Source organism: Thunnus albacares, chromosome 3, assembly GCF_914725855.1.
Source record: "Thunnus albacares chromosome 3, fThuAlb1.1, whole genome shotgun sequence".
Taxonomy (NCBI): Eukaryota; Metazoa; Chordata; class Actinopteri; order Scombriformes; family Scombridae; genus Thunnus; species Thunnus albacares.
In genome coordinates this window covers 13,025,057-14,163,892 of record NC_058108.1, presented here as the reverse complement: position 1 = coordinate 14,163,892, position 1,138,836 = coordinate 13,025,057, and the positions used below count along the sequence as shown (strand labels likewise).

The window sequence follows — 1,138,836 nt, the reverse complement described above, 5'->3', positions numbered from 1 at the left end:
TGGGGGGTAGTGCTTTGCATAATTAGCACCATGTAACCAACGCTGTGAATGCCACTTTGAAACATAGTTTTTCTGTCAATGACTGCCATCCTCGCCCCTGTGGAAAAGCTTGATCCAACGGTCTCTGTGTTCACAGCTTTGGTATCTGCTCTTTTGGAGCGATAATCAGCAGGCGGGGCACTTTGATAAGCACTGTGCAAGTCCTCAGAGCAAATCATAAGACATGAAAACCAAGTCTGCTGTGAAAAGGATCAGTGGTGAGCTGTGATACTCCACTCCAGAGTGGAGGATCACAACTCTGTTGCACAGAGAGACAGCTGAGGATGTAAAGTTGCAACAGAGATGAGAGTTAATACACTTAACCAAGGAGGAAAAAACTGATTATTACACCTAACCATCTGGTGACTGATATTCACCTCTGGGTTACAGAATGCAGCCAAAGGTGTGTGAAAAAAGAGTGACTTGTGTACACACACAATTATGTAGCATTTATCACACACTTGACCTGACCTCACTAGAGGAAACAACCTTTTACATAATAGATGCTATTTTCATCCATTAGACCATGTGTTGTTTGCTGTACTGTTTTCCTTCCCTGACTAAAAGACTGCTGCTCCTCCTTATTAGCATCCACGTCTCTCGTTAGCATTCCCTCCTGCAACAAGCTTATGCTTGTTTAAAGCAACCTGACAAGCCTGACTTGAGTCACTCAGCTGGGAAGGGATGCACAACGTGTGGTCTTGACTCAGGAATCAGCAATCAGGGCTAGATAAGAAGAAATTCTGTACAGATGGAAAAGAACCAGTGTTTTTGCACCCTCAGCCTCCTGAAGTACTCATGTCCTCGTGAAGCTCTGAGGACCGCAGACTTCATGGACCTTCCCGTTTCTGGCTGCCCTGTAAACTAGCCAGTCGCTCACCAGGGACCCTTGAATGGTTCATGGGGGAATTTGTGCCTCATGCCCAAGGAATCCTCCTACCAAGACTGTGAACATATTGTTAAGGCCAAGCAGATAGCAGCACCAGGGAGAGGGCAATGTTGAATAATGAAAAAATGGATTCTTGCCTTGCTGCTGCACCACAAAGCAAAACTGGTTTTATGTGTTGATGTGCATGTGTATATTTGGCTGGATATTTGTTGCAAGCACATACATGTGTGTGCCACTGCAGAAATGAGTATATCTCAGCATGTCAGAAAGAGTGTATGTGCTCCTGTGGGCTTTGTGCTGTCAGAGATGTGTGGCCTCTGCTGCTTGTGTGGTGACACACACACAGACACGAGTCATCGCATCCCCACGTGACAGTCTGAATTTTAAAATCACATTGAACAACCACGACACCAGTTGAAAAACAGAGAAAGTACTTTTGTCCCTTCAAATGCTTCTTAAGAAAATCTTAAAATATGTCTCAAAAACATCTTTTCAGCAAACCGTGAAAGCTCTTTTTTTTGAAAGAATATTTAATGCATTAAGCCCCAGATCTGAATGAGAACGGTGTGTGGATTTCAAAGAACATCACACAGATACCCTTACTGTTTATTTACATGTTCGCTCACAACTGCTCGTGGTCTTTGTACAGCAGACAGTGGGTATAATGGAAGGACAAAACTGCAGCACTTAAATAAAAAAAAGTTTAACAGGGTGTCTGTATTTCAAGTACACTCTCCCTCTCTGAATCTCTCCAGTTGACTTGTAATTATTGAATCAAAATGTCAGTCACAATACACTTGCATTAGCCTTGTTGCCTCAGCAACTAACAAACTGTGGTGAAAACTTATTATTAACATAAATAAATGTCCCCCTGTCCTCAAAGACCAAGTCAAAGTGTCAACACAATTTTGAGCATTGGTTCAGCTCATAGTGTGCTAATGATAGTGTTAATGACTTTTCTGAGAAAAAATGTTCTGCTTCTCTGTTTCAGAGTGAGGAGCAATAGTTTGTGATCATAACCTTAAGAGGTGTAACCTTCAATGTCAGTTGTACGAGGCAACATGCCAAGGCCAGTAAATTAATCTTATTTTCCTGTGAAGAGTAATGGATGAATGGGTTAATTCATGTAGAATGGAATAATCATTATAACATGCAGGAAGCTAATACTACACAGACAGCCATGTTTGGCATCAGTAGTGGGAGAAGTTTTCAGATTCTGTACTTAAGTAAAAGTACTAATCAGCAATGTAAAAATACTTCATTACAAGTAAAAGTCTTGTGCGAAAAATCCTACTTAGTAAAAGTAAAAGTACATAAGTATTATGAGCTTGATTTAGTTAAAGTATTGCAGTAAAAGCAGTGCTTTTGTCCCTCTGACTGATATATTATTGTATATGACATCATTAGATTATTAATACTGAAGCATCAGTGTTAGAGCAGCATGTTACTGTTTGAACTACTTTATATACAGTTAGCTAGTTTAGTCCAGTGGTTCCCAACCTAGGGGTCGGGCCCTTCCAAAGGGTCACTAGATAAATCTGAGGGGTCGTGAGATGATTAATGGGAGAGGACAGAAGAAAGAACAAAGTTCTGATACACAAATCTGTTTTCAGTTTTTGGACTTTTGCTCTAATCTTCAATTTTTGGTGAAATATTGAATCATTTGAACATTTATTGAAATGAAAGCATGTGAGAAGTTTAGAGGGAAAAATCACTATTTGGTGGAGCTGTTAACAACTCATAGACATGTGAAATGTGACCCCGACTACACACTGCTTTTTGTAACGTCAAAAGCCAAAAAGATTGGAAACCACTGGTTTCATCTTTAACAATATGTTGTATTTTAAAAGCGTGTTATATTATCCGTTGTGTAAAATCTTAGTCTGAAAAGTAAGATTATTTCCCTTTGAAATGTAGTGGAGTGTACAAAGTAGCATAAAATAGAAATACTCAAAGTACAAGTACCTCAAAACACAGAATAGTACTGTACTTGAGTAAATGTACTTAGTTATAAAAGTGAGTTATAAAAGAGTTTCAAGTCAGTTTTATTTGTTATTCACCCAAATCAAACTTTTCAACAAGCACTCACAAGGTAAAAACTGCAATGTAATGTGAGAAAAAAAGACACAATAAAACAAAAAAAGAACATGTTTGCATGAGATTGATAAGATTAATAAAGTTTTCCTTGTGTGCAGCATTTATATAATTTTGTTAATCAATCCTGCCTCATAATTGTTTTTATTCTATCCAATGTCTCTAGTGACATAAGTGTAAATGATCAAAGCAAATTAAAGGATTTAAAACTTGAATCCACATCCATAGCACATGGATCTTCTCAAATATAGCGACTCACACACTTTGTATTTTGGCTCAAACAGTTTCAAAGACGTCCACTTTGTACTCTCTGTTCTGAACAAAAGAGTTCTCTGTGCCTTTGATTGCAAAATGTCATGGTACTCCAGTATTGACAATCTCACACGCAGTTGAAAACAAGCTTTTTGTAGTCTGCAAACAAACGTCAGGATAGTCGACACCAAAATGGCAGCTGGAACTGATCATTATCTGGAAGTGATTAAGCATCTCCCCCTCTCAGTAGCATGTCAACAGCTGAGCAATTACTTTGTCAATGGGCAAGAGCTGTTTTATGAGACACAATGTCAACTGGTGGCAACACATCTACAATTGACATCAAGGCAAGGCCGAAAAACACTGAATCCTTTCACATAATTTAGCATGATTGAGAGGGAAAATGAAGCTATTGACTTAATGGTAAGTGGATAAATGCACAGGGAAATGTTTTCGAATAATTGTATGGATCATAAATGGGGACAAATAGAGATTTGAAATAAAGAAGGAGACAACAATAGAGAGTACTTGATGTGCAGGAACCGACTGTCATATGTCATCTTTGTTTTCCTGTTAGCAACAGAAAGGTCAGCATTGGTCTGTTCACCACAAAAATAGGTTACTATTAGTCTTGGTGGATTAAAGCTGCACTAATCAATATTTTTTACATAATAGACCAAATGAGGTTTTGCTCATGGTGACATACCCACAGAAAAATTATCACCCCAGCAATTCCCCTTTGCTCTTGTTTTAGCCTTTTTTTTCAGTGATTGTTTTGGTTTTATGGCCCTATACATATACTGTAAATAACCACTATTCCAGCCTTAAAGCTCTGATAAATCTCCAACTTGCAGCACAAAGCAGCAGACCATAGACTGTATATAAAGATGGACATAGTGAGGTGTGACATCACCCATTGGTTTGCAGTGGAGCCGGTTTGAAGCCCAGCAATGCAGATTATGTTCAGCACCATCTTTTCCATTTTGAGCCAGGACCTTCCAAATAAGGAGTGTGGGGTGTTTCCTTTCACACTCTGGAAACACACCCCACTACTTTGGACCCAAGCTAACACTAACTTACCAGGAACACCGAGCAGTGTTGGGTTAACGTCAGCTATTTTAGCTAAATTGTGCTAACAGGGCAAGTATTGTAGTCAAGTAACATTAAACTTACTAAATTATTTTGACAATAGTCTGACTCTATGCGAGTCCTGGAGCAGTTAAGATCAGTAAGCGACTGTCAATCACAGCTGTCAATCAACGCCCACACAGCAGACATCAAAAATAGCCTACTATAAGTCTTCAGATCTTATAATGGAACAATAATTTCCAAAATGATGACCAGCCCATTTATTAGAGGACCTGAATTTAGTGATTGAGACCATAATAACTCATTGATAAAAAATGATTAACTTAGTATTTCTTGAGGAATTTGGTGCTTTTTTAATGGAAGTCAGTTGGAGCATTTAATGGCCGTCAGTGGCATTGCACTTTAAGGTACTTCCGCGCTGGCTTTAGCTTCAAGCCGTGGTAGTTGCCACTTGCAGCACACAGACAAAGTTTGTGACTAGCAGGTAAAGAAAATCAAACATTTAGCGAGCTAAAGAGCCAGATATTTTTCATCAAAACATCATGCAGGCTAAAGTTAAAACTATTATTAGCTTATCCATGTTAGCTTCTTCTCAGGGGAATAAGTCAACTATGTATCCATGAAATGCTCACATAACACAGAGTACAGTTTGTGGGAAAATTAATTAAAACAATTTTGTGCCTTCAGAAAACATATTTTTCATATAAATGAACAGTAAAATTATTTTTCACATTGTATCAGTCTAAGAATGAACAAGTGGGAGATAATTCTACTACCAGTGGAAATATTAACATGGTGCAGCACATGATTTGTTAAACACCCTTACTGTTAGTAGTAGACACAGTAGAGTAGTCACATTGTAAAATATCAATTTTACATTGACAGTGTGGTTATATGGCATTAAAATGAAAAAAGCATGCACAATCATGACAAATATTCTTTTCTAATTTAAACTAGAAGGCCTGACATTATTCTTTGATTTGAAAAGAAATTTGTAAAATGAAAGGCTTTATGGGTCTATCCTCATGAACCCCTGCCTGCTTCCTCCTATATTACTACCCATTTGTTTTAATCATCTGTCCTTCAACAGCAAGCATCTCTCTTAATATTCAATTATTCTGGGTCCATGTGGAGTCTGTATAACCGACAGGCATGTTCCACAGTTTGTGCTTCACGGACAGCAGAGAGCCTTGGGCCCTCCGTGCATTTTAGCACACAAATACTATAATGTCAAGCCTCCATGTCAGGCTTGAATAATGTGAGGATTTTGAGCAGAAAAAAAGGATTTCACTTAGAGAACTGGATATAGGTGCAATGCGTTAGTGTCTGACTGTGACAGATACTTTTGCTTCTCTGCTATATGTTTCTATCACTTTTAAGGGTAAAGTGTCAGGCTTGAGCACCACATGTGCATGGACTCATTGCACATATGTAAACACAGGCTACAAAGAGAAATAATCTCCTTTAGCCTTGAAAGGATGTCATTGCCTCATAACTACCATTGCTCACAGCTAAGAAACACCAAACCCAAGGCTTTGGAAAAAGTTCACCACTATGAATGCTGCAATTATTGTGCTCAAATTAAATACATGTAACATTTCTGAGCTGAAGGCCATCACAAGATGAAAGGAGTTAAGATGGAGTGAGTTAAGATGTAAAATGAATTGTCTTTGTGTGTGTAAATGCAGTCCACCAGGGTATGCTGCAGCTTGTGGCATGTTAACATCCCAGCAAGACCACACCACAGAGAAGACTGTGCCCCTTCTGGACATAACTCATTCCGTTTGCTTGCAGCTCCCTCGCTCTATTCTCTTCTCTTTCTGTCACTCTGCTCCTTCACACACACTTCACACTCCCTCTCATGTCTCCATTTCTCTGTATCTGAATCACTCTTTCCCTTCTTTTACTCTCCTTCTTCCTCCTTTCTTTCTTCGTATGCTTCCCGGGAGCAAAGTCCTCTCTCATTTATTCCATCCTTCATGTGTCTGTCTTTCCCTCGTTACCTTTTTTCTCAGCAGCCATCTCTCACCCCACCATTACCTTACCATCTCTGAGTATTCTTCCCAACTAAAGCCCCTTTATCTCTGTTTATCTGGGTTCATCTTTTTCCTCTTCCACACGCATCACTCTCCCTTGGTTTTTCCTAGTCTTCTTGCCTACCTCTTATCTTAATTCTCTGTTATTTCTCATACCCCAACCTAATGTGCCCCAACCTCTTCTCCTCACCTTCACTTTCTCCTTTACTATATTTAACTTTCTTCCTCATGTCCCTTTCTGTCTACCATCTTTTTTTTACTTTACTTGTCTGCCTTGTTTTGTTTCCTAATCTGTCTTTCACTCTCTGTCTGTTTTGGCCTATTAAAGTAGACGGGGCAAATTGACAGAGCCCCTAATTAAAATGATTTTAAAGGTAGTGGTTGTTGAACTACAAATGAGGACAAAAAAGTTGGTGCTCTCCTTTCCTTTTATGGTTAGTTAGTCTCTACCGATTTTACACATCAACATCAGTTTACCCTTCTTGAGGTGCACTTTTCAGCTTGTGAACACAATTCTGAAGTGAAAGTTTTAAGTCTGAAAAAGTAACCCCTGATGATGATGATAATACTGGAAGTGCAGGAGCCAGAGTTTTAAAAACATGATCCATTTAGCAATTCAATGAGGATATCACGGCCTCTGTGGCACCAATTTTAACCTCTCTTTTTTCAAATCTGTCTCCCGCTAGTCCCGCCAACTTTATGAAAGTGCAATACTGAATCCAGGAAGTGTGTTGTTACCCCAGATTGACTGCTATTGGCCTTGTACTGTACAGTGCAGCCACAAATATTGATGATTTTTTTTTTCCAATTCCATTGTAAAAACCAATTAAATTACCAATTAAACAGCTATTTCTGTTTAATTGGTAATTTAGGAATAAAAGTCTGGTGTGTTGATGCACTCGTTGTTAGTTGTCCTGTGTGTGAGTTGACAGCTAAATCAAATCTTTAAAGCTGCAATGATATGTTTTATATTAACAAAAGATCTAATGACTATGTGATGTGAAAAGGGTCATTCCTAGAGACAAACTTGCACAAAAAAATCATCCAACTCTGCTGTTAACATCAGTTCTCCAGAGTCTGTTTTGGTTTTCTGGCTCACAAACTCTCCTCGCCAGCCATGTTTTTTTTTTGTTTTTTTGTTCTTTTTCCTCATAAATGGATGGATGTAAAGGATCTAACTTCTCCTGTAGCAAAACATTTTCTAGAACGCAGCCACAAAATTTCTAGTCTACACTTCCAATGCATTGCAGTAAGCGAGGTGGCAATCTAGATCTATTTCATTTGAAACGTGAAGCATTTTGCATATATAAATTAAACACACTCTCTCTCCACATTGACTGAATAAAGGGCTGGACTTGCGTTTCCTTGCAAGCCAAGTTTAACTGTTATTATTTAGTTTTGATACAATTTGTTGGAAATTATATTGGAATCAGATTTTTGGTTTGTTCTTTTGGCTGGATTGATGTGTTTTAATTTAACCATAAGATGTTGCTACAATATGTAAAGCAAACACAGGTGGCAATGCAGGTAATGCAGATGATGGCTTGATTGCCAAATAATGTGATGATCCTATAGGATGCCTTGTGATGTTTGGAAATGTATAAAAAGTGGTTTCCAACCCATTTCTCCTGTTTGGCCATTGATGAAGGTGTAAGTTGAAACTTTGGGCTTTGATTCAGCACAATGCTCTTTAAATAGAGAAGAAGTTGATAAAATGAACAAGTCTGTGTGCAGTCCTCCTCTTTCAACTAGTTAAGAGATCAAAGCTTACCAGCATCAGCATAAATCTGATGAGGTTGAGGTGTTTCTTCATTTGGATGTATTAATAGGCCATTATTTCGCTAACACTTTCGAGCTAACAAGTTTTTAAGTTGCTATGCCATTGTTGTTATTTTTTTCAGCTTGTTCTGCTGCCCTCAAGTGGTCAAAAATCAGTTAATGCAGCTTTAATTTCATTCTTGTTTTTTTTTCTTAATTTGCTATTTAAAGAAATTAGAGGTCTAATCATTACTACAGTTCTTAAATATCAATACTTTCTTCTTTCAACTAACTTAAGTTTAACTTTTCGACTGACAGATATCATTTGGTAGCAAAAGCTCTTCATTGGATTGTTTTATTATTGAGTGGTACAAGGTAAGTTTCTGCTTGAGCAGGTGACATGGCATTCAAAAAGAGATAGAAGATCAATCTGGCACTACAAGGTGAGGGAAAGGTCAATTGATAAACCAATCAAGTGTCTTGCATGGCAGGAGTGAGATTGTGAGGCTATCTGCTTTATCACCTCAGCTGGACTTCTACACTGTGGGAGGAATAACCTTTCCAGCACACTGAGATAAACCTGTCATATTACACTGTGCATCATCCCCAACCCCCCCCCCCCCCCCCCCCCCCCCCCCAAAAAAAAAAAAAAGTTTTAGGTGCTGCCATTTCACACAAGCACACTATATCCTGCCTCAGCTTTAAAGACTTGAGATAGAAACGTTGCCATAACAACCACAGCTGCAAATGCTCGCAAAGCTCCAACCATTCTGGATCCACAGTTTCTAAAAGTCTAGAGAAACCCACTGCTATCTTCTTTAGAGAGCTTAATAATTTGTCAAAAGTAAGGATATTCTGGCACAGGTGATATGAAAATGCTGAAATGTACCTGACGTAGAAAAGAAATTGGAAAGTGATTTATTTTACTTGCATTACTTTTTGATGCATTGCCGTGAGCTGGCTGTCCATATGCAAAGCATGATACTGAGCTGCTAGGCTGCATGGCAACATTTGCTGCCATTCTGGATGATAGCAGTATGCTGATGGATGATTCATCTGAAAAAAAGCTGCTACGGTCCTTCAGATTTGAATAAAAAGCTGTATTTTCAAGTAATTCTTGGCATTTCTTTTGCCCCACTTGGAGTACATCCAGGTTGTTGTTTGCTGCATGAAGAGAATTCCACAGAGTAAGGTAGACGTCAGCCTCATTCTAACACCTTATTAGGCTTAAACTAACAGTACAAATATTTGCAGATTCAAAAAAAAATCTACATCGTCCAAAAAAAAATCTGCTTTTCAAAATTTTTTGGTTTGCGGGAGAAAAACTTCAATGTTATTATAAATAGTCTCCATTTGCATGGTCTATTTTAGGCATACAGGACACCAGCCACTAAGATCTCCTATTTGCCCATTTTTCTGTCTCATGGTGCATCTGTCTCTCAGGCCAGCTCTTGAGGTAGTCAAGCGAAGCAAACACTATCTGGCGGCCGCGGAGCCTGCACTGGAGGTTAGGGCTTATCACAGTGCAAGCAAGAGTGCAATAAAAACAAAGCCTCTCAGACTTTACTCCATCACACTATATAACACAGAGAGACAGATAGAAAAATGGAAGTGGTGGCATTTCATTGACACACAGACTTGCCAAACATCACAGTAAAACTAATAGACTGCCCACAATCTCATAAGCTAACACTAATTGCAGAAAAAGAAAGAATGTGAAACTATTATAATATATATTTGACAATAAAGAAGAGAAGCAAAGCAGTCCAATTTTTCTTTGTTCGACTGCATCTGATTTTTCATATCTTATCATTAAACACATAGAGGGTTAATTCAGTTGGAGCCCACAGTGACAATCTGGGAGATGTTCAAAGAATTTTCATTTCTCTGAGGGAACTATTTTTGTAAGAATGTAGCCCTGCATGTTCACTAATTAGAAAACGGGCCAGTAGCTGCTGTATATATGGGAAGCAACTGATACCTCATGTTGAAAAATAGACTGCGGCACAGAGAGAGCCCAGAATGTCACTAATAAGATGCTACCATTGGACTTGACCAGCTAAATTAATATAGTCTGAGCATATGTACAGTATAGTTTATGAATGCTGCAATAATTGCATATTCCCCTACAGGAAAAGGTTTAATGATTGAAGAAGCTACAATTTGAAAAGCTAATCTAATTTGGCCAATTTTTTAGCTTATCTAAAAACAAATCACAAACCCCGTCCTTATCTAAGAGGAATTCGGTATGTACATTATACAGAATATCCCTGTTTGGGTATGATGACACCAGTGGAGAGCCTGTGGACCTATATTCATACAGTGTACTGTGTATGAAAACTTTTTATCTTTTTAGAACCTCATTTTGTCATGTTTCTGCATGCTGAGCAGTTTTATCTGTCTTGTGAGGTTTCAGCTCATATACTGTACATACTATATTGTACAGGTTTATAGTTATGCCTACAACAAAGGAAAATCAAAGTCTAGTCAAATGTGGGTCAAAACCAGGCCGAAAGGAGCTCAAGACTAAATCTAAAACAGGTGATTTGGATGGTGAACAGCAACAAAATAATGCCTTTAAAGTTTCTTAAAGGGATACTCCAGCAAATTTCCAATTTCCAAAAAGTTGGGAAACTTAAAATGACAGGCAGTAGACACTGAAATATCCTGACTTTTAGTCTTCAGTATGGATCAAGCTTCAAAAACGCAGAATATTACACTTCCCATCATGAAATCTATAGTACCACTTCATTAAAGGGAGACTGCAGGGGAACAACAGGGCGAGGATCATATGACATACAAGATAGTTGAAGACATTAATAGGCTACTTAATGGAGCCTTGCTAACTTGTCTATTCATACAGGTAATCAGTGAGGAAGTGCACAACATGCCTGTCAGTGACAAACACAGCAAAGGGACAAATGTAAACTTTTTTAATAAATCTGCCATATTTCGCCTCTAGTTTTGACAAAGCAGTATGTTTTAACTGTGATTTGATTCTAATAAATGCAATAATTAGACCCTACCTGCCTTATAAACATCTACATCTTTGAAACTCCATGCTCCAGGTTTGTAATGGAAGCTTTCTCTTAAAATTTTGTACTCTCCAAGCCTGAGCTGATATAACCCTGATGACAACTTCAGGGTTGTTAGCTCAGACTTTTAGAAAGCTCCTCCAGAGCCACAAAAGGGACCATCCAACTGTTTTCACAGGCCGAGTATAGTGCTCCCCATGATGAGTTAGCCTGTAAAATTGGTGGAGTGCCCCCTTGAACAATAATTAATCTGATCAGTAAATATCTTTTTAATGCTTTTCAGAATTCACCAGCACCAGCTTTTGTGCTGTACACAACAGTGATAAAATGGTGGTGTCGCAAAAGCATGTTTCTATAAAATGTTATCACGAAATGTATGACTGTCCTTGAAATTCTGACATGGGTGTTGAAAGTATTGGATGGAATTTTCTTCATGTGGAGAAAACTATGCTCTCTAATTTCTGGTAAAAATGCCAGAAAATAGGAAAAGTCTCTACCTGACAGAAGCAGTATGCACCTCTTGCCAAGAGGGAACCAGATGGGCTGATGGTCCATGGCTCACAAGTGACAGACACCCAACTGAAATGTGTGAGTAGGAAATATTCTGTATTACCCAGTATTTTTTTGGCAACAAAATGGTCAGGTTTTTACAAGTTAGTGTGAAAAACTAATTCACAAGTGGAAGAAGACTTGCTGGTGTCAGCGCAGGGTGGGCAGTGTCATCAGCCACAGCTATTGTGGCTATTGTAACATTTCTACCTTTCTCTTTGGGGATGTTTTCCTGAGACCCACTCTATACTGTTAACACAATGAAGACTGCTAGATTTGATTCTCAAAAAGCATGAACTACCCTGACAGCCAAAGGTCTAAACACATCCTCAAGCACAAGCTACTATTAATCTAATCACAGTCATCTTCCACTACAGCGAGTCAGATTTTTTTTCTCCCAGTGTTACCACAGGCACATCATTTCTGATTAGAGGGACATATTGCTCTTTATTCAGCAAACGAGCGACAGGAATTAGTTGGAGTCTGTCATTTTCATCTTCACATTATTTCTTTTTTTTCCACATCCCTCTCTGAGCTCTGATAATTTCTCCCACTCTGGTGTCAGCAGGAGCAGAGGAAAAGAGAGGAGAAGCCAGGCAGAAGCTTTAACTGCAGGCATGCTCATGTGTCATTGCGAATCTTCTCCAAGGTGACACAGTATGGAAGCAGCAGGACAGCTGATTAACACCAGGCTCCCTCTTAAACTCTTAATTACATTTTTCCCTCTGACGTCGTCTCCTGTCTGTAGATGGTACGGGAATTGCTCAGTCACTGATAACGTATCCTGAGCTCATGCAGGTGTACCACACCAGACACCGCAAAAACACCAAAGGCATCAGAAGTGCGTTGGGCATAATTAAAATTGCAATATGTTGTCTTTTTAGGGACATTATGTTATCCATCAAGCACTTGATCCATCGGCTTGGCTCACACACAAGCTAGCTAACTGATGGCTCAGGGGCAGCTTACATTGACATCTCTTGTGACAATGCTGGGTTAGCAGACACCGGAGTGTGCTGCTGATGCCACCCCTGCACACCATCCATTACTGTTATGCCTTCCACCTGACTGATCGACCGTGTTTGGGGAATCATTTAAGGCCAGACAGTTTTTTTTATAGTGAAGAAACTTTGTAATCATGGAGTAGATAAAACTAAACTGTTGCTTGTCTTTGATCTGTCACTAACGGCATTTTTTCCAGTATTACTCATAAATCACAGTCTCCTTATTTATTTACATTCAAGATCCCATTCCAAAGAATTCAGTGAGTTTAGATAAAGCTCTGAACAAATATTTGAATGAAAAATGTCAAAAAGTAGAGGGTATTTCTGTAACTAATGGAAAAATGACAAATGATAAGATCCTGTAATAGCTAAATTATTGAAGTAGGACTGAAAAAGTAAATTTAAGCTTACATCCATTTTAAAATCCTTAAGTCTTGTTTTGCAGAGATCAAAACACCATCTACTCGTAGACTTATATTTTTCTAAGAGAACCACTGAAGTGGAAAAAAATAATAAAAAATTTAGTCGAGGAAAAAATCTTAGTCCATTTCTACAAAATTGTGCCCATCAAACTCCACAGTTCCAGAGAAAGCACAAACTGTCACTGTGGTGAAGTTCCAGTAAGACAGCGCTGCTCTCCAGTCCTGGTGACATGCTTAGGACTGGAGCTTCAGAAAGCCTGCGTGTCTCAACCCATCATCCGGTGCCATTGCGGGTAATGGGCAGTGTGCATCACTTTGTGCCACCAACAGTAGCCCGGCAACAAAACAGTTTGTGCCATGTGTTGCATGGCATGATTCATTTTGACAAGCCTAGCGTCCAGCATCCTCACAGCTAAGGAATTTTAAGTGAGTCATTTCTGAGAGTCAGCTCAGACTCCAGAGTGAGGCTCTGGATGAGAGGAGGAGGTTCACAGGGCAGCAGGTCCCCAAAACAAATGTCTGCACAGACACTGAGAGAGATGTTAAAGGTTTGCTCTGACAACAGGATGTAATGTCCAGCCTGACAATATACAAGACAGTATAGGTCTAAAATTCAGCCGGCAAGAATGACCTATGTTATGTTTATGTCATCTAGCAGCTGTAATTATGCAATTATGACCTGGGCAACTGAAGAAGTTCAGATGACGTCTATATAATGTTACAAATTATCCTTATTAGGAGGAGATGGGATGGCTACATGTGGATTTAAAGTGGATTTGGCTGCAGGAGACCACTGTTCGCTTCCCGCCTCCAACTGCAAGTGTTATGTTTTGATTGTGGTAGGGTTTTCTGTCACCATGACGACAAAGTTTGCCTAACTTTAAGGAAGTAGTAGCCATGTCTCAAGTGATCATTTTAACCCAAACCATGATCTTTCCCTAACCCCAACCAAGTGGTTTTTGTGCCTAAACCTAACCAGACCTTAACCACAGTGTTTTCACACCATAAAACATCATTATTATTATATATAACTGTGATTTGTAACAGTTTTGAAAAGCAGCATATAATGCTCTTATTTTGGAAAGCAGCATATTACGCTCCAGTGGGTGCAGGTATAATCGACCTATGTGGCAGTTTCACTATGAGGATGTGTTGTTAATGTCTCACATAATGAGACCTCTGCATTATCAAATAGACACAGTTTGCATAGAATGTTCCCTAGCATAACTACCTGTAGTCATTTGTAACAACCTTTAACAGAAAATGTTCAGTCTGTGCAGAGGCTTGAAAAACCCAACATCACTGTGTCTACAGAACTTGTTAACAATAATCAGTAATTACATGAACAAAACAATTGTTCTGCACTTTGCAACTGCTGTCTGCTTTAACTTGCAGGAAAAGGGGGCATTGTAGGTTATTCTGGGAAAAGGCAGGAATCAACTTTCTGCTTGAACATCATGCTGCACTCTGTATTTCAGAGGCTAATCTATCATAGCTGCAACGTAATGATTATTTGTGTTGGGTCCATTAATACAGGTGTTATTAGTGTGTGATGCAAGTTTCTTGAAATAACTTGATGTATTACCTTTAATGTTGCCTTTACACGAAGACACCATCAATTAAAATGAGTCAGTGTTTTACAATGCACATAATATTTACCTGCAAGGTAGAATAAAAGTCCCAGATTTTTGAATGGGTGAATGAGAGGCAAATTGTAATGTGTTTTGTCTGCTAAGGTAGACATATACTATATAAGTGCAGTCAAATTTGAAAACAAAAGTTCACTTGTATCATACAGGCAGGTACTGCCTTTCAATACAGATGATCACACAATAGCTGTTCTCATTTACATGTCTTTCTTTTTCACTGGTTTGATGTCAGAATGATTATAAAACCAGATTTGATCTAAAATGCTACCAACCCAGTCAATAAGCCTTGGTTGGTTCATGTAACTAATTGTTTTTCCTCCTAACAATTACACATTTAGAAAATGTTACATTAGTCACCCAGCACAAAAAACAATGCAGTACAGAACAATTCATAACCAACAAATATGGTGGATCAGAGTGGCATGACATTACATAGTGACAAAAAACCTGAACTCAGACATTCCTGGAGGAACCCGGGGCAACTGGGCACCTCAAAGTGGTCATGCCTGCCCCATGTGTGAATTGTAAAGCACAAGATCATTATTTACCAGATCAATTATCCTGCTCTGCTGCCTGCAAAAAAGAAATCATTTGACCTCTTAACACAACTTATGAAATGAAAACTATTTAGGTCCAAATAAAACCACATTTGGAATTTCTTCACAAGACATCTGATTCTGATTGATTTTGCAAAGCTGAAAAATCAGTTAGCCTCAATGAACTTTAAAAGACTGTGCTTGTTTCACAGTTCATGAAAAAGCACTATTTTTTGATCATGCATAACATTGCTTGAATGAATGCTACAAGTTCAGTCCTCGAGTGGGGGAATAAAGAAAACATTTGAAACAGCCTTCACTTATCTAGCCTGGCTTCAGTGCAGCTCTGAGAGACTTTCTGTAAACCAATTAGAGGAAGAAAAGGTCATACAGTAGCCTTAGAGAAAAAGAGATAAAAGACTGATTGGATTGGTTCATGCTCTAATTTTGACCATCACACTTTTCACTTACTGTAATTATTCAATTGAGCATAGAAGTAGAGAGAAGATGAGACTATATGCCCATTTCATTCTGTCTCTGAAAGCTGCTGATAAAAAAAAAACTTATCAAAATGGCTTGCAAGCTCCCAGATCCCTGAAAGTGCCCAAAAGAAGAAAATTGATCACAATCTATAATGAAGTTTTGTAAGAATCACAACAACATGAGACATGAGTTGCTTATCAGTGAAAACAAGGGAAAAGAGGAGTCAGCTGTACATCGAAAATCCTACAGTATGCTGTAATACAACACTGGTGCAGCCGACACACAATGTTTTAAGAGAACATCAATTCAAATGAGTATGTGTTTCTGCTGAGCAGTGAATAATTTTGCTTGTTTCTTCTCTACCTTAATACATTTCATGTAGCTGCATACAGACATACATGTGTTTGAAATGAGTAACTATAGACTCCTAACGCAACATGAGTTTTACTTGCACACTAGATTTTTGACACTATCCACTTTCTTGCCGAGAGCTTGATGAGAAGATCAATACCACTCTCATGTCTGTGCAGTAAATGTCTGTGTTAAGCTTAATACTGACGCTTGGAGCATTAGCCTGACTGTCTCCAATTTTTTTAAAAATATACCAAACAGCACCTCTAATGCTCTGTAATTGATCTGTCATATCTTGTTTGTTCCATCTGTACACAAATCGCAATGTTAAACTGACAAGTTGTGGTGTTACGGGGAGCTTGTGCTGGAACTATTTCTTGGCAACCAGACCGGTCACAGTGTCTTCCTAAAGTGCAGGCTAACAGTTTCACTCTGCTTCCAGTCTTTGTGCTAAGCTAGGTTAATGAACTCCCAGCTCCATTGTTAATGCACATACACGCGAGTGGTATGTTTTCATATCTAATTCTTGGCAAGAAAGTGGATAAGCATATTTCCCAAAATGCTGAACTATTCATTTAGTAAATTAAATTATGTCAACAGTCAAAAAATGGGTAAACTACAGGTAGTTAACTAGAGGTAGTTCTGTAGTCAACCCTAACCCTTTCACCCAAGTAAGAACGTCTTGGTCAAACGTCATGGCAATTCTTAAAAAAAAGACCTTTTTAGTATAAATGCATATCAAGCAACCAAGGAGGCTGTGTTTGAAGTAATTATCAACACATATTTTCTAATATTGTACAAAAAAACACTAATGACATTTTAAACAAAATACCAATAAGATATGAGCTGCTTTCCACTGAACAATATCAATCCTAGCTCTTGGAAAAATAAAATGCCCCATAAAAAGATATTTAATTTTCTTTTCTTACACCTTTTAATGGCATATCCTTTTCATGCCTATCATTCAGTAAACTGCACAATCTTCCAATATGAGGAGTTGTCTTTGTTCTCAGTGTGAAAAGCTCAAAAATCACTCTCCCTCCTGTTGTTGTGGGAGCATAATCTACTTTGTTGCCTTGATTGCAGGAAGAAAATATAAAGGATTCTTTATTGATGCAGAGAATTAGGACCATTAGGTCTCATTAACAGACTTGATCAGAGCCTGTTTGTGTGCTTTTCGTGATATTCGGCTTGCGAGGGAGATAGCAAAGGCCTGAAGTGATCGTTACAAAGAGCAGCACATTTATACTTTCTGTCAGCTGCTGAGAAACAGTGGATGCTGCCAATGAATCTCTAATTTCTTAAGCCACAGAGATGGGGAACTTTCCAAATAAAGCACCTAGCAAATCATGCTTGTTGTTGTTGTAGCACCAGCAGGGGAAGACAGATTTAGAGAGGGAGATCAAGGAGAAAGAGATGGGAACAGAGTATCGATTTGATCTCTTTGTTTTCTTGGGGGTGTTTTCTTTTTCAAACTGATCAGCATCATGGAAAGTCTTTTGGATGCAAAATAATATATATGGCTTCTGCAATGTGGAGCCATTTTTATTCACGACAGTGAAAACACCAACATAGCTTTATATTGCCTTTTTTATCAGCAAAGAGCCTTTTCCATGCTCCTCTTTCATGCTTCCTCAGTGCTAAATCTAAATGTTAAAAGTGGGACTTCACTGTGTGGTATAGTATTAAACTTACTCTTCAGTTGCCTCTCTTGGCTGCTGTTCTCTTTGTATCTATACCAGTATTGCTAAGCTATAAATAGGGATCCTCAGAAAAGCGAGGTAATAAAAGTGTCAGGATTTTGGAAGGAAGAATGATGCCTTTGCTGTTAAGTTTCTCCATTGGGCTGATGTATCATTGAGGTTGAGCTCTCATTATCAACTCGGAGGATTATAGGACCTAACTCTCTCAGAGGAGGGAACTGTCTGCACTTCTCGGATGAGGTGTAATTCAGCAACATAGAGACTCACTGGCAGTAGAATAGGGACATATCTATCCTCTGTTCTGTTTCTCTTGACATCCTCTTCCTCCTCTTTCTGCCCCCCTTTCCCTGTACCCTTTAACCCCCCCATTTTTCCAGCCATCTTTCCCCTCTTGGCTATTTTCCTGTCCCCTATCTCTATTGCCTGCCTTCATTTCTTTCATGCTGTCTGAAAGTTCAAGGCTTTCATTGACTTTGCTGACTCTCATCAGACTCTGAGGACTACTAGAGTTGAGTCTACCAATCCTGAAGCTGACATCTATTCTCCATTAAATCTGGCACCCTAGCTGCAGACTGTGATGGCTTTGGTGGTCAATTAAAAGAAGGATTTGGTTCTCTGTAGCAGGGTACAGAGCTTAGTGTAGAAACAGAGGTGTTGGTTCACTTAGATTAAAGAGAATATGATATATAACCATGACACCCTTTGTCTTGTGACCCCCAGATATAACAGGGTCATGTGTGAGCCATTTTAGTGGTAAAACACAAGCTAGTATTCATATGGTACTGTGATGATGTAGTAGGTGCAAGGTGGCAAGTAGCATATAGGAACAACAGACTATCTGCAAAAGAAATGAACCAATAACCAGAGATAAGAATAACGTTGTTAAATAGGTGGGATTATCCTTGTTAAGTTCATGTGTACCGCCTGAAATTGGCTTTATTAAAGATTGATGCAATGTAGCAGTATCTAACTACACTCCACTGACATGTTTTGTGTTTTGTGATGTATGGGTTAGAGTTGAGTTGGGAAAGAGGAGGGTTTATGACAGTGGAAATGGGAGACTAATATCAAACAGCAGACAGGCAAGTAAGCAATGAATTGATGAACACAGAAGAGCATTTAGCAGCTAAATAGCCAGTTATTTTTCTCAGGAGTTGGTGGAGACCAAGGTGAGTGAATATTGGACTTATGTTTGTTTGGTGGCTCCAACATGACCAAATGAATACTGGATATGCTAATAAGTAATTGTTTTTTTTGTTTTTTTTTTAATGTTTACCATGTCAATTTTATGTGGTAATATGTCAGTGTTGTGTTTTCAGTAATACGTCTTAAAAATACTTTAAAACTTAATAAAGTTAACAGTTTTACATGTATATAAGAGTCAGACATGTATTGATAACATTGGTTGTTGCGTTCGTTCAAATGAAAGATACTCACCAATATGCCAAAAACGTTCTTATGGACCCCTGCTTCTTACTTCCATAAGAAAAGAACATTTGTGTGTCTCTTGTGTTGTTGATTACTGGTAGCTTTGTGAAAAATGGGGCAACATGTTGGTAATGAAATGTTTATCATTCATGCTTCTAGAATACATACAAAAATTGATAACACCATCTGGCAATGAGTGAGAGCAGTGAGTTATCATCAGGAGTTCCCAGTCCAATCCATTATGGAAAGCTAAGCTTAAATGTAGCATCAAGCCATCCCTTATGCCAGGTAATAGAAGTGGGGGTGGATGGGGTTAGGTGGGGTCCACAACAGCAACAAAAAAGCAGCATTCAAAACATAGAGGTTGGTTGCTGTATCAAAGAATCACAAACTGGTCTTTCAATCATTGTGGTTTGAACCTTGCAAGTTGTTTTGACCAGACTGTGACTTTGTGAAGTTGCAAATCATTCATTTTTAAAAGGTGACCTGTAGTCAGTGCACTTAGAGTCTGTTTTTACATCTAAAGTGTGGAAACAGCCCCATGCATGCAAACACACACACACACACACACATACAAACACAGCAAATAAACAGAGAGACTTACATATACATGTACACCACAACATGTTAAATGATTTGCCAGATGACAAACTCTGCCACGAAACACAAATATCATGTCTGAGAAAAAAGAAATATTGTCATACCTCCATTTTATGTTCAACTACTAAAAAACAATGCTAAAATACTGCCTGTCAGCCCAAAGGGGGTTTGTTGAATTATGGTAGCAAACAGGAGAGAGCTATGTGTTCAGCAGAAAACAAACAAAACATTTAATATAGCTAGTGGAAAAAAAAACAAACACAGAGGCATGGATCGTCATGTCTTTATATGACAGAGAGGTAGGAGGAACAGCTTGTTCTGCTTTAAATCCCTGGAAATAGGAATTTATGTTCATTGTGAAAATCAATTAAACAAAGCCGGTGGACCATGAAAGCTAAGAAGTGCACATTTTTAAACTTACATCATGTTTGGAAATGTGTTCTGTCTCACCATGAACTGAAACAGAGCTGCAATTCCCCCAAAAATCAATGCTTCATTTAGGCTTTCATTTCTGATACTTGCCACTATGCTTGAACTGCTCCACTCTGCAATGTTGCAGAGTGCATTTATAATCAAATCTAACCTGCTTTTATATACTGTTTTTTTTTCATCTATTCATTCACTTCATGATTTCTATATACAATAAAGGAATGAAATATTGCTGTAATTCAACCAATGTATCATATAATGCTATCGGGTTGCAGTGTTCTTCTATAGCACAGAAGCATCTCTGAGGGTATTGCCTTTTCAGTCCGATGGCAACAGTAAATTGAACAAAATGTTACACTGGCTCCTGATTATATTTCCCAGTTCCAAAGTGCACAAACAGTTAGAGATTACATCTAAAAAAATCTTTCAGTCTACAGGCATTACAGTGCACTGTCAAACAAATACAACCTTTTAAAGTCTGTGAACCAGAATACACACATTCCAGAATAACCTCCATTTGCTTTTGCCATGTTCACAGAGGAAATGCAATCATGCACTTCAGAATTTACATTGCATTACACAAAAAAGTAGGCAATGAGGGCAACTCCCCAAAGGACCCCAAAGTTCCCAAACTCATTGCATGTCAATTGGTTTTGTTAATTTGATTAATCTGTAAATTGTATTAGGAAAATTGCACTATAACATTAATATTAAATGTACCCTGTGCAGTTTTTGGCCTCTAGTAGTGCTATGGAGCAGTTTTTTATACATTCTTTTATTTTTATGAGTGGGTCCGCATTTGTCTGTCTCATATAAAAACATGAGGACATGCGCACATGGACACGGGTGACTGGTTTCAACTGATCTGCTGGTGGTGGTAATGTACCAAGAAATCAAGCAATGCCCCAACAAAGACAGGGAAGAAGAAGACTGTAAACTAGAATGTATGTAGTAGTTTGACTTTTTGAGGAACATCTGCTTGGCAAATGTTTCATGTGGAAGAAAAGGGAATTTGTTAGACCTCTGGATAAACAGTGTGTTTTGGTGAGTAACAGTGAATGTAAACATAACTTTTGTTTGTTTACATGAACACCACAGGGTACCTTTTTCTTGCTTGCTTTATGAGCTAATGTTGTATCCTGTCACACCTTGTTTTGAGACCGTTATTACTTTGGTTGATATTGTGCTGACAATCTCTGTCTGTATGTATGTATGTATGTATGTTTGTTGGTTTGTTTGTCCTTTGCATATCTCAAGAACTGGTCATCTGATCTACTTCATAGCTAGCAGATTGCTGGGGAATCAACGGAGTGCAGTGTCGATGTGTGAAGTTGTTTGGATGAGTGAGCGGCTCTCAAGAAATATATAAAAATATCTCATAAACAACGTTGATTTGCTTCTTCTTCTGCCTGTGGAGTCAACAAGCAGAAATACAGACAGCGCCACTCTGCCATTACAACCCACATTGTGGTCAGAGATGGGATTACATCTGTAGTGATGAGAACTACCATAGAGAATGAATTGAAAAAGTTTCGGCCTGTAAAGTTACAAATTACCACAAACTAACTGACACATGGAAAACCTAGGGCCAGGTATTATTCCAGTGAAAAAATGCAGGTTGGTACAGTCTGCTGTGTACACTGCACTCAATGGGAACAGGAAATATGGACAATGAATGGAGAACACAAGGGGGTGGGGGCTAGCATTTTAATCCAGCCTAGCTGTGGACACCCATGTCCACATACTTTTGTGCACTTTTCATCTGGGTCTGTTTTTTTCATGGTTTGGGTTACATCTAAGTTGGCTAAGTTGGAGCAAATGCTTAAGCCGGGTTCCAAAATATGGTGGAAAACAGACTACTGGAGGATGTTTTAGCAGCATATTAATATAATGCACATGATTTGAGATATGTTGAGCGATCACATACTAGTATAGTGTTTGGGGGTCCACATACTTGGCATATAGTGTAGGTAGGAGCAGCACATCATTAGGTAATTCCCTAAAAACATCAAGCACTACCATAGTTCCAGGTGGGCAGATATCCCACAATCCATAATACACTTGATGAATTAAAATGGCAAGGTGCCCATTAAAAAATCCTCCAGTGGAATTTTCCATAGCCCACAAACCATTAAGGTGGAATTATTAGAATTTTCTTAGACATTATTGATGATCACTCATCACATAGATATTGGACAGGCTGTAGGTATGAATTAACAGTATATACTTAAAATTTTACACAGCACTTGTAAAACATCCTTCTTCTATGGATTTGGATATCAGAAATGTGTAAAAATCAAAATTTATCACATACTTTGCACCCAGAATGCTTGCAATGAGTCATAATTCGACTACAAGAATGATGAAAAACAATATGTAGTACAGCTATATTTCTGCTTGCATTTCTCTTCACACTTAGATTTCAGCCACTTTCATATATATACTGCAATATGCATATGAATAATGCTGCTCAGTAAGAGCTGTGTTCGTTCATTAGGTTGTCCATTTGTTTCTTTGTGTGATTCAAGCCACAATATTTTCTTTATTTTCATTATGATAAATTTAGACTATGCAAACCAGCAGCTCTGTGCTGTGTGCTCCGAGTTAAGACCTGTTGAAGGTCATTATCTATCCAATTTACATAACAATCCTGCATGAAGTATTTATATTTGTTCGAGAAAATGAGTTATATTTAAGAGTATCTGTCAGGCCCTGCCTCATTTCAGCGTGGTTAGCTGGCTCTGTTAGTGATGTCTATCAGGGGTTGGAGCAGCCAGTGACCTTTCAGACAGCCAACACACACTGCAGCCTCCAGTCACCTCTTCAGCTTTAACTTGGCATGTGAAGACTCTGCTGAAGGCTCCCTAACACCCACAAGCTCTAACACATCGCTCTTTGAATGTGCATGACAGGCAACACACAAAATACACACTTGTTTGCTCACAAGTGTATGTGCTATCACACAATAAGACCACACAAAGCTGTTTCAACATCCTGCCAACCTTATGTACCCAGTCACATGTCCCTCAGACTCTAGCTCTCTCTCTCTCTTCCCTCTCTCTCTCTGCTCCTCTGTCTCTCCCTTCTTCCTTTACAGTCACATGCAAACACACTCAGTGGATCAATCTCCTTGGATTGGATTGATGGCCCGCAGGCCTTCTGCTGACTAAGGCGTTGCCAAATATGGTGAGTTATTGGGAAATTATGCTTAGCTGCCACTCTATCTGGGATGGTGATCCACTTTGTCAATCCTGATCTTTAGCTGCTGTCACTGTAGTACCACCCAGCATGCCTCTGTGACCTGATGCTTGTGGAGACAGAGCAGATGTCACTACAAGCGTGATAAATGCATTCCAATGAGTTCAGGCTTCCGTTATTTTGGTCAATATTAGGGACCTGCAAAGAGGAACATTAAATTTCCTTGGTGAATTTTAGTCTGAATTACGTGCAGGCAATTTGGGCACACAGATATCAGCTCATTGGAAATAAAACAGCTGGCACTGTCAAGTTTCTTGCAGAAACAGTGAAAGAAAAATAAAACAAGGGCCTGTGTGTGGTCAGGGGGTGGTGAAACAAAGGCAGACAGAACTTCTTTTTCCTTTCATGCCCAGTCATTTCCATATGTCCCCCTTGCTCTCCTACCCATCCATCACATTTCACTCTGGGCAAGACAGCTGTCTGGGGATGAAGCATATTCACAGTTCAACAGTCCATCAAATTGCACCAAATACAGTAATTCTTCAGTCAAGCTGCAGCAGGGTGTGGAGGTATGGGAGGCAAAAAGGAGGTGTCAAGGAGGCAGGGTTTTGCTGGTGAACCCTGCCAACCTTAACTCTTTGAACACCAAGTGGTTTTATGACATGCTCACTCCGCATTCAGTGTGTGAGTCCTGTTAAAAAGCCAAGTGTCACTTTTTTAGTACACCTGGCTGAGTGAATGCAGATTCGAGAGTGAATTATGTAGCAAAGAGGTTGCCCTAGATACATAATTGGTTGCTTTGAACAACATTGCAAATAAACAGTATGAGAAAAGGCTCGAACATAAGAGTAAAATAAAAGTCATATCTATCATTACTTTTATTAACTCCATACTATAAAATCTCCATTTACTATGAAATCAGTTTCCTTGACTCATATCTTTGCTGTGAAGTTGAGTAAAATGTTGTCTCAAACAATGGTGGTCAAAACTAAAAATAATAAAAATATAATTTTACTTTAAATTAGGTAGAAAAGTAATTACTGGAACACATTTCATAATTTTTATTTTAGCATTCTATTTCAGATGCTCAGAAAACATTTACATGACTTCTATTATTATATTATACCGCAATTATTTTGGAATTAAATTAATATACATACGGTTCCTTATTTTCTCTTAAATTTGTTCTTTAAATAGCAACATGAAAACAATTTTAAAAAAGCCCTGCATCTGAATCATGAAATATGCATAGAGCACTGAATTGTTCTTAATAACAATGATATTATAAAATAATAAATAAATGATGTTGGATCAACTGCACTGGGGTGGAAATTCAGAGGAAGATAATTTAAAAAAAAGAAATCTCTGCCTTTAGGTGTATATCTTTGCAACAGATGAGTGCACTGGATCCATAATTGAAGAGGTTGTTTTCAATGTGCAGTGTGAAGTGCCACTGGATGGTAAGGTACATTATGACAAGTGGATAACAACATTATACTAAGTCCACACACTCAGGCATCAAGGTCAGGTATGTTGTAGAGCTCCAACTGATGTCTTAGATTTGCTGTTAAGAGGCCTTCCTATAATCTATTGCTTGTTTTACAGCATGCACCATCTACTATATATTTTATATGATGCAACACCAAAACATTTAAAACACATAATAAAAATGTGTTAGTTTGTCTAAAATATTTAGGATAAGAAAAAATCAGTGCATGCGAAGAATTCATGAATAAACCCCATTCAGTTATGAGCAACGCAAATCATCAAATCAGCTGATCTGTGAAATGCTGTTCTTGTGTAAAGCTTCCCCTCCAACAAGAAAACATCACTGAGAAACAGGCATACACTATTATTATTAGTCGGCCTGTTAGCTTGTTTCAGTCAAACAATTAGAGATTATATTCACTTTGATGCTGATAGCTCAAAGAAGAATGTCACTGCAACAGTCCACAAGGCTGCAGAGGACATGAGATAACGACGAGGCTGGTGGGATCCAAAGGGAAATCAAATGTGAAAGTGCAGGGATGATTGAAAGAAAGCTTGATTTGTCTACATTGTTGTTGCAGGTAGGTCCAGTACTGAGATGACACACATGATGACTTTGTGATTGATATGCATTTAGTATGTTATCCTTAAGATGCATTTTGGAGGTGACATTGTACCAACATTGAATGCTAAAGAACAAAACGGGCAAAGGTACACCAGCAGGACATACTGCCTTGGATCTAAGATGCAGTCTTTTCCATAAAAGACCATCACTATTACCTAAAAAAAAATGGTTGTGCAGAAACATATACAAAATGTCACTTTAAAACATGAGGTACTACAATTTTATTTTCTGTAAACATAACTGTAACCATGTGAGAGGTTTATTGTGCTGAGCTCTTTTTCCCTTCCTTTTCCCTTTGAGAGGTTTATGACTTTTTGGAAGGGCTTGGATATGAATGAGCCTTTGTTCTCTCTGGGGCATGTTGATTCTTCACTTGAGAGTGCCTTGTTAACCCACTCAGCAAGCACACAAGTGCACTTTATTTAATGCATGGGGGTGGCACCTAGCCAGTTTCTGCACATTTTTATATTGTGGCAGGCTTCACTCAAATCCCCTTTATTAAAAGCAGTCAGCTTCGACTCCTGTGCTTACTCATTATGTTGTGATCAACCTTCTACACCATGGTTTGTCCCTTTTTTAAGCATCCTCATGAATACAAATGAAAAGCAAATTATATGACACATGAAAACAGCTTTATTAATGGGGAATTAGTCCCCCACTTGCATTGCTCACTACCTTATCATGGACTTGTTTGCATGCCCCGGTTACCCTGGGAGTTGTGTTGTCAGGGGTGATAGCTGCTGGTATGTTCTCTGAAGACAAATGGGGCCCAGGTGAGGGGCCAAACGATTCATAGACCCCTATAAATGAGTTTCAGCAGGAAACAGTGACCTTACCTGGAGTAGGTGCACCAGGACTCCTGTCTGGAGCCAGGTGAGTGCCTAGTGGTGGGGCCTTTACTCATCACCCTTGCCAGGCTATACTCAAAGAAACAACATGAGGCTATTTACATGTGGGCTCACCACTCGCAAGGATAGGTGCACATCAGGTGGCAGGCGGAGGAAGGAAGCCTTGGCGGATTGACTCCTGGCTTCAGAAAATGGCTGTTGTGATGTGGAATGAAATCAAAGACATTGTAGTTTTCAAAACTTTGGAAGTCCTTGGTTGTCCTTGCTAAGCTGGGAAAATTTTGGTCATCTCTCTGGCACATGTCAGCGAGGCAGTTTAAAAGCTACGGATTGGCCAGTGGTAGTGGTGGAGGAGATTAACCCTGAGAAGGCTCTAGTGTTGGGTCTTCTTAGCTGACAGGCCTTTATATTGTTGTGTATGTTGTGAACCTTAGATTTCAGATGAGCAATGTGGATCCTGACCTGGTTGTGGAACAATGGACCTGCTCTTTACTCTCACAAGAACTCTGGAGAGGCATGGGAGTTTGCAGTTTGTCTGAATGTACTTTGTGGCTTTGTGAATGAGCTTTCTTCAAGGCTCACACTTGGGGATGAGGTGAAGAACATAGAAATGGCATACAAGCTTGGAGTAGAACTGCTGCTCCTTCACTGTGGAAGGAATGAATTGAAATGGTTTGTACCTCAGAACACCTCTGTGGAAATATCTCAAACTGAATCCAACTGGAAGATGACCTCTGAGTAGACCAAGAATACACTGGAAGAATTACATGTCCTGTCTGACCCAGGAATGTCTTGGGATCCCCCAGGACGAGCTGGAGGGCGTTGCTGTCAAGTACATCTGAGCTACTTTGCTTTGCCTGCAGCTGCAACACAGACCCAGATAAGTGGTGGAAATAAATTGAATAGCTTTGTTTCCCTATTTCCCTCTCCTACATTTCAGAACATCTATTTGAGGAACTCTTCAAACCAATGATTTTTGGGTACAATTGCTGGGTGAACCGAAACTGAAAGTCAATTAATAGTTCTGAAACAAGAATTTCAGTCAATTTCATTCACTATAACTAGACTATAAGATAAATGAACAAAGTCATATCAAATGTGGACAAAAACAAAATTTCATAAAATAAATGTTCAATATTGTTTCAACACCAGCAATGCAAGGTGTTGAATTTCTCATTGTTAAATGAGATGCTACTTGTCATGCAAATAAACAAACAACAGACAGCAGTCTGGACAATGAATACAGATTACATCTGAAATATTAGCACAGTTAATTAACTCCAAATCATGGTTGGGTAAACAGTACTGCAGTTTTGGAATATCAGCTCCTGGCTTTGAATTAATGTGTCAAACTGACAGTAATTTCCTACCATTTCAAATTTAATGGAAACATTTGAAACTGGTACTGTCAATGACTAGAATTATAAATCATTTTATGGAAAGGAGATCATGCTGGGAAATAAAACGCTAGCACAAACACTGTGACAACACCTGAGACTCTTGATAAAATGTTAAAGTTTGCAAAGTTAACCTACTTTCTTCTCAGCAGTTTATGTGATTCACATACTTTCAGAATTGAAAATCTCAATGTAGAGAATTAAGCCATATATGAAAGAGCGCGAGGAAAACAGTCATTAAATTCTGAGAGCCGGCGATTCATTCGCTGTAATGTTTTATTAATGCTGCCTCTCTGCCTGAGGGGTAAATGTTTCTTTTCCAGTGCCACACATCCACTTTAAGAAATCAATCATTCTGCTCACTAATGGCAGATCATCTGCACTGGCAGGCTAGCAACATCCTTTCAAAGTCCCTATACCTGAGTGTTTGCACTCTGATCAGAAACTGCAGATTAAAAGAGAATAGCAATGATGGACCTGTAAACCTCTTTTAAGGTTTCATTAATTCTGCTAAGAAACTAGTACCACAGTGGAGGATATGTCAGCAATAATCACTAAATCTAGTCAAATGAATGCTGAATTATCACTGGAGTTTCAAGAGACTCAAAGAAGAGAATCAAAGAATTTAAGATATGCCAGTTCTAGGGATATCATCATACTGGTTTAGCCTTTAGCACAGACTCTTCTAACAGTCTAAAAAGCTTTGTTGGGTGACTACTAAAATCTAACCTGATTTTAGTAACAATAAGCAGTTGAGCTGACATGTAGGAGAAAATTACCTCCAATACCTCACCTGTTGGTCATTATCAGTGATAACTATACTCTAACAATTATTTACACCAAAAGTGATTCTGCCATATGAAATAAGTGAGTAACCATCATTTACAGCAGAGGTTCTTTCCTGCTCCCCTTTTATGAATCATCACTCTCCTCACTAGCATCTCTTCCTTAGTAACTGGCTCCTCCCACTTCAGAAATGCCTAGACACGATGTGAGGATAGAAGAATGCACACATATCTTTTCTGACAAATGGGATCCTTGTTTGTGCAAGTGTCATTTTAAAGTGACATCAATTCCTTTGACGCACAACTGTATCACCTGTAACTGAGCTGATTGTTCCTCAATCTTTTCTTGTCTTTAAACCCAGTTTTCTGATATAGACCTATAGGTGGGGAAGTGTTGTACTGGACGCACAATTACTATAAGATTTGTTTTTAAAACCACATCAATTATACAGCTTGATGTGCAAGGTGCCATAGACTCTCATTTGCATCACCACTATTCATTAAGGACTGTGTGAATAAACCTTAATCAAGTCATTATTTGTAATATAATGATGAATGACAATAATTGTATTCTACACGCTCAAATGGATGTAATGCATCACACCAGATTCCAGCCATTCATTAATTGACTTGTTCTTTAATTTAATCGCATTAGGTGCATTAAAAATGATTTGGTTTGAAAAAATTAGAGATGCAATCCGTATTCCACTATCTCATCATCCTTTTACAGTCTCATCAGATCATTGACAGCATCATTGGCCAAATGATGCTTTTACTTGATTAATCAAGCAAACACAATTTTTATTCATGTACAATTTTTCTGCAGTATATGCATTATTTCACACACACACACACACACACACACACACACACATATATATATATATATATATATATATCAGGAGGGAAGTGGTAAAAATTGTTGTAAGAGTGAGACTGTGAGACAGGTGACAGGTGGCCGATGAAGCAGTATAAGCCAGAAGCTACCACACATGAATGTTTACAACATTGTCACTGTGGAGATCAAGATGCAAAAAAAGGAAGAAAATCTGCATCCAGACACGTTTTAGGGGGTGTTTTTCCTTGTTTCTCCCCAATTTAGAATGCCCACTTCCCTCTGCACAACAACCCTTGACAGGGGTATTGACAGCCACATTGTACCTCTGTGACACCTGCATAATGCCTTCCCCCTGAGATCCCATGCCTCTCTGTGCAGGCAACTGCCAACCGGATCTGCTAGTAAAGAAACAAAGTCATGATCCCTCACTATCTTCCCATGAACAAATATGACCAGTTGCGTTTGTTTGAAAGTAAGATCAAGCCACAGTTACTGCCCCTGGGAATGGAAGCCCAGGTTGTTCTGTGTAAAGTGTGCTCCTGTACCACTCATCAGAGTTCAACCTAACATTTTTTCCCCACTGGTCTACTCGGCCAGTAGATCAGAGTTTTACTCAACCCTGGCATATTTTCACTGACCCCACAGCCAAAAAATGAAAATAACTATTTTTTTTTTCTATAATTTTCGTGATTTATTCTACATAATACGTACAACAGTGAAGTTCCCTTTAGATTTGGTTATTTTCCTTTAGTTATTGATATGTAAGGAGGCAAAGTGGGAGGCAAACACATATAGAAAAGATCCTAATATCTACTGTGCATTCAGTCTTTGCTGTCATTTCCTTTAGTTAAGGATATGTAATGTTGATATGTTATACAAATATGCAAAATATAAAATGAGGCATATAGTGGATCAGTAAATGAATGATGCATAATTGTATTTTATGTAAACCAAGAGAGTATGGAATACATAGGGAGAAGATACCAGAATTTATGATAATAACATTTCAGCGAGTATGGATGACCTTGACCTTGAACTCAATTAAACAAATTAACATAAACAACATCAACATTAACATTTAAATACATGCTGAGAGATCTGCAGAAAGGCACTAACAGCGAACAGTGAGAGAAAGAATATAATGGCATTTATTTGTGTTCTCTCTGGTTTAAACCTGTATTAACCACAGTTAAACAAATGGAGACAGAGCAGCAGCTATACTATCTGTACTTCAGGAGAAATTTCTCTGGTAGATGTTGACAAAGCTGGCAGGAGCCACAGAGATGAAGGCTACACCTCAATAATGCCATAAAAAACACTCCTGGTGATCAGAAGCAAGCATTTTGTTTTAACTAAACCATGTAGTTTATAAACCTGGGTGATTAACTTAAGCTGTGTGTCTCCTGCAGAGACTGCTGCTGTCAAAGTCCCACAGAAGACATATGTGCATGTCTTCTGTGAGACTTTAACAGCAGTGGTCTCTCACGCAGTGAGGACATAACACAGTTGCTGTTTTCCACCCAGGAGCATTGTTGCTTCCATGAAAGTAGAAAGCCCTCTTTATTTTCATAACCTCATAAGTTTCTTTTGCTGACATTTCTTTTGAGTACTGGTGTACTGTATTTGGTGACCCATCAGATTCACCAGTAAGAGGCTAGCGGGCTAAGAGTGCAGTCTTCCCCACTTGCATGTCAGCGAATCACGATGCATTTCATTGGTCATGTGTCCTGAAAACGATGACAACTCCTAAAACACCCTCACGTCACAGACTCTGCCAATCAACTTGCCTTGCATAAACTTTTACTGGCACAGGAGGACCTAAATTAGCTGCCAGTAGCCTTTTTCCTTGGTGTATGGACGGATTACAACAGAAATTGCCAAATACATTTGAAAGACTCTAATAACACAGGCTACTCTACCAATAGAAATAAAACATTACAGTAACGTTTTGATCTACAGGAGCACTGTATATTAGGCTTGAAGCACATTGGTCCTCACATTTCAATGGAGACTTCAGTAAACCATCAATCTACTTTCCAAAAGGATTCTACATTTCACTGTGTGGTGGAAAAAGTTCACCACACAGTGGTGTCTTGTCACAATTAATGTAAAATATGATATGAAAATTCTTATCAGTCCCAATTTATGAGTTGTTTCACTACATAAAATACAACTTTTTTCTGTGTTATTATCTGATTTATTGGCTATGAAATCCATCTATTTTTAGATTTTCAGTTCCTGTTGAAATCCTACAGCCCTCCTGCTGATTTCTTCAGATTTTTATTTTATTTATTTATTTTTTATTTATTTATTTAGTGATATCTATCTCTGATATTCTGGTACATAGAGATGTGCAGGCACCATGGCAACAGAAAAAGATCTTGGTCATTTGCTTGCATTATGAAAGCTTGCCCTGAAACCAGCACTGTACCAGAGTGTATTCAGGCAAAACCTGTCTGGCTTGGTTCACGCACCACACAGAAGTGCAGAAAATGCAGAATATCCACAGAGCTAACCTTGACCGTGGCTGCCACTGTGGGCGGCTGATGGAGGAGCGGGGGAGTGGAAGAGGAAGAGGTCATGAACTGCCCCTCTGGTACTAAATGGATAATTCAACTCTATTCCACTAAAACACCTACCGGAGCAGGAGGTAGTAGAGTTTGTACAATACCTCATGCCATCAACAACATAACAAGCTCCATCACCTCTTGGAATAAAGGAATGAACTGGTGAGCCACCTCTCCACATAAACACCTCCTACCCCCTCTTTCTTTTCTATTACTTATTTCTACCGTTCCCTGCCTGTAGCTCGATACAATCCATCATCTTCTGCTGTGGCTGTGCCTCCTCAGGTTCCATGTGTGCTCAGTGCACCATATGGTTTCCCTAACAAAACATTTCTCCTCTCTGAATCCAACTCTCTCTGCCCCTGTTCTTTTGACCTTGTGTTATTAATAGACAAGATACAGTGCAAACCACTTAGGGAAATGCTACCACATATAAAAGTATGACAGCAAAGACTGAAAACACAGTAGATAATAGGATCCTTTCTATATGTCTTTGCCTCCTACTGTGTTTTCATTTAGTTGTCGCAGTAACACTTTCAAATTACACAGTTGCTTCTTCATTATACAAATATAGTCTGTAGACGATGGACGAAGCAATGATGAAGTAATGTTCCAGAAAGCACAAAACAAGGAACTCGTTATTTAACCAAAGAAAAAAAAGAAGCTGTTCTTTGTGCATTATTGATAGGAATGTTCTCATGGAAGACACATTGTTTATTAACTTGTAACTGAGCAAATTTAGTGTGTGTGATGGGATGCAAGTCACGAACTGTACTTCAGCATATCAACACATGAGCATACACAGTGTAAGGTAAAACATTACTTTCTTAATTTACTTAGTAACAAACTTTTTTCAGTAATGAGTAGTATAAGGAATTACAATTTGAAATGTGGTAATTAGAAAAGCAGTTAATAAGTGCTAGTAGTGCTTCATAACTTTTAAATTTCGGGGGTTCGGTTTGTTTGCTGTCTTACCAGGTGTTGGATAAAAGGGTTGATATCAGTTTTGTCTCTGTGTGGTCAGTGAACAGGCTAGTCTGGGATGTTTTAGCTTAGCGCAGAGGTAGAAGCAGAAAGTAAACCTCCAAAAGAGGAGAAATACACCATCCAGTAACTACCTAGTTGTGTTATTTACATATTTTATCACATTATCTGATTGGCTATCCATTTGCAAACCTGCATTCAGGAATCTAAGTAGGGAGGCTTACTGTGAGGATGGGATGAGTGTTGTTTCACCAAGACTAAGCTAGCTGTTGATGGTCAGTAAATACATCAAAACAATGTGTTTCACATATTTCTCAACATATGAAATGCAGAATAAACAAAGTGTAGTGTCCAGCAGGTTTAGCTGCCTCATGCAACTGGAAACTACACTGAAGAGAGCAGCGAGACTGAACCAAAACGGTTAAGTTGTGGGCCTTAAAACCAAAACAATGAACTAAAAGATACTAGAAAGCTCTATAGTGCTGAGGGGAACTGCAGATTTTTTTGGAATAATTCCCTGTGGGTTTGTAACACCTTTCAGCCATTTTAGAAAGTGTTCATGTAAAAATATTGACTAGTGCAGCTTTAAACAAAATGGTCCCCTTTGGCTTTTGTTACACTATCAGATGTAATATGTACTCTGCTATATATATATAAAGTATGTGTACAGTACTATTCAAAAGTTTGGACACACTTTCTCATTCAAGGGAATGGAAAGGTGTAGCCAAACTTTTGACTGGTACTGTACTACTGTAATATGCAGTTGCTGAAGGTCATATACTACTGAATATTTATCATTGAAAAGGCTTCAGAGCACATCTGTAAAACATACTTGAAGATCATCCTGGAGTGTTTCTGTACAGTTGCATTGCCACTGCTCATCACATATTCGTACTGAAGGATGTACAGGGATTAGTCACACTGCCGTTTATCTATAATTGTCATGTGTTGTTTTATCCTATTTTAATGGAAGGATTATTTTGTACTTTGAGTTGGCTTTATTTTATTTCATCCCTGGTTTGATGAAAAACCTACTATGATATAATGATGGGCTGCACTTCTCTGCATAGCTTGTTTATTACAGTGTAACAAAACCTTGATAACCACTCAACATTCCTTATGTGCTGGTATTATCAAAAGTGACACTGACTGCAGCACCGACAATCAATATTCCAGGTTTCTTCAACATCTGCGCTCAATATCTCTCACACTACTTAAATGCCACTGATTCTCCAAACTGAAAACACAGCAACTAAAATGTGCAATAAAAGCAGACTGAAGCGCAAAGGCAGCCAGACGGAGGAACTGCCAAAACATTAATTTAGGAAAATCATTAAGCCACCTTCAAAGACCTTATCGAGGCAACTTGTCTCTCTGCTGCCTCAAAGGGGTAAACATATCCTGTCAACAGTGAAACAGTTTTGTTAAGACACTCACTTTTGTTGTAAAGTCAAATGAAGGATAAAGAAACAATCCGTCTCATGTAGCTCATTAGAGGAGAGATGAGCCGGGCGCTCTCAGCAGAGTAAGACCCATCAGCTGTCAAACACCTGCTTTCCATGTCTGGAAGACACGCAGAGAGGGAGCCTCAAAAAGCTGAGTGCAAACAGTCGGTGCGTCTGTAAAACATCCAAAACAACAACATCAAGAGGAATACGCCATATCATTACGATGAGAACCCATTCCACAAGAGTGCCATGCCATTGGTCTGACGGCCCATTATTCTGAAACCCCAATAGTTTGAAAAACTTCCCATTGGACTGAAAGCCCATTAGCTCGTTACCTTGAAAACAAAAGCCCACTGCTCCGAAGGCCCGTTGCTCCAAAAATACATACTCTCCCTGGAGTTTTTTGCCCTTAATATCTTAAAGTATTTCAGCATGTAAACGCAAAGATATCATTTACAAAATACTTTTTAGAGCTTTTTAGTGCATTTAGTGCAGCCTAACCCAAATGATGACATAGCGTAGAGATGAAGAAGTAGCTTAATTGGAATGCCTAACCATAAATAATGGTTAGGCATTGTAGGGGGATTCAGCAGCATGAACAGTCAGCAGACACAGAACTCCAACAACTCCAGAGTGTGTATGTTTGGAGCAATGGGTCGTCCCCTCCACAAGTACACAACAATATGATAGCAGCTCAGAGCCTTTGTGGAAATTCAAACCATCTCATCACAGACAAAAGCCTGATGAAGGCTCAATTTCCATATAGTAAAACTAAATGAGAAGCAGAGACTTCACATTTCAGCTCTTTTGCAGTTTTTTTCACGTTTTCATTAACCTCAGTAAATGTCAAGCTATGTCAGGTATTTATTACTTATTGTCTACTTGATCCATGCCGGAGGTGTGAAGATGAAGTGTTCATCAAGCTTATACCTGTCATACCATAAGAGCTTTGAGGGATATCCCACCACTTGTTTTTTTTGACCAATCACATTGATCGTTTTCATGTCAGACTAGTTGAGATAAAAGATGCCCAGGCTACAGGCTTATATATCAATTTGCACTAAGCATTCCGTCTTGCAATTAATTCACTGATATCTGGTGACCTTTGCATACATAATGTTATTGAGATAATTATACATTCGCATTTAATTCGAGCATCAGCGTAACCAGGGCGTGAATAATGACTACTTTCATCTGAAAGAAAAACAAAGCGGACCAATCAGTGGACCAGGCATCTGCCACCCCATTTTGGAGAAAAGCAGGTGTCCTCTTCATGCTGATCCTGCTTTCTGGAGATGTTCAGCTAAATTCTGGACCAGTGACACCTGGAGTGCTGCAGAACTTCGATGCTGATTTGTGCCCGAGTGTGTCTGGGACTCCTCTGATGCCAGTAACGAATGACACAGGGTATGTTTTCCTCTAAGACTATGGTACAACCTCCTAATGCTTATATATTTTCATAAAAGGTGAAAAAATTGACATATTTACTGATTTACCACCATGTGCCACCAGAACAGCTTCAATATGCCTTGGCATTGATTGTACATGTCTCTGAACTCTACTGGAGAGATGAATCAGTATAGAAATGTTTCATCATAGGATAAAGGTGATGACTCAGAACAACTTTGTACTGATTTGCAGTGACCCTTCCCTCTAAGCAAAACACCCCCACAGTAAAACACTGTAGGGATCAAACATTCAGGCCTGTACTGGTTTTTCCTTTAATTTGTCACCTGTCTGTATATATATTTCAACTCCTTTCAATGATTATATTTCAACTAACACTTCATATCCTTTCAGGTCTTTCAGTTTATTCACTTAAACTGGCACTAATTCCTTTACTTCCACTTCATCTGGCACTTCCAGCTCAACTTATCATCTAGACTTCAACTCCTTTAAGCACTTTCACTTCAACTGATTGTAAGACCTCCCCCAGTTCTTACACTTACAATGACACTTCAACTTTATTCAGTTTATTCACTTAAACTGAAACTTCAATTTCTCTATGTATTTGTATTGCAACTGCCACTATAGCTGACACACCGTGTTGCAGCATTTTACTTAGTCTCCTTTTCTATTTACATATTCATATTTAATTTCAGCAATGGTGTAACCGGTCTCTAAATAATGACTGTTTTCATCAGAAAGAAAAACAAAGCATTTTCGGTTACATTTTTAGACAGAAAAATAAGGCATTCAAACTGATAGGTATACAGGTTTTTCCAAGTCTGTGTAGCCTTAGATACAGCACAAATGAACAGAGCCTTTGTGATATACAGCCTATATTCACCCACCCTCTACTTCCTGGAAAATGACTGTGAATCTACACTTTCAATTTTTAATAATAATGCCAGGAAAAAAACTAAAATTCAACATTTTTCGACAGTGAGAAAATGTAGAAAGTACAATTACTCTGTATTACACCTTACTTCTGGCTATATTCAACCCTTAAATCACACACAGCTTCACTTAAGAGGAAAGCTCATTTTGTCAGAGAAGTAAATGATCTTCTTGCTTCCCTGCTTTTCCCTTGTTTCACCAAGCAAGAGACTCACTCTTAATCTCTTCATGAAATGAGACTATAAACAATGAGAAATTCACCAGACATCTCCTATTCCATTCCACAGGAAAAGGTTGAAGTTAGCCTTGGGCAAAGCTGTTAGTGCTTCATGCTCTAGCAATCTGGCAACTACTTCTGTTGGGGAACCTTCGCGCAAGGGTGAGAGAGGTTGTGTATCTTGCCAGACAGCATGATGTGTCTTTTTTCTCTCTTTCTTTTATTTTGAAAATCAATCCTTAGTTTTGTTGTGTACAGAGGAGAAAAAGGGGAATGAGATTGTTTAAGTTGTGGCATGGACACGTCTGAGACAACTCTCTCTTTGTGACTGATGTTGCATTCAAGCACTGCAAAATTGAATTTAGCTTGAATGTCGGAATGACAAGGAAATGTAATCCATGCGTGTTCACATCAGAATAGCTGGCTCATGAACAAGATGACAAGTATAAATTGTTGTGCCTTCCCATCATGTAGTTTAAGAAATCTATAAAGGTTTTATGGAGCATTATTCAATGTTTTTTTGGATGGAACTGAACTGATATTGCTTTTAAAATCAATCTCTTTAGAGATTAAATTTACTCATGTTAACCTTGTTCAGCTGAGTGTGATAAGGCTGTCACTGTAGCTGACGTTCTTTTGGAAAATCAATAGATAAAGGTGCAATTGGCTCGTGCTCTCAATGAATTTCCCTCTCATTCTGAACTTCTTAGGATGGTGATACATACCGTATGCAGCCATCTTCTTCCTCTCCTCTCTCACCAGGCCTCCTGCAGAGGATCTCTGCTCATTAACCTTTGTGCTCCAGCACACCCCAGGGCTCCATTTTTGGGGCGTATTTGCTTCTTTAATGTTACTCAAGGTCTCTGTGCTGGGCCATTTCACTGCTTGACCAGATGCCTCCTATCACTCCTTCTGAACTTCTTTAGAGCATTTCTGCCTGCCTTTCTTGCCTCTGTGCTTTGATAAAAGGCTTCTATCAAGCTGGTTGCAGAGTCCTCCTGTTCTCCTCTGCAAACCACCAGAGGGTATCCCCTAACTCTGCACTGTCCTTGCACATCAAATCAAATATATGTCCTCTTTGAGCAGGCTCTGCCTTATTCCCTTTTTGCCCCTTTTTAAAGGGGGAATCTCATACGAATTGGCTGAAGGTCACATGCCAAGATTTTCCACCAAAGAAAATCAACTAAGCATTTTGATTTGGGCTGCCAGCTCAAGTTTCAAAACTAATTCAAAGTTACTTTTCTAATTGCTAGCTTACTACCACTTAAATCTAATTACAAATCTGATTTCCGTTGAGCCTTTGAAACTAACACTGAAGAATAGGTGACGCCATATTACATTAAGCATGCCAAGAAATTCAATCCAAAAGCAAGTTTTAAAGTTAATGTTAATCTCTGTGTCATATGCTGTATGTGTCATGCATTTCATGCAGTGTTTAGCCCCTAATAATCTATTGGCTTCCAAAACAACAGCAAAAACAACAAAACGTGGGCCCTCTTTTGCATTCAGGTGATACTGGCTCACCCATAAAGACTGTTCTTTTGCAGACAACTAACAGTCTGCAAAATAGCTAACATAAATAACAGTCTGGAAGAAGCAACTCAGACAGCAAGAAACCTAAAAATAATTGCATTGCACAGATTATCCAAAATCAGGCTCCCTCTTCCCACCAATGTAATGCAGTGTACAATATGCATATTCGAAGATGCAGGTAAAAGCCCTACTCAATATTCCAGTGGGGTGTGCAATGGGTCCCTGTCTACAAAACCATTCCACTTTAACTGTTTGTTTTCTACTGCAATAAGGACTTCTAATCCCAGACATATAGCCCTCATGCAGTGTTCCCACCACTCGTGTTTTGTGATATGTAATATTGATGTCTGTTAAGGTCTTATTATGACTGCAAATACTATGAGCTGAGCTTACCTTCTAATTGATTTTGTTTTGCCATATGGTGGGAAAATCACTCCACAACAACCGGTAACAATCTCCAGCAAATCATCACTTTATGAAGTTGCAAACGCTAGCAACATTGGAATTCATTTGGAGTCATGTTTCTGTCAACTAACTTACACTCCAACTTCCAAAGAAAAAACAATTGTGTTTTTAACTTGCTGGATGCTTCACTTTGTTCACCAACTAGCCACTAACTTTATCTGCCTGCCATTTGGTGCTGGGCAGGTGTATTTATCTGAGCTTTTTTTGCTGAATATTGCCTGCTGCAGCTGTAAATGAAATTGATTTGTGATGGAACTGAAGCAAACAGTAAATGTGCTGTACAATCAAAACAACAAGCTAAACAAAGCTAAAAAGCTGCATAGTGTCGAGGGGAACTGCAGAATTGGGTGCTAATTCTGTGAGGCTTCATCACTAGCGATTGCCTTCACATGCCATTAACACATTTAATCTTTTGTCACTGTAATACCGAAAATGATTATTAGTGGATCTGAAGTGAAGTGAATGCACTACATTGTGTTTACTGAGGGTTGACAAAGTGTTCTGCTTTTGTGCACCGTAAGAAACATATTAATAAGAAATTCAATGATCTCAGCACCCAAAGAGGAACACTGAAGAAGAAAAGCTAAGGTAAAATAAGTGAGTAATTAATCTCACTCTCATATATTTTGACATGCTTTATTCACATATTTGTTACAAGAGTAATCTCACACGTTGCACTTAATTTTCTTGAGGGAATGCAGGATCTTTAGCACAGAGTAGCAAAGCAGCAGCAGAGTTTGGGTCTAATGAAGCAAAAACTACACAGCTATCCATTTGTGTTCCATTTTAATGAAATGACTAAACATTGCCTTGGGCTTGGATGTCAGTATAGAGCTGTAAAGAATGCATTACATTGACAAAAAAGGCTTTTGTGTCTCTATTCATCACACCCCATGTAGCCAAAGTATGTCAGTGAGTTAAAGTATTTTTTAAAAATCCAATGTGATGAAATTGTTCTCAATATCCTGCCCTGAGGTTGCACAATAAAAACATTTTGAAGCCCTTTGTTCTCCATTATTGTCTTGAGTCTTCAAAGACAAACATGATGAGCAGTCATGTATGCAGTTGAAATATCATGCAACACTTTCGCAAAAATGTTTTTACTTTGTAAAACAGTGAAAACATACAGCAAGTATCTACCACCACCTATTTTATATTCTGCAATGTCACAATACAATTATTATCTTATTGTTACACGGAGGTAAAATAGAAATATAAAATTCATCGTGAACTTTAAAGAACTTCCTCTCTTACAGTTCACTTTACTCCTCCGCTGTCTTTATCTCTCTATCTTTCTGTCTTTTTACTTCGCTCCCATTTCTGATTCAGCTGACACCACATCACAGGCAACCACTTTTATTATTTCTAATGTCGTCCTTATCCTCAACAGACATTCTTCCTTCCCCTTCTTGCCACCTTTATTTTACTTCCCCCTCTGTGTCACTCCCACTTCCTCGGCCCCAGATTGTGTCTGCCGCTTTGCATTCTAATGAAAATGGGGAAGCAGAGACACCCCAAACAAGGTCCTTCAGCACTGATTGCCTTAATTCTAACTCCCTCTTATCATCTGCCTTTTTCCCACAATACCTCGGTAAAGTTCCTCACAGTTTCCCCAAACTGTTACACAATTGGTACCCACTAATATAAGTCTGAGGTGCAATTCAATTTGTTCTCTCTCCCCTTCACTTACCTCGTCTCTCCACCCACCCACTCCCCCATGCTCTTGTTCATCTTTCTGACAATAATTCTGCCTCGTGTTTCACCAGGGCAATGACTATTATTCACATTCTTTCACTTAGAAAAAAAAGACCCTTCCCTGCAGTCCTTCAACTGACTTGACTGTAATGGGCTTAACCATTTGTTAACTAATGTGAAACAAGATAAAGAGTCTACAGCCATGCTAGTAGCTCTCTAACACTGTATTAAGGCACAGTGCTTTGAGCAAACTGCTATTGTCAGCATGCTAACATGATCACAATGTCACAAGGACGAATAAAAACTTTGACCTAATAGCAGTGCTTGATGAAAACTTAAAGGATCACCAAAGTGACGACAATTCATCCTAAGTGGGAGATGAATGTCTTTACAAAATTTCATGGTAATCCATTCAGTAATTGTGGAGACATTTCACTCAAAACCACAGATGTTAACCTCATGATGGTGCTAGGGGATCCAGGGTTCCCATATTGGTTTTCTTCTGGGAACCATGAATTTCATTTAATTGTAATCCATCCAATAGTAAGTACTGAGATATTTCGATCTGGAACAAAGTGGTCCAAAGTCCAGATATGAACCCACACTACCATTCTTAAAGCCATGCCGCTAACATGGCTAAAAATTGTATTTTTCATCATCTTTCTCTGCAGCATGCAGCTTTTGGACATCTCTAAGTGCACAGTTACCATATACAGTACTGTTCAAGAAACACAATTAGAATGTTTATCCAAACTGCCTGTTGACAGTTCTGTTGGCCTCAGCAGAGGCCTAGTCATGATGACATTAGGGCTGTGTGTTTGGTAACTCCCTGGATGTCTAGAATCTAATTATGTTCATCTCTGCACTCACATAACATTGCCGGGACATTTTTCCCCCTGTCACATTACCGTGCTTTTTGGGATTTCATCTCTTCCTGGAGAAAATCACAGATGGCACATTACAACTGATGTGTTCAGGACTAAATGGGCCATGAACATTTTGGCCTGACCTCTTGCAAGAGTGAACACCTCTAAAAGAGAAAAATGCACGTCATCTTTGTCAAAGCTTTTCAGAGCTTTCCTCTCCTTCCCTGTGTCTCTCTCTGTGAGACTGTCAAGGATTCAATTTAACAACTTTCCACAGCTCTCATCAATGAAACTTCATCTAAGTCAATAAGCCATGTGCCAGCATGACATGAAGTTCTAATAGTCAAAGTAATTTGCCGTTACATATTGAGACTCCACAGGGAGATTTGAAAATGGACATATGGACAGAGGCTGTGAGATTGTGAAAGTCATTGCAATTAGTTCCTTTCCTTATTGAGGCCATCAACAGCTTGTCAGCATTTCATTGCCACATTCTCAGCGGGGTAAAACTAACAGCAAAGTCGTGGAGTGGGCATTAATAGCACCTATTATTTCAATGGCTTTGACATGGCAGCTATATGCTAAATGCTATGGCTACAAGTTTGGACACGCATAAAGAGCTTGTTCTAAAAATCTGTAGTCCTTTTTTTTTTTTTTTTACAAGGGCAAAGGGGACATGTACACAAGCCTGGTGAAAAGTAGTTACTCCGGAAAAGTCTAGGAATTGCATTTATTAGGGGTGGGAGAAAAAAAATCCATTTACACAAGAATTGTGATTCCTTTCTTCTGTAATTCTGAATCATTCTGAATTAAGCCACAGATTCCAAAAAACAATTGAATTAATAATGGTGGAAGTCAACTGGGAGGGCACAATGCAGCACTCAGACGAAGTACAGCAAGAGTTAGATGTACTAAAGTTACTATCTACTTTGTAGTTTATCTTCAAGAGAAGACAAACTTTTGGGCACATTTTGGATTTAGTAACTTAATAATTAGCATTGCAAGACATTTTTTAATACTTCATATGCCATCATCCAGACACTAATGTTAGTGGAGTGGAGCACTGAATTCCAGCACTAACAAATAAACTTTACAAAACTTCAAGCCACCTCTGGTCGGACGAAGAAAATAACTTGGTCCACTCTGTTTCATTTCAAAAGCCCTGTGTCCCAAACATCGGTGGCGATAACTATGAGAGCGATCTCATCTGTTAGAGATGTTATCATGGGGCAAAAAAAAGAAAAAGAAGGTGAGTGATCTGCTGTGGTATTAATACTCCATAACAAATAGATCAACTTCTGTTGTATAAAGACAGCCAGTGGTGGTGGTCAGTAAATTACATGTTCATTTCATTCTTCCTATACAGGAAGACAACAACTACAACCTGCTTCCAAATGAATGCAGTTAACTTTGTAGATTAAAAAAGCTGCATATTTTCATACACTTTTCTCTGCTTTTTTCTGTCTCATCAGACAAAGCTGTCAGTTATATTTTATGTTAGGTAGAAGTGAATGCTTTGGCAATAATATTAAGAATAATAATAAAAACAACAAGAGCCTGAAAGTAGACCCCCCTTTTCTATTTATTTAATTGACAATTTTTAATCTGAATCAAATCATGACTCCAAGAATGGAATCATTAGAGCATGTATTTATTATTTTGCATTTATGTACCGTTAATGCAATAAATTCTGAGAGAAACATAAGTACCCCCACCCTCCCCCATTATAATTTTTTATCAACACAATAACAAAGCATTTTTTATGAACACTTCTGTTAAGTTACAGAATGTTCATGATGAACCTGCAAAAACATTCACTGACCATGTGTGTCTTATGTTTTCCCTACAGTATCCACTCGTAGTAACTAAAACATGATTAACATTTTGATGGTTATGTTTAGGTAAGTCAAGGCTCTTGGTTAAGGTTAGAGAAAGATGGTGGCTGAAGGCAACACTGACTATAAGAATGATACAGAACGTGTTTACTTTTTCAATATTTTACCCTAACCTTAAAAACTGTTTAAGGAGCTATGTATGGAGGTTAAGCCATCCTTGGGTTAGTAACCTAAACCTAACTGCATGTGGGACTCAGGACTCATATCTGGTGCCCTGTGCTTTTTATTCCCACTGTAAACTCCGAGCAGTAAAAGAATACTGACTGGACTGGAAAAGGTTTCAGGTAAACATAATCCAGGAAAAAAATATGTGTCATTCAAACAAAATTTATTTGGCAAATTAGTATATAAACATAATTTTAGAGCACAGGCATCTTTACAGAAAGGGCAGCGTTCACTAAAGCTGATATCATTTGAACTTTGTAGAGTGCGACATGAACTTTTTTTTAAAGTAATTTTTCTTTAGGTATTTTTGCCTTCATTTCATAGCAGACATTATAGAGGCAGATAGGGAACGAGGGGAGAGAGATGGGATATGACATGCAACAGACGCTGCAGTATGTGCCTTAGACAGATATCTATCAGACCCACCTCTGACCATTTTTTCAGCAATAACTAATTACAAAAAGAGACTCAGAGTTTTATGGTGCATTGGCAAATGAAAATGTGAAATAACAACAAACAAAAATAGCAAAATTTGCCAGTGTTTATTAATGAGCATAATGTATTGTGGGTAGCAGTAACTGTCATCATGTATGCACACAATGCCAACTGATAACTTCCAGTTGTATGAGCAGGCATGCTAACCTTTTCTCACCTTTCATGTGTGTGAATCAATGCAACGTGATAAAGAGTAAGAGGATCATTTCATGGTGATCTTAGCTATATGTGACTCCTCATCTGAATATTTAAAGTGTTGAGTAGTTGAATATTTTATACTTGAATACATCTACATAACAGAGTATATTGAGCTGATTCACTGGAACCGTATAGATATGCTACACAAATATCAGATTTGACTGTTTTACAAATGAATTGAGTATCTCCACACTTTGTCAGTGAGCACCTTCAGAGTGTTGTTTTATGTGACTGAAAGACAACAGTTGATTAAAGCTGTTTAATCACAAACACAAATATTTGTGTCATGTTGAGTTGTAAAGGTCATCTTTGGTTTCAATTTCAAGCTCTTTATTTTGGTGTCTGTAATTTTGGGGAAACAAGGATGAAGATGCAAATGGTACACATAAATCTCTTGGAGTTACTTATACAACAATCATATCCAACAAGAGCTTCACGTCTCTTGGAAGAAGAGTTTTTCTCAGTCAGCTGATGTTGTGCATACAAAGTGGTCTATTGTGCTTTTTTTTATTCTAGGTTGTCTAATGCCTGCTCTTTCCTCTAAATTTAAACCATTTGCAACCATAATAATTTGATAGACTTATCATGTCAAGCTCTTTTCTCTGCACCGTGTATCTTTTCCTTGTCCCATCCCCCACAAGTTCACATCCATAACTATCCAAAAGCCAAAACCTCACCCACACTCACGCAGCACATAGTACACTGCACTCCCCAAGGACCTGACCCATACTTTGACTTTTCATTACACAGCTGAAGAGATAGCATAACATATGGATACCATATGGATAACTTTGTCCAAAGTGCCTCACAACATAGTAAGTGCATTCATTTTTAGCAAGAGTGTTGCCAATAGGAGCTGAGATTGTTAATTACGTATCGTAGCTCCAGATTCTATGAGTATAGGCGTTGTCCTCTAAGTCACTGTTGGGTTTATCCCTGCGTGCATGTGCAATCGTAAAGATTTTCTTTCATGCCACTTTGCCCCACACAGTTGCCCCCCTCAGGTCCTCATCTCCTGCATATAATACCATATATATCACCAATCGCCAGTGACGCTGGTGGAGAAAGGGGGCCTGGATCTTAAGTTACAATACATAACTAACATTCTATTTCGTATAGGCTTTGCCTTGTAAGAGCTGTCCCTGCTGGGTTAAGGGTGAAGCTGATGTAGTCAATGCCCCAATGTGACACCAAAGTCCACAAGCAGATACACACACCTGTTCACAACTGCACAAGTGCAGAGCACAATAAAATAAAAAGCATAGACTGTGCCATGGTCATTCTCCATGCCAAGCCCTGTATGAAAACTCAAAGAGAAAAACTTTACACTCCTTTTACACAACAAACCTGCCTCTGCAGAAGAGTGGGACTAAAATCGCACACCGTAACAGTCCCAACGTGAGCAGGGCAGATGATGAAGGACAGCACAGCTCACTAATCCATGATGATGAGATTAGAGGAACACTTCCAGCGTAAAAAAACACCAGAGCTGACAACATGTCACCGGCCGTTAAGCATGTTCAACACTGAAAGAGTCAGGGAGGACTCAGACACATCGCACAGTTAAACCAAATAAAGGGGCACAGAGACGCTAATGATGTTGTGCAGATGTCCACCACTGCCATTCCTCTGAAAAGAGCTGTGGATGAGGACAAAGCCGTCATGGAGTGAGCACGGATGCCCTGTGGGGGATCCAAACCTGCCGCAACATAAGCTTTTGTGATAGCGTCACAGAGCCAGTGGGCCAAATGCTGTTTCGGCAGTGACATATCTTGTGAATATCCCCTGTAATGGACAAACAGTTACTGCATCTGTCTGATGTTTGCTGTGTGCATTACATAATGAATGCACACAGGGCAGAGTCGGTGAGACGTTTCCTCTGCTTCACTCTTGTGTGGCTGAGGGAAAAACCCCTCCAGAGAAATAACCCTTGACCTTAAAAAGATGGTTATGACCTTAGGTGTAAATGAGGAATTTGGTTGGTGGCAGAGTAGCTGCACCACAACTGCTGATCTATCACTGGGAGGTGTAGGATTGCTGCAAGTGTGTCTCTGCTCCACAGGAGCTGCCATGGCTGCCCCAGCAGCAGCTGCACCATAGTCCAGAACCATGAGGCGCTAGTGCGTTCCGGGGCCGTCAGAATGACCACTAATTTCTTCTCCTGAATGCGCTGAGAGGCAAGGAATCAGGGGAACTGGGGGAAAAATGTAAAGAGGAGCTCTGGGCCACAGCCAGTGAGAGAAGGTGTCCGCTCCCAGTTGATAGTCGTCTTGTGCATTCATGGAGAACTACAGCGCGCATTGTGCATTCTCTTGTGAGGCGAATAGATTCACCTCCGCTCTCCTTAATCAGTCCCACCACATTTGAACAAGTATGGGAGGGACCATCCATGTGACATCAGGTCCATGGCTTGGTTCTATACAGCTGAGCTGAGCGCACACCATCCTGGTGGTTTATGTATGCTGCTGCAGTCATGTTATCTGTTCTCACCACTATATGCTTGGGTGATGTGTCTCAACACTCTCAGCACCGTGGACAGCTCCAGGCAGTTTATGTGGAGAGATGGGAGGCTCTGGCCATCTCCCCCCTAGAACATGAGACTGTCACATTCCTCCCTAACTGAAGAGAGATGCGTCAGTGTACACTGAAATTTATGACGTACCTCTCCCTAGGGAACACCCCATCTACATAGGGGGGGGGGGGGGGGGTATCCAGTGCATCAGATCTGATTGCAGTGAGGGATTGCGCATCACCAACAGTGTCATCACCACTCTGTGAGGTCCGACACATGATAGAAGAGAAGCTGGAAGAGAGCGCTTCCAGCTTTGCTCCCATGGTGGAGGAGTCCATATGCATGCCCATATAAACTATCAGCTGGGAGGGAAGAGGGAAGCTCTTCTGCCAGTATATGGCAAAACCCAGTGCTGACAGATGCTGCACAAGCTGCACCATGTGGAGCACAGCTCTCTCCTTGGAAGGAGATCATCTAGGTAAAACAGCACTCTGATGCCTCTTCTGCGTAATGGCTCCAGAGCCATTTCCACACATTTGGAGAAGATGCATGGAGCCAGAGAATAACTGAAGGGAAACAGGTTGTATTGATACTGAACTTCTTGGAAGGAGAAACACAGGAATTTCCTGTGGCTATGTATGATTGGCACATGAAAGTATGCATCTTTTAGGTCAATGGATGTGAATAAATCACACATACTACAGCACATTTGATAGTCAACATGTGGAAGGATATCTTCATTATGCACTTGTTTAAGAGAGATAGGTCCAAGCCTGTTTTCTCCGGCACTAGGACATAGCAGGAGTAATGACCCTTGTTCTCCTTGCCTGGAGACACACATGAGCCTCATGGGGGGGGGGGGGGCAGGCTCTGTTTTAGTGGCAGGACAGTGGGAAAACCATGCTCCGTATCCCTGTGGGCTTTGGTGAACATAGCGAGACAATGGCGCCTTCAGTTTTCTGGAGTTGGAAAAAATTGCCTCCATGTAGGCAGAGTTCCATGAAGCAAGACCACACTGGGTGACACCTGCACAACAGCTCCTGGATGTAAACATCCCCACCTAGGAGGCCACGAGTAGGTGCAGGTGGGTCTGCTGGCATTGGGATGCCCCTCAGATCTGCCACCATTTTGATGATGCCCAGCAGGTCCTGGAAAAGTGCTTTTGTGGCAGGCAGTTGGAAGGTTGTGGTGAGGAAGGAGAGAGCTGCAGCTCCTTACCTGTCGTCATCAAGTTCCAAAGCTCCCATTGGGGAGGGTGGCTGAGGAGAGAGACAGTGATGGCGGTAGCTGAGTCATCAGACTCATGCCCACCACTGTGTTTCTCTTCCAGGATGTCCAGGAAGTCAGAGCTGCCTCAATGCCTCCGGTGAAAAACCTCTCGGTTGGTCCAGCTGCCGTCACTGTCACCCTCCACAAGAAGCGCCATGAGGGTGTCTGCACACGAGCACAGGCGAGCACAAAACTGGCAAGCGGCCCAGGAGGTGAGCGCCAGTCCAGCGTGCTCAGCACCAAGGCATGACTCACAGCGAGGGTGGAGATCAGATGGCAGGATGTAGCCAGTGTGGCAGGCAGGACACAGACAGCCTCCTTCAGGAGGCTTCTTCAGGAATCAGGAGATTCTTCATTTTTCTTCTTTTTACTTCACTTTTTCGACTGCTTCATAAGATGCTGAAGAAAAATTGGGAGCAGAGCTCAGGTTAAGATGGTATTATATAACAGGATGGTATTATATGAGGACATGAGTGGGGCGACTCTGTGGGGCACAGTTGTGCGAAAGATAATCTTCTGACTGCACGTGTGAAATAGAAACACAGTTCAACAAATACAAAGCTAATGCTTTGATAGTATATCTTCCTTTCTGCATTCTGTTTTATGAAGTTCTTACTCACTATTTTCACAGACAATTTGAGTGCATCACTAATTTCACTGATACATATTTAGAAATCAGTAAACTGTCAGTACTTTAGGAAGGTAGTTACATTCACTTTGTATTCATTTAGAGAATGAAAATGTAAGACAGATGCTGGATGACCTGCATCAGCTTTAGAAAAGTAAGAAGATTCAACAACAGTTCACAACAAGGGCTTGTGTCACTAAAATGAAGCATAGCAGGCAGCATCATACCGCATGCTAAATGACCCGTGTAATAGCTGACATGGCTAAAAGAGGGCCTCCAAAACTACTACAGGCCAAGGTGGAGTCTCTCTTTCTCCCTCTCCATTTCTCAGTTTCTGGTCAGTCTGCATTGACAGATTTCAGTTGCTGCTATACCATAGTCCTGTCTGTTTGGTAATATAGTTGGGTCTGAGGTGGGGGTTATTAATTGGTAGACACAATATATTCTTGGATTTGGTGTAATTAGGATATTTTCCAAAGGTTAGCAACACTTAAGAAAGCTTGCCGATAGTTACCCTCACCTGGAGAGGTTAAGTATTTCATATGGCTGATGAAAAATGATTTTGGCCTCTTAACAATCCTTGCATGGGGGTGCATGCAAGGATTGTTGAGTGCAAGAAGACTTGAGTGCTCACATTTCAATGAGGCAAGGCTTCATTTTATGCTGAGACTACGGACAAAATCAATTGAAGCACTGAGTAATATCTAAAGAAACCTGCACACTTTAAAATTAACAATATACAGTATGTATTGTATTCTCTGCTTACCACTCCTTCTCTTTTCCTCTCCTTCTCATTTAACCCACACAGAATGCCAAATATCATCTCACCTAAGCACATTATTGGGTATGAGGCCTACAGTCCCAAGCTAGCTGGTGCTCACAGATAAACCTGTGTCCAGAATCTGAGATCCTCTCTATCCTCTAAAAGCTTCCTAACAAGATCAGGGTTGAGTCATCCACGTTGTGAAAGAGGGATTCCTTATCTTAGAAACTAATTAATGGCAGAAGCTTGGATGGCGTTCAACATGGGAACTTGCACATGCAACACTTTTAACACAGCATGACAGTTTAAGCACATCACAAGCAGAAAAGATCAAAGCAGAGATGTTAAAGTGCGCAGCATGTTCTTTTGCACACTAAGGTGTTGGGATATTTTTAGTTGTCTTAGAAGATAGACTGAATGAATGGAAGATTTTACACAGGTAACAGAAATGCCTATGAGGCTTGATTACTAGAGATTTAGTGATTAAATGAAAGAGTAACACCAAAATTTCCAATAAGTGTTATTATTTTATTATTTTTTTTATTTGTTTATAGTGCAATACAAGTGACCAATATGAAAACAAGCAACATATGACAGAATACAAGACAATAGGGAAAACTAGGCTCAAACAAACGAAAAAGGCATAATGTCTGGCTTAGATTTTCTTACTGTGATACACGTGTTTAGGTAGGTGTGTGTATGTTTGTGTGGGTTTTCTGTGTGAAAGAAACAGAGGGGAGAGAGAGCATACGGAGCAGACAGTATTAACCAAAGGAAGAAAGAAAAAGAAAAAAATCAATCAATAAATAAATAATAACATAGCTACAATGCTCTTGGAGAGCATCTCTGGTTGGGCTCGAAGGACAAAGAGGCGCCAGTGTTTATCAGGGGTGGGCCAGGTCAGTAAAGCTGGGTCAATGGAGAATTTTATGTATTTATTTTTGCTTTCAATATTTAATTTTTGCTCGTTTTATCCTTTTTTAACATTTTCCCCTACTCCTCTTCCTTGCTTTATTTGCTCTCGCCTGGTCACCACTAGGTCCATAGGAGGTAGCTGGCCTGTTGGAGGTCAGAAGCCTTTTAGAACAGCCCCCACCCCTACAGGAGGGTCTGATCAACTGAGTCTGAGGAGCATCTTTCTATTTGGAGAGGGGCTAGCAGGGATCAGGTCATCTGACCCAAAGCTGTCTCAAACCACTCTAGTCTTTTTCTTTCTTCTGTCATCTATTTTTTTTTTTTTTATTAGAGGACAGAAGGTGCATTTCAAAACATACTCCCAAAACGCCTATGACATACAAGTCAAGGTGTTACGGGTAAAAATTTAGCAAATCTGTGTCTGATTTATTTATGCTTTTAGCAGAAGCAGAGCAACATGGGCATCCTGCTCACTACCTGTCAAGTCCAAAACTCCCCGATGCTTTAGCCCTGCATCTGGGTAGTGCTAGATGACTGACTCTTCTGTTCACTTATCTATTTATCAAAAGAGCAAGTCTTTTTGTACACATTTTATATTTTATATATCTTAGCATTTTGGTATTGTTATTGGTAGATATTCTTTGCCTTATTCCATTACAATTAATGTTTTTAATCATTATTTATATGACTTATCTACCAAAGTAAGCCATATTTTTGCATATTCACTTCATATTTCAGAGAAATATTCTCTATAGTATGAATCAGAGCTGGTAAATATTTTCCTGCATAGACTTAAGCTGCTTCATAAAATAAAAGTAATATTTACTCTAATAGTATGATAAACAGAATTAACCAAACTTGATTTTTCAGATTGGCTCATGTTTAGAGGATTACTGTCATAAATCTAAGATTTGAAAAGTTGTTAGAGTGAAGAAATCATCTCAGACATCCAAATCTTATTTTCAAAATTTTAAATCTTATGTTGTCAATTTTAAAACTATAGTTTACGCTTTCAAAATTTACTTTCACGCTTTCAAATTTTTATTTTAATGAAATGATTTCTGACAGTAATCTAATCTCATAGGTAAAAATGTTGGATCATTTGTGGCAGAAAACATCCCATTATAAATCTGTGTACATGTTACTGAAATTGAATAAGACTTTTTTCTCTTATAAGATTTATCAATCAGTCCCCAGCTGTATGCTGTCTGGTGGGACAAAAGATGAAATTCTGTGTATCAGCTCTTTGCCTCGTTAACATGTTTCAAGCACTGCGTGTCTTCTTGCCTGTTTTTCTGTTGGTCTCTTTCTGGATTTTCCTCTCTCAGTCAGATATATTTTGTACTCCATTCCCATTCTGCCTCTCTTTCTTTCCCTGGTGAAAGCCAAGGGTTTGTGGTCAGAGCCCTGTAGCACCGGGCAGTCGAAGACATCCATTCGTCCATAGTTGGACTTTGAATGAGTTGTTGTAATTCAAAAAGAAGAAGAGATACCAAAGAAAGAAAGAAAAAGAAAGAAAGAAAGAAAGAAAGGATAGATACATATACAGATAGATAGATAGATAGATAGATACTTCTGCTGATAATTTTTAATGGGAAGAAAAGAAGATGTAGCTAACCACCTTCAAAGCCTACACTCTAATTTTAGCTCCTGAACACAAATTATGTGAAATAAAAACTTATCCAGTTAAGGGATGAATATCCGCAAGTATACTTATGCAATCAGGGAATTTGTGTCATCTTACTGCCTGAGAACATGTATATGAAAGACTGAACATACCGAGCCACTCAGCTCATGCACTATTTAATATATAGTTAATGTGAAGTGGTGCATAAGTGTTTTGACAAGTCTTTTTCTGTACAATGTGTTTCAGTGGATGCTTGATAAACAAGCACCTGATGCTCTGAAAGAAAGCACTTCTGGCAACAGGGTACTTGGAGTGTTTTCACATATACTTCTTTCTAAAATAATCAGACTCAATTCTCTTTAAGTGAACCAGCTGCAAATGAAGCTTTCTTTGTGTTCATACCATATAGTGTTAGAGGAATTGGGGGAAAAAAACAGCTCTTTCTGGTCCACTTTAGGATTGATAACAGTATGTGTGATCACTTTTCAAATGATGTACCTAAAGTATTAAAAGCACAAGTATTCATTTAGTAATATGAATATTTATTTCATATATACAGATATTTTGTTCCTTTTGTGTAAAAAGTACCCAACCCTCTTGGAATTGTTCATGCTTTATCATCTTTAAAAGGGATTTAATGTGTTTTGTCGAAATGAAAAACAGATCTCTACAAAGTGATGTTGAATTACTAAAAATATAAAATACATCATCTGTTTTACTTGTAAAATATGTTTGCACTACTTAAATGTTAAATGTAGCACCATTGGTCCCAGAGAAACAAAATTCCATCCCTACCTCGTACTTGCATATGAATGGGTCGACAATAGTTGAGTCTTGAGCTGAAAAGTAGTTATTACAGCTGTGGAATAAATGTAGTAGAGTAAAAAGTCTAATATTTCCCACTGATATGTAGTGGAGTGCAAGTATAAAGTAGCCTAAACTTGAAATATTCACGTTAAGTACTTCAAAACTGTATTTAAGTAACCTTGGGTACTGGACCGAGTCTTAGTGGGAGGATAAAATGACTCAAGTGTGACATCATGCTGTGTTCTGGGACACATGTCTGTTTCTAAATCTGATAGTAAAAGATTATATATTATGGACAAATTAATAGGCATTTCAGAAGACGAATGAGATAGATCTAGCAAATGGGTAATGGCTCATTATATTGCAGGGTGATTAGTCAGTGGAATTCAATTTAAGTGAATTCAGCCTAGAGAGTTATTACGCTCATAGCTCATATCCAAACGCAATCAGGTGACCAAAGGGTCAACCAGGGTCAACACAGAGAGAAAAATGTTCTCTGCCGTGTGCTCAGCTTTACACAACAACGGCCTTGGCAGCATGTTCATCTGAAATTGAGCATTAGGCATTTGAGTAATATGAAAATTCAGTATAACCACCGCTTAATGTTTTTCATCTATTGCATTTGCCTTGCTAACTAGCTGGATAGCTAATAGTAAAAGAAACATCAATTCAACCTTGAGGCAGCCAGCATGCAGTATTTTGCATACACTAATGACCAGCTGGAATCAGACATGACCTTAAAGTAAAAGTAGTGATGATGAAGAAGCTTCAGTTGATTCAAAAACATATAATTTTATTATCTCTGTGTGGAGTTGGCATGCTTTTTAATTATGACCCCAAAGATATGTCTTCACCTGAAGTCTAAATTAAGGCAAAAATTAGAAACAAACACAAGGATTTATGAAGGACAAGTTGATTAAACTCAAATAAATATACATCAAGATAATTATAATTATGTATGTGCTGTCAAGTTGAGGGTTAATGTATTTATGAAAATTCCTTGTGTTCCTTTTTTATATTGGACTGCAAATCTTGTGGTATGCAACAATGATTCTTGAGTGTTTTTACTGTGGCTATATTATAAATGAACTATAGTCAAAAAAGGAATATCAAACTCTAAAACTGTCAGAGGGCTGAAAAAAATGAGGCTACAATACCTCAATTCAGCAGAAGTAAGTAATGGGTTTATGATACATGGATAATAGAGTGAGTGGTACCTGTGAAGCAATGAACCTTAAACTTGTTTCTCAGCTGTGAAAATGCACAGAGTGATCTGTATCCTTCATTCAGATGATTCTTTTCTGAGCTGGATCTTCCTTTATTGTCTTCCTTTTGAGTTTCTAGGCTTCTATTTTGGTAAAGGAGTGTGTCTATTTAAAAGAGCCCAATGACAAGCATTTCCAAATGTATACTAAAAGAAGCAAGGAAACAAGCTTTCCACAAAGCTACAGTCGATCTTCTGCCAAATATACACAAGCCTTTTTGTTTTAATCAGCATATCACATCATAAGCTATGATCCTGCCTATATAGCTTTGCACTTTCCTATTTTCCAGGGCAGTGGCTGCCATTGAGGACACAGAGGTGTCTCGTGCTCAATTCTGTCTTAGCAACCTGGGGGGAGTTAAAATTCCACCGTTTAAAAATACACAGTGGGTATTTAATAGGCCCTTTCCAGTTTCTAGACTCAGTATGTTTAAAACTGCACTAATCAATATTTTTATATTAACAATGGGTTAAATGACTATTTGTAATGTGAACGGTGTCACTCATAGTGACAGACCTACAGAGAATTATCAACGCTCTCAGCTCTATGAAGCTTTTTTCCATCTTTAAGCTTATTGTTTTGGTTTTATACTCTGCAGCTTTAATATTTTAGTTTAGTCTCAGCACTCTCATCAGCCTCCTTTATAGGTGCAACAGGCAGTTGTTTTCAGCACCAAATGAGTTAGCGACTAGGTGTTGAACATTGTGGAGCGGCTGTGGCTCAGGAGGTAGAGCGGGATGTAAATAGTAAATAGTAATAGTGTAAATAGGCAACTGCTTGCTAACATGTCAGCATTAACAACTTTACAAAGTCAGTGCCCCCAAGTAACCCGAAAAATCAATTAATACCACTTCAAATAAACTTTTAATAAAGGATTCACCATTTAACCACCTGAATTTTATTCCATGTACTGTAGAGAAAGTTTTGAAACAGCATTTAGACCTTCATGCTTCATACCTTTACAAAAAAAAAATGTAATTCCACAGATACATGAAAAAATCCAAACAATTACATACAATTAAAAAAAAGACTTTCCCATTGGAACCTGGTCAGGGTTTTCTGTGGGGGGGTGCTTTGGGGGACTCATAGCCTCAGTATTTATAAAATCCAGGCTATGACCCTGCCCTCAATCTACATGAGAAAGCATCACTAATTCACTGTGTAGCTGCACTGTCTCAAGGTGGAAACCAAGATCTACTGGAATGAAACTAATCCACGTCACTGTTAAATGCAATAATTTATTACCAGAGGATATGAAATGTATAACAGTGACATTTTCTAATTGTGTAGGGAATATACAGATTCTCTCCTAAGAGTGTTAAATACCCGAAAATCAAGTTGAGCTAAATGACAATTGGCAAAGCTCCTGGAGAGTAATACCCCCGGATCAGACTGAATTAAAAGGGGATTTTCCCACAACTCTCCAAGAAAGAATTCCTCACATCGCCACTTTCATCTGTGTGTCTGTGTACAGTCTGCTCTGCTGTCAAGCATAAAACTGAAGCTATATCCCCAGAATGGAGGAGCACTTTTGCAGACTGAGGGACAGACGTTGCCAGCTTTGTCTCGCCTTCAAGCCAAGAATGCTAATTGGTCTATTTAAAGGCTGTCCATTCCTGGCAAATTAAACCAAACCGTCCATATTTAAGCTGCTTCCTGGATCAGTATATCATGTGTCTGGGGGAAAACATACTGTACATTTATCACTTACAGTATGTGTACACAGCGTTGAATCTAGCAGTTTGCCATTGTGTATTCTTGGTGATAACGACTGGTCTGTGCAATTTTTCTTTGAGGTTTTATCCAATATTGCAATTATGTCATCTGATGATGAATTGATGGATGGTTTAGAACATATAAAATGTAATAAATCAAATTGATTTTATCTGAAAAACTGTTAGATTTATGACTTTGTGTGTACAGGCCGGCACACAGATCCACACCACTCCAAACTCCCATCAGGCCCCACGCAGTTGAAGACAGGGTGACATGATGTGAGAGGAAACACTCTCACTGCGGGATCTATGGTACAATTAATGAAGTGATGACATTATATATTTATTTACAAGTCATTAGGATTCAGGGCCCGAGGAGTCACATCCTGTCTCTGCCAAGGCTCTCTAAGGAGCATTCATTTTGTTTGGTCTACATAACAAAGAGAAAAATTAAAAGCTGGCATAGAAGCCCTCAAGCTTAAACTGCACAAAGCCTCAAGTTTGTGCTGTTGACAGAGAAGCTTTAAGCATGGAGAGTGAATTTTGCAACTGAATGTTTATAGATTTAATTAAATTACAAGACGAGACAAAAAGCCCAAAGGCACAGCGCTTTAGTGTTTAACACAGGCTGGCTATGGCTATTGTTTGGAATGAACAATCAGCTGGAATTTCTTTTTTAGGTTTAATTCTGCATAATATGCTGACTAGTAATGGTATCAGTGGGTTTATTAACTAATGGCTGCACTGAAGAAAAAGTCTCAGTAGTGTGATCTGGGCAAAGAAAAAGCAAGCACAAGAGAAACAGAGAGTGGATGTACAGTATGTGTGGGAACATTCAGATGTTGTGAAATGAATGCTTGCATGTGTGTACCATATCCATTTTTTCTCTCTGTGAGCTGGAAGTGTACAAACCCTCCATCTACAACCCCTCCACCCTGCACTTCTCACAACCCAGAGGTGATGAACTGGCATGGAAGACTGCCATCGTTACGTTATGTCATCAATTAGTCTCATCAATTAATCTGGTGACATAACATGCCCTCTGACTATACTGAGAGCTCGTTCTCAGCATGCCCTTGCCCACATGTATCCCCTGTGACAAAAACCAAAGTGTTGCCAAGCACTGATATTGCCGCGCGGAAGGTCGTGCTAAACAAAGGGGCTCGTCCAAGTACTGACGCTTTTCACATCTTAAAGCAGAATGGCCTTCCCACTACTAAATACAGGTCTGCATCAGAGATACTGTGACCTTTTTCACATGGTGTAAATGAATTCTCAGAAAGCATGAGAACTTCTTAGAAACCCAGCATGAAATGATCAGATTGGAACACAGCAGGAAGAGATCACTGGGAGATAAGGTCAGGATTCGAAGTATGGAAACTAGGAACAGAGTGATGGATCTTTTTTTTCTAACTGCTCTGACCTGGTTAATACGCTGCGAATTTGCAAGTGATGAATTTAAAAATCCAGGACCTCACTGAGCTAAATAATCAAATTGCCTGTCAAGATACCTAACCTGTGCTTGTGCCAACATGCTCCAGGATCCAAAATTCAGCATTAGCCAAACACTAAAATGCAACAACACAGGAAATGATGTGTATTATTTTGTTCTTGTAAGAGGAAAAACCCATCTCCAACAAATCCACTTGCTACATGACATGCAGTCAATGAATAAAACAGCATGAAGCCTGAGACAGATTGGAACAAAGACTGGAATCATAATTTGATGATGAAAAGCACTGAGGATGGAATACCCTATCTGTGCTATATCCCCTCTGCTCCATGCATGTTTACTGTAAGGAATTAGGAATATAAATTCAGAAAACAGGTGTTTTCAAACATATTCCTGTGGGACAAAATTTATCTTAGTGTACCTTTTTACCTTTTCTATCATTCAATAAAGTAGAATCCCAATTACCCTCAGACATGACTCAAGACTGTTGTATTTTCTAATATTAGTTTGAACCTTCATCTCTTGTCCAGCGACAAGAAGGCCACCGGCCAGGTGTTGCAGGGGTTTACTGGGTCAGCTCAGCGCTGGGGGCCTCGGCAGTGACTGGGAAACGAGGCAGAAATAGGTCAGAGAGGTGAGAGAGGGTGGCAAATTGAAGGTGACGCTGAACCCCCAATGGAGAAACATGGATGCACGGTATAATTTATGGAGCATCTCGAGGAGCCGTTCCAAAAAAAGTGATGTATCCATTCATGCTGCATGTAAACAAAAAGTTGTATTCTTATTTGCTTGGAAAGTGAGACATAACATTAGACATATTATCTAGAATATTTATGCAGGAGTTCAAGAGTTCATGGCTTCCAGCCACAGCAGGAGGTTAGCAAGGTAAGTAGGTAGCATCAAAGGCAACGTCCCACCTGACTATGTGTTAGCTTTAAACCTGAGGAGGTCTTTGAGCTGGAAGGTTTTGGGGAGAGAATAATCAGCTAATACTTACACCTGCATATATTTTGCAGGGACACAGGGAGCTAAAGCTATCCCAGCTCACAATTCTAGTGTAGCATAGTACTCAGTTTCCCTTTTATTCCTAATCTTTCTCTCTCACTCTTCTTACTATCTGCTTCTTAGCCATTTTCTCTGTCCTGTTCATTTCCCTCTCATTCTCCCTGTTACAAAGTTCAGACTAGTGCAGCTTCAAAGCAGGAACATTACTGGGACAAAGGGATAGTGAGTCCGCTTGGAAAAACTGAGCACACTCAGAAAATGATCGGAATTGTCAAATCAGCCAATGGATCAAGTCAGCCATAAGCAGTTAAGCTGATGCTCAGCAGGCAAAACAAAAACAACATAGGCACAATGTAGAATTAATGATTTGCATCACAGCAAAGGCTTTGTTTACAAAAACATTACATTGTGGTTATTGCTGCTGCTCAGAAAATAAGCCAATGTTCAAATTATATATGGTGGGAGGAAGTCATACTATATCACATTAAGCCTATTTTGAGTTATGTATTTGAAAATTAAATGTCACTTTTGTTACTGCAACACAATACAGTATAATAGTAAGTGTATAGTGAGACAGTTGAAAAACAAAATGATATCCATTTGCAGTATTCTTTGGGCATAGAAAGCAGTCATATAAGTATTTTAGATGAGAGTTTAAGCATCATAAATTGTTTATCTGTTCATGTCTAATCTCTGTTAGATCCTGTTCTCTCAGAGAGGGAACTTAAAATGTGAATATTTGTGCTCTTTTATGTGTAAGCCACTACATAACTGAATGATACTACTGGAAATGCATGTGCATCATATCATAGATTCAAGATTCAAGATGTTTATTGTCACTCCAGTTATACAAGTACAATCATGTGAAATACTTTGGCTGGGAGGCTCCATAACAGATTTTTTTTTCTTTTGTCAAACAGACCAGTTTTTGATTAAACTGTTGACTGTACGTGCAAAGTGAAGTGAAATATTTCTAAAAAGCTTGATAAGTTCAAACCCTGCCTATTTTTATACCTATTTTTATACCATGCCAATCACTGCTTATAGTGGGTGTGAATGTCAGATTGTCTGTTTCAAAAAGTTGGTGGAAAGACAGTGAAAACTTTATCCTATGCCTGACCTCTGAAGTTTAACTCTTAGTACATTTTATAGAAATGAGAAAATAATTAGGAGTTATCTCTACATGAAGCAGTGGTGTTGTGAGCAGTTGGGAGGTGAGGAAATGTACAGTATGTGTGTGAATGTAATTTAATACCATGTCAAACCACCCAGCTAAATTGACAGTAATTAATTAAAATGGTTGCATCGCATCCCTTACTTGGCCTCCAAGATGTGAAAGTGGAGAGATAAAGGTAGACCTTGAGCAAATTACTGAGCAACAGAGAGAAAGACATCATGAGGGAGACAGGGAGACAGAAGGGGAGGGTGCGAGTTTGATTAGACAAGCTCAGAGAGGGGCTTTATTTCGGCCAAGGGCTGTTAATTACCGCTATAGTTCAAAACAACCTCTCTCTCCCGCTGAGTTCCTCCCTTCCCATACAGCATCAGCCACATGCTCTGTCACATGGAAGCCCCCTTCATCAGGCTTGGGGGCCCGTGTTGCTCATCGGATCCTCATCACCCCAGATTGGTGCAGCTCACCCTATCACCCTGTAATTAGCTCTTTTAGGTCTGTAGCCATAATCAAGACACTGTCATCACTGTTGTAGGAAGTGCAAAGTTACTGATTGAGTTCCTTAACACACTAATGCACCTGTCAGTGGTGCTGTTTGTAGGATGCATTTAAAGAGGTGTATCAGACACTCCTGAATGACTTTACCTTTAAAATGCTCCTTGTAGAGTATATACTGTAACACTAAAACACATTTGTCATTATTATCAGTACCTTACATACTTGCTATCTATGTTCTATGGCATTTAATTTCTTTAATGGAAAGTGCCTCTGGTGTGATGAACAGTCAGTGTATGTGTTGTTCTGTGGACCTTATCAAACCATACATTCTAACCGGAGTGTTGTTGCATCGGATATAAAATGGCAAATTGAATCATTCAGTCTTTTTATTGGCGAATGTCATGTCCTCTGATATTAGGTCTAAAGACAATGTCAACTCCATCACAAATAATCTGTCATTCAATATCAAAAGTAAAGAGGACACACACAAACTTTCTGACTACCAGGTCTTCTATGATGACTAAGTTATGCCCTAATTTAACTTTTTTTTGGGATGTATTGGTTAGACTGAAAAAGCAGGCGCAACATGAGCATAAATATGGTTTTATTCTCAATTGTGAAGCAGCTGTCAAGTCACTGATCATAATATATATTTTTATCAATTTTTCTGGTGATGTAGAAATTAGGAGGCTATAGACTGTTGTCCAATTAGCAGAGAGGTTCACTGGCTACCACCTGTCCTCTACCTGGGTTCTGTACAACAAAAGAAGCAGGAGATTACAGCCTACCCCTCTCATCCCTGCCGTCACCCGTTCAATCATCTCCCATCAGGGGGAAAGCCCAGGTCAAATGTGACAAAGAACCACTTACTGCAGATCCAGTTTCTTTCCAACAGTGTCATCACCCTCAACAATGTATATCCAGACCAGAACCCCTCATCCCCCACACAGGACATGCTACAAGACTAGACTGTCCTCTGTTTTCACTATATATACTGTACAGTATGAGTGTTTAGGGGTTTTAATCAGTTGGAGTTCTTGAAGTAAAAGGCCATTTTTTTTCTGCATATACAATGAACCCTTGAGCCCAAGGCTTGTTCTTTGATAAAATGTCAAAAGTACAAGACTGTATACATAAAGATCTAGGGATATTAGTTAGCTATGACTCCTATGGAAAACTTCCATAAAAAAACATCCATCACCAAGCTTAATATTCTGTTGTGTGCACTGCTAACAGCAAGCAAAAGCTAAAGATTATGTTTTGTAGAAACCTGCTAATATATTCAGCATTTTACAGTAACTCGGATCACTTTCAGATTATGGGTCAGTGCAGGAAGAATTTAACAACTATTGTGTGTATTTTGTTCCCAATAGCAACTTGTCTCTGACTGGCTTTTTCTCCACAAGAACGGTGTCAGAACCTAATAGTTTTTAGAGTCATTTGCCATACCAGGCTATCAGAAGAAAACATGATTATTGGCATTAACATGAACTGACTGGAGACTCCTGTGTTTCTATGTTGAGTTACATTGAGGACATCATCAGGGTTAGGGGTTAGGGTTAGGGTTAGGGTTAGAAATTGGAATTTGAAATCTTTCTTGCAAACCCTGCCCTCTTAGTTACAAGTCTTGTATACACCTTCTAAACATATATACATTTGTGTACATTCGTATATCTTGTAAGACTAAATCCATGCATGTGATAACATTGATAGTGATTGTCAGCAGGCCATCACAATCTTCCTTATACGTATTTTGTGCTCAGTGTTCAGTAGTTTGAACTCATGTGTTATGTTTTTCAGATCATCAATCAATACTATGACAACTTCCTGGTAAATAAGAATCATTAAATGGAGTAATACTGAGGCTAATATTTTTAGTTCCAGGGGAAAAGATAAATGACAGCAGAACTCACACAGTGGTTTCATATCTGTGCCAGGGAAGCATGGCAGCCATCTTCTTTCAGCCAGACTGTTTTAATGCAGAGCTCTAATCGATCAGTATTCATCCCTCATCCACACTGGATTTACGGAGACACAGCCCACGGCTGCCATAGGGCTGCCAGACCTAAAGAGAAATGGCCCGGAGGAGCTCTGCCATCCACCATCCACACTGGGAGGTTCCAGACGCCGTCGCCACACAGGCTGTTTACTAATCAAGATTTACGCCATTCGTTTGTATATATCAATAAATCACTTCTGAGTGCATGTGGATGACCATGAATCTAAAACAGGAGTAGATTCCTAATTGCCTCCCACAGGGCTGAAGCAAATACATACCATGGTTTTACCTCACAGGGTTTTATATTAGACTATGGGGAACAAATGCTTTGTTTTTAATTGCTATATAACCATGGCTTATGGGCGAGATTTTCATTATTAGGCAGCCTTGATAGCAAGAAGTGATTGTCCCAAGTGCCAGAGGCAAGGCTGTGGATTCATCAACCACATATTCAAATCGGTATTTTGAGAAAGCTAATTTCTTTTAAGTCCCTGTTGAGAGAAAATGGGTGTTTTCTAAATCTGGGAGGACATGATCTGACAACTAAACTAAATGTGTCACTTAAGACAGATTTTCAAATTTAAAACGTCGTCCTCTGCTGAGAGTGAAATGTTATATTTCCTGAGGTGTAGCCAACTCATGGATGGAAGGGAATATTATATGTGTCTAATGGAGAAAGAGATATCCTCTCAAGGTCACAAAGTGAGACCATGATATCTGCAATAGACAGAAGGACCCTCAGAGGAGAGGAGGAGGTGGAGGAGCTGAAGAGATGGTTTAAGTTCCTGTCCTTGGGGAAATCTCCATCCATCTGGGGAGTCGCTGAGAGCGCGGCCAATTCACACGCTCTAACAGGCCCTTAATTTGGGGAAACATATGCCACCGCTTAGGCCTTTTGGAATCTGTTCACATGGCAGAAATTGGTTGTTATGGTGGACATTAGCTGGTAGACTAGAGGAGGAATAAATAATGTTATTTAGAAGTGATGTACACATCATCACTGTCTCCTAAACAAGCTATCTCTTCTTTTAATCTCACTTCATGTATTTGCTCTCTATTGTTTACTCGTGACACTCAGAAATATTAATTTCACACATTATAATATGGAAATCTTTAAGACCACAGTCTGAGCACATATAATCCATGACACTGAATGCTCCTTGTTTTTATGCATGGGGATACTGCAAATTAAATTCATTCTGTTTCTATGGATAAAACCTGGAGGCAAAAAAACACAGGATGAGTGTTGGAAGAAGTATTCAAACAACTTTGACATATTACCACCTTTCAAAGTATACATGCAAACAGTTGCCTATTGGTTATCCAACAGACAGAGAGCAACATTAGCATTAATTTAGAGTCGTGTTCCTGGTCTTCATAAATCCTGAAGGAAATATTTGTTACTAGCGTTTACTAGCTAAATGCTAAATTTGTCTAGTGGACAGGTTGTGCACAATGACTTTATCAGAGCTTTCTTGCTGAAAAAAGTGTCTGCTTTGGTTGGAAATGAGATTGATGCGAGTAGACTGAACAGTAAAGTTGTAGGATGTAAAACCAAAACTGAGAGCTGAAAAATGCTGAAACATTGCATGGAGCTGAGGACTGACAGTTCTCTGTGGGTTTGTCACTAGAGGCCTAATATAGTCATTTGATCCATTGTTACTATAAAAATACTGACTACTGAAACTTTCAGTGCCGAACTGTATGGAATATTAAACCTCAATATTGTTTTGATAAAAACTGAAATGTATCTGTTGCACTGGGTCTTGAGAACTGGTAACTACCAAAAGATGTCATTGTCTGGTCAGATTAGTAGTCTTGTTAGCTTATTCTTTGATTAAAATGTTTCTCATTTAAATGTAAGTTTTTCCAGTTTTTAGACTATTTTATTAAGGCAAAGTTCTTGCATGACTATTTATGTTTAGACTTTTAACATCTGAGATCATTGGCTTCTTTTGTTTAAGTGAGACTGTGTAACAGTTGCTGAACAGTGGCCACAAATGCTAATGGTAAATGCTAAAACTTATTGTAACAGTAGCACAAGAGAAACATAATTAGTCAATAAAGTCAATAAAATGATTCAATACTTTCAGTTATACAGTATCCATCTAAAGTTTGCTAACATTATTGGCCACCATGAGCTATTCATACTAGACCAAGTAAGGCTGTAGCAGAAAAAAACCCTGAGTGTAATGAAGTGAGTAAATTTGCATTTAATTGCTTATGAATTCGACTTTCCTTTTTATGAGAGAAAGAATGTGTTATTCACAAAGTCGCACTTTACAAAAAGTAGGAACACAATTTAATATTTCTTAAATCTATTAAAAAAAAGGATATCAACACTGAATCGACTATTGTTTATAACAATGCATAGCTGATCATATGTTTTGTATGTAAAATCGTAATCTGAAAAGTAACAGCTGCCAAGTAAATGTAATGGAGCACAAAGTACAATATTTTCCTCTGAAATGAGGAAGAGTATTAAGTACCATAAAATGGAAACACTCAAGTACTCAAGTAAATTACAGTAAAACCATATTGAAAGGAGAAAATAAAGAAATGTAGGTGCTTATGTGTTGTTGGTTGGGGGAGTTAGTGCATCTTTCAGGGATGGAACAATCTTTGCCAGTACGCCCGTACTCAAATACCTCCTCTTTGAATAAATACAATTTCCAGGGGTCCTGGCACGGTCACTAGTCGTCCAAGCTCTGTCTGCTGCTTACTGGGCTGAATAGCAGTGACATCTTAATGCTGATTATTAACACCCAGCCACTGCGGTGATAGCATCACAGTGTCAAGTTTGCAGTTCACTCTTTACAGTTGCTCCGAGCCTCGACTGTATGCTCCTGCAACACACCATGGCGCTGAGAGAAGTTTCCTACTACAGTGGCAGCCCCGGAGGGAGCACAGAAAAATGTGGAGTGGGCTCTTTCGGTAATTTCAGTCCCAGCCCCCACCATGCACATCAGAGCCTGAGGAGCAGATATGGTCCGAATTGTGAATCCACCCACACTGCATGTCACTCTTCATAACACAGAAACTGTGAGCATACTATCTATGCCGACCACACATACATGTCCACACACACATGCCCACATAAACTCTTGCAGATATACTGTGTTGCACACATGTATATTGAGAAATGGAAAACTGTGGACATAAAGAGATGGAGTCGATTATGGAATCAATATACTTTAGAATAACAACAGGTATTAAATATTCCAACATTCCCTTTGCACTTGTTTCAGAGTGCTTCCAGTCACGCTGCTGCTGTAAATATCTATAATCTCATCTTAATGTTACATCTAAGGTTTGATAATGAGTGGGAGCTTGGCATGTTGGCACGCTCTTTGTCTGCCTCCTGATACTTTCCACTCGGCTGAATTACCCACTCCACGATGACTCGATGCAGCAGAGCAAAAAATGATGCTTCCCATTCCCCTGTGTATTCAGATTCTTTCAAATGGATTCCTTAGGCCCCCCTCATGCTGCAGACCCAAGCGAAGCAAGGATTTTTGATACCCAGCTGATAAGAAAATATCAACTATGTCTAGATTTTTTGAAAGATTTGACATCGTGTAAACATATGCTTATTTGTGAAAACACTCATTTAATTTGTAGCAAAACTAAAAAGACCACAAAATGTTTGATAGACAACTAAGTATATGCTCATTTGACTAAAATGCTAAAATGTGTTGTTTTGGCATTGTTTGATCCTCATTTAGTCTCTGTTGTGAACATGTTTATGGATGCGCTGTAGTTCGGTTGATTGAAGGATATTACCATCAGTAGAAAGAATAAAATTACACGTTAACTGTACTGAGAAAAGAAAGTGCTCAATTACCAAGCAGAATAACAGGACAGATTTCAATTTAGATTATTTTAATTTCCATACCAACCTAGGTTTCTGTGCCTGTACAAATTTACGGAATTATTTATTAAGCTGTTTTACTTCCAATGTGTCATGACTCCCCCTCTAGGTGTCATTGATTGGTTTGACCCATCACCTGTCTCAGCTCCTATCAGCACTGCAATGCTCTTGGTGCTCATCATTCTATGTGCAGGCTGGGGGTGGGGACTGCACACACCCTGACCTTTGAACTTGTGTTGACAACTCAACCGCCTCAAGTTGCAGAGGAGGCTCATGCGTGTCTTGGTTAGCATGGCGATGACATGAGATGTAATATCCCAGGAATATATTGGCATGCAGCTCTCACTTCTGCATTGACATTCGGTCCACAGAAAGATAAGATATGGCTGGCAGTATGCAAAATATGTCAATATTGTTACGCTGGGATCCTTTTTACTTTTATGCTTATTTACAATATGGATGGATGGACTGAACAACACATCAAATAACTGCTGTTTACCCAAATTCCAGCAATATTGGTCAATGAAATGACATTACATAATCCTTATTATCGCTGATAGTGCACCCTTTCCACAGCAACAGATCTCTAATCTATATGATGAGTGCATTGATGCATTGAAGCAAAGTGAATCATTATTCTATGGGGTTCAAATGTTCAATGCGATCTTTGTCACGACATCCCTCCTCTCTCTTTCTGCCTTCCTGTCACTCCTCACCATGTGCTAAAAAGCAAAGCGCACAGATCTTAAAATAAACCTTTCAAAATAAAATAGCCCAGAGATAGTCAAGTGGTAAACTTCACATCTGGGGCCCCAACGGCCAAGGACAGAATCCCACCAAAACTTTTTTCTCCTGTCTGACTCCTGTCTGTCCAGTCATCCAATGCCTGAATAAAGACTAACAATATTATGAGTCTAAAGCTTTATTAATGGCCCTTAAAGCAAGGTTTGCAACTAACAGTTATTTTCATTATCAATTAATTTGACAATTACTTTCTCGCTTTATTGATTAGTCCATAAAATGACAGAAAATTGTGTAAATACCCATCACAACTTCCTAAAGCCCAAGGTGACATCTTGCTTGTTTTGACCAACCAAAAGTCCAGAAACATTCAATCTACAATTATGTAAAAGAGAAAAGCAGCAAATACTCACATTTGAGACTATGATCGATCGAAAAATAGCAGAAAAAATAGTATAAATACAAAAATTCTTCGAACTCAAAGTGTAACAAAAGCTTTGGATGGAACCAGAGCTGAAACGATTTGTTGATTAATCGATTAGTCGAGTGACAGAAAATGAAACATTGTAGTCATTTATCAATAACTCCTACTATTCTCTGGTGGTAGATTCTCCATTGTAAACATTTGCTTCTTTTCTCTGAAAATGAATGACTTTTGAAGATGTCACCTTGGCCTGTGGGAAACTGGGATGGACATCTTTTACTGTTCACTGACATTTTATGGACCTATCATTACTTGATAAATGGAGAGAATAATAATCAGTAATGAAAATATTCTTCAGGTGCAGCCCTAGATGGAACATGCAACATACCCTCACTATTGACATTCTAATCCCTTTCCTACAGAAGGAGAAACATTTAGTCCTGAGGCTTGTAGTGGAGGAAAGTTGTCAGCATCAAAAAGGACCAACTCTCTGGAAACATGACCATGTTCAGCAAATTTAATGACAATCTGTCTATTAGATTATATCTTGTGACTAAAGTACACACCTCAGGTACCAAAGAAAGGCACAATGAAAGATTCATTTCTTTGGGAAACGGAAAGGGGCTTAGTAAATTGGTCTGATGGTGGTGCTATGGGAACAATCAGAGATTCACAAAAATCACTACAAATATCAATCACCACATCAAATTTTACTGTCATCTGTGGAGATGTCATGCTCTGGACCGATGTGTTGGGTGGACAAATGGACTGATAGACTGACCAACATTGTCATCACCAGTGGGGTAAAAATGATAAATGTTAGCTGACATTCATCTCTCTTTAGGCAAAATAAATGAAATGGAAAAAGTGAAATCATATGCCACACTATGACCACTATATCCTGAAGCGCAGCACCAAGATTTGGCTTCACCTAAATTCCTTCTCCCAGTGATGGCTGAAACTAAAGCTCCTTAAACTGCAGCGATAGGCTGCAGAAGCGAAGAATCTTTACTAGCCGGATTATCTCTCTTGTAGCAGCCTGCTCTACAAATGCTTTTCTATCTGGTAAACCATGTAGCTCTAAATTCAATTAGGGCCACATAAACATTTTCATGTGTGGCAAGTGAGCTGTGAAAGGGCAGCAAACAGGCTCAGGCTGCAGCTGGGAGAGACAAGCAGGGCCTGATCTACTTCTGAGGAACAGAGGAGGGAACAGATTTGAGTTGCTGCAGGAGATGCACTGTAATATTTAGCATGCACCGAACTAGCTGCGTTGTGAGAGTCCAAGAGTGCGGCTGTGTCTTTTTATCACTCAGTGTGTGTCTGCTGCTGTCATGTTCCCATCCATCTATCTGACTCTGTATGCCTCCCCCCTGCCTTCTCTCATCACACACAAACAAATACAGACACACACAGAGTCTCTTACCCATGATTTTCAGTCAATTACAGAATCTTTTTATCTGCCACAAAGCAAGAAATTTATCTATGCAGGATTTTTCTAATGACATCCATCCAGCTACACTCTGCATTTACAACATCCAGCATATGCATCATCCATTATCTAAGAGTACTGAGGCTGTATATACTCAGCGAGGCTGCAGCTCTAAAGTAAGGGTAATGAATAATCAGTGGTCTCTCCCTCTCGCTCTACTTCTCTCTCTGTCCTCTTGTCCTGCAGCTCATATTACACTTCATTATTATTTAGGCTACCCACTCCCTCTAGTGATGGACAAAGGCACTGCCTAAGGAGCAGCCGGCAGGCAGGCAGGCAGCAAATGTGGGACCACAGGAATGACAGGAAGAGTCAGCCTCCTTCGCTACAGGCTGGATGGCGTGCCAGGCTGCTGGTGGGAAGCACAGCAGTGGACTAAGAGGAACACTTGTTTGACAAGAACACACAAAGCAGTCACTTCCGCATAAAAATGACCGGTTTAGTGGAAGTGTTACATTCTGGTTCTGAAAGTAGGGTGGGCTAAAGTGCTAAGAGGCACAACATAACAAAATGCTTAGAAAAACAGGCAGAGGGCAAAGACAAACGCACACAAAGGCACACAAACAGTCTTGATTAAACTGCTCTCTGCTGTACAAAAGCATGTTCATTTAAGTGGCGCAATGTGATAATTACCTGCGCTGGGTTTCTACAGAGCTGCATGCTACTCTGTGGGTTCCCAACAATGCCTACTTTCCCTTGGCCCCGCTCCCCTCATCCATCTCTCTGGTCTGGATGATGTAGCGATGCCTTCACTTGTAGCCCTACCTCGGCGAATGTTAATAATCATACACAGACTCCACTTTCCTATCTACATTCCCAGCACTTATCAGTGGGATATGGTCTTTGAATGATAAACGCTGTGAGCAAGACAACAACCAGGACTGTTGCCTTAATAACCCATCAGTTATTATACCAGATTATGTCCTTTGTTCAGAACAGAGCAGATTAGAACAGTAAGAATCATGCTGAATGTATAGATACATAATGAATATAATGACTTATTCTGGAGCTACATGGACAGAACAAAGGTGAGTGAGAATTCAAGGCACTTTACTGAATTGAATTAATTAAATAAAGTTGCTACAGAGAGCTCACCATGCAACAAATCATTGCTTCAATTTGAGTGGTTTCATTTAAATTCCATTATGTCTTTACACTGACCTGTTTAAAATCAGATAGTAACTGGAATGAGATCTATCCCCTTCAAGATAATTGATACCGCCAGAGTCTGGGCAGGCCACATGGTGGAAATGGGGCATTATTCATAATTCATTAAATTTTACATAACTGACTTACTTTTGAAGATTACAGAACATATTCATTGTTAAAGCTGGAACCACAGACTACAAAGGCATTATTGTATTGACGGCCCAAACGTAATGAATTTAAATAAATCACACCCCATGTTTTGTCTGAAACATACTGTGTAGTCTATTGCTAAACTACTAGATTACCCTAGTGTGTTTAGTGGTGAATCCAGGTGATTCCAGAGTACAGTTTATCGCATTGATGTTGGCCATTTACAGGTTTCGCCCATTTTCCTGTTGTGATTTTGCTCATCTCCCTGATGAAAAGGTCAAGCCTGAGCTAATGCTGTCATAATAATGTGTGGGATAATGTGTGCTAATTGAGATGGCTTTAGCATACGGCTACTATTGCTAGCATGCTGTGTGAGTCAATGGGGGCCATTTGTGCCTTGTGGGAAAAAAGAAAGATAAATGCGATTGTTGTCATGTATCAGGCAACAAAATGCATTATAATCATTGTTAGGTTATTTTCAATTTGAATGTGTCAAGTTAAAGCTCAGTTAATGAATTTTTGATCACTAGCAAGGAACAAAAAAGCTACATAATAGAGCCACCTCCATATAGCCTATCTGGCTAATAAAAATGGCTATCTGTTAGCAAACAGTTGCAGGGCTACCAACTGTTGTGAAAAGAGGACACTGACAGACAAGACAGAGCAGCATGGCGCAGCAGCGGGGGAAAATCAGATATATACACAAATCTAATATGTTGTAATGTATTCCCATGACTGAGTAATCTCAGTCAGCGGCTCTTCTGGCAGCAGCACGTTGTCTCTCCTTCTCCTCTCACGTCTTGTGCACGCAGGCAGGAGTGAGAGTAAGTTACTATGGTTACAGGATGCTCTGTGTCTCTGTTGCGCTGAAACTTTCTTGTGATCTCCAATATTAGGTTTGTAGGTTACCTACTACCATTTTAGGCTACATAATGTTTTTATAAATATAATTTCAAATATGAAATGGCCATTCTTCTGATAATCATTTCCTGTCCTGATACACCCAATTATTTACTGTTCATGATGCATTCTTGGTTTTCATAACACCCTCAATCTAACTAATCTAGACTAGTGCAGGTGGCTGTTTGTTGACTTAATCCAAGAAGTTAGGTGGCATAGAAATTAGGGGTGTGCCTGAATACAAATACGTCATTCGGCAAAGCACAAATAGTTTGGGGGGGGGGGGTTTACAAATATTTGTTTCATACAAATATTTTTAAAATTATTTGTTTTCAGGAAGAAAAAAAAAACACATCAAATACCAGCACGCAGGTCAGTTACATCGTTATTTCAATCTGTCTCCTCTACTCCGCTGTTACATCTATCAGAAGGTCTCAACGAGGATGTTACACGGTGTGCTGTCTCTGTGTTATGGGTGTATAAATAGGTAGAGGTCTGTCTGCATTGAGGTGATGAGTAAAGTTTTAGCTCAGTAGTCAGCACACTTGTCTATGATCTGGAAGACTCCAATTCAAGACCCGGTGTGGGGACCTCCTTAGTAAGATAGTTTATTCATAAATACTTATTGTAACACTTTCATTTTCTAAAATTTAAAGTGTAATAAAAACAAAAACAGTAGTCTTTATTTATTCAAATACAAATACAAATACAATAATTTGTAGCAGTAATAGTAGAAATGCAGGAAATTTGGTTAAAAAAAATTTTCTGGGGGAGGACCACCACCACCATATATATATATATATATATATATATATATATATATATATATATATGGTGACAAATCCAGGTGACAAATTAAAGGAAAAACCAACATAAAGTGTCTTAGTATGGTGTGAGGCCACCATGTGCTGCCAGAACAACTTCAGTGCGCCTTGGCATTGATTCTACAAGTCTCTGAACTCTACTGGAGGGATGAACACCATTCTTACAAAAGATCTTGCCTCATTTGGTGTTTGGATGATGGTGATGGAGAGCACTGCCTAACATATTAGTCCAAAGTCTCCCATAGGTGGGAGATCCATACTCATCAAACCATTCAGTGACCCTTGTGCTCTATGGATGGGGGCATTGTCATCCTGGAAGAGACCACTCCCATCAGGACAGAAATGTTTCATCATGGGATAAAGGTGATCACTCAGAACAGTGACCCTCTAAGGGGACAAGTGGACCCAAACCATGCCAGCAAAATGCCCCCCAAAGCATAACAGAGCCACCAGATCCCCTCACTGTAGGGGTCAAAGGGGTCAAGCATACACACACATGCACATATATAAATATATGCGTCTGTGGCTTGATAAATGTTCAAGTGTCTTCAAAAGCTAGTTGGTTAACTTTGGTTTTCTTTCTGAGCTTTTTTGCTAAAAAAAAAAAATGCTGCAGTGAACCATATAGCAAAAGTGGGCTGTAACCCAAAACAATGAGCTAATAGAAGCTGAAAAGAACTCTGTACTGAGTTGGGTGTAAGCTAATTTAGCAGTTCAGTGCTACAACTGACCCCTGTCACATTTTGTTCATTTAATTCATTATTAGTGTGAAAAATATTGATAAATGCAGGTTATAACTGTCCCTAAACCACAATAAGGTACAGCATCCAAATAAGTCTTACTGTGGCTGAACTGTTACTGCCTTATTTTCACTGTAGCCTGAAGGTATATGACACTCCAAGAATGATACTGAGCACCATTGATTGTAAAGGCCCACTATCAGTCTCTCTATGACAGGACTGGGGCAGCACTGTGGCTACCTTTCCTGAGAATTATTGGGATTTAGAAGGTTTAAGCCTCCACTTTTGGGCAAGAAATGTACTAGAAGGTGCCAGGTTTGGAATGACTAAATATACTTTCCATCAACAAATGACACAATGGTATAACTGAACATTCAAGAGGGTTTCTTCATTACAACTACTACAAAAAAAGTGATAAAGTTTACATTAAAAAAGAACAACCCCTCATTGATGCTGCCTTTTATGTGCTGCTCTCAGCACGACAAGCAACACTGCAGAAAATCACTGTGCTGTTGACGCAGGCAAAAAAGAGGCTTGCAAGCTGGAGCACGTAAAAAATGTCAGACTAAGGATATTTATTTAGTTACACGCCTGTTACCACTCGTTACTCAACATTGCTGCTTGTGTTCAGTACTACCTTCAACTGAAGACGCTGTGAATAAAGTAGGGGAACAAACAGAGGAAGGGGGAAAACAAGCCACAAGGGTCAAAGTGGGGCCACTTGGGGATGTCTTTATTACACCAGCATGAAAAAGAGATTATTTAGCTGTTTGGGTTAATGTAAAGTAGAGGAGACATCAGCGCTTTCTTTGTCATTATGGGTTTGCTATGTACGATTATCCACTTACAGCATATTTGGGCTACAGTGTTGTATTTTTACGTTTTTTAGTTGCTGCAAACAAATTACCCACTGGGGAAACGAATAAAGACTGAACTTTTTGTGCTTGAGCTCTGATGCTTTCTTTCTTCTTAAATCATCATGCTTCATTAGGTTTTTATGAGTTAGTAGTTGCTCACATCCATTAGCAACTCACATTGACACATACAGTATACATATAAAAGAGCAAGCACACATCCCATACACGAATGCACACCAACATGCAGATTCACACATCGAAGCCATTTATCACCACATGTGTGACAGCGTGAAGCAACTGCAGTCTAGTTTCCAGGATCTTGACAGCAAACAGGAGCTACGTACATGGACGAATGCAATCTCCTCTCATCTCTCTACTGAAAACAGACAGACGCTGACTGACAACAAAAAGCAACTGCCTCACTCCTCTGTGCATTAGCTAACACAAACTTGATTACAGGTGGCAACAGTTTGTTGTCAGTTGGATCCAGGTGTTCATTCTTGAAAGCAATTATCAGCTAAAACAACATAACAAATACCGTTTGGCAGATATCCTGCCTATGATTCTTTGAGTGTCCAGACAAATAGAAACTCAGGTGCACTGTAAAGCAAAGCAACTGTCCTGTAATGAATGCAATTTTTGTTCAACTAAATTCTTAATTTTGACTAAACAATCTCCACTTAAGGTCAATTTACTTAATTCTGTAGCTTTTGATCATATCACACAATTTTGGTGGTGTGTTTCATTATTTAGTTCAACTTTACATGTTTAGGAGGAAGAGTGTGTTATTACTTCTTTCAAAAGTTACACAGTGCTACTTTAAAAGTTGAGATTGACAGTTTATTCTTGATTTTGGAAACAGCAGTTCCTAGGTGACTCAAGGTCCACTTACATGCTAGTTCTGGAGCTTCTGGTCATATCACTCAGTGACATGAATTTTTACTTGTTGATGAGACTGTGTTAGAGACATGCTGTATTTGTAAAAAACACTGTCAACACTTAGGTATCAACAAAAACTGACATTTTCAATAAAGTAGTATTTGTTTGTATTTTCTGGTCACTAAGAGCATGAGTAAAAGCCTTTAAATGGGGCCTCAGTGGAAATTAAATGCCAGGTTTTCAGTCTTCATGTCACTTCTATTCATTGACTAAGCAAAGGGATTATTAGCAATGTCTTTACCTTGGCCTATCTTACTATTTATTCACAGTATTTTTCTAAACAGGGTTGTGAGAAGGCACTGTGCTTTCTGTTCCAGTGGAAGCTCCACCCTCACAGAAAACACCTATAAAAGAGCATGAGGATTAATAATTCATTGATATCCATGACTACTCACAGTCTCCTTTATAAGGCAGGATTATATTAGCACCGTACCCGTCAAGCAGTCTAAACAACTCTTACGGCGTCATTAAAATTTTAAAAGCAGCTCAGCATAGAGGCTGGGTAAATAAGAGACAATTACTGTGTTTGATAGAAATGTGATGTGGTTCCCATTCAAAGGAAGTAAGCGCAAACCTTGGTGGGAGGAAAATGACTTATAGCCAGTTGAGGGATGATTTATTTAAAGGGCACTTTTCAAGCTAAGTTCCACATCAGATAGTATGGACAGTCACAAGTTCAGTCACGTACAGCAGCTGCTGGAATATTTTGCTTGAGAGGGGTATTAATAGAAAATTGAAATCCAAAATCATTAGCATCTATCTCCTGCCACCATCGATGAAAGATGCTTACTCAATCTGTTTGGTAATGGGGGATGTTTAAGCAGGTTATTAGCATTAAAATCCAAATGGAAATAAAGAAGCAGACCTGATTGTAAAGTTAATGCAGCGTGCACTCATTTTACAGCCACTTTCAATCTCTCATAGATAAACCAGTAGATCACTTTAATTAGACAATGTGTTAATTGACTGCAGGTCCTGGGGTGTGATGTGTCAACATTAGTCTCCATCAATGACAACCTCCTCCAGGCACGACACCATTCACTCCGACCAAGAGTGAGACATGATACTGAGAATGATTGAGGGTGTGCGTGTATGTGCATGTGTGCATGTGTGTTTTTTGGGGGTTTTTTTTTACATGAACATGTGTGTACACGTGTACAAATTTGTGTCTGCCTGTTTGCATGCAGAGTTTGCATGTCCCTGGGTGCTTGTGATTTTGTGTATTTGTGACCTAATGAATACATATCAATGTGTGGGAGGGACAGAGTCTGCTGAAGGAGAACAACGTGGAAGATAGAGGGAAAAAGTGAATAAAGGCTGAGGCGGAGAGAGAGAAACACAGCATGTGGTCTATCGCTTCACTGTGGTCTGACATTATTACGTGCTCATTGCCTGGCCGTTCTCCCCGGAATGCCCATGTTTGGGAAATGGCAAGGGACATCAAAATTACAAGGTATTGCACTTGGCTCAGAAAAAAAGTGGATAAGGTCAAAATGCACTGTTCCTCTGGGACTTAGAAGTCTCAAAGCCAAAGCTCAATATTCCCAAGTCAATCCATAGGTGTTCAAACTGTGCACAGCAAGAGGAAGACAGTGAGAAGAAGCCACGCTACCCTAGTAGGTGGTACCCCGCATTCTCTGGATACCCCTGATGGGAAAAAGGCATTTAATAGAATAGAAATTAAACCAAATTAAATCTGACACTGGGGTGTACCAATATAATTAACACACATATACTTACACACGCACTACTCTCTACCTCGCTGTCTTTCCCTCACACGAATAATGTCAGCACCCTTGTACTGCTGAACGGGATCAGTGGCCAAGCGTATGATTATACTCAACCCTCTGAAGTCATAGCGAGGCGGCTTCCATCAGCGCCTCAGCCACAGTGGCAATCATACAGGAAACATAATGAGGCTATTAGGTTTGGCGAACGCAGCCTTAAAGCCTCTTGTCCAAGCGGCTGGGTTTCTACTACGCACGTGCTCATATCTTCAAAGCTTTTAGTGGCTTGATTTGATCCGAGATCTGCGGTGCACTGCATTGCATCCTGATTGGATGGCTTCCTGAATGGCTTCCTTAATGTTGTAGCAAGTGTATGCTGAGCGCAAAAGAAGATTTTAACATTATGAGACACTTTTAAGTGCATCAGGTGACCTTTAGCAGGAGTTATAAAATGTACTCTCAAATTGTGCTCACCTAGTTAACGTCCAGGAGAAGAAAAGTGGTGGGACTTTTTTTGTGAGAGCAGTCATAAGGGTTAGATGTTTTTGATAGTAGTATGTGTTAATCTGATATGTTACTGTATTTTTCTGGTTATATTTCAGATGATATACTTGAATGCACTGCCCTTCCCACACAAAACCTTTGTAAGCAAACAATGATTTTTATTCTGCATGGCTAACATCTGTGCTACACATTTAGATATCCTGAAATTAAATATGACCTGCGTGACTCATCCTACACATGGAAATTTAAAAGCTTAGGCACACAGTGTAAGCATTAAGTGACATAGCATGCTTTTAAAACCACACTGCATGGAATCAGGAGGTCAAGAGCGAGCCTCATTCCAGCCCCAACTGTTTAGGAACTGTGGCCAAGAGTTTAACGCTGGAGGCCAGTCAAGACAGATTTTCCATTCATGTTTTGTGGCACATGGCTTCTTGCCACACCATCATACTTTCACTGCAAAAAAAAAAAAAAAAAAAAAAAAAAAAAACTAGAGACGGGAAACAAATTTGTAGACACTAATTAGAGGAGGAGGAGAGGTTGTAGCGAGGAGAGATCGAGGGATGAGGGAGATAAGGCCTGCTGGAAGGCTACATTATTTATGACATTCTAGTTTTTTCCTTCTCTCTTCCTCCAGAGCAGAAGGCCACCAGGGTAGAGGGAGAGGGAAGAAAAGAAACAACTTTATAATGTATTATCATCAGTAATTTAGGCTGACAGGTCAGAGGGGTTGATGAAAAGTGAGCAGGAGCAAGATCCACCTCTTCATCCTAAATCACATCCCCTTGCTGCAGAGGCTGTGGTTGAAAATGCTACACACGGCTCTGTCCTTGTCTTCCTACACTATGTATGGTGCATATAATGACCATAACATGCAAATAGCAGTCAGGTCAGGTTGATAATGTATTCTACTACAACATTTTTGCTGGATGTCATATTCTAAAAGACTCCTGTTCTGAAAGATTATGACGTCCTGCAAAATGTATTGTATTTTCCTGATCCTTAAGTTTAAACGTTTAAAAACGAGCACGTGCATTACAACATGCATGAGTGTAATGCCCAGTGCGTGTGTGTTTTTGCTGCATGACATTTTTGCCTTCAAATGCCACTCACTAGCCTGCGTGTGTTCCTTCGGTTCTCAAGAGGGATCTGGGAATTTCAAACACACACAGTCAGTCCTGATGACGTGCCAGATATGACTGACCTGCCTCAGCATGAGTTCTCACGACTTTAAAGACCACTCGAGTCGAGCTCATACTCGCACCATCTTATGCTAATTTTCCTCACCCCCACCAACGGATGGAGGACAACAAAGGCAACGCCATGTGCTAAAGTACATGAAATAAACATCAAAGGGTGAAAATGTGGCATTGATTAACCAAAAATAAGCTGATATTTATGGTTACGGTTTTTTTAAAGGAACATATTCATTGTGATTATGCTGTTAGGATGAAATCTCAAGGTTCCCCTAGAAGAGATGAATCTTTCAAGATCACATTAAAAGAGACACTGCTAAAGCTATCCATTTTATATTCAAGCTGTCAGTCACAATGCCATTATGCTCAAGACTGTGGAGGGTGGGGGGTTACACAGCCTCAAAGATACTTGAGGAGAAAGAACTTGTCATTTTGCTGTAGAGATGCTTCATTGGAATTATGCCCATGAATATTATAAATGACAGTTAGTCTCAACATTGCTACCTCTACATTCCCAGTTAATATCAAAGGTTAAGGCTTCAACATAACCATGAGACACGTACAACGACAGACAGAGAGAAAGAGAGGTAAGGCAGTGGGGGCAGAGACAGTGAGTTGGACAGGTACAGAGAGACAGTGAGAGTGCATTAGCCTTGTGTACACGCCTCAGAGGACACCGCCCCCCCCCAGGGAACCCACAGCAGCGTCATGTCCTCCAGGAGGTAGTCACAGTACAAGACACGGCCGACCAATCTGGCTGAAATAGGACTGAGAGAAAGTCTCTGCACCAAGAGGTGGTGAATTTATGCTCAATGCCGAGGCCAGTCAACCAGACAGCATACCAGTGAGCCAGCTGAGATTCATTTACATTTATATTCTAGGCTTTTAGTCCAGTGGAATTTAAATGGATGAGCAGGTAGGGATTTGCTGTCCTGGCTAAAGGTCAGTGGAACAGGGCACATGACTGCCATCCATCCAATCAGTCCTTCAGGATCAGTTATGTTCCACCAAAAAAAGAAAAATTATAGTACCAATAAGTCCTCTAACATGAATAATTAAGCAGGTTGTTTGTCCATGCCTTCCAAAACTGACCCATATGAGACAATGATTGTTGCCATGTTTAAAAGAACTACTTGGTTCAGATTAGGGAGAGATTGTGGTAAGGGTTGAACAAAACCAATGTGGTCAAGCTTATGAATTATCAGTGTCATGCTAAACTGAAGAACTCTTTGGTCAGGGTTAGGGAAAGATTGTGTTCAAGATTTTTTTAAAAAACAACAAAAGTAGGAGACATGGTGCAAACAGTGGCCTCCATTGTTAGGGTCGGCCACTTTGTACACCTGACCTCCTTCCTAAGAGGTTTTGCTGTGCAATAAGGCCATCGTGCTATAATGACTGTTGCTTCTAAGAGACAACAGTCATTATCCACATGGCCACAAGAGTTACCATGTCAGGACAATATCACCATTGGTCAGTTGCACTTTCTGTTATTATAGTGTGATTATTTTCCTTGTTTTTTTGCCTTTATTTAATGGCAGACTGATAAAACAGAGAACATGGGGAGAAACCCGAGGGTATCACATGCAACAAAAGTCCCCTGCAGGGATCAAACTTTGGACATTGTGATTACATGGTAAACATCTTAGGCCACCAGGAAGGCCCTGGTGGTTTTAAGAATCTAACTAAACAACCAGTACTGTCCCTTTCCTCACAAGGACAGTCCCTGTAGTGAAATGATATGGGAAAAATTAAGCCTGCAAAGGGTACAATAGGCGGTGAGTACACAGTCAAGGTTAAGGTGACTGATGCGAGCGGGTCATCCATCCAACTAGCCAGTCATCCCGTTAGCCAGCCACTTACTCTTACTCTAACTTAACTACTGCTGAAGTTAAGTTCAGGACTTCAAGCTCAATCTCCTTGTCTTTCCACTCCATTCATCACCAGAACAAGCACCAACAGCCAATGAAGATTAAGTAGCAGATCTCCATCTCTTGAGGATGCTCTTGAGGTCAGGCCTGATTCTACTTCTTTTTCCAATGAAAGAGGGAAAGACTTTGAAATAGAGGCCTCAGTCTTCAAGATAATTATTAAAGATGTAAAGCTGAGGGGCAGGGGCACACAATAACCCCCTAACCCTCTCCATCCAGCGCATACTCACACACATGTACATGCCCACACAGACATGTTCCTCTCACAGTGCCTCAGTCTTCACTACGGGTTAAAAAACAAGTTCATGTACCGTTCCATAATCAGCACAGACAAGACTGAATATGTGGTTGTTGTTTTTTTTTTTTTTTTTTTTCAAACAGAATAAAGTGAGTGGAGCAGCCAAAACAACAACAAATTAAGCTTGTGAAACCCATTGGCTCTCCATGAGCTTACATGGTTGTGTAAATGACTTTGATTCATTTTTTCTCATTATTCTCTTTCTATGAGGGCCCTCTTGTGTAAGAGGGGCAGTATGTTCATCCATTTTGTGTGCAGAATGGGCTTGACTATGGTCTGTGTCATTTCAGAGAAGTAAGCGGTACTGTGAGAACTATTTGCTACTGCTGTAAAGATTTACACATGTTATGGCATGAGGTTGCCCCTGCCTTTGACCTATACAGTAATGTTGTGACACTCAAAGGACTGCATGCTGCCTTCCTACACTGCAAGGTAATCTATTAGGGTGCCGGTTCTGATATACATATTTTTACAGTCTTAAATTGAGCATCTAGCATTCTCTAAATGAAAACTGTATTTTTGAAGGTAGTTGTTTCAGACATTGGGAAAATAAATATCTATTTGTGTCTACTGTTAAAGTGTTAAATGAAGAGATTTTTTCTCAATTTCTATTTTGCATCGCTACTGTCACAACGGTACAAGAAAGTGTTGCATTTAATCCCTGAGTCTATGTCATTAGCCACCATTGTTTCAAGGAGGCACAGATCTCTTCCTTGGTGATAATGCAGATGGGGGTAAGACCCAACCTCCAAACACTGAACACCCCCCTTTGGAAAGTCTGTGGTAATGCATCCAGGCTGACACCTTTTTTTTATTTTCAGAGTAGAGACTGTATGACACAGAAATGCTGGTCACCATTTACATTTGAAAAGTATATTGGTCCTACATATTTAATAAACCTGGACGAATTCACTGTTTTAGGTGTTCAGTTCAGCAACCAGTAAAGCCTCAAATTCAAAGGAAGCATAAGCAATTAGAGAAGAAATTCATGATCTAACGAATTAAAGGATTTATGGTAGATTGAGCAATAATTTATAACTCCCTCCTTCCCCAATCGATTAATTTGGATGAAAAACCTCGCTTCATTAGGGAGGAATGAATCATGCATTAGCATATCTCAAATTCGGCGCAAATAAATCATAAATATTTTCCCATTAAGGCTATAAATCACGACAAACTAAATATTAAACTCACAATGTAGATGTTAGGATAATGTCACAAAACAGCAGTAGAGATGCAGTAACAGAGAGGGATTTTCGTGGGTAATGGGAAAGTCAAAGGTCGAGGCCGAATTCAATTCACAGTCGCTGCACAAGTCTGGCATTTAGGGAACAGTGTGCGTCGGTGCGCATCTGTAGCCTCCAGTGCACCTGTTAACAGTGAACCACAACTCAGCGGCACGACAGAGCAGAGTCTCTGCTCTGAGCGTCAGGGAGTTTATTCACCCAGCAGCTCAAAATACCCCACTCTTAGGAAGGAGTTAATTTGAACTGTGGAGTCGTGAAAAGCAACTAAATATACAGAAGAAAAATAATAAACAAGGGCTGTACTTACGCTGCTGTTTTGCTCTGACCAGTAGACCACCGCGTGGTTATGCGCGGAGTCCCCCGTCAGAGCGAAAGTGCTGCTGGTGAGCTTGGGCTCATCCTGCCGGTTATTCCCTCTCCCTTCATCCCTATTCCATCTGAACTCGGACCTGCCCTGCCTGTGTCCGTCTAACAGCGAGCCCCGATCCTCCGAAGTGCCTGCATCCACGTCAGACCGGCCAGTCCACCCGCTCTCGCTGAACTCGGCAAACTCAGGACCGCTTCTTCTCGCTCTCCGGAGCGCAGCATCCTCACCCAATTCGGGCTCCCCTTTCTTGTCATTGCCGCGGTGACTTTTTTCACTGGACCCTGATGCATCATCTTTTGTACTAACTCCATCCAAACTGACATCTTGAGGGAACTGGGGGATATCCTTGGCAGAAACGCCTGTCTCATGGTCGTCGTCCACTCCAGTATTTTGGTCTGCAACCCCGAGTTCCCTAAACTCTACTCGGTTGTTTTTTAGGGGGGTCGGCTCCTCTGTCGGGTCAGTGCGCATACCCAGCTGTAATTCCTCCAGATGAAGTTGAACTGGCGACGGGCAAGATGCGCAAGTTATCTCCGCCTTGCCATTTTGTAGGGTATGAGCGGCTATCATCACCCAGATACCCAGAGATAAGTGCAAGCCTGGGCAGAAGCCAGCCCAAGTCTCCATCGTTGACAGAGATTTGGGGGGGTGAAGGACCGTTGGAGACCTTATCCGACACCTCAACTCCCTTCACTCAGGTCGATATGGAATAACTGACGCCTCGATTGTCCGTCTGGTTATTTGGGGGTGGGGGGGTTGCTCTTCAGCGAAACTGTTCACGTCCAAGGATCTTTGGTCGGGAAAGCCACCACACAGGAGGGAGGAGCTGTATCGCAGCCAGCTGCCGAGTGTGCGTCCGGAAGAGACAGGAGGGAGTGAGAGAGAGAGTGAGGGAGAGGGGGGGGGGGGGGGAGAGAGAGAGAGACAGCGAGAGAGAGAGAGAGAGAGAGAGAGAGAGAGAGAGAGAGAGAGGAGCGCTGTCCATGGTGCTGAGCCTTCTCCTATTCTTTACACTTAAAAGTAGTTTAGATATGACCTATGCAGAATAGTCTATAGCGCAAGTCATATCATAATCTAAAATCAATCTTTTTGAATGCATTATATTTTTCTTATTTATTATATATTTTTGTTGTGTATTATATTATCTTACCTGACATTTTGTAATATTGAATTTTGATTTAATTGGACTTCGATTCGACTTCAATCATTATCACCAGTATTAGCCGTATCACCCCGGATTTACACATCTAATGACTCAATCTAAAGGACTCTGTTAATAAATAGAATAAAAGTAACAAAAACTCAACTCAACTCAAGTCAAATTATATGCAGTGTATTTTTTTATAGAACTACAACAGACCTGCTCATCTGTGCGGTGGCACAACAGCACATGTTTTTAGGGCGATGGATCCTCTTCCTGTGGTATTGAAACCATTGCAGACTTGTATTGAAACGCTAGACAACAAATCATTTCCTTTACACTACACGCTGGACTTATCAGAATGAAGTGCTCGATGTCCACAACTTATTAATTAGTTATCAAGTTAATATGCTTAAATTTGGTCTTGTTGAAGGGTTATTACCAACATCAGCAGTGTCACCCTGGATTTACCTTATTAATGACTGGATGTTCATTGAAAACATCCAAATGTCCAACATTTCATTACTGCTATTTTAACTATTCAATAAAATAGTATTGTATCATATGAACAGCATCGGAAAACATTGTATTATATGATAATATTTAATTTTTTTCACATGAAATATTGTAAAATTGTGGCGGATATTACGAAATTGTTTCTTTTTTTTTTTTCATTTCTTTTTCCCAAACTTGGGATGAATTTACATCATTCTGTTCAGTAAGACACCTGACACTGAAAAATATGTCTATTTAGAAAACCTTATCCAAACAGGACCAACCATATAGTTCCATTAAGCACTTTACTTACTTCAGCAGAGTGATAAAGATGACTCAGTCAGGTGGAGTTAAGAACAATTCATTTTTAACAAGATATCACAGCTAAAATATGGTCAGCCAAGGTGGTTTAGCACAGGACTCTCTAAAAACAGAGATACCATCATCTCAAAGTTAAGTAATTAAATAAATAATAAGAAGAATAATTGTGTCCTTTTTTAAGCCACAAATAGGCAAAATATCACATGTACACTGATATACAGCTGCCTGGCCAGCAACCAGCAGCCTCCACTGGTCAACTATTTGTCCCTTTTGTCAGTGTGGTATGTCCATTAACAGCATGCCAATCTCTCACTCTCATAACAAACTCAACATAATGTGAGGAAGAAGCAGAGACAGCTCCAACTCATTGAGGAGACCCGGTCAATGACGGTATGGGGGATATAAAAAAAAACTCAGCGCTGGTGTATGTGGCGCCTCGGGGGGGCAGAACACTCACTGATGGATTGGGGAGAATTGGCAGGGAGTTGCACCACTCCTTGGGGGGAAATAAGGCAGCGCCTAGAGGCATATGAGAGAGAGGAAGGAGAGGGAGTGCTGGGATACAGTGCCGCGATATGCACATCAAGGACTTAGAGCACGGATGGAATGGTGATATAAAAGCAGAAAACGTGTGTGTGTGTTTGTGAGTGTGTGAGAAAGAGAGAGAGTTTGTCTGTTTGAGTGGGTGTTTGTTTGAGTGTGTGCCTCAGTACAGCAGGGTTATTCATTAACGATCTGGCATGTTGTGTCCTTGTCTATCAACTTGACTGCCCACAAATTGCCCATCAGGGAACACTCAGGGGACTCTGTCTGAATTTCAACAAATTTCCAATCATATCAGTGTGAAAAAGATGGTTGTGTGGATTTCCAACTCCAGCTGCAGAGAAACATGATACACATTCATGTGTGAAAATATCAGTTGGAGGGAATCGATGCAGCATTACATGGAGAGTAATGTGAGTCCTCTGTACTCCACAGAGCCAGGCGTAAAACATTTCACCAAAGTATAACAGTCAAAAGGAAATTAACTGTCCCAGGGGCTCCTTATTCAAGGAGACTTAAGATGTGATGATCCAGTTTTGTGAATTTCTCTACCCACAAGGCCATGCTGCTTGTCCCCATAGGCCAGTGGTTGCCAACCTTGGGTAGGGACCCCTCCTCCAAAGGGGTTATAATATGGGTTACATGATAGAAAAGCAGACAAAAAAACATATGTGACACAAAACTGATTGCATTTTTCTTTGTGAATTCTTAAAACATTTTACCTGAGAACTGGTCTTAACCTGTGACAAGGGGTTGCAAATAGATTTAGATATTTTTTTTCAAGGATCACTAGCTAGAGGTAGGGAGCCACTGCCCTATGGGCTATGTCCTCTACCACCTCTGTCCTAAGAGGACTATGGCCATGCAGGTCAACACCCAGGAAAAACTAAGAGCCAGTCAGATAAACACAGACAGTAACTGTACGCTGAGACTGAATTATTTTGGAGAGAGACATGTAATGAGATTTTAATGAAAGCGAATGAAACTTCTCATCTCTTGTGATGCCACCATTCATCAATTACCGTGGTTTACTAATGGAGTGGAAATTATTAATCCCTTTTAACAATAAATCAGATGGAATTTTTCAAATCAATCAACATCCAAGTAAGATGTATTTGTAAGTTGAGGGAGTGCTGTACCAAAAAGATACATTTTATATCTAAGACATGCCTCACATGTATTTTACAGCTATATGGAGCACTCTTTATGAGCAGGGTTGCCTGGTGCTTAGAGACCACCCTTTAACAGGAGGAAGAGTCCTTGAAGAAGACACTTAATTTCAGGGCTCAAGTGGGGAAAAAAAGTGGCAGTAGTCCCCTTGTGTATCGCCCCGGGAAGGGTGGGGGGACATAAAGAGTCACTGCTAGGCCCTGATTACTATGAGGAGTCATAATAGCAAGGCCAAGATAGTGATAGACTAGCCTACATGACAAAATCTGGTGTCGGAGCACCATAACAGATGAAAACACGATCAGTGACAATGCACCTTGACAATTATGAAAATATTAGCCTATTGGTGATGGCACACAATGACACAGAAGAAAACATTATCAGTGATGGTGCACCCAAACATTGTCAACATTATTGATGTCTGTGCATAGGCCTCATAAACACTAAAGACAAGTGTGCAGGTTGATTATTAGTCAAATAAATAATAAAGAACTTCTACTTACATCAGTGGTATTGTTCGTTACCTTAGAATGAGTCCTTTATATCTACATACGGACCGGGTTCTCTTCCACAGAGGCCGCCATGTTGCACTGCCATGTTTCTACAGTAGCCCAGAATGGACAAACCAAACACTGGCTCTAGAGAGGGCCTTTCACGTTTTTTGGCAAGTTTCGCAGCCACCATAGGTTCTCCTACACACCTTAGAAGGGGAGGGGGAGGGGAGGATTATTCAGTTGTTGCAATCTGCAATCTCACGGCTAGATGCCACTAAATCCTACAGTGGTCCTTTAACTTACTTGCTGTGTGGATTTTGCTATGCAGTAATATGCATGTCCATGATTATCCAGAATTCCATGCGGGCACACTTTTCACATTTTTGAACATCAATCGCCCTTTAGTCCTTACTTAAACTTAATTTAGAAATGTAACAAAGAGGTATGAGTCAATAATCTACATGCTTGTATATATAAAACTGTTTTATGTTATTGTATTATTTATTTGGTGAATTAATGACATCAAATATCTGACACCATGGAGTAGATGACTTGGCTCATGGAGTGTTATAAATACTTACAGCTTACAATTAAAATTCAGTTGTTGTGGGTATAAAGAGATAAAGAGGGGTTGCCAGCCCCGATGCAGCTGCATTACCTGTATATATGGTAGTTTTGCTGCTGCTAGGACACGCACAACAGGGACAGACACGGATAGAAGTGAGAGAGTACTGGCAGCTTGTGAGAAGTGCTGATGCCCAAGAAGAAATCTCATTTTACTCTAAAGAGTAAAATGGGGAGATGTTGGTAAGGGGTGTGCCCGAATACAAATATGTTATTCAGCAAAGCACAAATAGTGGGTTTTTTTGTTTCATACAAATATTTTAAATATTATTTGTTTTCGGGAAGAAAAAAAAAAAAAAACATGTCAAATACCAGCGTGCAGGTCAGTTACATCACTATCTCAGTATCTGCCCTCTGCTCCACTGTTACGTCTATCAGCAGGTCTGAACGAGGGGAGTCACATCCACCTGCTACATGGCGCACATTCCCTAGTTTAGACATCACAGCTGAGCTATTGACACACTGTTGCCCCCCTTCTCCTTTCCACAAAGTTAGGTTGTAAAAAATAGGCAATAAATGAAAATCACCTTTGAAGTTCTTCTCTACACATTACACAGTGTGCTGTCTCTGTGTTATGGGTGTATAAATAGGTAGACGTATGTCTGCAAAGAGGCGATGAGTAAAGTTTTAGCTCTGTAGTCAGCACAGTCGTCTATGATCTGGGAGACTCAATTTGAGACCTCCTTCTTAAAGTAGTTTATTCATGAACACTTATTGTAACATTTTAATTTTCTAAAATTAAAATTGTAATAAAATAAAAACAGGATTTTTAAGCCTCTTTCCACTTTTATTCGAATACAAATACAAAAACAAATAATTTTACAGCCTCAGCAAATACAGATACAAATACAAATACCAGGTCCTCTGCACATCCCTAGTGTCAGTGCTGTGAACTGGGGAGTACCGGCCCACTTCGAGCACTGCTTAATTCCTCCCTGAACTAGACGTGCTGATCTGAACCTGACCTTGCCCTTTGTCTTCCCTGGAGTAAGGCAGCAATAGATTATTGTATTATTACACAAAAGCAAGTTTTCTGAAGTGTTTATGACACACTTCAGCTCTGTGAATGTCATATTGTCTCATAACCCTGATGTAGAAGTTAGTAGGTGTTAATGATTGTAAAACCAGGGATGAGTCATTGTTTTGACCTTCATAAAAGATGTAAATGAAAAATAGTAATTATGACTGCCTGTGATCCAGATGAAAAATAAAATATTTCAGTTGTATTTCACCACTTTCCAGTGGCAATAGGGCCATAACTAGGATTCTGGAACCACTGAGGTCGTGTCCCCCAAACACAAATCCCCAAAACCACAAAATATATATATATATATAAAATAAAAATGTACATTAAAAATATTAATTTTAAAAAATGATCTTTTTCATGTTTTATTAATTGCTAAATGTTATTTTTTTTTCTAAAATTTTTATTTCTTAACATGAAGGTCTAGGTGCTGTTCTAAGTCATCTTCAAACTGCAACTAACTTTCTGGTAAGGAAAATGCTGAATCTTTTATGTATTTATTTATTGGAGGCCTAAAAGTAGTCAAATTTCTGTCAGCACACTGGCCCAAAAGGCATTTTCCCCCATACACAATCATTAGAAAAGGAACGTTAGTAAATAGTTAGTGTCACAAACACCCCGAAATGACTCTTTTTGACTTGTCTCTTTTCAGAATTTGATCCAACAACAATTCGAATATTTAGAGAAGATTTTATTCATGTGGGGGGAATCAACAAGAAGTCAGCTGGCTCAGCCAGAGGAAGTTCCAAGTGATTTCTCCAAGACTTTGACAGACTTTGATGCATAAAATCCCCTTTAATACATCCATGATTTGGTCATACACCAAAGTATTGGACAAAGACGGATGTTGACCTGCTGGTGGTGCTACAGGAAAAGTCAGGAGATCATCATGGTCATAAGGATTCATCCTCTGGGGACCATGAATGTGTGTACAAAGTTTCATGGCACTTTATACAATTGTTTTGATATTTCAGTCAGGCCAAAGTAGTGGACCGACAGATCCTTAGAGCCATGCTGCTAGCACGGCTAAAAATCACAAAAATATTTATAAAACATAAAAAAGAGGAACATGGCAATAAAGTCCACTCTCTTCAGTGAGTGTTTCAGGAGCCCCAGAGTACAATGTTAACATTCATTATTTTCCCTTCTTCGGAAAACTATAAATATATAAAAATATTAATAATATTATAAAGCATTTCACTACCATAAATCATCCCAGCTCTAAGAATGTCACATATTGTCTCAAAAATTCATTATCTGCATGATATTGCAGATATTGATGAGGTTATTGCTGCCAGCTTGTGTTATTACTTAAATTAGTTTTCCTGTTAAAAATAAACTTTCAATAAAAACACATCAGCGTAGTCAGCATGTAAAAAATATCTCAGCACTGCTTCCAGCAAAGCTAACGTGGTGCTTTGAAAGCCATTGACTCAATTAGTTGAGGTTCAAAGGTGTTGATGTTTGCTTTATGTAGAGTAAATGATGCTTAGTTGCTTTAAAGCAGTGGTTCTCAACCTTTTTGAGTCGTGACCCCCCAGAATAATCAGGTTGGTGTTCTTGACCCGCCACCCCCCGCTCCCTGAACTTTTTTGCTTTAGTGTTTTTACATTTATTTAAATAACTGCAACTTCACAGTCAACATGTGTGCATTAGGCCTAAAAGAACAATAATGGAAAGAAATACATTCTCATATTACCGAGGTAACTGTTAACATGTAAAAATAAAACAGTATAGCTTTAAAGTCTTACAGGCCTTAGTTTAAGAACTGTTTTCATATCAGTTTACACCAGTTCTGTTTACATCAGTTAATTCAGTACATTTTCCTGAAATAATGGAAATTCTCTGTGTTATCTCAGGTTTTGACACACTTCCGTTTAAAGGCTTGTTGCCTATCAATCAGTTCATTCTCTTTTTTTATCGTTATGTAGCAAGGACATCATTCACTTAATCTCACACGTTTTAGTGGGATGGCTGGGCCTGCTTATTTGAACAAAGCAACTCTATTCTTAGTTTTATGTTGGAGACTGCCACACGAAGATCTTCTTCAACTCTGATGAGCTGTGATCTGTATTTGTTCTTGATGAAAGTCAGTGTGGAAAATGTCTTTTCACATAAATATGTATATCCAAAAGGAATGAGTATGTCCATTGCAGCTTTTGACAGTCCTGAGTATTCTGCAGCTACTGTGTGCATGATACGAAAGCAGTCTGTAATGTGTGAGGTCCAACAGTGCAAGAGAGGTCCAACAGTGCATCCTACAGTTCCGACGGCAGGTGTTGCACACTGGGGGTGGTGAAAGGCTGGCCTATCCAGTCGTTTCTCTCTGGCGTTTCATCTTTTGGGAAGTACCTGTTGAAACTGTCGAGCAGTCTTCAGAGGTGAGTGGCAATAACCCCTTTCATTATTTGGATGGTTATGTCATAACTGTCCACAAAGTCCTCAAGCTCAGGGAACATTTCAACACTGCCCTCCTCAACTCACGCCGCCCAGCGGGCGGTGTTTAGGCCTTGGAGGGACATATTTAGGCAGTTCAGTTTTTCAAAAATGCCTGCCAGACATGCAAGGCTAGCAACCCACTTCGGTTCAGTCAGATGGTCAGCAAGGGAAGAACCACAGTCAGATAGGAAGATGCGGACCTCTTCACGCAGTTCAAACAGTCTAGTCCATACTTTACCACGAGAAAGCCATCTGACCTCTGTGTGAAACAGTAGTGACTCATGGTCGGATCTCATTTCATGGCAGAGTGTGGCAAACAGTCTTGTTTGCACTGGCCGAGATTTTATAAAATTCACCATTTTAACCGCACTTTGGAGAACACAGCAGAGTTCTGGCTCGAGGTTTTTGCTAGCCAGGGCTTCTCTGTGGATAACACAATGTGAAAATTTCACATGCGGAGCAACTTCCAAAACACAGGCTTTTAGTCCCTTTCTTGTTCCCTGCATAGCGCCAGCTCCATCTGTACACACAGAAACACAGTTGTCCCAACTTAGTCCCTCCTCGCGCATTTTACCATCCAGCTTGTTTAACATGTCCCGACCTGTGCAAGTTCCCTCCAGTGGTGTGCAAAACAACATATGCATTTTTCCATCGTAGCTGTATCTTACAAATACAAGTAGCTGTGCATCACCTGACACATCTGTAGATTTGTCACTTTGCAGTGAAAATCTTCCACTTTCCTTTACTCTGTCCATGAGCTGGTTTTTGATGTCGTCTGCCATGTCATGAATACGCTGCCCCATTGTGTCATTTGACAGCGGAAATATCTCGAGTGTGCTAGCTATTTTTTCACCATGCATAGCCCTTGTCATTGCAATGGCTGTGGAGCGGATGAGGCTCTCGGAAATAGTATGGGGCTTTTTCAATTTAGCCACCAGATATGCCACTTCATATGCAGCTGCCAGGGCCTTAGCGGGGACTGTAGCATACTCGCTCACCGCTGTCATTTCCAAATGTCTCTTAAGTTTAACTGGTTTTAAGCTTTCATGTACAAGCACTTCTGAACAAATAACACACTGAGGATAATCGATGTTGTTTTTCACTATGCATGTAAATCCATTGTGCAGAAAGTCAAGCTAATATTTCCGAAGCTTGTTGGTAGCTTGGGGCTGTGTTGGAACCGCTGGCACCTTGTGTTTCTCAGTTGATGGTGCTGCTGTCTTTGAGGTGACTCACCTTGAGACATCTCCTTTTAGCTCGAGTCTTGAGCTGGAATACTTTTTCTGAGAAGCCATCTCTCCATAGTTGTGCCATATGATAGCTAGTATCTAGCAAAACCAGCTATGAGTGAGTATTAAGTATGCAAAGCGCTAAAATGATTTTGTGTACTGTGTGTGTGTGTCCAATCAAAACTCAAATGCAGGCACACTTTGACTCTCATACACTCCATAAAATCTATGCCAAGACAAATTATATCACTGGTACAGGTGGTAGAATGTAAAAAAGACAGTTTCCAGTCTAAAAAATTTTATTTTATTTTTTTTCACACAACCATCTGGTGACCCCCAGAAATTATCTTGCGACCCCCGTGGGGGTCACGACCCCCAGGTTGAGAAACCACTGCTTTAAAGAACACCAATTCATTACAGAGCATGATCTCATAAAGGCAACATATGTGCATTTAGGAGATACAGAAATCCAGGCTGTTACCCTCCCATAGGATGGCTGAAAAACAAGAACAATCTTTGCTGTACACAGTTGTATTTACAGCCTGACAGTAAGAACAAATCATTTGCTGCTCATCTTCTGTACACTACTACAGCCTCCAATATAAATAAAAAACTTTTTTTTTTCGTTTGACTATAAAATTTACCCCATGGTATTGTCATTTTGATGTTCTGAACACAGCACATGAATCATTCTAAATTCTACTTTTATGTAACACAAACTCTGTGAACTGTATTTCTATCCCTGGTTCAGGGGAGGAGATGTATTTTATTGATTTAAACTGAGACAGATGACCAAAAAACTTGGCTGAAACATGTTTGGAAAATAAAGGGGTCAGTATATTTCAAACAAAGTGTTTGTCATGTTGTCAAAGAGCAACTGAAAGCCATCCAGATGCAGGAATACAGAGGATGTGTAAGGTATGCAGGTAAGCTCTACTTTTTGAGTCCTTTGCTAAATTACTTCCCTCACTTTTGTTGCGTACAACAGAGTGCAATACCATAAATGATTTTCTGTCCCAAAGAGTGTGCCATTATCACCATTTGTATGATTTATCGCGTCTCACCCCTCTCTATTTTCACCCTGTCTTCAAATGTGGTTATACAGAACAGCTATAAATACTTCTGTCTTCAGATGTGTTCAGACAGCATTTCCTAGGACCTTGTTCCTTTGAAGCATCCTGTACCCTTAAGACAGATGTGGATCAGTGATGGCTAGTGATTATTTACCTGATGCGGCTAAAGGCACTGAGGGCTTTTGCCTTTAAACTGACAATGTTGGTGTCTATCTTGGTACACTAAGATTTGACTCCAACTACAGACAACTGTTACATTTACTCAACAACTGAATCACAAAAGCTAGACTAGTTATTTAATTTGTCTCTTTTCAAACCAAGAGAACATAACAAACCTTGGACTAGGGAATAAAAAGCTTATTTAAATTTAAACATTTAAATTCAATATGAATATTGAATGTACATCCATTCCTGTTTTCCATAAACATAATAGAAATATTGTTTTGACTTGGTTGTCACATTCGGCTTTTCTGCTTAATGTTTGAATGGTCTAGTGCTTCTGTGATAGTTACAGTAATGTAAATATGCAATAGTGCAATTACAAAGTGGCAGCAGCCTACAGTTTAGCCTATCATGCCATCTGACAGCTGCTTTTTGCAGGGCTGCTGCCTTCTGTTGGACAGTGAAGCTAGCAATTGCTAATATTGTGGTAATGGCTACATGTAGGTGTGTGTGGTAGATAGTAGAGGTCCTATTATGGCTGGATGTAAACAGGGAGAAGTTGAATAAAGCTAGAGTTCCAACTACCGCAATGTGTCCACCTCATATTGATAACACAAATATTAGACCTAATTTAATACTGTATTTCTTAACAGAGTGGCTAAAAGTCTCTGCTTTTCTAAAGATAAGCTACAATTATTGACAGTGTGAGAACTGCAGATGTTTTAATTCACTAAAGACTGGCAACTCAGCCGATCACTTATGTATTCCATTGTTCTACTGGTTTTCAGGTGCTGTCTCTAGCGCGCTTCTTATACAAATATACCTGCACTAGAAGAGGGTGGGATCAGGAAGACACTAGTGATTAATTAGTGTGTATTACATGGCCGGGAGAGTGCACATTAGGAAAGAAAATAAACAATAGATTCATTTTTGTGTTTAATTTTAAATAGTATAACTTGACTTTAAGTGATATCAAGATGCTTAAAAAGTAAAAACTCAAATTTATTCAGTCATTTCAAATGTTGAAATAAAAGTCTGTGATCATGGAAACATGGTTGTGACTACTACAATCACAAATCGCAAAAAATACAGTGTGCAGAGTTTTGTATTTCCAACCCCCGCCCACTAATTGTAGGATTTCATCAGTGGGAGGTCATATGCACTGAATCAATACAGGCAGGGAACACAGTAAATACACCAAAGCCTTGGGAATCTGGGGAATCAAGCACTGTCAGGAAACATGTGACATTTGGATGAGGCTCTTGTGGGTTTCCTGGCACATCAAGCTAAAAGGTCATGTTATGATAGAGTCCTTGGACACGCATACTGTAATTGACCTTTTCCTTTGATAGCAGGCCACGGATTGACATATGCTTCTATAGGGGCACGGCTTCATTCACTGCTGTACAAATATAATTAGTTAAGTTGCTCTGGGAGTCATTAGGTACAGTAAGTATTAAGCTTAGAAGATGGGGTTCAGCAGTGGTGACGGAGTGAAACACAATAGCTTTTTTCCTTCTTTGTATACAGATCTGTTGTGGATTTCTTGCCTACAAAAGAACTTTAATTCAAAAACAAGATATTCATCATTCCATGGGTGGAATGGGCTGTCTTTTGAGATTAGATACACCTTTCTGCATCTAATCATATGACTATTTCCACAGCCTCTTTTTCTTGTAAATATTGATCAAAACATATAATAAAACATAGGCTTCTGTTATGACTGATGCAATATGACTATTTTTCCAGTTACAAAAGTTTCTCACACCCACTGTAATACAATAACTTTAATATAACATTAATTGACTTCTAGCCTAACATTGTGATTAGCTGATAGGCCAATGTCCCATGATCAGGCTCTCCTACAGTATCACTCTGCCTTATTTACCTTTTTATGCTTGTAACCTAGCAACCTATCAACAGCCATCAGTTAACCAGCTTTACTGAATTTCTACTGTGTGAAAATAAATCCAAGCAACTCTGTCACGTCTATTAGCTTAATATCTGAATGAGCCTCCAATTAGCCATAGATGTTGATTAATGAAAAACATGGAGTTTACATCTCTCCCATTAATGCAGTGCCAATCGGAGTCAACCAGCTGTCAGTCACATTTGAATGGAAGCTATCCTGTGTGTACACCAGTCACAGCTTAGGGACAAATACTGTTTAGATCCTGTTTGGTGCTGTGTTGGAGGCAAAGAGATAATGAATGCAAGTGGACATAGATTGGAAATATCTCCCGTGTTTCTGCAGACTACAGACAAGGTGATGGAGCAATATTTTCTGGCGCTTAGGAATTTGTCTGTTAAATGCATTTTTCCCTCTTTAATGTAAATTCACTTTCTCGCCGAGCTTCACTGTGTCACAGTTCACTAAACAGCTATTCATGAATGTCAGTAATATCACTGTGTAATAATAATAATAATAGATGAGGATACCATGTGATACCATGTCACACTCCCTGATACTGGGTTAACCTATTAAGAGGCCCTGGGGCAAAAATTTGCTGTTGGGCCCTTATTGCTTCAACAAATGTTATACTTACAAGGAGTCTACACTTGAAGCATTTCAGCTGCTTTTCTGTGTTGTCTATCTGAAAGAACAAATGAATTTACGCTATCATCAGTAACAGATTCAGCTCCATTTAAAACCCAAGCAGACAAGGCACTGCACTATTTTAAAGCTGCACTAATAAATGTTTATTCATTAACAATGGGTCAAGTGACTGTATGCAATGTATACTTTGCTAACGTTAGCACTGATTCCTACTCAAAAATTACTTTTGTTCACGTTAATGACCAGACTGTCAAAACTCACAGCAACAGGTAGTCTTGGGACTTCAGCACTCATTATATCTCACACCACATGATCCAAAGCCTTATCCACTGCGTGGGAGAGAGTTCTGGACTCTCCCATAGAAAAGCTCAAGGAAGCAGACAGTTAACAAGATGTACATTTGCCAAACCAACCAGTTAGTCCTCACCCTTAAAGTCTTTCCCCTTGTGAAACTAAAAAATTCTGTTTGAAAACACTTCTGATGAAGTATAAAACTCAACTTTGTGTCGTTTGTCCAAGTAAGTTTATGAATGCAGCATCTTCTTCACCTTATTCTGATGTGCCAAGATGTAATTGCTGTAATTACGTATTTTTAGTAATAGAAATATTTCACATTTCTATTACTTCAGAAAACCTAATTCATTCAATAAACACTTAGGTGATTTATACCATATAAACATTCATTAACTCTTCACGTAAGGAAATTCAAAATCTTCTCACTGGAGGGCAGTGTCATATGTAGTAAAAAATGTAATAAAATCTAAAATTAAAATCTCCTCAACAGATAATCACACATCTATCAAAATTATACCAATCTTCACGTACTTACTTACAAATAACATTACATAACTTACATAATGATTAGACATTTAATTTACATGAAATTCAGATTTGGCTCAGGTATGCAGGGAAACTCCATGAATGTCCTCCAGGAATGTGAGTTAGAGTTTATGACCATAGAGTTATGGTCTGTGTAGATATGGAGAGGGGTTTTCTGTCCATGTTGTTATCGGTCCTTTCTGCTGGTTCACATGACCCCAAAGGTCATTTATGCTTTTAGTTCAGGCCATAATTTAGCTTAGGTCTGTTCAATCTCCATTTTGTTACTGCCAGGTTGAGGCATTTAACCATGTCTCTGTGGTATGCACTCACCTCATCAGTTTGAGATTAAAGAAAGGTTGTTTTATCCATGAAATTAGAGAAAAGCCGTAATGTGTCTTACACTTATTTGGTTGTGACTGTAGTGGTCACATTGTGCACTGAGCAACATCACTTTAAATCAAAACTGATCAGTGAATGTAAAAGTGAATGCATCTCTCTCATCTTTGAACACCCAGCCCAACGTGTTCATTGCTCCTGTGGTGATTCTTATCCAAGATCACTTAAATACTTCACATTGTGTCTTTCCCTTGTTCGCTTATCATTTGATCAGTCTTCCACTAATTGCTTGTTCTAGTCACTATCACATCTGTCAGCCTGATTTCTTGTATTGCTTGTGTGTGTTATTTTTCTTCAAGAAGAGCACAGGTGATGAATCTATCCCTGAACAGTGTTGTTTTCTGTGACTAATTGTAGAAGCTTTGAGGTCTCATAGCAGCATTTATTGATGAGTAAGGATGCAAGAACTTAATATCTGTAGAAGTTTTCAAGTATTTCAAAACCATAAATTCATCTCTGTGGATTTTTAGTCTTCCACTCAGTCGTAGACACTGTGAGGGGCAAGGTGAATGGTTGCTGTATCGATTACTGCTTTAATTCTAAATAGAGACTGACAGTTCAGGCAGCTACTGGATCCTCCAATGGCTGAGTCAGTACCTTGTCGCTGTCACAGCTGTGCTTGCCAGTGGCAGGTTTGTTCCCCTATCAGTGGATAAGGATATCCATCTTCACACCTCAGGGTCCTCAGTAGGCAGCCGCTCTCCCAAATGGCCAACTTTGCTGAATCTAAGCAGGGCATTTCAGGTAACCAGCCTCTCTCCCGATGCATTATTTAGCCGTACTTCAGGGACGTTTTTTGTGCTGGAGCAGGAAACTCAGGGGCAATGCTTTGAACTTTATCATACCTCTTTTTTCATGCTTGATAAATTTTATGAGATAGCAAGCATGTCTAGAATCATGTCCTGACAATATACAGTGTTTTCAATGTGTTAACGTTTGAAGAAGAAAGAAAAGGTATGTCATGAAAGGGGGCTTGAGCCCTCATCCCTACTTAATAATACATCCCACAATTTATAGTGTATTTTGTAACTTTGTGGTATGAATCAGGTTCCAATAAAATATTTAAAGTCCCCCTCCACTCAAAAATATGTTTTTCTTCTTGTTCCTACAGTTGGATGATTGAGCTTCACTGTGCAGAATGATGTATGTGCAGAGTTTGACACTAGAAGGCTGTTTTCACATTCAGCTACTGAAAGTGGAAAGTTTGTCTGTGCTCATTGAAAATCTAATTTTAAGAGATGGGCCTAAAAGCATGATTTGTGACATCACAACTAGGTTGGAGCCAGGTCTTGGTTCAGTATGACTTATAAAAGAGTGATGTGGAGACTTGAAGCCTTCAGTGCACATCCTGTACACTGAGAATGGACTTTTCAGTGAACAGGGAGACATCTTGTGTCCAGCAGTTAAATTTTTGAAATGAAATAATATTCATAGATTCTTGAATTTTTAATGATGGAGAAGGAGTTCATGTCATTTTGGGGATTTTAATATGGTAATTATACTTTTCTTTGTGGAGGAAACATATTGGGCACACATCATTGTTCCAAACAGAGTATTTTTATATGTCTTAATACATGTCTAGAGGGAATCTTTGACAGCTCTTAATGGTACTTTGAAGTACAAAAACTGCCACAGAGATATACCCTGACCTGCTTTTCTGGTTGGTCATAACATACCTGCAATAACCAATAACTTCTGCTGAAGCAGAACTCAGATAATTTCAGACAAGCAGAAGCATATGTTCTCTACAATGACTGATGGGAAATGTAATGTTAATTGACCTCAGTGAAAGTTAATAGAGAGGACAACTTCAATCATTCTCCCAGGCTCCTTCATTCATTATTTCTTCTATGCCGCACCTCTTGGCTTGTTTCCCTGTTCCCTCTATTATCTTGTCAGTTTAAAGTCTGCAGTGGCAACTCCTTCGTGTTTAACTTTGTCAAATCACATAATACCATGCCTCCTTCCACTTACCAAAATGGGAGCTGATCACTAATCACAAACCCGCTATATCAATCCAATTAAATGCACACGTACCACAGTGCCTCCAGCTCCTGACCAGGTTTTGACCCCAGATACAGCACTGACCCTCAGTGCAGGTAGAAGATGTAATACTTTGGGTTTTCTGATTAATAATAATAATCAATGGTCATGAAATTTCAGCATATTTTCAGTAGAAAATGATTCAAATTTCCTTACAGATTTTATTCTTCATAGCTGCATACTTTTCTTTTCTTTTGTTATTGTTTGTCAGGCTTTTTTTCCATTTTATATTTCCAAACCAGGCCTCTCTTGACAAGGTGAAGAAGAAGTGAGGACACAAGCTGAGAAAACATGGAGCTTCCATTAACAGCCAAAATCATTCAACACTTTAAATCACTTAACACTAAAAGGAAGGTTTAGTTTACAATCGGTTAATTCTCAGTGCTTGTGGTTGTCAACACATCTGTTACTCATAAAACCTGCCATTTATTTGTAAGAATAATTACTGGAACACTGCATATGGTACAAGACTGTATTCTATTGTATATCTATATAACTCCCCAGCTGCAGGTGCATGCTCTGTTTAATGTTCTCATCGTGGACTTCTTGCTAGCTCATGAAACATTGCATGTATTTGCATAAGGGGATTTCACACAGTATTGTGGCAATACATTTTTAGCATCTCAGTGCATCTATGAACATTGCACGCACCAAAAGAAACAATAAAAGTGCTGAATGTAAATTCTCAAAAATAAATGTAACACATTGTCTGCAGGTGGCAAAAATGTTAAAATGGCAACACTTGTTACTTTCTCTGCCTGTAGGAGAGGACACCAAACTGCTGCTGCTATTCTTTTCTTAGGTGGAGTAGGCTGGCTTGACTGGTGTGACTAAACAGCTGTGACTGAGGATATTAAAAATTGGTTTTGTGTATGCTGAAACTATCTGTCTATCTACCTGAAACTTTTTCTTCTTTTTACAGCACTTCAGCAATGTGTAGTTCAAGGTCTATTTGCAAGGTTTTCTTTTTTTTTTTTCTTAAGATTCCATTTCAAGTTATATTTTACCAAGTTTAGGAAACCACCAAACAGTAACAAGAGGCACCTCAACCTATTCTAAAGATAAAAGAAGACAGTCATTCCTGTATGTAGCTTCACAGTGACGGAACTGCAGGCATTTTATCTTATATGTAAAACAATATGGGATTCCAGTAACTCTTTAATTTCAAGCACAGAAAAATAGAACATTTAGACTCTCTGTGGTTGTCAACAGATTACTCAGTAATAGTATGTTGATGTGTTCGGTTATGGAAAGGTTATTTTTACTAGGTTTACTATGTTTTTACTAAGCTGTTTTTGGAAATTAACAGATATGAACAAAAGATAAAAAGAAAAGTTTTTTGTTGCTTTTTTTCAAGCTTTATTTTTTTAGGAAATCTCATTGAGATAAAGATCTCTTTTGCAAGAGACACCTGAGAACATGTTACATATGCACAGGATCACAATAAGAATAAAAATCACAAAACAATCATCAAAGACACTCACAAACACAAACTACTTAAAACAATCACAAACATTATTAAGAATATCAGCTAGTAAAACTTTAAAGTCTCTCAGAAGAACAAGTGTCTCTTCAAGCTGTGCTGCAGTTCATTGCAGTAGTAGGGTGCATAGTAGGAGTGTGCCCGAATACAAATACATTATTCGGCAAAGCACAAATAGTGGGGGTTTTTTTTACAAATATTTGTTTCTTACAAATATTTTTAAAAATATTTGTTACTTAGAGGTCTGTCTGCAAAGGGGTGAAGAGTAAAGTTTTAGCTCAGTGGTCAGCACAGTCATCTATGATCTGGGAGACTCCAGTTCGAGACCCAGTTTGGGGACCTCCTTCATAAGGTAGTTTATTCATAAACACTTATTGTAACACTTTAATTTTCTAAAATTAAAAGCGTAATAAAAGCAAAAACAGGATTTTTAAGCCTCTTTCCACTTTTATTCGAATGCAAATACAAATACAAATACAAATAATTTTGCTGCCTCAACAAATACAAATACAAATACAAATACAAATACAAATACAGTCTTCTCCAGTTCAGAATTTGTATGACTTTGAGGTGTTTTTATGCAACTTAATAACATCTATTTAAAGGAAATGCAAAAAGTGCATAGCTGCACTGTCGTAAGTCTTTGAATAGGTCTGCACATCCTCAATTGTTTGTAATCAGGAAAGCCATCTATATTATTGATCAAACTGAGTTAAGCCTATTGTGGTGGGATGAAGAAAGAGGAGAGAAGAAAAACATTTTATCTTGCTACTGGCTTGCACATTGAGCTAGTGATTTCCATTTCCACTAAAAAATATTAAGACATTTTATGAACAGATCCAATTAATATGAGTTCTGAAATATTCACCTTAAAATTGCACTGTGGAGTTTTCATGGAAATAATACTGCTTTTCTTGGTACATTACAACCATCTGTAGATCATTGGAATAATGTAAAAATATATTTAAACATGAAGCTAATATCTGAATCTGAAGCTAATATGAAGCTTCAGCCATCCATATAATCAAATCACGTAGATATCTCCCAACGTTAGTCTTTTTAGAGCCAAATTTTCTCTTTCTGTTAGAATCCTTCCACCACAGCTCAACAGGGAAACACCTACCAAGGAAACGCAAAGAGGGAATTTTAAATCCACTTGATTTGACTAATTCAGACAACTGAAGCCTCACATAAGCTTCAGATAAAATTTTTAATACATTTTTGCACAAAGGAGGCTTGTGGATTTTGGCCTCCATCACTTACCAAGCACATTTAAAGGGGATCTTTTAATAGCCAGTATGAATAGGAGGAATGATTACAGCGAGGAAAACCTCTTTCACTGTTCATATGGACAGCTGACTGCTGTTTTAAGACATACCTGAAAATAATAATAATAATAATAATAATAATAATAATAATAATAATAATAATAAATCTACTTTAAAGAGAAATCAACTTTTAGGTGGTGTACATGAGCTACCGACTGCAGTCTATAATCAGTGGATAAACTGATTGACTCCTGCTGCTGCCAACTCATTCATCAGCATTCCAGTAGTATTATTACAAATTTGGCTGTGGAACTTGTGGCACTTGTGATAGTGCTTTTAACACCAGCTGATGCATTGATAAGGAGGCAATGAATTATTAATTTAAGTGCAACATGAATAGGAATAATCCAATTCTGATCTCCTAAAAAGGCCAGGAGCTTATACTTACTGCTGCAACTTTTTTTTTTTCCTTTTGAATCTTTTAAAAGTGATGTTTTTAATTGCACAAGCATTGGAGTTGTCACCACTTCTGTGCCATTTCATTTGCAATTCTTTCTTTCTTCCTTAAGAAATAGAAGAGGCAAACTGCTTTATTTCAGTGCCTCTGAATAATTGATGCATAATGCTGTTGTGAAGTGGAAAGCACCTCATAGTGGCTGCTTCAGCGAGCAAGAGAGACATGGTGCACCTTTTCAAGCCTCCTCCTCCTCCTGCCTCGAGAACAGAGAGACAAAGGGGGAGAGGGGTAGAGGAATGGGCAGACAAAACAGAGAGGCAGCAAAATAAAAGGAAACAGAAAAACCCCCCATGGTCATTGACATGGCTGGCAGTATCCTTCTGCAGGTTAGACAGGAGCTGTGACTGAGAGAGCAGAAAAACAAAGACTACAACAACTGCTTTCTTTCCACCTGAGTTCCTCTGACGGTGTGTGTGTTCATGTCTCGTAGCTGCCCCCTTGCTAGATGTTCCTGGTGTGAGTAGATCTTGTTTAAATGCTAGGAGCTGTTGTGACTAGCAGGAGGCCTGAGATGGTGATTAAAGTAGCAATCATAGCTGGGCTGAGCAAGCAGCTGGAGCTGAGGAGCGGGAATTTCCATTTTTCAGTTTCTCATCATCCAATATTTTTCACAGGCCAATTCGTCTAAAAGCCTCCGCCCCCTTTGAGGAAGCATTTGGTTCATGGCACTTCTAAAGAGGAGCCTGTGTGTGTGTGGCTGTGTGTGTGTGTGCATTCACAGAAGTGGATATACTGTATGTATACATGAATGTGCAAAAAATGTGTAACTGTAACTGATCACTGAAAGAAGCAGCAAAATGCGACAGGCTTGGGAAAGTGAGTTTGGAAAAAGAAAAATGAGAGAAAAAACTGCATCTCTAAAATCTGTTCCTACTATTCATATGCAAGTATAAATATTAATGCAACTGTGCTGCCAACAAGCTTTTAAAGACCCGTACACTGAAATGTGGCAGGGACTCCACTGACACATTTTGTAGTCGACTCTTAATGCTTTTAAGTGATTTGGACAGATGCTGACAGAAACCATAACAATCATGAACTTTGAACAAGGCAAATCTGTTCAGTTGTCCGCAGTCAACTGTCATCAGTAACTAATATGTTAATAATGACTGACAGTATAGTGTGAGCAGATTAGAATGAGATTAGAGTACTCCCACTCAACACTCTCCCCTCTATTCTCTATCCAAGCTTCAATTCACCAGGTGTTCAGCTTATAATAATAGCATATGGTGATTTTAAGCCCTGTATATTATCAAACAGTGTTGTGTTTTAACATCAGCATTACTGCAGCATAGCATTACTGAGTAACATGTATTACCTTTAATTAACTAATTACCTTTTTTCAGAAATGGGCTGTGTAAAGTCCAACACACTCTCACCAGATGATGTAACATTATACCATTTGACATCAGTAGCACACATGAAACATATAAAAGAAACAGCCATGTGAACATCTCTGAATGACCTCCATGTTTGTTGCCTACTTGCTGCCAGCATCACCGTATCATTTGATGGGCTGAGCACAAACCAAACGTGTCATAGAGGAAGATGTGGGTGTCAAGGTACAGTAGCTGGGATGTGCAGAATACAATAAAAAGCAATGCTTTTCTGGAGCATCGAAGTGCATCGAAACCAGGAAACAGGACAGTTTTATCCTGAAATGTCAAGAGACTACCTGTGTGGACTTACATAAAGATAGTAAGTGCAAGTGTTTTGATGCACGTGATTTGCTGCCAATGTGTGTTATCCTAGGATTTACAGTTTTGTAGATATTAGGTCAAAACACTGCTGTTTCAAGTGTGTTTGTCCTGCATCCTCTGTTTTTTTGGATTTTAGAATCCTGAGTTTCAACTTCCCAACTTGAAACTCCCAAGGATGTGAGTTTGAACTTGTCATACCCAAGCAGCAACCTCCGGGGCTGAAAAATGAAGCCAATGCGGAAGTACCAAAAACTGCAGTTCCTTGAATGGCCACTTGAGGCTGGCTCCAAAAGCGAGTCATTCCCCATAGATCCCCATGTTAAAATGCCCAACTTTACAGCAGAAATAAACATGTTTACAGCCTAATACAAAAAACAGTTTTGGTCTCTATAGCTAATTTCCCCTTTCATGACAACTGTACAGGGGGTGAATTTTCTCACCTGTTTAAATTTTATGAGGCCGTAAAGTTATGCATAATAAAGGACATGGCTGCTTTGAGTGACAGGTCCGCCAGCCACTAAGTGGCTTTTTTCAGCCATTCGGCCCGCTTCTTTGCCCATTTTTGATTGGCTGGGAGTGAGGCAGAGTCACGCACTGCCAAAATGGCGACGGCCGGAGCGGCTCACTTTGAGCTTCAAAACCGCTCTTCAGAAACCAGTGGGTGACGTCACGGTAACTACGTCCATATTTTTATACAGTCTATGGTCATATCCTGTCCTTACTGAGAGGTCTAAACATTATTCATCATTCATTCAACCAACTTTTGCCTGCTTTTAACCTAAACGTTACCCATACCCCTGTTACTGTAACCCTAACCAGTACATCATGCTTACTGGGAGAAATGGAATTCTGGAATTCAAATCTTGGATGTTTCAGTCAGTTTAACAGAAACAACTTATGGTATATCTGAAATAAACAAGGCTGTAATGTCATCAGATGGCATTTTCTGGATCAGTTCAGTTGATAGAAAGATTTTTCAGATAAACCATACCGTGAAGGCAGTACCTGCAGCTCTTAAGTTGGAAATCAAACCACACCTCAGGAAAAACAACCTCTGCAATGTCACATATGCGAATTTGTTCGCCTTGCACAGACAGTTTGCAGTTGAAAAGAATTTAGACAAAGACAATTTCCTGTTTTATTCAATGGAAAATCAGCAGCCAAACCTGTTATCATGTACAAGGGTTCTTTTGGTTTGCTCTGGGAAAGATTAACACAATAGGTGTCTGTAGAAAAATGTCTAGACAATGATTACTAGTGACTGCTGACACAAACGTGGGAGTACAAGAACGATAATATTGTCACTACATCCTCCCTGATATTACCTCTCCATTTCATATTACAATTTAAACATCTTGCCACATCTGAAGTTCTGTATAATCATAGATGTTTGGGAGGAGAAAGATACAATGATGTCAATTGTTTGTTTTCAACCCTTTAACATGGTGTTCTGAGCTACTTCTGACCACTCTACAACTGATCTGTGACATGCCGCAAGTATTGATCACACAATCCAAAATCAGTGTTTGATTGTAGCATTCATAGATTCAGGATGTAAATTTATAATGAGAGAATGTTCATCTTTGGTGCTTTACATACAACCTGCACTGTAACAGGAATGCAGACTCTTTGAACAAATGTTCTGTTTCTGGCAGGAGGAGCTTTCTGTACTTCCTACTCCTTAGTTTTATACTGTATTGTCTCCAATCCACTCTCTGTGTCACTAAACAGCGCTTGCTAATTATCATGGTAAGACGGTAGGTGTCAAGCAGCAAAGAAGATTTGGCATGGCCCCTTCCGCCTCACCTTCCGCTGGCAGCATGTATAATTAACTGCTTTGGATTGTACCTCTCATCTGCTTTTAATTTGGTTTGCAGAAGGGCACTTTAGAGTGAGACTATTTTTCATATCTCCAACTAAGAAGAACTCCCTTTATCTATACATACTAGACAAACAGTCTGTCTTGATTTGGAGCTATTTATTCTGATTTGGAACATTATATTAACCAGTTTGCACAACTTTTTCCCCCAGCATTACTGATTTTAATATTATCTTTGATAACAAAGCACTGTGAGAGTGCACAGCAAGGATTTCATTGTAGTAGAAAAAAAAAGATTCATTTTCACAGGCAGTTGAAAGATCAGTCTTAATTATCTCAGTTTCTGGCCTTTCTGATCTGTCTGATTCCTGCCCACGTCTCTGGGTGCCTCAGGTGTCTTTACACATCATTTTGGATGTATTTGAAGTGTGGGAGTGTGTGCTGTTGGACTTGTGTCTTTGTGAGGATCAATGTCCTCACAGTGATAGAAAAATGAAGAAACCTTTAAAATTACTGACATTTTTGTTGGTACTCAGTGTGTCCAAGTGAACTTTGGGTTATTTCTGGACTACAGTTAATGTCCCACTCATATTTTACACTTGGGGCGAGGGTTAGGGTTCATATTAAAGTTAGGGAAAGGGGACTATTAGGAGTAATCTTTAAAAGAGCAGGATCCAGCCACAGAGCTGATCTGGTAAGCAGGGGAACTAGATATCAGCCCCTGGGCATCAATTGGATATTAATGATTCCCCTTTCAACAATGCAAGGGCCAATTGGTTGTGTTTGATTAGGATATTGTCTTTATGTAAAAAGCACACAATGGTAATTACCGTACATGCAAATGAAGTGGAAATACATGGGATTAATTGAGGCTCCTGGTCCCTGCCGAAACTTGGGATTTAACTGTACTGAAGTGTGGCTTGTTTTGTGCCACTGTGCCTGTCTGTTGAGCTGAACATGTAGCTACGATGTTAACACTAAGCGAACTGATTGGCTTTTGTTTCTACATACACAACACATGTCAAATACAACTAGGGCATTGTGAAAAGAAAGAAATGTTTTCCTGCCGTGAATCTAGCTCTGCAGCAGTATCTTAACACTTTTAACACTTCTCACTATGTTTGATTTTTTTACACTGCCATACTTTGCAGATAATGATAGCCCTCTGGTAGGACATTGCTGCTTTTGAAGTCAGAAATAGGCCCAACTAACCACAGCACCTTTGCCCTATCATGTAAAAAATCTCCACTGTAACTATGACCAAATCTAAGTTTGTGTTAGTTTTTAGTTGAAGCCAGGCCATCCTTGGCTCCCTCCAATCATGTTTAAACAATGTCTACGACTTTATAATGAAGCATGATGAAGCCTAAGTAATGAGGTGGCAGTGAAAGGCCCTTGTATAGCTTTTCCCAAGCCCTTTAACATAGAGCCTGACCTTTTTAACTAGCAGAATTAATTGGGCCGGGCTAACCTTTTAGAGGCTAGCTGTGAAATAAGACCAGCATTCCCGGGTCGCCTCATTATACCACACTAGCTTTGGAGTGAGAGTGTTCCTTTTCCCCTACAGTTTGGGGACGCACAGCAGCCAGTCAGCAGCTTATATGGAGAATAAATTTCAGGTCAGTCCAATTGAGCCTGATGCTCTAAACCTGGTCTTTTAGATTCCCCAGTCAAGGGGGTAAGCTACTGTTCACTCTCAGGGAAGGGGCACCAGGGCTACAGTGCATCTAAAGTGTTTTCATGGGACACAGCAGTACTACATCAGAGTTGTCCTTTCTAAAAATACATGTATTAAATAGCGTCCTATTGAACCCAATTATCATGGTTCTGGAGAGCTTCAAAAGTGGTGTACAGAGCCCCGAACATCCACAGTTAAGCAATTAACCCATTGTTAAAGAATTTTCTGAAAATAGCCTTTTTGACTTAATAGGTACCTTTCAGGGGTAGAGGGGGTAAGAGGGAATGAAGAAAAAAAAGTAAAGAAACATTTAATTTTAAGAATATTCAATAAATATGCAAGAATACAGAATCTGAGTTTTATGGGGTGAACAGTTTAATTTCCAACTTGCTTAAAATAACTGGTTAATGATCTGAGGCCTCATTCATAAAACAAGTGTGAAGGATCCATACCAAAAGTGTATGTGTGCACAAAAGCCAAAAATGGCATAGGCCAAAAAATAATCAGATTTATAAAACTGTGTGCTCACACAAATGCGTGCATTTTTCTCTTCATAAATCACAATCAACTTGAAAATGTGCACACATGGACAAACCTCAAATCCCACCCCCTACACATTCCCACAATTAACCATAAATGATCAATGTTAAAGCCTTCATGATGTACACATTCCAGTGGAGAACAGCAGCAGTAACAGAGGAAAGTTTGAGAGGCTGACGGCTGCAGGAGCTGTTAATGCAGTCGATGCAACAAACAAAACAATTCCTGAAGTTAAACAAAGTGGTCAGACATGGAGGTAGATGCCAAGAAGCAAATTGCTGCACACTCTCGGTGTTTGGACTAGTAGTAGCACTGGGACACCAGAGCTCACCACTTGGTGTTTGTTAAGCATCTACTGTATATAGACACATACATGACTGATGAGACCACACACTCAATATCTAAAATACAATAAGCACTGTATTCAATTATATTTACTCCAAAATCCAGCATACAGCTGTTTCTCTAATCAACACAGTCCATATATGAGTGCAGGTGGTGAAGATTAGCTCTTGAGGTGACTGGAGAAGGCAGAGTGTGTGTGTGTGGCAGCCACCGTGCTGTCTCCAGTGTGCTCTGTGTGCCTGACATTCGTGCTCAATGCAGCGATTTTACACACAAAAACTATATGGAAACTAAAATCATACCTGGCGATATATGCAGAGTATTAGAAGATATTATTAAAAATCTATTAGTGCTCTGTTCTGCAGTTCATTAGAGTTATTTGATGTCATCTTGGATTTCTACAACATTAATATTGGGGAAAGGCAAGCCAGACTTTCCAGAATCCTGCCACCTGCCACATCCTGACATCATCCTGACATCATCCTGGCATTTCAGCGGCTGGATTTCCTGTTAACTTGTTACCTTTGTTTGTAAACATCAGGTGTTTCTCATGGCGACAGCAGATGTTCCAATTACAGAGAGGAAACCTAGCTGACCTTGCTAATGCCTAATTATGACATTATTATTATTATATCACTCATAATTCCGTAGATTAGGCTCAATCAATCTGATTAATTCAGCTTATTGATGGTTTATGGATCTTAAAAAAATGTTTAACTTCAAACGTGCAACAAACTGGGCTTGTGTGGCTGCTATCATTGCAATAACAGTGGTCACAAGTTAATCTAGCAGAGGTATTTTAAAACCCAAAGATAATATACGGTTGTTTTTGATTCGAAATAGGCTGTGTGTTTGGGTGTATGGGTAGTTCTCAAAGCTGCATGGCTCAGTGGTGCAGCGCAAAGCAACAGAAGTTTTCCTTTAGATTTAACACCTGGTATCGAGACCTGGGTGGGGAGTTTTTATTTTGAAGAAAATACATCAAAATATGGTTAAGAATATTTCTGATCTCACAGTTTCATTGAACTCCATAAACCATCAATAACCTACATTAATCAGATGGATAGTCTAGTCTACAAAATTATGAGTGATATAGAATCATAATCAGGCATTTACAAGGTCAGCTACGTTTCCTCTCCATGATTGGAACATCTGCTGTCGCCATGAGAAACTCCCGGCATTTACAAACAAAGGTAACCAGTTAACAGGAAAACCAGTTGATTTGTAACACCGGCCCTCTTCTCTGCACTCTGGGGGTTGGGAATGTGATGGTGAGACAGCAATTTGCACTCAATATTTTATTAATTGTTCAATAATACATCACAGACGTAATTGGTTAAAATTTGAGTTGGCTTATATCTTTTAAAATTGAAAAGTACTTATGGAATAGTTACGGCTCACTACAAGCACAAGTAACACTTCTGGCTTGAATGCTTATAATAAAATGGATCTATAATTAATGTTTGATATGAAGTGAAATAAAATATGTGAGAGGAATCATTATATGGTACTATCTGGCTTCAATTCACCACCTCACCATCTGTGTTGTCAATCTTCCCCTCCAAAATGTTCCCACACATTAGGCAGAGTTTCTGTACAGGTGTGCACATTCTCCTGGAAAGTTTGTTTCTATGATTTCCAACTTTTTCGTGGGAAGTGATGTATCTTTGAAGCCTCGTTTTGTGTATAAACAACGGTTATAAATGAGGCCCATGGTTGGGTGGTGATATGAGCACAAATCAGCGGATGTTGAACCAAAGCTGTCCCTTATCACCAATTCTGTTTGTGATTCCTGAGGCCATGGTAACCCATCAGAACACAATGAATTGACCCTTCATGATGGAAAGAAGTTGCTGCCCCAAGTGAGGGAGCCAAATATATTAGGGTCTTGTTCATGAGTGAGGGGAAGATGAAGCGAAGGATCAACAGGTAGATTGCTGCATCCTCTGCAGAAATGGATTTGCTCCCTATTCTTAGTTAATAGGCAGAAGTGTAAAGGCTAAATTCTCAATTTACCAGTTGATCTAGGTTTCAATCCTTACCTGTGGACATGAGCTTTTCAATGTAGGTGTGGGAAGGCCTTGGGATCACCCAGGAAAATCTGGTGGAAGTAGCTACTGCTACCTCCGTGACTCAGACCCAGAGAAGTGTCAATGAACTCAGGTGGCCCCTTGCACACACTTTTGATTTATGTCAGTTAAAGGGATACTCCTCTACCAAATGAGCTTGCATAGGATTGGAAGATGGTAGTTTAAAGTGGATACTTTCCTACAGAGAATGGCAGCTGTGGTCAGCCTGGTTATAATACATAGCAACAATAACAAGAGAAATAACAGTAACTTCCTGGCTCAGCCGGCCTCATCAAAAAAAAGTTGTGACATTATAAGAACTGAACAGACAATGTTGCTTTGTCCTTTCAAGATGTGACACAGAGAGGTACAGTAAATATTCCTGCTGTCTGGTAGCAGAGAAAAGCCACCTGTGTCTGACCTGGAATTGTATCCCACTGCCTTGCACAGACTCAACTGTCATGAAAATATTTTAATACAAGCCTCCTACATTTTGTCTGTGATTTTGGCTTCTCTCTAAGAGGATCAGGGCTGTAAATTTGCCTAGTGGATCACTAGCCAAATAATTGCATCGATTTCAACATTTTTATTGGTAGAAAGAAAAGATTTTAATTTTATGAATCTAAAACATGCACTGTACATAATTTTGCAGTTATCCATGAATTGCAATTCAGTGTAAACTGGTAGAGTATTAATACATACAAGAGAGATAGTCTATGTTTTCCTATTTGTTTACAGGTCTGAGTAACTGAGCATGTAACTACTCACTCAACCTAAATTCAGGTTATTTGAGAAACCAGGTCAAATACAAAATTCTCTACTCACAAAGCAGTTAGGACAGCTTTTATGATACAACAAAAGAGACTGTTAACATCATGTAGTTTTCTTTGAATCACCCCACATCCATACAATAGAGCAGTACACAGTACAGAGCTTATACTGTTCGACTGATCATTTCCACTGAGTACATGTCAACCAAAACAAGGGACATCTGCTTTGTCCAGTGGCCAAGCACGTTGATGCTGCACTGGATCTTATCTTGAGGTCTGTACTGTCTGCTGAACATCTATTTTTATATTTTGCTTGACAGATACTATTAGTCTGCCTGTGAGTGGTTTGTTTTTGGTCCCAGAAAACGAAAAAACAAACAAAACAACAACAAAAAAAATACCTGGTGTAGCTGCAGTCAGGTGTGCTATGTCAACACATCTGAAAAATATGAGAACAATCTGTGGTACCCTCAATCTCTTTATTTATAATGTACCCATTCCATTTGCATTGCAATTACATGCGAAATGAAATACATGTTATAGATTTATTCCATTTTGAAGTTTTTGAAAAGAATCAATGTATATGCTTTAGTGGCTGCTGTGACTCATAGGTTGGTTTATTTCAAGATATAGAATAGTAGCTGTTGGTCCAAGTTAATTTCCAGCCCTGGTTACAGCATCTGACTCACTCAGAAAGGGGCTGAAGTCACAGTCAAGATGTTGAGAACTTGTGCTGAAAATATCTCTGACAGTAGAGGCAGAGAAAGACTCTCCTACCAGACAGCACTTTTAACTGACATCTTGAAAGGAGAAAGCAACATTGTTGTTTCAGTTCTTGGTATTTCATGACTTTTTTTTCTTAACAAGTTTTCTTCTGACCTTCTAACTGTGCTGTTACTGTTATACTCTTAGTAATTTGAATGGGTTTCTACATTTGACATTTTGTTAAGGGAGCTAGGTTCAAGAAAATGCTGGAAACTATGTCAGCAAGACAGGATCTATGTTTTACTTATTTTCAGCTGTCACTGGGCCCACTGTCTATCACCTGCAAAACAAATTATTACTTGTTTCTCAATATGTTAAATATAGTCAGGCCCAGATGAATGTGATGATGAATGTAAATAAGCAACAGTTCACTAACATGTTTGCCAACTTTAAAAGGTGATAAATTGTCCACGTTGTGTTTACAGCTTATTATGCTGCCCCCAATTGGCCAAAAACGAATTAATGCTGGTTTAAAGAGATCACTGAGTATAAGTTTACAATTGTTATTGTGGTCATGCTAGCGTAGTTTAGAGCAACATCATAACTTGCCTCTTATCTCTTTGCTTTCTTCATTACTTCTTTTACTGATTCTATACATAATGAGCACCTGCACCTTAAAATGTTACTTTCTCCTACTAAATAGTACACACTAGGGGTGTGCCCAAATACAAATACATTATTCAGCAAAGCACAAATAATGTTTTATTGTTTTTATTAATATTTTTTCATACAAATATTAAAAAATATATTTGGTAGTTAGAGGTCTGTCTGCAATGTGGTGATGAGTAAAGTTTTAGCTCAGTAGTCAGCACAGTCGTCTATGATCTGGGAGACTCCAGTTCAAGACCCAGTGTGGGGACCTCCTTCATAAGGTAGTTTATTTATGAACACTTTAATTTTCTAAAATTAAAAACATAATAAAAACAAAAACAGGATTTTTAAGCCTCTTTCCACTTTTATTCGAATACAAATACAAATAATTTTGCTGCCTCAACAAATACAAATACAGATACAAATACAAATACTGAGCTTTCTGCACATCCCTAGTATATACATCCAGTTTTTTTCTCTCAAATTTAAGTGTTGACATTTAGGTTATGCTCAGTAATTCAAGGCTAATCATCCATAATGCTAATCTGTACTATACTATATCAAACAGAGATAAAGTTACAAAAGAAGTCTCATTGAAAGATTGAATCCTAGATTCAAGAACTTAGTCTTTATAAATAGAACAAATTGGCTTACTTTTCAAAGTTCAAAAAATTCACCTGCCTGTCAAGAACGTGGTTTCAGATTTTCAGAGGCAGAGCTGTAATATGTAGAATCTTCACTGAATCCAAACTGCTTTCATCAGCTTTTGCATTATACTGTATATGTTTGGATATAACTTGCAATAAAGACAGATAACATCATGACCATAGATTTTGATATTTAAGTCATTCAAAAGTAAGTCTCTCTGGACAATTCCACATCCTGTGTGACATGGGTAATTGCTGATCATATTAGAAAGCTTTGGGAGTTTATTGGGTGAATTATATTATCTTGCTATGAAAAATGACAATGACCTCCTTAATATTATTTAACATTCGAGGATACAATTTGATTTTGTTTAATCCTTATTAAAAGTATTAATGTATTGTTTGAACTGCATCATTTTTCTAAGAAAGAAAAGAACTTAAGCAAATAGTACTAGACTGAATTTTAGCACAGATGAAAAGGTCCAACTACATGCACTTTCATTTTATTGACAGTTTCACTTGGGTGGCAATTTCCTCATCTCTGGCAGCCAGGAAAATGGCAGTCTGCATTAACCGTGTGATGTTTAGTTCACAGAGTATTAACCAGGCTTATCCCTGCAGTGTCTGATGAGCTCCTTATCCCTACTAACCCGCCCAGTGATTTGATTTTTTTTTCTCCGCGGGCAATTCTTGTTTCAAGAAGACCTGTGAAAAAGCTAAACCAGCAGTAACAATATCAAAATTGGAACTTTAAGCTTCCAGAAAGGTGGCTGATAGTTGGATGTTCACTGAGTTCCTTTCTAGTTCAACATGTGAGCGAATGTATCCTCTGTGTGTGCTTATTACTTTATTAGATGATTCATGCATGATTCATCCCGGAACAGTAGTATTTATGGTCTGAATTCAGCCCGACTGGGTAATTGCACAGTAGATATTGTCTTTCCAAACAGAGAAAATGCTTGCTTTTTGCGTCCTGTTTAAGGTCTAATGAGTAGTTGTCATTTGTAATTACATCCTCAAGTGGCACACTGACAGTCTTGCCTCCACCAAATTCCAAATGCCACCCAAACATTCGAATCAATCCACCCTCAAATTGTATGCCAGCTTTTGTCAGTATAATTCCGCTTGAAGAAAAATAAAAAAAAGTACAATTCTACTTTATATGCTAAAGATTTAGTCTAGGTAAGAATGCCTTATCTATATGCAAATTATAAGTTATCAACTTCAATAACTGTTGAACGAGGTGTCTCCAAACATGCTATTGCCTTCATTTGTCAGACTGCCAGGGTGGCCCAGTTTTTAATGCAAAGCATTCAATCTTGAGGGAGATGGCAGCAAACACAGACAAATAGTCCATGGAAAAGGAGAGGATAGTTAAGAGCACAGAACACCAGTGATGATAATGAGTCTTCTTTGTGTTGCCCACTTCATCTTTATAAGAAATGATAAACCAACTAGTCAAAAAGCAAATGAAAAACACCTCTGTAAAGCTAATTGAAACAATTTCCTCTGTGCAGCTAGGGGAATTATTCAGTTTTAGAAAAGAAGTGAAAGTATGTCCTTCAGAAGATTCTGAGTTGCAACATTGTCCAAAAACCATCTGCAATGGAAAAAAATGGCGAGCATAATTTCAAAATAATGGCTGACATTTTCTTTATATATCATTGGCCCACTTTATGTTGTACGGAAGTTATTTCGTATGGCCCCAGGGCAGCTCCTTTCATAAGACTTATTGCTGGCACAAAAAAAGGCAATGATATAACTGAGCTTGGAGATAAAATATGGAAATCATACTGATACTTAATTTCTGTTCAAATGGCATCATGAGAGCTGATACTGGAGCAGGATGGGGGGATGTTTGGTTGGTTGGTGAATCACTGGGTGTGGCATGGAGGATGGGTGTAACAACCAAAGGGTCATAGTTTTGAATAAGAAGTCTACTAATAAATAGTGTCCTGCCAACAATAAATATATGTGTCCTTGAGCTAGGCACTTACCAGTCACCTGCAACACTGTCCTCATTACAAAAAGAGCAAGAATGTGGAAGCTTTCTCTCTTAATGTGTGTGCTTTTACCTTTTTTTTTTACAAGTTTTACATGCACCATTGCTGGATTTGAGGATGTGGTTTCACTTCTGTATGTGTTTTTTTAGTTATTGCATTTTTATTTGGATACTTTTTTTGTTAATATGTTCACTGTTGTGTATGTTTTAGTATTTGTGGCATTTTTTGCATTTGGAGCGCATTTTCCCCAAATATTACTGTTTTCATTATTGCACATGTTGCATTTTGTTGAATTATAGTACACTAATGAGAAAATTAATGTTTTGTGTTTTTACCTTTGTCTGTGTTTTAGTATTTGTAGAATTTGTAGCTCATTTCTTTTAATGTTTGTGTGCCAGTTTTCTATGTGTTTTATCATTTGCAGCATTGTTTGATTAGGAGCACATTCCTAATGCTTTGTAATTTTTGCTTTTCTGTTTTATTTTCTATTCTTTTATTATTTGTAGTTTTTTTTTATTTGGGGCACATTTTTCTTAATGTTTGTGTTTTTACTATTTTGTGAATTGTAACAATTGCTGTGTCTCTGGATTTGGAGTGCATGTCCTTAGTATCTGTGATTTTCCCCTTGTATGTTTTGACCTTAGGGGCCACTGTAGTCTTTTGCTGAGAAAATTTTACTTAAATTACACACATTTGATTTAAAATAATTAAATAAAAGAGGTACACAAAAAATGTGCTAGTTGTTATTACGCTACTAATGCTCTAACACATTATTACAGTACTTGATATACAAAGCAATATTTTCTCCTTGAAATTGGCTCTCTTTTTAACATCCTATCATCTTGTCTGGGCCTTCCAGGTTCATTGTGAGGGTGTAGGGACTGAGTCGCCAACATAAACCTGCTGAGAGGAGCCTGGCTGCCTTTTCTCCCATCTGTCTGCCTGCAGAAATGAGATCCATGAAGGCAAATTGTCACCAAAATCCAAAAGGGAGAGGGTCTCTTTTTTTCAGCCTCTTTGAATGTCAGGCAGTTGCATATATCTAATACACTTGAAGGCAAAACTGTTGAGATCCAACGAGTCTGAGGCAGATGATTTGAGCCTTAGAAGCCCTAAGAGCTATAGTCCTTATCTGGTCCTCCTTCCCTCAGCAGACGGCAAATGTATGAACGTCTCCTCCAATCGTCTGTGCTGCAAATGCTCTTATCTCCGCTCCACTGCATACCTTCTCCGTGCACTCACAAAACTGAGCCACAATTCATTTAACTGCATGTTAACGGTTTCATCCTAAAATGTTATATGTGATATATCCATTTGGAAGAAAAGCTTCTTGATATTTTTCCTTTTAACACATATGATTGCATCCTCTAAAAATATTACGACTTTGTACGTAAAGGTCAAGGTATTGCTAATGACACAAGGGATATTCCAAAATAACTTCTCCTCTCTTCATTCAATTTTACATAAAAGATGCATTTCAGAATGTGACCGTCTCCTTTTAAACCCCTAAAAATATAATCACTGATACCAACAGAGTTTTGCCATTAAACAGCCCTTCAGAACTGTTGTAAGAGCTGAAATCCACAACAAAAATCAATAGTGCAAGGAAGATTAATGCTTCAAAGCATTGCAGCTTAAACAATAATTTTGTTACAGTTGAGTACTGACTTAAATTCCCTGCATGCCTCCTACAAGGGTTATTAACAAAGGTAGCGTTTATCATGTCCAACGAATAAAACAAAGGGAAAAATGTGTTTGTGCTTGTTGCGGTGTAACACACTGCATCACTGTAATTGAGTATATACTGTATATGGAGGCAGAGCAAGAAAAGATGTTGAGTAGCCACACTAGTGATTGTGTTTGACATGCGTACTCATTTTAAACAATCATACCGCACATGTGTACACAGCTCAAAGTAGAAATCAACTGAACTCAAACTTTGAGATGCATGAGGCTGCATACTTTCTCCTTCTGTCATTTTGTTGAAAAATATATTTCACCATCCCAAAGAATATTCTACTCACAGGCATTTGTTTAGCTCTGCAAGGTATAAAAATATAGCTAGAAGATATACAGTGTGTTGGCAATAGGCAATAAAATGAAATGCACTTCAGTGTGCTGTGTGTCAAAATGTCAGTGTTTTGAGTTTGCAGCTTGCTTACTGCACTAAAAACTGTAGAGTGTTACAGAGCCTTGTCAACAATGAAACATGTTGAGGTGAGTTTGGGCGAATGTAATGATTTGACAGTTGAAATCTGTTAAAATACACTAATAATGACGTATTTCTGAAGCCAAAGGCTTGAATTAATGAGGACCTCAATTAATCAATTAATCATATGTTTACTACTCCTGATTCAATCCACATGCTTTGGGCCTTCTTTAAAGGGGACATATCATGCACATATCCAGATCTATATTTCTACTCTGGGGCACTACTGGAATATCTTTGCATGATTTACAGTTCAAAAAACTTATTTATCTATTTATTTACTTACTTATTTAACTTATTTAACTCGTACTGACCCTTAATGCAGTCCCTCAGTTCAACCTCCATCTGATACAGGCTGTTTTAACTGTTGTGTCTTTATGGCCCCCTTCCCCATGAGCCCATTCTGTTCTGATTTGCCAGCTTCAGGAAGCTGCTCTTCAGGAGACTTCCACCGGCTCCAGAGGCTATATCAACAAAACATGAAACAAACTATAGTAGTAGGATTTCACTACTTTTCTCAATCGTTACTCGAAATGTCAACTTCTAAAATACATCCATACAAATCTGAGAGGAAATCCAATCCAAAATACAAGAGTGAACAATGGAATAGACGGCCATTTATCAGTACGCACGACAGGCCAACGTCTGTTCGTCGGCAGGGTAGAAAAAAACATTGCAAACGAACCACCTGGGCAGGTTGAAGCCCTGGCTTTTGACTTGCAGGGAGCATTTCTACATACATTAACCTCAAGTTTTGGAACTTTGACCATGTTTAACATACAGATGGGTGACAAATCAAAGGAAAAACTGATACAGGTCTGAATGCTTGACCCCTACAGTGAGGGGATCTAGTGGCTCTGTTATGCTTTGGGGGGCATTTTGCTGGCATGGTTTGGGTCAACTTGACCCCTTAGAGGGAAGGGTCACTGAAAATCAATACAAAGTTGTTGAGCGATTACCTTTATTCTATGATGAAACATTTCTATCCTGATGGGAGTGGTCTCTTCCAGGATGACAATGTCCTAATTTACAGAGCACGAATGGTTTGATGAGTATGAAAATTATGTGAATCATATGCTTTGGCCTTCGCAGTCACCAGATCTCAAAACAACTGAACACATATGGGAGATTTTGGACTGATGTGTTAGACAGCGCTCTCTACCACCATCATCAAAACATCAAATGAGTGAAGATCTTTTTGAAGAATGGTGTTCATTAGCCTTGGCATTGAGTCTACAAGTCTCTGGAATTCTTCTGGAGGGATGAACACCATTCTTCAAAAAGATATTCCCTCATATGGTGTTTTGATGATGGTGGTGGAGAGCGTTGTCTCACACATCAGTCCAAAGCCACCGGATCCCCTCACTGCAGGTGGTCGAGCATTCAGGCCTTTACTGGTTTTTTCTTTAATTTGTCACCCGTCTGTAGATATATCCGACATCATAGCAGTTGTAAATAACAGAAAATCACAAAAAAAGCATAATATGGCTCATTTAAGCTTAAGTCAAAGGCCTCATATGCTTTCACCGTACTCCATGTTTACTCTGCTTGTACTGTCAGCTATACACAGGGAAGATGTTTGAGGCGCAGATAAAGGAAAATGTGCAACTGTATATTTTCAAGTTTGAAAAGTAATGATATTCAATACCATTACCACTACAGCGGAGTGGGAATCAATACTGGAAAAAAATAACACCATTTGAAATTTTCCATATTGATATGTATTGATTAAAAATAAGCCTTCAGCACAGGTTCAAGCTGGAAGAAAATTATCATTCTTATTTGTCATCACTCTGGGATTCCACTTTCCATTTAGCAGTCATTTATACAATAATTTGTTCACATGCTTTCCTGTACTGCAACAATAATCTTGACTACTTAAACTGACTTATCCTCCATCTCTCTGCCCTTGCTGCAGTTATTCCCTTTTGCTGCTTCACACCTACACCGCCCCCCACTGCCAATAATGTTGAGGTCTATATCTATCACTCCCCAGGGGGGATCTCCAATTGGCTGCAATTTGTACAGCCCTATCCCTATAAATCTAAAATCTATCTTAAATGAAATGTGTCTTTCTTGATTGAACAATTTTTTTGACAACACAAGTAGAATTCTGCTATAATTAAACTACCAAAAACTACCAAAAACCTAAAAAATCTTATCTTAGCTACCAAGAGCACAGAGTCAAAACAAACAAGACACAGCAAGAGTGCTGGTAAAAGTCAAAGACAAAAAGAAAAAAGTAAACGAGTGAATGTTTTACTGGACCAATCAGTTTAAAGTCTACAAAGAGATGCACCTTCTCATTATAGTCTATACATGAATGACCTGAAAAGGTAATCAACATGCAGAGGTTGTTTTCTTTTGTGTGTGAACCAAACTCTCCCACAAACCAAACCAAACCAAACCCACAGCTCTGATCCATTTTCTATCAATTTTTAAACAGACATAATTGCCTCTCTTATGATAAAAAGGCAGTCTTTTCTTTGAAAAAATCCCTCTGGGTTATGAGAGTCCAACTTCCTTTTCTTAAATGGATAAACTATATATTATGCCCTGGATCTATTTTGAAGCTGATAGATTTCTGGATGTAGAAAAGCAAAGAGGCCAAACACTAACGCGTCAACACAACTGCAATGAAGGGAGACTGTTTCAAAACACAGAAGCCTTAAAACCAAAGTGATCACAACTGACCACGGCAATTACTCTGCATATATTTTTCTATAAAACAATAACAAGCAAGCATGAAAGATTTACTTATCACAGCAAGCAAATAAACCTAATGGATGTATTGATCTCTGGGGGGATCTCATGGTTTGAAAACTGACTTGTACATAAAGCCCACAGACCACAACTTCCTACTCAAAGCAGAGACAGTTTCTCTAATCAGCTACATTAACAAGTTCCCTAGAAACTGGGTGTGATGTATCATTAGGTTGATATTCTTATTCCTATATTACTAAATTCTGATTGGTGCTTTTTATCTATCTATCTTTACGATGTTTAAATAGATCTCCATCAGTCTTTCCAATTAAGATTTTAGCAGTTCTTTCAATAAATTCTGTCTGGATGTCTACATAATCATCACCAAATGACAACATTTTTTCTAGGACATTTCTTATGGGTTATTATTATAACAGAGGTTCAGGAACAAGACCATGCCCCTCTCTCTCACTAATTTAATCACCTTTGCACACCTATATAAGCGTGCCTAACCCCTTTCTCTCCCATTCGTCTCAGTTCTCATGCAACCTACAACACGCTTGTATCGCAAATGCTTACCTCCCATGCTCCATGATCCATGTTCCTTGGCAACATACCGCCAACGACCAAGATCCAGCAGTACCAACGTGATATCTCCTCCACCACCACATCCACATGGAACCCTTCTCCTCCAGACGCCGCGCTTCTGGTCAGCTGGGATCCAGACGCTCCACACACATCCATGCAATGGCCCACTCAGGCGCAGCTCTTTTCCAAGCGATTAACATCTTCAACCAGATGTTTGCTCACCTCTGGCAAGCTCTCAAGGAGACGGTCGTCCCACCCCTTCGATGATAAAGACAAACTTTACAACTCTATGCAGACTCTACTTTCATCAACTCTCTCGCCGGTAGCCGGGCCGATGCACACCGATGACGTCACAACGCCGCCTATTACAGAGTCCAGACTTCTTAAGCCCCGGCTGACGGCCAGGCTGAACTCCATATACAAATCCCGTTCCGTCAAACCAACAATATAGCCAGGTTCTTCCTGCTCCTCTCTGCTTCCACCTCCACCGCTCCAGATGGCCGCTCACTTCCAGGTTCCCTGCCCAGGGCCACCCTTACGCCTCACGTCGATGACGTCACGACGCAGCCAACTATTTCAGGCCTCTCGCAGGGCCAGGTCCTATCTTCCAAGTGGCAACCTCTGGGGCTGTAAAATGAAACCAATGCGGAAGTGCCAAAATCTGCAGTTCCTTGAATGGCCATTTGAGGCTGGCTCCAAGAGCGAGTCATTCCCCATAGACCTCCATGTTAAAATGCCCAACTTTACAGCAGAAATAAAAATGTTTACAGCCTGCTACAAGAAACGGTTTTGGTCTCTATAGCTAATTTCCCCTTTCATAACAACTGTACGGGGGGTGAATTTTTTTATAACTCAATAACTAACCCTAACCCTAACCCATTAAATTTTATTAAGCCGTAAAGTTATGCATAATGAAGGACATGGCTGCTTTGAGTGACAGGTCCACCAGCCGTTAGGTGGCTTGTTTCAGTCATTCGGCCCGCCTCTTTGCCCATTTTTGATTGGCTGAGAGTTAGGCAGCGTCATGCACTGCCAAGGTGGCAACAGCCGGAGCGGCTCACTTTGAGCTTCAAAAGCACTCCTCAGAAACCAACGGGTGATGACACCATGTCCATATTTTTATACAGTCTATGGTATCTTCCGCTGTGCCTACTCCCTCCCTGTCTGATCTGTCTCATGTTTTTCGTCTTTTCTCTCATCCCATGTCCGCAGGCTGCACAATCAACCCCCGCACATACATCCCCTCCTCCTTTCCTCTTCCCTTCCTTCAGCTGCAGCTACCTCTACGCTTTCGGTTCCACCCGCTCCAGCAGCTCCTTCTTTTATGTTTCTTCCCTCAGCCACCTCTGGTCCTGCCATTACCACAGCAACAGTTGCACCGAGCCACGGTGCTCCCTCTGATGGACCCACTCAATTTCCTACTGTTTTATCCCTGTTCCCCTCCGTTCCCCCTCCCTTCCCCAACACCCAAATATTTTTTCTGTGTCTTCAGCACCCCCCGTCGCCGATCCCCTCGCTCCAGCCATCGTTAACACTGTGCCCGCAAGCACTTTCACTCTTCATCCCTTCATCCCTCACCCCTCATTTTCAGTGACACACTTGTTTCACGCACACTTCGGCATGTTATCTGTAAGTCCGAACCACATCTTATGCCAAATGTTCGCCCCCCACTTCAGACTTCCTGGCCCACTACCAAACTCTCTGCACAGGCAACCTGTCTCCCCACATCGACAAAGTCAGTCCACATTCCTAACCATACCATGGCCAATTCTTCCGCACTGGAGCCGCTTCAACCTCTTCCAAATAAGAAATCCCAGACCACCTGTTTAAAATTAGATAAATAAAATTCTCGACCGCTAGTCTTCCCAAGATTCCTTACCTACCTCAGCGACATTCAAAGAGCCCGTTCTCACTTAGTCCAATGGGGTTAACTTTGGGGGGGGATGACGAAGCAGAAAGCTCATCGAGACATGTCCCCCACCCTGACTCTCGACTCCCAGGTTCCTAGACGCTCCAGCCTCTTTGTGATTCCATTCGGTCCCCGGTCATCCCCATGCCATCGACCCCCTTCATCCCTTTCCTCGACCCCCATCCAGCCCACCATACACTATTCTCATCCAATCCTGAACCCTCTCGACAATCCAAATAAAACTACTTTTTATACCGTTCAAACGGCGTGGTCTTTGTTAGTGAAAGGAGTATTATCTGTAGAATACGTAATTTCCAAATGAAGTATTAGTTGTAGTTGTAGTTGTATGCCCCAAAGTATCTTAAACATTTACAGTTTTTCTCAGTTGTTTGGGCCCAATTCTCAAATGATAATGAATATTTTCTTTTTTTTGTGATCATTTTTAAAAAATAATTATAGTTAATAATAAAATGAAATAAAAAAATTGATTATGAATATTTTCAAAACAACATGTGAAAACCTGTTTTAGCACATCTATGCAAATGATTAAGTACAACTGTCTACAATGTGCACAATTACCAAATGCAAATGTCTTGCTGAACAAAACTGATTATGTTGCTTCTAAGTTGAATAGTTTTGCTCTACAAAACATGTAGGAGTTCTTTCAATGTGTAAGTCATCGCATGCACAATAGTCCATTCCATTGTCAAAATCTCTCCATATATTCCATAACTAGCATTGATATGGAAGTTTTGTAAATCTGCTAAATTGCTAAATTGCCTGTCAGGTGAAACTTGAACATCACTAACGAAGGGGAGTTTCTCAACTCTTACATCAACCAGTCACACATCCTGTCAAGTTAGGTGACAGGTGCTATTCATCAGTATGGATATTGTCAAACATATTTATAGAGCTTGAGCAACAGAATCACTACAATTTCTAAACATGGAGGAACCTGGCCAGGTAAATAATGAATAAAGGCAACTGCCTGCTCATGGAGGAGGAAGAGGATGCATGGTGGTTTAGTGTGGACCATGTAATTAACCATGGCCTTACAATAGTCGCTGAGTGCAGCCTAATGTAAACCTGTCTACAGTGTCTTCAATTATACAAACAGTCTTCAGGGAAAACAGGTATGTACTCACTCAATACTGTAATTATTCATGTCACAGTATTCCAGTTAACCAAAAGTCAATGCATGTCTGAAAAGCATGCTGTAAGAAATACATGAGGCACGCAGTACAGCACAGTACATTACAGTACAGTACAAATACAGTAATATGATCTATTTCTGAATTCCAATGTGTCGGACTAGATGACTACCTTGTGCTGGCGGCAGAAGAGCAGTTTTTACACCTCAGCAAGAGCAAGAGATCTACAGCATGGTGACAGCAAATAATGCTGTTAGATTGAGAGAGATCTAGAATACAATTTTAGAGGACAGTTGTGTCTTTCAAAATATCAACTCTGTCAGCATCTCAATAGACAGAGTCTATCTACAATAGACAGAGTGTTGAAGAGTCATCAGATGACCATGAAACAACTCAACAAGGTACCATTTGAGAGAAACTGTGACAGAGTGAAGGAGCTGTGGTACCAGTATGTACAGGTAAAGCAGTGGTGTGTGCTATTGTACAGTGTTATGGGTTTTCCTTCATTATGGCATGTATATACTTATTGAAGTTGCAGAGAAGAACACAGAACATTTACTGTATACTTTGCTGTAACTGTATGATTCTACAGTAAAAATGATTTTATATTTTGTTTACTGGATTATTGAGAATTATGGAACTGAAAGGAAGTGAAATCCTTCACACCCTTGTGTTCGTGGAAGAGGCCGGTATCAATCTGGTGAAAGGCAGAAAATGTGGCTGAAACATTATAAGCCACTGAGCCACAGTGGATGTGCCAGGCTAGTGCAGGGGCAATATGACAATGTGTGCTACAATATCTGAGAATAGTGTAAGTACACATATTTCCACTATTGGTCCATACAACACCCAGCATCTCCTCACGTTTTTGGACACCCTCTACAGAGATTTTATCACTGAGAATGAGAGAGGTTTGATAAGACATGACAAATTTTGTAATTGCATGGGATAATGTGAGCTTCCACCATGCAAATGTCATCAGGGAATGGTTTGCTGTCCACCAACGGATTCATTCCACCATATTCTCCATTCCTGAATCCAATTGAGGAATTCTTTTCTGCATGGAGGTGGAAAGTATATGATCATCGGCCTCAGGATCAGTTGTCTCTGCTTGCTGCAATGGATTCTGCTTGTAATGACATCACAGCAGAAGATTGAAGGGGATGGTTGCACCATGCAAAAAGATTTTTTGCCACGTTGCATCGCAAGGGAAAATATCAGGTGTGATGTCAATGAAAATCTGTGGAGCAACAGGACGTCCAGTGAGGTGGATGGAGTCTTTGATGTAGCACTATAGCTTCACTGTGTTACTATACAAAATACTACATAGTATTTTTGGTTTCCACAGCACATCTGTTTTATAAGATGTTTACAGTTACTGTAAATAAAAATAAGCTACATGGAAATGTGAGTGCCCTTTTGCTGTACAAAGTGCAATGTAAAACCTTCAGTGTTGAAATCAGTGTTTGAGTAGTATTCAGTTTGATACATAGTAGCATTCAGTTTGCTAGAGAAAAATGACATTCTAGTACAGTAAGCATTCAGTGGCACTCACGTGAGACAAGACTGAAATTTGGATATACAGAAAGGAACACTTCCAGGATCCACTGCCATACACATCTAAACATCTTGACCACAACTGTTTACACAATGTGAAAAGAACTTTCATTTTGGTGACATTGGCTTATTTACTGACACAATAACTTCATTTTGAAGCATGAGTTAAATGTTTTAGGTGAGTTATGACATTTGGCAGGTGAACTATGGTGTTGTGACAAATCCACCTGGAGCTTTGAGAATGTTAAAACTGTTTCAAGAAATGAGCCAAACCAATTGAGAAAAACTGTAAACCAGGGGTCGATTCCAGCAACTTCATGGTTAACAAACATGCAATATCTAAATGTCATGTAATGGTCTGATAACGTCGCACATGTTTACGTTTCCGTCTTTGAATTATATGCCATGGTTTAAAGTTGAAGCAAGAAATAGCTGAGGTTATGTGTGTCATTGAGGAAAAGCCAGTATTCTCCATTAACAAAGAGATAAGAGCCCATTATTGTGTTTTCTCTTAATCTCTGTCTAAAGCCCAAACACACAAACACATACACACACACAATGATGCACCTATTCACTGACAACCAAGGGCATGAAATCAATCTCAATATTCATATGTAGCTTGAAGAGTTCACTACTCCGAGCAAAACGTGTGTCCTAGAAGATACCATTAAAGTGACGCTCACTTGACAATAACTGGCATGAGTAGAAAAGGGCTCATTTTACCTGAGACATGTCCTCTTCATTCTATGAAGCGAGGCCCTGTAGGACTCAAGGTTACCCTCTATCACCGGGAAAAATCATTACGGCGAGACTGTGAGACAAATCTACAGAGCATGGTCCCTATTCCCCAGCATCACAGCCAATCTGTTTATTGGTTTTCTAACGATCACAGCACATGGATGTTGTCACAGCGAGGCAAGCTTTTTCAGACCTCAGACCTCTTCTTTTCTCACAATTGGCTGTTCAGCACATTTATAATACATTAAAATATGCTTGGATCTCTCCTGGTGTTGCCCTTTCCCGCACCACATGCACTGATTCACGGCGTAATCATAACAGGGTGATGTCCATCAAAACGCTCACTATGCTCATGTCTCTCGGTGGCATTGCAATACTCACAATGAAAAAGTTTCACATTACCTTTTTTTCTGATGCTGAAATACTAAATCAACAAAAAATATGGACAACAGTAGCTCCTGTCCTGTGAAATACCTGACTCAGTCTGCACAGGTCCCATGTGAACCTGGATGCATATTGCACCTCCTCACTGAGGAGCACCATCTAGTAAAGAACTGAAAAAAGATTTCATTTTCAAAAGGTTTATTGCATTCTTTAACTTGATCTTTTCCCTGACATCAAAGCCTTTGCAATTAACAGGTCATTTGTATTTCTTTATTATCGTCTTGGCAGGTGCCTGAAGTCTGTTCATTTCCTCCTGAGAGCCGTGGCTGCACTCTCCCCGACGCCTTCATCGATTATAGAGGCTGATAGGACCGAGCCATCAGGGAGCCCATTCTATAAATGCAGCACACTGTTTGTTCCCCCATGTGCTGGCCAGGCTCTATGATGTGTGTGTGTGTGTGTGTGTGTGTGTGTGTGTGTGTGATGTTTGCGGACATATAGTTAGACAATAAGAGGTAGGAAAACCAAGTCAAAGAAAATCTGAGGTAGTAGAGTGTGGGAGAGTGAAATAAAGAGGTTGAGAAGGAGAGCATGCAGGTGCTGGCGCCAACTCCTCAGATAATTGTTTTCCTTTCTACTCTCCTCACTTTATCTTCCTTCTCTCTTTACTGTCCCTTTTTTTTAACCACCTCCCTTCTTCTGTCCCAATACACCCCTCCCTTCCCCCTTTTTATCCTATTTCTCCCCCCCATTAACTCCCTTGTCTTCCCTCCCATCCTCCCTCCTCTTCCATGCTATTATTACCAGCCACATTAATACCAGGCATGTAATTGTAATGATTCTCCTCTGTTTAGTAACATAGACAAGCTCAACCATTATTAAAGCACAGTTAACAGTGGCAGATTCAGGTTAGCTGCTGTGCTTATGGTGAATCTGGGATGGAAAGTATGGTGTTGGTTTGGTTTGATTCTGTCATAAAACAACATAAGCATTACATACTTGCTGAAAAGGGGGTTTCTGCACATCTTCCAGCAATGTGCAGCTGAATCAGGTGCTTCTCAGAACAAAGACTGAAAATTTCAGAGGAAAAAAGGACTGAGGCACACTGTCAGATTTATAGCCTTTAGTAGCGCAAACAGGCCAATATTTCAATACAACTGCGTCTTCATCAGAGTTAAAATGTACAAAGACTTACAGAAAATACATATATAGTCATCCTAGAATAGGTGTTATATTGTTATTGGATAATTGGATGAACAGGATTTCAGATCTATTGGATGATGGATACAAACATATAACATACTTGCTACAACATACTGAATACATAATACAAACAAAAAACAAACATATCTAAAACATATAACACAGATTCAATAGAGCAAGTGTATAAGACAAAAATGTAAATAATAAATAAAATCAGTTATTTGTACTTAAATACTTGAATTACTGAATGTATGTGCACTAGTTAATAATTCATGCTCTGAACATAATTTATACTGTGAACATATTAACAGACCTTAATATTAAACAATATTATCAACATTTTGAAATATGTTTATGTGATGTCAAAGATGACTCAGTGTTGTGTTTGACAGGCAAAATGTGAATGTGAAGTATAGGTGATTTAAGGCATATTTTGACATTTAAAGAAACACTTCAGTTTCTTACTGAGAGTTAGATGAGAAAATTGATACAACTCTCGTGTGTATGGTAAATATGATATCATGCCAGCAGCTGGCTCGCTTAGCTTAATTACTGGAAAGAAGAGGAAGAAGCTAGTTTGGCTCTGTCTGAAGGTAACAAAATCCACCTACCAGTCTCTTATACTTTCTTTGTTTCATCTGTACAAAACTGAAGTGTACAAATGACAATAGACCATTTTATGAGTGGGTTTTTACCAGACTATTTCTTGAGCAGGACAAGTTGCCAGGCAACCAGAAGAGAGACTCCAGTAAGTTACTGGTTCCAGCCAAGAAAGAGTTATTCGTGTAATAAGTAATAACATTAATAATCAAGCTTTAGAGGTACTGGAAGGCAGGTTTTGTTACCTTTGGACAAAGTCAGGCTAGCTGTTTCCCCCAGCTTCCAATCTTTTCTAAGCTACTGGCTGCTAGCTCCAGGTATATATTTACTGTACAAACATGAGAGTGGCATCAATCTTCTCATCTAATACTTGGAAGGAAAACAGATAAGTGTATTTCCCAAGATGTCAAACTGTTCCTTTAAAGCCAAGCAGCTCATTCAAATTTTCTGGCTACACATAGGTATATGTGCTTCTACCTCAGCCAAAGCTGCAGTCACAGCTGATCAATGTATTGCTTATATAATGTCCAATGTAGCTTCACAACTGAGGCCTTTATATGTAAATAAGAGTGGGAGGGAACACTATAGAACACTATAAGAATACTATAACCTAATAATATGAATAAATTCATTCAGGACACTCAGTAGCAACATGCGGCTACCAAAATAGCAATACTTCTACAAGTAGTACAATATTTCTCTGAAATGTAATTGAAGTATACAGTAACGTAAAATATAAAGTAATGTAGAATTCAATTGGGAATTCAAACAACTAAAAAATTAACTTACATAGAACACTTTAAATGTGCTTATTACTCTCTATCATTGCTAATTTGAGAGCATTATTTACTAATTCATACACTCCAGCTAAGAAAATAATTATGCTCCTGATATGTGCTGGCTCATTGAAACACAAACAAGACTGAAGCATGGCACAGCATAAAAAACAGTTCATATGTCTTATTTCTGTAGCACTCCTGGTAGCAATGCTGATCTGCCTCACTGTCATGGTGGTAAGGATTTTGTTTAGTTTACCATAACTTGAACTGTTTGTGAGCAATTAAGTTAGCAATAGGTTATTTATTATATTGTCGTTTACATGTGAAATTAGAATAAATGATATAATGACACATGCACACACCTACAGAATCATTTCCTATATTGTACGTAAATGCTAGTCAGCCTCAGCTTGGGCTTCAGCAGACAGAGGGAGGGTTCCTCCCTCCCTTGCCAAAAAGGATTCAGCAGCGCTTCAGTTGTTCATCTCCAGAGTTGGTCCACTGCACAGCTCCATTTGTAGCATCAACTGTCTGAATGCACAGCTTGTTAGTGGCTCCAGGCCAGTGAGCTCGCTGTGGTGCAATGGGGACGCAAGCAGGGAAGCAGCAGGCCCACCGGCACCGCTGGCCCAGCCTTAATGGTCATCATAGCAGACAGGTCTGATACTAGTTGGAAAGAGAGGTAGGGAGAGAGAGAGAGAGAGGAATGGGGAGATGGAAGTGAGAGATGAACAGAGAAAGCAGAGTCGGCCACAGATACAACTTTGATGATATTAAAAACAAAAAAGAAAAAGTAGTCGTCCTGGGATTTTCTGTCTATCATAATACTGACTTCTGCAGAACAGGCTGGGGGAACTGTCAAATTGATGTAGGCTATGGGCTAAAGGGTACTACAGAAATACTGTAAATGCTACAGGATCAGAAGAATGAGAAGTCTTTGTGATTAGTGAGGGTGAGGATTTTCTGCGCAGAGCTCAAGTTAATGTACCTGCCTATCTCAAAGACACATAAGACAACATAAGACACAGTATGACCCTGGGGCAGAGACCTGAGAGGGGCAGGTGCTCAAAGTTACAATAAAAAGGGGCACATGGAACAATATTTTAAAACACTATACACCAACATAATTTTCAGCATAACCGGTTTATAGCAACCCATATTCAAACAGAATGTAACATGGAATCTTACAATAAACCACATCATACTATATTATTGTCCCCTACCCAATGAAATCCCCCCCCCCCCCCCACCCCCCCTCTATACCTGGGGGGTGGGGAAGACATTGATTTGCTCTTGTGTGTGTGTGTGTGTGTGTGTGTTCTGTTGGCACCTATTAAACATCACACAGCCAAAAGCAACATTCTCTGCAGGCTGGACAAGGCACACTGAGAGCTGAGAACCAAAATGGCCACAGTATAGATCATAAACTGTGAGGATTGAGGTTTTGTTATTGTAAGTGTAAATAAATGGCAGGATTAACCCAAGGCTTCACGTATTTTTGTCTGAAGGACTCAGTTTATAAACTCCTGAGTGGTGAAAAGGCTGATCCTTTAAAGACATTTAGCATATACATATTGTTTCTAAACAAAGAATATGCTTTTGATATGGTGACAATCTCTGATCCAGAGCATAACATGTAGCTCTTCAAATCCCATAATTACAAAGAAATAAAAAAAAAAAAAAAAACTATTCGGCATACAACTGCTGGGATGGAAAGGGGAGAATCTTTAAAGACAAAAAAATACAGCTAAAAATAATGAAGAGGCAGAGTTCAAAAGTAGTGCAAGAGACAGTTAGACAAAACCATGCAGCTATAAAGTCTTATCTTAAAAGAAACCTGCACAAGTTAGGTGCAAGCAGCACATGGCTGCCATTTCATAATTTATTTGAATTTAGATCTTTGTTTCTGCAAAAGTAAGAAAACATTCAGAGATCTATATTTAACAGCTCCAAGCAACACAGTGGAAAAATATGTATAAATCCTTGGACACCATTTGCTGTATGTCAGAACATGTTTTGGCTGAAATATCTTATTGGATGTTGGACTTTTAGTTGTTCTAAAATGGAGATGTCATTGAAAAAAGATTCAACTTTGTAGGATTCTTTAATATGCATTTTCCCAACCAAAATGAGAACAAAATGAATTGTGATTATTTCCCACTGATTTTTTTTCTGATATATACAATACTTTTCTGCTACTTGTACCTCTAGTCAGCACATCTTCAAGGTTTAGAACAATAAGAAATGTCCACTGAGCTGGGATGTGTCATTTGCAGATGTTTCCAAACATGCTTTTTGTCAGAAATGGGGAAAAAAAAGTCTCCCAAGTATTTAAATATTTACACAGACATTTTGGGTTTGTTTTTTTTTGCTGGCGTCTCACCTATTTCATTAAGGTACTGAGATCAACCTTTTAACAGCTTAAGAAAACATCATGTGAACAGAGTTGTTATGTAGTGTTAGTACCTTTATTAAAAGATCTGTAAATCCTTATATAGCAGGTTTCAATCTTGTGCTTTGACATTTAGTAGTGAGGATGCCCTTCAGTTTACATTTGGATAACAGATTGTGCCTTTAAAATATTTACCAGAACAGTAATTCATCTAGATAGTGGAAGTTCCTTCCAGTTTTAATGCTTCAAATAAGTTCATCTCTCTCCATCATCTGGTACCTGGGCTGCTTTTATGTGTTTCTTTCCTCCTTAAACTTCTTTCTCTTAATCTTGAATCAGTTGTGTCTTCTTTACTTTCTCCTTGTTTTTCTTTCAGCACCATTACATCCTTCTTCCTCACTTCTATCTCCTCTCTGCTGATTCCTTCACTCCCTCTCTCAAAATGTAAAAAGCTTCCTTTTAATAGTCTGAGTGAGCATGAAGCAGAATTTTAACTTGCATGGCGTTAATTACAGCAATTGTGGACAAACAACACACAGTGAGAATGCATCAGCAGTCAAGCTGTGCAGATTATCAAGCTACATTAACATTACTGTAATGTAAAGCAGCAACAGCAGATAAACTGGATGGTTAAAACAACACTAATGTCAATTTAAAAAACTTGAGCTCCACTGGAGTTTTTGCTGACTACCTACTTTGTGGTCTTTTGCCAAAAAGATTATTATTTGATGTTAGTTAATGTCACAGTTCATCCTCTGAACTCTGATTTATTCATCTCTCATGGAAGCAGCTCCAGTCTGTCTGCTAGCTTCAGCACAGAGGGCTTGTTTGCTTTAAAACCAGCGTAGCAGGAGTAGGTGGTGATTTGTTGGTTGCTCCTTGTTAACAGTAACAGCTGTCTCTGTGTCTCATACAAGGATACAATCCTCAAATGGAAAACAAAATGGACGCTCCTAGAAGCTACAACAGAAACTGTGGTAGGAAGCCAGTCTGAGCTAACTGCTGTAAAGTGATGGATAGTCTGTGTAAAGCTAAACATAAATATGCCTAGACAAAAGGGCACTTTGGACATCAAGGGGCAAATGGTGCTCAGGCACCCTCAGCAACCCCCCCTCCCTGCACGTGCCTGACCTGGGATGCATTTATGGAATTTACGTTCTTAAGACAGGCATGTGGGATTATGGGTTTGACAAAGAACTATTTGAGCCCCTATGGACTAAAACTCAAAATATTGAAATATGAGTTTATGTCCCCTATACCCAAGTTCAGACAAGCTTGTAGTGTGTTTGTCAGATTTCTTAAAACTTGATTTCCTAATTACTCTCTATGGTGTACTTGCCTGAAATTCATGACTCAGTAGCCATAAAATACTGTAACATAATAGTATAAACTTTATTTGTGAAGTATTTTTTAAAAAAAACAATTACAAAGGGTTTCATTGTCCATAAATGAAGAGAAGAGCATGGCCAGACATAAAGGAATGAATGAAGTACAAGATCACGTACAGACAATAAGTTAACAAAATCATCATCTAAAAAGACAGTGGCTAATAGAGAGCAGAGTTCCCTCAACAAGGCATTCTAAAGCAAAAGCCTTGACAGCCAAGGCTCCTCAGGTTGTTAGTCTGGATCAAGGAACAGTCAGGTGACCCCTGCCAGAGGACCTCAGGTTGCAGTCCAGCTCATAATCAGTCAGAGAGTCACTAATATAGGGCGGGGCCCAATCTAGTTGTGCCTTGAATGTAATGTAATGTAATGTAAAATTTTAAAATTGATTCTAAAATTACCTGGGAGCCAGTAAATGGAGGCTAAGACGAGTGATCTGATGTGGGTACTGTATTCTGGACCAATTTTGGGATTAAAGGAGTCCAAACTGGATAAGATAAAAGCATGGATACTTTTATTCAGGCCAGAAGAGGATAAAACAACTTAATTTTGATATATTTTTTTAATAGAAAGACTTCTCTCTTAACTGGAGCTTCCAAAATGAGGTCTGAGTTCAATAACACTCCCAGGTTTTGAGCTGCAGATTGTACATTGACTGACAGACTACCAAGGTTATGGATCAAATAGATAGGATTGAGAGGGCCACATAATATCACTGTTGTTTAGTTGCAGGAAACTGTTGGACAAAGCAACTAAATAGCTGTTACTAAAGGTCTGTCATATTGAGGCCCAACGCATTTTGGACAATCATGAGGGAAATGTGGTGGAATCTTTTGTCATCAGTCCAAACTGCTGCTCCAAGATTACACTTACAGTCCTGTCCCCTGAGGGCTGACTCAGAGCTTTTGTGAATAAAGGCATCAACAATGCATCAAAATTCCAACAGGATTCTGTTAGAAATTTAGGACTAAAATCTCTCAATGTGACTGCTGTTACCTCTTCTACAAACCACCAATTGGAAAACTGCATCAAATTATATAGTTTTTTTCTGGCTGACACAGAATTTTAAGTGACCGCAAACTTTTAAAAAAGAAAAACTTTTGAACTTTTTGGACTTGAAGACAGAAAAGTATGGTGAGCAGAGAAATGTCAGTGCCTTGGACAAGGCTTGGTTGATGCTGCATTTTCAAAACATAAGAGTAGCACAGATGGATGACGCATAATTGATCACACAATCTGACATGCCTCAAAACTGACAGTGTATAGTCTGTAACAGATTGTATACTCTATACCCATCTCACATGTGTGTTTCCTATTTCCCCCTGAAATAGAGTTTGAATAATAGTGATAGTGATAGAATTTCTGAATTGCTGTAAGAACATAGCTGTCTTGTCACACAATGTCTCACTATGTACCTGATATATAAAACAATGGACAATGATGGCAGAATAATAAAGGTAAATTAAAAAGGCAAAAATGTCAAACAAGTAGCTAATAACAGCAACACAGTGTCAGTCTGTCCTCTACTACAGACATACACACAGATAGAGGCATGTGTAGGGTCCCACCTCACTGAACGCCATTCATTTCTCTCTAAGCGCAACCGAACACTATCATCACTGGGGCATGTTGCACCTAAAATAGGAGTGAAAATACAATCCTATAAGCCAGCGGGAAGACAAGGTATATTCACTGGAAAAAGCTCAGCACTCAGCCATACCTGAGTCCCTTGCCAGCTGCACACTTAAAGTGTGTAGCAATTGCACCATTTACCAGCACTTTTTCCCCCTAAGCTTTATAAGAAACATATGTCATACAGAACATGGTTGACATAACAATTATCATTATAGTATATGAAAATGAAATGTACACTGGTATAGAATCCAAAATGTACAATAGTTTAATTACATGTTGAGATCAATTAAAACTTATAATAATGATGCACATAGTAATAGTGTTAATAATAAAAATAAGCAGATAAATAAAACATAAATATGAAAAAAAACCACATTTCTTATAATTGATAAGTTTAACAGACTCAATGTAATTTCCAAATTCAATATTGAATAATTCAATAGATGAGAGAGATACAGAACATTTGGACTTATGGATATGGAGTTTACCCGACAAAATTAGTGCACTCACAGTCTGTTGTAATTTCAGGTTCTTGTTCTCATGATTTAAAATATTTCTGGCTGCCAACTTAATTGTATGGTTTGTTTAATTTCTAAATAAAGGTTTTATTGTGTCTTCTGCATCTTTACAACATTCACATTCGTTGATGTCATCTACACATCAGTGAATGTATAGATGGTGGGAGTTAGTGGGATATACAGAATATTCTGCACAATTTTTTATTTCTCTTAATTAATTAGGGATGTCAGTTATCAGGACACACATCTTCCTCTACACTGCATTGATGACTTTATCGTAATATTATATGTGAAAGTGAAAGCCGGGGGAGCGAGTGAGTGAGGGAGTGTTGCAGGCGAGGCTGAGGCTCAGCGGGAAAGAGAGAGGTGCGCACAGTATTGAAGTATTGAAAATATCTGTTTACTACTGTATGTAATTCTTAAATGTGACATGGGCCTTATGGGTGGTGGTGTTAGTGGGCCAGTCCAAGTTTTTCCTATGTCAGTTTCATCATTGTGTCAGTTAGAAGGTAAATAGCAACTCAAATTATGTGTTATTTTAAAGATAATTTCCTGTTTTTCTTCCTGCTCCAGTGTCAGTTGAACCTGCTGACCCTGTGCCTTCACCAGAGGGAATTATATATCTGTGCAATGAATAAAGTATGTCAAAATGAAAAAATAAAACACACTGGAGAGCCAGAGCCAGGATGTTTGAAAGACAGCAGAATAAAGGATGTGCATGTTGTCTGCAAACTGATGCTGATTCTGTTTACAGTCTTCAGGCTGGATCAGATCCACCTCCAGCAGGAATTGAACAAACACTAATGGGTAAATAGAAATGAAGTTTTGGAAAGGAATCTGTACTCTCAACAGCCTGCAGAGACGAAAAAAGCATGTTTGTAACATTGTAATTAACATGAAGTTACTCTAAACAGCACAGTATGAGAGAGGGCACAGCAGTTGCCAACGTTTGTTTTCCGAGGAAGAGCGAGACAAAGAATAAAACAAACAGCATCTGTTAACAAAGGAAAACTGTATGACCCATTTAGAGACAGGCTCTGAATGCAGTGGTCTTCTCTATGTTCTGCGCTCTCTACACTTCAAAGATGCTCTCTCGTTACTCCTATTTGAACCCGGACGACAAGACACTCCACTGACTCTCCACTTTAGCTCGGCTTGTTTTCTGCCGCCTGCTCACACTGCTCCGTGTCCAGATGGAACCGAACAGAGAACAAGCGTTTGCACTTTCTGCAGGGGTTCAGACATCTGTGCCATGCTTTTGGTTCACTCTGAGCACTCTTTCTGGCTTAAGAAAGCTTTGATACTGAAAACAGCAGGCACAGAGCCACAAGTACCAACAGCTATACTTAATGTGGAGCAAGAACAATGATACATTTGTAAAAATCAACCTATGGAAATGGAACCAGGACAATTGTAGCCCCCATTGAAAGTGGAAAATTGAAAAATGATACACCTGGTAATGCTAGCAGCATCCAGGTGGGCCTAACAACCACATAAAACTCAAACAAATTAAGTCCTATTTAAAGACCGGTGACATGGCTGAGGTGTTACTGGGTTTCTGTTTTGTTGTGGAGATAAGCGAGAAAGCAAGAGAGAGAGAGCAGGAGGGAGAGAGTGAGAGATGTAAAATGGAACAACTCCCAGGGGCATGAGCATTCATATTTGCGGGGAACATCAGAAACCTAAAAGGGATTGTTGAAGAAATATAACAGCCATTAGCTGTGCAGAAAGATGCTGCTGACAATGAGGAAACCATTTTCCTTCAGCTTGAGATTGTCCCTCAAAAGTGAATGGAATGAGCCCTGTGGAGGAAAACAGTCCAGGGAAGGAGGTGTGTGTGTGTGTGTGTGTGTGTGTGTGTGTGTGTGTGTGTCGGCGTGTGAGCAGGTGTGTGGGTGTCATGGAGAGGTTACAAACTGAATAGGAGGTCTTCAGCCTGGTTAGTTTATTTGGCTCACTAAAATAGCCTCCAGGTACACAGCAAAATGAGAAACAGTAACAGGCAGTGAGTTTACTTCCCCTGTAAATTATCAAGTGTGAGTTCCACTCCAAGGCTTGTCTGCTACGGCTGACCAACAATGACATGTTTGTGAACATGCTAAACATGGTTACCAGTACATTTTTTCCCGATCAAGGATACCTGAAAGGGTGCACATAAGAGTAATTGTGAAGATACGTTTAGAATATAGAAACTAAATATAGAAAACTTCCATTACTGAATTCATTAAACTGAATCTAAACTGCTTCTAGAACAACAGCAATAATTCTGAAAAGTACGGACATAATACATGCTGTGTCAAAGAGGAAAAAAACAGTTTGGAAAATGTGAAACTTGGATAATAAAAATGTGCAAAAATGAAAATTTTATAGGTGCAAAAAAGATCACCATCACTGAAGCACACGGCTTGCTGTGTCTCAAACATTGTGTGCTGTCTCTGCAGATCCTTGACCTGATTCACATTAAGGTTTTCTTCCCAAGTCGCCTGGAATTGATTAATCTTGGTGTCACAATTGGTACATGTACTCAAGGGACAAAGAAGGTAAACAACAGGTAAACTAGGCTCAAGGCCACATGTAAAGAGCAAATACAAATACAGGATGACAGGGTACGTAAACACTGTTTAGACATTCAAAGAATCCATTATGACTTAAAATAAGTTCATTCACAGTGTTTCATGGTTTGTTCAAATAATTGTTTTTCTTTGTACATAAGGGTTGACACGTAAGTGATTTAATTTGTCACAGTGCTCTTAATATGGTCAAAGGAGACAGAGTGAGATGTTCCCAAAGCTCAGAAAGAGCTCTGGTACCTTCATACCAGAGGCCTTGAAGGTCTGATGTAGGAATATGATGGATGCATGTTTTGGCCAGAGACCCTAGAGGGACACCTTGGAAAATGTACTAGGAGCATGCAAATTAAAACATGTCTCAACTTTATTTGTGATTTTATTTTCTACTTGTGCATTGTTGCAGTAATGACACCACTGAAGAGAGAGGAATTGAGGGTATGTTATGTGTCAAGCAAGGCAGTAAGTCTGTAAAAAAGCTTTGTGGTGTACAGCCCACCAAACTTTTCCATGTGTACAAACAGAGAAAATATTAGAGTTGCCTGTTTGATGATGACGCAAGTATCTCCCAAGTTACCCCCAAAATGTCCAATAGCAAGGTGCTTCAAAAGTAAATGAATAATACTATAGCCTAATTAAGTGGCCTACAAGGAACCATTAGGCAAGGTGGTTAATGCTGCACTAGTCTATATTTTTCTAGTAATAATGGATCAAATGATTATGTGTAATGCGCAAGGGGTCACTCATAGTGATAAACACCAAGAATTATCCCCAACTCTGAAGCTCCCCTCAACTTTATGGAGCATTTTAGTGTCTCTCAGCAAGTTGTTTTTGGTTTTATGGTGCAAAACTTTGCTCTCTGTTGCAGTCTAAGTGCACTCACCAACCTCCTTTCCAGACACAGCAGCCAACTGTTTTCAGCAAAAAAAAGCTTTGATAAACCCATTGTACACTATCTATCCAGCACCAAACAGCAAAGACACAAATTTAGCAACTAACTGGTAAACATACTGGAGCATTTAGCAGCTAAAGAGCCAGATATTTGTCTCAGCAGTGGGTGGAGACCAAAACAGAGCTAAAAGGATAGTGAATAATGGATAGATGGCAAGAAACATTACTCTAAATGAATGTTTATGTTGCTCTGCCTCTGTTGGATGTGTAAATAAGTAACTGTTGCTAATACGTTAGCTATAAAAACTTTATATGGTGTTAACAGGAAAATGTTGTGTTTGCAGCTTCCCTGCCCACATATGATCTAAGAAGTGACTACAGCTAGAGACCAGTGGTTGGCTGCATTTTACATAATAGGATGAAATTAATTTAAAAGTAAAAAAAGATGAAATGCAGGGAACTGATACTTTAATTTTGCCTTTTGTAAAAGAAAAACCCAACATAATCTCTGGTTGTGGGGCTGTGACTGTTGTCATTTATAGGTTCCCATTTTCGACTGTAGGCTCTCAGTCCAGGCTTGCCATCTCTGGGACAGGTGAGGACAATCTCTTCTCGTCACTTACTTGATCTCCGGATTGGGAGCAGGCAGGCAATTCCTTTGTGCTGACAGGCAACAGCAGTTACTCTGAAGAGGAAGAATCACACTTTGTAATAAGCTATCTTCACCAAATAGGCTCAGGAGGATGGGCAGAAGAGGTAGCAGCATGGGAGCTGGCACAGGGGTATGATGGGAATTAAAATACCTTGCGTACGAGAGGAACATCACAAGTATGATAATGCTTCTTTGCTTCAATGTAGAGTAGTAACTGTTACTACTACAGACTTTTTGCTTCATTTTGAGTCAGTAAGCACTCTGTGACACAGCCAGAATATACTTCATTTTACACTGCTGACAAATGTTTTCTTAGAATGTGTAAATAGTACAATGGTATTTAACTTGTTCCTTTTTTTTCTAAAATCTAATGCCAGGATTCACTGTGAGAGCGCATGTGTATACTGTACTTATTTTTCCCAGTTTGTACTGTACAACAAGCCTCTGAATATTAGATGTGGAAATGATAGTTGAGTTAATTCAGTGGTAAACAATAAGAAAGAAGCAGTGATTCAATATACAAAATTCCCCTGAGGCAATTTGATTATTTCAACCGTTAGAAAAAGTGTTTGTTTACAAAAAACATCAACCCACACGGGAGCGCTTAAAAATTCACTAATTAATTATTGGCAAATACTATGAAGTCCTCTGAAGTGGCACAGTAATTAGTTGTTCCATTATTAATTTTTTATGAATTTGTTTTCACATGGGTTGAGAATGATTGCTTTTTTTATTTCAGTTCAGTGGCGATCCGCGACTCTGGGGGGCCCCAGGCAAAGAATCCCATCATGTTGTTTTTTAACCCTTTTTTTTTAATGTTCCTAATAATTAACTATTTGTTTTTATTTTTGTTTATTGGAAGATCACATTAAAGATGTAAAAAGTATGACATTTACATTATTGTTAATTCTGTCTTTACCTTTCAAAAACCTGTAATTTCATAAGGGTGTGTAGACTTTCTTTATCCACTGTAGGTAATCCTCTTCCAGTTAAGTTAAATATACACGCACAAACACACACACAGCAAGAGAGAGAGAGAGAGATTATTATTATTATATGTATATATTATTGGCTATATCTTGCACATGCACAATAACCAATAATTTACTTATGTGATTTTTTTTTTTCACATTTTGGCGTTTAGGGATGGGGTTTGATTTTTGTTGCTTTTGTTTGTTCATGTTTTAAAAAAAAAAAAAAGTACCTTAGTTTCCTCATAAGGAAAAGATGTTAATTCTGTTGCTGGAGTTTCATACACTGTTCAAACTATATATACTCAAATGTATATGCATAGATTCGGTTACTGTCAACATTCATTATTCATACAGTGCTTTGGCAATACTATATTTTGTTATGGTCATGCCAGTAAAGCTATTTGAATTGAATTGATTTGAGAGAGAGAGAGAGAGAGAGAGAGAGAGAGAGAGAGAGAGAGGGAGAGAGAGAGAGAGAGAGAGAGAGGTATGACTGTGTTTGAATGCATGAACTTGTTTATCTGCTTCGTTAGACCGTGTGAGTGTATTTTTGCATAATTGTGGGGGGGGGGGGGGGGGGGGGGGGGGTTATATTGTATTGTAAACACTTTGGTAAATGGAAAATGTTGATGAATGTGACATCCCAATAAAGTTCCATTTGAATTTGAGTAGTACCATTTTTCCCCAACATGGCATGGTGGTGGTGTATCTATGCCAGTTTGGAGGAGAGTTAACAGTGTTCACTTGTCTCAGCTGGCCACTGGGCAAGGACATCTAATATTATGAACAGGTTTGAGTAGGCTTACCCTCTGCAGGAGTGATATGATGGGCAGGGTGTCATTCTCATCCTGTTCATCTTGTGCTGTATGCTCTTCCTCATCATGGATGGCATATTGTGTTTGTGTGGAAGTTGATGGCACTGCTGCAAGAAAAAGAATAAATTTAAATGCACACAGAGAGAGAGAGAGAGAGAGAGAGAGAGAGAGAGAGAGAGAGAGAGAGAGAGAGAGAGAGAGAGATCAGGAAACAAAAAAGGGGCTTGTAAACCGAGGATATATTGAACTTACAGTCAGTGTTGGTGTCAGAAGTGGTAGATGGAGTGCACCTAAGGCCAAAAATGGAAAACAAATGATATGGCAAGAAAGTGATTTTTGTGCATAGACTGACAAAATACTAGCACAGTTGAACTGCATTGGACTCCACAACAAGAAAATTAGATGTCAAAAAACTAAAATGAGACTTAACGTCTTTGCACACCAAGTCTGTTTTTTTCATTTTCATTTTTTTAATCTGTCATCCGACAAAAATCGCCAGCAGTGAGGATGATTTTGTGGTCCTCTCACTTCTTGAAAGAAAAAGAAAGAACCACACAGTAAAAAGAAGATCACCAATTTCCGCGATCCAATTGATCCTTAACAGCAGCTGGCAGCACGCGCACACACACACACACACACACACACACACACACACACACACCTGATCACAGGTGATAAGCCTTTTGACTGGATCCGCAGATATTCAGGGCACAGACTCAAAATGCTGCAACATACAGACAAGATCATGGTCAATAGTTGTCCTGTGATCAGTCTGCGTATAACTTTTCTGCTAGAGCTGATAGTATCAGTGCTTTGAGGCTGTGTCATTTGCGTGTACGGTGGCTCTGAGTAGTCAGACAACTCTGTAAAGGCTTTTGACGGATGCAAAAGAACGCAGAAAATCGAACCTGCTCCAAAAACTTTAATGACGGACAAAACTTTCAGAGTCGGTGTGTAAACGTGATTGACACAACATGACGTTGTATATATTTTTTAACATGCAACAATTTCGGACAAAAAAAACTGACTTGGTGTGCGAGTTAATTCACTAACTGGTTTGCAATGTGAAGCTAAGCTAACCTATCTACTACACATTAGCTAGCTAATTTAACCATGAGATATTAAAATTTGATTTTATTACATGATATAACATGTGACAATACTGCCCTCTACTGATAAGGTTAGAACTTCATATTGAATTTCAAATGTTATGACTAGAGTTCATGAATGTTTATATGGTCACTATGCAATTGTATTTTAAAATCACCTAAATGTTGACTTTGGCTCTACTGAGCTGAATTATATTTTGACCCATTAGACAAGAAGTTATATTGAATGTTTTTATATTACGCAGTAAGAGTTATGTTGAATTAATATTTGAAATTGTTTCTGAAGGATTATCTAGTCACTACAAATGTTATGCTTTCAGTCACTGAATGGTTGCTTTAAGTTTGTTTTATTCACTATAGGTTTAAACATTATTTCCTTGACAGCCAAATTAACCAGAAATGTCATGTGAAAGTATTGACTTATTATGAAATGAATGTATAATGCTAAACTGTTTTTCTAAATAGTTTTACAATACATTATTATCTACAATTTGACATGAAGTATTCAGACACAGTGACTCTAAAGTGTGGATTTCGCGTTTAAAACTCAACAGTTAATTCTCCAGTGTAGGAAAGTCATTTCCCATCTCAAATCAGAAGATAGGAATCACTATCAGCCATATCTTCAAGGTCCCAAACAAAGAAAATAAATATTCATCAGAGTTTCAGCGCAAAAGCTTCCAAACTCTGCCTGTCTCGTCCAAGCTGATAAAAACAAACCTAGAGGGATTTCCCTTTGAGCTGGTCTCCAGTAACTCATCAGTTAATTAAGACACTTCTTCTATTTTCTCTTAAGACATCTCTTTTCTTTTTTTTTTCAACCAAGTATGCACATATTTTAATATTTTATTGAATCAAGTCAGTTTGTTTCTGTTTCATTTGTAATTAGTATTTTACTTTTAAAGTTATGCAACCAAGTGAATTAGAAGTCAGCATAGCCAGACCAAGTTTTATTTGTCAGCAGAAGCCTCAACTCAAACTGGCACCTCACTCTGATGAAGACAGTGTCACTCGAACAAGATCCCGGCCTGCTCGCTTGCCAAACTGATTGTTAAACAGCCGACTATCATCTGCTTGGTTGCTGCTTTGCTCATGCTGCCTGGGAGCTAAGCCATCAGGAAAACTCTTTTCACAGCGCAGTCTGAAACAAGACTAAGCCGCTGCATTCGCAAAGACTGCTGCCTCAACTGTACAAGCCAACAGCAAAGACTTCCGTTCAGTCTGGAGCAAGACTGGCCTACACCTCGCCGGTGACACAACGCTGCAGCTAACTACAACCCAATGCAAGCTGAGACGACATCAACTACAGCCAAATTCTGGAGCAGTAACAATATGACATAACATGACTTTGTGATTAAGGGCTGATGTTGAATAATGTAAAATTACAGTTTTTTACTATTGCTAAAACCCAATTTCTGAAACTAGGGCCTTGTTCGACAAAACTTAACACACAAAAACCAAAAACATACACACAAAAAACAAAATATCTTACATCTCTTGAAAAAGCAAACACTTCATTCAAAACTACATAAATTCTTCTAAAAATGATATTTTTGCATCACAACTTTAAACACAAACACCAAATAAATAGCTCTTTCCACATGCCCACTGCACACTGATGTGCTAAGTATAAAACACTATTATCTAGAGTCTGTTCTCATTTTGAAATGTCAATGTTTAAATAGGCTGAACCCTCTTACCAGCCTCCTGTAGACTCAACCCATGGTTGATTATGCATCTGTGCGCCTCTGTTTCAGTTATTAGGATATTACTTGAAGAATGAGCCTTAATAAGCAAAATGGACACTATGGCATCCTGATGCAGACTGTAAAGCGTCCCACAATTTGATTAGAGGCTGGGCATGTTTAAATGCTTTAACTGGCTTAAAGACACATTTAAAAGAAATTAGGAGTTTGAAATAGAATATGAAAATATAACTTGGTAAAGTAAATTTTAAAATATAATTTGGACTAAATGCAGGTACAGTACAGCACCAGTCAAAAGTTTGGACACACTTTCTCTTTGAAGTGAATGGGAAGTTGTGTGCAAACCTTTGACTGGTACTGTATGTATACTCACTGGCCACTTTATTAGGTACACCTGTACAATCTAATGCAATCCCTTACATCAGCTCTCCTGTGTATTTTACTTTTACAAAGCATTTTCAGTTTATGTTGACATCAGAATGGTGACAATTCTACTCAATGTTTTTAGTGGGTGGTGGTGTTATATTTACCTCCACTCATGTGTAAATGGGTTGGACACAATACTAGAAACACCTTTAAATGTAATGCAGCCCAATACACCACCACCAGCCACTATGACTTAATAATCAGCAAGAAGTAGAATTATCACCTCTCTGACAATGTCAACAAAAAATGAGCTGCGTAAAAGTAGAATTTATGGCAGAGCTGTTGTATTAGATTGCATCAGATGCATGGGCGTACCTAATAATGTGGCCAATAAGTGTATAAGCAAATGATGCAGTTTGTCTTGTGCAACTTGCAATGCCAAATTCATCTCAATATTATTTTTCTTTATGAACAAAGTTGATCAGGTGATTAATCAAACAGAAACTCTCGTCAGAGTTTTTCTTCAGTTAATTGTTTAAAATATAAGATCCTTTAAAAATGTATATAATACATCATTAGTGAGTAAAATACAAGCTCACAGATTAAAGTACTTTGTAAAACAGACACATTACAGGTTAAAGACAAACTGCAGCCTTCAGTTTGATGATAGAAACCTCCTAATGGGAACATGTGAACACTCCAGTGATGGAGAGCACACTAAGAAAACACCTCTTACTATCTACAATTTTCAATCTGCAGAACTTTACTGTTAATTATTACAAACTGAGTTTCACATATTAATCTTTTCTCTCAAATCATGCTGCAATTACTGTCATTATGTGCACAATGAGTGCTGAGTTAAGTCCTGTGAATTATGCAGGGTTCCCCTTTAATCTTATCTCATAGTTGCTATTTTTGGCCCTATGAAAACAGAATATGTGAGATGGTGAGATAATTGGGTATAGGGTGGGGGCTGGGTGTCGCTTAAAGAACTTTTTATGAAATGCAATTATGAATTATTAGATGATACTTTTGTATTTCCTGGTATCTGAAACTTGTGGAAAATCTTAAGTTTCTTGTTCAGTTCATTGCAAAATAATGTTCATATACTACTAAACTGTAAGTTGACTTAAATTGGGATATCTCTTTAATTAACACGACAAACAAACAAAGTTAACTACTTCTATCAAGTGCTAATGCTAACCATTTCCGTGTCAACTGAAAATTACCTCAATGGATGGATAAACAAACGAATACTGATTGTTAGGGCAAAATACCACTGTACTAAAAGGAAAACCAAGCAAAAACATTGGCTGTTGTTCGAGCTAGCACTTAAAATGGCTAGCATGGGCATTATTTCAATGTCACCAGCTATAATTAGCTTCTTACTGGATATGGGCTAACGCTTCACAGAAAACAACAATCAGATTAAAGGTGCTGCTAACTTTTACTTTTATGTTGTTTGCTAATAGTTCAGTAAATAAAGTTATCAGATTGGATAAGGACAATATTCATTCAGCCTGTTAGCAGTTTATGCAAAGCAATAAAGTGTGATGATGTCTTTGTCTATATTACCTCTCACTGCTGTATATGGCAGCTTTAATCAGTTAGGCAGATATTAGGAAGATAGATAAGTCATACATTTCTGTAATGGTTAAAATGGCACTAAAACATTGTGTAACAACTAAAGAAAAAACTGAAGAAGGCAAGCTACCTTATGGAAGCTGAAAAGATGGAAACATTCCAACAGGCACATTCACTCAACTTTTTATAAGGATTATAACTTAAACTTAACTTCACATAATGCCTTCAACCTTTGACCTACCCTTATCATACCTTTCACCATGTGTTTATTTTACCACTACAGGATTATTTACTTTGACTTTTCAGATGTAATTGACCTAAGTAAGAGTACCAGAGTGACCTTGTGCATTGTGCAGTGGGTACAGTGGGTTTGAATGTGCAGGTGTGTCTTTCTCCTGACTTTGAACATTTTACCTTGAATGAATAATACAGTTCTGTGCCTGCAAAAGATGTTCAGCTTTTCTTTAAGAGTCAGCCCTTCAGTTATAATGGCTTTTTACGCAGACAATGCAACCTTAATCTAACCTTTAACCAATAGTGGTATTAGAAGCCATTTGTATTATCATATTCATGCATACACAGCACAAATTTCCATGTAAGCCCTCAAGAGTTTGGCTGCCAAAACTCATCTTGAATGAACTGGCAAAGAGCCATTTTTTTCATCTTGAATTTGGTTTAACACTCGACATGACTTATTTATTAAAAATCTGTTCATGCCAAATTATAGTTTTGTGAGCCTAGTTCAGTAAAACCAAGCAGGATCAATGTATGCCATGTACATAGGTTATATGACTGGACATGTGATATATAATAAACATTCTAATAGATTATGATAGAGTATGAAATTAGCCAGCTAAGTCTGAGCCAGAAAGATTTATAGCACAAAATGTTTTCATATCCTCAAGCAGGATGCAATCAAGGCCAGCTAATTAGCAACATATGAGACCATAAAGTATTACTATGATCTAAACCTTTGATTGGTTTTCATCGCATATGACTTAAAAATCATCAATCATTTACATATCAGCTAAAACCCCTTCTGTAGCAGCAGATATATTATCAAACGAAATGGAAGGTGTATCACAAAAGCTCAAAAACAATCATCTAACCCTGAATCTTAAAAAGACTGTGTCAATGTATTTTTCCATGAGAAGGAAAACAAAAGATTAGTTCACAAATAGATTAAGAGAAAATAAAGGTGACTCTGTGACTTTAAATTCTAAGGTGTCATTTTGGACTCTCATCTCAAATTTGATAAACACGTTAAGTGATGCAAGACAGTAAAGAAAAAAACTGTTTTAGAATGATAAGACATTACATACTCCTCAAGGCAGCTCTGCTGTTCATGCATGCCATGATACCTTCACATTTATCCTACTGTGTTACTGTATGGAGGCAGGCTTCACAGTCAACTGTCAAACCCGTTGCATCACTATACAAACAAGCACTGAAAATAATGGATCAAAAACAAATGCAATGGCACCACTGTATAATTATGAAAAAGCACAAGTTTGTCAATTATGACATCTTTACCAAGTTTTCTTTTATCAAACTGATTTTTAAATGTGTGAAAAATCAAGCCCTGGCAGTACTTTGTCCATATGTAATCAAAATAAACACCAATAGAATCACCACTAGAGGATCAGCAAACTGCAGGGTGGTGCAGCGCAAAATTACTTTCAGTCAGTCATCTTTTTCAGTAAAAGGGATACATATTACCCTACCAACAGAAATAAAAACACAAACTGATCTGAAAACATTTAATGAAAAGGTGAAACACTGGCTGAAATAAAATCAAACTTGTGATCATTGATCAATGATCATCCACTTGTGCACGCACACAAGCAAATGGCAGGTACACACAGATAGAAGAAAATATAAATATAGGTTCAAAAAAACTACATATATACTAATAAAGACTACGTGCATGCATGTACATGGGCACACACATACACACACACCTATAAACAGTATACACACATATTGCCATGCATTAGGGAACATGCACACATATGCAACACATGTAAATTGATGTAAATTGTTATTTGATGTAAATACTGTTGTTATTGAGAAGGTCACTATTTATTATGAGCTCTATTGAAGTAATGGATCTCTGGTAATGATATGTTATTACTATTTTTAAATAGAAAACCCTAACCAGAGACAGGGGTCGCAAATTAGCCTTGGCTAGAAATCATATATGGAATATATCTGTTTCATGTTATTTTAACCTGTTACAATGTTTTTGCATCATCTCTGACAAATAAACTAAATAAATAAATAAATGTGACTCACTAGAAATGGCACAAAATTGGAAAATATGTTCCAAATGCTCAAAAATATTGAAAAAAAATACAGTTTAAATAAAATTACAGTTAGCAAGGTGATTTGTTGATATGAAGTGTCATTTAGAAAACATTAACATTAGCTACCAGTTAGAGGTCGGTTTTCTCCCCTGTCTCTATACAAATACAGAAAACATTCATTGATCAATTCAGTGGCAAGCTATCATTACAGTTAATGAATGCAGTCACAAATGATCAAGAAACACAAAGGTATTCTATTTATAGTGATATAAAACAGAAAAGTAGCAGAGTCTCCCATTTTAGAAGGTAGAATGACTTTAAACTCACACTAACCTTTGTCTTTTAAGAGAGAGTGAGTTGGGGTTTAGGGACCAACACAGGGTCCAGTCTCTTTGCAGTAAGTAGATTCTCCATGAGTGTAAACATCCTTGAGATGAAAAACTCTATCAAAAAGATTATTCTGTCAGAAAATGTGCATGTGCAGCATAGATCTGAGTCCAACTGGGAATTCTCATAGCCACTAAAAGCCTATATTGAATGGGCCTGTTTGAATAAGATATTACAGACTATTGTCTTTCATGTCATTGGAAGTACTGCTCTGTCGTTACACAAGGAAAGGTGAACCTCAGGTGTTGCTTCACTAACATTAACTTCATGTGGCATGTTTCCTGCATCCTGCTTCACTCACAGCTCTTTCAGAAAGGCCAAGAGAGTCAGCTATTAACGCAGAGAGATCATTGGCATCAAAGCCCAAATGCTCAGTCGGTTTACAGGTTTTTGTTTTTGTTGTTTATCCACAACCACACAAAAAAAACTTCACTTATTAACTGAGTTGGCCACAAGTGGTTATGGAGTCTGTTTGGCTGCTTAAAAGGTCGGCGTAGGGGTCATTTAAACTCACAACAAAAACAGAAAATATCCCCAGCATTATAATAGATGTTCTTTCCACAGGATTGGAAAAAGAAAGAGGGAAGGGAAGTGCAGCCAGAGGTGTTAGATAATAATTATAGTATTCATCAGTAACCTGACCCACAGCAAGATCCTCATCCTGAAACCACTGCCAGTCAATAGTGGGGAGTTCAGTGCACAAGATATACACTATTTCTACTCTTTTTCACTACTATTTTTAAACCATTGGAAATTGTATTCTCAAAGGTTAATAAATTACAACTCATTGAAATGTCTGGTTTACTTTATTAGGCCTAGAGGTTGTATTATTAAGCCATTAATTAATGCCTATACTCTTAAGCAGATGGTACAATTAATTTCTTGTTAATGCTTTAAATAACCATGAACTGCTAAAATCATGTACACGGGACAACACTTTACTCCCATCCTTAAAGCTGCTATAATCAATATTTTTGTAACAGCAATGTATCAAATGACAATGTGTAATGTCTTTCATACTGATGAATCTACAGACAATTATCATTATATAGAGTATTATAGCAAGTTTCAGCTCATTGTTTACAAGTCCGGCTGCAACTTTACTGTTTTCAGCGAATAAACTCTAAAAACCCACTGTGCGCTACCTGCTCATCAAACAGAAACAGTTAGAGACTAGCTGGTGAACATAGTGGAGCATTTATGGGCTGAAGAACCAGATATTTTTCTCAGAAGCCTTATTTTAACAATCTAAGTGCACAGTCTGACATGCATGGTGCACATGCATGTATGGTGTGTCCAAATCTACTTTTGCTAGTTTAACAGTAGAAAAAATTGTTGCAGCACCAGGCACATGGTTCAAAAGATTTGCACTTAGTCGCTTAATTAATCATGGGTGTGTCCTGGGCGTAACATGCAATAAAGCAATCATAATGTCATCTCCTATTCCCTTTAAAAGCAAGATGCACCTGCACGTTGGCTGATTGCTATTATACTGGTGTATTTGTCAAGTAGTAAGAAGGAACAGAGGACATCTGTAGAGGAAACAGATCTGCTCGTGAAAGTGCACGTTGACCATCTATGACAACAGCAAGATTCCACCAAAGTTACCTAATGTGAAGCAGGTGTGGGAGGAGATAGTAGTGAGCATGTCCTTGTCTTCTGGCATCACCAGAACAGCTGCACAATTCCAAAAGCAGTATAATGATGTCCAGAGACAGGGAAAACAAAAGCTTGCTACTCACTGAAAATAGCTACTGGAAACGGGAGGAGGACCACCTATGACCACTGAGGACCTGACGTCAGCAGAGGACATCACTGCCTCTACCCTCAGTGCCAAAACCATTGAGGGTTTGGGGAGGCTGGAGCTGGGCATCCAAGGTAATGCAATGATAACAATGAATCAATGTGTACAAACCATGCAAGCTTCTTGCGAAAATCCTTTGTTTTACATTAACACCTGCAACAAAGCCATTCAATTAATGTCATTCCATTTCCATAAATGTCATGCAGCTCCGCTGACTGAAGATCCTGAGGCTGGACCTGGTAGGCAGGAGCAGGGGATAGTTGTGGAGGGAGAAGGGATGGTGGAACAACTATCATCAAAGTCGAGAGGAAAGACAAGCCAACCCAGATCACGATGCAGGAACATCGTCCGGCAAAATCAGGCGGAGTGTTTGGTGCATGAACACCCGTCTGAGCCACATTGAGATGTTGCTGCAGTCCCTTGGACGCATCGTTGACAATGTGGGAAGGCTCAATTAAGCAGTTGAGCACTTCATTCCTGCAACACCTTCTCCTCCACCCATCCAATCTCCGTCTACCCAGTCTGTTACGAGCACACTGCCCCTTGCTGCTCTTGGTCCCTCCCATGGCCAGCCCCGTTGTGGTGCTCCTCACCTGCAAACCTGGAGAAGAAAAAGACCATCAGTTTAAGATCCTGTTTGTTAATTTGCTGCAAATTTGTTTTTGTTTGTTTTTTGTAAAGGTTTATTTTTTTTAATTACAGCTTTGGTTCTCTTTAAAATCCATTTTGTTCAGTCATGGAGTAACAGGTAAAATCAGTGGGGTTTTAACTGCTGAAAGCGTGGAAACCTGATCACTGTAATCTCATAAATGTTAAAGAATATTTGTTGAATATCGTTCAAAAAATCATGTAAAAAATCATCATACACAGTTGTCAGGATTGCGTGCTGTGACACTCTCCAAGGTGCTGATCCTGTTGCTGGCAGCAGCGAGGAGCTGTCCAGATTTCTTTCATTTTCTCCTCCCACAGTAGTGGAAGGCTCCTGCCAGCAGGAGCTTCCAGCCAATACCTTCTTTAGTTTAATCATTGTTTTCACCTGTGTCCTAGAGTGTATATACACCCTCAGTTAGTGTGTTCTGGTTGCTGAAATTTGAAGTCTGCTTTCATGTGTGAGTAACTGCCTGTCACAGAAGTTAGCCTGTCTTAGTTCTGTTTATTTTCTGCAGTCACCAGTACTTAGTTAGATAGCTTTGTTGGCTGTAGTGTTTTTGTTGTTGTTATTGTTGTTGTTTTGCCCAGTGAATGAATCTCCTGAACTGGTTCTTCAGTGTTCTGCCTCTCATTTGTGTCAATTTGTGTCAGTGCAATTTTTGGACTTTTATTCAATCAAAACATTCAGTTTGCTTACCAGGCTACAGGTGAAGCAGCTCTTGTGCCAGCTTATCCCTCGTCACCTGTGCTGCTGCTGGCATATTTGGGTTCATTGGCATTGGCATATGCAGTTCAGCATCACAACTTCTAAAGTCCTATACTCTGTCCTCATTTCCAAGAGACATCCATGACACATGGCAATGTTATGCAACACACAACATGCCACAAAGACTGCTCTGACCTTCTGAGGGCTGTATTGTAATGTTCCACCTGACTTATCCAAACATCTGAAGCACATTTTCAACACTCCAAACATTCTTTCTATTACACCTTTGTGTTTTTGTGTGTTTTCAATTGAATATCAATTCACTCACCGTTGTAGGCATAATAAATGGTGTAATCAGCCATGTCTCTAATGGATAACCATTGTTTCCTAACAGCTACCCCTCCAAGGGGTAGACTGCAGGAATGACAGACTTGGCCAGTATAAAGCAGTCCTGGCTTGATCAAGGATAATTTGTGAATATAACCCAAATTTCATCCAGAACTCCTGTTTAACCTGTTCTTGACTGGCAGGTATCATGAGGAATTTAATAAATTCACTGGCATGTCGGACTAGCCCTGATGTAACTGCATGTATGGCTGAACTTAGGGCAGATTGGAATATGCCTCCATTTGAACTCAGGGGATGCTGGAATGACCCACTAGCCAAGTAATGTAGCGCAGAAGTGACTTTCACAGCAATGGGGAGTGCACAAGGACAGCGGGCTTTAGTCTTCAGCTCATCTGGCAGGAGATTACAGATGTCTGTTACGGCCAGGCAGGACAAGCGTAGTTTATGGCAGCATTCTTCTTCACTAAAGGACAGATAAGTGGTCCTTGGTCAGTGGACCCTCTGCCTCCACCATCTCCCAATCCTCTGTCCCATTAGGTACGCCATTCAGCTATGCGAATCAAGAATATATGAGCAAATGCATCAATATTTAACCAAGGAGTTCAATGAGTGATGCTTTGTTCCACAATTAATGTCACAGGAAAGTCGATCCATGTCTGATCCATTGTTGAAATCTGTTTGCTGGGTCTTGACAGACACCCCTCAACCTGACAGGTCTGTTTAAATAACTATATGTATTGCCACGATTGGTCAAAAAATTAGACAATCATTTGTCATTACTGTGATTAGCTAATTCTGATAAATATTAGGACTAACCATTATGACATGTATTTTTTAAAAATGTATTGATGTACACAATAATAATCTTTCACATTGTAATCCTTTTATTTGTAATCTCTTGCATTTTTTGCGCTGCTGTACATCCGTGTGTGTGTGTAACAAGAAGTGTACACATGTTGTGCACCCGCCTATGTAGGCACATATTACTGTCTTGATAATGCGCCCTTAAAATAACAGTGAAACACTGCACCATTGACTTCAGACCAGGTTTTTGTTGCTCGCGCAATCGCTTTCCACTGCCTCAAGATATGAATGCATCAACAATGCACCTGACCACACCTCATTTAAAGACCAACACGCCCATGGGAGCTCAGATGGGCACAAGTGCTTTTGCTATTTGAACAACATGGGCGCTGGACTGGAAAATGAAAACTGCATCAGTCTTAAACTAGCAAAGACATTTGTGTTTCACTTGGTGTAATATGGGCCCATTATCTTGATAGTTTCGGGCTGTTATTATCCATAAAAGTAGTAGTCCACCTCTCTGTGCTGCTGAGTTGTCATCCTCTCATTTTCTTCTTCTTCTTCTTGTCTTGCTGTGGTAGCACTGGATTTTGAAGTGTTTATGTTTTGCTGGCACTCTTTCCTATTTTATCAGTACCTGGACTCCAGGATTGCAGTTGACATTCATTTCAAAAATTGACCTTTGCCTTTTATTGCTTTCATCTGTCTTTGGAATGTCTCCTCTCCTGACATAAGTTAGAGTGGAAGTTTCCATTTTTTTCTGTGCTCTAGAGCTTGAATCAGCCTTATTTAAATAAGGCAGATATTTGATTCGGTTTATAATATCAATCATAACTATAGCCATAAATATAACTGTTAATACTAACTATTAATTATATGTGATTTGCTGCAATTAGCAGTTGGCCCACTGAATGGCTCTACTATGAGCATCATATCAGGTACATACAACTAGATATCAGCAACGCCACTTAGATAAACCAGCCTCTGGTGGCAACTGCTGGAGGCCTTGCAGCAGGCATCCAGTGACAAGTGTCCACTGCCACTCATCAGTCTGCCTATCTGAACATACAGTTACACTGTAAGGGATGCAGACACAACACACAACATAATGGTTCAGTTGATGGGAAAACGGTTCACAAAAAAGCTCATGGAATCACTCTATCTGGGGAGTATGCATATGCTTTGCAAATGTCATTGCCTCACCCTATCACATTATGCCTTATCCTGTGCACAAGTGGGGATTTTGGTGCAAGGAAATTCCACAGGATCATTAAAATCAGCAGGATTTTTCTACTGGGTTGCATGAATGTCCACAGCAGATTTCACTGTAATGTATTTCAGCCATTAGAGTGAAGTTAACAATTTGAGGGAGGCCAGCAGCTCAACATATGTCTCAAGGAAAATGGTCCATCTTGCATATGAACGTGTTCAATATTTTTCATGGCAGGCTTTTAATTATATGTTGATATTCATTGTGTAAAAGTGGAAATTTGGACCTGTGCCAGAGGAAAAGCTTGAGTCAGCAGTTCAGATTAAAGTATAGGTTCACAATTTTTCAAATCTGGATTAAAGCAACATCCAGGTGGCCATATGAACATTGAAACAGGTTTTGCCTGTGAGGCCGGTAAAAAGATCCCTTCCTAATGAGCTCCCAATGTAAATGATAGGAGACAAAGCCCACAGTCCTCCTCCAGTGAAAAAATACATTCCAAAGTTTATCTGGAGCCAACATGAGGCTTCAGGAGCCTGCATTAAACCAATCAAATGGGAATCTTGGGAAAGGTACAGGCTTTTTAGTGTGAATTTCCCTTGTTTTGTGTGTTCTCACTACTCAAAGGCATTCATGATGCTACACTCGGTTATACACACAAAAAGTGATGAATGCTGTTGTGTGAAGAATGAAAAACAGGAGCTTGAGAGAGATGTTCAAATCCTGCATGACAGAAAATATGTGCTATTCCTTTATAGTATATAGAATGGTTCATGTTGAGACCAGATTGGAAGGGGGCCATCATCTGAGGAGTGCGAATGTGCACAGCACATGTACAAGTGAAATTTTTTGTCTGATGGTGGTGCTCAAAATATCAGAGAGGAATCAAATGAAACCAAAAACATTCAGCATTCATTTAAGTGAATTTTCATTTTACATTGTCATAGATCAACATGCTGGTGAAAGGGAATTTGACTTGATGATATGAGTAAAAAGATAAAATAATTAGAAATTATCCACTGGTCCATATCCATTCCACTAACAAAGACCATGCCATTTGAACGGTATAAAAAGTAATTTTATTTGGATTGTCAAGAGAATTCAGGATTGGATGAGAATAGTGTATGGTGGGCTGGATGGGGGTCGAGGAGAGGGATGAAGGGAGTCGATGGCATGGGGATGACCGGGGACCAAATGGAATCACAAAGAGGCTGGAGCGTCTAGGAACTCGGGAGTCAAGGGTTGAAGGGATGAGGGTCAAAGGGTGAGGGATGAAGAGATGAGGGTCGAGGGGTGAGGGATGACGGGATGAGGGTCGAGGGGTGAATGATGAAGAGATGAGGGTCGAGGGGTGAGGGTCGGGGGGTGAGGGGTGAAGGGATGAAGGGTCGAGGGATGAGGGATGAAGGGTTGAGAGGTGAGGGATGAAGGGATGAGGGTCAAGGAGTGAGGTATGAAGGGATGAGGGTTGAGGGGCGAGGGATGAAGGGACGAAGGGATGCGTGTGAAGTGGTAAGATGTGTGGCTTATAGACGCAGGGATGAAACAAAAACACGAGGCAATTAAGACGTAGGGAGCAGGCACGTGGGGAAATACGACCTGCCCCTAGCTAGGGCTGAAGCAGTCTGTTGCCACACTGCAGTGGCGGCAGGATGGAATCATCGGTGTGCCAGTGCAGGGGGCGCTGGGTAGGGAACCCGCAAGCAAGTGGTCGTCTGGAGCGGTGGTGGGACTGGAGGCTGTGCAGAACTGGAAAGCCTGGCTTTGTAGGCCGTGGAGGGGCGGAGTGGTGGAGGCCAGAGTGAAAGTGCTTGCGGGCACAGTGTTAACAATGGCTGGAGCAAGGGGATCGGCGACGGGGGGTGCTGAAGACACAGAAAAAACATTTGGGTGTTGGGGAAGGGAGGGGGAAGGGAGGGGAACAGGGATAGAACAATAGGAAATTGAGTGGGTCCATCAGAGGGAGCACTGTGGCTCGGTGCAACTATTGGTGTGGTAATGGCAGGACCAGAGGTGGCTGAGGGAAGAAACATAAAAGAAGGAGTTGCTGGAGCAGGTGGAGCGGAAAGTGTAGAGGTAGAAAAGGATGAGGGGATGTATGTGCGGGGATTGATTGTGCAGCCTGCGGACACGGGGATGAGAGAAAAGACAAAAAACATGAGATAGATCAGACAGGGAGGGAGCAGGTACAGGAGAAGATACAACCTGGCCCTATGAGAGGGCTGAAGCAGTTGGCTGCATTGTGACATCATCGACATGCGGTGTACGGGTGGGGCTGGGCGGGGAACCCGGAAGTGAGCGGCCGTCCGGAGTGGTGGTGGAGGTGGAGGCAAAGAGGAGCAGGAAGAACCTGGCTTTGTTGTCGGTTCGGCGGAACAGAATTTGTATCTGGAGTTCAGCCTGGCCGTCAGCCGGGGCTTAAGAAGTCTGGGCTCTGTTGTAGTAGGCAGCGTTGTGACATCATCTGTGTGCGTTGGCCGGCGGCGGACAATGAATCTGGAAGAGCAGGAGGATTTGAGCTGCTGACGAGAGAGTTGATGGAAGTAGAGTCTGCACAGAGTTGGAAACTTTGTCTTCATCATCGTTTCGTGGGAGTGGGATGACCGTCTCCTTGAGAGCTCACCGGAGATGAGCAAACATCCGGTTGAAGATGTTAATCGCTTGGAAAAGAGCCGCGTCCGAGTGGGCCATTGCGTTGATGCGTGTGGAGCGTCTGGATCCCAGCTGATCAGAAGCGCGGCGTCTGGAGGAGAAGGGTTCCATGTGGATGTGGTGGTGAAGGAGATATCTCGTTGGTACTGGAGGTGCAGTGCATGCAGTGTTGCATTTACTGGGATAAAGTCTGTGCCAGCAGACAGCTCACTGGACTTGCTAACAATGTCAATGAGGTCAGTGTGGTTTCTGCATCAATGCCTTGTCTGCCGCATAGATAGGCTGGGATATATGTGCAGTATCTCACATGGATAAGTTATGAATCAAGGGTGGATAGGGAGTACAGAAAAGTTAAAAGTGAGGTATATTCTGGCCAACCCTGATGCAAGATCAATACCGGGCCTTAAGTCTATGAGAGTCACATACAGACTTGTGGGTGGCAACCTATTTCAAGGTTGGGAAAGAAATTGCAAACTACCCCTAGACCTGAGATTAGTCAGCAGCTTGTTAGGCAGGTAGGAAGCACAGTTAATTCACAATAATAGTAACAAAAAGCAACTACAGTCACTGACCTGCAATGAATCCAATCCATTTTAAAACACATTTGTTCAACTCTAACTCTGCCCAACCTGAAGCAAAGAGGTCCACTTGTTTCTCAGCCTAGACCTTATTTACAGCAGACCTGTTGACTTGTAGCAGGGAAAGCACAGACAGAGAGACATGTCACTGAGTTTGCATGAACCATATCAAGACCCTGGTACTGGAACACCATGGAATGCAGACATGATTAGTGTTATTACTTACAGCTGTGTTTGAAATGTCCACCCTGTCATTGACCCAAGTACTTCTCATAGCATGCATGAGTTTTATATAGGTGGGAATCAGAAATCACTTTTCTGATTTGAATCATTTTGTGCAGTACATTAAAAAAAATGTAGTCATTGACACTCATACATGTGTTTTCACTTATTTAACCCGATTAGATCACCTCAATGAGGGCTCAGATAGACTGCACACTATTTATAATACTGTGATGTTACAGCACTGCTTATTTCAGTCAAGACAGAAGTAGGACTGAAACATCACAGCATTATAAATGATACACCACTACGTACATAAGCTTTGTTCATCAAGTTTATAGCAGGCGGCACATATTCATAGCTTATTTTCATATCAGTAATTGAATCATGATTGTTTCTGTGGCTTTTGTGGTCTTTACATGAGGTACATTACAGCTGACTGGTATTTTCAGTCACCTTTGAGGAAAAATGCAAAAACTGATACTGATTCAATCATTGACAATAATGACTCAATGCACTTGTTCCATACTTACACTGATCTGATAGCTATCTGATATTAAAAAAGCAAAGCTGCATTAGAGCCATGTGGTACAAAAGGTGTAATGTGCTGTAATAGTATTCATCTGATCCAGAATCAGTGCAAACACTGTATGATTTGTATGGGGGCGGAGTGAGTGAGAGTCTATGAAAATGAGAATGAAATTTTGGTCTCACTTCTGGTCCATCTGTGCGAGACATGGAGGTGTTAGTGTTTATGGATAGTTGTTAAGTCATTCTTCTCATGGCATTTTGTATTGTTACAAAACCAAGATGGATTTAAATGTTATTTGTGATGTGGCTATCACATGTAAGCATATACATGGATAAATGTAAGCAAAAGTGTCTTCAATTTCACCTTGACTGAAGACTGATTCATTCATGTAATGAACACCTCTGGTGTTCTGGTATGAAAACAGATGAACAGGGGTAAACATTAAAACAATGACAACATGCAAATTGTTCACAGAAAGGATTATGGCTCAGATTCAAACACACAACATTGTTGCTGTGAAGACCCACTAACAGTTGAATCTAATGAAGCAACTTAATAACAATTGATCCGGTCATCGATTAGATGCAATAGATTCTGTGGCATTGAAAGCTGTGAGTGCGTGTACTTGGATTGCACTGTTACTGCTGCTTGAAGATTAATTTTAGAGGCATTTTGTTCTGAAAACATCATAGATGCTAAACTGGGAAACACAAGCATGGCAAATGAGATTAAGCTAATTGTTTATTCCTTGGGGTTTATATGAATAACATTACACACAAGGTTAATTATCTCAATAAAATACGCTAACATAAATGACAAAGATCATGTCTTTGATTAGCAAACAAGAGTTCCGTCACTTTATTCCAATTAAACACATGATTAATGGCGTGTGACAATCTGCTGGCTCTGCTCACTATGTTTACACAGGAACCCTCTGAACCTCTTTTAAAATCGCAGTTTAACAGTGACATATACTATAAGTCACGGGCTTTACAACTGACAATAAAGTCACGGCTCATAAATCATTATGTCACGCTGTAGCTGTTTTGCTGTGTGCTGTGATAATGACATATTCTGATAGCAGGCGGAAAAAAAAAATGTTGGCCATTTACCGACTATTCATTAACATCTCAAAATGTAGTCAACCTTCCAGAGCCACGCTCAAAAACAGTTAAAACGTTCTGTCAATCAGCGTTTGTCAGGGGGGAAACTGAGCTACATGACAGTGCAGTAGGATACCTAGATGTCACACACTTCCACCACTTCCCTGAGTCATTAGCATTGGTTTGTAATGACAGCACCTGACACCTGACAGGCAAAGGCCTTCTCCGTCGTTCATCCCAGAGGAACACATCTGACAACCAGCTGACTAAGTGACTGACTGACGGACGATCCTGCAGTTGAGGGCTGTGACACTACACAGATGATAAACAAAGAGGACAAACAAGCTGTAGACTGGAAGTGAGGAGTGAAATGGAAGAAATTGGCACATGGTAAACTGCTCTGTTTGTTTGGAAAGTAGCCTTACCCTACTACACACCAAAGCGGAAGCCATTTGTGACCCCAAGTGACACTCTCCCACACCACCCCTGCTCCACCACAATCCCCCCCACCAAACTTGGAAAGTCAGAAATAGCAGTATAAAGGGAGGAGAAACAAAGACACTAAAAGACTCAGAGAGACTAGTGGCGCTCTGTGCTAGCCTGCCAAGTGGTACCGGTGCCACTGCGCACAGAGTTAAGTGCCAAAGCTTGTCAAACACAGGGCGCACATCCAATCCAATCCAGTGGCAGAGGGGAAGGTTGGCTGCCACTCATTTCACCTATATAAGAGGTGTCACCGCTTGGCGCTGCCAGGTTGTAAAAGCACCTGCTTTTGTATAGGTTCCTTTGTGGTATAAAGGTTTAAATTGCAGGTGCATGTTCACATAGATGGGAGGAGGAAATTAGATTAGACCCTGATTATTAGAAGGGGCCATATGTTTAGAAAACACTCCAAAATATGAGTACTGAACTTTCGACTTTCTGCAAATTCCTTCCAGACAAAACCATATGTCAAAACTGCTGCATTTGTTCTGTGCTATAAATAAAGGGAGGCTTCTTGCTGAACCAGTAAATTTCATGGCGCACAAAGTTTAAATGACAAATGTGTCTCGTGATTGTAATTGGGGTTGGCTCGCTCACAAAGGCACTTTTGTTCTGGGTATTTACTGGGAAAAAGCACCTGAGGGATATAAAAAGAGAGTTGCCTTTACAGCCGGGCACAGAGTCAGGACAAGTGTGTGTGTGTGTGCGCGCAGACTGGGTCTACCTGTGCATGATGTGTGTCTTGATTGGATTTTGGTGTGTGTGTGTGTGTGTGTGTGCGTGCTAAATTGCATCTATTTGCATAATCATCTTCAACGACGTTTCTCATTGTCAAGGCAAGAGACTATTTACATTTCCCACACGTTTACACCCCCTCTGCATGTCCCCACCTCGACAGATAAATAAGTGAGATGTCCAAGAGAGATCATTATCGGAGAGGCTCTAAATCGATCCATCCTAATTAATTACCTGCTTGATAGATAGGAGTGACGCCCGTCACACTCCAACAACCCAACTGCAGACGATCGGCTGTTCAATTCAGACAATTTATACACACAGACAACTATAGACAAACTGCATAGACAAATGCATAACAGTGTTGTTGTTAAGAACAGAGTTAAACTATTGATTAAACAACATTTTCATGAACTGAAATAAAAATCACCAGAAATGGCTCAAAATGTACATTACAATGTGAAAAAACTGAATTATGAAATAAAAATGAAACATAATTATAGAGCTTTACAGCATTATGTTTAATGGAAAGCTAAAGGGTAACTTAATACCAGCTGAAAAGCAGTGTTTCACTGCCCTCTTGGTTGATTCAAGGTTTCAGGTCTGTTACACTTCTGACCACAACCAGCATCAATGAAAAAGAAGTGTGCTCTGCTGCATCTGTATTGCAAGCCACTTAATCAGAAATGTAGTTTTGCTTGGGTGTTTTTCTTTCTCAAATCAAACTACTACTACTATTATTATTATTGATACATTTGTATTGTATTTGTATTAGTAGTATGATAAAGAACATGCAAAACCATGAATGACAATATGGGCTTTAGCTGATTAGTAGTGAAATTATTTATCACTTAAGTGTATTCATAGCTTCATCACAACTCATAGCAGTGGACTGCTCACAGCAATAATTATATGACAGACAGGTTCCTCAGGTCCTGTAAGAGGCCACATGACCACATATTATTCAATCATGTTCAATAATGTCCACTTGTACATATAAACTACTGTATATTGTATCACATACCTGTGTGTGTATATACATTTATATACCTGTATATTACATACTCGTACATGTCTGGGTATATATAGATTCACTGTACACAAATCTAAGCAATTCCAATGATGCACCTTGCCATATCAATACAAGACAATTTACTAGGCATTACTAAACATGTACACAATATTGCTAGCACTATCATTGTATACATTTAGTCTGTTTTTTTATTGTTGAGGATTTAGGTATGTCTTTAATTATTTTTTATCTACCTCAGAGCTCCCTCATGTTGTTTCTTTTGGTATTCTTATGTGTGTTTTGGCATGTAGGCATGGGTCAGCTCTTATGTTTAAAGGACCAGTGTGTAAGATTTAGTGGCATAGTAGTGAGGTTGCAGATTGCAACCAAATGAATACCCCTCCCCCTCCCCTTCCAAGCATGTAGGTGAACCTATGGTGGCCACAAAACATGAAAGACCCTCTCTAGAGCCAGTGTTTGGTTTGTCCGTTCTGGGCTACTGTAGAAACATGGCGGTACAACATGGTGGCCTCCATGGAAGAGGACCCGCTCCCTATGTAGATATAAAGGACTCATTCTAAGTAAATGAAAACACAACAATTCTTATTTTCATGGGATAATATACTAATGAAAACATAGTTATGAATATTATATTCCATTTCTGCCAAGTCTGTTCCACTAGATGCCACTAAATCTTACATACTGGTCCTTTAAAGAGTGGCTAAACAGTGTCAGCATTATGATAACACAGCAAAATGTGGTGTATGTGTATTTTTAACATGACAGATTTCAATTTTTTAAGAGGAAATAGCTTGGTGTGTAAAGAAGTAAAAGCCTTTTACATGGTTGAGTGGGTTGTGGATACAGGTGACCCACTTGTCCAAATAGTGACATCACTGTGTATTGACTAGGGTTGGGTACCGAACTCGGGTAAGGCTACCAACTAAATTATGTCAGTACTACTAAGGACCTACTCAGGTTAGATCAGTCGGTGCCAAATTTCAGTAACTTGAGAGTGGGTTCTGTTGTGAATTTAAAAGAATAAAGATTCTCTATTAGCCTTTCGAGAAATCCCTCCTAGTTTACAGACACACGTGCGTCCAAAATTTCTCTCCTGTATTCCTGTTTGTACTTTCAGATATCAGCCTTATTTCACTGTTTCCTGATCATTTTCAGCCGTATTGGAGCCATGTTACTGCTGATGAAAACATTTCCTGCTGCCGTCTATGGTGCTGAACTGGACAATGGCTGAGACCCTAACAGCGCAGAGGCAACTGAAAAGTCTCATTTCTCTCTTATAAGAACTTTGACTTATACAAAAACAAAGACTCAAACAGATGTAAATATTTTCTCATTTTAAGTAAAATAAGGGGTGCATTTTAAAATAAAATACATAACAGAGCTTTTGAAAAATGTGCATCTTAAAATAAAGTGCTTCATTTTAGAAAAATGAAAGAAAAAGTGTAGTTTGATTTTCTCTTTTTCTTCTTTTTTGTTAACATTTCACATCTTAACCATCTCAACCAATTTTATAATAAACAGTCTCAACACATCTTAACAACTAAAAAGCCTTAACCTCCTTTTCTCTTTCTTTCTCTCTTATATCTCACTCCCCCTCTTTCTCTTGTTCAGTGACAGAAGTGAGTTCTAGCTTGTGCTGCCAGGATTTTAAATCTAAAATGTGTGAGGATTCTGGTGGATTGATCATTTTGGGCTCTTAGATCATTTATTTTCTGTGCCTTCAGTTTGGATTTGAGTGGGTATGTTTGCTTAAAAGAGCCACATGCTTTGTCTTGTAGCTGCACTTCACAATTGCCACAGTCTCAGAACATATGAGACATATTGATTTTGAATTGCCTGTGGGAGGAATGAACATGTACAGTAAGAGTCTGTCCATTCTTGATGAAAAGCTCTGTTTTTGCTACTACCTTTCTCTTTTTAGAGAATGTTATGACTGTAGTCTCTCATCTTGTCTCTCCCCTGTGTCTGTGTATTTCACTCAAGTCACAATGCTTATCAGAATGCAAAGATTTGATTGGCTGGATAGCATCACATGAGATGATTTACAACGCATGCGATTGGTCTGTGAGATTCCTGGGCTGCTAAACCAGTGCCGAGGCTGAAAAAGCAGCTGAAAATAAAGGTAGCCTAAAGGCTATGTTCAGAAATACTTATACACAGTTATATACATGTAACAGTAAAGCAGAGAGGGGGGCTCGTCCAGGGCAGGCACAGGTGACTTAGTGGGCGGGCCCAGACCCACAATGCCTGTCCATGCCGTCAGGTGTGGCTGCAGAAGACTCTCTCTGCATTTTCAGCAAACAGCATATCTCCATCAGGTAGCATAAAGAAATTATTTTACCTTGTTTATTATTGATTTATTATTGCTTATTGTTTAGTTTACCTTACACAATAAAATGCTCTAAATAAATAATAATGTTGAAATTGAGAAGTTTGGACTTATTTTTTACAAATGAAATGACATTTTTGTTATTACAGAGAGTAAAGTACCAAAAAAAGGTAGCGTTAGGTACCGGTACCGTTTCAAATGTGAACGAAACTCAACCCTAATATTGACATACCCTGAAGCAAACTTCCACATCAGTGCAGACAGCTGACAAATTAAACCAATGAATTGCATGCAGGCCTTTGAAGTGCCTAAATAAAGTGCTATGAGAAAATATGGATTTTAAACTTCTCTAAAGTCCCACGTTAGAAATAATCTACAACAATGCAAAAGGCATAATTAAAATTTACAAAGTAAAACTAGTTTTCCTGAAAATAAACAGAATTAAAACCCAGGATGCAAAAGGAAAAGGCAAAAAAATAGAAAAATGAAAAAATACACATGAAAACACACATTCATACAGTCAGGAGTGCCTTTGATTGGCTGTACAAAGTGCTGAACTCAGTGTAGCTAGATGGACAAATGGACCCGCTGCCTATGTGGAGGAGTGAAGGAACCTCCACACTCCCTCCAGAGTGCACATGCAGGGGGCAGAGAATCCAATAACTTTTCATTTTCCTGTTGAAAAGGACTCCCTTTCTCCTGCGTAATCCTGTCTGTGCAATGATCCCTGCCTTTTTTACCCCCTCACACTTTCTAATCCAGAGACATGCACCTAAGAAGAGTGTCAGCAGGCTCATCTGCAAGCTATCTGGACGACCAATGTCGCATTAAAACCCTGCTAAGCTCTAATTACATAGTATGTTAGAAAGTAGTAGATGAAATACAGCCGTACTGTAATCTGGTGCTGAACTGGGACACTACGTCAGTGGAAAGAGTGCAAATGCGAGACATAAACCAGCTCAAATTGGTTGAGTGAAGCGCAATATATCTGCTGGCCACATCCTCTCAGTATGCCCTCAGTACGTGTGTGTGTGTGAGTGTGTGCGTGTCTTCTCTGCCTCTGTCTCTGGGCTTTTCTTCTCTGTCGAGACTTTCTATCTCCTCACCCTTATATGCTCCATTTCCCCCACTTCACTCTTTCCCTTCTTGGACTAAAGCAATGGTGTCAACATTATTTTGCACAGAAAAGTTCTTTTCTGCACTTGGCAAAGTTTCTTTCGACTTGCTGTGCATCATCACAAAGATAATAAAGCCAAAATATTATAAACTATGATGATTCTGCAGCTGCTGTGAATATTTCTCCATTTTTCAGAGGATGAAACCATTTTTAAACATTTATAAAAGAAAACAGCATCTTAGCTTCAAGCCTCTGGGTGGGTGTTTCCCTTCACATCAGCTCACTCATATTTTAGAGTTACTAGGACATGCACTAAAAACTTCCGTAGTGTGCTATTGACTGGAGCATGTCCTAGCTCTGTAGCCTATGAATATTGATATTTCACATTTTTTAGCCTTTTCAACAAGCCCACATAGCATTGGTTATGTACTATTTAAGCCATCTGTTCTTTATAACATTCTACATTTGTGAGATCTCTTCAAGTTTATAGAGATAGAGAGCTGAAGTCATGACGTGACGTTCTGGTTAGGGATTTTTAATTAGGTTTTCCTACTTCTGGAATGGAATCCAGTAGTTCCAGTTGGACAGCTCTCTATAGTCCACTTGAAAGGTGGAAACTAATGAACTTAGCTAACATTGTCACTGATTCCACCGGACATTACTTTTGTTTCATGTTATTTCAACACCCGCTGAGTCATCAGCAGCTTCCACAAACTCAGTCTTGTCTTCATCTACCATTATACAAAGCAGGGTGCTCAATTTAGCGTTAGCTGTTTTTTTTTTTCATGAGTCCAGTTGTGATAGCAAATGATAGAATAATGTAGGGAGTGTTCATATCCAGCTGGGACGAAGCCATGGCTATTAAACGTCTGCAGCTGGTTAACTGACAAAGCATTTTTAGTGCCTGCTCGCACAGATATTGCACCAACCTATTGGCCAGTACCAACATCCTCAGTAGGAACCAACAATTCATGCCCCCTGGAGAACACTAACTACCTGCTGTCGCTGCAGAAAAATAAATAAAACATACATACACATATACATACAAGGATATACTTATTTCCTAATAAAGTAGATTTTGACTTCAAGAAAATAAAGGCCAAAGAGAAACAAGGTACACACAAACATATTGTATGTGCGTGTGCATGCAATGTGGCATGAATCACCCCCCATAGTGTATGTAAATCCCTTCACAGTATTGTGTGTGTGTGTGTGTGTGTGGGTGTGTGTGTGTGTGTCAGAAGGGACAGACAGGGTGAAACTGGAGGTTGTGGGGAGGTTAGACAGGCAGACAGAGCGACCACACAGCAGCACCACACTGTGTATGCCACGCTTGATCAACTCTCATTACAGCTGTGCTTGCACAGCAGGCTCATAAACATGACGGCAGAGGCAGGATCACACACACACATACACACAAACACACACACACACACACACACACATACGCACACACCTGAACACACACTGGCAGATGTAATAACCTGTGGCCTCATTTGCATACACTTTATTGCAGACTTGTCAGCCTTCTGCCCGACACCTCCTGCCTCGCATTCTTTACATGAGAATTGGCATCAAGCTGCGATCGCTCATCGCGCATTATCAGAATCACTGGAAGTACCACAACACACACATACACGCTTGTACACAGAGAAACAAAGGACCAATGAGGCAGGAATAAATCCACCACTGATTTTGAGGGGGAGAAGTAAAAACCAAAATTTTTATTTCCATGATAAACTGTGTTACAACAGCTCTTAATAAGTTTTAATAGTCAAAGTACACTGCAAATAATTGACTGTAGAATTTACAGTAAATACCTGGCAAAAAAGTTGCCAATAAAGAATGTAAATTGCTGTTAATCACTGTAAAAAGAATTACAGTATATTACAGGATACCTTTTTATAGGATTTTGTTACATATAAATTACAGCATATTGTTTTTTTCAATTGTAATCTAGTTTACAACATTATCTTGTATTCTATTCAAATTATGGAAGTTACCTAACTAACTAACTGAGGTAACTAGATCTGCCAGTAAATAGCTGTAAATACTTCACAATACAATATGTTCATGTAGAATGTTTTTATAAAACTGCAACAAATGCTGAAACAAAACAAAACTTTTATTAAAACTCGATACAAAGCTTTCAGAACCTGAGATGACTTTCCTCTTTCTGAACTCCTAAAATCAGAGCCTGAAATAGATACCTACTCAGAACAAACTCACATCAAAAGGAAAGACAATGTTAATTTGAATATTTAATATTTAATACTTAATTAATATTTAATATTTAATTAACAAAAATTTCACATTAAACCACGCTACAACAATGACTTCTTACCCTTTTTAAAGCTACAATTAAAATCAGATAAAACAATAACCAGCTGACTTTAAAGTGATAGTTCGGATTCTTACTCATGTAGTGGTATTTGTTGCTCCATGTGATTGCGATACATCCACCAAGTTTGGTCCATTCGGTCGGTTTTCACAACAGGGAGGGAGTTAATGGACCAGACTTGGTGGATATATTACACTCGCATGGACCATCAAATAACACTATAGGGGTAAGAATCCGAACTATCACTTTAATGCTGGATGTGTGTGTAATTTATAGCAAGTTGGGCTTGCCACAGATTCAACATTAAATTGCATTTACATTCTACATTTTTTGACAGTTCAGTTCGCTAAGTCCTCAACTAAATCAGCCCTTACCGATTCTAATGATTGTAGCTTTAACTGTATAAAAGATGTCCTTTTTTCAGTGTGTTCCTAAATCTTAAGATATAAGCAACAGGTGTAAATAAAAGAATAAGAACAATTTTCATTCACATAGTGGGGAACAGGCAAGTCCTCATCTTTTGCACATGAGTTATGCTCAAAGCCATTCAAAGTCCATTAATCGCCTGAAGAGAGAGGAGACGTGAGGACTGACTGAGTTGTTCTTCTCATGCACCCTCCCACTTCTTTGGCTGACCAGCTTTGCTGTCTTGGTGCAATTGGTTGGGTTGGTTCCAATGAAACATCTGAAATCACAAAATCACATTAAAAGAAACTTCATGAATGATGGCCAAAGGTAATGCAAACCTCATACAAATTGCTAGTTGGTAAAGTAAAAACAAACTGGAAGTCTGTTTTTTGAGTTAAAAAAAAAAGCAAGTTTGCAGTTAATTCACCCAAATGCTCAGTTTATCCTTCTGCAGAACTACTTCCAAAATGTCTGCCATTATTGTACAAGTTAGTTCAGCAGTGGGATAAACAAAGCATTTGGGTGAATAACTGCCAACTTACCTTTTTTTAACTAAAGAATCATGGTAAAGGGATTTGGATTGGAAATGGACAAAATTGGACTTAAACATGTTGAAGGTTTGCTTTATACTTGTGCCATACACTGCATTATAATGCAGCATATCCCTGGCTTGAGAATGGTCTTGATTGTCTATTTGTGCTGGCAAGTCAAACTAACATCTTATCCGTTACTCATGTTAGCAAACTTTACAAAATAATGATCCACCAGAATTCTACTTCAAACACATAGTTACCTTTGAGTGAATTTCAGTGTGGAGGATGCTTGCTCCTGGTACAACAGATTGAAGTTGTAATAGTTTGAAAACAATGCTTCCATTTAGAGTTTTACGCAGGACTGTTTCCTTAATCCCTCTCCCGTTGGATTTTTGACAATTACCGCCCGCTCCCGCAATGTGTGAATTACCCTCCCGCCCATACCCGCAAACATTTTGAATATTCATACCCACACAGTAGATTGGCATTGATTTTTGTGTCTTCTCCCATCTTTCAAGGAAAACACATTATTTTATTGTGTAGTATTAATAAAGAGACGCATACCTATATTTTGCTACAGTAATAACAGCAAAATTATGTTCTAGTGCATAATTACATTCATACTAGTGCAATAATTACAATTATTCTAGTGCAATAAGTTCATCTGTTCTAGGGCAAAATTACATTGTATTTATTTATTTTATCCTACTTATTATTTTAGAACAGGTGTTTGTTTTGCTGAGGTTGTTTTATTTTGTTTACTTTCCCTGTGTCTTTTAACACACTGATCAGGAATAGCACTCCTAATGATGATGGCATGCAACTCCTCTGTTACCTCCTAAAAGAGCGCAAAAGTAGTAAGAACCTGTGGTATCGCATAATGCAATATGCATGCCTTGTTTGGTGTTTCTGTTCCTTGCTCATTCAGGTGAAGCGGCAGGTTGCAGCAGCAGGTGGTGCGCACTCATAAGTGTGTGTGTATGTGTGTGAGGAGGAGCAGCAGCAGGTAGCAGTATCAAGGAGCACCAGGAGGAGCGCTGACTGAGCACTCAGCCCAGCTCTGTGAGAGTCGGTCTGCAACACTGGCTAAATCCCAGGACTTGCAGTGTATTTTTTGACCACCCGCTCCCACCCACACCAAAGTCAAAACCGTCCGCTCCCACGAGATTTGAGTTGGGTCCCACGGGATCCTGATCCCAATGCAGTCCTCTACTGTCATTCCAGCCACAAAGTTGTGATGTGGAGGCACAACCACTTGACCCTTGACACTTAGCATCCAAAGGGTTGCTGGGAACACTTCGCATAAACATAAATAAACATATAAATACATATAAATAATAATTCATATGTAAATGTTTTTTTTGCTGCTTTCCACATAGACATATTCACATTAAACTGTTAAACTAATGCATGTCCTTCATATAGTCTCAGTATTTGTAACAGTTTACAACAGATACAAACTGTATACACTACCTAAGACATTGAGTCTCAGAGAGTTAGGAAGCAGCAGTGTTTTTTCAACGTTAGCTGCAGCTAAAAGAAATACAATCAAAATTGACATAGTAATTGCCCTCAGCTCAACTGTTGAGGATAACAAGATAATATCAATATAATTTTCAAAAGCTTCAAACTATAGTAATTTCACAAGTAAAATATATAAAACAGCTAAATTTGGCGTCATGTTTCACTCAGTGGAACTCTGATATCAGCACTTATAAAAATGTGTAAACTGCATCATTATGGCAGACGAGCATCATCTAGGAAACATCACGTTTATTCACTTTACATGGAGCTTTCAGTCTTTGGACTGAAAACTGAAACTGAAACTGAGTCTGGATGAAATCATTTTTAAATACAAGGACGCATCGCTCCGTGCAATGATCTCTCCTTTCACCCAACTCATTATTATGATTATTCTTCGAGCCCCACGATACAGATCGTCGTAAAACAATGAAATTTGGTGTGCCTATATATCATGACGCACACCAAAAACTCTCTGGAGCCATACCCTAAATCCAACAGGAAGTCGGCCATTTTGGTTCAAAGTTGCGATTTTGACACCGATTTTGCCGTTTTTAGCCAACTTTAACAAACTCCTCCTAGGGATTTGACCTAAGCAACTTCAAATTTGGTCAGTATCATCTACAGACCTGGGAGATGAAAAGTTATCATAACAGTGAGTTTTCGACATTGCCAAGGGGGTGTGGCCGAGCGGCGAATTTCGGTCCTTCGCCATGAAAATTGAAATGACCATAACTCCGGCATGCACGATCCTAAGAGACCCAAACCTTTTGTACTTGGAAAGAGTCCCGCCCTGAACACATCCATGTGTCAATATTGGATCTAAGTCATAGCGCCACCTACTGGCAACAGGAAGTTACATGTTTTACACTTTGACGCTCTGTGGGTAGCACGGTGATGGGATCCACCTCAAATTTACTCAGAATAGCCTCAAGACCTTGGACATCGTATATTATGAAGTTGGTGACTTTTTGTCAGAAGGTGTTGCCTTGACGACGCGGCGAATTTCGATGTCTCGCCCTGAAATTTCAAAGCCTTATAACTTCACTCCACGTGGTCTGATCTTTTCCAAATTTCATATGCTTGTTAAGAGTCCCGGTCTGAATACATGTTCAGGCCCATATTTAGTGACAGTCATAGTGCCACCTACTGGCAACAGGAAGTATCATGCATCGTTCTTTGTTGTATTACTCCTAGGAAATTTGGCCGATGCACCTGAAATTGACTCAGCTAAGATGTAAGACCTTGGTGATGCTACATTCGGCAGGTCATGACCCATAACCAAACGCCATTGCCATGACGACACATCAATCACCATGAAATACGAAACTTGGCACACATGTGAAACACAAACACACTTGAAACACAAACTTGGCAAAACTTTTGATGTTTTGCCATGACAGACGAAATTGCTATAACTTTAGTGTACATGGTCAGGCCTGCTTGACACTTGACATTTGAAAACAGTCCAGGCCTGAACACATCTACATGATAATATTTAGTCAATGATGCAAACTGGCTCCATAGCACCCCCTATGACATTTCAATGAAGCAGCCCCAGCAGCAGGCAAAATAGCAAACAAAGGAAGTGATGTTAACCCCCCTCTTTCACTATCTGAAAACAGCCCGGGTCTGGAGACAACTGCGTCCGACACGATGTACACATGGGCGCGAGGGCCCGATCATAGCTGCTTGCAGCTTTAATTATGATTATTCTTCTGAGTCGTGCATTAAAATAGTCCTTGATTTGAAATAATGGTGGTTAAAATAATCTGCTTTTGCTGTTACGATTATTCATTCCTGTATAACATTACAACTACATCAGCTAGTGGCGCTATTGAGAATAGCTTCCACTAGAACCTGTGTGTAAAATAAACAGGTTTGACTAGAATTAGATAGTTGTTGTGAGGCCATTTCATTCATCCAGATTGTTTCTACTTTGTTGCAATTGTTAGACTTTGAAGATGCCTTGTGAGGATTGAGAATGGCAACCCTCAGGTTTAACATTGATTAACCAGGTTTAATTATCCAAATCATATTATGATGTATTGTAAGACTATTTCATTTCTATAAATTGTTTGTCCTTGTTTGACCTTGAAGATGGCCTAGTAGCCTGCAGCCCACTACCATTTTAGGTTACATGATGATTTTATAAATATAATTTCAAATATGAAATAACCATTCTTCTGCTAATCATTTCCTCAACCTCACCGCACCCTCAATCTTACTAATCTAGTCTAGTACAGGTGGCTGTTTCTGGACTTAATCCGAGAGCAGTAGGTAGTGTAGAAATGTAGGAAATTTGTTTTCAAATTACAATTTTTCTCTGGAGAGGATGACCAATGCCCCCCCCCCCCCCAATTACCAGGCGTCCATGCTCTCACGTCAGACTCCTCTTTCAAATTGCCTTGTGCGGTTCAATCTGATATCAACAGTATTTAAAGCATAGTTCAGATCAGTGATTCGCAGCAAGACACAATGGTTTTAGAATGTTGCAGAGAAAATTGCAGTGGTGTGAATTGGTTAGTTGTAGAGCGTCTGAAGCCATTGCCTTGAGTCTCAAAAGGCATACTTTCTCAAATCACCAAATGCAATTTTAGAACTTAAGGACACAGCTATTTCTCTTCAGCTGTTCATAAGGAAATAGCACAGGCCAGTACGAAAACATGGTGGATTTCTAGACAGAGGGGAGGGAGGACTAGCTCATCCAACTGTTTGAAGAACAGCATTCACTTTATGATTGTGGCTCAAAAATGTACTCCAACAAAATAAACAAAAACAATGCCCTTTGCTTGATTGCAAGCGGCCTGGGTGTGTCCGATAAGTTGCATTTTGTTCTTTTTCATTTTCGTTAAGCTAATGTTGTGAGTTAAGTCAGCTAACGTCAACAAACAAAACACCGGTCACCAGTCACCAGTCACATGGTGGTAACATTTAAGTTCATAGACAGTAATGTAGCTTGTAGGCTATCAAAAACAAATAGAAATCCAGCTAATCCACTTAATACAATGTATCAATGCAAAAGTAGTGGGTTATGCCAGTGTGTCGTTGCTATGGAAACAGTCATCTGTGTCTGTATGCATTGCTTTGATGTGAACAGTCCAGTTTTAGAACGTTTACGATGAGACGTCATGGGATTCTTTTGCAAGTTGCAACCAGTCTCGTTGTGAACCACTGATCTGAACTGGCCTATACTGTAATATGCATCGTCTACAGTCAGAATACACCATGCCTGTAATTTTACAATATGTTACTGTGGAAAAATGCTGTCAGCTACTGTAATTATTTTGGACCCATGATGCATTGCAGTATACCGTTAAACTTTGTAAAGTGACAGAACAAGAGGTTACTGTAAAACATTACTGTAGAAATTACAGCAATTTGTTAGAGTATAATTACTTTTCCTTCATGTTTTTTTTTTTTTTTCAATTGTTCAGGAATCAAGGAATACAAGTGTTTCTGTGCTGAGGATACATGCTCCATTGAGAGTAAGATGCAATCTTGCTTCATGATTTTCACAGCTGATGTAGTTTAAAATGTCAATTTGCACCCGTTATCAAGATAAACACAGAGAGCTTGCGGTATCGTTAAATGATTTAATTTCATGGTCTAATCAGCACAGATTTCATGGACAACACTAGATCTGTATCTGAACACATCTTGTTACAGGCTACCTGCTCATATCAGCCAATTGCTGTTTGAATATTCTTAATTGATTTCATTGACTTTCTGATTGTCATTAGCGGCTCGACACGTGTGAGCCAAGGAAATGGATGACCCTCATTTTGAAGAGAAGAGAATGAAGGATTAGAAAAAAAACAGAGGTGAGGCTGGCTGTCTCCACTTGCCAACAATCGATATATGTAGAAAGTGATGGAGGCTTATTACCAACTGAAGTTAAAGGTGGAAAGAAGAAGCCAAGATAATCCCAACTTGCATCTGTTAGAGATGAATTTGACAGATTCTCAAAAACTCAGATCCTGAAGTTCAAAATCTTCTTCCAAGTTTCTGGGTGAGACTTTCGATGTGAGCATTAACATTCAGCTGCTGAAGTTATAGAAATGTCAAAGGTCTCCATGTGAGCTGCATGACTAATTTAACAGAGGGGTGACCTCACTGAAAGAGGGCGATGAGTCATAATAGCTTCCAGTCAATTTGCTCAAAAGAGACTGTAGATCTACATTGATCTACACTGCTGGTGGCCACTGAGAACTTGATTCCTCAATCACTCTGACATTCAGCACTGATGAATCTTCTATGTGTATTATAATTGACCCCGGACTCTATAAAAAGACACCCAACCTCAGCCCTAATGGACACAACCTTCCCCGGGCCTCTGAGGGAAACAAGAGTTGAAAATCAAAGCTGCACTTTCCCTGTAGGCTCAGACTGCTCTGAACACTGAAGAGCTGCAGTTAGCTGTTGTGTTGCTTCTCTTTCCAGGATTGAGATTTTCACTTTTGGAAATAAGCCAGAAGAATTTCCCATGGCATTAAAAACAGGTGGAAACACACACATTTCTCTGTCAGCACCCACACACGCAAACCTCCCTTAATATTCGCTACTCTTTGCCACTGTCACCGCCACCATGTCAAAGCCCAAGCATGAGGGACAAGAGGTGAGACAAGAAGGGTAATGGAGGGATTGATAGGGAGGGAGAGCAGAGGGCAGGAAGTAAATGGAAAAGGAGGGTGAGTGGTGGAAGTCTGGAATTGTAGGAGGTAGAAAATGAGGGAAAAGAGAGGAGACTTACATAAGGAAATACTTTTTCTACTTTTCTTTTTTCTGCAAGGTGGGGGGTTAGTACTGTATAATATATACAGAATCAAAGGAGGACAATGAGGTGTATGTACATGGTCGGCACTTCACACATTCTAGAGTTCTGCAGTAAAATATGCATCAATCTAAGGTTCACAGCATGACTTTTGTGCTGAGTGATGTGCTCTAGTGCAATTGTTCCCAAAGTTGGGGTCGCAAGACACCGATGGGGGTTGCAAGATGATTTCCAGAATGCGTGATATAAAATTAAAAAACGATTAAAAATAGCCTATTTTTGCCATAATTGTTACAAAAGATTAAATACAGACATTCAAACTTGTCACCTTTCAGTGAAATTCACCATTTTGAATTTAAAATAGGTAACTTACATGATTCGTGTAGATCCGATGAGTTTTTGAAATATTGGTGTGGCGATGTTGAGAGAGAGAGAGACAGAGAACTTCCCACATTTGTGGACTTTGATGGTGTAAAACATCTAACCAGATGTTGTTCTTCATGGATTTTCACACTCACAAGCCAATGGGATTGTTGACAGCATGCGTGTGTGTGACACAGACCAGTGCGGGATATCTAAACACAAAACATCACTCAACTTCAGCTCATAGATCACAGATCAAACATCCGAATTCGATATGATGGAATAACAGCGGTACGATTCGTATTATTGCTGCTGAATGTTCAATCAGTGAAAACAAGTTAACATAAATGATGGATTGATAGGTAACGGTTTGCTACAGGTGGTAGCTGGCCAGCTAACTTTAGCCTTGCCCCTGGCAAGTTCATGTTTAGCCTACCAATTGAGAGTAAATAACATGTTATTATTAAAAGAAAATAACACACGGATGAACAATACTGTTGCTTCAACTTTATCAGTCCATTTACTGCCACTGCTTAAATGTGTTTACACTCAGAGGGAGTGTCATTTATATAGGTCATCACTTTTGTGTTGATTTTGTTGGGAGCATGTGAGTCCTGCTGCTGACAGTCAGCTCTCAGCCTGCATTAACAGAGCAGCTACTTATGTTCAAGATGCTAGTTTAGCGTTAACATGAGCCTCAGATAGCTAAACTGGCCAAACAACAACACTGAATTTTCACAACTTTACGCTTCAGTGTTCATCAACACGACACAGTGAGGCACGTTGCAACTTTTGTCTGCCTCGGAGGGCAGGGAGTTGCATTTGTTTAAAGTTTATGCGGCCTACAGGCAGTCGCCAAACACCTGTAACTCAATCTCATTAAAAGTAAGAGGCTCCATCTGGTGGCGCAACCGCAAACTACAGCAAATCTACAGCAAATCTACACAACATTTTCTGACCGTTATACCACAAGTCCCTCGTCTTCATTATCGGTTAATATATTTTTAATCAGTTGAATTATTAATGGCAATTAACCAATAATCAATTATCCATTCACATCCCTACTTCATATCATCTAGCCTATTTTCTCTGTACTAGTGGGCCCAATTTGCAACAAAGCCAAGCCTATGTGAAATTTCTTAATAACCTTAACATGGGTGTTAGTGGATGTGTTTTAAGGTCAGGCACCACAGTTAAATAGAAACAAAAATAAATCTTGTTCCTCTATCATAATGAAACTTATTAATATAAACCCACAGACAATATATTTCTGTATTATAACCTTTTTTATCATTAATTTGGCAAACTCATGAAATAAGTTAGAAAAAATAGCAATTTCAGGCATGTTGTTTTCCCTTAATCTTATGTGTCAATCTATGGCATTGGAATGACAAAAAAGAAAACTGTCAATAGAGAAGCTGTTCAAAAGCCTCTTCTTCCCTTAAAACACTGTTGGTCTACAGTATTTAAACTTCATGGCTGCATTAGAGAACATGTGTGGAGTAGTGCTGAAATCTCATAATTTTATACATTGTGTTATTTGTAGGGGTGTAACTGCACTTGTATTCGTCCTGAACCGTCACAGTACAGAGGTTACAGTTCGGTGCATGCAGTCATGCTAAGAATACGCTTCATGACCCAAGCGATTACTGTCAAAATAGTTTAATAATCCATTTACTCATCGTGTGGAACAATAATTCTAGAACACGAGTTCCACCCAGAACGTTTTGGCAACTCACCACTTGGCTGCTCATATCAAAGAGTATAGAAGCACAAGAGACATAACTCTGGTGTTTTTTTGACAACCACAGCTAGATGGCGCTGCAGTAGCACTGCTGCCATTTTGCACTGTGTACAGCATAACCATATTCATAACAAAAAAAACGGCCCAGTAAATTTAAAGGTCACCCTGCTTCACCACTTCCTGCCAACTAAAGCAAGCTCATAAAAGCTACAAGTAGTAGAAGCAGCTAGTCTTCCCCCGCAAAAAGTGATTTAGAAATGAATGATGTCTGTTTGTGACAGCAGTTCCCTCAACTTGGGATGCGCCATGTTTGTTGACAAGTCTGCCAGCTCTGCTTAGCTAATTAGCATATTGAGATCCAATTTTAGTGCAGACACAATTGAAAAAGCAAGAAATCATTCTAATACCAGGTGTAAATGCAAAGACCCATGGACTGCATGTCATTATCTACACAATGTATCCAGATACAGAGCACATGTTAATACCAAGTGTAAATGGGACCATTTTCACCCCATAAAATATATATTTCGTGAACATGTTAGCAAACAATTGCCCCAGACACAGAGGAACATAGCTTTTTATGTAAGACGCGTTGTTGGCCTTTTGACAACTGTAAGTCCAATACTTAATCTCACTTTTGCTCTTGTTTTGGTCTTTAACCAACTCCTGAGGGAAATCTTAGTTAGATCCTTTTCTGTGTTCACCAGCCAGTCCCTAACTTTGTCTATCAGCTATTTAGTGCTGAGCTCTTTTTTTTGTTTGTTTGTTTTTTGCAGTAAACAGCAGTCTGCTTCAGAGTGAAGTTTTAGGGCCAGAAAACCAAAAGAATGAGCTAAAAGACGCCAAAAAGCTCTGTATTTTTTTAGTTGAAGGGAGATGAAGGGAACTGTAGAGTGGTAAATAATTATGTGTAGGTTCGTCACTACATCTTAAAATCACGTCTTAAAATCATGTCTTCACATCTTTTGATCTATTGTTAATATGAAAAATATGGATTACAGTAGCTTTAAAGAAATTTGTATATGTTTGTCTATATTCATCACATACAGTGAATAAATGTGCCAGAGTTAACCAACATTGACACATTTTCTCCTGCAGTTTCTTGAAGCCTATTAGTTACAGTTAGATACATTACATTTACATTTATATTGGTCACCACTATTATTCTAAACAAAGTCCAACCTCATTAGACATTAAACTACATTTCCAAAGGCAAAGTCCCTATAGTCCTTTGCCTCGCATGCAGTTTAGAAGAAAAACCTTTGACCTTAGATCTGGGCAAGTTGCAGCAAGTCAGCAATATTCATCTTTATTTTATTCCCCTCCTCATCCTCATGGCTCCTGACATCTGACTGAGATGTCACTGACATATAGATCTTTGCCACACTGAGTAAATCATTCTGTGGTGGAAGCAACTCTGCTGCATGTTAAGGGGCATAGTTTGAGATGATGTTATGATGTTATGGTTACTGCGAGTCAGATCCCATGCCTCACAGCTCCTCCGCATCAATGCCGACGAACAAGAAGAGCAAGAACAAGGGAAAATGCTTTTCTTTCACTGATAGAACAGACGATACACTTCATGAGCACAGCTGATTGAGAGGGAATGAAGTAGGAGAAAACAATGAGTCATCACGAGGGGCATAAATGATATCTCTCTTATCTCTTTCTAACTTGAGACAAAGGCCTACCAGAAGCGTGAAAATAAATAAATGTTTATGTGTGATATTGGCACTAATTCTTGTGATCTGCTTGCTTTACACTGTTCTCATTTCTAATTGTCCCAGCTGTTCAAATAAACCTGTCTAGACACATCAACACCATGACTTTGATTAGTATCTGGTGCGCTGCGCACAGAACGTCAGGTTCAGACACACAGATTCAAGCAGATGTAAATATTTTCTCGGGGGTGTACTGGAGCCATGCTGAGGGAGTGCTCGGCGGAAGGGACACCACAGAGGCCAGCTGGGGTGAACAGCCTGAAATAAGCCCGGCTGGATCTGGTGCATCAAACCTCCCTGGCGCAGTAATGGAGACAGCGCCCTGGTCTGCGTGCAGCGTCCAGAGAGGAAGCACTCTGAAATGGAAGTGCTGGCTTTTGGATACCATTAATTTGCAGTGACAGTTTGGCTTTCCTCGGCCATAGTGCTGCATAAGAGAGGTCGACCTTAATATGGTGCTTTGCCTCTTTTTTATGTGCTTGAAAAAAGAGGGGAGGGAACGGTCTCTCTTTACATACATTTGGTTAAACAGCAGCTGGCAGTCAGCCGTAATTATACACCTAAGCCTGTGCATTATTTATGCCACCTTTTAAAATCCATTAGAAGTCATTTGGTCTCCTCTAAAACCTGTCATTATCGATTGACTTTACTGTAATTGCTGCTTTAAGCCCTCAAAGATTTTCTGCCGGGTGATTAAGGTTGTAGGCACGGCTGCAAGAGTGTGCAGCTAACATACGCTAATCAAGGCACTGTAAAACTCGCAAGCACAAGTAGTATTTCACCCTGTGGTCAGCAGCTGAGACGGGCCTGGATTCAGTCTCTGATTGGAGTGGATGGAGGTTTTACAACTCCAATCCCTCAGACATACTGCGGGGTTCCTCCTCAGCTGATGATTTGTACACTAATAAGGCCGTGGTTTACTTCCACAGTAGCAGCTACTAAATTTGAATCGCATTGATCATTTGCACTGCAAAAAAAAAAAAAGCATAATGCTGACTTCACACTGTGACTTGCTGAACTTAAATGAGGCAGTGTTTCAAAGCAGAAGTCATCTGGCGTTATCTGACCCGTAAGTCCACGCTGGCACTCAAAACCAATTTTTTAAATTATTTTAAAAAAACACAATTAACAGCTGAGATTGTTCTCTTTAATTCTCTGTATTAAAGACCTGCAGAAGTACTTGAGTGAGGGAAAATAATCAACACTGACATCATTAGCACGGCCTTGCCTGAGCGCCTGTCCCAAAGTTCTGTGTTTAACATTTCACATCATGAGCCTTTGGAAATGCTTCTGAGGGGCTTATTTATTCAAAAGCAAGTCCAGCAGCTCACTGATCTGAATCTAAAATGATTGAGCCTGATCTAAATGTGGTGATGTTGGAGACTGTAGGTATAGGGGATATTAGTGGTAACAGGCATTCATAATATTGCACATACAAAGTGAATGAAGCACTCTGATTGTAGTGCTGAAAGAGACGTTCAAATCCTGCCCACTTCGTCACCTGCACACACCTGAGAAGTCAGTGTGTAAAGTGGCCATGAATGTCAGATTATCCCTCCCAGTAAGTTACAGGAATTGTCAGACGCATGCAGCTCCCCCTACTTTCCTTCAACAAGCACATTGGATGAAGCATACTGACACATCTGAATATGTATACTGTGGAAAACATGAATGTCTATACCAAATTGCATGACGATCTATCCAATAACTGTTGAGATTCACAAAAACAAAAATGTGAGTGGATCACCACAGTCATTAGGACATGTCTGGGGACCAAACCAAATGATGTTGTCATTACTATTGAGGGCACCTTTCTATACCCAGATAGAATGTGGAAGTGGGCCACTTCAGGCAATGATGCAGCACTGCTGGCCTTCTTCTGGCCCAGACAAAATGGATGTAAAATAGCAAATATGGCCCAAATATCCCAAATCAAATGTGGGCCTTTTTTGGTAAAGATGTGGTGCTCTCAGGTATGTGTGCTCTGGGCCAGTTCTGGTTTATCTGGTTTGCTCTTGGTTGACATACGGCTTGCTTGCGGCCCAGATCTGGGAAACAGAAGCGGACCGCCCGAGTGCCATCATTCCATGCAGTATGTTGGCTGGATGAAAGTACCAAAAGGGTCGGGTGTGGGCTGGATCTGGGCCACAGCAGTTTTGTTATCTGGGTATTCAAGGAGATGTGAAGATTTTGCAATTTATGCCTGATTTTCACCGAACTTAAAAGTTACACATGGTAACAGCCATGTAAATAACCTTATATGCAGTAAATATGTGATGAAAGATATTATCACAGATTCCATATTTGAATCATAAAATGAAATTAACTGTTTATCAAATACTTAAATCATTAAGTTTTATTTAAGGGCTTTCCTTTTTCTCTTTCATTCATATCTTAAAGAATATATACCTTTTGTAACTTTTTAAGAAACGAGTTTGGATATGGTGAAATGGTTCAATTGAAAGCCTACTGGTCAAAAAATACTTCTTATCCATAACAAGCCACGAGAAGGATTAATGGCCTCAGTATTTGTAAAATCCTGATTGTACAATTTTTGTTATGAATTGTTGGACTTTTACTTTCTCAGACCTCTAATCACAAGGGGACGTCACTCTTTGCGTGAACTGCTTGCAACTCCTAAACATATGCAACCAGTGACAAGGGGTCATCTCTACTCAGAAATGTGTTATGCTTATTGTTCCTTCAGTTGGGTGATTGAGCTTCACTGTGCACGTTCATCTAGTGAAGAGGGAAAAAGAATAGGCGTAAGATGAATGACCTCAGAGTCTCTCCAATCTCACTGCGCTCATATTAGCAAACTTTCGATATCATCCTTCACCCTTGATTTCCCTTTTTGTTCCCAGTTTAGTCCAAATTGCTCCACTCTACAACTGTGAATCAAACTGTGTTTTGTTTCAGGCAGTAAACACATCAGACGGAGTGTAATTGGGCATCGGTTCAGAGATGACAGCATATGTAGCAGCCACCTGAACAGAGTCCAGGCCAGGCCTGGGCTGGGGCTGGTCCGATGGGGGGTCTACACACCAGACTCCCCTGGTACCAGCAGATGGCTGAGAGGTTGACCAAGTATGGCGTTTCAATCTGCTGCTATTATCCAAGGTGGGCCAACTTCCTCCCTCCAGTAGGTTGTCTCTTTCATCATGCACTTGCTCTCCAAAACAAATGTCTCCTGTTTGTATCAGCTGTGATGTTGTATACTCTAACTCGAGCTGAGGGTGGAGAAATATGAGAATATCTGTCATGCTCACAGTTTTGGGAATAGCACTTGATTGCAAATGAAAATGACGCAAGCAAGTAAATCTTGAAATGATGGAGAGCACTTGGGAGCCTAGCAACAAGGACTAGGTGGGCTTTCTAATTCCTCCTAAAGATTTCCATATCTTGGCTTTGGAGGACATGAATTATTTGACATGTTGACAGGAAATAGAAGTGTGATTAAATCATATGTGCAGTGGGGCTGCATCCATTTGTTTGTGGGTGCTAGTGCATCCTTATGACAGTGTTTGTGTATAGAAAGATGCAAGTGATTTAATTACTAGAATAACAGAAAAACCTTTCAATTACTTTCCACAGGCCAAAAATTGGGTATCCTGTCAGTGCTGGCAGAGAGATACAAGTCAATATTTGGGTAAACAAGTAACTACAAAGCCTCTCCTGTCAGGCAAAGGTCAGAAAACACAGGGCTGTGGAGGTAAGCCTTCAATTTCATTACTTAAAATCTGATTAGAGTGGATATTCTCAAGGAAGAAGCCACAGATGATTCACATACAAACATGGTTCAACTGGACATCTTCAGCGGCACGTTTGCCTCTGTAAGAGCCCGTAATGAGAGCCAGCCACATATCACTGTTTAATCTTCCATGGCGCAGTTTCTATTAGAAGCCAGACAAATGATGGTAGGTAAGGAAAAAAGAAAGGTCAGCCGTTACTCTGCCTCATTGATTGTCTGATTTTCTACCTAAGTTGCCTCTGTGTTCCCTCATCTGATTTTATGATCTGAAATATCGTTTGGAGCGCACACTGACAGCTGCTGATCACCCAGAGTGAAGGTCATCCACAGTTACAAACACAACAAGGAAGACACCCAAAGCAGACACATCTCAAAAAGCAAACAGTCATTGTACAACCGAAGTTCTATTCAGTGCTACATGTTCTCCCTCTCTGTGTCCCCTGCACAGTTCAAATTCAGTTCTCTCCTCGGGGGCTGACGCACTTACCTAGTTGAGCAATTTCACTTATTCTGCTGATTTTTCTTCTTCATGTTCTGCAGCTCATTGGTCAACCTTTCACTCTTTTTCTCGTACTGCTTAATCTTGTACTCCACCGTGTTCAGCTGCCGTGTTTCTGCCTCGGGAAGAAATACAAGTTGGTCAGTTGGTGTACAGAGGCAAACAGGTACAATGCGTCACCTGTTGTTTGCCTATATCTTTTGATAAGACATAATGATTTACATTTTTGAATATGCTGCACTGTCTTTATGCTGTAGTAGTTTGCATGATACAAGTTGAGGACAGTTTCTGAATGATCTTTACAAGCATTTCAGTTTTTTATTTTTCATGTTAATGTATAAAATGTGAATTTTGTTAATACAACCTTACATATTATTATGTCTGTATGTGGAATCCGTAGCTGTGACAGTCTCCCCTTCAATTACAATAATGTTGATGGTCTGCTGCTCTCTTTTTTACATAGCACATTGTTAAAGGGACATTTCGCCCCTAATGATGTGGATGTCCACTAAGGGCTGGCAGCCGGTGTAGTCGATTAAAATTATAAGCCCAGCGGTGCCATTTATATTGACTGAGAAATTGTCAATGTCTTGCAAAAAAAAGAGCCTGTCCTACAGAGCAGACATGTTCCTTTATGGATTGTAAGGATCTCTGTGGTTACTCAGACCTGTCCAGTCAGTTTAGCTTACAGCTAGCCTACAGTATACACTGTGCCACGGCAGCATCCTGACAGAAAGTATATACATACATGGCATTGCATGTTTTGTTGTTGCAGTGTGTATTTTTATGTAGTTGGGAACAAACAGGTAAAACACATACAGGCTCTAATGCTTTCTGTCAGCAGCACTAGCTATATTTAGTATAACAGCAGCATTCTACACTATATTGCTGGCTATATCAAAACACAGATTACAGAAACACCCAGTAATCAACAGTCCTCCTCTGTATAATTGCACTATTTGTTCAATTACACATAGGCTTTGCTGATTTTTAGGACTTTTATAAACTTTAGGTAGTCATGTTCATGTCCACCTGCACTGAAATGTATATCAACATTTGGATGAGCCTGCTCAACTGTATGAAAGGCTGCAGTTCCACCTCTCCATCCTGACCTGTGTTTATCACTGCATTTTGTGCACCAGCACCAACAATTACACCATCACCTTAAGTACTGCCTTGCTTTCCCTATAGAGAGATGATGGTATAGCACTAACATTATTTCCAGTACCGCTTCCATTTAGAGTTCAGCTAAAGTAACAGCCAGACAGAGGTTTTTATACTACCAGCTCTTGAATTCTTTCAATTCGTCCCTCACCTCCACTATTCAGCTACTCTCCTGCCACTTAAAAAAGCATGGACATAACATTGAGCAGCATGTCCTGCACAGCCACATCAACACATTTTCACTGTTGCAGCATCAACAGCTTTATGTAGTGTGTATAGGTGATGAGTGACTGTCCTGCTGCCTACGTAGCTGTAAAGATTCAATCTGCTGAAAGGGAAAACCATATAACCTACGGGCAGTTGTAACAAACACTTATTGATCTACAGCTACAGTGATCATTGCCACTCTTATAAAAACTACATTTTGTTCTGAAAGACAATCAAAAGAGGAGAGGAAAATACACAGAACCTGAGATATGGGCTGCTGACCTGGTCTGAGCACACTGCGGCAGATAATGCAATTCTGTGTCTTCCTAGACGCCCACATTGCATAGCGCCTTTCCTTCCAGTCTTATCATCAAACTAGGCACGGGAAAAAAACATCATTGTGTAAGAGAAATTGTCTTTTCGTTGGAGCAAAGCTGTACCGTGCACACAAAAACTGATATGACTAAAAGTGTCGTCATGTCAGTGTCATGAAAAGAGGTGTAGTTACAGTACTGGGATTTGCCATTTTAGCCTTGTATATTGAGAGGGCAAAGCGTGTTTGAAACAGAATGATAGTTACGCATAACAACTCAAGTGCCATTATCATAAGTGCAAGTAATTAAAGCCACCTTGCACTGCCAATGGTCACTGAATAGTTACTGAGCTGCAGCCCCTTTGATAGGGGTGTCCCCATGTGTTTGAGTAAGATCATGATGATATGCACTGGCGAGCTGCAGCACAGTGACGAGTGGCTCCACAGATGATCCTGTGATAATTAGACCTTGAAACTAATTTCTTTTCGTTTCAATTTTAGAAACACATTTCAATACACATTCTCTGGCTCTTTCCCTGCGCTGGCATCAGCACCTGAATCAGACAAAACAGAACAACAGTGAAACTCGCTGCAGTTTAGTGACGTGGTTTTAGTTGGCACTGATGGGCAGCAGGAGAACAAGTGCTGCCATTTGGCTCTACCTGTCAGCTCCCAGTAGTTCTTTGTTGATCACCATGACTGGCTGTACTGTTGTATTGCTGTTTCACTCCATTGCTGTTTAATGTGTGTGGATTCTGTTTCAGCCCTTGATCTTAAAGGCTAAAACTGAGACTTAATGTGGGTAGAAGATATCACGCAAAAATGCAGCATCAGTGTGTCATTAATTGCCTACACATTGGTTGATTATTGAATACTCATAGGTGCTCTCTGTCTGACCTTTTTTTAATTTTCTTATCTGGGACCAAAATATGCATTCCGTTTTTTTTTTTTTTTTTTTTTTTGCACAAATTACAATTTTGGGTGTCAATATCTGTCTCTATTTTTTTTAGCATCCTTACATGTGGTGTTAAAAGCTAAGAGCAGTCATGGATGACAAGAATAATAATCACATCAATTTGTGAATGATAAAAATGAACACTTTCAGACTTATTTCATTTTTTGAAATAACAAAACTGTCTCTGCAAAACATAGTTGTGTTGAGTTCATCAAATCAGTTGTAAAACCTGTTCATCCAACTTTATAGTATAACAAATTGGTTTTGCTTTTTGTCTTTGTTTGTTCTTCAATTATTGTAAAAATTAGTATCACAACTGTCGCTGGCGTCCCCTGCTACACAATGGAGCAATGAAGCTGAAAAGCAAAGGAAAAGGGCTTTCTTTAATCTCATTCTTTTTTTTGTCATGGCAGGCATTTATTTACAGCTATTTGTCATTTAATGTCAGAATCCAAACTGTCTCTGTTAGTTGATAAAGGCTTGAATCTGTGCCAATCACTGTAACTTTACCATTTTACTGTAGGCAAACATCAAGAGATCTGTTTTCCATTTGATATAATATGATTGCACCAAGAGCCAACAAAGCAAAAAATGGTTGTATTAATTAGCAGCATTACACATGAAGAAGCCAGCTGTTTTATTTTCAGAAAGACACATTTTTCAGTTTTGGCTTACTGCAGGCCTAAACGGTGCTTACTACATATTAGCATTGCAATTGCCTGAATGCAAGCTTGTTTAGCTAAACCCTTGCCAAAAACGCTGGAGGTCCACATTTAATTAAGCTTGGTAATAAATTATCAAAGAACTGAGCTCAGAATGTCTCCACCTCTGGGCATGTGTAGGCTTTATATTCGACGTGCCTGTACAGTTCTGTACTGCCAAGCACAGATACTTAACATATTTTGCACTCCTGCAGTATTTTGAAAATCTCTCCTCAAACATTGCACGTGTGTCACAAAGAGAGAAACGAATGCAACTTTTTCATTTTGGCCCAGAATTCATATGAATGTTTTCATGGTGTCTGAATGAGAAGTTTCAAAGGACTCTTCTGGGATTTCTAAAATCTCAAATGTTGGTTGCAAACTCAGACGCAGTAGTTCTTTATGGTTGAGCTCTTAATTAGGTGATGGTGGTGTAGGTGGTGGTGGTGGGGGCTAATTATTCATTTAAGTGAACTGACCTGAACTCAGAAGTAGTCTGTGAGGGAGAAATGATTTATGGGAGCCCTGAAAGCCCTCTGTGGGATGAGCGAGTGGAGAGGCAGAGCTGCTGGACATGGTGGCAGCGGTACTGTGAGGATAACAGAAGGCGAGGACAGACACAGAGAGGGGAAAAAAAAAAAAAAAACTCTGGCACTCTGGGGCTGATGGGAAATACTGCTGCCTTAACATGCACCGCAGGAATATATCCACTACGGCACCGCTGAGCCTCAAGTACCATTTCTGTGCCAGTGGTCAGAGATACCAGAATAACAAAAAAGACAAAGTGAAAGAGTAAAAGACAGAAAGTGAGACAGAGACATGGGAGTGGTGGGGAGAGGTGGGACACAGAGATGTAGAGAACAAGACAGAAAGGGACAGCAGTGGAAAAACATGCAGGGCTACAAGAGAAATGAAGATAAAGGTCAAAAAAGCCTAAAACACGAGAAGAAAACTTGAAAAAATGTGTGTTTGTGTGACAGAGTGTGAGAGATGCTTTGACTGGGAAAAAAGTTGTAGGGAGGAGGGAAAGATAAAACAGAAGAGAGACAGAGAGAGAGATGAAAATCAGACCTTGAGCTTTTTGTTCTTTCCTCTGATAGTATTCTGGTACTGAGCTGTTCGGCTGCCTCTGGATCTCGCAGCTGCGCCAAAATGTGCTTCAGCTCTACACACCCTGTCTCCTACTTTGAGTGGGAGAGAGAGAAATGAGTTAGTGAGTCAACAGTATTGAGCAGTCTCTTCAAATGTGCCACACATCCTGCTGGCTGTTTTATTACTAGCTACAGACTCACACAATCACACCTTCCCTTATAGATCTGAGTCAAGATGTTGCAGGTTACGAATAAGAGCAGCGTTATCATCATTGCGTGGTCACAACTGTAGGCTAAAGTAGTCAGAGCACTCCTTATAAAAGCAGGTTTCTCATTTCTAGCCAGCAACCATCGATTTTGCTGATATAACTGCTAGCAGGTTTGATCAGCTGTACCTAGTTAGCTAATTAAGCTAACATTGAGTCCATGAGTTGGTAAAAAAAAATGCTAGTTTTAAAAGTTGTAAAAGTGGTACTTGATAGACATTCAATGCTATAGCTAAATATTTTGGACAATAACTCAGCCTCACCTATTGTTAAAGTTCCTCACCATTCAAAAATATGTTTTTCTTCATGTTCCTACAGTTGAATGTTTGAACTTCAATGTGCAGATTGATGTATGTGCAGAGTTTGACAAAGACTTTGTTTACATGCACTAAATGTTCAGTTTTTTGCCCTCATTCCAAAAAATTATTATTATTATATTATTACTATTCCTACTAAGCTGTTTACATTGCTAATGTAAATTAAAATTCCACTAATATTCCCATTTACATGCAGAGGGTTTTCAGGGTTTCCCACTGCTCCAGTGGGAACGGGAATCACAAGATCTCTGCAGGCAGTGAAGTAAATTAGTGAGGTGAAAAACATTAGTGAGCTGCTGCCTGATATTTATAAGTGATATTGATATGACTGAGATTATAAATTTATAGTTACAGGCACATCCAGTACCTCAGTTGTCCCATGATGTTTACTACACTGCTGAGTAGAGTCATCACCGCCAGTCCATGGCCGCATGTCAGGATAATAACCAATCCCCTCTGAACCTGTCGTAGGGAAGGTGCACTCTGTTTTTCCAGCCCTTCCTGAACAGCTACCCACTCTCCTTTCATTCCTCTCCTCTACCTTCCTGCTCCAGCATATGTCATTTTGCCTGTGCAGAACCAACCAGCCCATCATGCATCTCTATCCCAGCCTTGCAAAGTGTTGTGAACTTAGTCTGTTTACAACGCATAGAGCTGACCGTCTTAATCAGAAATCTTAATCTTAATCAGGCCTAATTCGGAATATCCAAAAGGAATACGGTGTTTACATGACCCGTATCAAATTCTGAATATTGTCATTGTTGGAATAATGATGGAATATTAGTGTATGTGTAAACATAGTCACTGGAAGGCTGTTTTCACATTCATCTGTTGAAAGTGGAAAGTTTCTCTGTGCTCACTGAAAATCTGATTATAAGAGGCCTACGAGTTTGATTTGTGACATCACAACTAGTTTGGTCCAATATTCAACTGACACAAGTGTGATGTGGAAACTTGAGGCCTCCAGTGCACAAACACTGAGAGTGAGCTTTACAGTGAAGTAGGAGACATCCTGTGTCCAGCAGTTAAACTTATGAAATGAAATATATTTGCATATTTATAGATTCTGGAATTGTTCATGACGAAGAAGAACTTTTTTTTGGGGGGGGGGGCACCATATCAGACACATATTATTATTCAAAGTAGAGTATTTTATATACAGTACATCTTAGTTTTATATATTATATAGCTTTTTAGTCCTTGTATAAGTGTGATAAGTAAGATTAGTTATTTTGATTTTTAACATAGCCCTGTCTTAGTGATTAGCTTACATTCTTGTTCATATTTCCAAACAGTATATTTTCACTTTTACATTACATAACAAAAGGCTTTTGAGCTAACCAATGTGTTTGGCGAGCATATCGCTGTCTCGTTGCCTGGTTTTTCTAAACTTCCCCAAATCCAATAGTAACTTTATTTTAAATGTATTTCTATTTATTTTAATAAAGAGCAGCAAAAAGCTGCTACGTTAGCCTAAACTCTGATCCTGGCTTCCATACAGTAGGGAAATAATGCGCAGTGTGTGTGCTAGTTGTGAACAGGGCTTTTGGTTAATGATGTGCTCTTAGCCTTGGAAGTATCTTGGTTACTTTTTCTTTTTTTAACCCTATTTACAAAATGGAACTTACAACAAGTTTACTATTTCAACAACGGTGACATGGCAATGTATGCTCGAGGTAGTGCACAAATCATAATACTCCAATCAAGAAATACAAAAGAAAAAGCAAAAATAAATAAAATAAAAATAAATTACAAATCAAATTCATTACATTAGGCTCTAGTTTTCACAGCTTTAGAGTTGTGCAGTATTCTAGTGTGTCCAGTAGGATTTTAAGTCAGACATGAAGACAGTAAGGTTGGGTTTCTGTTTTGGAAATTTGCTAGTGTGTATATGGAATTTTGATAATAATTATAAAGAAATAAAATATTGTCTTGACAGGCATTTCATCAGCAAATAACCAAATAAAAAAAATCAATCAATTCAATTTTGAATGTGAGTTGAGTATCTAGTTTTCTGTTTAAAATAGATTAAGGTAGTAACTCAGTTAGAGGTAGTAAGCCAGTTAGTCAGACCTGCTAATGGTCCAACTTACTTTAGAACAGGCAAACACATTGTTTAATCCATTTCTTACACTTTTGCCAAAGTGTTTTTGGTTTTAAAAAGGCCATTAGAAAACACACCACTCTCCAGACTCTTTGAATCCAGATTTCTCTACATGGACTCTAGTTCAGGATGTAGAAAAATCCAAAGCGTGACAGGCCTGCCATGCCTAGGTTTCTAAGCTATGACTGGACAATCAGTATTTGGAAGAGGGGTTTAGTGAACAGTCAATTGGCCAGTGTAACCTGTCTGCTTACAAAGCCAGACACCATCCTTTAAAGTATCACTAACAATTAAAACATGTCTTTTCAGACCATACATGGCAAGGACAGCCAACTAAATCAAAGCCACAGTCTATTAAAAGTGTAATCAGGCACACTGTGGTGGGACTTCAGGCCTAGTTTGACCCCATCAGGTCTTAATGAGGTCCGCCGAGTCGTTAACCCGCACATTTAAATAACATGCATCAATATTAATAGGTTATTAATGACTCAAAGCAATTATGTATACAGTGGGCTGGACGGAGAGTGCCGTGTAGAGGCAGTAAGAGTGAGAGGACAGTGGTACTTTAAAGAGTGTGTGCATGCATGTGTGTGTACATGATATGTAAATTCTAAATTAAAAGCCGGTATTCAAATAATGACTGAGTCTTAAATTTGGTTGGTTGGCACAAACAAGTCCTGATGTTACCTGATGGCTTACATATTCAATTCAGCATAACGTACATTTCCACAATACTAATTCTATTATATCATTCATTTCATACTCACCACTATGCTGCTCTTTATCTGATTTAAGTAGTTAATTAACTTCTTTATTTTGCCTTATTGACAGTAGGTCCCCAGCTAGATTGAAACACGGGGCATTGCAATTATATGGTAAGCATCTTATCCCCCTTGGCCACCAGCATGCTCCTCAATTTTCTTTAATCAAAGACATTGTTCTCACTCATTTATTAAATCAGATCACTTATACTTTTCAGTTTTTCAGTGTTGCTGTCAATAAAATGCATCACTTCCTGCAGATTCTTCACATTAAAAGCCTAATAGGAAAGAGAGGTTACACCTAGTGGTTTTTACGGACCCTCTTGGTTCTTAGTAATCAAATTGAACTGAATATAACGTGGACCGGGGTGGAGTCCCTCTTTGATGTCGCAGGTCTCAGGTCTGTGGGTCAGGAGTTCTAACACTTGAAAGGATCGAAGTGGACTGACTCTTACAATGTGGTGCATCATAATCATCTCAGAAAAATAATGTCTGTTTTGAGTCGAGATGGAGAATGTGAACTATAGTGTTTCTGTTAGAAAGAGACACTCAGAGCTGCGGAGTGGGGAGTATAACACGACTCAGTTGTTGCACTGATGGAATTACTGCTGTGGGAAAAAAAGAAAAATAACCATAACCAAGTAACCATGGAGGAAGTGTTAAGTGTGAATTAAGAGCAATAGCACCAGAACCTGTCGTAGTAATCAATAAAATACTCACATTTTTTGTTAAATGTCTCTAATATAAGTCTGGTTCTCTCTGAACTTGAGATAAATGGGCTCGTATTTTGGGGGAATTTACTATATATGTTGACCGCTTTCGTGGCAGGGTACCACAAGATAGATGGGGACCGCAAGGTGAGGGCTCTTCACTTTATGTAAACTCATATACTCATGACTGGGGGGCAAACAGCAGTCAGCCTATTCATATGCAGTGCTTTTTACTGAAATGTGTATGCTTGCAGCAGTGAAAATAGCCTGTATTGGGTTGCGTATTTGTCAGTGTGTCTGCAGGATTGTGTCTTCACAACACAGAGGTGAGCGACAGAGTTGCTCGGTTCAGATCAGCCCAAGCCCAGGAGGTTCGCAGAGGGGTGAAGCACTCCACTGAGGGAGAAAGCAGCACAACAATCCCAAAAGCTGGTCCTAAGCTAAGGCTTAATCCTTTTATGTGAGACCTCTTTTCATGTTGTGAGTGACAGATGCATTTGTGAACACCTACTGTAAGCAAATGTTTATTCACAGGTTTCTGCAGCATCAAAGCATAAAGATGTGAAAGCAGCAGCACATTGCTAAGTCCAAGAGAATAAATTTAAGTCAGACTTTATTTTACAGCTCATTTTCCAAGCTAGGGTTACAGAGTGCTTCATAAACAAAAGGAGAAACAGCAATGTAATATAAGACAGACAATAAAAACAGTTACATGCATAAAAGCAGTACCAACAAGTCAGACAGTAAAGCCAGCAGAGGGCTGACATCCAAAGATGAGTTTTGAGACACTGTTTAATCAACTGTGTTTGCAGACTCGTCTCCTCTAGCATCCAACAGCAAACACACAGTCTTCCAGATTTAAGTTGAGGGAGCCAAAAACCATCAGTATAAGGTCCAAAGAGGTGCTGTAGCTTTCTGGGGGTCAACATTTCACCATTCAAAGTCTTGTATCCAAAGTTCCCATCCAGAGTTCCCAGAATTATATTTACTAGTACTCTCAAGAACTAACCGAAGGGGGAAAATCACTAAAGGTGTAGAATAAGACACATTTATCAAATGACTCATTTCCTCTTTCAGGTTGTAAGAGTAACATTTAAGAGCAGCTCGCAAGTGATTACCTGATGAATCACGTGTATGCTCAGAGCAGGAACAGCTGCTCACAGGAATATAACCTACTGTGCATTTTCTGCAGAGATCCAAATACCTATATGATTTTATTTTCATTTTTAAAGTTAAAAGAGTGTGTAAATGTGTTAAACCAACCTTATAAATAGGGAAATTGGCCAAAATGGAGATAAAGAAAACCACAGACAATCTGTGAAGGTAAATCAAGTACCACATTAACTGCAGAGGAAAAGAAGCATAAAAAGAAATTTAAGAACAAAATCAATGCCATCTTTACTCTTATTTTCACTGCTGATGAATGATAAACAACAACAAAATAATACAGTATAACATCCTATTAAAAGCAATAGAAAGCAGGCAGTGCATCCAGCAGACTAAAAGTAATCTACTCTATGTACTTTTTGCTTTAGATAATGTATTGTTCACCACGGCCAATGATACACTGCACAGTCATTTCAAAATATCTGTATGTTTACATCCACACAGTAAACCAGGTTATTCACAGAACTCAGGTTACACAGGTAATCTGAGAAGGTTACTCTATGTTAGTTTCAGTTTTAGTTGGACTTTGCATAGAATTATTTTAAATACCGGGATGCATTGCATGCTTGCATGTTAAAAGATTACTAGAAACTTGGTTACTTATACAGTACCAGTCAAAAGTTTGGCCACACTCTCTCATTGAAGAAAGGTGTGTACAAACTTTTGACTGCTATAGCCAAGAATTCAGCACTCTTCAGGATCTAGCTTGGGAAATCAGGTTCTCATATCCCCTACCCCGGTCTCATTTACATGACATTACATTACTACAAAATGCCGACTGTAACACAGTTTTTGAAATGCTTATAGATACACTGAATGTCTCAGAAGGTGCTCACCTTTGTCCTCTTAACATCAAGTATCATTATATGCAGATGAAACCCAGATTTACCTTACTCTGTCTTTGAGTGACCACATACCTCAGGCTATATTCAGACTGCAGGGGAAAGTATCCCAAATCCACAACAATGTGAACAGCAAAAATCACATGGAATCTTATTTTTTCAATTCTAATTTTGGCCACTTTCATATGTGGTCCTAAATAAGATACAGGTCTGATTTTTTGCAACACAATCTCAGTCTGAACAGTCATATCGGAATTCATGCAACTTTGCCTGAACTGAGTGTCTTGCTGCGAGAGTCTTGTGGAGAGGTGCTGACAGATAGAGTTAAAAGTAGCCCTTAACATCCTGAAATTTTGGATGAAATCTGTTTGTGTGAAGCCGTTCATATCAGGATCCCAACACTCTTGGCTCTGACTTCATATCCACACACACCTCCATACAGAAGTAGCAGCCATTGTTCCACAAAAAGCCATAATTAAAAATTTGGCTCTCTTTCTCCTTGTCCTCGTTATCAACTCAAAATATTCATTGGCTTCCACTGCACATCAATTTATAAGTGAAATCATAAATGCTGACTTCAGAGGCCTCCATGTTTACTTCTGTACAACAGCGTGCTGCATGTGATGTCTTTGTTATTGTTCTTTTATACATATGGGTCAGTTCAGGACCGTGACCAGTTCATACTTGAGTCTGATATTGGCCACATTTAAAAAATAATGTGAATTGTTAAACAAAAAATGTCAGATCTGAGCAATCAATCTGAATTGAGCACTAAGGCTTGCAGTGTGAACATATCCTTAGATTCTCTCTGCTAGGGCATTGAACAAATCAATGATTGGATTTGCCTGAACTTTCTTCAGCTAAATGCAGACGAAAGTGAGATTGGCTGAGAGTTGGTGTTGTCCTCGACTCTCTTTCTCTGAAGTCAGAAATGTTGGTGTACTCTCGCTCTCAGACTTTAACAACCTTAACAGCCATGTCAAATCAATTACAAAGTCTGCTTTCTAACATTTTAAAAATAGCAAGAATGAGATGATTCACTCAGTTTAAAGTACTGCCGCTTGTCTGTAAATCTCTCAGTGGCTTAGGCCCAAAATACACCTCTGAATGTCTTTTACCATGTGAACCCTCTGTGCCTCTTAGGTCATCAGGCTGCTAACTGCTCCCAGAGTGCAAACTAAACATGGAGGAGCAGCATTTAGTTACTGTGCACTACAGACCTGGAACAAACTCCCAGAGGTTATGAGACTCACTCCGACTTTGACCATCTTTAAATTCAGGTTAAAAACTTCAATGTTATTTTATGTTTGACTGCACTATACCCATCCTGTATTTGTGCTGTTATGTCTGTGTTCTTAATTCTTCCCTTAAAAGGTTTACAACATTTTTATTTGCATTTGAATGATTCTTATGCTGTTTTTTTATGCATTTGTCTTTGATGCATTATGTAAAGCAATTTGAATTGCCTTCATGTATGAAATGTACTATACAAATAAACTTCCCTCACCTTTACTAAAGCCATTTAGGACCCTAACAGGCTGCTCTTGTTGTATACCATGGGCATAGATTTGGGTATGGATGTCAAGGTGTTGCTGAATTGTCTAGCAATATTTTTACTGATCTGGAACAATCCTGCCAACTCCACATAATATTAACAGAGATCTATGCAGAATTGCCTGGTTTGTCTGTTTCTGCAAAACGTGGGTTATTATGATAAAGAGTGAAAGAGCGACAGCTCCTAGTAGGATATGTGGGATACTCAACCTGATGATCTGGCAAATCTCAGCTTCAAGCTGTAGTACACATTGTTGACTAGCAGCAGCCCAACAGCAGCAGTAGTAATGAAGTCTGTGATGAACAGTGGTGAGTCTGAAGCAGTTAGTATTTAAAGTTTTAAACATCTCAGAATTGAAAATGTCATCACTGTACTAAGCTAACATCATTTAATATATTTAATTTCAGGCATTAGCTGTTGTTAGCTGATTTGTGAAAAAAAAAAATTACATATATACATATTCAATAAAGTAAACATTTTGCAGAGTCAGGCTCTTTATGTATGTGACAGAGAAAGTGCACATACCCAAAGTTTTGGTCGTCCAACAAAAATTGCCCCTACCAAAGTTAACACCAAACCTACGGCCTTGCTGTAAAGCAATTTAAGAGGTTTCAGGACACCTGACAATTAGGTTTGATTTAGTTTGTTTGGCAGTAGGGATAAATGTAAAGGATTTTTGTTTTTACCTTTCACCATAAGAGGTTTTTAATTGCATGTAGATAAAGTTGAAGGGGGGAGAGAGTGAAAAGAAAATAATGGTCACAGTTGAAGCAGCAGAGGCCAAAATATCCCAACTTTTTGTCAATAGAATGAGTCAAACACTGGATCCTACACTTCCCATAATGCCACCCAGTAGCATCTTTCATTAAACCCTCCCTGCCTGGTTAACACCATGCTTCACATGTTTTTCAACCAACTGTTTTCTGGCTGAGTAGTACTCACAGAGACCATTTGTAGTAGGTAAAATCGGTGGTGTGCACTGTAGCTATTTGATAAACACTCAGGTAAGTAACCAAAATAAAGTTCATTTGGAATTTCACTGGAAGCCTGTCTGAGAGCAATGTGAACTCTTTCTGAGAAATCTCAGCTGCGTTTGGACTAGTTAAAATCGACATCTTGTGGCTTAAAATATGAGTAGAGGTAATTACATTTAACAAGATGGGACAAGATAGGGTACAAGCATGAATTCACAGTTAGTCATGAGGAGATAACAGAAGGCATAGTTAAGCAATATTTTTTAGTTCAGGAAATAGAGTAATGCATTTTTTCACTGGAATAAGCAAAAGATACCCAGCACATGTTGGATAGCAGCTTGGTGTTGAGGATAAGAGGACTGATGCAGGCTTTGAATATGCCATGAAAGCATAAATCTGTGCCTCCATGTGGTGTTTTTGCTCCACTGTGTCCAGATGTTAATTGTCACAGCGAGCCACAATTAAAACAATCAAAGCCCCCGTTTTGTAGCAGCTTTTTACTGGACACATGAAAACAGTCTGTGTGTTTTCTACCACAAAAGAAACAGTGTGGATACACAGCACATTAGAAAAGGACAACAGTATGGTCCTTGTAGATTTAATGTCACCTTTCAGAATATACATTTCCCTGCTGAAGGCAGGAACAGTTAGAGAAAGCAGAGACCAACTGGACTCTCTCCCATCGTTACTTCCTCCTGCTCTCCCTGTCTTGATGGGAGTCCACGTATTGCAAAGGAGCAAAAGACTCTCTCTCACCAGCTGCATCCAGAGCAACTGCAGAAAATGTATTCAAAATGCCCTCATTTATCTCAGCTCACATGCTCGCTCCTGGATATGGATTGAGAGCTTTTTTTCTTTTTAAGTAAGAATTGCAAAGAAACAAAGGAGTGGCACCTGAAATAGCTCTGACGTGTTTTTAAGGGACTGCTCACAGGAAATATACTGCACCTCCATTGTGACATAGCATCAATATGAACATATAAGACAAGCCATGCTGTGTGAGTGACTTGTCTATATGGGGCTGTTGAGGCAATTGCCTGCTAAGTGACAGTGATCAATATGTATGTTATCAAGTGAAGGCTCCACTGTATGAATGGCATTGTTATCTGCCCGGGAAGAACAATATTCTCACAGCAGTTTTTCCGGGCACAATGACTCTTTATTGGGGGCTCATGAAAATCTAAGCTGTCAAACTGTCAAAAGGAAGCCAGCTTTCACTAATATATTTCAAAACTGACTGACTGCAATACTGCTGCTGTGAGAGGAGGGAAAGAAAAAAAAAGAGCAAGTGAGCTCCCTGAGAAAATTAAACCACTGCCAGTATATCGACTGCCTCTTAGCAAGAGAAGAAACAGAGCAAATGTGGAAAAAAAGGAGACAAATTTTTATTGGTGCATTGTAAATTAGTGGGACACAAACAAATGCAATCTCAATATGAGAGACGTAAATACAATGTGCAAAGCCTGGGACCCTCAGGGACCAAAGGTCCAACCAAAGCAATCACAATTATGGCTGTTTATAATCAGCATAATGCATCTGAATGGCTCTACACACCCAGCAAGGGGCTAGCGACATCTACAGGTTGCCATTTTGATTGATTGTAACAAGGATGGGCTCCCAGTAACCGTGGCAACAATTGCATATCATGCATGATGCCTGGACCCGCCTTTGTCCTTTAATAGCAGGCTAATGAGCGGCCCCAGCATTGGAGTCAGAGATGACAGAGACAGAAGGAGCAAGCAAGTCGTGTGAAACAGAGAATCACAGGCAAACAGAACGAGGACCATTACTGCAGACCGAAATCATCTCAATTTCACAACAGCGTTCAGCCTCAGAGTATCCTGGTAACAGTAGCTGTCACCCGCGCTGCCTCCCATAGTTAAATTATCTTTCTCCTGCTCACACTATAAAAATTTCAGCTGCAGCTGTAACAGTCTAAACCACTGGAACACAGACTTGGCTGGGCACCAGCATGTGTGGGAGAGGGGCAGAGGAGCAAGGCTGCTAGAAATAACATTATTGGAGGGACAACTGTGCCTTTAAAGCAGAGAGCAACAGTCCAAATTAATTAGAGCAAGATGGGGAAAAAAATAATTTCAAAGATACCATAACAGACACAAAAGATTTTAATCTAAATTAAAGATGAACACACAGGCTAATATAGTCTCACGAGTCCTCCTCTGTGTAATTATCCTACATTAGTGCTGTAAGTAATACTACACAGTCGACCCAACATAGTACAGTTTGTAAAACAAAACACTAATGTTTCTCAGACATTAAAAAATACAGAGGACATGATGTTAGTTTTGTAATTACTGTACCGTGATCCAAGTAATTACAAAACCAACAAATTAACTTTTCCTTTTATTGTCTAATATTACAATGAGAGGAAATATAGACAAGCTGTTAGGGCTGATGTTGAAAAGCATGCAGACATACGGTATCAGAATATTAAGTTAGTTTAGGGTAAAAAGTCTGAAAGAAAACAAAAGAAAACTTGTAATCAATAAAACTGAAGCTGAACATAAGGATTGAAATCAATAAATGAGTAAGAAGATGTTGAAATTAGTTGTGATTATATTAGAAACTGTTTATTTTTTCGCTCTCACATTGTTCACAGGCCTTCATATATTTCTTGTGTATTCTTAGATGCTAAATTCCAATTTTTTAGTCAGATCTTTTTGTGTTGATGGTTCATGTTCATAAGTAAAATGTATCCAGTTCCTGTGTGAACACTGTTCAGGTCCTAAACTGCCACGCATGAGCAGATTTAACTGAAATGTGAGCAATAACAACAGAAACATCATTTGTATGACAGTCAAATAAATAAAATAGAAAATAAACAGAATGAATAAATAGAAGTTTCTCCATAAATGTCCAACAAATATGAAACTTCCTTATCTCTCCACTGATCCTGCTGTTCTCCTCCATGTTTATTTTTTCTGGGTTGTGAGGTGCCGACACTGATGATGACCAGCAATATGCACAGAGAAGTGAGGCGTTAAAAAACACATGAATTCTGATCTGACCGTTCTGACAGCCGTAGCATAGCCAGAGATTGGTTCACATCATTGGCCCTGATCTGATATGAAAAAATCAGATTTGGTTTGTTCATACTTCCATAACAAAATCAGATCTGAGTCACTTGGAGGCAAAAAAATTAAGATTTAGGCCACTTCAGCATGCAATGTGTATGTAGCCTTATGTAAAGCCAGTCAAAACCTACTTACCTTACTGTACCTCAGAGTCCCATGGTAACTAAAAGTTTGTAAGGTTTTGCTCTAAAAGTGTATTCACAAATCTCTTACAATCAACGTCTAGGTCTAGATTTGAAAATAAACTGTATTTAATCATATGAAAAAGCCAACATTTTGTGAACATACATGTAGCAACTGGACTGATTTCGAGGTTGTATGGCTTGAGGAGGCAGAGCCTGCAGGGACAGGCACTGTCCCCCATAAGGTGACATCCAGCTGTAACATGTTTCTCAAACAGTGTCCTCGCACATTGGAGGATAAAGGAAGCATGACAGACCCATCGCCATGAGGCTGCAATGTCAAGTACTGTAGCTTCAATCATAAAGCATGCAGTAATTTTGACATGTGTCACATCTGTAAGTGAACTGTTGCAACATGTGTTCTCAGTACAGCATGTCATTACCTTGACAGTGCTGCATACAGTATCTAGCTCGACTCTTATCAACATACTTTTGTATTTGGAGAGATATATCTGAAGAGGGTCATTCTCATTAAATCTTTCAAAAATATTAAATGAGGCAGAAAGCTAGAAGAAGACACTTATGGGACTAATAGTGATTCAGTCTCAAGAGTCCTCTCCACTACCATAACTTTTTAGTGCTACAACACTTTGTGAATTACTCTTATATGAAAAACTTTAGCAGTCTGACTTTTAGGACTAACAAATATGTTTTTAAGGATTTTTTCCTGAATCGGCTGCTGTAGCAGTTAGGAGCCACTCTTATTGATTGATATTATAAAGATATTTTATAAATCTTGCTCCTCAACATGGAACCAGACTTTGTAAACAACTGAGTAAACGTATTTTAAGGGGACATATCATGCACATTTCCACATCTATATTTATATTCTGGGGCTCTACTGGAATATCTTTGCATGATTTATAGTTCAGACAACTGGTTATTTATCTTATAGTGGTCCTTTTTGCAGTGCCTCAGTTCAGCCTCTGTCTGAAACAGGCCGTTTTAGCTCCTGTCTCTTTAAGGCCTCCCTGAGCCCACTCTGTTCTGATTGGCAGGCTTCCGGAAGCTCTGTCTTGGCCAACTTCTGGTGGTTTCCGGGGGCTACGTAAACAAACAGTAGTAGGAGGATTTTCTTTTTCTCGTTCTTTACTCAAAAAAGGAAAATTCTCAAATACAACCTACATGTTCGAGCCCAAATCCAATCCAAAATATGAGCGCGGACAACACCAATAACCCATGGAACAACCTTAGCAACAAAGGCTACAGAACAGACAGCAGTTTGTGGGTATGCACAAACAATCTGATGTCATCACGAAGAGGAAGTAGAGGTAACGTTGCAAACGAAGCATTCAGAGTAGGCTGAAGCATTTTACAATGTGTTCACCTCAAGTTTTGTAACTTTGACTGTTTAACATCAGGGGTAGCAGTATAAAAATAACAGAAAATCCCCAGAAGCATGCTTTTTATGCGTGTAAACAATGTTTTTTAAGTTAATGTTTTGATTTCATGTTAACATGTTTGTTGACACGGATAATAGAAACTGTATGTGTCAATCACTTGAGTGTCAAAAAGGAACAAAAGCAGACAGAAAACATTTGAACTAAGAGCAATATCATGTGAAATAGAACGTAAAGGCAAATCAGTGCTGTCCTGTGAAAACCATGTATCATCAAAACATTAACTTTTCATGAGCTAAGAAAATGAGCTCTGTTTTCAGCTGCAGGACAATGCATTTTTTAGATAGTTCAATATGGTTTTTAAAAGGTAACATAAGAAGTAGGAGAATTTTCTTTTTCAATATAGGAATATTTCATCCTTCAGTTTATGTGATAAATTTAAAATATCCAAAGTTTGGTATATATACTGTATATATACAAAGGTTTCGCTGGACAATGACAAAAGAAAGGATTTGAGAGCAACATAAATATTTTACATAAGTCAACCATTATAAATGTTTTATTGAAATCATCATTTGTTGTTAGTCATTTACTAAGGCAATGGTTAATAATTGATAATGCATGCAACTCTTTGTGTCTTCCTAAATTATAATATTACTTTTGTGCATGCACACAGCTATGTATCAGAAAGAGAGAGATATATTATTGGCAAGAAATAAGTCAGGGAGAGAAAAGTAAAAAGTAAAATAAAAATAATACACAATAAAGACCAGGGTGAGGGTTGGAGGTAATCCACACACAGTTTTCAATTTTCATCTCTCCTCTTCTCTCTTTTGCCCAGGACAAGTGAAGCAATGAATGCTAGATTTATGTCAAAGGGAGTGTAACCCTGGAGGCAGTACCCATCCTCATGTAGCACTGAAGGATGGGCTAATATCCACTGATTTATTTTCCCCACATAGATCTTCGGACTCTCCATCTAGTGAATTAATGAACCTAAAAGCATCAAATGCAAGTCATCAACAAGTGATCAAAAGAGGACGCAGAACACTTAAACCAAAAAAAACCCCTTATGAACTCAAAGAGTTTGTTTGTGAGTGTGTGTGTACGTGTGTATGTGTATGTGTGTGTGTGTGTGTGTGTGTGTGTGTGTGTGTATAATGGCCTGTGTTTGAGAGTAAAAGTCCATACTGAATGAGAAATGAAAATGTTTTTCTTTATTTAATTCAAGAGAAAAAAAATACTGCTTTGTATGATGTTGTGATTATCATCAGGTAAGGTGCAAAGATAAAAGACACCATTACATTTATTTTAATGTGGTTCCAAAAACACATTAAGTACTACACTGACATTTGTTTTCCAAGAAGCACCTATGCTTCTAAACTGAAGACGCACACAAAAAAAATACAGAAAGTATGCATAGCTGATGAAATTAATCACTAATCTAGACCTGCACATATGCTACTTTCCTCTCTTCAATTTTCTAGCATAAATTAGTTTATACAGATAGTACATATGGTAAAGTTTAATTGATATGGATATACATAACAAGAGTTCAACATTCCATAAAGGCTAATTCTGTCAGTACTTTATGGTTTTCTTCTTATTAACAAATCCCATAAAAAAAACAAAGCGACAATGAATTTATCCCTCTAGCACATATTGTCAGTTTGCTTTAATGCCATAGATCTCCACTTGATTCCAAAAAGTACCATACACACAAAAAAGAGCCATCTTGTTGCACAGGGTGACTTATAAATGCTACTACCTGCAGCAAACAATGACATGTAGGTATGTTATGTTTAACTAGTCATGGCATCGTACTGTACCATATACCATATATGTAGCTCCTGAGAAGACACTAATTCACATGCATGGCACTGCTGTCACAGAAAAACCTCACAATGTTTCTCACCCACAGGACCACTAAATGGTTTTCAGTCACTGATGCCAAGATGCAGCAGATAGTCTCCATATACAGTATAAAAGGCTCATTAAACATTATAGCACTTTGTCTTTTTTGTGATTTAACCCCATTTTTTCCTAGTTTGAATGTCCATTTCCATACATATTTTCTCTATGCAAGCACCCAGACCAACCAGTATGATTTGGGAAAATGATCTATCACTGCTTTCCCACCAACAATCACAGCTAAACACTGTGGTGGTTGGTGAGAACCTTACCTTGCTACATACATATGTTTTATACACAGCAAAGGGAAAGAACTTCACCAGGAGTTGAACCTCAGATGTTTACTGTGATAGGTGAGAACTTCACTTCCCATTTCTAGTACAATTTAATGCTGCAGTCAACAGCAACAAATGATATGTGGTGAGCAGGCTGGTAAATAGCTGAAGTTGTTTAACTTAATGGGATGTGGTGGCAATAGGTATGTCTGCTCAGCAGCTCTGACTCTCAGTGTCATCTCAGACAAGGTGGATGACAAGGTGGACTAAAAATAAGTGACTACTTACAAAAACAGGCAAAGTTTGTGCTGTGTGCTGTGTAATGCTTTGCTGTTTTACTGCACAGCAAACACTACACAGTCCAGCACTGGATCAGCTGGATAACCTAAACTACTGTTTATTGTGCTGATTTCCTTCTTCAGGCATTGTAAAATCGCTCCAAAGAACTCTCCCCTCTCTTACTAACCATTCTTACCCGAGTATAATCCACTGTGCTGAAAGAGGATCAAGTGAAATGGAGTTTGTGTCCTTTGCATCCTTTCTGTAATGCGGTCTCAATAACAGAAAACACGCTGACGGGCAGCACCAGTTTGTGTGTGTATGTATGTGTATGTGTGTGTGTGTGTGTGTGTGCAGAACCGAGCGCATGTGTGTGTGCTTATATGTGATAGAAGAGGAGGATGATAGGGCATCATGCTCCATTTCTGCTATCTTTCCCTTTTCATTATTTCTCTAGAGGTAGTCAAAATAAGGCTCCACTCCAATTCCCAATGCACATGGCAATCTCTCGACAGGTTCATGTTGCTACACAGAGATCTCATATAGGACTGTCCCACACACACACATGCTATCAGTCTGTCAGTCTATCTGCCTTTCTCTTTCACATGCCCTCTCTCTCTCTTTCTCTCTCGCTCTCTCTCTCTCTCTCTCTGTTTTCTGATCCTTATGGACTGTATCAGCTCAGCAATTCTCTCTACGCAACCAAAAGTATTATGGTAACAAATCTCATGGCCTAATCTCACCTGGGCTTATGTCAGAGATGTTGCTGCTTGTGTTTTCCAATCTCAGCACTGAACACTCATATGATTAAATTACTGAGGCAAATCGGCTATGGGTGAGGCAGTGAGGGAGGGTGGGCGAACATGTTGCCCGGCTCCCATTTCAACTACCTTGTAGATAGAGGCCTCTATGTGGAAAAGTCCACTGAACTCTGTAGGACAACATTACCAGACGAAATCTGTCAAGATCAATGTGTTTTGATGTTGTGCAGAGCGAAATAACAACTGACAAACAGAACAATGATTTTGGCAGAAGTGAATGTGGTGGCATTGATGCAATCTGCTGCAAGTCTGGCAACAGGGTGAGCAAAAGCCCATGAGCAAAGCTGGGCAAAGCTGCATGGGCTACATCAAGCTGTGCATGTGAAATGATAATGGAAAGGGGCTATGATCTGCACCAATCTCAAACATGACATTACGGGGTGAACTTACTCTTGCTGTGTACTCTCTAGTTGAAAAAAAATTCTTGTATGAAATGAGACACTTTTATTTTATTTTGCAAGGCACAGATAGGACAGGAAAAAAAGACAACATCTAGTTACTGAACTTCGCTTAGCAGTTGCAGCTTTTAGCTCAACTACTCCAACATTTCTGCAAAGTAAAGCAAAAAGTTAAGTTATACTTTATTACTCCCAGTGGGGAACTTCTTCATCTAAATTTGACCTATTCTTACCTTTTTAGGAGCAGTACGCTTCCACACCCAAGTAATGAATAGGCCAGTGCCATGGTCAAGGGCAAAGTTACAAACAGGCCTGCAATTAACCTGTACTTGCACTGTTAATTAAGCTGTCAATAAATTTAAAGCTGCACTAAGCAATATTTTTATGTTAACATTGGATCATATGACCATGTGTAATGTGAAGTAGATCTCATAGTGTGTGTCAATGCTCTGATCGGCTTCATTTCCAGCAGCAGTAGGCAACTTTTTTAGCAATAGGCTCTTATAAACCCACTGTCCTCTACTTGCCCAGCACCAAATAGCAAACAGGCAAAGATAGCAAATAGCTGGTGAACATAGTGAAGCATGTAGCAGCTAAAGAATGTGATATTTTTTCTCAGGAGTTGGTGCAGACCAAAACAGACTTAAAAGGAGAATGAATAATGGGCTTACTTATTCAGAGTCACCAGAGACAGGACAAATTAATATTAATTTAGCTCATCACATTGCTAACACATTCACTTAGTTCATTTAGTTGATAATTTTCAGAAAATGCCAAAAAAATCCATCAATTTGAAATTGCTTAACTTAAAAAACACTTGTAAAATAAAAAAATAATTTAATTTATCTGTAGAAAAGCAGGAAGTCCTTACATTTGAGGAGCTGGAATCATTGTGTTTGTCATTTTTGCTTGATGGATGTAACCCTTACCCTCAGTCTCAATGGTGATGAATTTCTATTGATCAACTCAATGATCAATCAACAAGATGTTTCAAAACTGAGGAGGAGGAAACGGGAGTGACTGAAGGAAACACACAGCACAGACTGCTCCAGTTGACCTCTACTCCAATAAAAGAAGTAGTAAATGGAATATTATGTTAATGTAAATAATCTACAGTACATAAAAAGCAGCACAAGAACAACAGCAGTGTGGAAAAGTGATGACACATCTCTGTTCTGAAGTCATGCTGTTTATTTTTTTGTAAGGCTTCACTAGGCCAAAAGAATGAGGTAGATCTTAAAGGCTGTATATATGTACAGTAACTATAGGCTATATTGTATATATATGCTTTACAGTGTGTGCATGTGTGTGTGTTTGAGCAAGTGTGAGTTTTCACCTTGAGTAAAGGCGCTTTGAAGACCAGTTCTTAGGTCTTGGAAATCATCATCAGCATCTCCAAAGTGAATCTTCAAAAATCAGCTAATGCTGGATCTGCGGGGGTTGTAAAAGGTGTTAAAAGCTGCTACTGACACACACGTAACCTTTTCCATTTCACAAAGCTCCTGTGTATTCTGCTGAGCCTGTGTGAGGGTTATCATTCTTTTTGGAGAGACAGCTTTGAACTAGAGTGACCAAATCCAAAGGCAACAATGCGGGGCTTCACATTGATTTTTTTTTGCAGAGGAATACAGAAATTATTAAACATACAGAGGAAAAGATGCAGGACTCAGATTTAGAGGTTATATAAACTCCATTCTATGTTGTAACTGTGATCTGTGGATATACCATATTTACAGATATACCATATTTACAGTTAAAACATGGAATTTAGTTTAATGTATATATCCATTTATTTTGCTCTGTTTTTAATCATTTTTGTACTCCTCTGCAATGTCCTGAAAAAAATCTATTGTGAAGCCCTGCATTTGTAGCATTTGGATTTACCTTTACAAAAGAAATGTAGGCGTGTCGGAAAGCCTCACAGCATGCTCTTGGGCAACAGACTTATGGACTTTATTTTTGTTTTATTAGTATTTCTGCATCATTATTAACATTATTGTGTTCTATATTGTGCTCCACCATGTTTTCACAGTTTCCACACTTCCGTTATTGGTACGATTAGTTATTATGAGTTAAAGACATTAGGTGTAGTGTTCTCCCCAACATAGCTGGGTCTGTTGCTGTGCTGATGGTATGTTTTTTGCTACCAACTACAAGCTACAAAGCAGCAAAGTAGTGGAGAAGATGCCTGCGGCCTCCCCGAAGACTATCGCTATCGTTCCCTGTTGAGGAGCAGGTGGCAGGTGATGGTTGATCGAGAAACAGCACCGTCACTTCCTACTGCATGTAAGCGTCTCCTCATTTCCATCAATGTCAGCATGGAAATAGTGCCTCCTCTTCTTCTAAGAGTTTTTGATTTTGCGATTTAGAGGGGCAGAACATCAACATCAACCAACATCACCAGCTGGTCTCTATGAAGCTCCCACTGGAGGAGCCTCTAGAAACCTACACATACATCATCCAAGTGCAGTTGGCCACTCAGTTTAGTGTTTTAACAGCAAATGATTCAGCAGTCCAAGTCACCCTCACTCTGAAAGATGCCTAGTCCACAGAGGTCCATGAGAGGACAGGAGATGTCAAGGAATCATACAAAGCTTGTATTGGTTCACTTTAGCTTAGGTGACAATTGGTATTAGTCACTTTTGAGTCCATTTTCAATTCAATTTCACTACCAAAAATATTTTACTGATTGTCAGTAGATAGGAGTGGGTCAGTCAGTTTTGATACTTGGTGCAGCAGCTACTATGTCAGTTAGCTACGAAACTGACCTCAGTCTTGTTTTTTGTCATGTTTGAAGAGAGGATTTGAGCAGAAAGAGCGTTTTTTGTCACAAAATGTGAGAACAATTTCCTGTATTAGCATAATATGCCAACAAGAATCTATCTGATTATCTTTACAGCACAAAATCATAATTTAGTGTGGAGTTCCTCTTTAAAGTCTTTACAAACTGTTCAGGTGGTTTAAATAAAGCACTGCTATAATATATATATATAAGACAATGTCATTGAAATTGTAAGTTCAGTGGAGTTAGAGCAGCATGTAAATGGGACTGTTTAAAATGAGAGAGGTGAGGGAGGGTAATGTGTTTAGGAGCTCACTACTCTGTAACTGCTCTTTTTCTTCATCATCGTGCCCCCAGCTGAAACAGAGGTAAATGTATGAAATTGCGATTCAGACAGCAGTGGTGACCCAATCAATTGCTTTTCAGATGCTTGTGTTACTGCCCAGGCATTTTAAACACTTGTCTGTGCCTCTGTGCTTTTTTCCAATGTGAGATGCTTCCACTGTGCCTCCCCTTACTTTCAAATTATGCATTGATGGTGTCAAGCCAGCCATATGCTAACCAGTTGAGTGGCAAACCAGAGACGTATAATCTTGCAGTTAAAGTCAAATGTACCAGAGGCTTTGCAGTTTTATTCTGAGGAAAACAAATAGTAATAATGGGCAGCTCATTAGGCAAATACAGACAGAGGATCAAGCTATTGTCTATGTTATATGTGGCCTTGCATAAGCATCCAACTTTGTTCTTGATCCACCAGATATCTTGTCAATATCACAGACTTTGTCATACACTATGAAGTCAGTGAAGAGAAGACAAACTAAACTAAAAATGTGCAAAAATGCACATAAAAGCCACTACAAGGAAGTCGGCATATGAGTCTACAAGATATATTTGAACTTTTCTTAGTCCAGTCCCTTGTGAAGGAGCTGAGGAAATTGATTTTGATGTGTGTGTGTTTACTTTGTATGTGTGTGATTGATTCATTGAGGTAAGCGGGGTTGCTGTAATGCTGATAGTCTCCCGCCTCAAAGTTTAATCAATACCTTAGACTGGAGGCCAGAACCGCAACTATTTTGTTCAGCCTCCAACATTTCTATGCATCTATATTAATTCTACTTGTGCAAGCTCACGTAAAACTCTGTGGTCGCAGCCTGCTGTGCATATGACAGCATGCACAAAGGTGTCTGCTGAGAAGATGTTTATCAGAACTGCCCCTGATTTGATCCTTTCATCATTCCGGGAGGAAACAAACAGGGGAAAAAAACGTTTTTGTCGCATTCTGTTTTGTTTAGAGAGAGAGTTCACAATTGTCTTTCTCAGCGATAGAAAGTTAAAATCTATCATCACCATTCAATTTCTTATTAACAACACAAAGACAGGGAGCTCTGAGCTGATAATGAAACAGAGCACAAGGCAGCAAAGATAAATGATCAAATGAAAACAAATAATGTTTTAAATAGATAACTGGACTTTATTACTGTATTTATTAAGTTTTGAGTGATGCTGATTTTTTGCAGTAAATGAATAGTTCAACATTTAAGGAAATACGCTTCTTTGCATTCCGAGAGTGAGATGATAAGATGGAAATTAATCTCATGTCTGTGTGTATGGAGCCGCAGTCAGTTAGTTTAGTTTATCTTAGTTTAAAGACTGGAATTAGGGTTACATAGTGTCTGGCTCTGTACAAAGTGCAATAAGAATAAGCGCACCAACATCTCCACCTATAACAAAACATGTATGTGATTGTATATGACACCCTGAGCTGTAGCTGGGGATGCTACACAGAGTTACTGGGCAGATGTGTTGGTGTATTTTTGAATTTGGAGAAAGCCAGGCTAATTGTTTCCTCTTGCTTCCAGTCTTTATGCTAAACACGGGTAACTATATACTGACTACAGTTCCATACTTAGAGCTGCACTAAAAGAATATTTAAATTTTAACAATACAATTGCAAAAGGTGTCACTTGAATCATCACTCAACTCTGCAGTTCCCCTCAGATCAGAGAATTTTCCATTTAAGCTCATTGTTTTGGTTTTACTGCCCGCAACTTTAAGATATTGTTTTAGTTGAGTCTCAACGCTCCCAATAAACTCTTTGTACACTACCTGCTCAGGACCAAATGCCAGACAGACAATGTTAACAACTAGCTGGAGAACAGTTAGAATGAATATTATATTATAATAATATTTGCCAGGTGGCCAGAAATACAACAATCGAAACAAATGCTACATACATCATTTCCGTTTGCAAAGACCAGCTGCGTTGTGTTTTTAACCGGTAAGAAAAAAAAATTAAAAGAAGAAGGAGTTTGCAAAGACCTTGGCACACAGGCAAAATCAAAAACTCTTCGGCCCAAATGTAAATCAGACAGCATGTTTCTTGTGCACTCCATCCATGAGAATACATTTTGCCTGTTGTGGCTTCTTTTTTGTTTCACACTTTCATACAACGCCGTTGGCATGCGAATGAGTACTTCCACTTACACAGAGGACATCAGCTGAGTTTGCGGACCTTAAATGTGGCCCAGGACACATTTGTGTACACATTGCTAAAAGAATGTGGCCATATGCGGCCCAGACCACCTCCAAATGTGGTCTGAGCGATTGGATCTCAGTGCGACCTCAATGGATGTTGGGTGCATTTACACCTATACTTCAAGCTGTCTAATTGTGATCGGCCCACTCAAGACATTCTTAATGCCAGTTGTGAACAGGGCCAGTGACATATTATCACCTTCTGAAGTTGTTAAGGTGAACTGTTAGTGTAGTAATGTTCTCTCATTCACTCACACAGATATCTATAGAGCTACCCCAACAGATTACTTCACCACCAAAGCCTGTTAAAAAATTAGACATGTGCATAACAGGCAAAATGGCACAAATCAATGGAGAACATAAAGATGCACAGCACTCTGGGGGTTGGGGTGATGTGAATCATAGAGAGTACAGACCAGAAGACCAGGCCATGCTTAATGCATGCTGTAGTGTACTGAGAGTGTCTGTGTATGTGCACATGTGAACTTGTGCAGTGTGTGTACAGAAGATTTTCATTTGAGTATGTGTAACTGTGTTTATGCATGTGCGTGTTCATTTGTTTGTTTGCACATGTGTAAGGGTATAGAATGCATCTGGCTGTCTATGATATTTCAAATTTCCATTCAGACAGAGAGTAAGTAGGCAGGCACCTAATGAGCCGATTACTGGGAGCAGCATATGGTGTGTTCTGTATGGTCCTCTTGGCTCCACCATTAGCACTGATGAGAGCTGGGAGAGATGTGGAGAGTGGGTGGGTCAGCTTGGGGAGAAAATGCACAGATATGTGTCTGCTTAGACACACAAAGCTGTTGCGTGCGTGATTACACAGCCTCACTGGGATGGAATGTACAAAAAACGGAGATGCAGAAAGGGCCGCTGGGTTTGGGAATTTCCTCCATTTCATCTCATGTCATTATGAAATTCCTACAAGTCCACTTCAGAAGCCAAATGTGCCACCATGTTTAAAGAAGCAGTTTTTAATTAATGAGGAAATGCCTCTGGCAGTTCAGATTGATGCCTATTTTCAGGACAGAATAAAAGATTGAAAACGTCATTGACTTTGGTTTGTTACTAAAACCATTACATGTGTTAAACCTTGCTCATTAAAAGTGACAAACATGAACTTCAACAGCCTTCTACAGAAGTAGGTGCCTCTGCAAGACACTGTAAGTGCAAATTGCTACACATTTACATAGTTACAAGTAAATAGCATGCAATATATGCTGCCAAGATATCGAAGAAAATTTCTCTTAAACAATGTTTGTATTAATGAGACTCCTCTAAACATAAGTACTAAATACAGAGCTGGATTAACCAGCTAGGGCAAAAATGAACTGTGGGCCCATATTCAGCCCCCCACCAACACATTCCCCCAACCCATTTTTCCCAAAAACCAACCTGTTTTTACTTTGGAATACTACTCAGTCCAAGGTTTGCTGTGCGTAAGGCAGTTTGTCAAAGTTTGATTAAACACAAATTTGTTTAAAGCTGCCATAGTCATTATTTTTATATTAACAGTTGGTCTAATGACTGTGTGTATGTGAAAGGGGCTGCTCATAGTGACAAACCCACAGAGAATTATCAGCTAACTCAGCTCGTTTTTTCTTTTTATTGTCTGTTTAGCTTTTGCAACACTCAACTTTACTATTTCACCTTTTTGGTTCAGTCTCACTACTCATGGGATGCAGCCAGCAGCATGTTTTCATCAAAAAGGTTGAAAAACCCACTGATGCTACCTGCCAAGCACCAAACAGCAGACAAAGGAAGCATCCAAGGAACCAAATATTTCATTTTAGCAGTTGCTGGAATCCAAACAAGACTTAAACGAAGAGTGAAGAGTGGACTTACATTCATCAGGTGGACACAAACATGAGTCCAAATGAATGCTAATGCTGCTCTGTATCTGCTGGATGTGTAAAAAGGCATCTGTTTCATAACCAGAGTAACCAGAGATGTCACCCGTTGGTTTGCGGACTCCCATTTGAAGTCTCATGTTTGGCATTTTGACCCTTGCCGCCTTGGTTTTTTGGAGTCAGAAGTGATATCATTCTTGTCCATATTTGGATTTATGTGTGGGGCTGGGGAACTCCCCAGGGTCCAACTTCAGCACCTCACACACTGCCATAGTAGTGACTTGTCAGTCAGAAGGTAGCCACGCCCTAAAGCATACCCTGATTTATCATCATTTCACTCTAAATGGAGCCATGATTTACAAAATGAACATTATGCTGTATTGATGAAGACTTGATACTAACAATTGAGACCATAAACTTAATAGGAAAGTGTTTACTGAGACAATAAATCAAGTGAGAATTGGGGTAATTTTCCCATAGACTTCTATACAAACCATAGACTGTAAAAAATATGGACATAGTCATCGTGACGTCACCCATTGGTTTGCAAACTGCTGTTTTGAAGCCTCGAGTGTAGCGATATGACCATCGCCATCTTGGATTTGGCCATCGCCATGTTTGATTTTTGGAGCCAGAAGTGACCAAATTTGGATGAGAGGGTGGTGCTGGCTATAGCACTAGCTGCTAGCTTGGTTAGCACAGTGCATTTACAATCTATGGTTAACAGTGATCATGCTAATGCAAATGCTAATTTTCGCTAGCGAAAAACAGGCCTAAAACGGTCAAAACAAAACGTACTCACCGGAAAAACTGATCATCCGGCTCATTGATGGGTCTTTTATTACAACCAAATGCTGAACAAGACTGTTTTAAGGTGACTACAATGTTACAATTAACTTCAGTGAACTGAAAACACACTGTGAAATGGCAGCAGCTACGCCCATATGCAGTGGTTACGTTACGTAAGCAATGTTGTCACCGTGGTAGCGACTTGTCAATCACAACTTAGCCACACCCTAAAGCATACCCTGCTTTATCGTCAAATTTAAATTAAATGGGACCATAATTTACAAAATGAACATCATGCTGTATTGAAGAAGACTTGAAACTAGCGATTAAGACCATAAACTCATTAGGGAACAGTTTACTGACGTAATAAATCAAGAGAGACGTAGGGTCATTTTCTCATCCCATACAATCGGACTTCTTTTTGCAGCCAGTAGAGTTGCCTCCCCGCTGGCCATTAGAGAGAATGCAGGTTTTTGGCACTTCCGCATTATCTTCATTTTTCAGCCCCAGAGGTTGCCGCTTTATACAAACAAACTTCTTTTTAGAGGCAGTGGAGTCACCCCCTGCTGGCTATTAGAGAGAATGCAGGTTTAAGGAACTTACGCATTGACTTTACTTTTCAGACTCAGAGCTACCTGCTTGTTCCTATCATGCTAGCCATATCAAGTTTATACAGCTTGTTGTGCTGCCCCCAAGTGGCCAAAAATCAGTATATTCAATAGGTTTATGGGTGTACACCACAGACTGTATATACACCATGACAGCTCTCCAAAAGTGAAGACAAAACATCTCGATCACCCCTGGTGGCTGGCTTCAGTATAGATCATAAATCCCACCCCCTCCATGTTAGCAGGTGGGACATCAGCCAAACTAAAAAATCAAAGTACACATCAAATAAATTTTTCCCAGATGGTTACTGTCACTTTAGGTAGTTCTTATCATGCTGATGTTTTTGCTCATTTTTCTGATACGTTTCTTTTTAATTAGTTCTTTCACAATATAAAAAGGGGGTGTGATGTCATGATTGATAGCTGTGACAGCTGCTCTCAAACCTCCGTCAAACAGCGTGATGGCTGAGGGGGCGTGGCCTGTGGGCCGTCATCCCGCCGCCCGACGCTACTGCGCAGACTCTGGCTCCAAATGATGGCACACAAGCAAGATGGCAGCTCCTGGAAAGGAGATATTTTGGCTTCACTTTTGCATAGCAGTAGGAGGTGGAGACATGTCATCCATATTTATATACAGTCAATGGATGGGACATGGACCAAACTACAAATCAAAGTGCATGTCAAATACATTTTTCTCAAAGATTGTTTCTGTCATTTTAGGTAGTTCGTATCACACTGATATATGTTTAAGTGTTCATTTTTCTTATAAGTTTTTTGTTAATTAGTTATTTGACAATATAGAAAGGGAGTGTGATGTCATGATTGACAGCTGTGATTGACAGCCTCTCTCAAACGTCCATCAGATGAGCCAAGTGACCATAGCAGCTTCTAATGGAAGACATTAATGTACGTTTTCATTTGTGATTCACTGCCAGCTGTAGCTGCTTGTTACCGACTGGTTTTGTCAGGTTTATGGCGGTGGAACAGCTGTCAGTCAAATTGAGAGGGTGTTTCCCATGGGCTGTCATCCCCTGACTCAACTGTGCAGACTGTGGTTGCAAATGATGTCACACAAGCAAGATGACAGTTACCAGAAATTAGATATTTTGGCTTCACTTTTGCGTAGTGGCAGGAAGTAGAGACAAGTCATCCATGTTTATATACAATATATGAATACATAATATCATGAAAACATAATACCAGTTGCACCAAATGGTGCAGTTTTCAACACCATGAAAACATAATATCAAATGAAATATTAAAGGTATTAAAACAAATTTGTAATAATTAAATTACCACAACCTGAGTCCTTTGGGTCCCTTGGGCGTCTGGGGCTAAATAGAACAGGTGCTTGAGAAGATTTTGTGCTATTTTAAAGTCCTCATTATCATTTAAATTAGAAAAAATTGAATTAAAACCATACACCAAACACCATAAACCAAATGCTTTATGCTGAATCTGCATGTACCAGTATTGCCATAACATCTCCCTTATAGACCCAGGAAAACTTTTAAATATCTATCCTTACTTACTTACTTACTTAATAATAAAATAATCCAAAATGAGAAGCCTTTTTATTAGTGCATAATTCAGGCTCATTGATTATTTATCGAGGCAGCTGGGGACCCACTGTAGTCTGAAAGGTTATATAGCAAAGCCTCCTGCTACAGAAATAACCCAGAAGTAGGAGGGACGAGAGAGTTTTGATTTAAATGAATCTACCATGGGTTTGAGCTGGATGTTTAAGGGGGTCTCTCTTCCTTTCTATCATGTCCTCTCAGTGACAACTCAATCTCTATCTTATCCCAACTCTCTTCTTCTTTCTGCTGTTATGAAGTCTTTAAACTCTTTAGCCTGTCTTTTTATGCCTCCACCTCAGTGTCTCTGTTTCCCCCTAAATAATTGTTACTGCACTCCTTTATTGCCGATTATCCCAGTTTGTCTTTGTCATTGCTATGAGGAGTGGAACTCACAGAAATGATGAATGTATATTGTATTGATACATTTGTGATTAATTTAACAATAAGTGCGGCCATACAATTTTCCTCGAAAAAAATATACCTTAACCCTTTATTTTACAGGCTATTTTCTAATTATTTTCTAAAAAAAAAATATTTACCAGTATTTTCTTGAAAAATTCCTGGACAGAAGTATGTAACAACGTTCTGAGTTATTTTAATTGTTTTAGTTAGTTGTTTTCAGAAGAATTACCTTGAAAGCAATGGAACGAAAGAACTGCACCTTTAAACCCAGTTCATCATAATTATGTATTGAAAGTTTAACTCTTCATATTGTATATCAATTGTATGCTTGCCTATCAACAGAAGGAGTATTTTTGAATGTTCAGCCAACCTGCTGTGCACTTTCTGAAAGATCTCTCTAGGCTACACTTGATTAGAATGTAATTGGAATTAATCATTTGCGAGTGTACCACCTTAACATTGTTTCTATTATACCTATAATAAGTGACAAATTACATGACTCTATCTAAACAATCTTATAATCTGCAAATCAAAGAATTTGATTTTTATAAAATGCTTGATTTCAAAAGATCAAAAGAGTATCAACTAAATTTCTTCATCATTTAAATGCTTACAATGTCTCATATCAAATGAATAATGAAAAAACAATGCCCTTATTATATCTTTATACCTGTATAGAGGAGTGTGATGAGACACTAAAAATGGCACACTGATTGTGGATGACAACAATTTTTAAACTATGCTATTTGGAAATGTTGAAATTTAGACATGTCAGTCAATAAATAAAATATATGATATCAGGAAACCTAAATGTCCTTACAGCATAACATGACATTGGTAATGTCATACCTAAATATAACTGTTCCAACAGAACAATAGATGCCATACAGGAATTCAAACCAAGGATCACTGGCTGTGCATTGACATATCATGCCGCAGGATCCAATAAAGAGACATTTTTCAAAACCTCAAAAAAGCCTTCAGTCACCTTTGTCCCCAAATACCAAAAACAGCCTTTGGCTACCTTCGTCCCCTCACAATTTTGATCATATTTGTCCCTACAGTGTCTCTCTTCAGTAAACACAGCACCAAAAATGTAATGTAAAAAAATGTAAATGTAAAAAAAAAAAGCAGAAATGGGGGAAGCAGAGACTGTACATCCAGATAACACATACAACAGCCTGACTTGTTTCATTACAAACAACAGGATACTTATTCTACATTGTAGAGAAATTTTGTTGAAATTAGTTTTTCAAACAAGAATGTACAATTACTTCTTAATAGGCATTGCACCAACTATAAACTTTTTGTATTGTCATCATTTGTTAGTGCAGTCTACATGTTGTTTTCAGTTAATTAATTCTCATTGTTCCCATGACAATGGTGGGGGGTCATTTTGTTTTAAAGCAGTTTGATATTGCTGCTATGGTAGCCAAAGTCAGAAAATTTCAAATCCTACATACAAGCTTCAAGTTATTTTTTTCTCGAAAGGTTCCCTAAGCCTATGACCTCTTGGCTGCCTCTTCCTCATAAAACATTTGCAAAGCCAATTTTTTAAATTGGCATTTTTTTGCATAACTGCTAGTCTTCAAAACTGAGACAAAACATTGCTCTACAGAGTGCCTTTATTATTGTGAAACCAAAAAAGGAATTTGCATTTTCTACTTTTTTCTTTTTCTCATGGTCCCCCTCATGGTTTGGGGGATGTAAACAGGAAGTATAATGTTGCCACAACACTAAGTAAAACATTAAAATGGTGAGTTAGCTCAGCCCCTTTTTTTCCCCCTTAATTTTGGTGACACTGCAACATGAAAAGCCATTAGCTTTTCCTGTTTTCACTGCAACTGTGGATGTATTGACAACAATCACCTGGATTACATTTAATACTGAAGAGAACATCTAAATCACAATTATTGGGCAAAGACGCATTTTTTCATCTCATCTGCAATGGACATTGAAAATACTGCTATAATTAGAAAGAGGATGATGTTTCTGGGTTCACATTTAATTCAACTGTCACTCAGAAAAAAAGGTTGTCAACCTTTTAAACCTGAATGACACAAATTGCATCAATCAGGTTCAAGGGATTAAAGAAATTCACTGGCACAAAAGGTTGGCATCTTTCTAGGACAACAATCTCCAATTGTGATGTCACTAAGGCTCCAAGTGTGGCTCTGCTGCTATTGTCAGTGTTTCAAGTCAGGAGTCATTACCCTGTTAAACAGTGATTCACCCCTTAGGAGGGAAAAAAATGAATAGCCTCATCAACACAATTATTTCTGACTCTGTATAAAAAGATTGCACCATGACAGTTGTGCTTGCTGATGGAGACATCTTTGTGCATTGCTAGCTTCAAAGAGAACACTCACACACAGTCAGCTCCACTATTTCAGAGACAAAACATGGGTTTTGGATGCTGCATGGACACATAGACACCATTCCTGAAGTAAGCCCTACCACAGTAACATATACACTGTATATATAATCAAAATCAGAACTTTTCTACCATTTAGCTAAGCCTATTGTGTCAGTTTGGTCAGGGTCCATTTGGTCACCTGTTGACACGAGCATCCTGCATAACAAATGTTCCTCCAAGTGTGTCACAACAGGGAAACTAAGCTGTATTCAGACAGCTGCATTTTACTTGGTATAGGGTTAGCAAGGTCACAGAGGCCTTTAGGCTTCAGTGGGAGAGGCTGGCTCTGTGTTTAATGAGCTTGGAGCGGACCCAGACTTTAGTCTCTTTCATCCCTGTAGCAGTCAGTGCAGCCAGTTAGATCACTGAAGCAAGGAAAGACCCCTTTAACAACCCCTTTCTTACCCCTTCTCTTTCTCTCTCACTCCTCACTTTCTCCACATCTCTTTCTCCTCAAGTCTTACTGTCTCCATGTCTCTCTCGGTCTGTTTCTTTACCTGGTCCAGTTGTTTCTTCTGTCAGATCGGCTCAGGGTCCGCTACCATCGTGCACAGTTTTGCTTCTCTGCCTTCTGGCTGTCAATGCACTGCCTTGTTTCCTCCTCCTGCTGCTTCATTAGCTGTGGTTCCCTCTGTATCGGGACACAGAGAGGGAGAAAGGGATAGACAAACATACACACACACAAACACAGGGTTTGCACTAGAGTTGTGTCTCTAAAACATTTCATATACAGAACAGAGGTGACCTTAAGGTTAGAAATGTGGGTTAGTGCCTTAGTTGTTTTAGGTTAGGACCACCAGACTGGATGATCAGTTTGGGGAAAGTAATTACTCTTTCTTCTCTTACTATTCACAAGCTCTTGATGTAGACACTTAATTTCCAGCAGAAATTCATTAGCTGCACAGATGCCAGCGGCTAAGGTAGCTGGACTGCACATCTCCCTGGAGTCAATGTGCGTAACTCTGACTGAAGAGAAATATAATATTTGCAGTTTTATCTGTTCCTGTTTCACATAGATGTATATGGCATATGTTACACTGCATGAACACCTGCAAGAAGTGAAGTAAGACTATGAGAAAAAATTATGAGACATAAGGTGAGGGATCAAAGAGGGGCAGGGAAAAGTGAGGTAATTTTCTTCTGTCTAATAAGCTCCAACCTCTGTCCTTTCATTCATCTTAAGGAGGCAGCGAGGGCAGTCTGGTAGTGAGAGACTGCCATGCTGATGTAGTTGAAAGGGCTAAAGATCTTTGTTTTGTGCCCAGATCAGGTGTCCCTTGTGCTGGCTGTGCTCCCAGACTGTGCTGTGGTCCTATGTGGTTGGGTGTTTGGTGATAGATTTTCAACAAAAGTCCTGGTTAGAACAGTCCCTTAGGCAAAAAGGGAGGACTGCCTTGCTTTCACTTGTCCCCCTTTGCCTTTTGAAGTTATTACAAGTCACTGTTGATAAATTAAATACATTTATGATGTGACAATGCTATGGCCAAGGTTGGTTATATTAAGGCACAAGTAACAACTTGGTTAGTATTTGGGAAAGATCATGTTTTGGGTTAAAAGAGGTACTTTTATCATTTGTTAGGGTGAGGGGGCTATTGTAGTCATGGTTACAGTAAGAACCATATGGTTAAGATGAGGGATTGTTATCATGGTTTAAAAAAAAACAATGTTGACTCATGGTTGGAAACAGGAAATGATCAGTGTTAAAAAGTGTGTTAAAATCGGATGTTTTCTTTACCCATCCAACTACCTCCCTAAGCAGACTTTGTTGCTCAATAATGACGTCCTGTCATAATTATTTCAGCCATGCTAGGGCTTTGTCAATTGAAGGTTAACATGTCATTTTGGGGCACTTGCTGACAGGACCGATTCTGTCATTTTTCTTGGGAGGACAGTCTCAATTATTAGAGTGGTTAATAGTCCACCAGACTTGCACTTTTAACACAACGAAGATCAATTCAGCCTGTTCGCCTGGTGAATATCAAACTGATATTCATACAGAGCTGTACCACTTCAGGACAAATTGTTCAGGAGAGCATGTACTTCCACTGAAAACAATGCACAGCGCACCCTTACCTTGCCTTGCATGTGTGTTTGCCGTTGGTGTGGATGCCTAGTGACTCAGAGCTGCTGATATTAATGCCATGAGAAACCTACAGTACAGGTTTCAGTTCAGCCTCAGATTTCAGCTAAGTGCCTTTGCTACAGCTCAAACCGATAACCCCATAACTTACCTGGCAGGGGAGATGCCATGATCAAGAAGGTGACTCGCCCAGGGCGAGGCTCAGTCATTGCAGTTGTGCTGACCCCTGCCAGAATTCCTGAAATGTAGGAATCTCGACTGCATAATTTCTGGTAGTGGTGGTCTGAGGTCACGCTCTCCCCTGATCTTTTGGGGCAGCACGGTGGCTCAGTGGTTAGCACTGTGCAAGAAGGTCCTTCCCTGGCCGACCCAGAGCCTTTCTGCATGGATTTTGCATGTTCTCCATGTGTTTGCGGGTTTCTGCCGGATGCTCCTGTTTCCTCCCACCATCAAAGACATGTATGTCATGCCCCTGACCACCAGCACTGACAAAAAGAGCTGGACATGATCCCCGTTTGCTGCACTGCAGCTGCCCACTGCTCCTAGTGTTTGTGTATAGGATAGGCCAAATGAAGAGGATCAGTTTCCCCACAGGGATCAATAAAGTACTTCTTTTTCTTCTTGATGCACAATTATAAATCCTCCCTGAAGTTGCTCACACACATACAGCTGATTGTGACTGATAGAGCCTTTTTCCTTCATGGGGGGTTGATGGGATACTTTTCAGCTGACAACAGTTGAAACAACAGGGACTGCAAATGGGCCGCATGTGGAGTTGTTGGCACACAGTATTAAAGGGAGAACTTAAATGGAGTCATTTCACATTTTGTCAGGTACACACAAGAAAAAATAAAACAACACAAACATATATATACATACACACACACACACACACACACACACATACATGTATATATATTTATACAGTATAAGTTGTGTGAAGTTTTATATGAACATTTGTCATTTAGTGTTATGAACATGGGAAGCATTTTTATGGGACTTTTGGACCCCACTGTAACATATATATAGTATTATATATGTATATATCAGGAGTATATGTAGGCTACCAAATATAGTCCTGGCATTTATTATAATGTTAATGAATTCTTTTTAGTGGTGATGAAAGGCAAAAGACACATAGCTAAGGATCTCTTTGGATGAAGAATAGGCTTCAAAAGGCTTAATTGGCACCAGCCTTTATGATAAGGTCCTCATATAACAACTGCAACATATACAACTACGAGACTTTAGTGAAAGGAAACCATGTTCTTCTGTAGGTAATTAAAGTAGAAAGCGAGAGAGAAAAGCTTTTTCTCTCCTATGTCCAACTCAAAGGTTTGGCAAAGAGCAGGCTCACACTTCAAAGAGCGAGGGTTGAATCCCTCATTGAGGTAGACTAACCGAAACATCGTTGGAGCTGAGCATCCATAGTGCATTCATTGTGCGCCGCTTCACAACACAGCATGCACATTAAAATGAATAGCAGGTGGCCACTGAGAGATAAAGATATCGAATTTAGCATAATTTAACACATGCCTTGAAATGTTGGTAAAGGGGAGAGAATACAACACATTAACATGAAAAGATGGTTATTCCACTGCATTAAATTAAACACATGGGTGTGACATTTTATTATGTTTGTGCACCAAATATTACACAAAACCGCATCAGAATTTAAAATCAGTAAGTATAACACACATTTCTGAAGGCATTAATGAGAGTTTCAGATGTATTGTCACATATCCTTGTGTGATGTGTTTTTATTCATTGCATAACCAGTTCAAAGTGAAGCAGAACCCTTTTTAGAATCCTTTTTTATTTTCAAACTCTTTCGTAGTGGTTACCTAGTGAACAGAGAAAATCAAAGTAACAAGCCTGTCTCTGACTACAAAAAGGAAGACAGATGAGAGAGGCCATAAAGTCAAACATGTAAGATCTATTTCAGCTGCATACATTAAAGTCTAACATGAATAAGACAGACTGAGAATCCCTGAAATGTTAAACAGAATGAAATGACACAAAATCTTTTGTACAACTACAGTACATCATGGCAAAATTTACAGTCAGGTTTAAGTGTCTGCTCTGTTTTGGTGCAGAGAAAAGCAGAGCAATCCAAGTGACGGGATGGCACATGGGTGCTGGGAGGGAGAGGCCACACACATGGGAAATATGTGTGGGGCAACTCTTGCTGTGGAATAAATCAGCGGGAACAGCGGTGAAGTGTTTAGAAACGACTAGAGCCTTCACACAATTCTGAGGAAAACCTGCTGATGATGACACTTTTTGACAGGAGAAAAAGTAGGAGCATGGTTGAAATTCAAAAGGCGATGGTTAAAAAGAAAAAGAGTAAAGGGGGAAGAGGACATGGACAGGACATTTTTTCCATTTTTGTAGGATGTGTAAGGCTGGGGCTGAATTTGTAAGCATCTCCAGAAAGACCTATTGACATTCTGTCATAGGACTGGTAGAAAGGTAATTGTTGAATGAAGAGTGAAATATGGGAGGGTGACAAGAGCAGGGGCTGACACCTGACAAATTGGTGGAGAGGATCTGAGAAGACAGAAGTCATCTTTCTTTAATGATGAGCCAGAATGTCAATATCCTTTAAAGGGTCATAGATTATGCTATTTAAATGGTAACACATCTGTACCTCCACAACATATTTGTTTGCAAAGTGCCACCTCACTCCCAGACAGATGTAAAGTCAATGACTGAAGACAATTCTGTGCTCAGCAAGTCAGTAGAGCACAAAACTCCTCCTTGCTGATCAGCTTTCGTGATAAGCCTTTTCTTTTATTCAGAATCCCCTCCCTTTCCTGATTCTTCCCCTCCCTCCACTTCAAAACCAGCTCAGCCATCCTCATCTACACCAATCTCAGCTGGAGAAACACAAAAGACAAGATGGATGGCTTTAAATTGACAAGAGAAACAAAGTGGGAAATTATTTGGGGTTGCCTACAAATCTCTCAGAGGGCAATGCCTTCCCATAGGAATCATGTTAGGAATGTGTTTTGTGAAATTCAAGTGAAATTGCAGCCCTCTTCACATACAGAAATTCAGAGTCAACATAGGATTTCTCCAACTACTTAATTAATTGACTTTAAAGCCCCACTAATCAAATTTTTTTTTTTTTAATTAACAATGAATCAAATGGATGGCTATGTGTAATGAAAGGGGTTGCTCAGTGACGAACCACAGAGAATTATTACTCACCTTTGCAGTTCCTGTAGCTCTGCTTAGTCTTTTAGCCTCTTTTAGTTAATTGCTTTGGTTTTACAACACATTTACAATAAGGTTCAAACTCACTGCTTTCAGTAACCCTGTTTCTAGAGGTAGTTTAGCTGTTATCAGCAAAAAAAAAAAAAAAGAACAACTCTGATATAAACACTGTATGCTACCTGTCCAGCACCACACCAAAGACAAATTAGCTACTAGCTAGGAAAGAAAGCCAAACATTTAACAGCTAAAATGTTCTCAGGAGTTGGTGGAGACCAAAACAGTACTAGAAGAAGAATGAATATTGGATTTGAATTCACCAGGTGGACACAAACATGACTCCAAATGATTGCAAATGTTGCTCCTGTGATTTCATCATGTTTAGCTAGTAAGCTAGCTGTAACAACTTTGCAGTAGTAATATATCAGGCTGTGCATTTGTCAGCTTGCTGTTAAATTGTTCTGCTACCAATTGGCCATTATTATTATTCTAATCTAGTGATACTTATTTCAGACCAAAACATTTTTAATATTTCTTTCATGCCTGGGGTGTGACTACCATTTTCCAGTAATGACTGAAAGCTCCTTGCCAACAGAAAGACTTTGATGGTCTTGGGAAGAAATCTGACTGACTGATTAGGCCTGTAATAGGGCAACCCTACGACAAATAATTTAAATAGTTCATTCATCAACACAGCACTCTGTAATGATCACTGCAGCCTTGCACACTTTTGTGAGATATAAACAGGCGTGTAGAAGAACATACAGAAGAAGCGACTGTTGTACACTTATTATTATTACAATAGGTCTTAAACCTTCAAGCAAAAGGTTCCATTTTATCTCAAATGTTAAAGTGCTGAAAAGCCACTGAGTGACCAATTCCAGTTCCATTACAGTTGTTCATGACAGTAGGCTTGTGCTGATAACAACCTACGTAGTTTCACAGGAACATATTCTGAGAAAAACCAAGCAAGTAAGAGAAAGAATATAAGTGAGTGAAAGAAAGAGTAAAAGCACAGTAAAAGCCGATGTCAGTTATGAGGCTCGTTATCTCAGCTTGAATGTTAAAAGTTTTAAGAAGTGTGTGTGAAATGTGAGAGAAAATTACATGAATGTGAAAAGAGAATGTATGTATGTGAGAGGGCCAGAATAAATTATGGCTAATACTGCCCCTCATACCTCTGGACAGTCAGAGACTAACTGTGTTGAAGTGAAAAGTACACTGGTAGTTTGAAAATTGTGATCAAATATGAAAATCTTCTTTAAATGATTAGTTTGGAAATGTCTCAGTCAGATTAACTGTGGTGTTTTCATTAATGTAATCCTCTGTCTCTGTTTACTGTCTTGTAAGCATATAAAAACACTCATTTTTGTTTTGTTCTCTGGTTCTTTTTAATAATGGCACCTAGTCCTATGATTAAAATATTCCCGTTACATATTTTTATTAATAAATCCGTTATATATAACACAAATTTGCACTCTCCAGTTTGACAAGTCCAGTAAAGTTTGAAACATAGCCAACACATGCAACAGGTGGTCGTTTGCTGTCAGTGCAGCATGGTAAGCAGACACAATGGTTCAACACAAACCTTTTACACACCAATATTACTCACTCTGTTGGTTAAACAGGATCAGACACATCAGTAAGTCAAAGCGTACATGTGGGTATTAAGAAGAAGGGCTCTTAAATGAATTCAATGTCTGTTGCAGAATGAATACGTGTGATGTGGGTAGCAATCTGTAACGATACCAGGGGGAAGTGGTTGCTTTAAATGTCCTGAAAAAGCCTTTTGCAAAGAAACAGGCAACCTCAAACAGATAAGCAGGTGTTCTTCAGAGCTAAAAGCACAAATTATATACATTTAAAGGTATAAAAGATGGTGCTACTGAGAGTCTTTCATTCTAAATACTTACAGATCATCCAGTTACAGTGTATGAAACCTAGTTACTTGTACAGAATACTGTACATAACACTTTCTCATCTTGTTGAAGACATTTTGACTGGTCAAACAAAGTTGTTACTAATAACACAACACTGGCTTCAGTCTTATGAGAGCTAGTATCCACAGTACCAACTCCCCTTTCATTAGTACACGTAATGTTATTATTTACACCTTGTTTGACCACCTGCTGTGATAAAAAATTCTGTTGTGTTGGTATTGTAACATTAACTTTCCTCTCCATTCTGGATTATTGTCATATAAATTACAGTAATTTATGGATGTACTATCTACCACTTAATTAGAGGTACAACAGGGTACAACTCAACTTTCTTTTTAAAATTTAACTTCATTGTTAGACATTGTTTTCTAAAATAACTTGATGTGCATCACTCCAAGGTCTCTTGAAACATTAATTGATGTAATCCACCTTCTGAACTCACTGTCGACTTGAACTGAACAAAGTAAGTGACTCACTTCTTTCCTGTCATGCCCATTGAACCTGTCATGTAAATGTCTGGTTGTGGTTAGAGAGATGAAGCTCATCTTCCTGCAGGGCCGACAGCAAGTCTCTTCCTACAGTACAGCTTGCTGCCTTCTGATTAATTCAGAAATCATGGTGCAGGGAGGGGTTGGGGGTGGTGAAGTAGGCCCTTAAGAGGCTGCTGGTTGGTGAGTAAGGGGCCTGAGGTCGCCCTCCCTGCTGTTTTTATGTCCTTCTCTTCCTGAGAGACTGGACAGATATCAGTACTGTGGGAAGCCGCCATGCTAATCAGTTGCTGAGGGCACAAGCAGCAGTCCCTGAGGGTGAACGATAGCTATTGGCTTCACATGGATCATGGTGCGGGAGATACAAGTGAGCAACTGGGGACCCTGAAGCATGCTGGGTTTAAGCTGAGGGGAAGATATGAGGGGAAAGTTGAGATCATACCGAAGAGAGTGAAGAGGTAGGGGCGAGATTGTGTAGCTGCTCCCAGGCACCAGGAGGTTTTCATTATTCCATCAAACTCAAAACATATTGCTTATTACTTGGAAAGACTGAGTACTGCTATCAGCACTGTATACGTCAATAATAATATGGTTTTATGTATTGGAGACAAATCTTAAGTCTGTTTTCAATGACAAAGGTAAAGGTGATTTTGGTACAAACTGGTGGAAATCATCCTCTCTACGTAGTTTGTAGCACAAGAGGTTTTTTATTGATCATTTTAGGTTTCGATTCCATGCCTGTTTATGCTTTGGTACAAGCTGTTTATTAAGACATTCATTCTATGTTTAAAGCTGTTTCTAAAGCTGAGCCCCAGGATGAGAGGTTCAAAGGGGGCCCAGGTGGTAGCACTGCTGTGCTTCCCCCTTTCCCATGCACACCCCCAACAGCACAAACTAGCTCAATGAAGTATGCTGTATGAAATTAAAATTCACCACTTAGAACCATTTTTTCATGCTTTTGAATCTGTGGTCTCTGTCTGTGAATCTGTGATCTGTTGTCTCCTCCATGGCCATGGGTGCAGCTATCACCTGCAACCCTGACATCTATACCAGTGGCTAGACATATACTCACTAGTGGCTGCTAGTTACAATGAGCTGATCTTTATGGACCTTCTGTCAACCAAGACCCACAAATAAAAGTGCAATCTTCAACAGTCAGAAGTCAGCTGCACATAGTTCACCGCATTTAATTACACTCAAGTAATTATAACTATTAATTCATCATGTTGTTCTGAATAGTGAATAATTGGCAATTAGGGTCCATTGTATCATACAATGGCCATTAAAATTCTACTATGCCCATTCCTTTGCATGATTTTACAATTGCATTCAGCAAATACACAGCAAATAGTATCATTATTTCAATCAGGAAGAACAAGTGAATGGAGTAAAGATGATGTTTATTATAATGGAGATAGAGTCATGACAAAAGTTTTTGGCACTTGGACTCCACAGGACATCATCCCTGAACAGCCGCGAGACAGATCTCCCCATGGAGTCCAGACATTAGTGGTGGTGGTGGCTGATGACTTCTGTTGAGACTGATAGGCTGATGAAGTGATGAGACTTATGAACCTGCGGAGAGATGGGGAGGTGGAGGGGCATGCACAACACCAGCATGCACGGGCTAAGCAGAGAGAGAGAGACATATTTAAAAAGACAGCAACCAGATGATAGGCTAACAATGAAGGTGTGTTGCTGTGCTGTTGGATAGATGTGACCAGCTGATGAACAGCTGATATCTAGATCTAAGCCAGAGGCAATGACAGCGAGGGAACAGAGTGAGCATGCGTGAGAGATGAGAATGACAGGATCATATGAGAAATAAAACTACAGGCCTAGAAATGCAAGAGAGTCTGAACTTTTGCTAGAGCTGCATTTGTTATACATGACAGTGTTAGGTAAACAATATGAGAAATATAAAACTCACTGAAAATATCCTTCATAAACAGATACTGTCACTTGATATTTGCTCATGTGATTTGTGCCTAGAAGTTACTCGATCTGTAAATAATACATGAATGTGATTAGATTCAAGATGTGGTACTGTAAATGGCTTTACTCTCAGATTTGAATTCTAACCATCAAGAAAGACTGTGTGTGTGTGTGTGTTTCTGTGTGTGTGTGTGTGTGTGTGTGTGTGTGTGTGTGTGCGTGTGTGTGTGTGTGCATGTGTGTGTTATTCATGTTGTCTAACCCTAATGCTCATAGCAGACAATGTCAATCAAGAAATAAATGAAGCATTCTCACTATTTTAAAGTGCAACATCAGCAACGTTAGAACACCTACATGAATTGAAAAGCTGATCTCATTTCAAAGATTTTAAACTGCTCACCAGTTGGATGTAGCCAGTCGTGTTAGTCAAGAAATGTAACAGAGAGGGTGGTAACAAGAGTTAATCAAGAATCTGAAAGAGCAGAATAAATTTCAGACCTGTAATGCCAGGTCCCCAGTACGGCCCCCAGTACTAAGCTCCACAGTAGGGGGGATCAAGCCTTCTGCTCTTCCGCTTGTGGAATAGCCTTCCTAACCATCTGAGGGCAGCACAGACCCTAGACTCTTTTAAAAAAAGGCCTAGAAGCCTTTCTATTCAGGAAGGCTTTTTCATCTTAACTCTCATTGTTATTATTGTCTTTATATTGTGTGTTCTATGTTATTAATTACAAATTAAATGTACTATTATTATCATTATTATTATTGTGTCAATTGGATAGTTATACTGGTCTGCATCCTTATATGTCAGCCACATTATACTGAGAACAAAACCTATAAGTTGTTGTAAAAGTTTGAGTCAGTTCATTCATAGCTTTGGTCCACAGTGAAATATGTTGACAGATATTGGACATTCATGGTCCTCAGAGAATTAATCCCACTGACTTTTTATCTAGTGCCATTAGCAGGTCAAAGTTTTAAACATCAAATGTATTATCTTTAGTTATCTCTACTAGATGAATTGGTGCAGAATTCAGTACAGACATTCATAGTTTCCAGATTAATCCTAATGACTCTGTTATCCCCTGACTTGTCACTTAGCGTCATCATCAGGTCAAAATTTCACTTTATTCAATACTTTGGTATTGACCAAATACCTGTAAACTGACATTCTCATCAGCCTCAGCTGTTCAGTGCTAATTAGCAGGTTAACACACTAAAATAAGATGTTGTTCATAATAAACATACCTGCTAAACGTCAGCATGATAAATTGTTATTGTTAGCATGTTGCCATGCTGACAATGGCATTTAGCTCAAAGTACAGCCTTAGTGTTTTCGAAAAGAACTGTTTCTGCTTAGCTTAGTTTGGATGGAAGAAACAAAGATGCACATGGGACATAGCCAAAGTTTAATGCTCTAAATACAAAAGATAACCAATCTAATTAATCACTATCCTCGCTCATCAAGTAGCTTTTGATTAGTTTTAAATTAGAAAAACTATCCCTTTGCAACCATGACAACAAGGGATAATAAGTTAAACTAACTGACACTGAACACACTCCACATGAGGAATCAAAGGCTTGGTTAGAGCACAGGCCCAGTTTAGGTCCCTGGTTCAATAACTATTTTTAAGTAGTGCCACTGCCTTCACTTCTGTGAACCATTTGATAGATATCAGGTTTATTCTTTTCACATTTTCCCTGTCAGCGGTGGCAGTCTTCTTGTGGTGTCCCACTGTTGCCGACTGAATGATGAATGTACAGTGAACAATGACTTTGTGAAGCACTCACATACCACCTCTTATTACTGTGGTTAGTGCTGTGTCACTCCCTCCATTTGGGCTGGAACTCCTTTGGTTGGATGGAGGCACTTTGGGTGATGTGCTCAGTCAGACAGATCATAATTGCTTTTTTATAATCATGGCCTGCTGTTCGACAGCTAAAACATGGCAAAGATGAAAAAACAGAAGAGAACATTTTACCCTTCACATATCAAACACACAAAGACACACATAATTTTATTTTTGTTCTGTCCCTGGGTCCTCTGGTCTTGTCTGTGGCAAACCCCCCAGTGGTTGAGTCGGCTAACATGAACATCAGGACTAATCTCTCCCTAAAAACCTTCTGGTGCGCCCCACCAAATCCATCTGTTCAGACCTCTGGTGCTAGGCAGCCACACAGCCGGGGAACTGTTGGACCCACATACCTTCCTGTTTGGCTGGCCAGCTGATTGCTGTCTCTCTCTCTCTCTCTCTCTCTCACACACACACACACACACACACACACACGCAAACATACACACACAACTCTTTTCTCTTTTGGTGGACCTTACTATGAATATGCATGGCAGTCACAATCATGTATGGGGCAACAGGGAGGAGGAACCAAACGCAGACTCCCAGATTCAGGTAAACAAACTTTACTGGAAGCGATGGATAATAAAAAGGCTTACAGGTCAACACAGAGGTAACAGAAGATTTACAAGATCGAAAGCAAGAACAAGGTAAAGGCAGATATAGGTTTAGTTTTGCTAAGATACATGGCAACATTGATGATCTAGCAGAGGCTGGAACAGCATGCACTGGAAAGCTTCACAGAGATGCAAGGTCTGGGGCAAATGAGAATGGCTAAAAGAAAGCTGAAAGAGGACAGGGAGACTAAATTTGTCATTGTGACATTTGGCACTGTGTTCTGCTCCATCCACTTCAATTGAACACTGAAGCATAATTATTTTCCAATCTACAGTACATAACATACTGTACTCATACAGTGACCTTTTCAAATTGAAAGCACATTTATTTATATATAAAATATACAAACATAGACTACAGATTCATACAAATATTTCTGAACTTTTCAACATCTCACTACCCTACACTCACATACACTATATCACACATACTGTGCATCAGTGGCGGCTGGTGACTCAAAAAATTGGGGAGGACAGGGGGAAAATTAACATGGAATCAATGGCATCAAACTATTTTTATGCCAATAAAACAATTTCCTTTCAAAAACAAAAACCCCTGAGTGGTGAAAAGGCTGCTTCTTTAAATACATTTATACATATTGTTTCAACACAAAAATGCTCATTTTAGCCTTGGAGTGGTTCAGAATGTGTCATTTTACCAGCAAGGTGAAATTCAAATTGATAGTATTGTTCTACTGTGACAACAGATTTATGTTTTCATCAAAAGCAGACAGCACGTTTCCTATGTCTTTTCTCAGTATACAGAAATATGTAAATTACCACAAAAAAAAACATTCACAGATCTAAAAGTGTAGGTTCACATCAGGAAGTATTAATGCATGTTATCAGATACATGACTTACACATTCTTATCTATGTGCACAACATACAAAATATAGTCTACAAAGTTGACATGTTAACACTTGTTATTCTAGTTACTTCAAGCTTATTACTCAATATAGACTCAGCTTAAAAACGAACTGAAGAAATTGTTACAAGCAAGCAGCGAGACCTCCTGCACTCGTTCACTAATCACACAACATCAACAGGTGGCTCAACAACCACTCAATTAAAAACTGGATCAATTCCAAATGAATGAATGAATCCAGACAGCTCACTGTAACTTCAACAAGCAAACTACCCACAACACATTATATATATATATATATATATATATCTGCTGCATTCTTGTTAAGGAGATAAATTCACACAACAGCCACACAGAGAGACATTTAACCATCAGAGATGAAATTAGCGACCAAAGAGACAGGGAGAGAGAAGCTGTATCTGACTCACTATATCTGACGTCTTCTTCTTTCTATCATGGAGATTAAGTATTCATGTCATAACGTCCATTTGTAGCTGTTGGTCATCTTGTTTGTTAGTTAACAGAACTTTGTGGCTGATGGTTAATCAGTTTGATATCATTAGCAACAATGAGAAACAAGCTAACTCTCCTGGTTGTTTCTTCTCTCTCCAGCCTCCCCGGCGGCGTCCTGCCGCTGCTGCGCTGCATAGTCCAGATCCATTCTCCTGTTAGCTTAACATCAGTCCTTAACAGTCCTTCAGGGCTGCTACAACAAGCCAACTGTTGCGTTGGCTAATGGAAGCAGCTATCTACTGCTCAATAAAAGAAGTGAAACGTAATTTATCTGTATCTTACCGTCTTCTCTTCTTACCAGTTCCTCACACTTACGTACATTACAGTGGTAGAGAAGTGAAAATGAAATCTGGAAACTGAGGTATTCTGGTTGTTGATTGATTAGGGAGGACGTCCTCCCTTGGAGCGTCATTTTACATGTCTTGGCCAATCATAGATTAGCTTGAAAAAAAGTGACGTAGATTAAATTGATATAAAAGATCCCGTCCTCCTCTGCCCCACACTCCCCCCACTCTCCTCCACTCCCCCCCACCACCACTTCAAACAGACTGCTCTTTTTCCTCCTGCCCTGCAGGTGTCACTGTTGAAGCATTTTAATCAGAATTTCAATAATGGATTTTTTCCAAAGAAGAGAGGAAAAATATTTTATAAATAATACTGAGATTTGGTAATGGTTTATTTCAACTAAATATTCTTTTTTAATATTTTGATCTCCCTCTTGCCTCTCAAAAAATAGAGGGTGAGCAACCTCCTCTGCCTCTATGGACCAGCCTCCACTCCTGTGCATATGTGTGGTGCTTTAATCTAAATACTAACATCAACACGCTTACAATAGCATGCTGATGCCAAAGTATAATGTTTACCATATTCACCATTTAGTTTAGCATGTTAGTTTGCTAAAATTGGGGATCTGGGGATCACCAAAATTAACATCCAATAGCTGTTGAGACATATAATTCAATACCACAAACATCAACCTCAAGGTGGCACTAGAGGAAAAGTCAGGGGACTTTTAAAGTCATTACAATTCATCACCAATGAACCATGAATATCTGTGCCAAATTTTTTGCCAAATCATCCACTAGATACTATATTATATTTCCCAAGATAATTTTGAGTTGAAAATAAGGCCCTGCTAGAATTGTAAACATTTTAAACTGCTGGTGACACTAGAGGAAGCATCAGGGGATCACCAAAGTCAGTAGGATTAGTCCTCTGGGCATCATGAATGTCTGTACAAATTTTCATGGCAATCCATCCAGTAGTTGTTGAAAAATTTCAGTCTGTCCCAAACTGGTGGATTAACCAAACAACTCTCAATGTCATCCCTAGAGCCGTGCCCCAATGGCTAATAAAAATGACAAAAGGTGAACACTACAATAATAAAGAAAAGTGTACAGTACATGTCTTGATAATAGGATTTACCATACAGCTACATTGTGTATCACTGTTAAAATTATTATACACAGTGAAACATGTTTTCTGCTCTTATAAAAGTTTATGAATAGGATCCTTGTTTTGAAAAACTGATCTTGATGTGTGTAGACTCTTCATATCAAATATAGAACTGAAAAATTGATGAAGCACCATTTTTGTGATAAACATATTCTAACAGACATTGATTTCAGTTGTAGAATTAGGGCCAGATCTCATTAATGAAAAGAGGTGCCTTAGCTGGAGGTATTTCCAAAAATATACACTTACTAAGTTAGGAAATCCAAAACTGCAGAATTTTTAATAGAATCAGATAAATAATCATCCTCTCCAGGGGCACACCATCATCTATGATCTTTAATAGCATTTTCGTTCCCCAGAGAATCTGCCTCACTTTAAGATGTACATACAAGGTAGTTCTGCAGAGACATCTTCCTAAAATGTATTATAGATTAGACTTAATTCTTGAAGAGTGAGACCTTATTAGTATCGCTTTTCTGTGTAATTAATCAATTAATTCTGGATATCAAGAATGGGTATTTTGTGCACAAAGTTGTTTAATAGTGTTTGCCATCAATTTATCAGCTCTTTCAACCAGCTCAGTGTTGTTTAAAGTAAATTCAACTTTCTTGTATAATGGTGTTCATTTCAAATCCTAGATTTTTATTGATATTATTCCACATTGTTGCATCTTATTGGGTTTGATATGAAGAATATTGGATTAGTGACAACATTGAGACCATAAACACATCTCAAGTAAGACCGATGTCATACACAGAGCCATCTTTATCTGGCCAGTATTCTTCTCTGGTTAAAAGAGTTATTGACTGGCCAAAGTATGTTCTCTCCTCATCACTTGAACTATACAGTGTGGACTTGTGCCTGATCAGAGAGAGCTATATGTCCAGAGGTTCCGATTTGCTTTAGAAGACGCATGGACATGAAAATATTACCTATTAGTTATGTCTAGCTATTCTGATAGAGTACCTATCTCAGAATAGATATCCATGTCAAAGATGTTCTTTGTCTATCTCCATATTTGTTTAACTGGATACGAGCTGATATTATTGAAATATTTGTCAAGAAATTCCTTGATTGCTATTAGTCCTTGTAATATAACGGACTTCAAAGAAGAAGTCAGTGGACATCACAACCTACCAGGTGAGTATAATGGGCTATTCATCCGCTGTCTTGGTCAGCGTGATGGTTAAGATCCTGTAAGTCCTCATTTTTCCTGATAAGTACAAATACCCTACTTTGAGCATTATATACATCTTCAGTTGTATGCCTATTCAGGTTTGCCTAGAATAGGCATGACTAATCCTTCCGCCTTTCAATCTTTCAGATTTATCCACACTTAAATGGGTCTCCTAGTTACATCAGACAGTTTTGTTTCCAACATGTAACACATGCCTTTCTTCTCCTTACAGGCCAATCATATCCTGAAATGTTGCATGTAACAATCACTTTGAACCCTATAAGTCATGATTTTGTCTTATTTCGTTTGTAAGATTGAAACTCTGTGATATTTTGGAACTTTCCCATCAGCATTACTTCTCCACACAGGGAGCTCCAATACAATTATCAGATAACGTCTAGTTAAATTTAAACTTCCATAAATGAGCTGCTGACTCACCTCAAAGCCGATGCTGTCAGTGGGCGACACAGCAGGAAGCTTAATATTTTGTTTTTAAAAAATAAAGCAAGCTCACGTGTATGCACATTAAGTATCATGAGTCTGTGATCTGTCACATGTACGGTGGCTTATCCAAAAATAAACTAATCAGTACCTATGCACTGTTTATAAAAAAAAAAGTCTTGCTCCTCCTCTGATGACTCAAACAGGTGCCTTTTCAAACAGGAACTTCAGATGAGATGAAGATCATATTTGTGGGAAAACACTCCTTTTCCCATGAAGGGCTCCTTTCACTGGATTAGACTGAATTCGTTTCTTGTAGGGTTGAGCCGAATATTCAGATGAAACAAGTATCCGGTGCAGATAATGTACTTTTTACAAACACGAGTTTCAGTAAAATGTGTCAATATCCATATTTGTGATGAAGGAAAATTGGGTAGCTGTGTCTACATCGTTCCGTAATAGGCCAGCCACACACAGAGCTCCTCCCCTACACAAAACACAATCTTGTCATCATCACAGTCACTCTGTCCACAGGGATTAACAGCTCGTGATTCTCACTGCTTCAACCCATATCCGTTTCAGGCTTAAAATACTGACTTCTGGTTAGGGCCCACATCCTCAGGGTAAACTCTGAGGACGTTTCCTTGGTATTTCATCTAGTGTTGCGTCGCTCCTCTCAGAACAACCTCCTGGTCACAATATGAAGCACAAAACAAATGGTCTTACAGGGGATCACAGGCAGTAGGCTTAGGGCCAAGAGTGCAGTGTGCTGTAAGCAGCTGAGTACTACAAATCTCTGAGCCTATAACTTTTCTCAGTACTTCAGAGACAAATATGGTGGGTGGTATCTTTGCAGCCCCTGGGTATTTTTAAATTATGTGAATTGTACCTGTGTGATCTATTTGCTGGGTCATACTGCAGAGTAGCCATTCAAAATGTTATGTTTGGCATATTGTTTCACCAGTAAGTTCAAAAAGACACTATTATCTGGAGGCTGGGCATTACCATGATTCAACAGCAGTTACTGCACACCCATACCTGTAAGGCCTCACCAGTGCAGCTCCTTGCCTTAAAACAGGGCTAATGCAGGGCTGTTTTCAGTCTGATTGTCCATTAACTTGCTAGTTTGCTAGCTACGTTTGCCTTTGCTGTTGATGTTGTGAGTTTTTACAGTTGCTCATAAAATCTACAACTCATTTGAGTTGAGTCAGTGTCAAAAGTGTCAAAAATTTATTTTGGAAAAAAACTTGATGAGGAGACCCTCTGTCTTGTGTCCTCATACTACACCCCACCTCAACTCCTTGAAAGCCTTTTTCAAGTTAAAAAAAAACAAAAACCTTTGACCTTTGTACTGAGTAATATTACTGGGCATGTATTAACTATAGAAGCAAACAAGTGTAGGAAAATGCAGTTCAAAGGCAATATTCCAAGAACTGATAAAGACTGACTTGGAAAGGTTATATAGCAGAAACTTCTTCTTCAAAGATAGACGTGATTCACTGAATTTGTTCAACTACGGACAAACATGGCTAAGCTATTTTGTAGAGCACAATGCAGTATGTTATCTTGGCTGTATGTTTAGGTTAAATTACAGAAGCACAAAGAAGCAATCTTCCGAAAAAGCGCAGCATTAAGGGAGCCAACCTAAATGTAGAACAGAGTTGCTGCAGGGCTGACCTCACAATTGGCAATATTGTGAAGAAGTAATTTCAGGTCAGAGTAAAGTCACAGCTGTTTGCTGCAAATGTTGTCATGGCACTTCACAGCTTTCATTGCAATCATTCTCCTAACCATTACAATAAATACAGATGTTTAAAATGATCATAAAGCTCTCTTTTTGCTCAAATGGAGTGGCCAACAAAATGATTTATATTCTTAAAGCCAAGGTGAACTCTCCCTGGTTGAAATCACTGCAGCCAGCAGGATGATAGATTGTTATACATAGTTGTAGTGTAGTGTACTGTATTCTGTGACTGTCAGAACGTGTGACCCCAGACACAACGTCTGAAGAGCACACTTTGGCTTTAGGTCCTTTGAGGCCTTTTTAAATGCCAAATACAAACCTTTACCCTCACACCAAGGCTTGCATCTATCATGTCCTGGCCAAAACAAAAATGGCATAAAATTATACCACAATATCTAAAACACACCAACAGACATGTAGTATACTACTCACACTTCCCCCTGAGAACCATATCTACCTCTTGTGCCCCTGCCCCCTATTTGATAATTTGCTTCTGACTCCAATCTATTTATTAGATTTTTTTGTTGCATGGCAGCGCTTGTCTTCAGCCTCGAAACTGGCAATGTTGGTCAGTAGAAAACTGACCAACATTTCATTGTCATGATTTTCAGCTTAATGTTATCTCTACAGATTAATTTTACAACTTAACCTTGACAAGAAAGAAAAGGGCATAATGCCCGTCAATCAGTCAGTCAGTTGGTCGATTGGTCACTCAGTCATTCAGGCAGACAAACAGAGAATGGACCAGAAAACCATGTAAAGATCCAAGCTGTGATACCACTGCACATGTAGCGGGAGAGAGAGGCGTGAGGTGGGGCGAGGCCAGAGTACACGGGGACTGTCATTAAATAATTACAGCCCGTGGTCAAAAAGCTGTGAAAAAAATGTGACAAGGTCGCTGTGCTTGTCAGTGGAGGACACTCAGAAAAAAGTGGGAGTTGAGCCTTAGCCCTCTTTTCAAACTACCAAAGATATTATATAAAAAGATGATGAAACCAAAAGGGGAGTCAAAAATACTTTGATATATACTGTATCAGAACTCTTCCTGCGATTGTGGCATTTTCAGAATGTCAAACAGTAATGTTACACATCCTACTTTAGTTTATTTAACTTAACTAAATATCAGCTAAAACAAAAAGTCTTTCTTTAGGAGTCATACAAAGTCGTACATTATGATTTATATGTTATTTGTTAAATTGAGCAAGTGTTAATGGAGTCTGGAAAGTAGTGAGGCCAGCAGTCACTGAACTCCAACTCTAGAATGTGTATTTTCGAAGTAACAGGCCTTCAGAGTAGTGGGCTTTCAGTCCAGTGGGAAGTTTTTCGAACTATTGGGGTTTCGGAATAATGGGCTTTTGGACCAATGGGTAGTCCCCTTTTCCCCGACTGTTGGTGCAGTACATTAATATTGGCAGCTCGAGAAGGTCCAACTGGACTGGAACAGCATTTTAATGGGGATCAAATGGAACAAGCCCAAACAAACAAACAAACATTAGGTTGTTAGTTAATGAGCTAGACTGCACAATATAAATGACCTGCATGAGACTGTCGCGTCCTTCGCTCTGTATAGCGTAGCTGCAGTGGCTCCCACAAGAAATTCAGCTTGTTCATAAGAAGCAGCATGCAAAATATAAAGTGTGAGTGAGAGCTTGGATAACTGTGCAGGTGAGTGAATTAATACAGTAAGTGACTGATTAATTGTCATTAAATGTATAGAAAAACTGAATGACTGGCTATCTGACCAAGCTTAGTCATGGTATCTGAAAAGATGACATGACCGACACCCAAAAAATAATATCAAGGAAGAGGAGTGTTCACAATAAATTAGTGATAGATTTTATTTTGTAGTTTTAATGTTAATAATGAAGCTGTATGCCTAATGTCTTCAGTCCAACAGAGTCCAAGCATAGTTGATTCATACAGTAAGCATGTAGCTTGGATAAAAGTTTAAAGTCTAGGGAGATCTTTCTGACATATTTTTTGGTCTTTTGATGTACAGGAAGAAAATCCAAGAAAACACATTTTTATAGACTTCTACAGCACAAGAAGAATCTCCATGACAACTTAAAGTGGGCTCATTCAGTGTTTTGTAGTTTATTGAACCGATTTTGTCTTTCTTCATAGGAAATGATCAGTGAATTACATATTTATTACAGTGCTCTTATGAAGAACATGCATTTAATCTGTCCCTGTAAGTAACTGAAAGTTTATTTAAAAAATGTAGTAGCTCCAACCAAGGAAGACTGCTTTTTTGTGGCATGTTTACCTTTATTGAATCAACTGACCAGTAACATGATTGAGAAAGAGGTGTATTACATGCAAACAAAGAATCAATATATGCCATGATATGGCCAATTCCCTACAAACAAGAATGTAACTGATGTTCAAAACAATTATTATGTAATTACAGTATTATACAATTGTTATGTAATGTAAAACAAAAACTTCAATAACCGATGTTAGTTTTTAATCACAGCTCACCTAGAATTGTTCATTTGAAAAACAGAAAATTGTGTAAGGATAAAATAATAAGATCATATCATCATATGATTCCACTGAAAATCAACAAAGCTTATAGCTCCTAGCTTCTAGGAGCACTTGTTTAGTTTTACGTTTGAACATTATATCCTCGCATGAGACACTGAGGTAGCTGTTACTATTAACACAGTGCAACCAACAAATCACTTCCCACCGATGCTACGCAGGTGTTAAAACAAACGAACCCTCCGTGTTGAAGCTAGCGGCAGACTGGAGCCCCTTTCATAGGATTGACTGATCAGAGTTTAAAGGATGAAATGCGACATTAACTGACATGTGCAACATCAAATAATAATGTCAGACAAAGAAAACCACAAAATAAACAGCAAAAAGTCTTAAGTGGAGCTTAAGTTTTTTTAAATTGACATTAGTCAATGTCATTGTTTAATTGTCCAGTTTATCTGGTGTTGCTGCTTTTACATTACAGTAATGTTAATGTAGCTGATAGTTTGGATACCTTGACTGCTTCATGCCCTGTCACACTTTTAAAACTTCCATAAACTACTTTTACATTTTCAGAGAGTGAGTGAAGGAATCAGGAGAGATGAGATAGAAGTGAGGAAGAATTGCAGGATGTAATGGTGCTGAAAGAAAAACAAGGAGAAAGTAAAGAAGACACAACTGATTCAAGAGAAAAAGTTTAAGGTGGAAAGAGAAACACATGAAAGCAGCCCAGGTATCAGGTGATGGAGAGAGATGAACTTATTTAAAGCATTAAAACTGGTACTTCCACCTGTATCTGGATGAATTACTGTTCTGATAAATATTTTAACAGCACAATCTGTTATCCAAATGTAAACTGAAGGGCATCTTCACTACTAAAAGTCAAAGCACAAGATTGAAACCTGCTATATAAGGATTTACAGATCTTTTAATAAACTTACTAACACTACATAACAACTCTATTTACATGATGTTTTCTTAAGCTGTTAAAATGTTGATCTCAGTACCTTAATGAAATAGGTGAGACAAGCAAAGCAAGCAAAAAAAACCCAAAATCTCTGTGTAAATGTTTAAATACTTGGGAGACTATGTTCCCATTCCTGACAAATAAGCATGTTTGGAACCATCCATGCATTTTGCAAGGGGTATAGGATGGACTTTAGTGTTGGTCATGATGGGGAAAATGATGTTAACCAGCATGCTAGGTCTGTTAAACATAAGCACACCCAAGAAGCCACGAAGAACACATCAACCGTCCATTCGATTACAGAGGGGGCAGGCAGTAAAGGCACCTGGTGAATAGACCTCTGGAGCTGAGAGAGGTAACCCTTTTCATAATGTAAAAATTATGGTCAAGTGGGGTCCTGGAAAATCTCCCTTATTTTCAAAACCCATTGTTGATAGGTATGATCATGATCTTTTTTAAGCTTTTTTTTCAGTAGGAATCAGTGGGCTCGGGGCTCAGCGCAATAGACAGCGTAAGGAAGTCAGAAAGTATTGAGAGACACACTAACACATTTTTGGTTTTTGATTTGTTGACAGTGAGGAAAATCTAGAATATTGCCGGGCTTATCCTTCGAAATGACATAATGACCGACTTGTCTTATTACTGACTGACCGGCTGGTGAGCTAACTGGCACAGTGGCAGGTAACTAACAGAACAAGTGACTGACTAGCAAGCTACACCTCAAATTTGGATGGCAGTGTACAGCATCCTTATCTGAAGTGGTGTTTAGCTGTAGAGGTTCTCTAGCTCTGGCTCAGTGACATTTTTATTTATGCTCAAATACCGTCCTCTTTTGTACAACAGCATCAGTCAGCCATATGTTGCTGCACGTGTGGATGTGTTGGAGAGAGAGGGTGTTAGATGAGGCTACATTAGAGTCAGGGAGGGGCTTATGACCAAGATTTTTAAATTCTCTTAAAAACTATTTTTCTTCTCTTGTCAAAAACCTGCTTATCTTTGCAAAGGTGGAGGCGAAATTGCAATGTAAAAATCAAACAGCAGAGACATCTGTTACACCAATGTAAACTTTTCAGTTCCAACTGCTGTTGCATGACAGGAGATGTGTGTTAAAGCCTTTGTTAACAGCCCCAGCCAATTTGTATGAGATCAATACAGCTTTCACATAGACTATCCTATCTCTTTTTTTTGCTTCTGTCCAGCTCAAAGCAAGATAAGAAACATCAAATTACATTCCTCGATCCTTTCCGAATCAAATTAGATTTCTGGGTTGTATTATACTGCTCCCTGTGCATGGGTCTCCTAATCCAATCACGGAGTGCCAAGGCTCACTTCACCAGAGTCCAAGATAACATGCACAGAATCAAATGATTCAATTCGAAAGGGATTTATGAATGAAGCAGTCATAGAACAGTTTCCCTATTCTTGAATGAGAAACAATCCTTAGTAACATTAACCCAGGAGAGGACTTTCTCCAAAATGCTCTGACTCATGACCGAAGTGTGCATTTGAATCCAAGGACGCACCTTTAAAAGTAGCTGCTGTTCTGGATAACAAGTGAGATGAAAAATCAATTTTTAATATTTTCTTGGGTTCATCTCAAGCACACAGATTTTCTACAAACTGAATAAGGTTAGTAGTGCATATTTTCTTCAAACTGAAAGGAGATCAGTCCTTATGAAATAATTGTTATTGTTTGGCTGCTTTGGCAAAAGAAAAAGGGTTGAATGGTCATTTCCTTTTCACCTCACAGGTGACTGCCTCAAGCTATGAAGAAATAGGAATTAATGCTGCTGAGAGATGATTGAGTAAAGGTGGAACACTGGTTTAAAATCAATAAATGCACTGCAATGCTCAAGTAGAATTTTATTGTTTTAACTATGTTGACTGTCTCAGCTACAGTTTCTGATTGATTTATCGAGCAGTGTTTTGTGCACTGGTGGCAGATTTTTAAGCAAAAAAGGAAATATTCATGAATGTTGGAGTGTTTCAGAGACTCGGGGAGCTAGTCAGAGGTAAAGACACGTTCAGAAAACCATTACTAGGAGGCTGCTTTCAAAATCCTGTGCAGTGCTTTATGACAGCATTCATTGTGGCAGCTTAGGGTTGTAGGAGATGTTATTCACCACCCTCAGCAAGACATTGCTTTAATGGCCGACATGGGAATTTTGTCAGTCAGTTTAAAAGTTCAAATTGAAATGTAGAATTATTTTTTTATTCAAGATAAAAGTGACAGCTTAAAACCAACCAGAAGTTTGCACTGTAATGCGCTGTGACATAGGCAGAAGGCTGAATATGAAGACGTGGCAAGAGACAGTGAGGGAAATCAAAGTGAAAGTTTGGCAGGAAGCTGAGTAGAACATCAACTTTTGATACCACATCTGGAGAGCTGGTGCAAAAAAAATAAAAGGAATGAAATGAAATTCCTTACAAAGGAAATGGAAATCATAAACCCCCAATTTTGAGTTATACTGGGTTAAAAATAGAGTGTACTTTGAGTTTTTTTTCTCTTGAAAGCTACAGAGATGAACACTGGCTCAGCTGTAGAGAGAGTAACTGGTGATGTTTTTCTTTTGCTACAGAACTACAGTGAAACAGGATGACACAGGTGAAATAAAACCAGATAATAAGGTGAAGTAACACTAGTCCTAATATAATAATTAATCAGTGTACTTCAACCACCGTACACTACCCATTAGGGACTGCAGAACAGCACAGCGTCATGAGAGATTAATGTACGTGACTTAGGGTAGTAAAGCTGCCTGCTACTACAGTGCACTGTAGTACAAAGCTTTTCCGCAGGCTGTTGCTTTGATGGGCACCTTTTTAGAACTGTTTTCCATTTTTTAGAGAGACTGAAACACGTAACCATGATGTCTTCCAATGAAGGAGGCAGAGAAAATGACTTTAAATGGATGCAGGATCTCTACTGTACTGTAATTACCATCTGGATAGCTGGTTGTCCTTCCTCTCCATTACATCAGTGTCTGTTTGCAGAAGCTGTGTATCCAGCTGACAGAAACATGTTGAAATTGAGAGACGAACATTGTGAGCTGAGGATAACAGTCTGTGTTGCAACCAATAATCTAGACAAAGTGCCAGTGCATTGCCAGGAGTCACTGATGATAAATTGTCGTATTTAAATCAAGTTGCTTCCTTGCTCATTTTTTCTGCCTCATCGACAACACATGTAAATGTTTTATGTTCAACGCCCTTCATGTTACAATTTATGGAGCACGTCATTAGACCATATGTCAGTGAGTGGCTTGAATTCTAACGTCATCTGTGTTCATACATACTTGTGTATGTGTGTGTGTGTGTGTGTTGAATAATAATAAACTAAATTTATAAATCCAAGAATCCATTCCAAGCTGCATTGGACATACGCCAAGTCTAATATAAATTCTAACTCCTAAAAATCCTCTCATAAAATGAGAGAGAATGTGCACAGCAAGCTGACACACACATTCTAACAAACATTTAAATTCACATTAGCTGAACCATAGGTACAAGTCTTCTGTACTCTGTGATTTCAGCATTTTAATGAAACTAAATGACATTTTTTTCTGTCTGCAAAACTGTTCTGTTCCAGTCATTCCAAAGCTTACAGGACTCATAGTCTGAACTTTGTTAATTCCTAGTTCCTGTCACAATTTATGACAATTATGACAATTTATGTCTTTTGTTACTTTGGTGCCATATGGAGGGTTTCAGCCGTATTGGTCAGTATTCAGAGTGCTAGAAACATTAAGGAATCACTGAGAAAAATATGAAAGAGAATCTGTTATGCTATTGTGATTGACACGGTGTTCTTGAAATGATCTTGAACCTAGTCTGGTTCTTAAAACAAAATCTATGAATTATTTACTTTCTGACATGGGTTTGCTGTGAACTATCTTTGGCTGTGAGAGTGCATGACCTGCCATGTACATGAGTCAGGGCCTTTGAAAAAGCAGTTGTGGGATTTTTCCAACCGTTGATCCTGACCATCATCTGGTTCAGAGAATGAGGATCTATTACTTTTCCTGCTGCTGCTTTACAACATACAGTATATGTTGGCCATCACATAGTTAGCCCACCAGAGAGCATGTTTGTTTTTAGGCAGGCTACCAGGGACTATAAGGCTTTAATGTCAGGCGGTCCACCATTTAAGTCCAGACTGAAATATCTAAAAAATGGTTGGATTGCCATGAAAATTTGTGCAGACATTCATGGTCCTTAGAGGATGAATCCTACTGACTTTAGTGATTCTCTGAAACTTTCTGAGTAGCAGCAACAGCAGGTCAAAGTTGTCAGTTATCCAGTGAAATAACACATCTTCTCAATGGATTGGCACAAAATTTTGTACAGCCATGCATGGTTTCCAGATGATTAACCCTATTGGCTTTGATGAGTTTTTCATCCAGCACCACCATATGGTTGACATAAATGAAATTTGGCACATGCATTCTTCTTCCCACAGGATGAATTTCAATAACAAAGCTGTACTTTGTTTTTAGTGATCATTCAAATCAATAATAATAATAATAACTTTATTTATATAGCACCTTTAAAAACAAAGTTTACAAAGTGCTTTGACAGACAAAGCAAATGCAGGATACTGAGAAGGCAATATAACAACAGAAAGCCAAACAGTAAGGCCAAATAAAAGCAAGACAAAATTAAGGTAAAGTTAAAACAAGAAGACAAAAGACGTGAAAACACAGTCGAGAGAAGACAGAAAGATGATGAAAGATCAATAAAAGCAATAAAAAAGATGGTCTTTAAAAATGGGTTTTAAGAAGTGATTTAAAGTTACTACAAGAAACTTTCATTTTATGTTGAATTCCCCTGTGGACAAAAGTGGTAGTGCTTTCCCAGAATGAAGACTGCATGTCCCATGAGCACCACCACCTCGTGTCGTAAAGATCTTGGCTAGCACATGCATTTGTTTTGGAAGCGAGTGAAAGAAAGACACTACTTATTTTTATCTAGCTGTTTGCAAGATGCATAGCGATGAGGTAATGTATCTATTTGTGGCTATGTGAGATTAATAATTGTAATGGGACGATGGTGAAGCAAAGCAAACTTTGTCTTAGTACTGTTCATACAGCTAGGTTACATGTAAGGCTGCATTCACCACCAAATCTGGTAATGCAGCACCTTACCGTAGGGTTGTGTGAAGGTGTGTTTATTTGTGCTTTAGAACGTAACCGCTGTGAAACAATCAGAAAATAATATTTTATTTATCAGATTCACTCCCTTGTTCTCACTACACCACTGCTCTCTCTCTCTCGTGCTCGTAGCTTGCTCGTGCTCTCTCTTTTATTCTCGTCTTATTTAAAATGAGTGGGGAAGCAGACAACAAGTCTAACTTTACCTTTAATAATATCAAACAAAGAGAAATGTCCTCCCCTTGTCCTAGTAACATCTTTGTACTCCCTCATGCTAAAATGCTACTTGTAATGTAAACAAAGGCTCTTCCAGTCTGTGTGCCATAGATCATTTCATCTGATTTTGCAGGGAATCCAACCTGGTGGCAGGTATCTTCTCATTGATGGTCTCGTTTGCTTATATAGGTCACACAGAGGCATCAGAGGCATCATGAGACTGTTTCATAACCAGTTAAAAGCTCCCTGTAGTAACTTTAAAAGAAGTCACTGATCCTGCAGCCTTATCTCCTCAGGCAGGTCATTCCAAAGCTGAGGGGCCCTGATGGCATAGTCACCTTTAGATTTAAGCCTTGACTTTAGAACGGCCAGAAGGGCCCCACCTGAGGATCTAAGGCTGTGAAATGGCTCATATGGGGTCAACATTTCTATTATGTAGCTTGGAGCCAGACCCAGACATGCTTTAAAAGTGATCAGTAAAATCTTAAAATCAATTCTACATCAAACAGGGAGCCAATGGAGAGAAGCCAACATTGGGGTGATGTGATGTTGACTGTTAAAACCAGTAAGAAGCCTAGCTGTTGCATTCTGAACTAGTTGGAGGCGAGAGAGGGACTTGACAGTAGTCAAGAAAATAAGTGTGTGAATGACTTATTTCCAGGTCTGAGTGTGAGAGCATTGGTTTAATTCTCAATTCATAATAATTTTAATTTATTATCAATAAAATACCAGGCCCAGCTGTGTCAATACCCTCTAATATCAAGGCTGATTTCATATGGCATATGACTTTAGATGAAATAGACAGTGACACAGGTTCAGAATTGCTAAAATAACTGAGTGTCCCTACTGGCATGTAAAACACACTCTGGTGGGGTAATTTGTTGCCTTATATCCTTGACTCTATTTATAAAAAATTTAGAAACTTCTCACACATCTCTTGTGAGGCATCAATAAAATGACAGGGGGAGGGGATGATGATGATGAGTCTATTACCTTGAATAAAATTCTGGGGTTAGAATGATTTGCTAAAATTAAGTTAGAGAAGAAGGATGCTCTTGCTTCTTTAACTGCCTTTTGATAATTCTTTATTGCGTCTTTCCAGATCTCATAAAATACATATAAACCCTTTTTTTTTCCATTTTCATTCCTTTCTCCTACAGTCTCTCTTTAATTCCTGGGTGGATTCGTTTAGCCAGGGCTGCATTGTTCTGTTCAACTTTTTGTGTTTGTAGGGGGGTAACAGAGTCCAGGACAGTCTGACAGGTGTGATTAAAAAGGGAGACCAGCTCCTCTGTGTTAGAATGTGTATTAAAGACAGTTAAAGAAGCAGCAGTAAAAGCTTAGAAAACTTGCTAGCAGACATTGAATAAAAAACATGGCAGCGGATGGGTATACTGTGATTAATAGGTAGTTGGGATAAAGCCACACTGAGTAAAACTGCTTTGTGATCAGACACACCGATATCCTTAATCTCAAAGTTGTCAGGGCTGAGACCGCTGTATATAACTAAGTTAAGGGTGTGGCCCTGTGACTGTGTGGGTTCTTGTATTGCCTGAGTGTAGGTTAAGATTCCAAAGTATCCATTAAATTGGTGAGAAAACTCTGAGAAGGGCAGCAGACATGTATGTTAAAATCACCTATAAAAATTTTGCCATACTTTAATATAAAATGGATAACTCAGAAAACTCTTGGAGAAAAACATTGTTGGGCAGTTTGTAGATTATTAAAATTACAATTTACCATAAAAACTAATATTTAGATGATGTAAAACCACTATGTAAAATGGGATTTAAAATCTTCTTCTTTAAATAACCCCTTGCCTGACAGCCAGGGTTGATGGAGGTGTGTAAAATCGGGGGGGATGGCTTCAGTAAGAGGACTGCTGTCTCCCTGAAATATCCATGTCTCTGTGATGATAAAAAAGTCTAAATTATTAAAAGTAATAAAATCATGACATAAAAAAGATTTATCATTTAGGGATCTGATATTTAAAAGACCAAAATTTACAGGATTACATTAAAGAGCAGAGGTTAACAGAGGTTGCCAAGGGACTTGAATTATATTGTTATGATTAGCAGCAGAGGGGCGTGATATTAAGCATGCTGCAGTGGGTCTGTGATAGGAAATGATGGTTATAAAAGAAGCATACCAGTCCTCTTTAGAAGAGCTAAGAGGGGTGCAGAAGTAGGGGATGATCGTGGTGACATAACGTTTCCTACCATGTTGCCATGTCATTCCCTCAGGCTAGAGTCCATGTTCTCATACAGCATCTGGGATCCCCTCAGGATGGGCCTCGCCCAGAACAGGTCAAAGTCGTTGATGTAGGGGATCCCAGTGGCAGCACAGTTGTCTTTCAGCCAGGTGGGTAGGGCAAACAGTCTGGACCACCTCTCAGTTTCTCTGTTGTGGGTGGGGATAGGGCCTGAGATGATGGTTTTGTAACCAGTGTCCAGCAGTGAACTGAGAAGATCAAGTCAGTTTTATGCATATTGCTCAAAATCACAGGAAGCAAATTTGCCTGAAATGTCTTTACAATTGATTCCTATCAAAAATAATTGTTTATTTAATATTTGAAACTAATATTGTTCAATACCGTGTCATCAGATTATTTAAAATCTCAAATATCAGTATTGGCATTTACCTTAAAATTCCACTGTTGGTCGCTCATTTTTACACTTTGTGAAAGACTGAATGTGTGATAATACAAGTCATGTATTTTTGCACAGGACAACACTCTTCTTCTTTCCTCCATGTCAATGTGCTCACACAATCATGTGTCTCTTAACGAGCCAGAGTGTGGCGCAATGCTGCCCGGGCCAATTAAATATGAATGGGCACTCATCTCCTTATACACAACAACGATACAATATTTAGCACATGATGATCTGTGTCAGGAGTACTCTCTTTTCGCTTGCATCTCACATTGAGAGTCTTGAAGAGCAATTAGGGCCCTTTTTTCATGAAGAGAAGGGACGGCTGGGACTTTAAAGCGCTGTGTTTTAGAGGCAGCAATACTCCAGATCAAAGCTTGGCTGTCAGAGCCTTTTATAAACCATTTTTAGACTCAAGCTTGTGTCTTGTCAATAAAATGTAGGCCATTGGGCCATAGTGCTATTGCAGATATAAGTTTCTATATATCTTCCTATGTTAAGGGAAATATATGGGAGTGGCACACTTTTCCATGGCATGCCTAAAGTACAAACAATAAAATGTCTTTTCTCTATGGCAAAAGTTATAAGAATTTTACAGCGTTGGATCAACAAAATTACAAAAAAATCTTACTTATCTGCAGTGGTATCTACCAGTACGAAGTTCAAGGTGTTTTGCTTATATTTAGCAAAGTTTTGAGGTATCTGTTTCTAAGATTTCTGACTCCATCCCAAAACAATGGCGGTAAATGGAATTTAATTTATGGTGCTCACTGCATTAATAAATGATGCTTAAAAAATTCAACTTTCTTCATAAGAAAGTAGTTCCATTGCAAACTGTCAAACTGAGGTCTGTGGATTATCCAGAAATACGGCAGTCAGATCTGAAATTTTCCTTTTCACTTCAGTGTTCAGTTGTTTTCATTTTTTAGCCAATTTCTGTTTGGGAGGGGTTGTTATTATTGTGTACAATCACTGGCGAGTGACATATTGTTCTGTCAACGTCATTTACAGTCGACACAGAAGCAGTTAGCAGTTGCCCAGGAACATCTATAATGTCAATCAAAGAAAAATGTTGATTTACAGTTGTTGGCACAACAAGTTCAGACCTTTGTACTGTTTATAGTCATCTCATCCATGCTTGTAACCATTAATGTGACTATTTGTATTGTGTCCCTATTTTTCTGACCCTGGTGGATGACATCCTCATTCCTATTCCTGCCCAGAAAGTTCTGATTGGCTTGGTCTTGGTTGCTTTTCCTACCGTGCAAACAACCACCGATGAGCAGCTGAACACCAGCTAAAACATTCTTGAAAAGAATGGCAGGAACACTGTTTCTAGATTTTGTTGAATTTCTTAAGTGTCATATTTCAGTGTTATGGCCACCACTAACAAAATTATATTTAAATTCATTATATCAGGCTGGAGGCAGAAATCTCAGAGACAGATATGCCAAAATCAGCACAAATAAAACCAAAACTGTCTGCATGGCTAGATACTGTAACTATAAGTAAAGAGGAACATTTGTTTGTGTGTGTGTGTTTTTGTTTGTTTTTCTGTACTTTGGGTGTACTGACCCTTTAATAAAGAATTGTCCACAGTGTTAATACAACATTGATACAGAAAAGAGGTGTTTACAAAGGCTTTACTGCATGTAAATTAAATCTATATGTGTTCCCAGGAAACATATTCAATGCCAAGCAGCTGGATGATATGAAATATGACACATGATGTTGTGCGTGAAATAATATGCCAGGTACGTTCTCTTGTAGTGCAACAGTTACATCATGGAGCTGCAGGAGGTGTGACCTTTACACTGAAACAAGAAGGGTCTTCATATGGGCTCAAACGGGAAGAGGTAAATTGAAGTGACATGCTCATATACCTCACACCGCTAACTTCTGTAGCCTGTGGTGAGGCTCATAGCTTATTCAACATGTCTCCTGGGCCTGCTTCTCTGTCAGCCTCGGCTGTACTTTTGGGGGTTCTCGAGATTACGCAGGGAGAGTGACAGCAAGTATGTATTGTAGTCAAAACAATTTGGCTTGTGACATTTTGATTTCTACTATTTTTCTTGCATGACGAGGAGTGGAGGTTTAATTTAGTAGCAGGATGTGGGCTATGAAATCTGAAAGAAATCTTACAGTAGTGAGAAAAAGCCTATTATTTTTATGTCTAACAGAAAATGATGAGAGTATACATAACACAAACAATACACAAAGAGCAAGAGAGGAAGGATGCAGTTGAAAGAAGGAGAGAGTAAAAAAAGTAATCCTGGATAAAAAAGCAAAGAGATCTAAAGTACGACATCAGATAGATCAAAATAAAGAGATAGAAGGCAGTAAGAAAGTGAGAAACAGAGGCAGAAAAAAAACCAAGCAAGTGATCATGTCTTTGAAAGCAAGAGAGAGACCAATGAACATGGCTAAGTGCATACAGTGTCAGAAAGCATGAGCATCTGGGTTGTCATAAGAAATGGGCATTTCGTGTTCTCCCTTTGGTCGCTGTGCAGTGGATCGTGGCTGTTGACCTCCCTGTCAGATCCTGGGCCCCCATCCATCACCTCCAGGAGACATATTAAGGTGGCAGCATGTTTTTAACTCATCCATCATAACATCAGATGGCCCACACAGTACTCAGGTAAGGACACAGTCTAGTCACTCAGACAATTGATTAAACAGACCTCATCTGACTCTCTTAAAATGAGACCATGTGCTATTTAGATGGTCTCTAAGCAGCCCAAGTAAGTGAAATTGAAATGTGTTTATTTGTTCTTCGTTAGTTGCTGCACCAAAAGGTTATTTTGAATAAGTGCCATAAAGCTTAAGTCTGAGTCTGATAGGACATAGGTACCAACAGGCGATGTACCGAGGCAATGCATAGAGTGCATAGATTGCATAGAAGCGGATTTTTTAAATTAATATGTTTTTTGATTTTTATCTTTTTGTTTTTTCTCTACCTTCAGTCCATTAAGCGCAGAGGTGTTCACAAAAGAGTTGGGTCTATTCTTAAAGATTGAGAGGGACTCTGCAGATCGAACAGAGTTTGGTAACTCATTCCACCACAGGGGAACTACAGAGGAAATGCACCGATCCGATACTGATATCGGATATTGGGTCCGATACTGACTTGAATTGCTGGGTCGAGTATTGATGACATGGGGCTAGAAAGGAAGACACACCGGCAGGGTCCGTGGTGCTATTAGACGCTTTGTTCTCCCACTAGAGCTGGGTTGCTGCTGTTGTTTCAGCATTGTGAAGCGAAAGGCTTACTGTACAAAATGTATGCTAATTTATAAAACTATGTGAACTTGTTTTGAACACTATCTTTACTAAATATCAGCTATACCAAGGACCTGCTGTAGCGTCAATAAGAGCGGCTATTGTAGCTTATCTTGCTAATAGAAAACCAGTCGCGTGTGGCCTAGAATGTAATGGCAAAACACCTCTGCTACTTAAATCCAGTGCAACACATAACTTAACAATATCCTCAACTATCTACTTTATAGCCATGGTGGTTATGTCAAAGCAAGTGGCAAGTTTTCGTTTGATCATTTAGCAATGGCTGGCACAGTTAGCATTAGCTCTGCTCCTCAGGCTCACTTCAGGTGCTTTCCCCTCCAGGATTACTTTCCCGTCTCAGTTGCGTCGTCATCACTGCAGCACCACTGAGCCTTAAAGTAAAAAACATAAGGTCTCGGCATTACTGTCATTTGCCTTAAAGTTGGATTTGGTCATGTTTCTGACAGAGAACCTGCTGCAGTTGGTCAACACCGCCTCTCAGTAGGTTCACGTGACTCAATCAGATACAGATTAGCAGTGACACATACACACACACACACACGCTCCATTTAGTGAGTGTGTCCTTATAGCTGCCCTCTTTTCAAAACAGTAATGTTATATGTGTGTGTGTGTGTGTGTGTGTGTGTGTGTGTGTGTGCGTGTGTGTACGTGTGCACGCACTGCATGTAGTAATGTTAAATGTTAACCTATCCATTTTATATCAATCTAGATAATGTCATGTATCTGGATTGCAGTCCAAGACCAATGTTGTTGAATCATTGCAGCTAAATGTTCGCAACCCAAATCAGCTGTATATTTGCTGTCTTGAACACACCCCATTCCTCCGGCGGACAAATTTGAACTTGAATCACTCACTCATCATGAGTATATTATATAGTCTTAAACAAATAAATATATTTATGTTACATTTAAAAAGTTAGGAAAGCAATGTTAGGAAAACAAAGTCAAGCCTGATGTTGCCTTACAAATACTGTAAAACAATGATCACAGTCTCTTACACACATTGAGGCATACAGCTTATTAATTAAACACTGGTATTGGTACTGATCAGTACTCAGGTATTGGTATCAGGCACTGAAAAAGTTGGATTGGTACATTCCTAACCAAGACATACTTACAGGGTGTATAAAGATGCTTTTTTGGTCTTTTTGCAGGTATTGAGTGTGAGTGTTTATCATCTCACTGATCTGGTGCATTTGTTCTGAAAGGCTGATCGGGACCTCGCTAGAATGAGCTTTTGTTTCCACTGATTGACCTACACCAGGTGGAATAAGGCATTGGCTGAGTCATGGTTAGTAAGCAAGAGCTCATATGGGCTCCCGGGCTTCTTGGAGGTAGTTGGCAGACAGTTGCTCAGCGGATCAGCCCTATGCTCCTTTTCTGCGTCTATGACCTGGACATCCTCAAAGGGCTGTTTGATGTGATTCACAGCCTCTTGAGGACAGTGGTCAGACCCATTCAGTAGGGGCCTGATTTGTGGAATCAAGTGTGGACACCCAAAACAAGGTTGGAGGTATGAAAGTTGTTTTCAGTTGCTTGTAAGAAACATAGTCCCTGTTCATCACGTGCCCAACACAGCTGAGGAACTCCTCTATCTTAAACATAGACACACAGTCTAGTCCACAGGGAAGATGGTGGGTATCTATGGCATCCAATACTCACAATACTGTTCAAGGTTTCACGAGGAGGACATGTCCCCGGTAATGTCAGTACTTCATTCTTTGTGTGATGGGGCTTTGTTCTTTTGGTAGACCTTTACATAGTCCTTGAAGTTCCACCAGACTCTACTTTGCACATATCCCAGGTTGCGGAAATAGCTGATCTTTAAATTTAAGAAACCCAGCATCAGCATCTCTGCCATGTCCTGCCTGGTGGAAGTCATAATCAGAAGTGCCCTGGTGAAAGTGTAGGACACTGAAAAGGCTGTCCACAGCAAAGTTCTCAGTACTTCCTGACCCCTTTACACCCCCACCAGGGTTGATGCTTGTGTCCTGGCCAGGAAAATTCATTTCTTTTGAAACAGGTACCCCAGGATGATTCAAATCACTACCACCACTACCATGGCAGGGCAACACCCAAGGAGAACAAAGGGACACTAGATCGTTGTGTCGTGGAGCAGATCCTGTGATGAAGGGGTGGAAGCATGATGCCAGCCCTGGTGATCAAGTAAGGCACCTGACCCATGAACCCCAGTTTGAAGGTAACACTGTTTTCATTGGTCGAGCTGGTACCTAGACTGAGGACTAGGAGGCAGGAGACAGCTGAGCTGAGGAAGTGGTCAAAGAAAAAGAAGTTCAGTGCCTGTTTAGCTTGTAGTTTATCTCCCTACCCCCAGGTGGCAGGCAAACAGTCCACATAGGCTGTCCTTCATGTGGCTAAAGACCTCAACAGTCTCTTTCCAAAGCCATGCTTTTTGTAGGGGAGGTTCACCAGATACAAACGCACATGTGCACACACACACACACATATATATATATATATATATATATATATATATATGTATATAGCTATAGAGCTTAGTCTAAGAAAATAACCTTGATGATGTCATAGTGATGTCATTACAGTTATCCGCTTGGATTTAGGGACTTTTTTTAACAAAAAGCCAGTGGTACAAACTGGGGTTGTAGGATAGAAAGACATGAGTGTTTTGCAGGCAGGGCAACAAAAACACACTATCAAGTTGCATTATAGGAAGTGTAGGATTAAGTGTTCTTGACACTTGACCAATAATAGGCTCTATTCTTCAACCATTTGTCTTTTTATTTGTTTTTCACAAGTCCCCCAGATTAATGGAAGTGCAATACTAAATTCCTGGAGTGCTCTTTTAATCATGACATCACTGGCTGAGCAACCTATTTGAATTTTTTTCTTTTTCCTATCAGATGTCAGAGAAGCTGTTAGTTGTCAAGACACTTGCGGTCATGACAGGGAGGTATGGACAAGGAACAGAGAGGATGTCAATGTTGTATTAGTCAAGTTTTATGTGTGGAGAAAAATGAGCAGATAATAGAAAATTTGGGTTATCACTCACTTTTTTGGTCTCTCTGGTTGTATTTCATGAGCAACCTCCATTTTCAAGAGGATTTTCTCAAGGAAGACGGGTATCACAGTGGTTTGGGAAAATGTAATCACCTTATTTTTTGATTTTTGTTTCACCATTCTCCCTTCCTACCCCTATCTCTACATTTTCTCTATTTGATCTCTATCTCTCTATCTTTCTCTTTCTCCTTTTCAGAAATTACTACCTCCACTTCACAGGAAATGACAACAATCCTGCGGCAGCATGAAGGGAGCTACTCATGTTAAATCAGAATGCGTGTCATGTGCCAGCACATCAAAAGCACGCTGTGTTGGCATTCTCCTCCGCCTCACAAGAAACATTTAGGATGCTGGGTTGTATAGCTTTCCAGTGGTTGAAGCATCAAAATAAAATTAAAACTTAAATAGCACATTTTTCATGCTGTAGATTACAAAGGATCTCCCATGTCCTGGTAGTGGAATACAAGTGTTCAGCAGATGTGGTTGTTTTCAAGTCCATTACATGATGAACTGTGTCCAAATAGTGCCCTCTTGTGGCTGCATGTGACAGAAACCTCTCCTCTTGTGACAAATTATTCATTGAAGTGTTTAGATATGTTTCCATTCAAAGGAGGAGAAAATCTGATTTTACCTTGTACACATCTAATCTGAGAATCCACTACCACCCTTATTATTTCTACTTAAAGTAAAGATGATGTGATTTAAATATCCTTGCTCCTGAATGTATGGAAAAGAGGACTTCAGAGCTCTCCCTCTAGTCATAATTCTAAAATGAGTGCCATAATTTGAAGACAGTATGTTGGACAAATTTAGCTTGGTGTAAATGTAAAATCAATGGAGGTGGGGGTGGTTGGGTGGGGGGCTGAGGACAGTTAAGCTCCAGCTCAGCATGAATCATACCCTAAAGACCGGTTATTTTAGAGCTATACATGATATGAGTGTACAGTGCAGCATGGGGATGCAGCAAAAGCTCAGAATGCCAAAACAAACCACCCTGTTACTGTGCAAGCAGCGTTGCCTCCGGCTCAAGGAGGCTTTTTTTGATGGAGGTGAGACGAGATTTTCCTTAAGAGGAATAACATTAGAAGCCTCTCCACCTTTCCGAAAAGGTCAAATATCATTCAGTTCTTGCCTAGCTGAGGGCTAAAGGAGAAGCAGCACCTAAAAAAGAAATACTGAACTCCCAGGACTGTTTACTTCCTTCTTCTGGCAGCACCCACTTCCACAGCAAGGAGCACTTTGAGATGAGAGCACTGTGTCTCTCTTTCATATGCACACCTACTGTCAGATCTGCCTCTCTTCCTCCTCTTTCTTTCTCAGGCTTTCACATTCATAAACATGGATGTAAAAGCATACATACACAGTGTGGACATACACATTGCACATGCAGACACACACACAGAGAACATCAGACACCTGGGGGAGCCAAGGTGCTCCTCTGCTGCTCAGGTGTGTAAGTGCGTTGGCGGCAGAGAGTTTACCTTCAGGTCATTTGCTAACTTTCCAGAGAGAGAGCTTCTCATTGGCCAATACACACCTCTTTCTCTGGCATTGTCTGTTGTATACTAGCTGCTCGCTTTTTGGGTAATTCAAGATCTGTCAGATCCAGACAAGGGCTGCAGTGCAGGAAAGAAACAACATGGGACAAGATGAGATGTCTAAATGGCAGGTTTGTACTACTTGTGTAGTACCCGAGTGCAGCAGCAAAGCAAAAAAGAACCATTTTCAGCAGTGAGCTCAGCAGTAGCCATTTGCAAAATGTCACTAAACACTTCAGGCTATGGCAAACCCAAATGTCAACAAGAAAATCAGCTATGGCAAGCTGACTCAGATTTAGAGCAGCCAAACAATAGAGGTAACAGCTGAGCGTTTATCACTCTCCAAGCCAGCAACACATCCGATTGGCACAGTGGGTAAACCTGGCTCTGCTGCACATTGCCACAGCCACAGGAACAGAATGGGAGGAGCGAGAGATGGCAAAAAAGAAGAGTGGGAAAGACTGGGAGACAGGAAAGGATAATAAAGTATGTGTTTGATCGCATGAGTCTGATCATGTTTTTATCTGCTCAAAGTAATTTCCTGTGGTAACAATGTTGATGTGGTAAGCAACACACACTTTGTACTTCCCAGTGCCTCATTTGGTATATTGACCTATTGCCAGTTGAGACGGCCTGAAGGGAAATTACAGTATTTGTCAAACTGTCTTATTCTCATATTTTGTCCAACATGACTATCAGTCATGATAACATTTTACTTTATAAAGAGCACAACTCTCCTACGGCTTTGCAAAAAAACATACATTTAACAGAAATCCTCTCAAACACTTCTCTCAGAGTCTGGCCAAAGGTAAGTATGTCACCATAGCAGACAGCACAGCATACTATATCTACTGGGTCAAGTTGCCAGCTGACTTACCTGCTGTTTTCTTGCACCCATGCTAGACCTCTGCTACCTGACCTTTGTTGTGTGAAGCTTTGGGTTTGGTTATTTTGTAAATAGTAAGACATTTCTATGTTTCTCTCCTTGACTGTGCCAGTTCTCTGTGTCATGTGTTGGGAGGGAAAGAGGCGTTTGGCCAGTTAATGGATGAAATAAAGTAAAAATAAGTCTCAGTTCAGGTTAAGGGCTCCATACTAGGTGTGTTCAGCCTCCTCTTAAGCCATCATTATTTGATGTATTTGGCCACTTTGAGGCAGGCCAAAAGCTGTAAACACTACCCTGATATGTTATCTCTCTCTACCCTGACATATTAGCGAGTTGTTACAGCAAGTGTGGTAGCAAACAGCTGCCTGTTTACACATCCAGCAGACATGGAGCAATAAATGTTGTGTTTATGGTCACTTGGTGAATGTCAGTCCAAAATTCTCTCTCCTTTTAACCCTGTTTTGATCTTCACCAACTCCTGAGGGAAATATCTGTCTCTTTAGCTTCTAAACTCTCCACTATGTTTACCAGCTAGTTTCTAACTTTCCAGCGTTTAGTGCTGGACACGTAACATAAAGTGGGTTTATTAAAGCTTTTTCTATGCTGTTGCTGGAAATAAAACTGGAGGAGCACAGAGAAAGAAACAAAGCTGCGACTGATGTGGGCCATAAAACCAGAACAATGAGCTGAAAGATGCTAAAAAGCTGTGTAGAGCTGAGGGGAACTGCAGAGTAGGATCTGCCACTATGAGTAACCCCTTTCACGCTATATATAGTCATTATAATCATGTTAATAAAAAATATCTATTAATGCAACCTGGTTAGGGTCCCAGTTTTAGGCCTGTGCCAAACCCTAATGCATGCCAGGTGGTTGTTTTTTAGCTTTTGCTTTAGCCTGCATATATACTACAGAAGTAGCAGCAAATGTGCGACGATGGTTTGAGTCTGCAAGTTTCTGAATTACAAAAAAAGGAAGATACATGCAGTTTCATCAATGGAAGTGGATCCACTATACTATGCAGTGCCACAACAGCCTCAGGGATTTCCAGGGGGACTACTTTTTGTATTTACTTTCAGTTGTCACAAGTGTTTGAGATGATTTACGTTAGATTGAGGTTGTTTGGAAAGCTGTTGGAAGCATTGGCTAGACATTCTTCTTTCTGGAGTCCATCTCTCTTAAATCTGAGATGGTGAGTAACATGTTATATTGACAGAATCCAGGGTCTAAGGATAGAGAGTGTTGTATGCTGTATATACTGTAAAATGCTTTGAGTTTGTGAATGTTGGGCTATACAAATAAAATGGGTTTGACTTGACTAATGGTCACAATTTCTTTTTAAAGAACACAGGCCCTGAGAGTTGACCCGTGACTTTCTTCAGCAATGCCTGAGTGCTGCCATGTTTAGAGAAATGACCATCCCTGGATCTGTGCATGTCAGTGTCTAAGTATCAGTGTGTTTGTGTGAGTGGGTGCTTGTAAGCTTCTGCCCTCTTGTCCCTCTCCTTTGTTCACCTTCAGCTCCATCACGGGCTGCTCCAGTATCTTGTGCTCCTTTTCGAACCCTCTTGGCCCTGTAGTGTCAGGGCTTTGATTGCTACCGTCGTTCATGGCCTCCATCCCGGCTCACCTCCCTCTCCAGCTTCTCCTACTCCTCAATTTCTCTGGGGATCTGACAGCACTGGAGGTCCTGCTAGAGCTGAATTTGGAAAAACTAAAGAGCGAAAGGGATGAAAAAGATGCCAAGAGCTGGTGTGCTTCAACTTTTGGAGTGCCTGTATATATGCCACTGACAGCCAGTAACATTATCCTGCTGGGACTTTCTACCTTTCTGACTGCATTCTCTCCAAAGCAAAGTATCCTTTATCAATATTCAGCAGTTACTCACATACATTTCCCTTATTGATTGTGAGCATTTCTTTAGCAGAAAGCCCATTGGCTCTTCAACATTCTTTAAAAAGACAGCAAAAGCAAAGTAAAAGCTACTGTAGGTGCAGAGGTATGAGCAGAAAATATGCATGTCTGATTTACCACATATAACATGCAGTTCAAAGGGTTGGCTATGCCAGTGATGTCATGATTAAAACCTACAGCTGAGGACAAAGCGTTCAGTCATATTGCAGTTTTAGAATGTTTTGCCTTTTGTGAAATGTTTGACCTTTAGATTCATCTCTCCACAGATGTCAACAGGTGTCTCTTCTATGCCAACATTTAAATATTTTCAGCATATCATCAAAATAAAATTATGATGTAAATAACAGAGCTTGCTGCATCTAAGCAATCATGTCCTAATGAAAAGATTCTAAGGACTCACCTCTGTATCTAAGCTTATACCGATCATTTCTCCTCAAATGCAGAGAAGACGGGTAATGTTGAGAATAACATGGAATTTGTCCTCCACCTGATCCAAAGTGTCTTTTCCAGGTTTCTGCCTCCTGTGAACTGAGAAATGGAGTCACAAAAAGTCACTGCCAGAATATGTAAAGGCTAATTGTGTAGGAACCGAGAGTTAAATCGCAGGCTTTTAGACTTGGTTCTCGTCCAGATGGAGAAAGAATTTCATGTGAATTCATGCACACCTAAAATTACTACACCAGGAATGTACAGGGGGAGTCACGATTGCAGTCGAATGAAATGTGATGTGCATCATGAAATATTATTCATCTTTCTCTTCAATGCCAGCAACTTAAAAGACAGTTATTTCGCAACCAAATTATATCTGCTGGAATATCTGCGGTAATGTTTATCTTTGAGCCAACTATATTTAGGACTGTGGTAAAACTGTGATTATAGCAAGACTGTGAATGAATAAGGCAACATCCAAAGGAGAAAGAGACTTTTGATTAGATTGTGGATAGAAGGTGGAGCTGGAAATCAAATCCAAACTGTCAGTGGCTTTCTTTGTTTTGTTGTTTATTGTTGATTTACACTAGATGGCAGCTCTGCACAGTTCATGTTCCATGATAAAGCGCTCATTATGCACTTGTGTTTTGCACATGTTTGTAATTTTTAACAGACTGCACCTTATCAGTTTAGTGGAAATGCAGGTAGTCCAAGCAGAGTTGAAGTCACATTTTTAGCTGTTGGATAGCTAGCCATACAGCCCTGCTTATTACTACTTTCTTTTGTGTTATGTCCAGCTTTTTAAATCCGTTACTGATATATATAATAACAAACTCAATTTTTATTAAAAACAGCTTCATATATAAACATGTTTATAGGCCTACTGAACCTTTTCTTTTTTGTTGGTGTTGTTTTGGCAATTTAATAAAGCAAAGCAAGAGAATTATCTCAGCTGTTGTCTGCACTTTGGAGCTGAAGAGGATTACTCAGTCGCCAAAAATTCTGCTGATGAAAAGCCAAAAGCTCCTTTCAGGATGCCACATCCTCATATTTTCGCTTCACTCTGACTCCTCACCTGTATGCCTGGAGCCTGTTGCCTCTTCCGCTTTTGTCGTCTTGTGATGATTGGAGGACGTCTCTAAACGCACAATACTCGTGTCTACGAAAAGGAGGAGGGGGGGGGAAGTGTTTATTTATCTACTTCAGAGGAAATTGTCTCAGCGCCGGCAGCAATCATCAGTCGTATAAACAGAAGTCATTCAAAGCCGCGGTGAATTCCTCTGTCAGCATCTTGTCATGGGCAATAATGTATCGGGGATATCGACGCTGCAAAGAGGACAACAGCAGGGGTTTCAAAGACTTCGAAACTCACAGAAAGGTCAGTTGCCACCATAAATACACGCAAAACACAATTACGCATATCCAGACGCAGAATTTGGCAAAGATTTATAAATGTATGTGGATAAAAATGAGTAGTTTGTAGGATATCCTCAGGTAGAATACTGAACTGAAATACTGTTTTAGAAGAGAGATTAATATGAAAGGTGCTGAAGCCACGTTTTATTCACTTTGTCCTGTTTCTGATGCTGGTGTATCAGTGTGTGGTGGTGCTGAAGAACAGCTCCTCTCAGCGTGGAGGAGGCGGGCCTGTTGCTTATGGAGATTTAAGGTGGTTGTAATGGTTGGTGCATGTAGGTAAGATGTGACCTGTTGCCACTGACTAATTCATCAAAAGGCAAATACACCCCAATAAAAGCATAAATTCTGTGCGGCTAGATAAGAACATTCGTATCATTCTTTTTTTTATTGAACTTTGGTCATCATACAAAAGAAAAAGAACAGGCCTAATCTTAACTTTTTTAATATGTTTTAATTTTCTTATTAAGTATTCTCTGTCTCCTGCCCACAACCCCATGGCCAGATTAACCTGTTAGAGGGCCCTGGGGCAGAAATAATAAAGGAATTAAAATGAGACAGGAATACAGCATTAGGTGATAATGCAGTATCCTTATAGTAGTGTTGTACTTTAATTCTAATCAATTATTCAACCAAAAATAGACAAAAAGCCATATGACACACAGTGAACCTTTTGGGGCCCCTAGGGACATTAGCCAACTTTACCTGGTTATTAATCTAGTAATGCTTAACCGTATCCAGCCCCTCCCCTATACCCACAACCCTGCTCAGAGGGAATGTCCAAAGTCTTCGAACACAAATCAGGAATGTCTGTGTTCCACTTATTGGAATAAAAAAATCTGTCCATAATTGACAACCAAAGTCTCCTTACTAGCTGTTCTAGAGCTTTTGATTTTATCATACAAATATCATCAGAAGATGGAGTTTATCAGTTTGTCCTGGAATTGTAGATTTTACAGAGCACTTTAAAGAGTTCTTGTCCGCATCAACTTAAAATCTGAGCTTCAAAGTTTTAGTCTTTTTTAATGGAAAGTTTAGCGCAAAAATACAGCAGGGTACATTCAGAAGTGCGTGCTGGCAAGTTGTGAGATTATGCTAAACATCTTCAGCTGTTTTCAAAGTTTTCTTCATGGGTTGTGTAGGTTTGTTGGTTTTCTGTGGGAAGAAATTGCTGAGAGTTGGATCCTTAAAGTAAAACATATGGATTTGTGCTGTTGTGAGGAGCACAAGACTGGAAACATATACCTTAAACACAATCCAGTTAATGATCATAGTCATTAGCCACAATGTGAGGATGATATTTTCAATGCATATGTTGTTTGGGATTACTTTGCTGCATGCTAAAAATACATTTATACACAGAGGAAGCAAAATAATGAAGTTGGGCAGGTGTTTATAAATACAAAGCCCAACACAAGTAACAAAATCAGTCCGAGCTCTCCAATCAAAAGTTAAACAATAAAATGTGCTTCGTACAGCCAAATGTAATATCCTCACATACCCACTCTAAAGCTCTTTCCAAGACCCTTTGATCCAAGTCTCATGTGTAATACAATCATGTAAAGTACAAAAAGTCCACCTCCACATCCCGCCGTCCTGATCCCACTGTTACATCTGGATTACAGAGGGGGAAATGAGCCTGGGGGAACAATTTAAAATGGAGCTGTCATCGGGATAATCACCATAAGTACACAGTTTGCCCTTTCACATCCTCTTTCCCTATCTCACCCTCAAACGCACTCTCTTAGCATGCACTGCTATTTTCACATCGCAGGAACACAGCACAGAACAAGTGAGTCAGACGGAGAGGCAAGGCGGTGCATGAGAGAAGAGGCACCATTATTCAGCCAGGTTTCCTTGACGACCACCCATAACATGTGCAACAGTTCCCATGGTGATGGTTTCTAGAGTGCGTTATCAGCGGGAGATGATGGCTGATTGCAATGAGGACGTCACTGGCTGCCGTTCAGTAATGAAAGAGCAGGGATGTGTTTGTGCTGCTCTGCATCCGAGTTTATTATGCTGGCGTTTGGACAGCGTGCAGTGATTGGTTGGATATGGAACAGAGATATCTGCAGACACCCACACACACACACACATCCCCCCAACTCACATCTCAGAGACACACTAATATCTTCAATACAGACATGCATTCATTTGTTTTCAGCAGGGATACATGGCCTTGTCTTAGCTCTGCTGAATCAGCTTTGTGGTGACAACTCCACATATATTGTCAGAGCAAACTTCATCTCATTTCCTAGTTAATACCTGTCATACCTGTCATATGCATGCTGTATGCCAGTGGCCCTTTATTGTAGGAGAACTCAGTTGCAATAATCAATTCTTAGAGTATAGTTCAGCTATAGCGTGGGCGATACTGATAAAATCTTTTCCCCATGATATATTCTTTGGAAATTAAGCTGCTAATAGATTTAAAAAACTGACGGCAAGTGAATATGTTCATTAAATACCTGAATAATTGAGGTATTCAATCATATTGACAATATTGCCATAAAGAAGTCCTACTCATTCATTTGCAACATTGCCCACGGTGGCCTAATACAATCATGGATATTGTGATTCTGAGCTATATAAATAAACCTGACTTTAAAGGACAGCTAGCTCTATGTTAATGTAATATTTAAAGTCCCTCTCCACTCAAAAATATGTTTTTCTTCTTGTTGGATGTTTGAGCTGTGTAGAATGATTCATGTGCAGACTTTGACACTAGAAGGCTGTTTTCACATTCATCTGCTGAAAGTAGGAAAGTAAGTAAAGTAAATCTCATTTAAGGGGACGGGCCTACAAGCATGATTTGTGACATCACAACTAGATTGGAGCCAATCTTGGTCCAATATTCAACTTACACAAGTGTGATGTGGAAACTTGAAGCCTCCAGTGCACAAACACTGAGAATGGACTTTATAGTGAAGTAGGAGATATCTTGTGTCCAGCTGTTAAACTTCTGAAATGAAATATATTTACATATTTATAGATTCTGGAATTTTTAATTAGGGAGAAGGAGGAGATAACATTATATTTAAAAGTGGAAAAAGCATATCAGCCACACATTATTGTTCCGAGCAGATTATTTTTATATGTCTTAATACATGTCTGGAGGGGATCTTTAACATAATTATTACTATAAACATAATCTATGATGGTTGACAAATCTATCATCTATCATCTGATAGTAAATATTAGTGGTGGAAGTTTGAATCTTATGTAAGTCCATGCCATGCCCAAGCCGATGACATATTAAATTATTAATTAATAATTATTAATTTCCGTGATAATTGTGTTGATTCTACTTGTGTATTATTTTTCCAGTAAATATAAAGCATGTAAGATTGAAGTATTTAAATCAATATGTAAATCATCAACACTAAAACGCACATGTCTCACTATCAACCAAACTACAGCAATTAGTCTTGCCAAACTCTGCAGGTAGCAGAATAGTTTCCACGGGCTAATGAGCACTGACACAGGTACATGAAGCTACTAGCTAGCTGGTAAACATTAAGCCCTTTTTCATTGGCACTTGTAGTCACGCAGAGTCAAACCATGCCACGTTGATTTGCATTTCCATTACCATTTTGAATGCACCAAGTTGTGCTGAGTCCTGCCCAAGATGGACCATCTCTGAAGTTGGGTCAAAGCCTGACCCGCCTCGAAGTGGGTTGCAGTGACATCGGAAGGGTTTTGTCATCATTCAGTGACAATTCAGTGACAATGGTAGCTTCCTCTTCTTGGTCCATTTCCTCATCCCACCTCCATTTTTCAAGCAGTAAGCAGTAGATGCCAAGCAAAATGCTAACAACAGCCTGAAAATCCATGATGACAGTTGGCTACCAACAACTGTTGCACAGTGCAGTAGAAAACCACGCTGAAGAATGTGCTGCTAAACATCATCGACTCAAGACAAGGGTGTCATCAGTTGACACACCTTCAAGTGGGCTTACATTCATCAGGTGACCAGAAATGCAACTTCAAATGCATGCTAATGTTGCTGCGTAACTGCTGGATGTGTAAATACGTAATACGTCAACATATCAACAGCTCGATTCAAAAAAATCACTTTGTCACAGCACTCAAGTGAAGTTTTTATCATTGTTTAAGGTTATAATCTGTTAGCTTGGTTCAGCGCAAGGCTGCAGAAGCAGTACTTACCAGCACAGACCTGGTACTTACCCAACTCGAACAAAACTTTTTTTTCAGTTTTTGTTTTCTCTACAGTAAAATATTATCGAATGAACCTGTATTAATCTGTGACGATTCAAGTGCCACTAAGCATAGCTGGTTGTGTAACAAATAGGTAGTGCGACAACGTTTAGACAAGAGTCATCCTCAGTGATCCTGCAACACCAAATGCATTTGAACATAGCGTTCAGTCGCAGCTGCTGACACAAACATAATGTTGGAAAGTACATGCTGCCTTATGCTCACACTAAGCAGACTGACAAGAAACACTGAGACACAAACAGATGAAGAGGACATGTAGTGTGATAATGTGTGTGTCTGTGTGTGTGTGTATTTGTGTGTATCTCCCTGGAAAAACTGAGTGAGTGCAAGACAAAAACAGAGGCAGACATGGGAAATGCAAACACACCATGAACAAGATGTAGTAATGTCTCATGGGTAAACAACAGTTTAGTCTAGCCCATTCCGCCATCTTTTTAGAGATGAACCCCCACCTCACTCATAAAGTCCTGCCTGATTAAGATAATAAATGTGTACAAAGACTGAGCAGGCACGTTCAATTATCCTTGTTAAGTAGGTTATATGAACAGACAATAGTGCTGTATTTATTTCATGAACATTTATCCAAACAAAAAAATTGAGTTACGGCTTGGAAGTTAATTTGATTTCTTGCCCTCAAGGACACTTCAACAGCTGTTGTGGAGAGCAAATCCACTTTTGATGCTTTTGAATGGCAGTGACGTCAAAGTTGTGCAGTTGTTTTTCATCCTGATCATTTCATACGATAGCACCTGTGACAGAACTGAAATCATATCTGTGGAAATTGTTTTGTTGGTCACTGTGGTTTGCTTCATCAAGCCATGCCACAGTCCATTTTCACAGAGACAAGAGTGAGGAGTTAAACAGCCACTCTGAGCTGTACAGCACTGCTTTTATATTACTGACTTGAGCTCAGCCTGTTCTCCTACATGATATTACTGCAAGGGCACCACAAGGGCATGCTGTTACCTCATACACTCTCTCTCTCTCTCTCTCTCTCTCTCTTTCTCTCTCTCTCACACACACACACACACACACACATATACCCACAGATGTAGTGTTTGATTCACATACAGCCATATACTGCATATATGTAGACTACTGGAAATCAATGTGGTCCTAAGCCAAAGATTAATGATTTAAGACTTGTCTGTCAGTAAACTGATGGGTGTGGGTGCAAACTCTAACGTGTGCTGTCTTCCACCTATTTTTCCTCATCACGACTCCCTGTTTCCACATATAACTCAGTTACTATAGTGACAGAGCTGATGTGGATTTGGCTCTTTCTTCTTTTCTGAAATGATAATTGTAACCTGTGATATTGGCTATGCATTCTGCTTAACACTACACTACACTAATCAATAATTTTATGTTAACAATGGATCAAATGATTATGTGTAATATGAAGGGGGTCACTTGTAGTAGATAATCTGTAGGTAATTATCAACCAACTCTGTAGACTCATTGAGCTCAAAGCCTTAGCCTCTTTTAGCACATTGTTTTTGGTTTTCCAGCACACATCTGGAGTGTTTGCACATTATTCCAAATTATCCCCCACTGCTAGCCTTATAGCAGTATCCTTTACTAAGAAGCAAAAAGGTAAAGGTTCCAATACAGCAATATAAAAATACTCCATTACATGTAAAAGTCCTGCATAAAAAAGCCTACTTAAGTAAAAGTATTATCAGCTTAATGTAGTTAAAGTATTGCAGTAAAAGTGGTCCCTCTGACTGATATATTATTATATATGACATCATTAGATTATTAGTACTGAAGCATCAGTGTGTAAGCAGCATGTCACTGTTGTAGCTGCTGGAGGTGGAGCTAGTTTGAACTACTTTATATGCAATTGGATAGTTTAATCCAGTGGTTCCCAACCTAGGGGTCAAGCCCCTCCAAAGGGTCACCAGATAAATCTGAGGGGTCTTGAGATGATTAATGGGAGAGGAAAGAAGAAAAACAAAGTTCTGATACACAAATCTGTTTTCAGTTTCAGTCAAATCAGTTTTTGGACTTTGGACAGCATTTTTGCTTTGTTTTGTGACATATTGGATATTTTTACCTCTTTCGGCATTGAACAGTTATTTGAATGAAACCATGGTTCCACCATTTGGCGGAACTGCTAACAACTCATAGACATCAGAAATGTAACAAGGCACCCCAACTAGACTCTGCTTTTTTGTGAGAGGCAGCAAGCCACAAACATTGGGAACCACTGGCTTAATTGTTAACAATGTGTTGTATTGTATGTTTAGCGTATTTATTTTCCTTTGTGTAAAATCTTAATTTGAAAAGTAACTAGTAACTAAGGCTGTCAAATTAATGTAATGCAGGAAAAAGTTTCCACAGGAATGTAGTGGAGCAGAAGTATAAAGTTACAAAAAATTTGAAAAGTAACTAGTAACTAAGGCTGTCAAATTAATGTAATGCAGGAAAAGGTTTCCACAGGAATGTAGTGGAGCAGAAGTATAAAGTTACAAAAAATGGAGTACCTCAAAATTGTACTTAAGTACAGTACTTAAATGTACTTACTTAGTTTCTGCCACTGCCTTGTAGTCACACAATTCAATATGCAAAATTAGCTACCAAGTGACACCAGATAAAAACAAACTGTATACAGGTTTTGATACTGCTGCTAGTTCCTTCCACCAAGTCATATTGTTGCTGTTACAAATATCTTAAACTCAAAATTACAGCTAGGAGGCAAACGTGAACTTTTTCTGACTTGGCTGCTGGTAATTACGCTCTGAGCAATATGACATAAATGTGACGTTAACCTACTGCATGCTACTTGTCCAGCACTAGCAGGACAAGTAGCATGCAGTTAGCAACTTGATTGTGAACAAATTTAATGTATTTGATGTTGAAATTTGATGTTGGTGCATGGCGAGGAAAACAGAGATAAAAAAGAGCATGACTATTGAACATAAATTTGTTAAGGCCAGAAACACAATTCCAAATTAATGCTAATGTTGCTCTGTGTCTGCTGGATGTGGAAATAAGCAATTAGCTAATATGTTAACTATAACAACCATATAAGGTGATAATATGTCAATGTTGTATTTACAGTTTGTTCAACATAAAAAAACGAATGAATGCAGCTTTGAGTGAATTGTGGTCAGCAACACCTATTTTATGCACAGATGAAGCCTGTATCGCTTTTTTTGCTAGAGTTTGTGCTAATTAGCAACTATTTAGCGGATGAATGTACCAGAGTTTTGCTTTAATTTAGCAATATGTGCTCAAAAGGGAGCTGCATAAGTAGAACTAACTCTTTGTTTGATCTTTGTTTGACAGTATTTCATGACGAAATTAAAGACACAAACTTTGGGTGAAATTAATCAGCTTTGGTGTTCACACATAACAGGAAACTGGCCCTGTCTGCTGTTAGTCTTGTGAATTTAAAATAGCCTAATCAGAACTTTGTGTACTTAATCTGACTTACTCTGGGGAGTGGTCATTAAATAAAATTATACTGCATTTGTTTCGTAATTAGGGGACCTTAGACCATATTTCAAGTACTGTACAGCTGAGTGGAGTCATAAAAGACACCAATAATATAACCCAGGAAATATTTGGAAAACATTTCAACCATTTTCTACACTTCTTGCTATAACAGTGACTTCTCTGTTTTCTTTGTGTGACAGTGTGACCTCGCTTATGTAACATGGCACCAACAGTGCAGTTGCCTGCTCAGAGTGTTTTCGAACATCTTTAACACCTGCCTAAATAAGAAACACATACAGAGAGGTGATACAGGCACACTGTCACTCCTGGGAGTATTCAAGCACCTCCGGCACTGTAATGCAGCGTTCACACTTTGTAAACATTAGTTCTAAAAAGAAAAGACTGCCTGTGTTTTCCATCCCAGACAGTTGCCTGTGCTAGATGAGCTCATCAGGTTAGACGATGTGTCATACTTATATAAGACAATGCAAAGGCAAGGAGCAATCACAAAATTGTTATTAATGTATTTTGAATAGCTAAAGAGTGCCTCAGTGAGAATGATTATTTTGCTCTTGGATATACAAACACCTGTTATATTATAGTATATTTATGTAAAGTACTGAAAGAATTATTTGTTGAAATTGATACAATTATGCATTCTTTTTCTTAGAAACAGTGGTAATGGTGGTAAATCAATGAAAAATGTACTCATGTAGAGGCTTTATTGTTGCTTTAGTAACACGCTTTGGTTTATTATTTGTCTTCCTGCCATTGCACTATGGTAACCATGACAGAATCATGGCACTTTGTTAATCACACACCTTGTAACTGTTATTCAAGCACACAAATGTATTGACTTCCCCCCTATAAAGACGGGAACATTGGCTGCTTGTACACACAGTGACAGATGTGTGTTTTAATGCTACTTTACATTGATGTGGGGACGAGCTGCTTTCCTTGTGTACTTGGCAGCTCCACAGAGTTTAAATAGGTGGATGTGGAATAATTCATCTTAGCTTGACTCACATATCATGTGCATTCTAAATATGTACAGTTAGTTCTGTATAAACTTGGTGAATCATGGAGATCTCAGAATAGATTGTTTTTCTGAAACAGGAAGCTTTATTTTAATTTTAGGTCAAGGATTCATACAGTACAGTCTTTTGAAAGCAGTGATGACTGCTTTTCATCTCATTGTTTTTCAAAAAGCAGGGTCAAGGTTAATTGTAAACTGCACAGGTCAGCAGCACTGTTTGAGATTGAGATCAGTTCTATAGTGTCTTGATTTTTTGCCCTTGGCACATGGTCCGCATTCAGGTGCAGTGGTGATGTTTTTTGGGAATTGAGCCATAAATGTCAACCTCTTAGTTATGTTTGAAGAACTCTGATGCTATAATGCAAACTCTTTTTGATCTATGAATGTTTATACTTTTTAGAAAGAATCTTTGTGGTGAAATATTTGACATGATAGAAAGAACAACTCTATCAGATAATATGTTAATGCTCAAAACCTCCAAACAGCACTCCATTCAGATGGAATTATCTTCCATGTTCATAAAATGTTAATTTTCCTCCTTTTTGCATCAAATGACTTAAATGATTTGTGTAGTGGAAATATTTTACACATAACATTTCCAATAAATTAATAGTTTTGTGTGGCACTGATAATAGCTTAATTCATGTGAGATCAAATCTTGTTACTCAACTAGGATCAAATGAAATAGAACATAGAGGAATGTTGTGGTGAGCCACTCTGCAGAGTGGAGCCATTGTGGTTGGAAAATGAACTGACTTGGAGAGGCCAAAACATTGTCCTATTGCGACCTAATGCTTAAAATTTCAATAAAGAGTGTTGTTTTTCTTTCCAAGCAGACCACCAGACAAACAGCTTTTTCAATATGGCACCAGATCAAAAGAAGCATATCAACCACACAACTGGGTTTGATTGCACAATTAAAAAAGAGAAGTTGGAATGGGAGTCTGAAATGGGGAAGTAAATGTTGGCAAAATGACAACTCAATCAGGATGTGAAGTGATGCTTTGTGTTTTTGTTGCATGCTAGCCTTGAGAACATTATGACAGGAAGGTGATTATTTTTAAATTATAGAGGGTGAACAACACTTAATTTAAAATATACTTTCTTTTTTGTTTTGTGCTGTAAAAACAATATAATATAGTGACTATAGAGTGATCATTTTAAAGAGGAAAATATGAGTGTACTAATGTAAAAACATCTACACAGCATTTGCAGCTGAACAATTTCCATTATGCGCAAATGCAATTAAGGTTGACATGAAATGAAGTGAGATGAGATGAAATGAAAAATGCCTTTTTAAATCTTTAAGATCACATCAGTGCAAGATCTGTGGCGCCACAGATGCTCGGAAAATGTTCTCTGCTTTTAACTCACCCCTCAATCCACCTCCTCCTCCGCCATCCACTCTGCTCACTGCAGACATGTTCACCTTGTTTTTTTACTGATATGGTCTCCCATCAGTAACCAGTTCTCTGAGCCTGGACTCTCATCCCACTACCTGTCCACTGGACCCAATACCATCCACCCTTCTACAGACCATTCCCCCCACACTTAACCCTACAGTCACACACATCATCAACTCCTCACTTACAACAGGTGTGTTTCCCAATGCATTTAAGAAAGCTCAGGTCACCCCACTACTCAAAAAACCTACACTCAACCCAGCCCAGGTTGAAAACTACAGACCGGTTTCACTCTTGCCCTTCCCATCAAAAATACTGGAGGGCACAGTCTTTAATTAAGTCTCTGAATTCCTTTCTGTGAACAACCTGTATGACCCAAATCACTCTGGCATTAAGTGGGGTCACTCTACCCAGATGGCACTCCTGTTGGTTATGGAATCCTTGCGTTCAGCTAGAGCTGCTGGTCAGTCCTCAGCTATATTGCTGCTAGATCTGTCAGCTGCCTTTGACACAGTTAACCACCAAATCCTCCTCTCCACACTCACTGAGCTTGGTATCTCAGGATCCGCCTTACGCTGGTTCATGTCCTACCTCTAAGGAAGATATTTTAGAGTATCTTGGAGGGGGGAAGTGTCCAAACTGCACAGCTTATCCACAGGGGTTCCTCAAGTGTCAGTGATCGGTCCTCTTCTCTTCTCAATATACACCACCTGACTTGGCATCATAATTTGCTCCCATGGTTTCTCATACAATTGCTAAGCTGATGATACCCAGCTCTTCCTGTCATTCCCACCAGGAGACCACACAGTCTCGGCTAGAATCTCGTCATGCCTTGCCGATATATTGGCATGGATGAAAGAACGCCACCTTCAACTCAACCTTTCTAAGACCGAGCTCCTTGTCATCCCAGCCAGTCCCTCTATACAACAAGAGATTAGCATCCAGCTCAAATCAACCCAACTCATGCTCACAAAGTTTGCCCGAAACTTGGGTGTCATGATCAATGACGAACTAACCTTTAAGTTTCACATAGCCTCAATTGCTTGGTCATGTTGATTTGCCCCGTACAACATCAGGAAGATTAGACCCTTCCTGTCTGAACATGCAGCACAACTCCTGGTACAGGCTCTCGTAATATCACACATTGACTGCTGCAACTCCTTACTGGCAGGCCTCCCTGCATGTACATTCAAACCTCTGCAGATGATCCAGAATATGGCGGCACGTATGGTCTTCAATCGCCCAAAACAGCACATCACCCCACTGTTCATATCCCTCCACTGGCTCCCAGTTCAAAACCCTGACACTTGCTCACAAAACAGCAACTGAAACAGCTCCCACCTACCTGAACTCCCTCATTCAGGTCTACACTCCCTCCTAGTCACTACGCTCTGCTAATGAAAGGCGCCTGGTACCACCACCACAACAGGCTCTAAGTTGCTAGCTAGACTCTTCTCTTCTGTGGTTCCCCAGTGGTGGAACGAGTTGCCAAGCTCTGTTCAATCAGCAGAGCCCCTCTCAGTCTTTAAGAAAAGACTAAAGACCCAGCTCTTCTGCAAACACCTCTGCGTTTGATGACTGAAAGAAAAGTACTTCTATACATTTTATGCACTCTATGCATTGCCTCTGTTGGCATCCACATCAGACAGACTCAAACTTAGCTTTATGACTTTACTCATTTCCCTGCTTGTGTTGTATCAGCTTTCAGATGTACGTTGCTTTGGATAAAAGCGTCTGCTAAATGAAATTGTAAATTGTAATTGCAAATTGTAAACATCCCCGGTCATATTATGCACCTATTTAACAATATTTTCCAAAAACAACAAACCAAAATATCAATTTCTTTGTATTCTTATATCAAAATCCAATCATGTTTTCTTCCACTAAAACAAAATATGACGTGTGCCTACATAGGCTTGAACCAACTGAATTTAGACTAATAATATCATAACATCCACCCATCAATTAATTTTCAACTTTTAGTGGTACAGTGCTAAGATCCATTTTGACACCCTCACATTTCAACATTCAAATCAGTGTCCTCCCAACATTATGTCCTGCCATTCTGCCCTGTTTTACTCAGAAATACATCATGATGCAAAAGTTAGATACTCTCGCAATGTTGTTTCATCTGGACTTAAGGTTACAATTCCTGTTAGCTATTTGTTCAGTCCATGAGGAGAGGAGAATAATTTTAGACCACTGCTCTCAACTGACATTGTTTTCTGCAGAGAAGCAGATAACATTGCTTGATGTAAGTAAATGTTTTTGTTTAACTCTTAACTGGCTAAACTCTTTAGTTTACTCCTAACTGGTTAAATTTACTGATTGTAAACATAGTAAGACTACAAAATCTGGCAAAAAGAGTCACTGTTGGGTAAGGTTTCATCAAATCACAGTTTAGTTTAATATTTTGACAAACTCTTCATTAATGCGATCAATACAATACCAGTTTTTAATGAGTATATAATAATACTGTTAACCTCAATACAATTAGGCTTGCTTGCAATTTAAGAATTTTGGTTGTTTCTTTTCTAAGTTATGACCATCATTTTTATCAAAAATAACATTGGCACCAGAAGCTAAAAAGCTACAAGCTAAAAAGAAGTCAGACAGTCTAAGAAAGGAGACAGAAAACCAGACATTTTAAACAAACTTCCAGGTTAGCCAAATGTATTTAGAAGAGACAAGTGAAGTGATGAGTAGAATTATTACAAATTATTACTAGCTGTCCGTTGTAAACATTCCTCACAGTTTACACTAGAGTAAAGAGTATGGTTCAGACCTGGTCTACATGTAAAGTACCCTGAGATAACTTCTGTTGTGATTTGGCGCTGATTAAATAAAAACTGATTTGAGTTGAATTGAACTTCTTGCTTCAAGTTTGACCTGTTGCAAGGGTATGTGGAAGCATGCAATGACCACATCAGATGACTGTATGTACCACAGCTATTTTTACATTTCAGACATAATGGAGAGCGCATAGGATCATATTTACATCGAATAGCTGGAGTTACATGTAGTCTGTGAATAATCTTATATTGGGTCTCATGGGATTTGTTAGAGCATATAATTTTCTTTGCATACATTAAAATGTTTCACCACATCTCATCATCAAAATGGAACCAAAATCTTTCCCCCAGTATGTTTTACTGTTGATAGTACGGATGTTAACAAACATTTGATCATAAATATAACTTATAACATTCTTCCTTAGAGAAGAAGCTTTCAACAGTATCTTTTCCAAATGATTCATGTACAGACTACTCTTATATATTGGTATGATTGGATGTAACTCCTATATTGCAGATAGTGGAAAAATTGTACTTGAGGAATTAATTCCTAATTTTTGATAAATGATATATAGGACCTGTGTGTAGGATTTAGTGGTATCTAGTGGTGAGGTTGCAGATTGCAACCAACTTAATACTTCCCCTCCCCTTCCAAGCATGTAGGAGAGCCTACGGTGGCCACAAAACTCGCCAAAAAAAGACAAAAGGCCCTCTCTAGAGCCAGTGTTTGGTTTGTCCATTCTGGGCTACTGTAGAAACATTGTGGTGCAACATGGCAGGCTCTGTGGAAGAGGACCCACTCCCTATGTAGATATAAATTCTACACCAATGAAAACACAGTGATTCTTATTTTCATGAGATTATACACTAATTAAAACATACTTATGAATAATATATTCCGTTCTGCTAGATACCACTAAATTCTACATACTGCACCTTTAAGAGTGCAAAAGATCTTGTATTTTAGAAATACAATAACAGGTTGTTATTCCACTTCTTCTCTCCTTATAAAATCTGTGGAGTTTAAGCTGTTTATCTCCGCATCACAGAATGGTACCATTAACACACATGTGTCACTGGGCATAAAATCAGTTAATGTTCTTATCTTTATGGAGCAGGAGTCAGTACATTTGTGTGCTTGGACAACAGCTGCAAGGATTGTGGTTATAAAAGTGCCATTCTATCCTGTTTGGCATGCAGGTAGGAAATCCCCAAAATAGCACCAAAAGTGAGGAACTAAAGTACGTATAAATCTTTTACATAAATACATGTTATTGGTGTGTGAGTCTGTCTTATGTGCTGATAGATGGGAACTCTTTATTCCACTTATAGTGACATTATAAAAAAAAGTTCTCATATGATTTTTGAATGCATTTCCATCAAATCTAAAATGTGACACAAGCTGATTTGCCTTGCACCACCTCTGTGACTGGAAAAGCACAAGCTGCCATTCGAACACACACAGGCACTGCTTTCCAATAATTTTATGAACACTCACAAAGAGGGATCTCCCCTCCAGCCTGCTCTGCTGAGCTGCAATAGTGTTTCTGATGGGATAATCTGTGCGTTGTGCTACAGCCCATGTGAGGAAGGGATTACATATTTATTTGGGGAGTTTTCATCCAGCCTTTACCATCTGTCACCAGTAGTGTAGCCACGGGACATTTACTAGAGCTTTAAAGTGGAGTGATAAGGCAAGAGTGGGTGTGACAGAGATTGTGTATGAGTAAGTGTGCACGAGTTATAGAAAAAGAGGAAGCAAGGATGGGAACTACTGTACTGACTATAGCCTACTTGAGAAACAAGCATATCCATCACAGGTCTGAGCTGTAAAGCCTTAGAGCATAAAACCACTTGCATGTTCACAAGTGCCCACAATCCCCCTTGACAGCTTCTCTGGAGTTATATTCAATAATGTGAAAAGTTCTGGACCTTCCAGTGAAGTCCAGCAGTAGCATCTGAGCCTTTTCCCTTGTTCTCTGTTATAAGAGGGAAGTCTCTCCATAGATCCTCTTTTTACTCCCATGGTGATTAAGAACCAAGTCAGTGCTGATGTCATAATCCCCATCTCAGTCGCTTACATTATAGCTGCAACTTGATGGGTGGTCTGGCTTGCTTGGCTGGGCCTGCTTACCTCGAGAAGGGGTGAGAGGTTCAAAACAACTGAAATAAGGATCACAAAAAAATGTTGTTATGTTAATTTTAAAAGTTGTCAGCCCTTGTAATATTAATTATGTCAAACTCCATTTTTTACCTTTTTATTTTCAGCATTTTTTGAGCAATAGCATTCAATGTATGAATTTAAATTTTATATACAGTATACATATCTAATTAAATTTTCACCCATACACACTGATTCACAGGCAATAATGCGTGCTCATACTATTTATTATTGCATATTGCTAAGAGCAGTAAGACTGAACCAAAACAGTAGTTTGGGGGCGTAAAAACAAAACAAAAAGTTGAAAGGTGCTAAAAGTCTCCATCGAGTTTAGGGAAACCTCAGAGTTGCTGATAATTCTACTTTTCTTGAAGCTGACCTGTTATGCCAGCAACAATGGCTTCCTCTACTCTTAGATTCTCTGGCTTATGATTTATCTTATTATTTTGATTGTGAATTTGTGGTTTCTGATATCTTTTGACTAAATCTGAGTTGCGTGGTCTTGAGGGTGCTTGCCTGATATTAACTTTGATCATCTGACCATGGGCCTGGAACCTGCTGCTGGTTGGCAGTTAGAACATAAAAACTCCTGTCAAAGTCGATCAAATGCATTGCCCGTGTCACAGTATTACCAAACTTGCCAGGCATGGCTCCTGCTTTTTAATCTACTCAGAGGAGGGTTTTTTATTTATGGCTTGTGCTAGGTTGCTACATGAGGCGCCGGACAGGACCCTGAATGATTCAAGAGCTTGACAGGGACCCTGAAACATGCCAGGAATTATAGACTTGAGGCGTCCCAGGATGTCTAGGATCGCCCCTTCCCTGCAGTATGTCTTTGTGATTTTGCAGCTCTTGCAGCATGACTTTTTTTCTTTTTAGCTACAGTTCTTTTCTGGTAGCACACAGCATTTTTTCGGTAAGATCGTCTCCGCACAAAATACTTAAGCAATCACATGTTGTTTGCAAATATTGTTCACACAGTTCACACAACCAGATACATCTCACCAGTGTTTTCTGTTTGCTTTCCCACACAGCCTACATCACAATTGCTAGTGTTATACACAAAGTCCAAGTGATAAGATACAATAGACCTCAAATACCAGAGAACTCTACACTAAGAAAACCCACTTCATTGGTGGCTATATTACTGCAAGTAGTTCTGCCTCTGGTGTCTCTCAATGCAGGATTATTCATCAATAAAATTTTTAGATTTTCAATAAATAACTTTCTCAATCTTTTGCACTATGTTTGCAAGTTTAAGCAAGTGTCTGAACTCTCTCAGCCAGACTTTAACTTCTTTAGCTTGTGTGTCACCCCCAGCTACAGTCAGGGATAAACTCACATATTTACTATATTTACACAGTTGCCAGTTGCTCCATGACTCAATTTTTAATCTGTAACTTTTTCAACAGTCTAACTGAGAGATGTCTGCTGTCGAGACTTTATTCAAGACTTCTCCGACACACGTTTACAGTAATATTTACTTTTCTCTGCTATTGTGGTAGTTTGATGTGAATATACTTTTGTCAAAAAGGTTTTTGCACTCCATTAACACTAAAAGTGTCAGTTGATTCTCATAGTTTTTCTCAGCACCTACACTACTGACATCCTCTCATAGTCAAAAATCTTTGACTCTGAAGTTCAGACAGACTGACCCAACGCTCACTCACTGCTCAGACATGCAACTTGGTTTCTTTTGGGAAGAGCTGCAGGAAAGCAGCAGGAAAATGGAAAGAAAATAATCTCATGTGTCTTATGACTGTCCTAGAAACCGTCTGATTAAATACCACCAGGCTAGAACAGCAAAAACAGAGCATCACACTAGTAGTGTATTTGTTTTATCTTGAAATAAGATAATGAAATAAGATGTTAAATGGCAAGTGCTCCACCTGACTCTCATGTATACTGCTCTTTCCATCTCTAAAATCGTTATTTTTATCCAGTGTCCTTCAAAAAGTTTCTTTGCTTTAACCACCTACCTTTTCTGAACCAGAAATGTATAGTCTCCATATTACATAATCTGCTTTTTTAGAGATAACAATCGATTAACTGTTGATGGATTGTGTCAATTATGCAATTTTCGCTGATCTTTTTCAACACTGAGGTGGATTTCAAGGAACAGCCCTGATGTTAAGAATATTGTGAAGGTATCATCCTGTTTGTGCTGCTCTACATCTTGCATAATGTTTATTATATATGCTCCCCCCAGGGCGTATCATTTAGAAACACAATGTCTCCTTTCATTGCTACACTGATGATGATATAACGTGATGACGTTATTTTTTCTGAAGCCTCTTCTTAAGTGCCTAAGTGATTTAAATGCTGGATGGAGTGACATTTTTAAGATGAATAAAAACTCATTATTTAAGTCTTTCAAAAAACCATGGGTTGTTACAGTCTTAAACTGCATGCCAAAATTACAGTGTGATATTTCAACTCCACCCTCAAATTTGATATAGATGTAAGTGTTGTTTTGAAAAGCGGTTTTGAGAACATTCTTTATGTTCACAGATCATGATGGCGTCTTCTCTTCCCTATTGCATTACCAGATCACTTCTGGCTTCCAAGCAAATCTTATTGTTAGTGTGAGTCACAGCTCTACTAAATTCAAAGTCAACTGTGCTTTATTGTTGGTTCCTCTAAAGATTGTGTTTTAAAGAATCAGTTCACCCATTTACAGTATGAAAAAGCTTTAATTCACTTGCTACTTAGCTATGCAGTTTTGATTTAATATGTCCAGGTTTTTGTGACTTCTGCCTCCTTCCTAATACAATGAAGGTGAATAAAATAGTTTCTAGGGCTCACAGCACTGAAAAATATAATTGAAAAAACATCTACAGCAGAAACGGTGTTCTTATCATGCTGGACATTCCACTGTCAACATTTTTCTTTGGCACTATGTTTCTGTAGAAAGTGCTTGTTTTTGAAAATTTGAAATCTGTTCACATTGAAGTCTGTTGATGATTATCCTGAGTTGTTTCTGGAAAGATGTTTCTTTTGAATTTTTTCAATACTTTTCACCTCTGCTGTATTGGATTGGGGATATCTCATATCTAGACAAGTAAAGCCAAAACTATCTGTATGGATAGATATCACTAAAGGTAAGTGAGAAAATATGTGTTTTGTTTTTTGTTCTTTGACCTTTTAAATCTCACATGTAATATCACAGCAGCTTTTTTTATCATGCAAGAGGTTTGTCTTTTTTAAACCAGACTCATTGGAAAACTCAAAATTAGTAATTCAACCTGTTTTATTTTTCAGGGACTTTTTGATCATTTGAAATCACCTAATTAACCATAGGAAAGCACAGTTACAAAGTGACAGTTCCAGGTTACAAACTAATTTATTTGTATTTGTGATTGCCCAATCAGGTTTTTTCTGGCCCCAGTCTCAATCTGACTCCTTTAATATTGGGTATCTGCCAATACTGAGTCCACGGCAATACTTATATTTACAAAGCAGCAGAAAGATATGCAATGTTGATTTAATATGTATCTGGTACACTGAAATAACACATATTGCCCTCTGACTTTGGCACATATATTTCTTGAGTCACTTAGTTTGTTAATCCAAATACTGAAGGTCCTGCTTCAAAACTATTCAATTGAAAAGCTTCAATTATTAATACAAATGAACATTTAACTGAAATTGAGTTGAAGTTGTTGGAACCACAGAAGCACTCAGGTGTTACAGAGTGGGGCTTTATCCCTCACAAATGATCTTTGGCTGAGTAAAGACACCAGCTAGCAGAGAGCACACAGACGGATGACGATCTGCTGTTGTCAACATTTGTCATTTTAACTGACATATGTGACGGTCAGTACTGTCTAAAAATGAGTAGCTGCTAGTTAAATGTTTTTTACACTGCTATGAGACATCTCTAGTTTTCATCATACACACACAGTATTTACATATCAGATCATGGAAAACAAAATATAATTATCAACCATGTGTTGTTATCAAAGTGTGTCTACAACTACATATTCTCTTTTTTACCTCTTGGAACATGCACCTGGGGTCCCAAAGCAATTAAATTTCATATACCATTACACCACAACTGGTAATGTAATCTGACTGGTGATTGTTACAATTTACGTCATCAGGTAACTTTAATCTTGTGTCATGGATGTCCTTCTAACCCTGTATACAGTACATACTGCAAAGCACACATTTAACAAGTCCTACAGCATATCTAGCACCCTGCTACTCATGACCTCCTGATTCCTCTGTACCCTTAAGCTACAACATCTCAGCTGAATCCTGTGACTCCTCTTTCCTCTTCAGTCTTCCATCCTTTTCTCATGCAGGCTTGGAGCAAAGCAGGAGACATCTCCATGTGTTTTTCTGTGTTGCTGAAGAGAGACTGATGCTCAGGTCTGAGCTGTGGGAACAAGTGGAAAAGATGCCCTAAAAACAGTACCTCAATCTGCTTATCTCTGTTATGGTCCCAAATGAGAAGAGGAACAGATTAGCCCCAGGTAATATCTTTGGTGGCCTCTCCTGTGTCTAATTAAAAAGGATATTGTTTTAGTGAGTACGTATAAAGAAGTGATTGAGGTGTTTTTTATTAGGAGCTCTATGGGACAATCACAACACTTTCAAGAACTCCATTTTCTTTTGATCTCGTTTAAGCTCAGCCCAGCTCCTCAAGGATCTAAACGCAGCATAAAAACCTAGAGAGAGAGGACTAACACAGGTTGTAAATGTGATAAATGAGAGGAAATATAATGTGAGGGCCACATAAATGGATAAAAGAAAGCTCTGGCAATGTGTCTCTGAGTCTGGAAGTATCCTTTTGCCAAACGTGACATGAGCCAGTGGGTGTCAAGAAGGATACAGTGCACTGATTCACAGAGGGCATGATTTGGAAATCCCGGCAGGGCCACTGATTGATGGCGCCTGAAATCCATGCAAACGCATTCATATGTTTCCCCATGCAGCAGCTGTCCCATATTAATCTAATGTAATGAACAATAAACACCCCATCATGATCGGAATTGCAATTTAAAAGTGATCTGTTCTGGGAGGAATTACAACCACATGTACTCCTGCCTGTAGGAGTGGGGAGAGCTACAGGAAACAATGAGTTTCATTGTAAAATCTTTTTTTTTTTTGACACATGTTTTTGTGTGGCGCGGCTCTAGGCATGGCAATGTTGGTCTGTCTGTTGATCCAGAGTAAAATATCTCTTGGATGGGTAGCCATGAAATTCTGTAATGAGATTCATGGTTCGAGAGGATGAATCCTTTACTGATTTTGATGATCCCTTTAATTTTCACCTTGTGCCACAATGAGGTTGACTTTTTTGTTTTCAGTGAAATGTTTTGACAACTATTGGATGGATTGTCATGAAAGTATTGTCAGTTTAGTGATCAGTTGATTTTTGAAGCCAATGTGGAAGTACCTTAAAGTGCAATGCCACTGATGGCTGGTAGATGCTGGCTCCAACTGACTCCCATTAAAAAAGCAACATCTCCTCTGTAGATCCTCTGACAAGTGTGCTGGTGTTCATTTTGGAAATTGTTGCTCAGTTAAAAAGATTTGAAGACTTATAGTAGCTTTGATGTCTGCCGTGTGGGTGTTGATTGACAGCTGTGATTGACAGTTGGCTCACCTGCTGTTCTCCCGCTGAGTTGGACTATTGTCACAATATTTCACTAAGTTTGATGTTACTTGATTATGATACCTGTCCTGTGAGCACAATTTATCTAAAATAGCTAACGTAGATGTTCCCACTAAGCTAATGTTCCCCTCTGTCTGAGGTAGCGGGGCATGTTTCCAGAGCGGGAAAGGCAACACCCTGCACTCCTTATTTGGAAGGTCCTGGTTCCAAACAGAAAAGACATTTATCTTTATTTACAGTCTATGTATACAGACCGTTAAAAAAAAATTTCTTACCCCATGCAATATTTCAACATCTATTTGATGGACTAGTGCAAAGTTTTGTACAGGCATTCATGGTTCTAGATGATATATCATTTCCCCTCCCAGACTTTGAGGTTGAGGTTGACATATACTATGCTGAACATAGTAAACATTATAAATATTAAACATAAAAAATTAGCGTTGTCATTGTGAGCATGTCAGCATGCTGACGTTAGCATTTAGCTCAGATTAACCTTGTGCTTAAGAACAGCCTCACAGAGCTGCTAGCATGGCTGTAGAGTCTTACAATCTGACAATACAGAGAAAATATAGTATACTGTATCAGCACCAGAAAACATATAGACCTTATTTAATTACAAGCTTCACTGATAATTAAAATACTTTCATATTCACAGTGATACCCTACTGAAGCCCATCACTCCGCACCAGCAAATTTTGCTGCAGCATATCAGACATGGAAACGGTATTTTCAGTTCCTAAGCGGCAGAGACAATAAGGCATTTCTTTGCAACAATCCAGCCCAGGGCTGAGTGGGTCTGAGAGATATTAAAGCAGAGTGACAGATCTAATTATCGCCTCCCCACTTCTTCTGCTCTAACTCTGATGAAAAGTACTACATTACAACAGACATCCTATGCCCTCAAACTAACTTTCACCTTTGCTAATAACTAAGAGCGTAGTTATCTGGAATACCTGCTGAGGGCATGTCTCAGAATAGGCAGAAGGGGATTTGCAATAAGGCTGGATTTATGAAAGGAGGAGATCATCATTATTCCAATGCTTGCTGCAGTGAATGTGCAAATGCCCCCTACCTGCTATCTCTCACCTTTCCCCCCTCTCTTTTTCCATGTTTCTCATTTTCTGTTCCTCACATTACATAATGATCCAATGTCACTTCTGCAAAAATCTCTCCCGGTGTCACAGTTTCTCTGTAGTTTCTCCACCTTTCCTCCCTGCCCTGTTTCTGTTTCTGTCTGAGGTTCCACTGTTATTCATATTGCAAATGGCCTTGTGATGGGGCTTTAAAGGCTATGCTGAATAGAAGGTTTTGTTTTCATACACGTGCCGAGCCGCACTCTCAGACAGTACCAACAGTAGGAGACCCACTCTGCTGACCTCCCAGCCGCTCAGCATCTGCTGGCAGATTCCCTTTCACTTCCATACAAATCACTTAGAAAGAGGCAGCAGGCCCCATTCAGCTGGCAGGATGTTATATCGCCCCTGTGGATTTGTACCTCACTCTGCTATTACACCACTTAACTGCTACCTGTTGTGTCTTTTTGTCTCACTGTATAGTTACTGCTCATGGACTTTGTGTTTCACTGGACTAATGGACTCTGTGTGTTTTGTGTGCATACATATGCATCCCTTTGAGATGTATGTAATTCCTTACGCACAGTGGTTGTCGTGGAAACCTCGGTCAGGTTTGGTTTCCAGCTGCTGTCCAAGACTGGAGCATGCTGGGACATGTGGTGATGAGGGGGGGTTAATCATCAGCCACCATCTCAGATCCACAGCCACATGATGGCTACAATTTGGAAATATTGAAATCGTGATGCAATGAACACAAAAATATGTAATCAAATTCACTTTTGCCCTGTCTTTACTGTGTACAAACTGAAGATGAATGCCGGTGGGTGTGGAAAACAACACATGCCAGCAACTGTTCAAATAGATGGTAATTTTGAGTAAGGCTAGTAATATTGATTAAATACAGTGAGCCATTAGCTGTAAAATAATGATGAACATAAGACATAAAATGATGATTCTAACCCCTTTGTTCCTTTTGATTTGTCTAATTTTTTTTTTTTTTTTGTCTCATCCCAATTTGCTTTTATTGTTATCATTTTACCTTTTCACATAAAAGAGTCAGGTATCAGAATCATCCTTACTGGCCAAGTAGTAGCTCTCAACACATTTACATACAGTGTGGAGAACAAATGGAAGATACACATAGATATACACCTGGAACAAAGCTAGACACAGATAAGCAAAAGCAAAGAGATAAGTATTATGTGCAAGAAAGTAGATATGGAAATAGATATATACATATATAAATATTTATAAAACAAGAAATAGACAACAACGTGTTTAAATGCAGGTCATTTTGTAACTGTGAGCTGTGTGTACATGGTAACAAGTAGTGCAGAAGTGTGTGGGAGTGCAAAGAAAGTTGAAATAAATATTGTATGGATAGTGTAATATTTTTTGTAGATAGAGTAGGCAGTTTATGCACAATATATAAGTACATACGTGCATATACACATATGCATACAGTATACACTCATCAATTACTTTATTAGGAACACCTGTGCAATCTTATGCAATCCAATATAATAGCTCTACCATAAATTCTGCTTTTATGAAGCAACATTTTCAGTTTTTGTTGTCAGAAAAGTGATAATTCTACTGTATGTTTATTATTGAGGTCATAGTGGGTGGTGGTGGTGTACTGGAGTGCAAAGCAAAAAGTGTTCCTAATATTTTGTCCGCTCCATTAACATACATGACAATGTCAACATAAACTGAAAATGTATAAGTTTCATAAAATTATTTATTGCAGTGCTGTTGTATTTGATTGCACTAGATTGCACAGGTTTTCATGATAAAGTGCTCGGTGAGTGTATACAGCCTGCTTAGGTTGACCTTTGACGGGAAATGAGTGAGAACTCTTTAGCATTAACAGGTAAGATTTAGTTACAATAAATTCTAATGTAACAGAGATGGATGAAACATCAATAAATTACATTAAACCAACAAGTCCTCAAAACGAAATGACAAAGATCGCTGTCTTGGTTAAAAGAGATTTAGGGTTAGGCTCAGTGTTGACTGTTAGTAGGAAACTGGATGTGAACAGTGGCTTCCAGTGTCTTCCAAACTCTCTAGATTTTGTCGCACAGTCATTATTTACATGAACACAAGAGGCTGCTTGACAGGAAAATGCAAACATACTGTAGTTTGATTTAAGTGCATTTTGTGAAACCTGTTCATGTATTAAAAGCATATGCACTGTCAGAAATCTACATTAATATACAGTATTCATCCAAATATCTGTAGCCTTTATTCTTGTGTAAACACCAGATAACTCTAAAGGGATTGTCTGAAATCTTATGCATCCATGGTTCAGCAAAAGCACACCAAGCCTTGACAGAACAGAGCGGAAAAACATCTGGTGATGATGTTTATGGCATTAGCCAGGGGTATCCCCATAAGCCAAGAAATATGGGTGGAATTAACCACTCACATAAAACATGTAAACTGTCAGAAAGGCAGTATATCAGCTGAAGTATGCACAGTCCCCTCTGATACCAGTTGAACTGCAGCGAACCATGAGCCATCCCACATTATCTGAGTAAGTTATGTAATGCAATTTTATTTACAGGCTGTCAGAGATGAATCTCAATCATGTTGCAGAGAGGACTGCAGGCCAAAGGAGGCTTTCTTCTTAAAAGGTTAAGGCCGACAAAGTGGTGGCTGCATTATTTAAACAGGAAGTAAAGGGTACTGTACAAAGGAAGGATGTTCTAGCAATGCATTTGTGTACTGCACCAACATCAAGCCAAGCGAGGAAGTCCACTTTACTTCAGGCCTTTCCTCTAGTGTGTATCTGCAAGGTTACATGACATGGCTACAGTAAATCCCAAACTGATGTTACTTCCTGAAAGCTGTCTGGCCACTGTCCAGTCAATGCTCTTCTTAGAGCTGTGTCCCTTGCGTGACAAAAAGCTGTTATACCTCAGTGGGATGATGTCATCCCTGGGGACGCTTTTAACTTGACTTGCTGGTGTTACTTTTATCACAACTTTTGTCAGAATGAAAAAACATTTCCTCTTGACTTTCTATGCTGCTACTTATCATCCAAAATGAAATAGTATCTTTTTTTATGAATATAATAGTTTTGTGTCTCACTGAACTGATTTTTTGATACTGGTGTATGCCATCAGGAGGTTAATTTAAGTTTCCGTTGTTTGTGATGCCTGAAAGTAGTCTTGCATTTTCTTAAGTCAACTGGGCTTCTTTAAATCCTGAATCCAGATTTTCTACAATTGTCTGCAGAGGTGATACATGAAACCAAATGTGGTTACGCTGTTTCAGGCTCTCACTGTGCCATGAGCACTTTCCACCAACTGTCTTCACCTCAAATGTGCGCACCATGTGTGTGTCTACAGTGTCTCATTTAGAAAAACCAAACCTTGAGGTTGTGGTCCTGATTTCATTTTGATCAACATCCCAGGCAGGCTGGAGTATTTGTTGTGGTTACTATGGTCGTAATCAATAAAAGTGATGGGGAAATGGGGAACATGTAAATATTATTAGACTATTAGCTGTTTTACACTCATTCAGCCTTCCTGTCCTGTTCACCAAAGAATTTACACCATTTTATACAATAATCATATTTTGAAATGGATGGAGAATCCTAAATACCAATATTGCAGTATACCAACCATAACCTTATCAAACGTTTTCAAATAAATAATAAATATGATAAAAATAATAATAAATAAAAAATATTATTTTAATTAACTAAACTACTGTAGGGCTGCAGCTAATGCTTATTTTCATTATCAATCCTCAAATTATTATTTTTTCTATAAAATATCAGGAATTGTGAAACATGATCATTATCATTTCCCAAAGCAACTTTATCAGATTGCTTATTTTGTCCAACTAATAGTCCAAAATCCAAAGATATTCAGTTTAGTATCATGTATGACAAAGAAAATCAGCAAATCTTCACATTTGAGGAGCTGGAACCAGAGAATGTTTGTTTCTTGAAAAATAAAAATAGTGGCTGGATTATTATTATCTATTATATTATTTCTATCAATCGACTAATCATTCAATTGACTAATCACTTCACCTCTGAACTTAACATGACACACAAGGTGTAGTAAATTCAGTATAATTAATAATTATGTATCCCAAGCTTTCAACCAGTAGACTTTAGTTCATATTCTATTCATTCATATCTAATTACCTCTCCCTGTCCTTTCACAGTGCCATTATCTGAGAGCCTGCAGCTTCAGGCCCAGAGTAAACACACTGGTGTCTGAGAGATTGAGAGCCTGGAGGTCACCATGGATATGTGATGACAGCTCAAGTCAGAGGCCTGACTCTTTAGGGGTCACCCAGTTTGTCTGCCAGGGGCCTGAGGCACATAAGGAAGTATGGGAAGGTGAAAGAGTGAGTGCTGAGAGTAAAGAATGTTACCACTTGCTCTCTGAGGTTCTTGATCCATATTTACCCTCAGACCTCTATCTATTTTATTATTCAACAGCAGTTAAATGTGGAAGAGTAGGATATGTTTCATCAGCTATTTAGCAGCTAAAAGTGTACCAACACATCTTTTTAGTATAATGTCACATTATTATAACCTTTCCTGGTCACTTCCCCACCACATGTTCCATAAATACTCCTTGCCGTGGCAGCTCAGTGCGGCAGTGACAGTGTTAAAGCGCTCAGCCAGAGTCTCCACCTTTTATGTAAATGTAAGTGTGAGTGAGTGGGACCCGAGGCGGAGACAGCGTTCAGTGAATGGGGGGGGGCGGGGGAGGGGGGGAGTTGCCTTCACGGATGTGTCCCTGCGCTCACAAGGAGGAGGTGTGGATCCCTCTCCAGTGTTGTGCATCTATTCGGGGAGAGAGAAGCGATAGGCTACCTTTGAATGCGAACGTGCAATCATGTCACGAGCCCTGTGCTGTGCAACGAGAGCATCTGAATAATCCATACAGGCGATAAGCGTTCTCTAAAGGAATAAAGCAATGGGTGGCCAGATAACACGAAATGCCTTTTACGGTAAGGAATTAATATATTTTGGAAGGAGTGTATATTAATATGTAGGCTGTATTGTTTAGGCCTATATGTCCAGCTTTGTTCATTTGGTGCTAAAGACTAATTTAGGTTTTCATTCACAGACGACTGTTAGCTAGGCAGTGCTGTCAGGTACCACACTGCCACTATAGCCTATTATTCGGTCATAGTTACGTCACTCCGGCAATTAGAATAGTGCTCTCGAGACGCGCCAGCTGTGTTCACATGTATGTCGATTAATGCCACGCAATAAACAGGATGTCACCACCTCCTCGCGCTCTAATGAAGATCTATATCCATATGATAGTGTTTGAAATTGTTTACATTATGTGGGCTCAGCAGCGCGAACATGTCGGTGAAGGATGGAAAGTTGTGGGGTTTCCCTCTGCTCTGTGCTGTGCTGTTGTTTTCCCTCATTAATAAAGAGACATAGTGTGCAGCTGTGCTCTAGGAAATCAATGCATTGATTTCTTATTGCGTTATTCTGTATGGTGACAGTGAGTCATCCATCTCATCTCACATGATGGTGTTTGTTGCTAAAAGCCAAACAGCTAACTGTATTGCAAAATATTATGTGGCTTGGTTTGACTTGGTCTTGAAGTAGGGTAGTGTTGATTTATAACAATTTATCTTATTGTGTGTGGAGTGGGTTTACTGAAGTGCTCCCAGGGACAATTTCATGGCTTTGCTGTCAGTTAATGAACAGTGGAAGTAAACAGTGTAGCTACTGTGTGGACAACTTGTAGGCCAGCTTCAGTCCTTATGTGCTCCCCCATGGTGACAAACAGCAATATTCATCATGATTTTTGTTTTGTTTATTTACAATAAAAGTAGTCCTCTCTTCCTGTTTATTACCGAAAAATAAGAATATAAAGGTAGCAACATAGGAAATAAATGATGCCAATAGTATGATTCTGAACTCACGTCATCTATCTAATAAGTATAACAATAGATTTTATCGTAATTTTAGTGAGCTTATATGGCAGTTAAGCCAAGTTCCTGCTCCTGCAGCCTCTACTGGTTTAGACCACCTGATCATTCTAATTAAAGCCCCAAGATTAATCCAATTAGTGAAAGAGGGACAGACTAAGACAGCAGGAAGAGGAGGCTATAGGTCCTCACTGGGATCAAGGTCAAACACCTCCATTAAATTACTTTATGCGCTGTGTGTATGTTCAGTACACATTATTAATTGATTTATGACCTGATAGCTCACTGTGTAAACATTACCATTAAACAGGTGAGTTTTTCAGTTTACTGTTCATTTGTAAGTGCACAGAAGTAATGCTGATTTCACACTGTATTGACAGACCCAAATCACAAAGCGAAGGCACAATTTTGATCATCATTTAATTGTAACCTGTGTCTGTTTTCACATTTAGGTCCATTTTGGACACGAAGCTGGACTTTTGGGCTAGCATTTTTGCTTTTTAGGTATTTTCCTGATTTGTAGATCAGTTATATGCTCCCATTATTTTCAAGCATGTTTCTTTGACAAGACAAGAATCTGAGCTGTGTCTTTGTTTTTTGACTTGTTTGATAAATGTGCCTGCTCTTTAGTGGGGCAGGTGGAAGTACAAAATACAAAATCAAGGAAGTCTTGCTAAATATTTGTCCTTAAATGGTGCAGACAATCATGGAAAAAAATACTAAGGCACAGATAAGTAGTGTATACTGTGCTTGTGTACATGCATCTTATCCATGTTTGTAAAGCATAAACATGGTAAAGTTATTTTTCCTGTTTACCAACATGGAATAAACTTACGGTAGACTCAAGCTGTTTCCTTGCAGCACTCATCTGATGAAATTGTTTTCCTCAAAATCACCTTGTAAATGAGATTTCACATTTTATAGTTCGCCATTGCAACCGACTGCCAGTCCTTCATGTGGACAAGTTTGGCTATGTTGTTGTTACATTTATTCATTAGTTTCTCTCTATTTTCTTCCACATGCCAGAGGTCCATGATGTAGATATATCCAATCTTTTTAATTTCCTCCTGCTTCACTTGCTGTGTTCTTCAATAGACAATAGTTTTGGTGTTATGCATGCTGGCTCACTGATATGGCTCCTGAGAATTAATGTCATGAGTTCCACCTGTGCTTTAAGCCAAAATTAATGCTTTGTACTGTACCTTGCCTCAGTGGCAGCTTGACCCACACCTGTGAACGCTCTCTTCATTTCCCAGAACTTCTTTTTGAAGAATTCTGTTCCAGGTGTCACATGACATGATGTCGCCATCACTATAATTGTCCAATAATCTAGTCCTACTTAATCTGTTTGAGGAAATAGCATTTTTTACGATGTGCTGGTTATTTTTGGAAAATGATAACCAGCTTTCTGTACATTATTTTGCTTATTACATGACTACTTAGGAAATTATAGATAGATGGATAGATAGATAGATAGATAGATAGATAGATAGATAGATAGATAGATAGATAGATAGATAGATAGATAGATAGATAGATGCTGAGTGATGTAACAGGCATTTCTATGCCCAGCTATGTCTAGCTAAAGGTCTGTTGACAAGTGAATGGAAAGAGAGTGTTAATCCCAATTGGAAGAAGAGAGGGTTAATCTGGATTTAATTTTAAAGTACAAGTGTTGCTATGGCAACGCATGGCCATTGATAGAAAGCATTTGATTGCTCTGACTGCTTGTTTCTGGAACTGAGAAGAGAGAGTAAACTTCAAGAAACCAGAGTGTCATGTTTGAAACTGTCCGGTGATGTTTTCTTCAATACGTTAAGGAAAAGCAGCTGTCAAAGAACTTCATCTTGCTAAACTGAAACTCATTATCCAGAAAAGCATTACTCTAATTATGCACTCACTGTTTACATGTTGGTATGAGAAAGGTATGATTTACTAAGGGACAGATTATCCTTCCTTAAGTTGCACCACTGTAGGCTGTTGTTCTCAGGTGTGAGGCACCAGAGCACATCCAAACAGCGTTTGCTGAGTTGGTTGCATAATTGAGTCTGCCGAGTGTGTGGGAGCTCCACTTCTGTGCTCCCGATTGACTGAAAGTAGGCCAGTGTCTGAGGCTGCACAGGCAGATTTGATAGAGCGTCTGGCTCCATTCAAAGTGAACTGAGTTCAGTATCCAAATGCAAAGTCAAGACTGAGCCGAAGAGATGCAACAGAACAAAGTAAAGTTTCTTCTTGTGTGTGTGTGTGAGTGTGTGTGTGTGTCTATAGACAGCTCTTTCATCCTCATCCTCATGACAGGTCACCTTCAAGGCCTCGCCCACATAATGACTTCCAGCCAGTACTGAATAGCATCTTGCCTGCTTTCAGTCAATACACGCTGCATATCATTACGCCTCTCCACCAGCCTGCTCTCTTTCACTGCCAAAGAAGCATCATTGGATTACATCGCCCTCCACTGTGTGCGGCCTAACGATATTATTACTTATTGATAACTGTTGTGTCATCCTGCTTGTGAGGAGATTACAGTAACAGTAGCAGGCCGTAGTGGATGACGTCAGCCAGACTTCATCATCTCACGCTGTCTCACCTTTGATGAGACAGCAATGTGAATTATTGATAGTGGAGTGTCCATGCAGTGGGGTAAGCAGATAGAGCACTGGAGTATATTCCTCTTGGTTTTAAAGACTCATTTTCTAATATGCACATACATGTATCCATATAGAGGTCAGAGTGGAACATTACAGTAATGTTGAAAGGATTAGATGGTTGATTTACAGAAAAGAGAACAATTTTGATAATCAATTAATTATTTAAGACATTTATTTTAAGGAAAATGGAACATTTGCTGGTTGCAGCCTCTCAGACATGAGGATTTGCTGCTTCTCTCAGTTTTATATGATTGTAAATTGAATATCTTTTGTGCTAGTGGTCAGTCAAAATTTGATGTCATCTTTGACACAGGGAAACTGTGATGGACATTGTTTTTTATATTTCATGGATTAAACAATGAATTAATCAATCAGAAAAAAACATTTAACAGATTATTTGGGATTAAAATGAATACTTATTTGAAGCCCTACATTACAGCAAACAATAGATAATTTAGCCCGGCTCCAGACCTCTGAGTCACCACCAACATCTCTGATTTATTCAGCAAAACAAAAAGGTCTGGTGTTTTTCTCACTGATGACTGTTTCTGCCAGTTACAGAAACAAATCAACCACAGAGCTTTTAAGGCAGGACTAAGCCATACTTACTCAGATGCCAGCTAGATATCTAACTAGCTATATCCATGAAAAATAGTGACAGAAAAATGGCCACAAAAATGGCAACTTCATGGTGATAAGACTCCAGGAAGTAAGAAATAGTCCAGCACATAACCCCTCATAAAACCACAAATGATAGTTTTTCCACTTCAGTTGTTGTACTGATAAAAATAAATGAGATATAACATGCTAAATAGTGAGGTTTATTGGTGGTGGTGAGATTTTGTTACCTTTGACAGAACAGTCAGCTAACAATCAGCTGCTGGTGATAGCTTCATATTTACCATACAGAAATGAGAGCAGTATTAATCTTTTCATGTAATTTTCAGCAAAAAAGTGAATAAGCACATTACCCTGAATGTTTTCCTTTAACTGCTCCTAGCCACCACTATTGCAACTTCTGCGATGGCGGCAAATAACATCGACTGGACAGAGTCATCACTCGCTGCTGACTAGTTAGGGCAAACACACAGTTTTGAATTACAGGATCACCTGATGCAGCTCTGACTGTTGTCATTATGTAAACCCCCCACCATGCTGCATTACCATGGGCACGAGCCATCTTATCATTGCATTAACACTGAACCAGCGGATTTGTCCTGATGTTGCCTAGCAGCACGTCAAGCCCTCTGGTTACTACAAACAAAATGAATGATCCGTAATGAGTTCCTGGTACCTGTGTGTCCAGGTAGGATAGCAGCTACAGTTACTGTCACTGCCACAGAAGTAGTCTCCCTGTCATTGAGCCGTGTGCAGCCTATTAGGTTTCACGCTCTCGGCCTGTGTCTGGCATGTAGAAACGCACATGCAAGGAACTTTGGAGATGAGTAAGATCAGGAAATATAATACCCTGTGAACTTCACTGTGAAAGGCGGTGTACATAAGATGTGGGCTTCTGCCAGTGCATATAGCACATAAAGCCATTTTGCCTCAGCTGTATTTTCAAGCATCTCAAATGATAATGTGTGTGATTAATCGCGGCTATTACTGAATGATTCATTTCACAGTTTGTGTTACATCAGGCTGAAATGCCATTTTGTCATGAGTCAGTGGGATTGAATACATCATCCAGACACTGCTATGTAAACATCATTAAGATGTTGTTTGTCATTGCCCTCTAGGCTTGTTGCCAGTGTTATAAATGACATTGTCAACGGATCTACTGAGAGCAAAATCAAATAAGGAACTTCTGGAAGAGTAACATTTTACACAAGTAACGTTTTGTTAAAGACTTACTGTATGCTTTTATCTGTCCCGTATCAGTGCTGACTGCAGTTATTCTAAAGCTACAATGATTAGCTGATTAATCGATTAGTTGCCAATTCATCGAGGAAAATAAGCATGTCAAGCATAACATTTGTGTCTTTTAGACCATACTTCTTGATTTGAAACAGTGCAAAACATGTTTTCTTAATAGTTAATTTTGGAGATGGATTAAAAGCACAGGGGTACATTAAGAATAATTAACTGTAATAGGTAAAATAATAAGCTTCACTGGAAATGTAAATATGTAAGAACTTGAAATATGTAGGAACTTCTCATGTTCCAAAATGACTTAAAGACTGAATATTAGAAGGTATCACAGATCCACACAGTTTGTGTTTGTGTATGTGCCTGCTCGAAAGTCTCCTAGGATAAGTGTTAAGCTGGGCTTTTCATAGCAACAAGTACAGGGAGTGGGTTGGTATGTGGGCTACCTGTGCTTGATAAGCACTGATAGGCTGTTGTGACTGAATGCTACAGACTCATCATGTTTCTATGGTGCTAAAATTAGATATAATGGTTATATATGGTAGGGATCTGGGTAAATGGTATCTGTAATTACTAGTTAAGGTTTGTTTCAGCCTACCTAGGAGACACATGGGTGGGGTATACCACTTAGAACAATATATAAAGTTTAAATCACCGCAGAAAAGGATTCTTTACATACTGTTATTTCAATATAATTTACCTGTATATGAATCAGTATATACCTCCAAACTGGGGATTTGGTATTCTTTTATACAGTAACTCACCAAAGTCTGGAAATGTTACTTGAATTGACAAGTTGCAGACCTTTTGGCACACAATGCAAAAGTACTAAGCATTAATTATTTTCAAATAATATTCAATCTAATTTCATATAGTATAATACGGCTTAACTGTTACCTTTTATTAGAATATTTAATTTTAGAATAGCTTTTACAGTTGCTCCCTGGGACCAGGGAGTAATTTCCCTACCAGATACTGAGCAAATATTTGAATAGTATTCACCCACCTATAAAATTCTATTTGCATGGTAAACCACTTAGCTGATGTTTGGTGAGTAACGACAATACAGTTCAACAGATAAAACACACACACACCCGAACACACTCACACAGCTCACCTCTCACTCACCGTCACCAGCCAAATGAAATGGTGAGAGATTAGCTTACTGCTCCACAGAGATGTTCACCAGTCTATGACAGGTATTAGCCGCGCACAAGCCCGTGTATTGTGATGAGGGATTGGAGCTGTCATGTGTGTGTTGTTATTAGTGGGATAAAGACCTCCACTTCGGGGCAAAGGAATACAAGCTTTTCACCCTGTTTGTTCATAATAAGACATCCTTGACCTTTGACAAAATGGCTCCTGTGAGGCTGTTAAAACTGCTTTTTTCCAGATAACACACGCATAAAGCTGTGTGCACAAACAGAGGTTTATAAGAGGGAGTTGTCAGATTGATGTTAGGAGCCATTTTCAAGCCGTTTACATCAAGGGGTCACATCTCAGGCTCTGTGTACATGAGCCTACACTTCAGGATTTGTGTTACTGAGGTAATTGGAGGACTGAGACCAGCCATTAGCCTTGAGGCTGCCTTTCTCTGTCTAATAACTTAAAACTACAACATGGGATTTCAGAGCACTCACTGAATCTTAAACAGTAGAACAACTATGTGGGAGAATAGCTTTCTGACACATGAAAAGACTATTTTGCTCAAATTTCTACAAAGTAAATAGAAAGCTTTACTTGTATTTTTGCAGTTATATACTCCTAGGCCATGATCAGACAGACGGAAGCCCTCAGGCAAAACACCATGTGATAGTGTTGGCGTGTTGCTACGGAGTACCTGTGAGAAGATAAAATACAAACCAGGAAGTCCAATTTGAAGGCTTGTCAGTTTATACTGCTCTCACGCAGGAGGTAACCACTCTAGAAAGTTATCATAAAGCAGTCAGTTTTTCTCCATCTTAATGCTTGTGCACAATGCTACAGACAAGTCTTCTACCTGGTGTGTTTGCTTGAAAGAATTAAATTGGCCAACATGGCCCTGCCCTTATATGAATTGCTCCCTCCAACAATTTCAGAGTAGAAAATAATGATCAAAACAGTCAACATTCTTCAGGCTTCAACAAAACAACTTTTCTCTCATTCTGGGTTGTCTTAAATTCAATGTCCAACAAAAAAATTGTAAGTTAAAGTAAGAGGAGTGGTGATGAGTCGGTGACAAGAAATCATAACTGAAATGCTAATGCTTCAGTAAGGTCTTACATGTGAGCATATCATGTGCACAGAACACTTAAAGGAAAAGTTTGACATTTTGGGAAGTAATGGCTTTCTTGACAAAAAATTAGATGAAAGTTTGATACCACTTTCATGTCTGTATGGAAAATATGAAGCTACAGCCAGAGGCCATTTAGCTTAGTTTAGCATTAAGATTGGAAACAGGGGGGAAAAGGTAGCTTGGTTCTGTCCAGCGGTAAGTTAGCTTCATATTTACCATACAGATATGAGTGGTATTGCTCTACTCATCTAACTCTCTGCAAGAAAATGCAATGTCAAACTATTTCTTTAACAATCTGAGTATAGTGTGTGCCCATTCACTTTTAGAGTGTTCATTAATAAACAAAAATCACACCTGCTCAATTGAAATTGGATTTGTTCACACAGACATGAGAAGATAGTTTTTTCAATTTTTTTTTTTTTTTTGGATATTTGTGTCAAATCTGCGTTGTTTCACTTTGGAAGGCGATGACCAATGAAAGCCAAGATTAGATGTTTAAAATTGTTTCTGGTGTGACTAAGGTTACTGAAAGTGTAATGGGACCACACACTTTCTCTTCCACACATTAACAGGAGGGGTCAAATTGTCAACAAAGACAGTTGAAGACACTTAAATACCTAACTAATGCAGTGTAGCTGCTCAGTGGTCAATTTAATTGTTACAGTGTATGAATCATGATATACTTCAATTGAGTGGAGAAACAAAAACCTGCAAAGTTGTTGAGTCACTAAGGATGTATTCTTTGTCTAGATATTTGGTTAAGTGAAAGATTAAACCATCTATCAGAATGATGCGGTTTTAATTAACATATTTTTTACCATATACACTGATCTTTGTTTTAATGGACTTCCAGAAAAAGGACACATGAGAGGAGTGGCAAAAATCTAGAACCTGCTATAAATATCATTTCTGTTGTATCCTAGTTGATAGCTGCAGAGTGAAAGAGTGCACCGATCAAGACCTTTAGATACAAGGGGTTGCTAAGGAACATGAATTCACACTTAGCCTGTTTCCCTCTACAGCAGCTGCGCCTCTTTAGAGCCCGGTAATGCATTCAGCTCAATCTGCCTTGGACCATGTGCGCCACATTCAGCAACTGCTCTCCTGTGGCTCTGTCTGAGACAAAAGGCCACAATGATGCTCTTAGGTTGGGGCCATATTGAACAGTAGACACGCTTGCAGGATGAAAAACGGGAAGGGTCATTACTAGATAAACACAGACGAAAGGGAAAAGAGGGAGACAAAGAAAGAGAGAGAACACAAAGCGTTCTACGACTAGCAGCATGGTCTTATCGGGGCTCCACAGGACATCTGCTGCTGGTACTGTATTCACTTTCATCTGCTTGTTACATGAATGAGTGTAGGATCCATTAAAATCACACAGTCCTCTGTGGTCCAAAGCACCATAAACCAAATATTAACTAAAGGTTTATCTTGACATTTTCAATTCTAGTCATTTATTTTTTAGATCAGATAGCAACCATAAAGTGGAATTAAATTTCAATATTCCAACAGAAAACTACTCTCTAAAACACTGTAATACTGTTAGAACAGCCAGCATATTGTACTTTTCATCCTGTTGATTGAAGGAGTCCTTTTTCTTATTACCGTAGATAGATGGTGTTGAATGTTTCCAGGATATCTGTGTGGAGTTTGATTGGAAAAAAATATCTACTAACTGAAGCATCAGTTTTTGCTGATTATTACCTTGATGTGGCTTTCAGATTTGAAGAAATGGGCTTTCTCTCTAGCCAGTAATGTAAGGCAGACATACCAATTTCTCCACTGACAGGAGCCTGAATAGTCTATAATACAACACAGCTGTGCTGCAAGACAGGTAGTGCTATGAGTCAGGAATGGGACTCCATATCTAGCATTATTGCTCCCTGGATGCAAAAAGTCTTTAAGCATTGGCATCTTACTCATGTATAAGTAAGAGAAGACGAATTCGGAGAAGGTGAGCACACCAAAAAAATAAACCACAAATACTGCAACCTCTGGAAATCATTTAGCATCCCAGAATAATATAACATATTGAAGGAATATCAGATGGCAGAATTTTTAGGATTCCTTGCTGAAGCCAAGGGTTCAGCCTCAGAATACTAATTAGCAATTTTAATCTGGCACTTACCAGCTCTGGAGAATCTATGAAGTTGCTCCAGTACAGTTTCTAGTAGCTGCTCAAGTACTGTGGTCATACCCCCTCAGACACTCTCTCCCTGCCTCATTCAAAAACATTTACTCTCCATGCATCTAATTATCAAGTCAGTCAAGCCTTCCTCTGCAAGTCTTCTTGACTCTTGGCGAGCAGCCATAGACCTTGTTGGGTTTTGGGATAAATCACATGACAGAGTCTCATATGTAATATTAATTCATTTTATGAACTGATGGAATTATTTGGCTCAAAATCACCCAAAGAAATGAATTATGCATGAATGTGAATTACTCCTTCTTTAGTATTAATCTCAGTTTTAAATTAGCAAAATAATGGATCACGTTATTAGTATGTATGGGTTATGAAGTATGTTGCAACCGCATAGTAGTATCAGCTTCTGCTAGACTTGTGGTGACAGATACCCAAACAAATGGCTCACAGCATACATGGACCATCTCAGCTCATTCACTGGCTTTCAAAAAGTCTGTTTTTCTGGGAACCATGCAGTTTGTGAGTAACCAAAGAGCATAATTTCTGCTTTGGACATGTGTTGCAAACTTGACCCGCATTGAGATTTGCTATTCACCCTGCAGGGCCCAGTGTGATTATCGCTGATTAGCTTATTACTCAAGTGCTCACAAATAATCAACAAAGACCCAAATACAAGAATTCAGAAATCTTAGATTGTGCAGTAATATCTGATTCTTTTTTTTTTCATCAAATTCAAAACAAAAACATCAGACACTAATTATAGTGACTAAACCTAACCTCCTGTTCCTAATTAGGAAATTTTTGTTTCGCAGTGAAGATCATCTCTCTTTTTGTCTCTTTTTGTTTCAGACTCCCTCGGTGGCCCATTCCCGTCCACGTCACACCGATGTCACCACAAACCCAAGAGGTGCCTGCCTATCCAGTATGGCAGTGTTGGTGGGGCCCTTCCCATCAGCCCACTTCTTTTCCATCCTAATGCGAAGGGTTCCCAAATTGTCATGGACCTCGCTCAGAAGACAGTCAAGAGGCAGGCCAGTTTCTGCAACGCTATCACCTTCAGCAACAGGCCCATAGCCCTGTATGAGCAAGTCCGCCTCAAGGTAATTTTTTTTCAGGGTGGAGCACTTGAGCTCCCCAAACTCTGGGAGCTTTATAACTGTAAAAACTAATGTTGAGTCCCAGGACATAGACTCAACTACACTGTCCACATTGGAATGAAAACCATTTACAATCAATTATGGTGTGAAAGTAGGGATTACAGGGGTTATTTACAGAGATCACAGATTGAAGCTTTACACAACCTCTTGTCAGATGGCAGCATTATAAATGCAATAAAACCACATTTGTTTCCCTTCTCCCCAGATTACTAAAAAACAGTGCTGCTGGAGTGGGGCTCTGCGTCTGGGCTTCACCTGCAAAGACCCCTGCAGGATAAACCCAGACAACCTGCCCAAGTATGCCTGCCCCGACCTGGTTTCCCAGAGCGGCTTCTGGGCTAAGGCCCTGCCTGAGGAGTTTGCTAACGAAGGCAACGTTATCGCCTTTTGGGTTGACAAGAAGGGCCGTGTTTTCTACCGCATAAATGAGTCCAGTCCCATGTTGTTCTTCAGTGGAGTCCGCACAGCTGAACCCCTCTGGGCCCTCATTGATGTTTACGGTCTGACCCGTGGAGTGCAGCTGCTAGGTAAGATGGTTATAGAAGCATAAGATGCAGAGCTGAATTACCAACTGGGCAAAGCAAGCAACTGCCTCGGGGACCCAAACCCTTAGGGGCCCCAAAGGCCCCATGTTCCCTGTGCGGCAATCAGTTTGTGGTAATTTGATTAGAGGACCTAAAAACACTCACAGCGTGCCAGCTTGACTCAAGTCATTGCTTGATGTGACTGCCCCCAAAACAATGGAAAAATGCCATAATGTTAGTGGAGTGGAGCAGTGAACTTGTGTGCTGTGTGTGGAGCAGATGAACATATAAAGAAATCTATCAGGAGCCGATGTCAGCTAGGCCTGAAAGTAGAAAAAACTGTTGGAAACCAAGCGTTCAGAGCAGTCTGAAGCTGGTGCTTTTTGCTCACAGGGATTACTGCAACATACATTTACCTCATTATTTCTCACGTCGGCCACTTTTAACATCTACATCCGGCATTGTAACATTATATATATGACTGAAAATAAGGAAAAGCATAATAGTTCCCCTTTAACTTATTAATATAATGAATGAAATTGAAAGGGATTTCAAGCAATAGTATATAATAGTGTATATAATAGAATAAAACAGGGTTATGTACTGGACTATTCCCTGGCAAGCAAGTCATTGCTCCTGGCCAAGAAATAGTCAGGATACATAACCTTCCATAAAACCACAACTTGTTCTTACACTGTAGTTATTGGACAGATCAAACAAACAACATATACAAGTTAATTAGTGAGCTTAAGAGGTGCTGGCAGGCAGATTTTGGACAGAGCTGGGATAGCTATTTCCTCCTGTTTCCATTCCTTATGCTAAACTAAGCTAACTGGCTGCTGGCTGTAGCTTCACATTTAACATAAAGACATGAGAGTGATAACAATCTTGTCATCTAACTCTCAGCAGAACAGCGAAATAATCAAATTTCCCAAAATGTGGAACTATTCCTTCAAGAAGACATTTGAAGCTAATCTTGAGGTCATATCTTGTAGAGGGGCACTGTGTCAAGATTTACTGTTAATATCTTTACTGTTTCATGTTATATTATGCTTACATGTTGAATTCTGTTAACTTAATTTGTATTTAGCAACTATATCAAACTAAGTTTGGGAAATATAAGGGGCTCAGCAGGGGCCCAACAGGCCCACTGGTGTGTTAATCCAGCTCTGCAAAGGTGTATTTGTAGAGCATAGCAACATGGTGTGCTTGCCTATATGAACCTCTGTTGAAGCACTCTGCCAAGAACCAACTAACCTTCAAAAGTCCATGAAAAAAAGTTGTTTTCAGTTTGATTAAGTTTGATGGCCATATTGGGTTCATGCATTCTGCACAATCTTCTATCAAAGCATTCACAATTGTTAGGCTACTCTCTATTGTTACTTCGTTATTCACTATTATTTCTTTAATGGGTTTTTTGAAAGTGATGAGATGACCTCAGATTTTGGTGCTTTCACTTTCCACATTTCTGTATATGACAAACCAGATTTTTGTGTCCTTGTGTTTACCGTAAACAGGTGTTTTCTAGAGGTTAACCTCCCTGTCCCTGTTTACAGCAAAGCCTTCCATGAAGCAATGGAATCACAATGAACAAAGGCTATCTTTATCTAACCAATATTTGGCCCCATGTTTACACAAATACAGAGCAGAGGGGAAAAACATGCTGTTGAGCATTATCAAGGTATGCTAGGTAGCTTAGCATACATACCACAAAGGCATAGCACAGGGTAGTATGGCCCAGGCTTTGATGTGAGAGAATGTATACACATATTTTTTTCCCCTGGAGATTCACTGCCGTCATCCTCTCAGCTGTTAAAAATAGACCAGGGGTCACATGTCCCGTAGATAGCACATTTGATTGTAATTGTGTGCTGTGTTGATTGACACTGCAGTCTCTAGGCGGGTGGGGGTGGGATGTTTAGTGTCTTGAGTATGAGATGGCCCATATTTTATGTTTCCCCTCTCTGTGTTTTCCCCTTTTCTTAATGACAAGAGGCACTTATTGGTCATATTTCAAAGTCTGGTTGCCATATTCAACATACTCTGTCTTAATAAATTACTGTTTGCAGAGAGGGAAAAAAACAATGGCCCTATCAGATAAAGGGAAATGCAGAAAATGGTTCAAATATCAAACTGCAGAGGCCCACTCCATTCTACCACCCCAAGGTTTGGTCTGATTGAAGTCTCTGTAATGCATCTTTTCAAGAGATGTCTAGCTCCTTTGAAACACTGCTCTAAGCACCATTTCAATCAAAAACTGGGCTTCTCCTTAGCCCTGCTTACGTCATTTCTACTGTCTTCTTACCATCAGGCCATACGCAGGGCTGCCTACAGAGCAGAGGCTCCTGTTCCTCAGGGGGCCAGCTGATTGACACCTAACCCCCACAAACAGAGGCCTGTTCAGAGGGGTGGAACACTACTGAAGGTTGAGATAGAAATATATCATCTAGACTTGACACGGCCCTTTGTGACGCTCAATGGCCAATTCTGTCAACTCTGTGCATCACATTTCTGTGCGCAACGCTCCATGAACCTTTCCCCATCCATGGATAAGCCCTTAGGCTTTCACATCTGAGGCCTTTCCCTTGCTTTCACTCCTTATTTTATCTGGCATTTGAGAAGCTGCTGTGTTGGTTTTTTCATTCTTGGATTCTCAATTTAGTGACAACAGATGTAGCAATAAAAGGGGTAATGATGCTGCCTTTTTCACTTTAATGTAGATCTTTTGTCACATTCTCACTGAAAATCTCCACTTCTCCCTAACCTGCACCTCTGTTTCTTTGCTGCTGCAATGACCAAATTTAGCCCTTAGGATCAATAACATTTTTTATTTTCACATTTCAGTATTAGTAAGTAGCGAGTGAGATTATTCATTGTGCCTCCTTGGAAATACTATAATCCTTGCTATAGAAAGATTGAATTAAAATTCTATAGTGGATTAAGTCTCTAGCGCAAAGACAGTTTGTACAGCTTGAGTATGTAGCCCTATCGTAATGTAAATTAGCAGGAGGCCTCTGGCATTGTCTGTAGTGTCTCCATTCAGCTGGGATACACACTAACACACACAAACATGCACACACCTTCAAAAGCAGCTTCCACTGCCAATTCAAATCAGCCATTCTACCTGTCTTCATATCCTTTTATATACTACTGCTTCCAGCTGCTGCATTATGTTTCTCATTTCATGTCACCCATTTTATTTCATGGGTCCTGTATATTTACTGTACTCACTGTCAGTGTATATTTGGATTAGGTTTTTTTATGAACACCTAGTCCTTTGGTTTATCATGACTAATGGTTAGAAAAGTGGAAGGCAGGTCTTGTCACAGGAGCTCACAGGTTGTTATTCTGCCACTCTCAGTGGCACACATTTGAACACAGTGTAAAAGCTTGAACACCTCAAAGCTGTATTAGTTGATTTTATGGCCACTTGGGGGCAGAGGAAACAAGCTGTAAACACAATATTTTATCACTGATTAAGTTGATATGGTGAGCTTGTTAGCATTCAGTTGCCAATTTACACATCCAACAGGCAATTAGCATTCAATTGAAGTCATGTTTGCGTCCACCTGATGAATGTAATCAATAATAACTCTCCTTTTAACTTTGGTTTTGGTCATCTCCAACTCCCAAGAGAAATATCTGACTTTTTAGCCTCTAAATGCTCCACTACGTTGACCAGCTAGTTGCTAACTGTGTCCGTTGTTTGGTGCGGAGCAGGTAGTGTTAAGTGGGTTTATCAGAACTGCCTGCTTTAGCTGGGGGCAAGGCTGATGAGAGCGAGTGAATCAAAACAGTAGAAGTGTGAGCGGGAAAACCAAAACAATTGACTGAAATACACTAAAATGTTCCTTGGAGTTAAGGAGAACTGCTTGTAATAATAGATAATTATCTATTCTTCATCACTATGAGCGACACCATTCACATTACACATTCATTCATTATTTATCTTCACCTCCAACATCAAATTTTGCACAAAATATAAGCTGAAATAACAAACAATAACAGAATACTAAACATAAAAATCACTCATTAAGTTCAAATGGTCAAATTATTTGGTCTCCATACATTTTCTTGAACAAACAGTTGCACAACATTTGAAATAATTTTCCAGATAATTCTGAAGTTTGAATCCACTCACAAAAATACACATATTCTTTAATGTAGTACGTCTATATGAAGCGGAAACCTCCGAGATTGAAAAATGAAGCCAACTCTGAAGTGCTAAAAACTGCAGTTCCTCAAATGGCCACTTGAGGTTAGCTCCAAAAGTGAGTCAGTCCCCATAGACCCTCATGTTAAAATGTTGAACCTTACAGCAGAAATAAACATGTTTATAGCCCAGTACAAAAAATGGTTTTGGTCTCTATTGCTAATTTTCCCTTTCGTGACAACTGTATGGGGGGTGATTTTTTTATAACTAACCTGTTTAAATTTTATGAAGCCTTAAAGTTATGCATAATTTAGGACGTGGCCACTTTGAATGACAAGTCGCTAGCTGCTAGGTGGCTTGTTTCAGCAACCAGGCTTCATTCACCCCACCTCAGCTCCACCTCTCTGCCCATTTTGGATCAGCCAGGATGCATTAGTCAGGAGGCCAGGCACTGCCAAGATGGCGATAGCCGGAGCCGCCCACTTTGAGCTTCAAAACCGCTCTTCAGAAACCAATGGGTGACGTCACTGTGGCTACGTTCATATTTTTTACAGTCTGTGGTGTACACTGTTCGTTAAAATTAAATTTCTGTCTGTAATCATCATCACCTGATCCTAACAGAAATAACCTCTGCAAATTTTCAAGCATCAGTCTGCTTTTAGCTCTCAGTTTTTTAGTTCATCTAAATCCTTCAGTTTTATTACCCTTGTCTACACAGTCACCAAAATATGGTAATACGTAAGAAAACATAAACCAATTGTTAATATAAAAATATTGGTTGGTGCAGCTTTAATCAGACTGACTGTATATTGAGCATTTAAAATCAGGTAATAACAGCTGAACATGAAAGACCCCTTTAACTCCCGTTTCAGTCATGTGATCTATCTTTAATTTAGAAATATTTATCACAGCCACTTTAATTTTTAACATTTCTTCGCACATTTTCAGAGTGCCATTTTGGGAGCATCTTGCATGTGCCTTTGTGTCTTGAGATGTATCATCTGTTCAGCATCCCCAGGCTGTTCTGAGGTCAGCACAGAAGTAAAGAGCAAAAGATGACCTTGGGCGACATTTTCAACTCCTTTGATGTAGAAAGATCGAAATAGGAGCTGTATCATGTGATAATCCGCCCTGCAGGAATCACCACAGGGATGCATCATACATGACAGGAACAAGGGGGGCAGGGCTGCTTTCGTGGTTTCAAACCTCTGCAAGCATGATGACAGCAATTCAAGATTTTCCCCTCCCACCTTCCACCAAACTAATTAAGCTGAGATGTAAAAAATGATGGGACGGCTACAGTAACTCTTGCTATACCACAAACATTTGCATATTTTTATGCAAATTGTGTAGGTGAGATGCACGAGTGCATAGAGACACACTGAATTCTTTCTGCTGCTGTCTGCTTTGCTGTGATAAAGCTTGCCTTCGTACCAAATATAACCATGAACATATCCGCATTTTTATGCTTCTGCTACAGAGAAAAGGTGTCAGATACGGTGACGTCTCCCCTTAGGCGCCTGAGGTAACAGGTGATTGACAGCACCTGGCCTTGAACTGGGCAAAAACAATATTGCAGAGGTTTAGCAGGGTAATTTTGGGGGCAGACTGGGGCAAGCTGTCCCCATAGGCTTGAAATCCAACAAGCCAGAAAGTATATACCCATGTCGTGCTTCCTAGCTGTCACTCTCATATGTACACACACATACACAGACATGCACACAGCAGGACTTTACTTGACATCAGGAAAGAGGTTGAGTAACTGAGTAATTCCAGCTGTTGTAAAGCCAGCAGGACTCAGATTGTATGAGTCAGTCACAGTGGAGCTTTAATCAAGAGGGGCCCTCTGTGGGACTTCCCTGAAGGACAAGAGAATAAAGTCTGATTGCAAAGCCTTGAGGCTGCTAACACCTTTCAACCAGGCTGACTCAAGGAAGGAGTTGGCCAATCTCGCTGTCACCCCGAAAAAGCAAAACAGTTAATTTAGTTCATACAAAACATAGTGTCCTGGTGAAAACACTAAGGAGCTTCTGATATCTATGGTGCTATGAGAGATTGTCCTCAGGTGATGGATTGAATTACACGGTAGCTCTTGACCAGAGAATGGGGTCCAATTGTGCCTTTGGGAAGCAACATCATTTGTTGTCACTCCAAATGATTGACAGAGCAGCAATAGTAATGAAAGAAAATCAGCCATTTTCAACAAATCAAGCAGAAAGTATAATACAGGTTTCTTACAAGCTTGATCTGATACTCAAAGCTGCACACTAAAAGCTCCTCTTTCCGTAATGTGTCCTTTGTATATATGATACCACAATCTCCTCGCCTCTTTTATGTAACCACACATTGTTTATTTTGCAGGACAAATGACAAGTGATTGCAAAAATGTGCTTTTGTGTAAAGATGACAGATGTGGGCTAGGTGAACGGAAAACCAATCCTGGAACCGAAGAGCTTCAGTGAGAGTAAAACAATGTGTGAAGGTTTGATGGATGAAGGCGCGACAGGTCTGACTCTTTGTTTACGTCTGTCACATGATGTGACAGAAAAGCTAGCTTATCTCCCTGACAGCGCATCAGCTTGCGTCGCGGGGTCATCCCATTTGAACCTTTCGCAGCATGTCAGTGTTTGCAAGGCTAAAATGAAGGATGCCATCTCTGATAGAAATGGTACCCCTCGTGTGTTCTCATGTAGCTTTCCAGCTGGTTTGGTTGAAGGCAGGTGGAGGACTGGCTTCTACACCTACACATGCTCTGACATTTTCTTTCAGAGCATTTTATGGGTGTAGGAAATGGTGATAAAGTGCATTTTTTTTGTTAAAATAAAAAGCAGGCCTTGTCTGGCAGCATTCAGAGCTTAATATGTTTAACCCTGGTGCTGATAAATGTAAGTTTCCTCCAGTTGAACAACTCAGTAATAAGGACAAGTAAAGGGGGGAATGTCAAACACTATTATACTGTATACTGTACATGGGCTTTTTGTAGCAAGCAATATTACAACACTCCCTTTACAAACCCTCACTCAGACTTGATTATTATGCGTGATTTGCAACTCAATCAGAACCGGCTGTAGAGCATTATCGTATTAACGTATTAATGACATATGACATTTGGATTAAACCAGTTGGTCTGGTGTTGGCTCACATGTAACTGTGGTGTTAGCCCTGGCCTGCAGGTGTAAAGTAAGATAAAAGTGGAGTGTGTGAATGACGAGAGACAAGAAAGGGAAATTAATTAATACAACCTTCATCAGTGGTATAATTTAGTTTGCTTTTCCCTTCCCACATCAGTTGAGAATGTTTTCTTTTGCCCACAGCCACACAGAGACTTATTACCATGAAAAACTTACTGAACATCTAATGACAATGAGTAGAATTTAGCAAGGGATGAGATGAGACAAATTTTAGACTGAACCCTAATTATGAAAGTCAAAAACTGTTCAGAGAAACAAACACATTTTAAATGTTACAGGATTGTAGAATTAAAAAATATAGCAGATTTTTCTTGGGGAATGATATAATTAAGATTTGAAAACTTAAATAACCCCGAAAGAACTTGAAATACTTCTGCAATACCTCTGTTTTTGCACTTTTGGTCACTGACTGTGCTTTGGCTCTCTCTGTACTATGCTCTGGCTCCACTCCGAGGACTCCAGTAACATGAAGTCATCTGGACTGACAGAAGTCTATTAGAAACGTTTGTTGTGTTATCCAACTCAGAGAGAGAGACAGACCAAGGTTACCCTACTTCTGGGAGAAACCGATGACTTTCAGTGAAATGATGATTTGATTATTGCGAGCACTTGACTGGCACTGGTGTTTGACTTGGCTGGACTGATCCTCCGAGTTAATAACAGCTCTTCACAAATCCTGATGCTTCAAACAGACCCTCCAACAAAAAATACACAAGGCAGAAAAGATGGTGTAAATCTGACTTTTTTTTTTTACTTGTTTAGGAAATGTAATGGCTTTAGTGTTGTAAAGACCTCTAAACATCAAGCAAGGAAAATTTAACGATGTTGTGTTTCTTGGCATAAGTGTACTACATATAATTGATGATGGTTGTTGGTCAGAGAGCTCAAAAGGCTAAGAAGAATAAACTGAATTTGTATGATTTGGCATTTAGACTCAGTTTTAAATTACTGTACCTTGGCTGGATATTCCAGTACGCTCATTTCCTCTTCAAAGACACAGATTAAAAGATAACTTAATCAGTAGTGAGAAATTCAACAGGGGGTAAACTAGAGGTAACTTGTCAAGATTGATGTGGAGTTTCCAGTGCGCTAAAGAAGTTATTTACCCATAGTTCAATGCATGATGTCCAGTGAAGATCCTGTGAATCTGCTCGCCCTCTGAAGCATCGCCAGGGGATTTAACACCATATTTATTGTACCCTGCTTATACACTTTTAGACTGAGACAGAATGACAACAGGAGTCACAGGGTTTATGAATGTTCTTTTATGACACAGTTCAAGCAAGTGGGTGACTGTCAGTGTGCCTGATCACGAATACGATTCTAAAATTAGGCAGCCATGTTTGTCATGTGCTGTGATTATAATCTTATTAAAAGGAAAATTCAATTTCATTATATTCTTTTTTTTAGCCATCAATAATAATATTGTAATCAACAGGTTAATTGATGAGATCTGGGAATGGCAGTAACATTAACAACAATTTCAATTGTGCAAGAAAAATGAGCAGCCAGAGGACCAGACAGCTTTTATAAACCCCAGGTTAGATGAGGGCGAAGGATAAAATTATTGCCTAAACTGTCCATTGTTTAGGGATGGAAACTGATAAGATTTAATTTCTACCAATGTCATTATCGATTCTGCTTATCGGTCCAATTCTTTATCAATTCCTTTATTGATTCCTGACAAATTTTCTGCGTGGAAAAAAGGCCCACACAGGTTTTCAGCTTCAACGCAAATTGATTTATTATCTCTGAATCTGAACACATTTTAGAAACAGAGTAGAAAAAAGGCATGTATGTGACTCAGGTGTGCAAAAGCTCCACTGTTTAACCACTGTTGAATTTGGAACCGGTTCGAACTTTGTGCAGCATTTTATTTTCATTTTCTTAGTCAAAGAAAAAATCTGCCTGCCTGCGTGGCGCTACTGTTGTTATAACATTGGATATTTACCTTCGGTAATGGACACGTTGCTCGGTTGGGAAACAGTAGTGCTTGTGTGCAGAGTGTCAAATACATGGAATTCCTGGAATTTAAGCCCATGTTGCTGGAAAGATGTTTCAGCTGGTGTTTCCACCCTTACTTGAAATTATCATTTTACAGACATTGCAACTAGCACTGTTGTCATCTATCTTCGTGAAATGAAGCCACGCTTTGGACCGTTTCTTCTTCTCCAACATGACTCCTTTTTGCAAGTTTCCAGCAGCGTAGACAAATGAGTTTGATGTCATTGTTTTTCAATGTGCAACTGTCAGAAAAACATGCCAGCATCAATAAACGGAATTGATAAGCTTGGAGGCATACGATTCCAATGTATCTGACATTTTGGAACCGGTTCTCAGCTGGAACCAGTTCTTGATTCCCATCCCTACCATTATGAATGTTCGGTTTACAGACCCACTTCCTGGTTCAGCTTTGATCCACTGAATATTACAGAAATTTCTGTTATGCATACATTTGGTTTTATCTCCAAATAAATTATTCCCAGAACTCAGCAATTACTTTGATGCTTGTGATGTCATTATAACTGATAGAAATGATGGCCAAAGGCAGGAAAATAAAACCAAGGTTGTAATAAACTGGAATTATGCTTTAAAACTGTATTAATTGAGGTTGGTTTTGCCACTGGTGGGCAGTGCAGCCAGCTGTAACTACAACATTGACATATCAAGTACTTGCAGTGAACAAGTTACCAAACAGTTGCCCATTTACACATCCATCATACAGTGGAGCAACTTAGTGTTCATTTGGAGTCATTCTTGTGTCCACCTGACAAATGTCCAATATTCCTTTTCATATAGCCATGATTTGGTTTTTAACAATTCCTTTCTGGCACTATCCAGTTCTTTAGTTGCTAAATGCACCATGTTCACCAGCTAGTTGCCAGTTTTGTGTGTTTGCTGTGGTGCTGGACAGGTAGCACACAGTGGGTATATCAGAGCTGAAAACAGCTTCCCGCTGCGGCTACAAAAAGCTAAATGAGAGTGGTGAGAGTGAACAGAAACAGCAAAGTTGCTGGCTGTGAAATCAAAACATTGAGCTGAAATACACCAAACTGCTTTGTAGAGCTGAGCAAACTGCAAAGTCAGGTGATAGTTCTCTGTGGGTTTCATCAGTATAAGCAGTGTTTCCCCTAGGTTGAGTGGTTTGGCCTGGTGGCCGGGCGGGGGGGGGGGGGGGATTAGCTGGCAGCTACACATTCCTCCATTTTCTATTTATCTGTTTAGCATCGTCAGGCTAGGCTAACCTTTTGTTGCTAACTTTGGAGCTATCCACTTCACTTTTCCAGCAGTTGGGGAAACAACAGTGACTTTTCTTGGTCTTGACAAGCTGCAGCATTTATTAAATGACACACTGTAGTCTGTACTGTAAGTTACAGTCACTGCCAGACTGACAACTTATTGCTAACCTTTTCCTCTGTTCCGCTCGCATTCACCATTATTTTTCTGATGCTCGCTCTCTCGCTTAACCACTCACTCGCTTAGGCTCTGCCCTATTCCTTAAAAGGAGTTACACTACCTGCAGTTTCCCAGACAATGACACAGACGTTGACTCGCGTTTCGAGACAGCACTGTTCAGAGGCTCCCAAACGCTATTGATTTGTGAATGAATGGATGTTTGGCGTTATTTTTGACATTTAAAAAAATATTTTTTGGCCTGGCAGGGGTTCTCGTTGGCCTGGGGGCCCTTTTATTGCACGCAGTTTCATGACCCATTGTTATTATATACACTGTATATTGTTTAGTGCAGCTTTAAGAGCTGAACCAGTTTTGTGTAAACATGCATGGTAGTGAAAGGGTGTATGTGCATGTGTCAGTCTTCTTCCAGTAATAAATAATAAGCCTTATATCAGCCTTTCTCCATGCTTGAGCACAGGAATAAAACAGGGGGGCTTTAATGTAAGTACCTTATGATGGAGGTTATTAACACTGAGGTCCTGGCATGCTGATTGGCAGAGAAGGGGTGGCACATGCTTAATTCTGCCGATGACCTAAGGGACAGAGCTTTTGTGACTTACCGGGCGTTTTGCCTGGCTCTTTGTTATGGCCATGTGTCGCCCTGGGAGCCTGCTGCTCTTTCCAAAAGCCCCGGGTTCAAAGCCGCCCAGCTCGATCAGGGACTGAGGATTGGGCCAACGCCAGGGACATCCCAAACACATCTAGCACAAAGACCCTTCTGACTCCATACTTCTCTTGCACCCCTCCCCCACTCCCCACCCCCCACCACCACCACCTCCCTCACTCTCTCAGTCGTTTTATATCTCTGTCTCTCACTTGCTTGGCCGGCCAGTCCACATTTCTTAATCCCCGGGTCGGTCACTGAACTTTACGCTGCCTCTTTCTCCCTCAAAGACCCTGTGTTTTCTCCCTCACTCAGTGCTATATCTGTTCATACCAAAATCTCCCTGGATATCCATCTCTACCGTCTTCCTTCTTAGCTGATCCCAGCTGAAGCGTTTCCTTTACATCTACTCTCCTCATGTCCTCTTGTATCCTCATTTCCTCTCCTCTCCCCTTCAAATCTCTCTGAGATCTCTGTTTTCATTTTCTCTTCCTAGTTCCAGCTCTCTCTTCACCTTTGCTGACATCAGATGAAACCCTCCGGAGACTATGGATAAAGATAAGCCCTGTGAGATAGATTGTGTGCGTGAGAGAGAGTAAATCTCCAGCCCCAGCCCCCACCCCTCTTCAACACTGGCTCAAACCCCTGGCACGTTCCGTCTGCTCAGGCTAGCAAAGCCACTAAGCCAGCCTCTCCCTCTATCCACCTCCCCATGCACAGCATTAGCTAACCTGCTTTGCGGCTATTCCCTAATCAAAAACATTTACAGCGTGAGCCAAAGCCTGTGGGCCAAAATAGACACGCTGCCATTCTCCCTCCATCACCCACCACCCTTGTCCATGTATTTGCGATGGATTAGCCCAACAGGTGCTTAATTATTCTAATCAAAAAACACTCTGAAAAAAAAGCCACGCCAAATGGGTTTCAATTTTGAAAATGTCCAATGAAAGAGCTGACCCATAACTCTCACGCTCCCCTGCATGAATTAATAAATGGTTCAGCCCAACAGGTGCTACATTTGGTTTTAAATTCAATCAAAAGTGAAGAATCAGGTGATGAATCGCCCCCTTCCTCAACCCCTCCAGGCTTACAGTGTCAGCAGCTGCATCTTCCATGGCCCCATTACAGTGCCTTCCTACAAGAGAGAGGAGCAAGTACACACACACGCACACACACCCTGTTTAATGCTGCTTTCAAAGTGCAAAATTCTGGCCTCAGCCAATGGAAGAGAGCATCTGTGAGTGGTGGATTTGAAAGGGACCAATAGGACAAAGGGATTGTATCAGCTAAAAACGCAGGTGCACCACGATTAGCGGGCAGCAGCTGGTGAGGTCACAAACGGACGCAGATATACACATGATGAGTACACAAACACACCACAGGCTTTTTCAAATGCACAGTAAATGTTCTGCTGTCCTTTCAGCCCTCTCTCCATCCCCCAAGCTAACAACAAGCATGAGGAGCGCATACAGTACAGCAGCGCGACTTTCCTGCCTCGGTCTCACTACCCTTTGATGAGTAAAGCAAAGAGAAGAATACATGGCACACAAGCCAATATGGTCTTGAAATGACTACTCTTTGAAAAGGGAGATAGGAAGAGGAAGAGGGAGAGGATATAAAAAGGAACATAAACCTTTGGAGAAGCTTTTGAAAATAGCTGATAAAAAACTATATTTTTTAGAGGAATCAATTTACCATGTGTATGAGTTTGTGTTCACACATTCTGTGTTTGAGTTAGAGTCGGGGTGACACACACAGAGCGAGATGATTTGCGGCTCTTTGGAAAGCCTCCTCCGAATCCCTTCAACATAAATCCAGCATTGTCACAGGCAGCCATCCCTCCCTTCCTGGCTTTACCTCTCTGCTCTGTTCTCTCTCCATCCACTGTTATCCCCCGAGACATTTCATCATCCTCTCCGCAGCTCCAGTCTTCCTGCATGTCCTAGAGGCCTTGCAACAATGTCTGTCCCAACGTAATCCAATTTAGGATGGCGTGATGGGCAGCAGAGAAATGGCCGCAGAAATGGCAGAAGAATATTGATGTCATCCAAATCCCCCAATAATTTGGGAGTGAGTGGGCTGCCATTACAATATGTTTCTGGTTGAGCAGTTAGCATATCTACTACTCACTCTGTGGCCAAAACAGAGACCTTCCCTTATCATCAAACTTTGAGGCTTGAGTCACATTAATGTTTCTCTACTTCATTAAAGGTCTCCCTTCAGCAAATGGTTTTCTGCGTGAGGAAATGACAGAAAATCTAGAAATGGCAGATTGAGCTGTGCAATTACAGTTTAACAGCCATACGTTTGTCAGACTCTGTTCATTTACAGCCTGTCTTCTTAAGTTCTTACCAGGGTTTCTTGGAGGCTGCGAGTCCATCAGGGGGAATTGATAGCAGAGGAAATAGATGAAATCCGAGCTGGCATGCTAGTCGTCTTCAGCTAGCCTCAGGGACTCACAGTTAACTGCTACACACTTCTGAGCAGAGAGGTGTTTAATGGTTGATTAGCAGTCTCTGGGAGCTGCCCTGTGGACCAAAGGCACTGTCCTCTTTATTTTATGCCTCTCTGAAAAATCAATTACCGCAATTACAGGGCCTTCGTTCCATTAAACATTAATCACAAAGCTGGGTGCTCTGGGTTAGGAGCTAACATTAATTGACAGCTGACATGACTTTGAGGGAGCTGCGATACCATCTCAGCTTTACAGTGCACAAGGGCTCATCAGACAGCATTTCAGTGATGATGCATAAAATCCGACGCATCACTCACAGCGGATCAAACACTGAAGAGATCTCTGTTGTCTCCAGTTAAGCTTAACACTTAAGTGGTGTCAGCCACTGTCTTTGTAGATGACTAAAGAATAGTTCTGTACTCTTTGGTGAATTTTATTTCATAGACATAGTTTTAGACCATGACTGTGGAGCTGAAATTGAATTCTGTTTGGGTACTAATCAAAATATGTCTTAGCACCAAGTATCGAAAACCCTCAAACAGTTGTGAAGTGGTAAAAGCTTCTAGTACAGGACATATTTTTCAACACTCTAAATTCCCATTTCTCATTTTATTTTAATAATATCCTCAATGTTCCTCACCATCCAAAAGTAACCAAGAATCTGAAAGTGAACTGATATAGGCTGCTGATTGTATTATGAGGTCTCTACAAAGCATAATCTTTAACTTCTTAACACTGTTAGCACCTCTCAGAACAGAATTTTAAGCTCTGTACCTGGAAGAGTTCTTACACAAATCCAGTTTAGGAGACTTCTCTCCTGACATTTTAATGCACAAAACCTTGTAATTTTGACCAGCTGTCATTGCAGAAAATCAATATGACTTTCTTTACACTCTGGTTTTGGTTTTTGTACCGACAGAATACACATTTCAAACTGTTCCTGTTTCAGCCAGCAATATGTCAGCTTCTTTAGGGCGGTTATAAATCTATCTTCCTTTGGCGTGTGCCTCCATTTGTGGGAGGGCATCATAAGAGGCTTGGCTGGTCTGTTTTCACTGCAGCAGTTTACAGTTAGTGGCGAGCAGCCTGTCCCACAGCCCTGGTAATTGAGGCTAAGAGGTTTATCTGGAGTCAGGCTCTCAGGTCCTGGTCAGATAGAGGCGCCCGAAGCTGACCAAGACTGGAGAGACTCTCCAGAGACAGTCAGTGGCTGGTCGCAGTCTTTCATCCTCCATCTGCCCCTCCAGCCTCTTTTTTCTCGCAATTTCTCTCCTCCACTCTTCACTTTGACTGAGGAGGGTCTCTCAGTATCTTCATAACCTCCTCTGGGGGAAGGAGGGAAGGGTCATCATCTCTATCTGTCTCTTGCTTCCTCTGTCTTGCAGTCCTTTAAATACACATCACACACAAACACAGACACACCATTCTCACCCAAAGTCTGTGTAACAGGGGTTTCAGGGCACCAGGCTAATTTTACCTCCACCGCCAGGCCAGGAGGGGGAGGTGGGAGAGAGAGAGGGAAGGGGCACACATTTAGAGGTGTCATTTTGAGCAACCATGTCAGGGCGTTGGATGAGACTGTAAGCAACCTTATCAGAGGTGGAGTAATGCATGTGTGTATTTGTGTGCATGTGACCACTACTCTTGCTATTAGAGACATATTGGCAGATATAAATGGCTCTCTGTAGAGTGATACTGTACTATGGATTGTAAGGAATGTAACCAACACACACATAGACATCCATGCTTGTAGTCAATTTAGTTTCTTTCAAAGTAATTTGTTCTTCGTTAATTGACAGTCTTTAAAAAAAAAAAGGATGATTAAGCTTTGCACAGATACTGGAGCAACCAACTACTTAATTTTTTTTTATCTTAAACCACTTTTTCTGACACTCTCATTTGCTACTGCGTCAAGTAATTAGAGCCTTACACTGCATACATGTTGTGCAACTGAAGTTAAATTGCTCTCTCTTTTTTATCATTATCTTGTTGTCAGACTAGCTGCAGATTCAGCCCTTCTTAGAACTGTTCGTTCACAATCGGGATTCAGCTGACTACAAACTTCATCGCCACAGTTCCTCGGGCAAATTGCTAATCAAAGCAAAACACAGTAAGACTGCTATTAACTGCTCTTCTCTCTCCGTCTCATTCCCACTTCCTTTTCTCTCCCTCCCTTTCCAGAGAGTGAGATTGTTCCTCCCGACTGCCTGCGTCCACGCTCTTTCACCACAGTGCGCTCCTCCTCCCTGCGGCGTGAAGCGGACGACTCCCGCCTGTCCGTCAGCCTGTGTGACCTCAACCTGCAGCAAGAGGACAGAGGCCCCAACCACAATCACTCCCATCGCCACACCCTCCACCTGGCCTCAGCCTCCTCCTCCTCCACTTGCCCCATCCCCCAGAACTCCCTCAACTCCCAGCAGTCCTCTCTCCTGCCGTCCGCCCTGGAGAGTGACCTCCACTTCCACCAGCTGCGCGGTGCCCACATTAAGACTCTAGACGAGCAGACGGTAGCGCGCTCAGAGCATGCACGTGAGGAGCGCACGCTGGTCTTTACCAACCGACCTCTACGCACTGGAGAGACTGTGTTCATCAAAGTTACAAAGTCCAGCCCTGCACGCTCGGGCTCCTTGTCCTACGGTGTGACGTCCTGTGACCCGGCGGTGCTGCGCCCCAGCGACCTGCCCTATAATCCTGAGGCTCTGGTGGACAGGAAGGAGTTTTGGGCCGTGTGTCGGGTGCCGACACCTCTCCAAAGCAGTGACATCCTGGGCTTCTTGGTCAACCAGGAAGGAGAGGTCATCCTCAGCCACAATGGCACCAATGTGGGCATGCAGGTGTGTGTGGACAACTCACGCCCACTCTGGATGTTCTTTGGTCTGCATGGGGCTGTGACTCAGCTGAGGATTCTGGGTAAGTAAGCACCATATGCCATCACATTAGATAATCAGAGGTAGACAAAATAATGTGAAAACCATATGAAAGAGGGGGTATTTGCACTTCCACACAGTTGGGGGTCTCACAAGAGACTAATTTTTAGAGAAATGAAGAAGAAATATCCTGACTTTAAGTTTGGAGTATGGGTGAAACTCCAAAAACACTGGATCCCACACTTCCCATAATGCAGCTGGAGAGTGTCTTTGGTAAATATCTGCACCCTTTAAAACTCAACCCTTGTTTGTTTCAGGCTTTCTTTTAAAATTGTCTCACACCCAAACCTGATGACATCATCAGCATTATTTTCTTAGACTTGTGGTCTTCCAGAGCCGCAGAAGATATTATACAACTGTTTTCACAGGCTGAGTAGCACTCCTCATGATGGGTAACCAACCTTAATGTTTAATATTTGCCTTTGCCTCCTTTAATCTGAAGTAACTCAGGCTGCATTCAGAGCACTGTGTCAGAAAAGCAACCTGCTCATTGATTTCACAGTGACTGGATGAAAAAAAAGGTGAATGTGGCTCAACTTTTGTAATCATCCAGCAAGGAAAACACCTTCATTCTACAGTTTACCTCGCATTCGTGAATAGAGGCGGAAGATGAAATTATCATCACCAAGAAAACTTTCCAGGGTTGTAAAATCCTATTTCCTATTTCAGTGTTGTGGTGTCTGATTAGCCCTCAAATTAATCAATAATTCAAACTGGATTTCCTGGATCGTATTTATCTTCTCACTGGTACTTTTAGCAGGACGCCCACATCAGCACAGCCCCTTGTGAACTCAGTGCTATTGTCGTTCTAAATGCAACCCTCCAATCATGCAACACAGGCAGGTCAGATCAGGTTGAACAACACTGCAATACAGCACTTAGATACTGTATGAAAGTTGTATATTTCAGAGCAGATTTAGAAAAACGAAGACCAAAAAAAAAGAGAGAAATCAATCACTAAGTCAGGTGAAACAGTCAAAAAAAATCATGGTAACCAATGCCAGACACAGATAACTAGGCAGACAAATAGGGATATGATGGACATAACAAGCAACTTAATGTGACCATATGTTCCAGTGCAGTCTTTGCAACGGTTGTTAAGTTGACTAAAACTCACACTTCATTAAGTGTGAACATTATCCTATCTACCACATGTAAGTGTTCTAAGTGGAGTAATGAGCAGTCTTTGTTCTTCGACCACATGCTTTATCTTGTGAAAAATCTCTCTTGAAAGAGTAATTTATGGTGGAAATAACCACCCTTTTAGCTCAGTGATGTGTCCAAGGTCAGGAACTTACAGATCAGGATATTGATCTTCATTTGGCTGGCACACCACTGGTGAGAACTCCGAGATCCATGCTTAATTCACTTACTCCCTGGGGGTGAAATCTATTTGCGCTAAGTGTTGAATGCTCTGACAGTACGCCAATTCAGCCACACCACGTCTCCCACTTTTGAAAATTACAGCCAAGGGTCATGACCAGCACCAAAAGGTCAAGAGTCAGGGGGGAGCACCTTGTTAAGTTGTTTATCACAATATGTACAACAGATGTCGTGAGGCAGGAAGCGTCCATATACAGTCATAGGGTTACCAAGAAAAGAAGAAGCTCTATCACAACCCGGGAAGATGAAAAACAGGAAGCAAGCGAGCAGAGGTGGAGAGAGGCTGCAGGAGGGAGGGCTGTGACCTGCACACAGCAGGGACGACATGATGTCTCAGCAGGGTGGACACTTTGCCTGCCAGTGGTGTGCAAGGACACCTGAAGTTTGTTTATCCTCTCTAAATGCTGATAATGACAAGGGAGTGTGAAAGGTGTGTGACAGTTTAGGCCCGGCACTTCATTTCATCCTGCCAAGCATATTGCCTTACCGCGAGGTGCAGGCAGCTGTGGGGGGTGGGAAGGGCGCACTCAAGAGTATGAAAAGTGGAAGACAGTTCTGTAACAGTTCATGAATGCCATTCTGGATGACATTTATTCCCACTTCTGCCAAAGAAAATCTGTGAAATCCTATTTAAACTACAGCACCAAACACATTTACACACATGCATATAAGACATTACTGTAATTATGATGTATCAGTTTTTATTGTATATATTCATCCAATTATAGCAGAGGGTTCACATTAAAAAAGTAGCACCTCTGTCAGGTGTATAATGCAGATTAGTGTATGCAGCAGTGGAGGTGGCTCACTGCTCTTAACGCAGCAGTTAAGAGGCCCAGCAGCCCAAACAATACCGGCCTTTCAAAGGTGTCGTAAGTCTTTGTCTGTGGAGGAAGAGGCATTTAAAAATATATCCTGCTTTTCTTCCAGTGACAGCAGCGGAAAAGGAAGGAGAGGTTAAAAGATGTTACAGGGGGGCAGCCTTCGCTTTAACAAGACATGCAAGAGAGAGAAATTGAATATAAGTCTTAAAGCTTTCTCTCATCAAAAACCTTAAAATATGTTATAATAATTCCCCTAAATAACCTCTGCATGTTTAACTACGGGCCCACTATGTTCACTGTGGGCTAATGTTGTCTTAATGTTAGCTTGACCCACTTAACATCATTTGACAGCAAAGTAACCATGACAGTCATGTCAATATAAATCACAGTGAGCTTCAATACAGCTCTGATGTGTTGAGAGGATCAATTCAGGAAATGCTGAAATAGCAGCAATTTAGTTGTCATGTACTTTGTTTCTCCCCTCCACCTTCAGTTCATTTTGGTAGATAATTGTGCTCATGTTTCCCATTGCACAAAAGCACAGTCTTGATGTTACAGTAAGCAGTGTTATCACCCAGAGACATCACCTACTTTACCATTAAATTCAATTTTGTCTTGACAACTGTGCAAAGCAGACCACCTGGTTTCTCTATGTGCATTTCTAACAATAATTTACTGAAAACCAGAGAGCCCTGGCAGCACAACAAAACAGGAACAGCAGAACAATGAAACAAGTCTGAGGCACCTCTCCTTATCAGCTCAAATCTTGGAATTTCCACTCAGGTGTGAATCATCTTTACATTCCAGCTGCTTTGAATTAGGAAGCATCTCTTATCGCACTGTTGCAACACTTGATCTATTGCTTTGTGTTGACTGGAGACCAATTTAGCTTTCAGTCAGGCTGAGTTTGATGCCTTCTGCTCGGAGTGAGAGATGTTAACTTGAAAGCTTGGCTCCCCCAGTGGACTCCGGCTCTTCAGGACGGCAAGATAAAGCATCAGTCATCACAGAGGACTCTCACTTCAAACAAAGCAGGAAGTAATGGACCTTTCTAATAGGACCAGGCATACTCAAACAGAAACATGGTAGCTCCAGTCAGCCAAGAGAGCTTGGACAGGGAAATGACACTGTAGATGAAATCAATACTGCATTAGTTGCAGTGGTAGTACTTACTCCCTGTTTTAAATCAAAGAAAGGTATTGCAAACAATCTACATTCATCTGTCTCAGTATCAGAACATACACCATATTTGGTCACAATTATTTAGAAACAGATTCTGAAGAAGACTAAAAGTTAATAGGGGATCTGTGAGGCCGTCATGCTTGTTGAAGGGAGTAAAAATGAAGAAGCTAATAGATTGTTACTAACATTTGTGCAAAAATGTATTTTCTTCTGAATGTGGAGCCAGTTTGAGGAATGGCCATGTTGTTATCTGAATCAAAAGGGGCCGTCCTGTGTACAGTGTTCATTTTGTGACATCTTAGCATGTCAGGCTCAGCTCTACTATGTCTAGTATGTACTATAAACACATCAACTTTAATAAGTCTATGAAGTAACTACTTTGTCAGCCTCAGCTATGCTTTGGCTTAGCTTTGCTTTGAGCTGAATGCTTATTTATTATTGCTATATAGCATAAGCATGTTATCATGCAAGTTAACCATTTTATGTCAACATTCTAACTTTTAGCATGTAACATTAATTATGTTATCATGTTAAAATTCATACTGTTAGCATGGCAACATGCTATTTTTAAAGGAGAAGGCAGGCAATTTTCTATATTTTTCTTATTGTCAGCAAATCTTAAGTCCATGATCCAACTTACAAGTTATATCGTATTCCTTTGTGCTGTAGGCCTCCGTTGTTGTCCAAAAGCTATTAAAAACACATCAATGAGCCACACCGTTGCACTGGATGATATGTTCCTTTGCAACAGAGGGTTTCGGTACGTAGTTTGTTTAGAAACGGTTCCAAAAACATATAAAAGCTATCCCATTTTTAGTCTCTGGAAAGTAGTTCTGTGTAAGAGCATGTGCAGGAATGCTGTTCTGTTTACAGACCTCTGTTGTGCTACATTTAACAACCTTTTGACTTTATACTACATTGTACTTTTTTAAGGAATTTGCCAATCATATCTTTTACGCATGTTTATGCAACTAATATTAGCAGTAACCAGTGTTGGGAAGATCACTTTTGAAAGGTTACAGATTACTAAAATAAATAAATATGTAATGTAACTATTTTAAGTGCTTAATCAAAGTAATGTAACTAATTACATTTGATTATTTTTTTTGATTACTTACATGATCAGCTGGTCGCAGGCATGGCAGACTCAGGATGCTTAAGGCAATGCGGATTGATTTGATTGACAGACAAGAGGCAGTGCAAATTCATACAAGAGAACCAATCAAAAACAATGCTCAATATTTGAGTACATACTATCAAATGAATGGAGCCTGTCTAGCAATAGAGACAGCTCCTTGTAAGCCATCCTACCCTTTATGGTGTTGCACTCAAATTTGTCCCAACAGCTTTGCTGACCCACGTTGTCTGGAAATTAGCATGGCAAAAAGATGCAAAGCAACAGAATGAATGTTATACTCTACATATAAGCTTTTTAACAACAAGAATATATTCAGATGTAACCCCTTTGTAATCACCAACATTTTGATTAGTAACTAATTTAATTGCATATTTTTTCTCAGTAATTGTAATGGATTACAATTACATTTATTTTGTAATATAATTACATAACACAGTTACATGTAACATGTAGTTACTCCCCAACACCAGCAGTAACAAGCACAGTAACTTACTGGAGTCTTGTTGTTGTAGTGAGGTTTCCAGTGAACCAGCAGGGATACCAGGAAGTTGCTGCATCCGGCAAAGAAAAAGTCCAACACATGTCAACAAGTCCCTGTCAACAAGTACTACAAATTAAACAACCACATAGGTCGTTTGTACCTGCACTCCAGAATGAGCCATTGGAGCATTTTCAGTGTAATATGCCGCATGACAAAACAACAACTTGTCATTTTATGTTTTTGTACAGATAAAACAAACAAGACATTAAGTGTTAATTAGTGAACTTTGGATGTGCTGGTATTAGGATTTTGTCACATTTGAACAGAGTCAGGATATCTGTTGTCAACTGTTACCAGCTAAGCTAACCAGCTGCTGGCTGCAGATACATATTTACCGTACAGACATGAAAGTAGTGTCAATCTTCTCATCTGAGTGTTTGACTGACAGATGGACTGACTGACCAGCTGCCCTCCCTTGAGACACACCAGTGGCAGGACTAAAACATATCCAGTATGTGGGTGGATTAGTCTGATATACATACAAACTGACAGAATCTATGTTTTTTTTAAGATCTTCATGCCAAAACCTATCACCTACAGTTTCAGCTGCCGGTATACACCAACTTACAGACTGCATGTCACCACAGTATTTTTCTGTATTGTCCAAATATCTCTTATTAATGTGATTATATCAAACAAAGCTCTAAACAGAACAGCTGAGAGTTGAACTTTGAGAGAGAGATATTGAGGAGACCTTGTGCCTTGTGGCGTGGAAATAGGACACCCATCCAGTGACCCACTTCGCATGTATTATAGATTCCATTAAAATGTCAGCGCGCTCATGCTCAAGTGAGGCGTCTTACCACCCACATCCTCATACACTGCAGCTGCCATGCTCCTCTCTCCTCCTCTTCTCATCTTCTGTCATGTCAGCCAGTCTCTTCTCTCCTTTTCAATTTTTGTTGTTGTCCTCATTATTTTGGTAATTTTTGCACTCCTTATCTTGTTCTCTGTATCCCTTCAATTATCACACATGTTCACGCTCACTGTGGTGTCTGACACACAAACATACAGTATATACTGACATTCACACACATACACACACCACAGTCATCTGTAATAAAGTATAAAGGGCAGCATACAATCACATGATCGTATCATTGTGTGCTATTCTAACAATTGCCTATTCTTTCTTATGTGCATGCTCCACTTAACTTTCTCTCAGTCTATGTGTCCACAGAATTGTAACTGATTATTTTGTTACATATTGATTAAAACAGTGGGCTTGTACCGATATTTAATTTCTTTTATAGTGCAGGAAAACAGTGGCTGTCCTTACAGAAGAGACTACTGAACTGTCAGTTGTTGAATTTGTCAATGATGTTCTTTCATTTGTTACTGCAGTAGTTTTTGAGCAGATGCTGCAAGCTGAGCACTTGTTTCTTTTATTAGAAAACCTAGAATATACTGGAAAGGACCTTTGGTCATAAGCTCCCACAATTTATCCACAATGGATGAACACTGCATACATGCATACTGCACACATATATATGTGTGTTTATACACATGTACAAACGCACACACTACACATGATAAAGAGACAAATCACTCAGGGATGTATGACTGTGTCCTCCCTCCAAACAGCTCTTTTTTTCTCTCTGATAATATCTCCACCACAGACAAAGAGACTATTAACATTTATGCAGCAGGGTAAGCCATGACCTTAAACTACTACCCTCTGAGCTGCTTTCCTTTCATCTGATCTAAACTCATACAAAAAACATAGCTTGAGTGCACATCTTGTCTTGATGGTGCCTCAGTTTGCCTCTGCAATTAAATTAACGGCCACCCATTTGGAAACAGTCTGTTTGAGGATAGCTTTTCACCGAGAAAATGTTAACATAAACTATTTGCAAGGGTCCTTTCCCTCTCTTCTTCTTTCTTCTTTTCTACTCCCTTCTATTGCTCTTTCTCCTGTAAACACGTCTGAAGAGTTTTTATTTGAACCCCCTCCCTCCTCTCAGGTTGGATTCTAAAATGTGACCAAAAGCTGTGACTCTCACAAGAAGGCTGTCAAGGGTGATCCTTACACACACAAACACATGCTGGCACACTCGCACTTAAGCCCCCAACTCTCGTCCTGCACCCTTCACCCCCAACCCCACCCACCTCCCTCATCACATACTCCGCATACCTCCCATGCTTTAAAGGAAGAGGCTCGCTCCATAGATGTACTCATATGTGCTAAAGACGGATTGATGGATGGTTGGATGATTAGATGGATGGAAGAGGATAGCAGTAGAGAGAGATGTGGACACAGAGCAGCAGCCTGCCTCTCACAGCTGTTCACACAGGTCGCTTTAATCTAGTAGTGAACAGGCGGGATCAGGGATGGGCACCACAGATCCTGCCTCAGCTGCCCTTGATGGGAGGTGCCCGCCTGCCAGGGGGATTAACAGGGGGAGATGGGCAGAGGGAGGGAGGGAGGGACACAGAGAGAAAGAGGATTCCGTCCCACAGGGGAACCACTCGTGCTACAAGGCCTGAGGGTGAGTAATCCGATAAAAGGTGAAACATGATGAGTGCAGCAGCACCTTGTAGGGTTGGCACAGTAGTTTACTGATCAACACTCACCTCACAGCATTATGGTTTTGTTGTCAGCCTATCTAACCCTCCAGGTCAGTCATATTTATTAGGATGAGAAAAAAGGAGTCAAACAGTCAAAGTGTCCATTGTAAACATCCACCACAGTTTACAGCCAGGCTTCCTGGTTTATCTCTGACCTGCCTTACTTGCCATAATTGCGCCCATTCATGGTTTTCCTAAGTAATAACAGATTATTTGCGACAATATAGGTGCACTCACTTCTGGTTTTACCTCCAAATAAAGTAGTAGGCAGGAGTTACTTTTGTGAATACAATGTTATCAAATCTGATATGAAAGTAAAACACAAGTTTTAACACTCAAGTTTTCCTTTAAGCTATAAACATGATACTAAGACAATGGGCCCTATTTTAACTGCGCAAGTGCAACGACAAGCTCAAGGTGGTAGGTGTTAGGCACACGGACAGTCTGGGCGTTTCTATGTGCTGCTGCTATTTTGGTTCATGTCTGTGCAGCAGTGCAACGTGCAAAAGGGCTGGGTGAAGGTGAATATAGATCAGCGGGTGTGGTGATTATTAAATACTCTCTCAGTCAGTCACATCACTGCTCTCATAGCTCTGGAACAGCTGTGCCAATCACAGTTACACGTGATAAGGACGGCTCAGCAAACAGAGAGCTTTTCTTCAGGAAATGTCTGGATGGTTCAGAGCGTCACAACATGAACACACATCACCACAAATCTGCACCCAAAGACAGATGGAGTAGTTTTTCCATAAGTTAGTTACTATAATAGAAGTTTAAAAAAATAAAGAAATTGATTTGGTGAAACAGTTTATATCATTATATCAGTCCGATGCTATTTCAGCAATAATTCTAATATATCTCACTTTGTACATGGTCACATAGTTTAGTAATTAAAGTTACACAACAGCATTTGCGCCGCAATATGTTTCAAGGATAAGACATGAGACGCTACTCTTGTTAAAAAAAAGAGTTGGAAAAAAGTGGCTGATGAGATACTAACATGACGTCTCCTTCATAAAAAAACAGAATATCAAGTTATAAGCAACCAGTCTGATGTGTTTAGAGGTGTGTATGGTTATACTGCAGCAGCCTGGTGTCATCAGGTGATTTAATGAAGGTAAACACAGTGAACAGCTGTGCGTAACGGCACTGCGCTCTGGCGCAGCTCTTCTCAGAGGCTGCAGATTTATCAACATATCAACATGCCTTCAGATCCTGCAGGGATTTAATGAACTGAGTTTCTTCATACAGCTTTCATACAGTTTAAAGCAGCTATGGACAGCAGATACAGTAAGAATCACCCACATTCATTTATAGATCAATGCAGACTGATTTACTGACTTTCCTGCTTTAACAACATTAAACGTTATTTTCTGTGCTGATTTTGGTTGGAGAGTGTTTAATTGAAATAAATTAATCATATTTAAAGCATTAATCCGTTGTTGCAACACGTCTACAGCAAGTATTTAGTATGATCTTGTTGATAAAATCACCAAAGCATCAGCGGATTGACATTGCACCACAAGACTAGACGTGGTTCTGAGATGTCTGAGATGTTTTTAGCGCTATGTCCAGGACCGAACTTCAACCAAAATACAACAACTGTCTTTGCACTGCTTCATTTGAATGAACCTCCCACCTGTCTGCACCTCTCCCCCCACCTGTGCACTGTATGGTCTGCGCTGGTCACCAAAATACCAAACAGACGCACAAAGTGAGTTTCAAGGTCAGGAAAAACACCAAACAGTTGGAGCATTGCTTGCTCTGGTCATTGCACATCCACGAAAATACGGCCCATTGTTTTGTCTCGCCAAGTTGCCAGGAGGGTTTAAAATTGTCCAAGACAGGCGAGTTGATGACAATACATTGTGTTTTTCTTTGATGAAGTAGCAATCTGTCAGTGGTGTTTCCCTGTCTTATGCCCAGTGTATGCTTGCACTTGTGGCTGTTGTCTCGTATCTATACATAGACAGCGTATATCTCAGTGGGTAGAGCATCTCACACTCACTGCCTGGATAAGGAGTGTCATTCTGTCTGGGGCCTCCCTTTCTAAAAATGTATTCACTCACAGTGCTCAAAATGACCCCTTACATCATTTTAAGCACTGTACATACAGTACAAATCACACACACATATACACATCGAGGTACCAAGGGGCTTGGCGGCACCAGGTCAACCCCCGGTATGCAAACAAAAGAGATTCTTTGACGACCCCCCGTGACCCTCACCCACCCCAACATGCCATTTCAAACAGATCCTGATATAGAGTCATGAGCAGCAGTGACATGATTACACACCAGCAGTGACAAACACACTAGTGCAGTTTATGACCTCCCAGTTATGGGACCGTTTCTCTAAATTCTAATGAGCCATTATTGTCTGGGCCCTACACTGAAACATGCCTCTGTCTGTTGCCTTGGGCATCAGTTGGATTGATCAGACTGCTGGTACAGATGGCAACTGATGCAGGCTGGCAGACTGCTGGGACATTCGTTAGTGTGGGGCTGTCATCATGATGTTACTGGTCAGTGTTGACAGTGACTCTGCCACACCAGATGACTCTGGTTTCACATTTTTTCCTGTCAGCTGTCCAGGAGAACAGACACACCATGAAATGTCCTCAGTTAGAGTCATCACAGTGGAGTGATGGTTTTAAAAAACACACCCTGAAATAGGATGGTTAAATATCTAATGTGCACACAGCAGCTGATTTCTGATGCAGTTGTTAGTGTGCTATTTCTTGACAGCAAGCTACAGGGAAGGTAATTAAAGTAATCTGCATTTGCGTTGAGAAGCAGCAAAGCATTTGATGGGAATTCTATGTGGATGATTACATGCTTGCTCTGCAAGACAGCTAATTTGCATCTTAATTTATTGAGTATTTTTATGTCTCTCCAATACCTATTATGGTAAACTATTAAAGTTATTTTAAATTACAGATACCATAAGATTAGTGTGACATCGCCTGTGGGAAACACTTGCTTATATTTTTTATATATTTATGAAACACCAAGTATTGCATATCCCTGCTGATACTGCCTTTTTGGGGTAATTTTGGGCAGTTTACGGCCACTTGGGGGGAATGGAACAAGCTGATAACATATTTGATGTTAGCTCCCTGTAAAGCTGCTATGACTAATATGTTAGTAAATTTCTTTCACATCCAACAGAAACTGAGCAACTTTAGCATTCATTTGTTTCTGGTCATCTGACAAATTTAGGTCCAATATTCACTTTTCTTTCAGCTCCGTTTTGGTTTCCACCAACTGCTCAACTTTTCTTCACAAGCTAGTCGCTGACTTTTTCTCTCTGCTGTTTTGGTGCACAGCAGGTAACATACAATAGGTTTACCAGAGCTTTTTTTTTTTTTACTGAAAACAGCTACCTGTTGCGTCTGGAAATTAATCTGATGAAAGCTGATTTTTTTTACAGCAAAAACAATGCACTTAAAGAGGCTAAAAGGCTCTGTAGAACTGCAGTTATTGCATTTTTTAGTTATTGCACTGTGAGTTTGTCACTAAAAGCAACCACATTTCACATAATCATTTGATCAAATGTTCAGGGCAGTTTCTCGACATCTCTCCATCATAAAACTTTGTTTATACTTTATTTTATAATATTTTTATCTTTTACTGTTTATTCCAACCTCATCTGTCAATCAATATGTTCACATGCACACTAGTTCTTGTTATGTCTTATCATGGTTTCATGTTCAAGATATGATATGGAACTTAACCTGACTATTATAGTAATAGATATGATATGATATAGATGATATACAGCTGAATACAGTGGGTCTGCATCAAGAAAATATAACTTGCTTGGCTTCCGTTAATTTTGTAGAATGTCCTATAGTATTGTATATAATATCCATTTTGACAGACACTAAGTTAATCTAAGCAGTAACCAGATATTGAAATTTTCAACAATCTGCAGCTCTGTAGCAGTTTGGTTCAACTGTAAAATGTCACTGGAACAGACACAAAACAGCTGCTCTGCTTGCATTGTCCACAACTGGAGCTGTCATAAAACTGAGAGTGATGTTTTCATATATTTTGTGACTCAGTGGGTCACTTGCTCTCAACACTGTCAGAGTTCTATCGGAGCATAGTTGGCTCATTTAAAGCCTATACCTATTAATCAAAATGCTTGGGTTTCAGCTCAGGGCGTCCTTATATTCCTTCTAATCTCAGGGTGTAATTCTTTATCATTTTTGTTAGACCTACTGACTAACTGGTTACTGACTGGAGTTGACCTGCACACATATTATTCATATCCTGGTTATGAGTCTTAGTAAAAAAGGATTGAGAAAATAAGTTTGCAGGGCCTTTAAGGTCTCATGTTCAACTTGTGTGATATTAATGACTTTGAGTCCAGTTTGTCGTGACAATCACACGGGAGCCTCTAAAAGCCTGACCCCTCTTTCTAGGCATTATTGGCATTCCAACATGTGTTCCCTAAACCTGTCCTTGGAATTCCTATTTGTTTCCCCGGCCATCATGTAAAGACAAGACGTGAAAAGAATGGAGGACACCTACTCTCTTTTCAAATACTCTTTTCTAAAAGAGTAGAGAGAGAAGAGCTCTCCTCTTCAGTGATGAATATGTGCACGCTTCCAAAATGACTGTACTATCACAAATTGGAGTGCTCTCTCTGCGCTCTCATGACTATAAATGTAACGCCTGGAAAGTGAAAAAGGAATTGAGGAAATCTACTCTAGTTCATTGTCTGCACTGCTGCAGGCCAAAGAAGAAACATAAGATAAAAGAAAAGGTGAAAAAAAGAACAGTCCTCCATGAGAAGACCTATTTGCTGTAATGTCTGGTGCTCTTTTATCTCTGATGCTGTGCTTTAACCATTAAAAGTCATTTTTAAGAGAATGGATTGGATTTTTAATTCATATTTGGTCCACAGTATTCTAGACCAAGGCAGCTTCCTCGTCTTTGCTATTTAATTTAAACTTCTTACTTTTTACACCAGAACATTTATTGTATCTGGCTACCGAAGTAATTCTAGTTCTGACATAAATATCTAATCCCCATCCTTTTTATCTGCTCTGACTAGGCTCCACTCATCTCGGGGATCCACGGGCCACGTCAAACCCCAGTTCGCCCTCCTCCTCGCCACACACCCCCAGTGCCCTGGGCAGCGGCAGCTCTGATCCGGTCCTGAACGGAGGCCTGTGCTCCGCCGCTTACTGCAGCTCAGCAGGGGGTAGGTACACCCAGATAGGGAGCTACCACTATGGAAGCAGAGAATCAATCACCCCACAGGGGATTGAGTGGAAGCCATTATGGGATAGTGAGCAGATGTCATCCTGCAGTAGTTAGAAACAATGGCCAGCACTTCATGGTCCCACCGCTGCTGCATGTGTAGCTGGATGTAGGAAAATGTTTGGCACATGTTATGTCACATAGGGCTGTTATGTAACTGGGCCTGTTGCAACAAGGTGTCTTTTGAGAATTTGCAAAACATAAATCTGATACAAACTTCCTGACTGAAATGCCTTTTCCTTTCAGCTCGATGTCATTTTCATATTAGCCAATTTCTTGCTGGGAGGAGGGTATTTTGTACCTTTTAAATGTACTGACATTGTCCGAGAAATGTAATGAAATTTACTGAAAATGATATTTGTGGAACCAGTTACTCGCAAATGACTATCCTTTGTGCCAACATTATTTTCAATTGATATATTAGCTGACCGCAATGTTAGCTAGCAGCAGTTAACTTTTTGAAAAGCACAGAAATATGTTGATTTAACTGTTGTTATTTGTGTAAGTTAATTTACAACAACCTGCATAGCTGCATCAATCACATCCATGCTTCTTGCCACTTAAGTTGGTATTTTTCTGTCGGATGTAGTTAGGTGGTCACCATGTAGAAAGCTTACAGAACTCAGACTGGTCAATTGTTTCCTCAGCCGAAGAAACAGCATCAACAAGCACAACATAGTATCTCTACTCCTGGTTAGAGAGTAATTTATTGGAAAATATATCTTACAGTAGCTGAGATAAAGACCATTTTTCTCTACCATTTCATTTCAAGTGCATCTACCTGTGATATCAAGTTTTTGCTACTTTACTTTTCCCATTTTTCCTTATTTAACATATATATATATATATATATTTTTTTTTTTTTTTTTTTTTTTTTTTTTTTTTAATTTTACAACAGGAACAACCCCAAATTCACCAGTCAGCCTCCCGAAGTCACCTACGTTCCCATCAGGCAGTGGGCCTTGGTCTGACGAGTGCTCCATCTGTTACGAGAACATGGTGGACACAGTCATCTACGCCTGTGGACACATGTGTCTCTGCTACACCTGTGGCCTCAAACTCAAGAAAATGTCCAACGCCTGCTGTCCCATCTGCAGAAGGCAGATCAAAGACATCATCAAGACCTACCGGAGCACGTAAGGGGACCACAGCAAACAGGCGGCCTCCCTATGAACAGCAAAATCCCAGAGTCAAATCCCAAAGTCAGGGAAAGAGATGTCTAAATTCAAGGAATATTCCTCTGGTACTTTGATTTGGTATTTTCGTAGAATTATTGTCGGTTGACCTTTTCCGAAGCTGGTACCGCTTCATTGGGATGGTCTCTTTCACTTTAGAGTTGCTGTCAGAGCCAACCTGCGGAGGCAGCACTTGAAGTGACAATGAGAACTTAATTCTTGCCAGAGGTGTTTGCTCTCTCCTGGGATCTTGGAAGACTTTGAAGGAGAGGGAAAAACTGAACCAATTCGAAAATGATTTCATTTGTTGAGCCATGTTGTACAGTCACCCATTTGCACCGAAGCAAATGAGTCACTTTGGGGCTGAATGTCTCAGTAATAACTTTTTTAGAGGATGACTGAAGCTCTGAAAAATGACGTGTATTTCTGACTTAACCAGTCAAAAAAGCACACCCACAACAGGTAAATATCTCAGTATGTCACAACTTGTGTCTGTGTGTTACTGAGCTGCACTGCGTTGGAAACGAGAAGTCAGCCTGGCGTCGCAAAGATGAAGTGATGGATCTCTGTTATCGTCGTGGTGATTATCAGTGAGTGATGTATTTAGAGATGCAAGTCGGTGAGTATATTAAGTAGGATTGTAACACCTCTTGTACTCGTATAATCTAATGTACCTTTATGGTAGTTCTATTGCAAATGTTGGTGGTAGCTATATTGTTGTGCTAGCTAGCTGCTTGCTCTGCAATGTGGTATGTTGCACTGAAATCTGCATCATCCTCTCAGAAATGCCCCATTACTGACAGAGAGGATGAAGACATTCATTGGTTAAAACAATCAAACCTGCATCCAGCAGACTCAGCAGCTCAGAATTCTTGAAAGGAAACAGGAAGTGTTTAAAAAAAAACAACAGTTATTTGGATTCTCCTCAGGGCCAGCCAGCAATGTTTTTTTTAAGAAGATGTGAACTATTTTCCCAAACTCTACCTATAACCATGCCTAATACACTGTGAGTGCTCATGACAAATTGACAGGTCCTCAAAAATAGCTCCCATAACAACATATAAAGTCAAAGGATTGTTGCCATGGTATCAGAAGCCACCACAGATACAACACAGCCTCCTGCCTTAACCCACAGAAGGTTCATTTGTTACATGCCAATGTATCATATTCTGTGCTTTCTGCCGCTCTCCAAAAAAAAAACAAAAAAAACCCTGGCAAATTACCAAATAATGCTGTTGTGTGACACAAATCGTCACAAAATGTTCACTCAGAGGAGAAAAAGCACACAAAATTCAAAATTATTTTTGTAAATCTATGACATTTCTGATATTTAACTATTAAAATGTTTCATAACCTTTGTGACGAGCTTTTCACCAGCAGCAAAGATCCTTTACAGAAATCAGTTCAGGGGCAGGGGTATAAAAAGCTCGTATTTTGAATATCTATATGATTCCTATTTCATTACAATATGCCCTGATATCCCCCCAAATTTCACCTACGATTACAATGACTCAACAATAGCTTATTACAAGAGATACATAAGTTGAGAGGCGGTTTTTTAAATGACATTGTTCTTCATTTTGTAGATAATCAACAAACTGGGCTCAAACCTATGCTGCTGCTATGGTATTTGCCAGCTGTCCTTTACCGGCAAATGCTGACAGTGATGTTTCACACATCCATCCTCCCACATTACAGTTTGATTACGCTACTGCTTGAAGTGTTAACTCACATTGAATGTTAATTTATGTATTTAGAGAGATTAATGATTTTTATCAGTGTGCTTGAATTGAAAAAGAAAACAAAGAAAAAAAGTTTTGTCTGTTTTTTTTGTTTGTTTTTTTAAGTTTGTTTGGATTGATGATTATGATTCTAATATTTGCTTTCTTGTTTATCCAAAACCATGATAATCTAAATTTATTCTTGTTTTCTAATAGACAACTTAAGTCAGAATATAGAGGTTTTCTTGTACCTTGCAGCAATAAGAGATATTGCAGTACACAATCAAAACCTGATTGCTTTGGGGTGCAAGATATAAACTCTTGGTTTTATTACAATCCCTGAATTTCAGGCGTTCTTTTTGTGTAATTTATCTTCTTGTGTGTAAGCCTATGTTAGGGAGCCCTACTACCCACTTCTGTATTTATAGCGCTTATCATTATAGTCTGAAAGCCATCACTGTATGTGTATGGTGATGATAAATGTCACTTTATAAAGCTACTGATTGTAATCTTGTAAATGTTTAGGCCAGCGTTGCTCTCTGAGATTCAACCATGGCATGTTTTATTTTGTGCAGACACTCCGACCAAATCTCAAAATCTTTTTTTTTCTTTTTTAAAATAGATTGTAAAAATGTAATTCCCTTGGTGCAAAACCTTGTATTCAGGTGTTTTTTGTTTTTTTTTAACATTTACATTCATCAATTTTTGGACCACACCAAACATACTAAATCACCGTTCATACTAAGCTAAATAATTGGCTGAAGATTTTCATCTGTTAATTTTATATGCTCCTTTGAACGGACACCATGCCATTTCAATTTTTTGTCTTTTTATTTTTGCATCCAGGATACTCCACAGGCTCCTTGAATGTTATTGATCCTGTAATGTGCTATTTATTTGTCCATCACTGATGTGTGGACTTATTCCTCTGATTCTGCTTTTCTTGTGTGTTTGCTTTCTTCTACATTGCCACTATACCGATATGACTCCTCTGTGTCTGGCCAATCACACAGCAGCACACGTAGAGATTCTTTCTGTAGATCTTACTACTTTTTGTCATGCATGAGTTATCTGTTCACCCCGCGTGAACATCGGGACCAACAGTAGATGAGCATCGGAGTGGAACGCTGTTAGTGTTCATGTAGACTGGAAACAGTGTGTAATGCTAGAAATACTATATAGCGCTCTGTTTGGCTGTTGTGACACAGCAGCTGAAGTACTTTGCAAACCTGTATTTTCTTTCTTTTTGATTTGAAATTATGTGAGCTGTTCAGTGTGAGTCGGATGACTGTGGTTAATAAACTTTCCAGATGTGTTTGAGCAAACATTTCTGTCTCATATTTGAAATAAGAGAAAGGAAAGAGAATATAATACTAAACCACATTTGTAGGTTGTGTACCTTAAAGCTGCATTAGTCTTTTTGGCCACTTGGAGGCAGCAAAACAAGCTGTAAACAAAACGGTCATAAAGTTGTTATAGCTGTTATACTTGTTATGTGCAAACCATTAATTTCTCTAATTACACCTCCAACAGACACAGAGCAACACTGACATTCATTCAAGTCATGTTTCTGGCCACTTGATGAATTTAAGTCCAATATTCACTCTCCGTTTAGCTCTGTTTGGTCTCCTCCAACTCCCTCTTTAGCTTAAATGCTTCAGAATGTTCACTTACTTTGCGAAGGTAGTGTACAGTTTATCAGATTTTTTTTTGCAGACAGGAAAACCCACAAAATGAGCTAAAAGAGGCTAAAAGCCCTGTAGCGCTAAGGGGAACTCCAGAGTTAGATGACAGTTACATCACATTACACATCATCATTTCATCCATTAATAACATAAAAATATTGATTAATGCAGCTTTAACTGAAGGTTGTCCATTTATTTTTAAGTCCTAACATCAACCAATAAGGTTTGTGCAATGATTCACTGCAAATTGCCTGTCACTGAAGTGGTCATTAAGTGCAATTGTAGCTAACAAGGTCCAGCTGGAACTAATCAAGTTATCTTTAAAACCATCAATTTAAAGATCAGGTCACTGCAAAAAAAGAATGAAAAAAAATACTGATGGGCTTCTGGTGTTGTTGCACACATGACACTGTGGCGACTGTTGCAAAACTGCTACCAATTTACATTCCTTTAGGTTCCATACTCTTTCGTCAGTGCTGGTGTAATACTGGACTTCTCAAATAAAGTGTTTGTGTGCATCTGACCTTTGACACTGAGACTTAAAGAAACTGAAATGTGAGTTAGCCTATGACACAGATGTAGCCAGCCATGCCCTTTGAGGTCCGGGTGAAACACAATGCTAAGTCATCTGGGGGCCCCGGCCCCCCGTTACATCATGTGCCACAGCCTCTGTCTCAGCCACAGCTGCTGGGGGGCTTCACGGTGACAGGTAGGGGAGAGGGGATCAAGATTACTGGAAATACTCAACAGTACTACTTTATCAACCTTCTTTAAAACTGCTGCTACTAAAATGACTGCATTAGAATGAAGCACCTCATCCAGACATCTCTTGAGAGCTCCTCCATAATCTCATGAAAACCATAATCCAGACGAGGATATCCAACACTGGTCATTGTTCAACTGAACATCACTTCAGAGTTAAAATCCAATATCATTAGTATGCTGTTTGAAAACCTAAAAGGACCAATCATAATAGAATTTAATCTCAAGACTCAATGTCAGCGTACATATTGAGTTTGTAATGTGCAGGTCTATTCATATGAAAATTTCTTCCTATTAGCACTGATGCAGTCAGGAGGAGAGCTGCAACCAAGGCTGGTTCAAGAGAGCCATCTAGTGGAGATAAGGTAGTATGGAAGCCTGTATGTTAAATATGTAAGAGGTTTTATTCAAAAATGTTAGTGTTGTCTAAAAACATTGCAACTACCTCTTTCAGAAAAAATCTAAACTAGTAAATTGGGTCCACTTTTTTAGAAGCTTTAGAACTGCATCTCATGGTCTTCCTCTGTAGATGGAGTTTATACAACTGTCATCACAAATACAAAAAGAACAAAGGCCATCTTTAAACAGAGGTCATGTTTGCCCCACATATGACTACCTGTTATTACATGACCAAATGCTATATTTAAGCCATTATCCCCATGATAACACCTGTTGGAGAACGCTGTGAGAAGTGTCTGAAAGTCCCAAAGAAAGCTAATAAGTGGACCTTTTAAAAAAATCAAACTACTGTTTTTAAGGACAAGAACAAACTTTCATGCTCAGCTATAATAACACAATGTCGCACATAGTGACAAACCCACAGAGAATTATTAACCAACTCATTTACCTTAAGGTCTACAGAAAATTTTAGCATCTCGCTTTTACAGCTCCAACTTTACTGTTTTAGTTCAGTCTCACCGCTCTTATCCTTTTTTCCAGCAGCAGGCAGCCATTTCAGTGAAAAAACTCACAATAGACAAAGTTAGCAACTAGCTGGAGAATATAGTGAAGTATTTACCAGCTAAAGAACCAGGTAGTTTTCTCAAGTGGTGGATATCAGGACAGAGCCAAGAGAGTGAATATTAAACTTTACTTAAAGGACCAGTGTGTAGGATTTAGTGGCATCTAGTGGTGAGATCGCAGATTGCAACCAACTGAATACCCCCCCCCCTCCTCCCAAGTGTGTAGAAGAACCAACGGTGGCTGTGAAACTTGTGAAAAATGCGAAAGGCCCACTCTAGAGCCAGTGTTTGGTTTGTCCATTCTGGGCTACTGTAGAAACATGGCAGTGGGTCCTCTATGGAAGAGGACCCACTCCCTATTTACATATAAAGGGCTCATTCCTTAACGATAACGAAAGGTAACAAAAACATGACTCTTATTTCCAGGTGATTATACACTAATGAAAAGATACGTGTGAATATTATATTCCATTTCTGCCAAGTCTGTTCTGCTAGACACTACTTAATTCTACACACTGCACCTTTAATACTAAACAGAAACATGACTCCAAATGAATACTAGTGTTGCTCCGTGTCTGCTGGATGTCTAAATAGGCAATTGTTAGCTAACACCTTCGCCTGAATATCTTTATATTATGATATGTTAGTGTTAGTATACAAGTAGAAATGTTCAATATTTATGAATTGCAACTGATAAAATCAGCTATAGTTATTTATATATTGAGGGAAATCTGGAAATGTTTATACAGTACACATGGTATTTCTTGTTTCCATATTTTGTATTTCTGTCTCAGAAAAGCATGAATGATAGCACGACCTGCGGAAACCTGAAAAGCTAAAAGGTGAAGATTTGTGGTCCTGCTTGGGGACTGAAGGGTATTCATATATTTTATGTTCCTTTCGACATAAGTGATACATCTCTCCACACAGGTTTGGATACAGGAGAGCAAAAATTCTTGTCTCTCCTCTTTAGTGGAGGAATGGGGCTCCGAGAGCTCGTTCGTCTTCATTCATCGCTCTCAACCTCCTCACACTTTTCTCTCATAACTCATGCCTCCCTATTTATAACCAGCTACATTGTTCTGCTCTTCCACATCTAAACTCACTTAATCTGGCCCGAACAATGAGGTGAATAAAGATAAATGTCTCAATCTGTAATATTACTGTCAAATACTATCTAGATATATCATAGACAGGAAGGGTTTGCAGCTCTTTATCTGCTTTAGAACATGTGACTGGAAGTGTGAGACAAATAAAAAGGAGCCGGTTTAAAACAACAAAGATAATACATTTAATATTGTTTCTCTTTTTTGGGCAATGCGAGATACAATGTAAACATGTACAAGATACAAAAAAAAGGAACAAGACTCGTCAAAATGAAACGGTAGATAAGAAAATGTCCTGTTTTCAAAAGGAATGCACATGTGCAGAATGTTTCCAATCAGAAAGGAATTTGGACAGTATTTTCTTCCTTTGTATTCATCCTTATGTACTAGTGTACAGTGTGAAGATGTTTTGAACAGATTGGTTTGTGTCACTATGTAAGATGTTGTCTGATCAGTCATCACTGGATGATTCACTGACATGTACCGTGGAATAAAGCCTCCTTAGCTTCCTCATGGCATATCTTTTGAAAACAAGGAGTTTGCAAGAGTTCAACACAATTTGCATAACAATGGTAGCCTATTAAAAAAGAAAATTATAAGAGAGAAAAAAAAGTAAGAATAGCACCTCCTTTGGTCCAACGCCAGGCCTGTAGTTGTTATTGTATTTTTTCATGTGGTTGACATGCTGGTAACGGATTCTTTTTGAAGATGGCGTTATCAGAATTTACACATCAAGAGTTTGATGGCATCGGGCTTCCAAGTTTTTTTGGCACACTGCTCTCCACAGCAGGGTGGTGACAAATTCTGTTCTATAAATGCAACACTGAGGCTAAACAGGCTCCACCTTACAATGAATCTACCTCAGCTGTCACTCAACATCAATCACTTTGACAGCTCGCCTCCACCACAAAAACTATGGCTGAGTGAGCTCCAACCAGCACCAGAGGCAGAAGGCAGTCACAATATCCTTGATTAGGAAGCTGTTAGTGCTGGAATATCATCAGACTGGCTAAGGTTAATTAAGACACACTGTTGTGCTAATTAGAAACGGGGATTCAAACAGAGACAAAGAAAAGAGCAACAGAGACACAGCAGCGTGCCTGGTTCCTCGACACAGCCTCTTTTCTGGAGCTCAGAGACAGCTCCCACTGATGCCTGCTGCGATTCTGTGAGGAAGTTTTCAGAATGACATAAATAATCAGTATTTCCTGATTCGAAGGCTGGGGATTTTGTTTTCTTTTTCTTTTTTTGTATCCAACTGCTTGAGAAAAAGCCCCGCAGCTTCACTTGTTCTTTTATTTCTTCTCTCACATTTAAACAACTAGATATTGATTAAAAACCTACAAAATCATCCCCCTAAATACCTCCAACCTGCTACCACACACTTACTGAAACTTTCTTATCAAACCTACCCCTCCTTCTATCAAACAACTCCCTTTATTAACTCAGCAATCCCTCCATTGCAGAGCTGGGTGCTGTTGACTTTTGATTCCATTTCAACACACTTTTTAAAATTTCTTTCCATTATAAATTAAAGCTTGTTTCATTAGACGGGAATAAACCCCTCAACTCATGTTACACTTTCAACAACATTCAATTATTTTCTCAACAAACACACAAAGGAATAAGAGATAACTGACAAGGACTACACCATTTGAAGCCCTTTTTGGTCTTATTCCAAAAAAGTTTTTTTGTAATTCAGCACCCAGCTCAACTCTCAACACCCTCAGGGCTACATCTGAAGACACTGACAGTAAAAGCTAAAATCAGATGTAAGATCAGTTGTAAAGTTATTCTATAGACAGAGAATGAGGCTGAGAGGAGCTACTGTAGTGTGAACTCGTTTGTCTCTCTCTGACTTACAGTTTCTTGCGAGCAGCTTCAGACACTTCAAGTGCTGCAATTAAAACATTGTTTGGAGTAATGAGATTTCACAGCTCAGGTTCGGGAGCCGAGTGCTCATTAGGACTGAAGGTGGGTAGAAGAGTTTGATAAAACGGGCTCCCTGTTGGAAGGAATCAGTTTTCATGGTGATGGTTTTTAAGAGCACAGAACAGTACCCACTAACCTTTCATCTCCTCTCAAAGCACGGCTCCTCTCATCTCGTCTCCTCCAATCCACTATCTGATCCATCTTGTGTCTCCCTGCATCCTACTCTCACAAATCTCCTCCTTGACCTCTAACTTCTCTTCTCCAGAGTGCACCTACAAACAATCCATCTCATCATGCAAAACACACACAAATACTCCCCCAAACCCTCCTAAATATCTCAATCATTCTGCAGCGGGAACAGACTACTCGGCCATGTCGAGGAAGAAGAGAGATGGATATATAGGCGCTTTTGGACCAAACAGTTCTGGGGACTCCCTGAGAGGAACTACCCTCTGGGGAGCTCCCCCAAGATCTACATACCTTCAAAGGTATTTTTTTTTTCTTGTTTGCATTTGCACCGCCAATAGGAATGCTGAAGTAACGGAAACCAGCCGGCGATTGGTAGCAACGTTACTTCTGCGTGAGATACAACAACAACAAAATCATGCTGTATTTCCTCCATCACGTTGTATTTCCTCCATCGCATATAGGCTCAATAAAGCCTGGACTTCATTGTCAGTCCATTTGTCCATGTTTTGTTCCATTTTTTGGGGCTAACATTAGGAGCTGTTATTTACGTGACTAATATTTTACACAGGTTTTTAAAAATGGTTGTTGCCAGTGCTGCATTGGCTCATGTGTTCGACCAATCAACATACACTTACATCACTAAAGGTTTCTCTTGTGCTGGGAGAGTACCTACCATGGTAGGAGCTAAAAAAGTCCCTTAAAACAGCGGCCTAAGAACTATGATCATTCCCGGATCTTCCAGTGCGGAAACAATAAAAAGGGGGTAGTTCCTCCAACAGTTCTTAGAACTATAAAAAAGTTCCTCTGGTCCGAAAGCGCCTCATGTGGCAAGGGGAGAAAAGAAGAGAACTGGGGAGTAGAAAGGTTGTGTAGCCAGGAGTTATATGCTATGGCAGCAGCAGCTAGTGTTTGGGATTACAGAGTTTAAGGTGCTTCACGCCTGAGAGGTTGCCTGGCCATTTGTTAAAATAAAAAGAGAGCGGGGAGGGACACAGGGTAGAAGTGTAGCGGAGCTGTCTCACCTGGCTGGCCTTCGGGAATATGTCGAGAAACTCATATATTTCCTCTGGCTTGAATGACTATTCCTCATCATAGAGTGTGTGCTGGTATGTGCACACAAACTCCATTGCGCAGGTGGAAAGCAAAAATACTGCCTCCACCAATTCCATTTCCATTCTGCCGTGTGGATGCACACAGGTTCAAGAGCAGTGTAGCTGAGACAGGCTGAACTGGTGGGCCATGATTGAAAAAGGAAACTGTAACTTAAAGGGCAATTCTGTTTTGTTTTGGGTTTATTTTTAACATGGTTCTTATTCTCATAATTGTGATCTGGGGTGGTGAGTGCTAACTTAGCACTTAGCTAACTACACAACCTGCTAACTTAGCACTCACCACCTCAGTTATAGAGATTTGGGAAACACAATTCCAGCAAAACAACATGTATCTGGACAAGCCGAGAGAGCCTACTAAAACTTTCCAAATAAACTTTAGTTTTACATAAATCATTTAAATACTTGTCTCTGAGTCTGACTGAAATTAGCTCCCTGGATTAGCTTTTGTACTTCAAGGGCAACATGCCGCCTAAAAAGCATACCCCGGTTTGTTTACATGTAAGTCACTCTTGATTAAGCATGAGTTCATGCTAGAGAAGTAGTAGCAAACAAGAGAAGATTTGTTGAAATTCACTTTGGTGGCTGACTATAATTATTCAAATCAAGTGAGGAGCTAAATCAAATGGAGACAAACAATGGAGGCAAATGCGGGATGTCAGCAAGAGTACCATGCCGTAAGACAGCATAACGTAGGAAAATGGAGCTTTAACCCCCTCTATAAAGATGTCAAAGCTTCTCAGGACTTATTTGTAGTATGTGTTTACCTCTGTTGAAATACAATAATGCTATAAATGAAACAATAAGAAAAGTTAGTTTGTTAGTTAGCTAACCAAACAGCTAGCTTGGTTAGCCAGCTGGTTGGAGCTTCAGCACATGCTTGCCCTTGCTATATGTTGTTTTGCTGCAGTCACGTGTCAAACCTTTACAAAGGAGGTGATGAGTACCACATTAGCATGACCAGTAGTCAGAAACTAGAAGTCACAATCATGAGAATGTGAACCAAGTTGAGAAATATCATAATTTTCCTTTAAGGTGGAGTTTAACTACAAACTATCCAAACAAAATGCACACAAGCCCTCCCTGACAAGACAGAGAACTCTGTGTGTTGTACATACAGGGAGTCTTTAGCACAATGACGTATTCACCTGCAGCTCACACCAATAAGGCCTGCCTGGGGCTCAGGAAAAAAAAAAGGTTTCTCTATTTTTGGCGTACATCCTGGAAGTTGAAGGATTGAACTGATATGGCCTGAAGGAGCGTTCATCTCCCCGGTCTCTTGTTTACTGCCGACACTCTCCTGTTGACGTTTCCTTGCCCGCCGTCACAAATGGTTCCAAATGTCACCTTTTGCTGTGGTGATTCGTGAGGAAAAAGTCTGACTTGGTTTGACAACAGTGGGATAAATGTCAAGAGAGGCATCCACGTAGGTGGAGAGAGGACACACTCCGGAGGGAAAACAAAAAGAAAACAACAACACAAAAACAAGAAACTATCAAAATTCCATTCAGGCACGAATGTGACAGCTCAGAGCAGGGCTGCTGAGGCCCCTGATGATGGGCCCAAGGCTCTCCATCTGTGAAGAAGACCCAGATGGCTGTAATGTCAGTACAGAATGGGTCAGTGGGTTTATGCCATGCCATTCATAAATCACTGTCCACTGTTGATCCGGGGCAGGAGGAGGAGAGATTCTCATGTTGGTTAGTATAAAAGTCCATCACGTTAGGAGATAATGAGGTGTCACATATGACTGCTTTGGTCCAATGACTGTGGTTCATAGTTTTCTGATGCTTTTAGGACCTTTCACATCTGCTCTTTTAGACGGACTGAAATATGACACGCTTGAAATGATGGTAGAAGCTCATGACTGGCAGTTTGATCAGGGATATCTACTCCCAACAGATGTAATGGCATTGTTTATGTTTTGCTAGACCTGCAATATTTTTCCTCTTGTTGAAGCATGTTGCATTTTTTTCTATTGCACATTTCCTCGTGGGTACAGAATTTGACAAAAAGGGCAAAATTAGGTAATAAGAAAAAAGGGAAAAGCATGAATAAAGATAGATGCAACACAGCTAAATAATAGGCTTGACACAAAATGATTCCCTTGCAATTTCAGCCAAGTAAATTTAGCTCAATCAAACAAAGCAACATACAATAATAATATGTGCTGAAGCGAAATGTTAAAGAGTGATTCAACACATTTACATAATGCCTTCGTCTGGATGGGAAGGGGGGGGGGGGGGGGGGGTGTGGCCTTACAGCAAGTATCAGCATCCTAATTGTTTAATTTTCATTAATGTTAACGTAACATATTAAAAATTGTATCTATTAAAATAAATGCGTATACCTCATATTCTCATCAACTAAATTTTTTTGTTGTTGTTTTTGACAGCTGAGTCTGCATTTTGCATATTAAGCTGACTGAAGTCCAATTTGTGTAACAATAATAATCTGTATAATGACATACAGTCATATTTTGAAGGGGGAATAAGCTGATTGTCAAACCATAATAAAATATATAACTAATCATAATAAATATACTTAAAATCAGGCATTATGTAAAGCACAATAAAGATGAAGGAAGTGCCCATGATTTGCTAAAGTTGCAGCACACAGCATAGAGAAAAAAAGAAACGTTTTAAATTTTCACAAATAAATTATTGCCCAATACAAAACATGCGCTACAAAAATATTTTTAGCTGCACTGAGATTTTAAAAAATGAAGAAAAAAAAAAACATCAAATTTCTGTACAGTTTTTGGGCAGACTCACTGACCAGCAGTGCATTTCTTATTGCACTGAGGTAGGATGGCTGGTAAGCCTTGTGGATGGAATAAATAATCACATAATCATGTCGTAGTACCTTTTAACATCCACAAGAGGTCTCTGTTCCTCCAATTCTACTCAAAGAGACTTTGGTATGTTTATTGTCACTAAGAGAACTCTTGTATTAAAGAGTTAAATTTCTCATTTGAGGTGAGCAAAGAAAGAATTGAGAAATTAAATAATACCAAAAAACAATACCATAAATAATATGCTGGGTATTTACTGCATCTTTACATTAATGCACAATAAAAACAGTTTTAAAGTGCACTAATTCACAAAACAGAACCACTTCATTCCTCATTATTGTCACTGTGCGATCACAGACAATTTAACAAACAAAAAAAAGTCAAATATGATTTTGCTAAAATAGATAACTGCGATCTAGCAGGTACTGTACTTTGTTTAATAATATGATACTGTCCAGCAGAAACATAATGAAAAGTTAAGTGTTCAGTCTCCTATGGAGAGCTCACACTGTTCATTAGAAAATGTATTTCAGCAGTCTTGAACATCAGCCATTTGAATCTTGAAAATTGAAAATGAGCTCTGAATATTTCACTTCTGCATTTTTGGAGTTATTTCTAACTTGTTTTCTACCTCAATTTTTAGATGATTGCTACATTTTATTTATATGATCTTTGTTTTATATTAAATCCCACCTAACTATAAAAAGATGTAAAGAAATATCTAAACAACTTTCAAATAAGATAACAACTCAGTTATCTTACCTTAAATTTAACGGTGTAACTAATACTGCACAGCAATATCTAATGTTAAAATTTGCTTCTTGCTTCAATGGATCTGTAGTTGTTATAAAATGTCTCAAGTGATTCCAGGTATTGATAGGAAAAGGTTTTTTTTCAGTTCAGAAACCTCGTTTTAGGCATTTTGTTGAATACACTGCATTACTTGTACCATAAATAAATAGTAAAATATCAAAAAACAGCCAATGAATGATATTCCTCTTTGGTTTGATCACATTTTGGGCTATGCAAGTATGTCCCTGGGATTCAATTATTTCACCGCATTTCCAGTACTTATTTAATACATCTCCGCAACAGCGGTATTATTATATGAATACAAAACAAAATATATACAAAATCAATTGTTCCTGGAAATAAAAACACTACAGTATACCTAAACATTTGTAAACTAATTGTTTCCAACTTTTGAGTTATTCAGCTACCCAAATAAGGTGGTTTTGTTCTGGAGAGCACTCAAGTTATAAGTTGTTTCTTTGATTTTCCAGAAAAATAAAATATCTGACTGGTATTTTCAAGCTTCACAGGTTATATCATGTATTTGTTATCCCAGATATCTGAGATCAAAAACATGAATATTAATGTTTTCTGTGGGGCTCTGAGAGGACGAATTACAAAAACACTATGCCAATTTATGAAACCTGAGCACCTACAGTATATTTTGCCAATGTCACTTCAGATGGTACAAGACATGAGCCAGGAGCTTTCACTTTTCCAATTCTTGGCTGTCGGTGGAAAATAGATGTCACAAGAAAGCAGAAATAATTCTCTAAGGAAGACTTGCATCAACACAAGACATTATAACATGAACAATGAAACTAAACAAAACCACTAATAAAGAGATTTAAATGTTGGTTTGTTTTCTTGATGACTGTGGCTTAAGATGAGTAAATTCTCTGGTGACTTGAGTCCCTTAAATCTCTATTTTTCTATCTTCTTTAACTGTGTATTGGATCAATTCCAAATCGAAACTTTCCATTTTGTTTGCACTCTATAGTAGAGCACTTAATTGGTTATGGAAATACTCTTGGTGGTGTTCATAGGCCTATGGCACATTTAAAAGATTTGGTTGATTTAATGTTTTGCCATCCACCATTTAGGATTTCCATTTAGGTGATCAAATACAAAAGGCACTTATTGGCCATCATAGTCAGTGATGGGCAGGAATAAGCAAAGCCATTACCCTGCTCAACTTCTGTATTACATGATGCAACACCTCTTTTAGAGGTTATCATACCATTTCATATCTCAAAGACATTGTCCTTCGTAAATGTGGTCAATCCCACATTTGTCTCTCATTCCCAGGCAAAATACTTAAAATCTTTACACTCCTCTTTGTATACATTTTAGTAAACCAGCACTAAAAGTGTCCTTCCTTATCAGATTAAAACATCTTTCTTTTCACACACAGTCTTTTCATAAATGTACATTTTCAAGGACATATTGCTTATGGGAGATTGTGGGTAACATTCTTAAGGAGTGATGCCACCCATGTCCTTGGAGACATCAAAAAGGGGAGCTATGGTGAAGGGTAGGGGAAAGATGTAGATTGGTTTTATTTTTTCCGCTCTAGGTAGTTGGATGGGACCCAGCCCTTGCGGGGAAGCAGGCTGTCCTGCACCTGGCAGTACCACCATCCATTGGGGTTTCTCTCCAAGACCTCTAGACAGGTGCCCTCAGTAAAACCCATAGTCTCCTCATCGCCACGATAGTCAGCAATGGACACGTACACATCCCTGCCAAGGTTGTTGTGGATCAGTTGGTTCTTCTCTATGGGCTTGGGCCGGACTGTGGACACAGGGATACCATTGCGTTGACTAACTCTAAGAGCGTCCTGGACATTGCTTGTGCTGAATCCACTTCCTGAGGACCCCAGGCTAGAGTGCTCAGCAGGCCTTGTCTGACTTTCAACAACCACATGTGGCCGCACGGTGCTGAAGGAGGCATTTCGACGGACACCAAGAGTGGCAGAACCAGAACCGTAGTGATCACTCCTGCCAAGTGAGTCATTTCGCCTAAGGGACCCTGTCATGTAATGTGTGTCCTTAGCTGGCTGTGTTGTGGTCACAAATACAGACTGAGGCCTCACTGCCACCTGGCGTACCCCATTCCTCATCCGTACACCTCCATTAACCATCCCAGATGGCTTTGAGAAGCCACCAGGAGGCTTGGAAGGAATCGGTGGAGTGTTCCTCCTCAAGCCTTGATGCTGTGTGGTCAGACTCTGAATATTGATGTTATTGAGGGCCAAAACATGCTGCTCGTTTTTCTCCAAGCTATTGGACTTACTTCCACTACTCCCATGTCCGTCTGATTCTAAACCACCAGCATCACCCACTTGTCTGACAGGTTCCAGGTAATATGAGGGAGCCCAGCCCTCCTCAGAACCCCAACGGATGTACCACCAACCGCTTTCCTGCTTCTCCAGAACCTCGACCTCAACCCCAGCTGGAAAGCTGACTTCGGAGTCCTGGGCCTTCTTGTAGGCATCAAGGGAGCGGTAGATACTGGGGCCTTCCAAATCGGAGTCACCACGGCTCCCTTTAGAGTAAACAGAGGAGAGATCGGAAGTACTGCGCGAACACATTGAGTCCTCTGACGAGATAACAGAGGCTGTTTCAGAGTCGTCCCCACGAGAAGGTTTGAGGCCATGTCGAAACTGACCTGTGGGCCTCAGCTGGCGTCTCAGAGAACTGATGTCCATCCTCTCAGGACTCTGGGGCTCTGATTTGGTCAGGAGTGGTTTAGGTCTCACAGAGGGCTTGGGCCTGGTAGAGGGGCTCTGACCTATTCTCTGCTCCACATCCCGGCTAAAGCCTGAGCCTTTCTTGGGGCCTCTGTTCAGTTCATCTGATGATGAGTGGGGACTGTTGTCTTGGGACCTGAGGCTGATATCTATGTGCCTGCCCAAAGTCTGGCTTCGCCGATTCATCTCTGGCGTCATGGTTTTCATGGGTCTACCGGCTAAAGGTGAAGATCCAGAGGGTTTGCGCGGGACTGTAGAGGAATGATAGCTCCTTGGGGAGTTGGGCTCACTGGAACCTTTGGCTTTGGTTCCTTCAATGCCACTGCTTGGCCTAAAACCATCGTTCTCATAGATACACTCCTCTTTAGCAACCTCTTCTACAGATCTAAAGGAGGTCCTTCGATGGCTAAAAACTGGAGATGCCTTGCAGACAGGAGGAGAGGCTTTGCTGGAAGGAGGGGAACTGCGGTACTTGTTGCTGACTACACTGCTGATCTTCACATCCAGGGAGCGCTCATCCTTCAGAGAATCTGTGTCCGATTCACCTTCACATCCAATTGCAGGAACATCATATTCGGGTTCTTCGTACACAGGTCTGCTGGGTGACTCTGAGACTTTGGAGGCAGAGTTAGGGGGAGGGGGAGCCTCCTCAGAGTCTTGTTTTTTGACAGGTGGAGCTGGGGGTGGGACTTTGGGTCGGGTCAGGGTACTGGTTCGACGGCTGAGGTTGGGCTTCTTGCGTTTGTCGATGTAGGAACAGGGGGCCCAGCCCTCCATCTCTCCAATCTGCACGTACCACCAGCCTCCGGGGTTCTTCTCTATCACCTGCACAACAAAAGGAAGATAAAAACTATTTAAGGGAATATTTTTCATTTATATTTGTCAAACACTAGAATGGGTTATGGTTAGGGGGTTAGATGATTGGACAATCAAAGACGTGCTGTTCTTACATGTGCTATACATCTACTTGCACAAACGTTAATGACAAAAGTAAACACACTATACAGAATTGTCAGCTCAACATAGCTTAGAAATAAAACCCTGAAGGAATTTATGTCATCTTCATCTTATGCTCTCCGTAGAGCAAATTCTGTCTACATCATCGTATTCCAACACAAATATCAAGGTCGTATCTCTATTGCCTCAGCTTTCCTGTCTATCTGGGGAGCACTCAGTTGACATACATATTCAATGAGCCCTGACTGTCTTCATCTCAGTGACAACAATGTGGCTCTGGCCTCTTACATCAGCCTTTTGTCCTCCACGGAAACTGATGCCATCAGAGATCGAGGACTGGAAATCTGCTATAGTGTAATACTCTGCTTCCACAGCAGGGGGCTCTGGTGGTTTGGGTAACTGGAATCCCTGTACAGCAAAGGGGGAGAGATGTGAGCAGCTGACATATCTAGCCATCATTATATTCTATCTGACAATGACTTTAGAACGAATAGGAATAAAAACTAAACAGTCAATCATTTCAAGATAAGATTTATGACTGCATATTATTATAATATATACATATCACAGTATGTGTAATATTTAAAGTGATCGATTCAGATTATCAAAAACATAGAGGAGCTAATTAATAGTCTTTTTCTTTTCTGTTGTTAGGAAGTAGTAGTTTGTGAAAATATCTTACCAAGTTGGTGTCTCTTCTTGGTGGAGGTTTTTGTCTCAGATTTGGAGACCCTGATAAACAAAGAAACATCTCATTAAATTGTCTTTGCAATGTACTCAACCTTCATCCAACAGGAACACAAGCTAGTAAACATAAACCGTTCTTAGTATGTGAGTAAAATGGAAATCCACACACCAAACATTTTAAAATCCCATGTTAAGTTAGTGTGACAGACATGTTTTTAGATTACACCAACAGAAATGGCATCCATCAGGCTTACCTATTGCATCAAAGCCTATACAAAAGGAAAATGACAATCTTAATTTCTCATACACACACTACAAATCCTCCTCCACTCAGGTTCAATGCATTTACTGATTTATTCACAGATACAGAAGGCTTGTCTCCTAAAAAACCACAAATACCCACCAATTTCCACTCTATGCGGTGCCACGCGTGCAACAGCTGGGGACCCCGGCTCACCTCTCCCTTTATTTTCATTTAGGGCAGCACTCGCTGCTATTCCCAGACATGGACTGTTGGTGTCACGGCCTGCACTCAGCCTCCTGCCCGTTTCAGCATTGATTTCAGAGTTATAGGGCATGGGCAAGCTGATTTCACTCTTGGAGATGTGGCGCTCCGGTGTGGTGCTACCCTCGCCGTCTGTCTGGATGTCCTTCTCGCTGACTGACTTCTTTTGCAACAGGTTGCTGATCTCCATGATGTTGCCAATGATCTCCACAGGGCCCGTCAAGGTCTTCTTGCGGGGGGAAAAGTCCTCTTTCACTTTTTTCAAGTAGGAGGCAGGGGCCCAGCCCTCTTTCCCTAAATGTCTGGGGGAAGAATACAGAATAAATAAATACAGTCCCCATAGTAGCCATTTAATTGTAGTGAGACCATTTTTTGAAACTTGACCTCAGTATAAAATGACGTATTGTGACCTCTGGGATAATCACAGTCTCATGAAAATTTACAACCACATCCTAGAGACCTAGGGCATTCAGAGGATGTATGGCTTTCCTAGGTACATTGACAATATGAGGGTTTCTGAGCAATTTCCAGAACAAAAAGTGCTCAAAAAATCGCTGAAAAATGCAATTCTTTCAGAAATCTTACAGAAATCTTTGTCAAAAGTTTTTGATGACAAATCATAGCATGGATTTTTCTATGGTGTTCCTCAAGGTCTTGGTGTCTTAATGAGATATTTTGGAGGGATTTTTGACCATTTTTATCAGTTCTCGAGTGGTCAAAATTGCACCAAATCTGTATAACAAATGGTATCAACCCAAAATTGCTGCAACAACTTGTGAGACATGAGCATGGGAATGGCCATCATATACTTCATAACGTTCCAAGTACTTATACATACAATGCTGAGCTGCATCACAAATTAATATTCACATTCCCAGCTTTCAGATGATGTATACCACTTCTATGACACATACTGTTGACCTGCTACCTCCCTAAAGATCCCCTGTCTCCCCCTAAAAAATGGGTCTGTGGTAAAGGGGGGGGGGGGGGGGGGGGGGTTGGAAGAGGTTAAAAAAAGACACAATTTTAATTCTAGTAATGTAGGGGTAGCCAAAGGCTTGTAAACAGCCTACATAATATATGCAAAAAGAGACTGCTTCTCCACATTTCAACATTCATTGTTATGCGAAAGGAGTCATTTTAGAGTGCTTTGTGAAACAATAGGTAATGTTCTTACTTTTAAGTAACTGCTTCCCTGTTGCATGATTCCAACTGCAACCACAAGGAGTCTCCATAACTAAAAAAGCAGCATGCAGCACTGAGAGCAGCATGACTAAGATGTACATCTGGAGGATTATTTCTTATTGGACAACATGCTCTAAGATGACTCGTTGTGCATTGCAATGAGGGCTGAGCAGTGAACAAGCTGTTTGAAGAAGCAGTTTGTGAATACATATTAGCCATATACCACACATATCACACCAGCACACTCGCTACACGCAAGCACTGTTTGTTACAGGGACTCTGTGTGTATGTTTGTGTTGTATATAAGCACGCACACTCTTAACATATATTTGTATGTGTATGTGAGATGCCACAAGGCAGCATGTGATAGTAATCAGCTGTGCAGTGGAGCTCCACTCCAATGCTCTCTGGGATACAAGGAAACAAACAACTGGCAGGAAATACACACTGGCTGAATAAACAACACACACACACCGTATGTGTACACACGCAGACATACACATACAGATTAGGTATCCTGGGCAGGACACCCAGTTGATCTGTGGAGAGCGCCATATGTTAATGGTTTCTCCTCAATACCATTACGCAAATGAGAGCTGCAGGAGACCATTGCCTTGATCACAGCACTAAGCAATGACGACTACCAGAAATCTCATTGCTCTCTGAGGACTCGTTCCTTTTGAGATTGGATGACAATAAACATTTTCGATTGATTGTCTTACAGTTGTTGAAGTTCTCTTAGCTGACGCACAATTTACTCATGATGGGAGGCGGTTCTCACCTGATGTACCACCAGCCCTCCAGGTTTTTTTGGATGACCTCCACGGTGACCCCTTTCTCAAAGCTGACCTCATCCTTTCCTTGACTGGTGTACGGCTGTATCGTCACATATTTCTCCTCTGGAGGTGAAGAGAGGTAAAGGAACGAAGGAAGAGAGAGGAAAAGGAACAAAGTGAGTGAAATGTTATCATTTAACAGTCTTACATTAAGGGGTTAAACCACTGTGTAGTTTAAGTCTTCTCAGAGGGCCTTATGAGGAGGAAAAAAATGGGGAGGGTGACCTACTTAAAATGCTCTGACTATTTCCATACCAACACAAACACAACCCTCTCCCCCCTTGTCCTACACAATAATAACATACGGCTCCCTCTACAGGCTGAACCTACTGTTTCCTATCCATGCTATCTGGACTCTGATACAGTATTTGTTCTCTCTCCATAGGGAGATTCCTGTTCTAGCAGTAGGCCTACATTAGGGCCTCCCTCAAGAGATAAGATATTTGGACCAACATCTCTCTACTCAGATCCCTATTTGACCGCCACTCCTCTCTCACGCTCTTCTAGGCTTCCAAGACCCTGTAGGGAAGGAAATCTTACAATGGGCTTAGTGGGGAGCAGTATAAGGTTAGGAGATTTATAGACAACAAGGCAAAAGAAGAGAAAAGAGCAGGGGCAAAAGTCTGGCAGATTGCTGGACATCACATTGTTTTTCAGTGGCTAATGAGTTATTATGATATGCAGAGGAAGAAAGGTCACCTAAATATGTAATATGATGACCTCAGTGACAGAAAAGGGTATAAGAAACTAAATATGTATTGAATAAATGAGAGTAATAAATGAATAAATGACAGACAGTAGAGAATACGACCTTAGATGGCTGAGGGGAATCTCAGACGTACCTATGTGTGTGCGTATTCATCTGAATGCATGCTTTTAATAGGTGGGGTATGTCCAGACAGTAGGGATTCATATTCCTCTCCTGCCTGTCATTTCAGAGCAGCTGAGGTCAATAATGTGGAGCAGAGTGGAATGTCTGGCACTGAACTCAGGCATGTTGTGTGTGTGAACGTGTAGAGGTTGGGGTGAGTACTTGCAGATGGACAGGGAATAACAACTGGGGTGGTTTACAGAGCAATCTGGAACATCTACCTGAATGTATGTGCTTGTTATGTGTGTGTTGATGTACTACAAACAAAATCTTTCACACTGCTTGTAACTTTGTGTGTGTGTGTGTGTGTATGTGTTGTGGATTATCATGTCATCACAGTTATAACTTTTAATTCCCCCAAGGATTGGAATGAAAGATGAAAGATTAAATTAATCACATCTATTAATTACATTTGTGTGTGTCTTTCATGAGCTGTACATGTGCCTCAGTGTCCATCTCTATTTGTGTGTGTTGGTGCTGGCGTCACACCGCAGGAACAGAACAGTGAGTTGAGTGGGCGGTCAGCAGAACTCTATAAATCAGATTAGGGACCTGCTGTAAGTGATAGCATTCTCTGAAAGCACAGATGACTGCCAGCAGGGTGAAGGGAGGACGGCTCGTATTGAATCTCGGAGTGCAAGACGCCTCCCCTGCCGAGTACCTGACGAGGTTCACCGTCAATAGCCAATCAACACCCCAAGAGAGGTCAAGACACGCTGACCTGGCTTTGTGTCAGAGCACAGGAGAGTCAACAAAGAGATGTTTGGTAATTTAATTAGAGTCCTGAGCATGCCCTTGTTTTACTGTCAAGATCTGTGGATCATGTCTTCATCTTCGTTATGATGCGTCACATAAAAGGCAAAGAAATCTGTCAGCAAACAGGCAAGAGAGTATACGACTGCTTGCCTCCATTAGCAAATTACACCCTCCAAACACATAAATCCTACATGATTGGTCTTTGTTTTTGTTCTTTGCCAGTGCTACTAAATCAAACTGTATATCAAGTGTCTGTGCAGAGCTGTAAAACCTCATTCACCCGTTTCTTATCGCTTACTCAGCAATGCATTATCAGGCAGGGACAGTGGTGCCTCCACTCACAAAGCAGAGATGGGGAACAGGGATGGTAAGAGAGTTGGGAGGATAAGGATGTCAGAAAGGTGGGACAAATACTAGCTGCAAATACTTCTTATTTTCTTAAATGCACAAGAACATTTGAGAGAACACGTTTATTTATGAATGTGTTCTACACTTTCTCGTACTTGTCTTAACTTTCTGCTTATCATATTATTCCTCATTGTAAACCCAAAGCCAGCAGTTCAACACAAAATCAAACCACTACCTACACATAGAGTAGTGGTATTTGATCCAGGTCTGGCTAAAGCAGAGTTGAACTGAGTTGAGGCAGAGACAGACAGTGTACACTAATTGGGCAGCATGTCGACAGACAGTGATGTAGTTACAAATTGAAGAGAGGTGGTGAATGAATAAGTTAAAATCTAGAAAAACTGAGTTTGACATGACTCCAGTCAGCAGGAGCTGTAGCTTTCATGATGAGGCTATTTTCTATGGTGGAAAAAGAGCTACTGGTCCAGGAGCCATTAGCTTGTTTGCAGTGAAGCCAATGACACTCACTGCCATGTGAAACTCCTCTGTCCTCAGTTTTCCTCAAGTCCTCTGTAACCTTACATGTGGCTTTATCAATATGATGCAATTCTTACAACCAATAAATCATAACAGTCACACAGCAATGCTTCAAATTCTCTATCTAAGTTAAACCAAGGCTGTCTTACTGAATATGTTAGGCAGCAATATACTACAAGAAGAGGTCTGACAAAACTAAGAACTCCAACGCCTGCAGGGTACGGCATTGTCAATCCAATCAACCTTCATATTTTTGGACCAACTGAGAGCCAGTGGTGAACAAATCTGGATAACCAGTGATGTATTTCATATACAGTACAGCTGCCTCTGATTTCAGATCACATGCCTTTCAACTGAAAACATAAAAGCATATGCATCAAACTGTGTATGTGCAGATTAGGCTAAAGGTTTCTGGATTTGATCCCCAGTATTTCACGTTTGGTTGCCTGTAATGAAATCAGTAATGCATTAGTTATAATGTCTTACTAATGGGCAAAGAGAGCAACTGGAAGCACGTCTGGTCTGCATGTTTGCCCTGACATGATGAGAGAGACATTTGCATGGCCAGATTAACTTGTCAGTGGACCCTGGGGTAAAAATGAGCTGTTGGTCCCCCATTACCCCCCTGCTCCTCCCACTCTCAGTCTAGTTTGTAAAGGTTCTCGAATGGTGGTCCCAGATCTGATATGTGGTAATATGCAACATATAAGCACAAAACTTTCTTATGATGAGCTTCAGATTTTGAAATCCCATTTCATGTCAGTTAATTCTGTGCTTCAGTGGTGCAATTTTCAGTTAAATCAGCAAAAACCAGTTGATACACAGTAAACCTAGAGTTTAGCTGCCCAGCCCTAAAATTCTGGGGCTGGGCAGCTGCCTACCTTTGAGGAAAGTGATATGTTTCTAAATGTAAGTGTGTGAGTGTACAGAAATGTGGCTTAAAAAACAAAGAGCCATCACACAAGATAGTGTACAAAACAAAATGAAATAGTACCGAGACAGTAAAAAGCTAGGTGTCTAAAAAAGTAAGTGGTCTATGGTGGAATTTAAGAACATGGCCTCCAAAAGTGTTTCATGCCCTCATTCTCTGGTGGCGACAGCTAGCCGGGTGACTCATCTATGCGCTATAGAGGTCTGTGTGATTAAAACCAGTCTGCAGATTGGGCTGCTGTCCCACTTTCACACTTCCTACTGGCTCATTCAGGCCAGGCTTCACTGTTCGGTGAGACATATCCAATCAGGTAACACTCCTGACCAGCTATATGATTCCTATGAGTCCATGATTGATGGTATACTGTAAACAGTAATCCTCTAATATTTCTACTTTAGTCATTTCGACTTGTGAGTAGAATGTTGTAGGTTTCAATCCCTAAATCAGCTGTGAAGTAAAGTAAATGAATCCCTGTCTCTTAACTGCTACCACTATATTCTGCCTAACAAAACCAGAGGATTAACAACATGAGTGCAGTATGTCAGCATGTGTGTAACTTACCCTGTATCAACTGCCTCAAGCTGTTATATAGAATAGAATATTCCCTGTATGTTAGCATGTGTGTTTTTAGGAGAAGCAGGGGCCCGAGCTGTTTTTACACCAAAATATTTCTGTCCTGTACAGTATAAGTCACTTAGCGCTGTCTGGACTAGAAGCACACACCATTTGACCTGAGTTTGCCATGCATTCAATCTCCTCTGAGAATTACTAATCTATGTCTTGTTGCCTGCTGGACTGGGGGAAGGTGGTAACACAAGCCAGTCCAGCCAGGCTATATTATGATAATGGGAAACAATGAGTGTTTTTAAAGGTTTTACGGAGGCTGCGCAGGTCCATGAACAGCTTCCATAAACAAAGTAAAACTACAAGGCGTCTGTTAGAAGCCCTGACTAATCCTGGAACCAGACAAGTGCATAGCTGACAGTCTGAGAAAAATTTGGATTAGAAAGTGACGACTCACACCAAAGAAAGGTGGCTGTGTTTTTTCAGACACGCTCATGTCTCTCTTTCAGCATTAAAAAAATAATGATTCAACAAAACCGCCGGTAACATGCGGAATACAAAAATTAAAAGTGTGTAAGAATATTTTCATGTTGTGTGTTTTGTTTTGTTTTTTCAGAATTAAGAAGAAGAAGAATTAAGAACAGCATTTTAAACCTAAGAGAGCTTGTTTTAATTGAGCAGCAGTCCTGCTATACAATCATTTCACAGAGCTCAGTGGCCGTCAAGGTTGTTGTATCTGTAATGTGGAAGCTGAAGAGCCTTAATCATACAAATCTGTTTGATGCAGTCCAATTATTTTATTGTTTGGTGTGAGATGAAGAGCGTTCCAAGTTTGATGGAGTGAGATTTGAAATTTTACTGTCAGAGCTGACTCATGGCCACCCAATATGCTGCTCCCGCTAGATACTTGAAGCCAGTTGTTGTTGGCAGTCTAATGAGGATGTAAATGAGGTTGTTTACCATGTGGCCACATAATATGTGGAACTACATGAGGAAGGGGCCACTGAAAGGGCTCAGCGGTTGTGCTGTACATTTGTTTCTATAGTGTGTGGGGAGGGTGTGTACGGTATATGTGTTTCAAATGAAGACTCAAAGTCTTCATCAGTGGATGGAATTGGCTCAGGTGTTATTATGTGACCTTATGTTAGGTTCTTCGTACGCTAATTCTGTCTTGAAAAATGCAACAATTCTGGAACGGTATGTAAAAGGCACTAACAAATGATTATTATGTTGTTATAATAACATACATCAGAACAATTGTTCTCAATCTTCAGATAAAACTTCTTCAAATTAACTGTCTATTTTAAACTAGAAACATTTTATCCAGGGCTGCCATCTCACACGCATTGACCATGAGACTCATGCAACTGACACTTTTTACATGCTCTCACACCACACGTCCATTTTCTTACAAAGTGAAAAACAAATTCATAACTGATAACGTTGGGGCACAAAGAGAGGACACTGAGAGCACAGGTACAGATAAGACAGAGCAGCACAGCACAACAGCAGCACTGTGCAGCAGTGAGTTGTTCAACGAGAAATATACACAAATCTCTTATATTGTATTTTATTCCCATGCATGCTGCTCAGAGTAATCTCAGTCAGTGGCTCTTCTGGCAGCAGTACAGCGTCTCTCCCTCTCCCAGTAAGGTCTGCGCCATGCACACGCAGGCAGGAGTGAGCGTGAGTTACTATGGTTACAGGACGCTCTGTGTCTCTGCCACTCTGAAACTATCTTGTGAGTCCCAAAAATAGGTTTTTAGGTTAGTTGTGAGGCCATTTCATTCATTCAGATTGTTTCTACTTTGTTGCAATTGTTAGACTTTGAAGATGCCTTGTGAGGATTGAGAATATCAACCCTCAGGTTTAACACTGTTTAACCAGGTTTAATTATCCAAATCATATTGTGATGTGTTGTAAGACTATTTCATTTCTATAAATTGTTTGTCCTTGTTTGGCCTTGAAGATGGCCTAGTAGCCTGCGACCTTTTACCATATTACGGTACACAATGTTTTTTATATAAATATAATTTCAAATATGAAATAGCCATTCTTCTGATAATCTTTCTTATAATAATTATTTGTTTTCATAGCAACCTCAATCTTAAAAAGAAAACATCTTATGAAAAAGGTGCTGGTTCATAAGGCCAGAGAGAGGTCGAGTGGGTCAATTAACCATGCTCATTTTATCATGAATTAAAACAAATACTACTAAAGTATCCTCCTGCCGCCCCCAAATCTCACAGATCTCACTCCAAGCTGAAGTCAAAACTTGGCAGCCCTGTTTTATCATTAGGTGTGCAAACATTTTATTCTGGCAAACTGTTAGCTTACCACAGCTAATTGAGTTTTATTAAAATGTGCAACATTTCTGCAAAGTATATAAAGGGCCCTAACAAAAGATTAATTTGTATCAGAGAATAACTGCTATGAATCTTCCATCAAAATTTCCTCAAATGAGAGGTGTATTTTAAGCTCGCACGCACGCACACGCCTGTCAATTTAGAATGATTCTGATTCACTAACATACACACAGTGGTAAGAACCAAATTGGCCGGTGTGCACGTGTCATGAATCCTATGGTAATTTTGCGCACTTATTTTCTACGCCAAGTAAGAACGTTTCTATGCACATATTAGTAAATGAGGCCCATTATCTTTTGTCGACAGAGGACTAAGGAAACAATGATTTGATCATCATGCCAATGAAGCATTTATATACTGAATTAAAAGAGAAAGAAAGATGGAGAGAGACGGAATAAGATACAGTGTGTGTTTGTACAACTGAAAGTGTTTTGAATGCATTTGTTGTAATTGTATACTATGTTGACAATTGTGTATTATGTGTCCACGTCCATGTACGTATGTATACATTTACTCTCACTGTGTATTCTGTGTGTGAGTGTGTGTGTATCAGCTGTTTCCATGTTCACCTCTGCTCTGCTGGCGGTTGACTATACCCCCGAGAGTCCAGCGGCGGTCCAGCCTCTTCAGATGGGCCTTGCGTCTCTTAGTAACTGATGAGGATGAGGAGCAACCAAAAGGGAAAACAAAGAAACAAGCATGGAGTTAGTATAGGAAGCATGAATTAGCAAAATTAACAAAGGTAAAAAAAGCTGTTGTTGTTAGAACAGAGAAGTTTTCCAAGGGATGATGTCAAATAAACAACTTCTTACTATGAAGCCAGTAGATCATATCTTGCAAGGGTAACAAGAATTTTAGCCAAGTACAGTAAATGTTAAAAAGTTAGCTGCTGTCCCATAAAAACATCCAAACCTTTATTGACATTTCTTCACTGTTTAAGTAAACTGTGAGTTCAGAACTTTTAATTACTGAAAAGTGTGTATAGTCACTGTGTAAACGTAGAAAGAAGCAAAAAACAAAATGGCATATGTGAGATTAACTTGAGGAGAGGGTTAGAGGGAGCACCATCCTGGTTCACAGGCACACAGGGTTCCCCAGACAGAACGGGCAGAATTGGCTGCCCGATTGTATTTTGACCCATTCTATTTATCATTCGGAAATAACACTGTGTCTTTGTGTTTCTGTGGACAGTGTTACCTCGCTGAGTTGCAGTGGTGAGACAGAGACATGATGGGAATTTTGTAGTAAAAAAAGACTGTAACTTTGTAAGACACCCACTTGACTTGACTAACTCAGAGAGCTGAAGCCTCATGTTAGCCTCAGCTGAACTGAAGAATGCACTTTTGCATTGAAAGAGGACTGTGGATTGTGTCCCTTATATCTTACATTGGATGTATCAAGATATATATAAAATCCAAACATCCAATACAACAACCCTGCAATAAGTCCTACATTTAGCTTCAGAGGTGTTAATTTAACTCACGTTTAACCCTATTCATATATTTAAACCCCAACATCATCATGAATGTGAAACATGCGGACAATGGTCATCAGCAAATCTTTCAATTTTAATATCTGCGCACATACTGTATCATAAGTCAGCTAGTCAGAGAGCATCTTGTTCCAGTGTATTGACTGTATATGAATATGGACAATGCATCTCCACTTCCTACTGCAACAGATTTATGACCTATACTGCAGCCAGCCACCAGGGGACAATCTGTAGTTTTGGATTCGCTTTTGGGGAACTGTCATGACGTCCATATTTATATACAGTCAATGATCCAGTGTTTGGTTTCACTCTGATAGGAAGGTAAGAAGACAGCTACTGTGGAACTATCATGATAAACATCTATGTAAGCACTGAAAACAATAATATTATAATTATTATTTTAATGGTGGTGACATTTTAGTGTCAACAGTGTTGACAGTGTTGGGAGTACCACTGCACATGTAAAACAGACTGTGTAAAGCCTTTTGTGGCTCCAGAGGAAGCTACGTGAAATTTGATCAATTGCCTAGAGTGATGTCACTTGAGTCAGCGTCAGTTGGGGCTGAAAACTACAAGTTTGAAAAGTTGACTTAGAAAGAACGGAGGTTATCAGACCTTTGTACCCTGTTCCTCATCTCTACTTGACGTTTGCAGTTTGAGGCTACATTAGACACAACTAGCATAACACACTCAAATCTTCAACCAAACCATCTGCAGCCAAGTTGCATTGTGGGTAATGTGGGCATTATGTTTTGACAAGGAAGAAGAGTGTGTGGAGTAAAAAAAGATGATATCTCTGGTTCTGCTGAGTTGATTTTGTTAATTTTTTTAGACTGTCTATCATGAGTCCAACAATGTTATAGGAGTGCAATGCTACATCAGCAGAGTGCTCTTTTAATTGACTTTCATGACACCAACATGATGAAAACTGACATGAGATGATGATGATAACATTACTACATTCTCCACTCATGAGTTTAGATCATCTGATTGACTAGGAAGAAATTAAAGAGGTCTACATCCAGTGTCTCTATGGGACTGTACACAATCTGTAGCTGATGTGTGCTGAACTCTCAACCTCTTTCACTCCTTGTTAGTTAAAAGCCTGTATGATAAAGCAGCAGTCATAACATGATGGGTCATTTTCCTATCTTCATGCATTCTGTGAGGCCACATGAAGAGCAAACACATTAATTAGGGGAAGGAAAGATGGAAACAGCATTTGTCTTCTATCTGTCTTTCTACTGTGCTAATCTAATTCTCTGCCACTCAGTTTCTCCATCTTCTGTCTGTTCATTCGCTTCCTCTCTTCACCTTCTTATCTCTCCATCGTTCCTTCGGCTTGACATCCGTCCTCTCTCCCTTTGTGTGCTTCTGCTACTTGTCATTTCCTCTCCATTTTGATTCCCCTCCACTCTCTGCCTTTCATTCATCCCACTGAGCACCACCCTACTGCTGTTGACCTCCTAATTGAAATATCAGCTATGGGAAGGCACAAAGGGAAATGTTATTTCGAGGTAATTTCACCAGGGCCAGGCTGTGCCTGTCTGTTCCTCACCAGCGAGCTGAGCTGTCAGTGGAATTAGGTTACAGACCACGCAGAGATAATGAGATGTAAGAAACGACAGGAAGCAGGAAGAGGGAGATCAGGAATAAGAAGTGACGATGTGTGCAAACACAAAGACACCAGGTCTAATGGGAAAATGAGGGCCGCTGACAGGGGATGGGGATGGGTGGAGGGGGAGAGTGTGTGTACTTGTGTGTAGCTGTGAGCTCAGGCACTTACTAATAAATTGGTTAAGAGAGAAAGAAGACAGTAAGAAAGTCAAATGTGATGCAACCCACAGGCTTCAAGGAAAATTCAGGTTTATTGCAACTTATTGTGGTGGTTTTGGCATAATTCCTACCAAAAATAAGACAATTTTAATTGCCTTATTGTATCTGCGTTAGTAGTAACCCTGTTGGGCTTTGTTGTAGCAAAGTTTCTGTATTCCAAGATCTCAGCAACTAAGGCCCTTAGTTGCCTTAGACCATATCAGAAATAAGCAGCCAAAAATGCTGGTTATTTCAATAAAGTTCTGCACCATGAAAGGAAGAGATGACAGGTAGACAGTTCAAGCTCTGCATTTGAGAAAAGCTACTCTGACATCAGCTGTGCCTGTTATGGCAGGTAAATTAGCTTGTGTCAGTGGACAGGGGAGAGACTAGCCCAGACCCACTGTCAGAGGGCTCTGTAGCCTCGACCTGCTCAGATGAATCTAGTCTACACTCATAAAATCCACAAAAGGCTGTGATAAACCAACAGCTGTTTCAGTTTTTTATCATATAAATAGTTAAACAACTTGCTGCCATGCCATGTATGTTATTTCATTTATTATCCCTCAAAAGATGGAACTGAATGTAGTTGTTTGATATCCTACTGCACACAAAATTCAACTTTTGTATATCTGAACAATGAAGAAATACAAAAGAAAACAAGAAGGCCAAACCCTAAAAACATTGAATCCATCAGTTTGTTATTTTATCACTTGGATACACAATTGTAAGAGACTTCACAATTACAGGCACTGGCATTATCTATTAAGGCTGTGTCAGTGTGTGTGAGGGGGAAGAAATCCATGAAAGGAATGAGAACAGCAAATAACAATGACAGTGTCAGCTGTGCACGAGCTGTCATCATTTTAGCAAAGTGTGTTTTTGTGTGTGTGTGTGTGTGTGTGTGTGTGTCTCTCACAGAATGTGCACAGTTCAATGAAGCACAGAGGCTGGCATGTCTTAATGAGAAACAGAAAATGTTTGTCGGATAATCCAGTGGCACACTACAGAACAATTAACTATTGCCCCATCCTTGTTTCATTACCAAACACTACTGCAGATAGAGAACTGTGTGCATCTGTGCATGCACCAAAGAGTTTCATAAGCATCTCTGTGCATGCGTGTGTGCATACTTGTGTGTTTGCACGTTATTTATCTCTATTGGATTTCCCTTGGTCTAAAAGCAGAAAGGGGCTTATGACAGTGATGAAATGCTCCATCCCGGCATTCAGACTAAACATTAAGGAGGAAAGGGTCACAAAAAAATGAGGCTCCTGCAAGAGTTGCAGCCTCCCGGGGGAGTTGAAAGGAATTTTCTGTGGTGCCAAAATATTGCAAACCCTTTGGCTGCGGTCTGGTACCATTTCACCATGGTGTTGCGACTGTGGTCTTCAAGGTTCCTAATGTGTGACTGGAAGTGTGTAAGTGTATGTGCTTGTGTGTTTAGTAGTAAGCTCTCTATGTTGCTTTCAGTCTTAGATTGAGATGTGAACAAAGAAAAAAACGGCCACAAAAACCATTATTGAGAAATCATGGCCTGTTCCACGCAGACATTTCTCAAATAACAACAGCCAGGATGACGTTTATGTCTTTCTGTGTTTTATGAATCTAATAATGTTTTGTTTGTGTGTGTCTGGGTTAACCTTCTCCAGTCCTGGAAGTGCCCAGATCCAAGTCGTCTCTAGTTCCATTCTGGGAGTCCAGGTATGTGGCCGGCACCCAGCCCTGCTCCTCTGCTGTGCTGACAAACCACCAACCTAGAGAGAAACATAGATGAAAGAGAGATGGAAAAAGACAGAGATGAACATATTAGTTCTGCTAACAATCATTAAGGCCTTCAGGATGGCAGGGTGGATCGTTCCCACATGATGATTTACACCAAACAATGGAAATTACACGTCATTGTTGCCTATCATTCAACTGTAGCACAATTTAGTATGACTGCATTTGAGCCAGCAATGGCACTATGGTGCATTCAGCATGGGTATGAAAGGTAACGTTGGGCTTGTCTGTATCAGAATGACAGACAGATCTGAGGCAGAGTCATGGCGGTTGGAGGTTTCACCTACTTGGAAAGCTGTCTTCATTACTAAACCAGACACTGAAAGAGACGGAGGACACTGGAGAGAGGACAGTTGGAGTGGAGCTTGAAACAAAACAGATCAACACAGGTTCAGAAAGCACTTGTTCTGTTTAAGATGAATCTGGTGAGACCAGTAGGTGCTTTCAGTGATTAAATCACTGCTGCTGCCCAGGCCAGACCTCCCAAACATCCTCAAACTTCAATGGCTCAAAGTTCGACAAATCAAGGTTAAAGTATAAAAAAGGGAAAATAATGCTAGCCAATAATGCTAGATTAAGCACAGTGGTGTTTTGAATGAAAAGCTAATGATAAGATGCTTACAATGACAATGTTAACATGCTGATGTTTACTATGTTCACCATCTTAGTTCAGCATGTTAAATGGTAAATGGACTGTACTTGTATAGTCTTCCAACCACTCAAAGTGCTTTTTACACTATGAGTTACATTCACCCATTCACACACATTCATACGCTGAATGGGTACAGGGGCTACCATGCAAGGTCCCAACCTGCCCATCAGACAGACTCTAATCATTTACACACATTCACACACTGGACTGTAAGAGCCAGGAATTGAAGCACCGATCTTCCGATTAGTGGACAACCCGTTCTACCTCCTGAGCCACAGCTGCCCCTGTTGTAGCATGTTGTAGCCCAAATGTAGCATGCTAACATTTTCTAATTAGCACTTAACACAAAGTACAGCTGAGGTTGCCATAGTTTTGCAGGTATTTGGTCATAAAGTATTTTGACCCAATGATGGTGCTACAGAATAGTCAGGGAATCATCAAAGTAAGTAAGATTATATGGGATTATATGGGAAATATGAACGTCTGTACCAAATTTTGTGCCTATCCATTGAGCAGATGGAGATAAATTTCACCTGCTGGTGGCGCCCAATGAAAAGTCAGGAAAACACCAAAGTCTTCAGGATTCATTCTCTGGGGACCCTGAATATCTGTGCAAAATGGCGACTCATCAAATAGTTGCAACATCGCAGTCTGGATCAAAGTGGTGAACCAACCATCATACATCACGCCTGACCAACATTGCCCTAGAACTGCCCTGTGGGGCAAAAAATGGCTGGGAGAAGTGCAACTTAGTTACCATGTTGACTTGCTGCAATTACAGATTTCCAAGGTATTCTCAAAGTACAGTGTTCATAAAAGACACATTATTGCTTTATAAAACAACCAAAGAGCTCCCCCAAGTAGTTTGGGCCCTTGCTGGAATGTGTACATTTTCCATGTTTATCCTTTGTTTCTTTACCCAAATCTGACTAATCTTGTGTCTGTAGGGAGTCTGATGGAGCTGGAAAGGTTCAGGAATTGATTGAATATCATGGTCTAATGTCATAGTGTTGCTATGCATTTTAATTAAACTTTACTTTTTTCATTCATAGCCTGACCAAAGTTGTAGAGAGATCATGTACTGAGTACTACTGACTAATGAAAAGTTTGTGGTCACATCCATGCTATTCTGTTACAGTGCTCACAGCGCTAACTTGAAACAAATACAAAAACACATCACTTTGGATGGCAACCAAAACCAAAAGAACCGAGAGGCAAGTCATTTTACATCGATCATGTTTTGACAACCAGTGTGTGTCATTCTGTAGTGAATAATGCCTTTACAAAATTCAGAGGTGTGCCGAGTAGTTTGGGATCATACTGTATCTGGTGCTGAAAAAAGCTGAGCATGTCACTTGTGTTCATGTGGGGAGATGTGGCTTCATTAGTGTAGTTGCTCAGACCTCTGGCTAGAAGCCACTGAATGACACATTCTTCCAATATATACAGTACAAGTTGGCATGATGGCTCACCCTGACCAGCAAAAGAGTGAGATTATGAATCACAGCACTTACTTTTTACTGCATAAGGTTTCTATTGACAACAACAGCATGAAAGAACATTTTAAGAGGGCACTGTAGCTCCACTAAAAAAGTGAGTGGTTCAATGCCTTTATTGTGGGCACTTCACAGTTACTGTGTGCTATGCTTTTGCTACACACAGACTAACTGTCACAACCATTCCAGGGAATTAAACTGGCAACCAGCTGGTCCTTTTGTAGGCCAGTGTGATTGAATGTGTAAGTACAGTAGAAGTGACAGAATAAGAGAGATTGGTGGGGATAGACAGAAAAGTAGAACAAAAAAGGCAACAAACTTCTTTTTCATTTCTCCAAAATGAGTCCAACAATTAGGTCATCAGAGTGCTCCAATGTATTTACAGCCATATGGCTCAGCTCTCTAGTGTGGTTGGAGAAGCCTGGGTGAATCAACCCATCACGCCCTTTTTTATTACCCGGCATGACACCAATCACGTTAACACATATTATGAATGATGTGGAAAATATGCCGGTAACATAAAGCAGTATCTCAGGGAAAATAACAGTAATGGTAACAAGGAGAAAATGTGTTCCTACTGTATAAAGCAGCCACAGTATAAGTTATCACTGTATATGTACGGCCTCAAAGAATACAGAATGCTATTTTCAGACAGCTGCATGACATAGCAGCCCCATAGCCAAAAGGCTACTTGTATCAGCTGTTTCTAAGTAAATAGTCAAGCAACATTTATTTCAAGGCAATGTCAATTTCCATCTATTGATAAACAATACTTGAACAATATTTTTGATCGCTGTTGAGAGGCCATGTTACCATATTCATGTTATTAGCAGGATAATCCAGTCTGAGCAGTGATGTTAATTTCCCCTCATTTCAGGCTGAGGGATTATTTTTTGATAACTGCACAGCCTCTTGTAGATTACACATATTTTACATATTTAGACATACAGCTAATGATTATTTTGATTATTGAATAATTGATTAATTAGTGAAAAACGCCTATCATAAGTTGTCCAAAACCAAAAGATATTCAATTAACAATGAAACAGAGAAAAAAACTAAGAAACTGAAAACACAGAAAAAAGTCAATCTTCATATTTGAGGAGTGGGACCAGTATGTAATTGGCAGTTTTTTGCTTGACAAATGACTTAATTGAATAATTGCTTATTAAAGTTATTGTTGATTAATTTTATGTTGATCAACTTATTAATTAAATGACTAATTGTTTCAATAATACGTATATTCAAACGTTATTTTGGTGCAATGTTTGACGTGGGGTAAACTTTCTCACCATTCACCAAAAAAAAAGTTAGTTTGATCAGTTGGCTGCAAACTATCCGTTGAAGAAGACGATGAGATGGGGATAAAAGCTCCATAAAAAGATAAGTGGACTGAATTTTTTTTTTCACAAACTATTGCTCAAAGGTCAAGAAATAACATAAATGCTCAATTTCTCTCATGTAAATTTTCTGGACACCAGAATAAAAATTTATTTGCATAATGCGTGAAAATCAAAAATATCAACCTACTCTCTTTTTACAGGTAATTTACAGATAGTTTACAGGTAATTCAAACATATCTAAGGAGCATTTGCAGCTACAGTAGCACTACAGAAAGCTGAATGCTCCTCCTAGAAAAGTAGCATTGAGCTTCATTAATGTCAGACTATAACAACAACAACTAAACTAACAGGCATTAAAATATTGCTGGGTTGACACTTGACAGACCACAGTAGAGGAGCTTGCCCACCCCCCCTGCATGTGACCTCTTCCCTCCTTATACGCATGTAAGCAAAATCAGGCCTGAGCCCCCCTGAATTGACAGTTTATTTGCAGCATAAAAACACACACAAAATCATAGTGAAATACTGTCTAAATTTCACCACGGCGGGTCATGTCTCGCAGTCAACACAGGAGTTAATTCAACCTGAGGGCCTACAGACACATGGGGGCTATGCACAGTAGCTACAGTGTAGCCCATCCTGCCTGAACTTCCTCACAATCACACTAGTTTTCTGTAGACGCTCTGTACTCGCCTGCTTTCGGACTCCTGCAGAGACGTTACAGCACAGTCTGGCTTCAAGAGAGGTCAGTGTAGTTCATTTTGGATCTGTCAGGATCCATTTAGGACCCCTGTTGGTCATGACTAGAGAAGGTATTGGTTTCATAAGAAATTATATTTGACATCCCAATAGTTATACTGTACTAATTAAATCTTACACCATAGCTCCTGGTTTGTGAAGCCCAGTGTTATAATGAACAGTGCTTGCCATAGTTGAGAGCTGTAAAGTCAGGAGGGGCTGTCAAACTTTGGTATCTAGAAGGTCTAAAGGTTAGAGAGGCAGACTATGACCATACAATGGCTTTAAACTGTGTCAATAAGAATTTATTTCTTTTGTGTCTGTGTGTGTGTTCATATATGAACTGTAGCAGTCTTGTGGGCATCAGACTGCACTTTGAAAACTACTAGTTAAGAGTTTATGTTTTGATTCCTGGAGCTTCCAATCTACTTTCTGTTTTGCTGTAGTGTGAAAGGTCCGCCCAGCAGTAAGAATAGCTGGGACCATATGAAACACATTAGGGCTTTCATAGGCTGATTCATTGCAACTACTCAAAAAGCTAGAGCAGAATTGGAGCCACCTGCATGCAGGAGAGCACTACATCTGCACAGAGATAAATGCAGGAGCTCTTCCTCTCTTCAGCCCACCTGGTACTTGGTGGAAAAACAGAACAATAAATCTGTGCTGATAGAGGCTTGAGGTGACTGTTAGCCATCAACAGTGGCAAGTGTGAACTTCCCAGCTGCAGCATATTTCATCCTACCTTCAGTAGCTAAAACTGATAGGAGTGTGTGTGTTGTACAGAGACTGAGAGACTGTCCTAACAATATTGTTAATGAGTCACTATCTAAAATTTGATAGTTAAGACGTTAAAAAGTGAACATAAGACAAAAGATATGGAGAGTGTAAGAGACAGGACAGCAACTCTACTACATGTTTTTTAAAGGAATCCTAAAGTGGTGGGAGTTCAACACCCGCTAATTTAGAGACATGCATAATCATACTTAACCATGCACAAACTCTAAATCAGGAATGATGTGATTTCATCTGTTTGTGCTGATTAAAATCACAGCTGCGGTACTGACCACAATGAAGACATTGTGGAAAGTTATGATTGATGCCAGAATGATCATGGTTTCAGAAGTCCAAATGTGGAGAATTAAAAGCATGAATGGCTTTCTCCAGACCACTAAATAGTAAAAATTGGATCTGTACTTAGAGTTGTACTTGATTGAAGAAAGACAGACTACATGACTCTTTTTAGCCTTATGTTAATCAAAGCTGTCATCAGAATAAAAGATTATTCAATAGGTGTTTCGGAGGAATACGAAAACTACTTCTGATATTTCATTTCACTTCAGGAGATGCAGAGGTAGATGTAATATGTATTTTGGGTGTAGAAGGATATACAGTACTAGTTGGTACACAGCATAAAACAATTTGCAAGGAATTTTGTGTGAAGAAAAATGAACAATATCACTTGGCCACCCCAAAGTTGGCAGATCATTTTGGGTTCTCTATCTTCTTCACATTTGCACACAGAAACAAAAAATCCCTAAAGTCACAAACAGTTGAGCAGTCTCTCCATATTATTCACACACGCCAAGCTTCAGGCTCCATCGTGTGCACACATGGTAGTGCGAGGCAAGGTTTTTGACAGGACCCAGTTCCCCTATAAATCCAGCTCTGGAGAAAGTGAGCACAGTAAAAGCAGATAAATGAGGACCAGAAAAATTGCTGGCCCCCCTCAAATCTACACATACACTCCACTCTCGCAGAGGGTAGAATAGACTGTAGGCAAAAGGGGAAAGAAAACAACGTGGAGATGCAGATGCTGATATAAAAAACAGAGACAGATACAGTGAAAGAGATAGGAAAGCACTCAATCTCTCAGTGTAATAGCCAGTTGGCAGCATGGCAAACCTGGGCCCTGAGAGAAGTGGGCTGACCCTCATATGTGTGAAGCCCATGGACAGACTACAGTTTTCACAGAAAATCTGTCCGGTAGAAAGAGATCTGGGCCAAAGATTGGCAGAAGATTGGAGAAGAATTACTCTGAGTCAATTAAAGCAAAGCATAACTTGGCTCAGCATATGCATGGAATGATGCATAAACTGACCAGTGAAGTTGAGTGAGGGCATGTATATACTCACTTGCAAGGAGAATGACTATGGACAGTAACAGATATTTCTATGATATTTTTGTTCTGTTAGTGGAAAGGCCTAATGGCTTGAGCTTGAACCATATTAGCTTGTACAATGTATCATCAGAAGACACTGTCAAAGAGGTGCAAGACGTGACAATTGTTCAAAGAGGATACTGAAAACAAATGGAACCTGGCAACGTTTTGCACAGTGCAATGCGATGTCGTCTAGCAACACATTGTAATGGCCAATCAAATATGTGCAAGTGCACTTTCCTAGTAGATTACTTTGCATCAAGTGATCATCGAGAAAAGGGATAGTGTAACTGTCATTGTAGAACTTTTTAAAGCTGTAAATCCTTCCTCACAGGATTATTAACCTCTGTGCACTGTTTTGGCATCTGGTAAGCCTTCAAACTCATGGATCTACAACTCAAACAGGCATTCTTGGGTTGTATTTCATTGTCTTACATGAAGCAACATGCCACAGCCAACACAGCCTGTTTTTTAACGCAGTGCTGTTTAGTTAGTCTTATCTCGCAGTAAGAATGGTGATGTGACTTGGTCACTCAGTGTGCTGCTTCATTTGTCTGTCTCTTCATTGGTCGAGACTAAGATATCTCAAGAACTACCAGCCAAATTCTCAAGAAATAAGACATTCATACTCATAAAACCCAATGTTTCTTGTGAAAACAGGGCATAAGGCCAATATTTATACTCAAAAGTATTAAAACTCATAGCTTTTAAAATAAGTTTTAGAGGCAGATTGTCACAGCATTTACTGAGTACATTCATGTTCCTCAGAGGATCAACACTTTCAATTTGGGACACTCCATGAGCTTCCCTCTACCATTACTTGAACTTAACACGCTGCACACAAAGTATCTCTTTATGTGACAGGTACATTGTTCTGACCTTTGCTAAGCACATTCATGCTCCCAAGAGGATATACCCTTGCATTTACATGGTTACAAGAAAGACAAAATTGCTGGTATTTTGTTCATTCTGCACAGCACTTTTAAAGTGAAGAATGTAAAAAGTATCCGCTAGGAACTGATTACAATGCCTTTTTGTGTAAGTAAAAATACAGACAGTACATATATATACCTTGGAGATGAAAGAAATCTTGAACTGTTGCTCTCTAGACTTCCAACATATGATCGAAAAGTGAACCCTTTATGATAATCATGTTTATCATGGACTCTGATGAGGCTTAAAAAAATCCAGTGTACCTTGGAGGCTGTTGAAGTTGTGATCAGGGACCTCCTTATATAACAGCAAACATATCACTTTTTCTCTGAGACATGACACATAACTACACATGTACGTGCACATGGCCTGACATGTAAAAACAAGAGTCACACTGGCCAAAGCCAGTTGGTGGGGTGGGTGGTTTAGGCAGCAGTGGCAGCTGTGAAAATGAAGCAGCACAGAACAGAGACAAATAAAAGGTGTCCAGGTAATGACGTGCATACTGTGGAGCCATCTGTACATACAGCAGAACAGAGGGGTAGACTGTTGTTTTAACGGGTCGAAATCATCATACCTTGTTATTGGTGGCTGTGTCCACTCTGTGTGTGTGTGTTTGAGTCACACTGATGAGCAAAACAATCCCAGAGCTCTGTGAGTCCTCTCAACTTCAACCAGAGCTATATTGCTTGGAGTTCAATAGGATGAGAACATGAGTGCTCACTTCCCGTAACAGTAGGTGTCAGGTCTTTATTAATGTCCAGGCATTTGGTGAAGTGGAACCTGACCTACTTCTTTACCTAAAGCAAACACTAGGATAGAAGCAGTCCAACAATCGTGTTTCTTCTTCTCAATTGATTTACATGCTCCCGCTAGTTTGTCTGACATAACAGACCCAACCGAGCTTGTTTTGGAGGATTTATGAGGCGCTCAACAACTAATGACTAATATTCAGAAAGGTTGTGCAGCAACACCTGCTGCCTCCCACACTTGTACACACATGCACAGCACAAAATATGAATATGTAAGACAGTGGAAGGGCTGTAATTAGCATTTCTTATAGCGTTGAGCTCTAATTGGAGTTTTTAGCTACACCATGTCTTGGCAGGCAATAATTGCCTGCTATCTCCCACAGAGGGAAAGTGGAGGTCACAGTGAGCACAGTAAATGAGCAGAGTGTGCTTATTATTGACCGTCATAAGCCTGGCCCCTTGGGAGAGGTTTGGAGGAATGGGAGATGCATGAAGTGATGTGAGATCTGAAAAGAGAGGACGATACAAATAAGACAGAGGTGGGAAAGAGAGCAAGACAGTGAGGGGCAGAAACAGATTAAAAGAGCGGTGTGGGGCAAGACAGAAAAAAACAAAGGAGGGAGAGCCAGCAGATGTTTGGCTGGGGCTTAAAAGCCGTAGTATTCCATGCTAATTCCCTGTCCAAAAACAACAACGCACACTTTGCCTTTGGTTTCTCATTTTGGGAACGTCAATGTGGTCATCAGACAGTTTTGACAATGATGTCTGTTAGACACAGGACCCACAAGGTGACTGTCATACTTGTTTCCCCCCTTTAAGCTTCTAATTAGGAACAGATCCCTTGGAAAGCAGCGAGTACTGGAACGCAGTGCTGCTTTTCAGAGCAACGTACTGAATTGCCTGCTTATCTTTCTGCAGAGTAAGCAGAAGGGGAGATTCAAAGAATATGCTTAAAATAGCAGCACAACAATTGTTACTGCCTGTAACCAGCTGTGAAATCAGCCACTGTTTTCACTAACATGAACTGTACCAGCTTCATTAATGGGATTAGATTGCAACTTTCTTCTGACCTAGATCATCATCTAAAAATATGCTTTTGGTCCATCCAGTAAATGCGCTAAAGATGAAAATGTTAGTGACTGAACCACATTCCAACTAAGAACCAGGCACAATCCCCAGCAATTACATCTGTATTTTAACTCTATTTAACCAGCTATAAAGCCTTAAAACAGTACAGCCATGTAAATTGGTTGTGTCAAAAGAAATCCTTTACTTTGATACTCCACATAAAGTCCATAGAGTAGCGAAGTTGGAAAAGTTATTTCAAGTTCTCAAGGTTCATTAAGTGAATGTCTCATTCATTTCCTGCAGTGACAAGAATTGTATTGGCATGAGACTCTCCTGGCTGAATCATCACTGCAAAAGATAAGAAACTTGTGTTAGAAAATACCTGGTCTTTTGATTAAAAAAAGTTAAACATCCTAGTCTCTGTACATTAAAACTTGAGAGAAGTCAACTGTGTCTTCCTATCAGCTTTTTGTAAGATAAATACAACAAATCCTGTTTCCTGCACTGCGAATGGTGAGCTGAAGCTAAATATGACTGATAATAATTCAGTGGTTAAAATAAATTCACTTTTAGACTTCTTACTTCTTAAGACTTCTTCCTCAATGTACATTTCATGTTTAGTCATAGCTTGATTGCTATAACTATTTCAGTATTTATAAATGAGCAGCCTTAACTATATTATCCAGGGGCTTCCCATGGGAGTAACATAAAAGTTATCATGATGACTTATAAATGTCAACTTATAGGTAAAAATACTTGAAAAATTGCACCTCCACCCACTTCACTACTCTCTGAGCGTGAGAAGTTTGAATGCACTAAAACTGCTGTGAAAACTTGTCACTGTTCCAATGCACTTAAACTGCTGTGAATCCAAGCTGACCACAACCTCCGTTCACCATGAAGAAGGAACCAAACTTTTATTACAGCCACCTTTCAAACCTACAAAGGGTGAGCGTTCTGTTCTCAAAACATCCATTTTTGTGTGGAGTATCACTTTAAGACACTTCAAAGCTTGTCTCAGAGTTAAAAATAGGGTATATGAGGGGGCACCCAACCCCTTTCATGCTGTTTCTTCCTAGAAAGTCAGAGCCAATTTCAAGGTTCTGGTCTTTATTGACACTGTAAGATGGAGGCATTACATCCCAGTTTGAAGCTCACGTTACCTGGTTGTAGTTTTCATAAAACTAGGGTCTTGTTACTGAGGTACACTTGTTACAAGTGAAAGTGGATAGCCAGCGGTGGGGCTTTCAATAACCAGTGTTGACTAAACATCACGCTCAGCGGGGTAAGGCTAAATCCCTGCATTGATCCTCCATATGGTGTATGTCTCTGTGTTAGCCTGTGCTACAACCCTGTAGCTAAGACTGCTAACACTATCATCATGCTCATTAAAGACAAAAGACTTTTTCTTAACACAGACAGGAGATCTACAGCAGCCTATCTTGAAGAATCTGTTCACATCTCTTTGCTATGCTTACTGAAATATGCTGTTTTGTACCTGAGCCCCTGCAGGCAACTCTTTGGTCAGCTTTAAGTACAGTCTCCTCCAAGCCTCTGCTATCCCCAGATTTTCTGAGCTCAGCTCTAAGAATGAAATGACTGAAGCAGTTTAGTGCTTTTTTACTGCCTGAGGGCGAAGCTAGCTAACACAGCTACAATAGGATGTTGTGAGAATGATACTAGGCCATCTCTTGGCTCAAGACATAGCACCCTGATTGATGCTGGCTGTCTGTTTTATAGCCTGAAGGAAATGCTAATGCTTGCCTCCAGTCTCCCATGTGAATCATGTCAAAAACAGCCTTCCCTGGTCCAGAGCATTCTTTAAGCTATCCCTCATTACACCTTAATTAAAGACGTAGGCTACATTTGACATCCTAAGCTAGCTTCTTTGCAAAACTTTTTAAAGCTCCCTCCAAACAAGGGAAGAGAAAGAAAGTGTGAGAGAGTGGTGGTCAAGTGAGCTTAGAGAGCGAACTGGCAAGAACAAAGCTGTGAACCAGAGTAATAAAACGTTATTTTCTGATTGTTTCACAGTGGTTATGTTCTACAGCACAAATAAACACACCCACTCTCTGCTCTGCATGTGTGTGTGTCGGTCAAACAGACACACCCACAGCAGAGGAGCAGCACACAGCAGCTCTCTGCACACAACAGAGGAGGGAGATGGAGAAACAGGGGAAACACTGAATCATGTAAAAACACAGTAACCTGGTCACTATGCTACAAGTCCAGACCTCATACCCTATGCATTGTTATTAGCTGGAGGCTACACACCCACTGCCCAAAGGTTGACACCCAGAGGCATCCCAAACATAGCAAAATCATAGGAAAACAAAATACAAGCACAGGACAGGGTCTTTGCAGATACATACATCTGTATGAGTCCATACATTGTTTTTTAGTAAAATCCTCAAGGGTAGTGGTGTGTTGGTAATTATAGAAAAACTGAATTCATCAATGCTGGGATACAGAGTATTTTCTTAATTTTCCAGCAACTACTGCCGACAAAAGCTACAATTATTTCATAGCCTTAAGGTAAGACTTACCCTAAGCTAACTGGAGCTTGTAGTGCAAATGGCCTACTACAATGCAAGGCTCTGACATAAAGTTTTAGCTCAAGGCTTTCTGGTTATGAAACTGGTCTGCACAGGAAACAGTCTCGAGCCAGACCAAGTAAAACACTGAGGACAAACGTTTGGAAAGGTGTTGTGGGTTAGATTGAGTGCTGCCAGCCTCACCAGATCCCCTGGGTACTGGGAGAGGTGTGGTGGGAAAATGTTGCCAAAACTCTTGGCATTGACTCTTCCTCAAACAGCAGTTTACCTGCTGACAAAAATGACACGTACAGTAACTGATTTATTTTCCATGTAGCAATTATGGCTGAAGTCCACAAAAACATAACTATTATCATTTTCCAAAGTAGAGAATTAGTTTAATATGGCAACACAGCAGGAGGTGGTGGACTGTATGCTAGGTGTAGAGTCAAGTCCGGTGAGGGGTAGGCAAATCTGTCTAATCTCTTTAAATCAACTGTGACAAAATGCCCCTGAAACCTGGCAGCAAGGCGGGCCAAGATATTTGGGCAAATGGCTTCTCCGGCTGGTGTTGTGGCTTGGGCGGCACACTAACCCAAAGGATCCTGTTTGTAGTTTAAAGTGAAGGTCCTCCTGGCAGATCCATTAGTCTCGGCTGATGAAACAAGGAAAAAGGGGGTATTATCCCCCCTCCTCTGTCAAAGACTAAAGTAGTTTCTTAAATTTACCATTCATTGTCTTATGTGATATCAGATATCAAAAAAGAAAACATCTGTTGGATCACAACTCATGAGTGTTCTTCAAACATTAATGGACATTACAGATTTGTGAAGTAATTGTTTGGGTTTTTGTGCCTTTATCAGGTAGCAGACAGTAGAGAGCTAAAAGAAAATGAAGGGAAAAAATAGGTATGACATGCAGCAAACATACCTTACTGAACTCAAACTGGGGACATTGCAAATACAAGGTCAAAGTTTTAGACCCCAAGGTCACCTGAACACCTAAAAGTTACCAAATTTAATATAAATACATGTATCCAAGTGCACCACTTACTGTCAGTGCTCACTCTGTTTGCAAGATTAGTTAATCCTGGCAGTAGAGGTCCTGAGCTTGAACAGAAGCATAAATTATTATTTGACACCAGATCCAAAAGAGATCCAAGGGTAGTCAGACCTGATCCAAACAGATCCAACGATAATTAGACCTGACCTTAGACCTCGCAGCTGTAGACTTTTCTGTTTGCCGCTGCCTTTCATTAAACCACATTAAGGGTTAATATTCTACACTGCACTGTTACTTTTATTCTCTTGTTTTATCTGTCTTATTCCCTTTTTAGCTTCTTTTTTATTTCCAAATTTAACACTTTTTAATTGTTTTCATATGTCTTTTTACATGTGTTGCTTTTATATTCTGTTTTAATGCCTTTTATGCTCTATGTAAAGCAGTTTGAATTGCCTTGTTGTTGAAATGTGCTATACAAATAAACTTGCCATGCCTTGCCTTGCCTTGCCTTGCCTGATTAGGCCTAATTACGCCTAATTACGCCTGAAAATATGGACAACCTGTAGACTGACAAGACATAGTAATTGCTTTTTCTATATAATGCATAAAATTGACCATAACAGGACAAATCTAGATTTTATCCGGTGAACTGTCAATCACAGAAAATAAAATAAATATGCATTCAAAAAGCTTTCGCCCCATCTGGCTCTCCAAGAGGGATCTCAAAATTCTCATCAAGTACTATGTGACACAGTTCTGTGACTTTTGAACTCCTTCACATCGCTGCCTCCCCTTAGTCTGAAACACAATATCATTTAACTGGTCACATTATGCAGATTTATTTTCTCCAGCTGGGACATTCCTCTCACCAGACACTCTATGGTTCCCATGTCCGAGGAGGAACCAGAGGGAGAAAACCAGGACAGTGTCCCAGATGAGGCCCCTGCTCCTCTCTGAGGGACGATTCCAGCCTGTCCAACCCCCACTCCCTGGGTGCTTCATAAATCTTTACTTTACTAAATAGCAACTCCTAAATTGTAAGATGCTTGTGCAACAATACGTAGACACAGAATTCCCACACACACACAGGGGGATAACCACCCACGCATATCCATCCACATATCCAGCAACCCCTTGGTCTCACACAGTGCTTATGATTTAACCAGTTTTCATGATGATATTGGGTCTTGTTGACACAGTACAGTGAAACAGCTGGGACTAGACTCGCAAGGCCAATAACTTCTCACAACAACAACATCCGACTCCAGAGCTGAACCCATAATTATATCAGGTTAAGCCTGCAGACACTGGTTGGAATATTCTGTGCTAGGAATAGGGAACAGTGTATTAATGCATGATACCGTCTGTGCTCAATATGTGGATTACAGAAAAATGCATTTAAAAAAAAAAGCAGGTAAAACATTGGTTTCAGCACTGCCTGAAGAAGATTAAAAGATATTATGGTACTCCAATGACACATGGTGACTAGATGCTAAAGAAAATAATCTCTAACTAACGGCTGGACTGTCAGTGTCTCTGCATTGAAAACTTCAAAGGAAATAAGCACGCGCAGACCAGGAGGCTACAGTAAAGCCTTGAAAGCGGGAAGGGGGTTGTGGGATATTATACGAGTTCTCAGATGTGTTTGTCTTGGCATCGGCTTCCAGCGATGTCATCATCGTCGTCGTCATGGCAGTTGCTCCACTTCTTTGGCCTAGTAAATGACGACAGCACTAACATCCAGTTCTTGGGCAAGAGTTCCTCAGAGTTCAGAATTTGCAGTTGATGCCTGTAAGTGCTTCAATTGATGTTCAATGTTAACATTCAGAATGGAGCTCTCAAATGTGTCTGGCGAGCAGATGCTGTGAGGCCGGATATAAAGAAATGGGATCACTGGAGAAAATTACTGCACGCCTAGGCACACTTATGAATATTCATTAAACAAAAACATTCAATGATGTATGCACCTAACTCCAAAGAGATTCTGGCAATCAAAGTTGCATGAGTAAAATGAATTTCCTCTCAAGTCAAGAGTTAACGGGAACACTTGACATTTCAAAATCTCACAAGCCGGAAATTAAGACATTCACATCCTTGAAGTCATTCTTGAGAAGACATCAACTTCTTTGAGTACAAGTTTGACCAAAAGCCACATCACACAAGAGATCGCTTCCCATGCATCTGCTTTGCTCTGTCAAAACTTCATTCCACAATTATCTCATTTATGCTGAGTGGGTGATGGGTAGTGCGATAAAATGCTATTTGACTCATACTCAGAGATGTAGAAATGACAAGCCGGTTTGACGCTAAAACTGACTAATTAAGGCACATAATCACTCAAAGATGTGCTAGCACAAACACTGAATTCACATGTGTAATCAGTGTATAGATAAGAACGGAAGGAATGACGGGACATGGTGTGTTTGTGCCAAACTTTCTGCTGAGTTCTCCTGAGTTGTGCAAGCTGCTGGCTGTCAGTGTATGGAAAATGAGAGCCAGCTCTGGGACTGCTTAACAGTGCTAAAAAAAGTGCTACATCTCTAGGTGATGAAAACACTACCAGTGTTCAAATATTGTCACTATAATTCTCTGCATGCATAGTACATATGACTTTATTTTCTTCGTTTGCAGCCCAATTCAACCAATCAAATAATCTCTTTTAGAAGGCTGGACAATTATTTTTGAATTTACTTGACATTCTTGTTTTAAAAGTCAAGAGACTGGCCTCTAGCTGTAATACTGCAATACTGCCTTCCATCCTCACACCCACAACACACACACATATATATATACACACACACACACACACACACACACACACACACACACACACACACACACACACACACACCGCTGCCAGCCAAACAGCACCTCCAGGTGGTGCCAAGCCCCAGCTAGGAGATTGGGAGACGAGAGGAGAGACTGACAGAGAGCGGAGCAGCGGGAGGAAGGCTGGAGGGGGGGGGGGACTCTTGTGGACAAAGGAGTTAGAGAAAGAGAGAGTAAACTGAGGAGAGGAAAGAGAGAGAGGTGCTGAGTGAAAATGCTTCTCTGTGTATATGAGGAGTTTGTTTATGCTACTAATGTGTACTCAGAGGGAGAGAGATACAAACAGGAAGAAACAAACAAAATGTCAGGCAGTTCTGAAAACATGCCATTTTAAGAAATCCACTACTTTTCAAAACAACATGTGTTAATAATAATGTTCTGTTATGGATCAAAACCTACATTCTTATGTGTGCAGATGGTGGTCAGAGTTCAACACACAGAAACTTGGCATATAAACAAAGACATAAAAAAAGAAACACTCACCACTTTCACTCTTCTCGATCACGTCCACCGTCTCGCCAGCCTTGAGACTGATCTCCGAGTTCTCCTGCCTCTCGTAGTTGGCCACCGCCACGTACTGCTCCAGCACCATAGGTTCCAAATTGTCAATCCCTGAGGGGAAGAAACAGGCTGTCAGCCACCTGCCTGCCGTGGCACCCCGCGAACGCCCGCTGCAACCAACTACACCACTGCTGCTGTGCACCCGGTGCGCTGCCATCGGCCGACCCCCGCACCCCGCCGCCGCTGTTCCTCCCTGAATCAGAACGCAAGCTCACGACTTGGCTGCATAGTCCCAAACTTCTGGCCATATAGCTGAGGAGACCCCCGGCCCACAGTGAAGGACTGAGGAGCATCGGAAGGGATCAAAACAAAAAAAGGGGACGTGTAGAATTTGTTTGTAGGGGCTGCATTTCGCGCCTAAAGTAGATCCATGACCTGAAGCAAACTTTAAGGAAAAGATAGAGGGGGTAAAAGAAAGGAGGAGAACTACAGGAGCTGCTGACGGTTTAAGGGGAAGACGGGGGAGCGAATGAGTGGAAGAATGGTGAAGTTTCCCTGTGGAAAATCAACAGTGCGGTTGAGAGGAAAGGCCTCCCCTCCACTGCCTTTGGGAGCCAGCCGTTGGACAGGGAGTCAGGAAGGGGGGGTGAACACACCAATCATGGTAGTCGGCACTGCTGGCCTTAAATAGAAACATATGAGTGGACTAGAGGAGAGAGAGCGAGAGAGAGAGAGAGAAACAGGGCAGGAGGCTGAGTCCATGTTTATGTGAAACAAAAGAAGAAAGCATTTCAGTTGGGTTAGGCCACTCTGTTTTCTCTCTCTCCTTCTCTCTCTCTGATGTTTTAACCTTTTCAATGCCAGCAGTCCTTTCATTCACCAAGTTCATATCTGATCGAATTGCAGACATGCTTATTTGCTTGTTTGGCCACAGAGAGATGGTCCAAGCAGATTCAGAGGGAGTCTTCAGCAGATTACGATTCACATCCTGTTGTGTTCTCTGTTGTTTAAGTATGTCTGTATCAGTGATGTGGTCAGGGACAGAAAAAGTCAGGGATGAAACGGTAATATAGCAATAATGAAAAAAAAAAAAAAAGTCCTGCAGTTTGTTTCAAAGTGTGTTTGTTAAAAGTGTGAATCCACCTTTAAATATAATTCATGACATGAGGCAGGTCAGAGAGGTGTGACCCAAAGCTGACAACAAATTATTAACTGATTGCAGCCTATTCAGTAAATTGAACATTGATATCAGACAGTTTTGCAAAAAGCTTTAATCCTGCAACTCAATGATGATATTATTGAACATCCAATGACAACAGTTTTCTTAATTACTCTTACTACATCCATGCATGACAGCTACCGTATAGTTAGGGCATGGTTAAGTTTTGGCAATTAAAAGGTGGTTAAGGACAAGATTATCATCAATCTTAAATTAAAGACTGTTAGAGCTGCATTGATTAGTCAATTAATCAATTACTTGGTTAGCAGAAAATTAATTGGAAACTATTTTGATAACTGATTAGTCCATTAAGTCATTTTCCATGCTAAAATGTGAAAACTTTGGCAGTTCCAGCTTCTCAAATCAGAGAATTGGCTGCTTTTCCTTGTCTTGAATCATAGAAAATTTCAATAAACCAAGCCCTAACCCTGATGTTTTACAGACAATTGATTAATTCATTAATTGTTTAAATAATTGGCAGATTAATCAATTAGTCTGAGTCACGATGTGAATCCAGTCGGCTTGTGCCAATTGGCAATCGGATCATATATGAAGGATCATGAAGGGACGAGTGTTTTTTCCTTGCCAAGGCTATCGTCAGAACCAAAAAAGGAGAAATGAGCTGCGGTAGCACATGGAGAGGGAAGAGACCAAGTTTTTAATTGAAATATGGTCCAACAACGTTATAAAATGTAAACTGGGAAAAACTAAAAATGCTGACACTTCCAGGTATTTTCAGAGAGGATGAGAGAGAGAGGATGTGAGCAGACAGGATGAAGATAAAGAAACTGTATAATAATATAATATAGTGGCAATACAATGAATCTGTTAATTAATTTTTCTCTATTTAATCAACCGGCGATAGAAGGCTACCCACTGAAATGACAACACTCCGACGTCAGACGCACGCCTGTCTACAAACCAATCAATGTCAGGTATAGGGAGATGCAGCCCACGTAGGTGATGACGACAGGACGTAGGTATGTCATGTAACGTTCTTCTGGCATCGGGCAAGGCGATTTCACAGGGTGACGATAAGATGATCAGACTATAGACAACATCACCAATCTTTAGAATCGAGGTTTCTAGACAAAACAAGAACATGGTGACACTCCCATCCACTAGCTGGACCCCAAAAACCTTTAAGGATAGGTTCTCATTTTTGCCTCACTTGCCAAGACTGGTAGATGAAAAAATCCACCGGCCAAAATAATAAATTGCCTTTTTGTGTCACATATACATTTGTTTCAGTATTTTTCATTGAAATAATAAGATATTATGTTGAAGTAATATTTCCAAAAAAATAACCTAATAAACATGCATTATCAAAGCATGTTAGTACAGTCCAGTATTTTATATTTATCAATGTGGTACACAATGTTGTATGAAGAGATTTTGTTTTTGGTATAATAAAGACAGATTTCATGATGCCAAAATGAGCAACAAAAATATTAGTTACAAAAAACTCAATATGCAAGACAGTTTGTATATATTACAGGTGAATCAGGGGAGTTAGCCAACAAAAACAAACATCTGCAGGGGTTAAAGTTCTCTGTCACTACGACAGATTGCTGTTATTTGGGTTGAGAGAGAGAGAAAGAGAGGTCACTTCCAGTTCATTCTCTATTTTGTTTGTGGACTTGGATGTTGTGTTACAGTGTGTGTGCGTGTGACACAGACCAGCGTCGAATATCTAAACACAGAGAATCGCTGAACTTGGAGGTTTTCAAGTTGTATGAAATTTGCACCTTCAATAATTATGGTCATTTTTTTGTCTGCTCAAAGGCACTTGTCTTTGTTGTTCTTAACTTGTACTGACACTTTGATAGTTCTAATGGAAGGAAACAACATATCTGTGTCTTTCCTCAGCAATGTCTCAATTACAGTTAAACGTTTCAAAGAACATTTGCTAAATGTTCACCAGATGGGCAAAGCTGTGATTGTATTTGTGTTAAAATGTCTGTTTATTTCTGCAGGAAAAAAAATTATCTTTGCTGAGATGTTTATTTGCAGAAGAGACTTTGATTCCAGTTCTTCTTTCTTGACTCATCATTTTTAAACACCAAAAGTTGAATGGGGTCACAGCCAGCCATCTGAAGCCATGTGGAAGTGTAATGTTAATGTAAAGAACCTGGCTTGACACCTCATTTAAGTCTAAGCTGCTTCACCACATGCAGACCACATTCTGGCCCTCATGGCTCTGTGCCCAGCTGATGTGTTGGCCAAGCAGGTCTGCAGAGATGGATGGATAGATTGCAGAGGGAGAGAGGCTGAATATGACCAGATGGATGGAAGGAGAGGCTGGTGACAGTGCATGCAAAGCAGGTGTCAAGAGAAAGCTAAAGTGTGAAAAGAAATAAACTGAAAAACCAAAAGGGATGCAGCTGGCACGTCTCTCTCTCACACGAGCACAGTAGTGCATGCATATTAACATGTTGACGTAGACACACAAGGCTACCTGAGGCCTCTTTCCTCGGGCTGTCTGTAAAGCCGTACATCCATACTGCAGACATAGAGAAGGAAAGAGAGAAGCAGAGGAAGATTATTCAGTTTGACAGCATGCAGAAAGCAACAGTATGGCAGAGCACACCTTTATCACACCCACTGAAGACAGAGATAGAGTCCTGCAAATTTAGTTTGGGCCTTCTCATCTTGGAATGATACTCAAGAGATGGAAGGCACAAACTCCAAGTCAAAGAGCACAAGCCTGTGTTCTTAATTCCAGTGTTTTCTTCATGCTGAAGTGAATAAATTGCATCTGATGGCACGAAAAAATCCAAAGTAATTGGCCAATGTTGTGGTGCTGTATATCACCAACACCCCATTCTTAATCCGTTACTCAATCCCTCTCTCACTCAGACTGCAAGATACTCGCTCCACCCTTCCCATGATCCCATTTCCTCCATCTCTTCATATCTTTCTATATTTCTTCCATCCCTATGTCTGGACATCCTGGAATACCTGAGATAGGCGTCATCTACTTCTGAAGTGATTCCTTACTCCCCACCTCCATTCTTCAAAAAACATCTCAGCCTCCAACAAGGAAATTAAACGCCATGCATCAGAGAAGACAGGGACAGAGGAGGTGATGACCAAGAGTGGAATGCTGATTATTAAGCAGGAAAGCCCTGATCTAAAAGCATGATTTAAGATTTTCAGACCAAAAGAATCACTTTAGTGTATGGACCTGTCATCTCTTCCTGGAAGTGACCCAGCATTAGGGCTGCCGGTCTCCTAGAGAAACAGGCCATAACAATATTAAGGAACTGTAACCAGGATTGGGGCCGGGCAGGCTACTGACAATAAGCAGATATGTCCTCTAAAAATACTATAAGCAATGTCCATCCTCATGTATGCTTGTTTTTTGTCTTGTGTAGTTTTCTTCAAGTAATAATACTTCACATTTCAAAGCAACTGTTGTCTGAAATTATGAAAGAGCATTGTTTTAAGAAGAATTCAACTTTATTTCATGTATGGAAATCAGTGACAATGTCTCAGCCCACTAGCACTTAAATGTAAGAGAAATAAGAGCAGGAGCTTAAATGTCTGCAGATGTATATGGACTTTTGTAGTATAAACAAGCCAAATGGGAAGTTCTCTTTCAAATAAGTTTCAAACTGAATGCCCCAGAAGCAGCCAGGCTAAATACACAAAAACTACCTCATCTCAAAATATTTATTTGTAAAATACTGTAGAATTTAAGAACCCATTAATGCTGCAGCTGCAGAGTAGCATTAAACTAAAAGTAATTACATGAAAAAAGGGTCAATTTCAAGAAAATTAAGTGTCATGCAACGCTCTATTTCACTGTCACCCCCAGATATACAGTATTCACCCTCACATCATACTCTAACGCCATTTATTTTCTGTAATATGTGGAGCAGCGAAGGTTCATACCATAGCAGTGAATTTTAGTAGATTTTGTGTGCTGACTGAAAATGTGTCCATAGCGCTGCATATGGAAAAGTGTCAAGTAATCAAAGTTGGCATTGAATGCTTGGTAAGATTCTTAGGCTTGTGAACTTATTCTTGGATCATATATTTTCTGATTTAAATTGTGAAACATTTCTAACTTTAGACTTTAGCAGTTTGACATTATTTGTAGGATTAAAGCAGGCTGTATTTAGGCACAATGGTGCTTTGAGCCAAATGCTAACTTAGCATTCTAACATGCTCACAATGACAATGCTAACGTGTTAATGTTTACCAAATACAGCATAATGTACACCATGTTCACCATCTTAGTATGGCAATGAAAACAGCTGAGGCTGAAGGAAATGTCATTAGCTTTGCAGGTGTATTTGGTAGGAAACCAAAATATTCGACAAAGTAAAGTTTTGACCTGATGATGGTGCTAGAAGAGAGAGGTCAGAACATCATGAATTCATTAGGATTCATCCTCTGAGGATCATGAATGAGTGTATAAAATCTCATGGCAATCTGGCATCCAGTGATTGTTGAGATATTACAGTCTGGAAGTGGAGGACCGTTTGACATGTCCATTCCTAGAGCCACACTTCTAGCAAAGCTTTAAATTCCTCAAACTAGGGTATCAAAAAAGTCATGTTTTGGTATGAGTATTGAGGTATTATATTAACACCAGTATTTACAAATGACTTTGCAAATGAGGAAAAAGCCAGCTTTCCTAAAATATATAAATATCTTAAATGGTAACAAAAAGCCTTTTGGTCAACTTTTATTTTATTTTGTTTAACTCCAGGTTCTTTTTGCCTTTGCTTTTTTTTGGTTTATGCACTGAGAACACATGTATCATTCTGAACAAATATCTTCTTTTTTTCTCCCCAGATTATTGCTCTTGTTCCATTATTGCCCACTTCAAAATATCACAATGACATCTTTACTAAGTGTAACTGAATGTTGTCTACAACAACTTTTCTCTGCACCTACCATGAGCCTTAACTAAACACATCTATGTACTGTACAGTACATAATAATATCGACACAGTCAAACAGATGTGGTTGAGGCGTATACATAATATTACTGATAAGTTTTGTTTTCACTCAAATTGAACATTTATAGCCTTTAACAAGCACATCTCGTTGTATCCCTCTAGGGTCTTTGCAAACATTCAAAACCCATTTTTAACCTCAAAGTACAGCTGTTCCCTAAATAATCAAATACGCTTTTTTTATAGTTCATGAGCAGAATGTTGTACTGGATCCTGGTGAGTGCTGCCCCTGTTGCGAAGCCGACAGCTCCTCTCCTTTGACTCACGTGAGATAATAAAAGCCAAATCCCCTCTCGCTATCCACCAGAGCCTCAGGAGCTTTGGTGGATTGATGTTGGCCCCAAAGGGAGGGATATGGGCTGGTCCCAGGTCAGCCAGGGTCAAATCCCACTCACTAACGCCCTACCGTGATTATTACCCACCCGGCTGCTCTCAATGTAGTGCTCAACATCTGACTGATATTAACTCTCCCCCACCGACCATACAAATACACACACATAGATGCTTAATTCCTTTCAGGTTGGGTGATGACGCCACAAACCAGCAGAGCCCAGTGTTTTCTCTGTCCCTTTGCTGCTGTGGGTAATTTTCCTAGAATTCTGCCCCCAAACGTCTGCATTACCCTGCAATTAAGGGCCTAGGGACAGTGAAAAATGGATGAAAAAAAATCTCTGAAGTCCTTGTTTCTAGGTTTGGATTGGAGGGCCTTATTAGCCATCTATCTTGTTTTTCTGTCGACTTAGTAGATTGTGTTTTGAATGAAAAGCTCCTGTTGCTGACATCACCACACATCCCCCACCCTGACAAACCACAGTCCACTAATAGGCTTAAAACTGTGGCCTAACGACTACAAAGAGTAGAGCATCTGTCCAGACTTTACAGCAAAGTGTCTATATGGCCTTTCTAATAGGATATCTCATAAACTAATTGATGCAGAAACCTTGAAGATACGCTCTCCGATTTTGTTACAAATGTTCTCAAATCCCACAAACTTCTTCCAGCTCGGTGTTGATGTTTTGAAAACTAACTGTGAGTTGCATTGAGTCTCTACTAAGCCTTGGTTGTTCCTTAAAGTTAATAATTCAAGTCGTAAATCGCTAAATTGTGCTCTCAAGCTTTCCCCCCCCAACATTCTTTCATGTGAATGGTAGCAAAACACCTTCACCATGTTTAGTCAAGGGATGTTTAAGTGATGTCAAAGATAACACTACATTGTGTTTAACAGCCCAAACTTGACATATTTTCATATCTCAGAGCAAATTAAAAAACAAAAATATATATAGATGTATTAAATATAGGCGAATCAGAGCAATGAAGGTGAAAGCTTAATGCTATCAATTTTAGGGAATTAGCAGTTTGAAAGAATGTTGTTTAATTCAAGAAGTGCACAAATAACTAATCTGAGGAAACAATCTAAGTAATTTAAAGGTGCAGCATGTAGTATTTAGTGGCATCTAGCGGAATGGACTTGGCAGAAATGGAATATAATATTCATAAGTATGTTTTCATTAGTGTATAATCACCTGAAAATAAGAATCATTGTGTTTTCATTACCTTAGAATGAGCCTTTATATCTATATAGGGAGCAGGTCCTCTTCCATGGAGCCCACCATGTTTCTACAGTAGCCAAGAACAGACAAACTAAACACGTTTTCAAGGGGACCTTTCACATTTTTCGTGAGATTCGCAGCCACTGTAGGTTCTCCTACATGCATGGAAGGGGAGGGGGGGGGGGGGCGATATCAGTTATCTGCAACCTAACCCCTAGATGCAGCCAAAGGGTGCATCATAAATAATGAAAGTGTGGAAATTTGTCACATCATACAAATATTTAGTGTCTATTTTTGATGAGCATCTCAAATTTGACACAGAGAATATTGTGAAGCGGGGGCAACAGGGAATTCACCTTCTCCGCAAACTAAATTCCTTTTCTGTCAGGCCTGTCAACCTTTGTCGTTTTTATCATTCTTTTATTGAGAGTCTTCTAAGTTTTTCTTTTATCTGCTGGTTTCACAGCCTCACAGTAAAGGATAGAAACAGCCTGAACAGCAATGTTAAAATCTGTTCTAAAATCATCGGAGTTAAATAAAGAGACCTGAATTCTTTCTGCAATCAACAAATCCTCCGGAAAGCAACAAGTATTTTGGCTTCTTCTGGACATGTTCTTGCAAGTGAATTTTCTGTTACCATCAGGGTGTCGTTATGTTTTACCTGCTTGCAAAACTAACCCCCATTTAAAATTGTTTATCCCCTCTGCAATCCAACTTTTAAATGCTACGTAGGTTCGATCTGATCTTTTATTGTGTTTATCGAGTTTATTTATCATTTACAGATCTCGTTTCCACATTTTAGCTCCTTGGTGTATTTATTTGTTTGTATGTTGTTGTATGTTACTGTGTTTTTTTTTCTGTATACAACAAACTGCCCGTAACTAACTGCCCCTTGTGGGATTAATAAAGTTGTTTTGAGTTCGAGTTAAATCCTACACACCACTCCTTTAAGAGCACAAATAAGTGTTTTGAGGGAGCGCTTTGCAATTTGAGGGCACAAATGACTGACTGTAGCTAAAGATTTGTTAGAGTCTACAGCCACTCTAGCAGCTCTCTGAGGCTGTACTTATGCTGTCAACATGCTAACATGCTCACAATGACAATGTCAACACCCTGAAGTTTAATAGATATAATGTTGATGGTTAATCATTATTTCCTTATTTCACCATGTTAGTATGCTAACATTTTCTAATAAGCGCTGAACAGTACGGCTGAGTCTGATGGGAAAGTCATTCGTTTTGTAGGTATTTGGTCATAACTAATTAAACATTTAATATGATGATGCTACTAGGGAAGCAGTCAGGGATCACCAAAGTCATAACAATGGATATCTGAACTATTTTTGTCACCCACATAGTTGTGTCAAATGAAAATCAGGGGTCTGACCAAAGTCATTAAGATTCATCTGGGAACCAAGAATGTCTGAACCAAATTTCACAATAATTAATATCTGTTGAGACCGAAATGGTGAAAAGAAAGATAAACAGTGTAAGAAAAAAGGACCAGAGACGTCTGTCAGTCCAAACTTCTAATTAAACGGTTTAATCTGGGTGGAGTACATTTATGCGATATTAAGAATCAACATAATGTACTTTCTGTGTACTTTTAAATATTTAATCTCAGAGCCTTCTCTATAAAAAAAAGAAGATTCTTACCTTATAAATAGGTAAACAAAGTCAATTATAGAAAAGTCAGACTGAACCTCCAACCTTATGCAGACAGTTAGCTATAGCTGCTGCTATCACACAGTAAGACACACAGACAGGAGCTTAAATGATAGAACCTTGTCACCTGACACCAAGACAAAGGCAACCAATGACAAATTACAGCTAACCAGTATTGATCCAACACTTGTGAAAAAGCACAGCCGCCGAGAGTGACACCAACGCTAACAATGTCAAACCACAGACAGAAGCGAACCAGTATTGATACGATGTTTAGCAGGAAGGAGAACGAAACCAGCGACAAAACAATGTATCCCTGACTGTGACACAAATGTTTGCAGTGACAAATAACATCTGAGGTGCAAACAGAGGGGGCAGGCGGAGTGACGGCTGACTGGCTCTCTGCGTTAGACACTAACAATGACAGACTCCCAGCTGGAAGAGTGACACAGTGTGGGTGCTCGCTTCAGGGTGAGGTCAAATCACATCACAGGCTACATCTGTTCCACAGAGAGCGCTGTCACTTCTGGGCTGAACAAACTCTCTTCTTCCTGTTCTCTCGCTCTGTGCTTCACTCTTTACTCTGACTCATCTCGCTCACTAGTTTTTTTTTTTGTTTTAAACACCACCTCCTTCAGATTTAATGGAGAGGAGCTGCTGAGATACAACACACATGCTCAATGCCGTCACTCCCCGGGGAATAACTCATGCTGCTCTGTGATATTGAGATTGCTAAGCCTCGTGGCTAAAAAGCTGGAAAAGACAATTATCTTTTTTTTTCTGCCTAAATCAATACTCATTTTACTGTATCTTCAACATTGGTGTTAAATGTGTGCTGGCATTATTATTGTTGTAATTAAGTGCTCAATGTGATGTTAAATGTGCAAATGTCAACACAGAGAACTGTTTTATTCTTATGGGTTCTTATATAGAGGCAGGAAATGAAGGGTGTAAATGTCATATAAATGTGTCTATTGACAGAAGAGGTCCTGATGGTACAAACAACAGCCTGGTCCTAACATCCTAATTAGCACTGACAGCTTAACAGATATGTGCACACACACAAACTACCCCCCTGTCCACTAAACCTACACTTGTAAAAACACAATCACACATATAAACATGCGGATGAAGACACAACCCTCCTCCCTCCTCCGAGTAAATAGGACTGGCCATTCCAACCTCAGTCTGCAATCATATCCACTGTGCCACGTAAACAAACTAGCGCCTGACTGACAACCTCAGCCTCTCTAGCCCAAACAGCACCCTCCTCCTTTCCCGCTGAATCTGGCCCTCACATGGAGGAATACGAGCTCCATCTGCACTCTGCGAGCAGGGGAGGAGCACAGAGTCGTGACCCCAGAAACTCTCTGGACCTGACCCTACTTTTAAAAAAACATGTCTGACATCTATGCCCCCCATTAACACAAGGTAAGATGAATCAGTGTTTGGATTCTATTGAGATGAACTGAAAAAAAAAAGTAATTTAATCTATTGGGTGAACTGATCCCAATTTTTTTTAACTGCACAGGGTTCAACATTACTAATGGCCCAATGGCCCAGGGACAGTAACAGTTTATGCAGGGCAAATTGATTGGCCAGGGCCCGTGATAGCCAATCAAAGTAATGGGTAAGTCCCTTGTAAAAAACAAACAGTAACCCAGCCACAGAGAAGCACCAGCAGCATGTCACAGAATGCATGGCAGAGAAGCCTTGTGGGCAGCTCAAGCCTCAGCCCAGTGGAGGAAGAGGTAGCTCACATGCCTGCTAACGTTAGCCTGCCCACTCTGGGGGATAACAAAAAATATAGTTGGTGTATGTAACATAACCGACACTATATGGTCACCTCAGCTTGTGTTATTTTCTGTTGCTGTATCAGCTGTGAGAGCTACTGTACTATGCACATAATAGCAATTTAATTGCTGTGTGTAGCTCTGTGTAGCTTTCTGCTTTCTGCTCTGAATAACTCCATCGAATTTTGGAAAGTAACGGCGCTTTTTGTCCCCAGCTCATATACACTCAGCTAGATTTAACCTTTTCTTATTACCTATACCTACCTATTCTTGCATTACCTTATCTGTCTGTGTTGCCACTGGACAGCGAGCTGTGAGGCTGTTTGAAAACACTTGTGCTAAAAACACAAGTTTTTAGCTCATGTCAAGCCCGTTGTTTTTGTCCCTCTATTGTTTTTTCAAACACAATGTCTCTGCCTTAGTGCATTTCAAATGCTTTTTACAGTATTGACAGATTTACTGAAATGTAATTCCTTGTTGATGCAGTTATAACAAGCAGCAACCTCCAGGGCCGAAAAATGAAGCCAGCACGGAAATGCCAAAAACTGCAGTTCCTCGAATGGCCACTTGAGGCTGACTCCAAAAGCGAGTCATTCCCCATAGACCGCCATGTTAAAATGCCCAACTTTACAGCAGAAATAAACATGTTTACAGCCTGGTATGAAAAGCAGTTTTGGTCTTTATAGGCAATTTCCCTGCTCATGACAACTGTAAGGGGGTGAATTTTTATATAACTCACCCATTAATTTTATTAAGGCTTAAGTTATGCATAATTAAGGGATTGACAGAGTACAGCCGTAGCCTTCGCTATTTCAGTGTGTTTTCAGTTCATGAAAATTAATTGTAACATTTTGGTGGCCTTAAAAATTCTTCTTCATTTACTGATCCAATATGTGCCTAATTTTATATTTTGCACATTTGTGTAAATGGTAAATGGACTGTACTTGTATAGCACCTTTCTAGTCTTCCGACCACTCAAAGCGCTTTTTACACTACGAATCACATTCACCCATTCACACACATTCATACACTGAATGGGTACAGGGGCTACCATGCAAGGTCCCAACCTGCCCATCAGAGAAAGCTAACCATTCACACACATTCATACACTGATGGCACAGCCATCAGGAGCAATTTGGGGTTAAGTGTCTGCCCAAGGACACATCGGCATGTGGACTGGAGGAGCTGGGAATCGAACCGCCGATCTTCCGATTAGTGGATGACCTGCTCTACCTCCTGAGCCACAGCTGTTGTAAAATATAAACATTGCATATCCATAACTTAAGGAAAACAACTAAATCTAAAGGGAACTTCACCGTTGTACATATTATGTATACAATGAATAAATCCCCAAAATAATGGAAAAAAAGTTATTTTAATATTTTTGGCTGCTGGGCCAGTGAAAATATACAGTAAAACTCTGATCTACTGGCCAAGTGGGCCAGTGGGGAAAAAATGGAACAGAAATGGAAATGGAACAAAACATTGGACTCTGCTGCAGCTCCAATATGTGATGCAAATCATCATGCCACTACATGTGAAACGGCCTGCAACAGAGATTACTTGTAACAAATGACCCTGGAAGGACTTGAACCAGAAACACTGCAGTAACATGGCGTGCATATCGGACTGCTCATCCACCAAGACATACCACTTCACTTCAATAGCACTTCAGTAATCTCTTTTACTGATCTAATATTGCACAATAGTCAATACAGTTTACATTTGCTTTTCAAAACACCCTCTGTTTCTTGAGAAAAATAGTCTAGTGCTGAGGAGGCATGATGCATTTAACATCTCCAGCAACAACAACAATTTCTTTAGAAGAAATCAGCAGGGTAGCTGTTGAAATAAGTAGTAAAAAAGATCACTGCTCCCAATTAAGAGTGGTTGGGAAATAGTTTTCTTTCTGAGAATTGGATGAGAAGATTGATATCAACCTCACGTCTGTGCATGAGCCAGCTTGAGCCAGATGGGGTCAAGATATATTTAGCCTAGCTTAGCATAGAGACAGCTAACCTGGCTCTGTCTAAACTTCAAAACTATACCTAACAACTCCTAAAAAGCTCACTAAGAAACAAGTTGTCCCTCATCTGCCTAATCCATACACAGATATCTAAAAACAACAGTCTGTGGTTTTAGAGGGAGTTCAATCTTTTGTGACAAACAGTAGTTACCTGTCCAGCCAGCATTCTGTGCAGCACTTCTGGCTACAGCAAGGGTCAACAGATACGGTCTATGAGCACACAATTTGGTTTTGGGCTCTCTACCGGTACAATGATACCAAACCTGACAACCTCATTGTAATGTCAAGACTCTGGGAGAGTCCCTGCACCTGGATGTTGTTTGTTCAATACAGCATGCAACTCCAAAAGTCACAAATTGTAATTTTTAGATTACTGTTTACAACATATACAGATTAAACAAGCATGTAAATGAGTGATGGTTGTAGGTACCGCTAGGCAAGGTTTTTTTTAACTTTGAACAGAGCCAAGCTAGCTAGTATTTCCTATAAAATTGAACTATTCCTTTAAACTTCAAAAAGGACAGCAATATCAAATATATATAGAAAGTATAGAGAAGTATATAGAGGAGATGCCACAGTACTGGAGTCGGCACACAGTTTGAAGAACAGTGAAAAGTGAAAGGAAAAAGATTGATCTCTGTACTTACAATTATGATTATATGGTAGCAAATGAAAAGGAGCAACCACAACTAGTGTATATTCTATTTTCTGTGAATAGTGAAACTTTTTGTAACAGTCATCACCACTGAATGTATATAAAAAACACTGACATATCTGGGGTATGAAAAATTTAGATATGGATCTTAATGTTCATATGCTGTAAGTGATTTCAAGCTCTTCATATTAAACTACCTACAGGAGAAATAAAGTGCAGAGAGCATATCACTGAGAGAATGTGACACCTTCCCTTAATTAAGGGAACAGACCTGATTCAGTTTCCAGAGCACAGACACACTGCAGATGTTATGTAACTGTCTAAAGGTCTAAAAATAGACATTCAGACAACCTCTTGACACACAGACTGACTTCATGTCACTTGAGGTCGTAGCATCACTGGGTCAGTGGAATGGCCTCCAACCAGGCAACAGCCCAAAGATTTAGGTTGGCTGACAAAAAGGGTATGAAAGCCTACTGTTGCAAAGCATAATGTGACACACTAAGGGGATGTAGAAAAAAAAAAAAAACACAAGCCTGCTTATCTGCAGAAGCAATCAGCTTCCAAGAAATCAAATCACTTTGAGGAATGTGGATGTAATTGAATTGGTAGTGAGCTCTCTCTGGGGCTACAACAAACCGATTCGTTGCAGGGTGGTTGTAGAGTTCCTGTGCTTTTAGTCCAAAAATAAAACACTATCGTTTTCAAGAGTGGTTTACTTGGAGGAGATGAGATGACATGAACTTACGATGCAACATATGAACTATTGTTTTTGCATCGCTGTACGCCTAGTCATTACAAAGCTATCTCAGGATATTTCCATTCACAAACACATGCTTTAAGCTACTCAAATATCAAGACAAAGTAGACTTTAATGGCATCTCTAGCAATAGTCATATTCTCCATTAACCACAAACTATTTCCTGCATTTTGTCTTCAATAAGTCATAAGAGGTATGACTGATATTTCCCAACATTACCTCACTCTACCTTGCCTTAAACACACAGGGATTCCAAGATGCATATATATTAGCGACTCACATGTACCAATGCTTTCTGTAAGCAGCTATACTGTAGCTAATACCCTCTAAGAGCCATACATTTGCTAAGACGGCTAATGAGGCTAAAAATCCTTGACAGTAAAGAATGGATGAATAGTCTTATAGTCAAACAAGCCAGTTGTTCTGTGTTTCATTGGCCTGTGTCACGGAATTCACATGTTTGACAGAGTGGAACAAGTCCAGGATCTTTCAATGATTGGATGATACTATTTCCTCTACTGAATTGCATGTGTGTCATCCAAAGGAAGTATTACAGCTTTTGTTTACCTCTTGAAACCCAAGAAATTCACCATACAAAAGACCTTCTGTTATTGAATTATTAAGAATACTAGACACAGAAGGGGAATGCTCTGGGCCTTCAAGGTATTCAGTGAAGGCCTAAGAAAAAATATTGAAAGAATATTTGTACTCCTAATAATTATTTTTATTCACTGGAATAATAATAATAATTCCTAGATCATTGTTAGGAGCATCACCACTTTCTGTATCCGTTGTTTCAACTTTAAATCCCTCTAGCCTTTCATATAGGGTTATGGTTGTAATTTGTAGTCGTATAGTGTGCAAGTAAATTAATTCTCCACTTCACACATATCTATTTTTAGGGGCAAATGAGAGTGAAATACTCACACTGTAGAGCCCAGTGACAGTACACATTTCAATCAAACTTTGACCAAATCATGTGGGTGAAAAGTGCTTACTTTTCTAAAAATAGACGATGAAATATAGAAAATTAATTTGTTTTACACACAAACTCATCAAGACTTTTCAATTTACTAATTGAAATTCATGTGATCGGGCTCAAAACTTGCACAGTTTTGATGACACAGCCTTAAATGACAAACATCATCTGAGAAATTTTCAAGGTGTGCTCTACAGTTGATATACAGCGACATGTTCACTTAATGGGTGTTTTCTAGCACCATATAGTGGACTCAGGAAATGATATTTAACTTCTTCATGCAATGTTAGATAACAGTGAAAAACTAAAGTTACACGTCTTTGTCCAGCAAGTACTCGTAACAATGTACAATTAAACGTACGCTACTTAGAAGTGCAATCAAACTGGCTGAATAGCGCCCCCCACGAAATTGCAGCAAAGCAGCCCCAGCAGCAGGTATGATAATGGACAAAGGAAGTGATGTTTATCTCCTTCTTGCACTGTCTGAAAACAGCCCGTGTCTGAAGACATCTGCATGCCCGTGACAGAAACCCTTCAACTGCGCCGCAGCCCGACGTGCGCAAAGGCACAAGGGCCCGTTCAATGCCGCTTGCAGCTTTAATTTTTTAAAATTATTTTTATTCACTGAAATAATAATAATAATTTCTAGATCATTGTTAGAAGCCTGGACTAATATTTCTTGGCAAACAGTGGGTTAATATAACAGGACAGGAAATGAACCAATCACAATTTTTCTTCTGATGGTATCTGGGTGAATCAGCGACTCCTCCCTGCCAGGACCCTCAGTAGCTGTAACTAATGCCTGTGTAATTCAAGTCAATGTGGGTATGAATTTGATTTTGACAGTTGTCTTAGCCAATCATATTTTGTTGAGTTGTAGGCGGGACAATATTCTGACATCTTCCGGGCATTCGCGAATACCCACAAAGTAGTCAGTGAGTGAGCGAGGGAAAAAAGAGACGACAGAACAACAATGAATGTTAACTCACTAACCCATTTCTCTGCTGAATGGGGGCAAAAATTGGACAAGAACACTGCAACATATTTGGTTGAAGATATTTCTGAAAATATGTGCTAACTCCAAACTTTCCATGATAGCTTCACTTGCCATAAGGAGGCAGAAAGTTGTTGATGATTGCTTCATGGGCACAGGTTGCTGGTTGTTAACTGGTCTCACTGTGAGCTTTATCAATCTGGGGGCATTTATTTTCATAGTTAAAACTTCTGATTTTAGCTTGACTTTTATTCTATTTGGTGTCTTAACTTTTGCTGTGTTTGAATTTATGCTGGGTATTGCAGTGTCCAGGCACAGAAGTCAGTATGAAATGTATAAATTTGTCATCACTTTCATATAACCAGCCTTTAGTCAAGTAACATTTCAGTGAAAAATAAACAAATTCGTTTTTTTTATCATTTTTATCATTTGATAATCACAGTTTTCTTTGGAAGTTGTAAGAAGTATACTATAAGCCTACAATTTGCATCTCTAGTTTTATTGCCATGGACATGACATAGCAATAATGGTTTCATTCAGGCTAGTGAAAAATGGCTGAGCATAGCTTACAAAGAGCTTGTGCCTTTTCCCATTTCACCTCAGGAGGTGTTGGCTGGTCAGTATGAGACATTTGATACGTGCATGTAACTGTTTGTATGGCATTGCTGCCTTTACTTCTGGCAGAGAGATATTAAATCTACATTGAAATTCAAGTACGTCTAAGCCCAAACAAACAAAAACATTGGATTAGCATTGGATCCATCTTTAGTTGTTGAACAGTAGCTAATGAGTATTCTAGATGTTTTACTTTTATTCCAGCTAAACAAATAAATGAAATAAGTCAATGCAATTTGCTTGTTTCATTTATTTTCACAAAATAAAATGGGCTTAGCCATTTACATGTCATATTTAAATTTAGTGAGGTCATGATGGTTTTCCAGAATCACCTTTGTGTGTTGTGATGCCAGTTAGGGCAAAGAAACCTTTAATATGCTGAACTTCCATGTGACAGGGCTCTGGCTATTATTTTTATTGCTATATTTGTTTTTTTATTTCCACATGTGGTCCTATTGAAGGTCCAGGGTCACAGTTCGCCACTGCTAGACATGTCATAGAAAAAGCTCTGCCTTGGACTTCAGCTGGAGGCAAAGAATCCTTTTAAATGTCCCGACTGCCACAACAGAGAATAACGCTTTCCCGACAAGATGTGCGTTAATGACTATTTTGACATCCCAAGGAACTAGCAGGAAATTCTCAAACCCCACCCTGGGCTGCAAATAAATTAACCACCTGAAGGAGAGAGCTTGACAGCTTTTTGAACCCACCCCAATACACAGCTGACAGTAAGTCAGCGTCCCGCAGCAGGACAAGTACACAAACCACACACTGACATCACATGGATAACAGAGAAGTCACACAGAGGGTTTCAGAGTCATCCGTCACAAAGCATAACGTCCCCCCTTAGATCTTAAGGAGCGGTTTTATTAAGAGCAACAAGTTGAGGCAGTGAGGAGGGTGAAGTTAGCTTTAGGGAAGGATAGTGAAGAAAAACAGGTGACTTACCCGACTTGCGCTTGGAGCCATAGTCCCTGAGGGAAAAGCAACACAAGAGGGACATGGTTAGTGACAGAAGATGCCGCTCAGTCAACAACAAAGCATACAGTCACCGCTTATGGATCCTGGTACTCCCAAGCAGCAAAAACTGGCAACTGCACTCACGCATTAATGCGTGCATGCAATCGGCTTTAGCACGCTAACAAATGCATGTGTTGAGGGAGAAAGAGAGAAAGACAGAGAGCGAAGGATGGAGAGAGAGGGAGGGATGACTTTGGCCAGCTGCCCGTACTCCCTGCAACAGACACAAATTAGTCATGTGACTCCAAAGCGGCACCACCATCCTCTTCCTATACTCCTTCTCTTCCTCCCTCCCTCCCTTTTGCCCCGTCAGAGAAGTCAACCTCTCTCCACATTTGAAAGAAGGAGGATCAGTTTAAGATGCCTTGCTTAATGGATTGTAATGGGATTATGCCACAAGGCTAAGCTATACATGGAGGAGGGGTTGGGGCAAAAGAGCATGTGTGAGGTTTGTTGTGCTGATTGTGTCTGCCCTTGTCAATAGTGACTCTCGGACTCAGGCAGCGTGGCGATTGGTTTAAGAGAGATAGACGGAGCTGCTAGAGATCAGGTAGAGACAGAATGTGCTATTTATAGAAATGCAGACCTGACAACCTGTCCATCGTCACTCTGCATTCTCCCTCCGTTTCTTCCTTCATCCTCCTGTTCTTTTTCTCTCTTGCTACTTCAAAATCAATTTGTCCTTCCAGTTTTCCCAAGGGCTAATCAAAACCCTCATCTCAACTCAAATTTAGCTTCGTCATCCCACTGCAGTACAGTTGAAAATCAGACACAGGGTGAGTAATGAAACTGAAGCCAAATGATTGTGTAGCGAAGATGTGAATACCACTAAAACCTGCAGTCCCATGTGAAATACTCACTCACATTTAAAAATATCTCCACCATATAGGCACTAATATCAACCCCCAGACAGCATCAAGGGATATAGAGACCAGAAGGTGAAGTGGTTTGTGGATGACTGATTACAACATGACTCTCGTTTCAAGAGGAGCACCAGATTGCAGCTGATAGCTGTCGGTACATCTCTGTATAGCAGAGGGATGTGTGTGAGGTATGTAGGTGTATGTAGGCATGATTGAGTGGATGTAAAGTCAGTGAATGATGCCCACCAGTGGGCCTTGTCTGTAAATGATCCTGGTTGTTCCCCTAAGATTCAGAGCATCCTTGATTGGGACAGTTGACCCGGCTGGCCCCTGTGAAACAGCCCATTTCATTAATGAGCGACCTCTCATCTTGTCAGTTATGATGCAGAGCAAATAGGCCCGTAATATTACACTGCAGTGCCAGAAGAGCAGAAAACTGCTCAGGACAGCATGGTCGGCAGTCAGGGTAGTGCCCTTTCTCTGCATGAGGTTAATGAAAACCTCCTCTTGGATCTCACTGCAGCTGCACTCAAGCTAATAAAGGGACATGCCGGTGCGTATGCTGACAGTTCAGCAGTCCAAATGAACACACAGAAACACATGTGCTCGAAAGTGAGAGGGCAGGCAGACAAGATATCACATGCATGAACACAAGCCATGTTTCATTTGCAATACAACAGCTCAGGCTTCTTTAGTGTCACTATTCTTGTCCTCGCTCTCTTTATCTCTTTCCCTTCATCCATCCCCGTGTGATCTGATGTATCTATCTGTGACTGGCTACAGCAGATGAATGAAGCCTTTATACCGATCTCTCCACCAAGATCCCTGTGTGCTAGCAACCAGAATATGCTTCATTGTCATCAAAGTGGGACAGAGAGAGAGCAGGACTTGACCCCTCGCCTCATCCCATCCATCTCAAGCCATGCTGGACAACGACTTTAAATGAGTTGTACTAAAAGTATCTAGATGTGTTTCGATGGAAAGTATGCTGTGGACAGACTGAGCCTCAGAGTTGGCAAGATATTTGCCAGGATGTTTGCCCTTTTCGCTCTAGGCTTGCCACAGTGGGATTACAGATGCTGATATCCTCTGTTCGAATACAAGGGAATGGTTTATATTTCCAGGGAATGTTAACTGCTGTGTTCACATTTCCATTTGCCCAATACTCTTCTCTTACCAAACGATTGCTAGCTGCAATGCATTGTCAAACATATGCAAGACCACTCAACATTTGTTTGGTTTCTACTGTCAAAAAGTATTATATAAGAATGTTAGGAATTACCATAAATCTAACACAAAGCAACTCTTACTTTCATGCCAAAACACAAATACTTATTTTAGATGCTGGAGGTCTAATTTTGAAGCATAACACAATGGTTCTTGGGTCAGAAAAGCCTCCCATAACCAGAAAACTCTATTCTATTTAATTTGTTTCATTCCTCAATATAAAAAATAATACTGTGCATTGTAGCCTTCATCCTTTTGTCCTGGTTGACTCCATCTAAAACTTCACAGGGCAGCAGATATTCAGGTAAGCTGGTCAAGAGGCCTCTGACACAGCCTTTACAGCTGCTAGTAGACTCAGCAGCTAAGACCATTTGTCCCTTTATAAACCTGGCTGTCTGGTTTACTAACACCAAAAAGGCAAAAGTTGTATGTTTGTTTTTTCAACGTTACAGAAGTGGTACAGAATCTGGTAAAGAGTTCAGCAACCTGACAGTAAACCTGACAGTGTTGCCCACTGATAAGCGGGAAGAGAGACAGAGAGTAGCCAATGTGTTGTATTAGCCTAGTGAGCTAGCGGTCAGTAATGGATGAAATAAAGCAAAAGGTTGCAAAAATTGAACTTTATTTTGACCTTGTTGTGACAATAGATAAAAATCTCCAACCTTCCTTTACAACTCTCTCTCTTAGACAGCATTGCGATTGTGTCTCTACAAAGTTCTGTTCTGGATTATACCAGTTTGGACTGTTGATTCAGATGGGAAAGATGTTTTGAGTTTACCAACCATGTGGCTCATATTGGGAAAAGTCAAAGTTGATCTACTAGCCAGCAAGGCAGATAATTCATTATTTTGAGATGCTATAGTCCTATATGGTGGTGGTTGACTTCGATTTGTTTATTGTGACCAAACCTATGGCTAATCAGATACTAGAAGTTATAATGTTATATGTTTTGTGCTGGTGGGCCACCATGTCGTGACCTATTTACATTGTCATTACATTGTCAGATTTGTTATTTTTTTATGTGTGAGAAAGCCTTTCCAAAGCAAGCGTATGACTTTGTTTTTGAAGAAGAAGTAACAAAAATAAAGCCTTTGTCCTAGGTTGGGTTCTGGTCTCAAATTCAGCAATACCAGACGGGTCTCAGTTTTAGGCCTATGCAGAACTCTAAAAATGGAAAAGCCTGCTCAGAGTGACCTTAATATGTAAAATGATTGCCCCTCCGTCAGCCAAACTGCAATTGTACTTTAATATGCATGCCAGATGCCTGCTGGGTTAATTGAACAAGCTAACGGTAAATGATCTACGCAGAGTGACAATACAATAGGTGTAAGTGTGGGACCTGGAAACTGCTGGTTGTAACTTATCAAGGAGGTGAGGACAGGGGCCAATGAATGAGTTTTGTTTGGTGGAAAACAGCAGCAGCATGAAAAGTACTTTGCTGTAGCCAACTCCCAGAGAGCCTGTTAAGCTATTCATGCTGTGCATGGTTTGAAAGGCAAACACGACCTCGAAGCTCTATAAACAAGTCCCAATCAGGAGAAAGGCAGAGGCGTAAGCAGTTTCTGGTCCAGCTGTAGATGTCTGCACAAATCACTCAGTCTTGAGGTGCAGGCCTAAACTGAAGCTGAGATGTATTTGATTCCATAGGGTTAATTCTTCTTGATAAATGATCAGATGCAGTCACAAAAGGTACAGCTGCTGAAGCCTTTTGTTAATCCTAACGCATAGAATGACTACTGATTGGATCAATAGCATGTTTGTTTCACTGTTGTCATGGAGAGCAGGTCAAAGTAAAGGTTAGATTGTATCACATGTAAGTGGTTGTTGGCATTAAACATTCACAAAGGGCTTTAGAAAAACGTGACTGCATGACATCCAAGCATTAGCCTACTAACACAGCCCAGAGAGAAGGTTTTAGTAAACACAAAGGCACATTAGCCATGCTAGCAACTAGCAGCTAATTAGCATCAAAATTAACCTAGATTTGAGCAAGAGGAGATGTAATTTCTGTAACAAAGTTAAGGCAAAGAAAGATGTTTAGCTTGTAAGCTAAGCAGCTAACATTCAACATTACATTATCACATGCCAGTGGGAGTGCAGCTGGCTGTTTTTGGCTTTATTTTTAGAGGTATGGTTTTGGAGGCATCTGCAAAGCATTAGGGCACAAATGAGGGGCAGAGTGGGGCAAAATACAGAGGGAAGGTGGGAGGAGGTGGGAGGATGAAGAGGGAGTGCAGAAACACGGGGTCCAGACTCTATCCAGTGACCCGAGTCCCTGAGGCTGAAAACAAACTCTTCCCTTGAGAACTGAGCAACCAGCTCCGGCTGCCAGTTCTTTCCCTACATCTCCTAGAGATATGGAAAGGAGGAAGCAAGGGGTGAAAGGCGACATACAGAATACATACTGCAGTGGTGGAGAAAGGGGTGTTTTATGTGGCTAGGTGGAATCTGAAGGACATTTTTTGCAGCCAGTAAAGAAAAAATTGTGATTCTTGTGACAGTATGTATTTGCTGAAAAAGCACAAAGATGTTTATAAGTATACTCTACAATGCATGAAGAAAATAGATTTGCTGTTAGAGAAGTAAGACATTCATCAGTACCATCCAATTCAAGATCTGGTGAACTACCAACAGTCCAGGTATCTGCAGCAATGCTACAAACATTGATAAATTGACATTAAAGTAAAAAAAATATATATATACCTCAGACAGAGGAGTACTTTTTTTTGCAAATCAGAAATAAAGTGAAGAAGTATTTGTGCTGACAAATTATTACATGACAGGTCTTGATGTTGACTATTCATGTAAAAACAAAGGAAATTAAAAATGGATGTTATTTTGACAACTCAGTCTAAAGGCTGTACTAAGTGACGTGTGTGTACGAAGCTGTCAGACATAGTAAAGAAGGCATGCATATCCTGAGCAAAAACATCAACAGATGGGCCTGTTGCATACATAAACACACACACACACACGTACACATGTTTCGTCACACTTTTCATCACATACTGACATTTCGTCACAGTGTATTCACGGACCACAGTTCCATGAAGAAGGGGCACTTCCATGTACGTCTTATCAGTTCCAGAGCTCCAAACTCTAGACATTGATTGTCAAGTCAAAACAGATGTGAGTGGGTATCCTGAGGTAGACCATGTGGTGTAAGGGTCAGACAAGTCAGCTCAGTGGTCAACTGACTACATGAATGTTCTGAACTGTTTGTCTACAGCACACTTAGGAATCTGTGTATTCCAGCATATTCTTCAAATTTACACAATTACATACATTTAGACAATGAGTAAATCCTGTCTTTCATACTGTCTAGATTCACCTATTCCACTCCCATATGTCTACAGCACATAGGAGTGCTGCTGAACTAGGATAAAATTGGATTTTAAGTCTGAACAAAATGAGGTTGTTAGCAATATTAAGCCTCTTGAAGAAAATCACTGACCCTGATTAAATGGTACACAATTCTGTTCCTATCCACATACAGAAATGTGTTGTGTTGTGTTTTCACACATATCCCTTTTGTAAAGTGAAATTGCTTAGATCTGCTTGGATGGGAAACATCTCTACAAAGAATTTTGAGAGACCCATCTTCTTGAAAAAAGAAAAGCCATGAACATTACAAATATTTAATAGTGCAAAATGATGATAAAAACTAATTACTTCGCTTCTGAAGGATTTAGAGACACCAACATGAGTAGTATTAATAATATTATCAATATCAGTTTTGTTCTGTAGACAATTGTAATGTTTTTTTTGACTATATTCTTTATATAAATGTCTTTCAGTGGCTTAAAATTATGAATGGAACACTGGTCTATGTCCATGAAAGCAATGGATTTATTCATTAAGAGTATATGAGTGGGTTGGTAGATAAAAGGCTAATCAATGTGTTTACAAGTATTAGCATAATGGCTGCAAGTTAATGACTCTCAATGGCCCCCTGCTAGGCCAGCCTGCAAGACCGGTAAATAAATACTTCCTTAGATTATTGCCTTAGTCTCTCTCTCTCTCTCTAACTCCCTCCCTTCCTCCCTCCCTCAGCTTGTCGCTGCACCTCACATCCCAGTTCATCCCTAAGCATTGCCAAATCCAGACCTTAGCCCTAACCTTCCCATCCATAGGCCCACCTCCTCTAAGCCCCTCAGGAGCCCCAAATTCCCCCTTAGCCTTCCCCTATCTGTTAGTCCTCATGGCCGTGACAAGGCTAAAGCCCATTGTGGGCATTAACGCTCCAGATGGGGTTCAAAGAATCAATTAACCTCCACACTATGCTGTACACATAAGTGCAAACACACTTCTTGTACATACAGAGGCACATACAGGTTTCAGATAAGAAAAAGAAATTGCAGATGAATGTTTACATATTACTTTTGTCTTAGCCAATTACAAAATTAACTTAAATATAAGTGAGCAGTTGAAAAATGTACCTGCACCCTACCTCAAAGGTGCAGGGAAAAGCATTTTGTAACATAGAGGAAGATGAAGACGCGATAATCATTTAAATGTAGTGTCGTTTCTTAGTGTTGCATTCGTTTGTACACACAAAAAGGGGCAGAAGTAGTTGCATGAAGAATGAAAAGACAGAGCTTGAGTTTAGGTTCAAATCCTGGATACACTTTCTCACCTCCAAACACCTGGCCAATTGCTGCATAAAATGGTTGTGAATGTTGGATTGTCAGTTTAGAAAATTCCAAAAATTGTCGGATGTGGCCCCCAATTCCAATATCCAAATCATGTGGGGGGTTTCAGACACTGCATGATGATCCAAAAGCACTTTGTTTGAAGCATACTGACCTCTTAAACCTACATGCAGATCCTTATACATATACTAACGTACTGTTCAGCTCTTGATGACATCACTGGGTAATTGAGATAGGTGAATGTAGCCTTTCTCAAACAGTACTGACAAATGTAAGTGGTTTGTAAAGGCACGTCAACATATAATACGTACAAAAAGATAAAGGTTTTAAATGGTTTTTAAAAGTGAAATATAGGCCTTTTGTCAATATCAGTGACAGAAGTGGACACACTTATGCTCCCGTACTCCACCTCTACTACGCAACACAAACACATTATCACCCACTTATTCCTAATTAGCCCAAAAACACCAAATCTGTCTTCATCCCATCACCAGGGACGACCCCGCTACTTAAGCAATCTCCTGTCGAGAGCCCAAAAGCTGACCAATCACACAAGTTCACAACTTATCCTGGTAATAATCTGATAATCTTACAGCATCTCTCTCCTCGAGGCACAAGCCAAGGTCGATCCCTATTGTTATTCATGGCGAGGGTTGTGAGGGGGCATGATGAATGATGATAACATCACCCGTATCTAACAGTACGGTAGCCTATGGGGGGGCAGTGGCCACTATTTTCATCACGGCTGAAATGCGGTATGTGCATATTAATGGAGAAATTTGTCAATGTTATGGTCTGCAGAGGAAAGATAATGCCATTTAGGCTGATAGTTATATGATTGCCTACCACAGGCCCAGACAGATAAAACAAATCACGGCCCACATGCCGTGCAAATTGACTCAATAAAAATGCAAGATGCCAGAAAAAATGCTAAGAGAAGAAAAAAAACTGTGTCTCACAAAAAGAGACAAGACGGGGAGGAGGGGGGTGGGGAGGGGGGAGAAGGGGGGCTGTCTAGTAAGCTTTGGAGAGGCGAGAAATTCCATCCAGTGGAAATACATCTCACACAGGAAGAGAGAGGGGCCAAAATGGTCATAAATACAGTAAGAAAGAGAGAAAAAGAGACAGAGAAAAGCCTGAGTATGTGACCAGACAGTGGATATTTTTATAGAGGAAGGGAAGCCCTGGGGAGAGGGACAAGAGATCGCACCAGTGGATGAGGTGGATACAGCAGCTGAGGGTAAACTGAGAGAAAGCCTGAACTCCATTTGTATCTGTTTGTATTGTGAAGTACGCCACCATGTGGAGACTTATTACAGAATGACATAAGAGCTCATGTAGCTGGGCGGAAAACTGTGATTGCTTATATTTCTGTCTTTAGTTTGATACAGATATTCCTACCTTTTTTCCTTGAGGCTCTTTAAAGGATAGGATTCACATTTTTTTCAAGTCTGTCTTTAAACAACACTCACGTGACGATATGCACACTGAAAGAGTTATTGGTTGCTGTAACTGGCTTTGAAAGATAGTGACTCCAATGTAAAAGACAGGGTACAAACATACTGTGCTAAAGTATGAGGCTTCAGCAGTCTGAGTTACCCAAATCAAGTGGGAATGTTCCAAAGTTACAGTCTTTTTACTATGAAATTCCCTTTTTGGGTGTACCCGAAGAGCCAAAACTACAGTCTTTCAAAAGAAAGAAGCTAAGATTAGAGGAAAGTCTAAAAAAATACACATAGTGGAGCTTTTTTTAATTTATTTTACACCATGCAGTTATCATCCTGTGACCCCTTAGTTTCATCTCGCGACCTCTTTTAGGGGCCCCATCCCATAGATTGAGAACCACTGATCTAGATAGAATGAAGGGTTCCCTTGTGTGTGAATGTGCCTTAAACATCTATAAAGTGGAGGGCCCTGGTAACTGAATGGTCACAGTGCATGCCATTCAACTGCAACCTCCCTGGTTCAACTCCAGCTTGGGACCCTTATTGCATGTCTCTCTCTCTCCCCTTGTTTCCCGTCTGCTTCTCCACCATCAGCTCTCCATTAAAGGCAAAAAATGCCCAAAAATATATCTTCAAAAAAAAAAACAAAACTCTACAAGCTGTTTAAATGTGTGCACAGTGACTACATGTTTTGACACATGTCATGTCTTGACAAATGTCCTAACACTTTTTATGATCAAGTCTGTTCTTTCATGTCAGACTCGTGTGCCCCAGGAGAGAAATATCCATGTTTTTGTAGTTTTTATTCTGCAGGACATTTGAACGCATCAAAAGGCAAACAAAAAGACCAGGGATCCGGCTGAAGGTACATTTAAAATACATCAAACATCAAGGGCACTTGGCTTCAAAAAGGACCAAAGTGATTGCACAAGAGTGACATCAGCTTGGAGTCCCACTTCCCCCTGAGCTGTAGGACTTCTCTCTGCAGACAGGGGTCGGTATCACTCAAACATGGGCAGAGAGAAGAGGAAACTGTGGCTGCTGAAGGGATCTGTGTGCTTTTCTGCGATTTGATTGGCATGGGATTGAGTCCTGTGCTGCTCTGCGAGGCACGTGACTCCTTTTTCTAATCAGATCACAGTCAGAAAATTCAATATTACATTCCAGGGTAGGAGACGGCTGGCTGTTGTCAAAGCATGACTCCTTTAATAAGATTTTATGGACAGAGTATAAAAAAATAAGAGTTCAATCTGGTCATAAAAATTTCTCTGAGGTCAGAAAGTACACATCTTTTCACCTAAACGCCAATATATCCTTGTATATTGCTAATTTTCAAGTCAGTGCACTGTTGGCCTTGCACTCCCCTGTTTTTGACCTCCTCACCTCCCTAGGGATCCACTTCCTCCTCCTCTCCTTCCTCCTTCTCCAGGAAGTGATGAAGTGGACACATTTCATCACCCTGGTAGCTACAGCTGTCCCGGCCTGCTCTATTCATCACGCTCATGTACAGTCTGGCCCTCCCAAAGCTATTACTGTAGCAGGCCGAGCCCCCCTACACACCCCACCTCGACAACACCCTGTGAGTAAGTATGTGAGAGTACAAGTGAGTCAGACGCCGCATCTGGTGGGTGGGTGAATGAGTGCATCCATGTAAGATGGTGAGAGAAAAAAATAGCACCGAAATAACCTGACAACAACAAACAAAACCGCACACAACAGCTCAACTGCACAGCTGCAACACCGAGGGAGACCAATTTAGTCCTCTTTCTCTTTGGGTATGAACACAAACAAAACCTTTTTGAACTATAACTGCGTGAAACGTACAACTGCTCTCTTTGAGATGGATCGATAAATGCTAACACATGAGTGCACATACATGCATACACACACACACACACGCACACACAAAACCTCCCAAAGGCCGCATGCCCAACTGACCACTCCTCAAAACTCTGACACGCTTTAAGTGTTTAACCCCATCCGCACCATGCTGTACACTCCTCGTGTTGTGCTGTGTGGCCTCCAGTGAGTGCTATTGATCCTTATTGTGAAAGGAATGGAGTGGCTTATCCATTAAGGTTGAGTGAGTCTGTCGCCTGTCTCCTTCTAGCAGCAGACAGAGTGGAACGGACAGATGACTGGGAGGAGAAAGAAGGAGGTGGGAGACCGGAGGAGGGAAGGAGCAGAGAGGAAGAGATGCTTCAAAGCTGCTGGATAATAGAGAGGAGAGGATGTGTACAAGGTGAGAAGAGAAAGGAAAAAGTCAGGAGAGAGAAAGGAGAGAAATTGAAGGAGGCAGTAGCAGAGGAGAGGATGCAGGTTTACAGAAGGAAGATTCTCATATTCTGTTACTTATTCAAATTGCAGGTAACACAATCAAGTCACCAAAATCCATTCATTTCTTACGGAGTTGAACAATCCGGCAAAGTAGACAGTCAAGACAATGAGAATACTTAGCCACAGCTGGACTTTTTACACTTACTAGCAATTTTCCACACTTTCTTGCTCTGCTTGCAGGAACTGAAAGTGGATGAGAATTTGATGTCATTCCACTGCTTTCTAATTAGCACTTGCCAGCAAATGATGTTGACTCATCAAAATGATGCTCCATTATGTGGGGTAAGAGGAAAAGCTTTGATAAAGGACAGACTTTGACTGTTTAGAATATTCAGATATTATCAGCATCTGTTGGCAGCATGTCATACATTTTTAACAAGCAGCTAGAGCTACATTGTCTGCTGTGTGAAATCATTTCAATTTGGATAAGGAAAGCGGAGCATCAAGCACTTTTAATGTCTGAAAAGTCTTTCCAAAAAGGGGGGTAGTGACAGCTACTTTCAACAAAAGGAAAATTATGAAAAGACACTACTTTTAGGGGAATCGTGACCTCATCTCGTCTTCATCACACTGTCTTTTCACTCTCTGGTGAGTGTTTCTGATTTGTGCGCCCAATTTATGATCTACAATTTTTGCATTGAAAATTGTTTGCATTGATATTTTCAGAAAAACAAATTGAGGCAGTGATTAAAGCTATTTTGATTAAAAAGCGAAGCTGTGATTAAGGCTATTTTTTCTTTAAAGGTACCCTGTGGAGTTTTCATGTCAACGCAGAGTAAAAGTGGCTGTATAGTCCTTCAGACATGCTTGTCGGACGGTGGAAAAGCCCATTAAAATCCCTCCCCTCACACCTTCCAACAAGCAAGGGACTGTGCACGGCCATTTCTGTAAACGGACAAGCCAACATTCTCACCCACTTCAGGCAGTGATTGGCCAGCTGTGTGGACTTGAGACAGGAATCAGGGTTTCAACTTCTCTCTCTAGCTCTCTGTTTTCATGGCCAACTATATCTGTCACTTTTCATGTGGAGAGAGAGGAGGAGAGACTGTCTGAAAATATGCGCCGTTATCGCCATACTTAAAACAACATTGCATCTCTCCTCTGCTCCGCTCTACTCTCTGTGTCATGGATGTATAAAGAGCTGCGAGTGTGGGCGTGTTTATTTGTGCTTTAGAACGTAACCGCCATGAAACGATCAGAAAATAATGTTTTATTTATCTGATTCACGGCTTTGTTCTCGCCAATGTCGCTGGATCTTCTCAGTCACTCTCTAGATCACTTGACCACCACTTCTCTAGTATACTTTTAATGTTTACATTCAGTGTTGTGTTAATCCTTGGCGTATTGCTAGGTTTCTTGGTGCGTTACTGCCACCAATTGTAAATCAGTGGAATACATTGGCTTGTGCAGTTGTGATACAAAAATCTGTCAACTATAGAATTTTGTCACCACTGTGTGTACATACATGTGCATCCTAAAGGTTGTGCTAGTGGAGCACAAGATGCAAACATAATGGGGACCCACTCATCAAAATATTAGCACCACTAGTGGTCAAAAACTTCACAGTGTGCCTTTAATGCAAGATATTCCATTGAAAATTTTGCAGCTGTATAATGTAGGGATCAAAATTAAATAACTCCTTTGGAGGTTAAAATACGTGATCTCTACACACACACACACACACACACACACACACACACACACACACACACACACACACACACACACACACACACACAAAGCTCTACTTACAGTTTTACACATAAAACACATAAGGAGAGAACAGGACATATTAAGGAAGAAGTCAATATCAGATCACTTGGATGTAATAGATGATCTAACAGGACACACATGCACACACACACACACACACACAAACACCATGATGGATTAATATTATTCTCCAGCAGTCCATCCGTCTCAAGGTTTCAAATCACTTTTCTTCCCCCACAGCACTTATGCACACATGTGTGCTTGAACATTAAGAAACCCACACACGACTATAACACACACTTTCTAATTATGGCTTTAAATCAATGGCCAATCTCATTCTTGAACACATTCCCCCATGATTCATTTTCATTAAGCAGATGCATTATGGGTAAGGAATGAAGGCAACCGATCCAATTTAGCCCTGACACAAGTCGAGTCCTCTGGATCATGACATCTTACTAACCATTAACTGAGCTTTTTTCTTTTTTTTTTTTTTTTTTTTTTTTTTTAAACAGAGAGCGGGCACTTCACCCCCCTGAGTATTTTCTCCTTTTATTGAGACGGAGTGAAAGCCTGCAGGGATACAGTGAAGCCAGAAAAAAGTTCTGCTCCAGTCGGCTCCATGTCATCTGAAGGCGACTGGGGTACAGTGCTTCCTGAGGATGAGGTCTCCACGACTACTCCATCTGTGGCTTCAAATTACAACTGCTACGTTGCTTTAAGGTGGAGAACAGCTTTAGTGTATTCTTTGTGTCTTTTTATGATTTAGTTAGAAAAGCACTTGACAAATATGAGCATCAGGAATGAGAATTTGTCATTTTAAGTGTAGTGAATAATAGTGGAAGACAACTGACTGTTACTAGCATGTCAGAGGATTTTTGCCTTCTCTCACCTGATTATGTCTACAATATGCTCCTTAATGCTACAGTTTGTTTCTAGTCCTTTGCACAACATGCGTTTGTGGAAGACTGCATGATGTGATTGGTCAGGATTCAGTGCATAGTGTCAAACTTATAGTCTTCACCCTAAGCAATGCTGCCTCAAGTTCACCTCTAAATATGTTGTTTATTTTCAACTGAAGCATTTGCAATTAATGCAAAGTTAATTTGGTCTCTTCAGAACTCTGTTACTTGTCTCATGTTGTTGTGAAAACTCATATCAATGTGCCAGATTTGTCACTATTTTGCACTCAACCTAATATGACCTAATGGTTTTGCAGTATTTCTAATTGCAATGGTGTAAGAAAAAACATATTCATTAGGCAGAACAACGCCTTTCATATATAAATATACAAAGCATTTTATTATTACTGATGCATTAAAGTGTAAATTTCTTTAATACTGCAGCTTGTCAAGATGGTTCTAGTTGTATCTACTTTACATATTTCTGTGCATATTAGTCTACATTTATAGCAGACCTGTATCTATTCCCATTTATTTTGATGTCTCTCAAGTTGCAAGTTAAAAGTTGCCTCTTTTAAAAAATCCTCAAATTTGTGTTTAATTTCTAAAATTTTAGAATTAGCTTTCCAGATGTTACTTTTTGAACTTGTAGAGAAAATGCACTTATTTGATAAATTCCTCTCCTTATAACATCCTACTGCAGTTCGATTGTAGCAGTTTTTAAAGTTGTAGTTTGGTTCTTCTGGATTAAAAGTGCTACTTAATTCAAGTGCAGCTAGTCTGAGGGAGTGGGTTCGGATATCTGGTATAGCACTTGAAATGTTTTCCTCCAATTCATCCAAACACAAGTTCTTCGTATCCCTTGGTGACAAATGATTTGATGGTGCTCCTGTGTGGAGTTCCTCAAGGGTCAATCCTTGGACCTGTCTTATTCGGTGGCTGTGCCTCTTTTCATTTTCATGTAGTGATCCCTCAACATCCTGAACTTCTGTGTAAACATCAGTGTAATTTCAGTGGATGAAAATAAAGTGCATAAAATGAGCGTGTGCACTACTGTGTGTGTCACAGATGGGGGCTAACAGACTGAATAGTGAGAGCAGCGTGTGCACACATTATTGATGCTCTACATATATAGTTTCATCTCCCACAACTCCTGACAACAAGATTAATGCAATTTCTTTATACACCAAAATACACTGGCATATACAAGACAGAGAGAAGGAGAAAGAAAAGAGAAAATGATGTTCATAGAGAGAAAGAATAAAAGGATTGGAAGAGATGAAGGGTGTATGTCAAATGCCCGGCAGAAAGACAGTGAAAGAGGGATGTGAATGGAGCAAGATGGAGAGCTATATGGACAGCGAGGAAATGAAAGCTGTTGATCAAAGAATGATTGCATGGCGGTGGGGTTTTGTAACCTTGAGCTGTCGCATCAATTAAACGTACTTGAATTTATGAGGCTGAGTTAGATACAAAGAATTAAGATGGGGGAGGAAGATGGGGAGAGATATGTGCTGAAAAACACCGGCAGGCAGAGGTCACTAAATCCTGCCCGGCTCGCTTCTTTCCTCTCATTCAAGAGACAGAGGCGAGAACAAAACTCTAAACTACAGATGAGAGAGGAGAGGAGAGGAGAGGGGAGGAGAGGAGAGGAGAGGAGAAAGGCAGAGAAAAGTAATTAAAATACAAAAAAAAAAGACATAGCCTGGGTCAAACAAGAGTATCGGTTGCAGCACCCCGGGTGCAGCTATCTTGGTGCATACAGGAACGCATTACAAATGAACAGTGCGATACTGGCATTTGAGGTTTGGAGAGGAGAGTGTGTTCTCTAATTAAAAACTACCCAAAGGGGCTATCTCCTGCTATGAAACAAGTCATTCTCCTCCTCCCGCGCTCACAACTCACAACTCCTCTCTCTCTGCCGCCGCCCCCTCCCCCCCAACCCCTTCGCCTGGCCAGGCCTAGCATGGTAGGAGGTTTTAACGAACTCGGAGAGAAAAAGCTGATTTGGGAATAGACTAGAAAGTGAGAACAGAAAGAGAGTTACTGAGCTTAGCTGCTGTACAATCATGCAGCATTTTTTGGAGGCTCAACATGACACAATGACATGTGAAAGATGCTGAAATTCATGAGATGATGCGCAGGTGCATAGGTGTGGGTGCTGCAAGTTTGCGTGTATTTGTGTGTGCTTTCATAAGCCTGTATAACCTAATCTAGGTCATAGGCAGAGGTAAACAAGCCTCCATTACTGCAGTGGCATCTCACACATTAGTGCTGCTGTATTTGTAAAGGATTTCACCTTTTAACCACTTTTGCACAGCTTTTGACAAGAAACAAAACGGAATCCTGTCAAACCTTGCTACATGTTGAAATATATCAAAATGCTGTTGAAACAATGTTTATAGATAGATATCTAAAATACTTTTCAACCAAATGGATTCCAATTTTGTTAAACACCTAGAAGTCTTTTCACCTGCAAATCACCAAAATGTACTTCCTAAGCACTGCTGCTACCAGCTGCTCAAACACAAAACGTCCCCTTTGGAAAAGATTCAAAGCAAAATCCACTAGCCTCTGCTCCATGAAGTCCTTTTCATTTAAATGCATCTCCATGAAATCCATACAATTCACCAGACTTCTTGCACCTTTTCTGGTCGCTTCTACCAATTCATGTTTTAGAGTTTTAATGAATTGTATATTTCTTCTGATTAAGATGCACAAAATCATGGATTTCAGGTTTGTTTGTTTATAATCACAAGCTAGCAAATCCTGAAAAATAATGCCGGCTAGGTCTAAAGGGTGTGATAAAGAGAGTATTGAATTGAGCATTGGTGCATTTTATTGCTCTTGAATTTAACCTTTTCATTTGTAAGAGGAAGATCATTTCCTCTTACAAAAGAAAAAAAAGAAAGAAAGTTGTGTAGGCTCACTTTAATTACAAGAAGGCACTCTCATTTCCACCTTGTGGAGGTCAGATAAAGGTGGTATCATTCATTTTATTTTTCTCCCAATGCTGATGTCAAAACCAATTTCAGTCTAGTGTTTTGAGACTGAGTAACACCCAAATTTACATTGGCTTATCCGTCAGAGGGGGCAGCTGCAATCAAGCCAGCATCCATACTTTCAGAGCCGGTGAAGATGCATTCAGTTCTACTGTGCCACCACAGTAATAACAGTCTCACTAGACAGTGCCAGGTATAAACTTTTTCAAAGTGTGTCCAAACTTTTGACTGATACTGTATATATGTGTGTAGTGTTTGTGTGAATGTACAGCATGTGACACTCACTCCACTGGGGGGTTGATGTCCTCAGTTTTCGTCTCAAAGAAGCGCAGCACCTCCTCGCTCTGAGAAATCTGAGGGGGGAGTCGCACCAGCGCCTAGACAGAGACAGAGTGGGAACTTAAAAAGATAACAGACTTTGATGAAATAAGTCATCCTTATTACTTGAATATATCATTATGTGAATGTCTAACTTCCAGGTATCTTAAAGCTGCACTCATAAATACTTTTGTACTCTCTACTCAGTTTTTTAGCCTCTTTCAGCTCATTGTTTTGGTTTTCCAGTTGCCCACAACTCTGTTCTAATCAAAACCATTTCACCTGTCAAAAAAAGCTCTGAAACCTATGATGCACTACCTGTGACATCTATTAAGACATATAAAAATATTCTGCTTGAAACAATAATGTGTGTCTGATATGGTTTTTCCGCAAAAAGGATAATTACCATGTTAAAATCCTTAAAATGATATCTACTCCTTTTCCTTCATTAAAAATTCCAGAATCTATGAATATGCAAATATATTTTATTTCAGAAGTTTAACTGCTGGACACAAGGTCTCCCCCTTCACTGTTAAGTCCATTCTCAGTGTTTGTGCATTGGAGGCTCATCATACTTGTGTAAGTTGAATATTGGACCACGATTGGTTCTGAATAAGCTGTGATGTCACAAATCAAGCTTGTAGGTCCACCCCTTAAGATTGGATTTTCAATGAACACAGAGAAACTGTCCACTCTCAGCAGGTGAATGTGAAAACAGCCTTCTAGTGTCAAACTCTGCACATCCATCATTCTACACAGCGAAGCTCCAACATCCAACGGTAGGAACAAGAAGAAACATATTTTTGAGTGGAGGGGGACTTGGTTTTATTCTTGGTTGTATTCGCATTGGGAATTGTATGATGCCCACTATGCTAATTAAGGTAAATCAAACAAATGTACAGGTTTTTGGGAGAATAATTGCTCCTTTGTGTGTATAATTTGTTTAATATCTGCCATGTAATAATTAATCACATAAAATAGGTTTTTCACACCTTTTCAGCCATCCTCCCTCCACAGTGCTCTCCCTGTATGTTCATTGACAAAGCCACACTACGGTCAAAGACCGTATCAGACCGGATCATATGTCTGACTAACCATCTATATTTGATGATCTGGCCGGCTCCCACCAAAGGCATAGCTCATGTACGGGGGTGCCGGACCATGAAGCTATGCAATGACATATGTATAGTGTAGGCCTTTCATTTAAATTTGCACAGTCCCAGCTACCTTCATATTTCATTCATCAGATGCTATATTATAGAAAGAGCCTTGTGGTTGTGATTGAAGAGGCCATATCTCACTGGGTGCCCACAGCTGGCTGGACGCAGCATCCCACGATCTCTAGAGAGCAGATCCTTTGAGGATGCTGGGTAATTACTTTTCCTCTCTGTTGTTTTCCTCCTTAACAGGATGTAGGAAGTAAACAGTGCGGCACACTCCGGTGCTGGGCAAAAAAAACAGGCTTGCTAAAGCAACTGTAAACACTAGAGCGCTTCAGGATATTTGGGTAATGAGGAAGCCAGTTCTCTCTTAATAAGGCTTTGCTCGTGTTGAGCTAAGGATCAGGTTCATTTCAGATTTGGTTTTTTAAATTCTTTCGGTCCCAATTACTGAGCTGTTACTATGACTAACCTTTTCTAATGCAGGCCAATGATACTGCTCCCTAATTGTGTGTATAGGGAAAAAATCTCAAGAGCCCAAATCTGGTGTAATGTACCCACTCTCTACTGCTAATGTGGCTATGTGCCAAGAGGAAGGAAGGAAAAGGGGAGGGCATGATGGAGGAAAGGATCTAAATATGGGATACATTTTAAAAAACGAATAAGAAGAGGAACAGGAAGGAACATTAGGCAAGTCTCAAACGACAAAAGGCCATCACTCTCACAGTTTCTTCTGTCTTTTGGAGAAAGGGCATGGTAATTTGGAGAACTTCTTTCTTTCCTAGTGAGATGTGCATTAAATGATGGGATGCGCTTGTTAGTGAGTGAGACTTTGAAATAAAGCGATGTAAAGTCTGTTTCATGTAGTGCAGTGACTGAGAAGTTTCGTGCACAACTACGTCGCCCCACTTTACTGACTGTAGCACACGTGCAAATAAATAACCCTTCATCTGTAGTAACAAAAGATCATAACATCTCCCCACCGAGAGAAGTCCTTCATAGACTCGGAAAAGTGCAGCAGAATAGCACTGATAAGTTGTTCATTGTGAACACTCTCTGTAAATTTTTCAATGTCTACAACTGTATCTGCGCCACATGTCCCATGTCTAAAGCATGTGAGAGGACAGTATAGGCCGTGACCTTTGACCCCTCACAGGCTGGGGACATTCTCCAGAGTCAGATGGGGAACTGAAGGATGTTTACAATAAGGCCTCTTTACCCTGCAGTAGTCGTCGATGAAACGCAGCCGCTTCATGGCCACGTCTCGAACATGACTCCTCCGGAACAGGATTTTGCCTGCAGAGGAGGAGTAGAAGAATGAAAAAAAAAAATTAAATTGGAGGAGAGTGAGAAGATGAAAGAAAACAGAAAAAAGGTGTGATGATAAATAGAAAGGAGGAGGCAGAAAAGAGTAAATATTACACACATGCACATACAGCTCACCCCAAAACACAGCAAATTTATGCTGATTTTGCAGAGCAGCCAGTGCAGACTGCTGCATGTAATACCCCAGCCCACCAGGAGATGTCAGTAATACATGACAGTGATCCTTCATGGCCAAAGCACTCTCAGTCCCACACTCAAGGCTCCAGCTGTCCCCCTATGGATTTCATGACCTCAACCTGTGACATGACTTTCTAAATAACAAATAGGATTTGTGCACACATGGGTCTCACATTTTAGCCCTCCTCTCATCTCACTCATAGTGAACACTAAAGTCACAGACCCCATCCCCCACAATCATGCTATGTGCCCTGCATCCTGTTAGAGAAGTGTAAAATAATGAGCGATTATTGCATAATCATCTCTTCTGGAGGCACTATTTAGAGAGATGTACTTGTGCAAAAATAATAATTTTACATACGATACATACAAAATGGTTTCCAAAATATTCATTTTTAACGACCATCAGGGCTTCCAGACAAACACAAGTCTGCATTATATCACCCATGCTCCATTATTAGCACATTAGCATCACTGCTCCTCACTACTACTACTGCACACTTCTCTCTTTTGACTAAAGATGTAGAGTAGAATCAAAGTCAGACAGGGCGGAAACATTTGGCTGAAAGAGACGGCTCAATCGCTCGGTTTAAAGGTCAACTTATGGGAAGCGGTGCTTACGACATCCACTGACCAATTTGCTGTGGGAACCTTAAATATTGTCCTGCAGTTTGTTGTAGCCTGTAAGAGTCATGCAACAAGGGCAGAGGACTTTATCCTGAAACAAACATCCTCAAACAGATAGTCAATATTGTTTGCATTGGGCCACTGGCTTCATAGAAAAGAGGTAGGTGGAAGTTTGGTTGGATTCCAAATTGGTTTTGTTTGTAAGTGTGTGTCAACAAGAGAAAAAGATTCACAGAAGGAGGAGGGCTTGAGGGGAGACAGAAAGCATTTACAGTTGATGCTCGGGACCATGTGCTGGCCGCGTGGGCTTAAACAGAGAGTTTACCAAAATAAACTAAACAGCATTTTAGCATTTCATTCCCTCAACACAAATTCATCTACAGAAATCAACATGACAAACATACAGGTGTACACAGAGACCCATAACAAAAAGAGAGAGAGAGACACACACACACACACACATCAGTATGATTAGCAGAATAACTGTCAGCTCTTCTGCCCCGGACACTGAACTGCCACAAACACCATCATCGATCACTGCCACTGCTCTGTAGGTCGCCATGAGCCTGAATGTCAGACGACGACTTACAGCAGGAGAGACGAGCATGCATGGCATGACTCCAGTCAATACCAGGACACGCACACACACATACCCATGTAATAAAACACATGCATAACCATGACCTTAGTTAGAATCCCATTCAACCTAAATGAATCAAAAACTGTCTCACCACCCAAAAATGGTCAGACATACAGGCATGCACAGTTAAGATGTGAAAGTCACAGATAGCGCCTTGTCAGCAGTACTACGGTGACACATACATCTATACATCATACATACACACACATGCACACACATGCAGCACAGGCAGGCATCAGTAACCAGCTCATATTGACGCCCTCCGAGTGCCAGTCATACATTATTAATATGGAAGCCTGTTCAGATAACTGGAGCTCAGGGGCAGGCTATTACCTGGGAGAAACGGGATGATCCTCTTCTTTGGGTCTTTCTGCCCTCCCTCAATTGGGAACTTGTCAAGTATCTGCATCTATGGTAGCAAGAGGAGAAAAAGACAGTTTTAGTGTTATACTGTAGCATTTTGGGAAAGAAAGTTACCTGCTTTGTTTCCAAGAGTGAGATAAGAAGTTTGTAGCAATCTCATGCCTTTGTGTTAAGTATAGAGCTAAAGCCAAGAGGCAATCAGCTTAGTTCAGCATGAGCACAGCTAGCCTGGCTCACTACAAAGGTAAAAAAATATGCCTACCAGCACTTCTAAAGTTCACATTACATAAATATGCTAATAATATGTTATTTGTTTAATGCGTACACAAAGGGAAATATAAAGCAACAATTTGTTGTTAATTTTTTGTTAGTTACCACCTGTAACAATTTCTTTAACTTTGGCGGGAGCCAGGCTAGCTGTTTCCTTCTGCTTCCAGTTTGTAGCTAAGCTAAATGCCTCCAGGCTTCAGAACCATACTTAACGTACAGACATGAGAGTGGTATCGATCTTTTCATCTGATTCTCTGCAAGAAAGAGAAGGTGTTTTTCCCATAATGTTGAAATATTCATTTCAAACGTAGAAATAAAAAGCGTGACATTGTGGTTTAACAAGCTGGTAGCCTACGGTTTGGAGGCAGACTATTTACTGACCATCGACAGCTAGCTTAGTCTCAGCACAGTCCTCAGAGTAAAGCCACAGGGTTTACACAAGCTCCAACTCTGAACAAAACCATGTGATAACAGAACGTAGGCTTTCAAGTGGCTAGGTACTCAGCTAAGAGGACACAAAATATAAATAAAACAACTTAGCAGTTAAGAGAGGCACACTTCTTCTCACTTGGAAGAGACTTGCCACCTCCCCTCACCTAGTTAGCTTGGTGCTATCACGTCCTGGACCAGTCTATCCACTGAATGCACAAAGACGAAATTGATACATACCCCCTTTCAAAGACAGCAAACATGCCATGTATTTTTTCTTTCTGTCTAACATATTCCAGTTGGTTTAACAAACAAAGGAGCTTTGGCAAAGGAGGCTTGACTTTTTATTTTGACTAGGAGACATCAGGTAACATATTTTCCATTCAGAGTGGATGTGCAGCATTTTGGGGGTGAGCCCCTTCATATCCGCTTAATCCCAGACCGTCATGACTATATCACACATATTCTGAAAATCAAAGCCTGTCAACATGTCTTTGGTCCCAAGGGCACAGAGCAGCGGTGGCACAGTGAGCTGCTGGGGTTTGCGGGAGTCAAACAAGCTCCGATTTATTCATAAAGCATGGCAACACGAACATGGTGGGAGGAGAAGTGCTGACACTGGTGCTGGAGGTACAGGCATGAAGAGAGAGAGAATGAGGGAGGATGGAGAGAAACAGAGAAACTGAGAGAAGGTAGAATCAAAGCAGGGAAAGAGGCACAGAGAGAAAGAGAGAGATGCAGCAGAGGTCAGGGGGTGGAGATGAGTGTGTCAGCCCTATTGTGTTTACCCAGTTTCACCCTTCAAATAAATCATTCAAGAGAGGGATTAGAGAGAAAGTAAAAGCAAAGCAGAGAGACACAGACGTACTGTACAGCACTGCAGCAAACAGTTTCCGACAGTAATCAGAGATGGAGAGAAGGTGAAGAAGAGCGTGAATGCATGCTTTTGTATGTATGTGTGTGTGTGTGTGTGTGTGCAGAATGCATGCGTAGGGGGATGGAAGGGTTTCTGAAGTCCAGTAGGAAATATAATTTAAAAGGAGAAGAGAAGAGAAGAAAAGAGAGGAGAAGAGCAGATACGTCAGTTGTGTTTATATCTGATGGTCAAGGGCTGTAAAATTAAAAACACGGGCTCTAAGTGAACAAACAGCCTATAGGGGACCAGTATATGTGGAGACATCTACACACACACACATTGTCCCCTTGAGACACATCCGACCCGGATCCAGTTCTCTCTGTCCATCTGTCAATACACTTCCATGTTGTCATTGAACTCTTGTCTTTCTTTTACCAGGTTCCACTTGGTCAGAGAGTTAGAGGACACCAGGAAAGAGAGAGTCAATGCTACAAACCTCATGATCCAGATCTATTGTCTGTATCTTACCCCATCCCCACTCCCCCCTTGTTGTATTCTCTGCATTTTATCAAATGTTTCTCTAAAGCTGCTGGGTTACTGCATCCATACTATAACTTCTACTAATGCGACATTTGCAGCAGACCGAGCTGTTTGGACCCCCCACCGATGCTGCTAGGCACAAAAAAAAAATGCTGCTGAATCTCCAACCCGCTCTGAGAGACACACACAGGCATGGATGGATAATGGACCAGTTAGCAGAGGAGCGGGTGCTGAATTTGCAAGCCAAAGTTTAAAATGAGACTGTACCTTTTTTTTTCCTGCTGTCTTAACAAAAGTGAATGATGAGGTGGAATGTGAGGTTAGGAAAAGCCAAAGAGTGTGCTTAGTGTGTAAGAAGCATATATGTGTCTGTGTGTTTGTGGGAGTGCAGGTGCAAGAGCTGAAAAGGACAGACGCACCTCCAAGGCCTGACATGTCAGCTCACAGCCCATGTCATCTTTACTCAGCTGACTTTTTCATCGGCTTCCTTTTTCCTGGAGTTCACAGGGTTTCCTCATTCAACGATTTGAGCGAGTCCAGCCCTCCCCCTCACCCCTTTTCCTGTGTTTCTTATAAAAGTATTGCTCCAGCCCGGACTGGCCCACTTGGATCAAGGTCAACTCATTATTAAGCTCGCTCCAAAATGCACGCTTTCCTGTCGCTGCTGACAGATTCCTGGCAAGAGCAAGCGTGCTCACATCCCGCCAGGAATTGTGGGATCACAGAGAGAGAAAATGGTGAGAACAGGTGGGCCGATGGGGATCAGGTGACGGAGGCTGTAACACAACTGCTCTTTTACATGCATGGATACATACTGTACACTTTATAGGAAGCACACAGCACTTGTGTCTTGCTTCCTTAACTTGTGACCTGACGCACACAATTATAGTCCAGATGGTAATATACCATTCCTAAGATCGGGCCAGAGAAAGAAAAGAAATATATAATGAAAAATAAAAAATAAAACACTCATGCCAAACCATTGCTCCACTTCCCAGACTTCACTTCACTGTCTCCTTGGTAACCAGCACAGAGAGAGTGTGAAGAAGAGTTGTGAAGGGACGTGATTGGATGATGCTGTGCAGTTCTGGACCACTGGTGTAAATGTTGGGAGTCAGGTAAAAAAAAGAAAAAAAAGCAAGAGCATGATGATGTAATATTTACTCTACTGTCAAATTCATACTTTACCTTTCCTGCAATGCTCTTGCACATTATGCCTTCTTAGTATTTTTGTTTGCTTTTTCTTTTAACATTTCATTTAAGATGATTCAAATTCATAATCTAAAAACTGTTAATGTAAGATTGCAAGGGTCAAATAGTAATTCATAAAAGGAAGTAAAATCGCTCTTCTTTTGTGTGAATGACCGATACTAATTGACTCAACTACTAATTGACTCTAAAATCATTTAGACATGTAGTAATCATTAATCTGATCATAGTCAAGGGTCTAAGGTAGTGGTCTTTACATTTCGGACTTGACGCACCACTTACAGCTGATCCCACTGGGCACCTTTGTGTCGCATTCTGGCTGCCACTCGGCTGCTGGAGCTGATCGTGGCCACAATGCTTGTGATCCCACCAGACGTGCCGCAGCACATTTTAGAAACGTCCCAGAAGCGGCTCTCCACTCCACTCCGCTAAACATACGTGCCTAGTTTATTTTTGACAGAAGCCATGTGAAGCTGCACAGAACAGATCGAGCCAGGCAGCAAGTCAGAAACAGGAGCAGCATAGAGAATCTGGTCAATTTTCAAAATAAAACACCTTGTGCAGACTCCCCATCGTATATCACATCACTACATCAACATTATGTTAGAACAGGTCGCACCAGGCCAGAAGTCAACTGGTCAGAGGATATTTATCACCATGGACAACGAGGGGTTCATTTTGGAAGTGTAAAATCACAAGATTTTATATGACACCACTGCTGCCATGACTGCCCCGGTCCCTGGCTTCCTCTCCAGGTACAAAGGTGGCTCTCTTCTTTCTGGCACTCCCAGTGGGGTATGACGCTGTGCGGAGGATGGAACAAAACTGCATTGCAGCCAGAACGCATCACAGCTGTGCCTGGTGGAATCAAGGCATTAATCAGTAAGTCCGCTCAGATCCATTCAGGTATTGACAAAAACCTGAGATCCGTGGCAATAAAAAATGACCCTATATGACCCAGTTAGACTTAATATGATCTGGACTCAACCTGTCTTGAAAGGAACCAAGTAGACCCCTGAAGAACTCTAGACTTGGGCAATTGCAACTAAAAATAGTCTATTTTCAATCTGTTGGCAAATTTTCAGATTAATCAATTACTTCTTTGGTTTATAAAAAGTCAGAGCAACAGTCCACAACCCAAAGGTATTCACTTTATAATGATGTAAAACAAAGAAAAGCAGCAAATCTTCAAAAGCGGGAACCAGAAAACAGCATTTTGCTTCACAAATGACTTCAATTCTCTTTTCTCTAGATGTAAACCTATTCTGAATAGACCAAGCCATCAAGATACAATGCTCATTTCCAAAATGAAACATTAATTAACATCACATCCATTTGAGGAAGAATGTTTCTCTCTTGAAACTACAATATACAGTAAGTACAGTATACTTGAACAGAGCCTTTGGGCACAGACAGAGGAACAACTGACAACAGGGCCAGTGTTGGATAGTGCTCAGAATGACACTAACAGCAGCTCCTTCTTCATCTCATGCACATGTGCTAAGAATAGAGCCACCATATAAGGAACGGCGAGAGTCAGTTGGCATAAACTTCAGGGATGCCATACTGTTATTGTGCAGTGGATTGATGCCTCACTTCCTGTTGGTGGTCATGTGACGACGAGGGTTTACCCTGGGCTTAGCAGTAGTGGAACAGAATGGAATGGAAATAAACACACACATTCAACCTCTGGAACAACTCATGACCGGCATGACAAGACAGCCATGTGATCTTCGCGCCATTTCCACAGCAACGTGGTGATAGTGAGCGAGGCCACAGACTCAGCATGCTTGTTCTCACCGGTCTCAGGGCATGATATGATAAGGTCAATGCTCTTGCTGTTCCGCTCATTTCAGTGAGCAAACATACAATTAATGATAAAGTCTGCGATTATCCTGTCTCCATGATGTAAACATGTTGTTTCCTCTCACTTTTACACCCGAAATCAATCAAACCCCTTTTTCTTTTGAGGGAATACAGGTTCCAAGAAGGACAATTAGCTCAAATTTTTGACATGTGAGGAGATGCCAGAAATCAATCTAGACCAACCTTTACTTCAAAGTACAGCCTCAGTTCCTAGAGACAGAAGGATAGAAACTAATGGAGCACATGAATCACAAGTCTGAACATGCATTAGCGCCCGGCAGTATTCAGTTTCAGAGAGACAGATGTCTGAGATGGGCTTGAGGGGGGACGGCGTTCCTTTCCAGCTACAATCACTCACAGTTGTGCCTCTAAATATAAACTGGCACCCTGGCACCAGATCTGGACAAATCACTGCCCATGACTGGCACATTATATTAGGATGGAACATGATATCCTGGTATCCTGCATGCTTTTATGCCGTGAATGAATAAAATGTGAATGGCTGAATGAATGTGGGAGTGACGCGGGGGTTGGATTTGTCTAAAAAATTTGAGCTCCGTTCTAGAGATGTCAACACTGCGGGTGTTATTCCCCATGTGGAAACTCAGGCTCCCCTTAGTTTCAATGAGACAACAGGTGCAGAGATGTGGTAAGTTCTGTCTGTCTGCAGTCCCTCATTCGTCACCCCCCCCAATCTCAACCTGTAGAGCCTGCTGTGGCCTTTGGAGCAAGGATTGGGGATGGGCTTTAACTGGGAGAGACCCTTCATGGGATCCTGTTTTCTCCAGGGGCTGAATCCCAGTTTGTCAAAACCTGGTGGCATCTGTAGCCATATGGGTGATAAGAATTGGACAGGTTTGTATTACGGTGATAGGAACACCTCCTTTCAGAGTTGTAGTGAAGACGGTTGGGGTTGTTTGATTGTTTTTCACACAATTATTTTCATTATTGATTAATGTAACAATTATTTTATGACAAATCAAACCATTTAATCTACAAATTGCATGAAAAAGGCTCAATACAATTCCCCTGAATCCAAAGTGAGTTGGACATGCTCTTCAAATTGTTTTTTTTGTCCAACCAACAATCCAAAACCGCCCAAGAATTTAATTTACAAAGATATGAAACAAAGAAAAGCAGACTTCACATTTGAGAAACTGTGAACCAGAAAATGTTTTGCTTGATAAATGAAAATTGCTTCACTCATTAAATACATGGCCTTTGCTGTATGATGTAGCACCTCTGCTTGTTTTCCCTGAAGCCAAATATGCCTGATATTGTACAACGTTATTATTCTGAAATTAAGGGAGGTGCTCTTTATTTCAGGCAAGGCAGGTCACCTCCACTATGATGCTACAGGAAAACCTTGAATTTATTTCTTCATTATTTAATGGGCTAATCTTTTCAGCATCATTATTTTTTATTACCAATTTGATATTACACTTCTATCTTTAGGATAAGAGTGAGAAATGACAGTGGAAGGTGTTGATTAATGATTTTCTGAGAAACTGCATAATCCAATTTCATCCAAGCGCTCACACTAAAACAAATTAAAGACTTGTGAGCCAGTTTGCCAGTTGTATGAACTGTGTTAACACTGTGCTTAAGCAAAACATCGCCTGCTGGAGGAGAACCATGGCAATGAAATGCAGAGATTTCAAACCACTGAAACAATCCCTACATATCTCTGTCTCTCCATCTCCAGGTTCAGCAGGGGCAGTGGTGGTGAAGTTCAGACAACCGGGTGCTTTACGCACATACAGTCGTTAAAAATACATTAATCAAAGAGATAAAACAGCATAAGCTGTGAGAAAACCTTGAAGACACAACTAAGTCCAGTGTGCAAACATGGGTAAAAGAGAATGTGAAAGGCGCAGGCGTTTGCTTTTCACCTCACATACTGTAATTTACTGGCATTAGGCCAGAGATGACTATTTATTTTTAGTTCAAAGTAAATTGCAGTATTGAAGGGATGAGAAACAAGAACAGGGTCAACCACGATTAATTTAAACAAAGAATCAGTTGGTTCATTCTATTTGCCCTTCATTTGTGCCCAAAGTTTAACCTCCCTTAACATTTAATGGACGCACCAGCTAAATGTTCCAGTGGCATTTTCAGGCCATTTACCACCTCAGCTGCTTGGGTGAGTTCTGCCTGAGCGAGCAAACAACAGTTTCACTTTCCAGAGCAGCCACAACCTAAATCTGTGGAAAAGAACAGTGTCGGCTTACACATGGACTGCTTTACTTTGGGTTAAGTATGTAGGCCAGCCAACTTACAGTTCACGAAAAGCAAAGGCAGAGAGGAAGGGCTCTCACCTGTGCCAGGGTTCAGCACCAACAGTGTAGCAAAGGACCTAATTTAGCCATGCTGACAGTCTCAACAGTTTCCATATTGACAGCCAGGACAAACCTTGGGCAGTGTGGACAAACCAAAACCTCTCCCAGGAGGGGTGAATTGGATGGCAATGCCCTCCCTGTGCATGTGTAAGTTGGTACTCCATGCACTCCACGGCCCACATTTATAGGGGTGTGGATGGGAAATGAGAAGTGAGGTTTGGAATATAACCACGAGTGGGCTGAGAGATTTGAGGAAAAAATGAAAGAGAAAGACAAAAAAAAATATATTTGAAAGAAACTGAATTTGCTTTAGCTGCTTTTTCTTGACATGTTACGTTATTAAATGACAAGAAAACTAGGTGAAGGTTAAAAGCTCTGTAGTTTGAAAGACCAGGGTTGTGTCCAAAATCACTCCCTTGCTCACTCATTCACTACTCCCTATACTGTCTAATAGACACTCAATAAAGACCAGTAAATTGAGATTTAGAACACCATGAATCATCACCATTTTTTAATCATCACTCACAGGTGTAGTGTCACACAACTGTAACTTTCATATCCATAAAATATTCTGGGTCATGTTCTAAAGGTAAGAAAACTGCATTCAAAATCCCTTAGACATTTGTAATAATGCAAATACCTAAAAATCTAGCCTTGGTACCTTGGTGTATCAACAGTATTTTGTGTGTTTCACTCCATACGTTTAGATGAGGGTGGTATTATTATCTCTTAACAAACACTATTTCACAACCCAACAGAAGAGTCCATGAAGAGTGGAGGGGCCACAATTAGTTCAGACATGTCTGTAACAGGACAGAGAGGACAGAATGCTCACAGCTAAAAAGTTGAAAAAATTATTTTAAAATCGATTATTGGTGAACATAATGGATACTGACTAAACCAAGTTACAATGACAGAAGTACCCACGCTGCTATGCTGGCTAATTTTCATGAGTCGTTGTGGTTGGAGTTCGAGTTGTTGTGGTTTTGTATACTCACAAAGTAATTATTGCTTAAGGTTTCAGTGGTGCCAATTCAAGCACCAATTTGTCCTAAAATATAGGTTAGACAGTAAACTCCAGGAGCAGGCTTCATTTTTTCAGAAATACTGATGAAAGAAATGCTGAAGGAGAGATTTAATCGAGTTACAAAAGCGTAACAAGGGTAGCCTCGACATGACCTCAGGGCTTCAGATCTCTATAGTGAATTTACAGTCACAATTTTAACACTCACTTAATGTTATTTGAGTGTCAGACAGTAAATATAGTACACAATATAGTTCAGTTCAGTTCAGTTCTCCCTATTCCCTAGATTTGTCCTAATTTCCCAATTTTCCTGGAAGAATATGACTGGAATTTATCTCATCGGTAGAAAGGCAGCCACACTACACAGAATCCCTGCCCCAAAAACATTTTTCACAATAAACACTTGACTCAGAAAAGCAAACCAAAACTCAGAAATGCTGCATCTGTGATGTCAGATGTACATTCCCTTGCATTTCACATTTTAGCTATTTTTCATATTTTATAGTGATAATACTTTTGGGTTCCTCTTATTTTTGTTTTTTTTTTATTTAGACAAAATTGATTCCATATGAATCATCCCCTAGAGACCAACTTTCCAACTGTAAATGGTATTGCTTGCTGAAGGGTTTTAATTTAAGGGTCTTTTATTTCCTTTACATCTCCCCCTGTGTCTTATAGTATAAAACATAATCAGGCTGAGATGGAGAGACACCAATAGAGGAAAATTGGATCATCAAATAATAGCCTGAATAACCAGAATAGACACAAGTAATACCGTTCACACATACACATGCGCACACATGACCGAAAATACACTAACAAGTAGAACACATGCATGCAAAGCAGCCTTCATAGAAACCCATGACAGAAACCTCTGTAGCCTGTAGCTCTGTAAGCTAATGCACTTGACCCGGGGAACGTGCAGGTCATGGCAGATTAGTCAGGGAAAACCACCTCAGAAGAGACCAGAGGGGGTGTTGAAGAGGGGGTGAGGGTGGGAGACAGGGAAGGGTTTCTGAAGAGAGACAGAGACAGATGGAGGAGAGGAGAGAGATATGCAAGCAGCGGGGGAGAGAGATAGGGTTAGAAGTTGTAGGAATGAGATATGAACGAAGCGGGTGCAGCAGTGGGAAGATGTGAGCCGGGTGTACAAAGGGAAGCAAAGACAAATAGGAAAAAAGACAGCAGAACTAGAGGAGATAGACACCTGGGTTTCAGTTTGAATTCTAGTGGGAACTCTCATCTCTTATCGCAGCATGTCTCTATCTCAGTTTCGTCTTTTTCTCTTTCTCTACCTGACCAGTTGGAATTAAAAGCCTGCCTCCCATGTGTCGTGTCTGGCCTGCTATTTACCCAATCACTGTTCATTAACTTACAGACAGAGGAGCGAGGCAGTGCATTGGCTGAACTGTGAGTGACCATTGCCACCGATACTGCAGATAAGCAGAGGTAGTCTATGGATTTCAGTCCTGGATTCTGCACTATCAGCAAAGAACCTGAAAGGAAGTTTGTTTTAACCTGTTTGGAATGCCAGACAGGTGGGGTATGGGCATCTGAAGAGCAAATGATAGTGTCAGGATAAACTTTCAAATACATTCTTGGGATTACCTTTTGTACATTTATTGTATCAAGTGTTCAGAAACAATGAACAAAAATGGTAGCACTTGATAAAAATTATGTCTTTGATGGACAATTACTTAAAAAAAAAAAAAATTGCATTTGGACGTGGCCGGATGTCTGTATGTGCATGCAATAAATGACAAATTAATGTTATTATTGTTGATATGACATATGTTATATTCAGCTATTTCTACTGTATAGGAGAGAACAATGTAATAAGAACATATAAAGCATTCTCTTGGCTTGCCCTTCACACCTGAGGATGACAAATGATTGAATTCACTCCATACAGTTTGATATTCCTTTTATCACATGTTGCTGATAACATTTGTCCTTGAGTCACTCAGCAGTGCAAGTTGGTCTGTGCTCAACAATATCGGGACATTCAGAAAACATAACCCTGCCATTTCTGAACAAAGATATGCAGCAGAAGTACAAAATAAATACTGTGCAATTTATCAAGTGGCGAACAAAGGCTTAGCTGGAAATGTAATGAAAAAGAAGAAACCTTGAGCAACCTCTCTGTTCAAGGCTCAGCATGAGACAGAGCTCCCATAGATTTCTAGGAGCACAAAGCGCTCGAAAGTTTTCATTGACTCTGCTCCCCATCCCATTCGGGTGGAGAAGACCTTGAGCTGTACGGAAACATGAGGGCTATCCAACCGAGGACAGAGAAGAGAGAGAGAAAGAAAACGAGACAGAGACAGATAGAGAGCAATGGTGAAAGTCTGTCAGCTGCCACATACATCTCCAGATAGCGTGCAGCAAAGTAATCAGAGGAAGCAAACAGAGGGAGTGGGGAGAGGCTTTATACATATATTTTCTATGTAATCAAATATGGTAATCGCCACTAATCCAGATACAGGACAAGAAGAATCAGAGATGGATGTAAGAGGAGAAGTATATAGAGACATACAGAACTATACAGTAAAAAAATACATGCTTAAACATGCAGTGAATTTCTTCATGAACTTTCTGATTCTTGCTCTCTGCTCATGCCCTTACTTGCAGAGGCTGTCAGTCATTGGGAGGGCCTCTCTACCTCGACACAAGCCAAGAGAGGAACACTACCTCCCCTCTTCTCCACACACTTAAAGGGGCCATATTTTGAAAAACTCACTTTTTCAGTGTTTGTGCATATATATTTGGGTCTCTGATGTGCCTACTAACACACAAACTGTGGAATAAAACCACCCAGTCAGTTTGGGGAGGGCTGGCTTGCTCTGAACTCGTGTGATTCAACAAGCCATTCATTTGGTTTAATGCCCCCTCTTACATCACTTGGGGCTTCATTGAGATTGTGCCCGCCCCTGCATCTTTGTTTCTCCACCCAGGATTTCCAGACAAGGGTAGCCATTTTTATTTTCACAAGCGACCAGACCGGTAGCAAACATAATAGGTCTAAGCTAAGAGCTAAATATGCAAAATGCTCTGTTGTTGGCTGTAAAGACCGGCACCAATTACTACATCAGCCCCCAGCTGACATGCTGTGAGTGATTTTCCATTACGCAGCACAGCAAAGTAAAATAGGTTGTTTACCTGTTGGAGGTGTGCAGGTCGTCTGCAGCTCTTCATCAAACATCATCATCACTGTGGCCGTTTCTGCTTGTACTATTCCTCCCTGCATTATTTCTAAATGATCTGCTGAAAAAAGAGCTCTAAATATCTCCATATCTTGTTGTCTCAATCTGATTTTATTTAAGAATAGTGCCGCTAACAAAGCACCACTAATTCTGTGGTGAATATGTTTAATTTCCTATAAATTCTTCACAATAAAAGTCTCCCGTCATTTAGTCATTTAAATATTTTAATATGAAGCAGCAAAAGCAGGAAATGTCGGGTTTTCATCAGGATTAACTTAACACAACTCTGATGCAGCTGCCCCTCACTAGGCTTCGTGAAGATGCCCAATCAGAACATAGTGAGCTCATCGGGAGGGGGGTCTTAAAGAGACAGGAGCTAAGACTGCTTGTTAAGAGACAGAAGCTGCACTGAGGGGCTTCATGAAGGGCCAGTATAAGATAATTAAGGGTACAAAATTAACTTTTTTGCCCACCGGCCAAATGGCTAATGAATGTTCAAATTTTATTAGCCACTCAATAACAGATTACCATTTTTTGGCTGGTGAGTAAAGTAAATATACCACCCATTTGTATATATTACCAGCATTTGGCTGGTGTCTGGTGCTAATTTTGTGCCCTGCTGTGAATCATACAAAGAGTTGGAAATAAGCATAATAGGTCCCCTTTAAAGAGACCACCCTAAACACTACATATGGGATCAGTGTAGCAAAGGCCTGAACTTCTAGCGTAAGAGTGATCACTGTATCTACTACAACCCACCGTAGCTATGACCCATGCTGTTTTTAATGTTGACTGCTTATTATGTTGGTGATCTACAACCTGAAATCAAGTCTACATCTTCTCTCAGTGTAAATAATCATGAATAGAAGACTATTAGATTGAGATGTGCTTTTGGGCCAAATAATAGACAAATCTGCATTAATTATGGGTGTCAATGTCAGACAAACATCTTCTTCAGGTGGTTCAAATGTGATTGGCTAATTAGATTTGTCACCAGGAGATGCTGCATTTTTTTCTTGGCACAATGCATAGCGTTGTTGACTGCATTGCATGAAATAAGCCATAGACGAGCCTAACTGGAGTACATCCATGGGAATACATCCTTTCTTTTCTGCATAGCAAATTTAAAACTTACAGTCATCTGAAAATGTCTGCTAAATGACTTAACTGGAAAAAAAAATTCTCCAAGAGCCTAACTTTACCTTCACTAATTTTGTTACAAGGACATTCAAAAAACGTGTCAGACATTTGGCAGAAAGTTAGATATTTATAGCCATTTTTGGTGCTTATCTAGGACACTTTTTTGACTTTTTCTTAAAAGTTTGCACTTTTTGTTTTGCACAAATTTTTGCCATTTTTTCTTTAACTATTGCCCAAAATCTGGTGCATTGTCTTGTCTTTTAATGTAGATCCAAATCTAGATGAAGATTCAAAATTTGTTTACACTATTAAATTAACAAATTGAATATTAGTATTGAGATTAGTGATTTGTTTGGCATCCACTTTGGTTTTGCAAGCAACTCCAAAATATGATCTATCAACACTTATCTTCTATAGTTCACAATGCTGTATTTAGCAAGTACGGTTTCATTCATTTCAATTAAAAACTCCTAACTAAGCTAGGCTTACTTGCTAAACCACTCTCTAGTTTTAAGCTATTTTTCCAGATTTCCTGTTTGCGTCTTCCCATGCAGAAATTCCATTTACCTATCTTCCATTCCATCCCTCCTGTTAATTGTCTACCTGCTGTCTCTCTTTGATCCCCTGAATGTGGCCCAGTCACCTCCCAGTCACACTGGTGAATTTTCTGAGGCATGGAAATGTCCCACAAATGGCTGAACTGTGCTCATTCATCCTAAATTTAGCCCACTCTCCTGATCCCTTCACCACGGCTGTGGGAAACTCTGCATACTTTCCCCCCTCTGCTCCCAGTCCAGCGAGGACCGATCCTGGGCCTTCCTGTCAAGTGCCCGATTATAACTCACAGAACAGGTCTTGTGTTTGGCATGTAGGTGTCCTTCCTCTGCCTCTCAGCAGGGGCTAAAAAGTATGTTTCCCGCTCTTTCCTCTCTTTCACACACACCCATAAATAAAATAAAACAGCCCTTTATCCTCAAACCGAAACAATGGGCTCCCTCATTCAGTTGAGTTACAGTATGTCCACAGAACACCTCAAGGACAAAGAGGCTGAGTTAGTGGCCTGGCTATTCAGCAATTTATCCTCGAGGATGGCATACCGATAATGCCTTGTGGTCTAGACATATGTTTCCACCAAACAACCCACTTAGAGGTTAGAGATTCCCAATTCAGTGACCTTCCTTTTAAGCGCTTTGACCACAGCTACCGTATAATTTGCTGCTATGAATATAAGCTGCTGTTTGCCGAAAGCCTGCTGCTAGCATCTGTAAAGCTATTTCCAAAAAGATTGAATATCAACCTTGAGACTGCATATATTTGAGCAAAACAGACTAATATAGTGTGTTGGATCTTCAATGGTACTCTGAACACTGAAAAAGGGAAGTTAGAGAAATGTAGCGATGAAATCTTCTCAAACTAAATATTCAATTACTGTAGGAAGGCTCGTACGAGTGCAGACTTGGAAAAAGAAAAGAGGGGTTTACTGTGTGCATGCATGCAGAGAGAATACAAACCAAAGGCCCTCGTAAAAAGAATGAGTCAGAGCGTGTCTTTATTTCCACACCGCAGATTTAAACATACTAACTTCGCTCTGGGCACAAGGACATGGTCGATCACCCATCCCACTCCTCAGAGTTTGTTGAAACATGCTTATAAATCCCTCTTTGATATAAGTGACCCTGACGAAACCCACAATATATTTTATTTCTTCCATCTGCATCATCAGTGTTGTCAGCATCAAAAGCCTGAATCTTAATCATTATCGCCACTAGTATTGCCGTCATTCTCATTATCATCATCGCTTTCATATCTTTCATCACTGTCCTCCTTTGCTTCTTTATCATCACTACCATTATTATCATCATCCTACTCTAAATCCTCGCCGCTCCTTTTCTACCCAGCCCACCAGCTGACTCGTTCCTCTCCTTGTCCCAGTTTCCTCCCTTCTGATGAGTAACTTGGGCAGCCTACTTCTGACAGAAGGACACACTGTTTGACTCACTAGTCACAAAACCACATCAGTGCACAGCAGAGCAGCCAGGGAGAGGCAGTCACATCCTGAGGAAGATGAGCTGTTCTTTACTAGACAAACTGAAAAACGCGGTATATGTAAGGGTGTGGAGATGGGTAATCGCAAATGCATGTAAACCATTTCTCACTTTTGATGACACATAGGTGACACATATTAGTGATAATGTGGCAGGTATGTGGATGTACAAGCCTCTGTTTGTTTTGATCTGCTGTTGTCTTTTTTGTTTGCTGTCTGTAATTGGAGTTTGTCGATTGCTCAAGTAATACTGATGACGGACCACTGCTGAAAAGAATCAAACCTCCATTCCAGCAGGGCAGCTTTAGCACCCAAAACAACCACCAAATAGACAACTAATGGCAGTGAGAAAGGTGCCACTTTCTCCCCAAAGAAGTGGACAGCGAGGGATCCAACCCACTATTAACTGAATGAAAAAGCAAAGACAAAACAGCTCCCTGCAAGGCAATTCTGGCAGCATTTTGGATTAATATAGTCATTGTCTACATCAAAGCTTTGAGAGTTTAATTGTCCCTGCATTCTAGTACATAAAGACTTGTTTTTTTGGATAAAACCAGAGTCAGTCAAAGCAACATCCATGGCCCCTCTCATTTTGACACCAGCCCAGAACCATGGCCAGTAGATTTCCAGGAAGACAGCCTGCTCTGGGTATTATTAGGAAACAGTCTTGGAATCCCCAGTGGTCTTTGCCAAAGCTTTGGTTAAAGTGCCCTCCAACAGTTTCAGAGCAGCCAACCATGTTTCTCTCCCCTAGGGTTAGCAGGGCTGCTGAGAGCAGCAGGGTCTCTGCACCAGATAAATGTTTGGACAGCAGAGGCTCCAGGTTGCTCTGAAAACAATGGGATCAAACAGGACCGTCAAAGGCATCTAGCAAGATCAAACGTTGGCAGAGGGAACTTTACTTACGGTCCATATACCAGCAGAGATAGAGGATTACTGAGTATTAGAGAGCTGGTCTGTCAGTATTGCCATTGGTAGTTTTATTCATGAGTGTCACAGTGCAAATGGAAACATCAAGGAACCAGGCAAAGTAGGATGTGAAAAGTGAAGTGCTTATGGTGATATATTGAAGTGTGTTTAAAAAGGGACATCTGGTAAATCCCTGAAATACTGTATGTAGTAAGGGATTTTCACAATAGAGCTCATTTAACAGCAGCGTGGCCAGACTCTGCCAAACTTTGGCCATGAGAGAGCCACTTGATAAGTCAATATAGTGTCGACCAAGTTGGCCGACCTTTGCCCCACGCCATCTGACAAAGCTAACAAAATCAATCTTTCCTCTGCTGACTAGGAGTGATTTTGTGCCAAGCCATCCATGAACCATTAAGGTTCATTAGTTTCCTCCTGGACAATTTGAGGACTACGCTTGCATATGTGAGGTTGAATATCAGAAGGAAGACACACATCCACTTCACTCACCTATGTCTCTGACTTTTCCAGAACGGAGGAATATTCAGGCATGCATGCTTGCTTGCTTTTCCAAGTTTATTATTCTACCTGTGTCTTTTATTCCACTTTGGGGTAATCAGTTGCAGGGGGGAGTCTTTTTTCCATCTCACACTGCCCCACTGCTTATCAATGGGACCTTTCAGAAAGGACCTTCCCTCCACTGATTGAAACATCATTTCCTGCTGGACTAGCACACTGGGGCTATTGAGATGTGCCCCCTGTAACTCTCTCACTACGGCCCTTTCATATTTACTAGTGACCCAGAGACCTCTGGTGCAATATACATATGGTATCAGCTTGCAGCGGGCCGAGGGTTCAAGGGGCATAAATGTGTGCACACAAACACTCTCAGTGTGGAATAGTCAATCTGAGAGACACAGGGCAGGATTTTTACTGCAACTCCTGCTCTGTTCCAAAATAAATAAAGTCCTGAGGAGAGAACTTGACACTTTAAACATAAGAGGAATGCATCTGAGCCAAGTCATGAAGACAGAAAGACAAAGACCTCCTCCATATAAGACTATATTTAAAGAAACCACCAATCAGAGAAGCCTGCACAAGAGAATCTAAAGGCGACCCACTATAAAGCATGGTACATTAAATTGACTTCCATGTGGATTTCTTGCTTGTACTATAAAAAAAGGCCTGTCAGCTCCCTGACGTTTTGAGGGCAACGCAGAGATGAGATGAGAGAGGGAGAGAGAGAGAGAGAGACAGAGAGAGAGAGGGGAAGAAAGAGGATAGAAGGAAAGAGGGGTGCAGATATAGAGAGAGCAGTGCATTGCTGAGTCTCTACAAGGCAAAGGGATACAAACCATGTCTCCCCTGCTCCCCGACCAATTACTAACACACACATTGATTCATTGAGGTGACGAGGTGTGGAGAACACGGGCAGAGACACAGTGAACAGTCACAAGGCTTACACATTAATCTATACAAAACAATTCTGCCAGTTCACAGGGTTGACATGTTCAAAATAGATCAGAGGCAATGGAATTAGGGACTTCAATACTAACACACCCCACATGGGGTATGCAGGGGAGTTTCTGAGTGATGGAAGATTACCTGTAGGTCAAAGAATTTGCTGTATCTTCTGTAGATGATGTGGGAGGTGTTGTCAGAGTAGGTGACATTGATGAGATATACCTGCCAAGAGAAGAAAGGCAAAGTTAAAGGGCTGCAAGTAATATTTAAACTTGTTTTGTTCAACCAACAGCTAGAACCTAAAGATATTACAATTGACAAATGATTAATTGTTTACATTGTAAATAATTTCCCGTCAATCATCAAATCAATTACTCTTCTAATCTATTCAGCAGTCAATGGAAGAATAGATGGTAATGGCAAACACATGTGCTTGTATTAACAATAAACAATAAACTCACAGGCAACATGCTCACACAGCCATAGACCAATTCCCCAAACATGTTTACACATATTCATAAATCTGTCAGTGGTTGATACTTCAGGGTTGATGGTGACATCATCCATCCTTTGTCAGCACAGTGACCTGCTGGCCTTTACCCTTGGATGCAGCAATGCAGCAGCTCTGAGAGGCCTGATAAGATTGACATAGAGTCCATTTATCTGTCACGAAGAGTTAAGTGATGCCGCAATCATCTCTAAACTAATGAAACATAGATAACCAAGGTAACAGATCCAGAGGCCAGGAAATTTTCATCAGAGACATTAAGAGCAGGTGGGATCTCTCAACTGCTGATATAGAGATGTTCAGAAAAGGGCTCTGGATGTGAAATTACTCAAGTGGATGAGTTGTTACATAACATTAGGCTACAGCTTTTGAGGGGGAAATTACACTCAGTTACCAGTTTACCGGGTACATCACTAACAACTAATGCAATCCAATACAAAGGCAAAGCAAATGAATCCTAACTTTTTAAAGCTTATATTGTTCGAATATTCTGCCCCCTATGATGTGACCCAGAACAAAATCAACACTGACTACAGTCTAGAAAATTACCCATCAAGTCCTAAACATCCAAATAGGTGGTTTGCTTTTTTGACCTAACACTGCTATTGTTAAGGTCAGGTTAAGTTTAGGTCAGAGAAAAGTTGTGGTCATGGTAAAAAGCAACCAGCATTGATTGTTGGTACGAGACAGGATGTGAACAACACATGACCACAGGAGGTCACTTAGGAAAACATATCCAATATTTGAGTCTTTCTGCCGAGGAAAGACTCAAATTACCACTAAATTCAAAGATCTCAGTATCAACAAATAGTGAATATTAAAAGTTTTACAAAAATTGGATTTATTACTTTAAAAACAGGTGTACCAAATAACCCGCAAACCCTGTATATATTGAAGGTTTTATTTCTTCTTTGTGCTATTCAATAAGAAATCATTCATTTTATATAGAGTTTTAGAGGAAAAGCCATGAATAGTGACAAAGATTTGCCTTTTTTTCATTGCTGTTGATCACAACAACCTATACAAAAAGCATTTGTGGTGCTTCCGTCTATTTTGTTCCCACTAAGCACTTCAAAGCTGTATACATCTGGCATGTACTCAACATACAGCTAAAATAGCCATTATCAAGTGATTTGCAATAAAACAAGATGTTGTCACCCAGCCAAGGCATTCCAGCTAAGTGGCCCAAACCCAGCGCAAAATAGAAATCCACTTAGAATCAAGCCGCCGTGAACACAGAAACGATTGACTTTGCCTCATGTATAGCATTCAGATTAAATAAAGGCAATGTGTTTCCCTGGTGAGCCATTCCTGCTCCGTACTCCAGCAGGCTCCATCTTTCTGACTGATCTTACACTGTCACTCCAAGCCTCTGTACCTGCCAAGAGCCTCCAGAGCTGAGTTGAGATGAATGAGGTCAAGTGAAAGACCCTGACGTTGACGTAAGAAGGGCAACAGCCCGAAACAAAAGAGGTTCCACAACAAAGCTGAGGGTTAAAAGGCCTTGTTGCTGCTGTAAGGGGCTCAGCTACTGCTGGCAAGGAGCCACCACAGAATGTTCACTCTCATGCAAACACAGCTACTGGCATCTAGAAGCTGTGACTGTCACACTACACTGGCAAACTTGTTCATAGCACGGTAGGGTGTCACCACAGCGATCAGCTTTGGCATTTAATGCTATGAAAATGTGCTCCCTAGGGTGCTACTGAGTTACAAAATCACAAAAGTCAAAAACTGGCTTATGCAGCCACAGTCAGCTATGTTTTCAAGTGTCTTTTTGACTTTTTTTAGCAACAAGGAGCTCTTTTTTGCTGCTCATTAACAAAGCATCTAAAGAAAAGAGAGTATATTTAAGAAAACTGAAAGGGCAGACATGGAAAACTGAGTCAGGTGGCTATGGTGCCCTCATGTCACGTAGGGCTTCATCTCAGCTTTTAAAGCTTTTTGTACAGGCTAGACTTGACTTCAATGGCACAAATACCCAAAATATCTCCATAGTGTTATTGCATACCAGGCCACACTGATATGGACTTATCTAAATGACAAGATATGCCTCAGGGTGGATGGAGAGGCTGCCCCAGCACTTGTCAGAGCTTGTTTGCGTGTACGTGGTAATGTCATGTGGCACTGAGTGTATAGTATAGGCCTACCTACTGGATTTTTTGAGGCTGATGCCAAAATGTATATTTGAGTTTTAAAAATATAACGTTATATTGGTTAATATTCAACTTTTAGCTATGCACTGTCAGTCTGACAGTCGGTTGGTCGGTCCACCAATTTGGTCCAGACTGAAATATTTCAACAACTGTTAGATTGAAAATTGGTACAGACATGCATGGTCACCAGAGGATGAATCCTATGGGTTTTGGTGATCCTGTGACTTTTCCTCCTTTCAACAATGGCTACCAGCAGGTAAACGTTTTTAGTAAATAAATCAACGTCTACTGGATGAAATGGCCCAATTTTTTTTTTTTTACAGACATACTGTATGGTGCCCACAAGATGAATCCTAATGACTTTGATGATCATTTGACTTTTACATGCAGGTCAAAATTTTAATTTCTCCAAAACCTACCTGCAGCCTCTCAGAGCCACTAGAGAGGCTGTAAACTCTTAACCTTGTTCAAATATATTTTTGGCATTTCTGTACATCAATGACTTGTCACTTATAAGCCAATGTAAACATCCATGTAGATAGATCTGCGATAAAATATCACTGGTCAAGTTATCTAGTTGGGCTCTAGTGTGTATGCACGGATTAGTGCACAAATCTATGTGGAACTTACTCCAATACTACTATGTGGGTGTGTCTGTTCTATAAACTCCTCTGACTTTAATGGTATGCCAGAGTATCGTCCTCCCATCAGGCCTCTTGGCCACTCTAATTTGACTCAGAAGCAAATCTGGGTTGAGCTTAGGTATAAGATAGGAGCCAGGCTGGAAGATGTGGACTCCAAACTCCAGAAGCAGATGGGTATGTGATGGCAACCGCAGTGGAAAACACAACCAACAACCATCCATGGTCTGCCAATGCCCAAAATATCAAGCTTAAACTTAATGCCCTCCCAGTCCCCAAAATAGACTATTCACTCGACACAGCCAGTAAATTATAACAGTCGGAGCTGCTGCCTCTCAAGATAAATGAATAAACATCTAACAGTAGACATTTTCTGATTTGCCCATAATGAAATCTGAACATTTCACTTTGCATATTTCATGGAAGCTGCTCTTTCTTCACATTTTCATGAGGAATGGCACATACTCATGCATCAACTAAAATAAGCCAACATGCTATGGGCTGACTCAGAGCTCAAGTACATCCAGTCATGAGTGCTAAGTACAGCCAAATGCCCTTAATCAAGCATTCATGGAACAAAAAATGACTCACTGAAATGTCATTTTGGAAATAATCTGTCTGCCAAGTATATCATTCCATATTATAAGATGGAAGATGAGCAATTTTCACAGCAGTGACACAGACTAATTTAGTTATTCACAAGCTTAACAACAACATTTAACAACAGGTCTCCAATTTCTCTTCCATGTTCATGTGGGGATTTGTGAACCACAGAAATCAAGATAAAAAGTCAAACATTATCTTGTGATTGCTGCAAGACATTCTTGCACAGCAGGCATGTCTAGACCAATAAGACATTGCTGCAATTCCAAAATGAAGGCTGAAATTTGGGTGAGGAGGCAACACAAAAGCTTTGTTGCCTCATGTGGAGATCTGCATGAATTCTTAATTTCAAATACATTCAGCTGTTAATAACCACGCCTACATTTAGAGACAGGAAGATGTTCGAAACTAAGAGGAATATTGAGGGATTAGGAAAGAATGACAAGGCTGAATCATAATTCACTGCACAGTGGATGACTGTAAAGAGCCTAACTTGAGTAAGTTTGACTAGAGGTACTATCATTTTAGTATGTCTTCCAGTAGTTGCGAATGGGTAAAAGTTATTTCTTTCAATGATAAATGTTTCTCAAAATCAATCAAGAGATATTCTATGGTTCCATGACAAAATAAAAGCCTTTTCTTGATTACAAATGAATTGAGTTTTTCTTCAGAATCTACAGCAGTCATGTGTCAATACTCCATTTATGACTTGACAACTGTCTTTTCAAAGAGTCTAAAAATTGAATCATAAACAGGGAAAACACAAACGAGGGGGAAAAAATGAGGCTCTGGGGGCTTCAATGTCCCAGATAGCAAGAAAAGGCCTTGTACATCTGTTTTTCCCAAGGAGGATGCGGGACTTGAAGACAAAAGTTTTATTCATGCTCAGGAGCAAAGAGAAAAACATGAATTCTTATGACAGAACAAATTAGACTTCTGATTATTTCATCATGTTAATCTGCAATGGCTTTGAATATTCATGTCAAGATTACAGCTTTCTTTTTCTCCCCTGACTCTCCTGAGGGAATCATTTCTTTAATAATATGCATATTACCATAATGCAATGACCATAGGAGATACCATACTGTAGATAGTTGATGAATAAACAGAATAACTTACAGTTTCGAAGGAAAGCCAGGACCCAGTCTCACGGTTTTCAAGTGAAGAAGGCAAAAGAGCAGAGTGCTTGGTGGGGCAGAGAATGTGGGCCTAGCCACTAAATGCTGTGAACCCCGCCTAAACTACTATATTTAAAGTAACATATAAAACAGACACGCATCATACTTTCAGACCATGAAAGCGCAAATGATCTGACTACAAAAAGCCAGGTTGGAAAAAATTCTCCTTGCATGGGAGTGAAGTCTTTCCACATGGAACCACAACCGTCCTAAAAGTACTCACTTGTCTAATACGCTCAGTTATTCTTTCTGTTTAGCCAGAGAGGTTAACGAATGACAATGAAGCTTGACAAATTCTTCTAAGCGTCTCCTCAGCAAGCCAACAATAATGTCACAAGGGTGAAATAAACTGTATGGCTATTCCATTCATAAGCTTTGGCAGGGGGTCTGTGGAAACCCCCCCCCGAAGACAGACTTTTTGTGTTTGCTGCCAAAACAGTGCCCTTTATTAACCACACACCAGGCCAACGCCTCGACTTTCCTTGACTGTGGTCACTTTCACTTTAAAACAGACCATTTGCACTTTCCTTGCTTTTGTGGTGGGCACAGAAAGTCCTTGTCAAGGGTTACTCAGGAAAATGGCTATTCAGCAGTCACATCCTGTGCACCTCTGGTGCCTCCTTGATACCACTTCAACTTGTATTCAACAAAAGAACAATTCTAATGTGCTTGTGTCATAAAGCCTGAGAAAACGCGGGGGTAGACAAGGTCATGTACTTCATGGAAAAATAACTTTTTCTATAATAAACATTGCTACTAAGGTAGGTTGTATTAGGATGGATTTCATTTAGTTAATCTAGTTAGTAAGCTCAAGCTATCAGCACTTGGATATGCGATTTTTCAAAGAGTTTAATAGACTAACGAACAGAGCTCAACGGGGGCCAAAGCTGTGCCCATATTTTAGGTGCATCAGTGAAAGGTATTTAATATCCTTTAACATACAGTATGCCAAACACAGGTTATCTCCATCAACAGAGGCACACTGCTAGTCATAAGTTGAAACTAACAAATAAGGATATTACACACATATAGTAGCTGTTTTTAAGTCTTCTGAGGCAAGTCTAAGTTAAATCATAGGTAATTCGAGACTTGACAAGTCAAGTCATGTCTTCATATTCTATTTGCGAGTCAAGATGCAGGTTTCATGTTCTGAATGCTAAATACTACCATGACAAGGAATTTGAAATTTTTCCTTTCAAAGTTTTTACATTGCTGGGACCATGTTTATTCAATGCATACTCCCATCTCATGCATATCTACCATACTGTATTTATTAAAAAATACAGTATAGGAGATATGTGGCTTTGCAATATCTGCTTGCTGCTGTCTTATCTATTTTTTACTGTTTTAAGACTTTACCAGGTTACAACTTGAGACTTGAATGTTTTTGCATTCAAGCCTCAAGTCAAAATGTCTTCAGGAAGTTAAGTCCTGGCTTAAACCTACATTAAAGCCAAGTGTGTAGGATTTAGTGGCATCTAGCAGTGAGGTTTCAGATTGCAACCAACCAAATACCTCTCCCCCTCACCATCCCCTTCCAAGCATGTAGGAGAGGCTTCCAAAAATTCCCAAAAAACACAAAAAGCCCTCTCTAGAGTCAGTGTTTGGTTTGTCCGCTCTGGGCTACTGTAGAAACATGATAGTGCAACATGACAGGCTCTGTGGAAGAGGACCCGCTCCATTGTCGTTGCCCTGACAAATGAAAGTACCATCTATATTCTCTTTTGCTTTGTTTGGGTTTCCTGACTCCTGAGGAAAATATCTAACTCCACTACGTTCACCAGCTAGTCGCTAACTTTAGCTGTTCACCGTTGGGCAGGTCATGCACAATAGGTTTGTCAGAGCGTATTGCTCAAAACAACTGCCTGCTGCATCTGGAAACAGGATTGATGAGGGCTGCAAAACCAAAATAAATGAACTGAAAGATGCTAAAACGCTCCATAAAGCTGAGGGGAACACTGTGAGCGACCCCTTTCATATTACATTAGGCCAATTATACATGCACAAAATATTAGAGATTAGAGCAGTGTTAACACACAGAATAATAGTGAAACAATCTCTTGTGCCTTCTGAAAGGATTTTGTTGTTGTGCAAGTGACTTTAATTTATTTTGTTTAGAGGGGCACTCTGCCAATTTTACACATCAAGATCAAGTTTAATAGTCATACTGAGTCCAACACAATCTGGAAAAACAATTGTATAATGTCTTCTGCTGCTCTGAGGGAGCTTAACAAGTCTGAGAAAATAACCCCTGATGATGTCATTGTGATGTCAGAGTTATCGCGTCTTGGGCTTTAAGACTACAAATTTGTAACAAACAGTTTGAATTACAAACTCAAGGGTGTGGAGTATGAAAGATATGGGTATTTATCACACATGGACGGTCTAACGAAAGGCACTATCAAGTTTCACTGTGGGAAGTTTAGAATTTAGTGATTTTTGATCTTGAGCAATACTTGGGACTAAAAGTCAGAATATCTCAGCCTCTGTAACACCAATTTTGACCATTCTTTTTGGACTCTATGGAAGTGTGATACTTAATCACCGGCAAACCCCTTCAAGTGGAAGTATGTCTGTAAATATTCTGAGAATGGCTTACAGCACTTTCTAGAAGATACTGTATGTTATTAACCAGATCATAAATTTCCTATCCATCAGTGGTTCGGTAGTTAAAGAATATATCTTCATGCTAATCAGCCAGTCGGATTCTAATAACTTTTTAGTCAATTTCCCTGACTATCTAGTAATCTCACAAAAAAGGGCTGCAAGCAAGACAACTCCATCTCTCTTTCTCTTCCCATTTCTTCCTTCTTCCTCCTCTGTCACTCAGTCTTTCTCCCTCTTGCATAAAAACAGAACAGACTAAAACGGCCTGACCAGTGATGTTAGAAATGATCAGTTCAGATCATTTTCCCATGAAAACAAGACCAGAACCGGCACAGTTGAGGCAACACAGGTCGCCCACACATGCTATCTGTCTCTCCAGAGAGCATCGCCATTCTTGGGTGACGTAATCATAAGTCAAGCTATTGAGAAGAATACCAGGGGGCTGCAGGCCATGTTCAAGTACTCCAACATGTATTTTGACCTCGAATCTAAACAAAACAGTGAAGGAAATGTCATAGAAGTGTTGTTTTGCATTTAAGACTTCTGTAAGAGACAAATTAACCCTTCCACAAACACAACCAGCATCTAACACTTGAAAACAACCCATAGCATGTGTGTGAGGTCCCAGCAAGGATGACAACATCCGCTGCTTTTGTCAACCAATCGTGTCACTGCATGCAACACAGATTCACACTCTTGTCAGTATCAGTGCCTGAGTTGGGACCTCACAAACTGAGCATCAAGCACATCGACTTTACTAACAGACGTCAGCAAAGCCCCTGACTCACTCTCTTGTCTCTCGAACACACACACACAGTCCTTGACCACTTCCAGCTAGTCATCAAACTCTCCCAAACAATAGCCAATCCGAAACAAAAGCCGGTCTCATAAACCTCTCCCCCACCCAGCATGCGTCTCGGGGTGAGCATCTGAAAACAGGGACCCTTTTCACCACGATATCACTCTGTGTTTGATAGGCCAATAAATATTTGAGTGGGGAACAGCTCTCTGAAGAGATGTTTTATGGTGCCAAATAACAACACCATCTTCCAGTCTAGGTCTTTGTGCGGCACAGGAGTCTCTAGAAAATGAAATGTTATGGGACTGGGACTTGTAGGGGAAACAGAAGCTTAAAGTAAACATGGCCGTGCCAAATCTTGCTTTCTCTTTTATCACCTTCTCCTGCAAACATACAGACACACACACACACACACAAACTGTTCACAGGAGGAGAAAGCGTGTACATGTGTGATGCGTGTATACGACTCGGTGGTCCGGCTTTCCCCACGGTCCGACGAGCACTTCCCTTTGACAAAGCCCCGAGTCTCATCTCCCCCTCCTCTCACAGGATAAGCATTTCCAGCTGGTTTCACAAACATTACAAATGAGATTCAATGGGCGCCACAGATTGTGTCTTTCTCCTGTTTTCTCCCCTTCCCTCTCTCCCTCCCTCTTTCTCTTTTTGCTTCTCACAGTGACTAGCCTTGTCTCATGAGACAGGGTAGCTAGGGAAACTAGGCCACAGACCGGCCTGCTGAGACAGAAGAGCCCAAAACACAGCACAGCTCAGCTCAGCTCAGCTCTGAGAAGCTCCTGTTACACACTACTTGCTACACTTAACTGCACATATAGTGCTCTGAAAACTGCTCAGCAAGCCTTCTTGTAGATTTTGGGAAGCTCATGTTACACTAAACTACTCCATGGAAGCAATAACTGTGCATTAACAGTCCAAGTAAAACATTAAAACATATAACAGTGTATATCATCACCAGTAGACCATTAATTCACTGTGCTTAAGCACTAGAGAGTCCACCCTGTGAGTGTATTTTGTCACATTAGTGCTCATGTAACCTGCAAAGCACAATAGTTTCTCTTCATTGTTTGTGTTTTAAAGTAATCGTTTGGCTTTTAGATAAATATGCTCATTCATTTTCTTTCTGAGCGTGAGATAAGAACATCAATACCACTCTCATGTCTAGGTGTTAAGTATGGAGCTTGAGGAAGGAGGTGATTAGCTTTGCTTAGCAGGAGCAAACAGCTAGCATGGCGCGGTCCAAATGACAAATTGTTAAACCACAACTTGACTTTTTTACATTTCTCTTTGTGTGCACATTAAACAAACAAGATATAACGTGTTATTTAGTGAGCTTTAGAAGTGCTGATAGGCATATTTTTTAACATTGGACAGAGCCATGCTAGCTGTTTCCCCCTGCTTCCGGTCTTGACGCTAAGCTAAATTACACGAAGACATGAGAGTGGTATTGATCTTTTCATCTAACACTCCACAAGAAAGTGAATGAACATATTTCCTAAAATGTCAAATTATCATCACCTGGAACGAGGCTCTGTCAGATACAGTGCTTATATTACAGGTATGAAGAATATAAGTAAGGTCACATTTTCTCACTGGTTAGTCTACTTAGGCTATGCTAGGCACGCAGATAGTTTTGGTATCATTTGTCAAGGTTTTGAGATGTAGCCTATTACAAGATTATTGTTTATTATGTTTATGTGGCAGAAGCTTTTGTCCAAAGCAAATTACAATAAATGCATCCATCAAGAGCTAGATGCCATTAAAGATTGCTGTTAAGCTTTTTAAATTAAATTTTCTTACTGCTGCGAGCACTGCAAACAGAATTCTGTTCACCTCCACTGTATTGGAGTGGAGGCAAAACCTTGCAAGACATCTCAACTTGACAAATTAAACCATTAAATCAGAATCTACAGGTAAGAGAAAAAAAAGGTTTTTGGTGGAATTTGGGTGAACCACAGCGGTAAATGGTTAAGTGAACAACTATGACACCATACCAACTCTGAACTGGTTTCAAGTATTATGCACCTTACTACTGGAATGAAGTAAAAACTGAATATTCACTAATCGCTCTATGGGAATTTAAAGTTGTATTTGCAGATAATTTTAATATTTGTGATTGTTTTGATTAGTTTGACTGAATTGTCTTGTTGTGATGTTGATGTTGTAAATTATGTCAAATAGATCTTGATCTCAGTTAAACTAAATAAATAAAGCTTCATTAACTGACCCATTAAGCACTTCTGAAACAAAGCAAGCATCTGAATAGGTTTTCTTCTCAACACTTGATGCCATGTCATGCATAAAGGTTGGATCACCAACCAGGTAAATTGGACAACTTCCACAGGGCCCACGCCCAACAGGAGCTCTCATACCAAACTGTCTATTTAATTTTAGTAATTTCAAGCATATATTTGTTTGGGAATATGCACCACTAAAACACAGTGTTAACTGAAATGGTGAGTGCCTTGAGGCGCATCTTGCATGACTTCCTAATTTTGAAGCCATGTCTTATAGAGGAACCTTGCGCCAACATCTAGTTTTAAGACCTTTATTATTTCATTGGTATTGTGCTTACATGAGGCATATATAAATTAATGTTTAATCAAATAAACATGAACTAATTGTCGCACAGCCAACCTGGGGGCAAATAGTATTCCTGCATAGGAGAACTGGTTGGTTTCAAGGGCTGGAGGCAAACTATAATTAAGCTGCCATATTGAGTCTGCTGTGTGCACTGTACTTGATGGGTACTTGAAGGCAACAGAGTGCATACACAATGCACAGAGAGTGGGAGGAAGAGGGGGGTAGCGTATGTCAATCAGGGCCCACATCTCATTTTTGCCCCGGGGCCCTGTGCAGTGATTCTTCAACAGTGTCAGAGTTTAGGAATTAGTTTCACATGGGGCTACCCCATGTTTGAAATATATGCACACATGGTACAGTGTGGTGCTTTGGATATTATAAGTCAAGTTCATAGATGCAGTTGTGTCCAAAATCCATTTTATGTCTTGTAACGAAGGGACGATTTGACTGATAAAGGCATACACGTGTATGGCAAGAGCCCTGTGAATTCCTCCTTTCTAAAGAGAATAAGTGTGCTAATTGTGTCCACATATCATTAGGCCCAAGGCCCGCAGGTCTGTAATTGCATATGAGCAAGATCATGTTCTTTTCATGGTGGTCATTTATTATGACTTGTTTATGAGCTCGAAATAGGATCTGAAATGGGGCCATGGAGTGCAGAGCTCCAACACAGACTCTCACTTATAACAAGTGTGGTATTGATGAATAAGGCCACAGGAGGCAAGGATCAGGAAGGTAATGATAGTTTCTGAATTTGGTTTGTTTGATCCAAAGTGGAGCAGAAAATGACCTACAGTGATGATGATGACACATGATTGATGACACTAGATTAAAAAAGAATATCAGATTAAGTTAAACATATTTTAAAACTCAGAAAATAGCAACTAAATGGACCTTGTGGTGAGATTATTTAGCATCTGCTGATGAAGATCATATATGATATGATTCAAAGCTTCAAAACAACAACTAAATGGACCTTGTGGTCACATTATATTGTCACCTGGATACCAGATTTTGGATTTTTTCACCAAATCATTTCAGGATCCAGTCATTCCACAAACAGGGTTATCTTGATTTTTGACATGAAAATAATCAAATGCTCATTTTATGGAGATATAAACAGTATACATTGTAATGTCTACTTTCAGATGTTTTGAGGTGTACTGCTGAATCGTGAGGAGGTGTGACAGCCTGTAAGTGCAGTATAATTGAATAATTTGATATCATATCCCGTTTATGTGTTGTTGTTATTTGAGTTTGTGACATTTACAAGACGTTAGAGGTTATACTGTAGCTTTAGTTTCAAATCAATGAAATGTTCTATGTAGAAATTCACTGGAAGAAATGCTGTGAGGCTGGAATGAGTGTCTGGCTGTGGAAGTTTTGCTTCCACCTTACAATCCAATGCAAAAAATACCGGTTGGCTGGCATTGCATGAGCCTGGTCATTTGGTGAAAATAATGAAATCCCTCTAATGTTTGATGGCTTTACCCTAAACACAACTACTGCATGCAAATAAGCCACAAAGGTGCAACAAAGCATTGACTTCAAACATGACTGCTTCATCAATATCTGAAGATAACCTGCATTTAGCAGGTTACAGTGCTTTGATTGGAACACAGTTATGACAGCTCACCTATGATAATGAACTATGTCTGTTAAAATGCTGTGCAAGTTAGCTAATACTGCTGTAGGATTGTTGTTTAAAGGCTGGTACATTACAGAACAAGAGTCCAACTGATCTTCGTTTAGCTGTGGTCTTAACACAGCAGCTAGGCTACATTTAGTGAACAAAATGCAGCGTTTAGATGTCACGCTGTGACTGTGAACAGGCCAGAGAGAGACCCCGCTGACAAATCTGAATGGGACAAGGTGGGAATAAAGGTGACATGGATGAAGATGAGCCAGGCAACTCACGTAGTGTTTAGACGGATTGCGCCTCTTCTCCACGTCCACGACTTTCACGTCCAGCACAGTCCGAAACTGCATCTTGACCCTGCAAAGGCTATGCATAAAAGCGACAGGCAGGCAGCTGCTGCAGCTCCGGATAAGCTATCTTGTATCACGGGAGAGAAATCACAACATTCATCGCCGTGTCATTTAACAATTCAGCGGTCCATTAAGAGATCAGCTCGATCGCGGCCAATTTGGCAGCTCCGACTTCCCTCCGTTGACGCAACGACCATCAATCTGATTAAAAACTTATCAATAGTCCATCTGAGCCTGTGTTGGCCGCTCTCAATGAAATACACACAGCCGAATATCCAGGAAAAGAGCGATGTTCACGCTGCCTACAGCCACACAGGCTGGCCAGCGGCGAGGGACGCGCTGGTGAAGGCGGTCACCTTAAAATAGAAAAAAAGTGAAGCGAGTTCCTTTGTGTCTGCAGCGGTACGCCTACATAAAGGGCATCTGCATACCTGGATTTCACAGAGGCTGGCTGAATGTTAGGTAGCCGGCAAATCCAGCGCCAAACGCCTCCTGTGTTACAGCAGGCGCAGTGGATTTAGGGGAAGGAGTGGGATGGGCTTCACACACGTCCTCAGGGCCACTTGGAATAAAGCTCTCAAGAAAAAAATATTTTGCTTTGCCTTCTTCGACAAGACATGTGCTTCTTTGTGACATAATACGTTTGTAACCGACCGACAGTCAGCGCATTCACTCGGTTAATCAATGTGCTCATTCATTCGTCTTCCTTTGGGGCCCCATAACTTTTCCTCCTTGCTTTAAAAGAATGTGGCATCTAATATACTGTATGTTTCAAATATCTAGCACGACATAGGCCTGAGTTCAGCACAAGCTGTGGGTGATTCATTTAAATGGTCTCTGGACTATGGAGGGCAGCGTGACAGTGGAGCTTCTTATCAGTTTGTTCACACTCTGCAGGCACTCACATGAGTCATGCAGTCATGAGCAGCTTTCTGGCCGGAGACGCGATCAACTAGAACTATGGATACAGATGTTTCACAGGCGACCAATCAGCTGCAGCCTGTTCTATGAGAGAGGGCCAATTAACGACTAAACACTGCCCCCCTGTGCACACAGCAACACATGCATCACTGTAAACATGCCCATATAGAGGGGAGACTTTTTCCTTTTCTCCTTTTTATTTATTTCATAAAATGGATCCGATTAGAGGCACAGAGTAGATCCTTTTTTTTCACAGCATCAAGACAATCTTTTAAATTACTTGTGAAAACCTTTTATACTACTGACTTTACTATAACCATGAGCTCAAGGCTAGAGTTCAAACAGGGCAGCTGCCCCTGGGGCCCCAGAACTCCAGGGACCCTGAAAGCTCCAGGATTAGTGTGTCAACTGCTTTGTGATCATTTAATTGAATATTCACATGTGAACATAGGAGGCTGAATTACTAGCTGAATAAAGCAGGCAACTGGCCTGGAGCTCCAGACCATTAGGGTCCCCCTTAAACAGCTGCCCCAGGGCAGCAAACCTCTGGTTGGTTTAATTAATATAAACTGAAGTGGAAAGAGCTTTATGTTGACCCCTGCATTTGCACTTAAAAATAGTATTTTATCAAGTTATAACCAAACTAAGTTGGGGATCATTGGGGGGTTACTTTTTGCCCCTGGCCCTCCTAGCAAGTTAACCCTGTCCTTCTTATATCAGCTGGTATTTAAAGCCTTTCAGGGGTGATTTTAAGTCAGGGTTTTAAATGTGTTTGTATGTATCTATGTGTCCTATATACATATATGTATGTGTATGTGTGTGTGTGTATATGTAAATGTTATATCTGGATATACATGTCACATACCTGGCATGAGTAAGGTAAAATATTTGTGTATATGTGATGCATTCAGGCTTTTATTCATGTATTTTAACATTATAACCACATATGAATGTGACATATTGGTCTATGTTGTGTATTGAAATCATACGGTATGTTCTTAAAACGGCCCTTTTTTTTAAGACAGATGACACGTTAAAATGTATTTCAAAATTAAAATATTTATCATTACTTGACACAATTTGTCTTGCATGATTGTCTCACGTAGTTTTTGTTTGTCTGGCCAGAGTAGGGGCATCAGTTTGATAGAGATGAAATGTGCTTTGGGTAAAGGTGGATAAAGGGATAAGGGGGAAATGTCGTATATTGCTGTTTCTTGGCCTTTTTTTTGTTTTGTTTTAATTTTCCTGAGGTAAATGTCATTAAAAGATACAAAAAGAAAAGAGAAAGGCTGCACACATTGGACAAGGAGTAAGAGTAACGGGAGGGGTAAGGGGGCCCCAGCAGCTCATTTTTGTCTCCTAGCAGGTTAATCCAGCAGTCTTTTGTTGCCTGGTCTGTTATTTATTTACAGCTATGGTCAAGCAGAGCAATTGCTAACGACTGACAACATATAATTTTGCCAATTTAATTAATGACTTGAAAAAAGTTATCAAACTATCATACATATTTATAAGAGTGGAGTGCACAGTGGTTTTAAAAGCTTCCCTGATGTCTATCTTCTTAGACATGGCTTTCAAATACATTTAAATTAAACTTAATATTTAACCTTAGCACGCTTACATACAGTAGTAAAATAAAATACAACAGCAAATGTGGTGTTCGGGTAAGGTTGGCAAGTGCAATATTTAACAATATTCATGATGAACAAAAAAATAGAAAAGCATGATTTACTCAAACTAACTGGACGCTCACATTTTGGAGCAAAAAGCCATAGTACACACAGTACTGTATGTACAGTGATGCTGCATTCCCCAACCCCACTGCGCTCATGTTAAAACACAGTATAATGGTTGTCACTGGTGCTGACGATGTCACTGTTACACTCCAGTGATTTGAGGACGAGCTCCAGCGCTGCTTTGCTCACGTTGAGGCTGTAGTGCTGTCTCACTGCAGACAGGATGTGCAGGATATGACAACCCTTCTCTGCATCTACAAACGCAGGAGGAAATAGCTGTCAGCACACAGGTATGTGGTCATGCAAAGCAAGGTTAGATCATCAGAAGCAAGGAGGGTTTGAGAAAACACCCTTTATTAAATGTAACATCTTACAGTAGTATCACAAAAAGGATTAGGCATACGATAGAAATTAAGCCCCTAAATGAAGAGGTGATTAACAAGAAACATGTAATTGTTGTGCTAATTTGATCTTTGACAAGCAACTGAATGATTACTGCCATACTTCACACACTGTGTCTCAAAGAAGAATGTCCCTCAGATCAAACTGCAGTAGTTCAAAATTAGAAATCTTAATACTTGATTTAGAGCCAACATAAAGTCTACTTACACTTCTCTCTCTTTGAGTCCTCCCTGATAATGTCTTTTACAGCTATAAGTAGGTCTTTATCCTGCGCAGTCACCTAATGAGACAACAGCATCCAACAGACACACATCCGCAATGAATCCCCACAATAATCCCCTGCAGAAGTGGGAAGAATTCATTCGAGATATCTTTGCTGTTTCTTACATAATAGACTTCATCCTGCGACTTGACCTTGCGGTACACCATGCCGTCGTCCTGTAAAATTTGCAGGGCTTCTTTAAGAAGCTGGCGTAGCTGCTGGCATGCAGATGGACCTGCCACAGGCTCCTAAACAGCAACAGAGGGCCATGTTACAAACGTTTTTAAATGACACATGCATTAGCTAAATATTTTTTGAAGACACACACCCCAAAAATCAAGATGTACCAAGAAATGTAGGTAGCATTTCCAACAGCTTTAATAGTTAAATCATCTCTGTTAATATTGTCAATAACGCCAACGGTATTAAATAATACACGTCTTTTAGACTACAACTCAAATCCTCACTGTATTCATTTTGTTCATTCATCATCTACATCTGATAAGGACCATTCAAACAAAGTCTGTCGTTTGATTTTCATTTCTTCCAAACACAACACCTTCAAAAAGAAATGGTTCCCATGTTAAAATAATATGGCGTTACCTGGTCTGCTGAAGCTGTTTGAGGCTGGCTGGAGATCAGAGGCTGCAGGAGGTCCTGCACATCGTAGGGTCTGAACCTGGTCACTGACCTCTGCTTAAAGAAATCCTTGATGATATTTGTTGCCTTGCAGAGGGAACTGACGGCTGAGTCACTGAAAAGCAGACAAAAAATTAGCAACTACACTTTATACTGTGATATTGCTGTCAATGATATGACATTGACAAAAAGCCAGTGATATGATAAGTTTATTACTATTCCTTTATTTCATAATTTATCCAGGATGCAAATTAGATTGTTTGCTTAGTTGTTGCTTTCTCCTTATGTATGTATATTAAAAACTGCAGATTCTATGGTTATTCCATGTTAAAATAAAAACTGTATATCAACACGTGCACAGCACTTCAATACAGTATTGCATATACTCCACTACCTGGAGTATATGTTTTACCTCATCTTGCAATACAAATAAAGAATGAAATTCTAAAAGGGCAACACATATCACTATAGGTGTCAGGTGGCACTCGTCAAATTACATAATGCTATTGTAAGTGACGCAGCCAGTGTGTGTTGCACTTAAGTTTCCAATATGTCACTTGAACAGTTTTTTTTAATGTATATACTACTGTACTTCACTGAGAGTTGTTTCCTGTCAAGTGCATTCTGTGACCAGGTGCTATTAAACAAGACTAAACATCTGCCACACTAGAGGCTCTGTCTGGCTAAATGCTAAAATGTCAGCTCACTAATATGTATAATATGTAAATTCAGCATCTTAGTGTAGCATATTAGCATGCTAGCATTTGCTAATTGGCACTACACACAAAGTGCAGTACAGCTGAGGCTGAAGGTAATGTTTTGCAGGTATTAGGTCTTAACCAAATTATTGGAAAAATTAAAACTTAGATGAAATGTCTGTACCCAATTAGACGGCAATCAGATTAATTAATTCAATAGTGAGATTAATTAATTAAATAATAATATTTCACTGCATAAGTGAAAAGTTTGACCTGCTGAAGGCACTATATGAAAAGTAAGAGGGTCACCAAAGTCAGTAGAACTCACTGTCTGGGCACCACACATGTCTGTATAACATTTCATGGCAATCCATCCAGTAGTTGTTGAGATATTTCAGTCTGGACTTAAGTGATGGACAGACTGAATGACCAACCAACATTGGCATAACTGCTATTGTGGCAAAAAAAAAATCGTTTATTTATCACTATTTATTGTACATGGAAATTCATGCATCTTTTAAATATGATTGACTTCTGTTTCTAACTTTACAACCTGTCAACATCCACACAATCACTACTGAATCAGTCCCGTTGTTGCGCATGACGAGACATGTACACACAACTGGGACAAACCCCAGACTTAAGTGTTTCTATGTACAACAAGGATGAGCATTAACAGGCAAGAATTTTCATCGGTTTCAGTGAAAGGTTTTAGTGTCATGACCTCTAAATGCTGTTTCAGGGCCATTTCCACCCCACAAAAAAATAGATTTTGGGATAAACTCTGGACTCCTTGAACACACTGGTTGTTTGGATTAGGGTGTGTTGTAATCTGCTGTGATGAGGGATGAATCGCTGTACCTTGTGGCATTAGGTTGCAGCTGGAGTGGTTTGTCATAGCACTGTCTGTAGAGCTGAGGAACCTCCATCATCCATGCTATCTGGAACGCCATCACTGGGTCATTCACTTTATCTGGGAACACACACCGACACAGATACGCACATGATGAATGGCCAGAGGATGGAGCTGGCATGTACTCTCGTATAAAGAATGTGCGGTTTGTGGTTGTGTACGTGTGTGAAATAGAGAGACCTGTGGGGCATCATGAAATGAGACTGCAGTGCTAGAATAAAGAATGTCCTTGCTAGGCATTTCAAGTGTGTGTGGGCAGTGGACTGTGTGAAATAATGCATGCAGCCATCAGTTAAGGCTTGGATATTTGTTTTATCCTTTTTTCTTTTTTTTTTAATGTAACTGCTTGGTGAAACTATAAAAGTAGACAGTGAATTTTAGGATCAAGCTGCCACTGTGGGCTGCAGAAAAAAAAGAGGGAGCTCTGCACTCACAGTAGGTGGAGGCCATGATTTCTCTCTGTTGTCTCGACGTCTTCACTGGTCCTCTGACTCGGAGCAGCTCTCCGATCTCCAGGCGGCAGCGACTCTGCTGGGCCTGTTTCAGCTTTTTCAGCTCAGCAACGGGGTTGAAGCCTCCCTGAGCTCCATCACTGAGTTTCCCCCCCGCTGGAGATAACAAAATAACAGAGGGTATTACACAGTGGTTTTCTGTGATTAATAATCAATTACAGATCAACCTTTCAAAATGTTTACAAATCTCTTTACGGAAAAAAAATAAATAATCAATGAAAGATGTGCAATGTGAAAGGTGTTGCTTATAGTAACAAACTCAATTCTGCAGTTCCTTTCATTCATTCAAATCATTCTTCAGCTAATTGTTTTGGTTTTCCAGCTTACAAACTGATGCTCTCATGTACTTCGTCTTCAGTGAAAAAGCTCAGATAAACTCGCTGTACGCTACCTAGCAAAGTTAGCAACAGGTGAGCATGTAAAAGAAACTGTGGAGCATCTAGCAAGTAAAACAAGCTCATAAGTTTCCCAGGAGTGATGAAGCGAAAAATTGAGCTGTAAGGAGAGTGAATATTGGACTTAAAATCATCAGGTGGCCAGTAATATAATCAAATTCATGCTAATGTAGCTACATGTCCATTGGATGTGTCAAGAGGCACTTATTTGCTAACATGTTCACCATTAAAACTTTTTTAAGGTGATTATATATCAGATGTTGTATCATGTTACACTGCCCCCAAATGGCCAAAAAATATACTAATGCAGGTTTAACAGAACACAGGGATGTGGGGATGTTTGGGTGGGTGGGTGTTGTGACCCACCCAAACATCTTGCTTCAAACTACAGTACGCAGAATTCCAGCATCTAGGCACCAATGAAATGTTGCTGCAAATAACATTAGAAAGATGATTCATTGTATGAGTTTAAGTTCAGAAGAAGTAAAAGGGTTTTTTTAACTGTATGTTAATAGTTACCCTGTGACGTTTTTGACAACCAGTGGCCTGAGATAACTTTTGTTATAAATTGATGCTATATAAATAAAAAGTGAATTGAAGAGTGGCACTGTGAAGCAATGACTTAATTGGCGGGTCTCTGTTTTGTGTGTATTTCATGCCTACTACCACTTGCTCAAGAACGCTAGTAGAGCATACTATTGCATTGATTGATGACTGGAGACAATAGTGTGCCAAGAAACTTAGCAAGAAGATTGCTAGCTATGCTAGCCAATGTAAACATGGATGTAAACCATTGTTTCAAAATATTAAAAAAAGGCTATATAAAGAAATGCATTTAACAGGCTTCGGGGAAACACACAAAAAGTTTGGGTGAGAAACACTGAATGTTAACATAAGTGTGCATGTTCACAAGAAAACTCCACTGGGTACCTTTAAGACAAAAAACTATATAGCAGTACAATAGTTATGGGACGCCCCAGGGAGTCACAAAATAGATCTGAGGGTCATGAGATGATAAGTTAAGAAAGATGAAAAATAACATTTCTGTTACAAAAGATTAGTTTGCTTTTTCAGATATTTGTCTAATTTTGTTGTGGGATACTGGATAGTTTTACCTCTTCAGGTTTATAAAAAGATTCACAATAAAAATCTGACATGGTATAAATCATTCTTTGCTTCAAGTGCTCATAGCACATAAAATATATAATCTTTGACAAGGGGTCACAAGTTTACTGTCATTCATTAGAAAGTGCCATATATATGGCACAAACGTTAGGCAACATTGCAGTAGTAAAACTTCATTTAGCAATACTGACAAGATGCCTGTCTGTTACTTACATGACAACTTAAGTTAGAAGGATGCCATAAGGCTCAAACTATTTAATATGTAATAATATATTGGAAGAGCATCTGCTACATAGTGCTCTGACAAACTAAGCAGCAAGCCAAGATAGTCAACGCTGTGACTGAACTCATGTTAATTAGTATCAGTGCACATATCATTGTTCTTTCAGTCAGTGTGCAGTGATCTGGCAAACTCAATCTATTTCTGTAACTTCTGGTGCCTAATGCAGAGATTATATACAACCATGCTAATACTGAGATTCATACACACGCAAACTCACATTTATCAGGATCCGCCTCCTCTTTCATTAGGTCATTTTTCCAACACAGACAGTTTATAACACCAGTGCCATCATCCACTGTGAACAGAAGGAAAGATCAGACAGATGAAAGATCAGAAGATGTATTTGCTTGTGAGGAGATTGGGAAGTCAAAGCTATGTTATATTTAGGCCTGAAAAACAAAAACTGGGATATTGTCACAGATGAAGACATTCCTAACGTTTAATCCATAATATGCAATGACATCACTGTTCTGCCATAGTGCAGCATTCACAGTGATACCACACTTATTATTTACATGAGTACGTAACTGATACAATACTTGCCAGCGGTTGCTGACATATAAAAAAACATATTTTTGTTACACACAGGGGCGCAGCAAGATTACCTCCATAACAGAAGAAGTCATCTCTTTCCCTCTTGTACACCACAGTCCCAAGCACATCAACTTTATAGATCGGATGTAAGTTGTAGAAGTAAATACCTGTGAGACATTTGTGGGTACAGAACAAAACAAATATTCTCAAAGCATCAACTGTTTTTGGTAGGGATGCACGATATTATCGGAACGTCATCGGTATCGGCCGATAAAAGCTCTAAAATGGAATATCGGCATCGGGGAATTCTGCCGATTATGAGAGGCCAATATGTCGCCTTCTCCTCCACCGCCTGACTGTGCTTCCCTCCACGGACTGTTTCACCCCGAAGGTCCCGGTACCCCGTCCGAATAACAAACCGGAGCTCGCTGCTCCGGTTGGTTCCACATGGAGAGCCGGGGCTAACGTCAGCTGGCAGGCTAGCAGAGGCTAGCTGACTGTGCTTCCCTCCAGTCATGCTGCAGCTAACGCTCCGCTAGCCTCTCAGCTAACGTTAGCCCGTTAGCCCCGGCTCTCCATGTGGATCCAACCGGAGCACCGAGCCCCGGTTTGTTATTCAGGTTAAAGTGTGAAGAAGCAGCGAGTCTGACGGGCAGCTTGAGTGAAGTGAAGCCTGTGGATGAAGCACTGGGACCGTCAGGGTGAAACGGACCGTCGAGGTGCTGCGGCGTTCGGATGCACAGATAGGAAACATCTCGGCTGACAGGATATACTACTCTGTTTGGGGCATGGATGTATAAAGAGAACTGGATACAGCGTCGGAGGCGGGGCCCCGTTCACTCCAATGAAAGTTGCTCAGTGGCGCATGAAGCCAAAAAAGTTTGACTTTAAAATTACCCGGATCTTCCGGGATCATTGGACCCATAGAGCTAGCGCACTAGTGGCTTTCGCCGGCCGAACCGACTACTTCCGGTTTAGCCCTCCGGCTAACTTGAATGGGGATAAAAACAATTCAATCGTGGTGCTCTTTTAGGCTTTCGAAATGTGATCGGACCGAATGAATCAAATCCTGACAGTGAGACGAGTCATTTCACGGGGGTTGTGATGCTCAGAAAAAATTATGCGCTGATTTACGGACGTCTCTTTCACAATTTAAGTCTATGGAAAAAAGTCTTTTTGGGCCCGATAGCGTCAAGTGACATTGTAATTACACGGTTTGGCCACTATGTCAAATTGGCCTCACATTGGCGCTGTTCCTGAGGGCTTGGTTTGGGGGCATGGATGTATAAATAGAACTCTATACATTTTATACACATATCACACACACATACATATACATTCTCTTTATACTGAACTCCAGTCTTCCTAAATTCTTCCTTCACATATTGTCTTTCTTGATCATACTTAGTACAATCTATGCTTGCATGCATAATAGTCTCCTCAGCCAGCTGGAAAAAAAAATGTGCATATATCGGTATCGGCAATCGGCCACAATTGGTATCGGCATATCGGATATCGGCAAAATCAGCAATATCATGCATCCCTAGGTTTTGGTGTCAACATCAGGCATCAGTCACCAGGTCAAAACATTTGAGTCAATTTTTCAGTCAGGATGCATGACAGGGCACCACATGGTTTATCCTGAGATGAGTCATATATAATCAAAATCTGATTGATAGATTTATTTTCCTTCTTTGTTATTATCTCCTTTCTGTGCAAAATATGTTTGTTTCCCTGGAAAGAAAGGTACATGCTCATCAATTCTTATCTTTGTGAGCCTCACGATTAGAGGTTTAGAAATGGATATAACGTTATATCTACCTGTTGATATAACATTTATCAAGTTAAAAAAAACACTCATTTCCTATTCAATCCATGTTTTAAAGATTAACAGTATGAAATACAACAAAAACAGCATATAAGTTATAGCCACGCCATGACAGATAAAAAAAAACATCAAGACGTCTAGTTATGCTTTGCTAAGTAAAAGTATGAACGTACAAGATATGGAATGAAATTAGGGTCATAAGTATTGTAGCTGTTTATCACCATATCTGAATGTGTGAAAACATTATGTAGTACATTTTTGGAGTACATTCAAATGTGTGAATGTGTAAAAATGTTTTGATAAAATTAATTCAAATGTTTGAACGTGTAAAAAATATCTGAACAAATAGATTGAATCTATAAGGAGATCTGTAGCTGTGCATCACATTTTGTGAACAAATGAAAAAGATTTGCAAGAATAATTTCCAGGTTTGCAGTTACACATCTATGTTTGTGGGTGAAAAAAGTTCATACAGAACTCAATTGTATGTGTGAATCCCAAGTTTACAGCTATGAATCAAATCTACAAGTTCAAATCAAACCTACATGTCCCAGACAAAGGAAGAGCATTTGCTGGTGAGCACTTCACCAAAAAGCACAGCATGAGGGACTTTTGCTCCAAGGGTGTCAGTGAAAATGAAGCTGTCAGCAGACTCTTTAACAGAGATACTGAATACTAAACTCAATTGGAAAAAAACAACAATTTACCATAACGACGATTGGTGATGGATCACTTGTTAACTATAAACTAAAGTATTTGTTCTGGTAGGTTCGATTTGCACTTGCGATTTGATTCACGGCTGTAAACTTGGGATTTACACATACAATTAAGTTCTGTGTGAACCTTTTCCACCCACAAACAGATAGATGTGCAACTGCAAACCTTTTTTGTAACTGCAAAACTTTGTGCAAATCTTTATGCACTCACACATTGTAAAGTATCTGTGCGAATCTTTTTCATTTGTTCCTAAAATGCCATGCACAGCTACAGATCTACTTACAGATAAAAAATTAAATCAAAGCGTTTTTACACACTCACACATTTGAATGTATTCATACAAGATGTTTTCACACATTCAGATATGGTGATATACAGCTACAATACATATGACCCTAATTTTATTCCATAACAAAGAGAGTTTACTAGCTAACATCAAACTTGCTACAGTTTGTAAGCCAGTTTTAAGTTTGGTAATACTATATCTAATGTTTAGTTAATGCTAGCTGTTGGTGTAATGTTACTTGTGAATGTTCAAAAGTAAAGACCAAGCATACTGTTGTATTTCTATAAGTTAGGTATCATTAACGTTACCTGGCACCTGGATGGACTCTGTCATCTGTAGGATGTCTCTGACATACAGCCTGGCGAAAGCAGAAAAGATCGGGTCCAGTCCCCACAACATGGATGGGGGCTCTTCCACGGGATCCATCGTAGCTGCCTGCATGTCATCATGAAAGCAAAGGTAGACTTCTTACCCTTTTGTGTTTGCCTTTGTGTGGCTGACAAGAAAGTAAGCTAGCTGCTGCGGAGTGTTATGAGAACACAAGTATTGGTCACGTGACGCCCTATTATCACTTATTAAACATTTATGTGTAGTTGACGGTGACTGGGCAAAGTCTGTATACTTTTAGAATGGTTACAGTTGCGTTAAAATATTTCTACGTTTAGCGTTAATAAAAGTTGTATTTGCATTTTTACTATCTGTACGGCGCGTCCATGTTTCGCAATGGTATATGGGATATGTAGTTTGACGGACACAAAGGACTCTGACGATTCTGTGTACTGAGGCAACGGTGCTGGATGGAAACAATGCCGCATCACCAAACAAGTAATACACAGTATGGTAGCCCGTTTACTCGTTCAAAATATGTTGCAGTTTCAACACGAATAGTTTGAACGTCTCCTACATGAGTTGTGTTTGGTCTCCCATACAGACGAGGGCAGCAGAAGACTGAAATTACCCCGCCGACTGTCAAACACGAGGAGCACGGAGAGAGAAAGAAGTGCAGCCGCGCGCACGCGTGAACGCGCGGCGACACTAAATCCGCTAGATTACTAAAGCCGTCCACACACTAAGGAAAGATGACTGTTTTTACTGTTTTGGCGAATGTTAATGTACCGACGAGCTGTAGCGGTACCAGTTTTTATCCTCAGGGAAACTAATGAATTTATTCTGCGGAATACAACTATTTGGAAGGACGCCTTACTCATCTTTTTTTTCTTTTGGTTGAGGAAAACCCTACAGGGTTGTCGGGCCAGTGGGTCGTCAGGAGTTGGAACAACGACGGTCTTCCCGTACTACTTTTCCTTAAAATAAAGTATCGTTTGGACGGATTTTCGATGCTAGGACACATCTAGGGTAACATTTAGTTATTAGTTTAGGGGTTAACAATGACTCATGATGTGCGAAAGAGCTATTCTGTGGACTGGTCAGAACAGTGTCAAAGGCTAAGCTAGGTTTTGATCCTGACTGTTACTAAAGCTAACGTTACATTGTGTGCTGACCAAACGGATATTTATAACTAACGTCAACGTTTTGCCTCGGGATATATGTTATTCCTAAGACTTAAAGTAAACTACACAAGGAAATAGATACTACTTTCAATTCCATTGTCAACTTTCTAAGTTGAATGACACAGGATTCAGTATGTCATTTTTTAATTTCCGTAAAATATTTAAATTGGGAGCTGAGAAGAAGAAGAAACAATATGAACACGTCCGCAGAGATGAAAATCCAGAAGAAATATGGGACATTGTTGGTGAATTGGGAGATGGAGCCTTTGGGAAAGTGTACAAGGTAGGTAATGTCTCATTCAGAGCTGTCTTTCTTCTCTTTTCAATATTGTACCTGCCTTGTGTTTTCTTCATGTGGGCTAGTCTTTTGTAACCTCTTCATATGCAGCAACCCTCTTTTGAAGCCTGACACAACGTGCCAGCAGTGTCACATCAGTGTTGTATTGCTCTGACCCACCCACCATCTTTAACCAATACACCAGTTCTGTGACAGAGGCGGTGTCAAATATGACTGTTGAGGTCCCTCTCCATGGTCATCCAACATGCTTGTCTAACCCCTCTGCCTATGAGGTGGGTCTACATGTGACAGAGTACTAAATATCAGCAGACCCACACAGAGCAGGAAAGTGATTTCTTCACCAACTGGTCTTATTGGAAAGCAAAGCTGTGAATTTACCAACGTTAACATTTCCCTGGTCATATTACTCACAAATGTAAGCAATCTCTGACCTGCCGGATATTCCAAGCAGGAGCAAAATTAACTTTTATTATACAGGTGGATGATGTTTTTATACTGTCTGCTCCTGAACAAACCAGCCAAATCATTTTCCCTTTATGTTTTCAGAAAGCTGGCGCAGTATCAAAGCAGCCTCGTCGTCATCATTTTAATAGTGACATTGTTTAGCTTGACCCTAATGAATAGCCAGAGCCAGAAGCTTCATTTGCATGAGTGACAGTAAATTTTATCACACAGGAGGGCTCCACCAAATCTAAGACCAGGAAGTCTGTTGCTAATGAAAGCAGTTTACATGTTCTATTTTGTTCTTTGTTGCCAAGTACTATTTTTGGACACTTTGAAATAGTCCGACTTACCCAAGATTTCATCCTGGTGTTACTTTGTATGATACTTACATTAAGCCTAATCTTGTTGCACAATGATTTAGTCACAGGTTGCCAGTCTCCCAGCATTCCAAACGAGTGATGGGTCACGTCAGCTAGACTTACTGTTCAAGAAAGAGAGTTGTACCGAAACAGATCCTTCTTTACCTTCATTATTCCATTGAAGGAGTTCACGTTTGTGCTACTGGTAGTGGCACTCCAGCATCAAGCAAAACTTGCTCTATAAATATTAAATTGCAGTGTTATGTTCATATGTCTGGGCTTTGAGCCATACCAGTTGTAATACCCTACAGCAGAAATGCATTACTGGGATAGTCCCCACACTTTATTGATTCATACTAAAACACAATCTGTCTGCTTTAGTACTGAGGAACAGATTATGTTTGGGGGGTTTTTGAAATGTAGTGTATGTCTGACCACGGAACAAGGGCAGGTCACCAGGAAGTGGCTGCATCCCATATCGAAGTGGCAACTTCATTGAGCACATCCTGCCTGCAGAGAAGCCAAAACAAACAGGAGAAATTTCCATTTTAACAAGACATGCCTCATGTTCTGCTGTCTTATTCAGACCTACAGCAAAGGAGAGAGTGTTTATTTCTTGTTTTTAGATCCTCTTAATGGCAATGTGAGGTGATTGTTGCAGGTCTGAGGTCAAGACAACTTTCCAACATAAGCTGAATAACTTCATGAGTTCTTTGCTCATACAACCCCCTAACAACATTTTTATCCTATAGGCTCAGAACAAACAGACGGGCATCCTAGCTGCCGCCAAAGTTATTGACACAAAGACTGAGGAGGAGCTGGAGGACTACATGGTGGAGATTGATATCCTGGCCTCCTGCGACCACCAAAACATTGTCAAACTGCTTGATGCTTTCTATTATGATGGCAAACTCTGGGTGAGTAGAAGGAAGAGCTCTCTGGAGTGACAGTGTCATTAGTGTTTCCTTTGTGTTTGTTAAGCTCAACAAGAAAACGACTACCTGAGCAAGGAAAAAATATGGACCTAATTAGAGCTGCAACGATCAATTGATTAGTCGACTGACAGAAAATGAATCAGCAACTATTTTTGGTAGTCCATGTACAGCTCCAACTAATGATTATTTTCATTATCAAATAATCTGTAAGTTATTTTCTCAATTAATTGATTTATTGGTCCATAAAATGTCTAAAAATGACTTAAAACGGTTAGTTGATTATCAAAATAGTTGACAACTGAACGATTAATCAACTAATTGTTGCAGCTCTAAATCAATTAGTTGTTCTGAGTAATGTTTTAAATGTGAATATTTTCTGGTGTCTTTGGTCCTCTGTGATAGTAAACCGAATGTCTTTTGGTTGTGAATTGTTGGCCGGAACAACATCAAATTTTAGATCCTTCTTGGGCCATTTTCTGACATTTTACAGACCAAACAACTACAGTAATTGATTAATCATGAAAATAATTGAAAAATTAATTGAAAATGAAAACAAAGTAGTTGCATCCCGAGACTTGATTAAACAGTTTGATTTAGTTATTATTATTATTATTATTATTATTATTATTATTATTTATTATGCATTATTTTATTTTCTTATAAAACACAAACTGGGACCAATCGTAACATTATGGACTATTCAGTCAATAATGTGTTTAGCAGTTCAGCTTTCACAGACCAAAACTTGGACAAAACCAATAATGGATGTGGTACTAAAAGTTAAAATTCTCCCACAGCATAGCAGCTATATAAAATCATGGTTTTCCCCTGCAGTTGTTTCTGCAGGGGAAAACCTAAAACAGTGTCAGCTCTGTATTCTAGTTGTTACATTATGGGCTCACATGAGCCCTCATAATTTCATCAATGCTGTTATCCTGCATAACTTAACTATAATTGTAAGGGTTTTGCAGCAAATGCAAGTCCCTTGCTTGCTGTAGTACTATCAAAATTTGAGGCCAAAGTTCACAAGCAGCTTTTAGAGCTGTTAATCATCTTACCAGTTCAAAATCCATCCGCTATTGATATGAGTTCATTTTTAAAGGCCTTTGTTTTCACTGTAGCCTGCACAGAAATGTGTTTTTATATCTGAAAAATACAGCAAGTTTGTCTGTTCCTCTGCAACTCAAAGTCAGAATTTTATATGTATTTCACACCAATGGAGTATCAGTGATGGTCTACTGTGAATACTGGCTGGTCGTTTAGATACAGTGTAGTGGCCATTACCCTGGCCCTGGGGCTGTGACAGTAGATGTGGATTATATCCAAGGCCTAAACATGAAGGAAATGTTCATGATTTAATAAACAGTGTGTGTGTGGGGAACTCACAGTGACTGACATAGAGAACAGGTTGATCCAACCAGTAATTCAGGGTTATTTTCTTTCATATCATACACACTGTAGAATATTTACGCATGCTAAGCAAATAACATATTCAACATGGTAGAAGTCATGGAGAGGACCAAAAAATTGCATCACAGTATTTTTTAAGATTCAGGCAGTTTCATGGTATGTCATGTTTTTTGTTTGTTTTGTTTTGTTTTTGTTTGTTTTTTTGTTTGTTTTTTGTTTGTTTTTTTGCATGGCTGGGCCTTTACATAGGTTCATAATAGCTTATAATACTGTCAAGAGTACGTAGAATTTACATGAATCACTTCAAAAGTTTGTTTCTGAGTCTGAATGAAAGTAAACACAGGAGCTAGCCACCTGTAGCAGCATTGTGGTTAACTGCATAGAGATCTATATCCAGGGCGGTTTACCAGCTAACCAAACCACCCACATATTCATCCGCGCAGTTTGTTTATATGTATGAGGCTGACTTTCACCAAGGTTAGGCTGTAAGGAAACTAAAAAAATGAAGTACAATGACAGATTATCCCATGGACTATTATGAGGACGATCATGAGTTATTTCCCTTTGAATGGCCAACCATAATTATTTGAGCTGGAGTACACAGAGAGGAGATAAAACAACTAAAAGAAGAAAAACTAGGCATGGAGGCAGATGGATTTACAACATTTATCAACAATGTCGTCCTGGAGACTGTTTCACCTCCACAAAATCAACTGTTTAGCTTTCTATGCAGTTAGCCATAATGCTGCTACAGGCAGCTAGTTCCTGGGTTTACTTAAATTCAGACTGACAAACAAACTTTTGAAGCGATTCATGTAAAAATCATGTTTATTTGTAAAGCAGTAGGAGGCTGACGGAGGTTGCTTCAATAATCGTCATTATACGCAAGGCCTCATTTGCCCGAATCTCAATCTGAATCTCCAGAATCTCAATAACAGAGCTACCTGGCTAGTTAGCGAGCTGTACCCAACATGCTGTTAGGTAGTGTAATTTTGTAAATGTACAATTATTAGTGTTACAAATTGTTTATGTGTCACAAATTGTTATGCACCATGGTATTATGCCCTATTTGAGAGTTAGTTGTAGGTTATTAATTGTTGTGTTATAACCGTTAGTAAGAAGTTAATGCAGTTAATAGAGGTCCCCTTTCAATATACTATACACAGTTTGCCCTGACCGTAGCGCTCTTCAAGGCCATTATGTATTTTGCATCCTATTGAAAGGTTACCACAATTATGTCAGCTATGCACCATATGTATGGTGGTATATGAAAAATTCATATTGTATGGGAAATTAAAAGCAGTGTACCGGATGAATTGGTATACCGCCCAGCACTAACAGCAGAGTATATGCACTGCGCACTACTTCATCCTACCTCCCTCCCAAAAACCAAAGAGATTTATAAAAGGAGGACAGATTTAGAAGTAGAGCATGTACATTAAGAGACGGGAACACGATTAGGAGTATCATGCATTGACTCATGTGAGTCAATACACAAGCATCCTTCCACAAAGGTACATTGTAGTTAGGTCATTATAAACTCTCATGATTACCTGAGTACTTGATTTCAGTGCATTACGTTAAGCACTCGGCCCTTTTCCTCCCCATTGTCCTCTGAACAATGGGCTTGATCACAGCCTGATGGAGTTGTCTGTTGATTTTTATCTTAGCTTGTGTGGCACCTGTTCGTGCAAAGAGGAGAGAGTGTCCAGGACATTTCCTCCTGGAGATGAAAAGCATGATTCCACATAATCCCAGGAGAGTCTGGGAGGTGACTTACTTAATAACTGCATAGCAAAGTCGTGAGACCTATTGAGCTTTGTTTCCTTTTTTGCTGTTACGCTACAATATCTAGCTGCACACAGACAGTTCTGAGGCTCTCTTTTCATGTTTTTTATTATGAAGTTGTTGGAATTTTCCTCCTCACAGGCCCTTAAACCTTTAGGTGAGATAATTTACGGTCTCACATCCTCCCCTTCTGCACCACATAAATGGATTTGATAATATACGGGTGCTTACTTCTCCACGCATTTGCATTTGTGTCAAATAAACAAGTGGGAGAGGAAGCCACAACCCTGGCCCATGGTTCCTCTCTGCCTGCTGCCACTCTGAAAAACCAAACTGTGGGGGCCATTGTACAACAGCAGAGTCACTAAAACAACAGCACGCCTACAGAGAAACACTAGAATGGTGTGTATGTTGAATAGCCAAGATTGTTCAGAGACTTGAGGCATTGTATGTCTTGTAAGGGCTTTGTTGTTGGAAGTGGAACAGTCTTGAAAAGCTCCACTGAATCATAGAATGCCATTGAACCTCGGTGGAAAAATTAGAGTTGGTCGTTTTTATTTATAGGTGCTTAAGATATTTTGTCACTTGTCATTTTAAATGCAGGATGACCCCATAACAAGCTAGGGCCTCAACCAATGTGTCAACCACAATTAGTTTCTCAATTGTTACAAAACTGCAGAAGTGTGTCTTTACTTCCTCTTCCTTGGGAGTGACTTTTAACCAAATGTTTCCCAAATCTCAGTGTAGAGGAAAGAGTTGGCTTCATGCTATAAGACTAGCTTTGTCTTTAAGCTCAGTAAAGACACTCCAGATGCTTTGCCTACTCACTGCCATAACCATATTTACCTCTCCCTGAGGTGCTGTGTCCATAGAAACTGTAATCCTATTTACAGAATAAGACCTAAGGTCTGGCAATATAGCTAGCAAGCTAGCTAGCAGCTGTGGTAAACCATTTCCACAATGTTGCCCCAACTGGGCCAATCCTCTTACATCAACAGCCATATTGAAGGCTCCTAAATGCCTTTAAGGGCTCAGAGTGTTTCATTCATGCAGGCTGGGTGGAGGTTCATTCTCAAATTGTCTCAGCTAACGCAGTAGTTTGGATACATGATGATGTGGCCCCTTTGAGTGTTGTGTTGATGTTCCAGCAGACTAAATACATGTAGTCATGTATTCTCTCTGAACTTGAGAACCTTCCAGAGCCTCACAATAGATTTGAGAGGGCACCGGGTTCAACCAGAGCATTACTGCCTCTCATGAATGACCTGCACTTACCTCTGTTTGAAATGCATTAGGGCTGTGCCATATGACTAAAATCATATATCCCGATATAGGTCATTTCATATCAAGATAATAGTACACATCATGATGTAGCGCATTTTCTGTAAATCTATAAAATGACCACATGGAAAGGCCTATTTCCTATTACATTACAATTATATACTCGACAGATAAAAATTTTTCTCCTTTTATTTAGAACCTTTGTGCAAATTTTCAATTAAGCATGTAACAAAATATAAAATAATGTATAAAATACATTATCATATGGCACAGCCCTAGATCACTGCAAATCTCTCAGTAATGAAACTTAATAAAGACAAACACGTTTGATGTGATGCATCTCTGCTTTCCGTAAACAAATACATGTTGCAAGGTTTGTACAACATATTGATTGTTCGTGCCTTTTTTCCCCTCGTTGGCAGATTCTCATTGAGTTCTGCGCAGGAGGGGCTGTGGACGCTATCATGCTCGGTGAGTCAGCATTTCCAGCTCACATACAGATTGTAACATCAAAAAAAGAATCTGTTCAGATATCAGCACTTAACAGCATATTTAAGAAGGCAAATTTAAGACATCAGAAGGCCTCTATAGACCACCTACATGTTACATTCTTTATTCATCAATACTCTGAATGTATTTTAGTCCTTAGCACCATCTATGATATGAGTCTGCATTATTGTATTCCCGGGTAAGGAATTCTGAGCATGTGTTCGTGTGTTCTTCGCCCCCCCTGTAGAACTGGAGAGAGCCCTCACAGAGCCTCAGATCAGGGTGGTGTGTAAGCAGACTCTGCAGGCCCTCGTCTACCTCCATGACAACAAAATCATCCACAGAGACCTGAAGGCCGGCAACATCCTCCTCACACTGGACGGTGATGTTAAGCTGGGTAAGAACCAGTTATGCCCTGCTGTTTATGCTAGAGAGTACATAGTTTTACCAAGGAGGGTAACTAGACACCCTGTGTCATTTCTTAGTTGTCACAGTTCCTTGTAACAGTTGGTATTTGTATCATTAAAAATCTATTCATATTCAATTAAGGATTGTTGTTGGATGGAAGGAGAAAATGTTTAATCTGTGTAATACATAGACGGAAAAGGAGAAAGTTGAGAACTTTGGTAAATGCCTTGCCTTACAAGTATATTTTCCCCATTTTTTTTTTTTTTTTTTTTACTTTTCAAGGGGAAGAATAATAAATGAGTTCACAGTCTGGCAATATAGACAAGGCTGTGTGCTTTTGGCCATAATCACCATGTATTTTGCTCAAGTGCTCTGTGATTTAACTGCTGAAAATGACACAGGAATGTACAGTGATACCAATCATTTTTCCTTTTTGATACAAGCAGCCCAAATACATTGTTTGGTTCAAATATCTAGGTAAGGTATTGGTTTTCATCGTTCACTCACAGGTCTCTCTAACAGAAAAACAGTGTTGAGTCGAGGTATCATGTGGTGTCGTATAGATCAGAAAAACAACTACTTTGAAGTTTTCCACACTCATTTCCAAAGCGTTTTTAATGCAAGAAGCTTACAAGTTCACATGATCTTTCCCATGACATATACTGCTTAGTGTTACACTACATGCATGTAAAACAAGTCATAAGTAAGAATAATGACTGTTTGTGTGCTTTACTCAGAATGGTGCTGCTATTGTTCCTACTATAGCAGGACATTTTCATGTTTCATTGATAAGTTTGGTTTGTCACAACTTGGGTCTCAGTTGTGTATTTGGATCATTATTCCATCCAGTAATAAATAATAAATAGTAGAGCGGGGGGGAGCAAGGGGTGAGGAGCAGGGGCCTCCTCCTTTCCGCCCACCGGTGTTTTCTGTTCTGCATCCAGCTCGAGCTGAATCTGCTGCTGCTGCTTCTTCCACCTGCTACCCTGTTCTCCCCAATCTGTTGCGGCTTACAACTCCCTCTGTCTGTCTGTCTGTCTGTCTGACAGAGTGCGAGCTGATGCACTGTGAGACTCATCCTCCGTTGTCGTCTCCCTCTCTCTCTTCGCTGTCTTCACCCCTCTTCCTATGGGACCGCCGCCACCAGGGAAAAAATATATATGTATACATATATTCAAATACTGATTTTACTGTTCGAATACTATGGCAATGAATGAAGATTTGAGGCTTTGAAGCTTTGGGTACAGCCCTAATAAATAGTAAATAAATATTAAATAAACTAGTAAAAAAGAATTGAAACAGCAGAGCTTGAGATTTTGTCTTTCAGTCTCAAGTATAGTTCAAGTCACCAAAACACTGGATCCCACATTTCCTGTTATGCATTTCAATAGCATCTTTTCTTAATGCCTCCCTTTCTGGTATATGCCCATTTTGAAATGATGACATCATCAGGGTTACTTTATAATAATTAGTAAAAGTAATTAAAAAAAAAAAAATAAGTGTAAAAGAAATGTACTGTGACTTATGTTGCACACGCTTACTGTTGCTTAACAGCGATTGTTTGTCCCTGCTGCTCAATGTGTTCACGCACACACACATGCATCCACAGCAGATGCAGTAATGTAGCTTACTTAGAGCAGTATGAGTCACTGCTGGTGGAAGGAACAGGCTCAGTGAAATAACACACAAGCATTTTGTCCAGTGACATAACACACACAGAGGTGCCTGTGCAACTGCCTGCCAGGGCTCTGATGAGCTGTTACTCACACACAATACAAATAAGGCAAGATGTCATCATGCAAATGTGTGACTGGTGTCATAACAGCATATGTTTTGTGGGCCTGTGTTATTTCGTGTTCATTTTACGCTCTGATTGGTTTAGCAGTTCCACTGCTAAAGGGTACAGTTTTTCGTTTTGGATGTGTTTGGTTTTTGTGGCTACATCTGAAACATAAATGATGACAGTGCAGTTCCTCTGGCTAATTTCTGGTTTGTCTTGAATCACATGTCTTCCAGCTGACTTTGGCGTGTCTGCCAAAAACACCAAAACGCTGCAGAGGAGAGACTCCTTCATTGGAACACCTTACTGGTGAGTGTAATATAAAACAAAAGAATATCATCGTAGTCATTAAAAATTCATCTTTGTCCAGTTTTTTCTTTTTGCACAAAACCTCCATGGACTCAAAGTTTCCTTTCAACGACTCCTCTTCTCTCTCATTGGTATACATTTCCTTCCAGGATGGCTCCAGAAGTGGTTATGTGCGAGACGTCAAAGGACCGTCCATACGACTTCAAGGCAGATATCTGGTCCCTCGGGGTCACCTTGATTGAGCTGGCACAGATTGAGCCGCCAAATCATGAGATGAACCCTATGAGAGTCCTGCTGAAAATAGCCAAGTCCGATCCTCCAACCCTGATGCAGCCGTCACGCTGGTGAGTCACCATGTGAAGCTCTGTGTCTAGTCAGGGACAAGAAGAAGCAACTTTGAGGATGTTCTTTTGAATAGCCATGTTTTGCATAATCCCACTGAATGTCTTACACATTTGCCTTAATGTAAGTCAGTTTTCATGATACTTAAGCCACGCAGACATCCGTGGGGTGGTAGATAATACATTTTTATTTATTTATTATTATTTTACAAGACCAAACGGGCTATGTTCAAGTCTATTTTTACCACTTTGGCCTTTCAGGTCCCCAGAATTCAGTGATTTCCTAAAGCGGTGTCTGGACAAGAATGTAGACAACAGGTGGACTGCGACACAACTCCTACAGGTACCTTTCTCTTGAACATTCACACAATTTTTTTTTACACAAGTGTGGAACCCCTATGTCAGGATCAGTCAGCTCCTCCAGCCTCTTAAATGAAGTGATAATCCTTGTTCCCCGCTTCTACATAAATACTCCCCCCATCCCATACCCATGTAGCACCTGCCATTCACAGCATAAGCAGCAGAGTCCTAGACGACATCTGTTTACCTGCTTGGGGTCAGGTGTGTGTCAGGCACCATGTGTGCTGGCAAGACTGACACTCATCCCCTTGTGCCCAAGCTGACGTCAGAGGAGCAGGCTTTTCTTTTTCCGTAGGGTTTAAGGTGCTTGCGAAGTCCCAGCCACTTACTCGCAGAGAGACTAGAAGCAGTAAGGATACATTCATACACACACACACACAGGAAATACTTGACAACACAGCAGCTAAAGGATTCAGAGGAAGACTCAATGGGCTTGAAAATACAGAATAGCGATCTGCCACCAATGAAGGTTTTGATATCGAAGAAGCTGCATATACTCAGGCCGGCAATAGAATACGTGCAGCAGATTTCAAAGCCGAAGAAGGTGAGGTCGACGAGATGTAGATGTAGTGTTTGTAATCCTATCAGGGTTTGCATTAAATATGTTTACTGATGTATTTATTTATTTGTTTGTTTGTTTGTTTGTTATAAAGGTCACTCAGTAAGACATGTACAGATCCCAGGGGGAGACAGAGCGAGAGAGAGAGGGATAGAGACATGAAAGTCTGCAATAGTCAGACAGTATTTTTTAATGTGTATTTTTAAATGTAGTGTGTCTCATATACTGTAAGCCAATTCTATCTCAAACTCTGTGGGATTAATTGTCAGTGGGGTGTCAAGTATTAGGTCTTTACTGCTCGTGTCTTAGTTGCTGCAAACTGTGGTGTCGTGCTTTTTGCAATGACTTTGGTGTCGAGTTCCCCAAAACAAAATTAAAATTAAATCTTGATTTCTCATGTCATTTTTCTGGGTCTTGTGCACAGCATTCGTTTGTGTCCAGTGTGACGGACAACAAACCACTGAGGGAGATAATAGCTGAGGCGAAGGCTGAGGTCACCGAGGAGATAGAAGAGCACAAAGAGGAGGAAGAGGAGGAAGACACAGAAGCACATCTGGTGGGTAAACCTTACCAAAATCAGTCTGCAAGAAGGATTCGTACTGTAGTGAGAAAATGCTAGCAGTTGGGTTTTTTTATGAATGAATGAATGAATACTTTATTTCAGTTATACATGATAAGGGACAAAACAACAATTTGTGTGGCTATGCAACTGACAAAAACATCATCATCATGTTTATACCAATCCATTTCACACAATAAATCTTTATCACACACAATTTCAACTCCTCACTAAGACCATTTCATAGTTTGACTCCCAAAACTGAAACACATCAGTTTTTAAGTATGCAGGACATACTGGTCTTTCAAAGAAATGCAATACGCTTCATTTGTTATTTGTTTTACAAATCTGTTACTTTTTCTTTTCTTCATTTTAGCAGTATATATCATGTTTTGTGTTTAATACAGTACATTTCTACTATGCAGCTATCTGTGGTGAAATTTAGTAAAACGCCAGAAATTAACTTGCAGATGTACCATTCAGTGATTTGGTATAAAATTACCAAGGTTGCAGTTAGTTTTTATTTTTACTATCAACTAATCCACCAATTATTTTCTCAATTAATCAATAGATATTCAAAGATATTCAGTTTATGACATTGAAAACAAAGAAAAGCAACGATTCTGTCCTTTTTGCTTGAGAGAGGATTTAGCAAGATTAATCGATTATTGAAATAGAGAATTTTCTGTCAATCAACTAGTTGATTAATTAACTAATTGTTTCAGCTGTAGTGATGGGTCATAACACCAAATGACCCCTATTGTTTTCTCTTTTTTGGACAAACCAGAACTCTCTGACATTTCATCCTCTGCTGCAGGGTCACAAACGTGCTCCATCTGATGTCAGCGTTGCCAGCTCTGAGGATGAGAAGATCCCCCTCTCTCCCTCAATATTGGAATCAGTCCCTGAGAAGGTTGAGCCAGCTCTACCCGTGCCCACGCCCAGTGAGCTCCCTGTGGACAACCATGTGGTGGACACTAGCTTTGTTGAGGAACCCCCTGCCCCAGCAGCAGAAGAGCAGACAGAGGAGACTTCAAACACTCCAGTAGAGGATGAAGAGAAAGAAGAGAAACCTGTGGAAGATAAGCTTCCAGAGGTAGATGTTGCCTCACCAGAACCAGAGACTGAACCACAGGCACCTGTTAAAGACATGGAGCAGCTGGAGATATCTGTTGAGGATGAAAAGGAAGTGGACACAGCCGAGGTTCCAGCCAATCCAGAGACCACCACAGAGAGTTCAGAGATCACCGAGGCTCCTCAGGAGGAAAAGACGCCCGTTGAGGAGGAATCAAAAGCACCAGAGGAGGAGGAGGAGGAGGAGGAAGAGGAGGAAGAGGAGCCATACAAACATCTCAAGATGACTCTGACACTACCAGGGAAGGATGAAGTCGTCTCAAAAGAGCAGAATGGAGAGAAGCCCAAAGAAAAGGATGAAACAAATGCAGATGAGAAGACTGTTCCAGATAAGGCTAAGGATGACAAAGAGAAAGATTCAGATTCGGGAAGCGGCTCAGCTGCAGATAATAGCAGTGCAGACCTGAATCTGTCTATCTCAAGCTTTCTGTCCAAAACAAAAGAGCCTGGATCTGTTTCCGTACAGGTAACACACACACACACACACACACACACACACACACACATATACACACTCAGCTGCAGAGATGTTCTCCTTTTCATGAACAGTTTAGTTTGTTTAATTGTTGTAGCTGAATAGTGCATCTCTATAAATCCTCCTTTCTTTTTTTCCCAGGACACCAGGCGTCAGAAGAAGACACTGAAAAAGACACGCAAGTTCATCGTGGATGGAGTAGAAGTTAGCGTGACTACATCAAAGATCATCACTGACAATGATACCAAGAACGAGGAGATGAGATTCCTGAGGTAACCATCCACCTGCCTTCATTTACATACACCCCAGGCATCAGTTTTATGCAAATATTATGAAAATGAGTTGCAGAGGGAGCTTAGTGTACAATCTGACTATGTGGAGTTAAGCTCTTCAGTCTTTTTTTTTTTAATATTTGCCCAGTGCTTCACGTTACCGTTTTAAAACATAATACAGTGTTTCATTACAGGTCAATGCTTGTTCACCATTGTGACCTGCTTTCTTTTGGAAAAAATATAGATGCTTATGATTAACATAATTTGTCCTTCTTTCTTCCCTCCACCACCTTCTCATCTCCACTCTCTCCCTCCCCCACTGCAGGCGCCAGGAGCTGAGGGAGCTGCGTCTCCTGCAGAAAGAGGAGCAGAGGGCCCAGCAGCAGCTCAGCAACAAGCTGCAGCAGCAAAAAGAACAGATCTACCGGCGCTTTGAACAGGAGACCACGGTCAGTCACCCAACTCACAACTTTCAAGGCTGAGACTGCTAACTGTCTTTTTAAGAGCTGTGATGAAAAACCTCAGCTGCATTCAGCAAGACTGCAGTTGTTTTTTTATACTCTGCAAAGGACAAGGGCTATCTGCAGTCTGCCCAGCAACAGGGTTGGAAAATTTGAGGTTTGAAAAAGTAGAGAGCAAATTGTTGAGAAACTAGAAATATCTCTAGAAATATAGTAATATGTGTTATGTGGGTAATAGGTAGCTGATTAGATATTAAGCTCCCTCTGGCTGTCAGAGCACCTCCTCAATCATTCTTCAGGAAGTAAAAGATGGAACTCAGTTTGGCAATAAAAAACCTCCTCACTTATGTTCAGGGTTAGTTTATTGAGCGGTGCTTCAACACTTTTCACTTCATCCTGAGGTCTTTAAGACCCCTACTGAAGTTGCATAATGTGTAAGAAATGTGAAGAAATTTGGGAATGCTGTAGTGGAACAGCTGTGCACCACAGGGTGCACCTGGTTCTTTAAAACAAAACTCATTCCGTGGTTGTTAAACAAAGGTTTGCTTTGACCTTCTGGGAACGTAAATCCATCCAGATGTAGGAAAAAGTCCAGAAGATGATGACTCATCTGAGTGTCTTACTTTTTCCTCTGCATACATATCCAGATTGTGTGGTTCTTACCACAGGCAGGCAGTTTGTGAATGGCAAAAATGGAGGGACAACTTGATTCACTTCAGATCCAGTACAGTTCCTCATATTATATTGATATTTAGAAGTTTTCTTGAGGGTGTCTGGGTTTATCAACAGTTCATGCAATCTATTACTCTGTCTCATATTCCTTTGAAAACTTTCCTAACAAAAGCTATTGTCAGATCTCTTTTCATAGTGACATGTACTGCTAAAAGCCTCTCAATGTTGCATGGCTCTGGTGTAATTCTGGATTTTGTATCATTTACTCATTTGGGAATTTCATGGTTTGACCCACTGTGTCCATCAGAGTAAGAAGCGTCAGTACGACCAGGAGGTGGAGAACCTGGAGCGGCAGCAGAAGCAGACCATCGAGAGGCTGGAGCAGGAGCACACCAACCGGCTGCGGGACGAGGCCAAACGCATCAAAGCTGAGCAGGACAAAGAGCTGTCCAAGTACCAGAACATGCTGAAAAACCGCAAGAAGGAGGTTAGCATGTTGACTACATCATTCTGCTACCCTTCATTTCCTCTCACTGCCCTTGTCTACATGTTAGCCCCTTAGGAGGACTGGATAGCTTGTAATGTTCCTATTTATAGCAGCTTGTTTTGGTACTTAGACATACACACGCCTCTCAGATCTGTCTGTTAAGTGTTTACATAACCGCCATTTATCAGGGTCTAAATCAGTCTGCCCTGCCACTTCTCATTTATTTTCTCACATAGAGCTAATCTATCAACAGCTTTTGTCTCATTTTATTTCCATCTATTGCTCATGGCTGCCCCGACACAGGGCAAACAAGAAGTGGGACTTTCTTCAAAGCATGTGAGAAACGCTATCATGAAACGTATTAAAGAGGATATTATCCAAGCCCCGCCAGAGGAGGTAATGAGGGCTCAGTTTGCGGTGGATTTTGAACTTTACTACACACTGCCTCTTCCCCTCAGTTCTTCTACAGTTTTGTGTGCACAGTCTTTCTTTAATTTGACAAAAAACCAGACCAGAAAGCTGATGAACGGTTATTTATTTACAGCTGTTTTTATGACCTCTCTTCAGTTTTACAAGCTTTCCACCTACGTGAGTTTGCAGTGATAGTGTCAGTGCGCGTGTGTGTGTGTGTGCAGTGCTAAGTGCAATGTGAAGAAGGGTAATGTACTGTGATCTGCAGGGAGTGGCTCATGTTATGATTCAGTCCTTTCAGTTGTCCTCCTGCACCCTGTGCAACGCTCCCATGCAGGATGTAAGTGAAACCCCTCCGTGTGTGCTTTGATGCCTCATCTGATTTGGAATCTGGCCTCTTTCTTGTGTCTCTTAAAGCATGACTCATTGCTTTTAATGACTACACACACTGTCTTCTCTATACATAAGTATGTGCCAAAGGGCCAACAGCAAGCTATCAACAAATCCTTAATGTTGTTGCAAGATTAATATTACCTTCTGAAAATGAAATGCTGCACATTTTTCTGTTTTTGTGTGTTTTTCTAATGGATCAGAGCAGTATTAGGAAGTGGCTCACACTTAAAAGTTTAGTAGTTGGCATTGTTAAAGTTTTATAAGTCGGTTGCTTTGCTCTCTCTGTTTCTAAACAACATAAAGAGCCACTTCTGGAAAATTGGAAATGCTGACTGTACATCACTGAGAATATATTAGCATGTTAAATGTCAGGTTCTTATGTGTTCACTGAGCCAAGTAGGTTGGATTAATGTGACTGACAAGCAGGTGAAATAGTCTTTATTGTTTACTGTCTGGTTCATCGGCTCAAGCCATGCTTAGCCTGAAGTAAACTTGGCAGAAAGCCTCTAGCCCTGCAAACACACTCAAAGACTCACACTACACTACCAACTCAGAGCTGGCCTCATTAAGTTCTATCCTGCTTAATGGATTGATGAAGGTTTTTGTTGCAGGAGATTATGCTTCCTGTCTGCTCAGTATAGAAATAGCTGTTGTTAATTATTGAGGATGGACGTTCAGTTATATTCTGATTATGCGTTCTCATATTTTAACATCTGGTTTCTGTGTATTGTTGAAAACTCTAAAGGCAAAAACATATTTTGTGTCATATATGATATGTATCATCTTTTGCTCAGGAACAAGAGTTTCTTCAGAAGCAGCAGCAGGATCTAGACAGCGCTCTGAAGAAGATCATCCAGCAACACAAGCATGAGCTCGCCACCATCGAGAGAGACTGCCTCAACCACAAGCAGCAGCTTCTCAGAGGTGATTATAATAACAAACTATAGCCCCTTTCACACTTGCACTGCAACCCTGAAGTTATCCGCACATTACCAGGAGGAGCTGTATGTGTGAACACAAATGTGCGATTCAGTCAGACCAGACATTAGAAAGACTTTATCCTGCCAGCTCCCTAGCACAAAGCCCATGTAATGTCCGACTGAGCTCATGTGTGAATACAGCAGTGAATTCTCCAGAGAATTCACAGTGAGCGAGTGGGCTACAACTGCTCACTGCCGTAAATGCAACAAAATCCGGCAGTAGGGGAGACGGTACAAGCAATTTATCAAACAGCTGTTGAAGAAGAAGAACGTAAACTTAAACATGACGTCTTTGACTTCCAGCAGTCAACTCCCTTCTCATCCACAGCTGTTATTTTACACAGTGACTGGCGCTGTATAAACACAGCCTGCTAAGCTACGTTGTTTTGACAGGATCTGAATTCTCCGCTGTGAAGCTAGCGCAAACGGGAGAGAGGACTTCCTGTGATTTCTCATAAAATAAAAGCCATTTTATTTCTGGTGAAAATCATAAAAATGTTGAATTACAACCACAGCATACTTTATGCATCCTGTCCTGCCTCCTGCACCCCTGCCCAAACCAAACAGAGTATTTCCAGTAGGTGAGAACGTGTCTGACACGGACAATCTTCTGCTGATATCAGGTCATAAGATAAAATCCTGTGTGAAATAAGTTTGACTAAAATGACAAAAATGTATTGTTTTCGGTGAAACTAGAATGACTAAAATGTTCCATATAATCTGATGGCTTAAAAAGACTAAAATGTCAACAGTTTTCATTGTCTAAAACTATACTAAAATAGTTGTGGTTTTCTTTGACTAAGACAGGATTAAAATGCCCAGACTTTTAGTCAACTAAAACTTGACTTTAAAAAACAGGATGAGGTCGACTAAATATGATTAAAAACTAACAATGACATTTAACGCAGGACTAAGACTATAAATATATATGTAGCTGACAAAATAAACACTAGCAGGTGATCATGTCTTTTCCCAAAGACACTTAAAGCTGCACCAATCAGTATTTTTTTTTTTTTTTTTTTTATATATGAACAATAGATGAAATGATTATCTGTAGTGTGATGATTATGACTATCTGTGCAGTTCCCCACAGCTCTACAGAACTTTTAGCTTCTTTCAGCTCAATGTTTTGGTTTTATATTCCACAAACTCCACCGCCATCAGTCACATTTTGAGGAGCAGGCAGGCGTTTACAACAAAACAACTCTGATAAACTTATTGTACGCTACCTGCACTGCCTGCCCAGCAACAAACAGCAGCTGGAATGAAGTTGTTTTCTTCCCGTAGTGGCACAAAAAAATGTATCGATTCAGCTTTAAAGAATGTTGCAACATCAAGCCTTCCAAATGAAGGTCATTTTACTTAATACACAACCTGAATGCTTTGTAGCATTTCTCTTTAAAAAAAAAAAAAAAAAAGCATTTCATTTTTTGTTGTATCTCAAGCAAGTCCACACCTCACTTAACAACGTCTTCTAATTTTAGGAAAACATATTTACAGCAAGCGACATTGCTTGAATTTTAACCAACCAAAGATGGGGTATTAAAAATCTTTTGATTGGCAGTGTGTCATCGTTCCAAGCAAAAGGATCAAACAGCATTTGCAAACATAACTTAGTATTTGTTTTAACCCTGGATTATCCATAATGCTAATTCAGGTGCTAGAAAAAAAAAACTAAAATGACGTCCACTTTTCTGCCACTGTCCTGTGCAGTGAACTCCATTCATCTCTTGTAGGTCAATGAAAACATTACACTCAAATCCTCTTTGACTCGTAGCAGCAAGTTTTTTTTTTTTTACTTTCCAGTCACATTGTGACTAGATTTGGGACCAATCTGATCCAATATCTGCAGCCAAAAGCTAAAACAGGACTTCTCTTCGCTGGATTGCACACTGGACTCTTTCATCACTGAGACATTTTATTTCCTTTAGTGATGTTTTATTTCATCTAAGAAACTTAGACTTTTAACCTGTGTTTTAAATCTGTTCTTAACTTGTGTTTTAGCTTATAATAAATTAATTTGTCGTTAACCTCAGTTTCTGTCTGCATGTTCTGGGTCAGCACACGGTAGCAAATATTGGATTTTTCTTTCTCGGATCAGAACTGGAAAAAAGTGGATCGGTGTGTCTCTAATTGTAACTTGTTCCTGCGTTCAACCTAACAGTCACATCTACAGCAAGTCAGATCAGCAGTAATCACGCTCTCTGTGGATGCAGCTTAGACCTCTCAGACCACAGTCCTGCTAACCTCAACTGCAGCAGTGAACAGCAGCCTGTTAGCACTGCCTGGGACTTAATCCCACACTTAATATACCAAGATCTGCACAAACAGCACTTCTTAGAAATGCTCACTGAACCAAGTCACGGGAGGTTGTCACTGTGCTTTAGAATCTCATAAAGAGCTTTGACTGGGAATAGAAATTGTTACATAGTTCAAAGCTTAAAAGCCGAAACCTCATTAGTAAAGTTGATGTTGGTTGACATACGTGTCTCAAGCTTTCAGCCATTTGCCTCTAATGAGATATAACCTCAGCCCACAAGTCGTCTGCTCCATCTCGTTTCTCACCACTGCGTTCCATCTAATTAAGCGGAATGGTCTTAAAACTAGACATAATGTTGAAAAGATATCTCCCTCCAGTAAGCCTGTGAATGGTTCTTCTGTGCCTTCATTTCGCTTTGTCTTTTGTTCACTTGTGTGTCTGCGTGCAGCTCGGGAAGCTGCCATGTGGGAGCTGGAAGAGCGCCATCTGCAGGAGAAACACCAGCTGTTCAAACAGCAACTTAAAGACCAGTACTTCATGCAGAGACATCAGCTGCTGAAAAGACACGAGAAGGTGTGTATGGAGGACTTATTTTAGCTCTCTTACATGGTTAAACATCAGATTAACCCTTTACTTGTTTTGTTTCTGTCAAAAACTGGCATCAATAAATCTTTTTCAGCATTAACAAACCATGTTCTCTGATCATGTCCACCCTGTGCAGGAGATGGAGCAGATGCAGCGCTATAACCAGCGTCTGATTGAGGAGATGAAGAACAAGCAGACACAGGAGAGAACCAGACTGCCAAAGATCCAGCGCAGCGAGGCCAAGACCCGCATGGCCATGTTCAAGAAGAGCCTTCGCATCACCGGAGCTGCCATCACCCCCGAACAGGAGAGGGAGAAAGTCAAACAGGTGATGAAATATATGGAATACGATGGTAGAAATTAAATCATTTTTTCAAATATTTCTTGAAAGTATAATAACCTGGAAATCCTAATTGTGTCTGTGTTTTTCAGTTTGCTGCTCAGGAAGACAAGAGACAGAAGAACGAGAGGCTCCACCAGCATCAGAAACATGAAAACCAGATGAGAGACCTGCAGCTGCAGTGTGACGCCAACATCCGAGAGCTTCAGCAGCTGCAGGTAAAGATTTTAAATGCTTTTTTTTTTTTTTAAACTAAACTAAATTCATATATTTCTTAAACATGTTTTCTGAATATGAACATAAGCTTCACTATTTGTTACACATAGTCTAGCCAAAAAGACAACTTTGAACACAGTGACATGTAAGTTCCCTCAGTTGTTAAACACTTCCTCCCTGTATGTGTTAATAGAACGAGAAATGCCACCTGCTAATCGAACATGAGACCCAGAAGCTGAAGGAGCTGGACGAGGAGCACAGCCTGGAGCTGAAGGAGTGGAGGGAGAAACTACGACCCAGGAAGAAGGTATCTGTCATATACTGGATGATAATATCAACCTGTTTGTCATAAAGGGAGTTTCCACAATGTGATTAACAAGATCACCTCAAAGCAAGAAAAAAGAATCAACCTGCCACTTGACATTAACCTGCATCCAAAAGTCTTGGAATTTGTGGACAAAGTGTAACAAATGTGTTAATTTGGTCACATCAACAATCTGATAGAGTGGACAGAGACTCATCTGACCACATTTAGGACCGTTGTCTTGTTCATACTCAGGCTGTGTCCACATTAATACCAATGAGAACACATTTTTAGCCTTGTTAGCTAGCCCTGGCTGTACGTGGTAATGTCAGGCCTCCAGTTTGATCCAGACTGAAACATCTCCACAACTATTTGATGGATTACCATGAAATTTGATACATATTTGGTAATAATTTAGTGATCCCTTGACCTTTCATCTAGCGCCACCCTTCAAGGTCAAAATATTTTTGTTTCATCCACATACTAAGCTACCTTGTATAAAGGGAACATGATTAACACGCCGTAACAGGCTCCTCAGATATTTCAGCATGTAAAAGCAGCATGTTTTCATGTGTGCCCTGCAGGCCCTGGAGGAGGAGTTTGCCAGGAAGCTTCAGGAACAGGAAGTGTTCTTTAAGATGAGCGGAGAGTCGGAGTGCCTTAACCCCTCCACCCAGAGCCGCATCTCCAAGTTCTACCCGATCCCCAGCGTCCACTCCACTGGTTTCTAGAAGAAACCTGCACACTTACAGACACACAAACACACACACACACACACACACACACACACACACACACACACACACACACACACACAGTCTGGACTGTAAAGACTGAGCCTGTGCTGCCTTCCCTTCATGCTCTGACTTCTATCAGAGGATGTAAGAGGCTTCTATGTCTCTGGACTCCAGTGTTTGTTCCTCAGTCTGCAACAACAAGACCCTCACTCTGCTAATATATACTCGCAATGTCAGAGTCATTATGAAGGAGATTTTCAGATTGAGTGTTTCGGTCATAACCTCAAAACCACTAAAGTGAAGTATCTCTCTGTCCGACCTTCATTTGTCATTGAATTATTTTATAAAGAATCCAGTGCCTATAAAATTTGATGTTTTGGGCTTTTAAATCCAAGCAATTTCTGATAATTATTTGCTGCTCAATTTTTCTCTGGTTTAGACATTTGCACTAAAGAAAGCATAGCATTTTTATACCACTTAAACATAATGTTGTTAACTTAATTTGGTTAAATCTCCAATAGCAACTGTTTCATTTCTAGTTGATCATAAAATAGAATGTATTTCTCATAAAGGAGATGGAGCACATTTTTAATATTGCTCTTGTTGAAGGTTTGATGATACTATATATTTTTATGAAATCATACATATGTGTTAGAATTTTAGGTTTAGATGCATTTTGAAATAAAATGTCTAGTTTAGGAAGTTTTTCCTGCAGAAAATGATTCCTTCCATCCTTCAGGGTTTTTCTTCAGAATGCCTTTCTGTCTCAAGACTTGAGACTCAAGCAGTAAATGGTGGAAACCATTATTTTCTTTGTTGCAAACAGTGCAGGAGGTGTAGAGATGGTGTTTACATTCAGAGACAAAGAATCACTGTTAATTGACACTAAGGAATTACTGTGGGGTCACAGGAAAAAGACTGCCACTGTTTTTACCACTGAACAAGCATTTATGTACCTGTTTGTTGGTCTGGTCTGTCACACCGCTATCCATTACTGTCATGTCTCTATAGGAGCATTATTCAGGGATGGAGAAAGGATGCAACATTTTTTCATTGGAAAATATATAATTATATGAAAAAAATTCCAACTACAAACAGCTTTCTTTTCAGCTGGGTTGTGATGCATCTTTGTATTTTCTTTGGTTTTCTTCATCTGCCACCTCATAAGGTATTTTGCTACCAGATGTATCATGGGTAGGCCTGCATGGCTTTCATTTTCTCTTTTTTATTGAAATGATAATACTGTTTTCATTGTCATGCTAGCTAATAGCCTTAATACTTCAGAAAAGCTGAATGGACATACTGTATACCTGTTAAAGATGTTGGTCTTTGCTCTTTGTTTATGAAGAATATTAACACTTTCAGAATGATTTCATTCAACAGACTTTATTGCATCTGTATTCATAGAAACAAAAAGAGAACCTGAGCTCTTAGCATGTGTTTTTTATTATTTAGGCTGATCTATTATGAATAGCATAAAGTTTGATGCAGTTGATGCAAAACAAAATGGACCTGACTGGTTTAGGCCATCTTGACTTCTGATTGGTTCATTTTATCATCTCATTTTCTTTGTAATTGGCTAGTGAGAGTTACGGTTAGTAAAAGGTATTTAATAACGGAGCTGTTATGTACAAAAACACAATGAAGGAGTGCTGTGCACCTTTTTACAAAATGATACTCAGTAGCTATTTATATGAAAAGCTGTCGTGCACACTGCAGTGTCTGTGCTGCTGCTCATTCTGCTTATTCAGAGGTCTGCCGCAGTCTTTAAAACGATGAAAAATATAATCACAAAATCAGTCCTGTCAGCTAGATTCTTAGACAAATTTAGTAAAATGATTCAATTCTGAATGTTGACTGAAAAAAACATATCCATATCAAAGCATTATGCATTTTTTAAAAACAAATGTATAGTTTTTAGGATGCCTGTGTAATGTAGATTTTCATTTTGCTGTAAATAAACAATTTTCTCTTTACAACAGATGTGTTTTGTTATTGATTTGATTCAATTATTAATACATTTGTAATTATCTGACGATGATGGAAAGCTAAACTCAGTTATTTAAAAATTCATTCAGAGTAAGATTATCACATAAAACATGGTCAGAGTAGAAAATGCCCACTACTATGAAAAGAGAAAGTCAACTCATCATTTAGTCCCACAAAATGTAAGAAGTCACACTGATGAATAACCCTCAATAAAGTGTATAAAACTATATATAATTCAGTGCTATACATGATCTCTGATTTCACAAATACAACTCAGCATAGTAGATAATGTTCATTAATATAAAAGTGACAATATGTCACTTACAAAAACACAAACTGGTGAAAAACATCCATTGTGTGTTTAAGTACATGTACCATCCTTATACATATTAGACACAACTCCTCATGAAGCAGATTTCACTTAAAAGGTCTGTATATTCAGTGATGTGGCTCTCACACACCAACATTCCTCCTCCTCCTTTTAGTCATCAGTGTGAATTCTCCTGAAAAACAACACAGAGAGAAGCATCATTTAAAAGGTAATAGTACACCATAATTCAGAATGGCGCCTTACAAAGTGTTATATTGTTACATATAGTATTTATTGTTGGATAATATTACTGATGCATTCATGTGTATGCAGCATTTTAATGTTGTAGGTAATCTTAACAGTTTGACATATAGTGCTGCTTGAAAGTTTGTGAACTTTTTGTGAATTTTCTGTATTTCTGCATAAATATGACCTAAAATGTGATCAGATATTTACACAAGTCCTAAAACTATATAAAGGCAACCCAATTAAACCCAATTAAACAAATAATACAAAAAGAAAAACTTTTTCATTTATTTATTGAGGAAAATTATCCAATCTTACATATTTGTATGAGGCAAAAGTATGTGAACCCTTGCTTTCAGTTACTGGTGTGACCCCCTTTGCAGCAATAACTTCAACCAAATGTTTCCAGTAACTGTTTATCAGCTCTGCACATCAGCTTGGAGGAATTTTAGTCCATTCCTCCTTACAGAACAGACTCAACGCAGGGATGTTGGTTGGTTTCTTTGCATAAACTGCCTGCTTCAGGTCCTTCCACAACATTACTATAGGATTAGGGTCAGGACTTTGACTCAGCCATTCCAAAACATTATCTTTCTTCTGCTCTAACCATGCTTTGGTAGAACGACTTGTGTGTTTAGGGTCGTTGTCTGACTGCATGACACACTTTCTGTTGAGCTTCAGTTCACAGATGGATATCTTGACATTTTCCAATAGAATGTGCTGGTACAACTCAGAACTCAAAGCTTCTTCAATGATTGCAAGCTGTCCTGGTTCAGAGGCAGCAAAGCAGTCCAAACCATGATACTACCACCACCATGTTTCACAGATAAGTTAAGGTTCTTATGCTGGAATGCAGTGTTTGCTCATCACCATACATGACGTTTCTCACTAAAGCCAAAAAGTTCGATTTCAGTCTCATCCATCCACAAAACATTGTTCCAATCACCTTCTGGCTTATCCATGTGGTCTTGAGCAAACCGTAGACAGCAGCAATGTTCTTTTTGGAGAGAATTGGCTTTCTCCTTGCAACTCTGCCATATACACCATTGATGTTCATTGTTTCCTAATGGTGGACTCATGAACATTGACTGTAGCCACTGCAAGAGAGGCCTTTAGTTTCCTAGACGTTACCCTGGGGTCCATTGTGGCCTCCCGGGCTATTACACGCCTGCTCTTGGTGTGATCACTGTTGTTCAACCACTCATGGGGAGAGTAACAATTGTGTTGACAATCAACTGGTGGAGTCCAAACTCTTAAGAAATGGTTTTGTAATACTTTCCAGCTTGGTGAGCATCAACAACTCTTTTTTGAAGTCCTCAGAAATCTCCTTTGTTTGAGCCATGACACACTTCCACAAACCTGTGTTGTGAAGCTCAGACTTTGATAGTGAAGACCCAGATTTCTCTTCTTTAAATAAGGCAGGGCCTCACAGACTCACACTTGATTGTCATCCAATTGATTGAAACACCCAACTCCAATTTCCCCTTCAAATGGATTGATAACCCTAGAGGTTCACATACTTTTGCCACGCACAAATATGTAACATTGGATCATTTTTCCTCAATAAATAAGGAACAAGTTTAAGATTTTTCTCTCATTTGTTTTACTGATGTCTCTTTATCTAGTTTTAGGACTTCTGATCCAGCTGATGGAAATCTGATCACATTTTAAGTCATATTTATGCAGAAATAGAGCAAATTCTAAAGGGTTCACAAACTTTCAAGCAGCACTGTATTTTGTAAGAAGATCATGAGTTTTGTAACTTAAATCTTCAAAGTACATGTAATGAAATCAAAAATTACAATATTCGCATCTGAAATGTAGTAGAGTATTAATCAGAGAATGGAAAGGCTCAAGTAAAAGTACCTCAAAATTGTACTTCAGTACAGTATTTGAGTAAATACACTTAGTTAGGAACTACCTTAAATGCATTCTAAATACGCAATTAAACTTGCCAAAATCTCTCATAAAGTGGAATAGATTTTGCAGATTAAATTGTAACAGTTCAGTATTCAGTCTCACATATAATTTATTAAACTGACTCAAATTTAACCAAAATTAGTTGTTTAAGACCCAATGTACAGTGTATATACAGTATATGATTTAAGTAACTTATATACATTTTAGTGTTAAAATAACAAATTCCTATCAAATGCCATAATTAAATGTCATTCCGTTGGTTTTTGGTTCCATTGATAATAGTCAGATACTTTTATAATACTTTTAGTTTAATTGATCTCCTTTGCTCAGAGTATCCCAAACTACATTTAAATCAATATATTTTAAGTATAAAGATTTTATTTTTTATCATCTATCTAATTTTTATCAATTTTAAACCCAGTTTAGAGATCTGAAAAATCCAGGCCATGAGTCAAATCAGCAACAATCACATCAGCCTGACATCTGACCTCTGTCAACTTTGTGTCCCATACGTCCTTCTAGTCCAGGAAGGCCTCGTTCACCTGTGTCCAGAAAGACAGAGTAGATTATTTACTAGAAATTAGGGCTGCTCATTAAGAGCAGACAGCTAAAGTCATAATAAACTAGTAATGGAAGAAAAAGCTGCCAAAACGAGTGGGTTGTTAACAGGGAACCTCCCATTTTTCATCTTTTTCAAGCAGAACCCCTATGGTCTGATTTCAATGAGAAAAGCAAATAACACTCCAATATTTTTAAAAAAAGTTTCCATTATCAGATTGAAACATGGTAACATGTTCAACGTCACCATTAAATATGAAGCGTTGTAAGCACTATGAAAACAATTATTAGCTTTACTTTCCAATACTAGATTTCCCTTCCAGACTCCACTTTTTTCTTTAAGGATTTTAAGATATACCTCTCTCTCCTTTTGGTCCTTGGAAACCCATGTCCCCTTTCTGTCCTTGCCTCCCAGGTGGTCCTACAATGGCTCCATGTGCTGTGAAGGACAAATTCACTTGTTAACAGAAATCATGCACTCAACTATCCTTGAACTATTTCATCCTTTTCTTCTTAACCCCTTAACATCCACCCTTTTTATAGAATTTTTGCCTATTTGGCACACCCAAATGGAGAAGCTTATAACAGAAGAACTGTAAGGCCACGATGCATGTATTAGGCCTCATATGGCAAGTGAGATCCTCTAGTTTCCGGAAATGTGCTTGTTTAGCATGTGGCTAAAACACAAACAAAACTACATCAGTTCAAATAAGGCTCAAAAAAGTGTTTTTCGTCCTCGTCTATCATGAGTCATATTTGGATAACAATAATTAAGACATGCTTTATGCCAGAACTATGCAAAACACCATAAACCTTTTACATCTTGTCAACCTGTATAAAATTCCAGACCTCCAGGCCTAACCTTATGGGAGCTAGGGAGTTTTTAGTTTGTGGTGTCACTGGTGTCCCTGAACCTCTCCAATCATCTCCAATTGGCCAAATTGTGCCAATTGCTTTTACTCATTACAGTGTGATGCTACCACTTACAACTGGCTTAAGCGGGTCACCGGCAACCCGGTGGATTTTGAGAGGTTAACTGAACAAATGGTGAGTGCAATATTGTATTGGTAAATGCGTCTTTACTTTTTATGTATTCCACTAAATCTGTGACGTTTGCCTGGGAGCCGAACAGTCGGCTGTATCCAGGGGGCCCTGGAGGGCCTGGTGGTCCCGGGGGTCCTTGGAAGACGTGACTGTTGTACTCCCTCAAAATGTCTTGCAGCACACCATGGGCTGCAAATGAGAGAAATGATGCATGTTGAAGTGTTCGCCTCCACTGGTCTTTGAAATTCGACTATGTAACTTTATTTGATCACTAAATTTAAATACATATGGGGGGATATGCGAAATGTACATTTTTGTTTACTAATAGTTTTGGTCATAAATTTCTTTTCTGTCCTCTAGGTCACAGTTTGGATTAAGAATTCATTGCTGAGACACTTCTTTGTGATAAATTTAAATCTCTTACATCTGATGTATTCCACCAGGTCCGTTGCGTTTCCTTGAGAACCAAACCATCGGGTGTACCCTGGGGGTCCTGGAGGTCCAGGTGGTCCTTGGGGTCCTTGGACGGCCTGCTCGTAGTGGCCCCTCACAGAGTCACGTAGCAGACCCTGGGCTGGAGATGACATGGTCAGGATTAGCAAAAATACAGCTTTTAAAAGCCCTTCGATCATAAAAGCACATTCGATCATGAAGCTCATATCAACGTACATTTGATGTATTCCATCACATCCGCAACATTTTCACGGGAACCAACCCATCGTGTGTGTCCAGGCGTCCCTGGAGGACCAGGAGGTCCTGGAGGTCCTTGGGCAACTCGCTCAGAGTCCCTCACAACATCACGGAGCAGACCGTGGGCTGCATGTGGAGCAAAGAAGAGTCAAGAATTATTGACATTAATGATCAAAATGACATGCAGCAGATAGAATGTAGTAAGCATTGACAAGCTCAAGCTCCTTTTGATGTGTTTCTTGATTAATTGCCACCTACATTTGATGTAATCAGTTACTCTGACAGCCATACTAGAGTAGTCTCCAGTATCCAGGTTCCAGTCTCTGGCACCTGGTTCTCCCTTGTGTCCTGGGGGTCCAGGAGGGCCTGGTGGACCAGGAAGTCCAAACATAGCTCCTCTTATACCATCACCTGGAGACAATATAACATAACGTGACTTCAAAAGAAGCAATGACTTCATTGACAGAAGGCTGGTCATATGTGACTATAATGCACACAGATAATGTATATGATAATATAATAATATATAATAATATGATATTTTTGTGAAGATTTATGTTTAGATATTATTGACTGATCGTTAATGGTAAGTCTAGTACATGTCAAGGTCTTATGTGTATATCACAAGTCCACCTTGTATGCAGTAACAAAAGTATATAATAGCAAGAAAAACGTATTCCTTGTTATCTTTGTATACACAGTTTTTTAGTTTAAATGCTTAAATGTCGCGTAAAATACAGGACACTAACAACACTAACACTAACAAGAATATTTTTTACCCAAAACTTATCAATTTTAGGACTATGACTTAGCTCAAGCTGAGTCACAAGTCATACACTAACTTAATGCATATTGTCAGAGTGGTAGGCCCAGATATTATTACCAAATCTTTGGTATGACTTCACTGTATCAGAAATTGCTGCTCTGTAGTAGTTAAGTGTTTCTTTAAACTCACTCTTGACGTAATCCTGTAGTTCAGCTTTGAGTATCTCTCTGTTGGCACGCTCAGTATAGGACACCACTCCACGGATTGGACCAGGGGGGCCCTCAGGTCCAGGGGGACCAGGAGGGCCTGGAGGACCTCTAAAGGCAACACCTTTGGGAAGGCAATGAAACAGATGCAGCATCAAATAAAATGTAAATTCTCTGATTATTTTCCATAAAGCAATGAAGCAAACGTCCTCTGTCAAACTCACTTTGCAGGTAGTCTCGGATGTCTGAGTTAATGTAGTTCCCAAGTCCTGCTGTGCCACGTGGACCTGCTGTGCCAGGCGGGCCTGCTGGTCCAGGTGGACCTGCTGGTCCAGGTGCACCTTGTGGACCAGGGACACCTGGGAGACCAGGAGGCCCCTGAGGGCCAACACGTGCTTGGTATCCAGCTAGTTGGACAATGAAAATGAACATCTGTTAGCTTAAGAATGCTACTAGATGGAATTACTTTTAAATAGATACTCTACATTAACATAAACTATGAGCTGTAAAACCTGATTTTACTGGGGGGCTTATTGTCTGTGTTGTTGGTTCTTACTTGATAATGAGTTTCCAGGAGGCCCAGGAGGCCCAGGAGGTCCAGGAACACCTACCATCCCCCTCTCTGGTGACAGTTAGGACCCACAGTCAATAACTATCGTGTTCACTCAACAGAACACTTTTTTAATAGATAACCAGTGGGTCCATCTGTAGCACTTACCATTCATCAGACTGAGGACACGTTCAGCCACCTCCTGGTTGTTAAATCTGTAGCTGCCCTGGCCTGGAGCTGCAGGAGGTCCTGGTGGACCCGGAGGACCAGCAACGTGTCTCCTCACGTCCTCTCCTGGACACAAATAATTAGAAGTCTTATCTTGCTGTCTGACTTGTTTCTGTTAGTGTCATCTGTCAGACATGTGTGGGTTTTTAAACAATATCAAATAAGACTTACGTTGTAATAGGCTGATGATGTCACTGACAGAGATGGAGCCAGGTGGACCTGGAGGACCAGGAGGACCAGGAAGGCCAGGAGTCCTGCCATATCCTCTACCTGGACCTGAACCTGTAAATATTTTAGATATAAGGGGGTTTCACCACTGTTACAATGGCAGTAGTTTGTGGTAATGGATGCAATATTATTATATATTTGGTCCTACTCTGGATGTAGGCGATGACTCTGTTGGCCACATCATCCACCAGCCCATCCATCTGCCTGTCCACCTGCCTGTCCACCTGCCTGCCCTCTGAAGGCCCTGGAGCCCCAGGAGCCCCAGGAGCCCCTGGAGGACCTGGAGGCCCTGGTGACCCAGCCAGGTATTCCCTGATGCTGCCACCTGTGTGTCAAGACAATGTGGTCTCAAAGCTTACCACCCGACTTAGCTCATTTCATTCATCGACCTGTAGTGTTACATAATTTTCAATTTCAAGGACTTCAAGGTTCTTTTTATTGTCATTCCAACACATTGTACTTGTAAAGGAACAAAATTAACATTACTCAGATCCCGGTGCAATAAGATATTAAAAAAAACAACAAAAAAAACATGTTAAAACACACAAAGTATGGGAATAAAATACTGGAAATACCAGATAATAATAATGAATACTATTAATAATTAAAAAGCATAAAAGTACAAAAAGTATGAAAGTATCATCATGTCATTAACCAAAGTAATAAAATACATAGCTTACTTTGAAGGTACTCTGCAATGTACTGGCCCACATCAGTTGATTCAGACCCACTCCCATCTCTTCCAGGTGCACCAGGTGGTCCAGGAGGGCCCGGGGGGCCTGAGGGTCCAGGTCTGGATGAGCCACCTGGTACAACACAAAGTCTCAAATAAAAAAACCAAGCAGTAATGACCATGGCTGAGTGGTGAAACAAATGCAGCTTTGAGCTGCAGTTCCTCTAATGCTCACAAGATACTGACTCCAAGAACAGCCCCAGGGGAAAAAACTACACTTTCTCTTTTGAATGCAAAGTTAAAGGGGACCTATTATGATTGTCCTTATTTTCAGTCATATACATGATGTTACAATGTCGGATGTTTATATTAAATGTGGCCAAGGGGTCAAATAATGAGGTAAACATATGTAGAAGTAATCCCTGTGAACAAAAAGCACCGGCTTCAGGCTGCTCTAAACACTTGGTTTTCAACGTTTTTTTTCCACCCAATGTCAGATTTCTTTACATGGTTTGCATTGGCAGTAACTTAACATGACTCTGATATGGCTTCTCCTCACTAGACTTCCAGAGTGGGCTCATTGGGAGGGGGGGCCTTAAAGAGACAGACTGCCTGTTAAGAGACAGAGGCTGAACTAAGGGGATGCATAAAGGGCCAGTATAAGATAAATAAGGAGTTTTTTGAACTGTGAGTCAAAAATATAGAGCTGGAAATGAGCATAATAAGTCCCCTTTAATGGAATTCTTCTACAAGAGGTTAAGATCTTAATCTTTGACTATAATTTAATCAAATGTGATTTGGAGGCATTTTTTTAATATTCATGGTTTGATTAAAATTATATTAAACCTCCATTAGGCAATAGGTATAGGTGACAGGGTATAGGTGCTAGTCCCAATGTGAATCAACCTCCTAATTTTTGCAGCTTCCGCCCTGGTTCTTATTTGTACTGTTCAATATGGTTGAGTCCATCCAGCTCTCACTGAGAGTTACCCCTAGTGGTCAAAAACTTCTTAATGAATTAATAAAGAGATATCTGTGGGGGCGTGTTTGCATGATTGACAGAGGTCTTAATGTATTTGTCAGCCCTAGTGGTTAGCTAGCAACCCTGCAGGCCTTCTCAAAGAAAGAAGGAATGCATTAATGAAGATTATGATTAAGACACGGTTTTAGTACATACTATGATGTTTAGGATGGTCTTACCAATAGAGACTCCAGGGATTCCTGGGGCACCAGGGACTCCTGCATCACCTGTGAGGAACACATAAATAGAGTGAGTGTGTGCTGTATTCGTAATACAAGAAAAATATTGCAAGGGGAAGACAGGATATTCAAGTGTTTATGTGTAATCATTTACTAGGATTAAGTCCTCTTTTGTTAAGTTATATGATAAAACATGAAAAAAGGAGGAGAATTTATAACAGGTCTGCACAAGAGGATTTGAAGAAGGTTACACAGAACATTTGACTTGGTTTACCCTTAGGTCCTTGTGGCCCTCCTGGGCCCTCTTGGCCTGGTGGACCCTGAGGGCCACTCGGGCCTTCTGGGCCCTGAGGTCCAGGGGCCCCCCTAGAACCAGGCTGACCTGGGAAACCTGAAATGAAAACCAAAATACTGATACAGCATCTGGTAAAAAAGGTGACCCTGGAAACAATTGAGCAAACTCCATCTACTGATGAAGGCCATAAGATGTGGTTGACAGCACTGGAAATTATTTAGTCATTGGACCTTGTGTTAAGAAGTTTTGTCAAACTAACTTTTTATTGTTATACCATAATGAACAGTCTTCAATTTTTACTTTTCAACAAATGTACAGTAGATAAAGCATAACAACTTTTCATACCAACACCTGGTTCCCCTGGACTTCCCGGAAGACCTGGTTGACCTGGTTCGCCTGAAACAATCATCATTACATTCAGCTATAGATTGTTGTCTTTAAATGCCTTTACTTCTGAACACTATGATGCATGTAAATCCATGTAGGCCCGGCAGTGCTATAGTGTTTTTACTTTGTTTATTTTCTCACCTTGGTAACCTTGTGATCCTCGCTCACCTTAGGAGAATGAATGATAAAATGTATGAGCATCTCTCAACTTTTGTTATGCAATAATCCATTAAAAATAGTTCTATGAGCTGTTTTATAATCAACACACTGTCTCAGAAGCCTCTAATTTGTCAAACCTACCAACTGGACCCTGCCGGCCAGGAGGTCCAGGAGGTCCTGGTGGTCCAGCAAAGAAGGTTTCTAGGACAAAAAAGGGAAAAGATGCATCAATCATGCCAAGGAGAGAGAGTAGACAGTAGAAGCCGAACATGATGTGTGTACAGTTTTCAACCTACAATACATCTGAAATGTGTATCCTTTCACCAACCTGAGGTAGGCACAAAGCTGCCAGGTTCTCCTTTTTCTCCTGGGATTCCGGGTACCCCAACACCTGTTCAGATTAAAATCAAATGCATGAGAAATATCTTCTTTTTTCCCCAAAACTTCTTAAATCATCCTGTATGTAGATGATCTATCTATCTATTTATCTATCTTTGTCTGTCTGTTTGTCTGTCTTCTTTACCTGGCTCTCCAGGAGGACCTCTGCGTCCTGGGGGACCGTATTTACCCTCACCTATACAAGAGTGAGAGCAGAATTTTAATAATCATTAATTTGATTGAAGCACCAATCCAAATTGGTTGGGAATGCCCTTGGTATCTTCTAAATAGCTTTGAACATACCAGGAGGACCTTGACGACCAGGTGCTCCAGGAGGCCCTGGAGGTCCCGGGGGGCCAGGAAGTCCAGCCACTGAAGAAAGTCCTGTTAGAAATTAAATCATAGACAATAAAGCTGTGTGCATTACTGTCTAACACAGTGTTATTCCTGATACGGCAACCAGATGGTATTGAGAGGTACTTACTACCAGTTCGAGTTGCACTGACAGTTTCTGAACTTGTGACACTGATACCAGGCTCTCCAGGTTTTCCTTGCTCTCCCTTCTCCCCCTTTTCTCCTTGTTCTCCTTTTTCTCCTCGTTCTCCCTTAGGACCTTAATGATTATATCAATGTACCGTTACAGGAAAAAACTGTTACACAGTATACAGTACATAATGTATCTACAGTCCTCACACCCATCTGTCATCTTTGGACTTATCTCAGATGTGTAACTTTTGTCAAGATTTTGGATTTACCAGGTTGTCCTGGGACACCAGCAGGGCCAATGGGACCAGACAAACCAGGGGATCCAGCGGGACCTGGAGGCCCAGCTGGCCCTGGTGGTCCAGGGATGGTCACAGTATCGGAGCCAACTAGAAACAAAATGAGAAAGACAAACACCACTTAAAAACAAATGCACAGAACACGCTATTTGTTCATGTGTAAATAGTACAAGTATCGCTGAATAGTTGTTCATACTTGGAGCGGTGACTTTGCCAGGTGATCCTGGTTCACCTGAAAGACAGAGTTACATTAGATTACACAATGAAACTTTGTTGTTGTTGTTGTTTTTTGCAGTGTCTTATCTATACTTCAGTTATCTCAATGTTTGCATGTTTTTATGTCTTTTGCTGTTTATTCACCTGCATTCATGTCCTGTTAACTTTCAACATTACAATATTATGGACATACAGTATATCAATAATTTGATTAGATATTGCCAAATCAAAAATATCTTTAGTGTGTCCTTTGTTGGAGAGTTTTAGTATCAAATCATAGCATTACTTAAGGTTAAAAGAGAATTAAAGAGTAAATAGTAAACATCATCAAGTCCTTTGGGAAACTTTGGCAAGAAAAGTTTTCTACCATTTACACAAGTGATATTAACTCTTCATCATTCTGACGTAGCCTAGCAGTCACAAGCACACATCTTTAGAATTAAAGTGTGAATGCAAGCTTTTTATAGCCATGCATGCTAGTGGTACCCGTCACTAGTAATGGCAGACTACTTTTTAAAGCTAATTTAAACTCAACTGTACTTTTTGTTAACTGCTAATTAGAAAATGTTAGCATAATAGCACACTAAACTAGGATGGCAGCCATGTTGAACATTACACCTGTTAAGCATCAGAATGTTAATAGCATTGTCATTTTAAGCATGTTAGCATGCTGACATTAGCCTTGAAGTCAGTGCTCTGCTGTGCCTACAGTAAATATGGCCTCACAGAGGCTGAAGACTCCTGGTCTTGCTGTTTTACTATGTGCTTGCATTGTTTCACCAGTTTGAATTATGAAATTAACAGCCCCTCATACAAAACATATGGATGCTGACTGACATTTAATTATGTTTCATTAGAAAGGAAATGAGACAATACCTTTAGCACCAGGCTGTCCTGGATTTCCAGCAATACCTGTGGCAATGTAAGAAGTATTACAAAAAGCAAACTGGAATCTGTAAGGTGAGTGAAATAATGCATTTTGGTAAATTTCTCATACCTTGGGGTCCTTGAATTCCAGAAGTACCTGTAGAAAAACAATTTCTTGGTGAGGCTTGCAGTCAGTTAAAAATAAATAATGTCTCAAGCAATTGATTACATCACAAGTGATTATGTATACTGCCATGTCTGACAGTGTGGTGGTACCTGGGGGGCCAACATCTCCAGGAAGCCCAGGTGGTCCTCTAACACCAGGAAGTCCCATTGAACCAGTTTCACCTGCAATTTATACAGAGATTTGTATATGTCAGTCTATGTCTGTTCTAGTGTCATCACACCCCAGGGTCTTCTCATACTCTTTATTTTCATCTTGTTGTCTTGATGACATATCCTATTACTGTACTCTTTGTACTCGCATTGTCTCTATTGTACTTGCATGGTCTCAGTACATATTTCTATATGAGCTATATTATCATATGACTAATTATCCAAGAATGTAACTCTCTTTCAGGGCATAAACTAATCTGAGATATGAGACAGCTGCCCTCAGCAGTCTTGACATTTTATTAATTTAATTTTATTCTCACCTCCAATTCCTTTAGATCCCTTTGGTCCAGCAGGTCCTTGTGGTCCAGATTGTCCTGGTTCACCTTTAACCATGAAAACAGCAATCGTCAAAACACTTTTATTCTAATTTATAACTTAGTTTTGAGGGTTTGCTGTTATCCTCCTTTAAAAAATATTTGTGACACTTTAAAGTCAGTACAATACTTTAAGACTATATAACATTTGCTGAAAGTGTTGCCTCTTGTGGCAGTTACAAGATAATGGTGCATAAAATGTAATGTAGAAGTAGCACAAGTAGAGAAGAGTCACAAAGTCAGTGAACTAACTCAGTAATGTCCGTTACACCACAATATCTATCTTAAGTTTACTAACATTAGCTAACATTGATCATCATAATGCTCTATGGGCCTAAGTAGAGTAGAGTCTCAGTAGAGACTTCCGCCAACTGCTAAGTCTCTACTGACGGCTAACTTCCAGTTTCTAGCTAACTTGAATGGGGATAAAACGATTCAATCATGCCGATCTTCTAGACTTTCGAAATGTGATCGGACAGAAAGGATCAAATTCTGATAGTGAAATGAATCATTTCATGGGGGTTGTGACGCTAAAAAAATGTATCCACTGATTTATAGTAAGTCTATGGAAAAAAGTCTTTTTTGGGTCCAACAGCATCACTTGATGTTGTTATCACATGACCACTATGTCAAATTGGCTTCAAAGCCCGGCATTGTTCCTGGGGGCTTGGTCATATCAGACCAAACAGGCTGTACCAGCAAAACCACTGAATATTTTGAATTGAGTAAGGGTGCGTTTTATTGATTATGAATTGAACTTCTCATTTATAAGACAATGAATCTGCTATTTATTCTTTCAAAAGTTATATAGTAATGCTTTAATACTGATGCCACCAATCTTTTTTATGCCTGTGAGCATCTAACAAGTTCATATATTTTGCTGACACTAGAGGCATAACGTCAAAATTAGTGGCTAACATCATTAATAATTTTAATGTACTGTGTAACGTTTTAGCCACATTAATGGCTTTACTCTACTGCGTTTTACTGTACCTGAATAGACAGTTTGGAAAAGAAGTGAAGCATCTTTACCACTTTCAAACGTAATCACTGCTGTGATAGCAACTGTGTTATTGTTCATGTTGAGAATGATATAGAGAGTGCATGATATTCTGGGACACACCTGTCGGTCCACGTGGTCCCCGCTCTCCCTGGTCTCCTTTGATTCCTGGCAGGCCTGGTGTTCCTCGGTCACCTGCACAAAGTACAATCAAAAGTGTCAATTGAGTGACTAGAGAGCTGGTCTACGCTGATAAAAGCTATCCTTACTTATATGACCAATTCTGTAGTTAACTTATCAATCACTGTTCTGCAAAGACATAGTAACAGAATCATTTTTAAAGTATTTCAGTCTCATTGCGACATATTTGCTCTGACCACTTTTCTTTTTTTTTGACAATTTCAGAGGACTTACTTTATATGTGGGTTTATGAAAAAAAGCCTAAAAGGTACCTTTTGCTCCTGGAGTTCCTGCTTCACCCTGGAAACCCTTTGAACCAGGAGCACCTGCACACAAATTATAACAGATTTAATACACAACTGCCAGCCAGTAGGAAATAATAGAAACACTATGAAATTGATGTGGAGTCTTTACCAGGGTTTCCTGAGGCACCCTGCTCTCCCATTGCACCTAAACCAAACAAGAAAAACATTGATAATTAGCATTATTGGTATCCCATTACTAAAAATCACTTATACCTTACACTACTGTCCACCACAGGATCTAATGTGTTCTCCTTCACTGGTAATGGTTTCCATTCAGTTTAATAGTGAAAATCTATTTCCTCAAGTCACTTGCAACTTGTTCTGGAAATGAATATTCTTAATTGTGTAAAGGTTTAAGTGATTTGTAAATGGGCTAAACATGCAAAAACACTGGTATGGTCCTTTAATCTAATTCCATGATGACCTTTGACCTCACCTTTTGGCCCCATAGGTCCAGTAGCACCAGCAGGACCAGAATGTCCTGGCTCACCTTGAGATCCTGTGAAAATGAGTTTCCATGATTAGAATAACTTCCCATAGATTCAACGTGGGTGACATAAACATGTTAATTTTGACCTTTGTCTCCTTTCTCTCCAAAACCAGGTGGTCCAGCCTCTCCGCGAGGGCCCATCGGTCCCTCCCGGCCCCTCTGGCCTGGTGGTCCCTCAGCACCTGATTCACCTGTTCAGAAAGAAGACCCAGCTGTGTTTTCTCTTTCCTTTTGTCCTTGCTCATCCTCAAATAACAGTAAAAATAAACTAAAGCAAACATTACCTGCACTTCCCTTTGGACCCCTTGGACCATCTACTCCTGGGTGACCAGTCTGCCCAGGAGGACCTTAAGAAATAAGATATATACGAGGAGAAGGAGGAGGTAGTGAGTTTTTGTCTCTTCTCTGCGAGGGAAAAATTTTGAGAAAGCTTCAACACAAGAGGAACATTGCACTCAGTCTTACCTGGCACACCAGGGAAACCACTATCACCTGTAAAACACACACATTTATAGCACTTGATTTCAGTTTATATGATCTGATTCTAATATCTGACACTTTTGAAACCTGGAATTATGAATTTAAGTAGACATACAGTAAATTCTAACCTTTTGATCCTAGTTGCCCTGGATCACCTGTGAATGAACAGTCAACATAGTGATGGATGTCAAAAAATATTAATTTCCAAATTATTCTATGATCTGTGCAAACATACCTTTAATTCCTGGCTCTCCCTTTGCCCCTTTCAGCGAGTATGCAAGTGTTTCTAAAAAAATACAAATTAACACAGCTGTTTCATGACCACTACCTCATTTCAGCTAAATATAACTGATCAGTGTGTGTTATATTTCAGTACCTCTTACAGCGTCCGAGTGGAGTTCAGCCCTGACCAGTTGCTGAACGGCTCTCTGCAGGGCAGCGCTGTCCTGTCCTGATCTGCCCCCGACACCCCCTCCTGCCCCGGCAGCCCCAAGGCTGATGCCATTATCAGAATGGGTTAGGGTGGAACCAGAAGAACTCCTGTCAATATATGTCGAGTCCAGCGGGTTGATGACATTGATGCCAGAGGAGGTGGCGAGGCGGCTGGACCTAGCTGATGCAGTGCCGGTGATGGCTTCCAAAGCATCAACACGGTTCTTGAGACGTTTCACTTCTTCACCTATGAGGTCAGAGAGAAGATGACTGAGATATGCAGGACACCTTCACTGCCACCTATGAAGGTGAATAACAAGCTGATGGAGACATCTTGGGACCTTTTCCTGTCCTACCCAATGCTATGAGTCCAAAGAGGAGACCAAGGAGGAGGAGCAGGCTGAGCAGGAGGCCCAGCAGCCACTTCCACCAGCTGCAGCAGGAGCAGAAGCCAAAGCCTGATTCATCTTTACGGATCTCTGACAAACAAAAGAATTCAATGACAGGTTTTTAAGTTTTTTTGTCCTGTTTGTATTTTTTCCTTCTTAGACAATAAGAAAACAGGAGAAACATGAGCAGATTCACAAAACCTTCTTAGGACAAAGCCTCTCATGTACTATTCACTTATTAAGGTTTAAGTACTTGTTACACATATTTCTGAGCTACACGCTGGTGACAAATTAAAGGAAAAACTGGTACAGGTCTGAATGCTTGACCCCTACAGTGAGGGGATCTGTTGGCTCAGTTATGCTATAGGGGGCATTTTGCTGGCATGGTTTGGGTCCACTTGTCCCTTAAGAGGGAAGCGTCACTGCAAATCAATACAAAGTTGTTGTGAGTCATCACCTTCATCCTATGATGAAACATTTCTATCCTGATGGGAGTGGTCTCTTCCAGGATGACAATGCCCCAATTCACAGGGCACGAGGAGTCACTGAATGGTTTGATGAGTATGAAAATGATGTTAATCATATACTACGGCCTTTGCAGTCACCAGATCTCAACCCAGTTGAACACCTATGGGATATTTTGGACTGACGTGTTAGACAGCGCTCTCCACCACCATCATCAAAACACCAAATGAGGGAATATCTTTTTGAACAATGGTGTTCCCTCCAGTAGAGTTCAGAGACTTATAGAATCAATACCAAGGCTGGTTTTTCCTTTAATTTGTTACCTTCTGTATGTTCTTAATTTAAGCCTTGTTTTTATTGTTTTTTATTTTTCTTAATTGCTCACATTTGTCTTAAAGGAATAATTTGACATTTTTGAAAATCAACGTGTTCATTGTCTTACCAAGAGTTAGATGAGAAGATTGATACCACTCTCTTTTACAGGGGGTGCCGGACTGTTTCTCGGTCACTAATATAATCCCACCCAACCCTCTGTACAATCAGAGGGTTGTCCTTTTACAAGTAATCTCCCAAAATGTTCTATCCTTTAACTTTTCACTTATTTCTAAACCTTCCACTTGTCTTTAAAATTTCTCTAAATTAATTGATTTTTCAACACATTTTAACTAATGAAGTAGAAAATTTGAAAGGGTGAAAGGGTTTGCCTCCTTTATTCGAAAGCTAAGCTGAATACCATTTAAAATATCAGTTTACACTAACATGCCATCCCCCTCCCTCTCCTAGTCCATCTTGTTTCTCCCTTGAAAAAGTGATAATGGATATATAGAAGAATAGCTCTTAACCTCACAAAAATTCAATCTTTAAAGTCCCATTTCAGCACTTTAGTGAATCTAATTCCTGGCAAGGGGTCTGGCAGCAGTTGATCATAAAGGTAAACATGGGAGTTTACAGTACCTGCGTAGGTGGCTTTGTCTTTTGTGGCAACTCTCAGGGTTGTAACTATGAAAGAAAAATCACCAATTAATCATATGCTAAACAAGAAACAGAATGAATCTGGTGAATTTTAGAACCTATAAGATTTGTCCTATAAAAGCATACAATTAGCATCTGTTCCTTCGTCCACCGTGCTGGCTGATAGCTTCTGTTTCTCTCTCTTCAGTGAGTCCTCAGAGTAGGAAGCTAGAGGACAGGACAGATATCAATAATCATGACTAGATAATAGTAAATATAAGAGATTTTTGATGATATGAGAACTAGAAGACACACAGTATATGCAGTGAATGTTAAAAGTATTCCAACCAAAAATCACCACACTGATGCTGAAAAAAAGCTAATTTCAAGCAGTAGCTGTACAGTTGTAGTAGCAGTGCTAGCAGTTATAGGAATAGTAGTATTTAGTAGTACCAGCAGAAGTAGAAGGTGCAGCAGACATGAACTGCTTCCCTGTGTCTTTGGTCATGACCAGCCGTTCTGTCTCCTTCTTGACAGGAGCATTCTCCTTCTCGATCAGGATGAACTTAAAGTCTTTGCTTGAGGCCTCATCATTGATGGGACTGCTGGGTCCCACTGCAAGAAACAAACATGACATATAACCTCAAATGTGCTTGAGAGTGACTGAATGTGACCATTATGTAGCATCCAGTGTTGCTACAGTAAAAAAACTGTCTTAATTTATTAATTTTCAGGAATTAGGACATTATCACATGCATCGATGCCAGGACATTTCTTTAGTTGCAATACCAAATTACTGTAAATATGGTGAAGATTTGGATTGTCTAACAAAGTTTGGTAAAAAATTATTCTCGTAAATGACAGGGTAAGTGAATCTAATCAGTGTGTTTTTATCCACCCATGTGTTTTAATCACGTCCTCTCTCAGGTCTCACCTGTGGTGGTGCCGATTCCAGTGCTAGAGACATTTTTCTGCACACCATAAACTGTAAGAGACAAAAACACATTATCAAAAAGTGATTCAGGAAGTAAGGATTATACAACATTCAGATTTTTTTCACACTTTAGTTCCTCATCATATCCTGAAATTATTTTGAGTGAAACTGATCTTTTATTTGATTCAATACTGATGACTCTCAAAAAGTCATTTGAGCAACATAACTAGTGATAACAGTGAGACACGTAATCAAATATGTATGTATTCTAGTTTAGTACAGTTTTCCTGGCAGCAACATACAGTACTGTACAGTCATGTGATTAAATTGATTAAAAGTTTTTAATATTGCCTGCACATCATACATGTAGCTTTACCTATTTGTGTGCTGGGTCCAGTGGAAGAGAGGATAGCGGGACTGGTACTGGCCAGGTTATTCTGAACACCGTACACTGGCACTGAAACAGAGGGGGAAAACAACATGGTTATCTCATGTTAGTGCCAAGCTAAGGATCTGAAATCCCAGTGGGCTGTGACTTGACAGGAGGAGGCTCACCGGTGCTGCTGGCAGATAGTCCACTGGTCACAGAGGGAGAGCCGAGTGTCAGGTTGTTCTGAACTCCTGTTCATGACAGAACAGAACAGAGTCTTATTTGTCTGTCTATCACAATTTGCCAAGAAAAAATTAAAATGTCTGCTCTCCCATAAATAACATCCCACAAAACAAATTTAAAAAATACATTTTCAAAAACAGTACATCAGTCGGGGTCAAGTCTAATGTCAAGGGTGCATCATAGTAAAGACTAAGATGGCACTGAGTTAACTGACTTACCCCAAAAACAATATGTTTGACTGTAAACAACTTTTGCTACTCTTGTTGCTCCTATAAATACTATTAGGCATTAAGCCATCTAAATGTCATGCATCTCTAAATATACCCGCATTTTCCTATAATTTATAGCAGGAGCTTACATTGCAGAGTATGTGGATAGTGTGTTCTTCAATTTAAAAAATACCCCTTCTGAGAGTGTCCTATATGGCTACGAACTGCAGGTGAAGATATTTAGTCCTGGAAGCTTTTGACCAGGGGAAACTGGTTCCTTCAGCTATAACTAAATGAAATCTTTGGATCTTGTTTTGTTTTCTTTACTAAAGTGAACAAAATCTTTGGAACTTATTAAATTTTCTTAACCAAAATAAACAAAATCTTTGGATCTTGTTAGTCTTCTTCACCAAAGTGAACAAAATCTTTCGAACTTGTTTAGTTTTCTTTGATAAAGAAAAAGACACACTGCCCAACTGCCAAGATGTCTATGATGATGCAACAGTGAATTGAGGATGGTTAGATACAATAGTGTATTATATTACTTGGCCACAATCTGCAATAATCTGCAGTTAATTCCCTTTGAGTACACACAAAAACAGTTTTTATGAGTTGTTATACATATTTGACTGACCTGACTGGTACAGAGTGGAGATAGTGGACAAGTTGTTGGGGTTTGTATTGTAACCATAGCTACTGCTCACACCTCCAGACCAAATGCTGCCATAGTGGTCTAAAAGCAAAGACAGACAAATGAAAGATGAAAAACTGAAGGCACATAAAATGTAGATAATATGCTGTCCATCATCTGAAAATAAAATAAAATCATGCATCAGACCAACATGCTAAAGGATAAGAATGACAACACTGAAAATCATAATTACTGAAATTATAATTACTGCTATAGTATAGGATAACCCAATCAATAATTTTGCAAACATAAACCACTCACAGGACCAAAAACAGAACTAAAACCTTGCTTTTTAAATCAAATACTATCTTATTTCTTGCTGACAACTGGGCAGCTTCTTTGGAGCAGAGATGGATAACTGCCTTGCTCAAAGTCATCTTGAAAAAATTAGTGTTGAGGGAGAAAAGCAACCCTCCAGATACAAACTGCATCTCTGGCTTTTAGATTTTCACAGCCTCCCAGACCACAGGAGCAATATTTAAATCCTGAAATTGCACTGTATCACCTCTGAGGATGAATGACTGTTTGAACCTGTGCTGGAGCTCTCAGACATGGTCCTAGTTTCCACGCTGGCCTTCTTGGGGATGGGTAGTGTATTGTTAGGGGACTGAACAGGGCTGCTGCTGTTTGAGTGGTTTCCTCTCAGCAGACGCTTCACGTCATCCAGCTCCGTCCCTGTGCAGCAGATGAATCAGTGGAGAGGACCATTCTGTCTATGGTTACTATCTATCAAACCATCAAACTGGCTCTATTTCATGATTTCGGTTTATAGCAGTCTAACAGGATTAAATACATAATGTGGCTATGCATGGACCTGAAGAGTCATACTCACAGCTTGCTGAAGGAGAAGCACTCTGAAGCCTGGCTCTGATCTCACTCTCTAAAAGCAGATTTTGAAACAGAAATTGTGCTGTAATCAACTGTCTCAGTTTTTCTAATCCATGATAACAACCTACAAAGTAAAGGTTAAACTTGTATTGATATTACATGGACTGTTTATGCACTATCTCTTTAGTATACAAGTATACAAGTTTCAGAGATATCAGTGTACCTCTGCTCTGACTTCTCCCTCTGGTGGCAGAACTTGAAATTGCATTTGAAATGCCTGGAAGAAAACATATTCATTGACAATTTGAATGCATAAACAAATTTCAGAGTATAACCTGAGATTGGGGTAACACTTACTGTACTCCTTCCTGTTGTATTCTGGAGAAGAGTTTGTGCTCGAACTTTCTGGAACATGGTGACAAGATAAAAATCATGTTAGCTTTCAGTGTATTGTCTATCCACCACATCCTATAAAGTTATGCTGCTGGCACCTCTTTCAAAACTACAAAAAATGTGAAAAACAAGACAGATGGTGAAGCAACGTGAAACCCTTGACCTATGACTAACCATCAAAGACTTCTGAGAAAGCTGAAGCCATGGTGGACATGGCCTTTCTCTCCTTTAGACTAGGTGAATGAGTGGCCACAGAGGACGATCCCCTTTTTGCTTCCCCAGAAGTGTAGCTGGTCTTGGTCACTGTGGAAACTGTCACAGCACCCAGACCGCCTTCTCTTCTTCCTTCTCCACCAGCGCTGACAAACCCAGAGGACATGCTAGAAGACCCCCCTCCAGCCCTAAAGTCTTCCCCTGCCCCAGAGCCCCCTGAAGCTGCTAAACTCCTTCCACCTGAGGATACAGCCGAGGAAGCTCCTAGAGTAGAGACGCTGATACCTCCACCGGAGCTGGTGGCATGAGAGCTGCTCGATGTGATCAGAACTGAGCTGCTTGTGCCAGAGCCTCCTGATACAGCTCTTCCACCTGACCCACCTGCACTCAGAGAAAAATCACCTAAAGGACAGAAAAAGATGCGTCATTATGATAAGACTCATTAACTCATTAAAATTATCTTTAAAATACATTTCTCCCTCAAGCTTTCCATCTAATCTAATCTCTGGAAGGCAGATCTTATCAAAGTTGTCAAGTTATCAAGTCAACCAACTTCGAGATGACACTGCCTGCTGGGGCTGAGGATATCTAACTGCCTAAATCCAGTTTCTACCACAAGACAGCACTGGAAAAGTAAATATTTGTACTGTTATGAGAACAATCATTTTTTGGCATCATTCCCTCAGATAAGCCTCTGCCTGCCTGGTACTGTGCCTGAACATGTTGTATTCATCCATACTATTGAGTGTCTCCACTCTATGAGGTTGATTTATGACATGGATATATAATCTAGCAGCTGCTGGCAGTGCTGCCTGGGGTAATGACTTTTTGTCTAATGAAAATGTGGTCATGACATGATAGTGGAGCATGTAGCAACTAAAGGACTAGATATTTCCCTCGGGAGCTGATGGGGGTAAAATGGAGATAAAAAGACAGTAAATAATAGAATTTGATTTGTCAGGTAGACACAAACACAACTCCAAGTAAATGCTAATGTTGATTTATGTCTGCTGAATGTCTAAAAAGGCAGCTGTCCACTAACACGTTCACCATAACTCATAATAATGTCAATGTTGTGTTTATAGCTTGTTAAACTGCCCTCAGGGGGTCAAAGAATCAATAATGCAGCTTAAAGTTCAAAATCTACAGTCCAAGATGTGGGTAATCCTACAGCAAAATGATCACCAATATACATGTGTGTACTATCACTAGGTGTAAAGGTGACTGACAGCACAATTTATTCTGTGATGTCAGTCTAGTTGTCTATATTGATGTTCTTATTTTCTACCATGCGATTTTAAAGATTCTGGTAGGCTATAAATACTTTTCATTGGAGCTACTTTATACCGAAGACAAAGTCCTAATAAACAACAATAAAACTGTGTTCTGGGAATTATTCCATTCCCCAACATTGTATAAGGTGACAGTAGAAATCTCACAGACAGATACTTCAAATAAAACCATAACTATCTGTACAGCCAGATATCAAAAGAGGGAGGTAAGAAAATATGTTTGGAGGTTTTTTGGAATTTTAATGAAGAGACCTTTAAATGCCGTCATTCAGCCAATTCTGTATATTGTCGTCATTGAGAATATGCAGCATTTCACAGCTTTTTTTTTTTAAAAAAAGAAAAAGTGTGTGTTGTTTGAATTAAAATACTATGTTTACTAAAATACATGCATTTCACTGCAGCCACATTTACAGACCAAGCCTCACCTCTGCTACTCTCTCCAGCACCTCCCACACAACTAACAGTCTTGATTGTAGTTAGATTGTCCATCCACTGTTAGCTGTTACAAAAAAACAGAATATGCACTGTTATTAGATCAATGTTCCCGCTCAAGGAATTCATGAGAAAAGGTCTATTATATTGTATGAAATATGAAAGACTAAAACTCTGTGAAAAAGCAGATTTTCATTACATTGAACTGGAATGTTAGTATACCCAAAGGCAGTATTTTCACACAGTCCTTTTGAACCGGTCATATTTTTGCGTGGTCATATTTCTTCCCTTTTGTAGCCATGTCTCCCGTGGAAAAGGCTCTTTAGAATCCAACATGCCATTGATATAAAGGGTTCACCTGAAGCTATAAAGAAAGGGTGTAGCTCTTTGTCCACTTAATAAATGTGTCTGTCCTTTCAACACAAAGGGACATTTTTGTTTATAAGGTAATTATACGGTAAGTCACTGTAGAGACTCTGCTGAAACAGGTCTGAGGTTTCAGTCACACCTGGAAGAAATTACATAAAATCTTTGTCAGCAGTCATCCAGATAGACTGAAAACATAATATTTCAGCAGGCAGTGGCATGTGATATCCACCATCTGAAAATGTGAGGTCTAGAAAAAAAAAAGTAAACTTGCTAGTTATTTCTTCATATTGCAGGGATTCAGGTCAATCGGGTAATGGTTTTCAAAAATCATATCAAGGTTTCAGGACACTTTTTACACATAGGTTATTTGTTTTTTTCATTTTAAAGCTATGATGTATAAAAAGTTTATGTGGTTATAGCATTTTCAAATAATTCTGATTATATATGCTTTTCTTTGTAGAAAAATGAGACAACTCTGGTGCAGTTTATGTATTGCTTTCAACCCATTTATCTCAATGTCCCTGCAGTGGATATGTGGGTGATTGGTTGAGGTAGTGGTGTGCATCAATGTCCGCTACAGTGTCTTTTTCATACAACCACTGGAGGGTGCCAGAGGCCAGAGACAACTTTTCAAATTCTACACATGGTGGCTTTAAATAATCAGATTGTTGTTTTTCTGCTGAAAGTAAAGACCTCAATGGTCAAAAAGAAGATAGAAAACAGCAGAGAGGATTCATTCTGTAGCTACAGATTGTGGTATTCATACTAAAACAACATGCCTGTTGGAGTGTAACCACAAAAACACACTCCTCATGCAAGATTTGTGACTGTTACACTCACACAGGTAACTCTCTCCAACATCTACAGTAATGTGTCAATTACACACTGTCACACACTGGCAAGATTAAATACACAAACTTGGAATTCAAAGATATTTTATGACCCCTCGAGTATAAGCAACCTTCTCATAACCCTGACACTCAGAAATATGTCTTCATAAAGCTAACCCACATACTGCACATTAACACCCCCAAACCAGCTATACAGCCTGCACCTACATGAAGGTACAGGCATGAAAAATTGAAATATCTAATACATGTAAATAGAATTATGTTAAATGACTGGACACAGTTTTGTACTTACATTTCAGACATCTATTTGGCCAATCTGAAAAAACACTTCAGTTTCTAAATCACCAACATATCTGACAGTTATAAAACATCAAAACTTGACTGAGCAGACAGTAGATGTTAGCTGTAGATTAAGACATTAATGGAGTATAAATACTGAGCAATTTGTTTGTGAGAGACAAATTAAATGCCACGTCCTCAACTTCTTTGTGTCTTGAGCACATTTTTCTCAGTCTGTGGGGTCATAATTGACTATTAACATCATCATTAGTATAAAGCAGTTGTTTTGCCCTCAGAGGTGATGGAAATAATAACACTAAGTTTACAATGTCATTAGCCAATTTCTAACAAAACCTCACTTATAGACTTTGCTTTGCTCCAAGGTTTGCATTGTCAAGTGCAGATATTAGACCGTGAACAACTAACAGTATACATGTAGCAGACTAAGAAAAGGAGCATTAAATACCACTGATAAACACTATAATTATTGGAATTACAGCTATTACACCTAAACTATGATTATATATTAAATCACTGTGTTTAAGTGGGAGTCAGTTTTTGAGTCTGCATATAATATAATGCATAACTACTTTATATATATTACTTTTTTTGCATATTCAGAAAAGGTTTCCATCCTTAAAAACTGTGAAGAGTTTTGCTTACCTTTTAGATGATTTGTACAAAAATAATCCCTCCACCCCTTATGCCCCCAACAGAAAAAGGCTTCAACTTATTCAGGTTATCCTATTCACCACATTGCTGTGCATTAAGTCCATGTGCTGCAGGAAAATGCTATGCAGTGCCATAGACTTGCATGTGCCTGGAGCGCTTATGTATAAGCTTTGTCTGACTCATAGCTTCAGCCAACAAGTTCCAACAAAGTGGAAGGGGCCGTTACTTCAGCCCTTGACAGGCACACTGTTAAGACAGAACAGGAAAAATAGCCCTGGGCTCTGTGAATAAAAGAGTAAAACACAAGTATAAAGATAAATGTGGTTTAACAATGTGTGGCACTACTGTTTTGCTAATTTTTTCTTTTCGTCTCTTTGATAACATGATCGTTTAAGGTGTGAGGACAACAAATTATTGAACATGTCTGTGAGCAATATGACCTTGAACCTTAACAACCTGAAAAAATCTTTGAAAAGGGAAAACATTTCCTTGAGGCATGGAAAGTGAAACGCCCCGTTTTCTTCTATCTGTTTTTAGAAAATGTGGCAGTGCTTTCATTTGTGAGGATCATGGTTCCACATCAGATTCCACACAGTACTGTATATTCAAATATCTCTTTGTTTTTTGTAATTGGTATCAGACTTGGGCAGACTACAGTACAAATTATATACAAATATTAATTATAATTATGAATTATATTCAAAGGTACTATGTAAAAAACCAAAGTTGTTATGTTGGGATTTGCTGATTTGTTTACATGCTTTTAGCCTCACAGTGGCAGTGAGGCCTGACTCGTACACTGAGCTTGGCACCACACTACCACCTGAACCATGACTGCACTTTTATTTACTCTCAGTGGAGCTGAGAAATGCATTCATTACAACGTCACAGGTACATGCCCCCACGGGCTGAATTAAAACAAATATATTGCAGTTCATCCTCTTGTATTCTGCTTTTTTGTATATACTATAGATTAATAGACTTAAACAGAGAATTTTATTATTGAGTAGAAGCTGGAGGTGGTTTATATGTTATGAGAAGGGAAAACACTGAACAACAACAACTAACCAGTGACAAAAGTAACAACTTTAAGCTGTGTCAATTGATTTTTGGTCACTTGGGGGAAGAGGAACAAGTTGAAAACATGGCATTGGCATACAGTATTAGCACCTCATAGGTAAGATGCTATGCCAAATGTACAGCATCAGCAAATAATAGCATGGCATTGTCATATTATTACTTCATAAAATTGTTATGTTGATTGTGTTAGCAAACAATAGCCTATTTACACACCCAGCAACCATGGAGCAGCATTAGCATTAATTTAGAGTTGTGTGTTTTTCTGTCCTTTAGTGCAAAAACAGCTGTTTGCAGCAGCTGGAAATGAGATTGGTGAGACTAGAGTTTGTGGGCTGGAAAATCAAAACTATGTGCAAAAAGTGCTCCAAATTAAACAACAAAATACATTTTTGGTCCGTACACTCTAGAACAGCACACGGAAGTGTTTTCTCATCTGACGCCCCTATTGGCAGTAATCAGCAGGATGACATCATACGTGTGGGCCTTCCAAAACTGTGACAAATCCCTGTTGACAAATAAATAAGATTTACGATGTGACAACACTATGATTAACATCTGAGTAGGTTTAGGTAAATAAACTACTTGGTTAGGGGTTAGGGAAACAAATTGGTTTGGGTTAAAGTGACTTATCCCTTAAGGTTAGGAGACCTTTGTCTACATGGTTACAATACATGATTTTTAAAAAACGTGTAATTGACACCTTTCACATAATCATTTGATCCATTGTTAATCTAAGAATAATGATCAGTGCAGCTTTAAACTGATACAGCTAGATTCATTTTGGGGTTAACACTTCATGTATGTTGGTTTACATTCTGGATTCTGGAGGAGGATTATTGAGCAACCCTCACTGAAAATCATAAAAATCTGTCATTATTAAACTCATGGCAGGATTTCGTTTTATGCTTAACTTGTTTGGATGTGATCATACTCCAGAACCCAAAGGTCAGATACAAGACTAACATATTCAGTGTAACCACCATGAAACTACATAAAAGTAAACATGGAGTAACCTTTAGAGACAAAGTAAACAGAAATGATGTATGATGGATGTGTGATCATTTGGTGCAATTATATCTGCTTGAACAAGTCAGAAACCATCTTGGATGAAACTTGTGAGGAACAAATTCTTTAGTGACACAACAGATGCTTCTAATATGACACGCTCAAAATGTCCATTCACAAGTCCACCACAATGTTTTTTCTTTTCTCTCTTAAAATGTGGGATTTCCTGCTCATTCACCTGACCTACAACTTCAAACTAGCAAGGGAGGGGCTTTAATTTGATTTTGGCCAGGCTAAAATAAGATAAGATGCCGCTTCAAGATAAGATAAGATATATTTTAATGTCCCTGGAGGGAAATTTTTTTCTGTCTTGCAATTCCACAGAAGATAAAATCATACATACTGCATAGTAAAATGAAAAAAACAGCCTCAAGTATTTACGAGTCTTCAAAGGTGCAGTTCAGGGAGAGATGAATGACTGGCATTTAAAATTGTTCACCCAACGGCTAAATGCTATTAATCAGGTATATGTTTCAGTAGCTGCAAGTATGGGTCTTGATCTACATACTTCAGGGCCTCCAGGAGTTTGAGATAAAAAAATGATAATAGTTTCACATAAACCAAAGCTGCATGCATATGTAGATACCTATAAATATTTTGGACATACAACAGGGTAGTTAATGGGTAATAGAATACAATATGAGGGAATGTTTTGGTGATTCATTCAAAGTCAAAACAGCAGCCATTTTAAAAGCTGAAGGTTTTTGTGATACAAGGACTATTTTTTAATATAAAAGATAAAAGATAAAATACATTTGACACCATTTAACACTGACTAGTTCATCAAAATGCTAAAGTTGTAATGAAAATAGTAGTGAAAGTGCACAAGCCCCCACATATTTTTTCTATGAATCATTTCTTCAGATACAGCCACAGGTGTTTCATAGCCTCCGTGCACCTGAAACTTTTTTTTGTATGACACATTTTCAAAAAGGGTTGTGTGTGACTCATCCTTTGCAGTGCTATAAATTTTCCCCTCAAGTAATTGTGGTTTGTTATATTCCTCATAGGTCACACAGATGTCTCAGAAATCACCTGTTTTAAGAGGATAAGTCTGGTAATATTGTCAACAAATCCCATGAAAAAACCAAAACCAACATGGGCCCTGTTGTTTATTTTGAGTGGATCACACATACGCCATCTGGTTGCAGAAAATACTCAAGTAGTGTATTAATCCACAACAGAAAACAGTCTCTTACAAATTCACTAATTACAGCAGCTTCAGTAATGTTTGCTAAAAACTACAGTGCCCAGCCCAGCTGTTTTAGGAAAATCCTAAGCCTTCAAATATACGTATATTCTTAATTTAAATATATATTTGACTGTTTTTCAAGATGTCCGTCTTCAGTAGGAGCAAATGAGTGAAAAAAGTATTGAGAGATGGACTAACATATTGTTGGTTTTATTCTTTTTATGCAATTTGTTGTCAGTAAGAAAAATATAGAATATCGCCAGCTTTTTCTAACCATGTCCAAGTCAAGTTTCAAGTGCATAAGATTCATAATTTAATATTCAAGATATGAGGTAGGCCTGTCTGTAGCTATATTAGAGCTCGTCCTCCTAAGAAAAACGACACAATAGATGGTAATGTCAGTTGCCAAAAATGACCTATAGTTATGTTTGACATCTATACACAGAGGCAGGTTGGGTGGCTTGTTAGATCCTAATTTGCAAAATGGGGACTTAGTGCTGCAGGAGATGCTGTTCGCTTCCCATTTCCAACCGTGAGTGTTATGTCTCCAACCACAAATTTGGACAGTTTTTTAAAAAACTGTAATGACAATTGTGGTTTTTATGGTTGTCATGACAACAAAGGTTAACTTTAAAGAAGTAGTATAGTAGTAACCATACCTTAACATCATGCAATATTATTTTTAACAGTGGTGTGTAATGGTTTTGAAAAGTACAAACAAATGATGTTGTCCTGCCAATTACTGCTGATAGAAGCGCTCTGAACAAATTCACTATGCCCAACATGCAAAAGATTTTAGGGGAATCTACAAAAATATTACATTTTTCCCATGTTATCTTACTCGACTGTACTTTTATACTTGTTTAAAGATTTTTTTATTAATGAAAAACTGTTGTATGTCCCAAAGTTTCCTTTATGATGTTCTTATATATTTATATTTCATTTTTTGTCCTGAAAAGACTGAACTGTAATGGCAATGAATCAAAAAAATATGGCAACTGCACTTCAAGTCCCCAAAGCCAGAAAAAAAAAACTGTGACATCTGTGACCGTGGTGTCCTCAATTGTTGCTACGTCTCAATTAATCATTTCAGTGATTGAAGTCTGACTGAAGACCAAGTCTCAAGTCTACAGCTGTTCTTTTCTGTGTAAATAAATCAAATCTGTTGTTTGTGTTAATTAAATGGTTTGTGAGGACGGTCTCCTGTTTTCACATGATGATAACATACCTGTATATCTTAGCTAGCATGGAGGGAGGAGAAAGATTGCATACAATTTTCAGTATAGAGTTGCCACAAGGCATGTCAGATGACAGCTCTGACCTTTATTCTACGTATCATTAGCAGTAGGATAATAAATCAGGGAAATACATGTGGTGTTATTCATTTTCTAATACTTGAACAGTCATTGGCAAGAGCTCCAGTAAGAACAAGGACATCTCCTCAGCTCCTTTCCTCTTTACAAAGATCTTACCCCCCCATTCTTTAAATCTGTAGATTTTATTTAGTTGTATTTAACAGAACATTTAACATGCACTCATCAAACAAACATAACTGATCATATGAGATATAACTGTTGAGATTAGAAAAATAAAATGAATGTAATTTATTAAAAATAAACATAATTATTGCATTCACACATTTCTTGTTTTTAAAGGGGACCTATTATGCTTTTCCTTATTTTCAGTTTTATATATATAATGTCACAATGTTGGATGTTCACATGGCTGAAGTGTCAAATAATGAGGAAAATGTATGCAGAAGTAATCCCCGTGACCAAAAAGTACCGGCTTCAGACTGCTCTAAATGCTCAGTTTCCATTGTTTTTTCCACTTTCAGCACTAGCTGACATCACCTCATGACGGATTTCTTTATATGGGCATCTGCTCCATGCACAGAATGCAAGCTCACTGCTCCGCTCCGCTAACATTACAAAGCCATTACACAGTAGGGCAAAGTAAAATAAGTTGTTTTCCTGTTGGTGGTGTGCTGGTTGTCTGCAGCTCTTCATCAAATGTCATCATCACTGTGGCTGTTTGTGCTTGTACTATTCCTCCCTGCATTACTTCTAACTGTTCCGATCAACAAATAGCTCCAAATATCTCCATATGTTGTTGTGTCGACCAGTTTTTAGTGCTGCTAATGAAGCGCTGCTAATTCAGTGAGGAACATGTTTCAGTCCTTCACAATAAAAGTCTTCTGTTATTTAGTCATTTAAAAAGCTTTTAATTTGAAGCAGTAAAGCAGAAAATGTTGGGTTTGCGTCAGCAGTAACTTAACATGACTTGGCTGCATAAAGGGCCAGTATAAGATAAATAAGGAGTTTTTTGAACTGTGAATCATGCCAATCTACTCAAGTGGAGTCTCAGAATAAAAATATAGAGCTGGCAATGAGCATAATAGGTCCCCTTTAACATGTGTAATTGTGGTGCCATATTCAAATATTTTAGCTACTTTAGCTGAATTATGCTAACACGTAATCAAGTAAGTCATGAAACTTACCGTAATATTGCAACAATAGTCCAAATCAGTGTGAATCCCGGAGCAGTACGTGAGCCAACTGTCAATCACAGCTGTCAATCAATACCCACACAGCTTCACCAATTTTCAAGTTTATTCCTATGGTTCTAATGTGGGTAGTAGCTATAAATGAATGACATTAAACATTCCTCTCTCTTCCGTGTAATAAAATCTCTTCATCCACCTGCAAAATATCGAAGATACAAACTACTTTTCCTTATTTTTCAGTGGTACCTTCAAGGACTGTCAAAGAGGGGTCTCCCAAAACACTCCACTCGCCAAGTTGTTTTCTCGCTAGCAATAGAGAAAAGCAAATGCTAAAATGTCAGTATATTCGAGGGAAAAGTAGTTTCATGATATAATATTGGATCAGAAATGCAACACTACTGTTATGATATCATGCTGTGGAATCAAACACAACGGAGTGTGGAGGAGGAAGCATAGACTGTAAAAAAATATGGACGTACTCTCTTTGACCTCACCCATTGATTTGTTGACTGCCCCCCGTGCTGCAGTTACCACTGGCACCACTGTTGCCTTTACTCCCAACATTACATCCCAACTTTGGCACTAAAAAGACTGTAACATTGAAAGATATCTACTTGATTGGACTCATTTGGATGACTAAAGCTTCATATTATCTTCAGATAAACTTTTAAATGGAATTTAGCACAGAAGGACTGTGGATTTTGTCCCCCATTATTTACATTGTAAGTGCATTATGAAGGAATCTTCTAATGGTCAGTATGAACCGGAGGAATGATTACAGCAAGAAAAACCTGTTTCAATGTTCATTTGGGCTCCTGACTGTTGTTTTAAGACAGATTTGAAAAATTGTGAACCCGTCCTTTAAAGCACTTTACAAATATACATATAGTGTCTTGTTTGTACCAACACTGATATAATACATCTATGCCTAAAGCTTCACGGGGAGTCACAAGACCCTCTTGATTTTAAGGTGTGGAAGAAAACTTTTCTTAAATATATGTTGCAGAATTTAATTAATTTCTGTGAAGAAAACAACAGAAAGTAATTGTTATTTTTTAAAAAAAAAAAAAAACTATATTAGGTATGTATGACAGTTAATAATGATGATGATAATGATGATGATGATGATGATAAAATATAAAGATCATCTGTAATGTATTGCAATATTCAAATATTTCAGCCAAACTGCGAGTTTTACACAACCTTACTGCAGGTGTTAAGTTCACTCATTGTAAAGTTATGAAATGTTCTGCACTGTTATTGTTATACATTCAATATAATATGAAACATTGATAAATATGTCAGTTCATCAGGGGTCTTCAGTTTACTCATTGGTAAATCTGTAGGGGCCTCAGTCCATGGAGATGTGGCCACCCTCCCTCTTAATAACTCTGGTCCACACCACACCGGAGGTGTTTTTAATGCACTTCCGGGTTGGCTGTCATGGCTGCACCCTGATCGCTGTAGTTGAGGATATCCCGACACATTTCTATCAAGAGACAAACAAAACAAACCAACCAACAAACAAAGGCGTTTGTCAGAGCAGACTACAGCCATGGCGTTCAAAGATCTGGCGAAGTGGAACACAAGAGTGTCTGCAGTCTACGCTGTCGGCATCTGGACCATGATCGGCTCATATGCGTACTACAGTTACACAGGTCGTTATGAGGACAAGTCAGGTGAGTGACAACACACACACACACACACACACACACACACACACACACACACACACACACACACACGTTTATTCTGTTTATTATTATTACTCTATAATAGACAGCTGTTTTAGTGACATTGTGTATCCTGCTGTCTCATGTATTTGTTAGCAGTTATTATATATTCCAGTTCATGTTAAATTAGCATTAGTAAACTAGCCTTCAGCTGAATCTGTTACCCCACATCACTGCTCCCATCATCCATCACTGTTATCAATAAACACTGATAGTGTTGTGTGCTTAGAGGCACTTGTATTTCCGTTTGCTGCTACTTTATACTTCCACTTTACTTCACACTGTCAGCGGGAATAAAGTATCTTTTACACCACTATATTTTGTGACAGTTACTTTGTTTTGAGAGATTAAGATAAACAATAATGCATTGTATTAAAGTACATCAAATTACTGAACAATATCCCTCTTCTGTGGCTCTTCCATAGGTTTCTAACATTTTTTCCCTGTTAAAGTTTTTTTTTTTTAAGGAGAGTTTTTCATTATTCCAATCAAGGGTCTAAGGACAGAGGATGTTGTGTTGCTGTACAGACTGTAAAGCCCTCTGGCGTAAATTTGTAAATTATGATATATAATATATATATTATATTTGTGAAATCCTCAGTTAGCCCCACCAGCTACAACATAGAAATGTTGCTTACATGTTAAGGTATCAGTAGTAGTAATCCAATAATATGTTAGCTTATAATATAACACTAACAAGTGTATGAGTACTTATTTTGGCTACCATAATATAATAGACAATATTGTAATTTTATAAAAGTACCTTTTTGGGTGCAGGACTTTTAATGGAGTGTTTTGGTTGAAGTCTGTATCCCTATTGATTTGTGTTTTTCCTTGTCTTAACCTGAACCTGAACGTAACCTTAACCTAACCCCAACTACAGAAGGTAGTTCTGAAGCTTTGAAGACACACTCTTCAAAGTTGAAACAGACTCAAAAAAAAAAGTAGTTTTGACTACACTATATTATTTTGAGAAAGAAGCAACAGATCCAATTCCAAATTGAGTATCTGAAGATTTGTGGAGGTTAAACTTGTCAAATGAAATGATAAGTTAATCAGAGGTAGATGATGACCATAGATTTAAGGGTTTGCTGTGTTTTTTATACTCAATGGAAAAAGTCAATACAAAACAACAAATCCCTCTTTAATAAAAACTAATCCTGTCACATTCATTTAGACTTTGCTCTATTCTCTTAACCCAGTGTACGTAGGTATGATAACAGTAGTATCTGATGCAAAATCACTCTTTTCTTTCCCTCTCCAACTCAGAGAAAAAAGAGGAAGTGGTGCAAGAGCCGGACGATCCAAATCAAGTCGTCCACCAGACTGCTCACACCAAAACTGTCATCATTTACAAGAAAGACTTTGTCCCGTACACTACAAGGATCCAGAATTTCATCAAATCCTTCAGCAGTGGACCTGAAACTGGAGGCAGTGAAAAATAGCTGCATCAGTGCAAAAGGAGGATGGACACTGTGGACTTGTATAGAGCAAATGTTTATGATGCACTATGAATTTTTGCGTGCGTGTGAGGACGTTGTCATGACTTGTAAAGGAAATTCCAGTGTGGTATCCACCTGTGCGGTTCTGAGGGGGCCGTCACTTGTGTTTGGATGCTAATGGACTGTCACAGGCCAATTTTTATTATAAATAAACTGTAAACAATATCCAAAAGTATCCCCGTCATCCACAGTATTGTTGACTGTATGAAGTTGCCAAATCCACACAAAATGCTGAAATAAACCCATTTGAACATACTGTATTTATGGTCAGATTCTATTTACATTTATGGCCATAGCATACATTTAAAGGGCCTGTACGTTGAATTTATCTCTTCATTATGTTGAAAGCATTATTAAGAAAATTACATTACATTACATTACATTTCACACAAGGTAGGATGTAATACAGGGTTGTTGAAATATATTTTTTGTTTTACTAGTAAGCCAGTGCAAGCAGTATTCATCTATGAAACCCAAACGTAGCGGCGTTATATTGTAATATCGTTGTATTTTATAGCATAAATTCACAATTTCTTTCAATCACTGTATGGGTATCTCCTATGCCTGCTTATGAAGGGAAAGTGAACACTGTTATTCCCTACACACATTATTTTCATTTTGAGGGGTTGCTATGAAGTAATAAGAAGTAAGTGAAGGAAGTATTTCTATCCTTTACTTAAGTAAATTCTGAATGCAGTACTTGTAATGAAATATTTTTACAGAGTTGTATCTTTACTTTTAAAAGTTTGCATGTAGTAGCCTATCAGAAAAATATAATCAAATTGCTAAAGTTAAAGTGCTCACTGTGTGGGAAAAATTGCCTGCATGAAATTGTATAATTATATATTATTGAAATGCTATCAGAATATTATATTGTTGCATTAACAATTTTAATTCATTCTATAACAATACACCATGTTATATGCTCATTGTAGTTTTCTTAAAGCTTAGTAACCAGTACAGCTGTAAATGTAGTAGAGAAAAAAGCAAGTATAAAATTAAAAACCCAATTAAAATACAAGTACCTCAGAACAGTACTTACTTACTACTTAAGTGTACTTAGTTATTTTTAGCACCACTGTAAAATATTGTTGTCCTAGCAAACCTCCGGAAGAAGCAGAGGATGTGTGTTGTGACATTCAGCCGCCAGAGGGCGACAACATCCCGTCCACATTGTGGGTAGTGTCGGAAGTTGGTTTTACTCTACATGCGTGGTTCTGACCAACACAACTACAACAATGAGGGCTATCATTCAGAGGGTGAACAGGGCGTCTGTGACAGGTAAGCGGCTATTTTAAACAGGGCGAAGCTTCCATGCTTAGACACCTTTGATAGTGTCGCTTAACCGCTTGTAGCTTTCTTATCTTACTGACGTGTGCCATGCATGTTAGCTAACCTAGCTAGGTTAGGTTAGCATTAGAGTCCAGGCACAACACTGCTAGCAGGACGTTCAAGCTCGGGGGATGAAACCAGTAAATATTATATCACTGCAGTCAGAATGAATGTGTCCTTTGGAAGTCGGTGGTACTGACAGCTGAATGACAGTCCTATCTGCTGGCTGCTCTCTACACACAGTGATGTCATTCAGTCTGTCACCTGTCAGCATTGGCTGCTTGTCACTGAATGACAGCAGCAGCAGTGTTTCACTCACTCAACATTTTCCTGTTTTCCTGCAGTGGGAGAAGAGCAGATCAGTTCAATAGGACGAGGACTGTGTGTGCTGCTGGGTATATCTATGGAGGACACCCAGAGGGATGCTGACTACATGTGAGTGTGTGTAGGAGGGACCTTCAGCATCAGAAACACCACTCTGACTGGATTTGAACAATTGTGTCAGAAAAATGAGCTTGTGTTATGGATGCTTAACTGAAAAATAGTATACCAACAATTTTCCAAAACATAATGCGTTTCTACTTTCAAACCATCATGTACCGTAAGAGGATTTGTATGTTTTATCCTAATAACATAAACCATCCAGGACCATAGCTACCATGAGGACACTGTGGTCATTCAGTCTACAATTAGAAACTTGCGTATGGTGGTTATTCTTTGAGCTGATTCTAGTATTTTTAGACTCAAAGGGTTTAAATATAACTACTCGTCAGACAGCAAAGTGAAAAGGCCTCAGCATTTCCCTGCTGAGTGTTATTTCTAGCAGTCTGGAGAGGGCTTTGAAAAAGTATTTAGACCTTTTGTATTAGGAAATACAATTTACAAAAACTGTAAGTGAACAGTTAAATGAATAGATCAACTACAGGCAATCTACATAATTAAAAAAAACCTAATATTTGCATTTTTATCATCTTTAATTTTTATCTTTTATATTTCTTTGTCTAGTCAAATTTTTACTCTTATTCAAATTATTATTCTCTATTGCGTGCCAGCCTTTTTAGCACAGCCTCACGAGTACGCCACCCTGCATTAGTCTGAACATATTGTGTGAGCATGTAACAAATAAAACCTTCAAATCTTGAATCTGAAATAATGCATACCACACAATTCAAGCAACTGAAATCAATAGATTGCTTGGACTAGTTGGAAAAATACACCAAAACATGATAAGACTTTATTGCATGCATTTGAAAATCACCAGCATAAGTGTAAATTACACATCATTTGTAGGGATAAAATGCAAAACTCCAGTGTGGTCCTTTCAAATAAGGCTAATAAGCTCTCTGCCAGTATTGACCAGATTGATCAGTGATTGTCATGAGCCTGGTACAGACAGAAGGCTGATTCCTTGAAGTTCAGGCTCACAGATCTGAGTTCTCTCTGCTTTTACCCCCGTGTTTTTAGAGTACGCAAGATCCTGAACCTGAGGCTGTTCGAAGACGAGAACGGACGAGCATGGAGCAAAAGTGTCATGGACCGGGAATTTGAGGTGCTGTGTGTGAGCCAGTTCACCCTGCAGTGCATACTGAAGGGCAACAAGCCAGACTTTCACGCAGCCATGCCTGCAGAGTTGGCCCAGCCTTTCTATAACAGCATCCTGGAGAACATGAGGAGTGCCTACAAGCCCGAGCTCATTAAAGGTGGGTGAACTGATGATACAGCCGTCTTCACTGTGTGATTTGTAGTCCTATAGTGATATGTTTTTACTGCTGTTGCACCTTAGGCCGTATTTAGACCAAATCAGGCGGTGCGGCGAAAACACCAGTCCTCCCATTCATTTGAATGGGGATAGTGCGTTTCGGCTGCGGCTGTTTTGGCCGCTGCGGCACCGCACTGGACCGCGGCCGGAAAGTTGAACCAGAGTCAACTTTTGGAAAAACGCAACCTGATGTCACTGCGGCTGAAGGCTACGGTGGCCAATCACAGCTGGAGATCAGACTGATCAGAGTAGTAAACTCTGCCATGAGGGAGTACAAAGACGTTACAAGGATGAGGGGAGTGCATTTATCTTCATATGATAACGTTAAAAATAAAGTTAGACTTTGCTGTCAGCTTCTCAACTCATTTTAAAAAAGCTGTGGTCGAGCTGGCTAGAGAGTGAATGAAGAGAGGGGGTGCTGGTAACAAGAAAGCCGGTGAATCAGATCAATAAAATGTTATTTTGTGATTGTTTCACAGGGTTACGTTCTAGAGCACAAATAAACATGCCCACAACCCCCCACCACACCTCCGCTCGACCCTGCGGCTGAACGTCGCACTGCCTGATTTGGTCTGAATACAGCCTTAGAGTCAGTGTCAATAAAACGCTTAATTCATGTAGCTTTTTGTCAGAATTTCCTTTTTGCAGTTATTACTAAAAAAAAATCTAATGTCAGACAGGTCAGATACACTAGCTGACAGTTATTTTTTGTTCTTGAGAAGATGACAGATTTTGTGAAATAAGAGAAGAAAAATAATCAGAATATGTGGAAGTCAAACTGAGGCCAGTTTGAATAGAATCCCAGTAGGCCACAGGACAAGATGATGGGTAGTTCACAGCTACTTGTTTCCAAGCTAATTAAAAAGAAAAGTGTTGAGGCTCACTGTTATCGCCACTTACTTATAAGTTTGGATCAGTGGGCCTGTCCCCCTGCTATTTAATTGCCTGTACTCCCATCTCAGTGTAAGGTTATGGCAGTTTTGCGGGTGGGAGTTGTGGATTATCAGTGCTGTGACGCCGTGGCGGTGACGGTGGCAGTGAATTGGGTCAGCCCACCGGGGAGCAGGTGCGGAGAACACCTTGTCCCAGCAAGGGAGGCATAAGGCTTCTTAATTAGTCCCCCCCTCCAGAGAGGAAAATGATGATGCAGCGCTTTTCCACCACGGCCCACAGCTTCATTGTGCAGATGGTGTCATTAATCTCACAGACCCAGTGGAAGAAAGGAGAACATTTAAGTTGAAACTTCCTGTCCTCCTACAGCCCCTTCATCTTTTGTCCCCAATGTCTCAAGACTCTACATTATCCTACATCCTCATAAACATCTAATGCCAATGCCGAAGAAATTCTGTGTTTACTGGTTTTTAATATTAAAATGTGGTGTCATTTAGATGGGTCAATCTAATTTCTTTGGGTTTTGATTTGAGTGCTAATTCTTTATGTTTTGTAAAGCGTCTTTTTGTTTTGTCTTGTGTTTCTAGATGGGGAGTTTGGAGCCTACATGCAGGTCCAGATTCAAAACGACGGACCTGTTACCATTGAACTGTCATCACCTACAGGTCCCACAGACCCCAAACAGGTACTGGAGAGTATCAAGCTATACTTCAAAGCTAGTGTGTGAAATTCTGTACTTTCTTACAAACATGAGAAATTAGCTGCAGCTCTCTGCCTGATTATTATTGCTGTATGAATTGTCATTCTGATCCAGCTTTTCAAGGAGTCATTTTATTACTGATTTTTAGCCACTAGATGGTGATATTTGCTCTTCTGTTGTGTTAAAAAAATATTGTGCTTTCTGCCATCCCTGACCTCAATTGTGTAATGTCTATTTAGGTGTAAATGATACTGTGAGTTACAAGGTGGACAAATGGTGGATTTACCATTATTGAAATTTCATAGTTTAATAAGACTTTCTTTTCATTTGATTATCAAAGAGTTATCCCCAAGATGTGTACAGAGCAGGATGTTTCACAGATGAAAAATAAGTCTAAAATACTACTTTATTAGGAACACCTGTGCAATCAATGCTATCCAATATAACAGTAACATACATTTTAGTTTTACGAAGCTTATACATTTTCAGTCTTTGTTGACATCGTCAGAAAGGTGATAATTCTACCTTATGTTTATTATTGAGGTCGCAGTGGGTGGTGGTGGTGAACTGGAGTGCATTATATTGAAAAGTGTTCCTACTATTTTGCCCTCCTCATGTATGTTAATGGAGTGGACAAACTATTAGGAACACTTTTCAATATAATGCACCCCAGTACACCACCACCACCTACTGTTTTCACAGAAAAACCTCTCATACACCTGCTGTACATTACCTGCCCAGCTTCAAACAGCAAACAGACACAGTTAGCAACTAGCTGCTTAACAGCCAGATATTTTTCTCAGAAGTTGATAGAGACCAAAACAGAACTAAAAGAAGAGTGAATACTTGACTTTGTCAGATGGACAGAAACACAACTCCAAAGTACTGTTGCTCCTTATCTGTTGGATATGTAAATAGGCAATAACAGTATTTACTAAAATGTTTTCCATACCAACATTATAAGGTCATGATTTCTTAATGTTGTCTTGAACAGCTTGTTCTGCTGCCCCCAAGTGACCAAAAAGCAATTAATGCAGCTTTAAAAGAATTTCAAGACCACTCCTTACATTTCCTGGAAATACTAACTTAACTGCGTTAGATTTGAAATGATAAATTAAGTTAACAGGGGAGGTTGTTGGGTGGAACATGCTTATTTATGTATCTCTTCAACTGTACATACAGTGCTCAGTACTGTCAAACTACTTCTTAGCAAGTGCACACACACACACGCACACCCCTTGTATATTTAACCCTTAGATCATAAACTACTACATGCTAAATATTGTGATGATACAATGACTTTCTTAAGTTGTACGTGGAAACTTAGATAAAAAATAACTTGAAAAACCCAGACATCAACAATCACATCCTTGCCAGGATTGACATCCGCCATTGTCACCTCTTCTATGGCCTTGTGGAGCGCAACTGATTCACAGTGTTCTCACTCAGACACCCCCATGGCGAAGCTGAAAGCACCCAGATTTGGCTTTGTCAAGTGTTTGTCTATATGTGTGTGCGTGACAGGGTGTTGTGTGTGGGCTTCAGATGATTGGCAGCACAAGCCCACATGCACAGGCTTTGGGAAGCTCGCTGTTGCCACTTGATGCTCACCCTCTGCAGTACCTGTCCCTGTGGGAGCCAGTCAGACCTCTACCAGCATGGTTTTTTTGCTCTCTGCTCCCTTCATAATGCTGTATGTCACAGAAAACCAGGGTCAAACCAGGACGCCTCCTTCCTAATGGATTTCTCCATACTAAAGCTGTACTATAAGGTCAGAAAGGGTTAATATCTCAATTGCGGTACATGCTGAGTGGCAGCTTTGACTACGAGACAGGTTTTTATGTTCTTGGTTCTTTTGGGGTAAAGAATATCTGTGTGTGTTGCTGAAATGAATAATCAATTAACAGATTAGGTGATTTGATGTCATTGTGGGCTTTAGGAAGTTATGATAGACAGGGTTGGAAATCAAATGTTTTGTATGTTGGAGTTGGCATTGACTGTCTGTTCAGATTTGTACGTAGACTTCGACATTTCCTTATTTAAGCAAAATTTTGAGAATTTTCGACTATTTACATTGAAGTAACGTTCTTGTACGGCAGTTTTAGAAGTTTTGCTTCCTTTGTTAAATGTAAAGGTTTATATTATATTACCCAACAGTAATGATGGGTATCTTTATCTATTTTTTTCCATTTTATAAAATCAAACCATTAATTAATGAATTTAAAAAAATATTGATAGATTTATTCAGTGGTTCCCAAAATTTTTCCAGTCATTATGTCCTTTGGAAGCCAAAATACTGCTTTTTAATCAACGAGTAACTGCATTAGTTTAATTAGTTTCTGTTGTGCAAATGAAAAACATTAACCAAACTGCCAGGTTTTAGACTCAAGACAGAAGGCTCTCCTGCTATACTCACAGTGAACTCAAGAGCAAGACTGGCGTCTTCATACAGTTTGAACTCAACTGTTTTTCATTGTTTTTCCTTTTCTTCCTTATCATACTTTATATTTTGTTTGCTTTCTGCATGAATCCATTGCTAACCTGAATCTTGATAGCTTTAGGGCTAGATAAACAGGAGAACCACAGGTGGAAATAACATTAATGATGGCCTTTTTCCAGAAATGAATGCAATGCAAAACAGGAATGAATAATGTTATTAGTTTCACCTGTTTGACAAGTCAAAACATCAGTTGTAAAAAAGATCTATTAAAATTAAAGCAGCTATAATCAACATTTTATCTAATAACAGTGTATCAAATGACAGTATGTAATGTGAGACGTGTCGCTTGTAGTAATGAAGTTACAGAGAATCATCAGCAACTCTGCAGCTCCACTCGGCTTTACGGAGCTTTATAGCGAGTTTCAGCTCATTGTTTAGCTGTCTGGCTACAACTTAACTGTTTTGGTTCACTCTCAGCACTCTCATAGCATCATTTTCAGCTGAAAAACTCTAAAAACCCACTATGCACTAGCTGCTCAGCACCAAACAGCAAACAGACACAGTTAGCGACTAGCTGGTGAACATAGTGGAGCATTTAGCAGATAAAGAGACAGATATTGTTCTCAGGAGTTTGTAGAGAGCAAAAACAGAGGTAGAAGAGAGTGAATATAGGATTTATATTCATCAGGTTGCCAGAAACATGTCTCCAAATGGATGATAATTTGGAGTAACTGCTGTTCGCTAACAAGTTCTCCATATCAACTTAAAAGGTGCTGATATGTCAGTGTTGTGTTCACAACTTGTTTCTGCTGCCCCCTAGTGGCCAAAATCTGTCATTGCAGGTGTAAGCTTCACGCAATATTTTTTCCCTTGGTCGTGTGTGCTTGGCTTGCTACGGCTCTGCCTCCCCCCTGCTCCTTCATGTGGGACCTTCTGGATTAATCAGTGATGAAAATCTGCATTCTCTGTTTGTTTAGTTTGGTGATTTGGTTATATTTTTGCAAGTATCTGATATGTTTGTTGATTCATTAGAAATACCAAACCAAAATAATGTGATTAGTTGCAGCCCTACATATGTTTTTGAATAAACCATCATAAATACCTGAATTTTAGTAACACTGAACAACAGTATAAAAGCCATAAGCTAAGTAATAGAGATATTAAACCATGCAAACGAAATATAAATACTTGTGACCCTCTGATACACCTCTCTCACCCTCTTATTCCACACATTTGAAAGAAGTTACTCTATCCGTCTTCCTGAATCAATTCTGGCCACTTCTGTGGAAGCCGGCCAACGTCCTTATGCTTTGGCTATGGGCCGGCTTTGGCTGCTCTCCCCTTGGTGGGCTTGGCTCTCTGGCCCAAAGGGAGGGATATTAAGCAGTCCTCAGAATTTTAATCTTGTCTGTTTGGGATGTTTTGCTGTGGGGGCTGAGGAGCCAAAGCCAAGGCTGAACATGAGGGATAAAAGGCCAGCCAATAGGCTAAGCTTGGCACGGGGGGAAATGAAGCAATGGCCAACAGACACTGTTCCTTTCTTTCCATGAATCAGGGATTTAGTCCACCACAGGGTCAAGCGGCCAGCAAACAATGGTGTTATCCAGAGCAATGAAAATCATCCCGTTTGGATGTTCTTTTTGGGATGCTGAACGGCTGGGGTCGATAGCACAGGGGCGCTGAGTTTTTTTCTGTTTGTTCACCTGACTGTTTGTGCATTTTGTTTTGTTGTTTTGGGCTCTGGGCTGAAACCCAGTATATGTAATGTTTGATCATGTTAGGTCAGGTTTTTATCTGGTTGTAGTTTGCTGTTTTGGGTTTGAATGTGGTCTTAACATCAGAGTTTGAAGTGATGATTGCTTTATGGCAAAGAAAGAAACTGTCAAGTATGATGTTGAAGGTATGTGACTCCCCCGGGCTTTTATGTGCCAGATTTTATATCAACAACATCAACAAGACAGTAGGCCTAGTTTGATACTACAGCATGTTAATGGGTTCAAATGGGAATAACACAGATTTTTTTTTTATATCTTTGACTCACTCTTTGAATAATGTAATGTGTTATGCAATGCTTTGGATTTTTAACATGACATTTAGTTCATAAATATTTCCCCGGCAGTCATAAAAGTTTTAACATCTGGTGTTTACAGGCCTTTTTCAGATGACGGGTAGCATACTTACTTCATCTTTACTGTTGTGGTGTTTTATGGACTGTGAAGAATACAATGAGAAAGAAGGAGGGGGAGTGGGTTCGATAGGAGTAGTGACTAGTCGTGCTGAGTGGCACTGTGATGGCAGTGCAGGCCATCACAACAATAGACTCATTGAAGTGGTCATATGACATCTCGGAATAGCTCCAAATGAGAATGGAATAGAAGTGGTCGTGTCAGATGTAGAGTGCTTGTCTTTGACGTTGAAGCGTTCTTGCTTCTTCATTTAATTAATTGTACTAATTTGCATGCATGTTGGGAGCTGTGAGTGAATACTGAACATACTGCAAAGGTCATGATCTGCAAGTCATGATGCAGCATGGTCATGGTTTTGCGCCTCAGCCCACTGAGCCACCAGAGACCTAAACTGTTAACGTTTCAGCTGTAGCTCAGTCATGGATGATGTTTCTTGTAATATATATTGAACAGATTAACTTGAAGAAAAAGCAAAGACTCACACTGAAAATGTGAATGTCGCACACATTATTTTTTATAGTTAAAGCCCCTGAAAACTGGATTTCAAATCTTAAACATTTTTCAAAGCATTAAATATTCATGATTAAACAAGCAACAATTTAAGTTTACGTTCGTAAAAAATATACATAGATATTATTTATTAAGAGTCTAACACTCAAAAACTCAACTAATCTGATTCACCAGGACTGTGTGTGTGTGGTTTGCATGGACGTTTGTGACATCACCTTTTTCCAACTGAACCCTGCCCACCTCAAACCAGTGAGGAGAGCACAGAGAAAAACACAAATACAGAAACCCCTCAAGGACAATTTCCAAAACCCTTCTAACTTTGGCAGGAAATGTTGTGCTCATCTAGCACAACATCGCTCATAGTAAGTGGCTGTTGAACTAGATTTTCAGGGCCTTTAAGAGAATACTCCACTGATTTTAGCGTTGTGCTCCCATAAAATTGTTAGACTCACAATGGACAGTTTAAAAAATATGTCAAATTGGACGCAGCAGAACTAAGGATGTCTTCATTTTTATTCCAAGCATTCTTTTCGCTTTTCAAAATCTGGCGCTTTCATTACCCACGGTGCAACTCGACTCAATTCACTTGACTGGGTGTGTTGTGCTAGTGGCAGCTAAATTAGCCTTGAGCTCCTAGCCTGAAGCAGAGATGAGGAGCGGAGCTACAGACGTATAGTAGCCTCACTTCTTTCTAACTCCACACCCCCAGTTTTTTTTTCAATTTCAAACTTGTAGTTTTCAGCCCCAACTGAAGCTGACAAGTGACATCACTTGAGGTAATTTATCAGATTTCATGCAGCTCCCCTGTGGAGCCTCAAAAGGCTTTATACTACTTTTTTCACATATGTAGTAGTACTCCCCAACACCTGTAAACAGACTTTGATGTGTAATATCGTTGGAGCTCCCCTTTAGATACCTGTTATGTATATGATGAGTAGGAAATGGACATCAAACCTTTCTCTTCACAGTTCTCTTTTTCTATTTCAGTGCAACCAATATAAATTATGTTAAAGCCAAAAACATGAATGGCTATGAAAGTATTTCTGAGATATATTGGTGCTTCCAAAGGGGTCTTAGGTAACAGGGATCGTTTTGGCAACATCAGTGTCGAATATCATTTTTTTGGTGGCACTCACAATCAAAGAGCAGGGGCTTCTTTCTAGGCCCACCATTTTTCAGAGATGACACATAAAACTCACAGCTGGATGCATCATGTTCAGGCATGCTCTCAGGAAAAAAAAAAAGGACTCGCTGAAGTAGAAGAGGCATGTTGAATGTAAACTGGGGCACTTTCTGAAGGGCAATTTTAAGGCAGAAACCAATCTTTTCTATGTATTATTCACAACATGTGTCCTTTAGATAACTGTTTTTGTCATTTCCTTTGACATGGTTATACATGTTAAGGGCCCATAAAAGAAACCGTAGATGAAGAATTTATTCATGAGCCAAATCTTCCTTTTTCTTGTGTTTCCTCAGCTGTCAAAGCAGGAGAAGCAGCAGCAGAGGAAGGAGAAGACGCGCTCCAAGGGCCCCTCGGAGTCGGGCAGGGAGAAAGGCACCCTACGTTCCCGACAGGACCCCAACGCTAGCAGTGGGGCAGAGGGTGATGTGTCTTCAGAAAGGGAGCCCTAGGTCAGTGGGGTGAGGGAACCTTGGAGACGGACACACAAAAACAGAAACGCATGCAATCACTTACAGTCATACACATAGCAGGTGTCTGCAGGGCCATAAAACATCAGACATCTTTAATTTTGTAGACCTGAGGCTTGTCTTAACAAGTGTAATTTGAGGTCGTGAATCATTCACTGTGTTTTAAAAGTTAATCATCCCTTAAGCTAAACTTTTTGAGCAACTTTAAATGTAGTTTTATTGAGACTCATGATATCTAAGGATATCTAGAGTCAATACAAAATACCAGCTATGTTTTTCTTTTTTTCCATCATTTCTGTGTTACTAACCTAAAGTGAACATCATGTTTCTTTAGCCCCTTTCAGACCTGCACTCTGTTATGTAAATGTATTGTTGGCCATCTACAATGTTACTCTCATGTTTGAATAAGCAGCTGTGTCACTTCTCTGTATGACAACAGCGGTCTTAATAGGTTGGAACAGCTAATATTACTGTAACATTTACAGCGCAGACCCATTCTGAATTGAATATGGTAACAATAATAGAAAGGCTTCAGCATGCACAAGGTCAGTGTTCAAAAAGAGTTATTAAATGTGCATATTATTCCCACTTTGTAAGAATGATGTAAAAAATGTGTACACTACTTCTTATACAAAATATATGCATCATAAATCTACATTAATGATTTTTTAAAATATCTAAATGTCTGGCCCTTTAGCTGCTATATGCTCCACTAAGTTCTCCAGCTAGTTGTTGTTGCTTGCTGCTTGGCAGGTAGTGTACAGTAGGTTTATCAGTGTTTTTTTGTTGGGAACAGCTGCTGAAAACAAGGTTGATGAGAGCAGCTGTAAAACCATAACAATAAGCTGAGCGTATGCTCCATAGAGCTGAGGTTAACTGCAAAGTATGGTTATAATTTTCTGTGGGTTCGACACTATGACCAACATCTTTCACATTACGCATAGTCATTTTTTCCATTGTTGATATGAAAATATTGATTAGTGCAGCTTTAATAAAACACAGAATAGTGCGAGTGAGCCAATTACACCATAATTGTCAAGGAGTTTCTTTCTCACGTCAAACCTGGTCTCATTCACTTTTCAAAGCGCGGGGCAAAACAAACAAAAACAATCTCGGAAAAACCACATTATCAACAGACCATCAATCTCCCTAAATTTTCAATTTTCATCCATGCCTACATGCGCACAGTATGACTACAGTATCTAGGAAACTGTTGCATACAGCATGTGAGCAAATAGGAATTAAATGAGAGTCCTAACCTAATGTCTTGTCATTTTTAAGTCTTGACAAGCGCATCAGCCATTATAAAGGAGGCATCAGAATTCTCTAATAAATGATGACATTAATGAGGAAAATGATTCCCTGCGATAAGAGAGGTTATTAATTAAGGCTTCATCTACAAAATAATTTTTAAGATGCATCTTGCAGCCTGTAATAGAAGTGAAAAGACTCCTTTTCCCTTCATATCATCATTTTTTTCAGCTCCCTGCTGTTTTTTTAGCAGTGCCGCTGCTCCCTGTTGCGCCCCAAGTGCCAAATATTGCACAGGACTTACAGTTTTATCCGTAATGATCCTGTCATGTCTGAATAAAGCCATTACAAAACATTTATGTAATGGCGACCCATGCTTGAAAGCCCAAAAACCTTACATTTTCTGTTCTTTTTCTTGTAATTGGAAGTAGCTACATTCAATTTAAAAGATTGTACGTTTGTATTAGCCAGCATTTTTGGGTTCCTAAAACCAATGCCAGATGTTATAACAAGGTATTTAAGTTCAATTTGACTCTTAAATTTGCAGAAATGCTGAGAGACATGAAACAGAAAATATACAGCTGTGCTTCTTTGCAGGAAATTGCACAGTTGTTTTTTTCTTTTTCCTTTGCACTGTCAACAAATATCGCTGCCCCAAAAATATGTTCCTGTTCCTCCCATTTATTATATTAGTGTATTTGTGTCATGTACAATATGGCAGCTTTAAATGTGTGGTGAGAGGGGGGAAAAAAGCAGTTACAGTCCCCTCTACCTATCGTTTACATTCACCTCAGCGTCTCTGTTTTCCACGTCTCCCTCTCCCGTCTGTGCCTGCTCTCTTTGTTATTGTTGACATAGCGGTGAAACTCGGCAACGCTCATGAGAGACAGACCTGTTTGTTTCTTATTCTGTGGTTCATATTGCAGGGCTGAGAAGTGGGGGAGGAGGGGGTTGGGGTTGCTCTTATTTGCCCTCAGTATTTGTTTACGAGTGCAAAAACAGACGAGTTCTGGGAGAATAGAGACGGGGAGGCATTGAGTCAGCTCCCTCCATGTCCCCTCTGCTCTCCCTGCTGAGGCTGCTGCTGCTGCTGCTGCTGGCTCCTGTGGCACAGCTCCTCTCCCCGTGTGAACTCTCTGGCAAGCGTGCACATAAACGGATATGCCGTCAAACTGGCAGTGCAGCCGGACTTTTAACAGCAGCCGTACTTACCGCTCCTCAGTTTATTTGTACAGTTAGTTATATGAACATGTCTGACACCAGGACAAAATATTCACCAGTGAGGTGTGGAGCGTTATTTGTATCTAGTGATACATCTGTTCTATAACCCTCTATAAACACACACACACCTCTGTCCCATGCGGGACTTTGAAAGCCTGTACTCCTATCCCAGACTCTTCTACAGCAGGGGGTCTTGCACTGTAATCCTCAAGTGCATGTTGGGTAAATATGTGCCCGAAGACATGGAGGCTTCAGCACCTTTTTACATAAGGCCTTTTTGTTTGACAGCAAGAGCAAGTGAGATGGGAGAAAGAGGAGTAAATGAGAAAGAAGAAGCAGGAAAAAAAATTGGTCTGATAAGTGGAGAGAGTTATTTGGTTTTTCATTTCTGGGTGTGCGAGCAGGGGAGTGCACACACAGCACTTTTGGAAATGTGCGCTGTGGTGGGAGGAGAGGGAAATTTTGGATGTAAGAGAGATGTCAGACAAGGGGCTTGCTTGCTTGGCTCTGTCGCTGCATATTTTAAAGAGGGAATTGGTGTTCCCGAGGTTTGCTTTGCATGACTTAAACATGAGCAGTGTGCGCTTTCCTACGAATGAGTAGTTTGTGACAGTCCTCCGTTATCTTCTCTCATCTTCCTTCCTTCCCGTCTGCAATGTTCTAATTCTGATATAAACAGCTTACAAGAAGGTTTCTGTTGCTCATCAGGCTTCTACAGTTTCAAACCCACATCAACAATTTCTGTTCTAATTGTTTTCAAATCACATATCACAGACCTGTCAGAGATGTATTCAGAGAGTAGATGTAACCTCTATTTTTAATTTATATCTGCTTTCACAATGTTGCACCCTATTTATTTTTAATAACAGCTACAGGGACACACTCCATGTAGAATTTCTTGTATGCTCAAATCTTCCAATAAAACTGGAAGCTGAGTTCAGCTTTCAGCTTCCCTTTTGATCACTTCTCTTTTGCTGAATTCATATCTATTCACCTAAGAGATCTCTGGATAAGAAGTGGACTAATCAGGATTAAAAGTGGACTAAGCGATAGTGACGGAAAACTAAAAACAAGGCTGCTATGTATGTTTTCCATTGCATTTTGCTAATAAAAATAGAAGGGAGAGATAAAAAAGGTTTGAGAAGATATTTTTTTTGTTGGAGCTTAACGAATCTGGGCCTGGATCCAACATGAACAGGCTATCAGAACCCTTGCCTAGTTGCTAGTAGTGGTGAACCCACAGAGAATTATCCCGACTCATCAGTTCCCCTCACCTCCACAGAGCGTTTTAGCATCTTTCAGCTCCCACAGCATGGCCCACAACTCCACTCTAATCAACCTGATTTTCAGCTACAGCAAGCAGCTGTTTACGGTGGATAAAAATATTCACAACAGAGAAACAAAGTTAGTGACTAGCTGGTGAACATAGTGGAGCATTTAGCAGCTGAAGGGCCAGATATTTTCCTCAGGAGTAGATGGAGACCAAACAGATATATATATATATATATATATATATATATATATATATAAAAATATAAAATGCTGAAGTTGCTTTGTGTCTTCTTGATGTGTGAACAAGCCACTTTTTGCTGACATGTTAGCCGTAACAACTTTACAAGGTGATAAAATGTTGGTGTCATCTTTTCAGCTAGTTCAGCTTATGCCCTGAAGTGGCCAAAAAACGAATTAATGCAGTTTTAATGCGAGACTGTATAACTTTCAAAAGAAGCCATAACACATTACTCCTCTTACAAATGAAAAGTTCACCTTTGTTTCATTGTGCTCAGGGGTGTTGTTGCTGCAGCCTTACCTGGTCTGGTATGACATTTAGCATACAAGGCTAATGTTAATATAAGCAAACTGCTGTGTTGCTGTGTAACCAACATTACTGAGTCATTTTGCTGACTATTTGGTATGTCACAGAAATAATGAAGGAAAATTCATTGTGCCATTATCCTGTAATTGCCACTTGTGGACACAGTAGCTGCTGTTTAGCAACAGTTACATACTCACTATTTAAACTGTTTAATACTTAATCTATGCCAGTATTGATTAATGATAGGCTAACACTGATGAAAGGACACAGAGACCAAAATATTGTGTTGTGTTTTCTCTCATGCAGATGTTATATCGGGGACATGATGGTGAGCTCTGTTTCCTCAGGAAGGCCTTAATCTTCAGTGACTCTTAACACCTGATTGTGGACTGTCCTTCCTGTTTGGAAATCAGCAGGATTCTCATGGCCTGTCACAGATCATCGTCCCCTTTGCTGGTGTCCTTGGCCTCTCTCCTCCAGAATCAGATAGGACCGGCTAGGTGTAAACAAAGTAGCAAAGAAAATGTATATCTGCAAAGCAGTGCCCAGTTTTCTTAGATTTACGAAGGGACATTGAGCAAGGGCGCACAGGAGGCATGGGACCCAACAGCAACACTGTATTGTGTGGCCCAGTCGCTTTCTGTGCTCTCTTACTTTGTCTTTTTCCCACTGCCTGTATACTCAGGTTTCTACCTCCTTCTGTCTGTCTCTCTCTTTCAGATTCTTCCTGCCTGTCCCACTCTCAGTCCACTGTTTCCACTTAATCTCTGCTAAGAGACATGACACTGACCCTGAAGTATAACTCAGCTTCAAGTTCTTGGCTTGTAGTACAGGCACATGAACATAGTTACATGTGTGAAGTCTATTTTGAAAGGTTAAAGATTACCTGGATGAAAAGACTGGGGGATATTTACTAAACTTGTCACAATTATCATCAGGGGAGCAAAATTCACAGCCGTTTTTCAATTTTACAATGTATTTACTAAGACTAAAGATGTAAATGAGCCCATCTGAGTTGAGGTGCAACAAAGTAAGTATCTGATACTGGACTGCTTTGACATGCAAAAAGTGTTTCTGCAGCTGAACATGGAATACTAAATATGAGTTAAATAGCCTGATGTCAGTTCAACAAAAAGGTCAGTGATTGAGTTATGAAAATCCATGCGGATCTTTACAAGGAAAAATATTGGGGTTATTTTAGGATTCAGATTAGTGCCAAAAAAAGCGTTGCAATTCCTTAGTAAAATATCCCCTTGTGTGTTTTAAAGTCTAACTGAAATTAAATTGCTTTTTTTCCTGCTACAGCATACTGATCCACTCTGTAAATGTAGCACATAGACAGCTTACCTACAAACGTCAACATTAGTGGGTTTAGATCCTTACTCTTCAATACCACTGCAACGAAACACTATCTGTCCTTTGCTTGTAAGCTACAATTAGCAATGCAGGTTTGTTTACATTGTCTCTGGATACCCCTGCCTGTTCAGCTGCCAATCAAAAACACACCGGCATGCCTGCTTAGAGGCTAACAGAGCATTTCATATGTATTTGTAAAGACTTGTTATTCACCAATTATAAAAAAAAGAAAAAAAAAGAAAAAGATATTGCCAATTAATTTAAAAACACTCCAGCATGATTTTGAAAGCTAAAATAGGAAAATATGACAATGTGATTTCAGTTGGACTTTAAATCCTAAGGGTTACCTGTGTGTCTCTCCAACCTTGAATCATTTTATTGCCCCACCAGACCCACTCAGAGAAAATAACAGTTCTGCCTGCAGGGAGGGATAGTGCTATACCGCTCGCTTCAGCTGTAGTCGATTTTGTGTCTAGGATCGAGTAGTCTCTTCTTAGTGACTATGAGTCAGTTTGTCTCAATTACCTGTACTTTACCTCTGTGGAGAGGGGCTAGCTGTGCTTCAATATCAGTGAACACTGACACCAGTGTGGTTTGGCCGACTGCGGCCCCACAAAGATATACCTACTATTTATAAATGTTTTGATTATTACAATGTCTGCTGCCACTTAACAGATCTGAATGTACAATTTGTTGTCATTTTATAAAGATGTAAATAGAAAAAGTGATGCATGGTGTGTTTGTGTGTGTAAATTTTTCCACAGTTTTATTCAGCATGTTTTATGTGACGCAAAAGCAGGGATACTTGTCCTTGTTTCTCCTTACAGCATTACCACCTGGACTGTCTATACTGTCCCTGCTTTACCTCTTTAGCTCTTTTTTAGTTCAGAAAGCTATTCCTGGCCGACCATACCATATACTACCCCCCTCCCCCCCGCTTCTTTTTCTCTAGTGATGCTCAGCTGAGGTTTCTCCGTATTGTGGTGGAGAGCAGCAGAAGGAGAGGTAAAGGAGCTGCTGTAGCCCAGACTTGGGAGCTCTCGAAGAGGGAAGACATGACCCAAATATGTCTGATAGCTAGCTAGCCTTAGCCTTACAAATTGGGCTAGAACTGCAGCTTTCCTCTGCAATGACTGCATTGTGATCCCAATGCCAGGTTTTACAGTGAGAGAAGAGGAAGGAGACTGTGTGGCATTGGATTATTGATGCACTATACCAAACATCTGAGAAGGCTGCAGTTGATCACAGCTGTAACAGGGGAAGAGAAAAGGAAGTGTTGAAAGAGACAGATGTTTGTCTATCTGAGGAATCACCTGTGTGTTTCAAACCAAGGTGGCTGTTTGTGTGTGGACATCCTGGGCTGCAGGGCAGGGCAGTGGGCGCGGTGTCAGTTGGACATGGGAAAGTGGGTTAAATTCCAGGCATTCTCTTACATCTGAAGCCACACTGTTTCTGGTTTGTCTTTACAACTTATCTTACATCTTGTGTGTGTGAGAGAGTCCTTTGCCAAGCCCACTGGCTATGGAAAAACAATTTAACTGGATTTAATTTGTTGCCCCCCTCCTCCTTCCTCTTCCCTCCTTCCCCTCACGTTTTTTTTTCTTTTGTGTGCCTCTGAGAGGTTGGGAATTCATCTTGTTTAGTAACTCGATGCCCAGTCTGAGCTTGCTTTGCAAGTTAGACAGGCTGAGTTTCTTGGCAGCTTTAAGACCTCCAGTCATGTCTGGATTGTCCCTGGAGTTTGCTTGCCATATGTGATGCTAAAAAAACAGGTAGTGTGTTCATCTTATTTGGAAAAAGTTTTATGTGGACACATAAACATGGATTACTTTTATTTAAATTATGATTTGCAGCTCTCAATCACTTCTTTCTTTCCTTCCCTGCCAGCCTTGTCTTTTATTTTATCTGTCTCAGCTCCATGCTCCAAAGGGTTAAAAAGGCACAATGAAACCAGTTGCCTAGAGCCCTGACCACTTTTTCCATTCTTGCTGGAAAGTTTCCAGCGCTATTTATATGAAACCTCAGGCCTGACAATCAAGAAACCCACTTGGCCAGGATAAAGTATTATCATTAAGTTCTGTTTCATTCAAATCAGTGCTTAAAAACATCTGAAATGGCAGACACACAGTGGAATCTGTGGTCCATCTCCGTTCTGTAGGCAACATGTACAAGCAGGCGGAGTCGTACACAAGTGAAATCAATCCATATGACCTAACTACTGTTGTGTAGCCAAAGAAAATACTACATCTAATCTGTGCGGGGCTTGATGAATGATTTGCTGCAGTGAATGTTCCAACTCTTATTTTAGACCAAATGTCTGAAGAGAAACAGAAACTTGTCTTTTATCCATTTTCAGAGGGAATGGCATTCGCTCTTGGCTGAGATATTGACATATTTTAGAATGATAACATTATTACTGTTATTATTTGTAGAAGAAGTAGTTGGGCTGAAAGGCATGACTGTTGTGTTTGGCTGCTACCTACAGGGTTTATGTATGTTTGAATGGGTGAGTAGTTTTAGTCTAAAACTACTACGAGAAAGCATTAGAAAGCCTGTTAACAAAACTTTACATTACTATTCAGCAATACACTGTCGAATTCTCCTAGTAGAGTACAGCCGGCTGTATATCACTTAAGACATTCCCAGAAGATGGCAGTGAAACCTTGCAGCTTTCCCCCTTATTTATTTGATCTCAACACTTTTTAATCTATTGGGTTTTCATGTCAAATTAAAAGTATTGAACCATATGCAGCAATTAACATATGTTCATGTTCAATATGTCAAAAAAGTATACTGAAGTATATTTTGTACAGGCTTTAATCTATTTTAAAGTATACTTTAATTATCATAAGTATGATGTCGTTCTTATACTGCAAGTACATTATTTTACTAGTGGTGAATTTTAAATAAAATGTACATATATGAAAAATAGCAAAGCTATACAAATAAGTGTATAATAATAAAATTATAATAATAATAAAATCTACCTGTGTACAAGTATACTCTTTGCATTTTTTATTTGTTCTATGATAAATATTTCATACCAGTAAACTGACCCCTGAAAGTTTACTTTTTAAATCATTTTAAAATATAGCTACAAATAACGTATTAAAAGACAACTCTCCAATTTTTATACAGGTCAATTTAGTCATCACAAACTTCTCAGCCTGTGAAAGTTCTTCGGAAGAGCTCCAAGAGAGAAAATAACCCCGATGATGTGTTAGTGATGTCATTGGGGTATTCTCAGCTTGGGCTTGGATACTAATGTATTATAGAAAGTGTTACTAATGGGAGATGTGGGCATTTACCAGGCAGGGAGAGCTTAATGCATTGATCACAATATGGGAAATGAAACCATTTTACAAGTCTGTGTTTTGTGGGTCACCCAAGTTAACAGAAGTGCAATAAATTGCTGGAGTAGCTGCCCCTTTAATGACTGTCAACGTTTACCTATAAAATATCAAAACTAACGAACAAGTTTACTGTTATATGCTATCGGTGGAAACGTGCCTGTACAAATGTTGAACACACACATACAGCCCATTTTTTTATTTTAAAATATACCAATTTGGACCTGGGTTTCACGTGTGCGTGCGTGCCCACGCGCACCCTCTCGCGCTCGCTCCCTCCTATTAGTGTGTCTCACCTCAACACCCAGCCGGCGGACGCATCCATGGAGAGCTCGTGCAGCAGTCCTCTGCCTTTCTACTTCCAAAACCACATTTTAACATGACATAAGAAGCCAAACCCGGCACTTCCAGACAGAAGCTCAACGTTTTTGCTGAACAGCCCTCGCAGCATCCCAGCGGTACCAATTTCTAACTTTTGTTTTTTCTTATCATTCCCCCTGAAAACCCCTCCCCTGTACTTTTTCATCCGTTCCCGGGAGATAAATCTATTCTCTGGGAATTTGAGGAGGTTGCTCGATTTCTTTTTGTTACTTCGGGATCCGCATGGATGTGGCAGCGGTAGAGGGGATGTCTCTGCCGGGTATCCGACTCCGGAATCGGCCGACTCAAGTGATGCCGAGCCAGAAGAAGGTCAAAGCGAGGCGGAAAAAGCGAAAGGAGTTGGTTTTAATCCAGATATGCTTGTTCGGCGGCTTGCTTCTGGTCGTGAAGGGGTTTTCCTTCTTAGCGGAAAATGCAGGTGAGGATTTAGCTGTTTGTTCAGCTCCTGTTCGGATGCAGAAGGAGAGCAGACAGAATCCTCCAGGAGTTAGCTTCTTGTTTGTTTCATTACTGTAGCTACATGTTTTCCTCTCTTATATTGCTGCTGTTAACAGTTTTCATTTAGTCCGTGATGTCCTTACACATAAAGCTATACACAGCTGTACCCTACTAGTTACAGATTAACATCTCTGAAAAAGTCTTGCGTAGGAAGCTACATTGTGAAAACTATATTATTTTAAGGCATCTTCCCATTATCTTATGCTAAATGTCCATCTAATATTCCTAACAAGACTAATAGTGTGGTCCACTTATATCAGTTTCTAATGGAACTGTTTGATTGTACAGTAGGTATCACCGTATAGTTGGTAATATTTCTATGGGGAATGAGAGTTTGGCTCTCTAATATCCTTTCAAAATCTCTATTTTATATGGCCATCAATCAATCCCTTTTATCAACAGTGTTCCCAAATATAACAAATGCTTCATGTTTTACAAGATTTCCATGACTATCAAAAAACTGTTTGTTATCCTATCAAAACCTGACAAAGCCTAATAGTCAAAGACTGTTACATACTGGATATATGCTTTATACATTTCTAATATATATGAGAAAATCCGTCTATTGCCCAAATTTGACTTGATGAAACCTCATACGTTGCGTCAGGGCATCAAAGTGTCTGCGCTGTCATACAGATACACAGTGGGCTATAATGGGAATTCATCTGAGCTTTAACTATGGGAAACTATTCTGGGTAGAAGGATGCAGAGCCTCCTGCGTGTTCAGGTGTTTTAGCAGCAGAGCGGTGAAATCAGGGCAATGAGCCCCAGGGTATAGACCTACACCTCTCCAGGTTACGGCAAATGGTTACACAGTGTGTCTCTCTTAACTTTCAGCTTATGTCAATGCTGTACTGGCATGTGTGTTAAATGATTAGTACTGCCGAAGCATCTAAATGCATTCAAATGAAACCTCGATAATAAATAACCACAGTACTTCCCTAACTGCAAACATATGCAGCACTTGACTTGCTGTTGATATGTTCCTCTCTTTTTCTTTTTATCTGTTTGACTTCGCCCAACACTCCACTTGATTACTGAGTCAGTGTCAGCTAAAGTGAGATGTATTTATCACTTTCCATGGACAGAAGGCCTGCATGAATATTCATACACTCATGATTTGTGCATCATCAGTGTGACTATTTTTTTTTCTTCTTCTTCTTCTTCTTCCTCCCTGCTGCGTGTCTTGGTTACATGGAAGTGCAACAGTGCTGCTCTCTGCATGTGCCCCGAATTAGAGAGGAACACGAGATGACACCGGGGCGTTTAATGCATTTCCCTTGTCCCCATTGTGTTCTGGTTAACTCTTAATCAGCTTGCCAGAATATCAATTAAAGTTGATTATTTATGTTGCGCTTAATGGAGTTCTGCTAAATTGAGCTTGATGTGGAGCTGGAAGCGGAGCACACAAAACGCCTCTTCACAGTGGCACATTAATCATTTCCACACTCCTCTTCTTTCTCCGTGCGCAAGATAGCGAAAGATAGAGGGGAGGGAGGGAACAGTACTGCGCTGGCATGCGAAGCCCTCTTCCACTACTGCTGCTGCTGCTGCTGCTGCTGTAGCTGCTGTGTGTGGTGTAGTGAAGGTGAGGCCAGGTGAGAAGTTCAGCAATGCCCCGAGGACTATTGAATAACTGGGCTTTTTAATTCTATCTGAATCCCCCCCCTCTTAGGCCAGACTTGTGGTTGGCAGGGTGGAGAGGGCAGAGTGCTCCTGCTGGGCTCTCTGAAGTATGAAATGAATTCATTGGTGTTGCTGCTCTCGTGAAGAATGTGCAGATGTAGCCACAGTGGGAGCACCACTTTGTGCGCTGCGCTGTTGCTTAACCCCCCCCCCCCCCCCCAACCCCCCCTCAAGAGGATTTTGTTTTGGAAAATCATGAAATTCCCTTCAATGTATGAATTGGGGGCAGGGAGGGAAGGGGAGATACCAAACTGACACATCTGTGGTGCACTCCTCCAGCTGTTCACAACCCTACCATTACATAAAGAATCAAATTTTAATGTGACAGTGAAGCTAAACCTGGTCAATAATAAAACAAACAGCTTGACACACACTTTGCTACCTGAAAGATTTGAGAGACACAATCTTGTAACTTATACATAGAAACAAATGAAAGGTTCAGTTTATGGCAGTAAATTACCTTTATGTGCTGCAATATCTGCACTCATCTTTGTCTTTCTTTAAGAAGTTTATCCAAAAAGATATGATAATGTGTTCTTACTTGTTCATGGCCCTCTGCTGTATATAAAAAGTCACTTTGCATTAGAACTCTCATCAAAACTCTTGGTAGGTACTTTTTGTGATTTTGACCAAAATGTGTTGTAGAAGTAAAAATTGTGAAGCATCTATAGTTTAATGCTTACTCAGATTCGTAGTCTTCCCCTTCACACTTTCCCATTTCAGACAAAAGTCAGCAGTCATGAGAAAAATGTGGTGATGTCTCACGTCTTTAATCGAAAACGGTGGCAGATCAGCAACTTAAGACAAACTATGTTAAAATTATGATCCAGTCCCACGATGTGACAGCTGCTACGACCCATGTTTACACACTAACCAATCGGATTGTGGCATAAAATGACACGCAAGATTGCGTCAAGCTAGTGTAATGTTACTGCTAAAAACACATTTACCTTCTAATTACTTTGCAAAGTGAATGTTTCATGTTGTCCTCTTTTCTCTAGCCACAACCAGCTTTACAATCTCCTCCTCCTACTGTTTTGAGGATTTTTGGTTCATAGAAGTGCCGGCACTAAATCTTAAATTGTGTTTTGCTCCATTTTTACAACATGATTTGCAGATGGATGACACAATTGATGACATGTCTCTACTTGCATCTGTTTTTTCTTTTCCAAAATTGATATTGCACAGTGTGACATCGATCAGGACCAAGACTTTATTGGCGCCATCTCACACAGTGTGACATGTAGTGAACTTTGTCGTTATTGCAAAGTCTATACAGGCGCCTTTCCCTGATCAGAAAGTTTCTGATACAAATCATAATTTTGTCAGTTTTATAGTATTTTATTTAAGCGTGCTCATATTCCAAAATAATAAAAAAAAGCACTGTTTTGGTATCAGTGCCGAACCTTGGAAATCACATCACAGTTATGCTCCATCTAGATGTTGTAGCTGCACTGAATGTAGACTTATGATTGTGACAAACGTCTTCCAGGTTTTGACATCTCCAGCCACAGCACGGAGGACCAAGAGAGATGGGGAAGCAGGAGGCTACTGCAGGAAATGGACAACAGCAGCCTGGAGGAAATGGAGAGTGAAGGATCTAAAAACTGCAATGCTCCAGGTAAGACAGAGACAGGATGAAAGAAAGAGGACACCCGAGTGTTCTTCCCCTCCCTCTCACCTTCTCTCCAGAACTGAGGGAGAGAGATGGAGAAAAAAAAAAAAAAAAAAAGGGCAGCGAAAGTGGGAAACAAATGATCACCCCACATCTTCTGTCTTTCTACCCTTTCCGGTCCCCCCTTTTTTTTCTTTTCCTAATATGGGGTAACCCAGATTGGGAGGTTTTGATGATTTCCCATGAGCGCAGGTGGTGAAATTCTAGCTGCCTCAGCAATTTTCACACCCGGTCTTGGTCACATTTTTTTTTTAGGATCCTGCAGGTTTCATTTTCACTCCCTCCACCTAGCTTCCCCTCTCTGTCTCGCATCAACTCTCTCTTCATCTCTTCCATCTCCTTCCTCTGTGTTTCCCTCATGTTTTTCCCCCCACGGTGGCCGCATCTCAGAAAAATCCCTGTTTCCATGGCGACCTTTTATCTTATCATCAACGAGCAACTTCTGTTTGAGGCAAGGATATAGTGTGCGAGGATGCTGAAGGCATTTAGTGCATGGTGGACTTTGTGTGCGTTTCATTTGTTTGTTAAGTTTAAAAATCACTCCGACCAGTTTAAAGGATTGAAACAGACCACGTGTAGCAGATCCTAAAACTGAAAAACGCTTCATATAATCTTCTAAAACCATGCTTTGTGGTGTAACCAGCCCTTTCCCCATTAGACAAATCCTCACGCATGCATGGACTCTCACCATCACCCATGTCTGTCGCTATTTTTAGAGGTAGATGGAAGGAAATTTGTTCAATCCTATTATAATTGATGTGTACAAGCTAGGATGGAGAGAGGTGAGTCCACTGCAGATCACACTGACATTTGTTTTTTTTTTTTTTTTTCTTACCTTGAACGGAAGATGATTGGCCTTCTCTCAGAGGGAGGGGCAGTTCTCTCATGAGCTCATTAAGCAAAATGGCCTCATCAATCTCCTTCCTCACCCTTCCAAGGTCGCCACTGTCATCTAAAAAAAGGGAGCTGAGGCCAAAGTTCAACTTATTCTCTCCTCTTGCTTATTATACAGTAGCTGCTCTTTTCCTCTCGTGCTAAATTTAAAGCGCACACCGCCGGTGGCTTCAGCCCATGACTACTCTCAAGAGGACTGCAAGGTTTTTTTGCTAAATAACCTCTATTTTCTGAAAGTCTTGGCCTGCTCCGGTGCTTTGTGCTCTTGTCCCCGCTAGGACACGCATAAAACGTACCCTAGTGGGGAAGTTAGTGAGTCATGCTTCATCTGACCTTTGAGAGGAAAGAATTTGCATGTTTTAAAAAAGGTGGTGGATGTGTGAAGGGAAGGATGTAGGGTAAGAGCAGGTTTGTGTTTTGTATGTTATGTGTGGGACTGACAGCGATTGTTCTGGCAGGTATTATTTATTTAGTATATAAAATGTCAGAGAATAGTGGAAAATGGTTATCACAATTTTTCTCAGCCTAGTTTTGTTCTCTTTTTTTTTTTTTCATTGAAAGGGTTTGGTCAACTTTGCACGCACGCATGCACTCTCAATTGCAGCACTTAGTCTTGTACCAATTTGTAATTCTTCTTGAGTCTCATTTTTGTACCATCATTTCTATCAGTTATAATTTGCTCATCTATATAATTGCAGAGCTCTGGGAACACAGACCATGCCTCAGCGAAGTCCAAAGGGGCAAACAAGAGTCAGACAATCAGAATGTAAACAAGCCAAACAAGCCAGATTATCTCAACCAATTTATTTATAAATTGACTGATTTTTCCTCATCTGACATTTAAGCGGTGAGACTACATTCCAGAATGTCAGCAGTTAACTTGGTGAGTAAAACATTATTATTACTGAGAGGTATGGCGGCTCAAGACCCAAGTTATAATAAAGTTTAAGGATCCCCTCCAGATGTGTTTGAGGACATAAAAATACTCTGATTTGAATAATAAAAAAAGTTCATTTTCCATGTTAAAAATTCTTAAAATTACATCTACTATTCCCTAAAAGAAAAAAAATCCAGACACTATAAATATGCAAATATTTTTCATCTCACAAGTTTAACTGCTGGACACAAGATGTCTCCTACTTCACTGTTAAGTCCATTCTCTTTAAGGTGAGCACAGAGAAACTTTCCACTTTCCGAAGATGAAGTTTAAAACATCCTTCTGTTGTCAAACTCTGCACATTCATCATTCTGCACAGTGAAGCTCAAACAAGCCAATCACATCTTTGAGTGGAGGGTGACTTTAAGCTATTATTAAAATTGATTATTGGTGAATTTTCTGCCTATTGACCTACAGATTAAGTATTTACCATGTCTATGTAATAGATTGCTGAAATGCAGACCAATCGCACATGAGTGTGCACAACAGATTGTGCGTGTGTGTGTCTCTAAAGCTTGCCAGCCACAGAGTGAGCACAAGCAGGGGTGTTTGGAGGACTTGTAACCACCTTCTAGGGGGGTCCAGGGGAAACTTAAAACCTCTAAATGGACCATTTTCACTTATTTTTTCTTAAATGTGAGGATCTACACGCCAACAAAACGTGTCCAAATTCTACATACTTGACTTACAATCTCATTGTTGATTGGGAAATATTACTTGTAAATGAACCAAAGCGAGAAAACACTGTTAGCCACATTGAAGGAAAAGATGAGATGTCAAATAATGAAAATGAAAAACATCTGCTCATGCTATGACCACAGCACAGAGACTTAAGCCTTCAGCCACTTTCAAAGGAAGGGACACACAGGTTGTCTCTCCTTAATGATACAATCCCTAAATGAACTTGAAAAAATAGTAGTCTTCATTCTGTCTGTTAAGTGATCCCAAAATGCTTGTCACATGTTGCTTACTTAAGCTAAATTTAGAAAAGAACAGAAAATACCATTAATCCTGCAGTGCCAAAACATGAGGACTAAGTTACTCTTGTAGTCACTCTTGTTACATCTGTCTCAGGACTTTGAAAGGGGAAGCATCAGACTGTAGTGTCTCGGCTTAAATTAAGCAATGACCTCTCCATGGTCCAGACCAGCCAGTAACTCCTCCTTCTCAATGGATGTTACAGCCAAGTGACCGAGCCATCCCTGACCCATTGTGCTTCTAATGGCGAATCTGCAAAGCTTTGACTGCAGTCACATTTCTAAGGGTGTTGAGGTGTTCTGAAGGGTCCGGATCACAGTAGGGAGGTTTTCCAGGATGGCTTTGACAGACTCAACCTGGCATGCCCAGCGAGTCTTGGACGAGTGGACAAGTTCTCCCTCCCCTATACTAAGGTGTTTCTTCAAAGCTTTCAGTTTGTCATGATTGATTAGTGATGTGTTAAAGAAAGAATAGACACTCTCCAGCAGATCAAACAAGTCACATGCTTCAGGGACAGCTTTGCAAGTGTGACAAAGGACCAGATTTAGCTAATGGGCATAGCAATTGACACAAATTGCTTCAGGATGTTTTTGTCTGAAGCGAGCTCGAACACCCCCTACTGCTCCACTCATAACAGAGGCGTCATCATATGTTTGAGCAACACATGTGAGATGTTGGAATCCATGTTTGACAAGCTGTTCCTCTGTGATGTCAAAATCCAAGGAATCGCTCCTTTACCATGTCTTGTGAAGTCACATACCGACAGATTAAGTAGCTCTGAATGCTGATCCCTTTCTTCATCTACTATGATTGACTACGTTTTTGCTGCTTTGAGCTCTGAAATAATTAATGCTGTTATGATGTCAGAGCAGCTTTGGATCATTTCGTTTTGGGTTGATGGTGAGTGTTGGTAGTATGTGATGGAGGTTTGTATGTTTGTAAAAATGGATCAAATTGCTTATATAGCTGGATGCACTCCATGAAATTGCCTTGGTTGTCACTATCTTTTCCCTCATTGTGACCTTGGAAAGCAATTCCCTGTTTCCCCAAGAAAGGTTGTCACTGCCACTATTTGTTGAAGGTATTCCCTGTGTTCAACAGCTCCACTGATATTTGCTGCTTGCAGCAGCTCTGTTACATCGCCATGGACTTGAGTAGCTTTAAAACTCTTCCAGGATGATATGTATGGTGGAACTCTCATGCTCCCTGAAGGAATCTAGGGCTCTTTTCCAGTTAGTATACCCAGTACTCATGAGGGAATCTTTTTGGTCTCTTAGTTGTTTTAGTTTTGCATAGAGCCTACACACAAAGCAGAATGCTGCATTTTTCTGTACAGAGTATTCCAGCAAGTCAACCGTTTGAAACCAGCTCTGTTGGAATGCTTGTTTTTGTAGGCCAAACTGACTGTGTGGGAAACCTTAATTCTTCACTTGCATTGGCCCTGTTCATGGGTCCCTAAGTCAGGGGCTTCAGCTATGTGTGCATCTGTACCAGAGGCCTCCTGGCTCTTCTCACCATCATCTCTCCTGTCTCTTTCCTCTCTCTCCTCAGTTCCTCCTCTAGTAGCTCTCTCTCACCTCTCATCTATCCCTCCTTTGTCCTTCCTGGCTCGTCTGTATTTGGAGACAAAACATGAGTATTATCATCACCACCCATGTTCATAAGCTCACACTATGACAAATTATTTGAATAAATTACATATGCCAACATGCATCCATATGTATCAATCTTAGATAGGGTCACACTAGCTACTGTTATGAAATGATTTTATGTAGTTGCTCACAGCATCTGGGCCTATTAATCTCATAAAATAGCTTCACACAGAATATCTTATGTTTATATATGATAATTTTATAAATGAGAGATAGATTTCCATTCAGAAAAAATAACCTACACATACTTATCATAAATCTCCCCTAAGCCATAACCTACGTCTTGTACTGCTAGCCACAAGCCCCTGACTGGGGGTTTCTGTCATTTTTTCAAAGAAAGAAGACATTTTCCTCTGCATCGTGATGATGCAGATATCAAATGGAAATCAGTGTTTTGCTGCTAACTATAACCTGACAGTGGTCAGTGGTGGTAAAAAACATTGGCTGTAATGCCATAAGATTCACACAGCTCTCCTTTACCAATATAATTGCTATCATGACTGACTGGCTAGCTAGCCAGCCTGAGGGATAGCCATGCTAACTAGCTGTTGGTAGACAGCTATCTTGCAAAGCAAGGCATCTGCCGCTGCATCAGCCTTTCAGCACCTTGCAACAATGCTGTTGCTGGTCATCAAAATCAAATTGATAAGCAATTAACTCTTCACTTGGGAAATACACTATAGGCATAGTTTGCTTTGCAAGATAGCTGTCTATCAACAGCTAGTTACCATAGTCAGTCAGTCATGATAGCAATAATAATTGCACAGTGGGTGGGGGGTGAGGGGGGGGGGGGGGGGGGGGGGGCAATATAAGGTAAAAATGGCATTGTAAGGTTTATAAGGCCCAGGGCTGTCAACGCCCCTGAGCACAAACCTGGCTGATGAGGAAGTATCCCAACATGAGCTCTGCGTTCTGGGAGGATGCAGCACGGAGGAGGCACTCGCTGATTGTAGCTTGAAATTAGAGGCCTGCTGATCGAGTGCTGGAAAGATGAGGGTGAGAGAGTCAGACAGACAGAGAGGGAGAGAGAAAGGCCCTCATTTGCTAATTTTCCCCTCCCAGCCACACATGAAACAAGCCATCATACCCATCATTACGTCTCTCTCCTTGATTTTAATTGTGAGGACCCTGCTGTTTCTGTTGATTTCAGACACTTGTTTAGTCCCCCCACCTCACCCCTCTCCATCACTGTCATCTTACACTCAAAGGGAAAAGAGGTGAAGCACAGGCAGTGGCTGGTAGTGATGATTAGGAGTGGTTGCATCTTAGTAACTTTGTCACTTTCAGTCATTATTTCCTTTGCCTCTGCCCCTCTGAGGTTTACAATTGGCTGAAAATGTCAAAGAGAGTTTCCTAGCTGAGAGAGAGGTGGCGGGTTAACATACAGTGTGTTTGTGTGTGTGTGTGTGTGGATGTGGAGGTGAACACAAGCAGCTCATTGCCTTCTCATACAAAAAGAGCCCTTTCTGTTCTGTTCTTGACCTTCCTTTTATCATGGAAAACAAATCTGGTGTGCAGGGCAGCATGGGACATGATGATGTCCTGCTCTTAGGATGAAAAAAATAAGAAAAACCCATCATTGTTGAAGATGTCTGAGCAACAGGGAGATAAGTCATACTGTAGTTTTCATCTGCAGTAGAGCTGGTATGAAATGTACACGGCCGTACACACACATACACACATACACTCTTTCTCCCTCCTCTTTCTTGGGGTGGGTGAAAAAATCGATTCACATAAGCATCTCGACTCTTATCTCCTACGATTCTGGATTGATTCACAAACGTCAAAAATCTATTTTCTAAATGTTAGTTAATAATGTGATTAATGTGATTGACGGAACGAAAAAGGTGGCAGCACTTGGACATGCTAGAGTTAACCAACGCTGAGTTGAAGAAAATAACTTGGTGCTTAGTCTGTTTCACCTCAGAAACAGACTAAGTGCTGTAAAGCGATTGCTTTCCCCGGAGCTAACGGTGTAGCAGAGAGGCTGCTGTCCGCTGCTGGAGACATGATGTTATAACAATACAGTGGAGCACTCCTCCTCCTCCCCCTCATTTTGTTATTCTCATACAGGCAGGAGACTGTAAGATGCTTTCAAATTAATTCATTCATAAATTAATGCAGTTAGCTTTTTAAAATAAAAAGGCTGCAGAAAATTTATTTTACCTGCCAGTTATGTTTCATATTGTATTTCAGTGGAATAAGGACACCAGTTGATGGTTTGGCACACAGTTTACTGGAGCAAGAGACTGAGAACAGTGTCCCCTTTTCCATTCGTTCAATCGAGAATTAATCTTGAATTGAGAACCAATTCTGAATCAAATTGAATCGTGAGATTCCCCCAAAAATTCACACCCCTCCCTCTTTCAGTTTGGTATGAATACACACATCCTATCACGTCCCAATGCATTCCTTTCTTTCAGTCATTCTCTCAAACACATTCACAGGTGGTTCATGTAACCCTCCTGAGCAGCTCTGTGTACAGTAACACTGGCTGTGCGATTAGACAGATAGAGGTCTGGGTACCCCATACACGTGACTGCTCTCTCCAGGGGTCTTTCCCCGGAGGCTGTCTTCTTTCGTTATTAAAGATCCTCTCTGCTCCACTCAGCTCAGCTCAGATCCAACGCAACACTCCATTTTAGGAAAGGAGGCTGGTATGACTTAATCAGGGCTTCCCTGTGAGAAATGTGGTGGGCGTGCGCGCATGCGTGTGGCTGCAAGTTGAACCAAGCCTCGTTAAGAATAGTATTGATTAATGCGAGGGTGCTGGCCCAGGTTTGTGCAGCTGGTGGGAGTGTGTGTGTGCAGGTTTCCTCAGCCTGTGTGTGCGTATGTTTGTTCCTGCTTGCCTCACTTCACATGGGCAGCCTCTTGGCTCCCCCGCACGTGGCCGAGGCTATAAGTAAGGATCTACACAGTACAGCTGATGAATTAATCAAATCAGAATAAATGATCACTCCTTTAATACCTCGACAATAGCCCTGCACTAATCAAATGCAAAACTGACCCAGGGAGTGCCTGGAATGATTTCCTCTGAGAAATCAATTCTTCCATATTACAGTTTTAGCTCTGAGTGGGTTGCTGCTGCCTTCGCAACACAATGACAATATTAGCAACTGCAGATAGTGGCAAAGTTCTTTCATAACTGCCTAACGTGCAGATTGGCAAAGTCATCTTGTTGTGTTATTGCACAGGCAGGAGCTCCGTGCTCAGGGGAATAAGACCAATCCATCACAGCAATTAGCTCAGCAAGTGCAAAATTCCTCTCTACATCAAACCCCACTGATTCTGTGCCTATCCCCCCCCCCCCCCACTCTCTTACTCTTCTCTGGTTAGAACATTTATCCAACATTATTTTTGTTTGTCTATTGCTGCGTTTTTCCCTCTATTTTCTCCCTCGCTCTTGTTTCTTCTCTGCCTCTCTCTCTGTCTCTTCCTACACGCGGAGGAAATGCTTCCCACTGCCCCTGCTGAATTGTAGAGCTCAGATTGTTTGCCAGCAGCAAAAGTGTCTCAACACACCTTTAAAGATTCATCCTGCCGGTGTGACGATGAGCGATGTAGAGGCTGTTTCCTGAATGTCACCAACATCCTCTGTTGATGTCGCTTTCCCCCCGAGAGTTTGAGAGGACAGCATGCTGAGTAAGCAGTTAAACTTCTTACAGTGTGGCGGGGTCCTCGGCGTGTCTCAGTTGTTACCGTTTTTGACATTTTCTCCTTTTAAAGATTTCTTTGGGCTTTTCATATCTTTATAAGACAGTAGAGAGATGACAGGAAATCAGAGTGTGATTATATGGTCTGGATTGTTTTTTGCAATTTTACATGTTTCTCTCTATTCGATGGCTCACTGCAAAGATGAGAACTTTCCCCTTCGTGTCTGAAATGGGTGTAAAATGTGAAAAATAATGAGGGATCACAGCTCTTACCTTGATTCTACTTGTATTTCAAGGTAAGAGCTTGTTGTCATGTCCTCTTCAGGTTTAATCTAACGGTGCAGCCTCAGTTGTAAAAGTGAAAGGCAGTGATCATGAGTTTGATTGCGTGAGGTAAAGATGACAGAAAAACTGTGATGTATTCTGGGAAGGCTATTACTTCCTCTGCCTTTGCATGACTAAGCCAGCCAACACGTGTGCTGCACAGAAATACATATAAGGTTAAAGTGCAGGGAGTGTGATAAGCTGTCTGATGTGCTTCATTGATACAAATATTTCATTCTGTCAGCCTCATCTGAGGATTAGCTCTTCAACTGGGAGGCTTTTGATGATGATTGACAGATCCACAGCTCCTGAATGGTAGACGAGGCACTTTGAGATCCACCAAGGGATAGGCGTGTAAGCAGCTTAGCAGTATTATTGTCATAATCAGAGTGATAGAAGTAGATGTATAATTTGAATACATGTAAACATAATTGATGTATGTAGCTCTGATTACCAAAATCTGTCAATGAAAGCTGTTGCTATAAAGTTACGGTATGTCTTTTGGTTGGATTTCACTTGTTGCCATGGAAACATCAGCTAATGAAGATAATATCAACTTTGGCTAAAACAACAAATACAATCTTCCTTCTGTTTGCCTTAAAGGGGGATGTATCATGCACATGATTATATAACTTTTTCTGGGGCTCTACTGGAATATCTTGGCACGATTCACAGTTAAAAAAAACCTCCTAATTTACCCTATACTGGCCCTTTATGAAGCCTGTCAGTTCAGCCTCTGTCTGAAACAGGCCGTTTTAACTCCTGTCTCTTTAAGGCCCCCCTCTCCATGAGCCCACTCTGTTCTGATTGGTTAGCTTCTGGAAGCTGCATCAGGGCTGACTTCTGAAGGCTACGTAAACAAACTATAATAATAGGATAACTTAAGTTTCAGACGCCCAATGACTAAAATCCTTCATCTGGTTAAAAGATATAGTTAAAAACGACCAAGATCGAAAAAGTTTATTGTAAAAGTGTGACTTAAACTGAATAAAAGTTTAAAGAGTTAAGAATAAGAGTTTCAAGTGAGCAATCACAATGCTGACATCTTGTACATGTATACTCTTTGATAGACACCATTGTGGCGGACAACCACAATGCCAACACATACGCAAAAGATGATCATCATCTTGAGCAGTTATACTCTTTGATAGAGGGGTATGACGCCATTGACAGGCGACCAAATGAAATGGGCTGTTACCTGATTAAAATTACGGATTTCTCGGGGTTTGAAAATTGTTGGGAACACTTAGGATAATGTAAGTACACAACTCAGCAAAATATATAATATAGGTTTAGTCATTTTTGGCATTTTAATGTGGAATAGTTACATATTATAGCTTTAAATTGCTATAAACATCTGTAAACATCCTAATGGTCATGTAATGACAATGTGAAAATGTATTGGCAAATGTGGTTAAAGGATGTAGGGACGTTTCTCAATCAGATAATAGTCAATACTAAGAAGGAGCACTTCTGAGTGTTTACAACATTGAGTCTTCTTCATTATGTCTGTATCAGCATGGCAGATCAGAATTTTGGGAATTCCTCCCATTGTTTTCTTTGCTCTGAGTGGTTATGTTCAAGTTGTCTGGCAGGTTTTTTGTTGTCTTCAATTCTCAGATGGGATGAGGCCACTGAAGGACTTCTCTCCTTTTTTGGGTTGTGCTGTTAGACCATACATTTAAACACTATGCAAGTGTAGCAGGTTCAGAATGTATGTGGTTCCATGATTTGATTTATTCTCTAACCTGAAAACCATAGGGATGGTGTTGAGTGATATCCTCTATACATGAAGTGTCACATTACAGCTGAAGAGCTCAAGTTTGATTTCATCAGTCATGACATCTTATAAAGTTCAGGCTACTGTCATGTGCCTTTTTCTCAGTACTCTCACAACCCAGATGTGTGAGATACTGCACTGACTCCTAACCGCAGGATCTCCAAGAATTTGTGTCAGACTGATCCTTGGGATTTTGGCTCTGTCCCCGAGCAATGCTATTCCTGCTTTATTGTTCAGTTTGGTCAGACATCTAGATTGTGAAAGAGTCTGACAAGTTTCTAAAGAAGAGGCCACAGTGCTTTACAATGCCACAGTGAACTACAATTTGATCTCTAAATTGTTTTACTTATGGGCTTACTTAGGGACTTAGGGGTTGGTTGTACGTCGACCAAATCAATGTCAATATGTAAATGAAATTTACATGGTCAGGGGCACCAACTAAAACAACATCCTTTCTGTTCAAGGACAGAGGTTGTTGTATTGCATTGTTGCAGCTGTACAGATTGTAAAGCCCCCTGAGGCAAATTTGTGATTTGTGATATTGAGCTATACAAATAAAATTGACTTGACTTGACATGGAGTTTTAGCTTTGACATTCATTGTAATTTGCGGATAGATATATAGTTGTACACACACTTACTGTATAATCATGCAAGTTGTAGTGACATCTCAAGGTGATACCAAGAAGTTTTAATTATAGTAGTTTATAGTATAATTAACAGAACCTGAAATACACATTTGATGAATATGAACATATATTAAAAGAAAATTCATGCACAGCTAAATGTTAATACAGGCGAAGGTGGAGGGAGTTACACTTCTAAAGCAGGCGGCAGCGTTGTTACATACAGACCAATTGCATACCAGATGTCATTCAAAGCAAACAGATCTTAGAAACCTGTCAAATTCCACACTGCAAATGTTTTATGTGGAAGGAAATACATTCAATGCATTTTTTACATGCACTAAAAGAAACAGTGCATGTAAAAAGGGTACCACAGGGAACCTTAATAAGATAAAGTAGAACTCCGTTGGGAAATGAGGTTGTCATTGTAGGACTCTGTAGAAATATACTATGCTACAATTTCTCTGAAAAGTGTAGAGATTGTGGGAAAATTGTATGACAAGGACTCTAAACAAATAAAAAAGCAATTAGAATACATAAAAAGACTAATACATAACATAGCAACTGTGGAAAGTAGCATCGTCGCTGCTACAAGCTTTGAAGGAAAACTGCAGACAGTGTAAGTATGTAAGTTAATAGTCTTATCAGTGCTGGCCATTAAGGCAGTATGTTCAGATTTTTGATGCAGTACTGTGTCACTACACTGCAGATGTGAAAAGATTTTCTCTTCACTAAGCTGGCCTCATGCTGAGATAATGGGAATGTGGGCACAATCTATTGCTTCAGTCACTCATATGAAAAAATGCAAGACTAAATTTCATTCATTATTGATATTCAAATAATGTTCTGTAAGGTCCCTGCTATTTCTTGGAAACAAAATTTATAGCCAGAGAGGGCAAGTGCCCTGGAAATGCTACAAACATGTATCTCTTCTATAATAAATCATGATGGGAAGCAATATGGTTGCCCTGAAACCAGTCCTTCATGCTATCAGTTCGTGTAGTGCTATAATTTCTTGTTGCACTTTTTAAAAACACTTCTCTCGTTTATCAGATCTGAATGCAGCAGTGATGCCATTTTTCCACACAGATGAATCATGAGGAGGTGAGCTTTATACGTGGATTCAAATTGCTTGAACCTAACCTGCTTCCGGAGTAAGCTGTGCAGCCTGTGTTACCATGGTGACATACACTGTTTGAATGTGAGTCACCATCGTTATACTGAAAGGCCGAGGTTATGCCCAAACTTAGCACCACACTGGCCACGCTGACTGACCGTGCTGATGTGCTGCTGGTGGACATGACATGCAGTATGACAGTGGATGTTTGCAAATCTTTTTTTAACATATTGTTGATCAGAAGGTAAAGACTTTCAGGTATGACCACAAGATATTGAGTAAACATCAGTATTGTTATTACCTCATCCATTTTTATCAAATGGAGAGATCTTCAACATATTAAGTGAGTCAGTTTCCTGTTTTGTTGAGATGATTATTATAAATAGGCATTGGTGTACTTTAGAAAGAGCCTGTTTCTTTCCTTTTAAAAAAACCCAGTAGACTTTGAGTTGGCAACATCTCTGTGTCTCAACCATCTTGTGTGTAAACCTCACTCATGGATATCTGTCTTTTATCACCTTTATTTACTCAGAGAATTGTAAGCTTGCACTTTCTTTTTCATCAACATCCAGTGTCATGTATACAGTACTCATAATCATACCTGGCAGCCCCAGTACGAACAGTCTACAGCAGCGAAGTAATCATCTCTAAAATGCAAGCTAATGATAACGTAACTGCACTTCTGGGTCATTTTGTTGTTTGGTGATATAATTCTGTATCTTATGCAGGTGACATGACATCACATGGATATACCTGTAATGCCAGTGCAGCTACATTGAGACTTATCAATAATTCTTAAATGATAGTTGGCACTGAAATAATAGCTGGTGGTGCAGTCTGTTCAAACAAGTAAAGCCTGATTCCAAATAAAGCATTTGAAGCATCAGCACAACATAACTACCACTGCGTTGCTCTGGCTTTCTGTTTTTCTTTCTTTTATTTTCTTTCTTTCTTTTTTTTTTTGTTTTGTTCACAGAAAATACTGTTCCCTGTCACTTTTAATTTTATTCTAATAGAATGGTTGGAAGTAAAGAAATAAAGATTTGTCTTAAATATAGGGCTTGTCTCTCTTCAGCTCATGTAAATAATGGAACAGTAATCGTAGAATCATTTTCACCTATAAAACACATTTCATTTAAAGTCCATCACAGAACAGTTAGAGATACAAACTCCTATCCTGACAGCAGAGCAAAAAATGTTGCATAATCGGCATAACTGTACTTAAAAAAAGATCCAACAACAAAAGTTCTGTTCTGGTACAGTCGGGTTGACTGTAGTTATTGTTTCTTCTGCCTGTGTACAACTACAATGCTATGTCCATACTCTATGTTTGTGGACATTGAAATATAATGATCTTTTGTTTAAAGATTTTTCCAGTTCACTTACTTTGAATGAGTATGAAGTGGGGAATACAATGAAGTACTTGGTTTGGTGGTTCAATCCCCAGCTCCTCCAGTCCACATGTTGAAGTGTCCTTAAACCCCAAATTGCTCCTAAGGCTGTGCTAGGGTGTGTGAGTGTGTGTGTGAATGATAAGAAACTCTTCCTGATGAGCAAGTTGGCACCTTGCATGGCAGTCTCTGACATCAGTGTATGAATATGTGTGTGAATGGGTGAATGTGGCATGTAGTGTAAAGTGCTTTGAGTGGTCGGAAGACTAGAAAGGCGCTATATAAATGCAGTCCATTTACTATAATAAGCTTTGGCTTCAGCCTACACCTTTTTTTTGTTTCTGTTTTTATTAAATGTGCTTTTTGGCATGTATTCCGGTTTGGTAACATTTACATTTTTCTTCATGTGCTGCAGACTGAAATAAAGCTTGATAATGATGATAATAAAATACAATTGAAAACATCCATCACAGTTTACAGTCCAACTTCCTGCTTCAGTATGAAACTACCGTTTTAACCATACTCTTGTGCAATGAGGGATTTTTACTCACTTGCTATGCGCACACATTATCCATTTTACCTCCAAATAAAGTGGTTTAGATAATCAAGTTAAAATATTGGTTGGAGAAGAAGGTTTGGTACCGGAAGGTTGCTGGCTCAATCCCTGGATTGGGTGAGGAAAGTGAAATGAGCAGCGTTTGTCCCTCTTTCATTATGACCACTAAGGTGTGATAAGGATGTTCCCTGAATAAAAAAGTGTTTCTTTCCCAGTTCAACCTCATTTCTAAGCTGTCTTTTCTGTCTAAAGTTTTGGAGAGAGTTTGCATTCTTAGATAACCATGGCATTCATGAAAAGTTTCAGTCTGGTTTTAAACCACACCACAGTACAGAAAAAGCTCTTTCAAGAGTTTTTAATGGTCTTGATTAAGGGAATTCTGCTATTCTGGTGCTTTTAGACCTGACTGCTGCCTTTGACACTGTGGATCATAGAATCCTTGTATCACGTCTCGAACAGTGCGTAGGCATCAAAGGTACTGCCCTTAAATGGTTTCAGTCATACCTGATCGATAGGAGTTTTTCCCCGGTTCACCTAGGCGGATATTCTTTGGCTGTGGCCCCACTTACTTGTGGGGTCTCTCAAGGCTCCATTTTGGGCACCATCCTCTTTCCATTCTATATGCTGCCCTTTTGGGAAACATAATATTCCTTTTCATTATTTCGCTAATGACATACAAATCTATCTGCCTATGAAAACAAAAAGTAAAGATTCAATGAAGTCTTTGCTGAACTGCTTAAACGATATCAAAATAGATCATCAAAATTGGATAGACATAAACTTCCTCAATCATAATTAAAATAAGACTGAGACCATTATGTTTGGATGGCCTGACGCATTAGATGTCCCTGCTGGTACTCTTGACCCTCTAGCTTCTTACAATAGACCTTTTGTTAAGAACCTTGGTGTGATTTATGACAGCTCCTTCAAATTTAATAAACAGATCAGTTCAGTTGTCAAAACTAACTGGTTTTAGCTAAGACTTTTATCCAAGGTAAAGGCCAATTTCTCTCACAAAGATTTTGAATGAGTTATTCATGCTTTTATTACCTTGATTTTAAGGTTTTATTGCTTGCTTTTAAGGTTTTAAATTGGCTGGCACCACCTTATCTAGCAGAACTCCTGCATCATCATACTCCAGTTAGAGCACTGAGGTTGACCAACTAGATGCTCTTGGATGTTCCAAGATCCAGGCACAAGAGACTGAGACTTTGCGGTGGCTGCCCCAAATCTCTGGAACAGCTTACCTATTCATGTAAGAACTGCTCAGACCCTAGAAACATTTAAGTCGCTGCTGAAGACCTATCTCTTCTTGTTGGCATTCAATTTTATTTGAGCTTGAGACCTGGAATTCATCCTCTATTGTGCCACAATTATTTTATTATTAATATTATGTCTATTGTTTTCTTTTATTCCTATTTGTTATTTACTTTTATGTCTATTTTTTTGGGTATTTTAAGCCCGTTAGCACTTTGGTCAACTGTGGTTGTTTTAAATGTGCCACACAAATAAAGTTTTACTTGACTTGACTTGACTGGTAGCAATGTTGTCACACTAGTGATTACAGTGTTACTATAACTGACAGAAATTATTGCCAAAGCTACCAAAATAAGACCCTGGTTGTAACAAACCAAAATTGTCCAAAGCTAGAATTAATGGCTTTAAACAGCTTTGTTAAGAGCACCTCAGCAACAGATTTTGACAGAGGGAAGAATATCTCCCCTTCATTATCCCTGTTTTTCTCAGTCCAATGTTCACTCACAGTCCATCTTCTGTGACCTCTAACCACAGCTGTGCATTCATAAATAATGATTCTATTCTTGTGCGGGTGTTCATACACAGTTCATGTAAGATTATGTGATTTCTGTCATAGCAGTAAAATAGTATTAGCAGTACACCCCATCAACATTTCTCTCAGTCCCCACCAAGAAATCTAACTACAAAGAGGAAAAAAAGTAGGATTAATGTAGTAGAATGAATATAGAGTCATGACACATCAAACCAAGCAGAAAGCATGTCTTTTCAGCTGAAGCGACCTCAACTCATGATATATGTGTATGTGTGCATGTGAGCACGTCTTTGTATGTGTATGTATAAATGCTTGTTGGGGCATGGTGTGTGCGTGCTCCGAACTATGCAAGGAGGGAAAAAAAAGCGGGAGTCCTTAAATGTCACATTACTCAGCACGGTAACTACGCTCACGACATGCGATGTGTCAGCCCTCATCATCATCGTCCACTGAGCATGTGCAGAACAGGCCCCCAGCCCTCCACGTGCGCTCAGAATATGCACGAGATGTACACGGGGATGAGCTTACAGATTCCCTGGGGTGGGAGATGCAACTTTAATCAACTTTTTTTCATTGTTTTGTTATGCTGAGCTCCATCATCCCTCTGGTTGTTTTTGCTATTGTCCTCACCGTTTGCTCTTTGTTGTCCCAGCGCCATTAAAGCATAGACAGCTTCACTTCCAAGGGGCAGCCATGACTCTTTGTGACATCAGCATGAAGTGAAACCCCTTCCTTCTCTGTGTGTGAGTGTGTCTGTCAGTGTTACACTTAACATGAAAACCATTATCACACTCTTTGCTCTACTTTCCAACCTCTGTTAAGTCAAACTCCCAGAATGCTTTGCATCCAGCCATATGGTGCAGGGGCTGAAGTTCAGCAGCTATTTTTAGGTACTATAATATTTGTCATTTTCAACCAGCCAGCAGTTCCCAAGACTCCCCTCCTCCTCCTTTTTCTATCTTGACAATAAAAGATGCAAAGATTAAAGGAGCAGTACAATACAGGAATGATAAACGATTTATCGCAAACACCCTCCAGGACATTGCTTTCATGCAGACAAATTCAAGGTCTCTCTGTTTTATAGTTCTGAGCTGTATGGATTTTGGAGACACAAAATGTGCTCGGTGTTCAGAGGCGAGTTTGTTTGGCCTACAGCTGAGCGGCTGTTCATTTAGCAGCTTTAGGAAAGCCAATATTATTCTGTTTTCTAAATCAGGAGGAAAGTCTGATATTTTTTTTTCTTTTTTCAGGGCAATTGCGCTGCGCTCCAGTGAACTTATTCCCTTTGACTGGATACAAAATAAGTGTACATGCCAGCTGTGGCATTTTTTTCTTCCCATTATCTACAGATTTGTGTTTAGATGCTGATTAAATGTGTCCAGCCACATTCTGATGCTTCAAAGCACAGTAGACATGAATAGAAAAACAGATGTGAAAAAAAAAAATGAAGTTGTTCAGATGGTATTTGGAGTTTACTCTGATCACTCCCTTGAAGACCCTTCCTTCCTTCCTTTTCCTATTAAAACTAAATATCTAAAGCCAACACAGTTTGTCTTTCAAAGCAATCTGCAAACATCACTCTTTTTCACAATCCATCATCACCACCAAACCAAACTGCTGTTAGAGAAGTGACTATGGCATCATTCAAGAGATATTTTCTGTGTTGTGTTTCACAGAGGGAAAGCACACAGTGACTACACACATACACAGAAGAAAAAACACATTTCCCACTGTGCATAATTAGCCAGAAGTGTGAGATGCAGAATCATTGCATTCATTATGGGCTGGATACCTTCCAACTGATGGTAGGTTGACGAGAGAGAGAGAGCAGAGGGAGATGTATTGCAAATCCATAGTGCTTCACACTCTTATGTGGAGCGAGTTGGCAGGGAATTCATTAATGGTATATTTAACTGTCATTCATCACCACCGCGGCACCCACAGATCTGCTAATGGAGCTCCGCTGTGGCATTTTACTGCATAAAACTGTCCCCTTGTTTCTATCAACTTATTGTAGAAGCCAGAGCATTTATATGACAGTTTGATAACAGTGAATAATTCAATATATGACAACCTGGCAAAGGGACTTAAAGGTAATTCCAAGGCATATTTATGTAGTTTTTCATTAACATTATACTCACCAAGTTAATTGTTAATATCTGGGAATGTGGTGACATCCCTAAAAAGAAGTCCAGTGCATCAAGAAACAACAAATAGTCAGAAGATCATTCAGGTTTTAAACAAACCCCCCCCCCCCCCCAGGTTACTGAGCTTCACTGAGAAGAATGATGTGTATGCAGAGTTTGACACTAGCAGGCTGTCTCTGTGCTCACCTTAAATCTCAGTTGAAGACCTGTACCTACTGTACAAGCATGATTTGTGACATTAGTTACGCTTAACCAATCCTGGTCCAGTATACAACCTACACAAGTTTGATGTGGAACCTTGAAAACTCCAGTGTACATACATTAAGAATGGACTTTTCAGTGAAGTAGGAGACATCCTGTGTCCAGCAGTTAAACTTTTGAAATAATATATAATATATACAAATATATAATATTTGTATATTCATACATTCAGATTTTTTAATGAGGGAGAAGGATTAGATTTAAATGAGATAATTGAGCTTTTGGAAAAAGCATATTAGACTCAAATTATTATTCAAATTAGACTCTTTTATATACATCTTGTTTGGAGGGGATCTTTAATGTACTGTAGGTGCAATACCAAATTGTTGGAGTGTCTATAAATAACAGAAATGACGGACAGCACTGTGAAAAATGTGTTCAAATTGTTATTATCCAGTATATTTAAGGTGAGGCCTTTTACTTAGGAAAGTCAAAACTTTTTCAGACAGTGTGATTAAAGCTATAACAGTTTGATCCATGAATCAATAAGTCTAATTTATAGTTGATTGATAGAGCTAGACTGTCTTTGTAAAGGGACTCACCTATTAGACCCACCGAAACAACAATAGAGTTTCATCAAATGGTTTCAAATACAACATATAGATCATAGTGTGTTTGTACAGTGCCGTCTATCTGTTTCTCTCTCACACAGACACACACACAGAGTGAAATCCTCTCGAGCCTTTACTCCAGGGGTCGGATCTGGTCTGGACCAAACTGTAATATAATATGCTAAGTCATCAGAACAGCAAAACAGCAACAGCATCTGTACACTCTCTCTCTCTCTCTCTCTCTCTCACACACACACACACACGCATACAGTGCAATCCAAATAGAAGCCTGCCATCCAAATATCCAAATGCAGTTAGACAACCCCCTCCCCTCGTCATCTTACCCCCCAATGCCAAATCCAGCCAGCGGTGCCTGTTTGTTTCCTTGACAACGGCCTGAAAGTATTATATCATCAGTGAGAGGGGAGCAGGGCACAGTTTTGCACACATGCACACACACTCGCATTCCCTTGCTGTCTCTCTCTCTCTCTCTCTCTCTTGCTCAGTCACACACACTCACACATCCCCAAGTGCCCTCTCCCCAACCCCCCTTTGGAGCATACGGAGCCTTGCCTCGTGTTACGTAAGACTCCCGGCCTCACTCAGGAGAGGTGACATCATCATGGGTAAGACATTTTTGGGGACCATTGTTGATTATCCTGCCTTGAACTGGCCGGTCTTGTGTCTCTGCCACTTGGTGCAGTTAATGGAGTATTATGTTCACAATGAGGTGTCTGCCACTGTAAAATTACCTTTGTGATTAACGGTAAGGAAACATTAACACTTGCAGCTCGCATCAGCTTCTCATTCTCTAAGGTACTGTGAATAATTCACTGTGAATATATTAGCTTAGCAACACATTCTGCCCCGTAATGACACCATTAACATCCATGTTGGTTATCTGTGTGACCTGTAAGAGGGGGATAACACAGTTGAATTCCTGTTGGTTTCTTTGCTGTTCACGTGTTTTGACAGCTTCATGTTAATGAGTGACCTGTACTGTGGTTATGTTTTTTAATACAAGGCATTTGCTCTCATTAGCTGGGTTATGAAGTGAACATCCATATATTACTTGTAATTACTATGACGAATAGCTTAAATATGCAACAGCCAGTGGTTTTAGCCTTCTTGCTCTGTGTGGCAAGAGATCAGCGAGGCGGAAGCACAAGGCTGAAAGTGTTAGAGAGAGAGCATAGCTGGGGCAGGGGGGCTTCCTGGCTCTATATTTTATATTTAAACAGCAGAGATTGCAGAAAATCCCCAAAGACACTGAAGCATTACTCCACCTTTTCATCCCCAGCTCCATGCTGGTTATAAATAAACGCGAAAGATGGAGGGAGTGAGGGAGTTTTAGGTATAGATGACGAGAGTGGTTATCCAGGGACTTGTACAGTAGATGTGTGAGGGAGAGTTCCAGGCCGAGAGTAAATGTTACACCACCATATGCCTGTGTACAGTCCTCCCACTACTCTCCTCCTCTCTATTCCCCTCTCTCTATAAATAAGGATACACACTTGCCCACATACATATTGATATGATGAACTGTAACCTCACTAGTGCTGCAACAGTTAGTCACTACATTTGTTGTTGATTGACAGAAAATTAATCATCAAACAATTCAATAGAGTCGCGATGTTGGAGGAGCTGTTTTGGGCCCCCCAGGTTCTGGAGGTAAAAATCCCATTCGTTTTTCCCATACAAAATGTTACGTTACGTTACTCAGTTGAGTACTGAGCGCTGCTACAGCTTGGATTAACATGAAACTCTCCCGGGTTAAATCATCAGTAAAGATGAACAGCTGTGTTGGAAAATATCTGGTACTTTTGTAAAAAGTTGAAGATACAAGACTGTACATAAAAATTTTGGGAGCAAAAGTTAACTATGGCTCCAAGGTGCATTTCAGCAAGAAACAGCCAATCACCAAGTTTAAAATTCTGTCACATGCACCGCTAACAGCAGGCAGAAGCTAAATATTACGATGTTGAGAAAACAGTCTGCAGTGTGAATCAGTTCATTTTTAATTTCTGGGTCACTTTTGAGTGAATTCATCAAATCTGGTGCTGCGTTTTGTTTACAACTTCAGCGAGGAAGCGGTTTGAAGTAGTAAAAAAAAAAATTAATTCATGCTCTGATTGGCTTCTTCTCCATAGCAACGGCAGCCAGCGGTCATGAGTATTGTAGTATTCTTAGCCGTCCTCCAAAATTATGGCCAAAATGTGATTTCTCAAAAACAAAGTTGAAATAATTGGAACTGGTGGTCAGAATATAAACCTATAAGATCATTACATTATATTGGAAAATCCTGATTTTCTGGGTTCAGTAACATTGAGGAGATCGTTTAAAGAAATATTTGAAATGGGAATACAGAATGTGGAAAAACACTTCCAGAAACAGCGGCCCCTTCCACTTCACAGCTATATTTTAGGGATGCTTATGACGGTTTGCTTTTTCTCTGTTTTATGTCATTGTAAATTGAATATCTTTGGGTTTTACTGTTGGTCGGACAAATCAATCAATGTGAAGATGTTACTTTATGCTCTGGGAACTTGTGATGTCATTTTATAGACTCAATGATTAACCAATTAAAAAGTTACTAAACACACGCATTATTTTTGAGCTATTAACACATTCATACACACTGTATGTGAAAATGTACTATAAATATTGTCAGCAGTGCAGATAAACATATTAAAGGAAAAGGCTTGCGATAGTGTCTAATTGTTTGCAGTGGAGGTGTGCGGGGGAAAATGCTTTTTTAGCAACAGTGGATTTTTTTGTTGCATACCACAGTTGGCTACTGGGACAATTTTGCAGCAAGGCAGAGTGGCCATGTAATATCCAGCTCTACCTCTCTACAGTGTTAGAAAGCCAGCTGGGGAATGAAGACATGTCACCTGAAATCCCTTACTCCACTTTTGTTATTTTCAAATGTGTGTAAGAGGTGGGGATAGACTGAGTCTTTGCTACATTAGCCTTTTTTTTTTTTTTTTTTTTGATCATGAAAATCATCAAGAGTTTCAGACGGTTCTTGGCTTTGCAAAGAAAGCAGCTAGTATGATTCGCTTGTGCATCTGAACATGTTCAGTGGAGCATAAAGAAAAAGCAAAGGTGCTGCAGAACTCCAGCTCAGGGAAAACAAGCCAAAGTCATGCTACATCTTGATTCAGAGCCCTTCAGTGGCTCACAGTGGCTCTTTCCAAATTGCCTGGTAAATTAGACTGGCATGGGATGATGCAGGCGGGTAGTCAGCTCTAACAGGAGAATGAAGCAGACTGAGGCAGAATGTTCCCCAGCAAGCTGAAGCCTGATTGCTGATTGATACATTGACTGCCCCTGATTGTGCATAGTGAAGAAGTACGGGGAGACTGGGGTGATTGCAGAAAGGGAAACAATGGAAATCTCACTAGCCTTATGTGTGTCTTTGTGCATGTGTTTGTGTCTCACTCCATCTGGGTGTTAGTGTGTTTGTGTGTGTGTGTGTGTGTGTACTACAGCCAGCAGGGGTAGTTGGGGCCAGAGCACATTCAGCAGCTGTTAAGGGTTCATCCCAGTGACCTAACTTGCAACTGCACTAATTACCAGGCCAACCACATCATTTTCTCTCTTTCTTCCTCTCATATCCACAACCGAGTTTCCCTACATTCTGCTTTATCAGCACGACAAATATTATCGGCTGAGCTGTCAAGTTCAGGTAGCATCTTTCACTCTCTCCTTCCTTCCCTCCATCCCTCTCTTTCTCCCCCAACACACCAACACCATTCCCACCATACACCGGGGCACATGTATTTTTTTTCCCAATCCCCAAACATCATGCATAATGCACCACATCTCAGCCTGAGCTCTCTATGTAGTACATCAAACGTCATCGCTAATGGCAAGTGTACTGCAGAGCAGCAGCAGCAGCAGAGTGACTCCCTTCAGGTTAAGGCTAGCAGTCTATTATTTGTGCCCACCTCTCCTTTCTGCCACTTAAACACACTCTGCTTCAAGGATACACTCACTCCGTTGCTATGGCGTTTGCGTTACAGACGAATACAGTTGAGCGCACTTTATAGGCACCAAGGCAGGAGTGAGGGCTGATATTGATGAAACAGATCAAAGTGGACCGGTGTGTGCGCTCATTGTCTTGTTTTATCTGATCTTAAGACGTGTTTGTTGATTAACTTTATCCAAATCCTAAAAGTAGCTTTGTGATCTAATATTTCTGGAAGAAATTTTGAAAATAGTTTCCTATTCAAATAGACTTACTGAACCAGAAGCAGCAGCGTTACTGTCTTTGCTCTGTGTAGGACTATATCATGAATTTGTGAGTGCTAACTGGTCATCAACTACAGTATGCGTAGAGTAATTTCACCCTGACATGTTTCACCTGATGTAAGGTTTCTTTTGGCAGCTCTGAAAAGACAACTGTGCATTTTTTGTTTAACCTAAAAGTGCCCGGTTTGAACAGGGTGAGTGTGAGTCACTACTCAACTTTTGTGTAATTAAAAGAAACATTTTTGCAGTGACCTTTTGTGCTTTTGGATTGATTGTATAGTTGTATGTTGGTGGCCATATGTCCTTGTGTTAACAAATGGGTTCTGTGAGACATTCAGCATACTGTACTGTGGTTGTTGCTCCATGTATCACATGTGGCCAGCATAAGAATTAGCAATGGCTACATTTTTGGGAAAAAAAGAAAAAGCTGAATACTTAATTTAATTTTGAATGCTGAATGTTGGTGCTCACAGATTGAATACAAAGCCAATTTTCGCAGTGTTATCTGCATGACTTGTGTGTTTTTGCAGTGCGTGTTTATTCTTCCCAAACACCCACTGTACCGACTGTATTAGCTGTTGCCTGCTGACTGTGCTATGTTTGTGTAACAGCTCAGCCTCTGACTGATCTCAAAACGTAATTGGAACTAAAGTTGTATAGCCTTGGAGTGCAAAATGTTTACTCATGTTGACACATTTGTAATTTGTGTGAGTGTGGCTTCAGCTCAATTTGTGCCAGCCAGAGCAAATAAACATCTGCTCACATCCACTTGCATCTTCGCATCAACTTTATATGCAAACATGCCACCTCAAACATTTCCTTTGTATCTGGTATGAAAAGATATGACTGTCTGTGCTCTGATTTTCTGAGGATTTTGTGGTTTGAAACTGTTAACAGTGCCATGTATATTAAAGGCCCTGAAATATGGAGCCAGAACAGTGACAGTTATATTTTGGCACTGAAAATATAATTGGCATTGAAAACAAAACCTGACCTAAAAAAGGAAACATTGGTATTGAAACACTTGTATTAGAAAAAGTTGTATTGGCACTGAAACAAGTATTGGCACATGAAAAAAGCTCCACTGAAAAATAAAACACAGACATTAAAAAAATTACAATCTTACAATCTTATTGTCTTATTTTATTTTGATAGTTTTTGCATTATGATGATGTTTTTAGGTGTCAATCTTCATGTCGGTCTTTTTTCAGTCTTTTTTATGTTGTCAGTATTTTTTCATAGTCATAGGTTTTCAGTTTAAACATTCTGTTTTTCAGTTTCAACATTCTGTTTGCGTTTTGGCAAACAGAGTAGGGCCCTTGCTAGGCGTACATTACCCAGTATGCCTTGCGGTCTGACAAAGATTGGATTGGAGTCAGAAGTTGCCAGCCCTGGTACAGCTCTTTGGTGATTACTGAAAAACACATCACAATGCAAAAAAATATCAAAATAAAATAAGGTAATAAGATTGTAATTTTTTTAATGTCTGTGTTTTATTTTTCAGTGGAACTTTTTTCAGTACCGTTACTTGTTTCAGTGCCAATACAACTTTTTCCAATACAAGTGTTTCAATGCCAGTGTTTTTTCACTTCAGATTTTGTTTTTAATGCCAAATTTTATTTTCAATGCCAAAATATAACTGTCGCTGTTCTGGCTCCACAGTGAAAACCTTTTGATACATGAACATGATCATATATATATATATATGTATAGCAGGAGAACTCTGCTTAGAAGAGTGTGTGAGGTGTGTAAGAAAGGCTCCCCCCTGCCTAATGCTGTTTAACCTTCAGCCAGGACAGTGTAACTGCTGTGTCAACAGCACAAAACTGTGAATGGGCCACTCCACAGGGTCAGTGTGTGTAACTGTGTGAATGTGTGAAAGTTAAGAAAAAGTATCAGTCAACTATTCCTACATGATTGAAGGTTTAAAGAACAGTAAGAGTAAAGCTGTTGGAGTGTGTTGGTATGTGTGGAAGTGTGTGGGCCAAGTGTGAATATGTGTCAACGCAAGGGTCAGTCTGATGGTTAAAAAAAAATTAAATGAGAAATCTCTGTTCAACATATGGACATCATATAAAGTGAAAGTCATTCAGAGCCCACCCCCGACACATGGTGGCATATGGCGTGAAGCAGGGTGTAGCATGCATTAGTGAGGCGGGTGCTTTGTGTGTGTATGTGCATCCTTGTTGGCGTAAACCAGATGAGGCTATGGCAATGAGCGCATCTGCTGCCGTTTCTCCCATCTCGTCTCCATCACCGTGTCCACTTGATAAGACTCAGCTGCTGAGCTGTTTGTCTCACCTGCTCATGTAGAGCACCATATACATCAATATGGCTACACTCCTGCTGTCCAGTTTGCTGTGTTGCTGTAGGGTTTCCTGTTCAGTTGACTGTAGTTACTCTGATTATTAAAACTGTATTATGCTACTCTGGTTAGTGAAAACAGCAATACTCTAGATAGTTACATGGATACACTGCTTTCTGTATAACACTTCAGCCATATGTGAGGTCATCCTGTCTCCCTTTTATTCACAGTAACAGATGGCATTTATTTAAAGGATAACTCCTGTTTGTTACTGTTTGGATCATATTTTTGTTCTTTTGGCCAAGATTCATATTGGTAATAATAATATTTTACTCGGCAAGTTAATTGCTGACATCTGGGAACATGGAGACTAGGGATGTGCAGAGGGCCCAGTATTTGTATTTGTATCTGTATTTGGTGAGGCAGCAAAATTATTTGTATTTATATTCAAACAAAAGTGGAAAGAAGCTTAAAAATCCTGTTTTTGTTTTTATTACGCTTTTAATTTCAGAAAATTAAAGTGTTACAATAAGTGTTCATGAGTCTCCCAGATCATAGATGACTGTGCTGACTACTGAGCTAAAACTTGACTCATCGCCTCATTGCAGACAGACCTCTACCTATTTATACACCCATAACACAGAGACAGCACACCGTGTAACGTTTAGAGAAGAACTTCAAAGGCGATTGTTGCTTTGCACTTTAGATTTATTGCCTATTTTTTACAACCTAATTTTGTGGAAAGGCGAACAACAGGTTATGGAGAGTCCGTTGGGAGCACTTCGCTTGTATCAGTAGCTCAGCTTTATTTCCGGGGAACACTCCCAACTCAGGGAGTGATGTCCAAATTAGGAAATGTGCGTCATGTAGCAGGTGGATGTGACTCCCCCCGTTGAGACCTGCTGATAGACATAATAATGGAGCAGAGGAGAGAAACTGAGATAGTGATGTAACCGACCTGCGCGCTGGTATTTGACTTTTTTTTTTCTTCCTGAAAACAAATAATTTTCAAAATATTTGTATGAAACAAATATTTCAGCACTATTTGTGCTTTGATGAATAATGTATTTGTATTCAGGCAAACCTTTAATGGAGTCATGGCTTAAGGGGACATAACATGCTTTTTGGTGATTTTCTGTTATTTATATACTGTATAATCAAAGTTACAAAACTTGAGGGGGACTTATATAAAAATACTCCCTGAAAGTCAAAAGCTAGGGCTTTGTCCTGCCCCAAATGCTTCGTAATTTTACCTCTACTTCCTCCTTGTGATGACATCAGATAATAATAATAATCAGAAGAAGAAGAACAACAACAATAAGAAGAAGAAGAAGAAGAAGAAGAATGATAATTTTATTTGTACAGTACTTTTCAAGCAGTAAGCACAAAGGTCCAAGGTGAGGAAATTCAAAACATAAGCAACATTAGGGACTTACAAGAGGTAAATAATGAAAACATATGCATGTACATACAGACATACATACATACACATATACACATACATATATACACATATGCATATACATACACACATGCATAAAAGATAAAAACTCTCAAGGAAAAAACCAACAGCTCATGACCACAGAAGTGTAGTCTTTCAGCTGTTAGAAAAAGCCATTCTGTAAAAGCTTTAAGACAAGATTTAAAATCAGCAACAGAGTCAGGTGACCTGATGCTCAATGGAAGACTGTTCAAGAGCTGAGGAACCAGTACTGCACAGGCTTGATCACCCTTTGTTTTCAACCTGGACTCTGGAATAGGTAGAAGACCCAGACTGGCAGGCCTGAGGGGCCTATTTGGACAGAAAGGTGTGAGGAGCTCAGTTATATACTCAAGCACCAGATCATTCAGAGCCTTGTATGTGATTAAAAGCATATTCTAAAAGAGTCCGGAAGCCAGTGCAGTGAAGCCAAGATTGGTGTGATGGGTGAGAATAGTTTTGTTTTGGTCAATAGTCTAGCTGCTGAATTTTGAACAATTTGGAGCTGCTTCATAGCTTGATTGTACAGGGAGGTAAACAACAGTAATCGAGGCAGGAGGATATAAGCGCATGTATAATTTTCTCTGTGTTACTGAAGGACAGAACTGATCTAATTTTGGAAATATTCCTCAGCTGATGAAAACACAACTGGACTACTTTCTTTACATGTTGCTCCAGGCTCAAGTTACTATCCAGGATAACACCCAGATTTTTTGTAGCTGACTTTATGCTGGGAGTGAGGGGTCAAGGAGTGGCTATATTTGTTTTCAGATCTGTTCACTGCCAGTGATGCGAACTTCTGTATTTGGGACATCCAGCTTTTCATGTCATATAGACAGCTATGTGGTGAAGTACATTTACAGGTGTCAGAAGGTTTAAATGACGGGTACAGCTGTATATCATCTATATAGCTATGGAAGATGTTGTGATGACAGATTATCTGTGCCAAGGGTAACATGTGCAGGGTAAACAGAACAGGTCCCAAGATTGATCCTTGTGGTATTCCATGTTTAGTCTGAGCAGTTCGTGAGGTAATTTAAAAATTCCTGTTGGCTAAATATGAGGAAATCCAGTCTAGAGCAATTCCAGTAATACCCACCCACTGTTTTAGTCTGTCTGTAAGGACAGAATGATCGATGGTATCAAATGTTGCACTGATGTCAAGCAATAACACGGGACATGCCCCAAAGTCTGCAGCTATGAGTAAATCATTTGTGACTCTAAGGAGAGCAGTTTCTGTGCTATGTAGCTTGCAGAACCCAGATTTAAACTTCTCAAAGATATTGTTGTTATTAAGTGCCTGTCGTAGTTGGTCCAATACTACCTTTTCTAGGATTCAGAGCTGGGACGCAGCATCCAGAAGCTAACCAATCAGAAAAGAGTGGGCTCCTCAGGAGGGGGGCCTTAAAGAAACAGGAGCTAAAACGGCCTGTTTCAGACAGAGGCTGAGCTGAGCGGCTGCATATAGGGCCAGTATAAGATGAATAAGGAGCTTTTTTATTGTAATCATACAAAGATATTCCAGTATAGCCCCAGAATGTGATGTAAATTTATTCTGGAAATGTGCATGTTATGTCCCCTTTAAGTGAGGTCAGATGGGGCAAGAAACACAAGCAGTCAGATGATCAGACAGGTTTTAATCAAACTCTCAGGTTGACCAAACTTATTTGGATAAGACAAAAAGGCAAATGGTAAAATTATTACCCAAACTATCCTTTGGAAACATCCATCACAGTTTGAAGACCAACTTTCTGGTTCAACCTTTTATATTGTGCTTGCTTTAATTTAGTGTGCTCAAGTTTTCCTGTTGTATGTGGGGTTATTATTGATATTTCGGGGGTGCTCACTTTAGTTTTAGGTTCAAATAAAGTAGTTAAGGTAATCTGGCTAAACTACTGACATGTTTACAGCTTGTCTGTGTTGGGACTACATGTGGACCACAGTTTACCACATGTTTCAAGACTCCAAGAAACCTGAGCCCTGGGGGTTCGCACCCAAAGTGTGAAGCTCCACCCATGGATCCAGGTTATCAAAACTAGAGATTCCCCTCTTATCTTTCTCTTTTCTCCACGAGCTGCAGCAGGAGCAGCTCCTTGCTCGCTTTCTCCTTCAGCTGCAGGAGCAGCTGCTTGCTCTTTCACACCTCCAGCAGCTGCTGGAGCAGCTCTCTGCTCTCTTGCATGGCCTGCTCACAGCAGACACACACAGTCTTCTTTATGGCAGAAGACACGAGAGCCTGCCTAAGACTCAGAAACTAAGTGCCAGCTTTGCCAACTTTGTGCCAGCAGCTAAAACACAAGTCTGCTGGCCAGTTTAACAAGTACAGGAGCCGCGAAATGGAGTTAGCTTGCCGCTAACTCTACACAAAGGAGTGACCTAGGCCCTCTGCACGACTGAAGTGCTGTCTCCCCAGCAACGCCTGCATCTTTCAGCTTCAGAGCCAAAGCCTTCTAAGCCTGACTCACCCATGGATTCACCATCTGCAAAGCAGAACGCCACAAAGCATCTCTTCCTTCATGGACTGGTAACAACAGGGCATAGCCTAGCAACACAGTGAAGCATAGTACGGCTAAGCAAACAATGTACTGTACGTGTATTGATTTGGTTAAGGTTGCTTATAGTCAGGTTACTGCATAGCCACACCGCTAGGTTAATGTTAGCATGTTTAACACATGTTACATCCAGTAACTAGGCCTTGGATGCAACTAACCTCATTTTAACCTGGCACCTTTAGCATACACCAATTGGCCTTGAATAGAGAACCACACAGTTAAGAGGTTAAAACTTAGTTTGGCAAATTTTGGTTCAGGCAGCACATGTGGTTCAAGACACCGCATGGTCTGGCCTTTTATCTCTGTAGTTCCCTTTATCAGCCAAATTGTCGGCATGCCATGTGCTCAGTCACCAGGTGACTGCAGCCATCTTGCTAATGTCTTCCCTACACACACACACACACACACACACACACACACACACACATACACACTCACACTTGTATAAAGGTACACTTAGCTAGATTAGTATTGTGTGTTGCTTTTACCCTTTTGTTAAATAAATGCTTTTGGATATACCTGTTGTCTGTTTTAATGTTGCACAAGAATGAGTTTTGCCAACCCCTGCTCTGTAAAGAACTCCAAATCCTTTAACCATAACTAATTACTGATATGGTGATTTTGTTTATAGTTATTAAATTAATTATTAATCAAAGTCCCAAATTCATAGATTAGTACGATTGTCTATCTTTTTCCCTGAGTCCAGGATGGTGCCCTGTTATTATTTATTCTTATTAATAATTTTATTGATTTTAATAATTAACGATTATCTTTGATAATCGTTAATTATTGCTGATAGCCAAACTCGTAGCCACGGCCCAACATCTGCTTGCATTTTTTGCCCCTTGGACTTTGTTGTAGACACATCTTCTGTCAATGTGTTATCAGTATCCGCAATACCTTTAACATTAGAAACAATCACCAAAACTATAAAAGAAAAGGCTATAATTAACCTGAATTATACTTTGTGTAGACTTCTGTATATTTTTAACATGTCCACATACCTGGGTACCTTAGTGAGCATGTGATTTAGATTTAGAAAGAGCTAGGTGCTGTGAAGTGGAACCTTTCAGTGTTGATGTGTATAAAACCCCTTGTTTACATGAAGGTTCAGTGGGTTTCTTGTGGGAGTGTGTTGTTATGCATCACAGCTGCACGTGTACTTACCTCTCATGGGAAATTGGACGTCATGCTTCTTGGAACAGTAATTAGCAGTGTGGGTTTTATCTGCAGGCTCTTTGAAGACTTCATGAGTCAGTTCAGCATTCTGCTAATTTAGGTAGTTTCTTTTCAGTTTTGCCTTTCACTCTTACAAGGCATCACTATATCCACATTTACTCTGTTATTTCTAGTGATTTTTATTGCATTGTTGTCAGCAGTGTTGTCTTTTTTCATCTCCATATATAGCTCTAAAACCTGTCATGAGAGCTTCTTGTTCTTTCTCTTCACACACTAGCCTGACATTTTGGCTGGATTGAGTTTGAGCTAGCTAACAGTAAATATTAAACATATCCAGCTGTCGCTGTGAGATGGCCGTCTGCTCTGATGCTGCTTTTTACCCTCCGTGGCTTTTTACAGGCAGCTCTGCATTGTGTTAGGTTTCAGAATCTGAATCAGAAATACTTTATTGATCCCTAAGGGTCATGTTACAGTTTCTCACATTCTAGAGTAGAAGTATATATAAGCATAGAGAAATTATAAGAAAAATAGAAAATAAGAAATACATAAAAATATCTGCATCATACTACAATATATATCAACAGTGTAAAAATAATGCTGAGAAATGGGATCTATAAATGTGTTAAAATGCAAGAATAGTATAAATAAGAAATATCAGTTGAAATATACAGTATATATGCATTATTAATGCAGTATAGATATACACCAGAGTATTGCAGAGACTTTAAGAAGTTAAAGCATAACATAGTGCAGAGGAGGACTACAGCCACTCAAACACAGTGAGATACTGTAGATGCAATGAGGTCAACAGAGTACATAAAGGGAGAAGAGTGGGAGAAAACAGTGGGAAAGTAGTTTACTACTCTGCTTTTATTTTTTCTCTGCATCATGTTGTGAAGGAGTGAGACTGAAATAATAAGTGTAGGTGGAATGTTAAACTACTCTACTAAATTGTTTCACTCATTCATTCTTTCACTTACTCACCCACTCATGGTTGGCCTACCTGCCTTTCTAGTGACCCCGAATGAGGTAGTAGGCATCCTACACTCTGTAAGACACATACCATGTAACTGCAAGGTTCCCAATTTGTTTTTTAGGAGAGATCCTTACATATCATCACACCCTCTATCTATCTCTGTGTTTCCTGTAACTCAATACAAAAATAAATAAAAGCAGAAAACCCAACTTCCTATGATGCCACCCAAGTTCTGAGAATCACTACCATATCTTGTTGATGTGCTACTTAGATTTCCACTACATCATAGATGTAATCTATTACGTAATTCTCTTCTAAACCCACAGGATGCTGTTTGTTAGCATTTGAGTCACGGTTGTCTCATTAGTAGTAGCCATGCCAAGCAGTTAATTGTAAGAAAAAAGTTACATTTTCAACTGATCAGTTAATTTGCTTAAATTATTATTTATTTCATTATTTACTTATCTTTTGATGTTTTGTCATTAAAAGGAACTTGATATTATACATACATACGTGTATATATACATCTGTATATACACGTATGTATGTATAATATCATATATATATATATATATATATACACACACACACACATATACACACATACACATATATATATATATATATACATATATACATATTTGTGTGTGTGTGTGTCAGAATGAAGTTTATTGCTTTATTAAGTAGGTTTGCACATACAAGGACCCTAACCCTAACAGTCAAAGATATACACACAATTAAGTAATCGTAGATAATACAAAAAGAAAAGAATGAAAAAAAGAAGGCCTGCCACAGGTTTAAAATTTAGATATTAAATAGAAGAGAATGAGATAAAATGTACAAAAATATTGACCAGGAGTGTGCAATTAATAATAATAAAAATAAACTTCTACTACTACTACTACTACTACTAATAATAATAATAATAATAATGCAAGTTGCGTATATGTAACGCACCATTTTAGATCAAAGATCATAGATGTGCAAATATGAAATTATGGGGTGTTAATGTTAATATAACGTGTAATATCCATGGTGGGGGTAGAGTCCATGTGAAACTGAAAACACACCACTGCCACAGCGCCACGGCACATCATATGACACACATCAGGTGCCGCCCCTATCACAAATAGGAAGCATCGCGCTGTAGTGCGTCAATATAGTAGTTACCCGGATGTAACTCCAGTTCTGTGAGTACAGTGCAGGACAATGAGTGGGTGAGTGGCCTATTGTAGTTGTCTATTTTTGATCAATAAGAAACTATTATTGTGACGCCACCATGATGTTCACATTTGTGGTTCTGGTTACTTTATTTGTACCCAGGTAGATTTGGTTTGCAGAAGGAGAAGACAGGTATCCATCTTGACACATTTTACAAACAGCACTGACAATAGACAAACATGATAAAATGCTCAAGGCTCCAATAATCAGATAATTTTTCTTAAAAAAGATGAAAATAACAATAAAAAACACAAAAATACATAACCACTAGAATAAATAAGGTAAAATACAAGGTCAAAAGAAATAAATAAATGTCGCTTCTATAGCATCCGTGCAATGTCGCTACGTCTTGTTCATTTGAGTGATGGCTGCTGGAACAAAGCTATTTTTATACTGCTTTGTTCTACACCTTGGGACTATAAACCTCCATCCAGAGGGAAGAAGCTGGAGTTCACTGTGCAAAGGGTGGGAGTCGTCATTTAAAATCGAGCTGGTTATCCACTGTAACTGTCTGACGTATAGGGACGCTAGGTTAAGCTGTGACTCTCCAATCAGCCTTCTAGACCATTTAACAATTTGATTCAGAGAGTTTCTGTTCTTTAAATATAGGTTTCCAAACCATGACACCAATTCAATAAAAGGGAATAATAGAATAGAATTAAAGCATCATGCTTTTGTCAATATGGAAATAGGACAGTCTAGCACATAATCTAGCATGCTTAGACTTTTTTTCTTGGTTTTTCATCATTTTGCTATAAAAGCTTGTGTATTTTTCATAATTATGTGATGACAACACTTCACCAACTGTCCAAAACCAATACATACTCAATTGACTGTGTTGTGAAAGCAGTGATCCTCAAATTTGAGAAGCTGCGCCAAAAAAATTGGCATTTTTGCTTGATTTTAAGGCATTATTGATTATCAAAAATATTGAATAGTTTTCTGTTGATTAACTTATAGATGTATTGACTGTGACTGAAGTGTTTAAGCGCTACACAGAACAACATTAAATTAGAAGGATTGGCAGCTAGCAGAATGTTGTGATGCCTGGAACTACTTCCAATTCAAGATTAACTACTTACCATTTTTGAAACAATGACTCTCAAATGACTTTCAGACAAAAACAGTCAAAATCAGGCTCATTTCTGGCTGGCGACCATCAAATTTACCAGCTGTTACTAGTAGATATGTGGTTAGATAGCTAATAAGCTAATGTTAACTCTGTGAATTGCTAATGTTGTCGCCAACTGACTCATTTTGAAACATGAACTCTTTAAAAGAGTCTAACATACAGTATGCACGTGATGGCTATATATTCATGATATGCTAAAAGACTGATGCTAAACACAGACGCTACTTGGCTTTGGAAGTAACAGTAGGTTATATGTAGGTCATAAGCTAGTTAGTCAGGTGGCTTATGTCTGCAACTTTTGTTATCAGGAGACTGGACTTCTGTAAGCTGCAAGTTTTCAGTTTTCTCTTCAAAAAGATGTCAAGACCGTTTAAGTTTAATGGTCAATAAAATATTTTTGATTCCAATGTTGCCATTAGTTGCAGCACATGCATAATTGAATCATTAGCATTAGCCTAACTCTCTCTCTGGTGCCTGGCTGGCCTTTCCCAGGGAACAGGCACAGCAATATGTAATATGTTTGTAATATGTTTGCAGTGACCTGTGAATGGGCTCCTGATTTGTGTGGGAGGAGATGATGACAGAGGTGACTTGATGCTTGAGGGGCGAGAGGCAAAGGTTTCTCAACACTATCCAGCAGCCAAGCGCCTGTCACTGGTCTTGGCAATCAAGGAGGGACTGTGGGGCTGAGAGAGGGGAGGAAGTCAAGAAGCCATGGAAAGGGGGTAGAATAACTCAGGCCACCTTTTAAATCCAAAGCCCCTCTTTTTCACCTCTTTCTGTTTTCCTTCACACTCCTTGCTTCTGCCAACTTTCCACTTTTCTCTGAATCCTGCTCTCACAGTTGCTCTCTCTCTTGCTCAATTGTACTCACATTCCCATGCAGGAAAAGTGGAGTTTGCAAATTGCGGTTAAACTCTCACCACCCTTTCTCTCTCCTTTGCTCTCCATCCCACTTGCCATACCCTAAATATCCCTTGCTCTATTTTTATAATGCTCGCTCTCCTCTTTGCCCTCGCTTTGTCCTCCTAGCGCTCACTTTTTCCATGTCCCTATTCTCTTGTCGCTCTCTGAGGAAGCAACGCTCATACACAGTCCTTGGCAGGGCACAGTTAGACTGTCACACACACTTGGGCAAGGTACTCTCTGGGCAAGGCTCCTTGTCAGTACACGAGTACAATGGGTTTCTGTGCTCATAGGGTTGACCTCTCCGCTGGGCATTGAAAATATGTCCTCTAAACCACACAGTACCGACACCCGCAAACTCACCTACTTGATTTGAACATTTCTAACTCTGCTGAATGTCTCTGTCTCTTCCAGCTCTGCACGAGTTCCCTACAGACCTGTTCACACACAAAGAGAGAACAGAAGGAGCTTTGGCCCTGCATGTCCTGTGTGTAAGTTTACCTTCACCTACATACAACTGTGCATCCATGTGCATTTGTCACCTTGCAAGTGCACAAGTGATATTTTACTTGTTTTTCTTAACATTTTAAAGGACAAGTCTGGTGATATTCTTTTTTTTTTTTTTGTTAACAAATCCCATGAAAACACCACAACCAACAATTAGTTGATGTTACAATTATTGTCTGGGCATCCAAAGCCTGATATAGCATATTCCTCTGTGTGACAGAGCTCCATTGTTGTCCAAAAACAAATTTGGGCAAATTTGAATTGAATTTTGAGAAAATCTGCAAAAGAAATTGTTTTTTTCCATCCACTACTATTATGCGAATATAGATAAATAGATAGGTTCAGCGAGATGAACAGCTCTTGGCACCAATTCGAAAAGAGGGGACAACAAGATGGATTAAAAGAGCTTGAGTTGAACCTCATATGGTGGAAAACAATGTAGAAAACATGATGTTTTCATTTGAGGAATGTCACTTCATCAGTCAAACAGGTCTGATCTTTTTGTTTGCTGATGATTTTGGTCTATTCAAAATGGAAGCTTGAGGTCACATGCTTCATGTGCATCATGATTTATTTGCTAAGTCTGTTTCCAGTGCACTTTGTCATATTTTGCTTTTATCAATACACCAACTTTTCCATCTCAGACAAGCAGGGTTTTTTTTAATAAAATTTCTGGATGGAAACAAACTTTAATGAGCCATGCTGTTTCACTGGGTGACATGTTCCTTCATTAACATGAACATTCACACTGTAGTTTATTTTGAGCCATCTGACATACACCATCTTGCTGGTGTAAATACGCAATTGTATTAATCCACAGCTGAAAATAGTCCCCAACAAATGCACTCTTTACTCCTGTTTGAGTAACTTTTAGCTAAAAACCACAGCGCCCGGTTGTTGTAGGAAATAACTGAGCTTTCTTAAAAATAAAACCATATAATTGTCAGCCATTTGTAAAGATATATATCTTTAGTGGAAAACAATGGGCTTGAGGCTCAGTGTAGAGAAATCGGACAGAATTAAGAGACTAAAGCGTTTTTTTTTTTTTAATGGGATAAGTTGAAAATGCTCCAAAAAAACCCCCCAAAAAACTTTTACAGCAACATCAAAATCCAAACCTGTCCAACAATATATATCAGCGACACAATCATTCGTGTTTAGTTTTTATTAAATAGCGGGAATTACTGGCAGGCTACACAATCATATCAAATACAATATAATAAAAGGCATTACATAACAATTACATTCAATTCAACTCATGACCATTCGGGACAGAAAAGTTGTCCATAATATAGTGAAGGAATGAGTCCAGTAGATAGAGTATCATGGGCAGCTGTAATACTTTTACAGAAGTCATCACTCAGAAACATTTACTACAGAGCTTGTTCCTCTATGTATGACAACAGTTAACATATTTTGCAGCTAATACTATACACTGACTTTTATCCACACATAGATAGGGCAGTTTCTGAGGATCAGAGATACATATTATTTATTTTTTCAAAGAAAACCTCTCTCAAATCCTGATATTTCTCACAGTATAGTAGGAAGTGAGATTCTGTGTCAACCTCTCTTTGACAAAGTGAGCACAGCCTGGCCTCCCTAGGTAGCCTGTTCTGCCTTTGATGGCCTGTTTCTATGGCATTTTCCTTAGTTTTCTGTCAGTCACAGTGGTCAGGTACTCTGCTGCCAAGTACTCGCTGTTTAGGGTCAAATAGAATTCTAATTTACTTTGTGATTTGGTGGTTTCATTCCAATATTTGATATAATTTTCTTTTTGTTTTGAGATGATTTGGTTGGGCCAGATTGTTTGGAGTCTGTCCTGAAGCTCTGATGTGTGTGGGCAGAGCTTCAGGATTTCTCTCTCTCTCTGGTTGAGCAGGAGACAGCCTCTCCTCTCCTCTCCTCTCCTCTCCTCTCCTCTCCTCTCCTCTCCTCTCCTCTCCTCTCCTCTCCTCTCCTCTCCTCACCTCTCCTGTCTTTTTCCGCTGTATCTCATTGGTTCAGCACATGCGTGACCAGCCACACTGGCCTCTCCGGCATGGCCCAGCAGGGGTCAATATGTGAGGTCAAGGCTATGATGAAGCCCCTCGTCCGTCACTCTAACATGACTGGCACAAAGCAGGCAGAATGTTCCAGTACATGATGACCCAAGTTGTGTTGTGCTGTTGCTGATAGTCTCTGGATGGATGACTGTAGTGGAAGCTCATGCCAGCAGAGCAGCAGCATCTCCAGTGAACTTTGCTGTGCATAAACAGGGCACTGAGAACCACCGAGTGGACCATTATGCTACTACATGTCTGACATTACAGGCAATGTCACTACTTACAGTGCACCCACCCTCTGAGTTGGCCTCTTCCTGCTGCAGAAGGGCAAATGAAAGTAACCTTTTCCAGAATGCTTGAGCATTTATAAACAGCAAAAAAAGTATAGTAGATTATCACCAGCTATTTGCTTGTGCTATCTAACCTTTAAAATAATGTACTGTATGTCATTTCATAGCAGGTGCTACTGTACTTTGCTTTGTGGAGAGAACAGCGTGCTGTGTATTTTTAGGAAGGACAATGAGGACTAATACCTGCAGAATACACTGTACAGTTCTAACTCTGTACAACTTTTTCATTTTTGTAAAAATTCAGACACAAAAGTGGCCAAACTTGCCCACTGCCTCTGCATGTGTTCGAACTATGACATGCAATACATCCACTGAAGTTTCCCCAAACTGGTGTGGAAAAGCATACGCTAGAAGTGAACCACGGAAAATGATAAATGAGATGAATGTGACATTAGCATAACATGCTGTATGTAAAGCTAATTTACTGTATTTGTCAAGTGCCTTTAAGCAAGGCATTACACTAGGGCCGCAACTAACGTCTGTTTAAATTAATTATCTGCTGAGCTTCAAAGTTCATTCTTCACCATGGTAACAGTAAATAATCTTAAATCTAAAGTCCACTGACTAGCTTTTTCCACCGCTTATGATCTTATCAATGAATGAAGACCATTCTGATTGCTGATGAAGACCGTGCAATGCAGGAGAAATATCCAGAAAAGTCCATAAAATTTATTTTAAATGTCCCTCGCTATTTCTACCTGCTTGATTTGTCCACCCAACAATCGAAAACACAAAGATATTAAAATTTATAATGATATAAAAAAGATCCTCACTTTTGAAAAGCCAGCAACAGAGATTGTTTGACATTTTTGCTCCATAAGTTACTATTAATAACTGATATGTTCTAAAAGTGGTCGTCAATTAATTTTCTTTCAAGTCACTAATCAATTATTTGACTAATAGTCTCAGCGCTGCACTAACTCCCCCAACTCCATCAGTGACCCAATGCACATTTACTTTGAGTCACTCAAAAGCTTTGCAACTTGACTTTGACTCTAACATCAATAACTTGTAACTCGTTTACATGGACTCTCACCTTTTGACTGAAAATGACTTGATATCCTCCCCAAAGTCTAAAGATTGAAAATATGGACATAAAACATGCAAAGTATTGGCTCAGAAATGATGAAATTATTGAAAGTCTATCTGAAAGTAATAAATACAGATTGTAAGAAGCAATCAATATGTCTGTAAATTTAAAATAATGATTGTTGCTATTTGAAAACCTGACTTGGGACTGTTTTTAAGACTTTGTAGCCAAGACGTGTGACTTGCAAAACAATGACTTTGTCCCACTTCTGCCTACTACCAGAATACACAGTTGTGTAAATGTGCTAGAAGCCTTCTGTCAACCTGCAGCTGCTCCACTTCACTGTTAATCAGTACTTGTGAATGCTTATTTTCTCTGCTATTAAAAAATAAATAAAAGGCCTTCTGAAGTCAAAATATGAAACAACTTAAATTCTGCAAATGATTTTCAAAAATTAAGGAATTACAAAGCAGATGTCATGTCACCATATGGCTTATGTGGTATGAATTATGCAGCATTTGTAGCAACATATGGTCTGGGGTCATGGATGTTGATTTAAACACTGGATTACACCCTGCACTCTTTGTCTTTGTATTATCCTGTGATGCAGCCACAAGTGAGGCTGCTGTGAACTGATTTCAGTATCAGTTGAAGATTGTTATCGATCATCAGTGTTTGTTTCTGGTATTTGATTTGGCTGGAAGACAGAACACTGTGAAGTTCTCTGTGTTCAAGCTTCATTTCTGAATTTTAATATCACAGTGTTTTACTTCCAACAGCTGTTCTCTTGACATCTGTATTGCTGACCCCCCTCAAATTCTGCAGGGCTTATTAATGCTGGCGTCATCGCTTCTAAGAAAAGATTTGCTGTCAAAAACACGAGATTTCAAGACTTCATGTTGCACACACACACACACATAAAACCTATGTGCAAATTGAAACAAATGTATATTCAGCATACATTTGCTCACTGGCTGATACCCACACACATGCTCACACGCAGTGAGGCTTGTTGTTTTCCCTCCATCTCAACCCTCAATCAAGATTAAACCCTGTTATTAGGATTACATGTGACCTTTGACCTTTTCTTGCCCCGAATCAACAAATCTCCGCCTCAGTCACTGCTTGCCTTGAGCTTATGGCACTCTTCTTCTTCACACATACACACACACACACACACACACACACACACAGTCACTGTGCTGGCTCAGTCGCAGCTCTCAGGCAGGCGTCGGGTAGTTGAGCTCACTATCACCTACTTTCAGAAAAGGAAATAGAAGAACTCCAGTTCCAAGCACAAAAGGAAAAAAAGAATAGTCACTTTCCACATTATTTCTGCTGTTAAATTTCAACCCTGAAAGTCTTTGAAAGGCTTCATTATTACAACAAGTCAGTGAAATTTATTCATACCTTTCCTTTGTTCACACATTTCCAGTCAGTCTGTCGTGACCACCTGACATTTACTCTCTTGATCATTGCGATGTGTCTTTCATTTCCACCCTGGTTTTATTTCTAGCTGTGGTGTGTGTTGTGTGTATTATGTGATACCAAGAGAGGGTAACATTAAAAAGCACTTCATAGACTACTTGTAGTTATAATGAATCCTACCATGATAAGACCATTAAAGGATAGGTTCACAATTTTTCAAATCTGTCCTAAAATAATAATCAGGAGCCCAAATGAACACTGACACATGTTTTTCTTGCTGTAATCATTCCTCCTGTTCATACTAAGTATACAGAGATCCCTTCATAATGCACGTACAATGTACTAATTTAAGTGTAGTTTTTTAAATTATTTAATTTAAAAGTTTATTTGAAGCTAATATGAGGCTTTAACTGTCCAAATTATGAAAAAAGTTCCAGTCTTTTGAGTGCCAAATTCCGTCTTTTTGCTACAATCCTTCCTCTGCAGCTGTATAGGAAAACACTGTCTGTACAATGTACACAATGAGGGAATTTTTACTGAAAAGACTGAAACTGTGCAAGATATCCACTTCATTTGACTAACTCAGATAGTTGAAGCCTCATATTATCTTCAGATAAAATTTTTTAAATACATTTTGCTCAAAATGAGGACTTCAAGATGATGTTCTAATGGTCAGTATGAACAGGAGGAATGATTACAGTGTTCATATGAGCACCTGACTGCTGTTTTAAGACATTATTATTGACTCAACAGATACTGCTCTTTAGCTTGGAGCCAGTTGTGTCATTCAAGGTCAGAGATTATGTCACTTTCTGTTTTGACAGTTATTTTCAGTAGGGATCAGGCAAAGGTCATATAAATACTGTAATGCTTTTTTAATGTCAGTATGCTTTAAAAGTGAAAACTAACTTCCTTATTTAAAAATGTAAATAGTGCAGTCCCTTAGTTATGTTGTTCGTGAATTTTTAATATTTATCCATTAATGCACTGCACCACATTTGCACAGGAATCTTTAGCCTTCAATTACCACACTTACTCTTTCATTTTTCATGGTAATTTACATATAAATTTAATGTAGCAGTGAGATTTGAGAAGTATTCTTTATTTTTATTCATGTTAAATGCAACAGTTACGAGGAACAACAGAGATATCTGACAGAAAAAAATATAAATGATGGTAAATCATTGGTTCCTGCCGAAAAATGTAAATAGCTGTTTTGATTTTTGACAGTTCAAGATACAGCCTGAGCAGACAGTATCGTGTCTTGGACTTTTCACCCCATCATCTCATATGCTTAAATCACATCAGGCAACATGGTTGCACTTCACTGGTCCCTGTAATATTTATCACTCTCTCTCTTCACAGACCATATACATGTTCTGTGCCCTGGCCCTCGTCTGTGATGACTACTTCGTCCCCTCCTTGGAGAAGATATGTGAGGTATGAATGTGAGCTTAAGAAGGATACTTTCCAAAAACTACTGGGTGCATTATTTTTTAATTAAATGTCTTAATTGAGCTGGTGCAAAATGTTGGACATCTTTGACCCAGTTTCAATGTTCCCCTTTCCACACTGGACTCAAGACTGTCCCACTGGGAAGTCAGTAAATATTTGAGTAAGTAAATATTTTTCCGTAAGTCTGCAACCCCCCCACAAAAACCCACAGTACAAAGCATTGTGAGGCTTTGCATAAACAAAAGATGGAAGGAGTCACCAAGAAGAGATTTTAAATACACTTAAACCAGTACTGTTTGTGTGTATGCTGTTTGTAATATGATGGCGTGAGGGTGACTTCTAAATATATTGATTTGATTCCATACAACTGTACTGATACACAGGAAGTGAATGAAAAACAAACTTATCTGTCCACAGAAATGTCTTAATTCATATAATGAAAGTGTGTTGTCCCATTCCTCAATAGAGTTTTGAGCCCTCACTCCCTCCTGCACTCAGAGGTGACGTCTTTTTAAAGTCTGTGAGGGTTCGTGGATATTCTGCCTTGGTATTCCTGATGTACTCCTTCTCTTTTTTGTAAACACCTCATATTTGGAATGCCTCAGCAAAAAATCTGTAGTTTGATAACCAATCTTAACTTGAGGTCGACATACTAGCTTTTCCCAGAACTTTGAACCGCACCTCACAGCTGTCTGTAAATCTAAAAATATTTCAAGTGTTTATTGTATTCATGAACACAGTGTAGTTGTAGTTTTTTTTAATTTAGTCAGGTATGGGTATTAATTGGTGTTATGGGTTTACAACACAACACTGTGTATCAAACCTTAAAAATACAGCAAAAAATCTTCCAGTAACGCATACACAATATCAAAATAAATGTACCAAATTTTAAATGAATCTTGCACCAAATAGCAGAAAAAGAAAGGAACTGCTTATGTAAAATCAAAATTTCACCCAATAAAGGGCTTTTTCTCGTCTCCCAGGCTGTCTTCAAGTAACTGACTAACTTCAATGTTTTCCATGTGAATAGTCTTTTGCATTGTATATGTTTAAACAAGTATGGCATGGTCCTCGATAAAAAATACAATAGAAAGCAAAATGACTGACTAATTTTCATATCATTGAGATGGCATATTGGAAAAATCCACTTTTCTTCTTCCAGGCAGCACATATGCAGTCTTTAGTGGATCTTTATGTTCAGCTGAGTGTCAAGGGCTCAAGGTTTAGGCTCTGACTGATATCTTTCTGTTTGTGTCTGGGCTTGGTTTGGATTTTCTATTTGTGATATTTATTGCTTTGTTTCTGTTTTTTTCTCTTCTTCTCTTCTCTCCCAGCGTCTCAATCTCAGCGAGGACGTAGCAGGTGCAACCTTCATGGCCGCCGGCAGCTCGGCTCCTGAGCTCTTCACGTCCATCATAGGTATTCACCGTAACCATTCCTCCCTCTCCTTACCCACTGTTTTATAACCGAACTATATACCGCAATACTGTATTAGCTGCATTAGCGAGGAATCATGCATGGCTTTGCCTTTCAATGCTTTTTTTACCACTTAGACACTTGCAGTAAACAAACATGTTTTCAATATACTAAATCACATTAAAGTCATCTTATCTAAGAACTAGGGATGCACCAATACCGGTCCAATACTGTACTCATATACCTGTAAAACATGTACTTGTTAAACTTGTTAAAAATAAAAAATTGTGAAACTACTCTGATTACCTCCTCACTCAGAACTGGAGTTACATCCAGGTAACTACTATTTCTATGTCATACATGCGCTGCCTTCTATTGGTAAAGGTTGTTGGGGATGAGATATACTCTCATCTGGGCCTGAGCCAACATTAGTCCGAACACAGCCACAGCCTGAGGGTCTCGCACCAGACTGCAAAAAGCCAACGATAGCTGGATGCTATCAAGAAACACCTCAGTCTGTTCCAGGTGAGGTCCCCCCAGACCGTGCACCAAGCACCAAATGAGACACAATCCAGCAGTCATGTCCCTGAGATATGACTGCACAAAGGTTGAAGTGGAGGACCAGGAGGCGACCAAACAGATGTCCTTCACTGAGACACCCCCAAAAATGCTCCTGGTGGAGTGAGCCCTCAGACCTGCAGGGGGGAGGGTGGCTCTTGGCTGATGCCACTGCTAAGAGGAGTGCTGTCTTGAGTGACTGTACTTTTAGGTCCGCCTGACCCAGAGGCTCAAAAGGCGGACCTGCTAGACCATCCAGCACCATTTGAAGGTCCCATTGAGGACTCAGCCTGCAGGCCTCCCACAGGAAGCGCTTCACCAGTGGATGGCTCCTGGCCATGAAATGGTCCAAGCTGTCATGGCCCACCATAATCGCTGCTGCAAACACCCCCAAAGTGGATGCCACATGACCACCATTGAATAAGCCCTGTGGGAAATCTAGAGGGGGCACGAATTCAGATCAAGGTTCTTGGCCTCGCACCAGTCCATAAATACCCACCATCATGCCATGTAAACCGTAGCAGTGGACAGGGCATGTGCCTTCTGATTCATAGAGACCACCATGGGAGACCCAAGCTGCTCAGTCTCACTCTCTCAACCTCCAGACCCTGAGGCTCTCATTTTCATTACTAAAGAATTGTTTTTTTTTATTATCTTTTAAAAAAGAATAAATCCAGAACAGGGTTAGAATAGATATATATTTTAAAGATGACAAAAGCAATAGTAATGTTTCCATCAGCAAAGTCACTATATAAATCCAATAATATCTCACTAGAAAGAAATAAAAAATGTCAGTAAAATGAATCGTATTCCTGACATCAAAACACTGAGTGAAGTTTTGAAAGAATGAAGTTAGTTACAAACTAAACTAAACACAAACAGACAAATAAACCAGAGGAGAGGACAGAAAAGGTAGAGTGACCATAAATGACAGCAAAACACGGTTGAGACTCAGCATAGTTTCCCCCTGTCTACAGAAAAAGTATGGCACGTTTAGCAGAGCAGCCATATCTATGAGAACAGCATCAGCGAGTGTTCTGTGTGTCTACACAGGAGGCGTTCAGGTACAGTGTTGAGCATAGTTACCCATGTTTTGGAAGTGCTCAGAGCCCGATACACAAATTTGACTGTAGTTACGTGTGTAAAACGGAGGAAAATAGACTTGACAGCTCTGTGAAAAAACATAGGAAAACCCTGAAGTCTGATGATAAAATTCTGAAAATGTGCATTCGAATGTAGCACAGAACACCTCAACACCCCCTTTCAAAAATATTGCTTCCAGCTTCCCCCGACGTTCTCTCAACACGGACCCCCCCCCCCCCTCCATGCTACAGTCTCTCATCAAGCAGAAGTGGGCTCTGGGAATATTTTGGTCTGAATCTGAGCTCCGTGGCAATCTCACTGCTCACCAGTGGACACTTCTGGAAAAGACTCTATCTGTTCTGGCTCTTTGAGGAGTTAACCTGAGCTCCTCTAATGCTTTGGCATCAGATGTGATTGCTGCTGTGATCGTGCTTCAGAGACTTTTGACCAAAGAAACAGACGAGGACCATGGCATCAAAACAATGGAGGGAACCTTAGCTGCAGCCATCAAGAGACGCTTGACTGACACAAAAACCCCACTCTACTGCATTGCAACTGTAACGATCCCAGGTAAAGTATGCCTATGTGTGTGTGTGTGTGTGTGTATGTGTGTGCTGAGCATGTGAGAAAGAGAGAGAGAATGATGAAAACAAAACTTTGTCATTATGACCGACATAAAACTTTTTCCTATTTACTGTTATATAATCAATTTACTTTATTAAGTGATTTGAAGGCAATATACTGACATTCATTTTGACAATTTCAGGCTAGCTCATCTGTTACCAGCAGTGTCTGGAGAAGAGGCAGACATACAAGAGGATCTGGGGGAACCACTTGCCACAAAACCTACGCAAGGGCCAGGCCAGCAGCAATTTGGACAGTGTGTTTGATAAGATAGCAGATAGAGATATACCTTGGAGAGACCACAACTTTTCCAGAAGACAACCCACTGCAGTACTCGGGGGTTAACAAAGTGCAGTTTCCCACTCAGGCCCAAATGCCATGCAATATACCTCTCAGCACCATGCAGTAGTGTGGAAAGTGAAAGGCTGTTTAGCTCAGTGTCATATATTGTAGATGAAAACAGAAACAGGCTCACAGCTGATAATGCAGACAAGCTTCTTCTCATCAAAAAAGAACCTGCCTCTCACTTTTCCAAAAAAGGCCTAGTCCTCACAGACAGCACTAACTTATGGTAACATATTATTTCAGTTGTTCTGCTGCAGTTGTATGTTGTGTGGTACTGAAATCCACTGAATGTGTTACATGTTACATTTAAGGGAAATGTGTGGCAGTGCCATGTTTGTTCAGGAAAACACAAAGTTGAATGTTAAAATGTCAGCAACAGCGTCATGTTGTATATTTAATTTGTTACAGTCAGAAAATGAGAAACATCTGATGAAAATAAGCATGTTTTCAAAGTCATTGTTAGAACTGTAATGGTATTATTAAGTACTCATATCGGTACCCGGTATCAGCAAGTACCCGAATGTAAGTACTTGTACTTGTACTTGGTCTGAAAAAAGTGGTATTGGTGCATCCCTAGTAATAACTACTAAAGAATTGCTGATGAGGAGTAAAGGCAATTTGTTTTTTTCTTTTTTTTCTTTGATCATGGCTGCTTATGGCATAGTATATCTGTCTGAACGAACAAGAGAACATCAAAGGCCCGACTGCCACATTACATCACTATCCTCTATATAAAACTCTAATTATACATACAGACTGGGTTTAAGAGACTCAACAATCTTCTTTTTTTATAGCAAAGTAAATGTAGCTTTGGGCTTTATAGATATCATAGATATTTAAATTTTTTCAGCATCAGTAAATACTGTACAGTGACTGTTTTAGCACTGTTTTTTAGTCATTTTTGACCATTTAGTAAAATGTAACCCTGTAATTTTAATAACAGACACATTTCTATGTGGGAACTTGCATTTCTCTGAACAGTAGTGGTTGTGTGTATTAAGGACTGTGTCTGTTTGTGTGTAAGACAGAGAGAGAGAGATCTATGACCAATATGGAGTTATTTACATATGTTTTGACAGTTGTGTGACAGCTGTTTGTCAGCACTGCAGATGCTGTGTTGCAACTGAATATGTCAAGAACTGTGCAACACATCATCTGTGCCTGCTATGGAGCCTTAATGTCTTCTGCTGTGTGTGTTTGTGTGTGTGTGTGTATGTGTATGTTGGCTCATTTTCTCCCCAGGGGTGTTCATCACCAAAGGTGACGTGGGTGTGGGGACCATCGTGGGTTCAGCTGTCTTCAACATCCTCTGCATCATTGGTGTGTGTGGCTTCTTCGCTGGGCAGGTATGATGTCATAGCAGCGTTACACTGCTGCAGTCAAGCCCGCCGCTGACCTGGTGGTATTTTCACAGAGTACAACCGACGGCCTAATGTCACCTTTAAATATTCAGCATTATAAACAGAAAGTGGGAGAGTGAACTCATGCATACGTGCACATGTTGACATAGAAGCATACATGACATGCGCACATTGTTAGTTTATGCGTGAGTCTTATTGCACCAAAGTACATCTGATCCATATGTAAAATACCAGGTATCTCTATATGTTGATTTTATTTTTAATCTTTGTTTCCTAACATGTGCCTGTATTATCTGCCTCTGCAACTATCACATTTTCCTTAATGTTTCAGTGTAGGCAGATTTAATCTCATCTTTCATGTGACTGTCACGTCATATGGAAAATAACAAATAATCAGGATTAATACGTTTCACACCTCAATCATCCTCAGTCCTGAAACACAAAAAAGTGCATAGTGATTATGCTTTATTCTTTTCATTCACATATTTGTTTGTAAAAAAATCAATTTTTTGTTTGTTTGTGTGACTTAACCAGCCACATGTGCAGCATCACATCATTATGAACCTAGGAGACAGTTTGTATCTCTGTTATGCTTTGCATCCTTGGTGTTGTGTATTGTATGAGATACAGAGATAACATAATATAGTGCAGCCTCTCTCTGATGCTATCTGACATGCCAGGGACAGGGCAGGGCCTCACATGGAAATGAGCGGAGTACAAGGATAAGCTCTCTGCTCTGAAAAATATATGCACTTGACTCCAAACAGTGATGCAATCCCAGATTGTGCATTACGCAATCATAGTGAGATAATGAGGGAGAAAGACAGGCAGTGTAACGGGGCTTGGAGGGATGGGTGCAGTAAAATCATCTTCAAGCCCAGCAATTGCACCTCACTACTGTTTATTACCTTTGGCTGGCTGTCCATTGCCGGTTCCATCTACAAAGCACTTTTGTACAATGAGCTACAGTACAAGCAAACATTTTAAAGTTGTTATGCTCTAACTTTGCCCTCTGGCTCTCAGCAGCAAACAATTCCACAGCTGGGAGTGGCACTTTCAAGATGTGACTTCTGACTCTCCACTCTCAGTGTGAGTGTTGTGTGGGAAGACTGAGATGCTAAGCGTTACAGCATTAGTCACAGTGTTGTGGGCTCCTGCATTGTATCTGATTACATAAAGTTGATAAACACACCGGCACCTTCTCTATGTAGGATGGCACCTTGCAGTTTGGCTTTTTCAGTGACTGTGATTCAGTCGGTCAACTTAACAGCTCCTGTGTTTACATCAGTATGCTAATGATGTCAGAGGCGTTTCAGTATAACGGGGCTGCATAAACTCCAGCAAGGCTAAGTATTACTATAAGAGTATGTGAATTGATGCCGTGTACTTATTTTTGTAAGTGTGCTTATCTCTGTTTTTTTTTTCCTTGTAGGCAGTGAAGCTCACTCCATGGGCTCTACTCCGAGATTCAATTTACTACACCTTTTCTATCATAGCCCTCATTGCGGTAAGAGTTTAGAGACATAGAGATACATGGAAACACGATACACATGATCAAATCTTTAGAAATTGCATAGATATGCAGATAAAATGCTATGAAGCCAGCCATTGTTTCACATCAAGCGCACAAAAATAGATAAAGAAAATCACACTAGTATCATGTGAAAGTGTGTCAGTAATCCATAATTTTGCATATTGTGTTCAACATCCTACAAAGGAAACCTCATAAGTGATTGTAAGATAAATAAATGAGATGTAATGAACCAAAAGGTTACACTTTGACCTTTTTCTGGCTGTCTGAGCTCTGGATTGGTCATGCCCCCTGGTGGGGTAGATGCTGAAATGCAGAATTTGACCTTGAATTACTACCTCCCACCTAATGTCCCCTTGTGTCTTCTTTGTCCTGCCTCTTTAGTTCATCTATGATGAGAAGGTTTGCTGGTGCGTAATGATATTTTTCTGTTGCACCCTCAGTTTAAATATATTAGAAATACAAAATGTACGAATTTGACTGACCTTCTGTTCGTGTGTTGATGTCCAGGTGGGAGTCTCTTGTCCTGATTCTCATGTATGCAGTCTATATCCTCATCATGAAGTGAGTACCATCCTGAAGACATTTCTAATGCCTTCAGTTAACTGATTGGTTGCAGTCATTTAAAAGAAGCCGTTGTGCCTCCAACAGTGTTTTGTTCCTTTATCATTGCCAGGTTTAACGGCAGGGCACAGCGCTACTTCGATCGTCGAAAGAAGAGCTCCGTAAATCTGGCCAACGGGTTGACAGGAAGCACTGATCTGGAGGATAATGTCACTTGTGATGCTACTGCAGTCCTGCTCAAGAAAGGTAAGAGAATATGTTCTATTTCACACAGGCTTTGCCCTCTAACAGGGCTCTGTAGGATTTATCTGCACTGAAATATGCATAAATATAAAGGCAGCTGGGGCACCACTCATCTATTTTTATTCAGCTCCATGAGAAGTCAGTCAAGGATGTCTTTATCAAATAAGTTCTGTCCGCCTTGCCCTGGATTGATTCCCACTGCTAATGTTCCACCATGCTGTCTGACTTTTGAGCTTTGTATATGGTGAGACGACAGCAGAACTCCCAGTGCTCCAACTATTTTGAGATCCAAAAACACACCCCTGAACCCCCTTGTTAGTGAAGAACTTCCCCTACATGACGAGCTTCCACCTCCTGGTCCTCCATCCAAACGACTGTCACCCATAATCTTGACAAGTTCTTGTAGTGTGTATAATGAAAGACCCCTCAGGACCACCACAGCATTCATCTTCTTATTGGTCCAGGGGCTACCGCCTTTTTACCTGACTTTGCTAACTGCTGCTCCTAGCAATCGCTTTGTTTCTAGTCTGCACTGAACAGGTTTGGCTAGGGATAACTGGGATGCCAGTAGGATAAGGAACATCCCCTGGGTCCTCAACTGTCTTTGCCACCCAGCACTTCCACAAATTACTCTAGTGTCTGCATCTTGCAGCTGTCCCTCTGTCGTCAAAGTTAGGGAACAATAAGGGGCACAACAACAACAAACAGAGGAGAGCAGTGCAAGATGCTGGCTAAGGCATGTGCACATCCTTCCAGTCTCCAGTCTGCTTCAGCACAGCCTGCTCTCTCAGCTTGCTCTACATCTGGTTCTCTGACTGCCGACCCAGAGAGAACCAGTCTGCTAAACTTGTTCCTCCTCTGCTGAGGAGGCAATGAAGAGAACCAGGGTGGCAGGTGGCAGTTGGTTAGACAGATGGTTGCGGCATCACCATTGGTCTACCAGTAGCCAGCGGGAACCTGGACTGTTGGATGGTTGTTAAAATACCTGTGAGGGAAGTGACCTCTTACATTTCTGTGTGCATGGACACAGTCCCTGACAGGACAGTGGGGTCATACACTAACAAGGATGGTCAGAGGTGTATTGCCTTTTGGATGGAACAGTCACATGAACCCACTACAGCTGACACTGGTGATGTTGGTGCTTCAACAGCTATTGACACTTCGCAAAATGTGTTGATGAGGACCAATTGCCCTATGTCAATTCAGACAGGATGGAGTTCACACTGTACCACTGTTGCAGACTGCAGAGAACCTTCAGAGTCTATGGATTTTGGGGTGCATTTTATGCCTTTATTTGACAGCTGGTAGTTAAGAGGTGACAGGAAACAAGGATGAGAGAGATGCAACAAAGCTCCCCAGCCAGATTCCGGTAAATTGCAGTTTATGGTCAGCATAGTTATACCTAAGTTGCAGGATCAACCAGACCACGGACGTGTGGCCCATTAAGGGCAATGGGGCGCCGCCCCTCCTGCGATTCCAATTGTGAAAAATAGTTTTTGTTATTGTTGTAATATGTGGATAAATTTCAGTTGTTACTCTCACATAAATCATACATACATATGTACAATACAAAAACGTGCAATGATTAATGAAAAAGTGCTGCCCACAATCTGTGTCTGTGCAGAAGGACGTACCTTTCTCCGCATGAGGGCAGTATGTGTGTAATAAGTTCAGCTTTTCCTAGTGGCCCCTAATTGGTTGACACAGCACACATAAAATAACTGGATCTGGGTTTCCGCCCAATTGCTACTTCCCTATTAGATTACATTTACCCCCTGAAGGCAGGCAAAATGTACATGGATGTTGTGGTACTGTGGTGATAATTGTAAAGTGAAGGCAGTTGCTAAGTGGCCACCAATAGATACTTTTTTGCACTTTTAGAAACCGCTAGCCTAGCCACCAGCAGCTGGCTCTATACTACATTTTATGGGGCATGCTCACGGCCAAAATACACAGAGCTGCCTAGGGCCATAGCCCCACCAAGTGGAAAAGCCATGCCACACCACTGACCCAGACACTGAATTTTTACATCTCAGGCCTCGAAAATGCACATATCACATCCCAAAGTGGAAATTCAGTGGACAAATTGAAACTGTATCCTGATATTGCAAACTGGAGAGGTTTGAGAAGGTAGAAATAAAACAATGTGGCACACTGTCCTTTGGCTTTCTCTTCTTCCACAGGACTATCAATGTTGGGGGTGGCCTTAAGAGACAAATTTCAGTGATACATTCCTCTACCATGCAGTAAAAATATTCTATGATTCTTTAGCCCCTGTAAGAACCTGCTTAAGGCCTTTAAGTAAATGTCTCAAGTCATAGTTACTCAAGGCAACTTTCCTGCTTGTTTTGACCTTGTCTGAGAGGGAAAGCGATTTGTACGCCTTTTACTCCACCCAAACTGTAAGCTTCTATCAGGGTTTTATAAAACACAATAAGAGCTACAAACTTTGGACAATACCCCACATTAGCTTACTAGCTAATGTCTCCTTCTTATCTACAAACAAAGACACATCTTGATTCCACATTGGCTGGCTGGATGAGTTACCAAACAAAAAGTGCATTGCTAATGTCAGTTTGCAGGCTATATAGCTAAGTACTTAATCAGCTAAAGCACACTGAACAGCTTAAAAAGTGACCTGCAAATATTGATATCAGTCAGTTTACATGCTAAATGCCACTGCTAACAAAACACTGCCTGTTCTTAGCTTGTAAGCTAGATTTAGTAGCGCAAGTTTGTGTACACTGTGTTTCTTAGCCCCTGCCATCTCAAACACTTACAGGCTTGGAGAGTAAAGGAACAGTTGTGTCTCCAAAGACACTTTTTCTTTCTTTCAATAATAACAAATGTAAAAGCAATAGATTTAAAAATCACTTTGGCATGATGGTTGATTGCAAAAATGGATGACTAAAAGTGATTTCAGCTGGACTAAATAGAAAATAAGTAGGTCCCTGTGAACAGTTAGGGCAGTAGTCACATGAACATTGTGTCTTACATCTCTCTAGCTAACTTCCACTGTAAGCCATCCGTGCTGATGGTAGATGAGCTCCTGTCTGCCTACCCCCACCAGCTGTCTTTCTCCGAGGCTAGCATGAGGATCATGATCACCAGTCATTTCTCACCCAGAACCCGCCTCACCATGGCCTCTCGGATGCTGATCAATGAGGTAAATATGCACTAATATGGTGTGCGACTTAATGTTTAGTTTGTAGTTTTACAGGCTTTGAATTGGAAAAAGTGGAAAGGCACCAAAGCCACTCTCAAGAGAAATATAGTTTTGTTCAGCTATTTTTCAAAAACTCTGCCAAAACCAGAGTCTTAGCAAAAAATACAAACCACATAATCCTGTCTGGTGTCAACAGAGGAAGGAGTGAAATGAATAAATATTCATTTGGATATTATAGCCAACATTTTCTCTCAGACACCTGTCTGCTGCAGATTACAGTCTGGATGTAAATCCAAAATAAACAACCAAATTTAGGCTTTTGAGAAAAAGAGGTGGAAAGAACATTCAATTCTGCTTCAGGCAATTTTCTTTTGATTTGATTATATAAATAAAAACTAAAAACAAACCTAGGTAGTTTGGTGGGACTCAAAATTGGTCTGACACACTGCTGTTGCTATGCTGCACAACAACAATGCAATAATGTCCAAATGTAATAATGTAGTCATAGATGGTCTATAACAATGTCTACACTCACTTCCAGAGACAAAGACTGATCAACACCACTGAGACTCGGGTCAACCGAATCAACAACGGCGACTCTGACTCAGTGGCCAAGGCCCAGGGGAGGCGGGGCTTGGAGAATGGGATGGGCGGGGCTGAGCAGGGCCTCAACGGTAGATGCAGACTTCAGCGACTGGAGTCTGGGAATGAGACAGAGAATGAAAACGAGGACAATGAGAACAACGAGAATGATGAGGAAGGAGAGGGAGAGGATGACAATGGAGGGCCCCTGGTGCCTTTCAAAGCTCCAGGTGCGGCACAGATAAAAGTTTAGAATCAAATGATCATAGTCAATAATGTTTTATGATTAGTGCTATTATTGATTATGTTTATTATTCCTTCCCTTTCTGTCTCCCTACAGCGGGTGCATGTAACAAGCTGAAGTGGCTGACCATGTGGCCGCTGTCCCTGCTTCTGTTCTTCACCGTGCCCAACTGTGCCAAGCGGGGCTGGGAGAGATGGTTCATGGTCTCCTTCTTCACTGCCACCATCTGGATCGCTGGCCTTTCCTACATCATGGTCTGGATGGTCAGTCCAGGGTCTCACTCACAAGCATTCTGAAAGCATACGTAACCTGTAAAGGGTGATAAAATTGCCTCTTCTGAATTAGGAGATTGTGAACTTTTGTGCTTTTACTGTTAAGCTTTAGGAACCGTATGAACATTTTTGGGTGGAGTTGGGGGAGATTTTTCTTCTCCCAGATGTCCCAGATGTATATTTTATTTCAGTCTTTCCTTGAGATTCATTGTAAAAAAAAAAAAAGAAAACGTCAAACATGTAACAGATGGACAACAATCCTGTGTCTGTATCAGGGCTTTATTTTCTTCATAAAATCTTTATAGTTATTGTCGATTGAACATTATCTTTCTAGAGAGTAGCACATTTTCCACTAGCACACAGTGCCTTCCATTTTCACTTTAATCTGCATCATAACAGAAAGCAGAACTACGGTAAAGTTAAAGGTACCCTGTGGAGTTTTTGCCCACTAGTAGAGCTGTGGAGCATTGTTCTTACTAGTGGGTATGTGTTTTATTTGTATTGTGCACAAGCACAAGGTTGCATGTGTGCAAACATGTGGGTACACAAATCCCATCCTGCTTTTGGTTTCAAGCTGTTTTGCTGATCGACACTTAATGACAGTAAAGTGCCATCAAATGTAGCAATGCATGAAAGTGAAGAAGACTGCTACTAAGCAAACACGGATGTAGCAAATGCATGATTTAAAATATGTAATAATCAGCTTTGCAAATGTTTCATGAGTAAAGGGAACTCACTCAACACATAAAATGCATTTTGGTGTGAGACACTGAATGTTAATATAACTTGTTTGTTTATGAAAAACTTGAAAGGGCAGCTTTAAATGTGTCATATATAATTATTACCATTATTATTACTATATACAGTTAACTACTTCCACTTCTAATTTACAATTTGGTGGAGATTATTATTCCATTAACATATTAAGATTTAAACAGTTGTACACAATTTTATTTTCTTTATGCACTCTTAGTTATTAATGGTGAAACAAACTGCACCAATCCCATATTGTTGTATTAGTTTGAGATACTGGGGGAGAGTGTTGCAGGTTTTTTTCTAAATAAAGATGAGGGTCCAAAGAAATTTTAATAACACTGAGGACAGTCTTTCTTTTTAAAAAAGTGAAAACTGATGTTCAACCCCCCTCTCCACCCCTATAAATATAGTATGTTCTCCTATGAAGACTGATGTTGTCTTTATTTCTTTAATGAACATGCTTTCAGTGAGCATTGATAGATAAATAGTGTATTCTTTTCAGCTGAATGGAATATCAGACAGTATACGATAAAGAAATTCTTCAAAATTCAAGAAACAAACTGGCAAGCTGAATCCCAGAGAAAGCTGATCGATAACTAAATTCATTTAGTAACTCTCAATCTGGAGATGTATTGAACATAAAGAGGATTCTTACATTTTGTGCAACAATGTATTAGGAGGTTATTCCTAACCTGTTGTTGTACAGTGAAGATGCATAAAACTGTTATACCACTGAAATTTGATTCCAGGTTGTCTCAGTTGTAGTCTTTATTTAATTTACAGTACTGCTGAACTATACATGAAGGAATCAATAAACAACAGTATATTGAGACAAACTCTTGGTTTCTCTTTGGTTTCAGGTGACTGTGATTGGCTTCACTCTGGGCATCCCTGATGTCATCATGGGCATCACCTTCCTAGCAGCAGGCACCAGTGTCCCAGACTGCATGGCTAGTGTTATAGTCGCACGGCAAGGTACACACACACACACACACACCAATACACTCTTCTACAACAAGACACAGTATTTGTGTAGCAGAGATCCTGTAAAGAGAAGGAGCGGTGGTGCACAACAGAATATTTCTTGTCATAATTGACTTGTCTCCTGACTGTATACAGACCTTGACAGTGTTGCTCTCCTTGCCTCAGGTCTGGGAGACATGGCCATCTCCAACTCCATAGGCAGTAATGTGTTTGACATCCTGGTGGGCCTGGGCCTGCCCTGGGCTCTACAAACACTCTGCATCGACTACGGCTCCATCGTGAGTGCTTCTCATCTCAGCCAGAGGAGACTCTGCTGGACTCAGGCCAGAATAGAACAGAGCTGTGTTTATGAAGGGCAGCAACATTGGTCTGTAATACACAGTGCAGAACAGTGAGGGAGTTTAAGATTACTGTTGTACACAAATACACCCACACATTACTGTACAACACTCTTATATACTATAGAGCAGTGATTCTGAAAGTGGGGTCTGGGGACCCTCAGGGGTCCTTTAGGGGGTTTCAGGGGGCCCGCAGCAAAAAGGGGAATAATTTATTTTCCATAAGTAACACAATGACAGAATGTATGACTGTGTTGGTCATGGGTTTCATACACTCTCTGTAATAAAACATCTAAAAGCAAAAATCTTATCTGATGGGGGACTCCAGGACAAAATCTTATCAACTGGGGGTCCGTGTCTAATTTGTGTCATTTTAGGAGTCCTTTACATGAAAAAGTTTGAGAACCACTGCTATAGAGTAATGCTCTGTGTTTGTCTCCTTAGATCCATCTTAACAGCAGGGGACTCATATTCTCTGTTGGACTCTTACTAGCCTCAGTATTCTTCACAGTAAGTACCAAACGTTTGAAACTAACTGAATGGGACCGGTCTTGTGATGGAGCAGGCTAAAGCACATTCATCCAGCATGTATTGTAGTTTTGAATCCAACCTTAGGCGTAGATTCGCGTACTTTTAAGGAAAGCTAAAATATCCCAAGGAATATTTGTCTACAACATACGAAGGCTAAATGTTGCATATTGTCATGTATGTGAAAGAGTCTATACTTGGTGACACAAGAAAAATCAAATCAAAATCAAATTTCCTGTACACATTGTTCAAGAAACCCTTCTTTTTAACAACCTGATGACAGTTTATAGAAAATAAATGTACAAAATTATATATTACATATTATAACCTCTTGTCTCCTTACATATTCCACCCCACTCTAGTGTCCGTACTAACTCTGAAACCTGTGACACACTGCAATTTAAGGCTTTTATTTACCCAAATTTTAATGTCAGTGAGAAACCACTAATTTGTAACACAGTTAACAGTCTGTCAAGCCTCCTATGAACTCAGGTCTAACTCAAAAATCAAGCTACAGGCATAAACCACGAGCATACTGACATGACAAAGAGAAAACAGGAAACATTAGGCTTGTTCGAGATGAGCCAGGCCCGTGCAGAATGGATCACCGACCATCACTGCACAAAGCATAGCAGTTAGAGTCGTGTCCGACTTGATCTTGACTTGCTCTGATGTCACATGTGGGCAATAATAAGCACACAACATAAAGGTGGCTGCAGCCGTTCTCCAACAACTGCAAGAAACTCTTCATTTTTTTATTAGATTGCAAAGATTCTGATTTTATCAGTCCAAAACTGACCTAAGAATTCAGATGTTCTGTTGATGACAACTTTTATCAGCAGAAGAGACAGAAAACATTCAGTAGCCAAATATTACAGATAGGCTTCAATATGAGCATTACGTAATTATTTAATACTTGTCAGCATTATAAAGTGAACTTTCGGTAACAAGTGTGACATGAAGATTGTTCTCTGTACAGATGTGAAGCCCTGACAGTCTGAATATTCGAGAGATAAAGGATGTCATGTCTGTTTCTGCTCCTCTCCTCTTACATTTTGAGTATTGATTGGTGTTTTACTGTATTTATTTGTTTGCACATTACAAAATGAGATTTGATATGTATACAGTCATTCATATATACATTATGTTACAAAAACCCACTTTTACCTGCATATACTTAGCTATACATTAATTTAAAGTAAATAAACATCTGTGCAGGAGAGGTAGAAGCTAAACGCTTATACCAAGACCTCTCCCAAATACTCAAATTCTCAAAGACAAGATAAACAAAATTACATTGAATAAAAATAATTTACTTTTATTTGAATTTCTTTATCTCTGGAATGAGATGTGAATGAGTTTGACAAGTCAGCGGATTTATGGGCAGCATGTGGACCAGCAGGTAGTGGTCCGCCTCTTACCACAGTTGAATTCCTGTGTAAAATAACTGAATAATATTGGAGATTACAGAATAAATGCTGTTTTGATGATCCAGGTCATTTTGTTTTAACTGTGTTCTGTGTGAACACAGTTAAAACAAAACAGTCAGTGACTGAGTGGATACAAGCGTGACCTGATAACATTTTATTAAATCAGGATCAGATCTAACAGGATGTAAATATTTATGTGACTTCCTGTATATTCTTTAAAAGCTGCTGGAAACTGTTTTTGTCACTGCCCCCTGCTGCAGCCGCCTGATCTAGACACTGAACACAGAGAAAGAGCGGGAAAGGGGAACATATGTCACATTATACTAAAGTAAACATAACGTTTACTACAGTTTCCCAGTTTAATTCACAATATGACTTTGCTTTGTATTATTTAAGGACAGAATTCATATTGAATAACAGTCATTAAGGTGTCACCTAAGGTTTCAGCTCCCCCATGAATCCTGACGAGTTGGTTCTGACCGTTAACACCTACAATGCTAACGTCCTCCCCTGTTTATTTTTGTACCATCTTTAATTCTGTCTGTCCTGCCTGCAGGTTCTAGGGGTCCATTTGAACAAATGGACTTTGGACTGGCGACTGGGCTTGGCCTGCATCATCCTGTACGCTGTCTTTCTATGCTTCTCTGTCCTCATTGAGTTCAACGTCTTCATCTTCGTCAACCTTCCTATGTGCCGAGACATCCATTGACCTCCCTCCTCTTCTTCTTCTACTTCTTCCTCTGGCTAATGGAGGAAACCTCACCTGGCTTCCAGTTTCTTGGCGCCTTCAGACCAAGTCCTACCTTTTTTTTTTTTCCAAATAGAAAAATAGAGCTCTATATGATTTATCTTTGGTGCAATACACACAAGAGAGAGGACACCGGAGGTTGTGGGTTTTTTGGTGGGACTGCACATGAGGCGCGAAAAGAAAGTCCCAGCAGCAGAGATTGCTGCCAGTCGTTGTCTAAGTTTGTACTGAAAGGTTGGCTGGAGTGAACTTAACCGTATTAAGACCAACAGTTAGGCTACTGTTGGTGAAGAAGCTGCTACTGTTACTGACTAACTGACCGGCAGAAAGAGAGAAATCCTGCGCTATCAGCGATTTTTAGCTGGATCGTTTGTTACTCTTTGTACAAGTTTGGATATAAGCACACAATTAAGGTATTTTTAAGTAAAAACTGGCTTTCTCTGTATATATTTGAGGATTATATAATTAATAATATTAGCTGAAACATGGGATTCTCTTATGCACAACTGGATCAGTCTTGCAAAACTGAATGAACCAATGACGGTGACAATATTGTATGTTTTACTTTAGCACAGCACAGTCATGTGGTCTGCCAGAAATACACTCAAATGCTTCATTTGTCTCCCTTTTTTCAGCCCTGATACAGTATAACAACATAGCATGCTGTTCTAGCCACAAGCCAACTCTAGCTTTGCACTGACAGAGAGAATCTAGATATTAAACAATATTCACATAGAGTCTATTCTTGGCTGTTTTTCTGTCTCTCTACAGGCATATCCCAGTAGATGTGGGGTTTATTTTTCTTGAATAAAACCCACATATGAAAGGGATCTCCCTGGAACTGACACCCAGCACTGACACTTTATTGATTAGAGATGTTATTCTATCATTGCGCAGTGTCTACAGGTTCTCTAAACATGTAACTACTGAATTTAAAGTTCCCTCTAGACATTAAACCTCTTGTGCTATAATTAAGAAATAGTTTCTAGCCTCTGAGTTGAGTATAACATTGTTACTTCTTAAAGCCAAAAGTATTTTTAGAATAGCAGTAAGAGTTATAGATTTGGACTTAAGAATCAGCTTGTGTGCGCAGCGTGTGTGTGTGTGTGTGTGTATGTGAGTGTGTGCGCATGTGTGTGAGGTGTGTGATACAATCTCGAGGGGAACCAAGGATACCACTGTTACTGGGAAGACATAATCATGATTTATTTATGAATTAATTTATTCAAAGATCATGTCTAACCACCAGTTTCAGCCCTTTGGATCATGTACAGTGTATTAAATGGAACGCTCTCCGATCATTGGCGACGGAGCTGTACAATGTACTGTACCTAATATATAATCTAAGTACTGGAAACTGACTTGATGTTGTTTATATTTAAGAATAGAACTTTATAATTTATAAGTTTTGTATAGTTTGGAAAGATATTGCAACATTTGTATATTGGTACAAAAACAGTTTAGAGATGTTGTGTTTTGGTGAGATGGACTGAAAGTGCATCTGTTTGACCCTCTCACCGGTCCTAACACGGCGAGATCGGTGAAAGCTAATCTCCCTTCTCGTATGTTAAACTAGTGATGAATCACGGATGTAAAAGTTGCACTTTCAGAGAAAAAGGAAGTGCGTACTGATGGCACGCCACTCTGAACTTTCACAACATATTGTTTCTTAAACACAGTGCTTGAACTCTTGTACCATCCCTTGTATTTGAGGCTTCAAATCCTGCGCTCATGGCCATTCTCCTGCTTGTATTTGAGCCAAAAATACACCATTGTCAACAGTATTGCCACTCTGTTTCAGCATGTGTTCAAACAAACTGTGTATTTTTATTTTTGATTTTATAAGATTTTGTAGGTGTTGTTGCTTCTCCTGCAGCCACGAGAGAGCGCTGTAGAACTGTGTTACATCTTCAGAGGGGGCTGACACAGTAGAAAGTGGTTTGGGTATATTTTCAGGTAGGCTACATAGAAACAAATACTGGTCAGTTTGCATGCCTCTTTCATAATTCAGATTATTTTATGTGTAATTTTAATGCATTTCCAAGATGAAAAGGCACTGTCTTGATTATGCTGTACATATCAGAGGGATATGCTACTATAAACACAGATGTTGGAGTAACTTCTGACAAGCAGTTATATTTGAGATATATACAGTATTTAGAATGTAGGCCTACAACAGTTAGTTTTCAGCTAATTAATGTCGTTTGATGCTCATGTCCTTTGAATTGTTTGTAAATCCTCATTTTTGTTGACGAGGACTTCTGGGCTCAGAGCCAGAGAGATGAAGATGTTGGCCTTGTTCCCAGTGGTCTTCTTGCAATAAACTGATTTACATACACACATCGTTTCCCTGTGTCTTTATGAGCTGTCTGCTCGACTGATGGCTCCATCATTAAATTACTGTTTATTATGACAGCACGTTATTACAATAAAATGAGTAGTCACTTTTTTCTTTACTGTTTTGAAGAGCCAAAATTTATATTTACATGTATTTATTTTGTAGATTGCTCATTAAATGATTTTACTATAACATTCATCAAATATTTCAGGCTGGTTTCTAATAAGGCATCTTTGTAAACTGCTTTATTAATAATGAATAAATAATTTACTAATACTTTAAAGGTCAGTTATAATAGGCAAAGAACAACCGTTGGGTTGCCAGGTCGTGAAAAGGCCCTTTTGATGGTGTTGATTCTTTCTAATAGTAATAATGTAGTTATATTGTTCATAATGCATTAATAAATACTCCATCAAGCCATCAAGTGTGCTGGTATAAATGTAAACAAGGTGTGATGAAATTGATTTTGGTTCAGGCATTCTACAGCTCTTTTCATAAAGGTAAGTGGTCAATCAGTCCAATGGAGGTTTTCCTGATAAACTTAAGAAAGTGTCCTGCTGGAGGAGAATGCACATTAGCAGCAGTGGCAACCTAGAAGTTGTTAATGTTAAAGTTGCACTAATCAATATTTTTTTTTACAAGAATGGATCATATGATTGTGTGTAATGTGAAAAGGTCCAAACCCACAGAGAATAATCACCCAACTCTGCAGTTCCTCTCAGCTCTATGGAGTGTTTTAGCATCTTTCAGTTCATTGTTTTGTTTTCGTTCCCGCAGCTGTTTTGATTCAGTCTCACAGTTCTTAACAGTACATTTCATCAAAAAAAGCTCAGATACTGTACGCTACCTGCCCAATACCAAGTGGCAGAAAGTTAAAGTTAGCAACTAGCTGGTGAACATCATGGAGCATTAGCTGCTAAAGAGCCAGATATATTTGTCAGGAGTTGGCGGAGACCAAAACAGAGCTAAAAGGAGAGTGAGTGTTGGATTTACATTCATCAGATGGACACAAACACGACTCCAAATGAATGCTAATGTTTCTCTCTGCCTGCTGGATGTGTAACTAAGAAACTGTTTGCTACTGTAACATGTTCACCTTCACAACTTTATTGCTCCCTGGTCCTCAAGTGGACAAAAAAAAAATCAACGAATGCAGGTTTAACTGTTATTTCTTATTAATGTTCTATAAAGCATTAGTAAATCATTTAACCCTTCATAGACTTATGTAATTAGCTACCACTAAATGTTTTGAACCATCAGACATTATTTAATGTCCTATATAACACACCAGTTAATAATAAGGTGGCTTTTATTTGTACCTTTAACCTTTGCCTGTGGTACAATATTTCTTTTATTATAAGATTTTTATCATATATCCATTATATAAACTTTTTGATTCAGTTTGTGCAATAATATTTTTACTTTCTGTTCTGGATCATATAAGACTTGTATCTTAAGATTATTAACTTTATTATTTTAAACTCTTAAGCAGTGAGAAATGTGCGAGAAATCTAATTCTAATTCAAGTCAAGGTGAATCATCAACATAACTTTCTAAGCCAATCAGGCGGAGGCGTCATATTACGAACGGTCTCCTCCTCCTCCTCCTCCTTCTCCTCCTGTCTCTGTCTCTCACCTCAGTTCCCTCTTTCGTACCCGGTGTGTTTGTTTCTATCCGCCAGTAAACCATGTAAGCGATGGAGTTCGGGGGCATTGAGATCTGTCGGTGTCACCCGAAAACTAAACACAGCAGCGCAGCAACAGCAGCAGCAGCTCTGAGTTCCTCACATGGAGTTTAACCAGAGGAAAGCATCGACTCTGTGGAGCTGAAGAAACGTCTCAAAGGTGAGGAAAGTTGTCTGTGCAGCAGTTGACTGGTCGACTGTAGACCATCATTAACTTCTATGGTAGAAAATGACGATTATTTTTAGACTTTATACTGACTCCTACTTTGATGTCATTTTTTCCAAGAGCTCAAATTAAGTTTTTTTCTGTTGTTAGTAAGGAAAGTTATACAACAACAAGTAGCTCATAAAACCAAATTCACTTTTTCTTTCTGTGGAGTTTCCTCTCTCCAGCTTTGGTACTTTTCTTCATGTTGAATGTTACAGATTGCAAAATTTAAACTGAGATCCTGCAGCTGTCATCTGTGGAAAGTCTGTTTATGAAGTGTATATTTGCTAAAATGGTTGCATGGCTGGGATGTTTTGTATGCCAGTAGGCTCCATTTCTCCTGCAGCACTGCTGAACTTGCACTCGGCTCTATCTTATCTCAACAGCATTTTTAAAAGTTCAGCATGGTCACGTACCACTGTGCTACTTTTTTGGCCCCAATACCTCAAGTATGTACTGATAATATAAAGTTTCTTGGAAAAGTAAATACGTGTGCACCACACATATTTTTGACAAGAACTTGAAGTTGTTGGATTTCTTTTGGAAATCCGACAACCTTATGATTAAAGCGATATATCAGTTTTTGTCTTTTATTTCACAGGTTTTACTTCAAAATCAAGGATTTACATTAAAATAAACAAAAACAAAACATATGAGAGCATGTACAGTAGTGGTGACATGTTCCAGCTTCTGCCCCTGTTCTTTAGCTGCTCTGAGAGTTGATCTTTTTTCATTCAGAGACATGAGACTCGTCTGAACCTGACTGAAAACTACACATACCACTCTTACCTATCTGTTTTTTTTTCTAAATGAGCAGTTAGCTGACGTTTATTGTTCTAATAAAGGGGCCAATTTCCTCATTTAAGCCTCTGTGGAATCTGTTAAAGAGATTAGCTTCACTGCAAAACCCAAGGATTTTTGGCACATAGCGCTGGGTTACATACTGCTGTGGGGAAGTGAATCAGCAGAAAGGCATTTTAATGAAAAATAACTCAGCTTGTCAGCGTTTGATTAGGGTTAAGAAACTAATATTGTTTTTGTCTGCAGTGACTAAAAAGATTGTCACTGTTGCCATCTGACTTCTATTGTTTTTATTGCCCTAGAGAGATTTTCAAATTTTTCTGCCTGTGATTTTAGTGTCAGACTTAAAAAAAAAAAACAGTTTAGTAATGAAACAAAAATAAAATCCATCTCATTAGACATGATGACTAGCCATAGCCTAAAGTAAAAGAACCGTAAAACCACCTCTCTCTGCAACTTCAAGGCAGAACCGAGAACTCCACAGGTTTCTGAAAGGTGATGTCATCTTTGCTGGACAGGGAAGCCGCCACTCAAGTTACTGGTGTGAGAGTAAACTGTCCCTGTGGGAGATGTTAACACTGAACGCTTTCACAGGAGCAACAGTGATGCCTGCAGTAATCCTGCAGCAGGGCATGAAATCAAACTCTCCGTTTAGCTGCAGAAACCACAGACTGGAGCTCTGCTTTTCCTATTTCTGCCTAATGAAGTGAGCCGTGCAGCCTCTTCAACCTGATTGCTGTCTGACCAAAGTTAGTATGGTTTCTTCTATGTCTGCCTTATTTTCAGGATTCAAGGTCAGGGTTACAATAGTTGTAGGCAGGGCCAGACTCACTGGCAAGGGGGCCCTAGGGCAAAAATGAGCCGTGGGCCCCTATTGACCCCCCCCCATATATTTTGCCCAGAGTGCTAGAAACAAAGTTGTACAGCTATTGCTCTACCCTTTGCTTTGTGTTGGGTAATTTATAAGTAAGTATAATATCAACTGAAACAAGGCATTAAAATAAGACAGGGCCATGAGATTAAGTAAATATGTAGCAGCTCCCTAGCAAGGGCGATCTTTGGAAAACCATGAAGGTTATTTAACAGCACTTACAGCTGTTGAAGAATCCTCAAAGACTCTTCTGATCAGCTGGATGAAAAAATATTCCATCTGCTGCATGCTAAACATGTGTTTTCCAATTTGACTTCCTGATCCAAACACAGAAGCTGGCCAGAAATGTCATATTTCCTAGCTAAACTGTAGAATTTGAATTCAGATCAAAAGTTTTCAGTTATATTTGTGTGTATTGATGTTACATTTAATATTTGCATACAAAATAATATGTTAATACTTTTACTGATACAGTGGTGGTCCTGGATATTTTAGTGCCAACAATTTGCATGTGAGTTTTACAATAGAATTTCTATGATGTCTTCTATGAAAAAAAAGTTTCAGTTTAAAAAAATTTCAGTTTTTTTTTTTTGCTTGCTTTTTGTTTTCAACACATGTTCATGGATTTTATTACATTATTTTTGATTTTATTACTTCTATTTGTGAAAAACATGTTTTGGAACTACAGTTCGCATCATGCTTGGGGGATGCAAGCATTAAATATAATGTTGCCATGGAGTCAATGAGTTCACTTTGGGCTACACCTTGAGCCTTGTTTTTCTAGCCAGTGTTTGTTTTCAGTTTGCATCATGAAAAGTCAAGGCATTAACTACTATCAGTCCTTGTTTGCTCTGTAACTTAAAGGGGACATATGATGCTTTTTCTGGTTTTCTGTTATTCATATACTGTTATGATGTCAGATGTTAAACATGATCAAATGGGTTAACGTATGAAAAATCCTCCCTGCAAGTCAAAAGCCAGGGCTTCAACCTGCCCCCGACGCTTTGTTTGCTGTGTTTTTCTACCTTGCCAATGAGCTGACATCAGCTTGTCGTGCATGCCAATAAAGGGCTGCCCGTTCTGTAAGCTTTGTTTGCTAAGGTTGTTTTATACAGTTTTTCCATGTGTTGTTTGCGTTGTCCACTCACATATTTCAGATCAGGTTTTGGCTCATACAGATGTATTTGAGAAATTTTGCGTTAAGAACAAGAAAAAGTGGTGAAATCCTACTACTATAGTTTGTTTCATGGTTTGTTAACGTAGCCTCTAGAGCTGGCAGAAGTCTCCCAAGGAGCAGCTTCCTGAAGCTGGCCAATCAGAACAGAGTGGGGTCCTTTGGAGGGGGACCTTAAAGAGACAGGAGCTAAAATAGCCTGTTTGTGACCAAGGCTGAACTGAGGGACTTTGTAAAGGGCCAGTATAAGATAAATGAGCTATTTGAGCTGTAAATCATGCAAAGATATTCCCCAGAATAAAAATGTGGATCTTTAAATATACATGATATGTCCTCTTTAATAGATAAAGATCATGATTACTTTTCATACTGAAGGAAATGTCTAAATGTGATGATTATAGGGAAAATCTGAAAATATAAGAAGCATCCTCATTCTATGATTTCTAAGTGGATTTACTGATGTTTACTCATGATGGACATCAAACAGACAGACACCACTGTACTGATTCCAGTAGTGTATCATGTCTGTGTGTTCAGATTTGATTGAGTTATGACTGAGAAGAAGATGTGCAATCGGGGTGATTTTTTCCCCCCATCTCTGTGCACAACTACACACTGGTGTCCTAGGCAATTCACTATTGCCCATACCATTTCTAGAAGAATTGATGTTTAGCTCTGTGACTCAAATGTAAAGGTTTAGCCCTCAAAAAGCTGATATTGTGCTTTGGTTGTGTGGGGGATTTGGGGCACCTAATGGTCTGTGTCCTCAGTCCAGGGTTGGTGCAGTTGGCCACTTTGCCTTGTTGGCAATCCAGTCTTGGGCTGAAGTAATTTAAATCCACTTTCCGGTATATGTTTATCCTTTGCTTGTCTCCCACATCTCCTCCATGATTCAACAGTAACAAGTGTAATCATGGTAGTTTGAATATTTTCTATTCATTTTGTCCCACTCTATCTGCTCCATCTCCTGCCTCCCTCTCTTCCTTTTAAATCTGAAGAGGTAGATACATCAGAGCTCAGTCCTTGGCCTGATCCAGCTTGTTCCTGCTACTAATTTAAAGGGGAGTAGTCCAGAAAAAACAGCCCAGACTTTTCTCGGCTGACCTTTTGTATGGAAAGTTGAGGCTGGGCGGTGCTGGTGCCTGACACAGTGTCTAACCATGATTTAGTCCAGTGGCACTCTTATTATATATGGGGTTTGATTTGTCTCTCTTGTCAACATGAAAGGCAGTTTTCATGTGTGTGGAAGCAGATGGTGATTTTGAGCTTTTGCACGTTTCTATTGTGAGACTCCTAAAGCTGCGATTTGAGGTTATGGGATGTGTGATTGAGTGACAGAAGGTCCATAAACATTCCACGGAAAAGATGAAGGTAATCCTAACCTTCTATTCTTGAGTAAAAAAAGCTGTGAGTGTGATGAGATTTCTGTGTATTATTGGAAAACCAAAGACTTTTTTTCTCTAACCAACACAACATGGGCCAGTCGGTTCAGCTGAACTCACAGAGAACCACTGACCCAAATTCTGCTCTGCGACTGCACACACACACACACACACACACACACACACACACACACACACGCACACACACACACATTTGTGAGGCTGTTTACACTCTCTCATAACTTTAGCTGACACTTTTTAAAGAATTGCTTTGCCATTTGTTTAGAAGTGCGTAGCTGACATTAATATAACTTTCAAATACACTCCCTTTCCATCTCTTTAACAGTTTCCTCTGAACACACACACCATCATCTGGTTTGCCTCAGTGTTTAACATGACCCACGTGTGGGAGTCCTTATCTGCAGTGGGTTTGTGCAGCTGCCTGCAGCTCTTCCTTGTGCTCTGACAGCAGCATGGAGCCGTGTTAGCTTAACACTCTTCACTGGATCTCTCAGCTGACAGTGACGCAGCACTTCATGTTGTTTCAACAAATACAAGTAAAGTTTGTTGGATATTTTTTCACAAGGTGGGAAACAGAAACTTTTTGGGAAAAGGCACCAAAGCTCTGCAGTTTAAGGTGAATGTTTTTGTGCTGATTTAAAGTGCAAAATAGAGATTTTTTTTTAATAACAATGCATAACAGATGCTTGAGTAAAGTAAAAGAAAAGAACAGTTGCATGACTTTATAATGGGTCTCAGGAGAACATGATGCACAGTCTCAGCTTCTCAGCCATTACAAGGTATATTTTAATAAGAAGAATGTTAGAGTGCTTCAGCCAAGGCAAGACATTAAAAAATAAAAACAAATCATTAAATAATACCAGAATAAAATAGGTTTAAAAAAAGATGAGTCAATCCTAAAACACATAAAGGTGTGATGTGGTCAGGCCTCTTAGTCCTTTTTCCAAGCAGCAGAGCAGCAGACTGTCTAGTCTAATATCATATCTTTTGTTGAAGATATGATATTAAATATTTCTAAGGTCATTTATGCATCGGTCCATAAAACAAGTCTATGTCCTCAACATTTTCCCTCCAGAGAACAGAGAAAATGGCACCGTACAGTTCTGCTTTTGCAATGTAACCTGCAGTGTGGATTGACTGATTATTGATTAGAAGTTAGTGTCTCACCTATAGTCAAATGCCTGTGTGTGTGTGTGTGTGTGTATTATGAAAAAAGACCTTAAAATAATTTTTATATGTCATTTATGTATCTTCAAAATGAACAGTGGTCCACTCTTTATCAGTGTAGAATGATGGTCCACTGTTGGTAAGGTAAAAATGTGTGTGTGTGTGTGTGTGTGTGTGTGTGTGTGTGTGTGTGTGTGTGTGTGTGCGCATGCACGTGCGCAGGTGTTGTTTGCATAAAAGGTATATTCAACTTTGCCAAGATGAGATTGATATCAATCTCGTATCTTCGGTATGGAGTTGGAGTTAGCCTAGCTTGGCATGAAACCTGGCTCTTTCCAAAGTTCAAAAATACACCTACCAACACCTCTGAAGCTGACCAATTAACACTTCATTGTGAACTCCCAGACAAGACTGACTGGCTTGTTGCCAAGTAAACATGTAATTCCTTGTAAAAGGACAATTGAAGTGAATTGACTATTTGAAAAAGCTAATTGACTCCCTCCGTAGCCTCGTACTTAACTCACTCTGAACAATAAAACAAATAAGCATATTCCCCAAAATATTGAACTGTTCTTTTAATTGGTGCCACTTTCTATCAAGGCATAAAGGGTTTACAAGTTGTAACTACTGGTTTCACTAATGCCATAGTTAATAAATTATTTACCAAGGCGGATCAGTTATAAGCCATTAACAACCATTAATCAAAGGATCATTTCCAAGTCAAATTAAATTTTTGACATTAACATCAAATACAAGAATGCTATAATAATGAATACGGATGAAGTGCCACTAAAACTGCTCATGTTTGTGTTCACAAATGTGCATCCTCCCATCAGACACTGAAGCTATTCATCAGCACTTGTATAGGACAGCACAGTCTCACATCTAGCATGACACCCGCTGGGAGAAAATGAGGGTTCCACCAACGGAGCGGGCTTTAAAACAAAAATACCACACAGCTTAATGAAGTCCTGCTGTCTGTCTTTTTCATTGTTATGCAAAACACAATGAAGTCTGTGTATGTGTGAGGGGATGGGAGGGATCACTTCCTCTCACGGTGTCTGTTTCTCTTTATGCATTGAAGAATTTATTAACGTGTGATTGCATGTTTAACTGTGTCTTTATGTCATTTATATGATAGTTTATACCATTGTAATATATCAATATGCACATGTGCATGTGTGTTTACCTCAATAATAGTGTGTCTCTGTGCTGCAGTGCCAGGGGGCTTGTCTGTGGCACTATGAGGGAGGCGGTACGCTCAGATGTGTCTTTGTTTACTTGCAGCTGAGGCTCACACACACACACGCATACACACACACACACACAGTTGTCTGTGTGCAATGACAGAGGACAATACTGTTACATTAGGGAGTGTGACGTATTCAGTGTTTTGGTAAGGGGGTTCACAATATTCCCACAGCTGGTTTTGCCAAGTAGAGCTGCAAATAGGAGCTGCCCTTGTGGGACACGATACCCAGCATGCTCTCTGATACATCTGAAGCTCGGAGATCTAAGCATGTGGATTATTATTTACCTTACTGTCCAAGTTTTCATTGGCACCATCTCTTATATCAGATCTTTTACAGAATCAACAACGCAAAGAATTATCACTAACTGTTTTGCAGGAAATTCCTTCACCAGAATCTACTTCATAAAATTCATTGTCTAATTTTCTCCTCATGCTCACTGGCCCTCTGTGTTTTGTTCCTCCCACTTTCTTCTCTTTGTGGAAATGAAACCATTGTGCCAGACTATCATTTTTACTTTTGGACAGTCAGGAAGCGGGTACAATCTCTGTAGAAGTCACCAGATACAGTATGTTGTTGAGTCAGCATTAAGTGACATCGTCACAGTTTGTTAGGGCCATAATGATTGTGTCATCTTTCATCATTCTTTCAAGTCATTGATTGTCTATAAAATGTCAGAAAATAGTGTACAGTGGGTTTTTAGAGCTTTTTTGTTGCCTGCTGCTGATTGGATAGATTGATGACTGAACAGTAAGGATGAGTCAAACAGTAAAGTTTGAAGACTGTAAACACTAAATAGGAGCTAAATGATCCAGAGCTGAGGGGAACTGCAGAGTCAGGTGATAATTATCTGTGGGTTCATTATTACAAATGACCCTGTTTACATTCCATGTAGTCATTTGAGTCATTGTTTATACAAAAATGTTAATTGGTGCAGCTTTAAATATGAATTAATTTGAATGAATTTCAGCTTCTGGCACACTAGTCCATCAGCTGTCCTCTTTTCTGTAGAGAATATAAAGCAGTAAAATCCCCCAGACACTCGTCTTATGATGTTCCAAGAGACAAAAATGGCAGCTAATGTGTCAAGATTTACAGCTGAAGTTAAATGTCACAATATTACAACTTTTATGCAATGACAACAGCTCCATTTGCAACCATAGCAGACATGACTCAATTATGTCCTTTACTGTGCCTTGTTAAACACTGACCACGCTGGGCAGTTGGGAGTTTTACTGATGTTTCCATTTTGCTGAATGTTGGCGAACAAAAACATCCCTTACACTGAGAAAGCGTCAGTTTCACATTTGATTATCTGAAAGTGTGTGATCCTGACCTTTTGTCAGTGTTTTTTCTTTCCTGAGACGGCGGGGGGTGATGGCTTCTTTCCCGTGTTAGATGAAAGTGCATGTGTGGACGGACGGAGCATCTCCTCGGTTCACGGGGACTGTGAACCTCTGCCAAGAAGGGAAGGGCTGGCCTAATAGTTTCAGCCTGGCTGGAGAGAAAGAGGGAAGAGAGTGAGGCAAAGAGGAGGGGGAGGGGAGGAAGATAAATCATACGCAGATAGATAAACAGACAGGGAGATAAAAATCATGAAAGAGAAACAGAGTTTGAAGACAGGGGAAATAAGAAAAAAGAAAAGCAAAAGATTAGAAGACAGTTCACTGTGAGCTCTACTAATTTGAGGAAAATGTCAGATTGTTCAAGTCAGTTAAATACCACCAGAGTTTTACTTAACGAAGAGTTGAGGAGTGTGACGCAGGGTCGATTTAGAAGTTTCTTATGCCTAAAACTGAGGGGTGGGAAAGAAAGGCAGCTGTGCTGGAACTGAGGCTCTCTGAAATGGAAAATTAATTATGTATGAGGACATGGGAACAAAATATAGGAAAAAAGGAAAGTGAAAATGTGAGACAGGGAGAAAACAGGAGAGTCAGGTAATGAAAGGACAAAAAAAGCTGGAGATTGGAATGAGATGAAAAAGGATTGAGGCAATTATCTGAGATGAAGGGGGCGAGGGAAAGGGGCAAGGGGAAACGAAGACAGAGGAAGCAGAAAAGTGACACCAGAGAGAGGTGAATGATCTGAGAGAGGGGGCAGAGAAGACAGAGACAGAAAGAGAGACAGACAAAATGAAAGCATTCCAGCAGACCAGCACCTCCATAATACTGGCTGCGGCCAAAGCAGGAATTTCCTCTGGTTGCACCACAGCTGAAGTGTCTGGACTGATGTGTGTGTTTGACCCACAGAGCTCTGGCCTATGCAAGTGCTGTCCCAGACATAGACACACACCCAGACGTAAGAGGCACCCAGTCCTGTCAACAGGAAGACGAAATGGCCTCCAGCATGCCACCCGGGAATCCCCAAATCAGCCTCACGGACAGGAGCGGTAGCTTCTTCAAGGTAAGGACCGATATCTGTATGTATGTATGTATGGATGGATGGATGGATGGATGGATTGTCAGTGACTTTCCAGACAATATTTAAAAACAGAAAACTCATCACTTCCTGTGTACTTTTTACAAGAAATAAAAACAGAAGGCTGACTCAACTCTGGCTGTTTAGAGCAGGAAATAAACAAGAATGTAGCTCGAGTCACTATACTGGCCTATAAAAACAAAGTTAAGTAACTAAGCTGCTGAGTGAAGACTAGAATCTGACTTTCTCATGCACATTTTACCATGTCAAAAGTTATTATGCTATAGAAATATATTTTCTGTGAAAACATCATATAAAATGTCATCAACCTTGGCTAAAGCTCAACTCTTTACTTTTTTCGTAGCTGTCTTTCTAGCAAGTGAAAAATAAAAATTTTAATTAACTAGTTTATGGCTGATTTAGTTTGTCATCCCATATATCCCATCATAAATGAAGCAGTAGTCAAATCCAGTCATTATGGGGAATAAGTAAGACCTGATCAACAAACCCTGCTAGTTTAGCAGAGTAGCAGTAATTGGTGTGGTGGCAAGATACCTTAATCACATATTTAAATGTATTAAATTGTAGATTGATTTATTATATCATTTTCAACATAAACTACTATGAACTAAACAATCAAATATACAGTTTTTTCAAACTAGATGAAATGGATAATAAAGCTGGAAGATCACATCTTGTTCATAGATACAGCTCCATGATGGGGAATGTGAGAGGGAAACGCAGCAAGATTATCAAAAGGCAGAGAGTACTGTCTGAATTTTTTTTTTTTTGTTATTATGGAAGGTCTACTCCAATTATGCAGCATTCAGTCTAAAAAGACAACATATCTGTTTGTAACATAGTCCAGCTTGAAAACTTAAATCCATTTTTTCCCTCAACTTCACTGTTCTTTGTTTTTTATCAGTTGGTTAGTAACAAAAACACTCACTCATGTAGAAAGATATTTCTGATTTATATAATACCTTTAAATAACCAGGGATGCATCCTTAGTAAAGGTACTGTTTAGCCAAACCGATTTCTTGGCTCACTATTGACCAACCTTGTTGCTGTAAGTGTTTCGACAGACGTGACTGTTTCTTCTTACCTTTTTGAAAGCGCCTGCCTTTTTCCAAACAGTTTCCTTCTCAGATGGTTCTGTGTAACAAACCATCTGGTGTGTCAGATTATGATTCTTCATCGATGTCGTTATAAAATTGAATGCTTCTGCTATCAGTCATTCAGTCACAGTACACTACCAACTCACTCAGTTTTTAGCACCACAGCAACCCCTGGCTCCATCCACCTTACATAAAAATGATCCTGGTGAGTTCCATGCAGTATGGTATAAAGATTTAAAATTTGGGGAAGACATCACTTGTCCTGGATCAGTACAATCTTTGCTCTGTGTCCCTCATGAACATTTTCTCATGCATTCAAATAAGAATTTATGCGTTTTTGCACTCAGGAAGTATTTTATCCTGTCCAGTTTATATATTGGCCTCAAATTCTCACATTGTTAGTTCTGACTGGGCACTTTTCTTCATATTTTCAGGAAATGTAATAGAGTATTGATTGATGAAACATAAAAGTGGAGCTGTCTCTTGACAGTTTTCCTTCTCTTTTTGCCATATATTGAAGGAGGGCTGGAAGAGAAGGATGCCAGCTGCACTTGTTGGCAGCCTGACAAACACACTCACAGTAGTAATAAAACTCACTCTCTTTCTCTCTCTCTCACTTTGTCATCATGTCTCTCCGACACCCCCGCCCTTTTCATCTGTCTCTTTTCGTCTTCTTGGTTTTCTTTGTCTTCCACCATTGCTCACAGTACATATACACACGTTGTCATCCCTGTTGCTCAACATCACTCCCTCACTAACCAAAATAACACTTACCAGCACTTTTTTTCATGTGGTTCTAGATGTCATATTCTTGTTTTATTAAAGCACTCTTATTGCTGGAGGGATACTGAGCTAAATCCAATTCTTCTCTGCTGTTGCTGTCTCAATCAGTTTCTCTTCATCATTCATCTACTGCCAGTCAAATAAAACACATATCATACATAAGTGTGTGAGAGCTCTGGTCACTGGTGGCCTGCAGGGCAGCTTAGTGATTAGGTTGACTGCCCTTCACCGGGAGGACCCAGTTTCAGCTATGTTGGGTCTACCCTGCTGAAGTATTATTGATGCAAGCTTCTTGGAAACTGCTCTGTAGCTGACCTTTAACCTTTGACCTCCCTGTAAAAGGCATGAGAACTTAAACTGGTCATGATTGTGTTCTTTTATTAAAGTTTTGGTTTCATTTCTGCCATTTCGAGGCTCCAGCAGATTAATAAAAAACAACACCAGGGTGTAATAACAATGCCACTTGTATGATATAATATAATCATTTTTTCTTCATGATTGCCATAAATGCTCATGAAAAGTCTAAACCAATCAATGTCTTCACCATAGGTTAGGTAGAAGCAACTCTAGTTGTTTTATAGTTTGTTCTGCGGTAGGTTTGCCTCCCATCCTGGAGATCAGAGATTCTCAGTGATTTCAGTAATGATACATCATGTTGAACTGCACGTGTTTTACAAATGTTCTTAACATCACTGTTATTCCATGAATAATTACATTTACTGCATTTGACTGCACACTAGGAAAACTAACTAAATATAGTTCAGCTAAGACAGTTTTAGGTCTTGCTCCACAAATCAGTTTTTGGAAATAGGTACAAGACAAAATGTTCGAAAGCTACTGTTAAACTTTGTGGATGCTGTTAATTGAACTGAATCCCTTTTTTGCACCACTCATGTTCTTTTCACACTTTAAAACCCTTACATGAGCGTTTAAATCTTCTTCTCTTGTTCATATCTCTCTCATAGGCACAGAGTATTTGTTATATTCTGAGGAACTGCACATATAAACAACAGGTTATAAACAAAGCATCTCCAGCCTTGTTCATTACAAGCCCCATCAGTGGACAAAGGAGTTTCACAGTCTTGCTGTACAGTAAAATGGGACCAAAAACTCATGACGCACTCTGTGCCTCAGTAAAAGGTTACAGCTTTCACCTGGCTGCATCTGGTCTGTTCTGTTCTTCTGTTTTGTTGACGAACTCATTGTCTCGCACAGGTGAATACATGAAACCACTTTATAGCTGGAAAGACAGATGTAGACGAAGATCAACAAACTAAGAAACAAACACTGAATGTTGTCTGGCTTTTAATTTCCATTGCAGCTTTTTCTGTCCTCACTAACCCTGTGAAAGCACTCTCTGTATGTGTCTGTGTGTCAAAACCAAACACATAGTTTCCCATTGACTCCATCCATGGCTTTAACAGCAGCCCATGCAGAGATTCACTTACCTCTACATAGCAGAACCTTAAAAGAGCTGAATAAATAAACCCTCTTGTGTGTATGTCTGTGCATGAGATGTGCATCTCTGCTTCAGTCTGTGTAACTCTACATCCATGTGAAGAGTGAATGAAATCAATCAAGGGTGGAAACAGATGAGTGAAATAGGGGAGGTTCATAAAAGTCAGACTATGAAACATGGAAGACGACAGGAGTACTTCTGTTGTTGAGTGCTATTCTGTATATCAGTTATTTTTCCTCTAAAAGTCATCAATCTGAAATAAGGCCTGCATGGGCGCCATCATTAGAGCTCCACGAGGCACTCTGCCCAGAGCCAGTCACTTAGCAACTCTCGTGTTCACTGACCTTCATTTTATAGCTCAGGAATTTCCCATGTCTCCTCCTCTGGCACTATTCCTTTGTTTTTATTCAGATGATTCAATGCCTGCCTCTTAACACTACATTATGACTATCTTTCTACTTCTATCCATGGTCAGATTAACCCTCAAGGCACAGGGCACAAATGAGCTGCTGGCCCCTATTAACCCTGTTCCCCCCTCTCTGTGTGCATATGATGGAATACTACCTGGCTGGCTATGTGCTGTGTGGTAATTTGACTGACTACAAGGTTTCAGGAAGTTGCTGCGCCAAGCCAAGAAACAGTCCAACACATAACCCCCTGTAAAACCAGGATTTGTCATTTTTACAGTTAAGATTTTGTACAGATTAAACAAGCAAGACAAAATGTGTCAATTAGTAAACCAAAGAGGTGCTGGTAGGGAGATTTGGTTACCTTTGGACAGAGCCAGGCTAGCTGTTTACCCTTGTTTCCCGTCTTTATGCAAAGCTAAGATAACCAGCTGCTTGTTGTAGCTTCATATTTATTCATACAGACATGAGAGTGGTATTGATCCTCCATCAAACTCTGGACAACAAAGCAAGTAAACCTATTATAATGTCAGTTAATTGTATGCTTTAGTGGTGCATATTCCCAAACAAATTAATCAAATTAATCAATTCGCCACAAATGAGTTGACACAGTGAAACGGTGAGGAATTGCCCATGTTGCCCAGTTGGTAATGCCTTGCTTCAGTTCCTACGGTGTCATGTAGATCCAACTGCTTGAAATTCATCTGCACCTACCTTACATGAACACTGTAAACTTGGGCTGGAACAAATGACTATTTTCATAATCAATTAATTTGCAGATGTAGATTATTTTCTCCATTAATTGTTTTGTCGCCCAGAAACTACTCTCTTGGGGACCACATATGATTTTAGAGGGTTGAAAGAAAAGAAAAAGTGGTTTTCCAAATGTTTCCCTCTTCAGGATGTAACCATAGCCTAGCAATACTAATTCAAGGGTCACACAGTTTAAAGTGGCACTTTTTGTAGCTATTTGTAGCATCTGGTTTTAAGGTTCTCACAGCTCTTGACAGGAAAAATGACAGTGAGAGTGTGAGAGTGCTTTGCAGTTTTCCAAGCTCTGCTCAGTTGTTGAGAATAGTTGTCTCTGTCTTCACTCGGGTTCAAATTGAGCATCCCCAGTCTATGTTTGAGTTTTCAGTGCTCCAGCAACACTGAAACTAATTCGTTGTATTATACAACACAAGTCAGCTAGCAGACTTGTGTTGTATAAGTCTTGACCTGACAGAAAGCAGGGGGAGTCTGAGGCCTTAACAGAGATGGCTCCAGTTAGTCCTGCGAGGGGGGCGGGGGATTAGAGGGGCCTGTGGTGACTGTGGTCTGGCCCTCAGCCCGGATGGTGGAGAAAAGTGTGGGAAAGGCTGCCTCGTAGTGGCTGAAATGTGTAATGAAAGCATTGGTTCAGGTGCAGAAAGCCTTCATTTAAAAAAATAAAACTGGCTTCAAGAATTTGTTTGGAAATGGCATTACATGGGTGGAGTTCAACTTTCCAGGTATGGTTTATATTCACATACTTTCCTTTAATTGTCTAGAATTTCTGGTCTTCATTATATTTTTGTTCTGTGGCCAAATGCAACAATAAGAAACCTAAATTGGCCTTAAAAATCCATCTTGTTTGCGTCAGTGTAAGGCATCCAAATTTCAACATCTGCTCAGATATACTTGAGGAGCCTCTGAATCCCAGAGAGCACTCTAAAATGTGGAATGAGGGAATGTGGAAAACACAGAAAAAAACAAGATGACATAAAAACAGTAAGTTGCCATTTTTATGTGACTGAGCTGTTTTTTAAAAAGTCCAGCTGCATATGCTGTATGTGTCTTTCTTCTTTTATTCTAAAAACAGAAACAAAATGCCAAGCCAGTTGGGCAGCCACCCACAAAAGGTTTCTTTGGTACGCTTTGTGAGTTTGGTGTTTTGGATTATGAAAAACATTCCACTTCCACATTGGTGTCATCACTATTTCAATCCAAAAATATTTGTGGGCTGAGACTAAAACAGTACAGAAGCGTTATTAGATGGTATTACCACCCTTCACTCTGTCAACAAATCAGAGCTAGAAATAGACGTAAATGACAGTGAAGTAATATCTCTGTCAGCCTGAAAAACAGTCCTGCATGATAGAATTCTTCCTGTCCAGAATTATCCAGATGTTTACATGTCCTGTCAGGCAGCTGTGTCGTTTATTGTAGAAACTGCTTTTTTGCATTTTTTTCAGCACACTCTGGACGATGATGTGGGTCATTTTGTGACATTGCTTTGTGTCCATGTTTCCTGCCTATAGGAAATGAGATACACATGAACACACACACACACACACACACAAACACGCACAGGAAAAATGACGAACTGTTCTCCCGCCCTTTGTTCTAGATTTGACCAGCGCAGTCCCTCCTTCAGCTCAGTCTCTGTTTCTTGATTTCTAATATATGTTTGAGCAATGCTATCAGTTTCGTTTACTGCTGTCCCCCCTCCTCCTCTCCTTTTTATATTCCCTCATCAGTCAAAGCTTCTCATTCGTTTTTTTTGCAGCTGATTGACACATTTGCATCAGAGATCGGGGAGTTGAAGAAAGAGATGGTCCAGACCCCTCCAACAGTGGACAAAGAGCCCATGGACATACAAGGGTAAGGCTTATTTCCACACATTTTTTCCCTTTTCTAGTCAAAACCTGTATCAACCTTTTTATTCCTGATAATATGTGGGAACGTTACCATGGTGAGCCAGCAGACTTATTGCCATCAGCTTGTTCTGCTGTGCTGATATTGCCTTACATTCAGTAAAATCAGATTTCCCTCAACAGTATATTTAAATGTGAGTTGGTTACATTGATGCTCATTTTTCACCAGCAGATGGGGAAAGTGTTTCACTCTCTCTCTTTCCCTGTCTCTGCCAGGCTAGAGAGTGAGGTGTGTGGCGTTTACTTACAGTCTCCCCACTGTGGCGGGGTGGGGGGTGAAAGGGACTCCGGGTACGACTCCTTGCGGAGGAGGATGAGCGTGTTGGACAGGCTGACTCAAACCCACCCGGTGTGGCTGCTGCTGTCGGTCAGTGAAGAAGAGGCCAGACGCGTTCTGCTCAAACAGCCACCAGGGGTGAGGAGAAATGTACATGCATGAATCATATGGGACAGTGATATGATCCCATTAACATTAATGGTAATGTTAATAAATATCTTAACATTGTATTTTATTAATTATTTCTGATTCTATGACTTTGTGATACAGGTTTTCCTGGTCAGGAAGTCAGTTGCCCTGCAGAGAAAGGTCCTCTCTGTGCGTCTGAAAGAGGATCATTCAGGAACTCCCATCAGCCACTTCCCTGTCAGAGAGAGCCAGTACAGTAAGAACCGTGTTTGTTTTATTCTGCTTCACCTGGAATACTGGAAGGATATAATCATCTAGATACTGTCCATCATTGAGAACTATTCCAAACTGAACTTCAGATTAGCTCAAAATTTTGTCACAAAAACAAATTATACCACATAATCTGATACTCCTTGAAAAAAAGCAAGCAAACAAAGTGATTTGTAATGTTTGACCTACATGTGCAACACACTCATCAGACAGACAGGTTACAATCACTTAGCTTGCCAGGGTGTAGTGTTATCATGGGTGTGCCCTCAGGTTGCTAGTTGTCGAGTGATATTTCATTCAGACCTTGCATATTCTACAGATTATTATATCTTTATTTGGTATTACTCCGTTTGTTGATGGAAATCCAAAAACCTTCCTCACAGCGCTTCTTAAGTAGTCAGGAGTAGTGATCTCTGTAGGTGCATTTGCATCACATTAGCACACTGAACGTGAGATTGTGACACTGAGTCATACTCTGAAAACTTTATTGTTCATCAGATGTGACAAAAACATTTAATTTTCACATGCGGCTAGATCAAGGCAAGAAGGGCAAGATTTGCTAGCCATTAGCCAACCTATTTATATAAAAAGATACACATTCAAATAGTCATTTCAACATTCGATTTTTACTATTTGATTTATATTCGAATCCCAAAATTAGTTCCAATAACCCTACAATGTACAGTATATATTAAGTAGTTCTTGTTATTAAGTTCTTGTTGACTCCTGAGTTGTAAAAGCTCCCACTGATCGAAAAGCTCAACTTGTGCTTTCAGTTTCTTTTGGTCCTCTGATTACGTCCTCTTCCACAACCACCCCTGCAGTCACACTGTACTTAAGGTCAGAGAGTTAAAGATATCATTTCCTGCTCGCCTCCGCATACTGTGTACAAAGATAAAGCCATACACAAATGAGAAATGAAAGTGTGACTGGAGGGACATCAGTCTGGCCCCTGATTGTATGTCATGTTGAAATGCAGTGGGCTCAAAAGTATGTTGACTTCATAAAGAAAGAATGCTATCAATTAGCTGTTCTGTAAATGCAACTTTCCCATTAAATCACTGGTTTAAAGTGATAGAGTGAAACAATGATCTGCTGCAGTTACACATTCTCTTTTTCTTTTAGTAGGGAAGGTTTGCTGAGAATACATGTACCTTCAGCAAGTGACTATAGCCAGCCATGACTTACACAGCATTTGTTCAGGGTCACATGTTTGTTTGCATTGCCTTTAGCGTGACATTGAACAGCTATGTGGACATTCTGTAGTAAGCTGTGTGTATGTTTCAGTGAATAAAACATGTACATTTCATTGCGTACATGTGCTCTGCAATTGAAAATAGGATGTTGACAAAATGCAGTAAAACGACTTCATTGTAGTGTTAAAGTGTAAGTTAAAGTGTTACTGATCTGATGACAATAAAACAAAGATAGTAATTTAATTTGTAACCATGCTTATAATCTTACAATTACTCCTACATTGAAGTAATGTTCCTTATTGTTTGGAGATAGACATGGAGCTGTGAGAGTGCCAAAGTGTGATGACATACCAGCTGTGGATTTTCCCGGCTAAAATGACAGCACACATGGGAGGGGGAGGAGTGCCCTTGGCCTGGTTTAACCTTTAGATGTGGGTCAGCTGCGCCCCAGTTGGCCTCTCATACTGCACAGACTGCTGTATCAAGCTGAACTTGTGCATGAACAGTTTTAATTTAAGTTTTACACAGCATTTTTTTTTTATTACAAGTCACTAGTTCTTTTAAAGTCACATTGTTCCTTATCATGCACATTCTTTCACAAAACTATGCTTAAACATCTAATTAAGAAGGGTAAATACTGTCTTTGAATGTGACTATATGTAGAAACCGAAAGCTAAAAATGTAATGTAAGGCAGGAAATATCTTTATGAAACAAGAAGTATGTTGGGTGAAGAGGGGTTTGTAGCCTGCAACTAATGTCTGTACCTATGTCATGGCAATCCTCTAATATTTGTTTCCACTTTGAACCAAAAACTCACCCTGCTTTTGGTGTTTGATGAAAAGTCATGGGATCAATGTAGTCACCAGAACATACATGTATCCTCTACGGACCCTGAGTATCTATACCAGATTTAATTCATACAATAGTCACCAATGCATTTTACACAAAACCAAAAATGTCAACCTTGTGGTGGCACTATAGGAAAAGTCAGGGGATCACTATCATTAGGATTTATCCTGTGGGGACCATGAACTTCTGTACAAAATTTTATGGCATTTCATCTAGTATTTGTTAAGCTATTTTAAAGCCGGACCAAAGCATTGGACTGGCCAACCATCATTGCTATCCACAGAGCCATGCCGCTATCATGGCTAAAAACCACAGCCGCTCACTTTCTGATGACATCATCCATTCTAGTATTCTCATAGACATACAGTACAATACACTAAAAAAATATATGAAATAAGGTTAAGTATCAAAAACAGCACTACATTAAAACACCATTAGTTGGAACACTAGGGTTGGTCTTGGTGCAGCAGCTGGATAGTGTATAGTATTGGGGAGCATAAGGACTGGGGTTTGAATTCCAGTAGGAGCACATTTTTGAATGGTAATCGAGGTAGCACAGTTTAGGAAGTAAAAAGGTTAGGTTTTGCCAGAAGTGTAGGAAGCTGCTTCAGTGATACACCCTCACTCACCCAGGTGATGGTGATCCTGCTCCCCTGTGATTATCCCCCGTGCCCCAATGCAATATTTTTAATCCCCAGCCCTGCCCCCAGTGGTGGCAGATGGTACACCTCTAGCAGTGCTCCCCTAGTGGTGGTCCCAGCCACATTCATTTGGTGGTAGCAGGCCCACGTCTCATTTGAGCTTGGGCCTGCCCTATGTTGTGGTTGTGATTGTTGCTGGCCCCGTCTCCGATATAATATGGTCCCATCTAGCTGTCAAAGTCAGACCTCCTATAGTGCTGCTCCCGGTCTCTTGTGGTTGGGCCAACCAGGCATGCAGTTGCAGTGCCAGCCAGACCCATTTTGGCAACAGAACGGCCCTCCCCAAATGGTATGTAGGCCTGGCCCCATGGTAGTTGTCCCGCCCCTTGTGACGGCAACAGACCTCTGACACATGGCTCTATCTCCAATTGCTGTACTAGCCACATCCCCAGAATAATAATCTAACAAAAGAAAAATTACATAACAAGAGTGAATAAACTTTACTATACCCTGTAGCTGTAGCTAGCTGTGTTTGAAAGGGTAGAAAGTTACTGATAGTGGTTTTAAATAATGACTCATTATAAAAAAATTTAAAATTCAACAAATTTAACTTTATTCTGTATGTGCTCTCTTTGGAAGGAGGCATTGAATTTATTTTGTGATCGAGTTTGAGGGTTCTGCGCAGTATCTTAGCTATTCCTAGCACTGCGCTCTTCTACTGTGTGTATACATATATATACTGTATGTATATAAAAAAAATATAAGGCTGACAACATAGATATTTCACTCTGGTTTAAATGACCAACATTGCCATCCATAGAGCCATAGAGCTCTGGTAACAAAAACAATAAAACTTAATTATAAAATGCTGACAAGAAGAGACATAATTGAGAAAACAAAGGTTGCAATGCAAATGCAGTGTAATATTAATTATTTGAGTTTCTGTGTATGAATTATAGTTCAATCTGTCAATATTTATTTTGTTTCTAGCCTTTTCTCTCGATGGCTCTGGGATCAGCTTTGCAGATCTGTTTCGCCTGGTGGCTTTCTACTGTATTAGCAGGTAAATAATCAACATTCCTCTCTAACTCTATCTCTCTGTCCATCTATCACCTAGCTTCTCCATGGGTATTTTCCCTGAAACTGTTATTTCTCTGTGATAAGATGGTGATTCAAGAATGGAAACACCATAGATGAAACTAATGTTTGTTGAGTAAGCAGTCAACATTTAGTGTCCGAGGCTCTCACTTCTTGTTTTAGCTCGTGGCAGCTCAGGAGACACAGACAGACGTAGGAATTTAACAACAGACACAGGAAATAGAAGGAACTGATGCCGCTAGCGATATCCACCACAACAATGCACTTGACTAAAGAGACAGACCTCAAAACAAACAGGCCTCCTAAATTTCTCAAATGCATATTTCTTGAGCAGCATGTTCATTTACATTAACAATACCAAGATGTTTGTATTGTACATCTTAAGAGCTTGGGTGGAAGCAAAGGATGTGTCAGCATGTTTCTATCTGCAGTCTTTGAAATGATTTTCACTTCTCCGTATGCCAGTGTTCAGGTTTTGTTATGCCAACCAAACTAATGGCATCATCACTTTTGTAAGAGTATACCACTGTCAAATGAGGACAATCAGCATTATAACCTTGACTGTAAAGCGCTACACACTGAACTGTATTGTTGGGAAACAATCACTAACTTGTTATTGTCACATGTACACAGATGTACAGTATCAGCATTTTTAAGGTTAAGTTTCATAACCCTCAACTCACACATACAATTCTATTTGATTGCTACTTCAGCTGCTGCCCTGCTTCATGTTTTAATCATTTCTTATATTGTATTTCTCACATTCTGTTTTTTATTCTCTGTCACACTCATTGCCTGTTCATCTCTCATTTAGGGATGTCCTGCCTTTCACACTCAAACTCCCAGAGGCCATTGCATCTGCCAAAACTCAGAAAGAACTGGAGGAGGTGGCTCAGCTTGGAGCAGGTAGTCTAATGTTTATCTTTACTGGTTGAAATTCCATATGAACACACATCTTAAAGGACCATACAAGTGGTTTTGCAAGTTTTAACTACAAATCATCTAATTAACGGAGCCCTGTAGCATTATGATTACATTCAGTGTTACTCCTGAAAAGGTTTTGTGTGTATTGTTGAGGTTTAATAAATGTGTTAAATGTGTTTTCTTCTTCATAAAACATTTGTAAATATTTTGGAACCATTTACCTCAGCTATCAGTGTTCTTCCCTGCCTTTGTTAGTGCATTGCTAAGTCTCTTGGCACGATCAGTGGAATAGTGTGAAACCATTGGTAGGAATGTGAGTTATGTTGCCAACATGCACACATGTGCATGTACATGTCCATGAGACAGAAACAAATTAGGGACCCACTCATTAAAACATTGCTCTATAACAATACTAGTGGTCAAAAACTCCACTGGGTAGCTTTAATACTTACTGCAGACCATTTTTCAAAGGATACTACAGTATAAGTCCTTAGATTGATTGCCTACTGTTCAGGTGGCCATTGGTTTACATTCATTTAACACTGGTGAAAATAATTTACAGAGACAAAAATGTTGGCTTTGTCATGTAAGCTGACAAGTGCCATGGTATGGATGTGCTGATCATGTGAGCAAATGTATTCAAATTGAGGCTTTTCTGAAGTGTTAATTGATGTTAGTTGATGCTTGTCAATGCTGGTAAATAGGACTGTGTATCCTGACAAGTTGACACATCAACCTGCAATTATGCACATCAAGATGCCATTGGTGTGCAGGTTTACATTGAAAACAATGGGTGTTTTGACTCATTAGATGGTAACAGTGTGTGTTTCCATTGAGACAGGTAATTCATCACAGTGAACATTTAGTCTGTATTCTTTGCTTATTTGTCTTCTGGGTTTGATTTCCCAACAACATAATGTAAATCAAGAATGTGATGATTTTGGCTGACTCCAAACTCTCCAATGTCAGTGTGTCTTTTAACATACCACAAACTATTTTTATTTGTTTTGTTTTTCATTGGCAACCTCTACTTCGTCTACTCTGTTTACTGGCGGATTATTTAAGCCTATACCGCCATCATCTGACAAAACGGTGTTGCATGGCCTAGATGATTTACCTCAAACCATAGACTGTAAAAATATGGACGTAGCCACCATGACGTCATCTATTAGTTTCTGAAGAGTGGTTTTGAAGCTTAGAGTGGGTGGCCATCACCATCTTGGCAGTGCCTGACTCCACCTAACCCCCAGCTAATCCAAAATGGTCAAAGAGGTGGAGCTGAGGTGGGCCGAATGAAGCCTGGTTGCTAAAACAGGCCCCCTAGCGGCTAGCGACCTGTCACGTCCTTAAATATGTATAACTTTATGGCTTAATAAAATATAAACGGGTGAGTTATAAAAAATTCACCCCCTGCACAGTTGTCATGAAAGGGGAAATCAGCTATAGAGACCAAAACCATTTTTTGTACCAGGCTGTAAACATGTTTGTTTCTGCTGTAAAGTTGAGCATTTAACATGTGTTTCTATGGGGATTGACTCACTTTTGGAGCCAGCCTCAAGTGGCCATTTGAGGAACTGCAGTTTTTGGCACTTCACATTGGCTTAATATTTCAGCTCCAGAGGTTGCCACTTGCTTCAAACCAGTTGATTGAAACTCACCTAATTCACATTTTTCTTTTTGCGACATTTCAAAAAAATTGGTTAAAATTCTCTTGCGAATCCAATGGAAACACGGCATTTGACATAAAAAGAAAAATAATAAATATGTATGTCAAAGCATAATGCTCACTGTGTTCACTTCAAGTTGTACTGTGCTTGCATGAACTGCTTAGAATAGAATGTAAATACATATAGTATGCACTGAAACAATATAGAAATAATGTGGCTAAAGTACACAAGATTGGAGCTCTTCCATTAAAACCGCTTGTTCTGTACTTTTATATATCGTATTATCTTCAAAACATAGTGAGCTAGGATGCCTACCTGTGTTTTCTACACCTGCTATAACATGAAAACAGTCTGTTAACTAAGCAAGCAAAGACAGTTAAAACAGTCAGTATTTGTGTGCACAAGCTTTTATTTCTTTTTCTATTTCAATTCACGCTGAGTATTCGGGTCTGCTTTCACAGCAGATTTAGTCACTTCATCTCTGTCACGTTATTCTAGGCACAGCTGCTGTGAAACTGCAGTGAGTCAGCTTCCTACAGTGAAGGCCTACGGCATAGCTCAGTGCTTAGTGTGGGGAGAAAGGAGTGGCAAATGGAAAGCTACAGTAGGCTGTGCACTGTCTAAACACACACATATGTACCATCACACCACATTCAGACATGTATGAAAACACTAAAAGCTTCACAAGTATGGGTGCTAACGCAAAATGCTCAGTAAACTGTGTCATAGCTACTTTCAAACATGAAAAGCTGTTATTGTATTTGCATGCCTGCATTCCTGTGAGTGGAGGTTGGTGTTTGCCTGCATGGGAATGACTTATGCATTGCTGTTCTTACATTTGACATGAAGGGGGAAGAGGCTGAAAAATCCTCACAGAGTCATGGGGGAAAACCCTTCTCCACTGGACAGCTTCTATTTAAAGACAAAAAACAAACTGCCTTGATCTTTGTTGTGGTATCTAGGCACGCACATGTGAAGCACAAACACATGTTACAGACAACTTTGGAGATATTTGAATATTGGAATGACTTTGCAACTCATTTGCCTTCGTGGAGGGCTTGGAGAATGTTGTTATGCTAGAAAAGCAAGTTTTGCTTCAGTTCAACTTATTTAAACAACTGTTGGATGGACATTGATGAACACTGTAAAGATTTTGTCAGTTAGGGATATGTCCCATGAGGGTAGGATTCATCTTCTTATTTTATTTTCACTGGCATCATGAATTTCTGTCAGAACTATGTCAGTATACATCCATGAGACCATAAATTCCTCAAATGCAGAGAGAAACTGAATATATTAGGGACAGGGCATTTATTTCAAATGTAGCCTGTTTTGTAATATATATTATATATATACATATTTTAGTAAGAAGCATTTATCAGGTTTTCTCCCCTTTTAATTTGCTCTTGCCTTAAATGCAAACTCAAATCTTAATGTTTATCTATTTTGTTTTGTTTTTTTGATAAATTCAGTATAATTTACATTTACACCACTAATTCCATTAGTAGAACAACATAATCATGCCATACTCACCACCACAACTGGTCTGAGTTTTACTTTTTAACAGAAATACTGTTTTTATGCACTAATACTTTTCAGTTGCTTCCATTTGCAGTTTTCTGATTGCTGTTAAATTATCATCCATGAAACTGCCCACCTGCTGAACAGATGTTTCACGTTAAAAGCCTTCCAGGGTCTCAAAAGGCACAATTCCCCTGTTCCTGATAGACTTTTAATTTTGAAACATTTGCAGGAAGTGAGTAGATTTATCATCAGCAACTTAACCACGCTATAAAAAACAACAAAGTTTAAGTGATTGCAATTACTTAGTGGAGAAAAAAAGTATTTCCGTTGAAAAGATCAATTCAGAGCAACGGAGTGGTAGGTATGACATGACTCTATTGTTGTACAGATGACAATGGCTGAAGCCAATGCAGAAGTACCTTAAAGGGCAATGCCACTGATGGCCACTAGACGCTGGCCCCAGCTGATTCCCATTCAAAAAGTGTTAACGTCTCTCTAGAAATACTAAGTCAATAATTTTCACAGACCAACACATCATTTTGGTCAAAATCACTAAATTCAGGCCTTCTAATAAGTGTGCTGCTGGTCATTCTGGAAATTATCGCTCCATTAATGAGATCTGAAGAAGTAGCTTTGATGTCTGCCGTGTGCGAATGTTCGCACTGCCTGAGAGTTCCTGCTCAGCCCATCCTAGACTTTACATTGAGATGCCGTCATGGATTTTAAAATTGCTTTTCTAGGTGTGAGGAAAGTTTTACAAATATAAAACATTTTTGGATTAAAAATTCACAATACAAAGAGTAATAATTGACCTTATTTGCAGCTCTGGTTGTCCTGTCAAGAATCTTTTATAATGGTGGTCTATGGGGACAATTCTTTTGGGTAGCAAGGGATTTTTTTCACTGCAGTACTGCAAGTGGCCACTAGGAAAAATTGGCAGCAAGTCTGCCGTATCCAGTTCTCTTAATACATCCATGGCTTACACCCAGCTCCAATGCATATCGGGTGACATCCCACCTCACTACGTCCATCTTTATATATAGTCTGTGTGGAAATGTACATTACCATGTGAGTTATTACAATACAGATAATTCCACTCCTCCTCAGTGTTTTTACCCAGCCTTTATGAATGACCAGCCTTTATTCATTCATGCTGACCAAAAGAAAATTTATTTTTTTATATAAATATCACAAAACAATTCACATAAATCAAAGAGAACAGCACTCATATTTGTATTGTGTATAATAGTGTGTTGCCGGCTGCAGCCTTGCTCCACAGGCAGAGCCACAGTGTCAGGTGGTCATTGCTCACGTGGTACATAAAGAATACCACAGGCAGATTTCAGTCTCCCGACACTGAGACATTATAAGACATATGAAACCAGCTGGATCCTGCTTCTTTATTGCCCCAGGAATGCAAGAGTTAATGTTTCCATTTTTAGGCTGCAGCACCAGTCATCACTGGGCTTATGCAGGTATTAACTGTGCGTGAGCATGATTTGTTGCCTGTTTTATTCAGTTTAGTTAAAAAAAATGTGTTGTATCTCAGTATTTAAGCTGCAATACAGTAGAATCTTTCTTTTCAAGGGGTTGTTAAAGCTGTACATGTTAGCATGTTGAGGCCTATCTCACCAAATAACTGAAAACAATGGAATGATTCAGTGGAAATGCAGACAAAAGCATCAAAATAGGAGCAAATGTCCTACAGTGTTATGGGACATTGTATGGTCAACATAAATGGTCATTCAGCAACAGAAAAACACTCCAAAAACTAGTCATGTATTTCATTGAAGAGCTACATGGAAATACATCTCAGGGTAAAAATATGAGAGAGGAAAACAGAGCAGGAAGAAGGAGTGGAGGAACTGGAACTGTGCACTGTGTGTGTGTAGCGCCCTCCCACTCTGTGATTAGCATGGGCGACTCCCTCTCTCTGGGTGTGTGTCGACACTCTGTGAATCAGAGCCAAAAGACACGGGGCTGAACTCAGCGCACTTCTGCCACCAGCAACACGAAGGAATCAAGCAAGCAGCAAGACAGACGAGAAAACTTTTAGGAAACATCTTAACTGTTGGTGAGAAATAGTTGACAATGCTGTATGTGTTCTTTTACATTCTTGCAGTGATGTGTTACTGATTTGTGTAGATCCATGCGAGATCCATGTTACTGTTGGATTGGTTGTAATCAACCTTGGATTGTTCTAAGGGAAGTATGTCTCTAGCTTAAAGCTGGTTAATGTTTGCCTCTGAGTATTTCTGTGTCTGTGTGTTGTAGGCTTCTGGGACTCTGCACTGTGCAGTCAACGTCGCACCTCCCCCCGTCCCTGTCGCCCTTTGAGCCGTACCCTCAGCCCCCAGCGAACTAACAGGAACAGGGAGGTCGAGGGGTCACTGGAGAGACACACTGGGGCTCACTGTGACAGTGCGCCCCCGACCCTACGGTCCCACGCTCCTCCACCTTCCTTTCATCTTGAGAGAAGACATTCCAGTGGTCCTCTCTGCTTCGTCAACCCTCTGTTTCTCCAGACTCATCACCACCACCACCACTGTGAGGAAGATTCATCTTCACATGCTGTCAAATCTGATGACAACCTAGAGAATGCAGAGAAAGCGTCCGTGAAGCTGGCAAGCAACAACCAAGAGAGCGACCAGCACTCGGACAAGATCAAAGTGAACAGCAAATCCTGCTCCCCTCCTCCTCGTCCCCCTCCTCCCCGCTCAATGCCACGCCGGCGCCCTGCTCCACCTCCACCTGGACCTCCAGCACCTAGCACCAGACCCAAGAGCATGCCAGAGACCGTTGCTGTGGCTCCAAGGAAACAACAGTCCCCCAGCAGGCGTCCAGCACCTGCTCGGCCACCAATGGGTGCCAAGCAAAGCAGCCCATCCAAAACTACCAGCTCACCAATCCCTGTGCCTTCAAACCCACCACCTCCAAGACCTAAAAAACCTGATCTGGAAGCCCACCGCTGCCACATTGCCCTGGACGATGAGACAATCGCCAAGGCCTTGTCTCGTGCCAGGCTTCCACCCTGCCAGCCTCCTCCTTCTGTTCCTGCTGATGTACTACTGGAGAATAACGCGGGTTTGTCCATCCCAAGTGAGAGGAGACGCCAGCGGCTCAGTGACATGAGCATGTCTACTTCTTCCTCTGACTCATTGGAATATTCACAGTCTCCTGGATTCTCCCTGGGCTTGGCTCCCAGCCCGCCACGACACCTTAATCATCAAGACCCAGTGGAGGATAGCACTGAAGATGATGAGGATGGAGAAGAAGAAGAGGAGGAGGACTATGGGGTCGGCCTGGAGGCAGACTTAGAAATGCGCCTCCGTCCGTCCTTCAAAGCGCGGAGGCGAAGGGTTGGCGTGAGTCTGAGTGGAGGATCCTTTATTCTCCCCAGGGCCTTGAAAGGACGCTTCCGCAAGGTGAGCGGTATGCTCAGTTCCCTCATGACCCCTGAGAGACGGGCGGTGAAAAGGATCGCTGAGCTGTCCAGGGATAAAAGCTCATATTTTGGCTCCCTGGTCCAGGACTACATCAGCTTTGTTCAGGAGAACCGGGGCTGTCACACATCAGGGATGGATTTTCTGCAAACTCTCAGGCAGTTTATGACACAGATGAAGGCTTACCTGCGCCAGAGCTCTGAGCTGGACCCTCCTATAGAGTCACTCATACCTGAAGATCAGATCGGTAGGTCAAACAGTCTTACTACTAGAGGTCTGAGAATTTTTCAACTCATGAAAGTTAATGTAACTTTTGTTGGTTGTATGGTGGGTGAGTGTGTATTTATGTGGCAGACTTTTTTAAATAATCTGCTCATGTATTTGTGGTTGCATGTATGTGAGCATTTTAGTCATATCCATCTGTGACAGCATTCAGTTCTCTAATGTTTTCATTCCAATATAATTTGGGAAGTAAAACCTCTTCAAAAAAGGATTTCAAAATGACTTAATTCATTGACAATGTTTTGTGAGTGCCTGGGCTTGTCATTGTATTGGGAATCAGACTAGTTGAAGCTTTCCATATTAGTCTGCTTCAGAACTGGTGTTGAGTTACAGAAATACCAGTGTGCTGTGCCCCAATGAGTTATTCTTGGCCTCTGCCTGTTGGCATAAGCTCACAGCGCAGTGCCAAATGTTGAGGCTCATTTTGAAAGGCATAAATTTATTGAACTGTATTTTTTCATCAAACCTCAATTATTTTTTTGTGCCACCTAAAATGTGTCCCTTAGCAAACAGTATCAAAAACTGTCAAGTTCTGAAAGTTGGCATCAAATGGTCAGATTCCTACTCGTCTTATTCTCTGATCAGATAGTTTCTGATTTAAAGTTACTTTACTGAGGCAAAATTCTTGCACAGCTGTGTGTGTTCAGACTCATTTGAGAACTTTGAGAATCAGATTATTGTGGACTAGAGTATTTGCATGAATATGTAAGTATGTCTTTGCACTCATCTCACATCCCTTGTTCATTGTAAACAATGACAGCAAACCCTTGTTCAGAGACAGAGAAGAGCTCCATTCTGGTTGTGCTAACAGACCACAGACATGCACATAAAGTGTTTCATGCTCACAAATGTTGCCTTCCATGAGGGAAATGTGAAGAAATGCAAAGATGTTTTGTACTGCAGGCTTGGAATTAAAAGTTAAATTGGAATTCTTTGCGATAATAACAATACTTCCATGTTTGAAGTCTTCTATACACAATCATGAGAAAAAAAACAACAAAAAACAACAATCAAAACCTGCTTGATTCATTTCCCCTGGAAAAACAAGACAAAGCAGAGAACTCTCCAACAGCAAGCAGACAGTCTGGCTGACGTCATGCTACAATCCCACACAATATGTTTAAAGGAAAGGAGAAGTGGAGCTCGGCTCATGTCTGTGCTCCCATCTAGAATGTTTATAGAAAGATTAAGTAGAGTACGATTATGTTATGGATAAAAGTCATCTTGAGAAAGAAATGTTAAAAATTATGTCAAAGATCTTATTTGTTTGTACTAAAGAGGGAACCTTAAATCCTAACTTTTGAGTGTCTGTAAAGAATATAAAGCTTTACATTTTGTTTGTGAGGTCAAGATGTAGAATAGTCAACCATTGAATGTTTGTCAAGGGAGGGTGGAAGACTGTCAACATAAGATAAGACCTAGAGGGAGGATGTGAATGAAGAGGAAAGGCTGTCATTTCTGGGTTGTAAGTCAGTGGACGGCACAAATTTAAAGTTGGCCTTTACTTTGCTTCGAATATTTTTCAGCCTTGAGTGTTGGTGCTTGTTTGTGTGTGTATACATTGTATATGACCTTACTTCATAGACCCTCTACAGTTAATTTCAGTTGAGGGAAGCCTTTGTACAGGTTGTAGTCCAGATAGCGCCCGATAAAAAACATTGCTCAATATACAAAGGAAATGAGCCTTTCTGGAGGGAACTGGGAAGTCCGGAGTCAGAAAATGTGTGTGTGTGTGTGTGTGTGTGTGGTATGACAACAGTGTGTCCCTGTGCAGCCTCTGTACCACTCCCTGTGTACACATAAGGATCTAACGGATTTATCTAGCAGTCCAGCCTCTGGACAAGCCTCCGGCCTCCCCTTGTGCATGACTTTCGATTTATTTGTCTTAACAGCGTGCAATAAAGGACTGCTAAACCTTTACCTGAGGTGGCCCACAATGCTTGGCTCTTGAACAGAGTGTGGAGGATTGTCATGTTTTACTGTAAATGGAGCACATTCACACCTTGCTTCTCTGGCATTCCTCTGACTCACCAAAAAGGCAAAACATTTCTCCATAAAAACTTATTCTTATTATCAATTCTTGCATGTACATGTTCACTTGTTTACACTGTTGCAAAACATGTATTTGGTTCTGTGGAGCTCATTGTATAAGCGTGGCATTAACACTGCCTGGAGGCTGGGGATGCCGGTGCAGCATGAATAGTTGTGTCAGTGCTGCCAGGGAACAATAAGACACAATTGTGTGAGTGCGAGATGCTGGACATAGCTGAGGTGGGCAGGAAATTTGCCTAAACTACCCTAAGCCTATGTACATAGATCTGAGGTACAGACGGAGCCATTGTAGAGGTCTAACTTTTAACTGCATGTTAACTGGATGAATGTTATACTCTATTCTACTCTTTTTCAAGGTCAGACTCTCATAAAACAAACTCTCTTTCAAAGAGCAGGGTACTAATCATTCAGGTTGCCATTTACATTACCTAAATAGCAAATGTGTAATCTATCTAGAAGTTCTTTGAATGTCAAACTGGGGTTTTGTTGTTGGTTATTTATTAACTTGGTTGCTTAAAGTTGTGAACTAAGAATTAGAAAGAATTCAGATTGGATAAAACACTTATTTTGCTTTTTTTAATACAATGCTGTTTTAGAACTTATTCATGTTGTTTATATGTATAGATAGTGGCTAGACATTTTCAGTTAGAAGCTGGATGGACAACTCTTGTTTAAAACCTTCAAGGATTAACCTTAATCCAGGGTGAGGCTGTAGTATTTATGAGGCCCATAAACAGTTACTGTAACAAACTGTAAGTGCATAGCGATGGAAAATAAAGGACATCAGTGCTCCCTGTATAACTGTACGGCTGCCATGCCAACAAGAACCCTCGTCACGCCAAAAAAATTTATTTTTAATGGCAAAAATAACACCAAATATTCATTCATTCGGAAATCAATAGCATTTGGGAGTCTGTGCAGCGCTGTACTAAAACATGAGTTAACCTCTGTGTTGTTGCCTGGGAAACTCTTGGTAGCGAAGCTCCTTTTAAGGAACAGGGTAGTGGTAATGTGTATGCGTAGCGATTGAGTGGTTGAGTGAGAGAGCGAGCGGCAGAAAAATGACCATGAATGCGAGCGGAGCAGAGGAAAAAGTTAGCAGTAAGTTGTCAATCTGGCAGGAAATGTACCATATAGGCTACAGTGTTTCAGTTAATAAATGCTGCAGCTTCTCATGACTATGGGTTACCCTATCATGAGGACACTAAACAGAGAAATAGAGAACAGAGAAATGTGTGGCTGCTGAGTTCACTCTGCCTCGCAATCCCCCCCAACCCCCCCGCCAGGCCAAAGCAGTCAACCAAGGGGAAACACTGGACATGTTTGGAAATATGTCCCAAGAGCAAAGCGCAGGAAAGTATACTTAATATAGCTTGAGGCCAGCTAAATCCTACAGTGTGTATCACTGGCCAATGAGATTAGGTTCTGTAAAGTTGTAATCATGCTATTGTTTGGCTGGGCTGTCATCTGTCTTTGTATGAAATACTGACTGTAATTTATTGTGTGATAAAATGGTTGACCAAACAGTGCTTTCCAAGGAAGGGTGTCATCTCCCGTATGTCCAATATTTGTAGTGTTTATCACATTTATAGTAGCTGACAGAACAGTTTCAGTTTCATGTTCTGTCATCAGTTTTACACAATACTCAATGACACACTTGTGGTTGTAAAATATGCCTCATTTGTTTGCCTCAAAAATAAACAATGTCTTGATCCATTGGTGTGCTTTAACAATCAAAAATGCCTGTTTCTCATTTACCTGTGGCCTGTGTGTGTCGCTGTCATGTTCTACAGACCAGGTGCTAGAGAAGGCCATGCACAAGTGTGTTCTGAAGCCTCTGAGGAGCGTGATCGAGGTGGCTTTACATGACTTCCAGGTGAGAGATGAACAGGTTCCTATTATGTTTAAAGGTCACAATGTCACAGGTTGGAGATGTTTGACTGGATATTAACAAAGGGAAATAATATGAGAATGGCGGTAAAACAGTTGGTCTCCATACTGTTGGAAATTTCTACACTATCATTAATAAAGAAGGAGATTTTCTTTCTGCTAGATAATGACTTTTTTCAAAACAAGCAATTTGTAGGTGAGAAGACTCCTTTCCTATAAGCTTACTTATCTAAAACATTTGAATATTTTAAAGAAATATACAATATTATTGATCTGTAACCGCTTGATAAGACTTTAATATTTGAGATGTTGAGATGATAGAGCAGGAAAAATATAAAAGACTATATTTCATTTAGGATACAAGAGTCACTCTGTCCCCTCATTTATTTATTTTTACAAAGTCAGGAAGCATCTGCTTTTTCTTGTATGTCTCAAGAATACTGTACACCAAAGAGCCGGTTTGGATTTCTAGTTTCTGTGTGACTGAACCCAAAAAACTCTTCTTATCATTAACTAGCAACAGAAGTGGTCGACTGGGTAAACTAGCCTCTCCATAAAGCCCATCTTTTGTTCTTTCAGGTGAACAGCGGAGCTTGGCAGCAGCTGAGGGAAAATCTGGCCCTGGCTAAGACCAAGAGGCCTCAGGAGCTGGGGGTGGATGGGGCCGTGCCCCCTGACCCCGTGGCTATTGAGAAAATCCGCCACAAGTTCCTAAACATGAGGAAGATGTACTCCCCTGAGAAAAAGGTGTCACTGCTGCTGCGTGTGTGCAAACTCATCTACACCATCATGCAGGATAACTCAGGTATGGAGAGGTCTGGCCTTCTTTTTGCAATATAAAACGTTTTGTGAAAGACCTTCTTCACAATTAGATTCAGATCGAGTTTGCAGGCTGTTCCCTCTCTTTGATGTGTGTAACCACCACACCTACCTGCCTCTCTGCTCTCTTCCTGCTTCCTTCCAGGGAGGATGTACGGTGCAGATGACTTCCTACCCATGCTGACCTATGTAGTGGCTCAGTGCGACATGCCTCAGCTGGACACAGATATCCAGTACATGATGGAGCTGCTGGACCCATCTCTGCTTCAAGGAGAGGGTACGTCCTGTTGAGTTGCTCAATTTCATGATCCATATATTTCTTGGTATATAACATTAGAAAATAGCACCCTCTCATGTCTGTGACTCCAGCTCTGTACTTAATGCAAAGACAGCAAACAAGTGTGTTTCCCAAAATGTTAAACAATTCCTTTAAAAATACAAGACCCTAATATGAAAAAGGCACAAAGCAAAAGACCCAGAAACTAGGTGTTTGAAGATGTAGGTGTTTGAATTTCCAGAAGATGTTAACCTTTACTCCAGTTATAGAATTTTGAATGTTAACTTGATGAGGTCAGGCACATTACAGTGTGCTGTGAGTTGAATATGAGTTCCAGTAAGTTGTATAACCTGGTCAAAGGAATGTCTGTCCAGGAGGAAGCACTTAAATGGGTGTCAACAGAAGGCAAGACTCCGTTTCAATGGAAATGTTGGAAATGTTTCAGTTTCATTAGAGATGAAGGGTGGGGGTCACGTATTAGAAATCTTTGCCGTCTGTGGAATTTATTTCCAGCTGTCACAGTTCCCTTTACAGTGTTCAGGTAATTGTAGTGATATAAGGTATATGGATGCATTATACATCCCTCATTTTGTTTCTTAAAGCTGCTCTAATCAATATTTTTATGTTAACAATGTGTCAAATGACTACATGTTATGTCAAAGGTAACACTCATAGAGAATTATCACTCGATTCGGGAGTTCCCTTGTGTCTTATAATAAATTGTATTGGTTGTTATGGTCTGCATCAGTCACTATTGTTTCCAGCAGCAGCAGGTAGCTGTTAACCCACAGTAACATACCTGTCCAGCACCAAACAATGCACAAAGTTAGCAACAGCTAAAGAGCCAGATATTTTTCTCAGGGGTTGATGGAGACCAAAACAGAGCCAGGCGGACACAAACACAACTCTACTTTCCACTACTTTATTCCTTTTTGTGCAACAGGTCAAAACATTAACTCTTTGCTTATTAAGTAATTTGGAAAAAAACACACTTTAAACCCCTTATGCTATGATTGTTGAAACTATGCAGTTTTAATCGGTCAACAGTCTGTAAGCTGTTATGGTAATGAATGAGAATTTAGCATTTTAGCCTGTTTTTAGCTATTATACATAGGTTATGTGTTGGTCGACACTTAATTTTAGAGCTACACAATGTAACATTTTCTGTGGCCACATGTGGCAGTTACAGGATAATGGTACACAGTAATATTGACTTGAAATTAGCAAACATTAGATAACATTAACTACCATAAGTTATGCTTTAGCAAATATTGAAACTGAACACATGTAGGTTTATTGCGTAGGAATTCAGCTTTTCAATTGTAAGAGGAAGAATGTCATTTCTTCTTCTAGTTACATAGTCTCACTTTGGGATTTTACTAAGCAGTTACAGTATAATGCTGCTATGTGACTAATATTACCAACTTTACATGAGTCAGCCTAAAGCTCTTAGGAATGTCCCTAATGGTTGCCGCAAACTCTGGCTTGAAGAACCACAGTGACATGCTGCTGAAATAGATGCAAAAGATGTTAGACAACTGCTGTTTTTTCCAAAAAGACTTTTCTCATGAAAGATGATTATGTCATTTTTCATGTGTTTCTTTTAAGTTTTGTGCTTTGTTTTTTTTTTTTTAGCTCATTGTAACACTGGTCTTTCATCAGGACTGTGTTGAGTTTACAAGACAGTTCAGTGAGAGAGCTTGAGAAACTAAGGCATAGGAAGGGAGGTCCATACCGACTGGTAGGAAATTCCAGGCATGTTTGATTTGAATGGGTTGGAACAGGTTCAGAGGAAAAAAGGCTCCCAGAATGAAATATTTTCCAATCAACATCAACCTGTTTGGCATATAAACTGATGTAAGAATTGCTTAATGTATGTAAACGTCAATAAATTAGTTGAAAAATACCAATCATTAATGTGAGTATATCTTTCTCTGACCGTAAAGCAAACATATGATTCATTTGTATTACCAATCAGGAAGTGTTGACAATGGCAGCTAGTTTTCATTTCTAGATAAACAGTCATGATATGTCTTTCATTTTCCTCACAGGCACGTTGTTACTCCAGAGTCTATTTCTAACACCTAGTTTCACTGTCAGTTCTGTCCTCTGTCTTTTTCTCCATTCTCCATGCATCCCTCAGACATTTCACTTTGCTTTCTGTCCCAGGTGGCTACTACCTGACCAGCGCCTACGGAGCCATGGCCCTCATCAAGAACTTCCAGGAGGAGCAGGCAGCCAGAGTGCTGAGCTCTGAGGCCAGGAACACTCTGCATCAGTGGCACCGCCGACGCACCGCCCAGCGTTCAGTGCCATCAGTGGACGACTTTCAGGTATCGCGCCTGACCTGAGCCCACCTTGAACATCCAGGCAGTGAGTCTAAGTTGTACCAATTCCAATTAAATCGAAACTTCACGTTCGGCCTTGGGAAGGTGCATGGAAGGTGCTGTGTTTTGGCCCTCGTCATGGAAAAGGAACATATCTGCAGTTTCTACTAACATCACAGCATGTGGATCTGAATCTGTAGTTCAGTATGTTGGGTAGAAAGCACCCTCTAGTGGAACTTTTAACAACTGCATGCAATATCTTTCTATGGCTATAGCTGTTTGTTTTTTCTGCTCGACTCATCAGTAATGCTTCTTTTATTTATTGTGGAGATTTCTGTCTGTTCTGCCAAATCTTAATACAGGACTTTTTGTTTTTTTCTGTAGAACTATCTCCGTGTAGCCCTGCAAGAAATGGACACAGGCTGTACGGCCAAAACGTTGATCGTCCACCCTTACACCACCACAGAAGAGGTCTGCTCACTCTGTGCTTTCAAATTCAAGATTCCCGACCCTGAGAACTACGCACTGTTTCTGGTCACCGAGGACACCAGCCAGCAGCTCGCCCCGGATACACACCCTCAACGAATCAAAGCCGAGCTGCACAGCCGGCCTCGTGCACAGATCTTCCATTTTGTCTACAGGAGGGTGCCTAACCTTAACCTCTGTATCCCTGCCGTCATACACAACGGAAACTGCCTTCAAGTCGAGTAGTGGGGGAGAATGAACCAGCTTGCTGCACTTGATCCTAAATAATAGTTGTGCCTTATGGTATTCACGTGGTGCTTGTAGATGTTTGTTTTGTAGACAGATTTGAATGGAAGCAGAAACTAGGCAGACAGATATTAAATATATAAATATATAAATATTAAGGAGATTTATTTTTTATGAGGAATTGCCAAGTGGTAGGATGGACTCTGGAAAGTGCTGTTTCAGTGAAGATATGGGTCATAAATGTAAATGTTTCAAGTTTAGTTCAAGTATCAAAACTTCAGCCATTTAGAATCTATTTGGCCCATATCTACTGTGGTTAGGCCTTATGGCAGGGGGGAATGGTTAGATTATGTACTGTATAGAGGCTGATTTGCAGGAATTTTAGTATGTGAAGTCTTATATGGAGGGGAAAAGTTCTTCAGATGGTTGGACATGTATACATCCTCAAAGCAGAGGTCATACAGTATAATATTGCATTTTATGTAACTAACTTACTTAACTGCTGTTTACCCAGGTGCCTTCAAAAGGAATTGAACATACTGTATGCTACTGAAAGCTTTCAGCTGTCATCCAGTGATTAGTCAGCTTTGAAATCAAAATGACCCTGATAAAAAATGTCATATAAAAACATGAATTTAATGAGTAAAATGAACTATTGTAAAAGTTATGATTGTTTTTTATTGCTCTTATGTATTTTTCTGCAATTGCTGGTCAATTGTAGCTTGTATTTCTGTGTAGAAATATTTTTATATTCAAATGTTTCTTTTTTCTCTAAAGTGACAAAGATTTGTATTCTGAATTATTACATATTTCTGTACTGGACTCAATACTGGACTTAGATTTATGCCAGTTTTTTTTCTTCTCAAAAGTCATTTAAAGACAACACTGTTTCTATTGTTTGTTATGGAAAGCTCAAAGCTGACTGTGGAAATATATAAAATTCTCTCCAAACGAGGCTACTTGCTGACTCCAACAAAATATTATCTTTCAGGAAATTGTACAACTTTACTTTCAAGAGGGAGTGCCAATTCTTCAGATTTTGTTGCTGCACAATACTGCCCCAACAGCAAAGAAACAACAGGAGATTTTACTGGATTCATAAAATGTGTCCACATATGACTATGAAATGCACCATTATTCACACATTTGTATACAATACTAAATTAAACTGATTTGCAAAAAAATATGAACTGATTTTCAGAACCTGCTGCATAGGTCTAAATTTAAGGTGGTATGGTAGGGAATTTTTGTTGAGCTTGTTTGTTGCTTTGAAACACAAAATCCATTAAACTATCCCTCACAGATCCTTGACCAAGAGTTGTAACAAAATGAATTGGTGTTTATCAGTAAAATCTGACTTAAATTAGGAATTGTCACAACACAGACCCTCCCATCCCTTTGATTACAGCCATTTGAAACTGGCCATAAGTACATATTTACAATGAGGTATTGTGCTTGGGTTTCTACTGGCTGAAAAACTTCCTGGAACTGAGTTATTAAGTATTGGACTAGCCTTTCTGCAGCCCCTGTGATAAGTAACAATGTATCTGGTGACATAATTGCACACTTTGAAGTAAAACACCCATGTCATATATCTGTAGTGTCTAGCCTCTAAGACAGAAATCTCTTCTTGGTTTTGAGTTTGGTCCAAGTACCAGGAAAAATGCTTGTTTTCATGGAGAGAGTTATGCCATTGTGGCTGCTTTACATGCATCCATTGTGGTTCACAAGGTAGAATAAAGTGTCAATACAGACAGGTTATGACTTATGAGGTTATGATTTCTTCCTCTGACCACACACCACTTTTCTGTGGTAGATTTTGGTGGCTTTAAAACTCTGGCCCCCAGGGATGGGGTGAAGCTATGACTGATATTTTTTAGGGCAACCATGACTATGGATGCCTCCATGATGAACTGAGGGGTTTCTTGGAAAGGCCTGGGGGTCACCCTTCATGGGAAGAAATTCACCTTAACATTTATATTTGCCTGGAGGAGGTTGACACTGTGCACTGGTATCACAATGGTGAAGCTTAGATCGTGTTAAAAATGAAGGGAACATATTTTACATGTGCACTATGTTCATAGTGTTTGCATGAGTTTTGTAAGTATTGACACATATGCATTTTATTGTATCTATAGAGTACTGTGATCAACAGGGTATATTGAAATGTGTTAGCAGGTCTCTGTAAAGTCTTGACTCAAGCTCTTACTTAATAAATCCTGACCTGGAGCTGGTCATTAGCCGGACTACATGGTCCCGCTGTGTGGCTCAGGTTGTAGAAAATGCACTTGCACCTTCCAAAGAAAACCTGTAATGTGGATTACACCACATGTTCACATTTATTTTAATGTTCATATAATATAGCCTAGTTTAGAGGCTGAATAAAATTTGTAACTTTAATTGCATCTATAATGTGTGTGTGCATGTGTGTGTGTGTGTGTGTAATTGTTCCATTGACTGGGTTTTATCATATAGACTGATATGTGTGTATACCAGTCATACCAGTCTAGCTATATAAGCTCAGTCTAGCTGGTGTGGTTGCTATAGTAAACTATAGCGCTGTTATGTAGTTATAAAGTAATCAGACTTCAATCTGGATCAATATTGTAATTTGATTGTAAATCTATGTTTATCATTGTTACAATAATGAAATATGGGTCTTGGTCTTAGTTACTATGTGTTTAATTATAACTGATTATTTATGATAGATAAATTATCAATAGACTGAGGTTGGTTGAAGTCAAGCGTCTCAAACAGACCACATGTTACAGACACGGAGAGTACGCAGAATTCTGAAGAAGGAAAGAAATTCACTGGTATATATCGATGGCCTTGGGAGGCACCTTTAGTTGTTTACAGATTCCCACCAGACCTAGATAAAGCTTTACAGAACTCTCCTTTCCACATGATATCCATATGACTTTGTCCTGCTGTTACCCGCGAGACCCTGCCGTCTAACATATAACCATACATGGTACACAATGCAAGGTACAGATTTCTCTATCATCTCCCCCATGTTTATACAATATGTAAAACAAATGAAGTATGACAATATCAATATTGTAATGTTGCTATTCATAATCATGGTTAATAGGTTTTGTTTATGTTTTTATTGATTTATGCTGCTATGTCTATATATGTCTATGAAATTGAACTTCATTGTATCCAGTAGATTTTGTAGCTGTTACTTGGAAAGAAAGAGAATTGACAGAGAGGAGCCAAGCACGCACACTTAAGACTATAGAGACCCAGTGCTGCCTGCTGCCTCCTCATAGATAACGCAAAGAACATTATAGGCGTAACAGAGCCCGCTACATGTGCATCATGTAGGATGATTATGATTACATTTCTTTTGTTAATATTCAATCTTATTTAACATTCTCAATAGATGTGTATACTTATTTTAAATTTAACTATGCTCTGAGTTTTCGTGCGCAGAACAAACCAGAGGAGGGCAGCACAAAAACTGGTGAGGGCACACCCACCATCTCCCTCTGCCCTCCCGTTTTCGGATTGGCATTTTGGGGCGTACACTGATGAACAGAAAGAGTAACACAGATGTCTCTGCGATGTCTTCCGACACATTTCACTAATGTGCACTTGAACGCCGCTGTGTCTTGTCTCCGTGTCCTATGCAACGTCGCAGGAAGAGCCTGTTAACGTGTTTCTTGGTAAGTTTGTTGCACGAAGTCAAATGATGTTCACACAGCGTGAAGCCTTCTGCAGCCAATACGCTAATTTAACTCTTAGCAGTTATGATGCTGAACAGTTTTAGCATAAACTACCAACTAGTTCACGGCTAGTTAGCTGAGTTTTACTAGCTTTAGCTAGCAGCAGCCCTCAGGAAAGTGCGTGACGTTTTTTTTTACTGTTAGTTTCGTTTTCTAAGCTGGTTTGTTAAATTATCGTCTCTCAACCTGATGTGACCTTACATCTCAGTGCAGGAATGTCTTTAAGTGGGTTTAAACCAAACGGTTAGGTTACAATATTTTACAATACTTAAATATACAATACTTAAATACTAAAACAGAGTTTCGATTGAAATGAAAACATCTGTATCAAATTGGCTAATATAGCACACAGGACGTTTGCCAGAGCATCACAAAAATTATGTTTATGACTGAATAATCAAACAAAATGACAATTATCAAATTATGCTGCCAAACAGTAACTCATCATAACTCATCAGTCATCAAAACACAGTCTGCAGTGGTCAAATCCTCCAGACTATACAAGAAAAAACATGTAATTCATGCAAAGGTCAGAATTTTTAAATGACGTAGTAAAAAGTGACTTTTGATAACTATACATTGTTGAATATACTGTAGGCTATATATAACGTAGCTAGATTCTGACTTTACAGTAAATCCTACATTCATACAAGACAAAGTGATGGTTGTGATTGTATATTACTGTTTCTGTTCTGTATCGACCACAACTTTTTTATTCAAGATATAAAAACCTTAGATATTTACATCACTTTTAAGTATAATAATGCAGTAAGCTACAGTAATGCTGTTTAGCGTTCACACTACTGACACTCACATCATTTTGACACCAATCTAAAGGAAAGAGCACTGATTTCTTTTTCCTTTTTTTCTATTTAGTGGAGTAGAGTAGTGGTCAAATAATTAGTAATTATGTTGCAATGCTGCTGACTAGGGCTGCAACTATCTGTCTTGATCAAATGAAATCCAAAACACCGTCCCATCCATCTTTCTCACCTGCATTGTGGTGAAGTCTGGGTAAACGGGAGGTTGGGTATTATGTTGTGATAATTGGCCCCTCGTCCCCGGAGCATGAAGCATAAACCCTCTGCTCTTAGGAGAGGAAAGGGTGGACTCTGAAGTTGAAACCCTGAAGTTGTCCATCTGTGACGATGAAGTTGAAGTTACCAGGCAGAAGAGACAAATGAACACGTGCATAGGGCGGAAAATCACAGATACAAGTCCAACAAAGTCAAGCATTTCTTCAAGTCATTCTTTAATTGCTGGGGGAACCTCTGTCTGTCTGAGATTGGTTTGAGACTGCCTTTAAATCTAACTTTCAAATTTTTTATTCAATAAATTTTTTAGTTTTAATCTTGCATCCCAATCCTGCTCTTTAACATTTACTATTGTTTATACATTTATTAACAGCTTGATTCTACTTTTATGGATGTTGCATGGATTGAATTAGCTTTATCGACTGTTATGTTATTAATCAAGATTGTGATGCTATATGATTTTATAATTGCTGACTCTTCATATTGTTGATTTGGATTCCTACTGCATGGTTTGACCTGTGACCTTGCTAAATCTCTGATATTCACGGATTGGATTTGCTTAATCTTGACGTCGTTTGAGCGATTGATAACAGACAAGATGTGACTTTGAATGAATGCATGAATTGAACATTTGCTCTGCCGTAGAATTTGATAGATTTCATTAATTTACTTTGCTGATTTGACTACCGATTGAAACTGCTCATTTATTTGATGTTTAAAAAAAGATTATTGTTATTCCCCAAGTATGGTTGTACAGTGAGGATGTGCATTTTCTTCTCTTCTTGAAGCTTCAGTAAAGTGAGACGGTTGCAGCACACAGCGATCTCAGTTGACAAGTTTGTTTTTCCAGAAGTCAAACATCCTAAAGTCTGTGTTCATATAGACACACTTTAGGATTTGATTAGAAATAAGTCCCTTGATTCCAAGACTACTGTGACTGTTGTGAGTCATTGTATTAATATGCACAAATGCTTGTGTGAACTTGTGAAAGATTAAAGTGCTTAGTGAGTGTTATAGAAAACATGTTTTTGAGTTTGAACAGTATTTGTGAAAGAGGAACAACATCACAGCTGTTGAGAAAGAGAAAGAGAAAGAGTATTCGCCCCACTCTTTGGGGTTCACTCCCTGCAGCAGCTTGTATGTCTGTGTCGAGTGTGCCATGCAGAGTTAAATGAGTGTGACAATATTGTACTGAGAATTGTCTCTTTCCTCATTGAAGTGAAATGCAAGAGGTAAATTATTTACACTTAGCATTTTCTTCTTTTTTTCAGGAAACACTGCTACTGTGATGGATCTCCAAAGCCGTCTCAAAAACGCACTAAAGGACAAATATCATGAAACATATTCTGAAAACTTGCTACTTCCGCCAAGACTTTGCTACCGGAAGCTCAATAGGGACTATGCATTACCTAGTTTGTATCAGCATGAATTTAGATATGTTGATAATTCTGACCTTCATACTTGGGTTGTTTTTCAAAACGTCCCGCTGGCAGATATCTTATCATGTGACTGCAGACATGGCAGCAGCAAAAGAACAGTCATCACTTTAGGAGTGTGTGGAGTTGGAAAAACCACAACGGTGCAGAGGTGTGCTCTGGAGTGGGCTGAGGGAAAAGCACACCATGACATCCACCTCCTGTTTCCTCTCACTTTCTGGGAGTTAAATTTGCTAAAACGCAAATTGAGCCTAATTGAACTACTCAAGATGTTTTACCCGGAGTTGAAGGAGCTCGATGCTTCCAGCCTAAATGAAAACAATGTTTGGTTTGTCCTTGACGGATTGGATGAGTATCGTCTCAAGCTAAACTTCTGCTGTCCAACAGTGAGTGATGTTTCTGAAGTGTCCACGGTGGATAATCTAGTGACCAATCTGATCAGGGGGAATTTACTTCCCAATGCTCATATATGGATAACGACCCGGTACGCAGCGGCAACAGAAATCCCTGATTGCTTTTTGCTTAAAGAGACCGAGGTGCAAGGGTTCAGTGATGAGCAGAAGGAGCAGCACTTCAGGACAGTTCTCGGTAGTGATGCCCTCACCAATAAAGCCATTGACCACGTGAAAATATCAAGGAGTCTTGACTTCCTTTGCCAGATACCTCCAATCTGCACCATCATGGCGACTGTACTGAAGAATCATCTGACAACAGATGATGGGTTTAAAATCAGTCCCTTGACTCTAACCCAGATCTACACAAACCTGGTCCAAGTATCAAACATGGATGTTTTTGCCAAGCTGAAAAAGCTGGCACTGTTCCGGATGGAAAGGGGAACCGTAGTGTATGAGCATGACCTTTTAGAAAGTGGATTACGTTTTGGGGAAGCATCAGCTCTTTCCAGAGAGTGTCCACTTGTGTTGAGAGAAGAGAAGGGGCTGCATAATACCACAGTTTTTCGCTTTGGTCACACAAGCATTCAGGAGTTCTTGGCTGCATCGTCTAAACTGGACAACATTGAATCAAGCTTTTATCAGTCCAATCGTTGTCAAAACCTGGTGGACCAGGCACTGCAGAGCCCTGAGGGAAGATTTGATGTCTTCCTGCGCTTCATCTTTGGTCTCATTAAGGAGCGTGCAACACTGGGGCCCACTGATCCGCTGTTTGACTACACCAAGAAGAAGATCCTGGAAAACATTTTGTCTTACAGTGCTGTGGGTCTGTTCCACTGTCTGAGAGAGTTTGACAGTCAAGCGTTACTAAGTGAGGTCAAGTTTTATCTGAAGACAGGCATCTCACCAATCCCTGATTTCACACCAATGCACTGGACATTCATGATCCAGAGAACCACAAATTTTGAGGGGATGCGAGATAGTTTTGAGATGCAAGTGTCCATGAGATGTGATGAACGACTCCTCAGGCATCTGCCAGTTATTTTGAAATCAAAGAAAGCTATGTAAGTTCACACTCACTGGATCCAGACTTTATCATTCATACATAGTGCATTTGAACATTTGTTCAACAACTGTTTGCTTTCTGTTCTAGAGGGAAAAAAAATAGAAATAAAATCTCACTTCCCAATTGTGGTATACAGATAGCTTCACTCATTTTGACATCTGCCAGTAAAATGGAGGTGAATGGACTTTTGTGCTGCTGAAAACATTAGAAATTATATTTGAAAAACTCAACAGCAATGTGTCTTACCCAAAACAATGCCCTGGTTATTCTGGATAATCCACACACCTCACTGCCAGATTTTATAGGGACCATTTCTTTGAAAATAGTTCTAAATGAAACATTTCACAGTGAGGACTGTGGATTATCCCGACTCTCCCGCGTAACTTATTTATTGCTTTGTGCATCACAAATCATATTAAATTTTCCTTCACTCTGTTGAATTTTCCAGAGGTGGATCACTCCTGGGCAAAATCAAACCCAAACTATCAAAACTATCAGCAACTACTAGTAAAATACAGAAAAAAAGCATTACTATGAAAAAACGGTGCCAAAACAAAAGAAAATGTGTCACTGTTAAAGTTCTTATGTGCATCCAGCAACAAATTATTAATAAGAGGTAAAAATGTATTTGATTTGTAAATGCTGTAATTTATGTTGTGTATTTGTTAAATCCCTTTTCCTTGTAGGTTGCGATTCTCGAACCTGACAGACAAGTGTTGTCCACTTTTAGCAGCTGTCCTGAGCACAAAAGAGTCATACCTGAGAGAACTGGACCTGGGATACAACAGCATCAGCGACGACGGGGTCAAGAAACTTGTGGAGGGGCTGACTGATCAAAATTGCCGACTGAAAATGCTGAAATTGCAAGGCTGTGAAGTGACCTCACAAGCCTGTCAATACCTGGCCACAGCCCTGAGACAGTCCCTGAAACTGCGAGAGCTGGATCTCAGCGGGAACGAAATAGGAGACGATGGACTGAAACATCTTGCAAACGGTTTGAGAGCTCCTGCATGCCACTTAGAAGCACTTAAGTAAGTGTCGGTATTGGGATAGAAACTAATCTGTGTTTTGATATAAAGAAATGAACATAAAAATCACAGAATTGGGCAACAAACAGATTTATAGACAGCTTTTTACTTTTTAATTCTACATATAAAAATATAAAGCATTTCTGTTATGTCACTGTCATTTTTTTTCATCATAGACTATCACAGTGCAACATTGAGCAAAGGGGCTGCCATTATCTGGCCTCAGCTTTGCAGAGCAACTCTAGCCACCTGAAAGTGTTGGATATGAGCAGCAACATGATCGGAGACAAGGGGGCCAATGAGATCTTCAAAAAATTTGATATATCACAGCTAACAAAGCTGGAGTGAGTATCTGTTATTATAAATGCATTCTCTTCTGCTTGTCAACATAAATGGATGCATTATCCGGTGAGATACTGCATCTCCTCATCTCTCTCTGGCAGGATGTACCACTGCGGCCTCACTAGGTTAAGCTGTGCACGTATTGGGGAATGTCTGAAGCTTGAAACCAGCAATCTGGTGGAACTGAATTTGAGCAACAACAACTTGGAAGACCCAGGGTTTGCGCTGATCTGCGAAGGCATGTACGCCTGGTGTCGTCTAGAAAAACTCAAGTAAGGACCTCTTTCTCCTTTGATTACTTCCTGACTGAAACAGAAGTTTAATTTTAGAATTTATATTTTATTTTTTACTGTTCCACTGTCTTAAGTGTAAGAAGTAAATTCTGCAGCATTCAGCTAAAATGCTCATACACTGACAACTTAATATCTCTAAAATGAAACTTCCTCTTCTCCCTCCTTAGTATTTCAAGTTGTGGAATCACTGGTGTGGGCTGCTTTTATTTGGCGAAGGTACTGTGTTCAGTCTCACAGCTCTACAGTGGGCTGATGCAGCAAACAGACTGGCAGGCAGTTGAGCTGAAAGACCTTGACCTCAGCATGAACTGCCTCAAAGACAACGGAGTCAAAGATATTGCAGCTGGATTGACGAATCCTTACAGCCACCTCAGAACTCTCAAGTGAATAGTTTTCAGAATTCTTCAGCACGCAGTATGTTGTTATTTTAGAAGCATGGCATACTATAACATATGTTTGTTCCATTTCAGCCTGAGCCACTGCAGTCTGACTGATGAGTGTTGTGCAGAGATTGCATCAGGACTTGCCTCAAAGGAAAGCATCAGTGAGCTGGACCTGTCGGGCAACGCCCTTCTAGATAAAGGAGTAAAGAAACTCTGTGTGGGACTCAAGAGCCCTCAGTGTAAACTTGATAAATTATCGTAAGTTTTTTTCATTACTTCTTGAACAAAAAATAACTAATTATTTATTAATGCCAGTCAAAACATTGGACCCAACATGGTCATGTAGTAAGTGCTTTTACTTTAAGTAACTAGCAGCTGGGAACTAGTTCTTTCATATTTCAAAAAAGGGCAAAAAATCACCAACACATGACTCCAGACGGCTTGTGAAGTATAGTCTGCAATCCACCGGCCCACAGTGGACTGAGATATTTATCCTTTGTTTTGGCTGACATGAGAGTGAATAAAACATTACAACATTTTAGTTTTTAGTCCTTTTAAAAAATGTATTGAGCCAATGTGAGCAATGCTGCAAGTCAACGAGCAAGACTGCTTAGCGGCAGTATTAGATTAGATGTTTTTATATTTGCATCATTGTGAAGAAGTGCTGTGATTCATCAGGTAATTGATTTTCCATAAAATGTATGTATATATTTAATAATGTATCTGTATTTCCCATCTGTGAAAATCAACAGTAGGCGTGAAGTTTTTACGTGGACAGATTGTAATGCATAGAGTGGCCAGTGCTGATGCATTCATGTTTGATATTGCCCCATGTCTGATATGAATTTGAATGAACTTCCACCCTGAAATGACCTACACATGCAAGTTAATAATAGAATCAACACAACTGAAAAGTAGGGTTGGGTATCATTTGAAATTCTTTGATACTAGTGCTGATTTGATACCTTTGTTTCTGTACCAATAGCAACACACTGTATTTATAACTTAAAATATAACCATGTTTTTCTACTAAAGAAAACAAAACTGAAGTAGCTGTACAAGAACTTTTCTACAAATTAAATACAGTCTAAAACTGAAAAATGAATAAACAAGACTACATATCTGACCAGACATTTGATGCCAACTTTCTGTATTTGGCACTTTTTGATACTTGGTGCTATGGACACCTTTCGTCTCGGGTTAGGGTTAGGGTTAGTCAGTCTCTATTTGAAAAGTACTAAAATTATAGTTCTGATCTTAATTGTCTTACTCATTGAACACAAAAACCAAATTATTTATTGACTCTAATTTATTCAGGTTATCTTTAAATATGTACTCATAGCTCCTCAGTGTTGTATCCAGTATATTAAAGGGGTACATTGAGCTGGTATCTGGTAACATCCTAAATACTTCTTTTCTGTTTCTCCCCAGACTGAGGAGTTGTGGCCTGAGCTCAAGAAGCATTCAGTTCCTGACCGCTGCCCTGAAGTCAAACCCCCAACATCTGACAGAGCTGCATCTGATGGGCAACAATCTGGAAGACTCAGGAATCCGAGTGCTTATGGAACTAACAAAGAACCAGAAATACTCATTGCATACAATAGAGTGAGTACAGATTTTAATTATTTTTAAAAATGCATATCAATAATAAGTTACAGCATGTATTCATGTCTCAGTTCTGCACCTTCTGTCCTTCAAAGATACAGTTGTATGCAAAAGTTTGGGCACCCTACAATCAGTACTTAGTAACACCCCCTCTGGCAGATATCACAGCTAGCAAACACTTTTTGTAACTAGATAAAAGTCTGTCAAATCTTGTATTTGGGATTTTCTCCCATTCTTCCTTGCCTCTAGTTCTGCAATATTTTGGGCTGTCTTGCATGCACAGCTCTTTTAAGATCTACTCACAGATTTTCAGTTATGTTTAAGTCAGGGGACTGTAGGGCCATTCCAAAACCCTCAGCTTGTGTCTCTTGACATTATCCTGTTGTAGAAACCATCCTGTTTTCAGCTTTAGCTTTTTTTTTTACAGACGTTGTGAAGTTTGCCTCCAAAATTTGCTGCCATTTAGTGGAATCAATTCTTCCCTCCACCTGTGCAGTATTTCCTGTGCCGTTGGCTGCAAAACAACCCCAAAGCATGATAGATCCACCTCCACTCTTAACAGTTGGCAAGGTGTTCTTTTCATGAAACGCTGTTCCTTTTTTTGCCAAACATACCTTTTGTGGGAGTATTAATACTTACTATTGTTTAATTACCTCGTTATTGGGGCACCACCTCCTTTTTGGTTAGGATTTGTTAGTGCCAGGAGGGAGCACTAACCCTTGTTCAGTTTAATCAATGAATCAGTCTCATAATCGTAAGTTCTTGTCCCAAACAGTGATCTCTGCTTACTGCAGCTCAAAGAAACAACCAAACACTTTTAGGATAAATGAAGACATTTATTAATAGCTAAACATCTTGAGGATACATGATAAAGCATAAAATAATATACACAAAATAATAAATAAAAAGAAAGTAAAATAAATAAATAAATAACTAAATAAATAAGGTCTATGAATGATAATAAAAATAATAAAGAAAATTATTATAAGAGTGGCTTGAAGTGCGTGACTCAAGGCTTAACATGACGTACCGGGAACGCTAAGGGGAAAGTTAATTCAGCTTCTCTAAATAAACTCTTAATTTGAACGTTATTTGACATAAACCTTGATCACAAAGCCATGTTATGCCTTACTGTTGAGGTGATGCGTCATGGTAGAGGCGTCATCTTGGCAGGTCCAGCGTTGTTTGGTGCAGCATCACCAGCGGTGTTGCAGTGAAGAGCCTGTATCAGCTGTGGGCTGCAGCATCTTCGTAGATGCAGAGGTGTTGAATGCTGGTAAGGAATCAAACCGTTTCAGGCTGCTTTGAAAGAGTCTTTAGGCTGGCTTCACTTCTGGTTTGCGTTATTGCTCTCAGAGTGCAGGTAGAGGTTCAGTTTCAAGCATTGTTGTTCTTCTTCTTCAGGAGTTCAAGTTGAGGATTCAGGCTTTAGTTGGCTTGTAATAACTTGAGTTGAATGCTGAATAAAGTTTTAGTCTGACTACGCTCAAATCTTCAGCGGTGTTTACGTCAAAATAAAATACTGTATATGTGTACTTCAAAATTAAATTACTATACATGGAAATCCGACACTTAATGTTACTAATAAAACAAAAAAATTAACTTTTTGCACTAAAAGATTAAATACAGATATATTTGGTTGAAAAACAAATAAAAGAAATGTCTTAAGAGTTTTCTTGAGTTCTTGGAGGCCAGCTCAAAGAGGAATCTCTTTTAGGCTGTTTTTATAAGTGAAGATAAAACGGGAGGAGTTTTGGTGTGTTCTCAAGGGTTTTGTGCCAAATTATTGATGAATATTCAATTTCTTGTTCAAGGGGCTTTAGGTGTGGCTGGTGCTTTGCAGCCTGCGTCTCCTGAAGTAAAGGAATTTGGGGAAATCCAATTCTGAGTTTTTACATGCAAAACCTCATACTTCAAATCATTGTTGCCTATTATTTGACATTAAAGCTGTAAACACATTCTTTTCATAATGTTCAAGCATTTCATGATATTTTCTGATTAATAACGGTCCTGCAGCTTGTATCATATTCGTAAAACCAGTAAAGAAACAGTTAAGCAGTTTACATGTTCATAATAAGTCAGTTCTTCTAATAACAAATATTAACCTTCATATTAACACTTCATGATGCCTAAGCATATAACCTTTACTGATTCAACTTTCTCAAACTATTTACACATCTTAAACCATCTACTGAAATAAAGTTTAATACTATAGTGAAAGGAAATAAAGCGAGGCCACACTTATGCGATTAGATTACTTTCAGAAACGTATTTAAATATAAGTTGAACACAACCCTTACTTCATAATATAAAAACATTCAATGTGACTATTGTTTAACAATAAAAGAAAACTTTAAACTCAAATCCTTCAAACATTATATCTTTACATTCTTATTAACTCAGAAACTTCATTCTAAAATCTAAGTCTTATATATCTTTAATAGATAGTCATACACCTATGAAAGTTATACCATTCTTCTTGTATTTACATGACAAATAACATGATATAAGTTGCATAATGATTAGACATTTCATTTACATGAATTTCAGGTTTGCCTCAGATTGCAGGGAGGCTTCACAAAGTCCTCAGGAATATGGGTTAGTTTATGGCTTTGGTGATAAGAGTCTGTGTTCCATCTAGGTGGGAGTTATTTTTCTCCAGTCCAAGTGGCCTTTAGGGTCAGTTCATGCTTTTAGTTTGTGTCATAATTCAACTTATCGAAATGGTTTCTTAGGAGGTCTTTCTGAGTCTGTTGAGCATCACTGATCAACCCCCACTTAAAGGGTTACAAAGGTCAGTTCTGCAGGCCGAGGGTCTGCTCTTACGAACTTAGAAATCCAGGGAGTCTGTCTCTTATTTTCCTTAAGAATCAAAGGTTAATTAACACAATTAAAGAACAAGCGGTTGTCCTCCTACACTTTACTGATTGTGGCCAAAGAGATTTATTTTAACTTCATCAGTCCACAGCACTTGTTTCCAAAACGCATCAGGCTTCTGTGGATGTTCTGTTGCTAACTTCTGACGTTGGATTTTCTGATGAGGACACAGGTAAGGTTTTCTTCTACTGACTTTCCCATGAAGGTTTTGTTTGTGCAAGCATTTCTGCACAGTGGAACGGTGCACCACCATCCTTGAGTCTGCTATGTCTTCCTGTAGGTTTTTTGCATTCAAATGGGGATTTTGATTTGCCTTTCTGACCAGCATCAAGCAGTTCTCTCAGAGTTTTCCTGATCTTCCAGATTTCATCTTGACCTCCACAGTACCCCTAAACTCCCAACTCTTCATGACATTTCGCAGTGTGGAAACTGCAAGCTGACAACACTATGTTATCTTCTTGTAGCCTTTCCCTGCATTGTGGACATCAATAACTTTCATTTTCAGTCTTACACAGCTGCTTAGAGGAACCCATGGTTGCTGAGTGTTTGCACAAGGTTTGAAGAGTCAGAGTATTTGTAAAGCTTTGAAATTGGCACCAGCTGACATTTCCTAATGGCAATTGTTGACATGCCTCAGGCCTAACGAGCTGATTAAGGTCTGAGACCCTGTAAAAGGTCTGACTCTGATGAAGACACAGTAGTGTTGAAACGTTAGTCTGTTTGCACAATTAAAGGCTGCAAATTAATCTGTGTTCTCCAGTCCCTTTTGTTCTCTGGATGTTGGCTGTCCTTGAACTGAGAAGCACCTGATTCAGCTGCATTTTGCTGGAAGATGCGCAGAGAACCCTGTTTTACCTTGTAAAAAGAATCTGAGACTTCAGAATCTTTGGGTGCCCAAACTTTTGCACATGCCACAATGATGTTTTTATTTTTGTTCGATTTATGACATAAAGTATCTATGCATTAATATTTGCAGAAAATATTGTTTTTTCCATATTATAGAAAGGCAATGTTTACATTTTTTTAAAATTAAAAAATCAACAAAATATGTTATTTGCGAAGGGGTGGCCAAACTTTTGCACTCAACTGTATATATTTGCAGTCTATAATGACTAGCACATCAATTCTAACTGCAAAATGTTACTTACTGCCAGAGTCACTCCCAGACGCATTCAAGTCTTGGCTTGTTTTTATCTTACAGTGTCTCAGCAGATTGAGGAGACAGGCAGAATGCAGAGAACACAGGCTGCTCAATCTGGCTTCTGGTCCATGTAGTCATACACCATCAACTTGATAATTTGAAGGTCATTGTGTTTCAGCACATAGTGTAATTGCAGTATCTGTTCTTTCCACGTTTGTTTCATTCATTTGGCTTTATCTGCTCTGTTTAAAGATTATTTTCAGAAACTATGTGGATATAACCAGTGAGTTTTTTAAAGCACACAATTTATTTTTTATTTTTTTATTAGCACTTTATGTATTTCTTTTTATCCAGTGCCTTAGTGTTAAACTACACAAGTTAAGTATACAGTACAGTACTTAAAAATGTGAAGGAACTGAATGATGAATTGTCTCAAGTACTGATTTATCTGTTCATATTGAATTGAATTTTTCTGTCCCTACAGTGTTTTTGTCATGTATCATACACACTGATGGATCTGAAACAAGAGAACATGTAATCTCTGTGACCACAAAATAAATACAGGTCTTCTTGCTGAAAAATGTGCAGAGCTGACTCATTTCCTTGTTGTAGCAGCCCTCCATCTAGTGGTCAAACCTAGTAAGTTCAGTAAGTGACGCGTTTGACGCCAGTAAACACAGCGGTACTTAACTGCGTCTGTCAGAGCAGCACAGCAGACAGCATCCCCTGTGTCATCGCAGTGAACCAGTGGACGCACTTCTGAGGGAAAGGTAGGACATTTTCCGGTGGGACACAATAACAAACTATTGTTTGCGTTCTGGAATAGACATATTGCAAAGGCTTAGTGATTTCAGGCACATCTGTAATAGTGGTTATGTAACTGCATTATACTAAGACTCGAAACTGATGGTTGAATGTTGTGTGGCACTGATGTCATGGTAATTTGATCAAAGCTAGTGCTGCCAAAAAAGTGCAGAGGGGTCTGGGTGGTACTGTAGCTCTGGCTAGGCCGGTGTGGCGCAGTTTCAGCGGAGAAATATCCCACTTGACAGTCATTCGGGAATCATCTCTGTCGACCATCATTCTGCTGCCACAATCACATAAAGTGCTGTGTTGCTGTTTGTAGATGGGCGCTCAGACATGCAGACAGTTACGACGCCATCAGCTCTGCAGTGCAATGCCTGTTCATTGCGGTATTGTCTCGCATAAATGTCCTTTACTGGCAGTATACCTGGACACTGACTCATTTTAATAGGATATTCAGATCATCTGTAATGTAGATTTATGTTATTCAGTTTGTGCCGTCATGTCAAAGCCACAAATGAGCGGCAATCATCAGTAGATTATCAGGTGTATGGGTTGTTGTCCAGTGATGCTACTGTGAAGAATTCAGCATGGTTGTCTTTGAAATTACAAACAAACACAGAAATCTCGTTGAATATGGGCTTCTTTTATTCTCTCGTGATGTGAACAGAGCAGTAAGAAGTCTAAAATAACAGTCATTTTCCCCCTGAAAGCCCAAACATGCAGTAATAACAGGCGGCGTAATCAGAGAAAGTTCAGTCAGCGCAGGTTGAAATCCAGCCGTGTGCGCGCGCACGTGTGCGTGTGCCACAGCGGCAGAGTGACGACGCAACAATAAACTGGTGTTGCTAGCTTTATCGATTAGGTTATTCACTAATTATCTCACTTAAACGAAGCAAACGGTAAGGTAAGGGGATAGATTGATCCAGTCTATTATTTATGTGGGTGCTTCTGTGTTCAGTATTATAATTTTGAATATTTTCATTTAACGTTAAATCTTAATTAGAAGGGAGTGACTCAATTATTTTATGCGCCATTTTTTTTTGCTTAAGGTTAGCTTGCTCGTGATAAAATAATGCAAAATGAAAGTTTAAGTCCCAGAAGCTAACTTAATGTACATATGGCTGGAATATAACGTTACCTTACTTCTCATTTACTGATAGTTTGCTTGTCGTCCAGTTTTCTTTACCGAGATAATGTTACGCTTTGGCGCGAAATGGCGCAATTTAACTTAAGGCTAACTTAACTGCTTATTGATTAAAGTTGATATAAATTCGGAAACTGGTCAGAAGAATGTAAACTCGTTATTTAGTTAACTATTTAGTTAGTTAGATAGTTAGATATGACAATTTTCACGTCATATATTAAAGTACTAAAGTTAGGACAGACCTGGAATACAGTAAGTAAAGTTAGCTGTATGCTTTAACATTAGTGGAGTAAGTTATTACTATTATTTATGTTAAATATCATTGAAAAGGTATGTTTTAAATGAATGGAGAGAGGTGGGGTTAACAGTTAAAGTCCCAGTGAAGTGAAAAATGTATTTTCCCAGTTTTAATCCTGTATCCCTGTGTTAATTGTTTATTTATCTTTTGTTATATGCCAACTGTATGTCAAAAATCAGTATCAGAGTATTTTTACATCAAAATCCCTGTGTTTTCTCTTCCCCTAAAACGGTTTCAAATGCTTGATGACTCATCCTGCATTCAGGTGTGTTTACAAAAGTCATCCAATAAAATATGACTTTGCGCGGGGAGCAGCCATACCCATTATATAAAACCGCACGTCACTGTTTGTGGGTCTAGTAGCTAACAGAGCAATATGGAGAGAGATAGGAAGAGATGTATGTTTGGATATCAGTTGGCAAAAACTTTGTTTTCATTTCCAAATGTGGCTGAGGTCTAATTCATTCATCTCTCCCTCGCTCTCCTCCTGATCTAACAGCAGGTGAAGGAGGTGTGTGTGGAGCCAACAGTCCTCTGTACCTCCATTTCTCTCTACTGCTCCCAGTCAAATGCGAATGATTTGATGTAAATCCCTCTTTTAACTATACACTGCTCAAATATTCTGTTTCACTGGGAAGTACGTCACAGTACAGAAGCTGAAGATACTCTAACTTCCATTTCATTGGGACTTTACTGCTCCCTCTAATTAGTGCACATCGTCATAAATTGAGACAGTGAGACTTCAGCGGCAGCCTCTTGCCTGTGAGCTTGAAATGCATACCTTTTATAGATGCACCTCTCGTCAAGTCAATGTGTAGAAACAGGTGAAGATATGTGTAACCAGTGCCAGTCTTTGCCATCCATTTTCCCTTGAGTGTCTCTGTAGATCTGAGATTCTACGCTACATTATATCACAACATAAAGGCAGTGATGCCGCTTTGATTTGATCACAGTCAACTTTATTTTTAATGCTTTTGTTCAGTTACAGACTTATAGAAACTCAATCACTTACAGGTGCAGGTCATCATCGTTTCACCTTATACTGCAGGTTAGCCACTAATGATACCTGTTATACCTAACACAGGTCGAACAAGCTTAACTCTGTAGGAGGTAAGGTGTTTGATTATTGCTTAATAACCGCACCATTATTCATTGTGTATATTTGTATTCTTTCTGAACTCAGGCAACAGTAGCATTATCAATATTGGTGGGATCATTACTGTTTATGTTATATGGGTACAAAATTGTGAGTTTAAGTGCACATTGAGAAGTGTGTGTGTGTGTGTGTGCATGTAAAGCTGTGATAGTTCTCAACAGCTACGGGTCATTTGTCTCATTAACTGTACCACTGGGATATCTTAGTATTTTCTAGAGTGAGCTGCCATGGGGAAGGAGAAGCTTCACATAAACATTGTGGTAATAGGACATGTCGACTCAGGCAAGTCCACCACCACTGGCCACCTCATCTACAAGTGTGGGGGCATTGACAAGAGAACAATTGAGAAGTTTGAGAAGGAAGCAGCTGAGGTATGACTCATATTATAACCACTTAAAATATGATTTTTAATGATTTTCTATTTCTGTGATTTTGTACCATGCTGTAGCTGTTCTAGAACAGTAGTATATTTTCTGTTTAACTGGGTGCCTTGTCTTGTCTATCAAGTATCATGTCTATACCTGTGTACTCTGTGCCCTGCTGCTGAACTGTTAGTAGGTGGTTAAGCCATAACTCTGTAAGCATTTGACACAAAAAACACTTTTATTTGATTGGCACCATTGCTAAAACATCTGTAGTAGTTCTGAAACAAGCTTTATCTGCAGCCTGGCTACTTTCTCTGAATTACAAACAGTGTGACAGAGCAATGCAGCAATTATCAGTTTGACTTTCAGTAAGGTTAGGTTGTCATAGTCCTGTGATAGTCTAGTGTAATTGCCTTATAATAAATAGTATCATTTTAGGCTTACTGTTTAGGTTATTACACTCATAATTTTTGAGGCCAGAATTTGCATTGTTAATTACCACCAAACCTAGAACACACAGAAAAGTTGAAAATATGATATGGAAAGTTTGAGTTTTATTAGTAGAATTAGTCAGTAATAAGTAATGTAACAAGTAGTCATTCATATTTTGTGTAGATTAAATATTTTATTACTTTATAAAATGTTCCATTACATGTAATTTATTACCTTTTTTCAACAACAATTCTAAGGATTGAAGTTATCATACTGATTTTTTTTTATTTTTATACAAAGTAAGTCCATCCTAGTCACAGTATCATAATTACAGTACTGAGATTTATGACTTGAAACAGTTTTACTATTATAGCATCAGTTATTCTTAAATTTGGAGCATTAATTAATAGAAATAGAAATTAATAAAAATTTTAGAGTTGTTCTGTGGAGGCGTGATGAAGATGCCATCGTGCACATATGTTTACATGTATTTAGAGATAGATTGCATCTGGAAGCATGCATTATAAATATGGTAAAAAGGCTTTGGACAAAAGTTTAGCAAAGGTATAGTTATAGTAAATAAAGGCTGCATGTCTTTATATTAATTTCCTCTCCCATTACCTAGATGGGAAAAGGTTCCTTCAAATACGCATGGGTTCTGGACAAGCTGAAGGCAGAGCGTGAGCGTGGCATCACCATTGACATCTCCCTATGGAAGTTTGAGACCAGCAAGTATTACGTCACCATCATCGATGCTCCAGGACACAGGGACTTCATCAAGAACATGATCACTGGGACTTCTCAGGTAGAGGGAGAGTGGGAGGAAAAGTAAAAAAATGAGAAAGTGTTTAAGGGAGAGAGAAAAGCATTGTAGGAAAACTGTTAATAGAGAAGGGACAGCAAAGCATTTCTGAAAGACCAGATAAAAATTTTGTTGGAGCATAGTAAAGAAATCACCGCATGCATGGCCAGGATTATATTTGTGTTTGAGTGCTTTTAGCATACCACACAGCTAATCTAAGGTTAGTTGAAAGGTTTCATCTTATCTCTCTCTCCCCCGCCTCTTTCAGGCAGACTGTGCTGTGCTGATCGTGGCTGCAGGCGTGGGTGAGTTTGAAGCTGGCATCTCAAAGAACGGGCAGACTCGTGAACACGCCCTCCTTGCCTACACCCTGGGAGTAAAGCAGCTCATTGTGGGCATCAACAAAATGGATTCCACTGAGCCCAACTACAGCCAGAAGCGCTACGAGGAGATTGTTAAGGAAGTCAGCACTTACATCAAGAAGATTGGCTACAACCCTGACACTGTGGCCTTTGTGCCCATTTCTGGCTGGAATGGAGACAACATGCTGGAGCCCAGCCCTAATGTGAGTGTGCTGGATGACATGTTGACAGTATATACAGAAACATATGGAATAAGGATAGTATGACCATGAAAACCCATCTGTTTAGACTTATATCTCAAGGGAGTGTGCATGGTGCAACTTCTTCTGCTTTTGGACCTTCTAATTAGTCCTAACAAAACTTATGTCCCTCCACAGATGTCCTGGTTTAAGGGCTGGAAGATCAACCGTAAAGATGGCAATGCTTCAGGCACCACACTGCTGGAGGCCCTGGATGCCATCCAGCCTCCTACGCGCCCCACCGACAAGCCCCTACGCCTGCCTCTGCAGGATGTCTACAAGATTGGAGGTGAGGGTGGTGTTGATGTGGGTGTCTGTGAAGGTGATAATTGTGCAGTTTGTTGTTGGGAGTACAGACTTGGAGGATGTAAGTGCTCCAATTATCAAGTTCTCCTAAAGTGTCAGTGGCACCAGATTATATGTTAAAAGTATTTTGGGAATGAGAGCACCTTGAGACAAAAAGAGCAGAGCTGAATGAGGCCTAGAAAGAATTCCCACTGGTTCATTATATCTTAAAGTGAGTGTCTGTCCTTTTTTCAGATCCCACAGTCTCATGGAAATGTTCATGCCTGTTGTTGAGACTTGAAACTATCATTTTACTTGTGGTCATTTTACAGGTAGCTGTGAGTACAGACTATATAAAATTGTAACCTTTCTCTCTGCCAGGCATTGGGACGGTACCAGTGGGCCGAGTAGAAACAGGAATCCTAAAGCCTGGCATGGTGGTGACCTTTGCCCCTGTCAACGTGACCACTGAGGTGAAGTCTGTGGAGATGCACCACGAGGCCCTGAACGAGGCGCTGCCTGGGGACAACGTGGGTTTTAATGTGAAGAACGTGTCTGTGAAGGATATTCGCCGTGGCAACGTGGCCGGAGACAGCAGGAACGACCCACCACAGGAAGCAGCCGGCTTCACCTCTCAGGTCTGCAAAGATGACTTATAGAGGATTCTGACCTTAATGCATGCATGTTCACGAGTCTGTGCATCTGCTTTACCTGAGTGCTTCTCTTTGCTTCAGGTAATTATCCTGAACCACCCTGGTCAGATCAGTGCTGGATATGCTCCCGTACTGGACTGCCACACTGCGCACATCGCATGCAAGTTTGCAGAGCTCAAGGAAAAGATCGACCGTCGCTCTGGTAAGAAGCTTGAGGACAACCCCAAGTTCCTGAAGTCCGGGGATGCTGCCATTGTGGACATGATCCCCGGCAAGCCCATGTGTGTAGAGAGCTTCTCTGAGTACCCACCTCTGGGTAAGTCACCAATCCCGCAGCAGGATTTCCTCTTGTGGGTGAAGCTGCAGTTCTCAAGTATAATTTGTTGGGTTTTAATCAAGGTCATTGTGAATTCAAATCAAACATTTACTTTGATGGTAACCTCACTGATGATGTGATGTTTTTGCATGATCCCCCCTCAGGGCGGTTTGCAGTCCGTGACATGCGCCAGACTGTGGCGGTGGGAGTGATTAAGGGTGTGGAAAAGAAAGCACCCACCAGCGGTAAGATCACCAAGTCTGCACAGAAGGCGCAGAAGGTCAAATGAACATTGTGCTGGGCTGCTGCCCCAAGCACTCACCATGGCCGAAGACACACTAACACCCCGCCCCTTCTGCACACCATAGTCAGCGTCTGGTCTATTATCACAATGCATCGCAAAAGCAGACGAAGGAAAAAAAATAGTACCACACTGTTAATGATTAACATGTTAACACACTGTTATATGTAGATTTTATTGTCACTCAGATTGTGACAGAACAACACAACAAATTTACATAACTGCTTTCTGGTTGTGTGCTGTTATAGTTAGAATTAAGCTGCTCGTTAACCTAGCCAACAAATGTAGCTGCTTAATAATAAATAAGGCAGAGATGTTCGTTTGCCTGGTCTTTGTTGAAGTAATGCTCTGTGTTCTAGCATTAAAAGAGATATGCTCACTAGCCAAAGGTAGATTGGCTGCTTACATGCTAACTGTTGCATTTTAGAGGAACAAGCTTCAGATAATCTTTGTCTGATTCCTGAAATCTATATGCCTCGCACTTTGCCTGTCTTAAACTCCTGTGCAGTAGCACTGTTAAATGTTACTGTTTAGTTCGTGCACCTTAATCAGTGTCATTTGTGAGCACATGTTCATAAGATTAAAGATGTTTAAAAGATGTTCCCTGTTTCATTGTCGTATCTGCTTTACTTCTATGCTCACAAACCACTGAAGAACTATACACATCAGTAAATGATGGTGAGAAAGCAAAAAACAAACTCTTATATGCTCTTCATAGAATTTCCTTTATTGATGAATGAGAATAAAAGTTCACTTGCATTTTCATTACATTACAGGCTTCATTAATCTAACTGAGATTATTACTAGCGTGTAAATATGTGCACATAATTTAAATAAATTAAAAGAAATGAGACAGAATGTTAACATATCAAAGGCCTGTTTTATGCCCAGTAGCAAAATGATCTCTGAATAAAAAACTGCAAAATGTCTGAGGTCAGAACATTTACAGAGAGGGAAAATGAAGACAGTGCAACCGTGTCTGTTCAGAGGAACCTAATGCACTTGTCAGGAAATTGCAGATATGGAGATGAATATGTACCACAAAAGCAAGGCACCAATATACTGTATGCACTGAACATTTTGTAGACTTAATGTCAGTGCTGGGGTCTTTTTTTTTTCTTTTCTTTTTTTTAAACTTCTGATGCAATCATTTTGAACTTTAAATAGTGATTTTTCTTAATGATTCATTCTCAGTTATAAACAGGTTTTGATATGACAACCTTTTCATGCAAAATATATTTAAATATCTTAAGGAAAGTAAAATTCAGTTCCACATTTGAAAGCAAACTGACCCCAAACCTCCTTCACATATTCTGGTCTTTGCTATGGGACTTCAGATTATATTGAGGTACTGTTAGCTAATGCTGATTCATCACCACTGAGGTTTTAGATGCTGTATGATTAGTATCCACCTGCAGCTTATGTAATAGTTTCCCTACAACCTGGAGAGGACCACTTGACATTCCCTGATGCACCTGATTCTGTACCATGCAAGAGGAAGAGGAAAGTTATTAGTCATCTTGATGTCACTGCTCAGCAGTTCAAGCAACAGGTGTTCTGCTCATACTAATAATGATATAAGCAATACATTCTGCAGCGAGTCCACTCCAAACAAACAGAAATCATCTCACATTACAATGAATGAAGAAAAGCAAACTTTGACCATGGTTTAAACAGACACCTTCCTTTCATGACAAAAAATCTGAACATTTCTTTCAATTTATATTTTTCTGAACCAAAACAAAGTGCTTTGATAATACACCTTACAAAATGACAGACTGCCTATAAACCAAAAAAGTAACATTCAAGTTGTGTTTCAATCCATGGCTGTCGTCGGCTCAAAAACCAACTGACTGGTGCATAATTGATCTGAAAATAAGCAGCGTCTGCTCCTTGTTGCGCTCCTCTGGACTGTACCTTAGACTGCAGAGTTAGAGTCCACAGTGTAATGGACATGTAGCATCACAGCTGGCCATGTGTGTAAATAAGCATTATTACCTGTACATGTGCATGTATACAGGTGCATATGTGTGTACACTTGTATACAAACGTTTGGGCACCCCTTGATAAATAACATATTTTGATGATTTTTTTAAAAAAAGAAAAAACGTCTTGCACATGCCACAATGATGTTTTTATTTTATTTTTTAAATTTTTGTCCAATTTATGACCTAAAAACCAACTATGCATTAATGTTTGCTGAAAATATTGTTTTTTTTTCCGTATCCTAGAGAGACTGTGATTACATCTTTTCAATTTAAAAAAATCACCAAAATATGTTATTTAAGGACTGTATCAGTGGTTCTGCTTGTTTTAGCCAATTTACTACAAGTAACTACAATGTACAATTTGCACGGCGCTTTGTTTAAAAAATGTGGGTGTTTCAAGTCTGCATGTATTCTTTGTCAGTGACATCATTGGCAATGCAGCGCTGCCTTTTCAAAACTATCTGCACATACACTGCGTAATCACACAATGATAATGTAACAATGTAAAAATGTGTGAAGCTAATTTTCTCTGTGATGCATCATACACTTCAAGTCTGCTAATTAATATCCATACCATTACAGAAATGAAAAGAAACCAATGGTTGCTTGGAACTGTTGGAAGAATTCATTAGAAATATGAAGATGTGCCGCCTGCATTCCAAGATGGCAATGAACTTTAGTAGATAAAACTTGCTAATATACCATAATGATCTTTTTATTGTGAGCAACCTAAGTCATTGGTTGAGGATAGTAGTTCATATAATTTGACAATATAAACTTTAAGAGGTGATCTGTTCTAAAATGGACAGGATATTTTCGAAATAAAACAGAAATAGAGACAAGAACATAGAATGAGTTCATTAAGTTTGGCCATGTTGAGTTAACATTCATTTCTCTATGGCAGCCTTTCATGTGATCAGCAAGACAGGAAACAGATCTCATTTACATGTGCACATGTAAGTATTCAAGCATTTTTTAATTATTGTGACAGATGTGCGTGTTAGGTGTCCATGCCTTCCTACGTTATTGAATGTAAACTGTATCTTGCTAATCCCAGTACTTTTGACTGAAAACATGCAACGCTCATGCTGTATCTCAAGTTCACATATCAACCAACCATCTTTCAGGATCAAGTTTAGTTGGCTTTGTTAAATAGCGAAGTCTCAGGTTTTGGGGGTCTGTGTTCCCATTTTACAAGCCTTCATCTTTTATCTCAGATTTGTCAATCATATCTTAAAACAAAGAATAACTCATGCAATGATATAGCATACAGTATGTGATCAGCCTGTGTGAAAATACTGTGATTCTGATCAAATCGATCAACATGAAAATAAACAAAAAGGGACCCCTTGTCATATTCCCGCCCTCCCACTCCCCTCCAAAAAGGATAAAAACCGTCTCTGTGAGGTGAGATTTGGGTGCCTTCCAAGCATGTAGCTGGTCTATTTTAGCCGTACGTGTGGCATATTCAGCAATTCGGTGCTGCCAGCAGAGGGTGAGGATGCATGACCAGTGGCCAGACTACGGTTAGAGCCCCGGGACCCTGTCCCTGCTCTGCCCCCTGTCCTCAGGAGCTCAGAGGAGTAGGTGTGAGCCTCAACAGTCCCCTGAGACAGGAAGTCAAATCCCTGCGTCTCTATGTCCCTGTCGCTGATAAAGAGGTCCTCCTCCCCCCATCCACCACCACCACTTCTTTTCATTCTACCATCACGCCCTCCTCCCCCAGGGTCTTGGCTACAGCTGTGAAAGCCAACGGGGGAGTCACTGCATGTACTGGGGCTTGGAGATGAGAGGCTGTGGTGGGCATCATGGGCTGTCCCCGGGGCTGTCTGCATCAGGTTCTGCACTGACATGGACTTGCCCAAGCCTCGGTCCACCTGGCTGGGGCCTGAGCAGCAGCTGAGGGCTGGTGGCACCAGGGGCTCCAGCTCCAGGCTCATATGTCTCCTCCAGGAGCCCTCGTCTTTGGTGCTTAGTCTGCCATTGCTGTGGCCCAGTCTGCCCAGCCCCAAGCCAAGGCCGAGGTCCTCCCCAACACTGCTGTCCTCCGTCTGCGTCCCTAGACCTCCACAAAAGTCGTCCATGTCTGGGGACGCTTCTGTGGAGGTTGCTCGCATCAAGCTACTCGGGCCCCCGCTTCGACTTGGAGGGGGCGGTGGTGGAAGCCTCGCCAGAAGAGGAAACCCTCCGTCTACCACTACTACTCCTCCGCCCCCGCCACTGCTGACACTATTTGGCGTGAGGATGGGTGGAGAGCTTCCCACAGCCTCATCATTGCCACTTTCAGGCGTGGTGGCCTGAGCCTGCGTATGATGATGGTGGGGATGATGGGGATGATGATGGTGGTGGTGGTGATGATGATGGTGATGAGGGAGCGGCGATGGGCTGAAGGAGGAGGATGCATGGCCGGAGGGAGGTGTGGAAGAGGAGGCATTGAGATTGAGGTTGAGCTCGTTGTGTGGCGCAAGGATGAGATGGAGTCCTCCCTGGGAGAGGTGGGAGTTGGTGGAGGAGCGCATGACGCAGCCACCAGGGGGAGCCACTCCACTGTTGCTGACCTGGGTGGAGCAGGACAGGTCCTTGCTAAAGACGGAGGAGTGGTAGTCAGAGGTCTGTTCCAGCTCGAACAGGGGCAGAGAGGAGAGCGTGAGGGCTGAGGAAGAGCCTTTATGCAAGACCTGACGATAGATGTCGAGCAGGGAGTCGAGCTTTGACTCAATTGACTGAACCTATGAGGAGAGAACGGGAGGATGAGAGTGAGGAGTGATAAGTAAGCAAAAGAAGGAAGCATTTTAAAGCCACTATGTGTAGAATTATGTGATTATAACAGCTTTCAAATTGTGGCAAAAGTTTCTGTTTGTAGAAAAATGAGACAATCCTGGTAAAAAAGAAATGTAGCAGTTGTGTGTGTTGCTTTCAGCCCTTCAGTCTACCACAGTGTACTTCTTGATATCATCACTGGGAGGTGTCAAAGTTGGACGTTTTTAAATTCTACACACTGATTTCAACAGTGTATAATATTTACAATCACTGTAAAGCTGAAAAAAGTAAGTTTTGATTGCCTTCTTGCACAAAAAAGATCAAAATGATGGTCAAACAAAAGTAATGACTGCATTAAATGTGCAGATTGTTGAATAAAATTTGGACTAAAAAAAAAAAAGTAGTGATTACATCTGCACCAGATGCTGACATTTACCTTTCCATCCCTTTCATTTAATGCACCTATTTGCTTTCTTGCTTTCAGTGAGATTAGAAGAAAAAAGATGTCTTCGCGTTAACTGGCGCCAGGAGGCAATTAGCCTAGCTTAGCATAAAGACTGGAAGCAGGGGAAACAACTAGCCTGGCTCTGTCCAAAGTTCAAAAATTTGTTTACCAACACCTAAAGCTCACTAATTAAAGATGTTCTGTCTTGTTTGTATAACCTGCGCACCGACAGAAATGTAAAAATGACAATTTGTTGTTTTAGGGGGAGATACACAGTCTGATTATTTCTTAGCAAACAACAGCCAAGTTTCCTAGAATCTTGTAGCATCAAGGTTGCCAGGGCTGGTGCTATTGTGCCTGTACAGAGACCAATACCTAAAGCTGTGCTCACCAACCATATCTGGTAACCTGCCAGAGATGCTAGCCACAAGTGCTGGGCAGACAGCTAGCTGTTTCCTATACTTCCAGTCTAAGCTAAGCTAACCACCTCCTGGCTCCAGCTCAACAGACAGACATGAGAGTGATGTCACTCTTCTTATTGCATTACCAGAAAGAAAGTGTAAAGAAGTGTATTTTACAAAATAATGAAGTATTCCTTCTCACCCACTTGACACTTCTCATCAAATCACACTTAGTGCTGATCCCCACATATCCTAGGATATTTAATTCTGAAGCCAAATCAAATTTAAAGATTACAAAGCATAAATTACTTCAGTCTTTTGCATGATAATATGGTGATATATTACTTTACTAGATCTTCTGTAGACTCTGGTGTAATTAACTGGCTTATTTGTCTCTATTATGACCATCAATTACAGGCCACTGCACTTCAACAAGACAGGAATTGATCTTTGTTTATGTAGAGGCAAAGCCTTCCGGTTAATACAAATCACATTATTACACATGATTTAATGCAAAATTAGAGAAGCGGAACACAGACCTGCCGCTCCACTTTACACACGCGACCCAGCATGCTCATGTCCTCTAATAAATCTCCATCGGACAGCAACTTCTCACGAATCTTCTTGTCCAGAGGGATCTGGCCCTTCCCGAGGATTTGGTCCACCCTGGATTACACACAACACACATGCACAAGCACACGCACACACAACAAGACATTAATGATAGGAAGAAAAAATGTAGAAGAGTGTAGAAAGTAGAAATCCACGAGGCAGCCCACAGAAAAGAAGGAAGGTTGAAACTGCAACAAGAGCTACAAATTAAGCAGATTTTTCTTTCAACAAAATACAGGCAACAAAAAGGAGCAGAGACTGTGGAAATGAGAAGTTACACCTCCTCACTGGATTTGAAGATATTATTTGTTGGATGAAAAAAGGTGCTGACTGTAACATATAATATAAACTGATGACCAGACAATTAACAACAACTTTTTCAGCTATTATCAACAAAACTGTTTGATTTATAGCATATTATTCAAATTTGATTATTCAAAAAGATCCTTTTTATGTAACATTTTTTGCATGAATGTATAGATGTATCTGTCTTTTTGCCACACTCTCATTTACATAAACAATATTCCCTTTAAATCCAGTGAGGTTCATTAGAATCTGGTTATTAAAGTCTGTTTGTCAATGAACATTCAACAGTGATAAGCCGAGGCAATGTCATGCAAAATGATGATGCCACCAACATTTTAGAGAAATAAAGCCCCTCCACTGATAAATATAGACCAGACCTGCATCATGTTTTTAAAACAAGAGTTCACACTGCATGAAGTAAAATATATAATTGTACATAGTTTGCCAGTTGAGATTATACTGCCAAATATATACAAAAACACAGAAAAGTATTTCAAGTGAGCAGTTAATCACTTCCAAAAGTGCTTTTTGTATTTAAGTTTCTCTACTTGCAAATCCTGTTTGACCAAAGTCTGATCAGCACTTGCTTTTAAAGAACATGCAGCACTTTCAGTCAACAACAGCAGGGGTCAGTATTACAACAGCAATGCCAGGTAGGTTTTTTTTTTCAGCAGTGCTTGGAGATTGTAGTGTGCATTTGTGTAACAGAATGTGTTCTGTGTGAATTGTGTCAGCACGGATCCCAGAAGTCACTAGAATTACTCAGAAACCACCATTTCTTCAGCAGAGAGCAACACAGCAAACACCCAAACCAAAATCAATATATTGTAGAGTTTTGTTAGTGTTAAAGGACCAGTGTGTAGGATTTAGTAACATCTAGTGGTGAGCTTGCAGATTACAACCAACTGAATACCCCTCCCCCTACCCTTCAAAGCATATAGGAGTATCTATGGTGGCTGTGAAAGTCACAAAAAAAGCAAAAGACCCTCTCATTCTAAGGTAACGAAGTAACAGTTCATATTTCAGGTGATTATACACTAATGAAAATATACTTATGAATATTATATTCCATTTCTGCCAAGTCCGTTCCGCTGGATGCCACTAAATTTTACACACTGCATCTCTAAGTTAGTGGATGATGATTTCATACCCAGGACAGTAAGGTGTGAGTAAAGAGCAGCGCATGACAGGGATGTAAGAACAAAGGGTGGGATCATTTCACGTCCACCTCAATCAATTCAAAGAGTAAATTTGATCTTTTAGTCCTGATTTTCAGTTTTCACACTTTTGAGGACAAACCATCTCCTGAATTGACTGAATCTGAACTGACTGAACCCATCTGACATGTGAGGGGAGGGGACGGGGAAGGGGGGGCATTCTGACCCCTGAGTGGAGTTCTTTCTGCCCTGGCTGTAATAGACAGGCAGAGAGGGGGAGGAAAAGGTCTTGGCTCGGCTGCTCAGCGGCTGTGGGCCTACTATCATGTCCAGCCTGTGAGGGAAGCAAAGGGAACACACACGTACACATGTTCATACACATACTGTACATACAAAAAAAATGCAACAGAACAAACACACATACACATATGTATATACCCATGCATGTATACGGTATGCATACATGCACACACATACACACCAGCACAAAGATGAATCAGTTACAGTGTGGTCAAACAGCTGTGGTTAGACAGCAAACACAACAGGAATAAAACTCAGCTGCTGTTGTCATGCAGTGTGTGTTGAAGCTGGACTGCACCGTCATCTTTCTTACCTGGTTTGCAGGCTCTTAATGCGACACAGCATATCCAAGTGACCGGCAGAGTACTGTTCAATCACATCCTTGACATCATAAGGACGCAGCGTCTCTTTAAACTTCTTCTTGGCTACATGGAACTTCATTATCCTGGGTGAACAGGAGGGATTTTCATAATCAGCCACAAGGGGGAGCTCTAATACAGTCAGTACAAATGACCTGCAGCGACTCATCAAGCTAAGATATTTCACAGACTGTAGCTATTGAAAACAAATCAAAGCCTACCTTTAATTTTTTTGTTTTGAAAAGTACTCAGAATGTGTTGCTGCATGCCAACATCCTGTTTCTTCACACCAATTCAAACAGCCTGACACCTGAACAATCACTTCACTGGACCTTATAAAAACATCCAGTGAGGTTGTGGTTGTTTTTTTTTTAGCTGTGTGAGTGTAAAACTATCGCTCTGAAAAATCAGCTAATGCACCTGTGGAGCCTCAAGGCCAAATGCAAGGGAAATTGGCAGAATGTGTGAGTCTCTGAGTCCTCAAGTGGAGAGAGAAAGGAACAGGCAAGGATGGAGAGCAGTTAAACTAAGCATTAGAGTGGAGTAGTTTTTGAAAAACATAAATCATTTAATATGCTCAGGTATTGTGTTTTGAATGCAAAAAATAAATCAATAAAATAAAATGTGAATGTAGTTAGGGGTACAGCTAAAAGAACTTTAGGATGATTGTAGCTAGCTTCTGTTATAATATGAATTTTATTTATTTTTAAATTTATTTTTGTTATAAAACGCTGTGGGCTCAGCCATACGGTACCCTGAATGATAGTTCAAAATTAATATTTGATTAAGTTACTAATGTGGGTGTAAAATTTAGTTTAAATTACAATATAAACCTTTCCTAAATCCAATCTTTTGTTTAGATTTGATCATGGTTTATATTTTTAAAACAAACTTAACCATAATTCACATGTATTTAAGATTTAATTCTTGCTGGTACGACCCAGACTTTCAATATTTTTTATTACTGCATCCGACAGAATATGTTTCTTTTGTGTCGCATCATAGCTAGCACACAGTGTCCTTGTGGCGTGATCAGTTTGCATGGCCCTGCAGTGTTAATGCTCCCACTAACCATATTTCCTGTCTCCCAACAGTCACACGAACCAAAAATGATCTAAAAATAACCTTACAAAAAAATCTTCCGGTCACTTTAATCTCCTGAGCATGTTCAATCAGGAGAGCTGCTGGAAGGCAAGGGGTTGCAATCAGGGTTTGTTTGCATGCAACCTTGGCAGGATAAAAAATACAGTGATTCTTGGATTGATGGATGAAAAAAGTCTCAGTTGTTTCGCCTCACCTGACAGCTCTAATGACAGACTTGATAGAGGGCAGCAAGTCCTCAACCGAGATCTCGCAGTGACAGCCCTTCTCATCAAAACCATCCTCCCCTGCCATGTTGGATTCTGCTGCTTGGAAGAGAGGTCACAGAAGAGGAGGACTGTTCAGATTGTGTTTGTTGATCACTGATGACATTTTACATGAATGCAAAAAAACAGATCACTGTGAGGCAGGAACTCAGACAATATGTTTGCATGTGTTGCATTAGTCTTTTTAATACTCCAGTTTAGATTTAGTCACTAATCAGATTCCTTCCGCCTGCCTCCAAAAAAAGCACCTATTTTTATTATCATTGTTTCACTTGAAAATCACGACTATGGCAATGTTTTGGCATTGCAACTAATTATTGCTAATAGGAGCAGTGAAATTCCTTCCTCCATGTCCTTTACCAATGCTGTTATGTGATGTGCAAAAAAATGTAAAGCTTCATTTTCTGGCCTCTTGAGGGAAATAACACAAGTTTAGTAGTAACCATGTCCTTGTTGTTATGGGAAAAATGTTAGCAAACAGTTTCATAATTACACATCCAGCAGACATCTAGAGCAACATTACCATTAATTGTGTGATGAATTGAGCCCAATATTCACTCTTTTAGCTTTGTTTGAGTCCCCACCAACTCCTGCTGGAAATATCTGTCTCTTTAGCTGCTAAATGCTCCACTATGTTCACCAGCTCTGTCTGTCTGTTGTTCAGTGCTGGGCTGGTAGCATGCAGTGTGTTTTTAAGTGGAAAAAACTGCCTGATGTTGATGAAAATTGATGAGAAAACCAAAACAATGAAAGAGGTTAAAGAGGCTAAACTGCTCCATAGAACTCAGGAGAAATGCAGAGTCAAACTAGAATCTCTGTTGGTTCATTATTACAAGCGACCCCTTTCACATTACACATAGTTATTTGAACCATAAAAATATTTATTAGTGCAGCTTTAAGAAACCTGACTAAGGGTGTCAAGCAAAAATTTGGCTGCATTTACACATTTTGGATTTACATGGATCTCTCTCAAGGTCTGATTACTGTGATACCAGGGATTACATCAGTTCACAACAGTGCATGCAAAGACACATTCAATTTGGCTGGGATCAAGTGAATTGAATTGAGAGTAAAAGACACACAGATAGACCAATCTGATCTGACAGACTGTTTACTGCAGACTAGTAGTAAAAAACAGGCCTCTGGTGTGCCTGCAGACATAGAGCTAACAGTGCAACATTGTGATAATGCAGCTCTGTTTATGGGCCTCTTGAGTTATGACACCCTGAGGAGGTAAGAGGATGGGTTACAGTACAAGAGCTCGACTGCAGGGGCAAGCTTTTTGTTCTGCTTAACCAAATATTACAATTTGGATTAGCATCACTTCCTGTAGTAGTGCACAGCATGTAGGATCTGCATGTGCTGAAGTGTTTGTGTGTGATACACTCAGTTCTACCTACTGATTAATAAGCTAGAGAGTGACTGGGATAGGGTGTATCACCTGATGAAAATGTATGTGCTGATTTATGATTTGCTCCCTTAAATCATTAAAATAACTTATTTCACATTAAGAATGACTTGTGATTTTGCTACAATGAAAGGAGAGGCTTTCTATCATCTAACATCTCATTTAGCCAACATGTCAGTGACAGTGAATGATCAGAAGGAGCGTGGCTAACCAGCCAACCAGTTTGGTTTTGGCTTGCTTGGTTACTGATTCCGCTCCACCAGCAGGCCTAAGCCAGCTGGCTAGCTCTGACACCCCATATGGCTGCTGAAGCTCACCACTCTCACCTTCCATCAATCCATCAGTTCACCCACAAATATCATTTGGCCATTTACCCAAGAGGGCTTGCCAGGCCGGCACTGCAAGGCCAAAGCAAGGAAGTGCAAAAGGCCATTAACATTCTTCCACTCAGCTGCCTGAATTAGTGGGCAAAACCAGTTCTAGTGGGTTGGACAGTCAGCCAATAAGTCTCAATTAGTCTCAGTAACATGTAGTGAAACTGGAGGATTCACTTATCACATGCCTGGACTTAAATAATGCAACATTTTGGGAAATATTGTATACTTATTTGTTTTTGCTGAGGGTTAGATGAGAAAATTGATACCACTCTCATGGTGGTAATCATGAGACATGAAAGTAGTATCCTCTAATCTCACTCAGCAAGAATTTCCCAAAATGTCAGATTATTTGGGCATGTGATTTTTGTGTTTCATTACAATTCAGCTGCATCAAAATGTGGAATGACGGGACAGAGTCACTCACCATCAGTGGTTGAGCGGGACTGGCTCTTAAGGCGGAGTGAGGGTCTGAAGCGTGTGCGGTCATTAAAGCTCCAGCTCTTCTGCACCTTGGTTGGGCTGGTGCCCTCTGTACCGGCATCCGCCACTGGAGACCGCCGGTCATTCACTGAGGATGTCTGCCTGTTTTTGATGCTCTGACCTCGGGGACTCGCCATCCTCACCCGCTCCTTGAAGCTCAACTTCTGGCTGTAGAGTGAAAAGGGGATGAACAGAGGTACAGAGGGGAGTTGGAGTGAGGAGAAGAATAAGGGAATGATGGTGTGAAGAGGTGGAATGAAAGACAGATAAAGATATGTTAATGATGTAAGTTTTAGGTCAACAACTTATCAAAGACTTTTGGCAAAATGCTGTTGTTCATTTAATGCATCAGTCATCATCCAGAACTTCATCAAGTAATAGGGTGAAGGGCTGCAGGACAAGATGGAGAAAGACCAGCATGCATTGCAGCATTGCATCATTGCTTTACACAAAATGCATGCTCAGGTTATAATAATGCTTCAACTGTGTATTTGTGTCTCAATGTGTGTTTTCATATTTTATCAGCTTGCATCTTAGTATCAGGCAATTCCGCTCATGTCACATTCTCATATTATATGGTAACATCACACTATTACTTTGTATGTTACTTAATATACCCCACAGCAAATCACCATTTAAAGCCATAATTACAGCAGCTGACTCAAAATTACTGTGTAATGTGCCCCCAAAAGTTGAGATTATGGAAGAAAATGAATTAATAATACTTGTGAGAATTGAACAGAGTGATGAAATGCAGCGAAAGTAGGGAAATGGCTGATTTTATGTTTCTGAAGATAATGATTGCATGCAAAGTGCACAGGCAACAGGCATGGCTCATTTAAAAACAATCAATGAAAAGGTGTTGTATATGGGATTTAACATGTGTGGCTTTACTTTAATGAATAAGGGTAGCCATATTCAATTTATTTTTCTTATTGTACTGTATGTGTTTAGCCTGCCTGTGGAACTGATCAAGCCCATTTATTCCTAAATCCTTATAAAGTGGTCGCAAATATATAGTTCCATCTGTTAAAAAGGCTAAATAATTTCCCAAAACAGCTGGGCACTGTAGTTTTTAGTAAGTTGCTTAAACAGGAGTAAAGATTGCATTGGTTGAGGACTATTTTTAGGCGTGGATTAATACACATTTGGTGCTCTAGTGAGTATTTCTGGCAGTAGGATAGTGTATGTGGGATTGAATAATGTCACCAAGTACAACAGTATGGCTCACTGATGTGTTTTTAATAGTTTTTGAACAACAATGGAGCTCTATGACACAGAGGAATAAGATATAGTATCAGGCTTTGGCTTCACAGACAATACCTGTTAGCAGGATTAATTCATTGATGGGTTTAGTCTTTTCATGGGAAAGTGTTCTTTAAAGTGGCTGTGAATATAATGTAGAGCCACATGTGATGGGTTTGTGAGTGATTGGCAGTGACAAGTCATCACTAGTGCTAGGGATAGTACCACAGAGTTTAAAAGTTGTATCTGGGATATGGAAAATGGAGTGTAATATGTAGACTAGATGCAACACAAGGAGCTGTGCGAAGAAAAAAAATAATAGCGGTCTATGACGCAAAATAATTTTCATCTCTCTACAGTCAGAAAAAAGCTTAGAAAAGTTCATTACTGCACAGGATCTGCTACTGAAAATGAAACCTGACAACCATTCTGAGAGCAGACATAGTTAAAAACAAAATCACAACAAGCAGAAGTAGCGCATTGCTCAGGCAAAGATCAAACAAAGGCAGATAGTATATTACTATAAATGCAACTGATGTCCCCCTGCCAGTTTTTATTACACTGCCCCATCTGAGGCTGCAGCCTCCTACAGATACCCATGCACCAGGAATTAGTCAGCATTCTCAAAGAAAAGACGTCATGTAACAGGGGAGCATAAATGCTGTGTACCTATGTTTCCGAGTGGTACACCTCCTCAGTAGCTTCTGTTTATTACTATGATTTTTACTAAAAAAATCAAGGAGAGATAGACATACGGTGATATCAGTGTTACATGATGCAGAAACAGAGGAGAGAAAATATTTACCTCTGAATGTTTTTTGGATGAAATAGTGCACTTTTTTACCCTTATTAAAATTTTTACTTTGACCCTTGTGCTTCTTACTACTTATTTTCTTATTCTATGTTGTATTAAATCAACCTGAGTGTCAGTTAAATGCCTGACATGTAAATGCAATAATCCTCTCTTAGACTGTATGTATAAAGGCTATGAAGTATAAAGTAATACAGCAGAGTTACTGCTGGCGCTTCATTTTGTCGACCACTGACATTTAGAAGCAGCAGAACGGAGGCAATTGAGCTTAGAGGAAAATGAACATCTACAGCACCATCTGAAAAAGGCTGCAATTTGGTGACTCACGCACCTCATGTCGATATCCCTCATTTAACTATGTGAATTCAGCTGGGCCATGGCAACAAGTGCTTGAGTCACCAGTGTGAGGCCAGTAACATTTAGACAGACAGTTGTGGGTTCACTGAGGGTATTAAGATGTAGACTTGTTTTTTTTTTATCCTATAGCTGTGTTTTATCACTGTGCTTCTGTGATATAGTACTTTGAAGAATTAACAAATTTAGCTAATAAATAAAGTAAGGCAGCTCCAGTTGCACTGTATCCTGTGGCTGTTAATCTCCTCTCTAGCTCTGCAGTGGAGAGGAGATGTAAATAGTCGAGTCGGGGGTATGTGAAAAAAAAAGAACATAGGTGGAGGCTGTAGCTCTCCTCCCTCGTTCTCAAGACATGAAGGAGAGTGCGTGGGATGAATTCTTGTTCTAGACTGTGCGCAGGCGAGACTGATCCTCTAAAATTTCAACCTGTTTAATTTGGTTATTTTATTGATATTTCAAATGCTCGCAACGTGGTATAGTTCATATATGACACCACACTGAGGGGAAAAACTGTACGTCTGCCTTCAGGTTGCTGTGGTGATTTGCAGACAAATTTTTACTCAGTGTTTCATAACTGCAAACATAACATATTACATCACTCAGCCCTCAATGCCCTGAATGCTGTCCTCCCCAAATTATTCAAAAAATGCATTAGCTAAAAGACAAGCATCGGGAGCAGTGATATTTTCATTTGAAAATTTTGCAATATAAACACAGACTCATACAAAATATAATTTCTAATAAGAGTATAATAGATAACTGAGGCAGGGGTGGTTAAAGATTGTGGGTATGTGTATGTGTGAATGATTGTATTTGGCCTTAAGTGTACCTTAGCATGTGCATGTATGTATGTTTTTTTGGAGAAGAAGGCAAGTGATAAAAAAAGAAAGATAGACCAAAGCAAACGAGTCATAAAGAGTGTTTGTGTAAAAGTTGCTATTAGCAGCCAATTTCATCACCCACAGCCTTAAATACTTCCAGTTACAGTGACTTTATGTTCTCAGTGACAGTGTAGTTCACACAGAAATGGGGCAACAGGAGTCTGTAGGTTTATAATGCTTGATATTTTCCCCCAAAAGGGCCAGGTATCATGAGATTTTTTGATACAAGTGCAGATACAAAACCTGAGCTTGAGTACAGTTACCAAAACAATTTTGGATACACTATTTTATTTATCTTTACATTAATGATGAAAAGATGACGTGTAACGTGAAAGGGGTCGCTTATAACAAGGAACCTGTAGAAAATTATCACACTGCATTTCCCCTCAGCTCTACAGGGTGTTTTAGTGTCTTTCAGAAATTTTTGCTTTACTGATGCAACTTTATTGTTTTGGTTCAGTCAATCCTGCAACTGTAAAGCGCTATTAAAACCACAGTACGCTACCGAACAACAGACAAAGTTAGTGACTATCTGGTGAACATAATTGAGCATTTAGCAGCTAAAGAGCCAGATATTTCCCTTCAGGAGTGGGTGGAAACCAAACCAGAGCTAAAACAAGAGTGAAAATATATATATATATACTGTACATATCAACTTAGTATGTCAGTGTTGCTTACAGGTTGTTGCACTGCCCCCAAGTGGCCAAAATAACCAACAAATGCAAATTTAAGGAATATAACATGTTTCCCTACTAAATCCTTTCTTATATGTTCAACAAAAGAAGCCACAAAAAGATCTCAAATGTTTAATTTCCCTTTACACAAGCAGCCGTACATGAACTACTGCCTATGTAAAATGTTAAATAATAAAAAAGTCAAAAATTTAACTCAAGAAATGAGTAACGTTCTGTCACATTTCTGCTTGTCTTCCTCCTCTTCTTCTTTCTTTCTGCTTTCACACACTGTCCAAGTCCCTATATTCACAATTCTGACTTCACCGTATTTGCATCTTCCACCAACAACCTGCTGGCTTTACTCCACTACCAGCGTCTAGACACCGGGGAATTCTGTCCTATCTCCTGTCATAATGTGTCATAATGGGCCGTTGCTTAACGTAGACGACTCACAATGACGGAGTCTAAACAACAGAGTCTTTCTCTGTTGCTAACCTCAATAAATATCTTTATAACCTTCCAGTTGATCTCTCCTTCTTAAGCAATCTGATCAGAAAATGAGTAAACAAGATTACGAGTCTGAACAGAAATGAGATTCCAATTTTTTGGACTGGTCAGTTTTCAGGTTTGATACCCAGTCTTACCTCTGAATTATGGAGCTACAACATGATGGAAAACAGTGAATGTGCAGTCAAACAGCAGAGTCACAAACCTTGTGGTCGACTCTCCCTGCTCCTTCCTGGAGTTGACAGATGAAAAGAAGAAGAAACAGTTACATTAGAAAACATTCTTTCATAATAGTCAAGTATTCATTTAGTGATCAACAGTGTTGCTTAAAGGACCATACTAGTGCTTTTGCATGTTTTAGCCCATTCACTAGTAATCACATATACTTTACATTACAGCTAAGCATTGCTACAGTGGTTTAGAAAAGTCATCGCATTTTTTATCACCATTTTAGACCTTTTATTCATTCTGAACAATATGAAAATCTATTGAAACCTGCTTAAGCTGTGTCATCACAGTGAACATCAAGTATGAATTGTCAAAGTAGCATTATTGTTATGGGGCAAATCAATCTTCATCTTAACTGCATTAGCACATAATGATAAAGGAACATTGATAAAAAGGAATGCAGAAATGAGGAATTTGTAAAAAAAAACAAAACAAAAAAAAACAAACAAAAACTGAATAGCCTGAATGCGAAAATGGTTTGAAGTTAAGGAGCTAAAACCTGCACTTTAAACACTATGGTATGGTCCTCTAAGTCAGCATGGAATTTCGCATTAAGGGCTTTGTCAGCAATTGCTGCTTTTACAAATGTAGATAATTTGAAGGTAGCAACACATCGATCAATAACAAGCATTCCATGGGAACTAGATCTTAACAAATAGCAGGCCCACTATAGACATGCAGGTCAATGCAGTACGGTCCAGGCAAAACTAAGGAAGCACTTGCAACAAGAGAGGATAGTGAAAATGTATTCACTTAATTACTTTAAGAAGTGTCTTTGTAATCTGAGGGTGTGTTTTGTACATAATGACTATATTAAGTTCATTATGACTGTATAACTGTATGCAATATGCAATGCAGATGGCTTTCCCAATATTTCCAGGCTCCCAAGACAGGTTTCCAGGCAACGTCATTGTGAGATGTGCAAACAAGCTGGGGGTAACTAACCAAAATTAGGAGTTTATGAGAAGATCAGCATAGGAAATGTTTTTTTGTGCCTTCAAGAGCACAAATTGCAAAAATAATGGTTTGAAAATGTTCAATATCCCAAGAGAGGGCAGAATTAGCAATTTGCATCTAGCAATCTGGTCAAAGCCATGGATTTTAATAAGGGTGTGGTAGCAAACAGATGTTTTAACGTCAGGCTCTATAATCAATGCATCAGTTGATCAGTTTTTAAATGGAGGTGGAAGAGTGCTTTGGATGTTTATAAAAAAAGAGAAAAAAAAAAACACTAACAGGTGTGCAGTGTCTGTTTTCATGACCCCCTGCAGCTGAAAAATAATATTCATCAAAGCAAGACAGGCAACAAGATGCCCCTATAGCCACAAGTGGCAATTACAGGATAGTAGAGCATTGAATTTCCCTTCATTGCTGGTGAGGTACACTGTGTTTTTGAATGTTTGTCTTTGACATGCTAAAATGTAGTGTAACAGTATAGCATAAGTAGAGAAGTGATTAAAGAACAACTTATACACATAATATAACAACATAAAGTGACTGTACATATAATTCCAAAAAGTGGACTAGAGTTACGTTACTCTTTAGGTCAGTGAAATCACTGAGTAATGTAAGTTACACAGCAATATCTATCTAAAGTTTGCTAACATTAGCTATCATGATAATCATTGTCTACTGGTCATCCCAGACCATGTAATGTCAACAAAAAAAAGAGCAAGGGTGTGTTTTGCTCATAAATTCAACTTTTCATTTGTAAGAAGAAGAATATTATATAGTCTTGCTTTAAATCCTGTTATCACACTTGGTTATGACTGATGTTTTGCCAGTAGGCCTATACACTGCAGTCACCTGATATGGCAAAAGCATTTTGTATAACAGGCCTTTTTAAAAAATGCTACCCTTACATGTGTGTGGGTGTTTTTAGCGTGTGCTGCCAGTTGATTATTAGACACAGGTCATTTCTCACTACCTGCAAGAGCTAGTTTTAGTAGTCTCAGTCTGCATTATTGTCTATACTAGCTGAATTATGTATTATGTTAACTAGCTAGAGCCGACAGATGTGTAATTAAAACATTATTGGAAATGCATGGGGATGACTGCCACATACAAATTTACCTCTAAACAGTAATTATACTACTTTATAGCAAGTTGCTCTATGTATAAATAATGAAAATGTTCATAAAAGCGATCATGACATCATGGGAATGAGTTTTCTACCCCCCTGCTGTGTGCACATCCTCGATTGTATGTAAATGGAAAACCCTCTATAGTGATCTATACTGTATATGCATATATAGATATGCTAGCTGCCAAAAGCTGCTGACTACTGTACCCTAACTACTGTACTGATGGCATCTGTGCTAGATGATCAATTTAAGGAGAATGAAGTCCTGCAAATTGAAAAAAGCTTAACTGGCTCATTGAGGCCACAATTGCTATCATAAATAGATACAAAAAAATTGCTGCCTCAGTCCCTCAAAGTGACAGCAGTGAAAATCCCTGGCTCACTGAGCATTCAACTGACTCTGGTCAAACACAGAGCCTCACTCAGTATGAATGCCATGGCGGAATAAAATGTTCATTTATATAATAGCAGCAAAATTTAAGAGTTGTTGAGAGATATCTTAGAAGTCAGTGTTTTCTGTTAATTCAAGCAAGTTGAGATTAACGGAGCCTGGAAATTATTAGTCTTTTTGATGGCTGTGAATCATTTTCTTATAAGAAAAAAGAAATTCAAACAATCAGTGCATTTATGTGTTCAATAAAGAGAACAAATCAGATACATTAAACAGAAAGACAGAGCACAAAAAAGTGAAAAAGGCTGAATATTTTTTTTTTTAAAGTATATGAACTTAAAATGTACATAAGTGAAGTACAGAAGACTGGCACAGACACCAAATACAGACACCAGCTGCCATAATTGTACCTACTTTGTAGGGCTGCAGGTATGCAACGCCTTCAAGTGAGGCTTCCAGGTAGCAATGGAAACCGAGTTCTCATCAGCCGCATAACTACGCCAAACACACTGCATGCAGAATACACAAAACCAAGAAGAAGAAAAAAGTACAAAGAGGAGACCAAAAAAAAAAAGAGATAAATGGAAAGAAAACAAAAAACAGGCCAAAGAGGAAGAAAAAGTAGAAGGAAGAAGATGAGGAGGATGAGGAGGATAGAAAAGAAAACAAATTTAAAAAGCTGATTAGTGAAAACTAAAAAACAGGTGTGTCACACGTCTGTGGTTGGAGCGGAGGTCAGGCATGGATACATGCCTGTGGGAAGGCAGGAGGCTCTCATAGTGCCGCCACGTGGCGTCCAGGTAGGGCCTGGTGCTGTCGGTGGAGTAATAACGCCATGCAGCCTGGTGCAACATGGGGATGGAAAGGATGAAGAGGAGGAGGAGGAGGTGGAGAGGAGACAAGAGAAGGTGGAGAAAGGTCAGGAAAGGGGGAGTGGGAACATAAGGTGGGAGAGAAAGTTGGGAGGGGGAAATGCCAAAGAGGAAGAAAGTGGAGAAGCATGTGGGAGGAAAGTAGGTGAGAGAGCAGAGGATGAAAAGGAAGCATATGGAGAAATATATGAGGAGGACAACGTGAGGTCAGCACTGCTAAAATTCAGAATGAAAAAACAAGGCATGTGTGAAGATCAGGCTGGGAGAGAGGAAAATGTGTGAAGCAGACAAGAGGGGGATGGCAAGAATGGGTTTGCCAAAGTGATGTTTCTGGGGCTCAAACACAGTCTGGAAGAGGCAAAAAAACTCCCAGAGATCAGAGAGCTTACTGCAAAGTGACAGATGAAGGGGCACAGGGCTGGAGAGAGTGAAACTACATGCTATGCGCTTTTTATTGGGTAGTTTCAGGGTTTTGGAGAGTCCACGGAGGAAAAAGAGAAACTGGAGAATGATAAAATCATTTAGGGATTTCAATCACATTTTGTATTTTGCAGGCATTCAGTTAACTTAGAAACTGTGGTGTATTGATTTGAATGACAACAATATTTCATATTGAAATTGAAATACATGTCATTTACCTGGATGAGGTAGGCGGCCGGGTTTCTCCTTTTCTCAAAGTGCTTCTGTCTGTGCTGCTCCTGGACCTTCAGGGCAAAGCCTGAGCCCAGAATACCCTGATGTGATATTAGTGAGAATTAATACTGGATGCTTTTGTATGCAGATGCACAAGTATCACTCAGCTGCTGAGAATGGCACTACAACACAATTGAGACAGAAACAACAAGTGATATGTTCATTTTTCTTAAAGGAATATTTCAACAGTTTGAGGAATACACTCGTGCGTTTTCTTCTTGAGAGTTAGATAAGAAGGTCAATACTGTCACTGACTGGAAACGGGGAAACAGCAAGCCTGGCTTCATATCATTGTATCCTGTTTGAATTATTTTTCTACATGTTGTAACTACTGCTGGGATTTCCCCCAGCTTCTAGGTTTTTATGCTAAGCTAAGCTAATCACCTACACTTGTACAGTCATGAGAGTGGTATCTCAGCAAGAAAACAAATGTATGTATTTCCTAACAATGTTAAAGTATTCCTTTAAATGGGAATTCAAAACTTTAATTAATTGACATGTACTTCTTTCTTTAGGTTACTGCTTTTCATTTATAAGAAGATTCTCATGAATTGATAGAATTTTGATAATTTCTGATTATTTGAACTAAATACAGAAAAATTAAAGGTGCCCTGTGGAGATTCCATGTAAACAAACAAAGTTATGTTTATATTCAGTGTTTCTCACCAAAACACAGTGAGTGAATCCTGAGGTCTAACAAACATGTTGAATATGCAACCTCATAAAATCTTGAATATCTTGGAATATGGAGTATTTTGAAAGCTGCATTGTTTGACTAGCGCTTCCGCACCGCCTTTCTCTGTGGCATTTCTATGATTCTTGGCACATTGCTGTCACCAACTACTGATCAACAGGGTAGCCTGAGATTGTGTAGGAGGAGCAGGAATGTGTATTATTGTCACCCGTGTGTATACATGTGCATTCTCATGCGAGCTCATCAAAACACTGCTTTATATTGGTTAAAAACTCCAGAGTACAGGGTACCTTTAAAGTAAGAATTATACATATTCAGTTCAGTCACTTTAATCTTACTGTAATTATCTAATAAAATTAAACTTAATTAGACAAAAATTATACAATTAAATGACACCTCTGCCATCCTGCTGTGTACATTACTAATTCAGAAAGTGATCTATCAGAAAATCACTGATAAATAATATAAAAAGAAAGGAATGACTTTGGATTTTGGAGGAAAGAGTTTGGACTTACTGCTGGCAAGGCAAAGAACGAGATGCCCAGGAGGGCAAACCCTGCGGACAGCATCCGTCCTGTCCACGTCTTTGGTGTCTTGTCCCCATAACCAATGGTTGTCAGGGTGATCTGTGAAAACACATAACTAATTATTAGGTCCTGATGGATGCCTGTACCGAGGCTCTGGAAATTTAAATGAAAGAAATGTCAGTCTTGTGCGAAAATGCTGTAGGTCGATAAGAAACTTTAACTGTCAGTATTTTTGTGAATAGTGAGACTGATTTATGATTGGTCTCACAAACCTTATATTTTCAGTATTTACCTTTATTTTCCTTTGACTAGTTTAAAATGTATTTTGGTGTGCATAGCTGTATTGTATTTGCATGCTTTATTTCATGTTGCATATTGCTTGATTTTTTGCCACATTGAGTACTGATTTGAAATGAGGCCTTCGGGCAATGCAATCACATCTGAGTGATTAGACCTGTGTGGAGGCTTTACAGGAGTGACTCTGTATGGCCTTGGTTCTAAGTACACTGATGAAAGCCTGTGGCTAAAATGTTTATTCTGTCCTGGTAAAAAAGCACAGTGTGTTCTTGTTGTCCTTCATGTGTGCTGTCTAACTTAAAGACACTTATCTGTAAAGACACAATGAGAGGCCATTTTGATAATATTACACCTTTGATTGCATTGAACCAAAGAGAAGAATAAAATGTCCTGTGTGAATGAATTGTATATGTGTACTTGGTCGCAAACGTGCTTGCAACAAACTGCCACTTGCAGGACGAATAAAGTATTTTTGAATTGAATTGATGAAAGAAAGAGTTAATAAATGACATTTTAATACAAGAAGAAATAGATGTAATTGTGGTAATGATTTTTAGTGATGGCACATTAAAATATGACCACTAAATAGAGGCTTTCACATGTGTTTGGCAAAAGCCTGAAAATTAGCATTTAATGCCGTAATTCACAATGTAATGACAGGAGCAAATAAACCTGGCTGTGAACTGGAACTGCTCGCTAAACTCCTTGCTTGCCTTCAGTACTCCGTCTGTCTGAGTGTCTGTCTGACTCTTTATCTATTTATCTATCTCCCTGTTTTGGCAGACTGTTCAATCTGGATTACCTTTCATTCAGGCTCTGATTGCCAAGCACGACAAAGGCAGCTGAAGCCATTTGGTACCATTATGACATTTTGAGCCAGTATGAAAATGGTGGTTAATGGAGCTGTGCAGGGCTAATGTTTATGGAGGAGCTATCAAAGCTCAGAAGCAACAACAAACTGAATAGGAAAAGATGTTGGCAAGAACACCATTTGTCAGTGTCCACTGCAGGACACATTCATGTAAAGAGATAACTATATCCAGTGAAGATGTGTGAGGTCTGCTGCAAAGAACTGTAACTCTGACTTGTCCGGTTGCCCAAGAAACCTAGTCCAGCACAGACAGTGAAAAAAGCATCAATTTAAGAAATCCAAGCGATAGCTACAGATTATTGGAGGTGGACTGATGGGAATGAAAATATGTCTGGCATATGTAAAATACACCATTTCCATTATCAGCTTTTACAGAATGCTGGCAGCCAGAATGACAGATATTCCTTAAAACTCACCGTGCCCCACCACAAGGCATCAGCGTAGGTAGCAAACTCCTTGTTGAACTTGTTCTCCACAAGGTAGACGAGGAATGAAGAGAAGATGAGAACCAAGAAGCCAATGTACCAGGCGGTCACCAGTTCCTGCAGGCAGAGGTCAAAACTGGCATTCAGAGAGTAATCATAGGGGAAAAAAAGAGGATTTTGATAATGCACACCCACTTTGGCATATGAAAATACAATATAGATCAACCTTAATCGGCTTTTCTATGAACGTGGGGAACAAAAGTTCCTACAAAATAGAATGAGCGGGTGATAAAAGTGAAAGTTATGACCCTATATTGAATCTGTGTTTTACAGTAAATCCGCTTCAGTCACCTCAAATTATTTTCTAACACGAAGGTACAATCCTTTTGCTTTTAAAGTAGGCTGAGAGCTTTTCACATACAAAAGTTTTAGATAGATGGATAGATCGATACTTTATACACACACAGAGGAATATATTCCTTAATTGACAATATTACCATCAACACTGATTAGACATCCACATAAAATGTGGAAATTTCCCTTTAAGTTTATGGTAAAAGTAGGGTTAGTTGATTGCATGGACATTTCATTTGTTTTAGAGGTGTTTAGGAGAAGGTTTGACTTCTCACACCAATTTAGGAAGTAGAAGAAGTAGTAGTAGCAGTTGTAGTAGAACTGGCCCATGCTCCCCAACCCCCATAATGAAGTACCTATTAGGGAAAGCACTAGTGCAAGAGTCAGTGTGCAAAATAAACAATAAAGATGATAAACCACATCCCTGGGGGGAGCCTGTGCAAGTGATCATTTTGTCAGAGAGTGACATACCTACTCTGACTACTCTGCTAGATTCTACAGCTAAGAAAATCGACAATCCATGAAATCAAGTCAGCTTCAAGTGAAAATTCTGTAGTCAATATGTCTGCTAAAATACTGGGTTGAATAGAGTTAAAAGCAGATGAAAAGTCCACAAATAAAATATTAGCATGAGTCTTTGGTTTCTCAAGGTGAGTGTGCAATAAGTGCAATAGAGTCAAAATTGCATCTTATTGCAAATATAGATGATTCTACCTACAGTATTCTACCTATCAGTAAGATGATGTTGTCATGAGGAAATCACATTTAAATGGAACTCAGAGTAGTTTGAGGCAAAAACATGAAGTCATTAGTACTAACCAGATCAACAAAGCACAGTTGATCTCCCTGACCTACAGTAGATTTCTGCTACCCGGCCCAAACCCAACAGACCCCAGCAGAGTATCAGGTTTGAAGTTTTGTTGAGCCATTTGTTGTGTAAAGCTTAGAGCTCGGGCCAGGATCAAGTTTGTTTTTTTGTTTTTTTCAAATGTAATTTATGAAGAAATTTTTTTCTTTCTCACTCTGACTGTGCCAGCCAGTAGATCCACAATCCCCAGTGAGAAGATTGAAAGAGTAGCCAATATGCTGCATTAGCCTGGTGAGCTACCAGTAAGTAATGGATAAGATAAAGCAAAAATATAGCCCTAGGTCTCAAATTCTTTAGTTTTATTAGTGTTATTAAGTTTGTTTGTCAGGGCCCATGTACAAAAACATTCATCTCATACAGAGAAAAGGGATGCTTTGACCAGATTTAGCTACTGGCTACTTTCCATCTGCAGTCTCTTGGCAGGAAGACACAGGTCAGGTTCAGGTCTCAAACTTACCAGTAGGGTTCAGCTGGGTCGGGTCTTCAAAACAAATGTCCAGACAAGGTTTGAACTCTAACCTGACCACCAAACTACACTGCCTTACAACATAACATAAAAGAGCTGACAATCTACTGTCAAGACCCATAAATCTGTTATTGCTACTGCTGTAGCTGATGTTAACCACTGGCCACTGGCTTCCACTACACTGAAAATGGACAATGCACCTCAGTCTTCACCCATACATCACCCATATACTATCTACTCTGTCTGTCGCTCACTGCTGGTGGTGGCTACACTGATAGATGGATACACTGCAATTTAAAAAATGCACCATCTACCCCAGTTTTCATCCATACTGTATGCTATTCAATTCAAAGTGTCAGTCACCTCTATTGTATTGGGGTCAAGGCAGAAATGTCAGAAACAAAATCCAGAAACCTAAACAAATATAATCAAAACTATCTGCATTGAGTATGTATTTGTAATTTAGGTGAACCAACCCTTTTAGCTGATTCAGCTGTGTGTGTGTGATGACAATAATATCTGTTACTTCAGGCTGCATAATTAGTTGTTATGGGTTGTCAACTTTTCACCCAGAATACATTACAAACAATTAAGTTGAGAAACTTAATAGTGGCCAAAAGGAGACACAGGAGACAAGAGAGACCATACAAAAGATATCGTGACTAACACACACACATACACAGTCTTACAGTATTTGACCTTTTCATTTAGAGTTTAGTATTTTAACACAGTCATTCACTTTGAATATGTAGCTTTGATAGAAATTAAACAGAACAATGTGAGCAACAATGACATGTCCTGGCATCTCATACTGATCTAAGGCAGAGGTAAAAAGAGGTTGATAGACTTGCGTGGGTTGATGGAGGTGGAGCACAGAGAGAGGAGAATGAGTTGAGGTAAGGAATTACATAAAAGAGATGGAGAGTAAGAGCTGTGCTGCTTACTTTAACATTCAAAAGAAAGATATTTTTACCTACCTTTTACATACCTTTCTATATTAAATTGTATAATATTTCATTATGCTATGTAAATAATTTTATTGGACACTATTGTAAGACTGCCTTCATACAGTACATGAATCTGACCGGGCAACTGACATCTTCTTCACAGATACAAATTAATGACAGAAAAACATTTTTATTTTCATAGGAATCCAACAATAAAGCCTTTTTGATACATTTCAATACTCATGTTAAGATCTAATTATTAGTGTGCATGTAACCACATTATATCTGCAGAAAATGGTGGTGTAGTGAGTAAGAACATCACACTGGAAGTCACATTGAAACTCTTCCAGGGATGTTGTTCTTTAGTCAGGAAAACTGTGTGTATGTGTGTGTTGGCCATTAACCTTGCTGTGTGCGTAGACCACAGAGCCCAGCAGCTTCCAGGTGCCCCCTCTTCGGTCCATTCGCACCATGCGTAGGATCTGAAGGAAACGTAGGCTCCGCAGAACCGAGGTGGCAAAAATGTTGCCCTGGCTTCCCGCTGACACCACCGCCACCGACGCAATCAGCACTATGATGTCTGTAGGGCAGAGAGGAAAAACACACACAAGGGCTCACCAAAAGAAAAGGAGAAATTTGCAGTACCTACGTGTATTTTATTATGACTCAACCAAGGAAAAAAAAAAAAAAAATCAGCATCAGGTTGATAAATGTTTTAGAAATGTCTTTTAAAATTGAAATAATATTCTAGAACAAGACTTCCTTTAATAAATTAACCTGTTATTTCATTCTGTATTGCCCTTATTTCTTGCATCCTAAATGAACAATTCATTTTATTTATTACATACCATGAGAGAATTGTGACTTTTTGGTGAAATTTTTGTAACAACCAAATACTGGGAAATAACCATTTTGACAGCCAAGATAAAATAATACAAATACGATGAACATGCTTATATACATGAGAACAAAAAGAAACAGAAATTACTTGTCAGAGGAGCAGAAAAGTACAACCTAGAGGCAAATATATCATATTAATGATCCTAACTTGAAACTGGCCTTTTAAACAGACAGTCTGGATAGCTCATCCAAGCCTTGGGGTCAGAATATATGGAGCTGGCTTGATGTCTATCATGCTGCTGCAATAACAGCAACTCACTGCTGTCACCCCTCACTGTGGCAAATTATCCCAACAAAGGCTCCATATTGCTGGAGCTGACACAATCCGCCAAGGGCATCTTGTACAATAATGTACTGTGTACTCTTCCTATGTATACACACTATATGTATAAGGTGCCTGGCTACCACATCAATCTGCTGTGCAGACACAAACAGGACAGTGGGGGAGAAGTAATTGGGTAAAGCAGTGTTCCATAAGGATTTTTTCACACACGTATAATCATCATTGGGTTTCACATTTCTTTCTTTTCAATTCCCCATATGTACATACAGTATAAGTAACTGTATCACTGTATGTGCTGCAAATTGTGACAGACAGATACTCAAACATCAACAAACAAAGGCACAGAGGGTCACAGGCAGAGATATTCATACAGTACACACACACAGATTTGACTCTGTTCAGAGGAAGTTCACACAGAAACCACACTGAGCAAATGAATAACATCAAACCCACAAAGAACACAGACAACTAAAGAAACAAGCTCCTATGACTCAAGAAATAACATTTTTCCTCCTCTTTTCCCCTTCGCTCCTCTCGCAAACGGATCTTCTATTTCAGTGACGCGCGATGTGAAACCCAAACCTTAAGTAGTGTTATTTAGTTCACTGTGTGCAAGAGGTTTTTTCCCTCATGTATAAACGTCCCTCCCGCTCCTGTCCTTCCGCCGAACCCTATGTTTGAGAGAAAATGCTGACCAAGGTGTGGCTGATGGCTCCTGCTATAAAACCATGGACCAGTTGACCCGTAGTGGGGGAGAGGGAAAAGGGGAAAAGTCTGCAGCAGCACTATGAAAAATATATTAATAACACCCAGGGGATGAGAGTCTCCAGGGCACCCGCAGAGCTGCAGCAGCTTCACTCCCTTTGAAGGTGCAGAGAGAAAAATATGAGAGAAGTGAATGACAGAAGGATGAATGTGTGCGCGCACTTGTAGTATGAGTGTGTGTGATCGAGGTGTGCGCCCATGTGAGTAGAAGTGAACAGGCCGACAAGTCGTCAGTCAAAGGTTTTTCCATGATTATAAAACAAAACACCTCAGGTTTGTACAGGAAGTGAGACTGGAATATCTCATTGATGGACTTTTGGAATGCTGAAAATTTTAAATATTAAACTTCATAAACATCTGTCAAATAATGTTGGCTTTTAGTTTTGTTTTTTGTCAGTCTGTATCTGTGTTCATTGTGTGTCTTGGAGTAAGAGGAGTGATTTCATCCTACAGCGAGCATCAAATTACACCTCAAAAATGGACTAAATCAGTGCGGCAAATGCTGAGATACCCTGACTATTAGTCCCTTGTACGGGTCAAGCTAAAAACAAAACCCTCCAAATTTTCCATAATGCAGCTCAGTAGTCTTTTCATCAAACTGCAGTCAAACGGATTTTGCCAGGTGAAATTTACTAACATGCTGTGACAAATAGAAGGCAGGACAGGAAATAGATTGTGTGGGGAGAGTTGTAAGTGCAAACTGCAGGAGCAAGCATGTCTAACAGGCTAACAACAGCATTTCACAAGTTGTAAATCATCAGCTTGGGTTTTTTTTCTCAGATTTTACAACGCTCCGCCAGAGCCACAGAGAACGTTATACAACTGTTTATACAGGCTGAGCAGTACCTCTCATAACATGTAAACTAATATCCTTATGTAAAATTTGTGCATTTCAAAGTAAAGTGATTCAATTGGACTTTTTTTTAACCCTTGAATGATACTATAGGATCATTATCTCAATTTGATCAAATACCATATTGTATAATGTAGGCAGAGAATGAAATAAAAGAGATAAATCTGTTGGGAGCAAACTAACAATGATTTAACCATCTCATCTCTCCAGAAGCCAAATCAATGAATTTTCATTGCAGGTGCTGCACTGATTTCCCAAGCTGCCTCCCAACATACAGTTCCGTCATTTCTTTGGGCTGTTATATTCCAAATTGAGACAATCAACATTTGAAACAAACAAACAAACAAACAAATGATGAACTCAAGGTAATCATTTTACTTCCACATGGGATATACAGCAGATTGAAGATTAAACCCCTCATTTACAGCATAAAGTGACCTTCAGGCAAACTCTGAAGTGAAAGAGCCAACAGGGAAATCAGACAACATTGACAAACACACCTTCGGAGAACAAACCCCAATAAATAACGTGAACTGTGCGGCAGGAATCATTTGTTCAGGTTGGGAATCATTTGTTCTGGATGTGTTTCTTTCTCAGTCCTCAGGGAGTGTCTGTACTTAAGGATCTGGTCCTAACAGGTTTTAAATGACTCTAGTGGACAAATCACCTGCTTACACCACTTAGCTTAGCTATGGTAAAATTGGTTCCAGTCTAATTTATGAGTTCATTTTGGTAATTCCAGAAGCCATACACATACACAGATGTTTATGAAGTCATATATATATATATATATATATATATATATATATATATAGAGAGAGAGAGAGAGAGAGAGAGAGAGAGAGAGAGAGAGAGAGAGAGAGAGGAGAGAGAGAGAGAGAGAGAGAGAGTGTCTTAATATATATACAGTATATCTGTATATGAATGTTGAAATTTTGCATGCAAATTGATATTCTGAACACACCAAGAATTTTCACAGGAGCAGTAAACAACTTCCCTTGGCAAGCATTATTTTGGCACTAATGTGACTCCGTATATTTACAGCCAAGTTGTTTCTGTCTTTGATACCAAGTAACTGAGGATCCCCACTGCCACAAATAAACTGTTCAACATAATTTCTGGCATTATTATACAGCAAAAAGTGTGAACAAATTATAAATTGGATCTGTTTTACAGATTAGATTAGCTAAATGATGAAAATTTTGGCTACAATCATTTGTGCCAACACCAACACGAAAAGTTTAAAGTTTACTTTAAGGGTTCAGTATTCATTTCAGATATTTCACAGGTAAACCAGTAGAGTGACTCGTTCTGATTTATTATTTTTCAAAGGGAAGATCAATAGTATTAATATATAACAGAGTGATATAGGAAGATTACCAGTTAACATTACCAACATTACCAGTTAATCTGCTTCTATGTTCTGATGTGACAATGACTTAACAAGACAACATCAACTGATATAATACAATATAATAATATGATGAAAAATGTAATACTATGTGACAAAGAAAGCTTTCAACCACATCTCATGGTCTTCATCAGCATATGGAACTGGCTCAGATGTGTTCACGTGTCCTACATGTGAAACACCGGTTATCCAATAATCATCCAACCTCATCCCTTCACTGATGAAGATTATGAGATACAATTGAAAGTCTTGCCATGCTAGTAAGTGGACCATTAGTGGAGATTATTTTGTCACACATACTGATCACAGGTCAAAAATGAATTTATATGCTCAATGAATTATTCCTTAAAATTTGATTAAACATTGAAATCTACAAATAAATATAGAAATGATAAATAAATAAAATGAAACAAAATGAGGTCAACAATACTAGTTTTGTTTTTTCAAAGGAAAATGTAATAGCTTCAATCAAGCAATTGAAATGCCTTCATTTGCAGTAATGACTAAACTGATCTCTACAGAGACTGATTATTAGCAATATTGCCAAGCATCTTTTAATTTAACAAACATCAGTCTTTCTACCAGAGGAATTGGATTAATTGACGCCTTAATTATATGAATATTTCATAAATTTCAATCTGAACGGTCCATCAGAGGAATGAGGAATGTTAAATTGTCTGAGCGTTTAACTGCAGATTTTACTGCTCTCATGGTGTATTTACTAACTTATTGTTTTTAATACACCAGCCTCTTAATGTCCTGGAACCAGATCAGTCTGTCAGTCACAATCACACACTTCACTCCTCTATCTGCACTGTAAAAAATCATTAAGGCATGTCAAAACTTCTTTGTTAACAATTCTCTATTACACAGTGACTCCTAAATTAGGAGGAGTAGCAGCTGAGCAGTAATCTAAAAACAAACATTTTTCACAATTAATTTTCAGTTCAATTCAACTTGACATAATACTTAGATACAACAAAATGCTGTAGCTGTGATTTTACAAACAACTCCCATAATCCCCTTCTTATCTGCACAGAAAATTTTAATACATAACACAGTGCATGCAGAAGTGAGAACACAGAGGTGATAAGTCATACACCTAATCTATTAATTAGTTGTATCTGTTAATGCCACAAATGCATGATGGGGCTGATTGTCATGCGTGCCTGCATCACCTCCATCTGTCTCTCTACTGTTCAGGTCCTCTGAGTTCAACTCAACTTCTCTTTCAATTTCTTACTTGATCCCATCATCTCTCTCATTTTCTCACACTCTCTGTCACACTCTGTCTCCCTGCCTCTCTCTCTCTCTCTTACATTATTTGCGCCTTTCTGTTTTGCTCACATTCCCTCAGTGCTCACCACAACAGTGGCTACTATGTGTGATGATGGGAGCTCACAGCACCCTGCGTGACCGCTAAGCCCTGCTCTCCTTCCCTCGAGCACCCAAACCTTCCAAGAAGGAGCAGAGAGACCCATGTCTAAACAGTGGAAAGAATAAAAGGCAGTAAATGCAACCTCATTACGTAAATGCTCTCTCCTCTTAGGAGCTCTGACCACAACTGAAAATGACACGAGCAAACTATGGTCAATAGCGTGCTGTGGAGCCATGCTTGCGCCTAACATCAAATTGTGTTCACAGAGAAGACAACTGTGTTCACCAGAGGGCAAATAGAAGGCAACTGAAATATGAAACAAGTGTCAAAACAATGAAGGAGAGGAAATGGTGCTACTGCTGGAGTGTTTGCGGGGGAGAATGGTCAAGTGTCTGATTCCAAAAGAGTGATTCAACAAACAGGTGTGCTCCAACAACTCACCTATGACACAGAAAGGCTTTCTGGCGAAGCGAAGTCGACCCTGCCATCCTCTGTAACGACAGCAGCATCCCGCCGACCAGATGCGGATGATGTATTCCAGCCCAAACACCACTATCATGACAAACTCCTGCAGGGAGTTCAAGCAGGTCAGTGACAGAGACAATGCGTTAATGATAATAACAGAATGTGGTTTCACAGGCATTATGTGAATCATTGCTTGTCAGTGTAGATTACAAATACATCATTATATATTATTGTACATCATTAATGGAATGTTTTTGTCATTAAAATGGATGTCAGGATCTGTTAATGCACGCACACTGATTCAGGTTCCATTAGATAACAAAACTGATGAAATTAGTGCAGTGCCATTTGTGAAATATTATTTACTGCTGCAAGGACAACCATGCGCAGTAAATGCTCGACTGTACAACAAAATGACCTCTCCTTTCAGTTAGAGGCTTTTAAAAAACATATGTTGAGTCACACTAAGAGTCTTTTCAAAGGCATTTTTCTTTCATGTGCACTGGGAGTTCTCTGTCTTTCCAGCAACCTCATTTAGTGTTATTAGTACTTAAAGCAAGTAAAATTCCCACCATCAAGGCAAGCACTTAAACAAATGAGTCACTGTCGAATGGATGACCTGACCCTGTCACACCCAAACTTTGGTGTCATTAGTGTATTGTATTCTAACTAGCTTAGTGTGTGTTTTCAATTTGTAACTCATCAGCATTTTTGTAGGTTCATCACACCCAATGTGATAGGAACGCACAACAGTCTCAATCACAGCAACACACTCAACCTGCCATCAGACCAGAGGCCCCTGACCTATAGAACTTTACACCTGTCCTCCAAATTGTTATTGGAATGAGACTTCATGGATTGTGTTGTCCATGAATCATAAATGTGTCATGGACTCATGGTTTGGACTCTGTGTTTTTTTGTTCTTTTGGTTTTCCGTGTTACACTTCCGTTGTCCAGTCTTTTTTGTCATTTGGGTTTGCTCATTCATGTTATTGAGTTGTATCTTTGAAAGACTGTATTAGATTATTGGTTAGCTTGTAGTGCTGTGTACCTAGGCTTATTTATTTGGAGACAGTTTGATTTATGCTGAGTTATTATTAAATGGTGTTGTGTTTTCTGGGGTTTGGTTTGCTCTGTGTTTCCTTTGTATGTTCCTTCACTCCTCCTGTGTTCATAAACTCCTCCTCTCACTGGCAGGTGAGAGGAGGAGACAGTCCAATAGTGGTGTGGAGGCACTACAAGAGGATAGTGTGATCCACAGTGTCAAATGCAACACTCAAGTAAAGGAGAATCAGGAGAACCTGCATCAGCTGCCATTAGCAGGTCATTCACAACCCTGAACAGAGCTGTTTCAGTGCTGTATGCTGAACGAAAACTTAACTGAAATTTTTCAGATAGGTTGTTGTGTTTAAGGTGGTCCTGAAGCTCAGAAGCAACCACGTTCTCCAACACTTTGGGTGGTAAAGGGAGGTTGGAGGTAGGTTTGTAGCTTGCAAGAACTTCTGGGTCCAGGGTGGGCTTCTTGAGGAGGGGGCAGATGACTACAACCTTGGGGGCAGATGGAACACTGCCGGTTTGAAGGGAGAGGTTGACAGTTTGGGTGATCAGGAGCCTGAAGATGACTATGGCTTCAGGAGATGATTCATGGTGGAAAAAAGATGCCTAGGGTTGCCAGGATTGTTATTAATTACATCAGAGTAGAACTGTGACTGAGCATCTTTAAGGGACTTTGAAAAGTCCTTTGATGTTCACAGAAGGCTAGTTTATGGACAGCGAGCCCTGAGCATTTTAAGTGTCGTTCCAGGACATGCCCAGCTGTTTTTATTTTTCACAGGTCATACATGAACCAGGGAGCAGAGTGTGAAAAATTGACCTCACATGTCTTGACAGGGGCATGAAGATCAAAGACACTGCTCAGAGATGTATTGCAGAATCCCACTAGTTCATCCACTGATGCAGAAGCGGGGCAGGATATGTGCTGGAGCTCCATAGTCTTGATGGCTTTTCCAGTTCCGAGAAAGCATTTGACGCTTAGGGTTAGTAGGGGGTGACAGGAATGTCAAATCCATAGACCTGTAGGTTATTGATGGGGGCGGAGTCAGTGATGACCAGGTCAAGTGTGTGCCCCCTGGTGTGAGTAGGGACATCAACATGCTACTTCAGGCCAAGACACTCTGACAGGAGGGGTTGTTGATGTGTATATTCATATCACCAACAATGACAATGTTGGTTGGCACAGAGCAGAGTGACGTGAGGAGGTTGTGTATCTCAGCGAGGAATGATGAGTTTGGTTTGGGGGGGCGGTAGATGAGAAGTACTGTCATGGAGTGTGGAGGCTTACATTTTAGAGCAAGGCATTCAATAGAAGAAAGATCAGGCATTGGAAGACAGTTTCAATTCAGCCCGGTGTATGATTGCTAAACCAGAGCTTTGGGCTTTTTCCATGTACCTACAGTCAGGAGTGCAGGCCTCATTAAGGACAGAGTAGTCTCCTGGTTTATGCCAGGTTTCTGTTAGGTACATGAAATCAAGCCCCTTGTCCAAGATGTGGTCATGTATGAGGAGGGATTTATCAGTGAGAGATGATGTATTGCATAGCTCCATGGTAGCAGGAGACAGAGCTGAGAAAGGAAGTCTGTAAACTCTGCAGTACACTGTGATCCACTCCTTATTTTGCATCTTGCCTGGTATAGGTTAGTCTCGCGATGTTTCCATCGATAATGCCCAAGTTTGTTTTGCTTCTGTATTCTACACTGAAACTTCTATGGATGTAATGAGGTCTTTTTCTTAAAATTCCAAACTCTTGGCAGTGGGTTAAAAACCCCTTTTCGGGTGTAATTAGGAAACTGCGTACATTTTGTAGCTGTGTGGTGGTGTAGGACATATAATTAAAGCAGTTGTGTCATTTGGGCAGCATTGCAGTGTTGGTAACAGCCAAAGTAACAGTCACACAGTGGAGATCATTACAACAAACATGAGGGGAGCTCCAGTTGAAGAAAAACCCCAGTTACTAGAGTCCGTCAGTGACAGTGCAGCTCTGGGTGATTTCAACACTGATAAAGAGTGCAGGGGAGCCGGATGGGTCTTTGTGGTACACCTGAGCCGGCAGGCTAGAAGAAGAGATAGCCGCTGTCCTCTGGAGAAAAGGGATCCCAGTAGAGCGGGTAGAAAGCACTGTATGTTGAATAATGCAAAAATCCAATCCCAGTAGAGAAGATAGGCAGTAATTTAGTTAATCCAAAGTCTACCAGTTCGATAGAATGTATTTCAACTCAGGGAGTGATCATAACATGCAGACAGAAAACAGAAAAACAGAAAAAGCTTGAGCTAAATGCAGGAAGGCCACTGATCACACAAGCAGTGAAGTTCACAGTCAATTGTCTATTTAGCAAAGAGGAGTGGCAGCCAGTATACGCCAGCGTTCCCTCGTAATGCAGAGTAGCCTCTCTCCCACCGCAACACAAGCACCAAAACAAATCTTGTATTTTTGTTGCCGTGGTGATATTTTAGGGACTGTGGAGGAAGTCTTTCACATACTGATAGTAGTATTTTCAGAGTTACTATATTTCAATTTTACAACCTTTACTCTCTGTCGCAGTTTTGTTCCTGACTATGGATATTGCTTTAAAAAATGATTTCACATAAAATATAATTGAACAGGTAACTGCTTATGTAATATGTGAAAAAAGACATTCTTTTTGGTCAAAATGTTTGAATGGGGTAGAGATTAACTGTGGGGGACAGAATGCACAACCTCTTGTCTTGGTCAGATACAAATGCAAATACAAATCGAGAAAAAATATTAAGTTCTTTTTTTTCTCCAGTTTCTTACCAGAATGAGCAGACAGTAAGAGGAGAAGTCCTGATGAGCCGGAATGGTTGAGAACACAGAGAGGACCAGACAGCTGAAGACCAAGATGAAACTAAACAGAAAAACAAAGGAGAGAATCATAAATACAACATAGATGTAAAGTGAACACATTGACCAGAGGATCAAATTCATAACTTCCAAAACACAATTTTCAATGTTGATTATAGAAATGTACACTAAAGTGGAATTGTCCTCTGGATTTTCCTATATGACAAACTCTTGAACCCCTTCTGGCGCTGAAGGAAGAAGCAGTGCACGAACAATCTGGCAGCACAATCACAGAACTTATTTCCTCTCTGCAGTGAACCATGAGCCTAACTATTATTCAATTTCCTGAGATATCAAGTTAATCATGCTTGTTTGTGCAACATGATTTGCAAGAAACAAGCAGTGAAACTGCGGCTATTGGAAAACAAGCAACATCCGACCATTTCCACACTCTGACTGTCGCTCCCTTGGCCAGGAAACCATAGCCTTCCATCTTCATAAGCATAACATGTTGTTTTTTTTTCCATCACATAAATCTTCCAAAACCACATCATTGTCTGAAATAACGAGCGCAGGGTTTAGAGTTACGGTGGCTCTTGATGCTAAACGGTGAGAGCACATCTGTGTTTTATCATCTCAGATCTCCTCTTAAGCCTGCCGGAGAAAGGCTGGTCAACATGCTGTGTGTGTACTTTATTTCTAACTGTTGTCCAAGTGGAGGTTCAGTTGAGCAGACATGGCTTTTTTTCAGCCATGTCCTGCGTTATGTTTTTACAGTTACACATTAATAATTCATACTGCAGACCTTTAGACAAGCACTAACCTTTAGGCCTCTACATTTGTGAAACACTTTTACCTCAAAAGCTGACTTCAATCTCAGGCCTCTTATTTCATGACAGTGTGGGCTGATGATATGTGCTGGAAGAAAGGTGCAAAGCTAAAAGTAGCAAGACTGAAATAACAAGCTGCATGGTGGGTAATTCTACCAGCCATCTCTGCTACTGATAACATTTATCTCATCACAATTTAACTATGAACTGTAACTGTTTATCTGTAAAAATTCAGTTCACCAATGAGATCCATCGGACAAATATTTACCTCCAGCTCCCGAAAGAAAAGGAAAAACATTTGCTCCATCAATATAAAGGAAATGTGTCCAATACATCAACTTAATTCTTCATTGTGGCTTATTCCAATTCAAATTCCATGTCCATATATATATATATATATATATATATATATATATATATATATATATATATATATATATATATATATATATATATATATATATATATATATATATATATATATATATATATATATGTATATGGAGCCTAAATGTGAAACTTGATTTAATTGTACCAAATGTATTTCATGAAAGTACAGAAACATAAAAAACATAAATTAAAATTAAAAAAATGAAAACCCATTAAAATCTAATGCACTGGTTTACTTCATTTAAAGGCCTGTATAATAATAATAACAATAATAATATCCCTATATCAACTTAAAACATATCTGGTTCATGATCTTAACATACTTGGATTCTTGTATGTGATTTCTGTATTCACTATAATATTTTATTGTATTGGCATTGTCAGCCATTACCACCAGTTTACTGCTGTGAAACTCAAGTCCTTAAATCCAGGTTTCTTAGTCAGTGCAATGATATGAAAACAACTCATAATTATTTCTTAACCATTCATGTTTTTGATGAATACAAAACTGCCAAATATACATTTCTGGCTGCAGACATGTCATTACTGGCCATCTAGTTTGTCCATCTCCACAGCTGTATTGAAGTAAAGACTGGGGACTGTTACTATCGGCCCCTTGGTGCAAAATTGACCCCAGATTATCGCAGAGTTGAAAGGAAGTCTTTCAATCTTGAAAATCGGGGGCTATCAGGATTATGTCCAGCGTATGAATGGCGCCTGTGTGAAAATGGTGGGTGTGCAGAGTGGGTCACTGTCCCGTAGCCCACAGTACAGAACAGGACTGTGCTGTTCTGACCCCTGTTGGGCCCTTGCTGACATTCAGAGAGCCAAAACTGAGGTCAAAATTTTCCACAGCCACAAGAATGGTTATGTCATTATTTCTTGACCCATATGCCCTCCTTCTGCTCTGTCACAGGGTGAAAAGAGCGGCTGGAGGTTCCATGAAATTAAAGTTTCAAACGTTTGAGGTTTGCTCTGTTGACATTTTCAAAGATTCGAATAATGTGATTTTGACTGGTGGAAAATATCTAGTGACAGGCATTGTGGTGCTGTCAGCTGAAAAGCAAACTCCTTGTCACTGGCACACCTACGCGTCTCACACTTACAAGGTTGTCAGACCAAAAATTACAGAGTGACAATCAACTCCCTTCATCCATAGTCTAACTCGTGTTTCCAGTTTTGATATATTTACTTTAAAAGGGGGTAGAGAGCTACTTAAAAGCACCCTGACAGAATCATTAAGCACTCAGCGAAGTTCACTAATTAATCCCACAAACTAGTGTTCTCAGCTGGCCTTGGTCCTCGTGTGTCACGATGCCCTGCGCTCGCAGGCAGCTGAATTAATCTGGAGTGTCTCGCTCCACACTTCCAGCAGAGTGATTGCTCTTAACCTTCCAAACAGCAGCGGCTGAAAATTAAGCTGGCTTACTCTCAGAAATATGCAGACACACATACACTCACAACCACAAACACACCCTCGCAATTACAAAACAGAGACATCTGTCCTTCCACCCACTCACCCAATCACCTCTTTCAAATGCATCCTCCACCCCTCTTCCATGCACATAAACAGAAAGAGACCCAGCTCCACTCAACAAGTGGTATGTGCTGTTCTCATTTGCATAATTTAATTGATTTGTTCGGAAAATGAGTAACAAGACTAATGACTAATGTCCACACACTGCAACAGTGCATTATACCCTATCATCCGTCATTATTCTGAATCACCTTTGTGATCCCCTTTGTTATCTGTGCAAGATATGGATTTGGAGTTTTGGGTGAAGGACTTGATCTAAGGTATATAATGCAGCAGGCGAAGAGCAATGCAACCTTGATAACCACAGACTGACTGAGAATGAAACATGCAAAGAATCATTACTCTGAAATCAAAAAGGCTTCTCTGATGAGTCCTTGTCATATGTTAATTTGATCACAGTATGCTAACAGACTAATGTTGCCGTAATGCTCAGATCTGATTGGATTTTCAAACATCAGATGGTCCCAGAAGAAGCTCTCACTCACGACATGAGATATGTCCTGTGATGCTGTCCATGGTCCTGAAGCCAAATTCTGCTCCTGCCTGTTGATTGAACTAGTAGGTTGCTGAATCATCAAAATTTTGTTTGCCAGTGGACCATCGTGGTATTTGACTTGACTTAGATATTTATTTTTCTCCGTCAGTATCTCATAACTGCCTTTTCCAACTGATTCTATCCTATTACTGTGACAGTTAAACTGAACCTTGTCTCAGTCCCAAACTACATACTAATATTGTTCAGCATGTAATTATTTACCAGTTGGTAAACCAGAAATGAATGTACTTTATCATGTTGTACAAATAGGAAATAACATAAAAAGTGTGCCAACAGACACCAACTCACTATGGAAAACGACAGCCAATTAAAGGACCAGTGTGTAGGATTAATGGCATCTAGCGATGAAGTTGCACATTGCAACCAACTGAATACACCTTCCCTTCCAAGTATGTAGGTAAACCTACAGTGGCTGCAAAACTTGTGAAAAATGTGAAAGGTCCTCTCTAGAGCCACTGTTTGGTTTGTCTGTTCTGGGCTACTGTAGAAACATGGTGGTGAAACATGGTGGCCTCTGTGAAAGAGGACCTGCTCTCTATGTAATTATTATCTATTCTTTTAGGTGATTATACACTTATTAAAACATACATATGAATATTATATTCCAATTCTGCCAAGTCCATTCTGCTAGATGCCACCAAATTCTACACACTGCACCTTTAAGTAAACAACAAGGAAGCACAATTTTCCAAAGATTTAATACTTTTTTTTTCTTTTGAGAGATGTTCCTGGAGCTGTTTCATCCCTGACCACAATTTTTTTTGTCATTTTTTTCAAACTATGCTATGCTGTCCATCAAAAAACCACACACTCAATTATTTTTCCAGTTAATCAGTTAAAAGGGCGCTCCATCAATTTTAAACATAATGTTGGTTGGTACTACTCAGCCTGTGAAAACAGTTATATAATATCTTCTGTAGCTCTAGAGGACGCTTTCTAAAGCCTGAAAAAATAACCCTAATGATGGCATCACGTAATGATGTAATTAGGGATATTGTGGCTTGTGCTATGAGACTTCAAATTCTGAACAGAAAGCCTGTGTTACACACTGGAGACGAGAGTTTAACAAACATAAGCATTTACAGGGCAGGAAAGGTGTAACAAATTATGCAGTCGAGTTACATTATGGGAATTTTAAGATCAACAATTTTTGGCTGTTCCAACTTTATGGAGGTGCAATGCTAAACCCATTTAATTGTTTAACTGTTTAGTATATGAAAAGCTAAAAATACATTTTAAAATGCCTCAAAAATTTGCATATCCTAGAGTGATGTCTCCAAATGACTTGTTTCATCCAACCAACAGTCTGAAACCAGTGACACTTTGGTAAGTTTGCTTGATGAATGACTTCAACAATACTGATTATCAAAACTGTTCTCTACAAATGTTCTGTTGTTTTTACTAATTGATTACTCAACTAATTGTTTCAGCACAAATTAACTCACTCCATAATTCAAACTGGGTTATAATTAGTATGTAGTATGGAATTTAGATACTGGAAACAGGTCAGAGTTCACAGCCTGTTGAGGTGGTTAGTGGACTCGCATGCTTTGGCAGAAGATACCTTTCTCAAATACCATAGCTTGAGTTGCAGACAGTAAAAATCATTTTCTGCTTTTTCACTTTACCTCTCAAATAAAGCCGGGCCGGTGACCAGGAGAAGAGTGTGTCACGTTAACGTCAGCTCTGTGTTATCCTTAGTGACTTTATGAGGAGATGCAGACCACAAAGTGAAACCTAAACCCCAATAAAAGACCTGTTCGGGGTCATAAAAATATTCGTGTCTGTTGGCCTTTCTGATGTCTGTCTTGTTAGTACATATGCTGTGCGTGACTGCTATTGTTTACATGGCCACAAACTGTATCCATTCTATTATTAGATTAACACCTTTTACAATCTTTGTTTTAGCTTAGGTTTCATGTCTGAAGCCACTGGACTTAAAATGACTCTATATATTAAGCAACATGGCCATGAGATGTCATCACTACAGTAGGTCCAAAAAGCTGGCACAACTCAGAGTGAAACATCATCTATAAAAACGTCATCACCAGTGGTCTCAACATAACTAACCACAGTAGTCTGTCTGCCTCCTTTTATGGGGACTGTGAACCAAGGCCATGACCTTATGACCTTCGACCTTCCCTTTGAGGTCATGTGCTTACATTCTTCCACACAGACATGCATTGCATGTCTCAAAGCATTCTTTACATTTGCCCTAACAAAGTGTCAGTCTATTCCAACAGCGACAGGCCTTCTCAGTGTACTCAGCACATTTCAAAAGGCGTAAATGGGGGAGGAGTAGATTTAAGGAACGAAATACTGCAATTACATTCCCTGTCTTTGCACTCTTTCAGCACGGTCACACACACATGCACAAACACTAAATCTGCAAGACAGCATGTGTGTACATGTGCTTTTTCAGCCACTATGTGTGTGACAGTGAGCTGGGGGAAATGAGTGTGAAGCTCAGAAGACGTTGCTACAAGACCTGAAGATGACAGAACAGTTTCCATAATGCACCTGGGCCCTTTGAAAGGCTGAGCTAGGGATGCACACTGTATTTTATCAAGCAGCAGCAGGGAGGGGGGGAACATTGTGTCTCTCCCTCCCCATTACTCTGATGTTATGCACCTCAGTCTCCAAGAGGCATTGAAAGAGAGAGCAGAATGAGCAGAATGTGTTCGGGAGATTAGATGAGTGTAAATGAACTTGCGACGTTGGCTCAAAAAGAGACGGGGAGCGAGGATTTTCATGACATCTGGCTATTGATACAGTGATGCATTTAGGAGGAGCCCTGTGTGTTCATTTGTTAGTGTGTGAGGTTTTTTTGCTGTGCACAGTGCTTAGAAGAATGACACTTTGATAACACAGGCAAGAGATAGCACTGTGAAAATAATGCACACAGAGTCAGATCCACATACATCCATCCAATGTGGCATCATTAAGAATAACAAACACATAGACTCTGACATATTTCCAATCTAAATATAAAAAAAGTCTCAATATAATGTGGTCCAGGGCTGTCGTGCTGTTTATGTTTGGGTAAAGGAAAAATTACAGGTTTGGAGCAGATCACAAAGTCAACAGATGACATCCATATTGTATCTGGCTGCTGCAAGAATGTTTTGGTGTGGTTGATACTTTGTGGACAAAGTGCTTCCTTTTTACGTCATTAAATTCAATTTTTTGTGTGTGCACGCAGGCTGGACACATGTTACTGTGTATGTTTTGAGTATAATTAGGCAAAGGGTGGGTATTTCCATTATATCCTCGATACTTGCCAATTGCTGCTCAGCTGTGTGTAGCTCTGGCATCCACTGACATGTTCTGACGTCACTGGATGGAGGAGGGACTGCAGGGAGAGTTTGGCTGTAAAGTTTAATTTGCTGCTCTCTGTTTGGGGGCATCAGCTACACTTCAGTCATCCATACTATTTCCTAGTATAGCTTCACAAACAGTAGGCTTTATAGATTACTTCACACTGAGGCTAGAAGGCAAGCAGCCACTATGTCCAGCAGCAGCAGCAGCAGCAGCAGCAGCAGCAGCATGGATCAGTGGAGTGCAGACTCAGAGCATGTGTATGCTTATTTCCAACCTTAAACGAGCCACTGTAAAATTTTTACTGTGTAGTTTTGTCGTTTAGCTTTGCTGCCAATGCCAGTACACAGAGATGAGTGCTGGTGTGTGTGTGTGTGTGTGTTTGTGTGTGTCTGTGACACAATGGGGCACTTAACCTTCTGAAAAGATAAATAAACAGAAAATCAGAAAAATAATGCAGCAACGAGAAAAGTATGGATTCTGACAGGTTTCGGGGGGAATTCTTTTGACAAATCTTTACCTGGACTGAGTATACCCTTGAACAATCATATGCACTATATGATGTTGAATAAAACAGTCTAAGGTTTGCATACTTGAATATGTAGACAGAAGCGGACCTCTCTATTAATAGTGTTACAAGTGTGGGGCAAGTTACTAGAAAAATGCAATCAATTACACATTATATCCTACTCGTTACATAAGTAATCACATTACTTTACTTTACCTACTCAACAGCAAAAGCCACTCACACTTACTCGTTACATTACTCTTGTTACTCAGTACAGCTCCATTAAAGGATTTGGCTGGTGATTTTCTAGATTTTTCTTATTGTCAACAAATCTCATGTGCAGAGCCAAACCGACAATGAATTCATGCTACTTACAAGTATTGTGTGTGTATTACAAAATACTTGTGTATATAAATGGCTCAAAAGAATAAAAACAGTGATAAGATATCAACCCTCAGGAGTGAGGTTTCTTGCACGGCAGATGCAACTGAAAATGTGCGGGAATGCAGTTCAGTTTACAGAGCTTCACTAGCTTGCTGTGCTACATATCACAACTTCTTGACTTTGTGCTATATTATAAATTTCTCAAAGAACTTCAGTCCAAAGTCAAGATGTGTTGCAAGATGCATGTGCATTGGTGTCTACTGTACTGGGAACCTCACTTACTGTTAGGAGCTGTTTCTATGCAAGCTACGATAACCACTGTGTTCAGGGATGAAGGAACATGTTACCCAGAACAGTGGTGTGCCTCACTGAAGTATTTTTGGACAACAATGGAGGTCTACGGCATAGAGGAGTAAGATATATCAGGCTTTGGATACACACACACACAATATTTTTAAGTATGATGAGTTCATTGTTGGTTGGGCCCTGCACATTGTTGTCATTAAGAAAAATATAGAAAATTGCCAAATCCCTTAAAGGTGCCTCTATATGACTCCAAAGCCTCCACACCTGCATATTACATCAGAAAATGAAACACCGTGGTTTAACAAGCAGCCAGCTTACAATTTGGAGGTAGCTATTTACTGACCATCAACATACTATTGTATAGCTTAGCATTAGCCTCAGTGACTACAGCAGCAGTCCAAAAGTCCTGTCCTCACAATGAAGCTGCGGAGGTCACACACAGTCCAACTTTAAAAAACAAACAAACTGGATGCCTTCTGAATGTAGGTGTAACAGTAGCTAATGTTAGCAAGCAGCTAAGAAGACACAATATGTACATCAGACAAGTTACTGGGAAGCACATTTCTTTTGGTGGTGGATAAGCCTACCTACATCCAGCTCCCATTAAGACAGCAAATAAGCTGACCCCAACATTGTCAAAGTAACAGAGCATTACTGGGATTAGTACAGTATGCAATTATGGAATTTCAAATTGCAATCCCTCACACTATCCCTTTTCCAGAGCTTTTAACCGTATTTCATGTTTTCTCAGTTGTCATGAAGATTAATCATGGATGCTGGATAGATCATACACCCAACTACTACTAAGTCAAGAACAAACTTTCATGCCTCACGTTTTTAAAGTTTACAGAATTTTAACATGATGTGTTATAACTCCTCATAACTCAAAACAACACAAAAAAACATTCACAGTTCTGAGAAGAACGGATGGGTGTGAAATGGTATATTTTTATGACATTAGCATGATATGGCTGTAACATTACTGATGATTGTTATTTCAAGGTTTTATGAGCACTGATGTGGTGCTGTGAAATGTCACGTTGTCATGTTAAATGCGAGTACATTATGCAGACACAGTTTTGCTGATACTGGAGATGTACCTGTCTCTTTTTGCTCTTACTTTCTCCCCCATCAAGCATGGAAACCTTTAATGCTACATTCAAGTGGTGCACATTCTGGATTCATGTAGTTCAACACAAAATCCTCAATATATTACAGCAAAGCTCTGTACAGGGAAAGCTTTTTTCCTGCTGCATGGTGAAGGCTGGAGGCATCTGTAACTACAAAGACTGAAAATTTACAATCTCAAGTTCATTTTCATGATTGTTTTTCAGGATTTTATGATTCAGTTTGCAGAATAATTAAAGTCTGTGATCAAAGTTGTGTAACAACTTTACTTGTGATCTCACTGACAAGATGATAACTATCTTAAAGTCGTACTGTAGACAAAAAGCAGCAGCGACGTTTGATTTCAAACACCACTTAAATAAATACTTTAGAAATTACACGTAACATCACGTCCTGATGTCCCAGGGAGACACATAAGGAACACAGGCTGTAAGGTTTACAGGACCACATTATACACTGTGCAGTTTGTTCTCTTTTAGCTCATAATGCATAGTGATTTTTCTTGGGTAAGTTTTCTGAAATATATTGCAACTATAGACATTCAATTCAAACCACTGTGGAATGCTTTTCACAGTTTATTTTGCTAACTTAGATATTATTTTTTCCCAGTCAAAATCTTGGCCTATTTGGTGTTGTATATTGTATAACCAATTACTCCTTCATCTTACCTCATTTCCTACTGTGCCCCAAAAAGATAATTAGTGCAAAAAGCAGATGGACTGTGTGCATCATCTTGTAATGCTTCCCCCCTCACAGCAGCACTGAAGATAGAGCTAGCTACACAGCTGGGCAGAGATATCACAGCTCAACTCCAAAAAAAGAAACACAAGAGGAAAACAAGATGAGCCTGTGTAAGGGCACACACATAATCCACTGTGCTGTGAAATTATATTCTATTACAAAAGCTGCAAAGGCGCTACAAGGAGATAAAGCCACACAGACCACCTACAGTGCGCAGCTATTTCACATTCGTCCTTCATTTGAACAAATCTGTAGTGAAAACTCAGCAAAACTGCTGATGTATAATGAAAATGTAAGGCCCTTTAACATGCTTGTTAGAAAAGAAGGAGAAATGCAACTGGATAAATGTTAAAAACCACAAGTGTGCAAACTCGTAAAGCAGCCTCACTCCAGTTTAATGTGTCCTGTTCTCTCATGTTGAGGCACGTAAAGAGGCTCTGCAAATTAAAACCCCATCAGCAGAGCTGTAAGAGGACTTGTAATGGAAACTACAGAGGAAGAACTAAACAATTCTGACCTCATAAGTGAGCCAGACCCTGACTGTGCGGTCTTCCACTGTTTAAGCTCAACTATGTTGTTAGTGAGGTGTCTGTCCCTATATTTACTATGTAAGCACTGCATGTTGGTAGGACTGCAGCTGAGTGTTGAAAGATTAATCATTTTTATATCAAAGTTGCCATCTGAAAGAGTGCAGTTTTAAAATGACGAGCTGTGTGATTTTATTTATAACAAAAAGGGGGTGAAAAAGTTTCATCAGTAAGCGTTGATTTCACCAACTACATCATAATGACAACTGTTGCCAGCAAATTTGCTCAGCTGTTGCTAATTAACATTTATCACATTTGGCCAAACAACAAAAAGAAAATCTTGGCTGTTTCCTGGTTAATATGCTTTCTGCATGTTGGTGACTGAACTATTTACACTCAAAGATGGTCGCGTTGAAGAAGACTGCTGTGTCTGATCGCTTCACGTCAGTTTCAGACAGGTAGTTAGCAAGTAGCTTGGTAGTCATAAAATTCAGCGTTAAATACAGATAGTTGGTGGGCATCGTTGTCAGAATCTCCTGTTGTTTCTGAGTTTCTGAATGTGGATCTTTGGACACACAACTGTAGAGCAGCTCACTTTGGCAGTCTGTGAAGCTAACGCTAACATTAGCATGCAGAGTTGTCAGCAGTATCATTAGAGGTCATCAGTCCAATATCATATTGTCTGACATGGCTTATTGTAGTTTAATTCAGTTTAATTATGTAATTAGACAATATTTCCAAAAGCAGCAGTTTGTCATTGTAACCATATCTGGATAACTATGTACCTGAAATCAATAAATCTGGGACACAATTGAATGCCATGATCACAGTATATCTGAATATTATTTACTGATGTTAATGTACACCATTGATGTAATTACCAGCCTTAAAAGTTGACTCTTCTCTGACTGACTGGTTTAGAGGAGCCTACATAACAAGATTTTCTTTGTGTGTGTGTGTGTTTATGTGTGTGTATTGCTTTATGATGCAGAAACAAGTAAATGTATATAAAAGTAAAACTATGTAGATCACAAATTAAGGTTGGGAGTAACATTCAAAGAAAATAATCACAATATAAATCTCAGTTGCAATACTGGACAGAAAATTGCAATTTTTCTCAAGTTGTAGCAGCACCTAATGATTATTATCATTATCCATTATTTTAATAATAATCATTTTAACTGTCTATGAAATGCCATAATAGTGGAAAATACCTAATTACAAGTTAACAAGGCTCAGGATGACATTTTCAAATGTCTTGTCTTGTCCGACCACTAGTCCAAAATGCAAAGACGTTCAATTTACAATGACAATGAAACAGAGGAAAGCAGAAAGTCTTTACTTTTTAGAAGCTGAAGCCAGCATTTGGCATTTTTGCTGAATAAATGACATACATGATGCATCATCAAAATAGCTGTTGATTAATCCTTTGACTCAACTGGCTAATTGATCAACTGTTTCATTACTACATGTTGGCAGTAACAGTGTACATTTGAAAACTGTACACTGATCAAAAGACTGATTAAAAGACTGATTATTTGACTGATTAAAAGAGCCACCTGTTTTTGCATAGACACACTTTCACATCTGGGGTCTAATTGGAACAGATTTCAGACCACCTACCACACAGATTCCCATCTGGTAACTTGGCCACTCCAAATCATACTGAATATTCAAGTCCAGCCATGTGCTGGGCTGGAGCTGAGATGCTAGACATCCTGATGGGCAGCATCTTGGAACAGAAACATTCCACAGTGTTTGGCAACACGCTGAAACTAATTTCATTATCTTATGAAAGCACTTATGTAGAGAGCTACACTGGTTGTTGTGTATGAGGGAGTGTGTCAGTGGTGTAACCTCATCTTCTCACTGCGAATCAGTATGTGCGTATTAACACATTACGTCTTTCTTTCATTACCCAGCTTCAGATGAATCAAAATCAAGAGATGCTGCTGTCAACAGAGACTGATGTGACAATTTTAAGAAAATGCCCTTTAGGACAAGACTGGCATGACGATTCATCCTCACTACTTTAATTTGAGTATTTCTCATACAAATCTCTCGTTATCCCTGTTAGTGTCCAAAACAATCATTATCAGGAATTAATCTGTGTCATTTGCTAGTGTATTGATCCTATTCCACAGTTAAAAATATCCACAGTGACTTTCTCGTACTCGTCTGATTTGCTCGGCTGCGATATGCTTTGTTTGGTGGCGTCCCACTTTTCAGCGACTCTCTCCATCGATCAACACTATTTGTCTACTCTCTCCAGCCAGTGACGAGTCAATACTTGGACCTTTAGGCTCCGCCCCACTCCTACCTCCAATCTCATTCTAGGCAAACAAGTATTGATGGTGCCAGGTGAGGGATAATGAAGCACCCAGACATAGACTCACAGAGGTCGGGGAGTGGCAGAGACACACAGTACTCTCATTGTCATGCAGTAATAAGAGATGGACATGGGAGAGCAGTGAAGCTGTGTCCTAGACTAACCCCACAGAGTTTAAGAAACTAATCCCTTTATGCCTTGAATAAAGATATCACCTGTCCAGATGGTGTTCTGGCCAACAACCACTGGAACCACCACGCCCACACTCCCCTGTGGTGTGCCCAGCCACCTAGTCAAAGGTCAGAGTCACAGATAAATCAAACTACTGTATGTGTGGAAGATGAATCAGCATGGGGAGGAAAAAATAAAGTTAGAGGCCTCAATTCATTCAGGACAGCAGCCACAGAAAACAAGAATCTCAAAGGTCAGCAGAGTTTATATCAAAAGATTTTCAGAAGAACTGGTCAGCGCTAAAATGAGAGCCATCGTCAAGACAAACTGACCCTGCGCCTCATACTTTAGAGCTTCAAACTAAATCAAAAACCACTCTCTCTGAAAAACTTGCCAGCTCAGGGGGGTAAGCTAACACATTACCTTCCAACTTGTGTATGGAAGAAACCAGCAGAGCCAAGTGCAGTAAATCCATTCACTGTGGTATCCGCTCAGGCAAACCCCTATGACCTCAAAATAGCAAGGACTCCATTAATCAAGAGTGCAGGAGTGGGCTGGTCGATGGGCTGACATCTAGCATCCATCTCCATGCAGTCTAAATTTGGGTGATAACGAAGGATGAGGCTGATGGCTGAGAACATTAAAATGGGCTGCGCTGCTGTGCCAGAGCTGAATTATTAATCAAATACAGATATACGCTGTGACGACAGCTTTTCAATCAACAGACAATCTTCGCTTTCAATCTTCAGCTTCTCTCTTTTGCTTATTTTCTTCGGTGGTAACTGATGCTGGACATTGGCTTTGAATGTAATGAATTTTGTCTGCTTCAAACTACAAATAAATCTCCCTCTAAGGTATTAGGTCACATACAGCTGAACTTTGAGCAATCATCCGCTTCAAGAGGCCTGGGCCAGGCTTAACACTATGTACCATCAACTTCTGCAACTTTGGCATTGTTCAGACTGACATTCCTTCACAGTGGCCATTTTTTAAAGGATGTTTGATGTGCAAAATGTGTAAGCAAACAATAAGTTTAGCTAGCAATTTACACACTAACTGTATGTGCAGTACATAGTTGTGTGCCTGATGTATGTATGTGTTTGTGTGACAACTCAGACTGACCAGGAACTAGTGGTCTGTTTTTTTCCTCCAGTCTCTTCTCTGGAGACTTTATATGTATTGTCTCCATGCATTCATGAAGTACAGGCCTAAAGCCTTGGGATCATTGCAACTTTTTAACTTGCGCAGATATGTTTTTGCCTCAATTATTGCCACCCAGGGTGAATTTGCGTCTACCTGCGTCTTTACATGGACTTATATACAATTGTGCTCTTTCTAAAATTCGCTTTGTATTCAGCCTGAACATCCCAAAATAAAGCCGCACAGTATCCTTGGGAATTATTAGGATTATTTTTGATTTACAGCCAATTCCAGAGTTCAGTGAGATCAATAAATGCAGGAAGTAGCGCACTTCATTTATAAAGTGATATGGCCAGGAAAGTAGGGTGTGGAAGTTGGGGTGGTGAATGGTAGAGAATCCGACTTTCATGCAGGAGACTGGAGTTCATGTCCTGTTATTATTGATAGGATGTAAAGATTCCTTATTTCAAAATCTGTCATTGTACCCTAAAATAGAAAGAGCCACTTCTACATATACTGTACCTTTGCTGGCTTTTTAAAAGAAAAATAAACAACAGTGCATGTGAATTTGATGTATCAACATCTATATACAGTATATCTACTTTGTTGGCATTAATATTCATAAAACATCATTAGAGAAGTCTCAATGGAGTTTTGTTTCTATACTGTATGTACAGTTTTTGAGCATAAATAAATCAGAAAAGAGAGAAAAATAACAGCTTGGAGGCTCATGCAATTTACAGTGAATATCTGAAGATCCATCCACAAGGCTAAACATACTGTACCATTATTTTTTAGCCCCAGAGGAGGCAGAAGCCTCGATCAAGACCACACATGCATCAAAAGCTGGAAAAAATCTGGGCAGTGGGGTAGGGAGGGTGGCTATTGGAAAAGCAAGAGCTGAAGTGGGATCTCTGTGGTTGAACTGGGTGAGGAGAGATCCATTTTAAATCATTTTTTCTTCAAACACTGAGCCTTTTTTGGTTTAGTGGGTTTAAAACTACCTCTGATATTGTGGCAATGCATTAAAATATTCCAAATGTGGAAAATTCTCTAATGTTGTCAAGAGACAAATTTGTCCTGCACTTGTCTGATGGTAGAATGTCTCATAACCTGCCCATGAATGCAGTATATATTTCAGCTGTTAACAACTGTATTGGAGAAACATTATCACTTACAGTATATTCCTTTCAGTTCTTTAGTGGTAGACTGGGAGTATAATCATTGGTAATGTGATAACGCTGTGATGAATGACCCCTTGATGACATGACAAATGACCTGCTGGGGAACCACAAAAGATGTTACTGTGACTCCATATCTCCAACACTGACAAGATATCATAAAAATATACAGAGAACTACAAGGAGGACTGTGTGAAGAGGCCTTAATGATTCTCTGCAGATATCTGATCTAACAAGGAAAATGACTGTCAGCATTTTTAATGGCACCTGCCATAAATTATCTGAGTGTTTTAATCCAAATATGGGAGATCATCAATAGCCTTATATCATAACATCAGTTTGGTACTGCATGAAGCACGTGTTCACAACATGTGTATTTTTTACATTTTTTCATAATAACCAAAGCTTTTTTGAAATAAAATGAAATATATGGATTGTTCTGCTACACGACTCATAGAAGACTTGGGTTTAAAACCATTCAAACATTTTGAATTCAGTGTTTTTTTCCTAAATTTAGTGAGAACAAAAGCATCCCTCCAGCATCACCTCAACTCAGCTGGTCATAATCTCATCAGAGATCATGATGATAGTGTCACATGCAGTTTTCTAAACATAGCACGTAATGTATGATCCTTGATCCAGTTAGTGGAAAAACTGCCACTGTCCAGTCCTGTCTGCAGCTTGTAGTTTGTTTAATATAAACAGAAAGCAAAACCAGATGCTTCTTTCACATGTATAGTATATACATTCTTACTGCACTTTTAGTTCTACATTAAAATAGCTGTTGGATGCGTCGTTTGGTGGAGTATCGGTGTCAAAAAAAACAGTTTATTCAAATTCCAGCAAATGACAATATAATAATATTTCAAAATTTCTTTTGGAAGCACAGTAGGGATTTCCAAAATAGGAGCTTTATCTAAAAGGATTCCAAACAGATTATTCACTTTCACTGTCACTTATGTACAACATGTCATGTAGCGTATCATTAGGTGTCCATCAATGAATGGACACCAAATGACACCAATGAATCAAACAAGCTACTTTTGCTGTTTGGTTTTTTTTTTTGTAGCGTTGACATGTGTCAGTGCTGGGGATGGTAGTGCACCCTGACAAGCTGACACATGTCAAACTACGATTATGCACATGAAGATGCTGCCTGTGTGCAGGCTTACATAGAAACGACTGGTGCGGTGTATGCTGCGATGTCCGCGCGCTGCACATGCAAATAGACAAGATATAAGTAAATAAACAAAACATATCCACCACTCTGACACTGCATAAACAGCATTTAGGAAAAAAATTGCTAGAAATACATAAAAAACAGGAACATGGAGAAATGCTGCAAAGTTTCCGGAGGCCATTAAAGCCTATGAACATGTTACTAAAAGGCAAACACTAGGTGTATAACCAATATCTCCACTAATAGCAGAATCAAACACTGTTTTAAAACTATTTTCCAACATCAGTGATGAGTGTCCCCTGAAAACTTGCAACATGTTTCTTAATTTGCTTCTATTTTATTTATTTCCTGCATTTTTCTCTGAATGTGTCATGTGTTTTTTTTCTATTTGCGTGTGTTTTTTTTTACATCAGAGTGTGTAAATTTGCTCAGCCACTCTAATTTCATACTGTGATAAATATTTTTTAAATTACACTTATTTAACACTACTAACTTTCAGTTACCACTGCCAATTATAAGACACTGTGCCATGTACATACTGTATTCTTTGGTTGCAAAAAAAAAAAAAAAAAAAAATGCAAATAAAAATATCAGATATAAATATATAAATAAATCACTGTTTTACAGTGTTTGTGTGTGTGTGTTTGTGTGTGTCTGGATATGTGTGTGTGTGAATGTTTGTGATGAGTACATTAAATATACATTAAGCATAAGATATCAGCAAGTCTGTGTCAGTTTTTATTAATAGGAAGACACTGTAATGGCCCTCATGGGGAAATTGGGTTATCATCACAGTAGCAAATGGCAGGAAATACAGTATATAAGATAAGAGTCAGAAAATAAATCAAACAGAACATAGATAACAAACATGTTGAAGTGTTTACATCATGTTAGAGCAGAATCACTACTAGCTTAGATAAAGCTTTGCTATGTTGAAAGGTTGAGACACAAATTTATAACAAATATGCAGGCTGTGCAAATGGGAGAGATGAGATGAATTGAAGGTGTCACGACACAAAGAACAGTCAGTACAGGAAGTCATTTTTCTACAAGTGCCTCTGCAGCAAAACACAAAAACTTAGCTGCAGCTGAGAGAAGGCTTCATCTTTCGCCTCACATTTGGCTTTTTGTCAACAACAGCACCATCAGTTACCTTTTATTTCCTAAAATGACAATTTACACCAATATATAATAATTGTATTGTACTGTTCATTAACCCAGTGATTGGCATGTAGAAATCTGTACATTTCCACTCACATCACTGTGAATATTTATTTTTTCTTCATATTTAGTTACATGCAAAGAAAAAAAATACAATTACTGAACGAACCTCACGGTGAGAGACTAGATACTGTAGTTCTCTCATCACTTCATTACATCGTGTGGGCCCTTGAACACTGTACGCGTAGGCCCTTTCATTATCATTCAACGCAGAAGAAGAATGAAATTTACACAATGGCTTTCTGAAGCACATGCAGCACTGAGCTCTAATATGAGGCTGGAGATTTACATTATTAAGTTGCAATATGATGAGATGAGGCCCAGCCCCTTGTTCATCCCTTTGCTCTCAGTTCTCGAAGATGAATTCAGCCAAATAAAATCAATTACAACAAACAGCATCTGACAAAGATGAATAGGCACAAAGAAGAGGGAGGCTTCAGTGAAGTGATGACATTGTATTCTCAGTGGGTGATGAATACCTTCCTGCCATCACTAACCTTCAGCCCCATCACCACACAAAGGTAGAGGGCAGCCATTGTAAAAAGAGGAGCTCTATTGCCTCTGCTAATTCAGCTACAACAACATTCACAACAGTTTTCGGCACCTTTCTCACTGTTGCGCCGCTGAGCTGTGAGCAGAGTTATTAATTCAAGACGACGAGATGCACAAGAACTGAGACATGATTGATGGGAGTCTAACTCCTTCCTGACGCTGCTCTATTGATCTCTTTGCCTCTACTGACAGCAGATATTACGGCCAAGAAAACACATGCACCTGATTGCATGCCGCCACTCCTGGGAAAACCATTTTCTGCAGAGTCTTGTGGAAAAGCACTACACTTCCTGCTCGGTCGCACAGTGGTGAACAGCACATTCTTTGGTGGTCCTCTGTATCTCTGTTAAAGGGATTTGTTATGCTGTTTTTACAGAGCGGGTACGCTTCTCAGCCGATGTGTGTGACTGAGAGAGCTGCTCGGTTTTTGTGGAAACAATAATAGTGGTGCAAGATAATCAACCTCACTGTTTTCTGGCAAAATTGTTGACTCTTTTGTTCAAGGTCATTTGAGTTTCAAGCCACCACGGAGTAACCAAGCGGTAACAACCACGGCTTGAAATCGAAGCCAATACAAAAGCCCCTTAAAGTGCAATACCACTGACAGTCGCTGGACGCTGGCTCCAAAAACTCCCTGGCTCCAACTGACTCCCATTCAAAAAGCATCATGAAATACTAAGTCAATTTTTTCAATGAGTCACTATGGTCTCAATCTCTAAATTTGTGCCCTCTGATAAGTTTGTTGTTACTGCTCCGTCAATAAGATATAAAGACTTATAGTAGCTTTGATGTCTACTGTGTGGGTGTTGATTGACAGCTCTGATTGACAGTTCGCCTGTAGCTGTCTGCAGCGCCAGTGTTCCCGGTAAGTTAGCGTTAGCTTGGGTCCAAGTTAGCGGGGTTTGTTTCCAGAGCATGAAAGGAAACACCCCACACTCCTTATTTGGAACGTCCTGGCTCCAAATGGAAAAGTTGGCGCCGAACATAAGCTGCAACTCTGGGCTTCAAACTGGCTCCAATGCAAACCAACGGGTGATGTCACACCTCACTACGTCCATCTTTATATACAGTCTATGGGTGTAACACACAAATCAGAAATCAAAAACGGAAATCAAGAAGCACATGAAATGGTCCTCCAGTATTTCAGAGGGACAGAAATATTATCTGGTGAAAGGTTACACATTGAGACTTTTTATTGTGAATTATTGTTTTTTAATAACCACGCACGTTTTTCAACTGAGGGGCATTTCTAGGGTCAGGAAGATAAAACACATAAATACAGGAGCCTGTTGGCTGTTTTTGTTACAGTAACGATAACAACCTCACAGTAAATTACAACTGGGCTCAAGCCGCGGCCATGATGAGAGACAGCCTGAGAGAGCCAAATGGAAAGATGATATAAATCTGAGATGCTAAATCTATTCACTTAGAATGCACAAGTTGGAAATTATGAGAAGTTTTCTGGTTAAAGGGTGTGGGGAGGATGAGGTTGGAGATGGAGGTATTTTCCATCCATTAGTGGCATAGCATGAGATACACACATAATTCACTTTCCACATCTTCACCCAATTAACTAATCGCATCATAATCGAGAGAGCTCCGGCTGGATGTTTCACGTCAGTGAGAAGTTATCGAGCCTCGAACGCCAAGCAAAGCTTCCACACATACACACAAACACACACAGACACTGAACAGGTCATTTGAAACAGCCTGACACATGAAATGCATATGGAATATTGCTGTGCATTTTTCTGTGATTTCCTGAGATGCAAACAGTGTCTCTGTATGCTTCACTCTCATCAGCGCTCAAGTGTGTATGCAACCAGGATTGAGGCAGTATGCACAGTATGCAGCATTGAATCATCTTATGGAGACCTTTTAAAATTCTAAATCTAATTAAGTTCAGTTTTCAACATCTGTAATTAAAATTATATATATCAAAAATTCAAAGATTCAGTTGAAATATGTAACCACATTTTGTTAGACAGGGAGCTGCATATTGTATCCTAAAATTATATGAATAAACACAGCTGATGCAACAAATAAACAATTTCCAGATACAGTCTTGCAGATGTGAGCCTCTCAGTTCAAGTATTCTAAAAGCCAAAAATATGTATTAAGAATGAATAAGGCTTTGGCAGCTGCTGTCCATAACACACTGAACACAAGATGAGAAATCCTGAACCAAAGGAGCACACTGATGAAACGAATAGTGAAAGGGGAAAAGCGACATACGACAAAGAGGACGCCGCAGGTTGAAGAGACACACAGGTGTGAAACTAACATGTTCACATTGAGGCATTTAAATTTACAAAAGGATGTGTGTATCCTTCAATCATTTGAGGTCTTATCAGGACAGACATTAAGCCTCCAGAGCAGCTTCAATGCTCACAGTGGCTCTGAAATCTCCCGTAAATGTTCAATTGGTTGAACCATCTAGTGATACCTCTGAACCAACATCTTTGGTTTGTTCAGCAATTGAAATAGAAGAAGAGAAGTTTGGTTTATTTTAGGTTATTATCAAAATGTATATTAATCTATAATTTGCAAAATTTTGCAAAATGACTCGCAGCAGAGTTTTTTCTTCCAGTGATCAGTTACAGACCATTTGTACCATAGGCCATATTTCATTAATACGTGATATGTTTATAGCTCTAGATTTTAAAATAAATCCAGTAACTAGGGATTGCTCTAAAGTTTGGAGTATTCATCAACGCGGTTTATCAGTGAAATGTATGGAACAACTGACTATGAATGTGACCAATGTGAGTTGAATTAAGTAGATTAGTTTTCTTTGCTCCACTCCTGTCTGAAATGGGTTTATTATCAGTACGCTGCATTTTCACAAGCTATGATCACCTGGTTAAGGGCTCCATCTCTTTACCTCTTCCTCTCCTCACAACTTTCATGCTGAGTTCAGTGTTGCTGTCAGTGTGCAGCATTTTGTGTGAGGTTATTATGGTGAGTTCTGTACAGCAGCCTTCCAGCATCCTTGATACACACTCGGAGAGTTTTGTCTGTCCTTGGTCCACAATAAGTTGGAGAATTAATACTTATATGTTTTGTTTCCTCTCATTCTTGAGGCTCTTTCAACCTGTGTCTCTGTTTAGTTCAGCATTTGATTTGTTCGGCCTCTTATTCCCAGTGAAGCTGAACAAAGTGCTTAGTCTCACAAAACCAGGGAAGCAAAATGTCCTCAGAGTAGTTTTATGATCAAATTCATCAGGAAGTACAGAGGAAGATGTCGTGTCTGGATGACTTTATTGTAGGCTGTGTTTGGAAAATGGCAGCCAAGCAGAGAAACATTTCAAACAACAATATAGAGAGGAAACCAACAATGGCAGAGGATAAAAAGTGCTGTGACCAAGGCTGCTCAGATGCTTGGTAATGCTACATCTGAATGGCCTACAGTCCTCTCTTTTATCCTGGTGACAATGACATTCTCGTTCCCATCTCCTCTATCATTGACCCTGAATTAAGAATCGACATCCATTAAGCCTAACCACTCTCGGTTTCAAAGCCAAACAGCCCTCAAAGCAGACATTTGACAACAATGTTCAGTTACAGACATATTTGCACAAGAACAATGCCAATAATAAGCTCTCCCCAGTCTGGATCACCAGTTATACAAGCAGATACCTCAAAAAGTTCACACAGATAGTTTCTTGTCTCCAGTTTTACTTTCAGAGGTATCAGGGATTTAAAAAAAAAATACTGTTGGCGAATAAAACAATTAGTAACGATCGCTTTTAGCAAACACTGCAGCAATAAAGTCATGTATTCGTGCAAAGTGAGCATCAATAATAATGGAGTGGTGAGAACAAATGGATTTGCTCACAGTGCTTTGATAGATGTGAAAGGTCTCCAGCCAAAAGAGACTGGCTGTCGTCTATCACGCCTAACGTACCTTTTAGGAAACTTTAGTAACTCCGCTAGCATGTTTTGTCTGCTTTCTAACATCCATGAGTGTGTTTGTGAGTGTTTAGAGGCAGAGTATCACTGACACAAACCCTCTTTTCCTCTCTGTCTCTGTTGTTTCTCTGCTGCGGTTGTAAATGCCAAATCACACAAGCAAAGATTTTGATTTGTCTGAAGACAGGTTATGTTTAATTACTCCCACTACTAATTGGCTGTTGTTCCCTGTCAGGCCCATGGGGGCTGCATGTACATGTACAGTATGTGTGTGTGCATGTCTGGGTGGGTCCAACTGCACATGTGGGTGCAGCTATCTGCAAACATTATGTAATTTCATGTTGCATGCAAAGATAAATTTAGATTATTATGTATTTGTGATTGCGATTCATTCATTTCTAACATGTGAAGTGTGTGTTTGGCACAGAAAGTTGGCCACTCTACATGCTGTGTTATTTCAAATCACACTTTTAGAGCTTGGATATTGATTTTCACAACAACAGAGTGCCAACACTAACTGTTAGGAGAGTGGCTAAAATATCTTCAGCCCTAAAATGAAATCCTATCTGGCTGGCTGTGAGTTTGTTCCATGTCCACATCCTGTTTAATTCATGTTCAAAATCACTTATTAAATTACACATAACCATTCCTCCATCTGACTTTGGCTTTATGATCTTTGACTTCTTCTCTGTGACCTTTGACCTGTTGCTGCAGCAGGTGTTAAAGCACCAGCATCCAGCCAGCGGCTCCTTGGCTCAGAGCTCTGGCAGCTCAGCTACTTCACACTACTGTACGAGTGTACGAGATTTTGCATCTGGAAGCCATTGCCTTACAATCTCATTATCAAATTACCAGCCTGAAAACACACTAGTGTTGTCTGCTAGCAAGCTGCTGTTGTAAGCTGGAGAGTGAAAAGTTGCCAGCATACTCCATTACACTTCCCCATCAGACAGACAGATATATTGGAGCGCTTTGGTTAAGCTTCCTGTTTCACACTGAGAAAAACATGTCTGGGATTGCTAGTGTCACTCAAAAACATTTTGTTCTTTTTACACTTTTAAAATTTAGTGCACAAACAGTACAGACTACAGTAGTGGACCTTCCAGAGAACTGACTGTGTGTTTATTGTGAAGATCTCAAATCATTACTCTGGACAGATTAAAGGAACGGTACAACATTTTGGGAAATATTTGCTTTCTTTTTAGAGGAAAATGAAAAGTTTGATATCATTCTCATGTCTGTGTGCTCAGTAAGGAGCTGGAGTCAGGGCATAGTTAGCTTGCTTAGCTTAGCATACAGGTTGGAAACAAGGAGAAACAGCCAACCTGGCTCTTTTCAAAGTGAAATTACCAAGAAATATTTAGACGTATTTTTTAAATTTGGACACAGCTAGGCTAACTGTGTCCCCCTACTTGAAGTCTTTATGCTAAACTAAGCTAAGCTAAAGGATAATCCTGGTTTACTATGACTGTTTTTGGGAACTCAGCAACATCTCTACAACAAAGTCCGACAGGGCAAGAAACGTGGTCAGACAATAACACAGGCTGTTAACAAGACAGTTTCGTCAGATTATCTAAACCACTGTATTTGAAGGGAAAACTGAAAGTGAGTACACTTGTGTGAGAACAACTAGGCCTACTGCAAGTACAGTCAGTCAAACTTTAACCAGTTTGGCTAACCTGGTGATTTGTTTAAAACTGTCTTCCTGCTCATAGTTCTTGCCTCTTCTGACTTCTTTACCTCTTCTGACTTGTTTGTTATGGCCGTCTGCACAAATGTCATGGTGAGTACAGAGATACCATTAGAAACGATGGCCAGAACCACAAAAATAACACTCTAGTTGTAATAAACCCGAATAATCCTTCAATGCTTCATAGATAAAGATAACAATTCTCTTCAGAAATGGGGTTTTTGCTCTACTTTCATGTCAGCAATCATTTTCTGAGAGCAGACAGCAGAAGAGTCTGTCTGACAGGAAAAAAAAGAATTTCACTTCTCTCAGACTGCACTTGATCATCTCCTGCTGAAGTAGCAGGAGTGTAGAGTCCCACTAACCTCTCCTGATCTCTTTTGCTTGCAGTTATGTTCGAAAGTACTGGCTGTCAAACTCAGCCTAACCCCCTGCAGCTACAAAATGGTCAAACCCTTCACTTCACCTGTCAAATCTCTCTGTTTGTCAAACAAGTGATGAAGCCATTAAAAATTGACAAACAGTATGCTACAGTGTAAGGGAGAGTGCAGACGGAGGCTTCATGGCTCATGGTAATTCACTGACGAGGCAGTTTGGGTATTTGTGAGTGATCACGCCTCTCCTGTTGAGATTGTTGACAGAGGAAATGATACACAGTGTCAGCTCATGACTTATGGACAAAAGCCATGTAACTGCAAAAGATGCACTTCTCAAAAGTGTAGACTGTGTATTTTCTGAGAAGCAACGCTGTTAGTCTGTTAGTCAAGTACCATAAAGTTGTGTTTCCCTCATGCAGCAATCTTTAAAAATAACTTTGAACAAGATCAAGGGTTCAGCTTGTTTCAAAGGAACTAGTTTGTACAAAGTGTTATCCAACCACAGCTATCCTTTTGTAGGTATTTCCCTATAAAACAAAGTATTAGAAAAACTGAAATTTGACCTGATGATGGTTTTACATGAAAAGTCAAGGGATCGACAAAGTTTTTCCACTTCATCCAGTGAGTAACAACAATGTCCTGGAAATCCATCCAAGAGTTCTCAAGACTTTTCAAGCTTAGGATTCATCCTCTGGAGACCATGAATATTATGTATTTGTCACAATATTTTAGCCTGTACCAAGGTGGCAGATGGACCGACCAACTGATCAGCTGATCCCTAGGGCTTAAATGCTAGCACGGCTAAAAACAAAACACAATATTCAACGTTTATTACATTTTTATGTATATTTATTGTGAATAAACTCAAAAGAAGAAGAAGTGACAGGATGAAACAAGAAAAAGCTGCCCTCTGCTGGTTTAGTTGGTTTGAAAAATGAGATTTTCAAAATTCTTTTATTTCTGTGAATTAATGTATCGTGTCTGTAGCAGCAGCAATCGTAGGGAAGTTTATGACAAGACTGGATGTCTATGTGTACTGTAGATGCCTTGAAAATAAATCGCGTCTATATATGAAATATTAAATAGACCTTCACTAAAACTCAGTGCATGAACTCTCAGAAAAAAGCACTAAATCTATCAACACAAATGTACATTGTTACAGCACCTGCATGTACAAGAACTCTCAGAGAGAACCACTTAAAGGTTCATTTAGGATAATGATGTCTGTCACTGTGGACTTCAAATCCTTAAGGCAAGCATGTGCAGTGTGGGGTCCGCATCAGTGTGGAAACCACTGTTATACAATCCCATCTGCTCTGCGGGCAGACAGGTCAGAAACACAAGTAGCTGAATGAGAGTTTCTGAGAACTCAGAGCCATTAGATGCAGAGATCTCTGAATCGCCTCCACACGAACTCAACGTGAGGCATCAAAATGGACCCGAAACAAAACAACAGAAACAAGGGGATGAAATCCTGTGTCTAAATCCCTCAACAAACATGGGCTGTGGAAATGAATCGCTATGAAAATCAGCCTCTAGTCAAGAGAGTGCAGAAAGACATCTGGTCCTGATTACACTACTCGCTGACAGCAGGATGTCTCCTCTCCTCTTTTTGTCTCTGCCTCATCAGTCCTCCTCTATCTGCCGTTTCAGTGTGCCCTCCGTTTTTCTCAGCATCACTCTTTCTGATCTTTTTTGGCTTTTCTCCCTCACTTTCTGTCTTTTCTCTGGCTCATGTCCAGGAGTTCTGCTAATACCTCGGCACTGTCTGCAGCTCTGCATGGCTAGCAGTAGTAGTTTTAACATGGAGGTAATCAGAGAGGAGTCTTAGCTCTCCATCCAGACTAGGCGTGTGGTGGTTCTGCTGCTGGAGGATGATGACCGTCCTGTCACCTGGACTCACCCACCTGGACTCACTGATCCCTCTCTGAGTCGGCTTATTTACAGCCCCGAAGGCTCGGCGAGGACAGACAGAGTCAGTAGCGATAGGATCAGCAGGGTGACACAAGGTTACTCCATCACTGTAGAGTAAAAGCTGTGAACTTCCTGTCTTTATTTCAGAGTCATTATGAGTCATTACGGGAGGAACGAGATATTTTTATGCTAACTGCTATGAACGGTAAGAAGGATTGAGATGGAAGAAATATCTAGAAACATCAGTATTGATTTGTACAGGAACATTACAACAGATTGAAATGCGCCCGGAGTGGAAAAAGTCTTGATAGTCTGCCCAACACATAAAACTGCCCTACACACACACACACACACACACACACACACACACACACACACACACACACACACACACACACACACACACACACACAGTATATGCACACACACAGCCCCACTGACCAGTGTGGCTCGGGGTGACGGATTGTGCCCTTTGAGAACAAACACATTAAATAATACAGGAGCAGTTGAAATGCTTGCTAACATTAAACTGCTGGTTTCATTCTGCAAAGTGACACAAAAGTTTCTTTTTGAAAAGTTCCTCTGTGCCATAGAGTGACAGGAGAAGGGTTTTTTAAGATGGCAGGAGCTTTAAATCTTTAATGAACGTCTGTTGTAATGATTGTGTAAGACAGGAGCTGGCCGTTTCCGAACTGCACACTGGTGTAGAAATTGTGTTTTTCCTGCTTAAGTGTCTAGAAATAAAGAGCTGGCATGACAGCAGATCAGGCTGATTGGCCAAAGTGCTTTCTGCTGTATGACAACTCTTGCTGTCACTCATCAGGAAAAGGCTGAAATCTGTGTACTGCACTTTTGTTAAAAAGTAACATTGATTTAGATGGAACAAAAGGAAGAAAAGCTCTCTTCAGTCAAATGTTAGCCTAATGAAGAAACAAAACACTGAACTTGAACACTCTCAATCCAGCAGATGTGTAAAGGAGAAGGAGCCTGCAGGCTTGTTCAGACCACTGGATGAAAAAAAGATACACTCCACTTCTTTCATTAGCTATTACTTTACTTATGTATTTTCCAGGTGTTGCTGCCTTGTATCATCAATCTAGGATCATACAAATGTTGTTCTCTTTAAAGATAAGGCATCAACCACTGCACTTCTTGCTGCTGGTGTCTTGATTTTGGAGATTTCAGCTTGGCACTGTCTGATTGGTATGGATAAGGTTGTCAGTTAAAAGCCAAACAGCATGATGTAAAGTGGATGTGGAGGCACGGGGGTCCCGTCCCTCCAGTGGCTCTCCACATCGCTCCTCCAGACAGCATGAACTCACCAGAACAGCATGGTAAGCTCATGAGACGCAGGCCATAGCGGCTTTGGAAAACCTATCCCCTGACATTTTCCATTCATAAAATTCCTGGAATTGAGATGAAGGAGGGAAAATAAATCAGGCTGCCTGGTGTCTGTGTTTTTTCATATATGTTTTTTTTTTCATGTTGCTGTGATTGGCAGAATGAGGGTTTAGCCATATGTTTCCTCCTGCTACCATTCTCCACAGCCTCCTTTTATTTTTCCTATTGACATTAAATAGACATAAAGAAGGGATTTGCTGAGTGTGCCTTCCAAGTGAAGTGGTTAGAAATGAGAGGCTTTTACGACATGGAAAGGTCTTCATTACTCTGCATATTACCAAGAGCCATCTATTGATGGAAATTTCCGCATCCCCTCACTTTTCCAAAAAAAATAACATGACTATAATTTCAAAAATGCCTCTTTAATCTCTCCCCCAAATACCCTTGGTTTTGTTTTAGCTCTTAAACACTCAGTCTCTGTGATGTACAGTATGTGTACCTCATTGCGGCTTATTTGGTTTTCATATTTATTGAACAAAATGGGTGAGCTGGATTGAATAAGGCAATTCAATTCCCTTTTCTAATCTGCAATTCTTTGAGGTGGTTTTTCATTCAGTAGTTAAGGGTCCCCTACTAACATCCACCCCTGCTGTGCCATAGCCGTGCACTGTAAAGATAAAAGGATCAACTTTGAAGTAAATGTAAAAAAAAAAAAAAAAAAGAAATCAGTCATTTCATCAACAAACAGAAGCAATCCTTTCTTCTGAGCCCTTACAAACCAGATCAGAGTAATACTGAAAAGCTGATGAACTTCTCTGTCACCACAGACACCACACTGAGCACAAAGCAGATGACCTGGTTTAAGGCTGAAAATCAGAATAAGGAGAATTGCAAAAGAATCCAAGCATTTGGATCCTATTGTGTGTAAGCCTCCATTGTGTTCCTTTTCATGGTGAGACACGGGCTGATTGTGCCTGAAGCGCCGTGACAAGCCGATCCTCAAGTGTAGCTGGTTATTACTTCTGGATAGAGCTAATTAATCATCTTGCTCATCGTTTTATTCATCACTTCATACAATAGCTTTGCCTGGTCCCTCCTCATCCCTTAACTAATTTATTTTTGGCACATTGATACAGTGCCAAAAGGTGGGCTGGGCCAGGTCACAGGAGGGAAATTACATGCAAATCCAGATGCAAAAATCAAAGCTGTGTTTAAAAATCAGCATGCTCGCATGTGTGCCTGACACATTCACACACACATAGTGGCACGTACAAATCAGGCCGTGCTATAAATGCACCACACACTGTGCTCAATGTTGAAGCATTATACTGAGTTCACTTGAGACATGCATTAAAGTGTTGTAAATCACGCTCTCTACAATGGTGCATGATCAAACTTAATGAACAGTTCATTTTTTGAACACAAGAAATCAAATTAAGTTTATTCCAGAGAGATTTTAACCAAAGCACACAACATTAAAATGGAGTGAATTGATTATGAAAATTATGCCCTAAATTGAAACTTATTCTTGTGGTTGTAAGTAAAATTAAGTTTTGGTTTTACAAATCAGACATTAGCCTTTAGACTCTCTATATAGTATCTAGTGTGCTTAGGTCATTTGGATGAAATCTTATTTTACAGTATATGTAATTTTATATCACAATTTTGATACACATTTTTTCTGGAAATTCAAGTGATAAATTGTTAATGGATGAAATAACCAGACAGGGATGTCCATTTTTGGCAAAATAAATTCCTAAAACAAAATTAAAGTGCTTTATCAAACTGATGCAAGAAATCTTACAATAATGCAATTTAAAATAATGATTTATATTATAACATTGCTCACAATGGTTTAATATACCCACAGATGTATAAAATGTGCAAAAGCAACTGCAGCATAAATGTTACTGCAAAATCTCTGACGTTAAACAAGTTCATATGAAGGTATAAATTATTACCCACCCGTAATCTACCTTATTTTCTTTCTATATGAATTTCTATTTGCCTTTTAAGTCTCTCTGAATTTGTGTTGTGTTGTTGAGCGAAGTGCTGGTAATTTGGGAAAACAGGAGCAACACAGCCTGCGGAAAGGTTGTCATCGGCTATTTACTCTTCATTTTCATATTTCCACACGCGTCCTCTCCTGTGTGACTCATGTGGACTTGTGGTATGTGACGTCCCCTGCTGCACACCACTGCTAATTGGGATTAGCATATTACCCACCAAAACAATACTGTGGTGTTACGAGTCCACTGGGTCCGGTGGCCTTTATTCACCACAGACCCAATAATCCCCCTGTCTCTGGAAGCAAAGCTCATTAAATCTCACGGAATGGAGCCCATTATGAGCGCCTGCCGGCTTTGGCACCTACTGCAAATCCTATCATGGCACAGATACTGGAGCTGTGGCTAGCGCAGGGCTAGTGGACAGCTAATAACAGCACCGGTGTTTGGACTAGCCGATTAGCACTCCTCACTGATCCCTGATCCCTCTGGATTAAAGCAAACAGCAGCAGAGCTCAGCTGTACGGGACAAAATGGAAACACACACGCAAATCTGCCCTTGCACACATATTGATATATAAAACACTCTCTCATGTGAGCAACAAGCTTTTCCTTTGTGTTTGCCTCCAGATTTGTTAAAGTTAATTGGGAGTTAAGAAACAGCTGATCCTCATTCATAAAACAATATAGCATCTTTCATCTCAGTTTAGAGTACCAAGGAAGGAGGGTAAGAGAACCTTAAATTTCAACATCATTACAAGTGAAATGATTTAGCATCTTACACCAAAAAACTGCCTGTAAGTTGTGCCAACAAGTGACTTTTATGTCACCATAATGAGCTATTTACTTCATGTCTGTCTTATCATCTCATGTTTGTCTGCATGGTTTATGCTGTGGTTGTTTCTTATGTGCCATTTTAAGTATTTTATGTATTTCTATTCTGTTTATTGTGTTTTATTGTCCTTTTATTGTGTGTTTTTATTGTGAAGTGTCTCCAAACCAAACCTCCCTTATGGGACAGTAAAGTTTGAATTACAGTTAGAACTGGAGTTTTTGATCCACAGAGCATCTTTTTAGGAGACTAATGGGAAACAGGACACTAGAAATTTGACTTAAATTGTTGCTTCAACTACATGGCAACACCTACTGTATGTCTGAATGGCTTTAACTTGTTTCTACTGACTGTTGCCAGAAAAGTATGACACATTGGTCTTTAGCCCCCCCCCCAAAAAAATGAAGTTCATACAAAATAGAGCTACTGTGTTCTAGTAATTACAACGCAGCCCAAGTTGCCTTATCCTACATTATGCTGTTGAATTGACTGTTCATTCACGATGCCTCTGCTACCTTACTTGAGTGACAAGATAACCTAACTGTGGGGAAGTTGTGCTGTACTTTTTAAGTCAGCAAACCGCCTTTATCTACATTTTTCCTCTATGCTGTGGAATCTAAAATCCTTCCTAGTTTACAGATAGAGCAAAAGGGCCTGCAGTAGAATAGAGTGATAGTGTATTTTACAAACATTCCCTGCTGACATACGAGACACAGCCTGTTGCGCTTTTACACTGTGAATTTTGAATTCACACAGATCATTGTAAATCAAATATGTTCAAATGGTAGCTAACATTACGAGTAAAAAGTGACAGCCCTACTCCTCACTGCCCAAATTTCTTCCAGTGTATCACCCTTCAGTGATCAGAATAGTTGCTGCATAACATCATTGCTAAAGTGTCTCTAATCAAATCAGGCCATTAGTAACTTATAACAGTATACAACCACACTTGCTAGCTGGATGCCCTCACCCGTCTACTGATGAAAGGCTGCATGTTCTCATAATCTCTGCATGACTCCAATGTGAGTCTCCCGCAGAGAAAATCACATAATAATGACATTGTAATTACATAACATAAAATGCATTGTCAAACAATTGAAGTGCTCCACACTTTTCTCCTTTTTATTGCTGTTAGAGAAAGTAAACCTGCAGCTATGTAACGATATGAAAAGATACAGGACTAAATATCATGCATGCAACAGATTGTGAGACACTGGCTCATTCTATCCTCCAGAATATTAATCATACTATATGTGCACATACTATATATGCAGATCTGGGAGTAAGGATGGGATAATTATGTGCATGACTTCTTATTCTTGTGCATTGCCTCAATATGGAAATTCACAGTATGTTCAGGCACCCAAACACTGGAGGCGTTAACTGTTACTGCAGATGGAAAGAAGACATGATATTTCATGGTCAATATCTTGTGAACAGCTAGAAAGTCTCTCGGCTGATTTGCATTTTTTGCATTTAACTCTTAGATGACGTTGAAGAAGAAGAAGAGCAATAGTCTTTATACATATACAATTGAAACAGTAAACAATTTGTGTGTTGTATTAGTTATTTTTCCTCTCTATTGACAGTTTTAACTCAGTTGCAAGTAATAAATTGCTTGAGGCAGAAAAGCCTGGTATCTCTTCTGAATATGTATCAAGTCATGTACAGTATCTGTCTGTTTATCAGCTTCAAGGCTCTGACAGAATTCATGGACTGTCTTTACAGCTGTGAGGGAGAAGAACGTCAAAGCACACGAACCAAGGCCTTGAGCTCAGGCCGCAAGACGGAGGTACAGTGAAGCAGAGAAAAGGAGTGAGGGGGAAATCTCTATGTACGCAATGATAGGCCATGGTTACTGATGATAACTAGGGATAGTGCCAGGGGCATCCTTAAGGGAAGGTCGGTTGCGCCATGGCCCTGATTCTCTACTGCACTCCATCCCTGAGGGCTTTGGAAAAATCTGATACTTAATTAAGAACTAGGAGAGCTATTGGGGTATGGCATTACAGACAAAAGAAGGAGACTGCAGAGGTGAATGTAGAACTAGTATTAAATTGTCAAAAATCCATATTTTACTGTTACATACTTATTTAACTTCACGATTAGTTTGTTTCCGCCAACAAGAGAGCCAGTGGTTTTATTTCAGAGTTGAATGAAAATCAACATGTAGAGACTCATAACTACTTGCCTCTTGTTATTTTAATGAAAGTTACATTTATTTATTATATTTATTTATTTATTTGACATATTAGAGTCTATTTATCAGATTAGAATGAAGCTTTATCATAGTTTAGGCTACGGTTACTGTCTTTCACATGCAAGCACACGTAGTTTGCGCAAGGTAGAGCACAATATGAAGAGCACTCATTCTATGCTAACCAAACTGCTATAGACTTAATTTAAATAATCACAATATTCATTTTCTATCCTGTGATCCCCATCCTCTGATATTTTTTGCCATGCTTTAGATTTTTTGCCCAAGTCCAGGTATGATCGAAAAGTAGCATTACATTACTCCTCCATTCCTTTTACGTATTGAGAATGGCATTGACCCGACCTTTGCCTCATGTCATTCCCAGGGATGCCATTGGACACAGGTAGTGAAGCTCAGCACATTTGGTGGTCAATTTAGTTGACTTTTGGATCAAAATCTGGTGGAAAATCAGGTCACCACTATTGCTTGCACAGCTACGCTCTTCATTGAAAATAATGACTAACTTTGTGTAATGTCATACAAGTCTGTTTGTTGTGTAAGCAAGTTTACCCTTGATGTATTGATTTGATGTGAATATCTTCTTACCGATATAATATAAAGGTGCAATACCAAATGAATCTATGCTGCAGCAAATTTTGGTGTGCCACCCTAAAATTTTCATTGGCCACATCTGCTCTACTTTTTCTGGAGGCGCCACAAGTAGAGAGACCAAATAAGAAGCTGGGAAAGAGAATGCTCTGTAACCCAACTCTACCCTCCTTGACACCCTGTAGAGGCCTTCAGATCAATCACTTTATGGCCATGTTAATAATGAATTACTGATAGAATGTGTCAGATATACTGTAGCACCTTTACATGGCAAGGAATCTCAACTCTTGTGTAAGTGCATCTTGTTATTACAGTCCATCACTATCAGCCTTGCCTTATTGGCAACAGATTTTTCTGTCAGGGGACTATCTAACTTCTACAACCTTTGAGCCTGTGCAGAGCAGTAAATGGTGTGGAAAAAGTTGTTTACTGAAAACCCAACAAATAGCAATACCAAGAAAAAAGGTTGTACCCTGTGTCAAATCCAAGCCAGAGCTGTAAATGATTGGTGAGTCATGGGCAGGGAGGAAATACTACATGGTGACTCAGGGGGCAGAGATCCATCTGTCAAGTCTGTCCATTTTCAAAAGTTTCAAACACTGAGGAGCACTAAGTCATCCCGCAGGGCTGATGGCTTGTCTCTTTTTGATCCGTTATGGTGAACAGAATGTTTAAGCATGTGGAGTTTTTCGGAACATAAGGAGATTTCTCTGATTTGTCACAGTCTATGCAGTCAGTGCTCAAGTTTGTTTAGGAAAGATGTCGACAATTCAAACAAGTAAGATCCATGTAGAAGAGATTTCTAACGCTATTTCCCACTGCTAGTTTAACAACATGCACTGGATGGAGAGACCTTGACATGATACTGGGTAAACTGTAGGGTTAAAAGGTCACATGCATGACATGGTAAGATGAGATAATACAGCAAGTTCTAATTTTAAAACAAATGATGGTACAGTAATGCCCTTATTGTTCTCTTTCAGTCCAATTTATGGCAAATTAATCTGGAAACTCCCGTTTCCAGGCTGCTTGCACTAAAGACTGGACTCTAAATAGCATCACACAGCATCACATCCCGGTGCTTACGACTGAAGAGGAAGGGTAGAGGAAGGAGGCAAGGAAATGAGGCCAATTTCCCTGTGGGGCCCAAGTAACCAGGAGTGGCAAAACAGGTTCCACACAGAGGGGCCATTAGACTAAAGCCTAATAGTAGCTCGGACCCACCCACTTCCTGCCCAGTGTCCCCCAAGTGTGCGTTACTGGACCTCTGATTTTCTGTCTGAGTATCTTCCTCTAAGTTAGCCTGTCTTTCTGCACTTCATTGTATTTAGTCCAACTGTGACTGCCTGTTTAGCTCTGCATGTCTGTCTGTTCCTACGTAAGCTCATCATGATCCTGCCCCCTTTTTTAGATTAAAGAGGCTAAACAAACAATATGTTCTATAATGGACTTGAATGATGACCTCAAGCTGAGAAAAAAAAAGAAAAAGTACTGGAAGTGAAATGTTACAGAATGGCTACTGTGTAGGGAGAGAGGATGCTTTGGCCAGACGACTGGGGCCACTGAGGGAGGCTCACAGTGTTTCCAGTGGCAGTAAAAGGGAGCAGGCCTCAGTTGCAAGCACAGAGAGTGCAGGGCAGATTGGAAGTTGAAGAATTTCCGTCCCGGCGTGAGTGTGAGAGAAAGAGAGAGTAGGCTAGTGTCTGCCAGCAAGAGCAGCACTCTCTTTTTCCACAAGGGAGAAGTTATGGCGTGATTTGCATGTCATCCAAACCACTCCATTTGGCAGGAAATTGGTGTGTGTGTATCCACATATGAGTGTGTGAGACCATCTAGTTAGTAAGATCTACCCCACTGACTGCACACACACACAGACATGTGCACACAGGCACACACACATCTGTCAATTTCCCACCTCAACAAGTGTGCCATCATGCTGGGCGCAGCTCGGCAATTCAAAAACCAGCACTTGACATATTCAGCCACAAAGTCCAAACTGCTAAGGAAATCATGCACATACCACGGTCAATCAAACACTAATAATAGCTTTGCCTCGGCTCAAAATTACAGTTGGGAAGGGTCATTTTGTGTCAGTCAGCTCTGATGTCTTTATTTCATATCTGCACGGCTGACCGCTGCGAATAATTGGATGCTCGCAAGTGCATCTGCAACCTTATTGGTTGTATTTCAACCTCACACCTCAGTCGTTTCTGGCACGCACTGCAGTCACCATGCTGGGGTGCAGGGACGCACTGGTAATCAGGTAAGTAGGTACAGTGTCATATCATAGTAGCAAAATAAAAACCGTGTCTGAGGTTCCAGATTCTATTAGCTGCGCTAATATGACCGCTAATGAGAAAGCATTACAGTGGCCAAAAATAACCTGGCAGGTCGGTAAGGCTTCATCCCAGCCCTGGATGCCGTCGACTATAAGAATATATGGACTGTAGCCGAGGCCAGCTCAGCTCTCACTCTCATGTTCGCTGGGTCTCATTATCGCACAATCACGCCTCACTAGCTACGAAGCTGCCTCTGTCTGCCTGGCTGCAAGTCCAGACAGGTGGGAGGGAAAAGAAAAAAAGACTCAGACAAACAGAAAGAAAGAGAGCAGCACTGAAAGGTAAATGTGAGAGAGTGGTAAAAGGGTGGAGATTAAGGCCACTGAGGTTGCAACAATGAAGAGGTGGCAAGAGACAAGAGGAAAGTGAGACAAAAGGGGCTCAACTCACGAGTGCAGGGAATATGAAAAAAAGCTGAAAAACCTGGCAAGTCCAGAGGAGAAGGTAAAAAAGAGGGTAACTGAGACAGAGGCCAAGAGAGAGTGAGGGGGTGCAAGAGTTTGTGGATGACCGTGGCAATGTTTCTCTCCCCCTCCCCCCACTCCCCCTCCTTATTTTCCGTCTGAGTTACACGCTCATTTGGCGGCACTGGCTGAGACCACCGGCGTGTTTCCACTTGGCCGTCTGGTCGTCTGCCTGTTTATCTGTCTGTCTGTCTGCCTGACTACAGGTTCTTGCTTTCTTCCTGGTCATCCACTCAATTCCTCTTCCTGCCTGTCTTTCATCCAGTCTGACTGTTCGTCTGTCTGTTTGGCTGGCTGACAGTTTCTCACTGTGATCAACTTAGGAAAGCACAGCCCTTATTTCCCCTCCACCACAGAGTCAGGACTTCTGGGGGGGCTAAGCTGAGTGAACACACACACACACACACACACACACACACACACAGATTGAACAGGTCATTTGAAACAGCCTGATACATGAAATGCATGTGGAATATCGCTGTGCATTTTTCTGTGATTTCCTGAAATGCAGACAGTCTCTCTGTATCCTTCTCTCTCTTCCTCTTTTGCTCTTACAGTATTATTTCAGTCTTCAGCTCTCATCCTCTGAGAAATACATTGCTATAAAAAGATCATTTTGGACAGAGCTCTCAAGTGTGTAAGAAGTGAGGCTGAGTAGCATTTTGTTATGTATGCAGTATTGAATCATCTTATGGAGACCCTTTGAATCTCGTTAAATCTAGGTAGGTTCAGTTTTAAACATTTGTAACTAACTAAAGTTATATATATCAAAAACTCAAAGATTCAGTTGAGATATGTAATCACATTTTGTTAGATGAGAAGGCAGAAACACAGTTGTTAGTGATCACTTATGCAATGTTTACAACCTGTAGCTACAAACTGAAAAAGAAATGAGCACTGTGAGACATTAAATTTTAATTAAATGTATCTCACACATTGAAACAACAGGTGTTGTCTAATGACTTATCTTATTTTTGACAAAATAATTGATCCAAAAACCAGATGTCCTTGGGCAAACTTAAATTATTGATGTTTATAGAGGTTGGGAGGTTCTGAACGTGACGTGATCATATAGATTCTTTCACTAGGGAAGACTCACCCCTCTCTCGGTTTCGTTGAACTGAAAAAAAATCACATAATCCACTTGCGATCTCAGAGGTTAATAAGGTACAGTTGATATAATCTGTCAGCGGCGATGTTTGCCATTTCAACCACAGAAAGCAACAATCAGTGCAGGCAAAAATGAGAAGACTGCTACCTAAAAGTTTATAATACATCATTCGAGGAAAGAAGAAAGATTTGATGAGAGATTTATTTGCATTGGAAGTTCCGATCTGAGTTTTTTGACAATCTGGAGCTGGATCCAAAATGGAAACAGCTATCTGAACCCAACCATATGTGCAACAGTTGCTCACCCCATTTTACCTACCTGTTAAATTTTCTAGAAAGCAACTGGAGCGTAAGGTTGAAGTTTCATATTGTTGAATGGACTGAAAAACTGCCTTCTGCTTCAAGCTCTTGTCTGCAGTAGCACATTCAGACTGGATGGAAGCTGAATGTCACCTTTGTGTGCACATTGTCTTTGTGAGGGTTCAAAAAGAATACTTTGACAGTGGAGATCTTACAGCTGTTTGACATGCACAAACACACCAAAAGGTGACATTCAGTTTGAGAGCCTGTGTGTGTATATGTTTCTTGCATGTGCAGCAACATGCCTCCTCAGTTTAGACTCCAGGTTTGAAGTGTGATCTCTCTCGAGTGGATGAAAACAAAGCAAATACAGTAACTGCCAGCCGAAGCAATAAACTGTTGAACCTCAGGCTATGAGCCTGTCGCACATTCTTTCAATGAAATGTGTTTGGTTCAGTTATTTAAAGAGACATTAACCCACCTTCAATAACAGCCAAGTGGAGCAAACGACACACACATGTCTGACTTATAATGGAAAAAAGTGAGTAAATGTTGCCATCCGTCTGGAGCCAGCTTTTCTGTGCCTTGTGTTTCCACACCTAGTATTCAACAACCAAACCTCTTGAGCATCTGAAAGCACTACCCAAATTCCAAATTTAGTTAATTGTGGTCTTCATCACCATCACACATTGTGGAAATTCAAACTCTGATATCCAGACAAGAAAAAAGGATTTTGTGAATGGTTAACAATTCATTATATTAGTTTTATATAACCAACAATCCATTCATAAATGTCAAGTGTCAAGGTCTTTAATTTGTAAAGCGCATTTTTCTATATGACATCACTCCGGGTTGCACCGTACAGAGGAACAGCAACACATTTTACAGTAGCATCTGTGCATCATATTTGGCATCATATGCAGTCTAATGTGACTTCTTGGTTCCACAGCATTTCTATTAGCCAACACTCTGGCTGAGCGGAAAATGAGGGACAGAGAGAGACACGCAAACGAAAAATCTGGCTGGCTGGTTTTTTTTTTTTTTTTTTTTTTTTGCTTTTATAGTGGAAAACAACAAAAGCACCCAAAATCAACCACAGAGCGTAACAACTTAAAACCACTGGAGCTGCGTTAAAGCAGGGTCAAAAATGTAACAAGGACAGGGTCAATGGTCCTCTGGACACATGTGGAGGATTGTTGCTGAAAAGCTCACTCTGTTATTCACATTTATATGATGTACTGTATGTGAGTTATATTTATATGTGTTATTGTTTTCCAATGCTGGGATGAATTCTGAGTTTTAATCAGACGTAACTTTCTTTCCCTTCCCGCCCTCTCTCTTCTCTTCACCCGCTCCACACCCTTCCATTAGCATTTCACTTCTCCTCCACTTTCTCCATCAACTTGATACACTATTTTTATTTCCCATTCCCCACTCTGTCACAAGGCTCACAGAAGAAGATGGAGAGAACATAATGAGGAGAAATGCGGGCATAAGTGAGGGAGATGACAGTGATGGCAGCTGGCGGCGGTTAGCACGATGGCCACTGTGGCTTCCAGGTGTGATGAGACTTGACAGCTCGCCAGGCTGCTCCATCTACACCAGTGCTAGCCAATGTAAAATACTCCAGCACTGCATTCATCCTGCTTTAGTACTGCAATTTATCCTTTGTGATGCAGAACTGGTGGTAAAACAATAACTGATCTTGATCAAATAAACAAATGTTACCACTATTATGAGCTGTAAGCAAACCCCTGTGGATTGCACACAGTACATCTGTTAAGGTGGAGAGCGCAGTGCTTTCACAGCAGAGACCTTTCCCATCAAACAGGATTTGACCCAAAGTATTGGTTGGTGTTGAAAAGAGTGCAGAAGCTGGAGTACTAAAAGAGTTTGTTGAAAAAGAACCAGTATTCACTAAGTGAAGTCTTCATCATGAAGGCAGAAATCCAGACCTTTCCATATGTTGGCATTCTTGAACTACAGATGGTGGAGAAGCACCTTGAGCCTTGTTACATCATCCGATGATGTTGCTGTTAAGGTCCTATATGTCAAACAAACTAGGTTATGATGAGTTGGCTGTACAGAGAAAAAGTGATGGAAGTACTGTAGTTGTATGGAATGGAAACAAAGCTTGAGAGAGAAGTTCAGACCTTGCCAATCACTGTTATATTATCGAAAGTCAAAACTTTTATCAAAATTGACGATGATCTGACAAGCACTTGGTTTGAAGTGTACTGAGGTCTTTGGTAATTAGCGATACATAACTTATATAGAGAATCTATGCCTAATAATTATTTTCATTATCCTCACCTGTCAACTACTTTTTAAATTAATTTGTTTAATCTGTAAAATGTCAGTAAATAGTTACAAATGCCCATCACAATTTCCCATAGCCCAGGATGACTCTTCAAATTGCTTATTTTGTCTGACTAAAAGTTCAAAACCCTAAGTTATACAGTACATTTTCAGAAAAGGTGCAAATCCTCACATTTGAGAAGCTGGAACCAGCAAAATGTTTTACTTGTTTGCTTGATAAATGACTTAAACATTAAATCGGTTGGTGGTTTCAAAATTGTTGAATATTTTTCTGTGAATCGACTGCCCACTTAAGAGACCAATTCCTTTAGCACTAAACTTGAATTCAGTTTATTTCACTGTTGCAACCCAACAAGCGGATCAAAATTTTCAATAGTAGAGTATCTCTCGGTAATACCAGCCCTGGATTTATACTGACCAAAACCACATTTCCAATAACACCTTTTCTAGTTGAAAGGATCTCTACAGAAATATGTGATTTGTCTTGAGTCAAACAGGAAAGGCCCTTTTTGTTTGATATTACTGTGGCTTTAACATCCCTATTCCTTCATATGGCTACAAAGAGATCAAGTCCATTTTTGAAACGGAAATAGCACAGCTGAAATTGAAAATTCTTCCATTTACCTTCTCTAAAGGTTTCACAGTTGACGTACTTCAATGCTTTACTCCAGGTAATCTTGCAGCATGTACTGTAATAATAATCGCCTCCAGAATAATTCCTATAATCCCTACATGAGCTTTTTGCAAAGGTCATCTCTGTCTCTCATGTTGACCTCAGACAGCCTATGATATTTGAATCTGCTGACAACTGTACCATATAGTGTTTTTACACGTAAGATTGTGATTCAGTGTTTACTTGTGTCACACTGTGATCTTTCAGTGACCTGGACATACACAGTACACAATATGGGCTGCGCCAAAGCTGCCATGTCGAAAAGCAAGGGATGAAAAATAGTTATGAATGGTTAGAAATAAACAGTAGAAAGAAGAAAAAAGCAGATGGAGGAGTCAAGAACTACCTTAAAGGGAGAGTCTAATTAGCTGGGTTTGGGTTAAGAGTGCAGCTTGGTTAATTTAGAGGAGAACTATATCAGTATATTAGCCGGTCTGGGAAATGGATCACCGGGCTGTTTTGGGGTGCTGCGGGGTAAAACAGATATGGTTCTGAAATAACAGCAACAGCGGTAGCAGGGAACAGCTTGTTTTAATTGTCTCTGAAGTGGAACAGCTGGCTGCGACTACTGGGCCTCACAGCATAACAGAGAGAGAGAGGGAAGAGGGGAGAGTGAATGAGAGAGAGAAACAGAAAAGCAGAGAGAGAGAGAGGGATTTGCATCCACAGCCAGGGGCTGAGGCTCTGGTGTAAACTTTTATTCTGCTCAAACATGAGAGAATCATCTATAGATGTCAAAGAAACAGTATAACAATTCAATAAAAATGTGCTTACCAGTTTCTAATAACAGTAGGCATCATACTTTAACACCTTGGCCACAGCCCATTACTGCTGGAAAATGGACCAAAACTGCTAGTCAGACACCCAGCTACCTGCTCATTTTGGGAAAACATCCAGTGGAGAGGCTGAACTCATTTCCTCTGGCGCCTGTTTGCTCACACTATATTCTGGTTGCTTTCCATTGCACTGCAACAACTGCAGACACCTTCTTGATAAGTGGCAATTGTTCAAAAATAGTCTGTAATTATACTACTGAGAAATAAGTAATGCTGTCTTTGTCCAGTTGTTGCGAGAGTCGCTCCCTCTTCAGCTTTAATAGTGTTAATAAACCCTCTGAGCATTTGGTTATGGAGTGGTCTCTAAAGGATGCTGATTTCTAACTGCTAAACTCCTCCTAAAGGTCAAACTCATCACATATTCTTCATGACAACAGAGGCGAAGCTTTCCTTTTTCCGCTTTGCCACTCTGTCGTCTTTGTTATCAGCAGTGCACAGGAGTTGCACGAGGAGCCACGGCTCATTCCACATATTGTGTTTCACATGTGAACTTCATTTTTCACTCAAATGACCCTTCTTTTTGAAATAACATAACATTTGGTGCACTTCATGGAGCAGATAAAGCAGCTATTTTTATTGTACTGTCAGAACTGGTATTGATGGTTCTAGTTATGTGTGTGTGTGTGGAGGGCCATTTATCATAAATGCTCATACATGTAACGTCTGCGTCAGGATGGCAGGAATGATAATGACAGCAGTTGCTGAAAGACTGACAATGTCGTGTCTTTGTGGGTCTGTGTGTATGTTAGGGCTGAATGATGAATGAATGAAATCATGATATGAAAGAGTGCCATTTTCAAATCGCAATAACAGCAATGATTTTTAACTTAAGTCTTAACAAGCTGTAAACATGTTACTGAAAGTATTGTCAGCAACAGCAACTGTTAACGTCAAATGTAGCTAGTAAGCTGTCGCTAATTAACATTAATTGCATGAGTTGTTCTTTTCTGGTTTATGCTCTGGTATCTGTACTCTTTCCTCTTGAAAAAGAAACACTGTTATCATTTTGATATTTAAACACATATAAAGTGGACTGTGTCTCTATGCTGTTCAAAAAGACCAACAGAGTATAGAGGTTTTCTCAAGATAAACTATCTAGCATTAGCTGATTAGCATCTTTACAATTTCAGGTAGTTAGCAGCTTGTGCTGGTTTGTTTTTCTGAATATTTCTGATAGTTATTTGGTAGCTAAATGTCAATATGCCTAATATATGTTAATATCTTTCTAAATGTGAGCTAAAATGCTAAAATCCTCAATGGAAAATTAGTTATGTTTCCCTAAAGGTTAACTTTTCTCCAATGGAGTGGCTAAAAAAAACAAGGACGACCTCAGTGACAGGCACCAACAAGCAATTGTATTATTTTATCAGATTTTTTAATGTACAAGTATGTCTGTGATTATGCTTTGGTAATATGTATGAATTTATAGAGAAAAATTGCAATTTAAATTGAAATCATAATATTGGTCAGAAAAATAGCAAGAACTTTTTTTTTTCTCAAATCGTTAAGCCCTGGTTTATGTGTGTATGTACAGTGGGTATCAGCAGGAGACTTAAAGAAACAGATAGTACGATATAGAACAAACACACACAGACAATGTGTGAAACACAGAGAGAGCTTTGCTGTAAATAGCAGTAGCTGCTGGAGGCATCTGAACATAACATGCAACTGACAAAGCCACAGAGAATGCAAAACAAATGACACGCCATCACCAACGAAGGACTAGCAGCCAATGAGATGCTTGGGAGAATCTCCACCCTCGTTCCTGGATTGGACACCCTGGGGTCCAACCAGAGGCTTCACTGTCAGTCATGGGTCATGATGGAAGAGAGATGATCACAACACCAGAGTCTGCTGGATGTTTCCACTTCCTGTTCCCACAAACTGATGCTGGAGAATCACAGTGGATCAATCCAAGACACTTCTTCCTCTTGTGGTCCAAAGCATAGCCCTATATATAACACTGCAGCCGGTCATCAGAGCTGTTGCAACTGGGACACCTCATTTCAAACCAAATATTTTGAGAAAAAAAAATTATAAAAGGCGAAAGTAAAAATACAAATTTACAACTTAGTTTGCTGCCTGCTACATCTGAAATGTATCTGCATGTTTACAGTGGCTTTGAACCTAAGCGATAAATCACTATTGGATATGAACCGACAGAAAAGAAATTATGTTCTTGCAACGAGGCACTTCTACTGAGTACTTAACCTGATATATTGCACCAAGTTGCTGGTGAGACCAAAGGCTTCTTCATTCTCCTGTCATGAATATTCAAATGAGATGTTCAATTTGTGTTGGAGAGATTATTGGAAAACATGCAGGAGTCTCCCTAAAGCCTGGTTGAAACCATGTTATGCACTAGACTGAATGACTTGCTGAGATACCAAATCTGAAATTAAAGTGGGATCTCCTCCCTACGCCCTTAGAAAAAAAAATTTTGAGTCAGCCTGTTGGCATTTTAAGCCGTTGGCAAAATCCAATATGTCTGCTGAGTAAGAGTTTCTGAATTCTGCTCGGCATGACAGAGCTTTATGCAACTGCGTAAGTCTGAACTTTGTGGGACAAGAACCTAAAGGGGAAGTTGAAGAGAGGAAAAAATCCAAAAGCCTTTTCAAATGTTTTTTTTTGTTGTTGTTCTTGTTTTTGTTTTTTTTTTGTAAGAAATCATCTTTGCAAAGGAGGGGATTTTGCAGCACTGACATCAGAAAGGAGTACGACAGTGATATGAATGAGATACAGTAAGATTATGTTGATTTATTCTTGTATTTCTGATGTAGGAAATGTGAGATATGTACAGTTGCTCTGCAATCACACAATATGAAACACATGCTTATCTCAATCTTTAACTGACTTCCTGGTGTGCTTGTTGTTGGCCTCATTTATCTAATGTGCCTCGGCAAGCTTCTGTCAGCTCCGGAGGCTATGTAAACAAACAATACAGTAGAATTTCACTTCTTTTTCTCGTTCTTTACTCGATATTGCAACTTCTCAAATAAACCCATACATGTTCGAGCAATCAGATCCGAAATATGGAAGAGGGCAACATGAACAACCTAAGCAACAAAGATTACAGAACGGACGGCCATTTATGGACATGCACTGTGAGCTGACTTCACCTTGTAGGGAACTGAAAAAAACACTGCAAATGAAGAGTTCAGAGCAGGCTGAAATCTTGGCTTTTGTGTTACATTTTGTTGTTTAACATGTGATATCATAACAGTATATAAATCACAGTAAATCACAAAAAGCATGATGTGTCCCCTTTAAAAAGCTCTAGCAGCAGCAGCCTTGCTGAATGAGATCATTTAGGTAATTTTTCAAGAAAATACCAAAAAAGTTCTGGTTGTCAAATGCATTTTTTGCTTTTATCTCATTTATAAAGGCCTTTAGATTTTGGACTGTTGGTTGGACAAAACAAGAACTTGGGCTCTGGGTAACTGTGATGGTTATGGGACATTTAATAGATTAACAATGAATCCTAGGAGCCAGAGACGCCAGAGAGATGAAAAATAGAGAGAGTTAATTAATCTTAAAGGCAATAAAGTATTACTGTTTTAAACTGGGTTATTTTTAAATGAATATTTTAGTCATTGTTCACTATGTGCTCCATGTTATGTGAGTCTTCCCATATCAACTCCATTAATAAGCTGTAGAGCCCCACAGTTCTGTAAATGACTTAACACATACACACATTTAGACACTGGCTGGGTCAGTAGGTGAAGGATCTGAAGTCACATGAACAATGACAAATCTATTTCAGAACATGTAGCTGCAAGAAGGTCAAGGCTGAAAATGTCACGACAAATGTGGATTTTCTCATCTGGAAATTTCACACATCGAAATTGTGACATTCACACACATGAAAGCACTGCCAAATTCCCCTGCAGATGCACACACAGCAGCACACACTATGATGTGAGTGGTAATAACCTGTGCTTGTGACTCACCAGCACCCAGACATGTTGTGTTTTAATATGAGAGGCCATTAAAAAGGCAACACAGCCGTTCCTTGCACACTGAAAGACTTATGATGTGTTATGTGTTATGTGCGGCTGGTCTCTATGTGTGTGTGTGTGTGTATGTGTATGTGTATACGTCTCACAGGTATAGTGTGTACATTTGCATCCCAGTCTGTACATGCTGGTCCTCTCCTCAGACACATCCCTGCAGACATGACTTCACACTGAGTACTGCTGGAGGGCCACACACATCTATCTCGCTCGCAGCCCTTCAGTGACTCACTGCACTCTGGCCAAAGAAAAGGGTCTTCTGCATTTATCACCAGTTGTACAGTACGCCTACACTCTTACTGAGGAGCAGCAGTGAAAGCAAGAGAGCCGAAGAGATAGAAGAAGAATAAAAGACAGGGTGAAAAGACAAACAATAGTGAATAAAACTCACAAGTTAGGTTACAGTGAGTAGAAGAAAAGAGAAAGTGTGCATGAAAATACCAGAAGACACTAGAAGAAGGTTTCTTTCAGTGCTTTCAAAGACAAAGCAATGCAATAAGTGTTAAAACAGTGTTTGAAGCACTCTCTGTAAGCTGCACCAGCGGCAGTTCAGCTGAGGTAAACCTCAGTTCTTGAGAGATGGAGAAAAAGAAAGAAATGAAAAATAGGCTCGGAGGCAACTTGTAGAGAAGATGCGTGCAGAGGTATCACAGCAAGGCTCTGTGGTTAATAAAAAAAGTTAACTTCCTGAAATGAAGTGATGCCTAGGAGACGGACCATTATACACATGAACATCACTGTGCATGTAGCAGGAAGGAAGAAGGGCCCACCTGACACAATGAGACTGTTTAATGTTCAAAAGTGTAGCGCATGCAGAGTGATCCACCATGTACTGACGTGTACAGACACATAAATGAAAAGGAAAGCAGGGCAACATGTAGGCGGCGCACAACTTGTAATTTTGGCTTGAGTATAATGTATAATGAGGTGATTTGTTTGATTAGAGGAAATCAGCAGACTATTGAGAATAAATATTCAATCAATATCTAATTTTAAAAACTGAATGAGGACACAATGATTTGCTGCAAACATATGGACTTCATATAGAGCTGGGAGCTGCTCCATGTGTTTATACTGGTACTTAATTTGGTCGATTTGTGTTTTAAGGACAAGCAGTGAACCTGATCAAAGACATTGTCCACCAGTGTGCAAGTGTACCAGAGGGAGTTACCATAATGGATGTCACTGTGTGTCTACAGCTAGATAAAATCTATATTCCAGCTTTAGAAAGACTGACTGACATCAGCCAGCACGAGTTAGTTCAGCTGTTCATGAAACGTATCACCAGTAACTTCAAGTCATCATCACACTGTGCCAGAGTTTCCGTCAAATTGTATAGGTTTAGTCACACAAGGGTTTTCCTGTATTACACCTTATTTTTCACAAGCCTCAACTACAAGAGGTCCTGATGCAGAGCTATTAGGTTAATAAGATATGATTGAAAGTTAAACTGACTCCTGCGGTTGAAGTGACGCATTCAGCTAGATCGTTTCATCAGATAAGACTTGCCACTCTGCACAAACACAAAGTCTGTTCACAATCACCAATCATCAGTTGTGTATAAAGTGGTGTTCCTGTTTCTGGGAAATCTTTGAGACCATCATGCGGAGAGAACATTAACCAGACAACAGCCAAGAGTTTAATTTTGGCCTGTCATGAAGTTATTTAGAGAATCAATATTAACTGGTAACAGATGATAAAAATGTTAAAATTGTAATTGTAATTATAATTATTCTAATTATCTGTTAACTGCCACTGCTCTTTCATCTGTTCCTATCTGCGGATGTCTCTTGTCTTTCTAAGACTCACTCTGTATTGAGTGTTTTGTCAGTGATTGTTATTCTGGGTGCTTTAACTGTGTGCTCTCCTTCATGCCTCCTGGCGCATGAAGAGCTGTTTTCTCTCCTACTCTGCAGTACTCTGCACTGTTTGCAGTTGAAGCCATTTCTCATGTGCAGCAGCGCAGCCCCAGGTGCATCACCAGGTGAGCTGCCAACATCATCCGAGTAGCGACAAGGCGCTCCCCGTTGGCACTGAGGCCGCGGACCTCATGCCGCTGTCAGCCGCAACAATGCCTACACACGCTCCTCCCACATTTGTGCAGTCATGGCGTGGGAGTCCAGGTGGGGACCGAGGTAAGGTATCTGCTGGCTCGGCTGCAGGGCGCTCTTAGCGTGGAATACATTTTAAATGAGCTGCAGTCAGTGAATGGGATTGCTGTAAACGCCCCCTGAGGATGTAATAGAAAACTGTTCGCGCTGATTCATTTTGAAAGAGCAAGGGCTAATGAGGAAACTCCAACAGTCAGCCAGGCGACCAATGTTGTAACTTCATCACTCAGTGAGTCAGTCAGTCAGTGACAGACAGACATCCCCGTGTGTAGGGCTGGCTCCACTGTTGCAGTCCAGCCAACAACACACACAAGCTGCACACGTACTGTAAGCACTATCTATTTCTGGCCGTTCCTCATATCAAAGAAAAGCCTGAAAAGAAAATGTCCCTCTACTTTAGATTCTTTCCCAATCAGCAGTGAAATATCAAGGACAAAGTGCAGGCAGAGTGCAGCTGGTTTGAACAGAGGGCCCTTTCTGTAGTAGAGTAGATGGTGCATGTCCAAGTGTAATCATATTTCAAAAGTGCACTGTGTTACGACAAGCAAGGTGAGCCTTTGGTTTATTGGGTTAGGGTGGACTGCGAAGCTTTTTTCAAATTTAATAAAAGTCAAACATACAGAGATGCACCATTTTTCCTAGACCAACAAGTAATATGCACCTACTGTGTACTGATTTAGCCTGCTGTGATGAAGAGCTGCTGTTCAGATTGATACTTGGTCTGTTTTTTTCTGTATTTCGATTTGGATCTGAATCCAATTCCAGATTTGTTTTGGCACAGGCAAATGTGCTGCGACAGACTATATACTGTACTCTTTTACAGTGTTGATTACCCAAAAGTGCAGTTTTTTTCCTGCACACTTGTGGCTTTGCTTGGCAAAGCTGTACCTCCACCTCTTCTCTGGTGATGGTATGTCATCTTGTGATCTTGTAAGTGTCACAATGTACAAGGAGAAATTTGTTGAGATAAGAAAAATACTCTGACTTCATTAGAAGGATGATATTATGACAGACATTGCCAGCCAAGCTATACTCCATGTGTGGAGATTGGCTCTTCAAGTGGGGAAGCACGTGAAATAACACACCAAAGAATCCTGAATCCAGCGCATATGCACTTATATTATTATATATTATTTAATACACTGTGTATTTCAGTTGATGTGCCTATAGGGCCTATGAGTGCTGTATGACATGCGTTATTAGCCGCTGTGCTGCAACAGCAATGTGTTTCAAGCCTCATCTTTCACCAAGGGCACCATGGATAGTAAGAAGGCATCAGCAAATAAAGTCAGCAATGGAAAACAATAATCTAATTAAGCAAACCTCATTTTATTAACTGTGAAGTAGACTCTTGAGATGTTGCCATTACATCCAGGCAGCTGTAGACCACCGCACAACTCCTCAGTAATGCAGTGAAGAGTTATCAGAACTCATAGTATCTGTTGTTCTTGAATTTGTTATCATTCACATACAAATAGATAAAAATAGATGGAGTCCTGACTGGAGGAAAATTTATGAATGAACAGAGCCACTCTTAAACCATTCACTACAAACAACACCCTTATCTAAATCCCATCAACACTCAGTAATTATTCCGTGTAATGATTTAAGCACCAATCCTCAAATGTGCCCAGAACAGCCAGAGTTCAACCGCTACAATCTGCTCGACTGTAAATGTGGATTTACAGTGTTGATAGTGTACACAGAAGGGTTACCAAAGTTTATCCATGTGGGCTGAGTGTTAAACAGTCAAAACTGTCTGTTAAACAGAGGCACACAGACTCTCTGTTGTTGCTGACACTATTAATTTAAACCAGATCAAGTTACTGAAAATCATGATGCAGGAGGATTATCATGTCCCTGTTTTGACTTTAGTTTTTCCCTGATACATGAGCTCAAGTTCTATTTGGACAGGAAGAGGGACTGATACAGACTGATGTCTGTTCTTCATTCTTTCTAATCTTCACTCAGTATTCTGATGTCAGGAATATTATTTCTTTTACTGACATTTTAGAATGATTCCAGCGAGATATTATTGAGTTTATATAGTGACGTTGCTGTTGTAAACTTTACTGTTGCTGCTCTAGAAACAATATTTAGTTAGATTTAAAATATACATCAATTCTAATCCTGTTCTGAATTTTTTTTTTTTTTAAATAAAAATTCAAAAAACCCCAATTCTTTAGTAATGTAACAGAATCAATAAGAGCACCAGACTTTGGGAGGATGGGCAAATCTCTTCACTATAAGCCTTTTTTTACCAGTGTTATTTTGTGATTATTATTATTTATGGCGCACAGTGCGATCACTCACATAAAAATGCGAAGGATTACTTCAGGCCATAGCACCTACGTATCTGTTTCACTTCTTCATGCTGATGTCTGAGTGTACTGTGTATTGAAGCACTTTCTTTGATTACAAAATAGTGCAATATTATGTTTAAATCGTTAAAAACCAGAATTCAGAAAAATTAAAAAGGAAAACACAGAACTTGGGAAACAATTAAACAGAATCTGGAAAACAGATTTCATAGGGCCCTAAAATCATTTTCCCTCATTCTTGCTCCTCTGTCTTCTCTCACTTGAGGCCACACACACTTTGTTTTGTGCGACACACTTGCAGCCCCTCTCTCCCTTCAGTTTCCACCGCTGTCATATCATCTATTCGTCCTTCTCTGCTCAATCTCTCTTTCCCTCCCTCTGTTTCTCTGCTCTTTCTTTCCATTTGCTGAACTATGCTCCAATTAGTTTGGCCCCACAAGGCAGCAGTGTACCAGTGAGGGCACTTTATAAGGACATCTCCACATGCATACACCACACACACACACATATTCACACATACATATTCACACACAAACATGCATATATTCAAACACACACACATATTCACACATAGTGCTATATTAACCTTTGGTTATATACTAGCCACCTTGTTATTGATTACATACTGTATAAGTAGCACCACAAACATGTATATTTCTGCTTCACTGCCATAACAAGAATGTCTATCATTATTAAAATGACACAATACCATACTGTCATACTAACTAACCTGTCATCATATGTTCTATTTTCAGATTGACATAAATAGGGCATAGGCCTGGTATAGTTGGTTACAGATATTATATAACTATATTTTCATTTGCCTGGAAAACATAGTCATCATGACATGAGTGTGACTCTGTAATCATGTCAAATCCTCTGTTCCACTGACAGGAAAGGAGTCATTGGTTTAGGTTTCTTCTGCCACTCATTAATCATGAAGACAAGTGCATAGTGCACACATCAACAGACAGCGCTCACTCACTCAACTAGTGAGTCCCAGCATAGTAAGTGGTCAGTCACAACAACAGATGTAGAAAGCGCATTCTTAAAACTCAAGGTCACTACTGTGGTCATATTACTGTTCAGAGTTGATGCATTCAAGAGGAAGGGAGGGTGTAGATGTTGGTGGTGTTTTTAAAAATGGTCAAGTGACAGGGCATGTAACAAAAAATATGTCATGTTGACCCTCCCAGCACTGTCGCTTTGGGAGTAATTCATTACTAGTTGCTTATTTCTCTTCTAAAATTGTAAATATTCAATGAGCAAAGTAACCCCTTACTTGTCACTGGTATGGCAATCAAATTTTGTCTGAAAGACGTCAACCCTACCATAGAGACTGATACCTGCATGATCATGTGTGACCCCTTTATGGCATTTGCACATATAGTGTTTGTTTTGATTAGGGAAAAATGTCAAAATGACTATTCACTATTCCAGGCTAAGACATTCTAACCTGTAACAAGACGGGACTCTTTGGCCCCAGTGTGACATGATCAGGTGATGCATCGGGTTTCTTTGTTGACTGCTTTGTCGCTGCTGAGGAAAGGTGATTCTGACCTGGACACAATTTAAGTTTTGCATTGATATTCTTATCATTCTGTACTTTTTTGCCTTCTTTTCTCCTTCCCTTCGTCCTCACACTCATCATGGCAGCAGAAAAGGTGCTGAAATAACATTTTGTCTCTGTGGGATATATTTTTCATTATGCTGGTAATATAATTACTGATAATCAAACAGTAGTGAGTTGCACTGCTGTGTAATGTGATTGCAAAACACTGAATTGTAACACTGCCTGCTACCATCAACTATATATATCTCCGCCAAGTGTATTTCTTGAAATTTGAATTCTGTCATTCAGGGGCCTAAAATAGTCCTTCGGTGTATTGTATATTTTGTTTTATAATGCTTTCTTAGCTGCTGTGTGCTCAGTAGCTAGGCTTGCCTGGATCAAAACTGCAGCATACAACCCATCCAGCCTGAGGTCTAACAGCTCCTCAGGCAGTGTTAAAGGGTTTATTTAACACCTCAGATGTTGCATGACAGATAGCAGCATTTATCCTCATACAGAATTTCAATAGCTATTCAATAGTCTGCTGCCTTTCTCTCAGGTCCAATCAAGCAAGCTGAAAGGCTACCAAGGCTGCACTTAAGCAAATCCACATGTATGCTGTGTGGTACACATGATGCATTTACTTTGCACTCGGTCACACGTTCACTGACACTTTCCATTTTGCCCCCTCATCTTCCTGAAAAACACCAATTACTAAGCAGTGGAAAGAGAGGAGAACACTTGTGGTGTGGAGGATGAAAAGACAATTCACAGCATGAGGACTGAATTATTTGCATGGTTATTTGCATGTTGGTCATGCTGCCATGTGCATCTTTGCTATCGACCTCTAAATGATTTTCCTACAGGCTTGGAGTTATTGGTAAAAAACAGTTGCCTCAGCGTGTATAGCAGCTGTCATTCTAACTGAGATGTTAATGCTCCTGAAGCACATCTAAGCTAGCATTTCTTATTTCCAGGTGTCTCGCAGTGAGGTGCAGGTATCAATATGTATGGCTGTGCACATCGCATAAACATGGAGCTCGAGGCTCTGCCACCTGTTTGCATGTGCGCATGTTCTTACATGCATGCATGTGCATATGTGTGGTTGCTGGGCATGACATCATATTGCTGAAAGGTGTCACCCCACTCGAGGCAGACAGTGACATCACTGCAGGCGTCGCTGCTTTTCCCTGGTGTTCAACTGTAACATCAAACCTCACTAATCCTCTCAGCACACAGCCCCACACACAAAGCACTCGCAAGAATCCCCCACAACTCCTAAGATTTGTTGATTTATTCATAAAAAATGTTTAAATATGTTTAATCTGAATCAGATGGATTTATGTAAATTTGCTGACTCATGAACACTGAGTTATGGTTATTTAAATTGATCATGTTGGTTAAATGCTCTCAAAATTTACGGGTGCTGCTGGGAATATATGGATTCTGAATTGTATTATATTGCATGATGTTGAAGAGTTGAGACAATTTATGGCAAATACAACTAGCCTAAAAATATTTGGCAAGCAGTGACAGGAAGAAAATATGGAATATCAAAAACCAGATTAATATTGGATGACATTTGCATCAGGAGCAGTCATTTGAAATATCTTGCTAACTAAACTAACAGACAAACAAACTGGACCAAAAGCATATATTCCTCAGTGGAGCTAATTATGTCCTGACTGTTGTGAGTTTCTCTGTGGGAATCACCTTTCAAGATTAACTGAGGGTGAAAATGCTCAACACAGTCTGATCCCCTGTGAAAGACCTTTTTATAAGACTTTTTTTGCAGTGTACGCACTGGTGCATACACTGCAAAAAATCCAAAGAATTTTCTTAAACAAACAGCATTGGAACAGAATTGTTTTACTTTTGACACTAAATATGAGACTGCATTACCAAAGTAAAGAATTAATATGTAATAACAAATGACTAAAATAATATTTTTTACAGTGTAGCTCTTTGCATTAGGAAAACACTTAACTTAAAACATGTCTGCTCATTTCTCACAGGTGCACAGAATGCAAATGCAGTCTCAAATCACCAGTTAGTCTGCCTGAGCAGTTCTATTTAAAGTATAAAACCAAATGTTTCATCTAAATTGATAGGACACACTGTGCAATATCAAAAACAGCACTCTCTGCTGATTGAACTTCCAGTTTTAGTGGTCCTGTATGTGAGAGACTGAAGTGTTCAGCCGAGCTCCAGTAATTCTGGCTGTCAGTCGCAGCAGCGCAGAGTGACAGTGAGTGGGTTATCAGTCAACACCTCGTTAGAGACAAATGGAAGCACATTTCTGAAAAAATAAATCCTCCATTGTTGTGTTTCCATACAGAGGTTCTTTGGCATCTGTTGGCATGTTGAAAGCCAGAGAATAGAAGCAGGAGTTTCTAACTGTTTTCTAACTTTGTAATCCTAACTGTGTGCTTCTGTGTACAAAATATATCACCAGCATATATTGATATATGCTGGTGAAAAGCAAATGTGACACAAACACAAACAAAAAAACACATTTTATTTGCCCAAAATTGGCTAATAATGAATCATAGTCCTTGATGTAGTTTATCATATATAGATATAGAAGGAGATCACACATTTGGTTGTGTGTGTGTCCGTGTGTCCATGTGTTTATCTGTCCACAGCTAATCTCACATACTACTGGACCCATCAGCTTGATATTTTTTGTGCACATTTGTGACTGTATGCTCAAGGACCTCTCATGGTTGCAGTGATTCACAATTGTTGAAAAACCTATTATATAACACATTTTATACCACCATCGACTCCTCACTCCTCTTAACCAGCTGGTAGGGGCTGCAAGTGATCAACAACTGCAGCAAAAGGTATCTCCAGCAATCGGCTAGGCTAAAAACAAGTTTGTTGCAGGCTATATTTTGGCCTTTGTCGTGGCTCAAAAACTGATATCCATAGAAAAGTTTGGTCTCATCTTGAAGCGGAACATCTGCCTTATATGTTATGATCCACTTAAGTTACCACAATAAGACATGATTAAATCCCGATTTTTGTTGGCTTTGCTGCCATCTTGACTGTAAGGGAGCCGGAAGGGACAATTAAGTGAGCAGTTATATTGGACCCACTGTGGAGTCTTCATAAATGTTTCAGCAGTAGACAGATCAGCATGTTGAAAGAATGAGGCAGCAAGTAGGGACCAACATGTTAGGAGCTAACGCTGACACCGCTATTAGTGCCCTCAGAGGGACACACACGGTGAACCACACGCGATAACGATGATGATATGTCAGGCTTTTGCAGCTCGACACCCGGGGCTTCCATTAACATCCACGTTAATAATTAAGAGATGACTGCTTTGGGAAAATAGCTTGGCTGTGCATTGAGAGGAGAGAGAGGGGAGGCGGGATGAGAGAAATGGAGACCTGCTGCAGTGACAGGTTTGAAGAGAGGGTGAGAAAGTTAGCAGATAGTGTGTGAGAACATGTTACATCCCAGAATCAAATGAAGGACAACATGTATGCTAGCTAAAATTATAGGTCCATGTGTACAGATTAAAGATGGCTAAAGTAAGGTGTTGAAAATGGAACAATTTCTCTGAAACTAAGTAATTTGTACAAGGACTACTTTAAAGTCTGTGTAAAGCAATAATAAATATGTATTCTGAGTTTGTCACACCACAGAAAAATGTGTAATTAACCTCCTTTCCAAATTTCAATAATTAAAAAAATTGCCAAGCATAAAAAATTAGGTTTCAAAATCGTGGAAAAATAAGCAGTATTCTCTGGTCTGAAACGCTGGTGTCGTGTCAGCTGTAGGCACTGAAAGCAGTGCCCAACTGAACAGCCTCTGAGTTAACAATGCTGATACCAAACTCCTGTATAAAAATACACAATTTAAAATAGGCCTTGTTTGTGGGTGTAAGGTCAGCAACATGGATGATATTTTAAACATAAAGTAACGTTAGGAGCCACTGTTTAATTTGGCACATATTTTGTAGGTAAATGTGGACTTATTTCAGTAAAAATGTAATTTAAATGGCTTTTTGGTGAAGTGCTGCCTAGTAAATGCTCTCCCTCTGGCCGGGGACCTCCCAATCGCACAGCCGGTGCTGAAGCCAAAGTCGCTGGCGGCTCCACCCATCAACAGACACTTCAGCTGGGTTTAAAATAACTCCTTGAGGGCTAATGTTTACCGAAAATGGCCCCATTCACCAGTAACAGCAGATTATCCAAAGTGAATCCTAGTTGTCTCCAATGAAAGTTTGTAAAACTACCCAGTATAAAAATAGTAACTATGAGTATGTGCACTCTAGTATTAATATAGAGGGGCAAAGGTCATGCTAGTCACACCTTTACATCATGGATCCACCATTTAAGACCCGCCCAAAAAATCCTGAACACAGAGATGTAAAAAAAAAAGTCTAACGGTCCAACTCGACAATTCAGTACTACATAGTTGAGTCTTTTCACATGTTTTCAGCAATTATTTTCTAAGATGTATAATTTATTAAAAAGAAATCTCTGATTTTCCTTTACACAGATTTTAAGGATTAATTTATCAATATTCAATGTAGATTCTGGCCTTTTCCTATCCATATGTTAGGCACTCTCAAGTTAGTGTGTCATTGAGACCATTTTTTTCTTAACTATTATCAATTGTAATAGTTGAACACAATCCAAAACTTAATTTACTGTCATGCACCTTTGTGGCATTATAGTACAGCTGCAGTGGCTGACTTGCAAGTAAAGGGTCAGTTCACCTAAATTAAGCACTTTTCAGACATGGATTATGTACAGTTCGTCCTCACGAGAAAAACGGCAGTATAGGTCAAAAATTCAGCCGGCAAAAATGACCTATAGCTACGTTTGAGTGACAGACACCATCTAGTGGCCGTAGTAATTATGACCTGGGGAAGTGATGCAGTTGAGATGATGTCAATATAAGGTGACAAGAGTTTTATATTAGGAGGAGGCAGGTTAGCAGGTGGATGATAGATAGATAGATGCAGAAAGCGGGCTTAGCTGCAGAGGACCGCTGTTCGCTTCCTGGTTCCAACCACAAGTCAGAACAGTTTTTTAAAAACTGTAATTTTGATTGTCATGGTGTTTACTGTTGCAATGACGACAAAGATTGTGTAACTTAAAGGAAGTAGTAACTTTAACCCACATCAACCCTAACCATGATCTTTCCCTAACCAGGTGGTTTTTGTGGCTAAACCTAACCAGAACTGAACTACAGTCGTTTCACATCACAAAACATCGTTATTTTTTACAATTACTGCTGATAGAGGCAGCATATTTGAAAATACTCCTGTGGGTCGTTATGTGCAGGTACAATCAACCTGTGTGGTCATTTCATTACGAGGATGTGTTGATTATGTAACATTGCTGGTTTAATTGATCTATCTTTAAAATAAATATATTGTATTTATATTTTCTGTGTATCATTTAGATGATAAATAAATGTTACATTCATTTCAGTCCTCTTAATAAGGCAGAAGACGATGTGCATTTAATATCTCTCTGTGTATACATTATACATTGCTGTCTTGTGTGAGACAGAAATGTTACTAGCTCTGATATAGTATGATTGCTGTTGTGTCTTTTACGTAAAAGTGACTTTGTCCTTATTCAGACATGGGAAAAAACCTAATTTTTAGTAGTATGTAGCCATGAAAAGAGTTTACTCTGGAGATAAATGGAATCTTGGTTGTGATTGACTTGAAAATGTATATTTGAAAACTTCAAAAACAAATTGTCTTTCCAGAAACAATTTTCTCACACAGGCTTCTCTGTGGCCAGTTTTCACTGGAACTACTTTCTTCTGAAGAAGTAGTTTCCAGGGATTAAAGCAAGAAAAGATTTGTGAGCCTGAAAAGTTGTCCAGGAGGAGATGTGTACAATTTATTGAATGTAGTATTGTTTGAATTTAAAACTGCTCTATGCCTAAAATCAGGCATTGTGCCTGAGAACTTTAACCCTGTGTTGCTATAAAACCTGTTCACACTGAGGTCTGCAGATTTGCACAGTATTTATCGGTATTTATACAGAATTCTTCAATGCTGTGAGCAACACAATCAAAATTCCAGTTGCTTCACTTCATTTGGGGGATGGCAGAAATTGCAGAGGATGAAATTTCAAAACCTTGGCACATAAAACTAGTGAGAAATAAATTATAAGTGAGAAATGAATTATTTATAATAATATTGATCCTAATATTGACTCCCTCCTAATGCATCAGTAAAGGTACAGAGGTCATGGCAAATCTGGCAAAAAGAAAAACACTTTTCTTCCAATAAGAATCAGGGAGGGCCAAGTGGAAGTGTTTGCACTTACACACTCAACTACATTGCACAAACACACACCTATGGGAGATATGACAGACATGGAGAGAATTCAGCAGCAACAAAGTTGGCAGTGGTGGCCATGACGGGGGTATAACTGGGAATAGAGGGGGTTTCTGAGGGGTGGGGGGTCTGGTAAGAGAAGGGTTGAGTCAGACATGGAGGCCCGCTTCATCAGCCTCTGCAGCTGTTGTGTTTTGGTCCCCTGGCAGGTCACATGGTGCAGATGACGAGATGTATGGTGGTGGTGGTGGGAGTTAGAGGGCGGGGATCTATTTTTGAGCACTGTCATTCTGAAGCATGAACCCCCCCCTCCTCCTCCTTTTGCCTCCCACATCCCTCCCTCTTTTCTCCCCTGGTATCCCATTTCCCTGTGTAATTAGGCTTCTAATTAAGGCTGTGGCTGTTGAGAGGATGAATGCCCACTGTCGGCCCTGCTTCTCTCTGTGTGTTTCTCTCTCTCTCTGCATGGAGCCTGCTAGCTACTCTGCAAGTCTGCTACACAAAGACCCCGCACTGGCTCCTCTGACAAACTATGTTTTTTGTATATTTAATATTGGTGTATTCAGCCTTCTCATGAAACGAGCACAATGTCATAAAATGCAAATATGCGCTGTGTGCATGAAAAAGGAGAGAAACACATTACATTTCCCCACAAGGATTACAAGGAGGAAGCACAACTAGAAACAGGCAGCAGTAGCACAATGAAAAGAATAAGGAGGTCGGGGTGGTGGATAGATGCTTTGATTTCAGGTACAACAGGTCGACGTTCATGTCACAAATCATTCCAAGAAGCTCTCTAGTGCATCGCTCAAACACATTGGTATTTAAACATTATCAAATCAACCAAACTATTTCATCTGTCTTTAAAACTATGCTTTACCATAGTTGTCTTCTCACATGACAGACAGCTGAAAATGGCACATTCAAGATGGACAAATGTCACATATTTTCACATCATACATGTCTGCACCACATAAACTAGATTTTAAAGCCTATGCTATGAAATTAGCTAGTTAGCTTGTTAGTTAGCTGGTTGTGTTTTTATTGTGCCATGCACATACAAGTGGCTAAGCCCACATGATCCTATAAGCCTCCAGAGATCCAGCTACAGTGCTGAAACTTCTTACATATAAGACTACAAGGCAAACAAACTTTCTCAGGCTCTACAAATTTAATCTGACACACAAAAGTTTCACTTTCTGAATCACAACTATTTTTTTAATCAACCAATCTGAAAAAACTCATCAGAAATGAAGAACGCCTTAATGTGTTTACCCCTTTAATCATCATATAATGAACAATAAAACATGAAATAGACTTAGTCTTCAATCTCACCTAAATCACATAATAAATAAGCATGTTCACTTCAGGGAAACAATTAAATCTACCTGTTTCTATATCTAATTGTAGTTTACCTGAACATACTGTATCTGTGCACAAATCTTTGACTTTCAGTTACATTTGTGTGAATGTCTGTGACTGAGTGAGTCACTGACTGAGTGATGAAATTTTGAGGCGGCCAACCCATGGTGTAACTTTATCACTCGCCTTGGCCAGGTGTCGCCACGTGTCGGCACTTCCTGTATCCATCATTTCAAATTAAAAGCCCTCTATGGTTTCATACACGGTCCGGCCATATACTAGGATATGACCTAGTCTTGTTTTTCACATAAGGTTCTACAATCCTTGTTTTTTTTTATGAGGTAAAATGTACGTGAATTGAGTTTGTACTAGACATCAACAGACCATCTGTCCTCACACACATAAGGTACAATTTGCGTTAGGTGTCACAAAAAATAAATACATTTCACCAGCAGCAGTAAAAACTAAGGAGAAGGTGTCAACAGCTGCATATATCTTATATATGTAAGTGTGAGGAACAGACCTTAAACCAGACGATCCAGCAGACTACTAATCCTGCGTCAGCCCCTGCTCACATGTCCTTGAGCAAGACACTGTATCCCTCCCAATCTCAGCAGCACTGTTCAGTAGCTGACCATGCACTCTGACATTAGGTTGCCAAAAACAGAACTTCCTGAGCTAGAGTAGATCAAAAATGTGTCACTCAAAAAAAAAAAAAAATCACTTTAGCTGCAAATATGACTGATCAGCATCTGTGAAGATGTGATAAACTACTTACAGCAGGGGTTGTGTTACTTGACTTTTACTAAACAGTTTAACACCTTCCAACATACGGCCTGAAATAGTATTCTGTTTATGGAATATTTCTGTTCTAGATCAAGGTGAAGAGGCTGCTTTTTCTTTTATTGCTCCACTCATACTTGAGGTTTGGCAGGCTGTAAAAAGCTCTAACAAGCAGTTGAAAACCTAAATTTGCCAACATTCACCTTGTTTATTGCTGTTTGATCTCTTCCTGCCACCCCACACCTCTAAGTTGTCAAGGGCAGGGGGATAATCAGGGCTAAGGATGAGAATGGTAGGTATGTGGACTCCCAGGTGGAGGTTGTCCATCCATCATATGGATATTTATACTCCGAGTCCCCCCTGACCCTCACCCGTCCAATTAGTTCAAAGGCACAGTATGCAGAGAACTACTGTCAGTCATACGGAGTCTGACCGGGTGACTAGTGACAGCACACACAGGGAATGCGCATGCAGAGTGGATGGATGTGTATAGGTGGTTGTGTGGAGTGTGGACAGATGGATGGATAGATGGATGTGCATATGGATTGGATGATGTGTGGGCTTTAAGTGTGTGTGTGAGTGTTTATGCATGTTTGCCTGGTGGGCGTAGGCAGGAGCGGTCATTGGGTAAGTACTTGTTTATGTGTAGTTGATCCGTGTGTGTGTGTGTGTGTGTGTGTGTGTGTATTAATGCAGTACAGAGTGTGAAACGGCTGATGGGTTCAAATTAAAAGCGTGACAGTGAATGTGTGGGAAGGCTGAGTGGCCTGCCAACACAGGCAGCTGCCTTTCACATTTAAATCACATAAATCACTCTTTTAACATGATCCACTCCTTCGTTCCACTGAGAAAAAAATATATTGACCGTCTTAAGTACCCTTTTTTGTTTTTCTCAGATTTGGTACCTTCAGTGTTTGTCAAATTTAACAGCAACACACAAATGGAGAAAATTTCACAGCATTTCGTTCTTCTCTTCTTGACCAGAGAGAATGTGACAAAGACCAGGATGCAGTGTCACAGATGGAAGATTTGCTAGATTTGTATGGAGCCAAAAAAGTTCTGCCTGTGAAGCTGCCTCAGGGCAACAAGTCTCCACAATGATCCTGGTTCAATATGTGGTCTGTAAAAACTAGCATGTCCTGCACGGCCGCTAGAAAATATTGTAGTAAGATTATAGCATTTGAAATCACTGTGTACTGCTTAGGCGTTTGATGAGCTTTCAAACTCAATTTTTTACAAACTCAACCATCTTGGTTAATGTAACACTACTGTATTTACATATACATATATATATATATAATAAGAAGGTAATGAATAATATGAAAAGGGATCATGGTGACAATCATTTCATCCCTCAATTACTATTTCAAATGTCAGCAGTGAACTGATCTTTACTACAAAGGCCACTGTCCTTTACTGCATTATCTTTGATGATCAGTTCTAGCATTTTTTAGGAGAACTATCTGTAAATAAAAACAGATTAAATAACTTTTTTTGACTGAAAAATGCAGAGGAGGTGGGCTGCTTTATCAGCCCTGCAGTCTGCAGTCTTTCTCACAGGCTGCATACAGCTCCAACAACTCCACCACACGGATAGGACAGCATGTATATTGCCTGAGAGGCAGAACCCAGCGTAAAGAAAGTCAGCAAATCACTCACTACCGCTCTAAAGCTTAATTGCTGAGAGTGCACAGTAATAAGAAGGTGACGTGCTGGTGAGAAGTTGATTAAGCTACTCTTGTCTGGATTTTAGCAGCTGGACAGTGAGAGGACACTGTTTAGATGTATTTTAGTAAATGAATCAAACTGACACTGAAAAACTGAGGGCGACATGTAATTTGCCCTTGATCCTACCTCACAGTGATTGGCAGATAAACAGTGGAAATACTATCAGGAATGTGTGCTTGACTGGCTAACGCGGCACTTTGATGGATGACTTTGCATAATGGCAAAAGTTAAGCCAGGTTAAATTTTTTTGCAGGACAATCCTGTTTTTTTCCCCCAAGCCCTCTGTGTTGGCACCCCAGCTGTGTCATTACTGTGACCTCATTGAAATTAATGAGGGGATGCAACTGCTAATATCTGTCTGAGCACAGCCTGAAGCTACAGGCCCTATTCTTTCTTTGAGACAGTGTACATCTACAGTACATGCTACCAAGCCTATTTCCAGATAAGTGGTCCATTACACAGAATGTCAAATTATGTGTCATTCACCTCCTGAACAAATAACTGCACATCAGTGAGCACACAAGCATCATGCATACATCATGAGACAGGATGAATTATAATCAATCAAGCACAACAGAGCGAGCATAATTATATGCACATCACATGTTGGTGGAAACCTATTGGAAAACAGCAATGAAGATCTGACATCCTTCTCAATAGAGTCGTGGTTCAGAGTCAATGTGCAGCCATTACTCGAATCAATCAAGCACAGCCATGAAACGGCTGTCTCTTTCGTGTCTTCCAGCATGCAGTCCATAAGAACAATGCAGAGTGTTAAATAAGCTTGTCTCTGTGTGTCTCAAGGCATTGGTGGCAGTGTAGCTGCTGCCACCCTCCCTCTATGATTGAAGATGGACCTAGATAATAATCATGTGGAGCAGATGTGAGCTGGACCCAGCTGAGGCTTAGGATGTACTGTGCAGTGAAAGAGGGAAGCACATACTGCAGGTGGGTGAGGTACTTCTGCACCTGTAGCCCTCTGAAACATTTCCATTCATCATCTCTTGGGTTTGCTCATTCATGGGACGAGGCTAGGTGTGAGGTATAACAGCAAAGGCTTTTACTCTGTAACAAATTGTTTTTTAAAAAAGCTTTAAGAGTCAAAAATGGAGATCTATTTCATGTAATGTCATATATTCTTCACTTCATTTATGGGTATTCTTTTGCAGGTGTTTTCTGTCAATACAGCAGACAGTTGAGAACACGCCTTCTCCGTGGAAAAATCTTGTGACGTTTATCGTGTAACAGTAACATGGCTGCTGTCTGTGGAGCCTGCGGGATCACATACAGTATGAGGGCTGTTTTTAACTAGTCTTCTGTCTCCCAGTTTAATTAGAGAGAAGCCAATAAGCACGCAACTTCACACTGTGTTTACAGCACCATAAAAGACAACGCTTTTTCTCTATGTCACTGATGGCTTCAGTTGTAATGAGCCCTGCAACACATTTATCATCAGCATTACAGACCAGTTTCTCTCTGTTTTTTTTTTTAAACCAAACCTCCAAAGAAACAACAGACACCATAACAATATATAGTAAAAGTTTACAACAGCAGATTAGTTTACTGTAGAAAACAAGCTCGTCTGGAGGTCTTGAATACATGTAAAAGGAGAACAGTGTGTAAAACGGTGCATTTAACAGCTCTCAGCGGTAGTTTTACAGCTCGAATCGCCCATGACAGACAAGTCTTCTAGATGCTTGCCCACAAAGACGCAGTGCTGATTGGTGAATGGCGAAAGGGATGTCTGTGAGGTGTGATATTTTTTTTTTTTTTTTTTTTTTACGGGTTTTTTCAACGGGTAGGAGCTGTATGTGGTGCTATTTTTTAGTGCTTTTGTTTTTATTAAAGGACATCAAAAGTCAAAGTCAATCCTTTTAAAGGCCCGTAAGAACAGTGGGTGGGCCCAGTTAAAAAGGCTACAGTGAGGGTGTGTGATAGAGAATGGAGCGTCATTAAGTTACAGTGGGGAAGGGCATGATATGATGCAATTTTATTCATTAGTGGTCTGATGGATGTTCATCTGCCTGTGATTAGGAGGGGTAAACAGCAGCTGTTCACTGGAGTGAAAGTTGTTCCGCCGGGGAAGGTCATAACTCTGTCTAAACTGAGGAAAAATAGAGTCTACAGCTCAGGACAGGATACAGCTGATTCATGGGTAGAAAGAGGAGTCTAACCCCCTGTCCTGACTAGATTCATTAGCGATTTGATTGTGCAAAGTTTTGATCTCAGCTCTTGCTGATGTTGTCCCTCTACAGTTCTGCAGGGATTTTGAGCCTGATCTCATGAAGAAAGGCTGAACAACCCAAGCATGTTCAGGTTAGCGCACAAAGGAAAGGTCGCTGCCCGGAGCCCTCAGACAGGTCGGTGGTACAAGCAGACAAAGCGTCTGAGGATCAGAAGCCTTTCAGGATGAAGCAGCAGCAGATGGTTGATGAGGAAGCCGCTTGGTATGCATTAACGTTCATCCAGGTGCACAGAGAGAGAAGAAGACAAAGAGCAAGAGCGACTTCTTTCATGTCTTCATGACATTCAATGTATGCATAAGCAGTGCAGTCTGTTCAAAAGTCATTATATTCTCCTATTCATGAGTAGCCAGGCAGACGCCAAGATACAGGAGTCAGGTTGAAAGAATATATTCATTGAAATAGAGATGGTATGGTTTAATGTTTGCTAAGGCTAGAAACTGCTAGCCCAGATTGTTAAAAAATGAAATATTTCAAATTCATTACCTTCGAAGTTAATGGTTTATATCAGTGAAGTGACTCTCATACATCCAGTAAGAGTACACATTATTAATGGGATTTCTCTCGCTTTTGGATTATCTTAACAACAACTGGACAAGTCCTTTACACTTATCCTCCAATATTATATAATATTGAGAATGATACCCCTTTTCAGACATGGAATATGTAACATTTGCTGATTTCATCAAGCTGTTAGTAGTAAAGGATTGGCTTTTTGTCATCTGGACATAGGTGGATTTTACATAACTCCACCTTAAGGCTTTATTCAGTTACTGACAGAGCCTCAACATTGGTGCCATATCTGGCATCTGTTGTGAGAGACATAGTGTAAATCAGCAGCGAGTTGAAAAGTATAGTGATATCAAGGCAGACGTGTTACTTTCTCTTCTCTCTCAGGTGGAATCAGCGATGGATTTTTAAATTTACTTTGCCAATGAAGTCTCAATGAATGACCAGCATAAACATGATACTCGCTCCCTCTTTAACAGTCAGACAGTCAAGTTAATATCTTGTGCACACAAAATAAAAAATTATCATCATGAGGTTTTTTAACCTCCTTTGCCACGTATCAGAAGGGAAAAAATCTTTTTTATAGATAGAAATGAGAAGAATCTTTCTCACAGTTAAATCTACATAATCTAAATTTTAGACAAACATACTGTTATCACAATATAAATAAACTGTCTCTGAATTAACGGCTGTTTTCTTAATAACATGTAATCATTCCTGTAATCATATTTTTATGATCTCAATCCAGATTTGCTTTTATCAGACATTTTATTAGAATCTGTTACAAAACTCAAAGGATACATATGAATCAATGCAGACATACATACGTAGTGCCAACAGAAAATCAATATCATGTCTACGCCATTTTACCTAAGAGTTAATGGTTCTCTATGCTATTTTCAAGAAAATAAATACTTCTTACCACCATAAATACTTACAGCTTTTCTACAGTGTATTCAGTAATCAACAGAAACATCAAATTCACACTAAAACAAGACACTGGCTGTAAGCATGAATGGGAGATTTTTGTGAATGACACATTTCAAAGAATTACTCTTTAAGGACAAAGAGGCAAAAAACAAGTTGAGCCAGACTTGGCAAGCGCACTTGCCAAAGTCACAAAGGAACAGAACTGGTCAAAACACACTAACCCCGTAAGAAGTTCTCTGTAATCCCACGTCAAAACAAGGCCAGGGAAAAATCGACTCAATTAGCAACAAAAACAACAAAAAATAGGTTTCAAGAGAAAGAACTAGGACAATGTGGGATTTAAATACATGCCAGCTGGCAGCGAGCTTTTTCTATTTTCCACTGTGTGAAGGTTTCATTTGGCTCAATGGGTGTTTTTGAAAGGGCAAACAGCCATTCTAAAACCAGAATAGATGTGTGAAGATGCTATGTTTTGGGTTCAGTAAAGACTTACCACTCTCACTTCACATCTGCCAGCATACCTTTCATTCTTTCAGGTTACATAAAGGATATGTTGACCTGCACAACAAAGAGCACACTATTGTTTGTTCAAAGTTATACTTGAAGCACAACAAGCTGATTCCTGATCGCAGGATGACTAAAATTAAAACAAATTAACTATGGGTGATGCTAAACTCTGTCCGATTTTCAGGGTAGTTTTGTGCAGAGGCGTCATAGAGAGGCCCCACGGCACTTATCGGAGGCCCTTTAAATGTCAGGACAGTTACGACAGTAAATGGGGAACAACATTTCTAGCGTTCATTAGAGGAACCTTTAAGAAAACTGGAACCTCAGCACAGTGGAGGAGCCTTTCTTTCCCAATGTGGGCACCCCGCACTTTACACCAGCATGGTGGAGGATTGATGTTTTCAGTGCTCAGAGCTTTCATATAGCATAATGGCAGGGCTGGTATGAGTTTTTGTGTTTTCAAGTCATTCTTTCAGTTCACCTTTCATCCTGTCTACTCAGGAAGTGTTTCAGTCTTGTTTTTCTGTCTGACGTCTGATGGAACAGATAAACTTGTATTTTAATCAGTACAACTGTCAACCCTGGCCACATATGGCTCATATTTCACTTGCATTATACACGCGTAACTACAGTGATTGTGTTTTGGGCTGTGAGTGCTTCGAAAATGTGGGTGACAGAGCGCTCACTGCTGCTGCTTCTGTGTAGACACGGTGTTAGCTTTGTTGAGATCCAGCAGCCTCCAGACAGATGTATGAAAAATGTCATCTTACTCACAGGTTACTAACCTGCAGCCTTAATAGCCCACTCTCTGTTATTTTGGTGTTATCATCCAAGAGGTTTTTACAGCAAGGAAATAAAAAGCTGAGAAGAAGACTCAGGTTGAAAAATACCAGAATTTCCTTTGACGCTTGGTTAGGTTGAGACTACTTAGGTTTAGCAACGATCATGGTCATTGTTAAAAGAAACTAACAATGACGGATGGCAGGAAACAGTAAACAGTTTTCATTTTTTTCCTAGTTTATTCAGTGCTAATAAGAAACATCAACGCCCTGACAGACAAGAGCCATAATTCACACAGTCGCTAGTTCCTCTCAGGTAAATGTAAAAATGGGTTGTATTTAGGCAAGTTTATTTCACCAACTCAGTCTGCGTGTCCAAGCCAGATGTCCTCCAATTAAAAGGAGAACAGATTTGTTTGTCACTTGGCTGTCACGGGTGGTTACGTGTCAATCAAACTTGACACGCACATCAGGGACACCACATCCAACGCAATGGAATAGTAGTAGACAGGTAAAAGTTAAGGTAGAGAAGTATGATAAAGCTTGAGAGAACAGAGCGACATGTAGACATCTAGAACTCTCATAACAACTTATGATTTAATTCAACAATTTAAAGTGAATTTATATGGAAATGGTTTACTTATCCGTTGTCAAACTGGTGGTTTCGGGGCATTTACAATATACACTACTCCTTAATCACAACAGGAAATTGGTCAGAGCTGAGTGTGTGTTTAACGATTGGCTGTGTCTTTAATTTCAATTTTCCGCAAAGAGAAAACGGATAAAGCCTCACAGAGCGCTGTGAGCCACCGAGAGCACATGGGAGCTGCGGAGAACAAATATGCAGAACTCATAGTTTGAGGATTAGATCTAAATATAAGTTATGAATAAAATCTCTCATTAAAATATATTTAATTCTCCTATAAAACCAATAACGACGGTTGGTTTTCCATCTCCCTGCAAACTGCCAAGAGCAATAATTCTACTTCACAATCCTCACCACCGCAGCCAGGCTAAAATATAAATTACTTTGACAAATATTTTTCCAAAAACCTCAGTAGCCATATGTAGAATCGAGCTCCGGTGGAGTGGGAGCATGACTTAATCGTTGTGACAAGCCGTCTGATGGAGATTCCAACAGGGAACTGAAACCTGGGAGATTTCATCAATGAACTATCAAAATACATCAAAGTACAGCACATAGCCTACTCCTAACTTAGAAATATCTTAGAAAAAAAACATTTTGGGAAGAACATGACTGGAAAAGTGCTTCATTGAAAGCCTCTCAGCTTTCAATGCTCCTCTACAAAGAACACACTAAGGTAATATATTCCTCTGTCAACATACCTTTCAAAACACTTTCATCTATGATATGTGATCGGGCTACTGTACTCCACACTAATCTTTTCTCTCTGCAGTCAAGCTAGCCTATTAAAAGCCCGGGTGGGTAATATGACCCATGTGGTGCAGTCATTTCAGCCACTCTATTATTCCAACAAGCAGCTGTTGTGTGTGTTCCTGCTCAGCTTGATTCCCAAAATCCAACTGCCTCCACCCCCACCCCTGACACACGAGCTGGCATGCAGTGGGGTCAAGCTTATTTTGTAAAGACAAACACTTATGAGTTGATTTGTCGAGCGACAGGCAGACATGACTTGGCAAACAAGAGCGATGGGCAGCAGCTCAGAGTCAATTTAACAGACTGATGTTGGGATAGTAACTGACATTCAAGCTGCTGTCTAGGATTCCTCATGATTTAGGGGCTGGATACGAGGTTCTCACGCACAGTTCTTAACACAGTTCCCATCGGTTATGCTTGATTTTGAGAGGACATGATTTGACCCTGAGTTTCAGAACATTAAGTACAGTACAGTTGAGTTATTGTACTGTACGTAAAAATACAAATGTTGGAACCCTGTGGCCTCATCCTCCGTTACAGTCTATGAGACGCTAATTAAAAATGACACACCAGCTGGTCAGAAACACACTGAGAGATTACCACTGCTCCTATCGCTCTCTCTCTCTGTCACATACACAGACTCACACAATTCAAACCCTTCAAAGCAGTCACTGTCCCTAATACTCGTACACAAATACACTCACGCACTGGTTTTAGCTACTGGTGTGATCATACCTTCTTGTCTACAGTTCCTGTCAGAGCTTGCAAAGAAGGAAGGAACCAGGCCAGAGTAAACACATTGCGGTTTAAAGGAGAGGTCACACTCTAGCTTTGATGAAGAAGTGAGGATAACAACAAGTATCGTTTTACTCACGAGATACAATAAACATAGAAGAATCTGTCTTGATGATATATGATGCAGATGTGCAAATGATTAGAAATATTTGACAAACTTCAATCATTACTCAAGCCCATTTTCTCTTTTCATACCCCAGATTGAATCCAACACAGAAAATATAAAGCTGCTGCCAACAGCTGGTTAGCTTAGCTTAATAAAAACAAGCTAACAAAATCCACCTGTTGTTTTACACTTACAAGGTTTTTGTATAGAAAGATACTAGGAGCAAATTGAACTGTGGATATTGCAGTTAGGTGGCATGTATCTTAGGCTACTGGGGCCCCCAGAGATTAAACAAATTAGATATAATTTGTTTAGTGAATTTTAGAGGAACTCAACAACTCTCGAAGAGAAAGTGAATAAGCGTGTTTTCTCAAAATGTCTCCCAACTTTGTAGCTCTACAGAGCTTTTTAGCTTATTTTAGCTCATTGTTTTGGTTTTGTGGCACAATTACTGCATGTTTCAGTCTAACTGCTCTCATCAACCTCATTGCCTGATACAGCAGGAAGCCATTTTCAGTGAAAAGCTCTGATAAACACACTGTATGCTTCCTGCCAGCACCAAACAGCAGAGTCAGTAGAATATGTAGCAAGCCGAAGACCCAAATAACTTTAGAGTTGGTGGAAACTAAAACAGAGGTAAACAAGAGAGTGAATATTGGAAAAACAAACATTTTAACAGATTTTTTTGTGATAAATTTTGAAATTGATGGCTATAGCTAACGTGGTAGCAAACATTTACCTACAGTTACGTAGCGTCAACAGGAGCAACTTTTACTCACAGTAAAATAAAAATGCACTGGATAAAATTGAAAGCTCATCTCTCTGATGTGTAAAAAGTACAGAATGTCATTTAATGTTGATGAGGCTTTGTCATGTGCGCAGCCCCATTCTCAAGACGCCTGTCATTCCTGCTGCTGTGTGATGGCTTTAATAAGCTCAAAGGACATAAGCTACAACAGTTTGTTGCCCAACAGTTGTGGGCAACTGATTTTTCTCCAAAATTCCAGATTATTCCATGACATGTGAACATATTCAATACAATTTAACACATTACAGACTCTGTGAAAGTCTAAACTTCACATATATGAAAGATGTTTTGGGACTTTGGAGAGCTGTGTGCCAGCTGTTCACCAACTAAAGCCATGCAAATTGTGGCTTTTACGACCTCTGAAATGTTTATGGATCAATCTCTGAACTGGAATGTGGAAAAAAAGCCTGATGTTCAAACAATGTCCTGTGTGCACAGACGGTATATTTTTCACCAAGAGTGGCTTTGTGTCTTCTTTTATTTGGTTTGAGGTGTGTTTGGGTGACGTGAGAGCGAGAGACAGAGCCTGAAAGCAGGTTTCTCACATCAAAAACAATACTAAATTGATAAATTAGTTATTCATGCACACAAATTATTAAATCAAGAGCACAAATTATTGTATCGTGCACCCAAATTAATTTTCTTTTCTCCAGGACACCTCCTTGGCTCCATATCTATGGGACTGTTTGTGTGACTTTTGTAACTTGTATGCATATGTGTGTGCACCTGTGTTTCGTTCCATTAAAATGCATTTAATGTTCTCCCCTTTGTAAAAACATAACTTCAACAGATTTGAAAGAAAGATATTTAGATCTACTATTGTGCCACATCATTAATGTTCCTCTCTGTCAGTGCAGTTTGCCTGTCTTTGGAATAATGATCATAACTGTTTTGGGGACAATCTTCTCCGTACCATTTTCTTTCCTTTTCTGATGTACCTGCAATTTGGGCACAGATGATATTTGTTGTTGTGATGAAAACTAAAATTGCCAGAGCACTTCTTTGCTACTTGTCATTCTAATACGACCCGCTGTTGTGGTCATGTTTGTGCATGTGATTCATTTTACGTTAGAGTGTGGATCCTTTTACACAAGATGCTGACATTATATGTAATCACTGTATATCACAGATCAAATATACTGGACATGCAATAGCATTGTGAAAAGCAGAATTGTTGCAGCTGTAAGAGCTGACAACACACTCACTGCACACACACCGCCAGAGGCGAAGATCAAAAAGTGGAGGCACATGAAGACCTCCTCATGTCAGTGGCATGTGTGCGATCTCTTCCGTCTTCAGCCCCCAACCCCCCATCTCTCGCTCTCTCTCACACACACACACGCACACGTAACACTCTCTCTATCTAGATGACACAGGACTTTGCCTGAGGTGACCTCGGGAGCAAACTTACCACTAATGTGTTCTGACAAGTCAGCAACAAGAAAGTGCCAACAAAGCAGTGCAATGGTTAAAACCAACGCAGCGCCCATTCATACCTCAGCACCTCAACCTCAGTCCTGTAACCCACTTGACAATTTTTCCGGTCCACGTTGTCTAATTTTGTGAAGACAAAGAGGAGATTACGTTGGCGGGCCTGTGACTGTGTGTGACTATAAGCCTCAGAATAGTTCTGGGGACTCTCACTGATTCAGTCCACAACTATGGGAAAAAATTGAGGTTGACCAGAAAATATGGCTCTCTCTCACAGAATTCAGACTCAGAAATGAGTTGACCTCTGACACTTGTGACTTGCAGTCATAAAACACTAACCTATGAGAAGCTAAATAAGGGCAGAAACTGTGGAAATGTCACAAAATGCCTGATATTATGAAATTAAAATAAATCATTATACCTTTAAAGATACATTTTTCTAGTAAGTTTACAGGCTGGAACCCAGATTTTAGTGTTAAAGTGGTGATCATTCCTTTCCTAAATACACAGAGTAGCATATATGATAAGACAGCTCGAGACCCGGCTGCTCTGCGACACTTGGTGATCTTGACCACGCAGATAAAAACACATACTGTATTCTGTTGTGCCTACGAGCTGGCCGTTAGTTTTGGAGTTGAGTGTGGTTGCCCTTCACAGAGGTTCCCACACTGAGCTTTTTATGTTCCCAAACAGAGGGGCTGTGTACGGCTCACTGCTGCATGGGGTGATGGTTGCCTAAAGCAGTCGTGATGCATGGGGAAAGAGGAGAATGTGTGATTTCATTTTTTTTCTTGTGCTATATGTATGAACTTAAACATCAAGACATGGATTGACAGAGCGAGAGGAAAGGGAGGGGGAGGAGGATGCAGCACTGTAGTGTGTTTGCACAAGGGGGAGAAGAGCCGGGTAGATGATGGTTTTTTTATGTCATAACATGTAGTGCAAACAAGCCTCTCTGTTTTACACAGATTACACTAGTATGTGAGCCAACATGAGCACACAATAAAAGGCCAATTTCGTCTTCATACATTGGAGACGATGTGCGACGTTATGCAATGCTAATGATTTGTAGAAGAACAGAAAATAGTGACAATGCAAGTGTCACAAGACAGACAGAAACCAAAAACGCAGCTGTCTCTCCTTCCTCCTTTTCACTCACTTTGTCATGTGTCTGTCTGTTTCCCTGTTTTCCTCTCTCTTTCTGTCTTTCACTTCTTCCCAGCATGCAGGCACATCGCAGACTGCAGGGGGTTGAGGGACAGGCTGGCTCCCCAGCTGCAGTACTGCCCCTGTGGGTAAGACAGGGAGGTCAGAGGGCCTCTGGCCTGTCACCCACTACGCTGCAGCATTACCAGGCTCGTGCCAAGCACAGTGCCAGGGGCGTGGCCTGGTGCTATACCTCACTGATCTTCAGCATGTATGCTTAGCTGGCAGTGAATGTAGATCATGGTAAGTCCTTTGTCCTTGCATTGAACCTCCCTCACATTATGACTACTGTAGTGTGTAGCCTACGTCACACTAGAGTGAGGCATGGTGGTGCTATTTTTGAACTGAGAGTGTCTTTCCTGGGGCATTTTGATACTGTGAGTCTTTTGACGTTAGCTGCAATATTAGAAGCCTGTTAAAGTTGTGCAGTCATGAGCAAAATAGGGCAATATATCTGTTTTAGTGATTTTTATTCTAAGCAAATTAAGCTGTACAGGCAATAAAAGTGACAAAAAGTTACATCCTGCATCCAGAGTCCACTCCTTCTCCCTGGAGAGTGAGACAAATCATATTGTTCAATTAAGCAACCTGAAGACCTACATTAAATATTAGATTAGGGCAGTGGGGGGGTTCAGGGTTAGCTGTGTTGATCCCACAGGGAGAGAACAGGCCCACAGGCCCATGAACACTAAACTAGTTGCTGCATGCCTAAATATAGCATGGTAGCAGTGGCTAGGGCATGGCTTGTATCACCCATGACTAACTGCTGGCCATGGTGGCACAGCAGTGACAGCATGGCCAGTATGAGCCACGCCGTCAGTGGCTGACAGAGACACTCACACTCATGCAGGAGCAGGAGAAGGAGCAGGAGCAGGAGCGCTCACTCTGATTTATTTTTGTTTGCTTATTGAAACCCACCCAAGACATCTTTTGCGGTCTTCAGCGAGCTCAAGAAGGCAGCAACAGTTGCTATGGCAACAATAAGCCGTTCAAAATCGTCCTTTTCACTTTGGGATTTTCTCAGATGCTTTAAGGGGTTGCTGTTGTTGCTGTTGCTGTTGTGTGTGTGTGTGTGTGTGTGTGTGTGTGTGTGTTTTGCATGAGACTCGCTCTGAAACACCTCAGAAGATAAACACAGTTATCAGGCCTCAATCTGCCTGTGTAACACTCCCTATCAGATTAACTATTACACTCACATTACAAAGAACACATTTCAGATCTCAAAATTAGTCAAGCAGCCTGCCTCCCTCTGTGTCCATCCCCTCAAGGCAAGCATCTGCCAGCTCATTTGTGATTAAGAATCAGACATCAGAAATGACTAAAACAACATTAAAATGGTCTAAGAGGAGCAGACAGAGCTATGAGAAGTCATACCCTTTGCTCCTCTCTTTGTGCTAGAGACTGGGTTCAGCCACAGTGCTAACACCAGCACAGTGATGACGGAGATGCAAACCAGCAGCACTGTCTGCACAGGCCACGGAGAGAGACGGAGGGAGGATAAGTGGGAAGAGACGATGAAGACTCTGGGGCGAAGGCACAGAGCAAGAAATGGGCATTCAACACTTGAACAGCACTCACAGCTGATGGTATAGGTCATTCTGAGGTGTTGCTGCTACAATCCTTCGAGATGAGGTTGTTCTTGCAAGAGAGAGAGAGAGAGAGGGAGAGAGAGGAGAGATGACTGCAAAAAAATAATATGAAATCACTGGAGGTTTTTCTAGTAACTATGAGGGGGTGAGAGAAAGGAGAAGTAATAAGAAAAAAAACAGTATGAGATGAGAAAAAGGTGCTTTTCCTCACACAGAAGGGGATTCACCCAGTACCTTTTTCACACTGCTACCTGAGAAATGACTGGCCACAAATAAGTCACAAAACCCTCTCATCATAAGGTGACAGTCCAGGGGCACTCAGGTGGAAAAACCCTCACCCATGATCGCAGCCACCAAGTTTCAGCTCCAAGCTCTGACCAGGAGTTACTGGCCAGACTGGAAGCTGAAGAATGTGACAGCATTTACTGAAAGGAAGACAACCACAGAGATGCTTACTGGCTGATCAGAAGACAAATGTTAGTCCAGAGTCTCTGTTTAGTGTCTGGGCGTCCAAGATTTGGAGAAAAGGGGGAAAAAAGACAGGAAAAATATTCATTTTGATACAAGTGACTAAACTCCTGATGGATCCTTCCCTGCTCGCAGTGGGAGGAGTTAAAGCGAGGCAGCCTTTCAAAGGAGGCAAACAGGTGCTGTTTATGTAAATTATGTTTTTTTTTAGCTGAAGCACAATACCCACAATGCATGTGAATAGGCGTGCCCTGTACCACGGCCTTGTCTCTGTGTTTAAAGAAAAGCCATCTCTGAAAACAGAACAATGGGAACTCCCTCTGAGTAAATGTAGGATTGAAACATGATACTTACAGCAGGCGATCCCTGTCAGCTGTGGCTCTCCTCTGATTGGTTTCAAACACGCACAGTGATTTACATAAACATACAATACACACATGTGATTGAATGGATTTAATCGATATTGTCTTGATAGGGAATCAGAATAAATTTTGAGGTAACCTTTACTCCAACCATTTCATTTCTTACTGTTCCAAATAATGAACATAATTAGGAATAATTATTGTTCTGTTGAGAGTTATTATGACTCTGCTGCCTTAGTACAGATGAAAATTTTTGAGAATGTTTGAGCTGCATTTTATGTTATGAAAGGTGCTATATAAATAAAGTTGGTTATTATTAATATCATTATTATTATTATTAAATTGAGCTGATGAATAAACAGGCAACCATGTTGAAATGATGTGACAGTAAGACCACTTCATGTGTAGGATTAAAGAGAGCATTGCAAAAACACAGCTATAGAACTGATGAACACATTGACCCTACAAGTATTATCTAAGTATCCAGAGCCTGATATGTGTTTTTTCCTCTGTGCTGTAGATTTCCACTGTTGCCCAAAAAGGATTAAAAACATACAGTATCAGTGAGACACAATGTTGCACTGGGTGACATCAACATGGCTACTGTGGTTTATTTTGAGTCACACACACTGTCCGACTGCCATAAATATTCACTAGTGCACCAAATGTGTATTTATCCACCACTAAAAATAGCCACCAATATTTACTCTTGTTTGAGTAACATTTGCTAAAACCTACAGTGCTCAGCTTTTTTAAAAGGAAATTACTGAGCCTTAAAAAAGAAACGGAATACTTATGAGTTATTTTTAAAGATTTACATCTTCAGTAGAAAGAAATGGCTTGTATAAGATAGAAAGTACAGAGATGACAGGACACAAGAGAGATGGGAAATGACATGCAACAAAGGTTCATGGCTGGTGCCTCAGCCCCTAGGCCACCAGAGGCCACCAGAGGCCACCAGGGTGCCCCTATTAAAGTAGTTTTAATCATAAGTTGATTATCATATCAGTGATATGAACGGAAATTAACTGCTGCCTGAAAGCAGTTGGGATAAAATATACAAAATCCTAATCCTTAAAAATATAACACAAAATGATATCATAAGGGAAAACATATACCACATCACACACGACACAGCGCATTAACTACCAACTATTAAACACCAGACACGCAAAGGCAGCCATCTCACATCTAAATCAGACTTTCGCTTCTTCTAAACAAAGCCGTCACAGACAAATTTACATCACAAAATGCGATGGTTATACATGCCTATGCAGCACGTATAACCATCCTGACATGGCTTCTGCACCTCAGCCTTACATTGACACAGTGTCAAGCAACCTGCCATCTGGACACAGACATCACAACTCTGCTTTATGTCACTGCGCTGATCAAACTGGCCAGCTCATTTCTAACACTTGGTCAGCCGTGTTTACAGTGCTCTGCTCTCGCTGTTTATAAGAAGCTTCTTTCCATTGAGTCACACTCTCAAGAGGTGACAGTGGGTGCAAACTGTGTTGACACAGATGCAAAATGCTCTAATGTGTCATACAGGTTAAGAACATATACACTAGATTTACGGGAAACATCACAGTACACAGATTTATTCCACACTTAGAAGCATAAACATTTCCAAATGATAATGAACAGGGGGTTTACAAGAAAAACTGATATTTCTAAGTGACAGAATCTCAATGACTAAATGACTATAAATGCAAACTCAAAATATAATACATATCAGCGCTGGGATTCAGAGCAACATCTGATTAGTCATTCCAATGTCTACTAAACATTTTATTGTGTCTGTTGGCTTCAAATGCCCAATAACGCCTATCAAACACAGCTTTCAGGATGAGCCAGCATCCTTTATTGCACCCTATAAATCCAAATATTCCTAACAATAAACCGACTTATAGATATTTAACAAGTGAGAGCAGCGAGTTCATGTCACCACTCTGTGCCCCCCAATCGTTCAGCATGCCAGCTCAGAAACCTTAGGTGGAGGAACACTGTATCCTTTTCCCCCACACTTTCCTGCCCCTGAACATACTTGCAAGGATAAGAGCTTGTTAATCCAGAGGTGAGATGAATGGCAGCACTGTGTATGTGTGTGTGTGAGCAGGATGGAGGGCAGGCTGGGACCCCAGACGCAACTCAACTCAGCACAAAGACTGGCTCAGTGCTGCTGCTGTCACACATCGGGAATGGATAAAAATATACATGTACGCGGTAGCCGCACTGTATACAGGAAAATGCAACAGCAGAAGAATTATCTGGTACATGTTAGAAAGATGTTTGCCTTCAGTTACGTTGCCTTCCTCCCCAAGTATCTGCAATGGCTTATATTTTGAAAATCTAATATACAGCTAACACACACAGCGAAGTCAACTCTGATGTTGGAACTTCTTCATTTGTGTTGCAATTTCCAAGAGGTAATTTAACCTGGAGGTGTGTGTGTTAGAAGGTGGAACACAGTTGAAGGTGAAATATCACTTTAAGCATCAAAGAAAACAAGGATGTGTTGTGTGGGTGTGTCAAATTGAGGATAAATCAATCAATCAATCAAGTTTATTTGTCACATGTGATATAAGGTACAATCAGTGAAATCGAAGTTGAAAGTGGCTTCATAGTCATGTGTGTACAGCAGGAACAGCAGGGGGCTAAAAACGCAGCCCTGGGATCCTCTGGTGTTGAGGATGAGGGCAGAAGAGGTGTGTGCGCCTATCCTCACCACTTGGCGTCTGCCCGTCAGGAAGCCAAGGATCCATATGCACAGTGAGGTGTTTAGTCCCAGGCCCTTGAGCTCTGGAGGCTGGAGAGAACTATGGTGTTAAACGCTGAACTGTAGTCAATAAACAATAATCTCATATAGCTCCCTTTCTTGTCCAGGTGAGATAGGGTGGTGTTGTGAGGAAGTGTGCTATGGTGTCTTCCATTGATCTGTTGGGACAGTAGGCAACAGAGTCGGACTGGCCATCAGGAGCCGGTCACTATGTGGGCCGCTTGAGTCCTACGTGGGCCGCTTGAGCAGCACGTTATGCAAAAACAAAAGCAAGAGAGATGCATCATCAGCCCAGCTGATACCGTCTGGTCCCGCTGCTTTTTTGGTGTTCACACGCTTGAAAGCCCTCCTGACATCATGCTCAGAAAAGGGTGATAGGTGTGAAAGGTGCACCCACCCATCCTTTATATAGTCATCTCTGCTTCAGCTGTTTTTGCTGCTTTCTGCCGATGGCATCAAAGCAAGCATAAAAGTTGTTAAGCTCACTTGCAATAGACGCATCAGCACTTGGCAAGATGTGTGTGTGTGTGTGTGTGTGGGGAGGGGGGGGGGGGGGGGGGGGGGGGGCTGGTAATCTGTCATAGTTCTTAGGCCTTGCCACATGTTTCTAGGATTACCCTCCTGGAAGTGTAGTTCTACTTTCTTCCCATGGTCACTTTTTGTGTCTTTTACTGCTCTTACATTGTAGGCTCCTGCTTTATATTTGTGTTTTTGTTGTTTCCTTGTTTCCAGACTGCAGCCCTAAATTGCTGCGGTGTGAGTGTTCATGGCATCCTGGATGATTCTGGTAATCCATGGTTTCTTGTTGTGGAATGATTTAACTGTAGTAATGTGTCAGCTCAGACGAGTGAGATAAGGAAAATAGCAGGTTTTTTTTTTTCTTTTCTTCCTGAAAGCAGTGGATGATGAAATTGAACTTCTGTGGTGAGTTATCCAAACAGCACTTCAGCTGTCCAAGCAGAACAGCTTGGCCAAATTAGTATCAAACACACTGATCCTCACGAGGGCGCGTGTGCACACACACACACACACACACACACAAACACAAGAGACCCAACATTGCATTTTCATCAAATGAAGAATTTTTACCACAGACATAAGACCATGATTAACTGATTCATGAGGTGCAGGTGATAAAAAAGGATAATATTGTTTATGAAGAAAACCAAAACTGTGGAGTGAAAGATGCTAAAACACATCAAGAAGAGGGGAAATTTAAAACTGGGTGATAATTCTCTGTGGGTTTGTCACCACATGCAACACCTTTCACATGAGACATAGTCATTGATTTACTATTTATATAAAAAATATTGATTTACGCAACTTTAAACTGAAGTGACAGGCACTGAAAAAAAGTTTATTGCCAAATGCAACAAATCATTTTCTTCTTCAGTCTGCATACTTTTCAGCCCTCAACAAAACCCGGACAGCCTTACTCTAAACATTAGACAGGCAGCCATGTTTTTGAGGATCTTTTTTTGCTATGTCTGTATGCTGCATTTCACTTGTGTTCAACAGGCTGAACTATTCAGCAAAGAAAAACAACGCAGGTTTCTTCCTTGCTGTGCAGTTCACTGCAATGACATCCACTTCATTGTAACCATTGTTCTACTGCAATCTGGTGATAAAAGGTATAGGAGTGTCTGCAGGTGGCCCATAGAAAACAAACACATCCTAGACCTAATGTATGCAAAAAAAATGTAAGAGAAGCAGCAGACAAGATAATGTGCTTAAAATCCTGGTTATATAACAATAAATTAGCACTTACGTAATATTTAGTATTTTTTAGTAGTTTTTCATTTTCTGAACTCACAGAACTACTGCTTTAGATTGCACTGCAATAAGCTTTTCTTATTAATTGCAAGGTCACCACTCTTGTGTACAATAAACATGCTTTTTGCATAGCACATTCAAATAATTATACTTCATTTTAAGAGACAGTTGTCAAGATTTTTATTTAAAAGTATGGCCATTTCAGTTTAAATCACAATGCAGCACAGCAGTAGAGAAGACAATTTACTATTTACTTTTTGCCTCAGTGGGGTATTTGTGGAATGGAGTCAGATCTGGGTATCAGGAATGAACAAGGCAACTATCAAAAGGCACCGGGCCTTTCCTTAGGGATGCCAACACACTAGGGATACAGCAATTAACTACTATTCTCTAATTACTGTTCTCACTCAAAAAAGAGACATTATGGTACATTATTTTTCTATGAACAACATTTGGACTGTGAGGAAAAGTAAACAAAACCAGACAGGTGTGTTCAAAAAAATGTCCATAGGCGCAACCAGCAGATTGCAGGTGGAAGTTCCACCACGGAATCAAAACAAACCTGGTGCACCAGCTTAAAATGCTGTTCTGCAACAGCAACTGCAACAGATGCAGAAGTACAAGTACACAAAGTTACACATGCTGTCACAAGAGCGACTCCTGTTGTTTATGTTTGAGGGGGGCTACATTAATTAAAGGAGACGAGAAGTGTTCTGGCAATGGCTGAGGAACCCAACATTGAAGCGTTGTACTCACCATAACACCTTAAATCGTCACTGTGGGAGTATTTTGGATATATAAAGAATGGCTAGAGTGTTGTTGAATAAACAGTAATAGACAGGACTTTCTCAGGCTGTGTGTAAAATAAGATTAATTACTAAAATAAATAATTAAAAATTAATTTAAAAAATAGGCATGGATGACAGTTGATGATAAAGTACATCTTAATCTTATATTAATAATAATAATTAAAAATACTATATTTTAAATATTAGAAATCAACTAAAGTCATTACTGCAATGTCCAATCGAAGTTCATCTTGGGATGGTTTATTTATTTTCATTTTTCTTATTCACTTTTATCCTAAGACTGCCTCTACTACTGCTGCAGTTCCTTGGTGAAAAGTGTGTCTTATGCTCGCTCTTCAAAACAAAACATGCTCATATGATTTTATCCATCCATAGTACTGTGAAATAAATTAATGCATGATAATAGTGAAACTGTGAAACCATGACCAGAGACTATAATAGTACCATCAAAATCAACATTTGTTGCATCCCTACAATTCACAAGGCTTTAGAAAATAGGAATATAATTTTTTTAAATCACATTTTAATAGATTTTAGTCACCTGATTCACCAAATATTGGGTGGTTTAAATGTGAAGGGGGGCCCAATATCACCCTGCGCGCTAAAAGGGCTAAGACTGGCTCTGTTAGGTATAGTAACTTCTCTGAATTTGAGTAAAAGTCTGTTACTTCCTTTGTGCAAACTGGCCCCTACACAGCAATTAGTAAGTGCTCCATCATAGAAATCTGGTTAAAAGCAACATTAACAAATATGTGCTGGAGGTTTTTAATAGCACAAGTATACTACAACAAACTTAGTCATCAGCTGGACACAGATATCATCTTATTTCATAGATAAAACTGTAAAAGCAAGGCTCTCAACTGCAACAATTGTCAAATCAGCAAACCAGCGCAACTTTTAAGGCCACTGACCATCATCACTGCATTCATCACAGTACAGGAGAGAGAGCAAAGGGCTGAATGAGAGTTTAGTCCCCACCATTTCTCCAGTTCAAGTTCACTGCCACAGGGATGAAAGAAAATCATTCACCAACTTCCCAGCCAACCAACCGTGCCTTCCTAACGTTTATGAGCACTCATGTGAAGAGTCTGAGGCCGAGGATCCTTGTGAGTGTGCGTGATTCACCACTTTCATAATCTATGTAAACTAGCATTTTTGAGTCAACCTTTTACCAAAAGAGAAGACCAAAGTGGACAAAAGGAGATCCAATGGTGGTCTTAAGTTATGGCCCCAATAAAAGAAGATATGGGAGGTCATCACTGGAGCGAGATGACCCCCATAGTGGTCGCTCACATCATAATGAAACCGCTTTGACCCCACAAAGTCTGGACAGACCTCATAAAGAATAGCAGAATTGATGGCTGAAACATTTTCACGCTACAATAGCTATAATCCTCCTCTGTAAAGAATTACTGTGTTGCACTATTGTAGACAGATACATTCTCTTAAAGAGCAAATGGCTACTGTTAATCTAAAGGTTTCATATTCTTTTTTACAATCATTTTGTTTCTAAATATACAGCTATAGATAAGAAAATGTTGTCCATGATGCACTGCTGTTTTGTTAAAATGGGATATTTATCAAATGAAAATCTTAAACTCCTCATAGGCAAATGCTAGACCCCTCTGGTTCAGTTCAAGCAAATAATTGACTTTCCAGTTCATGTACAAACTGGTCTGATTGGAAAGACTTGTTGGAGTTAAGGCCCAGTGACATCAGCATTTAAAACTGCGAAATAAATACATTTCAGTAGAACAGCCACAATCACGAGTTCACTCCCAGGGGCGAGGTAACTCCACAAGAATCTCTGCATCGAGATCAACTTTAGTAAACTTTGACACAAACTTGTGCCATTGACCAACAGGAAACCGTCTTGTCAGTGCTGACCCATGGGATAACAGTTGTGGCTTTTTAGTTGTGTTGCACCATCCACGTTTATTTAAAGTCCCCTCTGCTCAAATATGTGTTTTTCTTCTTGTTCCTACAGTTGGATGTTTGAGCTTCACCGTGCAGAATGATGTATGTGCAGAGTTTGACACTAGAAGGCTGTTCTTCACATTAATTTACTGAAAGTGGAAAGTTTCTCTGCGCTCACCCTAAATCGGAGTTTAAGGGGTGGTGCTACGAGCATGATTTGTGACATCACAACTTGTTTGGAGCCAATCGTCATGTGATGTGGAAACTAGAAGAGTCCCGTGCACATACACTGAGAATGGACTTTTCAGTTAAGTGGGGAGAAGGAAGATATTTAACAAGGTAATTGAACTTTTTGTGGAAAACCCATATTAGAAACAAATTATTATTTTTAAGAAGAGGATTTTTATATATCTTAAAACATTAGGGGATCTTGCTCCAAAAAAGCAAGATCAGGCTGTGACAGGAGTTGATTGCACAAATCTACATCTCTTAATAAACTGTGTGAACTTAAAGTCTCATTAGCAAACAAGCTTGTTAACTGATAATTAGTAAGCTAGCAAATTCAGAGAGCTGTTGTTCCCTCTGCAATGACTCTTTATTGAATGAAAATTGTGTACAATCCAGAGAACAAAATGCCAGGCAAGGAAAGTAAAGACCACAGAAAGAAGCTCAGTGAGCTATTGTGACTGACTACTACTGTTTATCTATCGTCCTGCCAGCTACAGTATTTCACCAAGTAGCCCTGTGAGTAATCCATATGTCACGTAAAAGATGCATAAATGAATTTTGCAGTGTCACTTTCTGGTGTGACTGGTCCTTTGGTCTGAAATTGCCTGTAGAGAGCAGGAAGTTTTGAAAAAGTGGTAAATTAAAAAAGTGTCCTCATCAAATAAAATTGACAATAAAGAACAGAGCTCCTGATAGTTTAGTGTTGTCCTCAGCCAGCAACATTGTGCACAATTTGATGTACAAACCACTTCAAGGATGCTTTAAAAATAAAAGTGATGCGTTTCATGACCTGCTTGGATTGAGTGCAATAGCTCAAGCAGCACACCGTCACCCCTACTCTCTTTCCAGGCCCCTCCTCCTCGTGCACAGACACACACCCCACCCACACACAAAAAAGATGGTGCAACAGTCAGCATGAGTCTCAACTTCCTTCCTCTCAGATGATGCCACAACAACAGTCGCACGCGGGAAATCAAATGCAGCTGGTTGAGAAGCCAAGAATGACAGAGAACAGACACGAGGCTGAAGAAGACAGAAATGTTTCTGATTCATGACCTTCAGGAGCCAACAGACATTGAGTTCTGGTTTTACCACTACAGATGCCAAACTTATTTCACCACTGAGGCTGTCATGGAGGCAGAAGCCAATGAGAATACATCAGTGTTTAAAATATTCATATTTAAAGGAATTTGCACATTTAATATCCCCAGAGTTAGGTGTGTGAAGCCCCACTGCACAAAACACACTCCTGAACAGTCATCAATGACTAATAATGTATTAAGTGGGTTACAGTGATCCTCTCTTTGTAACATAAACCTATACATGAGTTAAGGTGGGCTGATTCACACAGCAAAAAGGGGATTTTCTTTGTAAGCTGTGAAATTGGCTCTAGTGAAGAGGTGTTCACCCTGTGGTGTATTTTTAAAGATGAGCTATGCATTCATGACACCCACTCTTTTATCACGTGTCATGTGTCAGCCATCAAAAGTATGGAAGAGGATTAGGGCCACATGTGAAAATTTGATTTGAGTTCTGAGTTTATTCTCAGAATTCTGACTTTAAACTCAGAGCTCAAATACATTTTTCACATGTGGCCCTAATCCGCTTCCGTACAAAAGTGACAAAGTGATTGTGTAAATATGTAAGATTCGAGCAGTATGTAGCATAGTCTGTTTCCGTGAGATAAAACGATGTTTAGCCTATCATTCTGTGGCAATTTTTTGTAATATTGAGCTGTTGAAATTTTGTGGCTGAAATATTCTCCTACAGTGTCGGTGAGGGAGCATCAACAGGTGTACAACTTCAGGTCTTCACAACAGACTATCCTACATGCAAAATATGTAAATAAACTCACACAAACGCATGGTAGATGAACGCCCAGGCTCTCGGTCTCTCCAGCACATTGTACAGGTAGTTTTGGAGGCGCCGGTAGCGCACGTTCCTCCGGCCGCTCTGCGCGCTGTATATGAGCGGCTTCCCCAGCAGGCTGAGCCGGGCTCCCTGCTTGCTCCTCAGACTCTCGGACCCGGCAGCACCTGCGGCGGTGGAGGCTGACAGCAAACCGTCTCCTGCGTTGTTCATCATCCTTCGTCCGGACTCCACATCCTTCAAGCCGTAGCCTTCGGTACGGTGCCCCGGCGATGTCCTCATCCAGAGCCCCGTGCCGCCTTCATCTCCGCTGTTGTTCCGGGGCATGGCATCACCAAAGCAGGCATCAAGTGCGCGGAGGTCTTTTCAAGCATGCGTGTCTTCTGCCGGGAGCTGCGCCCTGGACGAACAATAAATTACACGTGTGAGACTGTGCAGCCTAGCAGGCTCAGAGTTGGGAATGAAACCGTTGGCAGAGCAAAGCACAGTGTTTGCCGTCACACTTTGACCGCCCTCTTTCCTCTTGCATCAACCTCTTCACAGTCGTTTACACAACTGCTGCCGTGCGTAAGGGCATCCACCGCGCCTGTCCTGTGCACGGTGCTGGCCAGTCTGAGAATATAACAAGTTATGGCTACAGTGTTTGTCCGTGTGGTGCACTGGGGAAGATGTTTGTCGCATTAATTTTTAGCACAGGGTTATTTTCAGCGCGCTTTACCGCCTGTTGATTCAATAAAAAGCTGCGCGTCCACGATAGATGCGCACCATCTCTGGTCGAGCCTGAGTGACTTTATCTAGAGCCTCAAGCCAAAATAAACAGTTTGATTTTATCAAACCTCCACATCGCTTTAGAAAAAAGCCCTCGGCCTCTGCGAGTTGTTTTTTGGGTGACGGCAAGGCAGCAGAGATGCAAATGAGCAACCGTCACTCCTCGTGTAATTTAATTTCCCGAAAAAGTTCCAAATTACACCACGTTTAAAAAAAAAAAAAAAAAAAAAAAAAAAGCCTAAAAGGTAACATGGATTCTGATGAATTTTCCACTTGGTCGGCTGGAAAAGAAACCACTGAGGACGGCTCACTGACATCTGCAGAAAATATTATGGTGTAACCAAAATTACTTTTAATTCGGCCCTTTTAAATTCAGTCATATTTGACCTGTAAATATGTTTTTATGAACATTTCTAAAGGTTTTTTTCTCATAGGAAAGCACTGATCTATCCAAGGGTGGTCTGTCATCTGCTGTTCTGCTGTTACTGAAACAACGTGGCATTAGAGACACGTTTCCCTGGTGAAGTTTATTTTGGATGTATCATGCCTCCTGATCTTGATCTCCACTGTGATACTCCTACAGAATAGTAGTAGGCCTATTTGTGGTTAGACTGATTTGGTAACAAGACTCAAAGCTTCCTTCGGTGCACAGTTTGATCCATCGCTCTGTGTGCTTAGTAAACTGGCTTGTGGTTCAAGTCTGAAAGAACTGAAAATACTGCTTCCTTTGTGTCACTTGAGCCTAAAGTGAAAGTGGTTTGAGAAACGTGATGTCAGTTATGCCTCCGTGTTTGGACTTCCCCTTCACAGACATACAGTAAACAGTACTAGACTTCTTTTCAAAGAATATTTTCCTAAGGCATCTTTATCATGAACTCGCATGGATGTTGCACTGAGATGCGGCAGAGCTCTGAGCACATGATGAAAGCTCTTTCAGTGAGGTTACAGTGAACGAGGAGAGGAGAGTGGACTCTGAGTGTGTGTCTGACAGCCACGTCAGCATCCTGTCATAAACTCCTAGCGTGTGAATAAGAGAAGCTCAGAGGCACGGAAGTTTGTATTCTCATGTTTAATCCATAGAAACTGGGAGTGTGCACGATCTGCTTTTACCTGCAGAGGTTTGACAGCCTGTGAGCACAGAGCAGCTCCATGTCCTCCAACAAAACTACGCCATCTACTGGTGGCTGGAGCACAAGACAACTTTTCTCAACAATTTTACGGGTCTGGAATGCAAATCCTTTCTTTCTTTCATTCCTGCTTCTTTGCTCCAGCAGTAAATGATGGAATATTGTCTGGACACTGACCATCAAGACTGTTTGATGGTGGTTGCTTATAAATTTGGTAATCTAGTATGTGATGCTACCACACTGACTGAGGAAAACAACTAAATGCACCAATGATTTTTAGACCTTTATTCTTCTCCTACTCTACATCATATATTGCAGTCTTTGATCCACTTCAATAAATTTAAAAATACATTTAAATTAAATTATACAGGCGGCAGCCAGCTGGTGGGTCAGTCATCACAAACTCATGCTGTGCAGCCACACATTATTCAAACCCACAAAACTCTATTTTAAACTTTAGTGGAGATTCCAAGTTTCCGAAGTTACCAATGATGTCAGGCTGAATTTGAGGGGAAATGTGTATAAAATGATGCACAAAACATTTAGAATATTTCGTTTTGATGGAAGAGTGCAACCATGAAAACATGAGTCTTGGAGTTAAGCATGAAACAGTATAACAAAACAATCTCACTTTTTCCAGAGCTTTCAGTCACAGGGCCTTCATCAGCAGATGGAGTTTGCTCACTTGTCATTTAGATGGATCTGTTGCCATGTTGACATGACACAAGACGTCTTAAAGTGCAATGAATGAAATCATACCAGCTACTGATCTCACATGTGAACAGATCCATCTCCATGACAACTGACCCAAACTCCACCCGTTGATGAAGACTGTGTGAGACAGATGAAAACTCTGGAAAGAATGTATACAGAGCATTATACAGAATATACATATTTGATACTATCAGACAGTGTGAAATAAGGTGACTTTAATAACCTTAAAGCTACTTTGCAGGGGAACAAAAGGGTAAAACTGGATGTTTAGGGACTCAAAATAAGATTTTAAATATAAGCTTATGTGGTGCCAGCTTGTACACTTCAAGAGAACACAGATACTCAACATAACATGAACATACATAATTTAACTGTAAGAGATCAGTGGATAAATGACCATAAGTACTAACAAAACATAAAGAAATTCTACTAAAATACTCACTTCAGTAGAATTTTTAAGTGCAGATATATGTTTTGTAGCACTGTTCTCTTCCGTGTTAGATCAGTAAAGGAACTGTGCTGTACTGTAAATGTACATGCAGAAGTGAAAACCTGACACATTTCCACTTGTTTCTCTTAAGGAGGGCAGTGGCCAGCTTACAAACATCAAACTGTCTAGTTATCATCTCATCTCATCACATGATGCAGTGGCTTCCTGCATCGAGCACACACACACACACACACACACACACCCGGTCATGCATCTTCAGCAAGTAAAAACAGTATGAAGAAATACAGCCTCACTTTGCAGAGTAAACCTCTTTTTCATGTCAGGAGACATAATTCAGCTTATATCTCTGTCCTTCCCAAAGTTTTTGTTTGTGTTTTTTTTACACGGTTTCTATGGGAAGGTCATCTTAATGGATAATATTATTAAAAATTAACTTCATAATGTTTGTATTCCACTTCCAGTCATGGTCTCTCTTTCCATCAATGTGTGACCTTTGATCTGATTAGATAGATTAATCCATTTCCTGGGAGCAGCATGGAAATTTTATCGTGGCCTCTGACTTGCATGATCTTCAGTTCTCTTTCCACCATGGTCCATATCCACGCTTTGTACACAGAGGTTGTGACCTCTGAAACTGTGACGAGGGGAACCGGGGGGCCGGCTGGCATGGTGAGGCTGGTGGGAGGGTTAGTCAAGATTGCCTGCAGATGTTGTTTCGGGGGCCCTCTGCTTATTTAACGAGAGGATGTGGAACATAAATCTCCCAAGCCCTCTGCTGCACTGTATCATATGTGAGGTCACACATGAGGCCATTTTGGTTCAACTTCCTCCTTAGTTCAATGCACTTTAGCAGCACCCGAGGCAGAGAGTTATGGTATTACACTGTAGCAGTGTATGGCTGTCATGTGCTTTTATCAACAAATACTGCATCATAAAATGTTTACTCTGCAGAAATGTACCTCTGCTTTATGAGATTCTCTTTTTTCTTGACATTTTCTTTTTCAAAAGCTACACGGTGAATGAGGAGCCTCCAGTTTGTGAAAGAATAAAAATGAAACTAAAGGCAGCAGCACCATGAATAGAAGCACAGTCTTGCTTTTAATTGATAAATATTATTAAGGGAGCAATAATTAGCAGAGTAGTGGCAGAATGAGCTTATGAGCCCAGACCTCATTAAAGCCTTTTCTATATTAGTACAATTATCCAATACACAGTTAACACGAGCTATTACTTTAAATGAGAAGGAAGAAACAGACATCCAATATAACAAACAAGTAAAACAAAATAATACCGAACCTCAAGGGCAAAATCACAGAGCATGTGACTTTGAATGACTAATGACATGGAGCTGTTTTTTTCATTTGCACTATCAGATTTGTTTTTCTTTCATGTTTCATTTTAAATACAATGTTTCCATTTCACTAACAAAGATCACACCAATAAAAATATGGATTTGGAATAGTTTATTGGACAATATGGATGGTGGAGAGACAAGATGATGTAGGAGGGATGGATTGAGGGTCCGGAGGGAGGGATGTGGGATGAAGGGATGAGGGAAAAAATCAGGGTTGAAGACGGATGGATGGAGGAGTATGTCAATGGACTGGTGTCAGCTGGTGGTGGGAAAGTAGGATGGAACCAGGGTAGTCGAGACTCTGAGTGGGGGAGCCATCTCTTCATGCAATCTGATTAGATTGAGCCCCAGTGGCTCCTGTATTCAAACAATGAAGAGAGAAGGGAAAAAAGGAGTTTGGTGGGGGGAGAGATGTGAAAACTGAGACAAAGGAGAAAGGAACAGATAAGGTGTGCCTAAATAGTTTTTGTGCCGAAATGGGATGTGTTGGAGGTGTGGTCTTCTTGAACCTGAACCTAGTTATAAAGCTTCATTTAGTGTCTGGTAGTAATAAAAGTACTTGATTGACCAAAATCTAATGCACTTAAAAAAAAATTCACTCCAAGTTTTACTTTACATTTTGACAGTTGAGTCATATTATTGGCAAAATGTGATTAAAGCTGAATTTATTGACTCTTCGGCCACTTGGTGGCAGCACAATGAGCTCTACACACAATAGTATCACCTTAAAGTTGTTATGAGGAATGTAAACTGTTCCAGTAGATAGGGAGCGACATTAGCATGTATTTGAAGTTGTGTTTTTCTCCATCTGACAAATTTAAGTCCAGTTATTCTCCTCTTAGCTCTGTTTTGGTCTCCACAAACTGCTGAGAAAAATATCTGCCTCTTTAGCTGCTAAATGCTGCACATGTTCACCAGCTAGTTGCTAACTGTCTGTATGCCATTTGGTTCTAGGCAGGTAGCGTACAGCTGGTTTATCAGAGCTTGTTTGCTATCTGCTGCAGCAGTAAGAGATTTTGATGAAAGCACTGAGACTGAACCAAACAGTAAAGTTGTGAGCAGAAAAACCAAAACAATGAGCTCATGATGAAAGATGCTAAAATGCTGCATAAAGCTGAGCAGGGCTGCAGTCACGTGATAATTCTTTGTGTTTGTCATTACGAGCCCTTGCACATTACACATAATCATTTGATCCATTGTTAATATAAAATTATTGATTAGTGCAGTTTTAAATAAGTTAAAGTACCCAGAATTAAGACTGGTCCCTTTAGATTATTACAGTCCTGATGTATTAACATGAAAGGAACATTTTATTGTAGCTGGTCCAAGTGGTGGCTGTCATACTACAGCTTTATAGTGTTGGTATCTATAATCTATGATAATATATAATAATACATTATATTCCTTAAGTTTATTGTGTGTTTAATACTTACAATTAATGAACTGCAATCTAGTAACTACAGATGCAGTTAAATATAAAGTATTTAATTTAAAAATGAACTTGAAAATATTCAAAGCTGAAATACAGAAAAATGACCAAAGCACTGCATGAATTAGCCCTTCCCCAAAACCTTAACTTTAAAAAATGTTTGTACAAGCATAAGACTGGAGAGAGTAGTCAAAACAGCAGGCAGCACCCGACCATCCCAAAGAACGACCAAGTCATTAACATAATGAAGGGCTACAACACCAGGAAAGCAGTCAATCCAGTAGAAGTTGAAATTTCTCCACAGCTGTCCCCACAGTGAATGTATCCAGCTTTTTGTGGGAAGTTTGCCCTTCACACATATTTAATCTTGCATATGACCATAGCTAACATTGAGGACATAGAGGTCATGTCCTCAGTATTGGCATTAAATTAAATGTAGTTTTTAAATCATGTAGACAGTCTTTAGACCATCACTTGGCCAGCTAAAATCTCATATCTTGTAAAATAACTCATACAGCTTCCAGCTATATTCACACAAGTCACTCATACAAGTGCTCCTGCACTTAACCCAAGCAATTTTTTGTTCATTTTTGTTTTTATGGTTGATTGAAATTACAAATTACAGTTGGTCCTAAAAGGTATTTATGAGTAGTTTGCTGGTGATTTAATATTATTTGGACAGGCTCATTTGTAGTTTTTAGAATAGACCGTTTATTTTCATGTTTGCTGGTTAAATCTCTCCTTGACTTTATCTCCTTAGTTTAATATGGTGCTGCACTGCTGAGATATATAAGTAAAGCACTGACTGAGGACATTTATGGGAGTAAGGAAAATATTAGCTTTCCCACAAACATGGCATTTTGAAATACGTTTTTCATTCTGACCTGTTGACATTAAGTCCAAGGTAACTGCGGGCTGCGAGCATAAAACAAATAAAATCAGCTAGAAAGAAATATAATTTAGTCTTACAAGAGAGGATGAAATAAAGGCGAGTAAAGAAGCCGTTTTCTTCCACACATTCTTTTTATTTGTAAATAATAAAAATGAACTTTTTTTTAAATATAAAACATACACATCATTTGAGCCACATCTGTTATACAAACAAGAAATGTTGCAGTGAATGCTTTACTTTTTTCTAATTTTCTTTTTGTTTCAGTGGAACACATAAGTTGTAAACAATCAGCAATTTTTTTTCCTGTTAATACTGACAAAGAAAAAAAGAAAGGAATAAACCAGCTTCACCGGACAATGAAAAGAAAAGTCAACTCTTCTGAAGTGGGACTGAACGGGGTTCAGACATTGGGTTTGAAGCACAAAGAAGTGTTCAGACAACAACTTTTAGAGTGGTGGTACACCTGTAGTTTCTGCAGCCGTGCGTTTAAGCTCGGCCATGTTTGTGACCCAAGTCCATCACCTTGTGTTGTCCCACTGCATGGTCCCTAATGAAGCACTAATCGCTCCTCATTATATGACTTGACCCCTTTGCAAACATCACTCAACCCAATGACAACCCAGTGAATGGCTGCTGAATATTTACAGTGTATGACTCTCTGTGCATCTGCTTTTATTCTTTATATAACTTAACAGTTCGTGTGTTAGCATATCTGAAATCATTATGTTGAAACATAATTCATATTTCCATATAAGTGGATCTGATTTTTTACATATTTATTCATACATCATCTCAGCCCCTTGGAGGTATACTATGATGTGGAATAACAGTAAGAGGGGCTGTGAGGTCTGCTCAGTACTACTGTACAATACAGTACATCTTCCAGAGGGTAGAGGAAAGACATCAACGTAATCTTGGGATTCAGTTGTTTGAGAGACATTCAGCACCGGACTGAGGGACGTGGAATAGACTGCAGTTGAGTTCAAATGTCTTTGCGTAATGGGAATGGCTTCGGTTTCTTGGTTTTATCTCTTTAATATTCAAGTACGAGCAAACTGTACAACTGCATGCAACATACAAGCGGCCCTACAGTATGTGGAACTAACACACGTATCTAGTTCAGTATCTTTTTTTCTGTATCTGTTTCGTTTTTACAAAAATGTGCATGCAGCTTGGAACAGGTTCCAGTCATGCTGGCCCCGCCTCTCTCCGGGTGGGAGGAGCCTGCAGGGGCCAAACGGAGGATGAGCATTGGTGTTGGTGTCCCGACAGATCAGTCTGATTGGTTACTTTCACATTCACAGAGATGCACGAGGGAAACTGTGAGCGAGTCCTCTTTTCTGTTTGTTTGTTTTCTAATATCTAGACAAAGAAATGAACTGAACCAGTGACAGGATCATTGCTTTTTTTCCTTTTTTTTAACTACATGTTTTTTTTTCAAAAAGTTAAACTTTTTGTTGTAAAAAAATCAAGCTCTTGTGCTTGTGTTTAAATCTCAAAAGAATGTAAACTAAGGGTTGGATAAAAACCTTAAACGTGCTGGGGTGAGGGAACGCACTCCCCAAAAAATGTGAAAAATTAGACGGTCCTATCTTGCTCTTGAGTAAGTGAATAAAGATTTACTTTTTTTTTTACAGTGATGTTGTACCCTTGTAATATTTCAAAGTGACATAAATTTTATTTATTGGTCAACCTCCTGGGAGGCCTAATATACATCTATACAAAGACGACTGGCCTGGACGTTTGCCAGTGGTGGAACAAGGAAAACAACGCCGCACGCTAATCTCACTGTCAAGTGTAAAAATCTAAGCTGTGTCATCATCACCCGTCCCCCCCTGCATAACATTTGCAGACATTAAATAGTTTTTATATCCTTTTTTTATCTCTTGTTTTGTTTTTTTCTCTCCATGCACACACCAGACTGACAACATATCATGAGCATTTTACACACTGTAAAAACATTTTGTGCCAATAGTAACAAAGGGAAAAGAAATGAACAACAAAGCAAACACACTAAAACAGTGTGGCTTCAGAGGAGCCATGGTAAACATATTGAAAAGAGGATCTTTCGACAGAGAGAGGGACCAGTGATGCGGCTCCAAGGTCTAGGCACCAGAAGAAGGCCCTGTGCTTCCAGACTGAATACCCACGCGGGAGCACCCTGCCTGAGGGCAGAAGTGCTGGCAGTCTGTTGGGTTCTGAAAGAGGCCACTGCAGAGAGGACGTGAGAGTGCCACCTGCAGTTGTGGAGGGTGATTACCTCTGTCTCGAGTCCATACATTCCGACGCTTACATACATTTCTTTGCTATTGTTGATTCAGCCAAAAACCACCCTGCTCATCTTTACTGTCTCCCATCTCGAGAGCTACTGCATGTTGTCTGTCGACAGCCCTGCATCTTCAGCATACACAGAGAAAAACTATGAGATTTTTCTTTGAATGGATATGAAACACTGAAATGTGGCGCTCCCTAGAACAGACTAAATTAACCGCGACAGGAGTGATTGTCAGATCTCAACAAAGCTTTCTCATTGTGACTGTTTCTGATTGTTGTTGTTCTACATTTCTGCCTCTTTTTTGTGTGTTTTTTTTTTTTGTTTCTCTCTACAGTACATTTCATGAGTTTGTTACTCGCAGAGCGGTGTAGAGCTATTGGTCCACTAGGATCGGACCCCGGGAGGTCCGGAGGAGCTGTCGAGTGATGACTGGGAAGCTCGCCGCGTTAAGGAGGCAAGCGTTGGATCCACCAAGGAGGAAGGTGGGAACAACTTGTACCAACCAATTACTGTGCTTGATAAGTCCAGTTCCTCCAATAGGATTTGTGCAACTCCCATGAAGCTTTTATGGTCCATGCGGCCGTAGTCTCCCCATACAATCACCTGAAGGAGTCAATAAAATCATTTTCTGTCAAATTACACAGCAGTATAGTTCCTCCTGCTAAAACATGATTTATCCGTGTGAATTTGAAAAAAAAAAAAAACATTTAACTTTGTGATGAAGAAATATATCTTCCACTCACCTGTAAGACTTTACCCTGTGGGCTTTCCTCGAATAGCAGTGCTTGCTGGTACAGTGGGTCAAGTGTTTTCCGTGCAATCTTGGTTTTCTTTTTGGCTACGTACGCTCCATTATTCAGCAGATAGACCTTGACATATGGAGCTGAAGGCAGAGACAAAACAATAAAAAAGCCATTAGTGGGGAGATCTAGATCAGACCTCACAGCTGGTTATATCTCCATGAGAAGCAAAAATACAGAGCAAGCTTCGGCTGGGTGTATCTAGTGAAGGGTGTATATCATAAGATAATGTGAAAAGAGTGTATAACTGATGTTGTGAGAGGGAGGGAGGAATTAGCTGCTCTAATATCTCAAGGTGGGTCAAGTCTTTACCAGGGAGCGATTTGGATCCTGGCTTTTGTACGAGTCCTCGCGCTCTAATAACTTCCACCTCCAGCTGACCCTTTTTCTCCATCATACCAATCTGGATGTCCCCTAGGAAACAGATGAAGATGACAGAAAGATGATTGGTTTGGTGCCACAGGAAGAGATTAATGAAAAAGAGAGAAAAAAAAAACTTTGTGCACAGCATGTACAGCAAAGCTACATGTGTACTCAGAAAATATAACTCAGTGAGTGGTAGTGACCATACACTCAGTCTATAAAAATATACATCAATATACATACAATATACATATACATATACATATACATACATACATGTTGCTTAGTGTTTCATTAGGTCCATATAAAATGGGCTAAAGGCCCAAAAACAATGTGAAAAATTTCATGAAAATCAGTAGTAATCAATGCAAACGTTATCAAAAATAATACATAAAAATACCCTGGAGCCACACACACTAGAAAGTGATTAAGACAATAATTAACTAATTAGTAATTAATAATTAATAATAATAATACAAAATAATCAATATATATACATATTAAATTCAAAATAAAAAATAAGAATTAAAAAATCTAAAATACATTGACATTAGAAGAGATAACACATATCAGAGAAGAAAAACAAATAAAACGGAAAAATATTTAAAGACTAAAGAACAAAAGAAAAAAAAATAGATCAATGTCACAATGAAGGTGGTAAGCCTGAAACTGAGATCATAGCTAGAGAAAGGGAGAAGAGAAGAGAAGAGAAGAGAAGAGAAGAGAAGAGAAGAGAAGAGAAGAGAAGAGAAGAGAAGAGAAGAGAAGAGAAGAGAAGAGAAGAGAAGAGAAGAGAAGAGGGTTATCTCTAATATCTCACCTATGGCAGGTGTAGCCAGTGTTTGCCTGCCCACTAACTGAGCCGGTCCCAGTCCATCCAGGAAGTCACTGAACTGACTGCTGGCACCCAGATTCACTCCAGAGAAGATCAAACTAACACAGAAAACACAGGAAAAACAAATGAATCAGGAATTGTTATGTTAAGGTACAATTCCTGATATCAAAGACAAACGAACATCATGACAGAGGTGATTCTTTAAAGGATAACATCAGTGGTTGTCTCTCTCCTACATTATTCTCAGTAGTGTGTGTACAGTCAGCACAGTTTGAGCTCTCAGTGCTCATTTTGCTGCCTTCAGGAGAACCTGAACAATTCGCTGATTCATTTTTTACAGCATGAAAAACATTTCAAAAATTGCCCAAGCAAGATAATCCATCACAGAAAACACCAGGCCTTAATCTGATTCAGTCAAAGTTTGTGTTTTATCATCGACTCACGGTGTCCAAGCTGAGTGTTTCTCAACCATGTTCTCATTATATTACAGTTTCTACTGTCAGCCCCTGCCTAGATATACTGTACCACTCCCTCCCTCACCACATGTTGGCATACAAACCCTACTGTCACATCCATGTTATTTTATTTAGGATGTCTGCTGGGTGGAACAGCAGTTCACTTCAGGCTACAGTAGTTTTAACAGTGTAAAGTTTGCATTTTGAGACCAAAAAGTAGCAGATTACATAAACAGGTGGGAATGTAAAATGGGCATATACAGACTTAAATTAACCATCATTTGTAATAACTGGCATTCTCCCTTAAGCACAGACACATTACAAAAAAAGACAAAACAGCAGGATGTAGAGTGTGTGGATGGGGGATGAAGATTATAGTTTACTGACTTTCCCTCAGAGTTGTAGCTGTTCATGCTGCCATTGTTGGACTCTCTGCTGGGCTGGCGGCTCATGTTCCTGGTCAGCTCCACTGCCATACCGGTCTCAGTGCTCCTCTGGATGGGTGCACCCTTCTCCTTCTTACTCTTGCCCTCTGGATGGAACAGGAGAGTGATGAAAAAACACAATGTTACCCATGAAAATATGCCAAACTGTTTTCAGCAGAGTGATCTACTGTCGTTCAGTGAGGTGGAGGTTAAGCACTCTGCTCAGTAGCATTTGCATTTCCCCTGCAGGTCAGTCTGATAGCTTGCAAAAAGTAATGTCATAATTCATGTTTTACTACTGCTGCCCAACAAGATGTTTAATATAGAACATGGAAAATCAAAAAGTATGAGGATTCAGAGAAAGATTTCCTTTAAACCATGTCGCAGTTGTAGAAAAATGGACTTGTTTCCAGAGCCCTTTTATCAATGGAAACTCTTTCAGATTAAACCATTCACTGGTGGATAGATAAAGTAGAAAATCACAGGACAGCCCAAAGATCTAGTTAAGGATTCTGTGATGTCTCCGTCTGAAGCGTGTCCAAAGTCACACCCATGTCCTGCTAACTCTCTCCCTCCGGTAATCAGTAGTAAACAGGAAATCTTTAGGTAGAAAAACAAGCCAAAAAAACATTGTGTGGCATCTTGGACTGGGGTGTGTCCACCTTCTGACTCATAATACAGGCAAGTATGGCGCAAAGAGAAAACTGTAGCTGCATTTTTGAGCCTCCCATCCATCCCTTGTATATGCTGAGTTTGAGATGGATCTTTTCATTAGCAGGTGAGGTGGTCAACAGCACATAAACCTACCACAACATGTTAAGTAAATATATCTTCTAATCACCCAAGAAAAATCCTAAAGTTTAAAAACTCAAAAATAAGTCTCCCTTACCTGCGTCCGCTCTCATCCATCATGAACAGGAAGGATTTTACAAAATTAAGCTTGATCTGTTTGCTATTTCTACTCCCTCTCTCTCTTCTTTACATCAGGGCGAGAGACCCCCTCTAGGCCCAGTGTTCTCTAATAGCTTTTTATGTCTGCTACAAAGAAGGGGAATACAGCGTTTGGCTTTCATCATGAGTCTTACACCCCCCCTGTGGTAAAAGAAGTCTAAATGGGAGCTGGACTCAGACCAGCAAGGCTCTGCTGTGGGACTGGGAGCTGAGCTGCGAGGGGCTCTCAGCTGGCCACGATGTTCCCAAACTCTCCGAAACATATCATTTGGTTGTTTGTCTTTATAACCAGCGCTGGGGCAGCAGAGGTTTGTCTGTTACAGAACAAAAGGCCACGTGCAATTTGTGGTGCTTCGGTACGGTCTGCTCCTCAGGACAAATCCTTCTCATAAACACTTTAGTTCAGTTGAAATTCACAGACATAAATTACATGTTGTTTGCGTGAAGTAAATTCATTTTTGGGTCTGAATGTTGAACAAATCATTCCACGTAATAAAATACAGCTGAGTTGAAAACCGAAATATTGTAACAGATCAACACACTGTACTAACACAATGACCTTCATTAAAAAAATCAACCTGCTCCTGCACAAAACTCTTTACAAATGTGCTGGACAACACACTCTGCTACACGACGAGAGGACAGAGCTTCAGTCTGAGATTTTGCTCCAGCACCTGTAAGTTTTTGGATACACAATCTCTGCTCTGGTTGCCAGCTTGAAAATAACCAAATGTGTCCTTCAGCAGGCCCTCTGGTGACTTAGTATTGTACTTCCATGAAGTTGGGGCGGGGGCTCACAAGAGACAGATTTTTAAAAGAACGGTCAAAGTGGAAACAGTAGAGGCGTAGATTTCCTGACTTTTAGTCCCTAAGTGTTGGATCCTACACCTCCCATAATGCAACTTGATTACATCTTAAATTAGATGCTCTCTGCCCGGTGAATGCCCATGCCTTATATGAATTGATACACTACCTAGATTGTATAAGGACCTCTTCCAATTCAAGCAACTAACACTGTGTATTTATTTTTTTAAATTATCTTTTTATGTATTTATTCTATTTTAATATACCTATTTGATATGAATGCCTTGTTTCTTATATGGCTTGTTCTTTACCCCTGGCTATATATGTTATCTATATGTTGACTTTGCCAAATAAAGTTGCTTGAAAAAAAAAAGGATGCCCTTGCCTTTTAAACTCCACATCCCTAGATGTAACAGAGCTCATCTGTTATAAATTTGTAGTCTCCAATCCCAAGATGTGTTAACCCTGGTGACATCACTACAATCAGGGTTATTTTCTCAGACAAAGCTCCTCCAGAGCCCCAGAAGACATTTTATGAGTCTTGTCAAAGGCTGAGTAGTACTCTTCATGACTCGTAGACTGAACTTGATGTATAAAATTGGTGGAGTCTGCCTTCTAGTGAACATTTCATTACTCTATGAATAATGAATTAACTGGATACAATATTTGAAACGGTTAGTCAGTGGTTAGTTAAAATTTATGCAAAGGGAAGGAAACCTAAATGGAGCAAGAAATCTGCAACCACCATGGCTCAGTGTGATAGGCGGAGACACCTGTCAATCAAGCAAATATGCCTCCAAATTTAGCCCTCTATATCACCTTAATCAAATAATTATTTTTAAAATTTCCACAGCAGCAATACATAAACAGCTGTGAAATTAAACCATCACTGCAGTATTATGTGAACATTCAAATGGAATATATATATATATATGATATATGTGTAACCGTGTGCAAAATAAGTTTTGGAAAAAAATTTACATCTCCATCACACCAGTGAAAATGTTTTTTTGGTTCCCATTATGACTCACCAGGGCCGCTGATCTGTGAAGTGCTGCGGCTGCGACGGTTGCCAACGATGGCCACCACCCGTGCGCTGAGGCTAGAGCGTCTCTTCTTGCTGCCGCCACCCACCGTGCCCAGCGCCGTGTCTGATTGGCTGCCGTCAGTGCGCTCCTGGGTGTAGATCTCCCCGCTCACACTGGAGCTCTTCAGCATACTGCGGCCCACTGACGCTCGCATCTGCCGACTGGAGAGAGAAGACACTGAGTGACACTGTGACCTGGTGCGATGGAGAGAGGATGCTGTAACGTCCATTGTACTGTACCTTCACTTTGGTAGAACACAAATAAACAGCATGTTTGACAAGAGATGCATGATGACAAATGTAACATTTCAAACTAGTTGTGGTTGTGGGATTATGTTTAATTATATAGCATGTCAGAAAAATAACAGATGGGTAAACATCTGGGATTCCAAAGAAGGGGAATGAGGAAGCCACAGTCAAGTGACACATCCTATCAGTGTCTGGTGGTTTGGTGTGACATAATGGTGCTGGCATTTTAGCCAGGACTCTCCAAAAATAGATTTAGAGCACAAGAGACCATTCTGGTTAAAAGGGGTCAAATAAAAATAAAATATTTTAGCAGTCCAAAGCTGTCAATCATATGTGAAACGCTATGCGTTAAAGTTCATTCTTCTCAAACGAGCCACTACACGCCGGCAGAAGCTGCCTTGTGCTCGATGCTGCCTCCTAGGGGTACGGAGGAGCCGCCGCATGTCCATCCCCTCAGAGGGAGTCAAAGTGCTGCACGAGAGCCCAGCTATGCTACCTCTGTCCCCAGTAGTATCTACTTCCTGTAGGCCCCTGACAACCACAGTCCACTGGCCTGGAGGAGCCAGGGCATGGCTGGGAAGTGGAAGGGTGGTTTGAGGCCTTTCCACCGCCCCCTGCAGAGGGGTTAGGGAAGGGCGTGCAGTGGAGGGGTAGGATGGGAGGCGAGGATCCAGGTTTGGAGGATGGAGGGGGTCCAGGCAGTCACAACACAGGACGCATGAAAGGAGGGATCTGAGACATGCAGTTGGGAGTGCACAAACACACACAGAGGCACAGACACAGAAAACAAGGGCAAAATATAACAAAAATGACAAACAATATTGTACAAAATGCAGACTGATATGCATGTATGTACAGTGTGTGATATATTTGTAACACACATAATATCAGTCATATATCATTGTTTTTGGCTGAAAACCTTGTGATTTGTGTATTTTTTGGTTTTGTTCAACTTTTTGGAATGCAAGTTTTCATCCAACCACAAGTGATACTAAATAGATGCCAAAAATGCAGTGAAGGGCAGGAAATCTGAACATGACTGAGGCTTGATTTAAGCAAAAAGCTAACATGAGTAGCATCCACTGAATTACTTCAAACTGATGAGAAGCAGTGTGTCAAAAAATAAAAAAGAGATATCAAGCAAGGGGAAAGGTTGAAGAGCAAAAGTCAAAGATGATATAAGGAGCATTTGATGTGTCAATGCTGCCTCACGTTGCCTCCATTCCTGCTCCTCTGTAGTATGTACTCAGTCACCTCCATATGCTATCATTAAACTGGCCTGAAGTAGATGTGATAGCCTCCACAGAATACAGACATTAATATCCCACTGTGAGTGAAGACTGATCTGAAGCCAGCAGGCCTTGTACAACAATAGATAACTAATTCACACCCTGTCTCCCTAAAAACAGACCGCTTGTCTGAATTATAGATAAGTTACATTTTGGGCCTTCTAAAACTGACTGACTGTTTTTATAAATGGTTGCTGACATTGTCTGCTTTTTTTGAAATGAAAACCTGTGTTTTCACTGAAAACAGACACACAGTCCCTACTGTCTAAGAACTGATCTAAAACCAGCATCTGCGCAGCCAGAGACACTGTCTGTCTGTATCTTTCTACAATGCTACAGTGTCCATTTTACATAATCTATGCTATTTTTATGTAAATAATTTATCTGTGAATATAGGCATATCAATATTTTATGTGAATCATTGTAAGTACGAGCTTATTTTACCAATGTGTATAAAACAACTTAAAGATTAGAAAGGATGGAGATGCCTTTAGTCTTTTCTTTGCTTGATCTATATTTTAATCAAAGAGGAGACTGGTTTCTGATTAATGTCATGCATTCTATTAACATTTTGTTTAGTTGGTTTGTATTTGTTCATATACTGAATATGGATGTAAGAAGATATGTAAAAACTGTAGGTATGCATGTGCATATATGTGTACATTCCTTGCCTATTTTTTCTCTCTTTGTACTCTTAAGGTTCGGTGTGCATAACTATGTGAACATCATTTCTACATACTTCTGTGTACTTTTGGTTCAGTTCTTTGTGGTTTAGGCTAGGTCCCTTGGTTCCAATTAAGGAAAATCATAATGCTGCAGCATACAGTGATATTTTAGAAAACAATGTGCTTCCAACTTTTTGGAAGAACAATTCGGGGAAGGCAATGGTTTCCCGAATTTGTTGTGGAAGAATTTGACTGGTCTGCACAGAGCCATGACTTTAACCCAGTCCAACACTTTTGAGATGAACTGGAACACCAACTGTGAGCCAGTCCTTGTTGTCCAACTTCACTTCTTAAGGCTGAATGAAAGCAAATCCTTGCAGCCAGGTTTCAATCTTGTGGAAAGCTGATAAAAGCAGCATATTAGTGCCCTTGGTTTTAGAATGAAATGTTCAATAAACTCCTGCGGGTGTAATGTCCACACACATTTGCACGTGTAATGCTTGGTTTGTGTATAACTGATAAATGTTCAATACAGAAAATAATCTCTTTATCTGACACACAAGCAAGGATGCACTGCCTCTCTCTCTCTCTGTCTCACCTCCGACTGCAGAAAGTGTGTCAAAGGCCGTTGGGGCTGTGCTTTTATAACACTCTATTTGGATTGATCTGTGGTAAGGCCATAAAGAACGGGGCCCTCCTCCCAGACCTCAATACATTAGCTGGCTAATAAGCTGCACTACATCACCAGCTGGCCTACTGAGGACCACTGGGATAGGGTCGTTTGTCCCTGTCAGCACACTGCTACTGGTCAGCCAGGGATGTGTGTGTGTGTGTGTGTATATGTGTGTGCAGGTGAGGAGAATGTGAGGATTTTTTTTAAAATCTACTTTCTAAATGTATATTTCAGCTCTACTAGTTTTAGTTCAGTCTTTCATTTTGCAGATGTATAGTTTTTATTTAGTAGTTATTCAATTTTGAATTCTAGTATTTTTGTTAGCTATTTAGCAATTTTTTCAAAAATTTTTTAAAGAGTTTTTTTTTTTAAATTTGACCTCTGATTTCTAAAATTCAGTCTCAATTTTGTGTTGCATATAAACAAAATACAAATCTGAAAACAATGGATGTTAATGTTTTGAAGAAATTTTCTAAGTAATTTTAATTATAGAAAAGACTTTTAATGTAGTTTCAGCATATTTCAGTGTTGTTTACATTTTTATTACAGTTTCAACAATGCTGTTTCTCATAGGGGTTCTATAGCAATTTGGTGTTGCCCCCACCTTAAAGTTGGGGGATTGTGGAAGACAGATTTAAAAAGGAATGGTCAGATTTGGGTAAGATATCCTAATTTTATGTTCCAGTATTGTTCAATATAAAGCAGCTTGATTGCCTCTGCCCAAGTTTAGCTTCTTGGTCTTTAGACATCAAGATATCATCAGAGTTATTTTCTCAGAGTTAAGGGAGCTCCTCCAGAAACACAGAAGACATTAAACTGTTTTCATAGGCTCCTTATGAAAAGTAAACTGATCTTGATGTGTAAAATCGGTGAAGTGCCCCTTTAATCGTAAACTATCATGGTGGAATTATGATGACTATAAGTGCAGGTAACATAATGAGAATGTTTTTGAATGAGTGGATGGGTCCAAAATATAATCGACTGATTCTGTTCAACCAGATATCGCAACGTGAATAAGCTAACTGCACCTAATAATAAGCAGCAACATCTTCCTTCCACCCTACTCCTGTGTCCTTGAGCAAGACGCTGAGCTAACCTCTGACCTCCCTATAGAGGGTCCCAGCACAAACAGAATAACTTCCCTGTAGTGATCAATAAGGAATTGTCTATAATCGCTACCTTAAAAAGTTTCCGTTGCTTGCTGTTGTCTTAGAGGAATGGGGATTGAGGGATTCTATCTTGGGAATGAGGGGCTGCTTGTACAGTGAGGAGATGGATCGTCTGCCATCATCAGTGAATTCACCATTTGGGATCCATCGATCTTTACCTGGACTCCCTCGTGTCTCCAGCTACAGTGTGTCTCCTGCGCTTCAACTCCTCAGAGAAACGTCTCTTTCCTGCTGCCCTCCTCCTCGCCTCCTCTCCATTCACCCCCCATGAGATCCTCCTGTCCTTCTTCTCCTCCTCTAATGACTTGGACCTGAGGTCAGTTTATTTTGATTCCACCATTCATTGTTTTGTGTGTTTATGAGTATGTGTGTGTGAGAGAGAGAGAGTATAGAGGAGACAGATCATGCAGATGGACAGAAACACGCAGCGGTTGGCATGCAGGAAAAAAAAAACAAGACACACAGTGATAAGCATGCATAAAACAAACAAAATTAAGTGTAATTAAAAGAGAAGAGACTGGCTGACAATCAAAGCACCCTTAATATTTAAATAGAACATATTACTAGCCAATGAAGACTGACCTGAGTCGTCCCCCGGGTCGTTCTGATTGGATAGACATGTAGCTGGTGCTACTGAGGCGGGAGGCACTGCTGGCACGGGAGAGAGCTGACACGTCACTCATATCACTGTCTGACGATCTTGCCGACATGTTGTCGCTGCTGCGCCTCTGTTCTGCGTACATCTACAGAGACGAGGAGGTAGAGGGTAGGAAGGAGATGATCATTTTGCTTAAGTTGAGGATAGAAAAGTCAACATACACATCATTAATTGAGTGCAGGTGGAGGGATTTTAGAGCAGATGGATGCTGACCTCCCGTTTGGTCTTGAGGTCCGTCTCGGGGTCATGGGAAGCTGAAGGCCGGTAGGAATGTACTTTCATCTGCAGCTGTCGGGCTCGCTCCTCTACTGCAAGAGCTGAGACAGATACAAAATGAGTAAGAGAAAAATGGAAAATGAAAACACAAAACATGAGAAACACTGGTGTATTACAATGAGAGACTATAGGGAATGTCCTGAAGATGCAGGATCTGGTTCCTGACACTAGATGGAGCATGATGTGCACTGATAATACATCAAGTGTCCATTTGATGAATGCTAGGAGACACAAAACTAAAAAAGCAAAAGGGAGTGTTCTTGAGACAAGAGTCCATTTTTGGTGACTAAAGATTTAATTCAGTCATTAAAAGTCATTGCCTGCTGTATTTACATACACAGCATAACAGAGCCACCACATCCCCTCACTGTAGGGGTCAAGCAGACCTGTACAAGTTTTTCCTTTAATTTGTCACCCATTATTTACTACAATGTCTGATGACCAATGACTTCATTCTGCTCCCCACTCTCTCTGACTCCAAGTCTATGCCCTTGCATACACAGAACATACCTTGCTCTATGCTGCTGCTTTTTGCAGGGAGCTGCGGCAGCTGCCTGCCCCTGCGACCTGATGAGGGAGTCCCCGTTGGAGAAGAGGGGCTGCAATGAGGGTGTGCTCTGACATACGACAACATAAAGACACAAAGAAATGGGAAAGAAGAAATAACAACATTACTACAAATCCATTCATCACTAAATGAGGTGCACCCCAAAACTGAATCACAGAATCAACAAACTGATGTCCGGCATTAAAGGTCAAAGGTCAAGTTGGAAGAGGATTGGATCACAATCATCAGTAAAGGTGCAGGAGAAGTAAAGGAGGAGCACTGAGTGTGATTACATACAGTATGCACAGTATTGCAGTATTTATACATATCCCAGCATAACATATTAACATAAAATGTTAACATGGAGAGAGGGTACAGATATACAGTAAATATTTATATCTACAGCTTCACATCTGGAATATTTAAATATTTGCATCCACACAGCTCTCACAAAAACTTCATACATCACTGTTGACATATTTTTGATGTTTTCATGTCTGAAAATGGAGCTTTCAGATCATTTTGGGACATGGTGTGTACATTTGGTACTAGTGCATACAGGGTTACTACACTCAATGTTACAGAGAGGAAATCAGCACACGGAGGAGTAGAGGCATACTGCTGGCAATAGCATGCACCTGTCTGGCCGTGGCGAGTTAGTAGAGGACCCTGCCAGGGCTGTCTGGCCAAAGGGCCTCAGTGGGCCCCCTCTCCCCCTACTGCCCCTCAGGATAGAGGTGGGCTGGATGCGACTGTCATCAGCAAATAAAAAGAAATGAAAATATAACACCTTAATACAGCAGAATTAAATCAAATGAAAATAACAACAAATGTTGCTCTTGTCGGGGCCCTGTGTGTAATACTGTTTAATCTGTGAAGGAGTCCATAGTGAAAAGAAATAAAAGGAATAGTTTGACATTTTGGGAAACACACATTCATTTTCTTGCCAAAATAAAGATGAAAAATTGATACCACTCTCAGATCCATACGCTAGCAAGTATGAGGCCACTGACAGCAGATTTTTGATACCTTTGGACAGCATTAAAAGTCAAGAAACAGCAGCAGGCTAGCTGTTTCCCCCTGTTTATAGTCTTAATGCTAAGTTTAGTTAGACAGCTGCTGGCTGCACAATAGTTTAATATTCATCCTGTTTCCAGTGCTAAAGTAAGCTAACAGGCTGCTGGTTGTAGCTTCATATTTGGTGCACAGATATGTATATGTATATATCTCTTGGCAAGAAAGCAAATATGTTCCCAAAATATCAAACTATTCCTTTAACAGGTAGAGTTTTTGTAGTGAACGTAGCTCCACTCCAGCCATGTAAACCACCAGCCTAACACTGAAACATCTACTGTAGATTGACAGCAAACTTCCATTGGTAATGTGGAATCACACACAAAAAAGAAGAAAAAACAACCACATGCACAATAGTAAACAAAAAAGTCTTATTGACAAAAAAGTATAAAAATTAAATTAAATCATCCTCATCACAAACACTGGACAGTGACCTGTAGCGTGTTCATAAAGTTTTTCTTCATGGCAGAAAGCTTTTTTGATTTTCAGCTAGCATTCATGGCTACATACTGCACAAGCTGTGACTGAAAAAACAAAACAAAATATCATATTGCTCCAGAGAGAAGAAAAGAGGTGACAGTAATGAGAGGAGATGAAATAAGGTGAGTGAGTGAATGAATGATCTTACCTGTCCCCCTCCAGGCTTTTTTTGCTGCCCCTTAGACAGTTTGGACTTGATGAATTGCTACACTGCCTGTTTTGACTAACAGCAACCACACACACACACACAGAGAGGAAGAAAAAACAAACACGAGATGGAGAATGGCAAGTGGTACAACTGAAAACTGAATATTGACTGATATGTTGGATACAATGTAAACAGCTCACATTAAGACTTTACGGTTTGTTTTTTGTGGTTTGTAAAAGCAAAATAGCAGTATAAGTAATGCACATTCCACAAACTTTTTTTTTTCCCCCGCCAGCAACTATATCACAGCAAAGAAAGTGCTTCCAAGCCAGAAGTGGAGAAATTCACAGGTGCACAGCAGAAAGAGCAGGTGCAGAGTAACAGAGGGTTTACACAGCCTTAGACCACAAATATTTACAGGAAAATGGAAAGAAACAGTGCTGATCACAAGATTTGTGAAATGCTATCATCTACAGGGTGAGCTCTACGCTACAGGATAGGCTTCAGCGTGTGGGGGGGTCAGGAGGGTATAAGCAGGAAAGCAGAGCCGGAGTGCGTGTTTTTAAAGTGGGCACGCCTGGTACCTGTCTTCCTCAAGGGCCACATGTTCTACTAAGATCCTGGGTCTTGGGGGAGTCTTGCGGGGCAAAGAGTTGGAGCACCTAGAGGGGCTGAGGGGTGGGAGGAGGAGCATCCCGAGGTAGGAACAATGGGAGAGGTTGTTAGTGCGTAAAGGGACAGTCAAGGCTGTGTTACTGTGAATGCACTTTGACTTCATAACATCTGACAAAACAATTCACCTCGACCTGACGCAGGCTTTTAATCCAAGTCAGGTTAGAAATCTGAGCATAGACTCTTTTCATGGCAGACATTTTGACTTGTCAAAGCAAGAAAAGCACAGGTTAAGTGTTTTACGTTAGTGTTATTATTTACACCTGCGCTTTTCCTGCTTTGACAAGTCAAAATGTCTGCTATGAGCACTTACAAACAAGATATAACATCGTGGGAATGAACCTTGATGCTTTCTTGCTGAGAGTTAGATAAGAAGATTGATACCACTCTCACAGACATGAGTTGTATCAATCTTCTCACCTAAATCTCTGTATTTCCCAAAATACACATGCCATATGCACTCAGCCAACCCTCCTGTCGGCTCTATAACCTTGTCAGTCATTGTTCAGACTGCCTCTGCTGTTGGAGTATACAGTGCTGAACACTGCTGGTTTATTTTCTGTCTTTGAAATTAAAGACAGACTAAGCATTTTTTTTTTCCCACCATAAATCATTTCCTGAAGCCACAATCATCTTCCCCAATTGAGATTATAAAACAGTGATGTAACAGCTTCATGACTTTTTCAGAGCCAAGGTCAACAACATCCGCTCTCTGATGTCCTTTCCTCCAGTTAAATTAAATTAAATTTCCTCAAAATAAATAACAGAAAAACTGAAGCTCTCTTTATTGGCACTCCACACCAGATTCAGTCATCCCCCAGTCATCTCACCTTTGAGGGCCAGGATATCCCCCTTTGCTCCTCAGTCATTTATCTGGGTCTTAGGTTTGACCCTCAGCTGACTTTTGATGACCATATAAGACATCTATGCAAAACCTCTTTCTACCATCTCAAAAACATCTCTAAACTCCGCCCCTCTCTAACTCTGTCAGATGCAGAGAAACTTGTCCATGTCTTTATCATCTGAAGACTGGACTACCCAAATGTGCTCTTCACAGGGATCCCTGGCAGGAGCATCCAGAAGCTCCACTATGTTCAGAACAACGCTGCCAGTATTCTGATGAGATGTGTGGAAACACAAACATATAACACCAATTCTGTTTTCATTGCACTGGCTCCCTGTCTCCTTCGGGATTGCCTATAAAGTCCTGCTACTAACATACAAATCCATCAAAGGACATGCGCCTCCCTATCTACAGGAACTGATCATACTACAAACCTCCACCTGCACCCTCAGATCTGCCAGCAGCTTGCTCTTCCAGGCCCCCAGTACTAAGCTCCACAGTAGGGGGGATCAAGCCTTCCACTCTGCTGCACCACGCTTGTGGAACAGCCTTCCTAACCATCTGAGGACAGCACCGACCCTAGACTCTTTTAAAAAAGGCCTAAAAGCCTTTCTATTCAGGAAGGCTTTTTTATCTTGACTCTTATTATTATTTTCTTTATGTTGTGTCTTCTGTTATTAATACCGTACCACTTTGAGTTTCACTATGAAAAGTGAAGTACAAATTAAATGTATTATTATTATTATTATTATTACTATTATTATTATTTATTTATTTATTTATTTCAGAGTGCACATTCTAAACAGCAGGTAGATGTGTTTTATGTTTTTTATGTGTGGATGAGACACATGACATGAACTGGAGTGAAAACATGCAGCATCCTAAACCCAAAATGTTGAATCATTTAATCATGCAGTCCAGAAAAATACTGATTTAGAATCTGTGACCGAAGACAACTTCAAGAGTCTATGATGATTGTGTCTGTATTCATCTTTATAATAACTTATCATAATGTGTGCAAATGTGCAAATGACATTCACTTGATCCATTAAAATGTGTGAATGAATGTGGTTTGGTGTACAAACAGGCATGTTTTTCTTCTTTTTTTTATACCTGTCTCTGTCAGGGGAGTGAAAGTTGGTGTCTGGTCTCAGACAAGTGGTGCTGGCACTCCTCACTCTGTCCAACGATGGCTGCAGGTCGCTGCACCGCCACAACGTGGCAGCAGAGAGAGGTATAGAAGAGGAGAAACAGAGATGGAGACAAGATGTACAAGGACAGAGGATGCAAGGAGAGGTGACGGGAAGAAGAGATTGTGAAGAATGTGAGAGAATGAGAACAAAAAGGTAGTGAGTGGGAGGCAGACAAAAGAAAATACAGATAAAGACCGAAAAAGAAGGATTATGAGGGGTAATGTGAAAAAAGAGAGGCAGGAGTAGATAGAGAGAAAGAGGGAGAGACAAAGAGAGAATAAGGAGGGCCATCAGACAGTGCAGTAACATGTAATGGCTCTGATGCTGTATCTCCATTTATCATAGCCAGTCATTCCTCGCGGCCATACACTGTGAGACCACTCAAATGGAAGGTTGGTGGGTTGCCATGGGAACCAGGTCTAAGTGGAAGAGGGAACTGCTTGTAAGTGTGGATTGAGGGAGTGAATGAGTGAGGAGGAAAGGAGAGCAGCCAGCACTCACTTTACTCTCTGCTGCATATGCTCACAGCTGTATGTTTGTCGTTTGTCACGTCATGCTGCTCTGTGACAACAGTTACTTTCAACAGATGGTTGGCTGCGTGCCATCGCATGACATTGCATATAACGTTTCAGGCCAAATGCCTCACATGGCAACAAGGGCTTAGGAGTTTAGTGGTTGTTTAATGCTCTGCGTTTGCCAGTACATGCTTAAGCCTCCATGGTGTGTTGTCACCCGAAAAAGGAGGAAAGAAAATGTTTTGGGGTGGCGAGAGGACAAGGGGATGGGTGTGTTCTTACCTAACCGTGACCTCATCAGTGAACCTGAGCACACGGTGTGTAAGGATGCTACGAGGCATGGTGCTGCCCCCTTCTTGCCTGTGGGGTGGCTTGTTCTTTAGGCATGCGGGAAGGGTGGAGCTGTACGCCAGTGCCCCGCCCACGACAAGCGGGAGAGACCCGCGTGCAAAGGAAGGCAAAGGAAAAACAAAATGACACATGCAACTGACAGAAATAAGCAGAGACAAAATAAGTGAAGGTTGGGGAGGGAGCACAAGAGTGAAACTAAGCAGGCTTCATGCAAAATGATCAGAGGAGACAGCGAAGCGGCATTCATATCATGGTGTAACATAAAATATGGTTTCCTTCTCAACTTCCTGTTCACAGTTTACATTATAAATCTGTATCGAGATGCTGGTGATCACCAGAAACACCACACAGAGCAAATGACTTAATGAACACATGAGATGAAGCACATCCTGCTGTGACCTCAGCATGAGGAATTCATTATGTAAGAGTATAGAGAGAGTTCCTCTTGCCCTCCCTGTGGATTGACCCTACACACACATATGGGGAGATTACATGTAATGCAGATTATATAACACAATCTAAAGATCTAAAGCCATCGAGACTGCACGTGGTGAGAAAAACCAAGCTACATCTATCAAATGTATAGGAGTGCCACAAAATGGATTAAAGCAGAGAAAGAGAAATGGAGGAAATTACTTATGTAGGTCTGTCTGTCCAGTGGTCATGTGGCTAGAGATGAGATATTACAGTAAATCTGACAGATGATGTGCATGTTTTTTTAAATGCTGCTACAGAGGTAGCAAAAAGAGTGAGAATGTGTTTTCTACATGTAAATGTGCTCTGAGTAATCTGGTGCAAATTATGATGCTAAAGATCAACATCTGATATTAAAAGACAATACTAATAGTTTTACATGTTATAGCTCATTAACTGCAACTCACAGATTCTTTACATTACTTGTATAAGTTTTAGACTGATTTCCAGGCAGGCATTATTATCCATTCAGTTAAAGGGGTACTGCAGTGATTTAAAATTGCACTTTCATAGTCAAATATGGTGAAGCAGAGGCAACGATATCCCAACTATTGGTCCTTAATATGGGTAAATCTCTCTATGTCTTCCAAACTCCACAGTATAGTTTGTAACACAGGCTTTTTGTTATAAATGTGTGGTCTCCTTTAAAGCCACAGAAGACATCATACACCTGTTTTCCAGATGCTGTAGTTCTCCTCAAGAGTCTACATTTATGCTAGCGGCTCTGTTTGGCTGTACTTGGTCACAGTGGTGCTTTGAGCTAAATGCTAGTATCAGCATGCTAATACGGTCACAATCAAAAGGTTAACATGCTGATGTTTAGCAGATATGTTTACCATATTAACCATCACAAGTGTGCTAGCATGCTAATTAGCACTAAACACACAAGTACAGATGAGGCTGATGGGAATGCCATTAGTTTGGCAGGTATTCGGTCATAAACCAAAGGTATGGACAAAGTGATTTTTTATGATGAGGGGAGCATGAAAATCTGTACCAAATTTCATGACAATCCATCTAATTGTTGTTCAGTCTGGACCAAAGTGGTGGACCAACTGACTGACCTACATGTAGAGTTGGTTGGTCTACCGTCTAGCCATACCTCTAGCCTGACTAGTAACCAACTACACTTGAAATGTGGTGGTGATCAGTACGTGTCAAAATGTTTCCTTGTTGTTGCATTCTGGGACACTCAACATCCTGGCCTTGAGATTCAGTTAACCATTAAAAAGAAGTGACCAAATTCTCATTATAATCTTCACAATGTCCATGTTTGCTTGTTGTTTAGCCTGCGGGTTAGACTATCTGACAACATTGCTTTTGAATGCAAAGCTTTATTGGCATTTGTCTCTTAAAATCCAAATAGCAGAGCTCCCCTGACTGCACCAATGACTTCCTGTTTTCACTGCAACCTAGAATCAGTCTAAAAACCTCTGCTATGTTTTGAAAAATGTCCAGAAGTGATGTATAGAGGTATATATTGATATATAGACATATATGTGATTTGTATTTAATGGGCAACAACATGTAAAAGCATAGGTATTTTCCTTCAAAGGACTGAAAGATACAGTACAGAGGGAAAAAGCAACACATACTATTTAGTTAGTTAAAGCAGCTCCATGACAAAGCAACTAGGCACACACTCCGACCATAGCAAGCACAAGCAGCACAGTGGTCTGGGAGACATGGGCATTTATTGCGTCGAACACTGCCGCAACAAAATGGCCCACCAACTCCACAAATGAATCTGGGAAAGCTGGACAGGAACAGAAAAGGGTACGCAAGACTGCCTTTCAAGCTAAACGCTTACCTGTAAATATCTTTATGGATACCATTTACTAACAGGGGCATTTTGGGGGGGAGTGTGTTGCTGTATCTACCTACGCCCCTGGTCGTATAGGTGGAGATCATGCACGTAAAGCAAGACAAGAAAAAAAAAACAAGGTGGGAAAAGTATACAACTGCTGAGAGTGACCACATCAAATGCAAAAAATAAAAGAAATTAATCAAAAAGAGCTTTGCCTTCTTTGAGGTCAGCCACCGAGCGGCTCTCTAATCCCCTCACAGAGTGATCGGTGTGTTGTGTGGGTTTTTATGAGACAATAGAGAATGCCTTTGAGTCGGATATGAATTTATGAGTGTGCAACTACTGTACTTGACGCTGATGTGACACAATTTTGTGTACATGCAGTTGCAAAAAAGCAGACATACACACTACAGTATGTACAGTACATTCAAGATAATCAACACACTCTGCATCGAGAATATCAACATTAAGTGTGTTAAAATTAAATTATTAAAGTATAGTGAGGATGGAAATGATGATAAAACGGCATATAGTATTAAAATAAAGCTGAATGGTGGTTGTTGTCATTTTTTTTCTTTTTACCTGTTTGTGTGCAGGCACTCGGCACTCCCGCCGCGGATAGACCTGTGCATCTCCAGGACCTCACTGTCATTGCCATGACGATGGGTGAACAAATGAAAAACAACCCGAGAAAACACAACAGAAGAGGATGGCAACTCAGACAGGCATGTGAATTTATGAATGAGAGAAACCAGGAAATCATAATTCTGAGATTTCAGTCAAGTCTGCATTCAAAAGTACAGAATGATACAACAAACTTAGTATGTTGCAATCACTAGTTTCACACTGTTAGTAGTATTAGTAGAAATTAGTTTTGTAAAAGCACATTACGCACACTTATCAACCAAAACAAGATTCAAGTGCTCACTAATTACCTTACTGAATGAACCACAAGGAGCACTGATCCAATGTGTGTGCATCTTGTTCTTTGTCATATTTTTTACAACAAATTTCCAATCACCAAGTGAACTTAAACACATCCTCATCCCCCTGTCCCCCAGAGACCCCAAAAACAGGTTACCTGTCCTCAGAGTATTCATAGTCCGAGTCGCCGGAGCGCTGATGCTCCAAGTGGGAGTCGTGGTAGCGGGAGGGGGAGTGGGAGTGGTGGCGGTTTTGGTGGATCTCATCCAGACTCCTGATGGAAATATCAAATTAATGTATGTACAACAGAGGTATATACACAGAGTTAGGAAAGAGTAAAAATATCTAAATTTAGAGTTTGTGATTCAGACTATCTAAGAATGAGAATGCAGCATCAACATGATGTTATTAGAATTACATAACCTACAGTCAACACACCTATACAAAATGACTATCATTTCTGATCTGTGGCAAAAACTGTAGTGACAAATAATTGGTCTTTGTCTGATGGTTCTCTGGTATTGGACAGCAATTAACAAGTTTTACTGTACGTTAACATATTTTACATTCATCCATGAAAGAAAATATGTCTTTCCAACCTACTAAAAAAGAATAAATAACTAAGAATAGGCCTAATCAGAGGTGAGAGCATTACTGTAATTTAATAAGCTACAGTGACAGAGCTGAATGTAATGTTAGCAAACCACTTCTACTTCTTTTTGACTGACATGTAATATGTAAACTCCAGTCTATAAATGCATGTATATTAAGAGGTACAACTAAAGATAACTATTATGATGAACTGATCTCTGCAGGATGCTTCACCGATGGACAATCAAATGCAGCAGAAGCAACACATGTGTGATGTGTGTGACATGGAGGAAGAAATAGATAGATACTACATAGCACTTGAGATTGCTAATAGAAAAATAACAAATTAAAAATTTGTCAGTTGAATTAGGTCTACCAGTCCTGTGCATTCACATGGGGTGTATCATCACAGGGCTGCTCAGTCCAAACTTACATAATTTAACAATGATGACCCAAAGCTAAACATGTGGTTAATATGTCAGGATGATAGTCACACTGACATTAACATATTTCCAGCTGTCAGAAGAGTTAATAACATTGCCACACCAAAAGCCATAAACAGAGATCTGTAGTGTTTGGTGATGATTTAGCTATAAAGTATTGAGATTAAAAAGCTTTGATAAGCACATGTTAACAAGCTACACTGATTCTCTGACACATATTGTATACAGTGTAGTCAGGGAGCGACAATACCATGAACATACACACTGACACTGTTGTAAACCACACATCCTTTGTTCTGCTGATGAAAAAGCAAAACTGTCTGATGCTAGGAAATGTAATCTGGTATGCATATTTAAGACGCTACAGTAAATTTACCTTTAAACAACACTGAGGTCATTGAAATTAAGAATTTACTGGCTGTATGGAGCTTATAAACTACGTTACACTAGTCTACTGTCACCATAGACAACATATTCTCCACTGACAGTTCACCAGGTAGTGCTGGCAGGTGATCCTGACCTTTGCATGGGCACATGTGCGGGTCGTGACCGCGCCCTGCAGGAGTCCTCTCTGTGAGGAGACACCGAGCGGGAGCGGTGCTGGACGGGTCGCTGCTGCTCAGGCACAGCCAGCGTACTGCCTCGCTCTCTCTCCCTGGAGTTACGCTCTGCACCTACACACCACACACACATACAAGGGCAAAAAAGCAAAATTCACACACACACACACACACACACACACACACATTCATACAAACATGTTTGTTGATTCATCGAATCATATGAATACAACACACACAAGCATGGACACACACATACAAACACACCCACACACACACACATCCAGGCATTAGTTGTGTGTCCTTTGATAAGGATGCACTAGTTGTGAGCGTTGCACTACTAACTACCATTACAGATGCCATTCTCTTACAGACTGTAGAACATCACATCAGGATGTTTTACAGGCAAATGACCAGCTAGCAAACAGGTTAGCCAGTCATATGAGCTAGCCTGAGTAGCTGACTGTTTCCGCAATGTTTCTGTCAGACCTGCATCTCTAAACAGTTGTTTAACCTGCATGGAGTGCCAGATGATAAGAGAGATCAGATTTTTAACTCAGGGATATTTAACCACTGTAGCGGCAAAGAGGGTGGTGTAGAAAATAATGAAGATATGAAATGGTAAAGATAATACAACAAATGCATTACTATGGTTAATATATACTGAAGCTGTAATGGGTTAATATACTTGCTACAGGTGTGTTCATGACTCAAAAATGTGAAAAAGGTGTGGATAGATAGATGATTTTACAACATTCTTGGCCCTCCACATTACAAAATTAATAAATTAGATGTGCGATAGAGTCGCTTGCAAAAAAATATTTTAGGTGTCCAGACTTCTGTAAGTAAAAGCCATGCTAATTTTCTCCATATAAAGCAGCATTTGGAGCTATTTCCCGGCTTGGATGGGCATGAAACTCTCATGATTGAATCATCAGTATCAATTAATAACACAATATCTGGTTCATTGATAAAAAGTAAAAAGTAACTGTGACTCCCAAAGTGCATTTATGTTACATACTGCTCTAACAACAAGCAGAAGATAAAGATATCACTGTTTTACAACTTCAGCTTAATTTAATTCAGTTTTGGATTCTGGGCAAAAATTCTAATTCATTTGGTTTTGAATTCACTAAAGCTCTGATTCTCTACCTCTGATGCCTCTGACTGGCTTGTTCTCCATAGCAACAGCAGCTGAGGCTCATGAGTATTATAATATTTAAAGCCACCCATCATAACATATGATTATATATGTCAGTTTGGCATAAATGTAGATTCTCAGAAATGAAGTTTCTGAAGAAGGAGAATTCATACTGGGGAAAAATACTTCTGAAACCAGCAACTATTATCTTTATCCGTTTACAGTATCCAAAAAATCAAATAATTTCCTGATTGTGTACACTTTCTGACAGTCATGTCGCTAACCTCAACCATCTGGCATTTGAAAAGGCCAAAAATCTATTACTATCTTAAAACAGGCAGGTCTACATTTGAGTGACAGGAAATGAAGCCACAGCAGAAACAGTCAAACAACAAAGCAGTTGTAGTGACTCTACTTGCCAAATAATACACAAATTTAGCTTCTACTGTACATTAAGTCCTTTCAGTGAAGTAAGCAACATAGGGGCAGGACTAGACACATGCAGAAGAATGGCAGGAGACTTAGTGGAATGGCAGTGAACTACTGTAGCTCTACAGTCTTACATGCACTCAGTGCTTCAAGTGTTTCTACGGCCCAGCAGAAGAGGAGAAACTGTTCACTGCAGCCTCAGTGAAGTACAGTACACTGCTAAACAGCAGCAGACTGTACACCACAATACTGCAATTCAAAATCAGCATTCCGGTAGCAATATGATGAATTGCAAAAGTCTTTGGAGTGTTGCCTTTCGCTGATACAGCAAAGATTAATTATTTTAATTTGGGTGCAATTTGTTCTAAAACATACAGTGGAGCCAAAAGGAGGTTGGAAGGTTTGGGAAAAACAGATGGAGGGAGGATGCAAGAAGATGCTTTCTCACCCAGTGCTGGACGCCTACAGGCTACTACAAGGAAATGCTCAGTAACCATGCCCCCCACCCACCTTTAGTCACTATCAAACCATCATCAAACTCTGTATCAATGATGCGATGAGACCCTGCACACACACACACACACGTACACACAACATACACACACACAGGAGAGGGTAAGGTCGAGAGGTTCTGTGTGTCCATCTCCCGCACTGAGAGACGAAAAATAAGAAGCTCAGTAAAGGAAAAGTTGACAACTACACACTCAGATCTATTGTAGGTTCACAGAACAAACAAATATATATACATAGAATTTATGTACATATACTATGTACAGGTGGACATACTCTGTAGTTTCTTGCTGGGGCTGTCTCCATGGACGTGTCTGCGTGGGAGGTATGGAGAGGGCTGTGGCAGAGGTATAGAGGACACGTCATGCGTCTGGAGTTTATACCAATGAGGAATGTCATCCAGCAAGGCAGTCTCCAGCTCTATCAGGATCTGAGAGAGGACAGAGAGGGAGAGGGTAGACACTTTATCTGTGGTTTGGTTTATGTGTTTTGAAATCTCTTGGACCTTTTGATGTTGTGCTACATTATCCATATGTTTGCAGTACCAAGAAATAAAGGTTATTTAAAGGCAACAGCAGACAAATTAGACCAGTATGAAGATAATGTTTGGACATGGTGTGTCTCCCACCTCGCCCAGGAATTCGCTCTCCTCCTCCTGGACCCTGGGCTGGTCCCAGACAGTGATCTCTAGCATGCGTTCTCGGAAGTCCCGTCGGTGAACGTGGGGATATAGGAAGGTCTGGTTCCACTTGGGCTCGGCGCTCTTCTTCACTGTTTTAGTCCGTCGTTTACTCTTATCACTAGAACAGAGGCCATAACACCCAGAGTTTAGATCATGAGGGGGGAGCATGTCTCTCAACTTAATCCTTAAGATGGTATTTTTTTAATAACAAGTATGGATAATGGTACATTTATGGCAATAAATATGCTCTCCATGCAATGGTACTCATGAAAGGGACCCACAATGACCTCACCTTCTATCAGGCAGGAAGTACATCTTGACATAGGGGTTCCGAGGTCGTCCGTCTGGTCGGGGTGGCAGGTCTATGGCTTGAAGGACGTTGACGATCAACTGATGGCCCACTTTGTCATACCACAGTTTCACCTGTAACAATTTGTGAAGAAAGTGAACCTATACCCATATCTATACACATCAACAAGAGGTGATATAGTATTTCAACTCCAAATCCCCAATGTATTCCCTTGCCCCTTCCCCATTCTCTTCCAGGTACTCACAGAGAGCTGTCCAGGCAGTACCAGAGGAAGGTCTCTGAGGGTCCCGGGGCTGGTAGGGGACATCACTGATATAGAAGGACGGTCCATTTTCTGTGACTCAAAGGAACTGGAGCCTGCTGAAGGATGGAGAGCACACCAGATGTTGTTATAAACCATAAGAAAAGGCACTACCAAGATTAGAAAGAATAAGCATTACGTCAAGTCTAGAGTCTCTTATTTCTCTTCAGAACCTACTTACATAGACAATAAACTCTGGTAATAACATACAGTATATTGGCAATAAAGCTGCCCACATAACCACTTACTAGATTCTAGAGGAGGGTGGGATGACTCTGGGATTCTTGGGATGTCTCTGTGAAAAACAAAAGAGAATTGCTGAACTTGAAATTTACTATACATACATAAAGCTACTTGGAATATAAAGACACAATCAGGACTTCAGTGAACATTCATCTTTGAAAAATGAATGAGTAGCAGGCTCATGTCAACCAACAGTTACATGGTAGGTATAAGAAGAGCAAGCAGTCAATCAAATGCACATTTACATTTTAAACATAGTGAGTAGTAAAGGAGAAAAGGATAACTGGAATGAGGGATATTTGTCTTGGATGTTCAGGATTTCAAGGAAGGCATGAGGGGAGGGGGTACCACCCATCAAATCAACACTACTTACTGATATGCTCTATACACTTTTCTCAAGAAGTTTTTGGACATAATTCGGTGGATAGAGCTTTTAGATAAAGGAAGGAGACATATCAAAAGTATCTGTCAGAAAAAAAATAAAACCATCACTCAGGTAGTTTATATGATCATTATTACACATATTTATCTTACCCGATAGGTCTTGAAACAACAATTTCCACTTGAGGCTCAGCCTTGGATTCAAGGATAATATTGTACACTTCTTTCTTGGTTGCTCCTGGCAACGACTTCCCATTCCACTGCAACACCTCATCACCTGGAACCGAGATGGCCAACATACATAGTGATGATCCAGCCTGAGGCTCATCATTGCATTTGCTGACAAAGACTAAAGTAAAGTAGGTGCTCTCAGAGAATTAAACTTAAACTTAAAAGTGGCACTGAAATTTGAATTCTGCTCACTGTTTCATATATGGAAATATAAACTATAAAGATACTGCAGCTAGGTAGCATATTTTTCTTTCAAAAGAGGTTAAAATTTTATTTGTGGAAACAGCTTCTTATTCGTGGACACAGCTTCTTAGCTTCATGCTACTAGATGGACCTTTCCCATGTCATCAGACCATGGAAGCCACATATGCCATGAACGTTGATGCAAGATGTTTTCCCGCTTTTTCAATAAGCCAACATAGCATTGGCATTCAGCTTTAAGCCATCTAGCCGTTATAACATTCAACATCTTGGATGACTTGCCAGCAATCTAGGCTAAATAGCTTCAACTCAGAAAATGGACACTCCACTTCTGAAATGGAAGCTAGTTAGCCTGGTTTGCTTATGTTAACACAGATTCCCAGTAGATTTGATCAAATTCCCAAGGTAACATATGGAGTAGTGACAGGGCTACTTGTTGCTATGAGTTTTGACAGTCTGGTCATTTGCCATCACCACATGTGGACCCATGAAAGAGAGACCACTAACACGAGTTAGACTCCGTTGGATACTGTGTAATAAACACAGTGCTGAAAGTGATGACTCAGTTTGTGATGTCATAACATGAACGAAAGATAACATCAAGTGGTAATCAGCGCAAATGTTAGAAAGTTAGAAAAGTGGAAGTTAGTTTGCTAGATTCCTCTTTCTGCATGTGATACAAACTTAACAGCACAATGGATCCTCCAAAATATTGAATGTTGTAAAGAGATAAGGGATATTATGGACTATTTTTTGTGTCTGCCCACAAAGATATTGCACCAATCTCATATCCACACTGTCAGTCAGTACTACAAATTCATGCCCCCTGGAGAGCACTAAGGTAGCTGGAGATATCACAGTAAAAAATTAATGAAATTTAAAATCCTACTTTACAGTAATTTTGTACATTACACAAGTCAAAAAAAGCAGAGATATATGTACCGACTTCTGATCGTTTCAGTTCAACTTTAAAAGTCAGCTTCACAATTATACTGTTATCAACCAAGTATACACAAGGTACTACAGCATCTTCTGCTTAGGAACAATATGTTCAAGGGATTCGCACCTGCTCGTAGGTGTCCCACGACATCTGCTAGGCTGCCTTTCTTGACTTTGGTGATGAAGGCCCCAAGTCTCCCTGTCTCTGTCATCTTTCCTCCTACCACCTGCACACAAAGGGGAGACAAAAGAATGGAAAGGAAAAGAGGTACATGTTGGCAGGCTTAATGGCATTTTCCTGTTTTCTGCAGGACGCAGTAATTGCTCAACAGGAACTACTCTACACACAGGTGTCTTGGAATACTCTTCAGCGTTCAATGTCATCCAATAGTATACTACAGCTTTCACAGGAATTACACAGCATTACTATTCCTGTTTTCATTCTTAACATGATCTGTTTTCTCTGTAAATTCTCTTCATCTGGCATTCCACTAAATCTAAAACAGACACTAACAAATTATTTATAGGTTTGGTTTTTACACAGGTCTTAATGTGAATGATTCCCTGCTTACTTTTAAGCCGAGGAGAGAGCCAGCTTCACGGGGCATGGCAGACCTCTTGCTTAGCGTGATGCGTCCAATCAGGTGATCACCCTCTTTGGATGGCTGCCATGTAACTGGATGCTACAGGGACAGAAGATAGAGAGGACAGTTATGAGGAGGTGTGGTGAACAAAGGAGGGAAGAATGAAAAAAGCAGAAAACAGAGAGGAGGAAAGGAAGGACAGGTTGAGAAAAAAGAGAAAGAAAGAAGTAAAGAGGGCCTGGAGTGACACATTAATGCTGTTGTTTCAGTTTTTGTTTCATGTTTCATTGTTTCATTGTTTCATGCACTTTGAAACTTGCATGTGTCTGCATGTGAGGACTACATGTAGGTGTATGTAAGTGCATCATACAAAAACTGTGAATCTGCCATGTTTTGCTGAAACTTACATGCCACACTGCAGGATCTAGAGGATGACAGTCCCAGTCACCTGCAGGGAGACAGAGAAAGATTGAGAGAAAATAGTTACTTGGTCTCTGTCAGCACGAAAAAGGTATGTACAGTAAATTTATATCATACTCTAAGGTCCATGGACCCCATTGGAAATAATTTGCTATAAATTACTTGCCCCAAGCTGTGCAATAAAATAATACACCTTGGGACAAAGGCAGCTAATAAACTGAAGGCTGTACCTCTCTCAAATGACACCATGAGGAGGAGAATTGAAGAACTCTCAGTTGATATTCAGTCACAGCTACTGGATTGATTGTGTTCCTGTGAGAAATTTTCTATTCAGCGGGACAAATCAACAGACATTGCCAGCACGGCTTAGTTGATTGTTTTGGTTTGCTATCCGTGGTAAGGGAACATTTTGGAGGACTTTCTGTTCTGCAAGGAGGTACCTGGGAGGACAACGGTTGAGTACAAATGCTGTGAAGTTGAGTCCAAATGCAATTTGAATAAAGTGACCCTCTGTTTAAAAGTATATGTGGTATTAACATGATTCAAATTGAAACATGTTTATTTTTAGCACTATGACACAGGTCTGAAATATTTATGTAGGTTGAAAATTTTTAGAATACAAATAGTTCCAATGGCATCTAACAGTACAAATGGTAGTACACATATGCTTAATCAATGTTATGATTATGAAGGGGTCCTTGGAAAAACCCTGGCCCCTGGCCCCAAAAAGTTTGAGAACCCCTGCTCTAAGGCTTCAATTCCAGGTATGAAAGACTGAGAAAGATATGTCTCAAATGAGACAAAAGAAAGATTAGGATACAGTTTAGGGTAATGTTGTCAGGGTGTCCCCCAATCATCAATTCATTTGTTTGAAGTTTGTCATAGAATCTACTATATATGGCACTCTGGATAAGATACCTCATTGGTTTATATTCCCATTGTTTATCTTGCCCTCCTGACACACTGGGCACTTCATACACATGGTATGGGACCGTCTCCTCAGGCTGGCTGGTATGTCGGAAACCAAGACGCTTATTACTCGACGAGGGACATCTCCACAAACTTTGACACTAAAACACTGGCTCAACTATACTTGACCTTATGTCATATGAACTCATTGGATAGATTCAACTAATTCTACCACTGTTGGTTCATGGACAGATGGAATAGGATTTGCCACTTACTCATAAACAGTTTTATTTTTAATTACTATTTTAATCCATCATCGTAAATGACAGAACTTTTGTTTATTTCTATTTTTTCCTTCATTTTTGTATTTACACTTCCAGAACCTGTGCCTTTTCTTTTATGTCCCATGCAGGGGAGGTAGGAGGGGATTTGCTGTTTGTTCAACACCCAAAAAAATCCATTAACATAATAACAAAGGAAAAGAAGAAAGAGGGGGGAAAGTAATGCAATATTGCAATTAATTTATGCAAATTGCAAAATACACTTCAAATATACTTCCCTAAATGAAATCATAATAAAAATCTATCTATAAAATTCAATGATGTAATGTACAGTGCTCACATACATAATATGTGCATACAAGATTTTTTTTTAAAAATTATCTCTTAGGGCTGCAGGGGATCCATAGTTACATAAGTATTCCAACTTCTACATAACTGATGAAACTCCCTGACTTTAATTGTTTGGAATACACCTCACTTTTAAATTGAATGTTAAATAGAAGTTAAAACAGCCATAAATAAATAAAAGTTATACAATAAGCGTATTGAAAAAAGGCAACACAAGAAGTCTTGGAGAGCTGATATAAAAAAAAGAGAAAAAAAATTTCATTCATAGTCAGATGAAGTCACTTTGCTTCAAGCTGGTTTGTCAAACACTCATGCAAGAGCCTGTCCAGGGGCAGAGACACCAGTGACTGTCAGTGTATCCCAGCTCTCATTAACACTGACAGATGGTCAGCTCAAGTACAGGAAGTTACAGTAACTGGCCCAGCATCAGATCAGAGCAGCCTGTGAGATTCATGGCCAGTATTCCACCTCAGGAATAAAACAACAGCATAATGACATCAGACAGGGATTTAAAGGCTCTCAGGGGACTTTGAAGAACTTCAGTTTTAAGGTAAGTGAAATGTGCGTGCCTGGCACAGAGTGAGGCCAATGATTCAGCTGAAGTTCATGGCAAAAGAAAAACAGGAAGGAAGTGAATGGAGCTTAAACTTAATGGAAAAAAAGAACACATCCATAAGTCAAAAAAACATTTATATTAATATTCAGTGGGAACCAAAGGGAAAATGACTGCTCTATCTGACAGGTTAGCCAATAAGAGCATAAGTGATGGAGATAGTGGAAATCAGGAGAAAAAAAAGTCTGAGTAGACATGACTGTAGTGCTGCTAATCTGAAATCTTAAAGTCCACTGAGAATGCTTGAGAGGATAAATGTTGACTCCACACTTTGAACTGCTGAACAGGCATTTTTGGTTTTGGAGGATGAACACACTGGGCAGATTACAGAATCTGGGCTGCTCTTCTAACTGATGCTACATCAAAGCATCGGCTCTTTGCAGGTATTAATGTAGTATTGTTCTTGATAAATACTCTGTGTGTGTGTGTGTGTGTGTGTGTGTGTGTCCTCCTCCACTGCTCCATCTGCTACTTCACCATTTGCTGGAACGAAAATGAACAAAATCCCACACACAGCCTCTAACATCACATAAACAGAAATCTCTACATCACATGATCTTGAACTCCCATCAACTCTCCTCCTCCACATGGCCTAAAAAAACCCTAAATACCAACATGTGCTAATTTGATTAAAAAAAAAAAAAAGTCTTCTGTCTTTAACATAATTTCTACTATCAACACAATTTACTCATTCAGTGTAATTAATATCAACCAGGTTTTCTGAGTTCAATTTATTCTAAGCAAACCAAACTAAAGCAGGTGTATGAATTATGCTAGCAAGCTAGGCTAAGAAAAATATCAAATAAAATGACGAACCTTTCACAACACATTGAAGGTCTGCTTCACAATGGCAGTAAAGTAAAATAAACGATACAATAAGTCCATAAAAATATTATTAGAGATGAGAGGAGACATGTCTGTTATGGAATTTGCTGGGCCTAACAGTGTCCACAGACTGAGACTACTCAACAGGTGGGGATCATGACAGACCAAAGGTCATAGATTTGAATCTTGGAACAATTAAAAGGCATGTGTCAGCAAATGTTCTTTAATTTTGCTGCGTAACACTGTATGCCATCATGTTACCAAAAATAAATAATGTACATTCATACAGAATTGATATTTTTGTTTTGTTTGTGCTAATGGTAAGAAAGGAGTCTGTTCTGTCATCAACTTTAAAAGGTTTTGCACAAGCGTTTCTTTGGTTTCATTATGTAGCGCAGTCATCATGTGAAACTCTGTTTACTTTGTTAGTGAAGACACTCTTGTGTGATAAAACAGCAGTATATGTCAATCTGCATTTATGTGTGAATAAGAGAGAATCTTACTGTTGCAAAGAATATATTACCTGTTTTGTTCAAGAGGATAATTTTGCCTTTAAGTCATATTTTACCTACTTCTATAATGGAAGATATAATGTACTGTAAAAATGGGACTACTGTTTTTATCAGTAGTATTGTTGCGATATAGCTTACGATCATCAGCGGCAGTACTGGGTCCACTGTGACTGACTGGGCAGCACTCCAGTCACTGAGAAAGGAAGAAATCCTGCACCATCTTTGATTCTACATGGATATTATTAACTGGACACAGGAAGAGATTTTTCTTGGTTGGAGTGATTTGTGTTGTTTGATACTTTGCACATGCCTAATGTCATTTTTTCCTACTTGGAAGGTTGTTAACATCACTGCCTACTATCATCCAATGAGTTTGTATTTTCAATTTATCATAACAATTGTAATTAACCCCTGAGTGACTGAATACTTTGATTTTGCTTTTCAGGATCATGGTTTGTACTATGATGGTGCTGGATCAAGACTACAATAAAGATTGATATCAGAAAAAAATAAAAATATCAATTCTGAGCATCAGGTTTTGGCATGAGTACCTCAGAGATAAATAGCAGTTTGCTATTTGCACTGATATTCTACATTCCTGAAAAGGCAGACGACACACTGCACACTGAGTCAAAAGGCTGTATTACAATGCCACAAGACCTGTTGTCTTATAACTGACTCAGTTTTCTCAACTATAAAAAAAATCTCATTCCACATCATCGCTTTTGCTTGCTGCACCTACAGTATAGCAAAGCAAGTTCATGTTCATGCTCATTCTCTGTGGACCATTAAAGTAATTCTGGAATATTTCATACAGGCCCACTACACACAATAGTGGCTAAAATGAAACACACTGGGACCAAGTGTCATCCCCGACAGAAGACTTCCCCTTCCATTTCCTCAGAACCATTATCACTTTGTTTTTTTTCTTTACACCACGGAAGTAACCCAGTTACACTGAATCGCTCCCTCCTTCCATTTTACTTCAAACACTGAGTCAAAGCTGCTGTGTCATTAAAGGCCCAGTCTGGAAGATTCACTGGTATATACGGTGGGTTGCAATTTATTGGGCAGAATGTGAAATACTGTGTGTGAATACTGTTTTACAGTAATTTTGAAGAGAATCAACTGTTCATACATGAATATTACATAACATCCTCTTATACATCATGTCTGTTTTGTGATAAGTGTTTAAAAATCACAGTTTGTAATCCGAGAAATGTGTACGCATAACCTCAAACCTCAATTCTTGTGTGCTGCATTTAATCCATTTATTGTCAAGCCTTTTTACATGTCAAATATAGTTGACTCACTGTATAAAAATAACATTAACATTTACTACATAATGTCTAAGGCAAAAAAGGTATTCAACCTCATAACGAGTTATGATTATGTATACCGCATGGTTTAAAAGTTGCACTTTTACCCTTATTCAAAAGTCTTGATCACACAAGTTTTGTTTGTCGGTCCACTTACTTATTACTTAGTTTTACATTTACAACCACTGGGGCTATTGGGTTGGGACTGGCTGCAACTACTTTAAGAAGTTGGATTGTGCACCATTATAAATTATGGCAATCACATTCAAATGAGGTTGATCACCATCCATACCAGTCATTTCATTGTGAGGCTTTCAAACAATTATTTGACACTGTGGCACTTCAATTGCAGACAACATTTATAATCATGTTATATAAAATAACATGAGCTCGCATGTATATTGTATCTCATAAACCTGCAGTAACAGTAACTCTTAATTACTCTCTAAGTATTTATCAAGAACAATACTATGTTAAGTACTCAGTAACTGACACCAAAGCATAACCAAAGTCTAGACTTGAAATAATGTCACACAACAACATGCATTTTCTGCTAAAAACAGAAGAAGAAACCTTGACCCTATGCGTCTTTAGCCATCTCACTTAATCTGATGAATTTACAGTATGTAGGGATACATACTGAACAATATCCTGCAAAACTGGCTTCATGCCACAGATGAGAATAAAAGGAGTCATGCTGTTTCAAGGCCCAGCTAGCTAAAGAGTGTTTAAAACAGCTAATAAACCCAATCCACACCATCTACCCATAACCATTCCCTGAGTTATAGTAATCTGGATTAAAACATCTGGAACAGGCCCCTTCTGTGACCGGTGAGAGAGATAAGCTGATAGAGCACAGTTAACTCTACCTACTGCCTCCTCTAGAACTCAGAGCCCCCTGCGTGGCTTATCTTAGCATAGCCGAACATTGCTTCTACCAGCGGTGAGCTGCAAAAAACATTGGTAGCGAGGAGCCAGAAGTGACCAGATAGCATGCAACCACAACGGGCTTGATTTTAGCTGGTGGTCCATGGTTGGGTGGTGCAGCTGGCTGTTTGCAAAGCATTACGTAGCAAGAGAGCCACTGACCTAATTCCACAAATCTGCTGGCCTAAATCACAGGGACTCTCCAAATAAATGAGAACTGTCCTGAGAGCAGCAGGGTTTAGCCACAGCACAGAGGTGTAGATGACACACAGGGATAGAAATGCACTGTGCACTAGGTGGGTGCTTCATCCTGTGAGTCATCATATAGTTTTACAGTCCGAAATTAGAATGTGTTGGTATTAGAATAATCTTATGAGCTAAAATATGTCTTGCTTTATTGTTTTCAGTATCATGATTCTCCTACAAAGGCAATTTTAGATGGGCTAGGAAGATATGACGATACGGAGAGGTGTTCTTATTGTATTTAGCTGTTTTAGGATTATTGAATCTTGAACCCATCATTCATTTGAAAAACAGTTCTTTCCTGTCCAATTGCTCAGTCAGGATCTTTCTATCTCTCAGGGTATCAGTGGCAGGTCGGTTACAATTAGCCATCACTCCTATTACTGTTATGAATCTAATCCTGCCCACACTGTACTGGGCATACAGTAGGTGATACAGGCATAATCTGAAAGTGATCTTGACAATGATGAGAATGCAACGAATGCAGAGATCCCTTCTGTTTCAGCTAGACAGTATGAGGATCATATGTGGAGATTATGGATGAACATGTGAGCTAGGTGAGAGCTGCTGTGGCTCATTACCAAGTTTTGGTGACTAGAAAATGACATATGAGACTTGAAATGTAGCTTTAACAAATGAAAGTGAGTATTATCTAATGTAAGAAAATTGATGAAAGCAAACATTGCAAGGTATGCAAGTTCAGATAGATTTAGCTTAGTAAGCTACTGGAGTGAACACATCTGTCTGACTGACCTTTCTCGCTGACGCTTTCCATGTCCACGTCCTCACAGCTGGTGTACTCGGGCGTGGAGCCGCCCTCCTCCTCTGAGCTGCTGATGGACATCTGCCTCTTGTTGACTCCGCGCTTGCTCTTGTATGACCGTGGAGGGGGCGGCCGCAAAGACTCCGACTGGTCCGAGCTCTGAGAGTCCTTCCTCAGCAGGTTATCCCCACCTTTGTCCCTTGGTGTCCGTGTTATACCAGGCTCTAGGCGGCCCTTGTTCGGGCCCCAATCTGGAGGCACCGGTCCCCCAGGCTGGGGCCCTGATCTCACACCACCCACAGCAGGTGGAGGTCCCCCTCCAACCCCCATGGTCCTATCCACAGAGTAAGCTTGGTGGTTCTCCAAAACGGCCTTGCGGTCTTTCTCCCCACCCCCTCCTCTCCTGGCCAGACGGTTTTCAGGCACCTCCCCTGCACTGCCTCCTCCACCACCTCCACCTCCTTCACCAGGCCCTAGTCCGACTTCATTGATCGCCAGATCACTGTGCCGTCGTTCATGGCGGACCTTGGAAACCTTAGCATGCATGCGCATCTCCTGCTCCTCTTTCTGTGGTTTAACTGGGTATCGGGCAAGGTTGGGGTCACTACGGTAACGGTTCTGGAACTCCTCCTCACGGCGTTGGCGCTCCCTCTGCTCCTCATCCTCTGGGCGTCTGCGGTGTGTTTCTAAACGACCCAAATTCTCCTCCCCATCCTCATAGTCCTGAGAATGGATCTTCTCCAGCCTTCGACCATCTCCTAACCGTCTCTCTCCTCGGTCCCCGGGGCCTACCCGCTCATCCAGGGATGACTGAGACGGCAACTTCCCAGCAGGCCTCCGGCCACTACCACGCCCCATGCCTCCCTTACCATTTTGTTCATGAAGGGAAACTGGCCTTTTCCTGGATAAGAAAGGGATTCATTATAACATATAGTCTACATACACATAAGCACAGGTGCATCATTTCCATTACAACAGGTGAGCAATGTTGGCATTTGTAATATGAAAAAATGCTGAGAAATGTGTTTTGTACAGGAATAGACTGCACTAAGAATGTTCCCATATTTGCAAATATATTTGCAAAACCTTCTTATTTAACTCATCCATCAAATGAAAACAAAAGGGACTGAATCAAAGACCTCTCAAGACTAAAACCTGTGACCTAGCTTTTACATTGGTTAAGCTAGAACAGACACAGATATATTCTTTTTTTTACCCCAGGGATTAAAAAAACAATGAGAGCTTCAGCCAGCCTATCTTTCACAGTTAAGAAAAAACATGGTTTCTATTTTCCAATCCTCCAATTCCCTTCATGTTAATGAATAAAGTTATACACACACCAGATACAAAAAGTACACACACACCCCAGTTTCACTTATAAAACATGCTCTAATGGCAGCTACTGTGGTGTAAAATTGGAATACATCACAGAATTTGGGTTCAGTGTATCATGATGTCTTACTTTTCTCTGGGTGGTTCACTTTGGGAGCGGGAGCCGGGCATGGTGTCAGCACCCTTGGCAGCAGTGACACCAGTGGGCGGCTGTGTCCCGTCTGGCAGGCCTGTGTTGGAGTTGGTAGAGGGCGGGGCTTGGGACCTGGAGCGGAGTAGCTTCCTGTCCCGTTGGGCCTCACCTCCCGTGGCTGGGTCGGTCAAAGAGGTGCCCAGGCTCCCAGGCCGCACCCCTGACCCCGAAAACCATTCTCCTGATTTGGTGAGAATCTCTTGCTGCTTACGGCACAGGTTGCATACCCACATTACCTGTAAGGGTTGAAAGGACAAAAGCGTTTGGCAAGCTGGGTTCAGCAGCATTAATTAAGGACATTAAATGAGTGGAATACCTAACAAAAAGTGGTTAAGCATGCCTGTGACACAGAAATCTGAGGTATTGTCAACATGTACACAACACAAATTTTATTGAACATTGAGCCTAGCACCAAACAAGTGCAGCAGTATTTAACTTTATTAAGGTGCAGATTCAGTTTCTTTCTAGACATTAAGAACTCTTGTGAGGCAAACCAGCATCTGTCAACCACACAACCTCTACAAACCTTTTATAGCATTTTTCAGTTCATATACGTAAATGCCATTAGCTCTGCCTTTTTTAAAAAACAAAAAGAAGAAGAAAACAGAATTTCCACCAAAGTCTCCCCTGCATGACTCCCTCCTCTGCTCCAGCTAATCAAATATTAAAGAGCACTCAGATATGACAGACTGTGCAGTTTTACCATTTCAACATATCCATTATCTGTGAACATAGCTTAGCAAAGGCTATGGCACAGTTCTGCACTGCTATTAAGAAAATAATACTGAACCGGCTTCAGAGGTTGTGTCACTGCCCTGTAGGCTCTAATGCTGTGAATTTTATTGTAACCCATTAATAAAAAGTATTACTTTTAAATTAATCCATTATACTCATGTTGATGATATAACAAAAAGATCTAAATTTGGAAGGCTACAAACAATATAGTTAAATTCCAGTTACAGATGAGAAAGGAAAGATGAGCTCCAAATAGTATTGAACTGTTTATATAAATATATTGTTTTCATCTGAAAGGATAAGAAATGATTGAGACAGATTTGTGTCAATTCTACACATCTAGTTAGTGCATAACTTTTGCAAACACATGTGATTTATTGTGATTCAGCCTCTAAAATTCTATAAAATGCACCATCACAATGGAAGATTGATGATTACTGACATGTACAGTATGGAAATGATAAAAATTAATTTCATCCTTTAAATTGAACCCATAGACAACATCAAATACTCACATGTAGCCATGGCTACAGAATACCACCTCACTTCAACAGCACAAAAACAGGATTTATCTCCCTCTGTATTTATAATCCCAGCGGTTTATTTTTCTGAGAATAAATCCAAATCAAAGGGGGAAAACAGTCATCCCTCGTATTCCACAGCAGAACCTTGGCACAAGTTGAAAACACAACACCTCTGGGACCTCTGGAAACCCCAAAATGTTACTCCTTTACGGCCAGTGGGTTGGACTGTTAGCAGTCGGTATAGCAGTTAGCAGTTAGCCTTCAGCGCACCAAAGCACATTCATCATGGCCTGATTGAATCCTAGTTGGCGCATGTCCAGACTAATCTAAAGTAAATCAGCTGCCCGCACGGCCCACAGCTGTCGGGCAGCCGCCCAGCCACACACTACAGTCTCTTTCTCTCTCTGTCTTTCTCCACCTCTTTACCTCAGCTGAGGGGCCACAGATTATCAGTGGCCAGTAATCCTTTCAGCTCTTCACCATTATTCAACTCATCATCAGCAGACAATACCAGCTCTCAATTCATAACTTCTAACCTATAGCCCCCCTTCTCCATCATCCCCTTCAGGCAGAACTCAGAACACAGGTTGAAGATTAAGCCCATTGGCCCCAACCCCCCTCCATCCCTTCCCAGTGTATGATGGGATATAAGCTACCTTATATATAGTATAATTTACTGAAATGAGGGCACCAATTACACCCTTCAAATTTCCTCCAAATGGAAACAGTCATACCATTCTTCACATCTGGATACTTGTTAAACATCAAACTACTGGAGCAGTTTCTAACTCTTTAATGTGAAGAGCCATAACCAGGGCCAGGTATTGGTTGAAATCTTGGTGTACTGGTTCTGATATGATACCATTTTCAATACCTTACTTTACATGTTTGTCTACAAAACAGTTACTTTATTTTTTTTATAAAATAAGCCCACTCTCCAAAATAAAAAAACTGTAATGTAAAAGCTATTTATAGCTAGTAAATATTTGATTTGATTCTGAGCTCTGAAATGCTGTGAGTGTGTCTGCAGGAGGCATTGAAACCACGCCCCAACTGATAGCCTCTGAGCCTCTGAACTTAACAACTCTCATGCCGAGCACCTTTAAAAAATATATACAATTTGAAATAGTCCTTGTTTGTAGGTGTAAGATAAGCAACATGGATGACATTTTAAAAATAAAGCAACACTAGGAACCACTGTTTAATTCAGCACCTATTTTGTAGATAAATTTGGACTTGTTTCAGTAAAAATGCAACTTAAATGACCAGTTAAAGCTGGAGTGTGGGACTTTTGTCTCCCCCTTCTGGCAGTGAGTGTAATTACAAAAACACTGTTGACACGCCCTTACATCATAGGCTCCATCATAGGCTGGATAAATTGTTTTGAGGGTCACACAACCCCCACAAAATTAATCCTTTCACTATGAGAATTTTATCCATTTGGTCGATAACATTTGGAAAGTCAAGAGGAGCAGCACAATTAAATTACTTTATCTAAATTCAAGTTAGCAGAGAGCTAACTGAAGGTTAGCTGCCCGGCTGGCAGAAGTTTCTGGTGCACTCTGCCCATAGAACATCCACAGTATGCATTCATCCAGGAATGTCACACCTGACACCAGATTTAAAAACTCCATACACTGTGAAATACAGAGAGATTTATCTGGCAGTGATAGGCTAAATCAACATTGTGTGAACTTGTTTGGCAAAGGGTTGAATGTAACAAATGTTCATTTATATGTAAAAGTTCCACACTGGTGGTTTAACAAGGGATCCATTACCAATCATCATTATGTTAAATTGTTGTTTTTTTCAGGGCGGATACAACAGCTAATGACTCCGGTAAGACCAGAGGGGCGTGGGGGACTGTGCATTTATGTTAACAAAACTTGGTGCACGGACAATGCCATTATCAAGAGGTACTGCTCTGCTAATCTAGAATATCTCAGAGTTAAGTCCAGACCTTTCTATCTGCCCAGAGAGTTTACACCTACTGTTGTGACTGCATTAGCATTAGCATCCCCCAGATGCTAATGCTTAGCTTGCAATGAAAGAATTGCATGCTGGCACTAGCAACAACAGACTACACACACCCAGCTGATGCTAAGGTGTTCTAGTTCTTATAGTGTTAGGTGAGGGGTTTGTTACATCATCGATCCGCTACTTCAGGCCCGCCCAAAAAATCCTGAACACAGAAATGGTGAAAAACAGTTCTAACTCTACAAGTTGTATGTAATTTGTCTTTTCACATGTTTTCAGCAATTATTTTCTAACATGTATAATGTGTTTAAAAAGAAATTTTGCAGACTTTTTTATGCTCTTGGCTGCATGCGTTCAGACAACATTTAACATAAAACTTGGCTGCTTTGTTAGTTGCTGAAAAATAAATAATCATACAAGGATTCCAGAATTACTGTAGTTCTGGGAAAATTATTGCACATTCAAATCCAGACCACGCCACACCAAGAACTTGGATAACTGTTTGACACTGAAACCATGCCAAACAAAAATTTCGAAACATGGTCACAAAGATAACAATTAATAATACATTATTGACATAATTAATGTCCGATGAATAATTGAGTTGGCTTCAAATCAGCTCCGTACTATTTCACTTGTATGAAGAAAGTTTGAAACTATGACATGTAAAAATCATTGTAGGTTTTCTAGATTTTAGGAATTATTTATGTGTGCAACATTATATGTGATGTAACTGTAACTGTGTTCATTCACTGTTTCATTCACTTTGAGATATGAACGTCCGCCATGTTTCATTACCAAATATGGGACTATTCTGAAGATTCATCATTTTAGCATTATGTTACATTTGACGTTACATCATTCACTGTGATAATGAGTGGGGGTTGCAGTGAGCAGAAGGTTTGCCGTGGAAATTACTTTTCTAGATGTGTGTTACTGAAAAAAATAAAGATAATTGAGCCTTGCTTAATGTTGTCTTCACTTCCATCAATATCTACCGGCATCTAATCACAATTCTTGCCATCCCCATGTGGTATTTTTGAAGCTGCCATTGCCCTTACGTGAAGTTCAGTTTTTTCTGAGCCTACACATGTAGCCTTATGTATGCCCCTTAACGCATGGTCTATGAGAATCTATAGGTTGCTATGCTAGTCACTGCCAATGGAGAGGAGTAAAGGCTGTAATCCACAGGCTTAATCCTCAAATGAGAGCATCATATAGAGCAACGCACATCATGGGACCGCTGTTCATGGCCCTCTGTGTTCTCAACCAAAAGAGAGACATTAAAAACAGATCTCATTTTCTAATGGCACGCCTCCATGTGTTTGTTATGTGCCTTAAAGCCTACACTGCACATGGGGGGAGGGTAGTAAACAATAAAGAAGTTATAGAACACGTGCGTGCGCGCACACACACACACACACACACACACACACACACACACACACACACACACATACACACACAAACAAACAATATAATACATATAATCCTTCAGTGGAACGATTGAGCTTTGTGTTCCTGGACAGCCTGGAAGATATTGTAGGGGGAATTAATTGTGTGTGTGTGAACTGTGTGCATGTATGTTTGTGTCTGTGTGTGTGTGTGTATGTATATAAGATGCACAAGCCCAGCCCTATAGTGTGTGTGTGTGTGTGTTTGTGTGTTTGCGTGTGTGTGACACATGTATTTTCAGTAGTGCTTGCTGCCGGACCAGCCGGAGCGTGATGTCAAACCCTCAGCTAAGCCGACCAATCAGCAGCCTCCGTCCAGAGGCAGCCCACTCTAGTGTCACCTCGAGTTCATCTCGCTGCCTCACTGCACGCTGTGGAGCGCGATGTGCTGTGAAAATGTGTGTGCGTATGTATATGTGGGCCATTTCTGAAACCTTCTTGCCTAGAAGAGTGTGGCGTGGGCGACTGCCTGTAGGCGAGATGTGTGTGTGTGTGGAGAATAAGCAGCGCCATCTCTATCATGTAATAATGTCAACCTCCTTCTGCCTAAAAATGTGCTTCTCCATGGTAACCAAATCACTGAGAAGAGCCAGTGAGAGAAAGGGGGACAAAGCAGTGTGTTTGTGTGTGTGTGTCTGTAAAACTGAGAAAGTCAGTCAGTACTGAATGACAATGACAGAAAAGAAAACTAAAAATCTGCATGAATGCTATTTTGACTGCATCGCATTTGCTGCTGCATTTAACAAGCATCTCTATCTGATATGAAACTGGCCACAGATTTTCCCTTTCCTTTTTCTTTGCTTTCGTTCCTTTCTTTTTTCCCTTCCTGGCCTTTCCTTTCTTGTCTTCTCTTTTCTTTCTTATTCCTTTTCCCTCTCTTTTTCTTTCATTCTGTTCCTGTCATTTCTTTCCTTGCCCTTAATTTGTTACTTTCTATTCTCTTCCTTCTCTTTCCTTGATCTTTATTTCCTTTTCTTTATTTTTTCCCAACCCTTTCACTCTATTCCCATTTTTCCTTTCCTTTCCTTGCCCTTAATTTCCTTTCCTTTCATCTTCTTTTCTCTCCTTTCTCTTCCTCTATACTCCTATACTGTATTTGCTTTCATTTAATTTACTTCCTTTCCCTCTCCTTTTTTCCTTTCCTTTCCTTGCTCTTAATTTCCTTTTGTTTCCTACCCTTTCCCTTCTCCTCCTTTCTTTTCTTATTCCCCTTTATCTCTCCTCACCTTCTAGCTCAGCTGACACACCTGGCTGACTTGACAAATGAAGTCACAACACACCTGTCACTCATACTTCTCTATCCCATTCCACCTTCCCTTCATCTCCTGCCCCCAGCGCTGTTCCATCCATCTGCTGACAAAATGGTGAAGGCATGCATCGCTGCCGCAGCTCTGCAAGCAGCAGCTAACGGCAAGAACAGCATTCATTTAGGCCCAAATTGTGTGAACATCAGCTTTTCCTTAAATGGGCAGAATAGATGTGAGCCTTGGGGGTGGTGGGCGGTTGGGAAGAGGTGGTTTTGCTTTCAGTGAGCATGTGCAGTGACCCCACCCCCCACATACACACCTCGACAGAATGACACATGAGGCAGTGCTGGATGTAAACTGCCATCATTCAGGGAATGGTAAATCCTGAATGGTGGGGAGAAAGACGACCGCAAAAGACATAATGCTCCATTTCCTCTAATAAGGTAGTAGATCAACTCTGCAAGCAGGCCAAATGCATTCAGTGGTGAGGGAGGCTGAAAGAAAAGCAGAGCTGTTTTGGCTGTAAATCCACGCTGGTTTTTTTGATCTCAGGATCGCAAAGAAAACTCTCACTGATCTCAGTGCCCTACATCACTACACTTTATGAAGACCAAACTTCAGCCTTGGGGGGGGGGACACTCTGCAGCCACACATTTCTCCGTTCTCTGTTTAGCGTTGTCAGGTTAGGCTAAGCCATTGTTGCTAACTTTGGAGTTAACCCCCTTCATTTTTCCAGCGGTTGGGGAAGCAACAGACAACACTTTTCTTGTGAAGCAAAGCTACAGCATATATTAACTGACACAATGTAGCCTGTACTGTACATTTACTGCCAGATTGACAACTTACTGCTAACCTTTTCCTCTGCTCAGCTTGCATTCACCATCACTTTTCTGCTGCTCTCACATTACGCACTGCCCTATTCCTTAAAGGAGCTACGCTACCAAGAATTTCTCAGGCAACGACACAGAGGCTGACTCATGTTTTGAAACAGCGCTTCACAGAGAGGCCTCCAATGAATGGATATTTGGTGTCATTTTTGGCATTAAAAAAATAAATATGCAGCCCACCAGACCTGTACCATTATAAGGCAAACACTACATAAGTGAGTAAAATTTCTCGTTTTCAGTTAGCCCTATTTGCAACCTCAGCACTCTGTACGTTACTATGTGATTGAGTAAGCAAACCTGAGGCTAAAACATTATTTTCAGTCACACTAGCAGTGTGGCTCTAGGGTTGGCAACATCAGTCTGTCAGGCTGTCTGTTGGTTGGACAGTCCACCACTTTGGTCCAGACTAAATTATGTCAACAGCTATTGGATGAATTGACATGAAATTTTGTAAATCTTTCGACATTCATAGTCCCCACAGGATGAATCCTTCTGACTTTGGTGATCCCCTGATCCTTTTCTTCTAACGCCAGACAATAAATCCTATTAACTTTCTGGATCCCTTGACTTTCCTCTAGCATCACCATGAGGCTGATATTTACGGTATAGTTGAAATTACGGTATAATTGAATGTCAGACATTCCAAATTTGGCAAAAATTAAATTTGGTGCAGACATTCATGTTCCCCTCTAGGATAATTTGTAATAATGAAGGTTAGTCCCCAATGTCAGGTCAAAATTATGTTAGCATGCTAACATACTAAACTAAGATGGTTAACATGGTAAACATCATACCTGCTAAATATCAGCATGTTAGTATTGACGTTGCAAGCATGTTAGCAAAGGCTAAAGTTATCATTTTGCTCAAAGCACCATTTTGTCTTAGTGCAACTTTGCAGAGCCGCTAGTGTGGCTGTACACTCTCAGCAGCAGATTGTATCTTTAGTTGAATTTTTATGATCTCAAAAATCTACTGTTAGCTAAGAATGATAAAATCTTTGCCCGTTGGCCATCATTTCAAGTCCAGTGGGATAAGAAATATGAGCAGATTCTCTAAACAACTTCATTTAGAGAAAAAACTTAAAGTAAACAGATCTAAAAACTGTGTCCACATACAACTACGGCAAGTACAGTATAGATCAAAGTTGAATCCACTCATGGTATGTTGAAATAGCACACAGGTTTTGAATTCACATGTGGGCTTTCACTTCTGACTTTTCAATGCGGGTGATAATAATAGGAGCTGTAACAGTATTACAGAGCACTTAGAAACATTAAAGACTTGTCTTGGGTGTTTTGCTATTGGCTTTTGCCAATTCCAGTCAAGGAAGCCCTATTATTAGACATACAGGCCGTGACTGTGAAGTCATACTGTCAGCTCCAAAAACAGGTTTTGCTGTTATGTTTGTCAGCCTCATAAGTACTATTTTCTAGCCAAGGGTTTGTGTGCAACTACAGGGAGAGAAAAACGACAGAAATAGGGATAGACAGTGAAACAGAGAGAGAAGGAGTCAAATGGAGATGCGGACAGATGATGGGAACAAAGAGAGTTGGAGTTGCGGAGGCTGCTACAGAGAGGCAGGAGATCATGGTGTATAAAAGGAGTGGAGTATAAGGAGGAGGATGAGAGAGCAGCAGGTTAGTCATCTAGTACTGAGAAACATGATTGAGATTATGCAGTGCATCCTCCCTTCCGGTAAAAAGTGCAGTGTCAGCTTGATGCAGTAAGCGAACAAGACTGTGTGTGTGGGTGTATCAGTGTGAATTGGGTGTGTGTGTTAGTGATAAATTGTAGGGACTGTGAACTAATTCAAACCGCACACACCCACTGCCAAATACTTACAAAATAGAAATATGAAAGACCTGCAACCAAACTACTAAAAACCCAAAGTTAAATTTGTGCACATGGGGGTGTAATACATACACAGATAAACCTACTGTATGTTAAATGTCTGTGTTTAGTCCCTCTACTCTGTGCATCACTCCACTGTCCATGTTGAGATCCAATTGAGATCTGATAGGTCTGTACAGCTCAAACAACCAAACATTACATCCTTCTCTCATTTGCGTGGGTCCAAAACCAAACCAAACAAACAAACAAAAAAAACGTAATAGCCATCCATGAAGCTGCGTTATTATATGAACTTTTGCTTGCTTTGCTAAATGGTTTGGTTGCAATATGAATCGCCAAGTTTCGCTTGTATACTTTTGTCGGACCAAATTGAAAGCAGACACTTGGTCTTGTCTTGACTCCATCCACGAGTGTGTTGAATATCCATAGCTTTCTTGCTGCTTTCTAGCTAGTAGCTTAGCTCATTAACTACCTAATGGCTGCCTCACCGGTATGGAACAGTCAGTCGCACATGATTATATATTTCCGTCCACGTAGTTGTTGTATGTGGATTGCCAACACAATTGCATTTACACTAGTGTTCAGTGTGGTCCCAATGCATCCCTGACCACCTCCAGAGGTTGTTTGGCTAAGCAGATCACAATTCATCCTCAATGCATCTTGGGTGCATTTACATGTGTACTTTCATGTGGTCAGGCACTATCCAATTGCAATCTGATCACCCAAAATGCATTTTAATGCAAAGTGTAAAGAGGGCAAGAGAAGGTCCAAATAAACATTGACAGAACTGATACTGTCAACACATTTATGGCTCTAGTGCATAAATACTCAATAGGTGGGAGGAATATAGGAGCTCCAGTTGATAAAGTAAAATGGCTTGTTCAAAACTAGTCGATACTAAAAAAGAGAGGTTGTACAGTGAAAAACATGCATGTTCATTTTGCCCAAGGGAAGTACGACACCTTTGTACTTGATTTGCAATGAAAGAGTGGCCATAATGAAGAGTGGGAATGCAAAATGCCACTACAACACCAAACATGAATGGTTTGAACAAAACTCTCCTGAAAACACGTACGTAATCTGAAACACTTGAAATTGTGATATCAAGACTCCAGCAGAATAATTGTGAAACATATTCATGAATACAGTAAAGAACTTGGCAGCACACTCATTAACAACAGTGTCTCCACCTGGACATCATACCTTTTTATGCTCAAGTTTAAGGACACAACAAAGATGTCATGTCTCACATTATTACAGATATGCTGTTCATGGACTGGAGTTTTTGGACTGAAATATAATCATGTACTGGACCTTTGCTGCAGTTGAAATTTATTAAAATTTCTTAAAATTTATTTACCACTAAGACTTGTATTTGAGTATCCCTGTTTTAGTGCATCAAGGTTTAATGATGCACTTGACTATCAGATTTTTGGTATGTTTGATGCCATTTGTGGCACTGCTTGGCCCAGATAATCATACAAAATCTATAATTTTGTAATAATTAGCATTAAAATTGGTAAAGCAAAATGTGCTAACTGTGCTGGCTTGGCTTGTGTTTGTGTGTCCATGTTATATGGTGTGTTCATGCATGGATGTTTTTTACATACATTTCTGTGCATCATTTTTCAGGTATATGTACTTAAATCTGCAATCTGCTGGAATGAAAATCTGGCATAACATCATCATTCTACGTGTGTGTGTGGGTTTGCATATGTGCGTGTGTGTGTGTGTGTGTGTGTGTGTGTGTGTGTGTGTGTGTGTGTGTGTGTGTGTCAGGGAACCAGCGCCTGCCTGTTCTCCACTGGGAGGCAGTGCTCCTCTACAAAGGAGACAGATTGTCAGCGGTTTGTTCAGTTTCTGGAAGCCATCTGGAGCTGACATTAAACACACATAAACAAACACTCAGCCATTACCAAGCTATAGCACCAGCAATAGCAGGGCAGCTTGACAGAGAGAGCTATGAAAAACACATCAGCTTCTTCACACATCTCAGATCTAGCTGAGCTGATCTATGGCAGCCTGAAATTGATTTACAATTGAAACTTTTGGTGTTTAATGGTTGTAAAGCAGCCCAGTGAGTGACCTTTAGTTCCAAATACTGATAATATAATAAACATGTTCTGTCAATTTATTTCAAGTTTAGGAAACCTACTTGTATATAATATGTAAAGGTGGATTTAACATGATTGTGTAACATATTGAGCTAACAATAAGGCTGAAAAACATGTTTTCCCAATGAACATTATTTTCTTTTTGAAGGATTAGTTAGATATTTTGAGAACTACACTTATTTGCTTTCTTACCAAGACTTAAATGAGAAGATTGACACTGCACTCTCAAGTCTGCCTGGTAAATATGAGTTATATAATATAATATAATATAATATAATATAATATAATATAATATAATATAATATAATATAATATAATATAATATAATATAATATAATATAATATAATATAATATAATATAATATAATATAATATAAGAGAGCCAGGCTAGCTGTATGCCTCTGCTTCCAGTCTTTATGCTAAGCTTAGCTAACTAGCAAGCTGTATCTTCATATTTACTGCAAAGACATGAGAGTGTCATCAATCTTAACATCAAAGACAACTATTCCTAGCAGTACCACTAACACAATGGGTGCATTTGCTAATGCTAGGGTTTAGGAGTTTTTTCTTTTAAGGCAATGTACCAATTCTACCTATTTAGAAGAGCCTCAGTGTTTTTCATATTTCAGCTTAGGCTCGGTCATCTTGAATCTTGGATTATAATCATGAAGTGTGCTAACTGTAAGAGGTGAGCAGTTAAAAAGTGGATAAAACTTAAACATAAGCGGGGCCTGTATGAGGGACATAAGTCAACTTCCCTTTTCTATTCCAATGTAGATGGTCTACTGCCTTACCTGGATGCATACTAGTAATACAAAGAATCCTCTTACTAACTTTTCAAGGGCTGAACAACATAAACCAAACTTCATTTCAACTCCATTTCTGACTGAGCAGTAACAACACTTTGGCAACATTTTGCAGTGACCAAGCATTAAAGGGGAAGTGGACAAAGTGGAACATATACCTGGGCCCCTCCCGTCTCCCCATGGCAAGGCTGGTCTGGTCTCAAACACACAGGCAGGGAAAGCATGCACAGGCATGAGTGTGCATTCATTATGCATTCAGATAAATGTCTATAGGGTTAGGTGCTTTCTTATATGCATGCCAGCTAAAATGCCAATCTCCCATCCCCATTTTGCCAACCCCCACCCCCCGGCACAGCCATGCCTACAGCCATAGGAAGAGGGGTCAGGATGGGTCAGGAGGGTCAGATGACCCTACAGACAGTCTATATTATGGCTCATGCTCGCTCTGCCCACCAGTTGATTTTCAGGGTCTGCATTCATTCTCAGAATTAGAGTACTGATGCAGGATCAGCAGCCAGCTGCCCTGGGACTGCTTATCTGTGGGGCAAAAACTGATCATGGGTCTGAATTCCTAAGCTGATACTGTGAATGAGCACAGACCCAAGTGTGGAGGGGAGACAATAGTAGTGACCCATGCAGCAAATCCATCACCCAGCAAGCCTTACCCTGTCCTTCACTATGAGACACTTTGCAAGGGGAGGAGACAGACAATGGACACAGAGTTAGTCAGGGTTTACACTTGAGGACACAATAGTTCCAGGTGGCTCCACCCCAGACAGTACTGTGAATACTCTGAGAAATCAAAGGTAACAAAAACTGTATGAACTATCAGTGACCCTCTCTGTTCAGTTAAGTCAGTAATCCATAAGTGGATTTGTACACACACTGGCTCCATTCCAATCCGATACCCCGCTCTCTTGCATCTGCTTTTGTTGGTTTTTCAACTCTTTTCCTGCTAGCTTGGAATTTATAAGTCTGGACAACATGGAAGAAACAAAACTTCACCTTTCGAGGGCAGAAGTCAAAATGTTATACAAGAGACAAGAGAGATCTCAGCTCTAGATTAGAACACAGCCAGTGGTTTTACTTTTAGGTGGCACAAACATCACACTCACAGCACAGAGAGAACACAAAAAAAAGATGCTAACCACTTTGTCCTCCTTTGTGACATGCAGTCCAGGTAGCAGTGAGAATTGAGAAAAGTGAGGGAGGAAGTGGAGCAAGAGAGGATAGAAGAGAAATAAATGGAAAAATGGAAAAAATAAATAAATTTTAAAAAGTAGAGATGCAGAGAGGGTGAATTTATGATATGATATAGCGGACAGATCGTGGGAAAAGAAAGAAAAAATAGGGGAGAAAAGGGGTAAGAGGATGTGGTGCAAACATTTGTTAATTACATTTCGCAGAATTGATACACACATTTTATATTAGTCTGAGGCGGTGGGGACAACAGTATGTGAATGTATGTGACCGCTGACATGTTAGGCTGCAGTGACATGCATGACCCAGCTTAGCGTGATCTTGGTGTGACAGCATCAGGATGTGTCACAGCTCCTCAGCACAAAGAGGAAATTGGGACATCAAAAGCAACATGGAACACAATCTTCCACAACCCTTACCTTTCCTAAACTTCCCTTCTACTGTTGCATAAAAATCTGTGTAGGTCTTTTAATTTTCAAATATTGAAATCATGGCGTTAGTGATATGGCAAAAGTAAATATTTTTAGAATTGTTATTAAGTTACACAATATTTGATCATCCTTATTTTGACCTCAGGATACAAACTAATTAATTCAAAGAGTTTGTTGTTTTTGCTTCATTTTTTTTATGTAAACTGCCTAATGAATGCTGTGAATAAATTTGAATAACATGTAATAAATGTATTAATCTATTAATGCAGATCCACATTTGTAATTATAAAATGTCCATTATAATGTCAAGCAGGGTGGAAGCTTTGTGGCCTAAAGTGTTTGGATGGCATTTGTATCAGGATGTTGCTGTGATGCCTTCTGCAGGACGCGGGGCAGGACAACACAGCTCGGTATTATTACTGTGAGCTGATTTTTTTACCCTTTTTTTTTTTTTACAGAGCTTCTATAGTTTAATGAATGTGGATGAGTAATAGAGAGATGGTGGTGTCTTGTAGTATCTAGCCATGCAGACAGTTTATATAGATTTATATCTCCAGGTTTTGAGATATCCCCATGTGAGTTTTCTGCCTCCATCCCAAAACAATGGAGGTGAATGGAATTTTGTTTGTGGTATGTGGTGCTGTTTCAAAATTACATTTGGTATTTTTGGTGGTACTGTTTTGAAATGACATTTGTTACTTTGGTACTGTTTCATAATAATATTCAGTAAATGTTTATGGTACCATGGTACTATTTCAAAATGACATTTGGTACTTGTTGAGGTATTCTGGTACTTTTTCAGGATCAGTGTCGTGGTGACACAACTCTTTTTCTCAACTGTTCTTATAGGGGACTATTCATCAGAGAGTAGAGACAGATATCTCAAAACCTGACAAAATAAAAGCTAACAGCCTGCATATTCAGAAACCTCTCATGGTGAGAAAATATGTCAGGGTAGGGAAGTTTCTTAGATGACCTGACCCTTTAAAGAGAAAATCCAATGGTATAAAAGTTTAAAGGCCTTTGTAGTTATGGAACTACAGAGAAATGCATATGGAACCAGAGTGTGCGACACTTTTTTCCTACTCTCGTGGATTTCCTCGTTACCAACTGTATGTAGCTCATTAACATGGATACATCTCATAAAGAAAGCTGTTGTGCACAAAGTATTTCCATACTCCTACAGCAAACAGTGGATATATGAATACTGTGTAAATGTATTTTTTAAATTCAAAATGCTAACTGGAGGAAAACGCAGTGTGCTGCTGATGTGAGGTAAACGGGCACACTGTAGGCAGGAGAGGGTTGTTATGTACTGAAACAAAGCTCACACTTTGCTAACCCTGTTATTCTGCTTGGCCAGCCGGACGGCCCGGGACAGAGGCAAGCAGCGCTGGGAAGAAAAGAGCTTCACATCCAACACATCCCTCCCACACATTATACCAACACAATCATTCACAGACACACAGAAAGGAAATGGAGGCCAAATGACATGTTGTAGTCTCTTACCCCTTGTATAGGTTTATGAATTAAATTGCTCAGCGAGTGTAGAAATTCAGATCTGTTTTGGTTAAGTGATGCACTTTTATGCACTGATAAACTGTTTTTAAATTGAATTTAGATCATTAAATGAGCTGCATTATCAGAAATCCTTTTCAAAGCCTGAGATAAGTGCTCAAAGGACACAAACCATATGTTTGAAAATTCTCTGCATTTGTAATTTAGTATGAGACATAATAAATACTATTTAAAGGTGCAGTGTGCAGCATTTAGCAGCATCCAGCAGAATGGACTTGGCAGAAATAGAATATAATATTCATTCATTCGTTCATTCAAGTATGTTTTTATTAGTGTATAATCACCTGAAAATAAGATTCACTGTGTTTTTGTTACCTTAGAATGTGCCTTTTATATCTACATAGGGAGTGGGTCCTCTCCCATAGAGCCCGCCATGGTACACTGCCATGTTTCTACAGTAGCCCAGAATGGACAAACCAAACACTTGCTCTAGAGAGGGCCTTTTGCAAATTTTGCGGCCACCATATGTTCTCCTACATGCTTGGAAGGGGAGGGAGAATTGTTATCAGTTGTCTGCAACCTCACCACTAGATGCCACTAAATCCTACACACTGGTCCTTTAATTGTCTGTCTTCCATTAGTGTCTTCTAATCTGAGTTAATTTGACAGGACACAAACATTTATTGATGAATTGATTAATTATTCAAAGTGACACTCATGCATAAAAACAGAAAAAAATCCAATAACAAGGAAAAACTCCTAAATATTTATCTTCTAGACAACTACTAGACTATTATTAAGTGAGTTGAACTGAAATTTCACATTTAACTGATGCAAAGTATCATCTCAATGAATTAAATTTCAAATTAAAACATTTTTTCAAAACAGGCCATATTGATTGTATTATTTTCAGCACAATTTCCTTTCAAATGAATTCTTTGCTTTATGTATTTTATTTATTGATAGCATTTTCATCTCGCTAGTCTCATCTTTTTACTTCCATATAACAGCCTGCCTGCTGTGAAAGTAATATCAATGGCTTTACCAACAGGGATACTATCTTTATCTCCTAATCTCACTGGCCTTTGAGCTCTGCCTACGTTTGGTCCCAGTGTGAGTCCAGGCCAGCTGGTTTGGGCGGATCCTGAACAGATTGGGGACCAGTAGGCCAAGGGTAGAGGGCCCATAGTCAGGTAAGATACCCAGGAGGAGGTCCTCTCTCTTGGGTTGGAGGGGAGCCCAGAGAAGGCTTGAATGGAAGAGGGCTGGGTCTTAAAATAGTGCAAACATGTTTGGATTATGGATGGATGCCACGCTTATCCAACCTGAGTGTGGTAGTGGGGAGTTAGATAACTCTTAATGGTTATTATTTGTTGATATGGTGTGGGTCTTTTTATAATAGTTACTCTTGACTCTTTTGCTTTTGGATATACCATGACCTGAATGACTGAGAATCTTTATAGACAGATTTATAATAGTGAGGCCTCCAGAGCCTGAAGCTTAGGGGTAGCATTGCTCAGTGTCTTCAGTTCATTATTGGTTATATTTAACCTGTGTCTTTTTGTTTGTTTTTCTTTCCATCCTATTTTCCCCAGAAAATATACAGACTTTGGTGATTGCCTGAGTTTTCATCAGGCACCCCCAGCAGGTCAAATTGACTACTTATCCTGTGAAATATCGCTACCTAAACAAGATGTATGGATTTTGGTACAGACATTTATGTTCTCCACAGGATGAAATGTAATCACCTTGGTGATTTATTGCACCACCACCAAGTCCAATACTTGACCAAATACATGCAAACTAATGACATTCCAATCAACCTCAGCTGTACTTTGAATTGTATACTGTATAAGTGCTAATTCGCAAATGTTAGCATGCTAACACAGCGAACTAAGACGATCAACATTGTGAATCTTATCTACTAATCATCAGAATGTTAGTATTTTCATTGTGAGCATGTAAGCATGCTGATCCTAGCATTTAACTCAAAGTGCCTAAGCACAGCCTCATAGTGCCGCTAGCATGGTTGTAGGCTCTATATATAATCACAACTGTCCCACCTTTGCTGCCACTCTCTACAATGTCATTAAATCAGCAGTACATAATAAATGCTTAATGGCAGAAGAATACATCACCCAAACACTCACTGCCTGTAGGCTTGAATGATGGCTCCTCTGTCTGTCTGTATCATCAGTATGTTCCACACACTCATATTTTTTTTTGCAAAAAAATGACCAAATACACAGCTGTGATTTGTCACTAGTTATGCTTTTTTTTTTTGCCAATTAAGGCTTTTTTTTGGGGGGGGGGGGGGGTGCTTGGAACAGACTGAGCATTGAGATAGACAGCAAAGAAATGGATGATGCTGCAAGAGCAAGTTTTTTGAACGTTTGGGTATTTCTTTTGCTGTGAAACTGGGTTGCCATTGGAATCCATTATAATTGTGAATACAAGCTAACTACAGCTGCCGTCCTTCTCTACAAACTTAACTTAACTACAGTAACTAATTGTTTTCAGTTATAGTGAGATTATGGTAAGGTTTTCATTATTCCTTTAAAGATCATGTCTGAACCTTGCTACAATTCACTCACTAGCCTGGTCTTTGTTTATACATGTTGCTTGAGAAGAGCAGCAGCGCCACTGTGTCACATGCTTGCATGATGGCTGTAGTGCAGTCACAGGAGACACAGGACAACACAGATGCTATAACTGATGTGCTTTAATGTTCAAGTGAGTTTGAATGCTGCAATTTATAACCATTGCACAACACTACAGCCTCAGACTTAAAAGGAGCCTCGAGGGCCTATGACTGGTGCCAAGACATTCTTCCATTACACTTTGGTCTCACCAAAGTGTGACTAGGAAGCAAAAAAGCAGATGGTAACAAACACACAGAAGCAGAAGGGCTCACTGTACATCAGCTACAACAGGAATGAGGTGAGTGTGAGAGGGAGAAAGAAAGGGGGTCTTAGGTGAGGGTTCTCACATTGTTGGAGCGCAGGGAGACCCGGCCTCCACAGCGAGCGCAGAATTTGGTCTGGCAGTAGGAGCAAAGGTGGCCGCAGCCGTCGGCAAACTTGGTCTTGCGGCAGATACCGCAGGTGGGTGCGTCATCCTTCTGCTGGGTCTGCTGACGCCGCGTCTCCGCTCCAATGCGACGCACCTCCTGTTTGTAGCTCTCAAACTGCTGGTGCAGTGTTCTGAGAGGAGAGGAGCAGAGAAGAGAGGAGAGGGACGTTGAAGATTGTCCATTAGTGGTATATCACATATTCAGAAACTTGTACTATGATAAACTTTAGGGAGATCATCCTCTCTAAATATCCGTACATTCATAAAACAAAAACAGAAAAGGACATGGAGGAATTTCTGAATAACTGAATAATTTTTACAATACAGGGACAGAAAGAGATGTAATGCATGCACATGTTTGAGAACAACATTTCAGTTTCAGCAAAAAAACTGGCAATTAGAGCATCACTTGAAAGGTGCCTTTCAAAAAATCATACACGCAATTAAATGAAACTTCAGCACAGTTTCGCTCTCTGTGGCTCACAGCCTTTCCCCTCTCGGCTTCCTGATGCCTATGATGGAAATAACCCGAGCGTGAATTGCAAATCAGGCCATGTGAAAACACCCACAATGTTGTCTCAACAGAACTGTCAAAGGAATACTGCATTAGCATACCATGGCTCTCATATAGGAGACCCAGACAGGCACTTTAATTACCTTGCTGAGTGAGAGCGATAGAGAGAAGATGGCTTCATTCACAGCTTTGCACCCAATTTGCCTATTTGTGGAAGAAGACAAACTCTAGCTAAGACTCTGGCAGCACATTGACTTTACAGTCATGTCTGGGAGTTATTTGTCAAGCAGTGAAATTCATCTACACAATACAGTCTACTGGCATTCACATATTTGAACATTTGCTGGGGTAAAAATGATAAATTTATACCGTTAACCTTAAAAGCACACCTGAGTAAGTGGCTGGCCTATTGGTTAGCAGGACACTGAAAACCTCCTGCTCACTAATTTATGGTTTGGAGTGACAAAATCACTTACATTCCTATAATGTAAGAGTAAACAGAGCCATTGATTATTTTTTAAATTAATCGTTAAGTCGATAAAATATCAGAAATATCAGAAAATACTGACAAAAGACTGAGGTAATGTTCAAATTAGTTGGTTTGTCTGACCATCACCTGGGTCTATTGAAAGCAGACATATCCTCCTGTCTATAGAGCTCAGCTGCAGGGTAGGAAACAGGTAGAAAACATAACAACTGATCTGTTGTCAGCAGCTTTTCGTGGTAGGAATAATCAAAGAGATAACAGTCCTCCACCATGACCCAAAGTCCAGGAGCGATGCTGCGTCTTTACAGGATAACTTCTGAATTGAAAAAAAGGTTTGTCTTTGCCAATCTTTACCAAAAAAACAAGATGTCCAAGCAAAACATTTTATAACTCCCAGCAAAAAATCTTTCATAAGATGCTGAATGCATGTAGACACCCTCCAAGTCCAGGAAATGAGTTGACAGTAGAAAATCAACTGTACATCCCTCTTCACAAGAGCCTCTCTCGCTGTCTGTGGTGTTAGAGCAGAGACAGCAGACTGCCACCATACAGAGATGGAACAGGGAGCTGACTGGCGGTCTGGGACACATCTTGGCCAATCAGCTGACAGGGAATGATTGGAACAGGGACAGCGTCTCTATGACGTGGAATGTTGAATGAAATGTGGGGGGAAAAAAGTGGCATATGAGTAAGCATGGGGACTATTTTCTGAAAAAATACACATTGACATCAAGGTTACAGAATGAAACATCCTCGGTAATGTGCAGCCTAAGCCTATTAGCCTTAGGCTAATATTTTGCATATTATCAAGTCTTACATGCCTTTTTCTCAAATATTTGGTATGTTATGTTTAAGTTCAGTGCCTGAAGGGGACAACTACCCGTAATAACCATGGAGCTCAACATCAAAGCATTTGTGCCATTTATAATGCAGATCCAGGGCACTCAAATAAGTTAACATAATGAAGATCATCACTGTACCATGAGAGCATCGTTTTGTACCATCACACCCATTCTGATCTCTTTGTCACCAGTTTTGGCTTGACTGAGAGGGGTTTTGAACAGATATAATAGATAATGTGATGAAGCTTCCAGCAGAATCCTGTAGCTAGTCCTTCAGACAAACACGGATAAAGATTTCAAGTAAAAGTGTCCATACATGAAAATATACTCACAAGATTTTTGAATTTGAATTTACACATGCATGTTTTCACCCAAAAAGGTTTCGAGTGGGCTTAGATTTAGCCATAAATAATAACAAATGAACATTGGAGTTGACACAAACCATAACTAAACTGATCCATACATAACTCAAATGTAAAAACAACATGACACCACCACAGCAGCAACGTCATAAATGTGACCTCTGACCCCGAGAAGCTATCTATCCTGCCAATGGGAATCTAGGGGCTGAGCCAAGCCCAGGCACCATGGGAACAGCTGTCAGAAACAGAGGGTGCACAGCCGGTTGTCATGGTAACGTTGTGGCGTCAAGTGCTGGATGTCAGTGGGTGTGAGTGCACCAGCTGTTCCTGTTCTGAGAGCCATAGTTTCATCGTGGTCTTTTCAACTGCTTCCACACATTCAGCAGACATGCGCTGTTGCAACTCTTTAAATATAAAAATAAATCTGTGTTCACAGCCTAAATCATAAAAGGAGCTCTGCAGCAGTGAAGAGAGTCTCATCCTCTTTGACTGAAAAGCTCTAGATTTAGCCAGAAGAAATTCTAACATCAGATAGGGACATTTCTCCATCCACAGGAAATGATGAATCAAAACACTCAAATGTCCTCTAAACTTCAGCAAGTCAGTAGCATTCAGTGAAAGCTGGACTCAACAATGATAAATCTTTTATCTTGTATTCTCGTATACTTACATCATTTCTGTGAAGCTGCATTGACCAAGTGGGGGAGGCACAACAAGCTACAAATACAATATTGACATATTATCATCTTAACATGTGCCCTAACATGTTTACAAATGTCTATTTGGAGTTTTGTTTCACACCATCTGGAGAATGTAATGTCAATATTTACTCTCTTTTTAGCTCTCTTTATTTACTGAGAAAATTTTCTGGCTCCTTAGCTGTAAAATCTCTGTGCACTATGTTCACCAGCTAGCTGCTAATTTTGTCTATATCTGCTGTTTGGTGCTGGGCAGGTAGCATACAGAGCTTTTTCACTGAAAACAGCTGCCTGCTGCTGCTGGAAACAAGGTTGATAAGAGCAGTGAGAGTAAACCAAAACAGTAATGTTGTGAGCCATATTAAGCTGGAAAGTGAGCTGAAAAGCATTAAAATGCTCCATAGAGCTGAGGGGGGACAATTCTGTTATGGTTCTGTTTGCAGTCTGACTCTGTGTCCCAAGCTGCCATTCTCCACAGGTTCTCCAGAGGCCTTCAGACTTCTCTCCATTTTTGTTTGGTCTTGACTGAGTGGGAGAAAGCAGTTTTGAGTTGTATCTTTTAAGACTTCTGGCAGGATATCATTTAAGTTGCCTTTATTAGTTAAACTGTATCCATTGTGTTTCTGGGTTTTTGGTTCTGTTTGCCCTGTGTTTTTCCTCCTGTGTTCATGTACCCCTCCTCAGCCTGCTTTTCCTTTCACATCTGCCCTGCATTCATTCTTGTCGGCCCTGCCCTGCTCCCTGTGTGTTCCCCAGCCAATCAGCTCCCAGCCGGCCCTTGTGTCTTACCACCTGTTCCTTGTTGTCTCATTGGATCAGTTTGTATTTAAGTTCTGGTTTTCAGTACAGTTTTGTTGGATCCTTTGATGAGTTTGCTTTGTTTGTTCTGCTCTGCTTTGTTCTGTATTTAGTTCAGTTTATTTTGCTCTGCCTCTACCCGAGCTCGAATAAAGAAGTTATTCTTCAGCGTTGCTCAGCCTGCAGTCTCCTGCATTTGGGCCCACCTGCTTCACTCCACGTAACAAAATCTCTGTTGATAACTCACTACAAGCAACACCTTGCACATGGCACATAATCATTTGACCTATAAGTGATAAAACAGTATTGATTAATGCAGCTTTAAATCATAATGATTTAATTTGTATCTGTATTTCTTATTCAGATCCAGACAAAATCTGGAGTTTCGCAGTGCATCATCACCAATATCGGTGGCACAGAATGTGTGATGGTAACATGATCTCACAAACACTGCAAAGAGAAAGTGGCTGACTAACACACAATGAATGTTAGATCCATTAATACATTCAGTATTCAATGACAGTGGAACATGTGCAATCACTCTGTCATACAACCATACGCACACAGACACTATCCAAACTTTACATTCACAACCTTTTTATAGACAATGTGACAGTCCAGTTATATTCATCTTAACCTTGACTCAGCTGGAGATACATGAATGATCCCAACCATATGGAGGAAAAGGTAATCACTCTGTGAAGACACAGGGAAAGATGTCCTCTCAGGTAAGGACATGCTCTCTGTGTTCACTCTACTGTGTGTTCATCGATTACATGCCTGAGCCTGCTGCCTCCCTGGGGGTCAGCCACCATGCCTGGGATCACAGGTGGTGAAAGTGCACTAAAATATTTTACTTGAGCAGACTGTCTCTTTCTTCAGTCAATTTCACTCAGAAACAAACTGAGAATATTTGCCTTGCAAGAGAGTTTTGTAGTGAAACTCACAGCACTACTAAGAAAAGGATCATGGTCATGTTGTGTGTTTCTGTGTACAAACTATAGATGACATCCTCAACATACCAGGTCTCGGTGGTGAACTATAACAGTACTACCTCTAGTTAACATACATATCATACACATGCAGAGGTTAGCATGAAGGGTGGGGCAAGTTACTTGGAAAATGCAATGACGTATACTCCTTTATGTACATTTTCATGGTATATTTTGAAATCTCAAAGCAGAATAACTACAGGTGTAACTAATTACTGTAATTAAGGCTGCTTTCCATTTCACTAACTGAGACCATGCCAAGAATGTTAGATTTCAATAGTTTAATTGAGATAATGAAAGAGAGCTGATATGTTGATGGATGGGTTAGAGAACCTGATGAAGGGATTAGGGATGGAGGGATGAAGTTATGTTGGGAGGAAAGGGGTGAGGTGTGAGTGTTGAGGAACGTAGAATGGAGGGTTGAGGGTTGACGATGGATGTATGGTAATGTTGTATGGTAATGTATGTTGCGAGAGCAGGCAACGTGGTTGTCTCAGAAAGGGTCGAGTGCAAGGACTTGGTGGAAACTATGGGACAACCATGTACAAGAAAATGGATGGTCTGGCAGTCTAGATCCCTCATACCCAGGGATGGGGGTCAAGCTAATAGCAATTAGCGCTTTGGGATGTAGTGGTGTCATGACCCATGCTTGGTGGGGTTGTGAGGGCCACTGCGCCCAACATGGGCACCACCGCAGGAGGGACACTGTACATGAGTATCGACAGGCATGATGCAATTAGTGATGGTGGAATCGAAGCTGACTGAAGTGCTGAATTGATGATGAATGATTGTATTGAAGATGATTCGTTGTGTTGAAGATTTTGATATAGTCGGTTGACGGCAATGAAAAAACGAGGGCACACCCTCCATGATGCCTTGAGATTCAGATAAAGGTTGAATGGATGAAAGGAAATGGATGGAGTTGAGTGAGCCATATCAGCTGTGGCTAGAAGAGGCGAAGAACGAAGGGATGCCGTTTCATGGATAATGTGGGAGGATGAAGGCCGAGGTGATATAGGAGGAAAGGATTGAAGGTCTGGAGGGAGGCATCGGGGCACTGTTCACATAGAGCAGGTCTAGACCATTCTCTTTAATTTACGGACACCCAACATTCCCCTGTGAGCAAGCACTTGCAACAGTGGTGAGGAAAAACTCCCCTTTAACGGGAAGAAACCTCAAGCAGAACCTCTTTCTAGGCTCTAGGTGGGCGGCCATCTGCTTTGACCGGTTGGGTTAGAAAATAAAGGGGGGGGTGAAGGAGGAAGTGAGGGTCGAGGGATGAAGGGATGAAGGGGGTGAGGGTCGAGGGATGAAGGGATGAAGGGGGTGAGGGTCGAGGGATGAAGGGGGTGAGTGTCGAGGGATGGGGGATGAAGGGGGTGAGGGTCGAGGGATGAGGGATGAAGGGGGTAAGGTCGGAGGGATGAAGGGATGAAGGGAATACTTACCATACTCTTTGGGTTGAGAGGGAAAGGGGGGTGAGGGATGAGGAATGGAGGGGTGAGGGTCGAGGGATGAAGGGATGAGAGATGAAGGGGGTGGGGGGCATTACTATTGTTTCACTGGAGCGAGATGTCCATCTTTCTGAGAGCACTCTGTAGGTGAGTGAGTGTCCAGTTGAAGATGTTAATCGAAGGAAAACGAGCCGCGTCGGAATCGTGTGTATAGATCCCAGCTGATCAGTAGTGTGGCGTCTGAGGGAGTAGCTTTCCTTCGAGGAGCAGCGATGTGAACGGCCTCGGCGTGGATGTGGTGGTGAAGGAAGTATCTCGTTGGTACTGCTGGATCGAGTCATGGACAGTATTGCTGGGGTACGTGGTTCACGGAGCACGGGCGGAAGGTAAGCATAAATAAGCGCATAAATAAGCACATACATACACTAATTACCCAACAGTTGCAGTAACTGATTGAATTTTTTGTTCATTATTTTCTAGTATTCGGATTTTCTGTATTTAGAATGTTTAGAAGCAAAGCAAAAAAGACACAGTAGTTTAAAGCTGCACTAATGAATCATTTTGAATTTTAAAAGGGATAGCTTGACGAACCAACACAGAATTATTTCCTAACTGCAGCTCCACTCCCTTACCCTTAATTTCCCAGCAAAAGACAGACAGGCAAAGTTAGTTATTAGCTGGTCAACATAGTGGAGTATTTAGCAGCTAAAGAGCCAGATATTTTTCTCTGGGTTGATGGAGACCAAAACAGAGCTAAAAGGAGAGTGAATATTGGACTTCATAGCGTGGCAAAAACACAACTCAAAATCAATGTGTTGCTCCATGTCTGCTGGATGTATAGACAACTGTTTGCTAACACATTCGCCATAACAAATTTATAAGGTGATAATATGATACATTGTGGTTTAACATGCAGCTAGTTTGCACTAACATTCAACAGCTAAACTACCTAGATGTGCCAGTGTCTATATAGACTGCTAAGAAGACACAACAAAAAATAAGACAGGTTTGGAGTTACCAGAAGGTGTATCTTTTGGCAGAGGTTAGCTACATCATGTAGCGCTACACATTAACACATCCTGACGCAGTGTTTTCACTGAACGCACAGAACAAGATACCCACCCTCCAGCTCCTGGCAAGACAGTAAAGAAACCCACCTAAAATGAATTATTGTACTGAGCATTAAAGTGTTATACTGTAATGTAATCTGTAAACTACTACTTCTACTGAAAAAGGTAGCCTAAATACTCCACAACAACATGTTACTATCAAACACTGTTAGCATGTGGCAGACAGTAACTTGGGGGTCCAAGTGGTGTGAACCAGCTGAACTGTGGCTGTCTCCTCTCTCTAGGTCAGTACCATGGGCCAGCAGGGACAGCCAGAGAGCCAGATGTGGGTTAGCCCTGCTTTGGCCTTGTCAAAACAAGTGTGCAAATGAACACACATGCCAACAACCACATACACATACACACAGACAAATATAAACAATGACACAGACAGAAAACCCATATACACATGTATGGGTTTGCCTTCGCCTAGGGCCTCACATATTCAGCTCAGCATGTCCATGGACTCCTTCCACCCCTCCTCTTTCTCCCTTTCCTTCTCTTGTTCTCTCCATCTCTCCCCCCTCTGTCTCCTCTCTCTTCACCACTCGTTGGTGTGGAGTTGTTAATTAGCATCACTATGAATACATTGCCCAAGGATGGGGAGGAGAGAGGGGAAAGCTGTGTGTGTGTGTGTGTGTGTGTGTGTGTGCGCGTGTGCGCACGCGTGTGTGTGTGTGTGTGCGTGTGTGCGTGGGTAGGGCAGAACTATTTTTGTCTCATCAGCTGATTCCTGGTGACGCCTTGCAGAAGACTTTCTCAGTTAGAGGAGACACAAGAAGTTAGAAAAGAAGCAGTCTTCATCAGGTAGTACTGATGGACCATTCGCTAAGCCTTGCCCCCCTAGGTGACTGTTTCTATGTCTGTCAAGCTGTGGTAAATTTTACCACTGAAAATTTGTTTTTCAAACAATAGATCTTCAGTTTCACACAGAAGTAAACAAAACCTGGCTTCACATCTCTAGCCAACGACCATGGATTTTGTCAGCCGAAATGACAATTTTCGCTAACAGATATTATCAGCTATAGTAAATTAACACTAAAATCCAACTGTGGATTGGTTAAAAATGTTGTCTCAAACTAACTTTGAATGGTTCTATCTGATTTGTTTTAAAACAAGAACCCAGTAAAAGGGTCTGCACATGATAGCTACATACATAATATAATGCTTAAAGACTGAAGCTAAAGCTACATGTCCCAGGCAAAAAGTCAGCACCCTCTCCAGCTGATGATTCGTGTGGAAAATAAAGGAGCAATATTGTTTGTTAGTACAGTATTATGAGAAAGCAATTAATGTTTGCTAACCAATGACTTTGAACAATGTAACGCAGGTTTGTCTGGAGTGTAAACTATTATTACTCTCATATATACTATTATAAACTCTCATATAGCCCACTAGCATCTTGGCTTTCACAGGGTGAATGTTCTAGTCCTTAAAGGGGACATATTATGCACATTTCCAGGTCTATATTTTTAATCTGGGGCTCTACTGGACTATCTTTGCATGATTTACAGTTCAAAAAATGTATTTATCTCATACTGACTCTTTATGTAGCCACTTGGTTCAGCCTCTGTCTGAAATTGACTGTTTTAGCTCCTGTCCCTTTTAAGGGCCCCCCTCCCAAGGAGCCCACTCTGTTCTGATTGGCCAGCTCTCAGAAGCTGTGTCAGAACTGGCTTGCGGACGCTCAGGAGGTTACATCAACAAACCATGCAACAAACTATAGTAGTAGGATTTCACTTCTTTTTCTTGTTCTCTCGAAACATCAGCTACTTTAATACATCCATACATGTTTGAGCCGAATCTGAAATCTGAAACCTGATCTGAAATATGAGAGTAGGCAACACAAACAACACATGGAAAAACCTTAGCAACAACCTAAGCGACCCAGGCTACGGAATGGATAGTCATTTATGGGCATGCACAATAGAAAAAAACAGTACATACGATATGAATTATTCACAGCAGGTTGATGCCCTGGCTTTTGACTTGCAGGGAAGATTTCTACATACATTAACCTCAAGTTTTGGAACTTTGACCTTGTTCAATATGTACATCTGACATAATAACAGTATATAAATAACAGAAAACCAGAAAAAGGAAATCCCTTTTAAAAGATACTTTTCTAAGGAAACCAGTGACCCCAAAAATGTAATGAAATGTAATAAATTTTAGCTGATGACATTCCCCTTGTCTTTGGGTTCCTAAGGTAGGTAGCCAGTTAGCCAGGCGTGCTAACAACTGCAGCTTACATTTTAGCAATTAAACACATTGTTTAATCCAATACTTAATATTTTCCTCTTGTGTTTTTGGAAAGGCTAAAAAAATACACCACCTTCCAAACTGAGATACCAAGTCTCACTCTCATTAGAGCCCCATACCCAGTGTTTCAGCATGTGGTGCCTAGATGCGGTTTCTACACTATGGTTGGACAATTGCTGTTCAAGGGCAGGGTTTAGTCAATTGACACGAATGGTTGCAACAACACAAACTAGCATTTTTCAGGGGCACAGAGCTTTTAGTTGAAAGAACAAAAGAAGCATACTGGATCAAAGGTCCCAGCACACCATGATGGCAGAATTGAGGGTGTTGAAGGAAAAAGGTCTCTGCTTCTGATGGAGGCAGAGAGACCAAGAAGATGACAGACATGTTGACACACACTGTTAGGAAGCAAGGAAAGGAGGAGTCATGGGTGGAGGCAGAGTGATCAAAAGAGGTAAGTGAAAGGGAGCAGACAAAGACAGGGAGAGGATGGTGGGGTAAAAAAAGTAACAGGAAGACAGGAAGAACGGGTGAAGGGTGTGTGTACACAATCCCAAAAATCTTCCCATTTCAGAAAAAGATGGATAGACAAATGGCTCTACAGGGAGGAGGTGGAGGAGGAGGAGGAGGAGGAGGAGGAGGAGGAGGAGGTAGAGAACAAGTGAAAAAGCAAAGGATGAACAAAGAGAGCCAAGACGGAAACATGCGTGGGCCAGAGACCAGTGGAGGAGAGAAGCCGATGCATCCGGAGCCTCTATAAATACCACTTGAGAAGTGGAGTGGATGATGGAAAAAAGATGGAGACAGGATGATGGAAAGAGGAAGGGGTTTCAAAAAGCACGAACATTAGTAATCTATTAGAAGTGAATGATTTCAGGACAGTCATGCGTCAACAAGAAATCCTAAAATATCTTCACATTCGTGCTGGTGTCAGTGTGTGGTGTGTGAAAATGATGAAAAGAAAGAAGCACAGGAAGGAAAGGGGAGAGCAACAGATGGGCGATTAACCAAATGCAAACATCTTTGTGTTTTTGTTTGCCTGCCATGATGTTAGCCATGACGACTCTCACATATCTGGCTCTCACCTCTGTCAAAAGGCTATAAAATGTTAACGTCATAATGCTTGCAGAAATAAAGCACCCAGATGTCCAGTGTGTATCTATAGTGCAGCAATTTTTCAAACAATCTGGTCAATCCTCCCTGGCTTGATGGGGTTTGATTCCCAGCTGTCATACTTTCCAGGATCCAATGCTAGAGCCACATCTACACCAACTGATATAGTCACATAAACCTGCTGGTTTAGTGCTTGTGGCTGTAGGGGAGCAATGTTTGAGAAATAAAATCTTAACTGCTGTGTTCTCTTTCCTCTGCACATTTTCAAGAAGAATCAGTTTGAAGCTACTTCATTAAGTTTTGGGAGAAAACAACCAACCAAAACCATTTCCCAAACCAATCAGTATTCATTAGCACTGAACATATGGAGTGCCACCATATGGAGGATTTAAAATGCCTAAATAAAAACCAAGAAATAAAGTGAAATACACATTGTAATATGTATGTCCTTTTTATGTATGAAATGAAAAACATGTTAAAATTTATTTCTCTTTTTAATAACTGAATGAATTGTTTTTTTTATTGTGACATACATTGTCCATGCCACATTAAAATTAAATCAATACACAAGTGAAGAGGTGTATTGCATTTCAGTGTTGTCCAGCAGAGGGCAGTAAAGAGCTGCCAATATCAAAAAGCACTGTCATTAGTATTCATGAGGAGGAGAAAAGGAGCTTTTTCTTTTTAGAGATCGGGACATACTGTCTGTGCTAAAATGAAAAACAGTCAAATGTCCATTCACAGTTTAGGGGAGAAACTATGTGTGGGGCTTATCATCACTGACAGCTGATGGCAGGAGGGAAACTACTATTAACTGTACATTTAGTTACACTTGTGATTTGTTGTCATCAGTTTTAAGAAATGGATTGTGCTTCAGGAAAATGTAAAGACAGAGGGATCTCCTTGACATAATTTTCAGTAAGTGTTGACAGCTAATTAGTGTTAGTTAGCTAATGTTAGCTTACAGTAAACAATAGAGGAGGAATAGCTAATGCTAATAGATGTCTGCAAGGTAGCTAGGTGGAATGTCCTGAAGGCCTGAATGTTAGACAACAGGTTGGACACATTTTGCATTGCTTAATGTTACTACTACTGAAGAGAGCAGAAAGTCTAGAGGGCAAAACTTTTGCCAGTTAAATACTAAACTTACAGATACAAAAGCTAGCTATCCTGGCGACTGTAAAAGAGCAAGCAGGTCAGCCAGTGTTCCACTTTTTACACTTGGTGCAGCAATTGCTACCACAGTTGGGGGGTCAGGTGGTCATAGAATTCTGCTTAACTGACCTTTCAACTCAAAGTACATGCATACAAGCTAGTTTTGAACAGCAAAATGTTTTTTGTTCACATTATGTGTATTGTTGGAAAGAAAAAAAAACACTTGTATTAACAACAACAAAAATCTATGTGATTATGTGTACTGTACAAAACAAATGATTTGATTTGGAGTTCCTCTTGATTGATCACTCTCTTGATACATGTCATGGTTAACACTATTATTAGGCTAACTACAGCCTGGAATGCCATTACTGTTTTGGACCCCTATTTTCTCAGCATTTCCCTTAAATTTTCTATCAAATATCCTTTTTAAAAGTAGAATAAAAGTCTTAAAACTTTTTTCACTGTATAACAAAGTCACATCCATTGCGTGTTCTGTATCAGCTTGTGGTACTAGTCGTTAAAGCTACATCACACTTATACAGCATGAAATATTTATATCCACAATGGCATTTTTTTTTATAGCGGCATACATCAAAATGAAAAATCCTTGATGTCGTGATCATCACATTATACATTTTCATTCAATCGAGTACATCATATTTTATGTCTTTACAAGGAATGGAGTTTTGAATAGAATTTAAAATGAGTTTCAAAATTGGCTGCACAATATGCATGTGTAAGAAGGGGGTCACTGAAGGGTCTGTGGGGTTGAAAATGTTAACACATACCTGTTACAAATGTTATACAAACAGACTTTTGATTTTGGCTTGTTCAATAACAGTTAGTAGTTTCAGTGATGTTTCTAGTACACACTGCCACTGTTACTGCACCATCACTACTTAGCTACATAGCTTTAGCCTCTCTTAAGCCTATAGCATCAGTCTACAGCTGTCCCTCCCATAGCCAGTGCTTAGATGTTGATAACTCTTTTTATTGATGCTGTGAGTGTTTTACCCGTATTTATGGAGCAGAGTGCTTTTTTGGCATGGGTTCCTCTTTTCTCCGTGTGTGTGTGTGTGTGTGTGTGTCCTCTTGCATTTATCGCTGACTCTCTCTCTCCTCCTCATGCATTTTTTCTTTCTTTTCCATTCATATCACACTAACCCTTTCTCCATTTCCTTTATTTCTCTCCCCTCTCATACCTCACTTTCTCATCTCATCTTCAACATATCAGATCCCATTCTGTCAAAGCCTAGTAATTGATAAAATATGAATAGAAAATATATCATTGTATTGCGTATGTACAATTCACCCTGCATTCTGCAGCCCTCTTTTTCTTTCTCTCTCAGATACTGATACACACACACACACACACACACACACACACAAATCACATGTAGCACTGTAGCACACAAAGCCTCTGACCTCACACAGCCTGCTGGGTGACGTATAAGCCATGACTCTAGTTGGTGGAGTAGTTGTGGAGTAATTATGGACAACCACTAATCCCCTCACTCTATCCCAGCAGCCTCAGCTAGCAGTCCGCTCTGTCGTTGCCCCCCTTCTTCTTCATCTTCTTCTCTTTCTCCTGTTCTACACTTCATATTACATGACCCTCACAAATTAACTACAAATTAAGTGAATTGGTGTGGTGTAATGTTATGATACAGTTTTTTGCGCATGATATAATTGCCAGCAACATGGTTCATATATGTCCAAAATGTTGTTCTTGTGCAGTATGTGTAACCTGATGCACCAGATGGTTTGTTACACAGAACCATCTGAGAAGTCGTCCTTGGAAACTGTTTGGAAAAGGACAGGCACTTTCAAAAAATACTTGACAGGTGATTGGATGAAACATCTGTCCATCACCGTCTATCACTGTCTTACTTTGCGAGGCAGCTGGATTCGGAAGATCGCAAGATCACAAGATCATGTGAGAATCCTCATAGGATGCTGATTGGTCCAAACTACTGATGATTTGTACACAAGCGCATAACTTGAAACTTGACAAGATGGATTCTTGCATGATCTTGTGATGTCATTGTCTTGCAAATCTAGCTCCCTCACAAGGTAACAGTATGTGCAGAATTCATGTTAAGCCACCCCAGCCTTCAGCATGACAAGAGAACGCCTACAATAACTGCAGTTTATAATTGTTGTGCACACATACATACATACAATATTCTTTGGCCATTTGTATCTAAATTGGCTGAAGGGTCAAAAAATGTATCATTTTTAAGAGCAAAGACCAGAGTAAGCCATATCAACCATAACTGAGACACCATACTACACTATGATGCTTCTTCATAATGTAAAACATTTCCAAAGAGCTTAACATGGTAGAGAAAAACAGCATTGTACTGGGGTATTATTGTGAAAATGTAATATTGTCTATAGATCTTAACACCTTAAATGTGACAAATCTCTCATCATCATCATCTTTGTACAGTAATGTGTTTTGAATTACATCACAGGATAGGAGAAGTACACAGTACAGATGGCTGTTGTGGTATAGTCATGTGTATAGCAATATGTTCAGTTAGATCAGTGGTTGTCAAACTGACATACTCAAAAGACACATAGAGAGAACTTACACATCAATGATACCATTAACCCACTCAAAAATGTTCAGAGAAAACTCTTTGAATTCCATGAACAGGAAACTCACTCTGTCAAAGCTGTATAAAAGTGACACATGATAAAATGTGATTATTTTTGAAAAAGTTCTACATTTTTCATTTGCACAACACAAATACTGAAAGATATAAAACTGAAATGAAACTTGTAATTCATATTCTTGATAATGTTACTTCAATAAAATTACGTTCAATCTAAAGGTATCCTGTGGACTATTTGACCACTAGTAGCAATATGGAGCAATGTTTTCACAAGTGAGTCCCTTTTTTGGTTGTATTATGCACATGAAGATGCACATGTACACAAGTGCCTCTTGCTACTGACTTCCACAGGATTAATGATGGATAAACCTTAAATCAGTTAACAATGGAAAACCATGATTTTTTTTAAGGGGGTTAAGGGGGAGATAACAGAAAAACTTTAAGAACTCCTGAGTTACATGGATATACTGAGGCTGTTTTTACAATATCTCACAATAAGTAGTGAATAGTGAAGAATACACATACAGTACATCAATATATGGTATGTTTGTAAGGTGGTGCTCAGTTAGATGCTCTGATTTAAGAAACTAAAAACACGGTGGAGGCGACAAACACCACTCCATTTCACATAAGAACAGAAGAGGAAATATCATCTTTGGATGTATTTTTTAAATCAAAACAACTAGCTAGCTGTCAACTGCTAACTGCTACCTGCCCATGTTACCAACATTCCAAAGGAGAAACTAGACTGAGGAAGCTAGCAGAAGAGTTATTTGTGAAGACAAGAAGAGAAATTAAGGGGTCCTTGTTGGTGGTATTCTCCTGTCTCTCTCCATGAACTGGTGTGATGGCAGTACGACTGACGTTTGTGGTGGCCTCTTCTAGTCCTAGACTATGCAGTGTCTTTGTCCATGTCTATGTCTACATCTGTGTCATCTTGTGGAGAGCAAGGGAAATATGTCTATGATCGTCAAGTTCTTTTGGACATTCGCATAGCAAAGACTATTGCTACGAGAAATACTGGCTGGGAGCTAAATCAGCTGAGTGCGCTTGGTCTGCTACATCCAGTGGGCTCATAGGAGACCACAGCCTTGCCTGGAGCTGTGCTCGAGAGGAAAGATGAAAACGGTGCAGCAGGACGTGGAAGTGGAGCAAGCGGGGAGGAATGAAGCTAGGCTAACTGTTAACTCATACAAACCGGCAGTTCCAACAATCATGTTGCCTAATGTTCTCTGTACAGCAAAATGGATTATATAACTCCCCAATCACTGCTGGTCACTTGTTGACATGCAAGAGCTGTCTTCTACATCCAACTGAGACATGTACGTTTCTCTCTAAATGCACTTTTACGCACTGTGGTGCTAACTACTTCTTTTTTTGTTTTGGTTTGGTTTTTTTGTTTGTTTGGGGGGTTTTTTGTTTGTTTTTTCTCAGGATTTATATGTTTTTATCATTTTTTTAAAGGGAGTTTTTAGATTTACAGTATATCTTTATGCTTTCTGTTGTGGTTGCACTGCTGTAGGCTGGGAGGAACAGCATTTCGTTTTTTTGTGTATGCAAATACACAAGAAAATGACAATAAACTAATCTTGAATCTTATACTGTAATCCATTATTTTCAATATCAGGATCCTTTGGAGGATAATATCTTTCTTATATCGTAGCCACTCAACTTAAGACAAAGGAGGCCTGTTTAAATCATAAGCCGTTAGTCAAATGTTGATTGTACGCAGTTTAAACCACAGTCAGGATGACTAACGACTTAACTGGTAACATACAGATGGCTGATTCGGAGTCCCATATAATGATGTGTGTGGCCACTCATGATATAATCCCATAACTTCCTCTGACCACAAACACAGACAGACATGGGAGGAGAAAGAGAGAGATGTAGAGAGCCTGGTCAGCCCAAGCAGAATGCATTCTCATTAAACTTTAATGCTGGTGAGGTCTGGGAGCACTAAAGAGGCTACTCACCAAGGCTCACTCAGGTCTCTCTCTCTCTCTCTCTCTCTCAACACACTCACTCCATAGTCCCACCCATGCAGCCACAGACTATGAGCCACCATCTCTTCTCATCTTCTGTGAGAGTGAAAGGCCATTTCTGGTTCTCTCTCACATTCTGTCCTCTATGTCTGGTGCTGTAGCTAATGATTAACCACATCCCAAATCAGCACAGCTGTATCAACACACAAACGCACGGCTGTTTCCCAAATCACACAAGACAGTAAAAGACTTAAGATAGCTCAAAGGGTTAAGGACATGTTCACTTATACTCTTTTTAGAAAAAGGAGGGAAGCAATGGGTTAGGGTTAGGGTTTTAAAATGTGTAGGTATTACTGTATTTTGGAATTTTAAACATAAACTGCATGGCCAAAAGTATGTGGACACCAGAACAATGCAATCCATATGTGATTGTTGAATATATTAATATCTATTTATTTATCAGTGAAGTCAAGCACTGATGTCAGAATCCCTTTTTTTCTGCACCTTGCTTTGTGCACAAGAGTGTTGTCATATTAAAAGAAGAAAGGGCCTTTCCTAAAAAACTGATGCTACAAGGTTAGAGGTTACAAGGTTAAGTACACCAATGTCTGAAGTATTGTATCAATGTATGCTCTAGAATTGAGATTTCCCTTAAACGGGTTTAGTCTTGCTCTTCTATAAAATTGTGAGGATGTGTTAGAGACAGATTTAAAAAAGAATGGTCAAAAAAGAAGCAACGTAAAGCTTTTGTTTGGCCCTAGCATGGGTCATGGTAAATGGTAAATTTTTCTAGCTTTATGTCCTCAGTATTTAACACAGGATTTCTGATACATTTTTAGTGTCCAAGCCCAAGTCAAGATAAGATAATTATTTTCTCAGACTTTAAAAGTTGCTCCCTCCAGAGACACAGATGACAATATTCATATGTTTTCACAGACTGAGTAGTACTCTTCATGACAAGTATGACATTTATGTGTAAAATCGGACGAGTGCCCCTTTAATTAGAACTAAGTATATGGACTAAGTGTGTGAAAAGGTGTGTCCACATACTTTTGGGCTTATATTGGACACTGACTATGACGGCTCACTGTACTATGCAGTAAATTACCACATCACTGTATGTCTGTGGGGTTTTCAAAAAGGTTTGTTCAGAAATATGTATAAGTTAAATACTTTTATTTTGCCATGAATGCTACGATTTCTATGTATAGAGAAGCAAATGTAACTTTTTGAGACGTGGTGGAAATGACAGGTGACTCAAACTCACAAGCAAACAAGCCCCCCCTCCACACACACACACACACACACACTGGCTTCCATTCCTCCAGGTGTTGTGGACACACCCGACTGCCTTTGAGTTCTTTTAATTAAGAGCAAAGTGTGAAGATCCAATCCAGCACAATTTGAATACACACACACATATGGAGCACATGGATTCACACTCTCCAACTGCCTGGAAAAACAGTGAAGGCTGGCTGCAAAGCAACAGGACAAACCGCAAAGTAACAAAAGCATTCTGTCTTTGCAAGAACGTACTTTCCTTCAGCACAGTTTCATCCACAGGCTGAGAAAACACAACAACACCATCTGGGTCTGTGGTGCATTTAGGTGCTGCTTCTCATAAGCGCTGCACCACAAATGTTCGCAGACGGGCTGTATAGATGTTGTGTGTGTGTGACAAAGGGTAGGTGTGGATTCAGAGCGCATGTAAGCATATGTGCTTGTGGAAAAAAATATATGTGCATGTAAAAGTGCATGTGTTCCCGTTCATGTTCATATAAAGTAGGAATGAACACACATGCTCTCTCATGTATATGAAAATACATAATCAAATACATATACCTGCTCACACACAAACATGCATAAACACACACAAACACTGTGTAAACATTATAGACTGTAATTAGTGGAATTCAACAGTGGGCCAACAAGGGGAAAAAAAGATTCAGAACATCCACAGCAGCCAGTGAACTGAATATTTAAATATTTCAGGAACCGCTTCCAAGTGTGTGCTATTTTTAAGACCTGATCCATAATTCAACATTAGCATTTTTCTCCCAGAAACCTTGAAACTCTTAAGTCTGCTCGGGAAAATGTTTCTCTTTATCTCAGCTGAGAGATACAGATTTGAGTTTAGCAACAATCTTTTTTTTTCTACTCTTGAGACATAATTTGGTAACTTGACATCATGCTAGCTGCTGCTGTTTTCAACTAGCTGCAGTCATCTGGCAAACAAGCTGAAACCAAAATAGAGGCTGGTAAATGCAAGTGTACTTCTGGGAGACAGGAGCTTTAGTGAAGATTTCAAATGCATTGTGACTTTTAAGAGATCTCCTGTACTATTCTTATGATACTGTACAGTTTAGTTTTCAGTTTCGGTAGCACTGTGGCCCTACTCAGATTGAGAATACTGTGTCGATTTTTGGCTCACATGTCACGTACAGACTTTATTAAGCCTGCATTTATTTAATTAAATGTATATTTTTATGCGAGTATATTTCGAGATTAGCAACATCATCACTAACATTTATTTTATACTTTTTCCCTACATTTTCATGTATCAAAATCCCCTACTTTCTGTAAAACAGCATATTTCTACTTTTACTTGCAGTGTTATAACTATTCCAGCCAATAAACCTGTCAGTTCAGTTTCTAACAATCCCAATTCTAACTTCTTCCAGATATTTAATATAATCTCATTTGTCTGTTAATTTCATGAAAAAGTAAATTACAGCATGTGGTTTAGTTAGACTTCTCACCAATCTTTGGAGGGGTGGGTGTATATTTCTACTTTTTAAAAGAGCTGCTACGAGATCCTACAGACATCAGAACATGTTATTGACATGTAATCAGTTTATAAAGTTATGGTGAACGTGTTAGCAAACAGTTGCCTATTTACACATCCAGCAAACATGGAGCAACATTAGCATTCATTTGGAGTCATGTTTCTGACCAATAGTCCAATCCAATATTCACTCCTCTTTTAGCTCTGTTTTGCTCTCAAATGACTCCTGAGGGAAATATCTGGCTGTTAAGCTGCTAAATGCTCCACTGTGTTCACTAGCTAGTTGCTAAATTTGTCTGTCTGCTGTTTGGTGCTTGGAGGGTGGCATATAGTGGGTTTAACAGAGCTTTTCTGCTCAAAACAGCTTCGTATTGTGGCTACAAACCAGGCTGATGAAAGCAGTGAGAGTAAACCAAAAGAGTAAGGTTGTAGGCTATCAAACCAAAACAATTAGCTGAAACAGGCTAAAAGGCTCAGTAGAGCTAAGGGGAACTGCAGAGTTGAGAGATCATTCTCAGTGTCTTCACACAGTATAAGCAACACCTTTCAGAATACATACAATCATTTGATTCATTGTTGATATAAAGATTGATTAATGCAGCTTTAAGGAAGAATACTCAAATTCCACAGCCACCAAACTGTCTGTTTCAGTCCCACATTAGAACAGAAATCAAGCTATTTCCCCTAAAAATGAAAGCTTGTCCTTGACCTTGGTCACCCAACTACAAGTGACCTCTTGGTGGACAGTAGAAGCCATATCAGACAGTAGACAGGCAGGGGGGCTTCGCTGGCCTCTAGATGCACCCTGTAGCCTGCAGCCTTGGGGAGTCCTGGTAAAGAGAGATTAGCAGTGTGTGTATGTGTGTGTGTGTATGTGTTTGTTGGGGAGGAGCTAACAGAAGCCCTTGCCATTCTTTCTGTCCCCCCTTTTCTCTCTCTTTCGACCGCCCTAATCCTTAAAACCTCTAAATCCTCCCTTCTCTCCCTCCTTCTGTGCCCCAGGTCCTGATTTCTTCTTCTGTCCATCTGGTGTTAAGGAATCATCTCTGGCCAATTTGCACCTTGTACTGTACCACAGATCAGAAACGAGTGTTGTTAAAAATAATCTCATAAACTCATAAAGTCTCAGCTGTGAGTGCCAGTGAATCCAAGGAGTACTACTACAAACTCAAACAGTGTTTACTTGTATTTTGGCCCTGCTTTAACATCCATTAACCCCACCCACCACTCCAACTTTAAGGCCCTGTATTGTGCATCCACCCCCGTCTGAAATGTCTACAACCTCTCTGCTGAGCACATCAATATTTTACACATTATTTCTATATTTACATTTTGGAAACCTCAAAAACCCCCAGGGGTGGATGGGAATTTGGAGTGATGGGATGCAGAGAAAAGATTTCTGTTGTGCTCAGAGGAGATTTTTTTTTTTTTTAACATCAGAGCGTCAGAGAGGTTGGTCACTGCTGCGTTCAGCATTTCGCTCATTCTCCACAGAATGACAGCTCCCCTCCACTAACATCCTCTGGATTAGGAAGTCAATGGAGGTTTAGCAAGTCAATGGAGGGAGTCTCTGAAGTCTATAGTGTATTAGATGTGTACAAAGCATTCGTTAGCACTGTGAATCTTTAAAGGAAAGCCCAGGTGCAGACTTCTCACGGACAGATCAGAGCAAATTATTAGCCCAGAACCACGTCTTCTGACAGAACAACAGATCAGGACACTCCACTTTCTCCCATACTGGAGGTTAAACTCATGACAGATAAAGTCCTGTATCAGTATAACCTTATCACCAGCAGCTGCTCAGGTCTCAGGCAATGCAGCAACCAGATAGGACAGTGCTGACCAGGTAGAATAGTCTTGACGTAAGATACAGAATGTTCTCTTTTTGGATGTGAATTTTCACTGCTGCATTAGGGATGTATGATTCTCTTTTATTTATGGCCACCTCTGTCAATGAACATGAATTTGTTCTGTAAATTTCACAGGTAGGGAGGCTGCTTTGAATTATATTGAACTCTAACATATGGTTTAAAAGCACATATTTTTGGCAATAGCAAAATGATTTGTCAAAATACAGTGAAAAGAAGACATGACTGCATCAAGAACATAAATGGATAAATTAACCATTTAACAATAGCAAAGCAGGGCACACATTTTTGGTATTCATTTAAATTTTGGATTTTAGTAGCTTCACTTCATTTGTTCAGCCTGACATTGTGCAATTTCAATCAAGACAGAAGTTGCAGTATGGGTTGCTCAGATCTCATCTATGCTTGTTGCCATTTTGTGGCCATATTTCGTCATTGTTGTTTCTACTTATCATAGATGTAGATAGCTAGGTAGCTAGCTATGTAGGAAGATGTTAATCACACCTAAAAAGCTATGATTAGTCAATTGTCTCTCAAGAAATAGCCGTTATTGAGCACAATCAGACGTATTTGAATGGTTGAACAAATCAGAGATGTGAGCAGTGATTCAGAGACTTTGAACCAGGCAGAGAGACAGGGGTATGATTTCCTCCTCATTGTTATCATGTGACTTACATGATAACACCGGGGCACATTCCATTTACTGAAGAAGGCCATTGGATGCAGTCAACAGCTCTGGAAACATCTGAATAAGAAGATCTTGCATATAGAATATTTACCTCAGATGAATACATGTCATTTGCTCTCAGATCTTTCAAGAAAAAAAGTAGTAAAAAAAAGTAAAACAAAGTTTAACTAACTGACTAACCAACATGGCCTCTGAATTAGATTGGTGTTGGTCTGTTTTTGAGAGGACTGGTAAACATGCATAGGTGTGACATCACATCACTTGAGGATGTATCTTGTCTAAAAGAGGTTGACATTATCATGTGAATTTCCTGCTAGTGATGCCAGCAATCAATCAATCAAAGCTGTAAAATAAAAATAAAAATTAAAAAAGGGCAATCCCAATTCTTGTGTGCTATAGCCGGAGGGTTTTTAAACTATGGGTGTAAAGCTTAGTTGATCTACTTGTCCTAACCCAAAGCATTTCGCCCAACAAACCACAATGTACAGACGAAATAGTGACTCCTGATTGTAAAGTCCATGTGGTGCATTATTATCTTGCAAAAACATGCTGTAGTAAATATTTTTTGTCCATGGTGTGCTGGTCCCCATCAATGATTAGCCACATGATGAAGGCATTATTGACTGAACCTGAGCTGTGCCTCATGGAACATTAAATACATCACTTCCTCTCAAGGGGCCCGACGATGCTCCCTTCCCTTCAGGCTGCAGTCAGGAAATGAAAACAGCCATTAGAATTGAAGCAAGCCAGAGTGCTGGGATGCTGCACGCCTGCAACAGCAACATCCTTCATTAGGCATCTCGAAGTCAGAAACAGGGCCCTCACATGTTCCAGTGCAGGTGTGGATGCAGCAGATTAGCATATAGGCCAGGCTCCATCCAGGCTCTGGTCGTTCAAATTGCCATGGCTTGTGTTGGAAACCCCTGAGGCATCAAACTGCAATGTAACCAGCCCTTTGTAAGAGGCAGCTGTAGCACACCCAGCCCTCATGACAAACCACTGTAATGTTCCTCTACCATCTGACACTGTGAGTGTAAAGTGACCTACAGCTATCTCCTGTGATCCCACATAATTTTCCCATAATGCTCCTTTAGTAGTTTACAGCCTCTGTATAGCCTCTATAGCATCTATCTGAGATAGATGAGATAGACCGCTAAATTCTTATTCTAGCTGCTTAACGATTCGGGGTTTTTTTGGTGATGGATGACTATGTCATCAATATACAGAACGTTTCCACAATATACTCCGTCTCTTTACTAATCTGTATCGTGTCCAGTTCAGGCCTGCTAATATTCCCAACCACACCCCATCTTCCTCTCTCCGCCGAAGGGAGCACAAATGATCGCACACACCGCCTCACCACCGGCTGTCTGTCGGGCTTATAAAACGGTTTGTGTCGCTCCAGTGCTATGGGCTATAATGTCATTGTTGTTCCCATTATTGTCAAAGCGATCACACACACACTAAGACACACACACACACTAAGACACACACACACATATACACACGTCCACTCAGCGGTTTCAAAAGCCTTAACTGATAAAGCCACTCCAGCCTGCATGCGTGCGTAAAAGGAAAATGAGAGCAGTGATCTGTGGTGGATTTGTAAACTAAGGGATGGGGCGCAGTCCCCCCATTGATGAAAAACGAGTGGGTGAGGGATAGATGATGCTATGATTCATCCCTAGCACTACCCCCCCCCCCCCCCCCCCCCCCCCCCCCCCCCCCCCCACACACACACACACACACCACCACCACCACCACCACTGTCACACCCCACCCTCACAGCGCTATCTACACCTGTAACACGTTTGACCGTGTTTTCGGGTCATCTCGATTGACTGTGTTGTTTTAATGTATTGATCGATTCCAGCAGCAAACCGTACGAGGCTACCGGCTGTGCTTATAATGATACTGACTTCTTTTGCAAATACACAAGAATATCCTGAGCTGTTACTGCTCAATCGTGCCTTTATATTGGTGGGTACATATTTGGGAACACACCACCACCTCCTCAAGACTCTATACGGAAATATATCAATCTATAAGTGCAAAATGATGGCTGATAAGGGGAAAAGCATCGACTAGTGGTGACTGGATGTGATGGGTGTGTGACCATCACAAAGGCATACTGGTAACACTGGGTTATAATGGGCAGCTCGGTGTGTAGGGACGTGTTTCTAGCGGTGATTGCTATGCGTTACGCATTATAACTTCCACGGAAACGGAAAATGTTGCCCTTACTTTAGCATGGCTTGTTCTTTCTCCTCTTCCTCCTTTTGCCGAGCCATCACTGCCATGATGATCTTCCTCTCCTCCTCAGTGAGGTGGCTGAGGTCCGGCAGATCCGGCATGGATGGCGGCGCGGTGGGTGGGCGAGGGCCGCCCTGGGGCCCCACCGAGGCGGACATCTTTTCCACCACCACCACCCCACCACCACCTCCTCCTCTTCCTCCTCGGCGTGTCGTTTCGGCTGACAGGTTCCCCGGAGCGTTTCCGAGCCACACCTCACGACATGGTCCGCGGGCAACGCGGCAGCGGCAGCGGCAGCCGCAGCTCTGGCGAATAGTGCAAGCCGGTCATAGTTGCAGGCACCCTCGGTTGTGCTTTTGTTTGTCCTCTCAGGGTTTTTCTCTCCCACCACACTCTCGTCGTCGTTCCCCCCCACCCCCCGCCTGCCCACCTTTCCCCTCCACCGCCCGGATTCACGGGGAGCCCATCTCCGTTTTTCACGCTGGGTGTTGAGTCGAGCTGATGGGACCCCTGAATCACTCGGCTGGTCTGTGGTGCCTCCGCCGTCGTCGGACTGGAGCTGGATATTGAGGCGGTATAGGTGGAGTCCGTGCTCTCTCTCTCTCTCTCTCTCTCTCTCTCTCTCTCTCTCTCTCTCTCTCGCGCTCTCTCTCTCTCTCTCTCTCTCCCAGTCAATGGAAATGCAGCCCTTCCTCTCCCGTTTTTGCGGAGGCGCGCTTACTCATGTGAGAATGGGGTCCTCACCATCATCACATGCAAGCGCAGCCTTTACTGTGGCTACACACACACACACACACACACACACACACACACACACACACACTCCAAGTGTTTTATCCACCACAAACACGAACAGATACACATACACACACACACACATACACATTGGCACACAAGTTCTAAAGTGCACAACGGCTTTATAGCCTTAATTGCCCATTCTCGCGATACTGTATCATTTTTTAGTATTTTGTCAATTCTGATTAAGTGCATGTTAAAGCCAGTTTCATAAACCATGTGCTGCAGTAGCTGTGCAATTACTTAGTTGTCCCTGCCTCATTGAAGACATGTTTGAGCCATTCGTCTATTTCAGCACCATGGACAGCAGCTCTTCTCAACAACACTGTCTACACTCCCAGATCTTATTTTCCAACTTTCCTAAATTTCTGCTGTTTTCTCAGAAATTTGAACATCTAATCTGCTGTTTTGACTTCATGGTTATTTGTTACTTTTTTGTTTGTTTGTTTGAGCTGCTAATCCACCTCATTTTGGCACGACTGCAACTTGCACAAGTAGTTTTTACACAAATCCTGATTATCTTACTTCATTAAACATAATCTGTATGCTTGTTGCCTGTGTGCTTGTATAAACTCAAACTGTATCAATTTGTCACTTGGTATTTGTTTCATTTCTTGTGAATTTGCTTGGTATGTCATAGCATATGTTTTACATATTTTTATTGTATGTTTTATTATCTTATGTCTGTGTGTATTTTGTCTGAATGCAAGACTAATTTTCCCCTGTGGACATTAAAGGTAAAGTTGAAAATTGAGACAGTTTTGTACCATAAGACAAATTCGAATATCTTTTTTTTTTTTTTTTTTTTTTTTTTTTACATTTCTACATGGATGACGCACGTTGATCAACATGACTCTATGTGCCAGTGTTGGCCGAAAGTTCTCTACTGTTTTGTCCCTTGGCCAGATGTTAAATTAGCTATCTTATCTTATCTTATCTTATCTTATCTTATCTTATCTTATCTTATCTTATCTTATCTTATCTTAGGAACTCAAGGGACCAAGAATAATGTTTTATTTAAGTTCCAGAGTTTTATATTCCTATTTGTTGTTTATATTGCTGTCAGCTAAATGCAGAGAGGTTGAAGCTCCGTGCTGGATCAAACAGTTGGTGTCCAATAATAGCCTTACTACAGGCCAGCCCCCCTCTCGGCTCGTTTTGCATTCTGATCCAGACTCTCAGGCTATACCGATCCAGAGCTGGCACCGGTTTCTACCCGATGACGTAATGCCGGGTGAGTAGCTGAGTCCATCCAGCAGATGGCAATAACCCCGACTGCTTCTGCTGCTGCCACCCAGCCTCCGTCAAGTTACGTCACCGAGATGGTGACTGTATCGCGATGACGTCAACTTCCCGTGGTGCAGAATTTTGTCATCATTTAGGTCGTGACTAGGGACTACCAGCCCTGAGTGACACAGTCGTGCAACAGCAGAGCAGCTGCTTGCTGCAGACCTCAGACTGTAAATAAACCCTGAGTACAGTGTGAAGGAGAGCACAGTCAGTCCATGATTTGCTGCCTCGTTTCTTCTTTTTAATGATGCTTGCTACTGTACATGGTGGGATTGAGCTTTGGTAAACTCAACACATACAGTTAGTGCACGGTTGTGAACTAATTAATGCCTTAAATCAATGCATGAGAGGGATTAGCAAAGTTTTCACAGTTTTTATTGCAGCTTTAATGTAAGTTTAAGTTTATTACATTTCAAACACAGAGGTCATTCAAAATGCAAAGAATTTATTAGAACAATATTAATAGGAACATAGATAGAACAAAATTATATTAAAAAACAAAATAAAATATAAATGGACAAAAAGCACTGTTATAGTGCAGTTACACTGCAGTAATACACTGTAACAAATTTCCCTGTAAAATTACAGTAAACTGCTGGCAGCTGTATCTACCAGCATTTTACTGCTTTTTTACAGTGTCACTACCATAATTTACTTTAACAGTTAATTACTGTTATAGTATTCTGCTGTAGAATGTGAGGTTTAGAGTTTGATACTGTCGCCAGGCCTGCAGTAATATATTGTATTTTTACAGTGTTGAACAGTTTCTTTCTGTAAATGTTACAGTAAACAACTGAAAAGTTTCCTTCTTATTCATATCAATGAAAAAAAAGTATACATTTCAGACATTTACTGTAAATAAGAATGTTTCTTTAATCTTAATGGTCCAGTAATGAGAGCAGCTCAGTTTTACATTTAAAAATGCATAATTCTTAACATCTCGCACAAAAGAGGATGAGACAAGCGACAGCTTTATGGAACTGAACATTTATTCAGAAGCTTTCAAATATGTCAAGTATATTCAAGTATACCTGTTTGAAAAAAATAATTCTCAAGGTTCATGCCCTTTCAAAGGGGGTCAATGTAAATCTATTAATTATAATATCCTGAGCTGTCAGCAAAACTTAGTCATGAGTCTAAACAGCTACTGCTTTGCAAACTACTGTTTAAAAAATATAAAAGCACAGATAAAGAGATTGCATGATACACAATTTGTAATGCCTTCAAATGTCCTCTGTTATAATTGGAAGACGGTCGGCATCCAGGCTTCCAGGCTCATAGCTCACTGAGTGAGAAATAACCAAGAATGAAAATCAAGCACAGTAAGAGACAGATAAGTGAGAGAAACACTTTAAACAAGATGGAAAACTTACCTTTATGAAGTGACATTAGGTTCTTCACAAGAGTGGTAACAAGGACTCACTGTGAGCTTGCCTGTCTTCTTAGGCATTACTTTCTCCGGCTGGCCTTTGTTCCCCTCTCAGGGTTAATCACAATGAAGTACCTGAAAACAACATTTAACAAATCACCTATTATGTCCCAGGTTTTAGTACAGCTTGGCAACAAACTACAGTATATTTGCAGCAACCTAGCTACAGCTTAAAAACACACTTGGATTGAGCTAAAATAACCAATAAGACCACTCTGTCTTTTGGGGTTCAGCAGCAAACATATCTTAATCAACTTATTACAATTCAAATAAACTTCAATTGTTAACTTAGATAGTAGGCTATTATTAGTTATGAAATGCAAGTGGAATAACAAGGTGTAGGTATAGACCAGGACAATCTAACATTAGCATTCACTAATACAGTATGTAGTTCAAGAGAAAACAGTCATCCAAAAATAATCCTTAAACTAGACTTGCAAGCAGCAGTGAAAATAATGTTTAAATACCGGTAAACTAAATACCGGTAGAACACTACCTGAAAATGCTCTCTTGTGCTTGCCAGGTGCTACTGTATTGTACCATCAAATCTTATAGTAGCCTACTGTTAATGTCTGTTCTTGGTTTTGGCTCCAAAAAGCATCAAAATTTACAGTATTTTAACATATTTAGAAAGAACAGTACCTTACTGTTAGAATTTGGCTGTTTTTTACAGCAGCTGCAAAATCAATAACAGAAAATGTAGTACAGATATTAATCAGTCAAAGGGAGTGGACACACATAAAACACAATACACCTATTTCAGCATTTTTTTTGCACATTCACATGTCTTGTCAGGGACAAGGAGGATGAAAAATGACTCTGGACTTTTGAGCCCATCAAAACCCACCCACTCATACACCCACATCATTCAGTTGAATTATGGAAAGGCTATAAATAATTGTAATAATAAATGACCTTATTCTTCTGTGTGAGTGAAAAGGGGAAAAAAAGATATAGCCAGATTTACCTATCTTCAGCACAAACATCCAAAATTTTTTCAGAATATGTGCTGTGTCATTCTCTCAGGGGAAACTGAGATAATATAACATGAGTCTTTGCTGTGCAAGCCAATAATGTTGGAAATAAAGGAGAATCATAGAGGGGATTGTTCATTTCAGTGATTTTGTTGAGAGAGCCCTCTGCTGGATATCGGTGGATATGAATTGTGGATTACATTTATTTTATTTCATGAAAAACTTTGATTAAATTGCTTTATGTGGAGAAGAAAGATTAGGTGGTCAGGTTAACAGCATTCTCTGCAGGGAAAGGTTAAGGTGATTTACTGAATTTTAAAGGTTTGAAGTACAAGTACAAGTACAATACAATTAATTCAAAGTTTTTCTATGTTTAAGTATTTAATTTGCTTGTTGAAACTGCTATCAAAATTGTGCAACAACAGAAAATAAACACTAATTTTTTTGTGAAAAGGAAAAACAAATGTCTGGATATTTCTAAAATGAAATGCCAAAATGAAAAATTAATGTTAAGTCAGATTTTATTTTGTATCAGGTTTAAATGTATATACACCAGAGTATATTTCTCATTTGCAAGTAACAAAATCGAAGTAAGACAAATTTAAACAAATGTACATACTTTTTTAAATCTCCCACCAGCTAAGACACACGAGGACTCCCGATTATATCCCAGATGTAAAAACAAAGAAGGAACATTTATGCATGTGTTTTGAATGTGTGAACATTTGAAAAACACTTTTGTTGGAAAGTTATTCGTGCTTTCACCAGAACAGTGTTAGACACTGAAGTTAAGTTTAGTCTGTATCTTTTAAACACATGCCTGATCTTTATTTAGAAAACACAAAATGTAGAATACTAATTATGATTACTTCGGTAATGTATTTCAGTATGTTATCTTGGAAGGAAAATGAGCCTCTAAAATCATATTTAATTTGTTTTATTCTATTCAAATTCAACTACACTAGCAAAAGAGTAGACACTGAGCTAAGTTTTATCACCATGGGAGGAACTCCAAACCTTATGTCCGCTATAATAAAAGTCAGAGATAAGATTCAAACATTTCCCTATGTTTTGAATAGTGTCACGAATACTTGGAACTAATTTCAATAATATTCAATATTTACAGAGTATTTTCTGTGGTTACATTCTGATCATGAAGTAGATCTGAACTGAACTGCTACTGTATAAAGAAGATAATTTGCATATATTCAAGACTTAAATGAAGAGTCAGGATTTGACAACACTGACCTCATCATTGTGAATATACCGACATCTAGAGGACAGATGAAAACACTGCATGTACTAGGGAAGAATGTCTCATTTACTCAGTATCATTAAAGCTCTCCACTCTTCACCTCTTCCTGGCTGTGAGTTACCACACTATGTTTGACTGATGATCTGTCTATATCTGTTTTAATCAGGATGTGAATATGTCTCTACTGTTATCTTTTATAGAGGGAATGTATGTTTTAACAAAAATAAACAAAGGATATTGAACACAATAGTATATAACCCATACTTAACAGCTTTCATATTTTTATTCAAAAGGAGATGAAACAAGTGTAAGGCAAAAAAGATGCATCTCTTTCAAAACAAGACACAAACTTTATTGTAAGTGTGGTCTTAATTTTAAGAAATGATTTGTTTCACAGAGACTGCCAGTCATCTTAACAATGGTCTAATTTGTTTATGTAATTGTGCTTGGATAACATCAGAATTGGCAACAACATTTCCTTATAAAAATGCTACATGTAACACCTTTAACAAGCAATATTAAACCTCATTATTATTAGACACACAAATATTGTTTATGACCTCTCTATCTATAAGCTAACTCTTTCACACTGATAATGACAATAACCCCAAAATTATCACTCCATGTATCCAGTTAAGCCAAGAAGCAAAGAAGGAAAGACCTAAATTCCACTATAGTGTATTTCCTTTCTAAAATGATCAGACTCACAGCGCCTAGAGGCAGGTTGGAGGGCACTCTGTACAGTTGTTTTCTGTGGGATTTGGATAAATGGGTGATATAAAATGAAGAAATATATCATTTAAATATGGTAAAATGTCTGGTTCTATCTCCAAAAGAACAACAAAAGTCATGTTTACACATTGGTCTTACACATTTTAAAAGCATTGTATTGGCTTTGCTTATTTTTTCTGACAATATGTCCAGGAAGGCCTCTCGAAGCTATGGGCTGACAACCTCTGTGTTCACATCTTCTGTGCGGGACACCACTTTTCCATCAACGATCTCCTCAATCACCACCTTCCTCCTCTGGGTGATAACTGGTTGAGCTGCGGAGGGAATCAAATCAAATTTTAATCTATGGGGTATTTCATTTCAACTTGAAAAATGAGCCAAAATAAAGTGGTGATGTGAACTTACGTTTGACTACCTCTACGACCTCAACCACCCTAGAAGACAGACAAAAAGTTATTTTTTCCATTCAAACCATTTGAGACTGATAATACAAATGTTAAACAAATAGCTCTACATTTTGGGAAATACGGTTATTGACTTTCTTGCAGAGAATTAGATGAGAAGATTGATACCTGTGTCTTGTCTGTTTACCAAATATGAACCGTACAGACATGAGAGTGATATTATCAAACTCTTGCAAGAAATATATACATGCTAAACCAGTGGTTCTCAAACTTTTTCACATCAAGGACCCCTAAACTGGCACAAATTAGACCACAGACCCCCATTTGATAAGATTTTGTCCCAGGGTCCCCCATCTGATAAGATTTTTGCTTTTATTTGTTTTATTACAGAGAGTGTATGAAATCCATGACCAAAATGCCATACATTATGTCATTGTAGTACTTATGGATGGAATTATAGTGAAATAAATTATTCTCCTTTTTGCTTGGGACCCTGGGGGTCCCAGAACCCCACTTTGAGAACCACTGTGCTGAGCTAGCGATAAATAATATGTCAAGTTAGATGCTTTATGACAAACAGCTCACTTAAGAAATCCCTTACTTTACACTCTCTCCATCCAGCAGTCTTCTGTACTCAGCAATCTCCATCTCCAGCCTGGTCTTGATGTCAAGGAGCATCTGGTATTCCATGGACTGCCTCTCAATGTCCACCCTCACCTGGCTGAGCTCGCTCTCCAGGGTGTTGACCATGGTCTGGAGCTGGTTCAACTGCTGGCTGTAGCGGGACTCTGTCTCTGCCAGCTGGCCCTCCAAGGCAGATTTCTGCACAGGAGACAAGTAAATATGAGTTTATTGCGCACTAATTGCTTCATTTCTAACTCATCTCTACACTTCAGTTTCCTGAGGTGTTTAAAAAAATCTTCTAATTATAGTGTGTATAGTCAAACATTTCTATAATATGTCACTATGGTATTTGTATTGCACTAAGAGGTGCTAAACTGATAACTATAAGCAAAAGGTCAGCAATATAACAGATAGCCTATATGTTGTACTGTAGTGAAAAATTGTTGCATGAAAATGTGTACCCCACCTTCCCACTATGTACATGTACATCTGTGTATATGGGATCTGTCATTACCAGGCTAAGCTGGGACTGCAGCTCAATCTGCAGGGCCTGCAGGGTTCTCTTCAGCTCGCTTATTTCACTGCGGGAGGTCTGGAGGGTCTCTGTGCTGGTTGCCACCTGCTTGTTCAGTTCGTCAAACTGGAAGAAAGTTGAATGAAAATTGTCACAAGGCACAATATGAGATGATATGAACATGGTTTTATGAGGTGAAATGTGTCATCCTGCTGCCCTTACCTTGGTCTTGTACCAAGCTTCTATTTCTTGGCGGTTCTTGTCAGCGATGCCCTCATACTGAGATCTAATATCGCCAAGGATCTTGCTCAGGTCCGCCTGGGGCCCAGCGTCCACCTCCACATTCACAGAGTTGGAAGAAACCTGGCCTTGCAAAGCGGCAAGTTCCTACAGCCAGACCCAAATTAAACCACATTAAAAGGCAAAAGAAGTAATGGGATATAACACATTCTTCCTATTCAAAATCAAATGTTTAGTTTGTAAGTAACAAAACACACTATTACTCAGTTCAGTACATTCAAGTTTGCTGTTACAGCCTTATTGGTCTGGTATGACCAGTGGTTTATGGTGGCTAATGATAATTAACGTTAACTAAACAATGTAGGATCTAAACAACTAAACAAGTAAATGATCATTTAGGAAGGCTTTTAACAGCACTGCCTTAAGTCAATAAATATTAATCACTGTCTTATCATTTTATCTCTCATGACTCATTGTTTTTTGGCACCACCCTGGGGCTGGTGGCAGCTCCTACCTAGAAGTACACAACTTGAAGGCACAGCAGACAAACCTAACAAGTTTTGTATTGACTGTTGTTTGTATAAGCAAAAGATAACATCTCTTGGAAGACATTAGGCAAATAATGGACTGTTAACTGTTTTATGGAAAACAATTTTAATCATCTGATTTCTGTCAGCAACTGTATCCATACTTTTCAGAAAATATGATAGGAACACATAAGTCATATTTCCCTGTGGTAATGTGAAGAGACTATCTATCCACTAAATAAGGATTATGTTTGGTTTTCCACTGTAGAAAAGATATCAAGGAGGAATGAGCTCCTGGGCTCACTTTTCCTAACAGCAGAACTCTCACCTCAGCATGGTTCTTCTTCAGGTAGACCATCTCCTCCTTCAGGCCCTCCACCTGCATCTCCAGTTCAGAACGAGACAGGGTCAGGTCATCCAGGACCTTGCGCAGTCCGGCGATGTCCGTTTCCACTGACATGCGTACTGCCAGCTCATTCTCAAACCTGTTAGCAAAAAGGCACAGAGGTTCATGTTACTGCACCCACTGAATTTGATGTAACTACCAACAAAAGATAAGACGAAGCTCCACCAAAACCAGTTATACCAGTTTTATCAGTCAGTTGACCGTTACGCCCCTGTGACAAAATGTCCACAAAGTCTGAACAAACACATTATGCCATGTTAAATGCTTTCAAGTGTTAACATCTGTCAAGTGCCAGACTTCTGCCATCATAAAACTCAGGGATTATAACTTCTGACATAACCTTTCCACTCACTTGATTCTGAAGTCCTCCGCTGCCAGTCTGGCATTGTCAATCTGCAGCATTAGCCTGGCATTGTCCTGTGTGGCAACACCGATCTAAAAAAAAAAAGAGAGAGAAGCATTGTCAGGGGTCTCTTATCCACATATAATACCACCACTAATGTTATTGATTCACCATCTACAATGTGGGTTTGTGTGTTTGTTGATCTTTAGAATTGTCATGACTTGCATTCCACTGCAATAGCATTAGATGATCCACACATTTAATCATCACGTGTTACACATTGCTCTTAGCAGTGTTCGTGGGTGGTAGTGAGAAATTAAAAAAGAATTATCTTTCATTTCAAAGGTCAACTGTCCTTCTGAATTGAACCCACACATGCACATACTGTATATAAACCATCACTCATGGATTAGGTTTTAATGTAACACACATGAAGAAATGATTCATCTTTATTTATTGGCTGTGTTGGTGTTCACGTTTGGTCGTAGTTTCACCACAAAAAGTTTAGTTTAACAAGAGGAATCAAAAGGAACATATTGTTAATGTCAACAAAGGCTGCTGGAGACTATGAAACATTCCCTGAATAACATTATTTAAGGGAGTCAATTTTATTATAATGATAATTATTAACGTTCATTTACAGTAGCAAAATAGAGATTATATAACTCAAATATTGTGACATTTTGGTTCTTCGGTGAGACAGTGGGGAGGGGGAAGCTCACCTTGTTGCGCAGGTCTAGGATGATTGCCTCATACTTGCTGTAGTCCCTGATAGTCGGTTTCTGATTCTCGTACCACTCGCGGATTTGAAGCTCCAGCTTGGCATTGGCGGACTCCAGAGAGCGCACCTTCTCCAGGTAAGAGGCCAAGCGGTCGTTGAGGTTCTGCATGGTCACTTTCTCGCTGCCTGACGATGAAACGGCGATGCTGCCACCTCCGCCCCCTCCGAGAGCGCTTGACAGGTCAAAGCCGGCGCCGAGGCCATTGGAGACGTGGGACACCCGGACACTTCTACCACCTGCACCGCCATAGACGCTTGTAGCCCGCCTTGAGCCTATGGACATAGAGGACAGGGACATGGAGGATAATCCAGGGCGGAGTGAGGTGGTCATCATGACTTCTGATCTGACTCAGGTGCAGCGTTCAGTGAAACTTGTCAAACTCAGCAGGTGGTGCGGAACAGATGGTGCTGAGGCGGCCTGGAGGATGGACTTTATAGGCTCCTGCCTGGAGGTGGGAGCGGCCGAGCAGGTAGGTGGAAAGATGCTGCTCTACCATCACAGGTGTGAGTACACAGGGCGTGGTGCGTTGGCATTCAGGTGTGCTGCTGGCGGTGTGTAACGGCTGTCAGGGCGATTTAGGTGAGAGGCATTCAAGCTGCCACCTTTAATTAAGCCAGGCTGATATCTCAGGCGGAAATATGAGCTCACTATCAATTTTTCTGTGGATAATTTGCCAGGACCTTCAACTAAATAACTTCACCTACAAATTAATTTTCAAAAACTGTGTACATTTAGTTTTTAGTCTATTATTAGTAGTAGTATTAGTAGTAGTAGTAGACTACTGTCCAAAACAATTACGCATTATTACCCATTATCCAATAACAAAAATCATTCATTTTAAGTTTTTGAACATTTCCCAAAATATTTTAAACTAAGTAATGCTTAAGTAATGCTTAATTTAATTTGACTGACATTATGCACAGTTTGTACAGCTGACGTTGATGGGGTGTCAATAGTTTGGCAGATGTTTGGTCATAAACCAAAATATTGGGCGAATTACAATTCTGACATCATCGTAGCACTAGATTTAAAGTAATGGGATCACAAATCATCAGTATTCATTCTTTGGGGACCAATAATGTTTGTACAAAATTTCACGGCAATACATCCAATACTTGTTGAGATATGTCAGTATGGACCAAAGTGGGCAGTCCAAAGTGGACTACTCAAAAAATGTGCTGCTCCAGTGTTCTTCTAATTTTACAAGGGATTCATTCTTTAATTAACTTGCTAATTCTTCACAAATTGTAACGCACATTTGCACAGGTAACCGCATACACAACATGAGTCCTGCAGTGCCAGGTAGATAGGAGACATGGAGATCTTTTTGAAATTACTTTAATTAAATTTTACGATCTTGTCAAGTGTAGGCACAATTTTAAGGCACGCTAATGTCAAGTTAATTGCTCAGTAAACTCATTGGTTCCAGTGTGCTGCTGCCTCAGGCTGCTGCGGTTGCACAAGCTTTTATAGGTGAGCACTTTCATATACTCTCAAATCTTGAGTTTGACATCATATTTTGGATCAGCAACTTGTCCTTTTTAGGATCATGCTTGCACATGAATTTTCATACACTCAAGAGGAGGTGTTTGTTAAAATGTAGTTGTTTCAGGCTATTGGTGTATTATTTATTGCTATTTTACTTCATCTTTAATCTCACTCATACTGTGGGTTGTCTTTGTAGCAGCTAATATGAACTTTTCTCATACAGTGGCCTTAGATGCCTTTTACTGATATGGAAACCATATTTTTATTCCCCTACAATTACTTGTTGCGTGTTCACACAAATGTGCTTGAGGCTCTATACAGACACACTGCAAACATACATTTTCTAGATCAGCTGTCAGCAAAATGCTCCTGATATTTGAGAATTTATATAAAAATCCTGTTTTCTTCTATATGTACAGTATTTCTTATTTGTGTTATAATGACATAGTTCTACCCCTGATGACAGAACACACATTTCTTATCTTTGCAGCTTAAAATGCATTTTGTGACCAAACTCTTACACAATCTTACAGTTTTATATCTGTTTTTTTTGTTTTGTTTTGTTTTTTTTTTTTAAAAAAAAAAAGGTAATTTCCCCTTCAAGATAATGATCACCATTTCTATGTCACGTTTTAATTTGGTTAGATGCAGGCAGGACTGTGTTGGCCAGTCTGTCAGCATGTTTTAATTCAGATGACCCTAACATGCAAAAGGTGTTTTCCTGATGGTCAACCGGGATCCAACATGAGAAACACAAACTGCATATTATATTTACCCCCAACCCCCACTGCACAGCACTGGGATGGTCCACTGGGATCCCACATGAGTACAACAGTGTTTTGTGGTTCATAAATAATCAAAATGTTTGGGAATCTCCATGTCCTGTGCCTGTCTACTGTTTTAGAGTGCAGTTAAAAGTTATGTTCAGCAAAAGAGGCGTACTCCTGGATAAACAAGGAAACTATGAAGATAATATTATTCTATTTTTCATAGCAGCTGCTAAGCATCCTTGTTTTAAATACTGCCAGTCCTTCTGAAACTGAATAGTTCCAGTTCCCGTAAAACATGTTTGTTCTCAGGACTGCAAACCTTTACCCAAACATGGCTATATATCATTTAAATTGTGTGTAATTATCAGTGTGAATCATATCAAATGGATCAATTAGGGGTGGTTGATAGGTGTTTACTGCAGTTAATGGGTGGACTAACAGGTGCTGCCTTTAATCATATGTTCTTTTTCTGTGGCTCCCTTTCACTTTGCTTTAATAGCTGAGAAATTTAGGCAATCCACTGAACCAGACTTTCATGTTCACTGAAGTAATTATGGTATTGAGCCACATTTCTCTGGAAGCAAATCTTTAAAAATGATAAAAGTACTGACATGTACTGTAAATGCCCCCTAAGGCAAATATGTGTAGAAAAGTTGTCAGATAGGTTTCTTCTATATACATTGTGGGAGAAACGCCTAACAACACAGGGGCATAACTAGAGTTAAACTGACAAAGAAGATTAAATTTACATTGTGACATGAAGATTAGGAAGATTAGTGTTAGACCCGCACAAGATTTTAAACTGCAGTTAGACCAAGGGGCCACCTCTGGGGCTGAAAAATGAAGCCAATGCGGAAGTGCCAAAAACACAAAGTGCAGTTCCTCAAATGGCCACTTGAGGCTGCCTCCAAAAGCGAGTCAATCCCCATAGACCTCCATGTTAAAATGCCCAACTTTACAGCAGAAATAAACATGTTTACAGCCTGGTTTTTACAGTTTTGGTCTCTATAGCTAATTTCCCCTTTTGTGATAACTGTACAGGGGGTGAATTTTTTTAGAACTCACCTGTTTCAAATTTTATTAAGCCGAAAAGTAATGCATATTTAAGGTCGTGGGTACTTTGAGTGACAGCTTGCTAGCCGCTAAGTGCTTTGGTTCAGCAACCAGGCTTCATTCAGCCTGCCTCCATGGATGTATTATAAGAGATACCGGACCAAAAATGGAGCCCATTCAGTCCAATGAGAATTGCTCGGCTGGTGCATACACCAAAAAAAGTTTCTAGCTTTCGGGTTTGCTTCTGCGTTGTGTGGCCCACTGAATATGCACAGTGGTGTTTCCCCCGCTGGCCCCGACCGCGAGTTCCCACTTGGCCCATAGACTTTAGATTGTGATGACGTCACAGATTTTCAAATCACTTTTCTCGGCTTGTGGAAAATTTTAAAAATATAAAACCTCCATGGATCAAAATTTCATAATAGAAAGAGTCATAATTGACCTTGTTTGCAGTTCGAGGTGTCCTGTCAACAATTTTACAATGGTAGTCCATGGGGAAAATGCTTTTTGTGCCGCAGGGGGGATTTTTCACTGCAATATCGCAAGTGACCACTGGGAAAAATTAGCTGCTAGGCTGAGCAGCAGAGCCCTATCCAGCTCTTATAATACATCCCTGCCTACCTCAACTCCACCTCTTTGCCCATTTTGGATTAGCCAGGAGTTAGGCAGAATCAGGCACTGCCAGGATGGCGACGGCCGGAGCCACCCACTTTGAGCTTCAAAACAACAGTCTATGGTTTAAACTAAACTAAACCTGGAGCTGAAACTAGGGTTTCAATAACACTGTATGATGTAATATTTTTATATTAACAATGGATCAAATGACTTTGTGCAATGTGAAAGGGATGACTCGTAGTGACAAACCCAGAGATAATTATCACACAATTCCGCAATTCCTCTCAGCTCTATGGAGCTTTTAGCCCTTTTCAGCTTATTGTTTTGGTTTTATGGCCTACAACTTTACTGTTTTTATTCATGCTCACTGCTTTTATCAAGCGTCATTTCCAAACACAGCAAAAAAGCTCAGATAAACCCTCCTAAATCCTACCCTCCCAGCACCAAATGGCAAAGTTAACTTGTGTACATAGTTTAGCATTTAACAGCTAAAGAGAAAAGTATTTTTTCTTAGGAGTTTTAGGAGATCAAAACAGAGCTAAATGGTGATTGGACTTCAAGTGGCCATACTTCAAAATGGTAATGCTGCTACATGTCTGCTGGGTGTGGAGTAAATTGGCAATTGTTTGTTGCTAACACATTAGCCATCCTTATAAACTGTTAATATGTAAGTGTTGATTTTACAGCTCGGTGTGCTGCCCTCAAGTGGCCAAAAATGCCAAAAAATTGCTATGTCACATTTTTCAACTAATGTTAGACTGAAACAAGATCTTAAACTAGTGTTTAGAAAAACAGAATCTTAAACAAGGGCTAGACTAACATACATGCTTAAACTAAGGTTAAACCAGGATTAATGGCCAACAGTCGAGTTTAAACTCAGGTTATAATGATACAGGCGTTTAAACACAAACCAACACAGCAATTTAAACAAGGGATGTGAGGTCAGGTTGTTGGATGAAAGCCTGCAGGCGTAGCTCTGTCAGGGGTGAATTTTTTAACAAAATTACACGGTTTGAGCGAGTCATCTTGGCACATTAATTCTTAATAACTGAGAGACAGAATTATGTCTAGTTCTGTGAGAGTTTGTGCAACACAGGAGCTAATAGTGGGATTAGACCAATACATAGGTTTTTCAATCCACATTGTCAGGCTAATATTGGCCTTGTGTTTGTCCATGTCTGTCTGTGAGATTAAAGTTATCATTATTTTCTAATGCACCCTGTGGTTTGTTTGTTCTGTCACATTCTTCCCTAGTGGCTACATTCAGAAAACTACTATATGTAAACTGTACTGGTCAACCATTGCTGATGCTTTTTAGAGGCGAGTTGACCACCTGGCTAGCTGCAAGAAAAATTAAAGTAATACTGACGAAGTGGCTTGTTTCAAATTAATGTGTCTGAGTTGGAATGTATCGTAATGTCAAGCCTAATTCACTCAAGTAAGCTTATTAACATAAACATTATGGCGTAGCTACAGTGAGGTTGAAATAATTCAGCATTTGCAATAAATTCTTTGCTCATTTTGTTTATTCAAACAATAATTTATCATAAAGATAATCACTGTTTTAGTAATTCATTTTGAATGAGACTTTTAAAACTAAAGATATAAGATAAAAACCATATGCCATATTGAAAAATCCTGGCTTAAACACACTGCAGGTTGTCTGGATGAAGTAAGGTCTCTGTGCCACACAGTAACAGGCCATCTTGACATTGTAATTTAGGTTCATCATGTTGTCATGTTATCACATGCTGACAGGTTAGATCTAACAAAAAAGTGCCTCTTTTCAGTTTACCTCTTCACCTGAGTAGAAATACACCCACACACCATCCACCAGCCCCTCTGCTGACCCCTCTACCTGCCAGTAACAACATCAAGTACATGGCCCTGACTTGTTCGGCTGTTTGAAATATTTGCCCATCCTTGCTCTACATAATAGTGAATGACAGCTAAGTGTGGCACTCCTAGTGTAATTGTTTTTGTGAAAAGCGAGTATTGTGTAACCCTGAGGTGCTTAGCAAAATGTCAAACTGCTCATGATGAGGATAATCGTTTTTCAAGCCCTGTCACAGCACTTCTTTATAAATAGTAATAAAAGTATGTACTGATATTGAATTTGATAGTATGTTTTACACAAAATTTGAACATCTGTTTAAAATCAGGTTAATTCCGTCTTTACATCCTTATTTAAATACTTTAACTTCAGAGTCACTCATATGTTTTGTTTCTCTGTTGCTTTTTCTTGCCATGTGCATTCATTATTATGTAAAAACCACAGTGGGATGACACAAAGCAGCATTTCTGATGAACATTAATAACATATTTTTATCTGATGAATTCTGTTCTCTTTCCCAGCCAGTCAGGAGGAACCACCCTGCTGGGTTCATGCATGTGTGACAGAAGAATCAAGCCGTTCCCTTCAGTTCACTTCATTGTACAGTTGTAAAACACCTTCTTTCATCAGTATGTCACATTGGTCTTCTTGTGAACTATAAAATGTACGGAATGATGCATGCCTTAAGACATCAACCGCATAATTGTCCACCCCCACTGGTATGATCAGCAATAAAGTTAAAGGTGTGGTTGGTTTGGATGATAGAATTAAAAAGATAAGGGAAAGTTATTGGCTGAAAATGTGCACATTCTGATCCTGGTACTGCCAAAGCTTTTGTCTCACACAAAATCATTTTAATAAAATTAGGATTGGCCTATTGATTCTTGGAGTCTGTCTATGAAGTACTGTGACTGTGTGGTTGAGCTAAAAATGAAGGAAAGCTCTTTTCAGATGACAGGAAATTGAGTTCTTCTTCAGTTATGTTGCAAAAAAGCTTCAAGTCATGTTCAAAGTCATTAAATATAGAGATACACTACATGGCTTCACTCTTCTTCGTTCTACAAGATTTTGGTACCTGGCTGCTCCCAATAAGCCACAAGAACATTAATGAGGTCAGCCACTGATGTTAGGCAACAGGGCCAGACTCCAGGTCATCCCAAAGGTGTTGGATGAGGTTAGGGTCTGTGCAGAAGTCCTTACACATCAAACTGGGATAATAATTTCTTTATTGATCTTACTTTCTGGACAGGGCTTTGTGGTGCTGAAACATGACAAACTGTTTCCACAAAGTTGGAGGAACTGTTGTCCAAAATATGATTGTTTGCTCTGCCATTAAGATTTGTCTAAATTGCAATTAAGAGGCCTTGTTTGAACAGCTCCAGACCAGATATACTCACATAATTTTGGCCATGTAGCGTACCTCATCTCATGAAGCAGGATTACTGTTACCTTGCAGTGGTTCAGACCAATCAGCATTGCAAATCCAGCTGCCTCGCAAGGCAGTGATAGAACCTGATGTGACCCTCTGGCACATCAGGTTAGGACTACTCCTGCTTTACTTAGAAAAGTGTATTAAGTGAAACTCACAACTCAACAAAATCCTGAACATCCTGAAGTAAGAAGAACTGTTCTGGGTTTAACGCAGTGCAGCTAACCAGCTAAACTAAATATCCTGCTTAGCGGAGAGGCCCTAAGAGTATTTGTTGACTTATAGTATTTTCTTTTTGCCACTGGGGGCAACAGAATAAGCTGCAAACACAGCATTGACATAGTATCACCTGATAAAGTTGATATGGCAAATGCGTTAGCAGACAGGTGCCCGTTTACAAATCTCTTTAGATACTAAATGTTCCAATATTTTCACCAGCTAGTCGCTAATTTTGTCTGTCTGTCATTTGGTACTGGACAGTATTGTGCTCTTGGTCTATCTGAGCTTTCTTTTCTGAAAATAGCTGCCAGCTGTGTCTGGAAAAGTCACTGATGCCAGTGGTGAGACTGAACCAAAACAGTAAGGTTTGAAAACAAAGGGCTAAAAGAAGCTAAATAGTACTGAGGGGAGCCGATTCTGCTTATCGTTACTACAAGCGACCCCTTTCACATTACGGTACATGCATTGATTTGTTGAAAAATATTTATTAGTGCAGCTTTAAATGGTGCAATGACTGTAATGATTATTTTGAGCAGAAATATGAATGATGAGTGCTTGACAGGTATAAATATGTCCTGAGGGTCCCAGGTTGACTATTGTGGTGTTCTTAAGACATGTTACTGTGGTTTCTGCTTCTTACATTAGCTTTACACCACAAGTAAAAGCACATGAGACATGCTTTAGCTTAACATATTGTAGCCTCTGCAGCAGAGTGGTAAAGAGTTTATGTGAAGATAATCCCTTATGCGGTTTTGGATTTAAACCACAATACCTTCCAATCCTGAACTCAACTGGCTTGTGTAATGATATCATGTACAGACAAAAACCACCTGGCAATGGAGTATATTTTATAATTGTTAGAGAATGGATCAAAGCTATTAAATGTTTTTATAACAGGTGTTTCTTTTTTTTGTCTGCCAGACAACTTAAGTAAAAGATTCCTTGTACAGAAAATAAGGGATCACATGAGAAACGATCAAAGACCTCCTTTGCACCCACCCTGGCAGGGAACAAAGGCAGTGGAATGTAAAGTCACAAAGGTCAGGTACAAGAGGGAGCTGTTAAGACTGTTGCTAAACTCATGATCTGTGGCTGACATGTTTTGTTTTCATTCTCTTGTAGGCAGTGTCCACCTCAGCTGCCTCCACCTCTGCTGCTGAAATTTGACTAAAGAGTCATCACCTACCTTTCTGTGTAGCCCTCAGATATGTGATTCCCCTGACCAAACACTCCTGCGAATATCGTGCAACAAGGTTATCTCTTGGATCTGTGTGGGAGTAACATGACATCTAGAAACAGGCTCGATGGCATTCCTGGTTTGCAGAAATAATCTGTCCCAGACACTCAGAACGGAACTGCCTGCAACGCCCTGACAGTGGTTGTTTTTCCAGGACTTCCAACTACATACAGTATTAATCGCTGTCATCATCATCGCTGTCCTCTTGCCAACTGGTGGCCACCTTACTGAGAGGGTGTGGGAGTGTGATGATGGTAAGTGTCCCAGCAGTCCTGTCTGGCACTCTGGTTAGTGTGCATGCTTTATGTGTGTGTTTAATTATTAAAAATTACATTAACATTTTCCCTCTTCCCACACATTTCCCTGCTTTACTGTCCTACACTGTCTTTCTCTATCAGTTCATCTCTCTTTCTCTTTTTCTGACCATGCAGATGGACGAAAACCGCAACAAACTGTCAGCAAAACCACATGAAAAAGTCAGCTCAGCTGGCTGCTCCTCCTCTGTCAGATCCTAAGATACAGTATTTGCAAATTCACAAAAGTGGCTTATGGAAAACAAAGTTAGATAAGAAAGAAATGAGATATGAACTACCTCTCCTAACAGTGAGATTCATATTTATTGCCAGCATTCACACTTAAAGGATCAATCCATAACTTTTTACTTCATAAATTTTCATACAGATATTCATAAAAATTGAAGAAAGTTGTGGAAACTGCATTTTTATGTATTTGTAAGCTAATCATACTTAATAAATGTGATCAAACCTTTAAAACAAGACCACCAACATATTTACTCTAACAAAAGTAGTTTAGTAACACACAAGCTATAAGACACTTCTGGCATGACCAGTAGCTTATGGTGATTAATATTAGCTAAGTTACGGCAACATTTCTTTGCAAAATGGATTAATTTCAATGAAGTCACTACATTATTTGTTTCACATCAGATTTGTTGGCAGCAGTGAAGTAAATATCCATGTGAATTTTTTTGTCAAGTTTAAGTTTGGTGAACTTTCCCATGAATTTGTAACTAATTGCAAACTGTCTAGGAGCAGAGAGGCGAAGAGTCCGAAATGCTTATCTTTGTTGCACAATCCACTTTTATGTAACCGTCCTCTGTATATAAAATGCTCCACACAAGAGGAGCAGTTTGCAGACAGTTATCAGACAGGAGTCAATAGTACAAATATGTCTTTTACATAAATTATTTTCCTGTTAGCAATTGCTGGCAGGGCTAATGTGACCGACTAGTGCTAGCATGTTCCCATTTGGCTAGCATGTTACCATGTCAGCTGATTGATCTAGCCCTGCGAGTTCACCACATCACCAACCTTCTAGCATCACCTATCGTGACAAGCGATAAACTTTACTGTGTCTTCTGGTGTGACCAATCCTTTACATTACATTTTAGCATTTATTATGTAATATCCATTTGTGACCACAATGGCCACTGTTCAGCAAGTTACATAGTTTTACTTTAGCTGCATCAAAAAAGAATCAGTTTAGTTCCTGTGTAGTGATATTCTCTGCATTAAACAACCTGTCAATCTATTAGGGAGTCTTACCAGGTTACAATGCTGTGTTTAGAGGTTTTTGTGATAGTGGGCCGACCCATTTGTCTACATTTGGATCACAGCTTGTGGTTTTAAACATTTAATGGAATCTTTAAATACAACACCCTTAGCATAACCAAACATAAAGTCATCTTATTGTGACAGCTAAAATATATTTATGATATTATTGATGTCTGTGAAGATGCCATACCTGCATACCTGCATACCTACATACATATGGCAGCTGTGGCTCGGGAAGTAGAGTGGGTAGTCCACTAATCAGAAGATTGGGGGTTTGATTCCCAGCTCCTCCAGTCCATGTCATAGTGTCCTTGTCCAAATTGCTCCTGATGGCTGTGCCATTGGTGTGTGAGTATGTGTGTGAATGGGTGAGCATAGAAACATTGTGGGGCGCTTTGGATAGGAAGTGCTGCATTGCTCCCAATGAGCATGTTGGCACCTTGCATGGCAGCCTCTGCCATCAGTGTATGAATGTGTGTGTGAATGGTTGAATGCTGGCGCAAGCGCTTTGAGTGGTCGATGAGACTAGAAAGTTACTATATAAATGCAGCCCATTTACCATACAGTCTGCTGGCTGTAGAAGATAGCTATGAAAATATATGTAAATTTCAGAGGCAATAAAGCCACAATACTGTATGTCTTTGCACATTGCTTTAGTTGTCATGACAGATCCAGTACAAAAGGAAACACATTATTCAAGTAAATACACGTTAAAATAGTTAGAAGATAAAACCTTTGACCCAGACAGTCGGACACAAACACAGTTATTCGCCAAGACTGTTATTGAGCAATAAGTGTGTATTAGTTGACTTCAGGGCAGTGTATAGGGACACTGATTTTACATTAATTATGGTATATGTAACCCCTTATTAAATCACCACTCAAACACACACACATAGTCTCACACACTCATACACATGTCCTGTCACTGTTTCTCCCTGAACATTCCCTCCGCAGCTTGTATTGCTGCCTGTTTGAAAGCAGCTCAGTAATCCTGGATCAGAGAGCACAAAGGGCCCCAGAGTGCTGGTGATGTAAGCACTGTGTCCAGTGCTTACCCCACTGCTCTCCCCCTGTCCCAAATGCTGCCTGGGGGATGAGGTGGGACAGGGAGCAACATCCCTCTCGTGGCTGACCCTGAAGACTACAGATTAACACACAAACGGCAGGCTAACCGCAGCCTGTCTGCTCTGTCTCAGGGGCCTGCTGATGATGACCTGGGACACAGTGGGAAGGAGAAAGTGTTAACCAGCTCTCTGTAGAGGAATGTGGCTAAGCTGTGGGGAGTAGTGGATTGACTTGGCGTGACCAGGAGAACAGACTGGTGCCACGTTACTACATTCACTGTGCTTTATTCTTGGAAGGCCACGTTGCCTCAGGTGAGTATCACTGGGTAAACATTTACCTAGTAAACGCCTCTGGCAGCTTGTGATCTCACATGGGTGGCAGACTGTTTGCTGTTAAAATTTCAACTTTATACGACTGCGTATGCATTCTGCAGGAAACACAGTAAGTCTGTCAGTCGTGTACTACCTGAATGTTTTACCATCATAGGCACTACTGGCTTTGTTGTGTCATTTGACTGTATGGAAATGTCATTGCTCATTGTGTGTGTCTGTCAACATTTGAGTGTGTACCCTCTCAGGTCTCCACGGACTTGCTGCAGGACTCCAGTCACACCATGTTTGGTCTGAATGCCCACTTGAAGGGCTTCCTGGAGCAGGTGAACAGGCTGCAGGAGGCCAACCAGCGGCTGGAGGCCCAGATAGCCGACTGGAGTGTCAGGAGGTCCTCACGCTCTCAGGACTGGTCCCGACAGGAGCAGACTGTGAAAGAGCTCCGTGCCCAGGTCAGACTCATATATCTTGTGATTTTTAGTGATAAAATGATTCTGTAAGATTCAGTTAGAGCATTGAAAATTGCAGCTAGCATCTGTTTGCCAGATAAAGGTGCAGTGGGCATGCTACAGTATTATTTCCACCCAGGCTTTATGATCATGCTGAGATTATGCTCCACTGCAACAGCTCAAGGCCATGTCAGCTGGCAGAGAACTGAAGCAGGTGTATATAATCAAACAGCAGTGACTTCAGTCAAAACAGAGTCACAGTCGATTACCAGTGTTGATGACAGCTGCATGTGACATCATGTGATAACCATGAAAGGGCTGTATTTTTCATAGGTGCAAACCTTATTGCTGGTTCTCTTAAATGGTAGTTTATTGATTAACAGCACCATGTAATGACAACTTTTTCACACTCATGAAGTTGTAGTTGGAACTTGATACAAGGACTGACAGTGTGTAGTGGCTAATCATGGATTTGAGGTTAATGCAGTTGCATAAAAAACCTCATGACTTCTGTTTTTACCTCAGCTGGTTCTACTTTATGTATGAAAACCTTTTCAAAGTCAAATTAATACTGAAACTCAGTTGTCATCAAGCTAAAGGAAAAGGAAAAGTTGACATTTCTGAGAAGCACTGCATGTTTGAACATGGATTAAATACTATAAATACTGTATTTTAAGGGATCTGTATTTTGAAAAGTCACAAGATATTAGAATAATCTTTATTTATATATAGCACTTTTCAAAAAAATGTTACAAAGTGCTTCACAGGGCAATAAAAACAGAACAGATTACATTAATGAGCAATGTAGCAAAATATACACCAAAAAGCAGGTGCTCAGTTATTTCTGAGACCATGAAGTGAGAGATAACTCCACTTCAAACAAACTTGTTACACCTGGACTAGAGCCAGAGAGACACAGGAACGCAGACACACATACAGAAAGAATGCAAGGCTCTTTATTACTTCAAAGGCCTTTCCATTTAGTTATGGTGATCTCACATGACTTGACTTGATGGTTTTCAACTGTTCTCTGATTTTAGTGTCACTCTCTGCAACAATGCATGAGTAGGTGTCACTGACAATCATTTTAAAGATTCCCTTGTTCCTGGTTGCATACCATGTCATCTAGCTTGTCTTTAAAGTTTTGCTGATGTTCCCACGTCTATGACAGACAAAAGATCAAACTCTGCAAGTCTTATTGTTCCACGGAATGCCTTGATGTTAACGTATAGGATTACTTTGCTATTTATATTCTTAACGACTGCTTTATGTTTTTTATTTACAGCACACACTTAATCATGTGTATTCAGCCAGTAAGACATTAAGCAGGTGATGTTGTCTGTGTCAGCGATTCACTGATCTCACAGGGGCTTAAAAGGGGGACAGGTGTTATGAATGTGTTGGAACCTGCACATGATGAGTGTATCATAATGTTTTTGCTATAAATGTTATGAAATATTCCATGTTATCTTTGGCTTTTCTTCGGCATGGGTGTGTCTTTCTCTAAAAGTATTGCACTCATAAGAAAACAAAATAAATAAGGGTGTGTGCATATTTGTGTGTGGTAGACGACAGGGAGCCACCTTTATGTGCTCTGATTTGTCTATTAGGACTGAAGAGTACTTTACATTTCACAATATCCAGATTTTGTCTAAACAGCAAAAATCAAGTGAAGCTGGAAAGAATTGTAAATTTTTGGTACTTTTTATAGAAGCATCTGTTCAATTTAGCCACTATTAATGCTAAACAAATAAATACATTAGTTCATTGGCTGTGTTGAAGACATTGGCTTTATTCCATGTATAGAATGTATATGTACATACTTGAGCACTGATTTATGCACTGAAGATTTGAGCACTGAATAGGTGAGAACAGATGCATACACTGAGTTGTTTTGAACATAGGTACAGTTGTTACACCTTCAATTTCAGTTTTCCAACAAATCAAGTAATCATCAAGTAATTTTGACTTGACATAGTAGGAAAAGCATAGGTGTTACTAATAACTGCTCTGTTCAAATGTCCCAGTAAGTCATGACAGTGTGACAGTGAGCCAGCATGCACAATACCAGGACCCTGAAACTGAAGCAGCTAAATGGAATTCAGCCATCATTCTTTTTATTACCTGTATTTTTCAAGTGATTTGGCATGTGACTAGCTTGTTTAAACATAAGGCCTTCATGCAAATGATTTATTTCATCAGAATATGTACAACATCTATATTACCATAGTGTTGCTTGAATCTGGCATGAATTTGGCTTTACAGTTATACATAAATTACGCTAAAATGATACTCATTAGTAGGGGAGCTATGCCAGGAAGTTCTGTATCCTGCCTTTAAAGTCAATGAAAATATATTAGGTTAGGTTTGGTCCTTATAATACAAGCTTGCTTAGTTAGCTATTTTTATCAGTGTTATTATTATAATTGGAAGCTTTAATCACATAAACAGGAAATGTGCAGCTATGCTGAATTGTTTGTTAATATATAATTTAGAACAGTAATCTGGTGTGGACAAAATATTAGGAATATTTGATATTTTGTCCACCCCAAAATATTAGGAATATTTTGTCCACTCCATTAACATACTCAAGGGGAGCAAAATATTAGGAACACTCTAATATAATGCACTCCAGTACACCACCACCCACTACAACCTCAATAATAAACATCAAATGAAATTATCACCTTTTGACAATGTCAACAAAAACTGAAAATGTGTAAGCTTTGTAAATGTATTAGATTGCACAGGTGTTCCTAATGAAGTGCTTGGTGAATGTACATAATCATTGCTGAAATAAAATGTGTCTTTTTTCCCAAAAGACATTTTGACTTGTCATAGAAGGAAATGCTCAGGCATAAATTATAAAATGAATGATGACTGAATACATTTAGCTGCTACAGTTTCAGAGTCCCGGTATTGTGCATGATGGCTCACTGTCTCACTGTCATGGCATATTGGGACATTTGAATATTACAGAGCCACCATTAATTTTATTACTAACACCTGTGCTTATACTACCATGACAAGGCAAAATGTCTGCTGCAGAAAAGGCATGATGAATTATTCTGAAGAGGTCTTACAACAAATATACAGTATATGACTGTGAAGCCCTTTGTAAACTTGCTTTTGTAAAGTGCTATATAAATAAAGGTTATTTTAATTATTATTATATAGGTCATATTTAATAAGATGGCATAACAACACTGGACATAATGTTTGAGATCGAATCAAACTAAAAGTACAGTATCTGTATGTAGTGATGTAAGACATACAGTACAAACTATCATTCATTGCTCATAAAAACATTAAATATTCAAAACTAGGGACATGTACAAAACAAGGAAATGTACCTCTCTGTCTTAGGCAAATGAAAAAAATGCATGCTGTTGTGGCACATTCCTTGATATAATACTATGTTATTGCATTTTTTGTTTTTGCCAGGTTGGTAAACTACTGATGGAGAATGCCCAGCTGGCATTACAGTCTGACCGCATGAAGTCCAGAGCTGCTGCCATCCAGGCCAGGTCAGCTGTATTTGGCTGTAGTTTTCCTGAAAGCTGTAAAACTTCTCACCTAATCAATACAGCCTACGGCTTATTGATTAGTATATTTGGCACAAAATCACATCACATAAACATATTACGACAGGCCTATAAAAACATCCCAATATAAGCATAGCTGTTGAAGAAATATGAAAGACTTCCTGTTTTCATCCCGCTGCAATGTTTACCCAGTCCTCTGTTATCTAACTCAGGCCAGTTCCCGCTCCTGTGAGCCAACCTGCATACAAATCCAGGCCGGGCTTTGTGCAGCGTCGGCACTTTCACTTATGTATTGATGCAGAGTGACACCGAGCCCCCCACCACCTCTCTCAGCACGCAAACACACACACATAAAGACACACACACACACACACACACACACACACACACATACACACCACCCCTCTGCTGTCACAGAGGTACATTAACCCCTGAAGGACAGTGGTGACACACTGCAGCTTGAAATAAATAGATCTGTTCTATTTATAGCTATGGGTCTCCTGACTGTCTGAGTGTGTCTGTGAGACTCTGGACTGTGTTTATGACACACCTAGGATGATGTCAAGGTCTCTTTATGTCCTTTTTACTCTTAGTAATGATTTCTGAAACACACAGCTTCACAGGTATGCACTTAAACGAGATCTTTCAGCTAAAACCACAATCTTAGTGCCCACACACACACTACCTAATGTTGGAATACCCTTTAAATCAAGTTTAACTGGAGATTTGGCACGACTGATGAACGTGTCAATACTTCAGTAAAATAAAAGCTTTCCACTGGACTTTGATCTACAGCACAGAATTTAAATAAACGTATTTTTGCCTATTATTGCCCTTGCCATGGCACCTTTTCCTCCCTTTGTTTATACAAGGTTAATATGTTATTGATGAATGTCATGGTTAAATGATTAACAATAAACATTGAGAATAATCCTCCCTTTTGACATCGTAGGTGTGAGGCAGAGGAGCATAACACCTGGTGTCTGGAGCAACAGGTGGCGATGCTCAGGGACTCAAAGAGGAAGGCAGAGCAGAGCAGCGTGACGCTGCAGGAGGAGCTTCGCCACTCCATGACAGAGCTGCAGGAGATGAACCAGGAGTTTGAGGTCACTAAATGTACTGCAAAGAACCGACATGACATCTTTTTGTCTCGGGCTCATTCTTTTACTCTCTTCCCACTCTCAAATTGAAACCTGCTCTTGCTTCAGTGACTCTGGGAGTAATTGGATAAGATTAGTTCCCCTTGATTAGTTCAAAAATATCAGGAAGAACATTGCAGGTACTCGCTAGGCAGCAGAATGCCCGGTCACCGTTATATTGCTATATCAAATATTGAATTATCATATTATTATTACTAATAATATGTAAACAGCATTTCAGTGTTGTAGCCGGTTGAGGTGGCACTAATTTTAATTTTTTATATACTGTTCAATAGTGTCAATCTTAATAATGCATCATTTTATAAACTCTCTGTCTTAAACGTGCAAAATCTTAACCTGAACTTGAATCTATAGCTGTAAGATAAATATAGTGGAGTATAAGTACAATATTCCCCTTTGAAAAGTAGTGGAGTGTAAGTATAAGGTGGCATAAAATGGAAATACTCAAGTAAAGTAAAAATACCTCAAAATACTACTTAAGTACAGTACTTGAGAAAATGTACTGAGTTACTTTCCACCACCACAGTTTGGACACAAAGTCAGTGATTGACTTGAGGTGCTTTAATGGACTGAGTTGTAAACTAATCAGCAGCAGGGGATGAGTTGGATCAGATGGTGAGAATGCTGCTGGACCCACACCTGTTAAAACCTGGTTTTAACATGTGACCTGTATCTGGATACATTATCTGAATAATGACATCCTAATCATGGACCATGGACTTTTCAACAAATATGCACATCCCAGGTCATAGGAAGCAATGCGATGGACAGACATCATTCATTTTTTGCAAGGGAAGACTTATAGCTACTGCTACTACTTATAGCTTTTGATGTAATTGCTCAAACTAGCAGGAAGAGTTCCTGTAGCTGACCTTTCGATTGAATTTGCCCCTGGCTTCTGATCTGATCACAATGTGAGCCTGACCAATCACAGATGTGGTAGCTGATCTGATCACAATGTGTTATGCATGCATTTGCACTCTGAATTAACATGTGTTTTTCCTCATTGAGATAAGATATCCAGATGCAGATCACGTGTTAATGCAGGGTGTAAATGGGGTAATAGATCAAGTTTACTGGGAACATCTGCCATAAACTTAAACTTCTAATTCCTAAAAAGACACATAATAGTCAGTTGGTAGATGATGCTACAGCTGATAAGGTCTGTGCTAACCGCTTTGTCTAAACTATAAACCCTTAAACATTTCCTTTGATTCCTTTCGTCCCTTCACTCTGACCTCATCCCCCTCCTCCTCCCTCCTTCTCTTCATTTTCTCATTCCTGCTGACTAATACCTCCCTCCCTCTCTTCCACTGTCATCTCCTCCATACAAACACACACACCTGCTCACATACACACACACACACACACACACATATGCACATATATAGGGGTCAATAACAGGTTCTTCTTTTTCTCCTGCCTCTGCATTGCGTGGACTGTCTTACAGCAACCCTCCACACACACACACACACACACACACACACACACACACACACACACACACACACATTTTTCTTTTCCTCTCTTTTTCTCCTTCCTGAACCTGAACCTTTTCATTCACAAACTAATCTCATCTCCCTTGTTGTCTTGTTTTTCTCTTGTATATCTCATTCTTTTCATCCTTTACAATCTTATCAACATCTTTCTGTCTTTCTCTCTCCTGCTCCCTCTCCCTTTCTCTCACTCCCCCTCCCTCCCCCTCCTGCTCCCTCTGGTTGGCTGTTTGCAGGCAGCCCGGGCTCTGCAGCTGCAGCGGGCCGACTCCTGCGATGCTCTGTTAGCAACAACTACAGCAGCAGCAGCAACAGCAGGAGGGGAGGAAGAGGATGGCACAGGGATGGAGCTCACCCAGCTCCTCAACCGAATCAGAGCGCAGTGCGACCTGAGCAGACTTCCCAGCCCGGGCTCAAATCCACTCCCAGGCTCGGCCGGGCCTAGCCGCTCTGAAGCTGGAGCAGCAGCAGCATCAGCAACCCGAACACACGGAGCAGCTCTCAGTGAGGTACGCATCTCCTCCTGCATCTTTTCTCATCTTTTATTTTGCCTGTGCCTCTCTCATGTTGTCCTGGCCCACTGCCAACTAGACACACCCTCAAGACCAACTCCTGGTCCATAGGCAAAGCTAACTGATGTATATGCTTGACTGAAGTTAAATGGTTAGTGGAGTATTTGTTGACTATAGTGAAAGGTTTTATTTAGGATTATGACTCTCCCTGCTTCTTTGTACGTGTCTGCATATACCTTCTTGCAGGTTAGTGTTTGTGTGAATGTCTCTTCACTCTCTTCACCTAATGACTGTTACTGTTAATCTTACACACTGTTACAGTAGTGTGTTGCAACATACAGTCACTTACTCCACTATGTGAATGATCCCTGGTCTTCATTAAATATTTATGAGCCAAATTACAACCTGAGCATCCTCATCTCTCTTTCAGACATTTATCCTTTATCTTGAAACTGCAACATTTCTTATTTTTAACAAGGAGCACTTCTTCTGTGATTTTAGTCTAATTGGTCTCTTTTTTGTTGTTATTGGAAAAAGCGCAGTCTATCTGTCTTTTATTATGCCAGTGTTCCTGTGCCACAGCACGATGACTTTGGTCTTACAGCGACAATGAAGTGCCCCAGCCAAGGGCTGCAAGCTACCACAGAGCAGGTTTTATGAAATGCCGTTGTTTACATCAGACCCACTCTGTCTGTCCCACTAAAGTAACAGTTACACAATCCTGCAGTCAAAAGCCTGCGTGATGTCCATGATTATCATCATCACTCAAGCACCTAAAACATTACATCTGTGTTTACTTGTTAATGCATCAGTAATATTATTGCTATATTATATATATATATATATATATATATATATATATATATATATATATATATATATATATATATATATATATTTTTTTTTTATATATATATATATATATATATAAAATAAAACACTCTGACAGATTTAGCATAATGAATACTTTCACTTTTAATACTTTAAGTACATTTTGCTGGTAATACATGTGTACTTTCACTTAAGTAACATCTTGAATGCAGATCTTTTACCTATAACAGAGTATTTTTCCTTTCACTCATGTTAAGGGTCTGAACACTTTTACAACCACAAGGATGGAATAATAATTTCCTTGCCTTTGACATCCAACTTCATCTCAACTAGTAAAGAGCACTTCAGGACAATGTTATTATATATATATAGATATATAATAAAAATATTTATATCTGAAACAGAAAATGAGAATCACTGGAGTAACAAATTAAACAGAAAATAACTTGAGTCATCTTTTGTTATTATTGTCATAACTGTGCTGAGACCACTTCACCACTTCAATGGGAAACACCTAACAGCTGTACAGTGTGTCAACACAGCTGGTACAGCTGTGTGTACACGCAGGCCCGGGTGTCTGCTCCGCTGTCTGTTTACTCCAAGTGAAACGCACACTACCAACAGCACCACCTGTGGCTGCTTCTCCTCTGACTGAGTGCCAGTGGGAAAGATCAGTTACCCACCCAGTGTGTCTGTGTGAGGCAGCTGTACCTGATTCCCATCAGGCCTGTTTCATTTATCTTGAATAGATGTTAATTCCAAGAATCCACACATCATCAGCATTTATTTGTGCTAGAAAAACATTATTATAAAAGGTTGAAGATTTGTGTTTGATTAGGTGTGTGATGGAGTCTCTTTTACTGTCTGATCCCCCTCACCTCACTCAGGAGGAAGCAGCGTGGGCGCAGGTGAGCCTTGGCGGCACTGCACTGAGGGAGGCGCGGGCTGAGCTAGCTGAGGCCAGGAAGCAGTGGCACTCCCTCCAGGTGGAGATTGAGACCCTACATGCCTTGGTAAGAAAACACAATCACATATCATCATATATTACTGCAGTCAACTTCTTGACTATCACACTGATAACACTTCTTACATGGCAAGTGGCAGATTGCATGTGTTGACTTTGTAGAAGTGATAAGATAACGATAATGACAAGTTAAGAAAACAGAATATGTACATATTAGTAGAATATCATACAGCCACACCTACACTGTAAAGCTGCACAGACAGGACAGGATATTGGTTTTAGCCTATAACTACAAATTGCATATACTATAATATACTTTACATTCCTGCTAACCATTTCATAAGAATACTGTGCCATAGGGTTTTACCTTCCAATCACCCCTTGGTTCCTATTAATTTTACTACAGTATGAAAACTATTTGCAGAAACTTGAAACAAGGCAGGACATCTAGGACAGCAAATATACATTTATTTCTTTATTGCTAAATCTAAAGATCCCCCCCAGATATGTTGTAAAAAAATACTCTGCTTGGAATAATAATATGTGTCTAATATCTTTTTTCCTCTAAAAGACAATTACCTCCTAAAAACCTTTAAATTTCATCTATTTCTTTTCCCTCATTGAAAAATCCAGAATTGATAATATGCAAATATTGTTCATTTACATTATTGTTCAGTTTCACTGCTGGACTTTCACTGCTTTCCTCCTTCACTGAAAGCTTAAGTTTTCCACATCACACTTGTGTAAATTGCATACTTGACCATGGTTAGCCTCAAAACTAGGTCTGCAACTAACGATTATTTTCATTATTGATTAATCTGTCAATTATTCTCTCAATTAATCGATTAGTTGTTTGGTCAATAAAATGTCTGAAAATGGCGAAAAATGTCCAAGATGACATCCTTAAATGTCTGGTTTTGTCCAGATCAACAGTCAACACAACCCAAAGATACTGATATGAACCCAAAGATATGACAGTTTACTGTCACAGTCAGAGGACTAAAGAAACCAGAAAATTTCAAATTTGAGAAGCTGGAGTCAGAGAATTTCAAATTAAAAAAAAAAAAAGACTCAAAACGATTAATCGATTATCAAAATAGTTGGCAATTCATTTAATAGTTGGCAATTAATTGATTAATTGACTAATCGCTGGACTCAAAACTAATTGTGGTGTCACAAATCATGCTCATAGGCCCACCCTTTGGACTGGTAAATGGACTGCATATATAAAGCGCCTTTCTAGTCTTCCGACCACTCAAAGTGCTTCACAATACATGTCAACACATTCATTCACACACATTCATACACTGATGTCAGAGGCTGCCATGCAAGGTGGCAACCTTCTCATCAGGATCTAAACTAAGGCACATTTACACACACACACTCACACAATGCTGGCGCAGCCATCAGGAGCAATTTTGGGCCCAGTATCTTGCTCAAGGACACTACAACGTGTGGACTAGAAGAGCCAGGGATCGAACAGCCAATCTTCTGATTAGTGGACGCTCTACCTCCTCAGCCACAGCCACCTGCTTTAAACTCCGTTTTTCAGTGAGCGCTGAAAAACTTTCCACTTCCAGCAGATTAATGTGAAAACAGTTTTTCAGTGTTAAACTCTGTGTACCTCATTCTGCACGGTGAAGCTCAAATATCCAAGTGAAGTAACAATAACGAAAACACATTTGTAAAGTTAAAAAGTTTATTTGAGTTAAGAGGACAAGTTGTCATTGTATTTTAGGACTGCATTTGCAAGTGGAGACTTTTTAGAAAATAGTCTGCAGTAATGTATAAGCAATTTGTAACTGGCTAAAACAAGCAAAACCACCCATATAGTCCATTGAAACTGATAATGTAATAACTGTGCATAATATAATAATGTAATGTAATGATGTAATAGCATGTCTACAGCCATGCTAGCAGCTCTATTAGGCTGTACATTGGCACAGCGGTGCTTTGAATTAAATGCTCATCAGAGTGTTAGCTGGTATAAAGTTTATTATGCTCACCATCTTAGTTTAGTGTGTTAGCATGCTAACATTTGCTAATTAGCACGGAACAGGACTAAGGCTGATGGGAATGTCATTATTTTTACAGGTTTTTGCCCACAAACCAAAGCACTGGACAAATTAAAAATTTGACCTGATGATGGCACCAGAGGAAAAGTCAGGGGGTCACCAAAATGATTACAAGGCATCCAATAGAGGACATGGATGTCTGCACCAAATGTCATGACATCCATCCATTGCCATTCCTATAGCTAGGCCACTAGTGTGCCTAAGAAGTCATAATGTAATTAAGTAATGTAACCTGTCTGTAATATAAATAGTTGAGTGCATAATGTAACATTTTGAGTATATTGTAATAAGTTATTACATCATTTGCTGGTTATTATATGTTGATTTTGGTGGCAGTTTTTAAAATGAAAATGTAATACCTTGACACGTTTTATGATAACAAAGTAATACAATGAGTGCATATTAAGTCCATCTCACACCTACAACCTTGGTACACCTAAAATCATGGTTGTCTCCATGTGGCTCAACACTCCAGGGACTTGGGTTCAATTCTCAGCAGCAGGGCCTCCAGCATGGATAGACCACGCTAACTAACACAACTGGCACTGTTGGCAGTGGGAAGTCAGTGAGGGATGATGTTCATGTTTTTTTAACTATTCATGTTTCTTTGAATTCAGTGTGGAGTTAGTTAATAACATAAAGATAACTGTCCAGTCATAATCTTAATAACTCCTTGCCTCCCGGTGTGCAGGAGAAAGGCCTGGAGAGCTCCCTGCAGAACACCCAACAGCTGTACTCAAACCAGCTGCAGGACCTTTCCCAGGTGATTGCTGGGCTGGAGAGTGAGCTGGAGCAGGTGAGGAGTGGTCTGGCCACCCAGCGTGAGCGCCACAGCCAGCTGCTCAACACCAAGATGAGGCTAGAGCGAGAGATTGCCACTTACAGACGTCTGCTGGAGCGTGAAGAGGGCAGGTGAGGGCAAGGGGCAGAGAACGGAATGGAAACAATAGAAGAACCAGGAAGGTTTAACTGGGATTTCCCAGAACACTGGGGTTGCGTCATCTTCACAGGCTGCAATTGTCAAGAATAACACATAGTCATACAACTTCTGAATACACTTTTAACACTTCACTGTGGAAAATGTAATTAAAAATAGAAAATAAAATATACACACATATACGTTATTATAAAGCATGCTATATATTAATGCAAAGACTGCCTAAAAAGCAGACTTTACACACACACACACCACTTGTTCACTGAGACAAGTAGACAGAAACGTCTTCATCAGTACTGAAGTTAACAAAATAATTTCTCAATCGTTTCATTTATATAGCTGCCAAACATCCACTTTCATGTGTTCCTTTTAAAAAGACATCTTGTTAAAGCCCATTATTCTGGCATGGAACATGTACAGTCTATCTGTATAGAAACTGTAAATCCACAATAATTGCAGGTTGAGACATACTCAGACTGTAGTGTACGCCCAGGCAACGTAGTGACATGTATTAACAGTGATTGAAAATTGGCCAGAAATACCAGTCATTTTGCCTATACGAATGAAGAGAACAGCAAATTTAGTGAGGATGACAAACTTTCTGCCACTGATTCATAGCCTAAAAATCCAGCTCTGTCTTTAATCAGACATGATGATAGAAGAACGCAGACATTCGACCGGTCTTGTCTGGCCTCTTAACTTGTTCCCTGCCAGCACCAAGCTGTTTTATTAGGGAATATTCCATTGCTTTGCCATGGCCTTCAATTAGTTCCTTTGCAATTTAACACATTTGCTGCATCAACCATATGATTGCCATTTTATAGTTTGAGGAAGGTAATTTGGTTTTATGACTCTTGTAGAGGTTACAGACAGATTGAAGCACCGCCTATGGTTATCCCCATTTCTTTGGATTGCAGATGCTTGATCTGCAACTCTGCACTCTGACAGAGTGGATAGAAAGCAATCACTACTAAAGAGTCTTTCTTACTGAAGCATCTGCACACCACAAACATAAAACCACAAAGGTTTCTGGGTTGTGAATATCTGGAAAAAGGCCAATGCAGTATACTCTTATATCATCTTTCAAGCATCCAAGGTCTTGTTCCGGTTGTGCATCTAGAGTTAATGTGTATTTGTTTGACAAAGACTCTTTTTTTCACCATATGAACTCATTTTGGCATTTGCTGATATTTTAGTAAAATTTTAAGACAAGCCTAAGAGTCTCTACCCATGCTAGAAGGTCTCTGAGGCTATACTTATAGGTACAGTGGTGCTTTGAGTTAAATGTTAACATCATTATGTTGAAATGCTCACAATGACAATGCTAACATGCTGATGTATAGCAGGTATAATGTTTACCATGTTCACCATCTTATTTTAGTGTGTTGTCACCAAAGTCACAAAAAAATCACCACACGAATGTCAATCTCATGGTGGCACTATAGGAAAAGTCAGGGCGTTGTGAAAGTCACTAGACTTCATCCTCTGAGGATCATGAATGTCTGCACAAAATTTCATGACAATCCATCCAATAGTTGCTGAGATATTTCAGTGTGGACCAAAGTAGTGGACCAACTGGCCAAGAGACAGACAGACAGCTGAAAAAGGTTGCAGAGAAAATTTCCTAACAGAAAATACTGATGCAGTAAAACACCCTGAAAACTTCACTGGATAAATAAAGATCAAACTTTTTCAGTGTATCCAGTCAGATTTTTTCAAATTTAGGTCATGATTGGCATCATTTCCTGTAAAGAATCTTGCAGAGCTGTCTGTCTTGGGGTATCCCTGACATGCCCTATCCTGCATAATTGATGTAGGAGGATTATTCTCACAATACTCTTGCACAAAGTAAAATATGAGGCACGCACTTCTGCCAGGTAAGTTCACTGATGTGTTGTAGATGTGGCAGATTAGGTTTTTCTCCTTTCTTCTGGCCCACTAAATTGTCACCAGGCTGGATTCAATAATTCAGCTCTGCGCTGATTACTAGGCAGCGCCCTTCAGCACTATATCTAGGCAGGTGACCACTCCTCAGATGGACATGTGCACCTCTGCCTCTTTCTGGAGCCTGATTTCCATGTGGCCGGCATGTGCACAGTCTGGCGTATGTCTGCCGTGATTGCTTACAATCCGGTCTTCCGGCAATTGTTAGCGTGGTCTGCTCTTCTCCCGGCTGCAGACCCAGAGTATTATTGCCTCGCTTCAAGCCTTTGTTTAACACTGTCGTTTGTGTGTCAAGTGATTGAGCTGCGTCTTTGCGGCTCTCCCCCTCCTGCTGCTGGGAGGAAGCTGCGCCTTCACTCTCTTTGGTAATTTTGAAGCCAGGCTGTGCCCTACGGTGGAGGGGCCTGTCCAAACCCCCGGCCCCCACTCCCTGAATAACTGCTGTTCTGTCTATCTAAGTATCTACATCTCTACATCAGCTGGTTTTGTCTCTATGGCTGTTTTGTGTCTACGTCTCTATGCCTCTACTCTGCAGGCGTCGTCTGTAGATCAACTGGTTTTGCTTTTATTGTTTTTGTATGTTGTATCCTCTCTTTGGTCAACTGGGTGTGTGTGTGGTGTGTGTGTGCATTTTTTTTATTTTAGTTGACCATTGTGGTGGCACTTATTTGTTGTTTGCTCCCCTTTCCCCGTTCCCCACACTGCTTGATTTTGCCAATTTATTGAGTTGCTAATTTGTATTTTTAAGTATGGAGACCTGCTTGTCATTTTTTTTTTTAAATGAATATTATTAATAAAATTTAATCTTTTTTTGGAATCACGTCTCAGTCCAGTGTTTAGCAAGCCTGTGTGACCTTTCTTTTTTTGGGTGCCAAAATGGTTAAGACTCAAGAATTTCCTTGAGGTGAAATTGGTGGCGTAGTTAAAAAAAAACAAAACCCTGCTCTTGCTTCATTCTTGGCGTAGTTGGCAGCATAATAAAAATTAAAAAACAACTCCCCAGCTCTTGCTTCATTCTTGGCGTAGTTGGCAGCATAATAAAAAAACAACTCCGCAGCTCTTGCCTCATTCTTGGCGTAGTTGGCAGGATAACAAAAAAACTCTCCCACTCTTGCGACACATACATTCCACACAGACCATTTGAACTGTCTTCATGTTGTAGATGTTGGACTCACAGTTGTCAAAATGCGGTGGCACAGCTTGGTGAACAGCATAGAAGATGGAGATTTTAGTTCATGAACACCCTCCGGTGTACCTTCCCAAAGGCAACTAAGGCTTGTCTGATCTGGTTGTGTGCTTCAAGATCAAGGTTTCAGTCCTTTGAGAGAATATAGCTCAAATATTTGACTGACAAAACTATTGTCAGAGGGCTATGGTCAGTGGTGGAGACAGGAATGGTGGCCACTTCTGTTAGGGTGGTGTTGGCAGACCGTCCCATCCTGGTACAGGCTCAGCCTCAGACTGGCCAGCAGATAGACTGAAAGTCTTTTAGAGTTTGGACTATAAGAGCACAGGGCCTGGTGGTTGATTGGAGCCTCCTGATATTTAATGCATGTATTCCCTCTGAGAGTGGTATCAATCTTCTCATCTAGCTCTTGGCAAGAAAGGGAGTAATTGTATTTCCCAAAACATCAAACTATTGCTTTAACAAAGACACAAGCACACATGCATACATACAATCCAACTTTGGGTGTCGTGCCTGCAGGTACATGGGCCGTAATGGGCAGCCAATGGGTTTGCGGCCCTGGAGGTCTTCTGTGGTGAAGCCGAAGGAAAACGGGCTCGAGAACGACTTCAGTGACCTTGCTATTACTCCAGACGAACCCAAGTCAGAGCCCCTGCCTGAAATCCCTTCACTCCTCCCAGCAGACAATGGGCTAAAGAAAAGCTCGATACTCCATAGACAGCAAAGCCTTGTGATACTCACAGGTGAGACAAACAGACACACACACCCTCATCACAGTCGTATCTTGTCATGATTCATCATTAATGTCTTCTCACAGAGCCAGAGCAAGATAAAGACTTGCCCATCTCCACTGTGAAGACTCAGGAGATTCTTCAGGGCAATGTGGTGCGGGAGAGCGCAGAGGGTCACGGCACCATTGAGTAAGTATTGATCTTTTTGCCCCCCTTTGACCTGTAGTCAGCACCTCTGGTTCAATCTGAAATGTAGGCATTTTCTAGCAGGAAGCACCAACAGCATCACTTGCTGCTTTTTTGACTGTGAAACAACATAGTTTTGTGCTTGCTTAATCTCCTGAAGCCTTAACACCTCTCAGATACACCTCTTAAACTTTGACTCAGTAAGTATTTTATTGACTCATGAGTCTCAACAAGACAATTATCTATGTCCTCTGCACCTTGGCGACGTCACGTCTGGTCCAGCAGACAAGATGTACAAACCCTAAAAGGAATTACCTTTATATGCTGAACAAGTTTCGATAAAAACATTAAGTTGGCTGCTCAGGTTCCCATGAGTAATTCATCATAGTACTGCATGGGAATTTTCCTCCTTTAATGGCTTTTGTTTGATGTGGAGATGGTCTGGCATGGAGTCTTCAGGGTGTGGCATCTGTTATTATTGGAGGAGACATGGGTGGAATACTTTGTTCATGCTTCAGGTATTACCAGCCACATGCACACATCCACAAAGTGACACACACACACACACACACACACACACACACACACACACACACATACACACACACTTGCATAATGTCCACAAAGAGCCTCACACAAACCCAGTGACTCTGCCAGCCCAGGAGCATGCATTTACAGTGTGTTCTCACCAACTCTGTTGTTTCATCAAAAGATGTGTTCATTTTCTAAACTTCCCTTCCAAAAATGAGGATAATTAGGTTAGTTGACATTAGGCTTGACAGGGTGCTGTGGTATGTATGTGCAATTTGTTAATGCTGTTTAATTAGATGAGGCCTCTTCCTATTGTCCTATATAACGATTATCAGATTAGATTAATGAGGCAGAATATTGGCTTTTGTCTTTTAGCTGTGATTGACAGATAGTATAAGTCACTCTTAATAAATCACTTTATTGAATCTTTACTGATATCAGTGAGCTTTGTTGGCCAGCCCACTAACAAGAGGCATTATTCTATTAAAAATATTCCAGTTAGATATTTATTGATGCTCTATGATTGATGAAGTTGGTTTGCTATAATGTAGAAAGATTTGTACAAAGATATGGCATCAAGACAGGTATTGGTGGAACCAGTGTTAGTTAGCTGAATGCCCCTCAAAACATTAAAACTTCCTCACAGGCCTGTGCACTTCTAAATATTTATAATGTCCTCATGTTGTTTACATCCCACCCTTAGTCTAAAGCCATGGTGAAACAGCAACACAACATTTTTCCAGTCACTGATGTTTCTTAACCCACTGCAAATGCCGTCAACTGGTTACAATGAATAGTAGATATGCTCTTTATGGTTCATTGTTGTTGTACTTCTCACAGGAAAGAGTGCAACACATTGTGAGCCAAACTACTGTACTTTGATGTGAACTGTGTTGCTCGTAGTGAGAAAGCCACAGAGGATATAGGGCTTTTAAGTGTCTTTTCAGCCTGTTTTCAGCAACAAAACAAAACAAAACAACACTCATTCAACAGGAGTGCTACTTCCCCAGCATCAAATGGCAGACAGACAAAGTTAGCAACTAGCAGTTGGTGAAGTCCAAAACACAGCTAAAACAAGAATGAATCAGGTGGCCAGAAACACGACTCTAAATGAATACTAATGTTGCTTTGTCTGCTAGATGCGTAAACAGGCAACTGTTTGTTAATGCAAATACCATATCAACTTTAGAAGGTGATAATAAGCCAGTGTCGTTTTTACAGCTTGTTGCACTGCCCCCAAGTGGCCAAAAAGTCAGTTAATGCAGATTTAAGGCCACATTGTAACTAACATCTCCCACATTAGTTTACTAACATCTAAATCTCACATGGCAAATGTGTTTTGGCCCATTTTTTGTCCACCTTTGAGTCTCATAAGAGCCCAACAAGTACTCCTCGTGATTCTCAAACCCACCCCCTCACACCCATGATTATCTATTATTTTTTGTATGACACATTTGCAATCTGCATTTGTCTGGTCACAGCGTGTAACAGAGAGAGAGAGCTGCATCATTTTTAATTTAATTTGGTTGGTAAGGAAGAAATCCAAGGTCCTGATCAACAGTGAGTCTATTCAGTGCCAGACTGGTCACATCTTATTACAACTTAAGTTCATTTTTTGTCACATATCTCTTATACCAGGCCACATTTAAGACAACTCAAGCTTTATGTGCTGTTGTTCAGTACTAAGTTCTCTCCCTTGCTGCCCCCTAGTGTCACTGTGCACTGAATTTATCAGCCAGATTCAACCAGTTGTATTACAAAAAAAAGAATAAATGAATTAACTATTTATTTATTTTTGTGTCATGCCAGTGTAAACACCCAAAGCACATGGGATTGTATGGCATACAATAATAATATAAATGAATAAATAAAGCCTTCCAGCAGTTGACATTGACTTTAAAAAGAAAATAGAGACGTACAAAGTAAAAACCGTCTGTACAACAAATTTTTTCTTAACAGTCATGCATTGTTCAAATAATCTGATAATGCATCCTGTGACATTCATCATGTATCATCACCACCTTTCATTGCCACCTCTATCCTACCAGAACAGAGAAGATTGACAAGGTGATAAAGCAGTGGGAGGGCTCATTCTTCAGAGGGAATCCTAAGCTCAGGAAGAAGTCTGTGTCGCTGCGCTTTGACCTGCACATGGCCGCAGCAGATGAGGGGTGTGCCCAGACTAAACAGGACAGCCTCCCAGACGTGGAGGTGCGTCTCATCATGAAGAGATCACGCAGCATCCCAACTATCACACAGTAACTCTGTTGGTGGTTGGACCGAGTCAACACTGGTTTCCCCTGTTGCAGCTGTCTGTGGTAACACTGGTGATGTGTCATTAACATCTGGGTTATTACCATCCCGTTATGCTTGATATGAATTTCAATTTACATCATTCATAAATATCCTACTCAAAACTTTGCATCACAACTGATTTTTCTCAAATCAAATCTTCACTCTGGCAGGATAAGCATCACCCATCGGGCTTTTGTGCTAACCTAATGGGGCCATTTTTATAGAGTATACAATATAGCAGACCTACATTCACTACATTACACAGGATAACAGTTTAATGTAAACATATTTCTCCATCATCATTCTAGATGAAGAAAAAGTGTGTGTCATTCTTTCAGTATGAGGTCACAGGTCAAAAGAGATTATATCGACTATATGACTCAGTTTAACTACGGCATTTAATTCTAATTAACACTTGGTACAGGTGGCTGAGTGCAGAGATAGATGGAGATAAATGGAAGCGAGGAGTCACAGAGCTCTATGACCTGATGGGGACTATTTGAGGGTGGATTATTTTGTAGTTTTTCTGTAAGGGACTGTATGAAAATGATTAGTCTCAGAAGTTATTAGACTCAGAAATTTTGGGGGGAGAGTGTAACATCATTTGTCAGCATCATACAGCAGCTCACACCTTCACTTTATTCTGCATCTTAACAGAAGGCAGAACTACAGTAAAATAAAGTGTCTTTAAAAATGTAAATGTGCCATATAAAACGACAGTGACAGTAATTTGGGCAATTGCTCATTCCACTTCTATGTGAAAATGATTATTCCGTTAACATATTAAAGGGAAACTTAGGTATTTTTCAACATCTTTTTCCCATCTTTTTGTGTCTAAGTGACTAATGGGGACAACAATTTTTGAAATTGGTCCAGTATTGAGCGAGAGCGCTTCAGCTAGCAGTAGCGAAACAGGCTGTAATGTAATCTGGATAAATATTCAGCCATGACAGAGTTGGAGAGAGGAGTGCTGGGAGGAGTTTGTTGTGTTGGAGTACAGAAAGCATAGCTTAGTGTTATCTAAAAAGATTTTCAAAGTCATGGCTGAATATTTAGCTGTTTTCGACAAGAACTCAACTCTCACAAGATTTCTCACCAATACTTCTTGAGTGAGACTTGGTTAGACACAATAAAGAACAGACTGGATCAAGTGAAAGGTAAAGAAAAAAGTTTTATTTCTCTGTGGGGTCCTTTCCGTGATGTTGTCAGAAACTTATAATAACAATCTGAGCCTGCCAGTGGCAAAAACAACTAGTTTTAGTGGACATACATTGACGGGGCCATGAGGGTTGAACGTTGAAAAATACCAAAGTTTCCTTTAAGATTTAATTTGGAATACACCATCTTAATATCTTTGTGCACTCTCAGTTATTAATGGCAATATCAATTGTATTAATTCAATATTACATTGAGACATTGTCGGGAGGGTGTTGCAATTTACCTTCTAGTCAATGGAAGGGTCAAATACATATATTAATAACACTGGAGAGGGCTTTGTTTTGTTTTTTTAAAGTGAAACATAATGTTCATCCCCCCTCCCCACCCCAATAACTTTCATACAGTCCCTAAATACTTGCACTGCAGACATATACAGCACTTAGAAGAACATCAGCACTGAGAGGTATTCAGAATGTGTGTACTTTGAGGGTCTTTTGTTATTGCAGTTTATTCTCTATGTGGAGAAAAAAAATCTTGCGGCTCATACTGATAATGTAGGCTATATTTTACGAAGCATTATCTAAAATAAACTGCTCACTGTGATCTTATTAGCAGTGAGGCTCAGAGCACTCATCATGTCTCCGAGAATTTAGATTCCCCGTCTTAACCAGAGGAGGGCAGTATTTGTAAATAGTTAACACTGCAGTGTATATTCAATGCTGAACTGTGTAACACATGCTATCTGTTACACCTTAAAATACGAGTTTTTATGCTAAGTTTTGAGTCGGCACCAAAGATATTGAAAATAAGAAATGGACCATTGTGCATTGCATTTAGGTGCCTGAGAATATGTTGAGAATATTTAAAGATATTATCTATGCAGTTCTGTGCTTGATTTTTCTTTGCTTCATGAAGCACACTCTTCATTTTGGGAGCTCTGTAACTTCAGAATGAAGTATTATGCTTTTATCTAACAATTTATCATTTAAAATAAAAAAAAAATGCAGACTGTTGTGTTTCTGTCAAATGTTTACTATCATCATCTTAATTTGATTTACTAGAGGACACGACACACTTGACATCAATGTCTTCCTTTAGATGTGTTTACAGATAGGCTTTGATGAGGTAAAGGAAAAGTTAAAAACCTCTGTTGTTCACACTTTAACACATAACACCTCTCTCTCTCTCTCTCTCTCTCTCTCTCTCTCTCTCTCTCGCTCTCTCTCTGACCTTTATAAACATTTATGAGCACACTTTCACTATTTCAACATGTTTATTTTTCATCATAACAATTTGAAAAAACAAGTCAGTGAATATACAGAGAAGAAATAGTTTACAGTGCATTATAATAAATATATTCTGAACTATACATATAGGGTATCTGCATAGTTTTTGTTTGAAATGACAGGACATGACAGTATTTCAGTTGTTTTCTTCCAGACTATTAACAGAACCTTTAAATCTCTCATCAATATTTTATACTATCTAGCATCAGCTAGTGCAGATTTACACCTCAATTTCCATAGGAATCTTTCTAACATTGAGAAATTAGACAAATCAATGACATAAAATGCCCCACTCCCAACCAACAGCTTTATATAATAAGTATAGCTGTTCAGTTTTTTTTTAACTATCATATTTTTTTTTTACAATCATAAGTTGTTGCTTTCTCGTCTTTTATCTTCTTGCTTGAAAGTTTTTTCAGTCCTGTATATCTTCATGTATGCCACAGTTATACCTGTCATTTAAATGACTTATCATCTGAAATGAGTCTGCATCTCAAATTCAGATTTTGCTGGTATTGTAATCTGGTGAGGCATATAGAGAAACAACAGCAGCTACCTGAGAAAAGTACAGTATAGGAGGAGATAGTGTAAATCAGGGCTTAACACCCTGTGCTGTTTCATGTCGTCTCAGTCATTGTGCACCTACAGCTTGGCTATAGTATCCTGAATAACCTCGACAATTTTGTTGCAGGGCTGTAGGGGGTCATATTCTGCAAAGACGTGGCACACATTCTCCATGCTGGCTTCCGCACCTTTTGCCACCAAGCCAAACAGCCTGTAGGGATAAAGCAAGAATGGATTAGATTTAATTTGTAAAAAAAAATTACAAGTACAAGAAGAATTTATTAAATTGAGGTATAAAAGATATGAATTGCTGGTGAGTCAGAAATCAGTTGAACAATACATAAATGGTTTCCATATACTCTATGATTTAAAACATCATTCTGATTATTTGAGCCATTAAAAACAACTCAAAATTACCTTGCACCAAAACTTGAACCTCTGAGCCACCTGTAAGAGTAAAAAAAGACAAAGTTTAAGAAAAAAAAAAGTCTTTCATTGCCAACAGGTCTTATAAGGTAAACATTTTGACATCAAGGACATCTGTGTGTTTAATAACACTAAAGGCACTAACCAATATTTTATATTAACTATGGTTCAAAGACTATGAGTAATGTGAAAGCTGCCGCCCATAGTGATGAACCATGTTACCAGTTATATGGTTCCCTCCCTAGCTGACAAGTCAAAACAACTGCTGCAGGGCTAAAGAGTAACTATCATAAACTCTCTACTTACAGTTATTGGCATAAATTTTTCACTATTCTAAAATGAATCTCCTAGCATGTTGTTGCATACTCACTGTCGATTATCTGGATCTTCCCCACTGTAGCTAAGCAGGTGGTTAGGGAAATGGCGTCTGAAGAAGAGCCTACGAAGAAATAATCATGGCTGTTAGAAATCAATCTGTTGCACACAAACACAGAAATCACCACCATTGCTAAAAACCATGTTTTTTTCTAAAATCTACTGTAAGTCAAATCTCAGCAGCACAGGATGTGTCTTTTCTTACTTCCTGTTGATGTCTGTCATAGTTACACCCTTCATAGACACCTTCAGGTTTACTATGGTAGGAGTGAAGGAACCCGAGGCCTTCTCTATTGTTGAAGACACCGCCCTCTGCACTGCACAAGGTCCTGTCAGTGTCTCAGTGGGAACGGCATTCAGGTAAACAAAGTTGGAGGCTGTTGTGAAGAGATACATCAAAACAGTTAGTGGTTAGTGAACTCTGCGAGATAACTGTTAGTACACAAAATGTATTAGTCGTAAGAGCATGTTTTATCAACATAGACTTATAGAATTCTCATTGATTTATATTTAACATACAGATCATTTCACACAATATTTTAGTTTAAGATAAGTATCTTTGCAATGTTTGATAATATCTGTGGCTAAATGGAAATAAACTCCAGCTGTGCTCTATCAATGCAACACATACAACACATTGTTAAAGATGAAACCAGTGGTTTCCTTTTTGGCTTTTGACATCTTACAAAAAGCAGTGTGTAGTCGGGGTCACATTTCAGATGTCTATGAGTTGTTAACAGCTCCACCAAACAGTGATTTTTCCCTCTAAACTTCTCACATGGTTTCATTTCATTAAATGTTCAAACGATCCAATATTTCACCAAGAATCAAAGATTAGAGAAAAAGTCCAAAAACTGAAAACAGATTTGTGTATCAGAACTTTGTTTTTTCTTCTTTCCTCTCCCATTAATCATCTCATGACCCCTTAGATTTATCTGGTGACCCTTTTGAGGGCCCTGACCCCTACGTTGAGAATCACTGGACTAAACTAGCTAACTGTATATAAAGCTGTTGAAACTAGCTCCACCTCCAGCAGCTAAACATGCTGCTCTATCACTGAGGCTTCAGTATTAATAATCTAATGATGTCATATATAATAATATATCAGTCAGAGGTACTAGTACTTTAAATACATTTTGCAGCTAATACTTATGTACTTTTACTTAAAGCTGGAGTGCGGGACTTTTACATATAAATGAACATCTGCAACATTCAAGCCCTTGCCAAACGAGTTCACACAATGCTGATTAAGCTGATTATCGCTGCCAGATAAACCTCTCTATCTGGTGGTGTCTGTAGCAATGTTCCTGCACTGGTGCTACGTTTTACATCAACCAGCTGTGATTGGTTGGCCAGAACTGAAGGGCAGTTTAGTGTCGCTGCCAGAGGGGGGAGACAAAAGTTCCACACTGCAGCTTTAAGTAGGATTTTTCATACATGGCTTTTACTTGTAATGGAGTATTTTTACATTGCTGTATTGGTATTTTTACTTAAGTACAGGATCTGAATACTTCTTCCACCATTGGATGTGGGTGTGATTTAATATTGTCAAAGCTTGAAGATGAGTAGTTGATTTAAAAGGTTGCTACATAAAAACATACATACATCTATTTGTTCACATTCACAGCAGGCATTTTGAAGGTAAAGCACAGGTGTAACACATACCATTAATTAGCTATGGCTCCATTCTGTAAATGTATAAGGAAGCCATGTGAATGAGCCAGCAGGCTTAATAACAGGACCCTATACTGGGACACCTAAGCAGAAGGCAGCCTTCATGATTAGTGTAATTAATTACACCTGTGTGTGCTTTTCTTCCTACAATAAGCCATAATGATGTGTCTCATTGACTTCAAGAAATGAACTTTTTATACTTAAATGTTACACTGGCTGTTTATAATTGAGGACTTCCTGGAAACATCTCAGAGGAGTCTTAAAGATGTAGCTAAAGCTAGCCTTCAACATTAATTAACTAACATCAATTAGCAAGCTGTTTGGGACATGCTACTGTTAGCATTTCTGGCATGGCAGCGATGCAATAATGATTGACTACAGAAGAGGAACAGGTAAGAACCACAAATATTATTTTAATCCCTTAGCCCACTGATATTAACACTTGTTTTCTTCTTTTTATATTTCTGCTGCTCCTTATTTTTTTTTGCTTGTAGTTAGTTTTTGTTAGTATTACTTAAAGATAAGTGCTAATAATGGGATGTATGACCCAAACCTTTTTTTTCTGGGGACAAGTGTAAACAAAAAAATTATCTGTCCTGTTAACTTTGTCTCACCTTTTTTTGTCTTGTCCTCTGATGCTGGTTTGTCAGCTGCCCTCTGTTCTCCCGTGCACAGCTCTGTGTGGGCAAATACACAAGGTTTTAATTTACTGCCTTCTCTCTCTCTTCCTCTCTCTCTCTCTCTCTCTAACACACACACTCACAGACACACATTGACACACTAAATATTAAATGATGCAATAAAGGCCTACCTTGAGAGTGGAGCAGTAATTTGCAGGGTAAAGCATAAGCAGAAATTGTGTGCTGGTAGACCAGGGCTGAGAGACTGCCTGCAAAGATAACAAAATCATAGGTTTTGTTAAGCACAGATATTATTGAGAAATCAATTGTCTTATTCTAGATCACAAAAGACCAGACAAAAATTTCAATATTTCTCTCTGACTTTCTTTTTTAATGTAAATGGGGAATTGGAGATTTTATGATTATTAGTGCAGTATAATGCACGTGTCTGCTCAAATTCATGGGCTCTGATAAGAAAGTTAAGAATCACATTACCCTAGATAATGGCTTTGTGAGTGTGAGAACACACCCTATGAACCATGAACTCATACCTTTGAATAAAGGACAAGATCCACCCACTCCCGCCAACCCACACCCTAAGACACCACACAGGGTTGACTCAGTTCTGGTGTTGCAAGATCAGCAGAACCATGATGTGCAGTCGTATTGAGTAGGCGAGCACATTTTAAGTTACTTTGAGGGAAAATTGATTCCCTCTAAATATGCAACAAAGTAGGTGTTTTTGACTTTTTTACTCACCAAAGTATGGTTCCTGAGAAGAGCCTTTGATGCGTACACCCTTAGCTGATGATTCAATAAGGAAGTGTCTGATGAGATCAGAACTGCTTTCTCCTGTATTTATCAAAGGGCAAATGTTAGGAAAAACAAGATCAGCATTGCTGCATTACACTGATACTATTTTTTCTTGGACAAAAAAATATAAAGAGGTATTGGCAGCAATTTCATGTGGCTTTTGATGCACAGATTTTTTGTTTTTGATTAATTCATTTCCTCTTTTTTAAATTTTTTATTTATTTATAGTGTCTTGGATCACATGGTGCCCAGCCTGTATGGGCTCACAAGATACTAGACAGCAACAACAACCAAGACGATCCACAACTTCAAAAAGATTTATTTTACATAACAGCAGTGTCCTGACCCTGTATCCTCTCATGAAGGATACAGGGCCCTCTGTCTTAGCCACCGAATATCTTCAACAAAAAAAATCTGCTCATTAAGAAGCTTACACATTATATCCTGACCACTAAAATAAATCAGGATTCTTAAACAGAATTTGTGTTACACTGTAAATTGTTCCTAATATACATGTCATTCCCCTCTGCCTCTCCCCATGTTGCCCATCTTTCTACACTGTCAACTGTCATATACAAGCAAAAAAATGCCAAAATCAAAATCTTTTTTCATTTCAAAGAGAGAGAGAGAACATATTGTTGTGATATCTCTTGACCAAGGATCACTGTGTCCTCCAATGATCCTTGGTTGAGGGATAATTCAGCAGAGCCTTATTGTAAAAGACAACATACTCTCGAGTCTGCACACTGAAATTGCCTTTGTGCTGACACAGTGCTCACATGTCTTTCATATCCTGCATTCCTAAAAGAGCTGAGAAAGGACAAATCTGCAAATGAAGTAAGCCTCAAGATTGTTTCGTGAGTACGGTCCATTTTTTCATCTTTGATTGCTTACAGTGCCATAAACAGCTGGTTTTCTTTTGTGTTTATACAGCTTATACTGTGGGTGGAAAAAATAACAGCACTGTCTCCTGCCTTGCCACAGATAGCCCATTCACATCAGCGGAGTTGGGTAAGTGATTCCCTGTGCCTTTTACATCTCAGATAGAGTCAAATGATGACATAAGCACTGCTCTACAGTGTGTTCACGTTGTTTGTCTGTGTGATAGTTGTGGTAAATAAGACCTTCTCTTTTTCTGTCCTGTCTCACTGAAATGCTGCTGCTTCCTTATTTCATTCAAAAGTCACAAGGTCAGGTGGCTGTAGTAGCCAATAAAAGCTTACCGGGGTAGGCAGTTGCAGAGATATTGGTTTGTGATTGGTCCACCTTCATGACCAGACCAAAACTGCCTTTGTAGGAAGTGCTGTCTCTCACCACAAATGTTCCTGGTTCCTTGTCCTTTACCAGAGCATCAGCTGAAATGAATTAAACACCAGAGAAAATGCTTAGAGATAGTTGCAAATGTGTGTTTATTATATATATTTTCTATATCCCTACATATCTGTAGAAAAAATACTAGATCTTGCAGGATGACATGACTAAAGCTCTTATGTCTTAAATGAGTTTTCATTAAAGTGGCATTATGAGATTTTTACCTTCTGCTCTGCTGATATGTGGACGGAACCAAAATTTTGAAGTGTCCATGACAAATTTCATTGAGGGCTGACTTCCATTAAAATGGGCTTGGAAACCTAAACAACCAAAGAAATGTGACATGGGGTCAAATATTTAAAAAAATGCAGCAGCTGCCAGCAAAACAGACAATAGTAACACCTGAGACTCACTGTGAGGAGAAAATGGTTTCGAGTTGGTCTGTGTGAAGTCTGTTTCTAGTCCAGGAGACGGGTTGATCTGCAGATCCAGCTGTGGTGCACCATTGACTAGCAGTACAGGGATATCAGTCAAAGACCCAGAGAGTGAAGCAGGACTGCTCTGTGCTCCTTTGCTGTGAAGTTCCGGTAAATGTCCTCGCTTGGTCAGAGAGGGCTTGTCTGGGCTGTGCCGGGGGTCAAAGGGTCTCGTTCTGGACCCGTCAGTGAAGGTACCGGACGTGAGAGTAAGGATGGACTCTGGAGAGTCAGTGTCTTCACTGGCCAAGGACAGGTTGCTATGCAGGGAGGATGAGGAAATGTTGCAAATGCACAGATCAATACCTTATATTCTTTAGTTTGTATCAGTAAACATTAACTTCACAGACAAGGAGAAACATTTCTTCCTTCTTTTAATTTGTAACATTAGAATGACCTTAGACAGACAGAAAAGTTGGTACATAACATTGTTTTCTGTGAATGTGGTTAAATGATCCAGTTTAGAACTGAAAATGGTGCCTTAAAACTGTTGTTCTAATGCAAACTCAATCATAAATATTTTAGTCAACTAAATCACCAAGTACATTGGTCCTGGTCAACCTCTTAATACGTATAAGGTTTTGCAGCACATTTACAAATTGCTGCATGCATAAGATCCACAGTATATTTTAGTTTAATAGCCTTGTGTAATTGGTGGTGAGTTCTACCTGCCAAGCATGTAGCTGGTATCTGAGCATGTTGATGTGGAGAGGAGTGAGGTGGCACTGTTTCTATTTGAGTGTGACAATCGCAGGGACCCTTGGGAGCAGGATATGTCATGCCTCAGTGAGGGATTTCGTCGGGGTGCACTTCCAAATGGCAGCGGAGGTAGGGAGGACGATGGGGAGTTGGAGAAGACCACCGTGCCATGGGGACTGCAGCTGAGACTGGTGGGTGTAGGGATGGGGATACTGGGTGACACAGACAGAAGCACCTCAGGCGAGGAGCAGGGAGGACATCCTCTAGGGACCAGCATGCAGTTGGAGACATCTTCATCTGAGTCATCTGAGGGTAGAGGGGAAAGTGTTAGCATCAAAACAAAAAGGATAATGCATGATATGTCATAAAGGATATGACTCTGACCCACTCGTTGGAAAAACCCTGCGCTTCATGATTTTTTTGGCACAATATTTGGTTGTCTGCTAGCAAAATGGGCTTGGCCTTGGTATGTAAACACACAGCTGCTGACACTCACCGATAAAGACAGTCATATTTCTCATGCAGGTACCTGCTTGCACAGCTCAGACCATTCCTTCCGAATCAAATGCTTTGAATTGTGCTTTTCTGCTGTTGTGATGACACCACATCACCTAGAGGAGTCCCAACTTGTTCTTGTTCATTTCAGGAACTGTCTGCCTCACTGTGTTGATGGGCACTACCGAGTGAGTTTATGCCCTCGGGAAAACATTGTAGCCTGTGGTCAGTGTGTGAGCCAGACGGGTGGCGTCTGCAACCACTTACATAATAATGACTTATGTTGATACAGAAATAGAAAAATCTTTGCGTGACTCTAGGTAGGTACTGTGATGAGTGTTGCTACAAGGGGAAATACTGTGTTTTGCAAGAATATCAAAGGAGTACTAGTCAACACAACACTGTCTTTCACTGTTCTAACCTCTCTGACATAATTGACTTTTTTATTGTCTGATTTCTCATAATTGTTGCTTGATTTCTTTCAGAGTTGTTTGCTGGCACTCAGTTTCATAAACATACAACAATACATCCCACAAGAAAGAATGAGCTACAGGAAATCCATTTATATGCTTTGTTGACTCTTGTTTAGACTTTCTGATCAGAGCAGCACTCAGTGAAGACACCACTGTGCCACTGTTATACATGACTAGTACCTGAGATGTGCAAGGTGTGGTATGTAGTCTGGGCATTAATACCTTATATTCTTTGGTTTGTATCAGTAAACATTAACTTTAACTTCACATAAAAGGAGAAACGTTTCTCCCTTGTTTTAATTTGTAACATTAGAATGACCTCAGACAGATGGAAAAATTGGTACACCACATTGTTTTCTGTGAATGTGGTTAAACTATCCACTGTAACTGAGTACCATGTGCTGTGGAGGCAAACAGCTTTCAGTGACACAGATACACAGATACGTCTCTCTAGAAAGAACGCACTACAGGAAGTCTATTCATATGCTTTGTTGACCCTTGTTCAGACTTTCGGATCAGAGCAACACTCAGTGAAGACACCACTGTGCTACTGTTATACATGACTAGTGAGTTGGTGAGCTGTGTCTGTAGCCTGAGATGTGCAGGGTGTGGCATGTAGTCTGGGCAGTAATCCCAGAACAGTTTAAGTGGTGCAATTATGCCATGATAAAAAAAAAATTAAAACTATCTTACAAAAAAGGGTGAGTACATTTCCAAAGCCCCAGGCTATGTGTACCATTGGTTTTATAAGAGTGACTATTGTTTTACTGTGCTGGGTCACACCTCTGTAGGTTGGAGGCTGTCTTTTGTTGTACACTGTTGACCTTATTGATTTTTTAAAGTCAGAATTAGTTATAAAATAGATGAAGGTTTGAAAAATATTCAAACTTTCATTGCTATGCTTTAATGCAAAGCGGCTTTACGGTCACTGTGTATTTTCTGCTGCACTGTACCTGTAGGAGGACTGATGCATGGGGGACTTTTGTTGATCGGGATGGGTTCAAATGTCGGATCCAGTTCCAGGATGAGCTGGTTGAGATTCTCCAGGGAAATGTCGAGATCGGTGTCACCATGGTTACTGCTGGGTTCAGTTCGATTGGGATGTTGATTAACTGTCTCCTGTGCCGAGTCCAGGCGGATAGTCTGACCCACTCTCAGAACGTGATTGGGCATCATGAGGGATATGCCTTTAGCTGTAGGCATCATGTTAGAAAAGCTCACAGTCTTCTGGGACAACCAAAGACATGGACACAATGGAGAGAGATCAGTTACACTGGAAGTCTTCACTGGAATAACAGCCTTGCTTTTGTCTTCTTTGCACAACAGACCCATCAAAACCTTTTTTTCCCAGATTGTCATATTCATAGAAAATTAAAGTCATTGTGGCCTCTGTAAGGCACTGTAGCTTAACACATATCTTGAGTTTGTCATTGTTATTGTTAGTAATTGATACAACAACTTAGAAATATTTGTATAGAAGTAGCTATGACATTTTATAAAAATGATCCTCTATACTGTAGATTTTATAAACAAATGTTTTTCATTGGAATTATATACTGTTGAGATGAGCTCACATACAACTTTAGCTAACTTCAGTGCCATCTCACTAGTGTTCAATGGACTGAAATGATAGCTATCTTAAAACTTGTTGTTATGGTTAATAAATATGACATCCCCTATGATGTGTAAGTCAGAACATGTGGTATTACGTATTATGCATAAATTCACTCAGTGAATAATGACACAGGCTGAGTAAATGGCTTACTTCTATGTTCATAGGGTGTGTAATGTGTGGGAGGATCAGTTCATACAGTGTCTCCCTCCTGTTTCAGACAGGCGTGGTGCTCAATGAGTCATTTTGGTTACCATGACTACACTAGTGTTTTCCTACAACAGCCAAAACTTTTCGGGTGGCCATAGTATTTTGGAAATATTCCACAGGCAGAAATCTGCTGATTCTTTAGAAAATTCACATTATTTAGAACATTTGCTGCTTTTGAGAAGCACCCACTAAGTTTCTATAACATAGCGTTTCATGAAATATAAACATATGAGTAAAGCCACCTTTAGTTTACTTTATCTTTTCTTTTTCAGGAAATGAGAACATACATATCAAGCATCATATTCAGCTTTAACATAGCTTCTAAGATCTGCTACTATAATAAGCAACTATTTGGTCAAAGTTTTATGCATTTAATAAAACTGTTTTATGAAGCAAAGGCTGTACTAATAATGAATATTGATCCATCAACTAAAAGTGAGACACTATTAATATATTTGTTATAAATTGCTGATACAGTACACTGTCAGGTTATATACACTTTTACTGCAACTGATGCCTTGTATGTTCAATTGTATATCTTAACTAAAGGTAAAAAACAAAAAAAAAAGGTCTTCTTACCTTATTTTCTTCTGGTCAGGATTCTATAGCTGTAGTGAAGTCTAGTGTAGCTTTACTCTCAGATGGTTCGCTGTTTTACTTTGACATTACATGTGTTGCATGCTTTTATTAATACAATCCCAACCCATTTCTCTGTAAGCCTATCAGCAGCAAGAATCACTAATCTTTGTGGTTCCAACTGATGATGTCATCTTAACAGTGAAAAGTTTATCGCTGGAGGGGTGTTACTTCACCATTGAACCAAATGGTTACACATAGCTGAGACTCAAACTGCTCACAAGCAAAGTGTATAAAGAGAGGAAGAGTATGTAATCATGTAAATCTTCTGTAATGTTGTGCTTGCTTGCATGTATACGTACTCATAACAGTTAGTGTGATAAAATATTAACCCAGTGGGTGCCTGTACAGTAGCAGTGCAGTTTAACCTCTGCAAAATGCTGCTTTAAGATTACTAACTTAAACTTCACAGCAGTTATATAATACCTCTGGTCCAGACTTCACAGCATTTAAGATTTAATCTAAATTTCTTCTCATTGTCATTCTGTTCTCATTACATACATTATAAGCCTGGCTTCATCTTGCTGATTATTTGTTAGTCCATTAAGCCCTGAAGTCCATTGAATAATGTCTCCTGGTTGTTATCTACTTTCAGGCTAAACTCAAGATGACCATGGTTAATGCTGCACTGGCTCTCAAGTTGTAGAACAGTCTTCCCATCAAGGTTATATAAGGAAACCTGGTTGTGCTTTTTAACACATATTAAGACCTATGTCTCCTGTATTTTATTGATGTTTCATAATGTTCTGATATTTTATTATAAGAATGATTAATATTTATGTGTACTTTTATCTTTAACAAAAGTGAACTGTTTGCTTTCTGGGGTACTTGGTGGCCAAAGCTCAAATAACACAGCATATGACTGGTAGCAGTTCTTCATGTCCCACTATTTAAGAAAATATAAGTGATCAAAGTTTACACCACTTATAACTTTTTACTGCTACTTTAAGATTATAAATTTATGTGTTTATATGTTTTTAATACACATTAATTCTGTTAATGTTGTATTTCAGGGTTTTATTTATGAAAAATCAATACATACGAAGTTCAGTTCCAGTGAATTTAAGCTTATTTAATTGTCACAATACTGCAAATAGCATTCAATACAGAGTATACTTGTAAAACTGTGATTTGTTCTATTAGTTTAACGTTCATGAGTTGGTTCACTTCAAATAGTTGAGTAACAGCGCTGTAGATAATATATTTTTTAAGTAACACAATGCATTTCTTGAAATACCAAAAATATCAATACAATAACCAATATTTACCTTGCAGCCTGCAAAAAAGAAAAACCAAAGCCTTGTTTAATCTCGACAGATGAGAATAGACACTAACAAGAAGATAAAACCAATACAAAAACAGCAAAATCACACACAATTGTCTTACCAGAATGTACATAAAAAATTATTTTCGATTTGAATCTCTCTTGTATCACTATGTTCAACAGTCCACTGTTTGGGTGTGAACAGGATTTTGTCCATACTGAGACAGTTTCAGGGAGAGAATGTGGTGGTGGTGTCAGTGTCGGTGGCTGCTGAGCTCCTCCTCCTGCCGCAGGTATACTTGTAGAACCTCTCCTGGCTCATGCAACCCAACTCCTTCAGTAGTTTCAGAAGGTCGTGGCGAAACTTCACACCAATAAAGGCATAGACGAAGGGGTTCAGGCAGCACCTCAGGAAGGCCACACACTGGGTGATGTCGGTGGCGTAGAGGAGAGCGTTATCATAGTTGCAATCTTTGCTTCCTCCGTTTGCTGTGACAACTGTGTTCCAAAATAGCACCAGGTTATAGGGCACCTGGCAGACCACGAAGACAGCTACCACAGCAAGAATCACCTTGATGGCCTTATTCCGTTCAAAGCTTTGAGCCTGGCAAAGGGTCTGGACAATGCTGCTGTAACAGAAGCACATGACCAAGAGCGGAAGGACAAAAGCCAAAACAATCTGGCTTGTCTGGATGGTGACACGGAGCGGGTCAGCATTGCTAGAGTAAGGGGTGCAGGTGTTGTTATTGATGTTGGTGTACTTCATTTCTGGTATGGAGAAGATCAGTGCCATCACCCAGACGACAGCTGATGACACCTTGCTGAGAAACACAGCTTGGGAGCGGCGGCGGAAAGCGGAGACAGCCTTGGCTATGGCAAAGTAGCGGTCCACGCTGATGAAAGAGAGAAGGAACATGCTGCTGTAGAAGCTGACCTTGTAGATAGTGTGCATGGCCTTGCACACAACCAAACCCAGCACCCATTCTGCCATGGAGTTGGCTGCCCAAAAGGGGAGCGACAGAGCAAAGAGCAGGTCTGCAAATGACAGGTTGAGCAGGTACACATCCGTCATGGTCTTGAGACGACTGAAGTAGAAGAAGGTGAGGATGACCAGTAGGTTCCCCGTCAGCCCCAGGAAGCAGGTGATGGAGAAGAAGATAGACATGAACCAGAGGCGGAACTGGCGGTTGTTTTCTTTCACACACAGCTCGGGGATGTCGCCATAATCTACTGTGAATTCGGTGTAATCTGTGTAGTTGATGGATAGATTCTGTCCTTGTTGAGACAAGCAAGGCTGTAATCAAGACAGATTAAATGATCAGATGAAAGAAAGAAATATTGTGTGTGTGTGTGTGTGTAAATCAGAAAACTAAGCTACTTGCTTTTCACTGCATCCTGACACATTTTTTGTCACCCCCCTTCTTTGAGGAAATGTTTGTGTGTCAAGGGCTATTGTTAAAACAGGTGTTATACTTGCTGTTTTCACTTTCTTGCGGATACTACACACATGCATGCTCTACATCCTTTTATTTTTCATGTTTACAGCTGCACTTGTGTGGCTTTCTTACCTCCAATGTCATAAACCATATCAGGACAGCGGGCAGAAAGTTGTGAAAACCTGAAAAAAAAGCTGAATTATTTTTTAGAAAACCAAGCATGGTAATGATATGATGACATTATCCTTAATAAACATATTGCTGTGCAGAGAAATTTGTGTGATGTTAGAAAATAATAGAATAGGGTTATTTTCCCAGTTGCTAGACATTGACAACTGTTTTCATAGGCTGAGTAGTATTATTATTATTACTAGTTATTATTACCAGTAAACTGACCTTTATGTGGACAATTGAATTCTGCAGCTAGAATCTTGACAAAAACCAGACAATTTGACCATATAACACCCATTCTGGCCTCTTTGCACTGGCTCCCAGTGCAAGCTAGAGCTGATTTTAAGGTTCTTCTTTTAATTTATAAGCCCTTGCATGGATTTGCACCACCTTACTTATCTGAGCTAATTACACCATATACGCCAGCATGCCCTCTTCGCTCTCTCAATGCTGATCTCTTGGTCATTCCTTCAGTTAACAAAAAGTCAGTTGGCTTCAGAGGATTTGCCTACTGTGCCCCTTATCTCTGGAACGGCCTTCCATTACATGTTAATGAAGCACATTCAGAAAACCTACCTTTAGTCATTACATTACAGCCTCCCCTAAAACTTAGCCGGGCCAATCACCTTTTAATATCTATTTAATATTGATGTTTTTTAATGTGGTTGTTTCACTTTTGATTTTTATTATTGTAAATTGATTGCTGTATATTGTTCTATGTATTATTTTTTCTATTTGCAGCCAGTGGTCATGTGGTTTTAAGTTGCATTGGCTAAGAAAAAAAGAAAAAGAACTCTCAATAGTAGTCATTAATCATATCTATATCTAATAACTGACACTGTTATGTTAAATGTGATTTATTATACTTCAATACAGACTGCACCATTAGTCAAATAACTTGATATTGACAAAACTATTAATTAACTATTAAGGTGTACTTACAGGGAGAATAAAAAAAACTGCTGTTCGATAAATGAGATACCCAGGCAAGTAATTATTCTTTCAAGTAATAAATTAGCAAAGGTTACTATTTAGTGGCGACAATGGTTGGCAGGTCCAACAAAAAATAATGTTGGCTAACAGAGTAAATGATTCAGGACAAACAGTTCAAACTGACTCATATGTACCAACATGTACCGACACCCTTACTAAACGTGTCACAGGTAGCACGTTGCATGCGACCTGTGTGGCTTTCAGCCCGCTCTTTATAAAAGCAGCAACCACAAAGGCTAAAAATGATTATGGTATTGATATTACTCTCAATTATTTTTACAGACAAGACAAAATAACTGGTTCTGATAAATTTGATACCAAAAGATCCATTCATCCTGGAATCCTTAGTTACTTTCTCAGATTTGCTTTTGACATTATCCTAATTCACTTTCAATTATTAGTTGAGATTATCTCTGTAAACACATTCTTTTTGATGGCTTTTTTACATTTTGCATTTGTTCACCACACCAGGAATAACATCCTTTTAACTATCCTTGTCGAACCCTGATGGAGGTACTCACCACTGACAAAAGTCATGTTGAGAGCGATACACTGCAGGTGAAGCCACTAAACACTGATGAGTTGAATGTCTGTATTTGATGGTGGTTTCCCTCTGAAGAAATGAAAAGAAACCCTGCCTTACTGAAGCTTTTCCTCTTCTCAGCCCTCAAGTATCATGTGAGGCATAGAAAACCGCTGCCCCTAAAAACAAAACAAAAACTACTTTTCTTTTTTTTCAATTATTTATACTACAACATACTGTATATTAAATTATGTATGTATTATGTATCATGTATCATGTAAATACTTATGTGTAAAGTATTTAACTATCATAGTCTTAACACCTTGCAACTAAGAATAATAAGGAGCGTCACCACTGTGACTTGAAAAAAAAAAATATATATAAACCACATTCTGGAGCTCACTGCTTCACACTTTATTTTCTGTGTATATGTTTTGAGGGGCAGAGCTACAAAAACTTGTAGTAGTAGCTGCTAGTAATGTTAAATAACTGAAAACTTTTTTTGAAGTTTTCAGTTATTTAACATCACTAGCAGCCACTCATGTCTCAATCAAAGCGAGAAGTATCGGGACTGAGGTATAGAGCTCGATATGAATCTCATTTCAGGGTAAAGCAGTCTGATAGTCACACCATGATAGTTCAAAGCCACACCACTGTGCAGTCAGTTGATAATGATCTGAGTAGTAGACAGCCAGTGATTGATATATATATATATATATATATATATATATATACATATACACACACACACACACACACACACACACACACACATATATATATAATATACACATATATTCAATGCAGGTGATACAATCAAACAACTGAAATATGCATCATTACCTTTTTTAAACACTTTTATATACATGTATGTTATCTTTTACTCTCAAGAGGACAAATTAACAGATAGTAATACACAGTATTTATTAAAAATATTAATGTTGGTGGGACAGATTGCATTTCTTAATAAAATAATTTTGATTATACAGTAAGTTACTCATTTGTTTGTGTAGTGCTACATCATTGCACATATATCATGAAGTCAGAGTCTGTACTTGCTGTACTGGACAGCAGTGGAACCTAACCTAACCTTACTCACAAGATCTGCACAGGCTTTGCACACCTGTAGCTCTGCGGTTGTGGTTTCTAGCTTTCACTTGAGGCAGCGGTAACCGCACGGTACAAAAAGGTGGCATGTTGCAGTGAAGGGCACATCTTTCACGTTTAAACTTAAGCACAGCCAAATCTGATCGTTACATGATTTTGTGAGAGGCTAAAACCATTGAAAACATCATATATAAAGCTTAAATATCCTGTCAGTTCTTAGTCATTCTTTATGGTACTGATACTGACTTTTGTCACAACTGAAACTCAGGAGGATTTGCAGCCAAGTGCTGAAAACAGGAAATCAGAACAATTCCCTCTCATCTTACCCACTTCCCTTACCTGTAATGTGCAGAGGACAATTTGCTCTTTGCATGCACACTGTATGCAGTGTTTGATACACCCATCAACGATTTTGCAGTATACCATTAAAAGCACTTAGATAGATATAAGTTATGCATTTTTATACTGTAAATGTGCATTTGTATATTTGTTCATACATGATAGTCATCTTGCACTGAACAATTTCTGGAAAATAAGTGAAATGAGAACTTGTTTAGGGTAGAAAAGTTTATTGGTATAAATATGCAAAAGAAAATTCATTTTAAGACTGCGTGTTTATGACTGTTCTTAAAGATGTTTTACGACAACATGAAAATCCATGTTTAAGCAAACCTCGTAACACTGTGTACACAATTACGGTACATTTAAAAGTTTTCTGCTGAAAATTGCAATATTGACCATAACACAGAAATGTTCTAAGCGTACTGCTTTTGATTTGATTGACAGCTAGCAAACTTGAGAACACCGGTAGTTGAGCTTTGTACAGCATTGATGATCATGTGATATATGCGCATAGATGGACCAGGCCAGGCCCCAGGACAACCAATACACAAGTATAATAAAAATGCTGATAATAAATAACAAAAATAACTACTACTAGTGACTACAAACTCCTGAGACAATACGGTCACTGTAATACTGGTACAGATAGTAAACAAATATTCTCCTGCCAAGGAGATGGTCACCCAGCTCCACTCTTCACAAGTATGCCAACTTATTTTTAAAAATTACAACATGCAAAAATAACGATAAAAGCAACAATGACACTACAATACAAAGGACAAAGTTAAATATAACACTGAACAATGTTTGTTTCTTGTGAACAGCTTTTTTTTCATGTAGCCAGTCTTCATTTGCGTAGTGCTAGAGAATAAGATGGGAGATATGTATCAATATGTGCTGAAGAGGGCCTATATGGTTTCTTCCCAATGGCAATGATGCCTATGGAGGAAATATAGTGCTTTCACACGGGCTTTTGTGGTGCACTTAGCAGCCATTGATTTTAGAGAGGACCATTGCTTTGTCGGCTTCAAGTGCTTTACATTTTTCATTTATTTTTTTAACATCATCTTTGCTTCAGGCTTTGTTAAACTCATCTGAACGCTCTTCATATGCTTTGACAAAATGAGATGATACTGTGCAATACATGTTATCAGAGGCCAACAAATGTACTGACAGCCTTACAGTTCAGAAGCAGTCAGGTGTCGGACTCAGTGGGCTGATCTTGCCCTGCTGGGCCCCTCTGATGGTTCACTAGTCGGGGCATCTTCTGTCTGAGCAGAGGTGGTCTCAGAGCCTGTGTTACTGTCACTGGTTCCCTCCTCCATGGCTCCCTCTGGGACACTTTCCTTGTCTTCGGACGCCCCCTCCTCACTGCCTGGATGAGCCTCAAGTTCCTCTGAGGCCTTCTGCTTCCCTGCATCAGCCAAGGAGGTGACATTAAAAATACACGAAGCAGTGGAGGAAAAAGTTTATTCAGTGATCCCGACAGCATCATAGTCACTGATAAATACCAGTGTGGCTCACCTGGTGTATCTGTGGGATTGGACTCTGTGTCCTCGCCTTCCTTGTTGCTACTTTCACTGAGAGAATTTTGCTGGGACTTGTTGCCATGTGTTGCGCAGACATGTTTTTCTTCTTCTGCTAAGACGCAGGTGGGGGCCTCTCTAGCACCTCGGTCTCCTGCATCCTTCTCACGTTCTGCCATCCGTTTGCGGGCTGCCTCTTCTGCTGCAGAAATCTCTGCAGAAATCTTCTCCATGTCCACTTCCACTTTCATACAGCACAGCTGAAAAGCAGTTATGTTTTGTTTTAGAAATGTTTGGTTTGGTTTTGGTAGTTTGGTTTTAGAAATGCATATGCAAATGTTTTCTTGAACATGCTGTATGCAGTGATTAGATGCATAATTTGTTCACTTTACAAAGTTCAGTGCTGTCTGTTTTTTTTACATGGATTACAACAGCGTTTCAGTACATGTACAGTCTTGACAAACTTCTCAGTGAATGGTTGCTTTGAGAGGCTCTGTAAAGGATAAATGGCGCCGCCTGTTGTGTACAGTGGATAGTGCATTCAACAACACTCCTGCATCTCATTTCAGAACAACAGTTATTATGGGGGCAACAAATTGTTAACGGTGAAAGCTATATGATTGCCAGAACATGTGGATGGCGTTAGCAACAGCTGGTGGCTGTAAGGCAGACATAGACTGGCACATAACCAGAGCTGCGCACTGTACAGTAAAACATGCAAAATGCAGCTTGCGTGCGAGTAATTGATGACCACGTTCGATGTAAAAGATGCCGTACCCTTTTGAGCTCGTTCGTGAACGACTCTGTGGCTTCAATGAATTTTCTTTTCTTGTCCTGGTGGCGGTCTTCAATCTGAAGCAACTCTGCCTCCAACTTCCTCTGTAACACGAGACACACGGGCACCACGGTTCTTACTTAACTAATCCATAAAAAACAAAGCTGTCCATGTGATATGCCACCATTATGTGTAGAATACAAGACTATAATGATCATACCTGGTGCACCATCAAAGACTGGACCTGGCGTTTGAGGACCTGCATGCGAGCAGTGGTAACGACTGATCGCACATCTGGGACTACGCTCTCACTGAGGATCTCACTGATCAAACGGTGGTTGCGCTGGAAACGAGCTGCAGCTGAATGCTTTATGGAAAACCCATCGTCATAATCTGAAGACATGAAAAACAGTAGAGGCTTTACAACTGGCTTTGGTAATATATATTATATTTATATTACCATATATATATATATATACATATATATCTATATATTACACCTGTGAAGAGTGGAGATTTGTTACATAGTCACTATCAAAATGATGCAAATACTGCTGTATCAAGACACTGTAGACATCAGGAATACATCGCTCAATATTTATACAGAGTTACAGTCTAAATACACCAAACACAGACGTGGCGCAACACGTCTGCTCCAGCAGAGCGTGTCCATTATAATCAACTGAAACTGCTACACTGACCACAGAAGCCGCAGGCACCCATGCAGGCATCGCGCCGCTCATCTCTATTTTTATGCGACTGGTCTATTTTTTTTTTTTTTTTTCCTCTGTGCACGGCTACACGGCGCTCCAACAGGTAAAAACTGCATAAAGTTGAGAACAATCTGATTAAAAATGATGAAAATAGATATCTCATCAAATCAATGTGTTTCCATGATCCTGTAGTTAAAACGATGTAGTTATTTAATTCAATACCAGTTAATACAGCCTACACTTCCAAACCCTCCATAACCATAACTTTATCTTTTGCAACTTAAACTTGGCAATGCTTGGTCAACTTGTTGTTACATAACTTTAATAGGCAATATGGATAGTATCACACACAGCTGAAAGCACATATGAAAATAAGATTTACAGTACACATGTAGACAGGTCTTATTTTTGTAATAGTTTTACCGGCAAATGCTTTATTTTCCAAAGTATCCTACTTGAAATCTCCTCAGAAAACACGGCCGGCACGCAACAAAGACGCAGTCGGTGTAGCAGGTAAAAAAAAAAAAAAAAAAAAACTGCACCGCCACGCCTATGTGACACGTCACGTCCGTGCCTGATGTATTTCAGCCGTTAAGAGTTAAATATATGCCATTATGTCAAAATGCGTCCTTAAGCAAAGCAAAACCTATATTGCTGAGTGAATGGGACAAGCTGTTAATTATAACTCACTGAATGTGGACAGAACTTTCAAGATGTAGTCTGCAATTTTCATTTGCCAGCAAATGTTCTTCTTTGTCTTCAATGTATACTGCTTTGCCATTTTAGATACAGGATGGTTGTGCAGTAAGGAAAAATCCAAATACAGTTCATTTACAGTGCCTTTTTTCCACACTCACTGTGGTGTTGAAGAATTAACTCCAGATGGACTGAAACTGTTTTTTTTTGTTTTATTTTATTGTGAATGAAACAGAACATTTGAATGACTTCGACAACTGCGTCATTTCTTTGCAGAAGCGCCTTTTGACCGTGATTACAGCTTTAGGTCTCGCTGAATTTGTGAGATATGATTTTGGTGCGTCCTGTTTTGTCTTGCTCAGGCATTGTTAGGTTGTATGAAGAGAACAGAAACTGTGAACAGCTATCCTCAAGTCAAGTTCAAGTTCAAGGTCCCCAATCCAAGCTGTTTACATGCCTGTTCTGCAGGATTTATCTGTTGTGTTTGACATCATTCATAGAGGACGCCATTTTGAACATGTTTCAGTCAGGACATTATATACAGCATGTTATTTTGGGAACATTTGTGGCTTTTTAGATGGATCTAAAAAATTGCTTGAAATGATTAGAAAATAAATTATTAATTTATATTGAGTATTTGCCAATTGCTATTTAATTGAAGAATTAAAGGATGGATTAATAATAGGCTGAAACAATAGTTCAATCCATCAATATTTCGGATTAAAAAGGATTTACAAATAGCTTAATAGATAAAACAATAGAGTAGTTAAAAATAGTTTAGAGCATTAATTAATCAGTATAATCTGTAAATATGTTGGAGAGTACTGTATATTTTCATTTAGGGACTAAATAGCTGAATTCACAAATACATTTAACAATTTAGTTTCGAAAAATTACAGGATTCTTTTCTTAACCTGTATTTTTCTTTACCAGTTGGTTCCCCTTTTATTTTTCCATTTGCCAACACTGTCATATAGTTATACAATACATGACACTAATTTTTGTCCTTGTGGCTTTTGCTTAACCGCTGCGTGATGTAACAAGAGCTCTCAGCTGGTATCAGTTGAACTTGTCAGCGCGGCGTGCACCCTTGTATGCACCCTTGAAACTTTCCAGAGGGCAGAAATGAATCGTATCTGCTACGTTGAAAGTTTCAAAGGTGCTCACATAGGTGCTCTGACACCACAACAGGAAACAGCCAAGGGAGAAATATATTCTGAAGGTAGCGTGTGAGGATTTTATGTTCTCACATATTCTGTAGAATTGTTTCGCTAATGTAGGGATACTTTCCAGCTTTTGCTTTTAGCACAACACTGTCCCTCTACATTATGGATGTGGTTTCAGGTTATTTTAGTTTTGCATTACAGATGTTAGGTGAAGCCAGGGCTTCTCCTGTATGCCTAACTCTATTACATAGTCCCGATTGCATTTCACCCAAGATAAACTTTCAACAAATCTAGTTTTGCTGGTTAACTCGACTGCTGAAAATAACCATAATATAGCCTTGTTACATATGCATTTTAAAACTATGCATGATTGATCAAACAGCTGCTTTTATGTCTTTTGTGTGTCAAACAAGCATTTTATCTCTGTGTGCTCTTATGATATAGAGAGAACAGAGAAGGAAAAATTGGTTTATGGCAGCAGCCGTACAGATAGGTGACTATTAATCACCATGTATATTACCTGCGGAGTCCCACAGGTATCAGTATTAGGCCCAAAAACCTTGTATATAAATGACATATGTAGGGTATCAAGGAGATTGAAGTTTGTTTTGTTTGTGGACAACACCAATATTTTTTGTTCTGGGGAGAATTTGCAACAGCTTTTGGAGGTGGTTACGATTGAAATGAGTAAATTGAAACAGCGGTTTGACACAAAGTTTCATTAAATTTGAATAAAACCAAACTTGTGCTGTTTGGAAATCGTAAATTAAACACACACTTACAAGTGATGATAGATTACGTTTATATAGAACGGGTTTATGAAAATACATTTCTGGGTGTGATGTGGTGTGACCACAAAATCTGCTGGAAACCTCATACAAGATATGTGTGAGCAAAGTCGGCAAGGAGCGTTGCAGTTCTGGGAAAAACAAGACACATTCTAGAGTTATACACTCTGTTGTTGTTCACTTGTATAACTGTATCTGAATAACTATGTAGAGGTGCGGGCTAACATGTGCAAAAGCACCTTACACTCATTATGCATTCTACAAAAAAGAGCTGTAAGGACGGTAAACAATGCAGGATATCGTGAACACAATAACACACTGTTTTTTTAAAGACACATGTTTTGAAGTTCATGGCTCTGGTGGAATTTAAGACTGCACAAAAAAAAAACATGTTCACACCAATCTTAAGAGAATGTGCATTTCAATTTGTGGGGTGACTTAGTGGAATGGTTAATGTAGAATTCAAGCAGAGTAAGACTATCAAACACTTTAAGAACGTACAAAATGAGGACGGGGTCTTGTTTGTCTCGAGAATGTGACACTCGCTGATGATGACGTTGTTGTTATTGTTTTGGAGGGTTTTTGTTCTCTCTCTCTGAGTCATGGGACATGCCAGTTGGGCACCTGGATTATGTATATATAAATAGAATAAACATAGAGGTAATTATTTAAGTTGTGTATGATAGGCGTGGGGCAGATAGTTGGACTATTCATCATCATTCATATAAGTTCACTGAATAAGTATAGAAAAGGGGAGATAAGTATTTTACTTCTTCCTACTCCATTTCAGACATATAATATTTATTTATGTTGTTTATTGAGAATTTGTTGTATATGTTTGTTGTTGATTTTATTGGTTATTCTTGTTTTGTTTCCTTATTTACATATTTTCTTTTTTTATGTTCTTGTTTCTTTTTTATCTTGTTTTCATGGTTTTTTTAATGTCATGGTCAAAATAAATCTATTCTACATGAGAATTTAAGACTGTATTTATTAATAAAGCACAATCTCTGAATATGTAGCCACCTGGAGAGCTAAATCTTATTTAATCATCGATGTACGTGCAGCCTGTTGAGAACACAACCCGCTGGGATACCAACTCTGACATTTTTATGGTCTGGGGTGTTTCTAAATAGCAATTGGTTTTATCTGTAGTTTTCCTGTACGTCATTATCTTCTGCTGCAAACTCAGCCAGATCCTAGACAAGCATCATTTCCGTGAGGTGGGTGTAACTCAAACGTCTTCTTCTGGCTTGTGTGTCTAACGTGTGTGTGTGTCAGTCTTTAAAACAACAGGGAAAAGAATGTAAATTTTGCAATTATGTCTAAACCAATGCCAAGAATACCTACAAAATGTCAACAGTTTTGCAAAACAAAGACAAATTTTGTTCCATTTTGCAGTTTAAAAGCAGAAATTACCAAATTACCCAAAATGTGGATGGTTGTAGCAGTGTAGGAGGAGGGAAAAAGATAACAGTCTCTGGGTGTGCGGACTGGCAACTCTGTGTGGTCGTGCTACAGTAATTACAGCTCTGTCACAGTGCTTTAAACGTTGGGAGACAAAGCATTCAACTGAGTGGCCTTACCATCTGGATCCTCCGCTGGCTGAATACTCATGTAAGGCTCACCCTTGTCAAGTCTGGACTGCCTCTGGCGGCTTTCCTCTTCCAGAGCTGCCTCGGCGCGGCTTTTTGCATTGACGTAGGCCAGGTAGGCTGGCGAGTTGTGATAGGCCTTCATGCTCTCATTATATTCAATCTACGGTAGAGGAGATGACAGGAATGACAAGGAAACAGAGAAAGCAAGCAGACACAACATGTGGACCCTCGGTTCTATTAACTAGGACAAGATAAGGAAAGAGGTTTAGTCATGACTGTTAGAAAGGAAGCAATGAAGACTGGAGGGACCCACAACTGTTGGAGACACATCTGCCGATCACCCATCACAAAAACCCCATGAACACCCCTTGTAAAACAACCAACCTTCTCTGCTTCGTAGTCATTCAAATAATCCTGTTTCTCCTCATCAGTGAGGTCCCTCCACATGCCACCGATTATCTTCCCAATTTCCCATAGCTTCAGATCAGGATTGGAGGCTTTTACTTGATCCCAAACCTGGTGATGAGAACCAGACATGGGTGTGGGGTTGGGTTGGGTTGGAGGGGCTATAGGTGGTTATCTCTTTGCAGAGAGGTCACAAACCAGAGGAGGCCGTGTGCTTTAAGCTCCATCTCCAAGTTGATAAATCCCACTATGTGATGTGGAGTGTCCTAGCTAAGTCCTGGCTTCATTTAGCTACATCTACCTTGATAAACAACTAGTAGCGTCTCAAACAGAATTAATGTCTTTATCATTCTGAGCTGATATAATATATTCAAATCAAAGTATCCCTGTCTTCCAACAGAGCACATGATGATGAAAAGGCAGCAGTTACACACTGTGTACTTACCTTACGACTATATCTCATGTATGGCATCAATGGCTTATCAGGTGGCTTCGGTGGCTTTGGGATGTTTATTCCTGAAGAATTCTGGTTAAGAAAGAAAAAGACTCATCTTAAGGCATAGTTGCTGTTGAGTGATCAGGCAACCATTTAAACATGCTTGTAAAATGCTTGTATGTGTAGGTGCGTGGTTGTGTAATTTAACAAAAAAATAAAGTATTAAAAAAATAAAGTATTACAGTATACTTGGACTCAAATACAAAATGCATCAAAGTAATTTCTTATCAGTTCAATTAACTTGATTTAATTAATGACAGTTTGAGGCCATATACAAGTTGGGAACCCCACAGAGAACAATGGAATAGCGTTGACTGTGAAAAAAAAGAAAGAAAATCTCACTTAAGCTGAGATTTGCCCACTGCGAGACATAATGTCATTATCAGAGTCAGCCAACCACAGCTTGCATGCAGCGACTGAATTACTGCTCAGCAGCCAGAGCCATGCCGAGCAGCGAGTCTGTAATTCCATGGCAACACTGATGGCATGGGTTACTTAACATGGCTGTCAGAAATGCAGACTTTGAAAGGCAGGTGGTATTTGAATACACACAGATGGACTTTTAGCCAGTCTGCACTATGATGGAGGCAGCAGAGGAGTTTGGAATGATACTCATTTCAGATTCAGTCTCAGGGATGGAATGACTTTTCACATTTTCATTCTGTAACATCTGCTCTTTGAACAGTGGAAATGCAAAAATACACCTAGTCTCATTCAAACAAAACTTTGGTCATTCTTTTGAAAAGCTGCAATGCTGTTGATGCTTGCAGAAGCTTCTGCAACGCCTTGTTTTGACTGAGCAAACTGACTGTTGAGTGTTCTGCGAAACTTAACTGAAAGTAAATTGTTACAGATTTGAATATCTCCTGCTGAGTCTGCCTTACATTTTCAGTCACCGTGTTTTCTCAATGTTAACATTCATACCGTTACCCGACTGTTGCTGCTTTGGCTCCCTCCCAGTCTGTAGTTGTTGTAGGCCAGATGGCTGTATGGGTTGTACCCCACAAACCCGGGAGTGTTGGGCATTTGCTGATGGAAACAAATGAGACAGAAACACGAATGAGAAATGACATAAAATAAGGAGAGGAGTAAAGCCCAAGACAGAAACTTAAAGAAACCAATGAAAGAAGCTGGGAAATGCAAAAGAAAGAAACTTGCAGTCATGCTGGAGCTATAGGGAGGTAATCTTTTCAGAAGCAGTGGTGTATCAGCACATCAGTCTGTATCACAGGGGTTGTGAATTCAACAAAAAACATGCTTTCTTTGAAAAATACCTTTTGATAATGTATAAACTGTACTAAAATGAAATCTCCAGAAAGCAACATCCACATAATTTAGGATACCCAGTTAATATTTGGTGCCACATTTATTTCAGAGATACTTACAGTTGTAGGGGCAGGGGGAGGGGGAGGGGCATAGGATGGCCTCTCTGTTGTGAAAGAAAAGGTCCACATTAAAACATCAGTATCAGTCCAGTGAAACAGCAGGCTACTCCCAATCCTCCAATTGAATTCAAGTTCACTATTTGCTACTTATGTCTTTTAAATATGAATTTCTTTTTGTGACTACAAGAAATAAAAACCATTAATAACAAAGTAGACCCACACCAAAGGAACTCTCTGTTCATGACTGTAGTGCACTTTTGATGCTGCAGTGTTATGGTTATAGTGGCAACAACAGGTCTGGTGTATTTCAAAATGCATTTTAGCACCATCACCTAGCTAACTACAAAGAGCTTGACACAACTTGCTCGAATATTCCCAGTTCCTTAACTTACTTGACATCTTTGCAGTGATGAGCAGCAGGTATCAGTCTAATCCAGTCATTGGTTCTGTAATAAACATATGTTTAGAGTAAGATAGCATTTTAGAACGTATTGATTAGATAATTAATTGCTGCCAGGTTGGTTTATTGAACAGCACAAAGAGATGCCGATCATGAGTATCACTGACTGTCTGGAAAGATTGCTGCTTATATGTGGAAGCATCGCTTATATCGTGTCAGCAGAAGAGGGGTTGTTAATAACATCGTTAATTTGCTAACACATTAGAGTTTCATGCTTTAGGAGTGGAAAGGGCAATAATAATAGGTGAAAAGCACCAGTTGTTGACGTTAGGACTGGCTGCTGCTAACCCTCCAATAACCGAGCCGAGACAAGCTAACGGTAGCTTATGATAGCTAGTAGCCAGTAATAAAGCTGCAGTACTTTGTTGTATCTTCCTCGAAGGGTTAGGTAGTTTGCAGCTGACGCCAGCAATGGATATAGTTAACATGAGTTAGATGAGTGAAACTGTAATTATACTGTTCTGACCGTAGATATTCGGTCCTATGTGTTGGGCTAACGTAAATGCTCAGTAGGCTGACGGCTAGCGAGCTGGTAACGCAGCTAACTGCTAGCTTAGCTTAGCTACCTCAATGAAAAGAATATAGAGATAATATTAGCATGCAACGTCAAGTCAAACCAACACATCTAGAGATAAACAAATTCCCATAGATTTTGATGGTGACTAGCAAGCATGTATTCTAAAGTGATGGCCAGCAAACTCACCCTAAAACCTTTAGTCCCCACCACAGTGTGTACGTTGTGGCTTTGACAGGGAAGGCTAACCACCTAGCTCAGAGACACAGTCCCCACAATATACGAATGAAATGGGGTCCACTCGTAAGATTTCTGCAGAATCTTCCAGAATTGCACCCCCACCCTCTCTTCATTGCAGCTGTGCCTCCCTTGCCTGGACGCTGATGCTCATCGTCCATCAACTGTCTTTGCTGCAGCTCTCACTTACTGATATGACAGCAGAATTTCTGAATTTCAGCAGAAACAGATGTTTCTCTAGAAACAGCTTTCTCAAGAACAGCCGTTCAGTGGAAAAGACGAGGTATCATAACAGCGCAGTGCAGTCAAATAAGAGTTCACTATGTACCCACATAGCTTACAGATGTGTTACAGATGTGTACCATCATAACTGGTCAGAAACTAATGTAGCCTGTTTACTCTTGAGTTGTATGGGGGCAAAAAGCTGACCTTCATGGTTACCCTGTCTGCAAAATACATCACCTCATTTCAAAAATGTGCATGTCATTGCAGATGCTCCACAGTTTGCATCCACCCTTTTGTACAAGTTAATAATCTCAGGCTATGATATTAAAAAAAAAAAAGTTGGAATGATTTATTATGTCACCATACCGTAAGTTGCATTATGCATGCTTCACAGGCTACTAAGCTTTTGAGAAAATCAAGGTTGCCCTATTCACTGCTCCCTTGTTGTTAGAACTGAAATACTTTGCATTCTTGTTCACATTGTTTGAGAGCCGCCCAGGTCAATAGTTGTAATAGTGTGTTCCCTAAAGATAACAATCCAAAGCCTGCAGGATTTAGCCTACATCTCTGTCCATTCAACCTGAATAGTACTTGTTTTGGATTTGTTAATTGATTGTGTTCATTGTGACCCTGTTTCTTTCTGTTTACACTGCACACTTGAGAGCTTATTTCATTTCTGCTTGACCTGCATCTTGTATAATATGCATGTAGACACTGTTGTGATCTCATCACCAGGTGTGATGCTTCATGTTCTTTTCATTCACCAGGCACTGGTGGAGAGATCTATGGATGGGACAGGGAGTGGATTCCACACATGGTATGGGCAGGACCTTGTTAACCGTTGGACACCTGTGATGGAGTGCATCTGGAGGTAGGGTGAAGGTCACATGCCTCCTGTAAGCTACTGTGCAGGCTTAACACACACACACATACACACACACACACACAGGGCCTCCCAGGCACAGCTGTGGGATTGTGGATGCCCAGAGGCAGAGCAGGGCCTGTGACAATTTGAATCAATCAGAGGAAAACCCGTAAGGCTGTTCTTGTAATGCAGATTCAGACCCAGTTCTTAAGCCGGTAGAGCTCTCCAAAATAGACTCAGGCACTGGAACTAAGCAGACTTGAAAGTTTACTCTGGTGGTGGATGGTGGAGGTATTTTTAGAACCTGCTGCAGTCAGATTATTATGATGTATCATTCCAGAGGTATTCCTTGGACAAATGCCTTGATTATTATCATTAACCTGTCCATCAAACTAGTGATCACGATAGGAATTGGGAAACACATGGTACTGGATTTCGTTTTTTTTTTTCAACATCAAGATGCAGCAACATTTATCTATGAAACTGTCCAAATCACATTGTCCTGCTAATTTGGTGGGTTTTATAAATTTATGAAGTCCACTGTAAATGTTTCACTCTCTGCCTCTGGCCTGGAGGCAATAATTTCACCTTTTTGATGAAAGCAATAAGTAGACTGATAAGCTCTGAAGTATTCTCATACATGTAGATCACTGTAATTTTAAATGTGGAGTGCATCCCGCACAGTATGTGTAGATTTACATATTTCTTGTTTTTAGTGGCACAGTGGTGCAGCGGTTAACACTGTCACCTTACAGCAAGAGGGTTCTGAGTTCAAACGCACGGGCCGGCTGGAGCCTTTCTGTGTGGAGTTTGCATGTTCTCCCCTGTGCTTGCGTGGGTTCTCTCTGGGTACTCTGGCTTCCTCCCACAGACCAAAAACTGGTAGTTAGTTATTCAAGAGTTGTGACAAAGATATTGCGCTAAACATTTAACAGCTAAAAAATAAACTTGTCAAACACATAACACTGACATCAAATAAAACAGTAATGTTCACACAGTAAGCTTTAGTTCACAGGATAATTTACTATCAATAGCAACTATAAAAAAAAACACAAATACATCAACAATATAATCAGGTCCAGATTAGATAAATAGGAATAATAATATCTAAAAATGCAACCTGTAAAAGAGGTAATGTGTGTCGTGGGCAAGCCTGTGATATGAACATTAAATTATATTTCTTTTTGAGATGATCTTTTTGGCATTTTTTGTTTGTTTGTTTGTTTGAAGGAGTGGAGAGACAGGAGGGGTAGAGATGGGGGTATGACATATGACAAAGGTCCACGGCTGGAATCAAACAATGTACGCTGCAGTTACATGGTATGTGTCTTAACCAGTAAGCTACCAAGGCAACGCCATTAAATGAATTTTCGATCGTTATAATAGTCTGTAAACAATGACTTATTCATCTCTAAGAATAGATTTATTCTTCATGTATCAGTATTCTTCTGTCTCTGTCCAACCATTTCTATATCAACACATTCAAATTGAATCAAAAACACTTTTTCAAAACATATTTTACATTCACGTGCTGCAGTTTCTTCTTAAATATTGGACGATGATACTGATACATCCATGAAAAACCAAATCATCCTGTAAAATCACAAACTACCTACTAATACTATTATTACTACTACTGACAACAACAACAACATTGTAGTTTCTAAAGTGTTTTAATTGATGTATTACAATGTGTACATTTTCATCAGGTAAACATTTACAATATAACTGATCATTTCATTGGTTGAAACTCTATATTTCAGTTCTTTGATTCACTTCAGTGTTTTAATATAACAGTCCTGTTGTGGACAAGATACATAAGACATAAGCTCTTTCCAACCCCGGACCATTTCTATGCATGCAAACATTACTTCATATCTTCTACACATTAACAGATATTATCAGAGGCAAACAGGAACAGTCTATTCTCCAGAAATGCAATTACAGTTCAGTACAGCAAAGTTAGAGATCAAGAAACATACTATAGCTTAAATACACAGTTTATGCAGTTAAAAGGCCTTTACAAAATCAAAGCCAAAACCATTTGCCTTCTCTCTCTCAAAGATTAAGACTATTTAACAGAGAAATGTGTGTGAATGTGTAGTAACACTTCATTGGTTGATGAATGATAAGATAGGATTTTGCTGGAACTGTTTTTGTGTGCATGCAGTCCACTTAGTAGTACTGATGTCTCCACTTTGCTAGCAGTCTTTGGAAAGATTTTAGGATATTTGTTTTTTTGATATTTTAAACTTTAACAAATAGTCTCCGCCCACACCATCTTCCATCCTTCTGTCTGTGTTTTAGTGAACTTCCTTTGGATACGTTTTTAGTAACAAGTAAAACTGGTCATCAGATGACAATACACTGTTTCCGGCAGAGGTTATAAATTGATCCTTGGCATCAGTGATTAGATTGAATTCTTCACAGGTGCTGCAGATACAATAATTGATAACTGGGAACCCAAGTAAAGAATTCTGACTGAGAGCTAGTTAATATTATATAGGACAGAATAACAGGGCCAACACACAGACGAGAAAATAATTTACCTTTGATCAGATTTTGTTCAAATTGTTTATTGTGATTAAACATTATTTACATGATGTGCATCTATGGAAATATATCGCAAGTCTTCATTGGTGAGTTTTGTGGCAAAATTAGACCAAAGTGCACTAAAAATACACATTTTACATTTTTATATGTACAAATAAATGGAGAACTTTGTTTTGATTTTCCAGAAATTAACCAACAGCTTTTAAGATGTGCTGCTAAGGGATTAAATTTGTCAAAATTATTTTGGGAATGGACTGACCATGTCAGCTGTCCCCAGTTAGATGGATGCATTGAGATTACTGGAGAGAGCCCCTGAAGATGCAGGAAAGTATCAAAATGAAGGAAATTTTCTTTTCTCAGACTCTATTTGTATATCCATGTTTTACTGCAAATAAGAAAAAAAGATTTGAATTCAATATGGAAGATGTAAAAAAAAAAAACCCAACAACAACATAATAACAATGGCACGTTTTCTTATTTCTGTGTTGAGCTGAATGAACCTTCCTTCAGTGTGTTGTGCACAACACAGTCATGTTTATAGCTTAACTGATGCTGAGGTAAAATCAGAGTGTAGAGACATAAAGAGAACCAAAAATCCATTGTGTAATAGTTGTGAATATCTGTGTTATGTTCATCCTTTTTTTTTCAGCATATCTGATATTATTGCATTGCAATCCACAAACCAGTGGTTTGTCAGTTTTACATTGATGCTTGTTCTTTGTGAGAATGGACTTGCAACGCTCCTCTCGAGTGAGGGAGCCCAGGCTCAAACTGCAAAAGACCCTCCATCACACAAGATGAATTTTTGCTTGTGTCAATTAATAACCAAAGTCTCCCAGACAAATAAAACAGGCTACCCATATGTGGTGATGACAACAGTCTCAAATTGTTTTAAGACTACCACCAGCCTCACCTACAGTATCTAAAATATTTGATGAGTAGCTGTGTCACTTGCACTGGGAAAACATTCCTTTAATTGTTGGTGCTAACATTATGTTAGCTTTACAGCTACACCAGAGCTTCATGTTGGATCAGAGTTGCTATGTTGCCAGTAGCTTAATCATTAAAGGTTATTACACTCTGCTTATTATTTCAAACATCATGCCTGCGATTTTACAACACTGGCCAATAAAACACACAGCCTTTTAGCTGCAATGATAGTGCAAAGCTAATGTACGATGTTGTCTTTCATATTTTGACAGAAACATTGAAAACACACTTGGGAAGCTTATGTCAACAGCTAGTGCAGATGGTCACACCTTTAGGTGATCCTCATACTTGCTGATGCTAATTGCTCCTGAAAAATCCCAGTCTTCTGTTCCAATCCAAAACAATGCCCAAAAAGTGCAGAAGCCTTTTTTTGTTTTGTATTTTGGCACAATCAGTATATAGCACCACCAAAGTTCTGCAAAGCAGTCTGTTTGGAGAGAAATCCTGTATGTTGAAGCATATTCATAAACACGAGAGTCACACTGGCATCTCAGCACCAGCTGGAGAAATAAGATTATCCTATCAGCAGTATACAGAGTTTCTAGCCCAGCTTCGCTTCCAGTCCTTCTGGACCACAATGCTAGAAAGAGCCTGTTGGCAAAGAGAGGGGGATGCAGAGTTAACAACGGGGTGATAAAGCAAATCTATTCTGGGCTCTTAGATACAGTTTTTTAAACTAATCTCACTTTTCACTTTGGTCTCAATGTTGATTGTGATGAAAAGCTATGGCTTATCATTTGGTAACTCAGGGCAGGGGGTTGTTGCATTCCTTTGTCACCCGTTTCTTTTTCATTTTATCTGTTGTTCTCATTCCATCTTTTATTGCTGCTAGACTAGACTTTGTGTTTGCAAACACATTTTATGGTCTGTTTTAAATTCCTTACCAGATGGGTGGGGTTACAACATTTACTGTAGGACAGTAGAATAAGAGCCTCCTGTTACAATTAATTACACAGACTGTGAGGAAGCAAAACTGATACACAATCTGTTGATTGAGACTCTTTCTGGTTTGTCCTGATGATCTAGCGCTCTAGATTGACTATCTCAGGACTGATCAGTTGTTGATTTGGTAGGGTTGATGCATTTTGTGTCACTTTTCAAGATTATTCTGCTGAAGTTATACTAAGGAAAACCAAACATTTTGCTCTCTAACATTGATCACAACTACAACTGTTATCTGTGGAAGTTTTTTTTTTTATCCTGCCACCTGTTACTTTAAAGCACGTGTCTAAAGACTATCGGTCTTAAGTTCACATAGTAGAAACAATACACGACAAGTGCTCAAAAGACTCATCACATACTCTCATACACAGAAACAAAATAGCAAAAGAACTCAATTCAATGGTTTCCTTTTTGTTGCGCAAGCTCAAGTACCGTTGGCCTCAGGTGAAGTGAGGCTTTAGGGCGAAGTCCTTTCCTCGTGTAGTTCTACTAATAAGCACCAGTACAATTCAGCTGGTCCTGCACCCCCATTGCCACACTTCTCAATCCCTAAGAGTAGCTGTCATTAACTGGTGGCAGTCCAGATCCCCTCGCAGTTCCAGTGGCCCCGGCAGCCTCATGCCCGTCTTCTGATCCACACACCAGCACTTTCCCCGCTGGCCGTCACGTGCGGGATGGCACTGTGGGCATATAGATATTTTAGTTGCAACAGCTTATTTAAATATAGGTGCAAATATTAAAGTTGCTCTTATCAATATTTTTCATGTTAACAATGGATCACATTACTAAATATAATGTGAGTAGAGAAATATCACTGACTCAGCAGTTCCCTTCAGCTCTCTAGAGCTTTATAACATTTCTAAATCAATATTTTGGTCTTACTGTTCGCAATTTCACTGTTTTTTGTTGACTCTCATCGCTCTGGCAGGTAACTGTTAACTGCGCACTACCTGTTCAGCACCAAACAGCACATTGAAGGCTAAATTATATATATAAGACAGTGAATATTGAACTTATATTCGTCAGGTGGCCAGAGACACAACTCCAAATGAATGCTAATGTTGCTCCATGTCTGCTGGATGTGTAAATAAGCTAATGTTTTGATAACATGTTAACCGTATTTTATAAGGTAATAATACGTCAGTTTTGTGTTCACAGCTTGTTGTACCGCCTCCAAGTGGCCAAAAAATAAATGAATGCAGATGTATATAAAACTGAGCAAAAGGTCAAAGGTTATAGACCATTAACTTGATTATCGTGTTTTCTTATCGTATAGATCTTTTAGTGCTCTGTTGGCATGCAAGGTCATAATTCTTAAAGATGATGTCAGACCTGGTCAAATAGGGACATATTTCCTGCTTGGCAGCACTTGGCTTGCATGAATGGTCAAATGGCTGGAGTTTGTCACGTATAAAAATATTTTAGCATCAGACAAAATTAAGAGAATGTTGTCTTCTTACCTAAACAGAATCATACATTAAGGCAAACAAACCCCAGCTGGTATTTCAGGTCACCTTTTCACAAGCTGTAGAAAGTAATTTAATGATTTGCTTCAAAGCCCCTGAGAGAGTTCTTCTGTGAGCTTGAACAATTCTAGTAATAAAAAAAAATGATTTTCTACTTTTTTCTTTAGTGATTTACAGGTTCAAAAAGCCTCCAAGACCAGTTAACAATCTCATAGCAGCCCTGCCATAAAATGGTTCCCAGTTGTCCCCCATGACCTGTGCTTCACTTCCCAATAGGTTTTATCACCATGCAGTTTTAGTTAAACAGTAAACAGATGCCTCTGAATGTGTGCAGACAAAGATACTTTAACCATGTTACACAATCCACATAACTCAGTCTCCTGATGACCGGTGCCTTAGCAGAGCTTTGCTTTTATCACTGACTCTGCGTCTGTTGCTCTGATTACATACAGCTCACAGCAGTCTTATCTGTGTTTTTTATGTTCTCCTGATTCTCTCACTCTTACATGCATAGTTGCCCAATCTCGCAAAGGCAGAATAACAACAAAAGCAACTGCGTCCAAAAGCTAATTGCATCCATCACAGCAATGAAGTGATTATTGTCCAACAGTTTAGGGGAATCCACTTTACACACACACGGTTCAGCTCTTGATTTGTGAAAGTAAATCACTTTTTTTATGTGAGCCTGGAAAACTAATGTCTTGGCATTAGCACGCTCTCATAAGAGAGTCTGTTTGGAGAAACGTTTGTGTTGATCTTGAACTAGTAAGACAAAATTTCATCAGCTGCAGGCATGTTTTGTGTTTTGGCCCAGACATTGCTGATGGAGTTGGAAAGGAACTGTTTGAAGTATAAAGATAGGCATTTTTATTTGTATTGGCATAATAATAAAGATTCACAGTTCACCATTACACACAGCCAAATAGTGTTCAATAATTCAATAACTCATCATGAGCGTGCGCTTGAAGTGACAGACCTGTTTAGCGTGGAAATCTCCATTCTTGTCACAGTTGGGTATGGGGATTGTGAAGAGATCATCATGCGTGCGGGTATTCGACGCCAATCTGTCCAGTGCCCTCTGTAGCTCAGCACGACATGGAGCCTGAAGGAGAAATAACAAGAGGCTGATCAATTTTTCAGTTGTTGTATAGATACATCAGCAGATATACAGATGTAGTTATGTTGTATGTTTGCAGCGAAGAACGAAAACTGCTAAAAAAAAAAAAAAGTGTGAAAAGGGAATGCTAAATTATTATCTCTAATTTTCAAATTGGCCAAATAAGAAAAAAAACCATGAGAAAGTTTGGGTAAAATCTAAAAGTCAGCCGCAGGTAAAGATACCATTTGAGTCAAAATGAACAGAAGTGTTTTTCAATATTTGATTACATTAAATGAACTGGTATGTGCTTGTAATGATTTATTTATTTAAATCTGTGTCAACATGCTGCTGCGGGATGATAACTACACACTCAGCAACACACACGTTTTAATTTAACGTCAAGAAATGTCAATGCGTTTACATTGTTAGCGCACACAAATCTAGAATATTGTATCGGGAGCCAGCTGCTTTGAATTCACAAGCTAACCAATGATTGCATATAAATACATCATTCTAGAAGAATGTTCAATCAATTTGAACTTTCAATTGCATTTCCACAAAGACTTTAATAAGGAAGAAAAATTGAAAAACAGAAATGTCATCGAGTGGTTTTTGGGTTTAAGTATCCCTACGTGGGTGGGCCGTCCAAATAAATTCTACATGTGGCAGACTGTGGCATTACTGTACATTCATGTAACACATTTGTGTGTGAATGACTGCACCAAAATGTGGAAGAACTGGCCTGTTCCTGATTAATGGGGATGTTATGATCCTGGTCTTTCCAGTGTTAAAACAGCAAATTGCATGTTGATGCCAATGTACACCTGTGCTTTATTTCACAAGACCACAATTAAATGTTACGGTCTGTAAATAACTAATTTGTACAATTTATAACCTGACGGTTACACTTGTGGCTTTGAAACTATAAAGCTTTAATGTTAAACACCTGCTGGAGCTGGGGCCTGTGCTACAGCGGAGATTGCCTGGGTTTGTTGTTTTCAGTGAATCTGATAAGATGTCAGGAGTTTGTTTCTCTCACCAGCACCGCCTTGGTCTCCTCCCTCGCAGTGTTGCTTCTCTGGTTTGTGGATTTCTGAGGGTGTCGGGCCAGGGTCTTCTGTATGCAGCGTTTGTCTTGCGGACTGCACCGGATATTGCTGTTGTTTGGGTGCTCGGGGATGATCTCATCCTGCCTGTCCATCGCTAAAGGACAAGTGAAAGAGCCTTTAGCCTCTAGTTGCTTTCATGCGACAACAAGGTAAAAAATAAACAATTCAAAAGTTTTACATACAGCTTTACATTACAACAATTTGTCCAAAACATTTGTAGGTCTTTGGCATCATGATTGTTAATGCAACACATTAACATCATGTTTTGCTGATACGAGTGTAATTTAGTGCAATAATTTAATAATTTGATGTCAGATACAAAGCAGGAACTCCTCTGCTAGTCCACCTCGTCCTTTCACATAACATCCCATACAGCTACACGTGGTGAAATGTAGGCTAAAAATGAGGCCAGGTTAACCTCAAGGACACAGAGCCATGTGGGGGGTAATCTGTACCTCAGCTCTGGCCCTGGTACTTTACAACTACTGCACCACAATCATGCCACAAGCCCTGAGGCCTTTTAAACGATACCACCCCTGTTCTGCCACCCTCTGTACATTGTGGTCTGCATGTGCCACATTCACCTTTGCATCCCTATAATCCTGCAGTTCTGTGGCCCTGCAGGCAGCCAGCTGCTTCCTGAGGAAATGCCCCCTCCCTCTTCATTCTCCACCCCTCCACAACAACCTCAGTCTGTGCCAGATGGAGGTTGTTAGAGGGTATTTGCACTGTCACAAGTGGGCACAACTGTGTGTATGTATGTGTGTGTGTGTGTGTGTGTGTGTGTGTGTGTGTGTGTGTGTGTGTGTGTGTGTGTGTGTGTGTGTGCGTGTGTGTGTGTGTGTGTGCACTAGTTAGCAGTGGGGGGGAACAAGATGTGCAAAATGAGGGATAAAGGTTGTGTGTGTCTTTCTTTGTGCACATGCATGCTGCCTTTCACCTGTGGCTTGAGAGACTTGGCAGCTCTGTGTTTTTGTGCTTTCAGCTCATAACCTGTGGCATTTTACAGATTGGCACTGGAATCAAAGCACTTTCAACTGTGGTTTTACCATTTTGAAGCTGTACTTGCTGTGATCACTGAACCAGATCTGAGCTCTGGTTAATATCTAAGGTCACTGCCAGGCATCCAGTTAAACACTGTTGGCAAAGAGACAATGAAGGTGGGTCTGTAGCCTCCTTAATCTTGTGCAATGTGGTTGCAGCATTTTCTCAGATCTACAATGCATGAAGGCACACATTACTAGTTCTCATGCTAGTCTTGGCCCTGCTATGTTCAGGATATTGATCCTAGGCCATTTTCTGGTGATGATGAGAATTTATACAGTTCGGTGACAGGAGTTAGAAGGTGACTGGGTTTCTCTAAACTTCATAGACAGTCATCTTTCTTGGCTCGTCTGGGGGGAAGTGTCTCTTGGCTGTTTGTATTTTTAGTCTTGTTGCTGTTAAGCCTTGCTCATCAGCACTTTCTTCCACAAGAGCCAATAGGCTTTCAGCTGTTTCCTTCGTCCCAAGTTGTTGTTTCTCCTCTTTTGCCAGTTCACACTTTTCCGATTCCATGCTCTTTCGCAGGGCGAGCCAAAGTGATTTAGAAGTGGGTCAGGGGTGGCATGTCCTGTTTGCTACCACTGCTGTTTTCCACGGAGGAAGTCGCCACTTCTCTGTGTGGTTTCATTTGATTTGGATCAGCAGCTCTTGGCTTTTAAAATATATTTCCTACAGTGCATTATCAGCCCCGGAGCTGATGCTTTGCAGTGCATTGCCAGTCACAGGTGCACAGCAAAGATTAAGAAAGGTCTTGTGTAGTTCATCATAATCATCTGATCATACTCAGGAACATTGGTACATTGTAATATGCCAAAACTAAGCCAATAAGATCCGTTTAAGACATAAACAAAGATAACCACCTGTCTCCGAAAAGTTTTTTATCAATGCAACATTTGGACCTACAACCTTCATCAGGCAAACATCCACGTGAACAGAAGGCCAGCTTCATGTTGTATATAGAGATAAAAAAAAAGGACAGGTCCACCTACAAGTAGGAGATCACATGCTACAAAACAACACTCCTATCACAGCACCACTGGCTTTGTCCTGCACCTGAACCCTATCCACCTGGGTCCGTTCACTATTTTTTACAGATGTTGTACAATCCCATGGTCACATAGCTAGCTAATACAATCACTATGATACAGCACTGATGAAGTGAGCATACAGGAGGGTGAACACAAAGCTCTATTTTGTTAGCACTTAGCTGATAAATTCTATTACACAATAATCTGCACTGCTTGTTCAGTCCAGTCCTTAGTTAAATATTTGTTGTCACATCAGCCACCTCACTTGCAAATGTATTTGTCACACTGGCCACCAGGCGCGTGAGGATCATTCACTAAACAGAGAGTAGTTTGATTGGTGGACCCCTTTCCGATTAACACATTTTTCTTCCACGGGAACAACAACTTTACACAAGTTTACAACATTTAATCTACATTATACCATGATATATCTCTTATTATTTTATATATTTGTCTTCTCTTTGCATTCTGAGAAATGAAAGAATTAGCAAACTGCCTTCGTGACAGTGACACAAGGGACTTAAAGGGGTCATCAGATTTCAAATTCCACTATTAGCGGTTGTCAGGCTGAACTTGTAAACCCCAAAGACAAATGTCCTTTTCAGATAAATATTTAGTTATATTCTGTGAGATTGGCAGAGTATTTTCCTGCAGTTTATACTTCTACTAGCTCAGATTTTTGGATCTAAGCCAAAAGAGATTTCACTGTGATGATGTTTGTACAAAAACCTCGAATGCACCCTTTTATAAATAATGACTGCATTGTTCCTCTATTCAATACAGACGGACTGAGGATAGTTACAGTGCATTCATGAAGGGAGGTAGATAGATAAGCCTTTACATTTTCTTTTGAACAAATGCAAACACTGGAAGGAGCTGCTGAGCAATTTCCTTACACTGTATAGGGCCTAGGGCTGGGTAATATGGGCAAAATCAAATCACGATATTTTTGACAAAATACCTCAATATTGATATTTCAACAGTATTGTAGTATTAGTGCTTCACAAAATATTTACACAGTGAGATTTTTGATAAATAATCATCAGTAATGTGGATATAAAGACTAAGTGGATAAAGGTAAATAATAGAACAGCTAGAACATTCTGGTAAGTTCAGAAAATTACATCACTTTACTGTAATATCACAATATTATGATATCCAAAATCTAAGACGATATCTAGTCTCATGTCATGATATAGATATAATATCAATATATTGTCCATCCCTAATAGAACCCCACTGATGTATTGGCTGATATGACAGATATACTGTATCTGTGGTGGCGTATCTGTTATAAGAGTAACAGGAAATTACAATGCATAAATGCCAAAGATATGTCAGAACATTCACAAATGTATTTTTCAACAGTAAAATGTCCCACTCAGTGCATAACTTGGTCCCAATTCTTTCAAAATCACATTTAAAGGATCCTTATTAAGGAGCAAATTAACAGCAACTGAACAAAAAGAATATTGACCAATATATCATTTTTGGATTTTCTTAAATTCATGACTATTGATATCAGTATTGACCTAAACAATCCAATTTCAAATGATCAGATATCAAAAGTACAAAACAACACAAAAGAAATAGCTTAGAAATGATGCAATCAGTATTGCTGAGAATTTAAGTTTATCAATCTTATATTTAATCTTATATACACAATTTGACTTCTGCATTTAATCCATCCAATACTGCAGTGGAGATTCACTGCTCAGTGCCCAGGGACCAAGTCCATTACTGAGACCTTTTCCACAGCCAGGGTCATTCCTGCTCTGCCGTCTTATTCATTATGTTTTCTAAGCGCTGGGATTATCCAGATTCAAATAAAATATCAGTCCATAAATCCTGCCTAGCGAAGAGGCTGAAAAACATTGTAGCATTGTGACTGTCCTTCATGACGCTAGATAGAATAGATTATACTGTACTGACAGTGACTAATCTATTGAAAAATTAACACTGTTTGGGGAGGCTACTTTGATAAGTAATTATTGTAGATTTTCTGGCAGTGAGCACAAAAGTCAGCTAGGCTTACTACCAGAAAAACTGCTGTTTTCACTCAACGCTGGATGCTGCCAGAGTATCAGCCTGCTGGTTTCCAGGCAGAAGCTTTCTGTGAATCAGTTAATCATCAGAGTTTATGTCTTGTGCAGTTGTAAGACCACTGTTCAAGACTACCAGTAAGTGCTGTAAGAAGGCCAATAAAAATTTGGGAACTCTTTAATGTGTCATTTGACAAAGGAAAGATGGAAAGTTAAATCAACACTGAAGGCAAGAAACCTGCTGCTGCACTGCCTGATGCTGCTCTGGCTACTTCCCATTCAACTGATGTCAAAACAGACATCAAGAAGAACAGCGCAACATGTTTTTAAGTTGGAATCCACAGAGAGCAGTGCAGCAGTAGTTTATTGGTCTACTGGCCTTGATAGTGGTGATTCACTCTCTAAGGAGCATGAAATAATTAGGAGCAACATATCTGCAAACAATTAAAAATGCACATGCATACTTTGCACAAGCTTCTTTATAATTAAACAGCTGTTATAGATTGACATTTGGGAACATATGTTGTTGAAATAACGCTACTGTAGAACTAAGTTCACAGAAACTGAAGCGAAATGTCAAGTTATTCGCCTATCTGAGCAGCTTTCTTGCAGTTTTTTCATCTTCAATGAAAGAACAGTTTGGTTGCTTAGGCTTAACTCTAATATTCCTGTTCATAGCTTGCTACTCTCATTAGCCAGATTATAACACACACACAAACACACACACACAGGTCTGGATCATAGACAAAAATATGAGTAAAGGATGGAGAGGAAAGTCTTCAGATAAACATGATCTTTTATCCTGACAAAAAATCTTTTGGATCAAAACATCCATGTGATGAAAATCAAACATGTTTCGGGAACTTTTCAGCAGCGTGAGATTTTTTTCTGCATTCGCTGCCTCCTTTGAGATTCATACTTTCTTCTGTTTTCAGAAGACAATCCTACTTTTCATCTGAATTTATGTTTGTCATCCAACCATAAAAACTGTAGATAACATAGTCACCTTTAACCTCAGGGACATGAATAACTCCACACACCGGAAACCATTACTGCTTGTTTTGTAGATTTATTTGCTTGTACATGTGTAACTTCTGTCAATGTCATCTGGGGTGATACTAAACCATCCATCACTTGTTGATGCCCTGTTGCTGCATGTGATTAATAGATCTATGAATAGAGGGAAACCTGCAGCAGTAATGAATTTGGGTTAAAGCGTTAAAGCTTAATTTTGAGTGTATTGTTCTTGTTTTAATATATATACAGAATCAGGGGCATGAGTGGAAGTGAAAGTAATAAAAGAACTACCATAGCATTTCTGCTGACTAGTGAAGTGGCACATTGCCAATATTTAATTATCTTTATGAAAGTCATACATGTACATTAATGGACACTTTTCAGAGAGTGTGCTTTTATTAGAAATTATTAAAATAATTGTAACAGTAAAATTGTCCTTTGTTATGACGAGATTGAGGCGTAGATTTCTGCAGTGTTTTTGGTGCAAACGAATAGGTTCACACATGAAATCCTGGACCCTGAGGATTCATCGTCTTCCTCAGAGTAGGCATGTTTCACGACCAGGACATTGTTGGATTGTTTGTGTATCTCTCAGCTCCAACACCAGAAGGGGGTCCCTGTCCCACAAAGGACAGCAATTAGCTAATCACATTTACTCCTGCAAAAGAGCCCCAGCTGTACAAATCTGCCACAGAACCCAAAGTAAGCAAATACACAACATTAGGGGACATCTGCTGTGAGGCATTTGAGAAAATCCTCATTTAGCATCAAGAAAATATGTCTACATCTTTAGGCAGTTCGCAACTCCCAAAATGTGCTGAGGAGTCTCCCCTCGTAGGAGAAAGGAAAATCTAGGTTAGCATGCTGCTTTCATAAAGACCTGTGTGCGTCACAGTAAATTAGGCATAGTTGGACAGAGGCTGGCTCTGCAGACAGCTTCATTCATGCACCTCCTTGTGTGCCTGTAGGTGTAAGGCTTTTCATATCTGACATCTGTATCACTTTGTAAATAATATCCGTTTCACTGTCAGAGGGAAGCATTTGAATACGACACCAGGGGAGACTCGGCAGGAATGTAGGAACAGATGCCAACATACGCATGATGATTTATTCTAAGTATTAAGATAGAGAGGGTTTCTAAGAATGGGATATTAGGAAGCACTAAACCTGTCTTAGACCTTGACATAACATGCTGGATAGTGGTTGTTGTTGCTATGGAAATTCAGTTCAATAATTGGCTTAAGGTTGATACATTTTGAGAGAAATACACAGTTTTGAAAGAAAAAACGGACTGACTCGTAATTTTTTTGCCAACCTTATTTACTGCATTGCCTTTACTTTGCTACTTTTTGCATTTGTAGTAAGCAACCCAGCCTTAGAAATGAAGCGATAATCATGAGCCAGCACAAACCGTTGCATATCTAGATGCAGGGCTGTAACTATTCGCCTGGAAATCCTAAATTTCCTTCAAGGGGCTGTCAAGATCTGCCTCTATCACAGGGGCCTTTTCATTATAAATTCTCTTGGTTTTTAAAAACCCTCTTCTATTTTTATCTAGCATGTTCACTGTTGCTAGGAGTGGGGCAGTGTCAGACATGTATTCAGGAGATGCACCCCCTTGTTTAATAATGCATAAGTACGGTGAATGCGCCACAAAGGAAATCTCCTGCTTGTGACTAGAGTTGCTCTTCGCCTCTCCTCGTGCCTTTCTGATTGTCTCTCCACTGCCATGGTTTACACTGAACATTCTTATACAGCGGATCTGAGCTGCTGCCCAGAAGAATTGATTTACAGTGAGATGTAATGGGCAGAGCTTCCCCACTTTGTTATGACAGACTCCAGGGGTGAGAAGGAGTGTGGAGGCAAACAGAACTCGGTGCTCAGATTACAGGACACCAAGAACAAAACTTATGAACTTTCCAAAATGTTCCATCTACTGCCAAAATGTTCCATCTACTGCCGCCCCACCTCAGAGAAAGGACCCGAGAATCCCCCCCAATGCACTATAACCTAGTTACAGGCCAGCTGATCGGACACCGCAGCATCAAAGAGCATAAATAATGTTTTGGGAGAACAGTCTCCCTGCAAGATGAATTTACACTGTAGAAACTGACACAGAGCCGGGCAGAGCTGAGACAGCCCTCCGTTTTTATCATGCTCTAAACAGCTTTCCTCTTCTTTCTGATTCCATTTAGTCACGCTATGTGCCGGCCTAACCTATGCTGGCCCTGCACAGAGAGCAGAAGGCTCTCATTTCAGCTCTGGCAGAAAGAGTGCCGATGAGCTCATCCTCGTGAAGAAGCTGGACGCGGTGGGCGATGCGCTCGAAGGCTTGTTAGGGCTGAGGGGGGGCTGTACACCCAGGGCCAGGGGAAACAGATGCTGCAATGGAGATGAGCGTCCTGGGAGTTTTATATTGGCTAAGTTGATCTAAATCTTTGGTGTTCTGGCTCTAGGAGATAGCCTACTGCCATTAGCAGTAACTGTCTGGGAGCCTGGGCTCAGTGGAAGCAACGCTGGGCCAGTAAGTAGATAATCTGGAACAAATGAAAGAACCACCTTGTCTGCGAAACATTATAACAGTTGTCTCATATGGCATAATGGAAATCAACACCACTCCCTTTGTTGAGAGCAGGGGAAGACAAACAGTAGAGACCATTACATTAGTAGGAAGAAGTTAGAGTCAAAGCAGTGAACTGGAACTGGATATGCAGATAAGACATCCAGTATTAGACATCCCACTGTGTAAAAGTGGAAACAGACTTTCTTCTTTGCAAGAGGAATGTAACAACAGAGAGGAGAATAAGAAGTCGGTCTAAAAGAGTGTGATAGAGACATCGGCAGTAGAAGAAGAGTTAGACATCTGTAGCAGCAGGAGGAGGAGGAATGGGGGCATCCATGAAAGAGTACCAAGTGAATTACTGATTGCAGAGAGCTCTAATAGCCCCAGACTGGCCACACTCCATTACAGTCATTTCATACAGCAGCTTTTATTACCTCCTCCCATTACAAACACACACACACACACACACATACACACACACACACACACACACACACAAATAGACGCAGATTCTCCCAGTGCTACCACAATGCATTTCACTGCCTGCACTACACGACTACCTGCAGGATCTCAGTCTAATATCGGCATGATGAGGTAATTGCACACCCAAGGGTTGCTGGGAAAGTAAATCAGCGTCACTAAACCAAATGCATGATTTCTTTACAACAGATATGATGTACTTTGCAGGCTACACAGTCATACAGAGTGCAGACACATGCAGCAGACACATACAGTACAAGCTCCTCATGCACACACGCCCACCCCAGCTATCACCACAGCACTGCTCTCTGAAGCCTGCTCTGCGTCTTACAGCAGGGCCCCTTCACAGCGAGCGGCCACAAGACAGCAGAGGGACTGTGTGCGCTCTCCCATCAGGCCATGCGTGAGGAGCTGGTGTGTGTGCACGCTCTGGTTCGGGGCTTAGCTGAGATTAGGGTAAACAAGCAGCACATTGTCACACCTCCCCAACTCTGACCCTGCCCGGCTCAGGTAAGGCCCAGGGAGCAGAGACAGAAAATATTCTGGTCTGCCCGGCCATCGGTCCACAGAGCTAGAGGGAGGCAGAGACACCAGTCCAGGTTTGGAAAGACCTTGTCAGCTGCAGCTGACAGTTGTTAAATGCTTCATACTACGAGAGCATCCCGGAGATAGACATTTACAGAGGTGATGAATGTGGTTTAAACGCTAATTTAGAACTACCAATAAGTTAAAAAGGAAGGACGTGCCCAGTGTTAAGAAGTGTATTCATCATCACAGACTCTGACCCCATCGCTCTCACCTGAGTTCTCCTCCACCTCTCTCTCATCGGTGCACACCCCCTGGCCGTGCATCAGCGAGTGCAGTGGCCTTTCCACGCCACGCGGTGGGTAGCAGCGGAGGCCGGTGCCACATCGGGGCGAGTAGACACCACAGTGCGCCCCTTTAGGCAGAGCACAGGTGGGGCAGCAGCCACAGCCGGGCTCCCGCACCGTCTCCTCACAGCCTTCCGGCAGACGGCAGCTGGCCAGCCTCTCCTCGGAACACACCGGGCAGCGGATGGCCTGGTCCGACAAGCACAGCGCCACCAACGACAGGGTGCCAAACGCCCACAGGCCCCACCAGGATGGAGCTACTGCCACGCCGCCTCCACGCACCATGGCAGCCCCGGCACCTGCACACAGTCTTTTGCCCTTGTGTATGGTCCCCTCAGCCTCCCCCTCCTCTCTTGAGTGTTGTGCAGCTTTTGATCACTTTCTACTTCAACAGCAGATTGTAGACAAACAAGGGGGGGTTTGAGAGGAACGCTTTGTCCAGGATGGTCTTTGATATTTTCAGCTGGTTAGTGTTTCAATTGCAGGGACACAAAGCCTCTGCTGTACTGCCTCTCCGTTCCTCTGATTCAATTTCACAGCGCAGAAATAGGAGCCTGCTCTTGATCTGCTCGGCTGGCGAGTGTAGTGGTGATAAGAACTAGTTTTTGTTGTATGTTGGACTGAACAGTTGCAGGAAAGATATCCACCAGTGTGTTCAGGTGAGTCTTGCTCTCTCTTCGAGTCCAGAGGTTCGCCCCCCCCCCTCTGCTGAAAAAATCTGGTCTACAAGTGTCCAAATGCAAAACAGGTCATCAAAAGGCAGTGTTTTAAGTAACAGCTGCAGTTTCCTCCTCTTGCTGGTGTGCAGTGCAAAGGACTCGCTCCTGAGAATGGCTCAACATGAGTGGCTCTCCTTGGACTTTATACTGGTCCATGGACACGCCTCTTTCTACAGTGAGAGAGGAGCTGAAAGGCACAGCGGAGAAAAGCCAGGCTAAAGCTCTCTCCCTCTGTCTCTCTCCAGCTCTCTTACTCATACACACAAGCTTATATACACTCTCCCTCACTTGTCCTCTCTCAATCCTGAGTGCACAGAGAAAAATAGCTGAATCGCCCTCTCACTTGTTAACACACGGAATACGCTTACTTTTCTCTCACGTCCCTCCCCGTCATTATCTCTCTATAAAACATCTGGGTTCATAAAAAAAAAAAAAACCTAAACTAAAAGACAGAAAATGTTCTACTTTAATAAACCCCAAATGCACAGCGCACACATGTAAGTGCCTATGGGGCTGAAACATTGTTCAAACAACAAAACCTCAACAAAACAAAACCTCATGCCTGCTTCCTCGACAGGGTCCCAGTGTGTGTTTATGTGTGTTTGCATGCATGTGTGTGTGTGTGTCCAGTGGTCACTCTAGTCTGTGTTGTTGCCCCCCCCCCCCCCCCCCCCTCCTCACCCCCCCTCATTATGTCAGCCCCCAGATCTCTCTTTCTCTTTCTCTCTCTCTTGCTACTAACTGGAGTGGGCAGCTATAAAAGGCAAATGGACAGTCTAACCCCCCCCCACCACCCACCCCCCCCCCCCCCCCCCCCCTCCCCGCTACCGCCCTGCCCCCACCGGTCCTAAAAAAGCCTCCCACCAGTGGGATCGCAGGATAAGTTTTAACAACGCTGCAAGCCAGGGCAGTTTATTATACACGTGTGTGTTTCTGATCATGAAAGAGTCTGTAAATCAGTGTGTTACTTTGTTCTTGTTTGTCCGTGTGTGCAGATATGCCCTCCATCCAGTCTTTAATGTTTTGAATCATGGCTTTTATTGGTCGACGTCTCTCTCTTTTTTTTTTTTTTTTTTTCCTGTGTTCCTTTGCCTCCATTTTGCCATGGAAACCCAGCATGTATTGTAATGCCTTTGTGAGTGTGCTTTTTTTTTTCGTCTTTTTTTCTTCAGGCTGGTGGCTGGTTGCCATAGGCGGGCCATGGGCAGCAGCCAAGCCTTACAAGGCCGTGCACCACTCAGGTGGGTGCTACAGTGTGTGTTGTTAGTTACACGGCACCGATTCTTCATCTACCCCTGCTCGGCAAATGATCAGAAATGTGTTGAGATATCAATGGCTGTGCATCCGTTCAAACCTGACCCACAGTACTACAGGATCTAAAATTCATTTTATTCAGTCACATAGTGCAGTCCAAGTCAAATATTTTAAAGATTTTAAAATACATCTGGTTAATTTCAAGTAAATCGCTTTAATGAGATGACTGACTGTAATAACAATGTACTAAAGCAGCTGGTAGTTAGTGGAGCTCTTCAGCAGCCCTTCAGCTCACAAGAGGACCAGCAGCTTCATTATGTGTCATTTATGAGGTGTTTTGTGTGTGTGTGCGCGCGCGCGTGTGTGTGTGTGTTTTTCTGAGGTGCGCGGTGGTTACTCAGAGGTTAACGGTGTTAAATAATACTGTTTTGTAGATGTTTACTGTGCTAATGAGCCCTGTGTGTGTGTGTGTGTGTGTGTGTGTGTGTGTGTGTGTGTGTGTGTGTGTGTGTGTGTGTGTGTGTGTGCGTGTGTGTAGTTTAATATTTTATTAACACTTTATCAATCTTTGTAACTAAGAGACTAACAGAGCTAGCGGATATGTTTGTAAATGTTTCATCCAATACTTAGTAGTTCAGCATGTGTGATGTTAGTTCAGCTGGGTTCTTCATTGATGTATTTTCAGTGAAACTACTATGATGTCCCTTAAAATGAATACCTAATGCTTAAGTTGTATGTGTAGTTATAGTAAAGACAAGTTTATGAGATAGTTCTCTTGTACAGACTTGTTTGAACACAGTAAATTGTAAAGAAAAGTAGCTTTATCGTTTGGCCACAAGATGGAGTAACAGCTCCTTAAATAGAGACAAGTCAGGGACCATGTGGACTGCTTGAGCTGATATCGTACCCAATGTCAGTTCTTTGTTTCAGTCATAAAATGTTATAGGTGTGTTATGCATGTAAGTTTAGTCAAGTAATATTTTTATTATGACTATAAAAATGGTAAAAAAAAAAAAAAAAAAAAAAAAACAGCAACTAAATACTGATACTCTGTAGTGAACGTGGTCTTTGTTGCTCCACCTTGTTCGTAATAAGTTCCTGTTCCTTTGAGGGATGTCCAATATTCAGTGACGTTGGCTTATATTCCATATTCAGAAAGTCCAGTGGCGGGGTGTGGAATCTCCTACTGCGAGAGTGGTTCTCCTGCGGGTGCTGAACAAAAAGCAGGTAAGATCATTTCAGGATGTTGAACTTACTTTTATCCTCCAAGAAAAAATAAAACCAAAAAAGTACCTTGGAATTGACTGTATCTTCTAGACATGCGCTTCTCAATTTCACTTTGACCGTGCGGAAAAGTTTATCAATGCTGTGTTTTTACCACTGAATGTAGTTTAACAGTAATAACAGCTGTCTAAATAATGAAAACTTTAAATTGCCATCCATGTTTTATTTTTTTTATTACAGATACACTTGTAATATAAACTTTGAAACTATTCTCCCCTCTGAATATCTTATTAGTTTACAGGACATTGATACAGGGCTTCTAAAGCAGCTTTCAAAGGTGCAAGGCGGGATTTCATTTCTTAATTCGCCGTTTCACAAGTGTTGGAGTCTCACTGGCTGTTGATGTGGAAAGTGCTTTTACACTTGCTCCTATGTATGGACTCGGCAGGAAATACATGTGCAGTGAACATCATCTCTTTCTCATCAGGCTAAATGTAGTGACAGGGTCGAGCAATCAACCGTAGGCTCTTACCCACTCTTATTTTTAAATAAACTTCTTTTTATGCTGTCTAACCAACAGGAACAGTGAGAGACAAGTGTTGCCTCTTTTTCTTCACATGCTTTGTAGAAATAGTAAGGGAGTCTTTTAATAGAGTCAAAGACATTCAGAAAGTTATCTTCGTCTCAAAGTGTCAAATAAATGGTAACATCATAAATGTATGCAACAAACCCTCCTACTGTGAGTGTTAAAATGTGGTCTCTTTACTTCTTCGGAAACACTTTGTTTCAGAGGTGGATCTAAAAAGACGCCACAAGAAGGAGTTTAACTTGACTCGGTTGGACTTGTACAGATTCCAAACTATCTCTCATTAACCAAATATTGTTATTCCTCTCCGCAGAACAAGTTTTTCATCATGAACACAGACAAACATCCTGCTGGATTTACCCCCTCAGAGGAAGACGGGACGGGTGAGTATCTGATTCCTTCTCTATAGTATGAAAGCCTACGTGATCAGGCTAGCACTCATTTCTCCACAACTGCCACCATCCTGCCTCCCGCACTGCCTGAGCGCACATGACTGTAGAGTACTGAAAGCTGAAGGCGTACATGTGGAGGGATTTGTGCAGGCTGCAGCTGATAGCAGCCCATAAAGTCACCAATGTCATCATGCAAATGTATTATTCCCGAAGGGTTTTTTAATATATCCTTCTTACTTTTCAATGAAACAAAAAGTAACACAAAGTATTTACAGATACACAATGTGTCAACATGTCACTGTTTCAGACGTTTGCCGTGATGCTGCAGATGCAAAGCCAAAGGAAGAGGAAGAAGAGAGGGAGGATAACTCTTTAAGCGAGAATGGAATGCAGTGTGCTGAAGGTGTGATGGATCCACGTAAATGTACCCACACACACATATGCTAAATATCTTTGACATCTTTCCATCACGCTTTACATTTTAGCCATTAAGCTCACAGCCTTTTTTTTGTTCATGGACAATGTATACAGTCAGAAAAAATGTTAAGGACGCTGCTACAGCCTCAACAAAACACTTATGTTGAGTCTCACATCTACTGAAAGAACTAAAAAAAAATGTCTTTATTATTAGCGTGGCCACTATGTATTTCTGTGTTTATGTGAACATATGTTTTAAATAATTTCACATACCAAAGTGTGGTAGAATTTTCTTAACACATAGAATAGGTTTTTATTCTTTGACTTCAGTTAAACATGAAATAAACATGTTAAAACGACTTAGTAAGAGGCTTTCATCAAACAGCAGTGGAATATTATCTACTAGGGAGAGATGACATATGAAAAGTCCTAGGTGCCTGATGTAAGGATTTTGAAGGTTTCAGGTGCTTTGGTTACCTTGCGGTTTGGTCAAAGGCACTTTTTTGTGTCCTCTGCACCAGTGCTCATCATGATGTTTCATTCCATTCCGTCTAAAGTAATTTGCAAGTAGTTCTCAGAATAATTTGGTATAACTCTCAGTATTTGATTTAGTCAGTTTTTAACAGTTTAGGTGGAGTTAGAGCAGTAAGATGAGTCCCAGGTCTGCTTTATTTATGCAGTGTGATGTATGGTATCATATAGTTTGGGTAACGCTTACATTTTTTACAGCCCACAGCGTAATTACTAATAGTGTACCAGTACAGTGTGTACCTATATATATATGTGTGTGTGTGTAGGTACAGGGGAACAAGATGTGAAGTTATAGAAAAAAGGTAATACTAGGCACTGATTCTGGAAAAGGATAATGCTGTGCATGCAAAAGTACATGCTTTTAATTTAATTCTAATGCTGTGAGCACCACAAATTAAATTCTATTCAGCTCACTTGTGTTAAAGGTGGAGGCAGAATCATCTTTGAGCATGCCAGTATTGTTTGTCACAAATATTGTCTTTTCAATTAAATATGATTTTGATGACAATAAAAAGCTTTAACAGGGAGATCTGTCTCAGGCAGAGATCAAGCCTGATGAATTTAATCTACCTCTGATTCTGGTAGCTAAAATGAAATGAGCATTTACATAAATTGTTACCCCCTTATTGCATAACTTCACATCTTGTTCCGCTGTACCTATATATATGTATTGGTACATACTGCACTGGTGCACCATTAGTACAAAAGATTACACTGTAACTCTGGAGTAATTATGCTGTACATTGCAGGCTGTAATCTAAAGCAGGACCATAATTAGATATTCTAACATCATTGATATGATGACATTGCCTTATATAAACTCTGCAGTGTACCCTCACACAAAGCAGGAAGATTTGAACTGTGATTAGCTTGTTTCACTCATGATAATTTGAGTCTCAAAATGTTTTTATCAGACTTGCGACCTCAGTGCTCCATATGTCGCTTAGAAAAAAGAACATGGTGTTACAGACAGCTCTCCTATTTATTTCTGACTGCCACCCATCTGCCCCACCGGGTGCACTTCCTAAAGCCCTGCTCTGCGTCTGATGCATAGCCTGCGGTTGACTGCTCTTAGACCCTGGACTCTATATCGGGCCTCTCGGAGCTCTGTGTGTGCAAAGTTTCCATAGCACCTCTGAGCGCTTTCCACAATACAAGGCGCTGCTCTTCAGCTCATCACCAGTCACCGCCAAGACCACAGTGTGGTTTCTGGATGGAACTGAGTGTACGGGGGGTTGGTTGACACTTAGTAAGAGGCTAGGTGAGAGGTCCTGCAAACCAAGCCTCAGGACTCTTGCATGTTGTGGTGATGAGACGTATGCATATGTGTGAACAGATCCTGTATGGTATGGAACTTTGTTCTATGATAGGTAGAACTTGACTTGACTTGAAGTTAAGACTTGTGGCTGAGCATATGGTAAGTATAAAAGAAAAAAAAAACAGGGAAAACTTGCACGTTGTTGAGTGCTGCAGGCTGATGGAAGAACTTTGTCTGTTTTCAGCATCTGTGACACATGCAATATATAATCAATGTGAAATCTCTTTTTAAAAGCAGATGAGGAATTGGTGTTGTTGTCGTGAGGCGCCTGCTGCGTCTCTCTCCTGCCCTGGTTCTAGTTTCTGTGTATTCAGAGGAAATGCCTTCCCCTTATCTCAAGCACACATCTTCTGAATCTTTTTGTGACACTATACATCGGCCCAAATAAAGCTACCCACACTTTGGAGACGTGCTAGTACTGATATCAAACTAACAACTATAAATACAAATGTAGAAGTGAAGATGTCAGTGTTTCACATTCTTGTTGGAGTGGGGTCTCATCAAGCTTATTTAGCACCTTACTTGGAAGTGAGAAAAAGAAATATCAACTTTTGTATATGTGCTATACATCACTCAATATCTTTGTTTTATTCTCACATGATTCAGTCACTTCATGTCTGTGTAGAGCAAATGTCCTTCCAAATATATCCTTTGCTTGTCTCTTGCTTCCTCCTTGCTTAGGTGCAATAAAGACCGAGGCTGAAGAGATGGACGATAATGAGCAGTACTCCAAGACTGAAAAAGAAAGCGAGATTGTACCAAAAGAGGAAGCAGAGGGGGCCAGCGAGGACGGGATGGAGGAAGGTTTTGATGAAGAGAGGACAGAGGGGGACGATGATGAGGAGAGGGATGGGGAGGGGGATGAAGAGGGAGATACTCTGAGCGAGCCGCAGGACCTGTCGCTTGTAGACTATTCACGCTACGACAGTGCCACCCTGACAGACGCCCACACAGCAGCAACGACAGAAGGGGCCTACGTGCCTGGAGCTGTGGCCCCCCGCATCCAGGCAACAGGCAAGCTCAACTGTGACATCTGCGGCCTTTCCTGCGTCAGCATCAACGTACTGTTGGTGCACAAACGTAGCCACACGGGTAAGCACAGGAACACAACCCAAACACCTGACCTCAAATACAACAGTTGTGCAATCATCACACTGTTGATAGCATTAGGAGATAGTGTCTTGTATTGGCTAGTTCAAAATGTTGAGTCGACTAACTACGATTAGGAATGCAAGATTCTGCATCAGACATGACGCATGTGTCCTAACCAGTGCTGCAGAAACAGCAAGAGATTGTGAAATACCCTCCTATTGTTATTCATATGTAAAGCACATGCAATAACTTAGTGATTTGACCACAGTGACACATAAGGCAACACATAGTACATCTACAGTCTTTATCATGCCCTGAATTGTGCAATTCATGCAGTAACTCCCTTATTTATATGGTTCATCAAGGTTTAAAGTATACAACTTAGGAGCATTAGTAGAGCTACAGTACAGAAAAAGAATCCTCAACCTGAACACTCATAGTACACATATAAGTTTTCTGTTGTGGTCAGCTTATTCTCTATCCACATACACATTTGTCATTGCTGTATTAGCACACATATTAAACAAAAAAATGAAATCTACAAACCCTGTAAAGAATTAATGTCAGAGTTCTGCTCTTATATGTAGCATATCATTTCTTCCATAATTCTTCAGTATGACTAAAAACACAGAAGTGGTATATTGATCATTTTTGATTATAAGAAATTAAGATATTAAAGCTGCCACACTCCCTGTTGTAATCCATGGTGCCTTTACGTCGCTGGATTCAATGTGATTGCATCATGGCTTATTTTCAAAGATCAGTCATATTGAATTTAAGAGAATGAGGTTATTGATTTGAGTTGTAAAACGTACATTGACGTTACAATTTTGCGTGACACAAAGTTGTAACGTCAATGTATGTTTTACAACTAAAATGAGTAAAGATGAGTAAAGCTGAATAGCAGAATAATGCCGCCTTCAGATGGAACTAATGAGGCTGTATTTTCAACATGGGAAGTCTACTACACAATATTCTGGGTGTTTGTGTGGTTTGAGCCGTGAAAACATTGTTTCTAGGTTTCTGACAGTCAAAGTGGATGTCGCCTTGTTCCCTTTTCAAAGATGGTGAATGATTCTGTGTTTTCTGCAAATTATTGTAATACAAGGAACAAAAAAGGGGTTGACAATTAAAGTATATGATAAAAAAAAAGTTATTTTTTTAAAATATCAACATAGGAGCTATCACAGAATTGTTGTGAACACCACATTATGTGACTTACAATGAGTGAACTGTTGTGTGATCAAAGAGTTAAGAAGTAAATATGTTGAAATGTGAAATGCACAGGACTGTTTTCCATGCTGCTCATGTGTTTTTGTCTCATTCAGGTGAGAGGCCATTCCATTGCAGTCAATGCGGGGCCTCCTTTACCCAGAAGGGAAACCTGCTTCGCCACATCAAACTGCACTCCGGGGAGAAGCCTTTCAAATGCCCCATGTGCAGCTACGCCTGCCGTCGGCGTGACGCTCTGAGCGGGCACCTGCGCACACATTCTGGTACCAGCCAGCCACATACACACTCTCAATCACTCACACGTGAGGCTGATGTGCACTGATATAATATGCACCGGTGTACAGTATCGTGTTGGTTGGTTTCTCACTCCTTCAGGTTGTTTTCTCACTTCTTTTTAAGCCTGCACACATGAGGTCTGCTGAGCCTGCATGGTTCTTCCAGTAACACCCTACCATGCACTCATTCGGTTACACACATCACATATGACATCTTACTCATTCACCTCTGGAAACTTACTCATTCACTGTCAGTTCACGTGTTTCACCTGCAGACATTCTGCAGATCATCAGTTTTGTATGAAACCATGTACTTAAAGAGATATAATTGCGCTGTTTAAGTTTTGTCAAATGGATGTTTCATGTGTTAATGTTTAACTGACACTCCTGCTCACAGTAGAGAAGCCCTTCAAGTGCAACCACTGCAGTCGCAGCTACAAGCAGCGCAGCTCCCTCGAAGAGCACAGAGAGAGGTGCCATGTGTACATTCAGAGCAAAGGTCCTGCTGAAAGAGGTGAGCAGGCATCGCAACACTCAACGTGTCTCACCACCACGTTCTGACACTCACTTCATCAAAACATCATCGAAACTCCCAACTTGTATTCTTTGCAGACACACACACACACTTCACACATGCACATGTAGCTGTTAATGTAATCAGACCACTGCACAGTCTACATAAACACATTTGTACATACACAGCAGGCTTACAACTAAAGCTGTTATTGCTTACAGATCCTGTTTTTATAGCCTCATTAAATTAATGAGCTTATGGCTGTTACCCCATCATTAGAGCTAAATAGGTTATGGCTGCTGTGGTGTGGCGGCACAGCGCTGTGAAGACCGCTTTTCATGTCTATAGCAGCAAAGGGGAAGAGAGTTATGTAGGGCAAATGTTTCAGCCCAGCCACCCAGCACACACATACAAACATAACCCTCTATGTCTGTAACCTCCCCCCAAAAATGCCTTTACTGACAGGACAGTTGCACAGTTGCAACACACACAATGCTATGCTTCTGTGGTCACCAAATGTCGTAAGTTTACGCCTGATAGTGCCGTAGTGGTGAGGAAGTACATCCTCATCCTGTGGTCTCCTCTCCTGCACTGGTGAAGTAAAAAAGCACCAGGAAGTGAGGTCAAAGGAGCTTCTGATCTCAAATTAATATCTCGTTCCTCCCAGTGCGACTTTTCTGAGCAGCTAGGGTGTTTTGCAAGATTTTTTTTTTTTTTTTTTTTTTTTTTTTTTGCCTCACTTTATAAACTCAAAGACATTGACAGGTGGACAGTCGCAGCTCAGTGGAAAGCTTGATTGTAGTTTTCATTTCCTCCTGTGCCTCAACTCCTTTTACTCTCACTTTCTTGCTCTCAAGCAGAGGACGGCCACACATCCAGGACTCCGATGGGCACTGAGCGTGCTCTGCTGCTCGACAGGCTTGCCAGCAATGTAGCCAAACGGAAGAGTTCAATGCCACAGAAGTTCACCGGTAAGAGCAGCGTAACTCACAACACAGACATGTAGGAGTTGAGCAGAGACACTGACTTCAAACAGAGAGTTGTGTTTTAATATTAAAGCAGCTTATAGCATTCATTTCAAATTTGTTTTTCATTCATTTAGATTGAAACAAAAAATGTGAATGTCTGCATTTTTTAGTTTGATTGATATGTTTATTTACTTAATATTTGCTATTTTACCCTTATATCTTAATTTTAATACTGTCCACTTGTTTACTGACTTTTTAAATGTGAAACTTCAGAGCTGCTACAGCTATATGCTGCTCTGTTTTTTTGTGCTTTCTGCTGTGCATTTATGCTACTTTAGATGACAGAATTCATGTTTTGTACAGTATGTGAAGTTGTCTGTCTGAGCTACTTGTTTGTTTGTCTGTCTGTTTGTCTTTGTGGGCCTCCATCTCTTGCCAAAAAGGAATTGAGGGCAGAGCACCTGCCTCATACCTGCACACCTCACAGAGTGTTCTCCACTGCCCTAAATTCTCAGCGAGAACTATGTCATAGGTGGGTATTGGTAACCATACATGCGTGAATAAATGGATACATGTTAAAAAGGGTAACATGCTCTTGAAACCTCTCGGTTTAATTATTCACTTTGTGTAATTTGATTCAAACTCAGCGTATTTGCCTGAGTGATAAATGATCAAAAGATATGAGTTTCAGTAAATGGCTGTCTTGGTACAGCAATTTCCCAAACTTTATGGGCGTTAACACACACACACAACGATTTTCAATAGTTGGCTTTCACCTTTCTGGTTAAGTCTAACTAACATTGGGTTGTAGTTTCACAATCAAGCCTCAAGCTGCTCGCAAAACGAGGGTGTATTGGCAAAAAAAACCTCCTACGTCTCTCTATCAGGTTGACAAATGAAGTGAGATCTTTCAATATGACAACCACAGGGGGAAAAGAGAAGTAATGTCTGCAACCGCAGAGAGAGAGAACAGGCGGGAGGCGAGAAACGTGAGCAGGTGCTTCTATGTCTATACTTCTGTGGTGCAGCTGCACTAGAGGCCTTCGTCTGCGTCGTCTGCTTCCTCTCAGCCCTCTGTCCTCTCATGCCTCCAAGCTCAACTGCTGGCTCAGGATGCTAGATGCTTTAAAGTCTCTTTTGTCCTGTGAACCTGGCGTTCCCCAGTGTTGCTATGGAGGTTTTCCTTTTTGTTGCCTGGGGCTACACATTTTTCTCCTTTGCCTCCACTCAACACCAAAGTGAGGACCCCTTAGAGTCCTGTCAGGATTACTGTTAGATCTTTTTCCATCTGTAAGCAATAACTGCTTTAACTGCTGCTTGCTGTCTGTTGTATTTCTCTGGTCATGCTCTTAGATGAAGTATATGATACCTCCTCCTGCGGAGTCTTGAGTGCTCTTTCTTCTCGTGTTGCTGGTCTAGGCGACAACGGTGTCTGCCTGGACTTGAGCTTTAACAGGGAGCTGGTTCCCCGAACTGACGTCAAGGACCCTCTGCCGAGTTCCCCAGGCCCCGACTCCCACCATCAACAACAATCCATGCTCACAGACAGCGAACCGGCTCCCTCCCACAGGCCCTACCCCATCCCGTTAAGCCGCAACGACATCAGCCCCATGGGCCTCACTAACGGCCACAAGATGGGCATGCCACTCCTGGGCCTCCCTCATACCGCCCAGCCACCCCTCGGCATGGACTCATTCCACACTGACGGCTCCCAGATCTCCCAGCCCATCATGTACAGCTTAGGGCACCTGCTGGGGGGGCTGAACCACCAGAACGGTGTCCCTCACCCACACGCCCAGCCCATCCCTTTGTCCCCTCTGGAGGCTTTGCGGGTGGTGCGGGCCGACGGAGAGGCCGGAGGGCTGCCCGGGGCGGTGTATCCCTGCGGCCACTGCAGAGTGATCTTTCTAGACTATGTTATGTTCACCATCCACATGGGATGCCACGGCTTCCGCGACCCACTCGAATGCAACGTGTGCGGCCACCGCAGTCGGGACCGTTACGAGTTCTCCTCACATATAGCCCGTGGCGAGCACCGCCTAGAACTGAAGTAGCTTTCATTCATGCAGACATTTACATGCTTATACAAACACACATACACACACACACACACACACACACCTGCTCAGACAGATAACACTGTATGAGCACACACACAGATTTACTCATATAAGTAGCTAGTAGTATCAGAAATGAAAGCATGAAGTAGCAGCTATCTCTCTCTCTGTCTTGTGTCTGTGTTCGAGTGTATGTGTGTGCATGTGCGTGTGCGTGTGTGTGTGTGTGTGTGTGAGAGAGAGAGAGAGACGTTAAAGGAGTGTGACGGGTTTCAGAGTGTTCTTAGTCATACTGTACTCATCTGAAAAGATGGTCTGTAAAGTGTTTATGCGGGAGTAATTCTACTTCCTATTCATACATAAATTTTTACTTAATGTTCTTCGTTGTAGCCACTGTTTATATCATACAGAACTACATTCAAATGTTCAACAAAGTAGCAAATATGAGTGAATTGCTATCTGCTGTAAATGTTTTATTGTTATCTTTGTAAAGGTGTAAAAAATAAAAGCAAACCCTTTTTTTTCTTTATCACACCTACTGTAGATCTGCACCTTGTTGAGAGAGGTTTTGCTTCTCTGAAAAAGACTTGCCAATTCAAGACTACAGAAAAAAAATCCTATTATCTAGAAGGTCACATGTCTCCTTGTAGGCTGTGGTTTTGAGAGTGCAGTTCACGGCTTCAAAGGACATCACTTCGCTCTGCACCATGTGTTGGTTTCTCACTCCTGAATATTACATTCATTTAGTGCTCCCGCGAGTTAGAAATGGCACAGTTTTGCAGAGATGTTTTTGTCACATAGTAAAAAAGTAGAAATAGGACTTACAAATCTATTTCTAATCTCTAGCACTGAGGTTATGGGGATATAAATGGATTTTGAGGTAGGTCTAAATTAAATATAAGGTGTTGCTGAACATCATAAGAATTCTCTTGACATCAAGTTAAGGCTGTATTGTCAATGTTAAATGTTAAATCAGGAACAAAGAGAATGTGTACCTGTGCCCCTGCAGTATCTGAGAATTGGTATGTTCAGAAAATGATCAAATGAGGGCGGAAATGTCGAATGGCGCTTGTCTTGGTTAGGAGACTGTTTCCTAATTTCATCATGGGATTGAGGCAGCACTGTGTCTTTCCCGGATGCTGAGGAGATGAATGTTAGAGGATCACAAGTCTCTTCACAGCAGCATCCATCTGCTGGTGGAAACTTGGTACTGCACGACGGTGAATTAGTCTTGAGATGTTTTTCGGTGTGCAGTATCGCTCACACAGTTGGATGTTTGAACTTCACTTTGTAGAATGATGTATGCGCAGAGTTTGACACTAGAAGGCTGTTTTCACATTCAGCTGCTGAAAGTGGAGAGTTTCTCTGTGCTTATTGAAAATCAGATTTTAAGGAGGTTAGCCTACAAGTTTGATTTGTGACATCACAACTAGTTTGGAGCCGATCCTGGTCCAATATTTAACTTACACAAGTGTGATGTAGAAACTTTTAGCCTCCAGTGCACAAACACTGTGTAAGGACGTTTTTAATCAATAGTTCATTCTTCCCACTTCTGTTTCACTTCACCCACATAATGGACAGTAAAATTACTTCAGTCTGTAAGACTCAATATATGGTAACTTATCTGCATATGGGAACTTTTGACCGGAAATTTTTAAAATGACCAGGTTTGGGAAGCTCCACTGTCTTGGGGCACTGACAGCTAAATCTGTCTATTCAGATTGTATCAGGGGGGTTTTGGCAAATACATTACACAGACTCTGACTAGCATTAGTCACTAAGTTAATGTGTTGTTGCATTGGACTGTGCGTGCATGTGAATGTGGAGGCAGTTCACCCACATCTCAGTGCAGGGACTTGGTCACGCCTTGGTGCCTTCAGACTAGAACAGGGTGTTAGCTTCATCCAGCTGCCACCACACTATCTGTCCTCTCCATCAGTGCCAGTTCCCTTTTTCTCTCTTTGCGTTTGAAGAGAAGTGACACTTGTGAAGCAAACTGTCATCACAGCCTCATGTCCATATGTCAGATTAAAAAGCCCAGTCATCCATTTCAAAAGTACAACCACACTGCTTCTCTTTTTCCAATTATAAGAGGCTGACTTCAGGGTATTTTTCTTCTGAGTAGCTTGATAAAGTTGTTTGTTTGTATGCAGAAATTTAAGGTTGCAGTTGATATTAGAGTAGTTTCAGGTAATCTAGCAGGATAAGGAAAAAAGACGCCATACAAAATATAATCTCTGAACATAAGAATAAACATGTAAGAAAACAAAAATGGGAATTGACTTTTGAAAGCCCTGCTTTCTGCCTAAACTGTGTGTGTGTGTGTGTGTGTGTGTGTGTGTGTGTGTGTGTGTGTGTGAGTGTGTGTTTGTGTGTGTGTGTGTGTGTGTGTGTGTAGTCCCATTTCCACCATAAAACTGGCCTGCCAGACAGAGTTTACTCAGCCAGTCGAGACAGGAGTCATAAAGCAACAATGACGCAAGTCCAGTCCAAATGAGAGGCTTCTGGTGACATCTGCTGACTGAATTATAGGAGTCAACTTGACAGCCCAAAATCAAAATGAAATCCATGCTATTGTATTTTAACTGTAATGACGACACACTGTACACTGGCCTTAAAAGTGACCGAGGAATCAAATTAAGTTTGTTTTTGAAGCATGAAACCTTGATACTGAGGAACTGGGTTCACTGACAAACTGGAATTTCATGTCTGTTTGCTCTTTATTTTTGTGGCTGAAAGAAAAGAGAAATTGGTCTACTAATAAAGACATATATATGTTGTTGATTGCTTGTAGATAATCAAATAAAAAAATAAATCAGAATCAGGCAAACTGAATTATTATGGCAGTAATATCAACACAGGTGTATCATCCACCACTGTGGATGTTTTTTATTTCTGACCCGGACACTGGATGGTGAAACAGCTTGTAATTGTTGCCCGGTTGTTCTGTGGAAATCCTGAAGATGGCGCTGTTGAAACAAAATTGATAGAGTAACAGCGCAGCCAGCGGTTTTGACTGATTGATACACATGTTTATTCATCTAAATTTAAAAAAATAGTTCATCAGAAGAGGGGTATACGGGTGCAGTTTTCTCACATGGATAATAAAATAATACAAAATAATGTTAGAATCCGAAAACACGCGTTGACAGAGAGGGTTCATGTTGAAAATAACAATAACTTGCTACCTTTGCTGTGACTTATTACGACCCAGAGTAGGTCTGAGCATGCGCACTGCATCGATTCTATGGGGACGGGAGGACATCACGGAAAAAACGTAGCAGCAGCACCACAAACCCCACGCCGAGATTTCGTCTCTCCGCTGCGCTAAAACTGCGCGACGAAAGCGGCCCACGACTATGCCCGGTGCGGCGTTAAAGTGCGGGACGACCACTTGACAGGCCTGGGTGAGGTCTGAGCCGTTGCCGGGAGGGGGAAATACATTTCTTCATATGGGAGCAGCATGCGGGAAATGGTCGGAGGTTGCTGCGTGTGTTCAGACGAGCGAGGCTGGGCTGAGAATCCGCTGGTTTACTGTGATGGACACGGCTGCAGCGTCGCCGTCCACCAAGGTAACATTAGCCGCTGTTAGCGTGTAATTACCGGGCAGCTGTGGCGGCTGGAGGCAGCCAGAGGTGCTGGTGGGTCAGTCGGTTTGTAGGTGGGTCTGTCGCTGTCTACGTGCGTGTTTGTGTGTGTTGCTGTGTGTGGGAGGGGTAGGTAGGCAGGCGTGCTGTTTGTTGTTTCCTCTCAGCACACATGATTAAACACGCAGGGCCAAGCAGAGTGACACCGAGCCAGGATGGCGCCTTGATGGCACTTCAGGTCTGTGCGTGTGTGGCTGTCTGGCCCGGTTCACCACATACTGCAAGAGGCGTGTTTTTGCGTCAAAACTGCCCGGCAAGGCCCGCCGGTTTGGACATTGTGAAACCTCGTTGTGTCCACTTGCTTTGTTGTTTTTAATGCAACTACAAAAGGCAGCAGTTAACTTACAGGTTCATATTTCTGAGTAAAATTCAGCTCTCCGTCTGTTGTAGAAACCAACTACTTGAGGTTGGTCTAGATTTATGATGGGGGGACTTCACTCTGCAGGTTAAATTTCTGAAGTAGAGATGATTTTTCTTCCTAAAAGTCAGGTTAACTGTTATTAAATGTAATAAAGAAATATTTGTTAGAAGCTGACACAACACATAGAGTTGAGAACTGTCTTCATAGCTCATATTCAACCTGTAGTCAAAATCCTATGTGGATTAAAATGTCAAACAGCAGCGCTTAACATTACTGACAGGACAACACAGTAAAAGAGATATCTGTATAATACATCACACATACAATAACTGAGCAATACAAACGTACTGCATATGAGCTTTTATATTATATTCATGTATGTGTTGGAAAATTGTGGATGACCATATGACAAAAAAATCGTGTCAGTGACCTGTGTGTGTGTGTGTGTTTGTGTGTATCCCAGCATGCTACGGCATTGTCCAGGTGCCCACCGGCCCGTGGTTCTGTCGGAAGTGTGAGTCACAGGAGCGGGCGGCACGTGTGGTGAGTATGCCAAAACACAACATGACACATCCTCCCACTGCTGCCTCTGATGTCACACTCTCAACACTCTCCTATCCCTCCACAGAGGTGTGAGCTGTGCCCCCACAAAGATGGCGCGCTCAAGAGGACGGACAGCGGAGGTAAATGTGTGGATGCTGCCCATCTCTTTGCTCTCCAGCCATTTCCCTCTCTCTCTCTCTTTCCCTCTACTTTCAAAGCCCTGCTTACATTTTGAATGATGAAACAGCAGGACCGCCCCCTGGCCTGAAATAGAATCAAAGCTCTAGATTTCCACTTCATTCATAAAGAGACCGATCATGCCATTAATCCAGCGCTGTTCTCTCTGTCAGGCTGGGCCCATGTCGTGTGTGCGCTCTACATCCCTGAGGTGCAGTTTGCCAACGTCCTCACCATGGAACCCATCATCCTGCAGTACGTCCCGCACGAGAGATACATCAAGGTACTGTCACACACCGCTGACATGTGAAGTGAGCAGCTGTCAGATCCTCTGTCTGGAAACTTAAATTAAGGATATCAGGTTTCTTCTCAGTATTACTGCAAGGCATGAGAATGGTGTTGATGTGACCATGCTTATCTGAAAAGCACCAGTTGTTTTTTTTTTTCCTGGAGCGTCTGAAACACTCAAACATAATTAGAGATGAAAAAGCATCTAAGCCATAAAAAAGGTATCAAACATGAATACTTTTTCACCTGAATTATGGAGCACAAGTTTTGAAAAGTGTACCTTTCCTAAAAATGGCACCAAATGCTCAGTCAGATTATTGTTTACCTGTTCTCCCTTGTAGTTTACTTGGGCAAGGTTCTTTTAAATCTTATGCGTTAAAGAAATTTGTTTTATTCTTGAAAGAGTTTTTTGTAATTTTGTAATCTTTTGTTATTTGTTTAGAAGTAAGATTGGGAAAATGATTGATTCGTTGTCTGTACTCAAACTCAGATATTATATTGACACCTATACTGACAACTTAGGAGGTACCCAGTCCCATCGGTGTCACGACTAACACAACTCACAGAGGGAGCACTTTGTTTAAGACCTCCAGTTTTTCCATCAGTGTCAACAATCCCATAAGGAGACATCCATCATAAAAGAAGAAAGATTTTCGCCAACAACAATAGCTTCAACACAGCCTGAGACATGTGGGAAACAGCACAACTCATGCTTTTCCCTTAACAGGAAAAACTGCACAACACACTCCACTCCTCTATCGCTCTCTCTCCACCCACACGTCCCGTACCAGCCCAGAGCCGAATGTGGCAAGGTCACGCCTGCTCTCTGGAGGTAGTTGAAAGTCATTCTGGGAAATGTGGGAGATTTTTCAACTGAGGTAGAACTAGATGAAGCAGGTCGAGCAAACCGCAAAAAAGCGCATTTACTACATTTCATGACTAATTAGTCATTGTAATGTTACTGAAACATGCTGAAGCAGTGATTCAGTCGACAGAAAATGAAAAAGTTGCAGCATCTCCAAGCGGAGGATTTCCTGCACATCATTATGAATGCAATAATTTCAGATTTTGGACTGTTAGCTAGACAAAACAAGTGTCACTTTATTGTGATTGACTTTTTTTTTTTTTTCTTACTATTTTTGACATTTTATAGATGAAACAGTTGCTTGAAAAAAAGTATGTATAAAGTAATAGATCATAAAAGTCATTATTTGTAGCCCCAACATGAGCATCATGAATTGATAATGTCCACCAGGGAATTATCTTCAACTGTAATTGTATTTAATCTCCATGCCCCCCCCCCACTCCCCAAAAAAACAGCTTCATGCTGCATACTGACGAAAAGCAAAGATAATAGGACCTCACACAGAGTCCTAACATGCAGCCTAACACCAGCTACAGAAAACAGACCGGACACATCTTTCATCATATGTACAGTCATGTTTAGACATTCAGAAATGCTTTTAAAATATTTTGCTAATATCAATTTTTTTCACCGTGTGAAGCAAACTGTTAAACCGCAAACTAATCTCAGGCCATTACAGCTTTGTCATACATCAGCTGTCTTGTAACTTTAGCCATTTGTACCTTTTTTCATGCCTGTATATCCTTTGGTAGTTGGCAAAGGTAGTGAGCAGTGTATCCAGCATGCACCAGAGTGCGGCTTTTAAAGCAATGCGCATTACAAAGAAATCAATATTTGACACATGGACTCATTGGACTGAGCAGCCAGACGCTGACATGCTGTGTGTGTGTGTGTGTGTGTGTGTGTGTGTGTGTGTATGTGTGTGTGCATGCCTGCATATAAATGTACACATGTGAGTGTTTGAGTGCCTGGTTTCATATTACTGTGTCAGCTACAGTAAATTGCATGCAGCTTTTCCCCGTCAGAGCCATTCATCCAGATTTTGCTGCCTGCATTCCTAGACAGCATTACAAAGGACAGTGAAAACTTGAGAAGCCACTCTTCCTTTTTACACGCTCAGCGTAGTTATGTCTCTGGCCTTTTATTACATAGCCGATATCCTCTCAGGGTAACAGAGAGCGGAGTTGGGTGTGTGGAGTAGTGGGAGACAGAGGAAAGGGAAGAGAAAAAGGCGAAACAGAGAGGGCTGAAGCAGAAAGGTAAAGAGCCCGCTGTTCCTTTGTCCCGCACCTGTTGCTAGGCCTCTTCTGCCCCCCACCAGTCAGCCCGGCTCACAGGGGGAAAAGCTGAGAAAGAAGCACAAAAGCCGTGTGTGCGCATGCATGCGTTTGTCTGCTTGTGTATGCTTACAGTTATTATGTGTGCAAAGCAACATGTCAGTGAAGACTGATGCTGCTCTCACACAGGATGTAAAAATTCCAGCCTTGAGCTTTAAAGTCTTGGCTGCACTTGACGAATTCTTTGATGCATTAAAGCGAGTGCCTTTTCGCCCCGCGTTTTATCATGAAAGCATCCTGAGCCTATATCTTTTAGAAATAAGAAGGAAATGACGACGACTGTAGGTAACAAGAAGAGAAAAGACGTTTTAGATTGAAACAAATACACAGCTAGTTACAGTCCCTTCAATGTCAGCTTTTTTCACAACATCCCAAACATCTGGTCAGCAGTTTTGCTGTACAAAGCGGCAAGCACCAAGCAAACTGTGTTCTGTCTGAAAACCCCATCTGTTGTCTTGACAAGCAAAACTTCCTAATCATTTATAGCTGCGGCTGGACTCACATTAAGAGGCTTTTCATCTTTCCCGCACTGCTATCACAATGGTTTACTTTAATTGCCAAATAACATGAATGTTTGAGTTTGTCCAAGGAGCACTGGTGCAACAGAAGGAAACAAGTTCTCACACACACTGTACTACAGCGTAAGACTGTACAACACAGCTTTCAACATGAATCTGATGTTTTGAATTGTCAAGGATCTTTCTGTGATCTTCACACATCTCCAGGTCAACACAGCATCTGTTAATTATAATAACTTATTTGTCTCCGTATCTTCACCTCTGCTTCTCTCTCTGTCTTTTCTGCTTCACCAGACATGTTACATCTGTGAGGACCACGGGAGGGAGAGCAAGGCTGCCTGCGGAGCCTGCATGACCTGCAATAGACAGGGCTGCAGACAGGCTTTCCATGTCACCTGGTAAGTGTTAAAGGGTGTGTGTGTGTGTGTGTGTGTGTGTTCATGGTTGCGTGGATTTGTCGTCTACAGCATAGTGATATTTTTTCAAAGGATTATGCACAGCAAGCTGTTCAGTGTCACAAAGTCCCTTTTAACAAGATCTAGTAAGATTTCATTATCCTGAAAGAATTGCAGTGATGATCTTATAGGAGAACTCTTGAAGAAATTAATTATTTAAGATAAAATATTGAGTTAAATGATTTGTATAAAATAGTAGATAAAAATGCCCCAGTAGGACAATTTCTGTAACCAAGAAGTCACATCTTTTTGGAACAAGGGTCAAGAGTTTATCAGATTTGATCTTATCTGCCTCAAAAGGCCCATAATGTGTCTTCCATAGCTGTATTTCCTTTACTTTGTCTCCACTATGTTTCTCAATCTTTTTCCTTATCTCTTTACATTTTCATTCATCTGCTTTGTGCCTTGATTCTGTCTAAACAACTGATTCCCATCACAATATAAAGGTTGACAACTTAAAATCAAGTCTGGAAGATGAACAACAAAGATTTTTGTGTGCAGAGAACTTTTATTTAATCCATCCAGCCATGATCAATAACAAAGGCTCTCAGGTGTCACTGTCGGCGTGTGTGTGTGTGTGTGTGTGTGTGTGTGTGTGTGTGTTGCTCTCCTGTTTCCTCTCTTGTCTAACCCTGTGACACTGTTCAGTGCTCAGATGGCCGGTCTGCTGTGTGAGGAGGAAGGCCCAGAAGCCGACAACGTGAAATATTGTGGCTACTGCAAGCATCATTACAACAAAATGGTAAGACGGACAGCCGATTAGAGACTGCAAACCAACATTCTTAGACGAAAGTTTGGAAAAAAACATGGGATTATTGAGTTATAGACGGTTACAAAACCACATGATGAGATAGTAGAAGCTATAAAAATGAGAGTAAATTGTTCCAAATCCTCTTTCACTGTAAATGTAAGGTGTTTTCTGGTTAACAATAAACATTACTGCTAAACATAACTATAACCATAAACGTAACAGTTATGTTTATCATGTAGTTCATCAAGTTTTTACCCCAATAATCAAACTCAATTGCTGTTTTGTTTTCACATCATTACTCACTACAGTGGCTATGTGCAGAATTATCTCTTGGCCGGGCTCGCTGATTTCCTGGAGTCTCCAGTGGTTTTCTGGCAACCTCATGGTGACGACAAGACTCCAGAAAGTCACTGCACCCAGCCAAGTAATAGCCAGACACATAACCCCTATGAAACAGTGATTTGATGTTTTTGTACAGATTAAACTAAAGCAATACAACGTATTAAATAATGAGCTTTAGAGGTGCTGGTTGGTTGATGTTTTTACTTTGGGACAGAGCCAGGTTAGCTGTTTCCAGTCTTTATTCTAAGCTAACCAGCTGCTGGCTATAAGATCTTCCCATCTAACTCTCAGGAAGAAAGCGAATTAGTGTATTTCCCAAAACTATTCCTTTAAAGTATTATTAGAAAAAAAAAAGCCTAGCATCTGTAATTTTTTTTAAAATGAAGTCTTCAGAGATTCTCTGGTTTTACCATCTTTTGGCTTTTACAGCAGAAGAAGCTGCGCTCTAGTGAAAATACAGGCGGCTCCTTCAGTCACTCCAGGGGCCGCTCCACCTCTCCATCACAGGACAAACACCACCACCACAGACAGAGGAAGGTAAACACGTGTGTGTGTGTGTGTGTGTGTGTGTGTGTAACTGACAGGGCTGGTTATCCAGAGTATAGAAATCTGTTAAGTACCAAAAGTTGGCATCACATGTCTTTTCAGATTTGTAGTCTTGTTTACTTTTATCAGATAGTTTTGATTTTGATTAAAATTGCAATCAATTTTTGACTATTTTACCGCAACAAAGTTCTTGTGCAGCTGCCAAACAACATTTAATTTTTGAAATCTTTGGCAGTGTCCAACATATCATTTTTTCCCCACTGGCCCACTTGGCCAGTAGATCACACTTTTACTGGCACCTTGTATATTTTTACTGGCCCTGCAGCCAAAAAGTGAAAATAAGTCTTTTTCTACCATAATTTTGGTGATTTGTCTATTGCCTTCATAACACATACAACAGTGAAGTTCGCTTTAGATTTGGTTGTTTTCCTTTAGTTATGGATATGTAATGTTGATATATTACACAAATACGCAAAATACAAAATGAGACACATATTGGATCAGTAAATGAATGTTGTATAAATGTAGGTTTCTTCATATTTTGTGTAAAGCCAGAGAGTATGAAGTACTGAGGGAGAAGAGAGCAAAATTTATGACAATAACATTTCAGTTAGTATCGATGACCTTGATAATAATCTCATGTCAAGAACTGAAACCGTGCTGAGAGATATGCTGAAATGTACTCATTAAGACAGAACAGTGAGGACATAATGGCGTTTATTTGTGTGTGTGTGTTCACTCCCAGCTCCTTCTGTCTGCAGCCACCTGTCCACTACAGACATGGAGTTGAACTGTAATGAATGAATGAATGAAAAGGAGAAATGCAGGAAAAAAAGCGTCTGCATCCACACTAAATTATCTGTTAAGTGTTTGATGGTTATTTAGAACATAACCGCCGTGAAACAATCAGGAAAATAATGTTTTATTTCTCTCATTCACCGGCTTTGTTCTCGCTACCGCCGCTCACTCTCCTCGCTCGACCACCGCTGCTCTCTCTCTCACTCACCCTCTCAGCTCGCTCACCCTCTCTCTCTCTCTCTCTTTTTCTCTTGTCTTTTTTTTAAAAATGAGTAAAGAAGCCAACAGCAAAGCCTAAATCAACTTTTATCAAACATAGAGAAACGTCCTCCCCTCGTCATAAACTGTATACCCACGACTCTACATAAACTTTTACTGGCCATCGGTTACGTTGGACCCTGTTTGGCTTCTTCTGTTGAACAAAAAAATGTTTTCCCAGTTAAATATCAAAGTAAAGTTTTGAAAAAAGTATTGTTTTAGTGTCCCTACCAAAACTGAGGTATCATATAGGCTCAGGTTCCCAGCCGTAGTTTTTCTATGTGCGCGTGCATGCCTGTTTGTGTTAGTGGCTAGTGTAAACCCAGTAGGATGTGGTTTGACTCTTTACATACCGGGTCCCTGTGTATTGCTGTCTGTTCAGAGTCATAAGGACAAGATTCGACCAAAAGAGCGCCACAAGAAGTCCTCTGACAGCCTGAGCTCTTCAGTGACAACCAGCAGTATAGACAAGGTATGAACTGCAGACCCACAGGTGACTCCAGATGCTGCATGAGATAGAAGTGCAGTGTTTCCCCCTTGGTTGAACTCATGCCTTTGCTTTTATGACCTTGTGTGTGTCGGGACAGATCTCTTCCAGTCATCACAGCAGCAAGGACAGTGAGGCCAAGTCCAAGAAGCTGAGCTCACACAGTCACGGTCATCGCAGCAAGAAGACAGGAAGCACTGGCAAGAGCTGCTCCTCCTCCTCCTGCTCCTCCAGTCCATTCAACACAGGTACCACATGACGAATGAAACAGGAGCCAGAGTGCAAATGTCGAAGCATCACATCAGACCTGATTGAAGAAGGTGACCAGTCTGTCTAGAATAATAAATGTGTTGTTTCTCTTGAAGGTGGCTCCCTGTCTTCAGCTCAGGATTTCCATCAGTTCTCATCTTCCTCCCGCCTGGAGCGTGACCACGATCGGGGAGGTGACGACCACAGCGGTGAGGATCGCAAAGAGCGCCACAGGAGGGCACCGGTCCCGGAAGACGAGGACGAAGAAGAGGACGAAAAGGAGGTAGACAAAGACGATGAGGAAGACGAGGAGGAGGAAGAAGAGGACAGTAAATACCACAAGCCACCAGCGTTGACTCCTGCTGACGGCCCGCTCGCGGGGTCGCAGGGTCATGACAGATCGGACGGCAACTCGAGCCCTTTCGAGAACAAGGTCACGATCTCCACCTTTGGGTCCATCATGCGCATCACCTCCACGTCAGGGCTGGGCAGCAGCAGTAAGATCCGGAAGATCTCCTCCTCCGGGGACTACAAACCCTCCAAGTCTATCTGCAAGCCGTCTCAACTGAGCACGCCGCCTATCCTGGAGGAGGCAGGCCTAGAGGACAAAGCTACGCCTCCACCGCTGCCCCGAGAACGGAGGCACCGCGGCAACAAGAAGAGCCGCCACGGTCCAGGCCGCCCACGGGGCAGCAAGAACCGAGAGAGGAGAGAGGAGGAGCATCACCACCACCATCACCACACGGCGCCACCGCCTCCAGCCTTCACCCCCTCCTCGCTCTACACGAGCCCATCTTCCATCCCCCACCCAGCCTTCCCCTCCACACTGCCTCCCACCACCACCACCACCACCACCCCTTCTTCCTCTTCTGCCTCATCTTTCTCCTCATCCTCTGCCGGCAGTTTTTCCACAGGGCGTGGCAACTCACTGCTCGGCTCTGGTGAGTGTATGCGAGTCGGTGTGTGCGTGTGTGTGTGTGTGTGGTAACCCTCTAGCTTCCTGTGTGTGGGAAAAAAAATCACTATCAGCCTGCACTTTGGTGTGTTCATACGCAGCTTGACTCAGAAGTGTTGAAATATTTCCACTACGCTTCTGCCAAGTCAGCACCAGAGTAGCAGCTTATCTATATCCAGTATCAGGCCCTCACATTGTAGTAAACAAGACAGTGGTAGGAAAGAGCCCAGCAGGACAAATAAATATACAGTCTCATGGCACTATGGTTTTAAAATTCAGAATATTTTGTAAATTTGTCTCACAGTGTTTATTTAATCTGCATGAGCAGAGATATTGTCCTAGATAGTGGTTTTTCTGTGCGCTGCTTGTATATTTCCTGTCCTACTTACAGCTTCTCTCAAGTACCTGAACACTCAGGTTGTGTATCGCTGTCTTTTAGGGTCTTACAGCCTCTGAGAAATGATAATACCTTTTTTGTTTAACTTCTCTCATATGTCTCACTCAGGTATCTATTCCAGTCTCAAGGACCCTCTCACGTTGGGTGGGGGTGTCTGCAGTACCCCTCTTTCCCTGGGTGGAGGGGTGTGTAGCACCTCCTTGTCCCTGGGAGGGGGCATGTGTAGCACCCCTCTTTCCTCAGGACTCCTCTCATCCCACGTCTCCTCACTCTCACTTCCGTCAGTCAACTCTGTCTCAAACACACAGGTACTTATGAAAATAGGAAACACACACTGAAGATTATCAGTCAGCATGAAGGGTGAAGGGTGAAATGTCCTGTAGAAATGCTGCAAAGATGCCAATTTCTTAAAAAAAAAAAAAAATCAGTTAGTTGTATCTTGTCATGGGGGACCACTTTCAACTTTTTGTATTTTAAAAAAGACACTGACTTAGTTTCACAAGTGCTACAGTATATAAATAAAATGATTATTGTAGCTGATAACACTACACTATCTTCTACGTAGAGCTCAATGTGGATTTCCTGTTCAAAGAACATAATTACATCTTGTACATCTAGTGCTACAACAACTTATCACAATCAGTTACACCTAAAATAAATTAATTAAATATTCATTGATAACTGAACAGTTTTGAATGCTAAAGCAAATTTGCTACTTGTCTCAGTTTCATATTGTAAACTGAATGTCTTGACGTTTTAAATGAGAAAAAAAACGAGATCCTGGGAAGTTGTGATGAGCATCTTTCACATTTGATGATTAATTGAAAAAATAGTCAACATACTAATTGATGATAAGCCCTTGTTACATTACCTTAATTGATTGTTTTAAGCAAAAGGTACTTTTTCGACAATATGTTCAACATCATCCAAGAATTTGCAATGAGTTTTATAGATCAAGAAAATCTCTTTTTATTATGTAATATTGGTGTATTATATGCATGGACTGATAAGGATCAGCCACTATTAATATTGGTAACTGTGGTTATTTTGTGCAGATGTTGCATCTCTCACATTCCGTTTGTAAATGAACTCCTTTGTGTGCTGGTTGTACTTGTTTTTTTTTTTACAAGTTAACATCATATGAAGAGTAGACATTTTTGTACCAATGTCCTTTCCAGATAGTCTGGATGATTTCTTTGTCAGTCAGGTGTTGATGTTCACTGCCTTGTAGGTCCATCCAGGTTCCAGCACCTCCTACAGTCTGACCTCCACACAACCTTTCGCCAGCTGTCTCTCTACAGCCCCGCCACTGCCACCACTACTGAGCCAAGCCCAGACCTCACTGCCAGGTGAGAGGAAGAGAGTTAAAAAAAAAAAAGATAGATCAGATATCAACAGGATTTGATTGCATTTACTGAGAATCTGTAGCTAATCATAGATGAACTTCCACAAGAAAGCCTTCTTCTGGTATTAATGTTCTTTTACCTCTTAGAAACGGATGTACATTTCTCTATATAGAGCAGGAGATATTATGCTTTGATGACACATGTACTATCATTCTTTGAAACAGAGGAGAAGTGAAGCTCATGAGTCTTTGTCTCTGTTCATAGAGTCCGACCTCGATGACTGTCGCTTCCCGTGTCAGGGGAACTCACCAAGAGAGAGTCTTTCCTCACAGTATGTCTCATCCTTTACCCTCTCATCTTCATTAGTATTTTTCTTATTAAACTGAGAATACGTCAAAGGATTTTTACACTCCTCCAGTGCTTCTTAAAATGAGTAAGCAAGGAGAAGAAGACAAGGACACTAAAACACAGTTTCAGATAGTATTCATCCACCGCATGAAAAATAGTTTGGATACATTTTCCCAGCACTCTAGCTGTCGTCAGATCAGTTTCTGTTTCAGTAACCAGCAACAGGCAAACGGGAAAATGGCAGCTGGTTAACTACCAAAGTGACTGGGTGGATTAGATAAATCGACTAACCACAGCCACAGGGTCTTGTTGGTAGTTTCCCACTCTGACTGCTGCACTGACTTCTTACCACTGTCATCTTTTCCTCCATGTTGGTTTCCCCCCTCCTCCACACCCAGGTCTCCTATGAGCTGTCTTCCTCTTCTGTTTGACCAGAGAGACGGGTTGGGTTCAGGAGTCAGAGCGCGTCCTGAGAACGTCCCTCCAGCCAGCTCCCACATAGAGCTCCTGCTGGAGAAACATGGCAACGGAGAGATGGGAGTCAACAGTGAGTGAGCCTCAATACTCTACCTCCTGTTCAGAGCAGTTTGACTCAGTGCCAATACTAAACAGATACAATACTTCAGCGGTTTCCAACTTCTTCTGACTTTTCTCTAATTTTTCCTTTTTTTTCTTGTGACGTGCTGATACTTTCACCTCTTCAGGCCTCTAGAAACCTTTAAATGAAAGTATCACAACTCACAGCCACACTAATGTCATGACCTGTGATGGGGGGTCACTAGTAGCTTCATTTTAAGGGGTCACAAGCTGAAAGGGTTGGGACCTTCTGCAATACACTGACAAAAACATCAGGGCTCATACAAGACAGGACTGATACTGTTGGGGTCAACAGCTCATATCCATGCACATGCATATGATGCTGTTTACCTAAGCTGAGCAGTTCTCTCAGAAAACGCAACATGCTGCTATCTGGAGTCGATTAATGTACCTCAGGATGCTGTTGGGGACAAAAAAAACAGCATGCTGCGACAATAATGACAGCAGCTTCTTATGTTCCTTCTGTTTTTTGTTGAGTTAACTATTGAACCAGGTTGCAAAGAGCTTTTTATTCAAGTTTTTCTCTGGGGATATCATCAGCTGTCGCTTGTTTTCTAGTCTATTTTTTGCTCCTTCTACTCCACCCAGTGCTGTCATCATCCTCAGTTTTTTCTTCAAACTTGTTTAAGTTTTGTTATTCTCTACTTTTTATTACATCTTTGTACCATTGTTTCCTCTCCCAAAATGAAACTTCCCAAAATGGACCCTTCTTTCTTCCCCAGCCCTCATAATCTCTCATAACTGTGTATATTTTTAGGCATCTTAGCCTCCCATCCTCTGTAAAAGGAAATGCCCCGCAGTCTCCACCTTGAATATATTCCTCTATGCCCCAGGGAGAGTTTGTTTTAGACTAATGAGTGTTTACGGCCATTCCACACTGCAGAAATGAGAGAGAAGAGTGTGTTTGATCTCCTTGACTGTGATACTGGGCATGCCGCAACGGCAGCTCCATAGAAAATCAATTAAAAAGCATTTAGAGGATGGGGTTGAATTTCTAGTTCAGATCTGATGGCCTTACTGTAAAGTAACACCAGATATCACTAGTTCATGTCAGCACTTTATTACAGATTTAAGTTTAATTTCTCTGTTTTACAGCTTTGGCAGTAATTTATAGAAAAGATAAGTGGAAGTACAAAATGTTGCTTCAGAAATATTTTATTTAGTATTGGATATAAGCAGGATTGTCTCATATTGTATTGAAAATGAACTCCAGTAGCAGCCAAGTGTCTTTTACCTGCCAACCATTAAAGCCCCAACACCCCCATAGTCCTCTCTAAAAAGTGTTTTCGCCTAATCCAGAATAGGACTGTGTGGGTTTGTGCACACTGTTATCTTTTTCAAACCTGTTAGGGTTGGACAGCTTAGAAGTTACTCATGTACACTACCTACATGTACACTGTTTGAAATCACTTCCTTATTCATTCATTCATTCACTATTCTCTACATGATAAGTGCTAATAAGTTTCTAGACAGTAGCAGTAAGTTGAGATTTCAGACACTTATGAGCCATCATCATTTGGTGATAGTGTAGGGAATAGGGAGTCCTTTAGGACACACAGTCGTAGTTTGGTGACCTGTTGTATTTTCCAGCATAGCTCTGCCCAGCACCAAGCTGGGGCCTAATCAGGCAGAGTAACTGAAAACACCTGTGTGGGGGAGCAGACCCTTTACGCTGGACTCAAAGGCCTCGTTCAGACTGCCAGCCCAAATCCATTTTTTGGAATATCCAGACTGTATCCAGGTTGATTTTAGAAAGTTTGGACAGCAAAAAAAACACATGAAATGCTATCTTTGCAAATCAGATCCAAGCTGATTTGAAATGCGATTCCAATCAGATTTCTACAGATACGTCACAGTCCGGACGCTCTGGCTGCTCGAATCAGATTTGAAAGTGTCTTGCGTGTCATTCGCAACAAAACATCAAATCCAAAGTGACAGAAATGCATCACAGCAGCTGAGCAGAATCCATGCAGCTACTAGCAGAGCAGAATGGAGGACAACACAGAGAACAACAGTCTGTGGACAGACAGTGAAACAAATTGTCTGCTGGCACTTTTGGGGGGATGATGGATCTACATTTGTCATGCTTCTGCGTCGGAAAGTCGCATCACCAGCATACGTAGTTACTGACGCCTACATTGTTACCACAGCAACCCACGCAGATAGTTTGGTGATGTCTGGACACACAAGTCTGACCACAGTCTGTCTTAAAAATCTGATTTGACAAACAAATCTGATTTGCCTGCAGTATGAACAAAGCCAAAGAACGCTCACAGCAGGTTGCCAAGCCAACTTTTTAAATAGATATTTCCCTGTGCATTAGATTGTTTAATCATAACTAAGTTATTCTGATACACAGTGTATATTCACAGGAATATTATACAGCAGTTGTAGGTTCTCCGTTAGTTGACTTAAACAAAAAAAACAACCGCTCTTTAACATCTTTCAATTGATTGGCATACTTCTCACATTGTTTGTAACTGCAACACTATTTAATAGTAATTTACAATATATATTTTCTTAAGCCAGCTAATGAGGGGAGAGAAAAATGTGCCCAGAATCAGTGTATTTGGATTTGGATTTTGACAGATAATGAAAGCTAATGACACCAGCATTTCATGTGGTTACACTTAGTATAAAGTTGCCTTCACAGTCTTTGTCCATGCTTGTCATAGTCCATCTCACCACATATGGACACTTCATCCCTGCATCACATCCCACCACTTATCACCGTACACACACAGTTTTTACTCCACTGAGATGATGTTTGTGTTACTCTCCTTCCTCGTTCCTCCTCTAGTCGTAGAGATGCTCCAGTCACTTCACTCCCTGCAGCAGGAGAACCAGCGCCTCCAGGACCAGATCCTCAGCCTCACAGCCAAGAGGGAGCGGCTGCAGCTGCTCAACACGGAACTGGCCGTATCTTTCCCTCCACACATTCTTTCCTTCCAGGGCTCCATGCACACCTCTGCCCAGATCAACTTCCTGTCATCCAACCAAGGTCAGATTCTTTTGTCTCCTGTACCCGCTTTCATATCAAAACACACTATTCCTGTGGTGTCATGCACTACACCCCCCCCCCCCCCCCCCCCCCATCTACTGTTCGTCTGTATTTCTCTTCACCCCTTCATCCTCCCCACAACAGTCCCACTGCATGTAGCATTTTTCACCAATGTATTTTTGTCGGGTTAGTTGTGATGCAGTAAACATGGTTGTTAGTGTAAACCTCTTATTTAGTAGTTTTTACCCTGTCATTGTGCCTCTCTTTTCCTCAGACCCCCTGAGCACCAATAAGAGTCCCCTGTCCAAAAGCTGCTTCTTTAATGACACCTCCTTTGTTACCTCCTCTGAGGTGAGAACCTGTAGATCCTCTACCACACACACCTTAGTGAAACACTGTAAGCAACTATGTTTTGGCCTTTTAAACGTCTTTGTAGCAAAGACTTTGTGTGTCGTACCCCCAATGCAACGACGAAAATGGTAACAATGATCACTGATGTTGTCTGATACATCACTGTACACTGTTCATGTCTTTAGTTCACCTTAAACTAAGCTGAGACTGAAATAGCTAAAACGCGCTTATCATGTTTCTCTTCAGGAGCTCCACTCTGGTAGTCCGTCCCGCAGTAGCTCCTCCCTCTCCTTCCAGAGTACTCCTCCTCCTCAGCAGAGCCCCGCCTCTTTCGGTCAGCCCCTGCTGAACGGACTGAGTCGAGGTTTGAGCGACGGTTTGGGGGGCATCAGTCAGGCCGGCACCTCCGCTCTGCCCATGGGCGGGCTCATGGCGTCTCTCGCAGGAAGTCCTCAGCTGAATATGAACGGTGTGCTGGGCAGTCTGAACGGTGTGATCCAGTCTCCTGTACAAAGCGCCCCTCAGCCCACACTCCCCGCTCTGCGCCCCCAGCCTCCACCACTCAACCCCCAGGCAATGGCACAGGGCTTTCAGCTTCCCAAGTGTGTGAGCCCGTATGTACCCACCCTGTCTTTAAATCAGCTGAAAAAGAAATCCACCTTAGAACACACAGTGTAAATCACCCCATAGTGAGAATGTACGATGACCAAAACACCTCACAATGTAATATATCACAGCCATGGGCTGAATACCAGCGAAACTCAAAATGCTTTTTGCCGTGACTGTTAGTTATTGATTGACGGTCAGTACTGAGGTCATGGTTTCTTGTGTTGATAAGCATATGTGCTATCACGGGGCTATTCACTTTGTTGTGAGAGGCTACTTCTGGCTACTAGCAGGCAGCTGTTTCAGCGAAAAAGCTCTAAAAGCTCACTGTGCACTACCTGCTCAGCACCAAACAGACACAGCTAGTGACACATAGTCAAGCCTTTAGAAGTGAAAAAGCCAGTTATTTCCCTCAGGAGTTTATAGAGAGCTGACAGCAAAAACAGAGCTAAAAGAGAGTGAATATTGGACTTAGATTCACCAGGTGGATGGAAACACAACTCCATATGAATTCTAATGTAACTCCATAACTGCTAGATGTGTAAATAAGCAACTGTTTGGTAACAAGTTTAACATATCAGCTTAAAAGGAGATTTTATTTGAATGTTGTCTTTTCCGCTGCCCTCAAGTGGTCCAAAAATCAATCATTGCAGTACTTTTCATCTAGAGTTGATTTTTGACCTCTGAAACAGAGAAAACAATCTCATTGAAAGATCCATGTAGTTTCTGTTCACCCAGTTTACAAAGTTTTATAATGAAGGAAATGCAGCAATCGCAAACAGCGACTGTTGTGTGTCAAAATTGTACAACATCCGCAACTTAATCATTGAGTTGCAGCATGTGTCCGTTTCAGTAAAGGTCTATTTTGTGTAAATAAAACAACTGAAAGTAGATCATAGAGGCCTGTTGGCTGAGTTGCTGGTTCATCAATCTCAAAACAATGCAAAGTTACATAACAGTATAATTGTTTGGAGTTATGGGAGTGTGTTGGTGTATGGTCTGGTGTGCGATGCATGTTGATGTGTGTGTTTCAGGTCTTCTCTCCTGTCAGAGCAGCAGAAGCAGCTTTTTCTCGAGCAGCAGCAGCAACAGCAGCAGCTCCAGCAGTTCCTCACGTCACAGAACTTCACTCCTGTAATTACTCTCTCTGTCACTTTGTCTTATCAGCACCTGGTCTTCACATTTTCTCTGTTTTGATATTGATCATATGGAGTATTCTCTCTAGTGTGTACACACTGTCAGACTCAGTTGTTCATTTGGGCAGAAATAATAATATATAATAATAGAAATATTCATCAGAATCACCTGACGTCAGAGGGCATCTGTGACTAGTTGTTACGTTTTTCTCTCTAAATAAGTCTGTTTAGGACAGTTGTGTCATTTGATTAGTTTTAATATAATTTTCAGTCAGCAGAAGTAATGTGTGCTCACACACACACACCTACATTGCTAAGTATCACCTTCTCAGCTTAGTTTTTGGAAAATGAATCAAGTTTATTTGTACAGCACTTATTCACAGTGACGGTCTCAAAGGACTTGACAAGTCTACAGGACACGTTTTGGGATTTTGGGTTACCTGAGTGACAACATTTTCCAGCTATGTGCAGCTGAATCAGAGTCAAAACAGACAAAGATGGAAGATAATTACATACATGTCATCGGATTATAGATTGAACATGATTTCATATCTGTTGGATATTGGATCCAAGAGTTGCCGGAGCCAGTGTTCAAGTGCCACATCCTTCACACTACAATCACAGTACAGAGAGTATAAAGAGCCAATTTTACTTGTGTCCAATACAAAGTAACTTTTGAAGAATTTCTCAGAAACAAGCATCATTTTCTGATAGCGCAGAAGTGACCAGTACTTACCTGGTTAGTGTCCTATGAGTGGCGAAGAACAAAGATGTGGCAATATGGTTATTAAGCATAATGCTGTAATGTTAAACACGAGAATAAGACTTCATATATTGTCGGTTAATTGTGATTATACACAACGGCTTTAAAGATAAAGGAGAATAACAATATGCAGTAGCTGGTAAATGACTAGTAGCTGAGGGAATGGATCATCAGGAGTTCTCTTGAGCAACAGCAAACCAACCATCATTCATTTTCCTATTTGACTTGCAAAGTAGTGAAAGTTTTTGGTAGGGGTTGGAACAAGTTGGAGCCAGTCAGGCACTGTGACACCAAGTAGATCATTCCTACTCAAAAGTAAAAACTTTTCCCAGTTCCCAGGTATCCTAAACGCCCCATGAACTCACTGTCTTCTCCCCCTCCACCAGGAGCAGCAGGTGGTGGTGTGCCAGATGCTTCAGCAGCAGAGACAGAGGGAGCTGCAGCGCCTCACGCTGACAGGAGCTCTCACCTCCACCCCTAACTCACCCATGATCGCCCAGTCACCCAACCTGCTGTCCTCAGCCACAGCCTCACCCCTGCAGGGCGGCCAAGGAGGCAGCCTCTTTGGCCTGCAGGACAACGCACTTCACAAGCCCGGGGTGAGTGATACTGCAGGTTTTTTCTGAATTGTTGTGTATGCTGTCATGTTTTCAGCTTGGGAAATTTAAAAAAGAAATGGTGTCATTGTGTTTTCAGGCTGCAGGAGAAAAGGGTGGAGACAAGAATGGTTGACATCTCTGGGTAATACAGGAGCAGCTCATATGAAGACATTGGGCATCTTGCCCGATTGAAGAACTGAGGAACTTTCGTGACTTTTGAACGACTTTCCTTCTCTGTCATCTTTATCTTACACCCTCTTTTATGAATGTATAACAGGATGGACTTAAACGTCAAGGTGAAGTTTTTCTGTGTTTTGAAATTCTTTATATCAGAGGTTCTTCTCATAGGTTTTTTTTTGTGTAGGCAGCTTTCAGAGAGCATGAATACAGTGGTCTCTCCTTAAATTGCACTAATTTGTTAGCTAGACCAATGGGGCTGCGTATGTAGGCAGAGCCAGAGCTCCTGCTCATCCCTGCAGGTGCTGTGGAGGCTCTTGGTTTGAAGTGTGAACTCGAGCACTGACCGTTCATGAATTCTCTCCACGACTTGAACCAGAGTTTCATTCAGTCGGTGAGAATAACAGACTTCTGCCACTTCTTGCAACCTCAACTGTCTTCCTTGATATTTTGTCTTCCCTTTGTGTTCACTCCCACCCACATTTCATCCAGATCTTCTATATGTCGCAGCCTCTCACAGGCACTTATTATGTAAAAGATAAATATTCTGTCATTTTCAATGTGTGGTTAGTGGCGTTTCAACATTAAGCTAGTTATTACCTCAGACTTTTCTGCCACCTATTTTCCATTATTGAGATGCGTGGTTCCCATTTTGTGCTGATTCATTACCGCAATAGCCTTCACTGGATATAAATGGCCACCAAAAATCTTGCTGTTAACTCAAAGGTATTAACTCATGTCAGTGTAAAAATGGCACTGAATCCACGTGTCCAAAATGGCGCCATCGTCCACTAGAGACTGGCACCAGATTTTATTCAACAACACCATAAGAGTTTCTAAGACTTTTATATCCTTCCAGTTGCTATCGAGATTAAGCAGACGAAACCAAACATTTGGAAATTGTAAGTAAGAAAATTGTTTTTCCTAAACAAGTGTGCACTTTGCATGTTAGTAGCTAACAGAGCAAATTAGCCATCAACTCAGTACCTTATAAAGGATGCTTGGTACTTACTAGGCCACTAGGAACTGACAGGTTTTTGATTTATATGTGTATTTTGCACTCTGTCCTGAAGTGTCAGTTTTTTGTTACTTTCATACATAGATATTCTTTTCATGTCCGCTAACTAGTTGTTACTTTTAGCAATACTGGATAGATAATGCCTTAATGATGCTAGATATACAGAGGAAACCACAAGCCCAAAGGCTTACTCTCTTGTCGTCTTTCTTTGATAGTGTTTTTTATCTGGGGTACATGGAGGGGTACGTTAGTACAATGAAAGCACTCTTCCTAAACCCGTTTATACTTTTGATAGCTAACTAATGATTTCAACAGTTGAAATGTGTGAATAACCGTATAGTGGTAACTGAAGTGTCAAATCATTTTCTATTGTAAGTTTTGTGTTCAGATGCAATGTTCTTTAGTTGTTTGTGCTTCAGAGAACTGAGAAACAAGGACTTATTGAAAATCTTACAGTGAAGCCTGCACAGTGGTGTCATAGGAGATAGCTGAGGACAGCCAAGATGTAAACTATTATTGAAGTGCTGTCACAACAGTGTATGATAAATAGTGTAGCTGTAATCAGCTCTGAGAAGATGGTGACTTGCCAATGTTGTTACTGTTGGCCTTTACATGTCATGACGTAAGCCAACATAGAGACTATGATAAGCTTCTGTTTCCCTCCACTCCATGTTATCATGTGATGCCTCTGTTTGGCTCAGTTTTACTGACAAAGGCCACTCGCAAATTCATCTTTTACCTTCAAAGTGAGGTTATTTTATCATGTTTTCTCCTGTGTTCTTTAGCAATATTGCCAGATCTTTTGAAATATTTTCTCACTTCTGTTTGCAATCTTGAACGTGATCTCCCATACATGTGATATCTTGAGTGCTAGATTGTTTCGTTAGTAGCTAATGTAGACGTCAGAAAGGAACTTCAAGCAGCTCACTAGTTGGTGATAAATACTGTAGCAATGACAGAAGGAGAATGTTGATTATGTTGATAAAGACATGAGTCAACACGTTGACATGACTCCAAGTGGGAGGTCTGGAATTTACCAAGTATGTCCTTATGAGTCCAGACAAGACCATGTCCAAGAGATTGACTGAAGAGTGGTGTGAAGGATTTCTGAAGCGGTTTCTTTCTCATGTTGCACTGGGGCGCTTTGGGCCCAATTGTAAATCGTTTTTTAGTACCTTTTCAGTTTTGTTGGAATACGAGTTGTATACTTTAAAATGTTTGTGTAAAGACACATTCATTCTTTTAAGCTTTGAAGTTTGGGTAACCAAGATAATCCATGTTATGAATGTTGTACTGTGTATCTTTTATGTATTACAACATTTAAGCACCTAGCTCTGAATGAGGTTTGATGGAGAGTGAGTTACGTATCGGGATATGAATTGCATGAAATGCAGTGAAGTCTCTCAAATGTATTGCTAAATACCAAGTAATAACTATGCATAATTTTAAATGCATTGTTCCCTGAAAAAAAGAAATTAAATGAAATGAGCACTGAATTTAAAAAGGACAAGCACGTTGTCATTGTACAGTGTATTTGAGAGAATTGATCAAAACAAATTTGACAATATTCAGATTAAAGTCCCTGTAAAGTATTTTGATATTTTTGTGTGTAAAATTAAAAGGACGAATTAAGACGACTTTTTTGTCAATAAATGTATTTTACTGAGTTATTTTACATTTTCTCTTGGGTTTTGAATGACTATATGTCCATAGTCTGTCATGTACTTGAAGAGGAGGAAACATGGGGATGAATTCATAACTTTTCAGTCAAGTCACTGACAACACCAGTTTTGTCCAGCTGGGCCTGGTTTCAGGTAAATTCAAATAGATTAAACACCTGAACCAGTAGCGTCTAAATGTATTGCTTTATCCAGTCACCAACATATATTCCACAGTAGAGTATATGAAGAAAGATGGTCTTACACCTCTGGAAAACTGACTACAGACTGCTGTGTTTGTCAGATTTTTGTCAAGTGCTCTGCTCAGTGCCAAACTGAAACCAATGCTGGATGAACCTGAATGTGGAATTTGAAACCTTGTTTGAAAATAAATGAATTGTAAAGTGCAGAAAGGTCCTATTCAAATCCTCAATTTTCTGGACAGATTTTAATTCTATAAGTCAAAGCAAGACTTGAGAAATATTGTTCCCATCATCACATGACAATATCTTTCCCTTTTCGGGTCTCTCAGTATGTCACACTTTGACTCAAGAATATAATTTGAGATTATTTTCTGCCCAACTGTGGTGTAAACAGAGCTGAAAGCAGGTCCAGAGGGTTTTGTGATATGCATCATCTTTTCTGTAACACTGTCTTACAACACAATTTAAAAGGTGATTATATATGGGTGTATTAATGGTTAATAAATCATTAGCTAAGGCTTTATAGATAAGTTGTAGCCATTCATAAGAACAATGTTTGGGTTGCCAGGTTGTGAAAAATCCCTTTGGATTGTGTTTACCTTTATCGTATAAATATTTATTTATAAGGTGTAACTATTTGCTTTATTAATGGTTAATCAAACATTTATTAACTTCAAATGACTGACTAGAAAGTGAGAAACTCATGGGCATTTATGAATGGGTTACTAATATTTATATCTGCATTATAGTAAAGAGAAAATCTGCCAAAGACTCTGCTTTGGTTGACTTTGAGGTGGATCTGTTCAACCTGCCACACAGAGGTCATACAAGTACATCACCTGTAACTTCCTGTAGCCAGTGGATGGCTCTATGACTATGACTCAATATTGACATAAATGTTTTCAGGTCGGGGCCATTGGGACTCTTATCAAATATGCGAAATTTGGGGCAGATTGGACGATGTACGTTTAAGTTACAACTTCCTGTTTCTTGGCGGAACACTGTAATTCGCCGCATCGCCACGTCAAGGGCCTTCAATGAAAACTCAAGATTTTAATAACTTTTCATCACAAAGGTCTTTAGTTCTTTAAAATACAACGCCTGCACAGGGCAAAAACTGTAGAGTAAATTGAAAATGGCTGACTTCCTGTTGGACTTAGGGTGCGGCTCCAAGAGGCTTTTTTGTGCGTCTGTACATAATACATGTGTCTACCAAATTTCATTCATGTACGTTAAATTTAAAGGTGGGGGGTTTCATTTGAAGTTTTCTAGGGGGCGCCCTCGAGGCATTTTGCCACACACCTACCCAAGACCTATAAAATATTACATTTTTCACTACTTCTGATGCACGTGCAAACTTTGAATTTTCGAGCACGTTAAGGAATAATAATAACGATTCCTTCAAATACAACAGTGCCTTGGCGCCGTTCGGTGCTCGGCCGTGATGGATAAAGGTCACAGTGTTTGAGGAGGAGGAGGAGGAGCAGTGTGGTATAAAATGTGAAGGATTGTTTACATTAATCTGCCAATCACCTGGACTGCTCAGTGGCCATGTTGCAACTCCTACTAGAGTTCTTCCTACTTCTCGTGAAGGCGGCTGACTGTCTGTGAAGGTTTTGGTTTCCCTCTTGATATTAGAAGCACTGGTAAATTATCGCAACTTAGTCCGCTTGAACTTTGAAAACCAAATGCAGGCAGCCAGTTTTATCGCTGCGGTGCGGAGAGGATGCACGCAGACCTTCAGACGACCTCAGCTGCTTGCTTCCTCTTCGATGGTGAGACTTCAACAACGTCCACAAACTAACAATTTGACTATTTTTATTGTTTATTAGGTTAGTGTTGCGTTTACTGTCGCGTCGTATTTCAGAGTCAGGACGCCTACAAAGCACCTGTAGCTTCCTTTTCTTTGTTTCTGTTCAAATAAAGAATTTGATACACCCTCCTTCAGTAGCACAAAGTAAGCTGGTAAAGTACAATCTGCAATTCATGTCAGAAAGTTAGTGTATCTTTCTGAGTTGTTTATGGTCAGCTGGTGTCATAAATTATTTTGTATCAGTAAATCAGCCTGCTGGTTAAACATGTAGCTTTCTTGTTGTATTTCCAAACATGTCTGCCGTGAGTTCATTGTTGTTTTGTGTTTAGGTATTGAGGAATCCTCCAGAGCTCCACATGTGATGGTGCATTTTTTTATTTTTATCTTTTTGTCTTCCAGGTGCAGTGCTGCCTGCAGTCTACACAGGCTGTCCCTGCAGCCCGGCTGCCCTGCAGGGTCAGGCTGTCTGCTGGGAAACGCTACGCCTGGTGTTCTTGTGGACACAGCAAGAAGCAGGTCAGTCTGCACAGAGGGGAGGGGTTGCAGGTTTTAGAGGCAACCTGGAGCTCACCTAAGGCAGGATGCGAGTCATTTAGTCACCGCTTATTTAGAGCTTTCTATGTCCTGTTTGTGATCCCATCTGTTTTAAATTTGTTGCTTTTTTTTTTGAGGTACTGTTTGCTGGTGAAGACTTGAATTTCTTTCTGTGACCGTTAACAGTGTAATGCACAAACTGGTATGAAAGCAGTAAAGCTAGGCACAGTGGAGCAACAATAAAGCTGGCTGAGATCATTTATTAGGTTGAGGGGGGAAATTATTAATACTTTATGACAGTTAGTTTATTGACTTAAAGGATATGTTCACAATTTTTCAAGCCTGTCTTTAAACAATAGTTAAAAACAATACATGCCCAAATGAATGTTTACATAATGTTTTTCTTGTCATAATTATTCGTCCTGTTCATACTGACCATTAGAAGATCCCTTCATAATGCACTTACAATGTAAGTGATGGGGGACAAAATCCACAGTCCTCCTTTTGTGCAAAAATGTATTAAAAAGTTTATCTGAAGCTAATATGAAGCTTCAGCGTCCAAATGAGTCAAATAAAGTCAATATCTTTCAATATCTTTTTTGGAAGATTAGTTGTGTTGTAAGTATGCAACATAACTAAGATTCTCTTATCTGCGCCTATAAACACTCAGCTAAGATCCTTTGAATTATGGCCAAATGACTACTTGTAAGTCAGAAGAACAAACCTCAATATCACAAAATGTGCTGGCGTGTGCAGAGACCCCCAGTAATGGAAAGGAGAGAACCAAACAAAAAGTTAAATATAGTATAAAATTATATACACATATTTGTTTTGTTGTTTAAATCTACTGACAGCAAGATCTAACAGACTGGATTTGATTAAACATTTTACTTCATCACCCAGAAATCATGTAGGTTAACACAGTTGTTTGTGGGGGGGTTTCATGACATTCTGACTCGTCAAAGCAGCAAATGCACAGTTGACATTTGTCACATTAACAATAGATAAATGCAGCCCTAATTCATGTTATTAATTACCTGTGTTTTCCTGCTGTGAAATGTCTACATGTCTATACTGGCAGAAGATCTGATTAAACTCCAGAGAGTTTGCCAAATCCCACGTCTTAAACACAAATATATCCATATAAACCATTACACTATGTTTACCTGTACAGGCCCTACTAGGAAATAAGCAGCAAGATATTAAATTATAGCTAATCTTGTGTTGTTTGCGTGCTAAATAAACCAGTGATTACTGACCACATGAACACAAACACCAGGCACATGCAGCTTGGTCACATGTTGTTAAACTTGTACAACTTGTTTCCATCACAATTGCATAAGAATAGTGTTTTTTTATACAATCTAACCCTGTCATAATGATGTATTTGGTGGTCTGCTTCAGAGTATAAAATAATTAAAAAAGTCATCAGGCAATATTTTTTAAGAGATGTAAGATTAAAAACCTCTGTGAACTGATTGGAAGATGACATATTCTCTCTCTTTCCTCTCTGTCAGCCTTTCTGCGATGGAGCTCACAGGACAAACGCACCGAGCTTCTCTCCACTCCGCTTCACCCCCGACAGAGACAGGACAGCCATGCTGTGTGCCTGTAAGCAAACAAAAAACGCGCCCTACTGCGATGGCTCGCACCTTAAGGTCATCTTCCAGGATTTAGTGAAGTCGGTGAAAAGCGTGTTTAAATGAGCAGAATTCAAGATGTCTGCCCTGCGGAGCCAAGGAGTAATAAAAAGGGAATTTAAACAGAAAAACGATGACTTCAAGAGTTATGTTGTCTCAACAGAAGCACAGAGGCTGTGAGGATCAACAGCATCTGCTTGTTTTTGTTGGGAGGATGTAATAATGTCCAGATACCCTGCATTTATTTATCCTCTCCATACTTGTCAGACTGATACTTTGTTTGCACTAATTTTTATTAAAATGTCTTTTGTAAACTACATTCTCATACAAATTCACAACCCATTAAAATGCTTCAAAAACTATTTTTGTGTTGCATCAAAGACCAGCAGTGGAAGAAGTACTCAGATCCTTTACTTAAGTAAAAGTAAAGACAAGAAGACAAGAATGTAAAAATACTCCATTACAAGTAAAATTATTTTATTTAAAATACTACTTAAGTTGCAGTACAGAAGTATTATTAGCGAAATTTACTCAAAACTACTTGTGTTGTATTTTGGGGGGGTAAAAACTGGTGAGATATTGCATCCTTTAAACTTCTATTGAAGTGAAACCATGTGACAAGTTTAGAGGGGAAATGTGTCTCTGGTGGAACTGCTAATAACTCAGACATCTGAAACATGACAAGGAGCCACAACTACACTGATTCTATACAAGAGCTCATAAGACAAAAGCTTATTTGTACAGCACCTTCCAACAACAAGGCAATTCTAAGTGCTTTACATGAAACGTAGAGGAAACATAAAAAGACACCTTTTAAATAGAAATTGAAAAAGCTAAATTGTAAAAAAAAAAAAAAAAAAATAAGCTGAAATATAAGGATAAGGATAAAGAGGAGAATGAAAAATGCCCCAAAATTTAATCTAATAAAAGACACAGAGAATCTTCAGCCATGATTTAAAAGAACAGAGAGTTGCAGCAGACCCTCAAGTTTCTGGGAGTTTGTTCCTGACATGTGGTGCATAGAAACTGAATGTACTTCAAGGTTAGAAGCAGCTGGTTTAATCTTTAACAATGTGTATTTTATTCATTTTGTTTGTGGGGGTTTTTTTCCTGACCATGTTTTATTTTCAATTTAAATCTGAAAAGTAAATAGTAACTAAAGCTGTCAGATAAAAAGTATAATAAACTTAGCACAAAAAGTAAGGAAATTTGTGTTTGGTAGATTATTTTGTTGTTGTAATGTGTCTTCTCCACACTTTGACCCTATGAGGGTCTGGGCAGTGAGCCGTTGGCCATATCGTCCTGCAAACCTTGACTGCAAATCTATAGAAGACAGCCTACGGTACCTAAGTGCTGACAGGGTGAGGAAACTGTCTTCTTTGGACACCCACTTTGCAACCTGTCTCTGACATCCCGCATTATATGGAGCTTGGCCTTCACTTTGGAGATGGTACTAGGGCTCACTCCAAATAATGCCGCAACTTGGTTTTGCGGAACACCAGCTTGATGTTGCCCTATCCAGATCAGTCAAATGTGGCATGCCTATTCTTGGAGTAGACACCTACCGACCACTGTAGCAGGGCCCATGCATACCAGAAGCTCAAAACAAGAGTCAGTAGCAACAGCAAGCTGTTTGGCATTGGCAGAGAAGATTTGGCAAATTTTTCATGGGCACAACCCACATACTCGGCTCTGCTGCTCATCCCACAAATGCATGTTCCTTACAAATGTGGCACCACTTAAAAGGGAAATAAACAGGCTTTCCAACGGTATAAGATTTATTGCCAAGAAGCATTGTTACAACAAAGAAATAATCTACCAAACATAAATTTCCTTACTTTTTGTGCAAAGTTTATTTCCCTCTGAAGTGTAGTGGAGCAGACTTAACATAGAAAACTGAAGCAGACCTTCCACTTCTAGATCATTTTGAAGAGACCTGAAAATGCTATAAAATGTTCTGTCAATTTTTTTTGTCTTTCAACTAGTCTTCCAAAAAAGATGATAGAATTCTATGACATGCTTAATTGTTGCATTTATTTATGTATTTATTTTCCATGACCTAGACTGTCAAATTTCTGGACACTTCATCTCAAAAATATTGATATTCACCCTTTTAAAAACCACTGTGCAACTTTTGTAAAATGTAAATGTCATAATGCACTTCTTCCAGAGAACATGACCTCTCTGTCCTCAGTGGTAGCCACAGCCTGGGTTTGAAGGTCCATGCTGAATAATCCTGCAGTGTTTTATTTCTTCTTTTCTTGACTATCTCTGTCAGTCTCCATTAAAATCAATGCAGACCGCTCAGCTGCTGTCACGTGACTCTTCAGGAAGCATCTCTATCCAATCACCTCGCCGGCTGATCGCTGTTAGGTTGTGACGGTCAGATCCTGCACTGCTTTTCCACAGTGTTTGTGTTTTCTTTCACTGACCTATTTGTTATTTTCTGCGGCTGTGACGTCAAAGCGGATTTTCTCTGAACCACGTCACGGTTACGTCATGTTGTGTGGATGACCGCGGGTCTGTTATTGTGGAAACATGAATACGCTGGTGACCAAACTAGACCACAAATGGATCAGTTTAACTTTCAGACAACCTTGGATAACCACTATGGTAGCTCTCAAGGTAACTTTAAGTCCTTGTATTAGCGATATAAGCTTTAGTAAACATGACGTCAGACTGACTCATAAGTCTTAACTAGCAAACATATGTCGATTTTTTTGCTCTGTCGACCGATGTTATATCATTTAAACTGTTTGACTGTTTCCAGAAATGTTTCGAGAGACAGAAAGTAACTGTAATGTACACCTGAGTATAATGTTGAGGTAGTTAAGTGGTACTTAAAACATGCAAGACTTAAACGACACTTATATAGCCAGCTAACAGTAGCCTATAGGAAGCAGTGTGTATAGAGAGTATAGTGCCACCTACTGTATAACATTGAAACCTCTGCACAGCTGTTTCCAATCACAGCCTGATTAAACCTTTCCTCAGGGCTGCCTTGGCTTGACTGCCTCACTCATGTTAGTTTTATTACAGTTGGGAACAATTAGCCTGCAGCTTTGATAGGCCTTTTTCACAGCAGACATTTCGACTCGTCAAAGTAGGAAAAGTACAGGTTTTGAAGGTGTTAGCTATGACAGTGAGGCATCATGCACTGTAGCAAGACAATGAAACTGAAGCAGCTAAATGGAATTCAGCCATCGTTTTTAATTGATCATTTAATTGATACACCTGTGTTTTTCCTACTATGACGTGTCAAAATGTCTTCTGTGAAAAAGCACTGTTCTTGTGAGTTGGGTGACCAACACATTCTCAGCAGAGCTCGACACATCTTCAACCTAGAAAAATAGGTCTGATGAGATAAAATAATTGAAGCTGACAGCCTTCATTGAAGCATTGCTTAAATGCACCTGCACATCTACGCAGGTGTTTTCACTCATTCTTGCTAATGAGATTAAAGCTCAGTTTAATGTTGAGTTGAGTGTCATTCATAAGAAATGCATTTTAAAATAAATGTTTATTTACACCACCTTAAGAATGCAATACTCTCTCGACCCTAGCGAACTGATATTTACATTTAAAGAAACTGAGCGCTCTGTGTACCACTGTCCACAGGTCCATCTCTCCACACTTCCACCAGAACCTGTCATCCCCTCTAAGAAGCCTTTCAAAGTGGAGCTTGTTGGTGGGAAGCGTTACTCCTGGTGCACCTGTGGACACAGCAAGAAACAGGTAAAACCACCTATGACCTTGTAGCTGAGCCAGATTTTGTTATCTTATTTTGTTTCTTTATTTTCCCTTAAGTCCCTATCTTTCGTTGTTGTGAACTTCCCCAAAATTGAGTCCCCACCTATAAATAGGTTCCTACCTTATCGGTTTCTATAGCATACCTTTTTGTTCCCCTGGGACGTTATCTTGGAGTTACACCTCTGAGCTCAGCTTCAGTGAGCGCGTATGGGTGGAGCTGAGTGGTGGAGAGATGCAGATGACTTGTGATGTGTGACACCTGTGTTTTCTTTTTATTGTGAAGAATAAATCCCCCACATCCTCACCTCTCGTGTGTGTTTAGCTACGCAACACAATGCGGAACAACGAGAGCAGGAATCCGTCTGTTACTTATCTTGTGTTGCTCTTGTCTGAAGTACACAAAAGTACATCCTGTATATTCTCTGATCACTTCTTATTCTTTCAGCCTTTCTGCGATGGAGCACACAAAACCAAAGCCCAGGGCCTGTTCCCACTACGCTTTGTCCCAGAAAAAGACACCACAGTTTGGTTGTGTGGATGCAAGTACACAAACAACCCGCCCTACTGTGATGGCACGCACAAACAGGACTTCATCGTGTCTGCCCCGCTACATCAACACACTGATTCTTAAACAAGGAGGATTATTGCAGAGTGATTTCTGTTTGACTGAGAGACAAACAGACAGACCTCAGTCCTGATCTGGGAGAGTAAACCTGCGCTCTGGTTGTAGAGGCAGAGCATAAACATCGGTGTTGCAGTCATGTTTTTGTAGATCATGAAAGCAACACACACAACATGACCATGAAGTGTTTAAATCTTGTGTGTTGACAATATTTCATCTGTGCTTGACAGAGGAGAGAGTAGAAGTAAAAAGTCCTTAACCTCAGTCCTCCTTACTCTCTGTCTTTTAAATGACAGAGAGTGTTGCTTTAACAGTAGGGATGGGTGATATGATTTACTGTAAGATGATAGAAATTAGTCCACTGGTAGAGATTTTGCTTTGCCATTATACTGTAGTATCTGTCTCTTTTAATAAATGGTTGTAATTTCATCCTGCATGCAGAGTCTGTGGTAGTGCAGAATACTTACAATTCACTCCATAAATTAGCAAACTGGCAGGACCGTAGCCTCTCTTCTGGATATAAAGTCCAGAAATTATTGATTATTGAGGAGCTTCTGTTTGCACAAATTTTCCAGTCAGGTAGTCTTACCTGCAGAATATGCAGTGAAGCATTGATTGTCAGACAGGTGTTGATTGAGCCAAATGAATTGACACTGACAAGTAGTGTAAACCCTCTGATTTAAAAATGAAATATTTTATTTTATGTTAATATCAGAATTTCAGTAATGATCAATAGTCTTTATATCTGGTTGCCAAAGATGTCAATCACTTACTGTTACTATACTGTACTGTATCAGCCATTTGCCTTGTAGAGAGAGAAGACGAGAGGGAGGGAGAGGAATGTTTTATGGCATTGAGTATTTCTAGTAAAATCAAGAGAAAAAGCAGCAATTACAAATTACATTTTTTTGTGTGGCTACCATTGATGAAAAGGTTAAAAATCCCTAAAGTAAGACATTTAAGATGTAAGAAACAGGCTTCTTAACAGTGCAGCACCTAATAAAGGACGACTGCACTCAAAGACTAAATGTTAAGGTGTGAGAGAACCGAGCCTCTGCATGCTTAGGTCTAAGTATTTATTAAAGGAAGAAAGAAAGCACTTTTGGTATCAACCTTCATCAGGGCAAATAGCAGGACAGAGACATACTGACATATAATAGTTTTGCACAAAAACAAACACATGTGTAAAGGACATGCGTGTTTCTCCATTTCTTCACGCAACAGCTTTGCGACAGTAAGATTAAGTCATGTACACTGAAATTTCAATCAGTTCTCAAAAACTCAAAACAGCTGGTGTATGAGCCTTGATGTAGAAACGGCTGCAATGATTTTGGTGAAAAACATTGATGTACTGTATAATGTTGTTTTGGACCTCTAGGTAGAATATACAGAGTGTTCTTTGTGTATCATCCACCAGGCAGCTTTTCACATGAACTACTGACACTTAGCTGTATGTGATAACACAGTGAACCTCAAAAAAGGACATAGCAGAACAGGGTTTTCTGATTCAAACATGCTGCTTCACTACATAGCTTGATGGAAGAGAAGTTCTTTCTTTAGTAATTACTAAATCACGTCTTTCAATGTCAAAACTGCTGTTTCACATTCATGCAGAACCTGATAAGAGTGAAAGATAAGGGGATTTTTGCCTGTTTAGTGTGTGTCATCCAAACAGAGCAGAGACCGGCTGAATTACTGGTCATATCAAATCTGATGTGTCAAAGGTCAAAGTCACTTTTCTCTAATCATTTCTGCTGAGTTTCAGTTTATTACTTAAAAGCTCTGACATTTATATGGGACAACAAAAAAATGAAATCTAGTCTGTTCTTTGAAAATGTTGCTATGATGACAGTGACCTTTGCACTTTGCAAGGTGACTCTGTACAAAACTGCATGGAAAGAAGATTAATGATTGTTATTATTATATAATGTACCCTGAATTATTTAACTGGTCAAAGTCATGTTTTAATCTCTAACAGAACTGCCTGATTCTATTAAACACTGTCTGTGAAATAAAACTCGTTTAAATGTTGAGCAAAGCTTCATGTTCGTTTGTTTTGTTACCATCAGTGTTTGCTGTGTACACAACAATATGCTCCTGGAAATCATAAACAGGACACTCAGGTCAGAAAAACCTAGCAAGTAAACATTTTATTTACCTAAAACATGCACATATGGCTGATAAAAAAGTATCATTGTTTGTTGAACAGAAACAAAAGGAATGTTGAAATTTATGGAACTACAACATACATGGCCAAATATTCAAATCCCTTTTGAGTTCTTCCGACTGCCATGAGAGAACGTACATGGTCTGCTGACAAACATCTGCTTGTGAGCATGGTAGTGCTTGGAATTTAGGAAATGTTTCTCCTGCTGGAAAATACTTCTCGGTTTGGATTGTGTGATCTGACCTACAGAAAGTGCATCAACAGTTATGTAATGTACGTGTTACCTGATGAGCGGTTGCTTATACTGGACACTTATACAGCAGTTACTAAAATGACCGTCCAAGGGCAAGGATTCAGCTTTTTTCTTTCTTTTTTTTTTTTTTTTTTTTTTTTACATCCAACTTCCGCAGTGGTTTGCACTGCAATGCTTTTCAGCATTTTGTCACGTTTTATGGAAGCCAAATCAAAGTTGATGGGACTATGGAAATGAAACAGACCCACTGCATATACAATACAAAACGATTACAATATCTTGTATAAAAGATAAGTTTATACATATGTATGCACACATGCTCACATTTGATACATACTGTACAGTTTGTATGTGTGCACTGTTCTAGTCTAACACACATAAACACACACGCACACGCACGCACACGCACACACACACATACATACAAGTGTCTATTTGGCTGCACTTTTCAGTCTTTCCTGCTGAAATATGATAACAGTAATCTGCCTCCCGTTTGTCCAGAAGGAAGGAGGCTCACGCTAGTCTTTTTGCTCTGTAGAAAGAAGGGAGCAATTCAAACACTGTCCTCCCTGCAGTCCTGTGCACGCATTAGGTCGTAGGAGGCAAACCGCTTTTGTCACCGCCCCTCGCCTCCTCTTTGCTGGCCCCAGAGCTCGTACCGTTGACAGTCACCTTCCGAGCGTTGGCGCCCTGTTTGGAGGCGAGAGTGTGTCGCTGAGTGTTGTTGGGCACAGTGGTACCGTTGGAGCTTTGGATGGCGGGGGGGAGGTTGTGGGACGCAGGGCTGGACTGCGAGGAGGCTCGGGGCGGCTGGGCTGCAGCAGGACTGTGGACTTTGTCGCTCTGGGAGTCGCTCTCTGACGTCGGGCTGGTGTTGACGCCGTCAGAGTGGCCCTGTGCGGCGGACTGGGACGGCCTCCTGCGCTTCCGAGTGGGTTTGACCAGATACTGCAGCGGGATGGGTCCGGTCTACACAGAGGTACACACACTATTAGCACTGCTGAGAGGTGCACGGCCTCTAAAATACATCAATATATGGGCAAATTTACAGACGAGGACCACAGAGACCAGTCAAATTATTCTTATTGTCAACAAATCTCATGAAAAGACCAGAACATCAACAAACTGATTCTACTATCAAGTATTATCTGTGGCGCCAAAGTCTGATACATCTTATTTCTCTGTGCCATACAGCTCCAATTTCTGTCAAAAAAAAAAACTGTGGGCCACGCTGATACCCTGGATGACATGTTCCTTCATGACCATGAACATGGGCTCTGTAGTTTATTTTTAAATCAGTCCCACATACACCATCCTGCTGCTAGAAATACTAGCGCGACAAATGTGTATTAATTCGCTGCTGAAAATAGTCCCCGACACATGCACTATTTACTCCTGTTTGAACGGTGCTTGTTAAAAACTACGATGCCCAGCTGTTTCAGGGAATTACTGAGTCTTTTTTTTAAAAAAGTTAAATATATGGTTTTGACACATTTTTTAAAGATTTACATCTTCAGAGGGACCTAATTGGATTGAGGCAAAGAGGGAGGCTGATATTAGCTATTAGATATATTATAACATCAATCCCAGTTCACTCTGTCAACCCAGGACTTTCTAAACTCACTCACTTGCACTCAGCTATGAAGGGGGCAGTAATGCCAGTTGTTTACATTTAACAATAGTGTCAGCCGTTTTTCAAAGATTTTTCCAAAGTTTATAGGCTATATCCTACCTAACCCAGGCAGTTTATTCCAGTACAGGATGCAGATCAACAGAGCTAATCCTTTATACTGAATTCAGCTTTAGCTTTATATGTATTTTAACTTTTTTTGTCATGTGGTGGTGCAGATTGGAGTAGGAACTGGTTTGAAATCTAACCAAAATCTGAAAAGCAGAAAAGCATTCACAAGCTATGTTGTGAAATTCAAACCAGCAAGTAAATGAAACACAGAACTTAGTGAAAACTGAGAATCATAGGAATATGGTCATTTCTTGCACCAAAAAATTTAAAACAAAACAAAAAAAAAAAAAGCATTTGGTTGCTCATGTTCAGGATATTGCAGTTTCTCACAAACACTTCAATGCACCAAACAAGGAAGAGTTTTCTAACAACTCCATCACCAAGAATCCATCCATCTACATGTTCACTGGGCAGGGTTACATGAACAGCTCCCATTGGCTGCCTCATACGTAATCAATCCAAACACACAAAGTGTATCAAGTATGCTTGACTTGCATTTGTACATGAACGTCCTAAAATCACTACAAACAGGAGAAGCAGCTCGTCTTACTGTTAAATGATTACATTACCTCACTTATAACCATTACATAGACTCATTATTGATTCCTCTCTCATTTCTATTTGTTTGATCAAATCTTACCCAGACACCTATGATTTACAACATCTATATCAGTGTTTTCTTATGACATGAACACTGAATACTCCATCACACAGTATCATGTAAGGAAACCATGCAGCCAACTGGAAACACACAAGTGATCATCACAATCCAGGTTTAATAAATGTTTGAGCTCCACAGTAGAAAGGTATGAAAGCTGTCACTCACCCGTCTCCACTCGTAGAAGTAGGCAATATCCATTAGTGTGTAGTAGTCCTTCAAGGGCTCATCCCCATACAACACCTCCACCTGGAACACACAATCACACCATTTAAATGCAACATTACCAGCAGAAAACAACCAAAACACATTTGTTATTCTGCAGTGTGACCTGCTTAGTGGTAATGCACGAATGTAAGTATGTTTTAACTGAAGTACCCGATATTCTGTGCCAACATTAATTATCTGTGAAATGGAGCTGCGACAATTAGTCGACTAATTGATCAATCAACAGAAAATTCATCAGCAATAGTTTGTTAATTGATTAATCATTGAGTTTTTTTAAGAAAAAAAATGTACAAATTCTCTTATTCCAGCTTCTCTTTTAGTCTTCTATGGCAGTAAATTGAATATCTTTGGATTGTGGACTTTTTCCACCACTTTCACCACTAATCGATTAATCAAGAAAATAATCGACAGATCAATCGGTAATGAAAATAATCATTAGTTGCGGCCCTAATGATCTAATTCCACTGTGATTCATCATTTTTAAGACAGAAATTGACATCTTTGATCAAGGACAAGTCAAAGGAGCCTAGTGGACAATACTTTTTTATCAAGGTACCATTGGATTTACCGTAATTACTAAGTTTCCAACCTGTATATACCGTTCACATCAACATCTGAGTTGTAATGTCCGAATGGGAAAGTTTTTCCTGAAAGCTCCGATAGATCTGATTTGGCTCTGAATGATATGGAAGTGCCAGAAAAAGCAAACAAATAAGGATGCCTCATGTCAGCCAGAGTCTGTGGTTAATGGTAATTGAACGCTAACTCGACAGATATAGGACTTTGATGACCATGCACAGTATTTTCCAACCATCATGACGATGCTTGTAAAATGCTCAGAGTCGCAAATCTTTCCCATCGCCGCCTTTCATCCTTTACAGTTTAGGTTTTACTTTGCCAGAATCAGAGTTTTTTCTTGCGTCTGGGTGCAGCGTGTGTGATTACCCTGTAGTTGCTGGGTATATCCATCTTGCTTCTGAGAAACTTTGCTAAGTGCATGACGGACATGGCTGCCGGGCACTGCAGGAAGCGTTTACCGTTGGACTGAGAACAAAGAAAAGAGCAGCAGGGAGACACAAATCCAGGGTGAGGACCAGGAAACCACATTAAACAGGTAAATCAAGTGTGAAGGCTTCAGCTACTGCTTTACTCATCTGTTATTCTACACTGAAATCAGCCTTTACCTTGTCTCCATCCATCTCTGCACGCTGCCTCTCATTATTTCTGCAGGAACATTTTAAATGCAAAGAAGGGGGGGGGTTAAAAAACACAGAACATAGAGATCATCATATTCAGAAAGACATATTGCAGGTGTGATGATTGGCACCCCTCCCCTCCCTCCCCTCCCCCCCACACACAGGGTGGTCACACAACTCTTATTCCCACATATTACTTCCACTACTAATTTCTGATTAAATACGACTCGTGCATGCATATTTTAGTGAATCTTCTGTCTCCTTCGCTTTTTGCACGGCCAGATAATGACGATTCATTGTTTTCACACCTGCCTCAGCAGCGACTTTCCAGTGAACAGACCAAACGTTAATAATTTTCACTCCCATTTTCAGTGAAAAAAAAAAGAAAAGAAAAAAAAAGAAAAGAAAAAAAAAAGAAAAGAGCGACTCACTTGTTCCTCTCGTAGAACTGTATGGACAGACTGATGATTTCATCCTCTGCTATGTTAAACGTCTCCACCACTTCCCCTGGTTCCAGCACACGATTCTCTGCGTAGAAATCCCTCCTCCGTTTCATCTCATCTGAGGGAAGCAGACAAGAAAAATAAGCATCCGCCGACACCGAAATGCTTCGTAAAATAGGAAACTAAGACGAAGGCTGAGTTTGAACCGCTCCAAGATGTTTTACTTCACTGAAGGAAGATGGTCTTACCTTTGAATAACCCTGGAACGAGCTTATAAACAATATCTTGTAGAGTTTTGTCCGCTCTAGAAATAAATTAAATTAAATAATGTTATTAAGTACAATACACATTGCCAGTGCATTTAAAAAAAAAAAAAAAAAACCCTGATAAAACCCATTCTTGCTGACCTGATGCTGAGCTGTGGACATGTCTTATGAACCTGGACGTCACATCGAGGGCAGAACTTATTTGTCTCCAGGAAGGCAACGATGCATGTTTTACAAACTGTGCAGACAGAGCGGACACAGACAGATGTGAAAACACTGCATCGCTACTGGTGTTAATGTGTAGTTCATTTATCAACAACATATGCGCAATCTAACGTAACCCAATATAATGCATTACTATCTTTGATACACTTTTGCATATAATTTAAATATAATGAAATCAGTTCATCACCAGCCTCCACAGTTTACACCATGAGCCAAATCAACACAATGTCAACAACAATTTGACATTATAACTTTCAGGTGCATTGCAGGATTAATGTTATTGTACATGTGGATGTTCTGTGTGATCTCAGAGTGGAGGTGGTCTACTACTCAATAAGCCTCGTGTTTTAATAGGAACATTAAGGTGGGGTCACAGTATATCCTCACCTCCTTACAACCACAGTATGTGCAGGAGCTTAAAGAGTTTAATGAAAACACTGTGCATGCATGTAAGGTAATGCTTTCTGTAGGAACTCACAGGAGTGCAGGCACTCTACGATGGTGGTAGCATCAACTAAGTAACCAGCGCACAGCGGGCATGTGAGGTGTGGATTCAGATCTGTGATTTTAATCCGGTTGGGCTGCATTTTATCCATCTGGACAGATCTGCAGAGGAAACAAATAACAACATGAGACGTTCTCGTTACACGGCAGGGCACAGTAGCATGTATGTAAATGTTCATAATGCTTGTTGAGACTATTAGTTCTCTCCCATATGGTCAATGAGTGCTGCCACACAGCTCCCTCAGACAATGTCTGCAGCTCGTCCTTGGGACAGCAGGTTGTGAGCTCACAACAAAGAGAGCTGATGGCCAACAAATACAAGTGTAATGACATGTTATAACGATAAATAAGGCTGAGGGCAGGAGCCGTGCAGCTGAATGCAGGCTGTGTGCTGGTACACAGCAGCCGACTATTGAATAGCCCCTGTGTGGCCTCATCTTGTGCATCAGCTCAGCTCCTCGACCAGCGGACCAACAAAGAGCGTTTCCATTTCTGCGGAGCTCCGACCGAGAACCACAACCAAACACATCCAGTGAAAACACCAACACTGAGGGGGGTGCAGAGCCACAGAAACTCACACTGGTACACAAAGCAGCCATCTTAAATTCACTGACAGGGCTGTATCAGGAGGCGAACAAGAGAGACTGAAAATGTGACACCGTGCACTTTGTGTGCGCCTCAGCAAACAGCGGCGCGTCGCGCGCGATAAAGAGCGATCAGTTCCTACCTGATTACACATCAAAGTTTCCCTCTCCTCCCAACCAGGATCCAGGTAAATTATTTGGACTTGGACAGAATTTGCAGCAGCGCCAGAAAATGGCTTTTTTCAGCACCGTCAGAGGACTGCCCATTTTGGATCACGTGATATTATTTTGTCGCCTGGTTCACGGGGCATACAGGGTATCCACTGTCTCTACAGGCCCCGCTTACCTTCTCCTCATCCATTCATCCCGCACGGCCCGGGCATGACTTTTAGTTTGCATTCCACATTTGTTTAATTAATTTGTTTCAATAAGTCGCGCAAGATGCGACAGGATTAACCACGCCCTCCATTTGTCTCAATCTGAGTCAGAGATTTTGTCTGCAGAGGCCCTGCAGGCCTCATGTCCAGGGGCCCCTGCTCTGTTTCAAACACATGGAGATTGGCCAACCTTGCTCCGATTTCATTTGAGCTATTTTTTTTTTTAATTAAAAAAATCATAATATTCAAATTAAATATCTAGAAAATAATCAGAAACTTCAATAATAAACCATATATGATAATCATATACACAAGTATATATGGACAGAGAAACGTTATGTACAGCCTACATGGGGCAAATATTATAACTGTCAAATATGACAGTTGAGGTTATTTTTAGTGTAGTCTATAGGTAAAGTATAGGCTGAAATTCTAATAATTTAAACAATTCAGTGAAGCAAGTTGGTTTTTTTTAAATTATGTATTAAGTCAGTGTTTACCCATTTAAGGATACTATTCAGATATATACAATTACAAATAAAAATTCTTTTCCTAAAAAAAAAAATCAACTAGCTTGGTAACAATTCAATGAAATTACATCCTACTCCTTCTCCCTCATTTAAAAATACAGAATATATATGTATAGTTTAACAGCTGGACACAAGATGTCTCCTACTTTACTGTAAAGTCCATTTTAAACTCAGATTTAAGGTGAGCACAGAGAAATGTTCCCCCTTCAGCAGATGAATGTCAAAACAACCTTATAGTGTTGAACCCTCCACATATATTATTTTTTACACAGAAAATATCCACATGAAAGTACAATAAGCAAAACATATTTTTGAGTGGAAGGGGACTTTAAATGAGAATAAAAATCTGCACAAATTTACAGACATATAGGGCAGCAAAAAAATATGACGAGGTATAAAAACACTGAGTATCACCAGATGGTGTAATAGTAGATACTGTAAACTCTTGAAGAGTCAGCAGTCCCTTTAAGTACCAGTGTTTCTGCAGGGGGAGGCAGAGTCATCAAAACATTCATCTCCAACCCAGTGAGAGCCCTGGGGACAACTCGTAAAAATGAAATGAATACCAGGACTGCAGACTATAATGAGTTAAACATTTGTGACCGAAATAAATATATAAGTATAATAAAAAATGTTCTCAGAACTTACTTATAAATAAAGACAGTGCTGATGGGGTAGGAATTTGACAGACTGAACATTTGACAAGGTGAATATAGTGTACAGTGATAATTGCATCCTGGCAGTACAAGAAACAAATAAATTGTGTTGTCACAAATTGATTCTGTAAGGATGAAGATATGAAAGAACAAATGGTTAATTTCACAAAAAGGAAGGCCAAATTCATGCTAATGGGGATTATATTCCTTTGAGGTACCCTTGAACATGAAACAAACAACTAAAAACTATTACAGGTGTGTTTGGAACAGTCAAAATGAAAGCAGCAGCAGCTGAGATATCCTGACTCTTAGTCCATCATATGAGTCAAGCTTCAAACACACTGAATCTTACATCTCCTACAATAAAACATCTGTTAGTTAGACTCCCTGTCTGGTAAATGCCCGGTTTTTAATGCAGGCTTTCTGTTATCTCCAAACCCAATCCTAAATAACCCTGATGATGTCATCAGGGTTATTTTCTCAGGCTTTAAAGGCCTCTAAAGCCACAGAAGACATTATACATTTTCACAGTCTGAATAGTACCTCCTACACATACCCTTTACTCCCTTTATCTTGCAAGCAAAATGAGGGTAAAATCAGAGAATGGTCTTTAAAGTAGGTGTTTTTAGGTGAATTTCTAAATTTATTTAAATTTCACTTAACACAGATTTACTGAAATACCAGTGTGCTTCATCACATTTATGCCACATATATTACAAGTGAGGACAGTGGTGGAACCATTTGTGGTACATATCCAGTTAGTGAAGAACAGAAGAGTCATTTCACTTTGCAGTATTAGCAATTATTCCTCTTCTTAAAATAAAATCTTCACATTTAGAGTCACGTGAGAAAGTTTGTGACTAACAGTACTGTCTCTAACATAACATGCCACGCTTTATCCTACTGTCTTAATATCATCATGTCTTACCTTGTGAAATGAGTATTGCTCTGCAAAATATCATAGTCAGTGCAATACATGAGTGAATGTATCCCATGGCTCCTATACAATGTTGTCAGACCAGCAGCTGTGGAAACCTCAGGGAGTTCACGCTTAATTACATATTTTAAATTAGATTAATATTACAATCTTTACTGAGATTTTGCGTCTTTTGGGATCCTTACGTGACTGGTTAGATTTTGTGACCTGATTAGAAAACTGAGCTTTATTGCTGGTAATTTTTACCACGGTCATATTGTGAATTTTGTGTTGGTGAAGGTAAAGCCATGAAAGCATGTGGTCCCGTCTAAACATATTAGATATGGTCAAATTGTGATATGTGATAACAGAAACAGGTGCTCAGTAGTGTATAGATGTGTCTGTGAGATAACTCCTCACCTGTCAACATTTTTTCGCAGCTGAATCTCTTGTGTCACAGAATTTGACAGCAAAACATCTGTAACAACCAGGGCCATGGCTTCCACTAAGGACACAGATGTCCTTAATATTTTCTGAGAATGTTGCTTTTTAGCATCCAGAGGGAGTTCACTGTCTTCAGTTTAAAATTAATCAGCTTATGATGCCTCTTTATACAGATAAGTTTCACCATTTTATTTTTAAAGAGTCCCTCAAAACATGTTATAAGATATCTATAAAAAATACTCTTCTTTAAATAATAATGTGTGTCTGATACGGTTTCTCCACAAAAAAAGTTCAGTCACCTTGTTAAAATCCTTTGAATGACATCTCCTCCTTCTCCCTCATTAAAAATTCCAGAATCTATAAATATGCAAATATATTTCATCTAGTTTAACAGCTGGACACAAGATGTCTCCTACTTCACTGTAAAGTCCATTCTCAGTGTTTATGCACTGGAGGCTTCAAGTTTCCACATCACACTTGTATAAGTTTAATATTGGACCAGGATTGGCTTCCAAACTATGGACGTGGCCGAAAATATTGGTATCCTTCCATCTTTTTTTTTAAAAAAAAACAAAATTTTCTCTGTATTAAGTTGAAACTGACAGAAGTATATGGTATCCATCATTCTTTATTTCACATTGAATACAGCTGAAACTCTGCTTTTGATTTACAACTTAACATATTATTTAATATAATAAAACAAATGAAAATGGCATGGCCAAAAATATTGGTACCCTTAACTTAATATTTTGTAGCACAGCCTTTGGAGGCAATAACTGCAGTCAAGCACTTTCTGTAACCCTGAATAAGGTTACAACACCTCTTCACTGGTAGTTTGGCAAACTGCTCCAGTTCTCTCAGGTTTGATGGGTGCTGTCTCCCAACTGTGAGTTTCAGCTCTTTCCACAGATGTTCAATGGGATTCAGATCAGGACTCACGCAGACCACTTCAGAATGTTCCAACGTTTTCTTCTCGTCCACTGGGTGCATTTTGATGTATGTTTGGGGTCATTATTCTGCTGGAAGACCCATGTACCTTGAACTTGAAGATCAGCTTGGATCCGTATTTAAGTTTTCCTCGGTTCTTTTTTGACCATTTGAGCAATCCCTCTGTTCAATCTCAGGCCAACTTTCCTCTTTCGACCACGTCCACAGATGTTGGCTACAGCTCCATGGGTCTTAAACTTCTTAATAATATTGGCAACAGTGGTCAAAGGAACATCAAGTTCTTTGGAGATGGTCTTGTAATCTTTGCATTGACCATGCTTTGTCCATGCTTATTATCTTTTTTCTAATGTCTTCAGACCACTCTCTGGTTTTCCTTCTGTTATCTATGTTCAATGTGATGCACACAGTGGCACAAAACAGCAGAGTGAATAATTTTCTCCTTTTAAATTGGCTGCATGATGATTGAAAACACCTGTGATACTAATTAAAACACAATAGTCTGCTACAAATCAATTATTTCTTACAACTTCTAAAGTACCAATCATTTTGCCCAGGCTATTTTAGAATGTCTTTGTAGAATAAGCATGAACTCAGATATTTTCACAATTTTTTTGTTTTGTTCCACTGCAAACCAAATATAGACATGCATTGAGAATAAAATATCTTTTAATTTCAACATTGTTGAGGGCAAACGGTGGATTATTTTTAAAACGCAAGGGTACCAATAATTTCGGCCACATCTGTATTTGTTACGTCACAAATCCTGCTCATAGGCTCACCCTTTAAAATTGGATTTTCAGTGAAGACAGAGAATCTTTCCACTTTTAGCAGATGACTGTGAAAACAGCCTTCTAGTATCAAACTCTGCACATACATCATTCTGCACAGTGAAGCTCAAACATCCAACTGTAGGAACAAGAAAAACATTTGAGTGGAGGCTTTAAAGACAACATTTCCCCATCAGAACTGTATTGATGGTGGTGTGTGCAAGGCTTTCAAACAGCATTTACACCTTCATGCTGGTAAATAAAACTTACTGAGAATATAACTGAACAGTGGGAGCGCTGGGGGACTAAAAGTCATTACTTCTATTGCCCTGCTGACAACATGCCCTGTGGGTGTGTGATGCAGGTCCTGGTCCAAAGCAGTGTGGGAATCCCTGCAGTCCTCCCGGCGGCCTGCTGGGGCCGCTGTTGACTGTGAGGAGGCGCAAGCACGGACGCCATCTTGAGGAGACCCTGAACGCAGCGCTGGTTTGGTGACTGACAACAATCTCAGGCGCATCATGATGGGATTACTCACCAACAAGTAAAACAGCATCACGGCAGTTTTTGGGGAGTTGCAGACATTAAAGGGAAAGCAGAGGAGCTGTCCCGGCAAGTGTGGACCGCTCCGGGTTGTCTGACAGGAGAGAGGCTGCCCTGTAAAGCCTGATGGCCGGCTAGCTGCGCTCTGGACTCCGCCGCGGCCTGCTCGGGAGGAGGAAGGGTGGTGACGGCGCAAAATGCTCCACCGCTGACTCCCAACAAGACACTGATCCTACCCAGAGACTCGCTGCGAGGTGGACGACGAGCAAGATGCACTTATAGATTTTTTTAAACGCTCTTAACTTTCCGATTTGTTGTTGTGTGTAGAGGCCGTGAGCAACAGTGAAGTGCCGTCTTGCGTACACTGAATCCGCAGACATGTCATCCAACTGCTCCAGCGCTGCGCCCGTCAGCGCCAGCAAAACCAAGACGAAAAAGAAGCATTTTATAGGACAGAAAGTGAAATTATTCCGTGCAAGCGAGCCCATTCTCAGCGTTTTAATGTGGGGTGTCAACCATACGGTAAATACATCTTAAACGTCTTGTGGTCAGTAGCGAAGCGGTTTGTTTATGCTGCTGTTTTGATTTAGCTGGATAGCTAGCATGTTAGCCAGCTGCCCTCATCTGTCAAGCTAGCTTTGATGTTGTCAGCATGTAATTATCCATGAAATTATTATGTCATGGATATCCGCTGAAGTGTTTAATAGCGTGCTTTGGCAGAAATCTACAGGCTGCCTGCCTTCATGCTGAGCTGGTGGTTTTCTTACAGTTTGTAGCTCACTGCTGCAGCTTTGCTAGCTTGCTGTGGCTGAAGCGTCCTGCAGGGATTTAAATGTGTCTGTCAAACTCTGCGGCAGCTGAGGGAATGATTATGAGGAAAAAATATCCGAGGCAGGTTGTGCGTTTTCCACTCAACGCACAACGATAACAATGTGTCTTCATAAATCATAGATGGTGTAGTGTTTGGGAGCCAAGTCGTGAGAAGCTGCAGAGTGCAGGCATGGAGTTGGGTGGGGGTGTGTGAGTGGTGAGGCAGGTTACTGATGTTGTTACACAGCTGTCTGCCTATTGTTGAAATAAACCTGCTCCGAGCTTTCTTTTTTTGCATCTCCTATGCTCGATGTCTGCATCCAGTTGCTCCGGTTGATTCCATCACTTCATTTCCTCTATAAATAGAGCAGGAAAATATATCACATTCACTTCTGGCTGAGCCTCCCTGTTGCCTATGAAAAGCTCGGTGAGGGGCAGATTCGACCGCGCTGATGGATGGAGCGGGTTTTGCACCAACAGTTTGGTCTTGCTTAATATGCAATAAACCGTTTTTAGCTGTTTCGTCAGCAGACACCCACACTCACCCAGCAGGACTGATGCTTGAACGGCAGCCTCTCAGGTGTGACAGAGAACTTTGGCCGGGGCTGAAACTTTTTGATTTGCTCTGAATGTCGGAGCATCTTTTATGTGCCACAGTAAGGTGCGATTTGTTTCCAGGCCCTTTACTTTTGGTTCTTTTATGGCATTGTGATCAAATGAGTTGACAGTATTGGGTGGTAAATTGACACTTTGTATTCTGGTCTTGAGTTGTTATGGGAATAATAGCTAAATTAAGATGAATTGACAAAACTGCTGATGGTGACAACTGCCAAAGCAGATCTGACAGTGGAAATGAGCGTGTGCCAACTTTGTGCTGGCAGGTAAACCATGCTGTTTCTGCAAGATGTAACACAGGACCCACAAACGCTTGTTTGGCTGTGAAATGAAATGACAAAGTGGATGCAAATAAGTAATTAAGGAGCCAGCTAATTATATGGTTATCACTGCAGCATCTCCAGTATTCGGCGGGTGAACTTTGGCAGTGGGTGTGTGGGTGCAGCACACAGGCATGGTTATTTGAGGTGTGGGTGGGAAGCTGATCGAAGACATCAAACAGACTTCTCATCAAAGCTTTCTTCTTCTAGTCAGGAGTGGAATGCATTTTTAATAGTGCCCTAGCTGTGATGTTTGGAGGACTACACTTCCACACAGCGTTGCATGGTGTTTAGGTGATGTTCTACACCACCTGTTTGATGCTATTAATCCCCCAGAAACCACACAAGAATATCTCCCTACTTCACTGGAGGCTTCAAGTTTCCACAACACATCATGCATTTGATTTTATTTATTTATTTATTTATTTAAATGTCATGTCAGCATATAATTGCTAAGCCGGGTCTATCAGAGGTTTATGTTGAGGGAATGTTGATTAATGACACTTTCATGAAGTCAGTCTGATGCTTTTGAAGGACACACCGTACTCATACAGAAACTTTTAGTTACAGACATAAACACAGTGCATGTTTTCACACTATTTGAGTTCACTAACATGCAACAGAAGTCTCTCTGCATACTGGAAGCTACCTGACTTGACTGTTTGCATTTTGAAAGCCTCATTAAAAATCCTACTTGTGTTGTACAAACATCAACTGTGTGAAATGAGAGATAGTTTCTGTTAATGTTTGGCTGTAAATGAGACTGTTTTGACTTTAATTTCTGTTATAAATCTGGGAGTACACGCTTGGAATCAGGTGATAATTAAGTCAGATCGGCTGTTCATAAACTTTGCTTTGCTTAGAAAGTTGAAAGAAATATTGTCCGGAGAAGCTATCGCACTGGTATAACTTTATTAATACACATGAACACATCAGCAGGAGTTTCAGTTGACTGTCAACATGAGAAAAATCTGTATTAAATTACCAAACAGCATCACCAGGAACAGTGTAGTGTGTACTCTGCAGTTCCTTAAATGCTGTATGACTCAACTTTCCCCTCTGGAGTAGTTGTTATCTCTTCTGTCTTTCCTCTCAATTTCCCCTGTGTGGCTGTTTACTTGATAATCTACAAGGAGATTTTTTTTTTGTTTTTTTTTTCTGAAGTCCATCAGCGTGAGCTCTTGCTCTGGATGTGTTTCAGCAGATAAGATCAGTGTCTAGGGGCTTAGCGATGGCAAGAACTGCCTGCACGTTCTTTAGTCCCGCAGTTAATAACTGCTGCTGGTAAACACGCAGAGATTTGACAGAACACGTTCGGGTCGCACAAAACTCACTGACAAAAGATTTTGTTTTGTTTTTAAAAAATCCTACAGTATGAGTTGTGATACAGCACTTTGCATATATATTATTTGAGGGTAAAATGAGATGTTTGTTCATGCTTTTCTCACATTTATCTTTATGAGATATGAGATTCAAGGTTTATTTGTTTGTCTGAGACTGTTCAACACTATAATACTTTGTTTGTTTTAAGCATATTTTGTCAAAACTGTTTAAATCTAATATTGTTTTGATTTCTTTTGGTTCCTAAATAATTGTACTGTCTGTTGGCCTTTTCCTCTTTTCTTCAGGCTCTTGTCTGATGTCTCTCCCTCGCTTTCTTTCTCCCTCTCCTTCAGATTAACGAGTTAAGTAATGTGCCTGTACCAGTAATGCTGATGCCAGATGACTTTAAAGCCTACAGTAAGATCAAAGTGGACAACCACCTATTTAACAAGTAGGTACATTGCAGCTTATGTACAGTCCGTACAGTCTGTTAAAGGCCCAATCTGTAGTCCGAGTGTAAACAAACAGAAGGATCAACTCACCGGCAGAGCTTAAAACACCTGCTGTCACTCCATCTTTGCTCAAACTCTCCAATTACAGTGCTTTATACCGTAGAAAATCATCAGACCCCTATGAGATAGTTACTTTGTCACCCAAATATAGCCTTAAAACATTAAACTAATGAAAAAAGGCAACAGTTCAAAATGAAAAACTAGAATAACAGGGTTGGAAAGTTATCGGTCCCCTGATTTAATACTGGTTGAGCCTCCGTTTGCTGCAGTTACAGCCATCAATCTGTTTGGATATGTCTCTACTAGCTTTGCGCACCTAGATTGGGAAATTTTTGCTCATTCTTCTTTTTAGAATTGCGCAAGTTCAGTCAGATTCCATGGTGAGTGGCGATGGACTGCTCTCTTCAAGTCCATCCTCAGATATTCTATCAGATTTAAGTCAGAGCTCTGACTTCACCACTCAAGGACATTCACCCTCCCGTCCTTAAGCCATTGCGATGTTCTTCTGGCAGTATGTTGAGGATTGTTGTCATGTCGGAAGGTGAATGACCTGAAGATGGGCAGAAGCATCCCCACAACCTAATGTTGCACCATCATGCTTCACAGTGGGTACGCTGTGTTTGGTTTCCACCAAACATAGCACTTAGAGTTCAGTCCAAAAAGTTCAATCTTAGTCTCATCTGCCCATAGAACCTTTTTCCACATGGCAACAGAATCTTCCAGGTGTGTCTTTGCATAACACAAACTGAGTGTGGCACGTAGTCAGAAAAGGCTTCTTTCTTGCCAGTCTGCCATACGACCAGCTTTGTGTAAAGCTTGTGAGATTCTCGTCACATGCACACACCAACCAGTCTCAGCCCATAAAGACTTGTAAATCCTTCAAAGTTGTTTTTGGCCTCTTGGTAGCTTCTCTGATCACTGTCCTCCTGGCTCGGTCATTCAGTTTGGACGGATGGCCTGATCTAGGCAAGGTGTTGGTGCTGCCATAAGCTTTCCACACTTCTTAATGATGCTCTGACTGGTACTCAGAGGGATCGCTAAAGCCTTCCAAATCTTTTTGTAGCCTTCACCTAACTTGTGCTTTCATACAACTTTATCCCAGAGGCCTTTTTTGAAAGCACTTTTCCAACTATGGTGAATTCTTTGCAGTACTACGCACTACTAGTAGTGGAATCCATCAAGAAACAGCTGGTTATATTCTGAAGTAATCAATATTCACTACAATTGATGTCAGGGGAGGAGTTGATCTGGAAGTTGATTGGTTGCACCTGAGCAGGTTTATAATAGTATTCTCTAAGGGGCTGATCACTTCACCAAACTAGGTATTTAACTAATGAATATTTAATAATTGTCCAGAATGTTATTTTTGCTTTGATGATGAGGGTTATAATGTGACAAAAGGTAAAGCTATTCACAGGGTATGATGACTTTCTATTTGCACTGTATGTATTTGAATGTATCATGAACTTATGGTCGTAAATGACAGATTGCGCCTTTAACGTCTCCTTCCACTCATCTTTTTTTCCCTCTGAATGGCTGCTGTATATTTGCTGTATTCAGAATGAACGTCAGCACACATAATGTGACAGTGGAGTATTACTGCAGGATCAGGTTGTTCACACACACACATTGTGGTCGTTAAAGCAACACGAACACTTAACTGAGCAGCTTTGCAATTCAAATCACCCTCATAGAGGAAAGTAGCAGTACAGGACTGAAGCAACGTGGGGGTTTCTCTAAACCTGTAGGTTGATCATCTGCTAGAGCCCCTTTGATCCTGAGGTGGACAAAATAATGAAAACACATTCACTCTGCAGTAGCCAGGTCATATATATATGTCTATCATGAACCTGTTGATTAGTTTCAACCTGGGACTGTTGTTCCTGTTCATCTCTGCATTTAATCTGTTGGAGTTGCAGTTGGTTCCCCTTTTGACTGACAATACACACAAAAGACACAATACCCACCTACCTACTCATCCCTTCCATCAGTCCATCCACGCAAGTTCTTTGTGTGATGCACCTGCAGTTTAGGTGAAGTCATTTAGGTCTCATGTTCTCGTAAGAGCTTGTGCATCAAAATACAAACTGCTGGAGCACTTGTACAGCTGGTAATATGGAATTCATTTTGTCTAAATAAAGAAACACAAAGAAATGTTGTGATCAGATAACGTCACACTATAACAGCAACATAAAACTATTATCTCATTATAGAATATGACAAGGAGCTACAATGTGACTTTGTTAGGGACATCCTGTATTTCTAGCAGCATGTGGAATTAATTTTGTCCAAATAAAGATGCACAAAGAAATGTATAATCACTATAACAGCAAACCAAACGATTACTGATTTGACACAGAGCTTATCTTTGAAACACAAAGGAATGTAAATTTGCATCCAAAATCACAGTTTCAACACAGTAAAACTTTGAATTTGAATGCAAATCAGATTCCTTTGATAGTTTTGGTTTGCTGTTTATAGATGTTTTGAAATCATAAACTTTTTTTTGCATTTCTTTACCTGCCAGGAATACAGGATGTCCCTCATAGACAAGAGTTCAAATAAAGCTTATATATATATGCTGTAAGATCACTGATGAGATCTACAGACTTGGCTTTCATTGTCTGTATAACTCATATTTCATGAAAGCTGTTTTGTTTTGTAAAGCTAAATGTAAATGAGGTGTTGATGGAAAAAAGCTTGATGTTTGCTTCGCTGTCTACTGCACTTTCTAAAGCTCTCATCCAGTGAACCAGCAGCACCTAAAGACAAGCACAACAAATACATTTGTAGAGGGAGCAGGTATCTGTAAATGTCAGCTCTGGTTTGTATTATTGTCTGTGCAGGATTTAAACCACAGGGGAAATAAATCCCAACAATAAGCAAGCAAACATTTTTACAAACAAACTTCAGCATCTGCCGGTTCTCTTCCTCATTTCCAGTAATGATCCTCTGATCCTCTTTGTTGTACCGACTGTGTGTGACTCTCTGTCTCTCCTCTGTCAGAGAAAACCTGCCTAGTCGCTTTAAGTTCAAAGAATACTGTCCCATGGTGTTCAGAAACCTGAGGGAAAGGTTCTGCATCGATGACCAGGACTACCAGGTGAGCCACTCACGACTAGAAGATACAACTCTAAGTTAGGTTAAAGTGAAAGAGCTCCTCGAGGAGATTGAAACTTTTTTATTTTGAATCCGGATGTGTTCGCTTTGGCAGAACTCTCTGACGAGGAGCGCCCCACTCAACAGCGACTCCCAGGGTCGCTTCGGCAACCGCTTCCTGTCCAGCTATGACCACCGCTTTGTAATCAAAACCGTGTCCAGTGAGGACATCGCTGAGATGCACAACATCCTAAAGAAATACCACCAGGTAGAAGCATCATAACACATCAAGGGACATTACAGAGCCAGATAGAGCAGAATATCAGATATCAGTATTTTTGTCTCAGTACCTGCAGATTTAGAGAAATTTAGAAGCATCAGTCTGTAAAAAAAAAAAAAAAAAAAAAAAATCATTTGAAATCCACTTCCTTCCTTTAAATCTAAGATAAACATGTATGAAAACGATGCAGCCCTGCAGAAACGATGAGACCGTGTGCGCAGCTTTAATCAGTTTTCATACTGAACATTTGATTCTTCACTCCCACACTTTCCCGTTAAACTCTCTCCTCTCCTCCCTTGATTGTCTCCAGTTTATAGTGGAGTGTCATGGCAACACGCTGCTCCCTCAGTTCCTGGGCATGTACAGGCTAACGGTGGACGGGGTGGAGACGTACATGGTGGTGACCCGGAATGTATTCAGCCATCGCCTCACTGTACATCGCAAATATGACCTGAAGGTACGTCGGCCAGCTGCACATGCGTGATATGTGACTGTTAGAATATATAATAATAATATAAGGTGGGAGTTAATGGATATAAATGATGCAAGGACACTGATTTGTTACTGGTAGCTCTAATTCAATTTAGAATGGAATCAGATCACCACAGTTTTTAATGAAGTTTGCTCGGATTTGTCGGTGATTATGGGGAAAAATGCACTGTGTTGCATAATTTTTTATTATCTAACTGACCATTGATTGTCAACACGTCCGTTAATCAGTTAAGATAAATTCCCATAAATCCTTTTCCCCATCCAACTTGTATCCTCAGAAGAAGAGAAATCAATATCATGATTGCTGCACATATTCTTACATGTGTGATTTAAGTCTGTGCTCATAGTGTTTATTTCTGTTAACGTGTTTATTAGGACACACCTTTCATTTCTGGATTCATATAGTACTTTCTCCATCGTTCGTTATTTAAAAGTATTTAAATCCAGTATTTTGCATGTACTTTCCTTTTATTGTGGTCATAGTTTAAGAGACAGTGAAGGATGATTTATGTTTCTGACTCTCATCAATAAACTGAATTTTGCAGTTTATATTCAAGATGTTTTTCATCAGGAGGAGGAAAAGTGTGACAAATGCATGTCACTATACTTGAAAAGGGAAGAGTTCATTATCTCATGTTTACATTTACAGCAGATAACAGATCAGTTTATTGATAAAAACTGAGAACTCTGTTAACAAAGGATATGTTGTACAGTTTCCCTGCCAGTAGCTGTGAACACAGCCGCCGCCCCTCCCTCCCCTCCCACCGAAAAAAATGTCTTCATAGCATATGCCTCTCCGCCTGCCAAGTATTCTCAAGTATTCTCTGGAGAAAACAGCCCTCGCTTTCTACTATTGACAGTTTAAAAAGCCGCTGTCTAAGGATAAGTGGCAAGATGCTAACAATGTCTTTTATGTATCCTCAGCTGCCTTCCATTAGTTCTATTTTTATTCTCGTTTTTCTTCATTTTTAGGGTTCTACGGTCTCAAGGGAAGCCAGCGACAAGGAGAAGGTACGTTTTATTTCTGTGCCATGACGGCTTGCTGACATAATGCAATAAAAATAAGCACCCTTATCTCACCCCAGAGGCAAACTTGTCAAATGACAGCTAAATTAAGTAGTTAGAAGTAAGCAGATGTATTCTAGTACTACTTTGTGGCCTCTTGATGTCTGTGTGTGTGTGTGTGTATAGCACTCTGTTATACTGATGATGCAGACTGCTACTCATCATAACCAAATCAAATTCAGATTTTTGGGGGAACTTAAGTTAGACATTAAACATTAAAAAGTTTTTTCCTTCTACTGCTCGGTTGCCTAACATTCGCCCCTCTCTTCAGGCTAAAGAACTCCCCACTTTTAAAGACAACGACTTCCTGAATGAAGGCCAGAAGCTGCAGATAGGAGACGACAACAAGAAGTACTTTTTGGAGAAGCTAAAACGTGACGTAGAGGTAAGAAACACGTCCAGGTTTTCATCTGGACTGCTGGAAAAACTGATGGGTCCTTTCTCCGTTGAAGATATTTTAGACCTCTTTGAGGATGAACCACACGACTCTTCGACTTTTGTTAAAACAAAACCTGTCACTGCTTCTCCAGTCAGGACCCCGAAATGAAATACTGCACCTGAGACACTCAGATTCAGTTTCACGTGTTAAAACTCATTGTCGTAGATTTGCTTTGACGCAACCGTGTAAGACATTTATATCCTTTTTTTTTAATCTTACAGTGCACGGATAAAGAAAGCTGGGATTCTTACCTTTCTTTAGTTGCTCTTTGATCAGAAAGTTGCTGATTTAAATTAATTTTAAGACTATTTTATTTTGGACAAAAGTTCATCTGTTAAATGAAAGAAAGTTTGTGTCAGAAAACATTTATATTCCTCCTCAGCTTGGTGTTGTCACCTAAACTGTATCAACCAGACGTGTGTAACTGTCTATCTGAGACACTGGCCTAAGTGTTTTCTGTATGTGTCAGTTCCTGGCCACCCTGAAGATCATGGACTACAGTCTGCTGGTGGGCATCCATGACGTGGAGCGGGCGGAGCAGGAGGAGATGGACGTGGAGGGCGCCGGAGACGAAGAGGAGTACGAGAACGACGGGATGGGCGGAGGCGTGCTCACCGGCTCCTTCGGCACGCCTCCCGACAGCCCCGGAAACCCCCTCAACTGCGGAGGATTCTTCGGCCCCGGAGAGTTCGACCCCTCTGTGGACGTTTACGCAATCAAGAGCCACGACAGTGAGCCTCGTCTTTTACTGTCTGACTTACTGAAAGTAGCTTCATATTATACATTTACAGCGAAAGGTTAAGAGCACACAAACGGTCAAAGTTGCAGTACTCAAACAATAGCGGTAGAGATGTGTCTCCCACGGAGTTCATTGTGGTGTGTTTTTGTTGTTGTTGTTGTTGTGCTAGGTGCTGTGAAGAAGGAGGTGTACTTCATGGCTATCATCGACATCCTCACGCACTATGATGCTAAGAAAAAAGCTGCACATGCTGCCAAAACTGTGAAACATGGGGTGAGTGTTAAGACTACATCATCTTTCATCAGTCCATGAATACACATGAAAGAGGCAGAAGACACCGTAATATAGATCAGTCTGTGTTTAAGGTGGAAGAAGAGAAGCCGCCATTAGTGAAGTGGCAGTCCACTTGTAAACCCACATAGTAACACTGTCCAGGAGATCCTTAACAACCTGTTACATGATTATGATCTAAAAAAAAACTGTTCAACTTTCTGCCAGACAGCTGGGTATCTTTTCACCTGCAAATCATCAAAAGCGCACTAATTCGGCTGTGCTCTTATCAGCTGCTCTAACAATAAGCTCCAACTTTAGTAAACAGAAAACAAAATCAATAAGCCTCTGCTCCACAAAATCAATTTCACTTTGATTCATCTCCATTAAAACCACTCGTTTGCATCCCGAGCGGCCGACCAGCGGCGTAAACACAGAAAAGTCTGCCTGGGGTGTTTAGGGGACCTCGTGGTGACCGGGTTGAGTTCTCTCTGTGTTCTTTAGTGTCACGTGTTTCAGATTTTTCTTAAATGATGCATCTCGTCTGATCACAATTAAAGAAACTATGGATTTTGTTGGCGTGTAATTATAAGCTGCAGGTAATGCTGATGATCCACAGCACTTTCACAGACTGGACCACACTGTAGAGGTCTGATAAAAACATTAAAGGACAGGTTCACAATTTTTCAAGTATGTCTAAAAAAACAACATAGAAACACTGAAAGAGGTTTTCATTGCTGTAGTCATTCCTCCTGTTCATACTGGCTATTAAAAGATCCCCTTCAAATGTGCTGTACAATACATGTCAACACTCACACACACATTCACACACTGATGGTACCTGCTCATCAGGATCTAATCTAACACACATTGACACATACACACTAACGCCATCAAGAGGTGGCTGGTGGTTCAGCATCTTGCCCATGGACACTTTAACACACATACTGGAGGAGCCGGGGATGCAACCGCTGATCTTCCAATTAGTGGACAACCCGCTCTACCTGTGAACCACAGCCACTCCCCATGCTTAGAGGCTTCAGCAGTCTGAGTTAGTCATATCAAGCAGATATCTGACATATTTACAGTCTTTTTAGCATCAAATTCCCTCTTTGTGTTTCCTCAGACAGTGTTTCCCTGTTGACCTGTGGTGGAAGTATAGTAACAAAAAGAGGAACTTTAGCACTAAACAGACTGTAACATTGAAAGATATCTACTTGATTTGACTCATTTGGATGACTGAAGCTTCATATTAGCTTCAGATAAGGACTGTGGATTTTGTCCCCCATCACTTCCATTGTAAATGCATTATGAAGGATCTTCTAATGGTCAGTATGAACAGGAGGAATGATTACAGCAAGAAAAACCTATTACAATGTTCACTTGGGCACCTGACTGTTGTTTTAAGACAAACTGTGATCCTGTCATTTTTAATGTTTTTCCCCAAAACTTGTGCCGTCTTAACCTAAGTTAGTGTTCCGAGACCCAAACATCTCTGCTGTCACTGTCAGTGAAGATGTGTTCAGTTTGACTATGCCAGCACAGTAATGGCTGCAACTCTAAAGAGCACAACACATAAATCTGCATCAATTATTAAATGTATCAAGTGCTGAGATGATCAGACAATTTTCAGAAAATGAATTGAAGAAAATCTTGCTAATCGATTAATCGTGCGAGACTTTTAATCACAAATGCCAGACGTTCTCTGGTTTCAGCATCTCACATGTGAAGATTTGCTTCTTTTCTCTGTTTTATGTCAGTGTTTCCTTTTTATCTTTGGGCTGTTTGTCAGAGAAAACAAGAGAATCGAAGACATCACTGTAGGCTGTAATAGATTCTGATGAGCGTTTTTCATTACTGTATATACTATACTATTAAATTCCAAATATTTGATTAATTGAAACAATAAATATATGAATTGATTAGTTGCAGCCTGCTGAGTTACAGTTGGGTTACATCACAGGGACCCTTGGAGTGACTGACACCACGTAACACAAAAAAAACTGAAGCCAAAAGTATTAACGTTCCTATTGTTTCTCACTTTTTGCCTTTTTGCTCTCACAGGCGGGGGCCGAGATCTCGACGGTGAACCCGGAGCAGTACTCCAAACGATTCTACGAGTTCATGTCCAATATCTTATCATAGACTCATCTCCCATCTCCCAGTCCAGCCAGTCACTTCCTGTCATAGATCTGTCAAATGCCATGCACTTATTTCTCTCCTCCGTCACCTCAGTGTAGGTCCATCTCTCCCCTCCTGCCTCTCTCTCTCTCTCTCTCTCTCTCCCCCTCTTAAAAAGAACCAGTATCCTTCCAACAGCTGGGACAAGTCTGGCAGGAAGGATCCTTAGAGGCTGTTACACTGTCACACACACACACACACACACACACACACACACACACACACATACAGATACAGATAAAGCAATGATCCTTCTCGCTACCACCTCCTTTGCTCCCTCATCCATCGCAAGGAAAACTTGTGACATCCTTCACTGAATTTGGAACGACACCCCGATAATCTCCCTGTCCTTTTTGTTGTTGTTTTTTTTTTTTTTTTTTTTTACATTCTTCTTCCTCCCGGTCCTCCTCAGCCACCTTGTTACTCCTCACGCCAGCACGGGAACTGTCTCACTAATGCCTTGAACGAGTGTGTCCGCTTCAGCAGTTAACAGTCCGTTAGTACAGTCTCTTCGGTTTCTGTTCATGTTGTTGTTGTTCTTATGATTTCTATTAGACACACACACACACACACACACACACACACACACACACACACAGATGTAGACAAACTCGCACAGATGCAGAATGGTCAGATTGCATGACAAACTCTTCGACAGTCGCCACCAGGCTTCTCTCTCAATATCAACAAAAAAAAATAATAATAAAAAGTACTGCTGACAAATTGGAACGACGGGATAAACACATTACTATATAATGGTGTATTAAGTAAATGAATGCAATATCAAAAATGCATGGCTGATGTGTACATGAGACTCCACCAGTAAGTTGAACATCAAACCACTGAACTTAGCATCTGAGTGTTAAAAACAGAAAAAAAAAAAAAAAAAAACCAAGAAAAAAAATTGGTGTTTGAATGTTACGTTGCCATATTGTTTTTGAATATTTTTGGAATTTTAACCGTGAGCTTGGTGGAGGTTGGTCTAAGAAAAAAAAATTCACATAAAAAGGGGAATTCTGCAGCAAATACTTGTTTTATTACCATAAGAATCATTTTTATATCTTGTTTACATTAATGTAGCAATTTTGTGTTTGTATACAGTATTGTTTTGTTACCAACAGACATTAGAAAAAAAAAAAAGGTTACTTGAAAATGATTCATTGCATATTAAAGGGAGTTTTATCTTGTCTTTGTTGTTTGGTGTTTGGCTGTTCATTATTTTCAGTTTGTGCTGTTGTGTTAAAGCATGACGAGGCTAATTAATATCCTTTAGACTGTTATGATTTTCACCCAGTTATTTAAGTTAAATATGATCCCAGCTTCCTTGTATATTTTGAGAAGATCTGCTTAAACAAACATTATTTTGCTTGGTTTTGTGGTGTGTTTGAATGCTGCAGGACTTTTATTTTTGATTAGACTAGAGGAACAATCAACAACACCGTAAACCAAGTGTGAAAGCTCATTCTTGACCTTGGAAACAGTGGTGTGAAAAAACTTCAGAAAATACTCCAGCTAGCAGGTGGACCAAAGCAGAACTATCAGGTTACTGAGGCAGGTTACATTAAAGGGGTGCTGAAGCGATCTAGTCTTGTGCTTCTAGAGTTTGGGGACATATATGAGAGTTTAATTTTAAAAAGAATAGTCAGAGTTGAAGCTGCAGACGCTGAGATCCTGACATTTTGTCCCTAGAGTGGCTCAAACTCTAAAGGACAACACTTCCCACAAAGCGGTTGGTGATTTTTGTTAGAACCTCCCTTCACCGTCTTAAACTCCATCTCCAGTTTGTAATGCAGGTTTTCTAAATTTTTAATAAATTTGTAGTCTAAACAAAGACAACTCTTTTCACAGGCTGAGAAATCATCTGTCAGTAGGTAACGTATGTAGTTTAAGATGCTTCCACTGTTTGGAGGCAACAGGGTGACTGACGACTGACACTGTAGCAAAACACTCCAAAAACAAACTTTTCTTCTGTCATGTACACAGGTGATGTTAAAGTCTGATGCTTCATGATTAAGACTGATATGGGCCCTTTGTCTCTGGCAGAATGTCACAGATGATAGCATGTGTAGTTTTGAAGAGAAGTGTCATAGTCTAGAGATACTTGAAGTTTAATGCAAACTATGCTGGAAAAATGAAATGACAGTTTCAGTAATCTCACTATTCCTTATGCCATTTTGTGTATATAGAAAGTTAAAGCATTTTTATTAGCCAATACTGCTGGTGTCACCCTCTTTCATTAGTGCAGAGAGTTTTAACGCCTGTGTATCAGGTTCATGTTCCCAAGCAGATCTGAAAAGTTGTGGCAATGTCAAGCAAATTCTTCAATAACACACAATAACATCAGGCAAGACTGTTTAAACCTATGTTCATTTATTGAACAATATCAATAAGAAAAAAAAGACAGTACAAGTGTTGTTGATTATTTTTATACAAAAAACATCTGTTGGTGAAGAGTGGGGAGAAGCAGGAGCTCTAGTCCATCCTGGCCTTCAGGGTTCGTGTGGTGATCTTGTCCTTCTCACTGCCACAGAAAAGAAACAGCTGTTAGTCACTACTACTAACCACAACCTGTATATACTCAACTTGCCATCGCTTTACTTACATGACATGTACGACAACGCCCATACCAGACACTGCATCCCTATCAACTGCATTCAGCATTGCCTGGGAAATGGTCTCGAACAGGTCCTCTGGTTCCTGCACGTTCACACACACACACACACACACACACACAGTTCTCAGGTAAACAGTCATGAATTTGTGTAAACAAAGTATGTCAAGTCATTAAAACTGTGAGTTTTTGGCTGTGTAAACAAACCTTTGCAACCTTGTTATTTCCTACCAAACAGTTTTTTGAACACTGCCAACATGTTATATTTGCAGAATTAGAGGGATACTCATTTAGATGTAAATATACCGAATGTAAGTTAACCTCCAGTAACCAACCTACATGTGTAAGAGCAACTTCAAACTTCACACTCTTCTTACCATGTCTGGTTCCCACAAAGATTCACACATGCCATACATCTGCTCCGAGCAGGTACCGCTAACAACAAAGTCCTCCGTCACCATGGGGCAGCCAATCAAATCCAGGGAGCAGATGAATGGCTCGAGGGTTTTGGGATCTAGTCCAGCAATCACAGGCTCGATGTAGTATGGCCCGAACCTAATGAGAAAATCACACATAATCAATCAATAATCACACATTACAGTGTGTATGGTCTGTATGCAGCTTCAGACTAAAACATGCCTTGGGTGTTCTGAACAAAGTGGACATCTTTAAATGACCTGCACTCACCTCCTTTCATACAGCAGGTTAGACACCATGCTCATGAAGGTCTTGGGCTTGATCTGGCGTCCCTCCTTCAGCTCATACAGGTTCAGTCTGAATTTAAGCCTTTGGGATCTACACACAAAACAAAGACAGTCAGTGTTACCATCAGTGTTATCAGAGAGAAGCTACCCATCATTCATCAGTCCTGATACATTAGACATGAGGCTGGACACACTCACACTGTCTGAACATCAGTGGCCAGTCCAGCCAGCCCAATGTACAGCCTCTCGCCCATGGGGAAGATCTTCTGGAAATCTGTTGTGACCATCTGAGCCTGAATGCCAAATCTCCGGTCTGCGGCTATCGCCACACAGTTCTTCCCCCGCATGGCCATGACGGCCCCTCCATTATAGGACATAATAGACTAGATGGAGAAGGAGAGGAGATAAAAAGGTACTCAGGTCATTAATTCATCATTTAACAGAAAATTCACTGGCAAGAATTTCAATGATAAAATCATTACAAATTGTTTAAAGTGAAATTTTTCTGACTGCAGATTCTCAAATGTTTTCTTAATCTCTTGTGATAGTAAACTGAACGAGAAAACAAGCAAAATGTCAACTTTAACTATTTTCAAACTTCTGACTTATAGATTAAACTTATTGATTCATTTATAGAGAAAAGAATGATCAGATTAATCGATAATGAAAATGACAGTTGCAGCCCGACAACATGAAAAGGAATAATAATGCATGAATTAAAAGGCTCAACAACAGCAATAAGTGTGTAATATATATATATATAAATATATAATACACTTGTTCCACACAACAATGATGTGATGCCTGATATGTATTTATCACACATGAATTTAAAATCCCTACAAGTATGTGACTAATAAATGCATTGTATTATCAATTCATTAAAATTTTGTCATCCTGTTTGACCATGCTGTATTTCTGTAATTTCTGTTTCTTGGTCTATTCTTTACACACAACATCTGTTACATGCCCATCAGTCCTGGGAGAGGGATCCCTCCTCTGTTGCTCATCCTGAGGTTTCTAACATTTTCCCCCCTTAAAAAGGGTTTTTTCTTAAGGTAGTTTTTCATTAATCCGATCGAGGGTCTAAGGATAGAGGATGTTGTATGCTGTATAGATTGTAAAGCCCCCAAGGCAAATTTGTTTTTTGTAATATCACTCACATTTGTAAAACATGGAGGAGTAATATGCACTACAAAGATACAACTTTAAAAGAGGAAACAAAAGTGAATGAAAAAAAAAGATTAATTAGGAAATTAATTTAGAGTTGACTAATGTCTGAATTATAATGAGTGAAAATATCCATAAATTCTTTCACTGCACAGATGCAGCTGCTTGTTAGTTTGATGCTGAAAGAAGCTTTACGACGTCCTACATAAAGTTTAAGCTTTAGCTAAACAAGCTGACAGTATCTGATGTGATCAAACGTTGTTTGCTGTTTACAGTCACCGTTAGCTAACCAGGGCAGTTGAAGTTTAAATCAACTGTAGTAAAATGTCATTCTAGTGAGTTCAACATAACGCTATGTAACGTTAGCTCATGTGCGGCTAGGTAAGCTAATATGAGCTAATAATGACATAAACTACCTGCCGACAACAGACTGCTACTATTATATTCCTCTTTACCGTTAGCTGCCACATTATTGAGGACATAAAGTTATCAGAGGACAGTATGATAACTGATCAAATGATAAGTTACAGAAAATGTGAGCTAACTTTGGTGAGCATGCTAATGAGCTATCAACATTAGCTTAGCAAAACTCTTGTAATGGTTAGCTTTCTAAACTAATTTTAAAAACCCCAGTTGAAAATGACAACATGAGCTACTATGTGGTGCTCTTACCATAGTGAAGCTGTTGCGGTGTATTCCTAGTAGCTATAACTTTGCAAACTCCACTTAGCTGTTTCAGCGGCTGCTAGCCTCCCGCAGTGACTACACGATTTAGAAGAAACACAGAAACCAACCGAGCATGATCCCTTCACGTCATCGCCCAGCTCAAAGTTGATTGGCTGGATAAAAACTTCTCTGTACAACGCGCTGCTGTCATTGGAAGATGTGAGACACCGGCGACCGGTGCAGGCATAGTTTGTTCGAGGCGTGTTAAAGCGAAATTAAAACTGAGCTTTCTTTAAAATGTTTAAAACTGTGTTGTAACTTTCAGGTTCATGTCTATGGGTGACTCTCCCTGGGGTAGGTATGCAACCAAAGATTTCATCGTTTCATGTCTCGGTTGTTTTCTGCCAAACGAATATTAATGAATGACAAAAATTTAAAATAACTTTCATTGTTTCACCAACAGCTTCAAAACTCAACAAAACTATTCAATTAATACAAGTAGCTGATATTGCAACCACCTATTCATATTTGTTCAACAGTAAGCCTGATAAACAATTTAACAATAAACACACAATTCTGAGCTATTTATGACTTATCAACTGAAGAATAAATTGCCTAAATTCTTTTACACCACACTATTGGATGAGTTTTGACTTGTTTAAATCCAACTTCTGAGGATTTTTTATAACACAGTGAATTAAATTCTCCCTATACAGTCTGATAGGGAATTAAAATGTGTAGTACACTTTGTGAATTAAAAAAATGTTCAAAATAACAGTAAAGAAATACTGAGGTATGAAGATAATGGTGAATGAAATATTTGATTTGGTATTTTAGGACTATTGCTTGTTTTACATATGAGGTAAAAAGGTTAAGCATAATAAGCTAAAGCTTCAGCCTACACCTTTTCACTCAATAATGTTTGACATAATTTGTTATGATTAATCTATGTATATGTGCATTCTTTTGTAGCACTGTTAAAATAAGGACAGAATAATTTAAATAAAAAAAAAACAGCTCTTCTGCTCAGAGTGTTAGGTGAGCTCTGTCAGGTTTGGCACAAGCAACAACAGAAGAAATTTATAAATATAACCTGGAACAGTTCCAGGTTTTTGTCAATATTTGGCCAAGTTTATGATTGGTATGTTTTATCTGAATGGCAGAGTTTCCCAGTGATAACATATGTTTGTTTACAGAGAAAAACAAATAAGGGAGTTCTGGAAATATTCTTTTATTCCAGTTTCAACTCACAGGTGTACAATAAGTAACAAACATATATTACAAAAAGACTTGAGATAAAAGCAGGTCCTGTTATACTGGAAAAACAAAAAAATAGAGCTTACAGAGTTCAGATTGCATGAACCTTAAAGGGATAGTGGCTTTCTAGAAAGTAACTAGAACAGATCAACCATGATAGACCTTTTGCATTTATCTGAAATATCACTGTGGAATCTGTTTTGCTATGTGGTTCCCTGTTTGAACTCATGACAGACTCCCACCACACCATCCATCCTTCCTGCAGCCTCATACATTAAGAGACACATTTATGGGTGGATGGTATAGTCTTGTCAAAGTTTTTTTTTAAAAATCAGTTCATAGACTCTCTTTGACAAATGTGTTGTGTCTTCATCTCTTCATGAAGTTGTCCAGGGAGGCCGGCGTCCTCTGGATAGAGTGGATATTCCTCTTCACTCTGTCCTCTAAGGAAGAGCTGGCAGCACTCTCCAGCTTCATGTTACTGCAGGAGTAGAAGGTGAGTGTTACTGGAGCCAAAATAAAGCATTTAATAGCAGGAATGATGAGACTGAACAGATATCAGAAAGACATTATTTGTGCTTTTAAAAAGGAACAGAGGACGTGTCCAGAAACCTCACATCATCCTCTCACTGAGTGTCCATGTTGCTCAGAAACTTACTGGATAAAGCCAGCATGGCGGTCCCGCTTGGCATTTTGTTCCCGCTGCTTCTCCTGCTCGTCTTGCCTCTTGTATCTCTTCACATTATTCTCTCTGTCCTCCTCCCTCTGCTTGGCCTGGTCCATCATTTCCCGCCTCTTTCGCTCCAGCTCTTCTGCAGAGAGCTTCCTACGGAAAATATGTGGGAAAATTACTGGAATTGATTAAGTGTTGGTGGTGATGAAGACAATCCTCTGAATTGCTACAGATTACTATTCAAACTGCATTTTCTGACTACCTTAACCGTAAACCAAATAAAATTCTGACAAATAGAGTAATTAAACTTACTGTATGTTGTGTTCTTGAAGGATATTATATATTATATGGAAAACTTCATCAATCTATGATTCTCTAACAGAACTTCCACAACATTTGGAGACACAAATTGTACAGGAATCCAACTAGTTGGTGATAAAATTCTCAATACTTGCGATTATAGCTACAAAAATGGAGTTTGCATTATCAATCAATGTACAGATTATTTTCTCTATTGATCGATCTGTAAAATGCCAGAAATTTGTGCAAAATGCAGATTATAATTTCCCAGAGTCCAAGGTGAGACCTTAAAATAACTTGTTTTATCCAACCAACAGTCAAAAATCAAAAGATATTTAATTTACAATGATAAAAAAGCAAGATAAGCAGAGAATGTTTGGCCTAATTGCTTCAAAACTATTAATCATTTTATTAATTATAAAAATAATTGCAGATTAATTTTCTGACCATTAATCAAGTGATTGTTTCAGCTCAATCTAACATAGTACTAAAAGTTCAGATAATTAGCATACTTAAATATCCATTTACAAGTGCAGTGTATACACTGTGAACTCTTACTTGGACACGTGGTTCCTCTGTCTGTAGTGATGCTCTCTCTTTGGGCTGGGAGCTCTGGGCTGGACCTTGCGGTCGCTTCTGTACGAGGAAGAGGAGGAGGAGTGGCTTTCCCTGTTGTTCCTGTGAGGAGATCGGGAGCGGCTCCTCTCATGGCGCCCTGAGTGATAGGTAGGAGCTGAGGACTGGTGATGCCTGCCAGCAGGAAGCTGAGAGGGAAGACTTAACTGTTAGTGCTCTGGTCCAGTGAGAGATCAATAACTAAATTGAGAACAGATCATAACGTAAAATAAATATCATCATTATATCAGAGATATTATGAAACACTGATTACTGACTTGTAGGCCGTAGCCTGGAAGGTGATGGGAATGAGATTTGGCGTCTGCTGAAGATTCACCTCGTGAATGTGACCTGAAAGAAATAACAGACCAAAATGAATGAATTAATGTTTACAAACTGAACATGGATGAAATTTCCTCTGCATGCCACCACGGTGCTAATAAAGCGTGAATTTCATTATAGAAAACATGTATTTTCGCATTGACAAGAGCTTAAAACAATCTGACGGCTTTTGTTTCAAACAGAAAAGGCAAGTAAATACTACTACTAGCATATAACTGATAAAAGTTCATATTTCTTGGATATGTCATGAGAGCTGTTAATGCATGCATTCTGCACAGCAGTATCATGGGACAGTGTCAGTCAAATCAAAGCCAATAATTAGAAAATTAAAGCAATTGCAGCTCAGTTTCCTCCTGCTGTCTGCACAGTGATAACCAGGGTTGGATTCCACGCTAATCCTCAAGGGTGACGTCAAAAAATAATTTGTACCAAATGCAAGCATGTAAGTCATTTAAAAGTTTAAACAAAATAGTAAGACATAAAATCACTAATATATATATGCTGCAATTATTAAACAAGCTCTTTATATACCTGTGTTTTTTCTCATCTTCCTCCTCTGAGCTTGAACTTGAGCTCCTTCTCTTGTGCTTCTTCTCCTTTCTTCTCTCTTTGTCTTTCTTCTCCTTCTTTTCCTTCTTCCTCTTCTTTTTCTTGTCTTTCTTGTCAAGATTCTGGCGCAGCTGTAAGAAAACAAACCAATGTTTAACAATAAATAAAAAATACTACCATAGCTGTAAACTACTGACATAGTACTACTTATCTAGCGTGACTGCAGCTGACAGATGCTAATAAATATAGTGAAAACTATCAAAACATGACCAAAATCTTAAAAAACATCTTCAATGGATGTCAAACTACACGTATCACAAATGACATTTATCAAGGTAAGAGTAATTTTACCATTTCTTTGATTTTTTTCATCTTCACTGGATTAGTCAAGACTTCTCTCTTCTTTTCTTCCTCACGTTTCCTTCAGGACACAAACAAAATATTGTTTCAATTACTCGTAACCATTAAACATAATGTCAGTTCAAATCACAAGGAGAGGATTTACTAACCTGATTTCAAACAGGGGGTCTTCCCTGATCTTGGCGGCCATGTCCAGGTTCGAGGCAGGGGTGGCGGGGTTGAAGATAGACCCGGGCAGGAGGCCAGTCTCTGCTGATGGACCGCTCTCAGGCTCCTCGTATTGGTCGGTGATCTGCTTGTCAATGGGACGTCCCAGCAGATACTCATCTCTGGACACCTGACCAGCAGGGCCCTGGTACATCCAGTCTAGACGATCATCCTTCTTTCTGTCATTGGACAAATGATGCATTTTATAACACGACTGAAATACTGATTGTTTGTCTCGAGCAACACAAAATGTTTCTTGATCATATCAGAAAGAACTAACTTGATGGCACCGGTGTCCTCAGCATATCTCGTCATTTCTTCTCGGGCTCGTTCCTCTTTCAGCTCTTTCTGGAGCTCCTCAATCTTCTTGCGTTCAGCTTCATATTTCTGCTCAGCTTTCCAAACACGCTCGATGTTTTTCATCGTCTGGGGATGCCAGCTCTTTTTTAAGTTCTGGCGAAAGACAATGAAAAACATTTAGTTTCTACATCAGTAGCAATTATTAGGTAGTACGTTTAATGCACAAATCACTTTGACTTGAATGGATTTCAGTGTTGGAAGAAGTACTCAGATCCTTTACTTAAGTGAAAGTGCCTATACAGCCATATAAAAATACTCCATTACAAGTCTTGCATGAAAAATCCTACTTAAGTAAATGTTCATAAGTATTAGCAGCAAAATGTACTCAAAGTATTTAAGTAAAATTATTCATTCTGCAATAACTCATATTATTACTCTATGTATGAGATCATTATATCATTAATACTGAAGCGTCAATATGTAAGCTCTCAGCACATAGCGACAAATTATATACAACATAATTATCATAACATATCCAATATAACTGTCAATCAAAACTATTCAAGTAGGCAGAATGGATGTATATCGATAGCCACCATTAGCAGATTGAGTTGCTTAACATCACTATAAACCTCACTTTTATGTTTCATTGTCTGTCAATAAAGATGTTCTAATGATAAAATCTAATAATAATAGCGATGGACTAGGAATCCTAAGGATTTCAGATATATTTGCCACAGAAATAAGTCTTTGTAAAGCACTTTATGCTAAAATAAATCTCGACCATTATAACTGACTTTCATATAACCGCTAACGTCTAGCAAGTGAAGCTAACTGTTAAGTAGCTGCTACTCGTAGCTATTAAAATAGGAGAAAAAGAAGTGACCAAAGTCAAAGTGAATATTGAAGGACTGATCGGTGGTTCGTAACAAGTCTGAATACGTCTTAACTCATGTAACGTAGCAGCTGTAGCAACACAAATAAACAAACAGCTTTAAACTCCCATATTCTCTGCGGAGATTGGTACATCTCTCATACTTACCAAGTCACCGCCCCCCATCTTGAAAAATTCGTCGTTTTAGTCCAACAAAAATGGAAATGAACAAATCTGTATCTTAACTATAAAAAAGTAGGACAACGAAAGTCTACCGCTAGCTAGAGAGCTAGAAGAGAGAGGTAGACGAGCCACTGAGGCTTGTGTGTGTGATGCGTTTAATTATATCCTGTTTTGTATGATTCACTTTCCGGTTCCAGCTCGTGGTGCATTCAAGCGCCGCTCGTAAACTTCGACATCACGCGTCTGCCGTCGTGAATAACTAGTCAATGATTTGAGTCAACATAACTTTCAATCGGTTTTAATCGATTTTAATAAATATTGAACGTTGTGACAATGTGTGTGTTTTGGCTGTTTGGCTGTTAATTTGATTCAAATTGATTACATATTTACAGGCTCTCAGAACATCCACTACTACTACTTCTAATACTGAGAGTAATAATAATAATAATAATAATAATAATAATAATAACTACATATAAGAATAACCCAATATTATTATTATTAATTTTGTCTAAATTGGTGAGTGCAAATGAAACTGCAAGAAATCTTGTCTTCAATAAATAAGGTGTGACATGGACACAGAATATAGTTTTTTTTATTTAATAAAGGACAAATAATAGATTAAATACAAGTTATTACACCATGATATTTAACTTATCAAAAGTTTTAGAACTTATTTTATTACAGTCTCCACAACTAAAACATATACTATCAGCAATCAATGAAAGAGGCTGTCCATCTTGTTCTACTGACCAACATAAAAGAAAACATCATAAGCCTATTTAATAATATCTAATAACAGCCATACAATAATAATAGTCAATACACAATCATTGACTAATGTTTAAGCATTGTTTTCCATTTCTTATCTTCTATACATAAATACAGCAATTGTGAGACTCCAAGAATGTAAGCTCCCTAATATGTAGAAATCTCAGTCTAATGTCTGTGATGGTTTACATACATCCTAAATATCCTCATACAGCTTGCTACAGAACTATTGATCATACAATATTGATTATGAAAGTTAACTATCCAAAACAAGTAACCTAAATAATGTTGTGCATGTCTAAAAGGAGCAAAGTTTGTTCATTTGCATTTTGAGTGGACTGCCAACACAGTATATATTTTTTTCTTTTCATGCTAATCAGTCAAATGGCATCATGTTTCAACAAGATTGTTTACGAGTTGAATTATTTGTCAGTTGGGAACATGGAAAACTGCAGCTTCGGATACACCAACAGCTGTTAATAAAATGTGTTGAGAGATAAGCCCTTCACACATTCTTTGTTGTTGATTGAAACGTTAGCTTGATCTGACATGCATATGGTTTTGTACCAATCCAGATAATGATATTTTGGAAGATCTTTGTAAAGCCACCTTTTCCGGTACACCTGGAATGAACCTTGTGAGGCATGAATTTAAGGTCAGTTCCTTTAAGATTTCTGTTGCACATTAAAGATACAAACATCCGCCTCATCACAAAGTAGCTCTGTTGGGCTTAAATAGTATTAATTGATGCTTTTGGGCCACTTGGGGGCAGTGAAACAGGCTGTAAACACAACATTGTCATGTTATCACCATGTAAAGTTCTTATGGCAAACTCTTTAGCAAACACACTCAGCATGTTAGCTGCTAAATGCTCCACTATGTTCACCAACCAGTCGCTAACTTTGTCTGTCCTGGGCAGGTAGCAGCCTTTTTTGCTGAAAACAGTTGCCAGCTGCTGGAAACAAGGGAGCGGTGAGACAGAACCAAAACAGAAGCTTGTGGGCTTTAAGTTGCTAAAACTCTCTGTAGAGCTGAGGAGACTTGCACAGTCAGATGATAATTCTCTGTTTGTCACTATAAGCGACCCCTTTCACATTACACATAGAATATTGATTAGCTTTAACTCTTGGGACTGCATGGGCCACTGGATTAAATTACCTTCCCTGAATCATGATGTAATGAAGATACGTTATCCTGCTGGAAGTTTCACTCAGCGCCAGCAGCCTGTAGTGTTGACACGGTTGATCTGTGGAGTCGTGTTTATGTCAGATATGGTTGCTGGCATCAGCATGTCCCAAAAGAAACCAAGATTCGTTTGACCAGGCAGAATTTTCTCTCTATGTCCGGCTTCATCTTGCTGTTCTTACCTGACAGGAGTGAAGGCTGCACTGTCTGGCTGATGTGATACTTCAACATGTAAGTAGTTGTATTTTTTTCACATTACTGTAGCACTAGTGTTTGGTTTTTTTTGCATCATTGTGTTCCATCTGAACCAGTGTTCACATTATCTGAATGTATAATCATTCTCATCAATAAAGTGTTACCATCAAAACTGCTGTTTGCTGTTTTGGTTTAAGTGTTACTACCACTTTTGGTATATACTAGCCACTGTAATAATGTAATAACTGTAGTTATATTATATTATATTATATTATATTATATTATATTATATTATATTATATTATATTATATTATATTATATTATATTATATTTTTGTCAGCATCACATCAACATCACTCCGGCTCTCATTGTGGAGAAACACAGCACGTTGCCATGGTACAGCATTACCGTCTCTTGTACTTTCATTACATACCAACATACACACACCCAGTTTTGTGGCATGAACTGTCACTCACCTGAATGGCTACTGACCTTTTAAAATTAGAAAATGTAATATTATATTCCAGTGTCTTGTCACAACTTGCACAGTAGGCTACACACATATGGTGATAGTCTGAAACAAAAAGAAAATTTCTCCATATTGCAAACATTTCCCCAACTCTTCCAGTAACACATTGGATTAATTTCATTGTAAACAAGTTAACAAGCCACCTTCAGTTAAACTCATCCCAGTCTCTTGATCTGCTCTAGCAGCAGTGGAAGTCCAGCAACAAGCTGTAGCTTCAGCTCAGTTGCGTCCTAAGCCACCATTCCCTTTTATTAAACAAAGAGTAAAACCTTTTTCTGTGTGCTATGACATTTAGATGATCACTGAGCCCAGTTGATAAATTCATAGAACCACAGAAGAACACTTTCTGTTCCATCCAGCTCTCATCAGTGAACATTTGTCCAAACCTTTTATTTCAATTTTAACCTTCTATTCTCTACTCTATTGTAAAACTATGACACCTCAGAAAGAGCAACAGATGGTAAACTGCAAAAAAATCTTCTGAAAGTGATGAAATTAGCCGGACTGCCCTGTTACACTGGAGACTGAGGGGTCTGTCTCACATTTCAGCTTCAGCGGTGGCTCTGTGGCGTCAGACGCAGACACGTTTGAGGATGACTGAGGAGGTGTTGGTGAATCAAAGCCCTTATCCATCCTCCCGTCTCCATTTACCCTCTCCTCCCCGTGTCCTGGTGGGGACTCATGTGTGCGCATGTGCTTGGCCAGGTGGTCATTGCGCATAAACACTCTAGGACATAATGCGCAGCTAAACTTCTTGGCGCCAGTGTGCGTCTGTAGGTGGCGCTGCAGTTCATCAGAGCGAGTGAATCTCTTGCCACAGAAGAGCCAGTTGCAGACAAACGGCCGGTCCCCGCTGTGCCAGCGTAGGTGAGCCTTCAGATGGGAGGTCTTGGCGTAGGCTTTGCCACAGCCAGGGATGTGGCAGTTGTGCATGTGTTTCCTCCTGCTGTCGTCAGTGCCCAGCTGTTCAGCATGGACGCAGTTAGGGCAGCGGCACACTGCCTGGCCAGCACCTCTGGAAGAGGAGCGCCGCTGGGGCTTTGGGCGGGCTGAGACAGCACTCTCCTGTGGTTCCTCCAGGGAGTACGGTTCTTGCTGCAGCATTTCAGGAGCCAGTGGCTCCATCTTGAAGCCATCCTGGGGGAAGAGGTGAGATGAGTGCGAAGCTGGAGCGTGCTGAGCTGGAGGCAGGGAGCACAGCTGCGGGTCAGAACCGTAGGGTCCTAAAGAGGGCTGCAACCCCATGGAGCTCCCTGGACTCACTGAAGGCAAGCCGACACCTTGCCCTGTCTGGAGGTCTATCCAGCTCCCTGATTGGACGTCCCTGTGGAGGTCCCACCAAGAGGGGATGTTCATGTCTTCTGAGCTGCCACTAGGTGGTGCTGTCCGTAGCCAGGGCTCGTAAGGGTGGGCCATGTGAGCAGCTGTTGCAGGTGCAGGACTGTTGATGAGGTCAGCAGCTCAAAGTGTTGTTCACTCTCTTTTTGGTAACGCAGAGAAGATTAACACATGGTGGGAAGGTGGTGCATTGAAAAAACCTGAGGGGAAAAAAAAAATTGTTATATTTCCAATCTGGTATCAACTTAGTTGCATTTTCTCAATGACTTCTCAGAATCGCGTACAATGACTTTCAAGTCTTGAGGTCATTTTTTACAGTCTGAAAGGCTTTGAATCACTCAGCCTCTGCTGATCTGACGTTTCTGAACTTCAAATATGCAGACATTCAGGCCTAAATCCTCCTGTCTACAACATTTAAATAACCAACCCCCAGCACACCTCCTTCATCACCATGGATACTGCAGTTCTCACGCTGCGTGGCCGTGGAGCCAGAAGAGAGGGGGAGACAGACGTGTCCAGGCAGAAACCTGCCACATGCATCCGCTGCCAGGTACTTCCCATGGAGGACAGTCAAAGACAAGCGCAAAGAAAACAACATCATCGGCCCTGTGCAGAGGCTGAGGCAGCAGCGGGGGGAGATAAATGCTGGTGAGATGGGGGGAGGGACGAGAGCGAAGAGGAGTGTTGACAGGAGAGCAGTTTGGTAAAGGAAGAAGTTCCAGGGAGGTATGGCTGCAGGCCAAAGTCTATTTGTACGTCTCTGAGGTTTGTGGAGATGAAACCTGGCAGACAGGAGAACCTGTTTTTTATGAATCACACATGATTTACAACAACAGCCCTTCAGGCAAGTTACAAAAGGAGCCCCGTAAAACGCCCCGCCTCTTACACACTGGCGGCAGAAAGCATCAACAGTTGCAGACTGATGGCATTCAGAAGCCTGAGAATGAGAGTCCAACAATAACACGAGAACAATTACTTTATGTATATAATCATGGGCACACGCTCTGAGACAGCATCCTGTCCCCAACATGCTCCAGGTATGTACAGTCCTGCGGACCTCAACAGCGTCAGTCAGCCGTCCCACACAGAAGGAGCGGCTCTGATTTCCAAAGGTTACACAAAGCTTGTTAAAGTTCGACAAGTCTGTGGAAATTTATGACAAGAAGCACCAGCCTGCACGACTTGTGCCTGGCTCCAAACATGTCCTAGCCCCAAACAATCTTGTTGACTTCCACCACACCCCCATCCTCGAACATCTACAATTATCTTTACAGCAGGAAACAGTAAAGTAGTCTGAAGCTTTAGAGGTTGGTATCTTGGTCTTGAGATCACTTGGTGTGATATCTTAACTGACATAGAAAACTGAACAAGGTCGCCCAGAAACAAGAGGTCAAGCTCCAATGGAGGACAAATGTCCTGTCCAATGTCTAGATGCATTAGATGTAGGCAGTGTGCACATGGTTCAGCACGCAGGTGGTGTCACTCAGACTGACAGTGAAGGATCCCCTCTGTAGATCTCAATTTGTTGAGTCAATACAGCCAAACCAAGGGGATTACGCTTCCTTCTCAAGGGTTCAGTCAAACCCACTCAGAGATGCTTTCTACTTGCAATGAAATCGTAAAGCAATTAGTTTGGAATTCCCTAATGAAAGGTCTGGTGCTAAAGGTCAAGCTGATTTATTTCATGTCAGCCTGGAGCCAGAGCTAGTGCTCTGTAATTTTTTGGGAATGCGACTTAGACACACAGCGGAATGGTCCCCCCAACTCCGCTCTTACTGACATAACCGTAAACAAACCAAGACAGGAGCATCCTCCTCCATTCGCCAAAGTGCTGGGAGCGTTCTGAGCTCCTAAGGGAAACAGCTGGCATGGGGGGCCCCAGGGGATGGGGGACGGCAGCCTGGGAGGAGGAGGATGGTACAGAGCAATGACAGAGCTCTGGTCATAAAACCTGCCCGACCAAGACCTAACACAGCCCCTGGTTTACAAGTCTGCCATCGGGAAGAGGCACAGAGAGGGAGCAATGAGAAAGAAGGTGATTTTTAAAAAAGAAAACATTTTTGATGATATTTGTGCAGTTTTCTTGCATTTGAAAAGGTTTTTATCCTTTTTCATTCCCTGGGCCACATTTTATTTATCACTTAATGTTTGTAATTTGGACTTTTAAAGGTTTAATTAACACTGTATTAAAAAGTCAATGCATTTTAAAGTTAATTCTACAGAATAATTTACAGGTCAAGTTTAATCATAAGTCCACAAGTCTCCATCTCGTCACTCCATCTCTTCCCAGATGTAGAAAAATACGGTTCAAACGTTAACGCCAGCTGTCTGTGAACACTCCAAACAGATCAGTTTTTGGGTCAAATGGCATTTACAAGTAGTTTGTTTTAACCTGCTTGGAGTACGAGATGGGTGGAGTTGAACACACCACTTCAGCAAGGGTCAGGTCACTTGTAAGAAGAGTGTGCCACGATGAGGGTCAAACACTTCTCTATCAAAACCAAAACATTTTGTTCTGCCATAACCACCAAAACTTTAAACATGCTAAAACAAACACAAAGAACTGGTGTGAAGACCCAAATCTGACTCCAAACCTGTAAAAAAAAATCTAGTAGGTGCACTAATAAGAAATAATTCAATGAACTTTATATTTGAATTTAACAAAATACTGATTGGATTTAACCTAAAATGTAATTCGCACACCTGAGATAAGGATTAAGTTAGTGACAAACAGAGCTGAGATAGAGGGCTAATCTCTACTAATCGGTTCCTCTGTGCTATAACTGTATGATTAAGTGTAGAGATACAGTAGTTTAGATATGGATGACAGCTTTACATCCTCAGTGATTTAGGAGCGTCTGTGTGACACTGATTCAGACACGACAGCGTAAAATTCAATCACTGCTGCCAAAATATAAAGAGCAGTTGTCATGAAAGAGTCTTTTAAGAGCATTTTTTGTGCTTCTTAACCAGTCTGAGTGGACTGATGCTGTGACCAGAAATCTATTTCATATTTGATTTACATAGTTTTCAAAGCTGCGGTTGTCTACCACAGTATTTTATGTGTGAGTGTATTTTATGCCAAGTTCGACACGCCTGACTTTTCAGTAAAATGCACGCAAATCTCTGAAGCGGGCTGCAGTTTTATTTCTCCTAATGCTGACAGTCACACGAGTATTTTCCTTGAACACCATTTTTCATGCTTGTTCATGCTGTTTCAGTTTTTAAGTTTTTATGTTTTAATGAACTCAGAGATTAAATACCAACCATATACAGAGTGTTTCAAAATGTGCTACCTGTTCTGCTGGTGTGGATATCATCGATTTAATTTACTACAAAATTGTCAATACACGTATATCTTATAAAGACTTGCATTTAAAATATTGATCAATCATCACAGATAGCTTTTTGTAATAGAAACCTTCCTTTACAAACATAATTAGTAAAATCTGTTGACCTCGTGCTATCAAACAGTTTGGAATGACATGAAAACACAAAACGAGTTATTGGATTTTATCAGTTTTTTGCACTTCACAAGTAATTAAATTTACTTCTTAATTTTGAATCTCTCTTCAACTTGAATGTACTGTAGCATTTTATGAAACTATTTCTTTATTCTTTATAGCAGTCAACTTTAAATAAACCAATCAGATTCATGAAAAATTAACAAATAACTTTTTATAATGACTTCTTGTTTTTCTATATTGAAACATGTACAATAATTGATACAGTATAGACCTAATATCTCATTGTTGCTGTTAATATTAAATTAACAGCAACATAATAATCATCATAATAATTATTCTGGTGTGATCCCCCTCTCATTTGTTAATTGCATCAAGGGGAACATTATTTAAAGAATTAATGTAATACAATTAATCTATAATTATTTTGTAAAATAAAGTAAAATACATTACCACAAAACTGAGCTTCCTCACCAGCAGGTCAGCCTGTTGAATTTGTTGCTGCAGAAAACTGTCAGGTAAATTCAGGTGATGTTATTATACCTGAAAATATTGACTTCACATTGTCATATTCGACACATATTCATGTTTTACCCAGGTGGCTGCTATTGAACAGTCTCAGCCTGCTTCAAACTACATCCCCCAGAAATACAGGACAAGAATTAAAACTTTATTTAAAAGATAAATTATAATACATTTGGGTTTAATTGCCGCTTTTGTTGCCTTTTTGGGGGGACAGTTGTGAATTTTTAACATCTGTCTTCAAGTGAAAGGAGTTTTAGTGCTTATTATGTACTAAATGTTCTGTTTATTAAGACTTAAACTTAAAGTGTTTTAAAGTGTTTTTTTTTTCTTTTGCAATGATTGAAAAGTCATATGAAATTACTTTTCAATTATTTTTTTCAAACAGGATAAGAGAACTTTAAGTTCCCTGTAGATGACTTGCAGCCAGGACGTGCCAACAGTTTCATACCTATATGATTATTATAGTAATTCCAGACAGTGTCAATGAAGATCAGTTCATTTATAATTAAGATTGAGATTTCATTATCGTCCTTTCTCAGTAATCGCATACATTTAACCTTTGCATTTGACCCATCCTACACACTGGGAGCAGTGGGCAGCTATAGTGCAGTTCCCGGGGACTGGAAGTCCAATTGTTTTTGCCAGTGGTCAGGGGCACTGACCAAGGGGTCAGGTTAACCTTATAATACATGTATTAGATGATTGGTGGAAACCGAAGCACCAGGTGGAAAACCAGCACTAACACGGGGAGAACATACAAACTCCACGCAGAAAGGAGCAGGGACGGCCGGGGCTCGAACCCAGGACCTTCTCACTGTGACACAACAGTGGTAACCACTGAGCCGTGACTAACGCAGACACAGACATAGACACAGACATAGACATAAACAGACACGATTACAATAGATCGCAGTGAAAGTAAAGTCAAATTCCTGAGTTACCTGTTCGTCCTTGTTGCTGTTGTTATTTTCTTTTTGGAATGAAGGCACCTCTGTTGGAGAAACTTTGGCTCAGCTCAGCTTCCCTTCGTCGAAAAATGCGCAGAGAAAAATAATATCCTCATCATATTTCATCTGATTTTCTTCATCTGCAATATCGATGTTTTGGCGCACAGGTAGGCTGCATTCTCAGTAGTGACAAACTTTATGATAGGCTGTGCGTCTTGAGTGCCTCCAGGCTCCGCCCTCTGCTGGTCTGCTGTCTCTCCCTTTGAAGATGCGCCCTCCTCGGCTGGAGGTGAGGAAGAGAGGATCAGCGGCACGGTTTGACAGAGCTACCAACGGTGGTGGACTGTAACTTGTACATTTACTCAAATACTGTAGTTAAGTACAACTTTAAGGTGCTTTATCTGAGTAGCTTGTTTCATACCACTTAGATTTCTACTACTTTTACCTGTACTTAAGTAAAAGTACCAATACAGCAATGTAAAAATACTCTATTATAAAAGTCCCTACTTAAGTAAAAGTGCATAAGTATTAGCAGCAAAATGTACTTAAAGTATTAAAGTAAAAGTACTCCTTTTGTCCCTCTGACTGATATTTTACTATATGACATCATTAGATTAGATGGTTAATTCTGCTGCATCAACGTGCAGCATTGATGCGGCACGTCCCGCCAACCTAGGGGTCGGGCCCCTCCAAAGAGTCACCAGATAAATCGGAGGGGTCGCGAGATGATCAATGGGAGAGGAAAGAAGAAAAAACAAAGTTCTGATACACAAATTTGTTTTCAGTTTTTGGACTCTTTCTCTAATCTTTGACTTTTGGTGAAATATTGGATCATTTGAACATTTATTGAAATGAAACCATGTGAGAAGTTAAGAGGGAAAAATCACTATTTGGTGGAGCTGTTAACAACTCATAGACATCTGAAATGTGACCCCGACTACACACTGCTTTTTGTAAGATGTCAAAAGCCAAAAAGGTTGGAAACCACCAAATAAATGTAGTGGAATAGAAGTATAAAGTAGCATCAAATGAAAATACTCAAATAAAGTACAAGTACCTCAAAATTGTACGTAAGGACAGTGGTTGAGTAAAAGAACTTAGTCACTTTCCACCACCGCTGGTTAGTTTACCAACATTTTTAACACAAAACATATGATGGGATTATAGAATATGACACACAATTATTGATTAAACTAACTAAAAATCAGCTATACACATGAATGCATTAATTATTATCTAATAGGCTAATATGTAACACTACACTACAGAGTTCATACTTCTGCATTCAGTAGTTTTACTTTTGATACATTTTGCTGATAATATTTATGCACTTTTATTGAAGTAACAGTTTCAATGTAGAACTTGAATATGTTTACAGTGTTATATTGCTGCTTTTAACAAAGTACAGAATCTGAATACTTCCTCCGTCACTGGTGACTAAAACCCCAGTGGTTCCCAAAGTGGGGCCTAGGGACCTGCACAGGATCCCCCCGACAAAAAGACGTTCCAATTTTGTTGTATGTTTATAAAAAGGGAAAACTACATTATAAATTAAAGTTTCATTCATTCCTCCCATCACTCCAACTACGGTGCACAGATGCATGATTCTTTATATCTAAGCCTAACAACAACTACATTTTTGTATAAAGTCTAATATGAACAATACAACAGTATAACAACAAAAAGATCCACAGAACAAAATCTTTCATAGTGGTGTCTGTGAGCAAAATCACCCTGGGATGTGGAGTTGAGGAATCCCTGCTTTGTTCTGTATCAGCAGGAAAACTGACTCTTTGACGTCTTGCTCTGTCAGTGTGTAAAGAATAGTCTTTTACTTCATCAGGATGCAGGTACATCTACATAAATAGCTGAAAGATTTAGCAAGTTAAAACAAATATTAGATATTTCAACTTTTCAGCATGACAAAAATATTAAATGTTTAAATGTTACCAGCTTTTTTCAGAGCTTTCACTGCACTCCATCCACTGAGGAAGACAAATTACAAAATGTTGTCATATAATAACAATTATATGACAACAATAACAATACATATATATATATGTTCTTCCTTGTTCCTAGTTATAAGAAAAATTATATTTAGCCTATGAAATTATTGATACAATTAAAACTTCATTTCTACACACTTTTCTTTCAAAACTACAAACTTTAATACCTAATATAAATAAGACAAATTCATGATGAATTCTTATGTCACATTGTGTCAGTTACAGTGATGTACGCAATCTCTTATGTGTCCATGTAGACTTTTACGAACGTGTGTACAGCACTGGTGCTGCAACCTGGACAGTGTAGTGACTGCAGCCTGTGAATCAGATAGTTGAGACCTGGAAATCCTTTGATTGTGGACACTCCTGAGAGGTGGTTTGGCTCGGGCCAAAACACAGTCACAATACACAAATCTGGAGATCTTACTAGGCAGAAACCAGCCACTTCTGTTTGCAACAGGTCTGCTTATCAAACAATCTGGATCCTTTAGGCAAAGTATGTGTAACTCATTTCAGAAGAAACAAAAATTCAAGTTAAATACAGTATTTAATATGTCAACTTAATTGCTACAAAAGTCTTAAAGTAGGTGCCAAATGTGAGTCTTGTAATAGGGCAGAGTTTAATAGATTGCAGTGGCTTTGAATGTGCATCACACATTTAACAGTTTTTCAATATCATCTTCCTTTGAGGCCTTTTTTTTTAATTTTGTCTGCTCGCTGAGTTAATTCCTTTCCTGTCACAGCATGTTGGTGGAGCAGCTTCAAATCAACTGCCAAATACAGACCACAGACAGGCTGGTGGGAAGTGACTTCCTACCCTCTCTGCTCCTCTTTCTCTGAAGCAGCACTCTAGAAGTGCTGAGTTTGAACTGAGTACATGACGGTGATATAATGGAACCACAGGGCGATCAGCAAATATAGACAAAGTCCTGATTCAGCATGCACCTTGATAGAGTTACACACCTTCAAGCTTTACAGAGTGATCATACTAATCAGGCCAGGACTGAAATGAGCATATTTCATGAAACAGGCATTTTTCTGAGTATTTTATTTTAAAATAACTGTTAACAGTGTGAATAAACACAGATAGAAAATTTAAACCTACTTTGACAAATTTGTTGCAAGCAAAAGCAAAACTTAGATAAAATTGAAATTAGTATAATACCTCAATACCCTCGCGGTATTATGTACTGTTACACATACTGTAGAAGAGATCAGGCCACTGAACTGAAGACCACACACCACGTCTAAATGGTGTTTACTGACGTCTTTAAATAGTCAAGCATATTTCCTCATGAATACAATACAGCACAATCAAAAAGAGACTGCTTAATAACATTTAATTACAGTGCAGTTTCAGCAAGGGGCTTACAAATTCTCCTAATGATTTAAATATGTTTAGATAGCTTGTTTGACAGTTTTTATTTCTGACACTGCTAACATATTGTTTTTGTATCTGACTTTGTGCTGTGTGTATGGAAATGTTTGTGGTTCCTAAAACACTCCTCCAAGTAAAAGGAGGCTTTTTTGAAGTACTGACATTTACTCTTGTCATTAATCTGGTAAAATCCTTGTGAAGTTCACTGTGGTGAACCAAGCGATCTATTTATGTCACTGCAGCACCTTTGACCTTTACGCGTTAACGCTGTTGTAGTCTTCACACCAAACCCATTCACCTCATATAGGTCAACTCCCGCTATATACTAGAGATCATGCACTATTACTAATGTCAACAGTGTACTGTTTTGACAGTAGTGTAAAGAAATACTCTACAGTAATGACACAGGACGTGTGCTTACAGACATCAGTGAAACTGCAAGGTTGAGAGATACTGCTAAATAATCTGTTAGCCATAATGTTTTGCTAAGGATTTATTACTTTATTTTTTGAGGGTTTTGTGAGCTGCTGCAGCTCGAGAATACTCCACCATAAACTTTTTATTTTCAGCTGTGAGCAACTATCAACACAAGATTCAAAAATGTAAATGCAGTATACATTTTTCACATTTGGTAATTTTTACAGTGTTAATTTGTATTTAGTGTGCAACTGACAGACTTGATTCACTAAAAAGGGCTATTTAATGACAATGAATTATCTCCACACAACTGAGCAAACTCTTCTGAGAATGTAATATGTGGTTGAAAAAGCAAGTTAGTCGACCTCACGTTAAGATTTTTACATCTATCAAACTGCTGATTCCAAGCTCAAGAATTAACATTTATGTTCGTTAATTTAAAGAAATAGTTCAACCTTTGGGGAAAAATGGTAATTCACTTTTTGGAAGAGAGTTATATCAGAAGATTGTAAGTATGGAGCTACAGCCAGCAGTCAGTTAGCTTAGCATGAGGAATATAAACAGCTGGTCTGGCTCTGTCCAAAGATTAAAAAACTGAATTATTATCATGTTATATCTTATTTGTTTAATTTATACAAAAACTGAAGTTTGAAAATGATCATTTGTGGTTTTACAAGGGTTAGTAAAAAGTCACAGTACCCAGCCAAGACATAGCCTGGCACATAACCCCTGTAAAACCACAACATGTTGTTTTTACATTTCAATTTGTTTTTGTTTTGTTTTTGTTTTGTTTTTGTTTTTCTTAATTAGATATAATGTGTTAATTGGTACGCTTTTGAGGTGCATGTTGATGGATTTTGTTACCTTTGTACAGAGCCAGGCTAACAGTTGATGCTAAGCTAAGCGAGCTGTCTCTACTGTACATTGACCATACTGACCATACTATCCTCACCTAACTCTCAGCAAGAAGAGAGTAAGTATATTTCCTCAAATGGCAAACTATTTTTTTAATGACTATTATGTAGTAACTAATGTCCATGTCTTACACTCCTTAAACATACTGTATCATTTCTGTTAGTATCTATTGTATTTATAATTATAGCAATTAGTCAAGAACAAGTTTTTGGATCTTTTGCGTTGGTTTCCCTGAAGGTCAAAACAGTTGACGTGAGACATCACAGCCTGAATTCATGAGCTCACAGTTTGTTAGTGAGTGTGTCTCTGTGTGTATAACTTGGGACTTTCCTTGTGTGTGTTCATCTGTTTTGTATACAAGATTCCCACCACATAAAGTTGATTCTGATTCACTGGCCTCTGGCTGGTTTGACGTGCTCTAGTCCCACGGGAACCACACCGGTGTCCCAGACAAATCCTCCTGCCAACACGCCAGCCTCCAGAGAGCTAGGCCGGCTAAAGCCTCACTTCCCCTCCAGAGGCAGAAAAAAAATCCAAACAAAGTAAATAGTAAGCACCTAGTAGTCAACTTCCTTATCCTTGTTAATTATTCAAAATCCTGGAGGAGAGACCGGCCCACAGTTGCCTTCTGAGTCAATTTTTTTTTCTCATACAGTCACTCACTCACCACAACAGCCCCCCTCTCCTCCTGCCTCCCCTTTCAACTTCAAACCCAGTCATTTCTGCAAGCTGCGCTTTGATTGTACCAAACACCTGTATTTTTCGAGGAGAGACTTCCTTGCGAGCCCCCGCCTCCCATCTTTGATTGTTAAACATTAGTGGCGCCGTCATTACTGTCTGTGCGACTGATGCCGCCCAGCTTCCCCTCCCATCTTCCACCTCTGCCTTTTAACCGGAACTTTAATTGCTCAGAGAAAATTTGGATTGCTTTATTTTATCTAATTTTCAAAAACCTTTTTGTGTGTGTGTGTGAAGGGTTGTAAAACTTGAAGTGCCTCGCTGGATTTATCGGATGAGCTGGAGATGATCACAGATTTCCTAACAGCTATAAACGGTGCGCTCAACCCAAAAATGTACTCCGATTTGTTATGAGGAGATGTGGGAACTTTTTTTTAGATTTCGAGCATAAAGTTTGTACTAGCCAGATGGACACAGATACCCAACATTTTTTTTTCCTGGCTCACCAGTAATCCTTCAGGAAGACAGACAGACAGACGGACAGACAGACAGACAGACAGGCAGACAGACACCTTTGCAGCAGTAATACCATGCTTTATTAGACAGCCTCTCCTGCCATCCTGTCTCCCCCCTCAGATTAATATCCTCTGGGCTTCTCACCAGCTGTTTCCGTCCCTTAACACCCCTCATCTTCCTCCGGCCGGCCCTCTGCTTCACATGGCAGGGCTTACAAACTGGGCCACAACGCCTGCGTGGCTCTACGAGAGGTCTTCGGCTTAGCACTGTGTGTGTGTGTGAGTGTGAGTGTGTGTGTGTGTGTGTCAATATGTGTCTGTTATATGTTCACCCAGCAAGCCAGCTTTTTTGTCCATGCAACTTAAAATACATCATTGTGCTGAGACACAGTGTTTTAAGTCGATGAAATCTCTGAACGTGCGTGGTTTTAACCATCTTATTTGCACCCACATAAGGAGGGACAGACCAGGACAGATGAAATTGTATACACTACCGGGAATAGTTTTCTACAAATGATCTGCTAATGGTATGAAAGTTTCCCTGGAACTGATGGTATCATGATGATACTTGTGATGTCAAACAATATAATTTTTTTAAAGGAGAAGCAAATGCCAAAAGAGCATCTTCTTTAAATGACTTTACTTGATGGAGTCTGTTTTTATCATGTCATTAATCAGCACAAGTGTTTGTTGTCAAAGTGATATGATGTATTGGTGTATTTACAAGGTTTGTTTTTCATTCTTCTATTTAGTTTCACTCTGTCTGTGCTTGTTTCTGCGCCTGTTTCTGTGTGTGTGTGTGTGTGTGTGTGTGTGTGTGTGTGTGTGTGTGTGCGCGTACTGTATATGTGTGTGAGACCTTGCTTGGGTGTGTCTGCCTTTGGCTCAGGTGGGTGTTTACTTCCCATGGTGTTTTTACTGTTTGTGTGTAAGGGCAGACAGGATGTGCAATGCTTGTCAGCACGCTCCAGGAGATGAAAGGCCGGTAAGGGTGTGGAAGTAGCCGAGTGCTGTTCAGGTAACAGGTTGTCTTCTCAGAAACCTCTTGAGAATTCAGTCCTGTTGCTTTCAGCATTCCTAGTGTGCCACAAGAGAACACCACTCACCACCCAGCTGCTTCAAAAAATAACTCAACACCTCCTACAAATCTTGGCCTAACTGAGCACCGATAGCATCCAGGTGCTCAACACAGTCTCAAAAGGCAAGAGAAGTTGGGAGCAGCTAGGCTGGTGCTCCTGTTCGTTACACGCTCACCTGTACATTTGAACTGTTATTAGACTGCTGTTATTAGACTTACAAAACTGATTGCATCACCAAAAGTTGACAGATGCAACATGTTGTCAGTTTTAAGAATGTTGCCTACTGCCATGCATATTAATGAGCAATAGTTATTGACAGGACAGCAGTCTGGTTTGGACATGGGGAATGACAAACCAAGAATGCTGTCAATCACTGCAATGCAGTTGGGCAGGTTCTCATTGTTAACGTTAGAACTTACAGCAACCACATCCTTGACAATCTATTTTTAACACAGGTTAACTTATTAGTTTGACTCCATATTGTCAATATACTGTTCAGTCGATGGAATCACTGTAAACAAGGAATTTGGTTTCTCCCAGCATTGAAAAATTAAGTTAAGAATCTAATGGAACTTGTTTTCACTTTACTATCAGTCTGACATCATGTTCATGTTAGCTTATATCTGTATTGAATTTCATTTTCAGTCAAAACAGGAGGGGTTAGCGGTGGCTAGCGGTTGCTAGAAGCTGTTCACTTGTAGCTACATTCATTTGTTTTTTGGCTACTGGGGGCAGCACAAGCTGTGAACACAACACCGACATATCATCACCCTATGAAGTTGATATGGAAAACTTAGCAAACAGTTGTGTAATTATACATTTAGCTGACACAAAGCAACATAAGCATGTTGTGTTTGTGACCACGTGACAAATCTAATATTCACTCTCCTTGTACTTCTGCTTTGCTTTCTGCTAACTCTTGAGGGGAAGATCTGGCTCTTTAGCTGCTTAATGCTCCACTGTGTTCACCAAATAGTAGCTAACTTTGTGCCGGGGCAGATAATGTTCAGCAGGTTTTTAAAGCTTTTTCACTTAAAACAGCTGTCTGCTCCTACTGGAAACATGCTTGATGAGAGCAGTGAAGGTGAATGAAAACAGTAAAGTCACCCAGCAGAGTCAAGTGATTCTCTGTATTCTCACTACAAGCAACTTCTTTCACATTACACTTCATTATTTGATCCAATGTTAAGTCATTAATGGGGTGGACAAAATTGTAAATTGGAGGTGTGGACAATGATTCTGAGTTGTTGTTGTTGTTTTAAAAAACAGTGATGTTCCACCATCTGTGATTTTCTTTCCAGGAACTTTGTCCACAAGCTTCAGTTTTTACTGGAATTGCTACTGAAGAAATAGTCTCCATGAAAACTGTTATTATCCAGAGTAACAGAGACAACTGTTTGTGAAAGACAGTTTTTCACTTGCCTCCATTGTATGGAGGTTGTGGCAGGTATCTCTGAGACAGAGGCTCATCTCCACACTATAGAACCAAAACTATCTGCATGGCTAGATACCACCAGATGTAAGTGAGAAAATATGTTTTCTCATAATATCTATGTACTGACCGTTTACAATCACTGTAGGGTGAAAAGTGTAAATGTGATCAATGTTGAGAGTAGTCGGAAGTTGTTGTGGAGTGTGTGTGTCTGAAAAAATTGAGCTCACAGACAGGAAGTATATGCAACATAGTTCAGTGAAACACCAGTGAGAGGAGACACCAACTCAATTAACCCACTGACACACAGGAATTCAACCAACTTTAATTACACTGATTAGCCAACATGTGATCCAGAGGACTGGTAAAGAGCGGTGGTGAGCAGTCGTGTTTTCACAACACCAAAAACTGTGACCCTCAGACTGCAAAACAAACATACTGTAAATGGCTCTGAGAAACACATTGATTGAAGAAGTTGGCTGGAAGATTCATTTAATGAATAAATGTAGTCAATTGTAGATAAATTATATGTGGTTGATTGTAAAATGTAGTCAACTGAATTTAGTACAGTGAGTTTAAACATATCCTAATGGATAAACATATCCATTAGGCCTTCTGTTGTAAATGTTAATATAGTTGTCAGTAAATAATTTAATAATGTAAAGCATCAGTGTATGATTTTTTAAAAACTATTATAAAACCATTATGTACAACTTATAAACCCTTTGCAAAGACTGCCTTATTGCAAAGTGGCAACTAGTCTATATATATATTGATTTTCCTAATAATACTTTTATTCCAAATTATAAACTTTTAATAAAAAATTATGAATGCAAGACTTTTACTTGTAATACATATTTTTCATTGTGGTACTGCTTGCTCTAAATATTTCTTCCATGACTCTTAGTAACATCTCTCTGCTGTAACTCTCTTTTAGATCTTTGACATATAAAGTCTGTTTAACACTCTACTGTCTTACATGTCCTGTAACATAGTTGACAGAAGGAAATAACATCTGGTATAAACAATAAGTGAATTAAGTATAGAGTAAAGAAAGAATGTATAAAATGAATTGAATTAAATAAGTTAAAAAAAACAAGATATATAATCAGATACTCTTGAATAAAGGCTTCCAACATATCAACAGGTGTCCACAGGTAGACACACTCCTGACCTGTGACCTTATGGGAAAGGTTAGATGAAATCAAACATGTGCTGGAGGGCTGGTGGTGTTTCCTCTGAAAATATTGTGAAATGTTGTGAATGCAGGGTAAGAATTTACTGCAGCTCATCAGTTTGAGCCACAGACATGAACTCAGTCAAGCTGATAACTATCAACCAAACAGATGATCTGCTTTCAGTACTTTGGATTTAATTACCCTTGGTCCTTTTTTTTCTTTTCTTCTTTTTCTTTTTTCTTTTTTTTTTTTTTTTTTACGGTGCATGTGGTCTGAAGGGCAAAAATGGCGCAAAAAATAAATCGTAGATTGAGGGATTTCCATGACCTTGAGTGTAATTATAAGCATCATATTGGCTGTGGGTTTGCAGACTAATGATGGAGAGCTACATCAGCAGTCAGCCGGGCCTGCTGTGCAGCTTTACACAGGTGTGGACCGGACTCTTTGAGACGGTGAGTTGTGCTTGTGGCCAGACGAGACGAGACCTTTAAGTACAGACCTTTGGATTTCTCGGTCACGTGACTCGGTATCTACAACCTGCCTTCTCCCAGCCGGCCGTCCGCTCTCACGATTGAAAAAAAAGGTAAACATTTTCTGCTGCAGCATTAACAGTGTAGTACTAGTTAACAGATTATTAGCGCGGGAGTTGAACCCCTTACTCAACCCTGCGAAAGAGACGAAACGACGGGAAGCGACGGGCGTGTCGCTGCTCCGGAGAGAGAAACGGGGAGTGACAGTGAGGGCACGTCGCTCAGTCAGGCCTTATCTCTGTAATAAACACTGATCACACACGGAGCTCCGCCACAGGCTACCTCCGCCATCAGCGCACTTTTGGCGACATTATTTCCGGATCGAAAGCGATTCATGGTCGCAAAATGCGAGACGAGAGCGATAATAGAGCGACGTGGCGGTCGGATTTGTGAAGATTACAGTCAATAAAGTGCTCTGCACAAGACTGCCTCCTAATCCCTGTGTGAAAGGGATGGGCAGTGAGTGCACCGGCTGAGTCTGACTTTCTGCAAACAAGCTGGGTGGGGAATGGAAGGAGACTCTTCCTTTACCCCACACATGCACATTATGGTCACAGGGTGTAGGCTCACACACTTGCGCTGGATGTCTAACACATTGTCAGATGAAACCAGAGTGTTTACATGAGGTAGTCACTTGGTTGAATGAGTACTTATTTTGCATCTCATCTTTCAATAAACAGTTTTAATTCCGTCCTCTAGAAGCAGCCAGACTTTACTTGCGTCTGACTGTTTTTCCTCCCACTCATTTTTATTTTTTGTTGTCATTTTGTTGCAGGATGGCAGAGGCTCCCATGTCATGTGACTGTTTTGTTTCCTTGCCCCCTGGCTCTCGCGATGACCATGTGATTTTTGGGAAGAACTCGGACCGTCCCCGGGATGAGGTGCAGGAGGTGGTCTCCTACCCTGCAGGATCTCATCCTCCAGGCTCCATGCTGGAGGTGAAACAGCTTTGAGACACCCACAGTACCACACTACTGCCTCTGCTGCTGCTGCTACAGCTGACTGACAGTAGCTATTATGCAGCATTTTAAATTCATACTTGACTGACTGACACTGCATACATCCAGTCTGGTGCACTGCAGAAAATCAATTCAGACATATAAAGTTTCAAATAATATATTTCCTGATACTAATAATACATCACTATTCATAATAATACGCCTGTCTGACTGCAGTCTGAGCCACAATTGTTAAACATTTACATGATTTTACAGGACTTCATGCAGAAATCCTGTTAACGGTTAACAAGCATGATGAAATATTTTCTCCTTTTCATTTCTCTTTGTGTTACATTTTCACTAGAATAAATCCACAGCTCATACAGTGTTTGTATTAGTATTAGTGCAGTGATGTGATGTTGAGACACAAAGAGGGAATTTTTAACTAAAACGACCGTAACTGTGGCGGATATCCACTTTATTTGACTAACTCAGACAGCTGAAGCCTCGTGTTATCTTCAGATAAACTTTAAAAAACATTTTTGGTCAAAACCAGAACAGTGGATTTTATCTCCCATCACTTACATTGTGAGTGTGTTTGAAGGGATCTTCTAATGTTCAGTATGAACAGGAGGAATGATTACAGCAAGAAAAACCTGTTTCAATGTTCATATGGACACCTGACTGTTGTTGTAAGAGACATGAAAAATCATGAACCTATTGTTTAAGCTTTGCTTTTGAGAAAAAGAATGTAATCTTGGAGCTCAGTGGCAATAATCAGATCAGAGTTACTGAGGATTAAAGGGTTGGTTTAGCAAAATTGCAGAAATAAAATACAATGGAGGTGAATGAAATGTTATGAGTGCTGCTCACAGCATTTAAAAATTTAACAGCAACATCTCTGTCTAGAAACAGCTTCCTCATTACTCTCAATTATCTCTGACCTCAGTGTACATAGTTTTCACTGGAAATACTCTCTACCAAACTAATAATCCCTCTCTGAAAATGTTGTTGATGTTACTGTTGAATTTTTTACATTTACGTTTTTTTAATCCTGTGAGCACCACAAACCAAATTCCATTCACCTCTTTTGTTTTGGGTTTGGAGGCAGACATCTCAAAGACATATAAAACCAAAACTATCTGGATGGTTAAACACCTCGAAAAGTAAGTGAAAAAATGTTTTTTCTGGTAATTTTGGGTAAACCGACCCTTTAAACTTCATACAACCATCAATGCAGTTTGTCTTCCTAGTATGATACAAATATTCACTTTGAAAATGTCTTACAATGCAATGTGACCTTAGTGTCAACAACAGCATTCTCCTGTCTCTCATTTCTGTTTCATCCATGTTTAATACTTAATGTAACAAATTGATGCATTAATATTGTTTATCTAAGAGAGGCTACATTTGCCGATAGATGCATGGAACCACAAATGTGTCAGTATTTTTAGATATGTCATGTGTTATCCATAGCAACAGGTTTTAATTTTGGCCTTTCAGTGTCACTCAAGTGGACACTTTGTCCTTGAGCAAAAAGCTGTTCAGCATTATATATAACAGGGAATTAATGCAATCTGTTGTCCAGTTACAGTATAAATGTGTCAGCTTACCACACACAGAAAATGTAATTCAGAATTATCTGTGCAATGTGACTTTAATATAAACAGCATAACTTTTTCTCTCTTTCTGTCTCTCACTCTCTGTTTTCATCTTTAGTGCACATACATCCAGATCCCCCAGGTGGAGCAGACCCACGCTGTCATCCTCAGCAAACCTGCATGGATGTGGGGGGCTGAAATGGGAGCCAATGATCAAGGAGTCTGTATTGGGAATGAGGCAGTTTGGACTCGAGAGCCCGTCGTCCCCGGGGAGGCTCTGCTAGGCATGGACCTTGTGCGGTGAGCTCCAAAAGACCTTTAAAAATCGCACATGCAATCTACAGAACATGGATACTAGACAGCAACATCACCCAATTCTAACAATAAAGAACAAGTAATCTTCCGAGCTGATTGGACCTGCTATTGACTGCATTTATACAGTGGAAGTATTAACCTAATCCTCTCAGCCTTTGATCAGAAGGGTGTGTAGATTGTCAGAAGCGTGTTATGACAGGAGTTGTAAGTACTGTTGAAGCGTAGCGCTTATCTGTGCATCTCTGTGTATAAAAATACTCTGCAAGTGTGGAGATTCGCCAGGTGATACAATAGCATTTCCTCAAAAAGACAAGTCAGAAGAGCATGTAAATACTGCCACCAAACTAAACTGCTCTTTAAGGTTTGTGAGGAAAAAAAATAAATAAATGAAAAGATGAAACTAAAATAAAAATAGAAGAATCTTTGCTCAAAGCATCTTGAAGAAAGTGAAACATGTTGAAAGTTCTAAATCCTGTTTACCACTTTACAATTGAGCATACTTAAAAAGATGAAGTCTTATATTTGACTTTATTAAATGTCTATAGAAAAACATTAATGCTTTGAAATTATTTATATTTTGTTCAAATGCATGAAAAAAGGACTTTTGGTTTGCATTTAAGTGAAACACTTTAATAACACTAACATACTAACATTTTTTAACTTCAGGCTTGTTGTTTTATTGTGCAGTGGAAACTCAGGCTTTACATTTTGAAGTAAACTGGTATTTGTGATGGTCAGGCTGGGGCTGGAGCGTGGCGACAGTGCCTGGGCAGCAGTGACAGTGATCACCGGCCTCCTGGAGCAGCATGGCCAGGGAGGGCAGTGCAGGGAGGATCCGGCGCCCTTTAGCTACCACAACACCTTCCTCCTGGTGGACCGCAACGAGGCCTGGGTCCTGGAAACCGCTGGAAGGCTGTGGGTGGCGCAGAAAGTCACAGGTGAGGCTGGAGGATGCAGAGAAAAAAGCCCTATTCAAACAATTCTTTCTTGAATTTGTTCAGGAGATCATTTCACTGCACCAGTGTCTCACTAAAATAAGCACAAAAACTATTTTTTTTTCTACTTGTTTTTTTACTTGACTGCTGAAATGAAGCTGCAGAATGAACAACTTCCATCGCTTAGTGTGTGTGTGTATGTGTGTGTGTGTGTTCAGCAGTTTGTGCAGAAAAAACTGAGAGCCTGAGGTTAATTATAAATAATGAGGTCTAATCCAAATACAGCATCTAGCTATATTCTGCATTGTCAAGATGTTCTTGCTATTAAGTCAAGTCAAGGCAAGTTTATTTATATAACCTAAAATCTCAAGTTTTAAGAGGGCTTTACAATCGACAAAAAAAACTTTATGATGAAACAAAATGAGATAAAGGTCAGGATGAGAAACAGGAGGAGTAGTGGAGTAGTAGAGTTACAATATAGAGAAAAAGAATTACAATACACAAGCAAAAAGTAGAAATGCTACAAAGTACTGGAAATGCAGCTCAATGCAGCTCAAGTTCAGCTCAATAATTAGATTAAAATGCCCCTTGCATTTCCGGAACTCAACAATAACACGTCTCAGAAACGTCTCACGGACTAAAAGCTAAACCTCTCCAAAGTTTAGGTGCTCGGCTGCTTAAATCAGCCTTGAAGAGCAAATCGGCGCTAAAATCCATATGGAATATTTAAATGATTACATGACTCATTTTTGTTCTTTAATGTGGAAAACTAAATAACTAAGTAAATAAAGCCCTTTCAGATGTCTTTATTCCTCAACATGAGACTGCAGCTTATATACATGTGTCATATAATTCAGGGAATCCTGAAGTTGTGGTGAAGAGACTCCCATCATCCATCAGGGTTGGATCAGTCTGTCAAGAGGAGTTAAACCAAACAAGCATGCATGACACAAAACAGGATGTTTCTGACTAACGACTGAGAAATTTCAAACACGTTGCACTGGCAAGCAGGAGACTTGCATCTGCTTTTGAAAGACAGAATGTGCCTTTTCACATGCTAACAGCCGCTTTCTCTTTCCAGAGGGTGTGAAGAACATATCCAACCAGCTGACCATCGGCGCTGACATCTCTGCAGAGCACCCGGAGCTGCGGAGCGTGGCCCAGGCTCAGGGCTGGTGGGACGGTGAAGGGGAGTTCAACTTCTCCCAGATCTTCAGCCCGGAGGACCCGCCTGCCAGGATGGAGCTGGCCAAAAAGCGCTACAAGGGAGGCACAGAGCTACTCCAGCAGCATGATGGTGAGAGTGGTCAACTCCTACATTTCCCAGAATGCCCTTGGACCCCCGAGGACATGCCTGCCTATGCTACATTCAGTAATAGGGGGAGAAGGCAGTAGTATCATTGACTGGGATAGGATACTTGTAGCAAGAGAGTATCAGTTCTTAATTATTAAAATATATCTTTAAGCTGCAGGGAATTCTGGTATTTTGAGGCTACTCTCAGTAGAGAAATGGTTGCCTCTTTCTCTTTTATGATTAAGCATTGTTACAAAATTGTGACATGTTTTTTTTGTTTGTTTTGAGAGGATAGCACAAAATCTGTCAGTGTTTATGTGCTTAAAAGCTAAAGAATTTTCTGCTTTAGTTAATTGCAGCTCCACTTGAAATATCATGTAATTTCATATTGTCTGTGTTGTGTAATCTATTCTGGGAGTAAGAAAAAAATAAGAATAAGAAAAATGCACCATCTGACATCAGCATGGGGTAAAAAAGGTAGTTGCATTGTTGCAAGCTGTGTTGTAACATGCTTAGTGTTTTAGGATGGATTTTAACATTCAATGGTCTGTTGTGGTCAGTCATATATATTTAATGTCATCTGCTCTGTGACTCTCCTGTGTTGCCTTTGGTCCCAGGCTCAGTGACAGCAGAGGTGATGATGTCCATTCTGAGGGACAAGCCCAGTGGCATCTGCATGGATTCTGGAGGTTTCTGCACCACAGGAAGCATGGTGTCTGTCCTGCCCAAAGACACCAGCCTGCCCTGCATCCACTTCTTCACTGCCACTCCAGACCCCTCCAGGTGTGACACAGACTACCTTAAGAATTTCTGTAAATTGTAAACATCAGTTAAGGCTATAATAACCCATTTATACCACAACATATTCATATATAGAAACGTAGTTTGTCTATTCTGCTACAGTCTATAGTCAGTCGCTGTAACACAATAGTAATCTATCAGTACCTTTCAAATTGAACATTCAGTTGCAAGGTTTTCGAAACTGATTGATACTATATTTGTGAATGAATGCTGTTCTTGGCGTTCTCTTTTAGAAATTCTCAGAAGTAAGTGAGTCAAAAGGTGAAAACATATGGGTAACACTTTATTTTACGGGTCTGTAAATTCCTTCTAATTTCTAAATAATTTACTAGGATGTTTCCAGAAAGAACCACCACACTGCAGATCAGCTGAACATGAAAATTGTCTACAAACATAAAATTCCACATAAATTCCATAATAAAGGAATGAGGAATAAATATTGACTTGGATTTAAATGGGGCTGTTCTTTCCAGGAAACTTTAAGTATTAGGAAATAATGGACCTTTAAAATAAAGCGTTACCTATATAGGTTTTAAATGCTGCAGTTTAATGGTGCCAAATGGCTGTTTAGACCGCCTCAGTGCTTATGTCACTGCTTCTTTGGAGTTTTACCCCAGACACTCCTACCAAATGGCAGCAAACACACACTGTATTCTAAATGTAGTTGGCAGCTTTTTCAGCCATAAGGTTCTCTGAACTTACTGCATGTGAAACTAATTGACTTAGAGTCTACATTTTCATTAATCCCACATACATTTTCAAAACATTGCATGCTGTAATTCTAAAACATGTTGCTTAAACAGAGAAACATTGGATATCAATGCAAAAACTTGACTAAATTGAACAGACATTTAAAAGTCATGGAAAAAAACTTTAACAAAAATGGTGTATACTATGCACTGTTTGATCGATTGTAACAAACATGGAAAACACAATTCAGTTTTAAAGAATACTATAAGGTACTTTTTTGTACTATAGATTAAGCATCATCAGAAAAAACATGAATAAGTATACATATATTATAAAGGTGTTGAGACTCCAATGTTCTTTCCCTCCTCATCTCTGCTTTTCCATTCTGCATGTCGATATGAAATTCTGAGTGTTTCTATCTCTCCTGTTTTTCCCCCTGTCAACCCACCGCCATCCCACCCCACCTGTACCCTGGTAGGTCTATATTCAAGCCTTTTATCTTCTCGGAGTGTTCCACCCGAGTGCTGAGGGTGGTCTCTCCACAGTTTGGCCCAGATGACCCTGTCAGGAAGCAGCCTCGCTTTCAGACCCAGGTGGACCGCAGACATGACCTGTACAAGGCCCACCAGGTGGCGCTCAACACCATGGAGACCAACCCGGTGGGCACTGATGGATGACCTAGGTCAATGATAGTCCTGTACAGATCCTGGCAGAGCAGGGAGTTCACATTCATTACATGTACAGCCGAAGCAGAATCACTGTTATTGAGAGTTGAACTTGTTGCTGTGTAAGGATGGTTGCACAGCACAGGACCGACACTCCCACTGCACAGCAACACACAACAGGACCTCACAGTTAGTGCAGACAAGACACATGGCGTGAGTGTAGACTAAACATAAACACACTACAAGTACACATTCAAAGCCAAAGAGCAGGGTTTAGATTTTCAGTGCAATCAGAGACAACATGAAAATGCAGGGAGGTATTAGTACTTCAAAACAATGTATTTAGCTGACTGTCCGGTATGAGATGATGTGTGTTTTTTTGATGTGTGTTAAATATTATTTACGTATAAATCCTATTCTGCATTGGGCTTATTACATAATAATTCTGGTAGTGTGAGGTGAATTCACATTCACAGGAAGGCCACTGTGCTGTTTGTATGCACAGAGTGAAGGTGAAGTAGCTGTGGCCCAGTTCTATACTACATATTAATTCTGAGCAGGTTTTGAGTTTGTACTGTGTTCATAGTCTAGTCTCTATCTAAAGTTGACTAAAATTGCTAACATTGGCCATCAAAAGCTAGCGGTCATACCAGGCTGTACATAAGACTGTAGCAGCAGAACCCCATAGTGTATGAAATTGAGCAATGCTTGTTCTACTACTTATGAATTCAACTTTTTATTTATAAGAGGAAGAATATGTTATTTCTTCTTTTAAAAGTGTTGTAGACTTGTTTCAAAATAATTGCAGAACATCACGAGAAGTTCTTCGAAAGAAAAAATCATTATATAAAATGAATTCTTGACTTTGGAAATAGTGGTTTGACAAAGCAATCTTAACTCACGGTCAACTTGTTAGTTTTTTGCAGAGCTTTCACCATATCACAACGTCTTAATCAGTGGATGGACTTTGCTTGGTTGTCATGGGGATGGATCTGTTCACATGCAAGCTCAGTAGTTGCTGTAATTTCATTCACAGCACTTTCAGGACAGGTTGGCTTAAAAGTTAAGCATGGAAGTTCATTCGGAGACAGTTGCCTGAGAAAACAGTCTTAACTCAAGCTCCATTTAGGCTTGTTTTTAGAGCTTTTGATAGTGTCACATAGTCTTCATGTATTTTGCTTTCTGGTTGTGACTTTTAATTTGCAGAGACATTCCAAAGTTACGGTTTGGTTGCTGTATAAATGGTGCATGTATTGCATTCCAGCAAAGTGCATTATTTTTCGTATAGTCTACTAGCAGTTGTATGTACTAAACTGTGTTTAGTACATACAATATACTATCAGTACGTTTGAATGGCATTGTGAACTATTTCCTGCTGTTTTGGTGAGCAAATAAGAGTGTGTTGAAACCCAGATTAGCCTGTAGAGGAAAATGAGTGTGATAGCAGGTGTGTAACTGCTGTTAGGTCCCACAGATGTCTGGTTAAATTAGTCTTAGGACTCTTTTCAAAAAGGCCAACAGTAGGATCTGCCTCCTTGTAAAATCCATCTTTATCCTGAGTGAGACTCAACACCGTTTCATGGATTTTATTATTATAAAAGAGAGAAGGAAAACAAGAAAAACTGCAAGATATTTTGAAAATCTTTTAAGCTGTTTATATAGGTCTATTATGCTTGCTTAAGGTATATTGTTATAAAACTGAAGTCTAATAATGATCACACTGAAACATAATAAGAAACATAATTCGCTGATGCTCCTCTTGTATATATAAACCTAATGATCAGAAGTGTGTTTTCAAGTTTTAGAACATGATATTAACATGCAAAGGCTTCACCATATCTTAGAATTTAGCCTGGTTTAAGCAAATGTAATCTAAGCACCACTTGACCCAGCTGTTACAGTTGTTTTGACGTTTCTCTGTCTTTCTCTCTCTCTCTCAGGATGAAGGCTTAGTGATCTATGAGATTCTGAGGGACCTGGAGTCGCAGTGTCTGAGCGAGATTTCAGCCATGCTGAGTGGAGAGATCCCCGGAGAGGAACTGGGGGACTTGTTTTTTGATTGCGTGGACACAGAGATTAAGTTCTACCAGTGAGGAGGTGGGAGGCTTCAGGAGTTGTATTTGGTGTGTGTGTGTGGTTGATAAGTTTCCAGACTGAAACTTAAAGTTATATAGTGATGAATATGCCTAACTATGATAATACAATGAGCCAAGAGAGTCAATCATTCCTATGTTATGTTGGCAGATAAGACACTTGCATAACTTCAGAACACACTGCATGATATAAATGCTGATTCAAACCTAATTTAATCATTATCTTCAAGATCACATTTATCTGTGGAAAAACAGGCTGCGCAGGTGCAGAGAATTCAAAGAAAGTGACACACATTTATGATGATCCCATTTAGTCAAACTTGCTGAAATCTGGACAAACATCACCATGATTCTGAAGTCTGAACCGTTTAAAGGCACAAATCTGAAAATTGACAATTGTCACTGTAATTGTAATTAGCTGTTAAATGATAGTTTAACAGTCTTCTTGTGTGTTTTTGGCATAATCCAACAATCTTTTGACAGTGCTGCCCCAGATTAAAGCACATTGAAAACAGAACATAATGAGAGCCTTTCTCTAGTTAGGTAGTAACAGTTTGTAAGATCAAAAAGTAAAAGCCACTTTAAGAACTTAAGAGAAAGTTGTTATTCTTACAAAAGGTTCCTGGTGTCTCTTGGTATGGTTTTGCCTCTCCAACACTTTTGCTTCCACTCATTCTTCATATGTAGATAGGAAAATGTGGAAGCTTGATTGTAAATTTTCTGCCACCTTTACCATAAACGCCTAACATGTATGAAACTGTCCTCTGTTACAGTGCCCTCAGGTGGACATCCCTAGCGCTCGCAGAGTGGCAGGAGAAGACCCTGGGACTGTTAAAAACTCCTCCTCTGAGTGGCCTCCGTCTCACTCACTCAACACACATCCCTAACACCATTCCATCAATAACACAGGCTAAATGTCTAAAATGCACATGTGTTTGGAGCATATTTATCATCTGTATCACCCAGGGAGCAATGACTGCACCTCATTAGTGAGTATAGTGATGTAGACTACACAGGCGCCTATGTAGAGCTGTGTGACGTTGCACAAATTCTGTAATTATGGCATTTGTTTAACATTTAATTTGTTCTTGCAAATGAAGGGGTTGTCATTTGATGGCCAGCTGTAGGGAAGGATCTAATAAAGAACGTGTATAGTGTGTCCTGAGTGTGTTGTAAGCTTTTTGGTTGCACTAGTGGCGCGGCAGCAGGGATGGCAATGACATGTCATACAGTCCCTGATCAATCTGTCCAATGAATCTTTTAACTGCTGCTCTAAGGAATTTCTATGACATTTTGTACAGACTTTCATATTCCCCAGAAAATGACCCCATGACAACTTTGATGATCCTTTGACTTTTCATTTAGCACCACCAACATGTACATTTTTCCACATGAGAGGATGCCTCAACATCTAATGACCCAATTCAGTTAGCCTCAGCTATACTTGAAGATTAGTGCTAACATAGCATTGCGTTGTTATCATTAGGGGGTACACACACAGTGTGATACGCATTATGTACTAAACATAAACATACTAACATAATAAGTTCACTGCTCAAGTAGTGTTAATTAATTCATCAGATATTCATGACTAAATTACTAAAAATCAAAGTTTCAAATGAAATCAAACAGTTTGGAATAAAGCGTCCATTATTAATTATTAAGGTTTAACACTCAAAAAGTTGAGCTGATGTGCTTCATCAGGACTGTATGGTTTGATCATATTTGCCTGTCAGTGCTGCTAACATAAGCAAACAACCCCACTACTGTCAGATGTCACTGATTGTTGTACAGAAAAATGTGACATCACCATTTTCCAGCGGAGCCTAACCCACTTCAAACCAGCCAGAAGAGCTCAGACGAAAAACACAAATACAGAAATCGCTAAAATAACCAGAATTTGTATTACTTTGGCAGAAAATTGTGTGTTCATGTAGGATCCCATCACTCATAGCAGGTAGCTGATTAAATAAAAAAAAAGTTGTCAAGGCCTTTAAGTTGTCACTCCATTTTCATCCACTCAGCAATTTTGTTTTCTCTTGTATAGTGAGAATCACATCAATGAATTATTACAGCATTCACACCTCATATATTGTAGCCTTAATGGGGCAGTAGAAGGCACAAGTCTTGATGGTAGAAATAAATCACATCACGTAAAAATGTTATATCTGTGATCTCAGATGTGATGCAGTGCTGGGCTATTTATTGTTACATGAAGCTGGATAGTCTGTGGGATTATGGTTTTGTAATATCTGATGCACTGATACTGATATGTGTATTTTCCTGTCTTTTAAAGATGAATGAATTCACAGTTCAGTAATACAACCTTTTGAAATTAACTGCTCCAGGGTGACAATGTACCACCCACATCCACATGATCCAGTGCTTATTGATAGAAACTCTGTGTGTAAATATCCTTTGAAGGTACCAAAAGTCATCCCCCCAAATGCTACCACATTATCATTAATGAGGCATTTGGTCTAAAACAATGAAAGCCTTAGACTCTGTTATTATTATAGCTAGACAGTGTAACAAAAAAGCAATGATTATGGCAAGGTTCACTATACTACCTATCTGAAATTAAATGTGAAGGAATGCATACTGTAAACTCAGTGATTAGTTAACTTTTTTGAGTAAGGAGTCCAACTACTGGCCACAAGATGATACTTAATGTTGAATGTTGGGACATCTGAGAGAAAAATGATCCTGAAGCAGGATTTACACAATGTGGTGCAGTGTGTTTGTGTGATTTTAAATACTCTTCCTCACACCAAACAGCAGTGAAAAATCACGTGGTGACATAAAAAAAACAGGAACAGCTGCTAGAACGATATTAAAAAGGAGTGTTGGGGCCACATTTAGAGGAAATGTTTGTTTGTTTTTTGAGATTACGAGAATAAAGTCATAATATTTCGAGATAAATCGTAATTCTGGGAGAAAAAAAGTGGTAATATCAGATGTAAACAGCGGTAGTCTTACAGTCGACCACTTGCAGCCATTTCCTTTCCTACAAAAAGAGGCAATTTCCTCTAAGTCCGTGTGGTTCTTTCTTCGGAATTGACACAATCGTTCCAAAGTCCTGATACTCATAATAATCTGGTGCTAATGTGCCAAAAGATTAAGTATTTCGTTATTTGTGAAACCTATACTAAAGTACAAGATGCTCCACATTCCTTGTTTTAACGCAGGCGGCAGACTTCTCCTCTGATATTCCCTCCTATATAGCCAATTACATTTTGCTCTAGTCTATCCTCATAAAATTAAAACCTTTTTGTCGTAGAATTACTACTTTATTCTCGTAATATTACTACTTTATTCCCATAATATAACGAATTTTCTCTCGAAATCTCAGACTTTTTTTCCTCTCAGTGTCGCCCTAACACTCATACAATATGACCGCAGCTGTAGGGGATAGTCTGTAAGCCTGACACTCACATTTAAAAAAAAATTGGATAGAATACTTTAAACCAAATCTCTGTCAACCTATAAGTCACCAATAATATGTAATAATAATAATCAAGGGAGCAGGTGTAGATAGTTCACTGCGGGGCAGCAGCATCAGGCTGTTCATACTCCGTCCAGGAGGCGGCGCTGCTTCAAACCTCTTCTTGCAGCCTCGGGGAGTTAGAGAACCAAACAGCCCGGTGAGGCGCACTCACTGCCTGCCAGTAAAGGTTAAAACTCGATTCAAACAACAGTCAGCTGCATGAGAGGCAGCGTTTCAGCGTTTTCTCCTAGTTTCCCCCTTTGAATAGAGTGGAGTCGTTCAACGGAAAAGGTAATGTAACGTCAATGTAACGTTAGGTTGCCAATGCCAAGTGCAGAGTGTTGCTAACTAACTAACGCTAGGTTTAACGTTAAAAAACGGTCCCCTGCAGTTTATATTTCAGTTTAGCTGATTTATCATAACACCTGGCTGAAATAGCGAATTGTGCGTTTGGTATTTTTGTCAAACTAGCTGAATGTTAGCCATCTGCGTATTTTAGGCTACTTCGCCGCCGACCCACTAACAAACACAAGCTAGCCAGCTAGCTAACTAACATAGCGCCAAGCTAGGGCACAATCCACCACTAACGTTTCCACTAGCTAAAGTTCGGTGACAGATCGATCACAATAAGGTTTTCACTCCACTTAAACACTGTACAGCGGGTGTTTTTACGGAGTAATTAATCTTCAGTTGAATCCAGTGTTTCTATAATCTGCAGCGGTAGCTGGAGTGAAACCTGCACACCTTTAACCAGGGCCCTATGAAATCCGTTATAATTTTTTCCAGATTCCGTTTTATTTTTTCTGAACTCATAATCTTATTTTTGTCCCTTTCACCTGTCACCTTCCCCCTTTACATGACTGAGGAGACAGTCTTCCTTTGGTCGCATAAAACATCAGAATCATATTCATTGGCCAACTATGTTTACACGGAATTTGACTCCGGTTTAGTGGCTCTCAATGCACTTACATACAATGGCAATACAACAATCTTTTGTAAACAAAACTGTGAATTAGGATACAGACAGTGCAAAGAAGAGTGGATTGTAATTTATAATTGCCTCCATGTGTTACATGATGGTTTCTGACCCGTTCGTGTACAAGTCTGTAGACTTTCAGCCTAGTCAGTGACTATAACAACAGCCTAGCTCATGCTCATTTGGTGAAGATGCACAACCGTGTGATCACTGAAATTTTTAGTTTGGATGTTTGAAAACCTGCAAACTGTGGGTTGTGTTTTTGACACCACTGGCTTAATGGACGGGGTTCATTCCAAGTCATGAAGTACAATAGCAATGCTAGTTTTTTCAGTCCCTTAAATTAACATTGATTTACAGCAAAGATGAATGCATGAATCTTTTGTGATGCTTTTACAGCTCATGAGAGACTAAATAATACTATCATTAACAAGTTCATGTGAGATAAGATGGATAATATCTAAGTGATTCCTGTGAATGATCTGCTTTCTTTCTGAAGTCTTCACCTCTTCATTTAAAGATCATAATTTCCTTTTTGCTGCAGTCTTTGCCATCAGATCAGCTGCAGGAGTCACTGTGAGATGATGCACTCAGACAGGTCTGAGTATGGCCACAGACGGCAGCATGGTGACAGAGGCACGAGGCAGTGGGATGACTACAATGGCAGATGGGAAGAAAGACGTGAACCTCGCAGAGATATACCACGGGATTCCTATCATAAATATGGTGGGGATGGACACAGTAGCTCAGAGAGGACAAGCAGAAGTAGAGAGTACAGTGACTCACCTAAGATGCTGCACAGTAAAGACTCATTGAACAGAGAGAGGAGTAGAAAGAGCCCAGTGAGGAGACGCATGTCTTCACCTGATTGGAGTGTCTCTGAAAAGAAAAGGCAAAGGTTTACAGAGGATGACTATGATAATTACAGATACAGGCGAGAGCCTGAAGATAAAATGTACAGACAGTCACCAGACGGTTTTTCACGCATACATGTACCCAAGGATTTTAAACATACACTACAACAGGAAGAGGATTTCAAACACAGGAAAACACCTCAAGATTCCAGAAACAGGCATCGACATGAAGAGTTTACATACAAGCAACAACATGATGATTTAACCTACAGACGATCGTCTGGATATTACAGAGATAGAGATGGTCAAGAAAGGAGCCGGGGCTGGTCACAAGAAAGGACACAATCACAAGATTGCTCTATAAAGGTATGTCACAACAAACGTTATCTGTGAGTGTTAGGATCGTAACAGTATATTTTTGTCTATAAAAAAGTCCTGATGTGGTTTACCTTATGTGTCTACTGTATTATATTTATTCATAGCATATTTCTCCATATTGAACAGAGTTATGCCAAACCTAGAGAGAGGAATGACAGCCCCTCCACAGATCATAATGATTATCGTCAAAATGGAACAAGATTTCCATTGAATGGATCTAGTGGACAGGTGGGTTTATTTTTCAGGTGGCATTTTTCACATTGCAAAATGCATCTTTCATTTAAAATGTGTATTTCTTGGCAATAAATCAAACCTACATTGCTTCTCTAATTTCGGTCTAGGGTTAGTGTGTACATATGCACTGTAAGGTGTAATCAAAATATAATTTAACTAAATATTGGATCAAACTTAATATTGGCACATATCTGACTTTCGGAGGCTTTTGGGCCCATATAATGGGATTGAGACATTCTCGTCATCAATGGATAGTTAAACAAAAATATTACAATCCACTTAATGAAATACTTTATCTTTTAATGCTTCTTCTGTGAGGTGTTTTTATGTTACCACCTTTGATGCCTCCAGTGTAGGTGTTTAGTATCACTACAACATAGGATGGAAGTGTCTTATATTATCAGGCCACATTGTATGTTCATAATATACCCAAAATAATCATGTTTGCATTTTTAGATTTACTTGGTGATAGACGGTGACAATGGGAAGGTTTACACTAGAAACGGCCTTCCTTTCCTTTCTTAAACATCCTCAATAACATCTACTGGTGGCAGGAAAATGTAGTTATTGTGGTCTCCACATGATTTCTGCAGCTCCGACGTTACATGTTTGATGAGGTGCTCATCAGTTCCAGCTGAACCTCCTGTGGAACTACAAACGTGACCTTCGCACTACCCTGACACCAAAAAAAAATCCAGCTCGAGGATTTTTTTGATTTGGTAATATTACTGAAAGGTTACTGGCTAGCTTCCCCATAGCAGCTTTACAGAGAAACAAATGTAACACCCCAGCAAATATAAACACTATATTCTTCTAAAAGAATCCCATTTTTCCACAAATAAAATTAGAAAGGGTCTGAATTCACTCAGACAGAAAGTGCTGTTGAATATGAATATAATAGAATTTGGATTGTTGAGAGATTTTTTTTGTTTGAATGCTACAAATTTCTCACTGGTTGTTCCGTAATACTACAAATTCATCTGTCAAACAAAGAGTGCAGATGAAAGTACGATAAACTGGTTGCTTCTGTGTGTTTCCCATCAGTCTTTTGAGCATGATGTCACCTACCAAAGTCCTGCTGTTCCTGAGGAGAAGAAGTCAACCAATGGTTTCCAGCGTTTCCTCGATGTGCTCAACAAAGGCGTGAATGTTGATGTTCTCACCAAGATAGTGACTCGGGCCCCTACAGGAGTGGAGGATCGACCATGTTCTCCAGCTTCTTTGCTGAGTGCAGTAGATCGTCCACAGTCTCCCAGTTGTTCTGGGGGGCAACAGGGTGGCCAACAATATTCCCAGAACTGGAGTGAAAGCAAGGAATCCCACAGACTGGCTTCTCCACAGCAGCGACACAGGTCCTTCAGCCCAAAGGGGGGCTCTCTGTCTGATGAAAAGCCTCGGCAAAGGAGTGACGGAGGACAAAGTTATTTCAGCTCTAACAGTAGATCCAGGTCGCCTTCGGTGGTGGAAAAGATAACACTGACACCTGAAGATGAGCACAAGCACAGGCAAATGCAGGATGTTTTGCAGGCCATTGGTATGGATTTAGGATTTGAGGAACTGGGTCAAATGTCACATCGGATCCAGGAGCGCTTATATGGGAAGAAGGATAGTGACTTGGGCCGCCATCGTAAAGGAAGTAGGGAAAGAGAAACAAGGCCAGCATTCTCTCCAAAGCGTCAAAGTAGATCATCACCATCAAGCAGATCTAGTTTTAGCCCTTTAACTCAGGACTATTCTCTGAAAAAAGACTCGTACAGTGCCCAGAGTGATGTAACAGAGGTACATCAATTACAGATGCATCAAGCTGTTGAATATGCTCAGCAGAGCAGCAGTAGCTCTTTACAGGACAGTGAGAAATGTGAAACTAACTCCCTGGAAAGCACTGTTGCATTTCAAACATTTTCTCCAAATGCCACCCACACTGTATCAGAACCACCTCCTACACCAGTGATGCCGACGTACTCTCCAGTGAACTATTCACCGCTGCTGTACCCACCTCTACCGCCAGCTCTGCCTCCTAACTTGCCCCATGTTGGTCCCAGGTTTCTCTTGCCTCACTTGCCTCCCTTCCTCCCTTACCCCTGTGTCCCACCTTTGAACATCCATCCAGCAGTACTTTCTCAAACAAGGCAACTCCTCCCACAACAACTTAGTAGTCACCAGCCACAGTATTTTAACTTACCAGAGGTAAATCCAATCCAGCCTCTGAGCACCACACAAAAGTCAAAAACACCGTCAAGGCCTCGCTGTTTGCAGGTTATTGAAACGAAACAACCCGGATGAAGACCATAGTATAGGATGAAATGAGACATCAAAAACAAGATGAAAACACAGAAAATAAAACTGTAGTTGACTACAAGTTAAATAACAAACCTCCAGGTGATGATGGGGTCCTAAAATAAAAAAAACAACACATCACTGTTTGTTTAGCCAGTCTGCTGCTGTACACATAGCACGTCATGCTAAATAAAAACACTGAAACAGTGCAGAAACGTTTAATGATTTCTCAAAATGTTCTCTTAATTTGCTTCAACATACATAATCTTTTTGGTTGTAACTATCTGTGACCACAGAGGTCTCTTTGTAGGATACAGGCCTTTATCCAGATAAAATGGCACCATAGTCCAGCATTGAGTCCTCCACAAGGTTTTGGCTGACCTATGACTACAAACAGCCTCCTTGTTATATTCAGGTTGATACATTTTCTTTTTGTGCAATTGTGTTTATTTGTATTGTACAATAATAAACAATGTCTTAAATAAATCTCAATCAGACTAATAACCAAAACTATCCAATTATTGACATATATGTATTTTTACTTCACAAATGTCAAAATTGGATTTGATAAATTTCATTTCAGCACAGTATCACACCTCAGAGAGATGAATGCAGATTCTGCAGATTCCTTGCTGCTGTGAAAAGCTGCTGAAAGGGTTTAGACTTTAGCCTTTTTGATGATTAAAAGCCATAACTTAGCCTGTTACGATCAAGAGCATGATGCCTGTAAAAATCTGCCAGCGGTTGAAATAAATCACATGGTACTACCATAGACTGTATAAAAATACTACAGTGCACCGGGAGGTCAGCCTGAGGAGGTGCATCACTCTTTAAAAAGCGTGAAGCTGAAAATAACTTGTAAATGTGTTCCTCACTGGATGCAAAATCAGGTACTGCTTCAACCAGTAGAGCTCAAATGACCTGGAAAATGTGTTAACTTTTAAAAAATATAATAACCTCATTTGGTTGCAGGTAATAGCACAAATCTATTGTTCAATGGTTAATGCTTAATTTATAAAAATGCAAATTTTAAGTCTGTCTTAATAATCAGGTGTTAAAATGAACACTGAAACAGATTTTGTTTGTTTTTGCTGTGATCATTCCTCCTGTTCATACTGACCATTAGAAAATCCCTTCATTATGCACTAACAGTGTAAGTGATGGGGGGGCCAAAATCCACAGTCCTCCTCCTGTGCAAAAATGTATTTATTAGTTTATCTGAAGCTAATATGAAGCTTCAGTGTCCAAATGAGTCAAATCCAGTAGATATCTTTCAATGTTACAGAATTTTTAGTCCCAAAGACTTTTTGTTACTATACTTCCACCGCAGCTAAACAGGGAAACACTGTCTGAGGAAACACAAAGAGGGAAGCCAATATGACTAACTCAGACCGTTGAAGCCTCATATAAGCGTCACATCAACTGTTAAAAGCATTTTTGCACAAAATGACCGTGTGGACACACTGTGGACTGTTGTTTTAAGACAGACTTGAACATTTGTGAAACTATCCTTTAACAATGACAGCCTGCCATTGACTGACCTGTCCATGGCCAAAAGAGTGAAACACATGAATCTTTACATTTTTCTCAAAAAATAAACCAAAATTTTCTCATGTAGAAATGAGTAGAACAAGTCAACACTTTTAATCATGGCATAGTGGGTGTTATGATCATACATCCATGTACACAACACAAAACTATATTTATTCCTGTAGTGTTGGTTCTCTTTCCAAGGAGTTGGAGCAGCATGAACAGAGGATAAGTGATTTTGAAAGGTTTGCCGGATTTGTAACAACTCTGTTGTGAATGTAGAAATCATGGCAGGGTATTTAGATGATAATTGGGATTATGTGGAATAGACAACTGCCAGAAAAGGAAGAAGAAGGCTAACTTTGAAAAATGAAGTTCAAGTGAGGACGTCAAAAGGGCCTCAAGCAGTAGGCCTACAATTAATGTAGTGTCAAGAAATAGCACAGATCAAAATAATGAGGGGAAAGTAATTGAGTTGAACAAAGATGATAGTCAATTCAATCCAATAAAAGTCAGTTGAGAAGGAGATTGGAAAGGTGAAGTTTGCAGAGTAATTGAACAACAGAAGACTACCAATATTTGCAAAGGATGAAGAACAACAGAAAACAACAAGACAATGATTAATGGATAAAAAGTCAAGTCATATTCCAGGTGCAGTTGCCAAAATAAGGGGTGTAATATCTGGTGTTTCACTATCGATATCCATTGTGTCAGACAAGACATTGTGTCAGAACTTGGAGAGAAAGGAGTTAAAGTTGCTGAAGCTAAAAGGCTTTTCAAGGCTGTGTTGTACAAAAGCAAGTAAGATAAGTACAAAGATACAAAGTTATGAACCAGGTTTCATATGCTGAGTCAAATACATAAAGTAAGAGAATCTCCCACAGTAAGGAGAGCAAACACTGTGAGAATCATGTTCACATAAGTGTAAAGTAAAGGAGGGGACTTTACTTGTAGATAGAGATCACTTTGTTGCATTTATCTGCACAGCGGCTTACATAGCTCTCCAACAAGAAGATGGGAGGGCAAGAATTGATACAAATGTTGATGCAGCAAGGAACTATTTATGGATCTCAGGCACTGAGAGAGATAGAATATATGAAATGCTCAATCCACTGAACTGTGATGATGCCTTTGAAAGTAGATATGTATATCATAATGGTAATCCACATTCATCAGTGGAATGCTAGAAGTTTAATTGCAAATGGTCAAGAGTTTAAAAAGTATATTCATGAACTGTTTAGATGTCAGTTGTGTTCAAGAAACCTGGTTTAAACCACGCTTAGACTTCATAATACCAGGATGTACTTCAGTGAGATGTGATAGAAACATTAAACAAGGCGATATTAAGCTGGTTAACTTTTATAATCCATGCCAGTCACTATCTATGGAAATGTTCCATGAAATAGCAGTTGAGAATAGTCAAAGTGAAACATTGTGTGAAGACTTTAATGCTCACAACAATTTAAGAGGAAGCAGTTATACAGATAAAAAGTGATTGAAGACCTGATAGATGACAGATTGTTGGTTTGTTTGATTAACGGAAGTGATACAAGGATGAACATAATAAGAAATGTGATCATAAGCGTAGATTTTACACTAGTGAGTGCTCATTTAGCAAGAACTAGTGAATGGAAAGTCTCAAACATCTCCACAATTGGTAGTGATCACTTCCCAAATTTATGCTCTTTAGATATAAAGGCATTTTCAGAAAATAGGTAGAGGTAATTCTCACAGTAGATGGTGCTTTCTTAAAGCGAAATGGGATGAATTTAAGGACTACTGTGCAGGATTAGGAAGGAATATAAATATGGGAGGTAATATAGATGAATACACAGATACATTATATATTATATAGCATTATATGTTGTTTACACAGAAGAAAACACCACTTAACATTGACTTATTTCTCTATGGCCAACTTTTAGAGAGAGTGCCAGAATTCAAATATTTAGGGTTATGCTTTGATGAAAAGAACACAGAAACAAAATGTAAGAAGCTCTAAAGCCCATGAGGAATGTATGTGATCAATATGACTGGGGAGCAGATACACTATTACTGTTAAATATATACTAATAAGATCCACTATTGATTATGCATGTATAGTATATGGAAAAGCAAGTAAAACAATTTGAGACAGGGTTCAGGGTTGAGCATTAAGACTATGTTTAGGGGCTATAAGAACAACTCCAGTAAATGCTGTTAGTAGAAACTGGTGAGTTGCCATTACATCTTAGACAAAAGAAACCATGTAGCGTTTTGGGTTTGATTAAAAAGATGAGGAAAGGGGTCATATATATATGTCAATATTTGCAGCAGAAATCATTGCAATCATTTTTGGCCTTCAGTGGATAGAGCATGTACAGCCATTTGCTCAGATTCAGCAGCAGCTCTCAGAGGTTTGTCATCAAGGCAAACAGTCAGAGTAGATCTCATGATATAAATTCGCATTATGCTTTTAAGACTGCAAAAGATGAGTATAGAAATGCAGTTCTGTTGGGTCACTGCTCATATGGGTGGTAATGGTAATGAACAAGCAGATAAATTTGCAAAGAGGGCTCTTAAAGTATATGAGTGATAAAAGTGCTTATGGTCGGGGAAAGGAAAAATCATTAATTTAAAGTTTAAAATCACTACTGAGCATACAAAGAAAAAGAAGCAGTAACTTACTCCGTCCAGCAGGGGGCACTAACAGCGGTCTGCTCTCTGTGTTCTGCAGCTCAAGCTATGTTTTTATCATTAACGGTGGTCCTCACCTGCTGCTGAAGCTTATTGAAGCTCGATTTTGTTATTTGATTAGCCAAGAAGTCAGACTGATAATATCCTAAAAATATATTTCTTCCCGCAATGCGTCAGAGGAAGGAGTCGTTTGACCAGCTGTAATAGGTAAACAGTCTCGGCAGCTATCAAGCTAATGTTCATTTAGCTAACTTATGTGAAATAGGATTTAACGTTTGGTCACTTTTATCAGTGTTGATGTCCATAAGGTCCACAGTTTGACAAATTACTAATATTATACCATGTTACAATTTCGTTGAGGTTGAGTTAGTCAGATGTGTCGTAGTCTTTAGTCTTTGGTTTTCCTCAGTCAAGATTTAAGCTGAAGTTCATGTCTGTTCATGAAAAACTCGTGTTGAAAGTAGCTAAGGTTTGGTTGGGTCCAAGAGGCATTAGACATAATGTTCTGTTAATTACGGAGGTAATCTCATATTGTCAGTAAAGAACATTGTTCCTACCACAGGTCTGTGCCTATTAACCCTATTAACCCTCAAGCATGTCTCCACACTGTTTCTACTTCACAGAGCCTGTAACAGACTTCCTAAACTGTAAGAGAGGCTGGCTACAGGATGAATCCACTTGATTGGGAAGATGCTCTCCAAAGACTGCCAAGAAGTCTGGACTCAAATCACCAGAGTGGTGTTAATAAAAGCACTGAAAGAGCCTCTAGGAACACTTACTGCCAGTACTCGAGACACACAGTTGACGAAGCACATAGCAGCATGGGAGTGAATGTGGGAAGGAAGAAACTCAGTCCTCCCTCCCATAACTTTTACAATAAGGAGTCAGAAGTTGAGGACCCGGATGGAGAATCACTGGAGATGGATGAGGAGGATCCAGAGCTGGCAAGAAAGAGGAAAGAGCTTAGAGAGCTGGAGGAGAAAATAATGCGCAAGAAAGTTGCCATTGCTCTGAAAACAGTTGAACCAATTGTGAAGAAGACAATGTCACCTGGTTTTTCCTACAATGAACAGTCAGCTACTTGCAAAAGTGCCATGCTTAGAGACAGAGTGAATGTAATTTTGCAGCAACGACACTCTCTCAGCTTTCTGACAAAGGTGAGTAGTAGACTGAGTGATCAGATAATCAGTCGGTTGGTACAGACCGTTGGCTTACTTTGAGAAAATAGTCTGTTATATTTGTACCAATAGAAGATGTTTAAAGTGTACGCAAAATGTACTACATGCTTTTCAGCTTGCAGAAGCCAGTTGTTTTCCCGACAATACACTGTATACTGTATTGCTTCCTCTTTTGCTGCACCGGTTCAGTCAGCACAAGAGGGCATAAACTCATCCAGCGTGAGGGAAGGTGGTGTGCTGCTGGAAGATCATCCCCTGAAGCTCAGAGTGAAAGCACTGATGAGGCAGAGGTGTAGTGACCCCTGTGTATCGCCAACAAACAACAAGGTTTGTAATACATTTGTTTAATAAACACCCACTACAGCTTGAAATCACTTCTTGGCTGCTATACAAAGGTTTGTTGTGTAGTACAGCACAAGTTACTTTTTTTTTTTTTAACTGAGTAACATCATGATTAAAAATCTATATTTTGGAACTACATTAGTTTTATTACACTTTGTAGAAAATTGCCATCACTGTCACATTATATTTTATAATCATGTAAGTAAAACTTTGTGTTTTCTATACCAATAAAGAAAAATACACAAAATGACACATCAAATAAGTGTTTTGCATTTAAGTTGGTTGAAACTAAAATTGGACCAGTGATCAAATATATCCATCTATCTATTTTTTTATACCCAAGCATGCATTGGATGAGAAACAGGGTGCACCCTTGGAAGGTTGTTACAGGGTTAATACAAAGACAACCATGCACACTTGCATGTCTTTGGACAAATTTGGCATGAAATTTATTTGGAAACACCCATTTAGTTAAACACGATTTCACCTTGTTCCAAGTTAAAACACAAATAGACATTGACATACATGCTAAATATCAAGATCTGTCACAGATACCTGAAAGCATACATTAGTTTGAAAATTCCATTTTTATTAACCTAGTAAAACTCAAGAAAAATGATAGGACAATGATTGACAGACATGATAAAACAATGATATATATATATATATATATATATATATATATATATATATATATATATATATTTTACATTTTGAGAAAATACTATACTATCATTGCAATGTTAGCTGTTTTCAAAATTACCCACTACATAAAAAATATGCTTCAGTAACTCCATTGTTGAGGTTTTGTGTGATACTAGACAGATTAATTGGTGGGCCGATACCTTGGCCAGTATAAGCATATTGCAAATATATTGTTATTGTCCTTTAAAAGGAAAGTTGCCCAGAAAATGTCTTAATAGGAACTAACTACAAAATGGAGGGGAGAAAAACTAAGGAAAAGCTTTGTGATACTAGATTATAGGGTCAGTTTTTTTCTCTTTTTTTTATTTTTATTTTTTTTTTATTTTAAACAACATTTTAAGTTTATTATACAAGCATATGGAACAGAGAACATGAGCTCAAACATCAGAGACAGGTAAACATGTACAGTTCATTACACAGGGATTTCAGAATTGATGCCTAATGTAAGACAGAGAGAGAAAAAAACTCTAATCAGTATCTATTGCCTGTGAGTAACACTCCCATTTCCTCCAGTCCCCCTTGTCTCTCTGTCATTGAAGGGTGTAAGTCATCTTTTCCATGGAACGTATATAATTGACAATTCCTGTGAAAAGGTCCTCAGTAGGGGGATTTCTCTGAAGCTAGCATTTGGTGACAGCTTTTTTACATGCAACCTAAAATCTTCAGAAGGTAGACATCACCTTTTCATAAGCCTTCAGGAGTATCTCCCAAGATACAGAGAGAGAAATGACACATCTGAGTTAAGGCACAGGATCCTAGCAAGGGTGCTGAGTCCCAGTTAATTTGAATTTTTGCTTTGGTGTTATAAAGAACCAAATATGATATATGAATATGTTAATTAATAGTGTCTTTATGCATTGTATAAATTCTTTACTGAACCCAAATCTACCCATTACTTGGTATAGGAATTCCCTGCCAACAGAGTCAAAAGAAGGATTGCACTGTTTTTTCCTTTGTCAATGTAATCAATAACATGGATTAATATATTACCATGGGTTAGCCTGTTTCTTATAAACCCAGTTTGAGTTTGATGTTGGGGGCTCCCATCATGGTGTGACTGAAACAGGTTTTAAGCAGTGGGAGCAATGATTCCCTCATCGACTTGTACCATTCTGGTGGATATCCATCAGTACCTGGTGATTTACCTGCCTTAAGGGCTGAAATTGCTTTATCTATTTCCTCATTTGAGATTTCAGAGGTGAGTTTGTCTTTGTGCTCTTTGCCAAGAGAGCAGGGCGCTAATGAATTTAAGAACTGTACAATTTTTGTTCACTAGCTTTCTCTGGTAAGGTGTATAATGATTTGTAATATGTTTCGAATGATTTCTGTATTCCTTCTAGTTGGTTGTTTTATTTGTTTCTAACTTTATAAATTGAGATTTCTGCTTGTTCTGGCTTTCTATGTTGCTTTCAAATAAAGCCAGTCAGACGCCATACAAGACTTCCAACAAACACATTTTATCTTCTTACCGTGAGATGATTTTGCTTGTAGGTCTCTGATTGTACAGATGAGTTGAATGGATGTTTGAATATGTTATGTAAATGTGTATCTATGGTGGCCTTAAGTCAAGTTCAAATCAAAGTGGCCTAACGTAGGTTAAGGAAAATCATTTATATTAATTCAAAGTATCAAAACACCAAATGGTAATAAAAGATAATCAACAACTTAGAAGTGTGCAGTTGAAAGCCTGTTTCTCTGCAGCGTCACTTTCCTGTGTTGCACCTAGTTCAATCAACTTCTTGCTGCACTGCACGTACACTACATCATTGGCTAGTATCAGTCTCAGCCAATCAACTATGGCCAAAATATGCTCAAAAAACGGCTCCAACACTGCTTGTTGCATGCAGAGCATCCAGGCTAACAGTTTTGCCGCTTTTGGACCAGCGTCATAGTACCTCTGTTTCACAAATCTCATTTTCTTCTCAACTTCCTCATTGTGGATTTTATCCATTTCTTGTTTAATAGAGGTCAGTTTTAAATGTAGTGCCGAGAGGTCCCTCTGACCTATTCAACAGTCCCTGATTCTGTGCTGGTCATTACTGAGCATGAGGAAGTAGTCAACTCTTGAATGGATGTTACGACAAGTGAAATGTAAGTCTTGCCTTACATCAGTTAGGCCCAAGTCTTGCAGTATATTAAGACCTCTTTTTCCTTATTTTGTTGGTTGTGTATAATGCAGGGTTCAGTAGTATATCTAGATCACCTGCACATATAAGAGTGCTGTATGTTTCAGATGCTATTAAATCAAATATCTTCTTTAAAAAAAGGCTTTATTGCTTCCTAGGAGGGGGGCATATATGTTTAAAAAGTGACTTCCTTATGTTCAAGTTTGCCCTTGACCAGAACATATCTGCTATCTTTGTCCTTTATTTCAGAGATTATTTTGAAACTGACTGAATTTGGTACAGTATAAATGTTGCAACTCCCCTTTTCTTTCCTGATTTATGTGAGGAAAAGAAAGTGTTACGGAAACCCAGTTTTTTAAGCTTCCCATGTTCAGCACAAGATAGATCAGTAGAGTTTCTTGCCGGAATGCTATATTAATTTTCTCCCTTTTCAATCTAGCCAACCATTTTGCTCCTTTTGATGGGATTGTTTAGCCTGTTTACATTTAGGGATAAAATACTATAATACTGAAAAGGCATTTCTCTTTCCCAGACAACCTTCCTGTACCTGTAACATCTAAGGCTCTTGAAATAACAGCTTAGATAGAGAAAAGCAAGTAGACACCAGTAACTACTATACAATTGTTAGTTTCAATCAGGACTTCCACCCAAGAGGAATCATTGTCTCCTCTAACGATAGTTAGGGGGATTGGCCACAAAGTAGGGCCCCTCGTTAACAAATTCAAAAGATAAACAAAAAGCAGGTGAGTACTTACAGACCCCGAAAGGATGTTATGGCACATAGTCTGCATTGTTTGTATCGGCCCATAGTTACAACAAAGAGTTTCATGGAGGTTGTTTTAACCTTATAATGTCCATTGTCAGTTCATACTCTCTTTCATATTAGGAAAAGTGTTAATAAAATATCCCTGGCCTCAACTTCACAAAGTGAAGTCATTTAGCAGCACAACTTACAGTTAGACCTCTTTCAAGGCACCAAGGGGAATAAATAACAGTCAGACCTCCTCTGCCATGTTGTCTCGGTTCATCCTCTGAAATCCCTAAAGTTTCTACTGTACGACTGCTGACGGTCTTACTCACCTAGATGGGACCCACCAAAAAGCCTTGTTTGGCCAAATCCTCCGTTGCTTTGAAGGCGTTGTTGTAGTTGGTGGTACCAGAGTTAAGGTGTACATGCATCTTGGTTAGCAGAGTTTGGAAGTGGATTTTGTTTTCCTTAAGCACTTTCTTGATCAGAGTGTACTCCTTTCTCTTCTGTTGCACCTCCTCAGCATAGTCATGGTCAAAATACACTCTCTTGTCTTGCACGTAAATTTTCTTCTTCCAGGCAGTGTTCATGACTTTCTCCTTAGTTGTAAACTGCAAGAACCAAACCGCAACTGAAAGCGGTGATATACCAGCTGACAGTTTGGGGACCTTTAATCTAATATAGACTGGGAGAGTCTTCCTGTTCTGTCTTAAGTCCTCGACGAACAGATACGTGGAGATGCCTTCAGCATTTTCTGGGACTCCTTATTTACAAATGTTGTTCCCGGAGTGAGCCTCCAGGTCTGACAGTTTGTCCTGCAGTGCTTGTTGGTTGTTGAGTAGTTAGATTAAAGTGTCTTTAACTCCGATATCCCACTTTTCTGTTCCTGCCATGCTTCTCTCCACTTCCCCAGGTGTTGGGTGGTTTCTTTGATTTGGCCAGTGGCGTCTTGTATTTTCTGGTTGATTTCGGTAGTCAGGTCATCAAGCTGCGCTCTTATATCCTGTTGAAAGCTAGCTTGAAATTTTTTATAGTTCTTTTTTCATATCTGACTTCAAATTGCTCATCCCTTTAGCCATGAATTCACTCACCACTTTACAAATTGAGCAGAGTGTAGATGTTGAGCCCCCTTTGTCTTCAGAATCACTATTTTCCCCTGAGCAGAGATTGCTAATGGTAGCCCTTTTTTTTCAGTTTCCCTCTCTATGACACTCCTTAATCCTGACCTCATTTTTCTATTTTTGTCCCTGTTTATTTTCCTTTCAGTTTGAATCTGATTTAGAGAACTAAAGTACTGGAATTTAGGGGTTTTATTTGGCCGATACCTGAGCTCTTATGCTGTCATGCTGTATCTTGTGCCACCAGAAGACCACAGGGTCAGGTTTGGTTTATGAGTAAAAATTAGGAATTTATTTTCGTCTAAGAAACTTTTAACCTGTGTTTTAAATCTGTTCTTAACTTATAGCTTATAATAAATTAATTTGTTTTTAATCTCAGTTTCTGTCTGCATGTTGTTTTGGGTCAGCACACAGTAGAAATTAAAAAGAGCTTGGGTATTGGTATCGGCAGATATCCAAATTCAGGTATCGAAATCAAAAAAAGAGGATCGTTGCATCTCCAATAGGAACTAACTAGGAAATGGAGTAAAACAAAACAATGGAAAAGCTTTGTAATACTAGTTTAGAGGATCAGGATTGGTTTGTGAGTAAAAATTAGGAAATAAAATGGAGCACAACACACACGGAAATTGGTCAGATAAAGAACTGCAAATTGATGTAATTAAACAACACTTTTTGCATCAGCAGTTCAGTTAACACACAGGATGTAGTGAGTTCTGGATCTGAGTGTTTATGACAACAGCTTAGCACTACATCTGTATCTGTTCATAGCACTAACCCTGTGTCTTACATGTATTAGACAAGTTGAATGTAATGTTGTGTCTGCCCTCTGGTCAGGATATGGTACATTTTCAACTCAGGCTGGTACATCATAATGACACAAATCATAACCTACCTGAAAAATATAATTAAAATACGGACAAGCCTGAAAAGAATGATGGTGTAACCCTGGTGTCTGGTCAGGTTGCTAATCTTTTAACAATAAATGACATTTCTGTATATCTGACCTCTGCCAGGTCCCTGATGTCACACCGCTTCCTCCCAGCCAAAGTGTTACTTCACCAGCCCAGGAGGAGAGCAGCGTCAACGAGGGCTTTCAGCGCTTCCTCAGTGTGCTCAACAAAGGAGTGGACATCGACTTGCTCAGTAAGATTGTCAACGATGACAGTGAGGGCCTTCCTTTAGGTGAGGAACTCCAGAACATTCAGAGTCCTGTTGTGGAGAGCAAGTCACATCTTCCCTTTAGGAGCGAGAGCCAGCAATCCAACAGGGGAGCCCCGCTGCCCGGCTGCATTCGGACTAACAGTGGAGAGCAGAGGACTGACCGGCCGAGTGGAGAACAACCCCACAATGAGAGCCACTCACTGCCTGATGAGGAGAAGAAAGATAGAGGAGACCGCTTTTTTGGCTCGAGTAGTCAATCAAAGTCTCCCCCAGCAGTGAAGAAGAACACGAAAGAAGAAAATGTAAAACCAAAGGCAGATGAGCAGCATGAACAACTCCAGAACATTCTTAAAACTCTTGGGTTGAGCCTGGAAGTGGAAGAGATGAGCAAACTAGCAGACCGGACTCAGGAGAGGCTGTACGGTAAGAAGCACGAAGGCAGACAGAAGGCTGACAGCAGAGAGGAGCAGGAGAGTCAGCCAAAGGGCTCCCACAGACATTACAGCAAGTCCTCCTCTTCTTCCTCCTCCTCCTCCTCCTCCTCTTCCTCCTCAAGGTCAACCTCTAGATGCTTTAGTCCCAGCCCCTCTCGCCATCAACGCTCCCACAGTAGGGACCTCAGCCATAGCCGAGAACGAGGCAGAGTGTCTGAACGCAGCCGTTCGAGAGACAGACACAGAGATGTAGTTACGTGTCAAGATGGCAGCCAGGACAGCAAAGAAGCACAGAGGCACATGGACAAAGACAGTAAACATTTCAAAGAAACTTCTTCTTTTCAACATCCATATCCACAAACGCAAATTTATCCCTCCCACCAACCTCCTGCTTTCTCTGCATTTCCAGATTACAGTTTGGCTCAGTACTCTCAGCACACTGTCTACCACAATGGCTCTTACAGTGGTGCCACAAATTCTTACTGGACATATTCTCAGGATGCCATTCCTTCTCCCCTTCATCCCAGTGGGCATCCTTATCCACAGAACACCTACCATCACTTCCCTGGCCCTGTAATGGCACCTAACATGGTTTACCCTCATTACCGTCCTTTTGAAGACATAAACTTACTGGGGAATCCAGACCTGTCTAAGAGTGAAGGCCAGATTGGATCATCTTCTGGCCTCCGCTGCCTCCAGGTCATCAGTACTAAGCAGTCAAACAATCAGAGCTGTCTAAAGCAACTCACAAAGGGCCGTAAGAGGAAAGGGAAGTACGAAACTCATTACCATCCTTTTGAAGACATAAACTTACTCGTGAATCCAGACCTGTCTAAGAGTGAAGGCCAGATTGGATCATCCTCTGGCCTTCGATGCCTCCAGGTCATCAGTATAAAACAGACAAAGACGCAAACCAAGAAGAGGGCAAAGTACGAAAAATGGTTGGCAAATAAAAAAGAACAGATAAAGAAAAATAAACTGCAAAAACTGGCAGCAAAACAGAGTGAAGACTCTGTGAAGAGGGTGGAGGATCCACAGGGTAAGAAAGAGGACTCAGAAGCCGAGCAGTCAGAGGAGGAAAAACAGCGACCAACAAAGAAGGTAAAGTTTGATGGAGTCTCTTAATCCATCGCATTTGCTGCTTATAGTGTCACTAAGGAGGTTTTGTTTCTGTCCTGTTAACTGTCATTTGGTTTGCGTTACCACCTTTGATGACTTCAGTGTAGGTGTTTAGTATCACTACAACATAGGATGGAAGTGTCTTATATTTTCAGGCCACATTGTATGTTCATAATATACCCAAAATAATCATGTTTGCATTTTTAGATTTACTTGGTGATAGACAGTGACAATGGGAAGGTTTACACTAGAAACGGTCTTCCTTTCCTTTTATAAACATCCTCAATAACATCTACTGGTGGCAGGAAAATGTAGTTATTGTGGTCTCCACATGATTTCTGCAGCTCCGACGTTACATGTTTGATGAGGTGCTCATCAGTTCCAGCTGAACCTCCTGTGGAACTACAAATGTGACCTTTGCACTACCCTGACACCAAAAAAAAATCCAGCTCGAGCATTTTTTTGATTTGGTAATATTACTGAAAGGTTATTGGCTATCTTCCTCACACTATATTCTTTTAAAAAAAAAACCCTCATTTTATGCAAATAAAATTAGAAAGGAAAGAAAGAATTCATTTAGACGGAAAGTGCTGTTGAGTATGAATATAATAGAATTTGTACTGTAGAGAGATTTGTTTGTTTGATAGCTACAAATTTCTCACTGGTTGTTCCAGAAGTCCAGAAAAAGAAGAAAATGGAGGGCAAGGAAAAGAGAGAAAAAAAGACTGGAAAAACTGGCAGCAAAACCGAGTGAAGATTCTGTGAAGAGGGTGGAGACTCCACAGAGAAAGAAAGAGGACTCAGAAGCTGAGAAGTCAGAGGAGGAAAAACCGCAACCAACAGAGGAGGAAATAAAGGCAAATCTGAGAAAAAAGGTGGGAGTCTCCTAATCTATCTCATTTTACTGCTCATAGCCTCACTAAGGAGGTTTTGTATGTTTGTTAACAGGATATCTCAAAGACAGATTTAAAGTTGGGGCATGAGACTTTTGTCTCCCCCCTCTGGCAGTGAGAGTAAAGGGCTGTGATTGCCTGAGTACAGTGACCTGACTAGGATGAGGGGAGGACATTCCTCTTCATTTAATATACTTAAAAGTAAAATTAGACTTTTCTGTCGGCTTCCCAAATCATTTTAAACAAGACGAGAGTAAAAGAGAGAGAGAGCTGAGAGCACCAGTGAGTGAGAGAGAGAGCAGCTGTGGTTGAGCGAGCTAGAGAGTGAATGAAGAAAGGCAGTGGTGGGAGGGAGAAAGCTGGTGAATCAGATCAATATAATGTTATTTTCTGATTGTTTCACAGCGGTTACATTGTAAAGCACAAACATGCCCACACACCTCCGCACAACCCCACAGCGGTGCGTTGTACACTTGATTTGGTCTGAATATGACCTGACAGGCATACAGCAGCTCTCATGCGCATTCTAATGACAGGCACACAGAGAGGGCTGGTAAAAACAGATATGTTTTGATGGCCCACTGGCCCAAAAACTTATTTTTTGAAGACCCACTGAGATTTGTCCCAGTATGCCAGTACATACTGGCTGTAACCTACTGTTGCAGCTGTAAAACGGTGTATAAATTGTTTGAACATCACACAACCCCCACAAAATGACTCATTTCAGTATCAGAGTTCCATTCAGTCCGATAACATTTGGAAAGTCTAGAAGAGGGAATGTCACGCCCGACATGAGTTTTAAAAACTATATACTGTGAAATACAGAGAGATTTATCTGGTGGTGATAGGCTTAATCAGCATTTTGTGAACTCATTTGGCAAGGGCTTGAATGTAACGGACGTTCATTTATATGTAAAGGTTCTGCACTGCAGGTTTAAATTTAATTTACTGGAAAGTCTGGCCATGAGCCACGTAAAAAGTAGTTTTATTTATTTGTGGATCCAGGAATATTTTGAAAGGATTTTGTAATATTTGCTGATGGGGGATTTATGAACATTTTTCTTATGAAGTACTGTGACACATTTATCCGTAATTGTATATCACCATTTGTGTTTTGAGGCAAACGTGGATCCTGCTACAAAAATCTTGCAGAGATCTGTAAAGTGCCAGGCAACGGTGCATTTAGAAAACGTAACAGTGATTAATTGCTTTTATGTGAGTAATTTCATCTCATCCTGCTTTATTTTTTAGCTTGAAGCTTTTAACCAGATGGTGAAGCAAAAAGTCACACAGCCAGCCAATTCCTGAACCTGACAGACTGGTGAAGTTAAGGAACCTTAAGTGTGAGTACATTGAAGTTATATAATGTTTCTGCATCTTAAGTGGAGAATTGGAAACTTGACAAATGTTTGTTTTGGGACCATTTCTGTACCCACTTAAATAAAATTTGAACACTGTTTTTTCTTTTCTTTTTTTTTTTACTGGTGTGTACATTTACAAGGATCCCAAATAATACCCATCTAACATGAATTACATGTGGTAACATTATGTTTCACTTTTTAGGGGTAAAAATTCCAACTACAGAAATCATATTTACACTTTTGACTGATCATCACTGTACATCTGACCCGGACTTATTGTTTAACAGGAAATATATTAGAGCATAAGAATATGCATTGTGATAAAATGCCATTGAATCTCCATAACAATGAATTAAAATGATTAAAAAATGAATTAAAATTGATTTTTTTTTTATTGAAACCTTCATGAACAGTATGATAACTGTCAGTTGATCACGTCTTTATTAATTTTTTCTAATTTTTCCATAGATCTGTGAAGAGTATCTGTAAGACTGTCTTTGAACCTGCTGTGAGCACTGACTGACCATGTGGACCTCCTATTCAACATTCATTATTCACACCTCATTTCACTTGAGATTTGTAGTGAATCATCGTTAAACACTAACAAGTAAATGATATCTTCTTCAAAAGTACATTTTTGTGCACTAATGGTTATTGCTGGTTTGTATTAAATGTTTTACTCATTTCAGCTCTACATTTCTGTTAATATCACTACTTTGTAACTCTTGTTTCTATTCAGCCTTCTTCGTTTGGTACTGTATAAACTTGATTAAGCAAAATATATTTGTTGGCTCTGTCTTAGTTTGTTGATGAAAAATATATTTTTTTAATCATAAAGTATTAAGCCTGTATAAATGGTCAGGTCCTGGTATTTTACTCTCACCCACTGATGGCGTTACCAAACTGAGTACAAACACTTATATTGAAAGTGAATTTGAAGGGGATCTTTTAATACAGTATAAACAGGATGAATAATTACAGCGAGGAAAACTTCTGTCAGCGTTCATATGGGCACCTGACTGTTTTAAGACAGACAGATCATTTAAGTGCATAACAAAACACCTTAAAAACTAATCAACTTCTAAGTACCTGAAGACCTTGGCTATACTGTGAGGTTTATAGGCATAATGCTAACATTAGCATTAGATTTTTCTCTTATTTGAATCAAGGGTCTAAGAACAGAGGATGTTGTATTGCTGTACAGACTGTAAAGCCCCCTGAGGCAAATTTGTGGTATTGAGCTATACAAAAAAAATTTGACTATAAATTGATTCTTAACATACAGAAACACTAAACATTACATGCAACTCTCAAATATAGTTGTGTCCCTCTTCCAGACTACATACCAATTGTATACAGTATGTACTTTAAAAGTCTTATAGCATATTGTTTTTGCAGTTTCTATACAAGAAATCAACATAATTGTTTCATACCAACAGTAAAAGATGATATACTGTCAGATGTCAGTCCAACTGCGACTTTTGAAAGCCACCACCAATCTAACCAAAAAAATATAAGCAGTAGCTGCATTTACTTTTTGGATTGCATTGGAAAATAATGTCAGTCGCACACACAAAAATTAAAGGCTTTTTTAGTAGATTTTATTTTGTCACTTTTTCAGTGTGAACTCACTACATATTTAAACCTGCCTATAATGTGTGGATTTGAGACACAGCTCAGGTTGACTTTACCAACATTAGCTCTTAAACACCTGCTAGCATGGTCACATTAGCATTGAAGGAGAAGGAAAGCCAGCACAGTACCTAAAGAGTACATTTGTAATACAGATATAGTAAAGTAAAGTAGTCTGTACCTCTAGAGTTATGTAATAAAAAGAAAATTGGTTTCATACCACACAGATGTAAAAGTAAAGATGCCAAAATAATATTTTTCAAAAGGATATGAATACCATTTACTCCTTTAGGTGTATTGGCTAATGCCATGTGCTGATCTGGAGGCTGTTGGTTTTCATTAGTACTATGAAATGAAACAATTATGTGTTCATACAGTAGACTAAGTTTGTATTACACTGCACAAAAAGCTGTCTATGTAAAGTGGAGTTCTGTATTTTTTTATTGACTGTTAAGAATCTTCACACTACAGACATTTTTTCTTACAGCAGAGGATGTTCATCACTTCAGTGTCATAAAATCTACCATGTCATCTGCCAACTAGACTGTAAGCAACACTATTGGTTGCCGATACCGATACTATAGATAGTATTGGTGCAATAACATCCAAATGTTGCAAAATGGAAGAAAACAAAACTAGAACAATAACGTCCAAATAAATTACTCACACAGTCACAAAGTCTTTTGCAACACCATAACCCAAAGCACCATAATGTGATATGCTGCTGTAGCTCATACTGTCATATAAATAGGAGAATGGTTTGTGTTTTTATCTAAAGTTCGTCTTTCTCCTCTCCTTGGCAGAGGCACGCTGCCCTCTGGCTGTTCATGTAGGGTCTGCAGCCCAGAGTCCACACTGTGTTGAACAAGGTGTCTGCTACAGTTTCACATGCTGAGGAGAGAAAGTGACAGAGAAACAGAGACAAGGAACATCAGTATGTACAAAAGGAGGTAATATTCAACAGTTTATTTCACAGTGCACTCTATTATTGGCACTAGATAGGTTTAAAGCACTCGACCATATTTAATTGTTTGTATTGAATTCTCAGGACCAACTTATTGTTTGTTTGGATCCCCTCAAAGGGATTTTGTACATTACATAAAGTCACCATTTCTAACATTTAAGAAGTGATAGCAGAAGTAGGCTTCTTATTAAAAGGTCACTGGATCAAATCACTTGACCAGCAGTGAATTTGAATTTTTAATTAATTTTTAATTAAAAATGACAGATGAATTCAGCTGTCACATGCTGAGTTTGAATCAGCATGTCAGTCAGCTCATGCCTACAGAAGCAGGTACACAAGAGGAGTGTAGTCCCAAAGAAGCTCCTAAATTATAAAGGGTGAATGTGAAAAGATGCAGCATTGGAAACTGGGAATTGGCTCAGTAAACTTGCCATGGATAAAATAAAGATTAAAAGGTCACCAACTTTCAACTTTTGACACAAAGCCAAGGCTCTTCTTGAGGTCAGAGCAGATGCTGTGGAGGCACCAGCGGAACTTGGAGTCGCAGCGGTACTTGTTGGAGCCGCAGGTGTCGTAACACATATCCAGCTGATTGCAGCATTTGGTCATGGCAGGGATGCCCATGTCCATCTGGAACACAACAAAGGTGATGAATGTGTTTGTTTGCAAGAGTCTACACCTGATGTCCATTATTTTGTCAAATGTAGACTTCTGTGGACATTTAGGGACTGTATGAAAATTATTAAGGAAGAAGGGGAGGGCAGAAAAGGAGAGTTTTCAGGCTTGATACAATGAACTTGTAGCTATACTGCACATTTTAAGCTGGTTCAACTTAGAAATGTAAGTTTCCCTGCTGCCTTAAAAATATGAATGAAATGCCATACCCCCTCTGGAACAGGAAGACCAAAGAAGTAGGAGCTACAGCCATTAGGTTGAGGCATCTCATAGCCAGGGCGTGGAAGGGGAGCTTTACCTGAAAGGGGGAAGCAAAGCAAAATATTAGATGTAGGTTATGTTTCACAACAACTCAGTGGGAATGTGCTTTACTCTGATAAAGATGTGGGTTCAAAAATAGATCCATGTTTGCACATAGAGAAACTAAGGTTGCTTTTTTGGTTCATATCTGTATGAAACCTCTCCTGTCACCCTGAGGTCACAGTCCATTTCCTGGCCCTCTACCAGATGATAACAAAGATGATAAGTAGAAGAATTTACAATATCAGCATCAGTAAATCCAAGTGTTCTCAAATATGACACAATTATTGAATGGGTTTAAGTTGTTGTATTTAAATCCATACAAACATTTTCCAGATAATAACCACTTAAATGTATGATGTGGCCTGAGTTTTATCCATGAAGTAATGCTCACTGTCAGTTGCCTTAGTTAAAAAGCAATAGAGGAGCATTTGTGCAAAGATAGATTATCAGTTGCATACACTGATAATAAATTGCTTGTCCTGGCCTCTAGTGTTGTTAATATTTGATTTGTGTTTTTTAACAATGTAAATGATGTAAACATTATTTGGATAAAGTAGTATTGGTTTAAAATGTGAATATTTATACCTATTTAAATGTGAAACTAAATGAAAATTTGCTTAATTTCTACATCTTAGTCACAAGATATAAAGGAAAGAATTTACACGAGTGACTACTCTGATTCAAGATTTCACTTTCTCCACCTATAGTACACAGCAAATATTTTATCACATCAGGGTTTCTGGTCTAAAGTGAATTCAAATTCTTATTGTAGAAAAACCTGGCAATTAAAAGGTTTTGTTCAGATTTGATATATAGATGTTTTGTATGTTTTGTTTGGTAGCTGAAATTTTTTGCCAGTATTCAATATCTATGAATATGACTAGTGTTTCCCCTAGAAATGTTATTCTGAAAAATTCTAAAAGACTGAAAAATCAACCGGACCTTAGGACACCTAAACCCTCCCTTTTTTATGCGGCTTAACAGCAATAACAGATTTTTTTTCCCTGGTATGTTATCAGTGTTGAGGGGAAACTGTATCTTTGCCTTTGAATTAAAATTAAATTCTAAAATCTTTTGAATAAGGAAAAGAACCAAAAACATAGAGTGGTCGACTGCACTAGCTGATGAAAGGTCGATATCAGTGTCAGTCTGACCCTAGACCGTACACTGCACAATGCTGCTGACTTACCATATCGACAGCGGTATTGGCACACTCCATCACGTCCACCCATGAACTCCAGCATGGAATCAAAGTAGCCGCTGACTGACTCAAAGCCTCCTCTGATGGAATTCATTCCCCACTCATCGTCTTCCTCTGCCTGCGTGCCATCGGAGGCCTGGCCCGGTGGTGTCTGTGCTGCTGCAGCCGGGTCCTCTTGACTGACAGCACTGTGGATAAACAGGCCCAGTAGGAGCAGAAGGGGAGCAAGAAGGGCCCAACGGGACATCCTGTAGTTCAGTATGTTCAGAGACTGAGAGGAAACACTAACACTCACAGAGGCAATACTGAAAGTGTCTGCGTGACCTGAACTTTGAGCCAGACACAGGAATGGCCTCATATGTGGAGGAACAAAGTCCAGCTTCTATGTCATCATTTTAACATGTCTGAGCTTTGATCATACTGGCTGATTAATGAGAAGCAGAGTGTCCACGTTAACTTTTCAGCCATGGGGATTCAATTACATTTAATCCCATTAATTTTAGACTAAATCTCTCTAGACATTAGTATCATGGAACAAACCAGATTTGTTATGCACTTGGGGAGCATCTCCCCTGTGCCCTGCAGCCTGGTTTCTGAGAGGATCATCTTTGTGGGAGGAGAGGTCAATCTAAGGAAAGAAATGACCTTGCTGCTATTTAAAGAATAGAGTAGGCCTGTATGTAATTTTACGCAGTAGTCAGTTAATTCAAGTGCAAATTATATCTCGATGTTGAATACAAGCAAATGAATGAAAATACCTCATGATGCCTCGTGCAACAGCACAACTCCAAAGGTGTTTGGTTAACACAGTGAAGGTTATGGGTGTAAATCACTGCACTGCACACAGGTGTTTGATGGAGAGCTAATCATTGTGTGTGTGTGTGTGTGTGTGTGTGTGTGTGTGTGTGTGTGTGTGTGTGTGTGTGTGTGTGTGTGTGTGTGTAAAACGTAAAACATGTGTCTGACTATTTTCCCCTCATAATTACAAAACATCACCATTTAGGTCAGAGGGGGGTGAGCCTGTCTCGGGTGCCTCTGGAACTTTTTTGCCCTCAGTTCAGCCTAGCAGGTTGACCAGGACACGCACTTATCATATTCTAACCCGTACCCGCAAAATTTGACAAACTGACAAACCAGAGAGTGAGTATTTAAAGAGAAATATGACAGCAAATAATTTACAAAATGCAGTTATTAGCACACCTACAGATGTTGGTTTGTATCCCTATAATCAGCCTGAAAGGATGGGTGAAAAAAACATAGTTATAATTTTATAGGTATGAAAACAAAACAACAAAAACACAACATTCTCCTGAAAATATTAGCAGCTGAGAAGAGGAGGAAATGTAGTTCTTGGTTAACTTAAGACACTTTGAAAGGGGCTCAATATAAAATTTAAAGTCATCAATAAAGTGTGAAAAGTTTGGTTGAGTCTCTATTTGCATAAGTGGATTTGATATTTACTTAGTAATATTAAACTGACTAAATCTGAGACAATTAGTTGATTTCTATCCTTGTAGAAGAGAATATTGGTGCCTTAAAAAACATGGATTTAAGAGCTACGTCCTTATTTCAACCCAGAGCTGCATAACAATAAGACATGAGTAAATGTCTGTTATAATCTGCATTGACGTAATGTCCATTGAGCAGGATCACAGTGAAACCTTGTGCTCAAAAAATCAGTCACAGGGTGTGTGATAATCTTAAAATGAGTCAAAAATTCGACAAAAACTCGACGAGAAATGTATTAAGTTTCTGAAGTACAGTTTTATATATTTAGGTTCATATATTTGGGTTCATCAACTAGTGGCACCTAGTGGTGAACCTCTCTATGTGGCAGAGTCATGGGCAGAGTACAAGGAGCCTTTTAATTTATTGTATTTTTTTAACCACCGGCACTCCGCGAAGACCCGCCCTACTCTGCCTCTGATTGGCTAGTACTTGTTGCCTGTGTTGGTTAGATTGGTCAGGTTTAAGCATAAGCAGTGAGATTGGTTTGATTAGGGTGAGAATGTCTTGGTTAGAGCCAATCAGAGGCAGAGTAGGGCGGGTCTTCACAGAATGCGGGTGGGGGAAAAAAACTCTTTAAGGGGAGGTGACGCGTTGATGGTGACGTTTTTTATCCAACACGGAAGAAGAAAGTAAACGATGGCGCGATAACAGAGCCATGTGAATCACATTTCATTGGCCGCAAGTTGAAGTGGAATATATTCTGTCACGTTTTATATCTCCTGACTCCTGGTTATGGTTGGCCTCCGAGTTCTTCCACAAGGAGCAACAAATAACTAATGAGAAACGAAATAAAATGGCTTTCGCAAACCTGTTTACGAGTCTGTCTGCTGTCAATGAAGGTGTCGACAGCCCTGGTCAACCAGCATTTACTCACAGGTATTTAACTACAGATAGACATGTATGTGTTTGACGGAACAATTCTGCTTAATGGCCTCCTTAACCTCTCTGTATACTCATCACTCGCTTATTTTTGTTTTATAGGAACGACAGTGAGAATGGTAAAAGAAATCATGGCAGAAAGAGGAAAATCCAGGGTGAGCAGCCTGGCCCTCATAACAAGGTATGTTAAACTTGAACCACACTGTGCTCATACTTCCCCTAATTTCTGACATAATAATGTTAACATCACGTATTAAAATGTTTGTCTTGACATGTGAGACATGCATATCTGACACTGAGTGAAAATTATTTCCTGTCTGCATCTAAACATCACATTCAGAGTTCTACATGTATCCTGAATCATTTCAGATGCACTCAGTTGGCAGTTTATTTGATGCAGCCAGTTAAAAAATAACGTAGTCCAATTCAACAGCCCTGCAATTAGCCCTAAACTTCATTCACTTTTATTTGATAAATTGAGTGTTGTCAAACACACACCTGCTAGACAGATCTGTTGGAAAATGAAACCATGCATGTTGAATTCCTGCACAATGTTAGCACAGAGTTTATTACAGAAACACTGTTTTGGTCATGGATGTTCATCAGGCATCAGATTCACAATATGAAACAACCACATCTTTATACTAGAGCCACAAGCTGCAACAATCAATCAAAAGGTGAGCCAAATACAACTACCTAAGGCATTTACAATGTAGATGATTGATAAAACATCTGTAAAATCAGGCAAACGATACAAGTCAATATCCATGATGACTGAAAAAACACTATTTTTTAAAATATTTTATTATAGGGCAGCCTCAGAGCCCTGACCCTAACATCTTATTCAATGCCAAATAAAAAGCCAATTCAAAACATGCCGTAAGAATCTCATTCAGACATGCTTAACATTAGTTTGTATTCTGAAAATATGCAGCAACTTCAAATATATCAGAATAGCTTCAATCAACAGACCTAGACCTGTCCAGATATATCAATTAATTCAATTGGTGCATTGTTATCCTTAACACTTTCCCATCATTGATTTAGAAGAATTAACAAACTTAATTTCTACTGTCGGTCTATCCCAGGAGAGGCGTCTTGCTTACCTTGAAGAGCTAGTCAGAAGATCTCAGAGATGAGCAAAACCAGCAACTTTGGTTGGAGTGTATAACAATACAAACCAGTTTTATTGAATTTTTACAATATTATGAGTATTACAGAACATTACAGTAAAATATAAAAATCAAAAATGCAAAAGGGGAACGAAAAATACCCTGTCTATGAATAAAAAGAGTCAAAAAGGCAAAAAAGGTTTGTTTGCGTTGCACAACACAATTCTCAGAACTCTAACAATATAGAGCCAAATATAGAAAACCACAGCTTGCTTTTCTGGCCAAAACAGGTTTCCTGTTAGATCTGTGACAAAGGTCTTAGTTTGTATTTTGTTCAGCTGCAGTTCATTCACAAACCTTCCAAACAATGTTTCCATGTATAAATCAATTGCCAATTTAAACCAAACATTTTAGAGAATTATTTTAGAGGTAGGTTTGGGTGGAGTGTGTTTCTCGGGCATATTAGGTGAAACCTTTAACAATATTTATGGATGTGCAAACCTTAAAAGGTTATGATAAACCTTTAAATACTGCCACCAGCTTTTCTCTGGTTTTAATTTCTATGCATTTCCTTTCCACAGAAGCAATGTTACCAATTCCAGAAAACCAGGACTTATAACTACAAGGCCATAAACTACCAGAAGCAAAACACCGACAGTGAGCACGCTGGCTTCACCAAGGATGTTGTACATAACCACGGCAATAAAGCCAGCCACAATAACATGGGTCACAAAGGCCAGAACTACAAAAATAAACATAACCATAATATAAACAATCAACAACAGCAGAGAAATAAGACGGAGGAGCAGAGAAATCAGCATCAGCAGAAGGATCGACAGAGGCCTCCCAATAGAGGCGGAAACCATCAAACTAGACCTCCTTCAAGGAAAGGTGGAGGAGGCAGTAGAAATAAAAATAACAAGCAGGTAAGCAAAACACTTGGCTGTTCCTCTTCAGATGAATATTATCCAGCCTGTTATCTGCTGCAGAAAGCAGGGCCAGAAATGGAAGTTGTGGTGTCCAGTCACACATCCGTCAAATTTAAATAATTTTTAAAAGCATGTGCAGTAATCAGAGCTAGCTCCCACCAGTGTCCAGAGAAGTTAAAAAGAAACATTAGTACTACAAATATTTATTAAAATATTATTTAGGGGCAGTTGCCCCTAACAGAAGATCACACAAAAGATGCCACTAAAAATGTGATGTGGGGCGGGGGGGGGCTTTCTTGAAAATGTTTTAGTTATTATTTTTTCTCATTATTATGCTCCTCTTTCCTCTCAGAACGTCCAGGTGAATCGCACCAGGTTCATGTCACAGGAGTTCAAGGACCAGAATGCTCTGATGGTGGATGGACGATTACTTTGTCGACATTTCCTTTGGGGAAGGTGCATCAAGGCAGGTTATGTTTTATTTAACTTAGTGAAAATTGATATGCACTAAAGTGAGAAAGTCAAACTAACTTTTGGGATAGAAAAACGTTTTTTCATTTAGACTTCAGGCTTTTATTGAGTGCTGTTATAACTGCAGTTTGTGATTTTAGGCTGTTTAAAAAATGTTCTTGTTCTAATGTTGCACTCTTTTTTTTCCCCCATTGTCGCAGGGTGATGACTGCCAACTGGAGCACATTCAGGGTTACAACAATCTCATCAAAGAAGTGTGCAAATTTTACGTCCAAGGCCTTTGCACAAAAGGGGAGAGCTGTCCATACATGCACAATATCCTTTTTGTTTAACAGCAACAATATGTACATCTTCCTGTCGTAAACCCATTACAGGCAACTAAACTGTAAATTAGAATTCCATTATTTCCTTTACTATGCTCCACAGACCTTCCCCTGCAAGTTTTTCCATAGAAAAGGAAAGTGTTCTCAAGGGGCAGATTGCAGGTTTTCCCACGAACCACTTGATGATGTCACTAATCAGCTGTTGGATGAGGTGTGTATGTAAAAGTGCAGCCCTCTTTAAAACATTTTGCTGTAAATGCATTGCTGTATGCTGAAAATGACTTCTTCTCATTGCAGGCATTAAAACGGGAAAATGACCTCTATGAACTTGCAAAGAAAGCTGAACAAGAGTCCTCAGGACAGCCAGTGAACACAGAGGAGTCAGAAATTATAGAAGCAAATGAGACCCCTGATATACTAATACAGCCACTCAGGTACACACATACAATCATAAACCTGTCATTGTGATTCTGTCAATATGTCAATATTAGCTGGATCTATAAGTCTTGTATAGGATTTATTTTATAATTAATCATATGTACAAGTTCTGCTTGAGCCACAGTAATTAGCATGCTGATATTTTAATTTTTCAGGCCTAACTTTTACAACAGTGCAGAGTCAAATGCACAAAAGGAAGCCTTGTTGTGTCAGACTGAAGAACTGGCCGATGTTACAGAGGAAACTATCCCACCATATGCAACAGCTGCCCAATCTCACATCTCACCGTCAAATAACCGTAACCATGAGGAGCCAGTGTGCTATTCTGTTGAAGCAGTGCTCGGACCTCAACTGTCCAAACCGTTCTCTGGTCTCTTTACAACGCCTGGAAGTCAAGATTCTTCCCCCCTCTCTGTCCCACTGACTGATAGCACTTTAGGCTCTGCAAATCAAAGTGAAGTTCCTTACTCTGTCGATGCTGTTCTCAGGTCGTGCAAATCACTGGGCAGTTCTACTTTTGGTCACTCGCCTATCCCTCCTGCTGCTCCTACTGCACTAACTGTATCCTACACCCCGAAAACCCAGCAGCTCAGCTCAGCAAACTATAAGGATAAGGACTTGTATTTGGTAAACACCAAAAATGAACCGAACAAATTCCAGGAAAAAACATTCAAGAGCCTGTCATCTCCCCAAGTGCACAGCGGCCCGACTTCAAAGACCTGCCGTGATCATCATCTTACAAAAGGAAACGGGCAACTGCTTACAGACATTACATGCTCTGGAGACGGTAAAAGTGAAGTTATGCTTAAGCCCAGCGGGAAAGTGTTGCACAGCCTTTTTTCAAGGCCCCCCAGTCAGACATCTACTCCCAAACATCCTACGTACTTAGAACCACATCTCTCTGGTCTGACATCTGACTCAGAAGCCTCAATAAATTATTTTTGTCCCTCTTCAGGTTTCACAGACTTTGAAGGAAGAGATGCTGTTTCTGCTGACCCTGATGCTAGCTCCATTAAAACCAGTGATTCTGCTCATCATTTTGCAGTAAAAAACCAAACTGAGGTCCACCAGAACTCCAAAAACTCACAATCTGACCTCAAACTTGTTGCAGGGCAACATTATTCTAGTGAAACTACAGCAGAGTGCAGCAGTAAAACAACTCATTGTGGTGATTTGGCAGTTGGATGTAGTAAAACCCTGAAGAGACCCTTTCATAGCCTTTTTGCAAGTCCTATTACTGACTCCCTAAAGCCACTACCAGATTCTGCTCGTCCTCAAGGCTTTATTCAATCTTCCTGTCCTACTCCACAGTCTGCAGATTGCAGAAGTAAAGATATTCATGTTAAAACTGTGGTTAAACCTGACAAGTTGAACTCTGCCAAGTCCTTCCTAAGCCTTTTTGCAAGTCCTCTTAGCGAGAGGACTGCTCCCCCCCCAGGCATGTTGTCTCAACCAGATTATTCAAGAACATCCTCTAAGTCTGAGTCAAGCCAGCCAGTTGATGCTGTATCTCATTTATCAGAGTCCAAACAAAAAGCTTCTAAGTTAGAGACACCTCTCCCATGCCTTGTTAGACCTGATGACAAAGAAATCTCTCATGCATCGAAATCCCCTAATTTCTCTCTAAGTCCTGAAAAGGTAAATGACGAAAGTTCAACTGAGCATGTAAATACAAAGCAGCAGGTGAACCTCACTGATTCTCTCAGCCCAGCCCATCAGCAGCTGCCTAACATCTCATCCCATAAAGGTAAGAGTATGAAATGCACTGATCGTGAAACCAGCGTGAAATGCTGGTAAGTATCACTGAAATCTGTCGTTTTTTTTTTTCTTCATGTTGTAGGTTCTTCAGTAGCAGCCACTTCCAATTCAGTTCTGAAAACCCTCTTCTTGTGCCTGAGCCCGTATCAACAGGATGGAGAACAACAGGACAATATTCAGATCAGTGTCACTTCAGGTATCCAGTTAAAGAGATTTATATTAGTATCTATGTATAAAATGTTCACTGGTTTTGTTTTTTGCTGGTGTAATTGAACAATAATCTGTTAATTTCAGAAAGTGAAAAGAAAGATGAAAGCAGCACTGGGTGCGTCTTTGTGGAGCAACAGCAGAGGAGTAAAATTAAGGGAAGAAGAAGGAAGAATCTCAAGGTAGGCTTGTGTGTGTCGGTATGTTAATTTAAAGGATAAGGCTGGTATTATTCTATATTTTTCTTATGGTCAACAAATCCCATGAAAAGAACAAAACTGACTATGCAACTGAAATTAAATTTAAATTTGACACATTTGCAACTCAATGTGGTCTACAAAAAAGCCGGTGTGTTTTTCCATTACACAGCAGGGCAAAGTAAAAGTAGTTTATCTGTTGGAGGTGTGCTGGTCGTCTGCAGCTCTTCATCATACATCATCATCACTGTAGCTGTTTCTGCTTGTACTATTCCTTCCCGCATTATTTCTAACTGATCTGCTGAACAAAGAGCTCCAAATATCTCCATATCTTGTTGTGTCAACCGTTTTTTGCACCACTAACAAAGCTCTGCTAATTTGGTGATGACCATGTTTAATTTCCTGTAAATTCTTCACAATAAAAGTCTCCTGTTATTTAGTCATTTAAAAGCTTTTAATATGAAGCAGTAAAGCAGAAAATGTTGTGTTTGCATCAGCAGTAACTTAACACAACTCTGAATAGGCTGACCCTCGGCAGGCTTCTGGAAAGCTGGCCAATCAGAACAGAGTGCATTCATCAGGAGGGGGGTCTTAAAGAAACAGGAGCTCAGACTGCCTGTTAAGAGACAGGCTGAACTGAAGAGCTGCATAAATGCCCAGTATGAGACAAACAAGGAGTTTTTTGAATTGTGATTCATGCAAAGCGACTCTAATGGAGTCCTAGAATATAAAAATATGGAGCTGGAAATGAGTGTAATAGGTCCTCTTTAAGACTATTTGGGAATATCAGTCAGCTTCTATTAAAGGAGGCATAATCATACATGAGTAGTCCTTGATATGCTTGATTACAGTTCATTTGTAAATAATGATGGTATAGACTATGCTAGAAAAGTTATCAGAAGTGGCAATATTGTAAGTGGCAGATAAAAGGTTAAGACTGTTGAATGACCAGTTAAGACCATGATTGGCACTAAAGTGAGCCAATTAAGTGGCGTACTCTAGTGCAAAGTAACCAACCATTGAGACTCCCAGCAGCCCCTGCCAGTTTGTCGAGGGCCTGGTACACAGCAGAGCACCATTGTTCTGTTGCCACTGTCGCTCTTGCTGCGCTAATATTAGCAGCTCTGTTTTAAACTCTTTGTTGGCTGAGCAGAAAAGTCCACTAGCCGCTAGGCTAATTTATACAATGTAAAATGCCATAGACTTGTGCTAAAATATTAGCATGTGGTATGTGGAGGAAAACATGGTCAGCAAACCACAGTTCTTTTGTCTGTGAACCATGTGAGTTTTGTGAACGATGAATGTTACTGCTGTTAAGCCATGGGTTGTGTAGATTTTTGGTGTAATTTTAAAGCACACTCTGCTGCACAGCTTATTTGTGCATTCTGTGTTTTCTATGAAGCTTCAGTGGTTCAAAGTGTATGAAGTTATTATGTGCCTTATGTAATAAGATTTTGATGGTGGTAATTCTAAGTTTATTCAAAGGTTATTTTTGGTTGTGGAATATTTGAAGTAATGTTACACTGAATTTGAGCTTTGGAAAATATATTTGTTGTACAACAGAGCCAATTGAAAATATGATTTGAATTATATGTTGTATAAGTACTCGATATTTCATGCTAAGAGTTAGAAGTTAGATATAATCAATACTGATAAGTGTGTGAATGTAACTGTATGGGTATGTAACATGTCTATAGGTCAGGTTTTGGTAAATGGAGAGCTTTGTGACAAGTCCGATGTCAAGGAGAGCGTCCACTGAATAGAGATTCCGGTTAACTGGATGGTGAGCCAACCTACAGGTCTTGAAAGAGGGACTGCACAGATTGTTGCTGTCTGAAGATGGATGCCCTTCCTCGCTTCCTTGTGTGGTAGGACACAAACTGACACAAATTTGGGCCCCAACGACTGATCTACTGACTGATCTACTAAATAAACTGAAAGACTGAATTCAGGGTCAAATTTTTTTTTTTTTTTTTTTGTGCAGACTTTATTTCTCTAGTTTGTTATTTTGGGTGAACTGTGTTGAGGCCAGAGGCCTGTACTACGAACCAAGTTCAACATATCTAGGATATCTTTTCGTTATCTGGCTTTACTGAACCAAACGTTGGCCGTCCAGATAACCAGTACTACGAAGCTGGTTATCAACCTACTCAGTCAACTCAGGGTTTTCCATATCCAGCTACGAGCACGTTCATGTGAAAGAGGTGGGGTTTTTAATTACGAGTGACATCGTCAGAAGTACTTCATGATATGAGATGAAACAGTGATACCAAGTATCTGTGGGAAACTTCTGTTTAAGAAACAGCAAAAAGTTATATTCAACGAAGTGCAATGTAAATGACAGCCTGTAATCATACAACAGAATAAGAAAATGTAGAAACACTAGCAATAATTTCCACATATTAAAAGTAGGCTACGGCTTAAAATACATTCAGGAATTATTATATATGACTTAAGTACAGAGAGATTTTTTTTGCTATTTAGTTGGATGATGAAGAAACCATTCTGAATATGTCACATAAAAAAGAAACTTAGAGTAATGCCAGACTGTGTCTGCTACCGAAGCAAACAGTGGAAAAGTAGTTAATGACTGATGAGTCTATCTGACTGAAATGTTGCATTTATAACAGTGTGTCGATTATTTTTCTAATAAAAGACAATATTTTGTTATGATTTGCAGTTATCATCACACAGTTGTCTCATGTTGTTCTGAGCTGCAGTGATGGAATCAGAGTGTAAAATCATCCACACTGTCAGCTTCACTCCAGGGATTTAATCGACTTTGCACAATTAAAATGCAGCTAAAATCATCATTATGTGATTAGTGTCGTAAACGATCTCTCTGTTTGTCAGAAGCTCTGTTCTGAAACCAGAGTTTAAATAGAAAGTCCGGAACAATAAAATGTTTCCACTGACCTATTAAAATATATATTGCTCCTTTTACTTGTCACTTCATTGTAAACTCAGGACTTCTGTCCATGTCGAGATCTTGTAGGAATGATGACTCTTTTTCTCCCAGTGATCTGATTGGTCAGTGGTTGAGTGTTGACAGATTGTGATCCGATCCTCTGCACCGGAGCAGGTTAGCTGTTCAGCATAAGTTACCATGGTGTACCCCGGTAAGAAGTGAGCCACTGTTGTAGGACTGAAAACCCAGATTAAACCTGAAGTTACCTCACTAACCTCAAATCCTGCTGTGTAGTACAGGCCTCTGGTGGCAAATATCTGAAATGCTGTTATTGTTTATCAATACGTGCGTGTGCACACGGAGGCAGGCATACCCACACTTTCTTAAATTATGAAATAATACTGTATATAAGGTGTTCCACTGCAAATACAACCCAGCCTTAATCTAACGTCAATTTATAGCTAGCCTTACTAGCTAGGCCCCTTACATGCTTGCTTCTAATTTATTTGAAGAGTTGGGTCTCCGAGATTGACAGCGTTGTGCTAAGACCATAGATAGATGTATGCTAAATTTCCTTTTATTTATTTATTTATTTATTTATTTATTTATTTTAAATTCAGAATGCCCTGATATTGTCTCAGTGACACATTGAGGTGGTCTGCAATACAGTTTGCAGGAGGTAGTTATTTTTTTTATAATTTTTTTTATTTATTATTTAATATTTTTTGCATTTTGTTTTATTTAGTTATTTGAGTATTTTTATTTGTTTGATTTATTCGTTCATTATTAACAGACTGACTGAATGAATGTGAAATTATGTTCATCAGAACATTGCTTTTATTTTTAAATCACTGCCATAAACTGCAGTTCTTTAAATGGCTACTTGAGGCTGGCTCCAAAAGCGAGTCAATCCCCATAGAGACCCATATTAAAACGCCCAACTTTACAGCAGAAATAAACATATTTGCAGCTTAGTAAACTGCCAAACTGCAGGGATACGTTGCTTTTTCACAGCCCTGACTGCAAATACACCGTGCTAACCAAGTTTCGAAATGGGGGGCTAACTGTATCAGAGTTTAACTTGAATGCATCAGATTTAGAGAAAATTGCAGGTGTTCATGATACCAACCATTCGAGAACTCCAGATTGATTCTATTCAGGAATACAGCTAACCGTCTTCTCTGCACAACAATCTTTCCTCCCGCGTATGATCTTGTTTTAATTCAGAGTGTACACGGAGAGGAGGGGCTATTCACAAACAGTCCGTCGTCAATGTGTTTGTGAGAAAGAGAGCAGGGCAAGGAGGGGCTGAGCAAATCAATGCACTGCATGCAGCGCTACAATGAAATAAGTTTTTACCCATTTTAAATGGTAAAAAAAAGAGAAAATTATTGATTGATTTTGGTCTTCTCTTATGATTTGTTAACAATAAGGAAAATACAGAATCTTGCTAGCTTTATTATTTAAAAACATGCATTGGGTGCTTTTGGGATTGTTTTTTAGAATTTCCATTGACCAGATGAGCTTATAAAGCACCACCTCTGTACCAAAGCAGACACGATTAAATTAGTAGATCTGAAATGATAGAAAATTAATCGACATATGTTTTATATTTGACCCTTTTCTAGATAATGTGCAGTCCCCACGGTAACTTTGTACCTCTTTCTCCTGTCTTTGCATTATTTTCTGTATTCTGCTCTTCAGACTCAGGATTCCCACAAAAAGTCCACTGAGAAAACGGTTGCACACTGGACAGAGCACCAGTCCTCTCGTGAGATGCCTCAAATCTCTTTGAAGGCAACAGATCCAGATGTGGCTGAACATCAGTTGAGAATATCTGACTCACACAACTTTCCATTCAAAGCAGTGCTGCCAATGACGCAGCCTCACCCCCGACAGACTCTGAAGCAAACCTCAGAGGAAAGAACGTGGGTTAAGGGGAACATGACGGTCACACCACTCAAAGACCTTTTCAAGACTTTAGACCCCGCTGTTTCCCACTTCAGACATTAACTTTAGGATTACTCTTGGATTTGATCACACTAATAATCTTTTTTTTTTTTGTACCAGTGTTTGAACTGTGAAAATGAAAGTAAAGTGATTCAAAGCTCAAGGTGCTGATCTTTATAACCTTCGTGTTCACTCGTTTAGTGTGAATTCAGAGCCTTTTCTCGAGATATCAGCTCATTGACATACCTGTGCCAAAAACTTGTCATTGCATTAAACATGTTCTGGGTGTTTGTACATGTGTTGCCAGTTTGATCCAAATCTAGGTTTTGAAAATTAATATAAAAACTCTAATAAACTGTGAATTTGAGTTTGTGCTTTTGTTTTCTGCAGTATTTTCTCTTGACTTGGGCTCAGTCATGTTAACTATCTTATGAAAGACACACAGACACATTTAAATATTTGTTTTATATTGAAAACCCACAGGAGCCTTTGTATTTTTTATATTTTTGTGAACATTGTTGTTCACAAAAATAACATTTGTTCTTTGGTATTTAAAATGTCCTGACACACTGATCAGTGTATTCTTGATATTAGGAGTAAAGTATTCTACAGTGGTACTGCACAAATAAACATAAAAACAATTTTAATTGTAAATGTTATACAAATTGATGGCAAATTCTCATACTTTTTTTCTACTTCTATTTTTCAATGTGTGTAAAAATGAGGATGTTAGTTTTATATAACAATTTAGATATTAAGATATTATCTTACACAAAAATATATCAAGCACAAATATAAACAAGTCATGTATCTGGGTTTAAATAAGGAAGTGTGTCAGTTTGTTAAAGATCCATCCCATACATCCATATTTTTTACAGTCTGTGGGTTTAATACTGTTGTTCATCTCCTGCCGGCTGCTGACAGCGCTGTCAGCCAGAGAGTTGATCACACAGGACGGTAGAGACACTATGTGTCTGTTTAAACAGGAGTGTAGCCAACTTCACTGCATTTAACACCGGAGCTGAGAGCGTCAGAGCTCAGAGCAGGAAACGCAGTCACTCTGCATTGCTGGTGTCCTCCGCTTCCATCATCTCGCGCCAATTAATTTTGAAATGGCAATAGCCAATGGGGAAACTCCAACACTCAGCTGGCTGACCAATGGTGTAATGTCATCACTCACTCACGGACAACCACGGTTATAGGGCAGGTCCGTGGCCGTCAATCACTTTGCTAGATGTTGAGTATGTAAATACTGGTTGCGTTAGGTGCTATTACTTTTCCACACAGCTCCATGGTCTAATCTTTAGGTTTAGTGACACTGATACAAACTGTTTATTACATCACTGAAAGTACAAACAACAGTATTAAATACCATGACAGTATTATTTAAAGAGAGCACACTAAAAGGTGCTTTTTGAGTTGTAAACTAAATTAGATGACTGTACTATGATGAAACACATCAATGCTGGTTTTAATATTGACATTGACCCAAAAATTTATAAAAATTGGCATTTCATGGGTTGAAAATGGCTCAAACTGTCATCTGCTGTTTAAAATCAACCTTGAAAAGGCGGGGCCAATGCTGACGTAGAGTCAACAATGTGGTAGTTCTCTATGTTATGAAATCTACATAAATATAAATTTTCAAATATAAGCTGATCAAGACAATTTTAGCTTCAGCAGCTAACAGCAGTGCTGGCCTGCTGGAGGAAGGAAATCTCTCTGTCTGCGACTGTCTGCAGGAGGAAGAGCTGCTGACAGCCACAAAAACAATAGAAATCCTCCTCACATCTCTCCCTGCAGCTCTTCAAATGTCCAGCTGTTAGTTCCTGCAGTTATCAGCTACTAAAATCTTGTTTTAAAACGTTAAATCGAGGTGTAACCGGAGCTCTGCCAAAACTGTTTGTCCTGTCTGTCAGCTGAACCTGTCCGCTGCGGAGCACAGCTACAGTCAGATAGGTTCAGTAACGGCTCCGGTTACACCTCGATCTAACAAGTGCAAGGGTGGCCTAAACACACTTTGAACAGGCAGAATTTAAAATAATACACACACAAACGAGAGGCTAAAGATCTGTTTAATACTCTTAAATTACATACATTACAATACACTCTCCATGCCTTTATAAATTATTCCAATTTGTCATTATTTTAAAGATTAAAAATAACACAGATGCAAGGGATTTTTATTCCAAATGGAGCCACAGGAGGGCAACTTCAAAATGTATGTATATGATAAAATATATGACATTGTTAACGTTCCTTACGCCCAAAGCACTAATAACAATGAACTGTTTTTTAGAAGGTGATTGGTAACGGTCAGCAGGAGTTTGACCATTTTCATTTCTACCAACAATTTCTGCAGTTACTGCTGTTCACAAAGAGAGTGTTTGTCAGACAATAAAAAAATATCAAAGTTGTTGTTGCATTCACTCAAATCATAATAAAATGTTTTAGATTCTAACAAGCAGTCAGCTACAATACAAGAGGAACTTATACTGCTAGCTCAATAAATACCTGAACCAAACCATACCAGAAGATCAAAAATACCAAAAACAGTCTAGTAGCAATGTTACATTATAGTATATCTATCTATCTATATATAGTATAATATACAGTACAACACAAATGATACATGCATTAATAACACTTTGGATAATGGTAGGAGATGTTAGTGCAGTGACAAGGATGTGAACACTTCCCAGCTTTCCACCAGTGAATACAACATACAATCAATGATCTGATCACATGGAGCCATCAATAGCAGTAGCTGGCGCTCTATAATGGGCAGAGCTGACGGTCACACTGAGCCTGATAGCATCCTGCTACACAACACAAGAGCCACAGACTAAACAACAACAAATATAAGCTTTCCTGCTAAAGTCTCCTTTATATCTAACTTACAACATGAATACATCTTGTCCTGCAGCTTAGCTTGTTGAATGAGCCACCAAACAATCATTCACTCTTGAAAACTGCACTGCTAATGTTAGTTAGCAGCTAGATAGCTAATTAGCTGCTCAGCTGCAGCACATTGAACAGCATGTAAACATACCTGCAGACCCGTTAGACGCTGGTTTGGTCATTGCTCTTCAAAATCTGCATGAGCAACACACTGTCTGGCCATGAACTGTAGCTACAGCAGATTGTTTACTTTGTCTCAGTCCTGTAACTTCGGTAGCCTGCCAGCTAATGTTAAACAAACAAGCCTCCAACAACCCCCCCCAGCCCACCCCAGCCTACCCCACCCCACCCCAGCACCCAGCTGGCTGAGACAAAAAGAAGCATTTCTGATATTTTCCCAAACACCTTTTTTCTTCTCTTAAAAATACAAAGCTATTAACTATACATTTAAACACATACTGACATCAGTTTTGACTGAAAAGAGGGATGATTAAATGGGATTTCAGTTGAACTTTAAAGTTCCCTGGAGTCTGATGTGAACGGCCACTTTGATTTTTCTTTAGTCGTCCACTGACTCCTGGTCGATGACCTTGATATTTTCCCAGTCCATGCTGCGATTGTGTTCACAGACAGCTGATGTTACCAGTGTTCATTCAATCTCTTGTCCAGGGTCTTTGATGTTTTATTAATGTAGCATTTGCTACAACTATTGCATACGATATCATAGCGCTATATGGTGAAACCAAAGATAATTTTCCGCAATGTGGACAATGAAGTTACCACCTACCTAACTAACTATTCCCTTAACAATGTTGCTCACTAAAAATGATCCTTTGCTCATGCTGTATGCTTTCTAACTTGAAGCTCAACGTGAACAAGAAGGTCTTCCTGGTCTGTATCATCATCTGGTTTAGATGGTATCATCTGGTTGGGTGCTGTTATTTGCCTCAACATGAACAAGAAGCTGTTTCTCCTTTGTATCATCTGTTGGGGTGTTGCCATTTGCCTCATTTTGAACAAGAAGCCCTTCGTACTCATGTTGGTTCGATTTGCCATCAGTCTCTGATTGGCTGACTAACTCTTCGGGGTAGTCAATTTCTTCCTCCTCATATTGATCATACGGGAGCTTTTTCCTCTTGAAGCACCCCAGCTTTGGACACAAGAAAAAGGATTTGAGCAAGAGCCATTGAGACCCATTTTATAACAGAAAAGCATGTTTAAATGTTTTCCATTCAGTCACTAAGGCTGAAGCAACTGTGAAGATGAAGATAGTTTATCTTTCATTTCTATTTTATGTGGTAGGATTGTTCTCCAAAGTGATGATGTACGGTTTGGAATGAAATGATTCAAAATTGGTCTGTCAACACTCACCTTAAATAAGATGATTGTCAATATGATCAGGAGCAACAATCCCACTCCAACTCCAGTAAAAATTATCAGTTGTTTATCCGGCAAAAGTATGAACTCAATCTGAACCTCAGCCTGTTGGTGGATAAAATTCATAATTTTAGAGTGAGACTTATGAATGAGTATCTAGAATTTGTTATAGTTTTGGATGGGCATGTGGACACAGATTACCAATTTTTCTCGCGGATCGTTCCTGTTGTTCAAGCCAGTTACACTAGACTTCGTTTTAACACCATTTTTACTCTGTAGATAATAAATGTGATAAAATTAGGTTATCAGCATACTGGAAAGCACTAACAGCAATAAATCTTTGAAATGACAGAGCTGTGGATGAGTCAAACATACCTCTTGTTTGAGAGAACCCAGCACATATCGTTTGTCATCAAAGCTAACCTTTACAAAGCTTTTAAATCTAACCTCTGCATGGTCTCCAGTATATCGTTTCACAAAAGCAATATTCTGCAAAATGGTAAAAGTACGTCAATTAATGATAAAGTCAACACTTTAAATGGTATATTTCTGTGTATTCTGTGTTTGTGTGTGTTATTGAGACATACCGCTGCATAGTCTTTGAGGTTCCTAAATTGTACGTTTGCAGACAATGTAAACTCAGTGGCTGATTCTTTGTCCAGGATGAAAGTGTCACACTCTATGATTTTGCAGTGTTTTTCTGGCAAGCAGTACTGTAATACAGCGACAGGGATTGTAATATCATGACATTTTCAGAGAGAAATTTTTGATACTAAATATATTTTTACTTACTTCAGAACTTGCGTTATTAATGCGTGTGCATTGAGTCTTGTTCTTAAAAATGAAAAAGAAAATAATAAGCATCAAGGATTTGTTATTGTATCAAAGCAGCAGTATAAGAAAGTTAGTAGTAGTTACCTGCTGGACAGTGACTTGATAGTTCATCGTTTCAAAGTCATGTTCCAGTTCAGTTGGGAACAACAGGGACACATTGACAGGAAAAGCCTTCAAACCAGGATTATCCACCTGTGAATAGTGAGAGACAGTGGGTCCATTTTAAAGGAATAGTTCAACATTTTGGGAAATATGCTTATTTGCTTTCTTGCACAGAGTTAGCTAGATAAGAAGATCAAGGTAAATATATATTCCACCTGCAGCCGGTAAGCATAGCTTAACCCAGCATGAAGACTGGATAAAGAGGGAAACATATGACTCCAAATGAATAATAGTGTTGCTCTTTGACTGTTGGATATGTAAATAAGCAACTGTTTGCTAACACATTCACCATAACAGCTTTATAAGGTGATAATGTGGGTGTTGCATTTTGAAACTGTTCAGCTTCCACAAGTGGCCAAAAATTCAGTTAATGCAGCTTTAAAATTTCATCTTGACTGAAATAGTAGGTAATGACTGTCATAGAAGTTAATTTTTAGCAGTGCTCTGCAATGCATGCACTGTAATGTTTATACAATTTTTCAATATCAGGTGTTCCCAGAGCCAAGCATTGCAAATGGTCTGTTCTTGTCTGAATGTCTCTTTACACTGAGCGATTTTGGGCTTTCTGTGACTAAAGTTGCCAATTGTGTGAGAGACATGGTAAAACCATAGACTGTAAAAAAAAATATGGAAGTTCTTCTGACAGCCTCAAACTGATATTGTGCAGTCTGATACAGATTGTGACCAGGATTTAACTACAGGCATCTCTCACAACATGCAATAAATTTACAAGATCATTGATGTCACACAGTCTAAAGGAGCCGTAATTGTATGATTGATTGTAGCTGCTGGAGACCGCTGTTTGCTTCCTGTTTCCAACCGAAAGTCAGAACAGTTTTTTAAAAACCGTAACTTTGATCGTTGTGGTGTTTACTGTTGCCATGATGCCACAGTGGTAACTTTAACACACACCACATTTCAAGTGATCATTTTAACCCAAACCAAAAAAATGACCTTTAACCAAGTGGTTTTTGTGTTTCACCTAACCAGACCTGAACCACAGCTTTGTCACACCATGAAGCATAATTATTTTTTACCATTACTGCCGATAGAGGCAGCATATTAGAAAACGTTTACATAGGTCATTCTAGAGTGCAGGTACAATCAACTAATGTGGTCATTTCATCATGAGAATGTGTTGAAGTGGATGGTTGCTTGTTGTTAAGTAATTTACCTCACCTGAAATTTAGTAACCAGTTCTTTAGGTTTAGTATCCTCTACTGTAAAGTTCATATACCTGATGGTCTCTTCTTTCCTGAAATGAATACAAAATTATCACAATATGAAGGTGGCTGTGGGATAAAATATAATTATCATTCAAATAATAAAATTACTATGCAGCACTTACACTGTTACTGCCATTTTAACTTCATATTGCACTGTGAGGCTTTTGGTCATGGAAGCTTTGGTGGAGTTTGAATTTTTACTGAGGATGCAAAATGCATTACTTGTAAATATCATACATGAAATATGTAATGATAGTAAATAATATTTTAATAATACAGAGAAAATGTTTGGCTTTGTGTTGTGTGTTGGATTGTATGAGAAGGCCTCTACCTTTTTCCAGTAACAGTCATCGACATTGTGTCATTCCACTCATACTGAGTGGGATCAGCGATGCGGAAAGAAGCTTTAAATATCACCTTCAAAAAAAAAAAAAAGACAATGACATTAGAGTTGAATCAAAGAGAAGATGTCCAAATGAGAGAAGTTACCATGGTTGTGTAAATGTCAAAGTTTAGGGTGAGTCACAGTTCTTGACTTAAAAAAACTTCACTTCCGTCTGCTGTGAAGGTGTCAGAGTGCAATACGACTCACAGATGATCTGCTGCGATACACAGGAAGGTTGACAGCACACACAGTTTTGTCAAGTATTCCTTCTAGATCGTCACATTTGTGGAGCGTTGGTCTCGAATTCTGTTTAAAAACACACACACACACACACACACACACACACACACACACACACACACACACACACAAACCAGTTTGAACTGAGACCCTCCAGAATAAAAACTTCTGGTTTAAACTCAATGCTTGACTATACTTTGATATACTGTAGGTAAGTCTAAACTTTATGGTATTTTCTAAGAGAGAGTAATAGCATTGAAGTTCTCACACGATAATAATAACACTTCCTCCTCTGACTACACACACATCCTGTGTGGGTTTCAAAACCTCTAAAGATTTTCTGTTCTCTTTTATTTCCACAGTGAGCTGCACATGTGAAAGCTTTGCACAAGACATGCACTTAACATCAGTGGAGGTTTTGGCAAAAAATTTAATAGATGTCAGTATTTTTAACATATTTCATAATCAGCATCATGATTATTAATCAGCTAATGTTATCAGTCTCTTCCTGTTAAATGTGGCTTAATTAAAACCTGTGACTGCTGCTGTGACACCAAAACCAAGCAAATACCAGTGTTGTTTCTTTTTCAAGGAGTGATTTCATTGTTTAACATGTTGAATTAAAGGAAGGGCTCTGATTTATGATCATGTGACTTTCTCTTCACGTGTTCAGAAGTCATGTGAAAGTCTTGTATACAGCTCAACTTACAGGAACTGGAATTATGTTTGTTTTCACTTCCTGTCATCATGCCTCATTAGTAGCAAACACCCATGTTATTCAATAAAATATTTCCTTTTGAGTTTGTATGCAGCCATTATGTGTGAGCAAGAAGCAACCAGACACAAAACTACAAAAATTATGATCACCATACAGCAATGGTGTGGTCTTATATAAAACAATGTAGTATTTACACCAAGTGGCCACGTTATTAGGTACACCTTTCTAGTATACAAGGTAGGAGCCGATGCGCTCAGAACAACCTGATTTCTTTGTGTCATGAATTCAAAATCCCATCAGCACCTGTCTGGCACCTAAAAATTGTTCCACAGTCATTCCAAGTCTCTTTTCTTCCCCATTCTGACATTTTATATGAACAACTGGACCTCTTAGTCATGTCTGCATGCTTTTATACATGAAGTTGCTGCCACATAATTGCCTAATTATATCAAGCAGATTTATAGGCATACATAATGATAAATATATGTACATATACATAATAAACTGGCCACTGAGTGTAGCTCTTATATAAAAATTAAAATGTTTAAGTCACCTGTTCAACAGTCATCAGAGAGTAGGAGAGTCCTGGAGGATAATACATTGTGAGGCTGGTGTTGTACGAGTCATCGCCATGATTTATCAGGTTTACATACATGATTAAGTTGCTATCTTCTGCCACAAATAATGTTGGGGTCCTAAAAGACATATAGTAGTTCTTACATGTGACCATATTCATATTACAATATTCTTTATTATTTATTATATCACTGTGCTATGTTTGTGAGATATACGTACGTGAAGTTGAAGTCCACCTCAAGCTCAGGAATACAGATGTCATTTGCTCCACATTCCTTATGAAATGGAACCTGTAAAACAAAAAATTATTTCTGTTTATGTCATACTTGAAAATACAGAGCAAGACGGAAAAAATGATATAAACAACACAAAAGCAGCATTGATGTCAGAGTATGTATGAGAATATGACTGAAACATGACAGCTGTGACTCATCAACTGATCATCAAAACACAGTTAATGTGCCTTTTTTTTTGGCCTTTTATGCTGTACTTTCTGTTTGGTGCTAATTAGCAAATGTTAGCACGCAAACACAAATGCTAAACAAAGATGGTGAATATAGCAAACATTATACCTGCTAAACATTAGCATTTAATATATCAAATGTTAGCATTTAGTAATATAGATTTATATCATCAATAGGAATACATTCTTTCAACAACATGATGAGAAAATAGTCTAGGATTGCTGTAAAAGCTGTGGAAAAGGTATCTTGGTAAAAATGTCACTGTTTCAGCTCATTCAAATCTGTATGTCCTAAAGGAAGTCTTTGTTGTTTGTTGTATGAGTTAAATCTTTACTCGGGAAAATGAAGTGAAAATTAACAAAAGTCATGATCACATCCTTTAAACAGAATTCCATTTCACATCACTGTGATCCTTTTCTATATGCAAGCACAACTGTATCAGATATTCAGGTTAAATTCTGAGTTGGACACATGTTAACAGAAAAAATAAGGATGCAAAGAGTGCGACTGCTAGCAGCCTTCTGCTGTAGTCACTGTACAAACCTCAACAGCAGCCTGCCTTTTGCTGTCCACGTTCAGGACAGCACTCGCTCTCTCACTGTCAACTTGTGAAAAGTTTAATTTGATGCTGATAGGTGATAATGTGTCTTTCACACATTTCTGTAAGAAAAAAAGAAGAATCATTTGCATATTGTTAAAAAAAAATTCAAACAGAACATACAACAAGGAAAGAATTTTTACTTTCTGAAGTTTGGTATGAACATAAAGCCAAAGTTCTGAATAATAAATAAGTGTTTTAGGATTATTATTAGTATTGCTATTATGTTTTGGTGATAAAACATTTTAGCTTAAAAGCTAAAAATGGCTTTCACAAGCTTCTGATAATGTAAGTGAAAAGGCCATTGCTATGGGCTGGTTATTTTGAGCAGCAGATATCTAACAAGCATTTAAGGTTTACTAGAAATCATCAGCACTTTTTAAAAATTTCTGATGCCAAATATCACCTTGAAGGCTAGGAGGAAGAGGATGAGACATGGTTGATATTTATAGATGTACAGATAGGTGACAGCTGCTCATTATAGACAGTTAAATTGTATGTGAGAGTGAACTTTATTAATTAATGTACTTACTGGCATGTAGATGGAATAGTTGAAGCAGGTCCTGCTATCTGTCAGCTTGTAGGTGGAGGTAAGATTCCTGGCTTTCCTGTCAGTTTTACTGAAGAAACCTCGATATGTTTGTCTCGTCGGATCCACATCAAGCATGCAGGAAATGTTCAGGCCGTGGCTCATTGCGTCTGCAAAGGCATACAACAGTGTTTCATTTCACACATTTTGCAAAGGTGTGGAGTATCAGCAGCAGCTGATGATCATCATGGTCCCTACCCGCTTTGCTTTTTGTTGTCTCTTCCATTTCAAAGCAGGCTGTTAATGTAACCATCGGTAAATTCGCATTTGTGCCGCTCAAGCATTCAATATTCTCAGTGCTTATCTCCTCAGGCTGAAAAGACAGATGAGCTATGACATTAAAGACGGGCCTGGACCTGGAAGACATTGATTAAATGGATTATTAGAAGTTGCACATGATTTTTCTATAGTAAGACAATTCATGAATGCATGAAGGAAGGGCAAACAAGTCTTGCAACACAAACACTATTTAATTTTTCTCATTGTGCTCTGGCAAAGCCATGGATGAATTTGTTTGACAGAAGCCATTTTTACTGTGTTGTACAGGAGACGATTGACAGTTCTCACCTTCACAAAGACTTCAATAAAAATCTCTCCTACATCCATATCGGTTGTCCCTGCTGTTTTTCTATTATTTTCAAATTTAAAATCATGAAATTGAAAATCACTGAAACAATGTTTAAATCAGTTTGTGAAACATTTGAGGCAAGCGAGTTTCTGATGACTCGGTAGATTCTCAGGCAATGTGCTGCACAAACTGAGCGTGTGACATGTAATCTAGCTTTGACTGATTTCAGAAATTGCTTTTTTTTATACATGTGACCTACATACATATACAGTATCCATACCTTAAGACAACGGCCTTGCCATGTGATCCAACCACAATATCTGGGAGTCCATCCTTTCCAAGGTCGATGTCCCCATCAATGGCCTGTCCAAAGAATCTCAACTCAGGTCTCAATTCCCGTCCCGTGATTCTCTGGAATAACAGAAACAGTGAATGATTTGTACACATATTTGAAGGTACTCATTCCAGATATGGAGACAAATGCTGTGTGTTTATCGTTATATGATAGATGCTCATTGTGAGACAGGTGAAGGTTTTTGAAAGTAAAGATTTCAAATCGTTGGCAATTTTCTGCCTTTATTAGATAGCGGTGGTAGAGAGATGATAAGAGTAGTGGGAGAGAGAGAAATGCAATAAAGGTCATGCTCGGACATCTAAACACCTAAGACACAGGGGTGTCCTGATGCACTATGCACACTGTTTTTCACCTGCCTGCAGCATAGTAACTGGTTACCCAACCTGTTGCTGTTGTCTTCATCTAGAGGGATATCTACCTTTTTTTCCAAAAATAAAACCAAACATAAAGAAGAATTTTCTCTGTTCACCTGGCTGAAAGTGCTGTGTATCCCTCTGTGTCTGTCACCCAGGTAGATGTACACAGCTCCCCTGTTTTCATCCTCAAGGGGCGCTCCAACAGCAACGTCTCGGAGTCTATCTCCATTCAGATCTGCGAGACTGGATATAGTGGTGCCAAATCTACCCATGGAGGGTACAGTCACATTCAGCTCCATTGTCAATTGCATCTGTGGGAAATGATTAAGATAATAAATGTATTAAGTATCTCCCAGTATCACATACTGTCACACTGAGTGTGAGCCTTCATCACAGCCCACCTCATTCGTCAGTGCGTAGATGTAAATCTGTCCTTCTGTCTTCTCCTGAGGGTTGTAGAACAGTGGAGCTCCCACCAGCAGGAAATCAGTGTTACCGTCTGAGTTGATATCTACTGAGCACAGCTCTGCACCAAAGTAGGAACCAATCTGAAAATTCAAGTTGAAAAAGATATACACTCTCTTAACTGTTTTTGAAAGCTCTACATGTAATACAAGTGAAGTTAAGATAAATGTTTTCTCTCGCATTTTTTCACAGTTTTTTTTCAAGAAGAATCAAATTGCCAGTGCATTTCTCAAGGAAGTTCTCTGGTTTCCTCTCTGTAACCACTGAAAATCAAGTGCTTGCCCATGTTTCATTTTGTATCTCTAAATGCAATGCAGTCAAATTCATACAGGGCCCAGCAGCCTGTGCCAAGAAGCAGGTTAACTTATTTATCTGGGTAACTACAGCTGAAGTAAATGTGAGGGGTTTCTAGGCTTTACTGGGCAAAGTTATTGTTTATTCAATTACAGTTATTTGCTGTAGTTATGTAAAGTAAACATGCCTCTTAGACAGACTCCTGTTCCTGTGATACAAACTAGGTTAGTAAGAAATGTCCTACTCATGAGTAACACATGCTCTAATGATGGTCTATCAAAAAGAAAAATATTACAGTTTAAACAGTCACCAACCTGGCTCCCATTTATTCTTTGGATTGGATCATTGCTTTTGAAAATTACAACCTGTCCTTTGTGCTCATATCTTGGTGCACCCGTGAAATATAGAGCAGCGTTGTTCTTCTCTCCAACAGAAACAGAATATCCTGAAACGGTATCAGTCATATATGACACACAATCATAGTCTCACATCTCTAAAATTAGGTTCATTTGCAGACATGATTACATACATCTATTTGCTACATTTAGAATCTAAAGCTATTTTTAACCCATAATTTAGGGTGTAAACTGCCACTGGTACAGTAATTTACTGAGGTGTTGTTTACCTGTTTTTTACAAAGTATCACATAAAGTAAAATAAAAACGCATTTAATAAAGGAGAAAATAATCTAAAAAGAGAGAAATAATTTTATGTTCAATACCCATGTAGGAGTCCATCTGCATGTCTTGATCTGTAATAGTTTGTCCATGATATTCCTGTAGAGAACCCCTCCAGCTGTTTGATCCCACTGCACCCAGAATCAAAGTATCCTGTTAACAGAAATGTGCAGGTCTGGTTAGAGCACAGAGATCAGTGGAGGTACCAACAGTAATTATATTGTGAGGTAACAGCTTAACTACCTTGCAGACATCCAAAAACCAAAGACATCAAATAAGTGGAAACCATATTGTACTCAGACTGATGTGATGAATATTACATGAATTAGCATGTTAACATCCAACATACATGTTTACATAGTAACTGTACATTGTCAATTGTTAACATGTTAATAATTGCAAGTGGAGGAACTTTTTTATTAAGATGATGTCACACACACATATAGTATGTAATCTTCAATGTTTTGAATATTCATTATACAAAGATTAATATTTGACTATGTACAGTTTGAGGTTTCCTGATAGACAGTTTTACAGACGTCTCTTCATAGTGGACAAAACAGTGTAAATCTTTTACATAAATCCTTTTGATTTAGGTAACTGGCAGGCCAAACTTGACCTTTTGTTTCCTCACTATTAGTAAGATTTTTCTCTACTTTTTATCCATCAAAAAAATGTTTTTGGTGCTAATCCACAGGCCCTACATTTACCCAGTTCACCCAACCTGGAGGGTGTGGTTATTATTATTATTATTTTTAAATTGGTTATTGAAAGAACAATGTGCTGAAGGGCCAGCAAATGCGTGAGAGCCAAATATAGGACAATCTTATTTCATTTAAAACTCTATATATTAATTTTCATTGTTACTGGCAGAGTCCGCTTTTCCCACGTGGAACTCATATTGCCCTCATAGGGATTCACAGGAAGCGCATGCATGCAGTAATTGTGCATTACTGGTCTTAATTTTGACTCATTGTCAAATGCCTCTCTGTTTACTGACAGTTCTAAACCAAACATTTCCTTATACTACTGCTTCACATTAAATGTGTTCAACTGTCAATTGTTCAATGTCTTTCAAAAGTTAATAAAAACTTCCAAAAAAACAGATGTGAAAACTTGCTCCTCTTCTCTTGCCTTTCTGTCAGAGTTGTCACATGTTTGCTGCCCCTCGTGATCAATACATGTGTGGTTTCATATAGTTATGGGTAAAAGATATTTGAATGTGTCCAGATTTTGTCTTTTTGAATGTACTCACTTTGTGGAAGACAGCACTGAATCCACTCTGGGACATTTCTTCAGTCATGTTTCCTGCCCGAGACACTTTGGAGCCTAAATATGAGAAAATACCTGTACAAGTTACTATTGCAGAGACAAACTAGAGAGATAATATGGATTTTTGTAACATTATTGCACAGAGAGGGAGACAAATCATTACACATCACCTTCCATTTGAAAGATCTTTTTTTGAAAGTCTTCCAATATTCCCGTGAGTCCGTCATAGTTCTCTATTTTGAAGGCATTTTTGTGTTTTGGTTCTGAAGCAAGGGTCTTAATTTTATCCAGTTTTACATCTTTGACCTGAAACCAGAATTTTGCTTGAAATTATGAAATACCTCCAAGTCTAATGTCAGCAAGATAAACAACACAGTTAACATTACAGGACTCAAAACTGTAATCAATGCAAGCGACACAGTTTAGGGCAGAACTCAGCCACAGTTACAGTATTACTTGCTCTGATACTTGAAATGTTCAAATGCTGGTAAAAACATGTAAAAACACTGAGAAGTATGACTGTGTATCATCTGTATAGTAGTGAAATGAACTGTTATGACGATTTGCCCCTAAGGTTAGCAAGTACAGTGAGAACATAACACTTCAAAGTATTGATCTCTGATGTACCACATGTGATTGTTTTAGCTGATAAATAAATTATTCTATTGAGACTTTTCTATTGGACAAATAAAACAGAATAATGAGACATCACAGCTTACCCCAATGACAAATCGAATGATGCTTTTTTCATCATAGGTTTTGATAAGGTTGTCTTTGTCACTATCACTGGGATCTCCATCTGTGATTAGTACCAGAACTTTGGTTGCATCAGAAGAGGCGCCTGCACTTGAGTTTTCAAGGATGTCTTCCCTGAAACAAATGAAAAAGTAACATTTGTGATGTTTAGAACCCTCAAAACTTCATTTACTGATTTTTATAGAAGAATAAATGAGCATTCATTACTCTAACCAATAAGATTATAATAATGTCATTGTGCTTTTTTTTAATTTTATACTGATGTTAGTGACCCTGCTGTGCATCCTCTCTGATTGATTGCAGTCTGAATGTCTATTAAAACTAACTGCTACAAACAGGCCTGCTATTAAACTTTATTAAAACTGCACTGGAAACATCTTATTGTGACTTTTCATTTCCTATTGTCCACTTCTTCATGGAAATCTGAAAAACACTCCATCACATGGTCGTATTTGCCCAGAAAAACAATATGCTGTAACAGTTTTTGTTTTGGATAGATTAGATTTTTCCCTAAACAACAGCTGTTATTTCAATGTTATTCCACATTTAAGAGTTATTTGCATAATTTGACTTAACTTACAACACAAATTTGAGGGCTTTGTGTGTGTTGGTGAGACTCTTCATATGAAGTTCCTGCTCAAGTTTTTTGAGAGCGTTACCAGCTTCATAGTCATTGAAGTCAAAAACTTTTCTGGTATTTGAGCTGAACTGAACTGCTGCAAACTGAAAAAAACAAGGCAGTATTTATATCACATTTTACAAATAAATGCTATGAATCCTTTAATGTTGTACTGACCTTGATTGATGAGTTCTTAAGACTTTTCATTATATCCACTATGAAGTCTTTATTTTTTTTAAATTCATCAGTGGTCATACTCCCAGATCCATCAAATAAAAACACAAGGTCCACTATTTTTTTTGTGCATTCTAGAAAAAAAAATGAGTGGGAGTTTATATGTAATATTTAGTCAGGACAAAGAGATTTAGAACAATATTTTATCACATGGGGCACATTTCAAGCCAGTTGACAAAACCGCAGAGTTGGAGAATTTTACACTCTTTAATTTAAATGTCTTTTACCTTGGAAACCAGATTTGAAAGAGGAGATACTCTTAAGTTCATCTGTGATCCTGTAGCACATACTGTTCAGATAGGTGTTCCCATCACATTCATGAGCTACACTTGGACTGCAAACCTGCATCAGAACATGACAGAGGACAAAGGAGTTTGAGGTAATGTCACTGAGAAGTGTATTTTACAATTTTATCTTGTTAACTACATGATCTTTGTGGTTTCCTTACAGTGAATTCGGAGCCTGTGTAGTCCATTGCTATCGACAATCCAAGGTGCTTGACTGGTGCTATTTGGTTTTTGAGATGAATTTCTGTGACAATAGCAGTTGATTAGTACTATTCATTAAAAAATACACAAAGCTTTTCAGCCACATTTTAAAATGTTTCCATTTTACATTTCATACTTTTTTGTTTTTAATGTTGTGTTTAATTGTGAAATATTGACTTGAAAAACCACATTCATATACCTTCAGGGTTGAAGCACTTGTTGGGTTGTTCATGGTTGGGTTTGCATATTGCGCCAGATCCATTTAGCTGCAGAGGTGCAGTGACAATTATCCTGTAGATGAGATCAACAACCATGATAACAGTAATTTTAACTATTTCAGTGGCCAGGCTTACATGGGTAGCACAGGATGTAATATTGATCTCTTCGTGATGCCACAGAACAGTCACAGGATGCAATAATATTAAGTGATAAACACTCTTCATCCAAGTTTCTGGTAAAGTAAAACTTGTCCTCCATCTACACTAAAATTGCATACAAAAGGAAGCCATGCAATTTAAATTTGGGAGAAATAAGGATTTTGGCAATTAGTAGTAATAAAAAAAAATATCAAATGAACCACAGAGTTGTAAATGCAAACTTACCCTTTGCTCTTGCTATTATTGTACTGAAGCACTTTGTATCCAAAGAAATCTTTCTGTTCACCAGTATAGACATCAGGATTTGTAACATCAATGTTGAAAGCCAAAGAAACGGGGATGGCTGCAATTATTGAAGATAAAAAACAAATAAGTTTTGTTAGCCTTAATCTAAATAGATGGTTACTCATTTGAAATAATTACAAACAGACATATAAAATAACTGCTTTAGAAATAAGCTCAAATATAAAGATGGGTCAGTGATCTAACATTGCCAAACATTCACCACTACAGTCATGAAAATTAAAAATTCAGTGCTTTACTATGTATCGTTTAGGTCTGCACAACACACCTTTCACATTCAAGAATAGATTTCTAGAGGTACTAATAATTACAAATACAGCTCAATGAAAGAAAAAGTAGCTAGTGTGTAAAAGAATACCAAAGTGCATCTTTGGCAAATGTTTAGTCAACACTTCACTTCCAGCTTCATGTTTATGTTTATTCTGACTTTTTCAGTGTGGCTGACAGAACTAAACACTACAACTCCTCATCCCATCTCAACTCACGATGAACTTATTTCATACACATAGACAAGACTGGCCACAACACTACTGCCTGTATACATGGTAGCCACTAGGGCGGCAATCAACGCCAAATCATTCTTGGTGGACACTGTTTTCCATCTTTAGGGGTTACAAATTGAGTTACATTGGGTCAAGCCTGGGCCTTGAGGTCACACTGTAATTCTTAAGTGGAAGGAGACATTCTCTCCTCTCCTTGAGACTCAAGAACCCTCTGTGATGTTTGAGGAGGCAGAGGCCTCTCTGATAAAGGATAAATCAGCATTGCCATGGTTACCAAGGTCGGAGGGGGATTTCCTAGACAACACAGATAGGTGAATGCCTAGATTCTATTTACATAATCAGACATTCAAACCAGAATGTGCTGACAGTGATCTGAAGTTCCATGCAACGTGACCTGAACTAATGCGGGTAAAATGCTGTTCCTTGTAGTTCCTTGAGACTAGTGAACCAATTAGACTAATTTTTCATATTGCTGATCTGTTGGGGTGAAAGACTAAGAGGCCTTCAGAGGGCAGAACGGAAAGAGACAGCATTGGAGCAGAACACTTTGCTGTTCGCTGTTTCAGTTTCTCCTTGATCCAGTGCTTCAATAAACATTTTCAGCATTAAGACATCAAAGGCTCGTGTGCACTTTCTCCGCTGAGGTGCTGACCATCGCTCAATATTTCCACAACAGACACCAGAATATATTCCATTTAATTTTATCTATCTTAAAGTCTGTGTAAAAGAAAACAAGAGATTTTGTTTTTAAACACATTATACATGTTAGAAAATAATTGCTGACAATGTGAAAAGATTGAACTATTAAGTACTGAATTGTGGAGTTAGACTGTTAAACTGTTTTTTTTAAATTTCTGAGTTCAGGATTTTTTGGGCGGGCCTGAAATGGTGGATCCATGATGTAGAGGGGTTACTAGCATGACCTTTCCCCTACTATACTAACACTAGAGTGCACATACTCATAGTTCATACTTTTTACACTGGGTAGTTTTACTAACTTTGGAGACAACTGGGATTCCCTTTGGATAATCTGCTGTTACTCATGAATGGGGCCATTTTCGGTCAACATTAGTGCTAAAGGAATTATTTTAAACCCAGCTGGAGTGTCTATCAACAGGTGGAGCCACTAGTGGCTTTGGCTTCAGCACTGGATGTGCAGCTGGGCAGCACTTCACTAAAAGGCACGGTGTGAGAGGCAATTTCTCCAAGGATTATGGCCACAATGAAGCCACCAAGGATGTTTTAGCAGAGAAGTAAGTAACATTAAATGCACTGAACTCTACTGAAAACAGTGACAATTTAACTTAACGATGATTGGTGAGGGTTTGCTTGTTAACTAATCATTCAATCAATCAAGTTACATTTTTACTGAAACAAGTCCACATTTACCTACAAAATATGTGCTCCTGTTACTGTATTTTAAAAATATCATCCATGTTGCGCACCTTACACCTACAAACAAGGCCTATCTTAAATTGTGTATTTTTATACAGGAGTTTGGTATCAGCATTGTTAACTCAGAGGCTGTTCAGTTGGGCCGTGCTTTCAGTGCCTTCAGCAGAAATGCCCCCAGAGTTTCAGAGCAATACTGCTTATTTTTCCACAATTTTGAAACCTAACTTTATATATTTGGCGATTTTTTTTTAATCATTAAAATTTGGTTGGGGGTTAATTACACATTTTTCTTGGTGTGAAAAAACCCAGAACACATATTTATTATTGTTTTACAGGGACTTCAAACATAGCTATAACAGTGCAACACACGAGTGGGTTAATATTGTGTTACTGTTAAAAGAGTACTGCAGCAATTTAGCATTGCACTCCTACAGTATTGTCAGATTTGCGATGGACAGTTTAAAATGCTTTAAAAAACACAAGCAAACAAAAAAAAACACTACAATCAAAGTACAAATACAGACACTACACACAATGGAACTGAGTTACAATACGTCAGAGGTTTCTGGGGGATACAAAAATCCCACAGAGTATTATTTCCAGATTCCGCAGGTAGAGAAAACAGCAAGGCTAAAAGCATATTGGACGTTCATTCTTCAAGTGGCTAGAGATAAATGCTAATGTTGCTCCGTTCCTACTAGATGTGTAAATAGGCAACTTTATTAACACGTAACTGGTATTTCTAGAGGTTCGCCTAAATTGCAAAAATGATTTCTCTTTTATCACTAGATGTATCTAGTGATGCCAATATTTTGGGTTTTCTGTGCTGAAGTTTTGAAATATCCACCTCAGAAATTTTTGCTGCCACCCCACTAGAATAGAGGCAAATGGAGTTGCATCTGTGCTGCTCAAAGCACTGAAAAAATCACATTTGTTTGCTCAACAGCATTGTTTCTCCCCTAAACAATGTCCTGGTTACTATGGATAACCCACAGACCTTTCTGTTTCTATTCACTCTGTGAAAAGCAGCTTCAGTGGAAACTCTTGGGTTGAATATTGTAAAAGTCATAACATGCAGCTGCAAAACTGCATGAAATGATTCAAATCGTTCGCATACACTTGTGGTTGAACTGTCATCCTGGCTCATAATAGGTTTCCTGAGCTTTTGCACTCAGCACTGTTTCAGGTTGGATTGCAACTTCAAACATGATAATATAATAAATAAAAATTGAAGAAAAAATATTTTGAAAATAGTAAACATTTAAGTAAAATCAAACTTTTTAAGATTTTACAAAATTTCACATCAGGTTATACATTTTTTTCTATGGTTTTAGAAAACTACAGAAAACTCAAAAACTCAAATAAGTCATAACATTTTCAAGGCTTTTACCCTCAAAATAACTGTCTTTCCTTTTCTAAGGCAATATTGTCTCATGATGACTCAAACGGAAGCAAAAAATTTGATCTTACCAACAGCCACCATATAGGTGAGCAGGAAGATGCGACGCTGCCCATACATCTTTCACATCACTCTAATGGTGCAGCTTGTGTGTGTTGCTTGATACATGTCTGTGCAATACTTCCTGTTTTCTGAAAAATCGAGGGCGTTTCCGTAACAGGTGGTTCCCAAATTGCTGCTCTCGCAGCAAAATGCTTCTTTTCCCTCATGCTTCCTCTTTTCTTTGGTCATTCTGAAACACTTACTTATATTTTGGCATTTTTTCAACCACTGAAGACATTTTTGTGGTTATACTGTCTACTGAATCAAAAAATGAGATTATACTGACTAAAGGAAGAAAATGATCGACATAATGATTTTCTGCAGGTCTCAGTCTAGCTTCACTGAGATACTTTTCTCTCTTTTTAATCCATTTGTTTATATCATATAACTTTAACATCTTTGAATTGTCCTCGACCCACATCACACACATTTTGGTAAACCCTCACAGCATGTATACACTATAATAATAATAAGATTTGTAGTTATCTATAAATAAACTGGCAATACAGACATTAGGGTGTTGACTTTAAAGTGAGAAACTTGTGAGAACCCCAGTGCTCTGACACTTATACCATCTCTTAAATGTGGTAAAATCAGAATGGTGGTATTGCTACAGTTAAAGAACAATACCACAGTATAAAAATATTCCATTGCAAGTAAGTACTCATTACACAGAACCTCCCCATTCATTACTGAGGCAGTGCAGGTCTTATGTAATATGTGCCAGCCTGAGGGCAGACGCTACGGGAGAGTGTGGAGATATGGACGTGTGAGATGGGCAAACTGCAGACAAGGATGGATTACTGAATGAGGGTAGCGGGAACAGGCCCAGGGGCTCAAGGTTCCAGAGAGCCACTGGCCCCAAGAAGCAACTGTCAAAAACATTTCTTGTTGGTAATGAAAGTGCTCAGTCTGTCATGTCAATAAGAAGGCTCCTAAAGACCATCTCAAAAAACTGAAGGATTAGTTTAAACATTCACAGGCATCAGATGAAAAAATAAACTCCTTCACAGGAAATGTTTTCTGACGGACATTCAGGTCTACAGTGATACACCATATGGGCCCTCCGACTCTGCTGTAAGTGAGAAACACAACTGGATGTACAGAAAGCTAAATGGGCTAAAACAGTCGTTTTTTTTAACTTTGGGGGAAGATGCAAAATCCTGTAGGCTATGTTTTTGCAACACAGGGTTATTCAATTAGTGAATAATAGAATGAATAAATATTTAAAATAAAAAAGGAAGGAGGTAAAGATGTGTAATGATATATATATATATATATATATATATATATATATATATATATATATATATATATATATAACTTTACACACATAAAAACACACATAAAACAACACCAAAGTTACAAAGCCTATATAGCTTTCCGTACATCCAGTTGCAGTTCTCACTTATGTTAGTTCGGTGAATATGTATGGTAACCTGGCAAATATGCAAGACTAATAGTATGGTGGCATAAAGGGAAATGGAAATTCCGAAGGGAATAGAATTGGCTGCTTCACCAGTAAAAACAAATATGTTTTGACGGCCCACCAACCCAAAACTGTATTTTTTGACAGTCACCAGCCGGTTTCACTATCAAAATTTGATCCATTTGGTCCAATAACATTTGGGAAGTCTGAAAGAGCTGCACGGCCAGCATGGGAATGTCCCCCCTGACATGAGATTTAAAAACTGTATACTGTGAAATACAGAGAGATTTATCTGGCGGTGATAGGCTTACTCTGTTCACCCAAATTGCAAAAAAAACCAAACATATTTTCTCACTAATACCAGATTTATTTACAATGGTTTTGAGATATCTGTCTCTTAGCTTTTTGCCTCCACCACACCACAGTGGAGGTAAATTCTGTAACGTAGAAGTGTGAAGTCTGGGCTAACCTCCGTTCCACCAGCTTATGTGACTCAATGTAATCTCTCATTTACCTAGTTGGTCTTTATGAAGAAAAATGAAACTGGCTGCTGAGGTTTTAAAAAAAATTTTTTACTAGTGTGACTGCACGTAAACGGATGTCATCGTACCTTGTTTTCCTGTGTATATATGATCTGTCAACTCTCTCTTCAAATGTCATTTTCCACCTATTTAACTGTAACCTCTGCTGTCTAAAAATGTCTGTACAGTTCAGTCCTCTGTCCTGCTGTTATTACAGACATGTTTGAACTAGCTGTGGCTGCTCCACTTGCTAATGGACTTTTCTATTGGACTTTTCAACAGACTATTCTGTTGAGCTGGTGACAGAGATGTTGTTCATTAAAGGAAAAAAAGACATATTAGATCAACAGTTTAAAAGTCTACCAACACTTTCTAAACAAATTCAGTGAACTGCATGACAACTTGTTACAGGTTATGTATGTCTTTATTTTCTCCTTTGCTCTCAATGAAAATGGCTGTCAGTAATCTAATTCTGATTAACCACAGTAATGTAAGAATGATGTTGCATTTTCTGCATGTCACGAGCACATAAACGGTTTCATTCACCTTCATTGTGTTGTGCTGGTAACAGAAGTTTCAGACACTAATATCTCAAAAACTATGTAAATGAAACAAAACTATCTGCATGTCTGGACACCACTAGTGAAGTGTTTTGTGAAATGACACTTTAACTTGGAAGTAACTAAATTATTACTGTAATAGGCCATGTTGTAGAATTAGTTGGACTTCCCCTTTATCCTGTATGTATGTGATGTATCTCTTGATCAGCTTGAACTTTTGACTGCTGTTTCTCTTTTGCAATGCACTTTTTGATACCAGATAAAATTGTCATTCGGCCTCCATGACGCCAGCAGAAAAGCAAGTGCAGTACAGTTTCTATTCTTCATCGGTCCTTATCAAATGACTGATGATACGGACAGAAAACAGGATGTGAATCATTTTTTAATCTTAGAAATACAAGACCATGGTTGTTGTAAGAAATAAATAAACACCCTTGAAAAAACTCCTTGATTTATCAGAACAAAGTCTCACTCCATTCAATCAGTGGGTCTATCTGTCCATCCTACTTGTCATCCTTCTTGGAGGCTTGAGTGAACAACAGGCTTTTGAACTTTGAGTGAGAAGTCCACAACTGGGCAGCCCTGTGTAATGCAGCCCAGGGAAATGATGTTCACATGTGGGGAGAAATACATGGCTAAGTTGTCTGGAGTCACTCCTCCACTGGCTTCTATCAGTAGAGTTGGGAATTCCTCCTTCAGTGCACGAGCTGCAACATGGAGCTCCTGAAACAGAGAGACAGGGTGTATTATTTCATGTGGAGGTACTGTAAGTGGCAGAGGGAATAGAAATCAGGCAATGAAAATGAGAAATGACCCGGGCTTGTGTTCTTTTAATATTCCCTACCTGAGGTTGAAAGTTGTCCAGCATAACAATGTCTGCTCCTGCTCTGGCCGCCTCTCTGCCCTCCTCTGTGGAGCAGCACTCCACCTCAATCTTACTGCTGAAGCCGCACACTGACCGGGCAGCTTTCACAGCCTATAGAACACACAAGGTTATTACTGAACACAATGAGGTTAACGTGAGGTGTAATGTGAGTTTCAGCTTAGATTCTGTTAACTTGTCTGTTTGCAACATACAGAAACCAAACTTCCTAAAAATAAATGTGATTGCAACACATAACACCATGAGACTCACACAAACACAGTTTAGAAAGGAACAATACTGTCTGTTTCATTTTGACCTCTTGGTTATTATTTGAAGTATTTAACTGAAAGTTGAATGCTCATTTCTCAGACAGTATTATTAGTAGTAGTATTTATTAGTTTGATCTTATTTTGATATATGCATGGATTAATTAAAAAAATATACTATCACAATATGAAGAGCAGCAGCGTGTTGTTTTTTATTCAGTCTTATTAATGGTTTTGCTGTGTGATGTCATTTAATCACTTTGTGCTTGTGAAACTGTGGGAGCAAACAAAGACCATAATAATGTGACTTTCATAAGCAACTGACTGATACTGACTGTGAAATTTGATTTAATTTTTCCACATACTGTAACTTCTCATAAATGGTTTTCAAAGTCAAATACTTCAGTGCTATAAATTCAGAGGTATTCATGCTTATAAACTGCCATAAAAACTGAATTTGATAAGCCACTGAATATCTTATCATGGAATTGAACCTATACTGAATACAATGTTTATATTTTAGATCCACATCTGACTATTGAATTTGAGAAACTTTAATATACTGTAGTTTTTATATTACATTACATTTTATATTTATATTATTATAGAGCGATTGAATTTTCTGTCAGAATTTGAGAATTGTAAAATCAGTTCTTATAATCAAGTTTATGAAACTGTACAACTTTAAAAAGAAGGGAACTGAAATAACTTAAATACAGATAGTTTCCAAGTTAAATATTTTAATACTATAAATTCAATTGTATTTATATTTCAGAATTACATTTTCAGTAAAATTCATTATTACATATTCAGTTATATATAACATTCAAATTATTGAGGCCTTTCTTTGCTTCCATATATATTACCATTTAACTTTTATACACTCCATTGAAAGGTTTGTATCTTTCCAGGCTGTTATATTTGTTATTGGAGAATATACATTGTCTGTGCAATATAAAGTGGACCAGTGGTGCAGTTGCCCACCTCTGTGATACTCCCTGATGCCCAGATGTGGTTGTCCTTCAGCATCACCATACCACTCAGGTCCTGCCTGTGCATGGACACGGCGCCAACCAACATGGCATACTTCTCCACCAGACGGAAGCCCGGGGTGGTCTTGCGTGTGCCAGCCACTTCTCCATGCCAGCGTCCTGCCGTTGCCATTGCTTGGAGCTGAGCACAGCGGGTGGCGATCCCTGAGGCCCGGGCCAGGCAGTTGAGAGCTGGCCTTTCACCTAGGAGCAGGCACCTTGCTGGGCCTCGAACCACAGCGGTCAGTGTGACAGCATCTGGACCTTGTGGAGGTGAAATAAACACAATGAGTCGAATGGAGCCTAAAAAAAATCACATCATTTATTATATAAGTCCAAATAATAATGATTTTTTTATCCTCAGTTTTATAATCAGGTCATATGAATGTAACTACTTGCCTGGTCAGTAAATTACAGTAAATCTGTTGCATAGCAGCCTGTAAAACATTTGATGACAGCCTGATGTCACTGATGTTGAGAGGGTTATAATACAGCCCCCTAATATGCAGGTCTGCCCATTTCAGGATCCCATGTAGTTTGCTTATAGAAATAGAGTTGGTGTTAAGGATGCATTGCTTTACATCTTATAAACTATTTATAGCCATTTGGAGTCAGCTCAGTCCATATCATGTTCTTTGATTTCCCAAGTGCATTTAATACAGTACAGCCCCACCTCCTGGCCTGGAAACAACATTTTTATTCACCTATACAGGCATAGCCAGGTGTCATATCATCTTCAGAAATTTTCTGATGATTCTACTCCTGTTGGCCTCATACTGAATGGCGTACACCAAACGAGGCTGACAGATTTGTGAGCTGGTGTGATGTTAATATTACCTCAACTTTTGTATTACTACGATGAAGGTGATAGTTACTGACGGCAGAAAAAATTATCATCTAAAATTATCACGTTGAAGTTGTTTCCTTTTGAAAATATCTTGATAAAAAATTGAATGGGTCAGAAAATGTTGATGCTGTTTTTTAAAAAACACAGTCCAGTTGTCCAAAGTCTTGATGTCAGTAGGAAGTTTTAGAATGTTTTCTACTGGAGCTTTGTGGCCAGTGCCTTAATGCTGTTGCCTGTGAACAGGCCCCCAAAACACACAGTGCCAGTCAAAAGTTTGGACACACGTACTTATTCAAAGGTCTTTCTTTATTTTTACTATATTCTATAATGTAGAACAATACTGAAGACATAAAAATATATAAAATAACACATATGGAATCATCTAGTAAACAAACAAGTGTTAAACAAACATAGACTTGGTGCTTCAGGCTAAATCCCTGTCTAAGGGCAATGTGCCATTCCTCTATAATCTCTTATCTCCAATTGATGACTCGTCCGTGTGTAAGAGCAATTCTGACTGGGAAAGTGAACTCCAGATGAACATTTCTGATGTTCTCTGGAAAAGAGCATTGGAGGCAGTTAATTCCTCCTCTAGCTGCGTTAGACTGCCTGTTATCCAATTCTGTTATCCAATTTAAAGTTCTCTTTAGACTACACTATAGCAGAGACAAACTTTTCAAACTTTACCCAGATAGGACCACGGAAGCTTGTGACAGATGTTCCCAGACGCCCTGCAACCTAACACATATGTTCTGGACATGCACTAAATTGTCTAATTATTGGCAGTCATTTTTTAAATCTATTTCTGATATCCTAGAAATACCTGTTACTCCATCGCCACAGATAGCCATTTTTGGGGTGCCTCCTGATGAGCTTAAAACTACATCTTTGCAGAACAATGTAATAGCTTTGCGTCCTTGATTGCACGTAGAAAAATTCTTCTCCTTTGGAAATCTTCACAGCCACCTTCCTTTAAATCCTGGCTACATGATTTATTATTCCTATTGAAACTAGAGAAAAATAAATTCAGCCTTAGAGGGCATCCTGAGAGATTTTACTCGCACTGGAAACCACTACTTGTTCATGTGGACAAACTCCATGCTGCTGAAACGTCCCCTTAATGCTGTGCACACATCTTGCCCGGTCTGCCTCCTCCCTCTTGACATGATCTCCTATAATTAGACTGACTTAAGAACAGAGGGTTGATCTGTTGATCATGCAGAGATGCAGGCAGCAACAAACAAACCATCAACTTCAGTGTTTTATCTACATTATTTATTAATTAACTGGATGTACTTATCTACTTAATCTGTAATTTTTTTTCTATAATTTTTATTATTATTTATTTACCTATTTTTTTAAATTATTTTTGTATATTTACTTACTTTTACTTTTATTACTATTTTTAACTCAGTTCATTTATGTACCCTCTCGTCTTGGTTATCACACTGTTTTTCTGGCTACTAATCACACTAACCTGTCGATGACCTAAAGGTCTGTGGGATGAATATATGTGGGTGGGTGAGGGGTGGGGGGGTATACAAAAACAAAAAAAAACATATGTCACTGGATGTATTGTTTACTGAAGCTGTGAATAAATAAAAAATATTGTTATAAAAAAAAATCATCTCATGACCCCTCAGATTTATCTGGTGAGCCTTTGGAGGGGCAGGACTAAACTAGCTAACTGTATATAAAGTAGTTGAAACTAGCTCCACCTCCAGCAGCTACAACAGTAACATGCTGCTCTAACACTGATGCTTCAATATTAATAATCTAATGATGTCATATATAATAATATATCAGTCAGAGACTGAGCAGAGACAGAGTCTACTTTTACTGTAATACTTTAACTACATCAAGTGCATAATACTTATGTACTTTTACTATAGTAGGATTTTTCATGCTTTTACTTGTAATGGAGTATTTTTACGTTGCTGTATTGGTACTTTTACTTAAGTAAAGGATCTGGATACTTCTTCCAACACTGATGGTTCTCCAACAGTCTTGAAAGAGTTACCACATATGCTGAGCACTTTTGGCTGTTTTTCCTTCACTCTGCAGTCCACCTCATCCCAAACCATCTCAGATGGGTTTAGGTCAGGTGACTGTGGGGGCCAGGTCAACTGATGCTGCACTCCATCACTCTGCTTCTTGGTCAAACAGCCCTTACAGAGTCTGGTGGTGTGTTTTGGGTCATTGTCCTGTTGAAAAACACATGATAGTCCCACTAAGAACAAACCAGGTGGGATGGCGTGTCGCTGCAGGATGTTGTGGTAGCCATACTGGTTAAGTGTTCCTTGAATTCTGAATAAATTGCTAACAGTGTCACCAGTAAAGCCCCCCCACACCATCACACCTCCTCCTCCATGCTTCACAGAAGGAACCACACATGCAGATACCATCCGTTCACCTTCTCTGCGTCTCACAAAGATATGCCAGCTGGAACCAAAAATCTCACATCTGGACTCATCAGACCAAAGTACGGGTACGGGTCTAATGTCCATTCCTGTTTCTTGGCACAAACAATTCTCTTCATCTTATTGGCCTCCATCAGTAGTGGTTTCTTTGCAGTAATTCCACCATGAAGGCCTGATTCATTCACTCAGTCCCCTCCGAACAGTTGATGTTGAGATGTGTCTGCTACTTGAACTCTGGAAAGCATTGATGTGGGCTCTAATCTGAGGTGTCATTAATTGGCGATTTCTGGTAACTCTAATGAACTTCTCCTCTGCAGCAGAGGTTACTCTTGGGTGGTCCTCATGAAAGCCAGTTTCATCACAGTATTTGATGGTTTTTGCGACTGCACTCGAAGAAACTTTCAACGTTCTTGAAATTTTTCAGATTGACTGACCTTCATGTCTTAAAGTAATGACTGTTGTTTCTCTTTACTGAGCAGTTCTTGCCATAACATGGATTACTAAAGTGTTTGAATAGGGCTATTTGGGCAATGGGGGGCTACATGAACATAACATTTTCAACCAGAGTTGGAGGATTTTGGTTATTTCACATGAGATATTACTGTTTTTGTAGGTCTTCTGGGTGGGTGAAGTGAGTGGGGAAAAGGTATGATAAGATATGTATAACTCCATGCACCAATCATGATTTAGCAACAACTGAATCAAAATGCAACAATGTGACAGTGGTGGGGTTGTTTGCTGATGTTGCCAATCTGATCAAACTGCACCCACAAAGTCATAAAGAATGAGATTAGCTGAGTTTTTGAGTATTTAACTTTTGATGAATAATAACTGTCACTGTCTTACTTCAGTTGAATGTTTGAGCTTCACTGTGCAGAATAATGTTTGTGTGCAGTTTGACACTAGAAGGTTTTCACATTCATCCACTGAAGGAGGAAAGTTTCTTTGTTTACCTTAAATCTGAGTTTAAGGCGTGTACCTATGAGCATGATTTGTGACATCACAACTAGTGTGGAGCCAAGTGTGATGAGGAAACTTGAAGCCTCCAGTGCACATACACTGAGAGTGGACTTAAAGTGAAGTAGGAGACATCTTGTGTCCAGCAGTCAAACTTTTAAAATGAACAATATTTGCATATTCAGAGATTCTGGACTTTTCAATGAGGTAGAAGAAGGAGATGTAATTTTAAGGATCTTAATGGTGTAATTCAACATATTATGCACAAATTATTATTCAGAGCAGAGTACTTTTATATACAGACTGGTGACAAATTAAAGGAAAAACTTGTACAGGTCTGAATGCTTGACCCCTACAGTGAGGGGATCTGGTGGCTCTGTTATTCTGTTGGGGGAATTTTGCTGGCATGGTTTGGGTCCACTTGTCCCTTTAGAGGCAAGAGTCACTGCAAATCAATACAAAGTTGTTCTGAGACATTACCTTTATCCTATGATGAAATATTTCTATCCTTGCAGGAGTGGTCTCTTCCTGGATGACAATGCCGCAATTCACAGGGCACGAGTGGTCACTGAATGGTTTGATGACCTCACTGTAGGGGTCAAGCATTCAGGCCTGTTCCGGTTTTTCCTTTAATTTGACACCCATCTTAACACATGTCTGGGGGAATCTTTAAGGTTTCATTTTATATCATACAGATTACCTATTTTATTGGTCTCATTTTTAAGTGCATAACTTTTTATGGCCTTTTCATTTAATGGGTCTGTGGGCTTCTGAGCTACACTAATGTCTCCTTGGAATATGTGTTAGTGTGTTAGTGTTAGCACTGAAGTGACAGTATGTCTTTCATTTTTTGACTTGTGTCTTTTGTCAATGTGCATGGGTGACCGAGCTAGTTTTCCCCCTGAGGATTCATAAACATACCTAACATCTTGCTGCTTTGGATGAAAGTGTGCAATACTTACCAATCTCAGTTCCCTCCTGGTAACGCCAGTCCACAGTGCAGCCGACTTCAGTGAACACTGCTGTGAAGAAAGGGCTCCCTGCCAAGATGCTGTGTGGTGTTTTACAAAGCAGCCTCGCCTCGACTTCCTGTGACCCCACACATACCCCTGCTGGGTCAAAGTTTGGTGTGTCCTCTGCCAGCCACTCTCGTGCCAGCTGGGTCAGAGTGTGAGGTGGGATTGAGTGTGCTGCTGTGTGTTTAGGTGGAGACATTCTGCAAACATGCGTGAAAGGAGGAAACTGTCATTTGTTGCTCCATTGACATAGAAGCAAAAACTGAGAGCAGATAAAGAATTCACAGTACTTTCACAGTGCTTTCTTGAGTTATAATTACGGTGTTATTCAGAAAATATGAAACCATGACTATATGGATGACACATTTAAAGTCTGATGGTAGATGTGATGTTCTTCTCACTTCATTTCTTGAAGAGAATGACAGTAGAGAAGTTGCAGAACAACAACAACTGCATAATCAATGAAGCAGTTATGACACTATGACACTCATAACACTTTTTTTCTAAAAAAATAAACAGTAAATTTCAATATATACAGGCAATATATGGTGACAAATTAAAACAAAACAACTAAATAAGAGAGTAGAGAAACATAACAAATGTGAATGCCTCCTTAAGGACATGAGGGGTTACTGAATGTTTTTATGGGTATAAAAATTATGTGAATCAAATGATATTTCCTGTTAGAATCAACATATCTCAACCCATTTATACAGCTGTGGGAGATTTTGGAGAGATGAATGTTTGTTGGGGTTCATTCTTGCAGCAGAGAAAATCTTTCACAAGGAGCACTGAAGCTGTTCTGGAGGCTCGTGGTGGAACAACACCTCACAGAGACACATCATGTTGTTTTTATGCTAATTTCTCACCCATCTAGTGGCAAGCTTTTGTTTCTGTTTCCTTTCCATGAATTAACTTTCAACATTCTTTCAGTCTAACCTGCACACATAAACAAATGGGAGGACAATGTGGCTTTTTTTTTTGAAGAAGTCACTGCTATATCATAAGCCACAACTAGTTTCACAACCAGTTTAAAATCTAATTATTACACCCAGAGCATGTTCTGTCACAAGTGGAGCAGTTTATAGGTAACCAGACTAAGATATAACTAGGTGTATTTAATTGGAGCAGAACAAAAAAATGCAGATGAAAGATCGACTTACTTACATCAGTGGCTCTCCTTTTCCTGTTGGTCACAGACTGAGCTGTAGTGTAGAGCATATAGAGCCACAGGAAAAATGTGATGTGGAGTTTGACCCTGTGTCCATGTTGGAATGTTTACAAGCTGTCAGAGAGTTAACATTGATTGTTTTGACCAAGGCTGGTTTACAGGCCAGAGTGCATATTTGAAAAAAAAGAGATAAATTCAATGTACTTAACCTGCTATAGACCTGCTTACCCACATACTGTGCATTAGTTAAAAATCTGCAAAAGGCCTTTTTCACAGGAGACATTTTGACTTGTTATTGAAGGAAAGCAGAACAGTTACTAATAACATAAAAAATATTCTCTTTATCATTCAAGTATTCCAGGAACCCATGACAGTGTCACAATGATCCAGCAACCACAGTAAACCTTTTTTACAGCAGACATTCCACTCAAGTGTGCAGGAGTGAACTGATCAACCCTGAAACTGAAGCAGATAAATGAAATTTAGCCATTATACATTTTATCATTTACACTTGTTCCTTTCCATCTGTGACATGTCAAAATGTCTTCTGTTTGTGTGTGTGTGTGTGTGTGTGTGTGTGTGTGTGTGTGTGCGTGTGTGTGTGTGTGTGTGTGTGTGTGTGTGTGTGTTTGAATTACAATGAAAGTAATTGGGGATATTGTGTGTAATTGTTATTTCACTACAGCACAACAAACAAGCCTACACCTGCCTGCTTCCTAAAATTGGCTCTCCACTATGATGAGGATGTTTTTGGCTTCCCTTTCTCCCACCCCCCAAGGGCGTAGCCAGTTTGCCAACCATGCAACGGGAAGTTATTGCAACACCAACTGTGGTGATGAAAAGTAACAAAATGATGTACAGTACAGACCAAAAGTTTGGACACACCTTCTCATTCAATGAGTTTCCTTTCTTTTCATGACTATTGACATTGTAGATTCACACTGAAGGCATCAAAACTATGAATTAACACATGTGGAAATATGTACTTAACAAAAAAGTGTAAAACAACTGAAAATACGCCTTATATTCTAGTTTCTTCAAAGTAGCCACCTTTTGCTTTGATTACTGCTTTGCACACACTCTGCATTCTCTTGATGAGCTTCAAGAGGTAGTCACCTGAAATGGTCCAAACTTTTGGTCTGTACTGTATGTGTAGCTTAATGTCATCTCTGGCCGGCCCTGCTGTCTCCACATGGGGAAGCAAACTGGAGGAACATTAGGAGCCTCAGACTTCACATCTGATCAGATTATTGAATAGTCCAGTACCACTTTCTAAAACGGTACCATTTACATGGTTTAAAATTTATATCTAATTATTAGAATCTAATTATCTATTAGATGTGAGAAAACTGCAATGCTTTACTAACAATTTCACAGCAGATTTCCTGGCTTCTTAGAGAGTGTAGAACTCACAACCTTTTATTAATAACTTGACATTTAAAAAAAATGGCATCCACTGATTAAATTCTTGGGCTATGAAGTTAAGTTAAACTGATAACAGAATTAATGTTTAGCAATGTTAAATTATTTTTTTTCTTTTCTATTTTTCTTTTTTGTGCTTGTTTTTGTTTTATCCCTGCAACTACATTTGTACCCTTTTTCAAACTACCATGAGCCAAATAATTAATACGTTGAAAAAATAATTAATGACTTGAGTAATGACTCAGACAGTCAGATACATTTTCCCAAACTGGCAACCCAAACGCTCATTAGCTTATAACTGATCTTTAAATAATTAGTAAATTATTCATTAACCATTAGCCATTGGTTATCAT

The 1,138,836-nt window shown here is 39.8% G+C and overlaps 35 protein-coding genes, 3 long non-coding RNA genes and 1 other non-coding gene across 84 annotated transcripts; 21 read left to right on the top strand and 18 right to left on the bottom strand.

The window, feature by feature from the left end:
- Positions 1–165,386: 165,386 nt before the first annotated feature.
- On the bottom strand, positions 165,387–185,348 carry LOC122978899. Its single transcript, XR_006402768.1, has 4 exons — positions 184,995–185,348; positions 182,829–182,921; positions 181,164–181,290; positions 165,387–166,546 (listed from the first exon to the last, which is right to left on the bottom strand). It is a non-coding gene; the product is annotated as an uncharacterized LOC122978899 (long non-coding RNA).
- Positions 185,349–217,791: 32,443 nt separating this feature from the next.
- Positions 217,792–217,952, top strand: LOC122979876. Its single transcript, XR_006402953.1, has one exon. It is a non-coding gene; the product is annotated as a U1 spliceosomal RNA (small nuclear RNA).
- A 66,494-nt stretch (positions 217,953–284,446) lies between these two features.
- On the top strand, positions 284,447–330,105 carry neurl1aa (neuralized E3 ubiquitin protein ligase 1Aa). Of its 2 annotated transcripts, XR_006402892.1 has the most exons (7): positions 284,447–284,635; positions 295,368–295,618; positions 295,881–296,202; positions 312,240–312,968; positions 325,686–325,835; positions 326,793–327,688; positions 328,656–330,105. XR_006402892.1 is itself a non-coding variant. In XM_044347216.1 (6 exons), exons 1-6 carry the CDS (start codon positions 284,602–284,604, stop codon positions 327,032–327,034), a joined length of 1,728 nt encoding a protein of 575 aa, XP_044203151.1. In that variant the 5' UTR covers positions 284,447–284,601; the 3' UTR covers positions 327,035–330,105. The 2 variants fall into 2 exon arrangements, 1 of the variants encoding a protein (XP_044203151.1); XM_044347216.1 differs by having other exon boundaries at positions 326,793–330,105.
- A 4,433-nt stretch (positions 330,106–334,538) lies between these two features.
- Positions 334,539–444,712, bottom strand: sh3pxd2aa (SH3 and PX domains 2Aa). 3 transcript variants are annotated; one of them, XM_044346563.1, is made up of 17 exons: positions 443,806–444,712; positions 430,940–431,020; positions 413,476–413,551; positions 411,592–411,668; positions 409,180–409,271; positions 392,682–392,707; positions 378,186–378,230; positions 374,491–374,619; positions 358,364–358,477; positions 353,983–354,066; positions 346,986–347,103; positions 344,918–345,321; positions 344,769–344,783; positions 344,510–344,559; positions 344,116–344,235; positions 336,808–343,695; positions 334,539–336,774 (listed from the first exon to the last, which is right to left on the bottom strand). In XM_044346563.1, exons 1-16 carry the CDS (start codon positions 443,899–443,901, stop codon positions 341,680–341,682), a joined length of 3,543 nt encoding a protein of 1,180 aa, XP_044202498.1. In that variant the 5' UTR covers positions 443,902–444,712; the 3' UTR covers positions 334,539–336,774; positions 336,808–341,679. The 3 variants fall into 3 exon arrangements, with proteins under 3 accessions (XP_044202498.1, XP_044202499.1, XP_044202500.1); XM_044346564.1 differs by lacking the exon at positions 378,186–378,230; XM_044346565.1 differs by lacking the exons at positions 344,769–344,783; positions 378,186–378,230 and having other exon boundaries at positions 443,806–444,711.
- LOC122979250 lies at positions 360,276–382,225 on the top strand. Its single transcript, XR_006402826.1, has 3 exons — positions 360,276–360,285; positions 367,060–367,068; positions 382,116–382,225. It is a non-coding gene; the product is annotated as an uncharacterized LOC122979250 (long non-coding RNA).
- A 1,316-nt stretch (positions 444,713–446,028) lies between the features above and the next one.
- On the bottom strand, positions 446,029–456,167 carry stn1 (STN1 subunit of CST complex). 4 transcript variants are annotated; one of them, XM_044346560.1, is made up of 10 exons: positions 456,087–456,167; positions 455,437–455,563; positions 452,369–452,464; positions 451,981–452,058; positions 449,883–450,056; positions 449,397–449,508; positions 447,802–447,952; positions 447,324–447,446; positions 447,144–447,216; positions 446,029–446,788 (listed from the first exon to the last, which is right to left on the bottom strand). In XM_044346560.1, exons 2-10 carry the CDS (start codon positions 455,552–455,554, stop codon positions 446,631–446,633), a joined length of 1,083 nt encoding a protein of 360 aa, XP_044202495.1. In that variant the 5' UTR covers positions 455,555–455,563; positions 456,087–456,167; the 3' UTR covers positions 446,029–446,630. The 4 variants fall into 4 exon arrangements, with proteins under 4 accessions (XP_044202495.1, XP_044202494.1, XP_044202493.1 ...); XM_044346559.1 differs by having other exon boundaries at positions 456,033–456,120; XM_044346558.1 differs by lacking the exon at positions 456,087–456,167 and having other exon boundaries at positions 455,437–455,569.
- slkb (STE20-like kinase b) lies at positions 455,506–479,662 on the top strand. 2 transcript variants are annotated; one of them, XM_044346557.1, is made up of 18 exons: positions 455,506–455,587; positions 458,493–458,657; positions 463,577–463,625; positions 463,891–464,040; positions 466,068–466,140; positions 466,290–466,484; positions 466,743–466,824; positions 467,825–467,956; positions 468,777–469,559; positions 469,710–469,840; positions 470,166–470,289; positions 471,281–471,460; positions 473,059–473,188; positions 475,953–476,077; positions 476,226–476,417; positions 476,522–476,647; positions 476,839–476,952; positions 477,534–479,662. In XM_044346557.1, the coding sequence occupies exons 1-18, from the start codon at positions 455,576–455,578 to the stop codon at positions 477,678–477,680; spliced, it is 2,910 nt and encodes a 969-aa protein (XP_044202492.1). In that variant the 5' UTR covers positions 455,506–455,575; the 3' UTR covers positions 477,681–479,662. The 2 variants fall into 2 exon arrangements, with proteins under 2 accessions (XP_044202492.1, XP_044202491.1); XM_044346556.1 differs by lacking the exon at positions 455,506–455,587 and adding an exon at positions 456,770–456,922.
- A 292-nt stretch (positions 479,663–479,954) lies between these two features.
- LOC122979246 (collagen alpha-1(XVII) chain-like) lies at positions 479,955–504,671 on the bottom strand. The gene is made up of 54 exons (XM_044346555.1): positions 504,548–504,671; positions 502,379–502,452; positions 500,623–501,063; positions 500,413–500,460; positions 500,279–500,332; positions 500,060–500,107; positions 499,759–499,902; positions 499,171–499,269; positions 498,270–498,335; positions 498,091–498,171; positions 497,715–497,765; positions 497,234–497,395; positions 496,928–497,008; positions 496,784–496,828; positions 495,332–495,454; positions 494,920–495,222; positions 494,779–494,829; positions 494,672–494,698; positions 494,529–494,555; positions 494,348–494,410; positions 494,150–494,254; positions 494,010–494,072; positions 493,683–493,718; positions 493,541–493,594; positions 493,212–493,283; positions 492,035–492,097; positions 491,655–491,726; positions 491,509–491,535; positions 491,388–491,423; positions 490,492–490,527; positions 490,269–490,385; positions 489,998–490,126; positions 489,817–489,897; positions 489,659–489,709; positions 489,464–489,526; positions 489,277–489,336; positions 489,118–489,144; positions 488,935–488,985; positions 488,569–488,685; positions 488,295–488,342; positions 487,102–487,227; positions 486,570–486,746; positions 486,365–486,475; positions 486,134–486,259; positions 485,972–486,037; positions 485,640–485,822; positions 485,399–485,539; positions 484,702–484,854; positions 484,423–484,569; positions 484,178–484,327; positions 483,793–483,942; positions 483,068–483,148; positions 482,640–482,693; positions 479,955–480,178 (listed from the first exon to the last, which is right to left on the bottom strand). The coding sequence occupies exons 2-54, from the start codon at positions 502,440–502,442 to the stop codon at positions 480,129–480,131; spliced, it is 5,001 nt and encodes a 1,666-aa protein (XP_044202490.1). The 5' UTR covers positions 502,443–502,452; positions 504,548–504,671; the 3' UTR covers positions 479,955–480,128.
- Positions 504,672–511,788: 7,117 nt separating this feature from the next.
- On the top strand, positions 511,789–513,894 carry LOC122979245 (small integral membrane protein 26-like). The gene is made up of 2 exons (XM_044346554.1): positions 511,789–512,078; positions 513,402–513,894. Exons 1-2 carry the CDS (start codon positions 511,955–511,957, stop codon positions 513,575–513,577), a joined length of 300 nt encoding a protein of 99 aa, XP_044202489.1. The 5' UTR covers positions 511,789–511,954; the 3' UTR covers positions 513,578–513,894.
- An 890-nt stretch (positions 513,895–514,784) lies between these two features.
- On the top strand, positions 514,785–531,474 carry dtd1 (D-aminoacyl-tRNA deacylase 1). Of its 2 annotated transcripts, none has more exons than XM_044346552.1 (6): positions 514,785–514,915; positions 515,311–515,401; positions 516,431–516,666; positions 518,204–518,301; positions 524,929–525,093; positions 529,697–531,474. In XM_044346552.1, exons 1-5 carry the CDS (start codon positions 514,873–514,875, stop codon positions 525,082–525,084), a joined length of 624 nt encoding a protein of 207 aa, XP_044202487.1. In that variant the 5' UTR covers positions 514,785–514,872; the 3' UTR covers positions 525,085–525,093; positions 529,697–531,474. The 2 variants fall into 2 exon arrangements, with proteins under 2 accessions (XP_044202487.1, XP_044202486.1); XM_044346551.1 differs by having other exon boundaries at positions 514,787–514,915; positions 524,929–525,084.
- A 2,899-nt stretch (positions 531,475–534,373) lies between these two features.
- On the top strand, positions 534,374–604,098 carry LOC122979243 (sodium/potassium/calcium exchanger 3-like). Of its 2 annotated transcripts, XR_006402825.1 has the most exons (18): positions 534,374–534,895; positions 538,154–538,282; positions 573,417–573,493; positions 579,728–579,802; positions 581,152–581,236; positions 585,086–585,189; positions 586,637–586,711; positions 587,120–587,145; positions 587,246–587,299; positions 587,412–587,545; positions 590,548–590,708; positions 591,250–591,520; positions 591,631–591,797; positions 593,423–593,537; positions 593,712–593,824; positions 594,329–594,394; positions 596,399–598,445; positions 604,088–604,098. XR_006402825.1 is itself a non-coding variant. In XM_044346550.1 (17 exons), the coding sequence occupies exons 1-17, from the start codon at positions 534,700–534,702 to the stop codon at positions 596,549–596,551; spliced, it is 2,001 nt and encodes a 666-aa protein (XP_044202485.1). In that variant the 5' UTR covers positions 534,374–534,699; the 3' UTR covers positions 596,552–598,930. The 2 variants fall into 2 exon arrangements, 1 of the variants encoding a protein (XP_044202485.1); XM_044346550.1 differs by lacking the exon at positions 604,088–604,098 and having other exon boundaries at positions 596,399–598,930.
- Positions 600,538–639,128, top strand: LOC122979241 (ras and Rab interactor 2-like). 2 transcript variants are annotated; one of them, XM_044346548.1, is made up of 13 exons: positions 600,538–600,772; positions 609,736–609,889; positions 616,199–616,293; positions 616,563–616,761; positions 616,894–617,008; positions 620,700–620,772; positions 621,622–621,713; positions 627,197–628,612; positions 632,493–632,575; positions 633,169–633,394; positions 633,554–633,685; positions 635,855–636,018; positions 636,397–639,128. In XM_044346548.1, exons 2-13 carry the CDS (start codon positions 609,821–609,823, stop codon positions 636,721–636,723), a joined length of 2,991 nt encoding a protein of 996 aa, XP_044202483.1. In that variant the 5' UTR covers positions 600,538–600,772; positions 609,736–609,820; the 3' UTR covers positions 636,724–639,128. The 2 variants fall into 2 exon arrangements, with proteins under 2 accessions (XP_044202483.1, XP_044202484.1); XM_044346549.1 differs by having other exon boundaries at positions 635,855–636,058; positions 636,397–636,489.
- A 1,058-nt stretch (positions 639,129–640,186) lies between these two features.
- Positions 640,187–652,634, top strand: LOC122979238 (NACHT, LRR and PYD domains-containing protein 3-like). Its single transcript, XM_044346544.1, has 9 exons — positions 640,187–640,394; positions 642,760–644,380; positions 645,069–645,413; positions 645,587–645,754; positions 645,854–646,024; positions 646,213–646,428; positions 646,516–646,686; positions 647,860–648,033; positions 652,112–652,634. Exons 2-9 carry the CDS (start codon positions 642,777–642,779, stop codon positions 652,125–652,127), a joined length of 2,865 nt encoding a protein of 954 aa, XP_044202479.1. The 5' UTR covers positions 640,187–640,394; positions 642,760–642,776; the 3' UTR covers positions 652,128–652,634.
- Positions 652,635–652,713: 79 nt separating this feature from the next.
- Positions 652,714–659,811, top strand: LOC122979239 (elongation factor 1-alpha 1). 3 transcript variants are annotated; one of them, XM_044346546.1, is made up of 8 exons: positions 652,714–652,821; positions 655,663–655,827; positions 656,879–657,058; positions 657,324–657,620; positions 657,795–657,945; positions 658,323–658,579; positions 658,676–658,910; positions 659,075–659,811. In XM_044346546.1, exons 2-8 carry the CDS (start codon positions 655,684–655,686, stop codon positions 659,197–659,199), a joined length of 1,389 nt encoding a protein of 462 aa, XP_044202481.1. In that variant the 5' UTR covers positions 652,714–652,821; positions 655,663–655,683; the 3' UTR covers positions 659,200–659,811. The 3 variants fall into 3 exon arrangements, with proteins under 3 accessions (XP_044202481.1, XP_044202482.1, XP_044202480.1); XM_044346547.1 differs by lacking the exon at positions 652,714–652,821 and adding an exon at positions 653,644–653,757; XM_044346545.1 differs by lacking the exon at positions 652,714–652,821 and adding an exon at positions 653,644–653,762.
- On the bottom strand, positions 659,669–779,807 carry kcnq5b (potassium voltage-gated channel, KQT-like subfamily, member 5b). Of its 2 annotated transcripts, XM_044346542.1 has the most exons (15): positions 778,881–779,807; positions 695,247–695,337; positions 691,391–691,517; positions 685,764–685,939; positions 682,716–682,841; positions 681,120–681,230; positions 679,856–679,951; positions 678,760–678,854; positions 675,849–675,875; positions 671,116–671,339; positions 668,837–668,945; positions 667,494–667,625; positions 667,107–667,214; positions 665,345–665,471; positions 659,669–663,928 (listed from the first exon to the last, which is right to left on the bottom strand). In XM_044346542.1, the coding sequence occupies exons 1-15, from the start codon at positions 779,219–779,221 to the stop codon at positions 662,642–662,644; spliced, it is 3,177 nt and encodes a 1,058-aa protein (XP_044202477.1). In that variant the 5' UTR covers positions 779,222–779,807; the 3' UTR covers positions 659,669–662,641. The 2 variants fall into 2 exon arrangements, with proteins under 2 accessions (XP_044202477.1, XP_044202478.1); XM_044346543.1 differs by lacking the exon at positions 667,107–667,214 and having other exon boundaries at positions 778,881–779,806.
- A 5,948-nt stretch (positions 779,808–785,755) lies between these two features.
- Positions 785,756–865,826, bottom strand: rims1b (regulating synaptic membrane exocytosis 1b). Of its 8 annotated transcripts, XM_044346540.1 has the most exons (33): positions 865,660–865,826; positions 841,597–841,810; positions 823,801–824,099; positions 822,329–823,239; positions 815,586–815,626; positions 815,167–815,277; positions 814,722–814,821; positions 813,377–813,500; positions 812,848–812,894; positions 812,543–812,658; positions 812,281–812,411; positions 811,935–812,106; positions 811,583–811,736; positions 811,307–811,360; positions 809,187–809,340; positions 807,790–807,906; positions 807,291–807,353; positions 806,712–806,789; positions 804,359–804,478; positions 803,482–803,571; positions 801,437–801,523; positions 800,853–800,927; positions 799,789–799,902; positions 799,114–799,220; positions 798,541–798,644; positions 798,252–798,412; positions 797,828–797,980; positions 793,569–793,786; positions 790,745–790,889; positions 789,888–790,000; positions 789,017–789,118; positions 788,648–788,787; positions 785,756–788,507 (listed from the first exon to the last, which is right to left on the bottom strand). In XM_044346540.1, the coding sequence occupies exons 1-33, from the start codon at positions 865,824–865,826 to the stop codon at positions 788,289–788,291; spliced, it is 5,001 nt and encodes a 1,666-aa protein (XP_044202475.1). In that variant the 3' UTR covers positions 785,756–788,288. The 8 variants fall into 8 exon arrangements, with proteins under 8 accessions (XP_044202475.1, XP_044202468.1, XP_044202471.1 ...); XM_044346533.1 differs by lacking the exons at positions 806,712–806,789; positions 811,307–811,360; XM_044346536.1 differs by lacking the exons at positions 797,828–797,980; positions 806,712–806,789; positions 811,307–811,360.
- Positions 865,827–871,675: 5,849 nt separating this feature from the next.
- krt97 (keratin 97) lies at positions 871,676–876,427 on the bottom strand. Its single transcript, XM_044346532.1, has 8 exons — positions 875,924–876,427; positions 875,211–875,293; positions 874,781–874,937; positions 873,908–874,072; positions 873,686–873,811; positions 873,149–873,369; positions 872,549–872,577; positions 871,676–872,457 (listed from the first exon to the last, which is right to left on the bottom strand). The coding sequence occupies exons 1-8, from the start codon at positions 876,314–876,316 to the stop codon at positions 872,351–872,353; spliced, it is 1,281 nt and encodes a 426-aa protein (XP_044202467.1). The 5' UTR covers positions 876,317–876,427; the 3' UTR covers positions 871,676–872,350.
- A 10,796-nt stretch (positions 876,428–887,223) lies between these two features.
- krt222 (keratin 222) lies at positions 887,224–907,673 on the top strand. Its single transcript, XM_044339717.1, has 10 exons — positions 887,224–887,581; positions 887,848–888,051; positions 891,493–891,575; positions 892,546–892,699; positions 894,486–894,758; positions 896,480–896,605; positions 899,323–899,543; positions 903,218–903,441; positions 903,516–903,618; positions 906,195–907,673. The coding sequence occupies exons 2-10, from the start codon at positions 887,884–887,886 to the stop codon at positions 906,406–906,408; spliced, it is 1,566 nt and encodes a 521-aa protein (XP_044195652.1). The 5' UTR covers positions 887,224–887,581; positions 887,848–887,883; the 3' UTR covers positions 906,409–907,673.
- Positions 907,674–908,853: 1,180 nt separating this feature from the next.
- On the bottom strand, positions 908,854–919,282 carry LOC122979328 (tensin-4-like). 2 transcript variants are annotated; one of them, XM_044346682.1, is made up of 13 exons: positions 919,213–919,282; positions 917,765–918,038; positions 915,813–916,149; positions 915,082–915,404; positions 914,893–914,988; positions 914,581–914,712; positions 913,304–913,396; positions 912,736–912,813; positions 912,539–912,601; positions 910,456–910,627; positions 910,246–910,314; positions 909,867–909,896; positions 908,854–909,660 (listed from the first exon to the last, which is right to left on the bottom strand). In XM_044346682.1, exons 2-13 carry the CDS (start codon positions 918,015–918,017, stop codon positions 909,528–909,530), a joined length of 1,779 nt encoding a protein of 592 aa, XP_044202617.1. In that variant the 5' UTR covers positions 918,018–918,038; positions 919,213–919,282; the 3' UTR covers positions 908,854–909,527. The 2 variants fall into 2 exon arrangements, with proteins under 2 accessions (XP_044202617.1, XP_044202618.1); XM_044346683.1 differs by having other exon boundaries at positions 917,765–918,035; positions 919,213–919,274.
- LOC122979330 lies at positions 911,499–920,104 on the top strand. Its single transcript, XR_006402840.1, has 4 exons — positions 911,499–912,316; positions 914,166–914,194; positions 914,291–914,368; positions 919,865–920,104. It is a non-coding gene; the product is annotated as an uncharacterized LOC122979330 (long non-coding RNA).
- Positions 920,105–920,269: 165 nt separating this feature from the next.
- Positions 920,270–923,814, bottom strand: ccr7 (chemokine (C-C motif) receptor 7). Its single transcript, XM_044346684.1, has 3 exons — positions 923,655–923,814; positions 922,102–922,151; positions 920,270–921,827 (listed from the first exon to the last, which is right to left on the bottom strand). Exons 1-3 carry the CDS (start codon positions 923,668–923,670, stop codon positions 920,763–920,765), a joined length of 1,131 nt encoding a protein of 376 aa, XP_044202619.1. The 5' UTR covers positions 923,671–923,814; the 3' UTR covers positions 920,270–920,762.
- Positions 923,815–926,137: 2,323 nt separating this feature from the next.
- Positions 926,138–936,142, bottom strand: LOC122979232 (SWI/SNF-related matrix-associated actin-dependent regulator of chromatin subfamily E member 1-like). Of its 5 annotated transcripts, none has more exons than XM_044346524.1 (11): positions 936,055–936,142; positions 935,046–935,099; positions 934,654–934,697; positions 934,193–934,297; positions 933,218–933,298; positions 932,752–932,883; positions 932,356–932,527; positions 927,627–927,799; positions 927,409–927,510; positions 926,630–926,891; positions 926,138–926,519 (listed from the first exon to the last, which is right to left on the bottom strand). In XM_044346524.1, exons 2-11 carry the CDS (start codon positions 935,050–935,052, stop codon positions 926,314–926,316), a joined length of 1,284 nt encoding a protein of 427 aa, XP_044202459.1. In that variant the 5' UTR covers positions 935,053–935,099; positions 936,055–936,142; the 3' UTR covers positions 926,138–926,313. The 5 variants fall into 5 exon arrangements, with proteins under 5 accessions (XP_044202459.1, XP_044202458.1, XP_044202461.1 ...); XM_044346523.1 differs by lacking the exon at positions 936,055–936,142 and adding an exon at positions 935,817–935,904; XM_044346526.1 differs by lacking the exon at positions 936,055–936,142 and adding an exon at positions 935,817–935,904 and having other exon boundaries at positions 932,398–932,527.
- On the top strand, positions 934,848–967,273 carry LOC122979231 (DNA-binding protein Ikaros-like). 5 transcript variants are annotated; one of them, XM_044346517.1, is made up of 11 exons: positions 934,848–935,073; positions 936,857–936,960; positions 956,051–956,119; positions 957,288–957,359; positions 958,256–958,325; positions 958,642–958,758; positions 961,282–961,692; positions 963,021–963,188; positions 963,598–963,714; positions 964,572–964,685; positions 966,102–967,273. In XM_044346517.1, the coding sequence occupies exons 5-11, from the start codon at positions 958,271–958,273 to the stop codon at positions 966,734–966,736; spliced, it is 1,617 nt and encodes a 538-aa protein (XP_044202452.1). In that variant the 5' UTR covers positions 934,848–935,073; positions 936,857–936,960; positions 956,051–956,119; positions 957,288–957,359; positions 958,256–958,270; the 3' UTR covers positions 966,737–967,273. The 5 variants fall into 5 exon arrangements, with proteins under 5 accessions (XP_044202452.1, XP_044202454.1, XP_044202455.1 ...); XM_044346520.1 differs by having other exon boundaries at positions 934,852–935,073; positions 964,575–964,685; XM_044346521.1 differs by having other exon boundaries at positions 934,857–935,073; positions 958,642–958,737.
- On the bottom strand, positions 938,609–955,005 carry LOC122979233 (insulin-like growth factor-binding protein 4). Its single transcript, XM_044346528.1, has 4 exons — positions 954,087–955,005; positions 945,044–945,207; positions 943,882–944,007; positions 938,609–942,119 (listed from the first exon to the last, which is right to left on the bottom strand). The coding sequence occupies exons 1-4, from the start codon at positions 954,442–954,444 to the stop codon at positions 941,982–941,984; spliced, it is 786 nt and encodes a 261-aa protein (XP_044202463.1). The 5' UTR covers positions 954,445–955,005; the 3' UTR covers positions 938,609–941,981.
- Positions 967,274–970,001: 2,728 nt separating the features above from the next.
- LOC122979230 (protein AF-17-like) lies at positions 970,002–991,330 on the top strand. 3 transcript variants are annotated; one of them, XM_044346515.1, is made up of 20 exons: positions 970,002–970,311; positions 971,211–971,290; positions 971,376–971,430; positions 971,641–971,750; positions 974,770–974,873; positions 975,579–975,672; positions 976,453–976,560; positions 978,008–978,097; positions 978,213–978,360; positions 978,478–979,302; positions 979,822–980,021; positions 980,945–981,062; positions 981,324–981,390; positions 981,806–981,954; positions 984,805–985,005; positions 985,280–985,356; positions 985,603–985,958; positions 986,997–987,096; positions 988,248–988,460; positions 988,535–991,330. In XM_044346515.1, exons 1-20 carry the CDS (start codon positions 970,203–970,205, stop codon positions 988,604–988,606), a joined length of 3,276 nt encoding a protein of 1,091 aa, XP_044202450.1. In that variant the 5' UTR covers positions 970,002–970,202; the 3' UTR covers positions 988,607–991,330. The 3 variants fall into 3 exon arrangements, with proteins under 3 accessions (XP_044202450.1, XP_044202451.1, XP_044202449.1); XM_044346516.1 differs by having other exon boundaries at positions 985,603–985,970; positions 988,558–991,330; XM_044346514.1 differs by having other exon boundaries at positions 985,603–985,970.
- Positions 991,331–992,923: 1,593 nt separating this feature from the next.
- LOC122977724 (CDGSH iron-sulfur domain-containing protein 3, mitochondrial-like) lies at positions 992,924–995,865 on the top strand. The gene is made up of 3 exons (XM_044345559.1): positions 992,924–993,291; positions 993,729–993,845; positions 995,381–995,865. Exons 1-3 carry the CDS (start codon positions 993,205–993,207, stop codon positions 995,567–995,569), a joined length of 393 nt encoding a protein of 130 aa, XP_044201494.1. The 5' UTR covers positions 992,924–993,204; the 3' UTR covers positions 995,570–995,865.
- Positions 995,866–997,866: 2,001 nt separating this feature from the next.
- Positions 997,867–1,000,304, top strand: LOC122979229 (CDGSH iron-sulfur domain-containing protein 3, mitochondrial-like). 2 transcript variants are annotated; one of them, XM_044346513.1, is made up of 3 exons: positions 997,867–998,128; positions 999,122–999,238; positions 999,699–1,000,304. In XM_044346513.1, the coding sequence occupies exons 1-3, from the start codon at positions 998,042–998,044 to the stop codon at positions 999,882–999,884; spliced, it is 390 nt and encodes a 129-aa protein (XP_044202448.1). In that variant the 5' UTR covers positions 997,867–998,041; the 3' UTR covers positions 999,885–1,000,304. The 2 variants fall into 2 exon arrangements, with proteins under 2 accessions (XP_044202448.1, XP_044202446.1); XM_044346511.1 differs by lacking the exon at positions 997,867–998,128 and having other exon boundaries at positions 998,989–999,238.
- Positions 1,000,305–1,001,999: 1,695 nt separating this feature from the next.
- LOC122979227 (polycomb group RING finger protein 2-like) lies at positions 1,002,000–1,008,615 on the bottom strand. The gene is made up of 9 exons (XM_044346509.1): positions 1,008,284–1,008,615; positions 1,007,531–1,007,658; positions 1,006,969–1,007,065; positions 1,006,810–1,006,865; positions 1,006,550–1,006,679; positions 1,006,107–1,006,146; positions 1,005,868–1,005,966; positions 1,004,863–1,004,943; positions 1,002,000–1,003,264 (listed from the first exon to the last, which is right to left on the bottom strand). Exons 2-9 carry the CDS (start codon positions 1,007,646–1,007,648, stop codon positions 1,002,884–1,002,886), a joined length of 1,002 nt encoding a protein of 333 aa, XP_044202444.1. The 5' UTR covers positions 1,007,649–1,007,658; positions 1,008,284–1,008,615; the 3' UTR covers positions 1,002,000–1,002,883.
- A 4,135-nt stretch (positions 1,008,616–1,012,750) lies between these two features.
- Positions 1,012,751–1,026,652, top strand: LOC122979224 (phosphatidylinositol 5-phosphate 4-kinase type-2 beta). Of its 2 annotated transcripts, none has more exons than XM_044346507.1 (10): positions 1,012,751–1,013,572; positions 1,016,740–1,016,837; positions 1,019,905–1,020,001; positions 1,020,113–1,020,265; positions 1,020,588–1,020,734; positions 1,021,742–1,021,780; positions 1,022,106–1,022,219; positions 1,022,743–1,023,004; positions 1,023,182–1,023,285; positions 1,025,347–1,026,652. In XM_044346507.1, the coding sequence occupies exons 2-10, from the start codon at positions 1,016,773–1,016,775 to the stop codon at positions 1,025,425–1,025,427; spliced, it is 1,062 nt and encodes a 353-aa protein (XP_044202442.1). In that variant the 5' UTR covers positions 1,012,751–1,013,572; positions 1,016,740–1,016,772; the 3' UTR covers positions 1,025,428–1,026,652. The 2 variants fall into 2 exon arrangements, with proteins under 2 accessions (XP_044202442.1, XP_044202441.1); XM_044346506.1 differs by having other exon boundaries at positions 1,012,752–1,013,840.
- A 1,159-nt stretch (positions 1,026,653–1,027,811) lies between these two features.
- psmb3 (proteasome 20S subunit beta 3) lies at positions 1,027,812–1,030,754 on the bottom strand. The gene is made up of 6 exons (XM_044346510.1): positions 1,030,621–1,030,754; positions 1,028,977–1,029,161; positions 1,028,762–1,028,869; positions 1,028,452–1,028,629; positions 1,028,066–1,028,160; positions 1,027,812–1,027,984 (listed from the first exon to the last, which is right to left on the bottom strand). Exons 1-6 carry the CDS (start codon positions 1,030,621–1,030,623, stop codon positions 1,027,936–1,027,938), a joined length of 618 nt encoding a protein of 205 aa, XP_044202445.1. The 5' UTR covers positions 1,030,624–1,030,754; the 3' UTR covers positions 1,027,812–1,027,935.
- Positions 1,030,755–1,031,829: 1,075 nt separating this feature from the next.
- On the bottom strand, positions 1,031,830–1,036,439 carry cwc25 (CWC25 spliceosome associated protein homolog). Its single transcript, XM_044346508.1, has 9 exons — positions 1,036,260–1,036,439; positions 1,035,198–1,035,370; positions 1,034,860–1,035,096; positions 1,034,702–1,034,771; positions 1,034,333–1,034,481; positions 1,033,738–1,033,810; positions 1,033,403–1,033,608; positions 1,032,530–1,032,697; positions 1,031,830–1,032,352 (listed from the first exon to the last, which is right to left on the bottom strand). Exons 1-9 carry the CDS (start codon positions 1,036,275–1,036,277, stop codon positions 1,032,241–1,032,243), a joined length of 1,206 nt encoding a protein of 401 aa, XP_044202443.1. The 5' UTR covers positions 1,036,278–1,036,439; the 3' UTR covers positions 1,031,830–1,032,240.
- Positions 1,036,440–1,038,709: 2,270 nt separating this feature from the next.
- Positions 1,038,710–1,045,428, bottom strand: sp6 (Sp6 transcription factor). Its single transcript, XM_044345525.1, has 2 exons — positions 1,045,224–1,045,428; positions 1,038,710–1,040,493 (listed from the first exon to the last, which is right to left on the bottom strand). Exon 2 carries the CDS (start codon positions 1,040,369–1,040,371, stop codon positions 1,039,451–1,039,453), a length of 921 nt encoding a protein of 306 aa, XP_044201460.1. The 5' UTR covers positions 1,040,372–1,040,493; positions 1,045,224–1,045,428; the 3' UTR covers positions 1,038,710–1,039,450.
- Positions 1,045,429–1,055,259: 9,831 nt separating this feature from the next.
- scrn2 (secernin 2) lies at positions 1,055,260–1,065,846 on the top strand. Of its 5 annotated transcripts, none has more exons than XM_044346504.1 (9): positions 1,055,260–1,055,279; positions 1,056,133–1,056,295; positions 1,058,015–1,058,196; positions 1,058,950–1,059,149; positions 1,060,228–1,060,443; positions 1,061,058–1,061,223; positions 1,062,410–1,062,590; positions 1,064,537–1,064,693; positions 1,065,463–1,065,846. In XM_044346504.1, the coding sequence occupies exons 2-8, from the start codon at positions 1,056,134–1,056,136 to the stop codon at positions 1,064,687–1,064,689; spliced, it is 1,260 nt and encodes a 419-aa protein (XP_044202439.1). In that variant the 5' UTR covers positions 1,055,260–1,055,279; position 1,056,133; the 3' UTR covers positions 1,064,690–1,064,693; positions 1,065,463–1,065,846. The 5 variants fall into 5 exon arrangements, with proteins under 5 accessions (XP_044202439.1, XP_044202437.1, XP_044202438.1 ...); XM_044346502.1 differs by lacking the exon at positions 1,055,260–1,055,279 and adding an exon at positions 1,055,291–1,055,410; XM_044346503.1 differs by lacking the exon at positions 1,055,260–1,055,279 and adding an exon at positions 1,055,311–1,055,407 and having other exon boundaries at positions 1,056,131–1,056,295.
- A 2,412-nt stretch (positions 1,065,847–1,068,258) lies between these two features.
- Positions 1,068,259–1,073,387, top strand: LOC122979222 (cyclin-dependent kinase 12-like). Of its 2 annotated transcripts, XM_044346498.1 has the most exons (4): positions 1,068,269–1,068,467; positions 1,069,697–1,070,372; positions 1,070,511–1,070,612; positions 1,071,663–1,073,387. In XM_044346498.1, exons 2-4 carry the CDS (start codon positions 1,069,734–1,069,736, stop codon positions 1,072,899–1,072,901), a joined length of 1,980 nt encoding a protein of 659 aa, XP_044202433.1. In that variant the 5' UTR covers positions 1,068,269–1,068,467; positions 1,069,697–1,069,733; the 3' UTR covers positions 1,072,902–1,073,387. The 2 variants fall into 2 exon arrangements, with proteins under 2 accessions (XP_044202435.1, XP_044202433.1); XM_044346500.1 differs by lacking the exon at positions 1,070,511–1,070,612 and having other exon boundaries at positions 1,068,259–1,068,467.
- Positions 1,073,388–1,077,012: 3,625 nt separating this feature from the next.
- LOC122979221 (zinc finger protein 318-like) lies at positions 1,077,013–1,089,072 on the top strand. Of its 3 annotated transcripts, XM_044346495.1 has the most exons (7): positions 1,077,024–1,077,308; positions 1,077,725–1,078,258; positions 1,078,469–1,078,606; positions 1,084,335–1,086,017; positions 1,086,710–1,086,910; positions 1,088,180–1,088,271; positions 1,088,758–1,089,072. In XM_044346495.1, exons 2-6 carry the CDS (start codon positions 1,077,770–1,077,772, stop codon positions 1,088,234–1,088,236), a joined length of 2,568 nt encoding a protein of 855 aa, XP_044202430.1. In that variant the 5' UTR covers positions 1,077,024–1,077,308; positions 1,077,725–1,077,769; the 3' UTR covers positions 1,088,237–1,088,271; positions 1,088,758–1,089,072. The 3 variants fall into 3 exon arrangements, with proteins under 3 accessions (XP_044202432.1, XP_044202431.1, XP_044202430.1); XM_044346496.1 differs by lacking the exon at positions 1,088,758–1,089,072 and having other exon boundaries at positions 1,077,019–1,077,308; positions 1,086,710–1,086,909; positions 1,088,178–1,088,261; XM_044346497.1 differs by lacking the exons at positions 1,086,710–1,086,910; positions 1,088,180–1,088,271; positions 1,088,758–1,089,072 and adding an exon at positions 1,086,380–1,086,445 and having other exon boundaries at positions 1,077,013–1,077,308.
- A 796-nt stretch (positions 1,089,073–1,089,868) lies between these two features.
- LOC122977596 (group XIIB secretory phospholipase A2-like protein) lies at positions 1,089,869–1,094,168 on the bottom strand. The gene is made up of 4 exons (XM_044345547.1): positions 1,093,053–1,094,168; positions 1,091,770–1,091,858; positions 1,091,350–1,091,515; positions 1,089,869–1,090,812 (listed from the first exon to the last, which is right to left on the bottom strand). The coding sequence occupies exons 1-4, from the start codon at positions 1,093,420–1,093,422 to the stop codon at positions 1,090,694–1,090,696; spliced, it is 744 nt and encodes a 247-aa protein (XP_044201482.1). The 5' UTR covers positions 1,093,423–1,094,168; the 3' UTR covers positions 1,089,869–1,090,693.
- Positions 1,094,169–1,095,155: 987 nt separating this feature from the next.
- LOC122979220 lies at positions 1,095,156–1,106,112 on the top strand. Of its 5 annotated transcripts, none has more exons than XR_006402823.1 (12): positions 1,095,156–1,095,449; positions 1,095,555–1,095,633; positions 1,097,146–1,097,490; positions 1,097,846–1,097,959; positions 1,098,165–1,098,279; positions 1,098,389–1,098,498; positions 1,098,585–1,098,721; positions 1,098,881–1,100,472; positions 1,100,566–1,100,679; positions 1,100,772–1,100,872; positions 1,102,585–1,102,755; positions 1,105,500–1,105,587. XR_006402823.1 is itself a non-coding variant. In XM_044346494.1 (12 exons), the coding sequence occupies exons 1-12, from the start codon at positions 1,095,367–1,095,369 to the stop codon at positions 1,105,806–1,105,808; spliced, it is 2,931 nt and encodes a 976-aa protein (XP_044202429.1). In that variant the 5' UTR covers positions 1,095,156–1,095,366; the 3' UTR covers positions 1,105,809–1,106,112. The 5 variants fall into 5 exon arrangements, 3 of the variants coding, with proteins under 3 accessions (XP_044202429.1, XP_044202427.1, XP_044202428.1); XM_044346494.1 differs by lacking the exon at positions 1,102,585–1,102,755 and having other exon boundaries at positions 1,098,881–1,099,512; positions 1,099,681–1,100,472; positions 1,105,500–1,106,112; XR_006402824.1 differs by having other exon boundaries at positions 1,095,157–1,095,449; positions 1,100,778–1,100,872.
- A 2,956-nt stretch (positions 1,106,113–1,109,068) lies between these two features.
- zmp:0000001082 (integrin alpha-D) lies at positions 1,109,069–1,126,018 on the bottom strand. Its single transcript, XM_044346678.1, has 31 exons — positions 1,125,948–1,126,018; positions 1,122,502–1,122,619; positions 1,122,099–1,122,190; positions 1,121,860–1,121,942; positions 1,121,639–1,121,753; positions 1,121,355–1,121,485; positions 1,121,139–1,121,281; positions 1,120,522–1,120,672; positions 1,119,973–1,120,108; positions 1,119,786–1,119,859; positions 1,118,575–1,118,683; positions 1,118,168–1,118,298; positions 1,117,496–1,117,642; positions 1,117,208–1,117,405; positions 1,116,664–1,116,794; positions 1,116,014–1,116,171; positions 1,115,759–1,115,925; positions 1,115,172–1,115,288; positions 1,114,384–1,114,454; positions 1,114,142–1,114,283; positions 1,112,838–1,112,936; positions 1,112,577–1,112,662; positions 1,112,368–1,112,445; positions 1,112,199–1,112,274; positions 1,110,942–1,111,049; positions 1,110,816–1,110,857; positions 1,110,611–1,110,736; positions 1,110,399–1,110,512; positions 1,110,225–1,110,296; positions 1,110,018–1,110,128; positions 1,109,069–1,109,796 (listed from the first exon to the last, which is right to left on the bottom strand). The coding sequence occupies exons 1-31, from the start codon at positions 1,125,994–1,125,996 to the stop codon at positions 1,109,557–1,109,559; spliced, it is 3,615 nt and encodes a 1,204-aa protein (XP_044202613.1). The 5' UTR covers positions 1,125,997–1,126,018; the 3' UTR covers positions 1,109,069–1,109,556.
- A 2,342-nt stretch (positions 1,126,019–1,128,360) lies between these two features.
- Positions 1,128,361–1,137,502, bottom strand: LOC122978870 (nicotinate-nucleotide pyrophosphorylase [carboxylating]-like). 2 transcript variants are annotated; one of them, XM_044345917.1, is made up of 5 exons: positions 1,137,054–1,137,502; positions 1,135,837–1,136,090; positions 1,130,604–1,130,914; positions 1,129,333–1,129,464; positions 1,128,361–1,129,211 (listed from the first exon to the last, which is right to left on the bottom strand). In XM_044345917.1, the coding sequence occupies exons 2-5, from the start codon at positions 1,136,087–1,136,089 to the stop codon at positions 1,128,999–1,129,001; spliced, it is 909 nt and encodes a 302-aa protein (XP_044201852.1). In that variant the 5' UTR covers position 1,136,090; positions 1,137,054–1,137,502; the 3' UTR covers positions 1,128,361–1,128,998. The 2 variants fall into 2 exon arrangements, with proteins under 2 accessions (XP_044201852.1, XP_044201853.1); XM_044345918.1 differs by having other exon boundaries at positions 1,137,058–1,137,502.
- Between the last annotated feature and the right edge of the window lie 1,334 nt (positions 1,137,503–1,138,836).

Coding starts and splice junctions, on each gene's coding strand:
- LOC122979238 (XM_044346544.1), top strand. CDS start 642,777: ATGGATCTCCAAAGCCGTCTCAAAAACGCACTAAAGGACAAATATCAT. Junction 645,414..645,586: donor TGCCACTTAGAAGCACTTAA/GTAAGTGTCGGT, acceptor TTTTCATCATAG/ACTATCACAGTGCAACATTG. Junction 646,429..646,515: donor AGCCACCTCAGAACTCTCAA/GTGAATAGTTTT, acceptor GTTCCATTTCAG/CCTGAGCCACTGCAGTCTGA.
- LOC122979328 (XM_044346682.1), bottom strand. CDS start 918,017: ATGATGCCTACAGCTAAAGGCATATCCCTCATGATGCCCAATCACGTT. Junction 915,405..915,812: donor ACCAGCTACATGCTTGGCAG/GTAGAACTCACC, acceptor CTCCCTGCATAG/CAACCTGTCCTTGGCCAGTG. Junction 913,397..914,580: donor CTCTGCAACTGCCTACCCCG/GTAAGCTTTTAT, acceptor TGATAAATACAG/GAGAAAGCAGTTCTGATCTC.
- LOC122979233 (XM_044346528.1), bottom strand. CDS start 954,444: ATGGTGCGTGGAGGCGGCGTGGCAGTAGCTCCATCCTGGTGGGGCCTG. Junction 945,208..954,086: donor AGAGGTGGAGGAGAACTCAG/GTGAGAGCGATG, acceptor CTTGTCCTTTAG/CGATGGACAGGCAGGATGAG. Junction 942,120..943,881: donor GAGATTTCCACGCTAAACAG/GTCTGTCACTTC, acceptor ATATGCCCACAG/TGCCATCCCGCACGTGACGG.
- LOC122979239 (XM_044346546.1), top strand. CDS start 655,684: ATGGGGAAGGAGAAGCTTCACATAAACATTGTGGTAATAGGACATGTC. Junction 657,946..658,322: donor GGATGTCTACAAGATTGGAG/GTGAGGGTGGTG, acceptor TCTCTCTGCCAG/GCATTGGGACGGTACCAGTG. Junction 658,911..659,074: donor CTCTGAGTACCCACCTCTGG/GTAAGTCACCAA, acceptor ATCCCCCCTCAG/GGCGGTTTGCAGTCCGTGAC.
- rims1b (XM_044346540.1), bottom strand. CDS start 865,826: ATGTCCGCCTCGGTGGGGCCCCAGGGCGGCCCTCGCCCACCCACCGCG. Junction 841,811..865,659: donor AAAGAACAAGCCATGCTAAA/GTAAGGGCAACA, acceptor CTCTCCTCTCAG/AACACTGCACCAGCAGTTTG. Junction 788,788..789,016: donor AGGATCCAAATCGCTCCCTG/GTAAAGACTTGA, acceptor CTCTGCCTTCAG/CTCCATATGTCAAGGTCTAT.
- LOC122979221 (XM_044346495.1), top strand. CDS start 1,077,770: ATGAATCCACTTGATTGGGAAGATGCTCTCCAAAGACTGCCAAGAAGT. Junction 1,086,018..1,086,709: donor AACAGCGACCAACAAAGAAG/GTAAAGTTTGAT, acceptor TGGTTGTTCCAG/AAGTCCAGAAAAAGAAGAAA. Junction 1,086,911..1,088,179: donor AGGCAAATCTGAGAAAAAAG/GTGGGAGTCTCC, acceptor TTTATTTTTTAG/CTTGAAGCTTTTAACCAGAT.
- zmp:0000001082 (XM_044346678.1), bottom strand. CDS start 1,125,996: ATGTATGGGCAGCGTCGCATCTTCCTGCTCACCTATATGGTGGCTGTT. Junction 1,121,754..1,121,859: donor ACACAGGCTCCGAATTCACT/GTAAGGAAACCA, acceptor GTTCTGATGCAG/GTTTGCAGTCCAAGTGTAGC. Junction 1,118,299..1,118,574: donor GCAGATGGACTCCTACATGG/GTATTGAACATA, acceptor ATACCGTTTCAG/GATATTCTGTTTCTGTTGGA.
- slkb (XM_044346556.1), top strand. CDS start 456,773: ATGTCATTTTTTAATTTCCGTAAAATATTTAAATTGGGAGCTGAGAAG. Junction 466,485..466,742: donor CTGATGCAGCCGTCACGCTG/GTGAGTCACCAT, acceptor TTGGCCTTTCAG/GTCCCCAGAATTCAGTGATT. Junction 470,290..471,280: donor GCTTTGAACAGGAGACCACG/GTCAGTCACCCA, acceptor TGTGTCCATCAG/AGTAAGAAGCGTCAGTACGA.
- LOC122979231 (XM_044346519.1), top strand. CDS start 958,271: ATGAACACAGACAAACATCCTGCTGGATTTACCCCCTCAGAGGAAGAC. Junction 958,759..961,281: donor TGTGATGGATCCACGTAAAT/GTACCCACACAC, acceptor CTCCTTGCTTAG/GTGCAATAAAGACCGAGGCT. Junction 961,693..963,020: donor GCACAAACGTAGCCACACGG/GTAAGCACAGGA, acceptor TGTCTCATTCAG/GTGAGAGGCCATTCCATTGC.
- kcnq5b (XM_044346542.1), bottom strand. CDS start 779,221: ATGCCCCGGAACAACAGCGGAGATGAAGGCGGCACGGGGCTCTGGATG. Junction 691,518..695,246: donor CTTACTGTCTGCTCATTCTG/GTAAGAAACTGG, acceptor AACTCCCTGCAG/GAGTTTGTCATGATAGTGGT. Junction 665,472..667,106: donor AGAAAGAACTCCACTCAGGG/GTCAGAATGCCC, acceptor TGTGTAATCCAG/GGTGGACCAAATCCTCGGGA.
- LOC122979241 (XM_044346548.1), top strand. CDS start 609,821: ATGGCCTCCAGCATGCCACCCGGGAATCCCCAAATCAGCCTCACGGAC. Junction 609,890..616,198: donor GGAGCGGTAGCTTCTTCAAG/GTAAGGACCGAT, acceptor TTTTTTTTGCAG/CTGATTGACACATTTGCATC. Junction 616,762..616,893: donor TGCTCAAACAGCCACCAGGG/GTGAGGAGAAAT, acceptor TTTGTGATACAG/GTTTTCCTGGTCAGGAAGTC.
- stn1 (XM_044346558.1), bottom strand. CDS start 455,569: ATGCAGGCAGCTACGATGGATCCCGTGGAAGAGCCCCCATCCATGTTG. Junction 452,465..455,436: donor AGAGTCCATCCAGGTGCCAG/GTAACGTTAATG, acceptor AATGTCTCACAG/GTATTTACTTCTACAACTTA. Junction 447,217..447,323: donor CGCAGGATGAAGTCTATTAT/GTAAGAAACAGC, acceptor TTGTCTCATTAG/GTGACTGCGCAGGATAAAGA.
- LOC122979220 (XM_044346492.1), top strand. CDS start 1,095,367: ATGGCTTTCGCAAACCTGTTTACGAGTCTGTCTGCTGTCAATGAAGGT. Junction 1,095,450..1,095,554: donor CAACCAGCATTTACTCACAG/GTATTTAACTAC, acceptor TTTGTTTTATAG/GAACGACAGTGAGAATGGTA. Junction 1,098,280..1,098,388: donor GAGCTGTCCATACATGCACA/ATATCCTTTTTG, acceptor ACTATGCTCCAC/AGACCTTCCCCTGCAAGTTT.
- LOC122979246 (XM_044346555.1), bottom strand. CDS start 502,442: ATGGACAATCTAACTACAATCAAGACTGTTAGTTGTGTGGGAGGTGCT. Junction 498,336..499,170: donor CTCCACTCTGTACCAGTCAG/GTCAGTCAAATA, acceptor TGTCATGAACAG/GAGTTCAGAACAACCTGACA. Junction 492,098..493,211: donor GGGACCACGTGGACCGACAG/GTGTGTCCCAGA, acceptor TCATGGTTAAAG/GTGAACCAGGACAATCTGGA.
- LOC122979230 (XM_044346514.1), top strand. CDS start 970,203: ATGCGGGAAATGGTCGGAGGTTGCTGCGTGTGTTCAGACGAGCGAGGC. Junction 971,751..974,769: donor CGCACGAGAGATACATCAAG/GTACTGTCACAC, acceptor CTGCTTCACCAG/ACATGTTACATCTGTGAGGA. Junction 974,874..975,578: donor CAGGCTTTCCATGTCACCTG/GTAAGTGTTAAA, acceptor GACACTGTTCAG/TGCTCAGATGGCCGGTCTGC.
- LOC122979243 (XM_044346550.1), top strand. CDS start 534,700: ATGGATGTGGCAGCGGTAGAGGGGATGTCTCTGCCGGGTATCCGACTC. Junction 587,300..587,411: donor GTCTATATCCTCATCATGAA/GTGAGTACCATC, acceptor TATCATTGCCAG/GTTTAACGGCAGGGCACAGC. Junction 591,798..593,422: donor CCTACATCATGGTCTGGATG/GTCAGTCCAGGG, acceptor CTTTGGTTTCAG/GTGACTGTGATTGGCTTCAC.
- LOC122979222 (XM_044346498.1), top strand. CDS start 1,069,734: ATGATGCACTCAGACAGGTCTGAGTATGGCCACAGACGGCAGCATGGT. Junction 1,070,373..1,070,510: donor CACAAGATTGCTCTATAAAG/GTATGTCACAAC, acceptor CATATTGAACAG/AGTTATGCCAAACCTAGAGA. Junction 1,070,613..1,071,662: donor TGAATGGATCTAGTGGACAG/GTGGGTTTATTT, acceptor GTTTCCCATCAG/TCTTTTGAGCATGATGTCAC.
- ccr7 (XM_044346684.1), bottom strand. Junction 921,828..922,101: donor TATGGTTTATGACATTGGAG/GTAAGAAAGCCA, acceptor TCTTGATTACAG/CCTTGCTTGTCTCAACAAGG.
- LOC122979245 (XM_044346554.1), top strand. CDS start 511,955: ATGGCGTTCAAAGATCTGGCGAAGTGGAACACAAGAGTGTCTGCAGTC. Junction 512,079..513,401: donor TCGTTATGAGGACAAGTCAG/GTGAGTGACAAC, acceptor TCTCCAACTCAG/AGAAAAAAGAGGAAGTGGTG.
- LOC122977724 (XM_044345559.1), top strand. CDS start 993,205: ATGCAGGCAGCCAGTTTTATCGCTGCGGTGCGGAGAGGATGCACGCAG. Junction 993,292..993,728: donor TGCTTGCTTCCTCTTCGATG/GTGAGACTTCAA, acceptor TTTGTCTTCCAG/GTGCAGTGCTGCCTGCAGTC. Junction 993,846..995,380: donor GTGGACACAGCAAGAAGCAG/GTCAGTCTGCAC, acceptor CCTCTCTGTCAG/CCTTTCTGCGATGGAGCTCA.
- LOC122979224 (XM_044346506.1), top strand. CDS start 1,013,697: ATGTCATCCAACTGCTCCAGCGCTGCGCCCGTCAGCGCCAGCAAAACC. Junction 1,020,735..1,021,741: donor ATCGCAAATATGACCTGAAG/GTACGTCGGCCA, acceptor CTTCATTTTTAG/GGTTCTACGGTCTCAAGGGA. Junction 1,023,286..1,025,346: donor CCAAAACTGTGAAACATGGG/GTGAGTGTTAAG, acceptor TTGCTCTCACAG/GCGGGGGCCGAGATCTCGAC.
- scrn2 (XM_044346501.1), top strand. Junction 1,056,296..1,058,014: donor CTCCAGGCTCCATGCTGGAG/GTGAAACAGCTT, acceptor TTTCATCTTTAG/TGCACATACATCCAGATCCC. Junction 1,059,150..1,060,227: donor GGTGGCGCAGAAAGTCACAG/GTGAGGCTGGAG, acceptor TTCTCTTTCCAG/AGGGTGTGAAGAACATATCC.
- LOC122979232 (XM_044346524.1), bottom strand. Junction 927,800..932,355: donor GCCAGCGGAGGATCCAGATG/GTAAGGCCACTC, acceptor TCATGTCTTCAG/ATTATGACGATGGGTTTTCC. Junction 926,892..927,408: donor TCACGAACGAGCTCAAAAGG/GTACGGCATCTT, acceptor ACTGCTTTTCAG/CTGTGCTGTATGAAAGTGGA.
- krt97 (XM_044346532.1), bottom strand. CDS start 876,316: ATGATGACCACCTCACTCCGCCCTGGATTATCCTCCATGTCCCTGTCC. Junction 875,294..875,923: donor TCCTAGACCTGCGCAACAAG/GTGAGCTTCCCC, acceptor TTTTTTTTTTAG/ATCGGTGTTGCCACACAGGA. Junction 873,812..873,907: donor AAGCTTGGTACAAGACCAAG/GTAAGGGCAGCA, acceptor ACTTTCTTCCAG/TTTGACGAACTGAACAAGCA.
- sp6 (XM_044345525.1), bottom strand. CDS start 1,040,371: ATGGCCCACCCTTACGAGCCCTGGCTACGGACAGCACCACCTAGTGGC.
- cwc25 (XM_044346508.1), bottom strand. Junction 1,034,772..1,034,859: donor GACCCCCTGTTTGAAATCAG/GTTAGTAAATCC, acceptor TGTGTCCTGAAG/GAAACGTGAGGAAGAAAAGA. Junction 1,033,609..1,033,737: donor TTCCAGGCTACGGCCTACAA/GTCAGTAATCAG, acceptor CTTCCCTCTCAG/CTTCCTGCTGGCAGGCATCA.
- LOC122979227 (XM_044346509.1), bottom strand. CDS start 1,007,648: ATGGATAAAATGCAGCCCAACCGGATTAAAATCACAGATCTGAATCCA. Junction 1,006,147..1,006,549: donor CAGTTCTACGAGAGGAACAA/GTGAGTCGCTCT, acceptor ATGTTCCTGCAG/AAATAATGAGAGGCAGCGTG. Junction 1,004,944..1,005,867: donor ATATACCCAGCAACTACAGG/GTAATCACACAC, acceptor TGTGTGTTCCAG/GTGGAGGTGTTGTATGGGGA.
- LOC122977596 (XM_044345547.1), bottom strand. CDS start 1,093,422: ATGAGGCCATTCCTGTGTCTGGCTCAAAGTTCAGGTCACGCAGACACT. Junction 1,091,859..1,093,052: donor CCAATACCGCTGTCGATATG/GTAAGTCAGCAG, acceptor TCCCCCTTTCAG/GTAAAGCTCCCCTTCCACGC. Junction 1,090,813..1,091,349: donor CTTTGTGTCAAAAGTTGAAA/GTTGGTGACCTT, acceptor TTCTCTCCTCAG/CATGTGAAACTGTAGCAGAC.
- neurl1aa (XM_044347216.1), top strand. CDS start 284,602: ATGGGTGGCCAGATAACACGAAATGCCTTTTACG. Junction 284,636..295,367: donor AACACGAAATGCCTTTTACG/GTAAGGAATTAA, acceptor TTTTTGTTTCAG/ACTCCCTCGGTGGCCCATTC. Junction 312,969..325,685: donor GACTCAGCTGAGGATTCTGG/GTAAGTAAGCAC, acceptor TGCTCTGACTAG/GCTCCACTCATCTCGGGGAT.
- LOC122978870 (XM_044345917.1), bottom strand. CDS start 1,136,089: ATGTCTCCACCTAAACACACAGCAGCACACTCAATCCCACCTCACACT. Junction 1,129,465..1,130,603: donor CATCAGGGAGTATCACAGAG/GTGGGCAACTGC, acceptor TGTGTTCTATAG/GCTGTGAAAGCTGCCCGGTC. Junction 1,129,212..1,129,332: donor TGGACAACTTTCAACCTCAG/GTAGGGAATATT, acceptor TCTCTGTTTCAG/GAGCTCCATGTTGCAGCTCG.
- dtd1 (XM_044346552.1), top strand. CDS start 514,873: ATGAGGGCTATCATTCAGAGGGTGAACAGGGCGTCTGTGACAG. Junction 516,667..518,203: donor CAAGCCCGAGCTCATTAAAG/GTGGGTGAACTG, acceptor TTGTGTTTCTAG/ATGGGGAGTTTGGAGCCTAC. Junction 518,302..524,928: donor GTCCCACAGACCCCAAACAG/GTACTGGAGAGT, acceptor GTGTTTCCTCAG/CTGTCAAAGCAGGAGAAGCA.
- LOC122979229 (XM_044346511.1), top strand. CDS start 999,020: ATGTTTATTTACACCACCTTAAGAATGCAATACTCTCTCGACCCTAGC. Junction 999,239..999,698: donor GTGGACACAGCAAGAAACAG/GTAAAACCACCT, acceptor TTATTCTTTCAG/CCTTTCTGCGATGGAGCACA.
- krt222 (XM_044339717.1), top strand. CDS start 887,884: ATGTTTGGTCTGAATGCCCACTTGAAGGGCTTCCTGGAGCAGGTGAAC. Junction 894,759..896,479: donor ACGGAGCAGCTCTCAGTGAG/GTACGCATCTCC, acceptor CACCTCACTCAG/GAGGAAGCAGCGTGGGCGCA. Junction 903,442..903,515: donor AAGCCTTGTGATACTCACAG/GTGAGACAAACA, acceptor GTCTTCTCACAG/AGCCAGAGCAAGATAAAGAC.
- psmb3 (XM_044346510.1), bottom strand. Junction 1,028,161..1,028,451: donor CTTTGTGGGAACCAGACATG/GTAAGAAGAGTG, acceptor GTGAACGTGCAG/GAACCAGAGGACCTGTTCGA. Junction 1,027,985..1,028,065: donor GGCGTTGTCGTACATGTCAT/GTAAGTAAAGCG, acceptor TTTCTGTGGCAG/TGAGAAGGACAAGATCACCA.
- sh3pxd2aa (XM_044346563.1), bottom strand. CDS start 443,901: ATGCATAGCCTTTGCAGGGTCAAGATGCAGTTTCGGACTGTGCTGGAC. Junction 413,552..430,939: donor GCAAATTCTTTGACCTACAG/GTAATCTTCCAT, acceptor TTGCTACCATAG/ATGCAGATACTTGACAAGTT. Junction 343,696..344,115: donor GTGGAGGACAAAAGGCTGAT/GTAAGAGGCCAG, acceptor TTTGTTGTGCAG/GTGATAGAGAAGAACCCCGG.